The sequence below is a fragment of the Callospermophilus lateralis genome, chromosome 6 (genome assembly GCF_048772815.1).
Source record: "Callospermophilus lateralis isolate mCalLat2 chromosome 6, mCalLat2.hap1, whole genome shotgun sequence".
In the NCBI taxonomy this organism is placed as follows: Eukaryota; Metazoa; Chordata; class Mammalia; order Rodentia; family Sciuridae; genus Callospermophilus; species Callospermophilus lateralis.
This window is the reverse complement of record NC_135310.1, coordinates 138184808-139338240: the sequence shown is the minus strand read 5'-3', so window position 1 is coordinate 139338240 and position 1153433 is coordinate 138184808. Positions and strand designations below refer to the sequence as shown.

Below are 1153433 nucleotides of genomic sequence, written 5' to 3'. Positions count from 1 at the left end.
TGATGGATACCAGCAGGTCCATATTTTGTAGCCACAGTTGTATTGGCCATTCCATCACAACTACACTACAAAATGAAGTGACTTCATTCTGCCCAGGACTCCATGGCCAAATGTTTCAAGGCTTTCATATGACACAGCCACATCTGAGGCAGGAGCAAATGGGAGAGACAAGACACATAGGGAGAGACTGTTGAAACCTAAACCACGAATCTACAACTATGCCTTGTACTTTAATCCTCACAGAAAAGTGGCTCCAGAACTTGGCCTCAGGGCAACAGGAGCAGCTGTGTAGTCCAAGCATAAGGAGGTGGGTAATAGCCTCTCCTCTGACCAGATTATGCTTCATTGCATTAGTTTAGCCGACACATACACAAATACTTCTGAAGAATATGTTCTACTGCAAATAAATAAAATCTCTTACCCAAGAAATAAAACTGATTATCTATAATACATATGCCCTGTGTATTAATAAACTAACATGGTGTTCATGATGCAGAAACTGATTGCCAACAGAAACAAAACAGCTTCTGATATGTCGATTTCAGTTAAAATTCCTTTACTTTCATGGAATGAAATGAGTTTGGCTTTTCGAGTGTGAAAAATTAAATAATTATATGGCTACAGTTACATTTTTACTTTTAAAAAATAATAACAAATTGCAAGGAAAAAAGGAAATTTGAATCTAGCAGAATCTCCAAAGTTTTGAAAGTAGGTGTAAGATGTATATATCTATTTGTTCCATTAAATGAAGGACAAAATCTTTTTAATCAACAAGGTTCTCTATAGTCTTCCAAGCTTTTAAAACAGTGAGCTAGGAAAAGAACCCTTACTATAAAACAAACACCCAAGAACTAAAATAACAAAGCAATATTAAAGCCTAAACAATTATGGATATACCCTGTGAGGCTAGGAAATACATCTTAAAAGAAAGGGTACGTTTATAGAGATACTCTTAGTATGATATGAACACTTCTCTCCTTTTTTTTTTTTTTGCCCCCCTTACTGGCAGATCAACATTCTTCTTGGTCCCCACCTCTCTCCTGGCTGAGACCCAGCCCTTTCTGGCCCCCTGCCAAGAGATTCTCTGGGAAGTATGAGTCCCCAGGACACTTCACACTGTCAACTTACTCAGAGCTGCTGTTGCTGCTGTGGCTCAGAGGGTCAGTGGGACGGCTAGAGTCTAGGACATGAATTCCCAGTGAGTTGATTGCTCTCATTAAAATAGTCACCATTGCCTCTACTGGAAGTTTCTCAAGAACAATCACTCGGCAGCGGCTCAGAAGAGCTGCATTGACCTGGAAGGAAGGGTTTTCAGTGGTGGCCCCAATCAGGGTGATCGTCCCACATTCCACGTGAGGAAGGAAAGTATCCTAATCATGGGAGGAAAACAGAAGACAGTGATTCCAGTCAATAGCCAGTTGAGGAATCCTACGTAAGTTAACTATCCATTTTCTCATTTTTCTAATTTTACTTTTACAGCATGTACACTAAGTATGGATAAAATACTTGTGGAAAGTACAACTCTCAGTTTTTAAGTCCAAAACTTAAAAATCAGTGGGATGCCAGAGTCTAAGGCTGGTCTCTACCTGGTAGAATTCTAATACAGATTTAACATAAAAAAATTCTCTACTTATAGAAGTATGGCTGAATTGACATATGCTTTATTATATCAGCTATTTATTTACAGCAAAGTAAGAAAATACAAAAACATTAATATTTCCAAAATCCTCTTCCACTGTGGGACTCAAAATTATTATTCTTCCTAACAAGCTTGGTGAATATATAACCACCAGACACTGTCTTACACAGAAACACTGAAATGTGTCAATGTCCCATATGAAACTTGAAAAGCTAGTATCTAGACAGAACTCTAAAAGGTCTACTACTCAAAAGACTGGGGCGGGGTGGGGGCAGAAAACATTTTTGGATTTTGTGAAATATTTCTAATTATAAGTAAAAAGCTATAACAACATAAGTCAAGAAAAAGTATGCCTGGAAAATATTTTCATGTCTATTCAGAAAAAAAGTGGCTTTGTTATAAAAATAAATTGTAACCTTTCACTTCTAAAATCCATTGAAATAAATAGTAATCTTACACATGGAAAAATAAGATTATGCACCCCATTTGAATCAAATGTATGATATGTCAAGATCATTGTAATGTTTTGAGCAACTAATAAAAAAATTAAAGAAAAAAAAAAGAAATAGTAATCTTGATCAAGGGGACTCAGTGACAGCCTAAAGGCACAGAAAACATACTCTTTCATTTTGAAAATAAAAATATAAAGACAAAAAAAGAGACAATGATCTTAAAATCAAATTTGTCTACATGATTCCTAATACTTTAGATTAAATTTTCTTAAATTAAAAACTGGATCCAAAATGGCTTCTCTGATATGGACAGCTTAGGGATATGCTAATCATATATCAGATATCATTTTCTTGTTTTCAAAATATAGTAAGAAAAAGCATGGGGATACACGGTGGAAGGAAATGGGTTGACAAGCCTATGCTTCTTCCTAGACAGTTAATAATGGTAACATTCCCTAGCATTTGTATAGTATTTTATACTTTCAAAAGTGATCTGATACTTTTTATTTTACTTGATGTACACAGTGACCAAAAGAGAAAAGAAGTTAATATACCTGCTGAGATTTATTGAACCGATGAATCTCATCAATAAAAAGGATGGTTTTCCTTTTGAAAAAGCTCTTTTCATTTTGAGCTTGTTTAATGACATCTCGCACATCATTTGTCTTGGCATTTGTTGCAGACAATGTCACAAACCTTATGCTATGTTTCTTGCTGTTGTTGGCTATGATATGAGCCAGGGTGGTCTAGAAAAGACAATACACACAGTTTGAAAAGCTAATCAGAGGGGACAGCACTCAGGGGTACTACAAGCAGCATGAGCATTACCAAGCAAGTTGAACTCTTAAGAATGCTCAGAGACACAGACATCATTTGAAAAAACAGAGCCAAGTCTTAAATTAAAAATAAATAAATGAATAAACCAACATTCAAATAAAACAGGAAAGTAGCTAAAACTTAGGCTAATCCTGACCTTTTTTTCTTTGTTCCTTGCCCCTTTTGATCCCTGTTTTGGGGACTCTTAAGATCTTTGGAATCCAAGTAAAGAGCAGCTGTCTAGATTTAGTAGAGTCTGGGTGACACCTGTGACCCCTTACCAAAGGAAAGAGAAAATTCTCCCTCCTCCAGTCAAAAGTATTACAGCTGAAAAACTAGATGTAGAACTGATCCCAGAACTACAACTAGTGGTAGCTCAATGAAGTGGTTGAGAAAAGCAAAGCGAAAGAGTCTTTGAGTTGAGAGACCACTGACAAAACACTTAGTATCTAAGGTGAATGCATACCACTTCTGAATGTCTACTCTGGACATTAACAACAGCATTGATACTGTTAGCACTTACCAGAAAGCAAAGGAAAGCTCCAAGGAAAGTGTTGTTCATTCAGTATCTGGCACTTACTGGGTGCTCAAGAAATATGTATATGCTATTATAAGTATTGTTGTTGTTAGCACTTTAGTACTAAGAATGGGAATAAAGAAAAAGAGAAGATTGTTTAATTAAAGGGACAAATTTGCTCCTGACTGGAAAAGTGGCACTTATTTTCTGAAAGTTGTACTGCACATTAGACACTGTGGGCTTCTTTACCAAATTCCAGCCAACCTGCATCTTGGAATCAAGCTCTTATGTCACATAGGCTTGGAGTTGATCACCAATTACCTTACTGAGCAGCCTGGCCCAGTAAATCTCTTGCACTAAAATCTTCTATGACTCACTCATCTCCTTGAAGACCTTTTTCTTGCTGTCTGGGACCTTCAATAACTGATAATCCCTTCTCATGATCTGATATAAAAACTTAACAATTACTAAAAATGTTACTGCTCTATCCTCTAAGTGGTCTAACAACTAAATCCATGGGGAGATTTATCAACGATTCTACCATCATCATAAAATGTATCTGGAGGCTGGTACTGTAGGTCAGTGATAGACCATATGCATACATGCCAAGGCCCAAAAAACAATGTTATTTGAAATACATTTGCCTGGCCAAAGGGAAAGCATGATACAAATAAGACACAAAAAGAGCAAGTTGCATTCCAGGAACTGGAGTAATGACAGGTGTGGTTGTGTGAGATGAAGCTTGAAAGAAAAATCAGGAATATCCTGTATAAAAAGGAGTCTGAACCTCAAAACTAGGAGACCTCTTCTGATTCCCAAATTCTACCTGTCATTCACTGGTACTCATTATCCTTAAGCACCTCTTAGCTTCTCTTTTACCAGGGTTACCGCATTCATAACTTTTTTCTCAAATGTTCTTCCAATGACATGTTCTCTAGATCCACAATATCCTAAGCGTCCTCCTCTGCACTTTTGCTTATCCCTAATGAAGGTACATGGAATCGAACACCAAAGGCACTGATGCTTTTTCTCTTAAACAGTATAAGCAAAGCAATATAAGCAAGGCATAATAAGCATAGTTATGGAAAATTCTTGGTGAAAATGATATGCAGAGAGAAGAAAGTTTTTCATATTTGCTCTGAAAATCACTGTCAAACCAACAACTAGTGGAAGGGAAAGGAAGCACAACAGAAATTTAAAAATTTAATTACTTTTTCAGAGCCGAACCCATATACATACAAGTGTAATATAGAAATGTCTCTTCACAATTTTTGTTGCATGCTGTTTCCTAAAGAATTGGGTCACTAAAAATCAGAAGGCAGGGGAGCTGATGCAACGTGAAGCGAACTCCAATCCGAGTCCCACTCTTGCTGTGAACCTAGAAATTCGTAGACATCTTCCTTCTGAAAACGTCCAGCAAATGTGTCTTTAAGAATCTGGTGCGTGTTACTTTTTCACGCCCATCATAGACTCCACTTGTGGACCTAGCAGTGCCCTAGCTCAGACCGCGCCTGGGGCCCCTAGGCCACACCATCCCCGAGCCGGGCGAGTTCCTGGAGGACATAAGCCACACAGCCCGCTGACCGTTAGCGCCATCCACGCGCCGGGCGCGCGGCCAGGACCGCACTCACCTTGCCGCAGCCCGGCGGTCCCCACAGGATGAGCGAGGGGATTTCGTTGGTCTCCAGGAGCGAGCGCAGCAGGGTCTCCTGCCCCACCGCCCGGCTCTGCCCGATGTAGTCCTGCAGCGCGTCAGGTCGCATCTTGTCCGCCAGAGGCTTGCCCTCCAGCATCTGCCGGATTTCCTCGGCCGCCAGCGCCCGCGAATGCGGGCGGCCCCCGCCGCTGGCCCCGAAGGCGGCGTCTGCGGCGTCCGCGTCCCAGTGCCCCGGGTCGTCCTCGCCGTCCGCGTCCGCGTCGCCATCGCCGTCGCCCCCCGCCTCTTCCTCCTCCTGCGCCTCCGCCTCGTCCCAGCTGCGCGGAGACGCGCTCCCCGCCGCTGCAGCCGCGGCAGCCGGCCTCTTGCCCGCCCCCTTCCTCGCGGGGCTGCTGGAACGCGCCACCGGGAAGTCGGGGATCAGGCGGGCGCCGCTGGGCGTGGGCGGCGCGTCGTAGCTCTCCCGGCTCTCGGTCTCACCACCGTCGTCGCCCTCCTCGCCCTCGCCCTCGCTGCTCTCGGCCGCCGTCGGGGTGGCCGGCTGCTTCAGCGCCGAGCTCTCCGACAACCGCCGCCGCTTGGCGCCAGGTGGCGAGGGCCCTTTGGCCCGCTCCCCGGCGCGGTGCGGCCCGGCCGCAGGCTCCGCGTGCCCCGCGGGGTGGAGCAGCAGGCAGCGGTCCAGGTGTGAGTTGATGTGCGCGGCGGGCATCATCTGCTGGCACACGGGGCACTGCACCTGGTGCAGCTGCGATAGGAAGGGGTCGTCTTCCGGCCCGCTCACCTCCATGGCGGCCGCCGCCCTCCCCGGCGCCCGGCGCGGCCGCACCTGCCCCTGAGAACGCCGAGGCCTCAGATGCCCGCCGCTAGGCCCCGTGCCGCGCGACCCTCGATCGGGGAGGCGGCAGAACGCGCACGGGCCGAGGGAGGGCGCCGCTCATGCCTCACGTCCGGAGCTCCCGCATCGGCCCGCCCTCGGCCGGCCGCTGGTAACGCCTCTCGCAGCGCGTCCGGATGTGTAGTCCACGACCGTTTGTCCCGCCGGGGGCATCGCCTCGCGTGGCCCTTCGGGAAATGTAGTCCAGGACTGCTTACCCAGATGCAGGCTATACCTCGCGCGGCACGTTGGGAAATGTAGTTCTCTACCGTTAGCCCCAGCCGCTGCTCGCTTACTTCCGGCTTCGCGAACCGCCTTTGTGAGGGGTGTCTCTAGGGCTGGTGTGGTGCGCCTGCGCAAGACTGCGCTGTGGCGGAAGCGGCGTTCCTTTGGCCCTTTGAGGCGCGGGAAGCCCGGGGGCATTCTGAAGTGGACTAGTGTCTGGGGTCATGGGGGTGGCGCATTGCAGGCTTTTTATGCTTCGGAAGCGGAGCCTGTCCGTGGGAGGTCACGGAAGTTGTTTGTAAAGAAGCGGAAATAGGGTGGGACGGGGGGACCCAAATATTACCGATAGAAAACTGGAGAAACTGAACAGCAGGAAAAAACTTATATGCACAGGTGATTTTAAAAAGTTCACCCCAGTAGGAGTCAAAGAAATGCAAATAAAGGTGCTTCCCTACCCTATTAGATTTGTTAGTTTTTTAGCAACAAATTTGCAATTTAATTGAAAGTTGGAAACTAACTCGAGCATTCTAACTCCCACTACAACAAAGTAATGACTGGTGTGACTGCTTGGATCTGGAATGTGCAGTATCTGAAATGTGTGGTCCCCAAAGCAGCAAGATACAGAGGTGGGCTTTTAGGCAAAGATTAGGGCTGTTCTTCCCTGGCTGGTTCCGTGACCCCCCGCCGGGCTGCCCTGAGCTGGGCAGCTTTCCACTGCCAAGCCCTTGCATCATGATGTTCCTCACCACTGGCCCAAAGCAATGGAGTCAGCTGACCAGGCACTGTAAGTCCCAAATAAACCTTCTAAATTGTTCTTGTCAGGTATTTTGGTCACAGCGACTGCAAAGGTAACAGAACAGTCAGCTTTTTAAAATTACAGTGTATGCACACATAAAAAAATAAAAAGCTGATTAAAATGTAAGTTGCAGTATTCTACATCTTTCAAAGTACTACAATTTCCTGTGATTTGGGACTCTTTTTCTGTAAACCTACCCTTCTGAAAAAAATACCTTTCTTGGGTGGGGTGTCAGGCTATGTTGCTTAGATTTGCCTTAAACTTGCAGTCCTCTTTCTTCAGTCTCCTTGACTAAAGAAAAAAATGTATCTTAATATGCATTTAAAAAATATATCTTAAACATGTATCTTGAACATGCATTTTGGTGGGGGAGATACTAGGGGTTGAAACCAGAGGTACTTTATTATTATTGAGTCACATCCCTGGGTTTGTTTGTTTGTTTATATTTCTAGTCAGGTTCTTGCTAAGTTACTGAGAGTCTTGCTGAATTGCTGATGCTGACCTTGAACTTCCTATCCTCCTGCCTCCATCTCTTGAGTTGCTGAGATTTCAGACGTGCCACCATGCAGGGCTTAAACATGCATTTTTGGTAATCAGAAAAAAGTAAATGAGGGGCTGTGGCTCAGTGGTAGAGCACTCACCTAGCATGTGTGAGGCACTGGGTTCAATCCTCAGCACCATGTAAATAAATAAACAAAATAAAAGTGCTGTGTCCATCTACAACTAGAAAAAAAAAAAGTAAATGAAGTGAGGGAAAATGAAAACTTTTCTGAAATTTGACAAAAGTCATCTACCATATAAGAACCTCTCCTTGAAAGTTATCATAGGGAGGTTTTCTACTGTTTTCTCTCTGAAAATGATAAATTTACTCTATGATATAAACTGACAATAGCTAACAGAAAGAGAAGCATACAGATTCTATTACATGCCTAAAATATGGGACTCCGAGATGGTCCAGTCTTACATAGAGCTTAAAGGGATAGATAGGGGCTTGGGCTTTGCAGGTACAGTTTCTGGAAGGTTGGGAAGATGTGCCTAGTAAGCCAGGGTTGTCATGTTTAAGCAGATGAAAACTTACAGGTAACAGGTGCCTGTGCTCATCTCTGTCTGGACCAGGTGTGTCTCGAGGGGGCAAAATTGTGACGTATGCAGTCGAGGGGAGAAATAAAGAATGTCCATATGTTTCTGCCCTTTTCAATGCTTTATTCACTCAACTTACTCAATGCAATTTCACTCTATGGGTTCTTAATCAAGAAAACGACAATCCTTAATGCTAGGCACTGCAATAGACATAATTCACAGCAAATAATTCTAAATTAATTCTAAGCACTGCAAAACATAATCATGACAGGCTAGTGACAGACATTCGCTCTGCATGCGAAGTACAAAAGTCTCAAGCCTTAGGCTTTACGTCCTGTAGATGCACACTCACTCAGAAAGAAGTGATCATGTCTGGAACCAAAAAGGCTTTTTCTGGCATGGAGTGGACCATCAGTTGAGGAGGGGGTCATAGGGAGGAGTTGAGGCTCTCACCAAAGTCCAGACAAGGCAGTAGAGTTTGAGAGCAGAGGCTCAAGAATGATGACAAGTGATGGGATATCAGGTCCTCATCAGGCTCTCCAGCTCGAGTGCATCCTTGTTTCAGCTGGCTGAATTCCTGTTCATCAGCTCTATTATTTATACTAAATTTGGGGAGTTTGACCCCCTTTGAATCCTTATCAGCTACCACTGGAATTCTCCAGGACATCATTTACCCTGGGGTCAGAAACATCTGGTCTGGTGGTCTCCACCCTGATCTTCTTGCCTTTCCCTCTTATCAGGTGAGGACAGTCTGCCAGGGGCTTCACTCTGTTTATCAGGGTGAGGGGAAGTAAGTTATTTGAGGCCATACTGGAGGGCTCTGTGGGTGTGCCTGCTGAGACTGCAGGTTTCAAACTGTAGTTTTTAAAATGGAGTTGCTTAGCCTCAGGCCTAAAGCCATTCTAGATCTTTCCTAGGCACAAAAGGGTAGGGTTATCAAGTCAAAATGCATGTGCCTGCATCTTTTATTAATATAGATAGATGTAGACTTCTTTTTACAAAAGGACAGATTGTCACAGCCATCTTGTGTCTGCAGAGTTTTCTCTGAATATTCAACTCAAAATATACCAAAGAAATGTATTTGGGACATGATATTTATCTCTCCCTCATTGTCATTGAATGAGTACTGTATGATATGAAAAGGCTCAGGATACCTTTTTTTCCTCCCAGTTGATATTAACTGAAGTATGTGTTCCAACCTCCTGTACAAAATCTGAGTGAAATCCGATTTTTTGTTGGTTAAGAGATTTTCTGACTAAAAATGTTAGGCTCAAAAATAAAATTAATAGAAAAGATAAAGAAATGTGGGTTAAGAAAAGAATCATTATTTCTATGACCATAATATAATTTGAAACTGCAAAAAATAGAGGATAATGAACTTTTATTTGTCCTCCAAAGTGACTATCACAGGAACAGCAAAGAAAATAGTTTCTAGGGCTGTCTTCAAACAAGTTTTTTTTTTTTTAAGTGCTATTAAATGTGCACTGATTTTAAACATTTTAAGAAGTATATGGACAAGTAGTCACCTTTAATTTATTCAACATATTTTTAAATAATGACAAAAAAAATTAGACAACTGTGAAGTTTCTTAAACATCTTTTCTTTTACTTGATATAAGGCCTGACACTTTTTGTTCAAAAATAACACATACTTATGGAAAATCTGCTCATGGATAATCCTAGTTAGTATTTTAGCACCTTTCCCTAGTCTCTAAACGTATGTAAAGTTTATGCTGTGAACTTACATATAGGTATAATTCTATATCTTATTGTTCCATAGTATGTCTTCAAAAGTATTTAATTGTCATTGAAAAATATTCATTATACAATTTGGAGTAAAAATTAAAATATTAAAAAATTTGTGTATTACAATTCTATTTCTTTTCCTCCTTCCCTCCCTCTCTTTCTTTTCTTTTCTTCCTGTGGTGCTGGGTTGATATTAACTATGAAGTACATATCTCAACATACTCATCATACACTCTGCCTGCAGCCTCATTCTATTCTTTTTAGACATGTGCTTTGCTCATATATAAAAATAAAAAGACAATTCTCCATATATGTGTGTATAATTTGCTCCCAAAACCTCATACATGAGTAGAATCAATCTATTTGGATATACTCTGAGATAAAACTGGTACTAGACTTGACTTCAAGGATCTGGATTTAAGGTGGCCACAATCTAACCTTGGGAAAGATACTTAACTTCTCAGGCTCAGTTTCCAAATCTGAAAGAGGAGTAATAATGCCTGTCTCACAGTATGTTGTGAGAATTAGATGGACTGAAAATGTGTAAATATTTTGTTTAGTGCCTGCTAGGTAATAGGTCCTTCATTTATTTTTTTCCCTTCCTGAACCCCATTCTTTAGTCTGAAGTTCAAGGTTTTCTCCACTAGATGGTGATGGTAGAAAAATAAATAAGTAAACCATACCAGTGAGGACCTTTAATCACGCCTCCTCTTATTTATTGCTTTGCCTAACCAAATTTAAACTTTCTTTTTGAATCATCATAAATACAAGTAAATGTAAACTAGATTATAAGGTCACAGGAAATGAAATCAATGAAAAGCAAAAATCCTAGGTTTAAATTTTTCTCTTTTAATAGCTTAGTGCTTAATTGTTTTCAGCTGAATTTGAAGGTTTACTTTGAGCCTTGTAACAATATTCCATGTTTTTCTTCCCCAGAGTCAGAAGGGGATGATGGAGTCTATGTTGTCTCAAATATCCCTCTGTTTAGTGTCCACAGTTGGAGTCCTAGGCTGGCTGTAGTGCCTAAGCACAAGTATATTAAAAGCCTCTTATTCTTATCAAACCTCTGAGCATTGTCTTCCACCCTGAATTAATACCCAAGGTATGTTGAGCATTTGAGTCCAGTTAATCCCACATGACAAACAACCCTGCCATCTTTAGTCACCATCTAAAAGTTAGCCCTGTGGTCACTTGTTCTTGCTCTATTATTCCTTTCCCCTAAACTAAGGAAGCTCCTTCCTTTTCCTGACTTTTCCCTGTTATCAATACTGTGTCATATTTCTTATTAATTCTAATATCCTCTGTACATTGTTTTGTAAATTAGAGCTTTTATTTATTCTAGTTTCTCACTGGTCTTCTTTAGTATAAAATAAATGCATTCATTTTTTTTGTACCAGGGATTGAACCCATGGATGTTTAACCATGGAGCCACATCCCCAGACTTTTTTTTTTTTTTTTAATATATACTTTATTTTGAGACAGGGTCTCGCTAAGTTGCTTAGGGCCTCACTAAGTTGCTGAGGCTGGACTTGAACTTGTGATCCTCCTGCCTCAGCCTCCTGAGCCACTTGAATTACAGGCATGCAACCCGCCCCCCCCCCCCATGTTCTGCTTTTGTCTGGATCTGAAGTATCAACTGTCTTGTGGAGGACATTGCTGTTAACCTGTAGGATCTGTACTAACTCGTAGTTTAGTGTCAGGACTGAATTGCAGGGACAGTTAGTGTTAGAACAATACTTTTGCCTCTTCCATTCTAATATTGTGCATTGTCAAATTATTGGAAAAAGGTCTCATCTTACAAAGTAGAATGTGAAGTGACATTTTTAAAATTCTACTTCAATTAGACTTTAAAAAAAAAAACTAATAAAACAGAAAGATACCTTCTTAACATGATTTTCCCCCTCAACCAGCATCCATTATTATGTTTCATGGCAAAACAAATCAAAACAAAAATATTAAGGGGGTTTTCATATTCTTTCACCTCCCCACCTTTGCATATCATGCTCCCTCACCCCAGAATATCTTTCCAGCCCTCCACCATGTCTGGGATACCATTTACTTTTCAGTGTAGAGATGTCCTTCTTATTCTCCTCCCTGATCCTCCAGCTGGTTTGGTGCCTGGGCCATGTGCTTATTTGATAACCTATCTATTACAGTTACCTGCCATATCCCAATTCCCAGTTTCCATGTCTATTTCCACTCCTCCTGCCAACCTCCATTAGAGGACAAAGTTTTTCACCTGATCTGTCAGTGGCAGGTGCTGTGCCTGACATGTCATGGGCACATGCTTAAATGGAGTCAGCGAGTGAAAACAACTAGGCAGGCCTGAAGTACAGGCTTAACTCACTCCTCCTAAGCCTCATGTTGGGACATTCTTTTTCTTCTGGGAAAACCAGCTGAATGGGGCTTTTTGTCCTGGGAAAGTTAGATGAAGACTTTCTACTGATTTGGAGCTATTTGCAGAACCATTCCAAAAAGAGGAGAAAAGAAACCTAAACCGCCCCCAAAATGAGAATAAAGTAGTCACCCAAGAAAAATGGAGAGTTGCCTCTAGGAAGAGGACTGGGTTGCTTTTAGGAAAGATGGATTTGGGGTTGTGGAAAGAGGAGAAGGTGGAGGGGATGCTGTGGCATCTGTTTCCTTCTCTTTCATTAAAATGGACTTGAAGCCTAATGATGAAAGGGCTTAAGACCAGAAGACAGACAGCACATTCATGGGAATCTGGGTGATCTGGCTGTAACTGGTGCTGCTTCTGGATCTGGAGATCCAGCAGAATGGACAGCTGAGGGATACCCACAGGAAGCGCCCCCGTGACACAGATCTTATTACTGCACATGGGCATCCACAGTGGTGCCTGTGGCCGGCCTTCTTCATGGAGAATATTCAACATGGAGATCTTCAACAATAGCTTTCACAGAATACAGGCAACAGAAACTTGCAGACAGAAACCTGGGCTACAGCCAACAGAATAGAGTGTAGCATATTCAAATAATTCTTTGAGGAATTCCCAGACATATATAGGGGATACATTGTAGCTGTCCAGTGACTACTTGGTAGAATGGGGAGAGTATAAACAATGTTATAAAGGCATTTGAAACTGTGTGCATGCCTGAAATCCCAGTAGAGGAGGATTGCAAGTTCAAAGCCAGCCTCAGCATCTTAACGAAGCCCTAAGCAACTTAGCAAAAGCCTGTCTCAAAATTTAAATAAATAAATAAATAATACAAAGGCTGGAGATGTGGCTCTGTGGTTAAGCACCTCTGGGTTTAAAACCTGATACAAAAAAAAAAAAAAAAGCATTTAAAGTTCATATAGAAATATCAAAATCTGAATATCCAAAAGAGAAAAAGTAAACTTCAGCCTCTACTGTATCCCACATGCAGAAAATGAATTAAAATGAACCACAGGCCTCAGTGAACAGCTAATACTATGAAACTTCCACAAGCCAACATAGAAGAATATCTTTAAGGGCTTGGGATAGATGGTTTCTTAAGACACAAATAGCAGAAATCATGAGAGAGAGAGAGGTCAATTTGATTTCATCAAAGCTTAGATACATCTGCTCTTCAAAAGATATCTTTAGGAAAATGAAAAGACCGCACACAGACTGAGAGAAAATATTTGTACGAATCTTGTATCTAAAATATGTAAAGAATCTTTAAGACTCAATAATAGAACAAAACACCTCGGTTTGTAAATGGGCAAAAGAATATCTCACAAAAGAAGATATCTGGAGAGCCCAAAAAACCACACATGAGACATGCACAGAGAAATGCAAATTAAAACCACAATGAGATGTTATTAGACTCCAACTAGAAAAGACTGAAAGGAAAAAGACAATATTAAATTTAAATTAATTAATAAAATCAAACATTCAACCATTTATCTTCAACATGATACTAGAAGCCATATAACATAAGAACAATAAATAAAATGCATGAGGGTTGGGAAGGAAGTAAAAACTATATTTGTAGGTTATATAATTGTGTATAAGGAAAATTAAGACTATGTACAGATAAACTTTTTGAACTGATAACAGGTTAACAAGTTATCTGCTAAAAATATTCAGCATAATACATAGGAGCAGACAGAAAAGGAATTTTAAAATGAAATATTAAATGGCATCAAAAATAAGAAGTACTAAGAATAAATATGATAAAAGATGTGAGAGATCTGTTCAGAGAAAGATAATTGCATAGTTTTAAAGTAAAGAAGACCTAAATAAGTGGAATGATATGCCATGTTTGCAGATCTAACCACTCAGTAATATATCAAAGAAAACTCTTTCCACACTTAGTTACAGATTCAGTGCAATCCCAATCTATATTCCAGTGTGTGTGTGTGTGTGTGTGTGTGTGTGTGTGTAACTTGACAAACTGATTCTGGACATATTCTCAATGTGTCAAGAATAGCCATGTGGGGCTGGAGTTGTGGCTAAGTGGTAGAATGCTCGCCTAGCATGTGTGAGGCCCTGGGTTCGATCCTCAGCACCACATAAAAATAAATAAACAAAATAAAGGTATTGTGTACAACTAAGAAATAAATATATATAAAAAAGAATAGCCAATGTACTTTTGAACAGGGGAGACATCTTAATACAAAGACAATAGAAATTCTTTAGGATACATAAAGAACTAAAAAAAATTAACACCAAAAAAAATCAAATAACCCAGTCAATAAATGGGGTATTTATTGATAAATGTATATCATCTTAGAAGATGATATATAATCAATAAATAAAATATGAAAAAAATGTTCAACATATCTATCAATTAGAGAAATGCAAATCAAAACTACTCTAAGATTTCATCTCACTCCAGTCAGAATGGCAGCTATTAAGAATACAAAGAACAATAAATGTTGGTGAGGATGTGGGGGAAAAGGCACACTCATACATTGCTGGTGGAACTGCAAATTTATGCAACCAATCTGGAAAGCAGTATAGAAATTCCTTGGAAGACTTGGAATGGAACCACCGTTTGACTTAGCTATCCCATTCCTCAGTTTATACACAAAGGACTTAAAAACAGCACACGACGGTGATACAGCCATATCAATGTTTTTAGCAGCACAATTCACAACAGCTAAATTGTGGAACCAACATACATGCCCTTCAATAGATGAATGTATAAAGAAATTGTGATACACACACACACACACACACACACACAATGGAATATTACTCAGCATTAAAAGAGAATAAAATCATGGCATTTGCAGGTATATGAATGGAGTTGGAGAGCATCATGCTTAGTGAAGTAAACCCATCCCAGAAAACCAAAGGTTAAATGTTTTCTGTGATTTGTGAATGCTGACTCATAATGGGGGTTGGAGGGTTTTGGGAGGAATGGAGGAAATTTAGATAGGACAAAGAGGAGGGTGGGGAAAGGAGAGAGAAGGCATGGAGATAGGAAAGATGGTGGAATGAGATGGACATCATTACCCTAAGTGCATGTATGAAGACACAAATGGTGTGACTCTACTTTGTGAACAACAGAGACATGAAACATTGTGCTCTGTATGTGTACTATGAATTGAAATGCATTCTGCTATCATGTATAACAATTAGAATAAGTAAATAAATTTAAAAAATAAATAAAGACACCACAAATACTAACACCAGGACTAGCACATGGACATTGGAACAGAAAATATAATAAACATGGATATCTGAAAGAGGTAGTGTTGAAAATTAGTGAGGAAAAGATAGACTTTTCAGTAAGTGTTGCTGGGAGAGTATGTAAAAAACTAAAATTAGTAAAACTATTTTATACCATAATAAATAAAATTACCTTCTAAATATGAAAGCCAAACTCTATAGTATTTAGAAAATAAATAAAATTTCATTATGATCTCAGGGTGGAGAAGAGGAGAAAGGCTTCTTCAAAAAGACACCCCCTAAAAAGCACCAATCAAAAAGGAAAAAATTACTATATCTTATTATATAAAAATGAACAGCTTCTGCTTTTCTATCAGGAAATATCATAAAAAGAGTGAAAATATAAGACACAGCGAAAGAAGCCATCCACAGTACACATTACTGTCAAGTATAACATTTAGAGTGTATTAAAACTCCTAAATAGTGATAAGGAAAATGATAGAATATTTACAAAAGAAGAAGAAGGAGGAGGGGGGGAGGAAGAGGAGGAAGAAGGAAGAGGAGGAGGAGGAGGAGGAGGAGGAGGAGGAGGAGGAAGAAGAAGAAGAAGGAGAAGAAGAAGAACTTAAATATGTACTTTATAAAAATCAAAGACCAACAGACCAATATGATGTGTGCTATGTGCATATGTGTGTGTGCCTGCACGTAGTATCTAAGAAAATGTTTAACCATTTAGCAGAGTACTGTAGTACTCTAGATTCTGAAAGATTAAAGTGTTGTTAAAGATACAGAACAACAAGGCCTTTCCTATAGTGCTGATGGAAGTGTACATTGTTATGTACATTTAAATGTACATCTTGCATGCACAATAATATTTGTAGCAGCCCCACACTGAAGACAACCAAAATGGCCATCAGTAGTAGAATATATATATATATATATATATATATATATATATATATATATATATATATATATATTAGAAATATTTGTAAAGTGGAATGTTAGTAAAAACACAGATAGTTAGACACAGCAATATGGTGAATCAAAGAGAATTAAGACAGAAAAAGATATAAAATAATACCAACAGTATGAATACATTCATACACAAATTCCAAACTGGCAAAATGAAGCTATAGATTTAGAGTACACATGTAACAGTTAAAACTGCAAAGAAAATCAAGGAAATTATTATAAAAATTCAGATTTGTTGTTAACTCAAGGAGAATGACCAATGGATGGGATTTAGGGTGCTCTCGGTGTTCATCTGATGTTGACTTTATGGGTGTTTTTAATTACTTCTCCAACTATGTTTTTAGTTCATGCATTTTCCATATGTATATATCTCAATGATAAAGACAATATTTTTTAAACATTTATTTTTTAGTTGGACACAATATTTTTATTTTACATTTATGTGGTTCTGGGGATCGAACCCAGTGCCTCATGCATGCTAGGCGAGCACTCTACCACTGAGCCACAAATCCAGCCCCAGAAACAATATTTTAACAGTAAGTCATCTTGCACTGTGGATGAAAAATATTGAGATACTCAGGAATATTTTTCTTCTTTAGAATCTAGATGAAAGTTTGCAGTTTATAGTCTTTCGTATTTGGTGCTATTTGTTAACATTAATAACAATAATAGTATCAATAATAACCATAAAGATGGCCATATATCCAATCACTCTGATGCATCAATAATTTTTATCTCATTTCTTAGTCCTAATCTATTCCATAAGGTAAATGTTATCATCCTTATTTAACAAATGAGAAAAACTGAGGCTTAGAATACTGAGCAACTGTTTTGAATATACACAGCGAGTGAATCTCAAATTCAAACCTAAGCTATCTGTCTCTAATTCTCATGAGTTTTCCACTAGGCTATTCTCTCTCTCTTTTTAAAATCTGTTCTAATTAGTTATACATGACAGTAGAATGCACTTTAACACATAATACATAAATGGAATATAATTTCTCATTCTTCTGGTTGTACATGATGTAGAATCCCACTAGTCATGTAGTCATATATGTACACAGAATAATAATGTCTGATTCATTTTACTATTCTTCCTGCTCCCCTAACCCCCGTCCCTTTACTCCCCTCTACCTAACCTAAAACTCTATTCTTCCCTAGGTACCCCCTCCCCTTATTGTGAATTAGCATCTGCATATCAGAGAAAACATTTGGTCTTTGGTTTGGGGGGATTGGCTTATTTCACTTAGCATGATATTCTCTAGCTACATCCATTTACCAGCAAATGCCATATTATAGGCTAGTCTCTTATTATTCATCTATAAATTTGTTTTAATGGCATTTTTCAGGTCAAAAAATAAATATATATTTATTTTAGAGAATTGATAGCTCTCGAAAAGCACAAAACATATTTGGTGTAACAATCTACTGTGACATTTTTCTAAGTATGTGTTATCCATCCAATATAGTGGCTGGATTTTTTTAAAATTCAAACTGAGTGTAAATACTATTTTATAATATGCACTTTTACCCCTAACAATAACATTGGGTTTTTTCTCATGTTGTTAAGTATTCTTCTACATATAACTAATGGACACATAGCATTCTTTAGTATGAGAATGCCATGTCTGTTTAATCAACTGTCATATTTTGGTTCTATTTCAGTATTTTAAATATAACAAATAGTTTTATGATGATGTCTTCAAAATTAAAATGTTTTGGTACAACTTGATTTCTTTCAGGTAAAACTCTTAGAAATGCAATTGGGGGGTCAAAGGTCATGATTAAATTGCCTTCTATAAAGATTAGCACAGTGTGCCTTCTTAACAGGTGTGTGAGTATACCGTCCTTCCTATTCTCTGCCCCCAAGTTTCATTCACACTGAAAATATTCTCTGTATAAGAAGTTACTAGCTGCAACAGTCCTTTTGCATCTTAAATTCTTTGATATTTTTTATGGAATAAAAGGTAACAACTAACTATGAACCATTATGTAATAGCCTGATTTATTTTCTGTCTAATAAATACAATTTTACCTTTCAGAGTGAATCACACATACTAGAAAGTATAGGAGGTTTTCACCCAGGTCCTCATCAACCATTATTGTGCTCTCTATTGCAGTGTTTTTCCCTGTGGAAAATTTCTCCCCTGAACCTTACCCTCTTTGGGAGAAGCAGGCCAGCATTTGGTCAGAAGAGCATGACTTGAGCTTTGCACTTCTGTAATTTCATTCCTTGTTACTATCATAAGCTTCTTCTAGCTCCTGAAATCCACTTCCAATTTAGAAGGTAGAAAAGCATTCTCAAGAATGTAAATATAAACATACTCTTCTTCCAGTTCCTAAAACTAGAAAATGATGATTCATGCTGTGGAATGGGAATTTTAAAAATTGGGTATGAACCCTCTAGGACTTCTCCAATTGTTTAGAATGGATGGCCACAAGTGTAGCATGAATATTACCTTGTAGCAAGCATTTTATTTTGTTCTCTCATTTTAAGGCTTAAAGGAAGGGGATTGGGGCGTGGCTTAGTGATAGAACACTTGCCTAGCAAGTGTGAGGCACTGGGCTCAAACCTCAGCACCACATAACAAATAAAATAAAGGCATTTTGTTCATCTATAACTACAAAAAAAAAAAAGAATAAAATGGAGGGAAGTACATATGGACAATGAAAGAAAGGGCAGAAAGAATCATATATATATATGTATATCTTATATATGATATTTGATATATATATATCTTATATGTAATATATGATACACACACACACACACACACACACACAATTTAAATATCCTAGCTTTGTTCACTGAAGGTGCTAGAAACAATGGCACTCCAATAGTAAAGGGAATACCGTTCTTCTATAAAAGAAATTAAGGTTCCTTGAAGAAGTGGAAGATTCCAGAAATAAGGTAAAAAAGTAAAGAAAGTAGGGAAATATTAAAATAATAATAAGAGCAACATGCCAAAAGTACATATAAGCCAGCTCAAAGGTACTCCCATTGGCCAAATCTGGAACAATTGGAGCATCAAACGAATATAGGGAGTGTGCATTCATTTTTTAAAATTCAGGGCTTCATATTGATACTACAAAGTGAGGGGCTCAGGACGAGAAAGGAAAACTCTTCTTTTGAGAAGAATACAAATTAATGTGTCAAAGAAACTTTAGAATTAGAAAATCACCATTTCACAATCCTTGTGGTAATAATTCAGGCAGGAGTCAGGTACAGTGGTGCACACCTATTATCCCAGTGACTCTGAAGATAGAGGCAAGAGGATCAAAGGTCCAAAACCAGCCCGAGCAACTTAGTGAGGTCCTAGGTAATTTAGCAATACCCTGTCTCAAAATAAAAGGTCTGGGATGCGCTCAGTGGTTAAGTGCCCCTGGATACAATCCCCAGTACAAAAAAAAAAAAAATTCAGGCGGAATACCTGCAAATCCCAAAAGTTATATGTCAATTGTAAAGACCAAATAGTAATTTCACATTAGACAAATCTGGAATACACCACCATCATCAGATTACCAAATTTAGCATCACTAATAATGACACAAACTGACAACCTGTGTCACCTCTTGTGATGTTCTGAGAAAGACACAACATCACTTATGTGGTTCTCTGGCTACAGGTATAACCTGCTTCCAGACATGAAGACACAATCAGGCAGGTCCAAATAAGAAATGTTTTATGAGGCAGTTTGTCTGGAATCTGCAAAAATACCAATGTGAGGAAGAATAAAAGAAAGAAGACTGGGGTGACTGTTCCCTAAATATATAGAAAGAGATTAAAAACAAAAGGCAGGATGATTAAATGTACTATCAGATTTTTTATTGGATCTCAATATGTGAGAAAGTGTCTTCGTTCTCATGAGACATACGCTTATGCATTTAGAGGAAAAGTTTAATGAAATCTGCAACTTTCAGAGAAAAAGAGATGGCAAATGAGGAAAACACTAACATTTGGTGAATCTAGATAAAGAGTATATGGATATTCATTGTACTATTCTTGCAGATTTTATGCTTGAGGTTTTCTTTTTTAATTTTTAAACTTTATTTATTTACTGTGGTACTGGGAATCAAACCTAAAGCTAGGTAAGCACTCTACACTGGGCTACCCCCTCAGCCCTGAAGTATTTTGGTTTTTTTTAAATTTTGTTTAGTTTTTTGTTTTGATATTTCATTTTTTGTTTGGCCAATGCTTAGGCTAGAACTCAGGGTTTTATGTATGCCAGGCAAGCTCTCTACATTCTCCATAGCCCTAAAGTTTTGCTTTTTTAAAAAAGGTGGAGGAAGAGAAAATTTTCAACCAAATAATATAAAAGTAATCATGTAAGCACATTGGAAATTTATTTACGCATTTATCTGTGAGTAGTATTTTCATAATGTGCTTTGTTCCTATTGAAATATCATATGCTCTTTTCTAAATATTATATTAACTCAGTGGCCAGTATTTATATTCTAAATTAAAGTAAACAATGAGTGCAATCACTTATGGAAATAATGAACTAAATCATTATTTTATATTTTTGAAGGATTACTTTTAAAATGATAATATCCGTACTTTTGTTATTTATATGTTGTTAAAGAAAACCCTTCTTTTTTATTTTCTTTTTTTAAACAGGAAAAAGAACAGACCCCAAATTTACTACCTACCTAAAGCATGGGAAATCACTTATTGGCTTAGTAGTTTCAATGTTGGGGAGGGAGCCCAGGGCTTTGAGCTTGCTGGGCAAGCACTCTACTACTGAGCTACATCCTCAACCCTCATGAGAGTTTTGGACTCCTCATTTTTTATAATCCAACATTTAGCTACTTACTCACTGTCACTTGGAAATGTTGAAGGTCTAATATCAAATGTGACTGTCTGGATATTCTATGACATCATGTCCTCCTTGCTCAGAGTATCTCATCTGCAAGCAGATAATAAGATTATAGCAGTTAAAAATAAAAATAAGTTGCCATTAATTTTTCTATTAATTATAAAATTTTGCACTACATGGTACTTATATCAGAAGAAAGATGTGAGAATCTTAACTCTGCCACTCACTATTTCTTATTCCTACTCTTCAGCCTCAGGTGACCTGGTAAGTATGGGGTATAATTTATGTCTCCCTGGATCTCAGCCTCAGTCACCTGGAAAAGTTGGCTGCAAACTGCTCAGTAGCACTATTTTTTTTTCTTTTAACAAGTTTACTAACTTTTATTAGTCGTATTATTGAGGGTTTTTTTTTTTCTTCTTAGTGCCGTTATTGAAGAGTAGCTTATAAGCCATAAAATCCAGCCATCTTAAGTGTACATTTTAGCAATTTAGCAAGCTTTAAGGCACTTCATGAGTTGTATAATTGTTACCATAGTACATCACCCAATAAGATTCTGTTTACAGTTAATCCCTGTTCCTACTCCCAGCCCCAGACAGCTGCCAATCCACTTTGTCTGTCTTTAGACTTGCCTTTTCTGGACATTCTCAAACAAATGGAATCATACAGCATGTGGTCTTTGTACCTTGCCTTTTCTACTTAAAACCATGTTTCTGTTCATGCTGTAACAAGCATCAGTATCTCATTCATTCTTCTTGCTGAGTAGTATTCTATTTGTACTGATATAGCATGTTGTTTGCCCATTTACCAAACTGCTAGAATTTTGAATGGTTTCTAGTTTGATGCTGTTGTGAATAATGCTTCTATGAATATTCAAGTACAAGGTTTTGTGTGTTCACATTTTTTTCACATTTCTCAGGTAGATGCCCAGGGAAAGGATTGTTGGATCATATAGGGAATAGCTTTGTAAGAAAATGCCAAACCAGTTTTCAAAACAGCTGTACAAATTTACATTCCTGTCAACCTGTCTGATTTCTTCACATCCCTCTCAACATATGCTTTTTCTCTTTGCTTTTTTATTCTAAGTCTTCTAGGGTGTGTGAAATGCTATTTCATTGTCATTTTAACTTGTATCTCATTGATGACTGCTTTTGAGCATTTATTTCATGGGCTTATTATTCATGTGTCTATCTTCTTTGGTGAGATGTCTGTTCAAATCTTTTGTCCACTTTTAAAATTGGGATGTTCGTCATCCTGTTACTGAGTTGGAAGAATTCATGGTATATTCTGGATACAGGATCTTCACCAAAAATGCAGTTTCCAAGTATTTTCTCCAAATCTGTAGCTGGTCTTTACATTTTCCCAATAATGTCCTTAGAAGAGCAAACATTTTGAATATTGCTAAAGTGCTGTTTATCAATTTTTGTTTTTCTGGGTCATACTCAGTGGTACTTTATGGAAAGAAGAAAAGTCAATTGGAATGTGGATGACGGGGATGCATTAGCCTTTCGTTTGCATTTGGATATTTGTGACAATTGCTCTACTTTTATGAGTAAATGCTCAGAGGTCTTTGTTGTTCTGGAAACTTTCAGCAAGCAGTGCATAAACAGAAACTATTAGCATTATCCAGCTAGTTTGAATGCCAAGCAGTAGATGAGCTGTCAGCCACTCCTATTTGTGTGGCTCCTTTGACAGTGTGATGTCTTAATCAGCTAATGGAAATGTCCTTTGAAAAGAATCAAGGGATTCTTTCCATGGCTCTCTAAATGCTATTTGTTAGTATTTACAAAACATGTATAACTTCAAAATATCATGGAAATAGTGGAAAAGTCTCACTGGGCCCACTTATAGCCTTACTATAATTTTTTTTCTAGGCATAAGAACTTTTTGATGCATTCAGAGTCTTTTATGGACCTAGGTGTTTGGAGTCCTGAGATTAGGCAGATAGACCATAATAAGCATGCATGCAATGCCTGGGTGGTTTCATGGTAAAATATTGTATCAGGCAGTTTATCCTCCAGGCCATCAGAATCTGGGAATAGTGTGATATAGCAGTACCAGACTATTGCCACTGAATTCAAGTAACATGAATTTTTTCAATTGTGGCTTTTTTTGTTAGGACAAATAGACACATTCAAAAATCATCCTCTCTAGCAATTAATCAACAAATGTTTATTGAGTATATATTGTGTGTGGAAATATCAATATATGGATGACATTCCAAATTTATCTCTAATTGACATTCTCCCCTGAGCTCCAGATTTCTATTTCCACACCTCTTCATCTTGAAGTTTTAGTGGGCTTGTCAAAACAGAGTTTCTGACCTTCCTCCAAAATTTGTTCTTCCCACGGCCTTCTCCATCTCAGTTAATGTCAACTTTATCCTTCAAGTGCTCCAGGAGAAATTCGTAAACATCCTTGTCCACTGTCCTCCTTTCACATCCCACATCCAATCCATCACAAATCCTAGTGATTCTAAATGTGATGTGGAGGACTGTGTGGGATTCTGAAACATAAAAGGGACATTAGGAGGAAAAAAGAAAGAGAAAATGAAGTATTGAGTTTACTTAATAATAATGTATCAACATTGGTTCATTAAGGGGACAATTATACTATGCCAACATAAGATGCTGAAAATACAGAAAACACGCACAAGGCACAGGAAAACTCTCTGGGCCACTATGAACTCTCCAAATTACCTTTTCTGTACCTCTATAACTACTTTAAAATAAAAAGATTGTTTTTAAAAGCAAGCAAAGGAACAGATTCTACTGTACTCTGGCTAATTGGAGCCTGTGGCTAGTTTGCTAGAGCCAAGGAGGATGGGAAGTCTGATTTTTGTTGTTTTGATGGTCTGGGCAGAGGCTGTGACCACATATATCTTTCTTCTGGTAGGGAAATTTGTCACATTACATAATTTAATAACACATATAAACATTGGTAACCTCAAATCTATTCCATCTTTTCACAATAATTTTGTGGAAATAACTTATTCTTTACAAATATATGCTTCTACTTAGTAACAGAAACTATTAGCATTATCCAGCTGGTTTGAATGCCAAGCAGTAGATGGGAGCATGTTTTGTTTTGTTTTGTTTTTAATTCCTACAAAATATTAAGAGTTTTTTTTTAAATGATTCTGCTATAATTCTTTAAAACTTCTTAAAATAAAAGAACATCTATTTTTATTTTACATTGATTTATTTTATTTTACAGTTGATCTGAATTAGAAAGGAAAACTTTTTTTTTTTTTTAAAAAAAAAAAAAAGCAAGAGTGCCAGAGGCTGGTGGTCAGCAAAGGCTACAAATAAAAGGTGATGATTGCCTTGTGCCCCAAAGAACTGGATGATTATCTGTAACACTAATTCCAGTTACTAGGGAATCAAAGTTTTATGACACTTAAATAAATCTAGAAGTACATTACAACCTGGCAGGTAGTTCTCATGCTAACCCCCTCTTCTTAGTGGGCAGCAGAAAATGGGAGAGTTATAGTGTCACTTGTCAGGAGAGTTTATGAAAAAGCTTATCCCTGTTCTTCATACCTAGATGCCTGTGTCTTTGCCTTCCCCTAGAGTATGAACAGTTATGGATATCACAAACACCTTTAAGGACTGAGAACATTAAATGAAACTTGCCATATGTTTTTAGAAGAGCCTATGTTGAAGTTGGGCATGTTCACAGTTACCATAATGAATATGCATGTGGCTGCGTGTTCCCACACCTAGAGTCCTGCCAGCTGGGAACAAGCACTTAATCATGAGTCTGAAAGGGGCATATGATCGCCAAGGACAAATCCAGCTTTGTAATTCTGAGAGTATTGCCACACCGAGGAGAGGGAAAGGTGAAGGTGTTATTTCATCCACTGTTCCCAGTTCCATCCTCTCCTTACCTGACCTCTGAAATGGAGCCATTGGCTTTGAAAAGCCTGGTGTCTAAAATTAATATTCTTCCCCATCTGACTAAGAAGCCAACAGCTGAGCAACATGAGATCAAGGACCATATTAGTTTAAACAGGGGCTCAAAGTGGCATTTGAGAGAGAGGATACTTCCTCTCGTAGTGGACACTTGTCTTTTCAGAAGACTTCCACTGACTGAGAGTAAAGGCTTTTACCAGAGGATTCTGTGGTCAATCTGAAGTCTAAAAAGCTTCTCTTTATCTGGTGGAACTTACGTTCTGGTCTTGGAGTGGTTCAAACTCTATGATGTCTTCCTATAAATGGTAATTGTTTTTGTTTATTGTTATCTCTTGAATCTCTTCTATGTTGCTTTAAATAACAAGAGGTACTAAACTGCACATAAAGCTAAATGTGTAATATTTCTTTGCAAAATGACAATATCTGGAACCTAAGTTTTTCCTTTAATGTGTTAATTTTTATATGGCTTCCTACTCCAGCTTTAGTACCTTCTGCAATTAAAATTATCTTTTAGTTATAGTTTTGTCTTAGAACAATCATGCATCAAGTTTTGTAGAGTACTGAATTGAAAATACTTTGGAACTCCAGTTTATTATTTTATTGTATGAGTTGCAAAAATGAAAGACAAAGTTTCACTTGGGAGATTACGGATGCTTTTAAATTTTGAAAAAGCTGGAAGGAGCAATTTTCACATTTCCAGTAGGGGGCCTCCAGAGTTAGCCATGGGAAAACACTTCAAATTCAAATCTCTTTATTTCTCTCTCTATATATAATCAGGGGGTGTGTAGACATATACATACAATTATGTGTCTAGAGTGACAGCAATATTGTAATGTGTGCATTACTTAATTTGTATGGAAAATATTTTTTTTTTTTTAAATCACAAGAACTCTGAACTACTCAGAGAATAACCATTAATGAAGATGCAAAGAAAGGTTTCTGGGTACCTTCTCTACGGGAGTGCTGTATGGAAATTAACTTCTTTTTAAAAATAAACACCAAACATTTAAAGGTGCAGACAGAGGAAAAAGGGGTGTAATGGGTGTAACTCAGAGGTAGAGCTTTTGTTTAGCATGTGTGGGGCCCTGGGTTGGATCCCGGGGAATTTTTAAAAAAAAAAAAAAAAAAGGAAGAGCTGAGAAGAGCTCTGAAAAAGGATTTATCTGGTGGAAATCTCTCCTGAGAAGGAGAAAAAATTCCAGAGGAAGCAGGAGAAACCCCTTATTTAGTAAGTCCTTCTTTAGGAACATGAGGAGCAAAAGCTCTCTCCCAATTAAGTCCAAGATCCTTTATATTTAAACTGGCCATTCAATATTATAGGGAAGTTATACATTTACTCTGTTTCCTCTGAAAAGAATACTTTTGGTAACATAAATTTGATAATTTTAGTTTATGAAATAAACTGATAAGAGCAGAAAAAAGAACATACAAAATTTATTACATGCCTAGAGCATGCAAAATTGGGACTCAAAGGATGTGACTCAATACTTGGAGTTTAAAGGGATAGGGACTTGGGCTTCTGGGGTGAAGGGAAGTGGGTCAGTCTGCTGAAGATTGGAGGGAGAACTGCACAGCAAGCCAGGGTTGTCTTGTGATGCAGGTGAAGTCTCTCAGGTAATATTCACCTGTGGTCATCTCCACATGCGCCAGGTGTCAGAGTCTCCATCTCTTATTCCTGTGGATAGATCTTTGCTGGGCAGAAAGGGGAAGGTATCAGAATTTATTGTCTGGATTTGCTCTTTACTGATACAGATAGCAGTACATTCCTTTTTATAAAAGGAGAGCTTTTCGCGGCATTTTTCCATGTTTACAGATATGTGAACTTTTTCCTGAATAACAAATTCAAAATATGCCAAGGAAACATCTGGGTGAGGTATTTTACTGTCCTTAATATGCACCTTATTTCACACAGTGAGAGCGATAACATAAACATCCAATCGAACTTGAGATGGCTTCTTACTCTTTGTAGGAAAAGTAAAAACAAAACAAAACAAAAAAATATTTTCCTTTAAAAGTTCCGGTGGTGGTGGAAATTCAATATGAACATTAACATTCTTCCTCCTAATTTTGGATCTTCTCTCTTTAAATAGAAGAGACTTCCAAATTCTCATTGATTAGTTGTTGAGAAAGTCAATATGTGATTAAGTGATGAGAATTTTCTTGGTTTCCTTTTTTTTTTTTTTTTTTTTAACAGTCAAGAGAAAGGAGCACTAAAAAGTCACGATTGTGTCTTGATTTACAAATCGGAGACTGAGGGAGGCGAGAGCCACATGCCAGGCAGTAGCTTAATTGGACTCACCACCAAGATGCTAAAAGTGAAGAGACTGGAAGAAATCAACACATGTTACAGCAGCAACGGGCTGGAGAAAATGGCCTTTTTAAAGTGCATGGAAGAGGTTGAGAAAGTGAAATGCTTTCTGGAAGAAAAAAACAGTGAAGAACATCCAAGATCTGGGAAGAATGAGGTAATTATGTGCTGATGTAGTCTTCTAAATATTACCAGTTCTATTTTTTTTTCTTTTAATGTATCAGGTGGAGCCATTTATTTGACCCTTTTCAAATTCTATTTTGTCACTTATAGAGAGAATTAAGGAAAGGTTTCAATGGCAATTTCCTGTTTTGTTTCACTGAGAATGCTGTTAAACAATGAAGTTGAGTTTGGTTAGCAATCAGGAAGATATATTTTTACCTTGTGGTAAGCGGCTTAGCAGCTTTGGGGGCTGGACTGTAACTTGGTGGTAAAGAGAGCACTTAGCATGCCCAGGTGCCTGGGTTCCATCCCCAGCAACCCCCTGCCAAGTATATACATTAATGGAGCCTGTGGAAACACACTTTAAGGAAGAATCCTTTAAAATGATGGATTTGGGCTTGAGATTCAGAGAAGTGCTCTGAGGACCACAATTGTTCTACAGATGAAGGTTTTAATTTCCTGAAGACCTTGAGCTCCCCATGGGGTAGAGCTATTGATAGTGAAGACCAGAGAAGGGACAAGCAGGACTTGCTGATGGCATGATTGTGGAACCCTGTGTCCTCTGCTGTGCAGAACAAGGGTGCAGAGTGTTCTTTGGTTAGTTACTAAGTTCAAACAAGGAGCTGTCCCATCTGAAAAATGAGATGATAGCTTTTGTGAAAATTAAGTGGAATAACTCCTCAGCAAAATACCTGACACTATCACAAGCACTTCTTTGTTTTCCTTTTTGTTTTGTTTTGTTTTGGTGGTGCTGGGAAGCAAACCCAGGGCCTTGAGCATTCTAAGCACACACTCTACCCCTGAGCTACACGGTAAACATTTAATAAATGTTAGCCAGCAACAGCAGTAGCAGCAGCAGAAGCAATTTCCTCCCTTCCCTTATCTTAGTCACTTCCATTCATCATCCCTTGAAGTGCAGCTCTAGTCCAGCGTGGGCTTCATTGCATTTTGCCTGTGCTTCTCTTAGCACCTGCAAGGCTTTCGAATGTATTTATCATCTTTCCCAGACAGGGATCCTGAAGGTTGGGACCACATTTTGTATCCCAGCCGCTTATTTACCCAGTTGTGGAGACATAATAAGCACCAAAAATGTTAGAGGAACAAACAGGTCTATTCAAGTGAATTCTGCATTCTGGATGAGGGCCTGGAATCATTGTTGCTAATAATCAGAGCAAGTGATTCTTGTTAGACAGGTTTGGAAAACATCCTTCTTTGCTCAGCTATTATTCCAAAAAACACTATTCAGGTGGGAAGGGCATTTTGAACAACAAAACAGTGGATGAAATAGAGATATTGTATATAACAGCCCTAGGAGTTATTTTACTGTGAGTTAAGAACAGTAAAATGTGCAGGAAGGAAGAAATGAGTTATAGTAAAACAGATTTCTTTGAGAACTCTATTTTCCCCGTGAGATAATCTTTTTTTTTTTTTTTTAATTTTGAAATGGGGTCTCACTATGTTACACAGGCTGGCCCCAATCTCTGGGGTTCAAATGATCCTCCTACCTTAGCCTCCGAGTGTCTGGAACTTCAGGTGTGTGTCACTGTGCCAGGCTAGTTAATATCTTGCTCAATATAGAGCAAGAAGAAATTTCCACAAGCAAAATTTAAGTGATAAATGAAAGTCTTTCTGATCAGGGCTGTTAATTGTACAAATAAATAAGCATGAATTTTTTTTTTGTTCATTAATTTCTACAAGACATGAAAGATAAAGTGTATTCGTATAACTTTGCATAACTCTGAAACTATCAAGTAGATGCAATAGTTTATATGAGTCTGATTATTTTTCATGTTCAGCTTTTCTCCAAGTTCTGTTATCTAAATTTTACAAATAAGCAACTGTCTTTAAAAAGTAAGAGACACTGGTAAGTTGGACCATAAACATTTTTAGGAAGATTTACTTTTATGATTAACAATGGTTCTAGAATGTTAGAAATCAATGATGGGGCAGTTGTCTATTTTTTGAGAGATATTTTTGAGAGAAAGATTGAAAACATTGAATCTGCAGAAACCCTAAAAGAAGTCTTCTCTCCCTTTTGTGGCTCAGGCCTGTTGGCTTCTGTCCTGCAGTTGATACTGTGTGGAAGGTGGGAAGAAGCGACAAGGAATTCTCTATGTCCCATTCAGTTTCTTATTTGTAAATGGAGACAAGCCCAGAGATGTCAGCAGTAAATTTCCCAGTCTCTCTCTCTTGCCATGTGGAAAATGGATGGGTATATGTGTCGGAGACTCAGAGCTCTTCTCCTTCCTGCGGTAGCCAAGGCCCTGTCCGGGTGGTGCAGGGTGGCAGGCCTGGCAGTGGGTGGGAGGAGAAGGCCATTCCAGCATCTCAGATGTCTTCAGGTATGTAGACAGAGCTGGATTAACACGTCTCCATCTTCTGCTCTGCTGCAGTAAATCTTTACCATACCACTTTTTTCTCTCCAGGGACTATTAAAAAAAAAAAAAAAATGCTTGTCAACTTTCTTCCTCTTTCTCTTTTATCCCTTCTTTCTCTGAAAGGATTAACACTACTAATCATAGTAGAAACATTCAGTGGTTTTGCTGAAAAGAATTTGCTCTGAATTTCAGACACTCTGGGGACATGAAAGCTTTTGTTCTGGAAGCTTAGAGTACATTTACTTTCTAGAATAGACTCTATCTGCAGAACCAACAGTGGAAAAAATATGTATAAATTTAGCAACCTATGTTAAAATAGTTGGATAAAACTTGGATTCATTTCTTTTTCTGCTCTTAACCAGATTTTTCTATTTCATTTATTTTTCCTCTACTGACTTTATTTTTAACTCTCTTCTTTCTCTTCTTCTACTTTTTTGGTTGAATTTATTAAATACTAATATATTCTACTTCTTTCTACTTAAAAAATTCTTTTTGCAATTTTAATTTTGTTCTTTTAATTTTTCTGTGTTCTTTTCATTCTGTTTTCTAATGACTGTTCTTATTCTGTTACTTTTCAAAGGATGTTCAAAGTCACCTAATTTATACATCTAGTGTGGAATTTTAAAAGCATTTACTACTCAGAGAGGGGCATCTAGCTCTCTGCCCTAAAGACTTTGTTTCTGTTTTTCCTCCTTCCTTTCTGACTTCCATGATGACTCAAAATTAAAAATTTTGGAGGATGGTAAAGGCCTCTCCCCAAGAAAGGATGCAGGGATAGAGAGAGAGTGATGGTCATCCTCCTGGATTACCTTCCCCAAGAATGAAGCCACAGCAGAGCTTCCCTCCCTCACATACTGGTGATTTCCTCCTCTCCCTCTACCCCACGGTATGAGCTCTGCCGTCCCCCAAACCTACGTGCACTCAATATTAAATATCACCACCAGCACCCACAGTCATCACTACTGCATCACCTCCAGGCTGACTCATAGTCCTGCCTTCCCTCCTTGGAGGGCCTCCACAATTCTCCTTCAAAAGAAGGTCTTGCACGTGAGGAAGTTGAATAAGTGGCTGGATTTTTCAAAAAATTTTCAGCCTAACTAACGAAGACTTTTAGCACAAATCAATTCCTAACTAAGGAAAACTTTTAGCAATAATAATAAACCAGATTGAAGCATTCATTGTGTATGTCAACATACAAGTAAAAAAATCAAGTAAAACTAAAAAAACAATATACCTGACATATGTGAAAGATGAGAACAGCCACTGTGTATATATCATTACCCTAAAAATGATATATGGTTCTCATAACTATAATTAGTATTGCTTTTATTCAATCAGATCCAGGGATTTTTAAAAAATTATTCACTTATTTACTTTTGTGCTGGGCATCGAACTCAGGGCTTTAAGCATGCTAAGTATACACTTTAAGCATGCTAAGTACCACTGAGCTATACCCTAGCCCCAAGATTTAATTTTGTCAGTTCTCTAGTGCCTATATAAATAGCTCTCAGATTCAATGTAATATCGCTCCCTCCTCACACACACACACAGCACATACACATCCTTATTGGCATCCCAACTTGCTCACTAAAAAACAAAAGTGTCAAATAATGTTCTTAGACAATCATTCATCTCTGCCTACTTTTTACTACCTTCCCAGGTATACTACATGCATCCTGCTTTCTTTTGTTTTTGTTTGTTTGTTTGTTTTCCCAGTGCTGGGGATGGAACCCAGGGCCTTGTGCTTGCTAAACAAACATTTTCCCACTGAACTTCAACCTCAGTCCATCTACCTGCTTATTATACCCAAGATGGTCTATGTGGTCTGTGCCCACCTCCTTGTCCTTTGGTTTTCTCGACCTTCCTGGATATCCCTAGTTTCCTGTCCTCCACCCAAAATGCATGGTCCCAAGTACAAAAACTGTGGGATGTCAGAGTGAGGATGGCCCTTCTACAAAAATACATCACCATGGACCATGGCTCCACAACTGTGCTTATAGGACTCCTATTGTTTTATTTGTTCTTTTTAGATATGCATGACAGTAGAGTGTATTTTGACATATTGTACACACAAGTGGTATGGCCTATCTAATTAAGATCCTATTATCGTGGTTGTACATGATGTGTTTCACTGGTCGTGTATTCACAAGTGAACATATGAAAGTTATGTCAGATTCATTTCACTGTCTTTTCAATTCCCATTCCCTTCCTTTCATTCCCCTTTGTCTAATCTACTCTCCTAAGTCAACTTTTAAAAACTTACCTTAAGATTGATTGATTTGTGCTAAAAGTCTTCCTTAGTGAGGAATAATTCTTCTTTTAAAACCAGGTTTAAATTCTTCCATACCCCAGCTGGGGGTGGGGACAGGGTGAGGGTAGAAAATAAGGACAACCCTAACACAAGCAGACCATGGAATCCCTGGAATGTTTAAAAGGCCTGGTACCAATGCTCCAAAGACCAAACAGAATAAAATATTTATCAACAGGATGTGCAAAAGGATAGAGTGGGTTGAAGCAAAGCATGAATCTCCCTATTTTGATTGCAGATGGTGGGTTTAATACCAGGTGGCATTTCCTGACCAACTGCTATGAAATTGAACCACCAACAGCATTCAGAGTGGCTGTAACTTAGACCTTGAAATAGCACAACTGAGGGTGGAGGCTTTGTGATTTTCGTAAGTTGTGTCTCTCCACCCCTATTCTTTGCTCCTCACCCCACAAGGGCAAGAGAAAGCCGCCTGGCTGGCGGTGGCCCAGCCTACGCAGCCGACAGGAGTTACAGTGCAGCTACTAGTCCTTGAACTGGGGACAAACGCATGCGCGTCGGCATTCCTTATAGCCAGCAGGTCTCCCTCTGCCCCTGCACCTGTTTTGGATCTGTCACTCAAAGTCATCATATTTTCCTTTTAAAGAGGCAGAATATTTGTAGATGGTGTAATTGGAGACGCTCATGGCAGACTCTGCAGGAATCCTCAGCAATTCGGGATACCCACTCCTCAGAGCAGAGCAGGGAGCGACAGTGCTTGGAAAGTGGTTGAGCTAGATCAGGGGAGGGAAGGCGCCTGTGAGCCAAGGAACTTCACAGCTGCTCCCAGAGAATGGACTCAACACTTAGAAGAAAAAGCGTCTGGATCGTAGGTAGCGTGTGCCTTCTGTCGTCTTCAGTCCTCTGGCGCCTATTCCGGGCGGCGATGACACTGGGAGGCCACAGACAGGCTCCTGCTCTTGGGGACACACAGGTAGTAAATTCCCTTTTAACAACGACAGATTCATTTTGTCTTCTGTGCAAATGTTTCCAGCCCCGAGTGTTGCTTAACAGAGGCAATGAAATGCATGCCCGGTTGAATCCTTGCCCAGGGCTACCGTCTTAGAAAGGGAAGGTTAATAATAGTGGCAAGTGGCACCTTCCAACATTTCCAACAATTGCACCACTTTGGGGGAACCTCGAGTCAGCTATGCCTGGTATTTATTAGTCGGTGATCACTTTGGGGTGTGAAAGCCTAAAATGATGTCATTTTTCTCCTTCTTATGCGCCTTCATTGTAAAAAATTTTTTTAAAAAAGCAAGACTGCTTTTTCTCTTTTTAAGAAATTTATTGCAAATACAGCTCTGAAAGAGTATAAGCCCTTCTGAGCTCCTCATTCTATGCATTCTCCTTTGAACCCATACTGCTTTTCTTGTGATACTCTAGCTATTCCAAGAATGGAATTCAGTCAGGAAAACAGTAGAATTCTGCAAGAAGGAGGAGGAGGAGGATTTACTATTTTAAGCATCTTGGCACTTTCCAAGAGGTGGTATTCCTGTCTGGGGTATAGATCTTACCACGTTCTCAATTCTTTTATCAATTAGCATGCGATGACTTATTTTTTTAGATGATACTAGGCACTTTAGAAAATTTGACAGCAAAGAGATTTCCTACTTGAAGGTATATTCAGGGTAGTTTCTCCATCTTTTTTTTTTTTTTTTTATTACCATTTAATCTTATCCTCAAACTTTGTTTTCCCTCTGATTAAACCCTCCCATGAAATTTATCTATTTACTTTAAAAAGGCATTTTATTTTTTGTGGTGCTGGGAATTGAACCTGGAACCTTTTACTTGCTGGCAAGTAAGTGCTCTGCTGATGAGCTATACCTGCATCCCTCCCCATGAAATTTTCATAGCATAGATAAACCGCTCAGCTGTATTGCATGTGTATGTATGCTTCATCCCCTCTCCACAAAGAACCAATTTTAAGCCCCTGTGGGCTATCGCCCCATTGACAATGCATGACTTACAGTTTTAAAAAAAATTTCAGGTGTGAGGATAAGTGTATATTCCTGTGTATACAGGCCTCATTTACATCCCATGAGAAATCACCAACTTTGCCTCTTGATGACAGAGGAGGACAGAGCTCTAGGAATCGGCTTCCCTGAGGCCCTGAGCCAAGTTCACTGCCAGAAGAATTGCCAAATCTTGGAATGGTTTTTCTATCATCTGATCTATGTCAGTTGAGGACCAGATAAATGCATTGGGAGAAAGCAGTAGAATTTTTTTTTTTTTTAAAGTAGGATATCATAAACATCATACCTCTCTTTAGGTGCAACCTAACATCATAATTAAGTCTACATTTTCAACTGCAGTCCCTATTGTCCATGTGTCAATCATTTTCAGTTGTTTCACATATCTCCTACGGAGGTATCAGGGGTCTATGTTTCTTCTATGGAGAATGCTATGGGGCTTCCAATTTCCATGTGAAAAAGAATGTGCTATTCACTCCACCTATAAGAATGTGGGCCTCTGGCTTTTCCCAATGAAGAGGTCAACAAGTATTTAGGAGCATTGTGGGTATATAATTCTAAAAGATTTTTTTTGGTAACTCTTCAACTGTAAAGAAAATCTCTCTTAAATGAGATTTTACAACACATCCTCTTATTTTTTTTTTTCATTGCTAGTGATTATTTAGAAATGTGGGCAACTATTATTTTGGAAATTTCTACAAGCACAGAAGTTTTAGTCTTTTATAAAGGTATCAAATAATTCTGTTTATGATATTAATAGGCTTTGTTCCCACTGAAGACATATAGTAATGAAAAGGGTTTCCAATGCCCTGTATGTAGATCCCTACACTTGTAGAGCTCCTGGTGTCCTTGACTAAAAACAGGTGAGCCATATTTATATTTATGTTGTTTTAGCTTTGTGTTGTTTTAGCCTCTCAGAATAATTAAAATTATGATAGTTTTATGCTATTTCTGTTACTTGTTGCAATAGAAGAAAAATATTTTCATTTTTTCTAAAAATTAAAACAGGATAATCAAAATTATAAATGTTACAAATCAAATCTGTATTTCTAGGTAAGAGAAGAGGTAACCAGACTTGATAATAAAATTCCTAAATATAGTCGGTCAAACTTTACTTCTATCCACTTTCCTAAACCACAATGGTTGTAAAATTTACATTTATTTATTAGTGTTTTCCAGACTTCAACTTTTCACAGACTACCTTAATGATTTTTGTTGTACAGTTGGTTCTCCATATCCATGGGTTCTTCATTTGCAGATTCAACCAAACACGAATGAAAAATGTTAGAAAAGCCAGTCATGATGGCCCACACCTGTAATACCAGAAGCTTGGCAGTCTGAGGCAGGAGGATCAAGAGTTCAAAGCCAGCCTCAGCAATGGCGAGGCGCCAAGCAACTCAGTGAGACCCTGTCTCTTAAATAAAATACGAAACAGGGCTGAGGATGTGGCTTAGGGATCGAATGCCCCTGAGTTCAATCCTGGTACAAAAAAAAAAAAAAAAAAAAAAAGAAAGAAAGAAAGAAAGAAAAAAGAAAAAGAAAAGAAAGAAAAAAATCATGTCTGTAATGAACATCTACAGATTTTTTTCCTTGTCATTATTTCCTACCAAGACAGAATATTTACTTAGCATTTATATTATGTTAGTGTTTTAAAGTATACAGGATGATTTAAAACATACAGGAGGAAATGTGTATGTTATACATAACTACCACACCATTTTATATAAAGGACTTTGGATGAAGTCCTGGAGCTAATCTCTTAAGGATATTTTCCTGCTATCCTTACTCCTATTAATATTTTTCAAATATCAAGTCATTTAAAACATTTTTTAAAAATATTCTTAGTTGTAGACGGACACAATACCTTTATTTTATTTCTTTATTTTTATGTGGTGGGGAGGATAGAACCCAGTGCCTCCCACATGCTAGGCAAGCACTCTGCCACTGAGCCCCAGCCGCAGCCCTAGCCCTCATTTATAAAATTTTTAACAAAAGCAAAAATAGAGTGAAATCATAGCTTTATTGTGCTAGCTAGAGATTTTTCTAATGCACAATAGTATATACATATAATATAAAATTTTAAATGGTCTGTTAGTCTCTGACCTCAATCACCTAAAATCCCCTGCCATAAGGTGGTCCCATATCAGTCAAATCAGGAGGACACCCAGATTAAGGAACTATTTTCAGAACTTTGCTCTGTGGCATTTGACCATTCCACCTCTATTTCTCGTTTTCTGTCTACCATGTGATGACAGTAACAAAGATCAGGGAAATGGTGGTAAGTATGCAGCAGTGGAATCTTCTGTTTAGAGAGAAGACAGAGAAAATTGATAATAGAAAGCATTTAGTACAGAATATTGATGTAAAGAAAAGTTCATTTAGATTTCTTGTGTGCCTAGTCCTGTGTCTCCATCATGTCACCAGAAAGCAGAATCTGAGGCCAGAGCATTTGCGTAGGTCCTTCTTTTGGGAATTGGCTCCCAGGAGCAGGCATGGGACTGGGGTATAAAAATCGGGGAAGAAGGTGAAACCCCAACCAGGTCATGCCTAGGCTGATCACCATGGGCAGATGACCTCAAGGTTGTACCCCTCCCCAGGACTGAAGGGAGTGCTGATCTCCCAGGACCCATCCCCACAACAAGGATAACTACCTGCTGGCATTGTCAGTTGTCTATGCATAAATGTTGGTTCCCATGATAATCTCTGCGAGATTATCATGACAGAGAACCCAGGGGAGAAGATGAGATGCATTGGCTCTGGGGTGAAGTGTCTTTATACTCCTATGTAGATCTGGCAATCGCCCAAGCAAAGCTGGGCATGGAGGGATGGAGGGTGAGTGTGTGTGTGTGTGTGTGTGTGTGTGTGTGTGTGCATATTCTGATGCATTCAAAGTCTGTCAGCCTTTGAGGTAGGTGTTCTCTACAGACAACTGGAGGATTAATTATCTTACCCAATGCCAAGGAACAGTAAGAGGTGGACCTGAACTTTGAACTCAATGGTTGCTCTCTAAACCATCACTGATTGCCCCCACCACACCCAACTTTGCACTTCACAATTATATATTCTGTTAAAGATAGACCACTGGGGTTTGATTCAGCTTGCAGGCCCAACTCTTCCTCCTCAGGGGAATTCTTTAAATTCTTAGCATAGCAGTGTGCACCCCTCCCTTTCTGCAGCCCCATTTGCTCACACAGTTGCTCTTGGGGCCAAATAAAGTATTGCAGTATGTATGAAAGTGCTTTGTAAAACATAAAGGCTGTACTTGTTATAATCGTCATTACTTAGTTATCTTACTTGCTTAAGTATCCACAGGTTCTTGTCTGCTTACCTACAGTGACAGCCTTGGAACCTGTGGTGCCACCTTGCATTTTGTATTCATCTTAGTGATTCTTTCATCCTCATTTTCAATTTTAATAGGGAAAAAATATCTCATTTGCTGGTCCATTGATGGTGTTAGAATGATATTTGCTCATTTGGATGTCCACATAAATGTCCACTTATACAACAAATCTATTGTATAAGTAATGGCTCATGGTTTTACCCATTTGGGAATTTGGATGCGTGCAGGTTACTGGCATTTCCATAGCTAAGGGAACACTACAGACCCGTGCTGTGGGTATAGAGACTGTGACTCAAAGATTAGGAACTGTGGGGCTGGGAACATGGCTTGGTGGTAGAACATGTTCTTAGCATGTGCAAGGTCTCAGGTTCGGTGCTCAGCAACACACACACACACACACGCACACACACACACACACAGATGAGGGACCTAGGATTAGATCTTGAGTGAACTTTGGGATCAGCTTATCCAAATTCTTCTTTGAAGGGGAAATTTAAAGTCCTAGAGAGGATAAATGGACTTGTCTGAGATTCATTACAAGCCACTATCCTCTCTGAAAGTTAGAATTTTCTTTCAACCAAGCCTTCTATGCTGCTTTTTATGTGTTTGGTCAAAGCGAGTCTTCTTTGTAGAACATGTAGAAAGTTCATTGTGTGGTTGCTGTCAAGGTTCTCAGCAGAGTAATTGATGGGCTAGGCTTGGGATCCATCTACTCAGAGCCCTCCCTGCAGGCCAGCTCTTGGGATGCTTAGCTATCTGGCCTCACACCTTGGCTCTACCTCTCTCTAGCTTTGCAACTGTATCCCTGCTGCTTAGTTTCCATGGGTCCCCAGGCTCCTCTTCTAAGGAGCGCTGGTTACAGGCAATTCCCCAGTGCTTCAAGTTGAGAGTTGGATTCTGAGCCGCAGGGAGCCCCGTTAGAAGAGTCCGGTTGTGACAGGTGCAAATTTAATAAGTTTTCAGTGGCCCAGGTGTCAGGAAATTCTAAAAATGGTAATTACCAAACCAGAAGCCAGGAGTGTGTGAGCCCAGACACCCACTTGTCCAGTCATCCTTTCACATCTAGTATTTGTGTTCCACACGTGCATTGTGAACAAGGATACAAAGTAGGCCTGTTCTTACACGTCTTATAGGTTTAAGGCTCATGCTAACTAATGAAATTGGGATACAGAATAAGCCTAAAAATGAATTTTAAAAATAAAACTTTAACTCACAAATATATTTAATCAGCTCATATAAGAGTCTAAGTATTCATTTAAATCTTTATCCCTCGATTCTCTATCAATGTGTTCAACAAATAATTACCAAGCCTTACTATTTGTGAGACAGTGTGTAGATTATGTTCAGATGCTGATAATAGCTGCCAAATAATGACTTTAATTTAAAGGGCAAATATATGAAACTCACAGACACAAGCAATTTCACTTAATTATCACTGATGGTTTTAAAAAGAGGTAGAGTCTGATGAAATGAGATCATCTCTCTCTTTCTTTTCTTTCTTTCTTTTTTTTTTTTTAAAAAAAACTAGGGATTGAACCCAGGGATGATTAACCACTGACCACATCCCTAGCCCTTTTAATTTTTATTTTTTTATCTTGAGATATATTCTCACTAAGTTGCTTAGGGCCTTACTAAGTTTCTGAGGCTGGCTTGGAACTTGCAATCCTCCTACCTCAGCCTCCGGAGCTTCTGGAATTACAAGTGTGTATCACAGTGCCCAGCAAGAGCATTTCTTTAAAAGGTCAACATAGAATCTGGATCCCATTTGTGAAGTACTCTTTTCCTTTAAGTAGAGATTTTTATGTTAGGGGGCACCGTTAGACAATTTGGCAAGCCCAAAGTATTCAGAAACTTAAAAAACTGATAATGACAAGTGTTAGGTTTCATTTCTTTCCAATCTTCTAGAATAAGCATGCTGAGATGATATAATATCCATCCCCTGGTGTGGGGGATAGAACTCAGCCATGCTAAACTGTGCCCTATACCACCAGCCCCAGCTTTTACATTTTTAAAACTGTGTTTAGGTCTTTAGGATAAGCTTTTAACCTAGTTATATTTATTTACTTATGTTATTTGAAAAATATTTAGATGGCCCTCACTATGTGACACACTTTGTTCAAAGTACTTTAAAAATGGGAATGTAGCTCCATGGGAGGCCTGGGTTCAAATCCCAGCACAGCAAAAAACAAGCAAACACCCCCCCCCCCGCCCCCCAAACAAAACAGAACAAAACCCTTGTCACATCCTCAGGAAGTAGGTGCTCCCATATTTGACTCCATGGATAACAATGATGACCACTAGCACTTATGTTGCATTTATTGTGTTCCTGGCACTTTGTTAAGTACTTTTCATGCAATGTGTGTTAATCCCTGCAATGGCCTATGAAGTTGGTAGAATTATTACCTCTGTTCCACAGATAAGTCAGCTGAGGCTTAACGAGTTAGGAATTTGCCCAATGTTATGCAATGATATTGACGACATTATTTGTTTCTGAACTTTTCTGGATTAGCTTGCTCAACAAATGAAACAGGTACTTAGGTTCATTTGTGGAAATTTTTAACAAGAGTTTTTTTTTTTTTTAAATATAATTTCTTAGTGCACTTTTAGGTTCACAGCAAAATTGAGAATAAGGTACTGAGATATTCCAATGTACCCTCTGTCCCCACATATGCATAGCCTCCACTAACATACACTATCTTGGAAGTGGGATATTTATTACAATCAACAGTCCTACATTAAATTAGGGTTCACTATTGATGTTATGTTATGTACATTCTACGGGTTTGAATAAACATCTAATGACTGTGTCCACCATTTTTATAGTAATTTAAATTTGTATTTAATAAATTAAAAAGTGTATTTGAAAACAAGCTGTTATTTCTAGTGAATTTTCCAAGGACAGTAGTGTCTTCACATCATCTGAAGTGTTTCAAATTCGTTGACTGTTTCAGTTGTCTGTTCGATTTCTTTATGCAAATACAGCCAGATATTAAAGTTCAGTCTCTGCCCAGCTGACTGAAGTTTTTCTCTGAAACTGCGGGTTAACAGCGCCCTCCAGTGGGTAGAAGTTGTAACTTCTAGTGCGGTCTCCGTGACGTTGCAGGTTGATGCTAATCTTTTTTTTTTTTCTTCCTGTCCTGGGAGATCAAACTTACAGCATCAGAAACTAGCTAAGCAAGTGCCTACCACTGAGCTACCCGGTTCCCAGCCCCAGATTTTACAATTCAGGGCAACTAAACTTTTGCCCAGCTCTGGGCATCTTTTCTGTGGGGCCTGATCTCTTTCCTTCTCCGACTCTCATAGATTTATTTTCTTGAGGAACATTTCTTTTGTCTTACAATGGGTGGATTCTGCCAGTTTCCCAGGCAGCTAGGCTGGACTTCTTACATATCTTGATGCTGCACCAACCTCCTGTCGGACACCAATTCTGCATGTGAATTCTTGAAATGTGTCTTGGATCTCTTTTTGTTTTTGCCACTAGAATGATGGCAAAATGTATTATTTTCCTCCACCATCATCTAAGGGCATGCACAGATAAGTGGTCATCAGAGACTGTGAAGAGCCAGAAAGGAACTCTATCCAGCCCAGTTTGGATAAGATTATAGATGTGAACATGCCTTAGAAACTCTAAAGCATTGGGTAAATGCTGTATGGAGGAATCAGCAAGGCAGAGATTCATTATTTTGTTGGACTCACATTATTCCATATGTTTCGAGAGCCAGGTAACACACAGGTAATACACCACTAGTTCAAACCTGATACAGATAGTTTTAAAAATTTAAAACTTTACCATCATTACAAAACGAAAGTGGCAGGACAGATTCCTTTGGTGTCCTGTCTAGAATATTTGTCCTTTGATATTTCAAATAGTGAATGGCCAGTCCTGACTTGCTTACTTGGGGGACAGCACAGTAAAAGCTATCTTCTCCACCTTCTGTTTTCTTTGTTCCCTGAGACCTATCACTAGTCCCAAGCTCAGGAGGCCACATATAGTAGTTACAGAGCTGTACATTCTAATATAGGGGTAAAAGGAGAAATAGAAAGTCACCAGGCATAATGTCTAGTGCTTAAATTAGAATAGTCATTCAGTATCTGGCTCCTGTGCCATATTGAGTAGTGTGGGTTCAATAAAAGAATGAGACTTCTGTCTCATATTCTATGCAGCCTCTGTTTCTAGGTTCTTATGCACATCAAATAACAAGATCCCACCATGCAAAATTCATTTAATGCTTTTGATTCCTAAGGTATGTTCACATTTATGATTTTGATACTAATTGGCCATCTTATTCATGTTCATAGCCATACGGGAGCCCATAAAATAAAGGCATATAATTGAAGCCCATTAGGGTCTATATCCAATTATTTTACTTTAATATTATGTTTTTATGACCACTGTTATCCTATGTAGGATTATTAATATTATTTCCACAATACATAATATTAGACATTTTCAGTGCAGGTTAAATTACTGAAGACTTTAGGAGTTTTCCATCAAAAAAAAAAAAAATAACTTCAACCAAAACAAAACCCTTTTAAATCAGGTACATGGGAAGCAGTTAATAAATGTTAACTCATATCTGTAACATTATTAGTGTTATTTATTCTAAGAGCTTTCAAAAGTTATTTGGCCAAAAAATTCTTTTGTTATCTGGCTCATGATTCATAAGTTACAGAGCTATGAGATGGATTTGGGGGAATGCAGGTTTAGTGTGGACTGATTATTGACTTTGATGTCACATAGACTATAATCCAAATCCCGTAGGACCACTTACCAGCTGTGTGACCTTAGTCACTTAAGTTCTCTGAGTTTCAGTTCTTGGTTCATCAAGTTGGCTAATAATGCCAACCTTGCAGGATTATTGGTGGGGGAGGGATAAATTAGGGAATTAGCAAGTAGCTCTATGCCTGGCACAGACATGTGGCCTCCCAATTTCATTTCCTCTCTCTTTATTTTTCCACACATCTTTATTGTCCCCTCCTCTATTCTATGGCTTTCAAAATCATTCAAGTTCAGATTTAGATCCCACCATGCTCAATTCTAATCTGAGCTCCCTAGTTTCTTTGGTTTATGTCCTTCTTGAAATACCCTGCACCATGTGTGACCCTTTATGGTAATCATTATTTCACAGGTAAACTCCTCCATTCTTAAATAGCTGGAGTTCCCTCCGCAGAGGATCATTCCTGTATTTCTTTGAATCCTTCCCATGAGATATGCCCATTCTCATTTGTGTACTAGTTATGAATACATTTAGGTATAATTTCATATTTGAAACCTTAGAAGTGAGAGCCATGATCAATATACTTATTTCAAATATTCAGACAAAGTGATGCACAGGGCCAGGTTCCATAGAGCAGAATGTTTGGAATAACACTGGGTTTGCATATTTTCCCAAAGACCTTCCAAGAGGATATATTTGAGTGGAATTTTAATCATTTCTAGACTGGCAAAACAAATTATGAGAGGTCAGTGTGACCTGATGTGGCCCAGCTTACTTCACCTACCCTCAGATCACAGTGTCAGCAATAAATACCTATAGTCCTGTGTGCTTTCTGTTTCCTACTGAAGAATAAGACAATCTGATTTCCTTAAGTCAAAATGGATCAGTTAACTTTTATTCAGAAATGGCTCTTATATGGGGAAATTTTTTTATGATAGCCCAAAGTCCTAGCCTAGATTCTGAAGTCCCTTTCGAGATCATCCTACAAGGAATGGCTTTATTAAAATACAATTTGTTTGTTTTACACATCCTAATCTTAGACAGTTGCTATTGTATGTGTGATGCAAAGAAGGTTATTCAGCATGAACTAGAATCTTATTATTCAAGCAGTATCCTGTGGCTTTCAGGGTAGCATTGGCACAGCCTGGGGACTCATTACAAATGTAGAATCTCAGACCCCATCCCACACCTGCTGAATAGGAAGCTGCATCTTAATAAGGTCCCTTATGATGATTTTGGTGTACAAGTTCAACCAGCCTTAGAACATTTGTCACCTATTGCAGTGGAAAATGAAAATGAAGGGTTAAAGTTCACTAAAAAAAAAAAACTGGAAAAAGAAAAATAAAGTTTAATATTCAGTATTGTAGTTGTGAATATAAGCTTACCTAAGTAACATACATATGTGTAGTCATATATATGCACATACATGTGTATCAAGAGCATACGTGTGTGTAGTGTCTCACTCTGTGTGCCTGTGTGTGTGTGTGTGTGTGTGTGTGTGTTCTCCCAGGGGTCTCTCCAGCTTTTCCTTGGGAACCAGGCAATATCCTTTCTTGAACATTTTAAGAGCATATTTTCCCTGATAAAATAAATATGTCTATTAATAGTTCTTTCCATTAGATTTCCCAGGCAGACCAAACACAGCACTTGTCCCTTGGCCAGTCACATATGCTGGGGTGAGGGGACATGAGCAGTGGCAGCACACTCTGCCTTCCCTGGAAGGGTCACCCTCGTCTGTCCCCTGGGCGGTGGTTCTGGACACCGAGTTCCTCACCCGTCTGAGAGGAGGTGGCCCTGTGAGGGGACACCAAGAGAATGTGCATCATGGAAATTCGTTGGCCTGCCCTTGCCAGCAGGGCAGCGGGTGGTTTAATTGAAAGCCTTGTATGTACCGAATGGAGGAACAGTCTGTGAGATTCTTGTCACCGAGTCCCTCCTGCCAGGTGCTGCTGGCGCGGGTTTGTAAACAAGAGTGCATGTGGCCAGGAGCCTCTGAATTCCACTGCATTCCATTGTCACCACAGTATTAGAGTGGCTTTCTGTTCACAGTTTCCAGGTTCAAGTAGAAAGGTCACCACCGTCTGGAGCTTGGGGTTGATTCATCTGGGTTTTGCCACTCACATTAGACGAGTGACCTTGACTTTGACCAAGTGATGGGATGCTGTGGTATTTGTTGTTTATGAGGGATGATAACCCCTGGAAATAAGCAAATATATAGATTCCCAGTCCCCACTCTGGATCCTGAAGTGGAAACTGCTCAGGTGGGTCTTGGGGATCTATGTCTTTAAAGACCCCCCCAGGGGTGCGCATGAGAAGCGAGGTTAGCACAGACCCAGGGAAAGCATCTGGATTAGCACACTTCCTCATCTTCCCTTTATATTTGCTCCTGTCAGGAGATGCCAACAGGCCAGAGTCAAAAGAATTTATTAAGTACTTCCTGAGTGTCCAAATATGCGCAATGACCCACAGAGAAGGCCAAACAAGATGGTATTGTGTCACCACTGGAGGTTGGTTAGACTATAAAAAATACATTGAAATATTTGACCTCTTTCCAGGCTGACTGCTCATCTCTGAACCTCTTAGAGTTGAGTAAGTCTTGTGACAACTTAAGGTTTCTTTGACTTTAGAATGAGACTGAGGACAGCCCACACTTCTTAGATGGTTCTTTGTTCTGAGTAAATGCTACATGATTTGGAGGTCTGTTGGTGTCTGGGGTTTGTGGACTCATGGAAAATTATGGGATTTATAGTCCTGTGTACCTATTTCCATTTTCACCAAAACACTGCCCCCGTGTTTTTGTTTTGTGCTGTGGATTGAATCTAGGACTTAGTATGTGGTAAGCATGTGCTCCACCTCTGAGCTACACTCCCAGCTACACTAAATCTGTGTTTGCATGAGCTTCATCAAGACTGGACTAAAAAAAAAATGTGTCACGGGATTAAAGATAGCTCTCTCTTATATCCTGTTGAGTAAGAAACCTTTCTCTGCTAGAAGGCTAGCTTCTTTCACAAATTGTGATCAGAGACCTAATGTGTAGCTGAGGTGGCAGAAGGGGATTTGTGCAGGATAAAATCAACATATTAAAAATAATTCAAGAAGAAAAAAAGCATCTACTTTGCTTGAGGTGAAAACAGGTAAAAGGCCTTTCTCTGAATAATTATAATAAAGCAAACCTTCCTGGAATCCACTTGAGAAGTTGAATGGACTCCAACTCCACATTCGTAGCCGTAGACATGTCTGCAAATAGGTGGAGGGAGCAAATGGGGACAGAGATCAAGGAAGGCTGCAGGTGAAGGAACTCAGCCAAGACTTGGGGAAGAACAGCCAAGACTGGATGGAGGGAAGCCCAAACTTTATGCAACCCGGGGTCACTCTCAGGAGAACCAAGGCACCCGTCCAGCCCCTTTGGCCTTTCCTGCAAAACCTTCTAGATTTTCAGTGTTATAGCCTTAGTGGAGGACTTGGCAACCTTCCAGAATGATGATCCCACACTGTCTGGAGACCCCATCACCTTCGCCATCCTCAGAGCTCACTCAGCGTGGTCTGGCAGAGGATGGCATTCCTAGGGTCACTGCAGAGCTGGGTGACAGGCTCTGTCAAGACCGGGGCCACTCGGGCCGAGTCCGTGTCTTAATGGGTGGGCCCAGGTGGAAGCATCTGTAAGCAGAAATACAAGGACTTGTTCTACTCTGCTCAGGGCAGAGTCAAAAGGATTTATTAAGTACTTCCTGAGTGTCCAGATAGCCACTGTGTTCTACAGGGAAGGCCAAAGAAATGGGATTTCTTGTGCCCATAATGATTAGCTGTTGAAGCCATATACTTTTCTCTGGCTTGCTGGGTAGGTGTGTGAAACATGGCCTTAGTGCCACTGCCCTCAACTGGCTCTTGTGGAGGGTCAACAGGTCACAAAGTCAGCACTTAATAAATGGCAGCTAAAAGCATTATTAATAGCATTTTTACTGAAATGTCAGATTATGTGAAACAGGAGGAAAAGAAGACTGGGCCAACTCTAGCATGGGTCTTGGGGACTAATCTGTTAGGTGTATTCTGCAGGTTCAGAGGAGGCTGTTCTTCACTGACCCTAGGTCTGTTTAGGGTTTTTTCTACTCTCACTTAAACTTCTGCAGAAGTGGTGTCCCCACGCACATCAGCATGCCTGCCTATTGTCCTCACCACAGTGTAGAGGGACGGTGTTGTGGCCATCTATTTTAATGGTTACACTCTTCTTTCTGCCACTTTATCTTCTTTAACAAACTCCTTAAAACTCCAACTTCAGAGACAAATCTCCAGGCCCTTTTGAAATAAAAGAAAAACTGGGTATATGCTATAGTTTAGATCTGGAATGATCCCCCAAAGGTGCATGTATTAAAGATTTGGTCATCAGTTTGGTGGAGGTTGGTAGAACCTTTGAGAGGTGGGGCCTAGAAGGAGGTCTTCAGGTCATTGAGAGTGTGCCCTTGAAGGGGATTGTAGGACCTAGCTTCTCCTCTTCCTATTTTTCACTTCTTTCATCATGGGACAAGCAGTTTTGCTCTGCCACACAACCCCACCATGATGTACTACCTTGCCCACAAGCAATGGGACCAATCAATAATGGTCTCGAATCTCCAAGACGATAAGCCAAAATAAACCCTCCCTCTTTATAGGATGACTATCTCAGGTGTTTATTATAGCAACGGAGAGCTGACCTACACAGCATGTAAAACCGGAATCATAGAGAATGACATGCATCCGTTTCCCCAGTGTTGTTGATCACCCAGTGTTGGGTGGATGAGTGGAGGGAGGTTGGAGATGGTGGTGAAAAAAAGAATTAGCACCACGTTCGAATCTTATAGAGAAGTCAGGTGATTGAAAAGGCTGCTACGGGTTAAGGTAAGAGCAGGTGCTGGAGGACTCCAGAGCTGGAGGTTTTTACCTGACCTCCAGGCATTAAGAAAAGTCTTTTGAAGTAAGAGAAATTTCATTTGCATCAGAAGAATCGCCATGTCTAAACCCAGGATGGCCGAGAGGAAACGCTCTGTGAGAGTCCAGAAGGGAGTGAAAGAAACTGGCCAGGCAGAGAGAGAAGAGCGTCAGGGGCTTTGGGTTAGTGGTCAGGGCCCTTTTCAGACCTGTCTAACTGGAATATAGAGAGAGTGGAACCTCTGAGCTAGCTCAGGCCCAGGACACCAAAGTGCAACCATCCTCTGGACAGGTCCCATTTCCTGCCAATATTCTTCCCATTTTTGGTCACCTTTAAAAGTTAATTCTGGCAATTCTAGGGCTCATTCCTGGGACTTCTTAGAAATAAATTTATGCCTGGTACCACTTCTCTTCCTTCTGAAATTCCTGTTGCTATATTTTTAGTATGTTTTGAGGGAGTGAAAAGCATTACTTAACTCTAGTTTTCCATATAACCTCTTCTGATGACTACCTTCTTTTAAAGACTTTTTTTTTAAAAAAGGCTATCCAGCCTGAATTAACTTTTCTGTGAGAAAAGGTCTTTCGTGGTTTATAAATTTTAATGCAGGATACTAACTGCCAGGATATTCTTGGACCACAACCAGGGGTTTAAGCAGCCTTCTGTAACAGCTGAAACACGGCCAGCCTGACCCGCACCTGGACACAGGGTCCTTTCATCCTTCATGTTCAAAGTCATGACACTTTCTGGTTTCAACCTCAGGACATCAAGAATTTTCTTTTAAAATCCGTTTCCTGGAAATGAGTCTTTACTATGCTGATGGATAATTTTTCACTTCGTGTTTTCTTAAGGTGCATAAGTTCTATTTTTTTTTCCTCTTGCACATAAGGGAAAATAAAACAGGGTATGCAGGTCCATGGTAAGGGTCTCCTCTGTATGAAATAATACAGGCCATTACTGTCTTAAATTTTAAAATACTTCATTAGCAACAAGGGATTCCTACACTGCCCTATTCATTCCCTGTTTCTCCTCAGACACTGGATTGATTATTTGGATTAAAAGTGCTGAGTAAGAGAATGTTGCTTGAAAATTAGGCTCTTAAGTGAACGCCCGAGCCTTTAACCACATAGAGCCCTCCTCTGCTCTCACGGCTCTTTGACTCTCTTATTCAATAGTGCAATGAAGGAAAACTGGGTTTTTGAGACTTAACACCTGAACTGTGCTTTTTGAATCCTCTTTTCCCACTATGCTGGGTGATTCTCCTGGAACACAAGAGTTACTCTAAGCCAGCAAAGTGAATTTCTGCAAAATTAAAGAAGATGCTCCCTCTGGGGCAGTAGATTGACAGGGACATCCTTCTACGTGCGCTGTGGACTCGTGTCTTGGCCAATTGACAATGATTATGGGAGAAGAAAACTGTTATTCCCTCACTGGGATTATCCAAGGGAACACAAGCTGACTTTCAGCAAACGTGCTTCCCCAAATGGCAGCTGCATTCAGTGAGTGACCTACATGTCACAGGTGGACGTCTTGCTGGAACACATCCCCAGCACTTCAGTCTTAGCTAGCTGTCCATTCCTTCTTGCTGAACTGTGGACATTTTATTGGGAAGATCTCAGGTAATGCAGTTGTGAAGGGGGTGTAGTGGGTTTTTCAGTAAGGCAGTGCAATGCCTTAGGAAGAAAAGCCAGCATTTGAAAATTAACAACTGTCTTTCTGTATGGAGGCATGAAGTTATTTGGGGCCCAGTGATCCTGCTGAAAGGAACTGTTTGAGTGGCCCTTCTTGATTGTATAAGTGAAAAAAAAATCACAGATGATATTGCCTCTGAGATACATAGTGTTGTTTGTGTTTATCAGAAAGTTTTCTCTCTATAGTGTTGGTATGTTAATGCTGAAAATATCCCTGATGAGGGGCACCCTAGAGAGAAATGATACAAGATCTTCACTCCTCCCCAAGAGGCTTAAAGTTATTAAAACACATCTGATGAGCTTGGAAAGCTTCCCATGAGGCTGTCCTTGGAGGAGGCCCTTGACCCCTGCTGTAGGCAGGGTCAAAGTCAGAGTTACCAAAGAAAATATAGGCCCCCTAATAAAATGTGAATGTCAGATGAATAATGGATCATTTTTAGTATAAGTATATCCAGTGAATATTTGGGACCTACTTATAGTACTAAAAAGATATTCGTTGCTTATATGAACTTCAAACAGAACTGGGCATCCTGTATTTTATATGCATAGTGATGGGGCCTGGCCTGTAGGTAAGGCTGGTGCATGAAGTGTGCTTTTTGACTGGCTTTGCACAGAGTAAGCCAAAGAAATGGAGTCTCAGGAGTCTTGAGCATGAGCTCACTTGATGGATTGTAACACAGGAGGGAGAGGGAGCATCTTTTGAAGCATCGTATTGTACATGCAAATAGCAACCAGCAGAGACTTCATTCTGCTACTGGGTACTGTGATGGTGAAAAATGGTAGGCAGCAAAAAAGGTGGAAGTGCCAAACAGCAGGACCTGCGGGGCACTCCTGATGCTCTCCAGTTTCTTTCCCTTGGAGTTAGCTTCTTAGGAATGGTCATGAGTGGTTCAGACCAAGCAAGACTAAGGTGCCAGAAAGTCTGCCAATTGGGAAGCAGGGGTCTGACAAGTGGTTAGAAGATCAAGAAAAAGCAGATGTGGAATTACTTGGCTTCCACACTGGGGAGGAGTCTGCCAGGTGCAGGGTGAATTGGGGCTACTAAGATGATCAGAACAGAAGAGAAATGCACTCTGTGGACCTCCAGGGGGTTCCTCCAGAGTGCATGTGAATAGGGAGCCAGTGGAGTGAGGGAGATGAGGAGTCACACACAGGAGGGCACGCAGGGGCCAACCTGCAATGTCACCAGACAAGATGGTACATAAGAGGATGGTGGAAATTCTGGTAGGCTTGAGACAACAGAGAACCTGATTAAAAGAGCTTGATTCTCCCCAAGGCTGAGCATGATCCAACTTTTTAAAAAATATTTCTTTCTTCAGACAACAAATACATGATGTATTAGATAAACACATAGAAGTGGCTGCTCTAGAGGGGCAAACACTTCTCATTCTGCCAAAGAAGGGAAGGGTTTCACTACGCTGCACGTCTTAACGTATGAAAATATCTTAAAACAAACATGAAGAAACCAAATGTACTGCAAAGGGAAGAGCTGCCCAGTGTCAGATGCCAAACTGTAGTACCTGTGTCCCAGACTACTTAGGTATAGAAAGGGAGGAAATTGAGCACACACCAAGTAGAGGTGAGCATTAAATTAGGACTGTGCCAGCCCCAGAGTAAACCCTTTATGAATGATAGCTATTAAAATGGTAGTAACACTGACATAGGAACCTACCATGGTTCTTTTTGAAGCCCCATTCCTGACATATGGAATCAAAATCTGTGATCCTCATATCTAAGTGCAACTCCACAAAGTCAGTGCGACTTTTATTTTCTCTGAAACAATGGTTGTCCTTGGGGGGGCTTCCTACTCACCAACCCCAGGGGTAGTGGATGCACTTGAGACTCTAGGGGAAAAGGTGAGGCTTTCTGGTGCCCCCTGCCCCCAAGTTCACGGGCAGCCCCTTTTTCCTGGCAGTCCTCCCACCCTCCTCAACTTCCATTTAATGCTAAAAGCTCTGTAGGGCTTTCCAGAGTCTTGCTCTCTCCTTGTGGCCAGAATCTTAGAGTAGTGGAAAATATTTTTATGTTTGAGGCTGAACAGTGGCTTAATTTTGTTTTAAAAGGTAACAGCCTTCAACTTTGACTTAGTTAATGGAGCCAGTTCTTGGGGAATCATGAAGATTGACAAAGAGACCAAAAAGAGCAAATTCCCTCATTTGAGTTCCACCGTTCTTCCTGCACCTCTCCTCTCTGAAACCACACGGTGGGCTTTACGAGGACCACCTTTTAGATCACAGAACCTGACACGTTTGCAATTTGAAAGTATTAGGTATCACGAAATTGGTCTTTCCTGCTGTGAGGTAGGAAAGATATTTACATAGAAATTTGTGTTAGCCTGGGTTATCATTTGGTTAATTATACAGTAGGCAAGCCGGGAGGTTAAGGGGCTGCTTCGGTTTGGAGTTCCTTTGAACTGTTTCTAATTTTCACCATGCTCTCTCATCTTTGGTAATGACCTAGCAACTCTGGGCATGGCTTTTGTCTCCTCCGAGTTGGAGGGAGTAATTTTCTCAGTGGCTGAAAGGACAGTGCATCAAGGACCAAATTGACTTAAGCAAACGCCTGACACAGATCTGGTTTCATGCCAATACTCGCCTATCATCTAAAAACTCAGAAAACCATTTCCTGGTGAAATGGCTGTGGCTTTGTATACCCAGAGTGCCTCCCTTCCTCTCACTTACCAAATCTTCTCTGCTTTTTATTACATCTGTCTGTAACCTGGAGCATTTTACTCTTTTACAATTCTGCCATTATAGAGAGTCTTGGTACTATTTTTGAACTTTCACAAGAAGTATATATTTTCTAGACATATTGGACGTGAGGATTATTTCATAGCTTTTTGAAGAAGTGTTTTAATGTCCCTCAATCCCATGAGGTGTTTGGTAATATGCACAATTGATAATGAGAAAATGAGCCAAGACAAGGGGACGGCTCCATGCCACTGGCCATGGCTTGTTCTTTGGGAAGTCCCTCAAAATTAATGTTTGCAAGATAGAAGACCAGGAGTGCTCATTAGGTCTATAAAAAATATACCTTCCAAACTCTGAGATCATTCCACACTGGAACAGTCTCATGAAGTAGATAGCTCGTGGTTAGATGAGATATCAGGAAGATAGAATGCGATGCATTCACGTGGCCCCTGTAAACTGCAAGATTCTTTGCTTTAAAAAAAAAAATGTTGAATTCTAATGTATTTTGAGTTTTGACATCTATACCTCCAGGACACATGAAGTTATTTTTTAAAAAATGCTCTGCTTAGTAAGATTCAATTTAAAGATAAGTTCCATATCTTTTAGACCTGTGGGAGGAGTACAGGGGTGGGGATCACATCAAGGCCAGAAAGCATGGTAGAGGAACAAAATTGCTCTCACTGCCAGGAAGCCAGGAAGTGAAAGAGAGTGAGGAATGGACCAAGGTCCCACCATCCTGGTAGGGGGTATGCCCCCAATGACCTAAAGACTTCCCAGCAGGCCCCTTCTCCTAAAAGTTCTGTCCCCCAATAGAGAGTTACACTGGGGACCGAGTCTTTAACACATGGACCTTCAGGGACACTTAAGATCCAAACTATAGGTAGCACTTGAAAAAGGAGGAGGAGGAGGAGGAGGAGGAGGAGGAGGAGGAGGAGGAGGAGAAGGAGAAGGAGGAGGAGGAGGAGAAAAGAAAAGAAGGAAAAAATTAGAAAGAAAAGCATTTCATTTATTTATTTACTTGTTGGTTTGTTTATTTATTTATTTATTCTTTGCCATTGTTTCGCCCATAGCTTTCATTAACCCTTCATGCTTGCTTTCTTCAGCACAGAGTATAAAAGATTGCTGAATGCCTTTCTGCATGAGTCAGGACTTGGTTTCTCATTAGCTGGATCAAAGTTGCACCTTTTCATAACTTCTTTAGATTGGAACCCTCTGGAATTTCTCTTGCTCCTTAACCATGCCTCCACCCAGTGCAAATCCTGCTGGAAATGTAGAGCAGGAGCATCAGGGGACTTGGGTTTTGGGTGTCATGGCTAAGCAGTTACTGGAATGTCCTTCATGTGGCTGCTCCATCTGTAGCAGGTGCTGGGTGTGGAGAGGAGATGTCATTCTTGGCTACAAGAGGACCAAAGGAGGACAAGGTCATCTTTAAAATGATCAATCAATAGAGCCACTGTGAAGAGTGTTCAAAACTGGCAAAATAACTTGGTATAGAAGACAACTAAGCTGTCTGAGAGCCCAGAAATAGTGAGGCTTCTGTGCAGAGTTAATGACCTAATGAAGGCCTTGGTCTTGCCAGAGATGACTGGAGTCAGAGCTACCCACAACCTGACGACTTCCACCTGAGATCTGATTGTGGGTGTCAAAAGCCAAAACCATAAGTTTATGAGGTGCTCCGTCTGGGCCATGGGTGAAGAGGAAATATGGAAAATTGATGCTAAGTGAAAGAACAAATGTAGACCCTGGGATGCCAGTGAGGGTGGAAGAACCTCACGGGAATTCAGGGCAAGGGAGATCACCCAGTCATTTTGTGAGATCTTTGCTTATGCTGTATTTCCAAATATCTGAATGCTGAATTACTTGAACAAATCTGTTTCAAATTAGAGCTTTTAATTAAACTCTTCCTGATGTTCCACAGGGACAGGAAACAGAAAGGTTGTACTTCAAATCTTACTTAATTATATTAATAATTATCAGCATCCCCATAGTTTTTTTTCTCTTTTAATTAAAGGAGTATGGATATGAGAAGCTTCTTTATCATTAAGAAGATTCAGATTATTGAGGTGATACAATAGGGTTTCAAATTGTCATGCTGTAATTTGGGGCAACAATTCATAATTAAAATATTGTATGTGTGTATACAATATTTTACATAATAATCTTTATTAATAATCATTATGCAAATATGATTTCAAGAGTCATAAATTTCTACACAGCTTTTGGTGAGAACAGAGGTTCCCTAATCCTCCTTTCCCCATTTCCCTTTCACCAGAATTAAACACTGTCATTTGTTTTATCAGACTCTTTTGATTAATTTAGCCATACCTTCATAGGGTTAAATAACATGCATATATTCTTTTTGCTTTTCACTTTTAGGTTTTCAAAACTCACTTCTGTAAAGAGGAGATGAGTTAGATCTCTTTCATCTTCCACCCCTAATGCACATGCTAAAAATCTCACACAAATGGACCACTTTGGGGTCCTGTTTCCTGGACCCATTCTCCCAAAATAATTATATTATAATGTTCGGTAAAAATTCAGTTGTTTCAATGATTGTGATCTTGAAAATGTGAGTCATGACTGCAAATAATATAGCGCATTATTGGAAAATTTTATTTCTTGCTTTGATCCTCTTTTTCCCAGGAGTTAGTATTGTCTGGATTTTAAAAATTCATTTTTTAAAAAAACATATCACAAGTTCAAAGCCAAACTATATTGTAGTTGTCTAAATCTTCACTATATACCTTCAGATGTATTATTCTACCAATTTTTCTTCTTGAAGAAATATATCCAAGATACTTCTTACCATTCTTGACTTTATTCCACTCTATAGTTGTTACCCTCTAGGCCCTAGCAACTCCTCTTATGCCTGGAGAGACCCTGTCTCCTATGTCGGATAGCCTTTGTTGGACAGCCTTTGTTCTTCTTTCTTGTTTTACTCCTTGTTTAAATGGAATATATCTTCCAGTAGTTTCCTGAAAAATGATGGAGGACAATAATATTTTTGAGATCTTACATTTCTGAAAATGTTTTTATTTTACATAGACACTTAGCTAATAGTTTATTTGGCTCTATCTATCTAGGTTGGAAATCATTTCTTTTCAGAATATAAAAAGACTTTCTCCATTATCTCCTAGCTCTCACATTGCTGTTGAAACATCCAAATTAATTCGGATTCTGATCCTTTGCCCATGTTCTATATTTGTTCTCTCTAGCAGTTTGTGAAACCCTTTATCTGGCCCTGATTTTCTGAAAGTTCAAAATGACAGGCTGTGCATGAATGTGTCACCTGTTGTGCTGGAGGCTGCAGCTGTTGACTATCATGCATGAGACCCTGGGTTCGATTTCTAACACTATGAAAAAAAGTAAAATAAAAATTAGTGTTGGCCTGGGGATATAGCTCAGTTGGTAGAGTGCTTGCCTTGCATGCACTAGGCCCTGGGTTCTATCTCCAGCACCACACACACACACACACACACACACACACACACACACACAAATTAGTCTTAACAAGATTGCTGATTGGTTATTAACCTGCATAAGAGAGAAAATACTCAAGGATATGACTAGAATTTATAGGTTGAAAGACAAAGTAGTCCTTCCTATCCTATGCTGTTGTGGATGTAAATCTGACATAATATGTACTTGGGCTGCTCAGTAGCTAGCTGTTAATTTGCACTACTGAATCAACAGGCTTATTTTGAAATAATTTTTTATATCATATATATTACAGATTTCTCTTCTGCCTGAAATTGAAATTGTTGAGGGTTTACTCTCACGAAAACAACAGACAGACTGTGAAATATAATGTGTTGTTTATAATTAACAAATCACTAAACACAGGCAAGAAATTAAAGGGCTAAAAAATGCCATGCATTTTCGCAGCCAATTAATACTAAATTATTCAGTACAGTCAATTCTGTAGCTGGGTGGGAAGTGACTGTACATTTAATTGCTTTCAAACTCACAATGTTACCTGGGAAATGGTGGCTCTCTTTCAATTCTTTCACGAACTGTTATAAATCATGGGGGCAAATTGTGCCTCTGACTTCCAGTTCACAGAAGTGTTGGTTCATTTTTTTGTAGTACTACCCACCCGTCTCCTCTTTCCTCCCTCTCTCTGTTTGCCTTTCCTTCTCTCTCGCCCTTCTTTCTCCTCCCTCCTTGATAGACATTCAGTGGGCCCCTCTTATCTGTGAAGCAGACTGGAGGGTTTTTTCCCATGTGTGGGTGGATGTAACTCAGGAGTGTAATACAAGAGCTGGCTGCACATCCTGCCCTTTGATGAGTCTTTTTCCTGTAGGATGCTGGCTTTCCCTAGGTCCTGGGACTTTTGTTCAAAATGAGCCTCCCCTTTTCTCTCACTCCTTGCTTATACAGTCTGTCTGTAAGAGCAGTCAGAAGGATGCTAGAAAGAGAACCACATCCAGAGTCCAGAGAACTGGCCTCAGAAAATCAATTAAAGTGTTAAATGAAATCAGTGAGTTTTCACCTTATCAAAAGTAAAAATCACCACATCTTTGTTTTAATGTAAAAAGAATAACAAATTTATAGACTTCTTTATAATAGCAGCTGTACTTTTGTTATTTCCTGTTGAAAAGCATACATGATGAACAGCTATATTTATTCAGTTATTCTTTCAAGTAAATTTGAGTCTCACCAAACACTCCAGTATAAGGAAACATTGGAACAACCATCATGTATTTGGTCATGCTAATACTTGGTGTATCAATTAGGAATTGTATGCAGCTCCTAGAAATGGAGCATTAACTATTAAATACATGAAGATTTAGGTCCTCTCAATAAAAAAGTTGGGGAGTATTGGTTTATAACTGAGGTCTCTGAAATTTTCTGCATTTTTTTTCTCATGGTTTCTAGGTAGCTGTTGGGGCTCTTGCCAATCATATCTGCTTTTCCTGCAGCTTGAACAAGGAAGGGTAATAGAAAAGCAGAAAGTTCTCCTTGATAGTTTTATTATTCTTTAATACTTGTCTTATCTGCCAAAGGGGCTAAAGGGCAAAGGTTTTCAGCAGAGCACATTATCCAGGTATCTGTTTGAATGGAAGATGGGGGAAGAATATTGGATAGGCTCGTAGCAACCTGTGACTTGTTTAGTTGATAGATGATGCTAGTGTGTCTGTGATCAGATTGGAGATTGCAGGGCTAGGAGTTCAGGACTTCTTACATCTCCAGAGCTCTGAGTCTGTCTGATACTTGGTGTGCTGGGTTTCAGGCATTTCTCAAGGAAGACCCCAAGTGACAGTGAAAAGAGTACTGAATGTGGAGTCCAAAAGTGTGGATCCAGATCCTAATCGGGAATGCAAGCAAATTGATTTCTCAGAAACTGTTTTCCCCTACCAAATAAAGAAAAGAAAAGGGAAAAAAAAAAGAAAAGAAAAGAAATGCCAGTTAAGTATCCCTTATCTGAAATGCCTGGAATATTCACAAATATCCAATGAGATATCTTGGGGATGAGAGTCAAATTTAAACAAGAAATTGATTTATATTCCATATGCACCTCATACACATAGCCCAATGATCATTTTCTACATTTTTAGTGCACCTGGTTAAAAAAAAAAAAATGGACTAGGTCTTGTCACATTAGGTCAGGTATGGAGTTTTCCACTTGTGATGTGTTAATGGTACTCAAAATGTTTCAGATCTTGGAGCACTTCATATTTTCATATTAGGGATGCTCAAGTTGTAATGATGTCTATCCACAGGTTTCTTGGATAATAGCATCTTCATGCAGAGTCTCAAACATGACTTTGGAACTTGAGAAACCCAAGGTCATGATCTAACTCAACTTTGGAGGTAGTTGGGAAAATGTGACCAGTTGGACCCTTACCTCTGAATCCCACTTAGTGGGTGCTGAGCCAGACAGGTCAGAGGTCACCTCCCAGCAACAAACCATGGAGTAAATTCTCAGGCCCCCCGCAGCAGGTGTCAATTGGATTTTCAGAGGTGGGAGGGCTGAAGTACACTGCACATCTGTGCTCTGGAGGTCTGCTTGGGGATCTGCCTCATATTTCAGGATTTTCATTTTTTTATACTGGCTCATTTACAGATGTTTGATCAGGTGTGAACTTCTACCAAGAAGACCATAAAAAAGAAATTTAACAAGTGAGTCTGAAAAGGGTCAGACTTTACACGAATTACGTACTGGACTTTAAAAACGAACAAAGTTGCTCTTTCTTTTTAATTTCCTTGCAACACTCCTGGAAGGCAGGTTCAGGAGTTCACGGTGCCTGCATGGCTGATGACCGGGCAGTCCCACAGCCTCCCCTCACTCATGTTGTTCCCTGCTCCTGAAGTGTCTGTGCCTTCCTTCACTTGGTAAAAACTTGCCGATTTTTCTAGACCCAGTGCAAGCTCCTCTACTTCTGAGGCTCAGTACCCAAAAACCCAGGCAGAAGAAATCCTAGCTCTTCTGATGCAGGGCTTGTCTCAGATCTTTAGTAACATCAAACATTCATTGAGAGCTTACCTCTTGGTTGCTTCCCATGGGCTCATTCAGTTAATAGTTGTGAAAAGTCTCTCAGGTGGGAACTGCCACTACCTTCATTTTATAGATGAATGCTGAGGCACAGAAAGCTTAAACAGCTTACCTGAGACCATTACGTGGTTAAGAAATGGCCAAGTCAGGATCTGAACCCAGGTTCCTAACCAATTAGAAGATACATGGGCTGCCATTTTAATAATGTATGGATCAGTTTTCCCTCCTAGGTTACAAGGTATTGTCATCAGGGCTGCATCTTACTCCTCTGAGCATACCCAGCATTTTATTTTATGTTGTTTATTTATTTAATTTTATTTATTTTTGGTGCTTGGGATTGAACCGAGGACCTCGTGCAGGATAAGCATCTGGTCTATTTCTGAATTACACCTCCAGCCCCTTAGCATTTTATTTTGAATAAATGAACACACACATACACACACACACACACACACACACACACACACACACACAGAGTCATGTTTATGCAACACAAACTACAGAAAATTCTAAATAAAATACATTATGGCCCCAAACCGAATTTCTGCCTCCACATTCAACACTGTTAATAGCTTCTTCTCATTTCTTCTGGAAGTTCTGATGCACATACCAGCACAGATACACATGCCCTAAAAGATTTATTCAAACAAGGTCATACTTTTAACATGTTCTGCTCTTAGCCTAAGTACATACAGACAGGTCTAAAGAAGATTATTTTCAACTTATAAAAAATGAAAACCCAATGAGGGAATGATTCATAATGTTTCAGTCAATTATGATACGTTGAAAATTCCATTGATTTGTGTCCATCAAAATAATTGTTCTAACCACTATTGAAATCAGTATGGGGGTTCCTCAAAAGACTAGGCATAGAACCACCGTATAACCCAGCTGTACAACTCCTGGGTATTTATCCTAAATAATTAAAATAATCATACTATAGTGATACATGCATATCCATGTGTATAGCAGCACAATTCACAATAGCCAAACTATGGAGTTAGCCTAGGTGTCTGTTAATGGATTGGCATATATATAAAATGGGATTTTATTCAGCTATAAAGAAAAATGAAATTATGTCATTTGCAGGAAAATGAATGGAACTAGCGACCATATGTTAAGTCAAATAAGTCAAACTCAGAAGGTCAAGGGTCATATGTTTTCTCTGATATGTGAAAGCTAGAGAGGAAAAAAGAAATGAAAGGTGTAGGGGAGGATCTCACAAAAATCAAAGGGAGACTAGCAGAGGACAGGGACCAGGAAGTGAAAGTTGGGAAGTGAGGGAAAAGGTGCTGAGGAGTGATATTGACCAAATTACATTGTTATATTGTGTATGCATGAATATGTAGCAAGAAATCCTATCGTTATGTAGAAATATAATGCACCAATAAAAAATGTGGACAGAGAAAAAAGTTATTGTTCCAAGCATGTAGTACTCACCTAAAATCCTTTGAGAAATAGGGGAAGAATGAGGAAAGAGACACAGTTGTCCCTCTGTAGCTATGAATTCTGCACCCATGAATTCAACCTAAGGATAAAAAAAAAATTGCACTAAAATGTGTAAGATTTTTCTATAAAACACTAACTTTAAAAAACTATAAATAAATAGGGAAAAGACCAGTGGCATAGGAGAAAGGGATCAGGGGAGGGAGAATGGAAGGGAAAGAGGAAGTACTGGGCACTGGAGTGAAGCAAATTATATTCCATTGCTTGTATGATCATGTCAAAATGGACCTTATTGTTATGTATAACTATAATGCACCAATAAAATCAAAATTTTAAAAAATGTGGCAAAATACACATAACATAAAATTCACCATTATAACCATCTTTAAGTACACAGCTTAATAGTACTAAGTATATTCACGTGGTTGTGCAACCAACACCAGCATCCATGTCCAGAATTCTTTTCACTTTTCCAAAGTGAAACTCTATACCCATTAAACAGCTCTCTGTTCACCCTCTCTCCAGTCCCTGGAAAACACCATTCTATTTTCTGACTATGAATTTAACTACTCTAACTTCCTCCTAGAAGTGCAGTTATGCAGTATTTATCATTTTGTGACTGGGCATAATGTTCTCCAAGTTTGTCCATGTTGTAGCACGTGTGAGAATTTCCTTCCTTTGTGAGGCTGAATAGATATTCCTTGTATCTGTACATCACATTTGTCTGTTCATTCACTATCAATGGAGGCTTAGGTTGTTTCTACTGTTTAGTTATCGTGGATAATGCTGCTGCGGACAGGAATATAAAAATAACTCTTCAGGTTCCTGCTTTCAATTTTTGTGGGTATTTACCCAGAAGTTCCGTTCCTGGATCATGTGGTAATTTTATGTTTAATCTTTTGAGGAGCCTCCATACTGATTACCACAGCAATGGTACTGTTTTGCATTTCCACTAACAGCATGCACGAGGTTCCAACTTTACCACATTTTTACCTATACTTTTTTTTTTTAAATCCCTGACAGTAGTCATCCTGATGGGTGCAAGGTGGTATCTCATTGTGGTTTGGGATTTTTTTTTTTTTCACCCAAGAAAAATTATGTTCCATACTGGGTTTGGGTGGGAGTAGCTATGACTTCTTTGTGATTTGAAGAGGAATTTCTTTTATAAAGTCAGATTCTCTAGTGAAACACAACTCAAAACACATTTGCCAGCTTATGCTTATGCTTAAATGTGCGATTTGACTTTTGAAAGATACTGATTCCTTGGGGGAGGTGTTGGAGTATGCAATTGACCAAATTACATTTTTATGTATATATCAATATACTACAAAGGTAAACAAAAAAAAAAAAAAGAGAGAGAGAGAGAAAGAAAGAAAGAAAGGATAAAAGGGTCCTGGCTGTAGCACCCAGTTCTATTGGTCCTTAGTGACCTCCCCAGGGAATTCCAGGCAATTAAATCCTGTGCTGACTCTTGGGGTGAAGAATGTGCTCTCTCTAGTATAATACCAGTGGCAGCTTTATGCTAGCTGTTATGCAAAAGGGAGAATCTTCTTCCAAATGTCAGGGTCAAGCATGGACACTCCTCCTGTTTCAGCAGTGGTGACAAAGACTCAACACCCAGTCACACAGAGAACCTTCTCTTTTGGCAGGAGAGGAGGTAGTCACTGCACTGTGCTGTTTGTGCAGATCTTGAAATCAAAATCACTTGGTCAAGAAAAGATGAAATTGGGTTAGTGTTTTTGGTGCCTTTCTTTTTCCAATCAGCAGAAATGGGGCTGTTAGTGTTCTATTTATTGTGACAAAAAACAACAACCAAACAAACAAAAAACACCTGAGATAATCAACATGTAAGAAGGAAAGGTTTATTTAGGCTCATGATTTCAGAGGTCTCAGTCCATGATCACTGGGTCCCATTGCTCTGGGCCTGTGGCAGCACAGTTCATTATGGTGGAGCACATGGCAGAGTAGGCCTGTTCACCTGATAGTGGCTAGGAAGCAAAGGGAAAGGAAGAGGATGGGCCAGGGTCCCAATATCCCCTTCAAGGACACAGCCCCATGATCTAAAGACCTCTCAGTAGTCCCCACCTTTTGCAGTTTCTACCACTTTCCAATAGTATCACAGGCTGGTGACCAAACCTTTAACACATACACATGGGGCTTTGGGAGACTCTTATCCAAACCATAGAACCCAGCATCCAGTTCTAGACCAATAATCAGGTTTGATGGAGACAATGCCACCCAGGAGTGGATTTGAATAGTCTGTCTTCTTTCGGACTTTCTAGGGTTTGAGGCAACTTGCTCTGTTGAGTGGTAGCAAAGAATACTCACAAGTGTCTAGCCCTTTCCCCACGAAGTCTCAGTGTGTTGAAGTCTAGTGCATTTCTGTGTCTGAAGTCCAGTTCTGTGAAGAGAGATACTTCTCAGCTCGGCCTTCTTAACTTCAGTGGATATCAATGGGCACCCCTCAAAACCATTAGATATTGCATTTAGTTGATCCTGCTTAGCTATTTAAAAAACTCTGGGTTATGACTATCATGATCACTAAAATCAGCTTCTCAAAATACAAATGTCACAGACTAATGCATTCTCTGGACTCGTGATTGTTGCTCTGCTTAGCACAAGTCAGAGATCAATTGAAATGTTCCACCCCTGGCCATGTCCTTTGAATGAATGCTGGTTTTCCACTTAGGTTTAAATGAGCTGAAGTGTACATACAGATCTGAATAAGCTACCCTTTTGCAGTCCGTCTTCTGGAATTTGCTAACTAGGATCTGCATGTCAGAGAGAACACATGGATGCCCACAAGCACAGCTGATGGATGCTGTTGATAGACAAAAGGGAACCAGCTGAGATTTACGGCTTTTCTCCACAGAGGTCATCCATTGGCTCAGGTGGCCTCTGCTGAATATGAGCCCCGGAGCATGATGAAGCTGTCGTTGGTGGAAAGAGAAAGATCAGTGCTTGTGGGTTTTAGGTTACGGTGACTATTAGTTGGGAACACGGTGATGGTTTCTTTAAATAAACCATCTATTAACAGAAGTCTCTCTTTGGCTTTCAAAACAAAAGATAAGAAAACCTTCCTTTGAATGGCCAACTCTAATATAAATTCTGATATATATTTACCTGTGCAATGTACAGTTTGTATTTTTATGATTTATATCTTTGCAAAAGTACCTATGCCCAAGGACGCCATCATTGGAGGAAAGAGCTTTGGTTATTCTGAAAAACATTTACCATTTGTATGTTGCTTATTGGGATGGAATTTTCAGAGCCTACATTAAAATTATGTACCTCAAAATTTGCTGTTCTTTTTTTTTTTTTTTTTTAATCCAAAGATCCAAAGATATCCAACTTTGGCTTTTTTTTTTTTCAAAGTTGTTTTTGATTAGTGGATAATGTTAGGTATTAAATGCATGTCTCAGATGCTCTTCCAAAGCATCTTTGCACCTTGTAGCTTAAAGATGGTTCATGTGCAATCTTGTCCATTTCATGGGGCTGGCAGTCTACAGCAAAGTTAATGCAGGAATCACAGAAAATTGTCCTCCTGGGTCAAAGTAAAGCAAAGTTTGAAAATCAAAAGTCTTGCTCCCATTTCATCTTCATGGGTCCATAAACAAGATAATTTAATGAGAAAATTTGATCATAGCTGTAGCTATGAATATGGAAGACACGGAACCACCTGATCATGAAAACCCTAACAAAAATTTATGACATGTGTTCTTTGAGAAAATGACATGCTATCCTTGTCTCATTCTCTTTGCTTCTTGGTTACTGCATTAGCTGATGAGAGAAATGCCATAGTTTAAATTAACTTTGGATTTTAAGTTTCTTACTGTGTGCTGTGCGGAATCCAGAGGCATGCTCATGAAATAATAAGAGCTGGCTGAAGTGTGGCTGACTAAGGAACCGTACTCAACATGCGTTACTAGACTGAGAAGAACCTGGAGCTGTGGTTCTTGACTTGTGTGACTTCTGCGGTGTCACTCATGAAAGACAGTGTTTTCATCAGAGCTCCTTTCCCAGGCTGGAAACAGTCACACATAATGCAACACCCTGGCCACACGTCCACCTCTGTCCATTTCCACCAATGAAGACACTCTAAGCAATTTTAAGACAATCTGCTCATGACCAGCCCTTGACCCTTGGCTTCATCCTGTGCAACCTTTTAAACATCAACTTTAAAGAATACTAAAAGCTAATGTTTCTAATATCCCAATGGGGCACATAGCTCGAGAGCTCCTGACACCAAAGCTGGAAGCCATCTGCAGGAGGGGGGTCTCATTCAAAACAGGAAGTGGCATTTAGTGTCAGAAATTTTATAGATGAGGGAAGCCTGAAGTTAGTATGTAAATGCTGATTTTTAACAATCTATTTTTGATACATCCACCTGAAGAGGTTTTATCTGTCTGTCTCACTGCAACTGGACTTTCCTCTTACAAAGAAATCTCAACATGACCAATTAGTACTTAGTTAGATTTTTTAATATTACAAAGAAATTACTTATTATTTTAATGGAATAGGTATTCAAAGGTGGAAGGTTTTATTCAGCTTTGTAATGTTATTTCTTGAAGGCAGGAACAATTTCTCTATTGTAAAATCCTAGCACTTCCCAACACACACTGTTAAAGTTCAGTGAATTTGACCCTTGGTAACCAAACCTAAAGAGGAGTCTGGCTAGAGCTACAGATTTTACTTTCTACTTAGAAAAGTTTTTCAGATTAGAGAGATAGTAATTAGCAAGCTTACCCTAGAGTGATGTTTCAAATCCTTGACTGAACATCAAAATCATATTGGTTGCCAGAGAAAAATATACGAACACTTCTTAAAATGGAGTTTCAGGGTAATGTTTCCCTGAATTCCCATTTGTTGGATTCCTGGCATCATTAGTATGTCTGGTATCATTAGGGGTTCCTGGGGCTTACAAGCCCTTGAACTCTTAGGTGGGTCAGCCTCCTTCATGACCTGTTACCAGTGGGGTACAAGGCACAGATATGTCTCTGACTTGTTTTGAATGGGACTTTATACCCTACTGGCAGATACACAAAGAAGACACACTCTCATAGCACTATCAATAGAAACTGATTCAAGAGGAAAGCAAGCATGTTAGCCTTCCATTACTATAACAAAGTAGCTGATAAAAATAAACTTAAACGAGGAAAGGTTTATTTTGGCTCACAGTTTTGAAGGTTTCAATCTATGGTTCGGCAGAGCCATTGTTTTGGGCCTTTGGCAAATCATGGCAGGGAGAGGGTGGTGGAGCAAAGTCATTCACCTCCTGGAAGCCTGAAAATAGAGAAAGGGGCTGTTATCCCAATATATCCTTCAAGCACTTGCCCCCAGTGACCTAAGGCCTCCCCTAGGCCTTACCTCTGAAAGATTCCACCACCTCCCAATAGAGCCACAGGTTGGGGACCAAGCCTTTAACACACGGATTGTGGGGCATTTCAGATCCAAACTATAGCATCAAATCAATTTGGGGTGTAAGATATTGATGTAAGATGATGTTTCCCTTTTGATGTGTAGAGTTTGAAATCTATACCAATGTTAAGATCTAGTATTATAAGAATAAAGACAGAATTTTGGAATGATTGATGTGAAATTGAGTTGAGAGGACTGATGAATTTTCCAAGAGGTAAATCTATTCAATGTTCATAGATGTCAAATAGACTAGTAGATAAGAGAACTGGTAGCATGTTATGAGAAATGTCAAGTAACTCTCGGTTTCTGATTGAGCAACTACCAGAAAAAGCAAAAAATCTACGGCAGCCTGATTCATTTATATTCTCAAATCAAAGAAGTCAAAAGTATATTCTAAGAAAATGGGGACAATCTGAAATGTAACAATTTCATGGCTTGAGAAGGGGAGTTAAACTTTTTTAGTTTTTTTTTTTTTTAACTAATTTATGAAGAAATCAGAGAGTGTTTTCAAGGATAGGAGTTGCACAGGAAAATATACCAAAATGTGTAAGCCAGAAGATGAACACAGGTCTTCTTATAATGTAAATATTTCTGCATCAAAGTGACTGTTTTCCTTCATGAGAACCAGAACTTTTAGTTATGAGGTGGAGTCCAACCTAACAAGCCAAAAGATTGAGTAGGCTGGGACATATCGTCCTGGGTAACCAAAACAACCACCCTTGTGAGCAATTGAGAGCTGCCAGAATTCCTAAACCTATTAGTTGATTTACTTCTGGGCTGCCTGAGACTAATGAGATGAATAGCTTAAGTCAAAGTAAATATGATTTTTTTGATACAGGATAATTCCCTCTGTTTTGTTAGCAGAGGAAATAGAAATGTGAGCCATGATTGTTTTTTCCTCCCGTAGCCAAAATGACAAAGAAGGCTACACTGTATGACAAATTTTTGACCTTGAACTTTGATGAACAAAGATCAGCTCTTTGTGTACTCTGAAAAACAAAATCATTCATGAAACCTTTGGAAGAGAGTGTAGCAACATATAATGCTCAAAGGCAAATTTTTTAAAAATGGGGTTTCATCAAAGGATATTCATCATAAGTATACCATTTTATATTTCTAGGTACATGTATGTTTGTAAATTCACTTTTAACTTTCTCAGCGTTTAATTTGGAATTGGTGTTTATTTTGGAGCTGGTGTTCTTTGGTTATTTTTTGAATTTAGTAATTTCTTTAACATTATTCCAATAAAATATGTTTTAAAGAAAATATGTTTCAATGTAAGATTGATATTAATACTATCAAAATGCCTATTTTTAAATTTTAATAAGATATTAGATCATCCAGGAGTCAAAGGTTATGTATACTCTGTAAACATGAATTTGGTTAAATCAGTATTGATGGAACCAATATTTCAATAAAAATATGATGCATATGACTGGTATGTAATTTCATTAAAATATGTATCCATTTTATATAATAAGCTACCTTTAGTTATTTAATCACTTGAAAAAATAGACTTTAGGATTTTGAATTAAGGATGATGATGATAATGATGATGATGTTGATTATTTTGCAACTGGAGTTCCCATTTTATAAAATGTGGATTTTCATAGGAGTAAAATCCTTATTTGGTTAATTTTCTTTAAAATTCAAAAGAAAAACTGCAATTTGATGTTTATTGTCACAACTGTTAGTAGAGAAAATTTTTGAGGTGATACAAGCTAAAAGTAGAATTTATAAAATGTGCTTAACACTTTTATAGCATCTACCTGGAAACTGAACTTACTTATTTTCAAATAACACTACTTTCTATTAGATAGGAGAAGTCCATGCCAATGTGACTAATTTTGTGGAGATGAAATAAAAAATGAACAACTGCAAGTAATTGCATATGAAGAACTTTCTATGTTCAGATTTGACTGATGTTGCTATAGTAAGTTATATTTGTGTAAATGTGTTCCACCAATAATGAGATCAGGTTGAAAAATATATTGCTATATTACTGAATTAAATCAAAATGAAATATTTTATAATGATTGTTAAATGCCAAATTGAACTGATCTCATTATATGTGAAACTCAAGTATATTTAGACTACTACCTAAATTTTAATACGTGAAAATAATGAGATATGACTAGAATAGCTGGAAAAAGTTACTTGTACTTTTTAGCAGTTTCTTATTTCATAATATAGATTTATTTTCTGCTATTTGATGAAATATCTGAGGATGCGTGAAGTTTGTAGTACCTCCCAGTTAACAGAGGAAGAGCAAACATGTGATCCCACGTTGTTTTAAACAGGTATTTTGCTCTTGATATTTCCTTCAGATTGTTACCTCTGTGCATAAGGCTGTGTTCAGAAAGAAGAAAAAGTTCATTAAGAGCTTTGAGAAAGGTGCAGCTGCATGTAGTAAACACAGATGGAGCACAGTTTTATATAGGGCTTCTAACTGGAAACAGACTTCTGCTCTTGAAATACCCGTAATTGAACTTTCCATCTGAGATTGTGCATTTCTTCTGCAGAGGCCAGCTGACAACTCATTGCAGGCATTTATTTAGTTATTGCTGCCTGGATACAGTTCAGCAGGCAGTCTCCAAAAAAGAAGAGCGAGTCTGCACTGCTCTTGTCTTTCTATGAACCCATGCCTTGTATTAGATGGATCTTCTTTACTTCCATGCAGAATTCCAAGTGGAGTTTTCCTAAAGTCAAGGAAATAAGGCAGCCCTCCTGGTTCCCATGCACTGTTAAGGCTGAGGCTAAACTAGATACTTAGCACGGGTGCTATTACAGTTTGGATCCTAAATGTCCCCCAAAGGCCCATGAGGTTAAGACTTGGTCTTTAGTCCATGGCACTATTGGGAGATTATGGTACCTTTAAGAAGTGGGGCCTAGTGGGTGGTCCTTAGGTCATTGGGAACATGCCCCTGCAGGGGATTGTGGGATCCAGGACCCTTCCTATTTCTCTCACATCCTGGCCATGAGGTGGATGATTTTGCCATATACTCCCTCTATGTGGTGCTACCACAGGCCCAAGGCAACAGGACCAACTGATAATGGACACAGAACTCCAACACTGTGAGCCAAAATAAACCTTATGCCAGATGGGATGGCACATGCCTATTAATCCCAGCAACTTGGTGGGCTGAGACAGGAGAATCAGGGGTTCAAAACCAGTCTCAGCAATTTAGTAAGGCCCTAAGCAACTTAGCAAGACCCTGTCTCAAAATAAAAAAAAATAAAAAGGACTGGCAATGTCGCTCGGTGATTAAGCACCCCTGGGTAAATCCTGGAGACCACACATTTTTCTTATAAAGTTGATTATAGCAGTCAGTTTCCCCCTTTCCTAATGAATGAATGAATGAACCAATCAATCAATCAATCAATCAGTTGGTGTTTGTCTGTCATATGCCATACACTGAGTCAGATGCTAGAGATATTGAGATGCCTAGCCAGGGTGAGACATGCAGGCAAGTAATTTCAACACAGCCTGATACATATATGAAAGATGCATGGTCAACAAAGATGGAGAAAATGGTTGATTTCTCTTTCAGTATTAGGATACAGGAGGGGAGTGTTTCGAGAAAGAATCCACAAAGGGAAACTTTCTTGAGTTAGGTCTTGAATAATGAGTAGGCACTCTGTATGTTCTCTCAAAGCACGTTACCTGTGCTACTCACATTCACAGGACTTGTATAAAACATTCTCAGACTCCATCCTGGACCAACTGGGGAAGATAAGGGAAGAAGCTTTATAATTGCAGGGCCATTGTCCCAAGGTCTAGGGTTGGCAAAGATGTTGCTGTCAGTCACTCTCCTACTTCTTCACTCATCATCTGAGACTCTCTTCTTGACTTTCAAAGCACATTTCCTGCTTCCCTAACTTGCAGGGATGGTATAAATCCAATACAAAGCTTTTATTTATATATTGAAAAGTACATGACCCTTAGCCATGTGCTGTCATGTCTGTTCTTTGGTCAGCACTTTGTTTAACTGCTGGGAGTTGACAGTTTCTCACCTGTCAGAGCACTAAGAGAACCACAGAGGTCCTGGACTCCATCCCCTGCAGATACCAGGGATCACTGTATCCTAGAGCTCCATCTTGGCATGGTTGTTTTTCTCTGAGCCTAGAATTTGGTCAATCGGTAGACCCAGAGATTAGAGGAATGTTCTACACACCAGATATCCAGACATGAGCTGTCTTCTCTGAGCTCCTGCTGGGAGTCCTGGGCAGATGTCAGGGTCTGGACATTCTGAGAAGCTCACTGATGTTCTACACAGTGCTGGGTTTCTGTGGATGATTCCCTTCAAGGCCAGTGGACATCAAGACCATCCAAGAATTGTCTGTGATCCTTTCTCATTTCTCACTTTTTTTCTGAGTTTATCTCAAGTATAATTTTTGCTATTTTTAAAAATTGTTTTTTTAGTTTCTGATGGACCTTTAATCCATTCATTTATTTATGTGCAGTGCTGAGAATCGAACCCAGTGCCTCACACATTCTAGGCAAAATGCTTTACCACTGAGCCACAAACCCAGCCCTAGTTTTCACTTTTTAGGACCTTTGTGGATGGAGGTAAGATTTAAGTAAACATACAAGGCCAAGACAAATGTTTTGTGAGATATTTTTTTCACTCCAATTTATTACTAGATCCATGCTTCTCAAATTTTAATGTGCATGGAAACCACCGGGGGATTGCTTAAGGTACAGGCAGATGGTGGGGAGGGGCTGAAATTCTTCTTTTTCTTGTTTCTTGTGGTGCTTGGAATTGAGCCTAGGGACTCACCCTACTAAGCATGTGCTCCACCACTGAGATACACCCTCAGCCCAAGATTCTGCATTTCTCATAAGCTCCCAGGTGAAACTGTTGCAGCTGATCCATGGACATGCATTAAGCAGAATGGACAGGACCACACTGTTTGAGGGTAGTCAGAAATGGTTAGCTTTTACCTAGAGTCTGTATTGCATATTCCAATTGCAGAGACTTTGTAGAAGTTTTGTAGGTTCTCATTGCTTTTCAGAGGTAGCTTTTTGATTTCTACTCTGCTCTGCCGTATATTTATAGCATTTTCTGTGCACAGGAAACCATTAGGAGTTTAAATATTTTGCTCAGTGAGTCTCAGTTCAGATCTCCGAACATCCCCACAACCCACAGGACCACTCTCCTCCTCACAAGAGGGCTCTCTGAACTCCCCCCTGTCTTCTGCCAGCATGCACCACTGCAAGGAGCCAGGCTGTTGGGAGAGGTCAAACTGAACTCTTGCTCAGAGCAGGAGACAGGACACAGAGTGAGAGAGTGATAAAAATAAGCCTAAAATAAAAATTAAAAAGCATACCAAGAGCTCCATGCAAAATGAATACTCTTAAAACTGTGGTGGGAAGAAATCAAAGGATTTATTGGGTGATGAAAAAACACTGTAAACTTCATATGAAAGCATTCCAAGGTATGGTCTTGTGTTAGGACAAAAGAGGAATTTTACTAAGTAAGATTCAATCAAATGAACATAAAGTAACTATAATTCTGTTTGAATTTGGTTGTTAACACACACACACACACACACACATACACACGCACACTCACAATTTCTTAGTAGCCTCACTGCAATTTCTGACATGCTCAGGTGCTTCTAGGGTAACAGAATCCCAAGGAAGCAAAAATATGACATAATGTATGATTTTCAGATAGACTTTTGTGTAAAGTGCTATAAGTAATTCCGTGCTGTCTAACGTGACATTTCTCCACACTTCCCCTAACAACTGGCTTCTATTTATTACATTGTAACCAAGAAGCAAGGCAGGGGGATTTCAGGCAAAGGACCAGAGACACAATTGGGAGGGCTGGCTTTCTTCTTTGCAGGTTTTCTTGGATGCCCCAGAGATCCCTTTTGGAGGGGAGGTTTGGGGTTCCCAATCAGTCAGCCCCTTACACTGATTTCCATGTACATATCTCTGAGTCCGGGGTGAGGAAAGGCCAGTGGTTTGCTGGACAACTCATCCTGGATGGGATCAAAGACCTGGCCTGGTGCGCGGGAAGAACAGGAATTCCAGTGTTGGCACTGTCATTCCGAACGGGGCCTGGCTTGAAAGAGGGACTTGGAACAAAGATCAGCGTGACCAGAGCTGGCAGAGATAGGGGTTCCCAATGTTTGTAGAACATTAAATACTTTAAACACTTGGTTGTGAGTGGAGTTTAAAACAAAAACAACAACAACAAAAATAACTGCCCAGGACCCACTGAAGACCAATTTTATCAGAATCTTTAGGAGTGGGACACTCAGGCATCAATAAGCAAAGGAATTTTGGTCAAAACAAGGCAGACCAGTATCTTACTGGGAATGGCAGGCAGAAGGAAAAGTCGTATTGGTAGTTTGAGAAAAAAGAGCAAGTAAGGTGAGAGGATTCAGCTCTTCCTGTTTGGGGAGGAGGACAGGTTAGGTGGCCATGAGAAGGAAGTAAAAAATATGACTGTTATAAGATGCCATAGGCCAGTTTAGTCATTCAGGATAAGATGCAGGAAAATGGGAACAAATTTTCACTCCTCACACTTCAGATAGAGCCCTAATATCCAGAATATACAAAGAACTCAAAAAATTAAACAATAAGATAACAAATAACCCAATCAACAAATGGGCCAAAGACCTGAACAGACACTTCTCAGAGGAGGACATACAATCAATCAATAAGTACATGAAAAAATGCTCACCATCTCTAGCAGTCAGAGAAATGCAAATCAAAACCACCCTAAGATACCATCTCACTCCAGTAAGATTGGCAACCATTATGAAGTCAAACAACAACAAGTGCTGGCGAGGATGTGGGGAAAAGGGTACACTTGTACATTTCTGGTGGGACTGCAAATTAGTGCGGCCAATTTGGAAAGCAGTATGGAGATTACTGGGAAAGCTGGGAATGGAACCACCATTTGACCCAGCTATGCCCCTTCTCGGACTATTCCCTAAAGACCTTAAAAGAGCGTACTATAGGGATACTGCTACATCAATGTTCATAGCAGCACAATTCACAATAGCTAGACTGTGGAACCAACCTAGATGCCCCTCAATAGATGAATGGATAAAAAAAATGTGGCATTTATATACAATGGAGTACTACTCAGCACTAAAAAATGACAAAATCATGGCATTTGCAGGTAAATGGATGGCTCTAGAGCAGATTATGCTAAGTGAAGCTAGCCAATCCCTAAAAAACACATGCCAAATGTCATTTTTGATATAAGGAGAGCAACTAAGAACAGAGCAGGGAGGAAGAGCATGAGAAGAATATCACCATTAAACAGGGACGAGAGGCGGGAGGGAAAGGGAGAGAGAAGGGAAATTGCATGGTAAAGGAAGGAGACCCTCATTGTTATACAAAATTACATATAAGAGGAAGTGAGGGGAAAAGGGAAAAAAAAAGAAGAGAGAAATGAATTACAGTAGATGGGGTAGAGAGAGAAGATGGGAGGGGAGGGGAGGAAAGGGGAGGGGGGATAGTAGAGGATAGGAAAGGCAGCAGAATACAAAATACACTAGTATGGCAGTATGTAAAGAAGTGGATGTGTAACTGATGTGAATCTGCAATTTGTATACGGGGTAAAAATGGGAGTTCATAATCCGTGTGAATCAAATGTATGAAATATGATATGTCAAGAGCTTTGTAAATGTTTTGAACAACTAATAACAAAAAAAAATTTAAAAAGATGCAGGAAAAATAAAATATGTATTATCAAAGTACCCAATTATAGCGAGGTAACCAGCACCCCGAGAGAGTAGGTTCCTGCTCAGAAGGTGTGAGCCACCCAGGAAAAAAAAAATCTGAAATAATCAATAAGAAATAAAGACAGAGTCAGAAATTAAATATAATAAGGGGAGTGCCTGACGGATCTCCCAGTCCTGATAGGAGCTAGAACTGAACAACTGAAAAAGGGCCCAATTTGATTCTTTAGTTAATGGGGAGTCCATCAAAGGCAGGGATAAGGCAAAGGCAGGGTTAAGGTTTCAGCGGGAGGAGTCTTGGTTTGGTGCTTGCTTCTCCAGGTAGCAGGAGTCTTGCTGTAAACAGGCTGATTGGCATTTTGGCAAGCCACACCCATCTTGGAGAGTCTGTGTGGCTCTAGTGGGTCACCCCATGTATGGAACTATGCTAGAACTTGAGCAGGAGCTAGAACAGGATGCCACGTGGATCAGGCATTCTCAAGTCAGTGGATTCTGACTGGGATTTCTGGAAACCAGGCTTCTCTGCCTGATGGCCTCAACATTGCTCAGTTTACACACGGGCCAGTTCACATATGGGTCATGGTTGGCTTCTGGCACCCAATGTAACTAAATATTAGGTGAAGACGTTTAATGTGTTCATTTTAACTGGTTTGTTTTAAAATTGACAGAGACAGGCTGGATAGAAGCATGGAAGAGAGCAAATATTTATGATCATTTGTAGCTGTGATTCCTAGCCTCGACCTTGATGGCCGCAGGGCAGATGTGAGGGGGGACCAGCCAGGTTGTTCTCCATTTCTACCTTTTGTGGCCAGCCTCAATCACTGATCTTTTCAAAGCCCTTAGAACATGTCATTTATGTGGTCTTTGCACTGGCCTGGCATGCATCAAGGCCTGGGTTCAGTCCCCAGAAGAAGAAAAAAAGGCCTGTTGTTAATAAGGAATAAACTAAGAAGTAAAATTGACCAATGTTGTGTGCTCTGCTGGGTTTTTTTTTTTTTTTTTCTTGCTGGTGGAGGCTATGAGATGCTGCAGTGCACTTTTAAAAAATATGTGCTGCTCGATCCTTATTATAATGAAGTGAGTTATCCATATGTCTTCACTTGACAGCTGTTCCTATTAGACTTCCTGAATTGGCACCTCTAACTTCAGGCCCTTGAAGAGTCCTATTGACTTGGTTCTTGAATGAAGCACTGTTCACAGAATTGCAGATGCTTCCAAGGCGTTCATTTTCCTGGCAGGGTTATTTTCTCAGGTGACCGATTCCACTTGATGTCATGGACAGCCCGGAGAGGAGCCACTCACTGAGTTCTGAGGTCAAGGGCAACACTTTCCTTCCTGGATTTGGTCAGTCAGAAGCTGTCCTAGCTCATGCCATGCCGGTCCCCACAGACCTCAAAAAAGGTTGTGCTTTGTGAGAATGCCTTTTATCCATTTATGACTTTGGGGCATTTTCTCACTGACTGCACAGAGCATTTGAGAGTGTGATGAGGACGAACAGAAATAGATTTATTTTATTTTATTTTATTTTTTTACAAATGATCTCTAAAGCTATCTTTCACATTCAGGAAAGGAAATGTAGTTGACCTTTCTTCTGAAAACTATTTTATTTGTTTCTTTTAGGATTTATTTAATTTCCTGTCCTCCATTAGAAGGCTAATCAAAATTTAACAAAGTCATCATAAATTCCTTACGATTTTGTTTTGGTGTATCTAGGTATGAGGTTAAAATAACTACAAAGTGTCATCCTGGCACATTCGTATGCAGTTGATGTGTGAAGCCTCTACTCAGGGTGCACAGTCTGGTTATGACCGTATGTGATGTTATAAAACACAGTTTTCCATAGAAACTATAATCTTCAAATGCAGGACTGTGGATCTCACTTAATGTTGCTTAAGTGGAGCAAAAGAATATGGGGATTATCAGTAGGAATGGATTTGAGATGGTCCCCTGGGCAGCCTGACGACAAAGTGTTCTCATAATGAGAGCACCACGCCTGTAAGCACTTCTTCCCTTCATTTCACAATCCTTCACCAAGCGTTTTTGGAACCCTCACCTCCTTGTTTGACACTGGAAAAACAAACTTGAGGAGAAGACTCCATATTCCAGTCATGGGACAGGGCCATCACCTGATGGCACAATCTCAGAAAATAATCACAGTGTTGCTAAGGTCCAGTGAAGGAAGCTACTCTCTCAGCTTTGATGTTCTCTTAGATTAAATCCATCGTGGAATTGTTTTTTGTTTTGTTTTTTAACTGATTTTTATTGAATGGCAATGAAATAAGAAGTAAAATTGCCCAGTTAAATTAATTTCCATTTTGGTTATTCCATGACTTCGAGGAAAAGATGTTTTAATGTAGTACCGGGGCAGGTGTGTAGTACAGAGTGAGAGGGAACTCATGCCCAGGCAGCCAGGTGCACAGCCATGGAGAGATGCTGCCCACCTGTTCAGGGCTGGACCCTAAGATGACAAGTGAAACTTCAAATGGAGTCAAGAATATAAAGTGCATGCATACTTACAATTGGTTAAATAGTCAAAATAGGCATTTGAGTAATGAATCCTGTATGTTATAGGAGAAAAAATAATTTGCAAGAATTGAGCTGACTGTTGCAATGTTGTACTTGTTCTTGAATCTAATTAACATGGTTCTCCAAAACACATATTTCAGCAAGTTAGAAGGTAATAAATATAGTTATCTAGTGGCATTTTGATTTCATACTGCTTTCAGTAAAAAATTATTTAAAAATTTTTTTAGTTGTAAATGGACACGATACCTTTATTTTGTTTATTTATTTTTATGTGGTGCTGAGGATTGAACCCAGGGCCTCACAGGAGCAAGGCAAGCACTCTACTGCTAAGCCACAACCCTCAGTCCCTCAATAAAATATTTTTAAGCACATTCTAATATGCTTACATATTTATTCTCATATACATGTTGATAACCAATACATGTATATTTGATTTTATAATTAACATTTAGTATATTATAAAAACTTATAAAATTATATGCATGTCCAATTTTATTTGTGTACATCTTCAAGCATATATTAAATATAAATTTTAAAAGAATGTGTTAGTACAGGTTGCTATAACAAATTACCATAATCTGTGTGGCTTAAAATAATAAGCATTTATTTCACATAGTTCTGGAGGCTGAGAGTTTGAGATCAGGATACCAGCAGATCCAATGGTGGGTGATGGCCTATTTCTTGGGTTGAAGATGGCCATCTTCTCAGGTTCTCACAGTTGGAAAGTACAGAGTGAGCAAGTTCTCATGTTTCTTCCTATAAAGGCACTAATCCCATCGAAGAGGGCTCCACCTTAATGATCCAGTCACCTTCCAAAAACTCCACTCACATGGACATCAGCATTCTGTTGAATTCTACAGCCAAATTCTTTTTGGCTACCGCAATGGGGATTAGGTTTTCAATATACAAATTTCAGAGGAACACAAACACACAGTCCATAAGATATGAAATAAATAGAAATGAGTTCTAACATTTCTTTCATGTTCCCCAAAGGATGGCTGTGGATAATCCCTGAGTATAAGCATGTGCTTAGGGGACACATCTAGGGAACTGGACAAGTGGAGAGAGCCAAGCTACATTTGGAGTATTGAGGCATCTGGGTGGGCCATGTCCCCTTTCTTCCCTGTGCCATCCTAAATCCACTAGGAAATTATTATAAAAGCAATTGGCTAATAGTGACAACGTCATCCATATGAGAACATACAAATGAATTAAGTGAACGAATAAAGAAATTGGAATGAAGTGAGGTCCTTTGGCTTATTTCAGCCATCTGTGCAAATTCAGCAGAGGAACACAATCCCTGGTATGTTTTCATCCCATTAATGGGATGATTTAAATGGTTTCAGGAACTTCATGCTAAACAGCACCGATCAATCCTCTTTAGTCAATAGAAAACAAGCTTCATTTTTGGTCAAACAAACAAGATATATCTATAGACCCGTGCTTTTTTTATAGCAGCTTCTACACAGAACTAAAGAGATGCAAAGGAAAAAGTTGAAGTTCAATAAGGTTTTGGTCTGGGGACAGAAAAGGAGAAATACAACTTGTGTTCATTGAAAATTCTTCAGTTCGAAGTTCCTCTAGATGTCAGTATTACATAGGGAGATGAAAATATAATAGCCTGGGGCATTGAATGAGGACCTTCTTCCATTATTTAAAAGGTAAAACATATGTGATATATAATTTCCAAAGGAACAAACAGCCTTTTTTGGAAACTGACTTCTTATGTTCCTCAGGACCAAGGGCTTTTCCTGTTTATTAGATAGGACTCCACACCTAAAGAATATTGGCAAAGTATGTGGACACTTACCATCTGACACACAGATGGCCTTGGGGCAAATACTGACTGATCAGTGCTTCACAAAGTAGCACAGTCAAATTCTCAATTTTGCATGTTATGATGAACTGAAATTGACTGATAACCTGTTTTTATTTTTAAGTCCACGTTTGCTTTTTACCATTGAGTTTATGCCACACATGATAAGCCCAGAAGCACAATGTCTATTGAGACACCAGGAATTTTCATTTAGAAAGTGAATCATTGAAACCAAGTGTAGTGGCTCATTCCTGTAATCCCAGCTACTCAGGAGACTAAGAAAGATTGTGAGTTTGAGGCAAGCCTGGGCAATATAGCAAGACCTTGTCTCAAAAAACCAACCAACCAAACAAACAAAACAATAACAACAACAACAACAACAACAAAAAACAGAGAAACCTTGGAAGACAAATTTGTAAAATCTTATAAACACAATTTGGTAATATTCCTTATTTGACTAAGTTGAATATGCATTTTCAAAATTAAATCAAATAGTGTCTCTTTTTTTTAAAAAATTCCCTCCCCTTATTATGTTAATTTGAATCTTTTGGCCAAAAATTATCTGCCTCTTTGCTCTCATAATTTGTTTTCATTTTATGCTCTTCTTTCTTAATCTCATCTTCTGTGCCAACTATATAGTAGATCTTAATAAATATTAATAATATGGTTGGCTATGGTCTTTTTGTTTTTTCCTAGTGGAATAGTAGAGTGTATGCAGTTGCTAAGAGCTCAGAGTGAGCTAGACAACTGAGTTAGAATCCTGGCTTCATCTATAAAATAAAGCTGATAGTTTATAGCAAAAGGTTGTTATAAGGAGCAATCAAGTTGATAATGTAATGGTTCAATAATAACTGGCCCATTTCCCATGCTCCATAAATTTTGGTCATTATCACCATCATTGTCATGGCCAGCATCATCATCATCAACATCATCATCATCACCATCATCATTGTCATCGTCGTCATCATTACTGTCACCAACACCATCGTCATCATTGTCATCATCAGTGTGTGCTGGTCCCTGGGCTAAGCACCAGGAGTCAAACATGAACCAGTCAAACCTTTAGAAACTCCATAGTCTAGACAGGGGAAAAAAGGGTCAATGAAATGTTGCAAGAAATAACAAGGGTGGGTCAAGTTCCGTGCAAGCTTAGAGGAGGAGCAGCTGGCTTTGCCTGAGGAAGCTGAAGACCATGTTCCCCGCCATCTCTGCACTTGGACTTAAAAGAAAATTACTGCTCTAATCTACAACCCTGGCTTTCTACAGATTTGCTAAACATGATTCTGTGTTGTGAAGTCCCTGGCTTAAAAATGGAAATACTCTGAACCTGTGAAACTGCTCCTTGAATTATTTAAAAGTACACATTGCAATTTGTCTTGGTGACTATGCACTGACTTACATGGATATTTCAGGTTAGCAAACCACCCCAAGGCAAATTGTTAAATGTTTCTGTTTCAAAGAAAGAGGAGGGACACACACACACACACACACACACCCAGAGAAAGAGAGAGAGAGAGAGAGAGAGAGATTGATTCTTTGGACCTCCATACAATTTCATAAATTTCTAATACATAAATTTGGAATTGTGATAATTTGGGTGGGTTGGACTAATGTTTGCATTTTATATGGTATTTTAAAAGGATTTGAGAAGAATGTTTATCCACTTAGGAGGAGGGATATTTGCTCTAAGCAACCTAAAAACTCATAAAAAGCTTATTTTCCTTCATTTTCTGTTTGCAAAGCCATTCACATATGTACTCTCATTTTTATTTGATGTTTATATGAATCAAATCAAGACAACTTAAACAGAGGTCAAAGGTGGCACATACATTATCAACATTCTTTAATCTATTCATGAAAATGGACAACCTGTGAATCATGATAGAATTCTACAGTATTTCTTTGAAAATAATGAGTTAATTTGTTTTCAGGTATGAAATTCCATCATAAGATTAGCCTATACAGGATTTCATTAATTCAGACTCTTCTGTCCAGTGCATGTCTATTAATTTTGTTTTTTTTCTTTTGGAATTATATAATATCATGATTCTTAACCTGGAGCATTTTTACACCTAGGGGACATTTAGCAATATCTGAGTACATTTTGTTTTATTAATATTATTGTGATTGATAAAAGTTTCAGATAGACAAGAAGAGTAGATTTTGAGATCTGTTATACACAGAGTGAATATAGTGAATAATAATGTGTTGTATATTTTTAAATAATTAAGAGAGTAAGTTTTAAATGCCTGGAGATGCAATTGGTCATGACAGTTGGGAAGCAGGATGCTACTGGCATCTTCTGGGTAGATTATCAGAAAAGTCGCTGAACATCTTACAATTCTCATGCTGTTTCTTACCACAGAGACTTATGCAGCCCCAAGTGCCGGTAGTGCTGAGTTTGAGAAATCTGGATATAATCGGTAATCTCGATTACTTTCGTATCCACAGGCTAAGGAGAAGGTGTGGTCAAACTCTGGCCTGAAGGAAAAGACACTTGTCAAAGGCGAAAGAACATCAGCCCTCACAGGTAACATCCTTAGAAGACTAGCAATTGTAGACAGAGAATCTGCTTTGAAAATCCTGCTATTTTTCTTATACAGAGGAAGTTACATGTTTAGAGAGAAATACTGTTTTGTGAATGCTTTTATTTGATTGACTTTTGGTTCCATCAGTTGCAAAAAAGAAAATCTCTTAAAATCCGATTGTCAATCAGTTGGTCCTCTTTCCTTTTTCCTGGCTTCTCAAAACGTATGTCTGTTATTTAAAAAGAAACCAGAGCATAGATGGCATTATATGAAGCTGAAATTATACTGATCACATGCATTCTCCATTAAAATATTTTGTGTCCTATGGTGGCTTCTAGAGAGATCTACCCAGGAGAACCAACTGTCCTCTGAGAAAGAAAAGATTGATAAACTCAACAAGAAAAATTCCGAGAAGACCAATGCCTCTGTAGCTCAGAGAAGTTTTGCCGTGTGTCATTCAGAAAGGCAAGATAAGGCAGAGGATTCTGTCCCGAGAAATTCCGTAGAACCGAGGGGGAGCGTAGATGGAAAAGGTAATCCTTGCACAGAAAGCTTGAAGAGAAAAGAAAATAATAGTGTTGGAGATGAGAAGCAAGCCACTGTGGATAAGAATGATTGTCCAGCACTCAAGGGGGAGTCAAATGGGCTCAATTCTAAGGAAGATACTAGAAGACAAGAAGATGAGGAAGAAGGCCGGTCTCCAACAGTAAGAGCACCAGTGCTGGACAAACGTTCCAATAAAAAGCAGCATGTTGATAAAACTAACGGTGATCAGTCCCATGAAAGGTAGGGTGCAGCACTACACCCCCACAACTGATGTTTCTTAGTCCTCTATCTGCCATTACAGTTTAAGGTCATAGTGAAAGAAAAATGAAGAGAGTTTTTGAATTAATGATTTAGAACCCAGTTTCCCAGATCATGTAGATTTTTTTCATAGTCATATTTCTTGCCCTTAATTTTCTTCTTGTCTCTGATATTTTCAGGCATTTTATTGTTTTGTTTGGGTGCTGGGGATTGAACCCAGGGACTTGTTCATGCTAAATATGCATTCTACCACTAAGCTACATTCCCATCCATATATTATTGCTTTCTAAGTCTTCTATCATCATACAGATGAAGACAAAGTTTATAAATATTTCCAGTAATCAACATTTTGAAAAGATAAAATAATTTTTTTCTTGTTTAGCAACAGAGAAGATATTCTCCTTAAGGGCAATAATTAAAATAATGGTTAGATTTAATTATAAGTTAGGAACCTAAATCTGAAAAAGTTTACCTAGTCCATTATACACAAAAAATTGGCTATTTGCATCCAAGTATTGTAAGAAGTAGATTATTGAATCATTCCCTTCCTTAACTGCAATATTTCATATATAAATTCTGGAAAATTTGAAACCAATTGAAATTAATTGCTCTAGGTTATGGTGACCCATGGTATCTATTTGGAACAAAGGGTATCCAAATACTTGTGTGGTCCTTTTTAGGGACTGAAGACATAATTCTTGTTTAACTTTAAAATAATATACTTGAAACCTAAACCTAATCTTGGATAAATCTAATTTTCCATAAATTAAACATAAACTCTGATGATTATTGAAGTCCATCACTGCAAAGATGTGCTTAGTAGTTATACGAACTGCCCCTAAACCAGAAATCCACCCATGTTCCCTTATGACTGATAATATTTAGAGATATTATTGCTTCTTATATTATGAAATTGGTCATTTTATTTTTCTCTATGAGGAAAGGAAGTGGGGAAAAAATGAAGAACAAATTAGGTTTTCATATAATGACCACTTTTATAAAGAGACAGTGAAGTGCCTGGGGGTCACCACAAGGTCTTGGGGATATTTCATCCTGGTAATTTACATAGATTTGATGGGGGGGAGCCCAAGGCTTCATTTGGTCCCTAAGCATTGAAATGGTCACCTCTGTCTCGGAGCTCACATCCTCTTCGCCAGAACACCATTGTAGGAAAGCTTTAGTTCTGAGAATTTTGACCATCTGAACATTTTCTCCTTGAAACTTTGAGAGCTGCAACTGGATTTTATTTTCCAGGTGCATCAACAGTGCCAAGATGGTATCTGCACCAGGAGTCCTGGGAAATCCAGCAGCAGGATGCACTCTACAGCATGCTGAACAAACGGAGTCCATCGGCAGCAGTAAGCGCAGAGTGACCGAGGAGTGCTTCGTCAAGGAGGACAACAAAAAGAGCAGAATAGATCTAGTGGGTGCAGGTGAAGAGCACACATTTAAAGGGACCCAGGAAGCCAGTCAAGCCCAGAGGAGCTTACAGGGTCAACCCACTGAGTCTGTGGGAATGAAACCCTCCAGAGAGCAAGATCTGGTGGCCCCACTGGGTAGGAAATGGCTTTTGTACTGGCCTTTTAAAACTTCCTAACCTTTTCCAGCAAGAATTCCAAATGAAGTTTCATTATCCTAACAGCCTGAAGGAGACTTAAGCCCTGTTGATGCTGTTTGTGTGTTTAACTGGAGCACTTTTTTTTTTTTTAAGAAAAACTCTGAAGCAATGAATTGCCACCAAGTGAATGCTCTCTTGACAACATCTTTCAGCATATTTATAGTGTAAGAAGTAAATGTCCACTCAAATCAGATTCTCAGATGTTAACTGAATACAAAGATGTCATATTTGTTAAGTTAATTTTAAATTAAAAGCATCAGCTGGGAGCAGTGTGTGCTTGCCGGTAATCCCAGCTACTTGGGAGGCTGAGTCAGGAAGATCAAGAATTTAAGGCCAGCCTTTGCAACACAGTGAGACTTGGTCTCAAAACAAAACAAAACTCTCCCAAAGTATTAACACTCAGTAGAGAACCTGAAACAAGATAAGTGCTCAAGAAACACGTTGAATAAATATCAAGTATTGAAAGCAAAGCTGTTATCTACTCCCCTCATTGAATGCATGCGATAATAGCTGCTTAATAAATGAATACATGGAGAATGAACAGGTTCATGGCCAGCAAATTTTAACAGCAGCAGTCATGGAGAAGTAAAAAGAATACTGGGAGAAATATTATAGAGTAATTACGCATGTTAGGACTAATGTTGATATGGTCTAGAGTTTAAATACACAAGATGGAAGGTGGAAAGTGGAAGAAATTCGATAGCTGTAGAATACACACTTACCTCGTTTTATTGGGTGTTTTATTTCCAGCCAGCCAGGAAAAATTCATCTCTGTGACTTAAATGTGTCTTAAATAGAGCCTAAAACGTTTTGGAAAGTAATATATAACATCCAACATTTCAGTGACATGAAGAAATGTTTCATTTTTCCTTTTTTTCTCTCTCTGCTTTAATTAAAATAACAGAATATATCAAGGGGCACTTTTTAAAAAAATGGATTAAATAATTCCTCATGTTTGAATTAAAATGGTCTCACTCAAGCTTGGAAGTATTTTTTTTTCTTTTGAATTGTTTGTTTTTATGTTTTTTGTGATGCTGGGAATGGAACCCAGGGCCTTGTGCACATTAGGCAAGTGCTCTGCCACTAAACTGCACCAAGTTCATTACCTGTTTGGACTGTACTAGGCTCGGACATTTGCTAGTATCTTTTGACATTTCTGAAAAGTGGTTCAGAAGATGGTATGAATGATAGTTGGATGGTCCTGACATCCTTTCTCAAAGAGGTCAGATATTACCTTTATTAATCTCAGGTTATAATATGAAATGGAACTTTATATTCCTGGATCGTTAGGAATAAAACAGACATCCCATGGTATTTAATTATTAAATGAGCACATTTTTATTATGAGGTCCAATGCTAGATGCTAAAAAGAGGTCAGACTGCTTGACAGAGAGCCCTTTTCTCCTCTCACCTTCTAGATGACATCCCTGCTCCTGCCGCCCCATTCGATCATCGAATTGTGACAGCCAAGCAAGCAGCGGTCAACAGTTTATATACCGTGAGCAAAACAGAGATTTTGGGAGGGTAAGTCATGCTCAATTGGAACAGCAGAGACAGACCTGAGGGCTTCAGAAACGTTTTCCTGAGAACTAGAACATTTATAGGCAGACAAGAGATTTCAGCCATTTCTGAAAATTGTCACGGGTGCCAGAAAGGTTGATGTGGTCACTAAGCTCCACATTTATTATCTGCTTTTACTTCCCATGTTGTAATGTCTGAAAGTAAGAAAAACCCAACGTGAGTCACCAGAAGATTCTGAAGCTTTTCAAAGCCATGGCTTAAACCCCAGGAGACAGAACGTAGAAATGAGTCACCGCCGTGTCTTTCTTGTGGCATGTGCAGAGTTTTTGTATCATTCTTCATTTCTACTGTTACTGTATTGGCTACTATTATCCATTCTGATTGATTGTTTTCCTCACTGAATTGCTTGTTTGAGGGACACCGAAATGCATGCTCTCTCCCTAAAGAAGAAAGATTAAAACGGGAGCACATTGAGGCTGGGAGATGTTTTTTCCTCTTCTACTTCATTCACAATTGCCTCTATGATATCTTGTAACTCAAAGCTTCAATTATAAGATTTGCTATCATCAGCATGTCTTTGTATTTAAAAAAAAAAGAAAAGGAAGAGGAAAGCAGAAAATTTACATACATACATACAAAATTTACTTACCAACACATGGGAAATAGATTTCTGCAATTAATTACTGGGGTGTAATTAATTGATTTCAAGAGGTCCTTTCTTCCTGGTCCCATCCATATTCCTTTTTCCCTTGCCACATGGAACCACCTGAATGTCTTCCTTGGTGATCATGAGAGAACTCCCCATGGGACATGGGGACGGGCGGGGGAAAATGAGGATTCCACAGCATGAGCTGGTGCCATAGAAGTCTGAAGTATTTGAGTCTTCAGGGATTTCAGTGGCAAGCCAGCAACTATTTCTCTAAAGGAGAATAGTTATTTGCAGAAGAGATTTTGAAACAATTCCCAGGGTTTGTGCTGTTTTTCTGGCTAAGGTTTGTCAATAGAGCCTCTTCAACTTCCTTTCTGCCCCCTATGGGCACCATTGGATCTGCTTGGTTGCACTGAAGTCTAGACCAGCCGCTGGTCATCTCTTGTTCTGGGTTCCACTCAACACTGACAGCCACAATCTGCCCAGCAAACTAGTTAGAAGGGCACCGTTGAGTGCATGTTGCTGCCTTTAAGATGTGAAGGGATCATTGAGTGCTGGCTTCCTTTTCAGTGGTAGGAGGGTCAAGATTCAGCATCTGACCTTTTCCTTTTGGTAGAGATGCTATAAGATGCCAAGGATTATTGGATCTTCAAAAAATTTTTTCCTGTTTTAGTCTGCTGCCCTGTGGCCTCTAGGATATTTATATCTCTGCTATAGTTTGGATTTGTAATATTTCCCAAAGGCCCTTGTGTTAAAGGCTTGGTTTAACAAGCCTGTTGAGAGCTGGTGAAACTTGTAGGAGGTGGAGCCTGGTGGGAGAAAGTTAGGTTCCTGGGGGTGTGCCCTCGAAGGAGATATTGGGATCTCAGTCCCTTCCTCTCTCTCCCTTTTTGCTTCTCTGCCACCATGAAGGGAGCAACTCCTCTGCCACATACTCCTCCTATGACATACTATGCTGCCACAGGCCCAAAGCCACAGGCCAAACATCCATGCACTGAAACCAGCTTCCTTTAATTTTTTTTTAAAATTTTTTTTAAAGCTATACATGGTCACAATATCTTTCTTTTTTTATTTTTGTGTGGTGCTGAGGATCGAACCCAGTGCCTCACATGTGCGAGGCAAGCACCCTACCACTGAGCCACAACCTTAGCCCCCTTTAAGTTTTTTTATCTTCGGTATTTTGTCACAGCATTGAAAATATGACGAATGCTGATGGTCATGTTTAGTTAACGTGAGGTTATTAGTCTGGTGACCCAGCTTGAATACTGGGAGGTGGACTCATCATTCGAGGCCCTTGCAGAATAAATCTTGTGAGAGAGCCACAGAGTGGAGATAACCCTGGTGACAAACTGTGGTGGCTCACCATTGCTGGGCCAGGCAGTTCTAGGCCATTGCTAATGACGGGGAAAGTGCTTTCTTAAACAATGACCACAGAGGAGGTGCCTGGGGCTGTATTCATATTCTCCAGTACAGGTTTCATGTAGAATGGTGGTTGGAATTGCCCTTACCCCCTGGCTATGTTTATAGTAATCCAACATCATTCTCCAAGCTCCACCTGCTTCTGCCCTGGGTAGGAAGCTGAGTTGACTGGAATGTGGTGGCTGTCACTGCCCGGCCTCTGTCAGGTGTTGCTATCATCATCATCTCTGCAGGCTCCAGGAAAGTGTCCTTGTTCAAGTTTACTGTGCAGTTAGGGAGGCTTCCCTTTCATTCTTTGCCATGACAGCCACCATTGCACACAGCAGGGACACATGTTCTATTTTACCTCACTAGATAAGCAATCAAAATAAGCAAATCGAGTTTAGAAATTGCTCACGAGTGTGCATTTTGGAATGCGATCACAAAGGTATGGAGATATATTAGTTTGTTTCCTGTTACTTCAATTAAATACCTGAGACTGGGTCCTTTATTAAGGAAAAAGGTTTACTTAGTTCACAGTTCCAAAGATTCAAGAGCATGATGCCTGTCATGACTTGCCTCTGATGAGAGTTTCCCTGGTTGGTTACATCATGGTAGACAATATCAAAGTAGGAGAAAGTAGAAGAGTTAGGGATCACACCATGAAACAGGAAGAGAAACTAGGTTTGCTTTTTTATAACAACTGTTTCATAAGAACTAACCAGAATTCCATAAGCTCTACATCTATTCCTTCTGTGACTTCTTATTAGGTCCCACCACTTAAAACATCTCCATATTATCCCCCAACATTGCCATACTGAGGACCAAGCTCCCAACACATGAATCTTCGAGGCACACCCTCTACCTATATCATACCAGAAGCACATATGGATTGACTCCCAAGCTAAACTGAGACAATACTCATTGGCAACAAGGCAGTATGTACTTCAGATCATATGTACCTATATATGATATCATTTTTATGTCTCTTTTAAGTTCATATGCAGTTTCTAAATGGATTCTGATATACCTGCCCCACAGACAGAATCATTCCTATGCTTACCCAGCCTAGTTTGTTACATTCTTATGTATTCAGAAAGATTCTGTCTCGTCAACTAGTGGTTCTGAATTTTAGTGTGCACCTGAATTATCCAGAGAAAGGGTGAAATGCAGATTCTGGGGCCTTACCCTGAATTCCTGCCTCCATAGTTCTGGGGTAGGGTCCGGAATACTACACTCTTAACACGCTCCCTCCTGGGAGATCTGACACAAGTGACCTAAATCACACCTTGATTAGCGCGGTACAGAAGTCCAGGGGATGCAGTGGGTGCACACACAGGTTTGCTCTTCAAGTTCAAAGGAGAAAAGCCCCAGAGGAACTGCACTGTTGGTGTGGCCGTGACTGCCGGGTTCCCTGGCAGGTGGCAGTGTCTCATTCTGTGCTGTGCTCTCCTTTGGCAGGGGGCGTTTCGGCCAGGTTCACAAGTGTGAAGAGAAGGCCACAGGCCTGAAGCTGGCTGCCAAAATCATCAAGACCAGAGGCCCAAAGGACAAGGTGAAGGGCGTGGGGTGGGGATGCGGGGAGGTGGGTGCAGGAGCCACCCTCCCATCCTTACTCCACCACACTAAAGCCCTGTCTCCTCTCTCTCAGGAGGAAGTGAAGAACGAGATCAGCGTCATGAATCAGCTGGACCACGTGAACCTCATCCAGCTCTATGACGCCTTTGAGTCTAAGAATGACATCGTCCTGGTCATGGAGTAGTAGGTGTCCCCTCCTGCCCACCCTCCTTTACCCGCCTCCTCTACCCCACTCACGACTAGGAGTCTGCAGCTCCATTGAGCCTCAGCAGGGTCAGAATCAAACCTGTTGCACCTTTGGATCTGATTTGTCTGAATCACATGGTGGTGTCAGTCTCAGAAGGCAGACCACTTAGCGAATATGCATCTCCCAATGAGACGTGTGGATAAGATGGAGCAGGGCAAAAATGGATACAGCTTTGTATCTAAGCTATATTACCACGAATCAAGCTTCCATTTTGTCCTGGGTAATCTGGAGGAAAGCGATTTTTGAATTACATCTCATTTCCAATGTATTGTCATCCCCCCTTATCCTCCAAGAATAAGTACCAAGTCCCTGGAGTGGATGCTTGAAACCAAGGACAGTGCTGAGCTCTCTAGCTACTATATTTTTCTTATACATACATACATACCTATGATAAAGTTTAATTTGTCAATTAGTAACTAATAATAAAATGGGACAAACATAATATGGTATAATAAAATTATGGGAATGTCATCTCTCTCTCAAAATATCTTACTGTACTACACTGTCCACAGTTTCCTGTTGGTAACTAAAACCCCAGAAAGCAAAACTGTGGTCAAGCAGAGATTACTGTATTCATTAATACAAAGCTTATGTCAAATGCTCGATGAATAGAGTGAGAAGCTTCCATTTAATCACCTTTGTAAAAACTTAATGACTGGTTGGTTAGAAAATGAGTAGTTTGGGGCTGGGGATGTAGTTCATTAGTAGAGCACTTGACTAGTATGTGTGAGGCCCTGGGTTTGGTCCATAGCACCACAAAAGAAAAATTGAGATAAAGAACAAAAAGAAGTTAGAACTATTCACCTGCCTGTCAGGCAGGCTGGCTTGCAGGCGAGTAGTTCTAACTAACACTGAATCAATATTTACTCCCACCTGCCCCGGACATTTTGGGTTTTGCTTCTTGTTGTGCAATGAAGTATCTTATATAGTAAAGTATCAGTCCCATAGAAGCACTTTGTCCCTGCAGCTGGTCTAAGGACTATGTCCTTAGAGTCCTCATTGGCTCCAGCATTGGAAGAGTCTTTGAGGTTTTCCCTTTGTGAAATTGAAGGTATCCACAACAAGAGCAACCACCCAACTGAGATATCAAAGAAGGCAGAGAAATAACTGTGCACACAGCTTTTTTTTTTTTTTTTAAGAGTTAGAGGAACTTACACACCAAATTGCCACAAGAAAAGCATGTGGTGGTCCAGGGCTCAGAACTAAACGCCACCTCTCTTCCCTCTGTAGTGTGGAGGGCGGGGAGCTGTTCGACCGCATCATTGATGAAAACTACAACTTGACTGAGTATGATACCATCCTGTTCATCAGGCAGATATGCGAGGGGATCAGGCACATGCACCAGATGTACATCCTCCACTTGGACCTGAAGGTAGGGCATGTTTTCTGTTCTGCCAAATTTAAAGCCTTCCCAACCCCACCCCCACCCCATCTTGATTTGTGGGCCTTGCCAGATATACTCCAGCTCAGGAAATTTGTGGTGTCATTGGTTACATTTTCAGGAATTTTTTTTTTTTTTTTTTTTTTTTTTGGTATGGAGTCTTTCTGTATTGCTCAGGCTGGTCTCAAACTCCTGGGCTCAAGTGATCTTCCTGCCTTAACCTCCCAAGTAGCTGGGACTACAGCTGTGTGTTATCACACCCGGTGAAAATCTGGATCCTTATCTCATTCTCAGCTTCTGCCCCCATCTTTAGGTACTATGCCCCCTTTTAGAGGCTACTGTTCATTTGTAACTTGCTTGTGTTAAAGAAATCATCAGTGGGGTTAGTTTCCTGAAAAATGTAGAATCAAAGCTGCCACTATCACCACCACAGTGTTCTCATCATATCCTCCTCATTATCAGGATATGTAGGCGAATCCACAATTCACAATTCCCTAGTAGTAACTACACTTTCCAGGCTTCTAAGAATCCCCCGCGCTCTCCTGAACTGTTTCAGGAAGCTCTGGACTTTGGGATCTACTTTCCTATGGGCTTGCCTGAGCACTAGTAGAAACTATGGAGAAGGGAATGTAGGGCAGCCAGAGGGCAGGGCTCCAAAGTCAGGGCGGGGCACCATGCTGGAAATGGTGGAAATGCATAAAAGATGCCAAACCACTTCCCTTCTCCTATTATTTATTACCCCTTCCTTTTTTATCTCTCTCAGTGTGAAGCCCCTAGAATTGAACTGTACACAATTCCAAACTAACTAAAGAGGGAGACCGAATAACACTGACCAAGCCAAATGTTGCAGCTATGAGTCAAAGTCCATCTTGTGTGGCTAGATCATTTGTTCATTTCCCTGTTTGCACAGCATGACAGTGAGATAAAGTATGAATTCTATATGATATACCATCTATTGTAAGTCACCGGGGATTGTGCAGCTAAATAAATCTAGCCTCCTTAAATAGCTTTCCATGGGCCTCTCTTCTACAGCTTGGCTTCCCTCGCTGTTGATTTATGTGCCTTGCCTTTCCCATTCACTGTTGCGCAGGAGGAGGGCCAGGGGAAGTGGTATATAAAAACGACAAAGTCAGAGGTCAAAAATCATTAGCAAAGCCCTTGGCCATGAACTGAGTATCATGATAATGCATATTTTCATGGTGCATTTTCGTTGAGAGTGGATATTCTGCAGATATCCCTAAAGGGATTTGATTGGCAACCGGAGCCAGGAGCTGGCCTATCATAAGTCAAATGACTCCATCTGTGGCTTCATAACATTGATTGAGAACTTGCAATCGGCCGTTTTAGTTATGCCTTGTGTATAGAGATGATAATAAAGGTGACAGCTGGATGGCTCATTAAGGACTAGCTTTTGCGAAAGCTCCTTGGAAGGAAAAGGGCCCAAAGTATTGAATGTCTGTCACTGTATAGGGGAGAGGAGAAGTAACTTAAAAATGGTCTCCTTTATATCTTTCTGCTCTAAAAATCATATCCAATGAATATTCTTTAATTTCACAATCAGAAAATTAACTTTTTGAAGTGCCTTCTTGACATTGTGCAAATCAATTTTTCCCCCCAAGGCTATGATCCCTGAGGTGAGCTATGATCCCTCCTAAGGGATGGGGGAATGGAATCCTGGCATCCAAAGACTTGGCTCCTGTCCTCAGTTTTCAGAGAAGAGTTGAGACTAGAGTTTGAGGGTGTTCAGCTCTCCTTTAAAAATATTATTTCTCTTTTAGAGATAATCTTGACTTTAAATCAAGTCCTATATTGCTCCCAGACCTCATTTTTCATATCCCAATAAATATAGGTACCTTTGTAGGACATTCTAGGGACACTGGGCAGTAGTGCTACTTACCAGTTTTTCTCCCACTTTGACCCAGACTGTCAATTTAGCAGAGTGAAGTCTTACCTGCATCTAACTCAAAGGAAATATTAGTCAAGGGCTTCAGGCGTTGAGACCAAACTCAGCAAAACCTTAGGATTTCTGAGAATGAAGAATGAGTAGGAGGAAACAGCTTTGCTTTAACATGAGACTTTCCCATAGACAAAGCGCAAAAGAAAAATCTAAAAGTCAGGAGAGTTCACGTTATATTGCATATTCTGGGTGGTTAAGCCAATCAGGCCATTTCTCTTGGAACTCATAAATCTTTGGATGAAATATGCCTCCAAGCAGGGGAAATTCATGCTTAATAATTTTAGGGGGCGCCAATGTCACATCTAGCTGGCCTCCACCAGTCCATTTGGGAAGTCCTGAAACAGCCTCCTCTTTCCCTCAAAGAGGCCTCTGCCTGAACTCATGCATTATGGTCAACTGCGAAGCTGTGGAGAGGGAAGGCAGGGTAATGCAAGGTTGGCAGTGTCCCCGCAACCTCATCCACCACATAATTAAAGGAGAAAATACCCACACAGACAAGCCAGCCCCCAAGTGAAAGGCCTGATATGTTTTTCCTGAGCATCGTTGTATTTTTAGTTGTGGTTCAAGGACAATTTGAGTAAAGGATTGTTGTTTTCATTGCTAATGTGTCTCTTTCTCCTGGCAGCCTGAGAATATCCTGTGTGTGAATCGGGATGCTAAACAAATAAAAATTATTGATTTTGGATTGGCCAGAAGGTATGTCTATTCGGACATAGGTGTAGGAATGGATTAGAGGACGTGATCCATGATCGATCTTTGCAAAGTAAATCTGATATACTCCTTGGTTTCACGTCCACATTTAGAATTGACTTTATGAAATTTACATTCTCCTTACCTTGTCAAATTTGAGATTTGTCTTTAGAAGTCTCTATAATGCATGTAATAAAAATATGATAAATTTAAACCTTGTATTAGGTATGAAGTTTATTAAGTTAGAAGCCACAAGTTTAACATTTTTAAGAGTTTGTCTTGGTCTTTTATATTTGTTCCATCAGTGACAAGCAGATTTACTTTTAAAATGTTAATAATTTAAACAAAATTGCCAAAGGTTCTGGCACATATATGCTTCTTAAGGGAATAAAGAGTTTACATGGACACATTAACAATTCAGCACATTAACGATGCATATAAAATGGGTGTTGTAAATTATTGCAGTCTTTTCCTTATTCGTCAATGTAGGCTTATTCAAGCCTGCACATGTCAAGGGCTGTATCATTTTACATTATATTCTATAATTTAGATGTTCTAATTATTCTGAGTGACTTTTGCCAAAACTGTTTCAGATTATTACGGTCTTGTAGTATAAATTTTGACTCTTGAAACCCCTGGGACTTCTTCACAAGTTTTGGACGCTGGTACAAAGACAGGATTTCTTTTAAAGTCTATTTATTTTGAATTTGCTGTATCGCTGAAGTTATCCCGTCTCGTAGACTGCATCTCTTTTCTGTGATCCCGATTTTGGAGCTTTGAGTGACAATCTCCATCCTTCCGTCCTGTCTCCTCAATTTCAGATACAAACCCAGAGAGAAGCTGAAGGTGAACTTTGGAACCCCCGAATTTCTTGCCCCTGAAGTTGTGAACTATGATTTTGTGTCCTTTCCGACTGACATGTGGAGTGTGGGGGTCATCGCCTACATGCTGTAAGTCCCTGTGCAGGTCTCTCTCACACGCTTGGCCTGAATCTGTGCATATTCTAAGAGGTTTTGCTATTTTGAATAACATCCCCGATTTAGGTCATTTAAAAATAACAACGTACCGTACTCTGTGGCTTCTTAGGTTCTGTTGAATCCTGTGGGTGAAAAGAGTGAATTCTCCCCCACCTCATCTGAAAAAGTGAATGTGTGTGTCTTCACAAATCACTTTGAGTGCTGATACCACCTGAAGCTTTAAAAGGAATTAAAAAGAAAGAGAAAGACTCGGTGGTGACACTCCTGGTGTTGCCTTCTGAGTATACAACAGTACTTTTCTAGCTACAAAATGCTTTAACAAGGAATTACTATCTTTTGAAAATTCATATTTGAGTGTAGCAGCAGCTTTCACAGTTGCCTTTGTTGAATTAGGAGTTCAGTGGGGGAGGTAAATATTTCCTTGTTTGCAATGATATATTATTAAATTATTCTCCATTGTTAGGTTATTTTCCCCTTCTGACTTTTAAATGCCAGAACCCAAAAAAGCAAACTGTCTGTAAAGGTTTTGAGGCTGTTTAAAAAATACTCACTCTGGATCCTGCACCTTGTAGACTTAGCGGTTTGTCCCCTTTCCTGGGTGATAATGACGCAGAGACACTGAACAACATCCTGGCATGCAGGTGGGACTTAGAGGATGAAGAATTTCAGGACATCTCAGAGGAGGCCAGGGAATTCATCTCCAAGCTCCTGATCAAGGAGAAGAGGTAACCTAAGTTCATCCTGTGCTCTGGGAAAAGAAGGGAAACAATATGTACCACTGGGGTTATTAGAATTCATTCCCCTAAAGCCCGGGTGCTGGGCTAATCCCAGTGACGGGGAGGCTGAGGCAGGAGGATTGCAAGTTGGAGGCCAGTCAAGTCAGCCTCAGCAACTTGGTAAAATCTTGTCTCAAAACATTTGAGACAAGGGCTGGGGATGTAGTTTAGTGGTGAAGCACTTCTGAGTTCAAACCCCAAGAAAGAAAATCATCCCTCTAGTGATATCTAGCAAGTCTATTGAAATCTGGGGCTACTGTGTTCATGAGGCATTTAGGATTGTCATTTTGTGTCTTTCTGCCTTTTGCAACAAAGCTCTAGCAATCATGGTCTCCCTTTAGGCCCCAAGTTATTCATCTTTAATCCCTTTCACCCATTTAAGCCAAATGCATGGCTCTGGGCAGCTGAATAACCACCATTTCATTTGAGAATCTATTGGGGGCCAGATGGTGCCACGTGCTTTTTAGATATTATCTCTTTTACTCAACATCTTGCCTCCTACTCCAAGAGGTAGAAACTCTGATTATTACTATTTTATCCATGAGACTCTAAGCAGTTGGCCCACAGTCACATGGCTTTTAAGGGGCAGAACTGATACTGAAACACAAGTTGACCTTCCTCCAAGGCCACACACTAAGCTGCTGTGTATTACATGGCCTTCTAGTTTCCCTCATGCTAAAACCACATTCATTCAAAGTTCAGTGGATAAAGAACAATATTGAAATACAGGGACTTGCATCTTAGAATAATAGAGGGAGAGGGACATTGTGATTAACCTGTCAAACATACTATTTCAGATGGCTTTATGCCTAAACCATGTAACGGTAGGTGGTCTTTAGGATTGTCAGAGCCAGTAATACTTGGTTTATTGTTTTATTGTCTTTTTGACTTTTAGGTCCATTAATAAGCCACAAATCAATAGATAGAGGGATGCTGTGTGGAGTAGGGTAACAGCATGGGTAGTGGGTCTGATGTGGAGCCTAATGGGAAATCCTTTCATTCAAGTATTTCACAGATCATCTGCCATAATCCAGAAAACAAATTGGGGCATCGAGCATAGATGTACAAAGCCTAGTCCTGCTTTAGTAAGTGCATGATCTAATAGAAGAGATAGTTATTTTTAAAAATCAATAATACAAATGTGGTCAACACAAAGATAAGACCAGAATGGAGTCCCTAAAGGGTGAAGACTTAGCCAGGCTAAGAGCATCAGTCTAAGAGAAGGGCCAATTTGTACTGTGATTTTCTTTGTCCTTAATGAAAGGGCACAATAATAGCTAAGGTTATTATTATTATTTGCACATTACTGTACTATAGGCAGTGGACAGATAGAAAGTGCCAACCCTATGAAACTTTGGGGGATAAGAAATCCACAATTACTGTGAACCTATTGTTCATATATATTATATAAATATATTCTATCTATCTATCTATCTATCCTTTTATGTATTACCTTATTTAACCTCTGGAAAATCCAGTGGTATATGGACATACCATCGTTACTTTACAGATGAGGAAACTGAGGCTGAGAGTCATGAAGCCATGTGGCTAAGGCAGAGCAGATCCTGAGCAGGACAGGGATTCCAATGCCTGTGCCTTGCTCACCCCTACAGTCTAAGGGCTTTATTTTTTTTTCTTTTTTCTTTTTTAAAGAGAGAGAGAGAGAGAGAGAGAGAGAGAGAGAGAGAGAAGAGAATTTTTTTAAATATTTATTTTTTGTTTTCGGCGGACACAACATCTTTGTTTTTTGTATGTGGTGCTGAGGATCAAACCCAGGCCACATGCATGCCAGGCGAGCGTGCTACCACTTGAGCCACATCCCCAGCCCAAGGGCTTTCTTTAATACCTATGATGCATCCCATAACATTTGGTTGACTGATTTAGTCTTGAAGTCAATAGTTGGATAAAACTAAGGTTAAAGTCACATATTATCATGATAGCATAAATTTCTGGGGTACAAAGATAAAGCTGAAATGCTATTAAAAGTTTTTATTATGAGTATAATATTATTGTTAGCTCTTCAATATTAAGATTTTAAAAGTCTGACAGTGCAGGAATAATCATTTTTCAGCACTGTCCACTATTGGAATACTTTGACATCTAATAATGGAAATTTATGGTATTAAACACAATCACATTTCCATCTGTGGTTGGAGGAGGTGAGGAGTTTTTTCTTATTAATAACCTCTGTCTGGCTAGGGTCCTATAATGGTGATGCTGTCAATAATGTCACTAAAGACATATTTTCTCTTCAAATTGATACTTAAATATTTGGCATCTGATGAAGCAATTATATTGACTCAATCCTACAAACTGAAGCTTTATGATTGTTTGAAACTACTGACTTGATATTTTTCAGAAATTGCACTCAGTTGTAGATTTTATTTTGAAAAGTTATTTTAATGTGATCCATATTAGCACACCAAACAAGTTACAAATCTCAGAATTAGAATGATATCATATTTATTATACTTCCTCATATTATTTTCTAAAATTGTATAAACCTCTTTTTGTAGCTGCAAAAGGAGATAGTTTCTTCATAAAGTAATCCTACTTTCTTCTAATAATTACATTAACCATATTTTCTTATCTTAAAACTCTTAAAACTTCTTAGTTTGAACATTAGTAATACATATACAAAAGACTTAATACATGAATTGCTTTTGTAATAATCAATATTCATTGTAGTTTGTTGTTCCCATAATAATAAATACGGGTTTATTTTTCAACTGTTAGGAACTCAATTTATGAGGCTCAGATATCACATGAACTATTTCTTATATTTGGAAGTATTCAATTATTAACAAGAATTTTGATCATTTGTCTTGCTTGCTTTTCCAATGCTGTTACTCTGATTGGATGTGATGGTGACCTCTGCCCTCATCCTCAGCACACAATTCTAGAAAAAAATACACTTTACTGTGAATTTGACATTTGGCCATCTGGTCTACCAGCACCAAAGATGAGGGACAGATGCAGGCCTTGTTTGGTGTGTTGCTACTAATGAGTTTCTTTCCATTTAGTTGGAGAATAAGTGCCAGTGAAGCTCTCAAACACCCCTGGTTGTCAGACCACAAGCTCCACTCCAGACTCAAGGCACAGGTAACCAGGTTTCTTCCTTTCTTCTTTTTATTTTCCTCCTCCTATTTTTCTTGTGTTTTGAGGACATAATGTTACTGTCATCTTAACCTTAAATAATGTTCCTTCTAATGCCTTTTCTCATAGTCTTCAAATCTTGTGTGCTAGTGTTAATTTGCTTAAGGTGCTTTTATTGAGTATTTTGCATTTAAAAAATAATGTTAGTTATGGTGTTTATATATGGTTAATAGAGTATTATTTTAGCATAATTATTTATTATTAAATCATTTTATCCTTTACTAAATAAATCACATCATAATTCTATGTACACACACACACACACACCCCATTTGGTGTGTGTGTGTGTGTTTAAAATATTATATACATACATAAAGTTTTGGAGAAGATATGCTGGTAAACGTTCAGGATAAATCCCTCCTTAAAACAATTCAGTATTATAAATTCTTTGCTTACCTGGTTTAATCTACTCTGGGCACCAAATCTTAACTCTGATATTCAGCTTGGTCTAGATGTCCACATAAGTATATGTGAAGGAGATTTGTACCACAGATTAAAGATGGAAATATTTGTTACAAATAATTGACCCTGTGCTCTGGACTTACTTCTCATAGTGAAATCTTTCTCTTTCCTACTGCCTTACCATTTGTATTCTGATTCCTTCATCATATATGCACCTTGGTACAAGATGCTCTACTTGGATCTTCTCAGCCCTTGCCTCTCCCTACCTCATCTCATCTTCAACCATCCTCCAGAAAAGAAGGTCCATTGAGTGGCATCAACTAGACCTCAGGCATCTTCTTTGTTTTCTCCCTCTCCCTCAATTTCCCCATCTCATATTTAACTACCTCCATGTTATGGACATAATATTCCCCAATTACCTCTGGAATCTGCAATTCTCTCCATCTCTGCGGTTGTCCTGGCCTGGGACATTTGTCTCCTGAATTGCTATAGTAGCTTCCTGGCTGGCTTCTCTGCCTCCCTCATGCTGTTTCCATCCAAATAATTGTGGATTCTAGAAATAACACAGAAACAGATGAATAATATTTAAGTAACTTTACTTGGGACTTAGGATGCTCAACCAGAAAAGTTGCACAGAGGGGCAATAAGCATTCTATGGCTTCAGGTTCCCAGGTGACGGGCTTGACATGTGCATCAGTTAGCGTGGCTTCTGCCATGGCCCCAGCCTGGTGTATGTGTGTGACACATTTTTATTTCCTCCTCCTTTTCTCCTCATCTTCCCCACTCCCTGGGGTTTTGGAATGGAACTTTTCCCTTGACCAACAAACCTTGGAATGACTGTGCTTCAGGTACTCACTTTTTCCACATCCAGTTTTTATTGAAATTAACTCTACTTCTAAATTCAGCATCAGCACTGAGTTTTATTTGTGTCTGAATATACCTTTCCTTGATAATTGGTACTGATGCCAAGTAAAAATAGACTTATTACCTAGCCAGTACCTCACCCAGACTACATAAACTGCTTATTAGGGTGACCAACTTATTTTGAGCCCATTTTCCACCAGTGTATTTTTATCCAAGCTTATTGGTGTCCAAATACACTTTGACGTGGCAGGACAATATAGAAACCACAGTGGAGAATTAATGATATTATACAGTCTAAAAAGTGTTTAAAAATATTTCTTAAACCATATTACAACAACAACAAAAATCACCTTTTTGTTATTCCATCCAACTGCTAGCACCTGAGGTGAATAAATATTTCAAGAATAGTGACAATATTAGAAAATATATAAATCTCATCATTAAAATTATAATTATGTAGCACTGTGACAGAGACTGCTCTAACTGCTTACAAAAACCCTCATGCCAACCCTATGAAACAGGCACCATTTTCATCCCCATTATGTAGATGTGAACACTGAGGAGGGGAGGGTGAGTTCTAGAGTCTGGAGCTGAACTTTCTTGCTCTACCATCCTACTGGGGAAAGGGAGAGTGCACTACATTCCCAGAACCATTCTTGTGTTGTACTTATTTGGTGTTATGAAAAGCCAATATACAAACATTATGTTTTATGTTTTCCAATGAAATACAAGCTAAGTATCCCTTATCTGAAATACTCAGGACCAGAAATGTTTCAAATTTGGGGTTTTAAAAAACATTTTTTGGATATGAATTTGCATATGAATAATGAGATATGTTGGGGATGGGACTTAATCTAAACACAAAACTTGCTTATATTTCATATCCATTTTTATACAAATAGCCTGAAGATACTTTTAGTGCATCTTTTTGACTGTGACCCATCACACGAAATCAGGTGTAGGATTTTCCACATGTCATGTTGATCCTGGAAAATCTTCAAACTTTGAAGCACTTCTGATTTTAGATTTTTGGATTAGAAATGCTCAATCTGTACGAGACTAAATTTTTTCAGAAGACTTATTTTTGCAATAATGTTGCTCTGATATGTTCTCTGAATTAAGAATTTACCTTTATACTAAACATTTCTGACCCAAACTACTTATCAGTTAATGTATTTTATGCATTCTTATCTATTTTTTAATTGTTTTATGCTTAATAGCATAGGCCTTAATCACCAATCATCAGGCCTAATGATGAGTAGGCCTATCATCATTCCTTTAAGAAGCGTGTTCTTTTCTTAGAAATTAAGGTCCTGAAGTTCTCTGCCTTCTAACTTATGCTCAAGATGACATGCAGTGGTTGCATCTTTTCTTATGTCCCCAACTATATGAACATATCCCGTCTCCCATCAGAAACAGCTCTCACCTGGGGTGGAACAAAGCACTCTAAACCATGAATCAATTAGGACTCTGTGAGTTCTTCCTACAGAACTCCTAAGTGCTTTGGGGCCAGAGGAAGGAAATGTGAACAAAAATGGCAGTTTCTTTTCTCCCAGAAGTAAGACACTTTCTAACCTTCTTCCTATTCTCTGTGCTACTACCTTAGTTCATGCCCTTTTCTTAATGAACTAATAAAGCATCTATGAGCTGAGAGCCAGCCTCCGTTCACTCTTTTCCCTAGTCCACCAAGCCATCATTTCCTTAATTACAACCTTGATCATATTACTCCTGGCATTAGTCTGTTTTCTGTCACTGTAACAAATACTTGAAATAATCAACTTGAAAAGAGAAAAAGGTTATTTTGGCTCCGTTTTGGAGGTTTCAGTCCATCACCAATTGGTTCCATCACTTTTGTACCTGTGGTGGGAGCACATCATTATGGGAGCTCATGGTAGAACAAAGCCACACCTCATGGCTGGGAAACAAAAAAGAAAAAGGTAGAGTCCCATAATCTCCTTTGAGAACCTGCTTCAGTGACCTAAAGACCTCCCACTAGGCCCCACCTCTTAAAGATCCCACCACTTCCCAATGATGCCACCCTGTAGACCAAGTCTTCAACACACTGACCCTTGGGGTGCAGTTAAGATCTAACCTACAGCAATTCCTGATTTAAAAAAAAGAATCCTCACACACACCCCCCCCATTATCCACACCAAACCAAACACACCAACAATTGCAGCTGCTCCAATACATCCTAAACTCTTATTTCTTATTTCTGGACTTGTTTCTACTATTCCTTGTAGATCAGTCCAAGTTCTACTGATTAAAGCTGACATCAAATGCCATCTTCTTTTTTTTAAATTTTTTTTATTAGTTGCTCAAAACATTACAATGATCTTGACATATCATACATTTGATTCAAGTGGGGTATGAATTCTTTTTTTTCTACGTGTACAGATTGCAGCATCACATTGGTTTTACAGCCACGTTTATACATATAGCCATATTAATGTCTATCGTATTCTGCTACCCTTCCTATTCCCCCCTCCCCTCCCTTCCCCTCCCATCACCTCTCTCTACCCACTCTATGACACTTTTCTTTCTCTCTCTCTCTCTCTCTTTTTTCTTCCTCACACCATCTTATATGTAATTTTGCATAACAATGAGGGTCTCCTTCCATTTTCCGTGTGATTCCCCTTCTCGCTCCCATTCCCATGCATCTCTCATCCCTATTTAATGGTAATCTTCTTCTCATGCTCTTCCTCCCTGCTCTGTTTTGAGTCGCCCCCCTTATATCAAAGAAGACATTCGGCTCTTGCTCCTTAGGGATTGGCTAGCTTCACTCAGCATAATCTAAATGCCATCTTCTTTATGATGGCTTTTCTACATACCCAGACTGGAGGTTCTCTTGTCTTCTTGAATCTCCCTGTGGCACTTACATCACCTGGTCCATGACTAGGTTAGAACACTTTTGGGAGAAACCTCTAGTGTGTGATTCATCTTCGAAGTCAGTGAAGTTCCAGTATCACAAGTCCTGGCTCTTGCACTTTGTCAAGGTGGGTTTTGACAAAACACACAAGTGTAAAAATAAAGCATGAGTAGGTACAAATTGTACTGACCCTGACTCTAAATAAGCAGGAAGGGAAGTAATAGTGGAGGGTTACAGGAGTGGACATGTGCTCAAGCTGGACTGTGTGTCTGCCAGGAGGTTGTCAGTAACTTAGGCTTCAAGAATATCTTCTTAAAGGCTGTTTCCTACTCAGCAGGAGATTACTGATTCTCTATATGTCCTCATATCATAAGTCAGGAACTGATGAAAACAGTTCTAACACTTCCCCCAAATGTCTCCTGGTTTTCCTAGAAAAAGAATCACAGCTCTGATGCTCAGAACCTCGTGACAAAATAGTCCATGGAAGGCGTCCACCTGCAAGGTTGGTCTCAGGTACCCCCCTTTTTTTTTACTATAAGAGCAAAGAAAGTTACTCATTTGGGGCTAATCAGGATTGCGATCCAGAAAAGCCCAGATTCAAGAAATCTTGAGAATGTGCTGTTTGCCTCTTCCTACAGAGGCATTTGTTCAAGGTATAAGCAAAAAGAATAAAAAGAAAGAAATCAAATGTTCCTTGCACAGACATTATGAGAAGCAGAGCCGTATGTCAGTTAGGGTGGGGGTGGGGTGATAGAGGCCCCCAGATTGAGATTGTTGTGTCTGCACCCTGATTTTGTCATTTCCTGGTGGAGCAAGCCCAGTTCCCTGATGGGTGGGTTGGGGACAGTACCACTAACTGGCTGAGCTCATTAGGGGGCTATGATGAGATAATTCAATAAAAACCTGAGAACGGGGTCTGGTGCCTTCCCTCTAATAAGCTCAGGAGATTCCAGTATCTGAACAGAAACTGTCTTTTCTTTCTTACCATCGTGTAAGCTTAGAGGAAGTGGTACCTTCTTTGATATAGATGGAGAAACTTGGTTTTAGGGACTCAGAAAATAAATAACTCACCCAAGACCTGGTACCTAGGAAATGCTAAAGCATGATTTTTTTCTGGTGTCTTTAAAGATAAAGCCCATGTTATTCCCCACTACTTTGTTTGTGAACTTGGCCCCACTCTCTGGCCCCAAGAAAGGCCACTTCCATACAAAAACGTATATTCCCTTCTGACTTAGAGTTTTGTCAGAATTACTAAGGGGTAGTTTTATACATGAATACCTTCTTTTATATTCATAATCTAGAGCCAGGTATGCCTTAGAGGAGAAGATTGAAGAAGTAACACTGCACTGATGAAGAAGAACTTTTAGAAATCCCAAGATTACAAAGGGGGACATTGACCCTCTAGCAGGTCATCTCCCTCATCTCAGGCAGGAAGTCCACAGTATCTTGTGCAGTCGCTAAATTTTAACAACTGCACAAGACTTATGATATACAAGTCTGTGTTCTTGCTGTGCACTGGTCTTAAATACCATCCCCCATTTTTTTTCCAGTGTGGGAATTGAACCCAGAGCCTGTATATAGTAGTTAATCTTAGACTCCACTGGTCTAGATCCCTTATTCTAATCTGTATTTTTCTGGGCCTAGGGTTTTCATCTACTTTTGACTGAATATACTCTTGTAAACTGCCTCAAATCTTTTGTAAAATAAGAAGGGGTAGGAATAACTCAATGCATTGTACTCAAGGTCACAAACCAGTGTTGAGAAAATACTTGGTCTTCCATGTAAGGATCACTTACTTATGAGCCTGTCACTTATTTGGAAATCTATGAACAGTCAGCAGAAGGTTCATGCTCTCAATTTACAAGGACCCTTCTTATTTGTCAAAAATAGCACAGGCATTAAAGTTTTGGGACACATAGGAGGTCCCAGGCCTGGGTTTCAGCACTCTGAAAGCTGCATTTGCTATGAGTTCTGAGAGCCCAGGGCTCAAAGCAGCCAGGCCTGTGTCTGTTTCCTTTCTCCTCCCTCACCCTCTCCCCCAGAAGCAGTTTTGTCCCCAGTCACCACAAACCCCAAGGGTTTGCCACAAACCACCTTCCCACCAGAAATACTGGAGTCACTTTCGAGGCCTGGTGGGAACAAATTCACTGGGTGACAGGGGGGTGCATTCCAAGACTGTCCTGTCGCCAGGGCCTGGCAGGGAAAGAATGAGGAGGAGTGGTGGTAAGAGGATGTAGACCCCCTCCATGATAAAGCTAGCACTTCAATGCAATGGCAAACAGTGTCAACCTGAATAGTGACAGGACACAGAGGGAAGCTGATCCCCTGCACAGTTAGATACAGCCTGTGCTGGTACTGGATGAGAAGACCTCTCTGGGCTCAGTCATGTCACGTTTGCCTCCTGATGACTACATGGGCTGGCTGCCTTCCGCCCCACTGGACCACAGAAATTCACCTAGGTTTCACCTCAGGCCAAGGAAGAATCGCTTCAGACCCGCAGAACCTAGATGCTTCCTAGTTTACTTTCTTACTTTTTGTTTTTTTGTTTTTTTTCTTTTGTGGTGCTGGGAGTTGAACTCAGGGCCTCGAGCATGCTAAGCAAGTGCCCTACCACTGGGCTACACCCCAGCCCCTACTTATTTAAAAATTAAACCTTAAGATATGAACTCTGGGAGCAAATGAATCTGAAAAGTTTTTTGTTTTGTTTTTGTTTTGTTTTGTTTTTAAATCACTCTTCACAATATTCCTTGCCAGGAGGGTGAGATGAGGTTTTTGGCAAGATGTATTATGAGTGAAACCAAGTTTGAGATAATATTGATTTTAAAAATCTGGTGGTTAAAGATTATGTCTGTGGAAAAAGAACAAGTTCCAGGCCTTATGAATAAGGCATAATCCACAATGTAAATTGAGGCATATAAATCTCCTTCAATTTGTTAGAGGTTTCTTGATGCGTCAAAGAAACAGTCCCAAAGTCAACCTGGCGGCACTTGGTCGTTTCCTCCCTTGCATCTTTTGCCAGCCTCTGAAATATAAATTTCGGACCCCCCTTTAGATCCATAGGAATAATTTAGGGCAGCAGTGTGCAAGCCCTAGGTCAGAGATGTTTGTAAAGTGAGTGGAAATACGATCCGCCCTCCATGTCCACAGGTTCATGCCTTCAGATTCGACCAACTGTGGGTTGAAAATATTTGGATAAAACAATTGCATCTGTGTCTATATGGCCTTTTTTTCTTGTTATTTTCCTCTAAACAACATAGGATAACAACGATTTACATAGCATTTATATTATAATAGGTATCATAAATAATCTGGAGATGATTTAAATTATGCAGAAGGTTGTGGATAGGTTCCTTGAAAATATTGTGCCACTTTACATAAGGGACTTGATCATCTGCAGATTCTGGTCTCTATGGGGGGTCCTGGAACCATCCCCCATGGATACTGAGAGACAATTGTATTCCCTACGTAGTAACCCGCATTCTCACTTTGATGCTGGAATCAAGCTGACCATGGCCTGGCGGCAACAGTTCAGGAGCTGCTGAGCTCTAGATGAAACAAAGCGGCTTTGTCCCTCGATATTGCAAATAGTGCTAAAATGTCTTGCATAAGCTAAAAATAAAAAAAACAACACGGGTAAGCAGTGCAATCCATCAAGAGGTTTCTTTTCTCCCCCACGCCCCGCTGCCCCCCCCCTTTTTTTGCTCGCTCTCTCTCTCTCTCTTTCACATACACACATTCATTATAAAAAAAAAAAAAAAGTCATGTGTGGTTTTCCTAAGGGGCACAACCAACTAATTACAATTTTTAAAGTCCTGCTGAATTAACAAGATTCATATTTTGTTTGCTTTGCAGGAAAACTGCTGCGGTTGCTGCTGCTTTGAGAAGACTTGGAAAAAAACCAGCAGTTCTGATGCCTTGACCCCTATGATGACTGGCGGCTATAGCAGGGGGAGCCCTTGAACTTAAACTTGAACTTGGAGTACCTCTGTGAACATAGAGGTGGCACCAGGCACCCATCCTCAGGGGACTCAGAGAGATCCCCACATCCCATGTAGTGCACGTTGAGAAGATGTTTCTCGGCCTTCTTGAGTTTTTATTTTTATTTTTGGATGTCAGTTACTGGGACAGGAGGTGCATTATGTTCGTTATTTCTCAGATTACTAGAGCAATTGTCTTGAGATTTATTTGAGATTTAAAAACCTGCAGGATGCATTTAGAGGGAGCAAACAGCTTCTAGTAACTAAACAATGCCACTTGAGCAGTGATCATATTTTCAGAAAAAATACTGTTTGGCAGACCCTTGAATACTTCCATTTCTTGTTTTGATTTGTTCCAAAATCAGGTGAAGTCAATGATTAAATAATCTACGTGCTGGCTTTCTTAGAGTTCCGAGGCAAGAGGCAGCAGACATCATATCTTCTATTTACTCTGACGTCTCCCCCCAAGTGCGTGAGTGTCTTCCAAATGGCTGATTCTGTTTTCAAATTGGTGCAGTGTGTTTTTGCAGCACTCTCTCAGCTCTCCTCTGACGCTCAGCTCATCTGCCTGAAGTGCATTAGTCTGGGGAGGTGATGTGAAAGTTATCTGCTCATGGTTAGTCCTAAAACTACAGCCTTTAGGAAGAAGTTCGACAGTCATGGGGGCTGTCCACGAGAATAGCTGGACTTGTGCTTTCTGCAGAAGGACAGTGCTGGCTTCCTACACTGAAGTGACCAGGAAGTAGCTGTCCACTTTCAGTGTCATCAAACAAGTAGCACCTCCACAGAATCTCATGGGATTTGGGGATTGTAAAGAAAGCAGATACCAAAGATGAGGGGCTCTCTCTCTCTCTCACTTTTTGGGCATGGCCACGATTTCCAGCTGTAATCTTCTTATTCCCAAGTTTGTGAACCATTTCCTGACACTTGTTTAATAAGGGACATAAGTGCTACTGCAGATGGGACTTAGGGCCCAGAAAGACACTGAGATGTGAACAGCAAAACGTACATATTATTTTCTTACAAAGGAGAGACAATGCCAAGCCCTCTGGAGTCCCCTTGCACAGCAACACTCTACTCACCACTCAGCTTGGACCCTTCCCATATCCAAATAACTGTTGGGTTGAGATACCCGTATTTTTAGCCATAAATCTTTGTAGGCTTCTGTTGTCACAATCAGAATAACTTGGTGGTCCTATCAGTGAGGGCAGATTTAATTCCCACTGTTCTCCATTCTCTCTCACCTCCACTTAAAGCATCCTTGAACACGCCCTTAAATAATTAATGTACAACATTCTTATTGTCGTGTTTAAAGTAAAGGGGAGGAAGAAGTAGAGGGAAATGTGCAATTCATTGAAGGTCATGTGCTAGGTATAAAACCTACTTCTTTCTAGCCTTCGCTCTAATTATTAAAAAACATTTCTTTTTTCTTTTAGCCTATATATTAATTTAAGGTTGGTTTCTCTTATATTCCTGTTATGTGATTTTGCTTAAAATGTTTTCTTTAAAAAAAATAAACACAAAGACACACACACACACACACACACACACACACACACACAGTCCTGTGACTGCAGTGTTACATTACTGTGCTATGTTTAGCTGATGCTATTCATTGAGTCTGGAAAAATACAAGCCAGAGCATGCATTAATACTCCTAGACCACAGAGACCTGGCACTCACTCAAATGCTAAATAGGACACAAGGGTCTGGTTTGAAACCCCGCGTGGAAGGGCGTTTGTGGTCCTGTGGTCCTGCGGTCCTGTGGCGTGAATTCTCTACCAGATTGAGCAGGAGGTCTGTTGCAGGATGTGCATTTTACATCCAGCTTCCATTCTGACTCACGTTGGCAGATACACTTTCCCCAGGCCCTGCCACACATGGCAGGGACAGCTCAGGTCAAACACAGGCACGATTTCTTTGCCAAATTAAACCATTCAATGACCCTGTGGATGTGATTTAAAAAAAAAAAAAAAAAAAAAAAAAACTTTTAAAATATTTTTTAATTTTTGAGGTTTAGAAAGGAAACTCTACTTTGAGAATGAATGCTGTTTGAATTTGTAGTTCAATTTCTACGCTTGGATGGGAAGCCATCCTCATGCCAGCAGGGCGCCTTTTATAGGAGAGCTGAGGATAGTCTGCGTTGCAGAGTCGGTGATTGCAGTCTAGGGTTACCATGATGGGGAGATTATCAGTCTAGGGTTCGTCCTGTCCCTTCACTCCACACCCACGAATGGCTGCTCCAGCGAGAGCCTGTCACGTGGTAGATTACTGCTCTGGTGGGGCAAAGGGGGCTTTGCAAAGCTGGGGAATCAAACCAGACACAAGCGTGGACCAGAGAGTCCAAGTCTGGCTAGACTGGGGCTATTGTGATCAATTTTTCCAAGAAGTCATCAGGATTTGAGAGGCCGTATTTCTCCTCCACCCTCTTAATGGACAATGTGACTTTGCTCTCTCTCATTCCTTTAGCAAATGGAGGAAATTAAGCTCTGCTGTGGCACTTCCCACTGTCTGGAGAGAAATAAACCTACAAATTATTAAGAAGAAAGAGTCCCCACGTTTTGTAATTTGGAAGACATCAAACGCTCACCCAGAGTCTGTTGATATTTAAAAATAGGAGAAAAGATGTCATGCTCCCATTTGTTACATAAAAGAACTTTAGCAGGAACTGTCATCTGAGTTAACTTGGGACAATGATTTCCAGGTTGAAATTGGGTAACGCATATCTCTGTTGAGTCCTGTAGATTTGTTTTTAGTTGCTTTTTTTTCGACTTAAGACTAATTTGCTTTCTTTCCTTAAAAAAAATGTAAATAGGCATGACACTATTGACATATGGCATATTTGGATGTATGTGTTAAAAGATGTGTGAGTGGTTACATTTTCACCCATTTTATGGAAATTAGTATACTTTTTTTCTCGTTTTAGAATCAAAATATGGATTTTATGTTAGGAACATGAATATCCTGTTTTTCATTTTATTCCTTTTTCCCCCCTTCCTGTCCCTGATACTGCTTCTGCCCTTACCCAGCCATTAGGCAAAGAGTGCCAGTCTGCCTACCTGCACTTCTTTAGTTTGGGCTGTAGACCAGCTCCTTTAGAAAATTCATTTGTAAAATTGTAAGCGACAGGAAGAGGCAGGCAGGGACCTTGGTGGGCTGTAATGGTTAGACTTAGTTCATCTCTGTGGTTCCTGGCAATTCTGCCATCCACAGGGCTGAAACATGGCTGAGGCTTGCTTCTCAATGTTTCCAATTCTCCCTACTTTGTGTTTGCTTCATCTTCAAATTTTTTCTCTCTTTTACTTAAGTTAAAGTCAAAATCCATCTTTTCTATCGCGATACACCTCTAAGGCTTTTGGTTCATTTATTTATTGTTTTTAATTAATTAATTTTGGGAGGGAGGCTTTGGAGATCAAACCCAGGGCCTCATACATGCTCTGCTACTGAACTACAACCCCAGGCACCACCACTGCCAAGAACTTTTTGAGACGAAAATTTTATTTCCAAGAGGCAACTGATTCAGATGACTTCCTCGCATAACTTGAAATCTGCAGCTTCTGACAGTAGATGTGTTGTGTATGTCTCCCTGCTCCATTTAAGTGAGGCCTGTTTTGTATAATTGGGGCAGTTTCACCTTCCATGAAGACTTATGACCCAATCACAACGCCCATTCAACAGAGCAGAAAACATCTGGGCCCCAGTGTGCAGATGTTGGATGCGTGTGTATTTTGACCAACTGCTGGAGGTCAGTAATTCCTTCTGGTGAGGTTTATCCCTGTAGATAAGAACTGAAAATGGATTCATAATGTGCTGATTGCATACATCATGTGTATGTTTTATTTCTGAACATAGGAGCATTCAACTGTATTTCTTTGCCTTATAAAGATGTACTATAACGTGTCTGTATTATACTCAAGAACAAACATGGACCTTATTTATCCTTTGTTAATGAGCTGAGTTATTCAATAAAGTAGACTTGTCAAATACAACCCAAATTCTCTCCTTTATGACAGGATCTGACAATGTGACAATTCCCACCACATTAAGAACCCACAGTACCTTAAAAGGAGGCCATAATTATAGGGGCTCAGAGGTGTCCACAGGATACCAGCCATCCCTTTGGGGAAATGCAACTGCCCATTTGAAAACATGGTGATCATGATGTATCAACATGGATTCTGAGTTTTTTTCCTATTAATATAAAAATTTTTACAGAGATACATGTAAAACATCCAGTGCCAGAACAGTCTGTAGTGAATGATGAAGGCAATTTGCAGCAATTCCATCCCTGTAATGTCGCTTAGAGACTAGTCCTCAGGCCTTGGCTGCTTTGAAAAACCTACCACAGCGGGACTTCAGTGGGAAGCGGCTGCTCCATCCCAGACAACAGCATTCCTTTCTGGGTTCAGCGTCCGGTCTGGAGATGGGACTGTGTAGTTCCCAGGTTCACATGAACCTCAGTGACATTTGGATCCAGGTCAACAGTGCCCCAGCAGTGATCAGCTCTCCCAGAGGCAAGAGTCCCTCAACCACCCTGGCTTGAGACAGGCCTCCTGGACTCTGTACCACCTCAGTTTCAAGTGGGGACCGAGGGGATCTCCTTTTATTCTCCTGCAAACAATCCAGTCTCTCCCTTGAACCTCGAGGCAAGGCATTCTGATTTTGTCTCCAAATGGAGGAAACCTCATTGACTCTCCATATGGATGAAAAAGAGATCTCGGCAGCTGGCTCCAACCTTTCTCAGGAACAGATTCTCAACCTTCAGACCAGTGACTCAGAGTTGAGAATCATCATGTTCTTCCCTGGCCCTTCACCTTGCTTCCCTTGGGATAAAGAGGGCTATGACCATTTCCCTTACCATACCTCAAAGGGAGGGCACGGAGACCCTTGCGCCACTTCCCCTCCCCACTGGTGAGTCGGGAAGGGGACACCAACCCCACTTCATGATCCTGACCCATTAGGAGGATGAGTGCTTCCTGGGGCTCCTCCCTCCAGTAACTTTTTCTACCCCTCCTCATATAGAGGTTCCCCAAGAGTTCATAATCTTTTCTCCAGATATCACCAGATATAAATAGAGTCTCATGAAAGATACCATGCTGTATTGAGCTGTCTCATGGCCTCAAGTTCAGGGTTGAAGGCCTCTGAGCCCATCAAAGCTCACCTCTAAAATATTCTTACACAAGAATAGGAACCATTCTGTCTAGGAGAGAGGCCTTCTTTGGCAGGACACCACCCAAGGGCACCACCTGACCAACCTCCTCCTTATGCCCCACTCCTCCATAAGGATGTAGCCACAGAGCATCCCTCCAGAGGCTAGCCCTCAAAGCAGCAGTAAGAAATCCTTCCCAGGATTCCCATCACACTGACACGACATACACCATCATGAAGAAGAATAAAAAAGAATGGCCCTAGTATTAGCCTCATACCTTGTGCTTGAACAAACCCAAGCTAACGGGACCATATCAGCTATTAGGATCTTCTTGGGAGCTATTCAAACTTGCCAGTAGTTAGAGACAAGGGGAGACAATAGCTCTCCCCCTAAACCCCATCACTTGTCTGCTAGGTGGTATTTGGCACAATGAGAACAAGGTTCAGGCTGTATTCTACCTGAACATACAAAAAAAAATGGGTAGCAGATACAGCCATAGGTAGACAAACCACTTGTTAGTTTGGTGAAGTCCCAGCTCTCTGGCCTTTTGGGCCCTCTGAAAGTATCTTGCTTGAAAGGTTTGCTCAAGACTGATGTGACGTTGTCGGTGTTAAGTAAACCATGTGATTCTGATGATAAGATCTAACTATCTTTTTTTGGATCAGGTGACAACACCCTCAAAGGACTCAATGGAATTCTAAGGACTAAGATCCACTCTCCAAGGACAGGCTTCTGTGCTTGCTAGATTCTTGCATCATTATAAAAGAATGATATTACATGAGACCAGCATGGTGGCATGTGCCCATAATCCCAACTAATCAGGAGGCTGAAGCTGGAGGGTCTATTGAGCCCCAAATTTGGAGACTACCCTGGGCAACATAACAAGAAAGAAAAGGATTATATATATTCTTAGTCTTTTATTAGACTCTAATTTTTCATTTAAGGATGCACATATCTGTACAACAATTCCAGTTGATCCACACGCTTAAAACACTACTTATTTCACTAATTATTTAAAAATCATGTTTAGTATCTGTTATGCTAGCTTAAAACTTCTGGTGTTGAACAGACTTAGAGAAAGAGGAGAAGATCATAAAACCCAGCCTTCCAATATTAATTTTAAAACACTACCTCCCAACCCCTGGAGTGAATATTCCTGATTAGGTCAACATTCTTCCAATATTAACTAACTTCTGCAGCACAGTGTTTTATAGTAAGTCACAGACAAGATCATACTGCTGGACTACACATCCTTTCTAGGAAAAAAACTTCAATTTCAGATTCTGCCCTGGACCCCTCATTGAGCTGGTTGAGGAACATGCAAGTCCCCAGGAATGAACCAGATTCTCCTCCCCTCTCTTTGTTCCCTTGGAGTTGTGGGCTGCTCCAAAATACACATCTCACAAAGCCCACAGGCCCGGCTGCACCCCGGAGCCCCTGCCCATGATCTCCATGCCGCTCTGCCTCAGAGCCAGCTGGCGCTCATGAGTCATCAAGGCATTATTACGGAGGAGCATTTTCTTTCCTTGGGGCAGTGTGATGGAACATGCCCCTAAAGTGGACATGAGGCAGCAGAGAAGACTCTTGTTTTTCCAGAGGATTCTAGGGCTACACTCACCAGAGGAATGGCCCTTCCGAGTTTATGTTCCTCTTAAAAGGAAATCCTGCAGTTTTCTGTGGGGAGTTGAACTAGTGATAGACATAACCCTCCTTAAATCACCATCTGCTGCCCTCTTCTGCTTCCCTCTCCCTCAGTTCTATTGTTGGGGAGCATTAACCGGTACTCACTTCAGAGTTGTCCCCAGGTTTTATCATTGGTCTCCTTAGATCCTCTCTTTTTATCCCCACATGGATGATCATTTTATTTTTAAAATACAAAAAAAAAGTGATCTAATCGGATCACTTTTAAGATTAGAAAGTAGTCTGAATTTTTTTCTTAAATTCTGAGTGTCTTCTTTAAAACCTGGATATATTCATGGGGTTGCTTTTCAACATCATTTGATAGATTTCTCACACACACACTCTTGCCTCTAAACCTACAGAAACTATTTCCTAGGTCTCTGGTGATATGGCATCCCCATCCAAGACTGGCCTCCAGATGTGGATCATTTTGGACATTATAGTTTGCCAAAATTTGGATCAGAAGGCCTTTAGAACATTAATAAAGGATTCAGACCATCGGCGGTTCATTTCTCTTTATAAAGCAGTGTAAGAAAAAGCCTCTGATGAGAGCTTTAGTGCCTTTCTAGGTGGACTTCTCCGCTGGACTGATCACAGGACACCTGGCTTCTCAAAGTCAATAATCAAAAAGTGAGTAAGAAGAAAATCTCAACAGTAATATTCCCTAATTTCCAAAATGCCCTATTTGATGTGGAAAGGAACTACAAAGGGCAAGATGGATTAGAAAGTGAGAATCATTTGGGCCTATACATTCCCACTGATGCATGTCCCTCCTCTTGCAAGACACACCCATCTGCTCCAAAGTCCCCTGTGATGTGATAACATCAGCCCAGAATCAAGAATTTTTATCTTCTGTGTCAAGTCTAATTGTGGATGAGTCTTCTTGAGTGAAGTTCCTTAAGTTTAGTCCCTGGAATCTAGTTCTTGATCCAGACACATGTAAACTAAAGGGAAAATCATCCCTCCTCCATCGCATACACAGACAATGGTGAACAGGCATAAGAGAGCCACTAAAAATAATCATATTCAAAAAGAAGGAAAAGGGAAATACTCAAGATTCACTAGTCCACAGCAAATCTTAAGTTCAGCAGGGTAAGCACTGGGATCTCTGTGTCTAGAACTCCTTCCCAGGAGTCATCTCCATGACCTTTGGATCCACCCTCTGGCTCCTGTTTAATCCCCTTAGTCATTCTAATTCTTCTCCATGAAAGCTGACCTGTGTGTGCACTAGTGTGGGTTTCTCAGCCTACTTTGAGAATACAAAGGTCTCTTTCCTCTTTCTGCTCTTTCTGGCTGTTTCAGTCCAAGCTGGTGGTGTGTCTGACAATATGAGTCTTTTAAAAACTTCATAGATCTCCTGTGAGTTTTACTGGGATTCACTCCATTAGACAAAGACCAAACCCACAAATTGCTTCCATATAAGTTCTTCTCCCTTGGACAGAGTTAGTTGAAAGACAGCACCTTAGACATCTTAGAAGCTTGGTTGTTGGACAAAATGATCCACTGTCTTGGATATTTCTGAGGTCTTAGCAAAGAATTTTAAAACCTTGATGACTTCATGCTTAGACCCTATTTTCTTCTTCAGAGTGTCTGGGATTTGCTCTTTACTTAGAAGACATTTGTACATTGTAGCATCATCTGTTGACTGGAGAGGTTATAATTTTAACATTATTTTTTTAAAGTTATTCCTTTTGTTTTTCTCTCTTTTCACATTTTATTTTAATCTGCCAGAAGAAACCAGGAAGTATTTTTTGTACTTTCTGGAAATCTCCTTAACTAGATCACATAGTTTATTAGGTAAGCCTTCTACTTTAGCCCAGTATTGCAAGAGACAGTGTTGCTGAGCCTTTTAACTGCTATAAAATAGAGACCTTTTTTTCTCCATTTTCAAATAAATTTTTCTTCATTTTCCTTCAAATCCTCATTCACAGCCTCCTCGAAGATTGTTAGGATTTCATAGAACACTCTTTGGGGTGCTTCAAGCTTTCACAAACACTCTTCTCAAAGTCTTCCTAGTCTTTCCATAGCCTGATTTCAAAGCTTCTTCCACTTTTCAGGGTTCTGCTATGATAGCACTCTACTGAATATAGTACTCCATTCAGTACTGTACTGAGTACTACCAACTTCTGAAATCACCATTATAGTAGGCTTGTTTGCCGAAGTCTGGCTGGGCACAAATCACGAGCCACTCACAGCTCTGTAGATTCAAACAGCAATTCTTTATTCCCGATCTCACACCGGCCCTCTACAAACACGTTCCGGGGAAATCCACGTTCTCTGCCCAAATCCACACCTCCATTGAGCTTCTGTCTCCCAAAAATACTGTCTGAATCCCGTGAGAACTAAAGGGGAACTCAGGCAGCAAGATACGCCCTATTCCCAGCAGGAATAACCTTCCTAAACCGGGAACGCCCTAAACCCGGATCCGCCCTGGTCCTTGAGCAAGGTCACCTTACATGCAATGTCACTGCAAAATGTCCTATTTCCACGAGTCCTTCCACTAAGCAACATGGGGTACGCTGGCAAGGAAATTGTCATACCTACTTGGCTAATGGCTCCCAGCACTTGTTTATAATTCTAAAGATTTATACATCTTCTTCTCTTTGAAATATTTTCCATTAGACAAAGACCAAACCCACAAATCGCTTCCATATAAGTTCTTCTCCCGTGGACTGAGCAAGTTGAAAGACAGCACCTAGGTGTTATCTACCCGATCCCACTATCCTTTTAAACTCATGGCAAAGCTCTGATGTCCTTGTCACATCCTCTATGTTTCTTTTATAGTTGTTGTGACATTGATTTCTAATCTTTTGCTTTTTTCCTAGCTGTCTACCATATAGTGAGTTCCTTGTGTATAGAAATTAGGGTTTTATTTTTGGCATATTTATACTTCCTCCCTCCCCGCAGGTCTCAATAGACTGTCTTTGATTACATATATCCTTATTTTGCTGGATTTGGAATAAAAATATTTCAACACTATTACAAGGCTTACTGAATAAACGTCCAAAAATATTTAATCGTTTTTCTTTTGACTTCAATCCTTTTCTGTTTCATTTCCCTATCTCATCAAGCGATTGATGGCAAAAGTACAAAATACTATTGATTTCATTTTCCTTGAGTACATCACTCCATATGTATTCATAATTTTAAATATTGTCTTTAGGTGTATGCTTAACATATGTCAACTCAAGAGAAAACAGTCCAACAAGGATATTCATAATTCTTGCTAATTAATGTCTGAACTTTTCCCCTCCTCAATTATTTCACACACCTGTTCACTGTAAATTTTCTCACCCATTTTTATATCATATTAATACTGCTTAGAACTTGGATGCACACCTGAACTTTTTCTGAATTTTAATTATTTTCAAATTAATTTTAATATTCTGGTTAATTTCAAACTTACCCATATGTTTAATAAAATTAAACTTTATGTTTCAAAAATGATGAAGTTTCCTTAAGGTTTCAAAAGATAATGTATGGTCTGCTTTTGTGAATGCTTTTTTTTTTTTTTTTTTAAAGTTGTTAAATAATTCTTTCACTGAAAATCTTTCTTATTTGTCCCAAATCTTATCATCCCATGATTAGTTTAGCAGCTTGTCTCACAAGCAACAGCTTAGGGACTACCAAGGTGAAGCAGTGTTTTTCTGCTGTGCCAACTCTACTTTCTGCCAAGTTCCCTTCAGTCAAGTTCCACAATTAGGACATTCTGTTTTCCTGCAACACTTTTCATTTTCCTCCTGCCTCACTCAGTCCTTTTGCTTATGGTGTGTATGCTAGTCAGTTTTGCAAAGCTGTAACCAAAATATCTGACAAAAACAACTTAGAAGAGAAAAAGTTTATTTGGGGCTCCTGGTTTCAGAGGTCCAGTTCATGGTTGGCGGACTCCATCACTCTGTACCTGAGGTGAGGCAGAACATGGTGGTGCAAGGGTGTGGTAGAGGAAAGCTACTCATCTCATGACGGCCAGGAAGGAGAGAGACCAAGAGAGGAGTCAGGGACAAGACAAATAACTTCTTCCAGCTGCACCCCACCTTCCTATAGTTACCACCCAGTACAGCAGTCCTTTCAAATCATTGATCCAGCAAGTGGATTAATCCACTGATGATGTTATAACTCTCATAATCTAATCTTACCTCTGAACACTCCTGCATTTACACGTGAACCTTTTGGGAGAATATTTAAGATCCAAATATAACATTGTGCTATATTACAAACTTGACTAGCATAGAAGTGTTTCTGGAACCATCAACCGCAACTTGGTTAATGTTACTTCACAACACTAGCTAAAATAATCATTCTCTATAGCTAAGTACTGATGCCACTGACGTTTTCTTTTCTCCCAGCATGTTTGAAATTCCTCTTCAGGAACTGCCCTCTGTTCTGCTTTGCAAATGTCTCCAAGAAAATAATTTGATTTTTTTTTTAACTTCTAAGTAATGTTAAGCCCATCAACGGGGTCATTTAGCCTCACAAGTCAGCTTATTCAATAATGTGGCTCCAAATGACTCCTGCTTTCGAAAAATCACATAAAACCTCCAACTTTGAAGAGCTGCCATCATTCAAGATGTGTTTAAATCTATAATGGATACCCTAAAAATTGTTCCAGAAAAATTCCAAAATAGTTTTGAGATATGGCATTTCCACGATGGTAACCACACCCATTTCTAATATAGTTGTTCACATGTATAAATTTCCCTACAAGCACTGATTTTGCTGCATTCCATAAGTTTTGGCATGTTGTAGTTTAATTTTCACTCATCTCAAGGTATTTTCTAATTTCCTGTGATTTTTTTTTTTACTTATTGGTTGTTTAGGAGTATGCACTTCAATTTCCACATATTTGTAAGTTTTCCAAATTTCCTTCTGGTATTGATTTCTAATTTAAAGTCTTTGTGATCAGAGAACACACTGTGTGTTATTTCAATGCCTTTACATTTATTGAATTTGTTTTATGGACTTACAGATTCTATCCTGTTCCTTGTGTTCTTCAGAATCATGTGTATTCTATTGCTGCTAGGTAGGGGTGTTCCATAGACATTTGTTAGGTGTAATTGCTCACATTGTTGTTTAATTCTTAAGTTTTCATGTTAATCCTCGACCTATTCTGTTCATTATTGAAAATGGTGTAGTGAACTCTCCAACTATGACTGTAAATTATCTATTTCTCCTTTCAATTCTGAAAATTTTCCCTCTGATTCCCTGTATTTTGGAGTCTTATTGATATATACATACATATTTATAATTGTTTTCTTCATGATGGATTGACATTTTTATTATTAAACATATTATTGTTAAAAATGTCCTTCTTTGTTACTACTAAAAATTTTTGTCTTAGGGTCGATTTTGTATAGCACTCTAATTTTTTTGTGGGTTACTATTTACATGGTGTGTCTTGTCCCAGGCAAATCAATTTTTGATCTAAAGTTTGTCATTTGTAAATGACATATAGTTTTTTTTAACAGATTTATTATGCTAACATTCACCTTTTAATTGGAATATTCAATACATTTGCACTTAATGTAATTTTTTTATAAAATACAATTGATATCTCATTTGGGTATTCATTTCCATAGGTCATGTCATTTTTTATTCTTCTATTATTTATTTTTGAATTAAGAGGGTATTTCCCAGTAGATCATTTTAATTTCTACTTTTGTTTATTTTACTACATTTTGAATTATTTTCTTAGAGATTACAATTAGCACTTTGACTTAAAACAATCTATTTCAGGTTAACACCAATTTAATTTCAATAATATGTAAAATTTTGCTACAAATATCTTGACCTCAACTCTCTCCTTTATTGCCCTTATTGTCCTACATATTACATCCTTATATGCTATAGGCTATCAACATAGTTTTGTAATTATTTCTTTTCACATTTGACTTTTAAATCATATAGGAGATATTGTATTTACCTCTGTACCTATACCAGTGTTCTTTATTTCTTCATATGAATTAAGTTATAATCTAGGATCTTTTCATTTCAGCCTGGAGGATTCTCCTTATTATTTCTTCTAAGGAAGTTTGGCTAGCAATGTATTCTCTCAATTTTATTCTATCTTGAAATGTTTTAGTTTTCCCTTACTTTTTGAAATATAGATGATCAAACATAGAATTCTTGGTTAATAGTCTTTTTCCTTTATTCCATAGAGTATGCTATTCCATTGCTGTCTGGAATCTAGGGTTTCTAAAAACAAATCAACAGATAACCTTAATGAGATCACTGCTTTGTGATGAATTGCTTTGTCTGACATGTTACATTCCAGATTCTTGGATTTTTTTATTTTGGCAATTTGTTTATGCCGTTGCAAAGACTGGATCTCTTTGAGTTTCTTCTACTTAGAATCTCTTTGTTCATTGTAATATTTTTCATTATATTTGGGAAGCTTTTTAGGTATTTGTTCAAATATTATTTCTGTCCCCTTCTCTTCCTCTTCTCCCTCTGGGGATCCTTTAAGTATATGTTAGTATGCTGGATCAAATTTTGCTCTGCTCATTTCCTTATTCATTTTTCCTTCTATTCTTCAGACTGAACGATTTCCCTAGACCCATTTTAAGTTTGCCGATACTTTATTCTGCCAAACTAAATTTACTTTTGAAACTTCTAGTGAAGTCTTCACTTCAGTGAATCTCCAGAATTGTCAATTTAAAAATGATTTTGTCCCTCTATTAATATTTTCTTTTTGATGAAACATCACTCTCATACTTTAATTCTTAAGGCATGTTTTTTTTTAGTTCTTTGAAAACATAATAGTTATTTAAAAGTCTTTCTAGTAAGTCTCAGAATATGACTTCCTATTAGATAATGTCTATCACTTATTTTTATTCCTTTGAGTCATAACTTGCCTTTTTCTTTCAGTGTATCATAGTATTTTGTTGAAAACTGGACATTTTAAATAATATAATGTGGCTAATCCAGAAATCTGTTTCCTCTTCCCCAGAATTTGTTGTTCCTGTTGATGATAAGGTCTGACTAGTTCTGTAAAGTCTTTATTCCCCATCAATTGTGACCACCAAGTCTTTGCTCAGTTACCTTAATTAGTGGTCAATCAATGATTGAACTAAGATTAAAAAAACAAAAACAAAAAAAAGTGATTGGACTGAAATTTTTATAGAGATGAGTCTTTAACTCTTGCTAAAGGGCTTTCTGTCTGTGTTGGGGCACATCTTCAATGTAACAGCTGTTTAGAACTTTGCCTTAGCCTTCATTTTATGTTTTCTTTTTTTTTAATCAAATGGGTTATAATTTCTCATTTTTCCAAGTGTACAGGTTGCAGAATCACATTGGTTATACAGCCACATCTATACATACAGCAATACTAGTGTACCGTGGCTATAGGGGCTTAAAGCCAACCAGAGGTGAGAGGTTAGGTCCTTCTTAGGCATGAATATAGTGTGCACATGCTCATGACGTTTTAGATCCCCTGGAATATGTCATAGCTTTTCAAAGCCCCCCCATAACTATATTGTTCTCCAAGTTTTTCCTTTTTTTTTTTTGAACAGCTTCTTATTTGCTCCGATTGGTAACACCACCTCAGGCATTTGAGATGTTAGGTAATTACTATTGATTGGTTTTGACATATGCCTGGCTGATAGAGCTTTCCCCACTGAGTGTGATGTCAGTCAGGACAAATTACAGTAAATCTGGAAAATGGGGATTTCCAAGGAAGTTTCCAGACAGGTCTTATAATGTCAGTGGTCTCCAGTGGAACTTCAGATACATTATGCTCCCTTTGGGGGCTGCTGGCCTGATAGTCTTCAATACCATCATATTGCCAAGGAGAGGAGAATGTGAAAAGGGCAAGTTAAAATGTCGTCAATCTGACTGCTCCTATCATATTCAACTGTTATTATTGAATAGATTGTTGTAGTCCTTTAATTAATTTCCAGAGTTCTGTAAAAGTTGATTTTGACTTTTTTTTTTTTTTTGGCCAATAATTTGGGGGATTGAACTCAGGATCTCACACAGACTAAACACACACTCTACCACTGAGCTGGATCCCCATCCCCTATCAATCTTATTAATCTTCTCAAAAAGCTTGCTTATAACTCATTAGATGAACCTATTAATTTTCTGGTTTTTTTTTTTTTTTATTTCATTAACTTCTGTCCTTACTTTTATCATTTTTTTAGGTTTGGTTTGCAACCCCACCCCCACCTCCCCACCCAGTTTTTATGATTTCTTAGGAGGAAGCTTAGGCCACTAATTTGAAATACTTATTCTTTTCTCATATAGCTCGTTGGTGCTAATAATTTTCCCAAGTACTGCTTTAGCAATAACTCAAAGGTAATCTGTGATATAGAATGGAATCAGCTTGGCTGGCATTATCAAATAAAATACCCAGTAGTCTCCCAAACCACTAGATATGGGACCAATTATGGGATACCATTGCAAGTAAAACTTCATTAGCTTCTTCATATCTATGCTCCTTTAGATATAAGCTATAGTGGATGATTGTTATTGAGTTATTTTATTTTCATTTACCATATTAAAATATAGTTCCAATGTGCTTTCCAGAGAGGCAGACTGGCCTAAAGAAAAATACATCAGGGAAATATTTAAGCACATTTAGGTGCATGAAAAGTCTTGTGGATGTTCAGGGTTATCCTCATTAATTGAGCAGGTACTTTGTGCTTGGTACTCTGTTAACAGGTTTACCCTTATTATCTAATTTAATACTCACAATAATTTTTGCAAAGTATATGTTCAGATATAATGTCTTTCTATCCAATGAGAAAACCAAGCCTTACACTTATAGGTAACTTGTTGAAGTTCATTCAGTTAAGAAGTGGCTAAGTTTAGGTTTACCCTAAAGACTTTCTAAATCAAAAGCTACAATGAACCACTTGGACACACTGTATCTGATCTGATCTGGTAAGGATTACATCAGAACATTAGAGTAGAGGAGACACAATGTGAAAGAGACTATTTGAGAAAGCATTAACATCTCTCCACTGTGAGAAATGCTTCTCCTTAGAAGTTACTGAGAAGATGTTGCTCTGGTACATGTCAGGACAAGGGTAGTAGCCGTGGTTGTGCAGGTAGCCAGCACCTCCATAGTTCTTATAGCAGCCTAAGGAAACTGCATTTATGCCCGAGTTCACTGGCACTATTTTCTATTCTCCATGGGCTCTCCCACTTCTACCCACCTGCACACACAGTGTTTCACCGTGAGAGAAACCACAAGCAAAGTCTAAGAAAAGTGATCATGAATACTTATGTAAACCATCAGAGTCCAGGAAAGTTGCTTAAGGATGGAAAATTGTTTAAACACATGTTCACACACACATACACACACACACTCACTCACAACTAGGGTTCCCTGTGCACTGCCCTGAACCTGTGGCAAAAGGCCACAATTCCAAACAGAAAACAAGAAAGCGCATATGGCATAATAAATATCCCAGCCCTTTTCCTCGGTGAGGCCAATGTCAACCAGATAATTATTCACTGTAAAGGTGTCTGAGCTAGTTGTAGTAGATGCTTCCATTGATTGTCCATGTTTTAAAATCAATCTGTTCATTCAGAATGAGAGCGTTCCATTACCTCTTACTTTTACTTCTAGAATAAAGCTTTGTTCCGATATGTCAGTCATTTCTGGAACTGTTTAAATTAGTGCAGGCTTTTTATTGAGTGTCAAATAGACTCTGGGGATGGGCTGGCCCCACAATCAACCAAGTCTTCAGCCAGGTCCTGGAAACTTGGAGACAGGGAAACACCACTGTTATTAAAAGGTTTTTGTTATTAAGAGCTTATCTGAGATCCCTCCTCTTGCTCTCTGATTTCCCCTCCGTGAGCTGCCTGGGGGTTTGATTCTCCCCTGTTGGGAGGAGTTGGCAAGAGTTTTGTTCCAGGATGTGAGCTTTTCAGAGAATTAGAGACCTTTACTCAAAGCTCCAGGTGGAATGACCTTTCCAGAACAGGTGTGGCACATTCAGCTGATATTTTCAAAAATGGCAGAAAAACGTGCTGATCTTTCCCTGTCTCAAAAAAAAAAAAAAAAAGAAAAAAAATTTCAAAAAGCACAAACTAACCCTCAGGCCATTCAGCAAGTGTCTGGTCACCCTGGGAGCTCTTGTTACATGTGCGTATCATGAACACCTAGCCCAGGAATCAGGCTGGAGTGTCGGATTGTCCCAGATACACCTCATCTTCTTCCACTTAAGAGTTGGGGCCTTCGTTGCAGGTGCAAGTCAAAGGGCAGGAAGTGTGCCCCGGGCTCGCCTTGGAGGAATTGAATACCATTCAACTATTAAAACTTCTCCTGTTTGGGGCTGGGGTTGTAGCTCAGTAGTAGAGCACTGAGTTGGATCCTCAGCACCGCATACAAATAAAGAAAGAAAGATACTGTGTCCATCCACAACTAAGTGGTCTAAGTCTCAGGATGAGAGTCACATGATAACAATCTTGTACCTCTACTTCTTCCAGAGCTGGGGAGATCCACACAATTGTCACAGAAACAGAGGGACAGGGGCATCCTCGGGACATCTCCAAGTTCACCTCTTTGCCTCTGAGCAGTGAGGGGGCTCCCAATGCAGCCCACAGGCTGGACTGTCTCTGGAGAAACCCCCATTGTTTCTCCAAGGATGATGGGTTTGCATGTTTGCTGCGTGGCTTCCTTTGGGCCCTGATGCTGCCACAATACACCACCCCCAACCCACCCGATTTCAGTGCAGCCGCCTTGTTCCGAGCCCACACAAATGTGTGCCCCAGCTGTCTCCCTTCAGCCCCAGACTTTTTTTTCAAAAAAGCCCCAGAAAGTCACTTTGTCCAGGTGCACGTAGCCCTGGAGAGGGCCCTCTACCCAGGGGAATGCGGAGTCAGAGGGAAACGCTCAGCTTACCGACTGGTGGAAAGAAGATTGCTCTAGACTGATCCCAAGTGTCCTCCAAAGACCCATATGTTAAAGACTTGGTTCCCGCGTGGCATTATGGGGGGTGGGGGGGACTAAGAGGTGGGTCTAGTGGGAGGCTTCAGGTCACTAGGTCACTGGGGCATGCCCCTCCCTGAAGGGGGTGAAGGGATTCCGGCCCCACCCCACACTCTGGACCATAGTTCATAGTTATCTGAACGCACAGTTGAGCCATTAATCTGAACGATTGGTCTTTTGTTTATTCTTAATGCAATTGGAGGATGAATGTTGCCCGCCTTGAGCTTCTCCCACTGCGTGTGTCCCCCCCCACTGGACCTGAGACCTCCTCCAGGAATCTCTCTTACTCACTACCTGCCTCTTTTACTCAGCCCTTACTGTCTCTGCAAGGCTCCCACCATCCTTGTTAGTAGCCAGGGCTCTCTGAGAACAGAGAGGGCTGTCTAAGTCCTCTGTGCCACCAGCCTCTGTTCTCCGAATTCTGTCCCAAAGTGAGACTTCACTACTGCCGCTGTGTGATGATTCTGCTGGACACAGAAAACTCTCACGGTGCTGTTGCTGTTCTGGCCAGTGAAAACAAGGAGCCGCCTCCTCAATAAGCAAAGAGGCTCTAGTCCCAGCAGCTCTGGAGGCCGAGGCAGAAGGATCAAGAGTTCAAAGCCAGCCTCGGCAACAGTGAGGTGCTAAGTAACTTGGTGAGACCCTGTCTCAAAATAAAATAGGGTTAGGGAGGTGGCTCAGTGGTCGAGTGCCCCCGAGTTCAATCCCCAGTACCCTACAAAAAGCACAGAGGTGATAGGGCCACACCTGCACTGATCCCTAAACTCAAATGACCCAGACGTGGGTGACACTGGCTACGGGTGCAAGTCAACTCATGCTGCCTGCCCCAAATATAATTCCATATTGATAGTTTAAGATGGATACTGCATGGGGGATAAATGGGTTTTTTTTCTAGCCATATTAAGGCATTTACCATGTAATAAAATTCAGTCATTTAAAGCACACACATGATACACTTCTTAAACTGACTGTTTAGTCATACAAGACTGTAGAATGTATTTTGACATATCATATATACGTGGAGTATAACTTGGAGGTAGGTAGTGAGTAAGAGAGATTCCTGGAGGAGGTCTCAGATCCAACATTCATCCTCCAACATTCATCCTCCAATTGCATTTATTCTACCGTCTTTCCCATTCCCATCTCCCTCCCTTTTCCCCACTCTGTCCTATCCAATCCAGTGAATCTCCCCTTCTCTCCCACCCTCTGCCTATTATGAGTCTTTATTGTCATATCAGAGGAAACATTCGGCCTTTGGTTTTTTGGGATTGGCTTATTTCACTTAGCACGATAGTCTCCAGTTCCACCATTTACAGGCAAGTGCCAAAGTTTCATTTTTCTTTATGGCTAAGTAATATTCCATTCACACATCATACACTTAACATACACCATAGAGTTCATTGTGATAAATGTTGGCTATTGTATGTGGCTGCCACTATTACAATCAAGTTATGAAATATTTTCATCACCCTGAAAATTTCCTTAAGTCCCTTTGCATTGGATCCTCTCTCCTGATCCCTAGTCCCTGGCAACTTTTGATTACCTTTATGCCATTATAGTTTTGTCTTCCCAAGACTTTCATATGATGCAAACCAAATAATATGTGATGTTTCTGGGTTTGACCTTGTGTGAGTCAGATTTTCATTGCTGTGACAAAAATACCTGACAAGAATAACTTAGAGGAGGAAAAGTTTATTTGGGCTCATGGTTTCACAGGTCCAGTCCCTGGTAGACTGAGACCATTGCTCTGGGCCCAAGGTGAGGCAGAACATCATGGAGGAAGGGCAAGCAGGAGGAGCGGGCACGGTTCTGGTTCCCTGCATAGTGTCCAGGAAGCAGAGGGAGGGGGAGGGGCTGCAGGGATGCCCCCAGGGACCCACCTCCTCCAGCCATGCCCCACCTGCCTGGAGTTATCACCCCATCAGTCTATTCAAAGTAGGATGGGTCTGAAAATCTAATCACCCCACCTCTGACTATTCCCGCATTAACACAGGAGCTTTGGGGGGACACCTCATATGCAAGCCATGAAAACTTCCTTCACTTAGAAGAATGTTCTCAGCTTTATCCTTGTTGCTTAATGTTCATATTTTATGCCTTTCTTTGCTCAGTGTTTTTCATTGTTTTATCCAGGACTGCTTATTTATTTAGCAGTGAATAGGCAATTGAGCTGCTTCTAGTTCCTGGTTATCTGAAAACTGCATCCATGGATATTAGCATCTGAGTCTTTGTGTGGACATAGGGTTCATCTGCTGTGTCATAGGTAAGTGCATTTACCTGCTGCCACATGGTTCTCCAAAGTATTGGTACCAATTTTCTCTCCACCTTCTCTAACACGGGATATGGTCAATATTTGTAACCAAGCCATTCTAGTGGGAGTGTAGTGCCATCTCCATGTGGTCGACATTTGCATTTCTCATGAATGAGAAGCTGAGCACCTTATCATGTACTTACTGTACAGTTAAAATTGCTGCTAAGTAAATATTCTAAAATATTCTTAAGGGCTGCACCAACCCCTTAATTTACATCTAAATTTACATTTAGTATAGGGGCTAAATGACAGACTTACATTCCTTCTGGCAGGACTGGGGCTGAAGCTTCCTCTGAGCAGTGGACAAATGTGCCATGTTCTCAATTACTTGGAATGACTATTCTTAAGAGGCCTTGTGGATAGATACTATTAGTAACCTTAAATCGGGACAGGCTGGTGGCACATTCTGACAGTACTATTTTGTTACAGTTTGACACTAATAGTCAACTCTTTGACATTGCCAAATATTTTATTCTTTTAAGCTGTTGGACCTCTTAGCCATTTTTACCAGATTTAATAAATGGCTTTGTCACATGCTTAGTTAGTAAGCGCTGACAGTTGTTTTGCTATGAATTATTCCCCTCTACTGATGTGGCCCCTTTGGGGTTTGAAGGAAGGAGGCCTCCCATTTATTCTCCTTGTTCTGGGAACACATGGGAAAGACCCCATGTCACTCAATTCCACCTCCTCTATTTGTTGATGCCCCAAATGCTTCCTGTCCTGGTAGAGCTGGTCTTTGAACTAGAGGTGTAGAGCCCTGTGGGAGTAAAGGCCCAAGGCATACCAGGAAGCAGAGATGCTAAAATAGCATCCCTGTGACACAGGATCCTGCAGAGTTGGGAGAGACTGGGGTGAGGTGAGGTGTGAATTCCACCTGCAGGAATGACAGTGAGACTTGGAGCAGTGGCTGGGAAGCGCAGTGGGAGCCAGAGATGGCGAACATCCCCCAGCCCTAGAAGAAATTACCAGGAGTGTGGTCCCTTGGAGGAAGTGTTGCTGCCTCCTCGCTCCTGTCTCCTCCACACCTCATTTCCATGACCTTAGCTCTTGCCCTCTGTTTTTTAAAAAAGAAATACTCTAAAGTAAAAAAAAAAAAAAAAAAAGACTTGTAGACTTATTTTTAGGAGAGGTGTGGGAGCAGGACCCTGGGAATTGGCTGATCTTAGGGAAAGAGGAGGTTTTTAAAATGCAAAAAGAAATTCGACATTCTTGGATTTTAAGAAGATGGAAAAATCATATCATGGAAATGATCATGAAGAGTGGTTGCAATCCCAGTTGTGTGTGTGTGCATGCTCATGGTGTGTGCACATTCATGTGTGCACACATACATGCATGCAGGGCCATGGCTGTGTGTATGTATGTGCCGGCAGGCATTGCGATATATGTGTGCTTGTGCATGTGGGAGGGAGGCATGTATATGTGTGCACCCCTGTGTATGTGTGGCATGTGTGCATGGAGGTGTATGTATATTCAAGTAAATGTGTGTGGCATGTGCACGCATGTGTGTAGAGTGCATGTTATGTGTATATGACTGATGTGTGCAGTGGTTTGTGTGTGATGCATGCATGAGCAATGCAAATTTGTGTGAGTGGTGTGTGTTTGTGTAATATGGATGGTGTGCATCTGTGATGTGTGTGTGGGTGATATGTGTATATGCATTTGTGTGTATGAGTGATGTGTGTGTGAGTGGTGTGAGGTGTGTAAGTGGTATGTGTGTGATGTGCATATGTGCATGCGTGATATAAACGGTGTTTGTACATGTGGTATGTGGTGTCTGGGTGTGTGTGTAATGTGTGTGTTTGTGGGTGTGACGCATTTGGAGGAGTGCTGGGTGGAGGATCATTGTGATCACTTCAGAAAAGGCATCACTTGGTTCTCTTTGGTCATGTATTTGTTGGAGTGAATTAATTGCATTCACACATTGAAAGCTAATTTAAATGAGAACAGAGGATAGTTCCAAGGCACTGCTTCTTAGGGAGGAGGCAGATGGGTAACAGGAAGATGCACCAGACTCCCTCTCTGTTCTGGTTTTCACACCTGTATTGATGTATTTTGTGCTTTGCTTTGCAACTGCTTACAAGGTCACGACCCCCGCAGAATCAGCCACTCACTGCCCAAGTTCGAAGATCTTTGCTCCATCATCTCCTTTCAAATGTCTGCAAGAACTGCTCCGTGTTTGAGGTGATGGAATTGCTAACCTCCCTGCTCTGATCACTGCACTTCAGATGTAGGTATTGAAATATCACACTGTATCCATAAATGTGCATATTTTTGTGTCAATTTAAAATTAAAATAGAGGCTGAGACAGGATGGACGAGTTCAAACTTAGCAAGACCCTGTCTCAAAAAGAACCCCAAATATATATATATATATATATATATATATATATATATATATATATATATATATATATATATACATATATATTGGGGATGTGCCTCAGTGTTTAAGAGGTCCTGGGTTCAATCCCTCGTACCAAAAATAAAATTTTTTTTTTAATTAAAATACAAAAATAATTTTTAAAAGATGTCTTGGTGCTTTCATTCCTTTCCTTCACTATAAGATTAGCTCTGGAGTGTTGTGGCCCTTGGCCTGCGAGGTGGCTGTTCTACATGAGTACATCTGGAGTTGGGAGCTTTAACAAACTACTCAGATCCCAGCAGCTTGGGGTTCAATTTGGGTGCAGGACTTTGAAGTTCTGCCCAGTGGTTTCTATAGGTAGCCATGGTTGAGGACCACTCACTAGGAGAAGAGACAAAGGGGACAGAAGTCTCGGGTCCACATAACCTAGGGAAATGCTAACAGGTAGAGAGATGGCAACGTGGTTCCTGCTGAGTACCCTTGCTCAACAGTTCTCCAGGCGTCCAGGAGGCTCCACAGCCCTTAGATCATGTTCCCATGATCTCCCAGCTTTGGAAATGGGCACATAGTGGCACCGGTCTTTGTTAAGACTTTTCAGTAGGAAACTGAAAGTAAGTCGAGTACCTGAGTTTGAGACAGAGGTGATTCCTTCAGATTCCTTTTATCTTGTTCTAAATATTCAAACAGAATAAATTAAGCTTTCATGGGAAAGTGTGCATTGCCACCACTGTGATAGTCTGCGGTTTTCATTCTTGGGCACCTACAATAAAAGCAATTTGTTAAACAGCTTAGCAATATCCCACAACCCTGGGACCAACTATTAAAAGTGTTTTGAATGCAAACAAAAATTCAGTGATGAACCTGACCCGTTTGGCCAGTTGGTGGTGCTATAGTCACCAACCCACACACACACACACACACACACACACACACACAGTGCCTGAGAATGTCCTATCATTGGCTATAACCGGGCTATATTTAGACCATTTCCCATGGCAGCTCATTCCCAGACCTGGTCAGAACCCAGTGGCTTCCCACTTGGTCATTTTTGTCTATCAGGGTCTTGTTCCCTTATAATCCAGGGTCCCTCCTTTTTCCCAGGCTCCATGGAAACCACTGTGTGGTTGTCCATCGACATGGAGTCCCACCCAATCTGGGCGGCCACCAGACCCTGGGCAGCTGGTGACTCCAGCATCAGAGCTGTGTGGTCCAGCCTGATTGCTTCTCGTCCTGTGGATGCCACCCAGGCACTGGGTCACAAGGGCTCTGAGGTTCCCCAAAGTCTGAGTGTCCTCCCTCTACCAACTCCCAACCTACTGTTAGGTGGTGAGGACTGGGGAGGTGGGCGAGGGGGTGGAGGCAGAAACAGAGACTCCCTGGGGAGGCTGGGTCTCATCATGAGCTGGCACTGAGTAGATGGTGACTAAGCACACCCACTATGTTGCTTTCTTTTCTGGGACACCACAAAGACAAATCACCTTTCTGTAAAGGTCCCAGGCAGAGACAAATGTGACAATTGTCACATTTGTCAAAAGAAGGCAGCTCTACTGCTGCATGCCCATCAGGATGGTTAGTATTGAAAGAGAGGAAACAGTAGATACAGGCCAGGACGGGGAGAAATTGGAGCCATTGCGCATTGCTGGAGGGAATGCAATGTGGGGTGGCCATTCTGGCAAATAGTATGGCAGTTCCTTAAAAAAAAAATTAAACATCAAGCTACCGAATGATCTGGCAATTCCACTTGCAAGTATAGACCCAGAGGAATTGAAAGCAGGGACTTGACCAGATATCTGTACACTCATGTTAAGATATCTGTACACCTCACAATAGCCAAAAGGTGGTGTCAACCCAAGTGTCTCTTGACAAATGGAGAAATAAAACGTGTCCCAACCATGCAATGTAATAGCATTCAGCCTTAAAAAGGAAGGGAATCCTGACATGGGCTGCAATGTGGGTGGACCCTAAGGATAATATGCAAAGTGAAATAAACCAGCCACAGAGGACACATACTGGAGGATTCCACTTACATGGTGTACCTAGAGTAGTTGAATTCATAGAGACAGAAAGTAGAATGGGGGGAGGGGGCGTTGCCAGGGGCTGGAAGCGGATAGTGGGGAGTTATTGTTTAATGGATGAAGAGTTCCAGTTTGGGGAGATGGAAAGAATCTGGAGATGGATGAGGTAACGGTTGAGCAGCAATGTGAATGTATTTCAAGCCACTGAACCCCCTGCACTTCAAAGATAGTTAAGATGGAAAATTTTTAGGTTAGGCATATTCACCACAATTTAAAAAATGAAAAGAAGTCAGCTTTGAAATCACAAAGACTAGCCCCCAAGGTAGAAGATCTCCGCTTCATCTGGGGGACCTCTGCTCTCTGACCAGGGCTCACCAGGGTCCACCAAGGGAGGAGCATCCAGTCTATAGAGTGCTGTGTGGACCTTCGCACACACATTCATTCTGGATTGTGTTTTTTGGTCTTTCCTTTTCCAAACTGTGCTCTTCATAACTTCATTAGAAAAATCCATTTGTCTTCAGACCAATACTTCTGTTCATCTGGCAGTTTTGCTCCATAAAATAAAACGTACAAGGTGGTGTTCAGGTTTCCTTGACATTTATGTCAACTTATTTTTGGGTCAATTTGCTTTAGTGTGTTCATAGAATATCCTACTTCAGAGCATCAAATCTAAATAGTATATTTAGAAAGTATATTTTTATAATAGTATATATAGGAGCATATACTAATATATTTAGAAAGTACATTTTTCTACTTCATAGAAGGTGATTTTCACAAATTGTTCCCTTGAAAGAAACTTAAAGGGCTTTACAAAAACCCTTCTTATTCATCCTTCCCACACAGACATGTGGGAGAATGGGAAATAGTAGGATTCTTCCAATTTATGAAGAAATAGGGAGCATTGAGTCTTCAAGATTAAATTGCCCGGAGCGGAAAATACCAAAAAAGAATATTCCTCTTGGTCTGAAGTTCTCTACCCCAGTTCCCAAGTATGCTACAACTTTTCCCTGAGCCTAGACTGGAGGCATTTAGAGTGAGTGGTTGAAAATTTAGTGGGATACCCTGAGAAAGGCAGACTTCATCAAGTTTGGATTATATATTCAACTCCCAGTGCCTGTTTGACATGGTTGGGAGATGAGCACTGAAGCCCGGTTGCTGGCTCTCAGAGACTCTAGATTCTCAATTTATACTGAAAGTTCATGGTCTGAATAATTAAACACAGAATATGGCATTTTTACTTAATGCAAAAAAAAAATTAGCATACACTCTTCTTTGGGGGAGGGGGGGTTCATGAGTATTTTTGATCAACAGTAACATCCAGTAACAGAGATAGAAGTGGTTTAATATGTTGTTTATAAAAAAAAAAAAAGAATTATACAGTGCCTTAAAAGGTCTGGGCTGCTCTCTGAACGATTGAGAAACTCGGCTTGCTATCTAGGGACCAAAAAAAAAAAAATGTATTCTAAAAAAAATGGAATTTTTATTTGGATTTTTCTACCATGCTTTTTCCTGGCTTTCATGCTTCCTGGGGAATTTTTTTCGTTGCTCAATTGTGGTTTCTATGGGATTTAGTGGGAAAACTGCATGGTATAGAAACCCATAGTGCCAACAATGGGGCACATGCCTGTACTCTCTGGGGTCTAACTCACATTGGCCACCAGAGGGCAGTATTGTCATTCGCTAGCCACACAGGTCCCAGCCCTGGGGGCTCCCAAGCTTTTGCAGACTCCAGTGCTTCAGTACACTGCAGTTATTATTTTTTGATTTATAAAGCGCCATTCCTCAGCAGATCCTTCCTCCCCTCCTCCCGCCCAGCTGCTTCAGAGAAAATTCGCAGAAGCAATCACTAGCAAAGAGATCAAGCTCCGTAAAACGTAAGGTGGGCTGCTGGAATCATCATACAGGTGGACAGACGGAAAGAAGCCCATTAGCAGAAGGACCTGGAAGTAGGGGCAGTGGCCAGGGTGGGGAGGGGTCCACAGCAGGCTGACACATGTCCTCAGCAAGCAGGGAAAACAGCTTTCCAATGGGGTGCATGCATGAATGTGTTCCCATAAAAGAGAGGGGGGAGAGCGACTTTGGATGTTAGCAATCCAAACATTCCCTCCCGGCCAAGACCTTCTGGGCCAGAACCAGTGCTTGTTCTCAGTCCAGCTGTGTGGCTGGCTTGGTCTTTGGGGAGCAAAATGTGCTCCCCATTGTTTAGGGAACCAATGCAAATGAACCCGCAGAGCCAGGCCTGGGGAGGCTGAGGAGGGCTGGGAACCTCGGAGTCCTGCAGGACGCTCAGCAGGGTGGAGGTTACAAATGGAACCTTTTTAAGGACAGCTGAAAGAGATTATAAATTTGGTGTGCTGGGACACTGGAAAGGGGCAAGCCATTAATGGGGGCAAATCAGAGAGGAATAGGTTGATGGGATAATAACCAAAATAAACAAGCTCAATCAAAATGACACAGCTTTTGGAGTCAAAGGGAAAACAGGGTATAGCAACAAGTTGGCAGGTTCCCGCACACAGCCAGGATAAACAGTGACACCCTGGAGCCACTTGCCCATCTGTTCATGTACTGATTTTGCCCTAGTCCTCCTACTTCCACAACCATGCCGCCACAGTGCCTATTTTATTTTTAAGCCATTTCACAACTTTCTAGCAAAGTAGGTATGAGCTTCTTGGCTATTTTCCAGATGAAGAAGTCAAAGGTCAGAGGTTGAAGGTTAGAAGCCAAATGAGATAAATACCAGAGCTGGAATGTAGATCCCTGGCTCTAAGAAACCAGGTTCCTTTACTGTGCTTTGCTGGCTTCCTGAGAAAAAGTGGATGGATATATATCCCCAGCCATGTGACCCACAAAAGATGTTCACCTTTTATTCCATGAGGACTGCTGCCTCCTGATCGGGGGCATCTGTACTTCTCCCTGTAGTTCCAGGGTGGCAGGAAGAAGTGGCCTGGGGCTGACATTGACTCAAGAGCCTTGCTGTCTTGCTGTTCCTCTTGTGCCTGTAGGAGCAGAGGGAGTCAGAGGGGCAGGTGGGCAAGGAAGAGACCTTGCTTGAGCACACATCCAGAAACCCTTCGGAACAAGCCTTAGAGAATGGTCACAAGCCCACTGTCATCAAGGACCACAGCCATGTGCACACGGTGTTAGAGAAAAGGAAAACTAATAGCTAAGATGAGTGATTCCTTCTGCGAAAAAGACTGTGAACCAAATACCCCTAAAGCATTTTCTTATTTTCTTCTTCTTCTTCTTCTTCTTCTTCTTCTTCTTATTATTATTATTATTATTAATTATTTATTTAAACAAGAGCTGCATTTTGCTTTAGAGGTTAGAAAACTCTCCCTGCTACAAAATTGCAAGCCCTGGGAAAAGTCCCAGGCATAGTCCAGGTCCCAATAAAACGTGGTGATAAGAACAGTGTAGAGGAGGCGGATAAGGGGGGAAAACTTGAGGCCCAAGAGGAGGGGAAGGGGGAGAGAGGGGAGGAGGTAGTCAGGGCATCCATGGATGCTCTGCGGGGATCTGCCTGTGAGGGGTATGAAGGACCCAGCAGTGGCTCACAGGAAATTTAAAAATGCAAAAGACAACGAAGTTGGCAGGGTGGGGATGTGGGGGGGGGGATATTTGTCTTCAGCTGATACTTGGGGAAAAATAGGGATCCCAAGGAATGGCAGGAGGGGGAGAAGCAGAGAAAATAAAGAACAAAGGGAAGACGCCACGGGTAGGGAGGGAATGGCTGAGCCGGTGTTTCCGTGGTGGGCCCAGGTTTCGGTTGTGTAATGCCCGCCCTAATGTCATCCTTCAACAATGAGGCCCTGGCAAGGGCCTGCCAGCCTATTTTTATCTCACACATTTGTGGACTCTATTCAAGAGCTCCATGGTGCCAAGTTAAAATGGAGACAGGTTTGAGTCACAGCCACCTGGCTGGGGCCTCTGTGGGTGGGACAGGCAGGGCTAGGGCGGGGTGGCATGGGGGGGGGGGTCTGCTCCATTGCTGTGGACTCACGTGGTTTCCCAGGGGCTGACTCTTGGTGTGGCTGTGAGACTAAAACCTGAATGGGTGGCTACTGACATTCTCCTCTAGTGCCCACGGCCCCTCCTCACCCAACCTTGTGTCTTAGAGGCATTAGAAAGCGGGGGTTTAAACAATCCAACTCCTGATTTTCCTGGAATCCACTGTAAAGAGGGGATGGTTAATCTCAAAGTTAACATCTTCCATGAAAAGTGACTCTCCCTGATAAGTTGTTTTGAAGTGCTCGGAAAATTATTTAAAATCTTTATCACTCCCTGAGCTGTGTTCTGGATGTCTGGCATATCATAAATGATCTGCTTTAAGCTTCAGATAATCCAAGGAGGTAAGTAGTATTATCCCTGTTCTGCAGATGCAGAAACCCAGGCCCTCCGTAATTTTGTGACTGCGGAAGGTCACAGCTGGTGTTGGTAGCCTTGGAATTTGAAGTCAGGTCTCTGACTCAGAGTCCTGGGTACTTCGTCCTTACTTTCATTTATTTATTTATTTTTCTTATTGGAGTAATTGAATTACTTTTGTAAAATAAGTAATCACTCCAAATGCTATCATTCAGGGACAATCAGGAATATTTTTAATAAATATCCTTCAAGATACCTCTTTCCCATGTCAAGATAAGCTTGTCAATAGCCACATTGTCCCTACTTGAAAATTGGTGACAACGAATTGAGTCGATCAATATGAAGAGGAACTTTCTGGTCCTCAGATTTGCCTGGAGCTTCTGCAAAGAGTGTGCCTTCTGGGTTGCAGTGCTCTCTTCCCCTGTTATGCCTGGTATCTGCTCCTCTGTGGCAGTCATTTAGGGCTTTGGTCTTGATTTATGTGCCTTGGGAACTCCGATCACAGGGCATGTTACACTTTCTGCCTCCAGGGGGCAGCAGCCCACGGCTGTGGCCAACGCGGGCAATCACAACCATCTCTTCCTCATTCTTCTTCCGTCTTCTGGGCAAGAGATGTTTGCACATTTTCTTCTGCTTAGTCAGACTACAATAAGAGCCACCAGTCAGCTTGTGCTCAGGACTGTCAGGCTCCCTGAGGATTTTTTAAACTCCAGCTAGTGCCATGAGATGATCTTATCAGCCCATTTTCTAGCCAAGAACATGGAGTTGGCAAGTTGCCTACACAGCTGCAGTTCTCAGGATTTGAACCCTGGTCTCTTGGGCTTCACAGCCTGTATCTGGATCACACCACTTCAGTTTCCATGGTCACATGTGAGATGCTTTGGGTGCAAGGAGTCTATAGAGATACCAATTTGGGGCCAGGTAGAATTAAGATCAAGCAAGGCTTCATCGCTCATGATAAACAACAAACAAACACATCCACACCCTGAACTGTCCGGTCCCCCTCTTTTTTAAAGTGTATGTCAATAAACAAGTCCATACTGATGAGTTGAAAACTGAGTGGCTAACCACATTTGGCATGCAGCACAATCCATGAAAGCTGTTTTGTTTTTATTATTGAGCAAAAAGTGTTCTAATTACATTATGCTTTTCTGAGTCAGAGAGAGGTAAACTGTTATTTGGCTATGAAATGATGTTTTTGAAGCCCCAGTGGAAGAAACTGTAAACTAATTTTAATGCATGTTGACTAATTGCTTAAACATCCTAAAGAGAACTGCCTGAGCCCCAAAAATGAATGAAGAATTTTGATGCCAGGATGTGTAAATAGTGATGTCCAAGGAGGTCAATAGATTTTAAAAAGGAGACATTTGCTTTCAGGAGCTTGTATCAGTCAGGAAAAAAAAAAAAGCTATCATCTGCTGAAACAAACAACTCCAAGCTTTAGGTGTTGCAATAAGCGTGATCTTCTTGCTCACAAAAGCTGGGTGGGCTGTTTCTGAACTGTCTCCCAAAGACATCAAGGCAAGGAATGGAGGGCCAGAGGGCAGGTGGAAGCTTTTGCAATCATATACTAATGCCAAAATTAGAGGTTTTGACTCACCCCAAGAAGGATAAGAGCAAGCCAAGGACTGCTGTCCACATCAGACCTAATCATCACAATTTTAAATGATGTCTTCATTCTCTTGAATTTATCTACATACTTTTGGATGATATGTGAGGTACTACTGGGTTTCATCCTCTCAGCACCACATAAAAGTAAATGAATAAAATAAAGGTAGTGTGTATATATATATATGTATACATATACATATATATATATAGATAGATAGATAGATAGATAGAAAGAGAGAGAGAGAGAGAACCATCTTGTCATATATATATATATATATATATATATATATATATATATATATATATATCTCAGATATTTTTCATGACCAAACTAAACCTTACTAATTATACTGGAGTCTTTTTTGGGGGTCACTTCTTGGCCCCATTTCTTCTTGTGTATCCTGTGTGCTATCTCCTTGGAGGTCACAACCCCCCAATTAACTTGGTGCATATCCTCCTACTGCGTGTTCTTGTATTTTTATCTCCCTTACATTTTCCACAACTGAAGCCGAGTCATGGTTTATATTTATTACATTTACATAGCTGGCATCCTGTGGAATACATGGTTTAGGACTGTTTTGCATATTCAACATTTTGCTGGCAAGAGCTGCTCAAGTAGAAAGACATAAAATTCATTCATTCATTTTGATGAATATTTTGAATTCCAACCTATAAATACGCTGCATGTTAGGTGTCAACTCCATTAATGTCAGGATTTAAAATATTTTTTCCCCTTATGCAACTAATAGGGTTTTTCAGAGAAACAGAAATACTGATAGAGAGAGGCAGGTATATCTATATGTATCTATCCATCTCTATCTAATATGGAGAGAGAGATTGAGCTTGAAGAACTGGCTCACATGTGGAAGTTGATGAGGTCGGCAAATCCAAGATCTGCAGCTTGGACCAGCAGGATGGAGGCCCAGGGAAGAGTTGTAGTTTATGCCTGAGGGTCATCTGCTGGCTGAATGCCTTCTTGGGGCACCTCAGTCTTGTCTCTTAAATCCTTCAACAGATTAGATGAGGCCCACACCCATCATGGGGGGTAAACTGCTTTGTCAAAGTCTACTGATTTCAGAAAATATCTTCCAAGAAATATCTAAATAATGTTTGACCTAGTATTTAGGTAATATGGCCTAGCAAGTGAACACATAAAATTAACCATCACACAGAAAAACCTATAAATTGTGTTCTTATACTAGTTTCTTTCCTCTAGGGGAAGGACTGAGCGTCATGAATATTAACATTTCACAAAAGAAAATGTAATGGGTCAGCAGTTCATATGTATAAAGTGGACTTGATTCTTAAACTAAAAATCCGGGATGTTTTAATACACAATTAATATGCTAGTACGCACTTCTTGGGAAAAATTCAAAACGATTGAAGGACAAAGAAAGGGAGTTGGTGTGATGGTATTTTTACACATGCCTATTTTGAGGGGCATTTTCCTGATTATGAGGGACTGGGGCATTTCTTCAGTTCCTATAGATTAATTGAGTTGCTTCTGAGCCATCTTCTTTAAAGATCAAGCTGGAAGGGTGGGTATGTAGTTCAGTGGTAGAGCATTTGCTCAACATAAGCAAAGGCCCTGTGTTCACTTCTTGGCAAGAAGAAGAAGAGGAGGAGGAGGAGGAAGAAGAAAAAGAAACCTGGGGTAAGGGTCCTTTTCCAGACCTGAAACAATGTAAGTCTCATCCTTTTATGCTACAATTTAGGTCTAAATGTTCCCCTGAGGCCTGTGTGTTCAAGGCTTAGTCCCAGCCCACGGTGCTATTGGGAGATGGTGGGACCTTTAAGAGGTGGGATCTAGTGGAAGGTCTTAAGTCACTGGGGTGTATCCTTGGAGGGGAACGTGGGACCTGATAAGCCATGAGGTAAGCACTTTGTTCTGCCAAGTGCTCCCACCATGATATGCTGCCTCACCACAGGCCCCAAAGAATTGGCCAAATGACCATAGATTGAAACCTCTAAAACTATGATCCCAAATAAACCTTTCCACCTTGTATGTTAATTATCTCAGGTATTTTGTTACAGTGATGAAAAACAGACTAAACTTTTAAGCAGATACAATAAATCATGGGTGCCCAGGTCAGCTCATCCTTGCAGCCTCAACTTCTCAAGGATCATTGGCATTTTGTAAGATCAAGCCCAACTAGGCTTGATCTGACAAATAAGTCCTCTAGCTTCAAAAGTCCATTTTCAAGAACTCTTGACACCCACAAACATTTCAGAAACCTCTCAGCAGCTATGTGACTCACTTGCAGGGTCTAAACTACCGCTTTTTCTATGGCCCCTTTCCGGGGCATCCATTTCTTCCTCCTGATATTTCTCTGCATTGCTCAATTCCAGGTTTCTCAGCCTTGGCACACCAGACATTTTGTTCCAGATCATTCTTTGCTGTGGTGCTGCGTTGCACACTGTAGGATGTTTAACAGCATCTCTGGCCTCTGCCCACCAGATATCAGTAGTATCCGCTCCCCTTTGGGTGACAACCAGTCTGTTTTTCAGACATTGTGATTGTCACAGGGGTCAGGGATACTTTAGAATTGCCTCTAATTGAGAACCACAGATTTAACTAGAAGACCCACAGATAGTGCTGGTGGCAGATACTCAGAGAAAATTCTTGCCTTTGCAGAAAATATGGAAACAGAACAGACAGAAGTATTTGAAGTTACTGTCTACTCACCTGGTAAAGTTCCTTCCAGTGTTGCCTACTTTCTGGTTGCTCTAAATTTTTAAGTTCTGACAAGAGTTCATTTCTCTGCCTTCAGTACACGTTGAAAAGAAATCATTTCATGAGTAAAACTGTGATGGTCAAGACAAATTGAGAGGAAAATATAGAATCTGCCTTTTATTTCAATGGCAGGAAATGATAATAACCTAAAAGGGAGTCTTGCTTAAATTTTCTGTTTCCTTAATTGAATTTTCTCTTTTGCTCTCACAGTGGGGACTATGATGCCAGATGTTATTATTGCATTTTGCCTTTTGATGTTAAAGGAAGCTTTAAGGCAAGCAAGATACACAAGAGGAAGAGTCATCCTTTCTTGAGAGGTCAGGTATAAGTCAGTCGCCCAAAGTCTGAGACAAAGTTAGACTGAAAGAAGCAAAGATGTTTTCCCAAGTACCAAGATGCACTCCATGAGGTGCATTCACAGGCTATTTATAAATATACTCACAGGGAATTTTTCCCAGCACTGGGACTCATCATAGCTGAGCACAGTTCTAACAAGTTTAGTTATAGACTGTCCTTGTAATAGATTAAGAGAATGGAAATCAGGCAATTATATTGCAAGTAGAGAAAAAATGGTGGCTCAAACCATGATTGAAGAAGACAAGGAAAAGCCACAGGAACAAGAAAAAGCAAGAGCCCAAGACCTCAAAACCCTTAGTATCTTGGGGTTGCTTAATATATGGGATAAACAGCCATTAACAGTGAAAAATGTTACAACACAATATAGTACTGGATATTTATAATGATGATTCTAAGTTATCAAAGCAAAGTTAATTTATATTGAGAATAGTCAGTTCTTATATCAAGGCGAGATTAATTTAGGTTAAATTACCCTAAATTAATGGATGGTGCTGATGGTTGCCCAACAGTGTGAATGTATATCATGCCACTTAAAAATAGTTAGAACAGTCAATTTTTTTGTTTTGTATATTCTAGTACATTTTTTTTTACACAATACCTTTTTTTTAAAATATGATGCTGAGCACTCAGCACCACTGAGCCACAATCCCATCCTCTCTAGTATAATTTTTAAAAATAAGTTCTTTGGAAGATTGGGAGGTTTGTAACATATTTCAGGGGAAAACGTAACCAAAAAGGTTAAGATTCAAAATAAATGTGCTAGGCGGGGGGTGTAGCTCGGTGGTAGAGCATGTGCTTAGCATGCATGAGGCCCTGGGTTCAATCTCTAGCCCCAATGAAGGAGGAATGGATGAATGTGCTGCTTAAATGTTTAAGTAAAAGTTATCCAATGATTCACCCACAAATAGTCTCTCCTTTGAAAAGCACGTTGATAAATAAGATGCCATTGGAATTAGTTCAGAAATGGCAAAGAATCATATTCTAATTGAAAGAACGGGATGTCATGATGTTGGGGGAATGGGTTGTATTTTTAACTCTGATAATGAAATATGACTCTAAATCTGGTGGTTTGATAATGGAACTTTCCCGCACTCGTTCTGTGGCGCGAGCCCAGCCTGGCTCCTCCGATGAGTGTTGGCTCAGGGTTTCCACAAGAACAGCCAGGGGTGATGGATGGATACGTTTACTGTCTGGATTGATAACAAGGACCAGATTCCTGGTAGCAAGCTCTGAACACAAGGAACCCTCTCGGGCTTCTGGAGTCCCTGCTTATATTCACAGACATGACCATTTAGAGTTAATCGGAGTAGTAATGACCTGGCTTTAAGAGCTCACTCACACAAACCACACTACTGTCATGTTCCTGAGACCACACCAGGCACAGTCCATGGCTCTTGGTCATGTCAAATGAGAAACTTGGTCATCACCTGCTCCCTGCTGCCTGACCCTTAGCAATACATCTTCACATTTCTGCTTTCTCACATTGTAATGGGAAGAAAGCTGTAAGAAGAGGCACTCACTATTGTTCAAGAGACACACTGTGTTTGGAAACTGATTTGTACAGATCATGACTGCCTTTCAAAGAAATAATTTGTGAGGAGTTTGCACTAGACTTCTTAATTTTTTTTTTTTTGTATATGAGATCCCTGATGTTATACAAATAAATCTTAAATATATTTATATATTCCATCTAATAAGGGGCAGTAGGTGCATTCAAATCCCTTCATTTCTATCACAAACAAATCTCAAAGCCCATTTTGCTGTGAGGAAAAGGGGGAACAATAATAAGAAGAAAATGTACTCTACTCAGGGGTAAATAGAATTTGGACCAGAAATTAAAAAAAAAAATAAGCCATAATATGTCCATTTGGGAATTTTGGGCAGTCAACTGGGATGGAATTCTCCGAGGAAAGCAGGAATTTTTCTAAATCATTTCCTTAGGAGAGAACTAACCACACCAATTTTACTCTCAAGCTTTCTAAGTTATTTCTCAAAGTCCTTGGAGGCTTTTCAAACCAGTTCCAAAACGTTTTTATGCAGTTGAAATGGCTCTGAAATCTCCCGTCCAAAGGCAGAGACACATGCTGAATGGATAGGGTGTGATGCGCCTTCTGAGAGTTTGTTTGGATTTCAGGAAGTGAACAAGATAAGCGGAATGGCCTTTTCCTGCTCTGACTCTTAAAAAAAAAAGGAAAAAATTCTCCCTTAAAGATGCTTGAAAGAAACCACTGACATTTCCTAACTTCAAAAGATCAGAAAAATCTAAAGGGAGGGGGAAAGGAAAATCACAACTGGAAGCCCAGGAAGCCCAAAAGACAAACCAAAACGGGAATGCAAATCAGGACGTAACTGTAATAAGCACACATCTTGGGATTGAATCCATATTTACTGTTTGTTTTTTTATATGGACTTCCCTGAAAAAAAAAGAAAAAAGAAAGAAACAGAAGCACACCTGTGCTGTCTGAAGCATTTCCCTTTCCTTTGGACATTTGCTTCTTCTTCTCTCTCTTTTTTTTTTTTTTTTTTTTTTTGCAATTCACAATCAAGAACAGAAATCAACAGTGAGGGATGAGGCCATTTCAAAGACTGTTGATGAAATTGATGTGTTTTTGCCACTTTGATTTATTTTTTATTTTGTTTTTATTAGTGCACTATAGTTACACATAATAGTGAGGTTCATTATGATATATCCATAATGCATATCATATAATTTGCTCCATTTCATTCACCAGTTCTTCTCCTTTTTCTTCTCTTCCTTCACCCTGATCCCCTTCTTCTACTCTGTGGTCTTCCTTTTGTTCATTTACTTTTTAAGAAAAAAATGGTGCATTATAATTATACATAAAAGTGGGATTCATTGTGATCATTCATGAATGCACATAGCATAATTTAGTTGATTTCATTCCAATGTTCTTCTCCCTTCCCACCCATCCTCCTTTATCCCCCACTTTATCTCTACTGTTCTCCCTTCTATTTTCATGAGATTCCTCTGACCATTTTTTTTTATTCCTTATTTCTCTCTAGCCTCCACATATGAGAAAAAAACACTTGACCCTTGACTTTCTGCATCTGGCTTCTTTCACTCAGCATGATGTTCTCCAGTTCCATCCATTTGCCAACAAATGACATAATTTCATTCTTCTTTATGGCTGACTAGAACTCCATTATGTATCTCTACTACATTTTCTTTATCCATAAGAAGGCAGCCTGATGCCACATTTATTGCATGATAATGTCAAACATGAGTGGAATTTCCAAGGGGAAATATCATCATAGTTGCTTCCCAAGTGACTCCGAAGAATAGTGTTCTCTTTGCAAAGAACATGAATGCATCATATTTACCTTGTCAGGATTATTATTATTATTATTATTATTATTATTTTTACAACCCCTTTTGAATTCCCCAACCCAACTCCAAGCCCATTTGTCAAGACAGAGCTACACTCTGCCCTTTAAGATGAATAAGGTGACCCAATCTCACTATGCCATTCCCTGGAATGGAAATCTACAGTCGGGGAACTTGGGCTGAAGTCCCTCTGCTAGGGAAATCTGCCAGTCGCTCTGAATCTCATTTATTTATGCATCAAAGGAGATTGAGTGCCTAGCCTCTTGGCTCCCGACCATAGGCACCTGTAGGCTTGGGTCACGTGGAGCTATGGGGTTTGGGGCTGCACTGTCCACTACCATTCCCCAGGCTTTTGCTGCCTCTGAGGGAAGACCCACATGGAATTTGACCTTGAGAATCCCAGGGATGGCCGTTTCTAGGAAAAACAACCCCAAACTCAGCTTTTCTTTTTAATTGTATCCCACACAAGCCAGCAAAATCCATAACGTACAATATTCCATTTCTCAAAAGGAAGTTTCAACTATTACAATGAATGAACCGTTTGACTTCATTCACAAAGCACTCATGTCCCCTGGCTCCCACCCCACGCACCGCCCTCGGTCCTGGGAAATCTTACTCTCCAGGGATGGTCCGTGCAGGGAGATGTCCAGGGCTGAGCACTCCCACGATCAGCTCTGTTCTGCTCCAGTCCAGTCCCCTGCTGTTTGACTAAGAAAGTGTCGCAAATTTTCTGGGCACTTGTTTCCTCAGCAGTAAAATCAAGAGACTAACCCAGTCTCGACTATGGGAAAATGCCCAAGCACTAAGATTTGGCCTCAACCAAAAATATTCCAAATACTAATTTGGCCCTCACTGGATCTGAGAGCCTTTCTGTCCCTTTTCTGCAAAGAAAGTGCTTTGAGGAAAGGCTGCCAGTGGCTTAAGAACTTCAGCGAAGCACATGAATTTTGTTGTCCCTGGGTGGAGGCTGACAGAAGTTAGGAAGAGCTGCATTTCTTTGATAAGATCCTTAAAAATGAAAGTGGCCTCTGCTCTAGAAGCTGAGCAGCGTTTCCAGGACATCAACCATGAAAAGGACGCTTTCCCTCTTAGACATGAAAGGATCAACCCAGGACAGGAGTAGAGTCTCTCTCTCCCATAATCCCTATGGATCTAGCACCTTCATCATTCTGGAACATTCCTTCCTCTCCCCAGGATAGGGGATGGGTGTGCTCTTATCTCTTAAGGGCCAAAGGGCTTGTGATGGCGTCTAGCCACTGTGCCTGTGACCAGGCCACCCTCTGGAGGGTCTGTAACCTCTAGTGCCTTCAGATAACTTTCGGGTTTCTCTCTCCTTTCTCTGGTCCCTGACCAGCCCCACTCTGGTCCCCTTAGTTTCTCCTGCATCTGTCCACTGTGATGGCTGTCAGACAGGGAGCATTTCCTCCCTTGCTCATAGATCTAACACCCTCCATAGACAACAGTGACCAGGCCCCTCCATGATGTCCAAGAAGCCTAGAGACCATGTTTCAACAGAGGGAGATTAGAAATGATGCTTTCTGACATCTCTCCTTGCACCAGGCTCCAAAGGAATTTTATCCTTTCTTCCCGTCACAAACTCTGATACTCAAGATGCAAGACCTCAGTGACCCGCGTCACAATCAGAAGAGCCCTGAGGCTGCCTCCCAGAGGGCTTCACCGCTCCCAGCCCCTCCTCATCACAGGAGGAGATGAGCACCTGCCAGGGCCTGCAGCTACTTGATCCCAACCTCACAGCACCCTTTGGGTGGAGAGAGGGCGAGAAAGAGGAACCAGCTGGTGAAGGCGCCAGACTTTGCCTCTTTCCCGGTCACTAAGTAATGCTCTCATCCCTGAAAGCACTTTACTGCTGAGACTCAGAAAGAAGGTATTTTGAAGTCATGCCAGTAAAAGCTCTGGAAACAGGGATGGGAGCTTGTGCTGGAAGCCGAAGACAGAGCTCCATGCTGATTCTCCATTCCTCTTATTTATTTGCCTGATCTGAACTAATTTCTCAGCTGTAATGTACACCACCCACAGCCTAGGAACTTCCCAGAAACGTCCAGCAGGGGAGGGGCGGGAATTCGAAAGAATGTACCCTACTGTCAGGCAGCGTCTATGCAGCACGCAGCTGCCAGACTATTTCAAGACGGTCAAGGCCAACACTTAGCTTGTCAAAAAATGGCCAAATGACAACACCCCAATTTTATCAGAATCTGCTACTTTATCCGAGTGAGTAAAAATTGTGAGGATGGAGTGAGTGGTCACTCAGTGATCCAGTCTTTAAATTCTGATAATTTGTTCATCTTTAAATGGTTTTGAATTCATTTTAATTTTTTTTTTAAAAAAATACCGTGGTTACAGGTATTAGCTCAGTGGCATATGCTTTCGCCTTACAAATGTCCTGGGTTCAATCCCTAGGGAATAAAAAATTGCATTAGGAAATTTAAATGCATGTTACCAAGCAAAAGAATCCAGTCTGAAGAGGCTACATACTGTGTATGGTTCTAATTACATGTCGTTCTAGAAAAAGCAAAACTAAGTAGACAATAAAAAAGATGAGTAAAAAGTAAAAAGGGGTGACAGAGGAGCAAATAAGTGGAAGAATGAATAAACAAGATTTTTAGGGTAGTGACCTTACTCAGTATGATACTATAATGATACATATATATATCATCTCATTTGTTAAACCCATGGAATGTCCAACACCAAGACTGAATCCTAATGTAAACTATGGATTCTGGGTGATATAATATGTCTATGTAGGTTCATCAGTTGTACCAAATGTACCATACAATGAGGATGCTGATGAGGTAGGCTATGCATGTGGCAAGAGCCGGTATTCAGGAACTCTCTGTACCTTCTGCTCAACATCACTGCAAACATAAAGCAGTTCTAAAAATATATATATTTTTGGACACCAGGCATTGAACCCAGGGGTGCTTAACCATTAAGCTACATCCTTAGTCCCTTTTTATTTAGAGACAGAGTCTCTCTAAGTTGCTGAGTCTGGCTTTGAACTTGCAATCCTCCTGCCTCAGACTCCACAGCCCCTGGGATTACAGGCATGTTGCACACTGGTTTAAAATCTAATTTAAAATGTTGCATGGAAACATTATTTGGGGAGTTAGTTTTTGTAGATACAGAGCTACAATTTTGCAAGATGTAAAGAGTTCTGGAGATGGACAGTGGTGAACACTATGAGCAACATTGTGAGCATGTTCAATGCCACTGAACTGTATACTTAGAAATGGGTATGATGGTAAATTTTATGTTGCATATGTTTTCCTGTAATTAAATAATATTCTTCACCTTGAAGACTGAGTTCTGTAGTAATCCCTTAAACTGTGCCCAAGGCCAGTGCCTTGCCTGCCTCCCCGATCCTGGTCCTGCTTTCCTGACTCTGAGAAGCCAAGGTTGTTTGGTGTTGTGGTGGAGAGCTAGGGCCACATCATGAGAATCACTTGTTTTATGCAGTCAACAAAGCTCCTTTGTTTTTCTTAAGACACAATGCCTTATGCTCCAAACTCTTGTTTTAGAATATTACTTCCACCTGAAAATACATAAAGAGATCTAAATAAATAAAACTATTAAATAAATAAAATTATTCTCATATGTCCAGCTTCCTTTTTATTCTAAGTGCATCAGAGATAGAGAATAAAATTGGGGTAGAAGAAGAAAGACAAATAAGATCATCCCCTGTATCCTGGGTGTTGGTTTCAGCATCCCCCATTGATACCAAAATCTGCAAATGCGAATTTAAAGTCCCTGTATAAAATTGGTATAGTATTTTTGTAAAACCTATACATATCCTTCTACATATTTTAAATCATCTTTAGATGACTTTCTAAAATTATGTAATTTTTTTTTGTATTATACTGTACCAGACTCAATACAAATGCTACATAAATAGTTGTCATACATTTTATTTAGGAAACAATGATACAAAAAAAGCCACATATGTTTGGTACACATTCAAAATGATCTTAATTTGTGATTAAGATGTTTTTTAAAAATTAACTTATCTGTAAATCCAAGGAATTCAGAGGGCCGACTATATAGAAAGATGGACTACTAATATTTCTCATGTGGAATAATCAATGAACCCAGACCTGGTAGCTCAGAGCAACACATGCCTATGACTCCCAGTCTCTGTAGCTCAGAAGTCCGCACCATGTTCTAGTTGGGCGGAGAGCCCAGGGTAGGGGCTGGTTATGGTGCTGGCTGGATTATGTTTTCATCAGCTGGTGCTGGGGTCTGCTTCTAAGTTTGGAAAACGCCTGTCCAGTTCCTGTGGTTGAAGGATTGAAGATCCTTTCTCCCTCCTGGTTATCAGCTGTGTTCTTCTCCTGTGGCCGCCCATCTTACGTGAGCAAGGGACCTCTCAGATTTCCCCCAAATGGAAATTCATAGATTTACAGATGTCCTCTGTAAATCTACAAATCTTTAAATCTATATCCAGACTTAAAGAGGTGTGTGATTAGGTCAGGCAATCTCCCTGTTTAAAGGTCAACTGATCTGCAACCTAAATAACATCTGTAAACCCCTCATAGCAGTACCTAGAATGAACTGAATGGCCGGGAGCTATGTGTTTAGCCGGGCACTGAAATCTCGAGGCAGTCTCAGGATTCAGCCTCTTATGGTAGCCTTTGAATATATCATATTGGTGCCTTTTGGGTCTTCAAGTCCCCTGCTTGCTCTACAGACACGGATTTTGCTGACCACAGAGAGCCCTGGGGATACAATAACTATGCCTTGAAGAGAGAGAGGAGAGCAGTGGGTTCCTTTTCTGTTCCTCCTGGTCAGTGTGAACCTGGGCCAAGACCACCAGCATAGGTGATAATTGTGACAATTTTCTTTGAGATCAGATTACTGGCTGACCCTATCCCCTCCTGTCACACTAGGCTCCCAAACCTTCCTCAGATGGAAATGATTTTGAGAACTTGAGTAACTACGCTCTAGAGGCAAGCTCTTACTAGCTAGTTACAAATGCCATTTGGCATCAATTCCCTCCTATTCTCAAAGCACCTAGTGTATCTAAGTGACACTGATAATTAAATGGCCTCCATCTGATACAGGCCCCAGGGGTATATCTTTCTAATGGACATATATAAAGAAAAAACAAAATGTGTAGATTACCAAATTTGCAATTTGGGTCGGGAGCATTAACTAAAGTTTGCTTTTGTTCTCTCCAAGGAAAAAAGCTATGTTAATAGTGCAGCTGACAGAATCTTCTACCTATTACAGTAATAAAATGCTCTAAAGAATTGAAAACCATTTCTAAAGCAATTCACTTACTAAATATAAACTTTTTACTTATTAAATAAGGTTCACATTGCTCAGGTGCCAACAAGAGGGTTTATTCCACTTAATTCCTGAACAGTTTATTTTGGATAAAATTTATTTTAGTTTTTTTGTTGCTCTGACCAAAATACCTGATAAGAACAACTTAGAGGAGGAAAAGTTGATTTGGGGCTCATAGGTATAGTCCCTAAAGGCATACCCCCAGGGCTTTTTTCCTCTAGTCACACGCCACCTGCCTAGGGTTTTCACTCAGTAATTCGTTTTAATTATTAATCCATTAAATGATGAGATCACAGTTGTCATAATCCAATCTTATCGCTTCTGAATCTTGCTGCACTGCCTACCACATGAGCTCTCTGGGGGACATTTTTAGATCCAAATCATAACAACCATCCAGAAAAAAAAATGATAAGGAAAGATTTCCTTTCCCAAACCAGGCCCTGGGGGGCAGGGGTTCTTTCTCTTCTCTTCTGGTTACTAGCAATTGCCTATATTGAGCCCATTGCTATAAGGGCCAGAACACCGGCAGAGCAAATCTCATTCTTTGATGTGGACTACTTGGGCTTTGCTGGTCTCATGTCATTTAATCAACAAGGGTACATGCATGTCGCTCACCCAACTCTGACTCATCTTCTGCTCAACTTTTCCATTGGCCCAAACCACTGGAGTCCCAGACCTTGCTTCATGGGTGTCTACATGAAACTAAGGGAAAACTTGAGTAAACCACTTGCCCTTAGTTTCTGAATAAACTCTCTAGACTACCTGCTCTTAGTCACTCACTTTTAGTTGACTACAGACAAAACCTCTGAGGTGTAAGTTGTGAAGGTAGCAGTTGATGAAGCTGGATCCAATCACCTTTCCCCATGCCTCAGCCCCCAAATATCCCCAAATCTTATTCTTAGGGAATAGGATTTCAGACTTGTTCTCTCTCCACATACCTGGTGATGTCATGTATGAGCACTTTCTCTTTTGCAAAATCATCATTTTAGTGATTGGCATACTTACATGGTGGGCAAAATGGCCTGGTTTGGCAACATGCATTTCTGGCCCCTATAACCCTGAAAAAGTAGGATCTTCTTGGATGAGGCTTTGATTCAAATTCTATCTCATGTCAAAGTATTTGTTAGAATTCTTTGAACTACGATCCATAGTTTTTCTTTCTTTTCTGAACATATTGATCATTCTCCACTTGTATATTGTGCAGGAGTCTTCTAAATGTGCCTTTAGTCATTTAATGAAGCGATATTCGTTATGTGTACCACATACAGCATGGTACATTTGTCTAGACATGTCTCAAGCCAGCCACTTGCTTGGAAATAGTAATTCAATTTCCCCACCATCACCAGAATGTGCTCTCACCAGCTTTTAATGTTTTGGTCACTTCCTAGGTGCCAGTCACTGGGCTTAATGTCTTATCTGCTTTCTCAATACAGTAATCATCCATTTCAAAGAGAAAAACATGGAGGTTTATCAAAAGTTACGTATTTACCAGGTGTCAGAATTGGGATTGGAACCCAGGCAGATCTGCCTCTAGAGTTTATGAGATTAATCACTTAGTTTCTTATTGAATATATTGTTATGGTTTAGATAGGATGTGTCCCTCAAAATCTCATGTGTGAGACAATGCAATAAACTTTCAAAGTTAAATGACTGGGTTATGAGAGCCTTAACATAATCAGTCCATTAATCCACTGACAGGATGAACTGGGTGGTAATTAAAAGTAGTCATGATGTAACTGGAAGAGGAGGGTCACTGGGGACATTCCTTTGGGGTATATACTTTGTCCCTGGTGAGTGGAGCACTCTCTCTGATTCCTGCCATGTCCTGAGATGCTTTCCTGTGCTGTGCATGTCTGCTCTGATATTCTGCCTCACCTCTGACCCAAAGCAATGGAGCCAGCCACCTATGGATTGAGACTTCTGATCATGAGTACCAAATATACTTTTTATCCTCTAAAATTGTTCTTGTCTGGTCTTTGTGTCACAGTAGTAAAAAAGCTGACTGACACATATATAGAGAGAACATAATTTTGCATACATGAGTAGAGCTGAGGAACTCCCTAAGTATGTTTTTAGTACATAAAGTTACCTTGAGGAGGTCTAAGAGATACATTTCTACTCCTTGCTTCCAGTTTTTCCTATCTGGTGAATTTTTGCTGGATGAGTACACAATAGTGTTAAAGAACTGCAAAGAGAAAAAAACCATGACAAAGTCTCCAAACAGGCTCACTTCCTCCAGATGTTGATTCCATTCAGAAACACCTGGGGGTGATGGTACCTACCCACAGCTTAACTTCAGTCTCCCTGGATGTCCACACTTCCAGGGATTAAAAGCACAGCACGAGGCTCTTCAAAGTCAAACTGACCTCAAAATTAATTATGTCCATTGCAAGAATTACTTGTTCAACTAAGATTATCTTTTTCATGATTTCCTGCTCAAAGTTAAATGTGAAGACCTTATGTATTCATTATCCATCAAATATACCTTGAATGGCTCCTTGTATCAGACACTGAAGGACGTACAAGTAAACAACCTTAATAAAAGCCCTGAGGGTTACAGTGGGGGTAGTGGTGGTACAAGGGAGGGACGGTGCCAAGGGTCAGGGAAGGATGTACTAAGGAGGTGATATTGGAACTGAAATTCAACAAATGTAGAGATACATTAGTGCAGGGGGAGACAGTACAGTTGGTCCTCCATATTTTACAGGTTCTGAATCCAAGATGGGCCTGAAAATAATAGGAAAAAAATTGCATTTGTACTGAACATGTACAGATTTTCTTCCTGTTATTATTCTCTAATCAATTTATGATACAATAATAATTTACATAGCATTGACCTTATGTTAGGTATCATTAGTCATCTAGAGGTAATTGAAAGTACATAGGAGGTTGTGCACTGGTTCTATGAAAACACTATTCAGTTTTAAGTAAGAGACTTGCACATCCACAGATTTTGTGTCCTGGAATGACATGGAAAGTTGGCAGCATATACAGTGTCCTGGGGACTGCTACAGGTGGTCCATTGGTGAGCACTACACTATTTGCAGCCTACAATTTGAAGGAAGAAAGAGCATACGGGATTAGAGAGTAGCGGCTAAGAAGCAGGATGGGAAGTTAGAGTTCATGGATATGTAAGATATGAACTTGAGGAAGCATAATATTTGCATATTTAAACCTTTGTGTCTATCCAGAATGTTTTCAAAATTAACAAAAATATGTTTCTCAACTCCGGTTCTTGTCCTTGATGTCATCACCAAACTCTCACATGCTGTAGTATCATACTACAACTTTTTCCTGGCTATATACACGTAAGTGTTATTTTTCCTGCACACACAGGAAGTTCCGTTCCAAAACAGAAAAATTTAACTTTGAAAACAAAGTGTTTCCTCCACCAAATTCAGAGCCCAGGAAGGTTTGTTGTTGCTGGTCCCAGGCATATCCTGGTTCTGCCACTAACCTGAGGATGGCTCTGACAAGTCACTTGAGCCTTCTGGGCCCCAGTTACTCCATTCAGAAAATAATGATTTGGAGTCAGACAGTCATCCAGATCTTTTACTGATTGGCAGTTTCACCTCATTTTTTTTATTAGTTACACATGGCAGTACAATGATCTTGAAAATTCATACATTTGAATCAAATGGGGTATAATTTCTCATTTTTCTGATTGTACAGTTTGCAGAATCACATTGCTCATACAGTCACCTATATACATACAGCAATAATAATGTCTATTTTTCACCTCATTTTTTGACCTATGCACTAAATGCCCTTGAGAATCAACTGCCATTTGGACCTGTGGACAGGATTTTCTATGTTATAACCCTCTGCCAAACTCAGTTGGAGCCTGTTAGGATAAAGCCAATTCCCATGTCCCAGGCACTGAGGCTACTGAATGAGAAACGACACCATTGTGGTTAAATCTGTGGCATTCAGTGGCAGATCTGATTCATGAAGACTGTTCACTTTCACTGCGTGCATGGAGCACAAAAGTCATTCTAGGGTCCTTGCTTTGCATCTGGCCTTTATCTTAAGTGACAACCATCATCTTAAGAAAAAGTTTTGCTTTCCCTCCCAAAGGCGTTTCTGAGAAAGGCTCACCACTCCCTCATACCAACCCAACTCTTCACCACCTGCATTAGGAGCCTCTGGCTCTAATCCCTGAGCCTGCCCCATAAAAGTCCTGGAACCCAAGCCCGTATTGCCTCTCTCCATCTATGGAGAGATGGCCTTTATTTTTTCAGCTCTGACAAATAAACTCTTGTGTGTATCTCTGCCTGGTCTCAGTCTTCCGTTTCTCGCTCACCCGTCTCCCAGCTCCTGGGTTTCCTTTCAGTCATGTGCTTCTGTCTTCTCTTTAGCAGACATGCTTCTTGTTTGTGCCTGTCAAAATATCATGTTAATCGACACACAGTACCTGCAAGCCCTGTGGAATGATCTGGCTTGGCAGAGGAGACTTTAAACAACAGGAAAGGAAATATCTTAGGAATTATAAAATACAGCAAGGCTGATTGTTATGGTTTAAATATGAAGTGTCCCCCGAAGGTACATGTGTGAGACAATTCAAGAAAGTTTAGAAGTGAAATGATAGGGTTACGAGACTCTTAACTTAATCAGTGCATTTTTTCCCGTGAGGATTAACTGGGTGGTGAGTATAGGCAGGTAGGGCGTGGCTGGAGGGGGTGGGTCCCTGGGTTGTGCCTTTAGGGTATATATTTTGTCCTTGTTGAACTGAGCTCTCTCGCTCTCTCTCTCCTTCCTTCTTGGGGCCACGTTTCCAGCTGATTTCCTCTGTCACACTCTTCTGCCATGATGTTCTGCCACCTCTCAGGCCCTGGGAATTCAGTCAGCTGTCTATGGACTGAGAGCTCTGAAATGGTGAACCCCAAAATAAACTTTTCCTCCATAAAATTGCTCTTATCAGGTCTTTTGGTCACAGCAATAAAAAAGCTGACTGAAACGCTGATGGACTTTCACTTTTGAATCTTTGTTTTAATAAGCTCCAAAAATAGGCATTATTAACAATCTGTGAAATATTATTTCTTATAGACACCCTGAAACCTCAAGGCTCTGATGCCCAAGTTCTTCCACACTACTCACCAAAGGGAGAACAATAGTTTTCCACAACACTCTGGCTTATGGAAGGATGGAGGTTAATGGGAGGTCATGGGATGAGGGGGGAGTTAGAATCTTCATCTAATAAGAGAGATTCTTTTAAAATGTTAAAGCCAAGGTATTGGATTTGACTTTCACTTTTCTCAAGTAGAATAATTGTCTTATGAGAGTGAGTTTGATTAATTATATTTCTGTACATAAAGTAAAATAGCTTCAAAAGTCTCTCTTCAAATGAAGAATTTCAGTATATTTTCAAAATATTTCTGGATTAACATGTCCAAATGTGTCAGGAACATATTGATTCTAACTAGAATATTATCATAGAGATTTTTGAAGCACTGATTTTTTTATTTGACTTGCTTTTCTTTCTTTCTTCTTAAGCCAATGTATTATTGCATTGTTAGAGAGGACCCTCAAGTGTTTTATAAAAGGCTAATTTCCCCAAATCTTTAAGTAGTATGGTCTGACAGTACGCAGCACCACTGTCTCTTTGGCCTCTAGAAGCCATTTTATCTTTTATTTCTAACCTTTCTCCGCTGGAAATGAGATCATAAATAAACTAAGTCAGGGACTGTGTCTGGCTTACCGCATGTGGTAGGCAGAGTAATGGCCTGTAGATGTCCACGTCCTAGTTCTCATGTTAGGAAACTCTGTGAATATGTCCCTGACATGGCAAAAGGGATGTTGCAGGTGTACTTAAGGTTCTTGAGATGGGAGATTATTTTGTATTCTTATAATCCAGGGTCCTTATCTTGACAAAAGCTCATTCCTTATCCCCAATGCCAATATAATAATGAGGACACGGTTTTGAGAAAAAGGAAAAAGAAGGTTTATTGCTTTGCTAGCAAAGGAGAAACAGAGTAATCCTGTCCCAAAGGCTCTGATTCGGCCCATCAGCAGGAACAGGGAACTTTTAAAGAGGTGATTCAAAGGCTACATTCCACGTGTTCTCTGTTGGAGCTGTAATTTACTCGTTCATTTGGGAGATAGTCATTTCTGAGATCTTCTGGTGCCATCCTCAAAGTCTGGATTACTTGGTTCCTATGGGGTGTGTGTGTATATATTCAGGGACAGATAACTCTGCCTGGGATGGGGAAGAAAGGTAATCCCATCTCCCCTGAGATTAGGGAGGGCTAGAGATTAGGGAAGAACAGGGAGGGAGGAAGAGAAACAAACATGTCCATTTAAAAAACAAGTTGCTGTGGCAGAGCAGCATTGGTATGTTCAACTCTTGAAGTGGACCACTGTTGCAAAAGGGTCCTTTTAAGAGAGAAGCAGGAGAGTCAGGGTCAGAGAAGGGGAAGTGATGACAGAAGCAGAGGCCAGATAATAGAATGTGAGGATTCCATCTGCCATTTGGGGCCTGAGGTATGGAGGGAGTGAACCATGGGTGAATATTACAGGTGGGCTTTAACTACTTTCTAGTATTTAAATGCATTTCCCCCCAAGAGCCCTCAGAGGAGCACACTTCTGCTGACACCTTGATTTTAGCCCAGGGACACTCATTTTAGACTTGTGACCTCCAGAGGTACGACACAACGGACCTGCATTGTTTTAAGCCACCAAGCTTGTGAGAATTTACTATGGCAACAATAGGAAACTAACAGGCTCAGTGCTGGGTATAGAATATGCATGTCCCTTGGTATCTGTGAGGGGTTTGTTCCAGGACCCACGGCGATACCAATACCTATGAATGCTCAAGTTCCTTTTATAAAAATGGTGTAGTATTTTCATAGAACCTACACACATCCTCCTGTATGCTGCAAACCTTCTCTAGATGAAGTATAACACCTGAAATTATGAAAATAGTAGTTTTGCTGTATTGTTTAGGGGGAAATGACAAGAAAAATTCTCTGTACATGTTAAGTACAGATGCATTTTTTTTCCCAAATATTTTTTACACTGAGAGGGGTTGAATCCTTGGATGCAAAACCCACAGATATGGAAGCCAAACTTACATGCTCAATGTTTATCAAAAGAATGTGATACCTAGCACTTACTTTGAACATAGCAAGAACCTCACATAAATTTTGTCATTTAATCCTGACAAATCCCTATGTGATCGTTGTTATTATCAGCCTCATTGGAAGATGAGAGGGCCAAGATGCCCAAATTCATAATAAGTAAGTGGGGAAGTGAAGATTCGAACCAGGCAGGGCTACAGAATAGGTATGAGTGCAGGCACTGGCATCAAAAGGTCGACGGGTCTATTCAACATGGTGTGCCTCATTCTTCTCATCTGTAAAATGGGTAACAGTACCTGTCAGAAGTTTTTAAAAGGGTTAAATGAGCTGGTACAAATTAAAGTCATAGAACAGAAATAAGACACAATGAGGGATTCGTAAATGTTAAATGTGATTATTACAAATAAAACCTTTGCAAGGAAAGTCTTACAGACAAAACATGAGAAAACCTGTGGGTCACTTTGTATATTCTAACATCCAATAGAAACACAAGTGTCACTATCACCATTAACCATTATTGTCATCTCACACAGTAAGTGGCACAGGAACTTGATTTTATGATCAAAAAAGTGCAATTTACAAAATTCAGAATTGAAACTAAAAATGTACTTATGTCTCTCAGAGGAGAGGAAAGTGCCGATTGATAAGCTTCATGTGGGAGACTGGTTTTTCTGGAGTAGATTCCTGTTTGTCACCAAGACTTTAGAAACAGTACCAGTTGGGATAGAGCCCTGTTTCCCCAGTTTTCTATTGCCACATGTCTGGCCCAGGACAAGCAGGCTGAACTGGGACAGGGATGTCCTGGAACCACTTACAGAACATCAGGAGGTCTGACACTCCCCCAGGAGGATGTGATGTCAATGAAAACGTCGACAAGGATCAAGCCCTCGGGCACCAGAGGCTGCTGCATGAATGCTGAGATTCAGAACAACCCATTGCCTCATAAAGCAGCATGGGTGAAGTTGGCGGAGTTGCTCCAGAAACCCTGTTGTGGTAATTCACAAAGCTCTAAGTGAAAAGGCTGTCAAGAGAATGAGCAGGCAAGCCACAGACTGGAGGAATATATCTGCAGAAGACACATCGGATAAAGGGCTGGTATCCAAAATATAAGAAGAACCCTTAAAACACAACAATAAGAAAATGACCTGATTAAAAGCTGAACCAGATGAGTTAACTGACCTTCAACTAAAGAACACAGGCAGATGCAGCTAAGCATAGGGAAAGATGCCCCACTTTGTAATCAATCGTCAAGGAAATGCAATTTAAAATAAGATACCACTTCACACCTATGAGAATAGCCAAAATCCAGGACACTGACAAAATTAATTGTTGGTGAGGATATGGAGCAACAGGAAGTCTCATTCACTTCTAGTGGGAATGCAAAATAATACAGCAACTTTGGGAGATTTAATGGACTCTGGATGTTAATGATGTGTAAATGTAGATTAATTGATTACAACAAACATACCACTCTGATCAGGGGTGTTGGTAATGGGGGAATCAATGCATATGTGGGGGCAAAGGGTTATGGAAATTATCTGTACCTTCCTCTTGATTTTGCTGTGGACCTAAAACTGCTCTGAAAACAAAGTCTTTTTAAAAATACTATTCCTTTGTAATTTAATAGTCAATATCTGTTTGATGGAGCCAGTAGGAAGGAAAGAACAAGTACGGATAATCTTGGAGAAAATGAAAGTCTAAGAAACTTTGATCCAGACCAACAGAAATGAATGTCATACTTGAATAAAATAATAAAATGATCTAGAATTAAATTAACTTTGAAAGCTCAGTTGTTTTTTTTTTTTTTTTTTTTTTTAGAGAGAGAGAGAGAGAGAGAGAGAGAGAGAGAGAGAGAGAATTTTTAATATTTATTTTTTAGTTTTCGGTGGACACAACATCTTTGTTTGTATGTGGTGCTGAGGATGGAACCGGGGCCGCACGCATGCCAGGCTTGAGCCACATCCCCAGCCCTGAAAGCTCAGTCTTAAAACTAAAATATTCATTTTAGTTTTTAATGTTTTTTAGTTTATTTTCTTTTGAGACAGGATCTTGATAAGCTGCCAGGACTGGATTTGAACTTGAGATCCTCCCGTCTCAGCCTCCTGAGTACTTGGAATCATAGGCCATCATGTTCAACTAATTTTAAAAAAATCCCAATAAATGTATTTGTTTTATAGAAAATAGTGTATGACAAGCAAGAAGCTATTAGGAACTATAGAACTTGGAGAACATTTAAATCACACTGTCATTACTCTGATTTTGTGTGTGTGTGTGTGTGTGTGTGGTGCTGGGGATCCAAACCAGGGTTTTGTGCATGCTAGGCAAGCACTCTACCACTAAGCCACATCCCCAGCCTTATTCTAATAAATTTGTCATTTTCACCCTCAGATATGATTTAATCATATTAAGAATTCCACATATCAGATCTCTTGAGAGCAATGACAGGACAACAGGTAGCAAAATTTGGTTAACTAAAAGATTCGCATGCATTTTTCACAATTCAAGAACCATCACAGCAGCTCAAAAGTTTGGACTTATGGAATTATTCTACCTGCTTTTCTCCAAAACTTAATAAAGAGTTTCATAGCTATTTCCAATAGAGAGTCCTTAAGAATTCATGTGGAGTTGAAAAAGACTGATCTCATAGAAGAACAGAGTAGAACTGCAGTTAGCAGTAGCTCTGGTGGCTAAGGGGTAGTGGGGTAAGAGGAGATATTCCTCAAGACTTATTATCATAGTTTGATAAGAAGGCAGGACTCCAAAATAGACGAGTATATAGAGATCAAAATAGATAAATGATAGCCTGGGTCCAGGGGTGGTGGGGAGAGGACAGGTGGAAAGGAGGAGGGGCAGATTGGGAATGACTGCCAATGGTTATGGACGTTCTTTCTTGGGCAATAAATTCATTTTAAAATTGACAGTGATAAGCTGAGTATAGTGGCGCACACCTGTAGTCCCAGTGGCTGGGGAGGCTGAGGCAGAAGGATCCCAAATTCAAAGCCAGCCTCAGCAACTTAGCAAGGACCTCAGCATCTTAGGGAGACCCTGTCTCAAGATAAAAATAAAACAACAGTCTGGGAATGTAGCTCAGTGGTCAAGTATCCGTGGATTCAAACCCTGGTATCAAAAATAAATAAATAAATAATGACTAAATAAAAATTAAAAATAAAATAATATTGGCTGCAGTGATGGTTGCCTGGCTGTGAACATACTAAAAACCATTGTATTGTATTGTACACTTTATTTATTCATGTGTGGTTCTGGGAATTAAACCCAGGGCCTTATGTGCACTAGGCAAGTCCTCTACCACAGTGCCCCCTGTGGTACACTTGATATAAGTGAATTTTATGACAAATGAATTATAGTTCAATAAAGCTTTTTCTTTTTAAATAAAAGAACTCACAGCCTGTTTCACCTCTCAGATAAGATATGCATTCCTTTACACACTTTCTACAGGGATAATAACAATATTTTTTCCCTTGCAAATTAAATGTCAGCATCTTAGTTTTATCTACATCTATCACCTCTCCAAAATTTACCCCTCTGCCCCATCTGTGGCTGGAAGGTATCTGCTGTGTGGGAAACCTCTCATCTACAGTCTCCTTCTCAGTTTCTGTACAATTTGTGTATTCTGTCTTTAAAAATACAACCACTGAAAAATCTATATCTGACCTCATTGTTTCCCCAGCCATTGTCTCATATCTCCAGTTCCTTTTTTATTTTAAACAAAACTTTTCTAATCTATTCCTGCACCACCTCAAGAAAATTATCCTAATTAGCCTTATCCTTTAGCATAACAGATAGACTTTCATTTATAATCATTGTATTCTTATCTGCAGTTTTACTTCCATGATTTTAGTTTTCCACCATCAAAATTATATGGAATCTTATTAAGGAAGTTGGGGCCTAATCCCACATGATGGAGATTTGGATCTACTTTTTCTTCTATTAGATGCAGCGTCTCTGGTTTTATTCCTAGGTCTTTTATCCATTTTGAGTTTTGTGCATGGTGAGAGATAGGGGTTTAATTTCACTGTGTTGCATATGAATTTCCAGTTTTCCCAGCACCATTTGTTGAAGAGGCTATCTTTTCTCCAATGTATGTTCTTGGAAACTTTGTCTAATATAAGATAGTTGTAGTTTTGTGGGTTAGTCTCTGTATCCTCTATTCTGTACCATTGGTCTACCAGTCTGTTTTGGTGCCAATACCATGCTGTTTTGTTACTATTGCTCTGTGGTATAGTTTAAGGTCTGGTATAGCAATGTCATCTACTTCACTCTTCCTGCTAAGGATTGCTTTAGCTATTCTGGGTCTCTTATTTTTCCAGATGAATTTCATGATTGCTTTTTCTATTTCTATGAGAAATGTCATTGGGATCTTCATCAGAATTGCATTAAATATATATAGTGCTTTTGGTAGTATGGTCATTTTGATAATATTAATTCTACCTATCCAAGAGCAAGGTAGATCTTTCCATCTCCTAAGATCTTCTTTGATTTATTTCTTTAGGGTTCTGTAATTTTCATTATATACACAGCCACATCAATTTTTTTAAAGAGAGAGAGAATTTTTTAATATTTATTTTTCAGTTTTTGGTGGACACAACATCTTTATTTTATGTGGTGCTGAGGATCTAACCCAGCGCCCCGCGCATGCCAGGCAAGCGCATTACCGCTTGAGCCACATCCCCAGCCCCACATCAATGTTTATAGCAGCACAATTCACAATAGCTAAACTGTGGAACCAATATAGATGCCTTTCAGTAGATGAATGGATTAAAAAATGTGGCATAATTACACAATGGAATATTACTTACAATAAAAGAGAATAAAATCATGGTATTTTCAGGTAAATGGATGGAATTGGAAAAGATAATGCTAAGTGAAGTTAGCCAAAAAACCAAATGCCAAATGTTTTCTCTGATATAAGGAGGCTGATTCATAGTCGGGTAGGGAGGGGGAGTGTGAGAGGGATAAATGAACTCTAGATAGGGCAGAGGGGTGGGAAGGGAAGGGAGGGGGTACGGGGTTAGAAATGAGGTGGAATGTGATGGACATCATTATTCAAAGTACATGTATAAAGACACAAATTGGTGTGAATATATTTTGTATACAACCAGAGATATGAAAAATTGTGCTCTATATGTGTAATAAGAATTATAATGCATTTCACTGTCATTATAAATTAAAAAATTAATTTTTTAAAAAAAGATTAAATGGAAAATCCAGAAATAAACAATTCATAAGTTTTACATTGAATACCATTCTGCATAATGTGAAATCTTGTTCCATCACTCTCCATCCTTGCTTAGAACATGAATCATCCTTTTGCTTAGTATATCTATACTATATACTTTGCCCCCTGCCAGTCACTCAGTAGTTATCTCAGTTATCAAATAAATTGTCTTGCTGTTTACTTTCAAATAACCTTTAATTTACTTATTGATGGCCTTAAAGTGCAAGAGTAACGATTATGGTAATTTGGATATGCCAAAGAGACGCTGTAATACAGTGCTTCCTTTGAATGAAAAGGTAAAATTTTATCATAAGTATGTGTATATAAGAAAAAGAAAACGGGGCTGGGGATGTGGCTCAAGCGGTAGCGCGCTCGCCTGTCATGCGCGCGGCCCGGGTTCGATACTCAGCACCACATACAAACAAAGATGTTGTATCTGCCGATAACTAAAAAATAAATATTAAAATTCTCTCTCTCTCTCTCTCTTAAAAAAAAAAGAGAAAAAGAAAATAGTGTACACATAGGGTTTGGTGTTATTTGAGTTTTCAGGCATCCAAGAGGGGGTCTTGGAACATCTCTCTCATGAATAAGAGGGGAATACTGTATTTACTTTTCTCTCTAGTCTTATGTGAGTTTGAAGTGCCTCTTGCTGGCCCAGCTGTGCATTAGAGTTGCTCAGGATAAGAGTGATACTGCTTCTTGTTACTCTAGAGTTTCTAGTATTGTGCTAGGTACACAGCAAATAGGTCAAACTTTAGATTGACAATTCCTGTGGGCAGACACATGGTATGTAAACTCATCACAGTGCACCTTGCATCTAGTGCCTAGCACAGTGACAGGCTTGTGGGACACACCTGCTGAATCAATGAATGAGCAAAAATAATGGTCACTGTGCAAGCACATACAAAGAGGTGACTAGGGCACATAGCTGTGTGATGAACTTTGAGTTCTAAATATGTACATGATGCCAAAACAATCATTCTATTTCATCAAAACTCAGCTAAGTAAATAAAGTAGCATTGGATTATAATCCAAAGGATAAAATAAATATCCATGAACCCATACTGATATAAGCAAATGATTGAATAAATAAATAAATGGGACAAAGAGACAAATCTTTTCTGCAGAAAATTTCAAATAATTTGTGTAGATATTCTGCCTTCAAGGAGGAGAAGCATAACTACCCACCCCCTACATGTGGGCTGTAGATAGATAGTACACTGATTTTCCTCCAAAGATACAGTATGAAAAGGGGAAAATAGAATAACTTTTCTTCTGAGTGAATGTATTTGTAGCATAAATTCTTAAAACAGAACTATGGGGCAAAGGGTATATGCATTTATAATTTTAATAGTGCTGATTTTCCCCAAGAAATTGAAACCAACGTATATTTCCATCAGCTTTTTATACATTACTTTCTGCTATACCTTTTCCATTACCACCAAAATATATTATCCTTTAAAAAAAATAAACAGTATGGGAGTCAGAAAATGGAAACTCAGTATAGTTTAATTTGCATTTTAATTATAATGAGGGAGGTTGGTCTCATCTATTAAATGTCTGTTTTGTTACAGTTTGGATTGGAAATATGGTCCAGAGCTCCATGTCTTAAAGGCTTGGTCCTCTGCAGTGCTGCCTTTGGGAAGTGGTGGAACCAATAGGGGGTGGGGCATAGAGGGAGGAAGTTAGGTCATTAGAATCATGCACTTGGTATTGGGGCCCGGACCCTTTCCTCTTCTTCTCTACTTTCTGGATGCCATGAGCCTGCCATCTTGTTCCATCACACGCTCCCTGCCATGATGCTGTGCTCTGCCACGGGCCCAAAGGCAATGAGGCCAAGTAATCATAGACCAAAACCATGGAAACTGTGAGCCAAAATGAAGTTTTCCTTTTTTCAAATTGGTTTATCTCAGAGGTTTGTTACGGTGATGAAAAGCTGACTAAAGTAATCATAATTTTCCCAATTTGCAATTGGGCAATTGGTATTTTTCTTAATAACCTGTATGACCTATTTAGTAATTAGGTATAATATCCCTTTGACTATGTATGAATTACAAGTACTTTTCCCATTTGTTGTCTTATGAACTCTACTTAACATGGAATTTGAACTTATTCTCTACTGACCCTATCTTGGATCCACGTATGTACTTTGATTTTTAGAGGAAAAGTAGTTGGTAATTTATACTATTTCATTCCCCAGAATGACTTGGGGGACAACAGTATATTGAGACATATAAATGTGGGGTGCTCTGGAAGTGTAGCTTAGTGGTAGAGCACGTTCCTAACATGTACAAGGCCCTACGTTCAATCTTCAGAACTGCAATATGTGTGTTGTGTGTGTGTGTGTGTGTGTGTGTGTGCGCGCGTGCATGTGCATGCATCCCTTGTTTTGATTCTTTTGGTAATGAATATGTAGGATTTTTTCCCCCTCACTTTTGTTGAAGTGGTATGGAACACCTGAAATCTTATCCATCAGTTATACAAACAGAACTACAATGATAAGTTTTACTGTTTACATAAACCTACTTTATTATTCTGGCAAGATCCAAAGTTTGTGTTTCCTAGAGAACCTTAGCGCAAACAAAAAGTCACAGATATCTCATGAATATAATTTTCATACATTTTTTTGGTCTAAAAGGTTAAAAAACAAATGAGCTTGTGTTAGGATTTAATAACCAAATAAATAAATAAATAAAACATATACAGATGGTTCCAGACTTAAGACAATTTGATTTAGAAATTTTCAACTTTATAATGGCACTAAAGCCAGACATCCACAGTACAAACCGTGCAATGAAGTTTGAATTGGGATCTTTCCCCAGGCTATTGAGAAGCCGTTCAATCTTTTCGTGCAGTACTGGGCAGAAGCTGCAAGCCACGTTTTCAGTCAGCCCTGCAACCAAGAGGTGAAACCAGACGTGAGAGGGTGTGCTGTGCCGCTGAGCTAGGATGCTCAGTAGTTTAGACGCATAAATGCATTTTTGTTATATGATATTTTCAACTTATGATGGGTTTATCGGATGTAACCCCATGATAAGTTGAGGAGCTTCTTGTATGGCCATTTCTGGGATCAAAGAAATGCTTGGATGCTGGCTGACATTTCTTGGTCCATCTCCATCAGCTCTGCTCTCTGATATTTCTTAGTAGGCAGTGTCCGGCTGCGCCTCCACACCAGAGCTTTGCAAACATGTCATTTAACAGCAACACCCCCTGAAGCTTGACACCAAAAAGGGAAAGCCATGGAGAGGCTACTTGGTCACAGCAGGGCATCTCACCTGTCCTTCCACTGTCTACCTGGATCTAGGAGCCACAGGGAAACCCACACGACATTAACCTTGGATCCTTAATAGGTCAGCACTCTGTCCCCTTGGAGAAGAGGATGCAGGGTTAACATTTTGAAAGTGGTTTTCTGTTGCTAAAAAATGTGTGGTTTATCACAACCTGAAAAAAAAAATGTTCAACGATTGGGATTATCCCCTTCCTCCTTTCCTGTGTGCCTTCAATTAGCTGAATGAAAGCAAACCTATGGCTTTAGAACCCAAAATAGCTGGAGAAAAGTGACGCAGATTTCAGCGAGATGAAAGAGTGGAACCCAGAAGCCTAATTAAAAGCAACTGAGAAACTAGTATTCGATCCAGAGTTTACTCACCTGAAAAAATAAACCAAGAGCTCCGGAGAGGCTTTGCTGGAGGGTTGTGGGAGAGGGGCTGAGACGTTTGTGCAGGTCACAGGAAGGCCCGGCTTGGAGGACACAGAGCCTCACTATTCCTTCCCTCTTGGAGTCAGGGGAAGGTCAGCCAGAGAGCTGAGGCCAGCCCCACACAGGGACTGCATGACAGTAGCCAGTCAGTTAATAAAAGAAGGCTCTCTCCCTAAGGTGGCAAAGGACGTCTATCTATCCCCAAATGCTCTGCTTTTTAAAATGTATTGATTAGTTAAATGTCACCCCTTCCCCACTTTCTAGGCTTCTGTTTCACCTCACATCCTGGCTCCTTGTTCCCCACCTCACCTCTCTTAATTTCAGAGCACTTTCCTGCATTCAGCCTATGGATTGTTTTTGATGGCAGGAGCTACCAAGGGCTTACTGAAAGAATTAGCCTCCTTTACCAAAAGGAAAATTCTCTTGGTTTTGAGATAAATCAAGGCCCAAGGTCAGTTAAGAGAGGAAAGAAATAAATGAGTCCCTCTCATACACTGCATATTTTTAACCTACAAATCAGCTCTCCAAATGGAATTCTGGCAAATAAAAACAGGGTTTTTTGTGTGTGTGTGTGTGTGTGTATGTGTGTGATCTTTCTTAAATGCAATTGCCATCTTGTCCAAGATTTCAAGTGGAGGCAAAGAGAAACGACTTAACCTAATTTTCTTGGCCCTTGACGACTGGGGGAGACGGCTTTCATTCTTTTCCTTTCCAAGTTTCAATATTCATTACCTTGGGTCGGGTGGGAGGTGGGGGAATGTGGAAAGATATATATGGTGTCTCCAAACAAATGCAGTGGTTTTGTTACTGCAAATAACCGAAATGACAGCGCCGTTTTTTGGAACAGCCTGTTCAGGAAGTGGAGGGTCAATGTTTCCAACTCCGAGACGATAGCAGTTAGTTCTTCTTGACTTTGGGTTTGTCAAATAGAAATGACAGCTGACCGAGACTACCAACACTGGCACACGAGCTACGGTTCTGCAATGCAGAATGGACTCTGGAAACAAGAATCCTGCCAGAGTTACAGCTGTCATCTCTTAGATACTTTGGGAACACATTATGCCTCATGCTTTGCTGGGTACTGCAAAGAGCATTTGTAGGAAGGACTGAAGCTATGGCCCTTATCTGTAAGGAGTAAAATACTTCAAAGGAAAGTGTTTAAGAAAACACAGGAACATTCATCATTTTTTAAAAAAAATTTTTTTGTAGTTGTAGGTGGACAGCATACCTTTATTTTATTTGTTTCGACTTTTTTGTGGTATTGAGGATCACACCCAGTGCCTCAACTCATTCTAGGCAAGTGCTCTGCCACTGAGCTACAGCCCCAGCCCCCTGGGGTTTTGTTCTTTTGCCTCTCCTTCTGTAAATAAAAATTTCAGGAGGCCACTGATTCAGATAGGCTTTCCTACTGGACGCAGCAGAACAAACCAATATGGAGTCATTTGTGCTAAGTGAAGCTAATTCACTCAGGAGTCTACTTATGCAGCCAATGGCTAAGTTTTGGTTTCGGTCAGTGATAGCAGCTGAGTTGGTTGCAATTGCAGGCAACCAACTGATTCAAATGAAGATTTTAGTACTGAAGCCAACTGAGCTGTCTTGTTGTTCCACCTCCATTTTCTGTAAATGCTGCCTGGCCACAAAAGGGGCTGTAGCTCCTTGAGCCTGTTCGGATTCTGAGAGCTCCCTCAATCAGGCTTTGCTTGTTTTTGTTTTTAGTGCTCAAATAAACTGAGTTAGATTTAAACTTGTCTGTGAGTCTTCCTTTTAGCCCTCTATCCCCCCTCCTTTCATCTTTCCTTTACTTGGTCCGCAGGTGTCAATCTTGGGAGGTAGAGGAACCTTTAATAGGTGAAGCCTAATGGGAGATCAATGGAGCACCCTGATTATCATGAGATGATCAGCTTCCTCGGCCATGTGCTTCTGCCATGATGTGCTGTCTCACCACAGGCCCAAAGCAATGGGGTCAACCAGTTGTGGTCTGGAATCTCCAAAATTTAAGCCAAAATAAACCTTTCTTCTTTATAAGGTAATAATCTCAGGTATTTCATTATAGTGATAGAAAGTAACTAATATACACCATTTCCATCATGAAACTTCTCTGCCTGAAGCTTAGGTCAGCATCTGAAGATCATCTCCTCCTGAGTCTGCTTGCTCTGTCAAGTGATTTTTTTTTTTTTTTGCCCTTGTTTATATGTTGGATACCTCATAGGCAGAGATTTAATCAATAATAGTTCTTAGCATAGTCTGTATAAGGCTCTTCCCTTGCCTTATTTTTTTCTGTTTTATCTCTGATTTTCTAGCTATCCTACCTCCCACCTGCCTCTAGGACCAATAAAAGGCATTTTTATGTAGGTCTTTAAGTAATCAAATAATCATATATTCAAATAATCATATATTACATATATACAAAATATATCGGATTGTTTTGTACATATACACACTTTAACACACACAAATTGCATTGCATTGTATAAATTGCCCTCTTTTTTTTTTTTTTTTTACTTTTCCCATAGGAACCATGCTTTTAGGTCTAATCCAAATTGCTGTGCATATATCTCATTTTTTTTCTGGCAGCTACCTAGATTGTAACAGTGCTACGTTGGCCTTTGCCACTTCTTAGCTGTGCACACCATTGGCAGTGGGAAGAGATGACCTTCCAGAGAAAGAAGGTGGAGAGAGCTAGGTGCAGTGGCTTGGGAGGCTGAGGCAGAAGGATTGCAAGTTCAAGCCCAGCCTCAGAAACTCCGTGAGGCCGTAGGCAACTTAGTGAGACCCTGTCTCAAAATAAAAATATAAAAAGGGCTGGAGATGTGTCTCAATGGTTAATCACTCCTGGTACAATCCCTGGTACCAAAAAATAAGAAGATGGAGAGGTCAGAATTATATTTCCAAGTAGACATACCTACATAAATGGCAGCTAACCCAAGGGCAATCCTTTTCCCTAAATAAATTAATAACCCCCAGTGAGAGGTAAACTAATTCACATAAGTCAATCTGTTTTGTGCTGCTCTCTGAGCTTATTATATGGTTATTGGAGTGATTGGTGGTAAAAACCCAAGAGTTCCTGGAGATCAGAACTGTGCTCACTCATTCATGCTGCATCTCCAGTGCCTGATCTAATGCCTGGGAAATAGAAAAAAAAAAAAAACTTCACAAAAATTTATTGGACAAGTATAAGGACTGGTAGATAAATTAATGATGATTAATGATAAATATAATGATGATTATATAGTAAGCCAAACTTAGGGCTATATTCTGACTATACCATAGACGAATTTGGTCAACCTCTCTGAGTCTTTCATCTCTTCTGGAAAGTGGGAGAGCTGGGATGTTGGCATGATCATATGATATGATAAGGGCAGAGTGGCTTGAAAGGCATTCTGCACTTACTAGGGTCTCAATAGAAGGAGCAATTTCTAATCCAGTGCCAGAGATGAAGTGTTACCTGAGGGTGAAGGCAGTGTTCATAAGCACCAAGGGTTACAGCCATCCAGGGGATTTCAGGAATTCCAAAGTTTTCTTTCTGTTTATACAAGTTTAAATATTACAAATGAAAGCTAGAAGCAGTGCATCTATACGCCCTTAACAATTGGCCACAAGGAGAATTCGACTCCAAATACTACCACCTGCAAAATTAGGACCAGGGGTTCCTGGGCCCTGTCTCAACAGCACCAGTCACTTCAAACCAGACTCAGAAATGCAAAAGCGACATTGAAACAAACAACTGCAAACACCCGTTTTAGGAAAGGAACCAGAGGGAGGAGTGTTTTCATCTATACCAGGTTCTAAACTGTTCAAAACCCAACTTTCCTGTTATTGCTTGTTGGAAGGCTTATTGCATTACAGATGTTACACAAAAACTTGGAAGAAGCAAGAAAAGGAGATTGAATAAGTGGAAAACAAGACACGAACTTCAGGAGTTTTAACTAGAACTGGGATCAGCAAACTATGGCCCACAACCTGTTTTTGTAAATAAAGTTTTATTGGAACCCAGCCACTCCCATTTGTTTGTGGATTGCCTGTGGCTATGTTCAAATGGCAGAGTTAAATAGTGTGATAGACCATCTAGCCTCACAGAGCCCAAAATATTTACTCGCTGGCCCTGTAGAGGAAAAAAATCTGTTGACCCCTGGCCTAGCAGGAGGGAGTATAGAATATTCATGTTTACTGTGATCTAAAAGTGAGTCATGGACCTCAACAAATCACATGAAACAGAGAGGAAATAAAGAGCTGGTGTAGGGGGGCAAAATTTAACCTCCACTTTTGTGGTCTTTAAAAGTCTGTGTGAGGGGTGTATGTATGTGTGTTTTTAATTTTTCAATAACCCTGACATGGGCTCATACAACTGGTCTTTCATTAAAGTCTGCAGAGGCACCTAACATTTCCAAAGGCTGACTTTCCACTACCTGGTAAAAACTAACAAACAAAAAGAAACTGGTTTTTAAAGAATTTGAGAGGCCTCTGTGCACCTCTAAATCACTAACTACTGGCCTCTATTCACAGCTACATGGCAGGACCCGTAATTTAGCTGCAAAACTGCGACATGAAATCCGACCCTGGCACACAGAACTCTCCCTTCAAACTCTCCGGGCCTCTCGGGTTCATTTATGGAAATGGTTAAGGAACATAGTCCAGAAGCCTGGGGATCCGGGAGGTGCCTCCCATACTAATCCCGCCCTCATTCTGAGCTTGTTTAGAGGTTATCACATCAATCCTTCCCTCTAAAATTCCTTCTCTTACCCTGGTACCCTACAGAAAAAAGATTGGGAAAGTTTGTTGAGGTAGCCAAGGGGAAAAAAAAATACAGAGTAAAAGAGCAAAGAATTTGAAGACAGAAGACAGGGGTTGGGTTAGTTTCCTCCGTTTTAAGATTGAAAACTTAGGTAACAAAATGTTTCCCAGTTTTATTTACCTGAGCTTTAAAAAGGGGTGATGCTTTTCATATTTGTATATGCACATATTTTTATATGGAGTCATGGAATCATTTTGAGGATTTTCAGTTCTTTATACCAATTAAAGTAAGTGTTGCAGTTTTTTTTATTGGCCTCCAATGTGAGGATCTTTGTTCACAGATTCTGGTACCCCTCCTGGTGTGATACCCTCAATATTTGATGTCTTCTTTTAGTTACTTAGAGCCCCCTTTCTCTAGTAACTTATGATGCACATACTGTTACCCCATAAGTTTCCCTCCCCATTGATCCTCATCAGGGCCACTAGACTTGCATAAAGCTCCTACTTTCTTTAAAAAAGATTGATTCCTCAACTAATTGGATAAAGAGTTTAAAAAACCAAGTACTATGGTAACTGTGGCAATGCTTATTTCTTTAGAATGAATTTAGGTGGTGGAAATATTGGTCAAAGAATTTATCTTTCACATATTGTCTTGTAAGAGTTCTTTATATATGAAGGATACTGGCCCTATATCTATTCCTAGAATATACACTGTTAAATTTTTTTCTAATTTGTGAAGTAATATTTCCTTCTGTTCATGATATTTATGGAATTTATCATATATTTTTAGAAAGGGTCTTTTTAATTGGTCCATTTTAATTATACATAATAGCGGGACTCATTATGTCGTATTTGTATATGCACATAATTTGATCTTATTTCCCAATACCTTTTCTCTGCTCTTCTCCCTCCCCCCCGTCCCTACTCTATTTTTTAAAATATTTATTTTTTAGTTGTAGCTGGACATAATACCTTTATTTTATTTATTTTTATGTGGTGCCAAGGATCAAACCCAGGGCCTCGCATGTGCTAGGTGAGCGCTCTACCACTGAGCCACAACCCCAGCCCCCTACTCTATTAATATCTCTTCTATAATTGTTATCTTAATTAATACATCATAATTATATGTATTTGTGGAATTCATGTGGCAATTGCATACATAGATATAGCATAATTTGGTAGATTTCATTCTAAATAGGATCTCTTAAATACCAAAATTGTATAAGTATTTACCTAATATCTTCTACTACTTTTAAGTTTTCATTTTAAACATTTTAACTCTTTAATCCATCTGGAATTTATTTTGATATTTGGATTGAGGTAAAAAGCTTACTTAATTTTTTCTAGGTAGGTAAGTAATTTTCTTGGTACATTTAATAATCTTTCCTTTTCCTGCTCATATAAATGCCACATTTATCATCTGTTAAATAATTATATATACTTGTGCCCATCTCTGGATTCTGTATGCTCTTCCTATATGTTGTCTGCTTCTTTTTGCATCAATAGATGCCTGTTTTAACTATGCAGCATAATACATATTAATATATAATAACAAATAGAAACTCTTTATTTTGAGATCCTACTTTCTAATATTTCTAATCTTTCTCTATTACCCTTCTCTAGTTATTCTTCTATTTGGAACTGATGATCACTTATGCTGAAATTCACTGGGTTTTTTAATTGAGATCGCATCAACATATTACATTCATTTGAGGATTATTACATGAATCACTATATTTCCCGCTCAAGAGTCCTTTTTATTTATTCACCATTTTTGGGGGTCTACTCTATAAACCCTGCCCCCTCCCCACCAAAATATATGTATTCTACATCTCCTTTTAAGTCTATTAATTTTATTCATTTATTTATTTATTAATCTATTTGAGATGGGGTCTTGCTAAATTGCCTGGGCTGGTCTCAAACTCCTGAGCTCAAGTGATCCTCCTGCCACAGCTTCCCAAGTGCTAGGACCACAGGCCCACACCACCATGCCTCGCTCCTTTTTGATAGGACTTTTTGACTGCTCTTCTGGATGTCTTCCATGGTTTTGGTCTGCCCTAACTCTATATAGCTCTTTCTTCTTGATTCAATCATGTTGCAATTTTTCATTTTGTTGCAGAGTTATCTAATACAGGATTCTATTTTGGAAGATTGTTTTCAAAATGTGAAAGTTCTCCTCCACATATGTGATTACAGATGTCTTCGTCAGTTCTGGCTGCTATAACAAATTACCCATAGACTCGGTGGCCTATAAACAACAAAAACTTATTTCACATAGTGCTGGAGACCAAGTTCAAGGTGCCAGAAGATCCAGTGTCTGTCAAGAGCCCACTTTCTGGATTTCAGATAGCCTTTTTCTCACTGTGCTCTCCCACGGCAGAAAGATGAGATGATTCTGGGGTCCCTTTGATAAGGGCACTAATCCAACTCAAGAGGACTCCACCCTCATGAACCTATAACTTCCCCACATTCAGCCCACAGCAAGAACATGGTTGACTTGATAGAAACAAGAACAAGAGAAGGTGGGACCTCCCCCCCATTGGGACACAATCCATGGTTTCAAGAAACCTGAGGATCCAGGCAGTTCTGGTAGCCTCATCCTGTGCCTTGATTGCTGACTATGAAGGTGGAGGAGGTTTGTGCTATAAAAGTCACACAAAGCTTGCTGTAGCCAGGAAGGCCCAAGGTATGCTGCAGTAACAAGTGCAGTTTCTCACTCATGCTGCATGTCTGACCCAGGACAGAGAGACACTGTGCTTATCTAAGTTCCTCCAGGTCGGCTCCCAGGCAGACAGTCATCCAGAGCACCATGGAGAGATGTGAAGAGGGACGTGCTTGATGCTTACAGCTTCTTACCAGAAATAACACATACAACATCCACTCACATCCATCAGCCAAAGAAAAGGCCTATGGCCATAGATGACTCAGAGATGGTGAGACACAGACCTACCACAAGCTGCGAATGAGTGAAACAGCACCAATGAGTATCAGTTCTGAAAATCAGCTTTACCCACTCCACCATCTTCCCTGGGCAGTGGCCACCAGCTCCGATGTCTGTGGTTCATGATTTATTCCCCACATCAGTGAGTAATGTAGGATGATAGGGTCCTGGAAGGGAAAAGGAAAAATATTTTGCGTGAAGTTGCCTTTTTAGGCCCTTCTAACCATACATTAGAAGTGACAATTGGCTGTGCTGAGAAGTGGCCCTAGGAGAAAGGAAACCATGATGGTGGGGAAGCCTGAGAACTGCAAGTTCATCAAAGAAGACTTTCAAAGTCTTAACCGCTGACATCACAATAGGTATGATTCGCTGTGATGAGAACCTATGGAACTTTTCTAAGATGGGGAAACGTAGTGGTTATTTTTATGCGTTGACTTGACTTGGCCCAGTTGTTTGGTGAAACGCTTGTCTAGATATTGCTGTAAGGATATCCCTTAGATGTGATTAACATTGACATCAGTGGACTCTGGGTACAGCGAATCTTCTCCCGTGATGTGGTGGGCCTCCTCTAGCCAGATAAGACTCGAAGTGCAAAGGCTGAGGTTTCTACAAGAGGAATTCAGTCTCAAGTTTGCAACATCAGCTTCCCTAACTAAATCTGTGGCCTGCCACCTCTCCTGCAGATTGAAGACTTGCAAGATCCCACAATCAATTCTCTCTCTTTCTCTCTCTCTCTCTCTCTCTCTCTCTCACACACACACACACACACACACACACAAACACACACGTGGTTGGTTTCTTGGAGGCGTTTCCCATGTCTACCACTCAGTAGTAGTTTAGTCTGAGCCTCTTCGGTACGAACTTTTGAAACTGCATCTCTATACACATATAAAATTCACACCCAATTTTGCTTATAATTTCGGTGATTCACAGTCTCCCTGAAGCATATTTTCACTCACTCCAAGTGTCCCTGAATGATGAACCTTCCAATCCCACAGCTCTGAGAAAGCCATTTTTGTACTGATGAAGAATCTTGCTGTTGGTAATTTACCCCCAGCCTGTCATGATCTCACCGTACCACATGCTGCACACAGAAAAGAAGGGGTGACCATGAATCTGACGATGTTGAACTTGGTGGTGTTGGATGTGGCACAGCAGCAGCAATAGAGCAGCCTCAGGGGACGAGGTGCCTGCTTTGGGGACATGGACAACCACCATGTCTGCTCATGGACACTTCACCCACATGACTCTCGGCGCTGCTTGCCTGTGTAGCTACATACCTGTGAAAAAGTAGTAATGATTTGTTGTGTATCCGACAGGCATGAACAATCACCAAGACAAAAGAATGGATTGAAATAATTCTATGCAATAAAAGAGGAAAATAAATATCTGTAACAGACCAAGCTATGGGTGGGGGCTTCAGGGTATGGTCAGCTATAGTGGACACCCAAAGTAGCCTTCTCCTCACCACCTGGCTAAAAAATAATCCCTGCCAAAAAGGGGTCCTGGGTACTTAGGAAGGTCGGGTTACCCGCTGCCACTCTTGTCTGTCAGGGTCGGGGCTTGGGTGCACCAGGCTGTGTGTGGCTAGCTGGTGTTCACCAACCTTAGGTCGCCTCCTCTAGAATAAGTAGTGTTTGTGTTTCTAAAAGAGTCAGCTCAAAGCATCCCAAAAGAATCTCTCAGGAAATCCAAAATGACAGGCCAACATTTTCTTTTTTCCATTATTCCGACAAAGACCAGAGGCTGATGTGACTTTCTCTGAATCAGAGTGCTGGGAACGCACTGAGGTCTCTTTGCTGTTAGTGTGGAATTAAATGAGTTTCCGAACCTGACATATAACTGGCCCTTTTGGGGACTTTTTGATCCCCTCTAATTCTCTAATGTGTGTCTCTGAATATTTTGGATTTTGCTTTATTTTCTTAAGTCAGTAAAGGACCTCCTTATGTTTCCATTCACTTTATTTTAACAGTATTTTTTTCTTTTAATGAATTTTTTTTTCTTCTGGAGCTATTTCTACATGAAGGAAGTGCGGTGTAGCATTTGGAGGAAGTCTTATGTCTGTGACCCATTTTCTTTCGGAGAAGAGTTTCAAATAACAGACTTCTGCTGGCCCATCAATAGGCAAGTAGTTCCTGCTGTGAGAAATTGGAGTGAGGGGTTGTGGTCTCAGGGGTCTCTAATCCCTCTCTCCCCCTAAAATTCTTAGCCAGAAGCATCTGGGTCCCTTATTAGAACCTGCATAGAAACTTGCATTTCTCCAATGTGACACTTCTCACAATTGCAGTAAAATAACTTACTGCTTAGTTAGTGGTTTAACACTATCCCCATAGCTAGAGCATCATCTCATGAAAGTCGGACCTGGTCAGAATGAGTGTTTCAGACTATGTTATGCTGCTATAACAGAATATCCAAGACTGGGTAATTTATCATAAACAGAGATTTATTTTCAAGTGACCTTATCACCTGTCAAATGTCCCACCTCTTTGTTCTGTCATAATTACATTTCAAAATGAGTTTTGGAGGTCCCAAACCTTCAAACCATAGCTGCCAGCTTCACAGGTTGATGATCTTTGCAGGGCATGGGCTCCCAGCTCAGAAGGGACCCCTGTTGGGTATCATGCTGTGCTGACACTGACTTGAAATTCTTAATAACCTTTTGCCAAAGGAACCTGCCAGTGATGCGGCCAACCTTGAACCTGAGTGTGAAATAAGCTGTTTGATATGTCCCAAACTCAGCACCCTGTAGATGGCAAACTTGCAGTCATTGTGGAATGTGGTTCTGGACCAACCTCATGACTCTGTGTGCTGTTGGCACAGCAGACACATGCTGCAGAGTGTGTTACTGAATGAAAGTGGATTCTGTAAAAGATGATGATCACTGCTTCAGACTGCATTCTCAGGAAACTGAGTCTGAGATGGGAGGAGTCCTCCGGGGTTGGCACCCACCAGAGAAGGAAGCAAGATTGTGCAGGAGAGGCTGGACTATGCAGCTGGCACAACCGAAGAACCTCAGTCACCCATAGTGTGCTCTGAGACTGGCACAGCCCTCGGGTTGCCACTTGGCCATGGCAGACCATGGGCTTGGTTACTAGAAGCGAGCTACCTCGAGAAGGTGTGATCCCTGGTGAGGTGACTCTCTTCAGCCTGGTGCAGTCATTCTCAACCAGGTTGATTTTGCTTCCAAGGGACACTTGGAAATGTCTATGTGTGGTTTTGTTTGTAATGACTGGGGTAAGGGTATCCAGCAGGTAGAGGCTGGAGATGTTGCTAAACATCTTACAGTACACAGAGCCACCTCCCACAACACACAAGTGTCCCCAAATGTCAATAGTGTGAAGTAGAGAGGCCCTGGCCTCATGCAAATCCTGGAGATGCTGAGGTCTGGGCTGTCTACAGACAGTGTATCCAGAAGTGGGAAATGTACTGCTATGGGATGGATCTTGAAAGTCCCCCAAAAACCCATGTGTTAAAGGCTCCTTCACCAGGGTGTTGCTATTTGGAGGTGGTAGATCTAGCCTGTAAGAGGTGAGGCCTAGTGAAGGAAGTTAGGTCACAGGGAAGGTGCCCTTAGAGGCAATGCTGGAATCTCAGAATCTTCCTATTTCTTTCTTTTGCTTCCTGGTGACGTGTTGAGCAGTTTTTCTGTGCCATGTATTCCTGCCACAATGTGGTGTCTCACCACAGGCCCCAAGCAACAGGGCCAATCATCGTGGACTAAAACTTTCAACTGTGAGCCAAAAAACCCTCTGTTTTTAATGAGATAATTATGTCTAGTGTTTGGTTATAGTAGCAGAAAGCTGACATTTGCATCCTCACAAAGAAGTCTTTAAGTGGGGAGCTTAGAAGAGGAAGATAGTAGGAAAAAAAAAAAAAAAACATCCCCAGCTGCTGCAAAGACTCAGAAGAGGAAAACAAGTACTATCATTCTAGATTTTCCTCATGCTCAGTGGGCACCTCTGCTGGTATTTGTGGCTTACCTGATAGCAGTCTCTCTTAATTTTTTAGTGATCCATTTTGAGCTTCTACCCGCATGCTGACCTGATCCTTTGTGAACAGATCTTAGTATTGTCCCTCCTTTACTCCTTAGCCAAAAGGATACCTAGACCCCATGAGGTTCTAGCAGTGGTTGCTGTATCTCAGGAGGTAGCAGGGGAGAGGGTACTTGCTCATGAGGCTCACCTGTGCCCTCCAGCGTGGTTTACGTCTAAACCCTACGGTGTTTTTCATGTTTTGATGAATGGCATGGGAGGGTCCGTCCAGCCTTAGAACTTGGAGGATCAGATAGAACTCAGATCTGATGGGTAGTTCTGACTTGTGGTCACTTGGTAACACTACTTTGATACTTTGGCTCTACAAGGACTAACTAGTAACAGGAGCTGTTTTCCATGGGGTGTATAATTCTCCTCTTCAGATGGCATGGCCCTGATCCAAAGCCCTTGAGGACTGTGTTGTAACTCTCCGACTGGGGCCTGTCATGCATTCCACACGGCATGTTTTCCCACACAGATGCCTCCTATACTAGAGTCTGCTAGTTTTTACAACCAGTGCTTTACACATAGCCTGCTCTGCAGCCCCCGCTCAAAGCTGACAGCCTTTTGTATCACCCAATGTTGTGGAATGAATAGTGCTCCCCCCAAATTTGTGTTCAAGTCCTACCTCCCAAGTACTCATGAATGTGACTTTACTTGGAAATGGAGGGTTTTTTTTTTTGCAGAGGTAATTAAGAATCTCAAGATGAGACTGTTTGGGACAAAGGTTGGGCTCTACAGTCAATGACAAATGTTGTTAAGAAAAGGAGGAGACACACTGAAAACCAGAGGGAAGGAGGTCATATGAAGATAAAGTGATGGGAGCGATGCCACCACAGGCCAAGGAGGCACAGATGCTGGAAGAAGTGACTTTCCCTAGAGACTTGGGGGAGTGTGACCTCCATGACTGTGAGAGGACAGGTGTCTGTGGTTTCTTAAAACCACGGTTGCTGGTTGAAATTTGCAGCTCTAGGAAATGCCATACAGATGGTCCCCAACCATCAATGGCTTGACAAGTGATCTTTCAACTTTATGATAGTGCCAAGGTGATAAGCATTTCAGAGACACTGAACTTCAAACTTCAAAATTTGTGTCTTCTCCTGCTAATGATGTGATCTGATTCTCTCATGATGCTGGGCAGCAACCTCAAGCCACAGCTCCCAATCAGTCACATGATAACAAGGAGGGGACACATGATACCCTAAATCATACTGTTGCTGAGCTCTGATGATTGGTAGGTTAGGTTATTAAATGCACTTTTTACTTAAAATATTTTCAACACATGATAGGTTGATCAGGACCTAACCCCACCGTAAGGCAAGGAGCATCTGTTTAAGGGTGGCCTTAAACCTTACGTCCCTTAGATGGAATATTCTATCTCTAAAATTTTTTCAGGCATTGTGCCTTTTCTCTGTGGTGGGAGATGTAAGAATCAATAATATGTCTTTAACTTTGGAAGAATGCCCTGGCATGCTCAGATCCCTGGATCCCTAAAACTTGTTTTGATGCGGTGAAGTCTAAATTATGGAGTTTATCTCCCACCTCATAGAGTGTGTGTCTGACCGAATCCTCCTAAGGACTTGTCATATTGTGATTGAATTAGCAAGGAGTCGCCCATGTGGTGGGCTGATGTGGTGTCCCACAGGTATCCAAATGGTCAGCATTCCCAGGACTATGTTATTCCAGAGGATAGATGAGTTGCCCCAGCTCTGGAGCAGAACTGTACATGTATACTGCTGTCTGTTCCAAGTGAATGTGGATTGTTTCTGACTTTCCCTTAAGGTTGGAAAAGAATATCAATGGTTATATTGTTCATCTGCTTTTGCAAGAATAGTGCATCTGGCACATCAGCTGTGATTGGGGTGATGAGTTAGTTGAACTGCAGTAGTCCACTGCCATCTTTTAAGATATTTGTTCTCCTGAAAAGCAGCAATTGGCAGGTTAGGATTGGGCCTTATGTTCCTTTGTTTTTAAGGGTGGCCTTAAACCTTATGTCCCTTAGATTTTTGAGGGTGGTCTATATCTCTGCCTTTTCTTCGGGGTGCACTATGCTCTGACTTACTCTCTTCTGAGGAACAGTTTCTGAGGCTTCGATATGGCTTTCTCCCCTCCAGTATCTCTTCCTCCACAGGCCAATGAATCAATGCAGGGGTTGGGCCAAATATGCCTATTCTATTTTTACATTTCAGGGATGGAGAAAATGGTTATTGGACTTATGTGACCCATACCTGAGCCAGGAATCTGATCATTACCCAAACTCTATATGTCCCATCCTACCCTGGGAATTAATATCAACTTGGAGCTTGTGTCCAACTGTCTTCCAAACATTTGGGCATTCCCAATTCCAGTGTTCAGTTATCCAAGTAAATGACCATAGGTCCTTTTGGACAAGGACAGTGAATCTATCATCTGTGCTTGTCACAGTGTTATTTATCTTTGTTCTGTTGCATAGCCCTTCTTTAATCAATGGGCTATGCAAACTGGGTCACAAGGCCTTGACTTTTCATGAGGACAGCTGTCCTTAAGCCTACTCACCCGTCTTTGGTGTCTATCCTTTTTATGCATCGATTAATCAGTCCTCTTGTTGTCTGCCTCCCATTCCTGCCTCCAGGATATTATGCTCCAGTTCTATGCAGGATGGTCCTTCTGGTTGCCCCACGCTCTCACCACTCCTTAACAAAAATGGGTGCTGAAGCTCTCTCACCTGGCCTCTGTCATTCCACAGGTCTCTTCCCCAGTGTTGTCAGGGAGTCCAGTTCTGTGCTACCTGACCTAGGGTCAGCTCAGGCCTGCAAAAGAGGGCTGCCACCAAGCTTCTCAGGGATGCTGGTGCCTTCCTCAATGCCAAGTCCCTCTGCAGATCATGGCTGCCTGGTGGGTTTCTTTGACCTTGTCTAATAGAGGCACTCTAACAGGCCCATTTACTGAGTCTTTATTATTATTTATTATCACAAAAATAATTGTGCATTATATATTGATATGTATATGATATAATATATAAACATATTATATAATATATAATAGGGTATATATAATAATAATATACAATATATTATTATATAATATAATGTTGTGTTTGTGAAAATTGACATAAGTAGAAGTAGTAGAAGCTGTATAAATTATATAATTATGTAGTATATTTTATAATATATACTCTAAAATTTTATTATCATATATTTTTTAAATTATCTATCACAATGGGATATAAAATATCTTGACTTTTAGTAATACATATTTAATTATTCATAACCAGAGCTTTCTGACTTTTAGGGTCAAGGATGTACAGTTATGCATTGCTTAATGATGGGGCACATTTTGAGAACTGTGTCTTTGGGTGATTTTGTCATGGGATGAACCTGGTAGACTGTACTCACACAGACTAAGACGGCTATAGTGTCACTAGCCATATAATGCTATGGGATCACTGTTATATGTGTGGCCTGTCACGGACCAAGACATCATTACGCTGTACATGACCATACTTGAGTTGAAGGTCAAGTGACCAGGATCTGCTTTTAACCCTACAGGGTCAAAAAGAGCTCCAGAAATTGCTCCCTCAGTTGCCATGAATTTGGGGACTGGAATCTGGCAGGAAAACGTCTTGCTCCCCTCCCTTGTGCAAACCCCATGCCAGGCAGTCAGCGAGAACACATTTTGCACATTTTTCAGACACCTTTGTTGGCTCCAGCTTTGGCAGCACATGCCTGGGCTGTGGCAATAAAAATCTGGCAAGCTACTTACATGTGCTTCCCTCAGACCTGAAGGAAAGCAGGACTTTATGGTCACCAGTTCAATCTGGTGAGACACTGTGCAGCTGTCTCTCACTGCGCTCGGGAGTGAAGCGCATTATCCACGAGGCACTGGTATTGATTCTACAAGGAGGCGCCATGCATTGGGGTGGGAGATGGATTTCTGTTTCGAGTTGTTTTAATTTTTGTCTTTTTCAGGTTTGCCATCTCATTTATATTTTGCTTAGATGAATTGTAAAGTTGGGCTTTGTTCCCTTTGTGCTGAGAGATGGAAAGAGTGAGCAGAAGTGAGCCCAGAATAAAGTCAGATAAAGACCAGATAATATCGCTGCTGATAACCAAGACTTTGCTCTTTCACTTCTGAACTTAGCTCTCTGCGACAGGGAAAGACTGTTTTATTTTTAGCCCACAGATGTGCTTAGGTCTCCAGCCTATCTAATGCAAGTTTTGCAGCTTTGCCAACCAATAAAACTCTTACAGCTTTACCACTGGAGCAGAGGCTAGGACTATACACAGCACCAACAATGGCGCTATGTCCCTCCAGAGCAGGCCTCAGCACTTCACCCTGAGCTTCACGGTTGCATGTGGCAGTGTACCCTGCCTGCAGCTGAGTGACAGCAAATATGATTTTGGAAACTGATATCTTTAAAGGCATGTCAGACCCAGCAGCCTATCCTGGGACAATCATATATATATATAAAAGTTTATATATATATATATGTAAGTATATATAAAAAAAATTTTTAAATTTGATTATTGTTATTTTTTTAGAAAGGTCATGCTTTCTTATTTTTAATATATTTATTTTATTTTATTTTTTTATGTGGTGCTAAGGATCGAACCCAGTGCCTTACAAGTGCGAGGCAGGCACTCTACCACTGAGCTACAACCTAAGTCCCTGATTGCTGTTATTTTAATCATACATATTCATGGGGTATGGTGTGATAAACTGATACATAGATGTAATGATAAAATCATGGCCATTAGCATTTCCATCTCCTGTAGAGGTGGGCTGCCACCAAGGTTCTCAGGGATGCTGGTGCCTTCCTCAATGCTAAGTCTCTCTGCAGATCATGGCTGCCTGGTGGGTTTCTTTGACCTTGTCTAGTAAAGGCACTCTAACAGGCCCATTTACTGAGTCTTTATTATTATATACTAATAATATATAAATATATTATTATACATATTAATAATATATTATATAATAATATATTATATAATAATATATTATTATATATTATATTAATGTATATTATATTGTTTCATTATTAGCGATATTTAAAGCTCCCTTCTTCCCTCCTTTCCATACACAGACAGACCATCTCCTTATCATTACTTCATGTTTTGAATCTTCCAACTCCTCTCTTCTAGTTATTCATAAACTATATAATAGGTCTTTGTGGACTGTAATTGGCCCTGTCATTTATATTTCTTTTACTGTTCATGGGCTCAATTCTCCAAAATTTGCATGGATAATACAGGTCGGAATGCAAACCTGTCTTCTTCCATCTCCCACCAACTTCCATCTCCTATTGAGTACTGAAACCAAAGCACTGAGTTTAGCTTAAAAAAAAAAAAAAAAAAAAAACCAAAAAGGACATTTCTACCAAGTGGTCAATTATTCTACCAATCTTGCTTGGTTTTATTTTGTTTTCATCATTGTTTTATTTTTACATTTTAGTGGCAGAACTTCTTATTCAAGGAAACTTTCCTCTGTTTCTCTGATGGAAGACCAAACCACTGGTCTCTCTACCTGGAGTGGGCCTTTCTACTTGGTTCCACCCCACTGTGGTCCTGCCCCTGTGACCAACGTGAAAGGGGCTGGAGGAGGGTGTGGTGCTCCCTGGGTCTCAGACTTGCTTGTTGCCACTAGATTGGAGACTGGAAGGGAAGGAGACTCCAGGATTCGGTGTGAATAATTGTTGAATTGTGGAGTAATCTTTGTAGCTGTGCCCAGATTCTATACAATGGTGCATTTTAGAGATAGGAAAATAACTAAGGAAGAAATGAATAAATCAGAAGAGATAATATCAGTGCCTTGGGGCTTGATTAAAACAACAATAGGACAAGAAGGAATTCTCCAAAGTCTCAAACTGGGAAACCAGTTAAGGATTTGAGGGCTGTTTTTGCTTGTCTTTTAATTTGGTTTGAAGGCATGGCATGACAAAAGAATCTTTCAATATTACAGTTCACTTTTCCTGTCCTTGGTTTTCTTTCATTGGTTTCTCCTTCAACTTTTTAACATTTAAAGGTTGATTTTGTTTGATGAGAAGTAGTTTTGGAATTTAAGCTCAAACAGAGGGATTCTCTATGTGTTTTGTTCCTGGATCACGTAGAATCTTTGAGTGACTGTCAGTAAGTATTTCAGTTTGGGATTCTTCTTCCACTCTTCTCCTTTCTTCTTAATTTCTTCTTATGTGGGTTTCAAAATCATGCGTCTAGTACCGTCATCTCCCTATTAGTTTTTCTGACACCTATTTTATAAATCTCCAGAAATCACATCACATTTATCTCCTCTTTCCTTGAAGTACCATTTGATGAAATAACTGTGCTGCTCAGAAAGACTGCTCATTCCCTCTCCTGATTGGTGGCTTGTCTTCTTTTTCTCGGGGCTCATGTTTCACTATTAGAGATATTTAAAGCTCCCTCCCTCCCTCCTTTCCATACACAGACAGACCAGAAACTCACCTGTCCACACTCAGCCCCCAGGGTCTGCCCAGGAGTGTGTGTACACATGTGTGATGGGGGGAGATGGGGAGGCTGCATCTAGGGCAGATCTAGGGCAGGGCAGAACACAATGGAAAGATCATCATTTTTGCCCTGTAAAAACTTATAATTTAATACTACTTTTTAAATTATAATTAATACTATTTTTAATTTTAGTCTTTTTTACTTTTTTAATACTAGCTCTGTGTGTGTGTGTGTGTGTGTGTGTGTGTGTGTATTTTTGGTACTGGTAATTGAACCAGGGACACTTAACAACTGAGCCACATCCCCAGTTCCTTTTTTTATGCATTACTTTGAGACAGAGTTTCACAATCCTCCTGCTTCAGTCTCTTGAGCCACTGGGATTACAGACGTGTGCCACCACACCTGGCCAAATCTAGCATTAATACCACTATCCATGTAAAATCCTCGATTGAGATGCAACTCAGAAACTAAAAAAGTCATCTTCTTAAAGTATGTGTGTGTGTGTGTATATGTATGTGTGTGTATGTGTGTATATATATATATATATATATATATATATATATATATATATATATAAAACTTACAATTTTGTGGGGGAAAAAAAGGTGGCCATGTTAAAACAAACAAATACAGAAAACAGGAAATGGGGTAATAGGGAAAATATAGCAACAGCAACAAGAATTTATTTAACAATCATTAATAACAACCAGGCACTATAATAAGCACATTGTGTACTATATCTTGTTAAATATTTTCTACAACTTTATAAGTTAGGCACTGTGATCTGTCTGATTTTACAGGCAACACAACAAAGAATCTGAAATGTTAAGTAGAATGTAGTAAGTGTAACAGAATCTCAGAGCACCCACGTGAACTGAGCTGGGCCTTGAGCTCACAGGGATGGAGGCAGGGCGATTGGGGAGGCAGGCAGCAGGATGGAGTGCGTGTGTATGAAGAGGAACACCAAATGCAAGGAAGGCGCGGGTCAGGAGTTGAGCACAGAAGGCAGGCATAAGAGGTGGGATTCACTGTATTGTTTTCATATATGCACATGGGAAAATTATGTCAGATCCATTCCACTGTCTTTCCTTTTCCCATTCTTCCTCCCCTCTCTCTATTCCCCATTGTCTAATCTCCTGCATCTCTGGTCTTCCCCTCATTCCTCCCCCGCCATTGGGATTAGTTTTCACATATCAGAGAAAACATTCAACTTTGGGCTTTTTATATACATACATATAGGACTTACCTATTTTGTTACTATGTTTATGAAATATGAATATGAAATATGTGGCAAACTTTTAAAAAAGAAAAGGATGTGGGACTCAACGTGGCAGATGACAGACTCAGAGTCAGACAGATGACATTGACCCTGGACTTCGGCTTGGTGATGGCCCAGGAGGCCTCTGGGGCCAAGTTAAGTACCATCTTGGGTGGGCTTGATGCCTTCAGATGAAAATGGGAAATCACCCAGTTAATTACGGTTTTCTGTTTAGTTCTCCTCTTTTGAGATTTCTTTTCTTTCGCAGTAAGTTTAATTTTGTTCACTTTTGTGAGCAATGACTTTGGAATCATGACTCAGAAAACACAAGGAAAAAGATAGCCGGAGACTAATGACTGATCGGCAACCTGGCAAGAGACAGATTTGATATGGAGGGAAAAAGGAAAAAAAATCAGAAGTATCCCCAAAGGCCCTGCTCTGGAGGTCTAGAGGTGTGGTCTTGCTGAAAGAATTTGGAAGAAGAGCCAATTTCAAGGAGGATGACCTCAGTTTGAAATAATTTCCATCTGAATGACATCAGAAAAGGCAAAGGGAACAGTCCAGCTAGCAGTAGGGGTAGACTGAAAGGTCAAGGTCAAGGTCACAGATGTGTTATTTTCCTTATTTCCAAGAAGTTCCATATCATCACTACCACATCTCCCTTAAAAAAAAAAAAATCTTTCTGTTAAATAAGGCTACCATATTTTTCTAGCACCTCTGAGCACGTCCACAGTCCCAACACGTTCCTCGTCTTGCCTCCACAGCCCTGTCTCCATCACGAGCCTGGTAAACTGCCCCTCTTGGGAAAGCAGCGTTGCATCCCCGCCAGAATGTCTCTCCTCAGCAGCCACAGACTCCCTTGGTGCTCTGGGAACGCGGCTCATTACGGATGGTCTGTGTGAACCCTGCTATCTGCACAGAGGGGACTCTGACTTCAGTTAGATCTGGGGATGATGCACTCTCCCAGCAGGGTCGGCTGCCAAAATTCAAGCAGAAATATATGGTGACAATTTCCCTTCACAGATAATATCATGTGTGTGGCTGGCTGCTGACTGGAAATGTGGATCCTGTCAGGACCACTGAACTCACTCGGAAAACACGGCCGCAATGTGTGACTGCACAGGCCCGCGCTGGCCAGAGGCCGGGACCCAAGCCCTGTGGTGGTGGGAGCTGTGAACACACTGACTAAAATGTGGACCCTGTCAGAAACACTTCATCCATTCAGCCTACAGTCCCGTGAGGCCTGGAGGACTCCGGAAAGTCTCAGTCCTGAGACGTTATGAATACACTTCCTTCATTCCAGGGTCACCCCGTGTCCTCCAGCCTTCTAAAGGCTGGGATTCCACTCTGAAAATGGATTAGAGAAAACGGTGTTAAATAGGAATTATGGGAGGCCATTGTTTTGAACCAGGCCCCTGCACTGGGCCGCAACAGACCAAACCAAACCCAAATGGAGTCTCCCATGCTAAATGCCACATGCTCAAACTGAAATTTTAAGGAAGCAAATAAATCTCCAAACAGACCAGTTTTTCCTAAAAAGAGGGCATAGCAGTCCACCTAGGTCAGCATAATAAGGATGCCCCCTCCCTGCTTATCTTTATTTTAAAAAGTGACCTGAAGTAACCCAATGTTAGACAATCAGTTTTTTTCCTACATTCTTTCTCCTCATTCCCATGATGACCCACTGTTCTGCCAAAGCCCGGGTGGTAGTTCTCATCCTATTTTGTAGAATGGAGGCTTCCCTGATTCATGTACCTCAAATAAAGGCCACTTAGATATATAACTAACCTTGTTGAAATTTTGTCTTAACAACAGGTAGGTTTTATGAGGTGGCCTGGGGTTAGAGGTGAGGATATGGGTGGCCTCTATGAAGCTTTGCCATCAGGGCAAGGTGGAAGTCATGTGGCTTCTCAAAGCAACATGGGTAGCTGCCCTGGCTACTGGGTTCTTCCAACCACCATGAGACAACAGAGCTTTGAAACTGGAAGCAGCCCCGGAGCTCATGCCACCCAGCCCTGCATCTTCAGGGTCAAACTCTGAAGCTCAGGGAGGCTTTGCATCTTGTCCTAGCAGGAGCAGAAGGCAGAATTCTGACAAAGTCTCAAATACCTTTTCACATTATTTTAAAAAACTTAGTGTGTTAATTAGTTTTCCAACCCTGGGAGAAAATGCCTGAGATAATCAACTTATAAGGAAGAAATGTTTATTTTGGCTGAAGAGCGGCTCTGTCTATTGTTGTGTCACCCTATTGCTTTCCCGTGGCAAGGCAGCACATTATGGCGAAGTGTGTGGTAGAAGGGGTAGGTTCATATCATGGTGGTCAGGAAGCGAAGAGAAAGGGGTCCCAGTCACACCTTCAAGGTCACATTCCCCAGTGTCCATCTTCCACTAGGTCCCAACTCTTAATGGTTCTGCTACCTCCCAATGGCACCACAGACTGAGAACCAAGCCTTCAATCAACACATGGGACATTCCAGATCCAAACTATAGCAATCAGGAAGTAGATTAACAATTTGGGAGAGGCCAAAATTGCTCAGTAAAATAGAACTTTAGGTTTCTTGGTGGTACAAAGGCCATGCCAGTCTCCCATTCGACCAGTGTGATGCCTCCTCCCTGCCAAGTTATTTAAGAATAGTAGATACTGTTTTTTCTCTTTTTTTCTAAAAGCATGTGAAGCAAGATTTTAGGAAGTGGGCCAAAAGCAGTTGGTATTTTCCCTCTTCAAGGCATAGCTGTGATTCCAGGTTGAAAGAAATATCTTGCTCACATGGACCTCTCTAGTTACTCCTCTTCTTGTCTATAAAACCAGAGTGTTAGACTACGTGGGCTCGAAAGCTCTCCCAAGCTTTCAGATTGCATTATTCCATGTGATTAAAATGGGCCCTTAGTCTCCTTGGGAAGTCATTGTTCACAGTAGAATTTGCCTGTGGTCATGCTCATAAAGGGCAGTGGTGTGGGGGCTCTTGAACTCTACTGGACTGTACATGTACTGAATCTTCTAGAAATCAGCCTGGCAACCTGTGTAAAGAAATAAAAAACGCTAGATGTGGTGATGCACACCTGTAATCCCAGCTCTTCAGGAAACCAAGGTAAGAGGATCAACTTGCCAGTCTGGGCGACTTAGTAAGAACCTATCTTAAAATATCTGAGGATATAGCTTGGTGACAGAGCATTTTCCTGGCATGTCTAAGGCCTTGGGTTTGATACCCAGTATCACATAAAAGAAAAACAGAAAGGAGGGGGGGAAGGAAAGAAAAAAAGGAACAATACAAAAGGCACAGGTGTTTTTACCTTCTAAGATTCTATCCTGGGAAAATAATCCCAGAAGCAAACAGGCTACATCTATATTTATTATAATATTATTTAGAGAAGCATAGAATTAGAAACAATTTAATATTCAAGATGGGGGTAGTGGTTAAATCCATCCATACTGGCAAACATACTAAAAACTGTTTTTAGAGAATATTTGTAAGAAAGACAGTCATCATGTGCTATATATTAAATATAGTATATAAAAGTAAATTTGTAATTGCATTTATTTTTAGAAAAATATCTATAATTTATATTTTAAAATATCTATACATTTATATGCAAGCTTTTTTTTTTTTTTTTTTTGGTGGTGCTGGGGATTGAACCCAGTGCTTTGTGTATGTGAGGGAAGCACTCTACCAACTGAGCTATATTCCCAGCCCTATATGTAAACTTTTAAAAACTAGAAATAAAGAAAATACTAATAGTAGACAGATCAGGAATCACAGTTGACTCTTTAAAAATTCTTTATAATTTAATTTTTTTCTCTAATGAACATACATACTTTTATTTCAAAAATAAATAATAGGACGAAATGAGACAACAGGACTCTGTTTTCAGGAAGATGCAGTAATGTGTCTTTCCCTAGTCTCCCCCCAGCCCAATACAATTAATATTCCTGGACATAATATAGAAAACAAAATGAACACTGAAAGATGATGGAATACTGAAAGAAGGTGGTAGCTCAGTTGGGGATATTAAAATCTAAGGGACAGCAGAGTGGTGAGTTCCCCGGATTCTTTCGTCTCATATATCCCAGTCTTGAAGCTGAAGGAGGGAATAATCCAGCAACATCAAGGCACAGAAAAAAAAAAGAAGTCTCAACAAAAGCCTACTCTCCAGCCAAAGGACCAGGAAAAGAGCAGATTAGCAAGACAGAATTTAGACAATAACTACTCTACTTCTGCCAAAACCTACAAAACAAAACAAACAAACAAACACCACTTTGGGCGCCACCCACACTAACAAAGTCCAAAGGAAAAGCCCAGACTCAGCTCTTCTGAAGATATAATGAGCTCCAACCCCTCACAGGAGTGATGTCAGAGAAGACCAAACAGGGAGCTGGCTCTTGCATCCATGCCAATAGGTAGCGCTCCTGGGTGCCTATGTAAATACACCACAGTGAATCTCACCAACCTGTACATCCTCAAGATTTGGGTTCTAAAAAGATATACTCCATGCTTGTATAATTATATCAAGATGGATTCTACTGTCATGTATAACTAAAAAGAACCAATAAATTTTTTTTAAAAAGGGTAATGCTTTTCCCACCACCCCCTACTTTCTAGTATTAGTGAACATTATATGAGAAACTTGAACTTCTACCCCTACTAATCAGTAATGAGATGGTAGTCCTCTCCTTTTCCTTGTTGAAGCAGTGTCACAGAAAGCCAGCTAACACAATAAGAGCCAGAGTCTCATACTGTAAATGTCCCAAACATCTAGGCTTCCACTGAAAATCACTCATCATACTAAGGAACCAGAAAAAACAAAATTTGAATAAAAAAAAAAAGGCAATCAATACATGCTCACACTGAGATTACAGAGATGTCAGAATTATCTGACAAAGATTTTAAAGAAGCTTTAAATGCTTCAATAGCAATTACAAACACCCTTGAAACAATATTTTAAAAGTCCCAGGAAAGTCATTTAAAAAGTCATAAAGAATCAAAACAGAAATTTTAAAACTGAAATACTACAGTAAGCAAAAATTTTGAATTCAGTAGGTGGGCTCAAGTAGAATGGAGGGAACAAAAAAATGGAGGGAAAAAATCAGTGAAGTTGAAGATGGAATAGTAGAAATTTTCCAATTTAAACAGCAGAATGAAAATAGGCTGAAAACCAACAAACAGAGGCTCGAAGACCTGGGGGACTGTTGATAAAAGATGTGACATCAAAGTCATCAGTGTCAAAAGGAAGGACACAGAATTCAGTGCTGAAACAGGACTTGAGGAACGAAGGGTTAGAATCCCCCAAATTCAGCATAAGACTTAAACCTTCAGACTCAAATTCCAAACTGATTAAAAAAATTAATCAATTCATATCATGTTGGAACTTCTAAAAATGAAGGACAAAGAAAAAAATATAAAAGCAGTAAGATGAAGAACAATCGAAAGAGTAAAATATGGGAAAATATAATACATTCCCAGAGTAACTAACAAAAAGCTATGCAAAGTGATATACTCAAAAACATTATAGATAAATACAAATGGACTTTAAAAAAATGTTCAAGTAACCTCACAGGAAACAGGGAAAAAGAAAACAGACAAATGAAAAAAATGGAGCAAAGGAACAGAAAACAACAAATAATGTGGTAGATTTAAGCCTTAACACATTAAAAAAAAAATTGCACTAGGTTAAATGATCTAAATATGCCAATTAAGATATAAATTGGTGACTGAATTTTAAAAGTGATTATATACCGTATAAAAGAAACTCACTTCCAATATAACAATAGAGGCAGACTAAAAGTAAAATTAATGAAAAATATAGCATGCAAAGATTAACTAAAGAAAATCAATCATAGATATGTTAAAGTCAGAGGAAGTAAATTTTATAGTGAAAAATTACCACAAACAGACATTACATAGAATACAAATATCAATTCATCAAGAAGACATAGCAATCCTATTGTATGCACCAAACAATAGACTATAAAATATGCCAAGGAAAATGGAATAGGAAAGTTACATAGAAAAATCCAGAATTACAGTAGAAGACTTCAAAAATGCTTCTTTCAACAATAAATGGAGCAACTAGACAAAATGTTATCAAGGATACAGAAAACCTCAATAACATTATCAACAGGATCTAACTGACATTAACATAACACTGTCATACAACAGCAGGGTACACATTCTTCTCAAGCATCCACAGAAATATACCCAAATAAGCTGTAACCTGGGGCATAAGATAAACCTCAAAAATTTTTAATTAAATGATACAAAGTTCATTTCTGACTACAAAAAAAAAAAAAAAAAAAAAAAATCAAACTCTAAATCAGTGACAGAAAGGTAAAAGAAAATTCTCCAAGCACTTGGGAAAAAAAAAAAAACCAACACATTTTAAGATAAAAGTAGACCATTAGTGCTTTTCAGTAAGTTCATTCATTTCATCTAAATTTCTGCTCTTAAGGTGAAAGTAGAAATCTCAAGGGAAATTTAAAATATTGAATGAAAATGAAAACACAATATAACAAAATTTATGGGAGAGAGAAAAAAACAGTGAAGACAGGAAACTTCTATAATTAAGTACTTAAATTAGAAAACAGTAAAGTCTCAGTAGTCTAATTTTTCACATGAAGGAGTGAGAAGAAAACAAACACAAAATGTGTAGAGAAAAAAATAAGTCAACAGCATCAATCAATATCTTGAAAACTAGAGAAAATCAATGAAACAGAAAAGTGTTGTTGGGCTGGGGATGTGGCTCAAGCGGTAGCGTGCTCACCTGGCATGCGTGCGGCCCGGGTTCGATCCTCAGCACCACATACAAACAAAGATGTTGTGTCCGCCGAGAACTAAAATAAATAAATATTAAAAAAAAAAAAGAAAAGTGTTGTTGTTGTTTTTTTTGAGAAATCAATAAAATTGACAAATCTCTCTGAAGACTGACAAGGTAGAAAAGACACAGGATTATGAATACCAGAGATAACATTGTCACTAGAGACCCTAGAGATACCAAAAGGACAATTAGTTTATATTAAAATACATAAATTTGCTAATTTATATAAAACAAACTAACATACTGAAAAACACTAACTGCCTACTACATCTCACCAAAAATAAAATAGATCATTTAAATATTCAAATTACTACTACAGAATTAGATTCAAAATTCATAATTAAAAAAAATAAAAGGGGCCTGGGGTTGTGGCTCAGTGGTAGAGCACTTGCCTAGCATGTGTGAGGCACTGGGTTCAATCCTCAGCACCACATAAAAATAAATAAATAAAATAAAGGTATTGTGTCTATCTACAACTAAAAAGTTTTTTTTTTTTTTTAAATTTCAAGGCCCAAATTGTTTTATTGGGAAATTCCACTAAATTCTTAAAAAATTTTTAAGGGATTAGCACTGCAATCTCATCCAGAAAAACAGAGAAAGAGAAAACACTTTCTAACTCATTTTACAAACCTAATATTACTCTGATGCCAAAAACCAGAAAAAGAGCACAAAAGAGAAAAATATAGACTAGTCTAGATACAAAACTTATTAACAAAATATTAGCAAACCAAATTTGGTGATATATAAATATATATACCATGATCAAGTAAGGTTTACTTCAACGATGCAAAGCTAGTTAAAGATTCCAAAAATCAACCAAAGTAATTCATCATTTAGCACATACACACACGCACGCACACACACACACACACACACACACACACTACCTGATTAAAACAGTTGGTAAAAAAAAAAGGCTCTTGAAAAACTCTAAAACTCATTCATGATTTGGAAAAACAAAACTTCTCAGGAATATATCAATAGAGGAGAACTTCAACTTCATACAGAACATCTAGAGAAATCCTATAACAGTGTACTTAATGGTGAAAGACATAATGCTTTCTTCCTAAGATAAAATTGTTTCCATGAAGGTATTTTTTTTTGTAAGAGAGAGAGGGAGAATTTTTTAATATTTATTTATTTATTTATTTATTTTAGGTTTTGGTGGACACAACATCTTTATTTTTTATTTTTATGTGGTGCTGAGGATAGAACCCAGTGCCCCAAGCATGGCAGGCATGCTTGAGCCACATCCCCAGCCCCAAATGAAGGTATGTTTTAACATAAGCTATCCCTTTTCTGAAAATTCTAATACTTATTTATAATAAAGGACAGCAAATGAGATAGCTTTTAATGAACATATTACAAAATTAATCATAGACACATATTTTATGCAAGTTAGTACATTAGTCATATGCCAATTTTTAAAAAATTTCTGCTTTGAGCCTAATCCTGGGTTCAGGTACTATAATGAATAAGAAATGATTCCTACCTTCAATAAATGCCAATGTCCTTGACCTTGGGTCTGAGTTTCCAGAATTCTGTACATTCTGTAGGGTTAAAATATTGCATGGTTCTCTTTTCTGCAAGGCCATTGGCATGTGGACACCTGCAGTATTCTGAAAATTAAGTTTCATGGGTTTTGTTTCACTTTTAATATATTGGTTGGGATTTCAAAATGTTTCAATCAGAGGCTAAAACCTTAGTGATATCAAGGTATCATCAACATTCTGCATCCCAAAAGGCTGTAGAAAAATTGCAATGGTTTCTAAAGAACCACATATTAAATTAATGTGGGTCTCACATTTCTATCAGTGTTGATTTTCTTTCATGTTCTTGGGACTTTCAAGACTCAGGGCAACAAGCCTGCTCATGCCTATCACATTTTCACATCATGTAATAGAAGGGTTTCAAATCCCTCTCCCGTGTCAGACTCCTCCAGGGTTCAGGGAAAGGCTTAAATTATTGCTCATTTAAGTAAGATTTTGTTTGAACAGTTTCTTTTTCAGGAAGGGAATTGAATCTCAGGGACTTGACTAGCATGACTCTTGAAAACCCATAATGGCATCTCTTCCCAACTCTGTCCTCAGTAACATCATGTTGGTAGCTTGAAATTGAAAACCATGGTGGGAGTTTTGCGCCACAGAATTGAGAAAATATGGTCAATCACTTCAAAGCCCTACTCTTGAGAAAGCCAGTCATTAAACATTTACCAGCATAACATTGCCAAGGGTCCTCAGCTAGATTTACGGAAAGGATTTCTGAACTTTGCATGGTAATGACCTCCATCTTCTAGGGTGAACATTCTGAAAGGTAAATCAGATCCTGTTATTAACTTGCTTGGAACACTTTCCAGTGCTCTTAGGATGGTTGTAAAGACATGTTTTTGTGAACCCAAATGGTTTGACCTCCCTATTTGTCTTTCTCATTGGATCCTCTCTAGGATGATGTGTTGGTCAGCTTTCCATCTCTGTGACAAAACACCTGAGAAAATCAAAAGGAGGAAGGGTTTACTTTGGTTCACGGATTCAGAGTTTTCAGTCTATGGTCACTTGGCCCTGTTGGTTTGGATCTGTGGCAGCACAGCACATCACAATGGTGAGAATATGGTAGAGATCCAAACCATAACTGATTGGGTTCTGGTAACTTTTCTAGCAATCCTACCCTTCTTTCCATTTCTTAAATGCATTATGATGCCTGTGATGGGATTTCTGCAAGCTGTTTATCCTTCTGTATGGGTTTGCCAGAAATGGGCCCAGCTTCAGAGCTGGGATCTTTTTCAGTCTCATTTAGCACTAGAAGACCCTACTCATGTGGAAACACTCTTCCTTCCTCAGCTCATTTAAGTTCTCTGACCTTGACTCAAATAATCTCAGCAGAGGTGTCTTCCTTGACTTTGCCCATTTCTCTCACCCAGACAAGGTTAACCCACCTCTGTCACAGGCTTTGACAACAGCTTTATTTCATGATATAGTACCTTTTATAGTTAAAGCTATAATTCATCCTTGTGATTATTTGATTAAGGTCTCCCCCTCACCCTATACAGCTTTGGAGCAGGGACCATGTTTGATTTGCTTAGCATTGCATAAGTTAAACCCTAGCGGAGAACCCAACACCCAACAGGTAGTCAAATATTTGTTCAATAAATCAATGAATAAAAGTGTTCCCTGCCCAGTGATATTTCCACTGCTGAATCACACCCTGGTGGGTTGGAACACAAAGAGCTTAAAGATGTGTTGGGGAGGCAGAGGGGATTAGCATGCAAAGATGGTTCTGATTGGGTAGAAAAGCAAAGACCCAGGGCCCGTTTTTAAAAAGGCATGCAAGAGAGTTGGGAGTGTGCTATCAATTTTCGGCCTTCTTTTCCCGTTTGTGCCTGTATCAAGACCCACACATGGTACAGCCTGTGTAATTCAAGGTGTCAACATACGGCCATTGTTTCTGGAGGATTGAACACATGCTTTCTTTCTGGTGAGACTACACTCCTATTTGAGGCCTATCTTGTAATGTTTGACCCACCACAATATAATTGAGTTGAAAAGCATCTCATTTTAGAGCCACAAACCAACACTGACGCACGGAGCACGGGGCAGGAGCTCCTGCGGGCTGCCACTGAGCCCCCACTGCCATTTGAAGCCTGGAGCAACACACCCCACATCCGCCTTTAAGCCCAGGCAAAGACTCTGGAAAATGTAATCCCATGTACACTTTCAGCTTCGTGACAACAATAATTAATTAGCACTAAGATGGGAGCAGCCAATTCTCTTTGAGGCTTGTTCCTTCATTCATTTTCCATGTCCCCCAATTAGGCAACCCTTGTGGGTGGGGAGAACTTTTGCTTTAAGGAATTAGTTAAAGGTAAAAAGGATCATTTTGCATGCTGCAGGGAAGAGTGGTCCCCTCTCCGCCCCAGCAATCACTCCATACATTCCCGTTGCCATCTGCTGGAATCACAAGAGTATCTGCCAATTGGCAGACACAGGTATGCATTTTTAACTCGCTGGGGAGTGAAGCAAGGAAAACATTTTTGTAAGGCTGTATAAAAATTATTTGCAAGGGAAATAATTTTTTTAAAAAAAGTGTGGCCATTTTCTTGATGTTGAAGAAATGCTCTATCCAACATCTAATTCCAGTGGGCCAATTTTCTCCTGCAAGATTTATGAAGCAAATGCTGCCAAGCAGACAGAAATCTAAATAGTAACATGTTTCACTCTAACAGAGCTTTAATTTAATAAGAATAATACCCAAAATACCCAGACAGTTTTATAGCGCTCCAGTCATAGTATCCCACTTTCCCTTTGGAGCCCTGAGGATGATAAATATGTTCTTGTACATCACAGGGAACAGCTGCCTGGTAACCAGCTGTCAGGATGGCCCTGGCTGGCCTTCAATCTTCCAGAATTCATTGGGAATTTCATTTCTCAACAAGCACGCTTATGCCACATCTCTAGGCGGATACTATGGTTTCTATTCAGAAATCCCCACTTCTTGTTTGGTAAATCTGACGTTTTAGGATAATCCCCTGGCTATACCGACTGACAGGCCACAGCTCTTTCAAAGTCATACAGCAAAGGTGTGAGAAGGCTTTGTTTTCGTTGTTCTTTGGGATAGAGTATCTAAACACAGTGGAAACACTTTGTAAAAGTCTTTTATCCACCCACCCACCCCCACCCCAGGAACTAGCATTTGATCCACAGTACATATGAATTCCAGTGTAAGAAGAATCCCATTATACAGGGATTCTGCTGTATTCACAGTTGTGGCTGAGGGAGTCTGTTTTGAGCTTCATTTTAACTCTGCCTTGATTCATACTTGGTCTATAACTTCTCCAAGACTGGCATGTTCAAGGCAGGCATGCTGTTTCCTCTTCACACAGGCACTAACAGTAACAGCCATAACAGTACCATTCCCTGTTGAGACCAAATACAACCTCAGAATACTTCTCAACCCAGGGCTCTAGAGAGGTAACAGCAATCTTTTAAATGAGCTCAGTATTGAAATCTACCTACCACTTTCCAAGCTATTTATATTATTTAAGCAAAATAAAACATGTTTCTCCCTAAAACAACTAATATTTTGGAAAAAAGCCATTTTTAAAAAAATAATTGTGTAATCCATTTTTTTTAAAAAACCAAACAATTATTAAGTGCTTTTACATCTCCACCATTTCTGTGTGCTCCCTGTACTTAATTTGAGCTGTTAATATGACTTATAACCTCATATGGAAACATGTCTGCCTTTTCTGCTAGGTTGAATCCCTTGAATTCAGGGATGTCAGACCGCATCCCCAGCTCCAAGCATATGGCAAGAACATTGTTTATGCTCCATAGATGCTCACTGACTGAATCGAATGCATGTGAATGATTGATGCAACCATATTCCAGAATCCCTGCCTAGGAAGCTAAAACTTTCAGGAGTCCAGGAAGCTTTTATACCATGGGACAAAACCAGGGATGGCCCACTGCATGAGTAGTGGGCAGGGCTTCCAAGGGCTTTAATTGCAATTAGAACCCAGAGACTGAGCATCAAAGTACAACTTGCAAAGCCAAAGTTTATCCAAACCCAGAGAACATTTGGTCAGCAAAACTGGACAGGAAAACCTCCTGAGAACAAGCTGTCTCATAAGATTTCCGTTACCTGCTGCTTCTAGTCGGACTGAAAATACCTCCAGGGCAGCCTTTCGAATGGTGGTTTTGGCACTTTTCCCCCCAGATGGAGCCCAGAAGTGCAGGAGAGCACAGAAATCAAATGTCCTGGGAGGGGAGTTGATTAAATGTTTTTAAACCTCAAAAAAAAAAAGGGGGGGGGGATGAAAAAAATTCAGTTCAGGTAGAGTTCAAGTTTGGGGGTCAAGCTTCAGGGACCCCTGGGACTCTTTTGTAGTTAGGCCATTAACTTACTCCTTGAAATTGTACCCGGGGAGCTTATCGAGGGCGACAGTGTTAGTTCACGGCACTGCCCTTCTTTGTTTTGTGTGGTCCCTCTGTCACAGAGTGAACTCAGAACTGGGCTGTGCTCTGCCTGCTAAAGGGAAACACAAGAAGCCAAGTCACAGGAGACTTTAGTATCCATCCAAATGTGGATTCCGTCTTTATTTTCCACCCTTCCTTCCACTTCCCTCTTGAAATCAGAACTTCAAATGGGCGACCCCTGCACAGCTCCACATTTCCTGTGGAGATGGGATCATTTCAAACTGCTTTTGCACATGGGTCACATTTAAAAGCCCTTGGTGACACCTCTATCCCCTCCCAAAATACTGACAGATGAAGTTGGCAAAAAAGAAAAAAAAAAAGAAAAGTTCAGTGTGTTTGAAAACTAAGCAATTCCAAGATTTCTACCTAGTTCCGAGTCCTTTCCAGTCGTTATTGAGTTTCCTGTAGGATGGATCGCTATTTTTCTGACTAGGAAAATAATTACTGAGTGCCAGAATAATCCATGAAATGACCGCTGCCCATCCCACGGGCTCTACCTTCAGCTCCAATCCCTTCTCTCTCTGGGACGGTCTGTTTTTTGCTCTCGGGGGAAGGTGATGTAGCAAAGAGGATGATGTTAGCAAAGAAAACTGAATCACAACATTTCAGAGCATGATTGGCAAACATCTTTGGTGAAGGACCACACAGTGAATATTTTCAGCTATGAAGTCTCTGTCATGACCACTAACTGCTACATTGAGAATGCAACTGTAGGTAATATATTAACAAAAGGTGTGGACATGTTACAATAAAGATTTGATTCATAAAAAAATAGGCTGTGAGTAGAGTTTGGCCCACCAGCCCTACTTAGCCTAACCATATTTTAGATTCACTTTGTGTGTGCATGTGTGTGGTTCTGGGGGTCAAATCCAGAGCCTGGCACATGCTAAGCAGGTGCTCTACCCCTGAGCTACACCCCTAGTCCTAGATTCAACTTCTGTTTGTTCATTTGACGGATAGTTTTTAATAAGAAAAGATAACTGTGGTGAAAAGTTACATTTCCCAAGGATGACCATGAGGCACCAGATATACAAATAGGTTTCTTGTTTTAGATCAAAGGTTTGCATTTTAATGTTCATAAGGGATTATTCTTAACAAGCAGGTGTTTCAGCTCAGCCCATCCTGCAGAGGGACCCTCAGCTCATCATCGCCTCACTTGATGGCACAAGCTCCTCTCAAGATGTGTCCTTGAAAATAAAGATCAAAAGTGTAAACAGTTTTCATCTGAAACCTCAGGAAATTTTAATTTGAGTGGCTCACACTTAGGCATGCCTACTATACCTCCCCTCCTGGCCCCAATTAGATATAAAACTTCCTTTTCCCTGATCAAGTTCAGTTGGGACACCGAGCTGAATATTTCATATGCAGAACTACCCAATCTAAACCTGGTCCAAGGGCTCCTACCAGACCCACCAGGGCCCAGAACGGCTGCCCCCAAAGGAAGGGAAACCAGAGGAGGTCAATGAGAGGTCAGCCCTCCCTTCTATCCACATCAGAACACGTGCAAAAACTATCTGATTGCACAGTTGCTTTCATTAGGTTAACATGCACACATTTAGCCAAACAGGTGAAACTGATTTGTGCCAGGCTGCAAGGGCCAGGGGCTGCCCAAGCAGAACTGGGCTTTGTGTGGGAAGACGAGGATTCTTCTGAGTTGAAATTTGTGAGAAATTCAATTTGAGTGCGCACCCTTTTCACCTCTGAGGCAAGCCTGAGGCCACCTGAATCAAAACCAGATGGATTCTCAGGCCTAAAGACAACAAATAGCAGTTCAGGATCCCGTCGGCAGAGGACCACCAGAGGAAGGGCCAGCCAGCAAGGCAGCTGGCTGGTTTCTAGATCTCGGTTGTGATGCATATTAATGCTCACCAGAGCTGGAGTGCGCCTCAGCCCTCCTCACTACCCCCAACACCTAAGAACATCGCATCTTTGTAAACTGGTTATTTGAGATGGTTCAAGCGCAGCCCGGATCTCCCTGCCCGCGGAGCCCCTCGCAGGGGCTGGTTTGTTTTGGCAGAGCCAGCAGGTGCCCTCCCAGTGCTGAGATCTGAGCTCCATCAGAGTCAGCGGTGACCTGAAGTCTTGGGTGGCCGCCTTCACACTCGCACTTCCCCGGCCGCTGATCTCTCTGCCACCCACACACTGGAAGATTCTGAGCTCAGAGATTCCTCAAGGAGGGAGTGCCGACCTCCGCTGCCCCCACCCCCCACAGCCTGGCCCCTGGAAGAGCTGGGGGCAGCTTGGCGATCTCTGCTTTTTCATAAACAGTAAGGGAGGTGAGCATTTAAGCAAGAGCTCTGTGAAACATTAGCTTCCAACCGACCATTGAAACGGGGCCTGGTAAACAAACGACGACTTAGATGTCTAGAAGTTTCTTCTAAAATGGCCTTTGAAGAGAGAAAATGGATCAACTTTTTTTTTTTTTTTCTAAAGGCTGGGTTTATTTGGGGACCCCAATCACAAGAGCATCACCAGAGTGGACCTTTTCATTTCTGTTTTATCATTAAATTCTTGTGAATTGTACAGGAGGCCCAGGAGAGCAGCCCCCAAGTCACCCAGCAGCCATGTCCACTGCCTTGAAAACAAAGCTAGAGAAGACCACAGGGCGGGTGGGGGCTTGCTTTCCCTTTCTATCCTCAAGGCACAAGACTCCCGTTGAGATTATGGAATTAAATTCTCTGAATGGACGTGCATCTATTTCCATACAGTTGCCTTAGCGCTGACCTTGGTCCCAGCTCTGGAAATTATCATGAAGCTCCTGCTGACACAGAGTAAGCAAGTGCTGGTCTGTGGACCAGGTGCAGGTGCAAGACCCCTGGAAGCCTGAACCTCTTGCCGGGCCTGGCCACCTGCTGTTTGCTCCTCCCAGGAAGGAGCGGCACAGTTGGATTGGGACTCTGTGCTCCTTCTGTACTTTGACCACATTGTAAGAAAGAAATACAGGAAATACAGCACCTTGCCCACCTGAGCAGGAAGTGTGTGCCCTCAGGCCTCCAGCATTTGGTAGGGGAGGATGGCATGTGTGCCTTGCCCCCAGGTAAGGCTCCTAGAGGGTTGTGCCCACGGTTTAGGGTTTGATGAGAATTGAAGTTCTCTTTTCTCCAACTGTTATTGATAGAGCATTCACAGGACACTTTAAAATCAGCACAGGAGCTAGCAAACCCCATTACATGTGGAATGACCAAGGAAGTGGGGAAAGAGAATAAGAAGTAGAGGGGGGTGCATGAAGGCTAGTCCTGGTGAGATGATGAGATAGTTCCTTATTAAGAGCTTTCTGGATTGCTGTATGGCTCACAATATTTATTTAGTGTTTACTGTATGCCAGATGCTCTGCTAATATTTTACATACATTATTTTGATTCCTAGAGCAGCTTTTATTATATCCACTCACAGAGGAATCACTGAGACTGAAAGAAAGTGACTTGTCTAAGGTGGGGAAACCCATTTGTGCAGGCAATGGAGTTGCCAGAGACCTCACTTTTCTCCACAACCACTTCACTCAGGTGTTCATCCATAACAGATAGCAACATCTTGGGTGGCCAGATTTGCTGGCCTGTGTTTCTTTATAATGTAGTAAGGTTGGTGTGGGGTGAGGAGAAACCCAAGATACTGATCCAGGAAAAACCTAGGAACAGCCCATATGAAGGACAATAGGGAGTCCCAGAGTAAGAGCATGGAAGCAGTCACAAATATGCATGCATACAAGTGTGCACATGATTGTATGTACACAGACGGGCAAAATACATGTATGCACATGCTGCCTGTGTGTGTACATGCACACCGCACACATGAACATGCAAAGGGATATTCGCACAGAGACAACCCAACAGGATCACTTTACCAGCCTGAGGGATCAGGAAGGAAGCGGAGGAGATAGCTGTTGAAACAATGATCTTTTATCTATTTTCTCCCCCTTCTCTATTTCACATCTTGAGCTTCTACCTGGAGTGAGGGGAAAAGACTGGAGAGTATTGAGAATGGATCGAGGGCTTGAAACACCATGTTCTTGGAAGAGTGGTGATTTAAATAAGAAATAGAGTGAGGAAGGTGACCGTGCTTACAGATGGGCTCGACCCTGTCAAAAAGGAAGCACATGTGTTGGTGGCTTCTGGTGGCTCCCAAGATGTGCCTCCCAAGCCTGTGAGCTTCCCAAGGCCTTCGTGAGCTTGGTAGGGAGAAATCACTGGGAGGAAGACGGTGTTGGCAATGCTGCCAGGCCTGATGTACACCTGGACTTAAGATGAGCCATGTCCAAGGCACACTAGGACAGGGGTCACAGTATGTGCTGAGCACAATCCTAAAGGGCCCCTCAGCTCAAATGTCTAGAATCCCACTGCTAGAGTAGACTCCATTTGAGTTCTTAATTTAAAATCTCTCTGTAGCTTCTCCATATAGTTATTGGGATGCATAAGGAGCTGAAATGTGAGGTGAGAAAGAAATAGAAGGTCACAGATAGCCAGTGGTTACTAGCCCTGATGGCTAGCAAACCAGGAGAGAAATGTTAAAGAATGAGAGTCTCTGCTCAGATCACCAAGTCAGGAGTCTCTTGTTAGGGGGCCCAGCACTGAGCAATTGCGTAAAGTCCCCACCACATGTGGTTCCATTATGCCAATAGGTTAAAACCCTCTGACAACCTGGGGACTGTGGGTATGGCAGGCAGCAAAGGACTAGGTAAACCCGAGCATTAGGATGAAGAAAATAATGAATTTTAGAAATTAGTGGGGAAATCTGGTTCTGATGAATCAGAAGACATGATTTGTTGAGTGTGTGTGTGTGTGTGTGTGTTATGTTGTGTTGAGGGAGATTTAGTTGTCTGTATTTACTAAAATTATATGCACTAATTAAAACGTTTCCCTGTGTAACTACAAGTAGGAGGCATTAGCCATATTGGTAACTAAAGCTACAGAGGACACCAGCAATCCTACAGCAAGCAACAAGGACACAATGGTCACTCCCACAACCTGTTCTTGGTTTTTGAAAGAAAGAAACAGAGGAAAGAAGGTAGGGAGAAATAATTCTCTTTGAGACACTGAAACTAAAGCATATCTAGAAAGTTATAAGCATAGTGACAATGTCAGCCCAGATGTCAGAAGCATCTGTCCTTCCCTAGAGAAACTTTTGAAGTAGGCATGTCTGGAAGCCTTTAAGAAAGCTGCAGAGCCGGGTACAGTGGTGCACAACTATAAACCCAGGAACTTGGGAGGCTGAGGCAGGAGGATCACAAGTTTGAGGTCAGTCTCAGCAACGTAGCTAGGCCATATAAAAATAAATAGATTTTTTAAAAGGGACTGGGAATGTAGTTTAATGATAAAGTGCCCCTGGGTTCAATCCAGAGTATCAAAAAACATTTAAAAAGAAAAGAAGGAATAAAGCTGTAGAAAGTAGACATTAGGTGCTCTTGCTACAAAAAAGGAGAAAAGAGAGAACTAAGAAAGTTGATGGATATGTTAATTTGCTTACCTGTAGTAATTATTTCAGTATGTATTTGTATAACAAAACATTATGTGATATGCCTTAAATACATTCAACAAAAAAATACATTTGAAAAAGTAAACTGCTTCAGGTCATGCCTTAGGCCAGGCGGGCTTAGGATGTGCAGCAGAGAGAAGGGACCCCAACCACCTTCAAGGCTGAGAGTGACCTTGACACCAAGAAGCCAAATTTGTCTTCACATTTCTTGAGACTCTTCTATCAGCTGTTGTTTGGAGAGATAACATCTGTCAGAACAGGTTCTGTGTTCAGTTGTTTAAAAAAAAAAAAGATCAGAACGTTGCAAGATTAAAGTTGCCAAGCTCACTGCACAGTGGCTGAGTCCAAGGAAGAACATGTTTTACATGTAATACATGTTTTCATCGCCCCTTCAGGAAGCATTTACGCTGTACCTTATATTTGCAGCATATTCACATTGCAATTGTTTTCTCCAACGTTTACTATTTTAAATATTTTGGTGGGCAGAATTACAGAAAAAAGATTGAACATTCTCATATAAATTGTCCACATGTGCAATAACAATCCATGAAATATGTTTGCTTTTTTGCAACAGATAAAATTGAGGTCCAGGGAAATTCAAGCTTTCAGTAGCAATTGCATGTATTTTCTGATCTGGACATGGAAACTTGGGAGCCCAAGTTTGTACTTTACCTTTTTACCCACAGAACCATTTTTCTTCATCTTCCCATGCACAGCATATTTCAGGGTATTTTTTTAATCTACTTATTTTACATTTTTATAAATGTAAATAACTTTACATTGTTTGGGGGGTGTACCAGGGATTGAACTCAGGGACACCCAACCACTGAGCCACATCCCAGCCCTATTTTTTACTTAGAGACAGGGTTTTACTGAGTTGTTTAGTGCCTTGCTTTTTGTTGAGGTTGTCTTTGAACTCATGATCTTCCTGTCTCGGCCTCCCAAGCTGCTGGGATTATAGGCCCGGTGCCCACTTTATATTTTTTAATGAGTGGAAGTGCCATTGATAAGAAGAAAAACTTCCATTTTGATATCAGACCATAGTTTGATCATGCAAAATTTATTGAATACGAAATATTTTGTAATTATAATTTTTAAATATAAATTTGGAGTTGTGAGCATTCCTAATGTGACTATTTACAAAAGGACCTCAGTCCTTTTTGTAAATAGGACATGTCCGTGCATGTGTGTATACTCAATTTTCATACAGATTCGTCTTCATAATATCTCTGTCATGAGAAGGGGAGATACCTTTATGTTCTGCAAGATGCAACTGAAGCCAACTTGGTTAATCATTAACCAAGTTTAAAAATGATCTTAGGGAAGCCATATAGCTCCAGGGAAGAAGGAATCATACAGTAACCAATAAAAGACAAAGGTGACCTTGGATCACTTAGTTACCTTTAAGCCTCATGATTTTCAACAACAAAACTGAAATAATGTCAGCAATGCCTAATGTTCTATTATGACTATCCAGAGAGATGATGGTTGGAATATATTTTGTAAACTTGAAATTGCTATCATTTGTGCATATTATTATGCATTATTCCATATTCCTTGGCATATGTATTATAGTAAATGCATATATACCTATGCAAAGCATTCTTCCTGAAATTGAGATTGCAGCTATTCATCTCATAAGGATCAGATGCCTTCTCTAACTTTGGCTTTAAAAAAGAAGCAAGATTTTACTCTAGGTCCCTTAATACAATGTAAATGTATTTATTTTAAAGAAGACATTTATGAAGAGATTCTAATTTAAGTGAAAACTGTCTCTGAAAAAAAAAAAAACCTCAAATACCTTCAACAAAAGGTCACTGTAAGGAAAAAGTACATTTTATGAACCTAAATAGGCTTCACATTAATACTACTCTTTCAAAGGTTTTAAGATGAGATCACATTGCTGAAAAATACATTGCTTTTTCTTTCAAGGAAAAATATACCTTTTCCTTTTTTTTTTTCCCCCTGTAGCTTAGGAATAAATATTGGAGACATTCTCTCTCCTTTAGAAACCAGGAAATTTAAGAAACTCTATAAGAAGTGAAGCTCAGGGATTTCATGGGCCTACAGCCAAGGCCTCCAGGTCCCTGTAAGGTCTGAGTTCCTGATCAGATGATAATGTCCTCAAAGGTGGGCTCATAGGATGCCCAACCATGGCTTCACTTGAAATCACAAAGGCAGTGCTGTTTTTATTTTAAATTATTTCAACTTTGCAGGAAACCACGCTAAGAAAATAATCAGAATGTGGACAAGATTTACATACAAGGAGAGTTATCAGAGCGTTTAAAGTAGCAATAATAGAAGAATCTTTAAATATATTTTTGTATGAAAATGTGTGGTCATCGGTATGGGATTTTCTCAGAAGGTTTATTAACATTGGAAAAGTAGGTCATGCTACAATATTAGATAAGAAGGATGAAATATAAAATCAGGAGCATGATGATTTTGATTTTATAAATGTCTATATGTACAGGAGAAAAAAGACTGAAAGAAGGTATACTCAAATAATATCTTCCAGGAATGGGTGCAAGGAAATTTAATTTCCTCTTACACTCTGCTGTATTTTATACATTTCTTGAAAAAAATCATATATTATAATCAGGAGAAAAGTATTATTTTTATCAAGGAAGTATTTTCCAAGGATGTGAGTTTTGTTGTGACTCAGTAATAAATCTGTATAGCAGAAGAAACTTATTTTTTCAACATTTAGTTATCTTTGAATAACCGTTTCTTTTCTTTTCTTTTTGTAGTACTGGGGCTTGAACCCAGGGCCTTGTGCCCTCTGAGCTACTTCTGCTGGATTGTGCCTTGTGTCTGCAAATAGCTCAGGAGCCATATCAGCAAGACTCAACTTCACAAGGGAGGCAAGTAAATAGACTTTAAACGATAAACTCACTTGTCCACTGGTCCAGCAAAAACTTCTGGATCTGCTGCTCTGCTGGATATTTCAGGAGCTCAACATGGGGAGCATAAAAAAATATATTATGGCCACAGTTTGAACCTTCCTTCTTCTTTTAAAGCTGTCTCCAGCTAAACATTTCTCCAATAGGTCAGCTCTCACTCTGGACAGATTAGCCAAACTCTCTGAAAGATGAATTTGAGTTCCAAAATTCAAAACATATTTAATGAGCACGTTCTCTGTGTTAAACATTAAATTAGGAATCTTGGATATGGAAAAGAAGTGTAATGGATATCCCCACCTTCAAGCAAGATAGCAGTGTTTTCCTATTGCTTGGACGGTACAATTGGCCATCATAAATAATGGTGTGGCTAGGGAAAGGCAATATCATTCTATTCCTCCATTGGATGATTCTAACCTGGCCATTATGAATTTCCACTCTAGCAGTTACTTGATATTCCAGTACTCTTCCTAATTCTTCTGGTCAAACTTTACATATACCATAATAAATAAAAACGGTGACTTTCCCCTTCTCTTTATAAATCACACGAAACCTATGTGGGCTGGAGATCTCTTGCCTACTAGCTGTTGTAAATAAAGCTGCATTCATTTAGTGCATATGATTATTCTAGATACGTTAACATTAAATTAATCAAGGTCACTCAGGAATTAAAGCATTGTATTTATTCCAAACAACATGCGAAACTAGCATGGGGTTTAGAATCAACGTCCTTTATAGTATTAGAAATGTAGGACAGTCAGTTGGGGTTGGGATGTAGCCTAATGGAAGAGAGTTTCCCTGGCATGCACAAGAACTGCAAAAAAACAAAACATGACAGTCAGTAACAAACTACTCTTCTCAACTCGTTACGAGCTTAAGAATATCAAGAATATCAATATCCAGTAACCTAGCAAAACTAACAAGTAAAAGCTATGAATCGAACACTTTTTTCTGGCTGTTTATTTCTGCTTCATTTTATTTGCTTTTAATAAAAATTGGTTTGAGAAACATCTAAGAGGATAGTGGACAATCCATGTGCTGTAATAGGCTGTTGTGTTAGACTGCCTGCAGGCATGCCTACTGAAAGTGATTTAATGTTGAAACAATGTTAAAGATGAACTCCTGGGAGATGATAAGAGGACAGTGGGATGGGAAATGCCAAGGGCTGCCCTCTAGTTCCATGTCAACAAACAGGGGCTAGGGCTGCCTTCATCTCTCTGGGCTCTGTCCTTATTGGTAAAAGGAGGGTGTTGAAGCACATGATCTCTGGAAGTCTTTGTGACTATAAATTCTGTAGGCTTGAGATTCTGTTACGTAGATGTTAAAATTCGTTTTTACTTTGTACAAAATGTTTTATTTGTTCTAATTAATTATACATGACAGTAGACTGCCTTTGTGGGGGGTACCAGGGATTGAACTCAGGGGCACTCGACCACCGAGCCACATCCCCATCCCTATTTTGTATTTTTTAGAGACAGGGTCTCACTGAGTTGCTGAGTGCCTCACTTCTGCTGAGGCTGGCTTTGAACTCACAATCCTCCTGCCTCAGCCTCCTGAGCTACTGGGATTGCAGACGTGTGCCACCGCACCTAGCAGTAGTAGAATGCATTTTGACACATCATACATAAATGGAGTACAACTTCTCATTCTTCTGGTTGTACATGATGTAGAATTACACTAGTTGTGTAATCATTTATGCACATAGGGCAATAACATCCAATTCATTCTACTATCATTCCTACCCCCATACCCTCTCCCCTCACTTCACTCTTGATAAATATTGCATTTATCAAGAAAAATTTTTAGAGGACCTGTGTATATTTTCCACATGTATGCCAATATGTACTATGTGTCTACAATGCATATATGTACCTTACATGTAATAATTCATGCACAATGCATGTGAAATTATAGTGTAATCAATACTACATGAAATATTTTTTTATTTATTCTAATTAGTTGTACATGACAGTAGAATACATTTTTGACATATTGTACACAAATGGAGCACAACTTCTCATTTCTCTGGCTGCACATGGTACAGAATCACCTTCATGTAGTATTAATATAGTATATACTATGTATAATATAGTAAATCAATGTATGTGTAGTGCATATATGTATACACATGTGCAGTATAAAGAGCAATGTGTGAAGTGAATGATCAGTGCATGTCTTATGTTCAATGCATGAGCAATGTATATAAGAGAGCATCTCAACTTTTCATGTGCCCACAAATCCCTGAGATCACAGTGGGGGGGGGGGCTGGAAAAAAAAACTTTTTTAATGAGACCTCAGGGGATGCTAATGCTGCTGTTCTATGGGCCACATTTTGAATAGCAAAGGATCTTTAGATTTATCTTGCAAAGAGAAATATGAACATTGGAGGAAAATCCTGAGCTATCACAAACAAGAAAATTTTGTTGTGGAGCAAGTTAATATGCCTTGGGGAATTCTTTGAGATGTGCACTGAGACATTGTCTTTAAAAGGCCATGCATGGCTGAGTCGCTGTTACAGCCTGTGTGAGTCTAGCACATTACAAGGGCCTTCAGGGATGGGAGTTGCCGTGAGTAGGGATGGCTTGGCAGCCCAAAGGATTGCAGGTGGGGTGTGGAAGCAACATGACTTCAAACACACAGGCCAAGTGAGATATGGAGTGTGAAAATCCTTTGCAAATTACAACATAAATATCAGGTGATATTATCATCATCATTATTTTGTACAATGCACTGGGTCCTGAGGCACAGTCTTAATGGGTGTGGAAAATAAACGAAACACAGTTCCTATTCTAGAAAGCACTGGATGGCACTGAAGATCTTCACTGAAGTTTTTATGAGCAATAGGGTTTGACTAGTGTAGGAAAGGAAGAAGGGTGAACTTGGTTTGTGCCAATTCCAGCTCTTCCAACGTCACATCAACTCATTCCTCCTCTTACTCCAGCCTCTGCCTGCATCCCTCTTCCTACCCATGACCCCCACAACCTTGCCCCAGCAGAGTGAGTCTGCCCAAAGGAGTTGGAATGAGCTTCTCTGAAATTACTTCTCTTTTCTGCTTTCATCTAACCTCACCCAATGACGCCAATGCCATTCTCACCAGGGAGCAAATACATAAAACAATTTTTTCATCTCATTATCAGTCTTCAAAAAAATAAAACAGACTGACACTGGATTTCTCCATTAGATTTTAGATTTTTTTCCCCTTTCACCTGTGGATCTGCCTGGTCATTTTTTATCATTAATTTACATGTGTATGTATATATATCTATGAATGCATAAATGTACATTTTTTTGCAGTTACATTTTTCATGAGGTTGAAATTTTTCGGTTTTTGTTGCAACATGTGGTTCATAATATTGTTTTATTTTGTTGCTTTTATCTGTACTATGGGTTGATATGGGACAGTTAGCACTGATATGACTTTTCATTTGTTGGTATATGCTGATCTATGGGCTTGTTGACTCACTATCAATATAAACAATTTTTGCTCAAGAGTAGGAACTGTTTATTTTTTTATCTGTTTGAGTCTCTGATGGAAACTCTTCAGAGGATGGAATTACTTACTCTTGAATGGTACCTTGAATTTTTATCTGATTGGATATACTTTGTGAACTGTAAGAAGGAAATTGGGCTTCAAATTCAAAGTTTTATCAGTAGACTTGGCTAGACTCAAAATGAGAGAAAATTTCTTATGTCAGGTGAACATAAGAAGTACATACTCTGGTATGCCATTTGTTGTTTAGTATCTATTCAATAGTTATTTATTGACCACCTACTATGAGCAAGGCACTTGATTATAGTGGTGAACTAGACAATGTCTTGGCCCTTGGGTTCACAGTCTGTGTGTGTGTGTGTGTGTGTGTGTGTGTGTGTGTGTGAGTGCTTGTCAGTGGGTGTGCATGTGTGTGTGCTATATAGTCATGCCTGTCCTGATGTGTGTGTCTAAGTGTATATGCGTGTACAATGAGAGTGCTCACAGTGTAGACAGACATGCAGACTTTCTCAAAACACATCAAAGAACAGAGGTCAAGACCAGAGCACTGAGCATATGTCAGACCAGAGCAGTGAGCAGATAGATGTTGGAGGCACACCTGATCCAGCCTCGGAAGTTAAAAGAAGGTTCCTTGGCAGAGTGACACCTAAACTGAGACTTGAAAGATGAATAGAAATGCTGCAAGGCAATGTGTCAGAGAAATTACGGTGTTTAGTCATAGGGAAAGGAGCATCAGAGGCCCAAGCAGACTATTTTAACAGTGAACATAGCTCTGAGTGTAGAGCAGGAGGATCTGTGAGCATCAAGATCATACCTCCCAGACCCAAGGTTGAGCTAGAAGCTCCATACCACACTCCTGCCGTGTTATGCACCTTGAGCTAGAATAACAATTCCTAGAGAAGTCTTCTGGGGTTTGTTCCCTGGTAGAACCTGAAAATCCTCGAACTTTGTCTCCGCCCGACTTCTTGTTTTGTGTAATCATCATGCAAGACACAAAAAGACCTGATTGTGGTAGGTTGTGAGACAGAGAGCTGACTTCTCTCTTTGTGAACAATATTTTCTTTCTGCTTCCAACTCATAAAACATCCCAGCACCAGGAGGCATCTGAACAAATGTTTTAATAGACACCACATTCCACTTCCCTGTGGTGTAGCAAGAACCCTAGGCCTCCCTTCTACAGCCCACAGTTTGGATTGCAAGTGAGTAGACATGTAAGATCTTATGCGGCTGCTTGGGTGGATTTCTAAATAGCAGTTTTTTATGTACATGGATCACAGTGATGGAGAGACCCACTATGTTCATGATGAAGGAAGCCCAGGGCCACATCACAAATGACCCCATTGAGGGGGGAAATGGGGCAGAGGTGATCAACATCCCAGCTTTTGCTAAACTAAACGTGACTAGCCAAGTAAGAGAAGCCATTATTGAGAAAACATGGAAGTTCAGCCAAGAGATTGGGTGATGGAAAATTAAATATATTTGAGACATAAAATTTTACAATATAGGGATTGTAGGGTGATTGGATGTCTTTCATAGTTTAAGAATGCAGTTCAACGGACCATCTCTTAGCATTATCCTGAAAGTTTATACTTTTGATTAAAACCATAAAATCTATCTTAAAAGATCCAGGAAAAAGTGTGCATACCTTAAACCCAAACATTCTACCACCTGGACAACTAGTATTCTTATTTTCTTTCTACCCTTAATTAAATTATAGCAGCCAAAGCCAAGCTGGAATTCTTGTATGTGAACTTTGTGTAGGAAATTCAAAGAAATTTGAGACTTTTAAAGATTATTTAAGAGTTTACACACAGGATCATTTTCAGGGAATAGAGGCCAGACCCAAGTTTAGCCAAGGGCTTGGAAAAATGACCATGAATATGTCTTGGTGCTGCTTACCTGGAGGGGCAGAGGGTTGAGTGGGGACATGAGCACAGCCCACGTGACTAGTCCTATAACCCACTATCTGCTGCTTTGGAAGAGGCAGTGATTGAGGAATGAGGAGGTCAGCTGGAGCCAGGCTAGACATGAGTCCTGGCTGGGGTTCTCTCCAGCTGTTGTTCAGTTCATTTCTACCTTGTCTGCTTCACTTACATCCACTTTCCTGACTCAGCCAGAATCCCAAGTCCTCATGTAATTGCACTGGGCTAACTATTGAGAGGACGCTGAGGTTTAGAATTACTAATGCCAAGATCTGTCACACTACAGAGCATTGTGTACCGTGAACAAAAAGCCCAAAGGATTAAAAAAAAAAAGCAATAAAGTAATAATCGTGGTTATGAGATGTTTAGCAAATCCAAATTTCCATGATTTGCTAAATGATAAAAAGTTTTCTCAAGATACATCTACCCTAATAAAAAGGAATCTACGGCCTTCTCTCAGTTGAGACCAGTTCAAAAGATTTATTGAGATGGTCTTATGTTTGAGATACTGGGAAAAACAATGGAAATAAAAAAGATGAATTGCACAGGGTCACATTAGTGACAAGTCTGTCCTCCTTTACCTCCAACATAACTAGAATGGCAATGTACAGTTTACCAACTCTGGCCCAGGCACTGTGCTAGACGCTGAGGCCATAGAGTTTAGTAAGACGAATAAATCTAGGAACTCATCCCTAGGATCTTACGGTTGCCTACTACTTTACAAAGTACATGAACTCTCAAGACCAAAAAAAGTCATCATGTAGTACAAAAGCAAAACTCTGAAAGATGCTAAAATTTATCTATTGGGGAACCTGATCAAAAGGAACAAATGAAATAGAAAAGACAGACTCTCAAGCAAGGAAAAACAGAGAGGCAAGAATGGGGTGGTGGTGGGGGGTGGAAAGCCCAGTCACTTCTTAACATTGACCTTCAAGTTGCTGCATGCATACTCTGGTTAGGCACGCTCACGTTCTATGACTGTTTCATTCTCACTTGTTCAAAACAGGCCTGTACAACTTAGCAAAAGCAATACTAATGACCAAAAAAAAAAAAAAAAAAAAAAATCAAAAGTGAAAACAGGATATGAAGTAAATTTGGATTTTAGATAAAATTATTTAGTCTTTATCCAAAATTAAAATGGAATGGAATGCTATGAATTTTATCTAGGAAAGTTGATAGAATTAGTTTTCTGTTTATATAAGTAAGATGCATCCAGTTCTGATGGGGAGTACCCACTTTTTCTGTGCAAGCTCTCTGCTTGAACTTCTCCCTATACCACTGCAATAACTTACTTTGCTTTTACAAACTTTCATTGTATCAATTTTTGATTTAAGCCAAAAATGCTTACCTGTTTTTTTTTTTTGAAGAATTTTATTATCTTTATACGAGATGTTACTTATCTTTCTCTCATTGCTTTTTGGTCAGTCCCACCTGGACAGCCACAGTGCCACTCACCCTGGAAGAGTTTGAGCAGGGCCACGAGCTCCAGAATGGTCTTGGTTTTACCTCAGCCTATTCACCTCAGGGGCTTACCTTGATCTGGCCTAAGAAGGTCAAGCTGCCTTTCAAAGATCCACCTGACTGCTTCTTCAGAGACCATCTATAAGGGGTTGGGAATTCGTGCATAGGAAGTAAGGAATCATCCTAGAGAACCTGAGTTAGAATCATTGAGTATAGAGAGAACAATCAACCTTTGGTTTTTTGGAACTGGCTTATTTCACTTAGCATGATAGCCTCCAGTTCCATCCACTTACCAGCAAATGCCATAGTTACATTCTTGTTTATGGACAGGTAATATTCTGTTGTGTATATGTACCACATTTTCTTTGCCCATTCATCTATTAAAGCCACCTAGGTTGGTTCCATAGCTTAGATACTGTGAATTGAGCTGCAATGCAAAATACATTCTACTATCATGTATAACTAAAAAGAACAAATTAAAAAAAAATAAAAAAGAAAAAAAAGATTATGGAGAGCCAGATTTCTTAATTAACCTCTCCATGAGAACAGTTGATGTGTTACATCCTCAACCCTCTACTATCAATAATACAAAGTCTTGAACTGCAACAAGCTAATTTGGGAATAAAAAAAAAACAGAAAAATAGAAGCACAAATATAATACATGTTTTAGTCCCCATATATGGAACACATTTGGTGGTCCTGAGTTTTGAAGTGAAATATAAGAATACAATAACTTGAAGTATTTTTCTATATTTCTACCTATATAGTGAAGGTTATAGCTTTTGACCTTACCCTGAAGCTGTTATGGACAAAATATAATGAAACTTTGGATCTGCACAGGAAGAAACAAGAGGGAAATATCAATTCACATCAAGTATCTTGGTAATCAATATTTGTCTCTTGAAAATGCTCATGTTTATTTAAAAAATCTACTGACTTTTCAGTATGGCAAGAACATAGATATTCAGTGTTGTTTATCACCATAAATATTTCTACGCCAATTTAAACAACCAATATAGTTCATTTATTAAGTACTAACCAAAAGGCATTGTTCTCAGAACTCACAGGTATTAACTCATTTAATCCTCTGCAATCTATGGAATGAGTATTATTACCCATTGTGCCAATTATTAAGCCATTGTAAACATCAACAACTGAAAAGAATCAAAAACTTCGTAACTGTTATGCTAAGTGAAAGAAGCCAGTCACAAAAATATCACATATTGAATATATCACAGTGAATTTCACCTTTGAGTACATTCATAAAGCACCAATTTAAAAAAGAATAAATAAGTACAAAGAAGACCAGTAAAGTAGAGGAAGGGAAAAAAGGGGGAGGGAAGAGGGTAGGGAAAGAGAAAGTACTGGAGACTGGAATGGAGCAAATTATATTCCATGCATGTATGATTATGTCAAAACGAAACCCCACTATTATGTATAACTATAATGTACCTATAAAGAAAACTTTTTTAAAAAATTACATATTGCATGATTCCATTTATATGAAATATGAAATGTCTTGATTTGGCAAATCTATAGAGACAGAAGATAAATAAGTGGTTTCCAGAGGGGTGGGTGGAATGCAGAATGAACACTAGTGTGTACGGGGCTTCTTTTAGAGGCGATTAAAATATTTGTGGTGATGTTTGCACAACTCTGAATATACTAAAAGCCCTCTTGAATTGTACACTTTCAATGGATGAATTTTATGGTATGTGAACTATATGCCAATGAAATGTTTAAAAACATACCAATTATGGTCTTGTGATCCGTTACAGATATAGGAATGGCAGCAACTTGATGTAGTTTAGATCTGGAATGACCCCCAAAGGCCCACGTGGTTTATCCAAGCCTTTAGACTTGGTCCCCAGCTTGGCACTACTGGAAGCAGTGGAACCTTTAAGAGGCGGGGCCTAGTGGGAGGTTTTAGGTTGTCAAGGGCATGTCCTTGAGGGAACTGTGGGATGTTGGTCTCTTCCTCTCTCTCTTTGTTCCTAGTCATGAGGTCAATGAATTTTTTCTGCCACGTGCTGCTGCCATGATGTGCTGTGTCACACAGGTTCAAAGCAATGAGGTCAATTGGTCACGGGCTGAAACTCCAAAACTGTGGGCCAGAACAGACCTTTCCTTTTTTTAAGTTTGTTTATCTCAGTTATCTGTAGTAGTAATGGAAAGCTGACCACATAGCTATGCATTTTTCTATATATTTATACAAATAATATTATCTTTATGCAAGTTTTATGTAAAATCACTTTACAATCTAGACACACATTACAATCTAACAGCACATTCAGTGGGATTGTTGCTGAAGTTAAGGTGTAATTAACACAGCTGGAGAAAGATGGTGTGTCTGCCCCTCTGGCTGGACAGGACTACTACTTTTTTCATTTCAAGGAGGGAGTAGAAACTGCTTTGTTTGTTCCAAGGACAGTCCCAGAGAAAGAATTGTGAAATCTCTCTCTCTCACCTCCTGTCTCTTTCCCCTCTACCCTACCCACCTCCTCCCTCTTCCGCTCCTCTTCGCTCTTCCTCCTCCTCTTCTTCTTTTCTGTCTCCTTCTTCTCCTCCCCCTTCCCCCTCTCCCCTACCCCTCTTCCCTCCCCCTCCCCTCCTTTCAGTTGGTGACAGGCTACCACAATTGATATCCATCAAATCATGTCCTCTCTCCATTCTTGTCTCCATGTTGGTGTGATGGCCTTGGTGGACTGGTGCTGTGATTCTAACCTTCATTTCAAAGGTATCTGAGACTTTAGTTATCATATTCTCTTTCAGGTCATTCCTTTTGTATGGGTACCTGATATAATTATAATGGGGTACCTGAGTGGATCACTTGAGCTCTGCACACATTCCTGTGACATCCAATGTGTAACAGCAGCCCTTCCTCCTCTTGCTGGAAAAGCAGCATGATTAAGTGTCACTGACTTGATACTTACCATGGGTCCTGCAGGATGGCACCCCATCCCTTCAGTTTTCCTCTGAGCTGATGCTTCAGTTAGAAGACTAGTTTAGTACTTTACAGGGCTGGCTGCTTCTGCAGGGGATGGTAGTGATATAACCCATGGATCCTGTCTGTACCTCACTTGTCTGAAGTACACCCTCTAGTTAAATGCTGTATTGCATTGGGCTGCATACATGTGGATCAGGTATGTTGCAAGCGCATGGATAGTGGGGCTGGCTGAGGCCCTAAAAGCAGGAAAGGTAACCCATACCTGGGAAAGGTATCTATGTGAATTAGGGAAAAGTGCAGGCTCTTCCAGGATAGAAGGGATCCAATGTGGATCTTGCCACCCAGAGACTGAGTGATCTTCTTGAGAGACAGTATCACCTTGAGGGCTTAGCATAGTTCTCTGTTGCTGACCAATTGGTCATTCAGGGGTAGCAGTAGTTACAGCAGTCTTGTTAAGGGAAAATTTAAGCCCACTATGGCCACTCCATTCATGCACTTAAAGAAAGACAGTGAGAAAAGCTGGTCAGTCTGATCTGGTTGAGTCTTTTATTTATTTCTGAAGTGTGTAGTTTACTATGGACACCAACATGGGCTACAAAATCTTCATTGTTGTGTCTGATACTCAGCTGTAGAGTTGACTCCAAACCTCCGTGTCTCTCATCTTGTCTTTCTTCTCCTCCCATGCCCTTGACCAGCTGGTGAAGCCATTTGTCACTGGCTTGAAATCTGTATCGTCCTACTTCAGGCCACTTCTTCTTCCATGTAAAATGATGACCAAGTGTACCACTTGGACTTTGCCCACTGGAAGTTTGTCCTTTCTGTACTGGCTTCAGAGCCATCCCTGAAAGTAACTCCAGTGCAGCCCCTGTTTCTTTTTGGCTGGACACACATACCAAGTTGAACCATCACTAACTTAGCTCCTCCCTTAGCTGGTCACAGAGGATTAACGATGGCTGCAGATTTGAGCTAGGAGTATTTAGATGACTGTAGGTCTGCCTTCCTGTTCATAATCTTGATGTGCTGTCTGATTCTGCTCAGATTTGGATCCCAGATGCTCCGCCCCCATATGGTGATGGACAGCTGCAGGACCCACCCAACATTATGACTTAGTAGGTCTGATGAACTAGCTTATGGTGGGCAGTTACCACATCATCAAGTGTCCTGTCTCTGCCAGATCCCAGTAACTTGCCAGGATATGCAATGCTATAATACAAATGCAATTACTCCCACTAGGGTTTCACACAAACTCCCATAGCATCTGGCTCCACTGACATCTCTGACATGCTGTGGGGTCTGCCAGATTGAATGACCCCAGTGGAAGGACTGAATTCTCCTACCCATTTCGGGCCCCCACTTAAAAGCTGTCAGCTTTCCATGGCTTACAATATGTGGGCCACAGTGTATCCTGAGTGTGCAGCATAGCATGCAGAACTCAAAGAGAGCCCCACCTGAAAAGTATCCTTCTTTGTGGTCAGGATGTAAGATGCAGTAGTTTATCTGCTATTTTGGAAGAAGATGTCTGGGCACCCCTCTGACCCTTGGATTCCTAAAAACTCTACTCATCTGTCATTCCCCTGAATTTTTATGTGATTCACCCCCTCCTTTAGAGCATATATACCAAGATCTCTAACATATTGGCAACCTCTTTGCTTTAGTCAAGTTTCTTGCTGCTGCGACTAATAGGTATGGCAAGACAATTTTAGAGGAGGAAAAGTTTATTGGGGGGCTCACAGTTTCAGAGGTCTCAGTCCATAGACAGCAGTCTCCATTCCTTAAGGCTAGAGGTGAGGCAAAATATCATGGCAGAAGAGTGTGGCAGAGCGAAGGCTCAGAACATGATGATCAGGCAGCAGAGAGAAATTAAGCTCAGTTCACCAAATATATACCCCAAGGCCATGCCCCAAATGACCTACTTCCTCCAGTCACACCCTACCCACCTTCAGTTACCGCTCAGGTAATCCCATCAGGGGATGGATCTACTGATTGTGTTAAGGTTTTCTTAACCCAATCATTTCTCATCTGAACCTCCTTGAATAATTTCACACATGAGCTTTTGGGGGACACCTCACATCCAAACCATAACACTCTCGCTATCCTAGACAATCAGTATAATAATTTAATGAATCAATATGACCTGATACAGGATGTCCAGTGGTCAGTATTTCCTTGGTCTGACACACAGGGCAGGAAAGCTAACAAAGTTCTGGGGGAAAATTATAAACACAAATGGTTTGTCTCTGGCAGGTGAATACAAATGGTTTCTAATGTAACAGAAAGCACATCCAAACTTGATACCATATACCCAGGCCTTATGAATCTACTGTGGTAGAAACACCACATGCAACCTCTAGCATACTGCTTGCAAATAAAGCAACTACTTGGTTGAACTTGGGGAGTCTACATGGATCCAGGAAGACAGGAAACTTGTACAAGTTCTCATAGAAAATTGTGGGACCATAAATAGATACATTGTTCTTTCCAGTGTGATGTGGAAGTTGCAAGATTAACAGCTGTTTGGTAAGAAAATCATGTGTAGATACTTGTAAAGGATAATGCCTTGACATACCCCTCCATCCTGGTCGGGGTCCTGCTTTATTTCCGATTGAGGGCATTTCTCCAAGAGGACTTGCTACTCTGACTCTCACCAACCAGTTTTCTCTTTGGCTTTTTAACAGGAACACTTGGCTTGTGTATGTCTGGTCACAAAGTTGCCTTGATAAAAACCATATGAAAATAGCAGAAAGCCAAAGGGCAATATTGTTACATAGAGCATGCTTTGTTGAAAACCACAGCCTTAACATTTTAAAAAATAGCTCTTCCTAAGGCTTATCCGCTCAACCCAGGCTACCCAATGCAACTCTGTCCCTTGTGATAGCTCTGATCCAACAAAGTCAGGATACTGATGTGACATTTGATATCAGTCACAACATTAAAAGAGGGAAAGGAGACCAACTTAGAACAGACGACTTGTGAGGTCAGGTTAGAACCAACCCTGAGGCGGTTCAGAGTCAGGGGCCTCCCCATTTGCAGAAAGGGCCCAGCACCTTTATCTCCTAGCTGCCTTGATTACACAGAGGCCCCGAGAGACCCGAGAGCCACCTCATATTCTCATCCTCCTTTTCTTTATCATGTTTCACGAACTACCTCCCATTATCGAAATGCCTACATCATTCCTCTGCCAAGGGGAAAATTATTAGGTGTCGGCACATTCAATAGATGGTTATTCAGTTGCACTAGAAAATGTTCATTTACTGTAACAGGCTCATTATTTTAGGAATGTAATTGGAACCCAGACTGTTATGACCTCAGGAAATAGAATGTAACAGAACTATGCAAAAATATTAACTTTGCCCCAAAGCAGGGCAGACCTTTCCTTGGGGAAAGTGGAAGAATCCATCACCCCACCTTCCTATTCTCTCATAAACCTACAGATGACTGGATCTTTGGGAACTTTAGAGGATTTCTACTCAAAAATCCATACTTGATCCAAGTGGAAGCTGAAGCCTATTAACTAAAGCAACAAAACATAACAAAACAAAAACAAAGCAACTAGAACTGCTCTAGAGAATGTGTAGATGCTACTAAAGTTAGTAGATAAGAACCAAGCAAAGAAGATTTTGGGTATACAACATGGAAGCTGGGTATATAATCAGATATTATGATGTAAAAAGTTGAAGAAAAAAATTAAGGGAGAAAAAGTAAAAAACCAAAGCCCATATTAATGGCTTATGAAAAACAAGGGGATCAGACAAGATGGCAAAGGTCCTTCGAGCTCTGACATTCTGTTTCACAATGTCTATTATGCTCTTGCAAATTATTAATAAAATGGAGCTTAATATAAATATAACACACTGTACACCATTCAAACAGCCAACACAGAAATCTGGCTTGATATTAATGATTTAGACTGGAAACTGTTCAACAAATGGGTTTAAAATAATTAGAAATGTTATCCCCTTCAAGTGAGCAATGCTTAGGCTAATCTGGGACCTTACTTTTAAGCCTCAGAATAGCCATATTCTAGAGACCTCATTTGAGTTTGGTTTCCCTTTTTGGAGTAAAGTTTTATAGCCTCATATGACTTTATAAGAAGGACATCATTATATGCACTTGCACACACATCTGATCCATGTTTGAAATTTCTAATTGCAGCCTCTGAACAAAGACTATTTTGTAGTATAATAAGACATATTTACTAGTATTAAAATGGCAGATTTATTGTGAATTTTATAACATTAAAATGCAGTTGGATTTTTTTTAGATCCCAAATAATTTATAGTGTTTAAAATTTCTCAGGTTAAAAACACAGAGTCAAGACCAATGTCCAAGAGAAAAAAAATGAGCAAAGACTATGAACAGACAATTCACAGAAAATAACAAATACTTCTATCTTAAACACAAGAAAAAATGTTCACTGAACTTAGTATAGGAGAAATGCAAATGGAAGATATACTGAGATGTCATTTTTCATAAATCAGATTGGCAAAAATCAAACAGTTGTTTATATGTTGTGTTGGTGATACTGTGGGGAAACAGGTATTCACATACATGTTAGACAGGAGTGTCAATTGCTGCAGCCCCAGTGAAGGTCTATTTGACAATAGATATTGAAATGACAAATGCACATCATCCCTTATCCTAGCAATTACCTTATGAACCTTTAGCCTACAGATATACTTGCACACACGCAAAAATGACATATACAGAAAATAATCTACTCTAGTATTGTTGGTAATAACACCCCAAATCTCCCTTAGTGGGGACTGCTTAAATACAGTGTGCAACATGCAGTTATTTATGTTTTAATGAAGAGACTCTTGGTTGGTTGGCTTCCATCACTGAGACAAAATACCTGAGATAATTAATTTAAAAGGAGCATAGACTATTTTGGTTCACAAATTCAGAGGTTTTAGTTCATTCTCAGTTGGCTCCTCTGCTTCTCAGCCTATGGTGAGGTAGAACATTATCTTGGAAGCAAAGAGAGAGAGAGGGAAGGGCCAGTCCCAGGTGTCCAATGACCTAACTTCTTTCCTGAGGCCCCCACTTTCTGAAATTTCTACCACCTCCCAATGGCACCATCAACTGGGGACCAAATCTTCAACACATAAGCCTTTGAGGGACATTTGTGATACAAACCATAACAGGCTCCCTATAGACTGATATGGAAATAGCTTCAGATACATAATTTTGTGAAAAAGAAGGTGAAAATCCTGTGTGCACAGTAAATTCCTTTTATGTAAAACTAAAAGGAGATGTAGGAATATATATTTGTGCTTTCTGATATTTATATTTAAAAACTCTAGAAAGATTCAAAAGAAATAAAAGTTTTATGGGAACATGAAAATGACTGAAAAAGGTAGGAGGAAAACTTTTTACTGGATAGCTTTTTATATGTTTATTCTGTCTTGAAAAGCATGTGAATTTGTTACTAATCAAAATGATGAATTTTAAAAAAATAAAGTTAATAAGGAATCACTCCAGGCTGGGGATGTGGCTCAAGTGGTAGCGCGCTCGCCTGGCATGTGTGCTGCCCGGGTTCGATTCTTGGCACCACATATAAACAAAGATGTTGTGTCCGCTAAAAACTAAAAAATAAATATTAAAAAATTCTCTCTCTCTCTCTCTCTCTCTCTCTCTCTCTCTCTCTCTCTCTCTCTCTCTCTCCCCTCTCTCTTTTAAAAAAAAATAAGGAATCACTCTGCTCCCAAAATAAAAACTCTGCATATGTATTTGATTTGGTTTTAATTTGAATTTATATTGCAACATAATTACTACCACCTACTTCAAAAAATCAGCATGCATCTCATTATGATTGTTTTCTTAAAGTTCTTTTAAAAATGCTTTTAATTCCTTACTTAGACCTAGAGCTAGTACTGATAGCAAAGGTATAAAAATAGTCCCATAAAATATCTTAATTAATGTTAAACCGTATGCTAAATTCTTACTGTAATATTATAACAAATAACTTACTATCCAGCTTCCATTTGCTTTTCTGCAGTCTATCTCAGCCCGGCAATCAAAATCACACTGATTAAAGTATGAATAAGATTGTATCACTCTTCTGCCCAAAATCTTCTATTGATTTTCAATCCTTCTCTTGGTAAAAGTCGTGGCAATGGTCCTATGAAAACAAATCCCCAGCATCCCTTGGGCCACATGTCACTTTTTGCTCCAAATACACCCTTCTCTGCCTGTTGTGTGATCCTGGAGCAGATCCCTGTTGATAATCTCTTGGCACAATGCTCAGTCCTGTCAGCAGAGGGCACTGCAGGCACAGGAGTGAAATACTCTTAACAACCTTTCCAAACCACAGCAGAGAGCCAGTGGTTCAGAATCCAGGTTATTGGATTCTAGAACCCCAACTTTTGATCTCTTTGCTCTGCTGCTTCTGATTGCAGGAGACAGGAAAGTGGTAGGTTAGGCTATTTCCTCCAGTTGACAAAAGCCATTACCAATATTATTTAGGTAAAGATGTTGAATAAACTTTGAACTCATCTATTGATATCCTCATTCAAGTTGGGTTTTGATAGCTACCAAAAGAGAGCTTCAATGTCTTACAGCAATTCTGATGAGAGGTGCCCACTTTTTGTCCCCATCTATGTTTTTCTGTAGCAACCCCATTAGAAAAAGAAATGATGGTGTCTAATCTTTTCATGTAGGATCTTTACTGTCAAATATTAACTTAGTGATCTTTCTAGGATGTCACTGTGACTTGATTTCAAGTTTACTAGTTTATAAATTCAAAACTTCATAGTACTTGTTTAACAACAAGGACACATTTTGAAAAATATGTCATTTTGCAATTTCATCATTGTGTGAGACTCATAGAGTGTACTTATACAAACTAAGATAGACACAACCCCACTCATGGGTCCACCATCATATATGTGGTTCTTTATTGACTGATGTGTTATTATGTGGTGCTTAACCACACTTAAACAAGTAAATAGGACATTTCTCAGTTAATTTCTGGTATTACTACTATGATGGTCTACAAGTTAATGTAACAAAGTGACTCTGAAATTATATCCAGCAAATATTTTCAATAATCTCCTTTTACATCCACCTTAATTTAATATCTTGCTAAAGTTTCCAAAATAAAAATTCTAATAATTAATACTCTCATTAAAGTACTACAACACCTATAATTCTCAGTTGCATCTGTATTTTTAAAATTAGATTATTTTCCTGATAGGTGTATTTGAAATCAAGTCATCACAAACTGCAAGGTACTAATTTTGGTCAAAATCTTTGGTGACCCATTCTGGTCTAAAACACCTACAGCTATCCTGTGCTCTTGCCCTAGTATTTACATGCCTCAGAATAAAGCATCTCCTAAATTGATGAGTCCTCAGAATCTTCTAGAAAGCAGTAAAACAAAGTTGAGGCTAATATCAATCAGTGGCCCTTCATGATCATTGTGTGCTCAGTGCATTCGGTGGTCCACAGGCTCTGTGTTGACATATGCCCACCATGTAAAAAATCCAACCCCTAGGGCCAACCAAAGATATGTCAGTAAAGTTGTGGTAACAATTATGAGACATCCCTGTTTCTTTTTCTTTTCTAGATTTCCCTCCATTTGTGCTTTCAAAGGTGGGGCTCATGCCTCTCTGCACATATCAGGACCAAGAAGTTGCTCTGAGTCCATCTGATCTGGAGAGATTGGATTTGCTGCTTTTGGAAAACAAGTGCATGGTAATAAGTGGCATAGGGTGGAAGAAAAAAAATAGAAATAAAGAAAAAAAGAAAAGGAAAACTAAGTTACAGACTCTCAAGGATGAAAAGTTGAATATGACCATATGGCCAATATTGGTCTCTTCCCTGTTCTGGGAACCCACACCTATTCACCAGAGAATAGGTATTCCCAACTAAAAAGGGCGAGGAGCTGTGAGACCGCAAGGGCAGGAAGTATCTTCTTAGAAAACATTATTTTTTCAAGGGATATGTGTAGGAGACAGGTGGTAGATAGGTGAGGAAGAAAAGAGGAAGTGATGGGTGGTGAGGAGGACGGAGGGTTGCTTCTGTGAGTGGCAGACCATCAGTCCTGGGTGATGTACTCGATATATGATTTTATTTTGCTGTGATTTGTTTTGCTCTTGGAGATTCAAATATATGCTGTAGATACAAAAAATTTTTAAAGATGTTGCTATGTAAACTGAATCCATTCTAAGAGGAATTTTAGTTCTATTATAAATTTGAAATAATCAGTCTTGTCCTTCCTTGGCCTTGGTTGGTTTGCGTTTGCAGAACAGCTGTGTACTAAAAATATGCCCTGAAACATAAGTGCTTTCAGTGGTTGGGTTTATAGAATTTTACAAAGGAAATATGGAGTTTTCGGTTCCTGATGTAAATATAATGGTTATGAATATATATCACATAGCACAACACCAACATTCATAGAGTAAAACCCACAGGAAACATAAGTAGAAATATGCAGAAATTTACTAAGAGTAGGACATTAAGTTCATGTTAAATCTAGCATTCACATGCACACGCACGCGCACACACACACACACACACACACCCTATACAATATAAAAATAGAAGACGTGGGCTGGTGTTGTGGCTCAGTGGTAGAGCACTTGCCCAGCATGTGTGAGGCACTGGGTTCAATTCTCAGCACTGCATATAAATAAATGAATAAAATAAAGGTTCTCAACCTTTAAAAAATTTTTTTAAAAATAGAAGACCTGAACAATAAATAATGAGGTAGATCTAATTACTATGTATCAAACTTTACACCCTGAAATCAGAGAATGAATCTTTTTTTTTCCGAATGTATCTAGTAAAAGTCATGAAAATTGCATATAGTCAGGCATAAAGAAAGTCTTCATGGACTTATTTTAAATTCAAAAGGAAAACAGTGTTTTCTGATCATCATGAAACAATATTAGAAACTAGAAAGCAAATAAACTTATTATTTAGAAATTTTTTTGTATTTTCTTAATTTTTCAGTCATTGAAAAATCAAAATCAAAATTGCAGAATATTTAGAGAATAATGATAATGAAAACAATGCAGGCCCAAACCTAAGGAGTACAACTGAAGCAGTGCTCAGAGAAAAATACTAACTTTAGATTTCTTTTTTCATACTGGGACTGAATCCATGGGGTGCCCTACCACTGGGCTACAGCCTTTTCTATATTTATGTTTTGAAGCAGGGTCTCCCTAAGTTCCCCAGGGTGTTCTCAAACTTGCAATCTTTCTGCCTCAGTCTCCCAAGTTGCTGTGATTACAGGCATACAGCACCATACCTGGCTGGCTTTCATATTTATATCATTAAAAATAGAGTTTGGAAGATGAGTAAGTTTAAAGAACTGAAAAAAAATAACACAATGAACCTAAGGGAAGTATAAAGAAGCCATTTCTATAGGTAAAACAAAAGACTAAGTTAAAAAACAGAAAACTAATAATATCAATGCATAAATCCAAGAATTACCTTTAGCAAAACTCATATAAAAACATTAGAGTAAGTGAGGGAATAAATATCAGCAAAAAATTAGAAATTATAATGCAAAATAGAGTAGAATTTTTAAATTGAGACCAATTTTAAAATTTCATATAAATAACTGTATGTTATTTGTCAAAATTGACCCCCCAAAAGAAAAATCTAGTTAAGACTGATTAACATAGAAGGGTTAAAATTATTAAGAGTCTACTCCTTAGAAAACCCCAATTTGGGACAGTTTTATTGATTTCTACCAGATTATAAGAAACTGAAAAATTATAAGAAATGGGAAACTGTTGCATTTATTTTGTTTTAGAGCATTCATATTCTTTTTTTAAATTTATTTTTTATTCTAATTTGTTATATATCACAGCAGAATGCATTACAATTCATATTACATATATAGAGCACAATTTTTCATATCTCTGGTCATATATAAAATATATTTTATATATTCACACCATTCATGTCTTCATAATGTACTTATGGTAATGATGTCCATCTCATTTCACCCATGCCCCCTCCCTTTCCCTCCTACCCCTTTGCCCTATCTAGAGTTCGACTAATCCTCCCATGCTCTGCCTCCCAACCCCACTGTGAATCAGCCTCCTTATATCAGAGGAAACATTCGGCATTTGGGTTTTTGGGATTGGTCAACTTCACTTAGCATTATCTTCTCCGACTCCATTCATTTATCTGCAAATGCCATGATCTTACCCTCTTTTATTGCTGAGTAATATTCCATTGTGTATATATACCATGGTTTCTTTATCCATTCATCTACTGAAGGGCATCTAGGTTGGTTCCACAGTTTAGCTATTGTGAATTCTGCTTCTATAAACATTAATGTGGCTGTGTTCCTGTAGTATGCTGTTTTTAAGTCCTTTGGGTATAGACTAAGGAGTGGGATAGCTGGGTCAAATGGTGGTTCCATTCCAGCTTTCCAAGGAATCTCCATACTGCTTTCCATATTGGCCTCACCAATTTGGAGCATTCATTTTATTTTTATGCAAGCAGCATAACATTGATAACAAAACTTCCCTAAAATTATCACATTTAAAAAAACCCACATGGTCCAATTTAATTTGTGAATACCTATGGAGAAAACACACACCATGCCATGCCAATAAGGGCAAATGTCCAGCTGGAGCAGAGTGAGCTGGGGACACTGATTAGAGACAGAATGTGGGTAAACGTGCAGTCCTTTGTAATCCACCACCCTCTGAAGTGCTCTAGTAATGCCATATTGCTAAAGAAGAGCCAGCTCTTCCTTGGTGTAACAGGGGTCGAGATAAAATACCAATATGGTGCAATGGAACCTTGTTCTCAGCTCTTCCCTGCAGTGTAGGGCTTATGGACTTGGACAGGAAGCTTCAGACCCTTCTCAGATGAAAAATTTCAAACAAAGGAAGAGTTTTAAAAGCTGCAGGAGAGAAGCACCAAGTCACTGATATAACATTAGAGCTGAAATTAATGAACTAGAAACTTAAAGAACAATACAAAGAACCAGTGAAACAGAGTTGGTTCTTGGAAAAATAAATAACTAAGATTGGTAAGCCACTTGTCAAACTAACAAAAAGAAAGATAAGATCCACATTAATAAAAGTAGAGATGAAAAGGGGCACAACTGAAATCCAGAGGATCATTAGGGGTGATTTTAAAAACTTACATTCCCCAGAGTAGAAAATCTAAAAGAAATGAATAAATTTTTGGACACATATCACCGACCAAACCCGAACCAAGAGGACACATAAAACCTCAATAAACCAATAATGAACAATGAGATTGACTCAGTAATCAGAAGCCTCCCAACCAAGAAAAACACAAGACCAGATGGACTCGCAACTGAATTTTACCTCAACTTTAAAGAATAATTAATAGTAATATTCCTCAAATTATTCCATGAAATTGGAAGAGGGAATGCTTGTAAACTCAGTCTATGAATACTGTATCACCCTGATACCAACTGGACAGGGACATAAAAAGAAAAGAAAACCACAGACCAATATCACTGTTGAACATAGATGCAAAAATTCTTAATAAGATACTAGCAAATAAAATTCAACAACATATTAAAAAGACTGTGTACCATGATCAAGCTGACTTCACCCTGGGGAGGCAAGGATGTTTCGGCATATGAAAATCCACATAAATAGGGCCCAGGACAAAGACCATATGATTGTCTCAATAGATGCGGGAAAAGCCTTTGACATGACTTTGTGATAAAAGTCTTAAGGAAACTTAGGGATGGTGATACTGCCAGCTCCCTCAAATGTTGAAGTATAACACCAGAGAAGCGCGGAGGCAAGCATAGAGTGGAAAGTAAGAAATTTTACTTAAAGGATAGTGAAACAGACTTCTCCTAGGAGGAAGAAGGGGACCCAAGGGTGGAATCCCTGGGATGAGCAAGTCTCGTCCATTTTATACATCAAAAGTTTCCTTTAGTCTCCTGCATTCTTCTCCCTCATCTTGTTCATTTCCCCCGCATCCTGCGTACATGACTGGGAGATCCTGGTGGGGCCCAAAAGGTGAGGAGCAGGTGGGCTGGGCAGGAAGGGAGCGGCAGCCCAGAGGGCATTAATTAGAAGCACCCTCTCTGTTCAGGAGTTGTTTCATTAACACCTTTTTGGGAGGGGTATTATGGGCAGGTAATCTTGGTAATCAAAGGGCCCTGGAGATGTGAACATTTCAGTCTTCCAAGGGCAATCTCCAACTTCCCGGACCCAAATTGGCCTCCATTTTCTTGATCCAACCTGATCACCTATCTCCACTAACTGCCTCTCTTTAATTCTGGCTTCAATGAATGAACTTACCTCAACACAATAAAGACCATATATGGCAAACCCAATGTCAGTATCATACTGAATGAGAAAAAAACTGAAAACATTTCCCCTAAAATCAGCAACAAGAATTCCACTCCTACCACTCCTATTAAATCTAGTACTTGAAATTTTAGTTAGAGCAATTAGGTAAGAGAAAGAAATAAAAGGGATACGAATTGAAAGGTTAAGCCAAGTTATTCCTATCTGAAGATGACACAATCCTACACTTAGAAGACCTTAAATGTTCCACCGGAAGACTTCTAGAGAAACAAATTCATTGAAGTGGCAGAATACAAAATGATCATACAAAAATCAATATCTTTCTTACATACCAACAGGGAAACCACTGAGAAAGAAATCAGGAAAATTATTTCATTCACTATAGCTTCTAATAAAATACTTAGGAATGAATCTAACCAAGGAAGTGCAAGGCCTCTACAATGAAAATTATAGAAAACAGAAGAAAAAGACTGAAAGAGATGCTAGAAGATGAGTCTAATTAGTATTCTTATAATTAATATTGTTAAAATGGCCACATTATCAAAAGTGATCTACATATTCAATGCAATCCCCATCAAAATAGCAATGATATTCTTCACAGAATGAGAAAAACAATCCTAAAATTCTGCCGCAGCCCGGCTGGCTGGGCAAAATAACAGGGGCGGGGTGACGAACAACTTGTGTAGATTGATACAGCAGGAGTAGGAGCCGTTTATTGTAGGACAGGAGCGGTATATATACATTCCACACAGCTTATCTTAATTAACAAACTAGATACAGCAGTCAACCAGTAAGGAATCTCCACACTTAATGGCTTGCTTTTGTTACTTCACAAACCACTCCCTCTGGCAAAATGCCAGGCTCCATCCTGACTTGTTTATAGACCCTAACATTTCCCCCTTTTGTTTAATTTAAATAATGACCATAGTGGCTTTTACACAAACACCACAAAAAAATCTGCTACAAGCAGAAGGGGAGGATACAAAATGCCACAATACCAAGCCAATTGATGGCTCCATGCAAGAAGCCCTTGGAAAAATTATACCAGCAATGACACCGTTAGCAAAGATACCGAGTTACAATTTGTTGTAGATTACAGTTTGTTGTCTCAGTCCAGGTAAAGCAGTGTCTCAATAGATTAACTCACAGTCCAGGTAAATCATAGTCCAGGTAAGTTCTGCAGGCAGCTAGCTTAAATCACAGTCCAGGTAAGTTCTGCAGGCAGCTAGCCTAAGCTGTAGCAGCAGAAACAGCAATCGTCTGTTTCTCAGCCGAAGTTTCGTTTGGTTCTCAACAACACTGGAAATTCTTCCACCTTTGTTTTCACCGGCACTGGGATGAAGGCAGGAACTCCAGCAATGATGCTAAAGAAAATCCTGTAGCATTCCACTAAGAAAACAACCTTCCGAACAATTTAGTATATTATCTCAAGTTTTTTTTACATTTGAAACAAGCCTTAATAGTGCTCATTACTCATTGGCCTCCAGGTGTGGGAGACCCATTGTAGTTACTGGCCTTCGAAATGATCAAACTTCAGGGATGCCATGTGCCTCCTCTGCCCAGCTGCAGCGTCCTTGGGCAGCCCCAGACGGGGAGCGACCTGGACTCAAACTGTCACCGGGCACAGGGAGCAAGAGCCTGTGAGACTGTGCCTCCAGGTCAGGTCTAGATTTGGGCTCTGGCAGTGGCATCCCGTTTTTCGGGCGGGGACCGGGGAAGAGCCAGCTGCCATTGCTTGGAAAGTCCTTGTTGCGCCGTGACCGGCTTGTATATGCGGCAGCCACCATGTGGCTTCATGAACCCTCCGATAATGAAAAGTATTTAGTAGTAGCCTTTTGCAATTCCTTTCTTGATAATCCTTTTTCCTCTGAACTTTTTTCTTCTTTCTGACTAGAGTTCCTGGGCTTCTATCAACACATGTCCTAACTATTCTTGGTTCCACTGGGATGCTTTCTTCCCTTAGTAATTTACTTCTCATCCCTTCCATATTTTCATCATAAAGACAATACAATATACCAAGACAAAACAAGACACAAACATACTGTATCAATCTTCTCCATTTTCTCAAAATGGCCATTTTTCCTTTCGCCCTATCTGCCTAGGGACGAGCAGATTGCTTCCGTCCTATCTATGGACGGGCACCTTTTTTTTCTTTTGTCACTTACCCCTGAGTGTACTGGGGCTCCCCGTAAACTCGATACAGCAGTCAACTAATAAGGAATCTTCACACTTAATGGCTCCCTGGAGTTACTTCACAAACCACTCCCTCTGCAAAATGCCAGGTGCCATCCTGACTTGTTTACGGACTCTAACAAAATTCACATGGATAAACAAAAGACTCAGAATAGGCAAAGCAATCCTGAGTTAAAAGAGCAACACTGGAGGCAACACAATAGCCAGTTTCAAAATATACTTCAAAGGCATAGTACCAAAAACAGCATGGTAGCATCAAAAAAAAAAACACTGATTGAACAGACCAGAAGACACACAGATAAACCCATGAAGCTACAATCATCTGATTCTTGACAAAGATGCTAAAATCATACATTGGAGAAAAGACAGCCTCTTTAACAAATGGTGCTGAGAAAACTGAATGTCCATATGTACAACAATAAAGTAGATTTCCCATTTCTCACCCTGTACAAAAGTCAACTCAAAAGGGATTGATGACCTAAACATAAGAGCAGAAACATTGCCAGTGTTAGGATTAAAAGTAGGAAAACACTTCAACATATAGAGGAAAAGATCTCCTGAACAGGATCCTGTTTTGGTTTGGATATGAGGTGTCCCCCACTCAAAGCTCCTGTGTTAATGCAGGAATAAAGTGAAATGATTGGACTGTGAGAGTTGTAACTTAATTGGTTCATCCTAAGGCTCAGTCTAGGTGTCTTTAACCAGATAAATTGAAAAGAATAAAGGGAGATATACATAACTGGAGTTCTACTCAGTCGTACTGAAGAACAAAATTATATAATTTGGGGAAAAAAGGGAATGGAACTGGATATTGTAATGTCGAGTGAAATAAGTCATATTTAGAAAGTTATCGTATGTTTTTGCTGGGCACAGTGGCGCACACCTGTAATCCCAGCAGCTGGGGAGGCTGAGGCAGGAGGATTTTGAGTTCAAAGCCAGCCTCAGCAATGGCAAGGTGCTAAGCAACTCAGTGAAACTCTGTCTCTAAATAAAATACAAAATAGGGCTGGGGATGTGGCTCAGTGGCTGAGTGCTCCTGAGTAGCATCCCTGATATCTGCCCCCCTCCAAAAGAAAGGTATCATATATTTTCTCTGGTAATAGAAAACAGGGGGAAAGAGGGAGGGGGAGTACTATGACAGCAGAAGGAAGACTATTGAGGTAGAGGAAGCAGATCAAGTGAAAAAGGAGTGGAGGCTGCAGTAGATACTAGGGAGTGAAATTGAGCAAATTGTGTTTTTACATATGTAAAATATGCCACCATTCTGTATAATAAGTGTGCATCAATGAAAAAAAGAATAGTGTACCGCACCAAGTGGGCTTGTGCCACAAATTCAAAGATGACTGAATATTGGGAATTCCATTAATATCATTTACCATGTTGGAATGTTAATACAAAGAGATATAATCTCCATAAATCATGAACAAAATGGTAAAGTCCAACATACAAACTCCATGATTTAAAAAGTAATAATTTAAGAGATGTACTGTTTGATAAGAAGATCCCCTGTAAATTCAGAAACAAAAAAGAATATCCTTTATCATTGCCATTAATTAAAGTTGTTCTGGTGGTTGTAAAATTTCAATTAGACAAGAGAAGAAAATAAAAAAACAAAAAATAGAAATTGAAATTATTATGATTGGCAGAATATATTATTTTACTAGGAAAACTAATGGGCTCAATTTAAAACTATTGCAAAAAATAACAAAGTTCAACCCAATGGCCAAGTAGAAAAATTCTATAATAAGCAAGTTTTAAAAATATGACAAAAGAAAATATTCCATTTGTGAAAGTAATAAAACATACCAAGAATATAATTAGTAAGTAATATGTAAGATCTAAATGCTATTGGTCAGAAATAAAGACTTAAACAAAACAGACCTTTCTTTAAGTCAATCTCTAAATTTACCATGACCCCAATAAAAAAGGATAAATTTTACTAAATAAGTTGTTTTTAAAGTTAATATGAAAACAATCAAAATAATGAATAATTTCTCAGAGTGAACTAGCGCCCTTGACATTGAAATACATTATATAATTATTATAGGGGGCATGAATATGTAGATTAACAGAATACATTACATAAATAAACCAAAATGAATATAAGTATAAAAAATATAGCATCTTGAATAATGGAGAAAAGATAGATTATTCACTAACAAAACAATTAAACAATTATTAAAATAACAAAGTTGGATTGCTCTCTCATGCATCACATCAAAATAATTTTCAGGTACATTAAGGATTTATAGCAAGAAGAAGTAAAAATCAAAACTAGTAGAAGAAGGCACATGGTAATTTTAAAATAATAATTATCTCAGAGGAAGGACATTCTTTTAATATCCCACAAATCCAGAAGCCATATGAAAAAAATAATGAATTTTACTATACTACAAATTTGAAAGTATGCCTAGGGAAAGAAACTTCCAAAAACAATATTAAAATGCTGCCCAAAAATCTAGGGAAAGCATTTACAGTTTACAAAACAGTCATTTCTGTAATTTCCCCAATATAGAAAGAGTTGCCATAAAGCAATAATAAAAAGATCAAGTCACCAGAGGACAGATGGTCAAGGACTGTGAATAAGAATCCATCAAGTTCCTTAATAAGACCTTTAAATCTTAAGCAATTAAACCAAGAATCAATAAGTGGTATGGTATGAAATTAAAAAGCTTCTGTACAGCAAAAGAAACAGGGTGTGAAAAGAAAATCTGCAGAATAGGAGAAAATCTTATTGACCTGTCAGAGGATTAATATCCAGACTATATAAAGAACTGAAAAAATTTCACACCAATAAATAAATAAATAACACAATCAATAAATGGGCAAATGAACTAAACAGACATTGTCCAAAAGAATAAATGCAAATGGCCAACAAATAGGTGGGAGAATGTTCATCATCCTTAGGAATCTGAGAAATTCAAGTCAAAACTACACTGAGGATTCTTTTTCCTCAGTGGCAATGACAATCACCAAAAATACAAATAATAATAAATTCTGGCAAGGATGTGGAAAGAAAGGAACACTCATATATTATTGGTGGTATTTCAAATTAGTTCAACCACTATGAAAATCAGTGTGGAGATTCCTCAAAAGTCTAGGATTGAAACCACCCTATGACCCAGCTATACCACTCCTTGGTAATTATCCAAAAGAACTGAAATCAGTATACTATAGTGATACCTTCATTCTATGTTTATAGCAGCATGATTGACAATAGCCAATTTATGAGACCAGCCCATCAACAGATGAATAGACAATGAAAATGTAGTATATAGACACAATGGAGTTCTACTCAGTTATTAAGAATGAAGTTATGTCATTTACTGGTAAATGGATGGAATTATTCATACTAAGGTGAAATAAACCAGATACAGAGAGTCAAGGGTCAAATGTTTACTCTCATATACAAAAGCTAGAAACAAGCAATCAAAAAAGGGATCTCATGAAAACAGAAGGGAGAACAGTAGAGTAGATAAAGGGATCGAGGGGGAAGGAGGAGAGGAGGATCAGTGAAATAAAAGGAACCAAACTATGCTAAATGCATACAAAAATGTATTGCATTGAATCCCACTTTTATGTATAAGGGTCATCCACCAACTAACAGAATAAATAAATAGAAGGAAGACTAGTAGAGCAGAGAAGGAGGATGGGGAAATGTGGAGGAGAGGAAAAGGAAAAATAATGGGGAATGACATGGAATATATATATATATATATATATAAAACTATGTAACAATGAACTCCACTGTTATGTGTAATTATAATGCACAATAAATAATGTTTAGCTAGGCATGGTGGCACAAGTCTGTAATTCCAACAGCTCAGGAAGCTGAGGCAGGAAGATAGCAAGTTCAAAAGCAAGTTCAAAGCCAGCCTCAGCAATTCAGCAAGGCCCTAAGCAATTTAGCAAGAACCTGTCTCAAAATTAAAAGTAAAATAAAATAAAAAAGTGCTGGGGATGTGGCTCAGTGAGAGAGTACCCTGGGTTCAATCCCTGGTACCAAAAAAAAAATGTTTAAAAATAATCAATAACTAACAAAAAAATTATCAAAAGAGTAACATATGAAAAGAAGCCCAACTTCACTCAAAGCAAGAGAAATTAAATTTTCACATTGGTGAAAATGTGTAGGAACAAGGACTCACATTCCGATATATATTCTGACAACATTGTAGTTTTTAGTACATACAGACAGACCTTCTGGAGTGGATAACTTGACATATTCACTAAAATATTAAATGCCTAGTAATTTGACTCAGTATTTTGACCCAGCAATTCCATACTAAATATTTACTTTCACTATGGAGTAATGCACATAGAGAATTATGCATTACCAAGATATTAGTCATTGATTATTTGCAGTAGCAAAGTAATGCAAATAACTCAATCGAAGAGTTGTTACATTAATTGTGGTTCCTGGTTGTACCATTTTTTTTGAAGTGCATCTCTTTGAACTTATAACAATATTACAAATTTTTAGGTTAAAAAAATAACAGGAGGCAAAGCTATATGTTTAATATGCCAATATTTCAGCCAAAAAAAAAAAAGAAAGAAAGAAAGTTCACCACGTGCACTCGAGATGTCAACAGACTGCAGAAGAGAGCTTTTGCATGTGGAGCTAAACAGATGGAGGACAGCCACGGGAAAGATGGTGCCATTTGCCCCTTTATTGATTTGTGTTATTTATTTATTGGTGTAAAGTTTTTTTCAGTTTTTTCTCAATGCTTTTGTAGTGTCTGAGTATTTAACAAATTGTTACAAGGTATTTATTAAGAAAAAAAAAAAAAAGCCCATGTTAGGGTCTGTAAACAAGTCAGGATGGCGCCTGGCATTTTGCCAGAGGGAGTGGTTTGTGAAGTAACGCCAGCAAGCCATTAAGTGTGGAGATTCCTTATTGGTTGACTGCTGTATCTAGTTTATGTTAATTAAGATAAGCTGTGTGGAATGTATATATACCCCTCCTGTCCTACAATAAACGGCTCCCACTCCTGCTGTATCAATGTACACAAGTTGCTCGTCACTCCCTGGTTATTTTGCTGCAGCAGGACTACGGCAGATGGTGGCCCGTACCGGGAGCCCAGGGACACTCGGGGGTAAGTGATGAAAAAAAAGCTGCCCGTCCATAGATAGGATGGGAGCAAATCTGCTCGTCCCTAGATAGGGCGAGAGGAAAAATGGCCATTTTGAGAAAATGGAGAAGATTGATACAGTGTGTTTGTGTCTTGTTTTTGTCTTGACATGTTGTATTGTCTTTGTGACGAAAATATGGAAGGGGGGTTAGGTAAATTGACAAGGGAAGGAGGCACCCCAGTGGAACCAAGAATAGTTAGGGCATGTGTTGATGGAAGCCCAGGAACTCTAGTCAGAAAGAAAAAGAAAGTTCAGAGGAGGAAGGATTATCAGGAAAAAAGTTGCAGCAAAAGGCTATTACTGAATACTTTTCGTTATCGGAGGGTGCGTGAATCGGCGCAGCGGCTGCCACGTGCATGAGCCGGTCATGGCGCAGCAAGGACTTTCCAAGAGGTAGCAGCTGGCTCTTCCCCGCCCCCTGCCCGGGGAGCGGGAGCCACTGCAAGAGCCCAAATCCAGACCTGACCTGGAGGCACAGTCTAGCAGGCTCTTGCTCCCTGTGCCTGGTGGCAGTTTGAGTCCGGAACACTCCCAGATTCTTCCTGGGGCCATCTGGGGCTGCCTGGGATGCTGCAGGCAGAAGACGGCTCGTGTCCCTGAAGTTTGATCATTTCCAAGGCCAGTAACTACAATGGTTCTCCCACACCTGGAAGCTAATGAGTAATGAGCACTATTAAGGCCTATTTCAAATGTAAAAAACCTTGAGATAATGTACTAAGTTGTTCAGAAGGTTGTTTTCTTAGTGCCTGCTGGAGTACTACAGGATTTTCTTTAGCCAGCATTGCCAGAGTTCCTGCCTTCGTCCCAGTGCCAGTGAGAATAAGGGTGGAAGAATTTCCAGTGTTGCTGAGAACCAGACAAGACTTCGGATCAAGCTAGCTGCCTGCAGAACTTACCTGGACTGTGATTTAAGCTAGCTGCCTGCAGAACTTACCTGGACTGTGATTTACCTGGACTGTAAGTTAATCTATTGAGACACTGCTTTACCTGGACTGAGACAACAAACTGTAATCTACAACAAATTGTAACTCGGTATCTTTGCTAACGGTGTCATTGCTGGTATAATTTTTCCAAGGGCTTCTTGCATGGAGCCATCAATTGGCTTGGTATTGTGGCATTTTGTATCCTCCCCTTCTGCTTGTAGCAGATTTTTTGTGGTGTTTGTGTAAAAACCACTATGGTCATTATTTAAATTAAACAAAAGGGGGAAATGTTAGGGTCTATAAACAAGTCAGGATGGTGCCTGGCATTTTGCCATAGGGAGTGGTTTGTGAAGTAACACCAGCAAGCCATTAAGTGTGGAGATTCCTTATTGGTTGACTGCTGTATCTAGTTTGTTAATTAAGATAAGCTGTGTGTAATGTATATATACCGCTCCTGTCCTACAATAAACGGCTCCCACTCCTGCTGCATCAATGTACACAAGTTGCTCGTCACCCCCCCAGATTATTTTGCTGCAGCCGGACTGAGGCAAGCCCAGGCAGCTGCCTTTTTGTTCTTTGTATTTTAATATGGTAATAAGGTCAAATGCTTTAGAAGGAGGTGTGGAGAGAGATGCCATAGGTAACAAGAAACCCGGTCATTAATTTACCCAAGTCTCATCCTACTTCCTATGTATTTATTCAGTGCTTTACAATTTACCAAATAGTGTGTTTGTGAGATTTAGATAGATAGGTAGATAGATAGATAGATAGATAGACAGATAGATAGATGTATATTATATCTATAATATAGATAGAGATAGAGATAGAGATATTCTATCTGCTCCACAACCCTGAGAGTTTGTTATTCAGGATGCTTTCACAAATAGCAGGGTCTGCACCATCCCAGCAGAGATCGGGTGGTGCCTGCTGCTGGCCAGCCTGGCCTCTCCTTCCACAGGTTTCTATGCCCAGGCAGAAGCCTAGGAAAGAGACACAAGGAAGATGCATGTGATGAGACAAATGGCCATTGCCTGTAATCTGTTAACCCCTTGGAGATGGACACCAGCACATTCTGTGTACCAGCTGCATGGCCTGAAGCCTGGTGACAAGCCTAGCTAAGGTGGTGTGGATTCATTCCCCAGAGCCAGAGACCACCTCAGCCTTGGTACCCTGAGGTGCCGAGGGAGAGCACCTGCAGTGCACGATGGAGGACCCGTTTCATGGAGGGCACCCCTAGGCTTTGGAGCAGAGGGTCTTAGTGAGGCCCCACCTCAAGAACATGTCCTGGGACTCTATTATGGAGTGTTCTCCATGGAGGATGTAGACTGAACAGCAGGGGAATGCCTGTCGTAGAGGTTATAGAAGACCCAGGACCTGCAGGGGAATGCTCTCTGTGGTGGACAGAGACACCACACACTGAGGACAAGCAAGTGAGTACTCCCCATGGGAGACATGGCCACTGCACACCCAGGATAAAGATGAGCATCAATCTCTTTCTGTTCTCTCCCAACCCTGGTGTTGCTCCTTTTTCAAAAACAACTAGACACCAGTCTCCTAGGATACAGAATAGGCTGAGAAGGGGGAAAAGATAAATCTGGGCAGACGATTAATAAAGGACATGCTACACATCCTCCATCTGCACCTGAGGCTCCTCTGAGCCCCCGAAGAGGGTGTCTATCCTTCAGAGATTGCTTCCAGGTCAGAATTTCCAGACTTCACTGCTACTCCGTGTCCATGAGGACTAGTGGAGTTTGCTCTCTTACCAGGTGTGAACCACTCCGTGGGTAACTGAAGTGTGTTATGGAGAACCCAATGCATCATTAGGTCAGCAGAGTTGCCCAAAGCATCTCCAAATGTAAATAAAAATTCAAAAAGAAAAATACAAAAAACAGAAAGCTAGAAAGGCGTTTTCTATGGGGATTTTGTTTTAACAGCACTGAAAAATCACTCTTGGTAGATGAGTTCACAAAAACCAAAATGAACTCTTTGGAGAAAGTCTGTCATCCATAAAATAAGATTGCTGTATTCCCTGTAGGCATCACAGGCACAGGGATGAAATAAAATGATGTTTGTAAAGGTGTTTGTTCAACTGCAAAGAACTAGGCAAATATAAGTTCATGTTATCTGCTTATAGATTCCAAAATAAACAAATTAATTCCAAATGAAATTAGTAAATAAATTCCAAATGAAATTCTTTTATTCACATTTTTCTCAAAAAAGAATTTAATAAGAACCTATCATGGTCCAAGGGTCCCAATTATATCAACATGAAAAGTCTCAGCCCTTAGAATTTATACTCTACTAGAGGGGTCAGCAAACCGTGATCCATGGGCCAAATCTCTTTTTTAAATCCAATTTTAATCCAGAAAAGAATAATATTTGCGGACATGTTAAAAATTATACAAAATGCAAATTTTAGTGTCCTTAAGTAAAGTTTTATTGGAATATGGCCATGCCCATTTGTTTACATATTGATTCTTGTGGTCTGAAGCTGTAACCACAGAGTTGAGCAGTTAAGACAGACTGTGTGGCTCACAGAGTCTAAAACAGTGATTATCTGGCCCTTTACAGAAAAATATTGCTGACCCTTGGTCTAGTGGAAGAAGCCAGATCTATAAACAAACATATTCAGATGGTATGAGTCAAGTTTTTCAGACAAGTTAGGGTAAAAAGTAGGAAAAGATTGGAGCTGGCTACAAGAGGGTGGTGGGTAGAGCAAGGGAGCCGGGAAGTGCAGCTCCCCCTTTAAGAGCAGATCGGAGCTGGGTGTGTGGCACACACCTATATAGTTCCAGCTACTTGGGAAACTGAGGCAGAAGGATCACAAGTTCGAGGACAGCTTGGACATCATAATAGGACCTCAGCTTGAAAAAAGGAAAGGGCAAGTTGGCACTGTCCTCAGGATGCACACATCAGCAAGACTTCTTCTAGAAAGTTCTTTTTTCTAATGCTCATGGTGGGTTTATACAGATCCCACCACATAGTCCTTCTTTTCCCTGGATGTCCAGTAGCCAGCACTTGCTAGATTGCTGTATGAACAGATGGCTGGACGTTTTTGAGACACCATATCTGGCCATGATGTGACTGAGTCATTCAGACATTGTAACCACACCAACCCAGGCACTTGTTGCCCCTGCCATCAGCTACACTTTAACCACAGATAGAGACGGGGAGCCTGTGATTGGAAGTTACTTAACGATGAAGACTAACCAAAAGAATTGGGGTGAAAATCGTGGCCCATAACTGGAGGGGTAACTCCACGACCATTTAAAAAAGTCATCTCTTACTCACTGAAGGACTGAGACCAACCTGTGATTAAAGATGGTCAAGAACAATGGGACCCAGCAAACAGCATGTTGCAGAGAGCAAGCTGCAAAGGGGGCACATCCGAAAAACAGCACATCCAACACCCAGCATGGGCAGCCTGGATACCGGAAATTCATTTCCTCTCCCCCATTCCAATCATGAAATGAACTGTTGCTACCTGACAGGGGCAAGAGGGCCATGCCACTGATGGTTTGAAATGGGCTAATCATTCTGACAGATTATTTTATGAGAGGGTTTGGGGCGGGCTGACAGCACTTCTTTTCCTCCGACTTGCTTCCACATGTTAGCCAGCCTCTCTGGCTTGCCACAGTCAATGGAGACCGGACAATCTCTCAGAGGAATGTGGAAAGGATTCCCAAAGAAGATCAGAAGGAAAGGGGAGATGTGACAGACAGAAAGTATTCACAGTGAATCCCAGGAATCTGCGAATGGCAGCTTCCCACATCTGTCACAGGTTCAATCAGAAGAGACACTAGGTGTTTGGAAGCCTCTATCTTCTATCCAAGCTCCAAAGGGCAATCCCACACAGCCATTTTTTACCTGGCAGAGAGATGACATCTCGTTTTTGCAGCTGGCCAGCAATAACGGAGCCTGCTCAGTTATGTCTCCTACCCAGGAGGTTCTTGTTCATCTTTCCAATGACCCTTATTGCAAACAACCAAAAGAATCACTGCGCAGGACTATTTCGTTTCTGTTTTCCAAAAGCTATGTTTCATTCCCTCCTGATAACTGTGTGCTATTTTATTCAGGCCCCATGGTACTTTCCTAAGGATTATAAAGGAAACTTACTCAGACTTGGTCCTTGCCTAAAAAAGGAGAGCAAATTATTAGAAACGATAACTGTACCATAGTGTTTTATCGGTGCAAAGTCTTACATCTTATACAGCTTCCCAAGAAGGCTTTGGGAGGATCATTTTATTCCCACTTCACAGACAAGACAACCAAGTAACTTGTCTCAAATCCTTCAGCTTATAAGCACAGGAGCTAGGGCAGAGCCTGGATATGCAGAAGCAAAGTCCTCAGTGTGCCATTATCCAAGACTGTCCAAAGACACACTAGGTACAGAATCACTGACTGAACCCAATGCATTCTGATAGAGTTAATATTAGAAGTCATGGTTTTTCCACATTTGTTGTGTTGTTGTTTTGTAGTGCTGGGGACCAAACCCAGGGCCTCACATATGCTAGGACAGCACTCTGCCACTGAGCTATATCCCCAGATCCATGGTTTGGCTTTCTGCACTGTCAATCACCAACCATCAACCATGGCCCAAAAATACTAAATGCAAAATTCCAGAAATAAGCAACTTACAATTTTTAAATAACTTCTATTATTATGTGTTGTAATTATCCTCTTTTGTTATTAGCTAATGCTGTTAATCTTTTACTGTGCCTAATTTATAAGTTAAACTTTATCATAGGTGTACATGTAGAGGAAAGACATAGTATCCATCAATAGGCTGCTGTATAAGGCAGTTTCAGGCATCCATTGGGGGTCTTAAAGTGCATCCCCCATAGATAAGGGAAGATTACTATATTTGCATAAGCCTAGTCCCAAAGAGCAAGATTTTCCTTTAAGTAGTAAAGACTTGATAAAATGTGAGTAAATTAAATGTAATGCTACTCATTTTAAAGCTCTCAATTTATACATTTCATATCTGTTGCTTTTTTATTATATATTTTTCACTTTGATATCTGAACATTGTTCAGTGTCACTGGATGAAGAAAGTTGCCCCTCTATTTCCTCAATAGGGTCCTCTAATATCTGAAAATCAGAGAATCACAGTGGTCTGAGTGGGTAACTAGTATGAATTTTAATATTGTGTTGGCTAGCAAGAGATCTGAAGCAAAATTGCGGGATATTCACAATTTTCTTTGGCAATATCTGCAGTGAATGATTCATCGATATTTTTTCGTTTAAGAAATTCTACTGGGAACTCTAGATTCTGAAGTAAGTGACTGTCTTAAAGTTTCCTTGCTTTTTAGATGCCACATACCTTCTGAGAGTCAAAGATCAACCTCGAGTTGAAGATTATTTAAAAGCCTCAGTGAGCAATGACACCATTTATTAGGTGTGTTCTGGGTCAAGACACCACAAAACATTTTAAATACCTGAATATGTTAAATTTGGGCTAAAGCCTCGTGAGGCAAGATGACTGCCTCCATCTTTGCAGGTGGGAAACTGGAGTTTTGGAGTATAACCTTAAAGAGACTTGATGGAGTATACCCAACCAGCGAGTGGCTAAGCTGAGATTCAAGCTGTCCTTCCTGGCACTGATGCTTCTAGAAGAAATGTTGACTCTCTGTTGCACCTACTCCCAGGGTGTGGCTGTTCCCAGGCAAGGCTCCCAGTCTTCCCTTTTCCTTCTTACCTCCTATGTTTTTGTCTTTTCCAAATCTACCCAAAGAAATCCCCTCTTAGGAAGGTTCTGATAGACTTATGGAAGGAACAAAATGTCTTGAAGAAGTTAATATGTCATGTCTCTCATATTCCAGGGGAGGACAAAGCTCTCCTCTGGCAGACATCAAGGCACAGGAGGATATGACTGTGGAAGTTCAGTCCTCAGTGAACCAAGGGGAAAGTGTTTTGAAAGGCAGGAAGGTCCAAAAGTCATAGCACTGTACAGCGCCCACACAGATGCACTCTCCATTTGCAGAGCCCTCTCCATCCCTGACTCTCTCCCCTGAACACCCAAAGTGAGGAGTAAAAATGACTCCTTGCCTACTAGAAGCAGCTCTGAGTTACATCTTAACAAATGTAGAGTTCATCACGTACCAGACTCAGCTATAAGCACTTTACATATTCATTCATTTGCTTTTCATATGAATCCTAAATGGTAGGCATTATTATTCCCATTTAAAGAAGAAGAAGAAACTGAAGCACAAATAGGAGCAGGTAACTTTCCCAATGTGGAAGGAGGTGGTGGAACAGAAATTTGAGCCCAGATAGTCCATGATTTTATTCCATTTTAACATTCCAAGATGAGGTGAACAAGCTTTGCTAACCTGATGATAGTATTTCCAGATAAATGAAAAACATGAGGACACCCTATCGGGAGAGGAGAAGAGTTAATGCTGATATCAACCCATTGAACCCAAGTGAGAGTTGTCATGGAGATTGTGAACACATTTTAAAATTTCTCATAAGTAATGTTAGAATTATAGGAGGAATTTAGGGAGCTGGAGATCCCTCAAGGATCATGTAATCTATTCCCTCTCTGCATTGTGCAAAACCCTCAGATTCAGAAAACAGTGTAAGCCCATAAGATACATTGTGATGAATATAACCATAATATAATGATTTTAAAAATTGTAAAGAATGGCACACGGTCCCTATACTTAAGGTGTACAACAGAGATGCAGAGACAAAGCAACCTACCCAAAACCCAAAAGGTAAAAGTGGGAATGACCTGCACAAGCCACACTGTCCTTGTGGAATTCTGTGGAATCGGGAAGAGCTTTGTCAGGGAAAAACTGTTCAGGGAAGAGGAATCCTAAGCCCAGAAGGCTGAGGATGCTGTGTGGTATCTGGCTTCACCTCTCCATCCATCATGACAGGAAGGCCAATCTTACCTCTCATCGCCAATTTTTCATGTGTATTTACTTAAATCATGAAGAGTTTTTGAGAAGCGAGTGAAGAAATGAGTGCTTGCAAAGGTAGGTCTAAAGCAGGGCACAGGAGGTTATGAGCCTCATTTACAATTTCCCGCGACAGTTTTAATCCTGTTAGCATTCCTTACCTTACTCTTCAGAGAATTTTTGTTCACGAAATACAGCAAATCGTTCATCCCTGAAACACGAGACATTTTAGTGACTCTGAGAGTATTATGGAAATTATAAATGATAAGGAAACTCTGGGCCAAATTTAAGTTTTATGTGACTCTCCAAGAATTATATAGGATGGGAACCTGACCCTTTGAGAGTTACAAATGCTGCTAAGACAGGGAAGACTTGATGCACAAAAGCCAAAGCGCATTAAATCATATTGGTAGTGCAATTATCTCCCGAGCAAAGATTCGTAGAGTTGAAGGTCAAGTTGGGGGTTGAGAGGATGGTTAGGGAAACAGGGTCCCTCTTGTTAAAATAAAGCAATTAGTTTAATATATACTGTAGGGAAAGGAGAGAAGGGAAGGCAAATTCCCCTTGTCAAATGTCGAACATTTAGAATACCGCTTAGAGCAAAAGTAATAAGGCTCTCTTCATGAAAAAATTGGCCATATACCATGTCTAAATGCAAACATGTGTGTTCTTTATGTCCTTAATTCATTTCAACTTCTGTTAACTGGGAATATTTTTATGTGTGTTCTTTCGGTCTTTCCCTAGAACACTTGAACAAAAATGTGTCAGAGGGCAGGAATGGTGCCCGTGATCCCAAGTCCATTTAGATACATAAAACATTTAATGGCTCTTTCTAGTATGGTTAAGTCCCACCAAATGGCTACACAAACTTGAATCTATAATTCGTGGCCTGAAACATTCGAAAGGCCATAATATTTTGCTGCTGTTAATTTATATCTCTTAGAGAGACATTAAATTTAAAAACAGGTCATTTAGAAGCTCCAGTTCCTTTTTGTGAAATAAAGAACCAAACATATCTTTGTTTCTAGGAGCTTTCATTCTTTGCCATTGATGGGAGCAGCATTTCTTTGGGAATTTTAAAGGTTTTGCTCCTCGAAGAGATTTTTTAAATCACCTTGAAAATAGGTGATTCTGACTCAATGGGATCCAAAGTCTTTGGATTTTTATAGAAAGGGTAAAAAAAAAGTTTCCTCTTCCTGCTTCAGTGATACATGCAGCAATATAAGTAATTTTTCAAAATATTATGTTCTGCCGAAGTCCGGCTGGGCAAAATAATTGAGAGGTGACAAGCAACTTGAAGGTTGAAGCTGGAACTACTTTATTGCGAGTGAACTCAGCCGGAACTGAGTGAGAACTCAAAGTAGCAGGCACCCAAGGTAGCAGGAGCCGCTTCTCTGTGGGACAGCAGAGGTATATATACCCAGCTAATTACACACAGCTTAACTTAATTAACATCATCTAGATACAGCAGTCAGTCATTAAGGAATCCTCATCATCTTAATGGCTCGCTGGTGTTTCTTCACAAACCACTCCTCCTGGCAAAGTGCCAGGCGCCATCTTGACTTGATTTGCATCCTCAACAATGTTCAATAAAATAAACCTTACCTCAAGAATGTCTATTGTATGACTTCATTTATCTGACATTCTAGAATAGTGAACTTCATCCAAATTGGGCAAATATCAGAACAACAGGTCAGCTGGAAGAGAGATTGACTCCAAGGTGCCAAGAGGAAGTATTCTGGGATGATCCCTGAATTACACACCTGTCAACATTTAGCAAATATATGTTCAGGATGTGTGTTTAATTTTATGTTAATTTTATCTCAAAAGAAAAAATCCTGTGAATAAAAATAGAACTCCTGTTAATGATGTTACTAAAGAGAAGAGAGTACTGATGTCTATAATTTACTCTGAAATGCTACCCAAATGCTACCAAAAGATAACCAAGATGGTTTGATGGGTGGAGAGAAATTAGCTAATCAAGTGTAGTAAATTGTTAATGATAGATCCAGTTATCAAACACAAAAATATTCTCAGAAAATCTGCCCAACTTTGCCATGATAACATGAAATTTCTCATAATGAGAAACAAGAGGGGGGCCAAAGCTAAAGGTGGTGCTCTTAGCAATTAGGCCAGGGGCATGGGCTTTAGTTGGGAATGTCTCAGACAAACTTGAACACAGTGTGACCTCAGGTGTAAGTAATGGTGCATCTTCATTTCAACATTCCTCAAAACCACTTTCATGGAACTAAGATATGTATTTCCTCTGGATTATTTTAGTGTTCAAAGTCTTCACAAAGTTACTCCAAAGCCATGCATTCCCTCTCCCTCTGATAAAAGCTGGAGAATTTGTGTATCAAAGAGTAGATATGAGTGCCAGCTCTGGGCAATGAGATGAGAGAAAATGCCCTAGAGCTGAGTGTCCCAGAAAGCTTATTAAAGAGTAAAATCAGTAGGCCTGCCCCATACACCTTTTGCTCCTCCTTTTTCTTCTATCTATCCTCTTCCTGCCTGGAATAGGTATACATGGTGCAGCAGCCATCTTGCAACCATGAGGCTACAAGAAGCAATATTAGCCCTGATTTAGATGCAAATAAATCCCTTAATGCTTAAACACACCATGTTTTCTGTTACATTCAGTCATATATATGCTTAATTGATATGCAAGATATCTTAGATCAACTCTCAAAAAAACCTTTTTTTTTATTTTAAAGCACATTAACTGGAGCAATTCATTATGTTGGAAATTTGACTGGGAAAAAAATGGAATACCACACAACTAACTAGAGAGTCATGGATGTCAGGTGTGGGGAGTGGTTAAAAGCAAATATGTATATTTCTGCCATCCCCTTGTCTTTCCTCCTGAGCAATTTTGTGCCGACTCTGGTTAAAAACACGAAGGCAGACTTGTAACAAAGAGAAGCTGAACCAAAGAGCACAGCAGACTGGTGTGGGTTATAGAAAAAAGAGGGGAAATTATTAGCAAACAGCTTATCCCAGGGCTGCATTAATATGGTGTATGAGTACATCTGAGGACCGCAGGCAACTCTTAATTCAGCCTCTAACTTCCTCCCTCCATTCCCAGTTGAGGACTCCGCTCCGTAGGTAAAGACATATGGGTCTCTGAATGCCTGGGATCTGAAGATGATGACAGGAAATGCTGCTCCCAGGAACACCTCCGTGACAGTGATGGCAAATCCAGTCACTCAGATGAAGCAGACCAGGCACCTGCAGCCACGTGGTTCTGCAGGCACGGCCATTACCTTCCAGCATCATGTTCTTAGACCAGGTTTAAATGTAATATTTTGAGCAATATGAATTCTCACTACATGACAACAGAAGAGATACAGATCTGTACCTTTCCTATGTTCCCAGAAACTACTGGCTTCCTGCCCACAGCATATGTAAAACTCAAATCTGCCAGACTTTTTGAAAAAGGATGATTTCACTTAGCATCGGTATGCAGGACACTGTAGATAAAGGTCTTTCAACATCTCGTGATTAAGCTTCATGTCATTTTGATACTGTTTAAGGCTCTGTCATCTAGTGAGGTGGCAACCCTCAGCCATTAACACAGGCAGACAACTGTAAGGCGTTGGGCAGCATTCTGGTGTCCACCTGGTGAATTTCACTGGACACTTGCTTATTACAGAACCTAAAAAATATTGTAAACATCTTTCAAAGCCAAACCTTGCCCCACTTCAATGACTAATGCAATGTGAGTGGCCTGTGAGTTTATAAATCTGGAAGTCATATTTGATCACATGCAGGAAGGAAACTTACTTTCATGGCCAAACCTGTTTTCTGCTTAGGACAGGATTTTTTTTTTTTTCTTAATTGCTAGTGAAAATCGCTATGGCACAGATGGAAAACTATCAAACACTGACTATTTCGCTTTGTGGTCATTATTTTGCCCTCTTTTGTTTTGGGAAATAGCAGCTTTTTTAAAAATAGAAAATTGTATTTTTTAGCTTTAAAGTTCTTGCCTTGCCTTTTGCACACAAGCTCTTTTATTTCAAGGAATGTGACTATTTGAAACAGGCACAGGGAGCATGCTAGTACACTGAGCCTGGAATCTTGATGTTTCAGGCAACGACAGAAGCATTAAAACAATGAAATCTCCTAATAACAAATTTCTCAGGGCATATCCTATTGTTAAGCCACACATGAGTGCATTTATGTCTCCATTGAATCATTCCAGCTATTACTGGAGCCAACTTAGTGGGTACAAAGCTGAGATTCTTGGATATCTATAGAACCAGCACAAGTGTGAGAAGCTAAGCTCAGTGTGATGGAAACTTCTGGGCATGTGGGTCTTAGAGCTGCCCCTCTTAACACTAGTGCTCAGCATCCTCTAGACATGGCTTGAGTTACCTATGTCACACCATAAACTCTGTCACTTTGCTACCCATTTTTAGAAAGGTTTGAATACCAAGAAACATTGTCTGACACATTTTTATTTACAAAAACAATCAAAATGTGCCTTATCAGAATGCTTTAAAAATATGAAAGAAGGTTCTATGAATTAAAAAAGCAAAATAAAGACACATAAAAGATTCAAGAAAGGGTTCTTCCCATTGTTCTCTTTCATTTATGTCTCAATCACATGTCAACTTCTCCTAAAACTTCTCTAATCACATGTCAACTTCTCCTAATACTTCTCCAAAGTATTCCTTCAAGTCAAGGTAAACTGATGTTTGCTTTCACCCCTGCCCTGTCCTTCTCTTCTTTCCCCACCCAGTCATTCCCTTCCCTTTCCCTGTGACTGTGGAAATCAATCAACACTTTGCTTCCTGGGTTCTCCTCCTTCACTACATTCCCATTATTTTATCTTCACCCAATAAGGGCTCAGACATGAAGTAGTTTAAGGAAAAAAAAATCCCCTTTTGTTGAGCATGAGTTAGGGATAAAGTACAAATCCCCTCATGCTGATGTTGATGAGGTTAAAGATTCCATAGATAAGGTAAGGGGAATACAGCCATGCATTGCTTAATGACAGAAACACATTCAGATAAATGTATTGTTAGGCAATCTCATTACTGTGGAATTCTCATCTTTACACCAAACTAGATGATACCTAACCTGCTGCACACACAGGCTCTATGGTATATACCGTCTGTTATCTACTGAAATATTATATGGCACATGATGGCATGTATTCAAAAGGTTTCTTTAACCAAATTCCAATCGTTTTTCTAGGTAAACAGAATCAATAGTAAATCCCAAGTTAGATAGACTGGGGTCCAGTGCCTTCATCCAGCTTCATCTTCTGACATGGTCCTACGGAAGAGGTGGCTGTAGGGAGGCAGATGGGGACATGTTCCTCACTCCATCTATGTCTAACACAAAGCTGGACAATCATCCTCAGTACCAAAAACAAGGCAGTAGCACCACTGACCAGACCAGGGCAGGACAGAGTTAGCATAAGGTCCATTCACAGCTGTCTCAACTCTGCCATTTTGTGAAACTTTCCATCTGCTAAACTAAAATAGCTTAGTTCTAGTTTCATGTATAACTCCGAGACGCCAGGAGTTTTCTTGGAGATAATCCACAGCCTGGAGAAAATCCACAATGTCTACTCTGTATGTGTGTGTGTGTGTGTGTGTGTGTGTGTGTGTGAGTGTGAGTGCATGCTACTGGAATATATAGCATGTACTCTATAGGATTAACTTGGTAAATAATTTGAGTAGTCATTTGCTTTTTTTTTTTTCAATCCTTCATCTTACCCAGTGTCTAAAATAATGTATATGCACAACAAAGAAAAAACAGTTGAATAGAAATACACTGGAGTATCATATTTTTATTTTCATAAGAGATAGGCAAATGGCTGCTCTGCACATTGGAAATGCCAGTGTGCGGTGGTGGGCGTTCTGTACCAGGTCCCCTCCTATTATGTGCTGGCCCCGGGTCAACTGCCCTCAGCTGACTCCCCAGCATTTTGTCTCATTATTTGCTGTTGAGCAGCCAGCTGCTCTCTGCGCTCCTAATCTTTCTGTCATTAGCGATTGGCCTTCATTCCGGCAGCTTTTTGGCTTGAAACTGAACACTTTTGACAAGTTCTACAAAGACAAGAATTTAGCCAAGGGGCTCTTTTGTCAATTAAAACATTTTATCCCACAATTGTCACCAGGGACTTTCCAGGGCTCATGAGGTTCCCACTGCTGTCTGGATTTCAAGAATGAAGAGGAAAATGCTAGACCTTCTGAAGGCATCCCTTCAATCACAGGGAAAGCAAAGTCTGCCCCTCCCACAGACATCCCTGCCCAGGAAGAGACATCCGCACAAGAAGGGCACTTGCCATTTGCTTCATGAGCTATTGTCTAGTGACTTGGAACTATCTAGACAGCTAAAGCAAATAAATCAGACCTAAGACACCACTTTGGGGTCTGTAATGTCCAAATTGGCTGTCTAACCAAGCTGCTAATTCACAGTGATCCTAATTCACAGGAAAACTGTTGAAACTTGTGCTTCAGCTGTTGATAGTTGGCATCGGGTTTCATACTATTGCATTCCATGTGAACACACAGGTTTCTTAAGCATAATATGCTTCTTATTATATGGTGATGTGTATGTGGCTTAAATTCAATGGAAGCCTGAGATGATGGCTCTTTTTTTTTTTTTTGAAGCCCAATTCACAATTAATTGTTTAGCATGAAACATCAGGATTTGTTCTAATGGGCATTAAAAAAATTACTTATTCTACTCAGGTCATATTTCCCTTTTTGAGATGATTTAGGAATTTTAATAAACTGTACTCTGAAAACTCTCAGGACGTTCTTCATGCTCTTCTGGGAAGAAGACATATAGATGAACCCAGGGCTGAAACTGAATTATGTTCTGAAAATCCAAAGGCCAAGATGTCAGGTCAGCCCTCGGAGCCAGAGAGGCTGATTTACAATATCACCAAAATCCCCACGGATGTGTAATCACTTCTTGTCTCCACTGCCTTTGTAAATTTTGTGTAACTCAAGAATGTTAACACAGATACAGAATCCCCAGCACCAGCAGACACTCCGAGATCAAGGAGCTTTGCCCAAAACCCAAACTTCCACTAATCAGAGTCTCAGAATGGAGATTAATTTCCGTCTCTAGCAAGTGGGGGAAACAATAGGCTTACTCATCAGTTTAATTTGCTAAATTTCTTCACAAAATTTCAGGTGTATAATGTGAATGACTTCCATGAAAATCAACAGAAATCTCCAAGAACCTGCTGAAATGTCATGAGCTAAATTGCCTTGGATTTCAAGGTACGTCAGAGCTGGGTATTGTTCAAAGGTCTCTCAAGCCTGGCATTCCCAAAATTGGTAAGAATTCTTTCTTTTAGACAGCTCCGAGTTAAGGTCTAACTAAACAGAGATAGCCAGAAATCCAGAATAACAGAAAAAGTAAGACAGAGGCTATATCACTAGGAAATTACCATTCTCAGAATGCATTTCTGCCTTGGTCTCATCCTTAAAATGATGAAAAGGGGACATTAAGAAACTGGTGTGTTAGATTCCCATTGCTGAGAAAATCAATGTAAAGGAGGGGGGATTCATTTTGGCTCACAGTCTCCGATGGTTTCATACATGGTGAACTGGCCCTGTTGTTTCTAGGCCTGTGGTGAGGGAGAATATCACACAGGAGGGCAGGTAGTGGTATATGGTCAACAAAGTTCCACTAGGAAGTACAAAGAGGGGATCAAAAGGAACCAGAGACAAAATATATCACTCAAGGACATGCTCCCAAGTGATCTACTTCCCCCAACTGGTCCAGACCTCTTAAAGTTTCTACCACTTCTCAAATTAATAGCCCACTAAGCTATGTACCCATTAATGGATTAATGCATTTATAAGGTTGGAGTCTTCATCCTCCAGTCACTTCCCAAGGGCCCCACCTTTAACCACTGATGCATTAGGGACCAAGCCTTCAACACATAAGCTTTTGGGGGGACATTTCAGATTCCCAACCTTAACATCTGGGTATTTTCAATACGAATTTCTGCAGAATCAAATTTTATCAAATTTTACAGATCTATTTGCCAAAATGACTTTTTAACATAATCTTTTAGGTTTGCACTACCAAGGATATCTTAGCACAACTATTTCCCTGTTTCTTATCTAAATTCTGACAAACTGCAAAGGGTGAGCAAGAGGGACTTTGAAATACTCGGGACTGAACAATCAAATCTTCATAGGCATGATGGTGGCCACAAAAATGCTATTAGCAATTTCCTACTCAGTTATGATTTCACTTGTTATTTATTCTTTCCAATCTAAAAATATAGTGAACAAAACTGGGGACAGAGACGGTCATACCATAAGGACAAGAGTGCAAGTTGAACTACAATTGTGAAAGGGGCTTCAAAGGAAATGTACAGAAGGACCAAGGTCTTCCAACATGGAGCCCAACTCAGTGCAGAAATCAGGAAAGGACTCCACCCCACTGAGGTCTGCAGGATGAGGAGAGGCAGGAATTAACTAGGCAAAGTCAGGAGGAAATAGCTGTCCAGGCAAAGAGGCTGATATATGATAGGGTCCAAGTGAGAAGCTGAGCCAGGTGGACCTGCCATGCTACTGGGAACTTCCTGAGTGGCTGGGTAGAAGCATAGTGTGAGGTGACTCTAGAGATGGCAGGACCAAGCCATGCCAGGGTCTGAGCCATATGAATATGTCTCCTAAGGGCAGAAGAAAGTCACTGATGGTGTGTGGTATGTGTGTCCACATTTTATTAAGATATAATTAACAAACAGAATTTTTTTGGGGGGGGGGTACTGGGGATGTAACCCAGGGGCACTCAGCCACTGAACCACATCCCTTGCCCTATTTTGTATTTTATTTAGAGATAGGGTCTCATTGAGTTGCTTAATATCTCACTTTTGCTGAGGATGGGGGCTTTGAATTTGCAATCCTCCTGCCTCAAGCCTCAGGAGCCGCTAGGATTACAGATGTGCACCACCGTGCCCAGCAACAAACAGATATTTTTTAAGTACAGGGGGGTACAATGTATTATTTGAGTATATGTAGGCATTGAAAAATGATTAAGACAAAAATCTGTTGATGTGTTTTAAGTGTAGTTTTTTGTTTTGTTTTTTTGTTTGTTTGTTTTGTTTTGTTTTTGTTTTTTTAACCAGGATCACTCTGGTTGCAATGTGGGAACTCATTTGGAACAAACAACAGAGGGTTTGGATGAAGAGAGTAAAGTCTGCAGCAGTGAACCAAAAGAAAGACCTGGCCAGCGAGGAGCTGGGGATGGTGATGCAGTGGATTTGGGGTGAGGAGGGGTGATGAAGTATGCTCACTTGCTCCCTGTATAGCTGGGGGTGGTCATGCCCTTCTTCAAGATTAATGAGATCAACAAGCCTCCAGCTTCCAGGGAGAATTGAGTGGGGTTTGGACAGATGGAAATTGAGCTGCTCTGTAATATCTCCAAGGAAATGTCACATGGGTTGTGGGATCAGAGGGGAGGTCTAGACCAGAGGTAGGCACACCTGAGCCACATAACCTGTTAGAGGTTAAGCACAAGCAAAACCCGGAATCCTAACCTCTCCACTTGCAGTGACAATGCTGAGAGCAAAATTCAAGGTAACCAAAACATCTGGACACCTCTTCAGTGTTATCCATCACTCTTTAACACCGTTCCTCCCTCCAGGCTCGGCTCTTCCTTTGAACTCCCACTGGCCCTGACAATCTTCTGAGAAATCTATTTGACTCCGGATTTCACACATACAAATCATTTTCTTCCTTACTGGTTGGGAACCAGAAATTAAGATTCTTCAGTTCCCCAAGTCACACTGTGTTGATCATCTTCCGCAGAATGTGGCTAAATTCCCACAAGACCTGGATCAACTCTCTATTCAGAGAACTTCTGTTCCTGCTGAATCCTCAGCACCGAGTGCTCAAGAGAAAAAATGACGAAGAAGAACACAGTATTTATTGAATAGCAAAAAAACTAGTTTCTTTTTCCAATAAAATGACAGTTCTGCATGCTCTTGTCTACAGCTTCCAACTCTGCTTAACCATCTTCCCCTCACCAATGATCAATAGCTTAAGTCAGTGATCCATATTATTTACACTTAAATTGCAAAACAAAATTACTCAGAGGATTCTCTATTCTCACAGGCTTGACTCTGAAAAGAGTTTGGCCATCTGAAATCTAACTTTTCCAAGTACAAATTGTTTTTTAAGTTTTTGGAAAATCTTTTCACAAAAAGATTTTCAGGCAAACAAACTAAACTATATTTTAACTACTGATAGTTACCTTTTGATCAATCGATACTTTTATACATTCCACTGATTTACTCATAAATGATGGATTGTTGTAGAAAGACCTCATCTAGTTGTAGAGTTAATTATTTCTCTTTCATTTATGAACATAAGGAAGTTACTCAATCTTTTTTAATTCAATTTTTTTTTTTTTTGAGACAGAGATTCACAGTGTTGCCTAGGCTGGCCCTAAACTTCTGGGCTCAGGGGATTGTCTCACCTCAGCCTCCCAAGAAGCTGGGACTACAGGCACATGTCACTACACCCATTTTATGTAAGCTCTTTGAACCTCAATGTCTGCATCTGTAAAGCGGGAATATTAGTACTTGGCTTCATAGGATAATTTTTAAAATTGCATATTTATATAAACTGTTAGATTTATACATTCGATTTATTATTATTATTATTATTATTATTATTATTATATAAACGTAAGCCATTATTATTGCCACAACTTTAAAAAACAACAACCATTCCCTGTAGTTTTCTTAATTTCCATTTCTTTTTGAAATGATCTGAAATATTTTCAGTCACATCACTTTCCTGAATTTGTTGCAGCACTGTGAGATTGGAAGATGGTAGTCTGTGGAGTTAAGGAGATGGGCAGTTAGAGCCTCTTGAAAACTGTGTGCCTTGAACAAGGCATTTAACCTCCACACTTTCCTTAGAGAAACCTAATCTCAGCAGACCTTACCATATAGTAGAGTGCATCCTGTAGACTAGGCTCTCCATTAGTTATCCAGTAATCCTTCCCCCCTCTCCGTCTCCTCTTCCTCTCCTTCTCCACTCCCCCCATCTCTTCTCACTGGGTGAGGCACCCCGCCCCCAAGATGTTTCACAATTCTGGGGGCCACGCAGGAGGGCAGCAGCCCCTAGGGGGGGACTGCTGATGTTGTGAGCTTTCTGACTGCTAACCACAATTTCTACACAGAGGGCTGCTGAGCACCCTCTGGGAGTTCACTAACCCTCTGAGGCTCCCAAGGCAATTCCAGATCACAAAAACATGAAATACTAGACTTATGTTTCAGAAAGTAATTTCTAAATGTCTTTAACTCCCCAGAAATACCGCACCCTGGCTGCATGCCCTCCTCCCCTGCAGTGCCAGCGGACCCACAGCAGCTGGGGGCTGCCCTCCCAAGCCACCCAGCGTCAGGCCTACAGCAGGGTGAAGGGACTGAGCCAAAGACCCTGGCGCCTGGCTCCCTGCGTGGAACCTGCTCTGGGCTCCGTCTCTTTCTTCCTTCCTCTTCTCTGGGAAGCGCTAGCCCTTCTCCTGAAAACCTTTCCCAAGAAACTCAGCAATGAACTGCCCTCTCCATAGCATTGCTGCTGGCTTAAATCCTGGCTCTTTTTGACTCTGATTGAATATAAAACAGTTTGACCCAATTGGCAGGATAATTCTTTGGAAGGACACTTCTTCTGCTTTGGAGAAAACTCACCAGCTAGGAGTGACAAAATACTTTTCCCTTTGCTAAAATATCATTTGTTTGGAGCAATTGGCAATATTCAAAATTTTCAATGACTTTTCATCAAGAGTCCGCATGTGAACCATATTTGGGAATGGTGTTCCCAATACTCCCAGGAAGGATTGCTAAGGGGGTCAGTGCTATGGTGTGACTGTGTCCCTCAAGGTTTTTGCATTGGAAACTCAGTTGAAATTCATCTGTGTGTGGAGGTAGGACCTTTGAGAGATGACTGGGTCATGATTAATCTCTCTATGGATTAATGCTTTGGAGGGATTACCAAAGGGTGAGCATTGTTGTAAAAGTGAGTTCTCTCTAATACATTTGCTTTGTCCTACCCTGTGATATCCATCATGTCATGACACAGCAGGAAGGCCTTTATGAGATGATGAGCAATTCCCAGCAGCATGATCTTGGACCTTCCAATCTCCAGAATCATGAGTCAATGAACTTCTATCGTTTTCAAATTACCTGTTCTCAGGTATCTTATTATAGCAAGAGAAAACACTCACACAGCCAACTTTGAGGAGACCAAAGGAAGTTGCTAGCATTCCAGGGACACTGAGTTGCCCCTTTACATTATTTTAGCAGGGAATGTGAAGAATTAGCACAGCCTCTTCTGATGGGTCTAACTCATCTGAGCTCCATTATTCTGTCTAGGTCCCCAGATGGACTGTTTGATGACTTCCCTTGTAGACAAGACACACACAACGATGTTCCTCCAAGAGGACTATGCATTTCAGTGTGTTATTATGATCTGTCACTCTCAACAGGTTGCTTTGCAATAGCTCTGGAGATGATGATGGCAATGGTTGCACAACACTTAGTGTCTTAGCACATTTATGCTTAGTGTCTCCGAAATTGAAATGGTTAACTTAAAAATGGTTAAAATGGTACATTTATATGTATTAACATGTCAGGTCATAGTATTGGGTGCACAATACTAAGCATTTTAGTATCAGAAAATTTTTAATTAAAGTTTCAGATCCCCATGAAAAATTCCTGCCACATTTCAGGGCCCAGTTGTTCTGATGGATGTCAACTGTTTTTTTCTCTGCCATGGTTACATCTACCAAAATCATCCTATAAATTTAACTCTATCTTCTTTCTTACATGTAGAAGCAGGCACAGGGCTTTTCTACAGTGGACACCATAAGACGGAAAGACTCATCTATGGAGACAGGAGAAAAACAGGATAAGTACACACACAAGGTAGAGAGCTAGCATTTTTTTCAGAGAAATGTAATTAACTAAGCTCAAGAACAAGCATTTCACTCTTGGAGATGGCAGATATGCTGCTCTCTGGTGCTTTTGAGTTTGTACGTCATTCAAACTTCTCAGGAGGCTGCTTAAACTTATTATTTGCTGCTCAGAGATCCTCCAGAAACCATTAGCTTATATTAGTGCAAGGCCACTAAATTCTTTCCTAATGACAGAGCCATTGAAAGTGGCTAGTTTAAGAGACGTACAGCTAACTTTACACCGGGGACATTTTATGGAGAAACTAGACCTGGGCCCTGCCTTCGTTAAGTGCCCCTCTCAATCACCCAAAAGGGATGGCCCTGGGGACCTTTGGGAAAGAAAGTTACAGGAGTGAAAGGGAGCGACCTCCATTTTCCCTCTGCTTCAGAAATCCTAATGACTCACCCAGGACTAGCTGTCTCGCTTTCGAAAAGTGGCAGCTAAAGACTGTCAATCACCACAGACCAAAACAGTGGTATATTACATCTAAAAAACACCTTTCATCTGCCAAACACTTGGCAATCATAGAAAAATTATTTCAGCCACTTTCCCTCATTTGGCTTGAGAACTCCTTGAAGAAATGAGAGCTTGCTTTTGAACAGAACAGTTCCATAAACAGGTACCGTTTTTACCTATGGAATGAGTTGTACTTTCGTTTACACATTCCCATCTGTGCTGCACACATCACCAAAGCAGAACAAATTGTACCTATTTAAGAAGTGAATAAACTGAGGGCATGGGAATAAGGATTCTAACCAAAGTCTTCATCTCTGAACCAATGCTTGCTCAGACATGCATTTAAATGTGCCTTTGGGACTAGACTAACCTGTGATTTCTCAGGGACATTTCAGGTTGTACTGGGAAACATTTGATTGATCAAAAAAAAACAAAAAAAAAAACAGTCAAGATTTAGGCACTACATACAGAGATAGGAAGTAGTAGAAGGAAGAGAACTTTTCTTTTGGATCCAGAGACAAATGCTTAATGCTTCTTAATCCTCCGTGAGTGGAGAAGTCATTTTGACAAGTATTAATATTTAGGGAGCACTTGGTATGTGCCAAGCACTGTTTGGAGTACTTCACCTGCATTATCTCATTTTATTCTGATGATCATCCCATGAGTTGGATATTATCAGATGTTCTATTGGAAATAGAAAACATGAAGTGCAGAAAGGCTATGCACTTTGCAAACTTGCACTTAGCAAAGTCAGATTTCAAACACAAATGATGTGGTTCAGAGCATGGACAGATGCTCATTGACTTACAAAGCTAAACCTATGGTAAGTTTATATCCTAAGTCAAAAATGCATTGAGCACACCTAACACACCAAACATCACAGCTTAACCCATACTACCTTAAATGCGCTCTTAGGTTAGCCTACAGTTGGGCAAAAATCATCTAACACAAAGCCTGCTTTTAATAAAGTGTGAGTATCTCATGTAATTTGTTGAATAGTGTACTGAAAATTAAAAACAGAATACTTGCCTGAGTTTGCCTCTGTACCACTGTAGAGTAGAAAAATGATAAATTGTGGACCACCTGTATTCTTAACCACTGTTGGACTGTGTCCTTATTAAGATTTCTGTTTCATAAGCAATCAAAACCTCCCACAAAGGTAATTATAAAAGCACCTTCATCCGCTCCCCCATATCTTCATTCTTTGTGTAGTGAAGAAATGAAATAAGGATACACACTTGAGGGTGTCCACGCCTTGGAGGATGTGGACAAAATGCCATGTACATTTGAGTATGTGTTTGCACCGTCTTGGTGTGGAGGTAAAGCTTGAAGTCCTGGCATCCACATCATTTTTCAGATTACTGTTTTGTAGGACATGATGTAATCTGTAATCTCAACTCTGAACTAATTACTGCAGAGCTGGTGGGGCAGGTGCTTCTGATGTGCTTGTTACTCTTCAAGTTGGTGTCCAGGGTCTCCTTTCTCTGCTTGAGTAACACCAACTCATGAGTCAAGTCTCAACCCAAATATTCCTTCCTCTGGTTAAGATTCTAGACTTCTGAGGCCAGGTCAGCCCCACCAGTCACAGGAGAAGAAGAGCAGATTGTTTATAACCAAGATAGTGGAGGAAATGCCAGAGAAGGTTAGAGATCTGCAGGGTAGCTGGTCCACTGTGGGAAATCCCTCAGAGGAGGAGAGTGGAATCCATGTGCCTTCATATCCCGGTGCCTGGCACAGTCTCTAGCACCAGAAATTTCAGGGATGGATGAATACACAGTAAAATGTGGACAGGGTTTCTAGTTGCCATCACAGTCATTTGCATCTACCATGACACAAAGCTTGGAGGCATCAAGATCCTGAGTTTCTTTAACCCCCACGTCAACTTTTGGCCAGAAGAGTGAAGGGTGAAGATTGTGTAACACAGGAGTCAACTGGGGTTGCCCGGTCCTCGAGGATTCACATGAAATTGGCAAAGCCTCCTTCCCACATCCTGTGGGAAACCCGGATCCCTACCCAAGATTTCTGAAAACTCCCTGGGGCTGACATTCCCATGGCCACCTCTGGTTCTAATTTCCTGTCCTGCTGACTTCTCCTCTCAGTGCCTCCGACCACTGTTTCCTTCTCTCTGTCCTAGGTCACCCTAACCTGACCGAAATCTTTCCTTGACTTCACCCAACTGCACTCACACAAGTCAGTGGGTCTATAAGAGACCGTGACTCAAGGTAAAGGAAGATAGGAATGGTACACACCACGCCCTCTTCAGTACCTGCTCCTGTGAATGTTGCATTGCCTGGATTGCTCCCCTACCATCCCTGGTCTCTTCCCAAGGTGGAAAAATACTCTCCTTTGTGGTGGTATTATTGCTAGCCATCAACAGCATCCTGTTCTTTTCTCCTGCCAGGCAGTTTCTCCATCTCTTGATCATACCCCAGCCTTGGTGGGCCATGCCCTCATCTCTGTGAACAAGCGTGCCCATCTAGACATATTCCTAAGAGGAATTCTGGCGTCAGTCCCTAAGATAACAGTCCACCCAGCCTTCACCAACAGCCCTGGTAGAGGGAGGGAAGAGGATGTGAGAGTAAGGTGTGGAATGGATATAGCATGAAACGTGTCTGGGAGTCAGGCTGCAGGCCCTCTAATAACTCAAATGGTAGATGGCCAGGCCGGACTGAGACAAAACCCCACTTAAACTGGTTCATAAAATAGGAATCAAGTGCTGAGTACGTGACAAACATAGGAAAGTCCCAAACCTGCTGCCATTGAAGGGAACACAAAGGCGAGCAGAGACCCCAGGGTAGCAGCCTCATTCTCTCTATCACCTTTGTTTTCTATCAGGTCCCACCAGCAAACTAATAGTCCGTAGATTACCAGGTTCTCACTGTTGATTGCCTGAGCTATATTCCCAAGAGCTCCCCCTTTTTTTCCTTGCTGAACCCCTATTACATTTAGACACCCACTCCACCCACAGAGATGTCACATCTTGCCCCAGGACTATAGTCTGAATTTTTGTGTCCCCCTAAAATTCACATGTTGAAACCACTCCCCAAGGAAATGGTCTTAAGAGGTGAGACCTTCGGGAGGTGATGAGTTTCATGAGGGTGGTGCCTCATGAAAGAGATCAGTGCCCTTATCAAAGAGGACACAGAAGGATCCCTCCTGCCTTCAGCCAAGTGAGGACATGATTTTAAAAAATGACCTTCTGCAAAGGAAGCAGAGCCCCTCCATACACTGAATCCACTGCAACCTTAACCTGGACTTCTAGTTTCCAGAACTGTGAGGAAAAAAAAATTCTGCTGTGATATTTTATTACGGAAGCTGTCTAAGACCTCCCAGGGAAAGTCCTGACTCACTTTCACCTAACATGAATGCTCCATTTTCCCCCTGAGTGAGACTGGTAAATGGCACGAGCCCACAGAAGGGACATCTTTATTAAGATGCTGCTCCCTTATAAGAGCAGATCTGTGTCTGCCAGGTGCTGAACCATGCAACCATCCTGCAGCTAGCTGGCAAATGGCAGGATGAACAGGAGGAGCCTAGTCCCCAGTGACATTGTTGAGCTGCTGTTTCACAAGATCAGGAATTATTGGGTTGTTCAAGCCAGTTTCAGTCAGAGCTTTATGTTATTTATGACTAAAAGTGACTTAACTAATATGCTCATAAGACAAAGACTATTTCTATTAAATAGGTATTAAATTATATCAGTGCTTTACCATGAGCAGTGGGGACATTTTTGGATTGTCACACTAATTGGTGGTGGGGAGATGTCTTGATATGTATAGGGCTAAAAAAAAAAAAATCTCACATTCTTTAAGATTCTAGAATGTTCTATAGTATAGTCATGTAGGTCAGAAGCCTGCTTATAATATCATATAGCCCAGAGTTTAACTCCAACAGTAGTTAGTCCCTTATCCAAGGTTTCACTTTCCACAGTTTCAGTTACCCACGGTCAATTGCAGTTGGAAAATATTAAACAGAAAATTCTAGAAATAAGCAACTCATAAGTTTTAAGTTTCAAATGATCATTAGAATACACAGTTATAATTTTTGTATATTACTATTAGTTAATGTTAATTTCTTACTGTGTCTAAGTTATAAGTTAAACTTGATCATAGGAATGTATAGGAAAAAAACAGTATTTCAGTGTTCAGTACTATCTGCTGTTTCAAGCATCTACTGTTTTGGAAAGTCATCTTGTAGATTTGCACAGCTACTTATTGTATGTGAGCCCAAGTGTGGCCCACGTGTGATTGTTCTCATTGATATTCACCTTCCTGATGATTCCCCATATAAATACAACCATCTGACTTCCCAATGTCTCCTGATACCAAACCACGTGAGTATTTAGTAACTGATCATCATATTGATTTTTAAAATATGTTTGCAGGGCTCTATCATCCATTAATTTCTTCCTTGCAGTGTTAAAGAATATTTTCAAAAGGAGATGGTAGTGGATTATTTTACCTATTGCCTTTCAATTCTGTTAGACCCAAGATTCCTAAATTTAGGGAGTGGACTCCCTAAAATTGTGGGAGAGAGGAATCTTGGGTCTGACAAAGTTGAAAGGCAATAGATAAAATAGTCCATGAGGTTTTCTGCAAATCCTAAAATTTCACTGAAACAAATTACTATTGGCGAAGAATTTGGGGGCAGAACCCATAAACAGAAAAATTCCCAGGCTTTTATATACCCATAGAAAGCATAAGTTGGCCTCTTCCAGTTTGAACTTTTATTCCAGTGCTGCCTAAGAAGGCATTTGGTAAGTACTGTTCAATGCAAGACATTAACCATTTTGATGTGGAGCTGAAACTACCATGTGGTCCTCTCGCTTTGCCAAAGATAATTTTTAGGAAACCTGAATGTGAAATCCACCTGCAGATCCTCTCCATCCCACCCACAAGCCCAATGTCAATTACTTCATCAACTCTGCCTCTCTTCTATTTAGTTGACTTTGCTTAGAGATTGGCACATAGTAGGTCCAGAGCCAATGATATGACAGAGCCAACTCCCACAGGCTTTGGAGAGATAATTCTGTGCTTCTCTTTACAGGTCCATATTGAGTGGACTTATGTTGGTAGCTTGAAATCAGTCTGGGAGAGAATATTTACACCACAGAAATGGGCATGTGCTATAGACCGGGGCTTTTCCCTCCTGGAGAGCTGGTTGTTAAACATGCATGCCACTGGACAGATAGAAGAAGACATACTCTTCTCTTAGATGTGCCTGGACTTTGCAGGAGGCATCTAGGGTGGCAGGCTCTTGTCCTGAAAACCTCACACAAATTGTGGCATTGTTTTGAAGATTAGAATTTGCTTCTCTGTCATCAGAATACTGTAGAGATTTCCGGAACCTTGATCTTTGCCAGGAGTAGGTAAAAGATCTCTAGGGGGTGGGTGGAAAGGTGGGCTCACAAATCGGCAGGGAGGAGGGAAGTGAACATGTTGCCAAATGTGTGTGTGTGAGTGTGTGAAAGCTGGCTAGAAATCAAAGTTAACAAACTTTGGCTCCAACCACCAGGCCCGACATAAATGGTGTGATTGCTGAAAGTTCATTAGCGCTCTCTTATTGAAGGGGGCTTGGCAGAGGACTTGTTTTCCACTGGCATGAGGGAGTCAAGAAAGAAACTGCCAACACGTGTTTTAGCTAACCAGATTATAATCGGCATGCTACACCTGAACCTGAAGCCGACACAGCCAGTTCAATTAACACTTGGAAGTCTCTGGTACTTAGTGGAAAGCAGATGAAAAGATTCAGGTTGGGGAAAACATGGGAAGGGGCTGGGTGCTGAGCTCAGGAACAGAGAGTCTGAGAGCAGCCCTGTGAGATGAAGAAAACCCATGTCCTGCAACAGATGAGTGTGCCTTGGGGCATCAACTACACTGACAACAGACACTCTTTACCCCTCTACCCGTAGATCCTCCCAGTCCCCAGAGATGGCACAAGAGTTTTCCAGGCATCTGGGATATGACGTGCCCTGAGTCCCAGGAACTCTCCCCGTTCTTGCTGTTTCCTCGCCTCCCGTCAGGCACACATTTCTGCAGTAGGGATATTCCTGCCAAGCACACCCTGTCCTCCTGCTCTCTTGCCACTCCACAGTGAAACCGGCTCCCAGAGGGGATCTACCGCCAGCCATTTCTTCCTTGTGCATCTCCAGCCCATTTGTATCTGATCAGAGAAGATGCCCATCTAACACGCTGTGCTGCGCAGAGTGTTACTCACGTGCTGGGAGGGCAAGGATCACCACGCATCAGCCCGATTGAGTTTTATTTCCTCTGCCTGGCTGCGGAATTGACATGCTGGGAGGAATTTTCTGGTTGCTTTGTGGATACAATGGATTGGCTCCAGACAAAATCAAGAACTCCTCTGAGTCTGATTTCTGTAAATGATGAGTCTGTGGGTTTTTTTTTTTCTTTAGTAGTCAGGATTGGTAGCAAGGAGGAGGGAGGCTGCCAGGGAGTGTGTTTCACTCAGAAGATAGAGGACGTATAAAAGAAAGAGTAAGACCAACAAATAGGATGCAGACTATTTCTGCTCAGAGAAAAAGTTTCTTAGGAATAGCACCTCAGAGCCGTCCCTTCAGACCTCTTTCTTGTGGGGACATTATACAATGACTCAGGGAGGCAGTGGGTACATCTGCTGACTGAGTCCCTTGCGATGGCAGTCAGGCCAAGATAGTGACGATGTTGACGGCTAGAGGTTCTGAGTAGGAGCTCTGCCACTTCCCTACACACCGCCACGCTGGTGCCTTTTAGAAACTTTGGTTTTGTCCATAAAGCCCTCAAGATTTGCTTGACGTTGTTTAATCAGGATTTTTTTTTTTCATTTGTTGGCATATATAATGCTCCGTACCTTACACATATAACATGGTGGTAGGAAAGGCATTAACACAAACTGGGTAATTTGTGAGGCAAAAATAAAATCTCAAAAATTCCAAAAATAAAAATCACAAGGGTCAAGTTTGTTTTCTTTGATAATTATATATTTTGGTATATGTTAGTATATATGTGCACACATCAGACATTTTTAAAATTCTTATGACTTTTATAAAATAAAAACATCAGAGGTTTCATTTATATCATTAACCAATGAGAGAACAGATAGATATTTATGCAACTGGTTCAAAACAGAATTTAATAGAGGAAAATAGAGAGGGATTAGGATATATAATGTCTTTTAATTAAGACACACTCCCAACAGCCTCCCTGATTCTTGTATTCAACCCTAACCACTCAGAAAATAGACAACTATCCAGTTAGGTATATTGAAATGAATTTACAAATAGATGCAAAATCTGTCACTATCCACAGGGACAATATTCAATTGCATCACCACTGGACACAATTCTGCATTTCTTTGATCAAGAATTTTTTGCATTGATTGGGTATGACGGTACACATCTGTAGGTCCAGTGATTCAGGAGGGGAAGGAAGGAGGATCTCAAGTTCAAAGCCAACCTTAGCAACTTAGCAAGCCCCTCAAAACTGTCTCAAAAATTTAAAAAAAAAATAAAGGACTGGAGATGTAGCTCAGTAGTAAAGTTCCCCTGGGTTCAATGCCCACTAACAAAAAGAATTATTTGCATTACTATACAACTTCTTCAATTGACAGAGATCTACAATAGTTCAAAGACAAGGAACTGCACAGATAATCTGGAAGGGTGTTCTACAAAGGATACCTAGTAGTCTTTGTGTCCATTGCAAACTTAACAAAAATTTTCTGGTGGTGGTGGCGGTGGTGGTGTGTGGGTATGCGTGTGTGTGTGTGTGTGTGTGTGTGTGTGTGTGTGTGTAATTTTAATTGGGCTTGTGAATTCCTCAACAAAAATTGCTTATTTGGATACAAAAAAACCCCTAGCAGTAATTCTTTAACTAATTTTGGTTTTATACATGTAAATATAATGAAATCTTATTCACATAAACCAGAGATAGTTGAAGCAATGTCACTCAATTCTTTGACATTCTTCTGGGTTATATGCCAAAAATCAAATCATGGTCCATAATCAAAATTACTTTTAATGACCCATCACCTGCCAATCTAATTAGATCTTCCTTTACTCTTTATTTAAAACAAGAAATTGGAAGCAATCTGACTTGTTACCATCATTTCAGTCATTTATTTTTTCAACAACGACATATAGACTTGTTCAGTTTGTGCCTATAGACATTTATACCCTAGAGCAACACTTCATACTATGAGGAAGAGGCCCATCTTCCTTCTGTAGAATGACAGAAGGGCCCCAGTGTAGTGAGTGGGGGAGGATGGAATTGACATTACTCAGAGATTTCTTGATATCTCCCTGTGCCTGACACATAAGAGGATTTTTAAAAAAAAATAACAACAAAAGAGAATAAATAGCTGCCAAGAGTAGATTTACTATGAAACAAACCAAGCTCAACCTTCAGGGCCTTTGTTGCATGCACCTCTTCCAAGGACCTGGCAAAATACCACAAGAAAGTGTCCACAGGATCTTGTCTCTTGAATGAGCCCTGGACACCTTTCTCAGCAATATATTAAGATATTTGGGGGTGGTAACTGCAGGCCATTTGGAATACAGTTAGAGGACAGTTGAGTTGAGGATATAATTAGTCTGGATTGAATGAAATGAGTTCTATGATTTCCAGTGTTGTTCTGTGCTAAGTCCTTGCTACTTGTCTATATATAGGTATGGCATCTAGAGATGTCCCTATTGCACAGTGTGTCTATTCATCCAGCATAAAGACTTGCAGATGCAGAATCAGAGATGAGACTAAGTCCTGCAGCACCCAGCTGTGCTTAGTGGAGGAGAAGTCAGTTCTAGCAGGAACAGATCCAAATGTTGGCCTGAGAAAATTTCCTCTGATCATCAGCTATATAAAATTGTGCACACAGGTTCATCAGCATGTTGTCACAACTGAAGTTTACTGGCTTTCTTTTTTCTTTTCATATTTGATAAAATGCAAACACATTTTTGCAATTTAAAAAGAAGAAACCTTTTAATACAACAAATGAAGACTTGATTTGAATGTAAAGGAAGGGTGTCTTCCGTCAAACTTAAATTCAACAGAATACAAACCAACATGGAAAAGGTATGTGATAGAATGAGTAGGAATTATTCTGATCAAGAGAACTGAAGTTTCACCAAAGAACATTCAGATCATTCAAAAAATAATCCATTGAACAGACAAATATGAGTCAAAATCATGTATGGGCCACTGGACTATTGGAAAATCTAATCACTGAGGATGCAACAATCTCATGAATATATTGGGGGTAAAAGTAAAGGTTTTATTGATTTGAGAAAAATGAGTTATACCAATGAAAATAATACAAAAATGTCAAGTAAATTAAAAGGTCATTGTTTTGACTAATCTCTTTCATTGGCCCCAATAGTTCAAGCTTAAAAAAAAAAAAAATGGTCATGGAGTCATTCATACTAAAGTTCCACTTCACCAAACTGAAACTAAATTGCTTATCTTACCTGAAAAATCAGGATTAGAAAGAAAACAAATTTCCCAAACAGACCAGTTTCAATCAGCATAATAATGAAGTTTCTCTGCTTTGATCCTTACATAAAAGAAGTAACCTGAAATAACCTAATGTTAATTAATAAATTATTTTCCTACTGATCTGTCTGCCTATCCCTCTGCACAAGAGAAGTAACTTTGAAATGACCAATCTGCTTTTTATTTTTGGTTTTGCTTTCTACAGCTTTTCTCTGTTTGTAAAACTAAACTCCTTCACTTAGACCACGGGGATGTGTATGTTATGGAATGGAGTGTTGCCTGATTCTAAAATTGAAAATAAAGCCCATTAAGATCTTGAAACTACTGATTTCCATATTGGCTGCACCAATTTGCAGTCCCACCAGCAGTGTATGAGTGTACCTTTTCCCCCACATCCTTGCCAACAATTATTGTTGTTTGTCTTCATAATAGCTGCCATTCTGACTGGAGTGAGATGAAATTTTAGAGTAGTTTTGATTTGCATTTCTCTAATTGCTAGCAATGATGAACATTTTTTCATATATTTGTTGATTGATTGTATATCATCTTCTGAGAAGTGTCTGTTCAGGTCCTTGGCCCATTTATTGATTGGGTTATTCAGGTTTTGTTTGTTTGTTTGTTTGTTTGTTTGTTTTGGTGCTTAGCTTTATATACCCTAGAGATTAGTGCTCTATCTGATGTGTGAAGGATAAAGATTTGCTCCCAAGATGGAAGTCTCTATTCACCTCACAGATTGTTTCTTTTGCTGAGAAGAAACTTTTTAGTTTAAGTCCATCCCATTTATTGATTCTTGATTTTAATTCTTGTGCCAAAGGAGTCTATTAAGGAAGTTGGGGCCTAATCCCACATGATGGAGATTACAGCCTACTTTTTCTTCTATTAGACACAGGGTCTCTGGTTTTATTCCTAGGTCCTTGATCCACTTTGAGTTGAGTTGTGTGCATGGTGAGAAATAGGGGTTTAATTTCATTTTGTTGCATATGGATTTCCAGTTTTCCCAGGACCATTTGTTGAAGATGCTATCTTTTCTCCAATGCATGTTTTTGGTGCCTTTGTCTAACATAAGATTTCTCGGAAAATTGGAAATGGAACCACCATTTGACCCAGCTATCCCTCTCCTCCGTCTATACCCAAAGGACTTAAAAACAGCATACTCCAGGGACACAGCCACATCAATGTTTATAGCAGCACAATTCACAATAGCTAAACTGTGGAACCAACCTAGATGCCCTTCAATAGATGAATGGATAAAAAATGTGGCATATATACACGATGGAATATTACTCAGCAATAAAAGAGAATAAAATCATGGCATTTGCAGGTAAATGGGTGGCGTTAGAGAAGATAATGCTAAGTAAAGTTAGCCAATCCCAGAAAAACAAATGCCAAATGTTTTCTCTGATATAAGGTAGCTGATTCATAGTGGGGTAGGGAGTGGAAGCCTGGGAGGAAGAGATGAAGTCTAGATAGAGCAGAGGACTGGGAGGGTTGAGGAGGGGGCATGGGGTTAGAAATGATGGTGGAATGTGATGGACATTATTATCCAAAGTACATGTATGAAGACATTAATTGGTGTGAATATACTTTGTATACAACCCGAGATATGAAAAATTATGCCCTATATGTGTAATAAGAATTATAATGTATTCTGCTTGTCATATATAAATTTAAAAAGTTAATAAAAAAGATCTCAAAGCTAAATTGTTTAAACTTTTGTCCTTTTGAAACAGAATTAATTTGCCCCCAACCCGCATCTGAAATTGAGAATGGCTTCCTTATGCTGACAGGGGAGGCCAGGGAGGCTGTGAGCCCCAACGCTGACAGTCTAGCCGCCTCTCCCCAGTTTGATCAAACTGCACAGAGTTTGCTCTTATCTTTTGCCTATTTCTTTTGTGGGAAGGTGGCCAACTCCAGCCAGCAGGGATTCATGCAGACTCCCTGGGGTAGGCTGTCAGTAACACTTTGACAAAATTCACAATTTTTTCTCTAAGAAGCCACTTATTGGCAAAACTAAGTGAATGCATGTGTCACCAATTCAGAGTACATATACAATAGGGACGTAGAGAAGTTTCCTTTGCTAAAAGCATTGACTTTATTTAACCCTGCAGATGCCTAATGGGCAACTAAAAGCAGGTTTTAAACTTTAATCGTGGCCAAGTAATCTACCTTGTTCCCCCTTCAAGACTGAGGCAAGATTTGCAGCATCCTGCTACTGACCCCTGCAATGGCACCTGGAAGTACTTGTTCTACACCTTCCAGGAAGAGCAGGAGCAATCATCTGTTGGAACAGAATTGCCTCCTTCCAGGGTCACAGGTCTGACTGATGAACATCTTGCATCCTGGGAAGCCTCCTCAAGGATTGTCCAGAGCCACTTCCCAGAACCAGAACTGACATAATGATCCACCACAGTTTGACCAACAGTGCTTAATTACACAGACTCTCACACCTGTCCCCATTCCATTTATACCCACAGCTCATGCTAGCACCCCAAGACTGGACTGAGACGCTGGGTCTTGTCTTGCCTTCCCAATGTGGTCATATTGATTTAAGTTCTTTTCCAGCTTTTCACCAATACCTTTTCTATTTGGTTTTGGGGACTAGTAGTCTGACCTGGTTTTTCGGACCCCCGCTCCTAGGACTCCAGGAACATTTATGCCTAGTCAGTATACAAGAAAAACTGAAAAGTCATAAAACCTTAAAATAGATATATCATAAAAATTTTTCCCAAGTTTTGACAACAATCCTAATCTTTCCATGATACAACCAATATAGAGTCAAAGCCTGAAAGTGAAATTTTACTTTCTAAATCTTCAACCACATTAAAAGAAAGCCTGAATTATCTTTCTATCTTCTATTTTCTTTGTAGAAAATGGAGCTACTACAAAACCACGGTGTGTTGAGGAGGTGATCAAAGAGGTCACGGACAAAATAGGTAGAGAAAAGCATTTTAGCAGTGTATCAGGAAGTTAATAATTTTTTTTTTCAGATTTAATGATGTTTAGGTTTGTTTCAGATCTTTTACATGTGTAAACTATATGGAAAGTTCTTAATCATATCATTTCCTGTGATGTTATAAAACATATATTTGGGGGCTGGGGCTGTGTAGCTCAGTAGTAGAACGCCTGCCTCACGCGTGTGAGGCACTGGGTTCAATCCTCAGCACCACATAGAAATAAATAGATATTGTGTCCAACTACAACTAAAAATTTTTTTAAAAAATATATATATATTTGGTCTTCATCCCCATTTCCTGACATATACCTCTTAAAATACTTGGAGTGGTAAGAGTGTCTTTTGTCAGCAAATGAGGTGACCTATTAGGGAAATGCTGAGGGCTGGTTGCCAGAAGAACCAACCACGTGGCTAGAGGATGGGAACTCCCAGTCCCCCAACTCTATCCCTTACCCCAGACCCTCCTCCTCAACTTCCAGGGAAGAGAAAAGGGCTAAAAGTTGAGTTGCTAAATCAATGGCCAATGCCGTCATTGATCACGCCTATGTAATGAAACTTCCACAAAACTCCAAAAGGACTGAGTTGTGGAAGCCTCCAGGGGACTGAACAGCAGATGATCCTGAGGGTGACACACCCAGAGAGTGCCTGGAAGCTCTGTGCCTTCTCCCAGACCTGGCCCTATGCATCTCTCCCACCCGACTATTCCTCCGTATCCTTTGTAATCATTCTTTATGACAAATGGGCAAACATAAATAGAATATTTCCTGGAGTTTTGTAAGCCCCCTTAGCAAAGTAATCAGATCCAAGAGAGGACTCCTGGGGACCTCAGATACAGCTGGCCAGTCAGAAGCTTGCGATTGGCATCTGAAGTCGGGGGGGGGGGGTACCTTCTGAAATTGAGACCTCAACCTGTGGGATCCGATGCTATCTCCAGGTGGATAAAATCAGAATTGAATTGAATTAGAGGACATCCAGCTGGTATCTGCTGTAGAATCAGCTGAAGAATTGCTTGATGTGGGGGAAAAAAACCCAAAACACATCTGGAATCACAGAATCATTCTGTTTGGGGAGTAGAGTAGTAGTTTGTTTTCTCCTTTTAAAACCCAGAAACACTTAACCATTCATGGCACTTCACTAAAACTCAGGAGGCAGGTTGGTGACAAACATCTTTGAAGAAGATGGGGACATTTATTCTCAAATCTCCATTTTCAGGGACTCAGAGTGCTGAAAGCTTTTTATAAGAGGAGAGGAGGCACATTGGGACAAATGGCAGGATGTATGCCTAGGTAGATGTATACAGTTGTGCTACTCAGAGGCTCACAGTCTGTTCCCTTGGGGTCTTTCCTGTGGCCTCTGTTCTCATTATGAGGCAATTCAGAAACTTAAAGGATTTGGGGCTCTGTTTCACTGACAGGTCCACATTTTATTTTGCATTTGGCCTCTTTTTTTCCCCCAACGTTAAGCCTTATTACCATATTCTCTGTCTCTCAGTAATTCTCTTATATTTTTCTACTCTTTGTCTTTTTATATTTCCTTGTTTTCTTCTAACCTAAGCTCCAGCCTACCAAATTTCTCCTCATTGGTGAACAATCTGCTATTAAATCCATCTGCTGAGTTCTCAATTTTGATTATTTTCAGTTTGGGAATTTGCCTCCCATGTCTACCAAAATTCTGAACACTTCTTTATCTCCTTAAACATAATTGGAGACAATGTTATATGAAAGTGTGTATTCCAATTTTTCATTGATTTTTTTTTCTATTTCTGTCTCTATTAACTTGTTTTCTATCTCTATAAAATTTTGCAATTCCACTTTCCAGAGTCTTAGTAATCTGTTGCTACTCTTAATTCCAGCTGATATTTATACCTGTTGTCTCATTTGTGAACAATTCTGATTTTTAATTGTATGCCGGATACTGTACCCCAAAATTGTTTGTAGTGAGAATTTGAGGCTCAGATGCTAATAAGATGGTGAAGAATTAGTGAGCCAGCCAGGTTCTGAAAGAGGGCATTGAGCTCAGTCGTTGAGGTCCCTTTTCCCTGAAGGCATTTGCCTATTTTCCAGGAAAAAAGCTGACAAGCTGAGTACAGCCACCGACTGCCTCCTGGGGCTGGGGACAGACTTGGCATCCAGAACTGTGAAGGTGTCTGTGTGTGTATGTGCATATGTGCATATGCCTCTGTGTGCAAGCATCTAGCACACAGCCTTCCAGTGCCTCAAGTCACAGCAAATGAAAGATAAGGATACATCAGCTTGGGTTCTATCTGTGAGGTTCACCCCACTTCCAGGTACAGCTAAATCATCGCTACCATACCAGTGTAGGCACAGCTTCCAGGAATGCTCACAAAACCCATTCTGGGGGTGCACCAAGCATGATGGTCCCAAAGTTCAGGGTCATGGGCCATCTCACTGTCTAGACATGCACCGTGGTACCAGGTCCTGGATATGTGAAGTAATGTGGAGAGAGGAAAAGAAACAAGGGTCAAAAATGATGGAGTCATAAAGAAGAATGACTTTATGACTTTAGTAAGTGGATGGATCTGGAGTTCATCATGCTAAGTGAAATAGGCCAATCCCCAAAACCAAAATTCAAATGTTTTCTCTGATATGTGGAAGCTAACCCACAATATGTGTGTGGGAGGCAGGGTGTAAAAAAAAAAGAATAGAATTTCAGTGGATTAGACAAAAGGGGATGGGAAAAGGAAAGGCAGTGGAATGAATCTGACATAACTTTCCTAAGTACATATATGAATATACCACAGTGAATCTCACCATTGTGAACATCCACAAGAAATTAATTTTAAAACAATAACTATGGGTAAATGGCAGAAGAGAACAGGAAAGGGAGGTGGAGAGAGGAGAGGAAGGGGAGGTACTGGGGACTGAATTAGAACAAGATATATTCCATGCTTTTATAATTATGTCAAAATGGATTCTACTGTCTTGTATAACTAAAAAAAGAACCAATAAATAAAAATTAAAAAGCTTATAATCTGTGAATTACATAAATTTTTTTCTTCTCCTTTTCCAATATTTAAGATTTACATTTTCTTGCAGTACTTCTGGAACTCTCAGAATACTATTAAATGATAATGTTGGTAGCAAGTATATTTAATCTGACCTAGATTTTAATGGGAATGTCTCTAATGTTTTATTATTTGTCTTCTAAGTATAATTATGCCTTTTGTCCTAGATTTTAATGGGAATGTCTCTACTGTTTTATTATTTGTCATTTAAATATAATTATGCCTTTTTTATTTAATATGCATGTCAATGATTATGTTAAAGTATCTTTATACTTCAAATTTAGTGGAATTATGTTTGTAATTAATCAGGAATGGAATACAAATTATAAACATTCTTAAAAAAAAGAGAGAAAATAATGGAGTCAGAATTCACTCTATGGAAAGATTTTTTTCAAATCTTAGGAAAGAAAGTTGATAGTAATTACACAAAGTTTGACAGCAACATTAATATTTACAGGACACTATCAATAATGTCACAAAACTGAAGGACATTTTCCCAATCAATAAAAAACAGATTCTTATCAATTTGCTAGAGGAAAGACTGAATTACCTTACTATTTTTGTTACAGAAATGATTACAAAAACTGTGATCACAAGGAAAGGCAATCCAAAAATATGAGGCCAAAAAATAAGGGGAAAATGTCCAAAGGTGCATTGAATCGTTACGTAATAAAAACATTGTTTCCCTTGAATGTATGCTGTCTGTAGTATCTTACAGCCTTTGAAAATTTGTGATTCTTTGTGATTCTTTTCCAAATGATAACAATTTCATACCTGATTTAGCATGAGTTCTTTTTTGAAAGAGCGCTCCCAAACTGTGTCTCCCCTCAGCTGGGAGCTGAATGTGTCGTATGTAGAGACGTTTTTCCTTAGATATTTGAGAAGGGATTCCCTGGCTCTCATCAGGCCACTGAAACACTGGATTTCATGTTAGTCCTCTGTAAGTTAGCCTAAAACTTCTAAGGTCTGTTGCGGCTTTAGGGGCAGTGGCCCTGTGGTGCTGCAAATTGGACAGGCAAGATTTAGGGTGACTTGACTCACTGCGTAACCTCATAAAATTACAGATGAGAAAAAGATGCCCCAGAATGGGGGGTGGGGGGGTGAGGGTACATGGTAACTGCAGAACTGAAAAAAAAAAAAAAAAAAGGCATCTGACACTGAAACAGGAGGGGTGGAAACAAAACAGCAGGGGACCAATCTGGCCACATCCTTGTCAAATCAGGAGGACACCTGGCTGGGCAGACCCTCAGGAAAGGTGGCTAACGATGGCTTTACAGCTCTCAACCCACCATGTCTCAAGAGTCTAAAACAGTTAACACTGAAAAAAAATTGAAGAGAGAACTTCTTTGGACAAAGTTTTTATAGTGTCATAATGTTTTCTTCCCCACCTGAGAGGTTTGGCATTAGTACATTTGCACAAAGTAGGTCTTTTTGTTATTAAAGTCAAACTGGGGGACTAGAGTGACCAAAGGAAGTTTCTGGGTTTTGATTTTTTTTTTTTTTTTTTTTGCTGTTGTTGTTTGTTTGTTTTGTTTTTTTAAATATAGTGTGATCGTAGAAGTCACAGGATTTATACATGGTAAGGATTTTATCCAGGGTTAAAAAGCCAGTAGAGCTGGTTTGCAGCAGCAGTCATGAAAAAGCATAAAAGTGCTGTATGTTTGCCAGTAAGTTCCACTCTTAATGCTTTAAGGACTCTGGAGACAGGAATGTTATGTAAGCCATACAGGGCTTTACAAATTTTGATCTGTATTACATTGGAGATACCATTCACCAGATCAGTGGGTCCCCTATTAAATAGATTTCACAGATAAGTAAAATTTAGAAACATTTTGAAAGGTAGGTATTTGGTTTCCAAATCTTAATTTTGCCAAGTGAAAACATATTTTTATATCCCACCATCTAAAATCACTAACATTCACAAGAGGAAGGAAAATTTTATACCAAAAAAGTATGAAAAGATATAACAATATATTACCAGAACAAAACACAGTACTTGAAAGGTAATAACTTCAACTTTATGAATGTTTGCCTCATAATCACGTTTCCTCATAGACAGGTAAAAAGTGTTATAGACCTGCCTCTGGGAACCATAACTGAACACTGATTGAGGGATTGTTTTGATTTTTCAGCAACCAGGAAAAAAAAAAATCATGATGGTCCTTATCAATATTTCAAAACTATTTAAATTGATTAAAAACTACAAACTGAAATATAAGCCAGTCAAATCTTTTATTTTCTCATATAATTTATCAAAACATAAAATCTGAATGTCACAAGGCTGGGGATGTAGCTCAGTGGTAGAGTATTTGCCTGGATCCTGGATTTAACTCTCAGTACTGAAAACAGAATTTTAAATATCACTCTCCTAAGTACCTGCTTCCAAGAATTGCCCATGAATCCCAAAGATTTACTAGATCCAAGGTGGAGGCTAGGCCTGAGGCCTCTTGCAATGACAGCTCAAGAGAAGACTCAAGGCTTCACTGCAACTGCTTCTCCTGACCCCTCCTCTCCTTCTCTTTAAAAGCCGATAGGCAAATATTGCTTGCCATCAAATAAATAAATAAAAAGTGTATTTGAGCTCTCAAGTTGCAGCTCTTAAAGGTCTACTTTTCATTTCATAGAGAGGCACTTTTCAGACCCACTTCCAGCCTAGGATCAGTTCTAAAACCCACCAGCTCAAGGTGTAGACCTTGCACCCCTCCTTTCCTTCATGCCACCTCAAAGGAACAGTGCAACTTCTCCCTTTAAATTAACCAAACATGAAGATGCTTGTCACCTTCTATTCCTGGACAGTCAGATCTTGTTGAAAGAGCCCTGGGTAGCCCCACTACACAGAGGGTGGTCTCAGCGATGACCAGGCAACTACCCACAGAGAACTTCATAACAGAAAGGCTGCCTCAGCAGCCCAGCTTTTCCTTCTCGCCAGTTCCATTCCCTCTGTTCCATCAAAGGTGTTGCTGTAGAAGATACCTCAGTCCTAGTAAACTGCTCTCATGCTAAGCTCAGGGACTGCCTCCCAGTGTGAAAGAGCAACACTGGCCCTGTCCTGCCAGCTGGATCCCTCAAGATCATAGCAGAGAGCAGGAATAACTAAAGAACTTTCAACTTGAATGGAGATGGGGATATAGCTCAGTTGGTAGAGTGCTTGTCTCGCATGCACAAGGCCCTGGGTTCGATCCCCAGTACCACCAAAAAAAAAAAAAAAACCAAACAAACAAACATGGGAATATGCTGCCAATGGTCCATGGCCTCAATAGCTTATGCCAGTTTAGTGCCCCGGATGTTCACACGTTATAAATTGGCCTGAGTGCAGACCCTGGAGAGCACACAAAAGAGCTAGTGCATCTGTGTTCCCATAAAACAGTATTTGCAGACACTGCAATTTGAATTCCATATCATTTTCTGTGTTGTGAAATCTCCTTTTCAAAAGTGTAAAAAACCATTCTTCATTCCAAAGCCATAAAAAAACAGGCAGGCAAGCAGATTGACCTGCAGGGTACAGTTTGATCACTTCTTCTGTAGAGTTTAGACTCAACTGGAATTCTGGATGTCCCCTAACTTGGGCCAGCCACTTGGTCTGTGTGCCTCAGTGTCCTCAAATATAAAATGGGGCCATGCTAGTCATCTGCCCTATAGGGACACTGTTAACATTAACAGCAAACACTTTTAGCACAACCTTAGGCAGATGGCTTTGCTATTTTCATGTCTGGGCATAATTTACCTCTTATTGTCAGATGTCCATTTCAGGAGACATCTTATTTTCATTTACCCCAATACCCTCCAACATGGGGTGGTATGTTAGCCTCCTATAACTATAACAAAATGCCTAATATAATCAACTGAAAAAGAGAAAAGATGTATTTGGACTCACAATTTTGGGGGTTATAATGCATGATCAGTTGAATCCATTGTTTTGGGCTTGTAAAGAGGGAGCACATCAGGGCGGGAGTGGGTGGCTCCACTCCCTCATTACCTACCTAACTGGCCTCATTACCTACCAAGAGCAAGGGAGAATGGAGGGGCCTGGTCCCACAATCCTGTTCAAGGGCACATCCCCAGTGACCCAAAGACCCTCCCACAGGGCTCCACCCCTCAACATTTCCCCCAGTTTCCAATAGCACCACCCTGGGGACCGAACCTTCAACATATGGGCTGTTGGGGTCATGCAGCTTCCAAACTAGCAGAGGGAAAGTCAGTATCATTGCTCTTTCTCTTAGAGACGAGAACCCCCAGGGGGATCTAATGAGGAGTTAGATGGCAGCAATGAGCTCTGTTTCTTAGTGGTTCTCTCCTTCTTCTGCTCTGGCTTTCCGGTGTGTCCTCAGTGACACTCTGTTGTTCCAGTTTAACACTTGACAGCATCAGGCAGCCCTCTATCTACAGTACATCCTGGAACAAGGCAAAAGCAATATTTGAAATCACAGTCGGGTGTGGTGCCTATCAGAGAGAGAACAAGGCCTGTCACTGTGACAGGAACAGGAGTGTGGAGTTTCCCACGCTGACAAGTCCACTCGCCATCCCTAAATGGCACAGCTGTGAGGGAAGACCAGGCAGCATGAGTGGAGACAGACTGAGGGAGCCTCAGTCAGACACGATGGTTCAGACAAGGAGCCAGCGCTGCCTCCCAGGGAGATGGAAGACACAGTAACTGCTCCTGACTGGGAACCTGGGACCCTGGCATTGTGTTCTGAGGGATGCCTTTCTATGGTAGAGTCTTTCCAGAGCCTGGGGAACATGCTCCGCACACTCTGGAACATTCCTCACCCTCACATGTCAAAATGCAAGCTTTTGCCTTGCTCCAAAGTCTCAGGCTAATCAACTGCCTGCAGCTCAGTTCTTTGGGTGGTAATAAAACACCCACACTCAATGCCACTAAATAGGGAAACACTGACTTTAAGTATGAAACAACCCTCTCTGGCTGTCTGTGATATAGGATGTTGAATGATGTTAAAAGGGGAAATGTGAAGTGTTTGCCTTTAGAAATGAAGTGTTTTTTGATAAAAGAGGCAAGAGAGAAACAAAGCGGTCATTCTGACTCCCTAAATAAAGTTAAAATATGATACAAAATGCAAAGCTCAAGTGTACACATTTCATCTACATATTATCTCACCCATGGATCTTAGGCACTCCAAGAGGTAATTAATAAGTCTTCCCATCCACAGAAAAATCAACAGAGGCTCCATAGGGTTAACTAATTTCTCCCAAGGTCCCATAACCAGGAAGTGGAGGAGCAAAGCTAATAGCCCATTTGGCAAATGAATCTGAACTGTGAGACCCAGATCCAAAACAATTGGGGGGGAAATGAGAAAGGAGGGTTCCCTAAAGAGGACAACCTCAAAGAAAGGGAAGCCAAAAAGCTCTGCCATTTTAATTGACAGTTCTTTGTAGCTTTTTGTAAAATTCTTTTCCAACAATGCCTCCCTGGTCTTTCAGTTATCACTTAAGATCCTTGGTGACATTTTTTCCCCCATGGATTGAAATCTCTAACCATTTCATTTGAGTCCCAAAGATTGATCATTCCAGAACAATCCTCAGAGACAAATGCTCTATCTAACACATTGTTTTTCTTCTCTTCCTCTTTGACTCAGCCCTGTCTCAGTTTTCCCTCAAAGTCTGCTTTGACTCCTTCCTGCTTGGGCCAAGTTCAAGCTGAGTCCTCCCGGGCACCATCTAGATCCAACAAAGAAGAGAGGTCACAGCAGGTGGTATCCACTGAATATCTTCTTGGTTTGATATCTTTTACAGTTGTCCAAAGCCTCTTTCTTTACCTTGGAGGATGTTTGAAAATGTCGTCAATGAAGAAACCAAACTAGGACCGACTGACAAACATTTCTTGAAGTGCCGTACACAGGCCACAAGCCACAGAAACATGGCGGCCCATGTTGAGTGAGCATTCCAGCTTCTCTCTCTTGCTTCCCATAGCAGAAGCTGATAATGAGAGAATCTTGTCTGACATAGCACTCAAACTCATTTTCCAAATTCTTCATCATCTTCCTAAACTTTCTGTTCTGTCTTTCAAACTCTAATATCTAATGCTCAATTTTATCACTAACTCAGAAAACATTGTACATTAAAGCTGAACATCCCCTCAGCCCATTGTTCTTCCCTTAGGGATCAGGTAACATTTGTCTGTTTTGATGTGTCTCCAGATCTGAAATTATGAGAAAGTTCAACTGAACCAATGCTCCTGACCTCTGTGTGCCTGGGGGCTGTGCCAAATGGATGAGTGGAAATCACGCCACCGCCTATGCAGACGTTTTTTTCCATATTATAGAGAGTGTGCAAAGAGCTTCCTCATGAAAGAGAGGACCAGGGAGCAGGACGCAATCCTGGGTCTCCTCCCCCTCCCACTGACAGCCAGGCATTCGCCAATGACTCCCCTCCAACCAATGCCTCCTACATTTTGTCTCAAATTTTTTCCAAAAGGTTGTGCATAAAAATCTTTGCTTCAGCGTTTTTCTTGCAGCTCAGAGAAAGAGGAAGATGAAGGACATTTCTCCTCTGGCCCTGCCCAGGGACCTCAGCCGGGCATCCCGCTGGCTGAAGGATGACAGATGGCGCCCCTTCCCTGTGCGCAGGGGAGGCTGTCTTGACCTGATTCTGTCCAGTTAGCAAAACAGGGGGAGCTGCCAAGACAAACAGCCGAGGTATGAGCGTGAACAGCAAGCGATCACCACGGTGTGAAGTGGACCCACAAAACGAGACATCAAGGATGATGTTTGGAATAGCTTGGATGTCAAACATTCTTTCCCAGTGGAAGGACAGAGGGAGGGCAGCACACTGAAGTGTGGGAGACTTGGGCAGGGGCTGAGGAGGGGAGATGACCCCAGACTTCACCCTGCAGGGGTCAGGGCCAGAACTCCCTTCTTGCCCATCTTGTGCCAATGTTCCCCACCACTCCCATCGAATGGTAACATGACTATTAATAGGTCATATCAAAGGAACCCTTGTAGTTTATAATCGCTTTCATCTGGCCTAGGAAACTCCACCATAAAATGTCTGTCTGGTGACCTCTGGGGCTGGCAAGGCAGGTTTATATTAGCCCTTCTACTCTGAAGACATCGTAGCAACTGACAGGCAAAGCAGAGGATGGTTTATGGTCCTTAATGCCTGTGCTGACATGGAGGATCGGAACAAGATTTATTTTATGCTTGGGCCATCGCCGAACACTGAAAAGCGGTCATTACAAGCCAGATGACAACTGGAATGCAGTAATCACTTGAAGGAATATTTATTTGGTTTTTAAAGTTTTTGGATGAATCTGGTTTGCAGACAGTGAGGGACTGCTAGGAAGTCAGACTATGCCATTATTACATCCAAACCATTATGCATTGGCTGGCCAATTATGTAATCCTATATGGAAAACATAACCAGAAAAGTAGGATAAGCCCCAAGACTTGAGGGCTCATTATTATAGGTCTCACCACCATAACTTCATTTGTGGTTACTACACACCCTAAATATTATTAATGGGCCAGGACAGCCCAATACTTGTAAAGTCTGGTCAGTATCATTAAATCCACAGCCCATTGTGACAGTGGATTTGATGGAGTGGCAATATGTATTAGATTACTTTTCTTCAGACTCATTCCACTGAGTTTCAGGTGATAAAGTAGCAAACATCAAGCCAGACATTTTTATTGAGCCCACTGTCAACCTAAAGATTTCAATTCAGTTTCTGTAAACACATCATTTTTTTTTACACTAATACCCTCCCCAGTGTTAACACTTCTGCTCAGTGTGCCTTAAGACTAACTACATTTACATGTGACATTTTTAATGCTTCTTACCTCTTCCAGATAAGTAAAGGAGACCAGACCCAGTGACTGATGTGCCGCTATTTCTATAAAATATGGCACAATGCATCTTGTATAATCTTCAATTCATTCCAGCCCACTCAACTGTCTTGTTTTCCTTTCTTTTCCAGAACTCTAAGCAAGCAAGTTTCTGTGATAATTTTTCTCCCCAGGAAAACCCATCATTTTCCAAGTGCACCAGAAACAAGAAGGCTGGTCTGATTTATGGCCCATTCACCCACATGGTGGCTGCCATGCACCACCCCCCACGGCTCTGGGCCTAACTTGTCGGCCGAGTACACACAAGGCTCCCGACAACGTCAAAGCCTAATGTCTCTTCAGGCATGTCCAGAGTGGGGGAATTCATTGAGCTGTTTGCTTATGTGGGCACATTTCTGAGTGCATTTCACACCCCAACAAAATAAGTCATGTTTTAAACATACATAAGCCATAACCATTAGACATGTGCTTCCTGTCTCCCTCCGTTATTAAGTCAAAGATAAATATAAAGCAAAGAAATGAAAAGTCCTCCGAAGGGTGCTCAAATCCTGGAGTTTCCAGGTGCTGCATTTGAGAAAAAGGAGTGTGTAGGATGGAAGGAGGAGACATAGACTAGAATTCCATCTCCTGCCCCTCAATTTCCCATTGTCAGTTCCTCTCTCCATCTTGAAGAAGCCTCAACTTCCACTTTTTTTTTTTTGTCTGATTCAGATTTTGTCACATTTGTGCTTTGAAAACTTCAAGAAAGGAGGTTTCAGAGAAGTAAAACCAAAACGAAAGAAAGAAATTTCATTGCTGTTTGTCTTGCAGGGCGAGCCTCTGCAAGGCATTCATTCAACTCCTTATCTAAGCATCCTTTCTGACCATGTCAGTAATCAAAACATTTCTAAGGCTGTATTTAAAGCTAATGGATTAGGCCAACACAAACCCATTTTGTTCTCCGGCCAAAGCAGTGGGCATCCAGGGCTGGGATGCAGAGGGCCTGGCCAGTGATTGTAGGATCCTCAGGCTCTGGGTGGTCTCAGCACAGCACACTGAGTCTCCACCAAATGCTTTCTGTTCTAGTCCCTACCGACTCATTCTGTAGCCTTCGCCATATTGCCCCGTCCTTGAAAGACCTCCCTGTGGGGGCCTCATCACTGGGTTCTTTATCCTCTTATCTCCAGTTGGGTTTGGCCATGCAGAGTGAGATCAGGCTGTTGTCCCCTGTCCCAGCCCCACTCCCTTCCTGTGGAATTATTTCTGATGGGCTTCTGTGCTCTGGATATGGTCTCTCCCCCAAGAGTTCATGCATCAGAAACTTGGTCCCCCAAGGTGGTGGCGTTGGTTGATGGTGTAGAACCTTTGAGGGAACCTCAATGAAGGTCTTAAGGTCATTGGAGGAGCTGCCCTCAGAAGGGATTAAGCAAGTTGTTCTAAGAGTAATCCCAACCCCTAAATTGTTCTCTGGCTTCCTGTTTGGTAAAAGAATCTCTCCCTGTCACACATACTCCCACCATGGTGCCACTCACCATTAGGCACTCACCAGAGTCCAAACCAGAGGGGCCTCCTGATCTTGGATATTCAGCTTCCTTTTCTGAAAAAAATAACCTGCCTCAGGTATTTCATTATAGTAACAGAAAATGGACTAATACATGGGCTATTTCCCTTGAACTAAGGTGACAGTTTTTCTCAATGTAACCTCTCTCTTCTTAGATTCCTATAACCAATAGCCACACTTATCTCATCAGCCATGGGAGTATAATAGCCCCAGCTGTTTCTAAGTATCATTTGTCATTTTCCTGTGCCCTGCTTTTGACTTTATCAATAACCCACTTATTAAATCCCCCTTGATTTATTGTAACTTGTAAATACCATCTATTTCTTGTGGTGACTCTGACTTGATATGGGATTTGAAGGGCAGGGCAGGTCAAGAACAGAATGGAGGCATACACCATATATTGAATTTTTCTGAGGCTCAGGAGGATACAAAAATAAAGAAGAGGCTGAGTATATGACATACACATGTAATCCCAGCTTCTTGGGTGGCTGACACAGGAAGATTGCAGGTTTGAGGCCAGCATGGGCAATTTAAGGATACCCTGAATCAAAATTTAAAAAAAAAATAAGGTTGGGGATGTAGCTCACTGGTAGAACACTCGCCTAGCATGTGTGAAGTACTGGGTTCCATCCCCAGTACTCAAAAATAAATAAAAAAAACAAATAAATATAAAGAAAGGATCTTTTTCCCTACAGTGCAATCCATTGGAATTCCACATATCTAAGAGGTTTTTATGAAATGCTCTTGTCAAAGTCCTTGGCAGTCCATCTTGTTCTCGGTGAACACTGAACAATTCTGAACCAAATGGAAGACAGAAAGACGGGAGACTGGTGCATAGTTTGTCCCAGATCAATGACGCTGACTCTTCACAACTCAAGTGAATAGCTGCATGATTTTTTAAAAGGAAACACCCCTCTATCAACAGCACCCAGACCAAGAAACAGACATTACCAGCACCATCCAAGTTCTTCACAGAACCAGCCACCCGACTCCCAACAATAATCTTTACATTTACTTTTAAAACCATAGTTCTGTTTTCCTGCTTTTGAGCTATATATAAGTAGCACTGCACTTTTTTTGCACGTCCACTGGCTTTACATCAGTGACATCTGTGGCATTCACTGGTGGTACATAGGTTCCTTATCACTGTTGTGTAGTTTTCCGTCTTACGAACTCTGGTATTTATCCATTCTTTCTGTTCATTCTTTTTCTTTTCTTTTTTGTATCAGGGATTAAACCCAGGGACTCTTAACTACTAAGGTAAATCCCTTACTCTTTTTATTTTTAAATAAAAATAGGACATTGCTAAGTTACTGAGGTTGGTCTCAAACTTGCAATCCTCCTACAGAATATTTGGGTTGTTTCTATGTTGGGGGTTATGAAAAATTATACACGTCATTTGTTGAACATAATGTATGCATTTCTGTTGCATATACATGCATTGTTGACATGTAGGTAATGCTACTATTCAGTTTTAGGAGACACTGTCAAACAATTTTCTATAGTCAATGTATTAATTTTCACTCTAGTTAGCCCAATCATTTTAGTAATTTCCTAAGTATATGCATATGTTGACTCTCTCCTCTTGGGATTCTGGACCAACCAAAGACCTTGGTTTAAGGCTCTAATGAAAAGATTATTTCAGGCCCTCAGACAGACTAGTGAAAACTCTTTCACAGAATCAATATCAATGTGTCTGTCAATCATCACTGTCTTTTTTTAAAATGCTTTTATTTTTAAACAATTCTTATTACGCATATAGAGCACAATTTTTCATATTTTTGTATATAAAGTATGTTCACAGCAATTCATGTCTTCATACATGTACTTTGGATAATGATGTCCATCACATTCCACCATCATTGCTAAACCCCTGCCCCCTTCCTTTCCCCTCCCACCCCTCTGCCCTATCTAGTTTATCCATTCCTTTCATGCTCCCTCTCCCCACCTGACTATGAGTCAGTCACCTTATATCAGAGAAAACATTTGCCATTTGTTTTGTTGGTTTTTTTTGTTTTTTTTTTTTTGGAGGGGCGGGGCATTGGCTAACTTCACTTAGCATTAATCATCACTGTCTTGATCCCGCAACTTCCACCAACTTCTCTCCACTTCTGCTTCTTTAAACCCAATGTTCCCCACCCATCAGTTCTGTTCTGGGTGAGTCGAAAAGTAGAAAACTGGAGTCTAGGGAGAGAAATAGAAGTAAGGCGTACAGCAAAGCTGTGGTGTTGAACTTAGAGTAAATTTGAGAACAATCAAAGAATCAAGAGAAGAATTTGCTCATATCTTGAGTCTTGCTCCTCACAGGGTCCAGCTGCAGGGAGAGGGGCAGGGGTGGAGGTGTTGCCATTTCTTGCACACCCAGAAAAAACATGACTCTTCATTGCATTATCTGCCACAAAGGAAAATAAAGGCACATCTGTTCTTATTAGAAGGGATGGAGCAGAAAAGCCTGAAAACTATCAATTAAGAGACGATAAATGAAAAATTTTTGATTGTATAGTTCCCATGACTAACCCTTGAAGATGAATGAAATGCTACCGGAATCTCTCTAACTAGTGCTTACCCTCTGTTGTTTCATTTTATAGTATAGATAATTTAATAAGGGTTATTCACATGTATTCACAGTTCCAATGCTCTGTACTAATTTCCCAGGGCTGCAGTATCAGATTACCTCAAACTGGGTGGCCTCAAACAATAATAATTTCTTCTCTCAGAGTTCTGGAGGCCAGAAGTCTGAATTCCAGGTGGTGGCTGGCTTGGTTCCTTCCGGATGCTCTGAGAGGTGGTCTGTTGCTTGCCTGTCCCCCTAGCTTCTGGAGACCTTCCAGCAATCCTTGCTATCCCTTGGCTTTTCGATCTACCACACCAGTCTCACCTTCATCTCCACATGGCTTCCCCCTGTGTGTGTCTGTAGCCAAATACCCCTCTTCTTATTAGGACACCAGTCATATTGGATTTGGGGCCCACCTACTCCTCTATGATTTCATCTTAACTTGATTGTATCTGCAAAGGCCCTATTTCCAGACAAGGTCCCATTCACAGATTCCAGGTGGATGTAAATTTTGGAAAGACAGTTTTCAACCCAGTGGACCCCCTGCATGGTTTTTCTTCGTAACTTTAAGAGTAATATGAACTTTCCTTCCATGCAGATGCTCAGGAGCATAGTTCTTGCTATTGTGAATGGAACACAGATAAACGTTGAGCTGGAACTAAATATAAGCTGGGAGAAGAGAAGAGGCCCTTGACCCTCCTTTGGTACATGTGGGCTTCTTGTCATAAATTAGGACACAGGGGAACTGGGGGAGGAAGCTCAGAGGACAGCTTCTGGAAACATTGACCACGGTCCTTTAGCACAATGAACTAACTCATAAACCTACCGGGGGGAGGGTCCAAAAAGGGAAAATGCAATCTATTCATATCCAGGAAGAAATAAGGTTACCCTGCATTTTAGAAGCTCATTATCACTTGCCCATAGCCTAGTCCCAGACAGCCCAGAGTAACCAAGTCCCAGGAGAACAGAGCATTCATGAAGACACAGAATCATGTCACTAGAAACTCTGTTCGATTTTTGGCCTGTGATGAAGATTGTATATTTGTCATGTGTTTTCTCTGGAAGTTTCTCTTTTGTTAGGGTCTCACACAACACAACTGTAGAGCAACTGGAAACTTGGTCCTAGAGACGTGGAGAAAAGTTCATGTTGTGGACACTACCATCTCTCAGCCTCAGATCTCCACGTCACTCTGAGCCATTATACAAGAACTGCAAGGCCAGGTGGCATCCATGCAACTCTTTGGGTTCATGGTACCAAAAATTGGACTTTAGATACAGATTAACTGTTGGGTTCAATGAGGAGAAAATTGGAGTATCTCAATTTATCATGCACATTTTTATTCCACTAAAAGGCAACTTTGTTATTTAATTCAAAGAAGATACATTATATTATTTGTGATCAGAAGTATCCAAATTCACTCCATCCCTTTGGATTTTTGATTTATTTTAATATTTGGTTCATGACTAAATTTTAAAGACAATCAATGTTGCAACATAACAGTTACAGCAAATGATAAAATTCCACACTCCCAGCTCAATTCAGAGCAAGTTATGTTTTCAGAAAATGGTACTTTTAAAGGCAAAGATGAAAATTAGCATAGGCCTAATGCCTAAGCAGCACACAGCTGCCTCCTTAGAAACTCTAAAAGAGGATCTTGGAGGTCTCTTTTTTTTTTTTTCAGTCAATGGACCTTTATTTTATTTATTTGTGGTGCTGAGAATCAAACCCAGTGCCTCACACATGCTAGGCAAGCGCTCTACCCCTAAGCTACAACCCCAGCCCTCCGAGATCCTTTTGAGGGCTGTTTCGATAAGAACTCCACATAGAACAGAACATAATTACATTTTGTTTCAAAAACAGCTCTTGCCAAGTGAGGTGCTGCCCTCAACCATGCTCAACCCCACAAGCTTGCTGACTCTTCCCTTCTGACTCACACACTCGTCTCTTGCCCCTGGGTTTTCTCAGCTGGCGATGGGACATGCTGAGTGCAGGCTGAAGTTCAGGACAGGATCACAGAAACATCGGGGAAGTCAACGTGAGAAAGAAGGCAGGAAATTCAAATTGTGCTGAAAACACAGCCCATCTGTCATTAATTTCGTGGTGAAGCTTCAGCTCACCCACAGGGCAGCTCCTCGTAGAGTAGGAAAGGGACATCATGTTGAACGATCCTCAGAAACCCCACAATGTAGCTCCTCGACAAAGTGATCTTTCACTGCCTGTATTTGCTCTCTTATATCTTCCTTGGGTTCACAGAACTTCTTAACCATGTACATCCTGAACTCCTTCTCTGTCATTTCTTCTGCTGTGGATGCCAATCATGGCATTTGCAGGTAAATGGATGGCGTTGGAGAAGATAATGCTAAGTGAAGTTAGCCAGTCCCCAAAAAACAAATGCCAAATGTTTTCTCTAAGGTGATTGACTCATAGTGGGGTAGGGAGAGGGAGCCTGAAAGGAATAGACAAACTCTAGATAGGGCAGAGGGGTGGGAGGGGAAGGGAGGGGGCAGGGCATTAGCAATGATGGTGGGATGTGATGGACATCATTATCCAAAGTACGTGTATGAAGACATGAATTGGTGTAACACACTCTCTATACAGAGATAAGAAAAATTGTGCTCTATATGTGTAATAAGAATTGTAATGCATTCCACTGTCATGTATTCAAAAAATAAAATCAATTAAAAAAAAATAAAAGAAACCTCACAATAGACAGATCTCCAGGGGACTCCATCCTTGTTGGAAGCCTTGGTGGTTCCTTCAGGCGAACACAAATGAAGATGTGGATGTGGGTATAAAGGTCTTTACCCTCTCAGGCCTGAATCACACTCTGCTCGAAGGATGTTTATAGCATGAGACACACGTGGGCTCACATAGGCTGGGGGCATCTAGAACCACCCACCTGGGTCCACTCTGGAATTCACGATCATGAGCAGATGTAACTGACCACAGTGTTTAATTGTTTGTTTGTTGTTGTTGTTGTTTTTTTGGGGGGGGGGGCGTGTTTGTTTTTGTTTTGCTAAATTCACAAAATTGAAATTGTAGAAATGAAATGTCATTTTGATGCAAATCCACTCTATTTCAAACAGACATAGGGATGAATAAGGATGTGTACACATTTCCATATTTGCATAGTTACTACATAATTAATTAATAGTTTCTTAGTTAATGCAGTTACATGTATAGGATCTATGCATTTCATGGAAAAAGAGTGAATAGATGCTTTTAAGGATTATGGGTTTTAAAAGCTTCTGAGTGGCAAAAATACATCTAGAATTAAAACTAATGAGCTTAAATAAATCATTGATTTTGTGACAGCTCTAAATCTATAGGCTTTCAGGGATAAATATTTTAAGGTACAGTTTGTTTGATTTTTTTCCCCCCAGTTCTAGATATTGAACTCAAGGCCTCTCACATGCTAGGCAAGTGCTCTACTATTGCGCTACATCCCTGGTTCTTTTTATTTTATTTTCAGACAAGGTCTCTCTAAGTTGCCCAGGCTGGCCTCACACTTGCAATTCTCCTGCCTCCACCTCCCAGGTATTTGGGATTACAGGTGTGAGCCACCATGCCCAGCTTAAGATATATTTTATGGCTGGGGAATATAGGACAATGGTAGAGCACTTGCCTAACATGCACAAAGCCCTGGGTTTAATTTCCAGCATGATTAACACACACACAAACACACACACACAGAGAGAGCTAGGTTTTTTGAAAAATTATATTATCTCAAGTTGAGAACATGAAAGAACCAAGCAAATAAGTGGTATCAGCTTGAAATAATGGAACTAATCAAGTACTGAAGATAAATATTTTGTTGTTGTTGTTACCAGATAATGGGCTATAAAATAAACTCAAATATAATTTTTAACAGATTATTTTCATACATCAAATAAATAATAAATTAAAACGAATGGAGGAAGTCCAGCAAACTTTTTTAGCAAATACAAACAAAAATTAAAAGAGTAGAAGGCTGGGTGATAATTACAAGGTCATTTATTTTAAAGTGTTGATATCTTAAAGTAAAACTTTATTAAATTAGGAATGATTTTAAACAAATTCCTCATGGAAACAGATGGAAACTTTGGCAAGCTTCAAGATCTTTTTAGAATTCTCTGCTTCCCCCAAACTATGGGAGAACATTTTCTTAATTGTTTCAGCAATTCTTTTTACCCTCCCTTCACCCTTTTTTCTCATGGAGAAGACAACAATGTAATTCTCATTACAATTGATGGGATTTACATCACGAAATCCATTTGACTGTATCAGAAAAACTCCTTCTTATTCAAGAAGAAGTTTTATTCCAGGGAGAGAAAAAAAAAGTCACCAACTACCAAAATTTTGCCCCCCCTGCCTCCTCTCAGAGGCCTCTGGTCCTAAGGGAGTGACTGAAGTTGAGTAGGTCCCCCAGGTCTGCCAGCCTCTCATCCAAAGTTAGGTCCACCCAGCCAGAGCCAGAGAGGAGCCAGGTCTGACACCTGGGCTGGGGCCCATCCTTGAGGGTCCACGCATGAAGAGCTGTGTTGACTTTATCCAAAGACAAGAAATGAAATGTGTTTCCCCAGCAATCGAACATGTGGAAGGAAATCAGATTTGTCACAGCCACAGACTGATGCAGACATTCTGAGCTTGTCAAAGAGATGCAACCAGACGAACAAGCATTTCACATTATACAACAGGCTTAGTTTGTTTGTTGGCTGGTTGGTTGGCTTTTATACATATCTCTGGTCATGATCCATCCTGAAGTCAGTCATGCTCTAGGTCACCATAACCATACCACGGTGCGTGAACACACGTGTGTGAGCACACGCATATGCTGGTAAGCAGGAGCAGCACTGTGTATGAAGCAAGGTGCTCACCAAATACCAAGGACTAAATTCTGGCTACAAGCAAATACAAAGAAAGCAAGGCTACTGCCTGCCTCCCCCGCCTTACACAGCACTTCTATCTCCTCCCTGGGACATTCCTGGGATGTTCATCATCTCAGTGGGTCGTGTGCATGTGTGTCTGTGTGTGTGTGTGTGTGCGCGCGCGTACGTGTTATGTGACAGAAGCTCATTACCCGTGAGGACTGGGTCACCACCACCAATCTTGTTTTCCCCTCTGAAGCAGCCAGAATCTGAATTCAGGTCTCCAGAGGGGTGCATGTGCCAAGCCATTCATGTCCTCTGTAATAATAAGTGACACATCCACTGTAGACAGAGGTTCTGGGAACAGAGAAGCAAGCTCAGAGAACAGAGCCAGCCTTAACATTCCCTGAAACCCCGGCCAGTGTGGCCCCCAAATTCCAAAATGGCTCCCTTGAGGGACATTTGTTTATCCATTCATTTGTATCCCTTGGTTTCCTACTTTTACCCCAAACCAGGGAAAGGGACAAAAGATACTAAAAGCAATGGTACATTCTTGCCATATTTCTCATTCATTCGGAACTAGGAGGCATCAGCAATCTTGTGGGAAAGTCACTGCTTAGGAGGTTTCTAACCCCATGTCCTAATGACAGTGGTCTGCAGTTTTCTGTTTTGCCTAAATTTTTAGATAAGGTCATAATACCTGGTTGCTTGGCTGATCAAGTTTCAAGTTCTTCTCAGGTGCATATCAATCATTCCCAGAGACAAAACATTTCACTTAACATAAGAGGTTGTTTTTTTTAATATATTTTTGGTCTGAATATACAAGACTTCTATGTCTTTGAGGGAAAACACATATCTCAAGCAAGATAAAAATAAGAATAAAAACTGTCTTTTGTCTCTCTCTCTCTCTCCCTTCTCTCCTCCTTCTCTTTTCTCCCTACATCTCTCATCCTCTTCATGTCTCTCTCTCCTATCTCCCCTCTTATCTTTGTCTCTCTCCCCTCTCTCCCTCCCTTCTTTCTTCTCTTCCAACATGCTGACTGTGTGTGCGCTCTTTCTCCCCCCCCCTTTTCTTCTCATGGCCTCCTCTTCTCTCCCTATCTCATTCCCTCTTTTATTCCTTTTCTCTCTCTCTTCTCTTTTGCTCTGCTTACTCTGTGCATCTCTCTTATCTCTGTCTCCTCTCCCTCTTCCTTTCCCCCTCATCAAATCTAAAACCTGCCCCCCTCACCAGCTGCAGCCAGACCCCAGCACTGCATTGCTTAACCAAATGCACTCAAAATAAAATGTATAAGGAAACCACAGAAACGAAGACAATTAGGGTAAATAAGATCCAGTGATCAAATATAGCTAATTTGTATCCATAATATTTGGGAGTTACACAGTCTGCTTCAATTTGAAAGACAGCTTCCAGACCACACTGTTTTTTTTTTTTTTTTTTTTTTTTTTTTTCATGGAGACTGCCTTTTGCTTTAATTATTGAACCTTAAGAATTTTTGCTATAATTTGGGGTTAGCTTGTAATTCTTGAAGAAGAAGAAGAAAAAAAAAATCTAGTCCATAAATCCTCCTGTATTCCATCACTTCCAATAATAGGCTTCTGTGGCCAAATTCACCATCAATTAGCTGTGTTTTTCAGAGGGAGTGGGTGAAGCCGGGAGAGAATTGCAAAAACTAAACTCCCAGCGAGCATGGCCTCAAATGGCGGGGCGGGGGGGCGGGGATGGAAACTCCTTGGCAAAGAGCCTTGGCTGAATAAAATATATAAGAAAGGCCTCGAAAATAGAATATGTGGTGAGGAAAAAGGGAACTCTAAATAGCAAGACTTCACCCTCCCATTTTAAGAGATTTCAAGCACTCTTGTGGCAAATGGTAATTAGGAGTTTTATAAAATGTATTCTGAGGCTCCATTTTGTTATGGCTAATTGATGTTGATGGTAAGGAGGTGGGGTGTGCCCTTGGTACCACCCAGGTATGCAAGGGTACACAGGGCATTCCCACAAGTTGGTCTGAAAGGACAGTGACTATGATGAAGGAAGAGGGTACAGCCTGGGCCATCCCACTTGATGCTAGGTCATTTCACAGAGTCACAGGTTCTCAAGAAGCACCATCTAGGAGCTAGTGGCATGCAGTATCAGCAAAGTGCTGTGGTTTGGATATGAGGTGTCCCCTCCAAAGCTCCTGTTAATGCAGGAATATTCAGATATAGAATGATTTAATTATGAGAGCTATAACCTGATCCATTTATTCTAGTTTGAATGGACTAACTGAAGGTAACTGGAAGGGGCTGGTCACCAGGGGTGGGTGTGCACTGGAAAGGTGCAATTCCCTGAGGCTCCTTCTTCTTTCCTTCTCCACGCTTCCGGGATGCTAGAAACAGCAGCACTCCTCTGCCATGCCCTTTTGCCGGGATGCACTGGACCCAGAGCAATGGTGTTAGTTCTCTATGAACTGAGACGACTGAAACCTTGAGCTTCAAATAAACATACCTTCCTCCAAGTTGTTTTTATCAGGTATTTTGGCCACAGCAATCCAAATACTGGCTAAAACACCACTCTCTATACTGTAATCCTTCAATATCTGGGGCCTACTTCACAGAGGGGGACCGCACCCACTTCCCAGAGTCAGCTACTTCCTAAAGATAGCAAGCAACTCACTTGCAAATGCATATTTCACATGCAAATCAGTCAATCCAGAGCTGTAAACTGAACCACCTCCTTTATTGGGCTCTCATACTCTGGGCCACCACCATCCACTTAGTCTACTCACTTGAGGATCAGATACCACACAACTAGGAACAGGCTGAAATTGTTCAAAATCATTCACCCCAAAACTGTTTACCCTGCCTTGCCTGTTCCTTCCCAAAGAAACCACCGTAAAGTCTCTTGTATATATTCCCTGGTTCCCTCTGCCTCCTGACCAACTAGGTGCTTCTCTTCATGCCTCCCCCATGACATGACTTGGCCCCTCCTCTTGAGAACTGTGAGCAGTATTCTGTGTTTTCAATGGCAGTAACTTCCTGATCTGTTGTCCTCACCATCCCTGAATAATAATAAAGAAGCCTATATTTGAAAACACAGGTATTTCCAACCAGAGACATCAAAAGCCCAATTTATTTTGTAGGAAGAATAGGTTCATTTTCCAGCCAACCAACCCAGGGCGGGAAAAAAAAAGTAAAGCAAAACAATAACATTCCAAATTTCAAAGAATGAAATATTTTCCCTGTATCACTCTGGCAAAATATACAGATGGCAAGAGCATGTTGTAGGAAAATGGGCAGTCCCCTAGGCTGTTGTGGGAATTTTAGTAAGGATGTTTGGCCAAAGTATTTAAAGCCTTATAAATGTGAACACCCTTGAACCCAGAAAATCTTTCTCAAAGATTAGTAAAGTGATTTTCCTGAAAGAGTTGTTTTTAATTGAAAAAAGTGGGAGGAAATATCAATAATGAAACATCCAATAGTGAGTAACTGGTTAAGTAAATAATGGTACAGACAGAAAGTGGGGGTGCCATCCTTCCACTAACAAGTATTAACCTAGAAAAATGTTCACATTTTTAAGTTTAAAAATGTGTTACAGAGCAGCCTGTATAAACTGATGGAATCAAAGAAAATAATGACGTCTAAATACAGAGTATCCCAAATTAAAGAGACTGAAGAATTTATCACCAGGTAACTGACAAGTGGAAAAACATATCCACCAATATCTGCTCCAAATATGTTAAAACCACAAATCCCCCACTTCCAGCACCAACACATGTGGAGTGGGACATCAGCACACAGGGGTCTCCAAAGGGCTGTTAGGGACAGACATACAAAGGTCTGGAAAGCGTTGTGCTGAGGCATAAATAGTAGTTATCTTTGTATGATGAAACCACAGGTATTTTGAGATTTTGTCCATTTTGTGTATTTGTATATCTAAAGTTTCTATAATGAACACATCTCTCTTACATTAAGAAAAATACATTTATAAAATATTTTCATAAAGCATGGAAAGAAGAGTCAACTAGAAAGAGGTATTGAAATCCCTCACCTCTTAATCAGACAAGATAAATTAATCATTCCATCTTTAGGGCTATGGGGACACCTTCATGACAGCTGGTTATAATTCAGACCATGGGGCTGACGACCTGCTCCACTGAGGGCTATACAGTCATCCCCACTTACCCACAAGGGACACATTCCAGACACACAGTAGATGCCTAACACAGACAGTACCAAATCTATATGCTATGCTTTCTTCTTATGCATGCATGTCTATGATAAATTTCCAAGTTTTCAATTAAAGGAAGCAGCTCATAGCTTCTCTTTGCAATATCTGAATTGCCAGTATTACCACTCTTGTGCTTTGGGGACATTGTTAGGTAAAATAAGCTTTACCTGAACACCAGAACTGACACCACAACAGTCAATCTGATAATCAAAATGACTACCAAGCGACTAAGAGATGGGTAGCATATACAGCATGGATACATTAGAAAAGGGATGATTCACATCCTGAACTGAATGAAATGTGGTGAGATTTTATCATACTCCTGAAAATTGCATGCAATTGAAAACTTATGAACTGTTTATTTCTGGAATTTTCCATTTAATATTTTCAGACTTCTATTGACCCATAGTACCTGGAACCAAGGAAAGCAAAACCGCAGATAAAAGAGAATGACTGTTTGCTAGGCTAAAGAACAGGGCCCAGAGTTTGTCAAATGTACCTACTCTTTGCATGTATGAACATTCCAGAGTGGGGCAGCATGTCATTTTTGAACTTGTCTAGTCTTTGACAATAGCAGATATCTACAGTTGGAGGCTGAAAGGAAAACAAGCTGAAACAAAAACAAGCAAGTCAATATCGTGGCTAAATACTAAAAAAAAAAAAATTATCTTTTATTAAACTGTCACAATTATTTTCAGCTCAGTACCATTTTGGAGGATCTTATTTGTGCCAGACAGAGAAGTGAATGGGACACAGACTCCATCTGTCCAGTGTAGACAATTCAGCATCTTCTCACCTGGTGGGGCAAAAATCACAGAGGCCTTTGAAAGTATACAGACATGGAGTTAGATTCCACTGACTGTCTAAAAAAATTTAATCAGCCCCAGCCTTAGTTTCTATATCTACTAAATGGGGATAATAATGAATATTTCAGAGATGCTGGGAGAATCACACCTATGAGATGGCTAAGCAGGCCTGCATCACCCCATTTCTGAGAACTGTGAACAAATGACTAGCATCGGCTGGAGCAGTCCAACCCTGCTCCCCAGAGTTCTCACCACATAACTTGGAGTCATTACTTCAACCAACAACAGTTCCAAGAAGGCCTAGAGGACATTAAACATTAAGTATTTGTATAGATTTCAATCAATCTTCATTTCACTGTGTGGGTTTCTAGAAATATTTAAGCTAGGTAAAAGGAAAGACTGTGACATGATTGTCATATGTGTTAACAAATTGGTTGGATCTTCACAGCTTAAAAAAGATAGCTGTGGATAATAGGCAGAACAAGTCTGTATTAATCTTTTTCTTCTTGCAGCATGAGATTAGTAATTTTCACATTTATAATTATCTATGACATGTTTCTTGTGCATATTTAAGAAAACTTTTATTGCCTTGCAAACCTGATTCTTCTTGTAGATTTATTTAGTTACCTTGTAGAAGTGAGAAACTACAGATACTTGACTTAACAGAGTCCGAGATCCCCTGCAAACTTGGGTTTGGCTATGAGGCTTCTCCATTGTGTCTGCTGATGCTTAGTCCAGATGCAAGGCCGATTGTGTTAGTCCAGGTCTGTGCTAGTCAGCTTTCTATTACTGTAACCAATACCTGAGCTAATCACTTAACAAAGAGAAAGGGTTTATTTTGGCTCACAGTTTTGGAGTTTCAGTTCAAGGTCAATTGGCCCATTGATTTGGGGCTTGTGGCAAAGAAGTACATACATCATGGCAGGAGAGCATGGCAAAACTGTTCACCTCATGGCTGGGATGAGAAAGAAATGACAGGAAGGGCTGAAGTTCAAGTATTTCCCTTCAAGGACACACCCTCAATGACTGGAGGACCTCTCAGTCCACCTCTTCAAAGTTCCACCACTTCCCAATAGCACCATGGGCTGAGGACCAAGCCTTTAACACATGAGCCTTTGCAGGGACATTTATCCAAACTATAGCTAGGTCCTAGAGAAGAAGGTGTCAAGGCAAGGTGAAACACGCAAGGATTAAATGGGGGGAATCTGTAAGTCTAAGGAGAGCCAGGTAAGTCTGGGGAAGCCATCAGAACACGATACAAGTCTGGCCCTAAGTGAAGGAGAGGGAATCAAAGTTGGACCAGACCACAGTCTAAATGCATCTAGAAGGTTATCAGGCAGTCCTCAAAGCAATGTTTCCCATCAGAGAAATCTTCCTGGAAAAGGCCTGCCTCAGTATCCCTGCTTCTCAGTGTCCGGGAATGACCTACAGAAGAAGCATGACTCCAAAGATAGGTAGAAGCACAGGAATGGATTTCAGAGCTAGCAGCCTGGCCCTGTGGCCCATTCTGCCTCTGTAGTTGGAGACACATTCTCCTAGGCACCATATCTGCACTGAGGGAAGCTTAATCATTCTCTAAGCATTTACACATTGTAAATTCACCTTTCCACATTGCTAGAGTATCCATAGCTACCATGAGATGTGAATATTTATTTCCTGTGGCACTTCATACTTTTTAAAAAATATATTTATCTTTTAGTTGTAGTTGGACACAATATCTTTATTTTATCTCTTTATTTTTATGTGGTGCTGAGGATCAAACCCAAGGCCTCGCACATGCTAGGCAAGTGCTCTACCACTGAGCCACAACCCCAGCTTTGCTTCATATTTTTTAATACATGCTTTTGCTTTCTCCTTGACTAAATTCAGCAAATACAAGTAGAGAGGAGGCACTGCGCTGGGCAGGGGGCAAAGGGAACAAAATGCATTGACTGTCCTGGAGCAGGGCTGAGGGAGCCCTGAGAGGCACACAAGCCACCTAAGGGAGGGAGGAAGACTGAGAGAAGTAGTCATAAAAGAGGCAGATGGAGAAGAAAAGGGGGAAGTTATCAGAGTATAGGGGAAAAAATTAGACCTGAGCTTGTTCATATAATTCAAAGGAGAAGAGGGTATTGGGGAAAAGGCCAATTGGCAGACAGATAAAGAGAATCCCAGAACCCTGAGTTGTAGGCAGGGGGAACACTGTATTTCCACAACATTGATGAGACTGGGAGACTAGCTTTGCTTCAGTGCAAGTAGAGACAGAACGAGGACCCAGTTCTGGGGCTCATTTTGTGCATTTGCCAACAATGCATTCCTTTGCCCACTCCTTCCCCTTCCTTCCTTCATTACTGTGATCTTCATGGCAACTTTTTTTTCTTCTGTGGTCCCCTCACATCTCTCTCCTCATCTTTCTCACCATGGAAGAGGTATTATTAGTCTCCATCCAGCTAAATAATTTTTTTTATTCCAATAGGGGAGATAAGACAGAATCACACAAAGTGAGCCTCTTCACGTTCAGCACAATCCTCTCTGAGCCTCCACCTTCCTGGTGCTGATGGGGGAAATAGTCCAGCTGCTACACACTTGGAGCTGAGAAAGCTTCTCCAAAAAAACTTATTTGGCCCGGCGACAACAAGAAAAGAAAAGGAACACGTTCCCCTGAATTTCTCAGTAACCCCCCCACCAACAAAGTTTAGAGCCACACCAGAGCCCAGTGGAACCTGCTGTATGGGTCTGTGTTACAACAGAAGGATGAGGGTCTCCCTGTTCATAGGGTCATCATGGTAAAATAATCCTGTCAACGGGAGACTAAGCAGGCTTCTCAGTGCCAGACAGTCTGCGTTTGGGGTGTGTTAGTCAGCTCTCTGTTACTGTGACAAACATCTGAGATAATCAACTTAAAAGGAGGATAAGATTTACTTGGACTCTCAGTTTTGGAAGTTTCAGTCTGTGGTCAATCAGTCCATTGTTTGGGGCCTGTGGCAAGGCAGCACATCATGGTAGGACTGCAGAGCAGAGGAAGCTGCTGGCCTCTTGCTGGCCCAGAAACAAAAACAGAGAGGAAATGTCTGTGATCCAAATATTCCCTCCAAGGGCACGTCCCCCGATAATGTAACCTCCTCCCACTAGGCCCCACTTCTTAAAGTTTCTACCACGTCCCAATAGCACCATGGACTGGGGACCAAGCATTTTATACATGGTCCTCTGGGGGACATGTAAAATCCAAAATAAAACAGGGCATCATCTATTTATAGGATTAAATGCCTGTTAAACAACATCAGTCACCCTGAACCTGAAGATTTTAGACACTTAGGGTAAACTTCCATCTCCTCTGTAGTAGGAGGAATCCCCAGTCCAAAGGGAGCTAAAGATTTGGGTAGCTCCTTCTGCGGGAAAAATAGGGGCTCCCTAGTACCAGAGATTATACCAACCAGGCAATGCAGAGTCAGCCACATGAGCACCTTGAGGCAAGTCTTTTTGTTGTACCATAGATGTTGTTTTAGTCAGTTTTTTTGCTGTTGTCACCAAAAGACCTGACCAGAACAACTGGAGAAAAGGAAAAGTTTATTTGGGGACTCATGGTTTCAGAGGTCTCAGTCATAGATAGCCAGCTCCATTCCTCGGGGCTTGAGGTGAGGCAAAAACGCCATGGCCAAAGAGTGTGGTGGAGGGAAGAAACTCACATGACGATCAAGAATCAGAGAGAGACTTCACTTGCAAGATACAAAATATAGACCTCAAAGGCAGGCCCCCAATGTCCACTTCCTTCAGCCACCTCTACCCACCTTCAGTTACCACTCAGTTAATCTCCTCAGGGGGTAAATTCACTGATCGGGTTAGGCTCTCATAACCCAATCATTTCTCCTCTAAACTTTTTGCATGGTCTCACGTATGAGCTTTTAGGGAACACCTGACATCTAAACTATAACAGATGTGTAGCCCAAATAACTGCATTATACAGAATGATAGGTGGTGTTAAAAATAGCCTCAGATGTAAACGCAATGGCTCCTCAAAAACTGAAAAGAGAGCTTCAGCAGGTGAGAGTATTAGGCAAGTCTTCATAAAAGGGAGATATGGTCAGGCTCTAAAAGGTAAGGTAAGATTTGATAGTGTAGCATGGTAGGCCAGGGCATTACAAAACAAGGTGTAAATGTGAAACAAGATGGTAGAGAACAGGAAGGAGTTGGGAGCAAGCATCAGATCCAAACACAGGTAGCTATCAACACCTGAAGTGCCCTGGACTTAGATCAAAGTTAATCAAAATACCTGGAATCATTTCCTATTAAGATTTCAGGACAGAATTCAGAAATATCATTTTGATCAGTTAAATTACAGTACCAGTGATTCACACCGAGTGAACATGAGTTGGTGTCTGCACTACTGTTTTCATACAGTTTGATCCTTTGTTCAATTGGAATCCAACAGGGAAAAAAAATTACTGTAGTCCTCAAATTTTGCTACTTAGTATGAAAATCCCCACAACAAAATTCTTTCTTCATCTTCTTCTTCCCAAATATGCAGTTCTTTTCAGCTCATTTCAGGTGCTGAATTCCAAACGTTTCTTGACATTTGGGGACAAGCTACCTGGTTTGTACATGTTGCAGGATAAAGAACCTCTGGAACAAAACGCCAATTCCTAGATCCTGACAAAGAATGTCTACCAAAAGTGCTCTCTGCACAGGAAGAGGGCACTGGAGGCTCAGAGCAGGGAGACCGGGCCTCCTGCTTCCTCTCCCTGCTCCATGGCTCCAGTGCTGCCTTTTCATTTGAGCTGTGACGCAAATATTTCCAAATGACCCCAAGATGTTTTTCTCTGCCTTACATTGTTTGTCTTGAGGTAGACTGGGTGTTAAAGATAAGCCAGGTTTGGAACCGGGGTTGGAACCAAGTGTGACTAATCACCGGCCACTGGTGCAAGGAATGCTCCTCCCGTGTGCCAGAGCACATCCCTCCCCCTTGCTCTCTGCTCAGTCACGTCCTGCTCTCCCCTACCCACCCACCTCCAAGGAAATGCTCCCAGTGGACAATATAGTCAGAGCTGTGCCACCTCTCTTCAGGCCCAAGGCGTGACACTGCGTGGTCAGGGTGATCAGAGTGTGTACCTGTGCTGACAGCTGCTCCCTTGGGTTGACTCAGCCACCCATTTCTAGCATCTGCTCCTCTGCTCATCTGGCTCTCACAGGGACTTTCTGGAAGATATTGAATTTCAACTGGTCTGTTTTCTTATCAATAAGAAAAGGAAATTGGCAAATAGGAGGCATATCATCCGTTCACAGCTGACATTACTAATTAATTGTGTCCCTGAGATCCAACATGAACTCAGAATCCTCAACCCTGGCTCCAGGTGGCAACTGCCAGTCAACTGCTGTTGACTTTTTTTTTAATAAAAATGACTTGCAACCCTGGAGCTAAACTTCCTTCCAGATCTGATGGTTTATTACTGCATAAATAGAATGCAATGACAATGTAGCATTAAGAACAGTGTGGTAGCCAGGTGCTGTGGCACACACCTGTAATCCCAGTGGCTCCAGAGGCTGAGGCAGGAGGATCAGAAGTTCAAACCCAGCCTCAGCAATTTAGTGATGCCCTGAACAACTTAGTGAGAGCCTATTTCAAAAAAAGAAATAAAAATAGGCTGAGGATGTGGCTCAGTGATTGAGTATTCCTGGGTTCAATCCCTGGTAAAGAAGAAGAAGGAGAAGGAGAAGGAGAAGGAGAAGAAGAAGAAAAAGAAGAAGAAGAGGAGGAGGAGGAGGAGGAGGAGGAGGAGGAGGAGGAGGAAAAACCAGTGTGATAGACCAACTGATCTTGATATATATCTGTCTTTCTATAGTTAACATTGAATGAAGGCTGATCTAATTTTTTAAACTCAGCACATACCTTTATTTGAAGTAAAATATCTTTAAACTCAGTGACGAAAATTGAGACTCTTTGGGTAAGACCATAGCATTTCTTTGGTCATATACTTTGCACCTTTCCCAAATGAGATATGCCGGACAAGAGGACAACAGAACCGCCGTATGGGTACCTTCCAGTGGAGGCACACAGGTCCCTCGTCTAAAAAATCCTTTCATTGCTTAAATGGCTGGAATCCAGTTATCTTATCCAATCCTTTTCCTTCTTCCCTGTTGTCAATTCCACAAAATATCAGGCAATCAGAGAAGGACAAACAATGACAAATCTTTCTTCGGTAAAATGAGTCAAGCAGATCTAGTAGTCATACACTCAAAATGAAAAGAAGAAGGAAGGCTAGGTGTCAAAAAACCCGAGACTTGATGGTAGGAGCCTCAGGCTGAGGGTCTCAGCACCTTGGGAAGGTGTTGTGCTTCTCGTATTTCTGGCATGTCTTGGGCTTTGCCAGTTTACATATGTCTCACCCCATAGACTGGTAAACTCTTCAAGGAGAGACGCCTTGCTTTATCCATCTCTAAATCCCTAGGGCCTGGGAGATCAATTGGCTAATTGTTGATAAACAGTTTCTCGGTGACTCTTCTCATTGCTCAAGTCTCCAAGAAGCAATCTGCACACTGTATAAAAGCATACCCATCACTGGCAAGCGGTAAAAAGACCCCGGGAATCCTTTTTTGGGACACTGTTCCTGGAAAAGTGAGCCAGAATATTGCTTCCAGGCTTGACTACGGTTTCTATCAGGCTGATCCAATTTGCAGCCTCTCCAGCGGGCACTCAGTGTCCAGGGGCAGTGGGGGTGGGGGGAGATTCTTTGAAGAATCAATATCAGATGCTGGGACCATCCCAATCTTTGGCCCTTGGGCAAAACACAATCGACTTGAAATGGCAAAACCCCCGAGAAAGTTCATTAGAACATCTGGCACCTTATCAGGGATTTATCAAGCTTTCCCAAGTTGATCCAAGCTGTGCTTTAATGAAAATCGCCTGTCCATGAACAATTTATGCCAGGAAATTTTTCCTTTTCTTCTCCCCCGTCTCCTTCTGTCTCTCCTCCTTCTTCCCTCCCTCCCTCCCTGGCTGGAATCACTACAAACATTAAGTCTGAATAGTGAATGTGCCTCACACTTCTAGGCCTGCTGTATACACTGTTATAATCAAACATTTGTGCTTAGTTTAACCATCTATGCCAAAATAAAACAAGTGTCATAGATATCCATCATCACAGCTTGAAACTGGGAATTATAAGAGGTTGAATTACCCTTGACTTTTGCAACTGGGTCCTTCGCCAAGACAACACAACCTTTCAGTCTTCATTTGTAGGAGAAAGAGAGATCTTCATGTTTTACTAATTTTTTAGACTGGTAATTTTATATATGCACATATTTCAATTAACTAATTATTATTCCTCTGTACTTGTGCCTATGAGGTGACTTAACTAGAGAAGTTGCAACAGAGTACTACCCATCAATTTAAAGTCTACAACCTTTGTTCATAGTCTCGGGGGAAAATAATCTCTTTGAACAATTAAAATGCCTTTATCATAATATTACCATGCACTTCTGCATTTCTCTTCTCTGCCCCAACTCAGTTGGTGTGTTTTACTTTGTGAGTCCTTCATTTCCATGAATAAATTAGCTTACGACAGTGGTCAATGAGGCAAAGAAAAGGGGGTACACTTGGAGGGAGGCTACCTAAAGGACAACAGGACCTCAGGGCCAGAAATTCTCAAGGGTCTAAAATTGGAAACTCACAGGCTCCAGTGGTCTAAAAAATATGAAAGATGCCAGAAACTAGAAAGAGAATTAAAACCAAAACCCGAGGAGCCAATGGCAGAGGTTAAATGGATGGGAAGGAGGAATAGGCACAGCAGGGGGTATTTGGGGAGTAATAAAACCACTCTGTGCTACTATGATGGAGAATACATGCCCTTATACACTGTCCAAATCCACACTGTCAACCCCTAATGTAAACTTTGAACCCTGGGTGGTAACTATGTGTCAATACAGATTCATCAGTAGTAACAAATGAACTGCTCTGGTCTGGATGCCAACCGCCATGCATAAGTCAAGGAAACTCTCTGTACTTTCTGCTCAATTTTGCCATGAACCTAAAACTGCTCTTCACATAGTTTATATTTCTTAAAAATCTAAAATTACTCCTCCGGACATAAAATAACCCAAAAACAGGGGAAAAAAAAGAAATAAGCACAAATTTAAATAGAAGATTAGAGAGCATCTGTACAATACAAAAATCCTATTCAGCAAAACCAAACTGTATGTCATTCACTACTTCATGCATTTATTCAATAAATATCAAGTATAAGAAAAAGGCAACTGGTTAAGTAAATATAAGAAAAATGTTAAGATGAGGAGTGAAGATAAATAGTCAACTAACTTGTAGAAAGACCTTCAGGGCAATAAATATTCACTCAAGAAAAATAGGGAAGTTCAACATGACCCATCTTCAAGCCTGTAATGGACTCAACTGTGTCCAAGCTCTGATGAGCAACAGGTGGACAAATCCTAGACACAAGGCAAGATAAAAAGAGGATCAAAAGCTAGGAACAGGAAATGGTGCATCCACAGGTGTGGCAGAAGAAGAGAAGTTTTCATGCTCAAGGACAAAGGAATGTCCAGGTCCTCCCCACTGCTGTTCCCCTCTCCCAAACAAGAGAGGAGGAGGCTCATGGAGGGAACCTCTGCTCCTTTCCTCGATTAGGGACTCTTGCTTTTTCTTACTGTATTGCACTTATATTCCTATTTCCCACCCACACATGTATCTAATGCTTATCAAACTGTATCATTCACTATATTTATTTTCTTTCTTTTTTTAATTTTTCATTTCGTTTATATTTTTCATTTATTTTGAGACAGGGTCTGGCTTTAAACTTGCAAACCTCCTATCTCAGCCTCCCAAGTAGCTGGAATGACAGGCCTGTACCACCCGCCCAGTTTCCTTTCTTTATTTTAAAATTTATCTTTGTATTTCATAAATAATGTACGAATATGTTCACACTGTAAAAATTGCAAATGCCACAGAGTGAGTCTCATTCAACCTTTCCTCAACTCCCCCAATCCTCATGTCCTCTGAGAACCATGATCTGCAGACATTTCCCAAAGACCATCTTGAGAGGCCTCCATGGCTATAAGGTCCACCTCTTTGAATATTAGTACAGCCACTCCCTCTCCCGAGAACCAGATTTGGTTAATTTAAAACCCAATGTAGTTGTAGAGTAAAAGAAACATATTGACGGAGCACAACATGTATACCTCCATGATTCCATGATTCCAACAAACCAACAGTGTAATAATTAAAGACATTGATGCAGTTGTAAATATGAGTTATGACTGGATATGGGGATGATAATAAGGAATCACTGCTAATACTGTCGACATGTTATGTTGGATCCACATCTTTATGAGTCCTTATTTAGAGATATAATCTGAATCCTTTATAAATAAAATTATATGAGGCCTGGGATTCGCTTCAAAATGGTAACTGGTCAGGAGAGAGTAGGGGTGGAGGGTAAGCATGGAAACAAGATTGGCCATGCATGGATAATTGTCAAAGTTGGCTGATGGGTACTTAGAAGTTTTCTTTTGCATGTGCTTAGAATTTTCCATAAAAAAAGTTTTTTAAAAAAAAAAAAAACAGTAAGTTTGGCTGAGTTTCACTGGCACAGTCTTAAGAAAATGAATTCATTCTTGCTGTCCTTAGGACCTATCAACTGGGGACGACTGATGGAGAGGGAGGGCTGGTGGCAGGTGTGGGCACAAATGAAGCTGAGAAGGGACTCAGGGAGTTGAGTGGCCCTGACCCTTTTAATGAAACTTGACTACTCTCTGCAGAACGCCAAGTTCAGCCTTGGACTCAGATGGAAAACATGAGCGGCATCCTTTGCAATGACCCCAGCTTTGAGGTTCCTGTCATTTTATTGCAGGACCAGGTTCCCACACCCTGACTTAATTTGAAACATTCATGCACATCTCTTCCCCACGATGAAGAAGTAGAGAAATGTGGGCCTGAGAAGCAGTGTAGCTCTGTGACTGCACGGTGGCGTCCCTGCCCTGGAATGCAGGCACCCTGACACATGGGATACTGGGAGCAGATGTGGCCGCGCCGGGCTTAGGACTTTGCCCAGGAGTGAGGAGATGACTGGAATATTTACTTTGAAAAGTAGCCTCTGTAGATGGGAAATGATTAATTCACCATGAGGAATTTTATATTCTACAGGGTGATGCCCTCAGGAAAGAAGGGCCTCTGAGAAAAACAGATTAAGAAGGTCTCCCTTGGTGTCCAGGAACATTAAAGTCCCTTCCCTCCCATAGCCATGAGATTGTGTCTCCATAGAGAAGAAAGACACCAAGAAAGCAGGGAGCTGGGGGTGGGGGGCGCAGAGAAAAAACATTTACCTGCTTTGAGAAAGTTGAGAATCATCAAATGACATTCTCAGGAAATAAAAAAAGATCACCCAGAGGATGAAAGCAAATATTTCTAAATTTTATAATAAAAGTTTAATGTCCAGAATATCCAAAGAAGTGCTATAACTCAACAACAAAAAGACAATCTGATTTTAAAATGAGCAAAGAACTTGAATAGATATTTCTCCAAATGTCCACTAAGCACATGAAATGATGCCCATCAGCAATGGTCACTAGGGAAATTCAAATCAAAACTGCAAGAAGCTTGACACTCATTAAAATGGCTATAATGACAATTTAAAAGAAAAAAAACATGGAAAATATGCATTGGTGAGGATGTGGAGAGATTAGAACTCTCATACCTTGCTGATGAGAATGTAAATGGTACATCCACCATGGAAAACAGGATGGCAGTGCCTCAAAAGACTAAATTACCAGCCAGGCACAGTGGTGCACACCTGTAATCCCAGCAGCACAGGAGGCTGAGGCAGGAAGATTGCAAGTTCAAAGTCAGCCTCAGCAACTCATTGAGGCCCTAAGCAACTTAGTGAGACCCTGTCTCAAAAAAATAAAATATTAAAAAGGGCTGGAGATGTGGGTCTGTGGTTAAGCACTCCTGAACTCAATGCTCAGTACAAAAAAAAAAAAAAAAAAGCTAAACTAAATTATCATATAACCTAGCAATTCCACTCTTAGGTATTTGCTCAAAAGAATTGAAAGCAAGGGTTGCAACAGATATTTATACACCAATGTTCATAGAAGCATTAATCGCAAATGCCTAAAATTAGAAACAACCAAATTCTCCATCAACAAAAAAATGAATGGGTAAACAAAATATGATACATGTGTATAACTGAATACTACTCAGTCATTAAGAGGAATTCAATCTTGACCCATGCTACAACATGGCTCAACCTTGAAAACATTACGCTAAATAAAATTAGTCACACATACGCTCACACACACATATGTACACACAGAGATATTGTATATTCTACTTACATGAAACATCTAGAATTAACAAAATTCATAGATAAGGGAAGTAGATTAGCGCTTACCAGCAAGCTAGGAAAGAGGAAATATGAAATACTGCTTAGTAACCATTAAGCAGAGTTTCTATTTAGGCTGATGAAAAAGTATTAGAAATAGATGATTGTACACTATTGTGAATGAATTTAATGCAGTCAAATTATATACTTAAAAATGGATAAATGGCATATTTAGTTACACATATTTTTACCACAATTTAAATTAATGATACATTATGTTAATATGCATAGAATTATACACTTGAAATAGATTAATTGAATGGAATGTGAATTATATCTCATTAAAGTCGAAAAAAGTTTTTAATGTATAACCCAAACACACCCATCCAGGCTGATGTCCACCACGGATGTGACTACTTAGGTGGGCGAAAACACCAGTGTCCAGGGTTAGTGATGTGGCCTTGGCCCCAACAGTGCTATTTCTAGTCACCACCAAAGCTACACGGCCACTTCCCCACCTGCTGAGTCAGCCAAAGTTGACTTGTGCTCCATCCTGCGGATGGCGACACAGTAGATTTTTCATTCAGCTTGTGTCTTTATGTCTCCCGATATCTGGGGAAGGGGGGAGAAGGGCTCTTTCTGTCTACTCATTCCCTCTCCTAAGAGTGTTACACGTGTAAGACCCAGTTTGTGGCCAACCCTTCTCCTTGGTGAATATGGACAAATGAGTCAATTCAATTGTCCTCGAACAAAATGAGCAACCAGGGGGACAGCAGACACTTCTGCCAATGGATAATTTGGTTTTCCTTGAGTAGGGGAAGCTGAGTGGGGAGAAGCCAGAAGCCCCCAAGAAGGAGTCTGCCTTCTAATCTTGAGCTAAGTGGAGCCTCCCCTTCCCTTCACTCCTCTTCCTGCTCAAAATCCAGCCATGTTTGTTGAATGAATGAGTGAATGAGTGAGTGAGTGAAAGGACCATAGTACTGGTTTACCTAGAGGACAATGCTCACACTGAAGAATGACAGGGAGCAAGTACACTTCCAAAGAAAATGACCTATGTGGGTCCTGGAGCTGGAGCTGTATAGTTGGAAGACCTTGAGTGAGCACTACTCAGTACTCCTGTCGGCTTGGCATTTCCCCAAGTGTGTCCATACACTTTCAAGACAATACATGGGGCGGGCTTCCCATGACTTTCAGCTCTTTTAATATGATTGAGAAAAAAGAGAAGCTAATAGTATCTCACTTTATTTATTTTTTTTCTCACCATGATTAACCACAGATCAGTCTTCGTTCCGTGCCTGCCTTCATCTTGCCTTGGAGACTGGCCTCTAATGGGACGGTCTCCCAAAAAAGGGCCCTCTCCTTCAGTCTGCCTGTGTGTGTGTTAAGTGGGGAGAAGTGGGAAGGGAGAGAACTGGATTCCATCGCCTCTATTATCACACCAGCCTCTGCAAATTGCCTCATTTGTGATTTCAGTCAAAAACCACAAAAAGAAACCATATTTTCTAAGTTTCCATTTTTCCGAATATTACATTTGTACGTGGAAAGCAACACCGGTGATTGTGTTCCTGCTTTTTCCCTGAAAATGCCCAGAGGTCCTTTCAATGGGATATGAAATATATATATCAAAGAGCCCCCCCTAAAAAAAAATCAGAGAAGAGGAATAATAATGGATTGTCAACACTAATCTAATCCCCACTACATCTTCATATTCAAACCTGAAATTTTCCACCAAGATTTCCAAATGCCTCTCAGAGTCTTTGGCTCACTTCAGTTTGTGCCCCTGTGTGCTAATATGGAAACTACGATCAACTGAACATTTATTGTTTGCTTTTAGTAAATGAGTATGTGTTGGAGATTTTTTTTTAATTTTTTACTACATAATAAAACCAGCATAAAATGAACTAGCTTCAGTGCTTCCTCACTCTTTCAAACCAGCATGCCTTCCCTGCTCGTCTTTATTTGGCTTTGTGCCTGGACCTTAACTCAGTTATCAGCCGGTGATGGGAGGCAGCCTCAAGCACAGAGCTTGGGCCAGGCTGGTGTCCCGCTGTCTGCCCTTTTGGGGGTCTGTGTGGTATGAACAGATTCTGGGATCAGTTTGCGCCCCCAAGGGGGCTTGGCCACTGTGGATATTGCTTTTATAGACTCTGGTTGTTTCTGACTCTATGTTTTTTATTACATTCCTTTGCAATTCTAGCAGCTGTTTTTGTCAAGAGTCTTAATAAAGTTTGAACTGCTAAAACGAACTTTATGGAAATTGGTCACAGAAGAAGTCTACGCGGCACCTTTTAGAAAACCAGAGGCTAAATTGCCCCTCGGCTACCTTTCACAGTAACAGTGGTGACAAAGTAAACCTAATGGTGTGGGTGAAGGAGGATGGTCTGGCAACTGTTTTCTCAAGAGATTTCCAAACTAGATTTCTAAGAGCCTACCATCCACAAACAATTGGTTTCTTTAAGTCTGTTTACCACAATTTATTTATAAGAAATGTTTGATGGTGTGGTCCAAATTAGTAAGAAGTTTAAAGAATGTTTAAAAGAAGAGTCGACTCAAGTTTGTCATTTTGTTTTGCTTTGCTTTTAATTCCTGTTGCTTTTCGATGTTATAAATCTAAGATGACTTTGAAGAATTAAATTTAGAGATTTGGTCTATGAAAGAAAAATAAAGTGAGATACTATTAGTTTCTCTTTTTTCTCAATCATACTAAAATGCTGTTCCATGTTGTTAAACCTGTGAATTTATCCATGACGTCAAGCTGATTCGAGAGTGTCGATATGAGCCCATAAAGAATTCCTGTCTTGTGCTAGGCCTGCCTTGTGGATAATGCTTTACCCTCTGCTTCACATACCAGTGTTATGGAAGAATAATTTATCAACAGACCAAAACTAACTGCTCATCTCTTTGGGGTGTGACTTCATAGATTTTCATGAATAAAACAGACTCAAAAGCAATAAAACAAAGTGTTTCAATCACTTTCACCAGGAGGCTGAGTACCCCACACCTCAAGTTCCTCCATGATAATGGGTCCTTTATAGAAAATCTCCTTGAAAATTCATTTTGCCACCAACATTGAGAAGTTTAAAAACAGAATAAATTATTAGCAGCATTGCAGCTAGTTGAAAGAAAATATTTATATAGAGATGACTCAGTGACTTTGGGCTGGAGGTGCAGCTCAGTGATAGAGTGCTTCCCTAGCATGTTCCAGGCCCTGGGTTCAGTCTCCCAGATCACGAGAAAAAAAAAAAATACAGAAAGAAAGAAGGAAGAGAGTGATGACTCAGTGACTTTAGACAAGTCACTCAGGACTCATGAAGTGTAAAATGAAGAGACAAGGCTAGAAGGTTTTTCAATACCCTTGTGCCTGTAATAGCAGGCATTCCTTGGTTCTGTGCTCCAAGGAAAATTCTAGAATAAGATGAGAGATGGGACCAACCAATGGTCAGCCTAGATAGAAGGCACTGCCCACAAACTGCTTTCACTCTAAAGTAAACAGCCACTTTCGCCCTTTTGGGTGGGCTGCCCATAGAAGCAACTGACACTCTGGTGCTGCTGGATCAAGCTGTGAACCAAACTGAAATTCGCAAAGCCTGCGGTTCCAGGGTCAGCACCCAAATCCAGCTTCCCCTCTCAACTCTTGAGAACTGTGTCTGATTTTAATGAACTTTTGAGTGTCAGAATCTATTCCAACATAAAGGAGAAGGAAAATATAATCAAGGTAAAGGGCCTGGAGATTTATAGTTCCTGATTAGATCCCATTGAGAATCAATGGACACTTCTTTATATCAGTTTTGCTAATTTTAAAAAAATGGCTCCAGGGGCTGGGGTTGTAGTTCAGTGGCAGAGCGCTTGCCTAGCATGTGTGAGGCACTGGGTTTCATCCTCAGCACTGCATAAAAAATAAATAAATAAATAAAATAAAGGCATGTGTCTATCTATAACTTAAAAAAAAAAAAAATTTAAATGGCTCGATTTCAACCACTTATGTTCTGATAACCTAAAGCCTGTGGTCCCAACAGCAAGGAAATCTGCCTTTAATTAAAATGACCTCCTTAGACCCATCGAGAATCCCTTCCTCTCCACGCACAAAATATCACATTCCCTCTAATGGACAGTGGAGGGCGCTGTTGTATTTGGTGTGTTTCCACATACCAGCGTCAGGAAACTTTTCTAAGGGAAAAGGGCTCTTTCCCATAGTAATAGGAACATGATGTACGATAATGAAAACAATAACTACATCAACATATTTTCTTCAGAAGGCTCTTTCCCCACTTGTTCAGGGTGTGAATGCAGGACTCTTAGTTAGAAGATAGCAAGGCAAATGAGTGGATTTCAGGGAAGTGTGGAAAGTATTGAAAAATAACTTCAAGGTGAACATGGGCTTCCCAGACCTTGTAACTTGAGGACTGTGACTACTGTATATTAGGAGTTTCATTACATGTCATTGTTCAGCAGTTTAGAGATAATATAACAGCAATAAAATACAGCAAACAGCAAGATTAGCATCTGGCCACCATCAGCTGGTGTCATGAACTAGACTCCCTGACTGCGTTTCACAGGGCTTGAGCCTGGCAAGAATGACAGAAAGACACACTTCTAAACCAAGTTGTGACAGCTCAAGATTATTGTCAACCACTACACTGAAGATCTGTGCTAGGCACTTCTCCATTCCCTCCCTGCAGCCTAAATGCCAAAGACCCATTTAATCCCTGACGGTTTTTTTTGTTCCCACAGTAAACTTCTGCTTCTGCGTGACAATACCTTTTTTGTCATTTCTCACTAACCAGATATTGCTCCATACCACACAGGTAACTTAATAAATCAATTTAAGAGGCATAAGCAAGCTTTTTGCATGCTCAGAAGACTCTAGAACTACAAGCAAGGAAACCTGGCTTTAGATCAAGCACAATTTTCTGAACCCCGAGGAGGATTGCCAGATAAAATATGGAACAAGCAGTTAAATTTGAGTTTCAGATAAACAACAAATAACTTTTTAGAATAAGTATGTCCCATGTAATATTTGGGCCATACTTACACTTAAAACCTAAAATTCAAAATTTACCTATGCTTCCTCTAATTTGATTTGCTAAATCTGGCGATCCTAACCCGTAGATACCAGACACCCACATTAAGAAGGACTATACTTACACTACAATCTCTACAGAACTTCAATTTAAAATCCTACTTGACTATATTGTATGAAAATAGAAACAACAACCTATGAATTTACATATATTTAAAAAATGCCTGCTTTACAGGTTTTGGGGAAAGATAAGAGACAGGTTTGCTTTCCTCTCCTAACCTAAAGAGTACGCTGTTGCCAAAATCCAGATGGAGATAATTTGGCTGATTTAATATTCTGTTTAATGGAAAACTCAGCTTGGGGAATCATGTTTGTATGAAAGCAGGCTGACAGCTAACAGGAGGATTCAGCCCAAGTCCAACAAAGGAGTCAAAGAATTAGCTGCCCTTCTAACCAACCCAGGTAGACCCTAGGGGTAAAGCAAGTGGCCCACCTCAATGTAATCCATGACATGGAGTCTGTCACCTGTGAACTCTGCCTCCATCTTGGTCATCTGAGAAGAATATCCAGCTCTAACTGCTTCCTGATTTTAAACTAGGTTGTCCCCAGAACTCAAAAAAGGCATTTAGAGATGTTCCCTAAGGCTTTTAGAAAATACCAAAATGCATTCTCTCCGGGTCATGTAATGAGTAATGCAATGTCATTGGTTATCTTGCTCTGTCAGAAACCCAACTTACCCGGTGAGGAAGTGGGAAAAAGGGATCACATACACTATTGGTGAGGGCGCACAGTAGGATAGCTATTATGGAGAACAGTTTAGAGATTTCTCAAAAACCTAAAGCTAGAACTCCCAAATGGTTCAGCAATGTCCTTTCTGGGTGTGCATCCAAGGGATCTGAAATCAGTATACTGAAAGGATATCTTACCCTCAATTTCACAGCCGCTCTAGTCACAGTAGCCAAGAGAAGGAATCAAACTAATAGTCCATTGATGAGTGAAAAGATAAAGAAACTGTGGCATATGTCCATGCTGAAATACTATTCAGTCTCTGAAAAAGAAAAAAAAATGAAATTCTGTCATTTTCAACAACATGAGTGAACCCCAGGGACAGTAAGATAAGTGAAATAAGCCAGACACAGAAGGAGAACTACTACATGGTCTTGCTTATAAACGGAATCCCCAAAAAGTCAAACTCATAGATGTGGAGAGCAAAATGGTGTTGACCAGGAGTGGGAGAGGGTGAGGAGGATTGGAGAGTTATTAGTCAAAGGGTACAAAATTTTAGTTAGGAAGGAGGAATAAGTTTTTTTGAGATCTATTGCATTGCATGATGGTTATAGTTGATAATAATGCATTATATATTTCAAAATTGCTAAGGATATATGTCAAATGGGTGAAGGATATTTAATTGGCTTGATTTAATCATTAATGTTGCATTTGTGTGTGTGTATGTGTGTGTGTGTGTGTATATATATATCATCATCTTTACCTCCAAATTCCCAGGGTTTGATTCCCAAGCACTGCTAAAAATTAAAATTAAAATAAGGGATTAAAAAATTTTTCCAGTTCTGGTACTCGAATTTAGGGTCTCAAACATGCTAGGGAAGAATTCTACCACTAAACTATATCCCCAGCTAAAAAGCTGTTTTCCAAAACTGAATAAAAGGGACAAACATTTCAAACCAAAAGAAAAATGAAATTTATTCTAGATGCAAGGAAAAAAATATTAATAAAAAAGATGAAATTGTAGACTTTCCTCTTTGGGGAGAGAGGAGTCTAGAGATTGAACACAGGGCCTTGCACATGCTAGGCAAGTGTTCTACCACTAAGCTATATCCCCGCTCCTTCCTTAGAAAGACAGAAAGGAATAAAGAAAGAAAGAAACCCAACTTAGTACCAGAGTATCCCAAGGCCTAAGCAGTGGAAAGACTGTTGTTATACCCCCACACAAATGAAGTAAAAATCAAAGGAATTAAAACCCATCATATGGTGACTGTTGAATGCTCCAAAATATATGGGTCAATTAATGTTAAACAGGCAAAATTAAGCATATTTGAGCTTACAGCAAGTAAATAAATTGGGATATTTTTAAAGTAAATACCACCATGACAGAATCTCAGAGAAGTCTCAGAAGGGCAAAGTAAGAGGTGGGCTGAGGTTAGGCAGGTCTTTCAAGGCAAGAAATTGGTAGGAATTGGTCATTTAGCATCTGTAGATTTAGCAAAATGACTGATTGAAGAGAGTCTTGATAAGTATACTGTTGTTCTAATAAGCTAGTTGTTTGCCCAGGTGAGTAGACTATCTGCTCTAATAAGTTGATTGTAGGAATTTCCTTAGGCAAAGAGTAAAACTTTGACTTATAGCCTTATCTTCCTTGGGCAAAGTTTTTTCTGGAACAACCAACCAAATCATGTTGACTCAGGTCTATCTTTACATACCCACCTTTGGTTTCACTGGAGCCTGAACATTACTACTTATTGAGCACCTACTGTGTACCAAGCCCCTTTTTAATTTTTCCTATATGAAGGCTACCTCTGTATCCTGTTGATTGACAAGGAAATAAGTCTAAAAGATACTATAGCAGAGCACAGTGGCATAACCGGGCACGGTGGTGTGTGCATGTAATCACAGCGGCTCAGGAGGCTGAGACAGGAGATTTGTGAGTTCAAATCCAGCCTCAGCAAAAGCAAGACCCTAAGCAACTCAGTGAGACTCTGTCCCTAAATAAAATACAAAATAAGGGTGGGGATATGGCTCAGTGGGTGAGTGCCCCTGATTTCAATCCTCAGTACCCGGCCACCCTGCCGCCAAATACTATAGTCTGCAAAATCCTGTTGGGAGAAGCATCTGGGGTGGGGGGAAAGATAGCACAGAAACACTTCTTTTCTGAAAAATAAAATCTGAGGCAAGTTTCAAGGTTTTCACAAAAGTCTGCAGCCCTCTTGAATGACACTGTGATAATGTTGAAGAAAGTGATGTTAGTCCCTACACATCAATGTAGAATCTTCCTCTCCTTTTGGATGTCTCTTCTGATGAAAAAGATCACAGTTCTTGCATAAGAGTTGCTCACAATCTGATCTATTCACTTAACCTGATTCAGTGTCTGCTCTACCTACCTGGATGTTGGATGTGGAGGACACCCTGAAACCTCGCACTCCAGCCCCAACTTTGTGGTCAGCACTCTGCCCTTTGGACTTCACCTGAGGCCTGAGAAGCTATCACGTTACTTTCCTAAGGCATTAAGTGGGCTGAACACTACAGCCACTTTTCTTTCCCAGCATAATCCATTAAAAACATGGCCTAAGTCATGATAACACCAAGTCCCCAAGTCTCAAAGTAGGACATGAAATTATATCTCAGTGACTTCCTTTGACCCAGAAGAAAAATGCAAAGCTGGCCTTATTTGGTTTATCTTCATGTTAATCGTGAAGGAAGAGTGTGTTTAAAATGCTAGGCAGATGGATACCATTTTCCTCTCAATGTTAGGTGCCTCTTGAACTAAGGAATTTGTTTAAATCATCGACTCCAGTGACCTTATTCTCTGTGTTTATTATGCTTTGGATGAAATAATATTGTAGGCGTTCCTATTTTTTAAATTCCATGCTACTATAAAATATACAGTGAATCTATCACTATTTCACCAATCTGTTCCTGACTTTGAAATCATAAATGAGCTAGCTTCAAATCTTCCCTCACTGAGAAGAGTAAGATAAACTCTCTTTCATTTACTTTGGAACATGCTATCTTCTTTGTTTTAAATATACAGCTCAGATTTATGTTTTCTTTTTAATAGAATTTTCTATTTTTCTTAAGCCCAGCCCAGACAATTCTTCATGAAAAATAAAACTACTTATGGATCAATGCTGGTATTACAGATTAAAAGGGGGTATAATTCTTTATGCATGAAAGCGATTTTCTGTAGCTTTTTATTCAACAAAATAGCAGAAATTGAATGCATACTGAAGTTTTAATAATATATTTCTGCATGATATTTGTATGATAAAGATAACTTAGTTTCTAACTGAGCCCAACTGAGATAGGTATCATTGTGTTGGTCCAATATTGCCTAAAATAAAATGGCCTAGGATTTGCCTTTGGTTTTAGTCAGCTTTTTCACTGCTGTGACCAAAAGACCTGACAGGAATAATTTTAGGAGGAAAAGTTGATTTGGGGGCTCACAATTTCAGGGTTTTAGTTCATAAATGGCCAACTTCGTTGCTCTCAGCCTGAGGTGAGGCAGAACCTCAGGGGCAAAAGAGTGTGGTGGAGAGAAGAAGTTCAGGACATAACAATCAGGAAACACAGAGACTCTGATCATTAGGTACAAAATTTAGACCCCAAAGGCATGCCCACAGTAACCTACCTCCTCCAGCCACACCCTGCCTGCGTAGGGTTACCTCCCAGTTAATCCATTCAAGGGGATTAGTGCACTGATCCACCTCTAAACTTTCTTGCATTGTCCAATAGATGAAATCTGGGGGACACCTCATTTCTAAACCATTCTTTCTTTTTAAAAAAGGTTATATTGATTTTGTTCATTGTACTAGGAGTATATTTACACAGATAATATTACAATGTAACATAGGTGTGATATGAAAATATAAATTATGAGCAACACTGAAGCTAAAGTAGCTACATTTTATCCATTAAGACTGGCAAATAATAAGAATAATTGATATATCTTTTATTTCTACCCTGTCAAACCTAGAGTGTTTCTCAATATTTATTCATTATCACTCTTCAGGAGCCCTGCTTAGACATTTTTTTCCTTATTAATTCACCTTGAATTTCTAAAACTATGGACACAGTGTATATCTATCTGTGACATATATTTTTAAACAAAGATTTTTTTCACCACCCCCTCCAAAACCAATTTTTACTCTTTTGGATATCTTATTACCCAGGTTGATTTTGAGGATTTTAAAATGTAGAGAAAAATAGCAGCCCCCAAACTCCCACTTGGAAATCTAATTCTACTTTTCTTGCATCAGAGCCAAAAGAATGGCTCTAAATTAGAATAAACCTCAAATCATTTTCTGGGGTTGGGTGGGGATGGAGAAATTTCAATTCTAAGCTGATTAGTTTTCCCCTGAAAATATTAGTTGTAACCTAATAGCAATGAGCCTGTGACTGACGGGAAGAAAATGTTGACCTTGTAGTTCCTATAGCTCCCCGTCTGCACCCCTCACCCATTCATTCATTAACACTGATTAGCTGACCTGTTTTCCCCATAAGCTCTGTTGGAGTTAAAGATGCAAAGTAGTTAAAGATGCAAAGGTGAATAATACTCAACTTGAATGTATATCCTACTAATAAGACCACACATTTAGAATTGGTATTAAAAAAAGGTAAATAAGTCTACTAATTATTTTAATAATTCTATTCCAAAAATTCTAGAATACAAAGGAAGACAGTGTATGCTCCTTGACCTACAAGGGATTACATCCTGAAAAGCATATCTTCAAGTGAAAATATAAGTTGAAAACACAAGATTATATTGTTACACTGTATGCATGTATAAATCGGTAAAAACAAATCATCATTATGTACGTCTATAAAGCACTAATTAAAAAATGTGGAGGAAAAAAAAGGAAAATACATTTAACACTCCTAACTTACCAAAAATCCTAAGTTGGCAACACTGTAAACCATAGAGCATTAGTTCTTTCCCCTTACGACTGTGTGACTGGGAGCTGTGACTTACTGCCACTACAGAGAATCAGACAACATATCTTTAGTGCAAGAAACTGATCCAAGTTCAAAATTCAAAGTACAGTTTCTACTGAATACTATCACTATTGCATCATTGGAAAGTGGGGGGAAAAAGTTGGATCATCATATGTTGGAGATCATCTGTGTTACTATTTATAGAATGAAGAAGCAGCATAATATCAAGTGACAGTGATTGTGAATCATGCCCCCGTTACACTGTTGGTGTATACAGGCAGTTCGCATCCTGCATCTAAGCAAACCAACAGGCTAACTTCAGCCATCCGCAAGTGGGTTAACAAATGTGCCTTAAAACCAATTTGCCACAGTTCAAATTACAAGTTGAAAGTGCCCATAAAGGAATGGTGAGATGACGTCTCAGGGTGGTCAGCTTCTACTTTGAACTTAATGAAGAATTTCAACCATTTTAAGTTAAAAATGTGGATTCCCAAATGGGGAAAGATGTGCTTGTAGTTTTTCAAACCAGTTGCCTCCTCTGTTTGTTTTCCTCTGCAGCCCCAGGCACCACTTGTAAAAGTTCACTTTAGCATCCATGATGTTGGGGAGGACTTGAGCTTTGGCAAGTCTATGGTTCACTGAAAAGCAACTTCATGCTAGCACACCATTTATTTCTGAAATGCTGGCAAAGTTGAAAGAGGCTTTAACTCCTCAAGGGGCAACATTTTTCTTCAGGAAAATTGTCAACACAGGTAAAACAGCTGTGTGCAAATTAAGAGAAATTAGCTATTGAGTTAAATTCTTGTAGTTCAGGGATGGTTTTTCATGGACATAAACAGACTATATTCTAAAGTAATAAAAAGTAGCATTTCCCAAATGAGATCCAGGGATCCCGATGATAGCGTATGTGTGATCTATTGTCCATCTGAGGACAAAGGAGGGGAAATCACATCATCTCTAACTATTTGGCTGCACCTACTCTTGTGAACAAAGGTATAAGGCTCTAGCAATTAAGTGGTGGGAGGAAGGTCAACACAGATGGAGATATGAGGACAAATTATATGCATATGACCGTTGCAAAGGGGGCTGATAGCTAATGTTATCCCAGAGGCTGGTCCTGCCAAACGTGTAAGACAGTCTCCATCATCTTGATGATTTAATAGCTGCAAAGTATATAGATGTTGTGAGAGACAGTTTTGAGGGTGTAAGTGTATGCATTGTAAGAGGTATGGGAAAAAGCAATGGCAGAACTCCCTTTCAGCTAACAAAGAAATAAAATGGAGCCTTTTGCAAAAATTTTATTAGTAAGTCCAGATTTGAAACTTGGCTACTGTCTACGAAAAAATTGATAGCAAGGATTTGCTTTGTGCCCCAAAAATGAGTTATAGGGGAAGGGCATAGAAAGAAGACAAGACAGGAGAAACAATTAAAGGGCTGGAGTTACTGTGAGTGTAAAATTATAAATGGCTATGGAGCAAGAGAGAAATTTAAATGTAGTCAAAAGAAACAGAGTATCTTGGTTCTAAATTGTTTGTTTCCATCAAACATTTCCCAACCTTAAGTTAACTGTTTAGAATGCATGTTCACCTCTCTGTTGATATTCCATAATGCTCTTTTCAATATAAATTCTCTAGGTCTTACAGTAAGGGATATTTTGCTATTCATTACAACAGACTGCATGTGGTAAATGTTAGTTGTGTTGAAAAGCTAACCCATGCCAGTTCATGGGAGCTGATTGTTAAATATGCTTATTTATTTATTTGAGTGTTGGGGCACTTTACCTCTGATTTACATCCCCAACCCCCTTTTTTATTTTGAAGCAGAGTCTTGCTAAGTCACCCACGCTGGCCTCACACTTGTAGTCCTCCTGCCTCAACCTCCTAAATCATTGGGATTATAAGTGAGCATCATTTTGACTGGCTCTGATTGTTAAATATTAAGAAATTTGTAAACAGATCTTTAAAAACAGTTGTTGAAAAAATAAATCATGTAAACTTAAATTAAAATTAAATTCTATAAACCTAAATTAAAATTAAAATTTAATTAATTAATTAAAAATAATAATAAATTAAATAAATAAATAAAGATTAAATTAAAATAAATTATATTTAAAAGGTAGTGAGTTTTTACTTTAGTTATTGTATTTTTCATTTCTGTCTTTCTTCTTTTTGGTGTTTTTTTTTTCAAGCATGTTCACAATTGCCTTTTGGAAAATTTTACTTATAGTTTCTCTAATATCTTTGTCACATAATTCCAGAATCTGTGTCCTTTTGCTAGCATCTATTGATTGCCTTTTGCCATCTGAGTTGAGCCACATCCCCAGTCCTTTTTTAATTTTTTTTAATTTTGAGACAGGCTCTTGACAAATAGTTGAGGGCCTCACTAAGTTGCTGAGGCTGGTTTTAAACTTGCAATTCTCCTGCCTCAGCCTCCCAACTCACTGGGATTACAGGCATACACCTCTATACCCAACTGGTCTAGTTATTCTTGTGTCCAGCAATTTTGGGTTGGGTCATAGACATTTTGACTATTATGAGATCCTTGGTCTAATTTAAATCCTATGGAAAATGTTGACATTTTTGTTTTGGGAGCCAATCAAAACCTAGGTAGTTTCAGGCTTACATTTCAATCTTTGGTCAGTGATTTTGAGGTCAATTCAATTTCCAAGGCTTTTACAGTGTTATTTGGATGTGCCCTGCGTAGGTACAATGCAGCAGCTACTCCGAGACCTGAACGATAGTCTGTTATTTTTAATTCTCAAAGTCCTTTTTGTGCTGATTAGAATCAGATTCATTCCGTGCAGCTCAGGGGTAAGCCCAGAATTTATTCAAAAAAAAAACAACTTGACAGGCAGGGTTACTTTCTCCAACTCTTCTGTCTTTGTGCTCTTGTGAGTGCTTTTCTGTTTCCTGGGGCTTCCCTTTTTGATCCTCCATCTGGGAAGCTGGAACTTTAGTCATTCACTCTGATGATCCCTTCCACAGCTGCACCCACTAGCTGGATCGGACCGAGGAGTGAGAGAACTGGAAGGAAAGAACACTGGAAACTCATTGCCAGTTCAGCAGCACTTTGTGTTCTGGTCTTCTCCTCCACCTTCCATGACTTATTCTTGAGACTTTTTGAATAGCTGCCCACGTCTTTTCTCCTGCTTTTGGTGGGATAGACAGGGAGAAGTGAGTTTCCTGCATCTCATCAGGCTCTCCTTGCACCCTTGGCCCTCTGAGAGAAGCCTCCATCTATTCTCTATTCCTCTCCAGGAGGTATACCCATTTCTTTCATGAATCCTTTTAATTTACCATTTCCAGACTCCTCTTCATCTCATTTACTTCCCTCTGGAACTTCCCAAATAGGTTAGTATTTTTCTTAAAGTGTGGTGCCCACAATATGGGACTATTATCTTTTTCAACCAGGTTAGTGGGAATCTATTGACATGATGGAAAGTGTATTAGCTTTGTGAGTAGTTGAATTTCATTATTGGCTCAGGCTAAATTTTTGGAAATCCCAGGTCTTCTGCATATGAATAATGCCAGGTCTTTGTCACACGACTGCAATTGATAATTCTCACACAAATGCAGAAATTTGGAACTCTTAATGTTATAATTATTAGCTCTAGTTCATCAGTCTTACCTATTGAAAAAATCATTTGGAGTTCTGATACTATTATCTACTTAATTTGTTATCCATCTTAGCCTTATGTAGAGAGAATAATAGTAAGTTTTATTATGTTCTAGGGAGACTGATGGAGTGGAAAGACTTTCTGCATTCTGAATTTAGTCAATAATACCTTCCCCATAACACATCCCAGCAGCTATGCCTGAACATCTGTAATTCCCAGATTCATACCGAGTTCAAGTTTTTTCCTCTGACCCATGTTAAGCAAGATCTCTGTGTAGACACCTGTGTCAATGTGTTAGATTTGTTAGAGTAGGACAGATGGCTGCCTGACAGCAGTTGGCCACCTACTCTAGAGTAGTTTGAATCTGAAAAAGTGGCTACAGGACAGCTTGCCCACACAAGACATGAGAAAGAAAGTTGGACTAGTCCTGAGAGGAAAGAGGGAAAAGATGGGGTGGGAAGAAGAAGAGTGAATAGAAAAGGAGAGAAAAGGAGGAAAAACACATCCAGAAGGGAAGCAGTTGTAATCAGCAGAACCCAGTTCTTTTCCCATTAACCTGGGCTCTTGGTGAGGCCCACATATATTACCATCACCTGAAGAGCTGGAATAACACCCACACGTACAGTGATCAAAACTGTATTGAGATTTTTTGGAAAGAACTCCAGAAATACCATTGTCAGAGATAGTGACCTTTCCAAAAAAGCAAAATGGTGTCCTTTCCAGAAAAGCACTAAGAATCTAGAGGAGAAAATGACAGATTAACAAACTAAAGTCCCATAAAAGAGAAAAAATGAATCCTGGAGAGGATTGAGGAGAATATTTTTTTAAGGAAAACTTCAAACATATACTAAAACATAATAATATAAAAAAACTTCATGTGCCTCGTGGACAGCTTCAAAAATAATGAGTTTGTGATCAAACCAGTTCCACGTAGACCTTCTCCAGGATACCTCTGCTGCCTCACACTACCAGACTGTTTCAAGGCAAATCTCAGAACTAGAACCATTTGTTTCATAACATTTGAACATATAGAGAGATAATTTTGTTCAGAACAGCTGCATAATAAACTCCAAATAAAAGTAAAACTTGAAAAAAAAAAAAAAGAAAAGTAAAAACACGGTAGAAAAATTTGAAAAGTCAGTTGTGAGGTAGGAGGCAGGGGGAATTCATTCCTAGAGATTATTCTCAGATTCTGGTAACATTTTACTTTTTAAATAATGTGGTGGGGGGTGGGGTTTCATTACCACTCCCTTTTTACTAAAGAAACACTACAGTATAAATCAGAGTCTTTATAGGGAAATGAGACTGATATTGGGGGAAATCTCCACAGCCTATACAGTTAAACATGAAAGAAATGTATTTGAGCTGCGTTGGGCCATGGTGACAACACTTTTTAAAATATATGGGCCATGACCATATTTTTAGAGTTTGTGTTTATTTTGCTTCGTTCCACGAGATGTAAACTGGGATATTCAGTTATAAAACAGCATTTTATTGCTTCTGGGTAATTCCCCAAGAGAGGAAAATAAAGTCTCTTTGCCTCCAAAAAAGTGATAAATGTTTAATGAAACCTCTAGACCTTCCCCCTTAAAGGTTAGGCATAACTTTAGAATATTTTTATAAGCATTTGATATCTTCCACCTGAATTTAGCTGATGAAGCAGAGTCCAGGTATGAATATAAAAAAAAAAAAAAAGGAGAAGAAATACTTGTGCCTTCCAAGACAGAATTTACTCTTCAGTAGAAGGAATTTCCCGTCAACGGAGCATTCTGTCATTTGGAAGTTTCCCGGGTTGCCCAAAAAAACACCCACTCGGAAACTATGGATAAGGGTTTGGAATGTCAGATTTAGCTCAAATTGCTAGCTGCTTGAAAGAAAAAGTATGAGCATTTTCTCTTTCACATCCACAAAGACACATGCACACGCACTTGTCCACAAAGAATTTCTCACCATTGGGTAGTTTTCAGCTCAACTAATTCACAAGAAGTAGGAAACAAACCAGAAATAAATATAGTACAAAAAGGTTTCTTAGACTATATTAGGATCTCCAAGCAAAAGAGGAAATGCCTTGACAGGTCCCAGTTAGGATTACACCCAGTTTACACCTTTCTCAATGAATTCTAGATCCAGTGGACCCAGATCAGACAGTTGTGCACCCAATGTCACTCATGTAGCGTCATGTCTCTTTCAGACGTGTGACCAATAAAAATTGTATTTGCAAATACCTGTGCTCCGAATGTGCACTCTGTATTCAAAGTGTGGTCTTTTCCCTCCTCCTTCTCCCCTTTTATTTCCTGTTATGGTGTTATTTGCTTGCCTCATTTTTATACCTCTGGTTTTCATTAAATAAAACTCGGGAGTAGAAGACTGTAAATCTCTTTATGTTCTCTGCGGCTCAGGGCAGCCGGTCCTCAACCCTACCTAAGCACCTCACTGCCAAAGCCACTATTCCAGCCCCAGGGGAGGGAGGCCAGTGGGGCAGGGCAGGCGGGAAGGAGGCTTTCTTGCCTAGGGCCTGTTAACCTGAGTATACTTTCTCTTTCTCGGGTTTGTTTTCTCAGCTGGTGGTACATGCTCTGCTCCAGGACCACTAGGGCTAGTGGAAAACAGCTTCCTCTAAGATCTAACAGTCCGTTTTAAAGAAGTGGTTTGGAGCTCAGAAGAAGGGAGCTCAGTTCGAGCTCTGTGCCCAGCTTTCCTCTGTTTTTCTTATTACATGGAAATGTGAACTGTGTAAACAGTTCATATTTCACATTCCACCTGTAGCAAAATCCGCCTAAGCAGACAAGGAAGGCTCTTTAGACCTTTCCCCACCTCAATTATTTGTGTCTTCCCACTTCTCTCCTTCTTCCTCCATCACAATGTTTTTCTAACACACACACACACACACACACACACACACACACTACTGTCCATATCTCCAGGGAAAAATGTCTTTCATTAAAATATGACATTCTTATAATGTCCTATGACTCAGTGACTTTTCTACTGGCCCTCTGGGCTCAACAAAGCCCCTGGAATACTTGTGACCCATCAATACTCCAAGGAGGGTTCTATTCATTTTTCTCTTCTCTAACCAAACATTAGTGAAAGTCGGCCATCCAGAACCCGGCCACCAGATTTCACCTGGGAGCCGAAGATGAAGGACTCAGAGATGTTTCTTTCTCAGGCAACCCGAGCAGTAACCTATCCCCTTTCTGTGATTTCCGACAAATGATTGACTGGACTTTCCTTTTATCTCAGCTGGAAAATGGCCCTGGAGCTTGGGTGGCAAAGAGCCCCCTGCCTGTCACAGAGCAGACTCTCAGCTAGGTCCCCTTCATTGAACAGAAGAAGATCAGCATGAAGGGAAATCATGAGTGATTAGAGATGACGCACACCAGCTTTGCAAAAGCTCCTAATTAGAAAAGAGACAGAGGAATCAGTTCCAAATGCCGGCGAGGTCTTCAGCTGTCATTTATACTACTCAGAGACAGGGGCTTGGTGGCCTTCAGGTGTCTCTAGGAAGGAGGTGAAACCTGCCCCTTAAGCCCAGGCCTCAGGCTGAGCCCAGAGGAAATGTGCTGGGAAGGCAGTAATGCTGAATTCCTGTTCCAGGTGGCCTCTTCCCATGTTGGGAATGGGAGGGGGCTGTGGATGCCTCTGTGTGCCTCACAGTCTCCAGGTTCAGTGAAATGGCTCAAGGACGGAAAGAAAGGAGAGAAGAGTGAAGCGAGAAGGGGCAAGCCAGCATGAAGGAGGGGTGCGGAGATCTCCCTTGGCCCTCACATGTCGCCATAACTCCAGCTTCTAATTTCCAGTTGTCAGGATTCATCTCCCAGAAAAGGAAAAAAGCCGCAAAGAACATGTAATCTTTTGAGAGAGACCCCACAGTATCTCCAGATGTTTTGGGTTATCCTATGGGGAAGGGGGAAAAGCCTAGGTTGAGAGAAGTAAATATGTTCATTCCCTGGAAGGAGGAAGGTCACCGAGTGGGAACGGTTTATAGGCCTTTGGAAGTATCGCATTTCAGCAGAAGGAGCCAGGAATAAGATATCATTTGTTAACTTTGCTAATCCATTAAGTAGACGTTGGACAACTGAGCTATTATTTGGAGCGCTCTGCTAGGTATCCTCTGACAAGGAAACAACGTCCTGCTGAGTTTAGGTGTGGTGTGTGCTAAGACGGCGTAAAACTTTCAGCAGCTTTAGATGAAGTTGATCTTTATTTTAGGGAATAGCACATACTGAGTCAGTAGGAGAGAAAAACCGTGGCCTTCCATCCCCTCCTCAGGGAATACATGACTAGGAAATACCTGGATGGTTCAAAGGGGGGTATTTGATCAAACCGACCCCCAGAATATAGGGTTTTCGTTTTGTGCTTGAGGTGGGGTCGGGGGGTGGTGGCAGGGGATGCCTTCATAATGAGATATCTCAGAATCATAGCGGCTCTTTGAACTAAAAGGAGTGTCTGTCCCATTTTTCTCATTCAATTAATTTTAAAAAAACCAAGGCCTAGACAGGGCTGATGAACACATGAGCACTCAAGTTAATGTGACCAAAGAGCCAGGACTAGAAATATGGCTGGTGTTCAGCAACACCAGGCACCCACCAGACAGAACACCTGTGAACACAGAGGCCTGGGGTGTTCTTGCCACCCCAGGGCTTTTCCCATGCTCGCATCTCATCTGGGCTTCAGTCCGGCAGAGAGTGGGGGCCAGAGCCCTGTGCCAGATCCATAGGGAACAAGAAGGATGCTTGGGCTGAGGCTCCTGGAAATCCGAGTCCTCTGTAGCATCGTTCTGCATGACTTACAGGTTATTCACGCAGGCCAGCCCAAACTGGCTGGCTGCACCATTCTTCCTCATTCCCATGACACAAGACGAGGCATGACAGGCAAAGACAGAGGGCAGATTGAAAGCACAGGTTCAATGGCTCCCTTTCTTTGGTTCCTGTTCCCCTGACAGTGACCCACTGACTAGGAAGTATGAGAATGACAGGAGAGACAAGATGACAGACGGAGTGAATCACAGGCTAAACCACAATCAAGAAGCCAGGACTGGGGCCCGAGGAGCGTGGTGTGGTGCCAACATTGAGCATTGCCCGAAGCCTGGGGGTGTCACCGACTCTCCTTCTCCCAGGGCTTCTGATGGACAGGTGTTATTTTGCCTGGCCAACCTTCCTTCCTTCTTCTTCTACAAACATCACCTCACTTTTTCCTGAGTGGGGGCCCATGCAGGCCTTCTGATGGACACCCAAGAGGGATACAGGACCCAGGCGGAAACCATTAAAGCTTTCCATCTGCCTGGCTTTAGTGGTGGGCTCAGGAGTGAGTTCATGAGCCAAGTAAAGCCAAAGAGACTCTACGTGGAAAGTCTGTTGGAGAGAAATGGAGAGAGGCTTTCTCTTTCTGCTAGATTTGCCAACCAGAAAAGGCAATAGAGCCCAGTGCTCTCTTCCTGAGAGTGGTCAACAGTTAAGAAAACAGATCTGAGACCTAACAACAGAGAAGCCAAATCTAAATGACATCACAAAACCTGCCATGGTTTGAATGTGTCCCTCAAAATGTCTTGTGTTGGAAACTTAACCCCCAACTTAATCCCAAATTCGTATTGGGAATTGGGGCCTTTGTGAGGTGATTGGACTTTGAAAAATCATAAAGGTGTGACTCCCATGATGATATTAGTAACTTTTTAAGAACAGATCCCTAAGCTAGCAAGCTTGCTCTGCATCACCAGGTGATACCCTCCGCCACATCAAGAAGGCATTCGCCAGATGACAGTGCAATACCCTTGAACTTAATTTAAATAATTCAAATAAACTTCTATTCTTTATTCATTTCCTGATCTCAGATGTTTTGTTATAGCAATAGAAAGCAGACTAAAAAAAAAACCCTGAATTCAATTGTATCCACATCCATATCTAAGGTTATTCGGTATATTCCTGTTTTGCTTAAGTCACTAGTTATATTTCTGTCACTTGATCAAACTAAGACAGGGTTTATAATACCAGAGCTTTGGGAAAGGATGGAAGAATTCTGAAGAAATTGCAAGTTCTTTACTCTTTTGAGAGTAAGGAGTATTAAGCCTAACTCCAGCAAGCATCAACACGGACAGGTTTCTTCCAAAGTCCACCTGCAGCCTCTCGCTCAGGAAGTCCACCCTGAGAGTAGAACGCACACAACATCAGTTGCCTTCAATTAGTTCATTGTTCTGAATCAAGAGTGAGGCCCACGATGATTGCAGGTGTACTCAAAGTTCAACAGAAGGAGAGAGAAAGAGGGACCATCTAACAGCCTGGGAGAAAAGACGGCACTCACAGGATGTTTGCTGGATGAGGGAAAAGGAATATGAGAAGAAGGAGTTGGGGACAAAAGAGAGACGAAGAGTTCAAGTTCAGAACTATTCATTTTGAACTGTCTGCAGGACACCCGAATGGTGACATCCCATTGGCATGTGATTCCTTAGGAAAGGATGGGAATGTAAGTCAGAGACAGAAAATGTGAATTCAAAGATATCTGGGCAATGGGGATGGGAGGGCAGAGGGTTCACTAAAACCCTAGGCTCAGGTGGATGAAGTTAGCCAGGGATGAGGAAGAGCGAGAAGAATGACACAGACAGTCCTTGCAGAACAGGGTCATTGAAAGGGCAGGACCAGGGAAGGGGAACCAGGAAGCAAAAGAAGAAAAATAAGAAAGAAAGAGGAGAGAAACCAGTAGAAAATGTCACTGAAGTTGTGCAAGAGAGCATTTCCAAAAGTGAAAGTCATAGAGCTGGGCACAGAGGGTACCCCCATGATCCCAGTGACTGGGGAGGCTGAGGCCGGAGGATCACAAGTTCGAGACCACACTCAGCAACTTAGAGAGATCCTGTCTCAAAATAAAAAAGAAAAAAAAAAAAAAGGACTGAATGTAGCTCCGTGGTAAACCACCCCTGGATTCAACCTCAAGGAAAAAAAAAGAAACAAAAAGAAAAGGCAAGAAAGTCACTAGCAAAACCAAATGCCACAGAGAGGTCAAAAAGCAGAAAAGCTATGAACTATCCCCTGGATTTGGTGACATTCTTGAGCTTCTGTCTTCAGTATGACAGTGGCATAAATCACACTGGACACACTGAGCTGTCCCCTTCCAGGAATGGCCTTCTGCCTTTCCAAGGGTACTGAGTACGTCCCTCTCCTCTCCCTTGCCCTTGCCTATGCCCATGTGTGCCCCTATCTCTCCTCTTGGCACACACCTCAGCGGCAGCTCTCGGCACAGTGCAGGAAAATGATTGATTCTTAAATTTTTTTCTACTAGACTATTGTCTCCTCCAGCCCAGGGACTCTGTATTGTTCATCTTTTTCATTTAAGCAACTGAATTTAAGTATACCTTATATCTAGAAAAAGCCTACATCATAAGGATATAGCTCAATTTATTTTTACATATGTGTCTGCCTGTGTAACCCACACCTAGATCCAGGTAAACACATTTCTAGGATCTCAGACTCCTACCCTTGATCCTTCCCAGTCAACATTATTAGAAATGTCCAATTTTGAGCTCTCTCAAGACATCCAAGTGTGGTGTCTGGTTAGCATGAACCTATGAAATTCTCCAGGTACGGAGGGAGATGCAAGTTGGAGGTAACACATTTGGAATAAATGATATTTAGGCAGCAGGTGGGCAGGGAGCAGGCTAGTTTTGAAGTCAATATAAGTGAGATCATGGCATCTGTATTCCTTTGAGATGACTACTTTCATTCAACATTTTGTCATCCGTGATGTTGTGTGTAACAGAATGTATTCCTTTACATTGCTGTGTATTGAATAAATACTTTGCTGTTTATATATCCTTTCTTCTATAGCTGGACATTTGAGTTGTTTCCATATTGTTACTGTGGAGAACTATGCTGTAATGGATAGTCTGGTTCATATTTTTTAAAGGACACAGGACTTATTTATCAGTAACGCAAGTCCTGGATCTGTCTTTGATCTTTCATTCTCAGCAGCTCCCCCTTCAACCTATCCACAGGGCTAATAGAGTAGCCCTAATGAGTGCAAATTGCCCTTAAATAAATAAGCAATTGTTCAACAAATATCTTATAGGAAGTTACGTTAATGCCATTTAAAAATAAGGTCTTGGGGTTGTGGCTCAGTGGTACAGTGCTCACATAGCATGTGTGAGGCACAGGGTTTGATCCTCAGAACCACATAATAAAATAAAATAAAGATATTTTATCCACCAAAACTAAAAAAAAAAAGAATATTTTTTAAAAAATAATAAGGTCTTTGTGGTATCATCAACAAACATTTTTGGATCCATTCCTGAATAAAGTATCAAAATCTAAAGGAAGGTCAAAAGTTCAGTTAGCAGAAGGCATAAGCCCCTCTCTTTAAAGAAATCCTAGGGAAAAGTCAAATTGGTTGAGATTCTCTCTGTGTGTGTATGTGTGTGTATAGATATATATAGATGTATACATACGTATACATCTAATTTCAATAAATATCTTAAATAGCCTTTGTAATGAACAAGAATATGAAGAATTTGGTTACAAAAGGGAGTCAGGAAGCTCTGCGGTTTTCTCAGTGGGAGGAATGAGACGCACATTCCACTGTACGTTGGAAAGAGATCTGAATTGATGTGACTATTTTACACACACCAAAAAAAAAAAAAAAAAAGAAAAGAAAAGAAATATGTTCAGGCAGGGGCCTTAACAGGCGCTTGACAAATGCCCCAGGAATGATGTGACAAGAAGGTAACCTCACCAATCAGGATACCACAGTTCTGTTTTTCTTATAATTACCTGCTTCAGTTTTCACTGGTTAGAAGAGGTAAATAGTATTGGGAAGCCAAGGGAGCAGGAGGAATCGACTTTGGTTACATGGAGAACTAAGCCTGGCCGATGCCAGGGTTTGAAGTTGCTGCCACATCCTTCTCTTCCTCCTCTCCCTTCATGGATAGAAGCTGACCACAAGCTTGGCCTGACTTTGTGAGAAAAGAGGCGAAATCTTACCTGGATGAAAGGAACTGTGTGACAATGTGACTTCTGGGTTTGGACAGGAGCCTTTTCTTCATTCCATCTCATTCCTTCTTCCAGCCCCTGCCCAACCCCTCGCCCTAAGGCACGGCCCAAATCCAAACCTGAAGCCAGTAGGATTTGTTGGTGTTTTTCTAAGCCTCCCTCAGTTCCCTTGGAAAACTTTCCAAGATGGGAGAAGGGACCCCCTGCATATCTAGCTTAAAATGTCAATCCAAAATGGTTAGAGAATGAATTTGGGCAAGGGGTGCTAGTGAGGGTAAATGCAAGTTCATTCATCCTGTGGCCAGCAGATTCGGAAAACAAATAGAGGGCAATCTGAAAAAGAAAGAACCCAGAGAGGAAAGGCCCTCTTCAGGTAGATCATCCCCAAATGTCTCCTCTCAGTGTCTCCTCTCAGTCAGTCATCAGCTTACGCACACGACACACTCATCAGCTCTGCAATCTCACGTAAATAATATGGGGGTTTCAGTGGAAAACAGCTTGGATAAAAAAAGAAACAACTTTGGGGAAAATAATGACATTATTTTCACCTGTTGTATACGAATCTCAGTGACACTAGGCAGATGAGGAATGAGTGAGTGGACAGCTCGCTGGTATTGGGGGGGCATCTTTGTCTAAGGTCTGCATCTGGACGGTTCAGAAATCCCAGTACTTATTTCCAAGGATGCCCAGGGCCATTGAGTTCACAGCTCTAGGGACACCATTTACACTGGGTGCCCCCGGAGAACAGAACAGGAATGAACGTTGTCACTGTGATTGTATTTTCTTATTGGGCTTTGGCCAAGTGTCCCGAAACACCCAGGACACTATTGGATTTTTAAATTGCTTATTTCCTTGACTTGGTAAATTTATTCAAAAGTGTCAGGATTACTACTCCTGTGTTTTGGGGTTTGAATATATTTTGGAAGCTAGGAGAACCAACTCTGTGCTGGAGGGAAGCTCACCCACCAAAGGATCAACTAATAATCCCCACTAATACAGCCTCCCTTCTCTATGCACCTGGAATTCCAAATGGTTGAGTTGATATAATATGGTTTAATTCTTCACTGGAAATTCTTAGAAAATGTAGATGCAACTAAATACAGAATCCCCCAAGAGGCAAGCACACAACAGGACAAGAAATAGATAACGAGTAAATAATTTTTCACTCTACAGTGCCCCTCTTTTCCTTTTCTTACCCAGTCACATACCCTCAATGTCTATTTTATGAAGAATGAGCCTTAACTTAAGGAAGGTACAGTTTCTAGCAGCACTGAAAACACTGGTCTCTGACCACCTCCTCTTCTTTCTCACTCTACCCCCCGATTCCAAGCACAGTGCTGATCCTCTCTTGTTGATGCATCCAGTCACCAACCCAGGCTTCCCATGGGCCACAGTCACGTGATGCCCTTTAAACTTACTTAGTCTGACTTTAGAACATGCTTAAAAAAGTCATCATTGTTTCAACTAAGAACCCAGTTTAAATTCAATGGTGAATCAGTGTCATGAATTCTTTGCACAAATCCTCAACAACCTTGCTCCTTTCTGGTTTGTTTAACAAAAGAGCAATCTCAATTATGTAAACAGTCACACTGCACTTCTCCCATTTAAAAAAAAATTTTTTTTTTCAACTGACTCAGCAACACCCCCTGCAAAGACCCCACTTCCTTGATCCTCTTCATAGCAGAATTCCCTGGAAGTCGTCTGTTATCAGCTCTCCACTTTTCTTTCCTCCTCTTTTCTTTTGAGCCCACTCCAGCCAGATTTGTCCCCAATTACTATGCTAGAACTGCTTTGCTCAAGGTCACCATTGGCCTTCAAGTTGTTAAATGCAGTGGCCAGTTCTTGGTTCTCATCTGAGACTCATCGGCAGCTTCAGACATGGCTGATCACTCACTTCTCCTTGACTCAGTCTTTTCCCTTGGATTTCAGTATGCTGCATCCTCTTTCCCTTCTGCTTCACTGGCTCTTCCCTTCCAGCCTCTTATTACTTTCTTCTCCCTGACCTCATAGGCTGTGTAGCTCTCCAAAGCTGCCAGAATGGTCAGAATGCAGTGGCCTCTGCAGAGGGGGAAGGTGGGACTGGCATCATGCCCGGGGTGGGTAGGAGTGAGAGTAGGGACGAGGGAGAGAGGTCAGATGTGTTTGCAGAGGAGAATTTAGACTTTAGAATCTTTAAGGTGGAGACATTTTGAATTTTAGCAGAATCTAATACACAGAATGGAATTAGTAAAAGGTTCACATCAATAAAAATTTCCTAAAAGAAATAGGTCATCTATTCTTTATACCATAGGCTATAGGGATGGTGGTCCTGTTTTTTCAGAACCACTACAAGGAAGGAGACAGGGTTTCTGTACCTCTACCATTCCACATTGTCTGCTTAAATCAGTTTTTTTTAAAGTTTACCTATTAAGACCTTGAAGACTGACATTTGAAGAAAGAGTTCAAAAGCTACAAAGAAATTTGAAAACTACTATCCTGAAGTCTAACAGACTTGACATATGGTTCTTATCAATGCATGGTTACCTGGAGAGTAAAGTGCAGACTTTCCTTTCCATCTCCACTTTCAGAGAGTCCGATTCCGTAATTCTGGTGAGACTTAATCTACATTTCACAGGTAGACAAATACAACTTTAGGAAAAGTAGGCTAAGTGGGTCCAAAGAAAGTTGACTTAATGAATATGTTCACTCAAGATTATTTAGCACCTATGGCATGCAGAAATAATTTTAGGTATTTGGAGAACATGCGGGAACAAAAAAAGATAAAGACCCTGCTCTGGGCTGGGACTGTGGCTCAGCGGTAGAGCGCTTGCCTTGCACGAGTAGGACCCGGGTTCAATTCTCAGCACCACATAAAAATAAAGGCATTGTGTTGTGTCCATCTACACCTAAAAATAAATAAATAAATGTTATAAAATAAAAGACCCTGCTCTATGGAGCTCATATTCCAATGAAGGGAGGCAGATGATAAAGATAATAAATAAATGGATTATATGGTCTATTAGAAAGTGATTATTTTGGTTGAGATATAAGGTGTCCCCAAAAGCTCATATGTAAGACAATGCAAGAACATTCAGACATAAAATGATTAAATCATGAGAGGATTAACCTAATCCGTGTGGTTCATCCTATCCAGGGATAAGGATGAACCAGGTGGTAACTGTAGGCAGGTAGGATGTGGCTGGAGAAGGTAGAAGTCCCAGCTGGGTAGTGAGCAATGTGAGAGAAGGAAACATCTAAAGACTGATCACTATCAATGAGATGGGGAAGGCTGCGGTTGGCGAGGAAGACCAAGACACGCTGATGAAGTGGAATTGCTTATTAGACATATACAGGGTCTGTGGAGTGGTTGTTGGAGTGTGGAACGTGCTCCATCAATTCCCCTCTACTCTTCTATTGATCTTGTTCATGTCTTTACAGTTGCTGATTTACAAAAGAGGTCCTCACCTCATTCCACCTCCTCCCTTCTCCTCTGAAATGCTCCTTTTTCTGTACCTTCTACCTCCTTCTCTCCACTGTTCTTACCCTTCAAACACGAAAAAGAAGTTTAAAAACATACACAATAGACATCCTCCTGATTCTGAGCTCCCTCAAGCTATTGCTATCTCATCTCTCTCCTTCTCTTCACCTTCAAACTTTATGAGAATAGTCTCACCTCATGTTTACCCCTCAACCAATGTCAACTACTGTTTCCCCCTTGTCTTTCAAAAAAAAAAAAATGCTTTCTCAAAAGTGAAAGAGTCTACTGAATCCCCAACACACCGCCCAGTGCCTCTCATTATTATGGCCAGATAAATATCTGTTGAAAAAGCCATGGCCAATGATTGCCTTCTGTCACCAAGCTTTGTCCCCCAACCACCCTACTGTACAAATTCCCACACATTCGCTTGACAGGTCTTTTTAAATTGATCATAATCAAGCAAGACCCTGAGCAGAAGATCCAGCCAAGCCATGCCCAGACTCCCAAGCACAGAAACTGTGAGATAATCAATGCATGTTACTTTAAGCTACTACATTTGCATGCAGTAATAGAAAAATGATAAATCAGTCCTTACCACTCCTAGGCTTAAACTCTCCAATGGCCTCCACCACATTTAGAATAAAATCTGCCATTTTTACCACGGCCCGTAAACTCTACATAATCTGATTGCTACACCTCTCCAGACTCCTTGGCTTTGGTTTGCCCCCGTCTCGTTCCACTGCAGACACACTATACTGGTCTTCATGCTGTTCCTCAAATACCTACATCAACTCCTGCGTTGGGGCCTTTGCACATGGTTTCCTCTGCCTGGAACTCTCCACCTCCGGATCCCCTCATGACCTTTCCTTCCCTTCACTCAAACGTCAGCTCTTCATGAACTGCTCCCCTGTCCGGGGCTCCCACCCCAGCTTTCATCAATACCTGAGAGGATTGTTATGTATTTTTAAAATTCATTGTCAACCTCCTATTCATTGTAAGCTCCTTGGGGACAGTGCCTGGGACAATATCTGGCCCTAAGTGATGGTGGTGTTTATTAAATTAGTGGGAAAATTATTCTATGGACCTACCCAAATCATAAAATCTTGTTGATTGCATTCTTGAAACTTTTCCCACTTACTATTCTCTGGATCCTCTTCCTACTTCTCTGAACTATTGATAGCTATTGACCACTTCTCTCCAAAGCATCCACTGAAGTTCTATGTAATCACTGCCCTTTGACTATGGATAGACAAATGACCCCAAGCTGGACCTAGGATTCTCTCCCAGGGATTTGAAATATTCCAGTAATAGATCTTAACCACTTCCTTATTTTGAGCTGCCAGGTAATTCATTTTTGTATAATTCTCAGTATAAACACTTCACCGTTTCGATGCCTACTTGACCTCAGCTAAACATGTCATTGACAAGACAGGATGAAGTCCTGCACTGTGATTTGTATAAATTCACACCTGCAAATTTTGTATTAAATGAAGTTGTACAAAAGGGTCTATCACCACATGTGTGGTATTCTGAGAGGACAAGCAAGGTTCAGGCACATATGTGGACCAGTTGATCCCACTTGAGACAGAAGGTTATGTGGCTGCGGTGGCTGTGGTGAAAATGTAGCATGTCAGATGTGATAATGCTGCATCCTAGCAAGATTTCAGGTGTGTTTTGCTTTAGTTTGATGATGAAGATCATGAACAATGGCTAAGACATTAAATATCTTCTCTGTTAATCAGAATTTTATTATTTCTATGCAATTAAACAAAAGGCAATAAAGACATGAATTGGCGTGAATACACTTTCTATACAAAGATATGAAAAATTGTGCTCTATATGTGTAATAAAAATTGTAATTCATTACGCTGTTGTGTATTTAAAAAAATCAATTAAATAAGTAAAACAAAAACCAAAGGCAAAATTGGATGCTGAGGTAGATGACGTTGCAATTGTCACCTCTAACCCCAGATTTCTGATGTGCATCATCCAAATAACTACTGGTTCTGAATATCATGGTTCTGAATATTTTGTGGACTTATAAATTTTTTTTAAAAATGCTAATAAAATGAGTGAGGAGGGAATTATGGTATTCTGGTTTAGCCTGATGTAACCTCTTGAATGGAACCAAGCCATGGCTACCATCCACTATGTGAAAGGAAAAGCCCAATCTCCAATCTGTAGAGAAAGAATTGGGCTCAACAGAGAAGGAGGGGACAGAGGCTGCTGGTTCTGGTGCCAGTCTTTTGTGGAGTCCTGGCTGTGCTCTTGCTCTCAATGTCTATATGATACCCTGGTCCGTACAGAAAAGACCTCTCTTTTCAATTAATGCAGCTAGAGTTTGTTTCTCTTACTATAGGTGTGATGAACATGTGCCTCCTTGTTTAAGATGTCCCCTTTTAACTCCCTAAAGCATCTTAGCTTCATAGGATAAATTATATGATTATCCTACTTTCACCAAAGCATTCCAACCAATAAACAAACCACTCTTTCCTCTAGATTGAACAGAAATTTCTCCTTGGAGTCTTTGAGGAGAATGTATCATGTGACATAACCATATCCTAACCACAGACAGCCACAAGCTCATGGATTTTGTTATAAAAACCCTCCTATACACTGATGGTATCACATCAAAGACCATGCAGTAAAATAAATCTGGGAATGCATTTTTGGATGCCTATTACAAGAGGTCAATACTAGGCATTCAGTAAGTTTGCTTCTCTGATGATGGCTTCATCAAGAGTCGGGGCTGTGGATGTTACGAGCAGTGACTGGATTCACGGTGAATTTTAAAAGCACAACCCACTGGTGTTTCTGGTGCATTGGATGCACAATGTGGGTGGATGGGAGAGGACGTAAAAAAAAAATGACTTTAAATTTTGGGCTTCCTTTTACTGAGTTAAGGGAGGAACAGACTGGGAAATGAAATCAAGAATTCAGTTGCGGTCACATTAGTTGGAGGTCTCTCTCTGATTTCCAAATGGAGCTAGCTGTCCCCTAGGCATTTGGAGCACATTGAAAGGATGTAGATAGATAGATAGATAGACAGACAGACAGACAGACAGACAGATGATAGACAAAGACAGAGAAATAGAGATGGCAGATAATAGAAAAAATTGGCCTGTAGATGGCATCTAAAACCACAAAACTAAATGAGATCACCTAGGTAGAGTGTCAATCTAGAAATATAAAGGACTCGGGATCACAACCCAAGAATGACCAACCAAAAAAGCTCCAAATGAGTGGTCAGTGAAAAAAAAAGAAAAAGAACAGTAAGAAAACTTTTGTAGCAAGTGATTTTTTTCAAAGTCTCAAAATGAAGAATGGTTAATAGCACCCAGTTGTGTAATAATTTAACTGTAGTTATTCAGACTTGGATATTTGGCAGAAATTGCCTTGAAATGAGTGCAGTGAGCCTGTCACTTCAATGAGAACAACTGTGAGTCCTTGTAGCAGTAATGAAATTTGAGTTTTCTAGCAAAAGTTAGAATTTTGGAAAATTCATATCTACCAACTATGAGACGAAAAAGTAAAGAATTTTTTAAAAGAATTTGGGGTGCTGGGGTTGTAGCCCAGTCGTAGAGCACTTGCCTAGCACATGTGAGGAACTGGTTTCAATCCCCATAAATAAATAAATAAAATAAAGGTGGTATGTCCACCTACAACTGAAAAAACAATTATTTTGAAAAAAAGAGTTTGGTACTGATATTGATTAATGTGATTTTGTTTGATATTGTAAATTCTGTAAACATTTAGAAAATGTGAAAAACTCCATGAACCATTTTCAAAGTGATCAATAAATGAGATTACAAAGTCATACATAGCTAACATAAAGACATATATATAGGCTAATAGAAAAAAAATAAAGAGCACCTAAATATACACTCACATACAAGGTCAAAGGATTTTTGACAAGGGGTCCAAGACCATTCAATGGGAAAGAATAGTCTTTTCAACAAATATTGCTGGGAAAACTGGTCACTTTCAGGCAGGAATGAATTTGGACCCTTATGTTAAGTCATATATAAAAATTAATGCAAAATTCACCACACATCAAAACATAAAACTAAAACTTTACAACCAAGAAAAAAGAAACCAAAGACTTGAACACCTGTATTTATAACAGCATTATTTCAATAACCAAAAGGGGGAAATAACTTAGGGTCCACCAAAAAACAAAGTGATAAAGAAAATGTGGTATACACATACAATGGAATATTATTCAGCCTTCAAAAGGAAGTAAATTCAGACATGCTACAACATGGGCAAACCTTTAGGACATTATGGTGAAATATGCCAATCACAAAAAGACAATACCATATGATTCCACTTATTTGAGTTACCTGGAGTAGTCAAATTCACAGAGACAAAAAAGTAGAACGGTGTTAGCCAGGGGCAAAGGGAAATGGGAAATCATTGTTAATGGACACAGAGTTTCTATTCTGCATGATGAAGGGTTCTAGAGATGATGGTGAGGATGGTTGCACAACAGAGTGAGAGTACTTGATGCCACTGAATTGAACACTTAAACATGGTCTAAATGGCATGTTTATGTTATGTGTGATTGGGGCATGAGTCTCTCAGTGGTAGAGCACCTGCCTAGCATGTGTGAGGCCCTGGGTTTGATCTCCAGCACCATAAAAAAAAAATAAAATAAAATGACAGAAACTTAAGTGAACGATAGTTACATATTTTTCACTAAAATTAAAAATAAATTAATACATAAATACATAAAAATTATTCATGGGTAAAAGATCCAAAGTACAAAATATGCCAATAGATTTTTAATACAACAAAGTACCCAAAATTTGTTGATATTATTTCAGATCCTACATTAGTTAGCCTTCAAAAATGATCCTTTTTTCTTTCAGTACTGGGAATAAACCCAGGGGTACTCTATCACGAGTTGCACCCCCAGCCCTTTTGTATCTTTTTATTTTGAGACAGGCTCTCACTAAGTTGCCCAGGCTGACCTTGAACTTATCCTCTAGCCTCAGCCTCCTGAGTTACTGGGATTACAGGTGTGCTTCCCTGTGCCTGGAGTACTTAAAATTATCCCAAAGGGCACTTCAATACTCCTTCTTTTGCAACTACTTATCTAGGTGAGGCCAGATCATCCTCTTATACTTCAACAAAAACATTTTGCAAATATTGAATGAAAAACTGTTATGAGAGTTCAGCTGTCTTCCATTAAGCCAGACATTATTAAAAAAATTTTTTTAATGTAAAACAATGCCATTCTACTTACAAGTCTTGCTTTGGAACATACAATCATTTTTAAATTAAAATATGTCATTTCTGTCAACATGTAATGGGCTTGTTTTGTTATGACTTGATGAATTTTATTTTTATATGAATTAAATATTTTAAAAAGTGCTCAGCTTTAATTTGCTAATTGGTAAATGTCTACAGGTATACTCCACCTACAGATAAGCTCTTTGGAGTCCTGAGGAATGACAAGGGGGTACTGAAAACAGAAAGTTTGAGGACTACTGATTCAGAGTAATGTGTTATAGAGGATGAAGCATTCGATGTCCCCCTTTGGACTACTCTGCCCTTGAAGGATTATAGTTTTAATTAATAGAACAAATTTAGACAATCCCAATCTGGGGATCTCAGATCTGAAATCCGTTCAACCACAGGCTGCAATCAAGGTGCTGGGGGCTGCCCTCCTGTCAAGGGATAATCTCTTGCTCTTCCAGCTTCTAGTGGCTTCCAGCACTGATTGGCTTGGGACCCATCCCTCCCATCTCTGTCTGCATCTTCACACGAACTTTTCCTCTTTGTGTGAAAACTCCCTCCACCTGTCTTTTGTAAGGTCACATGAAATTGGATACCATTTTTTACATTGGAGTTTGATTATGTTTATATGAATTATATTTTGAATGGTTTCCTGAACTTCAAATACTATCAATAACAAATGTTTCGTTTGTGCACAATGTGCTTTGTGATTATTTTTCTAATCTTTCCGTAATCCACAATGAAGGAATACTGGAGAACAATAGATCTGGATTTCTCTTACCAAGGTTTGAAGTTCAACTCCACCATTTCATTTTTGTTCTTGGGGATGATGGTGATTTCTTTATTTTTTTTATTGGTGCATTATAATTATGCGTTAACAGTGGGATTCATTATGCCGTATTCATATATACACATAACATACTTTGATCAATCTTATTCCCCAACAACTCCACCATTTCTAATTTATCTATCCAAAGGAAAGTCAGCTCTTCCTTTGTGCTTCATCTTCTTCTCCATAAAATGGGGATAATAGTACTAGTGCCTACTAGTTAGAACTATCATGAGGAGTATATAAGTCCATCCTTGCAAAGTACTTGCATTAGCCCCTGCACAGGGCATCATATAAATATCAGTTGTTAGTACTAGTACATGGACAAGGTTACCAAAGAGAAATTGGGAATGGCTGGGTGATTTGATCAACGGAAATGGGACTGATACCATTGATACAGTTGACATGGATGAAGCTCTTTAGCTGTTAAATAAGTCAAGACTCGCTAGGACCTGAGTACCTGCTACAGTGTGAGTGTGGTTTGTCCCCTCTAAAACACCTGCTGAAATTTGACTCACCTTTTGGTCATGTCAGAAAGTGAGGCCTTTAACTGATAATTAGGTTATAAGAAGAATTAGTTCCTTTCAAATGGGAGTGAGTTAATTCCTCAAGAGTGATTACTTACTTCAAGATCAGGTTATTTTAAAGTGAGAACACCCTGTGTGTTTTGTCTTTCCACATGTACCTGCTTGCCCTTCCACTTTGCTGTCACATTATGATAGAGCATGAGACCCTCACCATATGTGGCCACATGATATTGGGTTTTCAGCTTCCAGAATCATGAGCTACATAAAATTCTTTATAAATTATCTGGTCACAGGTATTTCATTAGAGCAACAGAAAACAGACAAAGACAGTATTCCACAAGGCATCACTTTGCATTTTTCTGCAGTAGAAACCATATCTATATTTCAGAGGCTTCCCTGGCCATGATCCACCCATGCCCTCACCAGGGAAACCCCATACATCCCAATACAACTTCTCTGAACAGTCTTCAAATTCAGCCACGTCACTGTGAGTGTTCCTCCTCCTCCACCTCCTCACCTCCTTCTTCTCTTCTCCTCCTCCTTTCTCCTCCTTCTCTTTGTTGCACAACCTTTTTCTGAAAATGAATAGTATATATTTACGGAGGAAAAATTACAGCATGTTTTCTGTGAATAGCTACATCATTTTTATTCCACTTCCTGTTTCCACCATTTGGAGTATTTATAAAGTTTTCCATTTGATCCTTTTTTGGACACATTGCTTGTTTGGAAAAATTGGAGAACAGTAACTGAATAAAAAAAAAAAATGGATCATTGGGGACCTGGAGCTGTAAACACCCTCAGCATCGCCCTCCTGTGGAAGGGTGGAATGAACCATATTTTGGGTGGGATTTGAAGGAGCCAAACTGAAGGCGCGTAAGGAGTGGCTGAGGTGCAGAACCAGCGTTCAGACCTGCCCAGAGCTGGCAGCACATGCCACATGGATTTCTGCTCGGCCTGGAACTCATTTGCAGTCATTAGAGTGTGTGTGCGCCCGCGCCCGCGCACGCACCAAGAGCAAAAGCGGTTGCCCAGAAAACAGAGGGTGGAAAAAAGGGGTTATCACAGACGGCATTAAATAGCTCTGTGGTTTCTATCCCAAAGGAATTCAGAAAAGGAAGGATCTTTAAGAAACTATCTCCTGATAGTCTCCAAAGAGCACCTTTTAGCAGAAATCAAATCCTAAATAACATGGGTAGTGAAGTGACAGAAAGCTATAGGAGGAAGAGAGTTGGCACCTATTAGAGGGCTAATAGGAGGGTGCTTGACTGGGGGACTTTGCTGATGGCCCGTTTCTCAAGGCAAAGTGACATTCTGTGCCTGGGACAAATGATTCAGTGCATTTCCCAGAATGATTTTTCAAGCTGGGTTCTTTCTGGATGGGAGACCCAACCCGTCCATTTATAACATGTTAATTTCAGGGCAGAGAGAAAGCCACGATCCAAAGCTAGCCCAGAACCAAAATAGAACACACTAATACAGGATGGTGGTGAGCTTTCATGCTCAAAAGTCCCTTCTGGCTACGAAGCTTGGAATTCCTCAAAGGAAAATGCCCCATTTTATTGAAATCTGAATGTGACATCATGGGACCCAGCTTGGTTCCTTTCTCTTTTGTTTAAGCTTAATCTGTCTGACCTTTAAGAAGAAGAAGAAGAAAATAAGTACCTCTAGCCTTGGCTCCTAACAGATCCCCACAGAAGAACAAGTCCTGGGAGTGGCCAAGTTAGGTGACACAATGCCAAGACACTTGCTCATGGAAATGTTTTTCCCCCCTTTAAAAAAAAAAAAAAGTCCTTTTTGGTCATGGGTCACACTGCAGTAACTAAAGTAGGTCGGACCTTCCGGGACAGCTCAGAGAAGGGATCAGTACCTGCCCTGTGGGGTTGGAGAAGGGATACTGAGTGCTGTGGTTTATCCCTCAAGGCTGCATATGCTTCTAGAATGTTGGGTCCCAGTGTGTCAATGATGATAGGCGGTAGATCTTTAAGAGGTGAGGCCTACTGGTAGGTGACAGGGTGGGGTGGGGGCAGGGAGCTGCCCTGGGAAAGAATTAATGCTTTCAAGAGAATAGATCAGGTCTCATGGGACTGGATTAGTTCCCTCAAGAGTGGGTTGTTATAAATCAAGTTTAATTTTCCTCTCTTGAATCTGCTGTCTTGCACACATGCTCCTTCTGCTTGCACCTGCTTATCCACCATGTTGTAACGCAGCTGGGACCTCCTCACCAGATGCTTTTTGGACTTTCCAGCCACCAGAATCATGAGCCAAAAAAACTTTTTTCCCCTTATAAAATGACCAATCTCAGATACTTTGTGATAGCAACACCAAATGGACTAAGACCAGGGCATTCTCAACACCAGCTCTCAAAGAAGATCATCAAATGCTACCCCCCAAAAAAAGCATCCTTGGGGTGTGTGACTAGCAATGATGGCATTAGGACTTCCAAGGCCACTGATAAATGCATTTACAAGGGCTCAGGTACTCTACTAGAAAACACATGGAGAGCACACAAATGCCCTTCCTTCTTAAGATTTTATTTAAATGAGTAATATAAAAATCACAGCAAAGCAGTTAGCCTTATTAAATAACTGAACCATTTATCATAGTAAAGGAAAGGGAATTGGGGGTTAACATACTTCTAAGCATTTCATTCAAGGGAGAAAGATGAGGGAAAACACATAATATATCTTAGGAACAGTAATGTCCTGTTATTGTTAAAAACTGCTGGGACCTCATTAGAGCCTATGAAAACATCATCTGTAAGTACTGAAAGGCAATAAATCTTCAATGGCCAAAAAAGAAAATGGGAAAAGGGAGGGAAAGGCAGGAGGGAAGAAAAAGAGGGAGAGGAGAAAGAGGAAAATGAAACACAGGCAAGAATTACCATGTACCTGTTGGTTTTCTCACCAAGCTATGAGCCAGCAATTTCCACTTCTGCCTGCCAAGTGGCTTCTCAAAATGACTCTGTGAATTCAGTGGCTTGATGCAAGTTGATCAGGTAGAAGTTACTATGCTAAGTATTTTAAAATAATTATTGACAGTAAAATATTTGAGATAGGTGTTGGATTTTTTTTCTCTTCATTATTCATACCTCTCAGCGATCTTGGCTTCTTCCTTGAACCTGGGCATTCCGTCTTCCTGTGACTAAAATCATGGCGATTCTGAAAAATTGAACCAATATTAAACAGTACAAGTTCGAGTTGCTTATTATGGACTAACCAAATGTTCTCCCTGTAGCCGTCATTATTGGCACACAGCCAAGAAGCATCTTCCAGGCCAAATACCTTTGCAAGATTATGGGGACTACACAGTTCATTTGTTCTCTTATGTAACTGAAAAATGGCCATAGACAATAAGCAAAAACACTCTTTTGCAAACAAAAGAATGACAGCATCAGCAGTGAGCTAAGTGAAAAGCATAGACTGGCAGAACTTGCTCGGTAATGACATGAACAGAGAGTTATTGATAGAGAAAAGAATCTCTAGAAAAATAGCATCCTATATTCTGTACTCAATAAATATTACCCCTTTTTTATCTAGAAGAGATTAGTTGACTCCTCAACTGGTCAATCAGTTTAATGCCCCAAATTCTTTAACATTGGAGCAGATTTCCTTTGTAGAGCTGAAAACAGGTTCACCATTATTTCCACTTTTTATTGTCTGCTGATTATTTTTTAAGCACTTTAACACTTCTCTAAATATTTACACAGTTTTCACAAGCTTAACTAGTGAATAAAAAGCTGTTATAGTTTGCATCTCAATGTACCTCCATGGCTACGTTGAAGGCTTGGTCCCCAACCTATGGTGCTACTGAGAGGTGGTAGAACCTTTAGGAGGTGGAAGAAGTAGGTCATTGGGGCCATGCCCTTGAAGGAGATACTGGAAACCCAGCCCCTTTCTGCCTCACCCCACAATCTTCCTTCCTTTTAAATTGATTTTCTCGGGTATTTTGTCACAACAACAGAAAGCTGACAGGCCCCGAAGCTAAATTATTAATTAATTATTAAATAAAAAGCTAGAAAGACTGGGCACTCTACCTCAGTGGTAGAGCACTTGTCTACTATGTGCAAGGCCCTGGGTTCAATCCTAGCACTGAAAAAAATAAAGACACAAATAGAAAAAAAGAGTAATAAATTTGACTTCTCAAAACACTTAAACATTGACTAATATTTAAAAATTTATCATACTCTACCAAATACTTAATGTGCTTAGGTCTTATTAATGTTTTATACAATTGTACTAGATCCATTATTATAGAAATTCCTTCACATAATTGTATTTGATATATTACCACAAAAATTCTCCCAATCATTGGCTTTGGAAAAATGTGATGTTTTTTGACCTTTTTTGATCTTATTCATCCTCTTATCAATATCAAAACAATGATCACTTAGCAGTTTTATCTTTACTGAATATCCAGTAAAGTTCTGCTATGTCTTGAATATGGATAGTATACCCCAAAGGTCCATATGTTAAAGACTTGGTCCCGTGGGTGGAGCTATTGAGAAGCCCTATGGACCTTTAGCATGTGGGGTCTAATGAGAGGTCATTAACTACTTGGGGGGTTGCCCTTGGAGTGAATTAGGGATCCCTTGTCTCTTCCTCTTTGTTTCCTGGCTCATGAGGTGAGCGTTTGCTCTGTTGCATGCTCCTGCCTCAATGTGTTCCCTTGCCAGAGGCCCAAAGCAAAAGAGCTACTTCATCATGGACTAAAACCTCCAAAACCACAAGCCAAAATAAATAATTCCTCTTTATAAGTTAAGTGCCTCAATTATTTTGTTATAGTGATGGAAAGCTGACCAATACACTCCTTTTCTAACTCTTGTTCTATATACGACCTTGGGTTGTTTGGGATCCTTGACACATTATAACGGTTTCTTTCTTACCAACTATTAGGATCCATAATATTTACATAAAGATGCCTGCAAAAACCCAATGGCCGTACTTCATCTACTTTCTGTATAGAAAGCTGAGATGACCCAGCTTCAATTGGATCATTCATACCTTTAAGGCCCTAGATCTGCTTATTTTCTCCATCTTCCTCTTTTCAGGTAGGCTTAATTTAACAAGTGCAACACAGAAATAAATGAGCAGAACCCTTCGAAAGAAATTGAGAGGGCTGGGGATGTGGCTCAAGCGGTAGCGTGCTCGCCTGGCATGCTTGCAGCCCGGGTTCGATCCTCAGCACCACATACAAACAAAGATGTGTCCACCAAAAACTAAAAATAAATAAATAAATATTTTTAAAAAAAAAGAAAAGAAAGAAATTGAGAAACCCAGGAAGATGAACTACATCGGAGACACTTCTTTTAAACTTGATTTTGAGCTGCTTGGATTAAAGATAAGTACCACCTGATTATTCTGATGAAGATTTGTTATCACTTGTCTCATTGTTTCAGCACAGTGGTTCTCTAGTATGGCCCCCAGATTGGCAGCATCACCTGGGAACTTGGAAGAAATGAAAATTATCTGGCCCTGTGCCAGACCAACTGAAAAAGAAACTCTAAGAGCAGAGTCCAGCAACCCTTGCTCTTACAAGTCCATGGGCATACCACATGACTCTGGCATGTACTGAAATTGAATGGCCATCCCCATCAAGAACTTTAATCATAACTTCCTTGGTTGTAAAGAGGTTCCCCAAATTTTAAGATGACTCATCTTTGAAGACAATACCAGCGGGAATCAATGTTGCCTGGAACAATTTTGTCATGCTCTATTCCAAGAAAACTGTTGTGTACACAGATTAGAGATAAAGACTAGATGTGTTTCTTCAATCAAGTCACAGGACTGGAATGTAACAGAGAAAAACAACACTCTAACCAATGAAATTGCAACTTTATCAAGAAGAATGAGTCACAAAAGAGGGAATCATGTAGGAAGAAAGGGAAGGCAGAAAAAAGAGATTCTACGCCAAAGACTAAACTCTGGACCTCATGTGTGAGACCCGAGGTTCAATCCCCAGCATGAGGGAAGAAAACAGGATTTCTCTGAAAAGGAATTCCTCTGCTACCAAGGTAGAGTCTGTCTTGCACAGGACCATCCAACTGCCCCCTTCCTGTCCTCTATCCAGGATGGTTAAGCTGCTGAAGGAGATCATAAAATGGCACACAGGAGTTCCACTGTGAAGTCTAGATTTTCAGCTTTGTTTATTTAGGTCAAGAGTGAATTCTGCCATCCCTCTGCTTGTTCTGAGTCTGGCGCTCCTCCATCCTTCCAAAAACTCTTTCATGTTAACTTGATTTGTCTAAAACATGTCACCCCATCATATTGCCCTTCGATCTCTAAAAGTGACCCTACACCCACTTCAAAGAGAAAAGAAGTCATCAGATCAGAAATCCATCAAATGTCTACAAGCTCATTCATCCTTTCTTCTTCCTCTGTGTTAAAATGAAACAGATGATGACCCCCTCATAGTCTGAGGTTAACACCTTCACTTGTGCAGAACAGCCACCACTTGTATACCCAAAGGCATTTCCCTCTCATGAGTATCCCCTTCCTCACTTCTCTTCATTATCTCTTTCTATATATAGACTCATTATCAACCATTGAACTCAAATCCTTCTTGCCGCATGTTTCCACCAACTACTTCTGTCCTTCCAACTACTTGTTACAAACTACTAGGTAGTTTGTATATTAAAAACAGATTCATGGGCTGGGGATATAGCTCAGTTGGTAGAGTGCTTGCCTTACATCCACAAGGCCCTGGGTTCGATCCCCAGCACCACAAAAAAAAAAAAAAAAAAAAAAAAGCAGATTCATAAGTCTCAGGAAATATCTTTATTCTCTCTACCACTTCACTTCAACCTGTTATATGGAGTTTTTTCTTGTCCTTACCTGGAAGAAGGACTGAGAAAACATATAGCTCTTCTGCTCACATTTGGTTGTAAGAATATACAAGAACAATATTTTAGCCATTGGTCTGTTTGTTCCTCTGTCATAATCAAAATTATGAATTTTTAAAGCTTCTCTCCTCTCTCAGCCCTGGAGTGGTCAGGGGTTTTTCTTCTCTGTTTCCAAGCATCATGCTTCTGTTGCTCTTCCTTCCTCACAAATCTTCCTCTGACTCCTTCCAGCATGAGATAGAAGGGAAGGAGGAGACAGATGGCCAGGGAAGCTCTTATTTGGCAGGAAGTGCCTTCACCTTCTAAAATTGTCATCTCAGGAATGGAGCTACTGCTCAGCAGTAGAACGCATGCCCATATGCATGAGGCCTTGGTTCAATACCTAGTACCACACAGGCAATAGTCCCAACTCATCCACAGGGAATATATGTATTCCAAGCCTCCCAATGAATGCCTGGAACCACAGATAGTGCTGAAATGTGTGTGTGTGTGTGTGTGTGTGTGTGTGTGTGTGTATGATGATTTTTTCTATATACATACCTATGATAAAGTTTAATTCATAAAGTAAGCACAGTAAGAAATTAACAACACCATAGAACAATTATAGCAATATACTACAATAAACATTATGTGAATGTGGTCCATTAGTTCAGACAAATATTAATATTTTGGACCACCATTGATCATGGGTAACTGAAGCCATGGAGCATGAAATCATGAATAAGGGGAAACTATTGTCGTACTCTTTGGTCTTTAGGACATTAAAAACTGACTATTTTTCTTGGCGTTTTTTAGTGGGTTCTTCAAAGATGTTCCCGTGACTGTAGATCTCTCATAAACAGCCCCCTGCTTCCTCTGTTGAGCCACTTTCAACTCCCCATTGACACTATTTCAGATGATCCACTCAGCACAGATTCTCTCTGTTGGGGTCTCTGGCCCTCCAGGCATCCTTCTTGTGTAAAGTTCACTTACATATGACTCCCGACATTTATCTCCATCAGCATGGTAGACTCGAACCCCTAAGTGACCCAGCTGCCACTTCAGAAAAGGAAAATAAATGAAGTCTGGATAAATATAAAACAAAAGAAAATAACATTTTAATGAATCAACATGCTGCCAATAAAGTGAGGAATCTATCTTTCTTTGAAACTTGGAACCATCCATGAGTTTCCAGTTTCAAAGTAAGACACTGAGCCTGGGAACCATGGAAAGTAAGCAAGATCCAAACCAGCCTTCACCCGAAACTATGTGCTGAACTCTGATGACCTTTAGTTTCCATCCGAGAGCTACACAGTGGCATGAGAAACAGGAAATTAAGCCTTGAGCCCACCCAAGGTGAAGGGCCTCCCACACAAAGTGAGGCCTATAATGTCACAGCCATAGTATAAGGGTAAATGGGAAACAAACCCGGCAAAGAAACAGAAAGTAAGAAACATGTCGATCTTGAGAAGTCTTAACTACCATCCCCATTCATATGGATTTTCAATCAATACACAATGCATTGATATTTGGGAGGAAAAAAAAAAAAAGACAATTTTAACTCAACCTAGTCCCATGTTGGCCATGCCCCCAGGCAACCGGTAAAAGAAATCTCAGGTATTCTCAAAAGGAACCCAACCTCAATACAAGTCTCAAAGCTTCCCAAAAGACAAAGTTGCAAGAAATATAAACACAGAAGGAAACAAGCTACTGATAAATTGAATTACGTTTGGCCCAAAGTCACCTCTCCATATATTTTAAATTTGGCCTAAAAGTTTCTCTGTGCATAGTGAAATGTAACCTGTAAACAGACTGTAATCTAACCTGGAAATATACTCTTATAACAAGTTGCTGAGTCTCAGCCAATCAGAGCCGTTGAACTGCCAGTCAATCAGGGGCTGAAAGCTGCCAAAACATGACTGTATATAAAAATGCCAACTACAGCAAATCAGGTTGTTTCTGTATGGCTCCACCTTTTTTCTGGCTATAAATAGAGCCTGTACTTTCGGCAAGGTGAAGTCTTCTGAACCATTCTGAACCATTTTCTGTCAGAACTACTACTACTGTTGGATTCACCAATTTTTTATTTGATTACATTCCATTCAATTTAATTGGTCTAAAATTTCATTTTACCAATGCAATAAGCAAGAAGCAGCAGAAAAAACACGTAAGTATAAATTGAAGATTGGGTCCTCTGGAAGCAGCCACAGGACTAGAACTTGGAAAACTAGATGTTTACTAGGATCAGCAACTCTAAAAGAAAGAGGAAGAAATCAAAAGGAGAAATTGAACCAAAATGAAGCTCTGACAAAACTTTATGCAACCCAGCAGTAGAGAACACTTATAGGGATGTGTCCATCAGAGGTGTCCTACACCAGGCCTAAATGGTATCCCCACTCTGTCCCCAGAGGCAGGCTGAGTTGAAGAGGGCATGCTATGGATGAGGCAGTTCTCTGATGATGGCAGCTGCCTACTGACCCTCATTCCTCCCCACAGAGAGGCAGGAACAATTGAGCATCGAGCCTGTCTTTGAAGAGGAATGTAGATGACACATCTCATCAGATACTTAGAAGAGAGTGAGATGGATATCAGGTAATGATTTAAGAAACAGAAATTATCAGAATATAAAATAAGGATTTTAGTGCTTTAATAAGTTATTTTGTCATTTTAGCAATTTGAAGATGAACAAGAAAATTTGAAAAGAGAACCAGTTTCTGAAATAGAATCTCTAGAAATGAAAATTACATTTGAGTTAAAGCTTCTTCTCTAAACATATTAAACAGAAGATCAAGGGGCTGGGGTTGTGGCTCAGTGGTAGAACGTTTGCCTAGCAAGTGTAAGGCACTGGGTTCTATCCTGAGCACCACATAAAAATAAATGAAAAGGTATTGTGTCCATCTACACATATGTATTGTGTCCATATACACATTAAAATAAATAAACAAAGTTTTTTTAAAAAGAAGATTAAGCACAAACCAAAGAATTACTAAACTGAAAAATAGACATTTTGAATCATTCAAAATGCAACCTAGAAGAACAAAGAGTTGGAAGAGAGAATGAAAAGATGCAATATATGCAAAGTTCAGTGGAATATATGAGAGAGATTGTAGATAGTCACTAAGAAATTTAAATCTTTGAAAGACTCAAACCTGCAAGTTAAAGAAGCCAGAAAAATTTCTTGTTGGATAAATAAAAATAAATCCAAAGTCAGATACAGCATAATAAAACTGAATAACGTCAAAGAAAAAGAGAAGATTTAAAATGCAAAAGAGAAATAAAAGACAAAAACCTTTAAATGGAAGAAATTATATTAAATGTTAACTTCTGATTAGCAATAAGCAAATCTGAGAGATTAGGATCGGGGTTCAATTTTCAGCTGAAAACAAACAAAATATTTGATAACCCTAAAATTAAAAACTTATTTTTTATCAAAATATATCTTGAAGAGAGTTAGAAAACAAGAGAAAGAGTGGAAAAAGATATTTGCAACATATGTAACTCACAATGTTTAGCTTCCATTATGGGTAGAGTGCTCCTACCGATAGTTAATAAGAACAAGATAATCCAATAGAAAAATGGGCAACCAACTTGAACAGGCATTTCACACTTAAAAAATTCATATGGGCAAAATAAACATTTTAGATATCCAAATTTATGTGTACTCCAGGAATTAAAAGTTAAAATCACAATGACATTGGCTAGAGTAATCTTGGAAAAATGCAAATATCATAATGCCACTCCCTTGCTTTTTAAGTCTTTAGTCATTTTCCATGGATCTTAGGATAATAATAAAAACCCTGAAAGTAATCTAAACAAACATGGTTGATATCTGCCTCTCGTTTTAACTCAATCTCATGCTGTTCTGACCTCATGCTTCTTGCTCCTTCTGCCCTAACCACACTGGCTATCTTTCAGTTTCTCCAACATGCCAAGCTGTTTCTATTTACTATTTACTATGTGGGCTTTTTCACAAATTTTTCTTTGCCTAAATTTACTTGATCTGAACAACTCTGACTTATTCTTCAATCTCAGCAAAGATTTTCCTTTTTTTTTTTTTGGAAAGGCTATCTCAAACCTCCCAATCTGAAAAGATCCTTTATTCTTATCTTCTATAACATCCTAATCTTGGTTTACATTTCCAACAGAAGTGTATGAGAGTCCCAGTTGCTTCACATCCCTGACAAAATTTAAGATTATTAAACTTCAAAAAAATGTTGACAACCTTGCATAAGTGTGTGTATACGTATGTGTGTGTGTTGTGTTTGAAAAAGTGGATACAGTGAAATCATTTATTTAGAAGTCTTTTGCAATAATCCAAGTATTTAATAGTAATAAGTCTAGAGGGAAGTGGACAGGTTGCGAAATATTTAAGAAGTAAAAAATCAATAATTTGTTTATGGTAATGAGGAAGAAGGAAGCTGTAAACAATTACAACTTGTGTCCAGGGTTTGGGATGCAAAACCAATCTACAAGAAGACAGGATTGTGTGTATGACAGAGAAAGAGTTCAATTTGGTGCAGGTTGATTTTGAGATTTTGAGATGTTTAATTTGCCTCTAAGTGTAAGGATGCATTTGTTGTACAAGTTTGGATCCAGTGGTGTTCTGGAACCAGCTCATATTGGTTCCTAACTGTCAGTGGTCTCTTCCCATCTCCACATTTCATCAGGTCATTAGCTTAGTATCAGCCTTGGTGAGAATATTTACACCATAGAAATTGGCAAATGTGACAATCCAGGGTATGATTTTTCCCCCTTTGGAGAATGGTTTACTAAACATTGACCAGCATGCCACTCTTCAGATCAGAGAGACGTATGATATAGAGATAGGGAATTTGGGAGTCGTGGGGTGAAGGGATGCTGGAGGTTCTCAGCTGTGCTTCATTAAGCAGCAACTCATTTTTCACACAGAGCTGAAAGTCTTAGCAGGGAATTTGCTCATGCCATCACCATAAAACTGCCTCTTATTGACATGTGAATGGCCGCCAGACTCTTCAGACAGGTTGGGATAATTTTATAAGAAAAGGGGTAAAAAAGAAATGTTTGTCAAAGAAACTCAATTCTCCTGTTTGGGGCCTCGGTGGTATGGCAAAGAATGTGAAAAGAGTGTTACAGGTTTATATGCATGTTCCACTTTCTGCCTTTGGGACCATTTATACTTGCTTCCTTGGGAGCTTGTGGCCTGATGCCAACCCTGCATACCCACCAGCACCAGGTGGCAAGCCTCGTGCACACCTAGCCCCACCTGACCTTACATCCAGGCATAAGCAAGCAGCAGACACGAGCAAAGATCCCTGCCAGCAGTCTCATTTCCACCCACAGAACCATGCACTTCCAGGCAGCACATGGAAGCAGATCTTAGGAAAACACAGTGGCTAAGGTGTCTGACAACTGGAGCAAGACGTGTGGCTAGTGCTGGTGGGGAAGGGCTCCCAGGGGCTGCAGAGCAGCAGTTATGCATGGTTCTGAGAGCAGCAGCACTGACCCTAGGAGGTGTTGGTACCCTTCCAGAGACAACAGCTGCAATGATGGATAGGAGCACCTTCCTCTGGTTTAGGACTTTACACTTTTCCAGGCATTTTCACATATAGTTTCTCATTTGTTTTTTACAACACATCTATGGAGTCAAGAGCACAAGTGTCACTATTTCCCCCCGATTTTAAAAATGAAGTAACGAAGGTTCAGAAAATACAGTTGTGACTGTACCATTCCAGCCCCTTTAAATTAACAAGGACCACCCAGCAACACTGCTAGGATAAAATTCACACAAGTATTTTCCATCTTTCTTCTCTCCAACATCTTACTGGTGGCATCTCTGGTTTCCTAAACTCCCTGCCCTCTCTGCTCTTTTGCCAGTTTGAATTCCAGGAAATGGTCTATATATTTGCACATATAATGGAATATGTAATTCTATATATAACTTTGTTTATTAGTAGCAATATATATTTTGCCTGCTGAAACATCTGAACAGGTAAGCTGTTTTCTAAAAATTCCCAAGTCAAATTCCAAATGGTATCTATCAAATGTGAGTTCACATATATACCCATAAAAATGTTTTCAAATATTATTGTCTTCTACTAATAAAATAATAGATGGATTCATGTTATAAAGTTTGGAAAAATTACTTTCTCCTGCTTATAAAAAATAACATGTTCAGAAATACATTATCCTTCATAATTAATATCCAAACAAAAATATTTGATGTAATAGAAACATGAGTAGGATAAATGCACATGCTGCCAATGTAGTGATTATTTTGAAAGAATATTCGCTTGAGTATAAACAATGGTATTTTCAAATATAATAGATATTTATGCATATGTATACTTATATGTACTTATTTTCAATTGATCTCAACCTACAGACTCCCCTCGATTCCTACTTTAGGTCGAGTCCACAGAGGTAGCTGTGGAATTGTAGAATACACAGTGACTCTGGTAGTCAGTGTCTAAGATGGCATCTATTACTAGTCCTCTACCATATTGCTCTGCCATATGGGATATTCCAGAAACAGTGATACATGATTCCTAAAGCTAAGTAATAAAAGACACATGGCGTCCTCTTGGCTTTCTTTTGGATCACTCACTCAGGGAAACCAGATACCTTTTTTTTTTTAGAATATTTGAGCAACCCTCAAGACAAAGCTACCTGGAGGGGAGCTGAGGCCTCTTGCCAAGAGCCATGTGAATGCACCATGTTAGATATGGCTACCCCAACTCCATTCAAGCCTTCAGATGTCCACAGCCCCAGCTGACCTCTTAGCCACAACCTCATGAGAGACTCTGAGCCAGAACCACCCAGCTGATTCCTGAGTGACAGAAACTATGGAGTAATAAATGTTTATTATAGGTTTAAGTCACCTAGCTTTGAAGTAACATATTAGCACCAGCAGACAACTGACATACCAGCTTTCAACCAGACAACCAAACTTAAATCCAAGATCTATCACTTACTGGATAAGTAGCACACTTCAACTCTTGTTTATGAACTCCTTACAATACAAATATTATCCACTGCAAAACATTGCTTCAAAGAGTAAATAGGATCCAACAACGTAAATATTTTACATTGTTTAGTCAAGAGTCAGCATTCCTTGGATTACTAATTCATTCTAGTTTGCCTAAAACTTTTTGATTTTAGTGGTGAAGGTCAAGCATCCAGGGAACCCCCTCAATCCCATGCAGACTGAAACAGTTGATCACCCTCATATTTGTTGAAAATTGGATGAAGATGAAAAGTTGTTAGTCACAATAGGAAACTAAGAAAGTCTGGAAGCACCAGGTGGACTTACCCTACACCCTACTTACCTGAGCATTAAGAAAGACGTGGGCTATAGGATTGCATTGCCCTTTCTGCAAGAGCCAGATTCCCAAGTGGTGGTTTTGCTTCTTAGATGTCCTGCAGTGCCCCCAGGAACCCCTGGTGTGCTAGGGAGCTATACTCTTCTACCACACTAGCCTCACAATGGAGGTATCCCTGTGACCATTCTTCCTGAAGAATGGAACAGAGACTTATCAAGAAACAAGACCCATCTAGAACATCTCTTCAGATGATACTCAAGGATTGGGAAGAGCTAGATCAGAAATACAACTCTGCCGATGCTAAGTAGTGATTCTAACCCTATTTCAGAGACCCTCACTAGGTGGATCCTCAACCAGTCCTCACTGGGCCTCTGTGAAACCCCAAGTGTATCCTGGGTTCCTAAGAATCCACCACCTCATAGGACTAACCCTGCCTTGGGTCCGTCTGCCGCAGGGGGTCTCACCCCTACCTGCTTGTCCTTTTTCCATCTCCACCCCTTCACCACACAAACAACTAACCCCTTCTCATCCTTCAGCTCTACATTATGGCTTTACTCCCTCTTAGTACAACCGCTCCCAGGGAACTTCTTACAGCACTCAGTGCTTGTCTTAGTAGTACCACAAACTATCAGTTTCCTCTTTGATTGTCTGTCCCACCACCAGCAGCCAGCCATCTGCTTCAGCTCAGGACTGTTCTTGCTCACCTGTTCTCCACAGTGCCTGTCACATAACAGATGTTCAATAAATAACTGTGGGAGAAATGAATACATGCACAAATAAATGCCTTTCCTTCTACTTCACTCCAATTTTCCAAAGACTGCCAATCTGGGAAGCAGAGAAAAATGTTCTTTTTGTCTCTCTGGGGAGGCACAGGTTGCTCAGAAATGAATCAATGAAGGGAAAAAGGAAGCAAGTACTCTAGAGCTCATCCCTGTGCAGGACACCCAGAAAGACATGATGACTGACAGTCTGCACTGTAGCCCTGGGCATGTCTGTTCTAGAGTGAGTCAGGTATTGTAAGAACTCCTAAATGACATCCTGCTCTCTGTCTACACTGGTTGAAGAAGTCGAGGATAAAAGCAACGGGTCTTGAATGAGCTTTCTTTATTTTGAAAACAATATGTCACATACCTGGACTGGACTCTTTGACAGATTCCAGTCTTGTGGATTCTCCATAACAGAGAACTTCTGCCCTCCAGCTACTGCGTTCCCCCACCCATAGACTCCATTAGGGTAGTAGGGTATTCTGGGTAACACACCAAAGACTAATTAGCAGGCAGATGCTGAAGCAGCTGGCCTTCTGGACAGTGATGGGAAGCATGAGTGAGTATGCGTGCTGCAACAGGGGCTTGTGGCTCATGGCCAGGGGCTTCTACTTCATGCATCATGTGTCTAAGGGGAGACACGGGGAATGTCTTCCAGAAATCCTACTCACCTCAACATCTGCTTCCATGCTCTTTCCAGAAGCTCAAGTAAATTGACTTGCTACTTTCAAAATCAGGTCAAAGTAAGTAGAGGGGAAGGATGTTTTAACAAATAGGCTTCATTCCATCTGGTAAACAAGAGGAAAAGGAAAAGAGTAATGAAGACTTAAAAACAGGAGCAAAGCTTCAGTCCATTCAGGGTGAGTAAAAACAGACGAAACCAAGGCTCTGAGACAGCTTGTCTGCCAGAATGCTAAACAGCAGGGAGGGAAGCGACTACATGGTTGCAAACTTGTTTTACTAGGAATTTACTATTATGTGGCTACTATTTGGAAGCCAAACACAAGGCTGTATGTGCCTCTCCAAGACAGAGTTATTACAAAAGCATATCAGTGTCAGACCGGATGCATCCCTGGTTTAATGGAAAGGACCTAATGTAAATTAATGCCATTATGCTTTTACATGTGGTCTTTAAGGAGATCCTTGTGACGAGGTTTAAGAAGGTATTATCATCTCTGCTCTGTACATGAGATTAAGCGACTTAAGAGCACACAACTAGTAAATTTCAGAGCCATGATGCACACCTATGGCTTACTGTTATTCTGTAGAACGCCATAGTGCCTGCTGTCCAACCACTGTGTTGTCATCCCATGCTACATTCCACAAAGGGCTGGGTGACTTTGTTTTGTAGTTCAACAGTGATTTCCCTGCAGCTATGGCCAATCACAGCAGGCTCTCAATCAGAGCATTCTCAGCAGACATAAACCTCCAGGCTAAGCACTGTGTTTCCATTTGCCAACCTGCTTCCTTCTGTATTGGGATTTAGTGTATTTTCCACAAGGTGGAGCACCAAGGTGACTATATAAAACTCACACTCACTTATGCTTCTTCTTTTTTTTTTTTTTTTGTTTCAAATTTGAAAATCCAAATTCCCCATCTGCTCACAGAGCCTTGTCTGGAGAATTAACCAGACAGTGATCTCCTTACATTATAGAGTGGGTGCAGAGTTAAGGAAGCGAATTGAATTTACAGTGGTAAGTAAAACTTTTCTTGCCAGGAAACTCATCCAACCGAGGTTGGAAAACCAATCCTCAAATCTTGGGTATTAATTGGACCCTTGGCCAAAGCAATCATTCTATCAGCCAATTAAGGTCCTTGGAGCAGGAGCACACTGTCATCCAGAGCCAGCGCCAAACCCGCGACTTTGCCCCTTTGTCTCCAGTGACTTGAATTTCCTCTCTTCAGTCTGCTGGCAAAATTAGGGATTTTTTAAAGCTCTCCTGGACTCAGCTGCCCAGGCACATTTTTAAAAGAAGCCACAGCTAGTTTATTAAAACTTGTGAAAAGTTTGTGAATTTTCAACAAAGGTCCTCAAGGAGTTTGTGTTCTTCTAGAATGAGACAAAGAAAAGAGGGGAGCCAAGTAGGGGTGGGAATTTTGGAGGTTAGATGATGGGCTGGAATTGTATAGAAGACATGCCAACTTCTTGCCATCTTTCTTTCCAATATGAAACGGAATGCATACAAAGGATGCACACTCTTTCTGCTGTTATTGCTTTCAGCATCATAATGGCAAGCATGTTCCAAGAACAATCATGTCTCCAATATGTGTGGACCATCACTCACTGGAAAGACACAAAATGAACACTCTAGCATCCTCCGACTGTAGATTGGAATCAAGACTCTACTACTTCCTGGTTATAAAACCCTGGGCAAGGAAGTCAAATTCTCAAAGTTTCCATGCTATCAACTTTAGATTACCAAAAGGTTTAAAGGAAAGCTACTTCACAAACTTAACCCACAGTACATATTCAATACATGTCTTTAGGTATTGTTATTGTTCTCTGACAGCCATTTTTCCAAATCCTCCCTAACTCCACGGGAGACCTCTCTCATTTATAGATATAAAATTGGACATTTCTGTGAGCTCCAATTGTGGATGTTTTTTTCTAACTTAGACCAGTAGCAATCTTATATTAGCACACACAGAAACCAAGGTCAACTCTGCAGAGAGTCTCTGACGAACTGTATAGTATGGATGATCAGCCCCATGTATACAAAACAGAAATGGTTTTTTTGATATATGACCAGAGAAATGTAAAACGGAGGCAACTGTAATACAGTTTTGGCCAAAGGAAACACATTCACTTGAAATAGGCCAATCATTGAAGGAAAAGCGAAAGCTTTTTATGGATTTAATTATCTGAAAAATTGCATCATACTCCCAGAGCATCTGTAAACAGTAAAGTGATTTCCCAAGAGCACACATTCCATATGGCAGCCCACAGATGCAATATTAACCAGTAGATAATTGACTGAACTGAGATGAAGCTAGGAGAATGACAAACGACAGTTATCAGCACACAGGGCTCACTAGAGCAAGAGGCCATCAACTGGCCAAGTGGTGATACACTGGCTACCGCATCGGTATGGCATGGCTGCCCGGAATAAAGCCAAGTGCAGTGTTTGAAAGCATAGAAAGATCTCATTTCAAGTTTTCAGACAGTATATCTGACTGTTATCCAAGATTCGGGATGGTTATTTGTCCAAGAATAATTGAGTAGCTACTACGATGAGAATTCATGGAGTAACTTTAGAATTCTTCATTTCCAAGCCAAACATGAAGTCTTATGGAGTTTAAAAAAAGAGAGAGAAACAAAGAAAAAAACACCTCTGTCCATTTCATCTATGTTCCTTGACTTCCTACCTCCTTCATTAAATATCCTTAACATGTTCACATTTTTGGTCATTGTTCTCTTCCTTGCAGCATCCCTGACCATTAAACAAATAGTGATGTTGCAAGTGTCAACTCAAAACAGTTTCCACAGTAGAAGAGCAATGATTGGGACTCGGGTAAAACTGACCAGTGGAGAAACACATCAGTGCTGATAAGCTTCAAGCGCTTAGTGACAAAGCAATTCATTTACCATGAGGTCCGAGTCATGTGCCAAAAACTTTGAGGACCTTAGCAGGAAAAATGGAAAATTCTCTTCAAGGCAAAGAGACCCATTAAAACAGACTGCAAACTGTAAAAATCAACTGAAAGGGATTCACAGATGTACCAAGCATGTCCCTGGGCCACAGGTGCTCCAACTGCCCCTGCCGTGTACTGCCTTACACTGTAAGGAGCCTGGTTCTGCTGCCAGACCAGGATCTTTCCAACACCTGCTTTGCCCCAGGGGACACTTCCAGGTGAGCCCTGCAGTCCCACCATGTCTACTCCACCCCAGCATGAAGAATAGCTGTGATATTTGTGGCCTCACACCCAGGTGCCTAGGCAGGATTTTCCTCCAGAGGATATTAATTCAGAGGGCCTAAAACTTGCAATCATAAATTTTAAAGACTGCAATTTTAAAAGCTGCTGCATTTACAAGTTGAAAACTCATTAATTCCTCCAATAGTATAGGAATAATAGCATTAATAAAAAAAACTAATAAAATCATAAAAGCAGCTGTTACTCAACTGTACCCATTTCTATCAACATCAGTGAGTGAGGCATTCGAAATACAATGTTAATCAGGAGTCCTATTTGGTGCTACCTGTGCTGGTTTTCAAATGATCAGCCCAAAGCTATTATATTGTTCCTGCTCTGAGCACCAGCCTGGGTCCTGGGCACCAGGACTGGGAAGGAGGGCACAGGGGAATGATGCTCATCTCCATAGCTATCATTTCCAACACTGGATGCTAAGAGCTTTATTATATCTGTTCATTCATTTAATCCTGTCAATGACTACAAAATAGGCCCTTATGTGTACATAATACAAATGAGAATTCTGAGCCTCCAAGAACCGTAGAGTGACTTGTCCCAGTTCTACAATAAATACATTGGTGGATTTAGGTCCAGAATCAGAAGACCCATCTTAAACACTATTCCAATGCCTCTCAAACTTTAATGTACATTCAAATTATCTGGGGACTCTCATCAAAATGAAGAATATGGTTGGTAGTTCTGGGGTGAGGCCTGAGATTCAAAGCTTCCAGGGGATACAAGTCCTGAACCACATTTTAAAAAAAAAACAAAACATTATGTAATATAATCATCCTTTAGTATTCTTGGGAGACTTGTTCCAGTGTCTACAAAGTTACCAAAATCAGGGGATGCTCAAGTCCTTTATATTGAATGTCCAATATATATTTGAAAATTATATATATATATCTTTAAGCATGCTTTATATCATCTCTAGATTACTTAAAATACCTAATCCAATATAAATACCATGTAATTAGTTGTTATGCTGTATTGTTGAGGAGAAAATAATTTTTAAAATACGTATGTGTTTAGGACAGACACAATCACAATGAGCCTAACTGTATCTTTGATCTGCAGTTGATTGAACTGGTGGTGTAGAACCCACAGATACAGAAGGCAGACTGTACTTCTTCATGTATGTGCATGGATCCCCAAAGTGACAGAGGGAGGGATGTACATAAAGGAGGAACCAGAAAGGAGCCAGCTTTACTCCCATGAAATAGTATCCTCTCCCCTAAGGTAAATATGACAATTTTAAAAATCCACCAAGTTAATAACTTTTGTCCATGAAAGTTTTTAACTAGAAAATCAATTCAGGCTCTGAGTGTCTATGTTGTATCATTGTTGGAATACTTGGACATTGATGAATTGAAACAATTTTGCATTTAAAGAAACTAGCCTCCATAGTAAGAACTGGCCAACCTCCCTTCCCGAAGATGAGATTTAAGGTTACAGTAATAGTCATGACTGAGTGAGCCTGAAATCTTGTGTGTGTTCAGCCACACACACCATGGAAGAGGGAAAGCTGCCTCCCATTAAGTACATCCCAAGGTCATTCTGATAGGGAACAGACAGACATGAGTGGTGGGAACATGAAGTTAAGGGAATAATTTTATAAACAGGGCACACTGTGCTGACCCCACATGCTTTCACTTTCAAAAAGCAATTTACCTACAGCCCTGCCTGGCTTAAGTTGACAGGATATGTTACATTCCTCAACAAACTACCTGTTATCTGCAAGAGAAAAGCAGGCCTGAAATACCTATAAAATGAACACAAGTTACCCTGGGGAACAAGGAAGGACTTTTGTGACCCTTGCACAGACAGATCCCAGAACTCAAGGAGATAAGGATAATTTCCCCAAACCGTAAAATCCAATTAGAATCGGTCAGCATGGGCTAAAGTGATCTGGAGTTGTCATCAGCAGTGGGTACTTGAAAGTCTAATGTCATCCTGCTGTCAGTCAAAAGTCAAGAGATGGACCTAGGCAGGACTTTCTGAAAACTTCTCTGGGATCCTCAATAAAACCAGAGGACAGAAGAGGCATACCATTCCTTGCTTCTCTGAGGACCTAGTCGCTCCCTTTCCCCACCCTTCTAATAAACTCATACTTTTTATCAACATGTCTGAAATCTTTATGACTTAATTGCAAGAATCAGGGTTTGAAGAGGGAACTTTGCACTGTCTCAACAGTTTTCTAGAAGGCCCAGCTCTGTAACCATTCCAACTAATCCAAGACAGCCTGAAATAGGCCTTTTAGCTCTTGGCTCTCACTTGGAAGACGGGCCTACTTCCCAATGGCATTTCTTTCCCCATGGAGTTTTTTGTGGACACTTCATAGAAGATGAGTTTATTTTCACTGAGAGCATCATGGGGGTGATGGACATGGAGGGACACTGCAGAAACGTCCTCTAACACAACTAACAGGACAGCAACATGCCTGGGCCTGGCCAGAAGCAATCTGGGCTCCTTTGCTACATTTGGCTCCCTCCCTCCCTTGTAGACATCCTTTCTCTTCAACACACCCAGGGCACAGAATTGGGAAGTGCCGGGCACAGACCCGATGCCCTCCCTCATCCTTGGCATGAGGTCATCCTTCCTGGAGAAACCCCTGCAGTGCAGTGACCACTGCTAGAGTGTGGGCAAGAGACATGATGCCTTCATCCTGGCTTTCCTCAGTCTGTGGCTGGAAATTTTAAGGATTGATTTTTCCATGAAATCGTCATCCATTGATCCATTCATTCGGCAAATGCTTACTAAGTACCTCCCTTGTAGGAGGCATTGTGCTAGCCCCCAGCAAGAGAGATGAGTGTAACATGTTTCCTGCACTTAAAGAACTTAGAGTCTAAAGGTGGGGACAAACATGTAATAGATGAAGTTATCATATGTGCTTTAATAAAGATGTGCTCAGAAGTGGAAGGGAGGGCTGGGGCTGTAGTTCAGAGCACTTGTCTAGCACGTGTGAGGCACTGAGTTCGATCCTTAGCATCACAGAAAGATAAACAAATAAAATAAAGGCATGCTGTCTATCTACGACTACAAAAAAATTTTTATTAAAAAAAGGAGTGGGAGAAAACAAGAAAGAAGAGCATCTCCCACGTGCCAGGTACTTTACACACCTTCTCTCAGTGCTTCCCAATCTTCTTCACATTGCTGTTCATCTGGAAAAGGAAAATAGTCCCATTTCATACTGAGGTAGTGCAGGAGGTCACTCTTAGCTGGAGGCCACCTGCCCAGGCTCCAGTAGAAAGGATCTTTAACTCAGCAAGGTGAGATTTCCAGATTTTGTCTCCTTGGCTGAATTAATAGATGGAGAGGAGAAAGATAAGGAATTCAGGTCTAATTCAGGCCTACAGGAAAAGTGAGATGGGAAGATAGAAGAGAGTGTAGGAAAGGGAGGCAAGAGAGAGAGCAGGGGACTACCAAGAAAGAGAGTGGGAAGTAGCCGGAGAGACTCTAAAGCATATATGGTGTTTAGTCAGCTTTTGGGCCACTGTGACCAAAAGACCTAACAAGAACAATTTTAGAGGAGGAAAAGTTCATTTGTATCTCACAGTTTTAGAGATCTCCTTGTACGGACATCCAACTCCATTGCTCTGTACCCAAGTGAGGGAGAACATCATGGCAGAAGAGTGTGGGCAAGGAAAGTAGCTCAGGTTGTGGCCACCAGAGAGACAGCTCCACTCCCCAAGAACAAAATATATATAACCCAAAGGCATGCCCCTAATGACCTACCTCCTCCAGCCACACCCTACCTGCCTACAGTCAACATCCAATTAATTCTTATCAGGGGATTAATGCACTGATTAGGCTAAAGTTCTCACAACCCAATCATTTCACCTCTAAACTTTCTTGCACTCTCTCACACATGAATGTTTGGGGACACCTCATATCTAAATCATAACAATGGGTAAGGGAGATTTTTGCAGGATTCTTGCTGGATGTTGAACAAAAAGAGACCTTAAGCCAAAGCCTAATATGACTCTCCTATGCTTTTACAAGTCTATGGGTGTTTCTCTATACTATGATCCCATGCCAGGAATGGCCTCAGAACCATTCTGTTCACTTGGGTTGTACATTTGATTCGCAATCATGCTTTAGAAAGTCTACTTTGTCCAAATACTGTATTGAGCACCAGTAAAATGGTGGAGAAAAAGCCTTTGCATGTGCTTTATGAGGTATTCACTAGACAGACAGGACAACAGGTGATGTTGTGGCCAGGGTGAGCATTCAGATGAAAGGAGTGCATCCTCTACTCTGACTCATAATCTACATATAATCTGTTGGAAGACTACTGGTTGTTTTGTTTTGGCTTGGTTTTCTGCCATAAGAAATAATGCTGCTATGAACCCTCATGCACAAGTTTTATTTTGATGCATGTTCTCATTCTAGTTGAGTATATAACAAAGGGTGAAGTTGTTGGATCTTATGGTACCTCTACAATTAAGTGTTGCACATATTTTATATTTACTTATTAATCTTACTTATACTCTGTCCTCCTCCCTCACCTTTGCTAGAATACAAGCCTCACCAGGGCAATGATTCTTGTCTATTTTGCTTGCTACCATATCTCCAGTACTTAGAAAATAGGTGTTTAGAAAATGTTTCTGGAATAAGTGACTGAAGAAATGTGCAGAGATTGAGGGTGAAACACCACTTTGCATTCAGGAAGCTGCAAGTTATCTGAATGGCTAAATTATACACTGTGGTATAAAAGGCTTAAAGGTGGATGTTGACAGGCAAGAAATCAGGGAGTTGCCATGGAGGTGGGCCATAGGCTACGGACGAAGGGAAAGATTGCATTCAGGGGAGCAACTAATCCATAGGGAAAATATAAATTGCAAATTATGCATGCTAGCTCAAATTAGCCTAAGCAAAAAGCAATTCTACTGGCTTAAAGTCCAAGATAAGGGATTACATCACCCACTAAATGATCCAGAGGTTAAGATGATTCATTCTTCTCTCTCTCTCTCTCTCTCTTTCTTTCTTCCACTCTGCCTGTGTCCCTTCTTCTCCACATTCCACCTGTCTTTTGGCTCACTTTCCTGAATTAACTTTATTCTTACTTGAGCTCTCTCCTTGCAGTTGTAAAATGGCCAATGGAACTTCTAGGATATTAATGCTTTCAGCCAGTGTTCTCAGAAAAGTCACAGCCCTGCTTTGTCTCCCACACCCAGGAGTATCTCTCTAAAGGTCTTTGATGAACCTCAACTAGATCTGAGTCCTGTCCTTACTGAGCCACAAGTATGCTATATATCCCACTGAGGCTGATGCAATTGAGGGCTTCCCTGGAATTACATGGAATATGATGTTGGGGGAAGTGTGCATGTAGGATATTTGTGCAACTACATGTGCATGCATAGCCCATGTGCACATGTGTACATGCAAAAATGTGTGTGTGTGTGTGTGTATGTGTGTGTGTGTGTAAGACTGGTTATGTGTGTGGATTATGTTCAGGGAGTGTATGTGTACATGGGAATAAACGTGTACATGCATGGGTGCCTATGCATGTGCACATGTGTTATTATGTGTGTGAGGGTTGTGCATGTGTACACAGGTGTGTTGTGTGCATAAGCTTATTGTGTAGGGGGTGTGAAGAACATGGAGGTGTGTGTAAAGACTGTGTATAATGTGTGTGCATATGTTGATGGGGATGTGTGGATGTGCAAGTGTAATTGTATATGCTCATGCATACAGGTGTGTTCATGCATGGAGTGTGTGTACAGGAAGTATGTGTAGGGATATGCCTGTATGGTCATGTGTATATACATGTGGGGGCACAAGGATGTGTGTGCAGGCTGAGTGTGTGTGTCCATGTGTGGACTTGGTGCAGGTATGTGTGAATATGTGACTGTGACTCTGTGTGTGTGTGTGCGTGCGCATGTATGTTGTATGTGACAGTGAATAGGGAGGAGAAGATAGCTTTCAAAGAGAAAAGAGGCAGAGTGAGCTGGGTTTGTAAAGTCTTGGGTCCTGGTCAGTGATCTGAGCAGAGCTATGTGCAAGGAGACTGTCTGGTAAGCAGAAGAGACAGTGGAGAATGCAGGGGCAGGAGAAGTGAGAGTAACTGAGAGATGAAATAACTAAGCCTGACTCAACTCTACGTGAGGACAGTGGTGACAGGAGAGGTGGGACAGGAGAGGTGGACAGACTGTATGGAGAACCTATCAACAGGTAAGATGCAGAAATGACCCATAAACTCCCAAGAGCTGATTGGGAACTTGAGGGGCCTTCGTAGCCCTGACTGAAATAAGCAGGAATGAAATAAAAGCAGGTTTGGTTGGATGGCTTTGGCTTTGCTCTCCTTTAACACATATTCTGATTTTACTTTTAAGTCAAAAGAATATGCCTAAAAATCATGATTAATAAGGGCACCATTGTCAGAGCTGTTATAAAGGACTCTAATTCATACTGTTCCCTCCTCTTTGAGACTTCAGAAGTAACATGGCATTGAAGAATTTTATCATGAGATAGCATATGCATGCAGTGTGTTTTATTTTTAACATGTGCACATATTTTAATATATGGGTATATATTCATGTATGAAATAAAATGGAGTACTGAAATAAAATATTGCCTCAAAGTTGAGAATAGTTAGAATTGATCATTTTTTCAACTAATAGGTGAAAAAATAGAATACATGAAATGAATATGTATCATCAAAGAAATAAGAATGGGTCGGCAAAAAGTAGGGATATAGTGAGAGGGTCATATTGAAAATATTAAGTGATAGATAACAGATGATAGACATAGATGGATAGCTCGAGAGAAAGAGAGGAAGAATTCACTCCCTATAGCTACCAGAACAAATTGGGTTGATTCAAACAATAAAAATCTGTACTTTCAGAGTTCAGAGTCGGAAATCACGGTGTCTACAGGGACTCACTGCCTCCAGAAGCCCTAGGAGAAAATCCACTCCTTGTCACTTCGGTGTTTGGTGGCTCCAAGTGTTCTTTGGCTTGCAGCCACATGCTCTAATCTCTGCTTCCATTGTCCTGTACCCTCCTACTTTTCTGTCCCTCCTGTGTGTCTCTTACAAGGACACTTGTCATTGGACTTAGGGTCCACCCATCTAATCCAGTATGATCTCATCTCCACACCCTTAGGTTGATGACATCTGCAAAGATCCTTTTTCCAAATAAGGCACATTTATAGATTCCAGGGATCAGAACATAAATGTTTTGAGAAATTGGGGCGGGAGGTGGACCATTCAGCCCAGAACAGGTAGATAACCAATAGATAGCCCTTCTATTCATGTGTTGTATTTTATTAAATTGAACCCAGTGTCCAACTTTATTTTTCCCTCCTCTTAGTTTTGTTAGTATTGCAACTTAAGCACCTGTGACTCACTAGCATTCATTTTACCATATCATTTTGGGTCACAAGCTCACAAAAGACTGCATTTCTGAAAAGATGATTGTCAAACCAGATGCCAGAACTTTGCAGGAGACACACTATAATTCAAACAGGAGCCCCTCAGGCTATATTTTAAGAAAGACAGTCCTAGAATAAAATATTGTGTGTGGTTCCCTTTGGCCTTCCACAAGCTTAGGTGCACGAAGGCCCCATCACCTGTGAGCAGGCAACATTCTAGAACCTGTTTGAGTGGACACACAATGAGTATTTGCCTGAAATCTGTTTTTCTACCAAGAAATAGTTACCATCCCCGGAGCCCCCAAGAGTATATAGTTCCAGGGACACAGCCGGTCATATAAGGTATTTCTATGGAAAAGAGTTTTTTTTTTTAAAGAGTATCCTGTTTCTTTAATCTTCCATTCCTCATTGCTAAAAGACTCCAGGAAAAGAAAAGAAAAAAGAGAAAAGAAATTAATTGTTTGGACTGATGAGAAAGACTGAAAGTTTTACATTTTTGTTTGCTTGTTTGTTTGCTCGCTTCATTGCGTGCTTGTTTATTTGTTTCTGTTTAATTTCCAAAACCCAAAGAACCAGAAGAAAACTTTTGAGTCTCTTTGCATCCCAGATTGGTCAGGGCAGATGTTTGTTTCAGTGAAAGCAGATTAAGTAATGCCCTAGTTGGTGTAAGGCACCTTGCCTAGAAGAGGGAAGAATATAGAAAGCACTGGAAAACTGACAGAGAAACAGACAGAGGAGGGGGAAAGAAAAAAAAAAATAAGTACGTAGCAGGAAAAAATGTTTAAATATACAGTAGTCAGACATAATATGTTTTTCATTTTGATGGATCAAACATTTCTCTTCATTTGTAACTTTTCAATTTTTCTTCCTTTCAGTGCAAATTCTGTGACTCAGGCAATAAAATAGGTAATCGTTATTAATTGTTATCTTCCTACCATTAGCCAGCCATATTTCCATCCGTGGGCCAACATACAGCAGAGAGAAATTGTCATTTTTATTTATTTTTTTAAATTTATTTATTCATTTATTTATTTATTATTTGTATGAGGTGCTGAGGATGGAACCCAGGGCCTTGCTCATGCGAGGCGAGTGCTCTACCACTGAACCACAACCTCAGCCCCATCATTTTTATTTTTAAGAGGAATTCATTCAGCCACTGTATGACATCTGTTTAGCCACGATAACCGGAATACACTTGGCACAGCTACCAAGGCAAACCTTCAGTGGCCACTCTGGTTCATGAGACTGGCTTCCGTCTGTTTGCTTGAAAAAGTTTCTATTTCATTTTATTTTTCACTTTATGCAAATACTTTTTGAGTTTTATAAATGTATTGTTGGGTTTTTTTATATATGTTTGTGTCCTCGGGTAGTTCCGTATTTTCTCATACACTGACATACCCAACTACATGAAGACTTGAGGAAAAACTCCAAGTGAAAACTACCTTTACTGCTGGATTTTTTTCTGAATATTTTTATTCTATGAATCTATGAATAAAAATATTCTATTAATATTTTTTCTGAATATTTTTATTCTATGATTTATTCTATGAATCTGTATAAATATCTCAACATTTATTTTCATTTTTTCCCTTCGTGTTCCTATTGGAAGCTTCTATACTCGACAAAAAAGTTCTTTTTGCACTACAACATTCCTTTGAATAAAAATTCCATTGATAGGCCAGAATTGTGTAGGAAATAAAGTGAGCTAGGACTAGTATTATTCACTTATACTTACAGCTTAATACCATATTATTAAATTTTCAGTTCCTATTTTTAAAGTGACATTTATATTCTGTTTAACTGCCTAGATTAAAAAAAATCATTTCTTAAAATTTTGATGGTCAAATACGGGACAAACTATAATGCTTAGAATTAATTGCATCTATTACTCAACAAAATATAAAGCATAATGTTAATGGTAACATTTGCAGAGAACAGCTGGAAAATATTGCCCTCTTGATAGGAGTTACCTTAATTATGAAATAATTCCCAAGCCAAGATATCTGTATTTAAATTTTGCTTGTCTGTCCCCTGGGCAATATTTTATGATACTATGTCAAACTAATAAAGGTTACCTCAGTTGTTTATTTACAGTTATTACTGTCAGTTGCCAAACCAATAAAATATATAAACTCTATTATTTATCACAATATTTCTGTGTGGTTTTATAGACATATATGGTAATTTTTCTGTGCATTTTATAGGTTTTGTAACCAATACTAAGTCTCTAAACATCTAAGACAGCTTCTGCCCTGAGGGCTCCATTTCCCAGCTGTTACATTAAACATTAGTCACTACTTATTTTGTAAGATTTTTAATAAGTTTTATGGCTGTAGCTTTAATTAGTATTCTACATAGCCATCCTATTCAGTACCTACTAGGTGCCAGGTGCTATGTTCAGTCTAAAGGACAAAAAAGTTCTTCCCTGTTAAGGAAGACTCATGCTTCCTGATCTTGTAAAAATTGTTCAGAGGATCAGATACTGAAATTCCAAGAGGGGATAATGAGGTGAGTTAAATCAAGTTGGGTTTAAAGTTACCTTCTTATACAGTGAGCTGCAATCTAACTTGATGTATAAGCAGATTGTAACCTACTTTGTAACAAGTCACTGAGTCTTAGCCAATCACATGTGGCCAATTGTAACCAAATGGGTCTCTGTGTGTACCCCACCTCCAATTTCTTTATGTCACTTCCTTTTTCTGGCTACAAATATATCCTATCTATAGGATAGGAGGGAGCTTTCAGAACCATTTTTGGTCCAGATTATGCCAGATTCAAGAATCGATAATAGACCAATCAAGATCTGCAAAACAAGATTTGATGTAATTTTGTCTTGCAATGGGACATAACTGCCAGCTTTTATTCTAAAACTCACTTTAAACAAGACCTCTTTATCACAAATGCCAACAGCCCAAATTCAAAGAGAATAATAATATTTGTAGAACATTATGGACACAAATACAATCTAGGTAATAGAATCAGGTTGTTTTTTTTTTTTCTATAGTGAACTAACTGAATAGGAAACCAGACCATTAGCAGCTGAACTAGTCTGACATACATACAGAAGTACATGATAACATCCTCAGAACTTCCTCAGTACTGGTTAGATGCTAATGAGGTACAATTATATGAAATACAGTCGATTCTCATTCAAGGTACTCTGATTTAGTGAGTACCAAGCCTTCCTTCATGGGGAAATACAGCATCCCTCCATACACACAGGGGACTTGTTTCAGGACCCCCTGCAGATGCCAAAATCTGCAAATGCTTAAGTCCCTTACATAAAATTGTGTAGTATTTGCCTAGAACCTACACACATCCTCCTGTTGGCTTAAATCACCTCTAATATTATGATATCTAATACAATAGAAATGGTATGTAAATCATTGTTATACCACACTGTTTAGAGGATGATGACAAGGCGGAAAGTCTCTACACTTTCAGTACAGATACAATATTTTTCCCAAAGTATTTTCCATAGTTCATTGAACACATTGTTGTAGAAAATGCAGATACACGGGTAGGTTCCTACAAACCACTGGCCATAGCACTTTTATAAGCTGATTAACAGATAGTCTTGTTTTACATGTATTTCCATTTAAAGATACCTTCTTTAATATTTTCATTGATTCCATAACATTGAACTCACAACCAACAGCATTATAACTCATGCCTGAACAAATCTTCTCTAACACAGAGTTCCTCCATAAGGCATACCAGGGCTTTTTGCTCTTACAGATAATAGATAGCACTTCGACATTATGTTTGGGGGCCATTTCAAACAGCAAAATCAACAAAAAGTACAAAAATGGGGTGGGGGGAAGTCATGCATTAAATAGACCACAAAAAGGATATTTGTGTCAGCTGAGACAAGAAGAAAGAGTGATGTCCAACCTCAGCAGGGACCATGCACATCAGTTGACTCAAATGTTTTTCCGCTATGCCACATGTCCATGAATGACCACAAAAGTGCTGTAAGTACAGATTTGGGGTTACAAAAAATTTTATAGAATGGGCAAATTTGCAAATATGGAATAACAAATAATGAAGATCAACTGTATATGAAACATGAATATTTTTTCAAATATTTATCATGAAAAATTTCAAATCTACACAGAGAGAATATTAAGAATATGTATATTGTCTTTCAATCTGGATTTTTTTTTTCCAGAGCTGGGGATAAAACCCAGGGTCTCACACAGGCTAGGCAATTGCTTTAACCCTGAGCTACATACACCCTCAGCCCTGGATCTGTTTTGATCACATTGTCTCTATGACTTATATATTTCATTTGTACTTGCTCTTTTCAGATAATACAAAGATTAGCACATAGTCACCTAGCCAATGTATCCATGAGCTAGTATTGTCCAGTGGGTTCTTTGAGAATCAGAAATGAGAAAAAACATGCTGAACAATTATAACAAACAGGAAATAGAATGAAGGAACACTAGTTAGATATGAATGAATGTGAAAGATAAGCTCATTATTTAGAAAAAAAGAAAACAGGGATTAGTAAACAAAAAATGTGGGTTGAGGATATAGCTCAGTGGTAGAGCATTTGTGTAATGCCCTGGATTTGAGCCCTAACATAAATAAATAACTTATTTATTTATTTATTCAAGGACATGTAAATTATATTTCATGTCAATTAGAGAACTGTATGAGCCCAAATTTAATATCGTTCAACAACTGAACATATTTGAAAAGTATTTTGGAAAACTCTAGACAAAATAACTAACATACTATAGAAAAAACTGACCAGAAAAATTTGGCCCAAAGAAGTATCCTGGCTGGAAATCAGATGTGAACTCAAGTATAAGCCAGACAGGTGTGAAATTAGTGCTTTCAGAAGTTTCATAATTTAAACAAAAACTTCTTTATCCAAGAGTTCACAATGCCAGTTGTCAACACAAAAAGAAAATTATAATAATGATAAAAAAAAAACTTGGTCAGAAAGAAATCCTTCCTTTGGACAAAGAAATTGAGAATTCTTTTTCTCTCTGTTTTACATTTATTTATTTTTTAAACTGTTTTTCCCAGTAAATATCACAGCATAGTAAATATTCCTACCATAAGATCTCAAAAATAATTTCTGAGCAGTTTTGCTTTCAATCTCACATTCCTGAAATAAACACAGAAATTTAAACATCTGCCACATGCATGTGGATTTCAGACTCTGAACACATACCTTAGCAGACATTCAGAGACTAAGTAAAGCATTCGTAACCAAAGACCATTTGGATTACCTTATACTCTTCTGTTCATACCATTCTCCATAGCGGAAAATGTATCATGTATCATATCATTTGCCCTAAACCAATTTTCCAAGTTTCATGGTCATCGTCTCCCTTATTCCTGGAACAGAACAGTCTTGCAAAGTTTGCCAACAGTAATTCAGACTTGGACTGCTAGTCACTTCCTAGACAAGGCTGCCTTGATGACCAATACCTGGTTTCCCAATACTCAGATCTGTGTAATGTGATGATGCTGCCTGGCGGTGTTAATGGATGTTTGAGTAGCATGCAAGAGGAAAGTGTTTGCATACAACCTCAATTATCTATTCTTGACTAGTGATGAAAGACAGAAATGATTGGGATAATGAGTTTTGATGGGTGGGCAAAAGTCAAGAAGCCAGGAACTAAGAAGGAGACTATCCACATGTTAAAGTGTATCTCAAATTTAAGGCACCAGGGTTAAGGAGCAATGGAACATGTTAGGTTTGCTTACCAGGACCAAATTCTAGTGGCCAGCTTTGTCCTTCACCAGCTCAGTGCTGGCTCACTTCCTGGATCATTCAATCTATCTTCATTTTTCTGGTAGTTGATATTTGCCTGCAACAAAGCATTTCTAAGATGATATGATCAAAAATGTCTTTTATTTATATTATGATATTCAACCCAGCCCTTGTGCCTTAATTCACGTAAGTAAAGACATATTAATTTACTCATTTTAACATGAAGCAATGTTCTGTGCACTAATCAAAGATAGTAGCTGTTATATTCTTTTTGCCTACTTAATTTTGATGTCTTGTACTCTTTCAGAGGATTAGTAGTTTGGTTTCTGAAAAAAAATAATGAAAGAGGAGCAAGCCATGAGACTAGGACTTCAGAAAAGACTTGGCTGTCAAATTTAGAATATCATCTAAAGATTAAATGTTCCTTCTGAACAGATCAATAATAACTTGGTAGTGACTGCTTTATTCAACCAGTTGGGTTACTTTACTTAGTGACATTTTCATACTGGTTTTGAAAACTATGGAGAGTCTTAAAAGTAAATTCCTCATTCAAAAAATTTTTTCTTAAATAACTTTTGCTTCAATTCAGGGAGACTTCCCCTACCCATATTAGATAGACATCTACTTATGCATAATTATTGGATATTGTTGACACTGAAAATTTTAGTGAAATTTAGGATGATGAAATTCTGACCCAAAATCATTTCATATCTGTTTTCCTCCACCACTCATCTCCTTTCCATTCCATATTCCTTATTTCCTAAATCAGAGACAATGTGTCCATCACCTTACATCTGGGAGATCCAGTTGTCACTTTTCTTACTCTGTGTGTGTGTGTGTATGTGTGTGTGTGTGTGTGTGTGTGTGTGTGTGTTAGAACTCCTTTACTCCATCAGCTCTGTCCCTAATTTAACTGATTCCTTAACACAGTTCAAATATTTCTATATGTAGACGTATACATGGGGTACATCCATATATATCCCCATGTAGTTTTACCAAATAGACAAAATCTGGGCTTTACCTACTTGATTTTCTTGTAGTTAAGGTTCACCAGCCACAAGCTACATTTGCTCAGTCTTTCCAATGACTAAAGTTATTGGGAAAGCCATTCACACTGGCTCTGTGTTTGGAGTGGGGAACAAGATACTATAATTCCAGTTCAACAGAGCATGGCCAGAACAGATGTACATTACCCAGAGTGCAGGGAGGGCACTTGGCCAGAGGAAGCAAATGCACAAAGACAGGGAGCTTTTTCTAACTTGCCTGGGCACTTTTCTAGGCCTCACCCTCCCACCTTGTACCATAGTTAGCTTTTCCTTGGTGGAGCTGGGCTGCCTTACTACAGCACAGCTAACTAAGAAGTAGAAAAGTCAGATTTGCTCATCACTGTGTCATTTATTCAAATAGCATTATAGAGGGCCTACTATTTGGCAGACAGAATAGGCTGTAGAGATACCTCAGAAAGCAAAATAGACATGGCCCTGGCTTTGTGACCCCCACTGTTCAACAAAAGAGACAGCCACTAAAAAAATATATATATATATGTATATATATATATATACATATATATGTATATATATATACACACACACACACACACACACACACACACATACATACACACACACACACTTTTTTGGTATGTGTGTATGTATGTGTGTATATATATATATATGTATATATATACACACACCCATCAGTTAACAGACAAGCTAGCATTGTAATAAGCACAGAGCACTAACAGAACAACACATTGTGTTTCCCGTAGCTCTTCTCTGACACTAAACCCTACAACCTTCCCGGCACCCAAGATGCAAAGTATTTACTATTAAGTTACTGTAGTACTAGAGAAGTAATAAGAAATTCAACAAAAATGAGGTCAGCTTATAATTGTATTAAAGTATTTCCAGTTCTAGGTGTTAAATTCTGATCTGGTTCAGAATTCAGTCCTTTCACTGACTTGATTAGTAATAATGGTTTGCATATCTACAGTACATTTAGGTTTCAAAAGCATGACCATTTACTGAGGCAGTTGCTTTACATCCTTTGGAGGGGGGCAGGGGTGTTTGTTTGCTTGCTTTTTAGAACAGACCAGGATGTTAAGTAACTAGTTAACTGATTATCCATTTGATCTTCACAGCTATCCTGTGAGATAGACAGGCCTGGATTGTTCTCTAGGTAAGGAAATGGAAATTTCAAGGTAAGGTGAGTCAATATAGCTAAAAAGCGGAGCAAGATGTCTTCCCTCCCTACCAAGGTTCTGTTTATATTGTTTATTAGAGGGACAAAATGTTTTCATAACTTGGCCAGTTTTCTGCCTTTTTTTAATCGACACATACAAATTGTACATATTCGTGGGGTTCCATGTGATGTTTCAATATATATAGACATTGTGAAATGTTCAAATCAAGGTAAACATAATCATCTTTGAAAATATTTATCACATGTGTGGTAAGAACATTCAAAATCCTTTCTTCTAGCCTTTTTTGAAATATCCAGTACATCTTTGATATCTACAGTCACCCTACTGTGCAGTGGAACCCAAGACCCATTTCTCTTCTCCAACTGTGACTTAGCACCCATCCATCAACCTTTACCCACCCTTCCTTCACTCACTATCCCCAGATCCTGATAACCACTGTTCTACTCTCAACTTCTGTGAGATCCACTTTTTGGATTCCCCTACTTGTCTTTCTGTGCCTGGTTTATTTCACTTAACATGATGATCTCCAGTTCCAACTGTGTTATAACAAATGGATTTATAACTGAAATGCATTCCATTGTACGTAGGTACCACATTTTCTGCCCTTATTTAATAAGGTTGGTCAAGAAAAGACTGAAAAACAAGTTAAACTATAGGCATTTAAACATATATTTCACTTTTTACATCACCTGAAAGGAAGGGAAGTAAACTCCCATCCCCTCCGGAGACACCTATAGTTGTTGTATCTTCAATATCCTAAGTGAGTTCACACCCATCCACTTTCCCCCACCACTCATAATGATTTAGTCAGAAGTTCATGGCATGAAGCTGCTCTTTGGTTTGTGATGGATGATACTGTGAGGCATGTACCTGAGTCACTGTGACATCTTGCTGTCTGGATGTTTTTCATAAGTTCCATAAGTTCCAAACACATGAACTGAGCCAGAAAATTAGATTAAGATCTAACACAGTTATTGTGAAATTAAGGGCTCTGATAAAGCTATGGTCCTTAATGTAAGTAGAATAAAGAAGAATAAAATGGGCCTGGCCAAGGAGCCTTGAGCTCCTTGTGGGTTTATTTACATAGATATCACACTATAATTTATAAGACACTGTTTGACACTGAGAAAACATGCTAAGGAAAGCTATAAATCACACACACACACACACACACACACACACACACAAACTGTGTAAGCTGATTTCCTAATGCTTCTTTAACATCTAGGTTCTATCCCAAGTGGTTTCCGTTGCAGATACGTTTGTGACAGGTCACTGAAATGAATTCACCACCTGTCCTACCTTAGAGGGTAACTGGGGAAATTAAATAAAATTACATATTTACATTACCATTTATTTGATTTCATTTACCATCAACATCATTATCAACATCCACTTACAACAGGTCATATAACTTCTGCAGTGACACTTTTCATATTGACCAGTCTAAAATGCTTTGTTTGAACTTTTGCACATCTTATGGTGAAAACCCTTTATAGTTTGGCAAAGATCTATGGATTATTAAATTGCTGGTTGGTTTTAGAATGTTTGCAGTGATCCACTAAAATCCAGGAATGCCTTTTATGCCTTTATCATAACTTTGCACATTTTCTAGCACTTTCATACATCCAATAACCTCATTAAGGTTTATCTTCTCCAAATCTCCTGGCACTGAAAGAAGGAATGGGTAATCTCAAGTAAGGGTCTCATTTTCCTTCTGCTGTGAAAAAGAAGAAGGAGGAGGAAGAGGAGGAGGAGGAGTTGGAGGAGGAGGAGGAAAACTTAAGGAAAGAATTGTTTCAGGGGTGTTGAGAATTCTCTAGATCATATGAATTTAAAGGACACATTCTTCATGGGGTCATCATGTAAAATCCACAAGGACAATTGTAATTCCAGGTTATCAAGACCAGCTCTGGAAATCACGGATTCAAGGTCAAGTTTGGGAAATGCTCCCTAAACTGACTTCTCTGACACAATTAAAGGCTCTGAGATGCCTCACACTAACACCTGTAAACAGTCCTTACAAATGGAATTGCTACTTTTTGTCTTTTTGATATAACCACTCTATTTGGGGTGAAGTAATACCTTAGTGGTTCTGATTTGGAATGCTGAGCTTTCCCCCCCACACACACACACTTTTTGGCCCTTTGGATGTTTTCTTTTGAGAAATATTTTTTCAGGTCTTTTGCCCACTATTTAATCACCACCTGTCCTACCTTAGAGGATGACTGGGGAAATCTTTGTTAACAAATGCTGACATAAACATGGAGGGATAGTAACCCTTAAACATGGTTGCTAGGAATGTAAATGAACACATCCGTTGTAAAGAAGAAAAAAAAAATAGTATGGAGGCTCACCAAAAAATAAAAATAGACTTTCCATGTGATCCAACAACCCCACTACTGGGTATATACCCAAAGCAAATGAAATCAGCATGTCAAAAAGACATCTGTACTCCTCTGTCCAATACAGCACTGTTTCCCATAGCCAAGCTGTGGAGTCAACCCAAATGTCCATTAATGGATGAGTAGATAAGGGGATGTGGTGTACACACACAGTGAAATCCTGTTCAGTCATTTAAAAAAAAAAAAAGAATAGACTCCTGTCATCTGCAGGGAACTGGATGAACCTGGAGGACACTATGTTAAGGTGAAATATGCCAGGCACAGAAAGACTAATACTCTCACTCACTCGTAGAACTTAAAAAAGGTCGTCTCATTAAAGTGTAGAGTAGAATAGTGGTTCCCAGGGGCTGGGGAAGGTTGGGCTGGAGGGGGGTTGGGGAGAAAGTAGTCAAAGGGCACAAAATTGAGTTAGGTGGGAGAAATGAGCCGTGCTGAGCTATTTATTGCACCATAGAGTGGACGTGATTAACAATGTTATACTGAAAATTTCAAAATAGCTAGAAGAGAGGATTTTGAAGTTTCTCACCACAAAGAAGTGAGAGATGTTTGAGGGGATAATATGCTAAATACCCTGATTTGGGTCATTATGTAATATACACGTAACAAAACATCACACTGTGCCCCTTAAACATGATTGTGTCCATTAATAAGAAAAAAAAAAAAAAAAAAAGAACCAGGCATCTTCAGTCACAGCTACTCAAGAGCCTAAAACAGGAGAATTGCTTAAATCCAGGATTTGAAGGCCATCCTGGGCAACCTAGCAAAACCCCATCTCAGAAAAAAAAAAAAGAAAGAGCCCCAGCTTTGGCACGACAGATCCTGATGTGGGGGAAAAAATGGAATTGAAAGAAAGTGGTAGAGAACCTTCTCTCTCTTTCTGCCTTCCTCCTTCTCCTCCTTCCCTCCTTCTCTCCCTCTTTCTTTCTGTTTTTCAGGGCATCTTGAGACTAGTTGGGGGAAACTCTTCCCTGGACTCAACTTTTCAGACAGACAAAGGGAATATCTTGGTGTGGTAAAGCATCTCAGGGGGTGCCCATGCTGATATCTGCTTTCTCCATGTGACAGTCTTACCTTGGGGCAGGCATCTGAAGATGGACTGAGTCAGGGCACTGACAGGGCTTAAAACACAGAGTAGGACGCACAGAGAAAGTGCTCAATAAATTCGTGCTGTTGTCATTGGGCTACAGTTTTCATTATCATTAAGAACTCAGATTAACCGTGGGGCTGGTCCTGAGTGGCCCTCCTGAAACACTAACAGGGGGATAGGTACAGAACTAGCTCTTCTTGGTGGCAAATATTTTTTGAATCAACAACCGAGCTGGCTGCCCCTGGGGCATGCTATTTTTAACATTTTAAAAAATGGCTTCTCTTACTGTTACGTGGGTGGGTGGGCAGCTGCTTGCAATTACAGCCCTATATGTGGTCCGCAGGTATGCCAGGGCTGGGGCAGCTGGCTTTCCGTGAAATGTTTTCAAGCAACTTGCCGCCACACTGCGCTCGGCAGCCAAACCACACCAAATGGAAATGTACTAAAAGAGATGGGCAGAGCGAAGCGCTCCCTGGAAAACAGAAGAGTGACTCATGCTCGTAAAATACCATTACCATGGAAATTCCTCACACACATTGGCCCGTGGGGGCAGGGCCGAGGAGGGCATTTCCATGAACACTTTATTGGCCAGAGTGGAGAATGTTGTTTTTTTCACAATGGCTTCTCACTTCTTTATTGGTGGGGCCAGAAGACAAGTTGGTACTGAAAAAAAAAAAAAAAAAAAAAAAGCCTTCTTAGCTCTATAGGGAGAACGGATTCCTCCCTCCATGGCTCCAAACCCTGAAACATTAGCCCGCACAGGACAGCAGCATTGAGGGTGTGTGGATTGGGCAGGGAACCGGGAATGGTAATTCGTTTGATAATCATCAGGCATTGAACCAAGCAAATAGTTACTAAAAAAAAAAAAATGCAGGCAACTACGCCCTCTTTTTCTCTTCGCAGTAGAGCCCTACGGTATGGAAAAGATGGTTTGGCAGATGACTTATGTGAAGAGGCCCCTCTAATTACACCCAAGTCCATCCTTAGAGCTCCTTCACCTCGAGTTTTCTCAGCTTCCAATCCCATGGCTGGGTTTTTCCAAAGTGCCTGATTGTCCCCCATCCCACCGAAGAAGAGGGGTGTTCACAAGTGTATACAGTGTGTGTGTATACATATGTCTTTTGGGTGTGTGCTGGGTATATATGGTGTGGTGTATGCACTGTGTGTGTTGTGGTATGTGTGTGTTGGGTATGTGTGGTGTGCACATGTGTGTTGTGGTATGTGTGTGTTGGGTGTGTGTTGGGCATGTGTGGTGTGGTGTGTGCATGTATGTGTTGAATATGTACGGTGTGTGTGTGTGTGTGTGTGTGTGCACGTGCGTGCGCACACTCTGTGGTGTTTGTTGAGTCTGTGTTGAGTATGTGTGGCATGTTCATTTTGTTTGTTGTGGCATTTGTGTGTGTGTGTGGTATATGATGTTTGTATTGGGTATGTGCAGTGAGTGTGGGTGTTGGGTATATGTTGAGTGTGTCTGGTTTTATATATATATAGTGTGCGTGTGCGCGCGCGCTGTGGTGTTTGTTGAGTCTGTGTTGAGTATATGTGGCATGTGCATTTTATGTGTTGTGAAATTTGTGTGTGTGTGTGTGGTGTATGATGTTTGTGTTGGGTATGTGCAGTGGGTGTGGGTGTTAGATATATGTTGGGTGTGTCTGGTGTGTGTGTGTGTGTGTGTCTGCGTCTGGTGTGTTGAGTTTGTGTGTGTTGTGCTATGTGTGCTGAGTATGTAGTGGGAGCTTTGTGTGTATGTGTGGTATATGTATAACAAAGGACAAATGCTGCTAGCACAAATAAAGAGGATTTCAACCCCAAACAAACAAAAAGACAGTAAATCATTTTCATGTCACCATCTATTGTCACCGCCTGGGTCAAAGCTTCACACTTACTCCACAACTCAGGGAAAGCTCTCCACCCAGCCCCACTCGGAGGGTGAGACAGCCTACAAATCAATCGGAGTTGCTAACTGGTTCTCCTGTATTTTCTATTATGCCAGCTGTGTCGATGCCTGCACATATTAAAACAGTACATCTTTTTTTTTTACTGCTTCTTTCTAAATGGTTCACAGTCATCCCCTCAGAACAAAGGAGGAAGAAGTCCAGAAGAATGGGAAAGTAGGCAAGCCACGGCAATCCGATGGAAAGGGGAACAGAGAAACGTGAAGACAGAGCCAGGAGACGCGAAGACAGTGCTTGGCAGCGGGCATGGCCCGCACGTGCCACGGAGGAGCAACGCCCTCCAGCCACCCGGAAACTCAGAACAATTGCCTGAGTGTATCTGAGGATAAGTGAATTAATAGCTTCAGAACTGTCGTCAGCCCCTCACTAACACGTTCTCACCTGTGACATGTTGGCTGGCTTGGGTTTGCAGGTTCAAAGCCGGCTTTGTATACCCATTCCCTTGTGAAATGTGTTGGATTTTCCCCACATGCGCACTTTTACATAATTGTTGCATGTTCTTGTGCTTAATGAGAATAACATGATATTCATGTAAGGAAGCCCCAGGTGTTCTGGAACAGTGGTCTCTCAGATAAGAGTTTTGAGTGGGGAAGGGACACCACTGTGAGATGGATTCCATCAGACACTGCACGCAAATTCACAACCTTCCCTCAATCCTAATTTTCCTTGAGATGAGACAAATCAAATTATTATCATCACCAAACACTCGACTGGCATAAATGACCATAGTAAGCAACTTGAAGACATTGAAATTATGTGAGTCTCCTTATAAAGTGCTGTGCTAAATAAACTTCCAACCTCCATGTCCATCTGTCTAGGGATTTTGAACGTGTTCAATAGATTCATTCACAGAATGTGTTACAGCTAGAAGTGACATTACTGATCATCTGGTGCAAACCCCTCAAGCCCAAATGTATGAAATGATTTTTTCAGGAGGGTCTTAGTTATTGTAGAGAACTGCTTGAGAACTGAAATCATGCTCTCTGCACCCAGCTTCCACGGCACCCATCAAAGATATGAATGCACAAGGAACAAAGAGTGAGCTGGCCCAGGACTGCCTCATCCCTGGGGAGGTGGTTAACACAGACTTCATTTAATGAGGTACTTTTAAATGGAGCAGTTTGCAAACACCCAGCTTCAACACCTCCTTGTGCCAGTTCCAGGAAAGAGACCGCTTGACCTGTCATAAGTAAAGATGCACATGGTCATTAAGCAGGGTTTGCCCAAACAGAGCTCATTCACATACATTGCCTCTAAAATAAACCCTTTGCAGAATAAAGTACCCTTTCCACTCTCATTTGAGGCCATCTGCATCTAATTGACCTAGATGAGAAAAGTACCATTCAGGAACATTCTGGAACTTGAAATTAGGCATTTTGAAACTCCTATGAAATATGTGTATATGAGTTTCCTCACCCATAAAAAGGAATATGAGAGCAAAGTTTCCTTCTTTGGGGGAAAGAAGAAATAGACCAATATATCACAAGCTCTGAGCATAAGAGACTTTGGCAAATACAGTCTGCTCTGTCTGCTTTATTACTTTTGAGATTATGTAGGAACAAGGTGGGTGGGAAAGGGTAACTTCTTCCTGTGCTCTCCCAAAAAACTACTGGGAAGGATGGTGTAGAATTGAATGTCAGAATACCACATGCAATGAACCATCCCAGAGATGACATCCAGACATTTTAACGTGGACCTCATGCCAAAAAGCAAAAAACTAAAAGACAGAGTTTGCAAATCGTGCAGATGCATATGACCAGCATATCCATAGACATCTTCATTTTCACATTCCTCAAAAGTTTTTATGATGTGCTTGGGGGCACATGCTCTGTCTTCTGCATGGAAGTTTCTTCCTATCCTCTTGACTTATCTAACTCCTACACACACTGAAGGTCTTACTCAAATACGATTTCTTCCAAGATGCTTTTCCTGCTGCAGATTTACCCTAGGTTCCCTCTACCATTCATTATATCTCACCACACATGTGTGAGGTCATTTGCCCCACTAGAATCACATAGGATAGGAAGTATATTTGTCCTGGTCATAGCTGACCCCCCAGTCCCTGGCAGACCACTTGGCACATGGGACATGCTTGGAAAATATATGTTATATGAATAGAAGGATGCATACCCTTTCTAGTGACAGGGGCTACATCCAAACTTCAGGTTGAATATTCTTTACTCAAAATGTGGAAACAGAAGCATTTCAGATTTGGGAGATTTGGGTGGTGGGGTGGGTGATGTAATATTTGCAGAGATTACCCAGGGGATTAGGGATTCGGAATCCATAATCCAAAATTTCAAAATCCAAAACTTTTGGAGCTTCATGTTGGCACTCAAGACGTTTCAAATTTCAGACCATTGGTATTTCAGATTTTTTAAATTAGGGACACTCAATTTGTTCCTCTTTCCAAATTACAGAAGGAAAGCATCTTTAAAAAAAAAAAAAAAAAAAAAAAACCTTCTTTTCTTGTCCACTTTCCTCCACTGAAGTCATTTCCAAAAGAAACACAGGAGTGTGAAAGATAAGGCAAGCAGGCTGAGATTGGCACTGACCCAAAAGTCCATAAAACAGCTGAAACACAGGGTTTAGAAACATGCTGTGTTACCATGAATCCAAGTCTTAAAAGAAAATGAATCCCCCAAATTCTAGCTCCACAAAATGCTGTGTCAGAAAGTCTGTCTGATTTGTTTTTATATTCCTAGTAGGTTTTCAATAAAATTTTGTTGAATATTGCCTTTTTCTCATAAACCAAGGAAACACCTTTATATAACACCAACCTGGAAATCTGAGAAATCATAAATTAACTTGCTTTCCCCAATAAATTGTTCTTTCTTATCTTAGTCCATTTTGTGCAGCTACAACACAACACCTGAAATTGGGTAATGTCTGAAGAACAGAAATTTATGTCTTACAGACTGAAGGCTGTTAAGTCCAAGATCAAGGCAAGGGCATCTGGTAAGAGATCACCTGCTGTGCCCTCACATGGCATGGCCAAAAAGGGACAAATTCCCTCCATCAGGCCTTCTTATGAGGGTACCAAATCCAATTCACAAGGGAGGAATCCTCCTGGCCTAATTATCTGTTGGGCACTACTTACTTATTCTATCGCATTGACAATGCCTGAATTTTGGAGGGGCCGCACATTCAGACCATAACACCCCTAATTTTATGTCACTGCTAAACATTTAGCATTTGGTAGTACGAAGAGGCCAAAATCATTCCAGAAACATAACCCATAATTAATAAATCAATCTGAATTACTTGAGTGCCTGCCCCCTGTAACCAAGCACCACCTTTGGATACTGATGCCCACTTCTGCCTTGGGCCTTATTAGGCCATCAGGACCAAAAAGTACTGTCTTAATTGCAATGAGCTAATACTGACAGAAGAGACAACTTAGCCAATGTATTGTGAAAGCCATCGTACAATATATGTCAATTAGTGGTTGTGACTATCTTCCAATAAAATTTTTTATTTACAAAAATAGTTGGACAAGTACAGTTGGCCCATGGGCCGTCACTTGTCTGCCTCTGATTTAAATGATGCATAGAGCAAGATGGCACAGCAAAGTGTTATAGGAAAACATCCTGGTGGAGGGAATAAAAAAAAATAGAAAACATTTTTTTCCCATAAAAGAGGTTAGTCCACAACTATCTTAGCGTTGAGAACCACCACTGGCCCAGATGAAATATAGACTCACATCCTATCAACACTCTTCAGTATCTAAGAGTGCTCAAGAGCCACAATCACCACTGCAGTTTGAAAAACCAGATCTCAGCTAAGAGGTTCTTGAAGTGAACCATTGGTGTGACCACAAAAACAGCTTTGCAATATGAAGAGAGTGCTCACCGGGTGTCTGATTTCTTTGGGGCCTCTTTGCTTTTGGTTTTGTGCTGTTAGCCAAAGTTTCCTTAGGTTTCAACATTTTCAAACAGCATTTCAGTCAACACAGAAGTGAGCAAACAGTCTGAAGAGTGTTTTTAGAGAGAAAAGTATTACTCGGGGGTTTCCAAGGCCAGCATTGTGTCTGTGTGTATACATGTGTGCACACACACGCACGTGCAACTAGTGGATGAGCTTTTGTGGGGACACGGACACACATGTGGAGTCTGCTGGTTTAAGGCCTCTGCTTTCCCCAGAGTTTTCAGTGTTTCACCATTAAATCTGATGTTTGCTACTGTGTATTTTTGTAAATAATCTTTGCCAAAGTTTTGAGGTTTTGTTTATTTGTTTGTTTGTTTTGCAGTATTGGGGATTAAAGCCAGAGCCTCAGACATGCTAGGCCAGTGCTCTACCACTGAGCTACGTCCCCAGCTCTTTTTAAAATTTTATTTGACACAGGATCTCATTAGGGCCAACCTTAAATTTAGAATCCTCCTGCCTCAAACTCCAGAGTAGTGAGGGTTAGAGATATGTGCCACTAGCCTGATGTTTTGGAATTTTGTAGGGACTCTGAAGGGAGGATTGTAGTCTGGGGATCAAACTCAGGACCTTACGCATGCTAGACAAAACACTCCACCACTGCGCTACACCCCAAGCCCAGGAAAGTCTTCCTCTAATCCTAGTTTGCTGAAGGTTTTTATCGTGAACTGTGTTAAATTTTGTCCAATTTTTTCCCCTGTATCCATCAATATGACCATCTAATTTTCCCTTTTTTCGTAGTACTCTAATGAACTACATTGATTGAGCCTCAAAAGTTAAACCATCCTGAATTCTTGGGATAATTCTTTTCATATTGCTGAACTTAGTTTGCTAATAATTTTGTTAGGGAGTTCAGCGTCTTGTCATTTTCCTGTCTTAACGTCCTTGTCAGCTTTTAAAATTCAGGGTAGATGTCTCCTAAAGAAAGTTTTTCCTTTTTTCTATATTCTGGAAAAATTTGTATTGCGTTGTTATTGTTGATTCCTTAAATGTTTAGAATTGACCAAAGAAACCATTGGGGCCTGACTTCATCATAATAAACGATTCTAGAAATCCTTACTATTTCACTCAAAGACAAAATCTGCACCGCTGAGAACCTCCCACGTGGCTCTCTTCCCATCAGAGAACCCCTGAGTGTGGGAAGGGGGCGGGGACCCCATCCTACCACAGCTTCACTGTAAATTCCCCAGCACATGAGTCGCCATAGGCCAGTGGAAGGGTTTACCAAAACACACTGTTTGGCCAGCTTCCCTCTCAGCCTCCCTTACGCTCTAGGGAGCCAAATCCCATAAGGCTAAAAGTTTCAAGGGCCCCTAAATCTGTCAAAACAACCACATTCTGTTGGGATAACAACCGATCACAAGATCTCAGGGATTTCCTCAGATTTTTCCCTTGCCCACAGTTCATATCCATTCAGGTCCGGGCCAGCTTACTCCTGAAGCCCCCTGGGAGGCACACTGATGGAGCAGCCTCCCCCTGGAGGTCAGTTGTCCCATGGCAGAGGGAGAGGGAGCAAAGAGACCAGGTGCTGGCTCACAGAGCTTCTGCCCAGAAGTGGCAGGTGCCACTTCCACAGGACACATCCAAGCAGAAATTCAACAGTGGGCGGATGTGTCTGTGAACCACACTCCCATCTGATTTAATGCAATAGTCCTCACTGTCTTTCCCACTTCCACACAGTCCCCCTGAGCCTCTCACTGGTCCTAGACAACCTGCTTCACCTCACCAGGCCTCAGTTTTCTCAGCTTCTAAGGGAATTAAAATACGTTCCCCATAGGGGCTTGTGGCAATTTGCACTTAAGGAGCTAGCACGTAAGTAAGTACATAACAATGTTAGTTGTTATTATTATGTATCACTGTGTGCAAGTGTTCCATTGGGGATCGGGAAGGTAGAAAAGAAAAGAGAGAAAGAACAGATTGTTAATCACTATTCTAAAGGTTTGGGGGTTTTAGGTGAAATGAAAGCACCTCCCATGAACACTAACCTAGCACAAACAGAAGCACAAGCACACACAGACACACACGGCCATGAACACACATATACAGAGAGTTTGGGACCTATGGAAGGATTTTTCAGAAAGCATATATGTTCTTGTATCTGTCTTATTTCCAATAGGAAGTATTGTCTGGGCCTAAGATTCAGGCCTCAGACACCCCTGACTGTCAGGCTGCTCATCAGAGGAGTCATAAACTGGTGATACCATCTGACAATGCAGTTGGGCAGCTGTTTAATGGGACTGCAGAGGGGGAAAAAGTTATCTCCCCTTGAAGGGGGCTGTGGACAGGAATTCCTCTCTCCCAGGGGATATTCTATGAGGTAGGGAGGCTGGCTGGTGGCTACCACCAGAGTCTCTCCTCCTCAGCTCTATTGATATTTGGATCACCCTTTGTTATGTGGACTGTCCTGTGTACTGTGGGATGCTGAGCAGCCCAAGGCCACTACCTGCCACTTCCCACGACATGCCAGTAGTATCCCCTCCTCAGTAATAACAACCCAAACAGCTCCAAATGTTGCCCCTGGTGGAGGAAGGAAGGATTAAGCAGGCCCAGTTGAGAATCTACTTAAACTTCAAGCCAATTCCAGCAGACTTTTCTCATTAGCAACTAGATGTGAATGACAGGCACATGTGAATGACATTTTCTAATTGTCTTTTTGAAAAATTTTTAACTTAAAAATTTAAAATGACAAATGAAAAGTATTAAAACTGGGCATGGGGTACTGTGTGATGTTTTGATACATGTATACATTCTGTAATCTTTAAATCAGGTTAAGCATATCTATCTCCTCAAATATTGATCACTTCTTTTTTATGGTGTCTTGGAAGATTGTAAAGTGGGATACTAGAAATTCAGATTCTACTAGCAAGTCTCATTTTAATCTCAAGTATGCTTGTTTTTCAAACATTTAAAATAAATTAAAAGCAGTGGTTGTGGTGGTTCATGCCTGTAATCCCAGCAGCTTTGGAGGCTGAGACCTGAGGGTCTCAGGTTCAAGGCCAGCCTCAGCAACTTAGTGAGGCCCTAAGCAATTTAGTGAGTCCGTGTCTCAGAATAAAAAATAAAAAGAACTGAGAATGCAACTCAATGTTAAATTGCCCCCAGGTTCAAACCCCAGTACTCCAAAAAATAAAATAAAATAAACATAACCCTTACTTTTATGTATATGGTTCTAAAAGAAAGAAAAGGTTTGGAAGACCGTATTTGAAATGCTGATCTGGTATAAGTATCAAATATGGTTGGAGACACTAAGTTTTGAAAGATTATTCTAAAGTTTATTTGTACATTTGAAACATTAAAAATAATAATAATAATAAAGTTTATTTGTAATGAAGGCCCAGATTTCAGGGAAATAATTAGTTCATACATAAGAAAGAATAGTATTAAGAAATGACTGGAGTCACTATGTTCTGTATTTAAAAAAAAAAAAAATAACCATCTCTGCTCTCTTAGTAGAGAATTAGGTCATTTGCAGAACAAGGATCAGAAAATAATCAACCCCAGGTACAGCCCCAGCCTATATCTTTGCATTTGACCCTCCAGGACATGTGGTCATGGGTATGTGGGTACCACCTGGGGAGGAATGAGACCTTGGACCTATTCCCTCCTCTGAGGACAATACCCAGAGAAGGGCTCAGCCAACAGCTGTCGGCAGTGAAGGCAGGAGAACCTGCACAGCATCTATTCTGTGGATATACGCATTGATCACTAAGTGTAAATCTTACATCACTAGTTTATCAACTTAAGAAGGGCATGGGGCTTGCCTTTCTTATTTACCATTGTGTCCTTCACACCTAGAACAAGGCCTGGCCCATGGTATTTATTGATCAATAAATATTTGCTGAGCAATAATCCTGAGACAAGCAGTTATCATTTCACAAGTGCTAATGCATGCATTATAGTCAGTCAGTTTCTGTGTCACTCTGAGGTGCTCAGGTGGGTTTTCTAGAGGAGTGATAGATTCATGGTTTCTTACAAGCATTAGGAAATTGTACAAATGTAGGTAGAAAGTGCATTTTAAATGGTCCAGAGCTAACCACTTTCAGAGGCATCTTCTGGTTCTTACAAATAGCCTAGCACTAGTGTGGAGAAGATGCCTCTGAAACTACCTCAGGAGTTGCTATTCACTTTCTCTTCTGGTTCTTACAAGGAAAACACACTTTCCCTCAGCATCTTTCCCCGAGGGGCAAGGGGCCTCTGGGCACCACTCACAGCCTCGCAGCTCAGTCAGTGGGGTGAGGAAAGCACACAGAGGTGGCTGGGCTTCTCTATGGATAAGTGGTTAGGAGCACCCTGGAAAGCTTTTTAGAAAGCTGTAAAATAAAATGGTGTTTGAACAAACAGAGCATCCTCGCAAGTGCCAAGATGGCTGAGGGATCCAGAACACATGTTATAGGCCAGCATTGGCCCCATACAGTTTTCAAACCCTGAGTTGTGTTATGCTACTTAAGGAGAGAAGTGAATTGCCGAGATAGGATTGTGAGTGCTTGTGCATGGGCATATGCACACATATGTGTTTCTGTGTTTGTATGTATACAGGAACACAAGGGCAGTCCATGTGTGTGCTATATGTATGTGTACAGGAATGCAAAGGAAATTCATGTATGGAATGCACACGTGTCCATGCATCTCTGTATATGTACGGATAATGGCACACAGTGTATCACACTCTACATTTATTTCTGAGAATGTAAGTCAATATTTTTTTCATTTTTTAAAATTGTTTTTCTTAAGTTGAATACACCTTCTTATAATTATTCTCTACAATTACAAAACAAGATCAGGTGTCACTAATTTTTCTTTAATTCAAAAGATGATTTTTTTCAAATGAGTCACTTTTTTAATTTTCAAAGAGAAGTTATTATTCAGATATTCTTTGGTTGACAGGACACAAGTATACTTGGCTTAAACATATAATGTTGGTGGTTGCCAACTTGATTTGATTTTAAATTTTAACTTTATTTTGTGTTTGAATAGTTAGTGCTTGAATATGATATACAACTCAAGAGTATATGTAGAAAAAACTGAATTTCCACCCTTTCCTCCTAACCCTAACCCCTAGTGCTTGGTTTGGATGTGCTTGTCCCTTAACGGTGCTTGTGCTGGAAGCTTAGTCCCCAGTGTAGTGGTATTGAGATGACAGAATCTTTAACAGGTGTCCTAGTGGGAGGTGACTAGGGTGAGGGACTCCACCCTCGTGCATGGCTAAATGCTGTCTCATGGGAATGGATCAGGTCTCTTGGAACAGGATTAGCACCTTAGAGAGCAGGTTGTTATAAAACAAGGTCACACTTGCCCCTTCTGCATGTGGCCAATTCCCTATATTTTTGTCACTTTGAACAGAGTCGGGGGGACCCTCACCAGGATACCAGTGCCAACATGTTTGAACTTTTCCAGCTACCAGCTACCAGACTCAAATATTTTGTGATAGCAACATAAAATGAAGTAAAACGGGCTGGGGATGTGGCTCAAGCGGTAACGCGCTCGCCTGGCATGCGTGGGGCGCTGGGTTCGATCCTCAGCACCACATAAAAATAAAGATGTTGTAGCCACCGAAAACTAAAAAATAAATATTAAAAAAATGAAGTAAAACACCTAGCCACCTGTTGCTCCTATAGAAGCCTTTGGGTACTCTCTGCTACCAGCATCTTTCCCCTTATTTTATTCAAATGGGAGTGCACTATTACACTGCTCTGCGCCTTGCACTTTCTTTTCCCAATCTAGCTTGGAGGACACTGCATATCAATACAGCTACCTCATTTTTTTGTGTATAACTACAAAGTATTAGCATATAAGATATTTCCAATCATTGACTTGTCCAACTAATAACTTCATAGTTAACTTTCTAGGTGTTTGCACATGTAAAAATATATCACATTACAAAATCCTTGAGATGAAATTTCTGGATCAAAGTGTTTATAGTTTTGATAGATAAGAACAAATTACTCTCTATAAAGATTATAACTGGGGGTGGAAGGAGAATGGGAGGAATGGAGGAGCATTAGATAGGGCAAAGGGGATGGAGGAGAAGAGAGGGGTCATAGGAAAGATGGTGGATTGAGATGGACATCATTACCCTAAGAACACGTATGAAAACACGAATGGTGTGACTCTACTTTGTGAACAACGAAAGACATGAAAAATTGTGCTCTATATGTGTACTATGAATTAAAATGCATTCTATCATGCATAATAAATTAGAATAAATAAATAATTTTATAAAAACATTGTAACTGATTTATATTTTTTCCAACAATGTATAAAATGTTCTTTTAAAAACACATTTTCTCCAAGAAAGTATGCTGATTTTTAAAATCTTTGCCTCTGATAGGTGGGGAAAGCATGCATGTGGTGGTGGGAGGGAGAGTAAGAGATGAAAACAAGACTGGCCATGAGTTGAAAACGTTGGAGTTGGATGATGGGTACAGGCAGGGGCCTGATCCATATATTCTTTATTGATTTCATACCCTTTTATCATATACCGAATCTCCAGAGGTATTAAGTCCTATCCATGGGATCAGTGCCTCACACAGTTTATCTGGGATAGATAAAAGTCATGACTTCCTGTTATCATCTAATTTCATGGGTTAGTACCACCAGAACAATGCCAAACAGTAATCGCAAGTGGCCATCCCTGTTTCTAATGTTGTGGTTATACTTTATATTTGCTGGTTTGAGTTTGAAATAGAAATCTTTTCTTTTAAGAATGTGTCCAACTGCTGTTAATCTCTGAAATAATCCTCAAACTTCAATGACTTAAATAAGGGTTGTTATTGTTTTTGTTGCCATTGTTGTTTTAATCCCTCAAATAACTGCCTACTATGGACTATGTAGGGCTTGTAAGAACTTTCCTCCATACAGTCCCTCAGGAACCCATGCTCTGTCTATGAATGCTACAATTCCCAGAGCCTCAGAAGCCTCTCTCCCCAGGGAAAAGGAGAGAGAACGTGCAGGGGTTGTATGGGAGACATTCTGTGGCCCAAGCCTATAAATAGCCTTCTTTCCACATTTCATTTAGAACTATACCTGCAAGAGAAGGAAAGCAGCGTCCAGGAAGGAAAAGAAAGAGTGCTCAGTGAATGCATCGCTGTTCCATTATTCCTACTATTTTCTTCCTACCTATGTACGTGATCACCTGTAGGTGCATTCTTACATGTATAATACGTAGTTGACTGCATCAGTTAGGACTGGTTAGGTTTATGCTGTAGTAACAAACAGCTTGAATATCTCAGCTTGTTCCTCTCTAATGATCCTATATACCCAATACAGAAGAGCAGCTCTGCTTCTCCTGGTCATTCAGGGACTGATGGAGGGACCATCTGATACTTCCATGATAGTCATGGCAGGTGCCATATTTGGATGTGTTTTTTCCCTCAAGGTAAATGTGCAGGAAGCGTGGTCCTCGGTGAGGCAATGTTAAGATATGATGGAGCCTTTGGGAGGTAAGACCTAGTAGAATGTGATTAGATCTTGGAGGCGCCTCCCTCAGAAGGAATTATTATGGTTTCTTGGAGTAGATTAGTTACTGAGAGAAGAGGTGGTTATAAAGTGACTCTGGTTTTCGTGGCTCACTCACTCGTTTCCTGTCTTGCCATGTGATCTCTCCCTTTTGCACACTTCCAGTTCCCTGTCTGCTGCTCTGCTATATTATGACACCGCTGGTAGCCCTCCCCAGATGCCAGAACTATGTTATATAGATCTTCTACCTACCAGAATCATGAGCCAAATAAAGTTTTTATTTAATACATTACCTGGTCTCAGGTATTTTGTCACAGCAAGGCAAAACAGTCCAATACAGCAGATGAGCAAAAGACTAGAAAATCAGACACCACATTGTATGGACCAAAGCAAGTCACACAGCAGTGACTAGCCACCAGCAGACAAAGAAATGCAATTCTTCTGTGTGTTTGGAGACAGCCATAAACCAGATATCATTTAATTGTGGATGTACTTACCCCACTCAGTGTGTATGAAACCAAAAATCTGTGTTCTAAACACTACCTCACATCTAATACATTTGTATCAGTATAATTGGAAAACACTAGCATACATCTCATCCCCAAGAATAGGATAAGGACTTAAGATATTGCTATGATTTTTTATACCTGGTCTGCTCAGGGTTCTGTATCACTGCCATCAGCCACTAAACAACAGACTTTCCAGAAAGAGAATATCTGCATTTGTCTATTGATAAGGCTAGAAATCAGTACTTAAATACAATTAAACCATTTCACAGGTCTCAATGCCAGGAATCAAAATTTACCGAGACTGAAGTTTTTATTTCAACTGGACTTCATCAAATACCATAGAGAGGCCAAAACTAAACTCTCCATTAAGAAAGATGAAGATTTGTAGAAATTAAATACAAAAAACTATTTTCAATGATTATATGTTCAGCAGCCTTCTCTCTCAAATTTTAGAATGAAATTACCTTTGTTTTTTTTTCTTTATGAACTATCAGGTACAAAGTATTACAAGAAAATATAAATATTATAGGGAAATAAATCGATGAAGAAATATGAATTAAGTCCCTACTGTGTGCAACAGTTCTCAGAAGGTGGATAGTTGTTTTTTTTTTTTTTTTATCCCAGTTATATTTATATTTCTAACCAGAACTTAATGGTTGTTGGGTAGGTCAGAATAGATCAACATGAAACCTGAATTAAAATTGCAATTTAAGATAAAAAGTAAACATGGAATGCAGCTTACAGAATACTTATCACCTCTCAATCAACATCCCTCTCCCAAATTTTATTTCTTCAATAGGAACATTTGGAAATAGTTCCTCTCCCTTCACCAGGTGCTGGAGCAAATGATCTGGGATAAGCTGTTCTTTGTAAGCCTCTCTGTGGGGAGAAAAAAGGGTGGGGAGGTGAGGGTTTCCCCTGAACCTCTGGACACCTTTGCTCCATTCTGCCTTTTCCTGACCGCCAATAGATTTACCTGTGCCCGCACTCTGTATTGGCCATCTCCTTTTTTGCTTCTTCATCTCACATTTACTGAGAAGTACTGCACACCAGATCCTGTTCCAGGTCACGAGGATACAAAGCAGAATCACACTTTTACCTTACTTTTGAGAACATCACCCTGCAGAATGAAAAATGGCTATGGAAATGAAGACAGAAGACAGAAACCTGTTAGGTTTCCACATGAAAGCAGAACAGGCTCAAGCCTCCACCTGCAGTTTGGCAGGAATTCCAGATCACAAACTTCCACTTTCTTGTCCTCCTGAATCATCAGGGTCTTGGAGCTGTCTTTCCAGGGAGGAGAAAGCCCTGTGGTCCCCCAGGTGGCTGTGGCTGATGGGATTGCTCAGCTGGTTCTCACTGGACCCAGCACTGCCAGTCACCTTGTCAGAGATGCTCATCTGTGCTGCAACATGCAAGGGAAACATCAAAAGAGAGATGCTCTGAGGTTTTCCACCCCCTTTTGTAAGGCTGTGGCTCTAAAGGCTTCAGTCCCTCCAGACTCCCTTCCTGCCATTTCTTTCAAGGTTTCACTACCACCAGGAGCATCACTTCAGAACCCTAGAATCCACAATGAGCCATCCTCTGCCCACACCTGAAGATTCTCTCAATGGCATGACTGCTTTCCTTCTCAATCTCTGATATACAAAGACTTTATTTTTTTTTTAATTTTCCATGCACTGTTGCCACAACAAACCCAGGTCTGTGAACTACCTGGCAAGCAAAAGGTCTTCTTCCCAGATGTTCCAGCAGCTCATTTTGTGGTCTTGAATCAGGGCCACCACTTGCTGTTGTGAAAGCCCTGCGTTGCACAACTTCAGGACTGGGATTGCTGGACCAGAGGACGGAGGCACACTTAATTTCACAAAGAAACTGACGGGTTTCCAGGATGACTGTACCAATTTGACGTCCCATGAGCAATGCCCTGTCTTCCCACATCCTTGTCAAGGTTTGAGTCATGCATCCTTCTAATTGCTGCCATGCAGATGGGTAAGAAGTGGTTTTTACCACCATGAATTCTATAGCTGAACTATTGGTGACATTGAACTTTTGTCGTTTATAGTCTGTCTTGGTCATGAACTGGTCTGGCCTGAATATTTGGGTCCCCACAAAACTCCTATATTGAAATAGTAATCTTCCGATGTGCTGGTCTTAAGAGGGTAATTTGGAGGTGTTTAGTCACAAGGGTGGAGACCTCATGATAGAATTAGTGCCCTTATAAGAATAGACTGGAGAGTGCTTTCTCTGTCTCTCTGTCTACCCTTAGCTGCTAATTATTTTTTTAAAGAAAAGGAAATCATAAAACACTTAGAGAGTACATGATCATTGATATAGAAAATCCTGATAAATCTACAAGAACTAGTTAGTAAGTTGGCAGATCTGAGGATAGTCCACCAATATCCTTTCTCTTTCTATGTGCTAGGTACAAAATTAAAGACTTAACTTAAAATGTGTTATAATATTACATTAAAATACAATAGAATAATGAGGAAAATATTTTTCAAACATGTCAAGTCTTGTCCACCCAAACCACAAAATTTTGATTAAAAACTTTAAAGTAAATTTTAAATTTCTTAAGTCATATGATCTGCCCAGATTGAGTGGGGAGGATATAGACAACCTAAACAGACCAATATCAATTGAGGAAATAGAAGAAGCCATCAAAAGACTACCAACTAAGAAAAGCCCAGGACCGGATGGGTATACAGCAGAGTTTTACAAAAACCTTTAAGGAAGAACTAATACCAATACTTTTCAAGCTATTTCAGGAAATAGAAAAAGAGGGAGAACTTCCAAATTCATTCTACGAGGCCAACATCATCCTGATTCCTAAACCAGACAAAGACACTTCAAAGAAAGAAAACAACACACCAATATCTCTAATGAACCTAGATGCAAAAATCCTCAATAAAATTCTGGCGAATTGGATACAAAAACATATCAAAAAAATTGTGCACCATGATCAAGTAGGATTCATCCCTGGGATGCAAGGCTGGTTCAATATATGGAAATCAATAAATGTTATTCACCACATCAATAGACTTAAAGATAAGAACCATATGATCATCTCGATAGATGCAGAAAAAGCATTCAACAAAGTACAGCATCCCTTTATGTTCAAAACTCTAGAAAAACTAGGGATAACAGGAACATACCTCAATATTGTAAAAGCTATCTATGCTAAGCCTCAGGCTAGCATCATTCTGAATGGAGAAAAATTGAAGGCATTCCCTCTAAAATCTGGAACAAGACAGGAATGCCCTCTCTCACCACTTCTGTTCAACATAGTTCTCGAAACACTGGCCAGAGCAATTAGACAGACGAAAGAAATTAAAGGCATAAAAATAGGAAAAGAAAAACTTAAATTATCACTATTTTCAGATGACATGATTCTATACCTAGCAGACCCAAAAGGGTCTACAAAGAAACTATTAGAGCTAATAAATGAATTCAACAAAGTGGCAGGATATAAAATCAACACGCATAAATCAAAGGCATTCCTGTATATCAGCAACAAATCCTATGAAATGGAAATGAGGACAACCACTCCATTCACAATATCCTCAAAAAAAAATAAAATACTTAGGAATCAACCTAACAAAAGAGGTGAAAGACTTATACAATGAAAACTACAGAACCCTAAAGAGAGAAATAGAAAAAGATCTTAGAAGATAGAAAAATATACCCTGTTCATGGATAGGCAGAAACAACATCATCAAAATGGCGATATTACCAAAAGTTCTCTATAGGTTTAATGCAATGCCAATCAAAATCAAACGGCATTTCTTGTAGAAATAGATAAAGCAATCATGAAATTCATATGGAAAAATAAAAGGCCCAGAATAGCAAAAACAATGCTAAGCAGGAAGTGTGAATCAGGCGGTATAGCGATACCAGATCTCAAACTATACTACAGAGCAATAGTAACAAAAACAGCATGGTGCTGGTACCAAAACAGGCAGGTGGACCAATGGTACAGAATAGAGGACACAGAAGCCAATCCACAAAACTACAACTATCTTATATTTGATAAAGGGGCTAAAAGCATGCAATGGAGGAAGGATAGCATCTTCAACAAATGGTGTTGGGAAAACTGGAAATCCATATGCAACAAAATGAAACTGAATCCCTTTCTCTTGCCATGCACAAAAGTTAACTCAAAGTGGATCAAGGAACTTGATATCAAATCAGAGACATGGCGTCTGATAGAAGAAAAAGTTGGCTATGATCTATATACTGTGGGGTCGGGCTCCAAATTCCTTAATAGGACACCCATAGCACAAGAGTTAATAACTAGAATTAACAAATGGGACTTATTCAAACTAAAAAGTTTTTTCTCAGCAAAAGAAACAATAAGAGAGGTAAATAGGGAGCCTACATCCTGGGAACAAATCTTTACTCCTCACACTTCAGATAGAGCCCTAATATCCAGAATATACAAAGAACTAAAAAAATTAGACAATAAGATAACAAATAACCCAATCAACAAATGGGCCAAGGACCTGAACAGACATTTCTCAGAGGAGGACATACAATCAATCAACAAGTACATGAAAAAATGCTCACCATCTCTAGCAGTCAGAGAAATGCAAATCAAAACCACCCTAAGATACCATCTCACTCCAGTAAGATTGGCAGCCATTAGGAAGTCAAACAACAACAAGTGCTGGCAATGATGTGGGGAAAAGGGTACTCTTGTACATTGCTGGTGGGACTGCAAATTGGTGCGGCCAATTTGGAAAGCAGTATGGAGATTTCTTGGAAAGCTGGGAATGGAACCACCATTTGAGCCAGCTATTCCCCTTCTCGGTCTATTCCCTAAAGACCTAAAAAGAGCATACTACAGGGACACTGCTACATCGATGTTCATAGCAGCACAATTCACAATAGCAAGACTGTGGAACCAACCTAGATGCCCTTCAATAGACGAATGGACAAAAAAAAAAACATGGCATTTATACACAATGGAGTATTACTCTACATTTAAAAATGACAAAATCATGGAATTTGGAGGGAAATGGATGGCATTAGAGCAGATTATGCTAAGTGAAGCTAGCCAATCCCTAAAAAACAAATGCCAAATGTCTTCTTTGATATAAGGAGAGTAACTAAGAACAGAGTAGAGAGGAAGAGCATGAGAAGAAAATTAACATTAAACAGGGATGAGAGGTGGGAGGGAAAGGGAGGGAGAAGGGAAATTGCATGGAAATGGAAGGAGACCCTCATTGTTACACAAAATTACATACAAGAGGAAGTGAGGGGAAAGGGAAAAAAAAACAAGGGGGAGAAATGAATTACAGTAGATGGGATAGAGAGAGAAGAGGGGAGGGGAGGGGAGGGAAGGGGGATAGTAGAGGATAGGAAAGGCAGCAGAATACAACAGACACTAGTATGGTAATAGGTAAATCAGTGGATGTGTAACCGATGTGATTCTGCAATCTGTATACGGGGTAAAAATGGGAGTTCATAACCCACTTGAATCAAAGTGTGAAATATTATATGCCAAGAACTATGTAATGTTTTGAACAACCAACAATAAAAATTAAAATAAAAAAAATTTTTAAAAAGTGAACCATCAAGATGTAAGAAAAAAAATGTGAGCAGCATTATCTATTTTACATAAATAAGTAAAAAAGGAATAAATATGTTATATACACATAAAAAAAAGAAAATTTAAACCATCTTCATTTGGAATATTCAATATGGCAATAATTTTTTTTCTAATTGACCTATTGATTCTATGCAATCTTCACTAATTTTAGTCAAGATATATAAATATCTGAAGAATATTTCTACATAAATTCATAAGATGTTCCTAAAATTTTTATGAAAATGAAAAAAAAACTAGAACAAAATGTTTTTTCTGTTTGTCTCTTTGTTTTGGATTTTTTTTTCTTTTTTGTAATAGGAATTGAACCAGAGGGCACTTAAATACTGAGCCAAATCCCCAGCCCTTTACACTCACACACACACACACATTTTTAATTGTATTTATTATTTTTTAAAATATTTATTTTTCAGTTGTAGTTGAACACAATACCTTTATTTATTTATTTATTTATTTATTTATTTATTTATTTTTATGTGGTGCTGAGGATCAACCCAGGGCCTTGCATGTGCTAGGAGAGCACTCCACCATTAAGCCACAAACCAGCCCACCTTTTTATATATTTTATTTAGAGACAGTGTCTCACTAATTTTCTTAGGGCCTTGCTAAGTTGCTGAGGCTGGCTTTGAACTTGGGATCCTCCTGCCTCAGTTTCCCAGACTGCTGGAATTATAGGCATGCACCACTACGCCCTGCAGAAAATAGTATTTTTAAAGTAAATATTAACTATATATATAAAAAAAAAACTCTTTTCGGCACTATCAAGATCATGACGCACAGGAAATAAATCTTGGTATTTTCTTTCAGCCTTATACTGCAAATCAGAAAAAAAAAATGTGTTCATCTCCTAAAACTCACCACCACCACCAAAATAAATAAATAAATAAAATCTGAATTTAGAAATGGCAAGGACTTGAGTAGACATTTTTCCAAAGATGTACAAATAACCAATAATTGCACAAAGAGATTTTTCAACCTCATTAGTCTTTAGGGAAATTCCAATCACAATCTTGATGTGATGCCAGTTCACAGCCACTAGGATATAGCTGTTATCAAAAGTGGGATGGTATCTGGAGATATGTTTAGCATGGCCCTGGGTTTGATCCTCAGGACAAGGAAGGGGGAAAGAAAAGAAGGAAGAGGAAAATAGCAAGGATGTGGAGAAATTGGAACACTTGAATACTGCTGGCAGGAATGTAAAATGCTGCAGCTCTTGTGGGATACAATGTGGTGACTTCTCAAATAGTTGCACACAGAATTACCACAGGATCCAGCAATTCCACTTATGGGTATATGCCCCAAATAATTAGAAGCAGAAACTCAAACAGACAGGTATGCTCCCACATTCACGAGAACATTAGTCACAACAACCAAAAGTCAGAAGCAATGGAGTGTTCATCAATAGATGAATGGATGAAAAAAAAAATGTGCAATGTGAAGTATTATTCATATGCTATAGCACAAGCATTTCCTTACAATGAACCATGATAAATAACATGCAGTAATGAATTCATTTGTTAGCCAAAAATACAGACAAAATTTTACAATAAGACTTGAATTTAGGGTATAGCACATGCTTAGCATGGACAAGGCCCTGGGTTCAATCCCTAGCAAAACAAATATAGATTAAGAAAGAAGAAAGAAAGGAGCTAGATAAACAAATCAATAAGGCTGTTAAGCAAGGCTATTTCCTGTCATAAATTTGCCATATTCACAGGTTCTGGGGATTAGCACATAGACATCTTTAGCGGTTATTGTTGCGTCCACCACAATGCTGAAGATGATAGTGTGGGACAATGGAAAGAACACAGGTTCTTCATGATGGTCCTGCAATATAGAACCTGGAATCTCTTACCTCTGGATTTCTTATTATATGAAATAATGAATTCCCAAATTGTTTAAGCCAAAAAATGCAAATATTTTAGTTTATAGTTTTCCAATGGATATTAGCAATGAATTCATGCTACAGAAGTCCCCTCTCATCCACAGTTTTGTTTTCTGTGGTTTCAGTTACTTGCTATTAATTGTGGTCTGAAAATATTAAATGGGAAATTCCAGAAATAAATAATTCATAAGTTTTAAATTGCCCACTGCTCTGAGTAGCATGATGAAATCTCTTGCCATCTTGCTCTATTTTGCCAGGGATTCAAATAATCCCTTTGTCCAGCGTATCCACACTGTATACACTACCCACTCATTAGTTACTTAGTAGTTATCTTGGTTGTCACATCAACTGTGAGAATGTCACAATGCTTGTGTTCAAATAACCCTTATTTTACTTAATAAAGGTTCAAAGCACACGAGTGGCAATGCCAGCAGTTCAGATATTCCAAAGAGAAAACACAAAGTGATTCCTGTAAGTATCACCTCAAACCAGCACAAGAAAGGTAAGTTTAGTTCAATAGGATATTCTGAAAGACACCACATTTGCATAGCTTTATTACAGTATATTGTTACAATTATTCTATGTATTCTAATTATGTTATGTGTTTTATTTGTTTTATTGTTAATCTTTTACTGTGCTTAATTTATAAATTGAACTTCATCATAGGTATGCAGATATAGGAAGAAAACATAATACATGCAGGATTGGGCTCTATCAATTTCCTGGCATGCAATGGTGATTTTGGAAGGCATCCCCATGGGGGATGACTGTATATAATTTGATCCCTTTGAAACTTCTTATTCTAAATTCACACATATGAACTCCAAAGCACCCAACTAAAAATTCTGATGAGTTTCAGCCCAGAGCCTGATAAACAAGGGGTTAACAAAACACTTGTCTATGGACAATCCACTAAATTTTAATCACACTTTGAAGCACTTAAAATTAATTTTTAATATTAAAGCACATTTTTGAAAAGGAAGAAAGATTTCCTGAGTGTTTGTGTGTGTGTGTGTGTCTGTGTGTGTGTGTTTATTTATTTATTTTCCAGTGCTGGGGATCTTCCTGAATACATTTTTTAAAAATATTTTTAGTTGTAGGTGGACACAAACCTTTATTTATTTTTATGCAGTGCTGGAGATGCAAGTGCTCTATCACTGAGCTACAACCCCAGCCCCTTCCTGAATATATTTTAACGGCTGAGGCAAAAATCCAGCTGGCCATGCATTAACTAATCCACATTCAATTAATATGAAAAAAGTCTCTAAATTTGCTGTAGAACTAGATGTCTAGAAGTCCTTCTTATTTTAAGTTTATTGTTTTTAGATATACAACAGTAGAGTGTATATTTGAAGTATTATATATACATGGAATGCAACCCATTCCAATTTGGATCCCATTCTTGTGGTTGTACGTTGTACATGATGTGGAGTTACACTGGTCATGTATTCATATATGAGCATAGAAAAGTTATGTCCAATTCATTCTATTGTCTTTGCTATTCCCACTCCCCTTTCCTTCCTTTCATTCCCCTTTGTCTAATCCATTGAATTCCTATACTTCCCCTTTGCATACTATAGGGATGCAGCCACATCTATGTAGAGCAGCTCAACTCACAGTAGCTAAGCTATGGAACCAGGCTAGGTGCCTTTCAACGATGAATGCATAAAGAAAATGTGGTACATGTACACAATGGAATATTACTCTGCCATAAGAAAGAATGAAATTATGGCATTTGCCAGTAAATGGATGGAACTGGAGAATATTGTGCTAAGTGAAATAAGCTGGTCCCCAAAAAACCAAAGGCTGAATGTTCTGTCTGGTATAAGTCCTTCTTAATAAAGCGTGCTTGGACTGGGGGTATAGCTCAGTTGGTAGAGTAATTGCCTCACATGCACAAGGCCCTAGATTTAAATTCCTAGCACCATCAAAAAAAATTAATAAAGCATGCTGCTTCTCTATGCAGAAAGGAGTCCTGGGGAGTGTAACTGAGATAAAGAAAATTCACCATCTGTCCTGCTCAAAAGGGGATTAAAAATACCCACAAGAAACAAAATAGGAGTTAGAAAAAATGCCAGTGCACCTTTTTCTTGACTCTACTTTGCTCTTTGCACATATTATTTAATGCAAGTTTTACCACAATGGGCTCTCAGCAAACACAGCAGATACAGAATGAATAAATGATCAAATGAAGGAAGGAATTAAAAGCAAATGATTGAGTAGGACTCATCATTTGAGATCATTTCTACAAAGGGTAGTAAAAAAAAATATGAGGTATTGAGACTAGGGGTGTAGCTAAGTGGTAGAGTATATGCTTAGCATGCATGAAGCCCTGGGTTCAATCCCTAGCACCAACAAAAAATAAATAAGTAGACAAGCTGAGGTATTACTCATGAACTTAACAGCTTTTAATAATTTACCACCCCACTTCCCTACTCATCAGCAGCCACACATTGTCACTGTCCTTAACTAGACCTAATAGTTGTATGGAGTCTAATTGTAAAGTCATCTCTATGTGAACACCCTCATTTAGAAATCACATGGACTCCTTTGATTTATTTATTTATTTTTTACATATCAACACACAATATAAAATTCTTACGTGTTCAGACCTAAAGGATTGTTTTAAAATATGGTGGAACAGCCAGACCAGTGACGTGAACCAGCTATTTGGGTAGCTGAGGTGGTAGCTCTTGAGCCCAGGAGTTTGAGGACAGCCTGGCCAGTATAGCAAGATTCTTTCTCAAAAAGTGAGATATGGTGGGAACAGTCATGGGGAAAAATAAAAAAGCTTCAGTTAGTTCAATGCAATTGTTCAAGTCCAAGTACCCAGTACTTATTTAAACCATCATCCTAATCCTGCCTGAGAAACACATTTTGAGTCAGGCACAGTGGCGAATGCTTGTAATCCTAGTAGTGTGGGAGGCTGAGTTAGGAGGATGGCAAATTCAAAGCCAGCCTCGGAAATTTAGTGAGACCCTATGCAACTTAGCAAGACCCTGTTTCCAAATAAAACATAAAAAAGGCTGGGGGTGTGGCTCAGTGGTTAAGTGCCCCTGGGTTCAATCCCTGGGGTTGGCCGGGAGGGCAGGGGAGGAAGGAAGGAAAGAAGGAGGGAGGGAGGGAGGGAAGGAGGGAGGGAGGAAGGAAGGAATTTTGATACTGTTACTGACTTTCTTAACCAGGCGGGACCTCTGTTTTCCCAGCAAAAGAGGGCTGGATCAGGTAATTGTTACAGCCTCTCCCAGTTCAAAAATTCTACACCATAATCTAGTGAGTAGTAGTTTGAACTAATGGGTAAAGTAGTACAAATGCCAAGCACTCAGACTAGATTTTAACCGCTAAGTAAGAAAGCCTGGGCTATTCTCCAAAAACCTTAAAACTTAGAGTCCAGGGAGATGCAATTGCTGAAAATAAGTTGTGTTGCTTTATGGATAGGAACCAAAATGTGTTTTTAACCAAAATATTCAATTTCTGTTCACCTATAGGCACACTTTAAGTTATGAGCACCCAACTTTTGATATTAAAAAAGTGTCTTTAGAGTCTCAAACGAAAATTAACAGGTCTTTTAAAAATATTTTTTAGTTGTACATGAACACAATATTTATTTTATTTTATTTATCTTATTATTTTATTTATTTATTCATTTTATTTATTCATCTATTTATTTATTTTTATGTGGTGCTGAGGATCGAAACTAGTGCCCCACATGAGCTAGGCAAATGCTCCACCACTAAGCTACAAAATTAATAGGTTTTAATGTTATGTTGCTTTTAGGTTTGCATTATCCTGTGGTTGGGGGTGGGGATTGTTTTGTTTCTTAATTTGAAATTGTAAGGATAACGCTTTCCCTGTCTTTGACACATATACTACACTTCAAGTGACATGCCTTAGGAAATTTACAGTTAGGATTATAATTTGTGCAGGTTTAGATACTTTAGATGATTTATATATTTTAGTTAATATACACCCTTACAAGGAGGTTTCCTTAAATCAACCCTCTTTCCACCACCACTGCCTTTTGTTTGTTTTTTTATTCTTTATTATTATTTTTTTTAATTTTTGCAGCACTGGGGATGGAACCCAGGGCCTTAAGAGAGTTAAGCAAGCAGTCTACCACTGAGTTACACTCAAGCCCATCCTTTTTTGAAAGGATTTGTCTCATTTCAGCCACACAAATGTTACTTTTAAGTATTTTTTCCATGCATCTCCCATTGTTTCAAGCAACTATATTCACATACTAATTTAAAAGTAAAGACATATGCAAACATGTTGGAGAGAATAGCAAAAACATTTAGTTAAGCTAACTACCCCGAATCAAATATGTGGTTCAAACATATTTTCTGGGAAATAAATATTTGCAGTAAAACAGTATGTGTAGGGGCTAGGGTTGTGGCTCAGTGGTAAAACACGTGCCAGGCACATGTGAGGCACTGGGTTCAATCCTCAGCACCACATAAAAATAATAAATAAGTAAATAGAGGTATTGTGTCCATCTACAACTAAAACAAATACTTTTTAAAAAGGAGTATATGCAGATATGAATATCCAGAGCCTTTATGATTAAATTAATTAATAACATTAAACTAGAGCTCTATATCAATGAAGAATGGATGTAAAGTAGAATAAATTGGTAACTACAGACCCTCACTGTAATCAGTTATTTTAAAAATAACATTCCACCAAATACTTAATGAATGCTGTTTGCATATGAAAAAAATTGGTTGATATAGGTTCCACTCTCTTTTCCTTAATCTGTCTCAGCTACATGTATGTTTTTTTAAATGAAGAGCCTTGGCATGGTGGGATGCACCTTTACTCTCAGCTACTCCAGAGGCTGAGGCAGGAGGATTGCTTGAGCTCAGGAGTCCAGGGCCAGTCTGGGCAACATAGTGGAACTCATTTATTTTCAAAAGCAAAGCAAATAAAATATTAAACAGTGGGAATGAGGAGTATTTGCAAAAGTAATTATTAGCACCACAAAGGTTCGGAATTCCCACAACTTTAGACATAAATACAATGGAAATGATTTGTAGCTGTATATGATGCCAATTCATAGCCACAGATAAAGAAAGGCAGAATTCTTTGAAAGCTGTTGGCAAAGAACAAGAAAGAGATTAAATTTTGAAATGATAGAGTTTTACACCATCCTGCCAAATGATTTAGTTTTATCAGTTTCTGGAAACGAAAGGTTGACACAAACAGCCCATCTCAACTCGGCCAGCAGGTGGCAGTATTGCCTGCGTGCCAAGACAGCCTAAACCTGGCTGGAATTTCTCATTGTTTCAAAAGAGTAATTCCCAAGAAATACAAATGAGTTTGTCTTATCTATGTTTTGAAACTTTCAAAGATATTATTCTATCCTATCAGAGACTACTGTGAACTCCCTTTGTAAAGCCCGATGATCCATCTGTTTCTTTTGGCTCCTGGTGTGGCACTGATCTGCTGGGTTATGTTGTTTCCAAGTGCTAGTTAACCGCTGGATATACACTTTTATCAGGTCCATAGCCAGCAAAGCACCCATGTTTACCTTGCCCAGGACAGAGCTTTGGAACATCATGGGAATTTTCCTATAAGCAGTATATAGAGCAGCACAAGCATGAGAAACACAATTCTATTTGGAGTTACAAACACTGAAATAGTCCAGGCTGCTCTGGGATTTATATACAGTACATAACACAATAGTAGCTCAGATCAGGTCTTCCCACAAGCGTCTCCTTAATTGTATTCTTTATTGTGTTTTTATTTGATGTAGCCTTATCTGTGGGTTGGGGGGGGGCGGTTGGTTGGTTGGTTTTTCGTTTCAAAACAATCTCTGACATCAGGACATTGAATCTTGCCAACAAGATAAAGCAAAATCAGTCATATTCTCATAGACAGGTTTATAAACATAAGCACTGCTATGTCATCTAAATAAAATTTTCTCATTCTTTTTCACTCCAAAAGTTTGCTCTAACAGTAGTGAATGTTTCTTAAGCATTAAAAAGTAAATATTTTAGGGGTTGGAAACCGAGAGGTAAAGAATGGTTACTTACTGACCTAAAAATCTAAAAAAAATCATTCTTAACCAAAAATAATATCACACCCAGTGGCAGCCCAAAGTTTTTTCCACAGGCAGAAGCTTGTCCACTAAATTGTAAGAGAATAAACTACCATGAGACATATAGATGGTGCTCAACTGAAACAATATTTCAATTTTAGTTTGGTGCAAAAGCATACTTTGCTCTTCATTTTCAGTCCAGTATTCAAAAAACTTCATGAGATATTCCACACTTTATTATCAACTAGGCCTTATGTTAAAAAAATTTTTTTTTGTCCATTCATAGGCTAAGTATTCTGAGCACATTGAGGGTAGTTTAGGCTGAGCTATGATGTTTGGTAGGTGTAGTAAATGCATTTTCAATCAAAAAAATATTTTCAATTTAACCACAGTTTTGTCAGGACCCAACCCCACCATAAGTTAAGGAGTATTTGTACGTAGATTTTTTTTCCAGAAAAGTCAATAGAAACTACCAGAAAGCTTGACTCTAGTCCTGTAAGTTACATTTTTTTTCTACTTAAGAAGTTTCTTCTTTATGGCTACAGAGCAGAATTTAGCACAAATCTCACACACAAACACACACACACACACACACACACACACACACACACACAAACTGGGGATCAAACGCAGGGCCTCATGCATGTGCCCAGCTCTAATCTTAAATGTTTACAATATATTATTAAGAAACATGAAATAAGCCAGGCCTAGAAAGACAAGTTCTACATGATCTCTTTTATATGTGGAGTCTAAAAGAGTCAATCTCATAGAAGAAAGAATAGAATGGTGGTCACCACAAGATGGGGAGGGAAGGAGGATGGAAGGGTAGAAGAGATTGGTCCATGGGCACTAAGTTGTAGTTAGATGGGAGAAATTAATTGTTCCATGCTATTGTACTATAGGATGACCATAGATAATGTACTATAATTAAAAAAAAAAAACTAAAAGGAGTTTGGATGTTGCACCCTAAAGAAATGGTAATCGCCTGAGCAAATAGTCACTTTTACTCTTATTTGAACATTACTCCATATATATGCATATGGAAATATCACATGGTACCCCATACATATGTTCAATTTTTATGTATCAGTTAAAAAATTTAAAAATTAAAAAGAAATAAAATCTCTAGACTCCAAATCAGAAAATTTCAGACCTATACACTCATGATGCTGCACAATGGGCTGAATGTGGTAGGGGAAGAACAGGAGATTTACAGAAAAGACAACCAGAAACACCCACAAATAAATAACTTCAATCCTAGTCACAGCAGATGCTTTTCAGGATGCCTAGGAACATCTTTTAAAACTGTGTTAATGACCCAACACTTTTCATTTCAATTTAAACTCTATAACTTTTTGGAATCAATAGCACTTTGGGTTTTCCAGAAGACACCCCCACCCTTCTTACAGACTTTTATACTGTGAATACCCCAGACTCTCCTGAGGTCGGGACAGAGGAGTGCTAGGGGTGGTCTGTGGTGTTTCCCCCTCCTTCCTGGAGATTGGAGGGAGTAAGGAACACATTAGTAGAACTGAGTTAGAATGCAGGTGAGTTGAGGGTCTACAATTTCTTCTTCTTTCCTTTCACCGCCAGCATAGGGTACTTTACAATGTAGATTAGCTAGTAGGAAAAGAATGACAAAATAACAATATCATTCAGTCTAAACCTCTTATTTCACACATGAGTGAATGATGGACCAGACAATTGGTGTTACTTGCGAAAGTCACACAGCAAGGACTGGTAATCGGGGCTGTGTACATAATCAGTCTGCTGAAGAGCACACTTTCTAGTTCTAAGAGGAGGGCTAAAAGCAAGCAATTTTTCTTTCAGTGAATGATTCTTTACTTTGGCTCACCAATAAAGTGGAGGGATACAAGTTAATGCAAGTGCCTTCTTGTTAGAGTCTGTAAACAAGTCTGGATGGCGCCTGGCAAAATGCCAGAGGGAGTGGTTTGTAAAGTAACAAAAGCGAGCCATTAAGTATGGAGATTCCTGATTGGTTGACTGCTGTATCTAGTTTATGCTAATTAAGATAAGCTGTGCAAAATGTATAAATACCTCTGTTATCCTACAATAAACGGCTCCTATTCCTGCTGCATCAATCTACGCAAGTTATTCGTCACCCCCCGGTTATTCTGCTGCAGCCGGACTGCGGCACCTTCTAGCATTGTCCAGAGATCCAGTAAAATTTGGAACTAAGGAATACAACTCTCTTAATTCCAGACACAATATAGTGCAAAATGCTGAGAACCCTGAGTCCTGCCAGGTGGGGACCAGCCACACTGTGTCCAAGCGTCTCTGATAATGGTGCAGACCAGCAGCACATCTCCTTCCTTTGGGCTGTCAGATGGAGCCAGCCACTGGTCTCTCCCTTTTTGTAGAATCAAAAGGAAGCATGGGGCTGGGTGCATGGCTCAGTGGTAGAGTTTCTGCTCCTGCGTTTGTTCCATCCCTAGCACCACAGGAAAAATAAAAAATAAAAAAGAAAGAAATATAAAATAAAATAAAATGGAAGCATCAAGAGAGATGAGGCATTTCTAGGCCTGGTTCTCTCTAAATACCCAAAACAGACCAACCCCTTAAACAGACAAAGCCCCAACACATTCACACTTTACATATAAATATCAAACTGCTGCACACCACCACCTTCCAGCAGTCAGTGTTGTTTTAAGATTTAGGGCTTCTGCTTTACGGGACATTCTGTGACCCATAAAATAAAATTTTTATTACAAAATGGTATTTTCTCAGGGGACTCCAGGCTGCTCAAATGGATTACCCTTGGGTCCCTTATCAGGATGGTCTAAATGTCTGGATTTCAGGTAAGTAGAATAGTTTTATTCTACTAAGTCATCTCACTTCATAACCTGCAACCTCATTGCCTTCCAACCGCTCCGCACGTTGATTGTCTATTCCAGAAAGAAATAGGATGATTTTTAAAATGTTTATATTGCTTAAATTCTTCTACCATATGAAAGCAAAAGCCAAACTTGCACCACAAACTGTGTGCAAGTTGACTTCTAGAAAGCAAAGAACACTTCCCTCCCACTGCCGTTGGTCCTCTTGGAAGGGAACATTCATGGCTGCTTCCACATATAGCGGCCCTAGAATTCACTTCCATTATTTTTTGTATGCCCGGATCAGCACTGCCCAGCTTCTGAAAAATGTGCCTCTAAGCCATGTGGCCTAGCCCTTAGCTGGGCCCATCACAGTCCATCCCAGAATTTCTTAGGCTGCACCAGCCAGGACAAGCTGTTTCTTTTTTCCCACGTGGTCTTTAGAAAGGAGGCTTGGATCTCCTAGGTTGCCTGGCTGTGTGATGAAACCTGTCTAAAGCAGGACAGAGGAACCCATGCTGAGACCTCTGGACCAGCCAGGCTCACCCCTCGCCTGAGTCTCCCTGTTAGCGTTGGCCACCCTGCCCCATAGCACCATAAAAGCAAGACAAAATTCTAAAGCAAATTTCCCCCCAACCCTACATTTCTCTGTGATTTTTATCTGGGGTCTGCATCAAATACTGTCCGTCTCTAGATCTACACATTCAATCAACCACAGATTGACAATATTCCAAAAATAAAATGTACTGAATATGTACAGACTTTTTTCTCGTCATTATTCCTAAACTACACGGTATAAGAACAGTTTCTATAGCATTTACACTTTTTTAGGTATTACAGTTTATATGAAGACAATTCAGTATATATGAGAGGATGTTCATAGGTTCTCTGCAAATGGCATACCTTTTCATATAAGGAATATCAGCATCCATGGATTTTGGCATCTAGAGAGGAGTCTTGGAATCAATCCTCTGTGAACCCTAAGGGATGAATGGAGGATGTGAGGGTTTAGAGATAGAGCAGATAGAACTTGACAATGAAGAGAGGTGTCCTCCAGAATGTGAAGAAATAGCTCTTCTAATATGCATTTAATATAATAATTCCATTTGCAGAGTGGGTTTCTCCTTCCTAAATTTTCAGGCACATGAAAAGGCAGAAAGGGCCCCAGGGTTATGCTTAATGACTGGGAGAGAGGGAAAAAATCCTGGAGGTTATATAAAATGCCAACTACCTACTTGTGTGCTGTTTAATCCAAAGAAGAGGTTGACCAGTGGTGGTGGGGGTTTAATGTAGGAAGAGTATCCACCAGCAAATAAAGAGGATGGACATCTACATTTATATTAATTTACCTTGAGTGTCATTATGATTTGTACCTGAGGAGTCCCCCAAAAAGTTCATGTGTTGAAGGCTCGGTCCTCAATGCACCAGTGTTCAGAGATGGGACCTTGGGAAGGTAATTGGATCACAAAAGCTCCAGTCTCATAAATGGATTAATCCATGTATGGATTTGTAACTTAATGGGCTATTGGAAGGTGGTGGAAACTTTAGGAGAGGGAACTCAGTTGGAAGAGGTGGGTCATTGGAGGAATGCCCCTGAGGAGTCTGTTTTGTCCCGGTCCCTTTCCTCTTTCTGTCTTTCTGCTTCCTGGTTGCCATGAGGTACATGACTTTGCTCCACGTCTGGCTCCCCACCATGATGTTTTGCCTAGAAACAATGGAGCCAACTGGTCATAGATTGAAACCTCTGAAACTATGTGCCCAAATAAATCTGTCCTCCTTTAAGTTGATTTTCTCAGGTAATTTGTTATAGCGATGGAATGCTAACAGTGTTTAAGGGTTGGGCAGTACAGTGGGCCAATTTTCCATCTTTGGAGAACCTTCATTGACCTGATTTGTGGAAGTCTTCTTTGTCTTCATTTTTGTTTTGTTTTATACTGTTCTGTGTGTGTGTGTGTGTGTGTGTGTGTGTGTGTGTGTGTGTGTGTACAAGATGGTACGATCTTTTTGCCATTGTAAAATACCTACAAATGTTTTTGTCTCCAGGCAGTTGGTTGGGGATTGGGCCACCCAGCTATGTGATCTGTGAGGCCAGTTTACTTTGAATCTGATCTTGTTTTTGTTTTAAAGCCCGGTCAACATGCTTACCTCTGCCAGGTGCTACAGTTCAGTTTAAAGGGCTATTTCCCATTCTATTTTCTGTTTTTGAATTGGGTCTCCAATTTCAGGTTCATCTCCACTGACAAAATGAGATGAAAGGTCTGCATTCACAGCAGTATCATTTTTGACATGAAATGCTGTGCAAAGATATTCCAGTTTACACCAAAAGTCTCCTGTAGTTTGATCCTGTTTGCATGATTGAATCATGACCCAACATTTTTTTATTATAAACCTTTTGAATATGACTTTTAGGAGGGTTTGGCCTACACTATTGACCTTTTCTTGACCCTCAGGTTTATTGGGAAAAAAAATGGATCCTCTGGGAATCTTTCTGGGATTCATCCAATTAGCTTTTACATAATATCCAGGATTTAGCACCTGAGATTCCAACCAACATGTGTACATGAGTTGATAAAGTTCAGGTCACACTGGGTCATATGCCCCCCAAAGAATTCTAAATTTTTCTATGAATATTTGCTGGTCTTCTTTGGGTTTAGGGGAATCTTTATAGCTCTTAATTCAGCTCAGGCCCAAGGTTTTTGTTTTTGTAGTGCTGGGGATCCAACCCAGAGCCTTGTGCCTGCTAGACAAGAACTCTTCCAATAACCTACACCCCCTACCCAGGTCCAAGGCTTAGGGCATGGATGGTTAGAGGCAGCTAGCATTTTGAGGTTTTAAGGGAAGGTAGATTGACTATTTGGAAGAGGCAGGGAGTGGATCAGGGAAAGATAAGAGAGGAGGTGTGGAAGGAAAGAGATGAGAAGGATAAGAGGGAAGAGGAAAAGTTGAATATAGACATCAGGAGAACAAGGAGCATTTGTTCATTAGCCTTCGTCAGAGCATCTTTCAGTGAAGGAGTTCTGGATTTAGAATTTTGTGCAGAGACCTCTGCAAAATGCCCCCAAAAATGCTGCCCACGTAGCCTGAAAAATGTCGTCCCCTCTTCTCAAATGAACAATTATTTTCAAATCAAATGTTCTTCAGCGTGGCTACTGAAAGCTCAAATTATCCTCAGTAAAACTATGCCACTTAAAAAGACAGGCAGGGCTGGCATGGTAGCTCAGTGGCAGAACACCTGCTTAGTATGTGTGAGGCCCTGGGGTTCAGTCCCCAGCACCAAAAAAATAAATAAACAAAAATAAGCACAGGAATCGGGATTATAATCCGAATACATGGTAAGAATGGGAGTATTTTAAGGTAAAGGAGAAGATCTAGATTAAAATGACCCCATGAGAGCTGGCAGTGGTTGGTAGGGGTGAAATCTTAAGCACTGTGCCTTGTTTTAATTAGCTTTTCCATAACTGTGAGCAAAAGACCTATCAAGAACAACACAGAGGAGGAAAAGTTTATTTGGGTGCACAGTTTCAGGAGATCAGTCCACCATCAGTCAACTCCATGATTCTGGGCCCGAGGTGGGGCAGAACATGGTGGTAGAAGGGCATAGCAGAGAAAGTCAGCTCGGAACACAACTACCAGGAAGTTCTCCAGGGACAAAAGATAAACCCCAAGGCACACCCCCAGTGACCTACTTCCTCCAGCCACATCCTACCCGCCTACAGTTACTGTCCAGTTGATCCATATCAGTGGATTAATCCACTGATCAGATTACGCCTCTCATAATCTAATTATCTCACCTCTGAAAATTCTTGCATTGTCTTACACATGAGCTTTGGGGGGAACACCTCCTACCTAAACCACAGCAGACCCCTCCCCTTCTGATGATCGGCCACCTCCAAAAGCAGCCCTGATGATATAAAACACTGGCAGAAAGAAAATCAGAGAGAGCACCTGATCAAAGCCAATCCCTCAATACACAAAATCAGATGAACACAGCACCTCAGCTGGTTTTATCAGTGACCCACAGCAAAGTCTGTCCAAGTGGATGCTTATCCAGTGAGAACCACGAACACTGAGAAGCCAGCTGAACAATAGGCCTATAGGACCCATACCCATGCCTTCTGCCCTTTGATTCTCCTTCTTGCAACTAACAGCACTTATAGACAGTGCAATACAAAAAAAAAAAGACTTGCAAAAAGATAGATAATAGTCTGATTCTACCCAGGATGCCAAACTTTACCTGAGTACCAAACTAAATATAACAAATCTAGGAATTCAACACAGAGAGTGGAGTTTGGACTGGTGCTGACTTAGTGCATTCACACTGTGAACAGCAAAGAGAGGGGTGGGGTATCACACCCAGCCCAAGGCAATCGTGAGTGCATAATTTATTTCCGAGAGGCTTTTACTTTAACTGTGGAAATAAAGACCAATCTTATCATAATAGGAAAACCTATTTATTCAGAATGTACCATAGCAAGGAGAATCACACATCTCGTGTGATTTGGCAAAGACTCAAAGTCAAGCAAAGAGGTGGAAAGATTTGGGGGAGGGGGAGGGAAGGTGTCAGATGTGCTCTGATTAGAGGCTGTTGGTGTGGGCAAGATAGAGGTGGTGAAATGTGATTGGTTAGGGGTGCATTTGTGACTTTCTTCTTTTGTCCTTCATTAGAAGCATGAATAAAAATTAAGGAGGCAGTCAGCCATTAATCAAATCCTGGCCATTTGGGGCCAATTGTTACAGAGATTATTATTTGGCGTCCTGGTCTGGTTGCTGTAGTTGTGGGTCAGAGTTCTATTTTTGGTTTTGTCTGTTTGTTTGTCTGTGGTGCTAGGGATAGAACTCAGGCTCTTATGCATGGCAGGCATTCTACCACCAAGCTACATCCCCCATCCATCAGAATTCTATTTTTATATGTACAGTCATTCCTCATTATCCACAGGGGATTGGTCCCGGGAGCCTCCAGAGATACCAAAATCCATGGATGCTCACATCCTTTATATAAAATCATGCAGCGTTTGCATAAAAATCTCCGCATATCCTCATGTGTATTTTAAATCACTTCTAGATTTTTATACCAAATACAATGTAAAATAGCTATTATGCTATATTGTTCAGTGACTGATGACAAGGAAAGGGAGTTTGTACACGATCAGTATAGACAGAATTCTATTCTAAGGACTTTTCATCCACGGCGGCCCATTGAGTTCGGGGTTGGCCCACTGGAATGTTCAGTCTCTGCACATCACCTTCAACCCAGCAGTCGTGTCCAAGGGTATATATGACAACATTATTTTGATCCGGGAAACAACTGGACAGACTGAAAACAACCCAAATGTCCATCATCAGGGCACAGGGTAAAGGAGTGAGGTGCACCCCTCCAGTGGAACTCTACACAAGCATCCTCTCTTCTGTATTTCTACCGCTCACATAGTTACCTGTTTACAAGTCCAACAACTATACCACACTCTTTTATTTAATTTGTTCTTTTTAGTTATACATGACTATAGAGTAAATTTTGACATATTTATACAAACATGGAGTAGTATACATCTTTTTCTAATAAGGATACCAGTGTTTGGTTATACATGATGTGGACATTGACTATAGTGTATTTATATATGTACATATGATAGTTAAGTCAGATTCATTCTACTGTCTTTTCTATTCCTATTCATTCCCCCTTGTCTAATCTTCTGAACTTCTATTCTTCCCCTCCCCACCTTGATGTGTGTGAGCATCCACATATCAGAGCATCCACATTTGACCTTTGGTTTTGTGGGGAGGGGACTGGTTTATTTTGCTTAGCAGTCTCCAGATTCATCCATTTTCCAGCAAATGTCATAAAGTCATTCTTTTTTCATGGCTGAGCAATATTCCACTGTGCAAATATACTACATTTTCTTTATCCATTCATCTGTTAAAGAACACCTAGGTTGGTTCCATAGCTTAGCTCTTGTGAATTGAGCTCCTATAAACATTGATGTGACTGCATCATTGTAGTATCTACCACAATCTTAAGAACTCAGAGCCAAATTTAACTTTAGTCACCTTTGTGTTCCCTCAATAAATATTTGACAGTTGGGAGTGAAAGACAGAATATCTATTCCTCTCCAACAAGACAGTCATTAAAAACAGTGCAGGGTTTAAATTTCACTGAGAGAAAAATATCATTCGGTAAAATGAAGTATTTTTTTAAGGAAAATTCTATTCTATCATTTTTGAATGCTAGACCACAGTCACAAAAGTAATATGATTGATTGATTTATATTAAATAAGGTTTTTGAGACATTATCTAAAAGAATAAGTCAGCAGAATTTTCTGTAAAAGATCAGACAGAAAATAGTTTAGAATTTGAGGGTCATATTCTGTCATTTATTCTTTGCTATTGTTTTTTTTAATAAACATTTCTTTCTTTTTTTTCTTTCTTTTTGTTTTGTTTTGTTTGTTTCTGGCTAGGGATTAAACCCTGGACCTTACACACTTAACTAACTTTTAAAATTGCAAAGCCTTCCTTAGTTCAAAGGCTGTTTGGAAACAATGCACATGCTGGATATGGAACCCTGCTAAGAGCCAAAGATCATTGACTTTTTTCTACCAAGACTTTTTTGGAGAAGTACCTAAGAATGAATATCTATATATTATACATATAAAATAGGCTTTGGCAGGGGCAAAAAAAAAAAAAACTATTCAAAATCAGGATCATCCAGAAGACTTGTTAAAATTCAGAATGCTGAGGGACCCAAGTGACGCTATTGTCTCTTGTCCAGGAACTCATTTTGAGAACAGCTGCTACAGGGGATAGAAGCCTCTGTGATCCTTATTTGGGGCACAGTCTTTCCTTGGCTGTATTATTAAGACTTTTCATCCTGGGGAGCAAAGGCCCTAGGCTTACTTCCCTCCACAACACCAGTGGATTAGAGGCTGCAGAGGTGTTACGCTGAAACTTCACATCCCACCCAACCCAGGACAAAAGGAAGGCATGTTGACCAACCAGTAGCACCCTCTGGGGAACAGCCCTGGAACAAGAATGCAGCGCTCCTGCAGGAATATGGTCCCTTCTCAACTGAGACTTGGGTCCCCCACCCTGAAGTCAGCACCAGTGCTGAGTCTGCTGACCAGAATGGATCAGAATGTAGTGGAGTGACAGCCTGCAGAACCGGTTCAGCTAATCTTCACCTGCAACAGGCTCCAAGTTGGCCTGATGTGCACCTCCTCTTTTGGAGGATTCAGGTGCACACTTGGTTTACTGATCTTTCTGTCTTTCAGTTTTTTGTCATTATTCTCACCACACCATATGTATGCATTTCCCTTGGGGTCAAAGGCCAGCTTATTTGTTTTTGTTGAGATGGTTAAGCTCTTAAAACCTGGCATGTAACTTCCACTATAAAAATCCACGTGGTTGCTATTGTTATTCACAGCACAGGACTAGGTGGAATTTTTAATAATTCATAGATTCAGAAGTTTGGGTCCACAGTCTGTTGACCCTGTTGCTTTGGGGCCTGTGGCAAAGCAGCACATCATGGTGGGAGCCTGTTGTGTGAAGCACTGAGAGAGAAGGGGCTGGGGTCCCCCTACATCCTTAAAAGTCATGTCCTCGGTGACCTAACTTCCTCCCACTAGGCTCCACTTCAAGATTCCACCACCTCCCAATAATTCCACAGGCTGGAGACTAGGCCTTGAACACATGGGCCTGTTGGGGGGCACTTATCCAAACCATAGCAAATAGTATGACTCACGGTTATGATCCCCTCCTACAAAAAATTGTGTACTTCACCCATTGTCCTTGGAGGCAATAGTAATTTGGATAACACAGAATCTAAGTGGCTGACTTTGGAAGAGGATCCACCTCTGGAGGGTCTGGTCCTATCAATCACTCAAGGTTCTGTCACAGCCAATGTGTGCTGGCTGGCGAGTAAAGACAGGTAAGCAACTCGGGATGGAGGAAAGGGTACCCCTTTAGGGTTTGCCCAGGAGCACAGGCACAGGAAGCCTGTGCAGTGTTGTGTTTATGTTCTGACTTCCCTGGATTGTGGGTAGAGTTCCCAGTTTAAATAGCCTGGAGGGGAAGAGGGTGGAGTGGGAGGGAAGAAGCAAATACTTTTTTTAAAAGGCATGTAGAACAACAAATAGTGACCATTTCAGTTATTTTCAGACAGAGGTGCATAGAGGGAGTTGGCAGCAAGACTATATATCTCTGCTCAGCAAGAAAGTTCAAAAAAACAAAAATAAAAGGGGGATCCATCATCAGCTATAAGAGGAGAAAACAGGATAGGAAATGGGTGGGATGTAGAACCACAGTAGATGCTGGTTGTCAGCCATTCGTACGACACGGGACTTGCATATATAAAAGTCTCCCAATACCTACAACCAATCTGAATGAAAGAAATGGAGCTTGCCAACAGAACGTGTCCAGGAGCACTCTTCAGAACTGCGAAAGCAAGCAGACGGAATTCCTACTATCAAAGAGCTGAGGCAAATTTCATTTCCTTAGGGATTCCAACAGACCGATAGTGTATATATAGGGCAGCACATTCAATCAAAAATAGGCTCTTTGAAGTACCAGCTCAATAGTAGTATAGTATTCTAGGCTATGTTCCCTCCCTGTGTACCTGAGTGGTGATCCAACACATAAGTTGGGTCCGTCTGGGCTACGTATCGCTACTCAGGACGGAGAGATTGGACCTAAATAATGAACTGTTAACTCAAATAAATAACATACTTGAATAATATACAAATAACATACTGGCATAAGTACCATAAGTTTTTAATTACTATCAGTTTTTCCTTGTAAAGTACTAGAACGCTCCACCAAGAGTAACCAGACAATGAGTCTTCTTAAATATGTTTTTATTTTTAATTGACACATAGTAATTTTACATATTTATGTGGTATGGTTTCACATTTCAATACATATATACAATGTGTAATGATCAGATCAGGATAATTGGCAAATTATGGGTCTTTTGCTAGATTCTCTTCTTTTGACGTTATAATGGTTCTTACCACTCATAAATTTTCTCATTCATTTGTCAAATTTGAGGTTCTTTTGCCTTCTTTATTCTCTCTTCTCCTTTTGGGACTCCAGTTACATAATTTCTTAGTTTTGAGCCAGACACCTATGAAATTGTTTGTTATTATTTTCATTTTTTAAAAATTTTTTTATTCAGATACTAAAAACTTCCAAATTTGTCTTCAAGTCAGAATTTCTATTTGGTTCTATTTATGATTCCTATGTCTCTCTGAGATTGCCAATCTTTTCATTCACTATGACCACCTTTTCTCCTACATAATTGAGCATGGTTAACACATGTTTTCAAATCTTTATTGATTCCCATCATTTGGTTATCTTGGTAGTCAGTATTATGTGATTGTCTTTGCATGAAAATGGGTCCCATTTTACTTTTTTTTCCCCACCTGTCTGCTAATTTTGAATCATAAACATTGTGTCTTAGTCATTTCAGGATGCTATAACAAATTACAATAGACTGGGGAGTTTAAACAAATACATCTTACAGTTCTGAAAGACGATAAATCTAAGCGAAAAGTGGCAGAAGTTTGAGTGTCTGGTGAGGGCCTAGTTTGTGGTTTGCAGATAATTGTCTTCTGCTGTAACCTCACATGGAGGAAGTCAGAGGGAAGCAAACCTTCGTGTCTCTTATTAGGGCACCAATTGCCTTCAAGAGGGCACCACCCTCATGACTTAATTATGTCTCAGAGTCCCCATCTCCTAATACAGCACATGGGCGGGGGCACAAATATTCATTTCATAGCAAATTGTAAACGTTATGTTTCAGAGATCGGACTCAAGTATATTCCTCCTGGTGTTTGTTGTTTTAGTAGGCAGCCAGTTTCACTGGATACAAGCTGTAAACAGCCTTTTGGGAAACCGCTAAAGTGACCAATCATCCCAATTGGCCTGTTACTGATGAGGGTCCCCTGTTGATAGGACTTTTGATCCCCAAACCAGAAAACTTTTTGGAGAAACTGTGTTATCCTAGTAGCAGATCAACTCAGTTCAGTTCTTTTAACCTTAGCTGCATTGCTTGGAGCCTGCTCATTCTGAACACATATACATGACTCAGAGATCTGCACAGAGTTTAAAGAGAGGTTAGAATATTTTGAGACAAAATCCTAGCCACTCCCAGCGTTCACCAAGAGCACAAGTATGACATCCTCCTCTGAGGTGGTTCATTTGACAAAATCATTCAGGGCATACTGAATGCTCACAGAAGATCTTACAGAAAGGGTATGGACCAGGCCGCACACATTGCAAGACTCCCTGAATAAATTTCTGATCTTATTTGGTGAGCCAAGACCACTTCATCCCAACATGGTCAAGAAACAACTATTAACTCACTCATTACCCACACTAAAACAAGCCCAGTGTTCCTTTTGGATTCTGGAAGCAACATACTCTGCATTTACAAATTATACCTGAGCTCTTTTGTGTGGTTACTCACAAGCCAGCCCGCCTAGAACGGGGCTTTCCATATCAGCAGGTCCTGTAATCTGTCCAAATTGGAATACAGCAGCTGCTGTCATCAGTGCCCACTATTATCCCAAGATTCCTTCACGGCTGGGGCTTTAGCACCTCCTCTCATGCCTCTTGGAGCTCTGGCCTCTAGTTGCATATGGACTTCCAGTGGAAAAAATTGACCTCCTTAGATCCATCCCATATGCCATTAAAATGGGATTATTGGCCACATGCTGGGCTCTCATGGATATCAAGGTTCTCACAGGCCCCGAGCCCATGAACTTCTAAACCTATCTGCCCAATTATGCCTTGAGTCATGGAAATAGCACCCCCAGAATCAGCATGGACACCAGGGTCTTCTTCCTAAAATGGAAATTGTCCCTACAGGATAGACTTAAACCAGAACCCTGGGGCGTATCTCACCTGCAGGAAGGGGAGGCCTCCCCTGTCCTAAGTCTGCCAAAGGCCATGCGCTTCAGAAGGTCATTCTAGATCCTTTGGCTATTTGGGATCAAATGAGTGATGGTGAAGGGAGTTTGTAGACTTTTTGAATGAAATCATCACCATCACAAAGTCTGGCTCCTCTTGCAGAGTTACCGCTCTTCACCTTTTAAGTGGGATGTTTGTGATAGTGAACATGACTCATGGTGACAATTGGCTGAAGTTCAGGCAGTCAATCAACTTAGTTCTAGACCCCCTGGCCAAAAGTTGGCCCCATCTGTTCATTTTTACAGACCCTTGGGCCATTGCCAATGGTCTGCTCTCTATCCCGGCCCACGGCAGCAACAATAATTCCTTTGCCAAGTTTGCCCCTTCTTGGGGTAGAACAGACTCTGGGAATATAATGCACAGACTCCCAAAATATAAACCAAGGTCACGCACATCTCTGAATATGCTGAAGTCATTCTGCACAGCCTCATGGAGACTCTCATTCCCTTAGAGTTCCAGACACTACTGATGGTGAACAGGGCACTCATGTCACTTCTAAAAAAAAGAACTACAGAGGCAGACTCTGGAGCAGGGCATTCATCAGAACCGTCACCTCCCTAGCTGGTCTCAGGTTACAGGCCTGGTAGAGTAGGGCTCTGGCTCATGCACACAAGTTCAAATTCAATGAAATGAAACCTGGCACATCTGGGTCACCAGAGGTTGGAAATGAATTTCAATGAAGAGTGTGACTGGTCTTTTTTTCTTTTCTTTTTTTAATATTTGGTTCCTGAATCTTTAGAGGCCATCTCTGCCTACTTCCCTTCCACCCCATGTCGGGGAAAGCTGATGAGGAAGCCCAGTGCTCCCAAGTTGGCTACCAATGGAAGGGTCAGACCACCCAACCCACACTACCCCCTCAAGACCCCAGAGCTCGTCACCTTTCGCACTCTATCTAGCCATTTTTGGTCCTGCTTGGGGACTAACTCAGTTTTATGTCTTTATGGTACACATGTGGTGTGTGATGAGTCAACATCCAAACCAAATCTTGAATAGGGTCCTTGTGCCTCTGTGGAGTGACTACAACAGGGTGGTAATTTGTCCACTAAAAAGAAGCACCTGTCCAGTCTCCCTGAGAGCTAGAATGGACCATTTGGCGTAGAAATCTAAGCAGAAGTCTCTGGAACAGAAGTTCAAAAAAAGCTGCTGCTTCCCTGATCTTATTAAAGGGTAGGGGGAAGAATCATTTAGCATGTACCTACTGCTTTTTGCACTTTACTTTCATCTATTCTTCCTACCTAGAAAGTTGGTGCAATGACTGGAGGATAAGCAGCCTTCATAAGTCCCTGAGGAAAGAGGCCACATGCTAAGGATGGTAGAGTGTTAAGATAAATCTAATGGGGACCTTTAATCTTATCTTTGAGCAAGTTGTCTGCCTTCAGGACTGCCTGGATTGCCCACCTCAAGATTTATGTTATTGACACAAATAAATCACTTTTTGGTCAAGACTCCACAGCTGGGTTTCTGTTACCTGCAGCTGAACATAATCTTAAAGGATAAAAGGCCCAGAACTCTGCTCCTCTACTTCTTCTTGAGTCTATTTTCTTATTTATAATTGCCCAGAAAAGAATTGTTTCTTTTAGTTTTCAAATCAATATGCATTTAGTTCTCATTTGATAGTTTTAAAATATCTGCATTTGGATTCTTTTCATTTATTGTAGGCATTTTCACACTTTTTTAAAAAAATGATGTCAGATTCTGGATCAAATGTTTTTGTTTTTGTTTTCATCTTTGCAAAGAACCACCTCTTAGATTTGAGTATCAATTTTATTTTCTGTTTTCTAATTTGTTAATATCTGCTTTTACTTTTAGTAATTTCCTTTTTTATACAAATTTTGTTTTGAGCATTTTTTTTAGTTGTCAATGGATCTTTATTTATTCACATGCAGTGCTGAGAATTGAACCCTATGCTTCACACATGCCAGGCAAGTGCTCTACCACTGAGCCACGACCCCAGCCCTCTTTTTACACAAATTTATCTTTCTTTTAGAATCCTCACATTGATGACTTTAATTTTATTTTCAATTTTCTTGTTTAATGATAAAATGATTCAAGGCTACATCATTTTCCTTAGCAGATTTTTAGCTCTATCTCATAAACTTTGATACCGAAAGCTTATGTTTCTTTTTATATTCTTCTTTCTTTCTTTTTTTTTATTTGTTCTAATTAGTTATACATGATAGCAGAATGCATTTTGATTCATTATACACCGTGGAGTACAACTTTTCATTTCTCTGGCTGTACACCATGTAGAGTCGCACCACATGTGCAGTCATACATGTAACTAAGGTAATGATGTTCATTACCTCATTATGTTCATGTTCTCATTCCACCATTCATTCCTGCCCCCATACCCACCTCCCCACTCTCCCTGCCCTTTGCCCAAAGTTCCTCCATTCTCCCCACACACTCCTCCCCATTATGGATCAGTATCCACTTATCAGAGAAAACATTTAGCCTTTGGTTTTTCAGGTAAAGAACTCAAAAAACTTAACACCAAAATAAATAAATAAATAAATAAATAACCCAATCAATAAATGGGATAAAGAACTGAACAGACACTTCTAAGAAGATATACAATCGATCAACAAATATATGAAAAAAAAGTTTCAACTTCTCTAGTAATTAGAGACTATGCTAAGATTTTATCTCACTCCAGTCAGAATGGCAGTTATCAAGAAAACAAGCAATAATAAGTGTTGACGAGGATGTTGGGGGAAAGGCACACTCATACATTGCTGGTGGGACTGCAAATTGGTGCAACCACTAAGGAAAGCAGTATGGAGATCTCTTAGAAAACTTGAAATGGAACCACAATTTGACCCAGCTATTCCACTCCTCAGTCTTTTTATATTCTTTTTAAACAAATAATTCATGATTATGGTTTTAAATTTATTGCTAAACCCAAAAGTTACTTAACAAAGCATCTTGCTCATTTGCTCTTTCTCTGTTTCTTTTTGCTTTGTTCTTAATTTGCAACATTATTTAACTGATGTTAGAAAATGTGGCCTGTGAAATTTCTAACATAAAATTATATTGTTTTCTGTTACATAATCAGTTTTTATAAATGTTACATGGGAACATTTTGAAAGATTGACTATAGATTGCACACACATATAAACACCAACTGTAAGTCTGGAGCCGTGGCACATGCCTGTAATCCCAGCGTCTCAGGAGGCTGAAGCAGGAAAACTGAAATTCAAGGCCAGCCTCAGCAACTTAGCAAGGCCCTCAGCAACTTAAAGAGAACCTATGTCAAAATAAAATATTTTAAATTTAAAGAAATTAAAAGAGACAAATAAATAGAAAGATAGCCCTTGTTTAGGGATAGAAAGACTTAATATAAAGACATTATTACTTAAAGGAATCAATGGTGGTCCATACCTGTAATCCCAGCTCCTCAGGTGGCTCAGGCAGGAAGATTGCAAGGTCAAAGGTCAGCCTGAGCAACATAGTGAGACCCCATCTCAAAATAAAAAAATGGAAAAGGCTGGGGATATAACTTGGTGGTAGAGTATCCCTGGTTCAATCCCTAGCACCCCTCGCAAAAGAAGAAAAAACTTAGAATGGTGGAATGCAGAGTTATTATCTAATGGGTACAGACTTTCTGTCTGGGACAATGAAAACAAGTTCTGGATAGTTCTGGTGATAGTTGCTTAACATTGTAAATACTGCCGAATTAAACACTTAAAATAATTTTGCATTAGTATATTTTACCACAACAATAATAATTAAGAAGGATGGCTACATTCACCATAAGATGGAAAATTCAAATCCATCTATGAAAAGGCAAAGTGGGATTCACAGGTGAGGGCGGGCACTGGAGTTCAGGTGAGGAGCTCTTCTTCTCTGGCACCTTGACTACGGGGAAAGAGGAAATGGTCTCTGAGTAAGATAAAGTCAGGTGATTGCCTCCCAGAAAAGAGAAGAACCTCTTCCATATCTCAAGGGATGCAAATGGATTTCTCCTACATAATCAAACTATGTTAGAAAAGGAGATGAACCCTTTAATGGCAAAATGTGTTTTGTTTACAATAACTTTGGGAACAAAATAAGCAGCAGCCCTGAGTAAAACGTTCTCATAATAATTCTTCACAGACATCCAAAGAACAAGGGTTACAAAATATAGAGTTAACTTCATGCTGTAGAATATTATCTTCTCTATATCCTTATTTTAGCCTACTTAATCTATCAAAATATATGAAATATTGTTAAAGTCCTGCTACTACAGTATCTCTCTCCATATCTCCTGGTATTAATGTGTTTATTTATATTTAGTACAGTGATATTAAGTTCATAAAGATTCATGAACGCTGTCCCATATGTGTGCATAACTCTTATCAGTTAGTTTAAATTTATCTCAATTCCCTGTATAATAGTATTTGCCTTGAATTCTACTTTTACTTATAAGTGAAATCCCTGCTTTCTTCCTTTCTTTCTTTTTATCAATGTGACTTACATTTCCCATTATTTTCATTTTAAAATTTTCGCATCACTGAAACCAGTGAAGGCCTGGACATACCCAGACATAAATTCCTTAAATAACAAAGTGCTCAATTTGTCTTTCAGGAGGGGCCTCCTGAAGCCATTCAAGAAAGGTTTAAAACTGGCTTTTTGAGAATAGACATGCACAGTCAATGATCTTTAGATGTCATAAACTCAATACTCCCCATGTAGAACATGATGTTCGCCTGAAAAGAAACATGTGACCTTCAAAGAGAGTGACGACTGACTACTCTTGCTCAAAGAATCCTGCCCTTCCCCACCCAACATCCCATAAATAAGGAACTCCTCTCCTCTCCCTTCCTATAAATTACCTTGTTTCCAACCAGAGAGTTAGATTGGAGAATTTTGCTCCTGTTCTCCTTGCTGGTCAACCTCATAAATAAAAAGCTCTTTCTTTTTGCAGAAACCAGGGCTACAGTATTGGCTTCTATGAATATTGAGAGTGAGCCTTTGCTTGATGTAATCATGTTCCTTATGAAGACCATATACTTGGATTTGTTTTTCCATACTAGGGATTGAACCCAGGAGTGCTCTACCACTGAGCTACATCCCCGCCCACAACTCCCCTTTTTTATTTTGAGACATGGTGTTGCTAAATTGCCAATGCTTGCCTCCAATTTATGATCCTTCTACCTCAGTCCCCTAAGTTGTTGGGATTACAAGTATGGACCACCACACCCAGCCAAAGTGTACTTTTTAACAGCTTGGATTTTGATTTCTATTCCTAGATTCTGCCTTTTTAATCGAATGAATTTAACGAATTTATATTTGTGGCAATAACAGATATATTTAGTTTCATTCTGACATCATTTTTAAAAACTATTCTGTTTGTTGTAAGCAATATTTTGAGTTTTTCTTTTGCTTAATTATTGTTATTTTGCGGCTGGGGATGGAACCCAGGGGCTGACAAATGAGAAGCACTTGCTCTGCCACATAGCTACACCCTCAGTCCCAATAGTTTGAGTTTTTAAAAAGCATTTTTATTGTGAAATGTACAGAAAAGTAAATATATAGACACATTGATGTATGGATTTATATATATATATATATATATATATATATATATATATATATACACATATACACTACCCACACAAACACACACCATTTAACAAAGAAAATATTTCTACCACAATGGAAGCCTCCAGTGTGTCACTTTTTGCTTACTTCCAGTACTAGCTATGACCCAAGGCCTCCAAAGTGCTAGGTAAGAGCTCTTTCTCTAAGCTTCACTCCCAGTCCAAGGTGTCGCTTCAAATCCTGGTCCTCTCTCTCCCCATCCAGCAGTAACTCAATCATAATTTTGTAATAAGCTATTTCTTGCTTGCAGTTATTACTTGTGTATGCATCTCTAAATGATAAAATGTAGTTTTTTCTGAGCCATCCATGGGCTGTGTGTGGACCCTCGTGCATCACAGTCTAATTGAATAGGGAAATCTGGTGTCCGGGAACTTCCATTGGACATTTTCTCTGGCTGGCTGCCCAGAGACATTGTGAGCCCTATTCAGGATCTGCCAGGTCCCACGAAGCACCAGAGATGGGGTGACCTGCTGCAGCCGCACAGCCCCTCTGAGATGGGTGAGACCTACAAAGATGCCAATCAACCTGCTGACAGCAAAACATCAGCAAGCAGGACTCCACCCTTGAAACGTTACCCCTGCCTATTTTCATAAATAAACCAAGGAGCCATTTTCTAATTGTCTTTTGTTCTTCACTAATTATTCTAGACTTCAATTTCTCAGGAAGCTTATCCTTTTGAGCAGGTAAAAATTCTGGGGCTAGGTGCTGGCTACACCTAGTCTTTTGTGTCTTGCTTCTTCCATCTAATATGGTGTGTGTGCGATTAATTGGTGTTGTGTATAACTGCAGTTAATCCACTTTTAATGCTGCACACCATTCCATTTTATGAATATACCAACAATTAACCTATTAATATAACAATGCCAGCTTCTTTTGAGAATAATGTGCATGGATATAACTTTTTTCTTATTTTCATTTTTTAATCTTTCTGTACCTTAGGTTTTGGAAGTGGTTATTATGGATACCATGTCATTAGATTCTTTTTTTTTTTAATTTTTAGTATTTATTTTTTAGTTTTTGGCGGACACAACATCTTTGTATGTGGTGCTGAGGATCGAACCTGGGCCGCACGCACACCAGGCCAGCGCACTGCCGCTTGAGCCACATCCCTAGCCCTTCATTAGATTCTTTTTTGTTTGTTGTGCTTATAATCTAACCTGATAATCTTTGTCTTTTATCTGGGCTATTTAATGCATTTACATGAATGTGATTGTTTAATATTTGGGTTTAATTTACTATATTTTGGGCTATTTGTTTTATATATTCAATGTTTCTTTTATCTTTTGCTATTTTGGAATTTTTTTTTAGTTATAGATAGACACAATATCTTCATTTATTTTTATGTGGTGCTGAGGACCAAACCCAGTGCCTCACATGTGCAAGGCAAGCGTACTACCTCTGTGCTACAGATCCAGCCCTCTTTTGGAATTTTTGTATCGATCCATTTCCCCCCTCTACTGGTTTCCAAATTAACAAAGCTGATCCTATTCTTTTAATAGTTGTCCTACAAATAAATATACAAATAGTTAATGCAGTCTAAAGTGATCCTCCTCCAGAATAATACATGGACCTTAAATAAATTTTATTCCATTTATCTTCTCCTTGATCTATGGAAGAAGGAAATTACATTATTGTTGTATTAAGTCTGTCTTTTTTTTTCAATCCCACTAAAATAATTATTATTATTTTCTTATTTTTCATTTTATTTCATCTAGATATTTACTCCTTTCATTGTTCTTTATTCTTCTTACACATCAGATCTTTCACTGGGATGATTTTCTTTTGCCTGAGGCATATCTATTAAAATTTCCTTTAGTGAGGGCCAGCTAACAGTAAATTCTTTCAGTTTTCAAAAAGATTTTTTTTTCTGGTTACAGAATTTAAGATTGGCAATTACTCTCATTTCAGCACATTATCTTTTTGCTTAACATGTCGCTGTTGAGAAGTCTGCTTTTCACATTAACTGGAGGTATTTTGTAATAGCTTGTTCAATATTCTTTGTCTTTGGCTGCCATTATTTTTACTGTTTATTATTTCATTGTGATATTTATTTGAGACAGGATGATAAACTTTTACTTAACAGGTTTCTTCTATTTATAAACTGGTGGTCTTTCATTAATTCTAGAAAATTCGCAGATATCATCTCAAATGTTTCCTCTGTCATTCTCTTTCTCTGCTTTTTGGGAACTGCAAGTAGTCTTTTTAGAGCTCACTTTACTCTCCATATCCTTTTACCCTTCTTTCATATTTTGCAACTCTGTGTCTCTGTACTACTTCCTGGATGTTTATTCTGATCCTTCATTCCGTTGACTAATTTTCTCTGCAGTAGACTCGAACCTTCTGCTTAACACATCCAATATATTTTTAAAGTTGTTTTATATTTTTCATTTCTTGTTTTATTTGGGACTTTTTTAGATTTATTAGGTTTCTTTTGATACAGACCTATTCTCTGCATGTGTATTCTTCTTACAAAATGGTGAACATGATTATTCTACAATCTATATCTGATAATTTCACCACCTAAATTATTTACAAGTTTGTTTCTACAAACTGATATTTCTACTATATAGATGCAGATTAGTGTTTACTGTACCTATACATTTTTTTACTTTTTTTTCTTTCTTTTGAGATAGGATTTTTACTGTAGGCGAGGTTGGCCTTAAACACCTAAGCTCCAGCCATCTACTGACTCAGGCTCCCAAGTAGCTAGGACCACAAGCATTCACTCCCATGCCTGGCTGATTGTGTGTGTGTGTGCATGTGTGTGCACTAGCAATGTCAATGAAAAATTATTTATGAAGATTTTTTTGAGTCCTAAGATAAATCATTACCCAGTACCAAGTGCCTAATTGCTTTACAAGTTCAAGACTTTTTGGAAACAATGTTATTGAGAGGTATATTACCTAAAATGGAAAGTACATACTTTCATTTTATACACACACATACACATATATAAATATATACACATACACAAATACATAAGTGTATATGTATACATACACATACACACAATCAGTGACTTTTGGCAAATGTTTACAATTGTGTGACCACCACCAAAGTCAAGATACAGAGCATTGTTCTCTCAGAAATTTACCTTGTGTCCATTGGCACTCCATCTCCTGCACCAGCAGTCACAGTAAACACTAGTCTTCGTTCTGACATTACTGATTAGTTTAGACTGCTCCAAAATTTCATATAAATGGCATCAAACAATATGTACCCTTTTGTGTCTGCCTACTCCTATTTAGCATAATATTTCTGAGATTTGTCCATGCTGTTGAGTGTATGAGTAATTTGTTTTCATTTTTAAAGATAATTTCTAAAAAGTGATTTATGATATAAATGCACCACACTTTTATAAACCCATTTATCATTTCCTTGATATCTGAATTGTTTCTAATTCAAATATAATGACTGCTATTTATGAATAATTTTATTCACATAAATGGACAATTTTGTATAAATGGACAAATATGTTTCATAAACATGGTTTTGTTCTTTCTTCCTTCCTTCTTTTTTTTTTTCTTTCATCATGGTACTAGGATTGAACCCAGATCTTTAAGTGCTCTACTGTTGAGCTACACCCCCCAGATGTGCTTTTGTTTCTTTCAGGGATAAAACTGTTGAATGAGGTGGTGGGTAAAGGATTATCTTTTCGAGAACATATCAAAATGCCTTCCAAAGTAATTATACCAAGATCACTTTTTTTAAAAAGTCAGAGGGAGATAGGATCTCTGTATGTTGCCGAGGCTGACAAGAACTCCTAGGCTCATGTGATCCTCCTACTTCAGAATCCCAAGTAGCAGGGACCATTGACAATAGATATGCCCCACTGTACCTGGCTCTAGAATCACATTTAAAAAATGTTTTTTATTAGTGAATAGTTATAATAGTGTGGCTCATTTTGACATATTTAATACATGAATAAAATATAATTTGCTCCATTTTAATTCCTAGATCATTCCCCTCTTCTCACCCTGTCCCCCTTCCTCTACTCTACTGGTCTTTCTTCTATTTATTTATTGTTTCTTCAATTGATGATTTATAGGTGGAATTCACGGTGGTATGTTCAATCATGAACACAGCACAATCTGATTAATTTCATTCCACCATTACTTCTTTTGCCCATTCCCTCGTCCTTCCCCATCAAGCCCCTTCCTCTGCTCCCCTGATTTCCCTTCTATTTTCATGGAATCCCCCTGGCATTTTTTTGTTGTCTGTTTTTATTTTTTAAATCCTTGTTTTACTCAGCTTTTTCACTGCTGTGACTAAATGACCTGACAAGAACAATTTCAGGGGAGGGAAAGTTTACTTAGGGGCTTAGCATTTCATAGGTCACAGTCCACAGAAGACCAGCTCCATTCCTTGGGGCTCAAGCTGAGGTAGGACATCATGGCTGAAGAGTGCAGTGGAGAGAAGCAGCTCACATAATGATCAGAAAGTGCAGAGAGAGAAAGAGTCAGACAGACTCCACGTGCCAGATACCCCAAAGGCACCCCCGCCCAATGACCCACCTCCTCCAGCTGCATCCTACCTGCCTTCAGTTACTACTCAGTGAAGCCCATCAGGTGATTAATTCATAACCCAATTATTTCTCCTCTTAACCTTCTTGTGTCACACAGGAGCTTTTTGCCAGTATTTTATTCAGAATGTTTGCATCTATGTTCATCAGGGATATTGGTCTGAAGTTTTCTTTCCTTGATGTGTCTTTTTATGGTTTGGGTATTAGGGTGATACTAGCTTCATAAAATGAGTTCAGAAGGAGGTCTTTTTATTTTATGGGATAATTTGAGGAGTATTGATGTAAGTTATTCTTTGAAGGTCTGGTAGAAATTGGCTGAGCATCCATCTGGCCCTGGGTTTTTCTTTGTTGGTAGGATTTTGATGGTGTCTTCAATTTTGTTGCTTGAAATTGATCTATTTAAACTTTCTATGTCCTCTTGATTCAATTTCAGTAGGTCACATGTCTCTGGAAATTTGTTAATGTCTTCATGATTTTTTGTTTTATTGAAGTATAGATTTTCAAAGTAGTTTCTGATTATCATCTGTAGTTCAGTGGTGTCCATCATGATATTTCCTTTTTTCATCACAAATTTTAGTAATTTGAGTTTTCTCTTTTTCATCATTAGCTTGGCTAAGGATTTATCAATTTTATTTAGTTTTTTCAATGAACCAACTTTTTGTTTCATTGATTTAATTTTTTTTATTTCAATTTCATTAATTTCAGCTCTGATTTTAATTATTTCCTATCTTCTACTGCTTTTGGTGTTGATTTGTTCTCTTCTTTCTAGGGCTTTGAGATATAAGTTATGTTATTTATTTGGTGATTTTCTGTTCTTTTAATAAATGAGCTCAATGAAATGAACTTTCCTGTTAGAACCATTTTTATAGTGCCCCAGAGATTTTGATATGTTGTGTTGCAATTCTCATTAAGTCTTTTTTATTAAGTATTTTTTATTTCATTCCTGATTTCTTTACCTATCCATTGGTCATTCAGTAGTGTATTATTTAGTCTTCAAGTGTTAGAGTAGCTTCTATTTTTTATTTTGTCATTAATTTCTAATTTCATTCTATTATAATCTGATACAATGCAAGGTATTATCTATATTTTTTGCATTTGGTAAGAATTTCTTTGTGGACTAAGATAATGGTCTGTTTTAGAGAAGAATCCATGCACTACTGAGAAGAAAGTGTCTCGGTCATTCATGGATAAAATATTCTATATATGTCTATTAAGTCTAAATTATCAATTAAATGTTTTAGTTCTATAGTTTTTTATTTAGTTTTATTTGGAGGATCTGTCCAGTGATGAAAGAGGCATGTTAAAGTCACTGAGTATGGGGCTGGGGATGTGGCTCAAGCTGTAGCGCGCTCGCCTGGCATGCGTGCGGCCCGGGTTCGATCCTCAGCACCACATACAAACAAAGATGTTGTGTCCGCTGATAACTAAAAAATAAATATTAAAATTCTCTCTCTCTCTCCTTTAAAAAAAAATAAAGTCACTGAGTATTATTGTGTTGTTGTCTAATTATTGAAATTGAGAAGGGTTTGTTTAATGTATGTAGATGCTCTATTGTTTGGACATAAATATTTAAGATTGCTATGTCTTGTTGATGTATATTTCCCTTAAGCAGTATAAAATGACCTTCTTAGTTCCTTCTCATGAATTTTTACTTAAAGTCCACTTTATCAGATATGAGGAGAGAAACCCCTGCTTGTTTATGAGATCCATGTGAATGACAATTTTTCTCCCTATCCTTTTACCTTTAGTCTGTTGATGTCTTTGCCTATGAGTCTCTTGGAGAAAGCATATTGTTGGGTCTTGTTTTTTAATCCAATCTGTCAGTCTATGTCTTTTGATTGATGAGTTTAGGCCATTTACATTCAATGTTATTGTTGAGAGATGATTTTTATTCCCTGTCGTTTTTTATTTCTAATTTTTAAGTTAGTTTTAGTTTCTCCTTTAATCGACTATTCTTCTAGTGTACTTCTTCCCTCTGCTGGTTTTCAGTTTTATTTTTCAGTTTTTCATCATGAAATATTTTGTTTGCTTTTTGTAGTTCAGGCTTTGTAGTTGTGAATTCTTTTAACTTTTGTTTATTATGGAAGGTTTTTTATTTCATCATCAATTCTGAAGCTTAATCTTTCAGGGTATTGTATTCTTGGTTGACATCCATTTCCTTTCAGAGCTTGCGATATGGTATTTCAAGACCTCCTAGCTTTAATGTTGTGGTTGGGAAATCAGTTGAGATCTGAATTGGTTTCCCTCTAAATATAACCACTCTTTTTTCTCTCACAGCCTTTAAAATTCTATAGTTATTCTGTATGCTAGGCATTTTCATAATAATGTGCTTTGCTGTGGGTCTGTTGTAATTTTGTGTTTTGGGGATACTGTAGGCTTCCTGTATTTGATTTTCCATTTCATTCTTCAGGTTTGGGAAATTTTCTGATATTATTTCATTGAAAATATTATGCATTCCTTTGGTTTGTATCTCCAGGCCTTCATCTATCCCAAAAAATCTTAAATTTGATTTTTTCATGTTATCCCATATTTGTTGAACATTCTGTTCATGGTCTCTTAATATCTTTTCCCCATGGTCAACTTTACATTCAAGATTACATGTCTTCACTTCCTGAAACTCTGTCTTCCAAGTGGCCTAGTCTGTTGGTGATACTGACCAATGAAGTTTTAAATTGGTTTATTGATTTCTTCGTTTTGAGAATTTTTTTTGCTAAATCTCTCTTTATTGCAGTAATCTCTTATTTCCTGTATTTTCTCTCTTACATTGTCTTTACCTTTCAGATTAATTTAATTATGAAGATCCTAAACTTCTCTGTCATTGAAGTCTTTTGGTTTGTGTGGGGTAGATTGTTCCTTTGCTCTTTTATGTTGTTTCTGTGTCTGCCCATCTAACAGTAGGTTTTGAGGCAGTAGAGTTTCTACCCTGTGGACTTCCATGTCCCTGAATGTTTCCAGTATCTCACAGGTTAGAGGGAGACAGAAGATAACAACAACCAATGCAAACAATTTATAGCATTAAACTAAATAGCTCTTGCTATGAAATCTACAATGTTGATTTTCAAAATAATCAGAAATGATATGGTCAGTAATTGCCCATGGTAAAAACAGTAAGTTTAAAAAAGGGTTTACAAATTCAAGTGGTGAACAGGGATAGAACAGAAATGATGTAGGATGTGACGAGTATGAGGGAGGAGGAAAGAAAACAGAAGTAAAAATATTAAAGGAAGACTGAAAGAGAACAATAGAGATTGGCTGTTAGTGGAGGAAAAGAGAGAAAACGAGTTGAGTAAAAACAGTAAGTGAAAGAAAAAAATGTATGAAATAAAATTTAAAAATATAAAAGATTATAAGATAAAATTAACATACACTAATCAGTCATCTTAGTCCTCAAAATATTGATGCAGGAAAAATAACTGCCTTCAAATAATGCTAGAAATGAGAAAAAATAAACTATGTTAATACATAGAAGTATTTAGTTAAAGATAGAGTACATTAAGAGATAGAGGGTAGAAAAGAGTTATTAGATTCAAGAAGTGAATAGGGCAAATGTAGATGTGATGTAGGATGTGTTTATGAGGGGGAGAAGAAGAATAGAAGTAAAAGAATTAAAGGAAGAGAGAAAACAACAGAGTTTGGCTGTTAGCAAGAAAAAAGAGAGAACAGAAACAGAGTTGTGAAAGAGAAAATAGAAAGTCAATCCAAAATATACTAATCAAAAACACTAACCCTCAAAAAAACAGAGCATGGAAAATAGCTGCCTTCAAGAAATGCTAAAAATGAAAAAGCAGAAACAAATAGTATGGCTACAATTGTATAAATGTCCATCATGTATCAATCAGTGCACATTCAAAAACAAAATAAGAATAGTCAATGAGAGTATATGCATGCATGGAAGTTTCTCTGGGCTTTACTTACTGGGTATACTTGCTGCTGGGTTCTGTGAGATGAGTTTCTGCAAGTGAAGCTCCCAGGATATTGGCCCAGGTGTTTTATTGTGTGGGGAGTTTTCGGGCAAATCAACGCACTTCTAAATAAACGCATTTCTAGGACAGTACCCCACTTCTCTCCCAGGACACCACTGGTGGGAAAAGGCAGTCAGTCTTTGCTGGTTCTGTTGTTCTGGGATATTGTTTTTTTTTTTTTTTTTTCTTGGCCTCTCAAAGACTGTTTCTGAGCACTGAGCTCAGTCACTCCACCCTGTACACTGCTGGTTCAGAAGGGGGCGGGCTTTTCCTGGCCTCTCTGATCTGTCTTACCCCCAGGCAAAATGGTCTCTGTGCCAGAAATCTCTCCATGCAAGAAATTCTTCTGATTTGCTAGGCTCAGTTTAGATCTTGAGGTTGGCATCTACCAGATTCATGTATTGGTTTCCTCCCTGAACTCACAAATCTAAGTTCCCAGTCTGAGTTTGCACCCCTGTCTCATGGAGGTAACTAAAATGTCTCTAGCTCAAACTCCCTGTCCATGGCAGACAGACTGTGACTTTCGTGCACCAGTTTAACAAGATGGAATAGCTTCTGGTCGGCCCAGAGCAGGCTGCTCCCCTGATTCTGGGATTCTCCACGCCAGGACTTTCATAGGATTCTTCAGTCTTTTTGGACCTTGTGTATTAATTTTGCCTGCTCTTGCCAGGAGATCAGCTCCAATTCTGTTCCTTAGCTTTTTCTGATGTACCCCAAATTTCCTAATCTCCAAGGCTCTCTGTCCATTGAGTATTAGAGGAGCGTTGTTTTTCCACTCACCTCACAGAGAAGCAGTTTTCTACTAGAGTCTATTAGAGTCTGAGAAAAGCCACTTCCCACTAAGCCACTGGCTTCGAGATTATATTTTGATTTTTGTCCTTAATTCTATTTATTGTGATGAATTACATCTATTTAATTGTATATATTGTACCTTTGCATCCTTGGGATGAAACCCCCTTGATTATGGTGTACAATCTTGTGTTTTTGAATGTGGTTTGCTAATATTCTATTATTTTTGTGTCTCTGCACATCAAGGATATTGGTCTGTAGTTTTCTTTCCTTGAAATATCTTTGTTTGGTTTTGTATTATGGTGATACTGGCTTTAGAGAACAAATTTAGGAGTGTTCCTCCTTCTGTATTTCATAAAATAATTTGGGAAAGATTGGCATTAGTTCTTATTTAAAGATCTGGAAGAACTCAGCTCAGAATCCATCTGATCCTGGGCTTTTCTTTGTTGGAAGATTTTTAATTGTTGCTTCAATCTCATTATTTGAAGTTGGTCTGTTTAGTTTTTCTATATTCTTTGTTCAATTTAGGTAGGTCACATTTGTCTTGAAATGTGTCTAGATTTGTCTAGATTTTTAAGTTGATTGGAGTATAAATTTTCAAAGTAGTTGCTAATGATCCTCTGGGTTTCAGAAATGTTTGTGGTGATATCTCCTTTCTCATCTCTAATTTCATTGACTTAGATTTTTCTCTCTTGTGGTTAGTTTACCTCAGAATTTAGAAATTTTGTTAATCTTCTCAAAGAACCAATTCTTTATTACATTGATCCTTTGTGTTTTTTTTAAATTATTATTCTCAGTTTCATTAATTTTGGATCTGAAGGAAAAAATAGGAGATCTTGAGACAGGAGCAGGTAATGTAAGAGGGAAAAGAGAATAAAATGAACAAGTGTAAACTTGAAATAGGAAAGCAAAAATAGAAAGTATGCTTCCAGTTGGTGCTTTTAAACAGTAGAAGAAATAATATCAATTGGGTCGAAGACAGCAATATCATGTAATAAGGGAATATCTATTAATTCAATACAAAAGTAATATCTCTAAGATCAAAATTGACATGAGAGCTATATATAATATTCCATGCCAAGTTATTTGAGGTGGAGTGCTTTCTTATTGAATTTTCTTGATTGGAATTCTACTGGAATCTAGGACCTTTACAAGATGCCCACTACTCCTTAGCTTTACTTTTAATTGTCACTGGGTGGAGGTAGTGATCATACCAGCTCACCTCTGATATAATTTCAGGAGCTCCCCTTTTATATATGGTGTGTCCAGGTACCTACTGGCTTTCTGGGGATCCAGAGAAGATGGTCCCTAGTTGTCTTTGACTTAGCAGCCAGGTTACTCCCCACTCAGAGGTGCAGTCTTGTGTACCCTCCTAAAGTAAAGCTCCATGTATCTAGTGCTGCCAAATCCAGTGTGGGCTGGAGTACATAGGTCATAGGTCAGTGGGCTTGTAGCGGGGCATGCTTGGTGATGGCTGGTGTCTATGTGGTGCTCCTCTATAAACCCACTTGTGGAATGTACTCCATTGTGTTTATGTGAGGTTCTCCATTGGCTGCTTTGGGGTCATCCTCAGGAAATGCTTTCTGTGGGTCCATGTGCCTGAATAAGAATTGTGTTAACTGGCATCTCTGGGACTTGCAGCTATGGACCCTCTGAGGGGCATGGGGCATAGGAGCAGCTTCCATGGTTACTGTGGATCTCTCACTAACTGGTGCTTTTGGTCAATCAATCCAAAGGTCCAAATCCACATGTTTGGGGTGCCGCACCTTCTGTGCTGGATGTGGGGACACAGAAGGCCATCACTGGCTGCTGGTGGTACACTAAGTACCTGCTCCCCACTGCTGGGGCTCATTTGTAGTGGTCTTATCTAAGTGCTTGGTGGCTGTAACTGTGGGGCTTGTGAATGCAGGCTCTCTGTGGGTGGTCCATGGCACAGATCACCAGGGCTTTATCCATCACTGTGATTGGGGTAGGTTGTCAACTGACCCACATTTGAGCTACTATGGTGAGTTCTGGGTTGGGGTTAGCACTCCCCAGGAGTGGCCTGCTCTCAGGTCAGTTCTACCCCACCCCCTTGTACTCAGTGATCAGGAGAGGGTTTTGGTCTCCCTCAACTAGCAGTGGTCCCTCTACAAGTTCCTTCCAGATTACTGAGACAACCCATTTCAGAGATGTTCCTGATGGTTTTACTTACTACTCGTCATAGGTGAAAAGGTTTTATATTCATTTCATTTCTTCTAGAGAGGATGCCTATTTGTGGACTCTACAAAGTGACTATCCTGCTCAACACAGTTTATTTTCCCCAACAATTTGGGCTAAATTATGTAATATCCTTTATTGTTTTTGCTGCTCCTGCCCCCTTTTAACTTGGTCAGCCTTTATTTCTGACTGTTGTTAAGGAAGTAAGCTCATGTACCTTTTCTCTCCCTCTTTCTCTCTTTGTTAACCTTCCCCTTAATACAACGTTGGTAAGGGTTGGGGGAGTCAAGGAATTTTTACCTTATTTTCTGCTCTGGTAACCAAAATCCAAGTCATTCCAAGTCTCCTACTGTCTAACATTGAGTTTTGGAGTGTCCACTCTCTCACCCACGTCTCTGGTTAGCTGTTCTTCCACGGCTTCCTTTCTGGGCTATGGAGGAGTCAAGGGTTGCTGCCTAGATCTTTGCAGCCGCTTTGAGAAGCACTCAAGACACTTTTAAATGAACTCAAGTCTTAGAAAAATGGCGTTCATGTAGGAGATAGGAGTTTATGCTGTAGAGCCATGGGAGGAGCTACCCAAGGCTGTGTTTCCTTTCCCTCCGCTCCACCTCTGTTCAGCTCAGACTCTTCCCACAGATGCACTGGGAGAGCTCATTTCTGATTGACTTTATCCCTAACGACAAGCTGTCTATACCCCATCTCCATGTGGAGAAGGTCCCTCCTTCTTGGTAAATCCTGGGGTTTTCTTCTTGTCACCTCCCGAGGCCATCAAAACAAAAGATCAAGTTTATCACAGAAGGAAATGTCCTTGGAAGCTAACAGGGTTCTGTGTTCTGCTTACCTCCCTGGGATGCCATTTTCCCTTAGGTTTGGACAGACAGTGCCTCACATCTTGGCTTTTGGGTGGCTTTAAGAAAAATATTTTTTATGTTTGATCCAACATTTTAGATGTTTTCAGAAGGAAGACTGGTTCTGATCATTTGATCTGTATCAACAATTTGTTCTTTTTTTTTAACTCCTCTGTTATATCAGCAGACAAATCTGCTTTATATTCTACTAATGTTTCTAACTGTTTGAATTTTTACAGTGAGTATGCATTCCACTTATAATCTGCAAAAATAATAAAGACATTTTCAAATATTTTAAAAAAACCTTAGTAGTGGTTATCTTTAAAATTTTTTAAAATTAACCTGTGCCTTAATTTCCTACAGGCTCATCATGAGAAACCATGAGAAGTATTTTCTCTAGTTCCTTTAAAAATACAGGCTTTGTGTCTTGAAATTAGAGGTGGGTGAGAGTAGGGGTCAGATACCCAGCATGCACAAGACTAAATGAGCTTTTATGGATTGATTTGTTTCCCCAAATAAGTTAGGTTAAAGTTCCAAAGCCGCACATCTCAGCATGTGGCCTTATTTGCTAAGAGTCCTTGCAGATATAATTAAGTTAATGCCATACTGGGGTAGGGTGGGCACTTAATTCAATATGACTGGTATCATTATTAGAAAAGAAAATAGAGACAAAGACACAGAGGAAGCGCATCATGTGAAAATGGAAGTTGGAGAGATGCATTTCCCATTCAATGGTTTAGATGTGAGACAATTTAAGAACGGTCCAAGCTGAAATGATTAGACTATGGGAGCTATGACCTAATCTGTGGATTGATTTACTTGAATGGATTAACTGAGTGATTGTGTTATTGTGAGCAGGTAGGGTATGGCTGGAGGAAGGAGAACACTGGGGCATAACTTTAGGGTTTATATTTTTGCACCTAGTGAGTAGAGCTCTCTTTCTGCTTCCTGGCTGTCAAGGACTTAAGTAGCTTTCCTCCACACACCCTTCTGCCATAATGCTGTGCCTCACCTCAGGCCCAGAGCTATGGAGTCAGCCAACTATGGTCTGAAACTCTGAAACTGTGAGCCAAAATAAACTTTTCCTCCTCTAAGTTGTTCTCATTAGGTCTTTTGGTCACAGTGATGAAAAGCTGATTAAAAAACAACGGGGAATGGAAAAACTCTTCAAAAAATAATGATCAGAAAATAAGATATCCATAAGTAAAAGAATAAAATCAGACCCTTACACTGTACACAAATATCAACTCTAAGTAAATAAATAAAGAATTAAATATAAGGCCTGAAGCTATAAAATTTCTCAAAGAAAATACCATGGAAAAGTTTTATGACATTGGTTTTTGACAATTGTGTCCAAAAGCAAAAATAGGCAAGTGGGATTGTATTAAATCAAAAAGCTTCTATATCACTTAGGAAATAATCAACAGAACAAAAAGGTAACCTACAAATTTCAGTAAAATATCTGGATCCACATATTTTGAGGAAGGGTTAATATCCACAACTTATAAGGAACTCCTATTACTCAGCAGGACAATAAGATAACCCAATTTAAAAAATAGGCAAAGATAGACATTTGTCCAAAGAAAATACAAATAGCCAACATGTAAATGTAAAGATACTCAATATCAATAATAATTAGGGAAATTCAAATCAAAACCACAACAAGCTATCACCTCACATTCATTAGAATGGACATTATAAAAGCAAAAAATTCCAGAAATGTACAGTGTTGGCCAGGATGTTAAGAAACTGGAATACTTGTACACTATTTGTGAGACTATAAAAGGATGCAGTTGCTCTGGAAAGCTCTATGGAATTTCCCCCCCAAAATTAAAAACAGAGTTACCATATGATCCAGTAATCCCAATTTCCAAAAGAATTGAAAACAAGACCTTGAAGAAATATTTGCAGTCTCATGTTCATTGCAGCAGTATTCACAATAGTCAAAACATGGAAACAACTTTAATGTCCATTGATGGATAAATGGGTGATGAAAATGTGACATAAGACACAGAGACGATAGAATATGACTCAGCCCTGAGTAGCCCTGTCTTAAGCTACAATATGGATGAAGCTTGAGGTCATCATGGCAAATTAAATAAAGCCAGTTACAAAAGGAAAAACACTGTATGATTTTTTCACATAATATATCTAGAGTGAAACTCAGGAAGTAGAAAGTAGAAGGGTGGTTTTTGGGGAATGGAAGGAGTAGAAAACAGGGAGTTGCTGTTCAGTGGGTATGGAGTCCCAATCACACATATGAAAAGTTCTACATATCTATTTTACAACAATGTAAACATAGTTGACAGTACTGTGCTGTACACATACAAGTTTGCCAAGAGGGCAAATCTCATGTCATGTGTCCTTACCACAATAAAATAATTTAACTATTATTGTGTTTTGTCAGTCTTCCAAAAGTTTAACAATTATTGACAATGCGATGAGGAAACAGACATTTGCATACATTGACAGGAAAGCAAAGTACTTTTTATGGATATTTGGCAATATTTTATGCACATTTCCTCTATACAGCCTTTGTCCCAGCAATCCTACTTCCAGAATCTATACTATTGATGCGCCAGCAAGGATGTTAAACAACATATGAACAAAGCAATTTGGCTCAAGAATATTCCTAACACCAAAAGCAAAACAAAGAAGTACTGTGTGGCATTCAAAAGGAACAAGGAACTTCTTAATAGTTGCAAACTGAATGTTTGTTATAGATGAATGTTTCCTCCAAATTCGTATGTTAACATTCTCACAACGTGATGGTATTTGAATGTGGAGCCTTTGAGAGTTAATAAGACTTAGATAAGGTCATAAGGATGAGGAGATGGGATTGCTATTCTTACAAGAAGAGGAAGAATGACCAGAGTTCATCCTCTCTTCTCTCTCCCTCTCCTTCTCCACCTCCACTATGTGAAGATAGGGCCAGAAGATACCTAATAAAAATTTCTGGGGGCTGGGGATGTGGCTCAAGCGGTAGCGCGCTCGCCTGGCATGTGTGCGGCCCGGGTTCGATTCTCAGCACCACGTACAAACAAAGATGTTGTGTCCGCCGATAACTAAAAAATAAATATTAAAAAAATTCTCTCTCTCTCTCTCTCTCTCTCTCTCTCTCTCTCTCTCTCTCTCTTCTCTCACTCTCTCTTAAAAAAAAAAAAAATTCTGAAAGCCAGGAAGCAGACCCTTGCCAAAAACTTGATCTTGGACTTCCAGCACATAGCACTGTGAGAAACAAACGTTTATTGTAACACATCAAGTGTATAGTATTTTGTTATAGCAGCTCAACCTGTCAACTATATACTACTATGGAATGGTTAATTTGGGTATCAATTGAACTGACTGGAGGGACACTTAAAGAACTGGTAAAGCATTCTCTCTCTCTCTCTGCTTCTGATCATCATGTGAGCTGCTTCCCTCTGCCACAGTTTTCTACCATGTTTTTCCGCCTCACCTTGAGACCCAAGAAATGGAGACAGCTGTCTATGCACCGAGGCCTCTGAAACCTGTGAGCCCTCAAATAAACTCTTTCTCCTCTACAATTGTTCTGGTAGGGTCTTTTAGCTGCAATGGTGAAAAAGCTGACTAAAACATGCCCTCAATGATGTGAGCAGGTACCATCCAATTATCTGACATCCAAAGAGAACAGGAAAGCAAAAGAAGGGAGAGATAATTCTCCTCCTCCTCCTCCCCTCCCCCTCCCCCCTCCTCCTACCCCTACCCCTCTTGCACAGGTGCACGAAAACAGAAATCTCCTACAGAGCAGTAAAATTTCCCTGTTGCTACTCTTGACAGTGGACTCCATGCTCCATGTTCTGTAGCCTTTGGACCTTGGGGTTTACACTAGAGGTCCTTCTAGGGTTTTCAACTTTTACCCTCAGACTGAGGCTAAATCATTGGCTTCCCTGGTTCTGAGGTTTCCAACTTCTTAGATTGAACCACAATTCTGATTTCCCTGACTCTCCAACTTGCAGTCCACATATTGTGGAACTTCTCAGGCTCTGTCATTATGTGAACTAATCCCCTAATGAATTCCCTCATATACACACATTCTATTGGTTTTGTTCCTTTAAAGAACCATAACTCCTCTAGTAGGAATTGTACATAATCATTTAAATTAGATATTTATGTACATATATATGTATGTGTGTGTATATATATATAATTTTGAAACAAGAAAAATAATGCAGATGGAGAACTAGGAACAGAAGTTTTTTAAAAGTGTTTGCTATATCTGTATATTAGTTTTCTGCTCTAACAAATTCCTACAAGTGTAGTAGTTAAACAATACAAATGTGTTATCTTATAGTTCTTGAGGTCAGAAGTCCAATGAAATTTATTGGCCTAAAATCAAGGTGAAGTAGGGATATGGAATAGATCTTGCCCTTCTTAACTTCTGTAGACTGCCCACATTTCCTGGCTCATGGCCCTTTCCTCATCTTTAAAGCCAGGAATACTGGCCAAGTCTTCTCTGCCGTGTCTCTGGTTCTTTCTCTTCTGATACCCAGTTCTACTTATTAGGAACCTTCCTGTAATCTTGGGACCACCTGAATAATCCAGGAGAATCCTCCTATTTTATGGTAAACTAATTGGTAATCCTAGTCCTTTCTACAACCTGAGCTCCCCTTTGCCACATAACCTTATATATTCAATGAGTTCCAGGAATCAGAACATAGATTGAGGAGCTATTGTTTTGCTCACTACAAACTACTTGCTCTATTCAACTTTGGAACTATGGATTTTTAAAAATCATTATGCAAAAAGAGATAAATTTTTTAAAACCTCTACACACTGAAAATAAAATATAACAAATGAAATTCAGTGTGGTTCTGTTTAGAAATATAAATGCTAATTACTCAAAGGACTTTAGAACATGGTAATATCATTTCCTCTCAAAGGGACTTATCCAAAAAAGAAAAAGAACTAGAACACAATTTTAAATGCTTTCAGTAATTAAATTGTTAGTGACAGTTAGTACAGTTATTCTGAAACTATTTTGTGTGTTGTGTGGGTTAAAGGAAATGAGTAATTATGTGATATTCTAATTATGTTTCCCAGTATACTCAAGAACCACGATTTTCATGTGGGAAAAAGAGGTACAAATGTAAACTCAGAAAGGCTGAGTAAAACCCTGGAGACCTAAATTGGCATTAGAAGACTAATCATCAACTCAAAAGTCCTAGAAACAATGGCAATACTAATAAGTTCTCCTAGAATCGTGACTGTGGTCTCAGTGTGTCTTTTCCCAATAGAGGGAACAGTGATTCCTTGGGAAAAAATGGCTGATTTCAGGTTTGAGCAGGAAATTTTAAAGATGTGTCTGGACATGGAAATTCACCAAATGCTGTTTGAATTATATTGGAAGTACTCAGGAGCCAACATAAAGGAGTTAAAGATGGGATGATTTGATTACTAGTAAAAGAATAATTGCAAGCTTAGGATGTAGCTCAGTGGTAGAGCACTTGTCTAGCATGCACAAGGCCCTGCATCTAAGTCCCAACACTGCAAACAATAATAAAAGTAACAAAAATAAGAACTGCAATGAATGAAACAACAAGCACTGTGTTTGAATATCATAAAGATACTCAAAATACTCATAATTAAAAGGAAAGATAAAATTTAAGTGTAACAATTTTGCAACACCTAATGAAATCATACATGTAGTATCAGGAATCAATCACTGCCAGGTGTGGAGGCACATGCCTGTAATCCCAGCAGCTCAGGAGGCTAAGACAGGAGGATCACGAGTTCAAAGCCAGCCTCAGCAATGTTGAGGTGCTAAGCAACTCAGTGAGACCCTGTCTCTAAATAACATACAAAATAGGGCTGGAGATGTGGTTTAGTAGGCAAGTGCCTGTGAGTTCAATCCCTGGTACCCCCCAAAAAGAATCAATCACTCAATCACTGATAACATCTCTTTCCCTCTCTCTCTCTCTCTCTCTCTCTCTCTCTCTCTCTATATATATATATATATATATATATATATAGCCTGAATATAATTCAGTCCATGCATTGTTTATAGCAACTTACATTGCTATAAACAGAATAGAAAGATTAGCTAGCATTGCTCCCCAGGAAGAAAATTCATTCCAGTGTTTTGGTTATTTAGATGTCTTACTCTCAATAAGAGCCACCTTGCTTCAACTAGAAGTTTCTTTCTCCTTCATATAGTCCTGAGCTGGGATGGAAGCTCCATGACCATCAGAAAACCAGATTTCTTCCTTGTTTCTCTGCCATTCTCAGCACATGATTTTCACCATAATATCCACTTCTAGGAAACAATGAAGAATGGCATGCCTCTTTCTTTCAATGATAGTAACTAGCAAAGTGATTCCCTGCATTAGGTAAAAAGTTCTAAGAATCCATTCCCACTTTAAACAAAGCCTAGAGGCTTGATATGCTGGCTTCCTCTTGCAAAGTGGGAGGTTTCTCACATTTCCACCTTATGGCTAATATTTTCTGGTAGCAATAAAATCAAATTTCACACTTTTATTTTTCCAGTAGTCTTTGCCAGTATGCAAGCAGAAACACACCCTGGTATTCAAATAAAGTGACTTCTAGTGTAGAAAATGGCAAGCCTTATTCCATAAAACCTCAAAATTGATGTAAAACTGGTAGAAGAATTCTTAAAGAATGCCTGCATCATGAAAAAAAGATGGAAAAAATTAATGTTAAAATTTAAATTTCAAGAACCAAAGATATCTGACATTTTTACCTAGAGGTCCATAAGGATGCTTTGTGGTACCATCTTGAGACTGAAATAAAACCAAGTTGTTTATATGTATATTCATGCATGTTTTTTTCCTGGATTCTCATCATCTTTAAATTTCTTATTCCTGGAAAAGATGTACTCAACCCTGATTCTTTTTGAAATAAAACCTTTCCAAAGGTCTCTGGTTCAATGGCACTTAATAAATCTTTAAAAATAGTAAAATTGAAGGCAACATTTTTTAAATGCCCTAGAACAATATCCTGCTCACAAGCTTTAGGATTAGTACTTGAGAGAATTTTTTGTAGAACATAAACAGAGCTGTCTAGAGATTTCCAAGCGTTCACTCCCTAGTAAGTAAAGCCAAACTTTCTGAACAGGCTGATGATTAGGTTATTATGGATAATCTGATCCTTGATCCAGGAGTGATTCTCTACCATCAACATCTTGATGATGGGTAGGCTATAGGAATCATAAAGAAAGAAAAAACACATTCCAATCCCTTCTGGTGAGGCATACCTCATTATTCTGAGCAAAGATGAGATATCCAGCTGTTAAAAATTTTTATCTGAATTTCAGATGGGTAATAAAATGTATGCTTAGAAGAAAAGAAATGGAGTATTATACCCTTATATTTGTGGAGAACATTTTATTTTACACTTTTTTTTTTTTTTTTTTTTTTTTTTTTTTGAGATGAGGTCTCCTTATGTTGCCCAGGCAGATCACAAAATCATGGGTTCACATGATTTTCCTACATTAGCCTCCTGAGTAGCTGAGACTGCAAGCAGGTGCCACCATGCCTGGCTTTGTTTGATTTTTTTTTTAAGAAAGAGATTAAGTAAAATCACTTTTCCTTAAAATCTTAAGTCTGTAGGTCTCTGAGGAGTGAGTCATACTTACTACTGTGGAGACCCATTTGGACACTCAAAGTTGGCAAAAGATTATTTTAAAGTGAAAACATTTGGAACTATGGAGATGCAGAATGAATCTTATCTGAATTTTCTGACTACAGCAGACCTTCCGGAAAATACTGCTACCAATAACCCCACTCTGAGGGAGTTTCCTGCTAATTCAGCTGCCATGGAGACAGGCTGTTTGTACCATTAGCCTGGGAGAGCCCAGGAGCACTTTCCATACTTCTCTGTAGAAATCCTGACCTTTGACCTCTTTATTAAGTTAGTAGATAAACATTTATCTCTGGCTATTCAGTGAGTTGCTTATTACTGAGCTACCTCCCATCTGCCCATGTAAATAAACTTGTCCTTTGTCCCATTAATCTGTATATTATCACAAAATTCATTGACCCCCAACCTTTCAAACCTAAAATGGTAGAAGAAAGGATTTCCTCCCAAAACTATCTAAGCCTCTAAGATTACTCTGCTTACAAAAATATAAATTGGGAGGGATAAGCAACAACAACAAATGTCTACTTGATGGTATAGGATCCTCTCATTCAGGCTAAAACAGACCAAGTTACATATCTAGCTAATAATTTCAACCCAACATCAAAAATATTTTTTTACTTTTCCCCCTGTGCTCTTATTCTCAAACCAGATTTGGTTCGGGACTAATTAGGATTGCAATCAGGGAAAACAGATTCAGACCTTCTAATGGTGGATATATTTATAGTTTTAAACCACAAGGGGGTTGGAAATCATGTCACTTGTTAGGAATTGTGATTGGTGCTGACAAACAATTCCCATAGTTTGTACAAGGAGGATTATAAAGCACAGTTTATGTTCAGATGCATCTGTTGAATTCACCTATTATTTAATGAACACCTACTTTGTTCGGGTCTTGAGATAGAAAACTAGAAATTTAAAGAGTAAAAGACAATTTCTGTCTTTAAGGATTATAGTTTTGGGTGTGGGTACTGGCACGTAAAATGAAAAATTAGAATTCAGAAATGTAACTATTATGGTGGATATGAGCCCATTAAATGACAGCACTCAGTGGTAAGCTATCTGGAATGGAAGATCAAAAGGGAAGGAGGAAAGTATTCTTGACAGAGAAAGCAGCACAAAGATGTCAAGGAAAAAAAGTCTAAATGGCATAGCAATGGTTCAGAGAACTTCAAAATAGTCCAGGAGGTCACAGCTAATCAGATCTCAGACACAGCCACAGCTGAACCTTTGAAAAGGGAGGCAGATAGGCCCACGCCCAGATCCGGTTGCCCTTTGAAACGTTGTTAACTGCTACTGACCTTTTGTACAGTGGACCCCTTCCTCCCAACTACTCAGAGACAGAGACTGCGCCCAATCCCATTCTTATAAGCACCTTAGCTTTTGTCAGCACCAATCACAATTCCTAACAAGTGACATGATTTCCAACCCCCTTGTGGTTTAAAGCTATAAATATAGCCACCATTAGAAGGTCTGTATCTGTGTTTTGCCTGATTGTGATCCTAATTCGTTCCAAATCAAAGTTTTTGTTTTCAAATAGGTTGATTTTATTCTCAATCAACAAACAAAAATAAATAAATGGGAAAAAACACTTTTAGAAAATAGCAAGTATCTCAGTATAGCTAGAATTTTAGGGAATAGAAAGAGGAGGAAAGAAGTTGACACTCAATTATGTCAATTAAAGCAAAACTCCAGACAACTTTTCATGCCATGCTAAGGAGTTGGATTTTCATCTTGAAGACAAAAAGAAAGCTAATGAACCAGAAAGAGAAGGAGCAACATCATCAGGTGTACCATTTGGGAAGATGGTTTACAGAGTTATGAAGAATGGATTAGAGGGAGGTGAAACCAAAAAAGGGTTTACCACAAAGGAAGCTCTACATCACATATGTTAGGAGAAACTTCATGAGGGCTTATATCATTATAAGATATACTTTAATACAAGAAATAGCCACATGAGGACATTGACCTACAACCCATGTATTGCTAGCAGTCATTACCACCATCTACAACTTTCCTAAATGGATGGAAGGACAGTTTTCAATCAAGGTCACAGACTTTACTGCCTGGATATAGAATTTGACCAGTATTCTGACATCTCCATGGAATTGCCTCCTCTTTGGTGACTTGACAGGCAGGTGAGGAAGACAGGCTCTTTAATAGCCACAAGCACAAGGAGAGCTCCCAGAGGAAAAGTGGGAGGAGGGAGAGAGGGGACAAGAAGCATCCTTAACTAGTCAGCATCCTAGGTTTGGGGAAGAACCAATCACCTGTGCGGAAGAACTGTCCAAGTAGAGTTGACTTTCTTCCCTGGTTGGTGGCTCCCTTCCTGAAGGATGGCCTCTGTACCATTCTGGGCAGTGGCTGCGATTGTGGCTCTTTCCCTCACTCAGCCTCTCAGAAGGTATCTTCTGTTTAACATTCCACTCAATCCTAAGTCATTCTCCCCCTGCCTTCTGCCCTGTCCACACATGTGAACGCCACTACCATACCAGAAACTCAGAGTAGGGATGTTAAACAGTGAAAACAAAATCATCCAAAATCCAAATAGTTGTTAAAGATGGTAGAGCAGAGGCTGGTTGGGAAGCCCAAAGGTAGGGCACTTGCCTAGCATATGTGAGGCCCTGGGTTCTAGTCCCAGCAAAACACACACACACACACACAGAGATGGTAGAACAGAAAGACGGATGGAGACGATGGTGATAGGAATAGGGGCCAATGTAACTGGGTTTCACAGTGGGAGAGAGAAATTAGTTTTAATTCTGAATTCAACAAGAACCAGTGGGGATTTAAAATCAAGAAGCAATCAGCGCTTGGGAGGCTAAGGCAGGATAATTATAAGTTTAAGGTCAACCTGGGCCATACAGACAACATAGTGAGATCCTGTCTCAAAAAAATAAAACCATGGAGTGAGGTGGGAATAGATGGATGGAAAATTACTAAGAGGAAGCATTAAAGTTAAGGGAGTCTAAGGCTGAACTAACTCAATAGATTTATTGCTGAAGGTAGGCCAAGATGAAAAGAAACTAAGGGTAATTGGGTACCAAGGGTAGGGGATCTTTGCTAAACTGACTTTATTTTGAAAGCTATGTTATAATTTGTAAGCCTAATTTTTTACATTCACATCTACACTATTCTTGAACTTATTTTTGTATGGGACATGAAGAAAAGTCTGAGTCTTGGACACATTTATTTTACTTATGGATATTCAATGACATACAACCACTTAAAAGGCCATTTGTTTTAGCCACCTTTTATATTTCTGTGACCAAAATATCCCAACAAGAACAACTTAGAGGGAAGCGTTTATTGGGGGCTGCCAGTTTTAGAAGGTCCAGTCTGCAAATGACCAGCTCCATTGCTGTGGGTCTAAGGTGAGGAGGCTACATATCATGGAGGAAGAGCCCCAACAGGCGAAAGCTGTACATCTCATGGAGGGATCAGGAAGCAGAGAGAGAGAGGAGAGAGGAAGCGTTGGCAGGGAATACGCACCCTTCCCGGACATGCCTCCAATGATCGGCCTCCTCCACCACACCCCACCTGCCTATAGTTATCACCCGATCCATTCAAACTGGCATGGGGTGATTAGGTGTCAGCTCTTACAATTTTAAGATTTTAAAACTGAACATTTCTGCACTAGCACAAGCCTTGGGGACACTTCATATCCAAACCACAACACCATGTTTGCACCATGGTATTGTTACTATCTAGGGGTCTTGGGTTCATTGTCTCCATTCAGCAATGAATTGAAGAACAGGACATAGAGATAGCAAGCAGGCAGCAGGTTTATTGCAAAAGTGACAGTCACAGACCTCTCAGAAGAGAAGGGGCCTGGAGCCAAGGGTTTGGTGGGGAGGTTTTGGCTTGCTCTCTTAATGGTCACTGGAATTACCTTCTTTTCTTAACTCCTCCCCTCTTCACACTCTCCTCACTATTGTTCATTGGTGTCTCCTCTGTTCACGTGTCTATTTTAGTTTTCTATTGGATAACCCATTTAGGAGCACAAGTACAGAAGTATCTGACTGAGGCCCCCACTTGTGTGCACGAGAACACTTTGATCAACCAGGAAGCTGACCTCATTGGAAGACCCTCTCCATACTCCTTCCATCTGGATCTGCCTCTGACTTCCTCACTCACCAGCTTCCCTGGCTGCCTAAGCCCTTCTAAATCTCCTTCAGTATTACCTTTTCAATAAATTTCTGGAGTACCAGAAGTGTGTTTCTGGATTTTCTTTTCTGTTCTATTGATAAATTTGTCTATCCTTGCACCAATAACACACTGTCTTACTTTGTGGGTAGGACTGCAAATTGTTGCAACCACTATGGAAAACAGTATTGCAATTCCTCGGAAAACTTGGAATGGAACCATCATTTGACCCACTCCTTGGTTTATAACCAAAGGACTTAAAAATCAGCATACTACAGTGACACAGCCACATCAATGTTTATAGCAGCTCAATTCACAAGAGTTAAACTATGGAACCAACCTAGATGCTCTTCAACAGATGAATGGATAAAGAAAATGAGGTACATATAGACAATGGAATATTACTCAACCTTAAACAATAATGAAATTATGGCAATTGCTGGTAAATGGATGGAGCTGGAGAATATCATTCTAAGCAAAATGAGCCAAACCTCCTAAACCAAAGACTGAATGTTTTCTCTGATCCATAAATGAGGGGATCAGTGGGGAAGAATGAAGGAACTTTGGATTGTGCAGAAGGGAATGAGGGGAGGGGAGGGTGTGTGGGGATGGGAAGGACAGTGAAGGGGACAGACATAATTATCCTGTATACATGTATAATTACACTACTGTGTGACTCTGCACCATGTTCATCCAGAGAAAGGAGAAATTGTGCTCCATTTGTGTACAATGTGTCAAAATGCATTCTACTTTTATATGTGCCTAATTAGAACAAAAAAAAATAAATTTTTAAAAAGGGCTGGAGATGTGGCTTAGTGGTTAAATGCCCCTGGGTTCAATCCCTGGTACAGAAGAAAAAAAAAAAAGATATAAAAATTTTTATTTCTCCTTTGGTTCATTTTGGTAAGCTGTTTTCCTAGGAACTTCTGAATTTTTCCAAAACTTTTAATAACATTTATTTATGTATTATATTTCTTATTATCTTTTCATTAATTGTAGAGCTTAAGGGATGAGGCAGTTTACCACCTCCCATACTGGCAATTTGTTATCTTTATCTTCCATTAATGTTGAAATACTAAATAATTTAAAGTTTTATTATTTCTTTCTAACAAAACTTTTAGCCTTATTTATTTTCCTGATTAGACATAAGTTTTATAAATTTGCACTGTTCTATGTATTATTTCTATCCTTCTAATTCTGCAAATTTTTAACTTTTTTTTTTTTTAGTGCTTCTGTTCAAAGCCAGAACCCCATGCATAGTAAGCAAATACTCTACCATTCAGCTACATCACCAGCCTCAAATTTCACACACATTTGTTTTTTTTTTTTTTTTTGAGTTATTGATGGACACAATATCTTTGTTTTATTTATTTATTTTTTATGTGGAAAAATCCAAATTGAACCCTGTGCCTCATGCATATAAGGCAAGTGCTCAACCACTGAGCTACAAACCCAGCCCTGCACCCATTTCAATCCCTATAAAATATTAAATTATTGTTGTATGTGGTCAATATTTATTTACATTTTCCCTCATGTCATCCCTTTTTGTTTCCCTTTATTATTGGCCTGTTCCCCTGCATCTGTGTGGGACCATTTTCCTTCTGTCTTTTTAGCATTTCTTCAGTTCACATCTGCCAGTGATGCATATTTACAGCTTTGTTTGTCTAAAAATGGTTTCAACTTGCATTTATGTTCGAAGAATATTTTTTTCCTAATGTAAAGTTCTAGATTGGCAGTTTATTTTTTCAGCTCTTTAAAAATATGATTCCATTTTCTTTCATTTCCATCATCTCAGTTGATGGCTCAAAGATGATACAGTCTTTTGTTCTTTTTACAACAAATAATTCCTTTTTTTATTGAGCTGCTTTAAAAGTTTTCATTTATTTTGAGTGATAACAGTTTGATGATAGTGTTCTTATGTAGTTTTTTTTCCAAAATATATCCTGCTTTGGGTTTGTAGACTTGAATCTGAGGCTTACTGATTTTCATTAGTTTCAGATAATTTTCAGTCCTAATTTATTAAAATACTGATTCTCACTTACACTTTTTTTGAAGACTTCAATTTTCAAGAGTACATAAGAGGCCAGATGCAGTGGCATGCCTATAATCCTATGTACTCAGGAGACTAAGGCAGAAGGATGACAAATTAGAGTCTAGCCTGGGTAACATAACAAGATCCTGTCTTGATAATAATATAAAAACAACCTAACATACTCTTTTTTTTTTGTATCATTCACCCTTTTAACTCATTATTCTTCAATCAGCATATTTTGTACTGACTTTTCTTCAAGTTCACTAAAATGTTGGCCTTGCATGACTAATATCCTATCAAGCTTGATTATTGAGTTCTTAATTTCAGGAACTGTATTTTTTTACTTCTAATATTTCTATTCACTACTTTTCCATGAATTAAAAATCTCCAGTAAGATTCCTTATTTTTCACTATTATGTTGACATATTTATCATAGCTATTTTAATTTCCTTTTTAAATAATTTCAATATCAGACCATCCTTGGGACTGTTTCTATTGTCTATTTTTTCTATTGTTATTTTTCAATTATAAGGCATGTCATGCCTAGTAATTTTTTATTTTTATTTCAATTATAAGGCATGTCATGCCTAGTAATTTATTGTGCATGCATATTTTGGGGGGTGGGGGTGTATGATTTTATCTTCCTTTAGAGCTGATTTACTCCTTTCTTAGCTTGCAGATAAATAATAAAACTGTCAATAAACACTTTATTCTAGTTAGGGACTGAGGTGACCATAAGCTCAGCATATTTCTAGACCAACCCTTACATTTTAGACTTGTCATTTAGGAATTCTATCTGAGGACTTAAGGGAGCCTTATCTCTGATACTTCTTGGCATTGAGTGATCATCAAAACATTTGCTCTACTCTCCAGAGGTTTTTATTTGGTCTTTATCTGCCATCCCAGCATCACCTGAGAATTCAGCAAATGTCTAAAGAAAAATCCAAGAGTACTGGAGTCAATTTCCCATCTCTCTTTTCTTAACAACTAGTCTCTAATTATATAATTTTATCTATCTAGCATAAAACTATGGAAAACCCTGCAAGTTTTTCTACCTTGTTGTAGTAATTCCCCTCCCCAGCTCCTTTACCTGAATTCTTGGTCTCTTTCTCTATACCCAGAATTTTAAAATACCCTGAGAAAAAAATTGGCTGCATAATATTAGCTTAATTCTCTGTATGGCTCTCCTTTCTCTAGGGTTTATCCCTTTAGTTCCTATTTGACTCAGCAGCTCTTTGATGCCTTCAAACATATTTTTAAATTCTTTCTCTCTCTCTCTCTCTCTCTCTCTCTCTCTCTCTCTCTCTCTCTGTCTTTCTTTCTTTCTTTCTTTTGTCCTGGGAATTGAATCCAGGGCTTTATACAAGCTCAGCAAGAGCTCTTCCACTGACTTAATCCCCATTTCCTACAAGAATAGTGTGTGTGTGTGTGTGTGTGTGTGTGTGTGTGTGTTGTGTGTTGTGAGGGGGGGATATTTGCTATTCTTGAATAACGTATTGTTCAGCTCAGGCTACTCCATCATAACTGGAAGTTGATTATCTTTTTTAAACAAAAATTTTATTGTGTTCTGCTTTGTTTGAGTTCCTTATGGCCTACAGAATAAAATGTCAACTCCTTACCAAGTTAGACAAGTTCCTTTTTACCACTGGATGCTGGCATATCTCTCTAGCCTCTTATCATGCTGTTTCTTTTTATTGACCCTTAACTTAGTCATATTGAACTTCTCATCAGTCCTCAAATGCACATTCTATGTACTTCCTTGTTTTTAAGCATTTACACATGCTGTTACTCCTACTATAAATTCTCTTTCCCTTTTTCCTCTTCCCAAGTTACTACCACTATTCACTAAGGCTAGTCTTAACCTCTTAACCACTACTTCCTCTATGAAGATTTTTCCAGAGCTCCAAGGAAAAGTTAGATGTTTCTGCATTTATATATGCAGATAGATGCTGTTACTTTAATACTTTCTTAAATATGTTAATGACAAATACCACAAAGGTTTTGACCATGGGAGAGTGACAGCAATTTCATCAGAATCACAAAGGTTCTCAGCAGAGTAAAGCTCACAGGCACCTCCAACCTTTCCAATGTTCACAGTCACAAAGAAGAGTCTGATGACTTAAGATGACTTGAGTGTCTCAAGTTGCTGAATGAAGATTCATCTTGTGCATCTGACTGGCAAACACAAGAAGTGGGACCCAAAATACTGGGAGATAGGACTAGAGAATTAAAAAAGCAAGAAAAAAAGTAGAGACACCTGCACTTGGCAATGAGATAAAAGGTAAAACCATTCACAACTATAAGTCAAACACCAGTCACAAGGACCAGTAGTAAGTCAGAAGGAGTGCAGAACTGTCTGATCTTGCAGGGCCTAAGCATGAAATCGTAACCAGAGCTTCTAGTCCTATGCATTTTATGTCCACGCCTGGATGGGTACCAGAGTAGGTTCTGGTCCATGTAAACTTCTCTAGCTCCTCTTCTTCCTCCTATTTAGCTATGGGTACTCGCCTACATTCTTTATTTTCATCCTCTTCTCTTTCTACTTCCTCTCTTTAGAGTTTCCCAGGACTGAGTTCAGTTATCATCCCTCTGCAGATTTCTCTGATTTGCTGCTTCTAGAGTCTTTGGGTCAATGTGATCAACACATCTATATCTCTAGCCTTATCCTTGCACTAAAATCACATATTCCCAGCCTCCTACTAAAGATAGGAACATCTCACAACACCTCGCAACATCCTCAAAGAAAGACTAGAAAACTGAATTCAACAACACACTGAAATTGAAAAGATGTGACCATGCCCAAGAGTGATTTATCCCTGGAATGAGAGGTTGATTCCACATACAAATCCATCAGTGAACAAAAGACAAGCCTCATGATTATCTCAATAAATGCATAAAGACATTTGATAAATTTAATATTTAACCATGATAAACATTAGAAATAAAAGGAAATTTTAAATTAGAAATAAAAATTAGAAATAAAAGGAAATTTCCTCGATATAAAGAAGATCATTTGTGAAAAGTCCCCAGTCATCATCATAAATAATAAGAGAAAATCTGAGAATTTTTTTCCTCTAAGATCTAGTGCAAAGCAAAAGATGCTTACTCTTGCTACTTCTATTGAGCATGGCATTGGAAATACTAGCATGAGCTATCAAATGGAAAAGAGAGAGAGAGAGAGAAGTAAAAGGTGTCCAAAAGGAAGGAAGAGGCAAAATTATTCTTGTTTACAGATGATGTTGTTCTATCTGTAAGAGATTATAAAGATCACATGCACAAAAATACCTATTAGAATTCATAAGCAAATTTAGTAAAGTTGCAGGGTACAGAGTCAACATATAAACATTGTTTGGATTTCTTCACAACAGTAACAAACTATCCAAAAGAAAGTTAAGAAAACAATTTCTTTTATGATAGCATCAAAAATAATAAAATACTTAGAAATAAATAAAAAAGAAGAATCGATACACAAAAAATGATAAGGCATTGATAAAAGAAGATACAAATGAGTTGAAAAATATTCCATATTCATGGATTGAAAGAATTAATATTGTTAAAATGTTCATAATGCCCAAAGCAATCTAGAGATTCAACCCAATCTCCATCAAAATTCCAGTGGTATTTTTCACAGAAATAGAAAAAAAGCAATTCTAAAATTTGTATGGAACCACAAAAAAACTCCAAATAGTAAAAGTAATCTTGAAAAGAGGAATGAAGGCCTCACACTTTCTGACTTTGAATTATATTATAAAGATATTGCAATCAAAACAGTATGGCAGTAGTGTGAACGTAGATACAGACACAAATGGAATAGAAAATAGAGTCCAGAAATAAATCTATGCACATGAAGTCAACTGGTCTTTGATAAGGGCCACCAAGAAAACCCTGGAAAAGGGCAGTCTCTTAATAAATGGTGGTGCAAAAACTAGGTATTCACATGCAAAAGAATGAAATTAGACTCTTTCCTTCATTACCTTATATAAAAAATTAACTCAAAATGGATTAAAGACTTTTTAGATGCAAGGTGTGAAACTGTGAAAATCCTAGGAGATAACTTAGGGTAAAGTCTCCTTGGCAATTACTTTTTGGATATGACATCAAAAGCTCAGGCAACAGAAGCACAAAAAAATAAGTGGGACTACATCAATAAAAACTTCTGCACAGGACAGTAAATAATCAATGTGTCTGATAGGAAGTTAATATTTAGTAGGGGGGAAAAACAGGCAGATAACCTGACTAAAAAACAGGTTAAGAACTTCAAGAGGGCTGGGGATATAGCTCAGTTGGTAGAGTGCTTGCCTAGCATGCACAAGACTCTGGGTTCAATCCCCAGCCCCACAAAAAAAAAAAAAAAAAAAAAAAAAGAACTTCAAGAGATATATTTTTTAAAAAATACAAATACATACAAATAGGCAACACATCTGTAAAAAGATGATCAATATCACTAATCATAAAAAAATGCAAATCAAAACCACAGTGAGACAGCTCATACCTGTTAGAATGGCTATTATTATAAAGATACAAAATAGCAAGTGTTGATGAAGGTGAGGATTAAAGGGAAACACTGTTGTTGGGAATGTAACCTGGAACAGCCCTGTTGTAAAAAATGCTAGAGCTTCCTTTCCAAATGGGAATGTACCCAAAGGAAAGGAAATCAATACCTTAAAAAGATAGCTGTCATCCCATGTTCATGGAAGCATTATTCATAGTAACCAAGACATGGAAACAACTTCTGTCCTTCAGGGGATGAATACATAAAATAAATGTGGTGTTCTTATACAATGGAATATTATTCAGCCTTTAAAAAGAAGTAAATCCTTTCATTTGTGACAACATAAGTGAACCCAGAGAATATTGTGCTAAGCGAAAATATCTGGGCACGAAAAGAAAACTAGTGTCCAATCTCACTTATAAGTGGATAGTCCCCAGTAGGGCCTGGGGTGCAGCTCAGTGATGTTTGCCTAGCATGTGTATATTACCTATATAGTGTTTCCTATATAGTATTTAATAAAATTAAATTAAAGAATTTAAAAAGTTGAATATAAATAAATAGAGGATAGAATGGTCCATACCAAGGTCAGAAAGCTGAGGGAAATGGGAATATGTTGGTCAAAGGGTACAAAGTTGCACTTACATAGAATGAATAGGTCTAATGTACTACATTGTGACAATAGTTAATAGTACTAAATTGTATACTGAAATTTTGCTAAGAGAATAGTAGATGTTGGGTGCTTACTCAACCAAAACGTTGGGGATAAGGATGCACTCATTTTCCAGATTGTAATTTTAATTTTCCTACATAAATATGTACCAACTGCTATGCTCAAGTCAGGTTCAATGGCATGCACCTGTAGTCCCAGCTACTGAGGAGTTGAGGTGGGAGGATCATGTAAGCACCCAAGTCAAGACTAGCCTGGGCAACAACAGAGATAGGTGAGGCTCTATCTCTCCCCCCACCAAAAAAAAAGTTTTCATATCTCAAATATATACAACTTTTAAATTAGCCCCTCAAAATCAGACTCATTTTCTTCTCAGACTTCTGCCTTCCCTATCCCTTTTACTACTTAACCAGACTGGCCTTCTGTTTTCTCATAGGTAAAACAGATACGATATTTCCTATATAGTGTTAATGCAAAGATGAGAAATAAGGTATATGAAATGTCTAATACAATACCTGACGCATACTTGGGTCTCAAACAAGTTCCTGTTGATTGATAAGACTAACACATTTATTTCATGGTGTTCTGGTCGATGAAGTTCATGGTAATGCCTTGCTTCTCTTTGACCCTCATTTCCTACATTACATTGTTCCAGAATTTGTTATGCCATTCAATTATCAATACAAATTGTAAAATATGACTCAGCTTCAGACCCTTCTGTTTCTGTTTTACCTTTTCATTGCTGTGACAAGATACCTGAGACAATCAACTTAACAGAGGAAATATTTATTTTGGCTCATGGTTTCAAAGGTTTCAGTCCCTAACCACTTGGCCTGGTTGCTTCTAGACCTTCAGGAATGGCAGAAGTGTGTGGTGGAAGAAAGCTGCTCACCTCATGGTGGCCAGGAAACAAAGAGGGAAAAGAGGTCCAGATAAGACACAGACTTCAAGTGCATACCTCCAAAGACCTAGTTCTTCCAGTTAAGCCCCACCTCCTACCTTTCACCACCTCTCAATAGTCCATGAAATTATGAATCCATTAATGGGCTAATCCACAGATGAGGTCAGAGCCCTCATGGGCCAGTCTCTTTCCAAAGGCCCTACCTCTGAACACCACTACCCACAGGACCAAGGCTTCAACACATGAAGATTGGGAGGACATTTCAAATTTAAACTATTATCAATCTTCCATATTTTACTATGAAAACTTTTAAACCTAGAGCAAATTTGGAAGAATTTCATAGGAAATATCTGTGTGCTCACCATCTACTTTCTAGGATGACCATGCCAACTCTGCTGGCTTTACCTCTCATCTCTTGATCCACATTAGTTTTTGGTACATTTCAAAGTAGATTTTAGCATCAACACACTTCCCTCTAAATACTTCATAACACATATCTTTAACTAGAGGTCCATATTTGTTATAGTTTTTCTTTTGTGATAAAACTTACATATAATATAATGCACAAATATTATTCACTGATTTTTTTCAAATGAGTAAGCCCTTTGAATCCAAACTCCTATCAAGATATACGAGACTAGAGGTGTGGCTCAGTGGTAGAGCACGTTTTGCCATGAGCTCAACCCAGTTTGTATACACACACACAAACACACACACAAACACACACACACACACACACACACACACCACAGAATCACTACCCTGAAACAGTTTCTCACATCACTTTCCAGTCAGTCTCTAGCTTTCCTCCCTAAAGCAACCATTGTTCTGAATTTCTGAATTTTTTCCACCAAGATTAATTTGTCAGGCCCTTATTCATTCACACCAACCTAGAATGTTATTTAGCCTCTCAGTCTTCTCATGGGTTTCCCTATCTTGACTAGGATTATTCTTATATATCATATTTCACCTTTCATCCAGATTCTAAATAATATCCGGGAGTATCACTTTGCCATTCCACCATGACACCCCTCTTAAGCTTTTCCCGTTTTTTTGCAGGGGTGGAGGGAGGTGCTGGAGATCGAACCCAGGCCCTTGCACATTTGCAAGTGCTCTAACAGTGAACCACATCCCTAGCCTTAAGACCTTGCCCAACGTGGCCCCAGCTACTTTTAGCTTCACCTCCACCACTCCTGAAGTACAAAACCTTGAACTTCTCTTAAGGCATTATGTACTGCTTTTTTGTCCTAAGTATCTTTTTATCCCCCACAATACATAAGAATCTTTCCTTGCACACATTTGGCAGCTAATCAATATTCATAGAATGAAGTGATGATAAATGTTTAAAAAGGAAGGAATGAGTCTTTAACTCTCTGGCACTGCCCTGGCATAGACATGATTTATCACATTTACCATTTCTGTCTAATAAGAACACAATGAGGTAACTGAGCAGCTGTTCTTCAAGAGACCCTATAAGATTTAGAATCAGAAAAAAAAAATGAGTCAATGAGTAAGAACAGGAAACTTTAAAAAAATTTTTTATTAGGATTCTAATGTGTAATTTTATGCCACTAATAAGGAGATTGAATTTTTGATTTTTAAAAAAATCCATTCTTGTATTGTTGAAATAAAGAGTAAATTATCTACTTGTTAATGTACACTTAGAGCAGATCTCAACCTTGGCTGCATATTAAATGTATCCAGGGAACTTTAACAACCTCCTGGTACCCCAATGCCAATGATTCTGGTTCCATTTGTCTAGGGTTTAGTGCAGGCACCGGTATGTTTTTAAAGTTCCCAGATGATTCTAATTAATGTGTTGTCATCATAGCCAGATGAATGATTCTTTACACAGACCCAGCCTCATAGTCTGTGATAAATATACAAGCAGAGACTGTCAGAAAGATTCCTAGCCAACAGTGAAAATTAGTTTGTTTTCTGGCAGAGTATGGCATGTGTGTATCAGGAGAGCCAACAGCCACAGGTTCTCCAAAAGCTGATCCATTCAGTTCCAAAGTGGACATGATAGAAAGTCGGGCCTTCATTTTCTTCTAGTAGGTGTTGGATTTCTGGTCTAAAACATAGGTCTTTCCCTTCTCTCTCCCTTTCTCTCCCCCCTCTCGTCTTTGTTTAATGTTAGTCTTTTCCTCATGCTCATCCTTCCTGTTCTCTTCTTAGTTGCTCTCTTTATATCAAAGAAGACATTTGGCATTTGTTTTTTAAGGATAGAAGGGAAAGCATATGGAAAAAGTAGGAGACCTTCAATGTTACACAATATTATAAGAGGTTGTGAGGGGAAAGGAGGAGGGAAAAAAGGGAGAGAATTAAACAACAGCAGAGGAGGTAGAGAGGGAAGATGGGAGGGGAGGGGAGGGAAGGGGGGATAATAGGGGATAGGAATGGTAGCAGAACACAACAGTCATTAATATGCCATTATGTAAAAATGTGAGTGTGTAACCAATGTGATTCTGCAATTTGTATTTGGGGAAAAAATGGGAATTCATAAATCGAGTCAAATGTATAAAAGATGATATATCATGAGCTCTGTAATGTTTTGAACAATCAATAAAAAAAGAATAAATTTTAAAAAGTCAAAGAATAAACCCAATAAATATTTCACCTTAAAAAAATAAAATAAAACATAGGTCTTTGAGTGAAGTTTTGTTTAGGGTGAGAGATAGGGGGTTAATTTCATCCTACTACATATGGATTTCCAGTTTTCCCAGAACTGTTTGTTGAAGAGGCTATCTTTTCTCCAGTGTATGTTTTGGAGCTTTTGTTTAGTATAAGATAACTGTATTTATGTGGGTATGTCTCTGTGTCTTCTATTCTATTCCACTGGTCTTCATGTCGGTTTTTTGTGCCAATATCATGCTGCTTTTGTAACTATAGCTCTGTAGTATAATTTAAGGTCTGGTATTGTGATGCCTCCTGCTTCACTTTTTTTTGCTAAGGATTTCTTTGGCTATTCTAGACCTTTTATTTTTCCAAATGAATTTCATGACTGCTTTATCTGTTTCTATGAAGAAGGTCATTGGAATCTTAATAGGAATTGCACTAAATCTGTATAGCACTTTTGGTAGTATGGCTATTTTGACATTCTGCCTATCCAAGGATATGGGAGATCTTTCCATTTCCTAAGGTCTTCTACAATGTCTTTATTTAGTGTTCTGTAGTTTTCATTGTAGAAGTCTTTCACCTTTTTTTGTTAGATTGATTCCCTAGTATTTTATTTTTGAGGCTATTGTGAATGGGATAGTTTTCTTAATTTCTCTTTCAAATGATTCATCATTGATATATAGAAACACAATTGATTTATGGGTGTTAATTTTATATCCTGCTACTTTGCTGAATTTATTTATGAATTCTAGGAGTTTTCTGGTGGAGTTTTTGGGTCTTCTAAATATAGGGTCATGTCATCAGTAAATAGAGATAGTTTGAGTTCTTCTTTTCCTATTCCTATTTATTTAATTTCTTTCTTCTGTCTAATTATTCTGGCTAGGGTGTCAAGGTCTATGTTGAATAGAAGTGTTGAAAGAGGGTATGCCTGTCTTGTTTCAGTTTTTAGAGGGAATGGTTTCAGTTTTTCTCCATGTAGAATGATGTTGGCCTTGGGTTTAGTACATACAGCTATTACAATGTCGAGGTATGATCCTACTACCCCTAGTTTTTCTGGTGTTTTGAACATTAATGGATATTTTATTTTGTTGAATTTTTTTTTACATCTATTGAGATAATCATGTGATTCTTGCCTGTAAGTCTGTTGAGGTGGTGAGTTACATTTACTGATTTCTGTATGTTGAGCGAACTTTGCATCCCTGGAATTAACCCCACTTAATCATGGTGTATTATCTTTTTAATGTGTTTTTGTATGCAATTTGCCAGTATTTTATTAAGAATTTTTACATCTATGTCTATCAGGGATATTAGTCTGAAGTTTTCTTTCCTTCAGATGTGTCTTTGTCTGGTTTTGGTATCAGGGTGATACTAGCTTCATAGAATGAGTTTGAAAGGATCACCTCCTTTTTTATTTCATGGAATAATTACAGAAGGATTAGTGTTAGCTTAACTTTAAAGGTCAGCTGAGATTCCATCCGGTCCTAGGCTTTACTTTGTTGGAAAGCTTTCAATGGGCTCTTTAATATCATTACTTGAAATTGATCTGTTAAATTTTCTATGTCCTCCTGGCTTAATTTGGATAGGTCATGTATCTCTAGAAATTTGACAATGTCTTCAGGATTTTCTGTTTTATTGGAATATAAATTTTCAAAATAGTTTCTTATTATCTTCTTTCAGTAGCATCTGTCTGGTATTTCCTCTTCATCATGAATTTTAATAATTTGAGTTTTCCCCCTCAATCTCTTTATTAGTTTGGCTAAGGGTTTGCGAATTTTTTTTTTTTTTAAAGAACCAACTTTTTGTTTTGTCAATTTTTAAATTTTTTTCATTTTTATTGATTTAAGCTCTAATTTTTAATTATTTCCTCTCTTCTACTGATTTTGGTATTTATTTATTCTTTTTCTAGGGCCTGGAGATGTAATGTTAGAGTATTATTTGGTGACTTTCTATTCCTTTTTTTTATATAGTTGTAGATGGACAACATGCCTTTATTTTATTTATTTATTTATTTTTTATGTGGTGCTAAGGATCAAACCCAGTGCCTCACACATGCTAGGCAAGTGCTCTGCCACTAAGCTACAGACCCAGCCCAGCTTTCTATTATTTTAATGAATGAACTCAGTGCTATGACCTTCATAGTGTCCCAGAAATTTTGATATGTCATGTCACTATTCTCATTTATCTCTCAAGTATTTTTTATTTCACCCCTGATAGCTTCTGCTATCCACTCATCATTCAATAGCATATTATTTAGTCTCCAGATGTTAGAGTAGCTTAAAATTTTAATTTTATCATTAATTTATAATTTCATTCCATTATAATCTGATAGAATGCAAGGTTTTTTTTTTTTGTATTTGTTGAGAGTTGCTTTGTGACTAAGATATGGTAATTTTAGAAAAGGATTCATGTACTGTTGAGAAGAAAGTATATTTGGTCATTGATGAATGAAATATTCTATATATGTCTGTTAAGTCTAAATTATCACTTGTATTTTTTAGTTCTATAGCTTCTTTATTCAGTTTTTATTTGGAGGATCTATCTGGTGATAAAAGAGGTATGTTTAAGTCACTCAGTATTATTGAGTGGTTGTCTATTCAATTGAAATTGAGAAGGGTTGTTTGACGTATGTAGATGCTGCATTGTTGGGGGCATAAATATTTATGATTCTTATTTCAATTTGTCGTATAATTCCCTGAAGCAGTACGAAATGACCTTCTTAACTCCTTCTAATTTGCTTTGGCTTGAAGACCACTTTATCTGACATGAGGAGAGTGCTTGTATATGAGATCCACATGAATAATAAATTTTTCCCATCCTTTTACTTTTCAGTCTGTGGTTGTATTTGCCTATAGTGTGAATCTTTCAGAGACAGCATATTTTGTGGTCTTTTTAAATTCAATCTGCCAGTCTATGACTTTTGATTGATGAGTTCAGGCTATTTACATTCAATGTTTTATTGTAAAATGATTTTTATTTCCTCCCTTTTTAAATTATTTCTAATTTTTAATTTGTATTAGTTTCTTCTTTTATTGAATATTCTTCTACTGTAGTTCCTTCCTTTCCTAGTTTTCAGTGTTATTTTTCATTTCTTCTTCATAAAATATTTTGTTACGTATGTTTTTAGTGCAGACTTTGTAGTTGTGAATATTTTTAAACTTTTGTTTGTCATGAAAAGTTTTATTTCATCTTAAAATCTAAAGGTTAATTTTTCTGGGTATAGTATTCTTGTTCAGCGTGCATTTCCTTTCAGAGCTTGGTATATATTATTTCAAGACCTCCTAGCTTTAATGTTTTGGTTGAAAAATCAATGTGAATGTGTAACTGATGTGATCCTGCAATCTGTATTTGGGGTAAAAATGGAAATGCATAACTCATTTGAATCAAATGTATGGAAAATGAAAAAATAAATAAATAAATAAATAAATAAAAGAAGGAGTGCTGCAAGACTTAAAATGGCACTCTTGCCTCTCCCAGGTGCACTGTGCCAGAAGTTCTGAATCTTTTACTCTCCTTTTAAATAACATTCCTGCTTCTTCCTTGCTTACCTCCAAGTTTGTGGTGCTCATTCTTAGACTCTGTGGACCATGAGTCCGATCCTGACTCCTGCTGGTAACAGGGCCATCATGGAGGTGGTTTGTCTCTATAAATTTCACATTGCACACACCCCTCACCCCAGCTCATAGTACTCCAGTCTCTCTGGCTTCTTTCTGTTCTCTGTGGAAGCCAAGCACATGCTCCACACAAAACTTCTGCCTTTGCTTTCCCTCTACTTTGAGCATTTCCCCCATGCAACTTCACCTATCTGATTACTCCTTCCCTTACTACAGACTTATGTTGAAATGTCACCTTCACAGTGAGACTTCACTGCCCATTCAATTTAAAACTACAACCTTCTACCCAATATCCTGACACCCTCTATCCCCTTCTCTGTTCTGTTTTCTTTTCAATTGAACTTATAGCTATCTAACATATTAATTCTATTATTCATTTTGTTAATTCTCTAACTCCACTATAGTAATGTCCTCTTGACTGGCTTTTGTGGCTTCAATCTCAAATTTCTTTCATAACTGAGTGTGATTTTTAAAAGACAAATCAGACAGTAGTTGATATACATCCTAAAACTCCTCAGTGATCCTTGATTGCCTAAAGCAGTAGTCTTGTGTGGGACAAGAACAAGCTGACATTGATGCTGTTTCCTAAGAGGACATTTAGAAAAAAAAAATGGGCTGTGTAGCAGATAAGATTGGTTAGGTTTTCTGCTTATATCCCTTGGGACTTAACACTTCAGAAGGCTTCAGTCTATCCAACTCCATTTATTTTTTTAATAATATCCTGGCTGGGCGTGGTGGCACATGCCTGTAATCTCAGAGGCTCTGGAGGCTAAGACAGGAAAATCACAAGTTCAAAGCCAACCTTGTTAACTTAGCAAGGTCCCTAAGCAAGACCCTGTCTCAATAAAAATATAATATTAAAAATATATATAAATAAAATATCCCTCTCTCCATAGTGATATAACTATGCGATTCTGTTCTATACAATTTCCAAATTTTCTATACAATTTAGCTCAGTATCCCATAGCAGTAGCTGAACTGACAACAGACTATTGGTTTCCCTCCATTCTTTGTATCACTTTCTCATTCCAATAGTGTTGTTTCCTGTGTCTCCCAAGTAAACTACTTGAACTCAATCCTGTCTCAATATGTCCTTATGAGAGAATCCTAACCAAAATAGGGTACATGGGGAAAGTCACACAACTGGAGACCAGGGGTAAAGTATGTGACATGTCCTGAAGCACATGGAACAGTTCAACCCAAGGATGAATTGCCCCACCCAAACTGACAGTAATACTTTCTGGCTTCTTGTTATTGTAAATAAGATCCATCACTACCTATTTTCAGTTTTCCTCTGTGGTTTTGGTTCCAACTTGCCTAATTAGATTCAATCCTTGATTTTAGCTTTGGATAACATTTTATATTGTTTTGTTTTGCTTTGTTTCAGATCCAAATTCTATCATTCCAGATTAAATACAGAATAGTAAAAGGGGTAAAGTATCATCTACATCTACCTACTATAATTACTAGATCTATTCCTGAGAATGGTTCAGAATAACTCTGGTGTTAAAAAGACAAAATAACAACAAATACAGTTTTTAAATCTTAAATGGTTTTATTTGCAATTCTAGAATAGGCCAGCAGTCTGGACCAAAAATGGTTCAGAAAAACTTTGCCCTACCACTTATGCAAGTTACGTTTATAGCCAGAGAAAAGAAAGTGACTACAGAAAACTGGAATTGATATATAGAAACACGCTAAATGGTTACAACTCACACCTGTCTTATTTGAATATGGTTTCAACAGTTGGCCACCTGTGATTGGCTAAGAGTCATTTACTTACCACAAGAGTCAATTCTGGTCTATTAACATATCAAATTAGGTTGTAGATAAGTATAGATGAATATATCTTTAAACCAAACTCATAATGTGTTTGGAGGCATCTTTAGGTCAAACTTGACACTAGTGATTCACATGGGGTTCTTTGAAAGAATTTAAAGATCTAGAGATCCTTAAAGAAGCCATGAGTCAGGCAGTGTTTCTCAATTACATTTTCATGGCCGCTACTACCGTTTTGGATCTTAAGTGTCTCCCAAAGGCTCATGCATTAAAAGTGTATTTTACTATCTTGGTGCTATTATAGGTAGGTGGAAATGTAAAGAGGCGAGGTCTAATGAGAGGTCTTCTGATCATTGGGGTTGTGCCCTTGAAGCAGATAATGGAACACCAGACCTTTTCTCTTTCCTTTCTATCTCTTTTGTGGTGCTGGGGATACAACCCAGGGTCCCAGGCGTTCTCTACCACAGAGATACCAACCCCTCTTCTTCTCTCTCTCTTTTATTTCTTTTTTCCCCTGGCCATGAGGTGAGTGACTGCTTTTCCAGACACTCCCTGCCATAATTTTCTGCCTCATCATAGGACCAAAAGCAACAGAATTGATCAACAATGGACTGAAAACTCTAAAACTGTGAGCCCAAATAAATCTTTTCTCTTTATAAGTTGATATCTCAGGTCTATGCTATAGAAATGGAAAGCTGAATAACACAGTTGTTATACAATGGGATTGTCCCTGATCTAGTTTTGTGCCTTATAGGTTCTCATGGGGGTAGTGAAAAAGTTTCACTGTTGGGTTCATCAGAACTCTGGAGCTAGAGCTAACTGCTAATTCACTAAAGTACATTATAGTATTCTTCACTAATTCATTCCTTTATTTCATTACTGGAAAGTTAGGTGACAGAATGGTACTCATGGCTTTACTTCCCCTTATCAAACTTCATAATCTTTTAGCATCATCTAAGTCAGAATGCCTTGAGATTTTTCAATCTTAAAGCTTGTGATAAGCCTAGAGTTAGAGGTAGAAAGCATCTTGAGTTTTACCTACCTCTGTTCCCTGTTTTTCTTTAGTCCCTCTAGGAGAGAGTAGACTCCTCATCAGGCTCCTGTAATGGTCTATACAATACCACTTCCTTTAGTAGCTCACTTTAGCAACTAACTCAGTATAGAGGAGGGAAAAAATGGCTTAGGCTATGAATTACATTGACATAACTGGAGAGAAAAAAAATGTTTAATTAAGGACTCCTACAATAATAGGAAACTCAAAGAAGGGCTGGGTGATTGGAGTTTATCTAGCATCCTAGACTTCAGAAAGGAATAGGGGGTGGGACTTCTGTGGGTGCAGCCAGATTATGGGAGAGTGATGAATAAAGAAAATGTGTCATGAATAAATGTTGTCTTGCTAGGCAGATGAAAGTCTCTTACGGAGGTGGGGATATAGCTCAGTGGTAGAGCACTGCTTAGTATGCAGGAGTCCCTATGTTCAATTCTCAGCACTGAAATAACAAAAATTTAAAACAAAAGGAGCAACAACAAAAACAGTCTCTTGGGTGATAAAAGTTATCGGGGAGCAGCTCTCTTCCTGCTATATATCTTTACTAATTAAAACTCTTGTAGATGGAAATTTCTTTTTGCAACTTTTCAGAGCTACTTCTATGTCTGAAGTTTCTCTAATAAGTTTGACATAATTAATATGATAAAGAGATACATTTTAGAGTGTCATATTCTGGTCTCCTGTAGTCATGTTTTGGGATGGTGTGTCCTGAACTCCAAAGCTAGCATTAACAACCAGTTATAATAGTACCTGTTATGCCTTAGGCACACATAAATGTTTGTCAAGCGAACATTGAATAAATAAAATGTCCAATCGAAACTTAAATTCTCCTTTGTCTTCCCTGAACTTCAGCAAGAATGAAACTGCTCATTATTTTTCATAAAGACCTTGACTGGACTCAAAGAGAACATTAAATAAGTCTAAACTCTTTACACAAGGACTTTAAAATTTTTTAATAGGAGCACTTGATTCTTTTTTTTTTTTTTTTAATTTTTTACAGTAATTCTCGTGACCACTCTCTGTATTTTGCCCAAGGAGGAAAACTGAATACAACAAGTAGAAAAGGATTCCAGGAGTATAAAGTGAGGAAGAAAGGACATTCCTGACCTTGAATGTCATAATCTAAGTGGATTAATTTTTAAGCTACCCTCATAAAATAGAACTAATAGCTAGAAGAACAGCATTATCTGTTTCTCATCAAGATTCAATTCTGCAAGCATTTACTGAATATCTTTGCAATGTGTTCTGGGTGTGTTTGAAGACGTATAATGCACACTCCTTCTGAGGAACTGGATATTTAGGAAGTTCTCTATACTCTCCACAGTGTGAATCAAGATCTCTGTTTTGACTTAGCATAATCCAAGAAAACTGTTGCGGGAAGCACTAATTTCTAATGTTTACTTGTCTTAGAGCTTTGAGTTAAGGGCAGAAAAAAAAAAAAACTGCTAGGAAGTGTGAAATTTTTTAACTGACCAAGAATTTCCATTCACTTTTAATTCTCTCTCCATTTTGCTATTTCATGTTTTTTTTTCCTTTTTTTCCCCTAAAAGCTATCAAGGGTTTATACTGGATTCCAAAGTTCATATAAACTTTGCAAATATAAATGGAATTCCCAGCCTAGTGGAGAGGAATGCATGCTATTGTGAGCAAACGCTTTATACTTTTTTCCTTTCACATATTCTCATTGCCCTTTACACTCCATGAATTCTCCCTTTATGTGATTTTTTTTTTCAGAAATGTAAAAATGACAGGCGGCAGTTTTTTAAAAGTTGCAAAAACTATTATTAGATGGCACATTTAGCCAGAAACACTCACAAATTTTTTTGTAGATGGAAATTTCTTTTTGCAACTTTTCAGAGCTACTGAAAATACTCACAAATTTTTTTAAAAAATATATTTTAAAGCATAAATTTGTTCATATTTTAGATGAGGTTTATTTTTAGCTAATATTATTAACTTAGCAGCATTGTTTATTTGAAATAAGGTTGCCTAAATGCCTGAGTCTTCCCCTGAAGATAAGTTTTATGGATTTTCTTAGAATTGACTTGGAAGATAGACAATAAGTTTTAAGGGTAAATTTCAGTAACACTCTTGGTTTAGGATTTCAAGGAATAGTAGTGATGCTTTGTTTACTTTATGCCTTGGTTTATTTAAATTCATGCTAATTAAAACTGAAATAGGGGGCTGGGGATGTATCTTAGTGATTGAGCACTTGCCTTATCATGTGCAAGTCCCTGGCTTTAATCCCCAGCACTACATACACAAACACCTGAAAGAACCTTGGCTTAAACACCACACTTTTCATGGTCATAGATTTTAGTATTAGAAGGGAACAAAAATGGTTATTTTTCTCCAGCACCCAAAAACCTTAGCTCCTGAGAGTCAGGGCTGTTTCAGTCTCTACTGTTTCTGGCATGTATGCTCAGTAAATAGGGAAGGATAGAGGTACAGGGGAAATATTATCCTCCCTCCTTTAACTTGGAGACTATTGAGAACAGGGATGCTTCCTGAGACTTTGTAACCAACAAAGGTTACAATCTCAGATTTTCTGCATCCATGTGTATGTCATGGTAAGAAATATCCATTTGGTCTCTGCCCTTGGTTCCTGACAACAGGTTCTTAAAAACCTTGTAACTGTCTGAGTGATAAGGGTGATAGGAGCATTGTTTTGTTATATTTGGTCTTAGTTCCCAGTTCCTGACACAAGAACTTCTAAGATCCTTGAAATCTCCCAAGTGCTCTGTGTAAGCTAATCAGATGACTAGGAGCTGGGACCCTTAGATAGCTTTAGGATGAGACGGAGAAACTAAAGCATGATCAGAAGGGAGGGAGATGACTAAAGCATGATCAGAAGGCTGGGACTTCCAACCTCCAAAAAGGGAAGAACTGCTGCCAAGTGAATTAATTACCAGTGGCCAAAATAATTTAATCAGTCATGCCCACATAATGTAACTTACTTAAAACTATCAAGTGGGCTGGGGGTGTAGCTCAGTAGTGGAAAACTAGCCTAGTGTGACATCTCTGCATCCTCTTTCCACCACCATTTACCTCCTTTTGCAATCTTGAGATTCTTTTTCCTCAGGGTATTGAGTCTTGCTAAAGTCCTCTCTGACAGCACAGATGCTATTGAAAGAGAGAAAGGATAGTCCAAGAGCCTGCTTTGGGGAATGCAGTTGGCTTACAGCATAAGTTAGTAATTAGGTGACTGTTTTCTAACATCAAGTATTTGCTGAACCTTTTTTTCTCAGATGTGGTTTGTTCATCATTAGCTTTGCACTCAGCAAGTGTTTACTAAATACGTTTCACTGATTGATGGTTTCCTTCTACCCTAGTTTCCATTCACAGGAACAGATGACTCCCTGAACCTTCATAGGATGGTCTTTTCTAAGTTCTACTCAGATTCACACAGAGGTAAGAGTCAGGTCCTAGTAGTAAAGTGAGACTATAATTTAATTCTCCTATGCACTGAGTAGAGAAATTGGCCATTTGGGCCCTGTGTTATCTTGCATCCTGTGACCAAAATATCTGACAAGAACATCTTAGAAGAGGAAAAATTTATTTTGGTTTACGGTCTCAGATGTTTAATCCATGACTAGCTGAGTCCATTGCTCTGGGCCCAAGGTGAGGCAGAATGTCATGTCCAAAGGGCATGGTAGAGGGAATTTTCTCAGGACATGGCAGGTGGGAAGAAGAGAGAAAGGAGAAAAGGGCACAGGGAAGATGAATCCGTCCAGGGAATGCCCCCAGTGACCCACCTCTTCAAACCATGATGCACCGCCTACAGTTTCCACCTAGTTAATCCACTCAAACTAGGATGGACGATTAGATCACAGCTCTCATAATCTAATCATTTCACCTCTGAATATTCTTCCATTGACACAGGAGCTTTTCAGGATACCTCATATTCAAATTACAATGCTCTACATTAACACAAGGAATTTCTGGAATCCAAGCCTACACATTTGAAGGGACTCCTCTCCTTCATTGCCCTAATGCCTCCCCAAGAATAACTGGTTCCTTATTTGCTAGTGGAGAATTTGTCCCTTGGTTCTGCCTGCATATAGTCAGATTGGCTTAAGAGTAATAAAACAACAGAGTTTTCTACCCTATGGGCTTCTGTTCATGGGTGGCATGCTCCATTTACACTTGTGACAGCCAGCAATCTCTCTCTAAAAAACAAAACTGTCTTAATATGGTAGGTATTTGCCTAGCATTAGCATTCAAAGCTTAATAGAGTTTAGCTTAATTTGCTTGGGCTGCCATAACAAAATACTACCTGTTGGGTAGCTTAAACTACAGAATTAATTTTCTCACACTTCTGGAGGCAAGAAGTCCAAGATCAAGGTACCAGAGAATTTAGTTTCTGGTGAGGTTTTCTTCCTGGCTTCTAGACAGCTGCCTTCTAACTGTGCACCCACAGGACCTTTCCTCAATGTGCAGAGAGATGGAGAGAGCTCTGTGTCTCTCTCATTTTCATTCTCTTTCTCTTCCTCTCTCTCCTTAAAAGGACACCCAGTCCTAGTGGATATGGCTCCACCTGTAAGACCACATTTCACCTTAGAGATTTGGGGGTTAGGGCTTTGATGTGTGGATTTTGGAGTAACACCTTCAATCCATAGCAGGGTAATAAACAACCATCCAAACATGGTGAATGTCCTTCATCATGACCCCTTGACATTTACCTTTACTCTTCCTATTTTAAGTCTGTCTGTCTATCTATCTATCCATAATCTATCAATCATCTACCAGCTATCTTAGGAGTATGAGCTTCTTCCAAACTATTTCAAGGAAGATAGCTCTAATAATTGTTTTTGTCAATATATATTTTTCAAAGATGCCTGTGACAACATTCTCACCTCATATGCTCTTTCAGAAACATAACTCCCCACAAAAAGGTGAGGTCTATGTCCCTTCCTTGAGCCTGCATTGGCCTGTATGAGTGCTTTGATCAACAGAGGACAGCTGATGTGACACTGTATATGCCTTACAAAGTTGGGCCATTAAAGAAAATACAACTTCCTCCTGGCTCCCTCCCAGGGCACTGGGCCTTGGGAATCACCCACTGTGCTGTGGGGATCCTGGCTCTGAGCTGTAGTTGAGTTTCCATTCCACTGAGTACCAACTTGCTAACCATATGAGTGTGCCACCCTGGAGGTGGCACTTCTTTCCCTCAGTAGAGACACAGCAGCTGGTACAGTAAGGCAGGGATAAGCTTTATATGCCCAGATTACATGGCTTAATATAAACTATGGACTTTGTGTGATAATGATCTGTCAATGTGAGGGAGATCTAGGAGGAAGTCAGGGCAAGCTAGTGAGTGAGGAGGTTGGGACAGGGCCAGAACAAAGGAGCATGGAGAGGTTCTTCTGATGAGGTCAACTTCAAGCTTGATGAAAGTGCTCATGGACACCAGCAGGGGATCCAATCAGACAGACACTTCCATACTCCTGTCCCTAAGCTAGGGATCCAACAGAAAAATTAAAACAGATGCATGGACAGAGTGGGCACCATGTGAGGAATGTGTGGACAGGGGATGAGCTAGAAGAGGAGGAAATTCCAGAGACCATAAAATGAACAGGCCAAAATTCTTCATCAGATGACCAACTCTGGGGCTTCTTCTCTTTAGAAAAGGCTATCTCTGTATCTCTGTCACCTTTTCAATAAACCTTCTTCTTGTGCTTGCTATCTCTGTGTGTGGTTCTTCAACTTTTGTGAATGGAGACAACAATCCCAGCACTCCTAGACAGTAACAAATGTAGGTTCACTGATTGGAAAAAACGGTGGGGGATGTTGATAATGGGGAGGGCTATGCATGTGTGGGAGCAGAGGGTATGTGGGAACTCTATTTTCTGCTGTTTTACTGTGAATGAAAAACTGATCTAATAAATAAAGCCATATGTATGCACACACACACACACACACACACACACATGCACACACACACACACACACACACACACGACATGAAAGCAAGGTCACCAATGCAGCAGATTCAGAGATGGAGTTTGGGAAATTATTGACTAGTGAGGGCTCTGACCTCATTAGTGGAGGTCGAAGGGGATATGGGTGTAGCTCTGTGGCAGAAGGTGAGCTTACATGCACCAGGCCCTGTGTTTAATACCCAGCACCAAAATAAGTAAATAAATCCATAACAGCACTAGAATGTATTTTGGTAAAACCCAGTGGTACAAAGAAAAAAATCAAGATATAGGAACCAACAGTGTGATATCTTGGTTTCTTTCTTTCTTTCCTTCTTTCTTAGCAATAATCAATAGGAAATATTAAAAAAATAATTTCCCACTTACAATAACAGCACAAATTATAAAACCTTGGCATAAATGTAACAAGAAAAATATAAGAGCTATATGATAAAAACTTTAAAGACCTACATAAATGGGTGGTGTGTTAGTCATCTTCTTGTTGCTGTCACTAAGATATCTGATCAGAACAATTTAGAGGGAAAAAAAAGGTTTATTTTGGCTCATAATTTCAGAGAAGTAAGTCCTTGCTGCTAACTCCATTGTACTGAGCCTGAGGTGAGGCAGAACATGATGGTGGAAGGTGAGGTGGGGGGAAATAGCTGGGAAGCAGAGAAAGAGGATAAGAAGAAGGAGGAAAAGGAGAAGAAGAGAGGAAAGAAGAAGAGAGGACCAAGAGAGGGAGGAACGGGTCTGGGAGAATGTAAACCCTCCCAGGACAAGATCCCAGTGACCTACTTCCTCCAACTAGGCCCTACCTCCTAGAAGGCCATCCAGCTACCAATGGATTAATCCATCAGAGAGATTAATCCACTGATGTCAATAGATTGATCCATCATTAATCCGCTGGTGAGGTCAGAATTCTAATTATTGAATCATTTCCTAAAAGCCCTACTTCTGGATCTTGCTACCCTGAGGATTATGCTTTCAACACATGAGTTTTGGGGGACATTCTGTATCCAAATCACAATAGGTAGGAAACAGTTCTATAAATATTGATTTAAAACATAAATTCTGTAAACTTATTGTTATTCTCCCTTAAAGAAAGAAAGAAAGAAAGAAAGAAAGAAAGAAAGAAAGAAGAAGAATCATCATCATCATCATCATCATCATCATCTGGGGGTCATAGCTCAGTGGTAGAGCACTTCCCTAGTGAGACCCTGGGTTCAATCCTCAGCACCACATAAAAATAAGTAAATAAAATAAAACGTATTGTGTCCATCTACAACCAAATATATATATTTATTTATTAGAAAAAGAACTTGTCCAATTGGAATGAGTTTGACAAGATGCCTCTGATTTGATTTTGTGTTTGTGTGTGTGTGTGTGATCTTGGGGATCAGACCCAAGGCCTCATGCATGCTATGCAAGTGGATTCAATCCCCAGCACTGCAAAACAGAATAATAATAATAATGATAATAATAATAATAATAATAATGAATAGGTAATTAAGTTAATGAAAAAACTGAGGCTCTAGTAAGAGTCATATAGAATTGCAATTCAAGATACAATAAAGTCTCAAATTAGTGTGGAAAGGATGAACTAATGAATAGATGGCTTTGAAATCTGTCCATTTGAGAAATGTTTAAATGATATTTTATATAAAAATACAAATACAGGAAAAAACAGATGGGCAGATGTATAGTCTTGCTATGAGGAAGATCTTTTTAGATAAGTTACTAGAAACAAAGCAAAACTAAAAACAACTTAATGGGAGGAAATATTTATAATGTAGAAATCTCTTACACTGTTAAAACCTATTACACATAAAAAGCTTTAACTAATCTACAAGCAGATAAACCACCCATCAGAAGACTGGACAAAATGGACAAAGCAATTCAGAGAAAAGGAAATAAAGATGAAGGGAGAACCATGTAAAGAGATGCTCAACCTCACCAGTAGTCAAAAACACGCAAATTAAAACAAGATACCATGCTTAACCTTTTGAGTTTGAAGAATTCCAAATTGGATATTCAGCATTGGGAATGTTCTGGGCCATCAGACACATTTACATGCTATGAGTGCAAATGTAAGCCACAATTATCTTGTTGAAAGCAGTCCTCAGCATTTAGCCTGAGTAGATGCCTGGCATATGGTAAGCACACTGTAATTATTTGTTGACTTTATGAAGGGTTACTTTTGCAAATGGAAAGAGCACAGACTTTGTGGTCAGATAGAGATGGGTTTTTTTTTTTTTTTTTCCTGCCTCTGCCCTTTATTTACTAAGTAACCTTTAAACAATTGATTTAACTTCCCTATGTTCCAACTTCCTTATCTAGAAAATGGAGGTATTTCCTACCTTGTGAAACTATGAGAAATACTGAAACAATATATGCAGTGTTTCATCTAATGAGCTGCCAAGTTATAAGTGCTCCACGTAGAAGTCTTCATTCTCTTGCACATGGTTTCCCTGGCAAGGGGAATTCATTTCTTCAGAAAATTTTACCAAGGTTCTTTTTACTTCTCTTTCTTCCTCTTCTGAACACCTCCATATTTAAATTCAGCCTTCTCAGGTATGCTTTTAGGCTGTTTTGCGTTGCCAATATAGTTCATTAGAATCCTCTAGTTGAGCAGGCCTCTAATCCCAGTCATTCAAGAGGCTGGGACTGGAGGATCACAAGTTCAAAACCAGCCTGGGCAACTTAGACCCTATTTCAAAAGAAAATAAAAAGGGCTGGGGGTTTTAGCTCAGTGATAGAACACTTGCTTAGTATGTTCAAGGCCCTGGGTTCAATCCCACCACAACCAACAGCCCCCTACCCCCTCCAAAAATAAGGAAAGAAAGAATCTTCCAATTGAAAGTGACATAACTATTACATCAGTCCTTAAATAGACTTGCTTTTTCTGGGTTGAATTAAGTCTCCCAAAACAAAATGTCTAATCATAATCTCTGGTACCTGTAAATGTGACCTTAGTTTGAAATTTGGTCCTTAGAATTGCAATCAAGACAAGATAAGCTCATACCAGAATAGGGTAAGCCCCACATCCAAGATCACTGATGTTCTTATAAAAAGAGGGAATTTGGACACACACACACACACACACACACACACACAGAACCATGTGAAACAGAGGCAAAGATTGGGGTAATATGTCTGCAAGCCAAGGAATACCAAGAAATGCTGGCAACTACTGGAAAATAGGAAGAAATAAGTGTTATGCCAGATTCGTGGGACCCCAATAGACCTCCAGGAGCCGAATCCGATGCAATCACACAAAAGTCTTTATTGCAAGCTCGAGCCTGGACTCACAACCGTTCCCAACGCAGTGGTCCCACGGAGTGAGTCCTGGTCCTTTGTCCTGTGAGATTTTATAGGTTTGGGGGGGATACTCTGTGCGTCACAACATCACACAGCAAATCATTCTATACCGCGGGAAAGTCAAATAACAACTCTTAACATTGATTAGCACATTCACTGGTGGGAACAAGTTGGGTAGGGGTGATTGGTTAGTACAAGAGGGGGATTCATCAGGAGGTGTATCGATACCAGATTTCAAACTGTACTACAAAGCAATAGTAACAAAAACAGCATGGTACTGGTACCAAAACAGGCGGGTGGACCAATGGTATAGAATAGAGGACACAGAAACCAATCCACAAAATTACAACTATCTTATATTCGATAAAGGGGCTAAAGGCATGCAATGGAGGAAGGATAGCATCTTCAACAAATGGTGCTGGGAAAACTGGAAATCCATATGCAACAAAATGAAACTGAATCCCCTCCTCTCGCCATGCACAAAAGTTAACTCAAAATGGATCAAGGACCTTGATATCAAATCAGAGACTATGCGTCTGATAGATGAAAAGGTTGGCTCCGATCTACATATTGTGGGGTCGGGCTCCAAATTCCTTAATAGGACACCCATAGCACAAGAGTTAATAACAAGAATCAACAAATGGGACTTACTTAAACTAAAAAGTTTTTTCTCAGCAAGAGAAACAATAAGAGAGGTAAATAGGGAGCCTACATCATGGGAACAAATTTTTACTCCTCACACTTCAGATAGAGCCCTAATATCCAGAGTATACAAAGAACTCAAAAAATTAAACAATAAGAAAACAAATAACCCAATCAACAAATGGGCCAAAGACCTGAACAGACACTTCTCAGAGGAGGACATACAATCAATCAACAAGTACATGAAAAAATGCTCACCATCTCTAGCAGTCAGAGAAATGCAAATCAAAACCACCCTAAGATACCATCTCACTCCAGTAAGATTGGCAGCCATTATGAAGTCAAACAATAACAAGTGCTGGCGAGGATGTGGGGAAAAGGGTACTCTTGTACATTGCTGGTGGGACTGCAAAATGGTGAGGCCAATATGGAAAGCAGTATGGAGATTCCTGGGAAAGCTGGGAATGGAACCACCATTTGACCCAGCTATTGCCCTTCTCGGACTATTCCCTGAAGACCTCAAAAGAGCGTACTACAGGGATACTGCCACATCGATGTTCATAGCAGCACAATTCACTATAGCTAGACTGTGGAACCAACCCCGATGCCCCTCAATAGATGAATGGATAAAAAAAATGTGGCATTTATACACAATGGAGTACTATGCAGCACTAAGAAATGACAAAATCATGGAATTTGCAGGGTTATGGATGGCATTAGAGCAGATTATGCTAAGTGAAGCTAGCCAATCCCTAAAAAACAAATGCCAAATGTCTTCTTTGATATAATGAGAGCAACTAAGAACAGAGCAGGGAGGAAGAGCAGGAGGAAAAGATTAACATTAAGTAGAGTTATGAAGTGGGAGGGAAAGGGAGAGAAAAGGGAAATTGCATGGAAATGGAAGGAGACCCTCATTGTTATACAAAATTACATATAAGAGTTTGTGAGGGGAATGGGAAAAAAATAAGGAGAGAAATGAATTACAGTAGATGGGGTAGAGAGAGAAGATGGGAGGGAGGGGAGGGGGGATAGTAGAGGATAGGAAAGGTAGCAGAATACAACAGTTACTATTATGGTATTATGTAAAAATGTGGATGTGTAACCGATGTGATTCTGCAATCTTTGTAATGTTTTGAATAACCAATAAAAAAAGGGGGGGGATTCATTTGAACTGTTTGGTTTAGGCCACGAGGGGTGTACGTGCTAAACTACATGGTTTCCCAACATGTTATCAACCACCATAAACTACTGGGAGGGTCATCTGGCATCCCAGGTATTTCCCTGTCTCATGCTGATTGGTGGCTGCTAGGGGGCTGCTATGGATCCCCACCTAGCCTGACTGAGTCAGGGACACCTGGCAGATCTCTCCTGTTATTTGTAGACAAACAACTCAGCAGGGTGGGTATGTGCCTAGGAGTGCTCTGTGGGTTTTTCCCAGAACAAGGATTACTCCCCCTTCCTTGGACAGGTTTTGCTCTGAGGTAGAGGCTGGTTTCTCAATAAGGAAAGATACTCCCTCAGAAAGTATGTCCCTGTTGACATCCTGATTTCAGATTTCTAGTCTTCAGAACTGTGAGAGAAAAAATTTCTGTTTTAACTCACCATGTTTGGGATAATTTATTATAATTGTGTGAGGAAACAAATGTCCTGCCCTACACAGGGTCATTTGACTCTCATTCTGGATTTGATAATAATTTGTAAAATAAAGATAGCACCATGTTTTTGGATAATTATGAATGAATCACTGAAAACATAAACTTGGTTTTTCTATATGAAATCATGCTCAGAGAAGGGAAGAATGTTTGTCTTAGTTCGCTTTGTGCTGATAAAACAGAATACTATAGACTGGGGAACTTATAAATTATAGAAATTTATTTCTCATACTTGTGGAGGTTAAAATTCCACTGAAGAAGGCACAGATGGATTTGTTCTTTAGCTCTGCCTTAGTCTGTGTTGCTATCACAAAATACCTGAAGCTTAGTACTTTATAAAGAAAAGATTAAAAGTACTTTATACTTTATAAAGAGAATAATTAAATTCAGTTCTGGGGGTACAAGAGCATGATGTTGACATCTGTCCAGCTCTGGTGAGGACTTCCTGGTGGATGACAGCACTTGGTATGTAAGCATGCACAAGAACACTCATGGTGAGACAAGAAGCAAGAGGCCAGGGAGGGGACAAACTGACTTTTGTAAAAACCTGCTCTTTCAGGGGGTGATGAGAACTACATTAATTCATTTCAAGATTGGTGCTCCCATTATATAAATACCTCCCACTAAAAGCCACCTCTTAAAAGTGTTCCCCCTCAATACTGCCATAAGGAAAATGAGTTTCCAAAATATGAGCCTCTGGGGACAAACCACACCCAAACCCTGCAAGTTCTGAGATGGCTTCTAGGTGCTGCTCTCTCCGAAGAGGGCAAACATGTGCCTTCACATGGCAGAAGAGAGGACCGCTCCCATGAGCCCTTTTCAACACTTCTCACTCAGCTTCACCTCCCAATATAGGTGAATTGGAGGTTAAGCTTCCAACACATCAAGTGTGGAAGGAACAAGGTGGAACAATGCTTAAAGATTAAATGGGTTCAAAAAAAGGAAACAAAACCAAAGCTTGTTCTCTCAGGCCATCTGGTCTCAGGGAGGATACTTGAAGGGGTGAAGTAAGCTCCAGAGGCCCCTAATTTCCCTGGCTGATACCAGACGGTTATGTTATCTGTGGCCATTAAAGTTCTTTTACTACCCACTTCCAGGATTCTTTCTTCTCTGCCAGTTGGTGGCCTGGAGAGATGTCTCAATAAGACTGCATTGAATTGCTAGGAACAGAATAACTAGTTAAAGTGGTTTAAAAAACAAACAAGGGGTTGGGATGTAGTTCAGTGGTAGAGTGTTTCCCCAGCATACAAAAGACCTGGGTTTAATCCCAAGTACATAGAAGTCAGGAAGTAAGGAGCTTCAGAGGTGTTTACTTTAGCAGTTCAATTATGTAAGGGCTGTTCTGTTGTGGTGGTGGTGGTGCTGGGGATATAGAACCCAGAGTCTCACAGATGCTGGGTAAGTGCTCTACCACTGAGCTACATCTGTAGTTCTATATCAGGGTTCTGAATTGCTTCTTTACAATTTTTTGCTTTTCTTTCATGGTCATAGGATGTCTACTGCAATTCCAGAGATCTTATCCTCATAAAACTACACTAATAACCAGGAAGATAAGTTTGTCCTTATCTATCTCTTCGGAAGAGGGAAGCCCTTTCCAGAAGCATCCAGAAGATGCTCTTTTGTGATTGGCCCTGATTTCTTAGGTCTTGAGCTATTAGAGATAATGAATGATGCATGCCCATGGCTTGTCATGGTTACATGGTTTCAATGTGATTATGTATGTTTGATATCTGGCTTTACTAAATAGCCAGTGGCTAATACACCAATATGGCATTGGTTGCTGAGTCAAAAAATCACATGTGGAATCTGGATATTGATCCAGGTGATAAATATGTGGCAACTAGTTTTTTAAACTGTATATAGTAATTATACTGCTTTTGTAAGTTGATATATTCTGCTTTTACAATTAGTCCTCAAAAATGGTTCTTCCAGTAAGCAGTATTTCTTAGAATTATTTTTTTCAAAGAGAGAGAGAGAGAATTTTTTAATATTTATTTTTTAGTTTTTGGTGGACACAACATCTTTATTTGTATGTGGTGCTGAGGATCGAACCCAGTGCCATGCGCATGCCAGGCGAGCGTGCTACCGCTTGAGCCACATCCCCAGCCCTTCCTAGAATTTATTGTTCCAGAATAGTCCCCATCTCTTGAATATGACCTTGTGACTTGCTCTTGACCAACAAAATATGAGTTTTCCATTACTATAACAAAATACCTGAGTCAGGCTAATCTATAAAGAAAAGAAGTTTATTTCTGTTCATGGTTCTGGTCTAAGCTCAAGGAGTCACATGTGGTGATGGCTTTCTTGCTGGCAGAGTTCCTAGATGATATGGGGTGTCACATGATGAAAGAGAAAGAGCACATATGTATATCAGGTTTCTCCCCTTCGTTTTGAAAAAAAATGGTTTTGGTACTGAGAATTAAACCCAGGGCCTTGCACATGCTAGGTAAGCACTGTACCACTGAGCTACACATCCCCAGCCCTCTCTCCCTCCTCTTATAAAGCCAGCATCATTCAGTATTGGAGGCTCTACTTGATGACCTTTTTTGACCCTAATCACTTGGTTAAGGCCCCACCTCTAAACACTATTGTTGGATTAATTTTCCACCCTCTTAATACTTCCCAGGGAGAGTAAGGTCAACACACAAACCTTGGAGACACACTCAAACCTTGTCCAACCCAAAGCAGTGACTGAGATCACACTGTGTGACTGCTGAGCCTAGATCATAAAAATCCTTGCAGCCTCCAACTGGGACTACCGGAACATTTACTCTTTGGAAGCCAGCTAAGCTGGCTACTCTGAGTCTCCCACACTGTGGGAAAGCCCAGGCTAGCCACATAGAGAGGCTTCACACAGAGAAAAGGATGCCTACACAGGCCCCAGTACCTAGTCATCCCAACTCAGGTGTGAAGAAGCCATCTTGGATTTCCAGTCCCAGGTGCCATCTGTCTGCAACCAGAAGTATAATCCAAGTAGCAGCTTCCCACCTGAGGTCAGTCAACACACAGAACGATGAGTGATAAAAGTTTTAGCTTATTCCACCAAAGTTGGGCGCTTCCGAGGGTTGAGTGTAATGGGCTAACCCTAGGATCAATAATTCTCACATCCAAGTGTTTATGGCTCTTAAGATCCTGTCCCCTTGAGTAAGGGTGGGATCTGTGATTTTTGCTTCTAATTAACAGACTATGGCAAAGGCGATGAGATTTCACTCCATTTTCTTGATTAGGTTATGTCATATAAGTCTCCATCTTAGCAAACTGGATTGGGAGAGTGCCCTCCCTGACTCAATGAAGTGAGTAGCCATGTTGAGGAAACCCTCAGAGTACAGAACTGCAAGTGGACTCTGGGACTCAAAGCTGGCTTCTTCTGACAGCTTCCAAAAGACAAGGGCCCTCAGTCTTACGTCCACGATGTAATGAAATCTGTAACCAACCCAATGACCAGGAAGCAGGTTCTTCCCTGGTAAGTCTCCAAATGAAAACACAGCCCAGCTGACACCTCTATCACAGATATGTGAGACCCTGAGTGGAGGGGCCAGCGAAGCCATGCTCAGACTCCTGACCTATAGAAATTGTGAGACAATAAATGTGTACTGTTAAAAACTGCTACCTTTGTGCTGATTTTTGTATGCAGCATATAAAAGAACACAAGCTGTGAGTATGTTTTGCGTGTGGATTGAAGTGGTCCAGAGAGGGTCTGAGAGAGTTTCCAGAGAGGGGTGCTATCAACTCCTTCCTTCTCTATTTATGCTGTTCCTCATATCAAGAGATAGGATCTAATTCCTTCCCTTTGACTTTGGACTAGTCTTACTATCTCGCTTTGAACAATAGAATGTGATGGAAATGTTTTCCTGAGTCATCAAGATTAAGTCATAAGGAGTGATGCTGTTTCTTCCTAGGTTTTATAGAATCCTTATTCTTGATAGTCCTGACTCCCTGTGTAAGTTTCTAGCATGTCAAAGGGACCAGGCAGGCCATCTCTGATGGAGAGAGGCCTGGCCATCTTAGATCCCAGATGAACCAGCCTTCCGTATCAAGACTAGACGTGAAGGAACACGTTATGCATGCTTAGACTATACTAGCCATCTTCTGAATACTGTTCTGTGGCCCCAGCTGATATCACAGGAGCAGAAGAACTGTCCAGAGGAGCCCTGCCTGGATTAGTGACTCACAGACTTGTGAGTAGTTTGTTCCACAGCAATCAGGAAGGATCTGGTTGGATCTCACCCAGAAAAAGCAGAGTGACATCACACTGAGCTTAGGATATCCCCCCTTTGCAGTTGGGTGGGAAGGACTCATGAGCAGAATTATCTCACCCATCACGTCTTAGTGGCTAGGGCTGCCTATCACGTTTACATGTTCACATGTTTATGCCCAAAACCTTCACTGATGAGGGGAACGGAATTATCCTGATGGCTTTAGACTAACCTTCAATTACCCACTTGTGCTCCTTTCCTTAAATACTTGCCAAATACTCCTTGTCTTGGGAGTTAATTCAAAGCTTCTTTTTATTGCCATGGTCATTGTGAGACATACAAAGTCCAGTGGTTTGTTTTCAGAATACAGTATTTAGCCTTAATTATAAAATTACTGAGGATGTGATGGTTACTACAAGTTAACACCTCAGTGAGAGATTCACAGCCCCTTGACAAACAGGAGGTGATGGGGAAGGGGCCCAGTCAGATCAACAAAGACAAACCTCATATGTGCCAAAGTGTAGTTAATCTCAGAAAAGCTTTCCCACCACAAGAGACCAGAGGAAAATGGGAACAGTTAAAAGTATATTTCTTTAATTTACCTAAGAGGAGGCAGTAAAACCTAGGTGACATTTGGAAGATTTGTACACCCCATGGTACTCAGCCAATGAGGAACCAGGAGAGGGACCTTGCACTCTAGGAGATAAAATGTGGATTATGCAGGCACCCCTGACACCCAATCTTGCAAGACCGTTATTTGAAAGTCTCAATTTCTTTGTACCTCTCAGCCCATTCATGTTTGGACAGGTGAGCCTGTTTCTCACAATCACCTTGCCAGGACCACAACTGATATTAATTTGGCTATGATTATTTCCACTGCTTGCAGGTTGCTGAAGATTCTATCCCCACCCATGTTTATTGCTCTTTGGTAAGGTTCCCCAGAGGATCCCCTTGCTTTTTTAGTTTTGACTTATAGTTTGATTTGAGAATTTGGGACAAGTTTCCCCAGAGCTGCATTTGAGGATTATCTAGAGGTTCCTTGCATCATTATGTCACACTTGCATCTACTCACTAAGGATTAGGGTACAGTCCAGGACAGAGCCCAGACACTCTTTAGCACTCTTGTGTTCTCAGGTGAATTCCCTAAGAACTGTCTTCCAGAGGGTGATGGAAGCTCTCTAGATGGGAAGGAGGGGAGCACTTAAAAATTTCATTAGGATTTGGGGTTGTAGCTCAATGGTACAGTGCATGCAGGTCCTGGGTTCCATCCCCAGCACCACAAAAATGAAACAAAATGAGAAAAAAATGCTAGAAAAATTCACTAGGATAAAAGCTCTCTTTCTTTACTTTTTCTTTCAGGAGGTCTAGCAAATCTGTGATGCATGGGATTCAAGGTGCTTACTTTTATAATCCTAGCTACAGAATAGTTCCCTAGTCAAGACCTTTCCTGAGCATCAAAATACTAGAAGGAAGTTTAGAAGTCATTACTAGCTGTAGTGGACTCAGCCTGGAGCATTTGAGGTTTATGACAGCATCTTGAACATGTTAGTACAAAATGGTAAGAGTTTGCTGGCAGTAAAGTACTTAAAGTTAAAAATGAGACCAATATCTTAACCTTGAGGCAATTTTGACATATTAGAAGGATCAGACTAGTAGCCAGGTACTGGAAAGTTTCCACATGCAGGCAAGAGTATTTTATTACCTCATCTAATTTAAAAAACAATGTATTACTTCATCTCTAGTGTTTTATGTTATTGGAGATCCACTTTTATTGAGCATGGCTTTAAGAAATGTCACAAAGGGAGGAGTGGGCACATATATGTTCTTAAATCCTGAGAGGAGAATGCTGAAAATTGAGACCAGAAAAGACTTAAAAGCTTCATATGTTTTTCCCTTCTGGGTTTGATGCCACTAATGGAAAAACAATGCTGTGCTTCCTGAGAGGAGATTTGCATTAGACAGTGGCAGCAATGATTCCAAGGCTGCTCCCAGGGAATTTGTGCATTGAGAAGTTAAGATGATAAGAATGAAAAAGTTTTCCAATGAAACTTGCCCAGTGAATAGTTTTGCTACCTTGAAAACCATTGGTTCAACTTTTGAAAACTTTTAAAAAAATGAAGAAAGATAGAGACAAAGTGACTTTAGGTACACATATATGCCCTGCTGTGCATAGACACCCATATATATATATATATATATATACATATATATATATATACACACACACACACACACACACACACACACACAGTCTAGAACTTGAAACTTGTAATGTTCATTTACCTGAAGACAGAGATCTATCTTATGAAAAATTAAATGAATGAGGACATAAGAGAAATAAGTGTCTCCAATAATTTTAAATACTTTTATTTTCCTTTTCTAAATACACTGTGGTAAGAGCACTGTGGTGAGTGCCTTAAGTTCCTGCTACTCAGGAAGCTGAGGCAAAAGGATCACTTTAGCCTAGGGGTTTGAGACCAACCCTCATTTCCCAAATAAAAAGTAAAATTAATAAAAAAAAGAACACATCATCCAAAAAATGTGTTGTAATGGTGTGATTGCAGTAGTAGAATGGTATGTTCCAAAGCTGTGTTGACAGATTTCAGAAGACCCTAGGAATTTTAGACCCTAGGAATATCTTGTTGCCTTCCAATTCTGTGTGTAAAACCCTGTTGCTTCTGCTATGTATTCTTAGAAAGAAGATCCATGCAAAGTAATTTTTTTTTCCAGTGAAAAACCAGTTTTCCACACTGTTTCATGTCCAACAAAATTAGATTTTGTAAGAGTTCATTTAAAAATCCAGTGCTTCAATCCCACTTATTTCCTAAACTGGAAAACTGGTGTAAATCCTGAAGTGGAAGGAAAGTAAAAAGGAAATGGTCTATACTTTCCCCCTGTATAATTTCTCTTGCTCCAACCCTTCTTTCTCAATCACACTCACATGCTTTGACCATTTCATTAATCTTTCAGCCTTAATTATGGGCACTGAATCTGTAGTCCAGTCTTACCTATATCACCATGTCAGTCAGGATTTAGTGCTGGACACAGAGACTGCTATAGGTATTTCAAGCAGAATGGAATTTAATTCAGGGAATTTTATATTTATAAAATCCTTGCAAAGGAACGCTTTATCAGTTTTTAAAAAATTACTATGTGATTCTACTCTGGGGCAAAATGAATCTTTTTTCCCCCCAGGCTTTTAAAATAGGGTTTATTTTTTTAAACATTAATATGTACATTACAGGAAACAAATAAACAAACAAACACAAGCAAAGAACAAAGTCATCCAATCCCAAGCAGGATGTGTCACCTCCAGATTGAGTGTGTACATATACAACATCCCATTTTGTGTGATTAAAGTCATAGTGGGTATCATGCTTCAAAATGAAACTTTCATTCATACAAAAATCTGTACATGAATGTTTATGGCAGCTTTATTTATGGCAGTTCCAAACTGGAAACAGCCCAGAAATTCTTCAACGTGTGAGTGGTTAAAAAAAAAATTTGATATCCATACCATGGAATATACTCAAAAGTAAAATTGAACCAAATGTCAATACATAGAAGTTGGGTGAATCTCCAGGGAGCTTGAATGGAAAAATCTTAGAAATAGAGAGCAGATTGGTAGTTTCAGAGACTAGAGATGGGCAAGAGGGAGTGGAGTGGTTATAAAAGAGAAACATGAGGCATCCTTGTGGTATTGGAACTGTTCAGTATCTTGATGGTGGTGTGGATGCATGACTGTACACAAGGATTTCAAGGTTGCTTTTGCTGAAAATACTCTTTACTTGGACCTGCACATATAAAAGAAAATGGCATCTCTGCCTCCATTTTACATCTGTCTCTTTTGCTACGAGTCAGTCATCTTGGATTCCAGGAACACTATTATCTGATGGATAAAGTCTTGTGGTGTGCCCAAATTACCCACCATGTAATAGGAACAAGTCTCCCTATGACCAATCATAAGAAAATGATCAACTAGGCTTGATATGTGCATGACTGTGCATGCTTTTCCTGCCCCTTTTCTGGATAACCTAGGAGATCATGCCAGTACCACTGAAGACAGCACTGGAAATGTTGGTCTCGTTCAACTTCCTTGTTAGCTCTACTGATTAATATTCCTTTCCTGCCCTTTACCATTTGGTTTCACCATTTGGTTTTTGGGTTGAATGACTAGACCCAACTTGCTTGGACCCCTGAGAGTTGGGCCTCTGTTCTAGGACTCCTATAGAGTTGAAATCCAAGTTCGAAATACAAAGGAGACTGATTCCAGGATAGGCCTTCCACCGCTCCATAGGTATCAATATCTGCAGATTCTTAAGTCTTTTGTACAACATGGGGAAGCATTTGCATATACCTATATAATTCTCCTATAGACTTTAAGTTTTCTTTCTTTTTTTTTTTTTTTTTTTTTTTGTAGTGCTGGGGAGCAAACTTGGGCCTCAAGCATACTAGGCAAGTACTCTGCCACTGAGATAAAACCCCACCCCTAAATCATCTTTAGATGACTTATAATACCTAATATAATAAAAATGCTATGTTATGCTGTTGTTATGGTATATCTTTTAGGGAATGATGAGAAGAAAAAAATGACTATAGATGTTCAGTATAGACACAAACACTGTAGAACTAACTACATAGTATATAATAGAGGGTGGTTGAATCTATAGGTGCAGAACACATGGATACAGGAGACCAAATATATTGAAATTTTCAGCCAGATTATTCTTTGTTGAGAAAGGCTATTCTGTTCATTGTTAGATGTTGAGAAACATACCTGGCCTCTACTTAATAAATACCAACAGCACAAGTTCAGTTAGGACAACCAAACTATGTCTCCAGACATTGTCCAATGTCCCCTGGGGGGCAAAATCACTTATGGTTGAGAATTAATGTTAGAGTAAAACACAATTAGGACCATTGCCCCTAGAGCTTTTCACTATTCTATATCCTGTAACTGTCCTTTTAGCTAATGTCATCAACCTTCTCATGCTACCTAACCCCTGTGCTGACTGTTGTGTTCCCCTAATGCCACAGGGAAAATTACAACATCCACTCCCATCACACATTTCCTTTCCTACCTCTAAACCAAAGGAACCAGAAAAACCTCTTTTCCTGTCTCTCTCTGTTATGGACTGAATTTTGTTCCTCCCTCAATTCATATGTTAAAGTCTTAAACCTCAGTAGCTCAAAATGTGGATGTATTTGTAAATAGGGTCTTAAAAGAAGTAATTAAGTTAAAAAGAGGTTGTTAGGGTCCTAATCAGACATAACTGGTGTCCTCATAAGAATAGCAAGTTTGGACACAAACACATATGTGGGAAGAACATCACCTGGACATGAAGACAGACTCCACAAGCAAAGGAGAGAGGCCTCAGAAGAAATCAACCCTTGATCTTGTACTTCCAACCGCCAGAACTGTGAGGAAATAAATTTCTGTTGTTTAAGTCACCTACTCTGTGGTTCTGTGTTTTGAAAGCCCTGGCAGGTTAATAAACTGCCTTACCACCTGTCTTAGAAATTTTCGAGAAAAATATACTTCAGTTTTCATCTCTGATCCTCAATATTTTTTAACTATGTTCTCTTAATATCTTATAAATATTTTATTTTCAGGCCTTAACAATATTGGTTTTATTTTGGTGACTTCTGTTAGGAGTTCAGGGATGCCAAGATGGCTGAGGCAGGGTACAAGAAAAATGCCACTGGAGGACAAGACAGGAGATGAGTCATCATATCCATGTTTATGATATCCCATTACCATGACAACTCCTACCACTGAAGACTAATTGCCCATGATAACTCCTGCCCCAAGTACGGTGTTCTAAAATAACCAGTGGGAGCAAATGGGGTAAGGTCTTCCATCAGGTTCCTATAGGGAAGAGAACACCTCACACCTCAGCATATAAGTCACTAATTTCCAGATATCAGGGCTGTAAGTTTCTCTTTCTTGCTCACCTACTTTGCTCTACCTTATTGAGTGCTACTCTCACCTTCACCTTCAATGAATCTGTACTTTTTCTGGTACTTCTGTGTGTCTTACTCAACTCTTTGTGTTGGACCTAAACCCCAAGTGGACATCCCAAAGATAACATCTCTACTGTCACATTTTTTACTAGGATAGGTGATTTTTTGGTGTTTGCTGGTGTGATAGTTTGCAAAGCTATGGGAGAAATGGGAATATCTCCTTTGAGTATAGATTTTGCTCAGCAATTTTTTGGAAAGGGTCAATTCACATGAAAACAAATATAAGTTTTTAAGATAATCTAGTATATTTCAAAGACATATACTAAATTCCTCTAAATGAATGTGTTTTCTCTACTTAAGGGTCTCATTCTTGCTACAGAATACCCAAAGCAGAATCAAGGTATGAAACCAGACAATTCTGTCTATAAAACTAAGGAATGTTCCTGAGGGGTTGGGGGAGGGGTTAATTTAATTTTGAGTTTTCCTGATTTGGGGAATCCAGTTCGGCACCACATCCTGCATGTTATGTTAGGCACTGTCTCAGGAAATCAGTTTTTGATATAAAGCAATTATCTGAGGTTATTTGGGGGAGAGAAGTATGTACAGATAAAAAGCAAAGTGGGGGAGGGAAGTTTGTCTCTTCCCTTCACACTTGCTATCCTCCCTTTGAGTCACACACACTCCTTGTCTTGCCCAATGTGTATCTGCCAAATGCAAGCTAAATCCCACAGACGCCAAGCTGGGACTCTGCCTTATGTCTGAATTACTCTTCGACATTTACCACTTGCAGGTTTATTGACCCATGCAGTCTTTTTGTCATTTGTCTTTATGCTGCACGTGGGTGGGGCCAGAGACTTTCTGGTCTTGTACAGCAAGTCCTGCAAACTTGAATACTATACTTATTTTTAAATCCTTTTATTTTTTTGTTTCATTTTTTGTTGTACATGGACACAATATACTTATTTATTTAATTTATGTGGTGTTGAGATCAAACCCAGTGCCTCACATGTACAAGAAAGCGCTCTACCACTGAGTTATAGCCCCAGCCCTGAATACTGTACTTTTAATCGAGCTACTTGGAACCTTGTACACACTTCCAAGCCTCATAAAAGCTCAAAGTCAGAAAGCCAGGCTAGGGGTGAGGTTAGTCTTTCCCTATATCTGTGACCCCATTTAGGGCCCTCTAACGCTAGTGTCCTTCAAGTAACATAAAACCAGACTAAACAGGCCAATGCAACAGTTTTCCAGGAATAATTTACCAAAGTCTACAACCCCGAACCTGGGACGCCTGGATGTGAAATTGAGGGCTTTTTTCCTAACGGAAAGGTCGCTTGTAGTTCCTCCCAGCATCCTCGGGTGACAACAGGATTCCTGGGAGAGTCGGGAGGGGAAGAGAGCACGCAAGGACAGAGCCCAGGCCGCCGGTGGCCAGCCCCTCCTCCCGCTGCCTTGCTCTTACCCGCGGAGGCGGCGACAAGCCCCGCCCCTCCCGCGCGGCCGCCGGCGAGAGGCGTGGCTTGCCGCGGGCGCCGCGGCAGCGTAGCGGGCTGACGCGGATGACGCGGCGCCCGCCAGGCCGCAGCCCCGCCGCCCAGCAGCGGGGCCCGCCTCGGCCCGCCCCTGTCCCTCCCCGCCCAGCCTCCCGCGCGCCCCTGTCAGACTGTGGCGGCCGGCAGCGCGGTGCGTCTCCCTCTGCCTGCAGCCCGACGAGGCAGCTTGCGCACGGCACACCCCCAACATCCTACCGGCGCTGCCGCCCGAGCTCCGCTCTGCTCCGCCCTGCCCAGCCCTGGGCCGCACGCCCGCCTGTCCGCGGCGACATGGCACACGCGCCGGCACGCTGCCCTAGCCCCCGGGGTTCCGGGGACGGCGAGATGGGCAAGTTCAGGAAGGTGGCGCTCATCACTGGCATCACCGGCCAGGTGAGTGCGGAGGCGGGGGCGAGCGGGCCTGCGGCTGCCAGGCACGTGTGCGTGCGCTCCCTCTGCTCGGGGCTGCCTGCGTCTCCAGGAACAGCCCTCTGGGCGTCCCGGAAGGTGTCTGCTGCCGGGAGGTGGGACAGCAATGCGCCGCGGGGAGTGTGTTGCATGTGGAGCGTACGAAATGTCTCCTAGACTTCTGGTCTTCCTCTGGGGGTTATGAGCTTGTGTTCCGCACGGCGTGTGATCTTCATACCTGGGCAGGATTACCTTCGCCCACCTGGTGACCGCAGCGCTTGTATCTCCAAGCCTGAGGGTGCAGTTGGGATTTCGTTCTTGGCAGATGTTAGTGCCCAAGGAGGGGAAAGAACCTATCCTACTTAACTCTAATGCCTGGGAAGCAGAGAAGGGGGTGCCTTGCTCTCTTGGTACCCCCTGACCAGATTTCCAGATAGAAAAGAAAGTAGTGCTGTAGAGTCACATACTAGGAAATATCTGGGTAAGGGTAGAACTCACAAAAACTTTTAAAATCACACGAACTTCTGAGATTCATGATCACATTTTGCAGGTTTCTCATGGACAAGTCCCAAACTAATGCTAGCGTTTATTTCCAAAGAAATGAATTCCTTCAGTGGGGTAATCAGGTGGAGCTGTCCTGAATGTTGGGACCTTATGTTGCAGGCTGAGAGTACCTAGTTTGTGACAGTCATTTCCTAGGGGTATTACAACAGGTGGGGCAGACCACTGTGTCTTATCAAGCTTCATGGGTGATGAAATAGTCATATTCATAAATGGGATATTGTGTGTCCCTGGATAGCTTCTGGTAGGGGGGTGACTAATGTAATGCTTAAATAAGGAAGATGTAAAAGATGATAATAATAGCTTATACATATTGTGCTCTTTATATTCCAGTTACATGACTAATAATAACTCACTGGTTCTCACAATGAACTCCCTATTATTCCCACCTTGTAGATGTGGAAATTGAGGTTTAGGAGTTTGATTTGCCTGAGGTCAGCCAGTTGGAAAGTGTCTATTTGGAGTGAAGCTACTTTCAAAGCTCCCTAACATTAGGGAAGGAGAAATTGAAACTGGTCAGATACACAGCCTCAGAATATTGGACAATTTCAACTTCTGTATCCTGGTTAATTTCTAGTTATTTGTGCATCTTGTTTTGTGTAAAGTAATTAAAACAGGTGCTTCAAAACTGGTAAAAGAGGTGCTTAGGAGAAGGATCTAAAGTTGAGGAAGAAATCCCATAAAATCAGGCAGTAAGACAGATCAGGGCCTACTTACTGTCTCATTCTCTATATTTTGGTTATGAAACCAAGGACTTTGTATGCACGTTCTAACCCCTGATCTATCCCTGCAGCCCTGTCCTCTCTCTTGTAATACTGGAGACCTTTCTACAGATGATTCCATTTTTCCAAAAACTCAGACTAGCTCCAAAGCTCAACTGTTAGCTAAATTTACACGATCTCTTGAAAGTATCAATCTTTTTAGAATTGTTGAGAAATTGGTAAAGATATTAATATGCTATTTGTATTGCTTATACCAATTTAAGTGACTAGTAGTCAATCAGTGCAGGTTAGAAATGGAACCTTATTTAAACATTTGAGAGTGGTCACTTGACTGGTACTGAGTCGCTAGGAAGACTTGAAAGTGGCCCGTCACTCTACTTTGTCCTGCAGGCTGCCACCAGAGGTATGTGTGTGTGGAGGAGTGTCTCCTGAAGCACCATGCTCAACATACCCTAACTAGAATTTTTTGACTCATTTCCAGCTTTAGACACTTGCCAGGCTCTTTGGCTCATACCTGTAATCCCAGCCACTCAGGTGGTTGAGGCAGGAGGATAAGTTTGAGGATAGCCTCAATAAAAGACTTTAAGCAACTTACTGATACACTGTCTGAAAATAAAAAAATAAGAAGCTGGGGATGTGACTTAGTGGTAAAGCTCTCCTGAGTTCAATCCCCAGTAATAAACAAAACAAAACAAGAAAAAACCCTGCTTCTCTGTCAGTCTCCTGTTCTCTGCCCCGGTGTCCTTTCCTCAGTTCCCTCCAGTGTCTGCCCTCAGCATTGTCTTCTTGCTTGCTTAGTGTTGCATTGACTTCCTGTTGTTGCACTTAGCGCAGTGCTGAGTCCTGGAGCTGCCACATAAATACTTGCTGATGGAATTTACTATTCTTCTATGCTTTTTACTTATTTTCTAGGAAAATGACTCCCAACCTGAGCATCAAGCATCCCTGGAGGACTGTGATATGAATGCAAGGGGTTCATACCTTATTGAACATTTTCTTAATAGTATTGGCTGAGAACTTCTTGTGCTACTCACTCTGTTAGACATTTTATATATCTCTAAGAGACAGGTATAATTTGTCTCCCTGTTTTACACCTGGCTAAGTAAGATTGCTCGAGGTCACACACCTAATGAGTGTCAGAGCTGAGGTCTAAACTTAAGAGTCAGACTCCAGGGCAGTTTCTCTGAATCATTTTGTTATACTTTCTCAGACACATTAATTGAGAGAGAGAGAGAGGAAGAGAGAGAGAGAGAGAGAGAGAGAGAGAGAGAGAGAGAGAGAGAGAGAGAGAGAGAGAAGGTGTTGATTGATTGATTGAAAGATTTTCTGAAAAGGCTCAGATTTAAGTGCTTGTATTCTGACACTCGGTCACTGAAATGTACCACTGAGCTTAAATGGGTTGTCCCAGGGTATTTGTCTTATCTGCTATATACCTCTAGCATGTATGCTCAGGTTTTTTATTCTGGTTTTCCACTCTGATCTATTCTTGTCACAGTAGTGGATCCTTTTCCAAAAAGTGTACCTTATTAAATCATCTTTAAATAAGCCCAGGCTCTTGTTTTCCATTGCTGCCTCCAGGCTCTCTGCCAGCCATCCCCAAAGCTCACCTTCATTGTCTAATGATGTTTGCTGTTCTTACTGTGCATAGAAATGTTCTTGCTGTTCTTTGAGTACTATTGCCTTGTACCTCTTTGGAGTCATTATTTGTGGCTGAATGGACAGATCTTATTCCTTTTAGCTTGACTAAAAGCCTCAGTGTTCTCAGATTAATCCTGCCAAATGCAGCCACTCCAGGAACTTTCTTTGTATTTACATATATGCAATCCCTATTGATTGTATAATTTACATATCTTCATTCTTTGAGTTTGTAAACTGTGTTAAGATAGAAATTTCACTTTTAGCTTGTTGCCTCCCACATGGCTTTACCTAGTGGATTTTTAAGAAAATTGACTTTTTCCATAGATAGGATATATCTTTAATGTGCATCTGCAGTGTGAAAGGCTTGTTTTGATGCTGCTTAGAATAAAAAGATGTGTAAGATAAATTCTCTTCCCACCAGCATCTCATAGTCTTTGAAGAGCTTAAGACAATGTACACAAAAACAGTGAACACAAAGAAATTAATATTGCACAAAAATGTTAGGACCCAGATGAGTATTTCATCCAACTTTAGGAGTTTTTGAATACTAGAAACTAAAGAGACTGTTCTGGGTAAATTGCACATGCAATGTATAGAGAAGGGAGTTTTGGAGACAGTTTTCCATTGCTGCTTCCATCCTTGTTAGTAATAACAAGAGGAACAGTAATATAGAAGAATTGTTTATATCACTTTCTGAAATATTTTTTCTTCTTTTTGGTGCTGGGTATCAAACCCATGACCTTGTGCATAAGCACATGCTATACCACTAAGCTATACCCGCAGCCTCCGCTTCCACAAAAGATTTTGAGGTGGTTTCAATAAAACACATATCATGGGACTCATCCTTAAAAATGAATTGAGGGGCTGAGGTTGAAGCTCAGTTGTAGAGCACACACCTAGTGTGCATGAGATTCTAGGTTCAATCTCAGCACCTCAAAGACAAAACCTTCCAAAATGAGAACTAGGAGCCTGTGATAAAGAAAATAGAAAGATGGAAGAAGTATTATATCAAAATCGAGGGCCAAGGATAGCTGTAGAAAGTTGAACATAAAATTCAGCTTTGAGCTTTCTGGTCATCCAGTCAAAGTGGATAGGTAGCCTATTAGTACTATTAGTACATATCTCACAGGGATTTAACTTTTACTCAGAAGGCTCAGAACAACATGCCACATAAATTGGAATGAAAGACTGGATGCATTAGTAAAATAGATATTACAGTGTTCTGTCAAGTTTAATAACAAATGAACATCTGAATAAATATTTTAGAATCTATTTCAATATTCAAGGGAAAACTAACTTTATGTTAATTTTAACATTTAACACTTTATATTAACAAAATATAGTTTGAAAGGATTGAGGTACTTAACATTATTTAATTAGAAATCTTTAGTATTTAATCTACATAGGAAGATTAATAAAACTATTGGGACTAAAGAAAGAGGTTAACTATAGACAACCTTCTTTAGAACACTTAAGATTTACTATTCACCACAGGGTTGGGCCCCAGATCCTGGGGAGATTGAGGGAGGATTGCCAAGTTCAAGGCCAGCTTCAGCAACTTAGTGAGACTGTGTCTCAAAATAATAATATGGGCTGGGGATAGAGCTCAGTGGTGTAGTGTCTTTGGACTCAGTCCTAGTATTTAGCCCCCCCCCCCCAAAACTGGAAAACAAAAACAAAAACAAAAATAACTGTTTTTTTTTTTTTTTCTGTATATTCAAGGTCATGTATAATTATACCTGGTAGTTTGCCTCCATGCCTCAAAAATTATTTGAGTGCTAGCTTGTCAACTCATAACCTGGGAAGACCCAGTGCTATATATCTCCATGTTTGGCCTCAGGATTCTAAGGCTGAAATTAAGAATGTGTTTTATTAGTTCCTAACATGTATTTTGATGGTCTAAAAAGACTCTTATTTGTCCTTGTGATGCTGAGGGGCTTTCTTTGAGTTAAAGAATCTTCAATTTGCCTGTCCTTTGCTTTTTATCATTTTTTGGGGGTTCTAGGATTGAACCCAGGGCCTTGTGTATGCTAGGCAAATGCTGTACCACTAAGCCATATCCCCAGCTCTTGCTTAATTTTTGAAACAGATTTTCCTTGAAAGTTTATTAGACAAAAATGATCACTTCATGTTTAGCCAAACTGTATTATTTGGCTGTAATTCCATGGAAAGAACCAGGCATAAGAGATGAGGCAAAATGTTTACAGTTAGCTAGATTTCTGGGTGTCCCTGGATTGTATTCAATCCTAGTTACTTAGCAAAAAAAAAAAAAAAAAAAAAAAGAAAGAAAGAAAAAGTTTAAAAAAAATTTTTTTATGGGTAACTTAAAGGTGGGTAAAGAAAAAAATGTTACTGATGTTTATGTAATGATAACTGGGTGCCACATACTTTGCATATATTGTCTCAGGTCACTTCAGGTGGTGCTTGTTTTTACTGTCCATGTTACATTGTCTTGAGGAAACCAGGGCTTGGTGAGCTTTTATCTTGCCTGAGGACCTACATATGTTAGCTTTTCCTCAGGATCTCAAGTGTCAAGTCAGACTAGCTCTGTTGGCCGGTTTGTGGACAAACTGTAGAAATTTGCTTTCTCCAGAAATATGTTGTTTTTAAATGCAACTATATATTTGAGAAGTGCTCTACCATCTCATTGAGTGATGTTAACATGATTGGCTGGTATGTCCTAGAAGTCTGGAATAAGGGTGAACCAGGGAGGTTGAGGGCTAGTTTATGGAGGTCAGGTGAAGCTTCAGGAATTTTTTTCAGTACTTTGAGTGTTCTTACAGGTAAAGAGATGAAAATGGTGATAGTAAAGTGCTTTTCCCTGTCCATAAACCTCTGCTTCTTCTGGCAAGTGGCTCAAGAGCCAGTAGCCAAATTCAGGTGATCCTCAGTGGAAGTTGGGTGCTTTGGGCTGTACTTTATGGGTGGACCATCTTGATGAGTGTTGTACATAGAGAGCCTGCCTGTGAGTCCTGAGAGCATGTGGAAGGTACAAGTATGCAGTGTGGTGAGAGAAGTATGCTTGGTCATGAGGCTATTGCAGAATGTTCTCAGTGTGAGTATTATAATCCCCACATATGGTGCTGCCTGTGCCCTGAGGTAAGCTACTCCCTCTCTGTGGGTGCTTTCTCTTTCTGTGGAGTGGGACTTGTGATTTCAAGCTCCTGGTTGGATTTTCCTTGTGAAATGCAAGATTCCCCCTTTTTAAAATTTTGTACCTTATCTTGAACGGAGAATCTTATCTAAGCCTGAAACATGCTCGCTTACATGTGAGCGCTCTCGCGTGTGCGCGCTCTCTCTCTTTCTCTCTCATATGCTGGGAATTGGACCCAATGCCACGTCCCTAGCTTTTTTTTTTTTTTCTTTTTTTAAATTTTGAGACAGGGTCTTACTAATTCATATCAACAGGAATTAGTTTGAGGCTGAGGCTGGCTTCAATTTTGTGGTCCTCCTGCCTTAGTCTGGGATTATAGGCATGTGCCAACCATTGTGGCTGCAACCTGAAACACTTTTGTCCTGAAAAAAGCTAAGAGCTTTTTTATCTAACAACCCCACCCCCACCCCCGTGCTTAATTTGTCTGAAGAGATGCTCCCTTGACTTGAGGATAGCCTCCTCTTTTATCTCTTCTATTAAGCATTGCACTTGAGCTATGGTTCTTTATTTATTTCCTCTCTTAAATTTCTGAGCATCAATTTAGGGCTTTTTATTCTCCCCACCTCCCTCCTCTCTGCTTAATTTATCTTTTCCTCTAGAGGATGTCATATTTGGGGCAGATTATCCTGTGCTTAATAATAGAAGTATTAATAATTACAATTAATTCATTCAACAAATGTCTGAATGCAAATTATGTTTCAAGCACTGGGGTACAACAGTGAACAAAGTATAAAATTACATCAATTACATTGATGTACTAGTGGTGGTGGTGATGAGGATAGATATGATTATGATAATTAACATGTATTGAGCATTTACTTTGTGCCAGGCATTGTTTAGAGACTTTCCATTTGGTTCAAAGTCTATTACTTGTTGAAGTAACAGAACTCTCGTGTCAGGTGGTTTTCTTACCATCTTCAAGGAATAGAGAGGTTAAGGCTATGGCCTAGAGGGCACTTGAGGTGTCTGAGTTGTCATTTGCAGAGTCAGATTTCAAATATAAATCTCAGTGATTTTATTTCCTATTAGGTCTGGAATTCATACCAACAAATAAATTCTAAGGAGAAGTAACTGAATGTTACCTCAAATTTAAGAAACAAAGCATTTCAAGAGTCTTTTTGCAGTTGTACAAAGGTGGATTATGGTAATGAAATAAGACTGTATTAATTCTAAGTTATATGCCCTCCCCATTTTGTTTTATTGGAATAAGTCTGGTTACTTATTACAAAGCTATTTGGGTTATATCTATAGTTAATTTTTTGGAGGGTACATGTTGAAGACTATTAATTTTGCTGACTCCCTGAAGATCAGAACTCTGTCATGGAGTGGAGTGGAGGAAAATGAGTTGGGTTTCTAGACCAACTTGGGTTTGAATAACTGCTTAACAACCTTCAGGCTTATGGCTTTTGGTAAGTTACTTATCTTTTTTTGCCAGCTTGGAAGAGTAATTCATGCCAAACAGGAAGTAAGTTTGCTACATAGTAGGAACCTTTGCCCTGTTATTAGAATGGTCCTTCCTTTACAGTAAGTGTTCATAAGATAATATAAAAATTATTGAATTTTAGAAAAGGAAGTTGAATGTGGGAGGTATTACTATGAAGTGTTGCTTTGCATTGAGCATTCATTAGCTAGGAGGGGGAAGTTCCACAGTATTTGGAATCACCCATAAGGCTATGAAGTACTGGGAGGCCAGAAGATTTGCTGTCCAGTGTGTCTTACAGAATGAATTTGCAAAGTAGATCAGGTCTTATCTTTTCATATAAGAGGATTGTGGGCAGTGACTTCCACTCTAAATCTTCCTTTCTCGGATTTGCTGTGCTGTGATCAAAGGTTTGGCATAATTGGAGATGAGAGAGATGTCTTGAGTACAGTCCTGCTTTGATCAAGGACTGTTATGTGGTGGGAAGGCTTTCAGGTCTTTACATCAAATGTAATTAATCGAGAGTTCTCTGTCCTGAGAAAAATTTCTGTCCTGGGACTCAGAGGCTGGGTTTTACTCCCAATTAATTGTATAGTGTTGCTGGGCACTGTGATGCATGCCTGAAATTTCAATGACTTAGTTGGCTGAGGCAGGAGGAGCACAAATTCAAGGCCAACCTCAGCAACTTAGTGAGGCCCTAAACAACTTAGCAGGACCCTGTCTCAAAATAAAAAAAATTAAAAGGGCCGGAGAAATGGCTCAGTTGTAGAGAATCCGTGGGCTCAATCCCCAGTAACTCCCACTTCCTGCCCCAAAAAAAAAAAAAAAAAAAAGAGAATAGCTTTAACCTTTTTATGAATAGGTTTTGTAACTCTTTTAACAGGAAAGGTTTCCTGAGATTTCTAAGGTCTGTTCCTAGTCTAAAGGCTTGCATGCCGAACCACCACTATGTGTTAAATAAAAATTTAGATACATATCTTTACATTTAAGCAGTTCAGTCATTTAATATCAGTTTAAAAGATAGTGGCCAATGAGAGAATTAAAAAAAATTAAACTAGCCGGGCGTGGTGGTGCATGCCTATAATCCTCATGGCTTGGGAGGTTAAGGCAGGAGGATCTCAAGTTCAAAGCCAGCCTCATCAGAAGTGAGGCACTAAGCAGCTCAGTGAGACCCTGTCTCTAAATTAAATACAAAATAGGGCTGGGATTTGGCTCAGTGGTCGAGTGCCCTGAGTTCAATCCCTGGTACCACCCCTACCCCGCACCCCCACCAAAAAGTTAAACCAGTGAACTGTTTAGAATTTAGACTTATAAGTGTGTCAACTAGGAATTTAGACTTTTAAGTGTGTCAACTAAGAATTCACATAAGAATTTGTTAATAAGGTTAGAGTGAAAAATCTGAACTGTTTACCTTCATAGGACATACCAGATGAATGAGGTGGGATTTTTTTGCTTTTTTTTTTTTGGACACTGGATTTTAAAAATTTCTGTTGTTATTATTTTTGGTAGAAATATTGAAGATATATAAACATTTATATTTTGAACTTAGGATTTATATAGTAGAGTTTTATTCATTCAGCAAATATTTGTGTTGTATGCTGGTTAGGTATTAGAGATGTAGCAGTGAGTGAACAAGACAGACATGATTTCTGTCTTCAAAGACATGATTATCTGGTGGGGGATAAGCAATTAGGTAGGTAATTATATTGCTATGATGATAATTCATGAATTAAAGCATTATAAATGTTCTAAAATATTATTAGTTCAACAAATTAATTGAGCATCTCTTACTGTATAATTTTCTGGTTAAAATGTCATGTAGTTAAAAGAGTTGGTTGTGAAGTTTTTTTAATTAATTAATTATAATTAGGTCTATATGACAGCAGAATGCATTTTGATTCATTGTACACAATTGCAGCACAACTTTTCATTTCTCTGGTTGTACACTATGTAGCATCACACCATATGTGCAGTCATACATGTACCTAGGGTAATGATGTCCATCTCATTCTACCAGACTTTAAAGTATACTGCAAAGATAAAGTAACAAAAATGGCATGGTACTGATACCAAAATAAACATGTAGATCAGTGGAACAGAATAGAAGACGTAGAGATAAAAACCACATAAATATCTCATACTAGACAAAGACACCAAAACCATACAGTGGACAAAGATAGCCTCTTCAACAAATGGTGCTGGGAGAACTGGAAATCCATATGTAGCAAAATGAAATAAACCCTTATCTCTCACCATGCACAAAACTCAACTCAAAGTGAATCAAGAACCTAGGATCAGAGATCCTGTGCCTAATAGAGGAAAGTGTAGGCCTAAATCTTCATCACATCATGAAGTTGGTTTTTAAAATTCTTTTTTCAAGGAGATGGCATATCACTGTGTTTAGCCTTTTATGCTGGTCTTGAGCTCAAGTGATCCTCCCAGTCTCAGTCTCCAAAACAGAGTAGCTGGGATTACAGGCTTGTGCCATCGCACCGGCTGTGAACTTTTTTTTTTGAGGGGAAGTTGAGCTGCTTAGGAACTACCTGTATGCTGCTTTATTCTTCTATTAGACATTGAAATCTTTTGCTTAATCTTGTATTAAATGAAGATTGGTTAAAGATGTTTTTAATCTTATTTTCCTGTCTTACAGGCTATATTTTCTGTCATGAGCATTTATTGCAGTTGGAGGTCTTTCCAATTATTTAATCAGATACATTTATGAACACACAGGTGAGACATAGACCAAGCATTTGAAGAAGTAAAGAAGCATTTGATGATTTGTTGAAGCATCTTCTTATGATGACATAATTTAGAGGGCAGGTCTACTGATAGATTTTTTTTTTCCCAGTGAATCATGAAAACCAGATTGAGGCTTGGCCATGATGATATACAGTGTGGTATCAGAGATATTTGTTTATCACAAATATAAATCAAAAATTTATATTTGTGATAAACAGAACTTAGCTTTGGCTTAGGTTGAAACTGAGCTCAAATCCTACTTTCAAAAATGAGTTTGTTAGTCAGGCTCAGTGATGCACACCTGTAATCCCAGCGACTCGGGGGGCTGAGGCAAGAGGATCATGAGATCACATCCAACCTCAGCAACTTAGTGAGACCTTAAGCAATTAAGCAAGACCCTGTCTCTAATAAAATATAAGAAATGGCTGAGGATGTGGGTTGGTTGTTAAGTACCCCTGGGTTCGATCCCTGTTACCAAAAATTAAAAATAAATAAATAAATAAAATGAATGTATTAAAGACAGTCTGCTACTTACCGAGTGTTCTTAGACAAGCTACTTAGTCTCCTTGAGCCTTTACATCCTCTGCTTTAAAATGGGGTTAGCTATACTCACAAATTGATGGTGGTTATGATGATATCTCTCATAGTGCCCAGTAAAATACTGCTTATGAAATGATAGATGTCATTATTTATTATGTAAAATAAGTTCTCAGGATGGGGAGGAATGACAGAAGGATGGAGATGTGTTTGGGAATGGGTTTTAGGGTACAGTATGTAGAATGAACTTGAGTAGTAAAAGAATGGAGGAGGTAAGACCAGCTCTCATAATTACAAGGATATGAGGTGGAAGTGGTTGTGAAGGAAAGAGAATTGTTAAATATAGGAAATGTGAGACAGGGAAGAGTTGGAGATCCCAAGTTAGAGGCTGGCTAGATGGTATTACCATGGCTTGAAATGCAGCCACTGGGAAGATAAACCAATTTTCTGGGAATGATAGTGAATTAATTTGTTCCTCTTGAGTTTGAGGTGAAAGCATGACATCCAATTTCAACTAATCTATAAACTGTTTAAAATATGTGCTTGGAATGTAGGTGAGAGAACACAGAACCTGGACAGTGTCAAAAGTCAGAGATGACTGCTGAGAGTGGGAATGTCCTAAACGTATCCCTGCTGTTCTGCTGTAATCAGTCTTCTTCCCCTTCCCCCCAAACTTTCTGTGACTCCACTTATCTGATATCAAAAGTAACAATTTCCCTTTAGCTTTGTGATTAAAGTTAACCAGGTTACTTTCAGGAATTTCCAGCCTGCCTGCCTGCCTGCCTGCCTCCCTCCCTCCCTTCCTTCTTTTTTGGTACTTGAGATTGAACCCAGGGGGCACTTAACCACTGAGCCACATCCCCAGCCCTTTTTTTATGTTTTATTTAGACAGGGTCTCACTGAGTTGCATAGAGCCTTGCTAAGTTGCTGCAGTTAGCTTTGAACTCATGATTCTCATGCTTTAGCCTCCAGAGCTGCTAGGATAATAGACATGCTCCACCCTCATTGATTTTTATTGTAATGCTGCATCCATGTCCAAGATCCCTCCAACTTTTAGCTTGTCATTCTTTTCTTTTCTTGAGGAATTTTGGGAATTTCCCATTCCCTGATGAAAAGGAAGCAAGGTGCTCAGTTGCACTAACCATTCCTTTATATCCTTAATACATACATGAGAGTGAGGGAAGCGTACTTGGAAGACAGTTCTGTAGGACAGGGAGCCCATTATCAGTAACGTTCATGGCATTGGGGTACCAGTGTGCCAAACCTAGTCCTGGCCTTAAGTACTAACCCACCTTTTTTTTTTTTTAAATCCGCTCACTGAAATGACTCTGCTTTCTAGGGTTTTGTTTTGGTGCTCAATTATATCAACTGAGTTATGTAGAATTAAGGTTAGATGATTTTATGGAGAGTTACTTTCTTCACTGAAAGGTGTTTACCTCCATTTTTATTTTCAGGCTGTTCATATTTTGCCTTTTAAAAAATTTAAAATGTAAATTTTAGGGGAATCCTTTCTTAGATCTTCATATTTTTTTTTTAAACTTCATCAAAATGAAAAATAAAGGCATTTATACTGAGTATTTTTTTTTATACTCACAATTACATTTGGGAAATGTAGTACCAAAACTTTGTAATATTGTATATGTATTATGATTAAGCATTGGGTTTGATTATCATGTGAAATGAATTACCTGGTTGTGTTTAACAGAAACATGTTACCAAATGAGGAGTGAAGAAGCCACTTGTTTGCCCTATTAGTAGCCTTTTGAAATTAAAACATAGTTTTCTATGTTTCTTAGAAGGGCACTCTGTTTATATAATCATTTACAACAGAAATTAGGTTTTTTATATTCCTTTTTTAAACTGTATTTGTATGGGTTCTTTAAAAATGATGAGTTGGAATTGTACAGAAATATGTAGGCACTGGTAGTACTTTTTAGTGGTCAATTTTTAAAAATTAGTTTATTTTTATTTTATTCTTTTTAGATATACATGATAGTAGAGTGTATTCTGCCATATTATACATACATGGATAATATGTCAGAATACATGGATATAATTTATTCTAATTTGGATCCCATTCTTGTGGTTGTACATGATGTGGAGTTTCACTGGTTATATATTCATAGATAAACAAAGGAAAGTTATGTCTGATTCTTTATATTGTCTTTTTTTTATTGGTTGTTCACAAGATTACAAAGCTCATGACATATCATCTTTCATACATTTGATTCAAGTGGGTTATGAACTCCCATTTTTACCCCAAATACAAGTTGCAGAATCACATCGGTTACACATCCAAATTTTTACATAATACTGTATTAATGACTGTTGTATTCTGCTACCTTTCCTAACCCCTGCTATCCCCCCTCCCCTTCCCTCTCATCTTCCCTCTCTACCCCATCTGCTGTTGCTTAATTCTCTCCCTTGTTTTTTTTTTTTCCCCTTTCCCCTCACAAACTCTTATATGTAATTTTGTGTAACAATGAGGGTCTCCTTCCATTTCCATACAGTTTCCCTTCTCTCTCCCTTTCTCTCCCCCCACTCGTCTCTGTTTAATGTTAATCTTTTCCTCATGCTCTTCTTCCCTGTTCTGTTCTTAGTTGCTCTCTATATCAGAGAAGACATTTGGCATTTGTTTTTTAAGGATTGGCTAGCTTCACTTAGCATAATCTGTTCTAACGCCATCCATTTCCCTGCAAAATCCATGATTTTGTTGTTTTTTAGTGCTGCGTAATACTCCATTGTGTATAAATGCCACATTTTTTTTTTTGTCCATTCATCTATTGAAGGGCATCTAGGTTGATTCCAGTGTCTAGCTATTGTAAATTGTGCTGCTATGATCATTGATGTGGCAGTATCCCTATAGTATGCTCTTTTAAGGTCCTCTGGGAATAGACCGAGAAGGGCAATAGCTGGGTCAAATGGTGGTTCCATTCCCAGCTTTCCCAGGAATCTCCATACTGCTTTTCATATTGGCCGCACCAATTTGCAGTCCCACCAGCAATGTACAAGTGTACCCTTTTCCCCACATCCTCGCCAGCACTTATTGTTGTTTGACTTCATAATGGCTGCCAATGTTACTGGAGTGAGATGGTATCTTAGGGTGGTTTTGATTTGCATTTCTCTGACTGCTAGAGATGGTGAGCATTTTTTCATGTACTTATTGATTGATTGTATGTCCTCCTCTGAGAAGTGTCTGTTCAGGTCCTTGGCCCATTTGTTGATAGGGTTATTTGTTATCTTATTGTTTAATTTTTTGAGTTCTTCGTATATTCTGGATATTAGGGTTCTATCTGAAGTGTGAGGAGTAAAAATTTGTTCCCATGATGTAGGCTCCCTATTTACCTCTCTTATTGTTTCTCTTGCTGAGAAAAAACTTTTTAGTTTAAGTAAGTCCCATTTGTTTATTCTTGTATTTAACTCTTGGACTATGGGCGTCCTATTAAGGAATTTGGAGCCCGACCCCACAATATGTAGATCGGAGCCAACTTTTTCTTCTATCAGGCGCAGAGTCTCTGATTTGATATCAAGCTCTTTGATCCATTTTGAATTAACTTTTGTGCGTGGCGAGAGAAAGGGGTTCAGCTTTATTTTGTTGAATATGGATTTCCAGTTTTCCCCACACCATTTGTTGAAGATGCTATCCTTTCTCCATCTTCCCTTTATTCCCCTTTGTCTAATCCAGTGAACTTCTATCCTCCTACCCTGCGTTATTGTTTTGTTAGCATCTGCATATCAGAGAGAATATTTGGCCTTTGGTTCTTTGGGATTGACTTATGTCACTTAGCATGATATTCTCCAGGTCCATTCATTTACTGGCAAATGCTAGAATTTCATTCTTCTTTGTGGCTGAATAGTATTCTTCTTTGTGGCTGAATAGTATTCTATTCTTTATTCCTTTATCTGTTGAAGGGCACTGTGGCAGGTTCCATAGCTTAGCTGTTGTGAATTGAGCTGCTCTAAACATTGACGTGGCTGTGTCACTGTGGTGTGTTGATTTTAAGTCCTTTGGTTATATACTGAGGAGTGGGATAACTGGGTCAAATGGTGGTTCCATTCCAAGTTTTCTGAGGAATCTTCATACTTCAGCAGTCATTGTTGATAAAAATAAGCATACTTATTGTAGCATTGAGTGGAATCTCAAAACATAATTGGGGTTGTGAGACATTCATAGGTTAAAATGCAAATCTGAAATATGTTTGTGTTTGAGTATACCTAGTCAAGGAGAAAGACAGGGGGAACCCTGTTGGCCAATGATTGTGGTCATCCTGCAGTTCCCACTATTTGCAGTCTAACAAGTTAACCCCCATCAGTTTCATGAATGATGGCAGAAGACACAAGCTTGTGGGTCACAGACACAAAATTTTATCAGTCATAACACAGTAAGTAGTGTTAACTTAATGTTTGCAGCAGTTCTGTTTGCATAGCATTCTCTTGATTGCCCCTTGTTCCACCATCCAAGGCCCAGGGGTAACACAGTGGTGGCCTGAGGTGGATATTGCCTGTTCTGTGGGCGAACACGACAGTTGAGGAAATGTGAGGTTAGGAAACACCTGCGTGTGTGTGTGTGTGTGTGTGTGTGTGTGTGTGTGTGTGTGTGTGTGTATGAGAGAGAGAGAGAGAGAGAGAGAGAGAGAGAGAGAGATAGATAGATATATGGGGCCTTACTACATTGCTCAGGCTGGTTTTGAATTTCTGGGCCCAAGTGATACTTCCACCTGACGTAGCTGTAGAGACATGCACCACAAAGCCTGGCTGGGAAAGGCCGCTCTTTTAGATCTTTTAGAGTCTGCTAGCCTTTGCCTTGAGAAAGACATAATATCTTTATTATTCTGGATAGGATACAAATGTTCTCTCTTCTCCAGAAAGAGACATGTTTCTATCTTAAAGCTTGACAACATTATGGATGTTCTTGAAAAAATAGTCCTGAAAAACCTGTCAGTATATTTGTTTACAAGTTATATAGAATCTGGAGAGAGCTGTTGCCTCCCCACACTGTTTGCCCTGTTACTGAAATTCACTAGTTTGACAACCCAGAATATTTTCTCTCATATTTCTCTGTGTATCTCTGTGGGGTGTTTGAGCTTCACTTTGTATCTTCGTTTTCTTTTTGTTTGAAGAACAGAATGGTAAGATCTGTACTCAGATGCTTAGTGTAGTCCCCCTTCTGTGGTGCCAGGCATTGATGCCAGGGCTTTGTGCATGTTAGGTAAGTGCTTTCATGTGGAATGGATAAAAGGGAATTGCTGTAGTTAGCTGTATGTATGAGAATGGGTAGTTTGGTAGGCCTGCCCTTGATGGAATATTCATTAATTGTAATCTGATATATTAGTCTCAGCTGGTGTGAAGAACCCCATTACATAAGAGTGCTCTTCCATGCTTCCAGGAGTGTGACCCTTGTTGGATGATTCCATCCCAGTAGGAACTTTCCCTTCCTCATGTGGCCCATGTATAAACACAAGCTGTTATTTGTTTTTAATTTATTCACTGAGTGACCATAAGTTTCTCTCATTATTTTAAAAGCTTTCTCTTGTTTTCTTTTAGAATCATACCTAAACCATCCTAGCTTCATTTTGAGATAACTGATATCATTTTTGAGAATGTTTTGAGAATATCATTTTGAGACTGCACGCTAACAGGCCCTGAACTCAAAGTTAAAAAAAAAGAAACTTGGGCTTTTTCAGATTTTCTTAAATTTTCAGGTCTTGTTTTGATTATCATGAGTTTTGATATTATCATTGGACTATAACCTGAAAACATGCGAATCTTTTATAAAGAGAGTCTGCTTTTTGAACTAATGGAATGCATTGGCCCATTTTACTTTGTGCGCACGTGTGTGTGTGTGTTTGTGTGTGTGTGTGTGTGTGTGAGAGAGAGAGAGAGAGAGAGAGAGAGAGAGACAGACACTGGCGATTGAACCCAGGACTTCACACATTTAGGCAAGTACTGTACCATTGAGCTATATCCCCAGCGAATGAATTCTTTAGATAATTGGGGCCTCACATAATAGATAGGAAGGAATAAGAAAGATTGTGAGAGGAGAATCAAAAGAGGAGAATCAAAATGACTGAATTCTGGAATTATGGAAACAAAGGGAAAAGGAGGGTTTTTTTTCTTTGTTTTTGTATTTGTTTCCATGGCTGTTGTTGGTTATATTGAGTTTGTCAGTGTCCACAAGGACTATATTTTATTCCATGTTCCTAGTACAGTGCTCGGAATATGGCAGGCTCTCAATACATATTTGTTGAATGACATCTAGTGTTAATATCTCCGCTATAAAAATTACAGAGGAAATATACTGCACATAAAAAGAACTTGGAATGTAAGTGTGCAACATATCATACTTTTGAACAGGATTGACAAACTATAATCCATGTGTCAAATCTAGCTGCCTCCTGTTTTTGTAAATTAAGTTGTATTGGAGCATGTCTACACCTGTTTGTTTAATTATTATTTTATTTCTGACTGCTTTCATATAGTGTTGAATAGCCGCAACAGGGATGTTGTATGTCTTGCAAAGCCTGAAGTATTTATCACCTGACCTGCTACTGAAATAGTTCGCCAAACCTTGCTGTAGAGCTGTCTTCCCAGAATGGGTACTTGGGTTGCAACAGAAGTAGATGCTATCTCCAAATGGGAGAATCTGGGGCTGGAAGGAATACAGGTGATTTGGAGATGTTTTCATTTCAGGTTAAAAAAGAAGGAAGTTAGAGAGGAGTTGTGAGAAAGAACAGAGTACTGAGTAATATCATGGAATCTGAGGGATGTTTTGGTGGCAAAATACACATAACAAAATTAACTGTTAGTGACATTTAGTGTGTTCATGATGTTGTGCAACCATTATCTCTGTCTAGTTCCAGAGTATTTTTTATCATCCTAAAATGCAACCCAGTACTTATTAAGCAATTACTCTCCAACCCCTGGCAGCCAACAATCTGTATTCAGTCTACATGAATTTCCCTATTCTGGATATTTCATATAAATGGATCATACAATATATGACCTTTTGTGCCTGACTCCTTTTTTTTTTAATGTTTATTTATTTATTTAGTTATCGGCGGACAAAACATCTTTGTATGTGGTGCTGAGGATCGAACCCGGGCCGCACGCATGTCAGGCGAGCATGCTACCGCTTGAGCCACATCCCCAGCCCGCCTGACTCCTTTTAACTGGCATAATTTTCAGTTTTCTCTTGCAGTGACAGAACACCTTAGGCTAGGTAATTTATAGATAAAAAAGCTCTATTTATTTTTTTTGAGTTAATGAATATGCTTATTACTTTGATTTTTTTTTATTGGTTGTTCAAACATTACAAAGCTCTTGACATATCATATTTCATACATTAGATTCAAGTGGATTATGAACTCCCATTTTTACCCCAAATACAGATTGCAGAATCACATCGGTTACACATCCACATTTTTACATAATGCCCTATTAGTAACTGTTGTATTCTGCTACCTTTCCTATCCTCTACTATCCTCCCTCCCCTCCCCTCCCCTCCCATCTTCTCTTTTACCCCATCTACTGTAATTTATTTCCCTCCTTGTTTATTTTCCCCTTCTCCTCACAACCTCTTATATGTAATTTTGTGTAACATTGAGGGTCTCCCTCCATTTCCATGCAATTTCCCTTCTCTCTCCCTTTCCCTCCCACCTCATGTCTCTGTTTAATGTTAATCTTTTCTTCCTGCTCTTCCTCCCTGCTCTGTTCTTAGTTGCTCTCATTATATCAAAGAAGACATTTGGTATTTGTTTTTTAAGGATTGGCTAGCTTCACTAAGCATTATCTGCTCTAGTGCCATCCATTTCCCTGCAAATTCCATGATTTTGTCATTTTTTTAGTGCTGCATAATACTCCATGGTGTATAAATGCCACATTTTTTTAATCCATTCATCTATTGAAGGGCATCTGGGTTGGTTCCACAGTCTAGCAATTGTGAATTGTGCAGCTATGAACATCGATGTGGCAGTATCTCTGTAGTACGCTCTTTTAAGGTCTTCAGGGAACAGTCCGAGAAGGGCAATAGCTGGGTCAAATGGTGGTTCCATTCCCAGCTTTCCCAGGAATCTCCATACTGCTTTCCAAATTGGCCACACCAGTTTGCAGTCCCACCAGCGATGTACAAGTGTACCCTTTTCCCCACATCCTCGCCAGCACTTGTTGTTGTTTGACTTCATAATGGCTGCCAATCTTACTGGAGTGAGATGGTATCTTAGGGTGGTTTTGATTTGCATTTCTCTGACTGCTAGAGATGGTGAGCATTTTTTCATGTACTTGTTGATTGATTGTATGTCCTCCTCTGAGAAATGTCTGTTCAGGTCCTTGGCCCATTTGTTGATTGGGTTATTTGTTATCTTATTGTCTAATTTTTTTAGTTCTTTGTATATTCTGGATATTAGGGTTCTATCTGAAGTGTGAGGAGTAAAAATTTGTTCCCATGATGTAGGCTCCCTATTTACCTCTCTTATTGTTTCTCTTGCTGAGAAAAAACTTTTTAGTTTAAGTAAGTCCCATTTGTTGATTCTTGTTATTATCTCTTGTGCTATGGGTGTCCTCTTGAGGAATTTGGAGCCCGACCCCACAATATGTAGATCAGAGCCAACTTTTTCTTCTATCAGATGCAGAGTCTCTGATTTGATATCTAGCTCCTTGATCCACTTTGAGTTAACTTTTGTGTGTGTCGAGAGGAGGGGATTCAGTTTCATTTTGTTGCATATGGATTTCCAGTTTTCCCAACACCATTTGTTGAAGATGCTATCCTTCCTGCATTGCATGCTTTTAGCTCCTTTATCAAATATAAGATAGGCAGAACTAACATCATCAAAATGGCGATATTACCAAAAGCTCTCTATAGGTTTAATGCAATCCCAATCAAAATCCCAGCGGCATTTCTTGTAGAAATAGATAAAGCAATCATGAAATTCATATGGAAAAATAAAAGACCCAGAATAGCAAAAGCAATTCTAAGCAGGAAATGTGAACCAGTCGGTATAGGGATACCAGATTTCAAACTATATTACAGAGCAATAGTAACAAAAACAGCATGGTACTGGTACCAAAACAGGCGGGTGGACCAATGGTACAGAATAGAGGACACAGAGACCAATCCACAAAGCTACAAAAAAGCTTTATTTTGGCTTCTAGTTTTATAGTCTGGAAAGTCTTGGATCAGTTGACTGAAATCTGTTCAGGGCCCTGTGCTACTGATTCAACTCATGGTGGAAAGTGGAAGGGAAGTAGGTGCAGTCATATGAGAGATCATGTGGCCAGTGAGGAAGGAAGCAACAGATCGATGAAGAAACTCAGCTCCTTTTATATTCTGTAATTCTTTTTCTTTGGTACCATGCATTGAATCAGGGGTGTTTAACCACTGACCAACATCCCAGGGTCTCACTAAGTTGCTTAGGGTCTCTTTAAGGTGCTGAGGCTGGCTTTGAACTTGATATCCTCCTGTCTCAGCCTCCTGAGTTGCTGGTATTACAGGCATGTGCTACCATGTCTGGCTATATTCTGTATTAGTTTTTGCAGTGCTGGGGAATGAATCCTAGCCTTGAACATTGCTAGGGCAAATACTTTATCACTGAGCTACGCCCAACCCTGAACTCCTGTTATAATAGCATGTTTTTATGTTAATTAATTTAGTCCCATAAAAGGGAGACCTCACTTCCCACAAGATGGCATTGATCTGTTCATGAGGGCTCTGTCACCATCATCAACACTATTCACTAGGCCCTACCTCCTAATCCCGCCACATTGTGGAATCAAGCCTCAGCATGAGTTCTGGTGGGAACATGCCATATTCAAATCATAGAAATAATGTTTTCAAAGTTCATCTATATTGTAGCATGCAATAAAACTTCCTTCTTTTCTATGATTGAATAATATTCCATTATATGGATATGTTACATTTTGTTCATTCACTTATCTGTTGATGAAAATTTGGATTGTTTCTATCTTTGAACTTATGTGAAAAATGCTACAGTGAACCCTCATATACAAAGATCTGTTTGAATACCCGTTTTTATTTTTATTTTTGGTATATATACCCCATAGTAGAATTAGGACAGAATTTTGAGTAAGAGGACTTAGTATTGTGAATATTTCAAGGGAGTTCAGGAAAAATTTAGGACTGGAAAAAGGCTTTTTGATTTTGGCCACCAAGAAGTTATTTGGTGGTCTTCAATAGAACAAAGAAAGGAACAGCAATTGGATTACATAGATTTGAAATGAAAGTAAAATCCTTAAGTAGAACAAATTATTATTTGCTATCACAGTCATTTCATTAAAAAAATCATTTTACACACTGAAATCTAAGAAGGACATGATCTCAGAATAAAGAACAGTGACTAAGTTATCTTAACTATGTGAACTACTTTAGTCTCTCGTTTTTTTTTCTTCTCATTTTTCTAAAGAATGTTTTAAAAGTATGTCATGTATTGGCATTAGTCCATAGATTATATTTGAGAACCACCATTGAGTACTATTTAAAAAAATTCACTTGGCTGATTCTCAGAACTCAAAATGAATTTCTTGGGAATAGGCATCTTGTCTTAAATTTGTGGTGATATTTTTTTGGACTCCAAGATAGGACACATGCCCTCATATATATACATGATCCAGAGTGGGGACTGCTTGTTCAATAGCAGGGCTGTCTGAAAGAGTGCTGTCCTTCCTGGTACCCATCTGATATTGAGCACCATAAAAGGTACCTGGGAAATATTAGTTAGTTGGTTGGTTGAGATTTTATTTTTGACTTTCTTTACTATGTTGGACAGACTCCTTAGGCAGTTTTCATGCCTCACATATCATTGCATCCAAGCTGGTAGAGTCAAAAATGCCCTTTGAGTCCTTCCAGCTCTGTTTCTGCAGCTGTCCCCAGTCTCTAGTGTGCTTGGAAGGAATATTCAAATCATTGTTGTGTTGTTTCAGTTTTCACTTGAAACTGAAACCAAATTTTTGGGTTCTTTTGGGTGGTGTGAGATCTCATAGTTTTGACTGGTTATTCTTTCTTATTTGCTTTTATGATGTTGACTTGGACATCCAGTTAGTTTTCTGAGTTGATCAACCCTGGGTGTGGGTAGTGGAGCAGGGATTTGGAGGGGGACAGTGTTAAATGTATTGGGTGAATTTCTCAAGATGGATGGAAAGGATTTGGGGTTTTGGGGGTTGTTTTGAGGTAAAGTGATATTGCATGTTTTTTTTTGCAATGTTTGTCTGCTATATGTCTTTTGTGTGTGTGTGTATGTGTGGTACTAAGTATTGAAACCCAGGGCCTTGATATGAAAGTAAAATCCTTAAGTAGAACAAATTATTATCTGCTATCACAGTCATTTCATTAAAAAAAATCATTTTACACACTAAAATCTAAGGACATGATCTAAGAATAAAGAACAGTGACCAAGTTATCTTTTTATCTTTTAAGCACTTTTCCACTGACCTATACCTCAGATGCTCTCCCACCCCCCAATCTTTAACTTTTATTTTGAGACTGGGTCTTGCTAAGTTGTGGAAGCTGGCCTCAAACTTGCAATCCTCTTATCTTAGCCTCCCAACTTGGGATTACAGATATGTGTCACCATATCTGGCTTACCTTTCTATCTTTAAATATAAATTTTGAAATAGGAATGGAATAAGTATTGAATGTATTGAAATCCTTCTATTTTTATCTTTCTACTGTTTCATAGATTATAATGATTTTGAAATTTTACCTCTTATCCATTTTGCTATTCTGACTAGTTTAGGAAGTTTTGAATTATTTCAAAATATGCAGTATTTTCTTTGTATTGTGTTTTCTTTTAATCTTTACAGTGTTGAACATGTAGGCATAATCAAAAGTTTATACTATTGCCAGACTGTTATGGAAAGTTTGCGAAAAACAAGGGAATATCTTTAAAAAGTTCTTTTATCTAGTCCAGGCAAATGATTGGGAGCCCACCTAGAAATAGAAGGTTCACTGTATAGTGCACAACTTAGGGTTGGGTCCAAGAAACCTGAAATTACTGTTGAGCTGCCTGAAGAGCACAGATCATTTAACTTTTATGGACTCTGATTTTTTTTTTCTCTTTAAGTATACATTTCAGCAAATGGATATAAACACATATAGAAGATAAAGGCATCTAATTTTTTCTTTAGTTTTTTCAAGTTATAATTTATGGCATGTACAATAGAACCTAGAATTTAGTAGGACATTGTTGAATGTGGATAACATTTAATGTTTAGGTTTGAGTGAGATTTCAGGAGTTAATCCACTTGTGGAACTCTGAAGAGGAAGCCAACTGTTGGTTCTGCAGAAGGGTCTTCAAAGTGTCTGATGACTGTCATGGAAGACGTAGCACATTGTTTCTGGAATATCTTGGGCCAAGGCTGTTCTAGGAAGGAATGCACCTTGAGGTTTGTGAGGTAGAAGGACCTGCAGAACAACTGGATTGCATGTTAGTCCTCCTCAGGCCGAACAACCAGGCCATGCTTTGAAAGGTTATCTATTTAACTTGACGGTTTTTGTTTTCTGTTTAATTGTAGTAGGATTGTTTTATTAGGCAGATCTTTTTTTGTGTGAGGAATGATGAGTATAAAGGACCTATTTCTGGTATCTGAATCCTTACCTTAGAATTGAGAGAAATTTATTCCCAAAAGAAATAGGGGCAGAGGAGAGCCAGATGAACACGAGTTTGATTCCTGACCTCAGTACTTACTGGGTGCTGTGAGCAAACTTTTAAATCTCCCTGTACCCCCTCTTGTCTGTACCAAGAAACGATAAAACCTTATCTTACTGGGAAGTAAGAAAGGGCCTTGCACGATGGCATTTAGGAAAAGGGAATACCATTATCTTACCACTTTGGTTTTTCCCGTGAACTAGACTGGATGTTGGCTATGCCCTACCTTCAGACACCTGATTGGCTGTTGACTCTTCTCCTGCAGTGGACCCCTGCAGGGGTTGGTGGTAGGAGGTAGTGAGGAGGTAGTCTCTGGACTTCCTCTCCCCATTGGAAATCTGCCTCATGGACTCTTGCTGTGTCTCTCCTCCTTCCCCTTACCTCCCATTTGAAGCCTCTGGTTCTGTTGCTGCCCACAGCCAGGCCTTCCCTTTCCATTCTTGCTTTGTTTACTGGTACCTTGTTTCACCTTGTTCCTCTGATATATGACCTGGAACCCATGTGATGAAGTAATTAACAGAGGGTGTTGGGGGCTAATTCTAATTCTAGAGGGCTAAAAGGGAGCTTCACAGCCCTGTTGGAACCGAAAAAGCATTCCATGCAGCAAAACCATTGTAAGTGTTACTCTAAATATGTGCTTCAGAAACTAAGTTGTGTTCAACTGAATGTTCTTCCTGTGAAGAAATGGGCACAAGTTTAAAAAACTCATTTTCAAGTGTATTTTTGGAAGGATTTGTTAAAGCACCCTCCTTTGATCAGTTAGTACCACCAGTTCAAAATCCTACTCAGCTTAGGTTGAAGCATGAGCACCATGGTGATTGGGAAGGGCTGCTTTCTTGATTTACTCTCCAGTAATGTGGTTTCTTTCTCTTAAAAGCTGTTTTACCTGTTTAAAAAATGAGTTCATCACAAGGCAGGACATTTAAAAGGTGGAGGTGTAGAAGGGTTAGAGTGACAGTGAAGGAAAAGGGAGGGGTTAAAAAGGGAGAGGAGGGAAGAAAGATAGGTCAAAGGCTCCAGAAGTGCTGAGAAGCACAGAAAGGTCATGTTGAGTCTTTAGTTTTCGTTTGCCTCTGTGAATGAGTCCTTTTAGATCAGTGATGGGATGTCGTAAACGTTTAATCCTGAGTGACAGTTGCATTGACACATCCATGCTGCTTATTTCCAAGTAAAGCCAAGCACGCCCAGGCAGGTATCTGCCATTCTTGTTTCTTTAGGAAAAATTGCTAAAGGTGAATTGTACCTTTGTTTTGAAGAATGGTACATTTTGTCCTGGTTCAGCACCAAAAGGGAGGTCTAAGCAACTGCTTGCTTTCCCTTTACCATATACTTCACACTGTGGGTCATGCACAGGTCTGGACTGTGAGCTGAAAGGGGTTTGCACAGCTATGTCTTAGTTTCACTGAGTACAGGCATGTGTCTGTTTCCCATGTTGCCTGGGAATACTGCACAAACTGTGAAGGTAGAAGCAGGTAGGAGAGCCTGTATTTGGATGGCAGTCCCAAATTCTGGGCATGTGTGTGTTCCAGGAGGGATTTGGCCTTGCTTGCTTGCTTGCTTCTTTCCTTCCTTCCTTCCTTCTTTCCTCTCTTCCTCCTTTTTTTCCTTTCCTTTCTTTCTTTTTTTTTTTTTTTTTTTTAATACCGGAGAAGATTAAACCCAGTGTCACTCTATTATTAAGCTACAACATCCCCAGTCTTTTAAATTTTATTTTTCTATTTTTTTTTTTTTTTTGGTATTTTGAGACAAGATCTTGCTAAGTTTCTCAGGGCCTCACTAAGTTTATGAAGGCCTTGCTAAGTTGCTGAAGCTGTCTTTGAATTTACCATCCTTCTGCGTCAGCCTCTTGAGTTTCTGGGACTACAAGCAAGGGCCATCATGCCGGGTGTGACCCTGTTTTCTTCTCACTTGTGTGGTCTCTTAGATTCAGATGCCTATGTGGCCCAAGGGGTACAGCCTTTCATTCTGGAGCCTCAAGGAAACCCTGTGCTGCCCAGCCCTGTCCTTCAGCTTCAGTCTTAAGTGCTGGGTTTCATGTGCTCTGTCCAGTTCCATCTTGGGTATGTCCTATTGAGCTGGCATTTCTCCCATTCACTACCTAATAATTGCTGAAATTCTTACCAGTACCAACTGGTTTTCTAGATTTGGAGCTCATCCCAAAGGGGTGTGTGTGTGTGTGAGTGTGTGTGTGTGTGTGAGAGGTGGGGGGGGGAGATATTTTACCTTCAATTTCAATTCTTTTCAAAGAAAAGTCACCTTTTGCAGCTAAAGAAGGAACAACCACTGTCCTAGAATTGGATATGTATCTTGTATAGTGGGTCTGGGATCTTTCTTTGGAAGTTGGGAGGTACTGAAGTATAACAGGGATTATAGTGTACTGAATGCATTTGGGGTTTCAGAGGTGAGGAATATTCCCCACCTGGAGACTTTTTGTCAGGTAACCTGCTTGACCTCTTATTAATATTCTCAAAGACATTTGCTCCTATATTTTAGTGCAATGTTAGTTATTTTAATCTTATATTATTTTAAGATGATGTAATTCAGGGCAATAAACACAAATAGAATCACAGTTCATTAGTCTTTGACATATGCAAACACTTCTAAACATTTTTCTGTGATGTTGCTTGATTATTGCATTTCCATTTATTCATATTCCATTTCTGCTTAGCCTGATAGGGAGGTTATGATGCCTTTGTTGTTGGGAATATCACTGTGGTATATTTCTCATTTAAGTTTTATAAATGATATACACTGTGGAAGCACTGTATTATCTAGATTGATTATGTTTTTTATTGATTAAATTTAATTATACGACAAAATTTAGTTGTGATTTTATTTTTATGAATACTTACCATAAGCTAAATATGACTCTTAAATTCAATCATGATTTCACAAATCTACAGATCTGACAAATTCTTTCAAAATTTGTGAACTGTATTCTGTGATTCTACTATAGAGGATACTCCCAACTTTATGAATTTTATATTATTTCTACCCAAGAAATAATTTTATATTATTTCTAGAAATAATTTTATTTATATTTAGAATAATAATTTATCTTATTTTACCCAAGAATCAGGATTTTGCATCCAAGGTCAGTTCTGAACAAAATCAAATACAGTTTGCCTTCTCTATTAATCTTACATCTAGATTTAGCCAACTGTGGAACAAAAATATTAATAAATTAAAAAATTTCACTGAGGATGTAGCTCAGTGGTAGAGGGCTTGCCTAGCGTATGTGAGGCTCTGGGGTCAATCCCCAGCAACGTTCCCCCCCACGCCCCACAAAAAGAAAAAGAAATAGAAAAATATTGTATCTGTTCTGAACACATGCAGACTTTTTTCCTTACTCCAATATAGTAAAACAGCTATTGACATAACATTTACCTTGTGTTAGGTATCATAAGTAATCTAGAGATGATTTAAAGTATACAAGTGGACATGTGTAAGTTCTATGTGAATAATATACCATTTTATATAAAGGACTTGAGCATCCACAGATTTAGGTATCTGTGGAGGGTCCGGGAACCAGTCACCTATAGGTAATGAGATACACAGTACTCAGGTCAGGGTGAAATGATGGCCCATAGATGGCTTGGAGAGGGAGCCTTCTCACCTGGATATAGTATGCATTTATTTGGATTTCTGTGCCGATTTTCTGCTCCTGAAAGTCTTATATTGTGTAGTCATGGTGACTTGTTGAAAGACTCTAGTAAAAAAAGCATAGGATCAGATCTTCACTGCTAACCTGACTTGGTGTTGGTCTTTATCTAAGAAACATCATATCTCTTACACAATTGTTTTGTTTTCTCCCCCTCCTATTTGTCTTATTCCTCTCCACTATTTTTTACTTTTCTCCCCCCACTCTCTTTCCCCTTCTTCAGGTGAGGACTTCAGGGGTTGGAGTGGAAGCAGTTTATCATCCTGGGATGGAGTTCATATGCCTTTGGTGGCAGGAGAGCTGTAATGGCAGCTCTTGTACTCTTGTACCCTGATGATTGCTTGTGGGTGGTCATCATGTCTCAGGAGATTTCTTGGAATAAACAATGGAATCTTATTTCAATAGTTATGGAAAGAGCCATATTAATATATGTTGGTTATGGACCAAGTGAAAGCTAATACTTTTCTGACTCATTTGTCTTTCGCCCTTGAAAAATTTATTTTTTCTACTCTGTTTTAGATTTTGCATTCATTCCCTTCTGATTCCTAGCTTCCTAGCAAATAACAGGTTCTTTTCTACTTTTTTGCTACTGTGATATTGATAGTCAGTATTGGTCTATAGCAAACACTCTAATTCAAATGCATGCTGCAAAATTTAAGGGTTAGCAAACAATTCATCATTTGTACACAGTGGCATAGGACCCACCAGAATAAACCTCAGAGAGAGCTGTGGTGTAGGAGCAGGAGAAAGTACAAGTTGGGGAGCAGTTTGCTCTATGCGACTGTAAAGTGTCCTCGTTAGCAAAGTTTCTTGAGTTCAAATTTCCTTTCTGCCTTCTGAGTTCTGTGGCCTTGAGGGAATTATTTAATCTTTCTGCCTCAGTTTTCCCTTTTGTAAAGTGAGGATAATAGTATTATTTTATAGGTGGGGGTTAAAGGGCATAGTGCCTTATACATAATAAGTACTCAGTAATGTTTTACTATTAACCATTCTGAATGTTAGTCTGCTTTGATACAGAATTCTTTTTCCTGAATACGTGCTACAATTTGAGTGCAGTAATCAACTACTACTTCTTTGCATGCTCAATTAAACATGCTTTTATGAAGGTGCTCTATTTTGGCAAATATATAAGATTTTTTTCTTTTTCAGCATCCAGTCTGGGACACAATACTAATTGTACACAGAATATTCCTGACCATTGATCCCTATAATTATAAATTACACTTTAAACTATCAATACAGTATTTTTAGAATAACTTTTTTCTCCTATAGAACATTCATTGAGACCTTTTATTTGGAAATCAATTAGGCTGTCAATTGTGAATAGTTCCCAACTTTTTGACATATGACCAACATTCCCAATATCATAACCCAAATGAAATGCGAGGTCATCTGAGACTGATGCCCAGTGGTCTTTGTTGCCCCATGGTCAGCGTTCCTCTTTAGAGACCACTACAGTGCAGTACATCCAGTGTCTGTGTCAGTAGGGATGGACAGTTCTAGAATTCCACAAAGGATTGTTTCCCAGTCTTTGTTTTACAGTCTAGTGTCTGTAGTCACTGTCTACTTGCTTAGCAACTCTCTAGGTCACTGTTTTTTTTCGAATATTTTGTTCCACAGTTCCCATCATACTTGGGTCTTTGTCCTGTTTGCATTTTGGCACTTATGGTCATTGCTAGGTTCTTTTTCTTGATCTTCCACTCTCTTTCTTCTATCTCACTGTCATTTTGAAGGTTGGTACATTTTAATATTCCATTGCTGGCTCTTTTTTTCTACTTTACCCAATTTCTGTATCCATAGCTATAGCTTATCTGCTCCCATATTACTGTCTCCAGCCCAGATTTGTTCCAGATCCTCAATTTCAGATGTCTCAATGTGTCCACATAGATATTTCGTAGATGTGTCCTGTTTTACATATCCAAAGATGAATTCATTTTCCTCCTCCCTCCTGTCATTTCCCTACCATAATGTAGAGTAGTACCACCATCCATTCATCCAGGAGCTAGAGTCAGAAATCTCAGAGTCATGAAATTCTTTTCTTCTTTAACCTTTAAAGTCTTGTTGATTTTACCCTACTGACATAGCTTTGGACTTTGCTGCAGCTCTGATCCTCTCACCACCCAAATTAATCACCTTGTCCTACCCTGGCTATTGCAATCACTACCTACTTGATCTTTCTGCCCACTCTTTTCTTTTCTGTTTTGGTATTGGGGATCGAACCCAGGGCCTTGTGCCTACAAGGCAAGCACTCTACCAATTTAACTGTATCCTCAGCCCAACACTGTCTTCTATTCATTTGCTGCAAGTGAGTTGTAGTTGAAATGACCTTCTGATCATGCCCCTCTTTTGCTTAGGTGGCTATCTCTTGCCCCAGGGTAGGTATAAACTCCCAGTGTCCAGACCTTGTGGCTAAGACTTTCCTGTCTTTGCATCGTGTCCCTCAACTTCTGTGTGTGCCCTTTATAATTCAGTCATTTTGTACTACTCATAGTTTTCTTGAACTCAACATGACAGTATTAGTCAGGATTCTTAGTGAAATACAACAAGTAGACTGTATAGATAGATACATAAAAATACTTATTTTAAGAAATTTACTCATGCATTTGTAGGGGCAGGCCAGTAGACAGGAAACCCAGGGAAGAGTTGATGTGGCATCTCTAGTCTGAAGGCCAGGTTCTCTGAGTGGCCAGGTTCTCTGAGTGGATGAAGCCCACCTGTATTTTTTTTTTTTTTTTTTAAATTTAAGAAAGCCTATTTCTTTATGGTCCTTCAGCCTTAAAGGGGTAACTCTTGAGTTTCCTGATGGCGCTTTGGCAGTGGCCACAGATGGTGGTTTCTTTTCATTCTTTTATACTGCATGGTACATTTTGAAAGCAGTTTTCTTATCTGTTGGTTTGGGATTATGACAGTGTGAATATGAGTTTTTACTTTTTTTAACTCATAAATTTACTATGATCACTTTGTTAAAGTAACATTTTAGATGACTTTTTTTTTTTTTTTTTCTTTTTGCAGACTAGGGATGGAACCTAGGGCCTCATGTAGGGTGATAAACAAGTGCTGGACCACTGAGCTACATCCCAGCCTTTCTTCCTTCCTTCCTTCCTTCCTTCCTCCTTCCTTCCTTCCTTCCCTCCCTCCCTCTCTCCCTCCCTCCCTTCTTCCCTCCCTTCTTCCCTCCCTCCCTTCTTCCCTCCCTTCTTCCCTCCCTCCCTCCCTCCCTTCCTCCCTTCCTTCCTTCCTTCCTTCCTTCCTTCCTTCCTTTTTATTTTAAGTTGACTAGGCTGATCTTAAAATTGGGATCCTCCTGCTTCAGCCTCCTGAGTAGCTGGGATGCAGGTGTGTGTTCCATGCCTGGATATATGACACTATTTTTAATAGTACAGTATTGTATAAATACAGCTTGATGAAAAAACAAGGTAAAGTGCATTTGAAGTCAAATGGATGGATAATTTGTGACATTGCAAATGAGAAATTGGAATTTTAGGTGAAGTTAGGAATAAAGATGGGAGGTGAATTTAGTGCCATAATTCCATACATACATCCTTTTTCAGGTTGGCACAATTATATTTTTAAGCTGGAATGCCACAACAGAGGATGATATAATTACTGGCATAATTTATGATATTTCAAGAAAACAAAAATAACCATGCTGCTCAGGAGCATTATTCATAATACATAATTCATATTCATAATCAGAGTTAATTTTTCACTGAAGTTCTCTGTTTAAGTTGGTGCCCAAAGGTATGGTCTGTTTTATGGGTGTGGTCCCACTCTGTTACTGGTCTATGACAAGGTAAGTACAGAAAATGAGAGTCAAGTTTAGAAGCTTTTATAACAAATTGACCCTCCTGTGACACTCAACATCTGATCACATTTCTAGTAATTCACTTTTAATTATATTTAGTAAAAGAACCAGTTCATGATGGATTAGAAATTTGAATTGAGGACGATGACAACTAGTTCTTCCCTGCAGATGGTTTGAAAAGCAGTGGTTTAGAGTATTCTGTGTAAGGTGATTACTTAATGACATTCATATGGTGAATTCCACATTGTCTTCTCATTTACATACTGCACTATTGGCTGATGACAGTGTCAGGTGTTCTTCAGTTTAAGAATCCTGTTGGAATGCAGGTTTGCAGTTCTTGGATAATCTGGCTTTTACTTAGATTGTGCTTTATTTTCAGAGTAGGTAATATATTTACCTAATTAAAAATACGAAGATGCAGAGGCAGGGTCTGTAGCTCAGTGGCAGAGCGCTTACCTAGTACATGTGAGGCACTGCATACGATCCTCAGTACCACATAAAAATAAATAAAATAAAAGCATGCTGTCCATCTACAACTACAAAAAAAAAAGTTGAAAAAAAAAAAGATGCAAAAGAGTGAGTTTTCCTTCTATCCTTGCCAGCTTCTGTCCCACTTTCCTGCTTTTTCTTCTCAGAGGAGTTAACCATTTCTCCTGTTACTGTATTTCAGTATATGAGAGTGGATATATCCCCTATACTTCAGATCATCTTCTGTGATAACTTTTTGGGCTTAGGATAATATGGGCAGCAGGATAGGCCTGGAGTCAAGAGTTTTTTATTTTGCTAATTGGGAATGGAACATTTTCTTTTATTCAGACAACAGTGGTCCTCCTAGTCCTCTCTTCTTTTTTCCATTTCTTTTTGATGTATTGGAGATTGAACCCAGGGCCTTAGGCATATTTAGCAGCACTTTCTTTTAAGTAAACTTTGAGAAGAAAAAAATAGTCTTTTATGTTTCCTGGCTTATCATGGGGTGGGAGTGGTTGACTGCAAATTGATGAGGTTGACATTGCAAAGTAAAGGCACTCCTCTCTTCATGAATCAGATTGAAGGGCAGGTCTCAGGTTCTCAGTAATTCTCCACTGGATTTTAAGGGTCCCAAATAGTAAAATGGATTTTAAGGGTCCCAAATTTTGCCTCATAAAATACAGTTGCTCTAATTTTATTTATTTTTTATTTTTCTCTTTTCTTTTTGTGGCGCTGAGGATTGATCCCAGGGCTTCATGCATGCTAGGCAAGTGCAATATCATTAAGTTACATCCATAGTTACAAGCTTTGGTAATTTTAGCCTAGAAGATTTTTCATTTGGGCACTATGTAATCTTGGTTGTGAAATAATCTCAGCAAACACCCATAGAGTATTTAATTCTTTTTGTCTGTCTCCTGAGGTACATCCCAAAATGTAGCCAAGAACACACAGCCAGACATGGCCAGAATAATGACTTGAATAATGGCTTTATAAGGACGTTAGGCATTATCTTTGAACAATTATATCTTAAATGCTAGACAACATTTTTATATATTCCCTTCTAATGATTGAGTTAGAGGTTAACAGGAAAAATAAAGCTAGAATGTGTAGAAAGGTGGAAGTGGAATGGAGAACAATGTGGTGTGATACAAAGAGCACAACTTTTTGGTCATATTTTAAGACCTTGTGATTTTGAATAAACTTTATCCTCTGTGAACCTCAGCTTTTAATCTATAGAATGAGAATAATTAACACTTAATTGCACAGTTCTTGGCATGTAGCATAGCTTTTAATAACCCTGTAAAATATTGACAAATTAAAATCCTGTACTCTGAAATGGATTTTAAAAAAAGAGCTTATTTTCCATTTCTAGATGTGAAAGTATGGAATCATGGTGTGCTTTCAAAAGTGAATCATTGATTTCTGGCAAAGCCAGGCTCTTAATTCAAGAAACAGTGTAAGATCAAATATTTTATAATTCTTGAATGATCTGATATAACTGGTTTGTTCTAATCTTTCACTTCCTGTAGGCAAACGTATTTCCATGTTCTGTTTTTCATCAATAAAACTAAGGGAATTTCTGAGGATTTGAGGCACAGAAAGATGGGATTTGTTTTTGTTGTTTACAGCTTTATTTTCCTTTAACTTGTGCCTCTCCAGAGGATGGGTCTTATGGTTGTGGTTTTCAGATTAAATCATTATACTTCTCAACTTTCTTTCCCCCCTTTTCCCTGAGGTTTTAGTATGAAGGTAGGACATGTAGCCCAGTGATAGAGTGTTTGGCTGGCATGCCTGAGGTCCTAGGACTGATTCCCGGAACTGGGAAAAAATGTCAGGAGTGGTGGGTGAGAAAATTATATAACAGAATTGGGGTGGTGTGGTAGGGAATTCAGGGAAAAAGGTGGTGAGGAGTCTTTGATGCCACTAAGGGGCTTAGAGGCAACCCCACTGGCACAGATGAATTTAGACTTTATAGACTACTCAGTTCCTTTGGAACCTGAGAAATTTTTTAGTCATTTGTCCTTCAGACATAGCCAGAATAATGACTTTAAGCAGATACTAGGTGTCTCAGGAAGGGCTTCAGAGAAACTGGCATGTAGTGATCTCTGTCCCTCTAAGGACCATTTTTGAGCCGATTACATACTGTTTACAGCCCAGAAGTATCCTCCTTGTGGGACACAGGGACAGCTGTAATCCACATTTCCAGACCTCAGACCCAGTGCACAACTGCAGATTAGCATCCTGGTAGGGGAGGCCCCTATGCATGGTAAAGTGGAGCAGTGCTGCATGGGCCCTAGTGACACAGATAGGGAGGCACCCCCAGAGCAGGTGACAGCTGAGTTCCCTTTTTTTTTTTGGAAAAGAGCATGAATTAGCTGTCAAGGAAGGGATGGGGTAAGAGTGGTACAAGGAAAGCAGGTCAGAAACAACCAAGATTCCTTTATTTGACTTACAGCAGTTTGGTGTATTTGGAGCTCCAGGGAAATGAGTGTGCAAGGGCTTCCCATGGAGGGGCATGAGAGTCTTGATGACTACGGCTGCAGATGTGCTGGATCCTTGGAAAATGAATTTGTGTATATGAAAATTGATAATTAAGCACATCTAAGCCAACCAGGTTTTCTAAAAATTCTTCTTGGGTCACAGACTGTTGTAATTAAAGCCTGATTCTTTCTCCACAAAAAAGCATGAATGCAAAACACACATGTACAAATGTGCTCACTTGCATGGGAGCCATTTTTGCCTAAGCACATATACATGCACAGGCTCACATATCTCCATACCACATTAGAGGTTCACAGGTTTTTTGTTTTGTTTTTAATATTTTTAGTTGTAAATGGACATAGTAACCTTTATTTTGTTTATTTAGTTTTTTTATGTGGTGCTGGGGATCAAACCCAGGGCCTCATGTGTGTTAGGCAAACACTCTAACACTGAGCCACAACCCCATTCTGAAGTTCACAGATTTAACAAAGCAGTGCTCCTCTGGTTAAGGTGTAATCTTTCACACTAACTTGAGCCAATGGGCATTATGTTTTGTTAAAATATTCAAAATAATTTATAATCTAGGAATTATGAAATGAGGTTGGTTGTTATTTTTCTTATGGATTTAAAAACATTCTCATATTTCCTCTTTTCTTCTTCGAGTTTCTTGGAATGGAACCCAGCATCTCATACATGCTAGGTAATCCCCTTGCCATTGAGACACACCCCCAGCCCAACATGCACTTTATTTCAGAATCTTAAACACCATATCATTAGAAATTCAAATTATTTCATGAAATGAGTCTTTAAGTAGCATATATTATACCTATTAAAAACATTTTAATAATCCCCAGTCTTTTATATTTTTATTTATATTCTATTTTATTCCAAAAATAATTCAAGGTAATCTTATTAGCTTAAACTTTTTATTGAGGAATGTTTTCAAATGTATTGGAGTAGACATCACAGTATAATGAGCCTTCATGTGCCCTTCCCTTAATTATAATTAACTCATAACCAAATTTATGTCATATATAACTATGTTTTTGTAACCCCTTCCCCAATTTTTTAAATAGTGAATTCTGGACATCATATTATTTCAGGTATATTTATTATAGTGTGTATATATATATGTGTATGTGTATATATATGTGTGTATATATATACATACGCATAATTGGTTCTCTTAAAAATAACCACTACTATTATTATACTTAATAAGCTAATAATTCAGTAATATAATCAGGTATCTATAAGTGTTAAGATTTTTGCAATTGTCTCATAATTATTTTTAATAATTTTTTTGAAAATAAATCTTACACTTGGATGATGTCTCCTAAGTTCTTAATCCCCTTTTGCCAGCTTCCCTCAGTTCCCTTGCCATTTCTGCCTTTCTCTCTTCTGCCTCCTGTCCCTCTAACCCTTCTCTTTCACTCCTTATGTCTTTCCCACCTGTGTGTGTCCCACCCCTACTCTCCTCCAGTTGTTGAAGACATTGGGCCATTTACTATCTCATATTTCTTCCAAAGTCGGAATTTGATTGCATTACCGCGGTGTTCTTTCATTCCTTTATTTTCTGTAAATGGGTATTCAGATTTGTAGACTTGATCAGGTTCAGTCTTGATCCTCAGAATGCTTCATAGTTGGTTCTGTGTACTTCCCTTGAAAGGCATGCATTGTCTTGTTTTTATGTAATATCAGCAACCATTGAAAATCATTCTCAAGATCTATTATTTCTTTAGAAGTGAAAGTAGGTGATACTCTAATTTTGTAATTACTTCTTCAAGAATAGCCAAAATATTTTTAGAAAGATAAGCTTTTAAATACTGTATTTGATTATCCTGTGGGAAAAGAAAGGTACATAAATGATCAGTTCTTCATATTTACTAACTTATTTAATGACTTGATTTCATCTGTCCTCTAATGTTCACCTTTTCTTTAAAAAGTATCAGTTGAATTTATGGAATTGAGTATTTTTGTTGTGCATTGATATCCATTGTTCCTTGATGCTCCACTTGTCATAATCTATGGCAGGGATCCTTTCCACTTGGCCTCTATGTCCTTTTGTGCAGCCTTGCTAGTCTTTACTTCATTGCTTTCTGGTAGGACAAGATGATCCCTGCAGTTTTCCTTCTTCAAATCTATAATCAGCTCTTTTTCTAGACTCCTAAGGCAGACTTTTTTAAATTTTGAAAATCTTTAAATAAAATATTAGCACTGCCCTTTATTATGCCTCTGCTAAAGTACTAATTTTGGTTATTGCCTCCTAGAATGTTGCTACCTTTTTATTTGACCCAAACCTCTACGAATGTGATAGTTCAGGCCTTCTCTCCCTATAAGTTTGAGTTCTAGTCTCCCTCATCCTGATTCTCAGTAATGACTCCACTGTGGTTTCATTTAATCCTACTGTGTTCTTGAATGCTCTGTAGCCAGTAGACTCCTGGCAAGGCTAGTTCTTAAATGGCACTCTTTCTAGATGCTGCCACACAGCAGCATGGCCCAGCAGTCAGTTTTAGGCCCATTGTAGTTTTTTTTTTTCCCCTTCAGAAAGTACCCCTTTTTCTCTCCCACCCTGTAGCATAGCAGTCTTATGTACCTTTATGGCAAAAATCAATGTGTATTTTATTTGCTGTACTTTTTCAAGAGGAGTTCACATCAAATATCTTGTTTAATATGCACTACTGCTTTGTCAGAAACATTGGGTCTGTATTGTTATTTTCATTTCACTAATGAAGAAAATTGAAACCCAAAGAGCTTAACAGAACTAAGGTCCCACGATTAGTAAATGACAGATTAATGAGAAGCTGTAATTATAATTTAGAGCCACAGAGTATTTTCACTGGGCTTCACTGACTACCATAAATCTAGGGGGTCCCACTTGCATCATATTTTGAGGCACTCTGGAGTCAAGACAATCTCAAAGCATTTTCCTGAGTGATATTTGCCTGATGGTGAGCTCTTGCTGTGGATTATTGTTTTATGATTTCTAATACTGTGAACAGAGATTGTCAGTGAGAGTGCATGTTCCTTTTATTGAATTCTATAATATTGGGAAATAAAAATAAAGAAAAAATCGAGAAATAAAAAAAGAAGGGTAGTTGTTTTCCTTTATTTTAAGGAACAAATTACAACTTTAAACGTATTTGCGCTTAATAACATAATCAAAAATGTGTGAACAAAAATACATGAAAGTAATAGATAAGAAAACAATTCCACAGGATATTTTAACAAGTGTCTTTGTTCTGGTTGACAGAACAACTAGAACAAAAAAGCATATGAAGCAGTCTAAACTACTTTATCTTAATTGAGACTTATAGAATGCTAAACCAAAAGAACATTCCTTCAAGTGCAAATAGAGGATCCACCAAGATACTCATAGTTAACACTGAATATTTGTGCTCTAAGATAAGTGAGATCTGACTAAATAAAAAAGAAGACAATGGTGAGAGGAGGGAATTACCTGAAAAGAGGCTTGTAAGAAATTTTTGGAATTGGTAAAATTTTATCTCAGAGGTTTTGGCTCATGAAATATATACATTTGTCAAAGCTCATTGCATTATACATTTAAAATTAGTGACTTTTACTGTGTTTAAAGTACATTGTAATGAAAATATTTATCTATGGGGTTAGTTTTGATTTTCCTATTCCTGAGGTTCTTAAGTTACCTGGCTTCCAGGCCCTGGGTTTTATCCCCAGCACCTGCCCCCACCCCCAAAAGTTAATATAATTTTGGTAGAACCAAGAAGGGTGATAACTGAAAGAAAAAGATTATCCAAGCCTTTCTGATTATTTTCTCCAGCAATTATATTTTTCATCTTTTTGTGTGAATGTGCTGGGGATTGAACCCAGGGCCTTGTTACACAGGGCTACTGTGCCATGTTCCTATCCCCAGCAATTATATTATTCATAGTAATTTTGTTTTTTATTTCCTTGCCATATTGGGTCCATACAATTTTCAGAGAATATGTGTTATTGAAGCATACAATTTCAGTGTTATCAGTATCCCGTAACTCATTATCCAAACATTATAATCTCCAGTGTTTTCAATTATAATTTTTTATTTGTTCTTATTTAGTTATACATGAAAGTAGAGAATATTTTGACATATTATAAATATAAGGATCATAACTTTTCATTCTTCTGGTCATACATGATGTGGAATTACATTGCTTGTGTATTCCTATATGCACATAGGAAAGTAATGTGCAATTCATTCTGCTTTCTTTCCCATTCCCCTTTCCCTCCCTCCCATTCATTCCCCTTTGGTTAATCCAAAGTACTTCTAATCTTCCCTGACTGCCCTGCCCCATGATGATTTAGCATCTGCATATCAGAGAAAATATTTGGCCTTTGGATCTTTGGAATTGGCTTATTTCACTTAGCACAATAGTCTCCAGTTCCATCCCTTTACCAGCAAATGCTGTAATTTCATTTTTTTCTTTAAGGCTGAGTAGTATTCCATTGTGTAAATGTACTACATTTTCTTTATCCATTTACCTATTGAAGGTCAATTAGGCTGATCCCATAGTTTAACTATTGTGAATCGAGGTGCTATAAACATTGATGTGGCTGTGTACTGTAGTATGCTGATGTTAAGTACTTTGGGTCTTTCTGGTGGAACTTTTTGGGTCTTCTAGGTATAGAATCATATCATCAGCAAATAGTGCTAATTTAAGTTCTTCTTTTCTTACACATATCCCTTTAATTTCTTTTGTCTAATTGCTCTGGCCAGTGTCCTAGGAGTGAGGATAACTGGGTCAAATGGTGGTTCTATTCCAAGTTTTCTGAGGAATCTCCGTACTGCTTTCCAGAGTGGTTATACCAATTTGAAGTCTCACCAGCAAAGTATAATGTTTCAAATTTTTGTCCCTTTGATTTTTTTTACTTATTGGGCAATTTTTTTTTTTTTTTTTTTTTTTGAGATGGTCATCTTGCCAATGCTTGCTACTAAAGCAATGTGTTGTCTGAGTTTGGAAGGATGTTAAATTGTCAGCATGTTTTTAAGCTTGCCTGCTTAAGTCCTGGAGGAAGACCTTTTTGAACTCCAACTTTCCCAAGCAGAAAATAACTAACACAAAAGCCACTTAAGGAATTAGTTGAGGTATTGCTATTTTATAATTGAATCCTTATGTTTTTAAAAGTCACTGCCTGAGTTAGTAGAACTTTTGTATATCACATCACAAAATATCACATTTAGTTGGCTTTTTAGTCAATTGAATTACAAAGAAATGTTACACAGGTTCTTAATGAAAAAATAAGTAGGCACTATAATATTAAACCTCCCCACACAACCCTACTATATTTACTTAATTGAATGAACTGTAATTCAAAATAAACGGGTTAAATTATTACCAATTGTTGAAAGTTTAGTTAAATTTTAGATGATTACACTAGGAAAAGCAATAGGAAAGTTATAGTTTTGAAATGCTTCTGTATTATATCTTATAGAAGTACTTATTGCAGTTCCTACTTTGCCTCACCTAAAATAGAAGTGGTAAACTTGCTAGTCTTGTTTTCCAATGGAATAAATATTTCCTGGGAATTTAGAATTCTGTAGTAATTTTCTGAATTTAATTTTTTTGGTGTCTGCTTTCTGACTCTATAGCCTAGATTATTTTAGGAATAGTAACATTAAAAATTTTTTTCTTTCATATCTCTTGGGAGTTTAAAAAAAAATTTGTTTTTCAGAGGAGGGAGTTTTATTTGAGCATTTTTAGACACAAGCCCTGTTTACAAAATATGTTGGACAGATACCACTATTGAATTGGTCTTCTCTAAAGTTTAAAATGCATATTAGGGAACTGTAAGAGAAAGAGTGATTGAAAGTGTTATATGTGGTCTTGGGTAACAGAGTGCCATCTGCTGTGCAGGATGGCTGCCCCTAGCCGGGGAAGATTGAGCAAGTTGGCCAATTCAGGGAGAAGTCAGAGCTGAGGAGACATAAGCCTCATATAATGCAGATCTTTGATTTCCTTAACCAGCAGCATCTACCCCAATATAGACTAATTCACTGTGAAACTACCAATGCTCCTATTTTGTCACTTAAGGATATTTAAAATAAAAACAAACTTAAAACCTCCGTGACATATATAGCTTTAAATATGGCCATCATTTAAACTAAAGAACATTTGTTTTAACAATAGAAAGTTAGGAAGCAAGTCAAGAGTAGATGATCTTACAGGAAGTCTGAGTATTGAGTTATGAGTTTATGTAACATTATCTTGATTTCAGTTTTTGTTTTTCAATGCCTGGTGAATCCTTAGTTATGGACCTGCTTTGATAACAGTTAGGGAGGTGAAAGTCTTAAAAGGTGACCTTGGAGCTATGAAGAGGTTTCTGAACTGAGCTTAAGATATAGTTTAGTTTAGTAAGATCCCTACTTTCATCCCTGTGACCAGCTCAGGTCAGGTTTGGTGCCAGCAGTCAGTCACATGGTTATTACCTGTGTTATTGAGAACATTAGAGCACGTAAACCCAATATACCCTCACTTTTCTGTAACTAAGAATGGTGACAGTGAGCTTTTTTTTTTTCCTTTTGGTTGTAGATGGACACAATACCTTTATTTTGTTTATTTACTTTTATATGGTGCTGAGGATCCAACCCAGTGCCTCACATGCTCTACCGCTGAGCTACAACCCTAGCCCCAACAGTGAGTTTTCAGAGAGGTGTTTTATAGTTTTCACTGAACAGGCTTTAGATTCAGTGCTAGTGTTTTTTTTTTTTTTTTTTTTTTTAACAACAATATGCAGATTTTACTTGAAGAGTAAAAAAATGTTCTTTCTAGAATTGCAACTTCTCAAATTATCACATTTCAGGCATGCTTTGTTCTGAAGGACTTTTATTTCCCTTTGGGTATTTCAACTGCTCTGAGCTCTTCCATGGTCTGACTGCCATAAATCTATGGAAGAATATTTTGATTAATCATAAAAACAGTTCCTTCTCAGCATCTAAGATCAATGGGCTGCCATCAGTACCACCTCTTTGTGGCCCAGTAAGGTTGTGGAGGAATTGTGTGGACATCTTGCATATAACACTGTACAGTTCTCTTGTGACTGCTAGAACTGGGCTATTGAATGCAGATAAGCTAAATACACTTGCACTGAGAGAGACAGAACATGTTTCCCAGAATGTTCTGTCTGGATGAAGACTTTTCTGAACTGGGAAAGGAAATATCTGTCTTCCCTTTCCACCTTTCCTCCCTCTCTCAGATCTTCCATGTGCCTGGAAAAGCTACTAATTGGCAAGCACAACATATGCTTAACTTCCTGGTTCTGGAGAGCCTATGTTAAAGAACTAGGCTAGGAATTTATCTGTGTAACCCCCTTCATCCTTAAGATGAAGTGTTCAGCTGCAGTCTTACCAGGAGTACCTTTAAATGGGCAGCACTGTGATCTTCAGGGGGCAAGGAGGAAGCTAATGTGAGGCCTACTTTTATTTTTATATAATGATGATATGTTAATTGATCCTCGGGGTAGTATTCAAACAAGTACAAATACTCTTTCAGCAAATATTTATTGAGCATCTAGTAGATGCTAGAAACAAAATGGTTCAGGAAGGGATGAATACAAGTCATGGGACAATTCAAATCTGATACAAGTTTTGTAAGTTTAATTACAACTCTAAACCTTATCATTCATCATAAACTGAGTATTTTGTTCTCATTGTGGCATTGACAACCAGTTAGTTGCATACCATTCTTCTCTTCCTTACAAATAGAGTCCCTGTATTATTTGGAGCTGGCTCATAGCTTAGTTAAAAGGTGACATTTTCCAACCTCTTTAGTAGTTACTATGACTGAGTTCTACACAGTAAATATAAGAGGAAGTGTTTCGTGAGACTTTTGGAAAATCTGCTTAAAGGAAGTTGGGGGACTTGGCACCTTTTCCTTTACCTTCCTCTTTATTGCTACCTGAGATGAAGGAGCCTTGAGGATAGAAGTAACTTGGGTTGCTGATTATTGTTGGCCCAGTAGTCAACAGTTCTCAACAGCCCACTAGTAGGCTGCTTAGTATACCTGTGTTTTCATGGCCATCTCTAACCCTGCAGCATGATTGTAGATGCCATCACTAAGCAGACTTTTGCAAGTGTGATTTTTAAATGTGCCTATCCTTGTATGTCCCTGGTGGTCTAGTGGAGTCATTCCAGATTTCAGGTAAGGACATCCTCAGATTAAGGAGCACCACCTATATTTTCCTAAATGAATATACTGCGAAAGACTTTAAAACAGTGGTTCTCAAAATGTACTTCCCAGATCAGCAGCAATGACATCAGCATGGAACTTTTTTGGTAATCTTCCCCAGACCTACTAAATCAGAACTCTGAGAGGATGGGGGTTGGATAGAGCCCAACAATCTGTGTTTAAATGAGCAACTTGGTTGCAGGCCAAAGTTTAAGACCCATTGCTGGGGGACTAAGGCTGAAACTCATTGTAGAGTGTGAGGCCCTTGGTTCCACCCCCAGTATGTACACACACACATACACACACACAGAACCACTGTGATATGACCTTCTACATCTTGCCAAACAAAATGGTGTATGCATATGAGGTTGGCCAGGTGACAGTGGACATGTTGGGATTGAAGTTATTGAAAATGACCACTCTAACTCTATTCACATTGTCCTGAACAGACAAATGAGTACATCAGAATATGCATAAATTCACATAGGAGAAAAGTAGACCTTTCAGGGAGTAGGAACAGCTCCTCAGTGCCTCCTAGTGCCTCCCAGAGTTACTACTGAAATTTGTCAGTCAACTGTAGCCATTCAGGGTAAGAACACAGAGCCATGCAATATCAAAGGAAGCAATGCTTTGCTTGAATTGGAAAATTGATTTCAGATTTGGATATCTGTGCTTTTTATGTTCTCTGTACTGTTGCCACTATTATAATGAAAAAATGAACATATTTTTGCTTAAAGCCTGTTCAAATTGACTCATGATGAAAAAGAACATGTGAATCTTTTAAAAAAATTGATATCATTATCAAAAACCTCTCTCACACATAAAAGCCCATGAAACAAACTCACAAATAAGCAAACAGACCAACATCTGAAGACTTACACTGAACAATGAAAAGAAGTCTGCTGTAGCACTACGGGGGGACAGATGGTAGTTGTTGAGAACAGTAGTTGTAGAGGCACTAGCAGAAGAAATAGCTTGGTTAGGTTTCTGTGTGCTAAGACCATGTCATCCAGGACCTATGAGAACTCGATAAGTTAACTTGGGTGTTACATTAATTGGAATTGGAGACAAATGGAAGTATTAACTTAGAAGAGAATTGTAATCTTCTTTATGATCTAACAAACACATGTGGTGCTGTGTAGGTGATAGACTATTGAGGACAACAGTGAAAGAAGGGATGCAGACAGGATGCTATTAGAATAATTTTTGGTAACTTGGATTAGGGGACATGGCAAGAAGAGGTCAGATCTGTGATACATTTTAGAGACAGAATATATGGAGTTAGCTAAAGGATTTGCCTTGATGAGATGAACTTTTCATTGAGGGAGTTTCAGATGCAACTAATAGTGATTTAAGAAGAGGAAGAATAATGATAGTGTTTAAAACCAACCACCAGACAACTGTGAGTTGATTGCTTCAGCTCTACCATTTATTCTCTGAGTGGCTGTAGCCAGTTATGCTGTATCATCAGCTTCTTCATTTGTAAATTGGTGATATTAACATCCCATTTGGGAATTGCTGGTAGAATTAAATAATAAAAGTATATTAAATTATTATAGTAAATGCTCAATAAATGTGAGTCATTAAAATTTTCCTTTGTACAACTTTACACAAAAAGTTTTAAGGGGGCTAGGGTTGTAGCTCAGTAGTAGAGTGTTCCAGCCTGGCATGTGCAAGGCCCTGGGTTCAATCCTTAGAACCACATAAAAATAGATAAATAAAATAAAGTATTGTGTCCAACTACAACTAAAAAATAAATATTTTTTAAAAAGTTTTAAGGATCTGGGGTATAGCTCAGTAGTTGAGTGCTTATTAGCATTTGTGAGATCTTAAATTCAATCCTTAGCAACCTCCCACCCCTGCAAAAAAAAAAAAAAAAAAAACAACAATATTTTTTTCTTGAATATTAAATAAAACTTTTTGTCAAAATACCTTTGATTAATTTTTTGTTATGGAAGCAAATAGCATATCTTTAGCTCCTGTAGTAACTTTTATAGGTGACTATAGCTGGCCCTCCCAACAACAAGCAAGGCTAAGAAAAAAATGCTATAGTCCAGTTGTAGAGACAGCTAAGTATTGCCTTTTGGCAATAGGAGAGATTATATGGTGATCCTAGTTTTCTCACCTGATCCAAAACCATCAGTGGTAAAGGTGACCTGTCTACTAGGGTAGTTCTGTCCAGTGAAACTTTAGTGATGATGAGAATGTTCTGTTCTGTGCCTAAAATAGCAGGTGCCAGCTACATATATTATTAAACACTTGAAATGTGACTAATTTGATGGAATAACCAATTTTTAAAAATTTTTTTTATTATTAATTGTTCAAAACATTACAAAGCTCTTGACATATCATATTTCATACATTTGATTCAAATGGGTTATGAACTCCCAATTTTCCCCTGTATATAGATTGCAGAATCACATCAGTTACACATCCATGTTTTTACATCCTGCCATACTAGTGTCTGTTGTATTCTGCTGCCTTTCCTATCCTCTACTAGCCCTCCCTCCCCCTTCTCCCCTCCCATTTTCTCTCTCTACCCCATCTACTGTAATTCATTTCTCTCCCTTGTTTTTTCCCCCTTCTCCTCACTTCCATCCTTCCATTTCCATGCAATTTCCCTTCTCTCTCCCTCTCTCTCCCACCTCTCGTCCCTGTTTTTAATGTTAATCTTCTCATGCTCTTCCTCCCTGCTCTGTTCTTAGTTGCTCTCCTTATATCAAAGATGACATTTGGCATTTGTTTTTTAGGGATTAGCTAGCTTCACTTAGCATAATCTGCTCTAGTGCCATCCATTTCCCTGCAAATGCCATGATTTTGTCATTTTTTTAGTGCTGAGTAATACTCCATTGTGTATAAATGCCACATTTTTTTTTTATCCATTTATCTATTGAAGAGCATCTAGGTTGGTTCCACAGTCTAGCTATTGTGAATTGTGCTGCTATGAACATTGATGTAGCAGTGTCCCTATAGTACGCTCTTTTAAGGTCTTCAGGGAATAGTCCGAGAAGGGGCATAGCTGGGTCAAATGGTGGTTCCATTCCCAGCTTTCCAAGGAATCTCCATACTGCTTTCCAAATTGGCCGCACCAATCTGCAGTCCCACCAGCAATGAACAAGTGTACCCTTTTCCCCACATCCTCGTCAGCACTTGGAAAATTTTTAATTTGAATTAATTTTAATTTGGGAAGCCACAGTGGCTTCTGTATTAGATGACATTCCTCCAGAAACTAAGCTCTTTAAATGGAGACTTTTGTCTCCTGTTACTGAACCGAGATACCTAAAATAGCACTTAGCATATAAGTAATACTTGATGGATGAATGAATGAATAATATAATAATAATAATGTTGAATGAATAAAGGATGTCATTTAAACATAAGGAATAAGGGCTGGGGAGGCAGCTCCATAGTAGAGTACTTGCCTAGCATGTTTGTGGTCCTGGGTTCAATTCCATTATAGCTAAAAGGAAAAATAAATAAATATAGGAATATATGCAGGAAGCAGCAGTTGTAAGTAATTTTTATTTTATTGCTGCATTACAGTAGCAGAGAGATGAGATAGAACCAACCAAGATTTGGGGGGAGGTAAGGGGCCCACAGAGGAGAGCAAGGGTACTTCTTTGTACTGATATTACCTTTACCTGCAGAAAGACCAACATAAAGATGGCCAGGAAACTGACCTCTGTTAGGGAGTATTTAGAGCTCTGGTGATGGGAACTTAATACATGAAGTATCTTAGTGCTTAGAGAAAATTCTCTGAAGAACAAGCCTATGTAAACAAAGACAATCTAGGTTACTAGTTTTGTAGCTGTCTCAAATAAATTTCCTTAAGTCACTGGGACTTGGAACTTAGCTCAGTAGTAGAGAGTATGGAAGGCTAGTAGTTTGATTAGTATGGAAGGCCCCGGGTTTGATTCTTAGCACCACAAATAAGCAAAAACTAGGAATGTAAGTCACTCAATTTAAGGAAGTCTTGAAAGTCAAGTTGCTGAGGATAACCTCAAGGGAAATTATACCTCTCCCCTTCCCTGCCCTTTAAGGAAAGGTTAAATGCAGGTATATGTTGATCCCCAGTAATTTTATCTTAATGATAATTTTTATTGTTACCAAAGCATTTACCTTTTTAAGAAGGTATATGATCATGTAAATTTTTTTTGTTCCTTATGTTATTGTGAAGGTGTTTTCCCCACTAGCCCTTAAGCCTCTATATTAGCACATGATTTTCTCTTGAAATATATCCCGTTATCAGGAAAACATGGCAAGACTGTTGGGACCAACCTAAACCACTTATAGTTATGTGATATACAAGTTAGAAGCTATCTTAAAAACAGTTCATTTTAAAGTTAACCACTTTCTTCAAATCATTACAGAATATATTCTTTTAAAAATCATTTAAAAAAATCTTGACACATAAAACAAAAATTGTGGACTAAATGTCACAAAAGTATTCACACCGGACTTTCACAGTGGGCCTACTGTACTATGTCTAAAGAAACTTGGCATTTTGTCTAAGAATAAGTCAATAACAGGAACTCAATCATAAATGCCCTGGTTTCCTGCTAATGCAGGACTCTGAGCTGCCGACTTGCACTAGGCAAAGTTTAAATAACAGCTGGCAGCAAAGCCTGACAGGGAAGGCAGTATTATTTTTAAATTGTGGAATTGTTTTTCATGAATTTCTTTTCTTACATATTCTTTTCCAATTTTACCATCATTTTTCATTTCAAAATTGAATAAATGTCTTCAATGTGACAGGAAAAACTATGTTGAATCAATAAATGGTAACTTCCCCTACCCCCTCCCCCCCCAGTGGCCTAAAATAACTCCAGTACCTAAGCATCAGCCTTTTATTAATTGGACAAGCCTTCAAAAATGAGGAAAAGTAATTTATGTTGGCAATTTGATTAACAGGCTTCCTATGAACACACATTCCTATAAAGTTAACAAGTATGAACCATTCAAGACACACCAAGAAATGTTCTTAGAAACCTTTCAAATGAAAATAGAACAGAGTACTGATGGTAAAGGGGGTGCACAGCCCCCATCCAGGCGCCAAATTACTTGATTCAAGGTGACTTTCTGCAGACCTTGTCAAATATAAGAGGCCAGAATTGCTTCACCCCCACCATGTTCACCATTTGGAGACCTTATTTGCTTCTGCCTGGGCTCCAGCCTTTCTGTCTACTATGTTCTGGAAACAAGGGCACAGATAATCATTATTAGAGCAGGAGGGATTTTAGAGCAGAAACAGTGTACTCTGTCCAGATAAACCACAATAAACTTGGTGCTATGTCAGATTCAGTAGCTCTTCCCTTCCTGTGTCAGGATATATAGGACACAAGTCTAGACTCTTAAGAATGTAGCTGCCATGACTTTTCCTGGCTCACCTGGTTTCCATCAGTTCAATCCATTCCCCTCCTCCCAGAGTAGGGTAAACAGAGAGAATTGATAGTTGTTCAGATGTTTGAGTTGTAACCAAACATTTAAGCACAGTGATGTCAGAGAAAATTGTTATCTATTGAGAAGAGAGTAAGAGAGAAAGGCTGAGAACTTGGCAATAGTATTGTATGACAGTGCTGAATACACATTTAAGTCACCGAAAGCCAGCCAACAGAGAGCAACTCTCATTTATAATGTAATTATTTATTATAAGGTTGTTATATCTACTTACAGTGATAATTAGGGCAGACTGTGATAGCATAGGAAAGTACCCTGTTATAGATACTGAGTACAAACAAATATTACTACTTCTAAAGATTGTTCCCCTAAAGCTACTTTCCATAAAGTTTAGTTAATAGGGTTTTAAAAAATTTTCTCTTCTATTCTTAAAATACTTAACTATCTTTTGTGTTGTTCTAGTCCCATATTAGTATTGTTACCATATTGAATACAGTGAGTTGAGTGGTTAAAGGATACATGGAAAAAGATTGGTTCTCATGCAGGGGTAATGCAAATAAAGCTGTGGACATCTCCTTAGGAATAGTTATGTGAGGTCAGGATTGCTAAATTGTCACATAAAAAGTTAGGTAGAATACTTGTTTATAGTTAAAATTAAATTAATGTTGAAAACAGGGTAGGCAAGTTCATGTGTGGGGATGGGAAAGATATAGGAAATCTCTATCTCTTGCTGAATTTTGCTGTGAACCTAAAACTGCTTTAAAAATAATCCTATTAATTTTTTTAAAATGAAATTACCACTGAGTTGATTTATATTTTATTCTTTATAACATATAAAAGGTTAAACCATATGAACTTACCATATCCAACAATTTTAGATTCATAAAAATGACAACATCATATAAAACTTAATTTTTAAGATTTCAGGTGGTTGCTATTCTGTTCACTCAGTTAAGAATTTGCCCAGCTTTAATTCAATATGTTGTGGTGGGCCATGGCCCAGTCTGCTGCTGGCCTGAGGTCAAGCTTAAGGCATAGAATGCAGGATTACAGAACTGTGGAGTCTGATGGAATTTTTTTATGATAGTGGACTCAAGCCCTGAAGGGGCATCTCCCCAGGTTGGAATATAAGAGAGCCTGTGGCTCTAGGTTTTTCTGTGTTTGGAGTTCTTGTTGAATGTAGGCTATACTGACTGGCGAACTCAAGGGTGTCTCTGGGAGACACTGAGGAGCTCTCCCTACTCCCTCCTGGATACATGAATCTCTTCCATGAATTCATGCTTCATTTTATTTTTTTTTATATGTAGGTAAGGTAAATCAGAGGATAAAGTATTGGAACAGTTCTTGTTTATAATCCAAAAAGCCTTGCATGATCAGGGATTGATGGGAGTGGGAATGATAAATGTACATTTCAGACTTTCATCACCAGTGAAGAAATAAAGCATTCTTATAGACTTAAAACTTGTCATCAGTGCATTTAGATTTTGAAGAAAGAATCAAAATGTAAAATATCTCTACAATAATACAATGTTAATAGAAATTGGCCATGTACTGAGGCCATTTTAGTGAGTGAATTTTCTTATACATTGTTTATATATAAGGAAAAGTAACTTCTTGGTCCACATTAGTGAAAACTTAAAAAAGATTCTCTTTAGAGAACATTATTTGAGGACAATGCTTTTTCAGACAGATTTTGTTATTCAAAATCACTTTATAACATAATTATAGATTAACTTTTAAATCACATCTTTCTTAAAAAGCTATCAGATTTCCATTTTTCCAGGAGATATTCTCAGTGAGTTGTTCAATTCCACAGGATAAGCTTTTTTCATTATTTTTAAGAATTTTATGCATAGTAGAGAGATTATCATTCATTGCTTTATCATCTTTTCAAAAGATACAAGCACAGTTGTTACACTAGAGCTGACGTCTGACATCTTTAAACTCATGCAACAAGAATATCCCCATAATGATTGGGAAGAAGCCAGTGATATCATCAGCAGGCATATCTTGCCACTCCTTAAGAAGAATTGCTGAACAAGTTGTAAAGAAAACGTAATATGTTGGCGTCATGATGGAAGAGTTGAATATGTCCAGGGCCCGGTTTAGGTAATTGATCTGTGAGCTCACACAAGGGATGAGGCTCAGCAGCAGAATCCAGGCCAGGGGATGCCGCAGCACAGGCTTTCCAGCCAACAGTTTGATGGTGATGCCCGAACCCTTCACATAGGAGACTAAAATCACTCCAGTCATCAAGCAGATTGTTATGTACACAAGAATATTTGTCTGTGGTGAGGACCTACTGCAAAGATTAATATCAAGGACACAATGCCACAAGTGTTGCAAATACCACAAAACCTGGATCACCCAACTTTTCTGACATTTAATTTAAGGTCTCAATCTCCTCTTCCTTTGGAGCATGGATGACCATAACTGTAGATCCTAAAATTTTTAGTAAACATCTGATTTTCCAATGAAGATCAAGTCTTTCATTTAGAAAGTATGAAGAAAGAATGGCACTTATGAGACTGCTGAGAGCTCCCAGTGGAATCACTAGCATGACTGGTACAAAGGCAAACCCAATGAAGTCGCCACCTCACCTGCTCGCATTGGTAGTCCAGCCCACTACAGCCATTCTTTAAGATATGCATGGCTACTTTGACCTGTTCTCATGGAGCCTTTTTAAACCAATGTAGAAATCGTATTTTTCCATGCCGTAGGCTCATTTAGTTTGTCACTTAAGAGCCCCTATGTATCACAGTGATCCCAGAACAGAGAAACTGCTAGTACTGAAGGCAGGGGGATGCAGTCTTCACATAAGTAAGTTTAATATGATGTCTCTTTAAACCAGGGATGATTTATTCAGTCTCACTTCCTTGTATATACTACCCTTTATTCCTATTTAAAGTTTTAAACTTTACTGGCAGAGTAGTTCCAGCCAAGACAAAACTACTCGAAAAAAATTATTGCACATGCGCCACCAACGAGGCCAAAGAGCCAGATTTTCGTGGGCTTGAATGGCAATCTGATTTGAGGTGGACTTCCTCACTGCGGATTACTAGGAGAGCCATAATGAACATGCCTAAAAGAAAGTCAAACCTGAGGAGCTATTCCTGGACCCAAGACCCACAGTTTGGCCCTCAAGTCAGCCCCTTAAGTCAGCCCTTTTGGCATTGCCTCAAAGGAAGGAGCAGCGACCTTGCCCAAGCCAGCTGAAAGCTGTAGCCTCCATGGGAGCACCGAGGTAAACCTACCTAGGATGACCTCCAGCCCCACCATACTGGGACCAGGGCCACCACCAAGGAAAACCTGGATGCCACCGAGTCCTTGCATCATTTTTAGCTTGACGTATTTGAACATCTGCCATTATGTGCAATCCCCCTGAAAGAAAGGTTGTTTTATCTTTTGATGAATTCACTCACCGATTTGAAATGTTTCTTTTTATGTTGGTAGTGTTCTTTATTTTGAAGTCAACTTAGATATTAATTAGCACTCAGTTTTCTTAAGTGTTTACATTGAATATCTAAGAATGTTTGTTGTTGATTGCAACAGGACACAGATTGCATAGTCTATTTATTTAGATGTTAGACTCCTGAATATCTTAGTTATTTTTACTAATATTTTACTTATTTTAAAAAATATTTTTAGTTGTAGGTGAACACAATGCCTTTATTTTTATTTATTTATTTTTATGTGGTACTGAGGATCGAACTTAGTGCCTCACCTGGCTAGGTGAGCACTCTATCACTGAGTCACAACCCAGCCCTTACTTAGCTATTTTTACTTTACTAACTCATAAGAAAAAAAAAAAACACAAAGCCTTCTAGTGATTAATATTAGTTGTAGATGCTCCTTGCCCTTGGTGCATAGTAAAACCCTTCCTTCTACTGCAGGGATTCCTAACTGGCCTTCTTGACCCTACCCTTACCTCTTCAATGGAATGACCAGAGTGACTTTTTAAGTGTTAAACCAGGTCGTTTGATTTTCTTCCTGAGACTGTATAGTGGCATCTCATCTTACCCAGGAAAAGCCAAGTCCTACTTAGAGCCTGTTGCTCCTGCCATGTCATTGTCCTCACTGTCTTCCTCTTTCATTGGCTGGCCTCAGCTCCACTGATCCCCTAACTATTCTTTGAATACATCAAGCTTTCTTTTTGGCTCAGGGCCTTTGCACTGCCCAGATCATTCTATGCAGGTGTCCGCTGCTGAACTTTCTCCCCTCAAGTCTCTGTTAAGATGTCATCTTCTCAGTTTGCTCTTAGGATTTTAGTCTTCTTCCTCCCCATTTTTTTTTTTTTTTTTAACCCTGCCTTAGTTTTCTCCATAGCACTTTTTAGCACTTGGTTTGTGTTTCTTGTTCATCTCTTTCATGTGGAGTGTAAACTTCCTAATTGGAGAGTCTTTGAAGTGTTTACTGCTAGAATATCTAATACCTAAAATAGTATGTGACACACAGTAGATATGCAATAAAATTTGCATAATAAATGAGTGACTGCAATCTAGAGTTATCATACCTGGGCTAAGGTTTCTAGATGACAATGTTCATACGTATCACACAGAATCCCTTAACATTTCTAATATGCTGTGGTCTGGAATAGCATTTACTCTATGGCTTGGTATTTTTATCCTTTATCCTTTGCAAATCCTTAGTTCTCCAACTATATACTTAACTTATTTTTTTGACAAGTATTTCTTGTATCTGCTCTGTACTGGGTGCTATGTCTAGATACTGCTAAAAAGTGGTTAACAAACAAATAAAAATCCTGCTGTTAAAGTGTTTATATTTGAATGAAGAAGATTGAAATAAATGAAAATTATTTCAATAAATGAAAAACACCATGAAAAAGTAATTTTATGAATAGAGTTTGAATTGGTTTGGGGCCAGTGTTGCTGATAAGAAGGCTTTTTGAGGAGGTATCATAGGAGCTGAAAGTGGAGAGAAGGAGCCAGCAGCATAGAGGAGGTGTTTGAGGCAGTGGAAAAGGTGGTGAGTGGCCTGCACTCTAGGACAAGAGGGCTTAAGTGGCTGCATATACACACAGGTGAGGGCGAGTGAATGGGGAGAGTAGAAAGAGAGAGTGGAACCATTTGAAGTGCAGAAAGTAAGCAGAGGAATGATTGTGAAGTTTATAGACTGCAGTATCAAGTTCACTTTTTATTTCAGTTGAAATGAGAAGCCAATGGAGCAACATCTGATTTACATTTTATAAAGATCCTGGCTGCCTGGGAGTTGTTGTGTCAGAGAGTAAATTTATTTTGGGTTCCTGTTAAGGTCTAACAGAGTTTTTAGTATAATACTTAATTTTTATTGCCATTCATAAAACTAGAATCTTTCATTAAATGGTTTTTAGGAAAATCTCAATTATTGAATAAACAACAGCATGTGCTGTGGATGTGAAAGTTAAAAACAGAGAGTGAATTAGTCTGAATATTTTTACCATTATAACCTATAAGAAATGAACATTGTTGGATTATAACATCTTTTTTATGAAGTAGGAAATTGCATTTTCAAATATTATAGGGTAGGGAAATGAGTAGATGGTTAGACATTAGAGATTCAACTTTATGAATAAGGATATTGTATTCTCTCTCTAGGGTAGAAATGGCAAACTCTTGGTGTAAGGATCCTTGTAGGTAAAACAAAGCCATTTCCAAGCCTGAAATACTGACTTTGTAAATTGTCCTTTTCCTGCCCTTCCCATTCTAACCAAGAGTGATCTTAGAGATGGGCCTGAGACACCTGGTATATGAGTTAGTATAATTCCAGTGGCTTAGGATCCATGATCTCTGCCCTTTCTATTCCAGATACCATAAAGTTTAAAATGCTTAGTTTTTCTTGAACTTGAAGAGTCTCATGTGGTGTAGAAGTTATAGCAGTTCTAATATTTTCCAGCTTCACATAACCATAATTTTTTGAGAAATACTTTATAGCAGTAAAATACAAGTTTCCTTACTCAGTTCTTATCTGCATTTCTGCTTTTATTTATTGATTTTGTTTTGTTTTTTATTTCTAATCCAATGAGGTCTAGAATGTGAATGGAGAATCCTAGTATGATTTTATGTTTTAGAAAAAAAAATAATAGAGTGAAAGTGGTGTCATGTGTGTGTGTATATATATATATATATATATATATATATATATATATCCAGATCTCTCTTCATGGACAGGAAATTAACCATTTAGCTTCTGATGCAAGTTCTGCATTCCTGTTACTTCTGTCACTGGCCAGCCCTGGTCTTGGCATTTGCCTCCAGTGACTGCTTAATTTAGTGAATTCCACACACCTTCTTATCATTCACTCATGGTGAGATTTTAGAGTGATGTGTATTATTTCCATGTTACAGATAGGGATGAGAATGATCAGAAAGGTTACTTTGCACAGCATCTACCTGATGGTAAATGACACAGCTGCAATTTAAACCCAGGCCTTCCTATTCTGATGTGTGTCATCTTTTACTGATACTCGGGTTGTTTCTCTATCACAGCTTCTTCAAGAAATGAGACTGATGGTAGGATCTGCCTCATGGCCTGCACAGTGGCCCTCTGAGAGAAGGGTAGCCTCTATGAGGGGAGTCATCCTTTGTCACTTATACTGTGCTAAGGCCCTTGTGACAAATCTCCCACTTTTTTTCTCACAACACTAGCTGTGTCATAGAGCCCTTTGAATTAGGAAGTGTGACAAACTAAAGCCATGCTATCTTGTTGGAGTGTTTCAAGGAAATGGGACCAAATTCACTAGGAAAAATGTCAAGACTATGTCTCACTTTTTGATTTGTTCATGGCAAAGCTCCAAAGCCAGTGCTTCTCTAGCCATGGTGCTACCCTGTGAAGGCAAATAGCATAGAGCCAGGCAGGCCTTTTTATGGGAAATGTCATCATTTTTATAGACCTGGCCCTTGACGTGGTCAGGTTTAGCAGCTTACTTGAGACCACACAGGGAGCGGAGCTGCAGGAACAGCTGGCAACAAAGCTTCCTCCTTCCAGCCAAATGGTCTTTTCCCTAAAACCATCTACCTTCCCTAGGAAACTAGTCTTTTAATAGCATCTACCCTCCACCAAGAACCTGGGCCAGAAGATGAATAGAGACATCCTTTGAATCCTCCTTTCCGCTCAGTGTTTCCACTTGGTGAGCTGTGTGGCCTCATCTCTGGGATGAGTCAGTAACATGGAGTGCTTTCACATGAGGGTGGAGAGGAGCCTCTGGCATCCATGCCTGATACACCTCCCAGTACATGCAGTGATGGGAGCAGTCATTACAATGGATGTTTGAGTTTGCTAATTGCATTTCTTTAATGCAGAGCTTATTGGTTCTTAATGGAAGAGATTAAGAGAGAGGAAGTTTCCTCTTCTAGAGAGGGTGTGGACTGCTGCTGAACTCCAAGGTTCACCTCCCCAACCCATTTACTAGTTGAAAGGCTTAACTTGTTCCTGGCTTTTTTGCAAGTATGCATTTAGAATCAAGTTTTATGTAATCATCATTACCATTATCATTAGAATTGTTATGCTTCTTGTCTAATGCACCCTAGTTCTTAGGTTAGTAAGTTTGAAAATAAAGTTTTCATAAAACTTTGGTCACCCCAGGATTCCTTTATTCCTCTTGGGAATTCTTTTGGGGAGCATAATATTTATTTAGTTATCTATTTATTTAAGATGGGGTCTCTCTGTGTTGCCCAAGCTGGTCTAAAACTCCTGGGTTCAAGCAGTTCGTCTGTCTCAGCCTCCCAAGTAGTTAAGACTACAAAATGTGTGCCCCCAGCTGCACTGGGGATCATAATTTTATATCAGAAGGTCGAAAAGGTTCGTGTTCTGCACCTTTCCTCTTAGTGACAAAGTGTGCCTGTTTTCAAACTGATGTCTCTAACTACATATTACCACCTTGTTGACAGTTAAGGCAACACCCTTTAGAAGTTAAATTTGCTGTGTCCTGAACTGCCCAGAACTGGGCAAGAGGTAGGTAAACCATGGGCAAGCTGAAGGTTTGATCTACTGTTCCTTTTTATTTATTTTGGATTCACTGTTTAGTGTAGGTGTCAAGTATTGTTGAAAAACATAAAAAACAGCTCTGAAGACCAGCTATGGTAGATTTTTAGGTGTGCTTTCCATACTTAGAAACTGTGTAGTTTTTAAAGTGCTCTTGAGTGATTTGTGCCTTGTGACCTACACTGTTAACTATATTTTGGTAAATGTAAATTCCTCCTGTTCTTGACACTGAGTCCAATACAAGGTTGAATCCAATACAAGGTTGGGTGCTTAGCATAAGGTGTTTATCAGTGCAGTGAGGGAAATAAACCACCAGATGGCTCAAGTATATAACATCTGCATTTTTTTAGTCCTTAATTACACTTGAGTTTTGCCATTGCTGTGTACTTCACAGAGACCATTTAGTATATGTCATTGTAAGAATTTATTTTTTTCATACAATTTTTGAGTAAATGCTAAGTAGAAGGTTGATTATTCTTAATCACCACTGAATAACATTTAAGTTTTTGGACACTGCTTTTCTTAGAGTAGTATAAAAAGCTTGGACATTCTTTCTTTCTTTTTTTTTTGACAATTGTCATCTTGGAATGTTGTATATTTTACTTAATATTTATGTATTTATTTTGACATATACTTCCCACAGTTGCAAATAAATTAATAGATGCCTAATTGTCAACCTGGTTTATTCTTATTTTTATATCTCTGTTGTTTAGAAAATAGAGAAGATGCATAATCAGTAGAAATCAACATGTAATTTATATGGACTTACTATTCCCCTGAAATAATTTAAAACCCTTTTTATTTTATTCCATGAAAAGGAAATTGCTTTATAGCTTCATACATACTTACATGAAAAAGACTAAAATGCCAGAGTATTTACTTTGTTTTAGAATACGTTTGCAGTGAAGTTCAGGTGAATCACCCCTGTTCCCATTAGCTGACCAAGATACAGCATTGTAATTTTTGTTCTCATACTTTTTTTGTCTTTCAATCGTAGAGTCCCAGACTTAGATTTTTTTTTTCCTGACACGCTTAACACATAAGGGAAAAATAAATACTTATTTAGAAATTTAATGTCTTTTTGCTGCAGAATTTTCAGATAAAGACATTATCACTTCTGTTAGAAGAAAAAAGGAAAAGAAAGTGAAATTTGAATCAATTTTTTTTGTGTTAATTCTAGTTCAAGATATTGCTGGACCAAAAATAAGATGTTTTTAAAAAGCATGTTTTAAAATTATCTTGATTTTATTTACTCTTGTTATTTCTATGTAAGTATAATTACCACCAGAAGGAAAACCAAAGTCTTTATTGATATTATTAAAAATAATGTTTTTCTTTTTAGCAAAGTAAAGGCTGATAATTCCACAGGAATGATTGTGGCTAATGGAATAGCATTTATTGAACCTTGCTACTGTATACTTGGCAGAAACAGTGCTACTGTGTCTGAAATTCTTGATATATGTTTACTTGACTATGCTAATTTCCCCCATTATGTGTAGTTAGCCAAGTGGTAACCAAGAATTCTAAACAATGGATCTTTGTTAAGGTCTTAATTTTTGTCAAGGAAATTCATGTGATTTTAAAGAACTTTTACTGAGGTGAACTTTGTAGGTAAAGCTGTTTGGATTTCCCTCTTTCCTCTGTAATTAGGATAAGTGTATATGGCACTTTCTAATCCTAGTTACCTTTTACTTGTGTGTGGCTTGGTATAAAAATGGAATCTTTTTTGTTATAATGATAAAGAGATTAGAGATGTGAAACATGTTGGTTTATGAAGGAATTAGCTGGGCATGGTGGTATATACCTGTGATCCCAGTGACTTGGGAAGCTAGACAAGAGGATTGCAAATTTGAGGCCAGCCTTAGCAACTAAGCAAGGTTCTAAACAATTTAATGAGACCCTGACTCAAAAAATAATAAGGACTGAGGATGTGGCGCAGCGGTAAAGCACCATCAAGTTCAATTCCCCAGTACCCACCTCTCCGCAAAAAGATGTAAAATTGGTAGAAAATGCTTAAACATGCAATTTAATGTGATAGTACTTTTAGCTGTAATGTTTGTTTCTTGGTTTTAAACTATATAGGGGTGTGTTGGTTTCTTTAAAATATGTTTAGGCTAGGAGTGTAGCTCAGTGGTAGAGCTCTTGTCTAGCACATCAAGCATGCATTGATTCTCAACACTGCAAAAAAAAAAAAAAAGGATAAATAAAAATAAAATATATTCCATGAGGAATCGACCTTGTTCTTTAAGGATAATGAAATATATTTCCCCATATTTTTCTTATTTCTTCATTGCAAATATTTTAATGCCATTTCTTCTTGTTTTAAAGTTCTTTTCAGTGAGTTTTAGCATGTTGTTTCAGAGATTATTGTGAATTTAGAAGTAAAGTTGGAACTCAAAAAGAACTCCAATGTAGAATATAGAGGCCTTGATCAGCAGACACCTTTCCCTCCTGCATACACTTGAATGCGCAGTCCAAATTGCTGACAAAGCATAGATTAAGTCAGGATTTCCTGGGGCATGGGAACTACCTGACTTGACTTGCATCATGCTGAATCGAGAAAGATAGGTAATATTTATAATGCCTATAGCACTTTCATTAAGCTTCCACAATTCCTGCTGTCCATGTGTCCATTTTGTATTTGCTATCTTTATTGTCTTGATATGAAATTTGTGTATAACCTTGCAATTACACATATTATTTAAAATATCCATATAATGGTTTTGTTAGAACAACAACAACAAAAAAGGGGGGAGAGAGTCCTCTGTCCAGAGCACTCACATTTCATTATATAGGTGTGTGGATGCTGCCACACTGGACCATTTGGTAAGCCACTCATGGGCCTGTATCTGTCTTACGGGCATGTGACACTTCAGTGAACACTAGTGGTGTGCTTTTGGTGTCATTGTTTTTTGAAATGTTCAAATTTGGTTAAATTTGGAACAACGTAGTAGTCCTTTTTGCCACATACTTTGCAACACATAATTTATGCCTGTGTTAAAACTGAGTTAGGTTTTATGCTTAGACAATTATAAACAGGATTTTTACCCACAGGATTCTCCAACAGATCTTAAAAAACTTGTAGGGAATTCAGGACAGTTTTTGGTTGAGTACTGTCCTTGGCATCATGGGACCTGTAGCTTTCCTGATCTCTACCCACACAGTGGAAAAGGAGATAGAGTTGTGGGAGGACTTGGAGCCAGAAATCCAAATATGTGCTGAAGTTATTCCACTAGCAGCCCCAGTGATCCTGATAACCCAGATGCCTCCCCAAACTCCCCAAACCCTCCTTAGGCTCTGAGAATGGGGACTGTGAGAGTCATTGGTTAGGTTCTCACAAATTATTCAGCTGTGCTCATCCAATGTCACCATTAAGAACTTTTCTTGAGACCAGTTGTGTTGGATGTTGGAGAGTAGAAGGCGAGCGGCACTTGTTTCCTTCCCCAAGAGATGAGTCTTGTGTGTGATGAAAAAACAGAGGGGCCACCTCAGGGAGTGCAAGGTGATTTGGCCACATGTGGGATTCAGGGAAAAAAATCATTTTTGAGTCATTGCAAAGGTGACCTGTTTCCCAGCTCTCTTTACATCCTGTCCTGTATCTTGGCCATCCCTTGGAGTTCCGGCTAAGAGCATGCTGCCCTCAGGAAGCACGGGGTGGGAATTGTAGTTCTGCTCTTTGACAAAGCCTTTATGCTTTGAGCAGAAACTTGATTGCTAGAAGTGGGGATCATGAAATTACCCACATGATAGGATAACCAAAAATTAAATGAGAAATTCCGTGTAAAGAGAGAACAGTGTCATATGTAGCTAGTGTGTTGTGGTGTATATGTGTAATAAGAATTGTTATGCATTCCGCTGTCATTTATTTAAAAAAAATTAAAAAAGAGAGAAAACAGACAATGAATAGATGGGGTTAAGGGTATTCTAATACTAAACTATCATTGCTCAATTATAAACATAAAACACAAAATTCCCATAGTTTTATATTTCACACTTACTCTTTTCCCCCAATCTTCGGAAATTTTCTTCAGACATAAAATATTGTGCTTTTAATAAAAGTTGCAGATTGAATCTTTTCCATTGCCTGAGTTGCCTTCCTGAGCTTTATGCCATCACCTCTGTGAGGTGGAAAAGGAGATAGAGTTGTGGGAGGACTTGGAGCCAGAAATCCATTGAAATATGTGCTGAAGTTGTTGACATACATAAAAGGTTCATATTTGATTACACAGTTATCTCACAAACTCACTGAGCTCTATCATTTAAAACAAAGCAATTTCTGAATGCACACTGTCATCAGTCCTAGTGGTTGTGTTGTCTTGGCCACAAAAAGCTTCAGCAGAATCGATCTCTGTGTTGTAGTAGTTGGTACTTGCAGACCTCAGCCATCAGTTATATAGTAGAATATCAAAGCCATTCCCCATAACCAGTGGAATACAGACTGAGAAGTAATTATTTTCAGATGTGAAAGTATGTTTCCAATCCTCCAGAGAGGTATAGTTTCTCATTCTGCAAATGCTATCAAAGTGAATATACTCTGAAAGTATATTCAGACTGTAAAGGGAGGAGATTATGAACTGCAAAGTGAGCAGAGTGCCAAAGAGCAGTGGCTCCCACTCTTGGCTTCTAAGTCTATGTATTCCTGGGCTCTGTCCCAGATCTACTTAGTCAGGATTTCTTAGGTTGGGGCTTGAGGGGGATCTGTGCTTTGATCAGGTTTCCCAGTTGATTCTGATAATCATATGGATTTGGGAATCACCATTATGGATTAGAAAATTAATGCTCAAAAATATAAGGTTTCATTGCCTTTCTGGTTGTCCATTTGATGTCTACCTGGATGCTCTCCCTGAATCTCAACGTAAAATGATAAAAACAGGTAAACTGAAACCCTGTACCCCTGACCACCCTCTTCCCTTACTCCACTCCTAGTTCTGGTCCCAAGAATGTCTTTTGAATGTCCTTTGAATGTCTTTCTGCCTCTTTTTCTCTCTCGGACAAATCACCATGTTCTGTTTCTGTATTTTTCTCATGTACACTGTCTCTTCCTTTCTGTTATTTTCATTAACTCCTCTGGGCTTTTTCAGGATTATTGATATTACTGGATTTAGTCTTCCCCAATCAGTTCATATAATTGTGAGATTTATTTTGATAGAGCTCAGACTGGTATTGTGAGTTAAATTCTCTAACCCAGTAGTCTGACCCTACCACACCATCATCCCAGTTCTGTCTTTTCTATGTATTGCCAGCTTTGGTAGTAATGGATGATAGACTGAACTCTTACCCTGCTTCAGCTTTCTCCAGTGCCCATGTTGTTGCATCTCTGTGTGGGATTCTCCCAGTTAAGCTTTGCCTGTTTCTCTCTTACCATTCCTTCTAATACAGCTCTAATTCATGTTCAGATGTACACTTGGCCACCTCTCAGTCTTCTACCACAGGTTGCAGTTAATTGAGTAGTGATGTATCCTTATGATTAGATCTTTAGATTTAGTTTTCTGCTCTTTAGTAATTGACTATGTTGAGAACTCTTTTAATAATAATCCCTTTGAATAAAACAATATAATTAGATGTTAAACTCCTTGAGAACTAGGACTTATTATCTTCATATTCCAGAAGCACTTGTGATAAGCAATAACTGTTTTATTCTTTTTTTAAAATTTATATATGACAGCAGAATGCATTACAATTCTTACTACACATATAGAGCACAATTTTTCATATCTCTGATTATATACAAAGTATATTCACACCAGTTTGTGTCTTCATACATGCACTTTGGATAATAATGTCCATCACATTCCACCATCATTTATAACCCCATGCCCCATTCCCTTCCTCTCCAACCCCTCTGCCCTATCTAGAGTTCCTCTATTCTTTAGCATTAAAATTTCCCGGAAAATATTCAGTTGCTACAAAGAATAAGAGTTAAAATGTTAACTACTTTTTCCTGCCTCAGCACTTTTTTTTTTTTTTTTTGGTCTCAAGGGGAGGTTGCTAATGTGACTAGCATAGAGTAGTTTTAGATATCTCAGATGAGGCAACCAGTGAGATTAAAAGAGAGTTCTCAATATTATTTTTATAGGAAACTTTAAATTACCTTTGGATTTGGAAGCAGGATGTTAAATAAAAAGGCTAAAATGATTTGTTTGTTCATTGATGAGTTAGCTAGATTGGACTGTGTCTGAGGAGAGAATTCAGAACATTCAGGTAGAATAATCAGTTTTCTACTTTAGTTGTCTCTGGTGCAGGAGCCTTGGTCACTCGTGTTACTCACACATTTTAAGGCCTCCCTCTTTGGAAAGGGACCTTTTGCATCCAAGAATGCTGTCAGCCCAAAGAGAGAAACACCTGGAGTGGGTAGGGAATCAACTCTTATATTATTTATTTTTCTTTTTAAAATTTTTTATTTGTTCTTTTTAGTATACATGCCAGTAGAGTATATTTTGACATATTATACATACATAGAGTAAAAGTTCCCATTCTTGTGTTTGTACATGAGGTGGAGTTAACACTGGTCATGTATTCATATATGAACATAAGAAAGCTTTGTCGGATTCATTGTACGGTCTTAGGAAAGACAGTTCTCAACGTAGTCATCTCTTTCCCATCCGTGCTCCCTTTCCTTCAGTCCCCTTTGTCTAATCCAGTGAACTTCTTCCCCTGTCCCCTTTGTATGTTAGTATCCACATATCAGAGAGAACATTCAGCCTTTGGAGTTTTAGGATTGGCTTATTTCACATAGCATGATAGTTGCCAGTTCCATCCATTTACCTGCAAATGCCATAATTTCATTCTTCTTTAAGGCTGAGTAATATTCCTTTGTGTATATATGCCATATTTTCTTTATATACTCGTCTTTTGAAAGTCACTTAGGTTGGTTCCATGGCTTAACTATTGTGAATTGAGCTGTTATAAGCATTGAGGTGGCTTCATGATGATAGTATGCTGATTTTAAGTCCTTTAGGTGTATGCTGAGGAGTGGGATAGCTGAGTCAAATGGTGGTTTTATTCCAAGTTTTCTGAGGAATCACAATACTGCTTTCCAGAGTGGTTGCACAAATTTGCAGTCCCACCAGCAATATATGAGTATAACTTTTCCCCCACATCCTCACCAACATTTATTGCCATTCTGACTGGAGTGAGATGAAATCTCAGTGTAGTTTTGACTTGAATTTCCCTAATTGCTAGAGATGTTGAACATTTTTTTCATGTATTTGTTGACTGATCATATTGGTTCTAATCATTTCTATCATAAGCCGAAAGCTTTTCAAGGAGACTGCTTTTACTTTTCTGTATTCTTGGGCAAATTTATTCTGGGTTTTGATTTCTGGAGCCTTAGAGGCAAGAATGAAATAGTGATTCTGAAATGAGAGTGCTAGTTTGCATCTAGTTTTCTGCTCTTCAGTAATTGACTATGTTGAGAACTCTTATTAATAATGATCCCTTTGAATAAAACGTCAGCTTGAAAACCATTGTTCATTCCTTTCTAATGTGGGCATTATTTTATATGGGCTACTAAAAATAAAGGCAGATAAGAATCACAACTCAGGGTTTAAGTTTTACTTGTTTGACCTGGTATCCTAGGCAATACTTTATTCATTGGAAACCCAAGCATTGTCTTCTGGAAATGGACATTGTGATTGTACCACCCTCATAGGATAGGATCTCATGGCTTATTAAATGAAACCTTGCATAGCAAGCATGGTATCTCTCATGATACAAGTATTTTCTACACAGAGCACCATGACACACATTTTGTGCTTTTCCTATTTTATATTTTGTTTAACAGGTTGGTACCTCTCCAAGGAGCAGCTTAGCCTACCTGGATAAGATTTAAGCTTGTGACCATGACTAAAGGGGGTCACAGGTAAATAAAATCCACAAAACTATGAATGATTGTCAAACAAAAGAATAGAATTCATGCCCCAACCATGTCACAGGTGTTGCTAGTCACCATGACTTCCTTCTAGACCACTAAGGTGGAGATGAAGCAAAATCTGAAGATATGGAGAGGCCCCTCATTGACTGGAGACAGGGATACTTCACTAGTTGACTGATTGAAGGTTCCTTTTTTCTCCCCTGCTGCAGAAAGGACCAGCTGAAATAAACTTGTTTATTTATTTCTTTTGTGACCTTGGTTCATGAATGATGAGTATTTCTGGTTCCAGTGATGTCATTGTAAAGGCTATAAGCAGAAATGATATAGAAGAAAACAAAGTATGATTGCCTAGAGAATAGCAGTTGCTTAAGATGTTTTAATGATCTGGCAAAGTGTCTAAATCATTTGTTTTTAAACATACAGTATTACTAATATTTAATGATAGACTTCACTCTTAGTTGAAAGTATCAAATTGATCACATGTATAATTATATATATATAAATATATATATGTGTGTGTGTGTGTGTATACACATACATACACTTATTAATGAAAGGTGGCAAACACCCAAATAAAGAGTCTTTTAGCTTCCCATTTGGCTATAAATGTCAATGAGAGAGTTTTAGTATATACCCACTCAGTAATTTCAGTCCCTTGTCTTGCTCAGCAGATCTACAAGTCAAACTATGTAGGTGGTTGTGTGGTTTTTAGTCCTTGTTTGACAGAATGGAGTTTTCCTTTAAATTAATAAACAAAGCTAAACAGTGGTCTTCGGTGTGGATTAGAGCAAATCCTTGAAGTCAGCTGGAAGGGATACCAAATTTAGAGATGAAGTTCTTTCTACCATGTTTAATTTATGATGGGAAGACTAACTAGCACATTGTTTATATAGAAGTAACTATAGGGCTTGTTAAAGATTTCCTCTCCCTCCAGGTTGCTTCAGATATTTTAGAGTTTTAATGGAAATCCCTTAAAAATGCCCTTGGCCTTATTTTGGGAATTGGATTAATTGAATAGATAGTCTTATGTCAGATTCCATTCATTGGCACTTTTGCTATTTATAAGGGATAGGCCTGCTTCTTGATTGAAAAAACACAAACATCTTTAGTGATTTTTGAATCTCTATGCAAGCAGTATTCTAATAACATTGCGTATTAAAGCATTAAACCATTTTGAAAATGAGCAGCTTTCATTTTCCTACTGTCCTTTTGCATTTCCAGTATGCACACTTCTTTTTTATCTGGCAAAGTTCATTGGTTCCTAATGTCATTTTGGCTTCATTAGATCCACCTGGCAGCTTTGGTGACTTAAAACCTGACCAAGGTGGACTCACTGGTAAGAATATAACACTATATTTAATAGAATAAAATTCTAACAAATATTAATTTTTTTAAGATAATAGTAAACATCACTATTTGTAAAGTGGGAATAATAACAATATAGAGTTTTGGGGAAGTGGTGAGCTGGATGAATGGGAGTGGAAGGAATGTCAGCATGTCCTAGATACTTTGGCTACAGTCCAAGACCTGGCATATATATATATATATATGTGGGGACCAATGTGTTTTGAATGGGAACATCATTTTTAATGACAGCTAATGAGGCCCAAGGAAATTTGGGATATGTACTTAATAGGTATAATATCATCTTGGCCCTGGATTGGCAAAGTTGAGGTATTGATTATACCTTAGAAGAAATTCTGAGTATTTCTAAACTATTGATTGGGATGTAGTTGAGGGAACTTGCACACTGGATGGGATAAAACCAGCAGGACAGACTTAGTATACAACTTGCTGATTAGTTGTGGAAAATTAGTTGTGGCTATTGTGATATCATTATTGGCTATAGGCATTGGGTGAAGATGTTTAATTCTTTTACATTGTTGAATTCTTAAGGTTGGTATCTGGATATGGACATTGATTTAGAAAGGATTATTTCATCAAAATATTATACTATTATATAAAGAATGTACAGTGAAATGTTGCAATACTTTTGAGGAACAAATGATGGTATACATGAACTTAAGAAGTTCTGTGCTGAATCATATCCATAGTTTGTCTATTTTATTCATTATGAAGCTCCAGTGCCCAAAACAGGGTCTGGTGTAGATCAATATATAAACCAATGGTAATTATAGAGTATGCAAGTGCTCTAAAGGGAATACTCTAGGTGGCAAACTGGAATAGTGTAATAGTTTGATCTGGTAGTTGCACTACTTCATAGTGGTTGGCACTGACAAACACATAAGTGAGAGACTCTTATTGTCATGTGATAGAGAAATTTTTTGACCATTTTTGCTCATCATTTACATTTTGGGCTTGTGTTTTTCATATTTTTCAGCAGCTTGGGAGGCTGAGGCAGGAGGATTGTGAGTTCAAAGCCAGCCTCAGCAATGGCAACATGTTAAGCAACTCAGGGAGACTCTGTCTCTAAGTAAAATACAAAATGGGGCTAGGGGTGTAGCTCAGTGGTTGATTGCTTCTGAGTTCAATCCCTGGTACCCCCTAAAAAAATCATTTTAAAAGAAAATTATTTTTCCTATAGTTTTTATAAAATAATAGTTCTATGATAGATTGAAAATGCAAAAAAAAATAATTAAAAATAAATAAAAAGGGTCCTTTGTCACAGCTAGTTGAAGAGGCACTGTGCTATTGAGTAACACGCTGGGAATGAAATGGATGGTAGCTAGGTCAGGGACACCTCTGAAGATGAGATTTGACATTAGAGAAAAACTTTTTAAGGCAGAACAAATGAAAGTGCCAAGGCATCAAGGCAGTAGAAAACCTGGTTAGTGTGTTCAAGGAACAGAAAGAAGCCGGGATCATAAGGAGTAATAACAGTGATGGGAAAGGTGGTAGGGAGGCAGGTTGGCAAAAGCCAGATCCTCCAGGCGCTCATTGACTTTGACATGAGTTAGGGTATTGTTCTGAGTGGTCATTGTTGCACACTTTTGCTAATAGGGTGTCAAGAGTGATTGAAAATTAGGAGGCAATTTTATTTGTTTAGGCAAGAGATGGTGGGGCAGAACAGATGGAGAAAATAGACAAATTTGTACATTTTGAAATTGAACTGATATAATTTGCTGATGGGCTGATTTCAGGAGTGAAAAAAAGGATAACTATTAAGTGTTTGTCCTAAGTGTTTTTCCTTGGTCATTTGCATGAATAGAGATACCATTTGTTGGGGGAAAGAGATGGGGGAGAATGAAAAGAATTGAGAAGCTAGTAGTTATATTCCTTGTTCTTATGTGCCTTTTTAAAGGAATCCTTTTAAACATGAAATTTCATAGATCTGTCTTATATCCTATTGGTACAGATGACTTGGAAAGGAAATACCTAATGAAAAAGGCATCTTGGGGTCTCTAATGGGTTCTTATGGGTTAAATTGGAGAAAGAAATCTCATTTATCAGGTATTTTGGAAACTCTTAGAAACATTCTTGGAATTAATGTGAGGATTTGTTTGTATTAGCTGTTATTTATTCCAAAGTGACACCCTGCTCTGTATTTATTTAGGAATCATTTATGTCATAACTCATTCCACAAAAGAATAAACTAAGTAGTGAATTCTAGATAGGTATTGTGGGCTATGTATAGCATTATGACAAATTGTCCTTTTTTTAACCTAATGAGAGGAAAAGGGAAATGTTCAACTTTTGACATTACCTTTTAAGTACTTTGTGTTCCAAATTATTTTTATCTTTGTCGATATCTTTTTTTTTTGTAAATTCAAAAGATGAAAAGATGAAGATTTATCATCAAACATGGAATTACCAAGTGGACTAAGCCCCTGGTCAGGAAAATAACTGAGAAAACAGATTAGTTCTGGTGTCTACCTTTTTTTCTGGAGCATTAGAGTCACTCCAGAAAGAGCAAGGCATTTTTAATTTGGTGTGGTCTTCTTTATTTTTTTCTTTATTTCCCTGAGAGAGGTCCTTTTATATTTTTAACAAGTGTATTATACAGGTGTAAATCTTTATCATTTAAGTACCCAAATGTCAAGCCAATCCCCATCTCCTTTTCCCACAACATAAAATATCATATGATACACTGTATTAATTTTAACAATTAGTTAAAAATACATAGTTAAGATGATTTCAGGTTCAAAGTCATCAGAGTACCAATTTAAAATAATTTTCATAAACGTTTTGATAAAAGCCATAGAAACAGTTGCCACATTGTTCAAATGCTCAAAGGCAAGACTTCTGATGAAATCCAACTAGTCACATAAAATCAATAGAGTATCATAGAAATAAAGCCAATATGACTAAATCCTGAACAGAGCACATGAAGTATCTCATGGTTCAATACAAACCTATTTTAATAAATAAAGAAAATAGGTGACTGAACTTTGAGAGAACATTCAGATCTCTATGAACAGGCCATCAGTTCTCTTGGAGAACTGAATGTTCTCCCAGAGTTCAGTCACCTGAGTAAGTCTAATTCTACAGCCATGAAGTTTGTAGCCATCATGCCAGGTTATACCTCAACACCAGCTGCCACATGACAGATGAGTTCATTCTCATAAAGGTCCTATTTATCACCCTTGGGAGTCATCTTCTCTTGGCTGTGCTTGGCAAACACGCTTTTCAGCTTTGCTTCTGAAAGTAACAACCCTCAGGACACATTCTCCAGAGTGAGCTTTTGGTCCTCAGGTTCTCTCTTTTTCATAAATGCATTTAGTAGCATTCTCCAAAATGTCTGCCAATTCTGTGACCAAGTTTTTCCAGAAACTCTGGATTCCAAATACTTTGGTGTCTTCTACGTATCTCTGGGTTCATCTCCTTATGTTTTCACAGTCAACTGTAGCTCTCTGGTATGTATCTCATTGTTCAATCCTGGACTTTCTCCTCCAGTTTTACAAGTTTTACCTTTAAGGATCATTTGGCAAGATGGGGCCCAAGCTCATCAGGAGGGTCCTCAGAGCTGAAGTCCTCACCAGCAGTTCTTGAATGGTAGTGCTTAAAGGATGCAGCGATCCCTTGCTATATGAGGCCAAGAGTCACTGTACCTGTTGCCAAGTTGTTCAACTCCTTTGATATTTTGAAATATGCCTTGCCTTGAACAGCCCCTGGTATCTCTGCTTGTGCTGGTAACCAGTTTTATCAATCCTCTTAGATTCTCTCCTGCAACCCTCAGCAGTCCTACTTTAGTACCCAACTTGCTCTCACTTAGACAGACCCAGAAGAACTGCCTGGTCAATCCACCTGAAGTTAGCCTGTGCTTCACAGTTGGCTCTTGTCAGAAATTGTGCTGCTATAATGTATCTTTTTTTTTTTTTTTTTTTAAGCTTTAAGTATAATCACATGGGTGAATCACCTTAAATTTCAACATAAATCAAATGCATTTCTGTATATCAATGACAAATCCTCAGAAAGGGAAATGAGGAAAACTACCCCATTTTCAATAGCCTCAAAAAAATTAATACGTGGGAATCAACTTAACCAAAGAGGTGAAAGATCTATATAATGAAAACTACAGAACCATAAAGAGAGAAATCAAAGAAGACCTTAGAAGATGGAAAGAGCTACCTTGCTCTTAGATAGGTAGAATTAATATTATCAAAATGACCATATTACCAAAAGCACTATACAGATTTAATATAATTCCAATCAAAATCCCAATGGCATACCTCATAGAAATAGAAAAGTCAATCATGAAATTCATCTGGAAAAAGAAGAGATCCAGGGCTGGGGATGTGGCTCAAGCGGTAGCGTGCTCGCCTGGCATGCGTGCGGCCGGGGTTCTATCCTCAGCACCACATACAAACAGAGATGTTGTGACCGCGGAGAACTAAAAAATAAATATGAAAAAAAGAATTCTCTCTCTCTCTCTCTCTCTCTCTCAAAAAAAAAAAAAAAGAGAGATCCAGAATAGTTAAAGCAATCCTTAGCAGGAAGAGTGAAGCAGGTGGCATTGCTATACCATACCTTAAACTATACTACAGAACAATAGTAACAAAACAGCAGGGTATTGGCACCAAAACAGACTGGGAGACCAATGGTACAGAACAGCGGACACAAAGAATAACCCTCAAAATTACAATTATCTTATATTAGACAAAGGTGCCAAAACATACATTGGAGAAAAGATAGCCTCTTCAACAAATGGTGCTGGGAAAACTGGAAATCTATATGCAACAAAATGAAATTAAATCCTGTCTCTCACCATGCACACAGCACAACTCAAAATGGTTCAAGGACCTAGGAATAAAACCAGAGACCCTGTGCCTAATAGAAGAAAAAGTAGGCCCTAATCTTCATCATGTGGGATTAGGCCCCAAATTATTATTAATAATTATTAGTCTTCCTTAATAAGACTCCTTTGGCACAAGAATTAAAATCAAGAATCAATAAACGGGATGGACTCAAACTAAAAAGTGTCCTCTCCCCTACTCTGCCCAGCAGATCAGGTTGTCTTTTCATCTGACTCTGGGTTAAGCCATTATGTGGTTTCCATGAGTTTTTCTTCCTAGTCTAGTCTCAGTTGTTTTACCAGACATTCTGTTTAGAACTTGATTCTTTAATCTTTGTCTCACTTTATGAATGTGTCCACTTCACAGATGAATTGTAGAAAAGGGAAATCACTTAGTTGAAATAACATAGCTAACAAGAGCGCAAACCTCTTGTTAACCATTGTTAACCATTTTTGTATTTTTTTTAACCATTGTTGTATTGCATTAGGTGCTTGAAATTCTGTTGACAGTGAAAAACAGAAATTTGGATAACATTTTAGGAGAACTGGCAGTATGTAACTCATCAAGTAATAGACTCAGAATTTATCTGGTTTTGAATAAGAGAGAATTTTTTCTAGCTACTCTTCTGACAGAGGATTAATATCTAGAATATACAAAGAACTCAGAAAACTTACCACTAAAAAAATGAAATAACCCAATTAGCAAAAGGGCAAATTACCTAAACATTTCTCAAAAGAAGAAATACAAATGGCCAACAAATATATGAAAAAAAATGTTCAACATCCTTAGTTATAATGGAAATCAAATCAAAACTATACTGACATTTTATTTTATTCCATTTAGAATGGCAGCCATCAAAAATACAAATAATAATAAATTCTGGAGAGGATATGGAGAAAAAGAGAATACTTTTAAACTTTGGTAGGATTATAAATTAGAACAACCAATATAGAAATCAGTATGGAGTATTTCTTTTGAGGGATGGAACAAACATATGACCCAGCTGTACCATCCTTGGTATTTATTCTAAAGAATTAAAGTCATATCCTTTAGCAATATGTGCATACCCATGTTCATAGTAGCACAGCTCACAATAGCCAAACTGTGGAACCAGCTTAGGTGTCTGTCAAAGAATGAATAAAGAAAACATGGTGTGTATGTGTATCAGGGAAGTACATTTGCCAGATTATATTGTTATATTGTGTATTTGTATGAATATGTAACAACAAATCTCACCATTATGTATAACTATAATGCACCAATAATATGGAACAACAACAACAACAACAAAAGATTAAACATCAAAAAAAGAAAAAAAAAAGAATTTATCCTGTTTTGGTCCAGTTTGTCAATTAGCAGAAATATGATTTACATTCTTGGTGACTGACATGGGGATGCTGGTGACACTTGAGGTTGCTAGTGTGCATCTGCCTATAATGGCCTCTGGCAGACAGACAATTCACACATCTGTGCTCCCAGATTATAGTTCTTCAATCCTTGTAGGGTTGTTTATGCAGATTCATATATAAAATATGTAGAATGTTTTAATGTATAAGTGTTAACCATAAAAATGATCATTAATATTACAGTGAACAGATTATTACTGGACATTTTATTTATGGCAAATTGAGAGGGGCATTGTGTATATGTGTGTGAAAACTGAAAGCACAGAAACAAAAACAGGCCTTTTTCTCAGGAGCTGTGTTCTTTGGGGCTTGGATAATTACAGTGTGAAGGGAAGAAAGTTGAATTTGAGATGATTTGAGTGAAATGATGCATTGGCTATTCTGGTTCTTCATAGAGCTCAAGTGAAGTAACACTTCTCTTTTTTTCTATCTGCATGAATTCTTAGGAATATCTACAGAGAGGTGGGTCTGTTTTCTCTTTTGCTTAACACTTTTTACATGGAAACTTAGCTGCCAAAGGTTTTGGTGGCATGTTTCTTTGGGAAAAAGTCTCCTTTTTGAATTTAATAATACTTTTGGTCTAGTTCTGCCAAGCCCAGAAACCATGTTTTTGTTATTCTTAAACTGCTTAAATTTGCCGAGCCTTTCAAAGGTTAATAATACTTCACTTCCCTTAAATTCACTATCCTTATACTACTAACATGTGCTGTTTTCTCTTTGAGTTCGTATTCTTCTCCTTATGTTAATAATCAAGACATCTCCTTTTTCAAGAAGTGAAATTGTATTTCATGAGTTCCCAAATGTATCCAGCCTTTAGAAACCACTGGGAGAAAGATGATTGCTCTGTGCTGTGTTTGGAACTGCTAGCTCCCTCTGTGACTCCAGTGATGAGCCAGGTTCTCTGGTGTGGTCTTTGTTCCTCAAGTGAGTATTGTGCACTCTGTGAAATTCCCCACTGCCAGTGATGATAGGAGACCTAGCCCCCAAGTCCTTGATACTCCTTCCCTCCCAAGCTTGTTTCTTTTTTCCTTTCCTATATTTTGTATAGGTTTTTGTGCCTTCAGATAAAAGGAACCTTTAAATTCTACTCCCATATGTTATTTTGTTCATTTACTATCTGAACAATACTTAAGAGATGTTTTACCACGGAGCTACACCCCCAGTCTTTGGAAGACTCTTCTTTATCCTGCAAATATATACAACTCTGCAGGCATAGTTTGAAAAAACAATAAAATAGATGAGTTTTAGCATGGAGTTCTAAACTTTTTTAATATAAGGCCTGAAGATTTTTTAATGAAAAAGAATGGTTTTCAGGTAAATTCTTTGTTTCCTCAAAAGTACATTTGCAAGCATTTCAATCCCAACCCAAAGATGATGGCATATTTGTTTATATTTTTTTGAAATTTGAGAACTCAGAGCTTCTAGCATCTAAGCACATAAACTTGCACACAGCAGGAATCTAAAATTCTTCCACTATGTAAGTTGATACTAATCTCATAGTTTTATTTAATATTATAATGTATGGAGATCTGGGGTGGGAATCCTTATTTGTACCTTTGCTTGTATGCCCTGTGATCCCATTCTGTAGCTCATATGCTCCTAGGGAAGTTGATAAAGCCAGCCTAGGGGCTGGGATTGTGACTCAGTGGTAGAGCGCTGCTTGCCTAGCACGGGCAGGACCTGGGTTTGATTCTCAGCGCCACGTAAAAATAAAGGCATTGTGTTGTGTCCATCTATACCTAAAAAAAAAAAAAAAGTCAACCTGGCCCTTGGTATGAGAGAGAATATTACCCAGTTCCTGATGTACTCAAGTGCTTAAGGATGGTAGCTATTCATGAAAATAATCCAATGAAATGTTAGTCAAGACTCTGTGTGGAAAACATCTATTTTATGATCTCTACATACAGGACTTACAACCAGTGACTTGAAAAATTGTGCTCTATATGTGAAATATGAAATGAATTGCATTCTGCCATCATGTATAAACAAATTAAAATAAATAATTTAATAAAGAAAAAAGAAAGAAAGAAAACTGTCATGCAGGAGATAGATCTCAAAAGTAAATGTTTGCTTTAATCTTGGTTGTCAGAGCTACTAGCTGTCACAACCTTATAGGCAATCAAGAATTAATTTTCCTTACATGCACTATGTTGAATAGAACTTCTTCTCTGTATAACTTCTTCTCGCTATCACTTCAATTATTGCTCTTTCAGTTAGAATTAAAGTAATTACACTAAAAAGAGGATACTTTTAAATTGTCTTGCATGTCCTCAGTGTTTACCTATTGAACCCTTCTAAACTCTTGATTTTCTGTCCTTGCTGCCCTCTTCCCCTCCATGCCCTATAAACCTTGGAAGCATCTGGAATTAGTAATGCTGGGTTCAGGTGATCTAAAACTGGTTTATTCTGAAGCACATTATCTTTTTAAAATTGATTTTTTTCTTTAGTTGAAGCATGTAATTATGAACTATGCATTTGTACTTTAATAAACTCTTTAATTTTTTTTTTCATTTCTTAGTGACAGATCCCATCCCCACTCTGGATAAATTTTAGGTATCAGCAAGTATGCAGGAATATTTTTGCTTTTTTTAGTAATAGAAGGCTTTAAGGCCATATTCTTTTTCTGTGTTTATCTGATTTTATTTCCTAAGTATTGACAAGTAGCAGTCTTGTTCTTTTTAAAAATAACCTGTAGTTGCAGATTTCCATTTTGATGAATGTTTTAATATTTGTATTTTATTTAAATCTTGTTATGAATTTTACTTCTTTGGGAATTGAGAATATGACTTTTTGCAGTTTGTAAGTTTCTGGGGTTATTGTAACTGCTCTGTGGAAAATATTTATTTATTACACTTTTGGAGATGCAACTCAGGGCCTTGTGCACACTAGGCAAGCACTTTATCAGCAGAGTTATGACCCAGCTCAGGAAGATCTATTTTTTAATATGTGAGTATAAACCCTGATACAAATCCATGGACTTCATCAATTATATAATTTCAATTCTCTATGCTCTGTAAATTTTTCCTACATATTAGGTCTGATAGTGCTGTGTGCTCTTCTAAATGTAGAAGATTTGGGAGATTTTCATGCATTTCTAATGGCATTTCCTTCTTCTTTTAGTTCTTCTATGTTGTTTTTCCTTTGGTACTGAGGATTGAACCCAGTGGCTCTTTATCACTGAGCTAAATCCCAAGCCCTTTTTATTTTTTATTATGAGACAGGATGTCACAAAATGTTTAGGGCTTCTTTGCTAAATTGTTGTGGCTAGCTTTGAACTTGGGATCCTCCTGGGTCAGCCTTCAAGTTGTAGGGATTTTAGGAGTGTGCCACCATGCCTGGCCTTTTAATTCTTTTTATTCTTTTAGTATAATGATATTTTTATAGAAATTCATGCTTATTACCTTTTAATTATTCTACTTCGTATTTTTGCTTTTAATTCTTTTTTTGTCTTGCATTAATGTTGCCATTCTTTTTGTTTTTATATGCTTGACATACTCCTGATCCCATTATTTTGTGAGATGGTATCTTATTTTTTTTCTCCTCAATATGAAAAACTTTAGTCTTTAACAAATGATTGTCATAAGTAAGTTTAGACATACATCTGCTGCTTTATTTTTGCTTTTAATGTATTTTTTGCCTTGCATGGGGTTTGGAAGGTCTATTTTTTATTGTATGCACTTTTATTTCTTTGATGTTTTCTGTGGTATTTGGAAGGTGCCTATTTTAATTCTATAATATGCAAAAGCATCTCAAATTTGTTTGCTATGCAGATTATTCTCTGTCTTTATTGCACTGATTTTGTCCCTCACTGTTCTCAGTGTGAATTTAAATTATGTTTTTGAAATTTTAATTTCTATTTCATTCATTTCTTTTTTCATTAACCTATTTTGACCTTAAATTCTTCTTTCGTTATGTTTGTACCTTTCTCACAGAAATCTTTGTACTTTCAAAGAAGATGTTAACGAGTTTTCTGATACTTTTTCTTTTAGTTACTTTGGTAGATTGTTTTAGATTACATGTTTTTGAGTCTTTAGGATTATGACTCACTTTTTGTTTGCTTGTTTTATTTTCATTTAATTCAAAAGTATTTATTGTTTCCTGGAGACAGATAAATTAGAGTGTTTTCTTAAATGTGTCTTGGGGCTACATTTATGTTGAAGTTACATAGGAAGATGGTGTGATGGGATGGGAGACCCTGAAATGATGTTAGGTATGTGGGATCAACTGTGAGAAGAAAAAAAAAAAGAAAAGAAAAAAACATTAATCCTTATGATAGATTGTGTTTGGCATGCCATTTTATTTTGCCAAAAGAGCTCCAGATTTGCTATGGTCTGAATGTTTGTGGTCCCCCAAACATTTGAGAACTAATTCACATATTGAGAACTAATCATCAATGTGATGGTGTTATGAGATTGGGCTTTTGAGAGGTAATTTGTTCCTAAGAGTAGAGCCTAATTTCATAATGGAATTAGTAAAAGAGGTCCTAGAAAATTGACTTGCCCCTTCCATGAGCTAAGTATACAGCTGGACATACCCTTCTATGAACCAGAAAGTGGGCCCTCATCAGATAATAAACTGCCAGTTCCTTGATTTTGGGCTTTCTAGTCTCAAGAACTGAGAGAATTTCTGTTTATGAGATATATAATCTGTGGTATTCTGTATTGCAGCTTGAATGGACTAAAACAATGTTAAGAAAATTGCATTTTAAATTTCTTCTCTGTCCTAATTTTTTTTGCTTTTGTTATTATTCTTTTTATCTTTTGAATATGTGTAAGAATTCATTACCCCATTTGATTACATGCCCGAGACCCTTGAAGCTTGTGTGACAGTTTCATCTTTACTCCTCACAATAAAAACAGACTACTGAGTTCAAGTTCATGAATTCCTGAATTCATTTACCAATGTGTATTTGTAGTTTTTAGTATTTGGATTTTGATTGATAAGTATATAATAGTCTGATATACAGTTTTATTGGTGTTTACCAGTCTGATATAAATTCATTTTTAGAGTTTTGGCTTCCAAAAAAGATAATTGGACAGATGGGTGATTCTTTTTTTGGGGAGGGTGGATGGGTGGATGGGTGGTACCAGGGATTGAACTCAGGGGTGGTCATCCACTGAGCCACATCCCCAGCTATTTTTGTATTTTATTTAGAGACAGGGTCTCACTGAGTTGCTTAGTGCCTTGCTTTTGCACTTGTGATCTTCCTGTCTCAGTCTCCTGAGCAGTTGGGATTGGCTTGAGCCACTGTTCCCAGCAGATGGGTGATTTTTTAACATAATTATCCTTTTACAGTTTGGAAATACAGTAACAGACTGGGTGCAATGGCACATGCCTGTAATCCCTGTGGCTTGGGAGCTTAAGGTGGGAGGATTGCAAGTTCAAAGCCAGCCTCAGCAAACTAGGCCCTAAGCTACTTAGAGAGACTCCTTGTCAAATTAAAACATGTAAAGGGCTGGGGATGTGGTTCAGTGATTAAGCACTCCTGGGTTCAACCCCTCGTTCCAAAAATAGAATTAATAATAATCAATAACAGGGATATAAGACTTAAAACAATCTTTTTTTTTTAAAGAGAGAGTGAGAGAGGGAGAGAGAGAGAAAGAATTTTAATATTTTATTTTTTAGTTATCGGCGGACACAACATCTTTGTTTGTATGTGGTGCTGAGGATCGAACCCAGGCCGCACGCATGACAGGCGAGCACACCACCGCTTGAGCCACATCCCTAGCCCTAAAACAATCTTAAAGTAATAACATTTCTTAATATTACTGGGAGAAATTAATAATTTCATTAAAGTTATTAATGGTAATAACATTATTATTATTATTATTTTAAAATATTTTACTAGCTATTGATGGACCTTTATTTATTTATATATGGTGCTGAGGATCTAACCCAGTGCCTCAGATATGCTAGGCAAGCGCTCTACTACTGAGCTACAACCCAGCCCATAACATTATTATTAAAAGTTATTAAAAGTAATAACATTTTATTAACATTACCAGGACTCTTGAAGTAGTAATTGGGAGTCAAGTATTGCCAACTGCATACATGGCTGAAATCTGTCTGAATCTTTTCTCTTAAATCTAGATCTGAGGATGGTATTTGCTGGAGTAGTGGTTTAAGTTAAAAAATCTCAGATCTTGGCAAATCTTTTATGAAAGAAAAGGGGAGGAGTTAACTCTTAATACTGTTTTCCTAGAAGATTTAAAATTATATTGCCTTTATTTTTCTTTAAACTGTTGTGTGTGAATTTGTTGAATGAGCTATTACAAGGATTTTTCAATATTTTTTGTATCAACTAGACTTTTAGTTAACTATTTTTATAGTAATGGTAACTTTTGTTTCACCATTTAGTTCCTTGAAGTACCTTCTAGTTCTGAACTTGTCCCTCGTTTATGGTGGATAAGATTAACACTTTGTTTCAGATTATCCTAAAGATTAAGAAACTGAGTGAATTTCAGTTTCTCCCTCCCTAGAAAGGTGATTGTGAAGTCTAAAAGAAAATCAATAAATCTCTCTGAATGTCAGCATCTTTTTTTTTTTTTTTAATTAGTAATGTTCTTTATTTTATAAGAAAGGAAATAGAGGTCCAAGAAAGTTAAGTAACTTGTTCACAGACACATGGCTGCTTAGTGAGGCTGGGCATGGATGAGGTCCGCTGGGCTCCCTAGCCATGCCTGTCCAGCCTTCCTTGTCCCCACTTCACTTCTCTCCTCCACCCTCTTCTGTACTCCTTGTGTAGTCCACACTAAGAATGCATCACACAGGAAGGAGCATCTTTTATATTTACAGATTTTAGTGCTGGAGGATATTAATATTATTAAGAGAAAAACTTTAGATAAAATAAATTTAATGGAGTGTACATAAGCAAAGGACAATTGATGAATCAGGCAGCACTCAGAACCAGAAGAGGTTCAGAGAGCTCCACTCTGCTTGTGAGCCAGGAGGTTTTGGAGGCCGAACATGGAAGCAAAGTAGAAAACTTACTTGGCTTCAGCTAGACATTTGCCTTATTTGGGTATGATCCTGTGAAAAGTTCTTTAGTTTAGTTGGTGGTTTCTGATTGGTTAAACTTAAGTTTCATTTTACTGTTTATGTTGACTTGTGGATTTTGGTTTGCCTGGGAGCTCTGGTTACAGAGACAACCTCAGGCTAATGGCCTCCTTCTTATTTGTCTTAATGATCTATATTACACATTACAAAGGGTTCCTTGGTTAAATAAAATTTGGCAATTCTGAGTTAAACAGTTAATGAGGTTTTCTTTCTTAATGATAAAGCATTCTAGGATTCTTACTATTTAATGTGAGTTTTGAATCTTTTTTTTTTTTTTTTTTTAGGTACTTGTGATTAAACCCAGGAGCACTTTACCCCCAAACTACATTCCCAGTCTTTTTTCTGTTTTATTTTCAAACAGAGTCTTCCTGAGTTGCGTAGGCTGGCCTTGAACTTATGATCTTCCTGTCTCAGCCTTCCAGGTCGCTGGGATCACAGGCATGCATCGCTATGCATCGCTATGCATCACTATGCCTGGCTATATTTTGAAACTTGCAGAGGTGCATACCTGTAATTCCAGCAACTCAGGAGGCTGAGATGGAAAGATCTAAATTTTGAAGCCAGCTGCAGAAACTCAGGGAGATCCCATCTCAAAATAAAAATTAAACAGGGCTGGGGCTGGGGATGTAGCTCAGTGGCAAAGCATCCCTGGGTTCAATTTACAGAACAAAACAAATAAAAAACTAAACATGTATAAACTTAGTCCCCAAGTTTAATTGACTATAGTTCTCTTGTTTCATAAAATATTTCATGAAACTGATAATATTACCAATTTTTTTCCTACCAACATCATTTTATTTTGTTTGTCTTGGGAAATGCATAGCATTAAAACTTGAATTTTTATTTTAATGTCTGTTAAATTCACAATACAAATTTATGACTTTTAAGATCTTCTTTCCACCAATTCCAAGTTGGGATTTCTCCCTTAGATGTTTAAAGAACACTTATTAGAACATTTATTTATACCCATGGTAGAATATGATGTTTGGCCAATAAATAAAGGTTCATAAGTCTGTCCTACGCACATCATGAGACATGAATATTACCAAATTTTGAAGACCATTTTCATAGTGATTTTTTTTTTGTGTGTGTGTTTTATATGATTTTTTTTTTTATTTTTTTTATTGCAGAATCACATCAGTTACACTTCCATTGATTTATATATTGCCATACTAGGGTTTGTTGTATTCTGCTGCCTTTCCTATCCGTTACTACCCCCCTCCCCTCCCCTCCCCTCCCCTCCCCTCCCCTCCCCTCTCTCTACCCACTCTACTGCAGTTCATATCTCCCCCTTGTATTATTTTTCCCTTTCCCCTCGCTACCTCTTGTATGTAATTTTGTATAACCCTGAGGGTCTCCTTCCGTTTCCATGCAATTTCCCTTCTCCCTCCCTTTCCCTCCCACCTCTCGTCCCTGTTTAATGTTAATCTTCTTCTCATGCTCTTTGTCCCTACTCTGTTCTTAGTTACTCTTCTTATATCAAAGAAGACATTTGGCATTTGTTTTTTAGGGATTGGCTGGCTTCACTCAGCATAATCTGCTCTAATGCCATCCATTTCTCTCCAAATTCTATGATTTTGTCATTTCTTAATGCAGAGTAATACTCCATTGTGTATAAATGCCACATTTTTTTTATCCATTCGTCTATTGAAGGGCATCTAGGTTGGTTCCACAGTCTTGCTATTGTGAATTGTGCTGCTATGAACATCGATGTAGCAGTGTCCCTGTAGCATGCTCTATTTAGGTCTTTAGGGAATAGACCGAGAAGGGGGATAGCTGGGTCAAATGGTGGCTCCATTCCCAACTTTCCAAGAAATCTCCATACTGCTTTCCATATTGGCTGCACCAATTTGCAGTCCCACCAACAATGAACAAGTGTACCCTTTTCCCCACATCCTCGCCAGCACTTGTTGTTGTTTGACTTCATAATGGCTGCCAATCTTACTGGAGTGAGATGGTATCTTAGGGTGGTTTTGATTTGCATTTCTCTGACTGCTAGGGATGGTGAGCATTTTTTCATGTACTTGTTGATTGATTGTATGTCCTCCTCTGAGAAGTGTCTGTTCATGTCTTTGGCCCATTTGTTGATTGGGTTATTTGTTATCTTGTTATCTAATTTTTTGAGTTCTTTGTATACTCTGGATATTAGGGCTCTATCTGAAGTGTGAGGAGTAAAGATTTGTTCCCAGGATGTAGACTCCCTATTTACCTCTCTTGTTGTTTCTTTTGCTGAGAAAAAACTTTTTAGTTTGAGTAAGTCCCATTTGTTGATTCTAGTTATTAACTGTTGTGCTATGGGTGTCCTCTTGAGGAATTTGGAGCCCGACCCCACAGTATGTAGATCGTAGCCGATTTTTTCTTCTATCAGACGCCGTGTCTCTGACTTGATATCAAGCTCCTTGATCCATTTTGAGTTAACTTTAGTGCATGGCGAGAGAAAGGGATTCAGTTTCATTTTGTTGCATATGGATTTCCAGTTTTCCCAGCACCATTTGTTGAAAATGCTATCCTTCCTCCATTGCATGCTTTTAGCCCCTTTATCAAATATAAGATAGTTGTAGTTTTGTGGGTTGGTTTCTGTGTCCTCTATTCTGTACCATTGGTCCACCCGCCTGTTTTGGTACCAGTACCATGCTGTTTTTGTTACTATTGCTCTGTAGTATAGTTTGAAGTCTGGTATCGCTATACCGCCTGATTCACCCTTCCTGCTTAGCATTGTTTTTGCTATTCTGGGTCTTTTATTTTTCCATATGAATTTCATGATTGCTTTCTCTATTTCTATAAGAAATGCCATTGGGATTTTGATTGGTATTGCATTAAACCTATAGAGAACTTTTGGTAATATCGTCATTTTGATGATGTTAGTTCTGCCTATCCATGAACAGGGTATATTTTTCCATCTTCTAAGATCCTCTTCTATTTCTCTCTTTAGGGTTCTGTAGTTTTCATTGTATAAGTCTTTCACCTCTTTTGTTAGGTTGATTCCTAAGTATTTTATTTTTTGGGGGGGATATTGTGAATGGAGTGGTTGTCCTCATTTCCATTTCAGAGGATTTGTCGCTGATATACAGGAATGCCTTTGATTTATACGTGTTGATTTTATATCCTGCCACTTTGCTGAATTCATTTATTAGCTCTAATAGTTTCTTTGTAGACCCTTTTGGGTCTGCTAGGTATAGAATCATGTCATCTGCAAATAGTGATAATTTAAGTTCTTCTTTTCCTATTTTTATGCCTTTAATTTCTTTCGTCTGTCTAATTGCTCTGGCCAGTGATTCGAGAACTATGTTGAACAGAAGTGGTGAGAGAGGGCATCCCTGTCTTGTTCCAGATTTTAGAGGGAATGCCTTCAATTTTTCTCCATTCAGAATGATGCTAGCCTGAGGTTTAGCATAGATTGCTTTTACAATGTTGAGGTAAGTTCCTGTTATCCCTAGTTTTTCTAGCGTTTTGAACATAAAGGGATGCTGTACTTTGTCGAATGCTTTTTCTGTATCTATCGAGATGATCATATGGTTCTTATTTTTAAGTCTATTGATGTGGTGAATAACATTGATTGATTTCCGTATATTGAACCAGCCTTGCATCCCAGGGATGAATCCTACTTGATCATGGTGCACAATTTTTTTGATATGTTTTTGAATCCGATTTGCCAAAATTTTATTGAGAATTTTTGCATCTAGGTTCATTAGAGATATTGGTCTGTAGTTTTCTTTCTTTGAAGTGTCTTTGTCTGGTTTAGGAATCAGGGTGATGTTGGCCTCGTAGAAAGAATTTGGAAGTTCTCCCTCTTTTTCTATTTCCTGAAATAGCTTGAAAAGTATTGGTGTTAGTTCCTCTTTAAAGGTTTTGTAAAACTCTGCTGTATGCCCATCCGGTCCTGGGCTTTTCTTAGTTGGTAGTCTTTTGATGGTTTCTTCTATTTCCTCAATTGATATTGGTCTGTTTAGGTTGTCTATATCCTCCTGACTCAATCTGGGCAGGTCATATGACTTAAGAAATTTATCGATGCCTTCACTATCTTCTATTTTATTGGAGTATAAGGATTCAAAATAGTTTCTGATTATCTCCTGTATTTCTGAAGTGTCTGTTGTGATATTGCCTTTTTCATCCCGTATGCTAGTAATTTGATTTCTCTCTCTTCTTCTCTTCGTTAGCATGGCTAAGGGTCTGTCGATTTTATTTATTTTTTCAAAGAACCAACTTTTAGTTTTGTCAATCTTTTCAATTGTTTCTTTTGTTTCGATTTCATTAATTTCAGCTCTGATTTTAATAATTTCTTGCCTTCTACTTCTTTTGCTGTTGTTTTGCTCTTCTTTTTCTAGGATTTTGAGATGGAGTATGAGATCATTTATTTGTTGGTTTTTTCTTTTTTTAAGGAATGAACTCCAAGCAATGAATTTTCCTCTTAGAACTGCTTTTAATGTGTCCCATAGATTCCGATATGTTGTGTCTGTGCTTTCATTTATCTCTAAGAATTTTTTAATTTCCTCCTTGATGTCTTCTATAACCCATTGATCATTTAGTAACCAATTGTTCATTCTCCAAGTGATGCATGTTTTTTCCTTCCTTCTTTTATCATTGATTTTCAGTTTCATTCCATTATGATCAGATAAGATGCATGGAATTATCTCCACTCCTTTATATTGTCTAAGAGTTGCCCTGTGACATAATATATGATCTATTTTTGAGAAGGATCCATGTGCTGCTGAGAAAAAAGTGTAACTGCTTGATGTTGGGTGGTATATTCTATATATATCAATTAAGTCTAGGTTATTAATTGTGTTATTGAGTTCTATAGTTTCCTTATTCAACTTTTGTTTGGAAGATCTGTCTAGTGGTGAGAGAGGTGTGTTGAAGTCTCCCATGATTATTGTATGTTGGTCTATTAGACTCTTAAACTTAAGAAGAGTTTGTTTGATGAACATAGCTGCACCATTGTTTGGGGCATATATATTTATGATAGTTATGTCTTGTTGGTGTATGGTTCCCTTGAGCAGTATGTAGTGTCCCTCTTTATCCCTTTTGATTAACTTTGGCTTGAAATCTATTTTATTTGATATGAGTATGGACACTCCTGCTTGTTTCCTAAGTCCATATGAGTGATATGATTTTTCCCAACCTTTCACCTTCAGTCTATGTATGTCTTTTCCTATCAAATGCGTCTCCTGTAGGCAGCATATTGTTGGGTCTTGTTTTGTGATCCATTCTACTAGCCTGTGTCTCTTGATTGGTGAGTTTAAGCCATTAACATTTAGGGTTATTATTGAGATATGGGTTGTTCTTCCAGCCATAATTGTTTATTTATGTTACTAAACATGGTTTGTTTTCCTTTTTGATGATTTTCCCCCCCTTTACTGTCCTACCTCCCACTGTTGGTTTTCATTGTTATTTTCCATTTCCTCTTCCTGCAATGTTTTGCCGAGGATGTTTTGAAGACATGGTTTTCTAGCTGCAAATTCTTTTAACTTTTGTTTATCGTGGAAGGTTTTAATTTCATCTTCCATCCTGAAGCTTAATTTTGCTGGGTACATGATTCTTGGTTGGAACCCATTTTCTTTCAGTTTTTGAAATATGTTATTCCAGGATCTTCTAGCTTTCAGAGTCTGTGTTGAAAGATCAGCTGTTATCTTGATTGGTTTACCCCTAAATGTAATCTGCTTCCTTTCTCTTGTAGCTTTTAAAATTCTCTCCTTATTCTGTATGTTGGGCATCTTCATTATAATGTGTCTAGGTGTGGATCTCTTATGATTTTGCACATTCGGCGTCCTGTATGCTTCTAGGATTTGGGGTTCTGTCTCATTCTTCAAGTCTGGGAAGTTTTCTCGTATTATTTCATTGAATAGGTGGTTCATTCCTTTGGTTTGGACCTCTATACCTTCCTGTATCCCAATGACTCTTAAGTTTGGTCTCTTTATATTATCCCATATTTCTTGGATGTTCTGCTCATGGTTTCTTAACAGTTTTGCTGAGCTATCTATGTTCTTTTCAAGTTGAAATACTTTGTCTTCATTGTCTGATGTTCTATCTTCTAAGTGTTCTACTCTGCTGGTAGTATTCTCAATTGAGTTTTTAAGTTGGTTTATTGCTTCCTGCATTTCTAGGATTTCTGTTTGTTTGTTTTTTATTACCTCTATCTCCCTGTATATTTGATCTTTTGCTTCTTGGATTTGTTTATGTAATACATTGTCGAAGTGGTCGCAATGATCTTTCATTGTCTGATTTTGCTGTCTAATGTCTTCCTTGAGACTCCAGATCATTTGCAGCATGTATATCCTGAATTCTTTATCTGACATTCCATCTGCTGCAGCTATAACCTCTTCTAAAGTTGAGTTGACCTGCATTGCTTGTGGTCCTTTCTTTCCTTGTCTTTTTATATTGCTCGTGTTTCTTTCTGCTTAGTGAAACTGTTGTGTTTTTGAAATTTTTCCCCCTATATATTTATATTGCTCTTGTATAATTGAAAAGTCTCCCTTGCAGGGGCAGGCGGCAGCTCTGCTCCTCCTCCAATTGGGGTGATCTGTCTACCACGCTGGCGGGCCGCTGGGACTGTTCTGCTGGTTGGTTGCAGGTCTGCCTACCTTGGAGGCGCGGGCAGCGGCTCTGCTCTGCCCTTCCTCCTATTGGTGTGACGTGTCTACCGCGTCACCACGTCCGTGAACCCCTGGGCCTGTTCCACCAGTTAGTCGCGGATCTGACTACCTTGCAGGTGTGGGCGGCGGCTCTGCTCTGCCCCTCCCCCAAGTGGTGTGACGTGTCTACCACGCCGGCAGGCCGCTGGGGCTGTTCTGCCAGACTGTCACAGGCCTGCCTACCTTGCGGACGCGGGTGGAGGATCTGCTTTCCCCCTACTCCAATTGGGGATTCTTGACAACCACGCCGGCAGGTCGCTGGACCTGTTCCGGGCGCAGGCAGCGGCTCTGATCGGCCCCTGCTCTAGCCTGAGCGACGCGACACCACGCCGGCGGGTAGCTGGGCCTGTTCCGGGCTCTGGCGGCGGCTCTGTTCGGACCCTGCTCTAGCCGGAGCGATGCGACACCACGCCGGCGGGTCGCTGGACCTATTCCGGGCGCAGGCGGCGGCGGCTCTGTTCGGCCCCTGCTCTAGCCGGAGCGACGCGACACCACGCCGGCGGGTCACTGGGCCTGTTCCGGGCTCTGGCGGCGGCTCTGTTCGGCCCCTGCTCTAGCCGGGGCGACGCTACACCACGCCGGCAGGTCGCTGGGTCTGTTCCGGGCTCTGGCGGCGGCTCTGCTCCGCCCCTCTGGCCTTCACTGTATTCAGCAGGACCCGGACCGAGAGACAGTTTCCGCGGGTTCTTTATCCCTGGGCCAGAGCAGTTCCGGGAGCCAGAATTCAGCCTCTCCGGACTTGGTGCATGCTCCGAGAGGAGCAGGCTCCAAGAAGCAGTTTCCGCGGGTTCTATAGCCCTGGGCCAGAGCAGCTCCGGTAGCCGGAGCTCCGCCGCTCCGGGCTCGGTGCGTGTTCTGATAGGAGCAGGCTCCAAGAAGCAGTTTCCGCGTGTTATTTAGCACTAAGTCTGAGCAATTTGTCTGCGAGACGCAGACAATTGTCAGCCTGAAATTACCTGTTCTATAGCTGAAAGAGCTGCAATCAGTCAAAAACAAGGATGGTGACGTCAGCTCTCCAAGATGGTGGCCGCTGGCTTCCTCCGTGGTCTGGCCGGTGTGGAGAACCGAACTGGACCGTTTCCTTCCCCGTCTCCAACCCAGAATTCAGCTTCGAGCTCAGCAAATGCCTAGCTGGCAGGAGCCCGCAGAATCAGCATCGCTGTATCTCTGCGCCACCAGCCCGTCGTTTCCCAGTGCGCGCCGCAGACTCCAGCCGCAGGGCAATCTGCCGAACAATCAGCGCCTGAATGTCAGCATCTTTTTAAAAATATTTTTTTCTAATTATATGACTTAAAAATTACAGCATTTAGATGAGATAGACCTTACTATATATCTTGTTAATAAATTCTATCAGATAGAATTAGAAATTTTAGTTAATATGTTTGTTTTTTATTGACAAGGAATACATAGAAATAAATTAATAGTGAACTTTTTTTCTGTAACTATTCAGGAGTAGATTTCCTTTTAACAATTTGACTTTGCTTACAATACTTGTATTAAGTTTATATTTAGAAGCTGAGTTCTTATTTGGCATCTACTTTACCATTTTGGGAATTTCTTTAAAAGAAGAAGTTGATGTGTTCTGGCTAGTATTTCAAGAATGCAACTGATTCATTCAACCTAAGAAAGTACAGCAAAGAAATCAAAAAGCATAGTAGAAGTCTAATTTTGTGGTTTATGAGATGAAAACCTAGTTAGGACTTTTTCTAAAATATCCTCTGTCAAAATGATATATCAATAATGTGTTAGTTACTTAATATTTGTAATTTCATCTGACATCTGATATTCAAATTATGTACAATTTTATGGCTCCACACTCTGAGGCTAAAATTTTGTTTGTAGTAAGGTGACTTCTTGCTTCACTCTTTGAGTTCTTAGTACCTGTGGATCTCAGGCCTTGAAATGGAACAAGTCAAACTGTCAAGTGTAAAGATAGTTTTGGTCTTGAATACTATTACAGTAAATAGCGAGCTACATACTCCGCTCTCCTTGCATTTTGCTGAAACTTGGAGAGCTAAAGAAAGGAAATGTGAGAAAACTGGCACATGACTATTGCTGATTTTTGCCTTTTGAGGAAGGAAGGAAAATAATAGGCAAATGTAGAGAAAACTAAGAGTAGGCACTCTAGAAAAGTTGGCATCTATACTCAGTGCAGAGACATGAGGTGACACCCATGAAGTAGAATCATGGTATGATATTGCTTCGTGCCTGAGCTTTGGTTAACATTCAACTTAAAGAAGTTTTTGAACTTGGTGGGAATTTATAAGTGTTCTAATAAGCAAGGCTCCTAAGCCATCCAGTCATGTGTTTGCACAATTATGAAGTGCTTGTTGACTGCCCGCAGTGTGAAAAAAGCATTGGAGATGCAAAATAAAGGTAGAAATTTTGTTCCCAAGGAAATAATAGATTGATGAAGAAGACCAGTTCATGTAGCTTACTGCAGTGGAATGTTAATAGAAGTATAAGTATCTGTAACTTGTGACAGAGCAAGGAAATAAGAGCAGCCAGAGGATTCTCAGAGGAGAAATGCTGGGATGGAGTCCTCCAGGCAGGCTAGCTAGGGGCAAGCATCCCAGGTCAAGGCTGCATGTAACCACATGAAAGACCAAATTATGTGTGGGTATTGGGGAAAGGCACATAATGAGAGATTAAGCAGAATAGTAAGGACCTTGTACATCTTCCTGTAGAATTAAGGTTTTCTTTTGGATGGGAGGACCTATAAAGTTGAAGAAAGACTGATTCTGATCAGATTTGAATTTTCAAAGGTAATTCTAGTGGCTTTTAGCAGATCACTTAGGTAGATGGAGTGCTGGACAATGAGTTAGAATGGGGAATGAGACTATGGGTATAAAGTTCAATAAGGACACTAGAATAGTTTTTTATATTAGGGATTAGGAGGAACTAGATGAGGCAGTATGGAGGAAATAAAGGAAATGGGTATGATGTGTATGGAGACTGAATGGATAGAACTTTTGACTGGAGGGCATAACAGTTTTCTGAAATGACCCTCCCATTTTACCCTTCAGCCCCTGAATGGGGTGTTAATACCAACAGTTATGTGGTTAACCAAATAAAATGCTGCAAAAGGACTGAGGATAATAAGGTCTGAAAAAAATGTCCACAGGATTAGGCATCTAGGAAGTCATTGGTGAATTCATTGAAAGAGGACAACTTAGTGGTTGAATCAAAATTTAAAATTGCTTAGGAACAGTGATGTGGCACATGCCATAAGATTACCAGGCAGTTGTGATGATGCAGTTGAAATCAAATCATATTTATTTGTAGAGGTAACAGTCTGCATTGGGATTTTCCTTGGTCTATTTCAGCTGCTTGGGATTAGGAACAGAGAAAGGAAACAAGAGACTGAGGAGGAAAGAGTGAGATTGAGGTTTTGCCCAGTAGGTGTGACAAGCTGGCAAGGAGGCAGGGTTTTGGAGGAATAAAGAGAAGAGTCAACTTTGGCCATGTTTGTACAGATGGAGAAACTGAGGCCTGCTGATAAATGAGTTATCATAGCAGAAAGAGCACTGCTTTTGGAGTGAGGTGACCTATATTTGCTGCTTATTGATTCTATGACCTAGGAAGGTGCTTTTAGAATCTTTGCCTACATAAATCTTATCTTGCCATTCCAGATGAAAAGACTATTTGTAAGAGGTGCTGTCAGTATGAATAAGGTTCTTGGATTTAGAGTCAGATCTGAATCTGAATTTCAGATGTGGCTGAGTTTCTTCATCTGTAAAGTAAGAATATTGTTACAGAGATAATTGTTATTGTAATGTTTCCTTAGTAAAGGGCCTGACACAGGCAGAGGAACTGGTAGCTGTTTGTCATGTTGTTATTACTTTTACTGGTAGTCATTGGGAATAGTTGCACCTTTTTTTTCCTGAAGAATTTGTGACAGTTACTTTATGGAAGTTCTGTTAGATATGAATAGAAATCTACTTGCTTTTATTTATTCTGCCTAGTACTTGTTATGTTTTTTAAATATAAGGTCTGTTTTCACTTCTGAATAGTGTTCTTCCAGTGTCTATGTGAATCACATTTTCTCTTTTATCACTACTACTCCTATTGAATGCTTATGCAAGTTGCTCTATCATCCAGGTTTCTTTTCTTTTGTATTTTCTGTCTTTGTATATATTTTGGAGTCATTTTTGGTGACTTTTTTCCCTAACATTTGCTTTGGTTGTTTTTTTTTTTTTTTTTTTAAAACAAGTCTGCTGTTGAGTTTATCCCTCGTTTTTAATTTTAATGACTATATATTTTCATATGTGGAATTTTCTGCCTTTTTTTCCAGAACTGCTTGTTTTATTTCATATCTTATAACATTGCATCATGAATCTGATTCTTTATCTCTTAGCTAAATTTATTTTAAAGTTCCAAGGAAAATGTTTCCCTGTCTATTATTTGTTGCAGGAGCTGACATTCTTTTATGCATTTGGATAACTAGGCATCCTTGGTGTTTTAAAATATGGATTTGTCTTCTATACAAGTGTGGGGGATGCAGTAAACATATGTGATGTTATTTTCTGTCATTTTGACATTTAGTTGAACATTCTGGGTATGTCTGTGACGTTGTTTTTAGGTGAGATTAATGCTTGAATTATTAGAATAACTATAGCAGATTGCCCTCTCTAATGTGAGTGAGCCCCATCCAATCAGTTGAAGGCCTGAATAGAACAAAGAGGCTGTCTCTGTTAATAGTAAGAGGGACATCCTCCTGGGACATGGGTCTTTTCCTTCCTTTGGATTTAGTCTGAAACATCTGTTCTTGGGTTTTGAACTTGTTGACTTTTAGCCTAGAACCTACAACATTGGCTCTCTAGGCTCTTAAGCCCTCAGACTAGGACTGGAACTACACCATCAACTCCCCTGCATGTAAAACTTCTGACTGCAGATTTTGGAATTTCCATCTTCTCTGGAACCAATCCCCAATTGCTTTTAATAAGTCTCATACATATGCACACAGGCTCCCTTGTTCTGTTTTATTTTTTGTTGTTGTTGAACCCTGACCAGTACATTTACTGTTTGTCTCTCTTGAACTTTGTGGATCAGCTTGAGAATCCCACATGACATAGACATCTTGGAAATCTGACTTTCATTGGTGATTTTTTTTCCACTTGAGAGTCATGACACATGATGTCATGAATGTCATCTGGCTGCTGGCAATTTTTATAGTGCCTGTTCATTGTTAGGAAAGACCTTTATTGTCACCCGGGCTAAACACCATCATTCAGTGTAATATACTAGCCTCTAAGATACATGTCATTAGTCTTGATTGGACATTTCAAGAGCTTATCGATATTTTTCATAAGATAGTTTCATACCAGCATTGCAATGCGAGGCTCAATGAGAAAATTAGAGACCTATTCAAATTAATGGACTGTTGCTCCTCTAAATTTTTATTTTTATATGTGATCATAGAGCATATAGAGTGATAGCATAGAGGGTGGCAGTAGGGACACAGGATGATGGAAATGAAGAGAATTACAGTGGCCCTAGAACTTGAAGAGCAGGAGGGTTGAAGTATATATGTATTACTGTTGCTTTCTCCTTTCAACCCAAGGCCACATCTTAAAGGTCACCAATCTTATGGGTCTCAAATCTGGTCATGTAGCAAGGTACCAGAAGTTATGTGGGGTATATTTGTAGCAATTTTATGAAAACTTGGTAAGCTTGATTCTGTCAGCTAGGACTAGTTTTACTAGCAGTACGAATGACTATTTTAGGTATACAGTTTAAAATTTCAACCCTGAGCACATGAGAGTGGAAGAGTAAAAAACAAAATCTATTCTGTTAGTAATCAATTTCTGCTTTCTCTTAGCAGACAAGTAGTTTCAAGACCAAAGTATTAAAAAATATGCAAAAAAACTTTGAGAACAGATGCCTATTATTTGATCTTACCTACAGAAAACTATAGACTTCATTTGTGTTCATGGGAGGAGAGTTTGAGAATCTCTGAACTTGTCTAGTCAGTTCCTTTTTATCAGCGAAAAAACCAGCCTCTGACACTGTGGCCCATTTTAATTTCCAGGGATACCCAGCTGGGGGCAGAGGGATGACTGGAACCCAGCTGCCTCCACTGTTGGTCAGGTGTTCTTTCTGCTCTGTGGGAAATGGACTGCTTTTATTATTATTTTTAAATAAAATAGGCACTGGAATGTATATCCTAGTGTGGATCTGGGGCCAATTCAGTCTCAAGAGATTTTGCCTGTGAAAGCAAGTGACCTTATCAGGCATAGACAATTTCCTGTGTCATTAAGATGTTCCTTGGCAGAATATTATTTTTCTTGGTGAATATCCTATGGTATAAAACATGCACAGAGAGACAGCTCTGTTTCTCCTGAGTGAATTAGCTGTATTGTAGTTTATCTGTGGCAGATCTTGCTTTTGAGTTTATTGACAGCAACTTTTGTCATTAGTGACTTGCTTGGATGAGGTCTTGGCTTTCTCCTCACTTATTCTGACTTTTTAGCAACCCCAGTCACAGCCAGGAAGTCCTTTGAAGCCAAACTCTCACCCCTTATTTGTGTTTCAGGTACAGTTAGGGAAATGGTAATTCTGCCTGAAAAGAAGGTGTTTTGGTATCTCTGTTGGGTCCTTTATCTTTTCACCCTGCTCTTGTGTATTCTTATTCTGTACCAGTAAAGTTGTTTAAAGGATCATGATGACCAGCTGGAGGCTCCTCAGCCATCTCTGGGTCAGTGTTTCACAGCCTAGATTTCTTATAATACTGAAATGAATTTCCAGATCCTAAAGTAGACCCAAATAGAAACAAAAATTTGAAAGAAATTCTTGAAGTTTCCTGAGGGAAGCTGTTTATCCTCTGCCTAATTCATAAATCTTGTGCTAGCACTCATAGTGTGCAGGGTGGGCCATATAATCAGGGCTCTGTTAACACCTGTGACCACTCAATGTCAGTTGTTACTATTTTCTTTTCTTTTTTTTCCCCTTTTTTAGGTATCATGGATTCAGGGGCACTTATCCACTGAGCCACATCCCCAGCCCTGTTTTGTATTTTATTTAGAGACAGGGTCGCTCTGACTTGCTTAGTGTCTCACTTTTGCCTTAGATAGCTTTGAACTCGTGATCATCCTGTCTTAGCCTCCGGAGCTGCTTTGATTACAAGTATGTGCCACTGCCCCTGGCACTTATTACTATTTAAATAGCTTGTTTCCTTTATGAGTAATACCAGTGTATACATGGAATTAAAGATTAATGATCTTTTAAAATTATCTTTGTGTAATACTTTTGATAATGTTTATTAAAAATGTTTCAGAGAGCTTCAAGGTAATGCTGTTTATTCACATTGCAAGAATAACTAAAAGTACATTATCCAGAGAAGTTAAAATTATGGGAATTTTTGTAATCTTTGTTGGTTTAGTAAGTAGAATTTGGCCAATCATACATCAAAATCTTCATAGACTTAAACCAGTAGTGACAAATGAGTGACTTTCTGTGATGTGACAAGGTGTCTTTAAATAATTAATTTAAAAAAGAATTAATACAGTAGGAGTTGATGTCAGACCTTTGTTAAAGCCTAGTTCTTTTCTAGCTGAGAAAATCTCCACCTACAAAATGGAGTTACAGTAGTGCTCACTTATCAGGTGAGAAGATTAAATGAAAGAAGTCATGTTAAGTGTTTTAGGATAATGTCTGTACACTCTCCATATGTGTCAGTTGCTGTCACCAAAAGAATGAAACTGGCATGAAATTTAATAAGTACAAGCTTTAAAGAATTGAGCAAAAATACAATCTACTTTTTTAGATAGATTTTATTTGGTATTGCTTACTCAGGGCACATAATTACTGATTCTCCTCTTACCTCCACACTCATATTTTTTTATTGTTTCACTGACTATATCTGGGTATACTTGTTTGAGAGAATTTAGAGGGAGTAGTCAGAAGGGATTTCCTGTGCCCCCATCCGGCCTTTTCCCCATTTCATCCTCCAATACTGAAGGGAGGTTAGAGCAGCTGTCTTAGTAGCAATCAGATGACCAGCAGATATCCAAAGCAGCTTATAATCAAAGTGAACAGTTTTGATCTGTGACTCTTACCTAGGTTAGAGGTTTCTATGTTGAGGTCCTCTGAAACATTATCACATCCATCCAACTGATGGACAACACCACTTTACTTTGACAGCTATATGGCATCTGTTTGAGATTGATGGGAAATTTTGCTTTACAATTCTTTTTTGTTTGTCAGAAAAAAAAATCCTAATTATCTCAGGGCATATTTACGCTTTACTTTGGTTGTGTATTCTAACCATACTCTAGAAGGTATTTTCTTACTATAAATTAAGGAATCCCTCCCAGGGGAATTATTTGAATGTCAACTGAGGTAGACTTTCAGTTTCTGTTTCCATTATGTATACATATGAATTTTTTTTAAACATTACTAGTACTATAAAAGGAAAATAAAAGTTGGAACCAGCAAGGTGATGAAAAGGCCACTGTGGGAGTTGAACATGAAAGAATGGTGCTTTCATGAGGAGGGAGGTATTGATGTGGTTTTGGGGGCTGAGGTTTGTTTTTGTTTCAGCTACCATCTTAGAGACAATAGTGAATCAGAACTGTATCAGGAACGTTTTAATGCCCATTTCCAAACAGAGATGTCTCTCTTCGATACACAGGGAGAGGCTAAAACATAGGCTGCCTATATTTATTCTGTTTCTCATTTTACCCTTGAGGAATGAAAGAATCCTGTCTATCAGTGCCAGCATTAGTTTAGGCTGAAACACATAATTGTATTGGGTAATAAAGGAATTTAAAAATTTCTGTTTTTTCCTATGGTTCTCTTTCACAAATCAGACTAATGGTGAAATACTTCTGCAAATGTTCCCATTCATCTCTGACTGATGCAAGAAGCCTAGTGTCTTGTGGTTTCCTAATTACCGAATCCCTAGTTTCTTTCGCAAATCTCTTCTTTGTCTTTAAATTTCCTTTTGGCATCAAGATTGTTTACTCATGTGACAAGGTTAATGCTGGCATCTCTGGTCTGGTCAAAGCAACATCTGGATGCTGAGATTAGCCATAGGATGGGTGATTTTTTTTGTATTCAGGTTAGCAGTCTAGCTGTTCTTGGTGATGGGGCTGAGAGAGAGATTCTTACCACTTGCTTGTTTTTAGGCTCACTTAAAATGCATCTGAGACTGGAAAGCTCACATCCACCACAGAAATATAATGCCCACACTTAGAAAGAAGACAGATAATTTCAATGCCCTTGAGTGACTGCCTTAGGGGAGATCTTTCTAGAACCTTGTTGCTCAAAGTTTGGTTCACAGATGGACAGTGTCCCCTGAGAGCCTGTGAGACAGAGAATCTTTGACCCCAGCCAAGTCACTCTGAATTAGAACTTGAATTTTAAAAAGATGTCAGGTAATTTTGATGTTCAGTCAAGTTTGAGAAGCTGTGTTCTAAAACACACTGAGTTTATAGAAACAATCAGATTGTGCTATACTGCAATTGCAAATGGAGTTTTTAGTGTTTATCAATTGTTGTGGTACTTTCCACAAAGCTAAATTCCTCTGGAATACGAGGAATAAAAATTCATTATATGCATAATTAGAAGAAAGTGAGTTAGTTGTTGCATGTTTTTCTTTATAGTAATTTGGTGATCATTTTTTGTTCTCTTCTATGACTTTAGCAGAGAAAACCTGTGGCATTTGGCTTTCTTCTTTAAAATCTTAGGTGCTTTTGCTTTCTTTTCATTTTAACAGGCTATATAAGAAAGTATGGACTATTTGGTGTGTGTAGAGAAAATAGAAGCACATTCAGAGTCAAAATTGAAAAGTTCACATGCACAGAATACATTTTTTTAGTGGTGATGTTTTTGAATCATAGACTTGGTTTCTACTTGACTTTAGAATAAAAAGAAAGTAATTTATGTTATTGGTCATATTATAAAAGTTAAAGGTTTTGGATTATTAAGCAAAATGAAAATCTTGCTTCAGTAATTATCAAATAAATGTTCTAAGACTCTATTTTTAAAAACCAGTGACTTTTTCATTTGTTATGAAAGACAGTATTTGGTTGTATGCCTAATTCTAATCTGTTTGCTCATTCATCTCACCATTTATTACTTGAGTATATGGTGTGAGCTGATGCTGTGGCTGTGCAAGATGAGTGTTCATTAGACTGATTTTTTTTTGTTAGTGTTTTTTTTCCAAGTTTTTAGTATGAGTGATGTATAGATAATTTTATCACCACAGGAAAATATATTTTTGAACGATTGCCAATGTCTCTGTCCCTAGTTTTTCTCCTTCACATTTTTGCCTCATAATTATAACACACAACTTACACATGGGGGAACTGACTTTTATGGTACTAAATATTTCATTTTTTATATTCTGAATGAGAAAGTGGTATCAACAAAAAAGATTCAGAACAAGAAAACATTTGTCATCTTTTTAGATTTTTCTTGACAGCAGAGCTTTTACATATTCTACATTTCTTGAATCATTAAAAAAAAAAGGGAGTAATCCTAATACATCTATCAAATGCCAAAAATAACAATGGACAATTTAAATCTTTGTTATTTGTTTATTTCTTTATACCTCTGTTGTTACCTTTATACCTCAGTATGTTTGTTTAAAATACATTTTCAATTATGGCCATTTTATTTGGTTTCATAATTTTAAACTCATATTTGTGAAATCTCCATACCTGGTTAAAAAGTAACTTTTAGCAAAGATATTGATTCTTACTCTTCATGATAAGAACGAGCAAACAATTTGGTGACACTGTTGTTTAAGAGGGAAATAGCATTGTGGTATCCTGGCACTTAATTTTTCCTAAAGATATGATATTCTAGTGTGTTCCATTAATATGGAACTCTTATGAACAAGGGACCTGAATTTGAAACATTTAAAATGGTTATGTTCTTATTATCAACTACTTGGGACACACTGATCTCTTGTCAGAAGCAATCAGATTGCAGTTGTTTAGTTGTCATATATTGGTGATAAGGAAGTAAAGTGCTTCCTTTTAAATAGGGGACCATTTATGAGAGTGATTCACAATAAATTTTGGGCATTTGGTCACAAAGTTCAACAACAAAAGACATTGACTCAGGGTGGGGTTGTGGCTCAGTGGCAGGGTGCTTGCCTAGCACACGTGAGGCACTGGGTTTGATCCTCAGCACCACATTAAAAAATAAATAAATAAAATAAAGATATTGTGTCCATCTAGAATTAAAAAAAAATAAAAAGGACATCTACTCAAATGGTGATTACCTTTCATGTCAGACTGAAAATCTACTAAGTGTCCAATTTTCTGGTTTCTTTCTTCATTGTCAAGTTAGGGGAAAAGATCATTGTCCATTTTGCAATTGGACTCCTTTTGTGTTTCGTGTTAAAGATGAGTTGCTGTGAAAGAGTAAAGATAGTGAAGATAAACTCGGTTGTAGATAATCTTTAGCTGTAAAGAGTAAAACAGACACATCCTTGTGATTTGGTAGTGTCCACGTTGTATTGCATTGGGCATATAAAGTGTCACTTAAACTGGCTTGTTTACTTTTTTTAAGTTGTCAGTGTTTGTCAAGCATTTGTGTCAGCTCTGGTTTGGGAAATTTTATTTTACAAATAAGTATGATTACATATATTATCAGTTGAAAAAGACTGTTACGAAATAGTTGATTAGTCAGGCTTTTTATGGTTAAGTATTAGGTTAAACCTTAAGAAATATGTAAAAAACTGTAGTTTAGCCATTGAATATTAGCAATTTCCTATGGTTCAACTTTGGAATAAACCAGTTTGGTCTAAGCTAAACTTGTTTTTTTCTTTTGTATATTTTCAGTAAGAGGCTTTTTATCAAACTTACCTTTAACCAGATAAAATTCACAATGGGTTTGGGTCTAGCCAGAATTCCAGGTACTTAATGGTAAGTTGTTTGAAAAAATCCAGCTTTAACCCTGATCATTTAAATAACTGCATCTTGTTCATGTGTTTATTGATATGTTGTAATTATGAACCTTAGAATTAGTCAAGAGAACAGGTTTTGGGTGGCACCAGACAATGAATGTCTGGAAGCAAGTGGCATAATTTAGGTGGAAAATCTTTTACTGAATATGAGTTGGAAAAGAGTTGGTGCATACTTGTGGTCATTGCCTTTCTTTCCTATTTTATATGTCAACATTTGAATTATAGATCCTAACCACTTCCCAGTATCTTAATTTAATTTTGAATACGAGTATTTTTTTCAACATTTTTATGTATTGGTTAATGTAAATGATTTAAGTAGTCTAGATGGAAAAGAAAATTTATTTAATGTATTATTTTGTTATTGAATAGAATTTGAAGTAGAAGCAAGAGATTTCTTAAATAGGATTGTTGTGTGTTCACAGACCATTTTTATTTTAAATCCAGAAAAATGTGGACTGGGCCAACAGCTCAAGAAGGAAGACTAAATATACTTCACGTTTTTTTTCACTTTTGTATCTAAAATCTACCATAAAATGTCAAAACCTTTTTACTTAAGTCTTCAATAAATGTGATTGTGATGGAGTTGTATGCATCATTTGGAAAAATAGGGAAAGTTTACATATAAAAATATAAAAAAACAGCTTTAATACATTCTTTATTATTTTCTTGTTTTTATTTTTTATTTTTGGTGGTACTGCGAATTGAACCAGGGCTACTCTACCACTGTGCTAGGTCTTCAGTTTTGTGTGTGTGTGTGTGTGTGTGTGTGTCTGTCTGTCTGTCTGTCTATCTATCTATCTATTTTGGAGAAAGGTCTTTGTAAGTTGCCTGTCTGTTCTTGAACTTGTGATCTTCCTTCCTCAGCTTTCCAAATAGCTGTAATTATAGGCATTTGCCCCATCACACCTAGCTGCTTCTTACTTTTTATATAAAAGTATTATCTGGACAAGGTAAAGATCAAACTCTGTGAAAAGTGCTCCATGTTCCCTTCAGAGCATAGTTTTTCAGCTTTTTCAGAAATATTTTTATGCTCCCACTAATATATAACCTTTAAAATTTATTTAATGTTACATTCTATGTGCAATTCTAACCTTTGCTGAAATAAACATTCTTATTCATGTACATGTATGCAACTTGTCATGTTTTTTAGCATATTTGGAGTAAAAAATTCGTAGGGGAAATGCTGCACCAGAGAGCATGTAAACTTCCAAATTGTTTTCTAAACATATGTGCAATAACATCCTATAAGAGTGCCTGTCATAATAGGGTTTATATAAAACTTTTATAAAAGTTTTCTGTTAATTACGTGTTCATCGGCTACCTTTTTCCTACTGGATTATTGGCTAATTTGCTTATTTTTCTTCTTAGACACATTCTTTTTTAAAAATATTTTTTAGATGTTGATAGACTTTTATTTTGTTCATTTATTTATATATGGTGCTGAGACTTGAACCCAGTGCCTCACACATGCTAGGCAAGTGCTCTACCACTGAGCCACAACTCCAGCCTGACACATTATTTATGTACATGGATGTTTGTTCTTTATGTGGTATTAAAGATACTTTCCCCCTCCTTTTTGTCACATTATTATTATTATTATTATTAATCTTGACCCTGTAGATGTTTTTAATTTTCCTTTAGTCAAATTGTAAGTCTTCCTTTATGATCTCTGAATTTTATGTCCTGCTTAAATTCTCTGCTCTAAGATTATAAATGCATTTATCCATGCTTTTCTAAGTATTTCTATTATTTCATTTTTAACCTTTGTTGTATCAGAAATTTATTTTGAGATAAAGAGTGAAGTAGGACTGTAGGTATATTTTTTTCTAAAATGCTATTTCTCAGCAACATTTGTTGAATAATCCATTTCTTTTCTATTAGTTGAAAGAGGCTACCTTTATCTTATACTACATTCCTGTGTATATTAGGGAATCTATCCAGATTTTGAATGCATTATTTTTGTCTCTCTGTTATAATTACTGTAAACTCATAATATTGAATTTTCATAACTAACATGATTCCATCTCTCCTGTTCATTTATTTCTGGTCTTGCCTACTTGTACGGCTCTAGCATAGAATTTTGTCACATTCTATCCAAAACCCTGTAACCTGTCATTGAATCAAATTTAAGGTTTATTAGTGAATGTCTTCATGATGTTGAATCTTTTAATCCAAGAGCAAGGATTGTATTTCAATATTTTAAATTTTTTTCTGTTTACATTTTTGAAGAGCTTAAGGTTTTCTTTGTATGATTTCTACTAATATGTTGTTAACTATTTTTAGGTATTCAGATTTTACTGAAGATATAATTGAGATATTTCTTTATTTTAATTTTCTTAAATGTTAGTATTTTTAAGTGGAAACTCTTGCTTTTGAACAACAATTTTTAATTGCTTAATTTAATAAATTCTTGGATTTTGTAGTCATACAATTATATTATTTGAAAAATAATGATTTCTGTTGTCACCTTCTTTCTTAACTTAATTGCATTGGCTAATAACAGTAACCAATTCTGAGTCTTTTGATTATCTTCCAAATTGGACAGTAAATTGCCTTAACTGAATTAAATTTTATTTTAAATAGACTTTTTAGAAAGCTAATCCTGAATTTAGTTTTCCTGCAAGTAAGGGGACTGTTAAACACTATTCTTCAAGAAATAAAGCCCAATGATAAGAAAATTTTTTAAAAAAGGAATTTAAGTATTTGTTTACTACATTGATATTTTCATATTAGAGCATTATCTGTTTATCATGTTGATTTGTCACCTTGTATCTGGTCTTCAATTATGGTTGGCTTTCTAATTTAAAATTAGTGTTATATAAATGTTTGCCTTAGGAAAAAATTGCATACTCCATTTCTAAACTGTTTTTTTCCTAATTGATATTTGTTTACACAGGTCATCTTGTTCTGTTATTTCATATGTGGAAAACCTATAAAATCTTAAATGTAGTACATAATATATATGTAACTATGTAATATATAATTATATAATAATGATAAAAATGTAATATAATGACATTAACACTAACTAACAGTTTATATAAACTTGGGTTATGATTTCCAGCCTATTTTAACGTACCTGTATCAGTTTCTTTGAAATATTTGCAGAATGGAAAACTTGGAAATAAATTTTCAGAGATCGAGAACAGTTTTCTGTGTATTTCTTTAGTAGCAGTGCTTTGGAAACATTACTGATAATACTGAAGATCATTATGAATAAGAAGTTAGGCTAATAGTGTCCATATATTATCTTAGTTAATTGATTATAAGATTCATCTTTCCATTTTAATCTCAAAAAAAATGTGCAGTTACTTGCACCGAATTATGTAACTAGCAAGTGGCTATCTTACAAACTTATTGTAAAGTTTGTTTACTTAGAATTCACTTTTATGTGTTTATGTTTATATGACAGCATTATTTTTGAAAGCTCCACTTGCCTTGGGAATCTTCAATGAAAATAAATATTTTAAAGACAGCTGTATCTAGAAAAATACATAAAAATACACTTACTACATCCTGATATATTCTAATAGTTCAGGCATCTCCGCCAGAAATTTGCCAATGCAAATGCAGTTCAATCATATTCATATTCAGAGTTTCCAAATTGTCAAACTAATTATAATCTATGTATTTTAAATGTGGTCTGTATAAATTTTGTGGAATAGAAAAAGATTATGTTAAATATCACATAAAGATAGAAGTATCGATAACACTTAGAAATATTAGTCAACCAAAGCATTTTAAAATTTACTGAGTTATTCAACTCAGTTTTTAGCCAGTATCTACAAATTTTGCAAAAACATCCAGTCTTTTGAATATTCTTTAGTTTCAGTTTTGTGGATTCTTTATAGATGGAAATAATTGCTTCTGATAGATGGAAATAATTCAAGAAAGCATTTTAGAATTTCCATCCCTAATTTTATAGATGAAAACTGATACCAAAAAGAGTAAGTGATTTTCCCAGAGGATAGTGTAATAAATGGTAAGGCCAATTTGATGCTAGAATACGTATCCTGAGAACTCTGTGGAGACAGTTTTGAGGTGGTGCGGGATGTAGGCTTTAAAACCAGGCATATCCCACTCTGTGAAATATTTCATTCATTTTAAATTTGATCAGAGATTGTTCATTTTCTTGTCATTTTTAGTTCCTAATACTGTTGATCTCTCTATACCTGTTCTTAAATGAATACCGTTTGACAAATACTTGATTTTTTTTCATAATATATACTAGGTAGATTGAGTGTTTTTTTAAAGAGAGAAATAATAAAATATGGATTAGAATACTGTGACATGATAGTGTTTGCTTGAGCATGTTGTATGAATATAATAAAAATACAACTTCAATATTCAACCTGCATAGCAAAGCAAAACAGAGGATCTTCTAAATAGTTTCTGTTCATTTTCAGAGTATAAGGTAATTTAGAGACAGTTAAAAAAAAAAAAAAAGAGGAAGAAAAAGAAAACTCCCAAACCTCCCAACCTTGTGACTTGGTTAGTGCACACAGTTCTGGTGGAGATCTGCTGTGTGTGCTCAGTCTCCCCACAGCTTGTAAAGGCAGTTAAATATAGTCACAGTTGGGTTCTGTGGACCAGCAAATAGGAAAAGCAGGGAAAGCTGGAGGCGTGTTGGAGAAATACACTTCAAAGTAATTTATTTTGACGCTTTTTAAAGGCTTCTTTGTAAATGCACTTTTAAATAGTAGTTCTGTTTCCTTGAATCCACGCAAGAGCATAAAATAGACTGGATTCAAGAGAACTGGCGTGGGAATATTTTCAGCTCCCTCACTGCTTGTGTTGGGACAGCTGCTCTGCTCTACATTGCTGGGTTTCTTTTAATGGTCCTAAATTCAGGTGGCTAAAAATGCCATGCTGTGGTAGAATTTTACATAATCCTCATGTGCACATTTATTGTGTGTGCCTGTTCATTGGAGTGTTGTGGTTAAATTGTCCACCTATTAGGTTTCCAAACAAAAGGAAACCCATATAAATAACCCAATATTTGCCAGCAGTTTGGCTAAAAAAATAAAAAGATAACATCTTGTTCCTCTTACCTTCATTTTAAAATTTAACAATTTTAATTATTTTGTAGTGCTGGGGATTGAAGCCAGGTCTTCATGCATGCTAAGCACATGATCTGTTGCTGAGCTACAATTTCAGTACCTTTTCCTCTGTTTGATAAAATCAACTAAACTGATTATCTTTTCAAACCAAACAACTGGCTTGTCAATGATTTTTTTTCTCAGTAAATAAGAAAATAATAATTTACCTTTTCTTTCATAGTTAATTATTCTAAGATAAAGCCATTAACCACCTTAAACTGTCTGAGGTGACTTTGGGCAAGCAAAAGGATAGCTGCATTTTTTTCCCTTTTCTTCTGTATTTCATATTACCAAGATTTTGGTTTCCTCATTGATGGTGTAATTAGATCTTATTGATCTCGAGGGCCCTCTCCAAGTCTAACTCATAGTGATGGATGATAGTGCCCAGGAGCCCAGCCTATTCATGGACCTCAGGGGTGGCATCTTGAATGTGGAGCTGCTTGTGTTTTAGTATAGGCCAAGAGAGCATTCTCTTCTCTACTGTATGCTTGCATGTCTATCAATGCTACTCATATGGATTAACTCAGATTTGGTGTTTTAGCTCCCTAAACTCCACCTCTTTCATACAGCTGATGCAACCCACCAGGGTGTGATAACAGGTTTTGGATAACCCCTGCTGTCAACACTAGTAGCTTAGCTGGGAACAGAAATCCAGATAGGGAGGATTCTTTTAAGTCTTATATTTATACTTTGCTGCCCTACTTAGGACTTCGAAGTACATGTTGAATTACTGAATAGATCCATTAACTGGAGGTTTTCACACTACAAATCTGAATTTACCACATTCGGCTTAGTCACACTAGCATTTAATTTATTTTGGATCAGCCCCTCTAGCAAGGAACTTAAGGTTTTACTACTCTAAAAATGCTTTTGAAAAGTTATTTACCCTCTTGCTCACTCAACATCTGACAAAAATGTGAAAGTGCTTCCAGGAATAGTAAAAATGTGTTTCCAAACATTGGACTGAAACAGAGTTCAGTTCTATGGTAGGGGTGCCCCACTTTGAGAATGTCTAGAATACAACAACCTTTATAGAGGATTTTACACAGGATTCTTTTAAGTAAGGAATACTCCTAACATATTTCAACTGTGAGTCAATATGTAAATATTTTGTTAAGACAACTTGTCAGCAACACATCTATTTTATTATGCATAAAATGTAACTACTTTTGATTTCTAAGTTGCTGAATTATCTAATATGCTCATGGGAATTGTCCTAAGTTTAAAGCATTTATTAGACTTGGATACATTTTAATATTCTTTTGGAGAATCTTAGAGAAAAGTCCTATGTTTTGTAGCATGATCTGCTTTGTAAGGATCTCATGGAGAAACAGAACCCTAACAAAAGTATGATTGTTGCTGTTGTCACTTGATGAATAGTAATGGTGTATGGGTTGGGAGGGGAGGGATAAATTGATAAATGTAGGGGATCCAGAATAATGATCTGGGAATGATGCAGTAGTTTTCAATGTCTTAACACCAGGCTAGAGATAATTAATGCCAAGGTTTCAAAATTATAGCAGTCTGATGTCTAGGTCTTTCTTTCCCATTTGGAATATTATCAAAATATACTTTTGGACCAAGTCACTGGAAACTTAAGTTCAGAGTCTCAAGCATCTCTTCTGGGCTAGCAACCAATGTCATGTACCACTAAAATTAGGGACTCTGAACATGTGTATGTGAGTGAGGGGAAGCTGGTATTGGTTTTCTACTCTTGGCAGAGTCTGCCGTGTCAGAGGTTTAAATGATTACCATTTTAATTATCTTTATGATTCATTTCAGACCATCACTTTAGCCAACTGGTAACTTTTTTGTTAGATTTCATCAAAACCAGTTTTCTGAATAGAGCTATTTTTATCTTCATTCCAAAATACTGCCTTTGGCTCTAAAATATCATTAAGAAAGTAGTCATCTTAAGGTTAAGAAGAAACTGGATAAGTGTAGGTCAAGTGGGGCTCCCATTTTCTTTTGCCTTTAGTCCCAGTGTCAGTTAATGGTATGCTGGGTCAGCAACTTGCACTTAGAGTCTTCATACTCAGACACTATAACCTTTACCAAGAAGCTGTCTTTTCTCTTCTCTATTAACTAAGTTCCTTTACATCTTCAAGAGGTTGGCTTAGAATTCATCCTTCAGAATGCTTTCTTGGCAGATTTTACCTGAGAGTTAACTCTATTTCTGAGTTCCACATTGGGATAAAAGAACTACTTTATACACAGCACAACAGTGGAAGGCATTTTGAGGAATGCAGACAGTTTATCAGACTCTTGCAGGAGCCTGTGGTTTAGTTGAAGAACCAAGAAATCCAGCATCCATATTATAAAGGCACTTGAGGTGGAGGATTTGTCAAAACTGTGTTTGATTGTGTGGGAATGTAGAACAAGGAAAGAAGTGAATTATAGTAGATATGTAAAGGAGCCATGAAGTTTGATCTTCTCAGATATTATTATAAAAATGCAGAGCTTTAGAGCTTCAGCTGCCATTAGAGATTATGTAATTTAAATTCCAGTCTTACATAACCAGAGGTTGTTGACTGGATTTGTTCATATGAATATTCTGTTATTTTCAGAAACTCAAACTGCTCAATAGTAGGTATGTTTTCTTCTTCTTGTCTCATAACTGATGATGTTGTCCATCTTTTATATATTGTCATCACCCTCCTTGAGGAGCTTTACCTTTATGTTTCTTGAGGCTGTATCCTACATCTTACATCAATGTTGGAAAATAGTTGACTAGTATCTTGCAAAGTGATTTTTACCAATTTATAGTCCTACCAGCAATATACAATCAAATATCTTGCTTGCACATTTTTTATTTTGGTAGATGTTTAAACTTTGGCTAATCTAGTGGGTGTAAAATGTTTTCTCATGGTGATTGTAATTTGCATTTCTGTGATTGCTAACAAAAATGAGTATATTAATTCATTTTCTCTTGCTATAACAAAATACAAGAAGCTTGATATTTATAAGCAAAGAAAGTTTATTTAACTCATAGTTTTGGAGGCTGAAAGTTCGGGACATATAGCCTTATTTGTTTGGCCTCATATGAAGACTCCCTTGACTTTGTCGCAACATGAAGGAAAAATAGAAAGAGAACTGGATGCATGTGGAAGACACCAAGCATGTAGGGTAGTCTTGCTGCATAACAACCTGTGCTTGAAGGTTGTATTAAGTCACTCTGTGCAACCAGTGTTAATCCCTTCCAAAGGCAGCACTCCCAATAACTTAACCCCTTTCCACCAGTCCCCCTCACTCTTAAAGGTCAGCCACTTCTCAACATAGTCACACTAAGGACCAAGTTTCTGGTTTGTGAATCCTTGGGAGTCATACTAATATCCAAACCAAAGCACTGAACATCTTTGTTTTCTTTTTCTCTTTAAATGTGGATTGAACTCAGAACATCACACATGCTAGGGAAGCACTCTACCACTGAGTTGCACCCCTGGTTCAGAATATCTTTCTTATGATTACTGGCAGTTTGTGTTTCATCTTCTAAAACATACCTGCTATGAACGTATAAGTATTTCTTTTGGGCTGTTTTTAAAATGTTTTTATTCATTATAGTCATACATAATATTGTGGTTCATTTTGATGTACTCGTACATGCATGGAATATAATTTGCTCCATTTCAGTCCCCAGTACTTCCTCTTTCCTCCTCTTCCTCCCTCCCCCTTTCTTCTCCCTCTACTTCATTGGTCTTTCTTCTATTTATTTATAGTTTTTTTTAAAATGGGTGCTTTATAGATAGACATAAATATGAAATTCACTGTGGTATATTCATATATGTACATAGTAAAAGAGGGCAGCAGGGGAAATCACATGAAAATAGAACAGAGATCAGTGGAGTAGAGTGAGGAAATAGAGGGACAGGGAAGAGGGATGGGAAAACGGAGAAATGGTGGAATGAAATGGATTTGTTTTTTAAAATGATATTTGGGACTTCCATGACTGTTATGAGTACTAAATGTATCTGTTGTGTATGTACTTGGACTATACTCAGTAAATCCTTGAGAAATTGAGCTGAAATGCAGACCTGTTCATACGAAATATCATTATGCAGACCTGTTCATACTAATTATCATTATACAGCTGACTGAAAGTTGATAATTCTTGCCCTCACCCTTTGAGTCCTGGTGCTTGCCCTCATCTTTCTCTCTGTTTGCTGTGTTCTCTCTCCCAGCACCCTTACTCCATAACATCAAGACACTTGAGCTAAGTGGGCTGGCCAGGTTGCCTTTCCATAGGCCATTCCCTTTTCTTGGAAAGACCTTCTGCCTCCCACTTTTGCTTTAGTACTCCATTCAAATGCCAACTTCTTTATGGATCCTTTTCTGTTCTTTCATGTGTTCACTGTGGCCCCACTTGACTGAACTTTGTGTCTACTCTAATGCCACACCATCTGTGTTCTGGGGACCCAGCAGGCACAGTTGTTTAATGCTTGAATTCAAATAGTCTGGTGTGTTGTGTATGTTCTCTGTGTGTTTTTCTTTATACTCTGGTATTTTAAAAAATTTTCTGAGGAGAGACTGTCTTGCCTAAAACAAGCCACTTAGAAGGGCTCAGCTGGAGTATATCTTTGGTTTGAAATTAACCAGTTCAAAGCCATGCTCTTTTGTTTGCTTTTTTCACTCCATGAGGCCATATTCCTCTGCCTTGATCTGTAGATACTACTCTGTATCAATAGATAACTACCCTAAGGGCTCTGAGCTCACCACAGTTATTCATACTCACTGGTCCTAAGCTGTTCATCATGCCTACTTATCCTTTCTGGAAACCCCAGTTAAGGCTCTGTTCTGGACTGTCCACTCTCTGCTCTCCCTTTTACCTCTGGTCACCCTGCAGCCTCCTCTTCTGTAGGACCTGGGAAGATAATAAACCTTGTTTTTCTGGGCCTCTCCTGCATCTCCTCTTGTGGCCACACTTGACTGACCATCACCTACAAAAACACAAAGCATCTGGTTTCACAGCCTCACTTTGCTTCTTTGTAGCTGACTTTACCTCCTGAAGACTCCTGTTCCTCATCCTTAGAACTAGAATAATTATGAGGTGCTACCTATGAGGTCAACTGAAGATTAATGCTTATAGGACATTTTAGCCAATGCTGCCTGGGATAAATATTACCTGTTCATTTGATGTTACTGCTGCTGTTAGTATGTCTGTTGGTGGACATGCCTCTCATCCTGCACAGCACCTAGAACACCAGCTGCCTGGATGTGACATGTAAGTGAACAAGTGAATGAAAAATATATAATGGCAGGGAATAATTGGATCCTGGAAGTCTGAGATCAAGTTTGGGCAGATTTGGTCTGAGGCAGTGAGGGAGAGTCTGTTCCAGTCCTTTCTCATAGCTTCTGGAGGTTTGCTGGCAATCTGTGGGATTCCTTGGCTTGTGAAACATGCTCCCAATTTCTGCCTTCATCTTCACTTGCATTCTCAGTGTCCAAATTTTCCCTTTTTATAAGTATACCAGTCATATTGGATTAGAGGCCTACCTTACTCCAGCATGATCTCATCTTAACTAATTTTATCTGCAACAACCCTATTTCCAAATAAGGTCATGTCCTGAATTAGGTACTAGGGGGTTAAGATGTCAGCATATGAACTTAGAAAAATTCAAATTAAAGAGGTTCATTCTCTCTCTTCTCTCTTTTTTCTCTCTCTCTCTCTCTATCTCCTCTTCTCTCTCTCTCTCTCTCTAAAATAGCCCCTTCTAATATGAGCGTGGACCTACTCTCCTTTGTCTTAAGGCCTAGGGTTGAAAACATAAAATTGAAACTGGCTTGTAGTAAACGTGCAGTAAAATTTAGATAATAAGTTCTTTGTTCAAGTGCCATACTTTACCTCCACCTTATAAGCAAATACAAATGCCTATTGTTGGGCATTAACCTATTAGACAGTTGCTGCCAAATGGATATTAGTAGCCTGAAACGAGTGGGACTCAAACTTATGCTGTAGGAGGGGAATTGGTGAGGGAGAAGAAGACAAGACTCTAGGGGTGGGAAAAAGAAAGAGAGAAAGAAGTGAAAGAGAGACAGAATGTGAATGAGGGAGCACACACAACCACAGCAAAACCCAGACTTCCTGGCATGTCATTAGTGTTTGCAGAAGGTGCAGAGCCAGCAGCCTTGGAGACTATGGTACCACAGTGTGTGGCTGCTGGCCCTTTGTGGTCAGAAGCCCAGTATTTAGAAAGTGGCTTCCAGCCTAACTGGTCATTCTTCCTTTCCATCCTGTGGCTTCCCAAGTCAGGGGACTTATTGTCAATGCAAATAAACAGTTTTTGCATGGGGTTCTTTCCCCCTCCCTCTGTACTGCTCCCTGCTCAGAATCCACATTCTGCTATAGGGCAGTGTTAGCAGTTGTATGAAGGCTGAGATTGAGCTTGTGGGTACCCTTTGTAGGCTACCAGCCATTCTAGTGGGTAGTTCCTATGGTACACAGATGTTTCAATATTTTGAAGTTCACCCTTAGTTTAACACCTTTTTTTTTTTTTTTTTTTTAAATTCAGTTATTATTCTGGTTTTGCTTGTGGGTATGACAAACAGGTGCCAGTTAGTTCAGGTAATGGAATCTTGGAGTTGGAGGAAGTTTATCAGTTGTCAGGACCACCTCTCTACTTAGGGTGGGTTTTCTTTTCCTATGACACTAGTGACTTGTCTTCCACTCTCCACAGAATATCCAGATACACAAGGGCTGCTCTGCCAAGCCTGTGGACAGCTCCTTGTTGACCCTTCATGCTCCCCATGACTCTTCACTTTTGGCTTTTGTCGCACCTTCCTCTTTCTTTTTTTCTGTTACATTTCAGCCCTTCACTTATTTAGAGATATTGCTATTTTGTTTCCCCTTTGAATATTATTCTCTAGGAGCAACACTTCTTTCCTGTCATTTCTCACTTGTCACCCTGAAGCCTCTTCAGTTTGTCAGTGTCCTTCAGGACTTGTAGAACTTCCTAGAGGCGGTAGTTACACTGGGCTTGGGAGCAGCACTGTTGGCTGAGGTGGCTAGCTCAGATGCTCATGTTGCATATCCCACAGCAGTACCTTCTGCCCCTTTGAAGGCATCCCAAATCCAGGGTCACAGGGCTTTGTCTTGGATGGTGAACTTATTGCAACATTTCTCAAAAACCTTCTTTAATGGGTCTGCATTGTTGTTTGAATAGAGTTCAGACTTATTAACCTGAGTTACATGCTTTCTGGAATGTACATTGGGTTAGGATTTCCCACACTTTGTTAGAGGAATGCTAGGGACTAGGTCTGCCAGATGCTAACAGGTGCTAGCTTGGGATTCTGTCATTAAATAAATTTAGAAGGGACTAGGGATATAGCTTCATAGTATGGAGCTTGCTTAGCACTTAGTGAGGCCGTTGGTTCAATCCCCAGCAACTGCCCCCTTAAAAAAAAATGGAAATCACTCCACTATATTTTCCACTTGCTGATTTGCTAGGCACCTTTGTATAAAATTGTATTTTAAAAATTTTATTTGAAACAAGATCTCACTGTTTTGTCCGATAGGTCTCAAATTTACAATCTTCCTGCCTCAGCCTCCCAAGTAGCTGGAATTATAGGTATACATCCTTGTACCCAGCTTAAATATAGGATTTGAAAAGTTCATAGTAACGGTATTAGTTTCTTGTGACTGCTGTAACAAATCATTGGAAATGCAATGGATTTATCATCTTATAGCCTGGAAGTCTAAAGTCGAGGTGTAGGTCAGCAGGCTCAAACTTCCTCAGAGACTCTAGGGCTATCTCTGTTCCCTCCTTTTTTCAGCTCCTTTTCCAAATAATCCTTTGATTTGTGGCCTCATTGCAATCTCTGCTTCCCTCTGTCTGGAATCCCACCACCTCTGTCTTATAAGAATGTTTGAGATGGCATTATCCAGGTATTCTGGATAATCTTTCCTGAATTTAACTCAGGAAATCTTTTCTTAATTTAATCACATCTGCCAAGACTATTTTTCCATATGTGCTAACAGTCACAGTTTCCAGTGATTGGGACTTGGCCATATCTCAGGGGACCATTTAGTTTGCTGTAGTCACTAAAAAGGTGATCACCGTTATCTGTTTATGACTGACTAACTCTCTGCTCACAGTTCACATACGTGCTCCTGCCTGCCCTCAGCTGCTTATCCTGGTCCTCTGTGATATTTATCTCTGACTATTCAGTTCATGTCTTTTCTCCTTTTCTACCATGTTTTCCTAAGGGGCCTGGCCTTCTTTTAATTACCAAGTCATTTAATTCATGTTTTTAAATACACTGTGCACCTCTTGTCCCATCTGTCATTAAACTTTTTGTCCTTGTTGAAGTTTTGACAGTTTGAAATAATGAGGAGGAGTCTCTTGGGTCACACTGGACATAAATCTTGGTTTCACAGTTAAGGATTGGATGACTTTGGACAAGTCACATAATTCTTTTTGCCTCAGTTTCATTGTCTGTGACATGGGGATAATTATAGTAAATATTTGGAGAGCATTTAAAGTTGTAAGAATTGTATAGCTGGTTCACATAAACATTTGAGGTCAGAGCTTACCTCTACGTTGTCTAAACATGGTAACCATGAGCCACATGTGATTTTCAAATGATTAAAATGTGGCTGCCACAGGTGAGGTACTGAATTTTTAAAACAGAAGCAATGAAAAAAATATATTTCTATTAAAATCATAGCTTTCTTGTTTTGGAAGACTATATTAGCCTTTAGTATATTTCATACATAAACACTGTACTGATCTTTTTTATGTTAAATGAGTTATTCTTGTTGGTATTAACTAATCTGAGTACATATTTTTTCCATATTCTAACATTGTAGTGTGTTTATTTGGACATTTTATGCATATAACATAAGTTACAATGAGCGTGAACATTATCATTGGCAATTAAATTGAAATGTTTATTTATTTTAGTTAAAATAATTATGAACAAATTTTTAAATTCAAAACTCAATTGTACTACAATAGCTGAAGAATTGAGTATAAATGCAGAAACTGGCACTGTGATGAGAGCAGTGAGAACAGAAAGAGACTATGGATTTCATAGCATTTACAATTTGCTATTCTGGAGCAAAAGATAAAACCTATGTGAAAAAATAATTGAAAGAAAATAAGGTGGGAAATATTAAGAATTTCAATAAATTCATAGTGAATTTGATTAGAAGTTTCCTCTCAAAGGTCAAAAAGGAAGTTTGCTTGAAATTAGCATTTAATGCTCAACAAATTTTAAACAGAAATTTTTAACAAAACTTGTTATTTTGGCTACCTAGAAAATGGCTTGAATTCAGGTACTAAATAAGGAACCATTTTTAGGTGGGGAGATGCCCTTCCCCCCAAAAAAATATATATTACTAAAATTTTAGTGGAATATTATAAGACAAAAGTACAATAAAGAAAATATTCTTAACTATCTTTAATTAAATCTTTCATTGGCTGTAGACTGTGAGACCTTTCTAACCATATAAACCATCAGTTTATTTGAAATGAAAAAAATTTCAAGTACTTTTTTTTAAAAGATTTAGATAAATTGTATGATACATGATTCACTGTCTAGTTAATACTTTAGATACCCTTTATTTCAAAGACTTAAAAACTATCAAAAAGTTGGCTACGTTGTATGTACCTATAATTCCAGAAGCTCAGGAGGCCGAGGCAGGTGGATCACTAAGGAGTTCAAAGTCAGTGTTAGCAACTTAGGGAGGCCCTAAGCATGTAGCAAGACTCTGTCTCAAAATAAAATATAAAAAGAACTGGGGATGTGGCTCAGAAGTTAAAGAGTCCTTGGGTTCAATCCTTGGTACAAATAAAACAAAACAAACCCCCCAAAACAAACAAAGAATCAGCTTATAAAGAAATGTTATAAATTTGTGGCTCAGAATGTTAGAATCATGAAATTCACTCTGAAAAATAGGAGACTCAGAATAGCTAAAGCAGTCCTTAGCAGGATGAGTGAAGCACGTGGCATCTCTATACTAGACCTTAAACTATACTACAGAGCAATAGTAATAAAAAACAGCATGGTATTGGCATCAAAATAGACTAGTAGACCAATGGTACAGAATAGAGGACACAGAGACTAACTCACAAAATTACAATTATCTTATATTAGACAAAGGTGCCAAAAACATGCATCTTCAAAAAAACAAATAGCATCTGCAATAAATGGTGCTGGGAAAACTGGAAATTCATATGCAAGAAAATGAAATTAAACCCCTATTTCTCACCATACACAAGACTTAACTCAAAGTGAATCAAGGACCTAGGAATTAAACCAGAAACTCTCTGTCTAACAGAAGAGAAAGTAGGCCCTAATCTTCATCATGTGGGATTTAGGCCCCAACTTCCTTAATAAGATACCTATAGTGCAAGAATTAAAACCAAGAATCAATAAATGGGATGCACTCAAACTAAAAAGTTTCTTCTTGGCAAAAGAAACAATCTGTGAGGTGAACAGAGCCTACATCCTGGGAGCAAATTTTTACCCCTCACACATCAGATAGAGCAGTAATCTCTAGGGTATATAAAGAACTCAAAAAGCTAAGCACCAAAAACACAAATAACCCAATCAATAAATGGGACAAGGACCTGAACAGACACTTCTCAGAAGACGATATTCAATCAATCAACAAATATATGAAAAAATGTTCATCATCTCTAGCAATTAGAGAAATGCAAATCAAAACTACTCTAAGATATCATCTCACTCCAGTCAGAATGGCACCTATTATGAAGACAAACAACCATAAGTGTTGGCAAGGATGTAGGGAAAAAGGTACACTCATACACTGCTGGAAGGATTGCAAATTGGTGCACCCAATATGGAAAGCAGTATGTAGATTCTTGGAAATCTGGGAATGGAACCACCATTTGACCAAGTTATCCCTCTCCTTGGAGTATACCCAAAGGATTTAAAAACAGCATACTACAGGGACACAGCCACATCAATATTTATAGCAGCACAATTCACAATAGTTAAACTGTGGAACCAACCTAGATGCCCTTCAGTAGATGAATGGATTAAAAAATGTGGCATATATACACAATGGAATTTTACTCAGTAATAAAAGAGAATAAAATCATGGCATTTGAAGGTAAATGGATGGCATTGAAGAAGATAATGCTAAGTGATGTTAGCAAATCCCAAAAAGGCAAATGCTGAATGTTTTCTCTGATCTAAGGAGGCTGATTCATAGTGGGGTAGAGATGGGGAGCATAGGAGGAGTAGATGAATTCTAGATAGGGCAGAGGGGTGGGAGGGAAATGGAGGGGGCAGGGGATTAGAAAGAATGGTGGAATGTGATAGACATCATTATCCAAAATACATGTATGAAGATAAGAATTGGTGGCAACATACTTTATATATAAACATAGATATGAAAAATTGTGCTGTATACGTGTAATAAGAAATGTAATATATCCCGCTGTCATTTATATTTAAAAATAATAAATAAATAAGTAAAGGTATTGTTTTTAATCACAAATAAATAAGTAAATAAATAAAATTATTTTGCAGAAAAAAAATGTTATAAATTTGTTGCTCAGAATGTTAGCGTCATAGCCTAGATATTTTTGGATGTTTTACATGTCAAAGATTTTCAGATGATGAAAAAATTAATTTTATTCATGTCAGTTTTCCAGATCAAATATTTGAATTTATTGGAATTTTAAAATATTTCCCTATTTGCTTTCCATCATATTCTGAAGCAATCTCTGTAAAACGTGTCATAGATACAGTAGGGAAAATTGTTCATTCTCTGTGTGCAAATCTACTACTGGTTTATGGACTTGTTGAAAGAAATAGAAGACAGCGAAGAGAATGATCTTGTGCTTTTTGCCGATACTTACTGATAGAGCCATGCATGAGTATTACAACTTGTAATATTTACTCCAATATAAGATCTTCTTTTGTTTCTTGAAACAAAAGGAACAGTTGCCAAATATTTAGTGCTTAACAAGAAAACATTGCAATGTGGTTTACATTCTCTCACTCATGTAACACTAATTTGTATGAACTAAATTCAAAACTTGAAGGAAAGAAAAACTAATATGTGACATTGCTAGGTAAGTATGAAAATTTATGTTAAAGTTGTAAGTTTTAATAGTTGAAGTCAATAATATGATTTAGACATATCTAGCAAAGTTATGTATAAATACTATTAAATATATTGGCTACAAAACTTGAAAAAATTTAAAGAATGCTTTGTTGATACTGATAAATTTGAATTTGCTTTCCAGTTTATACAAATGCACCTTTGAATTTGATGTTAATACTAATTTGACACAAGATATTAAGTTTACTTAATTTTAACAGATGTAGTTTTGAAAGAATATACTTTTGCCTCAAAGTCAAATTGGTTATTAGGAAAAAGTGAACTGGTTTTCTCAACTTATGAGAAGATTGAAGCAAAATGAATCTTTTAAAAAACCAATACAGTTTTTGGAAAACTTTTAAGTATTTTTAGTGCAATTTGGATATGGGCATGTTAATCTACTCTTTTAAATCATAAACTTTATGAAATCTAAATATACATCAGATATTTATGATGGAAATTTAAATTTGAATTGAGATCTGCAAAAGTATAAAACACTGGGTTTTGAAGACTTTAAGACAAAAGAATGCAAAATATCTCAATTGTTTATTAACATTAACATGATAATATTCTAGATATGTTGAGTTAAATAATATATTGTTAAACTTTTACCTTTTTAAAATGTGACAAGTGAAAATGCTGAATTACATCTATGTTGCACATTATATTTCTGCTGGTCAGGGTTGTCTTAAACCATTATAAATACACAGTGAATTAATATTAGTATTAATGTTATTGCTAAAATGATGATGGTGGTAGTGATGTATTGTTCCCTGTTCTTCTCTCACTAGGTTATAAACTCCTGAGGATAGGAAATGCATTTTATCTTTTTTGAAAATTTAGTATATCTTATCATATAGTGCTTTAGATATTAATAGTTGTTTGTCAGTTGATTGATTGCCCCAAATCTGCTTTTAACAATTCAAAGTATACACTCACTTTTTTTTTTAAACCTGAAGTGTAGAAGTCCCTTTGAGTGAATCTGCACACACACACACACACACACACACACACACACACACATTTATTAAGTGTACTTGGTGGAGGGATTTATTTAAGCAGTGGTTTTTATTAGTGTATTGTCAGGGTAATACCTGATAGTACTTAAATTTAAGAGTTATTTTTATGTTAAACTTTACATGAGTTTTTATAGAAATTAATTAATTAGTTTATTTTTTATTTATATATGACAGAAGAATGCATTACAATTTTTATTACACATGTAGAGCACAATTTTTCATATCTCTGGTTGTATACATAGTATATTCACACCAATTTTTGTCTTCATACCTGTACTTTGGATAATAATGATTATCACATTCCACCATCATTAATAAACTCCTCCCCACTTGCTTCCCCTCTAACCCCTCTGCCCTATTTAGAGTTTGCCTATCCCTCCCATGCTCCAGCTCCCTATCCTACTATGAATCAGCCTCCTTATATCAAAGAAAACATTCAGCATTTGTTTTTTTTGGGATTGGCTAACTTCACTTAGCCAATCAAGTTAATCTTCTCTAACACCATCCATTTACCTGCAAATGCCATGATTTTATTCTCTTTTATTGCTGAGTAATATTCCATTGTGTATATATGCCACATTGTTTTATCCATTCATCTACTGAAGGGCACCTAGGTTGGTTCCACAGTTTAGCTATTGTGAATTGTGCTGCTATAAACATAGATGAAGATGTGTCCCTGTAGTTTGCTACATAGTTCTTGAAACACTGGTCAGAGCACTTAGATGAAAAAAATTAAAGAGACACATAGGAAAAGAAGAACTCAAATTGGCACTATTTGCTGATGATATGATTTTATACCTGGAAGACCCTAAAAGTTCCACCAGAAAACTTCTAGAACTAGTAAGTGAATTCAGCAAAGTAGCAGGATATAAAACCAACACCCATAAATCAAAGACATTTCTGTATATCAGTGACAAATCCTCAGAAAGGGAAACGAGGAAAACTACCCCATTCTCAATAGCCTCAAAAAGAAAAAAATTAAAATACTTGGGAATCAACTTAACTAAAGAAATGAAAGATCATTATAATGAAAATTACAGAAACCTAAAGAAAGAAATCAAAGAAGACCTTAGAAGATAGAAAGATCTACCTTGCTCTTGGATAGGCAGAATTAATATTATCAAAATAACCATACTACCAAAAGCACTATATAGATTTAATCCAATTCCGATCACAATTCCAGTGACATTCCTCATAGAAAGAAAAAGCAATCATGAAATTCATCTGGAAAAATAAGAGACCCAGAATAGCTAAAGCAATCCTTAGCAGGAAGAGTGAAGCAGGTGGCATCGCTATACCAGATCTTAAACTATACTACAGAGCAATGGTAACAAAAACAGCAGGGTATTGGCACCAAAACAGACTGGTAGACCAATAGTACAGAATAGAGGACACAGAGACTAACCCACAAAATTACAATTATATTAGATAAAGGTGCCAAGAACATGCATTGGAGAAAAGATAGCCTCTTCAATAAATTTATTTTTTTAAGAAGTGTTATTTTATCTGAAATATTTTGAGTTACATTGAATCAGAAGTATTGTGGAAATAACATTGTAGCTAGGATTAGATAAAGTGATTATATTTTGTCAAGTCCTCTAGCTCTATGACTTTGAACAAGGGATTTAAACTTTTTGAACTTTAATTTTCTAATCTGGAAATACAAGGATTGTGTCTGCTGTGTCACTATGATATTGTGAAATGTAAGTGAGGTAATTCTCTTAGTATAATTAGCAACTAGAAGGAATCAGTAATATAGATGATGTTGATTTGGTAGAAGTAATAATACTTTGAAGAACCTATATGCTGCAATATAATGTTGATGTCATACCTACACAAAGGTGATGGCTTAAATATGTGACCCAAATCTTTAAAATGTGGTTAAATATCCCTAATATGTTTATCATGAGGAAGAACAGTGGGAAAGCTGAAGCAGTGGTTAGATATTTCAGTATCCTAGGATTAGACCTAAAGGTGTATGTGGTCTGGATAGTCTGGTCAGAGGCTCTTGCTTTTTGCCTTCTACATTAAACTTAATTAACACTCATCTCTGCTTCAGCCTGAGGCTTTGGCCAGGTGGGGAACTTGGTGCTGTGCAGACCAAGATAGGGGTGGTGTCTAATCCCTAGGGTAGGGCATTTTTAGTAGTACTATTTTTTACCTAGAAACCTCTACCCCTCCTTCAGTGGTGTTCTTTTTTAGTGGAAACTTGAAATATTGTCAGTCTTATTGAGTACAGATTTTAAAAAATTATGGTTGAATAAGAGCTAAACCCCCACTGCTGTTGGTGAAAGAAAACAAAACAACAAACAAAACAAAGCTTAAAGCTTTGGCACTGTGGAGATTTGAACTATAATCTTGGTTTCTTCACCAGGAGTTTGTTTCTGTATTGGAGGTGAACTATCTAGAAACACCTGGATTGTACAGCCTTCATGTAGTAACCCTGGGATACAGAGAGCAAGTATGATACTTTAAAAATTGTGATTCTCTCTGAGCCTTGCCCCCCAATGGTTTGGAATGCTTTCTCTGTGTGGTAGCACCCTAATGTACAATGTAGCATACAATATGGAGAACGCACTCACCCAAAAACTTCTTGAGTTTTACTAGCTGAACCTACTACCTCCAAATGCCACATTCCAGGAGAATAAAAATTGTTCTCACTAAGAGCTGTTTATGTCCATGACTTAACAGTTGTTCTTATAACATTCCACCTATCCCTGATCTCTGAATATTGGTTAGCATTATTAGCTTTATCATCTGCAACTTTCTGGGTGTACGCTTACAGAGTTCTATGTTTACTCTTATGCACATACACTTGAATTTCATCTGTCTTTCAGTGGATTTTAAAGTACTTTGGTCCTGTGTATTGAGCAGGGCCTTATACATATTAGGCAAGTGCTCCACCACTGAACTACCTATCCTAAGCCTTATAAAGCACAGTTTTTAATTTGCATTTTTCTTTAGTGGGATGCAGTGTTTTCTGCATGGCAGGCACTCTATAGTTGCAGAGCAGATCAGAAATAGATCAGGGATCCAATAAAAAGACATTTCTGTCATGACATGTACATATTTTAAGATCAAACTTAACTGAATTATGTTAATTAATTGTATCCCTGAAAGAAATTGGTTTAAATGAGAAAGAATATTTGTAAATAAAAATCTTATATAATCAACAGCAATATTTTAGCAGCAACCTGTTGAATGTGCAGTGACAGAAGAAAGGTATTGTCATCAATATTTGTTTATTTGTATATGATCTTTTTAAAGTCATAAACAGCATTTACTTTGTTCTTTCTGCCTTAACCAGGACACAAATTATAAAAAGAAATGTATAAGGAAACATCAATAAATCAGGTAAATATAAAAATTTTATAAGTCTTTTCTTTTCAGTACAAAGGTTTTTTTTTTCTTCCAAATTCACTGGACAAAGTGCAGCACTGTTTTAGTTAGCGTACCTTCAAAAAATAATTTCTTCTATAAATCGCTTAAATGATTAGAACTACATTATAATGCACTTTGCAAAGAACAGCCTTTAATTGTATCGAATGTCACTGTGAAAGATAGGAAGGGGAGAATAAGGGGAAAAGAAACTTGGTTTTCAAAATAAGTACAATTTAAATTTTTATATACTTAATAATTATTTACTTTAAAGAGATTATTATGTAAGTATGAAGTTGTTGATTAATTTATTATTAACTTCCCTGCAAATTTATAAAATCCTTATCAATGTATTTGGATCCCTGATTTATAAAAACTTTGAGCTAGTATATTGTTCTAAACTTGAAAGGAGTTATTCACACCAGCACAGAATTGGCTAGTTAGTCAGATCTTTGAAAGGATTTTGATAGGATATGCTTCTTGTATTTCCTCTGTTTTTTCCCATCGTTGATTTCATGCTCAAGTGTGGTGATTTATTTATCCAGGGCACTGTGCCATTCAGTATAGAAGAGGTCAGTGTGGTAGTATTTCATAGCTTTTCTTTCATCCACAAAGCCTTGCCACCTTCTGTCTATGACTCATGCATCTAATGGCATTCTCTGATAACAGAATGTTTGATTAGCAGTTACCTGCTTATTATTCTCATCCTGTCCACGTGTGGGTGTGCTGATGCATGTGAAATCTAGAGATCCCGGCCAGTGTTGAAGCATAATCCTATCTAGGCCAGGAAATGCCTGGCTGCCCAGATACTTCTCAGAGCAATAGGGCAGGGACTGAATCTCTTATTTCCTTCCTGTTATCCATTCCATAACACCTATGGCCTAAGTGAGTGTTTGATATTCACCAGTCCAGCTTGTTTTCTATTGTTAATAGAATCTGTAGAAACCAAATTTTATTTTAAAATATCTGCAGACCCATCAGTATAGAGTGCTTGAATCTATTAATGAAGCAAATTACCATATAAATAATTAGAAATATACCTAGATTAATTCTTGCTCTAGGTCTGTTAGACTTTGGGTAGGTTACTTTAGTTTCAATTTGCCTCCATTTCCTCCTCTGTAAAATGGAGGTAATAGTAGTACAACTCCATAGGGTTCTCATGAGGATGGATGAATGTTGACCATTAGGGCATATGTGGCATATATGTAGAGAATTGTTCAAGTGCTCGCTATTTGGAGCAATAGTAGGTCACAGGATGTTTTTTTTTTTTTTTCAAAAAAAATTCAAAACTCAACATGAATGTCAAGAATGTGGGAGGGAGAGAAAAACAAAAGGGTTCCAACTATAGGAGCTTACATTAAAGAAAACCAGTGGGTACTGTATTTCTTGGGCATACCTTTTTATTTCTATGGAGATGAGCTTGTGGGCTTGCCCTTTGTGTTTCTTAAGATCTTGTACCACCCTGCATGCATGCGGACTGTTAACAAGTGCCTTTGGATTTACCTTTGAGATTTTTCAGCCAGTTTTGGAACTGTGTGTATTGGGGTTTCTCTTTGTTGCCTTTCTCCTAATCATTTAAAGTTATCTTTCTATACCTCATCAATAACAGCTTGCCCTCTATCTGCTTGTTTTAAAAACTTTAACTCCATTTTCCTTATAGCATTTGCCCAAAATAAATGGTTATTTTAGTTTGTTTACACTAATACTATTTCAAATGCTGGGTTGTGCAAGTATACCTAGAGTTCAATTGGTATTTGTTTTCTTCCCACTTCATTAAATTAAGAGTTTACAATAAACATTTGCAATTTGCAAGGAATGTGTATTTCAAACTATGTTGTTATGGAAATTCTACTACTGAAAATCTAGTAACACATTTCAAGTATCAGTTTTTGAGAAGCTTTTTTGGGAAATGAAATGAGGTAATTTTATACGTTTTCTAGATATTTAGAAACAAATAAACCAATTGGCAAAATATAGCCTATTAGAAAATGGGTAGAGGATATAAAATGGGTAGAGGATCTAAACATGAACAATTACCAGAAGGAATAATCTATAAGATCACAAACACAAAAAACTTCAGTCTTCATACTGGATGAAAAATGAGGCGGAAATTTGTAATTATGTAATTTTTAAAATAAATTAAATTGGGAAAATCAAATTGGGAAATTTTTTTTATAGCATATCTTTTTTTCTTTTATGTTTTTGATAAGTAAAAATGTATCCTAACTGACAATGGACACAAAAACTAACATCTATAACCTTTTGAAACAGAATGTTTTGAGGGAGAGAACTCTGGTAGGCCAATGTGCAGGATGACTGGAGGTCTGGCTTCTTTCTAAGATCTTAGTATTAACTTTGCACTCACTGGTCACTTGGAGGTGTGGTGTTTGGCCATAGAGCTACTCTCTTTTCCATGTGGTGCATGTGTAGCCACTGAGCACCTGCTTAGATGGCTTTTTTTCTGGCAATGAGGGAAGAGGCAGTCACAGGCAAAGAATGTCCTAACTGTTGGGCTTAGTTAGTTCTTCATTCTTCAGAGGTATGCCCATCATATCAAGAGGCAAATCAAAGGGAGGAAAGGTTGGTTCTTTGTTGACAGTGGTTTTATGAGGGAAATAATTTTTATCTTTGAAGACAATATGGAATAGGAGTCTTTAAATATTGATGGTGCCCTCATTTTCTTTCTGTCAGTCAAATCGGTTAAATCACTATTGATTGTTATTGACTTTGTTCTTAATTCTTCATTCTGGTAATGTCATAGAGTATTTTACTATATAGTATTTTACTATATTTTACTGAATAGTAAAATATTCTGGTAATGTCATAGAGTATTTTACAGGTATAGTAACCTGTCCACACTCATTGTAGGTGTTAAGCATTTTTGGTACACAATTCTGAGGTCTGGGATCCAGAGCCATTTTGTGTGTGTATGCATTCCTCAGTGTATGACTATACACTAAACATTTAACTGTTTTGAGTCTTAATTTCCTGATCTGTAAAATGAAAGGGTTGGATTAATTAATCCCCATGGTCTTTTGAATTCAGTGAGTTTGACAGAGATTTTATCCAGTGATTTGACAAACATGAACCAGGTGTAAGTACTTTTCCAATATATTCTGCCTCTAGATGCTTCACACTCTAGTGGTTAAATCACTGGAAGTTTTTGTTCTGATTCAAAACAGCATCCTCTGTTAATTATGGAGGTGTTTGTAGTTGTTTTAATAGAGGGATGAATTTTCTTGATATTATAGTGGAGATTTGCTGTGAAGTTGGTCTTTTTAGAATAACTAGAATACCCAGAGTAAAAGCATGAAAGGCTGAGTAAATGAGTGTGTTCTCGTGATGCAGACAGGGTGTTCTGTTTCCTAATGCTTGATGACCTAAACAAAGAGATTCATTTTATTACTGGTGCAGTTTCTCCAGCTTAGTACTACTTATCTTATCCTGTTCAAAGAAGCTGCTAAACGATGCATAAACAGAAACATACAATGTGATTTAGCCTGCAGTTCAGAGGGGCTGTGCTCTCAGGTTGCACATGAGAACATTCCTTTCCATTTGTCCACCTTGGCTATAGGCTCATTCACTTTGGAAGAGAGAAAAGAAACATTTATGGGTGGGTGTGAAGATCAGTTGAGTGCTTTTTCTAGCCATCTCTGACCACTAGGAGAAGGGGGAAACTTTCTCTGTTTCCTTTATTTTTTTTAAATAGATGTGGAGTTTTAAGTCATTTTTTATATAATAGTCAAAATATGACTATTAATTTTTAGGATTATGCTTAATTTTTATGTGACTCCTAATGGTAGGTGTCAAGCACACTGAAACCTGATCCTTTGGCTCTTGGCAGGGGCCCCATCCCTCCCTCTGACATATGTCCACTACCAAGTCAGTTCTACTCCCACATGATACTGCACTGCCCCACAGGCGCATATATGCCCATAACTGAGACCTGGGAAATCTCAGGCACTGTATCCTTTCTCTCTCTTCTGAGTTCTGAGTGTTCTAAAATTACTTGACTTTTCTGGGTTTGGGTCACTTGATTAAAACTGGAAACCTTGTTTAATTCATAAAACACCCTGTAATGGGAAATGACTAAATCAAACTGGTTTGAAAAACGATTCCTTTATGGTCTCTTATTATTTTGTTGGGTCTTGACATTGTTTTGGTAGTTTCCAGGTGGAGCAGAATAAGTAAGGAGATTATTTTCTAGTTTAAAATAATGAAGGACTTGGATTCTAGTTCTGGTTTTGTCTGTAACTAGTGGTATACTGTTTGGTAAGTTTGCTAACCTCCTTCGCCTCAGTTGCCTGTTTCCAAATGGCTGCTTAACTTCCTAGCCGAGTTCTTCTGAGAATAAGACCAATAAAATTCTGTGTCTTGAAAACATTAAAGCAATGGTGATTGCCTAAAATAGTATAGAATTTTATATGAAATAGATGCCCTTAATAACCATATGCAAAATTAAATTTGAAAGGGTCATGGTTGGGACATTATCTTTTAAATTAGAAAGTTTTTGCAACAGGGTTTGAAGCCAATTTGGGATTTATACCAGAGTAATTGTGTTTATAATTAACAAGTTAGAGATTTAGCTGGCTCGTGCCTTTGTCTCAGAGGAGTCAAGTGTCAGAACTTAATGTGAGTTGCAGGTTCTCCATTGGTATGACATTTCAGCCATTAGTCTGATTGGAGCATTCTCTATCAGCCTGTGCTTCAAGAGAAGGTAGAAACAACCATCCTGATAGCTCAGAGGACGCCTGCCTGCTCAGATACCCTGTCTCCCTTGGAGGCCCCCAGGGGAGGCCAGCTGGGCTCCCTGGGCAGGAGACCAGGAGCCCACGCTCGGCTTGTTTCCCACTCATTGTGTAGCCTGGGCCCTATCACTGGAAAGGCCTGGCAAGGAAATGAGGAGGAAGCTAGTGCCACTGCTGGTTCAGAATGTTCCAGTGTGGTTGGAAAGTTTGAGAAGCAGCCTGGGTGAGAAGAACAAGACCTTATTGACAGGGTTCAGTGCTGGTCAGGTCTGTTTCACATCAGCTTTCTAAATAATCACAGCTTCCCCTCACCCCCATCCCCTGTACCTCTGCCTTTTTTTTTTTTTTTTTTTTTAAACATCCTATGCAACTAAGGTAGGACACACAGCATTTTCACTTGTTATTTCAAGAGAATTTTGAGACATGGAAAGTGCATTTTCATTTGTTATTTCAAGAGAATTTTGATACATGGAAAGTGTTGTCTTCAAAACAACACAACAACAACAAAGCTTTATACTCCTAGGCCTTTTTATCCTATTGCCATATTTTTAATTCTTCTTGCAAATATTTTTCTACTACTGTATTTTGTCATTGATTGATTTAACATTTGTGATGGTAGTGTAGGCCAACCTGGCTTGTCCTGGCCTGAATTGGACAGGTTATGGACTGATTTAGTTAACGTATTGAGCATGTAAAAACCATGCACATGGTAATATTGGGATGAAAAGCACAAACCCTTTCTTTTCTTCTCCATGTGAGTCCGTAAACCAGAATATTTATGTCAAGAAGTCTGAAAAATATCTGCTGGAGGTTTTAATGAACCACAAAATGTGTCCCTTGTATGCCTTGCCTTGCCGTTCTGCCTGAATTTATGTAGGACTTCTACATTAATGTTGTATACACTTCCTTGGCAGCCCTGTCATTTCCAGGACCCATAGGGTAGTTCCAGTTCCAGCTTTAGGTCAAGTCATGATAATCATAAGGTTTGCATTATTTTTCTTTTTCCTGGATATCTGGTAGGAACTTTTGAATCTGAAAGGGATATTTTAAGCTTTTTAAAACTGAAGATACCCAAGAAACTTCAAACATCCCCAACTGCTTTAGAGGTCACAAATTCCCAGTAGTTATGGTGTCCCATTTTTGTTAAGTCTGGGTGGGAAGATGGGACTCCATACTGGGGCTAAAGAAAGAAGAGCAATTACAGGATTGATTACAAAATGTGACTTTTTAAAATTGATTTTACTTTTTAAATACATGGCAGCAGAATGCATTACAATTCTTATTACACATATAGAGCACAATTTTTCATATCTCTGTTTATAAAGTATGTTCATACCAATTCATGTCTTCATACATGTACTTTGGATAATGATGTCCATCACATTCCACCATCATTGCTAACCCCCTGCCCCCTCCCTTCCTCTCCCACCTCTCTGACATATCTAGAGTTTGTCTATATCTTCCATGCTCTCCCTCCCTACCCCACTATAAGTCAGACTCCTTATATCAGAGAAAACATTCGGCATTTGTTTTTTTGGGGATTGGCTAACTTTACTTAGCATTATCTTCTCCAGCTCTATCCATTTACCTGCAAATGTCATGATTATATTCTCTTTTATTGCTGAGTAATATTCCATTGTGTATATATGCCACATTTTTTTTAATCCATTCAACTACTGAAGGGCATCTAGGTTGGTTTCACAGTTTAGCTATTATGGATTGTGCTGCTATAAACATTGATGTGGCTGTGTCCCTATAGTATGTTGTTTTTAAGTCCTTTGGGTATAGACCAAGGAGAGGGATAGGCTGGGTCAAATGGTGGTTCCATTCCCAGTTTTCCAAGGAATCTCCATACTGCTTTCTATATTGACTGTACCAATTTGCAGTCCCACCAGAAAGTATGAGGGTGCCTTTTCCCCCACATCCCCACCAACAATTATTGTTGTTCGTCTTCATAATAGCTGCCATTCTGACTGGAGTGTTAGAAGATCCCTATTTAAAATGTGACTTTTAAAGTGTCTCTTGAATGGTGATTTCCCAACTTTTGACCTCTTACTAGTTTAATTAGTTATCTTTTATACTTTCTTTCCCTGAAAGTGGTACACAAAATATTTTAAACAGAGACCCTGCTTAGAAATTTTTGAAAGAATTATTAGAATCCAATTGAGAATCTCAGTATTTAGTCAAACACTTTCATGAGATAGGGATTGAGGTAGGGATTAACTACATGACTGAAAATTAATACAAATGAAGCACTTATTTGTGAAAAGCTAATATCCTCCCCTTTTTGAAAGTTCATGTGTGTGTGGGAGCATACATGTGCTGTGGTAATACAGATCTGGTCACATCTACACCCTCCCTCCTGCCCCACAACACACACACACACACACACACACACACACACACACACACCCCTAAAATCCCTTAAACTCCTCAATGACTTCCCAGAGCCCTTGGGATTAGCAGCCAACTTCCCTCCAGGGCCTGGAAGGCTTCCCTAAAGGTGCTAACTTCCCTCCACTGCCCTGCTGGCTTTTCCACTCTATTGAGTAGTCTCTTTTTCAGTAATGCCTACACTGCATGTTCTCTGCCTCCTCTTCCCTGCCCTTTCCTCTTCAAGCCTCCTTTGTCTCCATCTGATCCCTTCTCCAGTGATTCCTTTTTGGTACCTCCCTTCGATTTGTCATATTCCTGCTTTATGTTCCCATAGCACCAAGGCAAATCACAGTTATCTGGAAGGTGTTTATCACAAGGCATTTTACATTGCACACATTTGCATATTTCATATGGCTTGTGAGTAGCAAAATGTAAACCCAAATCCATGTGATTCTAAAGGTCTGCATTTTCTCTCTTCATGTTAACTACTTCTCTGGGTTTCAGTTTCTTCCTTTGTCTTTTATGGAGTGCAAATGGATTACTGTCTGGGAAAATTCCCTAGGAATAGTGGAATGCTGTATGGTGTTTATTGTCTTTATTGGTATTGTTTTATTTTGGTTGCCATGATTCTCTATTTTAGTTCAAGAAGCCTCTTAAATGCTTTTCTCAAAATTCTTAGTGTAGGCCATTTTTTTTTTTTTTTAATTCTTAGTGTAGGCCATTTTTTCTTTTCTTTTCTTTTTTTTTTTAATTCTAGCTACCATAGGTCTGACACTTCTCATTTTTTCTTCTCTTTCCAGGATGGTTCGTATTTGGCTGAGTTCTTGCTGGAGAAAGGCTATGAGGTGAGTGACTCAGGGGGCTAGCGGATGGTGGGTTTGCTCAGACACAGGGGCCTCACGTTTCCTCTGCTGCATCCTCCTGATTTTCCACGGAAACTGATAACAAATCAGAATCTGGGGAAGACTGTGCTGCTGGTCTGTGATCTTGCCAGCTCATTGTGCTCTTTATCTGCTGGTGAGCACTGGTGGCTCAGCCGCTCCACACGTCTCTGATAAAGCTTCAGCCTTCTTAAGCCCAAGCTGTAACATTATGAGCACTAATTTATGATGTAATGTGTTGTATAAAAAGTCCCACTCACAGTGAAGTCACCTAAATCGGAAATTACACAGAGCAATAAAAGCCAAACTGATCTTTGGCAAGCTTGAATGAGAAATTTACACCTGAAGGTTTTTGCTTTCTTAGTAGGCAGCCATATATTTTATGAAAGCGGAAACTTTCAGGTTTGCTGCTGCCATTGCTGCTTCATCATTGTTTTTTTCTTCTTTGCCTTCAACATTTTATTCTTTCCTTAAAAGAAACCTAGGTTTTTGTATGAAATTTGATGTGACTCAGTGTGTATATTTTATTTTTCAAAGGCTTTTTTTCAGATATATATGTATGTGTAAGTTCATGCTATGCAGAGAATAAACACCCACACACTATTGCTCATATGCTCTAACCTGCTTTGGGAACGTTTGTATTGATGGCTTTGCATTGTATTTTTATTCCAGTTGTAAGGACATTGTGTAAAAATGTGTAGTTGGAGACAATGGAAAAAAACAACAGCATGGAATCGAGCATCTAAATGCCAATAGGGTTTGAAGAAAAGAAAATTAATTTTCTTACTATAACTCAGAAACTTTTTTGAGAGCCGTGACTTCTAGACCTTAAGAATTCATAGCAGGTGTGTTGACCACCTTCTGTATTCTTGCCTAATAGTTCTACGTCTTGCAACATCAAAATAAGGCAAGTGTAATTATGAAAATACATGTGTACATATATACCCATATGAATAGATTGCTATAATAATCGAAAGTATAAATATATCTTCTACTGAGCAGAGTTTTAGAATAGATCATTCATAGTTCAAAAGAGTTGTTTCTAGGAAAGGGCTATATTATCTATTCAGATTAATCTATGCTTTAATAAACATTAAAAGGAGAGATAGCCATAGTACTGTGTTTCAGATATAGAAGACCTACTGGGAGGTGTTTGGTGGCCAGTATTGTGGTTGAGGCACAAGTGAAATAGGGGAAGGAGCTAACAGAGAAGTAGTTATTGCATTATTGCAGAAGGAGGTGGTATGCCAGGAGAGATTCTGTAACTTCATGGGTATTAAGGTCTTTGTTAAAGTTGTCATGAGGACTGGGACTAGAGATGAAGTAGTTGGCTATAGGCAGTGTCCATATCCAGTCCTGAGGACAAGGGAGTATGGCTGTGTGCTGTGATAATGGTTGATTAGTGGCAGGGCCCATTCTCAGGCTAAAGGACCCGTGCATAGTGGTGCAGTTAGTGCTACTGCCGAAGACTATGAAGGAGAGTGGCATGCAAAGGCAAAGCTCCATTCAGGTACTTGTTAAGGAACCAGCCGATTTCAGAAGTTAACTAGGATGAGAGGTTTGGAAACACTCAGAGAACCTGGGGCTGCCTGGTGAGTGCAAATATATTTTTTTTCATTGGCAATGAAATTATAAGTGCAGATTAGATTCTTATAAGATGATAGAAAGCCCACTTGGCAATTTATGGTTATCTGGGAGGAATTTATCACAGAAATAATAATTGACCAGAAAGGAGACACTTAGGGGTGAGATCCATAATTGATAGAAGAAAATATGATTGACAATATAGGGGGAAGGTATTGAGCCACAAAGTAGAAACAAGTTCTCCACATAGTATAGGGGGTATGTGAACGCTGTAAGGATGGTTGGAGTAAAGGGTGTTTATCTGCATTGTATTCTGTTTCAATAGGCTGCTGTTGAGAACTTTCAGAGATTGATATACTTAGAGAATAAGCTATTGAGAAGAATCAGATGGTGTCGTAGGCTTTATCTTTTTGTGTGTAGATCAAAGTGAATGTTAGAGTGATTTTTCACATTGGAAAATTTTGAGAATTATCAGCTGTAGTTCTTGACCATGAGCAGAAATAGAATTAGTAGATTGTGTGCAGTATGATGAGAGGGGGACACATTTGTTCACATCTGAACCCTTGAGGGTCAACTCTGGCATTTTTAGATGAGTACAGACTTTTATTTTTTATTTATTTTTTAAATTTTTAAAAATATTTATTTTTAGTTGTATACAACACCTTTAGTTTGTTTATTTATTTATTTATTTTTATTGGTTGTTCAAAACATTACAAAGCTCATGATATATCATCTTTCATACATTTGACTCACGTGGATTATGAACTCCCATTTTTACCCCAAATACAAATTGCAGAATCACATTGGTTACACACTCACGAGTACAGACTTTTAACTCCATGGGTTCCCAAACTTTCTCAGTGGGTTCTCAGCCAGAGATCCCATTAAGATACCAAAGCCTGGTTCAAAAGTTTGGATATTGTCCTTTCTATCTTGTCCCCAGTTGTGGCAACCGTGAACTACTCGTGGAGGACCTACTGTGAGTAAAGGTTTAAATGAGATATGGTGACTGTTTAATCATAGATGCCTTAACATATTCCAGATTTGTGGGGATTTTCTTCTCTGAGCTATTTCAAATCTGTTCTTTGTATCAGGAATATCACTAAACTTAGAAATAACTGGAAACAGCCTAGTTTGGGGTAGCAAAGTACAAGCCAGAAACAAATAAACACTGTGAAGAGGCTTCATGCTGAGATTGAGTTGTTCTTAGAAAACACGAGGCGTACTGACTGGCTAGCAGTAGAAGGTCATCCTGGTATTATGAAGGTGGCTGGTAGAGGAGCAATCAGGTCTGTGGGGTAGTAATGACGGGGTGGCATAGACAGGGTATGCAGAACTAGCACAGCACTAACTATGCTCCTTTACTTTTTCCCTATTTTCTTTCATTCATTCTTTCCTTTTTTTTTTAAATACAAAAAGCTTAACTAATCTTAAAGCAAAACCAGACATCTGTGGATGACTTGAAAAGGAATGGATTAGATTAACAGATTGATTAGTAGTGGTTAATTCCTTGTATGATCATACAAGCTTAATGTGGTCACTGAAATCTATAAATCTGATCATGTTCTGAGAGAACTGTTAAAAGTGAAAAAGTAAAGTATAGTCATCCCTTGGTATCTGTAGGAGATTTGTTCCAGACACCCTCCCCATACCAAAATCTGAAGATGCTCAAGTTCCTTCTAGAAAATGGCATAGATATGCAGAGAACCTGTATATCTCCTAATATTTTAAATATTAGTATTTTAAAATATTAATATTAGTATTAGTATTTTTAAATATTAATATTTAAAATCATCTGTAGATTACCTAACACAATATAAATGCTGTGTAAAAAATTGTTATATACTGTATTGTTCAGGGAATACTGATAAGGAAAGATGTCTGGACATGTTCAATATAGACACAATTAAAAAAAATAATTTTCTGTCTGTAGTTGATTGAATTCATGAATGCAGAGCCTATGGATATGGAAGGCTGGGTGTACTGCTTTAATTACAGTACATTTCTTACTGAGAAAAGACAGTGAGAATTACAGTTTTTATTGTTGTTTGTTTCTTGAATTTTACTAAGAATTAAACAGTAAGGAGACTTAAAGAGAATGATCTAACACTTGTTAATTCTTTGCTAATATGTGGAGATGTTCTCCCATGATGAGAAAAATAAAGAATTGTCAAGATTTTGTGGAAAATTATCCTGTGAATTCATTACGGACTTTATTCTGTGCCTTGCTGAAGTGCAGGGGGTCATTCTTCTTTTACCCTGTGGACCAGCATAGAGCAAGGAAGCTGAACAAGCAGCCCAACCCACCATGGCTTGGAACTGTATGTCCTGTGTCTTAATCCCTCTTCTGCCACTGTTGGCTCTGTGGCCTTGAGCAAGTCAATCAGCCCCTCTAAGACTTTGTTTCCTTGTCTGTAAATGGGAGTGATGAGTATACCTATCTCCTGATATGGCTGTGAAGATTAGGTATAAGAGCATTTGAACAACACTTAGCCCTTGGAACTCTGTGAGATGCAAGGGGCTCATTGTGACAGGAATGAAAGATAGTGTCTGCTGCTGACAAGCCAGTGGACACAGATGGTATAGTGGGCTCCTTTAGTCTACTTCACAAATTAGCATTAATGAAAGGCAGGCGTGTTCTCTTGCCTTGGATGCCAGAGTTGTATGCATTCCTCCCCATCATCATCGAGGAGGCGGGGAAATTGACAGAAGTGAAATGTTTTATGGAAGTACATTCTAGTTTCAAATACCTTCTCAGCATCATTGTTAGCAGATAAGCTGACAACAAACTGCCAACAACATATGCTTTTGCCTGGTTTGCACAGAGAAGAATCAGAGAAATAAAAGACTAAGTTGAACTTTATAAAAGCTAACATTTACCCAGGAATATAAGAAAAATCTATACTAAATAACTTGGCAACCACAACAACAACAACACAGCACCTCAGAATTTAAAATAAAAAAATAGGTACATTATGGGTTTCATTCCCAGGAAAGTAACTATAACCACCTCCTCTGAGGTAGAGTATAAAAATAGAAAAGAAATGGGATACAAGAATTATCCAATTGTTTTCTTTGGGGAGATTATATGTTCGAGTGTGGATCTCCTACACTTCCTTTCTTGATCAGTGAGAATTCTTGAAATATTTTTTCCCTGGCTTATTGATTATCCCAGAAGCCTTTATACATTATTTGAAAGAAGTCAAGCTTTTTATGGACTTTATTTAAAACTACCTTGGGCATCTTCAAGATTGGCCCAGTTAACCCTTTAACTGTCACTACTTACTAGCTGTGTGATCTCAGGCAGTGTCCTCATCTGAGAAATGGAAATACTATTAGCTTGGTTGTTTCAATATTGAGTGATTGTTTTTTTCCATCTATAAAAGACAGTGTCTGACCCATGGTCACTGTCATGTGAATGTTAACTGTTTATATTACCTAAATATAAATATGTATTTACATACTTTTCAAAGGCTGAGTGACATTAATCATCCCTGCAAGGTATTCCATGCCTCCAAGAGAAATATGGACACTAAAGAATTGGCATTTAGTGATAACGATTTCTCATGTTCCTGATCATAATGAATAAATAATGAAGCATTTGTCTGTCATAGTGCCTAATCTGACTCTAGATTTTGAAGTCAAAATAACTTTGTTCTGATATGAAGAAAACTTAAAATTTCCCCTTTCATCACCTAGTTAACTATGACATATTTGTGTGCCACAATACCTATATCCATTTATTTTAAGACTTTAGTTTTTCAGAATTTAGTTTTGAACTACTATAATTTAATAATAATTCTGGTTAAGTTCATATAAAGTCACTTAATTCATTTATCTTTTCAGTTTGATTTCGTAACCCTCATCTCTTTCCAAACCCTTAAAAAAACAAACAAACAAAAAGCCCTACATCCTTTCTATAAAGAGAAGCTGTTAATCTCAAATTCTTAACTAGATTACGCAGTTTGCACACATTTTGGCTTGTCTTAGTGTTTGTATTTCACCTGTCTTAGAAGCAGACAGACTCAGCTTTCATTAGTTCTTAGAATAATACCTGCTGTCATGGATTAAGCATTTGGCAAGTTTCTTTCTCTGTATATACATACCGACAGTTGGGAGTGAGGGGAAATTAAAACACTTTTTTTTTTTTCATTAGAGGAAAAAAAAGAAATAGTGCTTAATGCTTTTCATTGTAAGTGTGACATTAAGGTCCTGTGTTACTGATTTGCTATGACTTTGTATACTTGTTTGCTTTTCACATTGAATCCATAAAGATTGTTTAATATTTTTTCAAAGTCTTTTATGCTTACACATGATGAATATGTGACTTCCTCAGAATTCATCAATCAAGATACCCTATATTATTATTATCATCATTATCAAAGTTAAATTATGTATTTTTAGAATGTGTACATTCCTCTCCATCAAATAAAACAAAACACTGACATCTGTATTGGTATATTTCAGAAATAACTTTGGTGTTAAACATCAGATTTCTTATGTATAAGTATGTGAATTTGCTTTTTGTTAAACAAATTTATTAATTTTGTAGAGAAGCTCAATTTAACAATTAAGTAACAATCTGAACAATTGGAGCCCATGAAAGTAGAATAAATTCTAAACTTAATATTTATATATTCTTATACTTCTAAATTAAGACATGGCTATGCATAACCAAATCTCACCATTTCTAAGATTTTAATGTTTGTCTCCTAAAAAGTCAACCAAGAATGCAGTATACCCTTACTAAAATATTTACATATTTACCAACTTTTCTTGAGTTTTATTCTTTTGGAAAATAGTGTTGATGAGTGCTTTCCTCTTGGGTAATACAGCTAACTAACAGAATTATTAATTGTGGGTGTGTTGCATCCTTTGCAGAAGTCATTTCTCATGTATGCCATGTAAAATGACGATGACATTTCTTTCTATTTGAAAGAAAGTCTTATGTGCTTATAATTTCCTCCTTGCATTTGGAATACTTGAGTCATGCCAAGGATTAATTTTGGTTTGAAATAGACAGAAAACGATTGAGTTAAAAATATAGAAGTGTATTCAGCTGCAATGAACATACCCAACCTTAGAAGGAACATTTCTAAAATAAGTCAAGGATTAAAACTGCCACCAGTGGAACTGGAACTTGGGCAGCTGGTGACATAAACTAGTGTTAGCATTGGCAGCACAAAGGGAGCAGTCCTGACACAAGAAGGAAGTGGGACCAGGTCTGGAACAATTTCTGTTATGTATTAGACACAAATAGTCTTTTCTTCAGTATCAGACAGGTATGCATTCCTGTTTCAGCAACTTTATCCCCTCATGCTGATTATGGATAAATCAAGATAATTTTTTAAAATTTCTTGCTTCATTTGGGTTTTCTTCATATCTTACTTAAATCCTGTAGTGTGTGAATCTTATTCCTAACCTGTTCAATTTAGCTTTCTGACTTTTCCACAGAAAAAAAAAATTTTATTTATATACACACATGTTTGCGCACACACACTTAAAATAGATGCAGCATGCAATAGCTCTGAGGACATTGGAAAGATGTGGAGTCCCCATGCCCTGTTAAATAGGCCACAAAGCTGTTTTACAGATGTAGCCTAATGTGGTCTGTCTTCAGTTTCAAATCGAAGAGACATTTTTTTTTTCCAGCAGTAGGGCAGCAAATGTATGTGTTTAGAAAAGGAGACATTTGAGTATCTATAACTAAGCATGAAGTCACATAATTATCTAATTACTTTTGTTGAGATTGGCAGTAAAAACACTGGAGAAAGGTGGAGGTAGGGTGCTAGTAGCTGTTGGGCAGTAGTTGGAGAGAAAATAAGCACCATAACTATTTTTAATAGTTTAAAAATAATGTTTATAAGAAATAGTTATATTTTTCATAAGCCAAATATTAGCAAAAGAACTTCTGAGTTGTTTATTAATTCTCATTACACGCTTGTAATTTACTTTTTTTTTTTTCATACTTAAAAATTCAGGTCCATGGAATTGTACGGCGATCCAGTTCATTCAATACAGGTCGAATTGAACATCTATATAAGAACCCCCAGGCTCATATTGAAGGAAGTAAGTCATTTTCTTTTCTAAAACCTTTGTCTATAAACTTCCTATCTTCAGAGAAGATGTTGTCAAATGTCATTTTTCTCAGAGTCCATCTGGTCATAATTATTTGCCCATGTATTACTGTATTGAATATGACCAGCACGTGCTGAAAACCTTCCTGGTTGCTTGCTGTCATAGGCCATTGTATCATCTGGGTTTGACTGTTAGAGGGAAATTGGTTAGGTGGCTCAGAGAGACCTATCCAATTGATTACCCCTCTCCAGGTGTCCCTGTCCCCGCAAATAAAGAGTAGTTCTACATAGAAAGAACACTCTTTTGCTTTTTATATGTGCAGTTTACTCAAGTTAAACAATGTGTAGACATTTTAATTAATTTTTAAAATAATTTGTGAAGATTGATTCAAAACCTTGTGGCAATTAAAACTATATTTAAATTGCTTTACTGATTATTGTTAAGATTTATAGCTTTTTTTTGTTGTCATTGTTAGTAAATTTGTCTGTGTTGTAGCTGCATGGTTTACACAGCACAATTACAGTGTTTTCTTACTTGTTCTTTATAGCAACTCCACAAGTTGTTAGAGAGACTATTTTGTACATGAGGAAATGGAGACAGAGGTGATTTTATCAAGGTCAAATACCACCAAGAAGGCAGAGTGGGACTAGAACACAGAGCTCTAACTCCAAATTCAGCCTGCATTATTCAGCCAGTTTTTCTAGCTAGCAAAGGTGATACAGTCAATTAATAAATGATCAGTGATTTTGTATTCACCTCCAAGTCCTGAATATTTGGAAGATTGGGTTACTTTTTCAGGTAGTAATCATCAAGAAGGTGATCCAGTTTGTCCACAGAAAAGACTTTTCACCTTATTGCTGAGTACGTTCTTCTTGAAAATTATTACAGGTGTATTGAATATCCCTTCTCCCAAATGCTTGGGACCAGAAGATTTGGGTTTTCAATTTTTGGAATACTTGCATATACATAATGATAGAGCTTGAGGATAAGACCCAAGTCTTAAAACAGAATTTATTTGTTTCACATATTTATTCTGAACACAGACCAAAGGTAATTTTATACAGTATTTTAAATAATTTTGTATATTAAACCAAGTTTCATGATGTGGAATTTTATACTTGTGGCATCCTGTCAGCACTTAAAATCATTTCAGATTTGGAGCATTTCAAATTTTGAGTTTTCTGATTAGGAATGCAGTAGGTTTGATCCTCAGCACCAAAATTAACAAACAAACAAACAAATAAAATAAAGGTATTACGGGGGGAAAAAAAGAAGCAGCAATAGACAAATGTTAAACATGGACCACCACAGGAACACAGGTAGAGAGATAATGATAAGATCAATATTTTGTAAAAATAATGAAATGATCAAATTATCCATCTATTCATTTTAAATTCTTACACTAATGAAGTCAGTATAAGGATCAACTTAGATGTAGGAGTTGGAATAGGCTAGTTGTCCTAATCACAGTTATGTTACAGTGTCAGACTTTTCATAGATAGCTTAAGGTCTGATGTTTATAATGTATTTATAAATCAGTAGATGAAAGTATATGAATAAACATAACAATTATGAGCTATTGTTACTATCATCAGTATGTTATAGATGTGCTTAGAATGTATATACATTCTTACAAAATTTTATTTGCCTGAAAAATCACTCTTACATAACACATCTTCCAACTGCTTGGAGTTCTAAGATATATTGTTTAACATCTGTTATTGTATGGTAATGTTTTAAAAAGTTCATCTGATTTTATCCCTATAAATCCTTCATAGATATAGGAAATATATGTAAATATCTTTCTACTGTGTAGGTTCATCCTTTGTTTATTTTTATGATGCTGGGGACAAAACCCAGTACTGTGAATGCTAGGCAAGTACTCTATCACTGAGCAGCATTCTTACCCCATAAGTTCTTTAAAGATGATAGCTATATTCTGCTGCTCCAGGACAACATTTCCATTCTGACCCTGGTTTACAGACATTGTAAGTGTATGCATTTCAAGTCTGATATTTTCAGAAGTTGAGCTTTTATTGTTTTCTTTTATCTAATGGTCGGTTTTTGAATTCTAAAGACATGAAGTTGCACTATGGAGATCTTACTGATAGTACCTGCCTTGTGAAGATTATCAATGAAGTAAAGCCTACAGAGATTTACAACCTGGGAGCCCAGAGCCATGTCAAAGTAAGCCATTTTCATTATCATTTTCTCTCTAGCTGTGTTCCTGTGGTGGTCTATGTTTTACATTTGTCTGTTGCTTCTACTTTATTTTTCTTTTTTCCTAATTCATTCATTTATCCATCCCTCCCTTCCTCCCTTCTTTCCTTCCTCCCTTCCTTCTCTCCTTCCTCCCTTCCTTCTTTCCTTCCTTCCTTCCTTCCTTCCTCCCTCCCTTCCTCCCTCCCTCCCTCTCTTCCTCCCTTCCTTCCTCCCTTTCTTCCTTCCTTCCTCTCTCTTTCTTTTTCTTTCTTTCGCTAAGGATCAAACCCAGTGCATCATATGTCCTAGGTGAGCACTCTACCTACCACTGAGCTACAACTGCAGCTCCTGTCTGTTGCTTCTTAACTTAATAATCCACCTGTCCTAGTCTTCAAATTTAACTATCCATGTTAATTTGGTTATTGACCCTAAGGGAAATAGAGGTTTTCAAAGGTATGTTTTCCATTACTGAACAGCATAATCTAATCTTACTGCTAACATTCAAATAGCAATATTCATTTATTTTGTTTTTCCCAGTACTCATGATCCTGGCAAGTTTTGTTAACTGCCATTTCAGATCACATTATGAATAAAATTTTGTTAAAATTTTGGAAGATTTAACTCAGTAAAACTTTAACTTTAATTTTTATTAGTGACTACTAAAACTGGTTAAGAATATTTTTTTTTAGAATTTTTTTTTTTTTTAGAGAGAGTGAGAGAGGAGAGAGAGAGAGAAGAGAGAATTTTTTTAATATTTATTTCTTAGTTATCAGCGGACATAATATCTTTTGTTTGTATGTGGTGCCGAGGATCGAACCCGGGCCGCACGCATGCCAGGCGAGTGCGCTACCGCTTGAGCCACATCCCCACCAAGAATATTTTTTGAATCTCAATTATATGTTAAAATTAGCTGAGTTAACTTTTTTATGGTAGGTGGTAAAAATCACTGGAAGAAAGCCTTTTAGCCTCTTCTTCCTCAGTGTGACACAGCTAATGTCTACTCAAATTCTTTGTTGTTCTACCTTCTTCTTTTTTGTTCTTTCTGGAGCCAATCACTGTAAACCAGAGAAGCGCCCCACAGACTTCTCACCATCTGCTTCATTTAGGGTGTTGTATTTGTGTCCTCCTATTCCTTTGGTGAGTGAAATTTGAACCCAGGATGATGTGAGTTCTATTTAATGAAACTTATTTAATTAGAATAGTTAGTGAAGCTTAAAAATAAAAGCAAATGACTTTTAATTTTAAACCTCACTCCCTGCCAAAAAAAAAGAAGGTCTAGAAAAATCTACCAGCATTTTTTGCTATTTAATGAACAAATTCAGCAATTTTATTTTGAGAAGTATTTAACATCTTTTGAAGTTTCTCCATGTCCCCAGCTTTTCAAAGAAAGAAGGCTATATGCCTATTTCCTATTGCTCTTCTAGTTTGAGATGAAGTTATGAACTGAATCTCATAAAACATTGCAATTGATAAGAGATTAAAAATTTGGTTGTCAATCCTCATAATAATTTTTCTGTAAGAAAAATTGAAAAATGACCACATATCCATCATAAAGATACCTTTTAACTTCTGATCCATGCTGTCTAGGAAAAACAGTTTTCCCTTTTCTTTTTTATCCCTAGTGCTAGCCCACACTCTACCTGCATGCTCCACCTCCAGCTGCTTTTCCCTTTCTTAATATGTAATGATTCTGTTTGATATCCAGGTTTAAAATTTGGTCTGGAAAGGAATGGTATTTTCGGTATATTATTCTTGAGAGATTAATCTACCTCTTTGCTAAAAAGAATCAGTAACTCTTAATCATTCCAGGAATGATGATCTTATTTTCCTTAATTGAGGTAGTCAGTCTATCTTCCACATTATAATTCATCTGACTGTTTTTGACCTTCCTGACCAGCTATGAGAGTATCTTCCAGACAAAACAGAATGTTTTGGAATGAGCACTCTGTTATTCAATTTTCCTAAGATTAAGTAGTTTGCTTTGTGATTGTAGATAGGTTATCACCTCTGGAAGACATGAACTGGCATGGCAGAAGGACATAGGACATTTTATAAAGGTTTATTTATAGAAGTCTTTCCCTCTGTCATTTTAGTGTATTAAATGAGCTGATCCTTTCCTTTCTCCAAAATGTATTTGTAGTTCAAAAAAATGTTTTATTTCCTTAGTTGTAGAGTGCATAATACTTTTTAGTTATCATTCCAGAATAGTTATACTTAAGTAATATAGAGAAAAGGAGATTGAGTCGATTCCTTCTAAGTTGCCATGTATGTGAAATTTTCTGTTTTACCTTACTTTGACTACCTTCCTGATAGATGAATGATCCTCAGTTAAGAGTTTTGGTTTGTGAGGTTATTTAATCCTTCAACAAAGATTTGTTAATGTATACCTAAAATAAGGTAACTTACATGCTATACTAAGGACAAGAGATGTATAAATTCTACTTCTACTGTAGAGGTTTCAACTTTAGTAGAGGTGATTTGCAGCAAGGACCACAGGCTGGCACAGAGTCTTCCAGTCTTTAGAGGAAGGTGAGAAATAACTTTCATCTGAGGGGATATGGGTAGTGTCAAGGAGGAGCTGGTGCTGGCACTAATCTTAAAGTATAGGAGGGTATTTACATATACAGTGGGAAATGGGCAGTTGAAATGGAGGTTATAACATAAAGCCAAGAGTTAGAAGTCAAAAAAAACCTCAAACCACGTTTGGAGCATGATGAACATTCAAATGATCAGTTGAGCAGAAAGAATATGGAGGAGAACTGTGGGGCCAGGCTAAGGAGGATCAGGGGAGAAATATATTCAGATATGAATCTTAGGGATCAGAATCTAGAAGTAAGATGCAGAAGACACAGGAAACTTGTTGGATGTGCATGGCAGCATCAGAAATGGGGGGCAGGAGGAAGGAACAGGATGTCCAGCAACACAGATTCTTCTTCTTACTCCATATAGTCACCAGGGAAGAGATCCCCCAGTGCTCAGGGGATCAGACAGTTGATGGGACCACTGTCAGGTGTTTTACTGGTAATACGTGAAGACCATGCAAAGGAAGCAGGTCATGAGATAGTTTTAAAAAGTTTTGAGGTTTGGGAGAGTTTGGGGGTGCAAGTATACATTCAGCATTCAGAGTCCTTGAGATGCCAGATAGCAGCTGGAGAAAGAGGGCAAAGAGTAAAGATTGAACCTCTAGGACTTTACTGTAGTTAGAGGAGAAAGGAGAATAGGGCTGATGGCAGGAACAGGAGATGAGAGGCAGTGGGTGGAATTTTCCTGGAAGTTGGGAAGTCAGATCATTTCAAGCAGGAAAGGATAAATCTAGGGGAGAGAGGGCCAAGAAAAGGTCACTGGTCTTGTCAGTAAGGCTGGAGATGACTTTGGACTTTTATATTTGTGTGAGAGTGTGTGTGTGTGTGTGTGTGTGTGTGTGTGTGTGTGTGTGTTTCTGGGGATGGAACTCAAGGCATCACACATGTAAGACATGCATTCTACCACTAAGCTACATATCTGATGCCTGACTTATAACTTTAAAAAAAAGCATTTTGGTGATAGGATGGAATAAGTTAGTGAGAACAGAGGAGGTTTAGAAGTTGACGGTTTATGAGGAAATGCAAACTGAGTGGATTCTTTTCTCAGATTTCTTGGTAGAAAGACAAGAGAATATACTAGATGACAGATATATCAGCATCCCCGCAGGTTTCCAAGTCCCTTCCCAGAATCTTAAGTTTGTAGTGAGGTTTGAGAACTTGCATTTCTAGAAGATGTCCAGGTGATGCCTAACCCTCATCTGAGGACAATACATTGAGAGCTATTACTCTGGTGTTTCAGGATTCTTGGTTTATCCATGAAGAGAATGTGTCTCAAATGCATTCTTCTTTGACTTTCTTCTTTAATGTATGAGTTTTTGAGTTTGATAAAACATAGTTCTGTTACTCATCAGTTAATGCTATGGACTTTTAAAGCCCCAAACTCTATCTGCAATTAGACATGGTGAGAATGGAAAGAGACTGAAGAGAATCTGATATACCTTTATGCTAAGGATCTTTACATTCATAAATCTTCCTTTTTCTAAACAGTACAGACAGTCCATGAGAATAAATACTTCTCAGTTACTTCTAACATTTTAAAGAAATAGTATGAGTACAAACTATCGTAGGCATGTCCTACAAAATCTCATGCTTCATACCTCTGTTTCTGCTGTGATCTAAGATAGGTTTATTCTTAGTCACAGGGAGAGTGGGCATAGAGAATTGGGATCCTGATGAAGGCCCTTGGGTGCTGACTTTACTCACCTGCCAGGCAGCTGGGGCATGCTGCTCTGTCACTGGACCACTTTAGGCTCTGTTTGTTTTCATAGTAGCTTGTTTTGGGATTCTATTGGAAAATACATATTTTATTTTTTTTGATTAATTTAAGTATTATTCACCTTTACAGAATTTATTGTACTTCCAGATGATATACTTTTTTTTTTAAATGAATAAGTTCTTTCTGACCATGGAATGCTTGGAATAGATTAAATAAAATAAATGTCTTATTGTTTGGTGCTCTTTTAAAAGAGGTTTCTAATATTAGCACATTTTGTATTTAATTCTGAATCTATGACTTTTAGACTGTTTGTTTTGGCTTCTCTTTGTGTGGAATAAAGTCTTCTATCACTCTCACTTCCAGTTAATTTGATGTGGGCTATGGTATACTAAAAGTAAGGAAAATAAAATAATAGGAAGTTGGTCTGGTTTCCTGTAGGAAACCAATGAAGATGAAATTGGTTCTTGGAATAAGCCCACAGCAGTCTGGGAAATACTGACTGAAGACATTTTTCTGAATCATAAACAGAAAAATTATGACTCATGAAGTAGGTCATTGAAAGGCTGATTTGATCTTATGTGGGAGAAAGTGAGGGATGACTGAAATGTACTAGTTATTAAAAGTAGTTAAACCTAGCATGATGACATCACCCAAGTAGGAACAAATTATCCAATATGTGGACCTGCCCATTTTGATGGAAAAAAAAGTTTTAGGAACCTGCTTTTTTGAGATTAATGGGGTATTTTTCCTGTGTAAATAATAATGTTTCTAGGCTGTGTTCAGCATTCCTTGCTGTCATGCCTTTGGATTTGTCCACTGTTTCTTGCAGCTTCTTTGATAACCTCACGTCACTTTTGAAGTCATAGTATTGGACGAGCGCCGGTGAACCTAGTCCAGTATTATTTCCTTTCGTCTCACAATGTCATGTTAGAATTGCCTTTTTCTTTTTTCAAAAAATTAAAACATGGAATGTTAGAGCTAGAAGTAACTTTAGAAATAATTTAATATGATTTCCATTTTAACAAATGAAATTGCTTTCTCAGTCATATGTTTAGTTACTGCCAGTTCAGGATTGGAACTCAGGTCTTTAAATTCTAGAATTTATTTTATAAAATCAATGAAGAAAATGATTCTGTATTAATTATAATTTTGATAGAAATTAGTCCTCCTCTTAATTCCTCACAGTATGTTTCTTCTTAAGTTCATTTTTCTTCTTTGTGTCTTTAATAGAAATACACTTACTCTTCTCTTTTTTTTTTTTGTTTAGAGATTTTCAAATCCTTTTTCAGTGCCAAAGACCATTATTATGTCTTTCCTTAACTTTCTTTTATTCAACTTTCTTTTATTCATGTTTTCCACTCTTCTTCTAACTCTTTAATTTTCTTTATTACTTTCCCTTTCAGTTCTCTGTGTTGTTTCATTTTATTTCATGACAGCTGGGGGAGGGCTGAATGCCTGGGATAAGAGCTGGAGCAGGACCTAGTGAGGGGAGACTGAGGTTTCCTCATATAGTCTTAAGGGATCTTGGGAACCCAAAGAGAAGGAGACCAGGCTGTCCTCCTTGGGGGATCCTCACGCTCAAGAAGCTGGCCACAAAAGTTGATTATGGACCAAGTAGCTGATGTAGTTGTGGCTCGACACCAATGTAGAATCAAGGAGAGATAAGACAGAAAATCCAGTCCAGGGAATGAAGTTGGGAATTAAAAACAGGCATGGGAATTAACCTGGTGGGTCCTGAGAAAGGGCCTGAACAATTTAATTACCTGAGTTAAAGAATTGTCATCTTCAGTGACTTTTCCTGGAGGCTCTGAGCTGAAATTTATAGTTTGATAGTCAGCCTCGGTATTCATTCCCAGGAAGCCTGAACCTCTTGGGACCTCTAATTGAGGGAAGGGGGCAAGTGACTAAATGCAGTGGGAGAATTTCATTAGGGTGGGGAAGGGCAGGTGCCTATGGCTGAACATCTGGTTAGGGGCCTGACTGACTCAATTATAGAAAAAAACAAAATTGCAACAACGTGACCCTTTACTGAGTAATTATAGCAAGAGTAGGGGGTGGCCTATTAAAAACCCAGTGCAAACAAGAGAAAGGGACTGTTCTTCTGTGTTCTTATTAATTTATTTTGGACCCTGGGGAACCTGGCAGGAGGTGTGAGTGAAGAGGAAAATGAGGAGTAGTCAGGAACATACCTCTTGCTTTTAGGAGGAACATCCTTATAGGTAGGTCAGGACCTGGCCTCATGGTCTACATTATTATGTGATAGAGTTTCTTATGTTGTCACGTGTGAACACAGCCATACAGCCATCTGCCTCTCTACTGTGGTGGCTGTATCTTTTACCTGGCTCTGAGCCTACAGAATGCACTGGGGTCACATTGCAACTAGTATTGGGATAAGTATTGACAACTATGCCACAAGACGCTGTTTATATAGACAGGGGCTCTTGAACCAGGGGTGCACATCAGCATTCCTGGGACACATTCTAAAACTTTATGTCCAGAACATACACCCCTCCAACCGCCCCACTGGGATTCTGCAACTTGGGATTTTTCCTGTTTTCAAATCCTGGTTGTATCACATGCAGACTATAGGATTTTGATAGGCTACTCAGCCTTTCTAAATCTACATTTTTTCACCCTTAGGACATGATTCTGCCCGTGGGCCTGTGCACTGGAACTTGATTGTAATACTCTTTTCTCAGGTATCCGCCCATCTTGTTCATTGACTGTGCTCAACCTTTACTCAGAGGTCAGCGGCTGGCGAGACCCTCCTGACTATGTGCAGTAGGAACACTTCTAGGAAGGGTGGCAACCCAGTCCTGAGGGTGTAGGCAGTGGTGAATGTGGTAGGCCAGGGAGGAAGGAAATGCAAACTGGCCACTCTGCCTCCCCACCTCCATACCATAGTCTTAAGGGGTCTTGGGAACCCCAATCATCAGTGTGCCCTCTCTTCAGTGTAGGCTAACATGAAGCTGATTATCTAGGGAAGTGGATGGGCTTCTGCCAGAGACGGGGCATAGGCAAGAGTGTTTTCTTCAATGAAATGCCTGTAGTTTCTGCCACTGCAATGTTAACTTGCATGACACATTCTAAAGGGGGAAATGATGTTCTGGGCCCTTTGTATTTTATTACATGGGCCATAGAATTCTGAGGTGGCAGAGCTCTTGGCAGTTATCCAGTTCAAATTTCGCAAGTGCCTGCCTGGGTCTGCCAATTGATGAGCAGCCAGCTCTGTCTAGCCTGGAACCCAGGACTGATGTCACTCATTTTCTTGTTCTGCTCCTAAACTGAGAAGACTGAGGATGGGGGTGGGGAGGAAGGTGTTATTGAACTGAGAGAAGTTTTACCTCTCTTGTCATTCCCATCATTTAGTACAGTGAAATGAAGTTCCGGTGCAATAGGTTTGAATTAAAAATAATTTTTTTCCTTGCTGGAGGGAATTGGTTATAATTAATACCATATGAGTAGTGTTTGCATAGCTAGGAAAATCCCCAAATACAACAATGCAAGGTACAAATGAACAAGTACATTAGTGATGCTAAAATAAAATTATAAATAGGAAAAAGAGAAATTTACAGCACTGACTCATCAGGAATGATTACAATCTTTTTGGTTAGGATAATTCAATTCATTGTAATTTTTTATGTACTGAGTGTTTATACCATTGCTGGTATATATGTAAGTGTCCCTAAAAGTCAGGTATGTAATAGTGTTTACTACTCATGGAATCAGAAAAGTTGTTAGCTTAATAATTAGAATGAACAGCTTATTCCTGTAATTATGTTTTAAAGAAATTGCCAAGGCAGTAACATAACTATAATATTAATTAATGTATTTTCTAAGATTTAAAAATAAATATTTCTGTTTTAATACCACAGATACATTTTTGTCCACTTATTAGTTTATAAAAATTATAAGTCTATATTGGTCTCTGAAAATAACTTATTAATAGAGGAATTGATATAGCCTTATATTTCCTATGAGGTTTAAAACTGTTATGTTGTCAACATAATTCTTGGATGTGCTCAGAGCAACATAAAGCCTCTAGTTTATTAGCAAATTGTGAATGTTGAAATAATAAAGATGCCTGTGAGCAGAAGAGTTTACTTTAGTAAAGATCAGTGAGTACAACTTAGAGAACTGAGGATTTATATGGTGGATTTGCATTTGTACCTAATATCCATGCATACTATAGTGTGTGTTTCTGGAAAATTTAGCTCCCTTACAAGGGCAGTAAATAGGTAGGTGACTGGAGCAAATCATGTGTTTTAATTTCATAGATAGATAGCATGGGTGGAACAAATCTCTACATTCAAATAAAGATGTATTTCTGTTTTTGTTCTACAGGCCCCTGTTTCTTTCTGATTAGTTCTATTGCCCTCTCATCTATGCAGGCACAGTCCCCATGATATTTAATACAGATGGTAGTCACTTTAGTTTGTTATGTCTAACTGTGATATTAAATAAGCTATTATTTGCATTACAATAAGGTATACATTGCATTATAAACTTCCCCATTTTATAATTTAATATTTATGTTTACAATGCATAAACACTACTAATATAAATGACTAGTTATTTCTCATGTCTACAAGGAAGAAGTTGGACATTTTTTATGTTATATTCATGAGAATGGGGGGATTGTACACTGTTGGTGGGTCCCCACGTGTCATTTGGCTCAAATTCTTATTGAAAGCCTGTTGTAGATTTGAGCAATTGAATTCAAATCTAAAACGACTTAAAAAGTCTTTTATAGTCCATTAAGAATTTATATGGGAGAGAACACTCTATGAAAGTTCTTCTCTCCCTGTTCAAACAGATTGTTGTATTTTATTAGATCTAGGTGGTATTGTAATTTTGATAACAGCTAATAATGTTTGGAATTTTGCTTATAATTAGTGGACCACACAGTGGTATGTTTGTTGGATCTTGCACCCTTCACCTAGAACTAGCTTGTTTGCTAAATAAAAGTAGCAGTATTTTAGTATTTTAAGTTCTTTCATATATATTAAACTGAAATTAAGGCATATAGCCAATGTGCATGCATATTTTAATATCAATTTCTGTATGTATTTACAAACACAAATGGAACAAATAGTAAGTCAGTAAATGTATTATGAATGAAACTTTTTGTTTTGGACTTTTAATGATGAATAGAGATAGTTTTTAGGATTCCTAATTGGATAAATCAATTTCCTAATTTGTATAAAGTTATAGACAAATAATACCTTATTTAATATCATAGTTAGTCATTTCTTCCCCCCCACCAAAGTTGTGTGTTAGTTTAAGAAACAAACTACTCTTTTCAAAATACCTAATAAAGCTTGGTTTCTAATATAATTTCTACTTTGTAGAAGAAGTGAAGTTTATACAACGTATTTTGTTAAAGTTGGATGCTTAAAGTTGAAATAGTGAGATAAAATGAGACCTTTTCTAATTCTAAGAAATTGAATGCATCAGAGTCTTTTCTATTAATTTCCACTAAAGCTTATTAATTGGATTTGCCAGTGCTGGCAAGAAAAAATAATTTATGAGAAAATTGTTTTAATGTACTAGATTTCCATTTTTTGAAAAACAGCTAACATCAAAGATCAATAGGTATTATTGTTCCTGTTATTTTTTATAATACTTGCATACTATGTGACAGTATAGTTTGGAGATTTTATTTTTGATAATCTGAAGTGAATTTCAATTTATTTACAAGAAATTGCATGAAATATTGGACCAGCATCAGCGTGTTAAACTGTTAAGTTCATTATTAGAATTGTTTGTGAATTTCTTAGAAAATGTTGCATTTTGAAAGATCAGCTCAACTTCTATGTAGTTATAGCGAGTTTTAAAATAAAATGTTTTCAGAGAGGACAAACATCGTGTTTATGGTAATAGTGGCAGTTGTTATAAAGGACAGATAGGCAGAGAGGAGGCACAGTGTGAGCTCATTTTGTTTGGTGTTTCAGGGTCAACTTTTTCCTGTCTCCTTTTCACTCCCATCTCCATACAGTCTTAGAAATTGGAAATATTGACAAAATAAACCTCTAAAGGACATTATTCAAGGCTATTAACACATATCATTAGTCCTGATTTTAAATAATCATTCTTTGCCTCTACTGTGTGAATTAATTGTTAAATGGTACAGGGGACAGCTTTTGTTTGTTTGTTTTAGTGTTCCATAAGGCTCACACTGGAGGGGTTTTGTTTGTTTGTTTGTTTGACACTGACATTTTATCAGGACAATTCAAAACCAGGCTGAAAGTCTCTCTGGTGTGTTCTGATGGATTTGTCCATTTTCCTCAGGAAGAAGTGCTTTTCGTGTTTCATAGAGATTACTTAGTTCTTACATCACAATATTTGAGTTATTGTTTGTTGAAATTAAATAATGTGAGTAAAGTATATTTTTATCTGTTTACTGTATATTAAATAATATGGAAGTTTTGGCTTTAAGATCATTTCATCCTATTGTTTGGAAAGATATTTAGATTGCTATTTTGCAAAAAATATTTTATTGAAGTTATTTATTTAAGTGAATCAAAATCTCAACTTTTTAACCATTTTCTTTTCAATCACAGCTCCACCAAAGTTGCCACATTAACTAAAATTTATCAGTAACAATATTGGAAAAAAGCATTGGTTATATTAAGTAATATTGTTAAATAATGGATCTCCAATAATCCTTTACTTCTATGAAGTTGCTTCACAGAGACAGTAATAGAAGTTTCTGACAAGCTTCTGCACTTGAGCAGGCCAAGCAAATTATTTCTGAGCTCCTTTTTCGTCTCTTTAGAGACAAAAGTTTTTAGTGCATAGTGTTGTGCTCTTTTATACATATAGATGGCAGCAAAGTGTTACAGACCATGGAGGCCAACTTTATAGTAGGAATGAAGGATGAGTGACAGTACAAACTGACTTCCATCAGCATAGCTGCCTGTGTCCTGCAGTTAAATGTAAAATAAGAAAGAAAGCTACTATTGATAACACAAGAATATAAGAGAATGAAGAAGGCTATGGGAAGCTATAATACACTGAATTTCTGGACAAATCCCAGGTGGGAAAGCTTAATCTTTTAAGGTATGTCATCCACTACTGTCAGATGATTGGAATCAGCTAAGAAAATGTGCATGTCAAATTTAAAAGACAGTGAAGGACTGAGGAGGGTTAAGGCAAGAGGGAAGTAAAAGAGAAACCATCACAAGCTGCATCGGCAAGTAAGGCCTGCTGCCTGCGGGTACTGTAGAGTTTGGCCTGCATGTCTCCTTTTTAGTTAAGCAAGCTACAAAGAGGAAATGTCAGTCCACGAATCAGGCAAACATTCCATGGGAACATTTGCTCAAATGTCAGCATTTTAGAAAATAGAACTGCAGTCTATTATGGCCCAGTCCCCAGACTGGATTTGCTATTAAATGCACAAGTACAAATGTGTTTCTTTACAACGCATTTGCAATTAACAAGTCATTTTATGTTTTAATTAGCATTCCTGTATAATGATATAAGCACTATAAAAGATGTTGGTCATCATTGTAATTAATATTTAATATGTGTCTGCTTCTGAGGACCTTTGGTGGCTTCTCAGAAATTTCCAGGTGATTTTCAAGTTTTAGAACTGCATTTGGTAAAATCACAGACAGGGGGATCAGACAAAATAGAAGCCTGTGTATTAGAAACTGAAATCTGGAAGTGAGTTATAAAAAAGCAATTTGTAAAACGTCCTGAACAATTGAATCACCTCACTCTCTTTACTGCTTGCAAACATAATAAGGGTTTCTTGGTACGTCTAAAGTAATGGTAATGTTGTTCAGGAAAACATTTCCCCTACCCTTCAGTTTTTTTCTGATCTCCTCTGAGGTGATTTAGTACCACAGACTAATCTCTGTGTCACAAAATTGATTCTAAAGGTGTGTATAACAACTTGCTTAAATGCAATATCTGGCAAGTTTCTCTTGTGACAGCAACTTATTTCTCACATAATTATTTTCTTAGTAAATTTGATATCTTAACAACCCCTTCCCTCATTTCTGAGTTCAAAAAATAACACTTAATATAATTTATTTCTCATACTTAATAAAGGCTTACTTCAGAGTATATTGCCGTTCACCCTCTAGTTGCTTCAACCAAATGAGGTTAGAAGGGAATGTGGTTTGCAAGGGTGAAGGTGGTTTCCAGCATCATTTACTGTGTACTGTAATGGGCCTCAATGGTGTTTTAATGAAGCATAAAACATATTCTGGCTTCTGCTTGTTACCTATTAATGATTAACTGGTTATGCTCTGTCATATATCAGTAGGAAAAGATACATACATATGCATTTTTTTCTGTTTTTAACTATGTTGTGTTAACTTTCATTTGTATGCATAGAGAGTTCTATATTACTTCAATGATTCTAGTAGTGTGGGCTTAATAAACATAAAACCTAAGAAAGATATGACCTCCAAAGATTTAATTATTTTATAATTTTGAGGGTCTTCAATTAAATTAATTTGATAGAATTTTATAAGATAAACTTCCACCATCATATTATTTCCTAAAACCAAAGTCTACACTGTTTCAATTAGTTAAAATTATATATAAATTTCTTTATAAGTCATCAATGAAATATCTAATATATTTGTTAAGTGGTTGTAGATTAACATGCTATTTGAAAACAATTTTTAACTGAATGTAATGTTTTGCAGGTGACTGCTTACATTTTATTTTATGCTTTTGCCCTCTTTAGCAGATGATAGGTGTAGTCTCTGTCTTTTCTTAGAAGTACAGTATCATATAGATTATTTATTTGACCTTTCCATTGCCACAGTTTTCCGAAAAAGGGACGGGATCGAAACACCACTTCCTCCAACTGCTTGGTTTCAAAAGAATCATGTCTCACGTACTTACATCTAAGTGATTTGTGTTCCTTACTAACAGAAGAATATTATTCTGAAGCTTTTTTAGAAAACACCAGTATGTTAATTTTCTGAATATTAGCACTGGCATATTAATTAACCTGGATAATATTATGTAAATGTTTTGTATGAATGATTAATTGTTGAATAATTGTTATATTTTTTCAGTTTGCTTATGACCTTTTAAATGGACTTTTTCAAAAAAGATATACTTTATAAATAATGTTGTATGTACTTTTTAAAGTATACAAACAGATTTTGGGAGCGTTATAAAAGACTTTAGAATCTTATTGGCATTTTAAAATTAGTTTTACTTTATGATGGCTTTGAATTTATGTGAAATTTTTCATTATAATATAATAATAGCTTAAGTAATATTTGTCTTATTTAATTTTCTTTATTATGCTTAAAGAAATAATATGCTTTATTATGCTTTAATTTATAATTAAATTTTTTATCTTATTAATCGACTGGCATTCCAGTTCTATGATAGAGAACACTACTATTGTGAATTATGCTATAAAATATTTGTGTGTCTAATTTTTAGCTTTCTTATTATGCCCCAATTTTATTCTCTTTTATTTGATATAGAATATTTAAAAATGTCTAGACATTTAAAAATTATTTAAATTGATAGATGAGAGATACCATAATCAACAAAGAATATTTTCTCTGTGGCTGTTATTTTTCAAGAAATATTATAATGATAGTGGAAAAAGTAATTAACATTAGTGCTCTAAAATTCAGTTTTGGTCTGAAACTTAATTGCCTTAAAAAAACAACAACAACAACAGGATGCATCTTTATTTTAGGAATGAATGCCTAGATTCATAAATTTATTGCCTGTGTTTGTACTCTTTAATTTCACATAAATTTCATGTGCGCTTTTATGTTATATCTTTGGCATGTGTTCTCTGTCTCTCCCTCTTGTTCTCTCGGTTCTTATTGAGGATTTTACTTGTTAAATTGAAGCATCTTGTATGATGATGAGTCTTGGTCATACAGCTTATTGGCATAGGATCCAGAAACTAATCCATAAAAAAGTTACAAAAGTCTCCAAAGTGTGATATATCAGCTTGTCCTTTTTTTATTTTCTCTTTGTATAGGTGTGACTAAATTTTCTTTTTCTTTAGAATGTATTTTACCAGGCTAATTCTGAATGAATTTATAGATGCGTCATTTGGGAAAAAAAGTATTTTAACTGACAACATAAACATTCTGATTAAACATTTACCTGGTTAGAGATTTTAAATCACAAACCAGTAAAATTTTTTCTTTATATTATAGTATAAATTACATTCTAATGAAAATTTGTAGTAAAAACCTTTTAGTAAAATTTTGACACTTAAACACTGTCACTTTTAAACAAGAAATCTCAATAATGTCAGCTCTTACGCTTATAAGATAGTTAAAAAAATTGCAGGTTAATTTTTTTCTCTGTTATAGAAAAAATTGAAATTGAAAAATGGTTTTACCTCATCTTACTCATAAACTTGTGTTCTTACAGAAAAAGTACAATAAAATTTTTTACTGAAATCAATTCGCTAAATAAGAATTATATTTCTATGTGTAAAACAAATATAATGTAGTGTAATTGAATGCCTTCTTTTACTTTTCAAGGGCATTTGATTTTCCATACTCTGGTTATCTAACTTCCAGATGTTAGTGCATAGTGCATGACATTATATGTCGAGCTCCTGTGGGGTGTTTGATTTTTTTAAAATATTAGCTCTGTGATCTCATGCCCTAGGTAGTATCTCGATTTCTCGTTGATCCAGATTTTGTTATTGTCATGTACTTTTTATTCTTGGTCCTCCATCTGCATTAGTCAAACTGAAGACATATGTTTGCTGCCACATATCAAATCCCTCATTGGATAATCTATAGTTTATTTAAATTGTATTGTGACTTTAGACCTTTACAAATAGTGCTTCATAAAATAAAATAATTCATTGCATATACAGATTTCTTAATGAAACATCAGTATAATGATAAAATATTGATTGCTACAACATCTAGGAGATTAGAAGGACACAAACCTGGGTAATTTCTAAAAATTCACAAGTTATCTATCTCCTAGGAATTTGTAATAAATCCAAATGATTACTGCAAAGTTAACATATGAAATAAGAGTTTCACTATATTGACAATTTATATACATTTGTTTAGCCCAGTTTCAATTATGTAATTGTGTGATTCAAATCTCATTGACTTACATCATGTGTGATTGATACATGGAAATATAATACCTTCTAAATACTAAATACTTGTCTGTATGTGATGAGAAAGAAATAAAGGTATTAGACTTTTTCAAAGTCTTTATCTCATTAGAGAACTTCTGAACAAAACACATAGCCTTTCTGGGCCTCAGTTTCCTCATCTGTAAAATGGAGCGCGAGGCTTTAGAATGTGGAGAGGGGTTAGGTTACATGTACTTCAAGATCTCTTTTTACCCTGAAATTCTATGATTTTGTTTGAAGTGGTATTATGCTTATCAATATAAATTATGCATCCTGTCTAATGTCAACATTAAGTGTTAATAAAACCCAAAGATGAAAGGTTCAAGTAATTGAGAATCAGTAGTTAAGTATATAATGGTTTTCTCAAGAAATAATTTAAAATTCTTTTATAAAATAGGGTTATACATTTTAAAAACTTAATACAGAAGAGTGGAAACTCCAGGATGGAAAAAGCATTATGCTTCATGTTGTCAAAAAGTACAGATTAAAACTGAGTACTGCAAAGGCTTTGCTAACATAGTTACCATGGAAATATCTTGCATAGAGAAAATTAGTTTGTGAATGTTATCTATAAAATAGAAATTTGAATGAATAGGTTGGTTTGCTAAATAATATTTGCTGATTTTTTAATAGGTACACAAATATATGTGCAAATTAATTCTGAGTCATATAAATAAATTTAGGTGCCAGTGTAAATTTGTTTCTATATTTATCTTTAGTAGGTAAATTTCTTAGAAATTATAGACAATTGCAATAAATCCTTTTGTGCCCCAGATTTGCTCATTAGAGGGAAACAAACAAATAAATAAACCTGTTTTTGTGCTCTGAATATACTGACAATGCGGGTTGTGATTTTAGAAACTTAAGCTTCTAAACATTGTTAAGTAACTTCATTCAAGTACAACTTTCCAAAAGTTTCCATTTAATGAATTGTTCTTGTTCCCTGCACCCTGAGGAAAAAAGCAGTTAGTTTGGAGACTTAGTTATTAAAAGTATATATTTAATGTGTAGGGCAGTAAGTCATTATTGGTTCTACTGAATGTATTCTAAATGAAAGTTTATAACACATAATATAGTGGTTGAATGTAGGTAATTTTGGAGAACAAAAAGTGAAATTTTTAGAAATTTATTTTTAAAGATTGTGTTTTAATCTAGCATGTTACAAATACATCATCTGGGAAAAAAAAAAAGATGTTAAAAGTTTTGATTTCCAATGCGGTTTCTTTTCTTTCTTTCTTTCCTTTTTTTTTTTTTTTTAATGGTAATGAGAATGGAACCTGGGGCCTTGTGTACAGGAGGAAAGCACTCTTTCACTGAGCTACATCCCCAACCCCTTAATTTTTTATTTGAAAAAGGAATTTCTGTTTACTCCTAGGACTTATAAAAATTCAAAGAATAATAGTTATATAGGAATTTTTCCTATTTACTATTATTGTATTTAAACCTTATATTCCCAAGTAAAAGATTTCAACATTAAAACTATCATAGATTCAATTATTTTTAAGTCATTCAGATCCTATTTCCAATTTTGTGCCATTTCATGCAGTAAAGGCGACAAATATTCATAAGTTACGTTTTTAAGCTTATTATCAGTCTTATTTTAACTCTAGTTAAGGCATTTCTAAGCTGTTTACTCTGAGCTTTTTATAGGTCTCTTTATATGTCTTGTGGAAATTTTAAAAATTTTGTGCAATGATTTCTATAAAGTTAACTCAAATAATTATGTAAAAGTTATATTTTCTCCACCTTTTCTTCTCCAAAATTACCATGAGATGTTAAGAATGTTTTAAATTCAAGTTATGAATTATATACAAATTCTTATATTGGTGTTTATCCTTTGCTAATCACAATAAAATCCAAAACAACCTATAGTAGATCACTTTCTTTGTGCTTAGAGTTTCATTATTTGAAGAGCAGTTATAAAATAACATATATAATTTTCTTTATGTCCTACTTTTTTTCCCCCTAATATAAGAAGTACTTAATCAGCTTTTTACTGTGTTTGTTTTCGTTATCACATTAAAGGTTTTTTTTTTTTTTTTTTAAAGCTGTGGTACCAAATTCAAAAGTACTTGAAAATTAATTATGCATTGTAATTAATGCTACAATTTGTTTATGTGATGCATTTCTTTTATCATCATTATCCTAATCATGTAGAGTGGTAACTACTTTGTTACAAGTGGAAGATTCTAGCCTAATCCCTTCATTTTGTGGGTTAGATAACTGAATCTCAAAGAAATTAAATTCCTCACCTCGGGTTGCTCTAGGTCAGTCAGCTAGGCTGTGTGGGGCAGAGTGGGGTTAGCATGAAGGCTTACTTTTTAACTCTTCACTCAGAGAAAAATCTTCTCTACACATTGCCTCTCACTTGCTTTGTCAAAGTATGACATGGATGGATTGCTTGGAATTCTTTCAAAGCCTTTCCTGTGTTAATAATGATGGCAGAGATTTCAAGCATTTGTCAGGGGCCACTAATACATGTTGTGACAGCAGTTTAAGGGTAAAAAAGGTGAATTTATTACTAATAAAACATTAAAACCCTTATATTTAAAGCCAAACATAATTTACATCTAGTTTTACCCTTCACCGCTTTACCTGTCTATTTTTGATTTAAGCTCCTGCCTCCTCTCTCTTCCCAGAAGCATTCCTCCTGCTCCTAGCTGCCTCCCAAGGGCCACCTCCTTTCGTAGATAGGTGGCAACTGGAGTTGTTAAAGGGCTTTGACTAGAACCATCTGTTTTGCTTTCCTTCAAGAACAATAGACCAGGCACTGCTCCATGGGGGCTGGTGTACATAGTTATTCACTATAATAAAATATAAAAAAACAGAGTTTTCAGATTCCAAAAATCCATGATCTGTAACAATCTTTTTTGGACTTCTGGGTATTCTTGCAATTCTTTTATTCATTTGTTACCTGTAACTCACAAACCAGTATGGTTTATTTTCCCTTACCTTTCAAATAGTATTATTTTGTTTACGTTAGTACAGCATGGTATTATTAAGGTGATACCTATTAAATTCACATTGTCTTTTAATATTTTTATACATTATATATGTCTGTAATGACTTTTTTTTAAAAAAGACAACTTATTCTTTGACTCTTAAACATATAGACATTTCTTGATATAAAATTTACAGTCAATAACTTAAGTATAGTCTCTAGATGCACACACACACACACACACACACACACACACACACACACAACTAAGATATAAAGTTGATATTGGCTTTTGATGACTTGTCCATTGTGACTTGTTTGGGATTTTAGTGAGACAGCGTACTTTACAACTGCTAGCCCTCTGTTTGAACTGGGAACCTCCCGATTGGCACAGGTCAAATAGGTTTTCACTGTTCTCAGGGAAGTGAAAATTGTTTTTATCCCCCTTGCTTTTGATTAGCTTTAGAATTTTCAAGTAATATGTGAATTTTGTAGCTAGCGAGAACATTGAAATATTTTTTAGAACTCACTATGCATTGTTCTTAATGATTTTGAGTTGCATTTGACCTCCTAAGAGCTGTTACTCAACTTGTCATTTTCCTTAAAATGGCAAACCATTGCTGTAGCCATTTCCACTATATCAGTTAACTCTTAAGTTTTTATTTCTGACATAGACACAGTGTATGGTTCCCTCACTGAGTTATGCTTAAAAAGTGATCAAGTTTGTAAATGTGTTTTCTTAAACAAAACCAAAGTCTAGTAATAAAACAGAAAATAATTAAATATTTGCATTTATTTGGAAATCATAAAATATGCTTTATTTTTTGGTATTGGTCTTAACCCTACTTTAAGACAACTAGATGTATAAAAACCTTAGGAAAAAATTAGGATTTAATTTAGAAAATAAATCAGAAAGATCATTTTTAACTATAAAATGAATGTTTATTTACTTCAGAATTATTTTTAATAAACCATCTGTGTCACTTTGGTAAAATTAAGATTTATTCTTTGGCTGAAACTACTTTATAAGTCATTGGATATTCTGTTGTACCTTTCTGTGAAATGCATTTTTCTATTCTCTGTCCATACAGTTCTTCAATTTTTTAAAATTGCTGATTTGTAGGAATTCCTACTAATCTTTTATCAGTTATATGTGCTGTAAATACATTCTTTCAGTTTGCTACTTCTATGCTGGTTTTGTTTGTGGTATCTTTCACAGAACATAAATCTTAAATTTTGTTGAAGTCATCTCCCCCGCCCCTTTATGGAACTGTATGTGACACGTCCAAGAAATCCTCTTGGATAGCTTGTTTTTCATAATTGCTGGGAATCTTCAAGCATCTAAAAAGTTGTCATCCAGTACATTTAGTATATTAGTGAAAGGATTCATATGCTAGATTGAGTTAGTTCTAATGACCTCCAAGGTTCCTTCCAAGATAAAGTGCTTTGTAGTTTAAAATACACTCTGCATTTGCAAGAAACCCACTGTTTCATTGTTTCTACGACTTTCAGATACATCATTATTTTATGTATTGTTAGGAAAGATTTGATTCAGACTACTCTTGTGTATGTCTAAAAACAAAATATAAGCAAAATGAATTGGTTTCTTTGAAAGAAAATATGGAATTGTGGACATTTCATCAGTGATAAGTATTTGCTTATTAATACCAAATTTGTACCCTATTGTGTATTTTTTGTTCCTGTTTATATTGCTTTAAACTTAAGATGTGCATACATAGAATGTACACCATTTAACCTAAAAACAGTCTGAACAGCAGTGATTCAGGTCTGCACTTGGTCAAGCGATGACAATTACAACATGGCTGTCACCTGCTCGAACACGATTATAAAAGTACATCCTTATTTCAGAGCTATTGGAGTTGAGACAAGGCTTTCTGTAGAACTCATGCCACTTTGTGCTGTCTTGCTAAGCTAGGTGTGTGTGTTTGATGCTCTGGGGAGTGTGTCGTCTGGTCCAGGGTTTCCAATTTACCAGAAAAAAAACAGCAATTTGTCTGATTCTTAATAAGAAAATTCCACATAGAATCCTGTTTTCCTTTTCTTGTTGGCATAGTTGTACCTCCTGTATACCTTGGTTAGGCTAACAAACACAGCATCTAGCAGCTTGAAGAGATTTTTTAGGTAGTCTGTTTTCATCTTTTACATGGTATAGGAATCTTTCCTGTAGCTTTCCTGACTACAGGTGAGAGTACACTTGTGTCTGACAAGTCACCTAATCAGAGTAATGAAGTTGACTATCTTTGCTAGCAGTCTGCCCTGTGTTTGGGATGCTTTCTTGTCTGAAAGGTCTGTTTATATTGAAACCAATTCTGCTTCTTTGTAATCTCTATGCCATTGATTTTGGCTTTCCCTGACCCACAAACTATATTGAACATGTCTACCCCCTTTTATAATAATGACAATTTAAAAGTTTGAATGTATTCTTGGATCTGCTTCTTTTTCTCTAAGCAGTTTATGAATGCCGTGTGGAGAATGTAGTTCTTAGTATAGCATGTGGCATTCTAGGGCCTACCTGCTCTCTTCCCCTTTCATACAGTCTTGAGTCATGTTGGCTTTACTGGCCATCATGCTATGCTCTTGGGTGATCATTAAGATGCCTAAGTTTCTCTCAGATATTTGGCCCGTTGGCTGTATTTCCTTTTGACCTAATTTTATAGTTTAATATTCAGACTTCCCTACTTTACATGTACTTTTGTTAAGTTGCCATCTTAGAGATGTAGGTTACATATTTTTAGTCTGTGGAGGGTGAACAAATAAAAAGCCTTAGTCTGTTAATTCTGTGTCAGACATGCTATAGCCATTTCTAGCATTATCATTTCCAACTATGTGCAGCATGCTTTCTGCAAGTGTGTTCCTCTTGCTGGCACATGTGTTGTATGGGATCGACTAGTGAAGAGAACCCTGTGGCAGCCATAGGTGCATGTTGACACTTCCCTATAGGTGCATGTTGACATTGGCCTTTAGCTCCCTCTGGAAGTAGTCTTTTAGCCTGTTAGAAACCTGTTTCCTCATAAGGGTCTGCATTTCATTATCCTGTCTACAAGAAAACCATGAGGAGCTTTATCATGACTTCAAGAATGTGGGGAAATTATCACAGAGTTGTTCTTGAGAAATCTATTTCCCATGCTTAACATCCCCCCCACATTGTATCAGCTCTTTCTAAACATTTTAAGTGAAATATTGTTTCTCAATTAAAAAGTAACATAATAACATTAGAACAAATTTGGGAAAATGGAGAAAAATTACGTTAAACACTAGAGCCTGTGTTTTGTTGTTTTTTTTGCTGGTTTTCTTCCTAGTCTGTTTTCAAATATTTTTGAGGTATGTGAAATTATAATATACATTCAGTTATGTACATTTTTATAATTAAATTTTTATTAAAAATTCTTTCTTTGCTGTAAGTCATGTTTCAGAGATTGCATAATCATATATTAGTCTTTTACTTTAAAGAATCATGCAGAAAAATATATTTTAACTTTTTACATTTATATCAAACATTATAATTGCAATGGTTTCTTATGCATTTTTCTTATTTGTTTAGATCCTCTCCTCAATTCTTTATAAGATAATAGTCATTATCTACTACCACTGATTTTAGGGAATTAGAATGAATCTGTGCAAACCATATGAAATGCCCTGTATGTTTCTTTTAAAGACAAATCCATGTTTTTGTTTTCTTCCCTTTTTCCTTTCTTATTAAAAAAGAGAATATATAATGAAAAAAGAAATTTTTGACATGTTTTTTTTCCAAGTATTTTCTCTTTCTTCTTCTTAATATGAGAAAGGATGTTTTGTGGTCTTGTAGACCTCTTTTTCTTTTATAATGGAGATTTTTAAAAACCCAACAAGAATGGCAGAGGCTAAATATTTTTGGACTTAATTCTCTGTCCATTTAGTTACATCTGGAAAGACTGGCAACACTGGAAATATTTAACTTGGTGGTGAAACTATAGGTTTCCTACTTTGCCTTACTTTTATAGTTTTGGCATATTTCAATGAGCAAGTTCAAAATATAGCCCTGGAAAATTGGACAATGGATAATTTTATATTTGTAAATTTTTAATCTGATAACTATTGGCTTTATAAATATGTCTCTCCATATTTCCTGATAATTTTCAGTTATCTTTCTTTATCCATGAAACATTCTGTTTTGTTTAGAATATTATTTATATTGCTATTAGTTAAAGGTCCCCCCCCCCCCGCCACCTTTCTTTTTTTATGGATACCTGAAGTACTCAACTTATACCTACAGAGTCTGTGGATGAGCTTTTGGTTTTTACTATGGGGGAAAATGCACTGGATCCTCAGACTTTCAGCTTCTGTCTGCGAGTACATTTATAATACTTCTTTAGGAAGACCATGGATAGACATGATCTGTTTCACTCTAGGAGACTTTAAACATTTCTCTATGTTTGCTTGTACTGTAGAATCTCAGTGTCTTAAAAAATTATATAGCCTGACTCTGCATCTGATATTTGAATATCATTTGCATTTCAAAATATATCTGTTGCCTACAACATGACAAACACCAAAGCTACACCAGACTTTATATAGGTTCCAGGAATAGAAAAACAATTACGACAGTCTCTCTCTTCTATTAGCATATAAAGGTAAATACTGTAATAAAAATACTACACGATTTGGGATAAGGGATTGATTAATTCTAAGGATGGGAAGGGACTGGAGAAAAGGATAATATCAGGGAAATCGGAAAAGTGCTCTGTTTAAGCTAGAATGATTAAAGTTGTGTTTTGCCAGGTGGTCAGAAAAGGAGAATGTTTCAGACAGAACAGCACAGCTGAAGCATGATTGTATGATGGTGCATATATACTTAAAAAGGATTAACAAGTGCATCCTGAGAGAATACTTTAACTAATCCACTTCTTTTCCTCCAACAACTCTAGCTGAAAATCTCCCTGTAGTTTATTTTGTATCCATTGTTCCTATTTTTTGGGAAACGGGGAAGAGAATCCACACATGAAGTAAATTTAATTATTTTGTTATATTTCTATTCTCCAAATATTTGGAAAGGGTTATTATTCCCAAGTAGACACCCTCTCCCTGAAACCTGGCCCCGACATTTTTGGTCAAAGTCATACACCAGTTTCCTGTTCTTGCTCTTCCCATTGTGTGGATTCAAGTTCTATAAGTCTCCTGATTCTTGTCTGCTCAATATGTCCCATTTATCTTTATCCTTCTTAAGACGTAATGCTCAGAATTAAACATCTTATATTAGGTGTTGCTTAACTGGTGTGGAAAGAAATAAGTCTATCATTTTATTTGTTCTAAGCTAGCTAAGTTAAACTAATTTAACTAAGTTAAGTTAAAGTTAAATTATTGTTTTTCTGACCTAGATTTTTAAAAACCTGTTTTGATGACCATATCAAATTGTCCCACTGTCCAGTAGCATTAAATATACTTAAACTGTATTTGTAGCTTATTATTATTTGACATTTATTGAAATTCTGCTAGTTTTAAAAAAACTGGATAGAATTTGAGTACTAATAATGGAAAATGCAAGAGCTAAATTCATTTTTCCTGAAGAGTTTTAATGTGTTTTGATCGGCTGAACTTGTTAAATATATGAGCCAGTGTTTTATATAGCTAGTAGTATTTTGGATCTCTTTTTGATACATGTTGGTTTCACATCTATCCAAACATCTGGTGAGAATATTTTAGACCACATTGGGTTTTCTATCAGCATACTTTAAAAGTAAGCAATTCCAACTAAACATTATGAAGTCTTCTATACTATAAACCAAGAAGCAATTTAGTTGGCAACTCAAAAGTGGAATGTAGAATGAAAATGAAATGAGATAAATTCCCCCCAGAGGCAGTCTACATTGTACACCCTAAGGGATGAATGCTGATATTGTACATAAAGTGTGCTTTTATAAAAGCTTGGAATTTCCAAATATTTATCATGGCAGTGTTTTATACTTAAATTACATAATGAATATAGTGTCATTTTTCCTTTTAGTTCTGCTAGGCTGATAGTTTGAACTAATAAGTGATGAGACCTTGAAACTTCAGCTAGATCCTTCTTTGATATTCTGAAACATATTCTACTTTTGATTTAGGGGATTGTTAAAATTATATTTTTGACTTTATAAACAGTAAGAGTTCAGATATTCTAAAATATTTGTTTTAATTTGAACCTATATTAGTATAAATCAACGTATCATTCCAAAACCTTTGGTTTTATATATTGCCATACTTAAAACTGAGAAACAAGGATTTTTTTTTGTTGTTTGTTTTTGTTGTTCTAGCTTAAGATTGGAATTCTAGAAAGCAATGTAAAGTAGGTAATTTTATACGCTTGTGAGTTTTTAAAATCTATTCCTGTTTATTCAGATTGAATGTTACTTTGAAAATTTAAGAGATTTGTTGATATTTAGAAGGTACATCATTAGGAGTATTTTCTGTTTTAATTACTGGCCTCATATAACAGTTCTAAGTGGTAAATAACTTTGTTTATGACTATCAAATGAATATGTTAATCTCAGTTTTGCAGATATTTATTTTTTTCCAAGTATAGGAGTTTCTTATACTTGTTCCTTACTTATTGCCAAAAGATTTGGGATTGGTTATTTCTTTAGTTAACCACAATACTTACTGTGCTTAGAGATTTGAATTCAAGTGTTTTGTCCCACATCCAGGAATATTGCAGGCTAGATTATTTGAATCAAATTATCTCTTGTAAATAATTAAAAAATGCAGGCTATAAAAATCTTCAAAATCCTCTTCAAAATAATTAAAGAATTAATAAGGTAATGAGCCATTATCAGGCAAATACGGAGAAGAAGGAAGGCCAGGCACATATTCAGGCTGTTTTCATCCTGAGGGCATTTTTCCATTTGGCATCTGGAACTTCATTTCTGAGAATCCTATGTGATGAAAAGGACAAAAAAAAAAAAAAAAAAAAAAATACCAAAGGGCTTCATCTTCAGGTTGCATTAGATATAAATTCTCTTTCCAACTCCAGAGTTTTCAGGAAAATTTCTTTGGTGTTAAGCAGAGCAGAGATGGAGAGGAATTCCTGAGAAGGTGTAACCACATGTAAGCCCTCAAACATATTTTAATTCCAATAAATATTGCACGAGTGGTTCACAAACCTTTAAAACGGGATTTGTTTTAGGAATTCAGGAACTTGTAGAACCCTTAAGTTCCTGCAAGAGCTACCAAAATTATTCTCTGGAGGGAATTATCACAAATAAGACCCAACTGTAATTTTTCAAGGGCAATGAGCAGCACATAGTAGAAAATAACCAGGTACTCAGGGAAAAAGTATATTCTAATGAGAGCTCTCTTTTCACATCTTTTCTGTTTCACTTCTGCTTTGGCATTATGCTCCTCCCACCCCCTTTCCCTCTCGTTTTCTTGCTACGTAATCTCCCTTTTTCAGTTTTGTAGCTTTTTTATGTCGCTGGAAATTCTCCTCTGCTTTGAGAATCTAAAGCATTCATTTTTCATTCCCTATGCTGTTGTTCTGATTCCTGATGCTATTGCTTCCTCATCTCACAAATTGAGCTATTGTTATAGTGTCCTAGTTGACTTTTATTTTTTTCCCCAAATTTAGTGTAAATTAGGTTTAGGCTAATTATGTTGCTACTCACAATCCTTCAGTAGTTTCTCTATGAAAATACCTAAGTATGACATTTGATTTCCTTGAGATCTGGCCCCAGCCAAGTGGCCTAAAGTTAGAGACTGGGAAAATGTTTGAGAACCATATATTCATGTGATTCATTATCATGCCTCATCAATTTATTATAAACTTACCTAAAAAGTTAATAGAGGAATAAGAGTGTTTTTATTTGGTGCCAGTATTATCTTTGACATTTTATATGGTGGTTTATACACAATATCTATTCAGTGAATGTTCATCAAGTGACTTAATGATTAAGAGAAATCAGATAATAACTTTCCAATCAATTGCCTCCCTTGGCACACATTCCCTCTATGAAGCTTAAAGGAAGAAGGTCCTAGTCTGACATGCTTGTTTTCACAGTTTAGACTCTCCTTTGGCCTTTCCATTTCTCATGTGCTACTAGCACCTTTTACCAGCTATCACATTCTTAGTTTCAGCTCACTTGGGAATGGGATAAAGAAAAAGAACATGCCAACATAAGCTATACTTAGGAGTGGCACAAGGCCTGAATTTTCTTTTGCTCCTAGGTGAAAATTTCCATCTCTAGAATCAGGTTATCATCAGAAATGACCAGTCTTCTTTATGTGCTGTTTCCAGAATCAATAGCAATGTATTTAATTTTAAGGAAATAAAAGAAAATTTTAGTCTTGCAAAAATTGGAAAGCAGGTATTATTTGTTTATTATAACCCAAAGCTCTTAACTTAAGAAATTTGAACGCTGGAAGAATGTGTGAGTCTGGAAGGATTTTCAGGCAGGAAATGACTGATAGGAAGGACTGGTGCTCTATGGTTTGCTATTTGGTTTTCTATCTCTTTTAATACCAATCCTATAATGCAGGCAAAGCAGATTATTATTATTATTATTATTATTGCCATTTTATAGGTAAGGTAGGGATTAGTCTTTGCTTTTACAAATGAATCATATAGGTCATTTCTAGAAGCATTAATTGAATACCTTCCCTATACCCCTACTCTGATCTTTACTGCATTTTTGTTGTTGTTTCTAAGACATTCTCATTTTTAAGTTCATACTCCAAGTACAGCATTTTATTATGTCCATCTACTTCTCATTTTAATTTTCTTTCTAACCCATCTGTCTTCTGTCTGTTCTAATCTAAGTAAGATTATAATACTTTGCAAACAAGTAAAATAGATGAGCTAGTAATTAACTCTCAAGTTCAGAGCTTTTTTAAAAATATTTTTTTAAAAAATTGTTGATGGACTTTTATTTTCACTTATTTGTATGTGGTGCTGAGAATCGAACCCAGTGCCTCACACATGCTAGGCAAGCGCGCTACCACTGAGCTACAACCCCAACCCTGTCCAGAGCTTTTTTATGCTCTGGTAGGGTTAGGAAAAATGAAGACCTCACTTGTATATTAGTGAGCTTTTCATTTCTGTGACAAAATAACTGAGAAATTAACTTAGAGGCAGTTAATTTCTTATTTGGTTTCAGAAGTTTCAGGTGAGGGGCAGCTGGCTCCATTGCTTTTAGACCTGTGGCAATATGGAAACATCATCATCAGAAAGCTGTGGCAGAGGAAAGCTATTCCCTTCATGTTGGCCCAGAGGAGAGGGAAGAAGGGAGGGAGAGAAGGAGGGAGGGGAGAGAGAGAGAGAGAGAGAGAGAGAGAGAGGTGTGTGTGTGTGTGTGTGTGTGTGTGTGTGTGTGTGTGTGTATGTGTGTGTGTGTGTGTGTGTGTGTGTAGAGACAAGGAGGGAGTGGTGTGGGTGTGGGGAAGTTGCTTGGGATAAGAAACACCCTTCCCTTGGGAATCTACTTCCTTTAACTAAGCCCCATCTGCTATATTTTTCAATGCCTCCCCATAATGCCACCAAATATGAACCCATTTATCCATGGGTGAAATGAAAGCCCTCTTGAATGAATCACTTCCCTAAAAGACCCACCTCTGAACATTGCTGTATTGGGGAACAAGCCTTCAACACTTGAGCCTTTGGGGGATGTTATAGTCCAACCCATAATATTACTTGTATAAATAAAATATGTTAGTAGAGTCTATACAATAATTCCATTAAGAATCTGAGGTCATAAAACTCTGACCTCGATTATAAATATTTCACTCATTCTCAAATTTTGGCAAAAATAAAAACTTCTTTGATGTTGATAATATATAATAATGAATAGGCACAGAGGGTTATATTGGGATAATTAAAAGTTCAAGATTTATTTTGTGCTTTCGTAAAAGAAACAGTAGGACTCAGGGTATCCTAATATTGGTTATGGCTAAGTGCTAACCCATATGTAGTTCAATTAGCATACCATTATTAAGTACCTACTGTTTTTAGGCAGTGAGGATAAACACAGCTGTTTGTCCCTGAAGATGAACCCAAATGCAAATTCAGCCTCATCTTCAGTTAGAGATGTTCTTAATGAGAATATTTCCACTAAGATTGAATTTACAGAAAATTCAGGATACCCAAAGATTATTTATTTTCTTAAAGTTGGACCAGCTTCCTATCCTAGAAATTATTATCACCACTGGTCATTTGTTACATTTCAAGGCTCACTTCTTAAGCTGAAAGCAATAAATCAACAATTAGGATGCCAGGAAGAAAGAAGTGTTTACATTTTTCATGAGGAAAAAAATTTTAATTTATTAAAACAGATTAATAAGGGCTAGCTATTGTATTTTTTTTTTAAAGAGAGAGAGAGAGGGAGAGAGAGAATTTTTTAACATTTATTTTTTTTTTTTAGTACTTGGCAGACACAACATCTTTGTTTGTACGTGGTAGCACACATGCCAGGCGAGCGCACTACCACTTGAGCCACATCCCCAGCCCCTAGCTATTGTCTTACTAAATGTCCTTTTACTCAAAGATTGAATCACAACACCTCTCCTTGTCATTCTAATCTATCTTGTCAGAACTTCTCAGGATCCCCCAAATAAGTTCATTCTGGCTAGCAGTGTCAGAGTTGTGTGAAGAACAACACCAAACATATGCCTATAGTGGGAATGGAAAAGCCCTTATGAGGCTCGGGCACTCAGATCCTCATAAATTACATCTGTGGTAATAATTCTTTAGTATTTTAGCTCAACATTTCAACAAGTTTTTTATGTTAATATTTTATTTGGAGCAATATTGTGATTTTCCAAGTGATTTCTCTTATGGAAACTCTTGAGTCTATGAAGGACAGACAAATATTTCAGAGTTTTTTTTTTTTTTTTTTTTTTTTAACTCCAGACAGCAGCAAACACATGGCAACAATAATGTAGTAAAAAGGAAAACCATTATAGTCAGCCTGAACATTCTTTGTCAAAGCAGTTCTTTCATAATCATGGCCATAAAGAGCCTGGAAATGTACACTGCCACCTCTTCATTGTATTATTCTCTGCCAGCACACAACCCAAAAGGGAAATAAAACACATTTAACTGATGTGCACAGACAGAATAAAGTCTATCAACAACTTTTTGTAAAATGTCTATTCTATGAATTGAAAAGAATGTAAATGCTGGGAAGCAGCCTCTCCACTACTAAGGAGGTTTTGGAGTCTGTGAGGCAGCCACAGAAACAGCAGCTCTGGGAAGAACAACGGAGTGCTGCTTGCTCTTGGTTGTTTATTCTCTCCTGACTAATATTAGGGGCACTGCCTTGCAGTTTGCCTTGAAAGGCTTGGATCATAGTAAAGTTTCTGTATCATATTAGAATGATGGGAATCCAAGATACTGGGCCATGATTTTTTGTTGTTGTTGTGAGACTATATGCTTCTTGTTGTATCTTAGAGCTAAAGAAGTGTTGCTGTTAGTGGAGAGATGGAGAACGGAAAGGGGACTCAGGTAGAAGTTTTGTAGATTCTGACAGATTGTGGGTAGACCAGGGTATAGACAGAAAGTGATATTGCCTTAAGATGCACAATTGCTGGATGAATGGGACTGCAGAAATTGCTTTGGACTCTCTGTTAATACAGCATTCTTCCAGGTTTCATCTGTGGAAGAAGAGGATCATGTCTTTGGGACAATGTCATTTTCATGTGATTGGATGAAACAAAGCCTGTGAAGTAAGAATAGCACCAGCATGACCACTGATCCCTCACTGTGGGCCGGCCACTCCATGCTAAGAGTAGCATGCACATGTTGTTTAATAATTTCCTTTAATTTGTATTATAGACCTCATTTTGAGAGGTTTTGTAAGGGTCTTCAGACCACAGAATTAATAAGTGAAGGTGAGAGATCTTAGATTTGAGTACAGCTTTGTCTGACTTTACAAACGTTGAAATTTCATGGTAAATTTTTCTGTTCTGACGAGACGAACATATGCAAAAGTAAGATAAGTTAGGAGAAAGAACATGTGACTGCTAAAAAGTTGTTAGATAAGGTGCATAGGCAGATAATTGAAGAGCAATTTTCATAATTCAAGATGAAATGTTAGAATTACTTGACTTAGAAAACAAGTTTGATGATGCTAAGCTAAAAATCTGTAGGTGGTTCAGGAGGCAAAAAAGAAAAAAACAAAAACGAATAATGAAAATAGTAAGATCCATGTTACAGATACTTGGAAAGAGAGACAAAAAGCAAAATGGGAGCGGTCTGGGGGATTGTAAGGATTTCTGAGCTATACTTTCATAAATTTATGGGCCCTATGACATTGGTTAAACACAGTTGTATAAAAGGCACCCTTTTAAAAATGTGCCTATGTTCAAGGTATTTTCCTAGGGTTCATTTATTTTGCCTAGTAAAAATCTGGTATAACCTTGAAAAATGGTGAGGTTGCTAAATTTTGTACTGACTGCTGAATTTGATTATGGTTTTATGTGACTAATTGCAAGGCTAGTTCTTTTGTTTTAATAGTGTTAGAAAGTCTCTGATGCAGGGGATGGCCCTCTTTGGTTTGCTCAAATTATATGTAAACCAGCCTTCTGACTTTTGGAAAGTTTAATTCAAGAATTTTATTTGGATTATTTTATTTTAGCTATTTGCTGTGAAATGAAGGGTAATTGACTAATCTGGGAGCTATTTTAGAGATTGGAAAATTGAATCTCCATCTGCCACTTGAACAAATAAGCAGCTCCTCACATGTGAGCCCAAATCATTGATGTAAAAGACATTGTTTATGAGCCTGCCTTGTGCTCACTAGTTTATCATAGCTTACATGATCGAACCCTTCAACCAAAGCACGAAAACCCAGAAACATAGTGTCTCTATATGATATAATAGGTATTTGGAAGTATGTAAATCAATATGAACAGTATCTGGAAGGGTGGAAGGAAAGGTTAAGCCACACATGATCAAGTGTAACTTTTATAATCAGACTTGAGATTTTAGCCAGGAAAGTTACCTACATTTGCCTAAAATATAAAGTTTACCACATTTGTGTTTTTGCATATAGAGAGCTTTTGATAAAATATTTGTTAATTTGGTTTCTATACCCAGAACTGCCCTTGAAATACACAATTATGCCCGACTCATGACTCTTTATATCTGGAATATTGTTTATTTTAACTTTGGTCTTTCTTTCCTTTCAAGCTACGATAATTTCTGGTAATGTGGGACATTGGAATGTGTACTCCCCCAATTACCTAGAATGTTTTGGTAAAAATAGACCTCCACTTCAATGTATCTGTCAGGAATCAATAGCAAATGATAAATATACTGTAATTTTAAAATTACTTGATGATGGACTTGCCCAATAAACTGTAGTTACTTTAAGAATACTCAAGTGACATGAAGACCTGTGAGAAATCAGAGACTTTATTATAAAATCAAGACAAAATTAGCTTTCTGAGGTATAGACATGGCCTTCAACTCCTACCCGTCTGGAAGGTGTTTAGGCCAATATTTCAAAGCAGTTAGAATTAGCTAGTGTCAGAAAAGTTGTGTGGTTAATACTCTGACGGGGCATTTCAGTTGTCATGAGTTTGATTTGATTTTTTTCTTCCTAAATAATTGTTTTTAGGTCTTAAGCTTACTGCCCATTTTATTTAATTCATTAGAATAACTCAATATGTAGCTATGGTTTTTGTGTTTTCTTTAGGCTACTATGATACTTGAAAAATTACGGGTTACTTCATAATTAGAGATCCCACTTTTGCACAGTAGGATCTTCCTTAGCTGTAAGATTCTCTATTAATTTGGATGATCTGGACTTGTTTTAGGCTCAAGTTGTGTGGATGAACCTGTAAGGTAGGTATGATGAAAGAGGATATTAGCATTAAGTGTCTGACATTGGTAGTCTTTGTGTGTTAAAGGTATCTAATTTATATGGATTTAAAGTTACAATCCCTGATTTCTAACTCCACTGTCTGATTTTATCCTTAAAGCCCAGATTTGCCAAGTGATTTTAAGAAATTATTTAGGTTATTTACAGTAAATTCTTTGAAAATTTTGCACACATCTCTCTTCTTTGTTTATGAATGATGATGTTTAGTTGGGATTTTTTTTTTAAAGTTACATTTTTAAGGAGATATCTTGGTATAAAGAATAATTAATTAGCTATGAGTTCTTGCCAATAACAAATTTTGTAATTGTTAGAAAGTCTTTTAACCATATTGGGGCTCAATTTTATCATCTGTCTAATGAAGATATTGAGTGAGATCAACGTTTTCAAACATTTTTTTCCCTGTAATCCACAGTAAGAAATATATTTCATAAACCATTCCAGCACACACATGTGTGCATTAAAAACAAAAGTTTGGCAAAATAACACACCCTTAAAATGTGCAGTATTTTCTTTTTTTTTTTTTAAGTGTCATTTACCAGATTACTTTCACAACCCATAGCTGTCACTTTCAGTTTAAAAACCACTGAATTAGATGCTTTCAGACAGCCTTTTCAATTTTAAGATTTAAAATGGAGAACTAGGATTCAACTTTATTGTTTTTACTCCAAAAGTGCAAGTTGAGATTTTAAGAAATGACAAACTATTAACCTTATCGTAATGTGCAGGTGTGGTGATGGGAGCTTGCGCCCTGAGATTCTGTAGGGAGAACTGACAGAGGGGCTGCTGTGGTGTCTGTCCTGCCAGAGCAGGGCAATGACCTGGCCAGCAGTGACACTCACCTTTCAGTTTCTTCTGCTGAGTGTACTTTCTTGTGGTAGCCTCTTGTTCCTTGGAGCCAAAGTCATCAGAACTCAGAAAGCAAGATTAGAGCAGCAGTTTGGTAAGGAAAGAGTAGGAGTATGTAGCATTAGCATGTGTGACTTTCTGTAATTGTGAAGAGTATTCGAGGTTCATCAAAGGAAGTGGCCAGAAGTGAAACCTATGGTTAATGCTAATCAAGTGAAGCATTCATGTAAAGTACACAGATTTTCTGTGTGTGTGTGTGTGTGTGTGTGTGTGTTTGTGTTTGTGTTTGTGTGTGTAAGGTAGGGAACACATGTTTTATTAAGTGTTTTTTGTTTTCTTTATTTTGTATGTTATTTCTGGGCATAATTTTCTTCATAGGTAGGATGTTATGTCCCTTTGTGGCTAAATCTCCTGAAAGTGTGACAGTGGTGAGGTTGAGCTGGACATTGGGTTAGTTACACCATGTCCTACTTGCTATCACTGCTTCTGGAACTCAGATCATTTTGAAGTGAGTGATATGTAAGAGCCCACTTTTGTGAATGAACATGCAGAAATCATTTTGCTCCAGGGAGGGAGTGGGGAGGCCTCAGGAACAATCGTATCATCAGTTCTGGACTTTGACTTCATTGAAAGCAATAGAAATGATGGGAATTTCTCATAGTGAATGCCGGTAAGAAGAGAGAAGAGGGCCCTGTTCAGATGCAGACTGTTAGTCCTGCAAAAGTGAGTGGGTACATTATGGCCTGGACTGTGGACTGGGGGAGTGTAATTGATCTTTTTGCTAAAATTGAAACACTAGCAGTTTTGGCCCTCTGGGCTGCCAGAGGAGAAAGCTGCAGAGTTGACTCCAAACCATTACTTGAGGGGAGGTCTCCAGGACAGACAAACAGGAGGTGGTCTGAGAGATCCAGAGCAGAGGTGCTATTGCCTGCAGTGGCTCTCTTGTGGTCCCTCCTTTGTTGTCTGACCATTTGGAAAAAGGGATAGGCCATCTTGCTGAGCTGCCCAGAGAGGATATCTTGTAACTCACAGGACTGGGACCTTAGCAGTATGAAGACTTGTTTTCCTATGACCAGAGCTAACATTTGTAGAGTTCTTATGGCACATTTCTCTGTTGTGAAATTTTATTTTTTTTCCGTAGAAATCCTAATTTTACCATTATCTTTTTCTTAAGTTTAAAAAATAGAACAAGGGTATCTTACTGAGAATCTGACGTCCTACATTGACACTTGATAAGCAAAGACCCCCTCCTCCCAAGTACTGGGGATTGAAAGAGGGGCACTCTACCACTGAGCTACATTCCCAGGCCTTTTGATTTTTATTTTGAGAAATCTTAAGTTCCCTAGGTTGACCTTGAAATTGAGATCCTCCTGCCTCAGCCTCCTGAGTACCTGGGATTACAAGTGTGTATCACTATGTCTGGCTATAAATAAAGTTTTAATAAAGATAATGAAATAGTTTTTGTGAGACTTCTGTATGACTGTGTTAACTAGGAGGATATTATTTCAATCTTTATGGAACATTGAGGTTGCTATTATTTGGTTGAGGCATATGAATTACTATTTTATAGCCCTCCAAAAGTTGAATATTAGCAGTTTAAATTATTCAACCTAGAAAACCTAAGATCAAATATCCGATGAGTGAGAGAGAAGTGACCTTCTAATCCAGCTATTATTGTCCTAAAGCCCATCTTTGCCTTTTCCCATTATTTAATGTTTCCTGTGTGAAATTTAGTCTATATATAAAGCTTATGATGTCGATAGTATATAATAGGTAAAAGATAGTGCCCCAACATGAGTGCACATTCTAAATTGGCACCAAATGGAACAGCAAAGATCAAAATGGACATTTGATCATTCATATAAATAAATAGGTATGTATACATTTATGTAGGGGGAGGGTTAGAAAGAATTTTCAAGGGAAGGGTCATTTTGGTGTTTTCAGTATAATTATTTCTTTAGTGTATTTTTTGAAAGTTTTAAAAAATAACTTTAAAAATGGAACTTTGTTTTCTCCTTGTACAACAAACATAAAGGAGAGCCTTTCATAATGACAGGGTAAAAGTTTGACTGCTGTTGCTCCACAGGTGATAGCATATCCTGGTTGGCATAAACCATGTCAGGATTGTAAAGACTGAATGCCACAGTGTAAAACACCTTTTTACCTTGCTCAACATTTAACTGGCAAATGTTAAGGAATTTGGCTGAGAAATATATGTCAACTTTACAGAAAAACATCAAGACATCTCTCTTGTCCCAAGCTCAGACACCCACATTTAGTTCTTATTCATGATTACATTCTATATTCAGTGAGACTAAAGTGTAATTGTGGAAATTATATTCACTTGTGAAAGATTCTAGGATAGACTTGACTTTAGATAGACCACTACCAGAACTCACCACTATAAGATGAATTATCTTGTCCTGATGAATACAAATATCCCTGAAGTTCTACATAAACCATTCAAATGCATCAGTTCTTTTGGCAAGTGATGCAGTGATATTAATAATTGATCTACTAATGTCAGTCATCTCACTCTTCACTTTCAGGAGACATCAAAAAGGGCAGAAGAGGGTTGCTTGTCTATTTCATAAGGTCTGCTTTCTTAAGAAGAATTCATACTGTGTTTCCTTCTCTCTGTAGGTGCAATCATAAGCTTCTATGAAGAAATTTTCATTAAATATAAGTTTCTCTCTAAGGGGACTCTCCTCATCTTCCTGTTCATCATCTTCATCAAGATTATCGATGATCTCCAAGCCAGCTTCAGTAATTTCTATCAATTAATTTTTTTAAAAAAATCCTAACTGACTTTTCTTGAGGATTGTGAAAGAGACATTTCCAATTGAGTATTTATTGAAGTACTTTCATAAGGTAGAACATTCAAAGGAATGATCCCATACTCAGTGGATACTTTGGCTCCTATGCTAACTTTAATTTTGTCAATCTTGGAATGGAGACATCTTAAAACACCACTATGTGCTTGCTCTTTGTTGCCTTGAGAACCTATGCCATTGACCCCCATATTCTCTCTCTTGCAGTGATGTTATCTTCTCACTCATTTCTTGTAATTCTTGTTTTGATGTTTCAAACTGGTTTCCTTGTTGTTATGATGATGTTGTTCTTGCTCCCTAAGAGGGTTTAATAATACTCTTTACCTTAATTTTCCCCAAAAAACACCAGGTAGAGATTCATTTCCATTAGTCTTAGTGGCACATAACAAAAGATACTTAAATAATACCAAACTGCAGAGCAAATTGAGTCCCAACAGTAGTCAGTGGGTCCAGGTTGAAGATCAGTCCTGTTTTAGACACCCTTCTTCTTCTTCTTTTTTTTTTTTTAAATATTTTTTAAAGTTGTAGATAGACACAATATCTTTATTTAGTATTTCTTTTTCTTTTTTTAAAATATGGCGCGGGGGGTAGGGTGTCTAACCCAGTGCCTCATACATGCTAGGCAAGTACCACTGAGCCACAACCCCAGCCCCTCTTTTAGACATTCTTATTATGCACAATAATACCACTGAGCCACAACCCCAGCCCCTCTTTTAGACATTCTTATTATTGTGCATTTGCTAAACAAGATAAGCTGCTTATTTATATGTTTAGCAAAATGTTATCAAAATTAAAAACAAAATCAGGAGTTTCATAAAAGGAATCAAAATGAATTTCACTGTAGTTTAAAAAGTTTCCTTTTTAGTAGTCATAATTAATTGGAGAAATGGAAAATTAAGTATACTTCTTGTATTGTTATCCTGATATCCAGAATAAGATAATCAAATCTATAAAATTCATTGGACAGTGACTTTGGCACTTGTTTATTCTGTGCACCATGTTCACAGAGCTACTGCTGCCTTCTGGGCAGCTGACACACCTGGATGGCACCCTGAGCACCAGTGCTGCTGCTGCCTCAGCAGCCCATTCCACACATCAAGAAATTGAAGATATTGTTTTGCAAATTTTACTTACTGAAATATTTTAGGATCAGAATCTGAAGTACCATTTTATAAACGTAAGTTAAAAAGCAACCTTTTAAGCAAACTACAACTTTTTGAACACTAAATACTTTACTTTCCCATGCATCTGCTGAGTGATTTAGCTGGAGGTTGATGCTCCTGGATTTGTCAGTGATGAAGAATAACTAGACATGTTTAGAAAAGGTGCCTCCTTAATCCAGCACTGTCCCCGAGGTACTCTGGTGTCTTCTGCACAAGAGTGACACTGCACAAGTTACCATGAGTTGTGGCAGGTATTAATTTCCCCTGTGCACTGACTGTCTAATCTAAACATTCCAGTGTTGAAAGCAAAACCATTAGTTGGTATTTCTAGGGAAGGGTCACTGAGTCTCAGATGCATAAAATAATACATACAAAAATAAAACAGTATATTAATGCAGAATATCTGAGTCTGAGATGGAAAAAGGTCACATACTCATCTGATTTAAGCAGATAGAAATTCACAGATGTGTTTGTGATTTTACCAGCTATAGCAATTTCAAATATTGAAATGGCATTTGGATCAGGAAGATGGAGTTCAGATTATAGCACAGTGAATAACAAAGTGAAAATGTTATTCTAGCAGCTTACAGATACTTCATTGTGTTTGCCTCTGCTAAGTCCTGATGAAATGATTTGAAAGAGCCATGCCTGTTGTTTTTGGCGTTTATTGATTTTGTTCCATGCAGTGTGAAGGATCTACTCCTTGTCCTAAAATGATGAAATTGAAAGAAGATTGATTTTGGATGACTTCCAGTATCTTTCCTTAAACTTCAGTTTGTGGAGATTGGTCACTGGAAAACAAAACCATAACTCTCAAAATCCACTCCCTGCTGGTCTGAAACCAGAGCTTGCAGGTCATGCTCCTAATATCTTGGAGAGAATTGGAACTTTCAGCATATTTTGGAGCAGTATTATTTCCACATTTGATCAGTTCTCTTTAAAAAAAAATGGCAAAAATGGTTATTCAGCCTACTTTAGACATCCTGAAGAAGCTTTGTAGATACCTTCCATTTCTTCAAATGAGTCCTATAAAGAAACAATTAGAACTTTGAAGAACTATAATATTGAGAGTTGGAGTAAAGAAAGATTCATATTTTAAAGATTTTGAACATTTTAGAGGATCTAAATTGTAAGAAAAAAATTTTTGCTTTTTAAATAGTTCATAAATTATTGATAATCAAAAATGATATTGACAGTGGCTATTCCTATAGCATTATGCTTCCTGTTGTGTGAAGGAGAAGTTAAATGTCTAAAAAGTAAAGTGTATTCATGGCTGAACAAGCACGGCAAACACATGGAGAACCAGGCACATGTATCTTCCTACCTGGTATGGACCTTCCAACTCATGTGGATTTCTTCTTTAACAAAGAGTTGCTCTGCAGAATGACAGCAGACTTTACCATCATTTCCCCCCACCCCTCTCTCTCTTTTGTGGCCCTGATGGTAGTGTCAGCATTTTAGAGATGAAGACAGTGAGGCTGGGTGTATCCTGTGCCTCACGATCAAAATAAGAAACAGGAATAAACAGGTTGTGACTGATCACCTTCAGTTGATATTCATTCTTCACCATCACTTACCATTTTGCTCCCTTAGAAATTTCAAATATGCTTATGCAGGTGGCCGAAAGAAGTTTGGGGTTTATTATTTTTTAAGTGTAAAGTATCTCATGTGTTCTTGTTTTTCATAACTTTTTCAAAATCATTTTAATAGTTGAAGAAAATGTAATGTTTCTTCTTAGCTAGAGATGCAGTCTTTGACATATTATCAGTATACTGTATTTACTTTGTTTTTCTTTCACTCATTCAACATTTATTGAGTTCATGTTATGTGTGAAGTAGCTATGTGGTTAATACAAATATATACAAGAAATTAATTATCCATTAGGGGAGATGGATTCAGAAAAAGGAATTATGGAGTACCTCACTCAGGCCTGACCCTCATTGCCATTATGCTGATGGAATAAAGGATTTCTTAAGATAAGAACCCTAAAAAATCTGTATAGAAAGACTCATATTCACTAGTTGCTATGTCCTAAAAATACCCAATTTGGCTATTATAGGCCCTTGAATGAGGAATTTAGGATTTGAGGTATATAGATTTGGTTTTGACCCAGTGAACATCTAGACTGGGATTGGTAGAACATGCTTGCCAGGAAAAAGATTCTTCAGAACATCTATGTTTATGTGAACAATGGGCAGAGGAAGGCACTGGAAAGATAGGGATCTTTGTCTCTGCTTGGGAGGAATCTGTTGTGTTTTGGGACAAGGAAATCATTTCTGGAGCAAGGATATAGCTTCTATGAATAAGCATGAGTGAGGAAATCCTAACAAGGACGTATGAGATATTTTACATTTAAAAAATAATACATAAAGAGTAACTGCAGGACTGGCATTGTGGCTGAGTGGTAGAGTGCTCGCCTAGCACTTGTGAGGTGCTGGGCTTAATTCTCAGCACCACAAATAAATAAATAGATGGATAGATAGATAGATAGATAGATAGATAAATAAATAAAGGTATTGTGTTCAGCTACAACTAAAAAAAAAAAAAAAGTAACTGCAGTGTCTGCTCATGGGAGATGATATTTGAAGGCCAGTCAGGAATTTACCAGGCACTGTTCCATCAGGTATCAGTTCTGTGGTGCACACTCTGATAGGAAACTCTTGGATATGTCTGTGTTCAGAAATCAGAGGATGAGATAGGTGTGTACGTATAGTCCCAACTACTCGGGAGGCTGAGGGGGAAGGATCCCTTGAATCTAGGAGTTTGAGACCAGCTTGGACAACATGTTCAACATGTGGACAAAGAAAAAAAGAAGTTGGAAGAACAATTCTGGAAGGAACATAGTAGAAATAGTGGGAATGGGAACAACTGGTACAGGTAAATGTGGAGTCTTAGATGCCAAAGTCAAGGAAGTCCTAGTAGTGCTGAGGAGGTCAAAAGCATTGACCCTGAATAATCCTCTGGATTAGAGAGCCACAAGGAAATTCAGAAACTTTTTTGGAGATCATGTGATTTTTGTCCTCCGGTGGTCTTAGTGTTGAAAATGTGTGTGAACTTATATAAAGGAATATTTCTAGGTAGTATATTCCATTACCTTTCCAGCTCTGCTCCTGCGACATTTTCCATTGAACTGCAAGATCTTAGAGGACCTATATTACTATATCATGAACTTGTTTTTCAAAATATTTTGATAATTGCTTTTCAGTATAATTTACTTCCATTATAATGTTATATAACTTAATTTCATTTAAAAACACTGTTCTGAGAAAGCATTCATAGGCTAGGTGGCCAGTGGTCCATGGTACAAAAGGGGTGCCAGATTCTGTCCTGGAGACTGCATTTCTGAGTCCCTAGCATAGTGGCGGCATGTAGGTACTGGGTAGATACAGATGACTGACTAAGGAATGAGGTATGGAAAACCTCATAGAGCCTCCCCATCCACCCACTAGGAAAGGCATGATACAATAAACCAAGTTTCTACTCTCTGAGTTATGATCATATTTTAGCAATCACCAGACAGTTTGAGCTAGAGTTTGTATCATCCCCGTAGCTAGGCTTCTTTTAGCAAGAGTCAGTGTAGGGAAGGCTTTTAAAGCATGGCTCTTAAGTCTGGATTTAAGGCCAAACTCTCTTATTTCCTAGATGAGTGTGCTTGGACAAGGTATTTATCATTTTATATTTAAGTTTTCTTTTCTGTAGATATGATAGTAATACAAAAGGATAGAAACATTATAGATTCTTTGTGATCATGGCCTATGCTTGTGAAATAATAAATAAAATTAAATAAGATGCTTGGATATATATATTCATATTGTTCTGTACTTTCCCCTTCCCTAGAAAGTATATCTTTGTTTTATCACATTTGACATACATTTCATATATAAAATACTGGCTCTTCTTAATTACTGATAATGGAGTTAAAACCATATTTTTTCATGAATTAACTTGCTAAATAGTTTATTTTGAGGAAGTGTGAATTTAACTTGGAGAAAGTTGCCTACCACCATTGGAACACAGGTGTACTTTGATAATAATCTTCAGGAATTATATAATTGAGAAGAAACTTGCATATAATTTTATTCATCTAGTTTAAGATATATTTTAGCATATCACTGCCTATATAGAAAGTTTTCCTTTCATCTCGGCCCAGTGGCTCACACCTGTAATCCCAGCAGCTTGAGAGGCTGAGGCAGGAGGATCACAAGTTCAAGGTCAACCTCAGCAAATTTCTGAGATCCTGTCTAAAAATAAAATATAAAAAGGGCTGGGGATGTGGCTCAATGGTTAAGTAACCCTGGTTTCAATTCCTGGTATCCCCCTGTCAAAAAAAAAAGTATATTTTTGAGTACCTGTAACACTTTGTTGGAACCATGGCAGTGATAGCAATTATATGCTTTAATGTTACTATTTCTTGCAAATTATATATTATTTTAAAAAATTGATTGTGATGCTGATGTGGAGGATGAATAAGTTACATATCTAATGTACAACATGAGATTGCTACTCAATATATTTAGAGTTGTATTTGAGATTTTTGCTAGAAGAGTAAACTTAGGTGCTTCTGCCATACAAAGTCAAGGGGTAACAGTGAAATGATGGATATGTTAACTGGTTTGCCTATAGTAACAATTTCACTATGTGTGTATTTATCAAAAAACACTGCAAAAATGTTTTTTTACAAATAAATTACGTAGATAAATTTTATCCCCAGAGATTCCTGTGGTACCTGATATTGGTGGGTATTTAGTGATTTTTGAGTGAATTTGTCTTTAATGTGGTAGAATGGTTCCAGTTCCAGGCTTTCTAGTTTGCATGCATTCTTTGATATTGTCAGATATTTCTTAATTTTGGAGCAGTTTTATATGTGTTCACTTTGGTTGTGTCTGAGCTACTGACTTGTAATCCTAATTCTGGAGTAAAATTGAATAATTTTCCTCTGTTGAAAACATTTGAAAAGCATATTTGAAATCTTGCCAAACTTTTCATATGTAAACACCCTTTTCATCATCTTCTCAGAAGTCATCACACCAGAGCCACTTCTCCCAGTACTTTCCATTCTTCTGTGCTTCTGCTCAGTCAGAACTCAAGTACTCCTAGTCCCAAGTGGCCTAAGATCTTTTTAGCTTTCTCTCTCACTTCCTTCCCCTGAAACAATGCACCTTAGGCTGTGGGCACTGGAAGCTGTCTAGTTTTTAACACACAGACAGCTCCCCTTTCCTAGACCTGGACATATATGTAACTATGAATGTCTCACATTATACTTTCCTCTCTTTGGTTTGATTGAAATCCACTTATTATTTGATTGATGAATTGAATAGTTTCCCTGCCTCTTCTGAAACTCAGAGAGGTAAAATATCACTTCTGTCTTCTCTTCAAGAACCTCACTTTTCATTAATTCGTAAATGTATTTTGATTTGTTTTCCTCCATATCTATTTATTATGAGATTTATATCAGTCTGTAATAAAGATAAGTTTTAATAGTGTTTTCACCTACATTTTATTTATTTTTAAAAATAAAACAAATTAAAAAAACTTTATTTTTTGAGCAGTTTTTGGTCCCCAGTAAAATTGAGAAGAACGTACAGAGAATTCCTACAGACCTTCTATCCCAGGCTCCCCCACTACCAACACTCATATTTTATATGTTAAAGTTTCTTACTTGGTCTGCTATTTCTGGGCTCTAAATAGAATTTCAGAGAAGAGACCTCTAGGGCAATAAATAGCTTATTAGTGGTTCAGACTATGGACTCTAGAGCTAGATGTTCTGGGCTCTGATCTTCATTTGCTACTTGCTAGCTTCTGTAACCTTGGACAGGCCATTTAACTTTCTGTGCTCCAGTTTTCTTATATATAACACAGAGATAATAATAATAACTACCTGATTGAGTTATTGGAAAGTTTATAGAAATATAAATGGAATGCTTTCCCCTCCTTAAAAGAAATCATTTTTTTAATAGTATGTAATAGTATGGCCTTGCTAAAGAAGCAGCTGGCATGAAGTCAGCCTAGCTACTCTGAAACTGGCAGAGCTACCTCTTACTCCCCATACCAGCCTGGCTGCCCCCACCTCATTATCAGGGCTTGTGTCAGAAAGTTAAACCAAGTGACTTGACCGAGGAATTAACAAGGGGGTAATTAATAAAGTGGGAAGAAATTATAGGGAGTTGTGGAGAGGGAAGAAAAGGAGGAGGTGTCCTGCGTCCTAGGTAGAGGGAGAAACAGTCTTTCTCTTCACACAGACAGAAATGTCAATCAAGGGGCTAGGGATGTGGTTTAAGCGGTAGCGCGCTCGCCTGGCATGTGTGCAGCCCGGGTTCGATCCTCAGCACCACATACAAACAAAGATGTTGTGTCCGCCGAAAACTAAAAAATAAATATTAAAAAAATTCTCTCTCTCTTTCTCTCAAAAAAAAAAATGTCAATCAGTCCTAGGGAAGAAAATAATGGGAAATATTCAGCAAGAATGTTTTTGCTTTTAGTGTGTAAATGTGGTTGGTTAAAATGTATATTTTCTTTCTCTCCCCCTGTTCTTTCTTCTTTTTTTTTCCCCTCCTTAAAGTGTCTTTTAAAACCTTTTCTTGTCTTTGTTATTTCTCATCCTTATTTCCAATATACTTTGATAAATTTTGACATACTGAAAATTATAGGAATTACATACATACAATTATGATTACTGATATATTTAATTTTTACAAATCTAGAATATTGAAGGAGTAGTTCCTCAAACCTGAATTGCCTTTTAGTATCAATTTAGTGTATGAAAGCACAATTTACGACAGGTTTGCTTTCCAGGAAATGGAAAACGTGAGATCTGCTCTTTGTATTTTGAAAACATTCCATTAGGTTCTACTTGTTGATGTTTTACATTTGTGCAATATCTTTTCCACATGGTGTGTAATTAATTATTCATTCTTGAATCTTTATTTTTCAGAGCACCTATTTATATAACTCAATTTGTCCATCACTTGGGTATGTAGCTTTAATAGTAACATTTGTTAATTCTTGACTATTTTTGACCAGTAATATTGGGCATTAACACGTTTTATTTATTACTTTTCTTTTGAAATACTTGGAGTATTTCTAACCTTCAAACAGCTTTTCCCAATCTGTTCTCTTAGCACATTTGACATGCAACAATAGTGACTTTTGTCTTGTTAGGGAGTTGGGCCAAATTGTTTGATAAATGACAGGTGGGATATTATTTAGGGCTGTTGAGACATTGGGTTCCACAAGTGCTTTGTTCCCTCTAGATTATGCATGTTCACACAGCCATTGTGGCATCCAACTTCTTTATTGAGTTTTGAACATGCCTGCAAGAGTTGGCCTTATAAAGATTTTAACTATAGTGTTAGCAGTTTCTTAAACATTTTATATACTCATTTATTAAAGTTTGGTTTTAGTAATGGTGTTATACTTCACATTTATTATGGTTTGGTTTTGTTTGTTTTCACATTGTCTTCCATTATGAAAAGTACAACCACTTTGTTTGTGGTAATGAATATTTGTGCTTTTTGTTTCCTTGGGGTTTTAGATCTTAAGAATGGAATATATGTTTTGGCCTATATTTACCTGCAAATTTAAAAAAATACAACCAACCACCACCTTGTCACGTAAGTGAACTTCTTAAGAAATTGAAGACCTTCCTTTTGCTTACTGAATATATTCAATATCAGAAATATCAAAGTATCTTTTAAAGCAGGAAGTGATGCAAAACTTTCGGGCCGATCCCAACTGTGAAGTATATTAAAGCATTCTGCAGGGATAGTTATTATTTTTCTTCTTTTTGATAAAAAGATATTTATTTGGGCTGGGGATGTGGTTCAAGCGGTTGTATCCACCGAAAACTGAAAAATAATAATATTAAAAAATTCTCTCTCTCTCTCTCTGAAAAAAAAAAAGGATATTTATTTGATATTCTTTAAATTCTAGGTATGTTATGCCCAACGGCATAGCTGTGATGCTCACAAACAGAATTCCTGTCCTGGGCTTGGGTGCTGCTACTTTGTATCCATGGCTTGTTAGGGCAAATGCTGTGTTTATAGATCTGACCATACAAATTCTAAACAAACAAAAAACTGGTATTAATAATAGCTGTAATTTATTAAAAGTTAAATGCTTTGTTCATGATATTTCTTAACCCTCACAAATGAGAAGGAACTATGAATATCTTTGTTTTATAGGTAAGTGAATTAAGGCTCAAAGAGATTGATTAATTTGCCTCAAATTACAGAACTGCTCCTGGGAATTTTGAAACTCCAGACTATTTGTTGCCAGTTGATCCTTTCTATTATGACTCATCTTTCAATATAGGTTCCCCGCCCCCTGCGCCCCCCTGTGGTGCTGGGGTTTGAATCTAGGGCTTTGTGCTTATAAGGCAAGCACTCTATCAACTGAGCTGTGTCCCCAGCCCTCAATATAAGTTTTAGACTAATGTGTTTACCATGTTTTTAAGATGAAATCAAAGCACTATAATTGAAAACTTGGTGATTTGAATTATTAACAGTTATTTTTAATTAAAAGCAAAAAGTGCTGTGTTTGTTGCTTAGTGATAAAGTGTTTGCCGAGCATGTGTGAAACACTGGGTTTGATCCTCAACACTACATGAAAATAAATAAAAATAAAGGTATTGTGTCTATCTACAACTAACTAAATAAATAAATAGAGCAAAAAGCAAGTTTTAAAAAAATCAATGAAGAGTGTCTAGCCTTGAAAATTATACCAGTCATATTTTGAATTCAGTTTAGGCATATATTTACTAAAGAAAAAGGATTTTTTCTTATTTTAGTGAAAAGTGATATTTATTTATTGCAGTTCTTTGCAATCTTCACAAATATCCATGTTAGTCCAAATGATCCTAAGTATATAGCATCCTTCTTCCCAGTTTTCATCATAAGCAGCAAATATTCTAGGTCAGCAATTTAAAATCAGCACCCAGGATATTTATACTTTTGTTTCTGAATTATATGTACTTGTATAGTTATGTGAAATTTTCTAATATTTAGTTGGCCTTCCATATTTGCAGATTCTGCACCCGAGGTTGGAAAATATTTGGAAAAATATCTGTCCTATCTGTACAGATGTATAAGCACTACTTACTAACACATTAGCATTGTATTAGGTATTGTAAGTCATCTAAAGATGATTTAAAGTGGACAGGAGAATGATTTTAAATAAGGGACTTGAGCATCCAGGAGTTTTTGTATGGAGCAGGAGTCCTGAAACCAATCTCCTGTGGATACCGAGGAATGACTATACATTTATTCAAGGAAGAAAGTGACCTGGAAGAGGGCTGCTGCACATGATATGCAGGTCACTGGGAGTGCCCCTTCCAGGGCATGAGGGGGATGTGTCTCTTGAGTCCCTGGGAAGCTTCCCCTCTTGAGACCACAGATGGGAAATTGTTTCTGGGCTAGTGCAGGGAATATTGCTGGTGGTGTTTCTTTGGTTTCTTATGCTGATCTACGCATAATTGTGGTCTAGAAAATATTGAGTGAATGATTAACATATAGTTCTCAGTTTTATTTAGCTGCCAAACTTTTAGCACTAGGAAATAACCCAAGCCAACTACCTTGCAGTGGCTTAGGATTTCAGGTTTTAAAGTCAAAACTCATAGCTATAAAAACAGTTGAAAGCTTTCAATGTATTGTATGAATAAAGAATGACTTATGAGATAGAATTTAAATCAGTACACACATTTTTTTCCTCTGTCCTCTTGTCTCATATTATTAAATTTGGGTCTTGGATAAACATTTATAACAATCATCTCTACAGAAGTAGGTAGTTTTAAATAATGTGAATTGGTAACCATTTAAGATCTTTAGTATGATCAATATATATATAATATCACTTTCACTCTTCAGTCAAAGTGAAAGCACACCATACTTGAGGGTAGATTTGGGGCAAACAATCAATCTATAGAAAAATGTTTTCCTTTATTTTCAAAATATCATTAAGACTTCTTATTTATAATAACTTCTTATTATTCTCAGAGGCTGTGAGGTTTAGGAATGCAGAGTGTGAGTAAATGAGGGTGGGTGGGGAAGGCTGTGAACAAGCAATTGGTCAGTTCTCTAGAGGTCTCCAGGGCCTGTCTGCACATTTCTTTCTCTACCCCAGGTGTTAGTCATATTGACTTTCTTGCTGACTCTGGGACAGGTCAGCCATGCTTCTGCCTTAGGGCCTTCTGCACTTGGAGGCCTTCAGTGGCTTGCTTCTTTCTTTGAGTTTTTTCAGAGGTCACCTTCTTAGTAAGCGGCTCTGTTACTCTCTGTGACTTGCATTCTGCCTGTACCCAGCTCCTTACTCCATAGCACCTTCTTCTACCATACTCCATACATTGTACTTATTCATGTTGTTTAGTGGCCTTCTTTCCCTGCCTGAATCATGAGATCCACAAAGGCAGAAATTTTGTTTTTGCTGTACCTCCTGGAATGGATATCATGCAATGGGGTCTAGAATGGTGATGGCTCATAAGTACTCAACTATATTGTTTGAATGAGTGGATGAATAGTTTTCATATAATTACAGAACTTAGAAACTAGCTTCATTTTGTTTTGCTGTTTTAAGCTGTGTTTATCCAAGACCTGAAAATAAAATTTGCTTCCTATTGTGTATTTAAGGAAAAAAAGCCCACTATTATGGAGGCCCCTCCCTGGCTCTCATGGCTGTCATAGATAGTTTAAGTAGTGAGGCTATTGCTGTGCACAACCAAGGAACAGAGAAAGGCAGAGAAGTCTGGGAGGAGGATACCAGGTGCCATCATCACTTGGGGAAGCTGGTATGTAAACTAAGTTGATTTTTCACCTGTATAATGTGGGTGTTTATATCGCTAGCATTGTTTGTGTGGTTTATAGACTGAAGAGAATAGTTCAAGAGAAAACATAAATAGTGTGTGAAAGAATGGGGCATGCTTATATTTACCTGTACATTCTCTTGTTATTTAAAAAGTATGTTTGTATTATTTTTGGTTATTTCAGCTATAAAACTTATTTTGTAAAATTCAGAAAGTTCAAAAACTAGGCTTTAATGCCAGTACTGAAAATGGCACTTCCTATCTTCATTTTTAAAGAAGTTCCTGTTTATTACTTGTAGATTCTTTTTAGGCCAATGCCCTCTCTGAACATCTGAAATCTTTCCCCCTCAGCACTTGAACAACACTTTTATAATCTTTCTAAGCAAATTAATAAAACAGCAACAAACAAAAACAAAAAACTCAAAAAAATTATTTAGGAGTAAATCTAAATGAGAGCAACAAATCTCTACAATGAAAATTAAAAAACACTGATGAGGGGCTGGGGATGTGGCTCAAGCAGTAGCGCGCTTGCCTGGCATGTGCGGTTGCTAGGTTCGATCCTCAGCACCACATAAAAATAAAATAAAGATGTTGTGTCCATCGAAAACTAAAAAATAACTATTAAAAAATTCTCTCTCTCTGTCTCTAAAAAAAAAACACTGATAATATATTCAGGACACATAGAACTGGAAAAATATCCTGTGTTCATGGATAGGAAAAAATATCAATGTTGTTAAAATAACCATACTCTCCCAAATGTTCTATAGGTTCAATGAAGTTATACAAACAGACAAAACAATCCTAAATTCATATGGAACCACAAAAAACCCAGAGTAGCCAAAGGGATCCTGAATGGGATAGAGGGTTATGTTGGAAGTATCCTAATACTTGACTTTGAAACATACTGCAAAGCTAAAACAGCTTGGTACTGGCATACAAACAGATACATAGACAAATGGAACAGAACCCAGAAATTAATCTGCATTCATATAGCCAACTGAGATTTTATTGAGGTGCTAAGAACATGCAATGATGCTGGAAAAAATGAATATACATAAATGAAAGATTGAAACTTCTCCCCCTTCCTCTCCCTGAACACAAAAATCAATTCAAAATAGATCAGATATCTAAATGTTAAACCCCAGGTGGGAAGCTGGGAGGGGAATGGACGGTAGTTAAGTAAGGAGCTCTAAAACATGTAGTGGAGGATATATTCTGGTTCTTCTTTAGTGCACAGTAGAGTAACTTTTGTTTAAAACAATCTAGGATACATTTGAAGACATATATACTACATGAAAACTTAGGCAATGGTGTAGGCAATGATTTTTCAGTTAGGACCACAAAAGTACAGGCAACAAAAGTGAAAATACAATAATTTGATTGTATCAAGCTGAGAATCTCCTGTGCAGCAAAGAATATAATGAACAAAACTGAGAAGCAACCCACAAACTGGGAGAAAATATTTGCAAACCATTCATTCAGTAAAGGGTTAATATTCAGAATACACAAGGAACTAAAAACAATCATGAAAACAAAAACCTGAATAATCCAATTTAAAAAATGGACTAAAGAAATAATCAGAAGTGTCTCAAAAGATGACACACAGCAGCCAACAAGTGCATGAAAAAACGCTTAATTTCTGTGATATGTTTAAAATTCAAGAGCATAAAATTTCCAACACACAAAAGTAATTAATGGTTGAAGAGATAGAAATGCTTATTATCCTAATTTGATTATGACACATTGTATATATGTATTGAATTACTCCATAAGGATGTACAAATTTTATGTCTCAATAATAAATAATTTTCTATTAGCATCAATTATGAAAGGGGTAATTATAAACACTATAAATAAAACTATGAAATAGCTTATAATTATTGTAATGATCAAATTCTTCCTTTTTAAATTTAAAGAAAATTCTAGTTCTGATAAATGATGTATTTTCAGATATGTATAACTCTATATTGCGTTCATAAAGAAACTCTGTACATGATGGCATGTTTAATGGACATACTCCAGCAGCTGCAGCTGAAGCCTATTACCTTTGAAACAACTTGAACACCTGTGAATTATTCTATTCTAGTGGACAGTCTATATTGAGGATTAGAAGATCTAGCTCTGCCTCCCAGGTGCAACTTTGATTTATATGGCAGTTATGAACACTAAATTATTTTCTTTTGATCTCTGCTTGAACTTCCAAGTATAGGCTTTGATGGTTTCTTCTCCATTCCCTGCTTCTGTCCTCCACACCCTTCACAGTGATCCTCAGTGTGGTGGATAGCAATGTTCTTGAACATCTTTGTTATCACCTTCAGAAGACTTTATTTGAAAGTTCTTCCCATGTTCACAGTAGATTTTTCTTCCTTTAACTTTTACCTCCAGCATAAGGAAAAAGAGTTAGATCTCTCTTCTATTTTACTTTTTCCCAGATATATCAGGAGAGTTACAACATGATAAGAATTATTATGACCTGTTATTCCAAGTTAAATCTTCTTGGGCTTTTCTCCAATCTTCCACAGATGTGATTTTCAGCTCTCCATACTATCCTGGTCCCTATTAATGAAAACTATTCCAGATGGATAAAGCTTTGCTTTTGGTGTGATATGCTGATAGTCCACAAGTCAGGCACAACCAGCAGCCTTTAGAGGGTAGAGTGGCTGTCCTCCTTCACTTTGGAGACAGTTTCCATCTATGTATAGCCATGATGCTATCAGCTTCATTGAGTAGTTAGTGTCATACTGTTGACATTTTGAGCCTCACTTAATCAAAGTCTGTTTTATTTTCCTTTCCCTGCTTGTATACCAGTGCACCTACACCATCATAATCCATGACACTTTTTGTGTTTGTTTTGGGGGTTTGGTGTTTTATTCAGTTTATATAGTCATAGCTAATTAACAATGGGACATATAGTGAGGAATGTGTTGTGCAGCAGTTTCCTTGTGTGAATATTAGTGCTCACAAAAATGAAGATGGCTTCCATATCCTTAGATGTTACGATCTCACAGGTCCATTGTTGCCTTCAACACTGTATTTGATTTCATTATATGTACTAGATGTGGACCTTGGTACCAATAGTTAATATCTGCTTCAGGGGCATTATTTCTCCTTCCAAATTACTAATCACTTATTGTAGCCTTTTATCATTGAAATACATGAGATATTATTAAAATATTGTGTAGGATGAGGCTCAAGATAGTGCTCCAAGGTGTAGCTCAATGTGCTGCCAGACCTGTGTTGCCTGATATGGCAGCTGTGAACATGTGACTATCCACACTTATATTTTAATTAGTTGAATTCAAAGGGAATTAAAATCTAGTTTCTTAGCTGCACTAGTCACATTTTAAATACCCACTAGCTACATGTGGTTTTTGGACAGCAGCAAATTCTAATTTATAGTGTTATATTGATTTTATCTAATATTGATTTCTTAGCACTCTGAAACATAAAAGAAATAACTTTCTGTATTTCTCCATTTTTATTCCTTTAATTTAACTATAGATTATTAAAGAGACACATTTTATTTGAGGGTACCAGGCAGATTTTAATAAAAAAGATATAATTTGATTTATTTTTTGAAGAATGACTGTGATTTTTAAATTGGTGGAATTGTCAATTTCTTGGGAAAATGTGATAATACAGAAAGACATACTACTAAAACTATTATGCAGATTTAATGCAATTTCAATTAAAATCCCAACATCATTCCTTATAGAACTAGAAAAAGCAATCATAAAATTCATCTGGAAAAATAAGAGACCCAGAATAGCCAAAGCAATCCTTAGCAAGAAGAGTAAAGCAGGAGGCATCATAATACCAGACCTTAAATTATACTACAAAGCTATAGTAACAACAACAACAACAATAAACATGGTATTGGCACCAAAACAGACATGTAGACCAATGGTACAAATTAGAAGATACAAAGACAAACCCATATAGAGTTATCTATTAGACAAAAGTGCCAAAAACATACATTAGAGAAAAGATTTCCTCTTTAACCAATGGTGCTAGGAAAACTGGAAATCCATATGTAGCAAAATGAAATTAAACTTCTCTCTCTTACCCTGCACAAAAATCAACTCAAAGTGGATCAAAGACTTTGGCACTAGAACAGAGACGCTACGCCTAATAGAAAAAAAAGTAGGCCCCAAAATTCATCATATTGGCTTAGGACTCTTAAAGCACAAGAAGTAAAATTAAGAATCAATGAATGGAATGGAAACTAAAAAGTCTCTTCTCAGCAAAGTAAACAATCAATAATGTGAAGAGAGAGCCTACAGAATGGGAAAAAATCATTACTACAAGCACCTCAGATAGAGCACTAATCTTCAGGATATATAAAGAACTCAAAAAACTTAACACCACAAAACCAAATAATACAATCAATAAATGGGCTAAGAAACTGAAACAGAGACTTCACAGAAAAAGAAATAGTCAACATCATGGAAAAATGTTTAACATCTCTAGTAATTAGAGAAATGCAAATAAAAACTACTCTATGATTTCATCTCACTACAGTCAGAATGGCAACTCTCAAGAATATAAGCAATAATAAGTGTTGGGGAAAAAGGTACAGTCATATATTGCTGGTGGGACTTCAAATTGGTACAACCACTATGGAAAGCAGTATGGTGATTCCTTAGAAAACTTGGAATGAAACCACCATTTGACCCAGTATCCCACTCCTTGGTTTATACCCAAAGGACTTAAAATCAGCATACCACAGTGACGCAGCCACATCAATATTTTATAGCAGTTCAATTCATAGTAGCTCAACTATGGAACCAACCTGGATGCTCTTCAACAGATGAATGGATAAAAAAAAAAAGTGGTACATATACACAAGGGATTCTTACTCAGCCTTAAAGAAAAATGAAATTATCGCATTTATAGGTAAATGGGTGGAACTAGAGAATACCATGCTAAGTGAAATAAGCCAGTACCCCAAACCCCAAAAGCTGAATATTTGGTAAGCACATACTGATCCATAGTGGGGGTGGTGGTGGTGGTAGGGAAGAATGAAGGAACTTTGGATTGTATAAAGGGGAGTGAGGGGAAGAACCATAGAATGACACACATGATTACCCTATGTGTAAGTATGATTACACTACTGGTGTGATTTACACCATGTTCAGCCAGAAGAATAATATGTTGTATTCCATTTGTGTGCAATGTGTCAGAATTCACTCTACTGTCATGTATAACAATTTGTAACAAATTAAAAGAAAATAGGAGGGAGACTGGTAGAATAGAAGAAGGGGATTAGGAGAGGGAGGGGAAGGATAGGGGAGCTACTGAGGAATGAAACTGATCAAATTATACCATTTTATTTTGTGCATGTATGAATATATTATAACCAATCCTACTGTTACGTATAATTTTAATGTGCCAATAAAAAGGAAAAAATATGAATAAATAGTGATGTACATTAGTGCATAATAAATAAATTAAATAATTGCAAAAAAAGAGAGAGATATGAATAGTTCAGTATTCCCAGGGATTAAGATGTGTGAGGTTTAATAGTTAGATTTATATCTGGAAAAGAAAATTGGAGATGTGATTACGTTTTATTTTAAAAAATGATTGTAACTGCTTATAAATATGAATTGGAGGAAGAGAAAGTTTATCCATTCATTCAGCACTTACTTGTTGGGCTTCTGCTCTGTCCTGGCACTGAACTGTGTATAGAATATACCCTCATGGCATCTTTCCTTGGAAGGGCTGAGCAATCAGCTGGGGAGACACAGAAGGACCTCACTGCAATTTGTGTGCTATGGTTGAGATAGGGATAGTGATGATGTCTGTAGGAAACAAGGTCACTGATCTGGGAAGGTATCCAGTGAGTCATTTTAGTTGTTTATCTCTGAAGTAGAAGTTTGATAAAGATCATTTAACGTCTGGAGTTATTTCCCTTTATTTGTGGTTTTGTAAGCACCTGAACTGTTTCTAATGGGCAGTCAGGGTTGAAATGCACTAGTCCTCTGTGTAGAATTTCATAATAAATAATAGGTGACTTATTTTGTCACCTCTGACATGAATGCTCCCCTTTTTTTTTCACCAATCTGAGCCTGATATAATAAAGAGTTAAGACCTTTGTTATAGGAACATTTCAAGTAAATGAAATGACAGAATCCAAGAAAAGCATAATGTACAATAGATAGTAGAAAGAACTTTGAAATCAAGTTTGAGCAATTTTTTTTACCTTTGTGGACTACAATTTCTTCATCTGATTTATGGAAAACATGTGTATCTATTTTGTAGGACTTTGTGAGAACTAAATGAGTTAATACAGTAGTCTCCCTTTATCCAAGGAGTAGCATACATTCATTGCAAGACTCCCAGCAAATTTCTGAAATGGCAGGTAGTATCAACTCCATATATGCGATGTTTATTCTTATGCATACATACCTATGATAAAGTATAATTTATAAAGTAGGTACAGGTTGTGATTAACAATAATAACTAATAAGAAAGTAGAATAAATAGAACAATATACTAGAATAAAAGATATGTGAATATTTCTATAAATATCTTACTGTATTCACCCTTCTTCTTGTGACAATGTGAAATGATACAGTGGCTTCATGATGAGAAATGAGATGAATGACATAGGCCTTGTGATGTATCAATAAGCTACTACGTAAATGCTCCCAAAACACAAGTACTATTACACCCTGTGGATAGATCTGATAACTGAGATGCCTGGCTACTAAGTGACTGAAGAGTTCGTAGCCGATATAGTGCAGATACACTAGACAAAGGGATGATTCACATCCCCAGGATGGACAGAGAGGAATGGCATGAGATATTATCATGTTACTCAGAGCAGTGTGCAATTTCAAACTTTTGAATTGTTTCTTGTTGAAATTTTGGATTTAATATTTTTGGACCTTAGTTGACCATTGGTAAGTGAAACTGCAGACAAGGGGGAATTACTGTTTACATACCTTATTTAATTGATTTTAAGATGTACATATTACTTGCTTTATAATCAGAAGGTGACATACAAGTAATAGAGTATTCTCTTTCACTTGGCAAGGCTTTTTCTTTCTGTGTGATACATGAAATAAGGGTTTGTCTTATAATTGGTACTGTCATTAAATTTATTTATTGCATGAATTCCAAATGCTTAATTTTGATTTGTTTTAGTAAAGTAAAATGCCTTAGTTGCCTCTTTAAATATAATAGTTATGATAATGATTAAATTTAAAACAACTATTGGGTGTTTTCTGTGTGTTAGGCAGTGTGCAGATAAAAGCATTTAATTTTCATAATGGAATAATAATGGGTATTTTTTAGATGGTTCTGAGGAATCTAGAAAAATCTCAAATTAAGATTCAAATACATTTGATTTCAAAATCCAGGTTGTTAATCACTATTTTATACTGAATATTCTGATATTTAACCCACAGATACACATAAAATGCTCAGAGTGGGCTTATTCTTTTAAAATAAAATAGCAAGAAACATATAAACAGACGGAAATACCAATTAATGTTGCCACTCCATCAATATCTCTGTCAACATGTTACCATGTGACACTGCCTCTAAGTTAAGGGAAGAATGGTTGAGAAAGAGAGAAAATAATTTGACATCTCAAGGTGAGATCTGGACAGTACAAATGCCAGAGACATCACACCCAGTCGTGACAGCACACGGGAAGGCTGTGACTGTTATACTACAAACAGTGGGCCACGTGACAGGTGATCAACTTTATCATTGGACATGCAGAGGTGGGGTTTTCTTTGTTATTTATCTTGCTTGGGATTTGCTGGCCTCTATGAATATGATAAATTAGTAATTTTAATTTACTGAGAAAATTAATTTCCTCTTCCCATTCTTTTTTTTCTTTTCTCTTAGAACACAGTTAAAGGAATGCTTTAATATTATTCAACAAGTAGCTAAGATTTCACCATTTTGATCAGTATTTTTTCTCTCCATTCCTCAGAACCTTTCATTTCTATTACTCTTTGATTTTCTTGATATTTTCTCTGTCATCAGCAATCTGCTACTAAGCCCACTTGTTGCTGCACAAAACCCATTTTATTTCCATAAGATGTTTTTCAAGTTCTAGAATTTTTATCTGGTTATTTCTTATGATGTGTTATTTCTATTATAATATTTCCTTTCGCTCATCATGAGCATATTTCCCTGATCCAAGTTTCAGTCACTGCTTGAAAATCCTTATGTGGGTAGTGGCTTTATCCTCCAACTTTCTTTTCTTGTGTAGATGCCACCTCACTTCCAGCAGCCTCTGCCTCCCATCTCCCATCTCTTGAGACCCAACACCATATCTTCAATGAGATTTTGTGTTCAGATGGAGCGATATTTGAAATTAATGTAGAAATTACCAAACCATTTGACAGTGAAGACCCTGCTGGAAGATTTGGAAATGGATGGTGAAGGAGACAATGATGCAGTTCTTCTACCAAATGGTAACAGAGCAATATTAAAGAGACCATTCAGCAGGGCACCCACCACAGGGATGAATCTCCTCCTCCTCCTAAGGATAATGAGAACAAAGAAAAATGAACAGACAGTGTCCCTGTTTGGGACCAAGCATTCCTGAAAGTTGACCAAGAAATGCTTTTTGTACTTATTCTGACTGTAAGCTACTTAGATATCAAAGGTTTCCTTGATGTTATAGGCAAGCCTGTTGACAGTATGATCAAGGAGAAAACTCCTAAGGAGGTTCATAAGACCTTCAATATAAAAAAGGACTTTGCTACAGAGGAGGAAGCTCAGGTGAACAAAGGAATCCAGAGTGTGAGAGATATGAAATGGTGTGCTGATGCTTCAACAATGTAAGGACTGCTATAAATACTAGTTGATGGTCCTGTTTATCCTTGTTGATATTATTAGACAAGCAGTAGACAAATGCAGCAGCAAATCAATTCTTTTAACATAATGCTATCATCACTGTGTGTGTAGTATAATCTATCTATGCAGATTCCAAACCTAGGTTGACTTTCTACTAGTATGATTAAAGTTTCTTTTTTTTTTCTTTTTTCTTTTTTTTTGTTCTGAATAAAAACCAGACTGTGTGTTCTCTACAAAGTAGCATTTTGGGCTTTCCCTCTGCTTGTAGAGATTTCTGCCTATTTTATTGTTTAGTTAATTTTACTGACCCTTTAAATGTTGGCATTGTAAACAGAACAATATGCAAAAAGTTTTCTGAAATAAAACTTTAAAAAAGGAAAAGAAAATCTTTGATAATTTCAACATCTGGATCATGTCAGAGTTAGTCTTGTTGATTGTCGTATTTTTTGAGACTGAAACTTGTCTTCTAGATTTTATTAAATTCTTCCCAAAAGTGTTGATGGATTTGCTTTTGTTTTTGCAAAAGTTAGTTTGGATGACTTAAACTACAAACTCATCCTCCTGGACACTTACATCATCATTCAGTTCTTTCACCTTAGCCTGGTTTATAGGTCAGCCAGAGATTTGATTGGAGCTCATATACAGAACTTAGGCTGCATCTTCCCTCTTTCCTTTCACTGGGAAGTTTGTAATTGTCATCACGCTCTACCATCTGTACACGCCTTATACTTTGTCCATTAGTTCTTTAAGCCAATAAGACAGTAGGTTTTCTACTTGAGACTGTGGTACATGTGGGAGGCTGCAAATTCATAAAAATAGGAAACTCACCTACAGTTTAATAATTTCCCAATGTTTACTTGATTTATTTACTTGATAATGCTAACCCAGTTACCAGTGCATATTCATTAATAGAAATATTTTATCTTGAGTTATTCTGTGATTATTTATAGTTCTAATATTAAGTTTTTGTTTGATAACCTGAACCTGAAAATATTTTTCTCAATGTGTTTAATTTCACATTTCTTAAAACTATATGCTGTGAAATTTTAATCTATTGAATAAATTCATTAGGAATGTGTACTGAATTTTACTGTATAATAGTTGCAGATTTTATGCCCTTTTTTTCCTGCAAAAAAGTGGGATGCAATCATTATGTGAAGCTTTTTTTTTCTTTTTTTAAGTTGTGTGGGTATGACTTAAAAATCATTTGTTACTAAACTGGTTTTGATGCAAGATGAGATTGCACAGAATATTGTAAATATACATTACTGCAGTGGCACAATTATGTGATGAAATATAGCATTTTATTCTTCTATTATTTCCTGAAATTTGAAATATTTTGATTACAAATATTTGGTAGGCTAACTACAAAAACGTAATAAGTGAGGATGTGAAGATCATTTGAATTTTTAATATTTTCATACTTATGAATGTGTTTAAAAACCTCAGAGAAGCCTAGCAGTTTCTTGTGAAATGCCTCCAGCTGGCCTGCATTGTGTGTGTGTGCATTTTTGCTTTCCTCAAGTCTAATTATACTTATTTCCATGTATTGTTTCTTAATTCTTTGTACTTCTGCTTTGTCATGACCAGACATAGAAACTATATTTTTGAATAGAATCTTTGTAAAATGATCATTTTTAAGTATAATAGAATGGTTACATATTTTTATAACATTTAAAAAATTAAATTTCTTAATATTTTAGATTATCATGTAATATGAATGTATAGCAATGTTTTGGAAAAAGGTAAATATCTTTTCTCTTATAAAGATAATTCAGTTTTGGAAATAAACTGTTCTTCAACAGTCTCTTCTCAGTTAAAGTGAGGGATTTTAAAAAAATCAAGAAATGTTATAAAAGAATGCATCGGCTACCCAGAGCAGAAAACTCAACAGAAAGTCCCCTAAACAATAAAAATACATAGGCTTGTTTAGCAGAAAGCCTGGACACAGGAACAGGTTAACAGTGTTAGTGTAGACAGAGCTCCTTCTATCATTTCAGCTTGAAAAACTGTATTGGCTTTTTTCCAGGGCTATTCCCCTCATTGTCACAGAATGGTTGCAACAACTTCAGACATCCAGGTTTTCTTTCATGAACATCACATTATTCAAGGTGATAGCCTTTTCCTGAAGTGTTCTCTTCTTTTTCACCAGAAAAGTAGAAGTATCATATTTAGCTTACAGCAGTAATTATTTACCTTTTCGTCTGTGTAGACCATGTGGTTCCTGACCACCTGGGAGACTGAATACCAGAACAAAATTAGGATTCTTACTGCTATTGAGAAAGGAATGAAGACAACTGTGGTTCTTACACTCAGATGTTAGACTATGAAGATTTTTCAGTTTCTTGGAGGAACCATATTTTCTGTTGCTTCTAAGACCTTGTCTTTGCAGGACCCCTCTTCACACAGTTGTTATCTCCTTACCCTTTAATTTTTAGTTTAGATACAACTGCTTCTGTAAAGCCTTTCTAAATATAAGAAGAAAATGGTAGTAAAAATGTACTGCCAGGGCTGGGTTGTGGCTTAGCAGTAGAGTGCTCACCTCACATGTGCAAGACCCTGGTTTCAATCCTCAGCACCACATAAAAATAAATAAGTGAAATAAAGATATTGTGTCCAACTACAACTAAAAATAAATAAATATTAAAAAAACGTACTGCCATAGGTAGAAGATACTTTGTAATTAATGGTAAAGGTTTGCAGGGAGGGAACAATTCTAAATATTTCTTAACAGGCTAGCCTCAAACTATAATGCAGTAGAAGTTGGCTGAACTAGAAGGCGAAGTTGACAAACTACAACCAGTCAGAGATTTTAGCCCATTTTTCTTACTAACTGCTAGTCACAGAAGAAAAAAATAGAAGATATGGAAGAATTGAGTAACCTGACCAACTCAGGTGAGCAGATCCATCATTGGGCTCGGAATCACCTTATAGCCTTAGGCTTATATTTACTCTTCCAGGGAACATGAAAATAAGGAACACACCTCAACTTATTTTTAAAGAAGTATAACTTTGATAGTAGAAATTGACAAGAATACTAAGAGAAAGGATATTATAGGGTTAAACTTTTGTAAACAAACAAACTTGTAACCCCAAGTCAAATGAGGTTATTCCAAGAATACAAGGGAGCCTTCAAATTTGTTAGTATATTTCACAATATTATTTAAATCATGGAGAAAATGATGATTCTCTTACCTGAAGTAGAAAATTATTTAGTAATAAGGAAACTTCCAAAATTAACTATTACATGCATGTAGTTTCTTACTGCTGCTGTCACAAATTATCACAAACTTTGTGACTTAAAAACGAAATATATTGTCCTATGGTTCTGGACACCAAAGTCAAAAAAAAAAAAAAAAAAAGGGTCTCCATGGGCTAAAACTGAGGTCTGTTCATGATTATGTTCCTTCTGGAGGTTCCATGGCAGAATTCATTTCCTTGCCTTTTACAAGGATGTAGGAGGCTGCTTGCATACCACCTTTCCAATCTCTGCTTCTGTCATCATAGCATCTTTCTAACTCTGATTATCTTTCATCGTTTTCTGTTAAAGGACCCTACTAGTTACCATGGGGCCACCCAGATAATCCAGGACAATGTTAGTAGCTCAAAATTCTTAACTTAATCTCCCACCCCAAAGTACCTTTTGTTATTTTTAAAGTATAACAAATGCACAATTCTGGAGGATTAGGACGTGGACATATTTGGAGAGCCATTAATCTGTATCACAGTGCAGCTAAAAGGGTTTACAAAGAACCTTATGCATACTGGTGAAAATTCTCGGGAATGAGGCAAGGTTGCTCACTAGCACCTTATTGGTATTGTCAGAAGGACATAACCAGTGCAGTTAGACAAATTGTTAAACAAATGAACAAATAAATTGTAATATTGGAAAGGCAGGAATATCTTCTTATTTGCAGATAAACATGTTTTCAAACAAAGAAAATTCCAAAAGAAATCAAAGATAAGTTACTATAATTAATAAGTAACTTTAGGAATTAGTCTAGGCTCCCATTTAAAAAAATACCATAAACTGAGAGACATAAACGAGAAATTTAATGTCATACAATTGTGGGGGTTAGAAATTGCAAGATCATGGTAGGTTGAATTCCTAGTGAGGGTTCTCATCCTGGCTTGCCTTCTCACTGTCACTTCACGTGGCAGGATGCGGGGAGAGAGAGAGCAAACTCTCTGATGTACCTTCTTCTTAGGGCACAATTCCCATCGTGAGTCAACCCTCCCACCCATGCTTATGTAACCTTACTTTTTCTCCTATCAGCCCCATCTCTAGTAACTGTCATATTGATATGTGGGTGGTGAAATGGGCATTGTTATCCACTCTTCAGTGGAAGTGTTGCTGGATACAGAATCACTCCAGTGAATAAAATCAGTTGTATTTCTATTTAGCAGCAACAAGCAGAAAACAAAATTTAAAAAAGATATTGTTTACAACAGCAGTAAAATGTCAAATAAATGTACTTAAAAACAAGATCACACCAGGAAAAAATATGATTGAGAGGATCTAAAAAAGGCCTAAACAAAAGGAGTAATGAAATGGAAGTGGTAGAAAGATTCACTAACATTAGAATGTAGACTCTTCCCTATTCATTATAGCTTTGTAAGCATTCTCCAGCGGATTTATGTGTGGGTATGTAAACTGATTACAAAATTTATATGAATATGCAAAGGAATAATAATTGCCAATAAACTCTTGAAGGAAAATGTGGCATGGTGGGAGGAATTGATTATTAACATTTATTTTAAATCATGCTAATTAAAACAGTGAGCCTTTGGCCTGAGAGTGACAAACAGACCAGTGGAACAAAGTGTGAAGGACTTTGTGTAGTACCTTGGGGAACTCATCTTTTCCAATTGGTGCTGACAATTGCCTGGCTCTAGGGAAATCTGTTGTACATCATACATAGCAGTTCTCCATGGGTTATAGATGTAAATGTGAAAGGGAAAATAGTCAATCTTCTAGAACATGGTTTAGCAGAGTGTTTTCATATCTCCAAAGTAGGGAAAGGTTTCTAATCTGGGACATCCATAGCTTAACCAGATCTGATGTTTGAATGAGTTCTCTGCTGTTGGCCAGATGAGAATGTTTAAATTGAAGGATGATCGCTTTCTTCTTGGATACTGTTTTTAAGGGTGTTTGTGCCATACACTAGTACTGTTGGTCAGTGTGAGCTCAGGGTATAAGCAGTGAGGAATCATTGATATTTCTTCTCTAAAAAGTATCCGAAATGAAAGTTATCCTACCTTGATACCCCGATTTTCTAACACTAAATGTAGTTTGTCCATGAAATTTTCTCGATAGGATGACAGAGCATGTGAAAAAATTTAATATGTATAATCCCAAGCAAATTTATTCTTTAAAAAATTTGTGAATGATTTGAATATATTTCAGTTTTAAAAAATCATGTCCCATGACTGGCTATTTTAGAGGAACTCCATGATAAATTTGCTTTACACAAATTTACTATAAGATCATGTCCTTCTGTGACCACAGTAATCACACCTCTTCTCACTCCTTCAGTTCATTATTTGGCAATGTTATATTGGTGAATCCAGTTTTCAAGAATAGTGCCAAAGTATTTTATGTACTCAAAACTCTTAATATAACTTGGACTGTGCAAGACCATCTAAAGAGAATTGCCAGAAATTTGTGTTTTAATGGGTTATATCAAATGTCAATTGCAATAAGACTATAATCTAGGGTGTGAATTGGGTATTGGTTTAGTGTATATTCAGGCTGCTTCTAATTTTTTAGTATCTGGAATTTTTCCAAACAAAACAGTGAAATTTGTGTTCAATATAGTCAGAATTTTTAGTGATTCCTTTGTGTGTGAGAGCTTGCTTGCATGCAGCACACATTCGTGAGTATATGTAAGTAGAAAAATATTTTTACTTGAATATTAAAACTAATTCCTCAAACCACCATTTAATGCAAGGATTATGATGGATTTGAGGGATATTTTTAGTCTTGTGATCACTACCCATATTTCTTTATCACTCTTCTCCCAACAAGTATGAAAAATGTGTTGGAAAATAAGCAGGCTACTGTTGTTTTATTCAAATAACATATAAATCCTCTTTGATTAAGTTGTCTTTTTAAAAATCATGAGCCCATAAAAACTAGACAAAGTAATAAATGTATGTGATTCAAATGCTTAAGCTGCCAAATTTGCTTAAGTATAATTTTTATTTTGATCTTCATATGAACTAACAGATCATCATGGAAATAGCCATTAATCAAAACCTAAAATATAATACATTTACAAATTATTGTCTTAATTATCATTGGCAAAGATCTCATCTATAATTTTTTTTTTAAATTTGCACATCAATTTTTAGAGGCCAAGTTAATTTTCAAGTTTCATATTTGACAGCTTAAGCATTTGCATAGAAATATATAAATAATAGAATTAATGAATTTCAAAAATGATTATTGATTGGCAATATCATCAAGAAAAAAAGAACAAATGAATACCCAAAAATATCAGAAATGAGAAATGAAATAAATTTCAGAGAGAGAATTTATGTTTTAGAATGGGATCTTATTTAATTGTAAGAATTTTAATTGTTAGACTATAGAAGAATTACTGAAATGAATTTTACAGGAAAATATAAATTGATTCAAGAAGATCTAAATACACTAGTGACTACAGAAGTAATAATTGTGTATGTGTGGAGGGACCTCCTGGAAGACTCCTTCTCTAGATGATTTTATAAGCTTTTAATGAATGGATGGTTTCTAATGCAGTTGTGCTGTTAGCAAAGTCTTGGTAGGAAAAAAGCATAAACAAGAAAAAAATTCCCAAAGTCAAATATTTTTAAAATTCTGTCAGAAATCATATTTAAACATAGAACACTTGACATGTTCCCATTAAAAATGTCCTTCCCAGGGGTGAGGATATAGCTCAGTGGCAGAATGCTTACCCAGCATGCTTTTATACTCAGGGTTCAATACCCAGTACTGGAAAAATCCCTAAAATTTTCTAATAGCCATGTTAAAAACATTTATTAGAAAGCAAGTAAGATTAAGCTTAATGGTGTATTTGTTTATTCCCCAAAATCCAAAATATTATTTTACATATGCAGTAGCCACATTACAAATATTCTTTGGTACCAATGACGGGCCATTGCTATTTTAGACTGCCCAAGTGCTAGTTTTTGGATATGATGCTTCGCCATCCATTCTTTCTACAGCTCTCTGGGGCTCCCAGTGCCCTGGCATGTATTTTTTCCTAGCTCCATCCAGCTTACCAAGGTACCAAGAGTACTGACATAAACTGAGAAAAGGAACTAAGGTTTGATGAGGTATACTTGGCTGCTTTTTATGTACAATTGCTTGGATCAAATGAAGATGTATATGGTATAGAACAGGTATTTTGGACAGTAGTTAGTGCAGCCTTTCATTGAACATTGAGAATGTCCAAATCGTGAAGCCAGGTAAGCGAGTTCCAAGGAGGGTGGCAGTTCCTGGGGCAGCTTCCTTGGACTAACATGTTGAGTGCCAGCAGTAAACTTGGGCTTGTTGCTGTTAATTCTTCAGGTCACTTGACTCATGGCATTTATCAAATCCCCACAAAATGCTAAAAAACTCAACTATAGCTGTAATTCTGTGTTTACTAGTACTTTAGTGAACCAAGGAAAGGTGCACAAAGTGTCACATTGGTGTTTGATTTAACAAGAGAAAGGCTAAGTTTTGGGAGGTCTTTGTGAGTAAAACCATACTTTGTACAGTGTCATAATATAAGGCAAAGAAAGCAAGTGAAAGGAAGTAATGACTTTTGTCACTAGGCTTTTTAGTTACCACTGGCTGTCTTACAAATACTAAATTCCTAATGTTTATTATGTGTTTTGAAAATCATGAGGGATTTGAATCTCATAGCTTAGTCCTTCTCAAATTATGATCTGAAGATGACCTACATCAGAATCATCTGGGGTCCATATTCAAAGTTAGGTTCCTGTGGTCTTGGCAAAACTTTTGAACTTAGAATTTTCTGTCAATTGATGAGGCCTATAAATCTGTTTTGGAATAATTTTTTAATGTAATTATGCTATAAGGTGTAGAGTACAAATTATAAAGCAACTCTGGCTAGAGTTGGAGAATAGATAGTGTAGGGGGATCAAGAATGCAGTGCAGGTAGAATAGTAGGAAGAAGTGGATTGAAAAGTGGGTAAGGGTCGAACAGATAGAACCCAATGATGGGTTGGTCAGCTTTGGGGCATAAAAAGGAAGAAAGAAATCTGAGATATTTTCTTACCCATTATGGATAATTTGTAACATTTTTTTTTCTTTTCTATAAGTATGAAATATTTTGAAATATTTACCTTTCAAGGCAATGATTTTTTTAAGTTAGTTTTAATAGAAAGGAACTCACAAACATAAGTTCATGTAGCATTCAAAAAGTTGACTTCCTTTACTACCTTTTCTAAAATTATAAGACCTTCTATTGTGACTTTCCACTGTTAGGTTATCTCCTTTAGGGGGAAAAAAAGTCTCTCAGGATGACTGACCCAAATTCCATTAATATGCTTTCCTTGAGAGAGGTGGGCCTTCGACAGTACATGTGTATGTGCATGTGGGAAAATGACTATATTTATGGAAGATATAATTGCCTGTGCTTTTGGACCTCTATATTTACAAGGTATTCTTTTCTTCATTTCTGCCACACTGCTAGTTGTAGCATGCTTTCTACCACTCTTACCTGAAACTTCTCTAATAATTTCCAAAAAATTTGTCTATTTTGACAAAGTCACATTAAGGTGTTTAAAACAAATTGATGTTTTAAAAATATATCACAGTATGTTTAACAGATTCGCTTCAGAACTGCTGTACTTCTGACCCTAGTCCCTGCCTCTCCCAGCTCCCCGTTTGTCCTTCAGGCCCAAGGGTGGGAGAGTAAGGACCAGGGACTGGATCAAGTGTCAGTCGTATGTGTTAGTGGATAATATTTTAACGTTGAAACACTTCAATGGTTTGTTTTCTTTAAGCACAGTCAAAATGGCCTTGGTTTCAATATGGCTCTGTAAAAATGTCTCAGGAAAAATAGTTTAATTAAATGGTCTGAGATGAGATAAATGTAATTGATACGGTTATTGTTACTTGTAGTTCATTAATTAACACACCTTTCTCTGGCAACTGAAATAGTCACATTCACTTGCATTTCATTTTCTTCATTGTGTTTTTGTTTTTGTTTTGCCTACATCCTGTAGCAGTCTTTTAAACATTCATTTCTCTAATATTTTTTCACCTTTTGCATCAGGTTTTGCAGTTGTTAGAACTGTTTTTGTATACAGGCACATAAACATATATACATTTTTTATAAATGAATGCATGCATTTCTTCATGGTATAATACCCTTCTGAGCATTTGTATTGAAAATCACAGAGCAAGAATCCTGCAAATAAATTTGCCTCCAAGGGGAAGACAAAGTAATAAGACTTGTCATTCATTTCAAAGTTCATGACTATAGCCCCTCTAACAAAAGACAGATTAAGAAGAAAAACATTTTTTATAAAAGTTTTATGTGATATGGGTGTCTTAGGAAATGAAGACTTAAAGAAAGAAGGAAGACTTTGTATTTGTATGCTCTGTTTTATGAAAAAGGAAAGGATTATGGAGCAGTATGATAATGGAGAAATGTGATTGGAGGACAACAGCTATGATCATTTGATTGTAGTATGGTAGTAAGCTACGATGCAGAGCTCAGCAAGCCCTGAACAGATTCTTCTTTGTGTTGTTGTGTCATCAGACATAAGGTCATTACTGTCCTCTGGATATGGGAACGGCACTTTTGGAAAGAGTTTTATGACCTGTTTCAGGGAATAAGGGGAGAGGGACCTTCTTGTTTCTGCTGTTTTCTCAAATGCCAAGGTGGCATTTTGGTGTAGCATATACTTAACCCCATCAATTCCTACTGTCCTTAGTTCAACTCATACAGAGTCCTCTACAGCTCTTACAAGCTGATATATTTTGTTTTAAAAGTTAATGCATATCTCTGCTAGAAAAGAACATATAAATAGTGCATACAAAGATAATATTGATGTTTGCTAAAAAGAGCAATCATTTCTGATAGCAAGTAAGCCAGGTAGATCATACAACTCTTTCCTCATATGTGTACTGAACAGCAAACCATCTCTAATTTTACACATTCATTGATTTTGTCTTTAAATTGCATGCTTATAAAATTATATTTCCTTAAACAGGATTTCAGCCAGTGGATAGTGATTAATGCTAATAAATGTTCATGTTGCCCCAATCTTGATATTGAGGCATGTCTTCAGTCCTTCAGACAGTGAATGTAGTGGCATACCTGTCCTCATCTACATCCCACCTTTGCAGAGGGGCAGTGTGGTTGAGTTTGCTCTGACAGGTACTAAGGAGCTGTGTCAGTCTCTTTCATACTGCTATAACAGAAAACCACAGACTGGGTAAATTATAGACAGTAGATGTGTATCCAGCTCATATTTCTGGAGGCTTGGAAGTCCAAGATCTAGAGGCTGCATCTGGAGGGCCTTCTTGCTGCATTGTTTCAAGGCAATGGGTATCATTTGGTTGAGAGAGTGCTTGATTTTGTAACAAAGCCACTTCCTCCATGACTAACCCACTCCTGTGACAAGGACATGAATCTATTAATCTGTTCCATTAAGCCATTCTGAGGGTGAAGCACTCAGGACCTGATCACCCCTTAAGTGTTTCACCTCACAATACCATCACAATGGCAGATTTCAACAAGAGTTTTAGAGGGGATATTCAAACCATACCTAGCAGGAGCCCCTGGGCTCAGAGAAAGTATATTAATAGGATCCAAGCTCTTTTGTCACAAATTTGAATGAGGACCACATTTTTGAAGGAAAGCATCTGTGAGGGCTAGTGCAGAATCAAATTGCCTGGACCCTATGGCTTTATATTAGCAACAGTCTATCTAGAGGTTCCTTCTAGTTGAAACCCAAAATTATGTCTGTGTTTTTAAACTTAAAGTTTCATTCTGTTAGTAAACATGGGAGAAAAATTTATGCCCACGCGTGACTCAGCAGTCACTGGTTGGATGAGCATTTTTCAGGAAGTGTTTTCTTTAATGCTCTATTTCTAGTAGGAGTTTGAATTGGGAAAAAAAATACTTTAGAGAAAAATTTCTTGAAGAGGTGGTTTCTTGAAGATTAAAAAAAATATTTGTTTTTCTGTATGAACAGGATATAGCTTTGGCATATCAAAGAATTGGTATTACTGCTAGTTGAAAGAACACTGAAACATGCAGGCCCAGCAGAGATTGGGGACCTGGAGTGAATGCCAACAAGGAATATGTGAAAACTCAGGCTCCTCCAGACAGGCCTGCATTCATTCCTGAGAGCTGGCCTCTTGGCAGCCTTTCCAGCTTTTGCCAGTACAGCTTGCTTATCAAAGCACTTTATCGGTGGGGAAGGGATGTGGGTTAACCACTTCACTTAGCTTTAGCTTCCCAGCTCACAATCTGTCAGCAAACAGCTGCTTTTCAACATGTACGCCCTGTCCCGTGCAGCTGATGCTGTGCTGGGGACAAAGCCAGCTTTGTGTCAGGAAGGGGGCAGGAGGGTGCCGATCTTCAATGGAAAGTGGCCCAGCCCAACTTCAAGCTTTAATTTATATTGGTGAGCTAGTTCCCTCCCTCCTTTTATTTCAGGGTTCAAGGTTAACTTTAAAAGTGTGGCTTACCAAGGTAGGTACACTACAGATATTTTGTGGAAAGGAGTTACTCAAATATTTATTTTTGTAAGCCAGTATTGTACTGCCTATGATAGCTTCTTTTCTTCCTCTTCTTCCTTTTTATTTCATTCCTCTGCTTTCTTGTCTTCATTTGTTGTTATCTTTCTGTCTTCCTTTCAGGAAACTTCAGAAATGATGTGCAAGTTACCCACAACTTCTAGATATCATTGGTTAAGGAAAGCCCAAATTTAGTGTTTGTAAACACTAGAGAGCAGCAGAACCAAATGCCAATCAGTCAGTCTCACTGATTCACAAAATCCAGGCACTTTATGTTACATTCCTACTTTATTTGTAGAATTTTTCAAAAACAAAACCCTAAAAAAAAAAATAACTACACACACACATATAGTAATATATATATATATATATATATATATATAACTATAGTTAAACATATACTATGTATACTATAATAGTATATAACTATATATATATATGAACATATATATGTAAAAAACTATAGTATATATAACCATAGTTATATATACGATATACACAGGTTATCAGTGTCTTGCAGGTGTCAGTGTCTCATTCTGGGTTCAAGGTAGGATAGCTCATTTCTACTATACTGTCAAAGAACTCAGACTTACTTGAAGCTAGAGCTTCTTTTCTGACTTTCCTTACTGGTTGGAAGCACTTATCAGAATGCAGCCTGTCTGTTCCTGTAGTGTGGGGTGATCAGAATCCTCATGCCTAGCTGACTTGTTAGGGACATGCAGATTGAGCCAAGTTATTTCAGAGGGAATGTTTTATTTGAAAACTTGTTACTATAGTATAGCATAACTTTCTGTGGAAGGGAGGAATCTGGTGTCCCTCTCTTCTGGACTATTTGTAATTTTCTGTTAGGATTTTCATGTTTCTTACCATCTTTGTTTTTTACAAAAAGCAGTACTTAGAAGGCTTATGCCACAGGAACCAAATGAGGGTGAAGTGAAGTCACAGCTGTCCACCTGAAAGTGTGGAGCTATTGACTGATATTGGCTTTGAAAGTGGAGACACCTTTGTTAGACACACATTATTGATAATGATGGTACTGTTGGTGAGGGTTCTGTCCTTTTATCTTGTGAGTTCATGTTGTTCTTATCTCAGTATGTTGTATGTGTTTGTGTGTGTATGTGTGATGTTGGGGATGGAACTCAGGGCATCCCATACACTAGCAAGCATTCTACCACTAAACTACAGCCCCAGACCTTTTAAAAGAGTTGTTATTTTAAGAGAGTCTTGCTAAATTACCCTGGCTAGCCTTGACCTTGGAATCCTCCTGCCTCAACCTCCAGAGTAGCTTTAATTACAGGCATGCACCATCATGCCCAGCCAGTTCAATATCATGTCTCCAGAAAGTAATTCTAAGTAGAACAGAAGTATAAACTGAGGTGTGTAGTGAATACTTATTTAAAACTTACTTATGAAAGTATATTTTATGGTCAAGATGACATGGTGGGAAGGGCCACATTGATTTGGGGAGTACTGCTTACCTTGCAGGTTTCACAGTATTGTATTAGCATACTAAAGACTCTGAAGTCTTTTAGTAAACTTTGTTCATGGCTTAGTTTTCCCAGAGAATACTGTTCACAGGGATAACTGCTTACCTTCAGTGTACCCTGTATTTACTTCCTGACATTTATAGGAAGAGGAGTGTCGCTTAATCAGGGTCTTTGGTACTGTAGTTCAGTGCTCTTGGCCTTTTGCCTGGAGTGCTGATAATGTAGAAGATACAAATACCCCAGGGCAGCTCCCAATGGACAGGAGTAGTTGGTGTCCTACAGGGTCCCTAAACCGTAAAGGGTCCCCTATGGAGCAGAGCTTAGGTTTCTAGGTACCAATAAGCAGTGAGATCTAAAAAGCAATGATTTTGTTTCCAGTGAGCAATTAAAGAATCAATAAACCAGTTTATTCCTGGGATGTGCGTTTATGAACAACTTCGTAATCTGTTATGCTGATGTATTTAGATCTTTATCCAACCAAGGCCTAATTTATCAACACCTTGTTATCTTAACTACTTTACACAGAAGGGTCATAAATCCTCCTTAAAAGGGCTTTATTTCCCCAGTTAATTAAGTCTCCCTGATTTCCTTCATTGACTTTAAAAAGGGAGTTCAGGGTTGAGTTGATTTTCATTAGGCACACAATTTCTTACATTAAATTAAAGTCAGTAAAAAGAGAACACTGTCATTTACTCTTTCTGGCACAATGACCTGAAGCCTGAGACAGGCCTGTAGGCCAGCCTGACCCACAACAGATTATTGGAGAGAAGAGTTTAAAATATGGATAGAAGAGTTTTAAATATGCTTGTGCTCTGTCTTCCATAGTGTTTTCTATTTATTGATATCAATGAAAAAAATAGTGAGCTTTTATTTATTGTTAGGTGCTATGGTAGGTGTGTTGGGGAATACAGAAGTGAATACAATAGTTGAGTGGATTCATAAGACAAAGAAATGAATGAATGTGAAGTAGAATGCAAGAGCCTTTCCAGGTACCAATGTGGGTAGTAAGATGAGTGGGTGATTCCTGGGGAAATAAAGGAACATTTATTTCTGAGGAAGTCACTTGTTCCTTGGGTTAATCTTGAAAAAGGAATAAACTTTGAACTTTGGTAGATGGGAGAAGGGCATCTGGGAAGCTAAAGCTTTCAATAGCACCCGGGAGAGAAGGCTTGATGTGTGACGGGAGGGCAATCAATATGTTGCCTTTGACCAGTAGTGCTTCTCCATGAGGCCGGCTACGCACATCTTGTAACCCATCTGAGGCTTACAGAGACAATGGTCAAGGGGAGCGTTCTGCATATGGACTGTGAGTGATGTGATGCTGTATGTGTAAAGGATTTTATTTAGCTCAAAATCAGAGTTCTAAAAAACTGCTTAATTCTCTCATGGAATAGGAATTCTGGAGATGTTTTTCTACTTAGCCATCTTTGGCCTGAACTCTTTCCTTTCTGCTCTCAACGTGGTCATTTTGCTTTGGGCATCATGTGCAACTTCAATCAGAAAAGATGATAGGCTGGATACTTATACCTGTTTCTACATTTGGTCTCTTTCCATACCATATATTATGTGGGCTCTGGAAAATTCCACTATCTAAATGTGAGGATGTAAAGATGAAGACAGATAATGGGGTTAGTTGTATAGCTTCATGGAGGTCCTGGTTTCAATCCCCAACACCCTTTGCCAAAGACAAATTATGTTTAAGTATTTTGTGATAATAGCTTTGATTTTGTGGTCCTCCTAGAAGTATCTTGGGTGCCCTCAGGATTTCCTAGCCACACTTGGAAAACTGTTGCTCTGAGCCCATGGGGCCAATGCAACCCTGAAATAAGAATGATAATTGCAATTTTTACAGCAGCTTTATTGACATATAATTTACCTGTTACACAATTCACCTATTTAAAGTGTTATGTTCAGTGATCTTTAGTATATTAACAGAATTGTATAAACATCATTGCAGTGGATTATCATACATTATTATTAGCCCCAAAAGAAAACCCATTTCCATCAGCACACTTCTTCTCCATTTCCCTTCTGCCCACCAGCTCTTGGCAACCATTGATACATTGTTTCTCTCTAGATTTGCTTATGTCCAGACATTTTATATAAATGGAATCATATAATATGTAATGTTTTGTGATTGGACAGCTGTCACATTTTTAAAGGTTTGTAATAAAACCAATAAAAAATTATATTCAATCAGAGATGATATTTGGCCTGAAAAACTTAAAATATTTACTGTCTGACCTTTAACAGGAAAAGTTTGCTGACCTCTGTTATAAAAAATCAGTGAATATTTTTGGTTGGAAATATATTTTTGAACATGTATCCCCTATATTTACCCACAAATATCATATATTTATAAATTGTATACCTTTATTTCTCTCAGTATTTTTGTATGCTATTAATTATTCACCTTAAAAATTAAAGTGGATAGAAGAAAACTCAATACAAAAGTTTCAATATTTTTCCATATCTCTCTGAACCACCATATGTGCTTCTTAAGGACTGTACAGTCCGCTTCAGATCAGTGATTCTAAAATACTTATTTAGAATAGGCTGTACTAGAAAAATCTTGGTGTTTGTCAACAATAGTTTTTAGGCTTTCACTTCAGGTCTACCAAAACAGACTTGCTAGAAATTGAAGTCCAAAATTTGTGTTAAACACTAAGTAAGTACATCCAGAGATTCCGGTGTGCAACATGGTTTGGGAACCACCTTTGGTACTTTTAGCATCTGATATAAGTACCTGCACAGTAAGGGGCAAGTAGTACAATTAAAAAAAAGCCTTGGCAGTGTACTTGGGATAGTTTAACCCCTTAAAAACTTACTTTCACTTGAGAGCATTGTTTCAGATGTAAATTTATTCTTATGAGCCAAACATTGCCACTTTTTCCTTAGTAAGTACAAAGGTTTAAGAACAGAGAAGACCATTTGGTTTGGTGATAAAATGAAGGATTTGTTTCACACCTCACCAGTTTAATTATGCATCTTTCCCAGAAAGCCAGAAAGAGTTTTCTTGGGCCCTGGAATAAAAATAATTGAGGCACCCCCTCAGTCAAATAGAACTTTATTTTTTGAGGGAAATATTGCTATAGATTATCAATTTGATAGCAGTATAACCTGATTCTTTGGGAACTTCTTGATGAGTTCTTTACTCGTAACACAATGATTGGATTTATAGTACCTTTCAGCAATTATTATTCATTGATTAATGAATCATTGAATTGTTGATTCAGTGATTATGTAATCATCATTCCATTGGTCATATGGTGTGGCTCAAACTACAAATGAAGGAAACATTAATTAAAATAATCCAGGAATGGGAATTACTTAAATTATAATGACGTCAATTTTTTTTCTTTTCCTGTATGATAATTTATTTAACTGTTTGCATGATTAAATATAATTTTACCTTTAAATAATTGCCTGTAACCTGGTTTTAGCATGTTATTTTGGTTTTATTTTATTCAAGTATTTTCATGACTTTTAGTTTAGAATTCTCAAAAATGAAATTAAAGTTCAAATTGATGTTAAAAATTTTCTTTGGTACTTCTTATAGGAATCAGTGAGTTCTATTGCAGATCAGTAAGAGGAACTGTATTGTGTCTGTCAACAAGGGTTATATTCCAAGTGCTCTCTCAGTTCAACTAACTGTGCATTAGCAGTTTTACAATAACAAATAGAGTACTACTACTAATTTTGTTGTTGGTTAAATCAGACTCCTTGTGAGCAAGTTACCTTTTTCTTGTTCGCTGGTACATATGTACATATTTTTGTAAGCTTTCTAAGGGCAGGGATCTTTATTCTCTGACATACACTCAGCAATTAAAATAATACTACTCCACAGTAGGCACTCAATAATGTTTAATGAATGAAGGGATTCCAAACCTTATTTTGAAGAGATTTAAGGACACTTAATGATTATAAGGGTATATTATATCAAGAGGAAATGAGTTTAATATCAGTAAGGAAGGAAATGAGACAGTGGGAAAGTACAAGCAACAGAGTAAGGTGGTTACAAGAATGAGATTCATACCCAGGTGATACCCATGAAATCCTAGAAACTCCCTGAGAAGGGTTGCAGGGAGATATCCAGCTGTACAGGATTGTGTATCAGGAGGATAAAAGGCAAATTAGATTTACTGTTTCTTAAGGCATCCTTGACTGGTCCACTCTCAGATGCTTGACATTGTTCACAAAGAGACTGATGAAGCACTATATGTCTCCAGTACAAAACTATCACCAGCAAAACAGGGCACTGCATCTGTCTTCCAGATGATGAATGAATGGCAACTGAGTCAGAGATGAATGACAATTGAATGCTATCTTTGCTGGGATTTTATTCCACTTTTGATCATTGTGAAGCTGTGACATCTGCACTTGTTTTTTTTTTTTTGTTTTTTGTTGTTTTTTTTTAAAGTAGATCTTTGTGTTGTACATTTTCAATAATAAGTTCTGATTGTATTTTTTTTCTTTTTTTTTTTTTTTGGTGCTGGGAATTCATGTACTCTACTTATGAGCTCCAACTCCAACCCCACAATTATATATTTTTCAATGTAGTTTAAAAGAAGAAATTAGGCAGTGAAAAAATGACTAATATTTTTTCCATAAAACATTTCACTAAAATGCTAATTATATTTTAAAAATCTTAAAACTATAGAGACCAATAAAGTGTGATCATGATCTGATTCTTTATAATGTTAGGATTTTTTTTTTAAACTTTAAACTTTTTAAAAGAGGTTTTTAGCATTTAGAAATCAGAAGAGAACACATAATGCCTTTAGATCTTAGGCCATCCTTCCAGTCTTTCCCACTCACTCTACTCCTTGGCCACCTGGCTTCCTGGACAGTGTAACATACCAGGAATGCTCTCACCCTGATTTTTTAATCTTTTTAAAATTCTTTCCCCAGATATCCTCATTGCTTTCTTTGTCTCCTTCTTCAAGGGATTCACGTGTCATAGTCTCAGTGAGACTGTCTCTGAATATCCTATATAAAATTGTACCAACTCCTAAACAACCAGTCCAGTGCACATGATCTCTCTTTCACTGGACATTTCCTCCAGGCACTTACTACTGGCCTGTGCATTTTGCTTATTTATCTTGTTGAGTGGCTCACTCTCTAGTTTAATCAATTTAGCTCTTTAGGATGTACATTTTTATCTGTCTGGTGCACCACTATATATTCAGTCCCTGGGATTCCTAAAACACACAGTAGGTAAGGAAATTTGTTGAGTGAGTGAATTTTCTGCTTTTGTGAAATTAGAGCCCTGAGTCTAGTGGCCTTCCTATGGAGAGGCCATCTACTGAAAGGAGGAGCTCTCTAGTTCTTTGCTTCTCTGAGCAGTTGTTAGAAATACAAAATCTTGAGTTCTGCCCCAGAAATACTATATCAGGAGATACATTTTAATAGAAAGATTCCTTTATGCACTTTACAGTTGAGGAAACACTGTTGATTTTACCAGCCTGCACCTGGTTTGCTTCCTTTATTTACATTACATGCTTGCCCCTGTAGGCATTTGAATTTGTGACCCTTGTATAGAGAGTAATATGATCATTTTTACTTGTGAGAGAGTTGACACAGTAATAATTGATTTTGTTTATAATAAAGCAATTGGAAAAAAATCTTTGTTATTGTATTGGTATTAAGTCATGTTCTATATTTATCATTTTAGTGAAACATGGACTGTGTATCACTAAGTCTCCCAGCAGTATGTTCACATTTTAGTGAACCACTTTATAACAATTTTACTACGTTTGTCTAATGCACACTGCCTTGTTTGGAGCCAGTATGAATTTTGGCACGTATACTATTTTTAAAAAATATCTATTACCTTCACCATCAGAAAGTAATAGTTCCAGAGGAACTTTAGTGAGTCTTATAAATTCTTCTTTGCACACATGTCATTGATCCCCAGAGAAAAGTTACAGCCTAAGACTTATTGTGGTCAGGTCGGTTGCACAGACTGCTGCTGCAAATCCTTGGGAAACTTTTGATAAGAAAGCATTCCGTATGCATTTTATATATGAAGCAAAATCCATTTAAGATAGAAATGGGAGCAACATTTGAAGCTGTGTGCCCCCTCTTCACCTCTCCCTATAAATTCTCAGATGCTGAAATAAGAACAGCAAAATATCCTTCAGGTGCTTTCTAAGCACCAAATTCAAGTTGTTTGTGTTTTCTTTAATCAAATTCGAGTTTGTCTCAGTCATCTTTTTCTAGACTTCACAGATTTAACACAAGTATTACTCTGTACCACCCTCAACATACTTTTAAGAAAAGGTGAACATATAATTATTCTTGTTTGCTTTCTATTTTGACATGATCTTTTAAAGAAGTCCAGACCAAAGTCCAGACTCTGGTGGAGGAAACAGACAAGAACCCATGCTGACAGGTCTCTGGCCAGTGTACAGAGGGCACTGTGGGATGACATGGGTGTGTCTGCATCTCTGTATGGGCACCTCTTGTCCCATACAGCCTGACACATGTTTGCATTTTCACCAGAGCCATTGTTCACATCATTTCACAAAGAGAAAAAAATTGCAGTGGTTTGATAGAATGCATATCATCTGTTTTATAGTAGAGATTTGACTTGTATAGGAGTAAATCCTTAGAAGGACCCCCACATTAAAGTAGTATTCCATGCAATCTCCCACATCCCAATATCTTATTCAAAATATCACAAAATTCATATTCATATTTAAATTAAAGTAGGTTCTTTGAAATATTTTGTTATCAAAATTCTACATAGATGGAATAAAAATGAACATTTTCTCTCTTGGAGTAACACAAAGAACTTAGCATCTTTGGTGATTCTGTAATGGGATAAGTCCCAGATCCATACAGAATTTTTTCATAATAAAAGAGATGCTTGACACCAGTTTTGTTGAGTTAACAAAGTCTTGCAGGCTTATAAAGTTCATCATGGCACTGCAAAGAGAAAGGTTGTACTGTAGGCATAATTTATAAACTGTCCCCCTTCATCATGGAGGCAAATCCTGGGAATTATTGATAGGTGCTCAGTTTGTAGTGAAATTTTACTGGGTGGATAATTTACCTGCTTTTGTTGAGGTGCTAAGTATGTAGGTGGTGAGAGGGAAAGAGGGGAGTCATGATAGATTGGATGGTCATCTGCTGAGTAATTAAATAAAGGTTAGGGTTTATTGTAGTTGAAAAATACCTGATGAGGAGGTGTGATTGTGCATATGTGAGATAAGGAGACACACAGAGACAGAGAGAGGTAGAGGAAATCAAAGAGTGATGGCCAAAATTAAATTAATATTTATTAGATTACTGAATTTATTTTCTGTCTTGGAGGAGATCAAACGTTAACAGAATGCATAAACATAGACAATAAAATATCTTTTAAATTAGGGTAAAGGTTTTAAGAAATCTCTGCCTTCTCATTCCTTCTGGTTAAAAAAAAAAATCACAGAGCCAGCAAAGCCATTTATCTTGTATAATTATCCTCATAAACCCCTAAAGTATGCCTCTCTCTCAAAACATTATTGGCGTTGATCCTAGCATACAATCATCACACCAGTAATTACAGCTCTTAACTGGAATACAGTCCTCAGTATTTACTAGCCTCTGTTATGAACATATAAATCATTTACTAAAACGGCAAGTGGACACATTGCTTGTCATTTTGTTTATGTTAGGCATTCTCTGCAGGTATTCTACATGAAAGTTAAAACAGTCTGGGTTCTTTTTGTAGACTGTGCTTATCATTAATAGAAAGCAGCATGTGTGCATCCTGCAAACCCATTTCCTTATTTAAAGTGGGCATCCTTCCTCTACTGAGATGTGCTTCCTCTTTTATTACAGGACTGGAGACCAAGCCTTTGTAAATCCTTAAAGGCACATCCCTTCCAAATGACCTTTTGTCCTGAGCAGCTAAGATGTATTGTTCAGTCCACTCAGAATTACATGGGGTGTCCTAGGAATTTTTGTTTTGGTTAATTAAATTTGGAAATGTGTCATTTTTTCCTATTATAAAGCATAAATGAAAGTCCAGTCAAATTGAATTTGGAGTTCTGGTAGATGAGATAATTGCAGAGGATAAATGTTTTAGGATTTAAAAATATATTCACCTTTTCTCCACTCAGAGAAACTTGAAACACATTTAACTTCACTTAAGTGATCTTGTCTGTGCTGCTTTTGCTCTTGTAAAGGTGTTTTTACATCTATGTCATGATCTAAGCAGCCTTATCCTTACAAATTATGCTAACAGTTTGCTTAGAAGTGAGATCTAACTATGAATCAAATATGATTGAAATACTTACAAATTAGACTTTTTCAACTAAGTCCTTTATATAGCTGCTTTTAAGGTTATTCTTTTGCCAAAATTATTTGTTTTTCTTCAGAGATTTAAAGCTTTTAAAAATGTTCATGCAAAACAATATTTTTGAGTCTAAAGGTATAGTAGCAAAGGAACCTGCAGTGATAATAAGTTCATATACTATATTATGATAGAAAGCCAGTTTGAATAAGATGACAAGACCTGTTTTCATCTACTTTATGTTTAGATTATGCAGATAACTTTCTGAAATTTTCACTTTTGCTTATGAATCCATCTTTAATAAAAAGAACTGTTTTTCATAAGCTGCACGAAACATACATTTATAGCTCCTTTTAAAATCTGTATTATGATATGCCAGTCTCACTATTTTCCAGTACCTGTCATGTGCTTTGCTCTGTGTTTCTATTTCCTTAGTTTTGTTTCAGGAAGATCCTCCTTGCCTCTTAGTTGCCATGTTCAGAGATCAGTAAGTCCCGGTATACCAAATATGCCTGTTATGTTGTTCATGGCTCTTCCTATTTCAGACCCTACTACTTTCCTCCTGGAATTGAGTGGTCTGGTAAGAATTTTTCCCTCCCTTTTCTGTATATCTTATTATATATTCAAATCAAAATAATCTTTTCTCTCTCTCTCTCTCTCTCTCTCTCTCTCCCTCTCTCTCTCTCTCATATATATATATATATAAAAACTTTGGTACCATCTTGAACATACTAAATATCCAAGGAAAAGAAAAACAAAACAACAATTAGGGCCTGAGTTTCAGAGCTTTCTACCTGTTCTGAGACTTCTGCATATTTGACTTCCTATTTCTCTTCCAGTACCTTCTCTTCCTCTCCTTATACAGCTGAACTACCTAGATAAGCTGCTTGCTGGGGATTTGCCTGCTCTTATCTCTGTCCCTGTCCATGTGCCCAGGTGTCCCTGTAGGAATGACATTCTTCTATTCTTTGATCAGAATGCTTCAACCTTCAAAGAACTGTCTTAGGCCACCTTCTTCATGAGGCCATTTTAGACTAAATTCTCCTGGTATGATTTCTACTATATTCTCTGGTTCCAGTTCTTAATTAAGCATTATATTTTTGTCACATTTTCATTGACATTATCTTATTTCTTATGTGATCTATATCCTTCCTTGGAAAAGTGTACTGAGCTTATTTCCTATTTCTGGATAACATCTCAGAATTAGTACAAAGCTCTTCATGTAGGCCATATTCAGTGGACTGATGAAGATGTGACATTTGTGTTTAAAAATAACTAATTTAGACTTGTTGGATATACACTGACATCCATTTACCTTGGCCAGGCAGCTTACTGACTCATCCACAGACACGGTTACCTGAAACTCATTTTGCTATGTTTTCACAGGCATTATCCATACCAGTTACTGGAAGAAAGTCCTAGGAAGTATTGAGAGTAGCTGTGAGTAGTTTAGGAAATGTTAATGCTGAAATTAAATATTTTGCTGTTAACATGTACAAATCATACAAACTACAAAACTGAGATTCACAACAGGCTTCCGTAAGTGGATAATGATGTAGAAATAAAAATGATACACACCTCAGATGCTGGTAGTTTTGAATGCCATCTTCTCAAATGGTCTATACATTTAATCTTTTTTTTAATGTCTTGTTTATAAATTGCAAAGGTCTTTTTGCATGACTTTGTGTTTGAAAAAAGATCTTAGTATCCTTATTTTCCACTTCATTAAGTCCATGATTCATACTGAAGATATTTGTACAAGGGCTGGGAAAGCAGGACAAATGGAACTAGTAACTTGGTAGTGGAGGTGTGTGCTTGGGAACCAAAGCTGAATGGATCCTTTTGAGCTCAAAGTGAGAGAGGCTTTCCACACCATGAGATAAAGAGAGAGCCACATGGCCAGAGCCCAGGGGGTCTCTGACCCAGGACCAGGTGGTGGCCCTTTGACCTTCCTTTGCCTTTGCACACTGTTTTTAGTGGGCAGTTATTGAACTGTAGTGATTGTTCTGAGAGTTAAACCTTCTACATTAAAAAAAGAGGAAAGCTTGTAAAACTTGAGCATTTGAGTAAAATGTGCTAAGTGGTATTAAGAGTAATTTAAAGAGTTATCTTGTCATGTCAAAAAATTTTAATGACCACATAGCAGTGTTAAACCTTTCTTTTTCTTTATTTCTTTTTTCTTCTTTTAAGGACTGTACCATCTTAAGAGTATGGGAATCTTGATAATTTAATGTGGACTGGTAAAAATTATAAAATTTACAGAGTTCATTATTTTCTCTAGCAAAGACCATTTCCTATATAGATTTTTTAGGATTAACAAAGAACTGTCTATTTTAAATTTAATTTTTTAAAATTTTGTGTTTTCCAAAACCTGCCTTCAGCTTGAAACATATTCATATTGCTAGAAAACGTCTTGACTTAGTAACAGACCACATGGTGTACACTTTCATTCCTGTCTGAAAATATAAAGGCTAAGATACAATCAGTATAAGAGTACTTTCTTTTTAATATTCATGCACCATGTGGTTTCAGTTGCTTGGCTAATAATGACATCCATGAAGATAAGTGAATGCTGGATTTGAAACTTTTTTAACTACAGTTTTTTTTTAAAAAATTCATTGTATGTGTGTGACACTAAGACTTCTAAATTTTTTTTTTCCAATAATCTCTAAGCTTTCTCCACATGACCATTTTATCCTGGATATTTAATGGTTACTCATCATCATTATCAGATATGAAAATTAAACTCATAGTTTAGGTAGTTTTAGTTCTTCAGACCTTAACTTATGATATTAATAACATGTGAATAAAAATGGAAACAAATTAGATTTCTTTTCAAAGTAAAAATGAAAGTCAATTTGTGTATCTTATACTTTCTTTGGATTATTTTGTTCTGTTTCTTCATACATTGAATGCTAAGCTCATTTATTTTAGTGTCATTTTCTAAATAATTACATTGACAATTTTAATATGCCCACAGAATATTTGAATTTTTCACTATCACTGTTGATTTGTTTCTTCCTCTCCTCCTCCTCCTCCTTTTCTTTCCTCTTCTCCTTCTCCTTTTTTTTGGGGGGGGGGAGGGCTGTGGGTGTGGGTACTGGGAATTGAACTCAGGGTTGCTGTACCACTGAGATGTATCCCCCACCCTTTTAATTTTTTATCTTGAGATAGGGTCTCATTAAGTTGCTTAGGGCCTCACCAATTTGTTGAGGCTGGCCTGGACCTTGTGATCCTCTTCTCAGTCTCCAGAGATGCTGGAATTATAGGCATGTAACACTGCACCCAACTGTTTCTTCTTGTTGTATGATTGCAATGTCTTTTCCATGGGTGGTTTTACCAGTATGTAATATAACTTTTATTTTTGCCAGGCCTTGAATTTAAAGCAAAAAAGGATTGGTATTGTTAAATGAACTTTTTAAAAAACATTTTACCTACAATATTTTCAGCCATTCAGTGTTCTTTTGCTTTCAGTATATATTTATAAGCAATAACTAGGTATTTTTTTAAATTTCAGTTTTATTTCCTTTCATTTGTTTGCTTATTTGTTTGTTTGTTTGCTTGCTTGCTTAATTTATGTCAGGGATTAAACTCAGGGATGCTTAACCACTGAACGATATCCTACCCCCACTCCTTTTGGTATTTCTTATTTCGAAACAGGGTCTCACTAAATTGCTTACGGTCTCACTAAGTTCCTGAGGCTGGCTTTGAATTTACAATCCTTCTGCCTCAGCCTCCCAAGCCTTTGGGATTATAGGCAAGTGCCACCACTCCTACCTTCCTTTCATTTTTGTTTTTGTGTGTGTGGGATACCAGGGATTGAACTTTGTTTCTCGACCACAGAACCACATCCCCAGTCCTATTTTGTATTTTATTTAGAGACAGGGTCTCACTGAGTTTCTTAGCACCTCAGCATTGCTGAACCTGGCTTTAAAATCATAATCCTCCTGTCTCAGCCTCCCTACCTGATAGGATTATAGGTGTGATTTTTTTTTTATATATAGGTACTCATTTCTATTTTAATTTGTGTTTTTTACTTTTTCTTTGTAAGCCTTTCTTTCCTGCCTTTTGCTGGTTTGAATTTTCTTTATTTCTTTTTTCTCAGCTACTGGTGCAGAATTTGCCCTCTCTATTCCTTTCTGTTATTTTGCTTAATTTTAGCATGCTTACATTATGAAGTCTAAATCTAATTAATAGTATTGTGCTCAGAACACTTGAACTTTGATCTGCTGCCACCTATGTTTCTATTTATTGCTTTCTAATATGTTAACTCTGCCATTTGCTTATTTTCCAAATTAATCAGTTGTTTTTGTTTTATTTTAAAGATAACTAATAATTGTTTAGATTTGATTGTACGATTACCAATTTCTTTATTTGCCATTACTACTTCCATCTAGTTTCTGCTTTTGGGGTTCAGCTTCCTTCTAGTTAAAGTATGTTCTTTAGTGATATATTTTTTGAAAGTATGTGAGTTATAGACACTCTACCTTTGTTAAGAAAATATCTTTATTTTGTCTCTATACTTGAAATGGTAGTTTGGTTAGTTGCAAAATTCTAAATTGGAAGAAATTTTCTCTTAGCAATATGAAAATATCCTGATATCTCTTGCACTTCTTTTTTTAAATTGGCATAATTTGTATTCCTTTGTGAGTACTTTGCTTTTAAGACTTATGTCTCTTTGATTTTTATGTTCATCAGTTTCATTATAGTGTAACTGGATGACTCCATTTTATCTATTTTTAGCTTTTTTAGTTTTGTGCTTTATTTTGGGTGCTGCTCTCATTTTTCTCATTCACATTATTCATCATTCAGTATAGCTGTCTGTTGAGCTATGCCTTTTCTATTGTTCAACCTCTCCGTTGACGACTTTTGCCAACATTTTAGTAACCATATGAAATTTCTGTTCAGTGCTCCCTTCAGATCTATCTTTTCTAACTTGTGGCTTTACATCCTTCTTTTATCTCTGAATATTTTAAGTATGCTTATTTTAGATTGTCCTTTTTGTTTTCTTGTTAGTTCTGAGAATGCACATATTGCTGTGGGTTGCATTACTGCCCTCTGTTGAATGCCTATCTAACCTGGGTTTCAGTAGGGCCCCTTTAAGAGAGACTACACCTTTGCATCTGCCAGAGTGGCACAGGTTTCAACAGTTATATGTTTTCTATGTTTTGAATTTTGAAAATTGTAGCAACGTTTAGCCAACAAATAACTATTATGAGGAAGAAGACAGATATCCTACCTCTTGTAGTTTGTGATTGTCCTTATTAATGACACATCTAAAAGGTTCAAGTGTAAAAATGAAAGGAGAAACCTTTTTATCCAGTCTAAATAAAATTAAAATTGAGTTTAATCTGACAGTATAAGTACATATTGAAGTAGATACCACTAATGTCAGTATAATTTGCATGTACATGCAGTTTTCAGTATTGTGTAAAATGAAATTAAAGTCAGCTATTCGAAAGCGTCCATAAAACTTCTGGGAATACAGTGTGATGACCATGTATTGAGATTCAAGGACCAGCATCAATATTACCTGATATTGTTGGCCAAGGAGACTTAGGAACTATGTACTTAAGGAAATCAATTACAGAAATTAATTATAAATAATATTTAAAGCCTCTAATTATGTGAATTTAGATTAAGTTCTTAAAGGATAAGTACCTGAATACTTTTATTATTCCTCTTTCAAAAATCTTAAGAGTTTGGAGTTTCTCTGTGGTCTAAAGCTTTAATATTATTTGGCTGGAATTGCCATTTTTTAAAATTTTTACATATAAAGTAAAATTTTACCTCTTTTTTGTTTTCCTGTTCTTCCCAATACAGCCAATTGAATGAAATTTTAAAAATACATATTTTAGTCTGGACACTTTCTGTATAGCACCTATGGTGTCCCTAAAACGTGCATTTGTGTAGCTAAGATGTTTGATTTTGTGCTTTGTTCAAGGAGGCAGTGATATTTATTTTGCATTGTGTATTATTGCTAGCAGATTTAACAAGTGATCTCATTTGTGATTTTTTTCTTCTAAAATTTAAATTTGAAAAGTTATTGAAGCCTAATTGTGTAGCACATTATGCCATTTTTTACCTTATGAGTTTTACGAATAGAAAAGAATAACAGAACAATGCCACAAAATTATCACTTGGTTTTGGGGCATGAGTTGATGCCAGTAAGCAATTAAGACATGCAGTTTCTAAGTATGTGTCCCATATTCAACCATTTTAATTTAGTGCCTTGAAGATTTGGGCTTGTTAGCTTTTGGTGTCCCCAGCCATGAGATTCTCTTTAAATTTTGCTCTACTTGGGTTCCTGTTCTCAGTACTTGTGATGTTGCTTTTGCCTGGGTTTGGTGTAGCTTACTCATGCTGTCTCTGCCATCTTCCCTTGCTAAGGGAGTCTGTCAGGCTATAAAACTCAGGTTTCAATGAAAAGCATTCCCTCATCCCCAAGTCAAGCCTTTCTCATCCTTTGGCTTAATAGGATTACACAAAGGCCATTTGATGTTGGGCCTGCTGTGTTAGCAATTTAATGATGTTGAGAAAGAGACAGTGGCCAGGTCTTAATGAGACTGCCATTTCACAACCTCTAAATCAAGACCATCCAGCTGAGGAAGTCTGGCTTCTTGCCATCCTACCAGCTGGGTGGTATATGCATTGTTGGTATCACCTTACAGGAGTGACTGGAGCTTGGGTGCAGATCATGTGGTGTGGTTGGTGGGAAGACATTTCTATGGATGAAGATGGGAACTTAGAACATCATCATTAGTGCATATAGCAGTTATGTTATACCTGTCCAAGTAGCTTCAGTACCTTATATCTAGGATTAGAGTTTTAGGAAATGGGATTAAGATAAGACATGGAGACTAAGAAAGCCATTACTATATTAGTGATATTGTTAATTTTAGACTCTTTTTCATCTTGTATCTTGAATTCTGTATTTATTGTTAACAATGATTAAATCCTCACTTTTTTGCAAGGGGGACTAACCCTTTAAATATTCATTTGAAGCCTCTCAATTATTAGGGAAAAGCCACCTAGATTTCTTAATTCGTTAATTTACTATATAGTGGTCATGAGACCACTACAACTAGTGTGTCAACTGTTGGTGACTACTGTTTTTTATTTCAGAATTAAGTGGCTATCATTCTTCTCCGTTGCATTCCTAAATTTTAGGCTCAGTTGATAAAGAGGATCAACATTTGGCTCCTTGGAGTGGCTGGTTATAAATAGACCGGAAAATAGCAACAAGCTGGGCTGCTGCTTCACTAATGGCCCTTTTTCAAATACTTAAAAGCAAATGATTCATCAAATAGAATCACTACAAGCAGAAACCTGCCAATTTGTAGAATTTGACTCCTCCTAATCAGAGTAAGGCAACAGGATGTTGAGTTCCTGTTCTGCACCTGATTAAAGCCAAATGCAGGAGGAGCAGCCTGGAGAAGGAGGAAGCTCAAGACCATCTCAGCTGGGGGTAGAACTGCTAAAGAAATTTAAAGGAAAATGATTTTTTGAAAAAGCCTTCCACATTTGTTTTATTTTCCAGATATGCTTAGTAGATAAGCACATACTCAGTCTCAGGTTTTTTAAGTTTTTTTAAAGCAACACTCCAGTAGTATTTAAGGAAAACAATAAATCTGTTGAAGAATGATTTAGGCAAAATTTCTACCCTATGCTTTATTTTCAGATAATCTATATTATCACAATTTTGCCAAATTTTCTCTAGGCATTTATCATAACTTTTAAAACAATCACTCTATTCATTTATATTAAAAAAGTAATGATTTTCCCATTGAACTTGTATTTTATTAAGCACTTTTAATTTCCAATTTTGATATTTAAAAAATATATACACCTGAATTCATTGCAACATTTTTTCATGCTGGATTAAACCATTGAAAAATGTATTATTGATATTTATTTTAATAATTTTACAAAGTTAAGCTAAAATATTCCTTCTCTAAAACTTTAAAATAAAGTTTTAGAACAATGGAAGCATTGTGCCTCTCCTAACTTATAGATCAAAAAAAGTGTTAAAATATTTAAGACTTTTTAAATATTATTTTAGTTTCTAAATCTTGCTTTTTAGTATTTTGTATATTATATTTGACAATTGATACACATATTCATATATGTTTACCTATATAGTATTTACTCCTAAATTATAACATTGGGCATACATATTGCCCATTGCACATTGATATAGAAATATTTTCTATAAATCCTCACAGTTTTCACATATACTTATATTATATCCAAGAATAACTTTCTCCAGGAATCATTTTCTTGGGATAGATATTGTAAATGTATACAGAATTAGTCATATAAACAAACTTCTAAGACTCATAACAGTTTTTGGACTTCTGCCAGTTTAAGATTTTAGGTTTAACATGGAATTTTAATATCAAAAGCCAGATAAGACCTTATTTAAAGAAAAGTAAACTACATACCAATATCATTTTTGAATAGAGGAAAAATTCCTAAACAAAAATTCTCAATCCAGAAACATATCAAAAGGAGTATATACCATGATGAAGTGGGATTTATCTCAGGAATGCAAGGTTGATTTCATGTACAAAATGTGACTAACACTATTCAGACAGCCTGACAGTATAATAAAAGACAAAAACTGCATAATCTTAGTAGACACTGAAAAAATTTTTTGACATTTCAAAAAACACTAATATCCTGTCATGATAATACTAATTACACTAGGAATTGAAGAGAAAATCTGAAAAAGTTTACCTCCAAAAACCTCACAGCTGACATTATCCTTAATAGTGAAATAGACTGGATGTTTTCCCTTTGAGATGAGGCTCACGAGAAGATTTTGTGCTCTCTTCACTTCTCTTCAACATGGTATGGAGGTTCTTGTCCAGACAGTGAGACAAGAAAAAAGTAGTAAGAGGCAATTGCATTAGAAGTAGAACTATCTCTATTTGGACATGAAAAGGTCTTAAATTACATGTAGACAATCTTGAGGAATATACTAAGTTATCACAGCTAAGTTACTAAAGATTCAGGATGCAAGATTAGTATAAAAAATCATTTTTATTTTTATATGTTGTCAATAGCCAATAAGGACATGAAACCATCATTGACCATCAAGGAAATGCATATCTAAACCACAATGAGATGCTACTTCACACCTACTCAGATGGTTGTAATTAAAAAGACAGTATGACAACAGGATGAGGATATGGAGAAATTGGACCCCTTATACACTGCTGGGCAATGTAAAGTGGTGTAGCCAATCTAGAAGCAGCCTAGCAGTTCCTCAAAAGGTTAAATACAGAGTTACCATGGTACCCAGCAATTCCATCTCTAGATATATACCTCATATTATATATAGAGAAATTAAATTAAAATGTATGTCCACACAAAAACTTATGTATACATTCACAATAATTAGAGGCAGAAACAATGTAATTTCCATCTACTGATAAATGAATTGAAAAAAAATCATGTATTATTCCATACAAAAAATCCTATTGATAGGGCCCAAAAATGAGGAAGGAGGGGCAAGGGATGTAGTACTTATTTGTGCTATAACTGGAATGAATCTTGAAACCACTGTGTTGAGTTTAAAAGCCAGTTATTATGACTCCATTTATATGAAATGTTCAGAATAGGCAATCCAAATTATATTTTATTTGTACCTTTTAATTTTTTAAAAATAACTTTCCTACTTGTTTTAAAGCCACTGTATTGCTTTTTTTAATGGGATGCCTCATTCTAGTCCTATTGTCTTTTACAAAGTTGTGCTCAACAGATATTTGCAGAATGAATGAATGAATCATTACAATCAGTAGCCAAAGATGTAATATGCTTCTTTTGCATCTTTTTAGTTCATTCATTTTAGTATTTTCATGTTTCTTTCCTGACATTTTAGAAAAGGAATTACAAATTGCTTTCTTGACTGTCCTAGAATATACTTAGTATTAGATTAACAATTCTGGATTATAGATAACTTAAAAACAGCATGACTAAGGCTGAAAGATATTATTTTAAAATGGTAACAAATGCATACATGGTCATTGCTAACTGTGGAAACATAAGATTTCCACGTTCCTTCATTACAAACACTTTATCAGCAAGACGTATTAATATTTATTTATTTAACACCCTAAGTGGGAGTCTAGATCAATCATACCATATTAGATATAGATGATTTTGAGGAATGCACTAAAAATTATCACAACTAATAACTTAGTTCACCAAAGAGTCAGTATGCAAGATTAGTGAAAGTCAAATTTATTAATATCTGCATATAAATTATACAGTTGATTATAGATAGACATATTTGATTTATATGATCTTCTGGCCAGCACTGAATTCAAATCAAGTAAAACTTGATTGTGAACTAGCTATGTGGAAAAAACGTTTTAGATTTTACAAATTTTGCATTGCAGATGAAGAATTTTGGTCTGTATTTCCATGTATAACTGGTATCCACTTAACATCATATAAAATACTTACAGAATTTGACTTGAAATAATGTTTGAACTTGATATTGAACAAATTCTTGTTGATTTTAAACAAGTTTAAACAAAATCATAGCTTTTTTTTAATCCATCTACAATCAACTGCTTATGTACTTTGGAACACTATTTTTAGGCAGTTGCTACAGGACTGCATTTTACGACTTTGTTTATTTTTTTTATTTTAAGGAAAATTTCCAATTGCTCCTGTCTTGTAATTAGAGATAAAATAGATTTTTTTATATTTGATCTTGTTTACTGTTACTATATGAAATTCAAGTGTTAATTTAATTCCAACAATATTTTGGAAATTGCTTAGGATTTTTTTTTTTTAATATACCTGGAATTGGACCTCCAGGGATGCTCTTTTTTCTTTTTTTCTTTTTCTTTTTTGGAGACAGGGACTTGCTAAGTTGCTGATACTGGTCTTTGACTTATGATCCTCCTGCCTCAACCTTCCAAGTTACTGGGATTACAGTTGTGCACCACTGCACACAGCACTTAAGATTTTTGCATATACAACCATATTATTTTATTTTAGTTTTTTAAAACTTTTTATTTGTTTTAATTAGTTATACATGACAGTACAATGCATTTGTGCACTTTGATATATCATACATAGATGAGATGTAATTTCACATTTTTCTGAACATACATGTTACAAAATCATATGGTTCATGCAGTCACATATATACATACAGTAATAATATCTGTTTCATTCTGCTATCTTTCCTATTCCCCACATCCCTTCCCCTTTCCTACTATCACTTCCCTCTACCTCTATCTCTAAGGTAATGCTATTCTTCCCTAGTGCCCCCACCTTGTTGTGGATCAGTGTCCACATATTAGAGAAAACATTCAGTCTTTGGTTTCGTGGGATTGGCTTATTTCGCTTAGCATGATATTCTCCAACTCCAACCATTTACTAGCAAATTACATAATTTTACTCTTTAAAAACTGAGTAATATTCCATTGAGTATATATACCGATATTTTTTTCTTTATTCACTCATCTACTGAGGGACACCTAGGTTGGTTGTTCCATAGTTTAGCATTTGTGAATTGAGCTGCTATAAACATTGATGTTACTGTGTCACTATAGTATGCTGATTTTTAGTCCTTTGGGTGTAAACCAAGTAATGGGATAGCTGGGTCAAATGGTGGTTCTATTCCCAATTTTCTGAGGAATCTCTATACTGCTTTCCATACATTTAATATTTATGGTTATATGACAACATTTATTTATACAACAACATTTATTTATGGTTATACAACAATATTTATTGTTTCCTGTATTCTTGATCATTGCCATTCTGACAGGAGTGAGATGAAATCTTAAGAGTAGTTTTGATTTGCATTTCTCTAATTGCTCGAAATATTGGATACTTTTTCATATATTTGTTGATCAATTGTATTTCTTCTTTGGTATGCTTACTCCTCACTTTATTGTTTTCTTTCCTGAGAAAAAGCTTTTTAATTTGAATCCATCCCATTTATTAATTCTTGGTTTTCATTCTTGCACTTTAGGATTCTTGTTAAGGAAATCAGATCCTAGGCCAATGTGGTGAAGATTTGGACCTTTTTTTTCTTCTTTAGGCACAGGGTTTCTGTTCTAGTGCCTAAGTCTTTGATTCACTTTGAGTTGATTTTTGTGCAGGGTGAGAGATAGAGATTTAATTTCATTTTGCTACATATGGATTTCCAGTTTTGCCAGCGTCATTTGTTGAATAGGCTATCTTTTCTCCAGTGAATGTGTTTGGCACCTTTGTCTATTATGACATAACCATATTTATGTGGTTTTGTCTCTGTGTCCTCTATTCTGTGCCATTGGTCTACAGGTCTATTTTGGTGCCAATACAAGCCATTTTTTATTACAATAGCTCTGTAGTATAGTTTAAGTTCTGATATTATAATGCCTCCTGCTTCACTTTTCTTACTAAGGATTGCTTTAGTTATTCCGGGTCTCTTATTTTTCCAAATAAATTTCATAATTGCTTTTTCTATTTCTATGAAGAAGAATGTCATTGGAATTTTAATAGAGATTGCATTAAATGTGTGTAACACTTTTGGTAGTATTGCCATTTTGACAATATTAATTCTGCCTATCCAGGAGCATGGGATTCCATTTTCTGAGGTTTCTTGAATTTTATTCTTTAGTGTTCTGTAGTTTTCATTGTAGAGGTGTTTTACCTCTTTTGTCAGATTGATTCTCAGGTATTTTATATTTTTGATGCTAATGTAAGTGGGATAGTTTTTCTTCTTTCTCTTTCAGAGGATTTGTCACTGATATACAGAATGCCTTTGATTTATGGGTGTTGCTTTTATATTCTGCTACTTTGCTGAATTCATTTATTAGTTTTCTGGTGGAATTTTTTGGATCTTCTAGATATAGAATCATGTCATCAGCAAATAGTGATAGTTTGAGTTGTTCTTTACCTATTTGTATCCTTTAATTTCTTTCTTCTGTCTAATTGCTCTAGCTAAAGTTTCAAGGATGATGTTGAATGGAAGTGGTGAAAGAGGACATAAGGATTTTTCTCCATTTAAAATGATGTTCTCCATTTCGAATGATGTTGGTTTAGCATATATAGCTTTTACAATGTTGAGGTACGTTCCTGCTATACCTACTTTTTCTAGTGTTTTAAACATGAAGGTATGCTGTATTTTGTCAAATGCTTTTTTTTGCATCTATTGAGATAATTATATGATTCTTGTTTTTAAGTCTATTAATATGATGTATTACATTTATTGATTTCCGTATGTTGAACCAACTCTGCATCCCTGGAATGAATCCCACTTGATATGTGGTGTACTATCTTTTAAAATATGTTTTTGTATGCAATTTGCCAGAATTTTATTGATAATTTTTGCATCTATGTTCATTACAGGGATATTGGTCTGAAGTTTTCTTTCCTTGAAGTGTCTTTGTCTGGTTTTGTTATCAGGGTGATATTAGCCTGTAGAATGAGTTTGGAAGGGTTCCCTCCTCTTCTATTTCATGGACTACTTTGGGGAGTATTGTAGTTAATTCTTCTTTGAAAGTCTTATAGAACTCTGCTGAGAATCCATCTGGTCCTGGGCTATTCTTGGTTGGTAGGCTTTTGGTGGTATTTTCTATTTCATTACTTGAAATTGATCTATTTAAATCATGTCTGACCTCCTAATTCAGTTTGGATAGGTCATATGTCTCTCGAAATTTGTTGATGTCTTCGATATTTTCTATTTTATTAGAGTATAAATTTTCAAAGTAGTTTCTCATTATCTTCTGTATTTCCTATATGTCTGTTGTGATATTTTCTTCTTCATCTTGTTGTTTAGTAATTTGAGTTTTCTCTCTTCATTAGCATGGCCAGGGATTTATCTGCTTTATTTATTTTTTTCAAAGAACCAACTTTTTGCTTTGTCAATTTTTCAGTTGTTTCTTTTGTTTCAATTTCATTAATTTCAGCTCTGATTTTATTTATTTCCTGTCTTCTTCTACTTTTGGTGTTGATTTGTTCTTATTTTTTTTCTAGGGCTTTGAGATGTAGTGTTAGGTCATTTATTTGTTGATTTTTTTATATTTTTAATGAATGCACTCACTGCAATAAACTTTCTTCTTAAGTACTGCCTCCATAGTATCCCAGAGATTTTGATATGTTATATCAGTGTTCTCATTTACCTTTAAGAATTTTTTATTTTATCCTTGATTTCTTCTACTACCCATTCACCATTCAATTGTGTATTATTTAGTCTCCACTTGTTACAGTAGCTTCTATTTTTTATTATAGTGTTGATTTCTAATTTTATTTCATTTGTGGTCTGATAGAATGCAGGGTATTATCTCTGTTTTTTTGTATTTACTAAGAGTTGCTTTGTGGCATAAGATATGGTCTATTTTAGAGAAGGAGCTATGTGCTGCTGAGAAGAAAGTGTATTTGCTTGATGTACATAGATGCTCCATTGTTTGGGACATAAATATTTATAATTGTTATGTCCTGCTTTTATATACTTCCCTAAAGAAGTATGAAATGTCCTTCTTTGTGTCTTTTGAGTAACTTTGGTTTGAAGTCTACGTTACCTGAAATGAGAATGGAAACCCTTGCTTATTTACACAGTGCATATGAGTGATAAGTTTTTTCCTATCCTTTCACCTTCAGCTTGTGGATGTCTTTGGCCATGAGGCGAGTCTCTTAAAGACAGTATATTGTTAGGTCTTGCTTTTTAACCCAATCTACCAGTCTATGTCTTTTGATTGATGAGTTTGGGCTGTTAACATTCAAGGTTATTATTGAGATATGATTTGTATTTCCTGTCATTTGGATTTATTTCTGATTTTTATTTGTCTTAGTTTCTCAATTGGTTGAATGTCACTTTGGTGAAGTTCCTCCCTTTGCTGGTTTTCACTTTTTTCTTTTTTACTTCATCCTCATGGAATATTTTGTTGAGAATGCTCAGTAGTGGCCTTTGTAGGTGTGAATTTTTTAAATTTTTGTTTATCATAGAATGTTTTAATTTCATCTTCAAATCTGAAACTTAATTTTGCTGGATATAAAATATTTGGTTGGCATTCATTTTCTTTCAAAGCTTGAAATATATTATTCTAGGACCTCCTAGCTTTGAGGGTCTAGGCTGAAAAATCAGTTAAGATCTGAATTGCTTTCTCCCATATGTAGTTTGATTTTTTTTCTATCACAGTGTTTAAGATTTTACCTTTATTCTCAGTGTTAGTCATTCTCATTATAATGTGTCTTGGTGTGGGTCTGCTCTAATTTTGTACTTTTGAGATCCTGGAAGCCTCTTGTATTTGATTTTCCATCCCATTCTTTAGGTTTGGGAAATTTTCTTCCATTATGGCACTTAAAAGATTTTGCATTTCTTTAGTTTGTATCTCTGCTCTTTCATCTATTCTAATCATTCTTAAATTTGGTCTTTTCATGTTATCCCACAATTCTTGGATGTTCTGTTCATGGTTTCTTATCATCTTCTCCGCATGTTCAACTCTACTTTCAAGGTTATATATTTTATATGAATTGTCTGAGGTTCTGTCTTCCAAGTGATCTAGTCTGTTGGTAATGCTTTCTGTTGAATTTATAATTTGGTTTACTGATTCCTTCATTTTGAGGATTTCTGCTTGTTTTTTTCTTAATAACTTTATTTTATTTTATATGGTGCTGAGAATCGAACCCAGTGCCTCACGCATGCCAGGCAAGCGCTCTGCCTCTAAGCCCCAGCCCCAGCCCTTCTGCTGGTTTTTTTTTTTTTTTTTTTCACAACCTCTAACTCTTTATTGAAGTGTTCTTTCACTACCTGTAGTTCTTTTTTTAAATTTAACTCCTTATACTGTCCTTTACTTCACAAATCAATTTAATTATATACAGTCTGAACTCCTTCTTGGACATTTCTTCTACTGTGTTATCAGTGTCTTCTGTTATTGAAGCGCTTTGGTTTGTTTTGGGGTACTTTATTCTCTTGTTTTTTTCGTGTTAGTAGTGTTTGTTTTTCCTTCTAAAAGTGAGGATCTAAGTCAAAATAAATTCTACCCTATAGACCCATAGTGTTCTTGAAGGTTTCCAGCGCTTTGCCTTTATTGGTAAGAGCAATATGAACAGTACCAAATGAACATAGTATATAGCCTTAAACCTAATAGGTCCTACTTGGGCATCTACTTCTTTCTCAGATTGAACCAAAATGATGAGTTCAATAACTATCTATAGTATAAACAGAAAATTTGTTAAAACAATTTACAATTTCAAATGGTGGATGAGAGAACAGAGGTAATGTAGTATGCAATATTCGTGAGGGAGGAAGATAGAAGCTAGAAGTAAAAATTCACAGGAAATGTCAAGCGTACCTGACAGAGATTGGCTGTTGGTTGGAGAAAAGTTGGAAAGAAAATCCAAGAAAATAGACAAAAAGAGGAAGAAAACGAACAAAGAGAAAAATTAAAGACATAAGAATACAACAAAAATACTAAACACCAATCATATATCATTGTCCTTCACACACTAATGCATAAAAAACATTCTGTTCAAAATATGGTAGAGTAAAATAAATAAATTTTAATGAATCAAAAAATTAAATAAATTACTCCTGCTGGAAAGTGAACTATGTCAGTGTTCAACAGCTTCTCAGCGTTGTCTCTGACATCTCTTGTGATCACCAAACCCAGATCAGCCCTCACAGACCCAGTGTCTCCCACCCATCTGGGCTTCAGATACCTCAGGATCGGCCACAATGCAGTCCCAAGATCTCAGTTCTGAGCCTATTTGCAAAGGGACCACCAGGGATACACTTATGCAAAGGAGAACCCTGAGATGCAGCAGAAAGACAAAGGCCACCAGCACTCTCAGCAGGAAGACCCCAGGCTCCTCCAAACCTGCAAGCATCCCCACACTGGATCTGCAGGTCCCATCTGGAGTCCCCAGACAAACGCTCTTATGGTGGTAAACTTGTTGACACCCAGGCCCCCAGCCCTGGTTGGTTTCCCAAAATGGGTGCAGCCATTTGCAACCAAACCTGGAGTCTCCCCCGAAGCAGTCCTCTAGGCTGTGGTAGCAGTGTAGTGGCCGTGATTGTTGGCAATAGGTAGCAGGTCAGCAGTAGTGGTGGCTACAGTGTCAGCTATAATTGCAGCTGTAGTAGCATAGTCTCCAGGTGATCTAGGGGGTCAGCAGCAGTGTCAGCTTTATTTGCATACAGGGCAGCAGTTTCTTCTGTGAGAGTAGCACCCAGAAAGAAGACCTGTGGACAATCTCAGGCTGGCAACAGTGGAATCATTGGCAGCAGCAAGGTTGGCAACTGTGCAGGAGGCAGTTGCTGGACAGAAGACTTCCCAGTGGCAGCGACCACAGAGGTAGCAACGGAATTGCCTTGGAGGTAGCAGAAGCCATGCCCAGAGAAGATACCACTGGGCAAGGCAGTGGCTTCTGCGGCAACTCAGATAGAAGACCTCCAGGTGACCTCAGGTTGGCAGCTGTGGAATCAGAGGCAGCAATGGCAGTAGCAGTGCATGTGGTGGTCTCATTTTAAATAAATAGTTTTTTACTTCTTATTTTCAAATATGTGAGACATTTACTTATTAATTATATTATTGGTTAGCACCTTCATTACACTATTGAATCAAAATTTTTAAAGAAGTTAAGTATCTTTGCTTCATTTTTGAACAAAGGGTGAAATTGTTCAATATTTCATCATTTTGATGTTATCAGGCTTTTCATTGTTCCTCACAACCAAGCTGAGACATTTCCTATTTCTAGTTTGTTTAAAAAATTTTATATAAATCATGAATCAATATTGTATTTCCTCTAATTTCTTCTCTATACCTATTATCATTTTTTCCTTTATTCTTGTATATGAATTAAATTGATTGATGTTAAACCAGTTTTAGATCCCTGGAATAAATCCTAACTGGTACTTGAATAGTATCCTTATTACCTATTATGAATTCGGTAAGGTAAGGTTTAAGATTTCTTGAGAATATATTCATGAATGATTTTAGTCACTTGTTTTCTTATAATCTCTCTGTCTCATTTTGGTTATGCTAATTTCATACTATGACCTGGGATGTTCTCTCTTCTTTTTTTCTGAAAAATATGTATAAGATTGATATTATCCCTTGCATATAGGGTTTATAGAATTTGCCAGTAAAATAATTACAACATTTTTCTTGGTACTTTTTGGCTTTCAGGTCTTGTTTCATCTTATCTAAAGTGTTAGATTTACTGTAATATAATATTTATTATCTTTAATATTTGTAATGTCTGCAAATAATTTACCATCTTTCATTTCTAATCTCAATAATTGTATCTCTTCTCTTTTTTCCTTGGTTACTCTTGGTAAATGTTGTTAATTTTATCAATCTTTTCAATTAATTAATTTGGCTTCATTGACTTTTTTCTCTGTTGTTCATTTTTATAGCTTCTTAAGGGTGAAAACTTAGATTATATGTTTTAGGTTTTTCTTTTTTTCTATATAGCATTGAAAATGCTTTACAACCTCTCAATGCTACTTTAGCTGACTCAAAATTTTGATGAATTTTGTTTAGTTTTATGAGTTTAAAATATATTCTAATTTCTCTTTGTGATTTCTTTTTTTTTTTTTTGGATAAATGTTTATTTAGAAATGTCTTCTCTAACTTCCAAATATTTGTACATCTTTTAGAATCTTTTAGAAATAATTCTTTATTGATTCGTATTTTGATTGTGGCTAGAGAATATTTTGTGTTTTTTAAGTTAATGGAAACTCAGCTTTGGCCCCTTCCTACCTGTCATATTTCATGAATATTTTGAAAAGAATGTACAGTTAGTCTTCTGTTCTTCAACATAATGCTCATTACATTGTGTTCTTCATTTCTCAGTGATTTCCCTGTGTTTCAGCAATTACTGAGAAAACCATGTTGAAATATCCAGTAATAGTTCTGAGCATGATTATTTCTTACTTGTGACAGTTCTTGCATCATGTTTTCCAGCTCTTTGAGTAGGTGCATGCATATTTAGATAGGTACACCTTCATCATTACTTGACAGCACGTTTGTTGTGACATGTCACTCTTTATTCTTGGTGATATTCCTTGGTTAGTCTTTGTTGTTAATTTCTTTTCTGGCTTATTGTCTGTTTTTCATTACTTGCTATTAATATAGATATCCACTGTTCTTTTTTTTAATCTTTCATACTGGTTTTAGATTTATAGAAAAATTGAATAGGCAATGAAGAGTTCTCATGTTTACCTCCTCTCTGCAGCAGTTGCCTCTACTATTTATTTTATATTAGTGTTGAATACTTGTTAAAATTAAGGAACTGATATTGTTACCATATTATTAACCAATAAGGAACCAATATTGGTATATTAAATGCTTAATGTAAGGCCTGTACTCATCAAGTATTATACAGAATAGTTTGACTAAACTAAAATTGTCTTGTGCTTCATTTATTTACCTTTCCCTCATTCTTTGGCAAACACGCTTTTTACTGTCTCTGTAGTTTTGTCTTTTCCAGAATTTTGTAAAGAAGCAATCATGTAGTCTATTGCCTTTCAGCCCGGCTTATTTCACCAAACAATATGCACTTAAGATTTTCTCCATATCTTTTCATGGCTTGACAACTCTTATTTTTATTGCTGAATATTAATCTATTGTGTGTGTATTACCAGTGTTTATTCATTCACCTAGAGAAGGACATCTTTGTTGCTTCAGGTTTTGTTAACTATGAAGAAAGTTGTTGTCAGTATACATGCACATATTTTTGAGTGGATCTGTTTTTATCTCCGTTGGTAAGGACCTAGGAGCATAACTGCTGGATTGTTTCAGAAGAATGTTTAGCTCTGGGAGACTCTGCCAGTCATTCCCTATTGTGATATTAGTAGTAGGGTCTTGGTATTAGGATAATGCTGGCTTCTTAGAACGATTTAGGAAGTGCTTCCTCTACTTTGCCTTTCTGGAAGCAATTTTAGGGTTTAGACATCATTTCCTCCTTGAATGTGTGGTCAAACTTGCCTGTGAAGCCACTTAGGTCCTGTGTTCTCTGGTTTGAATGTTAGTGGTTTTTGATTCAATTTCTTTAATAGATATAGTTCTATTCAGATATCTGTTCCTCCTTGTGTGAGTTTTGGTAGCTTGTGTTTTTTAAAGTCATATGAATCGATCCACTTATCTAAGTTATCAAGTTTATAAGCACAGACTTGATCATAATAGTCCCTTATTACTTTTTAAAAGTCCATGGAATCCAGTAGTGTTGACCCTTCTTTCATTTATTATAGTAGTAATTTATGTTCTCTCTTTGTTAGTCTGATTAGAGGTTTATCAGCTTTTTTTTTAATACATAGTTTTAGTTGTAGATGGACACATTACCTTTATTTTATTTATTTATGTGGTGCTTATGATCAAACCAAGTGCCTCACATGTGCTAGGCAAGTGCTTTACCACTGAGTCCCAGCCCCGTCCCAGAGGTTTATCAGTTTTATTGATCTTTTCAAAGAATCAACTCCTGTTTTCACTGATTTTTCTCTTTTCAATATTGTTGATTTTTGTTATTTTTTAAAAAGTATTTCTTTTCCTTGGTGTAGGTTTATATGGCCATTCTCTCTTTATTTTGTAAGGTTGAAGATTAGTTTGTTAATTTTAGATCTTTTCTCTTTCTTAATATTACATTGAATGCTATAAAACTTCCTCTAATGCTTTATCTGCATCCCACAAATTTTGATCAATAGTATTTTCATTTTCAGTGGTTCAGAATATTTAAAATTTTTCTTTTATACTTCTTCTTTGACTCATTTATTATTGAAAAATATACTGTTTAATTTCCTAATAGTTTCTAAATGTAATCACATTGTGATCTGAGAGCACACTTCAATTTCTGTTCTTTTAAATTTGTTAAGGTGTGTTTTATGGCCCCAAATGTGGTTTGTCTTGGTAGATGTTTTACGTGAGATTGAAGATAATGTGTATTCTGCTTCTTGGATGACATATTTTGTAACTGTCACATCTCATTAGTTGATCAATGACAATGTTCACTTCAACTATATCCTTACTTAGGTTCTGCCTGTCAGATTTGTAAATTACTGATATGAGGGCTGTGAAGAATCTTTATGTCTAATGGTAGTTTTTTCTGTTTCTCCTTGAAGTGTCAGTTCATTCCTGATAAGTTTTGTTGCTCTCCTGTTGGGTGCTGTTTTAGTCAGCCTTTTCACTGCTGTGACTAGAGGAGGAGAAGTTTATCTGGGGCTCATGGTTTCAGAGATCTCACTCCATAGACAGCAGACTCCATTCCTTTGGGCTCAAGGTGAGGAAGAACATCATGGCAGAAGAGTGTGGCAGAGACAAATGGCAAACATGATGAGGAGAAACAGAGAGACTAAGCCCAGTTCACCAAATATACACCCCAAAGGCATTCCGCCCCCACTTCCTCCACCCACACCCTATCAGCCCACAGTCACCACTCAGTTAATCCCTGTCAGGGGATTAATTCACTGATTGGTTAAGGCTCTTATAACCCTATCATTTCACCTTGGAATGTTTTTGTGTTGTCTCCCAAGTGACTTTTGGGGGGACACCTAATATCTAAACCATAACAGGTGAATAGTTGTTAAAGATTATTACCTTATTAATCTCTAACATATCATATAATAAGAGTGATAAAGGGGTCTTCTTGGAGAGCTGACCTCTTTTTCATTACCATTAGACCTCTTTATCCCTGATAATTTTCTTAATCTTTTGGAGGTTAATATACTTTATAAAACTTTCTTTTTGTTAGAGTTACCGTGATACATTTTCTCCATCTTTTTTCTTTGGGCTTCCTTTCTTTATATTTAAAGTGAGTTTCTTATATTCCAATATATAGTTAAGTAATTTTCTCCTTATCTATTCTGTCACTCTTTTAATTGGGATGGTTAGGCAAATCACATTTAAAATGATATTGATCATTTCAGTTGGATTAATATCTACTATGTCAAACAGTTATTTAAGCTGTTTCTATTTCAACTAAATTTTGTTTCTTGTTTTTCATCTTACCCTATTTCATGTTCTCATGTTTTTATTAAGTATTTTATATGATTTCATTTTCTTTCCTCTTACTGTACCAAATATGCTTTTCAATTTTTTTTGGTATTGTGCTGAAGTTCCCAATATACATTTACAACTAATGTAAACCCATTTTTAAATAACATACTACTTCACAGGTGGTTCAAGTATCTTATAACCTCGTATTTCTAGTTCTCAGCCATTTCCTATCATTCATTTCATTTATTCATGTGCTTTAATCACCGGATGTATTGTTGCTAGTTTTACATTAAATGGTTGTCTATTAGGTCAATTAATAATAAGAAAAAATTTTATTTTACCTTCATTTATTTCTTTTACGGCAGTTTTCTTTTTGCTGAGCTGGATCCACATTTCTGATGTAAATAATTTTCCTTGTCTCTGAAAACACTGGAACATTTTTTTGCCAAGCAGGTCTGCTGGCAACAAATTTACTCCTTTTTGTTCATTTTATAAAGACTTTATTTTTCTTTTTTGAAGGATGATTTTGCTGCTTATAACATTATAGGTTGTTGGGGGTTTTTTCCAACAATTTAAATGGTTCACTTAATTCTCTTCTTACTTTTGGGGTTTATGACAAGAAACTTCTTTCAAGATTTTCTCTTTGCTCTGGTTTGCTGCAGCTGGAATGTGGTAGGCATGGGCTATAGATTTTATTGATATTCATTCTCCCTAGGGTTTTTTGTTCTTCCTTAATTTTTGATATGGTATTTGTCATTCCATTTGGGAAAGTCTCAGCCATTATTTATTGTTTGTTTTTCTTTCTTATTTCTTCTTTTGGTATTTCTGCTTCATGGATGTTACACCTTCTAAATTATTTCACAGTTCTTAGATATTCTGTTCTGTTTTCTTTTTCTTTTTCTTTTTTTCTTTGCATTTCAGTTTGCAGTATTTCTATTGACGTATCTAGGAGCTCACTGATTCCTTGCTGTGTCAAGGGCATTTCTCATCTTTGTTCTTTTTTTTCCCAATTTATTTATTTATTTACTTATTTTTTAATTGGTTGTTCAAAACATTATAAAGCTCTTGACATATCATATTTCATACATTAGAGTCAAGTGGGTTATGAACTCCCATTTTTACCCCAAATACAGATTGCAGAATCACATCAGTTACACATCCACATTTTTACATAATGCCCTATTGGTAACTGTTGTATTCTGCTACCTTTCCTATCCTCTACTATCCCCCCTCCCCTCCCCTCCCATCTTCTCTCTCTCCCCATCTACTGTAATTCATTTCTCTCCTTTTTTATTTTCCCATTCTCCTCACAACCTCTTATATGTAATTTTGTATAACAGTGAGGGTCTCCCTCCATTTCCATGCAATTTCCCTTTTCTCTCCCTTTCCCTCCCACCTCATGTCTCTATTTAATGTTAATCTTTTCTTCCTGCTCTTCCTCCCTGCTCTGTTCTTAGTTGCTCTCATTATATCAAAGAAGACATTTGGTATTTGTTTTTTAGGGATTCGCTAGCTTCACTAAGCATAATCTGCTCTAGTGCCATCCATTTCCCTGCAAATTCCATGATTTTGTCATTTTTTAGTGCTGCGTAATACTCCATGGTGTATAAATGCCACATTTTTTTTATCCATTCATCTATTAAAGGGCATCTGGGTTGGTTCCACAGTCTAGCTATTGTGAATTATGCTGCTATGAACATCGATGTGGCAGTATCCCTGTAGTATGCTCTTCTAAGGTCTTCAGGGAATAGTCCGAGAAGGGCAATAGCTGGGTCAAATGGTGGTTCCATTCCCAGCTTTCCCAGGAATCTCCATACTGCTTTCCAAATTTCCAATTTGTAGTCGCACCAGCAATGTACAAGAGTACCCTTTTCCCCACATCCTCGCCAGCACTTGTTGTTGTTTGACTTCATAATGGCTGCCAATCTTACTGGAGTGAGATGGTATCTTAGGGTGGTTTTGATTTGCATTTGTCTGACTGCTAGAGATGGTGAGCATTTTTTCATGTACTTATTGATTGATTGTATGTCCTCCTCTGAGAAGTGTCTGTTCAGGGTTTTTGGCCCATTTGTTGATTGGGTTATTTGTTATCTTAATGTCTAATTTTTTTTTGTATACTCTGGATATTAGGGCTCTATCTGAAGTGTGAGGAGTAAAAATTTGTTCCCAGGATGTAGGCTCCCTATTTACCTCTCTTATTGTTTCTCTTGCTGAGAAAAAACTTTTCAGTTTAAGTAAGTCCCATTTGTTGATTCTTGTTATTAACTCTTGTGCTACGGGTGTCCTATTAAGGAATTTGGAGCCCAACCCCACAATATATAGATCGTAGCCAACTTTTTCTTCTATCAAACTTAGAGTCTGTGTTTTGATTTCTTCTTCTAGCTCTACTTCCCTTGCCCATCTTTCTCATATATTATCCATTTTCCCCTTAGGGCCTTAATGTATTAATAATAGTTATAATAACTTCCTTCTCTAATAATGTTAAAATTTGTGTCATATGGGAATCTGCTTCTAGTCCTTGTTTTACATCTTCAGATTGTGTTATTGGTTTTAGTTTTCTTTGCTTTTTTGTTTTCATAACATTTTCCTTTTCTTCTTGAAAGCTTGACATGATATATCAGGTAATAGGAACTGAGATGTAGGCTTTTTAGTATGAGGTATGACATTTATCTGACCACGAACTGGGCTGTGTACTTGCTGTAGCTATAGGTCTCAGCGGCTTGCATTCCCTCTAGTTTGCCCCTGTTTTTTTTTTCTTTTTTCCCCTCCTGAGTCTGGGATCATCTGAGAACTCCTTCCTAAATAGTTTCTGTGGCTTGTTGCTTTCTCACTTCTAATCAATCCCCTGTTACGCTAACGCTGCTGTGCTGGTAAGGCATTCTGGAAGGGAAACATTTTATAATCTTGTGATTATATTTTATTTTTAAAGATGGGGCTGAGTTCCTGGCTTATGACCTTAAAAAGTGTTTCTTAGCATTTTTTCCCTTCTCTTACAGAGGATGCTGGAAAGATAGATGGGCCTAGGGTTGAGTGTTTACTCTTTCTCTAGGTCAGATAAGGCTGAATTAAAGTACTTTGTCCCAGAGCACAGCCCAGCCTATGCTCTTGAATATCTGAATTTAAAAAATTCAACTTATGATTTTTTTTTCACTTTATGATGGTATGAAAACCATATGCACCCAGCATAAATCATACTTTGTTCTTCGAATTTTGAATTTGGATCTTTTCCTGGGCTAGCAATATATAGTCCAAATTCTCTAGTGATATGGTAGGCAATGGCAGCCAGCCATGGCTCCTAGTCAGCCTGTGATAATGGGCAGGGTACAACCTCCACTCTCCTGTGTGCTGTGCTGCTAAGCCAAGATGTATAGCAGACTGGATATGTTAGATTTATTTTCAATTTACATTGGGTTTATTGGGACATAACCCCATCATAAATCTAGGAGCATCTGTATTTCAAAATGGTTGCTGTTTTCCTTTTCCTCACTGATAGTAGGAAGGTTTTCTCTGATCTTTCCCATGAGAATCTAGTGAAGTTCCTGTAGATAAAATCCTGGAAACTGTTGGGACCCTTCTAAGACCGGACACCCAGAACTTTTTAACTCCCAAGGTAGTCCCCACTTACCCTTTAACAATTCGCTGAAGATACCCTTTAAATTTTCCTATGAGTTTATGACTCTCCTATGCCAGCTTCAGGTAAGCCAGTCTCCACTGTGATTGTCTGAATTCACCTGTCCCCTCAGATTTTAGGATGGTTGTATGTCCTGTGACTTCAATTTTCTCATGGATCTAAGAAAAGTAATTGGTTTTCCATTTGTTCCTGATTTTTTTCTCGCTTTGAGGATATGAAGAATGACTTCCCAGCTCTTTACATGTTGGAGCCGAAGTCCTTGGGATTGGTGTTTACTTGCTAAAACTCCTTCTGTCTTTTTACCGATAGTTTTTTCTGTCTTTATACTGAAGATGTGTTTCACATAAAAATATATAACTGAGTCATGTGATTTTATCTTGTCAGACAATCTTTCTTTTAATGGGAGTGTTTAGATCTTTTCATTTGATATAATTGCCCATTACAGGAAGCCTTTAGTCTTTTGTATTTATTATTTTTTTCTTGGATTCTTTTAATCTTTTCTTGCCTTATTTGGGGTAAATTAGATATTTTACAGCATTCTTTTTGATCTCCTTTCATTTTTCTATATCTACTTTTTTTAAAGATTGGTATGATTTTTTAATACTTTTATTTATATGTGATGCTGAGGATCGAACCCAGCACCTTGCACTTGCTAGGTGAGTGCTCTACTGCTGAGCCGCTGCCTCAGCCCCTATATGTGCTTTTTAATTTTTAAAATGATTTTTCTAGATTTTGTAATATGCACATTCATCTTATCACTCTCTATTTGTAGGCAATTTATACCACATCCCATGTAAAGCAAGAAGCTGAAAGTGGGACATTTATATTTCTTCATTTGATTTTTGTTCTGTTATTTTCATAGATTTTATTTTTACTTGACCCTGCAATACATTTATATTACTTTTGCTTTTAACATTTGTTTAAAGAACATTTTATATATGGAAAAAAGTCTTATTTACCCCATCTTTATCACTTCTGTTGTTCATTTCTTTGAATAGAATACAAATTTTCATTTCATGTATATTTTACTTTTCATGTAATCTGTCTGCTCTTAATGAATTTTGTCAGCTTTTATTCATCTGCACCAAAGTCTTTATTTCATCTGCTTTTTTGAAGGTTGTTTTCAGTGGACATAGAATGCTAGTGATTTTAGCATTTTAAAAAAACGTTTCTTCTATTATATTCTGTTTTATATCATTTTCTCAGAAGTAATCTCATTTTCATCTTAGTTTTCCTCTGTTTTTAATGTTTTCTGTATGTATCACTAGCTTACAGTGATTTGATTATGATATGATTTGCGTTTTTCTTTCTGTTTATCCTGCTCAGAGTTCATCAGGTTTCTTGGCTCTAAAGATTATAGTCTTCACCAAATTGTGACAATTTTCAGCCATTATATCTTGAAATACTTTTCTTGTATTTTAGTAACATTTAGGTCATTTACTATTTTCCCATTGGTTATTGAAGCTCTATTCAAAATAAATATAAGCAATTGTCCTAGAAAATACATTAACATTTTTTATGCTTTGTAGAATTCTGCTGGTAGAGATGAAGACTGTAGTTTTAATTTTCTATTTTAATTAACATGAGCTGCTTTTATCACATTCTGATAGTCATTTTTCCTTTCCAGCTTTACTTTTATCCTGTTACCAATTTGTATCTCCTTTATTTCTGACTTTGAGGGTTCAGATTAAATATCTGCATTGGGGGCTGGGTTTGTGGCTCAGCCGTAGAGCTCTCGCCTAGCATGTGAGTAGCCCTGGGTTCAATCCTCAGCACCATGTAAAAATAAATAAAATAAAGGTATTGTGTTCAACTACAACTAAAAAGCAAATATTAAAAACCAAAAGAATAAGTTAGAAAATTTAAAAAATCTGCATTGGATTTATTCTTTTCTTAGACCCACCTTATTCCACCTCAGCTCTCTATGCTGCTTTGAATGTATCAGTGGCTTTTACAAGAACTTAATTGTTCTGGGTTTCTGGGTTTCACTTGAAGTTCTCTTCAAATCCTTCCCTCCATAGGGTTCTTGCTTGGCTATTACCTGATGCTGCTATTAGAACAGGAGAGGTTTCTCACAGTTTCTATTCAGCCTTTAGAGAGCTCATCACTGAGTCGACTCCATGAGTTCTTTGTTCAAGAGTACAAAAATTAGAATTTTTTTAGAATATTATAGCCATAAAATCATCTTAGTCCTCTATAGTCGTGAACTATTTGTTCTTTTCTTGAAATGTGAAATATATCAATAAATAACTTCTTTAATACTGTTACTTAATTCAAGAGATAAAACTTTCCATACTCAGGTTTAGAGATACCTCTTTCTAGTTGAGTGTCCATGTGATGTCACTTACTTGTAAATGAGCTAGTAATTACTCTGATTTAAAATGCCCTGTGCGTGATTTTATTCTATTATAGACCCTAATTAATATATATGTTTACCTTTGCCTCATCTCTTATTGTGATGAAAATTTAATTAATGTGTTTATCAAAATCATTCAGAACATTTTGAAAAATTCACTGAAGTGATGTAGTCTGCTTTTCTGTATCTTGGGAGTCTGGTGATTATCTTCTTGTCTTAAATTGTGATGTTCTGTGTGTATGTATATCTGTGAGTCGTGAAAAGCTGCCGGTTTTGTAGTAGAGGTGATTTTTAAGTCATCATGGACAATAGAATGGAGTAACATTTTTAATTTTAAAAAAAGAATACGATGAGATTTGGAAATTCATTCAACTGGGAGTGGGAAGTGCTGTTCATTATCAATTTTATGTATTTATTTAGCCCTCAATTTCAGATGATTAATGAGCTCTCTTAGTTATCTACATAGTGAGTTACTGGGATACTGTTTAAAATGGATTAGGCAGACAGGTTTGAAAGTTCTCTTTTCTCAGATCTAACATTTGTGACACTGATTCCTCCTGCCTTTTAAACAGTGTATCTTTTTGTTACTGTGAAGATCTCTCAGGACTTCAAATTGAGAGTCTTGGAATTTAGTCTGCCTTTGCCAACAATGAATTCTAATTCTGAAGTGTAATTTTGAAAGCCATTGGTTCACAAATATGGCCCCACATCTAGAGATAATGCCGCCATCCCCAGAGTCTGATTTCAGAGGTTTTATTGAAAATTTTATTTTGCAGTTGGACACAATACCTTTATTTTATTTATTTTTATATGGTGCTGAGGATTGAACCCAGGGCCTAGCACATGTTAGGTGAGTGATCTTTGCTAAGCCACAACCCCAGCCCTCAGAGGTTTAATGTGGGTCTTGGGAAGCTATAGACATATAAGTCACCTAAATAGCACTCTCTCACTATTGAGAGTTGTCCTATCACATTTTCGCCATGATTTCCTTGAGTGTCAATGAGGAAATGACAGAGTGTAGCATCCTCAGGATATGTGAATGCACAAATGGGGGGACAAAAGGTCTGAAATGTATTCCCAGTGTGACTGGCCAATCAATCAGAAATAAACACAAACTTAACCATTTTCTTTCTTTAAATTAGAATAATAATACAAGTACACTGGATTGTAATAAATATTAAATGAAATACTGGATATAAAATAATGATAATAATAAGAGTTTGCACTCACATCTGGCATCCTATTTTTATTTTAGCAAATTTGATTATAAATCCAGCAACTTGCTTTATACAGAATTAGTAGAGTAGATAAGAAGGAAAGTAGAAGCCAAAACTCAGGACCAGAAAGTGAATATTTCTGAAGTGCAATTGACTTTAAAACTCAAGAGAAAAAAAAAATCAGATCCTTATATGAGAAAACCAAGTGGATTTCAGAACACAAGTATTAGAAAATAGCAAGTTATTAAATATTCTTTTTGTGGTGCTGGGAATAGAACGCATGGCATTGGGCATGCTAGGCAAGCACTCTACCAACTGAGCTACATCCCCAGTCCAAGCTACTAAATATTCTTAAATGTGAAAGGAAAAACACACACACACACACACACACACAGAATAGTAAGAGGAAATTAGTGAACTTAAAGACTTCAGTTTTTATAGAATTTTTTATTATAAATAACTGGAAAGATAGTGTTCTTAGAATTGAATAAGAATGTCATTTTTTAGACATTTATGGTATGTTATAATAGTATTATTTGCTTTTGATGGTTGGTTTACTCAGCAGCACACTTTGTATTTCTCACCACAGCAACCCCTCCCCCTCTAAGAGAGAGAGAGAGAGAGAGAGAGAGAGAGAGAGAGAGAGAGAGAGAGAGAGAGAAGCAGCGAGGGCTCTAGATTGAGCTCTTAAGGTAGCGGTTTTATGGCATATTGGCATGTGTAAGGGAGTCTGAGACACTTCCCTGCATTTCACACCTTACAACTATTGAAGGCTGAGTAACTATTGTAGTTACTCCATCCCATCAAACCCTGCTCACCTTAGTCTGTGTGTTCTAGAGGAGTTTATTATTTTCTGTTGTGTTTATAAGAGTACAAAAAGTATGAGTATGCAATCTTTATCTTTGTTTCTTTTCTCTACCCCTAGGGAAAACTGTAAGACAAGAAGTCATATAACATTAGAATTTTCTTCCTACATAGACCTCTATGCATATTGCTTAAAACACTACTTTTTGGTGGTAGAATAGAAAAGGTGGTAGAAATCATTGATGGGAAGGAAGACTTGGTAGAATGATGTAGATAGTGATTTTTCAGTTAACACAACATGTACATAAATAAAGCAGAATGCATATAACATATAAAATACTCATTTTTTAGGTTTACCTATCAATAAATCCATTTTGTGGCAGTTGCCAAGAAATGTGTTATTAAGAGCAGAGTATAGAACACAACTTCTTTTCACCCTGGAAACCAGTGAATTTGATGGTTTCTACATTTCTGTCAGTTCAGCTAGATGAATGTAGGTGAGAGACATTCAGGCGTGAGGCTTCTGCAGTTCAAATGATAGTTGACTTAGAAATGAGGACTTAGAGGTCATTAGTGTATTAAGTGCTAACTGAATGTGAAGAAATTGGTACACAGAGTGAGTTCTATGGGGGAAAACTGGCCTTTGGGAACACTCAGAGTTAAGATTGTACTGGTTGAAAAGAGTTTGCTTGAGAGTGATAGAGGGCTTAGTGGGTAGAGTGCTTGCCTAGCATACACGAGAGGCCTGGGTTCCATCCCTAAAAGCCCCTGACCTCCAAAAAACAAAAAACAAGGGATCAGAGAAGTGGGAAGATAATTAGCATTAGTGGTGTGTAGAAGCCAAAGGAAAGAGTGAATCTCAAGAGCCATGAGTCAAATGCGATCAAAAGAAGTACTGCGTGGTGTAGAGGACCCAGTTAAGTTTGGAAGCCATACATTCAGTGTGCGTCAAAAACCGTTTTCTCTGTGAGGTTGAACACACTGGATTTAAGTATGAAAAAGATAGATGCCTGGGCTTAAATTTGGTTAATGGGAGATCAAAAAGATGAAGTTGTATTTCTGATAGAGCCAGTGAAGTAGTAGACCATGGGATTTAGGCTTTTGTTTTAACTAGATTTTTGATGGAAAATAATCCAACAAAAACCCAAACTGTTAAACCGGATTTCATATGTCAAAATGCCAGTTGATTTAGGGTGAAACTCCAGTCTCTGTTCTTTTCAGGACACACAAATTCGTTTCTACTTTTTCCCTTCAAGAGTTGAAATCACAAAGGGGCAATTGTATTCTGAGGGATAGATGGCCATGATAGATTGGCTCTGACTAAAATTTTTTTACCTTTAGCTTGGACCATATAGTTGAATTCCCTGAATCCTAGTGATACTCAACATCTTGTATGAGGCCTTGTATTTTGAGATGATTTAAAATCTTATTAATTTAGGCCCCATTGAGTCAAGATTTGAGCTATTCCAGACACAGCCTTATTAAAACTCACCATAACTGTCTCAGAAAAAAAGTTCCACTAAGCAAACTAATAGTACAAACACAATTTTAGCAAGAATGTTGAAACTACTTAAAACAGGATTTTGTTTATTAGTACCCATAAGTACTTCTTAAGTACTTGAAAAGCTCTCACTTATAATCTATGCACCATGGTAGGTCACCCTTATCTAATTATTAAATCTATGGAACTTTATCAAGCTTTATTCTAGCTGCTATATTTTATAGATAGGTTTTCAGCAGCTAATATCAAACATTAGCTCAAATTATTTTCTAAAGAGCAGTATTGGGGCTGGGATTGTGGCTCAGTGGTAGAGTGCTTTCTAGAATGTCTGAGGCACTGGGATTGATCCTGAGCACCACATAAAAATAAATAAATTTAAAAAATGTCTATCAACAACTAAAAAAAATTTTTAAAAGAGCAGTATTGAATCTAAACATCAGAAACTCACTTAAAATATGCTTAAAATAAGGCCCTGTCTTGACTCCCAGTTATTTTACTTTTAATGGCTTCTATAGCTTGTGGCTTTAAATGTACCCTATAACCAGAAAAAGTGCTCTGAAAACTTTGCTGTTTTAAACTGTGTGACATATTACAGAGTAGGATGTTATGTGTACATCTCATCAGGTCATCTTTTTTTTTCCCCCCTTTAGTCCTTATTTCTATCACTTTTGTTCTCCTCACATAATTTCAGAAATGTCAGGGGATCTAGTGTTCAGGATTTCTTTCCTGTTTCATGACAGTGCCAAGTCTAGAATTTTGGTATTACCCACAAGACCCAGTGATAGTTCAGAACAATCCAGTCAGTAGGAAAACTGAACCAACCCTAACAGATGGAATCTTTTGTGTCATGTCCCTCTATCAGCTAGCTCATAGGTTGTCAAAGCTCCTTGGTATATCATATCTGATATAGTCTGGAAGGACTTAAGAGAAGAATTTGTGAAAAACTTTAATTTTTAAAAAATTAGTTATCATAATGAATTGTAGAATTTTTTAAATGACTGAATTCTATTCTCAATTTTTGATTTGTTGTGAAGTATTAATGGGTGATTATTTTATGATAGGGTATAATAAATAATGGTGTTCTTTCATCTATGCTTGGGACTGAACTCAGGGTTGCACATGCTAATTAGAACATTTTCCACCTGTGTGCTATCTCCCCAATACCAACAGCAACCTGTTAATGGCTTCTATAGCTTTTGACTTTAACTGTGCCCTATAACCAGAAAAAGTGCTCTGAAAACTTTGCTGTTTTAAACTGTGTGATATATTACAGAGTAGGATGTTATATGAACATCTCATCAGGTTATCTTTTTTTTTTTTCTGGCTGTGTAAGATGTAGCATTGGAAAAAGAAGTCACAGTAAAAGATTTTGATGCAGTAACAATTAAAAATAATGGGTCCTGGCTTAAGCTCAAGTTAGTGGTTTCCCAGATCTTTGAAAGGTATTGATTGATTCCTGAGATCATTTTATCCTTCCCCACTCAAGGCAGATTTCAAAAAAAGAATTTGTTAAATTTTATTGTATTCCAATTTGAGTATTTTGAGATTATCCAGCAAATATTTTATGATTAAGGTGAATGATCGGTCACTCTTAGCAAGTCTTCCTCTCCTGAGTGCCTTTAAAACTAATTGCTACTGCTCCTTGGAAATTTATGCATTCATTTTTGTTAGGTTCTTTTGAGACAGTTATAAATGACATATGCTTTTTAAATTTATGATTTAGTACACAGAGTGCTCTCATTGGTCATTGAGTCTGGCAGCATTTTGACTCATTGGAATTTTAAGTAAATTATATTGTTTATGATTTCCCAATTTACAAAATTGAAATAACATGTACTCTGTCATTATGTTATAGGGATATAAAGGATACTAATAAGATAACATCTAACACCTCATCATCATCATTCATCAGCAATATTGTCATCATGGCTTTCTCTATACCTAGATTAGTTATGACTAAGCAGAAAATTATCCCATATTTGGACTCTGATTTTTACTCTGACATTCCTTTACAGGTATGTTAGCTTAGGAAACATGTAGTTCATTATCACATGTTCTGTTGTAGAATATGGTCTGGTGGTAGCCAAGGTGCTTCATGTTCAGACATGAACTCTTCATGTTAAATGTATTCTTATTTTTTTTCCACCTGACTTGTGGTATTTGGAAAATAATTTGGGAAAAAAAAATCAAGTGTTCAACCAAGAAGTTTTTTGCACCAAAGTAAAAGTGGTAGATTTTCTGGTAAGTATTTTAATTTGTATTGAGTTTAGGATCCATTTTCAGTATAATGTTTTGAAGTTTCTAGCCACTCAGCAAGTAGATGGTGAATTTAATTTTGTTCAATAAGTAGATGGTGAATTTAATTTTCTCTAAGTATGATATTTGTGACTTCTCTTATAGCATTAAAAATTATGGATTTGGGGCTCAGAAGTCTGTGTTGTTTGCCTTAGATATAATTCAATATAGCATTAAAAATTATGGATTTGAGGCTCAGAAGTCTGTGTTGTTTGCCTTAGATATAATTCAAAATTATTATAAAATATAGCTAAATGACCTAGAGCTTTCTTCACCATTTAAGTTCCTGAAATTAGTAAAGGGTAGGTATCATAATAAGATGTCCAATATGTGATATTGGAAGAATTTTTCAATTTCATATTAAAGACTTTTTATTGTGTTCAACTTTAGTTAGTATAAGATCCCAAACAGTAAAAGAAAGAAAAGATGATGGGAAACATTGAAGTCAGAGCATCTTTTGGCAATGTTTCCACTTTCACTTTAGTTTCTAACTCCATTCCTCATTCATCCTGCCTTATATCTGCAATGCTTGTCACCAACTTGTATATAGTTTTTGTTGATTGTTCATTTTTTTCTACTAGAATAGAAGAGCCATGAGGGCAAGAATACTGTGTTTGCCCACCCTGCTTCTCTTTAACATGGGTAGGCACTCAACAATATTTGTTAAAGAATTAACATACCCTTGATTCTGGAAGGTGATAGAGCAAAGAACATGCAACCCTGTGACTTGATATAAGCTCAATTTTCCCTTCAGGACCATCTTTAAACAAACTCTTTAAAACAAATTTTAAATATATCTGTGGTTATTCAGCAACTATGTGCTTCCTCTTGGAATCCATTTCAGAATGTAACTCACTGAAGACATTGATAAAGTAAAACAAAGAAAACATTAAACTCTTGGAAGAAAACACAGGAAGGATCTTCATGATCATGGATTTGTCAAGGGGTTCTTAATTATGATACTAAAAGCCCAAATAAAAAAAAAGAAAAAATTGAACCTCATGAAGTTAAGACATTTGTGCTTCAAGAAATATCATGAAGAAAGTGAAAGGCAACACATAGATGATTTCCAAATAGTTTCCTCCATTCTATCTGAAAAAGGGTGTATAACTAGAATACAGGAAAACTTGTACAACCCAATAATAATATGATAAACAACCCAATTAAAAGTAGAAAAGATTGAAGAAGATATTTCTCAGATGAAAAAGATGCACAATGGCCAGTAAGCACATGAAAATATGCTCAATGGTATAGTTTGATCTTAAATGTCCCCTAGGGCTTTTGTGTTAGAAGTTTGGTTCCCAGGGAGGCAGAAAAGCTTGTAAGAGACAAGACACAGCAGGTGGTCTTTAGGTCATTAGAAGTATGCCTTTTGAGTTGAATTGTGGAACCCTGGTCCCTTATTCTTTTTTGCTTCCTGGCCGTGAAATGAACACTTTTCCTCTGCCGGGTATCCCACCAGTGCCATCAAGCAACCCACCAGAGGCCCAGAAGCAACAGGGCCAACTGATTGTGGACTGAATTTCTCAAACAGCGAGCCAAAAAAAACCTTTTCTCTATAATTAATTGTCTGAGATATTTTACTAAAGTGACAGAAAGCTTGAATAATATACTCAGCATCATTAGTCATCAGGGAAGTGCAAATAAAGCACAGTAGAATAGTACTTCATCTCCAAAGATGGTTAGAATGTAGAAGTCAGACAATGACTATGTTTGTGAAGAAATGGAAGAATTAGAATCTTTATATGCATTTGGTGGGAATGTAAAATTTTTGAAAATTTTGGAAAAACAGTCTGTATATCCCCAAATGATCAAACATAGAGCTACCTTAAGGTCTTGCAATTCTACTCTTAGGTATCTATCCAAGAGAAATGGAAGTAGAAGTCCACATAGGAACTTGTGCAACAATGTTTACAGCAGTATTATTCATAGTATCTGAAAATGAAATGGTACAAATATCCATCAGCTGTTGAATGGATGAAATATTTTATACATTGTTATGTAGTAGGATGCTGTTTTGCCATACAAAAGGGTGGCACACATTCTTTACACATTACAGTATGGATGAAACTTAAAAATATACAAAGTGAAAGAAGACAGTAAATAAAGTTCATGTTTATACATTATATCCACAATAGGTAAAAGATAAATAAAGTGTATTAGTGATTGGTAAGGTGGGCAGAGGGATGGAACCATGGAGTTTAGAGGAGTGACAGCTAATGAATGGATACAGAGCTTCCTTTGAGATAATTAAAGTGTTCTAGAATTGACTATGGTGATAGCCTTCAAAATCTGTCAGTACACTAGTAAGTAGATCTTAAGGAGAGATCAAATAACTTATTACAGAAATTTTCTAACAGATTTGGGTACTTACAGATATTTTTCTGCTCATAATGTATATATATTATATAATTTATTATACATATATATTCATGAGTTGCATTCTAACTTTGTTTTGCTGATTGTTTCTCATAAGAATATGAAACAGTTTATATATTATGTATACAATATTTTCCGTATGTAATATATAATACATAGTATGATCTATATAATATAAAATATATATTATATATTATGGAATATATATAATTACACAATATCTAATATTGTATAATGTATATATGAGCTTTGTATGACTCACTCAGCTCCCAGTTTCTGTGTCCTTTTCTGCATGTATATACATAATATATACATATAAACTGTTAAGATACTATTAATGCATATCTTAAAATTTTAAATTTTATGCATGTATGCAAAAAACACAATAGGTTTTCCTTCCTAACATTGTGTTGTCCTTCAACTAAAATTGTATGCCTTTGTGTTGTGGTCTTGAGGTAAGTTAAGGATTAATGGTGTGTGCTTTCCTGTTCCTCCTTGAGCAGGCATTTATTGACTGCTGGCTCCATGCTCTAGCATCTTTATTTCCCTAAAAGACTTCAGATTTTACACTTTGTTTGCAAGCAGAGATGAATGCAGGCCGATGCAGACTTAGCATGACTTTCCTTACCTTTTTCCTTACCTGGAATTAGGTTGTGGTTTTGCAGGGCTTTGTATGGTCCATCTACTTCCCTGCTACTGTTCTCCTTTCCTGCATGCCTCCGTTTTCTGCAGAGCCTTCATAGGTGTGTATCTTAGAGACGTCTAGGTATGCCCTTGGAAAAAAATCCTTGGAAAAAGAATTTTTTTGGAAAAATCTGTCCTGATGTCTATGGCCCCAGCTCACCTGTCATGCTCCTTATCTTTCACTCCTCTGTGCAGATTCTCTGCTCATGACTTTCTTTGTGTCCTATTTTTCCCTAACTGCCTGCTGTCCCAGGACTTGCTATTGCTGGGGTTTCATGTTCTCCTTTGTTGTCCTGTCGATGCAGGGAGAGCATCCACCCCATCTAGAAAGTCAGGAAGCCAGAGCTGAGTCTTAGGGACTCTACAGTCACCATACCTGTACCTCCTCCAGCTCCCCTACCCCTCACATCTCTATCTTCCTTTGTTTATTTTTGACTTCTTAGTCTTTCAGATTCAAAGGTTTATCTAGAAATCCTCTAAATAAAATTGAATTGTCTAATTCTGCTTGAATTTACAATTATTTACACTTTATACATTTGAAAGCTGTGTTTCTTTATGTTCATATTTTAGCTTTTTTACAGTTTTTTCCCCTCTCTAGTGCTGGGGATTGAACCAAGGTCCTTGTGCATGCTAGGCAAGTGCTCTACCACTGAGCTACACCCCAGCCCAAAGTCTGCATTTTTATTATTATTTGTTTATCTTTGTTCATTTTTTTCTGCTTTATGTTATTTCATGCAGCTGTCTTGAAAATAACATATAATTAATTTTTGTTAATACTCAAAGAACTTTTTTATAATCATAAAAGAAATCAAGACTGTTATCTATGAAAATATTGATCTCCTTGCTCTAATTCTTGCCTTTTCTTAAAAAAAAAATGTTCTAGGGCTGGCACAAGGTTCTAGGTTTGATCCTCAGTACCACAAAAATAAATAATAATTTGTGTTCTGGGTTGTTGTTTTTTTTTTAATTTGTGTTCTCTTTTATTTCTTTTGGATTATTTCTGATGTTTCTTCTTAATATTGGTTTCTTTAGAGAACTCATTCTGGAGTTCTGTTTTAACTTTATTTTGTTGACTATTTCTCATAAGAATATTTGGATATTTCTATCTCAGACCTTTAAGTTTCTTCATCATATTGAGTCCTTGCCAAGGAGGGAAGGAAATCCTGTACTTGCCTTTGCTTGTCTGCCAACTCTGTTCAGACTTAGGTTTTATAGAAATAATTTACATGTTAATTACTAAATCAGTCTCATTTTTTCGTTTAATATCTTTTTGAATAATTGCCATTAATTCTACAGCTACTTTATTGAACATGGTCTATCTAATTATAGTTTTTATTATCTTCATTGTTTATAACATTGCACAACTTACTTGGATCTTTTTTTTTTTTTTTTTTGCGGGGGCTGTAGCACTTCCCACAAAATATTTTGTTCCCGGTGATAATGTCTAATCTCCTTGTTTTAAAAAAATGTTTTTCACACTTAGTGTTATAGTTTATGTCATAATCCTTGCCTTCATATTTATGTCATTATAGCTCTTCTAGCATTTAGCATTGCGTATTCCCTCCCTGTTACCTGCCTTTCTGCCTTCTCTTATCCTCCTTCCCTTTCATCCTTAACTTATTACTAGGGAGCTCATTGTGATTTTTCTCTAGTTTTACACCTTTGTATTTTATCAGGAAGTTAGGTACATGTGGGCTAACAGTGTTCTCCTCTGGTACTTTATTCTCAGGGGTGTTTTCCAGTTGATTATTCCTTTTCTTTTCTCTGTTAGATAGCACAGATGTGGTACCTCTTGGGAATAGCATTTGTTTCTTATCTGTTCACTCACTGTTTTTCCTCCATGTTCTAGAAGATTACCTTCCTTCAGTCAGTCTTCTAGATCAAAAATCTTAATTTTCCTCCATGTCTGTTTGTTTACTGGGCTTTAGTTTCCTGGAGCTTTTCTTGGGCCTTAGTTGTTCTTTGTATTTCATTTCACAGCAGCCTTTTTCTGGTCTTGTGGCCTGAGATCTTGAGATCACCCTGAGCATGCTGCAGAGGGACCTTTCCTGTACTTACTCAGCCTGGCTTCTCTCCCATTTTTTGGTACTGAATTTCCTCCAGGTTTAGAAACTCTTCACTGTATGCACATCTTTATGAAGGGAGGTGTCAGCTGGTTGGTGTTGGTAGTAAGGAAGCACCCCTGCCCTCAGCAGACGTGAAAATCTCTTTTTGCTCTCTCCCTTTGGAGGCTCTGCACACCAGTTGGCCTGTGGTGTTGAACTCTCCAGGGGACCACAGGCCAAAAGGTGGCTTTCCCTTCAATGCATCTTCTAGTCACTATCCCTATAAGGTCATTATCCCTATAAGTTCACTATCCCTATAAGACTATCACAAGATATTGAGTGTAATATTTTTCTCTTCCTGAATACTGGTGATTTGTATCCTAAGCAGAAATCCTAGACCCATTGAGTCCTTTACATTAAAAAAACAAAACAAAACAAAAAAACTACCTCAAACTGGGACCTTATCCCTTCCTCAGGGTCTAAGACACATCATCAGAACTTTCTTTGCTTCTCCTAGCACTTTCTCTTTCCTCCTAGTACCTTTCTCTCTCCATCCATCAGAACATATTGATCAGGAAGAGGCATGAGTCACTGGCCCACTGGGCAGTGCTATGGCTGTTCCCTTCTCACCAAACTGAGACGGGGTGCACAGCAGAAAACTTGCCTGGAAAAATTGGTGGTGTTTCAAGGGGGCCGGGGGCGGGGGGAGGACGGTTCCTGGCATCTTATTTCTAAATGAAAATCTGTTTAAGTAGCATGTCAGAAGCTGTTGATTGTTTAGTTTCTGTTCTCCTCTTCTACATAATGGAATTATTAATTTTTATTTGAGTATATTCTTGCAAAATTACATTTTCATGCTCCTCCTATAGCTAGGTGTAGACAAGTGACCATATTCTGAAATATGGTCTGCTTTTGAGCAGAAATGATATGTGCCAGCTGCTTGAAAAAAACATCTGTAAATGGGGTGAAAAAGAATCCTATTGATGGGAAGATTAATGTGATGGTAAGAATTCCAGCAGCCATTTTACATCAAGGGTTGGAAGCCATACAATGTAGATAGTAAAACAATATACAGAATAAAGAAAAAGTTCCCTAATAATTTTGGGGACGTCATACTAGCCCTTTCTGTCTATCAGTTGACTCAAATGAGTGCAAGATAAACTTTTATCTTGTTTAAGTTTCTCCTATCTGGCTTTTCTATCACTTGTACATGAGCCCAGTCCTAACAAATTGAAGAGAAGACAAGACAAGACAAGACCTGGACAGAAATGTCATGGCAGGGAGAAAGGATTGCAATGGAATATCTACCTTCTTGCTGTTACAATACTTGGAAAGAATGGCTTTTTTTTTTTTTTTTTTTGGTATAGGTGATTGAACTCTGGGTCACTCAACCTCTGAGCCACATCCCTATATATTTTTTTGTACTTTATTTAGAGACAGAGTCTCACTGAGTTGCTTAGCACCTCGATGTTGCTGAGTCGGGCTTTGAACTTACAATCTTCCTGCCTTCGCCTCCAGAGCCACTGGGATTACAGGAGTGTACCCCTGTGCCTGGCAAGAATGGCCTCTAGATGAGGAAATTCCAATGATGGAGAAGAGCAGCTGCTACTGGAAATAGTAGTTGGGGTTGTGGAGCCTAGTAGAATAGGCTGTTCTAAAGCCAGATTTCTCCCTTTGCAGTGGTAGCTCTTTTTCTGCCTCACTCTTTTTGCAGAGCTAACTCTAACAAACCATGCCTGAGTTAGTATGTGTTCACTTGCTGTTCAGTGACCTAGCTGGTTCTTATTAGGTATAGAAGCAGGGATCACCAAAAAAAAGGAAATGGCATGCCATGCAGATAAACAGGGAAGAGGTTTTCCTCGAACTAGGCAGTGTTTCCGTTTCTAGTCACAAGATTGGGAGAAGAATCTGTGTAGAGCCTGGCCCTTGCCAAACCAATGCTCAGAACCACCAAGCTGGCCTGTATTGGAGGAGGAGTTAGAGAATTGGAGTGATAATATCTGAGAATAAACAAAGTTTTGAGACTTGTGCACATGTGGTTGAAGGTCCTCTTAGCAGGAGAAACATTTGACATCATATAGTTGGATGCAGTGGTGGAAAAGTAATTTAATATCTCATTTCTCCAAGTGCATAATTATCATTGATCCATTTACACAGGATGGGGTTGAGTTTTTTTGTTGTATCTTCTCAGACAAGATGGGAAGAGAATATTGATTCAGCCACTCTGATTTGGGGAGCTCTAATGGAGTCCCTAATTGTGGTGGTAGGGTCTGTGATTGGTAGTGCTTGGTCACAGGCTACCTGAGTGCAGTCAGACCTATAGCCATCAGGGAAGGAGGCTGAGAAATACATAAAGGTGGGGTGAACAGGGTCTCCCCATTCCCCCTACACCATGTGGTCCTATGTCCTCCATCATGGCCATCTCTGGTGCAGCCACATTAATCAGTGAGCTGTCCTTTCCAGGCACCACAATAGTGGCCGCTGGTTTCTGCTGGTTATAGCCAAGTGGCTGCTTTTATGGACTTGTCAATGGTTCTTATGAGGTACCTATCACTTCTTATAAGACATGTGCCTTGGTCTGTGTTGTATTGGTGCCAACTCAGCACTGATTATTTTTGCTTAATCAGTATGATAACATATGTTTTATATTGTTCTAAAATTCTTTAGTTTACTTGTGTTGCATGTGCCCTTCTCTGATTTTTAGGGTTACTGTTGATTTCTTTGTCAATTTTATATGTCTTTAGTGATTTCAACATGATCCTGTAAAGTAGGAGAGACCAGTGAACATGATCACTTTGCTTCTTGAAAGCGGAAGCCCATGGTGCCTCTGAGTGCTATTTCCTCTGTGTGTCCTTTGCCCCCATGTATCTGCTGTAGCTCAGCTAAATATCTCCCCCTTCTTGAAGTCCCAGGCTCCCTAGGATGTATTTACTTATTTAGCTCCCTTTTCTGTATGTATAACACTTGTCTGTAGTTCTTATTGTGCATTAAATAGACTTTAATATTTTTACTTCTTTGAATATATGTGTCCCAGATGTATCATGGGTTCCTTAATGACAAAGTTTGTTCTTTGTTCATTCTTCTTTCCCAAACTCTGCACAGTGTCTGACCTTGTTAAATGTTCCCTAAATGTCTTTTGAGGAATTATTTATGGCTTGCCTTCTTGATGCTTTGTAAAAATTATAAGCTTACAAATTATGGAATATAGTATATGATTACCCTCATGGGAGAACTGAAACACCAAGAATTATTTTCAGAAATGACATTAACATCACCTATGAGTGTAGTCTTCTACTTTCACAAACTGACTTTGTATTGTAATTGTATCCATATTTGTTGTGGTTGAGGAGAGATAGTTGGAAAGGTACATGTATGTGTGTGTCTCTCTGTTTGGGGACATGATAATCCAAATGTCTTTTAGTGTGAAAAGAACAAGAAAATAGACAATGTGGGTTTATAAGTCTTGGGAGCCAAAGAATCTGAGTATAAGTTGAAGGAACAAGAAAATTATTCAGATTCTTAAGTATACTACGTTCCTATAAAATAAGCTCTTAAATTCCTTTTATGTAAGTTTCCCATAATCACTGCAGCAAAGCAGTTACTGTGGTAGAACATGTCAGAGGTTACTATCTTCAGTTCTTTGAAGCCCTAAAAAAATATTTTAAGTCAGGGTTACTGTGACAGGTATGAGGACAGTGGTGGGAGGTGGTGGGTGATCAAAGAACTTCCTGGAGTTATGACTTTTCTCATCACTGTCACATTAGCACTGGGAGAATATATGAAATTGATAGCTAGAGCTAGCTAATTAGGAAAGAATATGCTCAAATTCCAGAAACTACGAGGTTAAATCTCTTGACTAGAAAAGGAGCTATTAAAAATTGAGGTCTGGAGAGAAAATTTTTAAAAATAGTCTAACATTAGCTCTAACTTAAACATTTATACAATATAGTTTTATGATAACTTCTGAAAATGAAGAACAAAAAAGAAATAATAATAAAATATGGTCAGTTCCAAAGGGATAGATACAAAAGCCTCCATCATACACTTTTGTGTCTTGCTTGATGAAAATCCTGTATCTTTTGTGGTAAGATCTTGTTTTTTACTTCAGCAACTACCCACAATAGAAGTATGTTAAGCATCTACACCATGCCAGGCCCTCTGCCAAGGCCAGCCACACTGAGGTAGAAAGGCTATAAACCCTGCCTTCATGACCACAGCAGAATGGGTAATATCAAAAGTGACAGAAGGAATTACCTAATGTAGTTCCAGGAATTTAATCATTACCAAGAGAGGGACAAGTGGGTCAAGAATTCACCCCATGAATCAGACAGCAAGAAAACAAACAAAAACTATAAGCATTCTTTGAAGGGAGAAGATCCATGACTTGGTTGGAGAAGGAAGAGTGATTTGGCAGTTTGAATGAACAGTAGAAGTAGGGGTCTAGGGAGAGGCAAGGCAAGGGATGTGATGGTGACAGAGGAGGTAGGCTATGTTCAGGTTACAAAGGGCTGTGAGCATCCCGTGGAAGAGTGTGACCTTTACTCTGTAGGAAAAGCAGCAGGATGATCTGCTCACATCTGTGGTGCCAGACCATTTTTCTTCTATCAGTTTTTTCTTTTTATTTGTGAAATATTTCAAATAAGAACACATGGAATCTGTGGGTAGATGGGAGATCTATGTGTTGGACAGAACTGGAAAATACAGTGCCTTCAAGAAGGCTGTTAGTCTCCTGTGGATTGATGTATTCGGCATATGATTCTTAGGACTTTCTTTGTGCCAAATGCTGTTCTGAGTGATCTCTGGTGAGGAGTCTGTCTGTTCATGAGGGAACATGGATGGTAATACCAAGTTTAGATGCCAGCGGGCATGCAGGTTTTATGTTCTTTACGAGGCAATCAATTATATGGACCATGAGGTCAAGAGTGCTGGGTGGATGTAGAAGGAGCATGGTTGACAGAATCTCATTCAAAAGGCAACAGTTGAACACAAAGTCAACAAAAACAGAAGGTTTTGACAGGGTACATTTCTAGGGGGGAAATATTTCAGGCAGCATGAACTGAGTGGCAAAGCCCTTAGGCCACAAAGTGCCTGGCATACTGTGGGGCAACATGGAAGCCAGTGTGGATGGATGATGAAGGGACTGGGCCTGGGAGGATGGCAGTGGGATCGAGGAGACCTGAGGCCAAAGAAGGGAAGTGAGGTGGTGATGATTCTTTTTTCTTCAGGTGAAGTGGACCAGCAATCTGTTAGAGAGCAAAGGCAGGAATGGTTGTCAGGTCAGTTGGATGAGATTTTAGACAAGTTGAGGTTGATGGGCTTGCAGGGCAGCTTGATAAGGGCTAGACTATGTTCCCGGGGAGTGTGGTAGTCTTAGGGAATACTCAGAACTTAGGTGTGGGTTCAGTCATCTGAGTGGGTTTAAGAAGAAGAGTTTGCAAGTGCACACTCAACTGCACCAGTTTCCTAGGGCTGCCATGACAGAGTGTCATGCACTGGGTGGCTCAAACAAAAGAAATTTAGGATCTGAAATCAAGGCATCAGCAGGGCCACACTCCCTAGGAATGTATAGAGGAGTCTCGCCCGAGCTTCTGAGGCCCAGCCAGCAGTCTTCAGTGCCCCTTGCCCTACAGCTGTGTAACTCCAATCTCTGAAACTCTTTTATCACCATGTGAGGTTCTTCCACTGTCTGTCTCTCTCTCTTCTGGTAAGGGCACTGCTATGACTTAGACTTAATTCCATCTGCAAATATCCTAATTATAAATATGATCATGCTCTGTGGTACTAGGGATTTGGACTTTGGTATATCTTTCTGGGGAAATTGTTCAGCCCCCAAAACAAGGCAATGAAAAAGAACTGGAAGATAATGAAGTGTTAATGAAGAGAGTGGTGTGTGTGTGTGTGTGTGTGTGTGTGTGTGTGTGTGTGTGTGTTTCTTAGTTTTGAGATGGGGGTTCTCACTATTTTGGCCAGGTTGGTCTTGAACTTGTGGGCTCAAATGACACCCACACCTTTAACCTCCTGAGTAGCTGGAATTACAGACTTGTACCACTGTGCCCTTCTGAGAGTGGAGAAAGAACAATCAGAGAGATCAGGAAAGAGTTTGGCCAGAATAAAGTCATAGAAGTCATGGGAAGAGTGAGGTTGATACCCAGGGAAATCCAGGGTTTACAGTTAGGACATCATTGGCAACCTTCCAAAGAATTGATTGCAGGAGACCAGCAATTTGGTGGTAAAGAAGGGAAATTGAAATCTAGATTGTTCTTCTCTCAGGTATTTGATAATGCTAGAGTGTGATGAATGGAGGGAAATGGTTGGAGGGAAATGTGCCTTTAAGCACATTTAATTTATGAGACCAGAGGAAGAGGGTTAAGGTAGGAGGACAAGAAGAGGCTAGAAAGAGATATAGGGAAAAATCAGACCTGCTAAGGAATAATGACATCTCTCAGTTAAAGCAGCAGAAAATGCTGGAAGACTGGTAGTTGTATATGTAGAGGGAATGGATCTTGTGTCCTCTGTTTTGTGGGTGAGATAGAGGGATAATCTGCTAGAGAATAAGAGGAAAGGATAGGAGCAGTGAGCAGAGAAGGGGACCCAAGAGAGAGCTAGTTAACAAAGGGAACAAGGACTAGGAATGTGACTTAGTCACTTTCTTAGCTTACCCAAAGCTCTATGTTCCATCCCAACTACTGCAAAATAATAATGATGATGATGATGATGATAATAATAATAATAATAATAATTACTTTTTTTAAAGTGAATAAATATCACATTGACTACTTTACTACTGTTGCTATACTTAAGTTTACAATGCCCACTTAGGCTCATTCCTAGTCAGCCTAGGAGTTAGAGTAGAGGAAAAAACAATATCAACTGGTGAGGGGCTGAGATTTATCAGGGTTATGATCCAGTGGTAGTTAATAACTAGAGCAGCAGAGAACTAGCCAAATTACCAGAGGGGGATAGAGACAACATCTGAGCAAAAGTTCAATCAGTGGGGGATTTTCTTCACTCCAGAATGTGGCTTACAGAGGTCACATTGGAAAGTCAACTAGGGCCAGGAGTTAGCAGCATAGTTCGTTAAGTACTGAAGTGGGGAAAATATTTATAGTTGCTTATAGGGTAAACAAGACAAATGTTCCCTTTTTATAGATGAGGCAACCGAGGCAGAGGAAGGCTCAGGAACATATCCAAAATGACAGTATTGCTCAGAAGGAGTTCTGGATCTGGCTCCATATTGTATCTGATACTCCTTAGACCATGGAGGGCTGAGTGGGTTTGGACAGAGAGGGCAACAGGCCAGAATGTATGCCCTAGGAAGTGACGAGGGACATCCTAACAGCACTGAAGAAGATGCAATTAGAGAAGGATTAGATGGGAGTAAGCCAGGCTTTGTTTCAGTTTGTGTGAGGAGAAGCAGCCCCAACCTGGTAGTGTCCTGCCTCGTCACACTTTTGAAATAGTTTCTGTATATCCCACTTTAAGAAAGTGGAGGGGATATTTCTCATGAGTCACGAACATGTATTGGAAGTTTGCTTTTCTTTGAACTGAGTTTGACAAGAGACCAGGAACAAGTACCACCTCTCTCCACATTTCCAGATAGCGAGTAAGACTGGCTTATGTGTGCACTGACACCACCTCAGTTGGTACTAGAGGAGCCCTTGACCTCTTCTCAGGGAGCCTGCTCCCAACACTTAACAGGTGCTTGTGGACAGGTGGGGTGGAGTTAGATAAGGGAAGACTCTAACATAAGAGTGAGCAATTTAAAACTTGCCTTGAAATCTATATAAAAGTACCAGCAGCTTCTGGACCGAAAAAAAAAAAAAGTCTCTTAGCAACCATTTTTGGGTACAGTGCTATGGGAGGAAACTGGGATGGGGGACCTAAGAAATTTAGGAGGTGTTTATATAAATTAGCCCTAATGTGATGAGTTCTATGATGGCCGTATTTAACAGGAAGATTTGATCTTCCTAGCTAATGCTCACCTTGTAGTCTTTTGAGATAAAGTGTGCATAAAAAAGGGCTTTCTTTTTATTTTTATTTATATCATATAAAAGAATCTTGAAGACATTTAAAAGTAGTTAAACCCTAATCTAATAGACCACCATACAATAATTATGGGAGACTTTAACAGACCTCTCTCACCACTGGACAGATCTTCCAAACAAAAGATGAATAAAGAAACTATAGAACTCAATAATACAATTACTAACCTAGAGTTAATTGACATATATAGAATATACCACCCAACATCAAGCAGTTACACTTTTTTCTCAGCAGCACATGGATCCTTCTCAAAAATAGATCATATATTATGTCACACGGCAACTCTTAGACATTATAAAGGAGTAGAGACAATACTATGCATCTTATCTGATCATAATGGAATGAAACTGGAAATCAACAATAAAAGAAGGAAGGAAAAATCATGCATCACTTGGAGAATGAACAATAGGTTACTGAATGATCGATGGGTTATGGAAGACGTCAAGGAGGAAATTAAAAAATTCTTAGAGATAAATGAAAACACAGACACAACATATCGGAATCTATGGGACACAATGAAATCAGTTCTAAGAGGAAAATTCATTGCCTGGAGTTCATTCCTTAAAAAAAGGAAAAACCAACAAATAAATGATCTCACACTTCATCTCAAAATCCTAGAAAAAGAAGAGCAAATCAACAGCAAAAGAAGTAGAAGGCAAGAAATAATTAAAATCAGAGCTGAAATTAATGAAATCAAAACAAAAGAAACAATTGAAAAAATTGACAAAACTAAAAGTTGGTTCTTTGAAAAAATAAATAAGATCGACAGACCCTTAGCCATGCTACTGAAGAGAAGAAGAGAGAGAACTCAAATTACTAGCATACGGGATGAAAAAGGCAATATCACAACAGACACTTCAGAAATACAGAAGATAATTAGAAATTATTTTGAATCCTTATACTCCAATAAAATAGAAGATAAATTTCTTAAGTCATATGATCTACCCAGATTGAGTCAGGAGGATATAGACAACTTAAACAGACCAATATCAATCGAGGAAATAGAAGAAGCCATCAAAAGACTACCAACTAAGAAAAGCCCAGGACCGGATGGTTATACAGCAGAGTTTTACAAAACCTTGAAAGAAGAACTAATACCAATACTTTTCAAGCTATTCCTGGAAATAGAGAAAGAGGGAGAACTTCCAAATTCATTCTAAGAGGGCAACATCAACCTGATTCCTAAACCAGACAAAGACACTTCAAAGAAAGAAAACTACAGACCAATATCTCTAATGTTCCTAGATGCAAAAATCCTCAATAAAATTCTGGCGAATCGGATACAAAAACATATCAAAAAAATTGTGCACCATGATCAAGTAGGATTCATCCCTGGGATGCAAGGCTGGTTCAATATATGGAAATCAATAAATGTTATTCACCACATCAACAGACTTAAAGATAAGAACCATATGATCATATTGATAGATGCAGAAAAAGCATTCGACAAAGTACAGCATCCCTTCATGTTCAAAACTCTAGAAAAATTAGGGATAACAGGAACATACCTCAATATTGTAAAAGCTATCTATGCTAAGCCTCAGGCTAGCATCATTTTGAACGGAGAAAAATTGAAGGCATTCCCTCTAAAATCTGGAACAAGACAGGGATGACCTCTCTCACCACTTCTGTTCAACATAGTTCTCGAAACACTGACCAGATCAATTAGACAGACGAAAGAAATTAAAGGCATAAAAATAAGAACAGAAGAACTTAAATTATCACTATTTGCAGATGACATGATTCTATATCTAGCAGACCCAAAAGGGTCTACAAAGAAACTACTAGAGCTAATAAATGAATTCAACAAAGTGGCAGGATATAAAATCAACACGCATAAATCAAAGGCATTCCTGTATATCAGCGACAAATCTTCTGAAATGGAAATGAGGACAACCACTCCATTCACAATATCCTCAAAAAAAAAAAAATACTTGGGAATCAACCAAACAAAAGAGGTGAAAGACTTATACAATGAAAACTACAGAACCCTAAAGAGAAAAATAGAAGAAGATCTTAGAAGATGGAAAAATATACCCTGTTCATGGATAGGCAGAAACAACATCATCAAAATGGCGATATTACCAAAAGTTCTCTATAGGTTTAATGCAATGCCAATCAAAATCCCACCAGCATTTCTTGTAGACATAGATAAAGCAATCATGAAATTCATATGGAAAAATAAAAGACCCAGAATAGCAAAAACAACTCTAAGCAGGAAGTGTGAATCAGGCGGTATAGCAATACCAGACTTCAAACTATACTACAGAGCAATAGTAACAAAAACAGCATGGTACTGGTACCAAAACAGGCGGGTGGACCAATGGTATAGAATAGAGGACACAGAAACCAATCCACAAAATTACAACTATCTTATATTTGATAAAGGGGCTAAAAGCATGCAATGGAGGAAGGATAGCATCTTCAACAAATGGTGCTGGGAAAACTGGAAATCCATATGCAACAAAATGAAACTGAATCCCTTTCTCTCGCCATGCACAAAAGTTAACTCAAAATGGATCAATGAGCTTGATATCAAATCAGAGACACGGCGTCTGATAGAAGAAAAAGTCGGCTACGATCTACATACTATGGGGTCGGGCTCCAAATTCCTCAATAGGACACCCATAGCACAAGAGTTAATAGCTAGAATCAACAAATGGGACTTACTCAAACTAAAAAGTTTTTTCTTAGCAAAAGAAACAATAAGAAAGGTAAATAGGGAGCCTACATCCTGGGAACAAATCTTTACTCCTCACACTTCAGATAGAGCCCTAATATCCAGAGTATTCAAAGAACTCAAAAAATTAAACAATAAGGTAACAAATAACCCAATCAACAAATGGGCCAAGGACCTGAACAGACACTTCTCAGAGGAGGACATGCAATCAATCAACAAGTACATGAAAAAATGCTCATCATCTCTAGCAGTCAGAGAAATGCAAATCAAAACCACCCTAAGATACCATCTCACTCCAGTAAGATTGGCAGCCATTATGAAGTCAAACAACAACAAGTGCTGGCAATGATGTGGGGAAAAGGGTACGCTTGTACATTGCTGGTGGGACTGCAAATTGGTGCAGCCAATCTGGAAAGCAGTATGGAGATTCCTTGGAAAGCTGGGAATGGAACCACCATTTGAGCCAGCTATTCCCCTTCTCGGTCTATTCCCTAAAGACCTAAAAAGAGCATACTACAGGGACACTGCTACATCGATGTTCTTAGCAGTACAATTCACAATAGCAAGACTGTGGAACCAACCTAGATGCCCTTCAATAGACGAATGGATAAAAAAAAATGTGGCATTTATACACAATGGAGTATTACTCTGCATTAAAAAATGACAAAATCATAGAATTTGCAGGGAAATGGATGGCATTAGAGCAGAGTATGCTAAGTGAAGCTAGCCAGTCCCTAAAAAACAAATGCCAAATGTCTTCTTTGATATAAGGAGAGTAACTAAGAAAAGAGTAGGGAGGAAGAGCATGAGAAGAAGATTAACATTAAACAGGGATGAGAGGTGGGAGGGATAGGGATAGAGAAGGAAAATTGCATGGAAATGGAAGGAGACCCTCATGGTTATACAAAATTACATACAAGAGGAAGTGAGGGGAAAGGGAAAAAAAACAAGGGGGAGAAATGAATTACAGTAGAGTGGGTAGAGAGAGAAGAGGGGAGGGGAGGGGAGGGGGGATAGTAGAGGATAGGAAAGGCAGCAGAATACAACAGACACTAGTATGGCAATATGTAAATCAGTGGATGTGTAACCGATGTGATTCTGCCATCTGTATACTGGGTAAAAATGGGAGTTCATAACCCACTTGAATCAAAGTGTGAAATATGATATATCAAGAACTATGTAATGTTTTGAACAACCAACAATAAAAAAAGTAGTTAAACCCTGACATAGGACAGGAAAAAACGCTGTTTGCCCCCATTTTACAGCAGGAAAAGCAGACATCTAGGTATGGATTTGAGAGAAACTGCTCTGTTGTATGTGGCCCCAGCTCCAGTGTTGAACCACTATGTTCAGCTCCCTTTTTCCTAATTTGTTTCTTATTTTAAATTTTGCATTCATTTATCTGTTTAATACCTTAAAGTGTTATAGTGTATCACATTAGTAATCATAGTACAAATCAGTGGCGAATTACTATTGTCAGAGGCAGGACAGTGAGCATAGTCATATGACTACACAGGTTCACTTCCTCTGCAGATGTGTCTAGGCTGAACACCCTTTTCCCCACTGATAAAGAACCATAAATGCAGTGATTTTAAGTTTTGCCTCTCTACTGTACTTGTAAAGCTCAAGTTCCATATTTTTGAACTAAAGAATCTCTTCTCTGTTGACCCTACTGTATGTACCTTTGTTTTTGATCATGCACACCATCCAGATTCAACTTTAAAGCTTTCCTTAACTTTTAGAACTCAGGCATTCTTTGTAAAGGGCAAAATTTCAAAATTTTGAGCTATAAGATATATTTTTAAAAGTTAATTTATATGCATTAGAATAACATCAAAGGAAAAAGTTTTTAAATAAAGATAAAAATCTGAAGATAACTATTAAGAAAGACAGAATGGAAACACATACATAATGTATGTGACATTTTAATTCATATCTGGTATGTAGTTTTGTTAAAAACAGAAAGGAGCCAGGCATGGTAGCACATGCCAATAGTCCCAGCTACTCTGGAAACTGAGGCAAAAGAATCACAAGTTCAAGGACAGCTTCTGCAACTTACTGAAACCCTGTCTCGAAATAAAATTTTGAAAAAGGGGTTAGAGATGTAAATCAGTGGTAGACTACCCCTGAGTTCAGTTCCCAGTACCACAAAAACAAAACAAATAAGGAAGGTAACAACTATAACTCTACATAGTAGTTTTTTAAAGTTTCTAATTTTGTCATCCTCTGTAGCATAAATATTGAGAAAACAGTTAGCTTCCAATACACTAAAATGTTTGAGATGGTATTTTGCACTTATTTTCCTAAATAGGGATGCTTGTTTTGTTTTCCTGGGTTATCTTAAGCACCTCTACTTCTGTTTTAATCATCAGAACTTGGGATACCTGTGGATATTTTTCTTCATAGCATCCTGTGATGCTTCCACAGATTTTTTTCTTAGTTCCTTTTAGTTCTTTGAAAGTTAGTCATTCCTTTTTTAACTTTCTTTTGTGGTACTTTTTCTGTCACAAACAACTTTTTTCCTTTTTTCATTCAGTAAACTTGTACTGTGTATTTAATCTGCTGCCCTGGTTGAGGAGGCTGTGGGGGTTCTTTGAGGTCTGAGTGTGGCCTGTTGTGACTGTGAGGACAGGTGGCAGCAGCAGGGCACACTCACCATTGAAGGGCATGAGTACTCAGAGAGTCACTACTTCTGTTTATCCTTTATTGTGGTTCAGCACACACCATGGAGCATATGTGGTTTGGAAGAAGACACTAGTAAATCCTTCTGTATGCCCCCAAGAGTTAGTTACTGATGTTTATAGTCATATTTTTTGGTATCATAAGCCTCATTGGAGTTTGTTATTTCTTCCCTGTTTAAATGGTAGGAGAACATTTCAGAAATGTAAAAAATAAAGATGCCTATAATGTGATCTTCAGATACCTAGAAAATCAACTCACTTCCTCACCAAGGACCTTCCTCTGAAACATGTGTCTCAGATTGTGAGGGAATTGAACTAGCAGCCGTGAATATCATGTCTTCAGGGATATGAACCCTGAGATGGCCAGCTACCTCTACCCATGCCACCTAGCACAGTCACCTTTGCTCTTCACCTTACAAACCAGCACCCTCCACAGCTATCACTCTACCTTCTCTCTCCTGTTTGTTGTGGCAGGCCCAGGGGAGAAGAGAGATGCCCAGAGTGTTCTAAGCACTCCAAGGATGTACTTTTTCAAAGGCTAGACAAAGTCTCTTGAACCCTAATGTTTTCAGATGGAATTTTCTTTCTCTTTAATTTAAATGTACAGTGTCATTCTTAATGAAAGTGTTAATGTGTAAGCTTTATTCTTTAGGACTCTCTGGATTCTTTTCTCACCCCCAAAGCAAACCCTTGATCTCTCTCTTTTTCCCCTCTGGCCTTGATCACATGTCAACCTGGCCATACTGATGTAGAAATTTGCACATGTCACTTCCTCTTCCATCTCAGCTTCTTTACCCACTCTCTGGCCCTTTCTTCACACAGGAGTGTGCCAGTTTTTTAGCTCTGAGGTTCTAATTATTCAATTCTATTTATTTCCTTTCTTGCCGTTTTCAGTTATGTTAGTTTTCTGTAAAACATATTGCCTAACCACTAGTTTATAATTGGTAGGATTTTCCCAAGTTCCCATATCCCCTTGATCATCTACTATACCATTCTTTCAGGTGAAATAAGCTTTCCTAAACTTTCTCCACTTCTATTTTCAGGAATATTATTGTAAGAAAATTTAGACCTTATGTATTTCTGTGAATAATAATTCTTCTCTTCCTCCCTCTCCTCCTTCTCCTCTTCTGCTTTCTCTCCATTTTCTTCATCATCTTCTTTACCTTCTCTATTGGGGATTGAACCCAAGGGCAAGTTATCACTAAGCATCATCCTTAACCTTTTTTATTTTGAGATAGGGTCTCACTTAGTTGCTGAGGCTGTCTTTGAATTTACGTTTCTTCTGTCTCTGCCTCCTGAGTTGCTGGGACTACAGGTGTGTACCACTGTACCTAAATCCCTTTTGACCTTAGAAGTCTTTCATAGCCTAGGAGAGCCACCCTATCTGTCCTCATTGTCCACTACTCTCAGCATCACGGTGTACAAGAGCAGCTTGCACAGGTCTGCTTGGGAATTTTCCTAAGTTATTTTTTGTGCCTGTATGTCACCTGTATTATTTTTCATTTTCAAGACATTTATCTATATCCCATTCCTCCTTCAAGGATAAGTCACATTTAAACTATCTTAAACTGTATTTCTCATTTAAAATACTGATTTACGGACTGGGGTTGTGACTCAGTGGTAGAGTGCTTGCCTCGCACATGTGAGGCACTGGCTTCAATCCTCAGTACCACATAAAAAAATAAATAAACACAATAAAGATATTGTGTCCAAGTATAACTAAAAAAAATACTGATTTACTGTATGTTGTTTTTAAACATTATCAACCTTTAATCAGTAAAGTCACTAAGCTAGGATTGTGTATTGTAGCACTCAGTAATTCTTAGTCAGACATGTCATTATTGCATATGGCACATGTGTTCTCAAACTTCCCATGAAGGGGTGTTTTCCCACAAAAGAGTGTGCATTTGGGGGTTGTTGAACAAGGGACGCAAATTGCAGCATGCTCTGGGTCCTGGGTTTAGAGTCCCCTGAGGGGGAGAAAGGAGATGAGGGTAAGACTGAGCTGGAAAAGGAAGGGGAGGCAGTAAGGATGTATTATTGCACTATCTTCTTTTAAATTATAGTTGTGTATTTATGTATCTTCGTTCTGAATTAAACAGACCTATATGAAAGCTAAGCCACTATTTACAGTATTGCATCTATGAGAAATTACACTATGAATTATGAAAAAATTTTTAAAAAATATATCATTACAAGCATCTTGATTCTGAATTCTAGCCTCTCATTTTAGAAAAAAGTTAGGCGTCATTTTGGAAATAAATTGTACAGAAAAGTTGGACCACCAGTTATAGGTTATGGTTATAGGAATTATTAATGTAAAGGATGCATATGGGGGGATACTGGTAGTGGTTTGGTTGTTTCCCTTATTTTATTAATTTTCCCCTAGTGTTAATTCCAGCTCCACTACTTAATAACTGTGACCATGGATAAGCTCCTTAATTGCTCTGAGCTTCTATTTTCCAGATGTAAAATACATACAATAGTAGTCCCTGACTCACAGGCTTGTCATGGTATTTGAATGGCAGAGTGCTTATAAAGCACTTGGCCCAGTGCCTGGCACATGGTGCATTTCAAACACTTACGATGACTATGACCTCTACAACTACACTTTTTTTGTGCCTACTGCATTTTTATTACTGTGTTTAATTCTTTCATGCAATTTGTTTTAAAGTGTAACCCAGTGTTCCACACTTTATTCCTTGCTTCATTTAATTCCATACTACTTATGGCCATTGGATTTACTCTGTGTTCTTTTTTTTTTTTTTTTTTTTAATTGTCCATTTTCTTCTTCCTATTAGAATGGAAGCTTCATAGAGCAGGGATTTCTCCTTGGTGCCTTCACTGCTGTATCCTGGTGCCTAGGACAATGTCAGGGCCTTGGATTGCTCTGTACATGTTTATTCAGTAAACAAAAAAGAATACATATTAGGTGCGATGGTGCACACCTGTGGTTCCAGCAGCTTGGAAGGCTGAAGCAGGCAGGAGTATCCCAAGTTCAAAACCAGCCTCAGCAATTTAGCGAGGCCCTAGGTAACTTAGTGAGAGCCTGTCTCAAAATTAAAAATAAAAAAGGATGGAGATGTGGCTCAGTGGTTAAGCACATTTGGGTTCATTCTCTTGTACCAAAAAAAGAGTTAAGACTGTAAAGGGGTGATTTCACAAATATTTTCACTCAGTTTATCTGGAGCAGTAAGTAAAATAAAATGAGAGAACATTCTATACCAATCAAAGAGAAACTGCAGCTTTTAATGGGCTTTAAGTTTTCAGTATATATTGTGTGTGTGTACATATAATAACAAAAATATATATGCATATATATAAAGATTATATATCTTTTTTTGTTTTATATATAAAATATACATATGTATATGTATGTGTGTGTGTGTGTGTGTGTGTGTGTGTATATATATATATAAAGAGTGAGAAAAGGTTTGAAAAATTCTTTTCCTACACTTAGCCTTTGTCTTTGAGTTTCCGTCAACACAAATAAAGAAAAATGAATGGGCTCTCTCTTAACATCTTCATACTAATATTCTCTGGACACTTCTCACGTGCTTTCTCTATCTCTCAACTTCTGATCAGTGGTGCAACTTTTAGCATAGCTTGGCCTGGTGTGGTAAGCCAACACAGAGAGGCTACATCTCTCACCATGGAAAGTGCAGCATAGCCACAAACAGTAAAACCTTTTCTGCATTATCTTTTGGTTTGTTGTGCTTTTGCAGTACAAAATAAAGAGAATAATGCTTAAAACATCTCCTTTGAAAATGGAGAATATCAAGCTAAGTGAAATTAGCCAATCCTCCCAAACCAAAGGTTGAAAGAGATAAGCAAAACTAATGGCAGGGTTAATGTTTTCTCTAATGTGCAGATGCTAATTCATAATAAAGCAGGGGCACTAGAGAAGAATAGAGTTATCTTATATGAGGTAGAGGGGAGGGAAGGAGAGAGGACATGGGGATAAGAAGGATAGTAGAAAAAAGAAATATTATTATTTTATGTATATGTATGTATGTGTGTGTGTGTGTGTGTGTATATATATATATATATATATATATATATATATATATATATATATATAACTGTATGACCAATGTGATTCCACAACATGTGCAGTCAAAACAATGAGAAATTATGCCCCATCTATGTATGAAATGTTAAAGTGCATAATGCTTTCTACTGTTATGTATAACTAATTAAATAAAAAATCTCCTTTGAAAAATACATTGTCTATTACTTCTGTATTGCTTATTCACCGTCTCCTTACTTTGCCCTTCATTCAGCCCCCTTACTCTCAAACTGGCATAGCTTTAAATTAAAAAACCTTTCAGTACTGAGTTGGAGATTATGCTGAAAGATCCCAAACTATTAAATTAATAGCAATGAATGGAGAGATAAGCAAAACTAATGGCAGAGTTTAAGTTTTGTGGCAGAGGTTTAGAGTCATCATGATTCTGAAGTCTCAGGAGATCATTCCGGCTTCCCACATTTTATTTTTACACTTATACTGTTCATTTATGTAACAACTACCTTCATGTAGAAGTTTGCAGATAAGCTATTAATGCAAGTTTGTGACTATGAAGCACTCCACTCGTAGGCGCTTAAGGTATCTTTCTTAGTTATTTAACTCTTAATATATGCTCTCATCAAACAAGTGAAAGTCTAAATTTCACAGGGAAAGTAAGTTTAGAAGCCTCATGAGTTGTCTGTGTTGCTACACAGTGTCAATGGTGGAATTACGCTTTATGCATATTATACCAGTCCAAACTGCAGTGGTGCCGCCCTGGGTAGTTAATCTGGAAAGAACTATGAGTATTTGTTTTTAGGTAGAAAAAGCAGTTAAAAACCTCTCATTTAACATAAGTAGATTCCCAGGGAAGGTCATTTTCTCAATCACAGACAACCTCATTTATAGATTACCTGTGATTCAAGACCTTGTCATATTGTAATAAATCTTAAAGGAAAGCCGTGTTCTTTTAAATACAAGTAATGTTGAAACTTGAAATGATAGGCCCTCACTAGGACCATTTTTCAAACTGTCATGAACATGCCACTGTATGAAGCTGAACTTTGTGCATCATGAAGTCATGGAGGATCAAAGTTGTTCCACTTATAATGTGGAAAGGTGCCATTTCCCCAAATCCACCCATGCCCAGGTGCAAATTCTGACTTGCCCATCTTCCTCCAAGGTAGATTTCAAGACAAGTGAACTTCTGCCTGCTTTCAGTTCTGGAAGACCCCAGTTCTCATAGTCACCTCTTTCTTCCCTGCCCCATACCCTCTTCACTGAACTTGTGTGTTTCTCAGCTGCATTCCTAGAGCTGTATTAGATAGCTGGAGTTGAAGGGGACACCTGTTGTTACAAAATGCACTCATTCTTTTGGCATCTGTTCCTGCTGTGAGTCTTCTAATTGTCTTTTACAAAGACTAGTGCTTTTCTTCACCCTTGTAGTTGGGGTTTTGCTGACAGGACATCCTATTACCAGAATTATATTTAATTCTTTTTCAAATCTGTTCTTCTTTCATTTTGGCCTATTTTAAAAAATGATTTATTGGTTTTAGCTTATGTTCTTTTTCTCCTGGGTCCCTTTGAGATCCAGTGTTCAAAAGGTATATTTTAAAGTAATTATCTAAATGCTATCTTATTTTCATTTCTTCTGGGTAGAATCTTCCTCAATTGTAGATCTTATTGACTCTTGTTCTTAACATAAATATTTGCTTTTATAAAATTTGATTTGTGGATTGAGGGGATAGTTCAGATGTAGAGCACTTGCCTAGCATGTATAAGGCCCTGGGTCCAATTCCCAGACCAAGAAGAAAAAAAATTATTTACAAATCTGTATTAAGCAGGAAACCTAACTTGCCCCCTCCCTTTCCTGTATTGTTTTTTTTTTAATTATTATTGGTTGTTCAAAACATTACAAAGCTCTTGACATATCATATTCCATACATTTGATTCAAGTGGGTTATGAACTCCCATTTTTACCCCGTATACAGATTGCAGAATCACATCGATTACACATACACGTTTTTACATATTGCTATACTAGTGTCTGTTGTATTCTGCTACCTTTCCTATCCTCTACTGTCCCCCTTCCCCTCCCCTCCCATCTTCTCTCTCTTCCCCATCTACTGTAACTCATTTCTCTCCCTTGTTATTTTTTTCCCTTTCCCCTCACAACTTCTTATATGTAATTTTGTATAACAATGAGGGTCTCCTTCCATTTCCATGCAATTTCCCTTCTCTCTCCCTTTCCCTCCCACTTCTTGTCCCTGTTTAATGTTAATCTTTTTCTCATGCTCTTCCCCCCTGCTCTGTTCTTAGTTGCTCTCCTTATATCAAAGAAGACATTTGGCATTTGTTTTTTAGGGATTGGCTAGCTTCACTTAGCATAATCTGCTCTAATGCCATCCATTTCCCTACAAATTCCATGATTTTGTCATTTTTTAATGTAGAGTAATACTCCATTGTGTATAAATGCCACATTTTTTTATCCATTCATCTATTGAAGGGCATCTAGGTTGGTTCCACAGTCTAGCTATTGTGAATTGTGCTGCTATGAACATTGATGTAGCAGTATCCCTATAGTATGCTCTTTTAAGGTCTTCAGAGAATAGTCCGAGAAGTGCAATAGCTGGGTCAAATGGTGGTTCCATTCCCAGCTTTCCCAGGAATCTCCATACTGCTTTCCATATTGGCCGCACCAATTTGCAGCCCCACCAGCAATGTACAAGTGTACCCTTTTCCCCATATCCTCGCCAGGACTTGTTGTTGTTTGATTTCATAATGGCTGCCAATCTTACTGGAGTGAGATGGTATCTTAGGGTGGTTTTGATTTGCATTTGTCTGACTGCTAGAGATGGTGAGCATTTTTTCATGTACTTGTTGATTGATTGTATGTCCTCCTCTGAGAAGTGTCTGTTCAGGTCCTTGGCCCATTTGTTGATTGGGTTATTTGTTATCTTAATGTCTAATTTTTTGAGTTCTTTGTATACTCTGGATATTAGGGCTCTATCTGAAGTGTGAGGAGTAAAAATTTGTTCCCAGGATGTAGGCTCCCTATTTACCTCTCTTATTGTTTCTCTTGCTGAGAAAAAACTTTTTAGTTTGAGTAAGTCCCATTTGTTGATTCTTGTTTTTAACTCTTGTGCTATGGGTGTCCTATTAAAGAATTTGGAGCCCAACCCCACAATATGTAGATCGGAGCCAACTTTTTCTTCTATCAGGCTCAGAGTTGATATCAAGCTCCTTGATCCATTTTGAGTTAACTTTTGTGCGTGGCGAAAGAAAGGGATTCAGTTTCATTTGTTGCATATGGATTTCCAGTTTTCCCAGCACCATTTGTTGAAGATGTTATCCTTCCTCCATTGCATGCTTTTAGCCCCTTTATCAAATATAAGATAGTTGTAATTTTGTGGATTGGTCTCTGTGTCCTCTATTCTGTATAGTTCCCGAAATACTGGCCAGAGCAATTAGACAGACAAAAGAAATTAAAGGCATAAAGATAGGAAAAGAAGAACTTAAATTATCACTATTTGCAGATGACATGATCTTATACCTAGCAGACCCAAAAGGGTCTACAAAGAAACTACTAGAGCTAATAAATGAGTTCAGCAAAGTGGCAGGATATAAAATCAACACGCATAAATCAAAGGCATTCCTGTATATCAGCGACAAATCTTCTGAAATGGAAATGAGGAAAACCACCCCATGCACAATATCCTCAAAAAAAAAAAAAAAAAAAAAAAACCTTGGGAATCAACCTAACAAAAGAGGTGAAAGATTTATACAGTGAAAACTACAGAACCCCAAAGAGAGAAATAGAAGAAGATCTTAGAAGATGGAAAAATATACCCTGTTCATGGATAGGCAGAACTAACATCATCAAAATGGCGATATTACCAAAAGTTCTCTATAGGTTTAATGCAATGCCAATCAAAATCCCACCGGTATTTCTTGTAGAAATAGATAAAGCAATCATGAAATTCATATGGAAAAATAAAAGACCCAGAATAGCAAAAGCAATTCTAAGCATGAAGTGTGAACCAGGAGGTATAGCGATACCAGATTTCAAACTGTACCTTTCCTGTATTGTTAATGGTTCTGTGGTTATCACCACTGAGTCTCTAGGCTAGTCTGGTTCAGAACCAGTTCTATCCTGGGGGCTTAGAGTTTCTATACAGCGCTGAGACTGGAAATCTTAACAGGTCTGTTCAATTGCCAAACCACCAGGTATCTTAGAGCAGATCCTCACTTGAATGCTTGATTGAGGACACTTGCCTCTGTTTTTAAACACTTAGATTTATATTCATACTTGAAGAGCTAGGCACAGTGGTATTCACCTGTTGTCTCAACTACTTGGAAAGCTAGGTGGGAAGGTTGCTTGAGCCCAGGATTCTGGGGCCAGGCTAGGCAACATAGTGAGACTCCATCTCAAAAATAAGTAAGTAAATAAATAAATACCCTTTTTAAAAGTCATGGTTTCAAGCTGTCAGAAGCAGCTTCGTCTTTTCCTCTTCCTTTCATGCTTTGGGATGGTCTGCCTTAGCCCTTAGTTTGAAGCAGCAAGCCTGGCTCAAAACATCCATCCCACAAAGCACTTTGAGCCCTATTATCCTTTACCCACCTCTGCCAACTCCAGCCTGTAATGCCAACGGGTTTGCAGCTTCAGCTCCACTTTCTAAGTTTTCTGATTCAGTATCTTCTGTTGTTTTGCCGAGGCCTACACAACCATATCTTTTTAGTTTTCTCTTTTGAATTACATAGTTGTTGTGCTTAGAGTGGCAGTGATGCGAGTTGTGGACTTAAAATATGACAACATAGTTACCATGTTGACTTCAGTTATATAAAATGAGATGTTTGAACTCCTCTGAAAGCTCTGGAGAGCCATGGCACTTTAAAAAGAGTTGGAACCAACTTGACTGTACATTTTAGAAATTTAATTTAGGTAGCACAGAGGATAGAATGTAGAAAAAGCCAGGTTGATGCCAGGAGAACTGCTCCCTGTAGGGCAAAGGGTCATGAGTGACCCATGGTGTTAAGAGCGGGGTGTATAAAGGACATTAGAGTCCCTAGGAGAAACACAATGCTGTGTTCTGAGCAGGGTGTTTGTTGATGCCTGGAGGTCTCCTCACTTGCAGTGCTGGCGATTATGCTTCTCATTATATTACTCTCTGGCTGTTTTGAATATTGAATTTTAGTTTTTCTTACCTCTCCTGATCCTCAAATTAGTGTTTACTATGTTCTTGCATGTAGAAAAATTAGGCCTGGAAAGAACTTACATATTTAGGAGGAGGAACTTGATACTTAGTGAGGGTCATTCCTTTGTCTGTTGGCTAATGGGGAAAATAAAGGTAAGAGCCTTAGAATTTTAGTTAAAATTGGCATAAATAACTTCCTGTGTCAGTTTTTTCTTGTTTCTCATTCATCAGTTACATATAATTGAAACATCTTTTTCCTATGTGATGGAATTACTGTTATAGAGAATTATTATTTTTTTGCCTTAAGGTCCTAATTTTTGGTGGGTTTTTGTTTGGTTTGGTTTTTTTCTTTCTTTTTAATTGATTTTTTTAAAAAACTAAATGACAGCAGAATGCATTACAATTCTTATTACACATATACAGCACATTTTTTATATCTCTGGTTGTATATAAAGTATGTTGACACCAATTCATGTCTTCATACATGTACTTTGGATAATGATGTCTATAACATTCCACCATCCTTGCTACTTCAACTTGGATAGTGATTATTTTCTCCTTTTACTTTGCAATTAATTTCTTTTCCTCATTTCCTCTGTTTGCCTACAGTGCAGTAGGTACATGTGTCTTTCACTTTCAACCTCTGGTCCTCAGGTGCTTGCCTCATATCAATTTACAGATTTTAAAGAAGTAGATACTGGCCTACATTGCAGCAGATATATAACCTGTTCCATGTGACCTGTGTTTTCCTATAATATTTAAATATTTGAATTATACAGCAATTTCAGTGTAAAAACGAACTTGAAAACACAATTTATTTTTTTCCATTTTGCAATTGTGTGATCAATACCTTTTCATATACTTTTTGTTGTTATAAATCTTTAAAATCAATATTGAATGTTAGTAAATATTGATACTAAAAGCATTAATAGTCATTTACTATACCAATATTGTTTTTCTCTTTGAGGATAATGTATCTTGTAAATTATGTACTTGCATTGGGTTTGCTACATCACTGCTGTGGAAATGATTCCTCATGAGAAATCAAATATGGAATTTAGAAAAAGAAATCTAGAGAGAAAGGAGCAATTTTGAAATCACTGTTTTTCCTGAGGATATCAAAATATTCTTCTCCAATTTATTCATTTCCTCAAGAAATATTGCTGAATGCCAACCATGTGCTAGGCACTGGGTGAGACACATACATGAAGATGAACAAGTTAGGAGATAACACCCTGTTAGTAACTTAGCCTCTAAAATTTATGGTTTCTTTTATACATTATTTGTTTCTACATAGACTGATTTCTACAGTGGAGCAGATTAAGTAAATTGTTCTTCAAGTATCACTCAGTTGATGATGGATCTCTTGCTAACTTAGTATTTAATCAGTCTTAAAGGAAGGGTTTGCCTTTGTTCGAATCTTCTGGACTCTAAAGAACTGGTCTGTGAAAGAAAAAAAAAAAAGAACTGGTCTGTGTTCTTTCTCTTCATATTCTCTGGTTTGTGAAATCTAACCCTCTCTCCATATGATAGCTGTTTTGTTTCCTTGAAATTTTTCCTTACGTCCTAGATATAAACATGTTTTATTCTTCAAGTTCCAGTTGACTTTCTTAAAGTGCAGTCTCCAGGATCCTATGGTTTCCCAGGGGTAAGAGCCTCTGGCTTCTGCAATGGGACACTGCTTTGTGCTCTTTTTGCTCTGTTCTTCTTGGCAAGACTCTACATTTTCTTGGCTTTCATCATCAAACCAAAGTCTTTAGGAAAACCTGAGGATATTTAGAATTTTGAGGATATGAGTCCAGTGAATTTTTTCCTTGCTCTCTTGTTTTATATTTTTTGAGTTTTTTTCTTTTTAATTTTAATTTTTTATATATGACAACAGGATGCATTATAATTCATATTACACATATAGGGCACAATTTTTCATATCTCTGGTTGTATACAAAGTAGGGAGTCACATCCTTTGTGTCTTCATACATATACTTAAGGTAATTATGACCATCACATTCCACTGTCTTTCCTACCCCTGTGCCCCCTCCCTTCCCTTTGCTCCTTTGCCCTAGCTAGAGTTCATTTAAACCACCCCAACCCACAGCATTTTATGGATCAGGATCCTTAAATCTGGGAAATCTTTCGGCATTTGGTTTTTTGGGATTGGCTAATTTTACTCAGCATTATATTTTCCAGCTCCATCCATTTACCTGCAAATGCCATGATTTTATTCTCTTTTAATGCTGGATAATATTCCATTGTGTATATATTACCACATTTTCTTTATCCATTCATCTACTGAAGGGCATCTTGGTTCCACAGTTTAGCTATTGTGTGTGAATTGTGCTGCTATAAACATTGATGTGGCGTGTCTCTATAGTATGTTGTTTTTAAGTCCTTTTGGGTATAGACCAAGGAGTGGGATAGCTGGGTCAAATGGTGGTTCTATTCCCAGTTTTCCAAGGATTCTCCATACTGCTTTCCATTTTGGCTGTACCAATTTGCAGTCCTACCAGCAATGTATGAGTGTGCCTTTTCCCCCACATCTTTGCCAACACTTATTGTTGTTGTATTCATAATAGCTGCTATTCTGACTGGAGTGAGATGGAATCTTAGAGTACTTTTGATTTGTATTTCTTTAATTCCTAGAGCTGTTGAACATTTTTAAAATATATTTCTTGATTGGTTGTATATTCTGAGAAGTGTCTGTTTAGTTCCTTGGCCCATTGGGTTATTTGTTTTATTGTTATTAAGGTTTTTGAGTTCTTTATATATTCTAGAGATTAGTGCTCTATCTGACGTGCTTATGGTAAGAATTTGTTCCCAATTAGTAGGCTCTCTATTTGCCACACTGATTGTTTCTTTTGCTCAGAAGAAGCTTTTTAGTTTGAATCCATCCCATTTATTGATTCTTTGATGTTAATTCCAGCGCTATAGGAGTCTTATAAAGGAAGTTGGGGCCTATTGCTGGGAGCCATCAGCCAAGTAGGTATGACAATTTCCTTGCCAGCATACCCCCATGTTTCTTTAGTGGAAGGACTCATGGAAATAGGACATTTTGCAGCAACATTGCATGTAAGGTGACCTTGCTCAAGGACCAGGGCAGATCCGTGTTTAGGGTGTTCCCGGTTTAGCATAATCCGAGTTTAGGGGAAGAGTTTAGGGCGTTTCCCCTTTAGAATAGGGCGTATCCTGCTGCCTGAGTTCCTCTTGAGTTCTTAGGGTCAGACAGTATATTTGGGAGACAGAAGCCCAGTGGGTGTGAATTTGGGCAGAGAACGTGGATTTTCCCAGAGCGTGTTTGTAGACGGCCAGTGTGAGATCGGAAATAAAGAATTGCTGTTTGAATCTACAAAGCTGTGAGTGGCTCGTGATTTGTGCCCAGCCAGACTGCGGCAGCCTATTTTTTCTTCTAATAGATGCAGTGTCTATTATGGAGATTTGGGTCTACTTTTTCTTCTACTAGATGCAGGTCTCTGGTTTAATTCCTAGGTCCTTAATCCATTTTGAGTTGAGTTTTGTGCATGGTAAAAGACAGAGTATTAATTTCATTTTATTGCATGTGGATTTCCAGTTTTTTCCTGCACCATTTCTTAAAGAGGCTATCTTTATATTTTTGGCACCTTTGTCAAACAGAAGATAACTGCAGTTATGTAGATTAGTCTCTGTACCATTGTTCTGTACCATTGTTCTACAAGTCTATTTTTGTGTCAGTACCAGGCTGGTTTTGCTACTGTTGCTCTGTAGTATAGTTTAAAGTCTGGTATAGTGATGCCACCTGCTTCACTCTTCTTGCTAAGGATTGCTTTACCTATTCTAGTCTCTTATTTTTCCAGATGAATTTCATGACTGCTTTTTCTATTTCTATGAGGAATGTCATTGGGATTGGAATTGCATTAAATCTCTATAGTGCTTTTGGTAGTATGGTCATTTTGACAATATTAATTCTACCTATCCAAGAATAAGCTAGATCTTTTCATCTTCTGAGGTGTGCTTTAATTTCTTTCATTAGTTTACTAGTTCTAGAAGTTTTCTGGTGGAATTTTTTTGGGTCTTGTAGGAATAGAATCATATCATCGGCAAATAGTGTTAATTTGAGTTTTTCTTTACCTATCTGTATCCATTTAATTTCTTTCATCTGTCTAATTGCATTGGCAAGTGTTTCAACAACAATGTTAAATAGAATTAGTTAGAGAGTGCATCCCTGTCTTGTTCCAGTTTTTAGAAGGAATGCTCTGAATTTTTCTCCATTTAGAATGATGTTGGCCTGGGGCTTAGCATAAATAGCTTTTATGATGTTGAGATATGTTCATGCTCTCTTTTATTTTTCTAGTGTTTTGAACATGAAGGGATGCTTTATTTTGTTGAATGCTTTTTCTACATCTATTGAGATAATCATATGGTTCTTATCTTTAAGTTTATTGATGTGATGAATTGCATTTATTGATTTCTGTATGTTGAACCAAACTTGCATCCCGGAGTGAACCCCACTTGATCATGGTGTGCTGTCTTTTTTGCTTTTATTTGATTTGCCAGAATTTTATTGAGAATTTTTGCATCTAAGTTCATTAGAGATATTGGTCTGAAGTTTTCTTTTTTTGATGTGTCTTTGCCTGGTTTTGGAATCAGGGTGATATCGGCCTCATAGAATGAGTTTGGAAATGCTCCCCCTTTTTCTATTTCCTGAAATAAATAGAAGAGTATTGGTATTAGTTCTTCTTTAAAAATCTTGTTGAACTCGACTATGTATTCATCCAGTCCTGGGCTTTTCTTGGTTGGTAGGCTTCTGGTGGCATCTTCTATTGTCGCTTGAAATTGATCTGTTTAGTCTAGGGTTGTGCCTCAGTGGCAGAGTGCTTGCCTCTTACATGTGAGGTGCTGGGTTCAATCCTCAGACCATATAAAAGTAAATTAACAAAATAAAGATATTGTGTTCATATATAACTAAAATTTTTTTTAAAAAAGAAAATTGATCTGTTTAAATTGTATATATCATCCTGATTTAATCTGGGCAAATCATATGACTCTAGAAATTTGTCGATGCCTTCAACACTTTCTATTTTATTGGAGTACAAGTTTTCAAAATAATTTCTAATTATCTTCTGTATATCTGTAGTGTCTGTTGTGATATTTCCTTTTTCATTACGTATGTTAGTAATTTGAGTTTTCTGTTTCGTTCTCTTTGTTAGCATGGCTAAGGGTCTGTCAATTTTATTTATTTTTCAAAGAGCCAACTTTTTGTTTTGTCAATTTTTTCACTTGTTTCTCTTGTTTCAATTTCATTGATTTTAGCTTTGATTTTAATTATATCCTGTCTTCTGCTTTTGGTGTAGATTTATTCTTTTTCTAGGGCTTTTTGATGTGATGTTAAGTCATTTATTTGTTGACTTTTTTTTCTTTTAAGGAATGAACTCCATTCAATGAACTTTCCTCTTAGAACTGCTTTCATAGTGTCCCAGAGATTTCAATATGTTGTGTCTGTGTTCTCATTCACCTCTTAAAATTTTTTAATCTCCTCCTTGATGTCTTCTGTAACCCATTGTTCATTCAGTAGTATATTATTTAATCTCCAGGTGTTGGAGTAGCTTTTATTTCTTTTTTTATCATTGATTTCTATTTTCATTCCATTATGATCTGATAGAATGTAGGGTAGTATCTCTACATTTTAATATTTGCTAAGATTTGCTTTGTGGCTTAAGATATGATCTATTTTAGAAAAGAATCCATGTGTCTCTGAGAAGAAAGTGTATTCTCTCGTTGAAGGATGAAATATTCTGTATATGTCAGTTAATTCTAAGTTATTGATTGTATTATTGAGTTTTATAGTTTTGTTGTTCAGCTTTTGTTTGGAAGAGCTATTTAGTCATGAAAGAGGTATGATAATGTTACCCAAAATTATTGTGTTGTGGTCTATTTGACTTTTGAACTTGAGAAAAGTTTGTTTGATGAACGTAAATGCTTAATTGTTTGGGGCATATATATTTACAATTGTTATGTCTTGTTGGTGTATGGTTCCCTTGAGCAGTATGTAGTGTCCTTCTTTATCCCTTTTGATTAACTGTGGCCTGAAGTCTATTTATTTGATATGAGATGGAAACCTCTGCTTACTTCCACAATCCATGTGAGTGGTATGATTTTTCCCAACCTTTACCTTCAATCTGTAGATGTCTTTTCCTATGAGATGAGCCTCTTGGAGGCAGCATATTTTTATATTGTTGGGTCTTTCTTTTGAGACATGATTTGTATTCCTAGCCATTTTTGTTATTTAACTTGATTTGGTTTCTCCTCTTATTCTCCTTTAGTGTAATACCTCCATCTGCTGATTTTCATCATTGTTTTTCTTTTCCTCTTTATGGAATATTTTGCCAAGGTTGTTCTGTAGGCAGGCTTTCTGGTTGTAAATTCTTTTATCTTTTGTTTCTCATGGAAGGTTTTTATTTTATCTTCAAATCTAAAGCTTAATTTTGCTGGATGTAAGGTTCTTAGTTAGCATCCATTTTCTTTTAGAGCTTGGTATATATTATTCCATGATCTCCTGGCTTTGAGGGTCTGGGTTGAAAAATCTGAGTTACTGATTGGTCTGCCCCTATATGTGATCTGATTCCTCTCTCTTGCTGCTTTTAAGATTCTATCCTTATTCTGTATGCTAGGCATTTTTATTATAATGTAACTTGGTGTAGATCTGTTGTAACTTTGTACATTTGGTGTCCTGTAAGCCTCTTGTATTTGGTTTTCCAATTCATTCTTTGTGTTTGGGAAATTTTCTGATATTATCTCATTGAAGAGATTGTGCATTCCTTTGGTTTGAAACTCTGTGCCTCCCTCTATCTCAATAAGTCTTAGATTTTTCTTTTGATGTTGTCCCATAATTCTTGGATGTTCAGTTCATGGTTTCTTACTATCCTCATTGTGTGGTCAACTTTATTTTGCATTTTATATAGTTTGTCTTCATTATCTGACATTCTTTTTTTCTAGTCTGTTGGTTATGCTTTCTATTGAGTTTTTTATTTGGTTTATTGTTTCCTTCATTTCAAGAATTTTTGATCTTTTTTTTCATAGTCTCAATCTCTTTCTTGAAATAATCTTTTGCTACCTGTATTTGCTCTTATCTCTTTGTTGCAGTGATCAAATTTTCCCTGTATTTGCTCATTTTAGGTCATTCTTTATTTTGCAGATTATTTTAATTATGAACATTCTGAACTCCTTCTCTGACATTTCAGCAACTTTGCTGTCCACATTGTAGTATCCTGGTTTGTTTTGGGTACTTTCCTCCCTTGTTTTTTCATGTTGTCTATGTGTCTTCCTTTCTTGCAGTGTGGGTCAGTGTGGTTATAGTTTCTTCCCTATATTCTTATAGTACCTGTGCAGATTGTCTGTTCCTCACCTTGATGTTGGATTTCCAGACCCTGTTGGTGTGTCCGACAATGTATGCTACTGCAACTAAAGGTGGTGGTGGCAATAGCTGAGATAACTTGAGATAATAGTGGAGGTGTCCAAGATAAATGCAGTGTCTTACAGAGATGAGGCTGAAAGGGTGGGCCTCACACTCTCTTTATGATGCCTGCTCTGAGATGCAGCTACTTCTAGGCCTGGTCTGTTGTCAACTAGGTAGGGGCTACTGTGTGGGGGAAGGCTATGGCAATGTTGGCAGTGTCCCAAGATGGAAGTGGGTTAGTCTTGGGCTCCCAGGTTGGGGGGTGGGGCGTGGCGAACTGGAACCTACCCTGGGCCTGTGGAAGTCAGTGTTGGCAGATCTGGGCTGGGCGTGAGCTCCCACTGTAGTCTGCTGGTAGGAAGAGGTGGTCCTGTACTGGAGCTCTATGCTGGAGCTCTGGCAGGTGTCTGCCGGTGGGGGTGCTCTCTTGTTTTAATTCCAACCCATTCTCTTCAAATTCTCTAATTTTTCAAACATGTTGTATCACACTATGAGACCTTACAGTATATAATTTCTGATTTGACTTCACACATTTCTGGAAAAACAGTGGAATCTTTGGAAATTTTCATTGTTTACTCCCTTTTCCATATTGTTTCCAAAACATGGAATAAAGACCATCTTTAAACTAGTCACTGACAGGATCTGTTTTTCCCTTCCCTTCCCTCCCCTCCCTTTCCCTCCCTTCCCTTCCCTTCCCTCTTTTTTAATTTTCTGATACTGGGGATGGAACTTGGGGGCACTCTGATTTATTTCTTAACTGTACATTGTTATGGTATTTGTCAAGGCCTGTGATAATGTTGGTGATTATATCCAGTTTCCCCCCTCACTCTCTCCTGCCCTTATGCTGTTAGAATCCCTAAAGATATTTGCAAAAATAGCATGCACTCTTAGATTCCCACTGAGTCATTTGACTTTCTGCTATGGTGTTATCTCTATTCATTGATTCTTTTCATAGCCATAGACTTTCCTAGATTTTTCACTGTGGACAAGACAGCCAGCAATGGCCTAGGGATTTGAATTTACTCACAGTGTGACTGTGAACTACCTTTTGATGGACCAAAGTCACATTAATAACCTGCTGATATTTTTGTCATAGTACATTGAGTTCTCCTGTATCACTCATGACTTCTTGAATGCCAGTCAGACTGGTGATTGGTCTGATTTCCAGTTCGTCTTAGATCTAGAATAGTTCTAAATTTACTGCTTTTCCTGCCTGTTTCCAAAGGGAGTTTGAAAGTTGGAACCTGCTTTTGTCTTCTGCTGCAAGTAGAGACAGAATTCTAGCTTTCTTTTTTGGGGGCTTCTGCATCTCTCCTGTACCCACATTTCCCACATTTCTCTCAGTATTTGGTTGCTCTTTTATTGACCTTGAATTCCTGCCCTTGAATCCTACCTTGTTCTTTCTTGAATACAATTTTAATTTTATTCCATTTTGATGAAGGTCTTTTCTGTTATTTCCCCTCATTTGCTTGCCAGTTTGTCCCACTGTTCTTGTTTCTTTTGAACTCATAGTTTTTCTTTTCAGGACTTTTGTGATGGTGTGGATATGAGACACCCACCCCTCTTCCTTACCAATGCTTCTGTGTTAATGCAGGAAGAATCATTCAGAGGTGAAATGATCAGATTATGAGAGCTGTAATCTAATCAGTGGATTAATCCATTTGGATTAATAATTTGAATGGATCACTGGGTGGTGCCTGTAGGCAAGACAAGGTGGAACTGCAGGAAGTGGATCACTATGGGTATGCCTTGGGATTATATATGCTGTCCATGGATCCTCTTTCTCTTTGTTTCCTGAATGCCATGACCTGAACAACTTCCCTCAGCCATGCCCATTGCCAGGATGTTCTGCCTCATCTTGGGCCCAGAGCAATGGAACTAGCTGACCACGGACTGAATCTCTGAATCTGCGAACCCAAAATAAATGTTTCCTCCTCTAAGTTGTTCTTGTCAGGTATTTTGGTCACAGTGATGAAAGCAGACTAATACATTTTCAATAAAATATTTTCTAAAAAACTTCTTGGTCTCTCATGTGGAAGTTATTTATTATAAAAGGACTTTTGTACATTTCTCCCTCTTTGTATTTCTTCTGATTATCTATATACTATTTTAGAAAGAGCAAGGTCAAGAGAAGTGGAAGCAAGAAAGGAGAGAGAATGCCTGTTACCTACATAATTTGCTGTTACTTGGTCTCTCTCATACTGTGACCTATAATTATTGACACAAGCCAGTTTCTTCAAAGGTCAAAAGCACCCTAAAGCAAGTTACTTTTTCTGCCTAGGGGTGTTAGCTGTACTTCTGTCTTAAGAATCCTTCCATGTGAATTGTTGAGACCTCCACTCTTACAACATGAGGCCATGTTGTGGTTTCTTAGACTCATTCAACCTTTTAGCAATTCCTCATTTTTGTTCTTTTTTGTCTACTGAATAAAGAATGACAAATACTGAGGTACTAAGTTTATTGTTCTGTTCCCATTTTAATATTACAGTACTGGTAATTACAAATGTACTTTTAGGAGTCATAAAAGGAAAGTAGAACTTCATAGTAACAGTGAGGAATATAAGGTAATTGTTGTGTTTCAGTTCCCTTATGCCCAACTGAAGTGACTTTTCATTAGTTTGTATGGAGAGCACTCCAAATTACCATAATCTGAATGGTAATATTCTGTAGTCATCTGTAAGATTGTCTTCAATGAATATTTTTAACCCTTTGGTTTGATATTTCAAGGCCTTTGGCTTAATATCCCCGACACAGTGACTCTCCAGTCCCACTTGTGCAATCACCCTGTGCCAGCAGAGAACTTGGGAACATTAGCTTATATTGGTATGTATGATCAGGATCCTTTAGAAGAATAAAGTTGTTAAATCACATAAGGTATTTCAAAGCCAGTTTGATTGTTCACTTTCTGATTTAGAATACTGTCTTAGGGTACTTGTGTGCTTTTTTTTTTTTTTTTTTGATGTGGGGTCTTATGACATTGCCCAGCCCGGTCTAGAGCTTGATCACCTCCTCCCTCAGTCTCTGGAGTAGTTGGTTTATAGGCACACAGCACCATGCCTGGCTACTTTTGTACTTATTATACTTTGTCATTGAGGTCCAGAATCTCCTAATTCCAACTATAGAGCAATAGAAATGTAAAAATAATGTGTTCATGCTATATACATCCATAAAAAAAATGACTGATGAAAGCTTTCGAATATGGTTGGATGCACGTTTTAAGAGACTTAGGAGGTTTTCTTTTTTAATCACATTCCAAAATTACTGAAACATTGTTACTACTGCTCATTGTAGAGCAGATAGGCTTAACCTTTTCTTTCTTTCCTTTCCTTGCCCTGGGTTCCTTCAACAACCTGGCAAGACCCATGTCTATTCTTAGAATTATGTTTTTAAAGTGTAAAGCAAAGTACTTAGCATTACAGAGGAAACTAACTCTCTTAGTGTGTTAATATTGCACATTTAAAAGACTGGTTTGTGATGTAGTAATGTGCTGCAGTAAGTTATAGAGTCTATATGGTCCTCATCACCACTGGCACTTCAAAGCAGTGAGGGACACAAATGAAACTTGGAGCCATGTCCTTATATAGAATTCATGATAGATTTCCCTGTATTTATCACCAACTGATGAACCTATGTGAAATGAACAGAGAATAGATGTCTGACCATTGGAGTCACAAGGTATCATTAAGGTTTTTGATAAAACTGAGAATTTAGTTTAATATTTGTTTTAAATTAATGAAAATAATTTTTTAATTTTAAATATCTGTTTTAAGCTTAATATTTGTTTTGTGATAACACTTTAGGAAAGATTTAAAGGAATGGGACCAGAGATTCTTGGAAAATGTAAAAGTAGCAAGAAATTGTGACCAAAGAGTTATCACTGAATTGGAGAAAAAAAAACTTAGTCCCAGCATCTTAGAAATAAAGAGTCATAAACTCAATGAATGCTCTTGAGCCACTAATCTTCTTTGTGGTGTCAATAAATAAGAGAAGCCAACAGTTTAAGTAAGGTATTACAGTGAGGTTGGCCTTCTGGAGCAGGAGTTAAGCCCTTATTTAAAAAAAAAAAACAAACAAAAAAACTATGGAATGTTTTAGAGTTGAGTTCCCTATGTCCTTTATACTCTGGTTAGTAAAACTTTCAATTCACTTTTATGGCTAAAAATGGAAACTCATGTAAATACTCAACATTGAACAAATATTTTTTTGTCTTCCTGTATCCTGAGCAATAGGCACAAAAGATGTAAAACTTTGGCCTCACAGTGTGGGGAGCAGGCCAACAGACAACTGCAGTGTGACTTTGAGTTCTTGAAGCATAGTGCCTTCTGGAATTGTTACCTTTTCTTATATAATGGAAGTTCTGCTTCCCTATGAGAACCCTTATTCTACTTTGGGTATTTCAAAAGACTTAATGGAAAGTACATCTAAATTTACCGTTGAGCATACAAAGACAAACAAAGATATCACATGTGTTTAGTCTGGCTGGAATTCATCACTCTGGTAGAGTAACAACCTTATGATTGGTTGATGTTCCAAACTGTAATTATAAATGTTTTTGAATGAAAATATAATTGCAATAGGTAATAAAAAAAATCCTATAAAGTTGGGTTTATGGAGTGAGGAATAATACTTTCTGAAATAAATAGACTTGGGCTGGGCTGGGGACCCTGGAGTGGAGGCTTGAAATCTCTACTGAGAGATGAGACTCAGAGTAATGACATTACCCTTTGCTTCAGAGACAGTGTTGGGTATAGAGGTCCCTGAACAAACTATGGATTTGCAGAGATTGACTATTTCAGAATAGCCTCTGCTTTCATGTATGTAAATACAGGACTTTTTATTTCTGAACAGTGGCCAGTGCATTTTTTCCCATTTTGCTCATGTTGATCCCCCACCCTCTATTAAAATAGCTCACATCCCTACATCTCTACTTCCTCATGTGGCCATCTCCTCCATGAGCCCATCTTTGATCTGTCCTTGTCATCTGACTCTCCTTTAAGTCTGTCTGGGTGCACACACTCTGCAGCCCTCTCACCCTGCCTCTGTCAGTTGCTGTAACATCTTTTAGTAGCTTCTTGATAGCTCTTTCTCATCTGCACTCAGAAAGCAGAGGCAGGGCAGCAGGGAGGATGGGATTCTGTTTCTTTTCACATTTGTGTTTTCTATACTCAGGCCCTGTTGCCCATTTGTGGTAAGGCAGCACCTTTTTAGATGCCCTCCTTTCCTGCCAAGCAAGACTCATACCTACCTGACTCTGCCCAGCATTGGAAAAACAGATTTGCATCTGGCCCCAGCTGCTAAGTAAATTGTCAGCTCTGCTGGACTCCTGCTAACAGGGAAAGACTAATTGAGGATGGAAAGCAATGTTTTATTGTTGCTCTCCTTGATTAATAACTTTCACCCACAGAGGAGCAGTAAACAGTGCTGCTGCTTGTGTGGTCTTAGGCATTTCCAGCTCCTGGGTATCTTGAGCCTCCTCATGTGTCTTCAGATCAAATGTTAGAGGAAGTCTTTTTCTGGTCTCTGGTTATCTTTTACCACATTTAGTTCTTTTGCAGACACGTCTTTTTCTGATATGACATTTGTAGTCAGAAAACATGGCTTATTCATTGAGATTTTAAATTGTAATTTGCTCCAATGTAAAATTTGTTGTCTTATTGTGTAATGAGGTACTTCAGTGCTTCATTCAAGTAAAATTCCCTAGTACCTTCTCTCTGCAACAGACACTCTTCTTTGTTGTAGGAAAAACAAGAAAAAGAAAAGATATAAGCAAAGCTCCTATCTGCAATGAGCTTACAGGCTGGCCTGACACAGGAGGATAGGGGTACTGGAAGGTGGGGAGTGCTGTGAGGTGGCAATGGCCTGGGGAGAATGGGATGAAAGCAGTTGTTCTAGGTGGCCAGGTTCAGAAAGGACTCTGGAGAAAGAAAGAGAAGTGTAGGCAAAATATCCCAAACAGAGGGAGGAGCAAAAGGCCCAAGCCCTCAGGCAGTGCTGGTGTGAATGGAGGTAGGTTGGAAATCAGGCTTGGAGGCCAAATCCCCAGGGGTCTGTACCAAGGAACCTTAAGGGTTTGGAGAAGCAAACAAAGTATGCTATAAGTAATTTTCCCCTTCTTTAAATTCCTCCCTTCATTCTGTGTGTTGTTTCAGCTGAAAGCCTGCAAACAATTCATCACTTTGTGAGGCAGTTCTCTCTTACTGTGCTTGAATGTCTTTTGTTACTTAATTATTATTCAAATATTTCCCCAATTCATTTATACTTTAGAAGATAATTATTTTATTAGCATTTGTGGAATGAATGTATACCATATTTAATTTATTATATGTAGACAGAACTTTTTTTCAAATGTCTTTTCATTTAAAAATTTTAGACGCTTTTTGACTTGGTGCAATCCTAGGAAATATCCCTGACAGATAATAGTGAAGGCCCCTGGCCCAGTAAGTTTACAGTCAAGAGTGTAAGGGTGGTGGAAGTTGGTGTGTGTATGTTTCTTTTCATTTGCCTTAGCTTTTGCTTTTAGTAGATTTCAGAATTTTAAAAATATATATTCTTATGGGTGTTTAGAGGTAAGAGTATTCTGTGTGAAGAGAAAGTATAAGGGAACTTTAGGAAGATCTGGTAAACCACTTTCACTGGGCACCTCTTGGCTGGAGCTATTTCCCTCACACTAGATTCCAAAGTGGAGTTCCACATGAAAATTTGGCACAGTTGTACTTCTTGAGGTCCCTATTCCTGCCACAATAAAAGAGTTCAATGAAGAAATTATGCAGGATAATGGCCTGGACAGATAGAAGTGACAAGCATTGAGTTGTTCTAGAGGGAGTAACGGACATGAAGGAGGGGAAAAGAGGTAATGAAGAGCTCATGCGTACAGTGCAGGGATAGCCAGGATAAGGGCTCAAGGCAGGAACAAGCTGGCACAACTGTGAGGACACTGGGTAGCCAGGGAAGCTGGATCACTAGTGAGAAAAGAGACTAGTACTTGAGGGACCAGGTAGAAGGGTGTAATTGAAGTGGTGGAGGCTGTTGTGTTAGTTGCTGTTAAATATGATGGTGATCTACATGAGGGAGCTTGTCTGGAAGTGATGAGAAAAGCTAATTTTTTCTGTGAATAGACAAGGCAAATAATCAGGGAGTTGGCTGGGAGTAGAGCCTTTGGAGCCAACTGCACAACAATAGTGAGATGGCAATTTGGTTTTATGACACATATAGAGAAGGAGGGTAGAAAGAGAAAAGGCTCTATACTGAATCCTGTTGCTGGAGCAGAGATGTTGGGTACCATGGGGACAGCACCAGAGCCTGAAGAGTTGCTGCCAAGGAAGGGGGAAGACACCTGGAAGAATGTGAAGACCCAGTAGCCAAGGGAAGAAGATATTTCTAGAAAGGGAATTAGGCATTATTTTGTAGGCTGGGGTAAAAACCCAAAACCAAAATGGTTTTGGTGTTTTTTGTTTTTTTTTTTTGTTTTGTTTTTTAAAATAAGTCTTGATTTCTTCATCAGGGAACAATAAAAAATAAATTTATTAGCAATTTATTAAATACATTTATTTAAATAATATATTTTATTAATTAATTTATGTATACTCAATGTTTTAAAATATTTTTTAACTAAATTTTCATGTCTCTAAAAATGCAACTCTTTTTTTGTAACTAGAAACATACTCCATAATTACCCTGTGGCTGAGATGGTCTCCAATTTAGGATTTTTCAACTTTTCAGTGGTGCAAAAGCATTATTCATTCAGTAGAAATGATACTTTGAATTTTGAATTTGGATCTCTTCTCTGGCTAGTGATATGTGGTCCCATCCTCTCTCCATGCTGGGCAGTGGCATCGGCTACAGCTCCCAGTCAGCCCTACATGGTCACCAGGGAAAACAACCCACACTCCACAGTGTCCTGTGTTGCTCAGCCAGAGTGTTCAGTGTATTAAATGTGTTTTTGACTTAAGATGGTGTGCTGGGATTAATCCCATCATAAGTCGGGAGCATCTACACTGAGAGGACACAGAAGCTAATAATAAAATTTTTAAATAATCCATTTGGCTCTCAGATATTACTGACTTAGTTTAGGCATTGGAGAGCACTTTATGTTAAGGACCAGATAATAAATATTTTCAGTTTTGTGAGAAATACAAATTTTAGGTAACAGCTATTTAATTCTGTGGTCATACCACCAAAACAGCCATGGAAAATGTGTAAAGGACTGAATGTGGCTGTATCTCATGAAACTTTTAATTCCCCAATAGGCAGCTGGCCATATTCAGCCAGTGGGCTGTAACTCCATGAGCTCTCAAAGTTTTAAGAATCATAACCTTTAGGAGTTGATAAAACTATAAAGTACCATTTTGATTTTTTTTTTTTAAAAAAGGAAATTACTCAATTTGATACTTTATGTTTTAAGAAAACTTTGTAAACTATTAGATTTTTGTCAGTCTTACCCTCCAAAATTTTGATTATGTAATGTATGCTGTATTCTTGATGTAGTCAAAATTTGTAGACAGACTGCTACCTCCACCACACCACCTTCGGCCTCATCTGCTAGCTTCAGCCTAACTGCTTTAAATCCTTTGCTATGAGTATGTCCTCTGAATAATGAATTTCTTAAGTTCCTAAGATTAATGGGACATGTTTTTTTTACCATGAATAGCATGCAGATATGAAATATATACAACGTAGATCACATTCACCATGAGTAAAATATGCTACTCTACCTCTTACTATAACTTCTTTGTCCCACTTTAAGTGCTTATCTGTTCTTAGGATTAAATAATCTATTCACAGAAACTATTATGTGTTATGTCTGCCCCATATGGAAGACCTAAGTAAAACTGGCTTGTTTTCTTGTAGCTATTGATATCTCCAGTCTTGAGGTCTTCTCAGTTCTCTGTTCGTTCAACATAGGGCCATTGCTTTTCCTGAGAACAAAACAGCCCATCATCTAGACCATTCAACCATGAAATAATAGCCTTTCCACCAAATGGTGCTGGGACAACTGGGTATCCATCTAGAAACAGTGAAGTTGGACCCCCAAACCATATACAAAACTTCACTCAAATAGATTGTAGAAATAAATATGAGAGACAGAAATATAAAACATTGAGAATAAAACACAGAAGTAAAATATTCATGATCTTGAGTTAAGCAAAGTGTTTGTAAATATGACACCAAAAATATAAATGATGAAATACAAAGTATATTTTTTGCTTCACAGGCCACCATTAAGAAAATGGATAGACAACCTTCACAGTGGGAGGAAAAGATTGCAAATTATATATCTGATAAGGGACCTGTATCTACTCAATAATGAACAGACAAATGGCCCAATTTAAAAATGGGCAAAGGATTCAAATACACATTTTTAAATAACACGTATAGTTGGCCAATAAACATATGAAAAGATGCTCAATATCATTAGTCATCAGGAAAATGCATATCAAAACCACAATTAGATACCACTTTAAACCACTAACATGACTATAATCAAAAAGACAAACCACAACAAGTTTTGGTTAGGATGTGGAGAAATTAGAACCCTTAGTCACTGCTGGTGAGAATGAAATGGTGTGGGCACTTTGGAAAACAGCCTGGCAACTCCATTTATTCATGTGTGTGTGTGTGTGTGTGTGTGTGTGTGTGTATAATGAATCTCCAAGAGAAACGAAAGCATTACATTAAAGAAGCCAGTCACAAAAGCCCACCTATTGTATGGTTCCATTTTTAGGAAATGTCCCCAGTAGCTACAGACATTTTATAAAGACAGAAAATAGACTAGTGGCTATCTGGGTTGAAGTGGGAATTAAGGGCTGGGTAGTGATTGCTATTGGGTACAGAGTTTCTTTTCTGGGGTGATGAAAATGTTCTGGAATTAGATGGTAATGATGACTGCATAATGTTGCGATTATACTAAAACCATTGAACCATAAACTTTAAAATGGTGAATTTTATGGTATGTAAATTATGTCTCAATAAACTATTATTAAAAAAAAAATAAAATGGCCTTCAATTTGCCTTTGTGGCTTTGAAAGATTAGGGTGAGACATATCTTTTCTTTCTTTTTTTTTTCTTTTTTTTTTAAAGAGAGAGAGAGAGAATTTTATTATTTTTTTATTTATTTATTTTTTAGTTTTTAGTTTTTTGGCGGACACAACATCTTTGTTTGTATGTGGTGCTGAGGATCGAACCCCAGGCCGCACACATGCCAGGCGAGCGTGCTACCACATGAGCCACATCCCAGCCCTCTTTTCTTTCTTGCTTCAATCTGAGCTTTGCTCACAAGCCTAGATGACATGAATTTAGTAGCCTTGGTTGAGTCCCTAGTGAGCAATTTCCCAGTTGCCCAAGTAATACTGTGTTCAGGCCACAGCTTCTGCTCAGGGGCCACTCAGGACCAAGAAACAAAAAGTGCTGTTGACCTCAGTGAGAAGTTTCGTAGTGTGAAGATTGAGGGCATTCACAAAGCAGTGAATAGTGACAAAGACTTATTATTTTAGAACATTTAATATTAGGTTAACTTGTTTATTAAGTGTAGAGATGATTTTAAAAAGTATATCAGTCAAATGTATTTTAAAAAAACATAAAGAACTGCAAAATTCTCAAGGTTCTCTAAGATTCTCTAAGAAGTCAATTCATATGTACATTAGTATATTGCTGTATGCACTGTGCCTTATAATAAAAACATATACAATCAATCAACAAATATATGAAAAATGTTCATCATCACTAGATATTAGAGAATTGCAAATCAAAACCACTCTAAGATTTCATCTCACTCCAGTCAGAATGGCAGCTATTATGAAGACAAACAAAAATAAGTGTTGTCGAGGATGTGGGGGATTGCAAATTGGTGCAGCCAATATGGGAAGCAGTATGGAGATTCCTTGGAAAACTGGGACTGGAACCACCATTTGACCCAGCTATCTCACTCCTTGGCCTACATCCAAAGGACTTAAAAACAGCATACTACAGGGACACAGCCACATCAATGTTTATAACAGCACAATTCACACACAATAGCTAACCTGTGGAATCAACCTAGATGCCCTTCAGTAGATTAATGGATTAAAAAATAAAATAAAAAATAAATGTGACATATATACATAATGGAATATTACTAATCAATAAAAGAGAATAAAATCATGGCATTTGCAGGTAAATGGATGCAGTTGGAGAAGATAATGCTAAGTGAAGTTAGCCAATCCCCCCAAAACAAATGCCAAATGTTTTCTCTGATATAAGGTGACTCATAGTCGGGTAGGGAGAGGGAACATGGGAGGAATAGACGAACTCTAGATAGGGCAGAGGGGTGGGAGGGAAAGGGAGGGTGCAGAGGGTTAGCAATGATGATGGAATGTGATGGACATCATTATTCAAAGTACATGTATGAAGACATGAGTTGGTGTGAACATACTTTATATACAAACAGAGATATGAAAAATTATGTTCTATATGTGTAATAAGAATTGTGGTGTATTCTGCTTCATGTATTTAAAAAATAAAAGCAATTTAAAAAAAAGAAGTGAAACGTTAAAAAATTACATATGCTTGCAAAATACTACAAAGTCTTAGTTTAGAGAAAACAAAACAGTCCATTTAAAAATCAACTGTATTCTAAAGCACATGTTCTCAATCTTCTTAGTGCAAAATAATCAGTTGGAACTCATTAGAAATGTGAAAAATGTGAGCCACACTCAAGAAATTAGTCCAAACTGAATTTTAAAGGAACATCTTCTAGGAGCAGAGCTTTGCTTTGTGATAAGTAGTGCCCCAGGGCTTCAACCTAGAATGGATGTTAATATAAGGGTGGTTAAACTGTTCTTCACATTACCATAGGTAATGAGTGGGTATTAAAATATTTTTCCAGCCATTTGATATTAGAAGTAGACGATATCCACACTCTTATTGCTATGCTGTTTGAAAACGATGGTGCTTCCTTCACCCTCATGATGCTTCACAGTGTATGAAACTGTAGTCTTCCTCACCCCTCTGATTTGGCCACATCTCTGCCCTTTCTTTCCAGATTTCTTTTGACTTAGCTGAGTATACTGCAGATGTTGACGGGATTGGCACTTTGCGGCTTTTGGATGCAATTAAGACCTGTGGCCTTATCAACTCTGTGAAGTTCTATCAGGCCTCAACAAGTGAGCTTTATGGGAAAGTGCAAGAAATACCCCAGAAGGAAACTACCCCATTCTATCCTCGGTCGCCCTATGGTGAGAACCCGTGTGTGCACTACTGTCTGCCTGCAAGGCGAGCTCAGTGGGTGTGGGGGGCGTGTTTTGCTCTGCTTTCATTCTGTTCATGTCTCATGGCTGAAGTCATTTGGGTGTGAGATTAACATTAAGATAGACTACAGTGACTAGACTTGTTGAGAAGCATACCTTTATACATTGCTAACTACAAGTATTTGCTGCAATTGCCTTCGGGGTAAAATTACCACCTCACTTCACCAATCTGTGTTCATTCAACCCTTCTACACAGATCACTTTAAAAGAAAAATTAGACCCAACATTATTCTTTTTCTAAACTCTCTGAGATGTGCTGAAGTGATAAGATTTCATGTTTTTTATGTCTCTCATAAAAGTTTTCCCCTGAACCCAAACCCTTAGGGAAAAAATATTACTATCACATTTAATATATTTGTAAAGAGACTATTCATGAAAGACTTTGGTGATAAAATTTCAAAACATCTAAATGTTAAGATCCCCAATTTTTTTCCTTTCTAATTCTTTAAACCTAAAACCAAACAAACAAAAACTACCTAGAAAGGAGAATTTGATATATCGCAGTTGCACACAGTACAGTTGAAACAATTAGATGGTGAAAGAACAAACTGTGGCTATTACAAAAGTAGGAAATTATTAAATATTTCCTGGTGAACCTGATTAACTGGCATAGGAATTTTTTTCTTCTTTTGGCTTTTGAGTCACAATTTTTGCTACTTTGAAACAAACTGTAATTTTTGTTCTTTAAGATAAGTGAAAATCCTTGTCTTTTATAATAAACTTAATTTGTTTTTAAAAAATTAATTCAACAGGGGCAGCAAAATTGTATGCTTATTGGATTGTGGTGAACTTCCGGGAGGCATATAATCTCTTTGCAGTGAATGGCATTCTCTTCAATCACGAGAGTCCCAGAAGAGGTCAGTAAATAATAATTGAAAAGGGAATTTTAGACTTTAGCAGCAATTACCTTTTCATATGTTCTGTACCCTGTGAAAAATTTTACGCTTAACCATTAGAAATGTCAGAAGTAATAAATGAAGAAGTATAAGTCTGACCTTGTTTGCTCATCAGGTTTATGGGTCTTCTTTTTTTAATTCAACATTAAAAACTGGGCAGGGTTCCAGTTTTACCATTTTCATTAATAGGTCTTATCAAGCTTGTTTTCCAACTAAAATTTCCATGTGAATGCAAAGGAAAAAGGTGTAAACTAATGGTTCTTTCTGGAAGTCACTCCTGTTCACATAGACTCAAACAATTGGATACTTAGTGGTTTGGTTTGGTTTGTTTTTACATTCCATGAAATAGACACCCAGAAATGGCTATGCTGTCAGAGTAAATTTTTAAAGAAATTTGAAATCAGTTCTTGTAGTTAGAAGCATCTCAGTTTCTTCTTTCAGAAAACCTTGTTTGTTTGCATCAGCTTGTTTCCTTTTGTCATAGTTTTTGTGGAAGCTCTCTGTTCCCAGCATTAGGTTTTAAATAAGCTGTGCACTCCCATCTTACTTCTTGATATAGTGAAATACAAGAAATCCTAATCAAGCAAAGATACTCTTTACAGAGTAAAAATATCTATCTAATCTAATTCTAAGAAGTTTTATTCAATTTCATTATCATTTATTCTGATAGTCTGAGAATAAAAGCCCAGTGTTATGATTTGTTTCATATCCAGCAACTAGTAATGCTTATAATTTTTTTAGTGAAACTTTATGGCATTGTGTAGCCACCTAATTAAACCATCAAGTCATGAAGAAAGATTAAAGTGACAGGTTTATAAAGTATCTTTAGCGTCAGTACACTTTTATTTTACAGTTGCTTAAGTTAAAAATCCCCATGATGGACTGTTAAAGCATAATATGCTAGCCTGTCATTTGTCTTGCCTAAGCAACGAGAAGTATTTCTTTAATTAATTTGTGGTTCTGGATATTGTAAGGGGAAAAGGAAAAGGGAGATCTTAGCTGTTCTTACCTGCAGCATCTGGTATGTGAGGTACTCAAGGAATCTGTTTAGTGAATGATAATCTCTGCCTCTTTTCTCACAATCATGTTTATACACATTGTTTGGGTTTCTGTATTCTCCTTTTTAACTTTTCCTTCTAGGTGGATGGGGGACTAATTGTAAATCAGGATAGGGGAGGAAAAAGCATTCTTAGGTTTTAGAGTAAAAAGATGAATTTGAAGATAACCTCCCACCCCTGTCCTTTGTTTGCTTCTCATAAGGAAAGCCTAATACTTGTACATTTGGGCTGGGAGTGTAACTTGATGGTAAAGTTCTTGCTTAGCATGTGAGGGTATCAGGAGAGCAGAAGAATAACCATCCCCAGTACCTCTGTGAGCAGTCCTTCAGAGATGTTCCATGTTTCTTCGGTCCTTTCCAAGAGGAGTTATCCCGTAGGTATTGTTCTGCAACTTGGGCTTCTCTTAAATGTTTGTTAAAAACTTGAATTTGTAGCACACACCATTTGTTTTATTACATATCTAGAAATCCGTGTTTTCCATATTTTTACTCCATTTATATAAGTAAATAATGCAGAAATATAAAGCTATATGTGAAACTGATGTTAATGCTTAATTTGATAAAATATCTAATTCCTAATATTTACACCATTTCTTTTTTTTATACTTAAATGAATTTTATTATATTCAGATAGTACTACAAACACCACTACATTCAAATTTAGGACATTTTCATGCTTTCTAAAAGAAACCTGGTACCCACTCACAGTTATTTCAGTGTTCCATAAACTCCCAGTGCTAGGCAATAGCTAATCTACTTTCTTATAACATTTCTTGGAACTTAAAAATTAATTTTCATATTAAAAGTTAATTGGAAGCTAGGTGGAGTGGTAATTGCCTATAATCCTAATGACTCTGAAGGCTAAGGCAAGAGGATTGCAAGTTCAAGGCCAGCTTCAGCAGCTTAGGGAGACCCTAAGTAACTTAGTGAGATCCTAAGCAACATAGTGGGACCCTGACTTAATACAGAAAATAAAAAGAGCTGGGGAGGTGACTCAGTGGTTAAGAACTTCTGCATTCAATCCCTTTTACCAAAAAGGAAGAAAAGAAAAGTTAACCTGTTGGCCAACACATGACCCTAGTCCCAGGGACTTAAAGAGGCTGAGGCAGGAAGACCATAAGTTCAAGGCCAGCCTCAGCAGCTTAGGGAGAACCTCAACAACTCATTGGCTCTTTATCAAAATTTAATAAAAGGGAGGCAGGGCTCAGAATGAAGTTCGGTGGTACAGCACTCCTGAATTCATTCCCAATACCACAAAAATAAATAAGTAAATAAAAATAAAATAACAATTAGCCTGACAATAAGATTGTTCTTAAAGATTCATTGTTGTTTTCTGAGGAGATTTCTTTGCCAGACTGAGAACCTCTTAGTGGGAGGATTGTGTTGTATTCTTAAATCTCCAACTTCTAAAGTAGTGTCTGTCTGCTAGTAAACATTCAGTGAAACTTTTTAAATGAATGAGTATCTTATGCTTCATTAAAACTTCACTGACTTGAAAGCTAGGTGGTTCGAATGAGAGAACAATAGAAATATATAGGATAGTTTTAAAGAAATATTATTGTACAGATTTGAGATATATACTAGTTAAAGCTAAAAACTATTTTGAAATAATGATTAAGTTTGAACACTTTATAAACAGATACAATTTGTTTTTAATCATCTTAGTTTGTATACCTACAACTTGCTTTGAGATTTGTGAGTGAGTTTGTTTTCTTGAGCTTTTATACACAAGTCCTCTCAGGCCCTGTTATCACAGAGAATAAGCACTGCTTTTGCAGGATGGAATGGTGGTAAACCTTAGTCTGTTCAAAGGTACAATCACAAATGCCCAATTAGTAGAGCTCAAGTTAATGTCGTTTTGGGGGGCACATACACATTTTCTCTAATGAAATTAATTGAGAAGGTCATTGAGAATTTCTGACTTTAAAAAGCATGAAAGTGTTTTTTAATATATATATATTTTAATTTTAGGTGGACACAATGTCTTTATTTTTCATTTATGTGGTGCTGAGGATCTAACCCAGTGCCTCATACATGGTACAGGAGCACTCTACCACTGAGACACAATTCCAAACCCGGAAGTATTTTTAATATAAAATATTCTAGATCAGAGATTGGCAAATTATGGCTTATAGGCCAAATTCAATCCACTGAGTTATTTTTTGGTAGATAAAGTTTTATTGGAACACAGGCTCATTCGTTTATATGTCATCAATGCCTGTAGTCTGCAAAGCTTGAAATATTTACTGTCTGGGTGTTTAAGAAAACATTTGCTGGTCCCAGCTATAGATAGATCCTCAACATCCAAGAAACTTTCAGTTAAGTTTATTGTGGGTTTCTCCCAAAGAAGCAAGGTATTCTTTTATACAGATTTCCAACAAATGTTAAAGTCAAAGAGTTAATAAGGACAGCCTTCAGCTGAATTTCAGAAGTATTTTGGTCAGGTGGGGTTCTGATGTCCTTCACTGCTATACTTGAGTGGCCACGTGCTCTAAAGGAAAGCTAATTGTCAGGGAGTTATGGAGCCAAAGGAACTAGTCCTGACTAGAGTTCTGTAGCTTAGCTCTTCACAGCAACCCCAGGTCCTTAGCTTTGACATTTTCTTGTTTTCTCTTAGTCTCTTGTCCATTCCAATCTTTTGGGGGTTCTATTTTTTTTTCTTCTTTTTATTTAAGACTTTATTTAGAATTAATGTCTTTTATCCATTCCCATCCTTCTGTATTTTCTTTCTTTTTAAAAAACTTTATTTATGTAAACATTCTTTTAAAGTGTATTTACAGTGTTATGAGAACTTTATAATGCATCTGTAAATGATTTCGATCACCTTGCACTTGTGTGGAATGAACAGTTGGAATCATTGATCTAGGTAAGAAAGCCAGTGATCCAGTGACCCGACCTCTGTATCCCTAAGTCAGCTGCCTATTCACTCTTTCAGAGAGCAACACTATCAATGTTCCATGCTTTAGGCTTACTCTACATAAGATGTAGACGCATTAGTAATAGAGTCTACAGGGAACTAAATAATACTTAAAATTATTTTAAAACTATATTCTGTAAGGCTTGCAAATGTATGCTTTGTGAGTAAATATTACTATGTATTACATACTGACCTTTATAGATATTAACAAGGTTCTCTTATTCATAAGCATTAAGTTTTTTTAAAATAAAAAATATACTATTTATTAATTCAAAGGATTTTTCGTGAAAAAATTATGCAAAACTGATTCTATATCTGAAAGACTTCTTTCTCTCATACTGTCTCTTCAAACTTGGAATTCTGTATCACCTAGGTATGGAGATACACGCATCTATCTATTTACATTTATATAAGCCAAGTGTTCTATTGGCCACAGATGTGGATGTTCCATCCTGGTGGAAATACAGATTTATATACCCTCTACATAGGAAAAAAGATCATGTTTCTTATTGTGAACTAATTTATGTAAGGAAATTGACATTCCAAAACTGTTTTGTCTTTGTGGTTAAATTTCTCCAAAATGCTAAATAGTTGAGACTGTGATATCATGTCAATTATGTAAGTTAAGCCATGGGAAAAATATGAAAAGATTTTTAATTATTCTGAAATAGCTCACAGTATATTTGAATTTCTTTTGAAATATATTATTTATGATAATAAAATAGACTCTTGAAAATATTCTGCAGGGGCTGGGGATGTGGCTTAAGCGGTAGCGCGCTCGCCTGGCATGCGTGCGGCCCGGGTTTGATCCTCAGCACCACATACAGACAAAGATGTTGTGTCTGCCAAATAGTAAAAAAATAAATATTAAAATTCTCTCTCTCTCCCTCTTTCTCACTCTCTCTCACTCTTAAAAAAAAAAGAAAATATTCTGCAAATTAAAACATTAAAAACAAATAAAAATATTTTACTGAACCTAATAATAATACTTATGGTTTTGATTGTTTATTACATTAGAAAGTAAAGCCAGGCGCAGTAGTGCATGTCTATAATCCCAGCATCTTGGAGGCTGAGGTAGGAGGATTGCCAATTCAAAGCCAGCCTTGGTATCTTAGTAAGTTTCCAGAACTTAGTGAGACCCTGTCTCAAAATTTAAAAAAAGATAAAAAGGGTTGGGGATATGGCTCAGTTGTTGAGTGTCCTGGATACCGGATAAAGAAAAACCTACCATTTGTCACTTAGATAAATGTCACCAACTTGCTCATTGTGTCTCCATTCTTAGCATATTTTAGCTTAATGAATGTGATTTGGGTGAACTTTATGAAGTTCTCATATTAATAAAGTTTTTCCAAATAAATAAAACAATTTACATGATAATTAAAGGGGAAGTGAAAAAAAGGATATAGCCTATCTTTTAAATGATTAAGTTAAACTTAATTTCCTAACTTTGATGACTGTAGCCATCATGATTAAAGGGTAAATAGGCGTAATATCGAGCATTCTTATTCTTTGAATGTGATTTTTAAGTTTTAAATGTGATTATGGAATTAGTGGCTTGGGTATCTGTGACTGAGATTTCTGCAAGATTTCCCAAGGTCCATGTTCTGGTGAAGAAAGTGCAGGCCTAGAGTGTGCCCAATGAAATTCAGTGTTGCCCCGTGTGGGCAGGCTGTGTTCCCACTCTGAAAATGCTAACTATAAAGAAGGGAGTCGATTTTAAGATTTCCAGTTGTGTAATGAGAATGTTTTTCTTCTGTTGACTTATCTCATTTTCTAAAAAAAAGAAAAAAAAGAAAGCAAGAAAGTCTGGGTAATATACTGACATATATTTCCAGAGTTGACAAAGGAGGTAAAGTTTGGCTAAGTGAACCTACCTCGTAGGTCATTAATTTACGATCAGTGAGCCACATAGTGATTGGTTTCATATCTGAATACCTCTAGCCTGAGTAAGAAGTCACACTCTAAACTGACAGTATATTTATTACATTCTCCCACTCTTTCTTTTTCTCTATCTTTAAGTGTTTAGAATGGGGTATTTGGGATTGGGGATGTAGCTCAGTGGTAGAGGACTTACATGCCTTACATATATGAGGCTCTGGGTTCAATACCCATCACCAACAATCTCAAAATAATAAAATAAAAGAAGAATGGGTAATTTACTGAGCTCTAGGTAAAGTATTCTCTGTTTTCAGTATTTTTTTTCCTTTTCTTTCTCCTGCTATGTGGTCTGACCCCTAACCAACTTTCTCTTCCACTTGTCACATGTAACTGCACTACCTTTTCTGTGATTATGGGGCCTTTAAAGACATCATCACCACTGTCTTCTTCCAGGAGCTCTTCAGCTGCTGAATAGCCTGTGTCTCCAGATTTCCATGAGAGTATAATAAATACTACTTAAAGTCTGGTGCCTGTACTCATTTTGATTTGTATGACATTTTTATATTTTTTCCAAGTTGAGGAGTCAGGGTAGTTTGGTTGTTGTCGTCATCATCATTATCATCATCCTCCTTGGAGTGTCAAAACAGTGAAAAATATATATCTATTAGCTGTTTTTAGGTTCATTTGACATAATGGTTTGAGACTTTTAAGGTACTTTTAGAGATATTTTGATTACCTTGTTGAACTTACAAATTTCATTATGTGTATATAAGACTTCATATGTACTTACATTTTCTAAATATTATACTAAACAGGTATAATAAGCCATTAGATATTATTCTTCCTTTGAAAAGATTTCTAAAGAACAACCAACTCTGCTAAAATTTCCTCAGAATTTTTGAGAGAAAAAGAAATTTAAAGATCATTCGCCCCCCACTTTTTTTTTTCTGTCGGTGAAGAAACTAATGCAGCATGAGCTTGAGTTGTCCAAGGTTAAGAACCCACAGATGTTAGCTGAGACTAAAAATAATATTGAAAATTTGGAGTGATATATACATTGTTCTATGTGAGGAAATCACATATGTTTGAATTTTAGACTTGTAACTGGAATAGCTTAACTGCTGTGAGGTAGGGTGGGTACTTGGACCTTCCAATGAAATGAGTGAAGAAGCTGGTAATTTAACATTTCAGTTGCTCTTGTTTTTTGCAAAAGATATTGATTTGGTTAAAGGAAATATTCTTCTCAGATATTTCAGAGAAATAATAATAAAACGTTAATTTTTAATATTAAAATATAAATGGGATATAAAGTATAAATTTATCATGAATATCAACAACAAGCTGACAATGAGAAGAAATAGAAATAATGGAAATAATGTATTTTTAATAAAATACATTAAAAGTCCTTAGGCAATAAGAAGTTATAAAGTACTTTAAATAGACTCATAATTAGCAGTTTGAGACTACCACAAATGGATGGTGTGCTGCCTCTGTTTAGATATTGAGCCATTTTTAGATGATATAGCACATTCCTCTAAATATGGGCTTCATAAGAAATCATATATATCAGTCTAAATACAGTATTCACCTCACTGAGAGAATCTGACATTTTAAGGTTCATGAACTTGTGGTTTTGAGTTGTAGTCTTGAACTATTTTTTTAGTTGTAGAATGTTTTCTGAAATGTCTAACCATATTTAGTATCATAAATTGATCTTCAGAATTTTTAAAACTAATTTATGTATGAAATTAACTACTTAAGTCAGTAAAATTTTAAGTAATTTTCTCCTTTGTTTTTTTCTAAAGATTATTCTTTATCTACTGCTTTAAGGGCAAGATTTATACTCTTATCTAGTGGTACTCTACTGGGAGTGTGGGAAGGAGACTGGGAAGAAAGTGACTGCTCCCTCTGGGGACATGTGGCAGTTTGTGAAGATGTTCTTGTTGTTATGATTTAAGTGGGTTATACTCCTGGTATCCAGTATATAGAGACAAAGATCACTACTGAACACTCCACACAGCACAGGGTAATCCTTCATAACAGACTGATCCCTCCAGAAAGTCTATAGTGATGAGCCTGAGCAACCCTGCTCTAACGGTTTCACTTCCAAATGTTGTTGTCACAGAATCTAGACAAATGTCATCTGTAAGAAGAGGATCTCGTTTTTCTTTATACATCACTTTTACTTTGCAGTCTTTCATAAAGCTTTACCCAATATTTGCCTCAGTGCAGCAGAAAAGCATTCTAATTTTGGCAGCTTTAAGTGAAGCTGTTTGAGCCGTAGGTCTCAAGAGCAGCTGATCCACTGACCAAGTCAAGATGGGGCTGTGACCCTCCTTTTCCTCCCAAATCAATGAACATGTGTGCCTTTGTTATTATAACAAGAACAGATCTCTCCTTCGAGAGTACGTGTTCTGTGTTTGGTATAAAACAATTATTAAAAGCAGAATCAAGGTTATCTTTCAGTGCATGGAATTAGAGCAGTATTAGTGTAAAAGGTTTGTTATAAATAAGAATTTTCCTTTAAAATTCTCAGAATTCATAGATAGTTTAGTGTTTTAGGGGATGATAGAATGTATGATAGAAATCAAATAACTGGAACTTGTTTTTATTTAATCACAAGGGGCAGAAAGTGCTCCTTTCTTTCCATATAAATAATATATGTGTAAATAAAATAATCTTTTAAAAAAGTATTTATTAGTCTAACTAGAAACTTCAAATCATGTTGCTCTAGAAATATCAAGACGTATCAAAGATAGGAAAACCAAGCCGGATATGGTGGCACATGCCTGTAATCCTAGCTACTCTGGAGACTGAGGTGGGAGGATCACGAGTTCAAAGCCAGCCTCAGCAAAAGCAAGGCACTAAGCAACTCAGTGAGACCCTGTCTCTAAATAAAATACAAATAGAGCTGGGGATATGGTTCAGTGGTTAATTGCTCCTGAGTTCAATCCTCGATATCAAAAAAACAAAAAGAAAACCAATATCAAACAGCTCAATATTTTATTTGCATTTCTATGTATCAAAGGTGCTTTGTGGCTTTTATTTTTTTAGATGAGCGTAAGAGCCTTAGCTTACTGGAAAAAAAAAAATAGCTGTCCATTGTGAAATCAGGGGATGAAGTAATCCTCCTGTTCAACAGAGCATTATAGGTTTAGCACAATACCATTTTGTCTGTTCATAAATGGCTAGATTGTTGGCCACTATCCATGGACCCACCAGGTTCTGGGTGGCCTTTCTGGTTGGGGCACCAAGTGACATCATCTGGTTTACCATTGCATTTGTAGACTATGATACTCCACAGATGACATGTACACTTGGCGATCACAATGCTGTCTGGCCCATGTTATTCTCTGTGGAGAGTTGAGGTATAATTGTTTAAACATGAAAGACTTTTGAAGCAATCCTGGTCTAATGGAGGTGGTTATTACCACTAAACAAAATGAAGTCCCTCCCACCGACTGATGTGAGACTTCAGGGATTGTCAAACTGAATTTAAGGCTTGTTTTTTTTTTTTTTAATGTTTCATAATCTATGCAAGATTTATGTTTGAAACCAAACCAGTGACTGTCTGATCTCCATGACACAACACCCTGCACTATAGTCAGGCAGTGTGCACTGAGAGGTTGACCACTCATCAGCTCTGTGCATTTGGGTAAATTACATCCTCAGACCCTAGTTTCCTTCTCTAACTTGGAGAATACTCTCATACCCACCTCATAGGGGCATTGTGGAGATCACTTGTCTTATGGGTTAATTGTATAGGCAAAAGGGAAACATATATGTGCAAGATTATACTGTGCCTGCCAGATGTAAACATTTATCTGTTTCCTTTTTTCTCCTTTTTTCCTTCTTCTGCCTGTGTTTTCAGCACTATGTCCTAGAGTATTTGTTTCTTTCTACCGCCTGTTCCAAGGTGAAAGACCCTATTGGAGCACACTCTGTTAGTGGGATTCTGGTGGCTACTGGTGAAAGAGTAGGACATGAGAAATGTGGATGTAGCAGGGTCTGCCAACTGGAGATGGTTTGGGACTGAGAAACCAGGAGTATGTCAGTGATGTTTACAGATGAATTAGGGCAGTCACTGAAACATTTATGAATTGCAAAAAGATGAAATATAAGTAGTATTGGAAGATGACTGGAATCACAGGAAAAGCCATTTACAGATGAGATTCTGGCAGGTAAACCAGTTAACATTTTAATTAGGGAAGTCAAAGGAAAAAAAAAAAAAGACGTGAATGAAAGGATTATGGATAGATACAAAAGGCCCTTGAAAGACCCTTGAGAAATTTAATGAAACCCTCAAGTATTTTTGAAAATGATTCTTGTATTTTTATTACTGGTCCTATGAAAATCTTATGTGAAGTACATATGGTTTTGTAAAAAAAAAAAAAAAAATCACAAACCAGAAAAAATTTCACTCTATTTTGACTACACTGATAAGAAACAAGAAGATGCAATTACTATTTACTTAATTATCTTATTTATTTATTTATTTTTATTTTTTGGCAGTGCTGGGAATTGAACAGGGCTTCAAGCATGCTTTAGGCAAGTGCTTTACCATTAGACTATATCCTTGGCCTCATGATTATAATTTAAAATTTAAAAATTATAAGATATATTGCTTTTTACTTTAAAAAAATAACATCTTGTTAAACAAGGTATATTTCTGCCGCCATTTTTTTAAAAGTTTGAGTCTTAGCACTTTTTTATTTCTCTCTCCACTATTTATTATAGAACTTTACCTCCCTCCCTCTACCATTTTGGGGTGCAGGGAATGAAATCCATTTTCTCATTCAGGCTAAAAGCATGTGCTCTACCACTAAGCTACACCCCCAGCCTCTTTCTTTTTAATTCGTTCAGATAAAGATATAGAGTATTCAACAAAATGGATTCAGTTCAAGATCTTCCATTTACTAGGCAAGTGACTTTAGGCAAGTTTCTCAATCTCTCTGAGCCTCAGTTTTCTCATCCGTAAAAGGGCATAATAACAGTCTTTACTTAGAGTTGTTATGAGCATTAAAGGAAATATGTAAGTAAAGTTATCAGCACATTGTAATTATTATCAGCACTACTACTAGTGCCCCACCTAGAGAAATAGATTTAATTTGTGCTGCCTCATAATTTAAAATGTAATAATAATAAATTGAAATAATAAAGAGGAAAATGAATAGTAGATAAACAACTTTTTTTTTCCTGCCTGAGCTAAAGTGTTAAGTTCTCAAAGCTTGTTAATTTGATAATTAAAGGAGACCAGACCTGATAAAGTGATTGACAGGATATTGAACATGAAGCATTAGAAGAAGAATGGTCTGTGCTTCTGTTGTTCATGGGGTGCTTAATTCCAGGTATGGGTATATAGACATTTTTGGTGTGGACAGATTCCAATGATGGATAGAGGGAAAAACTCCCAGAGTGAGAAAAATCTTGTTAAACAAGGTTTATTTCTGCCGCCACTTTTTTTAAAAGTTTCTGCCAGTATGATTAATATTTCTTCTTTTTTTTCCCCTTGAAACAAACTTTATTACATGGATACAGATTTATTTTGTACACATAGATAGGTCATTTAAAATAGTGCTATAAATTTGTTATAAACAGGATTTTAAAAACTTGTTATGATGGAATATTTCAAATATAGATAAGAGTAGAGAGAGTAGTTTAATGAACCCCTGTACTCATCATCTAGTTTCAACAGTTATCAACTCTTTTTTTTAAATTTTGTTTTTTAGTTATACATGAAGTTTTTAACTTTTGATTGATCTTGTTTTATTGGTTCCCCATCCACTCCTTACCTCCTCCTACAACTGCTATAAAGGCATGAATTGGCATGAACATACTTTATATACAAAGATATGAAAAATTGTGCTCTATATGTATAATAAGATTTGTAATGCATTCTACTGTGGTGTATTTAAAAAAATACAATCAATAAAAAAAAGAAAAAAGAGAATGTGCAGACCTTGTATATAGTACTTGGAAATGTTACTGTTTTAAGAAAATGCTTCCCTGAAATTGAGGCACATAGACTCTTCCATTTCTGGGGATGGTTTTAACACATACCTGTTCAGCAAATTCCCAATTCAGTCCTTCTAAAATAACACAGGCCAATTTGTTCTTCACTGCTGTCAGGTTGTGATTCAGTAACTAACCCCAAACCACAGCTAGCTCCGAAGCAGAAGGTTGCCAGAGATACAAAGGCAATTCTTTAAATAAGTATAAAGAACCTTATTAAAAAGAAAACAACAGTAATTAAAATCAGGACTTAGGGATGATCCTCAATTACCACAATGCATTATGATGCTGCCAAAATTTTTCTTCAAAAGGAAGCAGAGTTTTTTTTTTTTTGCTTTTAGACAAGTAAAATTGAAATTATAGACAACCAAATCAAATCAGTATTAAAACCGATGATGTACCAAAAGTATACTTAGCTAACCTTTGTAAAGATGATCTTTCAATATGTAAATTGGTTATGCTTCAATTTAGGTAAACCACCATACTAAGACACAAATTTAAAAACAATAAATCAAGGAATGGTCATTCAATTTATTTTTTTAAAATGCACTATGAATATTTATTCCATCTGTAGCATTTGAAAAGATTATTTCTATTTGTTTCAAGTAATATTTCTTAATAGGAGCTAAAAGCAAGATGTACATGAGGATTGTTAGCCTACGAGAACATGCAGTTAGGGAAGTGAATATACAACCGGATCACAGAGAAGCCCTCCCTGGCAGTGAGAATGGTAGGTTTGCAGCATGGTTTCATCATTGGCATGGGGAAGCCCCCAGTGTTAATACAGGCCAGGCACAGTTACACAGGATTCAGCACAGACCCCACCCAGGTGCCTCATAGGACACTAACAGTTCATTTATACCAAAGGAACAAACTTGAAAGAAGCACTGATAAATTTTATTTGAAGAAGATAAAATGTGTGTTGTTAAAAAATTAGGACTAGCCTTCCCCATGCAGGCAACTATAAGGCTGTGTACCTACAGAGTATGCAATACTAGACATCAAGGAAAATTTAAGGCAGGGAACTGAGCACTTGTCTGGCATGTCCAAGCCCTGGGTTCAGTCCCCAGAAATACACGTACACAAAGGACGGAACTGCAAATATGAAAAAAAGAAGATACTCTATTTTTGGTCCACCATTTAAATGAACTAATATATACCATATATTAGCTAATATACCATATATTTCCCACATGTTACCATATGTGGAAAATGACATATATCTTTCTCTAAGAAATGAGTAGGAGGGGGTGGGAATATAATTCCTTGGTAGAATGCTTGCCTAGCTTGTGTGGCACCCTGTGTTGAAGCTCCAACACAGTAAAAATAAATTGAGTGAATAAAAGCAGTAGAACTTGCTGTTTATTGCTGTTTTAATTAGGGCCAATGATTTTGAAATGTAATTACATTTCTGGTCTGGTTTTGGGATGCAAATTGCATGAGTTCAGTGCTCCCTGTGAAGTGTGCATGGGGAGCTGCATTGCCCAGAGGAGGGCTATTGGCATATTCCTGGAGTGGTTCTGACCCTTCTCATGGAAGGCTTACCTGGTTGGTATCTGCAGTGACTGGGCCCTCTTCCTGCATCCGATGGTTGAATGTGCTCTATAGCCACTTTTCCCAAAGCTGCAGACATCTGCTTGATATTTTTGGCATAATTCTTTTTCCTTGGCAGGATTCAGCCTGCTTCTAAGATGGGAATTCTTAAGTATAAATCCTTCTTGAGGACTTGGGTATGTTCTTGAGTTAATAACTTACAGTTTTTGAAAGTTCCAACTTGTAGGACTGGTAACAATACTAATAATGGTGAAGATATCAGAGCAACCAACATTGATTAAACGCTGACCAGGTGCCAGGCATTCTGTTTTCACTCATTCCTTTTAGTCCTGATGATAAAACTGCGTAGCGGGTGTGGTTATAGCCATTCTACAGGTGAGGAGACAGGAGTTTGGAGAGGTTAGACTGCTTTGTCAAAATAAGTCAGGTATAGGATTTGTACCCAGGTTGGCTTGATATTGAACATGTGTGGCTGTCCATTAAATTATGCCATTCCTATTGTGGCCTGTCTCATCTGTCACACTGCATTTCCCAAAATGAACTTTTTTTTCAGTCCCATTTAGGTTTGCTGAACCCTAAAAAATGCTAGCACATTTTAAACTAATTAACATTAATGGAAAAATGAAGTTATGAAGCACAAGTATAAAAGCAAATTTCCCACCTATATTTTTGTCACAACATTGACATAGTAATTGAACTGGGTCTGTTAACTTTGACAAGCTCTGTTTTATGGTATTACTGTGTTACCATATCAACAGTGAAAGATACTTTCATTTTTCAAAATTCTTTATATTGTTTGTATGTTTATATGATTATTAAATTTGTTGTCCATTTATTTTGTTGATAGTATCTGTTCTTAGCTAATTTGAAGAATATTGGGTTTTACAACTCACAGGTATAAGCTTCATGCAAATCAAAGGACCTCAAGAGCTGTATATGCACACTCTAAAATTTAAGGCAAGTCTCCTGGGGTTGGGGTGTGGTGTGAAATAGTGTATCTCCTTGTGTATTATAGTTTAACCAGGTGATTTTTTTGCTCTTTACCTAATTTCCAGAAAGTGAACCTTATGCTTTACTTCCTGCTATAGAGCAAGCACAGCTTCTTTCTGTGCCCATTTGAGCCTTACAAGGGTGCTCCTTCTGTGTGCTCATCTGTCTGAATAGGCCTCTGCATGAGAACCCCAAAGGGATGGAGAGCCTCGAGGAGGTATAGATGTTATTTAAGGAGAGAGACTAAGTAATGAGGAAGGAAGTCATGGTCTCCCTTTCTTGTGTGTATGTATGTGTGTGTCTCCCACATCAACCATTACGGTAGTGTTTACTAACTTGGATGCAATACTTAGCAGTGAGCCTTTATCTCTAATTATCTTGCCCTTGGAGTCTGACCCTTCTCAAAAACCTGTTTGAAGTCCAAATAAAGTATCAGCAACAGTTATTACAGAGGAGGCAAGGTTACTTGCTTTCCTTGGGTGAATAAATATCATTTGCACTCATTTGTTTTCAGGGTATTGCATATGTTTACTATACTGTGACAGGAGAGAATAACAGAAGCCCTACAAGACAGCCAAGAAACATTATTGTGAAAGGAGACACAGTTGCCTCATTTTTTTAATAGACATTGCCTGTCCTAATTTTCTATCAGATGAAGAATTCGAGTCAAAGGCCTTTTGAAGATTTTCTTACATTGCAGTCTACATGCTGGGATGGCTATCAGCCAATAATGATACTTTAACTTTGAACATGAAACTTATGTGAAGTGGCCCTTCTTTTCTTCTTAAATATCACTAACACTTCTGAGTTGGGAGGAAGCTAAAGAGAAATTTTAATCCAAGAGGTTTAAGTATGTGCATTGTCAAATGCAAGTATGAATACTGTCATTCTTTCAGATAGCTCTGTCTATCCATTCTGAAACAAAGCCAAACATAATATAGAATGATGTGGAATAAGTCATTCTTTTAATGCTGATAAGTCATTCCTACAAAAAGGAGATGATTTCAAAAGATTATATATGTATCCACATTATCCCAATGTGCTTTTCATTCTTATGTATTTTGAATGTATATTTAATGACAGAATTTTGCTTCTCCATTAGATCTTTCCTCTATCCACCTCTTACTATTCAGGTGAATGTAGTGTATTCACAATCATGAAGGCTAAGAGGGAACAGTCTGATGTGTCAGAAGGAAAGCAAATCACCTAGGATAGCTAGATAATTTCTTTATCATTAACTGGCATATATAATATTAATCTCAATGCTTTCTGATGTGCATGTCTTTGGAAAAAAAATACCAGTTTAAGAGTTTAAATCCTTCCCAAGAATCTGGAATTATGGCAAAAGAAATAAAAGAATGTGGCTCATTATGTACTAACTTTATAAATGAAAGATTCTTACTGTTTAAACTGGTAAATAGCTGGGCTTTCCTTCCTCCTTCTTGAGAAAATGTTTAAACTGTAATAGGTACCATGTTAGACCCTATTGGAAGAGACAAAATGTAATGCTTGTCTTTAAAAAACTCACACTTGGGAGTAGGTAAACTAGAACTCACAGTGAAGCAAGGTAAGAGCAGGTAGAGTCTTCAAGCGGGTACTGAAGACATAGGATAGGTCTCAGGGAAACCTTACATGGAGTAGGTATTTGGCAGGTCAGACATCTGAGGAGCAAAATGTGGCACAGATGTTCCCCACCAAGAGAAGGGGATGCTGAAGTGTCTATATACAGTAGGTTATGGCTAGAGAAAAGTGTTACAGGGTATGGAGACAAGGGATACAGCAGACAATAGGTTACAAAGGAATCTTCTGCTCTATTGGCAGCTTATAGGCACTCAAGAAAGTGTTGTGGTTGGATTTGTATTTAGCAACCATAAGATTTTGGACAGATGTTGGGGGAAAGAGACTCAGGATCAGAGGAACATCTGGTAGCAATGGCAGAAACCCAGAAAAGAAAATGATAAGGATTAGACCAGATGGAACAATTCACTGAACTGGGACTTGTGTATCTGTCAGGACTTGGTTTAGAAATGGCAAAAACTCACAGTAGGCTTAAGCAAAATAATTGAATAAAGATAGAGCATAGTATAGAGTTTTCTAAGAATGGGAGTGTCAGGTCTGCCTGATTGTAAGTACAGCTGGAACCAGAAACTCAGAAATCTTCAGGATTCTTTTCTCTGTTGTGTGCATTTTCCTTTCTATCTTGGCTTCATCTTTTCAAACAAGTTTATTTTCTATGAAGTCAGAATTCAGGTCACTGCTTCTTCAGTCTCACCACTGCAGAGGAAAAAAGGGTTTATCTCGCAGTCCCATTTGGGAAAGACCAAAGGAAGTGCTGTGCTGACCTGTCTTAGTTAGTTGCCCATTCCCTCAATCACTCTAACCAGGAGAGTGTAGTTCTTTGGGCCAGCTTGGTTTAGGCTCTTAACTCTTGAATAGATGGGTGCAGTCAGATTAGCAGAGTCAGGCTATTCTCATTGGGACCATACAAAGATAGAAAGAACACAAAAATACTGTTTGGTGCAATCTGTAATTTAGGCAGCCATTTCAGTTGTAGTCTACTGGAGGCTGGAGTTGGGAGTGTTTCAGAAGTAGAGTCAGAGGAACAGTTGACTGGGGAGTGACTAATGAGAGAGGAGTCAAAGGCCTCTGGGTAGGGGGAAGCCATTCACCAAGCTGTGATATCCAGAAAGAAGGGTGAAAGAAGTGAGTGAGAGTTAGAGATTACATCCACTGAGGTGAACAGGAAGGAGGAAAACTGGTAAATTGCAGGCCTGATCATGTAGTGACCAAGCAGCCAGAGCTCAGCTCCAGTTGGAGAGGGTAAATAGGATGTGGCGGTCACCCACAGAACTCAGAGGCAAGAGAAGAAACATACTGGGGAGATGGGGAAGATGGGGATGTGAAGTTTTGCCACAGTGAGAAGTTTGGAGAGCGAATGAATTAAGAGCATTTGTCATAAAATGATCCAAGCAGTGGCTCATAATATGATCATGAAGGGAATAAAAGCTAGAGACCCTGAGTAGGCAAAGTGGGGGCCACCTTGTACTTGAAAAACAGGTGACGCAGGGCAACAGTCATGGTGGAGAGGGACAGAGTAAACTGTGTAGTAGGACAGGGGATTTGTTTTCAATTTGAGGGGGGACTAGAAGCCCCGTGACAGAACATCTGAAGCTACCTGTGTTTGTTCTCTCTCCTACTCCACTGTGCTCAGGGAATGAGCTCTCTTCTCAGAGAGTCCACCACATTCACTAGCTGCTTGTCTTTTGCTGCTGTCTTAAAGATCTGTGTCAGTGGTTTTGACATCTCTCCAGAATGAGTTTCTTCCTCTTCATCACTGGATCTTTCCCTTGCAAAGATGCTTTCTCTCTCATTGTGAAATAAAACTTCCCAGTCTCATCGTGCTCTTCTGCACCTTGCAGCAAAAGTCCTTACAAGTGTCTGTGAGTTTGTCTCTGAGGTCTCTTCATTCTCTCTTGAACCCTACCTCCATGGCCCTCTTGCCCACATTCTGCCTAAACTCTCGACAGGCCCTAGTCACCTTCATGCTGCTCTACCTCATGGTCACTTCTTTATCTGTCTTCAGCTGTGACTGGAAGTCTAGGTGATTCCTCCCTTTTCAGACTTGCAGTCTTCCTACACGCTTTTCCTGTAGTCTCACTGCCTTCTCCTGTTTGGTCTCTTTGCTGCTTCCTCCCTGTCTGACCTCTTAAATGGTGCAGTGTCAGTAGATTTGGTTCATGCCCCATTTCTGTTTTCCTGCTTACTTCCCTCTTTTGGTGGTCTCAGCTAGTCTGTGGACTGGAAATATCATCCATTCACATATGGATGATTCCCAAATGTGTGTTCCCACCTTGCCCTCTTTGGAAGGTCAGGCTCAGAGAGACCCTCTGACTTCAGATGAAGTCTCACTTTCGTCACTAATGTTCATTAGTTCCCCGAAGCTGTAGTTAGTGAATCAAATGAATAGGCATATGCACAGTGTGTCTGTGAGTGAGGTTAGCTCTTCTGTGTAAATATGTTTTGATTGTGTGGCATTTTGACTTCAGGGTTGTTTTGTTTCACTAAGGCAGTGGTATCAACTCAGTTTTGTCTCCCCAGGAAGATGTTGGCAGTGTCTATAGATGGTCTTGGTTGTCATAATTGTGAGAGGGTGCTACTGGCTTCTGGTGGGGGAAAAGCTACGGATACACAGGACAACCCCCCACAAAGGGAATTATCCAGCCCCAAATATCAATAGTGCCAAAGTTGAGAAACTCGGGAACAAGTTCCTCAATTTATGAAATGATTCATGGATTTGAATTGTCTGTCAGAGAAAAATACACTGAACATTTGATGTAAACAGCAAAGGTGTTTGTATGTCTCTCTTTAAGCACATATTTAAAAATAGTTGCCAAAAGGTGGTAGCTATGCCTGACAAATGCACATTGTGAATTGTCCTCTTTCAAGCCTGGGATTCCTTTAAACATGCCTGCTGGATTTGAGTACCTGCAGTTAAATAGTGTTGCTCTTGGCAGGGCTTGGTGAGCAAATGAGGTACGATCTCTCTGATCTCAGCAGTCTGCTCAGTCAGCCATGACCTTCTCAGTGTCTCTCCTTTCTACACCCTGTCTGCATTGAGCCACGGCCCAGGCAGATCTCAGTGGGGTGGCCAGAGATTACCACAGGGGAAAAATGCGGGACCCCATGGCGGAGGTTCATCTGGGGTTCAGGATAAATTGGAATGATTTCTGTTTTGCAATGAATATCATCCAAACTGTCTTTGTACTTTATCTAACTCCAAAAATATCTTTAAATCAAAAGCTTTTAGATGAAGCACTAGACAATGGAATAAAATTTTTATTAGAGAAATTGTGGTTATCTCAAATACTATTTGGATGTTGAGGGATAAGTATTACACACATGTGTGCGTTTGCACATTCACAATCATGTGTATGTGTGCAATATGAACAATAAAAGTCACTACACATTGAGAGTTATATTGCTTCTTAAGGCTTAAATAGGATAATTTTAGGACCATGGGAAAAACACAAAGTGATTTTGTTTAAAGCAACAAGCAGGATAACTTTGGCTGTTTTCCTCCTCTATTTCTACTACATTTGCACAAGATGCCAGTGCTGTATTTTGTCTTAAAAACAAATCTTTATGGGAATAATAAGTTGTGAAAAATATTGTGATTTAATAGCTGATCTAGTTCTTTTAATTTCAGTAAATGTGATACTACTCATTGTCTTAAAACCATTTTCATTGTCTCTGGTTTAATGCTGGTAATTTAAGGTATATGTCTAATGAAGTTTGTTCTTTTCCTTCCATTCTTAGAAGTTATGTAACAGGTATCTTGTATTGTTGGGACTGATGACATTATAGTAGAAAGTTTAAATTAACAGGAACTGTGTATATACATGCACATGCACATGCACTCACGTACACATCTATGTCAGGAATAGAAGAAGAACAAAGCCAGGAAATTAGGAATTTGACTGTGGCTCTGTATCTGAGCCATCTCCTGGTGTGCTGGTGCTGGCGCTGGCAGGGCCTCACAGCCATCTCGGTCATCTGTCTTTGCAGGAAGTGAGGCCCAGTGCAAAGGGTAGAGAACTGCAAAGTCAAGATGATCTTCTGGCTCAGAACTTCACAAGAAAAAAAAGTGTAGTTTGCCTGGAATGTGGAAAAAAATCATTACAAATAGTTGCATTTGAGTCAGAGAAGTGGTGTGATTAAAAAAAAGTGAGATAGATTTTAGGTTTGAAATACATTTTCACATACATATTTACACATACTCAGCATAAAATAAAACAGAACAGGGGCTGGGGTTGTGGCTCAGTGGTAGAGCGCTTGCCTTATACACATTAAGCACTGGCTTCCATCTTCAGTACCACATATAAATAAATAGAGGTATTGTGTACATCTACAACTAAAAAAAATTAATAAAGTAAAATAAAACAGAATGATCAATTTTTTTTTTCTGAAGTGAAGATAAAAAGAAGTATGTGCCAAGTGGTACAGTATTGACATTATATTAGATGCACAGGGCAAATTCAGTTTTTTAAATTTTCTATACCTGTCTTCATCTTCCTGATGATTCGCCTTCTGTTAGCAGGTGGCAAGCTCTGGAGACACCAACATGGTGTCTGATCCCATTTATGTAGCAAGATGCAGCAGCATGCATAGGTCTGTAGGAAATGCCTGACCTCTTTAATCAGAACATAGCAAAAGTTGTAAGAGCAGAAACTCATAACCTGGGTATACTGGAAGGAGATGAGATCCCAGGTGTTAGCATCTCCTGGTTCCATTGAGAAATAAGCACCAACCATTACAGGAGGAAAGGATCATCCTCATAAAAGCCCTCTGATCTCCAGCAAATTAAGATTACTAAACATGAACTCTCACTCAAGGAACAAGGAAACAAACCACCACCATCTGTCAAAATTGGTAGAAATAGAACATAAAGAGTTATCCCCCAAAATAACTTCCAAGTATGAGAATTATCAAATTCACAATGTAAAATTACTAAAACACATTAAATAAAATTATAAATCACAACAATAGGGGAGAGGCAAGAAAATATAAAAATGCCCATGCATATTTGAAAAAGAACCAAAAGAACACAATACAGGTGTGTGTGTGTGTGTGTGTGTGTGTGTGTATGTGTGTGTGTATACACATACATAGAAATAATAATAATAATAGTGATAATAATAAATTAAATGGTTGACTTAAGTATTAGACTCCTGAAGAAAACCTAAATGGATCCAAGAAAATTACCCAGAATGTTGCATAGAAAGGAAAAGAGATGAAAATTATAGCAAAGAAAATTAAGAGATTAGAAGTTAAAATGAGAAAGTATAACTTGCTTTCCCAGAAGAAAAACAGGGATGAAAGAAAATAGAGTGAAGAAGAGGAAATATTTAAAGAGATAATTGTTGTGAAATTTCCCAACCTGGATAAAAGACTCACACATACAGAAAATGTGTCTGGACACATTTGATTGAAACTCCAGCACACCAAAGACAAATGAATATTTTACATTAACAAGAGGAAAAAGATAGATACCTGCAAAATAATTACAGACTAGTAGCAAAAACTGGAAATGAGAATACAGTGGAAGAATACCACCAATGGAAATTGAAAATGGTTTTCAGCTGTCTGGAACTGCACACTGTTTTTGTGCAAAAAAGCCAGACCATTTCTTTACATTAAAGGAATTTTTAAGGAATATATTCTGGGGGTGTAGATCAGTGGTAGAGGGGGTGCCTAGCATATGCAAGGCACTGTGTTCAAACTCTGGCACTGAGAAAAGAAAAAGAAGAATGAATTCTCAGAAGGGAAATTATGCCTGAAGGCAGACGCAAGATAAAATGCTGAGAAAGGAAATTGATAAATACATGAACACACACAGCATTTACAGTGTGAAGCTATGGATGAAATCATAGATTGTCTGAAGATAGACAGCCAGAGAGTTATTCAAATTATCTGAAGGAAACTTGCAGATCTAAAATAGAGGGGGAACTTACTTTATTACCTTTAAGTTAATCTTTTTACAAGTGGAGATTCTATTTGATTATTGTACTCCTGAAAGTTATCTAACTACTCTTAAGATGATATTTTAAGTTGGTTACAGTGGCACATGCCTATTATCCCAGCTACCTGGGAAGTTAAGGCAGGGGGATTGCAAGTTCGAGGCACGCCTGTCTCTAAAAATGGGGGAGTCTGGGGATGTAACTCAGAGATAGAACATTAATGGGTTCAGTCCCCAGTATTGGGGGGAAAATGACATTTTAAGTAATGAAACTATTTCCCATTTATAGTTTATCAAAATTTATTTTATATTTATATTTTATCATAAATATTTATATTTATATTTTGTAAATATTCTAATCCTTGGTCCATGTTTTGGTTGGATGATAGACCCCAAAAGATATGTTCATTTTCTAGTTCCTGGAACCTGTGATAGTGACTTCATGTGATGAAAAATCTCTGGAGATATAACTAAGGTTCTTCAGATAAAGAGATGATTGTGGATTATAAGGTGAACCCTAAATCCAATATCAAGTGTCCTGATGGGAAATAGAAGTGGTAAGGAGCAGGTGTAGAAAGGAGCAGGCCATGTGAAGATGGAGGTAGAGATTGGAATGTGCCCTTAGCACTGAGGAATGTAAGGAGCTGTCAAGTACTAAAAGAGACATAGAGTTTCTCCTAAAGATATCCCTGTAGAAGCATGGCCCTGTAGGACTTCACATATTCATTTCAGAACCATGAGACAACAGGTTTTTGTTGTTTTAAGCCACCTAGTTTGTGGTTGTTTGTATGGCAGCCATAGGAAATTAATACAGTTCTTAAAGGTTAAATTATACTTTTTCTCAAAAAGAACAAATTAAATTGTAAAATGTAGTTCAGTGTCCGCTTACTGTAATGCCAAAGCTAGTTTTTTCTTGGAATTCTGTGTCCTTTGTTTTTCTTCAAGATGGTTTACAGGTGCTCAGGACACAGTTGTGGCTTATCTGACCTTGTATTGAGAAAGGGACAGATGGTATGCACAGGTCCATGTGGGACACTCTGCATGCCTCCTGGTCTCAGTGCAGAGCTATGCCCTTGCCTTGTAGCCATGCAGGTGGGATTGGTCCCAGGTCTGGCTCTTTTGGAGTTTGTTGTTTGTAAAATTCCCAGACTTTTCTTTTCCAAGGTTCCTGGGGTAGTTCAGATTCAGTCCTAGGTGGTCTTCTCCAAACCTCAATTTCCAGGGACCCTCACCTCTCCACCTCTGGCCCAACTCAGGGTCTCTTTAGAGTCCCTCTGCACTGCTTAGCATGTGTGGATGCAGCTATTCTAAGTCTGTCTGGTGGACTCAGACATGAAGTGGGTCCTCTTGAAGATTCCTTCAGTCTATTTGATTATTTTATCCCATATGCCTTGACCCAAAAAAGGTGGGTGATAAGACCAAGGTTCAATTCTTCCAACTTTACTCACACTCTGCTCCACTGGCCTTGATGGGATAGATGGGGAATCTCTCCTTTCAAGGACCACTGCCACATGCTACTAGCCTGTCCATCTTAAACTGGAGGAGGAACTTTGAACAGTGACCATGCTTGGCTTTTTTATGCTGAAATTATTTATAATATTATTTTTCTAATGAAGCCATTCTTTCAAACTAGTTATAGAATCCTATTTTGAATGATGGGGATACATACTGTCTTTTTAAATTTCGAATGTAGCTCTTCTAATCTTTCCCCAACTTTGGATTTACTATGGAGGAGGTCAGATAAAGAGAAATGAAAGGGGGGAGAATAAAAGACTTGCTATTTTAAAAGACTTATCACAATAAATATATCCAGGACAGCAAACATTTATAATAGTGGAAGCACTTTACATTAATGCCATGTTCTGCAGCCTTTGAAATGTGTAGTACTTATTTGGTTCCTAGTGTAGATTTTGATCCCATCTTATAAATCAGACGATAAGAACATAATATACCTGCTTAAGATCATAATAGTGATAGAAGTACAGAATTATGGTTGCAAGTAACTGACACAGTGAGTGTGTTAGCCTTAGTTTTAGCATCCCACCTCAAAGAACTTGGCCTTTGTCTCGGCTTGGACAGGTTGAAGCCTGTTTCTAGTCCTGAGGTAGCCTTCCATTCTTCCTCCTAACCAGATTCCTTGGTGCATGCCCATGTTCTACATGCTGGAGTCCCTTCCCCTGCAGATTTTCCTTTAGTTCTTAGAGGATCAGCTTTGAATTTAAAGAAATGGTAATAATATTTTATCCAACATATACTGCTGTTTGTAAAGTGGCCTTTTTTTTTTTTCTGCATGTTGTATTGACTGAACAGAAGTTCTGTTCTTTTCATTCTATCAGTACTAGTGAAACTTGTGATCCCAATCTTAGAGCTAATGTTTAGACTAAAATCCCTCTTTCATTTATCTAATATTCTGAATAAGTGTTTATATAGGTTATTGAGCTTATGTTGAAAGGGTAACCTGAAATGATTCAAGAAATGTTTACTAGCACTGCCTGTATGTAAGTCTACATGCTTACTTTTGGCAATGACTGTTTATTTAGACCTCAATCTGAGACTCTCAAAATCAAAGAATTATGATATACAGTCACAAAAGAAGTAAGAAATTTGAACTTTTCATCAATACTTAATTGTACATATCATTACCAATTTAATGTGATCATTATAATAATGAGTACTTATAAATTCTGTTAGCTTGATTTTTTTCATTTATATATCAGACATACTTCTTATTATCCTTATTTTATGAACAATGACATGCTGACATTCCTTTCATTTTATAGCAATTTATATCTGTGATACTATTTCATCTGCATTAATGTACCCTAGGTTTTACATGGCAAATATTATTATTATATTAATATTATAAAGCATACCATAGTCTCAGAGCTGTTCAATGGTTTGTGTGAGCTGACACAAACTATTAACTGAAAGAGCTGGCCTTTGTTCAGCTCCGTTGGGTTGGTTTTCTTGATATTCTTCCTAGGTAGGGATTTTAACTTAAGGCTATTAGAAATAAGGTATGTATTTAAAATAAGTACAATGGCTTCATTTTTCACATATGTGATAATTTACAACTACTGGAGCCATCTCACAGAAAGTGGGTACATCCTGCTTTTCTCTGTGGGTCATTGAAAGCAGCACAGGGCTGGAGACAGACTCAGAACATGTGCTGATACTTGTCCTGCCTTTCCGCCTTCATTTGATATTTGGGATGGTTGGGAAAAGTGAACTCTGAGGTCTCAGCACTCATGTTCTGTGACTTAATATAGTTCTTTTCTAAAAACATCGGTCCTGTGTGATAAGTAATAAAAAACGAGAAGAGGAGATTTTTTTTAAAAAAAAATTATTGCTTCATTACAATGATACATATTAGTCGGGTTTGTTGTTAGATATTCATACATGCATACAACATAATTTGGTCAATTTCATTCACCAAGTCTTTCCCCTTTCCCTTCCCTCCTCTGTCTCCCAGGTTCCCATCTTCTACCCTAAGGAGAGTAGATTTTTAAGCCTCATCTAAGAATTAATTGGTGAAACATATGATTGCAAAAATATTATTTAAAATTAATCTAAAACTGAAGTTAAGAAAACTACTTTATTTGCTATAATATTAAAACAAATAAAGTATTAAGGATCAAATTAAACAAAAGAAGTACAGCCAGGTATGGTGGTGAATGCCTGTAATCCCAGCGGCTAGGGAGGCTGAGACATTAGGATCACAAGTTCAAAGCCAGCCCCAGCAAAGGTGAGGCACAAAGAAACTCAGGAGGACCCTGTCTCTAAATAAAATACAATATAGGGCTGGAGATATGGCTCAGTGGTTGAGTGCCCTTGAGTTTTCAATCCCTAATATCTCCCCTCAAAAATAAAGTACAAAATTTTTTCTTTGGACACTATTAAACATTGTTGAGAGACATTTACAAAGTCCTGCGTTCATGGACTGGATGGCATAAGATTTTTAGAATGGAAACACTCTCGAAAATATTGATTTACTAAAATCCCTATCAAAATCTCCGTTGGCATTTTGGCAGAAATCAAAAGGCTGATCCTAAGATTTATTTGGAAATTCATTGAGTGAAAATAGCCAAGATAATCTTTAAAAAGTTGAAATTTGGGAGCCTGGGGATATAGCTCAGTTGGTAGAGTGCATGCCTTGCCCGCACAAGGCCATGGGTTCAATCCCCAGCACCAAAATAAATAAATAAGTAAGTAAGTAAGTAAGTAAGTAAGTTGGAAAATTCATACTTTCTGATTTTAAAATTTACCAGAAAACTACAATAGTAACGACTCTGAATAAGGATGAACATAGAGATTAATGAACTAGAGTTGAAATAATCATTCACATTTATGACTGATTCTTCACAAAAGTGCCAAGAAAATTCTGTGATGAAAAGGTAACCTTTTCAACACATAGTCCCAGGTCAGCTGGATTTCTACATGCAAATGTATAAGCTGGACCCTTTCATCACAGTGTACAAAAATTAACTAAAAATGGATCAAAGACCCAGATGTAAGAACAAAAAGCTGTACAATTTTTAAAAGAAAATACAGGAGTAAATCCGCATGACCTTAGATTAGACAAAACTGTGAGTATGACACCAAGAACACATGTAACAAAACCAAAATAGGCCAACTGGGCTTTATCAAAATTAAAACTCTTTTTGTGTTTTGAAGGGCATTGTTAAGAAAGTGAAAAGACAACTGCAGAATGAGAGAAAATATTGGGGAATTATGTTTGATAAGAGACTTGGATCTGGCGTATGTAAAAACTCTTAAAAGACTTAAGACAACCCTGTTTAGAAAAAAAAGTAGGCAAATGATCTGAGTAGACATTTCCCCAAAGAAAATGTACAAATGTCCAGTAAGCATATGAAAAGATAGTTGCTTGATGTCATTAGTGATCAGAGAAATGTGAATCAAAACCACATGAAATACCACTAAGTACCCACTAGGGTGGTTGTGATAGAAAAGACCTTAACATGCTGGAGAGGAATTAGAGAAATCACTACCCTATTGCTCTGCTGGTGGGAATATGAAGTGCTCCATCTACTTTGGAATATAGTTTACAGTTGCTTAGTAGGTTAAATAGAGACTCGCTATGTGACCTAGTAATTCCACCCCTATATACCTCAAAGAAATTAAAATGTGTCCATACAAGTACTTGTATTCAAATGTTCATAGAAGCATTTTTCATCAGTGGAAAGATGAAAACAACCAGGTCTTCGGCTGATATGTGGGTAAGTAAAATGCATTTTTCCATATAAGAGGATATTATTTTGCTATAAAAAAAGGAATTTAACATGGAGCATGGCATCTGGTAGAAACCTGAAGAATGAGATTCATGGACAACAGAAGGTGAAAGCAAAGTCTAGGAATTTATTGAAGCAAAGCAAAATAACCCCCTTGGGGGGGGGGGTACCAAGAGGGTTCCTAGTGGGCCAGTCCTGTTTAGGAGTTTATGAATGTCTGCTAGGGATAACATTTTATACTCATTGGTTATGATAAGAGGAAGTCATGCTCTAGCCTAATTCTGGGTAAGATACCCAGTGTCCACAAGATATCCATGTGGTCCCATGTCCAATCAAGATGTTGATCACAGGTTTTTCCCTTGTTTGGGAAGGCTGTGGGCTCCATAGCATGCATGCCTTTTTTAGGTAAGATATTCACAAACTCCTTAGCAACAGTTTGTGGTTTGTGTTCTGCTGATCATGGAAGGCCTCTCCAGGTGCCCATTTCCCTGACCCTGCCTGGCCTTTTCTCTACCTCCTGATCTCAGAATGATGTACTAATTGAAGTTATAACATGGATGAACCCTGAAAAACTCCACACAAAGTGAAAGATTCTAGTCCCAGAAGACCAGGTGTTATATAATTCCATTTTTATGAAGTATCCCAATAGACAAATCTATAAATAGGTCAGCCTGAGTTTATTGGTCCATCTTCTCCTCTGTGCTGCCTGATAGCAGGGTCTGCCTTTTCTCTTTCAAATGCTCAGCTTGTGCCATGTAGTACTCAGGTAATGCTGGCTGAAAGAATAAATTAATAAAACAAGATCAAATGTTTCTATTAGACTCCTAAGCATTGCTTTCCTGCTAACTAGAAAAATCTGAACTGTTTATGCTGGTCTAATAATGTGGGATCACTGGTTTACCTGGCATACTTTAGATTGATAGTTCAGTCCTGACATTAAAGTAAAAACAGACATCAAAATATGTAAATTCAATTATAAAGTTAATTTTTAAAAGTTAATGGAAAGTTTACTAATTAGTAATATACTTAAAGGAATTGTAGCCAATAAATATATCCTTTTTTAACCCACTTTGGGTATTGAGGATTGAACCCAGGGGCACTAATCTACATCCCCAATCTACATCACTAATCTACATCACCTCCACCCACTTCCTTTTTGGAAAAAAGTTTCACTAAGTTGCTTAGTGCCTTGCAAGTTGCTAAGGCTGGCTTTGAACTTGTGATCCCAAAATATATCTTCATTTCGAAAGACTTTTTCCTGAAGGGCCTCTGTATGTTTTACAAACTTTTCTATGGAAAGTTTAAACTCCAATTTTTTAATGTGCCTTGTGAGTTGAATATTTGAATTCCCACAGCAGTACAATTGGTTTCTTTAATGATATTTGTATAAATATATATATCAAGTTGGTGGAATGAGTTTAGTATGTGTTTGAACCTGTGATAGTCCACATTCTTGCCAAAATTTAGAAAACCTACTTAGAAATATTCCCCTTATTCCTATGCCAGTTTTAATAGAAGCCAAAACCTTTCATCATATTTGCTTCCCTTCTTCATTCGTAGAAGAACAAAGGTAAAGCTATTGATATGTGATAAGATATGATATCAATGTGTCTGAACCATATGAAGTCATAGTAGCTCACATGTGTATTACTATCTTGAGAATCTGGCATGAAATGGTGTTCTCTGGTAATGTTACCTAAATACAGAGGTGCAGATAAAATTGCCTTACTGGAGCCTTTTAATTTTATCCTTCTTCGTAATTTCTTAAAAGGAGATAAAAGCCAGGCATGGAGGTGTGTCTGTAGTTCCTGCTACTCAGGAGTTTGAGGCAGGAGACCAGCCTGGGGAATAAAATAAGACCCTATCTCTTAAGAGAAAAAAGTGAGAAAAAGAATAAAACAAACTAAAAGTAAATAGAGATTTTCATTAAAAAAACAGAGAACATTAAAATAATTTGTTTTTTTCTTCAGTTTATACTACCTTCATCCAATCATTTAAAAACATTTCTACAAAACTCAGGAGGCCATTTCTGTAGATAACATTTACATGAAGTTGGAAAATGGCATTGCACTAAGTATGGTGTAGAGAAACTTTTGACTTGGAATCATGTCATTCTTGATATTTGTGTGGCTGTGCAGGTTTCTGAATAAGAGCCATCACCACTTATTTTGTTAAGAGAAAGGCAGCCCAAATAAATTTTCTTTTTGGTTTCCTTTCACTAGTTATACTCTGTGAACTAAGTTACTTTTCCCCCTCTTCCCATGGGCCCCAAAATAGCCTTATTAATAGGAATATATGATATTTGTGTTCTTAAAAAAAAAATCAGGGTGGTCTTAGTTGTCTGTCTTCCATTCTGGCATTTCCCTTTATATAACCCTTTAGAATTTTTTGTTTAAAAACTGGCATTCCAATAGCTTTTCTTTGGCCTAATGCCTGGCTTGCATATTGAAGCAGCAAATTAGGAATGTTAAGACGTCCCCTAAAGAAAAAATGTTTGTTATGAAAGTAGAGCTGATGTGACACTTAGAATTAGACCTTCTTAACTTGTCTAAATGACAGTTAGTGATCTTTTTTCTTTTTCTTTTCTTTTATTATTTTAAGTGGGGTGGGGGTTGGGGGTGGGGGATTGAAAGAAATGCCCAGAGGCTGATGCTGTGTTTGGTTCACTAAACTGTTACATGTCAAATGTACTTCACTGATAATACATCTTTTGTCTCTTTTTAGGAGCTAATTTTGTTACTCGAAAAATTAGCCGGTCAGTAGCTAAGATTTACCTTGGACAACTGGAATGTTTCAGTTTGGGAAATCTGGATGCCAAACGAGATTGGGGCCACGCCAAGGACTATGTAGAGGTAGGAACTGACTCATTACATTCTTACAAAGACCCATATGGGTTGATGTTTTAAAGGCATGTGGTGAAAAAGCATGAGCTCTAGGTGGTGGCATACAGACTTTTGCTAATGCAGTTATGTTTAAACTCATATTTTCAATTGAAGGCTTGTTAGTTCAGGAGTACTTACACTGAATGCTATTTGAATGAGGAAATCTTTCAAATTTCTTATTTTAATTAGTTAAAACAAAGGAGCTGGTATACTTTGGATGATGGATGGTTAGACAGATGGGAAAAAAATGTTACAGTGTTGGTTTTTCTTCTTTCTAAAGCTTTGATCCCTACCCACATTGTTTCACCTTCTGTCTTTCCTATCCAATACACACAAAATCTACCCTGAAAGAATTTTTTGGATATAAAGTATTTGTTCTCATATTTTTAAGAAATAATAACCAATCTCAATTTTTATAATCTAAGATCTTTAGATCTACATTATTCTTTGAAATCCCTGTGAGAGTAATTGTCTTATGGAACTTTGTTTTCTGCTGCCGAGGAGTCTGGCTGTATCTCTGCACACCTCTTGTTACCACCAGTGATCCTTGTCCATCAAATAGAGATGCTCAATGATACTACTGCTGAATAATAGATATACTTACAGGGAAATTCTTCAGGTCCACTCTTGGGATTCCTACACAAGTTACATTTGGGTTTTGGTTACCAGGGTTATATGCATGAGTAGTATGATTTTTCTGTTCTATAAACAAATGGTTGCCTTTTCCTTTGCCCTACTTAATATTCTTTGAAATCTCCAGACATGTGGCCAGACATGAATGAGCAGGATAGCAACATTGTCCTTTTCCTAGAGTCATCTGTCATCATCATTCAGGTGCTCACAGATCTCCTATGCTCCTGTACCTCTCTGTCTTATAGGATTTCTGAGAAACTAGGTATGGCATCCTTGTGCATTGATGTGATTCAAAAAGAAACTTGAACATTCATAAAAGAAAGAAAATAAGTAACTCATTTGCTAACAGATTCGCTTCACCTGTCTTTTTATTTTTTTAAAACAACTAAAAATAAGTATGTTCTTGAATATCCAATACTAATTTTTATTATGGATGGAAAAATTAGCTCTGATTTAAATTTCAGATAGTGCAACATTTTGATCCTTTAAATATGAACTTCTATTATTACAAAGAATCATTTTACAGCAGTACTTCTTAGATATATTTTAAGAGAACTGTATAAAAAAAATGTATAGGTCCACACTGTTAAAAATTATGAAGGTGGGAGAATGGAGATAAGGGTAAAAGAAGATGACATTATTCTTGTCTAACTTGAATGGCCTTTCCTACTAAAAAACACAAGGGAAATTTTGTAAAAATAAATATTTTCTTGGTGATATATTGATGTGTAGCATCCTAGCAATCTGCATATACTTAGAAATACAGGGAAAGTATATGAAAACACTTTTCCTGATTTAGGGATCAAATATATTAAATTCTATTCTATTTTATTTGCACTTGGGCAAAAAAAAAAAAAAGAAGTTTGTATTGGAGCTGAGAAATCCATTGGATTTTAATGGTGAGGGAAATGTCATGCCGGCCTGGTGGTAGTATTTATTACTGGTTATTGTTTTTCTTTATGGTTTCTATTTTTCCCATATCTTTGAAATGAACACATATAAAACTTTGTGATTGGGAAGGGAAATGACATTTTTAAATGAGACCAAAAAATGTCTAAAAAGGACTATAGAATAGGTACATAAGTAATAAGAAAATATCTTGTGAACTAGTGACTCTGGTAGAGTCTCACTCCCCAAGGACAAGTCTAGCACTACTAGTGGGTTTGCCTCAAATCTTTTTTTTTTTAATTGGTTGTTCAAAACATTACAAAGCTCTTGACATATCATCTTTCATACATTTGATTCAAGTGGGTTATGAACTCCCATTTTTATCCCAAATACAGATTGCAGAATCACATCGGTTACTCATCCACATTTTTACATAATGCCATATTAATGACTGTTGTATTCTGCTACCTTTCCTATCCCCTACTATCCCCCTCCCCTCCCCTCCCATCTTTTCTCTCTACCCCATCTATTGTAATTCAGTTCTCTCCCCTTTTTTCCCCCTTCCCCTCACAACCGCTTATGTGTAATTTTGTGTAACAATGAGGTTCTCCTTCCGTTTCCATGCAGTTTCCCTTCTCTCTCCCTTTCCCTCCCACCACTTGTCTCTGTTTAATGTTAATCTTTTCCTCATGCTCTTCCCCCCACTCTGTTCTTAGTTGCTCTCCTTATATCAAAGAAGACATTTGGCATTTGTTTTTTAGGGATTGGCTAGTTTTACTTAGCATAATCTGCTCTAATGCCATCCATTTCCCTGCAAATTCCATGATTTTGTCATTTTTTAGTACTGCGTAATACTCCATTGTGTATAAATGCCACATTTTTTTTTTATCCATTCATCTATTGAAGGGCATCTAGGTTGGTTCCACAGTGTAGCTATTGTGAATTGTGCTGCTGTGAACATTGATGTGGCAGTATCCCTGCATTTCACTCTTTTAAGGTCTTCAGGGAATAGTCCGAGAAGGGCGATAGCTGGGTCAAATGGTGGTTCCATTCCCAGCGTTCCCAGGAATGGTTTGTACTTCCAGTCATGCTTATTTATTTATTTATTTATTTTAATTTGGCTAGTTTTTCCTCTTTGGTTATTTTTCTCCCCCTTTACTGAGATACCTCCCACTGTTAGTTTGGGGTGCTGTTTTTCAATTCCTCTTCTTGTAGTGTTTTGCTCAAAATGCCTTGCAGTGCTGGTTTTCCTGCTGTGAATTCTTTTAGCTTTTGTTTATCATGAAATATTTTAATATCATTGTCAAATCTGAAGCTTAGTTTTGCTGGATACGGTATTCTTGCTTGGAATCCATTATTTTTCAGCATTTGAAATACGTTGTTCCAGGATCTTCTCACTTTCAAAGTCTGTGATGAAAAATCAGCCGTTAGCCTAATTGATTTACCCCTGAATGTAATCTGCCTCCTTTCTCTCGTAGCTTTTAATATTCTCTCCTTGTTCTGTATGTTGGCTATCTTCATAATTATGTGTCTTGGAGTTGGTCTATCATGGTTCTATATGTTTGGGGTCCTATAGGCTTCCAGGATTTGGCAGTTCATTCCAGCTTTCATATCTGGGAAGATTTCTAAGATTATTTCATCCCATAGATTGTCCATTCCTTTGGTTTGGACCTCTATGCCTTCCTCTACCCCATGACTCTCAAGGTTGGTTCTTTTGTGACATCCCATGTCTCTTGGTCACATTGCTCGTGGTTTCTTACCGTCCTTTCTGCATCGACTACATTCTTTTCGAGTTGATAAGCTTTGTCTTCATTATCTGATGTTCTGACTTATTTGATCTAGTCTATTTGTAATACTCTCGTTTGAGTTTTTAATTTGGTTTATGGTTTCCTGCATTTTTAGGATTACTGTTTGATTTTTTAAAAATTCTCTATCTCCTGGTAGAGCTCATTCTTTGCTATTTGAATTTGCGTATGCAATTCGTTTTCAAAGTATTCTTTCATTGTTTCGACTTGCTGTCTAATGACTTCTCTAAGATTCCATTCCATTTGAGTCAGGTATGCCTTGAGTTCTTTCTCTGTCCATTTTTCTGATGCCTCTAGGTTCTCCTGTAGATTTAGGTTGTCCTGCATTGTTTGTAATCCTTTTTTCCCTTGTTTTTTCATGTTGTTCACGTTACTTTCCTGCTCTGTTTGACTGCTGTGTAACTGCTTTCTCCTATAAATTTGTTTTGGCTTTGTATATCTCTGTTGTCTCTCCTTTGTGATGGGAGATTATGCCTAGAAATGTTGGGCTTTATTGTACTTTAAAGCTGATTTATTCAATTCATAAAAGGCTTCCAGATTCTGTATGCATATTTGTTGTTTGGTCTTAGGACTTTATGTTTAGGTTAGGTGCTATGATGTTATGAGGTTTAGTATGTCTTGTCTACTTTGGAAGATTGCTCTACTGAAGGGGGATATTAACAGGCAATTGGATCAGTTTGTTTGGTAATAGGTAGGTATTTAGGAGCCCCATAGACAGCCTTGAAACATTCACCTATTTGCATTTAGACAATTACACGTAATGGAATACGTAATGCTTGGGATGAACGTTGGGGGGAAGGGGAAGGAAGGTGCTCTTAAAAAGAAAGAGGGAGAGAGAGATAGAATAGAGGAGAATGGAAAGAACAATAAAACTTGAAAAGGGAACGAAAGAAAGGAGGAAAAGGGGAGAAAAAAACTAATAAAATAGAAATTTAAAAAAAAATAAAAATATGAAGTCTTAGAGATCCATTTTCTTCTCTTCAGTAGGCGGAGCTGTGCCCTCCAAGCCGAGCTTCTGCCCTCTATGTGCTGACAGCAATCCCTGTAAGGCGGCTCCTGGGAGTCTCTCAATCCTGTTAGTCCAGAGCCGTTTCACTTCTCTAGCGCCCCCCCCTTCCTCCTGCCAGCCAGCCAGGCCCCGCTTACCGGAGGCGTTCCCCAAGGATCTGGTTACACTTGCAGCCCCACTGCATGCCCTATTTCCCGGAGGACTGAGCACTCTCTCTGTCATTTATCTAAGCCCCAGTGCTGTGGAGCGGTGATCTGGGAACCAACAGTTTAATTTTTCCGGACCCCTTTTGTGGGCACTCCCTCGGAAACTGGCGGCTAAGACTTTGGGTGTCACCACTGGTGGTAAGTGGAGTTGGGAATTGAGAATCCCCTCTGCTTCCCTCCACCCCTGCAGTCACGCCCACGCCGCTGGCGGTCGGGGGAGTTGGGGGTCGGGAGTCTTCTCTGCTTCCCTCCGCCCCTACAGTCATGCCCACGCCACTGGTGGCAGTGGGAGTTGGGGGTTGGGAATCCCTCAGCCCCTAGAGTCACGCCCACGGAGAGATTTTTGAGGTTTCCCGGCTGTATGTATCTGGTGGGGGTAGGAGTCACACACCTGCTAAAGCAGATTCCGCTGGGAAGGAATTCCATTGGCCGAACTCTGGTGACGTCACCTCTCTGCTATGGTGCGCCCCTGGCTCCTTGCCGGAGTGTCCGAAGGGATGGGTGGGACTGGCCTGTCTCTGGTCTGACCTGGTCTCGGTTGGTTTCGGTTCCGGGTTCGCTATTTCATGAAGGCTTGATTAGAGATCTCTTCATAGGGTCCCTGCTCCGCGCCTGCTGAGCTGCCTCGGAGGCTGGTTGCTGCACAGCAGCAGTGGGTGGCAGGTCTAGCGGCGGGTGGCGGGTCTAGCTGCAGGTGGCAGGTCTGGACCTCCGTGCCACCTGGCAGAGATTCACTTGTCTGGGGAAAACTGTCACCTCCAATAATCCTACTAATTCCTGGCAGGTCTCACTTCAGCAAAATTTTGCCAGAAGTTTCTCAGCAGGTAGAATCTGAGCATATTAATGCGACTCTCTGACCCTGTTATTGAGGAGGCACTGAAAGTGCTGCCTCCCCGCCCGCCGCCATGTTGGATCCCCCTGGCTCAAATCTTAAACAAAACCAATATTTGAATTCATATAAAATAAAATTATTTATAAACATTTTTGTCGCAAATATTTGAAAAACAGTGGCCTAAATTCAGTCATTTTTATGACTGCTAGACAAGATAGTGTTGGTACGGAAAACCCAGAGGCCAAAATGTCCAGACAAGATTAAGATACTCAGGCCTTTTATTAAAAATGTGAAATTGTTACATTCCATGGGCATACACACACACACACACACACACACACACACACACACACGCATGAGTGCCCGCTGGTGCACTCATATACATACACACATACAGACGCACTGTTCGGACAGTCTCCTTGACATCTAAGACTGGATTTGCTTCACAAGACAAGTGGATTTTGTGCATTAAGGATTCTCCTGGGGTTCTAATAGTAACACATGTTAATTATGTAAGAAGCATTTTATAGTTCTCATTTATGTGTACTGAAAAAAGTCTCAATTTGTAAAACGATACCATAAATAACTAAGCACTCATAGTTTGCAACTCTCTACTTAAAGGAATATTACTGTTTCTTGCAATTTTAAATGTATTAAAATGACATTATTCCAGAGACTTATGATTAAAATTAATTTGTTGCCAAAATTAAAGTCAACAATCAGTAAGATTAAAAAAGGAGAAGCACTGTTTGTTTAAAACATATGTGCATCCTGACAGGGTAATCAGCTTTAGGATGAAGAATTATTTGCAAGTATAGATCAAAGAAGTCATAATAGCATCTCATTTACACATGTTTTAATTATATAATCCCTCTCATTTAAACAAAAATCTTTAGATTAAGTGATGTATCCATTTTTACTTGTAGATGAATTTCCCTCTTGAGGAGTAGAGAACACTTGCCCCTCATGATTTAAGAAGGGTGTACAGGATCCCAGCTGTGCCATTGAATTGCCCCTCAGCTTTAGAGAAGTTGTTATATCTCCCTTTGCCCATCAGTGAAAAGGACATAATAACAACCCTGTGAAAAATTAGCATTAACATGCTGGGCATATGTGATTAAACTCTACCTCTGTCTTGTCAACATTTTTGCAACAATTTGTACAAAGTCATTTCCTGTGGCTGATTCTGGTTCATTAGCATCCAAGTGTAGTCCTGCTTACTAGATCAAAGTGCTTTAAAAATTACTTAAATGGATAAAACTTATTTCAACTTGAAAAAAAAGAACATTAAAAACTGTATAATGTCATATTTCAACTTGAAATAAAGAAAGAACATTAAAAACTGTATAATGTTATTTTGTATTTCAAAATAGACGAGTCATAGGGACTTAAATCTTTCCAATGTTTAAATATAAGCATTTTTAAATATGCAAAATAATCAAATAAATTTTATTATGAACACCCAGTTATCTACCACCCAGATTCTATATTTAACATCTAATTCTGCTACATTTTGAAAATAAAAATACTATTTAGATAATCACTGTCATGCTAATAATAGCTGACAGCTGTAAATACCTAATAGATACAAATACAAGTTGTCAAAAATTTATATTTCTTGTAATATATACTTAGACAGCAATTTGAACTTTTAAATTATTTTTTTCTTTGCAACTATTTACCTGAACCCTTCACTCCCTGTTTTATGCTGCCTACCTTCCTGTACCTTCTTGAGAACACACTGCAGGCATGCATACCATATTCCAGCTGACTGCCAGTCAACACTGCAGTGGTGGCAGTGAAAAAAGCAAAGGAAAAAACCTCTAACTTTTCAGAATATGTATTCATTCCACATATATTGAGGACCTCCTGTGGTCATAGTTCTAGTTGCTGCAGACAACAGTCTTCCAAGCTTTGTCTAAAGCCAGATAAGACTGAAAATCTTATATTTTACAAAGTTAATCAGATTTATTTATAGTAGGACTGATTGCCCAAAACTGATATGTTAATGTGGACTACAGACAATTCAGATTGGTAGGGGATTTCCCAAACTTATTTGACCTGGGAATCCTTGGAATGAAAAAAAAAAAAGTATGAATACATAGCAGTACTATATAGAGTTAGCAAATGGTGCCATGTGCTGGAATAGAATTTATTCTATTCCAGAGTTTGATTAACAAAATTTCACTGTGATCCCCTGTTGATTAAAGTATCTAGAACATAACTCTGGCCAATAAAATATTGAGACATAAGCTAATTGGTAGGAGCTACACTGGGATTAAGTTGAAGCTTTTTCCACTCTCAAGAGGCTCCCATTCCTTTGGGAGACACAGATAGTTAAGAAACCAGGTCCAAGACTTTCAAGGACTTGGCAAAAGCTATTTATTGATTGGTGAGAGGTTTCCCTCCTAGGAGCTAACCCCATAGATGGCCCTGGAGAGTTCTGTCATCTGGAGGAAATCCAGGATACATTCAGATTATTAGGGATTGGCTTAAAGTTCTTCTTCATGTAGTATCTTATGATTCTAACAACTCATTTAATTTTGGTAAGGGGAGTGTGGGTGTTAGAAGTAGGGTCTGTGTAACATACCATTTCCAGAGAGATGGAAAATTCTGCTTTTCTCCCTTTTCTCTTCCTGATTTTAGTGGTCAAGGGGAAGAGAGACATATGGAAGTTAAGATCTGATAGGGGTATATGTGAGCTCTTGCTGTACCTGTGATTCCAGCTGTATCAGGCAAAGATGCAGAGGGTATGTTTGGGGAGGTATATACTGAGGTCTCCCTCCCCTTCTGTCCGTTGAGCCTTCAATGAGTGGACTTTCATTGCAGCTTCTAATTCTCAGCTGCTGCAGAGACCCTTCTGCAGGGAACATAAACTATGACCAGAGCTGGGGAGAATTGACCCACTATTTCTTCATCCTTTCTTCAGTCCACATTTTACATCCCATGTTACACAAATCTGAAAAGAAAACATACCATTTAAACTTTCTGAGGTCTTTTTTAAAGGAAGTTCCTGTCTGGAGCATCACCAGCAACCAGTGTGTTTGTGTTTGTGTGTGTGTTTGTGTGTTTGTGTGTGTATGTGTCTGCTTTCAGGAGAGTAGCACGTAAAAGTAGCTTTTTTGTGTTTCAGTTATATGAAGTGTTAATATTGTCAGAATTCATATTTTAGTAAAGCCTCACTTAATAAAGAGGCGAGGCTCTACTTGTAAAGTGACCACGAGTGACACACACCGAGTTACTGTGGAGACCTGTCACTGAACAGAATCATGAAGATTTTTATGGTGCAGTGGAAGATGGTATATGAATATCTGCAGAGCGCTCCCAGGGGACTTTCCTGGAAAATCTATTCTAATGCAATCTTTGTCAATTGATAGGGAATAAGGTGAATGATAGGATTTCTACTACCTGTAAAAGTCTGAGCCCATATTCTTACTTAGGAATCTGAGATGTTTTTGCTTGAATAGAAAATATGCCAGTGACCTGCTCATTGAATACATTGTGATGCTCACTATGTGTTTAATTTTGAGTTTTTATGTTGACTAGTGAGGTATTGACTGCTATTTTCCATTGGAGGGGGAATCTTCTAACCTTCTAGAGGTCTATTTTATATAGTATTTGAAATATACTCAGGAGTCTAAGGCAGGAGGATCACAAGCGTAAAGCCAGCCTCAGCAACTGAGTGAGACCCTATCTCAAAAACAAAAAATTAAAAAAAGGGCTGGGAGTGTGTCTCAGTGGGTAAGCACCCCTGGATTCAGTACCTGGTACCAAAAGAAGAGAAAAGAACTAAATAAACAATATTCCCTTTATCAGTATTTAGAGGAACATGATGTTTTCTTTCTTTCTTTCTTTTTTTTTTTTTTTCCTGAACAAAGCAAACATTTATAGAAAGGTAGCTCAAGGAATTGCCTTTAAATAAATAAACAAATAAATAAATTTATAAAGAAAAAAGAAAGAATGGTTTTATGGGAGACGGGAGGCACATGTAACAGTTTCCTATATTTTTGAAATCAAAAGTGTCTGCTCTCAGTAACTATTCCTGTTTCTAAAGAATATACTATTCACATCCAAGTAAAGAAGAAAACAGTTTTTTTCTCCTTTTTCTTTTTCTGTCATCTGTGGTTTTGGTTTAAGCATTGTACAGAAAAACTTATTTTCCTTTTCCCTTTTCTTTTTCTCTTGGTAATACTAGGGATGAAATCCAGGCCCTCACACATGCTAAGAAAGATTCAACAGTTGAGCTACAACCCAGCCCTATGTAGCAAACCTTTAAAATTTCAGTGTAGTATTTAAAATAAGCCAAGACAAATTCAGAAGGTCATAGTTGTCTATTTCATCTGGCCAGGTCTTAATTTGTTGAGAATGACAGCTCATGAGTGGCCATGTCCTCCAATCAGAAACTATAGGCCCCATTTAATTGTCTTAATGAAAGATAACCATCCTGTCTGTGTTTCTCAGTTGAGTTATCCATCGGATTTTCCTGCACAGATAATTTAAAAACATAAAAATGGGTGCATTTTTGCAGGACATTTTCAGCTTGATTTTAAACATATAAAATTTAGCATGTGATATTAAATTAGAAAAGCAGTTCATGTGTGTGTGTGTGTGTGTGTGTGTGTGTGTGTGTGTGTGTACCTAGAGAGAGAGAGAGGAGCCGGGAGGATGGAAGTGCATATAGATGGACCTCCAAGTTCTGTAGGCATGGAGCCTGCTGGCATGAGTTAGGAAACTTTGCTTAAATGTCATTTACATTCTAATGGGTAGCAATTAACCACTTAGAGGAAGCTTATACTCCACCCTTTGATCCGTCACTCCCATTGATGCCCAGTGTCATCATACCATTGTGGATCATAAAGTGACACTTATTCCTAGGAAAGTCTTGGTTCAGGCTCTCAGAATGAAAGCCCTAAGAAAACAGTGTTAAAGATGCTTTTCACCCGCTTAGACAATGATACATTCACATTCCCTGTGTAGGGAAAATTCCTTAAGCTTCTTCCCTCAACCCTGGTTGGCCTGCCCTTCCCCCTCCTCCCCAGCACTGTGTGTGTGTGTCCCTTGCCCTAAGTCTCTTGCCCCCAGCTTCTCTTCCAGGTCAGGTCTACTTCCACCCACAAACAAAATTATTTAATTTTAATAACAAGACTAATCATGTGATATAGATGGAATCACCTCAAATAACATCACATAAATTTAATGATAATTTTGTGATAAATACAGATTAAGGATAAATTTCTTAGAAGGTATAGATCTTCAGTGTTTCACTTTAATACTAATGCCCTTTGGAGAGAGCAAAATGGTTTATAGTTAAGGCAATATTTCTCTTATATTCATGTGCTCTGTGCATAAGAATACTACAAATTAATTTCTCTTTCTTCCTCTGGTACACACATGTGCACATGCTCATATTCTCTCTCTCTCTCTCTCTCTCTCTCTCTCTCTCTCTCTCTCACACACACACACACACACACACACACACACACACACACACCAAGCCAAAAGTAAAAATCTGTTTTAAAATTCATTCTAAAATATCATTTGTCTTTGTCTTATTTATTGAGCACCTTTATGGCAGGAAATCATTTATCAAAGTCACATGTTTTATTCTCAGGGAACTTGGTGGGAAGGCCCTGGGGCTCTGCCTTGTTACTTTGGGGACCACTGGAGTACCCTCAAGGAGTCCCAGGTTTCCAGGTTCAGCTTCAGGAGATCATTTAATACAAATGAGTTCATTATGCCTTTGCACCCACAGCCACAAAATGAGACCTTTATCAAGTTGAATGTTTCCCAAAGCAAAGAAATACATTTTATTTTCTGCTTCTATTTAGTCCATGCTAAAAAACTTGTCTTCTGCTTATTCTTTGTAAGGGAATCACAGCAATGATTCACAGAGATTCTCCTAAACCTTTTTTCTTAGGTTAAAAAAAGTTTGATCCCTTCTGCTAGTGTTGGATCATTTGAATTTTTAAGATAGATTATGGTTTTTTTGTTTGTTTTGTTTTGTTTTTTTTACCTGTTGACTTTAGTGAAGCTGTGATAACATAGCTTTGCAGTGCAAGTTGATCCTAAAAATCACTGGAATTGGTGGGGTCATCTGTCCTGGTGATCTATGACTGATTGTCCACAGCAGTAGTGGTGAGGCCAGGTGGCATGGGGCAGAAATTGCAGGAATTCAAATATATATTGTATTGTGAGGGAGATATACCAGTATCATAGACCAAATGCATTCATGTCATTCCATAATATCAGAATTAATTGAATAACAATAAATTCATAAAGCTACACCACTTTGAGAAATTGCCATTTACAAAATACTCAGTGGTCACCTAATAGTCATAATCTGGGCAAACACAGATTGCTTTATACCAATCTTAGTTACTAATATTTATAACACTCAAGTCATGCATCACACTTTATACAATGATATAAACAGGTCACAGAAAGACTTAGAAAGGGTAAAGGGGTTCAGGAGCCTGGACTGAGAGCAAAGGCCCAGAGCAGATATGAATGCAAGAGTCAGTGCAGGTGGTCATATGAGATTAGTAACCAGCAAATGAACTTGTTTAGGGCACTGAGATGTCAAAACACAGAACCAGGGTCTGAACAGGTGGCAGCTTCAGAGTGTCAGCTTTAGGTATCCGCTTGGAGTGGGCCAAGCATCCTTGTTATGGGCTGGAGAAATGACACTGAGCTAAAGCCCAGAAACAGAGAATCAGAGGATTGTCATTGTGGTGTTTTCCTGGGCAAGGTTCATGACAAATGATCAGGTGATGCAGTCATTGTGCCACTGTGTCCGGTCTTAGGAAGTACCTCCTTTTATTGGGCTTCAGAAAAGGGACACTTCATTTGGTGGTCTGGTATGTTTGATGAGCCCATGGACCTGATTTATCTGATATGGGGTTTTGATATGCCTATGTATCCATGTGCTTCTGATTTAATTCATTAAGTTCACAAGTGATCATTTTTATTAGCATGATTATTTGTCAGTTTTTTTTCCCCTATGGTTGTGCCAGGTAGATGTGATTTTTTACTTATACAAATAAGGTGTAGAGTAATTCCGCCTCAGCACTTAAACTAAAACTGAAGAAACTCTTGGCCAACAACTGCTTTGTAAAATGAGTAACTCAGGGTTAGGTACAGCTTGCTTTCCACATACATCATGGAGTAACTCAGCAGTGCACAGCCTGCTTTCCACAATTGTATAGAAATAGGTGTTTGACATCTTCACTTGCAGTGAAATCACTGTAAAATAGGCCACTGAAGTTGTTAAATGTCCTACTCTGCCTTGCTAAGAGAATATTCAAAAGCCATTGTCCTCTTGGAGTTTAATTTCCAGAGTTCCCAGCTTTTTGGAGCTACTTCAAAAACTATAGGCATATCATACACATAAGTTAAACATGCTCCATATGCATGAATTTGGGGTAGAGTTAAATGAAGTTCTCCTGAAAGAAAAGAACTGGACTTCCACTAAGCCCATTTAATTCACAAGGACCATTCTACAGAAGCAGAATTATCTAAAGGCAAAATTGAGAAGTCCTTTGAGAAATTGTCTTTCGTTGTTGGTTTAAGATTCAAATATGGAAATTTTTAGAAAAGTTCTCAAAAAAAAATGAAATCACTCCTTAGGATAGCTCCCCTAGGTACCTCTCAGGGTTATGTAAGAATACTTAGGACCAGTTGTGCTTGCTATGTTTCTCATGTCATAGAGAGAATGACTGAGCACAAATCACTTCCATTCATTTCTTCCTTCAGAATCTGAGAGGAGCAGGACTTCTGAGGATAGTGACTTTAGGACTGTTATCTCTCTTCAGTCCATCTAGTAAGCTCCTGGATGGCAGGACCTGATTCCTAGTCCCATTTTTCTTTAATTGCACCTCGAAGTGTGTCTGGTGCATATCAGCTGCCCAGTAAATACTCAATCATTTCTTCATAAAATCCTACCCTACTATTTATTTATAAAATTTGTTAAAATGAAACCTAACTATATGAAATATGTTTTATTTCTTGTATTAGTAAAATATGTTTTATTAGTATAAGACATTTCCCACTGAGCATTATCTTTCCACATTCAGGTTGAGTTGTGATATGTTTACTTGATTGCAGCAAAATGTTTCTGAGCATGTTTCTGTCTGATTGCTTGTAAGCCATAAGGGATACTGAGAAGTGCCTGTATGTTCTAATATAGTGGTCATTTCCTAATTATTTTTAGATTCTACTAGAATCTAGATTTCTACTATTAGATTTTATTCTTATTTTTAAAGATGGATATCTGAGCAGATAGAAGAACAGAATGAATGATAAACTGGCCCTGACTTACAAAACAAAATTTAAAAATTACAAAAACTTCATTTATTTACATGCTCCTGGGCATGCCTGATAACATGCTATCATCTCATTCAGAAACCTTTTTATTTGCATGCTCATCAGTGTATTTTGCTTTTAGTTTTCCAGGGTCTTCTTATTAATGGATTCTTCTAAATGGACCCAAATTTCCATTACAGATACTATTGTTACAGAAAATCTTAAGATTCTTCTGTTATTTCTTCCTATCTTACAATTCTAACACATACACAAAAAAGTAGAAGCAGGTCACCTTCTAATAATGAAACTTTGCTTTTACGTATATGTGAAATTTTAAAGAGTTAAGTGTGTGTGTGTGTGTGTGTGTGTGTGTGTGTGTATTGCTAGGGATTGAACTCAGTGTCTTGCCATTACTGAGCCTGTGTTCTACCTCTGAGCTATACCCCTAGCCCCCAAAAGATTCTTATATAGAAGTGTTTCTAGCGCCCAAAAGATTCTTATATAGAAGTGTTTAACAGTAGCTGTAGAAAACCTACACACACTGTGTAGGAAGAAGAAAAGCATTCTACAGTATCATGTCAGGTTCTTCGTCTGTGGGATTTCATTCCCTTCTGGCTGTACTTCACCTACATGTTCAGAGGACAGTTCCCAGGTCCCTCCTGCAGCCTCTGACTCAGTGTAGTGATGCTGTGTGGGTTGCCCGGGCTGGAGGGGACAGGTTGCATTCCAGGGAGGTGACTGTGGCCTTCTGCCTCTTGGGCCATCCTGTCACCACGTCTGTACTCATCCAGGGTACAGCAGCCCACCTACCTTCTTTTCACCAGGAAAAGGCAAAAATCAGGATTACAAGGGCTACACACTTTCATTTTATTTTTTATAATATCTTTTTTAGGTCAAGACTTATTTGGTGCTTTTCACTGATCTTAAATTTCAAGTTTGAAAATAAAATAGAATTTTTACCAGATTTCTCCTTAAACCTGGGACAGTTGTCCTCTTCTATTCTCCCAACAGATCTCTAAGCATGGTTAAGATAGCAGGAATTATATTTGTAGTTGTCATAAGGATTGGCTGACTTTGAAAGGAGAAGCCCTGTTCTGAAGTCCTCATTCATACTGAGCGGTTTGTTCAGTGTGATGTCTTCTTCTGACACATTGCTGTTTCTAGGGTGATTTTTAGTACACTTAGACATCCTTGTGAGATTTCAAACCCATTTTTCACTGACTTCAAACACTGGACATCTAGCAAATATATGCCTGTCACTAGCAGTTGCAGACAAGATAACATTTCTATCACTGGTCTTCTAAGTTCTCTACTCATCCTGTGAGGCTGCTCCAGTGTGAGAAATTGAGAAGCACACTGTAAAACATTTGAAGAGCCAAAAGTTACCAGGCCAGGTTCTGCATTCTAAACAGGAGACTTCCTCTGCAGTAAGTATTAATTTAATAGTTGTACAATCATACAATTTAAGGAAGGTATCACCTCTGTACAGGAAATACAAGTTTAACAGAAATTGTTTCATTTGATCTTTATCTTCACAAAACCTGCAGTAAGAAGTTTGAAGAAGTGGCAGAGGTGGTTTAAATTCCATTGTTGCTTGTCAGTGGTAGCTGAAAGCTTCCTTGTGGTTAACTATCTTCCAGGGCCTTTGGGAAACCAAAGCATCATTGACTGGCTGGGCCAAATGAGTCATCTATTAAAATTATCCCTAATGAATTACGGGTTTGCTTGTTTAATTGCACGTGGTATAGGGCTCTGGGATGTTAGAAGTCTAGTGGGCCTCCAAGAAATTACATTGGCTTAGTTAAATATTTCAGTAGGATCTTTCCTAACTCACTGTACCCTGACACTTCCTGTTTCTCACTGCCTCTCTCTCTTCCTCTCCTTCTGTTCTCTTTTCCCTTCCCTGTTTCTCCTTCCTCCCCCACCTCCCTCTACCAGGTGGGAGGTGGATGTCTAGTATCCAGAACTTCTCCTGCAGGCCTCAGTAATAGGCCTAATAGTGGCTCGCACAGTGAGAGCCCCCTGAAAGCATGGCAGGCTATTTGTGGAGTGCACTCTTTTGCTTTGTACCTTTGTGCTTTACCAAGACAAATCATTCTGAGGACAGGGCTGTACTGTGAATAGGTGGTGACTGGTCTTCCTTTTCCTGCAGTTATGTTTTCCATTTGGAATGGAATAGCAAATATATCATGAGAATAATGGTACAAACTACACAAATCCATGATTATAGAAGAGTTTGTTTTAAAAATATTTCTTGATAGTTTTTTTTTTTAAGGTACCAAGTTCAGGGTTTTTTTATTTATTTATTTTTATGTGGTGCTGAGGATCGAATCCAGTGCCCCACATGTGCTAGGCAAACACTCCACCACTAAGCTACATCCTCTTGACAGTTTTCGCATAGGCAGGAGTCCCAGTGCCTAGATCTTTAGCCCAGCTTATCTTCTACCTGAGATGCAGCACCCAGAATGACCCTGTATGTGCGAACAGGGCTAATTGTCATTTATTGTTTAAAAACAAACAAACACCCTTTTCTTAATCTGAAATACCATTAAATACCATGAGACTTTATTTTCAAGTTTAAAACCTCATTGAATACTACAAGTATGTAAACCACTTCACATTTACAATGCCCTGCTATCTTTCATCCTCTCTATGGGCAAAATTGAAGACATAGAGTGATGAAATCACTGAGTTTGGCTCGATTAGGCCTCCCCTCCTGTAGTTTATTCAGCAGGCACTCACTAGGTCCTGCCCTGCCCTGCCCTGCACTTTGTTGAGCTTCTGAGGCCTTCCACATTGCTGCCAGAACCACCTTTCTGAGATTCACATACTATCATGTCTTGTCTCCTTAAGAACCATCAGTGTCTCCACCATAGAATAGAAGATGGCATTGACAGTACTGGGAAGGGCCCGTTGTCCTCATCTGGAGCATGCTGTTCCAACCACCCTCTATTTCCTGCCTTCCTGGATGGGGCTCTTTATCCATGTCTGGCCCCCACTGGTCCGTGGGCAGGACCTGTCCTCTTCCCTAACCCTACTATAGTACTCCTGGCCACTTCTCATATTGTCCTTCAGTTCTCTTTATTCCCATTCCTGAGAGCCCCCCCAGATGACTCCTTTTGGTACCCCCCCACAGCACCCTGAACACAGGGACTCAGTGCACATTTATTAATGACTACTCCAGAGAGGCAGACCGCAAGCTAGATCAGCCTCATCAATTCCTATAAAACTGAAGCAACTTTGTGTAAGTGTGTCTTGTTTACATAAATCTCCCTGTTAGCTTTCTATTTTACCATATCTGCATTTTAATGTTTGACCTGTTAGTACTTTTTTGTACTCATCATCTAACAGATTAGTACCCATCATCTAACAGATGAAGCTCTTCATTATTCAGAGATATTCTTGGTTTAACAAAGAGAGTTCAGAATCTGAAGTCCCCTTGTGGCCTTTGTGATGTGGACACTGGTCATCTCAGTTGTTTCATACATCAGTAAAGGGGTGCAGTAAGTCTAGGACTATGCAACTACCAGCCATTGAATGCTTCACAGATGTGAGGACCAGTCTTTGGGATTATTTTGAGCCTCTCATGATCCCAAGGAGACTTCAGCCCACCTGTCCTATGTACCTTCCACCCAGGCTCAGGCAGGAAACGGCAGGCCACAGAAATCTGGCCACCAGAATGAGCATTTCATTAGCCAGAAACATGTCTTCCTTGATTTGAGTATTTGAAGCTCCACACCTGGCTGGCCAGGTGTGGAGCTTCAAATACTCAAATCAAGGAAGACAAGATAAGGGTGTTATATAGAGAGTATTGGTCATACAAAGCCAGGTGTTCTGGGAGACACATGCCTGAATCAAGTCCCAGTACCTGGTCAGTTCTGAAGTTTTAGGGCATAAGTGTGCACTGAGGGAGCTCAAAGCATGTGGTCCTCCTACTCTAGAAGCAGGCTCAGATTGCTGTCAGGTTGTTGTACTGCTTTTGGACTTCATGCGATTGTGAACAACCACACTTAACCAGATGTATAAGAAGCCGGAGTGTAAACTGTGATTATATCAGAGTCTGTATTAAAGGTTCACCAAAAAAAGTTTTCACAATAACTTGCAGATGCTCAGTGTGTTTGACTTTCCAAAATTTTATAACAGTGCTCATGCAGAATTAGTAGCTTTTCTCCCTGTGAAGAAAACCCCCAGATCTAAGTGATAAATCTACTGTATTACTTTTTCTTTTCTTTTTCTTTTTCCTTTTCTGCATCCATTTACTGATGTAGATGAGAACATAATGCAAAACTAAGTGTGTCTTGTTTACATAAATCTCCCTGTTAGCTTTCTATTTTACCATATCTGCATTTTTGCATTTGACCTATTAGTACTTTTTTGGCTTTATGAAGGAAAAAAAAAAAGTGCTTCCCTCAGCAGAACCATCTGGCTTCGTTTCCTGTTCCTCAGCAACTCTATGTATATTCTAGCAAGGCCACCCCTGTGGTTTTCTGAGTGGTGTTGTTATACTGGTGGTCTTAGAATTCAACTGGAGTGATGGAAAACTTTCTTTCAAGTCTAAAGTTTCCAAGGTGAAAAAAAAAATGCATAGTATTGTCATTTTTTGACATAGTATTATTTTTTCCCCTATAGCTGGAATGCAGTATTTTAAATTTAAAAGAATTGTGCCATTTTATTCTTTAAGGAAGAAAACTTGCTTCTAAAATTTCTTATACATAGTGGCTACCTAATTTGCTTGAGGTAACTAGAAATATAATCAGGACATAATTGCCATGTCTGAGTTTCTTTAAGCGTCAATTGACAAAAATTAAGGATCAAATTTGCAACAGATAATGATTACACATCAATTATACAACTGAACATTTCTGCTCAGTTCATATTTTGTGTGACAGAGGTGATGTAGATCTAATTTTGAAAGGTACTTTGTAGTAGTTATTTGGGTCTTTACTGTGGCAGAAAAAAATCAAGTGGTCATTAGACATAATCCTACAGGAGTGTGTGCACAATATTGTAATTTTGTATTTTTATAACATTCCACCCATTTTGAAAAAATCTCTTGCCCTGTATGTACTTATTTTTCACTTTATGAAATGCTACATTTATTTTTAGAAATAAACATCAAAAAGGGTTTTTTTTGTATATAATATGTTTGTTTCTTCTCTCTTTCTCTGGTTTGTTTATTTTTGGTATTGAATTAATCAACCAGTGGGTAATACATTTCATAATAAGAGTGTCTTATACCTATTTAAAGCTTTCAGGCTTTGTTGTATAAGATAATAAAGGCCAAGTGCTTAACCTAGTCCCCAAACACATAGGAAGACTTCTACAAAGTTGGAGCCTTCTCCACAAGGCTTTGATTAGATTACATCCTTTTTAATGATAGGAAGGATAAACAGAAAAATGCCAGGAATATGAAATCTCTTATTCTTCCCAGGACTAAGTTAGAAAAAGCTTTAAAAATATAGCCTTAGACTTATTATTTTTTAAATAAAGGGTTAGAGACTTTGAAAGAAATTTTGTACCAGAGGATTTGATTATTTGAGGTGTTGTTTTCCCTCATAGACAACCAGTTCGTGATCCTACAAAGACCCATTTCAGTCTGAATGCTCCTGGAAGGTGTGCAAAGTTGAAGGGAATATTCAGTTTTAATTTTAAGAGGAAGGAAAAAAGTTAAAAACTGAGGCTAATAAAAGTTAATGAGGAACACTTAAATCCTTTAATGGTTCAATTTATGTTGCGAGTCAGGATGGTTCATGCCATTATTATACGCGTGTGGCAACATCCTCTCTCTGGCTATAATTCTTTTCCCTTGAAAATGAGCCAGTGTGACATGGAAAGGCATATCATACTCTCATGATTTCTGTTCATTCTTTTGACAAATTCCATATTTTTTTAAAATGGGAAAAAGAACAAGCAAAGCAAATTAAAATATAAAGGTGAGTTTTTTTCTGCCATATCTGACAAATTACTAAATAAAACACAGTTATCGGCCAAGTGACCATTTCTAACTGTCTCTTTGTGCTTTAAAATTTATTTGGGGATGGGAAACATTCCCCAAACCCAGAGGGTACACTTAATATGCCAGTTTTCATTTGAGAAGAATTACTTTTCAGTTGTAGGTGTTTGGGGAGGTAGCCTGACTCAACATTCAGTATTAATGGTCCAAAGATAGAACAGCTGAAGTTCTTGCCTGGACTTCTCTGGGAGACATTAGCATGCGCCTGGACACAGTTTCCCTACCTCTGGTTTTGCTAATCAGTATGTAGGGAAGGCTTATTACTTTTAGAAATGTTACTTGCATGCCCTTTCTATTACCTACATCAAGTGTACATGTGCATTGTTGTTAGAAATGTCACAGATCTCAGCCTACCCCTGACTGCAGAGTCCAGGCTGTGGAAACACCTCTTGTATCAAATCACTCAAGACGGGAAATTCAGTTGCAGGATGCATGAAAACACCAGACTGTCTGTGTTCAATAGCCAAAAATGTTGTAGGCCAATTACAGGGAATGGCAAGTGCAGTGAACTTTGAAAACATTTTTGTAGTAAGTGTAATAATCCACTGAGTTACATTCCCATCCCAAACTTTTTCTTAAAAGCAGAATGGCAGTTTTTCTATAGCCCTTTTTAAGGGTTAATAATACTTACCTAGAGAAAAGCTATCATGTTCATTGAGGGCATTAATTTCACTTTTTCTTATTTACACACACACCCCCCCCACACACACAATTTTAAATGTGTACATTATGCTTCTACAACTTACCTCCAACTGGAAAACTGATCCTGCATGTCGTACTTCCTCTTTTCTTGGACGGAATACTGGTGGGGGGGATTGACCCACAGCACCTTGTTCTATGGTGAGTAGTGTCCCTCTTGCTAGATTTTGAGTCTTGAGTTTTGTGCTACTGCTTCTTGTACCTCTAGAAAATCACTTTGCCATATGGATTTTTCTCATCTTCAGAGCCAGAGACTAGAGTTCTGTGTAGTTTTGGGTTCATAATCTGTAGTTTTAGGTTCATAATCTGAGAATATGATTCCAGCTTAATAAACAATTCTTCATACAAGCATTATTTAATATTTAGTGTAAAAATGATGTTTTTAAAATATCTGGTAACAGAATAAGGTGTTCTCTAGTTCCGAATTTGAGTTCATGCTTTAATATTATGAAATTACTAAGTAAAATAACTAATTCATATAGCCTAATATCTTTTTTCCAAGTTTACATCAGTTATTCTGCACTAGTTTAAGATAACTTCTATTTAATTTTATATGCCAGGATAAAAGATGTTGTAGAAAGTACTGTTAAAAATGTAATTCAGGCTACTCATGTGATCTATATGATTGATTATAATTTATAAATTTTCTGGCAGGAGTATAGCTCAGTTGTGGAGTGCATGCTTGTCATGCCTGAGGCCCTATGCAATCCCAGCATCAAAAAGTAAAATAAGCAAGAAATAATAAAAATTTTAAAATACAATTTCTAGTTAACCATACTGAAAAATGTAAAGGAAGCAAGTGACATTAATTTTAATACTGTATTTTAGTTAATAAACGCCAAATATTATTTAAATATGTAAAAGAAATTTAAAAGTGATTGAGACATCTTATACTGTTTAAAATTCAGTAAACACTTAACACTTGAAATCTCGACTGGAATCAGACATACTTCATGTCACATGGCAGCCATCACCTGCCTTTGTTAACTGAGGGATTCTGCATACTTGTTGACTTGAAATTCGCTTTGTTATGCATGAAATTGCACATTCAGAACCCAGCATTCTCCATCTACAGTTATCAAATTCTGAAGATAGGAAGCCATGAAAAAAGAAAGCTGGGATGCTTGTAGGTTACTCTCTTTTTGATAAGCACTTTGTCATTTCCTTCATGGTAAGCATGTGACTGGAGGCCTCAGTGACCCTTACTTTGTCTTCATTGATTAGCTGATGGGCCCTGGCCACATAGCGCCCCTCACACTGAAGGAGCACATGCAAGACTTTCCCCAGTCTTCTCCCAGATGGAGAGTTTTTCAGGGAAGTTTTGGAGTGGATTTAGCTAGCAGCACTCACAGACTAATTTCTCAGCTTTCTGAATACAGATTGCCCTTTGGGTAAAGCAGCTAATCAGTACTCACCCTGAATGACTGCCAGGGCACCAGTCAAAAACAGAGACTCTTACACCTCACAGCAAGAGCCTTGTGCAATCCAAAGAATCCCCAAAAGTTTTTAAGTAAAGGACCTAAGCAGGCTTCTAGTTGTTGACACAAAACTAACCATAAGAACAGAGTCTGTACATTTGGGTCTTTGTCAAGTCTCTTAAATCCATTCTTTCAGATAGATAATTCAAAAGTAGGCAGAACTTCAATTGTCAAGTGAAGTTCTAGAAACGCTCACTTAAGTGCTTTAGCTTCAGGCCCAGAGTTCCATTTCTGTTCCCAAGCTTTTCAGCTGCTGCTTTGTCTGTAGTTTAGCCCACTCCATTTAAAGACTACCAAGCTGTACTAGTCACAAAAAGTCTTTGTTTGAAGGGACTTTCCTTAAGGCAGGCGTCTGGTATGCTCTTTTTGTTCCTAATGGCAGCCACACAAATGAATTAAGCATGTGTAAATTTACTGGTGTGATGAATGTCCTGTTTGGGGGCAGAGCCCTATCATCCTTTCCATTTACATAGCATCTTTTCTCTGAGGATCTTGAGGCACTTTCCTGAGCCAGTTGGTACAGTTGTCCTCATTGCAGAGATATGAATGTTCTAACTCCTCTGGGGTTAATTACTCTTGCCTTTAGGGCCAGTGATGAGTCAACAGAAAACCTGGGATTTTAATACACAGCTCTTAGTTTATTAATTTCTACTCTAATCTTCAGTTATTTAAAAATATGAGTAAGTAGAATATAGCTGATCTTTCTAATACATGCCAACTACTCATAAGCAAGAGTCATGGGAACATCTGTACTTCTACATCTTTTGGAATCTTTAAGACAAGAAGCAGCAATTCATGCCTTGAATTGCCTACTGTCTGCCTCAGGATCAGAGTGATGATCAGAAGAGGTAACTATGGCTGAAAGGGGCAATAGACTTTTCATGCCTCTTTGTACCTTTGCTGATAAGAATGATGAGACTTAAGTGACACTATCTTTATTGGAGTTTATATCAGAACTCAGATTGTGTACATCTCAAAGAAAGTTTTTGATTCAATAAGTATTTTTTCATAGAGAAATTTAGAACAGAACTGGTAGTTCATACTTGTAAACTTCCTGGCAAAGAGAAACCTGAGTTTAAATTTTCAAGTGAAAAAAATATGAGAAAAGTAACTTATAAAAAGCGACACAGGGGGCACTGGTGTCATATAGCTCAGTGGTAGAGTGCTTGCCTAGTAAGTGCAAGTCACTGGGTTCGATTCTCAGCACTGCATATAAATAAGATAAAATAAAAGTCCATTGAAAACTGATAATAAAATTTTTTTAAAAATGGCAGGGATTGAGGGTATAGCTCAGTGGTCGAGTGCTTGCCTAAAACATAGCTTGCTTATTGATCATTATTATCTGTAATACATAAGTATATAAGTAGACCTTAATACTTGTAAGCACATATTTTCTTAAAACTTTATTCATTTGTATTTTTGTAAAATGCGTGTCCGTTCCACAGAGGCCCAGAAGAAGTCTTTCGTTGTCATTCTGTGGCATACTTACTTTATTAAATTCAATAAGTCAGCGACATTTGCTTTATGAACTCATTGGCCTATTGATGTGTAAAAAGAAATACACTGTAGAGAAATTAAAACTTTTCCTCTGAAGCTTCCACGCTTCAGTGTGCTGAAATAAGCCAACAATAGATTAACAGGAAAAAAGGTACACGATATGTACACTTATGGAAGTGCACAGATGCATAGGAGCCACACAAATGATGAAACTCAGTCAAAGGCAAATGGTTGGGGTATAAGTACCCTCTTTAGAAGGGAGAGGGAAGGGGGCTGCAGGCACTTTTAGAAGAAGAGTAAGTGATTTTGATGGGAGACGAATGGACGTGAAAAACAGTGGCCTAGGATGAGTTCCTCTGAGCTCTGGGTGGGTGTTTGATTTTCAGTCTCATCCTCTATTATTAAAATGGTATTCTTGTTTAATGACATTTCAGTAACAAGCTTGAAGGCACTTATGTTCCTTTTTGGCAGATCTGAAAGAAAAAAACCCTTCCCTTTTTACTTCCCTCAAGGTATTTTCAGTTGGAAATCTAAAGCAGCATATTTCGGTGTATCCTTTCTGAACCCCAACAATCGTGTCCCAAAGGAAAGTGTTCCCATGTGTTAGAAGGTTTCTTTATGGGGACCCTCCAGGAGGGTTCACATCACGCTTTTGTTTAATACTGTACAGGCCCAAACTTGGTATTGGTTTTGGATTTCTTAAATAAAGCTTTCTTTAAAATAGTTTTAGAAAGTTACCTCTATGTAGGCCACAGCGTATTTGTATCAGATTTGTTTGTTTAAATTTTGTCTGAATTCAGGTTTAAAAACTGGTGTCATTGGAGTTGTGGCACTTGCTTTTCTAGAACCTGTCCACTGTTTTTCATCTTTCCCTCTCTGTTCCCAGGGAGCTTGAAGTGATTTGAATCTGTGTGTATGTGGGTTCACATTAACATAGACATGCGTGTGTATGCTCATGCTATTCTTTCACAAAAGTCAACAACCAATGGAAAGAGAAAATATGCATTAAAAACAGGATATAATATTAGAGAATATGCTTGCAGGTACAAATATAAGGACCTATTACCATCAACTCCCATCTTCTTTTTCACAGATTAACAGAAAATATTGGAATTCTGGCAGTACCAGTCCTGATAGAGGAGTGAGTGCTATGGATTCCCACCTCTTCCTTCTCTGAAGCCTGGGACTGGGCTTGGGTAGGCCCCACAGTGGGTCCTGTCTCTGTTTCAGGAGCAACAGAATGGCTGGGGAGTAGGACCTTGTAGCCTGGGCTATAGGTATCCTGGATCCTGATTAGAGAGCAGGTCCTACAGGACCTTTGGCTCTTTTTCTTTCCTTGTTCTGTGATACACATAGTTTCAGAGCCAGAGGAACCCTGATGTGCAGACCTAGGGTTTCCAGGCTTCACAGTCTTGTGAATGCCCAGCACTTCTCACCTGTGGCTTCTCAGTTCCTAACCAGTTCACAATCTCCAAGAATCTAGAGTACCATAGAGTTTTGATTCCAAAAGCAGTAAATATATACATTCAGGTAACTTTGATCTTAGGTTGAAAAAACTGGCAATAAAAATTAAAATATGCCATCTTCAATGATAAAACATTTGTATTTTATTATACAATTATTTTCTTCAACTCTGGTTATTTCATTTATAGCAATTAGTGTTTTGGTGTGGGTTACATTACTGCCTAAAAATCCTGGTGACTCTGTGGATTTTACAGCTTACCCCATGCTTGGAGCTTGCTTACTGAATCCTGGCATGCCAGCTCTCAAAGTTGGCACTTGACTATTTGCAGAAATGGGAAATTGACCACCCACCATACACATGTGTGTGTGTGTCTGTACACACACACACACACACACACACACACACACACATACATCTTGAAGCCAGTTTAAAATATGATAGCACTTCTCTCATGTCCTCATGCTCAAGCTTTGAGTCTAGTCACAAAACTAACAATGACATTAATACTTGTCACAAGTATCACTCATTCAGTAGTTTCAGCTACAAATTCTTGTCTTTCATAACAGATATTCTATGTGAATCTGTGAGGAAAGATGGTGAATACTTTTCACTTCCATAGGAGCACAACAGGTGGCAGGGACTCACAGCCACCTAGGCGTTCCTTCCCAAAGACAGGTCCCCAGATACCCTGTTAGAACCTCACACACCAGCATCTACAACTGTACAATTCCACTAGATGTGGGCACACGGGTGCCTTTGAGGTCCTACCCCTGGGTCCTCAGCACTAGCATTAATTGTGTTAAGAGCTTTGTAGGCCTTTCCTCAAGTGTTCCTGGAAGTCCTGCAGAATAAGGGCTTGATTCCCATTTTGTCCCTGAAGAACTGGAGACTCCTCACACACATGAATAAGTAACTATGAGATGTTCAAATCTATGTGTTCCCAAGGCCAAAGCCTACGCTCTACCCATGTCTTGGGCTATGTTGCCTCTATCCTTTTTTCTGTTCCTGTCCCTTTTCTTCTACTTCCTCTCTTCTCTTTTTTTTTTAGCCCATTTTCCCTACCGCTTTTAAGAAACTTAACTTTGCCTTGAACAATTGTTGACACTTGTCTTTTGTCAGCCATGTTTTTAGTGACAGCAGGGATGCTCATCCTGTGTAGTCCATCCCCCATGAAGGTAGATGGGGCATTGTCAGCAAAGATGCTAGGATGGGGGCCCCTGCTTTATGCCAAGGATCAAGGCTGCAGAAAGGCATTCAAGGGCATCATCCTATGGGCCCCAGCTTGGCCAGTGTCAGAGTATTGTGAAGTGCTGGGTTGAGAGTGGCAGTGACCATTCTAATGGACTCAAGAACATGCAGTGAGCTCAGCTCATTGTCAGTATTCCAGACAGGAGTGCCTGCCCAGGACAGAAACTCATTAGTTAAGTTGAGTAACTTTGTTTTTGTTTAATCAAATAACTTTGCCTGCTTTTACTTATTCTCTCTACCTGAGAAAAGGAAATCTGCCTTTATTTAAAGAATCAAAAGCTGTTCTTGGTGCTGAGGAGGGGCGTCCTTTGGAAGCCCCCACCTTTGCTCTCTAAGCAGCCCCAGGAAGGAGGAGCCTGTGCAGCCTCCACCCCAATGCAAATGAGAGTCCTGATTGTCACTCAGATCCCTGAGATTCCTCCTTTTCCCAGAGATTAGCCTAGGCTGCCCGTTCTATAGCCATCAGCCAGCATTTCAGGAACCATTTTCTCTTCCATGGTTGCAATTTTGTTTCATAGAATTTCATGTTATTTAAAACTCGGGGTTTTAAAAACAGCATTCTCAGAGGCCATTCTCTTCTGACCCACTTGCCCTGCGGCCTTCGGAAGTCTGGAGGTCTTGTCCTGACATCACGTGCCCGACATTCAACAGCGCTTTTCTGTTCTGAACCTGCCCTCCTCCCCAAAGCTGAAATAAATCAAAGTTGGTTGAGACTCAGTCGCAATAAATCAAGACCTGTCCAGAACTGGAGCCTGCCCAGTCAAAATGTCATAGCTTGGCTTTCACTGAGGATTAATTAAAGGCCTGATATAAAGCCCAGATGTGCTGCAAGAGAGTAGCAAGCTGCCTGGTGGCTGCATCTCCCTGAGTTTCTGCCCACCCAAGAATACGGAGGAGGACGGCAAAGGCATCCAGGGTTAGGAGGGCAGTGAGAGAGGGAGGTGCCCATCAGCGCATCTGGGTGGACTTTATCTGGTGTGGAGAAAACAGGACAAGCTTTCCAAGAAGGGGAAAAGAAATCTGTCAGCCTATGAGCACTTAGTGTTTAAATGGAAGCAGAATATAATAGATCAGAAATCATGTTCTAGTTGAAGAGACAGAAGAAAATGGACCAAGAAAAGGACCTTTTGTTGTTTAAAAATATGTAATGTGGGCTGGGGATGTGGCTCAAGTGGTAGCGCGCTCACCTGGCATGCGTGCAGCCCGGGTTCGATCCTCAGCACCACATACAAAGATGTTGTGTCCGCCAATAACTAAAAAAAATATATATTTAAAAAAAATTCTCTCTCTCTCTCTCTCTCAAAAAAAAAAAAATGTAATGAAACTTATGCCTGGTTTGCACTAAGCTTGTGATTTTTTTAGACCAACAAAGCTATGTAGATAAAACACATTTGAAGTGTTTTTATTCACAGAAAATTGACTTAGACAAGAATAGTTTTCTGATTTTAAAGATGTACTCCCAATTCTTCTTTCAGTTCTACATGATTTCCACATCACTATCAAGTAAAAAGGTACTTGATTAAATTACTATTGAACAAATCTCCATGAAGATGAATATGGAAAATGAACTGATCTCCATATGTAGGAACTCTGGCATTTGATATAGAAACCAATATATAATTTATAATTCAAAACCATATATAGTGGCCATGCAGTTGTGTGACTTAAAAGTTACCTCTTTCTGTAGAAATTTGAATCTCAAGTTGGGACCCCAAAAAAAGAACACCATCAAAAATACGTGTATTGACAATGTTTTATGATGGTCAGGTGCTTACTTTCCTTACTGAATGTCTATAAGTCAGCTATTAGAAACTTTATAAATAAAGCAAATCTGATTGCTCTGTAGTCCTTACTTGATAAGTGGTATTAATAATGGGAATATCTTGATAGGAAAAATAATGCTGTTTGTGACAAGAGACACTGCTGGTTTTATAAAGTATACCTTTATTTTAACATTAAACTTTTATCAGGGGAAAACTCAGCTTTTCCCAGAATGGCACATATCTTTACAGTGTCATATTGATGTTTAAATTGTAAATATGAATATTTTGATTTTTGTAAATTTAAATAGCTGACAGGTTAAGCAGATTTAAGAGGTATATTGTGATTTAATTGAGCAATGTGAATGTTTTTCTGTTATATGAGTGAGCTGTAAGGACTTTTAAAAAATATCTGTTTGACTTTTTAATAGACACATTATAAGTGATCCATATAGCTTATTAGCACTTTTATCTTGTGACTAAAATAGCCATTTAAATAGACTTTAACATTCATGTGCAATTTTTCAAAACAGTGATTTTCCAGATAATCAACTATGTACTTCTATTGTTATAACTGAGGACTGGTAGGTCATTTTGGTTATTAAGGATATATCAACATTTTTTCCCCTAAAGTCTGGCCTCAAGAACCCTTTACTTATTTTAGGCAATAATCTAAAAAATAATAATTTATTACAAATTTGAATTTTCATAAGTCCAGATAATTGATTTTTTTTCAGAAAGATTGCCGTTTTATGCTGTATTGCTCAGTCCATAAATAACTCTTACATTTGCCATTGCCTCTTATTCTGTATTCTCAATTTAATATCACCACGTGGGGGTGAGGAGCCTAGGACAGTGTGTCTCCAGAGTGAGGATTAGGTTTTAAGAGTGAGAAAATCTAGAGAAATAAGCCTTTCTTATTGCCCATTTTAAATAGTCCTGGATGTTTGACTCTCAATATGCAAACTTTAATTGCATGCTTCTAGAACATTGAGCCAGTTGGCATTTGGCAAATGGAATAGGATGTGGTATTCTCTCCAGATTTTCTAATCCATTAGATTGTTCTTTTATTTGATATTTCAATTTTGAAGTATTTTTACCTCTAAATACAATTTTACCCTTTTTCTATTGTACAGAAACGTTCCAAGCACCCACAATAACCCTTCTTCCTGTCTCTCTTCTGTAATCATATGGCCTCCATAGCAATAATTGATCCATTAGTTGTTTATGTATGCACCCAACCAAATATATTACTGATTTCTCAAAGGCAAGAATAGTATGTTTCATTTGGTTTCTTCAGTGTCTAACTCAGTAATGAGCATGTAGGAATGTGCTGGAATGGTCAAAGGCTGGCCTGCATTCTTTTAGACTAGTGAGGGGCAATTTGGCATGTCATTGCCACAATATATCAGAGGTTACTACAGATTTCTTTATTAGCCCTTCAAAACCAGCCTATAGTGGAGGAAAACAGAACTCTCCTATGTAAATTATTTTTGGAAGATATGTTAAATCGTTCTATTTGAATGCCTTTTAATCTGTGGAAACTAATCTTCAGCTGATCTAAAGGAGTTAACTGCAATGTCCTAAAATAAAATAGGTGGCCCACCTCCTGGAATATCTTTTTCATTATATGCTTTTCCTTCTACGTGTTCTTTTTCATTATATGCTTTTCCTTCTACGTGTTTTAACCACATTGAGATGAAAACCTGACTTAACACACCTCCATGTGGATTTATTTGATAAGTGTGAACACATGCCCGTTTCAGCTAATACTACCTATGCCCACAAGAACATCTCATTACCAAAACCAAGTAGCAACACGATATTAAAATTTTTAAAGGACTGACTTTAAAAGTCTGCAGGATTCAAAAATCAGAAGTTCCACAGTTGAGGAGAGAAACATATCTTCATTAACAGTCCCAGTGGTGACTCCAGCCATGCTTGTCCCCAGGTGCTGTGGCCCAAGAACCAGGCAGCTGTACTGGCTCATTAGGAATCTAGATCAGTTCTGCTGCTGGCATTTGGCCTGTCTTTCATTTTGATGGATACTGAAGATACACATTTAATAGTACGTGTACAGGAAATGGTCAAGGAAAGGCAAAAAAGGGTTACAGCCTAACTTTACTTTCTCCCTAGCGTTGTTGTGAGTTACCATAACATGTTGGCCTAACCAAGACATCTGAAACAATCTGTAGGTGATACATCTAGAGCACTTGATTTGAAGTTAAGGCAGCCTTTATTTTTAGAGTATGACACTTTAGACTCAAAGATACACTTAGAAATTTTTTAATCTGATTACATATGGCAATGAAGACCAAAAGAAGTCAACAATTTATCCAGTGTCCTATGGCCAGAACAAAAAACAGGCCCATCAGCCTCCTTGGCCTCTGGTTTTTCCCTTCCCCTCTTCCAAACTGTTTCTTATTATCACATTATTTGAAGGATTAGTTGAAGTTGGCCGTAAAACTTCATGCTTAGTTTCTGAAAATATATCAAGCCATATGCTCATGATATGAATACCTTTTTACTGTTATATTATACTTTATTATGTCATTTTGAAATGTTCATGATTTATGATATATGACCTTGTATTTACCATCAGAGGTTCTTTTTTTTAAAAAAATTGGGGGGGGTTAGGGGGACATAATATCTTTATTTTATATTTTTGTAGTTTTGAGGACCAAACCCAGTGCCTCATGCATGCTAGGCGAGCGCTCTACCACTGAGCCACAACCCCAGGCCCCAACAAAGGTTCTTTATGGTACAGTTTTAATAATAATAAATGCTATTTCTTAATGTTGAGGGGGTGGTTATAAAAGAATGGATTTGATTACCATTTTGTTTTATGATAAAATATCAAACTATTTAGGTTTTCCTTCATGCAGTTGATGGTGTTTACTGGAGACTTTGCATGATAGAAGTATTAGATTATTAAATGTTCATAGTGTCTGCTGAAGAATCACCTGTCTTCTGTGGCCATCCATTCCATTTTGGAATCCAGAGGGGCCACCCCACAACTCCGCTCTTTCCTGTTTTTATACAGCTGGGGGCCGTGGTAATTGATGAAGCCTTAAAGCAACTTCTTTGGCATATACAGTTCTCCCTGATCTTGAAAACTCTCTTTTCTAGGGAAAGGACAGTTTTTAGAAAATAGAGTGCCATAAACCTGAAATGTCAGCTACAGATGTGTGGGTAGATAGGTGAACCTTCCTTCTTCTGTGACTGATGACAGGCTGGATGTCACAGGTTTCTGCATGGCCTTGGAGAAGTGACTGTTCTTTTTGTCCTGCTTCCTCACTGCCAGACCCCAGCTGATGCTGTCTTTAATAAAGATGAGGTCATGTTTACAAAGCAGTCTGAGCTAAGGTTCTACTGAAGCCTTAGGAGATTGTTTTTTGGCTTTGAAATTTAATATTTTTTATAGTAAACTTATTAAAACTTCTGCCTTCTTCCATCATTTCCTGAAATGGCCTGAGGGTTTTCTCTCTTAGTTCAGTGCAGCTTTAGCAACAGGCTTCTTGGGGAAGGTCTTTTGTCTTAGTGAAGGCTTCTCCTTAAAAATCTCACAGATCACCTTTGTCCTACTTAGCAATGTGTGCATTGGAACCACTGTTCACTTTACTTCCTTTCCATGTAGCCAGGATATGTGGGTACTCTTCCCTTACATTTTCTCCAAGTAATAAAGTTAGATAATCACACATCACCTTTTGGATCAAAGCATTCAGGGAAAAAAATAGCACTGGTAACATTTAAATATAACACTAAAAATAGTGTGGAGAATAAAGATGCCACATCTGATTATTTACCATGTGCCTGGCATGTTCGTGATGAAGTGGATAAGAAAGAAAGAAAAGGGAGAGAGGAAAGGAAGGAGAAAGGAAGCTTTCTTTCTAATTGTATCTACCCCTTGTCCCTTCTAGTATCTTAGCAGAAAGGAGCATTTTTCAGGGATGGGAAAGTTCATAAAGCACTGGTAGGTACATTATCTCAGTTCTTTTTCTTTGACTCCCCCATGAAATTTGTTCCAGTTGTAATTAATTCATTATTTGTGTAATCTGCCATGATGTTTCTCACAACTGAATAGTGAGCTTCATTAGGGCAGGAGCTGAGTCTGTCCTGTGCATCCAAAATTACCAGCCACCACTTGCTTACTTCCTGGCCCCCTCTTCATTTAATGGTTGATGGGGTCTGATTCTCACCTCTCCCCAACCTGCTCTTACTGTAACCACCCCCAGGAAGTTATTATTGTCCCCCAGACTAAGTTGGTACCTTGTTTGAGAGCTCTTGTTGCATCTTTTCATTTATTTTATAATTGATAGAACATTTACTGAGTTGTTCAAAGTCTGTGTTTTGTGCTAGTCTGTAAGGTTCAGGAGGATGGGGCCAGATAGCCCATAGGGACAAACACTATCCAGATAAGGACACTGCTCTTTTGCCCATTTTATAGAAAAGTAAGTTGACTCTTGAAAGGGAGCAGCCTGACAAAAATGCATGGCTGTGGCCTTCCTTTTCCACTGTACCACCTGACTGCTCTGAAGAAGGCAGTTCCCAGGCCTGAGGGACACATCTTTAGCCTAGTCCAAGGGGATCTGAAAGTAAGGTTTAGCAGCATTGCCAATATCCTCACATGTCCTCCAGAAATAAGATAAAAACGTCCCCTAAGAACTCCCGGTTTACCTGATAAAGCTGATGTGCTGCACTCACCTAGAACTTTGCCAACCCCTGAGTTTTGAGAATTCTCCAATGGAATGCTCCTTTGGGGAACTCTGGTGTCATGGTTTGGCTGTGAGGTGTCCCCCAAAAAAGCTCACACGTGAGACAATGCAAAAAGCTCCAGAGAAGAAGTGATTGGGTTAAGAGAGCCTTAACCCAATCAGTGAATTAATCATCTGATGAGATTAATTGAGTGCTAACTGAAGGCAGGTGGTGTGGCTGGAAGAGGCAGGGAATTAGAGGCATGGCTTTGGGATATATATATTCTGGCAAGTGGAGCTCCCTCTCTCTGCTTTCTGATTGTCATGTGAGTTGCTTCCCTCTGCCACCCTCTTCTGCCATGATGTTCAACTTCACCTTAAGCCCTGAGGAATGGAACCTACTGTCTGTGCATAGAGACTTCTGAAACTGTGAGGCCTCAAATAAACTTTTCCTTCTCTACAATTGTGCTGGTCAGGTCTTTAAGTCACCGCAGAGAAAAAGCTAACTAAAAAATCTGGGATGAAGCTGTTGTTTACAGAGGTACTAATCAGGCACATGTGTCCAACCATCTTGAAAACTCTTTCTTCAGCAGAGTACCTGATGGGAGCAGGTCTGAAAATAGTCACAGGGCAGAGTGGTGCTTCCTTGGGAGTAAGAAATTTCATGTTGATATAACAAGTTACACAAGTGACTTCTGTTGCTTGAACCTTCAGGCAGTAGTCATTCATTCATTTATTCATTCACCGAACTCTTACTAAGTATCTACCCTGTGAAAAATAATCTCTCCCTTCAGTGGCTTAGCATCTAAGGGGATAGAAATCTATAGCATCAGAGTAGTATGAGACAAGTGACAAACTCAGTAGTTATAGAAACATCAAAGAAGACATCCCAGAGGCCCTGAACTGAGGTCTTAAAAAGGGATTCAGTTTTGTTTTGTTTTGAGCAGGGAAGTGGGGGGGGGGGGTGTCAAAGGATGCCTTAACTAGCAATTAGAAGATAAAGCTTATAATCTTTCTCTGTTTAATGATGCAATTTTGGAATGTCTTAGTCTGTCTGGTGTTACTATAACAGAATAATACAAACTGAGTGATTTATAAAGAAATTTATTTGGCTCATGATTTTGGAAATGAGAAGTCCAAAGGCATGGTGACAGTGCTTGGTGAGAACTTTTATGCATCACCTCATGTTGGAAAAGCAGAAGCGCAAGAGAGTGCACACAGAGGTGGCTTTTATAACAAAGCCACTCATGGGAACTAACCCACTCTCCAGAACAGCTTTAAAGTTCATGTGACCTAAACAACTCCCATTATGTCCTATCTCTTAACACTGCTCCATTGGGAATCAAAGTTAAAGCACATAAACTTTGGGGGACACCCTTAAACTATAGCAGGAGGAAAAATAACTTTCACACCTGCAGGTGTGAATTTCTTCTTTTTTTTTTTGGATGGGCAGGGGTAACCAGGGATTGAACTCAGGTGCAGTAAACCACTGAGCTACATCCTCAGCCCTAATTTGTATTTTATTGAGAGACAGGGTCTCACTGAGTTGCTTAGCACCTCGCCGTTGCTAAGGCTGGCTTTGAACTTGTGATTCTCCTGCCTCAGCCTCCTGAGTTTCTGGAATTACAGGCATGCACCCCGCATCCAGCAAATTTCTTCATTTTAAAGTAAATCATGAACTAAGTAGTCTCTAAAGCATCTTTCACTTATAAAACCCCAAATGATTAAATTTACAAGGTTTCTTTCTTTAGTATGTTTTGTTATAGACTGAAGCAAGGACAAAGACCTTAAGGATCTCTGGTAGGATGTGGTCTCCTGCCCAGTGGTGAGCCCTGAGCATAACAAGGGCAGCAGCATGCATGGCAGGTATCCAGGGGGCAGTGGTGGCTGCTGAGTTAAGCTGGCTTGTGGCATGTATCAGAAGTTATTTGATAAAAGGCTGTCGAGGCTTCCTCCAGTACTGGACAGTATGAGAACATTGACCCTGAGCACATGGAACCAGTGCCGAGTGAGTCCCTGTCCAGCTCTGTCAGTTGTACACTTTGGCTCCTCATGAACCAACACTTTATTATAAAGGAGCTTGAGATGGTCTTCCAACAGCACCATCTATTCACATTTCATTAAAACTTCAAAATACCTTCTCTTTAGTATATATGAAATCTTTGTATATATATTCTTTTAGTATCTGAGGGAATTCGTTCCAGGATTCCCAACTTGGACACCAAAATCCGCTGGTGATCAAGTTCCTTGTATGGAATGTTATGGTATTTGCCTAGAACCTATGCACATCTTCCAGTATGCTTTACATCATCTCAAGATTACTTGTACTACCTAATACAGTGTAAATGCTCTGCAAACAAGATTGTATTATTTAGAAAATAAAGATTATGAAAAAGGTCTGCATCTTTTCTTTTAAAAAAATATTCAGTATAAACACAACTGTGTGTGTGTGTGTGTGTGTGTGTGTGTGTGTGTGTTTATGTGCATGTTTGTGTGTGATGCTAGAGATTGAACCTAGGGCCTCAGCATGCACTCTGACACTGAAATACATTACATCCCTTTTAGAATATTTTCAATCTGAATTATCTGAATCCATGGATACTTGACACAGATACAGAACCTGCAGTTAGAAAATTCATTTGAACTTAAAAATGTGCCCTGGCAGTTCTAGGGGGCAGGATATAAAATGAAACCAGTTGATTTATAAAATGTATTCTTCAAAACAAGATGTCTTAGGCCTTGGAAGTTCATTTTATGAAAGGACTCACCACAGGGTACTTTGAAATCATGAGCTCTTTTAGTACAGTAAAACTACAGAGCAATGCCCTTTTGATTTATAAACATTTTTAAAGCATACATCTCTTGCCTCTCTCTGTCTTATATGGTGATATCAGACTTTTCCTGAAATTCAAAGTATCCCATTGTGGTGTAAAAACATCTAGTTGCTTAAGAAAAGAAGGCTTCATGCTATAGGAATTGCTTTTAACTTGTCTTGCAATACAGTAGTTGACCTAAGATGTCCCACTTTGACTATCAGGAGCTTAAATGCCCTGAAAGGCTCCAGGTTACCTGTGGTCTAGCCATCTGTGCCTGTACTCATTTACCCTATTCACCATGAGGTTGCCATATGCATGTGGAGTAGTCATAGAAAGGTTTCAGAGCAAGACAACACAGTTGTCTTCACCACAACGGAGGATGGTGGTTTATAGCTGTTACAGAACCTCAGCTGCCTCCTGAACCTTTCTTTGTCTTTCCTGAGTTGTGCCTTTTACTAGCTAACTACATTTTTAAAAAGTTTTTGTAACATTTTCTCTCTTGGTTCTATAGGAAAAAATTCAGCTGAATTTTCCCTTTAAAACAATCATAAGGCTGAAAAGGTAGCCTCATTCTATCAACCTTACGACATTTCCCTTCCACTGAAGTTCTGAAGATGTTATATTAATTCTTTTATTTTTTTTTTGCATTTTTAAAAAAAAATATATGGTCTTTATTACATAAGTAGTTCATTTTCATAATAGAAGAATTAATACAGGTAAAGCGGAAAATTAAAACAAAGTTTATAATCCTATTAATCAGAGATAATCACTGATAACCAAAATGTGTATATTTCCCAATTACTTGATGTATAGGTATAAAGATATTGTATACAAGTGCATATGAAAATGCATTAGTAAATAAGCAGTTTTATGTCTTTAATTTTAAAGATGTGAAACTAGGTCCACAAAGTATAGGTGATGATGAGAAGGAGGCGGCACATCTGAGAGCCAATGCAAGCACTTTTCAAATAGATAAACAGCAAGGACAGAGGCCCTGAAGTAGATAAGAACTGGACTCATTTGAAGAACAGAAAGCAAGCTATAGTTTCAGAGACAAGGTAAAGGAAGACGATGCTACAGAATGAGGTTGAGAGGTGAGTAGGAGTCAGGGCAGGTTGGCCCTTGCAGGTGTTCCAATTTTATCTCAAACATAGTAGAAAACTGTAGTGGGATCACAGGTGTCCACAACAATATCCATTTTCCTCATATTTCTTGAGGAAATGCCAGCCTTCCAGAGTCAAGACCATATTTCCTCACCTCCCTTGCAAAGATGTGGCTGTGGGTAATGTCTGGTCAGAAAAATAGTAACACAAGAGTTGAATGACAACTTTTAGGAAATTTCCTTGAAGTAATGTTTATTGCCCATTCTTTCTTTGCTATGTGGAATGTGGATTATGATGGCCAGAGCTCTAGCAGCTATGCTGGCTCATGAGAAACTAAGTGCCCTACTTGGAGACTGGTGGAGTAATGAGGTAGAAAGGAGTCTGTGTCCCTAAGAGTGAGGTAGAAGTGAGCTGTCCACTCAGCTCTATGATGCCTACCTTTAGGGATCATCTATGTGAAGAAATTAACTGAAATTTTTAGATTTCTTGCTCTTACAGATGAACCCATACATAGCAGACAGGAACCATTTGAAAGATATTAAGCCCAGGATATGATCATTTGATTTATTATATTTTGGGAAGATTACTCTTGCTTCCTTGGAGACTATGGCATACTGGATAGTCATGGAAGAGGGAAGGCCAGCTTGGGAAGCTGCCCCATGTTGTTACAGCTGGGCTGAGTAGGAGATGATAACCTCAAAGATGAAGGGAAGTTGGAGTGAGAAAGATATATTTGGAGGTAAATCTAGGCAGATTCGATGAGGAGTGATGGGTGAGGGTAATTGTCTGCCAGTTTTGTGCTTAAACAAGGAGTTGGTTTGGTTTCACCAAACCAGTTCTGAGGCAGTGAAGATTGAATAGTTTTCCATTTTGGAAGCAGGCATTGGAAGAACCTCCTATATTTCTGTAATGTCCTCCCTATTGTACATGTACACATTGGCCACTCACTTTAAATCTTTATTACATTCTTTGTTCCTCAGATTGTCCCATAAATATGGCATTACAGCCATGCATCACTTACTAATGGGGATATCTTTTAAGAAATGTCATTAGGTGATTTTGTCATTGTGAGAACATCATAAAGTATGCTTCCACAAACCTAGATGGTATTTAAAATTTTTTGAATTATTTTAATTGACATAAAACCATTAAAGCTATACATATTAATGAAGTGTGATATAATTTTCAGTATATTTATATTGTGTAATGTTTAAATCAGATTAAACATATTCATCTCCTCAAACATTTACCATTTCTAGATGGTATAGTCTATGACACACCTAGGCTATAACACACCTGAGTCCATTGCTGACCAAAACACCATTATGTGGCACATTGTTGTATGTGCCATTTGTCAAACTCTCAAAGCTAGCAAAAGCAAATCCTGGATTCAAACTAAATCTAGCAACTGCAACCCCACACTAAACTCCATTTGCAGGATTTCATCCTTGACCTCTAGACTGAATTGTGTTCTTGGCTGATTAGTGTCCCCTACAAATTCCCATGTTGAAATCCTAAACCCACGTATCTCAGAATGTGACCGTATTTAGAGATTAAAGTCTTTAAAGAGGTGATTAACTTGTTAAAATGAAGTCAAGTGGGCTCTAATGTGATATGCCTGGTGTCCTTTTAAGAAGAAATTAGGGCACATTATAGGGAGAATATGATGAGAAGACACAGCAAGAGGAAGGGAAGGTCATCTACAATCCAGAGAGGCCTCAGGAGAAACTAACCCTACTGGCACCTTGAGTTTGGACTTGCAGGCCCCAGAACTCTGAGGAAGTAAATTACTGCGATTTAAGTTGCCCCATCTGCAGCGCATTGTTACCGCAGCCAAAGGAGATTGACAGAGCTTCCTGTCCTGTACTCCCCTTCCCATAACCCATCTCCTGACTCCAGCTAGCATGGATGCTGAGTGCTTGCGTCCATCCTGCTAGTCCAGACCTTGCTTTTCTCTCCACCTTCCACCTGCTTCTCCTCCTGAATCTACCACCTTTTTTCATGTGACCACCATATAGAGAGAGTTATTCTTACCCAAAACTGGGAAGTCATCCTGGGGACTTCCCTTTTGCTCTCCCTAACCCCTGGTTAATTCCACTTCCAGAGGCAGAATCAAATCTCTATTCATCCCTGTGACCGTCACCTGTGATTCAGAACCTTGTTATCTTTATCAGGAAAAAGGTTCCTAACCTGACTCTCTGCAGTTTAGGTATTTGATAGCACTGATGTCTGTAGATCACATTTTGATGGCACAAAATCCATACCACCAGCTAAAATATAATCTTGACTATTTATTCCTTCATTCAGATTCCCTTGCAGTACATTCTAACTTTAATATGATGTGTATCATACAAACACACACCTTCAAGACCCAATTCTGCTTCTCTGCCCTCCATTATCTCCTGCTGTCTCCAGTCCTTCTTGCCTCTCTTTACAGCACCAGCCTACCTAGCATGCTGGAACTTCCCAGGGTTTGTCAGTGCCTGTGCTCTCCTACATGCTGTCCTCTCATTTTGCAAGCTCCCCTTCCTTCCTCCCAGCCCTGGCTACTCTTACTCTCTTTAGATATTAAACTTATTAATATGAGGACCTGGACCTATCCTACGTATATTCTTTCCACTGAGTTTTCAGTATTTGTCCCCAAAATTTTGTTGGGTAAATATATGAATGTGTCCCAAAGGCCTTAGCTTAGTACTTCTCTAAAGGAGGCAATTTTTATCTCCAGGGATGTTTGGCAATGTCTAGAAACATTTTGGCTTGTCTCAGTTCACTCTGTATGTGGAGGATGAGGTCAGGGAGGCTGCTAAAACATCCTCCAGTGTACAATATACAAGACAACAAATGCCCAGAATGACCATAGTGCCAGGTTTGAGAAGCCCTGCCTTAGCTTCCATCCCTTAAGGGAATTGTCCTCCAAGACAAGCTCTCTGCTTCCGGAGCTCTGTTGTGCCTCTGTTGCAGTTCTTGGACATTCCTCTCTGATGCTCACTTTACTTTTCCATGTCCCTTATTAGATTACACTCCATGATGTCAGCTGTGTATCTTTAGTGGCTCAGTAAATAATAATTATGTGTCACCTAACAAACATCATAGAGTGCACAGACACAAATTGATAAGACCACTGTCTCACATTGTTATATGCGATAGTCACATATCATTGCTATACTATAGTCATATGCCACATAACAATGAGTGCAGCTGAGAAACTTAATTTTTAATTTAATCTATTTTAACAATTGTGAACTTAAATAGTCATATATGGTCAGTGGTTACCATAATGGACAGTGCTGACAGATATGAGGTCTGTTTCTAGGTAATCTACTATACATGGTGCTTTTGGAAATGTTTATTAAACTTTTATTATGGCTCATTTTGGGCAGAGAAAAAATGATACTTGAAACAGTTTTTTAAAAATGAAAAACGACGCATTGGAGAGACACTTGCTGATTTTCAGAATCATTCATGAACATGGGGCAGATGGAAGGCAGGCCTTGATGGGCAGTTACTGAAAATGTTAACAAGCAAGCCAGGCAACTTTCTGACATTCCCCAAACTCAGTCCATGCCGTAAAATTATTCCAAATATCTAACCTTGCCAGACAAAATCCTGTAAGGACTCCTGGAATACCTGTGACCTTTGGGTTTAAAATTTTGTCATGTTCCATAATTTTCTTTATTTTTTTAATATTGATTTTGTTTTTTAAATACATGACAGTGGAATGCATTACAATTTTTATTACACATATAAAGCACAATTTTTCTTATCTCTGTATATAGAGTGTGTTACACCAATTCATGTCTTCATACATGTACTTTGGATAATGATGTCCATCACATTCCACCATCATTGCTAACCCCTGGCCCCCTCCCTTCTCCTCCCACCCCTTTGCCCTATCTAGAGTTTGTCTATTTCTCCCATGCTCCTGCTCCCTACTCCACTATGAATCAGTCTCCTTATATCAAAGAAAACATTTGGCATTTGGTTTTTAGGGATTGGCTAACTACACTTAGCACAATCTTCTCTAAAGCCATCCATTTACCTGCAAATGCTATAATTTTATTCTCTTTTATTTCTGAGTAATATTTCATTGTGTATATATGCCACATTTTTTAAATCCATTCATCTACTGAGGGACATCTGGGTTGGTTCCACAGTTTAGCTATTGTGAATTGTGCTACTATAAACATTGATGTGGCTGTGTCCCTGTTTTATGCTGTTTTTAAGTCCTTTGGGTATAGACTAAGAAGTGGAATAGCTGGGTCAAATGGTGATTCCATTCCCAGATTTCCAAGGAATCTCCATACTGCTTTCCATATTGGCTGCACCAGTTTGCAATCCCACCAGCAGTGTATGAGTGTACCCTTTTCCCCACATCCTCGCCAACACTTATTGTTGTTTGTCTTCATTCCTCTCTTCCTCCTTTCCTTCCTTCCTTCTTTCATTTGTCCGTTCCTTTCTTTCTTTTCTTCTTTTTCTTTCTTTCTTTTTGTACCAGGGATTAAACCCAGGGGCACTTAACCACTGGATGAGCCACATCCCTAGTCCTTTTTTTTAAAACAGATATTTTTATTTTATCTTCTTCAGAATTAATTAATTAATTTTGTTTAGTTAATTAATTTATTATGAAGATCAAAATTATTAATAATAAATTATGGAATGTAATAGAGAGAAAAGAGCATCTTTTCTGCAATTTACGTTGAAGGGACAGATTTTTTAAAGTAAGGTTTTTGAGAAGGAAGGTGGGGAGGAAGGAAGGGAGAGTGCCAGGGCACACACCTGTAATCCTAGCAACTCAGGAAGCTGAGGCAGGAGGATCTTGAGTTCAAAGCCAGCCTCAGCACTTTAGTGAGGCCCTAAGCAACTTAGTGAGAACCTGTCTCAAAACAAGAATATCTTTTTTAAAAAAGGTCTAGGGATGTGGTTCAGTGGTTAAGTGCTCCTGGGTTCAATCCCTGGTCCAAAAAGAAAGAAAGAAGAAGAAGGAAAGGAGGGAAGGAAGGAATGATGAATGAAAGAAGGAAGGAAGGAAGGAAAGAAAGGAGGAAGGAGGGAGGCAAGAAAAGAGGGAGAGAGGAAAACCCTATCCCAACAGCTGTCTACTGAATGCCTAATGCTGTGGCCTAGTATCAGTGGACTCTGGAGGCTTATTTAGTAGAGCTATTGTACATAACCCCAAACTCTATGGAACTAGGATTTTGAATAAGCCATGATTTTTAAAATAAAAAAAATGTATTCATATATTATTTTCTCTAATGCTTTTGGCAGGATAATTTGTGACATTCATATACGTTTATTCCTTTCCTGGATATTCAGTTATGGAACTAAAACAATAGGTATAACATCTTGCTTTCCATGTCATAAGAAGGACTAGGTAAAAATGAGATAAATGTGTGTCAACACTTTGAAAGTGCTAAGAAAGCATTAAACAGTAGATCTTTCTTCCTTCCTCCCTCCCTCCCTCCCTCCCTCCCTCCCTCCCTCCCTTCCTTCCTTTCTTTCTTTCTGTTATTTTTTTAGTTGCCAATGGACCTTTATTTTATTTATGTATTTTTATGTGGTGTTGAGAATCGAATTCAGCACCTTCTACATGCTAGGCAAGCACTCTGCCACTGAGCCACAACCCTAGCCCGAGATATTTAATATCATTATTCACTCTGTTCTATTATTGTTTTAATTTATTAAATGTTTTAATACTAAAATTGGTCACTTGAGGAAGGAAAAATTTTCTCCAGATTATGTCAGGACAATATGTCAATACTGTAATACAAAATACCAAATATGAAATATAAATACCTGCAATATAAAATATTAAATATACCTATAATGTAAAAGCCCTTTTGTTTGTTAATGCACTATTATTCTTCCAGTAGAATTCCCCATGGCTGGCTGGAGTTGTGGCTCAGTGGCAGAGCACTCGTCTAGCATGTGTGAGGCCCTGGGTTCAATCCTTAGCACCACATAAAAATAAATAAATAAAATAAAGCTATTGTACCCAACTACAACTAAAAACTAAATGTTAAAAAAAAAAAGAATTCCCCATAGCTTTTTCAGTGTGGCATTAAGATCAGATTAGAGGTGTGAGTAAAATATTATTGCAGTCAATTAAAGTATTAGGCTCCTAAATTGATCAATAATTTTTCCAACAACATGATAGGTCATGATTTTATTTCATTGAAGAAAAATCTACTAGCTAAGATGAAAAGTCATGTTTATTTTTGTGTCAGGTATTCTATGATTAGTGAATTAAATATTTTCATCAGTTTGGGTGACCTCTTGTCTCTCAGCTGCATATTGACTTTGCCAGTTGTGCCTTCCATCCTGAAGGCAGTAAGAGAAACCATATTTCCCTGAACCACTTCCTGCCCTCTGTCTTATCTAACTCAGGAACCCCTCCTTCCAGAGGGTTCTCTTGGGCCAGGAATAAACCCAAAGGTCTCCGTTTTGTGAAAAGGTTAAGGCAGGTCAAGTATTTTTCAATGTATTTTTTAAAGGCTTGGTTGGGCTAATTTAATTTCTTATGTTCATTAATTCCTCTCCTTCCACCTCCACCCCCTCTGAATAAGCGGCCCTTCACACGAATCCAATTTAGCTTCAATACACCTTATTCACACTGCCTTTTATTGCGAGCCTCATTCCAGCCAGCTGTAAGGTTGCCCGGCTGCCTCAGGTTTCCCAATTTAGCTCTGGAAATGACTTCAGCATGGCAAAAACTTTTCACTGGCCAATTTGGAAAACAGGATTCAATATGTGAAGAAAGCCCAAAATGGCAGCTAAGCATGAGAAAGGATGGAGCATTGGGGTTGGGAGAGATGGGCACAGGGAAGTGCTCCTTTCTTCTCCCCCACTGGCCCTCTCTGCATTCTCTTCAAATCACATAGGGTGGAGGACAGGTGAAGGGGGAGGGGGACTGAAGCCAAAAATCAGTGTGTAGCGTTGCATTCTTGTCACCCGCCATGGTACCTCTTTTTTTGGCCGGGATTTCATCGCATGACTGATGAAACAGTCAAGACTTACTGTTCTTTAACTATATACTTCAGTGTTTCCTAAGAGAAAAAAAATTACCATAATTAAATATGAGCATACTTTAATAATAGTACTAGTTATATCTTTACTGGGTTGCTTCTTACAGGATTATAAGGTTTATATTGGATTTGTAATGTGAAAACAAGGGGATAGCATAGAATTCTCCCAGGAAGCTGGAAGGGAAGGAGCTGTAGTGGCCAGGATGAGGCTTAGTGCAGAGGCAAAGTCTCAAGCTCTTATCTAGGACTGGGAAACTGCAGCTGTGAGTGAGAATGCGTAGCTAATCAAAATAGGCCGTACGTTGACATAATAACCCTCTCTTTGACAACACCATCAAGCCTAAAGCCACCCTGCTACATTTGTGTCTGTTATATCCAAAAGTTATATTTTTAAAATATTTTTTAGTTGTAGATGGACACAATATATTTATTTTTACTTATTTTTTTATGTGGTGCTGAGGATCAAACCCAGGACCTCACTTTTGCGAGGCAAGCGCTCTACCACTGAGCTACAACCCTAAATCCCAAAGTTATTTTTAAGGGATTCAAAAGGTTAATTAAAAGTAGATTTGTTATGGGATTTGGCAAAAAATATGGAAATACAGATTCTGGATTATTAAGATTGATTGTTCTTTGGATATATACTTCAGTGCTTCTCAAGAGAAAAAAATTATAATTAAATGTGAGCATACTTCAATAATAGTACTACTTATATCTTTTCTGTGTTGCTTCTTATAGGATTAGGATTATATTGGATTTGTAATGTAAAAACAAGCAAGTTTATTATTCATAGTTTTTTCTTCAAAGAACAGTAAATTTTGAGTAATTTCAAAAGCCTTCAGAATTTAGTTGTGGACCAAACAATGTACGTGTCCAGCAGTATTATTAAGGCTTAAATACTGAATATTGATATATGATTGAGTTTTCAGAGTTCTTTGGTTGTTCTGGCCATTTCAGCATAGAAGAGGTGGTGGCATTGTCAAGTAACCGTAAGACACTGGTCCAGGCTCCAGATCCCTATCTACCAGCCTAGCCCAGTGATTCTCAAACTTGTAGGATGCATAGGAATGCCCTGAAAGCCTTGTTAAAAACCCAGATTCGGATCCATACCTGCAAGATTTCTTAGTGGGACCCAAGAATTTACATTTTTAATAAGTTCCTTGGTAATCCCAATGCTGTGACCCTTGCTCCCATTTTTGAGAATGACTGTCTTAGCTGTTCACTCTCATTCTGACCTGACAGTAAGGAAGCAGAAACCAAGTTTCAAGAATTCACCTCTCTGGCTCAATTAGAGGATTAAATATTTATAGAAAGTTGAGAGTTTCTTTAAAATAACTTGGAAGTTTTCTAATCATTCAAAACTACTCCTAATACTTCTCTACATTGGCCTAGTCTTTTGTAGAAGTTCAGGGATTAGGCTGCAAATTTGAATAAGGCCCTTGCTCTAACAGCCATTCACAGCATCAGTTTATTTCATGTCCCAGCACATGTGGCTCCCCTGCCTTCACTGTTGGAGGTTTGCATGATAGTATGGACTTGTTGTAGCACAGTAGGCCAGGTTAGACATGGAGTTATTTCTTAACTCTCTTTGACAACGGTTCTCTAATGAGGATTTGATTTAGAACAATGGCATTGAGGATGAAAAGAAAAGGACACATGAAAACAACTTGTAGAATTGGAAACCACGTGCTCTGACAAATGCTTGTGCATGGGAGGCAAAGAAAAGGGAGGAATCAAAGATGACTTCACATATATGACCAGGAAAGTCAATATCAATGCCATTTTTAAAAAGTTAGGAGTTGGCTTTGGAAAAGAATGTAAGGTATGTTTTTTTAAATATTAACTCATACATTTGTGGTTGATTGATTTTCAACCAGGATACCAAGACAAGTCAATGGGGAAAGAACCTCACAGCATATGGAGAAAATAACTCAGAGCGAACTCACAATTAATGATATCCCATGTACCATCCTTTCTAAAATGTAAAACTATAACACTCTTAGAAGGAAACAAGGGAGAGAGTCTTCCTGATCTTTAAATAGATAAGACCTTCTCATACTGGCAAATACAAGAAAAGAAAAAAAGTAGACATTGTGGATGTCATCATTGTTAAAAACTGTTGTGCTTAGCTCCTAGGAAACTCTCAAGAAAGTGAAAAAACAGGGCATGGGCTGCTGCTCAGCGGCAGAGTACTTGCTTAGCATGTGTGAGGCACTGGGTTTGATCCTTAGCCTTGAATACAAAAATAAATGAAATAAAGGCATGCTGTCCATCTGCAACTACAAAAATTTTTTTTTAATTAAAAAAAAAAGTGAAAAAACACACTGAAGAAAAGGATAAAATATTTGCAAATCATATCTAATAAGGAACTTCTCCACAATATATAAAGAACTCTTATGAATCAATAATAAAAAGGCAAATAATCTAATGAAAAACACTCAAGGGATTTGAATGGGCATTCCTCCAAAGAAGATATTCAGATAACTAATAAACAGGAGAAGAGATTGTGACATCATTAGCCATTAAGGAGTTGTGAATCAAAATCACAGTGAAGTACCACTTCACACCCACCAGAATGACACTAAACATACATGGATTTTGTAAAATGGCTCACTCACTCTGCAAAACAGTTTGGCAATTTCTCCAAATGTTCAATATAGGTAATACATCTGAGAGAAATAAAAACACATATCCACACAAAAACTTACACAGGAATGTTTATAGTAGCATTATTCACTATAATCAAAGTATGAAGCTTTTTATGGAATTATATCTATCAACTGATGAGCGGATAAACATATGTGGTGTAGCCACACAAAGGCATATTACTTAACCATAAAAAGCAAAGTTCTGACAGTGCTGCAACATAACTGAAAAATATCCTAAGTAAACATCCTAAGAAGAGTGACCCCAAAGTCAATATATTATAGGATTCCATTTATGTGAAATGTCCAATGTGGAGAAATCCAAGTATACAATAAGTAGATTTCTGTCAGAGGTGAGGGACTGACTGTGAATGAATGGAGAATGACTGCTAATGAGTGTAAAGTTCTTTTTGGATTGATGAAACCTTATATTGTGATGATGATCTTACAACTGTGACTGTTTTAAAATCTGTTGAATTGTATACTTTAAATGGATGAATATTAAGGTATATGAATTATATATATATTAAGAGATGAATCTTGAGAAGTGAGGAGCCCACATGACGTTAAAGTCAGGTGGGTGTTTGGACTTTGGGAGGCATGTGAAGATGGCTACCTGGAGGCGTGTGTAAAGCCAGGGAAATGAATCAAGTGTCCAGGATAAGAGAAGGTAATGGGAGAATAGGAAAGTTGTTTGAATGCATAACCTGGGAGCCCAGCTCTTTTTTTTTTTTTTTTTTAAGAGAGAGTGAGAGATTGGGAGAGAGAGAGAATTTTTTTTTTAAATATTTATTTTTTAGTATTTGGCGGACACAACATCTTTGTCTGTATGTGGTGAGGATCGAACCCGAGCCGCACGCATGCCAGGAGAGCGCGCTACCACTTGAGCCACATCCCCAGTCCCCAGCTCTTTTTTTAAAGGTCAGAAAGAAGTCAGGTGGAGAAGGGTTTAAGATGTAAGGAGGGAACCTTGACCTCAGGGAATGGTGAAAGCAAAGGCAGGCAGATTGACAGGAGAGGTAGCCACCCAGGGAAACACCATGGATGACTGGACAGGCCGTGGAGTGTGATGTTGGGAGGTGGTAATGTTCCAGTTAAGTGCAGGAGAGGTGAAAGCCAGAATCAAAGTTTTAATGAGTGTGTGGGGAGTGAGTGAAGGCTTCAGGAAAGTAGCATACAAGTAGTTCTCAAGGAATGTGGGTGGAAAAAGAAAGAAGAAAATGCTGAAGGTTGAAAGAAAGTTTTTTGGTGTTGTTGATAATGTTAATGACCTTGTATAGAAAGGGCAGATCTTAAGATTTAAAGTCAGAGGAAAATTTTTTAAAAAAAGGTGTTCTCATCTAATAGAGGACAGTTGAGAACAAAAGCAGAACAAAAGAAAACTCAAAACAAAATAAAACTCCAGATGCGGGTATTAGGAACATTTACTATCCTACACCAACTCCAGAGTCCCTTCATCCCATTTTGGAGAGAGGCAAAAAGGAGAGTATAAATCTGGTTTTGTTGTTGTTGTTTTGTTTTTTTGTTTTTCACCTAGTGAAAAACGTACTTGTGTACTTATATTTTGCAAAATGTCCCAAAATTGTGCTCTAGGTAATGCCTGGGATTCTTACTGGTGAGATACCCCATACAACAATGAGCTCAGGGTCTAACACTGTCTCTTACAAGGTTTGGCACAAATTTGTAAACCCCTCCAAGAAGGTGTTCTCATCTCTAAAATATCTACTTACTAGGTTTCTGTTAAGGTTCTTAAAAAAGTTTATTGAACAATATAACTGCCAAATAGTTGCTGGTAAAGAGCAAGACCCTAAAATAGGCTTTCCTGGATCCCACCCAGGGCATGTTGCTTCCCTCTTGAAGCCTCTGTTTTCTCATCTGTGAAATGGGTATGATAAAGATACTTATCCGAGATGAATAAATGGTAAAATGCATTAAGTACATAGCCTGGCACATTGTAAGTTTGCTTAATAATTTAAAGTAGCGACAGCTACTACTTTTGTTAGTACTCAAAGTAAAAATGGTAAGAACAAACAGAAAAAAAAAAGCTGGAGAAATTTTTGCCAGTTGATAATGAGCATTAACCAATGAGCTCCACTGACTGATTCAAAGGAAAGCCTGATGATGCTGTGATAAAGCTTTACCATTTACTGAGTTAAATCTCATCTCTTATTACAATAGCCAGAGAGTATTGACTCTGACATGGAAGACTTAGTCTTTTTCTCCACTTAGTTGCTGGTGCTGATTAATATAATAAAGTAAATACAGTTTTGTTCTTGTTTTTTTAAAAAAGTATAAATAATTAAAGTGAAATTTAGTAAAATGGTCATGGATCATGGCAAAACTCATGAACTGAGTGAAATGTTGGTAGCAGCAATCCTAATAGTACATTTTCTTGCTTTAGGATGCTGTTAATGAAGTAACTGTCTAATTTATAGGCATCTAAAAATGAAATGTCTTAATATAAAACCTCCTTTTGTTCACAAAAATAAGGCCTCTAGTTTATGTTTGCCTTTCCATCTCTGATACGTGATGAAGTTATTTGATTTATCACAGAATAAAATCTGTGCCATTTCTGGTCATTATCATTTTTCCATTGATATTTTAGTGATTATTACAGTAAAATTCCAACAGAATTACATAGCTGAGAAAGAATGATTTGATAGGTCCTAAAAGTATATACCCTAATGGATTTCTGATGGAGATTGAACTTGATGGCAGTATGCGAAGTTCTTGAAGTTGGAAATTAATGTTATATTTTTAGGGGACATTCTTGGCATTGCTTTTACCTTTTGGGAGGAAGGGAGGAGGAATATCATAACTTTCTTCTTTTCTCAGACAAATGACCAAGTAGGAAATTTTTTATAAATTACAGAAACATTCACTTTGAATAGCATGCTGTGATTCTCGGCTCTGTCACTTGGTTTCAGCCTGCCCTTGGCATTTCTGCAGACAGCAGTAATCAGAGCAGTATGGGAACCACTCACAGTCTGTGTCAGTGCAGCCCAGGGTTGAGAGGCCCCTTTGTTTTGGGATGTGAAACAAGAGGAAATGGTAGAAATGGCCTCTCTGTGAGAGGCTGGGTGCAGCCTGGTGCTCCAGGCAGGCTGTGACCATACAGGGACAAGGTGTGCTAGCTTGGCTTTCCAGACCCATGGAGGAGAAATGTTGTATGACAGACATCAGGTAGATAGTAATATACGAAGACAGCAAGGACAAAATTGTAAGGGGGGGGGGGTCCACAGACATGCCATATGGACTCTGTTTGCCCTTGGAAACTTATGTGGCCTCAGAGGCCAAAGGGCAATCGTGACATTGCCTCTCACTTTCCGTTGTGATCTTTACAAACCAAAGCATTGCATTTTAATGCTGAAAATACCACTTTACCTCATTGCCTTTGTAGTCTCCAACCAATGTCAGTTGGATATATTTCCCCATTTCTCCTACTCTTCCTTGGTATGAGAAGGTGATATAAAGTCTAGATTAAGCACTTCGCTTCTTTACTTGGATTTGCAGACACATTAATTTGATATATAGTGAAGATAAACAGCAGAACCAGAGAGTGAGTGGGAGAATACACTTATTCTAAGATAGCTTCTCTTTTTCAACTTCAAAATGAGAAATAATTATATTTATCTCTGTAGCACAGAGATAACTAGGCTGTAAATTAATTTCCATGTAGACTTTTCTAATAAATTATAGAGTTTTACTCTTTTTTTCAGAATCAGAAGTCCAATGTGGCATCTCAGGGTCAAGAGCTCTGAGCCTTCTGACCCTGTTTCTTTACAACAAGGGCTTTATCCCTTCGAATTCATAAATTATTTGAAACATCCTTTTAACTTCTCAGAGGAAAGGTGCTGGATTGTTTAAATCGTTCCTGTTTTATCAGAGTTCTACATTCATTTCTCATTTGTTATCATTGTAGTTTTCTCCTATAGTTAAATCAGGATTTCAAAATTTAACATCGGTAGGGATAGATAAATGATAGAACTCTGTGACTTAAACAGATAAATCTTGAGCCCCTGCCAGTAGATAAATAACTTACTTCTATTTGATAATTTAGAAGTGATCAGCTCCAAGGTCCAGCAGCTCAGGGCGCTGTTGCCTAATGCACTTTTTAATGAGTAAATCACTGGTCACTGGTGCACTCATAACTTAACTCTTTTTTTTTAATATACTACCCATGGGTTATGCCCCTAAAATGAAAGTGAAGTACCCTCAGGGCCAGAAGGGTACTGGGAACATTTACAAATGAGCATGACACTAATGTGAACCAATGGATTATTTGCATTCCAGTGCTTCAGTTATCACTTAATGGCCGCAGGCTCTGGTGGCAGGCCTGTGGACTGTGTTATGTTAGTCTCAAAAATAAATGTTAATATCTGTGATGTTTTCACATTCCCCACCATATTTGGTAAATCATACTAGTTTATCCCCTTAAGGGCTGCCAGGAGTTTTGTTGGCAAAAATGCCACTTGGGTGAAGACATAACTGACCCCCAGTCCTATTTGTAGACTTTCCCTGGTTGACGCTGCATCACCTCCTCCCCAGAACTCTGGGTTATGTGCTCTTATTAAATGTGATCACTTAAGTCATATATACATTGCCCTGCCGTATCATAGTTCCCTTTGTTGACCATGCTTTGATCTGAGGGTAATTATCCCAAAAGAAGTTCTCACCTGTGTTAGTTCAATGAATGGTTGTATCTCTCTGCTTCTCACATAGATATTTTATTAGGTGCCTGATACCAAGTACAGGGAAAAGCAGGAAAATGATTGAGTATCCAAGTTCCTACAAGTAATATAAAGTGTTCTTCTTCCATGTAATACAAGTAATAGTATGCATGATCATGGTCTTTTTCTTTAAATTGAGGCATTCTCTCTAATTGTAATTTTGTTAAATCAAAATCTTTGCTACCTGAAAATTGTATGCTAAATATTACTTTAGTGACCATGTTCCGTTCATTAATTCTAAATGAAATGGCCCTAAAACTAGGTAGTAAATGTTGAAATAATTGGAAAATATTGTTTTCATTAAATAAACATAATAATGTATTTGGGTCTTACAAATTTTATTTGGTTAATAATGAAATATAAAACATGTGAATCAATATTTCTTTAAAAAATATTTGATATTTAAATCAACATTAAAATTTAAATGTTGACATTTTAATGATGAAACATTTTTATCACTTGGCTCAGTTTTTAAAATAATTTGTACACATTTAAGTAGGAGGAACAGTCTTTTTGGATACCAGAGGAACTGGCATGTAATTCCAGATTTGCTCCATGATATGTGTATGTCTCTGTGTAAGTAAGAGTCATCTAAATTTTTTCAGTAGGACAGGGTCTTAGAGCAATCAGTTATATACCTGGGAGTTTTTCTAGCTATTCAAGTTCTTTCTATTGTTTGAATGTCTTTAATAAATTTAATTTTTTCTTCTTTATTATCAATTTATACAACCTGTTGAACAATATATTAAAATTAGATCATTAGACAGTTGTGATTTCCATTTTTAAGCAATTAAGGTCTTAAACATGTATTTATCTTAATTTCACAAGTTGCACATGTGCACAAAGAGTAACCTTTCCTCTAGATAATGGCTTATATAGTTACTGCCAGCATAGCTATTTAATAAGTCTTTGAGAAACCAGCCTAACTTATATATATATTTTTCTAATCCTCACAACAATCCCTTATGATCTATCTTAGTAGTTCTGTTTTACAAATGGAAAAATACTGAAACTAAGCCCCAAAGATATAAAGATGGGGATGGGGGGAGTGGATTCTGACCTGAATAACTCATGATTTTTCTATTATTTCATGTTTTACCTTATCCTTATGAATCCATTCATGAATATCATCAGAAAATGACTTCAGGAGAATGATAAAGAATTTTAAGATCCTATGTATAGCTATGTTAGTGCTTATTAAATAATCAGCAGCGAGAACTGTTGGGATTTTCCCGATTACTGACTTTCTGCTAGGTATTACTAACAGTCTTAAATTTCTTAAGAATTAATCTTTTAGTTCTTTTCCCCTCCTAAGTCCTTAGGTAGAGTCCTTCATTCTGTTATTGCTCTCTCCTGTTTTTAATTGATCCTGTGTCATGATCATTTTGTTTGAAAAATACATATCTTTGACTTATCATCCTACCTGAGAGTATCTCTCATTACACTTAGGCATGTTCCTCATACACACAATAAAACTGTGAACGATTTAAGTTATAACCAATATTTTTATTTCTCAGCAATTTTATATGTATATCTTCATCTTAAAAAGCCAATTAAATGGCTCCTTTATCCTATACCAAGAATACTATGCATGATTTTTTTCTTTGTTCGGTTCTAACAGACCAAAAGCTGTAAAGAATTCTCAGACCCCTGCTGCCTGCTCAAAATGCTTAACTTAGACAGCATAAACTGTATGTTCCAGTTTGAAAATGCCACACCATGTTTTAAAGCCAATGCTTTCCTTGGTTGACTTAGAAAAGGAGTTCTAAAAATAAAATACTCACCATAAATAAACCTACTTATATACGTATTCAAAAATAATCATTTTGATTATCTTTTGTGGACAAAGGTTCCTTGGCATGGGACCTTGTCTGGGAAGAAACTCTACTAACTTTTACTGTGGCTTGCAGGACTTTAGCTTGCATGGCTGCTGTGGTTCTGGGAGGTTTTTTTCTCCCTCCTTCTACTGGTAATTCTTACCAGATCTTTTGCTGACTGTTGGTCGACCTGCCAGATCTTGAGTGATGTCTTTTGCTTCATCCCGCTGTGCATCTTGCAGGAAAGCAGATGCTCTTGATCATTTGAGTAATCTGAATCCTGTTATTTCCAGTAAACTCAGTAGGATTTCTGGGATGAGAGTTGGAGCAGTCCTGCTGAAAAACTGGGATGAGAGATGAGAGGTTTGCTAAAAAGCAGAATAGGCATCTTGGTAGTTTAATTTGTCTTGTTTACTTAGTTCTTATTTTAATCACATTTTTGTAGTTTTACTAGAGCACATTATGTCTTCAGATTCAGTTCTTTTGACTACATCACTATTGTCCCTGCTAGGCTACGTGGCAGAGATGTAGGATGATGTCCCTTATCTAGGCAGCTGTTCAAAGTTGCTTTACTTAGATCTATATTCAGCCTTCTTTTTTCCTAGAAAGTAATTCATTTTATGTGTCAATAAAATAAATAAATATAAGGAAGATAATTAGAGTAGAGGAAGGGGATCAGGAGGAGGGATTAGGGGAGGAGAGGAGCTAATACTGGAGATGAAATAGAGAAAACTATATTACATTCATTTATGAATATGTTAGAATGAACCTCACTATTATGTATAATAACTGTAGTGAACTTAAAATTAAAAAGTAAGTCATTTTAATTTTCAATCTCTCTCTTTTAATCTCATTTGTTTTGGTCCCCTATGTTCACTTTCAAGACAAGGTCTTGGCTACAAATAGGTTAAAATACAGCATGGAATATTACAATTTCTTTATTTCATCTGCTTACTCATTTCTTACATGTTCTGGGTGAACCTCCCAAGTTGGTTGTAATACAGATTCTATTTCTGCTGGAAAAGGCAGCTTTTCTATTTGGCCTTTTTAATTTCTTTATGTTTCCACTTTCCTCCTGCCTGATTTTAAAATTAATAGTTAATTTGATCAGAACAGAAAAATGTGCATTTATAAAATTTCTCCTTTTCTTTGTTTGAAATATACTTCAGTGATGTTTTTACTCTTGGTGGAATCTAATATTCAAGTTATCAGAATGTTCTTTTTTTTCTTTTTCCTTGTTTTCTACTTCCATATATCATAAAAAATCCATGTCCTTCTTTCTAGTTTAACTATTCTAGTAAGTACCTGTCTCTATCTAATAATGATCCATATTTATTCTTTTACTTCAATATTCATCTGGGTAAAGATGGGTAGGCAGGATCTGAGATTTCCAACTAGATACCAGACATTGCTTCTGAAGATTTTTGAAGTATCTTAATGATGTTTCATTGCAATTGGAAGAATTCTGAGAGCAACTATATTGACTTCTGTTTTGTGTTGAAAGATACCATATAAGTGCACACTTTATGGTTACCCTAGCAGCTGTTTGGATGCTAACCAAAACAGCTAGGATCCAGACCAGTACACTTTAGTTGGTAAAGCAAGAAGACTAAGCAATATTGGGTAAAATAAAAATAGTTAAACCCCCAACTTTGCCCCGTTAAATTTTTTTTTTAAAGAGAGGGAGAGAGAGAGAATTTTAATATTTATTTTTTAGTATTTGGCGGACACAACATCTTTGTTTATATGTGGTGCTGAGGATCGAACCCGGGCCGCACGCATGCCAGGCAAGCATGCTACCACTTGAGCCACATCCCCAGCCCCCCCGTTATGTTTTTAAAATTTCTGTAACAGTCAACTTCCCCTATCCCTCCTTTTCGTTCCCATGCTTTGCCTTCTACTTCTGTAATATAAACTATTTTGGAATATGCACCATCACTTGTCATTCACCTTTTTCCATGTGTCAACTCAATTTTATGTTGAAAAATAAAATCAATCCAGTAGTCTCCCTTGTGTTTACCAAGTTATTTCCACATCTCATATAGTATCAGAATTCAGAAGCGTTGTCATCCTAAAAAGTGCCTGCAGTACCATTCCGCCATTCAGAACGCTCTCTGAGGGCTCTTGCATGGTATCTAGATCAGATCTCATTCCTTGAGGATCATTTGTAGACATGTTTTAGAAATACAACAGATTTCTGAATTGAAAACTGAAGCCACCTGTTGTGTGGTTGATCTGGTAAGAGTCAGGGAATCAGTACATTAGCATGTTTATCAAAAGGTAGTAGAAATTTTGGTAGTTAAACATAGAGAAGTAAAATAGTGAAAGAATTTCTCTATAATAGCTCAATATTTAAAAAAGAAAAAACTATAGTAACATGTTGGGAAATAAGAATAAATTTGTCTTCAAAATATTTAGTTTTTATATCGCATAAAAATGCCTGTGTTTGCTATATTGACTGTGGAATCTCTTGAAGTTTACTAATTGAATCGGTTTCCTTAGCAGGCCAGTGTCCAGCATATCCACAGTTTACATTTCAAAGGTTTCTGAGAATTCTGAGAAATTCCACCAGCCTTCTTGGTTTAGTGTTTTGTCTTACAATCAAGAAGTTCTGTCCCTTATATCTAAATATATTTTTAATATTTTGTACCCAAATCCTGCTTAAATAGAAAATAAACAATAATTTGTTTTCTGTGTCCAAGTGAAACTTTAAAAAGGATCTTTGAATTCTTTTTTTTTCTTTTCTTCATTAAAGACTTTTTATAAAAATCATTCATTTAGCAAATATTTCTTAAATACAGAATTACTGAGACTTGATTGTTTTCCCCTGGTGAATGAACGACAAAACAACTAACATGTCACAGATTCTCTGACCCCACAGAGCCCATGGTCTAACTGTGTAGCATGCTCACTGAAATCAGCCATGATAAATGTTGGTGAGCCTGGTGATAGCTCATGGACAAGGTGTATTTAGAAAAAGTCAGGGCTATCCAGGTGTGGTGTCTCACACCTATAATCCTAGCAGCTCAGCAGGCTGAGTCAGGAGGATCCAGAGTTCAAAGCCAACCTCAGCAACTTGGGGAGGCCCTAAGTAACTTAGGGAGACCCTGTCTATAAAATTAGACTGGTGATGTGGCACGATGGTTAAGTGCCCCTGAGTTCAATCCCCAGTCCCCCCCCCAAAAAAAAAGAAAGAAAGAATGAAAGAAAGTTTAAGTCGGAGTTGTTTCAACCCTACTTTCTATCATTTTCTCTCTGGAGTATATATCTATCAGGGGAAAACTTCACCTTTTTAGAGTCTTTCAAAATTGATTCTTAAGTACTACTTTTTATATATCTAACCATTTATCTGGTTCTTCACTGAATTCTGTAGTAAATACATGCTATTTGTTTATACTTTTTATTTCAAGGGATTGAATAATATCTGTTAAGAGCATTTGCAGTTTGCATCTCATATTTCTCTTTTCATACAAGCGGAGGCCCCTGTGGCCAGCAAGAATATTAGAACCTAGCTCCACAGGAATAAACACCACATGCCTGTATTCTGTGCTCCCCAGGGCACCTCTGTAGAGCCAAGAATTCCCCTGGGGCTGCCAGTTCTCTTTCTGAGGGTTAACACATCACATAATCCCTGAGAACACCCAGGATTGTAAAAATGGAAGGATGTCCCTGAGGAATAAATTAACATAGGTTGTTTGCCTAGCTAGTTTAGGACTTTTCAGAGATGACATTTCTGCAAATAGTTATGTGTCACAGCTACCAGGAACAAGAATGTAGCCTGCCACATGAATAGGAGAACCAAAGGACAGATAGGTGTGGCTGACCTCTAAATAATAAATGTTTGCTCCAAATAGCAAAAGCATTTTGCTTGAAGATTTTACAGTTTATTTAATTTTACCCCCAAATGAAGCATCCCTCAAGAAATGTGAAATTTTCCTAAACCCCACACCTAAGATATACATGATAAAGATCTCTCATGCCAGGTGGCCCACCAAACAGTGTACCTGCCAACATTTTTAATCTTTAAATCAATCTCAGCATATTACAAATGACATATACTGGATGTGTCCTCATTTTGGTGCTTTTCCCCCCTCCAAAGTTCACTTTATATATAAAGAGCATTCTGGGCCTAAGGAGGAAAACAGGAGACTTGAAAGAAGTAGATGCACCTTCATTCCTTCAGCTTCTTTGACCTTTTTATATTTTCCATCAGTTGTTATGATTAATATCTGAGAATCTACAGTAACTGAGACCACATTTCTGTGGCTCTGACTGTGAGACTTAGGAGAAGTTCTGTGAATTCAGTCCTTCTCCACAGGCAGAGTTGATGGTCAACCCCAGCAGGGTGACTCCTAGGAAGGACACTGAAGGGAAAGGAAAGCCACCCTATGTTTATTGGCATGTCAGAAGCCCGGGGTAGAGTCAAGTTTCTTCTGTGACTCTGAATAGGACCACAGTTCTGAAACAGCAGAAGCAGAACGTTTTCACTGGGCATTTTAGCCATGACTGCTCCATGGCCCACCTTTTCTTCACAATCATTTTCTCATGGTTTTCCCATTGTGGGAACAGGTCGGGGATAATCAGAGAATCTCTTTACATGAGATATAAGACAATCAATTAATCTTCTTTTTATCTAGAAATCAAAAAAAAAAGAAGGAAAACATTTGATTTTGTAGTATATTCCACATAGAAGTTTGTGGAACAAACAAAAGTGTCCATAGTAATACCTAACATATATATTATGTGACAGCATTTCCAGAAAGCTTCCCTGGGCATAACCTATTTCTTTGAGTCCTCACAATAGCATTAGTTAGTATTATGAGCTACATTGTAAATGAGGGAGAGAAATCTCACAGCAACTCAGGAGTTGTTGGCACCAGGCATGAACCTGGGTTTTCTACTTCAGGCTCCTCTGCTTTCTGCCATGGAACACCATGGCCTTCCAGCAACCTGGGCACAGGTTTATTCCTTTAACAAACCACCACATTTATTTTCAAAGACTGGTTATCACTTCAAGTCAATTACATCCTTAGGTTAAAAGAATGTATAGCTCGATGAATGGCCTCTATTATGTTTCACTTGAAACACCTCTCCTTTCTCATCACCTTCAGCCCTTGAACATAACAGATAGTACAATTGGAAAGTGTCCTTAGCCTTGCTAACATAGCAAACTTTTTTAGTCAAAACGAAGATACAGTTGAAGACTGCATAAAGACATTTATGTTCACATTATTTAAAATACCATTAATAATATACTATTCTTATTTTGAGCAAATTTTACTTTGTCAAGTTTACTTTGGCATACTATTTGAAAAGAATAAATTGTGGAAACTTTTGGAAATATTTTGAGAAAAACAACGTTGACAGCATCTTGAGACATAACAGTGACTTTAAGAATGAAGATGACACTACAACATGACAGTTTCTTAAGGTTTTGTATCTGCGTATGAGATTCTAGTGTTTAAAGGTTTTGAGACATTAATAGAATGCTGAGTTTTATTGTGCTCATGTGCTAATTAAGCAACTAATTTTTTTCATAATGTGTCTTGTGGCATTTATATATTTTTAAAAAATCTTTTTAATTCTAACAAAGATTGCTGCATATCATTCCAGTCTTTCTGTGTGTAGATTTGTGTGTATGTAAATAGCAAAAAGACTTGAATATAAAATAGATTAATCAAGTGTTCAAATATGTTTTGTAAAATTGAGTCATAAATGTCGAACTTGATTTTTCTATTAAGTAAATTTATATATGTTAACTTAAAAGCTTCTTTGAATAGACCTTTGTTAGATATAGTTTTCTTTCTGTTGAGTTTTGTTGTGGTTTTTTGCAGTACTGGAATTGAACCCAAGGCCTTGCTGCATATTAAGCAAGAGCTCCCCCACTGAGCTGCACCCTCAGCCTGAGTATCCTTTTAATTTTGAATTTTATATGCCCCATTATAGGAAACCTCAAATATAATTTAGTCCTATGTTCTCCAAATGAGAAGAAATAAAAAACATTCTAGGGCAACTGGATATTTAAATATTAAGGAATGTGGATAGAGTGATAAAATGATTATAAATGTTTAATTTACTAAATTAGTTACACATATATATTTTAAATAACATTAAAATAGTTCCAAATATTGGTTTTTATTAACTCACATTTTATTAAACAATTTTATTCAGTACCCTCCAACATATCTTGGATATCAGTATCTCCAGTACAAGAGGTATTTTTTTTAATATTTTATATTTTAGTTATAGTTAGACACAATACCCTTATTTTATTTATTTATTTTTATGTGGTGCTGAGGTTCCAACCTAGGGTCCCACACATGCTAGGTGAGCCCTTTACTACTGAGCCACAACCCCAGCCCAAGTAATACTTTTTTGAATTGTTTTCCAGAACCCATATTCCGGCAGGACTTTGAATTCATTGCTGGTGCTGCCATAGGAGTCTGTCCAATTTCATGAGTCTTCAGTGTGTAACTTGACATCTCTGGTTTCATTCATCATATGGTGTGTTTGTGTGTGTTTGTGTGCGTGTGCGTGAGTGCGTGTACAATGTGGTGCTGAGGATGGAACCCAGACCCTCATGCATGCTGAGTAAGTGCTCTACCACTGAGCTACATCCCAGTCCCATCTTACAGATATGTATGGCCATGGTTCCCCTAGCCGTATTGTTTCCAACAAATTTTCTCATGTGACCCATGAAGTGTAGAAACTAGGATGGATTGATGATATTTCAAACTAATATGTCCTCCCTCCACCACTCTAATACTGTGCGTGGTTATTCAAAATAATATAATTGAGAGACTGCCCCATTATACATGGGATTCTGTGGTACTTGAGGGGACCCTTTTTTACTATAAAGAGACTTGAAGGTTTAAACCACAACTTAAAAGAGACATCCAGCTCTCCTTTGTTCTTTCTGTATCCCTGGCCGATTTACATGTTTCTTTGTTAAGCTTTTCCATATCATCAAAATAAACTTGGAATTCTATCAAACCAAGGTGAAAAACTAGAATGGGAAATGGGCAAACTATGTTGTTTGTGTTTATTAATATGTCAAAATGAACCCCACTGTGGGAGACCAACCTTGCACGTGACTGAGTCACACTCCCTGGCTGGGTGCTGAGGTGCTCAGTTACAGAAATGTGGCAGAGCTTTCCCCCCCTTCTTGGGTTTGAGAGAGCATGAGTGTGTCTTGCTACAGCCCCATGGGTGTAGCTATCCTTACCTGTTCCTTTGTAATATAACCCCTTTCCCTGTTTAGGATAGAATCTTCCATGGAAGAGCCTTGTGTGTATCCCTTCTCTTACTGTGCCCTTGGGTGTGGCCTACCCAGGTGTCAGTCAACCTGCTGACAGTGGACATCATGAAGATAGACTCAGCCCCCTGAAACCTGACCCCTTGCCTCAGTTGAATAGCTTCTCCTCAATAAAAGGGGTCAGTACATGCTCTTGCTTTCTCTCTTCCTGTGGACCCTTAAGGTCAGAGGAGTCGTCACAGTGACCCCAAAGAAAAAGGTATTTGTGTCTCTTGTGTGGTTATTTTGCACAGCCCAGTCAGCCCAGTTTTCCTGGAGTGACCCCTGAGCCTTTTAGTCACGTACAGAAACCCAGCACCTCACTACTATGTATAGCTATAATGCACAATAAATAAAAGTTCCAAAAATGAACTCAGAAAAAAATCCCTAAAACTAGAGTAGTGTAGCTAAAATAACTAATACATAAAAGTTTTATGAAAGTATGAACTCAGAACAACAATGACAACAGAAAGCTAAAAACTAAAATTAGAATCAAGAACAGGGTGGCTTCTAGAAGCACTGGTTGGGTCTGGTGGTAGACATCTGAGCTCACTGTCTCAGGGTGGCCAGCATCCCTTCCTCCTGTCTGTCCTTCTGCCTCCTTGAACAGTTAATACAGCATGTCTCTAATAACATCTGTGACTGTTGGGGGATTCAAAAGTACAGTCCATTGATTGTCTCATATGAATAAAGCAAGTATATGGTCTAAGAGGCTTTAATGAGTTCCAGGGGTTGCTGGAACTTTGGGAAAGGTTGACACTTGTCTTTTCTCAGTAAATCATGGCCCCATCCAAACAAGGTAGGGTGTTGTGTTTTCTTGCTGTCACCAACTTCTATCGATTAAGCTTGTCTTTCACTAGGCAGGCCTTACTGAGGTACTTGAAACCACAGATAAAGAGGCATGACCTTTACCACTAAAGTAATTATATTGCTCTATTGTTTGTATCTCCTGTTTTTCCATATAAAAGACATCTCCAATCTTCTGTGTCTCAGTCCTTCTCTCTTGGCACTATCTTCTTTAGTGCTGCCTGAATACTATAGGCAATGAAAAAGTTTCTAATTGTGTCAGATGGGATTTTGTTTCTCAGTATCTAAGCTTGTTGTGTGCACTGTTTCCAGGGAAAAAGTGGCCCATTTAGGCTTCCCTGTGGGAAGTTGTTGCTCAGAATTCCATTTCTTTATTGAGCACTTTAGTTGTGGCATTGCACTCTTCTTCCAAAGGTGGGGCAACAAGCTTGGCAATGGAATGAAGGATGTGGATGAGGATCCAGCCCACGTGAGAATTTTCTTAGGGAAAGTCCACTGCAGAAGTCCCAGTGACATGCACAGTTGGTGTTGCAATGCATAATCATAACCCATAGGCCTTCCACAGATAACGCTTTTCATCTTCAAAGCATCTTCCTTACATTTAGTAGTTGATTCTCTGACACTTCTATGTGGTAGATTTTTATTATTTTCACATTGCCCATAACACTGAGACAAGTTGGAAGAGGGGACTCCACAATGTCTTGGTGTCACTGTCTTTCCTCTCCCTGAACTCACATGGGCTCACAAAAGGAGGGATATCAGCAGTTCCCAAAAACCTGTGTGATGCAAGAATCTCATGCCACTTGTTGATCTAGAAAATACACTGCCTCCTGGTCCTACAGTTCAGCGGCTTACAGCAGCCAAGCACAGACCGAAAACACGTAAACAGCTGTTGGGGGCTGGGGGCAGGCGAGTGTAACAGAATAGGCTGCCAAATTCCTGACTGCCATATGTGCTGTGTAATGCTTGTCATCTCAAGTGAGTCATTAAAAGGTTTCCCCTTAATGGGGCTTTGAAGTGCTGGGACAGCTTGAGCGCATCTATAAATTGCCACAAACAGCCCTCTGACTGAGTTAGCTAATTGCTTGCTCTTTGACTTATTAGGATCAACTGAGTTAAATAATTTGTCACATGTGTGGCTCGTAATAAATAATGTGACTAGCCAGTTTGCAAGCTGTTTCAGTGATATATTGTACCCTTTTTGGATGTTGTCACATGTAGCTAGCAAATGTGGGCTATTTTATCCACAGGACTATCATATCCCCGCAAAAAGACTAAGTTCTGACAGCAATTGTTAAAAGGAGTCTGGTTACAAACAAATGAGTTCACTTCTTCAACCTTTCCATAAAGCATTAATCATCATTTTTCTTGGATATTAAGCACATATATCACACATCATGTAAGTCATGCATAAAAGAATGTAAATAATAAGTATTGAATTATTATAGTTAATATGGACTGAATTATTACTGTTAAAATATTAGAACAACCAACAATAAAAAAAAATATTATCTAGTCCCTTTGTGAAAATAAGCCATCCCCATCATCCAGCCTGGTGGATGTCCATAGAGCAGCTTAGCTCTGCATTCAAGCCAGCATTCATGCTGTAGGCCATGCAAGGGCATCACTGTCTACTGGTTAAAGACAGAGGCTGATAACTGGGCGAGATTAATTTGAAGAGGGGATTTGGGAAGATAATTGTCCAGTCCTAGGGGAAAGAAGATGCTTTGCTGGTTAGCAGTTAGAAATAAATACTTCACTTTTCTAATAAATAACCTGATGCCCAAAGGTGCTAACAGCATCACAGAGAAAGAGGATAGTGCTGGCACATCTGTGCTGGCTGATGTATTTGTCCCCATTTAGGGGAAAAAAAAAAAAAAAAACAGAAAAGAGAGAAAGAATGGGCACATAGTTTGCCATGTTCTTAATCTGGACTATGTTCTTGTAGAAAGTATTATGTGACTAATAAGAAAAGAATTGAGCTGTTTGTAACTGTTTTTAAAAGTCATTACAAGAATACATCATGATTGGCTTTCCTCATTATTAGCAACAGCAGTACAGAACAGCATTTTTATTGTATTTAGCATGGAACAAATATGTCTAAAATAAGGATCATTGTGCTTTTGGTTCCCCCCCCCCGTAAAATTGATATATGAATCCTTTTACAAATTTTATGAAGAAGTAAATTCTGTAACAAAGAAGGATAGGACTAGTCCAGTTTACTAAAAGTTTCTTTCAGCTTTTCATTTCAGGGAATGTCGTCTATAATTATTTATTTGGCTGTGTTCCCCAAAGTACTCAATTGAAATAATAGCCTCCACTAATACTTTTTAATGGTATTTTTGAAAATTAAAATATTGCATTCTCTGTACATGTCACTTTGAAATTAATGTTCTCTTGCTATTTTCTCTAATGACCTATTCTTTTTCTCCCTTTGAATATATTTACTTAGGGTTTTAATATATCTCTATGCTTGCACATTATCACTGAGACAACAGGCAATAAAAATGCCAGAAAGTCTCAAACAGTGAGGCCCAGAAGTCACAAACAGGTCCCAGCTGGAGGGTCCCTGAGCTTGTCCACTCCCCCACCCCTGCTTTCTTCCCCAGCCCTCTGGTGACCCAGGGTACTTTGTAACTCTCCTTGTGGATGTTTCCTGGTAGGTAAAAATAATTTAGGTGTATGGGGGGAGGGTATGGATGGGTATATTCCATTTGGAAAGGAGAAGCATTTACTCTCTAATTAGGGAAGCCACCCAAACCCCAAATTGTTACATATGCAAAATAGGAAATGTCTTCAGTAGACCCAGATATTTGTCCAGCATATGGGACAGGTGACATTGTTAGTTCCCTGGGCTCTATTCATGCTTGTTTTTGCTTTTGGGGTTTTCTTGGTGGTGGACAAATGTACATTTCTGCCTTCTCTGAGACAGATGTAAAAAAAATAAAGCTCTATTCTCTTACTTTGGATTAATTTCATTAATAGTATGTGTTTTGCATTTGTTTTATTCCTAAATGACTTAAGTGTAATGGGTGTATCTTGGGTGTAACCAAAATAATTATCTATTAAAAGGAGTGTGTGTAAGGAAGAGTATATTTGAAGATAGGTATCTCAAGGTATCTGGCACTGAACCACTTCCTTTCCTTAAAAGACAAATATGCTGACAATACTCATAAAACCAACCTGAGGCTTCCTTAATCACAAGCAAGGAGCCGTGATGATGATGATGATGATTCGGCTTGGAATGTTTTGCAACTGTACATGTATCTGGCTTTGGGGGAGATTGAGATTGTAGATCAAATTGTGCAGGTATGTGTTTTGCTTCTAAGGGTTCAGTATATAATCCTTGCTAAAAGTTCAAGACGGATAAAGCACGCATCCTTAGCTCTTCTCATGGAATTGCTAATGGAAGCTATATACTAGCTTTCTGATTCCCTGTCTATTGACATAGCAGTGACGACTGCAAAAGTGCACTTCTCTATACAAACCTGCCATACTAATCACAGGGATGTCATCTAGCACTGAAGAGCAAAGAGGGATAGAAAGAAACAAGCATGGATTTCACTGCTTATTGCTGAAGAAAACTACAATAAAGTGACTACTGAATTAAAACAAAGATGTACATCTTACAACTAAAGTACCAAACATGGCATCCTGGCAGAATCACAGCCATCTGGCTGCTGGTCATGGTCTTGTTCTCTCTTCTACCCTGAAAAGCAGGCACCAGGTGTGACCTGTGAGAGCAGCCACCACTTCTTGGGGGAGGCGGCACCAGGCACAGCTGGGCATGGTCAGAGTGCCACAGCCCTTGACCACCCTATGGTGGAAGGACCCTCTTCAGGACACACACCTGCTCCTGTACCAGCGGTTCTCCCTTTGCTTATGACAGTAGCACATACAGGGAGCAGTGGGGGCAGAGTACCCCCTGTCCTTCTTGGATCCCCAAAAAATATGAGAGAGGCTATCATCTACTGTGAGTTCCTTTCCTGTAGTGTGGTCCCTAAGATTGTCTTATGCACTGTTTGTTTTTCTGCAGATTTTCAGCCTTTTAAAAATTAATATCAAAGGTTGATTTCTGTATAATCTCTCCTGCTATCTTCCTGCTTTCCTTCCCTGTTGGTCACAAGTTGTTCATTATCCCTAACCATGGCTGTTACTGCCTTACATCTAAGGGCAATGGCACTCACATAGATGGGTAATTCTCAATAGCAAGCACTTGCCAAAGAGCAAGATCTAATAGCCCTTCAGCTTGTGCCAAAAGTAAATCTGAAGTCATTGCTCCTAGAATACCACCATGCCAGACTCTGCTTTCTAAAACCTGATTCTGTCAGATTTCCAAGGAGAAACTTACCTGAACCATGAAAGCATCAGCCCCTGCTCTTAGAAGTTCCCGAGATATAGTTTATGCCTTTGCCTTTTATTTAGGGATGCTATTTTGAAAACAAAAAAATAAAACAGATAACAAAAGATCAATTTAGAATCTAGGAGCATATCTTTGGAAACCTTTCCAATCAGTGTCTGAGGTGAAAATGCACAGACAGAATCGTGCCAGAGGAAAGCATTCCTGAAGAACCAGTATTTTCCTTTTGTCCAAGCTATGTGAATTGCTTAATCTAGCAGGGCTTCCTTCTTGCTTTGGTTGCCTCATCTTCTTACAGACTAAGAGAGAAGCACAGTGCTTGAAAGCCTTAACCATCTTAATCAAAGCCCTGGTATATTTTCTTTTAGGCTTCAAATGTGGTTTCCAGATCCCTGTTTTAATATTTCCTTTGCACTTTAGCATTTCAGTTACAGCTAAATTGCATTATAAGAGATGTTAAATCATTTTAAAGTGAATATAAATATAAGGTATGAGTAGTTAATTTAAAATGAACAGTTTAATCTTAAAATATACAAATACAAGCAACTCCTGATTTTAAATAACATATAAACTTTGCTTTTTAAGATTCTGAGTGACCAAACTGTTTCACCTTGATATTCAGCCTCTGAACTCACAATCATACATAATATATTTTGCATATTCTAGTGCTAGTAAGCATTTATTTGCAACCTTTATAGCACAATATACTGGAAAGAATCCTGAACTCAAATTCAGAGATTTGGGAACAGATCCCTACTCTGCCACTTTAGAGACTTCTGAGACAAAATTCTCATCTGAAAATTCTTAAAGAACCTTAAAGATTATTAAATGAAGTAAGGAATGTAGAAATGCTACATTACTGCTCTTCAACAATAGTGGTTTGAATGTCTATCTTTTTTGGGCTCTTTGGAGAAAATCTTGTGATGGAGTGTATTCAGTTTATCAAACTGGGTGCATTGAACACTGCTGTCTTTCTTGGGTCGTCCATTATAATCACCCCATGTCTACTTCATCACTGTGGGTAAACATTTCCCAGGCTACCTGATTAGCCATTCAGAATAGACTGGTGACTGAACTTAGTCCCTAAACACCTACAGATGGCAGAATAGCTGTTGAGAGGGAAGGGTGATAGGATTTTCCCTTCCTTGGGTGGAAATCCCCCATCCAAAGACACAAGGCACTTCTTAGATAGCAGGTAGTATGTATCTAGCACTCCTAAAAATTCTATCTTCTGTTATCAGTATTCTTGAGTGTGTTTTCTTCATAATTTCACTTTTCAGCCATGTTTTTCCAGGCTTTTGATTTGCTGACTTATTTTTATTAGTCATCCTACCCATGCTTATGAATAACTCAAGATAACTCAAGAAATAGAGGGAAATTTGCCCTCTTCTCCTGATTCTCCAAGACATGTGTCCACTTATTCTGGGAGTCCCTGTGGAGGGACCATCTCATGCAGAGTTTGGAAGACTTCCAAGTTCCAGCTCTTGGCAGGGTGTATATCAGTAACTTGGTGGGTGTTAGGATGTAAAGTGTTTGGGTGGTCTCTGCCCACAACCTAGTAAAATTCAGATGAATGGTTCTAGATTTGTCTATTTTTGCCTGCAGACTATCAAATTTGTCAGATATAATCATATTGGTACCTTTTAAAATCCATGCTGTGAAAGTACCCTATGAAAGTATAATTAAAATGTGTTTTGGTTAACATTTCTAGGGACAAAAGCCCTTTGTATAGAAAACATTTGCAAATTAGTTGCAGGACTTATTTTTATCACTTTTTAAAGAAATCCTTATTTGACCCAATTAGCATGTCCTTTAAGAAAATTGTAGACATTTGCAACTTTAAACATTGTCACAGTTTTCAACCATTTCAAGTTGTATCTATTATTCACTAGGATTAATATCAAAAAGGAACACAAAGAATCTCTGTGAGTTCTTGAAAGTAAATTGGGAAATGTGGCTCAATATATCCTTGAATTTGTCAGAAGCATTCTTTTTTTTCTTAATAAACTGAAAGACAACACTGATTCTTTTAACTTTTGTTGTCATAGATTTAAAAACTAAATAAAACTACCAATATATTATAAACTAAGACATATATTTATATTACTCAATAAGCATGATGTGTATTGAGTGATTTTCCTTCCCAGAGAGAACAAGAGCAAGTCACACTCTGTGCTTTAGCTGCCCATAATACTTTGGGGTGCTCTTGGTGCATTGTGGTGAGTATCCCCCCTCCCCCGGCCCCCAGTCAGCAGCCTCTGCTCACTGAGCAGGCTTCCTATGTGTTCTGCGATGCTACTGCTATATCTGGGTCCTGACCTCTTATACAAACATTTCATTGCATTATCTTTTCAAAAATTACAATAAAAGCTACAGATTATAATTACTACTTTTTTCCAAGGCTCAAGTATTTTCTTTGTCCTGGTTTTAGCAGGCGTAATTATTGAACTTCAGCAAGCAATTCAGAGTGACCTCCTGGACTGACTGCTAGTCAGGAGCAAACTGAGACCTTCACCTTTCTATATAGCAAACCAAACGATTAGCAGCAGAGTTAGCTCATACTACTAACTACCTGCTTTCCGTATGGCACTCAGTAGCTCCAGCCACTTAACATTTTTAAGCCTTTTTCTCCCTCCGTAATGTAAACTCTGTGAAGCTCAGACCTTTTAAAAGCATATACTCTTCACTAAGTAAGCCTGATACAATAAAATCTTTGTTCTCTGCAGCATTGCAGATTCATATATGTATATACACACATGCACTGTCTAATATTTATCTGGTCTGGAATAAGCATTAATCTTTAATTACTATATAAACATTTTAAACAGGTGTGGAATAACTGCACTCTCAAAAATGCAGTGTTTATCTCCTTACTGCCTGATGGCATCGGCCCGTTGCCTGACAGCTTTCACCTCCCTGTGCTGGAGGTGGAAACTGAGAGTAAAGGGCAAAGAAATGCCCCAAATCCCACATGAATCAGAAATTTCCAGTTATAAATTATGCACCACCATAACATCCTTTACCACAGTTTGCTAGCCAGGAATTGAGTTTGGGGTAGTTTATAGCAGAAAAATGTGTTTTTCTGTCATGGTGGGGGTATTGGGGGGGTAAGGGTTGTGTATATATCTATGCATTTTTTTTCCTTCCTGTGGATTGTACACTCTTAGCCGCCTTTCTCGGGGCTGTGCATGAAGCCTGTGGTGTGAGGAGATATAAAGCAGCATTTTTCTAACTGCCTTTGAAAACAATGAGGGCTCTGTTAACAAGAACCCAAACCTCTGCAGACTGCCTTTCTGGGTGGAATGACTGGTGGAGCCCAGGTTCAAAGCCATTGGCCTCCAAGTGCTTTAATTCAGCATTATTTTTGCTTCTCTAAACTCTTCCCCGCCCCCCCCCTTTTTACTTAAACCTTCTGAGGTCTCCTTGTTTGGTAGAAAACTGAGAAGTGACTTTTTATAATTAGATTAAAGTTAATCAAATGAAGACTTGGATATTTTTTAATGTCATTTAATCTCCTTCTCCTCCTCTTCCCCCATGGATTTTATCACCCTGGCTTAATTTGTTGTAAGATTTTGACTTCAGCTTTTCCATTTCATTTTGAAAAAATAGAGGACAACAAGTATTTTCAGGAGCCTTTGTTTTTCCTTGAAATAAACACAAATTCAGTTCTGTACTAAATATTATACCAAGTGGTTGTCTTCTTGTCCTTTCTCGGCTGTTTCAAATTTTCTAAGTTGGAGAAATGGAAAAGTCGGTATCAACTAAAAGCTTCTCCAATCAAGACAAAGTGGAAAGAAAAGGTTCTAAAGAACCCTTAATTAGGAAATATTTCTTACAGAAAGTAGCTTATATCTGTGTCACCAACTGATTAAGATAGGATATTTTGGTCAGTTTAACATGAAAATGTTGCAAAGAGAGATACTGAAGAGGGGAGGGAGCCAGTGAGCATGGATGATGGAGTTTCTGTGCCCTAGCAATAAACGTGCACATTCTTTTTTGTTCAGTCGCAGTTTATATCTTCTCTATTAACGTTCTCAGTGAAGTATGAAAGCAAGGCAGAAGAAACAGTTTGAAAGTGTGCTTTATATTCAACCTTGCTGTAAATTCTGGATGCCGTATGAAGGCTGACTTACTCGGGCCTTTCTGGGTTTGGGTCTAGAGGGAGAAGTCAACAGGACAGCGTCAGGAGTCTGTGGCAGCTTAGCCTCTGACAACCTGCTTTCCACTGGGAAGAGAGGAGATCAGGTTTCCAATTTGTTAGGCTAAAGGCAGTGGGGTGGTGCACTGATGGGTCTGGTTCTGATTTTTAACTGGTGTTAAAAAGGTCAGGGTTCACATTTTTTCCATTTTATCCTGAGTTCATCACCAGCAAATCTGCTTTTGCCACATTTAGTCTAACACTACTAAGTGAACGAAGACCAGGAATGGGGACCCTGGATACGTTTCCCTCTCCGACGTGTTTTAGCATCCACTACCTAGGAAGAAAAAAATCATGTCATTGTAGAGTGACCTTTGCTTCGTAGTTTTAGGTATCTGATAATTAAAATGTCTAGTTAGCAATTCTTATCATAGTAAAAAGAAATAACAATAATTTTAATCTTGGAATTAGGGGTTAAGTGCTGCTTTATTAATTCAATTTTTTTGTTATCTTGTTTAAAATGTAAAGCTCTGTTTGGAAAAGTACTGTTAGAAACTTCATTATGTCAAAATATATAATATAAAAGATTCTATATTTTTTTCTAATACAAAAGTTACTAATAGCTTCCCAAATCTGTGCTTTGAAAAGACTACTATAAGTATTATTCTTATGTAGTAATATTAATACACAATGACAAAAGCTTATAGAAATAACTCTTTATTTATATGTTTTATTTCCATGGGGTTGTTTGTTTTTTGAATAGATGACAAACTAGAAGTACATTTCTTATTTTCATAAAAAGTGACTTCAAATGTTTGTAAATAAAATGTTATGACCTTACTCTTAGAGGAATTTATCAATTTAATGGGACTACTTTTTTTTCCTGCTGGCTAATTAGGAATTTCATTTAAAATTGATTAATGTCTTCTTAAGGGACATACACTAGAAAATATGCTATCAAACTTATTTTTTTATTTTGAGATAAATGTAATAACTTTAAAGTTTGGTGGTCTGTGATTTCCTAACATATACAGCTGTAAAGGAATTGTATATGTAATGTCTGCATTTTATTGGTAAATTATGTATTTTGCAGGAGAAGCAAAAATAAAGTGATTTATAGATTATCAAACTACCACACTGTATAGACACATCTATTAAGATCTTCTTGATATATTATACTTTTACCTTTAATTTAAAGGTGAATTTAATTTATTAGAAGAATTTATTAAAGAAGCTTTTGAGAGGTATCAGAATCTTTAAGTTACAAATAATAAAATATCTATTCTCATGCCATTAAAAATAATACTAGCTAGGTGCTTTATGTAAATCTAGAAATATTGAATAAAATTACTAGGAGGAATTTTTTCTCTCTATTTATATTGGAAAACACACGCAAAAATGTTTTCTGTATTTAGAAGTACTATATGAGGAAGTACTATGTGGACATGTTACATAATACCTTAGTTTTACAGTCAAGTGCTTGTGGGTGCCATTTCCAGCTCCACTCTCCTTACATACAGAAGTGTACTTAAGCAGGAAAAATATACCCTCTAAGGTGAAATCCTAAAAACATTTTCTTTTTCATTTACTAGAATTTTTCCTACAGTGAATTTTCCTCAACATACTAGAAGAAACTAAAAGTTATGTATAATTATAACACCTCCCAAGGACTATTGGATACTGTCAGTTCACTGACATCCCTGGTAGCTTACAGTCATACAGATAATATAGTCCATTGAAACAGCAGATCACACTCAGAATCTTTTGAATAGTGTTTAAAATCCAATTTCCTAAAAAAATTTTCTTCCCATTCTGCAGAGCAAAAAAATGCAAGCATTATTTCTAACATGTTAAAAAGTATAATAATATAGATTGGCTTCTAAATAGTTATTATTCATCATGAATTATCTGATCTTTCATTGTTTAACTTTTCTAATTTTAGCATGTTTTCTTAGTGTTTTTTGTAAGTTATATATGCAGGGTTTATGTTTGTAAGAGAAAATATTACTCAGAAACTTACTCTTCACTGTGAATGCATAGGATTTAGAGCTCTCCTCCAGGAGGTTTCACATCATGGCCATTATTTTGTCCTAAAGAAGAATATAGCTTGTTGGCACAAATACTCAATCCACAATTTTTACCTAGGGAAAGACTATAAGAGTAAAATGTTAGGTGTTTTCAAGTTGATTTGAGTGGGTTGTCAATCCAGGATATCACTGCTTGCATCTGGGAAAGATTTTTTGGCAGAGACTAATTAGTGCAAACTCTAGCAAGCTGTGGAAATAAATCAATCCCAAAATCCTCTTATGGTGGATTTTAATGATAATTTCTAGCATTAGCTAGAATAAAGTTGAGACACATTTGGTACATGCAGCAAATTCTCTTTAATAGTGCCATGTGCTAACCTGTTACTTAGTGCAGCCATGGATTGTGAGGCTCATACAACTATAGTCCAAAGCCAGGCCAGCAGAATCCTTTGTCTTTTCCTATTGCCTCTTGTTCAAGGTGTGTTTGTGTAAAGGGAGAACCATTATTTTAGTTTAAAAGATTAAACAAAATAATTTTTTATTTCTCTTTCAATCTGATGGATCACCCACAGCCTCTAAAATAAACAAATGAGCTTAAGTCATCAAATAAAACATTATTTTTATTGGTCTGGTTTATGAAGGATGAGAAGTCTAGTGTAGAAGTATCTGTTCTTTCATCATCATTATCTCTCTTCCTGTTCAAGTTATTTTCTGTAAATCCCAGTTAAATACTCAAAGGTTTAAAGTGTAACTAAAACATAGATTTAAGGAAAGTGGTTGAAATGAAAGTTCTCTCTGAAGCTCTTTTATTATGTTAAGGTTTGTATGATTTCATTGTTCTCTGTTCCTAAATTTATTCAGTAATACCTACTTTTCACTTTGCATGTTACCAAAAATAATTCTTAGTGTATTAGTGGTGGGTATTTTGTCTTTGTAGACTTTACTGTCTTTTCAGAAGTGAAGTCGAAAGGACAGGGTGCTTGAGACCCTCAGTCACCTGTGCCTAAAGATTGATATGCATCTGTACAGATTATCTCTCTCATGCATAGAAGAGGGCAAAACACCAAGTCTGGAGACTGCTGGAAGGCCAGACCTCTCTTAGCCAATAAGGTGACTTTCCTGTGGCCTGTGGAATACCTCCTGTGTTTTTCATTATTTTAGGGGAGAAAGACCAGTGATGACCTTTAGCCACTGACATTTTTGCTTCATGCCCTGAAATTAGAGGAATTGACCAGCCTGGTGTGTGCTAGCAGGCCAGCCCTGTAGGCTGGAATTCCCACAGGAGCAGCTCTACTGATTTCCCACTGAAGTGCAGGACCCAAGATGCTTGCCCCACTGGCTGTGTGGTCAGATGAAGCCCCCAGCCTTGGCCAGATTGCCATGCCAGAGGGCTTTGCTGATTGTCTAGACCCTTGGGCTGTCAGTCCTATTTGTTCATTGTGCACTCTTTTTTTGTTTTATTGTGTTCACATATGTTTCATCATCTGTTCCCTTTGTGTGCATGTGTGTCCTCCTAGTATGAACACCAGCTCAACATGTGATTGTGAACCCAGAGCTTTAGAGCAGTATCTGGCTTCTTGCTCTTTCACTTCCTGGGGGTACTTTCACCTTGTGTGCATTTTGACCTCCAGGTGATTCATAAAACTTTTCTCTAGTGATCTAGTTCAAAAGCAGGAATCTTATTTGGTTTAACAGTACAGTAACTGGAAGGCAGAGAAAAGACAGATCTTGTTTCTGTAAATTATGTTCTTGAATTGAGAAGCATGGTATTTCATTGCTGGGTCAGTGGGCTCTGAGCCAATATGTGTATTTGCAAGTGTGCTGCTAATTCACCAGCAACTAACAGAGCAGGATGAGAAGAAGCACCTTGCCCATGTGGTGTAATCATAAAGGCAAGAACACTCAGATTCTTATCTCCTTCCTAACAGTGTTTGGTTGCTGTGTAACTCAGAAAGTCAGAGAACTTCTTAACTTATTTAACCTTCTAAAAAAAGTACCATTGAATTTTGTCTTCCTCATCAAGTTCCTAAAATCCAAGCCAGAAGACCAGACCCTCAGCTGACTCTTCTTGTCCCTGGTTTTGGCATCAGACATATACACTTAGTAAAATCCATCAGCTGTTTTATTTTTAAAGCTATGTTTATTGTGGTGTAACTCATATAGTTGAATTCACCCCTTTTAGTATGCAGTTCTATGAGTTTTAAAATTTCATGTAGTTTTATTACCACCACCATAATCAAGATACAGAGAACTTCATCACCCATAAACCCCCTGACCCCAGCCTCTTGATCTTCCGTTTCCCCTTTCCCCTCCCTCTGTAATCACGAATCTGTTTTCTGGGCTTGCAGTTTTTCCTTTTACAGAATATCATACAAATGAAATTATAAAGTATGTACCTTTTGGAGTCTGGCATCCTTCTGGTCTGGTATCAGTTGTTCATTCTTTTTTTATTGCTGAGTAGTTGTCTATCATATGGATTAACATTTTTTAACTGAAAAAACACAAAGCTTCATAATAGCATTTTTATTATAATTAAATGTGTTTCCCCAACATTTTGAGATACATATAATTTATATGTAAGAAGTACTGAGCAGTTTTGAATTCCTGTATTCCTGTTTTTAATGCCATCATTATGTAAAGTTTCCTTTTTGTCTTGTTTTGTTTTTACTTTTATTTTCTTAGTCTTTCTTCCTTACTACAAATTGAAATCTAAAGGGCCAGTGGAGGTCAGGAGAGTCTTCAGATTATAGGAGTCCAGTCCAGTCATATTAAAATAAGATCTTCTAATCTTTTAAGTTTTTATTTAAGTATTCATGCCTTAAAATAAGGACTGAATGGAGTTTAGGACTATAGCTCAGGGTAGAACATGTACTCAGCATTCATGAGGCCTTTAGTTTAATTCCTAACATCACAAAAAGAATAAAATAAGGATGGACAGTGGTTAAGTGTGTTCCTTAAGTAAATTAGGATGTTTGTTCATTGGATACAGACAAGTGTTCTGATTCACAATTCAAATGTGACTGGTACAAGGGCTGTATAATCACATGGTGAGTCCCCAGATTTTGCTGGGTAGGAGGGCAGCCCCAAGCCTTCAGGCCATGGTTTCTTTAGTGACTTCACAGGTTGTCCAGATTTTTTTTTTTTTTTAAGGCTTCTGGCTTTGGACAGCTCATTCACAAAGAAGGGCCCTGGGACCATTTCTCCTTCAATTAAAAACTCAAAAACAAAAAGAGCTAATTTGACATTCAGCACTGTAATGAGGCACAGATTTGTGTAAGGTAATGAGGTTCGTTTCATTGCACTTCAGTGGTCATTAAAGCTAAAATGTCGTGGCTTTATATCAAACTGAATTAATATATTGGACTTTTTCATCCAACATACCACAGTCTAGCTTAATTTTACCTCCTAAGAAGTTATTTTGGTTTTTGTTCTCTATCATAAAAGACATGTTAGTAAATACTTTGTAAATGGGACTTACTTAAACTAAAAAGTTTTTTCTCAGCAAGAGAAACAATAAGAGAGGTAAATAGGGAGCCTACATCCTGGGAACAAATTTTTACTCCTCACACTTCAGATAGAGCCCTAATTTCCAGAATATACAAAGAACTCAAAAAATTAGACAATAAGATAACAAATAACCCAATCAACAAATGGGCCAAGGACCTGAACAGACACTTCTCAGAAGAGGACATACAATCAATCAATAAGTACATGAAAAAATGCTCACCATCTCTAGCAGTCAGAGAAATGCAAATCAAAACCACCCTAAGATACCATCTCACTCCAGTAAGATTGGCAGCCATTAGGAAGTCAAACAACAACAAGTGCTGGCGAGGATGTGGGGAAAAGGGTACACTTGTACATTGCTGGTGGGACTGCAAATTGGTGCGGCCAATATGGAAAGCAGTATGTAGATTCCTGGGAAAGCTGGGAATGGAACCACCATTTGACCCAGCTATCGCCCCCCTCGGACTATTCCCTGAGGACCTTAAAAGAGCATACTATAGGGATACTGCCACATCAACAATCATAGCAGCACAATTCACAATATCTAGACTGTGGAACCAACCTAGATGCCCTTCAATAGATGAATGGATAAAAAAAATGTGGCATCTGTACACAATGGAGTATTATGCAGCACTAAAAAATGACAAAATCATGGAATTTGCAGGGAAATGGATGGCATTAGAGCAGATTATGCTAAGTGAAGCTAGCCAATCCTTAAAAAAACAAATGCCAAATGTCTTCTTTGATTTAAGGAGAGCAACTAAGAACTGAGCAGGGGGAAAGAGCATGAGGAAAAGATTAACATTAAACTGAGATGAGTGATGGGAGGGAAAGGGAGAGAGAAGGGAAATTGCATGGAAACGGAAGGAAACCCTCATCGTTATATGAAATCACATATATGAGGTTGTGAGGGGAAAGGGGGGGGAAGGGAGAGAACTGAACAACAACAGATGAGGTAGAGAGGGAAGATGGGAGGGGAGGGGACGGGGGATAGTAGGGGATAGGAAAGGCAGCAGAATACAACAGTCACTAATATGGCATTATGTAAACATTGTGAATGTGTGACTGATGTGATTCTGCAATTTGTATTTGGGGTAAAAATGGAAGTGCATAACTCACTTGAATCAAATGTATGAAAGATGAAAAAAATAAAATAAAATAAAAATAATAAAAATGGCTAAATGATAAAAAAAAAAAAAAAAGAAAACCATTATCCAAATAGGGACATTTGAAAATACCATTTCTATCAGTGGCATGGAAAGATCACAAGGTTCTTGTTTGGAATCCTGTTTTCTGATGAGGTGTCGCTACCTATGTTCAGTCTCCTAGGTAAGTGCTGTGCCTGGATATCAACAAGATATCCAAGAATTATGTGACAGCATGCTGTTCAGTTAGTCACTGCCTGGGAGCCAAGGCTAGCCTGAAGTGCCACTGTCGTGAATCTGAGTGCAAAGTTCCTCAAGTGCAAATGTGTAGGATGCAGACCTGAGAATCTGACCAGTCAGATTATTTCTTCCCAGTCTGTGCAAGCAGAACACTGAAATGTGGACATGTTCTTCTTGAATGCTTATAAATTATCTAAAACCATTAAAATTCTTTTTTTAAATTTTGAATAGACTTTTTCCCCCTGTATAGACAGAGGGAAAAATGTTATCTTTGTTCTCATAAGATCAACTGATCATCCTTATCATTAATGATCCCAGAAAGGTCTGCAGAAATATCAGTGTCTCCTTCAGTTTGCTCTTGAGAATGGTTGTGGGAGTTACCAACCCATTAACTCTGGGCATCAGGAATAAGCATTTGAATTTTCTCTTCTGTCTCTCCTATGTTTCTTTACCTCCTGTTATCCCTATTTAGTAACATATAGTGTTCTTCTCAGCGAAAATGACAACCAAAGAAAGTAATTGGAAATAAGTAAAATCTAAACCCAGTGTGAAGTAGTAGAAAAAATGAAATGAAAATGTAGTGACAAGCAAAGCATTGTTATTGAAAGGTTTTGGGGGAAAAAAGCCTCTTTCACTTTGCTGGCCCAGTTAGGAAGTTTGGTCCCTGGTACAAAGCCATACAGCTGCACACAATATAAAGTAAGGTTAACAGCATATTTGGTGCGTTTATAACTTCCCTGGGGCATTTTAACATTAAAAATAGTGATTGTTAACCCGGTCCATCTGAACTTAAATATGAGCTTACTTTGCAAGAAATGAGGGGTAACGTCTAAGCACTTTTCTCTAGGTTTTATTATTCTTTTAAGATTTTACATTATGGCTCTTTTTTGTCTGTTTTAATATGTTTTATTCAGATACTTGTAGTTGTAGGCTAATAGGATATAAGACTCCCAACTCTCAGCTCTATAACTCTACTCTTATATAGTGTGACATATATCTTCATAAACATAGTACACACTTTAATCTTGTCAGGGGGACATTGATCTTTATAAATATATGTACTTTACTCCTACCTGGTGGGGCACAGATGGCATAAACCAGCACAAGTCTGTGGCAGCTGTAGCATCACTTTGCCTTAGAATTGGTTCGATGACTTTTTCAAGATGATGATTATAGATGGTGCCTTACCTACTGTACTTTGATGGTAATCACAGAGATACAAGTCCTAACAACAGTGGCAACTTCTAGACTGTCAAAATGGTTGCAGTGATATTTATGGCCTTTATTAATAAAAGCAGAGAGTCTGCACATGGACCACAGCTCAGTCCTGCTATAAAATGTAATGAATAACACAAATACATTTTATTACATTCCCGGTAACTCAAGAAAAAAAAAAAATAGAGACAGCCATCTTCGACTTCTGATAAAAGGCATCCTGACAAGATGTTTAGGAGTTCTTTCCAAATTAGCTCCTACTATGACCTTAAAATTAAACAACTATTAGCCAGAGCTAAACCACAATTTCCAAGGTGTAAAGAGCTACAGATGCTGGAACAGATTCCCACCATCAGCCCAGATCTAGAGTCCACTGTCTCCAAATGTCCCCAGGCCTTACTTATTACTCATGGGCATTCGAAGCTGATGCCTGAGTATTCTTGTGCTTCCCATTATGGTGGCTGGAACTGAACTCAGCATGTGGACTGTTAGGTGATTTCTTGAAAAGTAAAACAGCAAGACCACCCCAAGATGTTGCATGCACCATAGCAATGTTAAGCAAATGATTTCCTGTGTGTCATGTCTAAAACTTTGCTTCTATCATACTTCTTAAATTGGTCATGGTGTCAGTATTTTCTAAGACAGAAACCTCTGGGGTATCTCAGAGGAGAACAAATTAGAATGGTAAGCGCTGGTGTTCCTGTGTGTATAGTCCCTCCAGAAAGTTCAGTGAAGAAGTCTCTTAGCACATGGGGCAACTCTGTGCATTCTGGGACCAAGTTCATCTATTTTGTTGCTTAGATTAAGAGCATAATTAAACTGTTATGAACTAACAAGGCTTCTTCTCAGAAATGGCTTTTGGAATTTTTGCCTTCTCTTTTCATGGCACATAAGAACTGATGTCCTCACCTTCAAGATGGGCATAAGGAATGTCCCTGTGGCTCTGTGGGGAGTGAGTCAGTTAGTCCAAGGGTAAGATATCTAGGAAGAAATGTCAAAACAATGCAGCTAATAAGGAGCTTTTCTGTGCTAAGCTTGTCTAAGTGAGCTCTTGGGCCCACGATGGAGTCCCCTGCATGTTGACCTTTGTTGGAAGTAAGAGGCTGTGCTCTGTTGCATTTTGTCCAAATGAGCTCCAGCTGTCATTCTCTGGGCAACAAGCCAAGAGAGCCTATCTTGAGCAAAGCTGGGGCATCCCCATCATAAAAATGAACAGTCGACTACAGCTGCAGACTATTAAAATGCAAATTGGTCAAATAGGCTAGTACTCCACGACTTGAAGAGGTAATGTCTACATTAGTGGCAGAGTTTGGCACTCTGTGTGGTAGCTAATGATGTTTTCAGGATCAGGAGGAGTTTTCTGATTTATGGAATTAAAGGGGGTGAGCGTAAGTGCTGAGTTGTCAGGACCAGATAGAGGTGTGCAACCTCTCACAGGAAGGTTAGAGTATACTTTTTTCTGTGACATGGCAGCAGCCTAGGTGAATTATCAAGAAGCTTTCATTTTCAGCAGCTTTAGTCCCAAAATCCAGAGGTGAGAATAGTTATTTAAACACACGAAATTATCATTATCAACATCACCATCAACAACTACCATATTTGGTCCTCACTAGCCATAACTCTGAAATACAAAACTGACTCCCAAGATGGTCTGTGAATTTATAGGAAATTTTAGATTTCCTAAAATATTCAGTAGTCATTGTTGCACCATTAATAATTCTAGAGGACTTTGAAACTATTGTGGAGAGATTTTGTTTTGTTTTGTTTTTGTGGTACTGGGGATTGAACCCAGGGGCACTTTGCCACTGAGCTACATCCCAGCCCTTTTTTATATTTTATTTTTGATATGGTCTGAGTTTCTGAGGCTGGCCTCAAACTTGTGATCCTCCTGCCTCAAACTCCCCAGTAGCTGGGATTACAGATGTGGACCTCTGCATTCAGTTTGTGGGAAGAGTTTGGAGTTGAAAGACTAGATATGCAGACAAACATTGCATGTAAATATGTTTATAAATCCAATCTCTTACCTTGAGAATCTCATCATAACGTATGTGCATGAATCAATTTATGCATGCACATGATTGTGTGTAGATGTGTAGTAGTAGTAGCAGCAGCAGCAGCAGTAGTAGTAGTAGTAGTAGTAGTAGTAGTAGTAGTAGATAGAAGAAAAGAGAACGTAGCTGGGCAAAGGGGTGCATCCTATAACTCTAGCTACTTGGAGACTGAGGCAGGAGGATCACAATCTCAAGACCAGTCTCAGCAGCTTAGAGAGGCCCTGCCTCAAAATAAAAAAGGACTGAGGATGTAGCTAAGTGGTAGAGTGCTTACCTAGTACACACAGGCCCTGGTTCAATCACCAGAATCACCAAAAAAAAAAAAAAAAAAGGTACATATTGTGCCTAAAAGTTGTTGATAAGCTAAATGTCAACATGTCAACTCCACTTTCAAATGTTTTCATTGCTACAAGAGTGAATTTGTGTGTTTTTTTCCTGAAAAAAATTATTGTTTCCATGTTAGTTTGCTAGTTAGACTGTATTTTGGTTAACAAAAGTGACACTTTTATTGCTTGGTCCAGTTGAATATGTGACAACTATATAGATTACAAATAAAGGGATGATGTACTGTCTTGACAATTTGGAGGGGTGGTACCAACCCTCTTGGAGCCTGGAATTCTGGATTCTTTCCGTATTTATGAGTAGAACCTCATTCTTTTTCTTGTTAACTGATAAATCCTTCCCGTCTTCTAGCTTCTGGTTCTTTACTCTTTATTCCTTGTAAAGAGACCTTCGTTCTCCTTGATGATAGAAATTAAAAAATTTAAAAACTGAGTATAAATTGAGTATAAACAATTTAAAAAATGAGTATAAGTTGGCGTCAGCATTTGAATGGATGGTGCCTGGAGACACGTTGATCTGATGACCAAGGTTGGAATGGGGGTTTTCCTTTTAATGTCTTCATCTGTGCTGTCCTATGACAGATTACTGAGGCACATTGTGCCACCAGATACCTTTCCGAGCACAAAAGAGAGAGAGTAGTTGGTTGATACATTAGGAAAATATGAGATTTAGCTATGTGTTTGTCAAAGATAAACAAAATGAAGGAAGAAAGGTCTTAAATCCCAAGTGAGTGCTACTGTAAAAGAGGCCTGTTAGCCTTTCTCAAACTTGTGCTCTGGCCCCTCAGTCTTCTCCCCTCTTTAAGGAAAACCACAGATAATCATCCATTTGTAGCATAAACCCACTATCGCTCATCTTCCTTTTCTTTCATCTGCTTATCTCTCAGCTTTAAATGAAGTCACCCTTTATAAGAAAGTGTGATTAAAAAAAAATATTCCAGTGTAACTGATCTGAGATTTTGAAGTGTCCTCTCTCTTCTTAACTTAAATAGAAGAAAGAAAACAAAGGAAAGCACACTTCAGGACATTAGGGAGGAGGTCATTCATGAATGTGGCCTGTCCTACTTGGTTGTGAGGCTGGGCAGTCTTGTGCCAATATGCTGAATCAGGAGGCAATGGGCACTGGCACTGGAGCCTGGAGCATTTTATTGAGCAGAACACCATTGGCTGCCACACAGTAGCAGCACCACACAACCCCATTGGTGGCAACTACAATGTTTCTAGATACTGCCAGATATCTCTTAGGGGTTACAGTCTCTCCCAGTTGAGAAGCACCATCCAAGAAAATAGGATTAGGTTTAGATAGTGTTGGAGGATAACATTAACAGACAAACATCCTTGGACTATTGTGTTTTGGTGTTTATAGCCACAAAATCTGAGCATATAAATCTTGCAATCCCTATTTGATGCATGTTGGTACATGGTGTTTTCTATAAAATAATGCCATCAAGGTAGCCTCAATCCAGTGGCCCCATAACACACACACATACACACACACACACACACACACACACACATCTTTATTTAAGTTATCACATATTGGTGTGTAGGAAGTTGGTGCATATTAAAAATATTAGTTTCAAGACAAGTCATTTTCTAGTTTTACAGAATGAAATAATTTCTGCCACAAAAGTTTGCCTGGGTGTGAACTTTTACAACTTTTTACAACTGAGATATATGAAAAGAGATTTTTATAATGGGAATGCTGACACAACATTAGCTGTGCTGCTTCCAATGGCATCATTATATTATTCCTCTCTTGACCGTGTCCATGTTCTGAGAACAGTGGTGGCATTGTCTGCTTCTGAATAGTGCTAAAGGACTGAGGTGGAGAAGGATTTGGCACTGATATCAGAGTGGGGGAAATAATTTAAAGTGAAAAATACACCTTGCAAGAGTGACTCATTCATTCAACTCAGGGGATTTTCTAAAATGAGTAAGTGGGTTTGACCCACATGATTTATATGTTTCACTACATGTGGGTAGATCAAACTGATGATAATGCCTTGTGGGCACATCTTCCAACTATCTTAACCGAATCTTGAACTTCTAGCATGGTTGCCCAATTATTAGTATTCTCTTTAGTGAACTAATCACTTCACTGTAGTCTTACTTAATATTTGAATTTTTTTGGTAGGCTGTATAGATCTAAACAGCTGATATAGACAGTTTGAAATAATGTTTTCTGTTATCCAAGTGTGTGCACATACACACAGAGCTACACACACACACAAATACAGCTATCTCCTCATGTGATCTTGAGCCAGCCCTTTACAAAGAGGCACAGTGCTTTGTGCCTGGTATTGAGAGTATTGCATGTCTCAGATGCTTTCCAGAGTTTCCTGTGCACACTTGGTAAAGAGGAAAGGGAACAAAATAGAAGGAATTCTAGCAAGGCCAACTTTATTTCCTCTTCCTCTCAACAAGGGCAGAAAGGAGAGTATTCTCCAAGTGATAAAACAGACTACATGACTGACCTTTTCCCATCATCCTTCCGCCTTTCTAGATACACGAAAAATAGTGCAGTATAAAGTCAAGGGAAATCACAAGAAAAATAAAATAAAATGCTCAATTATGAAAGCAAGATGTATAAGGAAGAGGCTGGGGATGTAGCTCAGCTGCTGAGGATTCACCTCGCATGCCCAAGGCCCCATCACTGCCAAAAAGAGAAAGATGGGGGGAGAGAGGAGAGAGAAAAAAATTGTGTCAAAACTCATCTTTTTAATGAAGGGAAAGCTTGTGGAAAATGAAAGAAATCATACAAGGGTTCAAATAAAACAAAGACAACTTTCACTGTTATAGAAAATGCACTTGAAAGATCTTGACCAAAAGAATGCACTGCTAAATTTATTGTTTGATTTTTAAGTTCTCAGTGTGCACATTATATACTCGTATCCAATCTTCATTCCAAAGGCATTTTGTGAGTCTCTGAGGCCTTTGGCTTAGAGGGAAGTGCAGAACACTGCTGGGGGTTCCTCATGTGCTGCTGTGTCTACACATGACTTTTAATTCAGTTGCTTCTGAAGCCATGGTGGTTGGCGTGACCATTATGAAAGGGATATATATCAGAGAGTGGTACCACCAACGTAGCCCTGGTGATGGGACATTCACATGTGCACATGTTCCAGGGTCTGCTGACTAACCACCTCTTTCTTTCTCTCTCTTTATCCCTTGAAAATGTGAATCTCTCAAAATAAAAGGTGTTCCACTAAAAGCATGTTGTGTTCTGTGAATAGTTCTCAATTCCAGTTTTTCTGTTTTGTTTTTGGGTGGTGCTGGGGATTGAACCCATGACCTCACCCATGTTAAGCAAACACTCTACCACTGAGCTACACCCTAGCCCAGCTTTTTGTTGTTGTTGTTGTTGTTTTGGGGGGTGGGGTGGGGTGGGGGTGCTGGTATTTAAAATGAAATCCAGGATAAGGGAATGCTCATGAGCACAGTAGTGATCTCTTTCTCATTTGTTGGCCCATATTTATAGCCCCACAAACACAGTCCCCTTATTACATGCCTATGTTCTGCCATTTAGTGTGGGGTCTGCTATACAGTATGTGTTTGCAAACAATTAGATAGCATAGGCCAGCAGTGAATTCCTGCCCTGAAGGTCCTAACTTTAATAAAGTATGTTATTTCCAGTAAACCCTTTTAATGTGAGTATAATGTATTATTGTTTGGCAACTCCATTTAAATATTTAAATTACCAGCAAACACCTAAAACTTATTTCCTTTTGTGATGAAATATGTGTTTTTTCAGTCTTATGACTTCCCACATTAATAATAATTACAAGGTGAGAAGACAGCCTTAATTACAGTTAATCACTCGGCCTTTCCCCTCATTGTTTGGAACAAGCACACTTTCTAAATGTCTTGACCAGAATGTCTTATTTCCATTCTTTAAAAAAAAAAAAAAAAAAGTTTATCTAATGTGTAAGAAAAAGCATTTGATTGATGGAACATCCCCATCCACAACCCCTCAGTAAATCTCTCAAAGTCCTTAACCTTGTGCAGCCTGCTTGATAGAGCATTTGCTGTTGTTTATAGTCTGTTATCCCTAGGATTGGCTTTCCGTGTAATAAAGTACTAAAAATCTCGTCGAGTAGGATCAACTTGGGTGTTCTGCGGTTTGCATGGTGGTTGTTATGCCTAATTCCCACAGCAGAAAGGGGAGTTAGAGGGAGCATCATAAAGAACAAAAGTCAGTGGGTTGCCAGCTGAGCAAGCCCGCCCTGCAAACAGGTTTGGGTAATAGCAATATTTCTAAAAAGGAGGGCAGTGACACTTAAGCGAGGTTGGTCTTAGGAAGCAGTTGCGGGTCTGGATCCAATAATGTATCATTGACTGCGTCTGGAATAGATCGCCGGATAAATTGAGTGAACTCTTACCCTGCTGGGAGCTTTCTGCTGTGTGCTCTGTGCTTATTAGCCTCCTAGCCCTCATTTGACCCTGTTCCTTTTTAAATTAATGCATCTCCAATTCCCTAATCTAGCCTTTTTTTTTTTAATCTCATATTTCTTTGTTTCCACCCAATTTGAGGAAATAGCTGAGGAGTTTTCAACTGTTTACCCAGAGGCAAAATTAACAGGTGCATTCAGGGTGATTGTAAAGCTCATCAAATACTCTGAAGACCTGGCCCATTTCCAGTTCTGATAAACAAGCCATCCTTGTAAATTAATTGAAAACTGACAGAGAGAAAAGTTTTTCTGAGACCAGGAAGAAGAACCTTGTTGCCACATGTATTTTGTCACTTATGTCCATAGTAATGAGTTGCACATAACTGGTGTTATAGACACTGAGGCTAAACCAGAAAGAGCCAGCTTCCAACACAGTCTGGGAATGTATTTACATCCATAGCAGCTTGGCACAAGGAAGAAACTGTTCAGAAGTTTGGCCGTCTGTTTGCTGCCACTTTATGCCTTTATTTGGAGGTAGTCAGCAGAAGGCCCAGGAGCCTATAGGAAGAGGTTTAGAAAGAAAGGGCACCAGGAGAAAGAGGACATCTCTGACATTCTACCCTGGGACATGTAAAAATCATTTATGGAGAAACAAATGGTATTTTACATGCAGCAAATGTCTTCAGGGACAAAAGCTCTTTAAGATTCAACTTCCTTCTAGTGAAAAATGAACTTCATATTTTGCAAAGAACTCCTGCTTTCTCTGAGCAATTCTAGCTCCACGAAAGGTTTTGAAAAGTTCTTTGTTAGGTAGAAGGGATTGCAAAACTGTGTCATAATAAGTCTGATGGTATTGCTGCTTTATATAATATGCCAAAGAGCTGCCATCTGAACAGTAGATTCTCTGGATATAATAGGGTAATTCTTATGGTATAGTCTTCAGAACAAGGAGATTATAATGAAGATTTAGGAAACTCAAATTCAAGGAAAAGCTATAGCAACAGTAATTCTAGGATTTGTTTTTGCAATGACAAAATTATTTTATTCCATATAACTTGAGAACATTTACTGGATATTCACAAGCTAGTCACAAATAAATAGTCATCATGTGTTTGTGCCAACAGACTACATTTTATATTTTGTGTCAGCAAACTTTCCAGGGTTTGGAGAACAAAAGAAGTATGTTATTTGCTTACTTACCCTGTGTCACCTCCCTTAAGAAGAAAGCATTATAGACATCTAGTCACTAAGGTCCTGCTCCCCAGTGTTATTGGGCACATGTGGCCTCACCATGAAACTGATCTACATTCTTACAGGGGCCATATTCCTTTACCCCTAAGTGTATATTACCAGGGTGGTTTTTTTTCCCCTGAAATGTAGCATTTTTAAAATTTATTTACGAAATATTTATTAAGCATCTAACATAGGACTTCAGTGTGCCTTATACATAATAGATGGTCACTAAGTATTTGCTTAGCAATTAACAACTTCTGACTAAATCACAGGAAGAAAGAAACATGTATAGAACTTATACTTACCAATCTAGGCCAAGAGTTCTCTATCTGGTAGTTTGGCCCCTCAGGGGACACTGAGCAATGTCTGGAGACAGTTTTGGTTATTGCAACTGGATATAGGTTGTTGGGGGGAGAGATAAGGGTTATCTAGTGGGTCAAGGCCACAGATACTGCTAATGCCCTTCAGAGCAGAGACAGGCCCCACAATAAATATTATCAAGGTTACAATGTCAATAATGCCACTGCTAAAAAATTCTGCTTCAGTAGAAGAGAAAACACATACTTGCCTATCCTCTCCTACTAGCTACTTTCTACTTATTTCTAAATGTTTGTCTCCAGTCCAGACCTTTTCTTAGTTCAGTTTCTATACAACCCTGCCTCTTGACATTCCCACCCTAGTATCTCAAAGGCTGTTTCCAGCTAATGCATCCAAACACGAATTCACATCCTTTCCCCAACCATTTGCTTTACCAAAAAAAAAAAAAAAAAGCTCTGCTGCACACATGGTTAGCACTCAAGGGAGAAAGAAAGTGTGTGTGTGTGTGTGTGTGTGTGTGTGTATGCGCGCGTGCACTTTGTTAAATCAAATCTCATAAATGATCCAAGGCAGAAATTACTCAGTACCAAGAGGGGTACTAGGAGTGCAGAATAAGTATAAACTGCTTCCTGATTTAAGGGCAGTGAGATGATGGGGGAACTGTGGAAGTCCAGGGATCCATGGAGATTTTGTAAAGAAGGTGCTACTGGAGCCAGGCATGAGGGATAGGTAGCATTTAGACACCAGCATTCTCCGTGGAGGAAATGGAGGAGCAGGGGCATAGAGGCTGGAAGGCAGAACTGTGAGCAGAGACCACCTGATGGAGCGTCTCATACTCAAGGGAAGCAGTAGATGATGAAATGGAAAGATGCATTGCTGCCTGGTCATGGAGAATTTAAGCACAAAGGTGAGAAGTTACCCAGTAGGCAGTGGGGAGCCATGAAGAATGGACACTGACATGATTTGCAGTGGACTTCAAGAGGATTAAGCTAACCACAGTGCCTGGACCACCCACTGCCTTCCACCTTTCATCCTTCAGGTCTCATTTCAATGTCATTTCCTCAAGAGAAGCTTCCCCAACACAAGGCTTGGCTTAATGCCCTTGCTGTAAACTCCCATGGTGTCTTGTACTTTTCTCTTCCATAAATCTTGCCTCACTCTTTTCCTCCTCCTGAAGCACTGATCTTCCCTTGGACTGTATACTCTCAGGTCAGGGACCATGTCTATCATGTTGTGTTCTGGTTGACCCAAAATAGCATGAACTAGAATTTCAGCCCTACTTGATGGAGATGTGGCCTAGATAGATAGTATACAATTTGCCAGATAATTAATGTAGAAGGATGAATTAAGACTCTAAGATTTTAAGCCCTCCTTACTGGGGACATGTGGTGCATTATAAATCTCCATATCTAGGAAACAAATGGGCTGGCACATGTTCCACAGAAAAGAAGTCAGGTTTCTAATTGGTCATGTGGAGGTCGAGATGCTGGTTGGCATCAGTGTGGAGAGGCAGCAAGTACAAAAAGTGTGGAAGAAAATTCCAGATCAGACATAGATGTGAAAGTCAACTGAAGTGGTGGCATTTAAAACCACAGATGAATAGGTTTCTGCTATATTAATCTTCTGAATTTTGCCAAGAATGAAAATAAAGCTCTCTCATCATCTGTCTCACCTTCTAGACTTCTCCAGTACTTACCTCTTTCCAATAAAAGATACATATTGATGCTTCTTTTTTAAAAAAATATTTTTTAGTTGTAGTTGGACACAGCACATTTATTTATTTATTTATTTGTTTGTTTGTTTGTTTATTTATATGTGCTGAGGATTGAACCCAGGGCCTCACATGTGGTAGGCAAACACTCTACCACAGAGCCACAATCCCAGCCCCTTGATCTTCTTGAATACATCTGAAGGGTCAAGAATGAGTTCCTCTGTTTTTTCCCCCCTATATCTTATTATACCTTTATTAGTAAGGATTTTTTTCATTGCAATGCTTGTTGTCGTCACTTGTTTGACAGAGTTTCTGCCTAGTTGGTTTAGTAAGGTTCTAAAAGATATGAGTTGTAAATGCTCTAAGTTTTAAAAAATACTGTTATCATATTCTTGCTTCTGTCCACATCTCTAACTTGTACACTCCTTGATTCTGCCTTGAGTGTTCCAGAGATCAAGTTGCAAGTATAATGACTCAGTGGAGAAGATAGTGGTCCGAAGTCTTGGATACACAGGAATGTTGAGTGTCTTCTTTCTGTGGTCCTATGCTTTCCAAACCATTTCCCTATAGCTTGCAGATTCAGGATTTTTTCCCTCCCCTCCCCTCCCCTCTCCTCTCTTCCTCTTTCCCTTCCTTTCCATTTCCTCTGTTTTATTTTATTTATTTTTTTATGTGGTGCTGGGATTGAACCCAGGGCCTCACACATGCTAAGTAAGTGCTCTACAATTGAGTTATATCCTAAGTCCTTTTTTATTCTATCTAGAAAGAAATATCCTATTATCAAGGAGACCACAGAATAAGTGGCTTCTCAGGGATTTACCACGTTGTAGGTTAGGCCTGAGGTTCAAACCTACTCCATGCTGTCATCATGCATGAACATTGCTGTGAGGGCCTAATGAGAGCACTCTGAAAAGGAGTTCCCTACAAATGGATTAAAATAATGAAGAGGGCCAGGAGTGACAGCTCTTGCCTGTAATCCCAGCAGTTCAGGAGGCTGAGGCAGGAGGATCATGAGTTCAAAGCCAGCCTCAGCAACTTAGTGAGGCCTTAAGCAAGTTAGTGAGACCTGGTCTCTAAATAAAAATATTAAAAGGGATGGGGATGTAGCTCAGTGGTTAAGCACCTTTGGGTTCAGTCCCTAGTACCCCCCCAAAATTAATTAATAGTAACAATAAGGAAGGGCTGGTGTGTAACTCAGTAGTAGAGTTTGTGGTTAGCATGTTCAAGGTCCCAAATTTAATTCCAGCACTGAAATAAAGAAATAAGATAATAAAGAATCAGAAGGTCTCAAATATGTTAGATACCCTAGTTCCACCAAAGGAGAAGGAAGTGAGGGAGGGAAGGAGGCAGGAAGGAAGGAAACCATTTAATAAGCAATGAAGTGGTTGGCTAGAACACACATGGGTCAGAGCAATATTGTATTATAATCTTATATGTGCACTTTCTACAAGATCTGTGTTTATATTTTTTTTAAAAAAAATTTTATTGGTTGTTCAAAACATTACAAAACTCTTGACATATCATATTTCATACATTAGATTCAAGTGGGTTAAGAACTCCCATTTTTACCCCAAATACAGATTGCAGAATCACATCGGTTACACATCCACATTTTTACATAATGCCCTATTAGTAACTGTTGTATTCTGCTACCTTTCCTATCCTCTACTATCCCCACTCCCCTCCCCTCCCATCTTCTCTCTCTACCCCATCTACTGTAATTCATTTCTCTCCTTGTTTTTTTTCCCATTCCTCTCACAACCTCTTATATGTAATTTTGTATAACAATGAGGGTCTCCTTCCATTTCCATGCAATTTCCCTTTTCTCTCCCTTTCCCTCCCACCTCATGTCTCTGTTTAATGTTAATCTTTTCCTTCTGCTCTTCCTCCCTGCTCTGTTCTTAGTTGCTCTCATTATATCAAAGAAGACATTTGGCATTTGTTTTTTAGGGATTGGCTAGCTTCACTTAGCATAATCTGCTCTAGTGCCATCCATTTCCCTGCAAATTCCATGATTTTCTCGTTTTTTTAGTGCTGAGTAATACTCCATTGTGTATAAATGCCACTAAGAGAGGTAAATAGGGAGCCTACATCATGGGAACAAATTTTTACTCCTCACACTTCAGATAGAGCCCTAATATCCAGAGTATGCAAAGAACTCAAAAAATTAAACAATAAGATAACAAATAACCCAATCAACAAATGGGCCAAGGACCTGAACAGACACTTCTCAGAGGAGGACATGCAATCAATCAACAAGTACATGAAAAAATGCTCACCATCTCTAGCAGTCAGAGAAATGCAAATCAAAACCACCCTAAGATACCATCTCACTCCAGTAAGATTGGCAGCCATTATGAAGTCAAACAACAACAAGTGCTGGCGAGGATGTGGGAAAAAGGGTACTCTTGTGCATTGCTGATGGGACTGCAAATTGGTGCGGCCAATATGGAAAGCAGTATGGAGATTCCTGGGAAAGCTGGGAATGGAACCACCATTTGACCCAGCTATTGCCCTTCTTGGACTATTCCCTGAAGACCTTAAAAGAGCGTACTACAGGGATACTGCCACATCAATGTTCATAGCAGCACAATTCACAATAGCTAGACTGTGGAACCAACCTAGATGCCCTTCAATAGATGAATGGATAAAGATCTGTGTTTATATTTTTGTGTGTACGTATGGTACAAAGAGAAACTAGTGAATCTTTTCTTTCCCTGAAAGCGTAAAAACTCTTAAATATGGGACAGTAAACTACAGCCATGAAATCCATTATACTCTGGCTTTAACTCAGTCTGTGACCTTATATGTCACTTCTTTTAATGTACAGTAGAGAAATCATTAGTCAGATGATAACATTGACAAATTGCTTCAATCTCAGATGTGAAATGCTTTATGACATGAAAACAATTTGTCTTGCCATTATTTCAGATGTTTCTTCTTTTCTTCTGTAACCAGAGTCACATTTTGTAATCAGTGAGAAAAATATTAAGAATACATGATTTAAATGCTTTGGGCTTTAGCAACATTTACGGAGTGATAGTAAAACCTAAAGATTTCTTCTGAGATCAAATTTCCATTTCATTTGCAGAAGGCCACTTCATTTAGCCATTATCCATTCACATAAAGAAATATTACCTCAAGATTATTAATGCAACTCTCTGTTGTTAATTTCTTCTACTTAAAGGAAGTTCTCTGAGAAAGAAGCTAACTTATTTATAAAATTATGTATTTGAACTTGAGCCAAGTTAGTTCATGTATTAATGCCACTGAAAGTTGCTCGATATAGTGCAGGTAGCTTGTACATTCATTTTCTTTTCTATAATTGAAGAAGAAATATTTCAAACAATAAAAAGGATTTCTAATATCAGATTTAATTCAGATCCCTCAAGAAAAAAGGTATATATTATTATATTTCCTGTTACAGAATTTAGAAATGTTTTCTCTGATAATGAAGGCTGTCATTGATTCTAGGAAAACTCAAAACTACATGTAAAAACAAATATGCCAAGCATTAAGTTTGAAAATTCAAGCTAAATGCAAGAATTATGGTTTGCCAAGAATTTTAAGTTTAATCTTGACATAAGTTAACACTATTTAAGGTAGGTTTTCTGTAGTGCTAACTTATCATTGGTTTTCTTTTTAAATGCTATTTTGTCTTTAATTGATGCATAATAATTGTACATATTTATAGAGTACTGTTTGATGCTCTGATATATAAATACACCGCACAATAATCAAATTAGCACAGTTAGCTTATCTGTCCCCTCAAACGTTATCTTTTCTTTGTAGTGAGAACATTCCATATCTTTTAGTTACTTTGAATTGTGTAATCCAATTTGTTAACATAGTTACCTTAGTAAACATCAGACCTTACTTTTCCTAACTGTAATTTTGTACCTGTTGGCCCTTCTTTTCCCATCTCCCACTCATCCTGAGACCAAATGTGAACATCAAACATAGAGTTCACATGCATAAGCCATTCTCTTTTCATCAGTTCTTTTGATTAAAAAAAAAAATCATTCTACTTCAGGGGTTTTGTTTTGTTTTCAGCTTCTTTTTATTTAGGTAATTCATTATAGTAGGAAAAATATCAAGGTTTAGAGACAAACTTACATTCAAACCCCAGCTCTTCAATTTTGAAAGTTGTGGACTTTGGGGGTAATAAGCTTTAGTGAGTAGAGTCAGTGTAAGAATTAAATACAGTGGCATTTGTAAAACTGAATCTGATGCCCAGCACATGGAAGATAGTCCATAAATGACAGTTTTTGGTATCCCGATTGCCTATATAATCACACTAAAAGCAAAACAAGGTGAGAAAAAAGTTGCTTAAGGTGAGTTGAAGTCTGTTACTAGCAAGCCAACCTTGCACATTGCACAGCTATAGTGGACTCAATTCCTCTCCCCTTTTCTCTCTTGAAAGGGCCTGTAGGGTGGGGCATGACATTGTCGAAGGCTGAACTGTGCTCAGCCAGAGTGGGCTTTAAGCAGTACAGTCCTTACATCCAAGAGAGCCCTGGATCTCTGGTCTTGCTACTTTCCCAACTTGATAGCACTTCTTTTTTAGCAGGAGTCCAGACCCCAGCAGGGTGGACACATACCTCCCTTTGGCCCACATGAGTGTGGCCTGCTATTATTTATGAATGGAGCTGGCCTGATAGTGGTTTGCACCTCCTGCCATTCCAAGGGCACCCCTGGGTATGAGCACATTGGCCTGTGGCTCAGTATCTAAACTGCCCAGTATTTACCACTCACACAAAACCCCAACCATGCAGGAGGGCTAGATATTTGTATTATTAAAAATACACAATGTGAGCCTCCACATCATATTGCATCTTTGAAGGCAAAAAATATTAGGAATTTTTTTCCTTAAAAAAATTAGAACATTTTAAAATCTTCAAATAATAAAAAATTTGAGTCACATTAGCCTTATTCATAGGATAGATATTGTCTCCTTTGACATGGTATTTGAGGTGTGCTGAGCTTTTCTGTTGGCAGATCCATAATTATCCAGGCCCTCAGCTGTCTCTTCTCTCTGCTGTCCACAGCGTGGTCCCTATTGTGGCTCTAGGTGAGCTGCCAGGAGCAGTTGGGGACACATTCTTCTCTATCTGGTGAGACTTCCCCTGGCCTTGCCAGAGGTCCCCCAGAGGCCTCCTCTCCCATCTCCCTGGCTAGAGTTAGATTATGTCTGGGCTGTTTACTAGTCAGGAGTTGGACTGCTCTGATGATCCTACGCTAGAGCTATGGGCAGCCCTCATGGGGCACAAGGATGTGGATGAACACCCAAACTATACTGGGTTTGCCTAGGAAGGGCCACTTCATCAAAGCCACCACAGAAGACTTCTCTGAGAAGGGCTTTTCATGCTGAGTCTTGAAGAATAAGTAGAAATAGGAGTGGGTAAAGAATATACTTTCCATTGATGGAACGGCATACATAAGTACATGAATGTGGAGAATGTTAGTGGAACGGGAGGCGAGCCCAAGGAAGAGATCTGTTTATCACCATCAGGTTTGAAAGGCACTTGAGTTATAGGCATATCCAGCCCAGACAGGAGAAAGGAGAAGGTCATTAATTAAGATCTTGGTAAGGAAAACAGAGGAAATGGTGGTTAGAGCAGTTGCTTTGAGGTCGAATAGAAGGACTTCCCAGCCAGAGATGAGGGGAGAAAGAGAGAGGAGTCAGGTGGTGCATCCAAACAAGTCCTTCCTGGGTCCTCTAGCCACTGTAAGCACCATCTCAACTTCCTTTCTCTTTCCTTCCCTCCCTCCCTTTCTCTATGTCATATATAACTGAATACACCCCTGTATCTGTATGATCAGAGAGAAAATTTCATGGCAGTGGTATTGTAGCAAAAATAGGGCCCAATTATGCAAAATATTGTTATTTTTTCTCTCCCCTATTCTAATATTAACATCTTCCCCCTTCCCAGTTTCTAGAAATATTTTAAATGAACAACTGTATTTAAGGGTACAAAAAAATAACTCTTTAAAACAACAGTGATTTGGTCATTGTACTTAGCTATGACACTGATCTTTAATAATGATCTTTAATAACAATCAATGATTTCAAAACCCTTGGCATTTGATTATCAGCTACATGTGAATTTGGTGAGTTTCTTAAAAGTTTCATTTTGCAGTTAATGTTTGGGAAGAAATATGCTATTTTCTAGTATCATGTTTCCTACAAATGACTAAAATATGCTTAGTCAGCCTCCCCCTTGCAGAAAGTTCACCTTTGAACTAAGACCAAACTGAAAACAAGGAACGCCTTGAAATATTTTGGGATGTTCTAAAAATAAGGGATTATAGGAGAAGGAATCCATTTTCTTTTTAGCACTTCCAACACTTTAGCACTCTCTAAAGATAAATGCCCATGACTTATCGGTCTTATTCTTTTACTACTTAGGATCTTTTCCCATCACTAAAACATTAGTTACTAAAGCTTAAAAAAAAAAAAAAAATGCCAGGGAATGTAAAATGTATAGCGTGTGGAATCTCTGATACTTAAATTCTGTATACTGTTTTCTCGCATATCATCCCTAAGGAAACATGAAAGAAATTTGACTCATAAATTTTAGTCCTCCCTGTTTAGTTTTTACTTGCATTATGCATACAGCATAGCTGAGCAGCACTACAGTCTGCCCTCACAACGAATTAAGTGGCTGCCAGATCCAGGGAAGCACCAAACTGCCACTGAGGCATTTTCCCCAACCCTAATGCCATTTACTGAGATTACACTCAGGACCACACATTATGACTATTCTACAGGTTTCTCTTTTAATTTTTTACATCCAGCTGATTCACATGCCGGTTTTGGCTCCCGCAAGGAAGCAGACTTCTGGATCAGCTGGCCACCAGGGCCCAGGGCCTCCACTTGCGTCCTACTTGGAAGTGCAGCTGACCCAGACTTGGGTTTCTTATAGTAGCCAAAAACTACCATCTGGCACTAATTTAGACTCAGCTTATGGGCTCCCCACTAGCAGCAAATACATCTCTTGCTCTTTCCTCTCTCACTCTGATGGGGTTGGGACTGGGGGGGGATATTCAGTAATGCATGCTTCTGTTTTCCTGGCTCTGATTCCCTCTCATGTCCAGTAACATTTTTCTTTCTACTTGCACAAACCTAGTTGACATTTCAGGTTGGCGTGTTTGCCTTTGTAAACTGTTTTATGAGTGCCATGTTTATTTCACACCCATTCAAAGAGTTGCCGAGAACCTACTGTGTGCAAACAGTTGGGGCAAGCAGAGCAGAAGGGTGGGGGTGTCATTACACAAGTGGAGACCTGTTGCACCTTCCAGTGGGAATCTTGCGAAATGTCAGAAGAACAGCTTTCATTTCTTTTTAAATCGGATATTGTCTAACAAGGGACTTTTCTTTCCTAATCTTGTGGATTAAAATACATTTCTAAAATTTAAGCATCCAAAGAATACTTGGTGTATGTATTAGACGCTGTGGAAGTTTTATGCCAGGATAGGAAAAATGAAGTCCCTTCCTCACAACACTTCCATTGAGGTATCTGCTGCCCAGGAAAACTTGGGACATTTAAAAAAACTACACTTCGTAAGCCATACCTAAAGTTGATTTCAAACAGAACAAAGAAAACAGTGCTTGAAATATCCTTTCATGATTATGACTTAAAGATGACATTGGTTCTAAGGCATCATCCCACAAAGGCTTTGTGGGCTGTCCAGAGTAGCAAGGGAAGCTGTGTGCACTCTCTCTGACTCCTGCATGTCACTCTCATCAGTGTGACTCCTGCCTGGAAGCCCACCCTGCTCCTTTAGTAGGTGGTGTCTAGCGACAAGTGTTTTCAGCTTTGCCTGATGGAGCTCATTGTGAAACAACATTTTTCCCCCCAAGTTACAGGGTGAAAATTTCAACATCAGTTGGAATAGTACATCTGACTTGAAATTGACTGGAGTGGTCAGAATGATGGATCTGAGATATACTTGAAGGGATAATTGTACACAACCAGTTTAAAAGCTGGTAAATATTTAAGGGTCAGGGGTTAAATGTCAAAGCCACAGCACTTGGGCTCAGCTCCATAAAGTATCAAGAATGGCTCCTAATTAAATCCAGGGTATATTTCACCAAAGGGAAATAAATTTGACAGCTAACAACCAATACTGGATTACCACCTTACAGAGGTTAGGGATCATGCTAGTAATTGTAGGTGGTTTACAGTTTTTAACGCAGTACTAATCGGGAGGATGATTGCTTACAGTTACAGATTACCACACTATACAAAGTTAAGTCTGATGAGCCAAAAATAAGTATTACCAAAAGGCATATATATATATATACACTCTCTCTCACTCACTCACTCCAGCACCCCCCCACACACACACACTTTTTGTTGAAAAATAAATATCTTGGGACTGTTGCTGAGCAAATGTCTAAAACAAATGTAGTCAAAAACACACTCACCTTTTTTTCCTGAGCTAAAATTTTCTCTGTGATTAATAATTGCCAACCAGTGCTATAGTCAGCTGTAAAATTAGATGAATTAAATTTCCAAACCAGTACATCAAATTTACAGCAGAAAAATCTCAGCTGAAGGTATAATAGTCCCTTTCCTAGTACTTGTCCTTATACTTAGGTAATACGATATTTTATGTAAGTTCAGCGTTCTTGGATGGGCATGTAATTTGGACGCTACTTTGGATGCCCCACCTCAGGGAAAAAGCTGTTTACCTTAAGATGAGATATACCTTATGAGCACTAAGCAAACAGAGTAATTGTAATATTTTAATAGCTATGTTTACACGCAGATCTTGAGATTATTTCTGCATTAGGTGATTTATAGGGCTATATTAAGTAAAACACATTTGGAATGCTCTTCCAAAGGATGAGTCACAAAATGCTACCATCTTCCCTTTCCCCTTTCCAGAGAGAGCTCCAAGGGGCAAAAGGGAAAAGGACTCCCTCTCTACACTTCATCCCAATCTCAGTGCTAATGAAGAAATCCCCTGTAAATTAGTGAGCGTCAGTTCGCTAATCATTATTAATTATTCGATGTTTTGTTTCCATTGCTATGTCTGTTTGAAGAAAATTTATCAAACCCAGAATTTCACAGAAATGAATTTATGTGGAAAAAATAGCCAAAACTATTGTAAGAAAACCTCATCGTCTCTAATACTCTGGTTTCTACAGGCTGAAATAATTACTGCATAATCTTTACTTGAGGTATTGGTTAAATCAATTAAGTTGTTAGGAGTAATTTCAATAATGTTAGTGTTTGAGAGAACTATGTGGCAAACAGGATTCGCCTTAACTAGACTTTTAAATTCAGAGCTCTATCTGAGTCTGGAACCAAATACTCTATTTTGGATCTCCCTGTATTCACTTTGCTGTAAAGGGAAATTTTTTAATATGTCTGGCTCTAAGTAATTAGTTTGCAAATTTGTAATTTGAGGAGTTGGGGGAGGAGGGCAGAACCTCCTCCCTTTCTATTTTATTAGCTTTTCCTGTGTCTGGAGACTTCCTGCAAGGACGGGCAGAATGTTCCTTTTAGTTCAACTCATGGGAGGTTTGCACCCAGGTACCTGCCACTGACCATTGGGCACCTTTTGCCCTTCCAAAAAAGAAGCACTGCCTTTCTTTGTTAAGCTCTCAGAGATCTTGTTGGGCAGCAGAGCCTGGGGCCCGCCTAATCTGGGTCTCTCCAGCCCTCCTGTCTACACCCTGTGGGGCCTGCTTCTCCTTCCTCTCTGAGTAGTAGATGCTGAGCAGCAGATCCTGTCCAGACCTGTGGGAAAGTGCACAGAGCCCCAGCCATGCACCCTGGGCCTTTCCCACTCGCTGGGGAAAGAACTCCCAGCAGGAAGGCTTCATTAGCCTGAAAGAACTTCACTTTAACTCTTTGGCTCCTCTAGCAGTCAGTCCTCAGGGTAAGTATTCACATTTCAAAGGCAGAAGTTCTTTCTTGAGCCTTCATTGCTTGGCTCCCACAGTGAATTTTTTCCTGTACTGCCTTTACCCACACAAGGGTTAATCATACAGCATTTCTGCTCTTAGAAAATGCAGAGTTTTTAGTACAGGGATCTGGCATTAATGGTTAGCACTTTGTATAATGCCATTAAACATCTTGTATGCAAATAGCAAATTAGGAAGTGCAAAGGTCACATTGTGTTCGAATCTGAATCCTTTATAAAATGTAATTTGTTTAGGGTTTTTCATTCTTCAAAGACTTCATTTGTCAAATTTTATGGTAACTTACTAGTTATGAAGAAATGGCTACCATCTTCCCATTAGAAAAGGGCTCTTTCTCTCCTTACCCCCTGCCCTTTTCATAAATGCAGAAAAATCACAATAATGACATGCAATTATAGTAAACATTTAGCAGTCTCCTGCTTTCCCAGGTTTATCTTATCATCTGAACATGTGGTGAGCCCAGATAGGTTAAATGTCTTTTCCCTAAGGTGCAATATTTCTACACTTTTTAATGCAATTTAAATTTTAGTTTTAAAGTCTTACAGTGACATATTTGAACATACTGAAAGTTAAACCTGTTATGAACATAATTGCAAGAGTTAGCGGAAATTGAACAAATGAAATATAAAGACTTCCACTTCCTGTATATGAATTTTTAGCCTTTTCCCAAACTTTCTCTATTGTAAACTTAAAACAAAGTCTTATCAGCGAGGAACATAGAGTAGCAGCTGGATATCATTAAATCCCCCTGTCTAAGCTATTCTTCTTCATTACCTTTTCCCTGACAGCTCTTGCTCTGCACAGAAAATGTAACTTTGTAGAGATTTATGTAATTCAGGTGTCCTCCATTTGAAGGAGGGCTTGGCTTAGAAGAAGGAGGGCCTTGCAGGAGTCCACAGAATTTTACAAGTGGAGCTCCACAAAATCCAGTGAAGAAGCATACGTTAATGTAGCCAGTTTGTTGGTCACTTTTACCCAATTTCCTTTTTTTTAGGCTGTTGTGATCATATTTTTCTGCAAATTTAAAACAGGTAGATGTCATTCTACTACAGATGTGAGCTATTTTCTCATAAAATACACAGCAGTGCTATCCAATATTTTGTGGATTCCATGAAATCTAAAATGGCTTTACCTGATAACATAAGGGAAATAATTGTGACAAACACCTAACTATGAACAAAGATTAGAACTGCAATGCCAATAGCTCTCTGTTTCATGAAATAGCACAGCAATTGTTAAGTTGATGGTGATGTGGTAATATATATATTTACCTCTCTGAGCATCTAATTGGATGCCTTTGGCTTTCTTAAGTCAAAATCAAAATTCAGGCTTAGGCATTTTTTTCAGTAACACTACAAAACCACTGAGAAAGAAATTTGAATCTCATGTTGGGCCTGATGAGACTACTGGGGAAGAAGAAAAACAATTTAAACAATACAAATGTAAAACCCGCTGGCGTGCTTGAACATTCAATTGGTAACCTCTTTTTCCTTGATATAATAGTTATTTCTTACCATGTCACCAAATTGATATCTTTAAAAAATGCAATCAAAGGGCATCCATTAAAATTTTATTTCTGGTTCTTCACAATCAGAACTAAATAATGTCTATTCAAATGATATTTCTGGCCCCCTGCAAACTGCACTTATTTGAATTAGAAATACAAAAGAAGTCTAAGAACTTAAAAAATGTTCAAGTCTTCCAGCCTGAAAAGATATAAATCTAGTAATTTAAATGTATTACTAGGTTTATTATTAGTTCACATGACACATCTTTTATTTCACCTGTTTCACATTATTTTCTTAAAAAAGGAAAATTCCCCTAATGTGACATGACAGCTCCTCCCAAAGAATGCTGCTATCCTCCCAGTTAGAAGTTGACTTCCATTGCTCTAGGAACTGAATGCAGACTGCCACCTTGCTTTCAACCCTGTTCAGCATAAGCTATCTCTTCACTCTCCTGGCCATCTATCTAGTGTGTCCTTCAGCCAGAGTACACATCATTTCCTCAAGGAAAATGTCCCAGACAGCCCCACTACCATTACAGATTCTGCCCCCTCCTGCTCCTATCACTCACCCCACTTCAGCATTTAGCGCTCACCTGACTTTCCCTCCCATTCTTCCCTCTCTTTCTCCCATTCAGTAAGGGCTACATGCCAAGAGAACTTTCTTTTCTAAATTACATTTGATCCTCCGGGTAGTCCTATGAGGTAGGGGTGAGGTGTACTTCATATAGACGAAGAAAACCTAGGCCCAAAAAAGTTTAAAAGAATTTGCTATCATACAGATAGTAGATGGCAAATTTTGTATTTTTTTCTGAATAAAACTCCTGCTATCTTAAACTGATATATATATATAACCAGCTTACTTAACAACATCTGAACTCCAGGCAGCTGTTGTTTGGACACTTGGTCATATACTACTTTGGGATCTTCAAAGTTTTGTATGTGGCTTTTTTCACTAACAAGCTTTTAAAGTACCTAGTGGACACCAGCCATTTTTAAAATTCTGTACCCCAGCCCATTCTCCACTTTGTTGGACCTAGAGGGTACCAAGAGTAGACACTGGATAAATACTTCTTAAAAATGTGAAAACTAAAAATAATACATAATTGCTTACAACAAATACATGATAGGATTAATGGATCAAATTCAAGGACTAAAACCAAACTGAAGTGATCAAATGTATAGAGTTAGAACCACAGAACAAGATACAAAAGTCCAAAAAACATTTTTATTATTTTCTTCTTCTTCTTTTTTGTTTTCCTAGGAAACTGGGAAGTGAAAACTATATCCTCTATAGAGAACTAAATAATGTCTAAGTGGAAAAAAAAACATTATGACAAATCTATAATGTAGTTTGCTTGCAGCTGTAGAAAAGTAGAACATTCTCCATGAAACTAAAAGTCTTCTCAGATGTTAATTGAAAAAACAAGATCACAGTAGTATGTAGAGCATAGTATCAAAAAGAAAGGTGGGAGAATAAGAATGTAACTCTGGTTGCTGGTTATATTAGGAAAGGGAACTCAACAAATAGAGTTTTGCAGGGACTTAATGGAGATAATTCAGTATATGCCTTGTTAATTTTTGAAATTTTAACCATATGAATACAATATCTGATTAAAAAACAATGCGTTATTTGGGAATTATTGCATATGATATAGTTCAATAAGAAATTGCCTTCATTCAACTCTCTGGAAGAAGAAAGTAATCCTGTATTCCAATTGGAAGTGTGTCAAAAGTCAAATGCTGGTGTTTCAGCCAAATCTTACAAAAGCACTGTAAATAAAGGGTTTTGTTGTGTTTTGTTACTTAATGAAAGAGGGAGTTGCTGACTCTCCACATAGATGTCAAGTACTAAGGAAAGATGGATCCCAACTGGAGCCAACAGACAGAAGATGCATCATGGAGCTTCTGACACTCAGTAACCCCCAGTGCCCCCAGGACCTCTGAGCAATTGCTCAGGGAAATGCTGCATTGTAGGTCTGGGTCTGCTCTACCAGATGGAAATTAGTATCTTAAAATAGCCCAACATTTTTCCGGACCACTGAGAACATTTTAAATGGAATTTCTTTTAGATTTAAATGTTGGTTTTTTTTTAACTTCCAATGGTCCCTTAATGAAACTTTGTAGAATATCTTTCATTTTCTTGCTAAGTGATGAAATTAATATCAGCTAGTTTAATTTCAAAGCATGGCAAGCATTTTAACCTGCAAATCTGTAACTTTCCTGGTTTCCATTTTAACTACTAGATTTAAAAATACTAATCCTTAATAATGTCTCCAGAATTTTTAGCCAAGACTGAAGCTCTGTCTTGATGATTTCGTTATGTTTGTATATACACATCTTCATTTCTGAAGGAGTAAGAAATGTGAGACTTGTTCTCAGGATTTGGTGGAATGTATGTATTGTAATTTTTAAGGAGAGCATGTTTCCCATTTAGATACTGACTAGAAATAGAGAGAACCTAACCCAAAGACCTCATGATTTATTTCTCTCATTTAATGAGCAACTTGGTTTTGGTGTTAATTTCTGCCTCCATAAATTACCTTACTTTTGAATAATGAATATTTTTCAACCCACTGCCCTTTAATCTGAAAACTGTTTTTTAAACAAACTTGGTTATAGTTTTCAACTTCGCTGGGAGAACTAGGTCATCTAAAATATGTGTGGGGTGTGAAGTTTTGTTTTCTGCACAAAGATTTGTCCTGAGTCTAAACATTTTTTTCTCTTAAGTAATTTACTGTTTAATTACATTGTGTTATGTTCCCTCAGGAAGGGGAGGAGAAGGGAAAGGAAGAAAAGGCCAGAAAATAAAGGGCTTTTTTTTTTTTTTTCAAATGTGTGCTGCATTCAGGATTTAGATTTCACCTTATAAAGTTTTATTGCAGTGTCCTCCTCCCCTCTTTGTGCCATGAAATAGTGAATCACTCTCCCTGGTCTCTGAGGACAGATGCTGTTCTCATGTTTTACTCTGACACCTACAAGATGAGCTTTCCATACGAAGGAAGGGAGGGCGTCTAATACGTCCAGTGTTATTCTGGGGCCTCCCTTTTTCTGGGAGTCACTGACACATGTAGTTTTGGCAGCGAAGCCCAGCAGGAGGTGACATTTGGCCAATTCCCCTGCTGATTAATGTGCCTGAGGGTCCATGCCACCCTTTGCCCCCTTCCAGTGTGTTAGTTATAAAAAAAAAAAAAAGGCAGCTTTCATACGCTCCACTGCCGGGTGAGCTGGGCACAGGGCCAGCGGCGCCAGCAATTTTCCATCCTTTGTATGAGTGATCAGAGGCCAACCTGAGAAACTGACAGTGCTTGCACTCAGCGCTGCTAATGAGCTTCAGTAGCTGAAGACTTCCTTCCTCATGTGGCCTCAACATTTTTGCTGGGGAAATGTGTGATTTGGAAAGTCGCCACAGAGACACAGCCTGATCAAGTTCATTGTGCACCTCACACCTCCAGACTAGATCTGTAGCAGGCGAAGCTTCACTCAAAAGAGAGAAAATTGGAAGTTCTACTTGTACATTAAAAGCTTTTTGCAAATGAACTTTCTAAAATGGGTTGACCTCACTTGGTTAGGATTTCTTTTTCATAAATTTTTCTTACTTAATATTTATTAAAACTTCATTAAGCTAAAAATTCATATGGTGAATGATGATGACAGTGATGGTCATTATTATTTGTGGTACTGGGGATTAGATTGAACCAGGGCTTCATATGTACTAGACAAGTGCTCTACCACTGAATCACTGGTAGACAATTCTTAAGGCCAGAGTCTTTGGCTCTGTCTTACGTTCGCCCTTCCTTTTCCACTTTTCTATCTTGGACATCCAGTGAGTCCCAAGCAATCACATTATTTCTGTTTAATCTGTGCAAAAGCAGTGGGTGGCCATTTCATGACCAGCTACCAGTGCCTCTGCATGTCTTTCAAGACAAAAAGAAGTCATCACTTTGCCCTAGGGTCAAAATGTTACACACACAAACAAACCTGTAAGGAGTTTTTATATTCCGCACCCTAACCTTCATTTAGTTCTAGCCAAACCATGGAAATAGTTTTCGTTTATTTATTAAATTTCTGAAGACATTTTCAAAACTACCTTATGCTTATTGTAGGGCAGATGAACTGTGACCGTGAAGGAACTCCTTCTTAGAATTATTTGTTACAGAAATTCCCATTGATGGAGTTAGAAATAGAGAGGCTAGGGGTCTCAGAAACTGCCCTGTGACAGGCCTTGTGCCCTGACTCTGAAGAGAACCAGTCATAGGTGGTTAGTGTAGTTGAGACAAGCTGCCATTGGTGGGACATTTGATTTTTTAATACTGTAGTTTATTCTGGCAGATCCCCCTAGAAGAAGCTTTCAGCTTCTAGAACAAATCATCTCTGCAGGTGATTATAGAGTTTTCAAGATTTCATCAAAAACCTAAAAAGGGTAGGATGTCTTTGCTCCTGCGAATCCTCAGAAAGCTGGAATAAAAGACCATTAAGACCATTCTTTACTAGCCCCTGAGTGATATGGTGTTCTGTAGTGTTTGTTTTTATCTTACTAAATCATACTTCCCCTAAAAGCTGCCTCTGGGATTCACCATTCTCATCAATGCATGCTGTTTCCTAATTCCTTTGCTAAAAACTTTATAGCCATGCCTTAAATTAAATTGTCCTTTATTTAGAGTTTTGCAGTTCAGAGACTTTCATATCAAGACTTTAATATCTTGATTCCTCATGTTACCAAAGAGAAGTGGCACATTGGTAAGCAGTAGATCCATAGTTGAAAGCCTTCTTGCTTATATCACCCATCACAAATGGCAGAATGGACACACTCATTTTCTTTGGGTTCCTGAATGAGAAGGCTTTGACCCAATGTTCAGGAGACCAGTTTGACCAAAGGAATGATTTAGAGGGAAAAAATCCATTAATTTCTTCTAACCCTGTAATGGCAGTAATGCCTTTGTAGCCAATGAGGGGACTATTGTGGCCTTAGCAGAATAATTCTGCTGGACTACTCTAATTTGGAAACATTAAATCTGTTTATTTATTGGCAAAATAAGCCAACAGGAACACCATATTTATATTTGTGGAATTGCTTTTGAAGAACAGTAGAAAAAAATTGTAATGCTTTTGGCACATAGTTTTCTAGATGCTCATGAAAGGGGGAAACTTTTCTGATGTTTGGGTAACATTTTACTTATCAGTGTAAGAAGTAGGCTCAAGCGGTAGCACGCTTGCCTGGCATGTGCAGCACTGGGTTTGATCCTCAGCACCACATAAAAATAAAATAAAGATGTTATGTCCACCGAAAACTAAAAATAAATATTAAAAAAATTCTCTCTCTCTCTCTCTCTCTCTCTCTCTCTCTCTCTCTCTCTTTAAAAAAGAAAAAAGAAGAAGTAGGCATGCTCTCCCAGAGGCTCTGTTTCTTATCTCTGAAATGCCTTGGTATAGTGCAAAGGGCTCAATTTAATATTAATTTCATATGATAACATTAATATCTTGCTGGATTGTCAAGTACAGATTTCTGAAAATGTGGTAGTTATAGTTTGTTGTTTACTATGTTCTAGGCAAAAATGGCCATATCAAAGAGTATTTATTGTTGACTTTTTTTAATATAGAGAAAAGTTGTAATTTTATTATAGTATAATTTCTTAGGCTTTTCTTCTATCCCTCCCTTTTCTTTATTCCTAAATATACATTAAATATCTGTGATGTACCAGGCACTGTGATTGATTATATGGGAATAAGCATGAATTTTTACCTAATTTCTAGAAGACAGGGCAGGTCAGAGAATTTTAGTGGACTAAGAAAAATAGAAGTTGTGGTTTAAAACCTGTTTCTCAAACTTGCATGTGCATATGAATAGTGGGGGTTTGGATGAGGCTGAGATTCTGTACTTCTGACAAGGTTCCTATGTGACACAAATATTGGCTGCTGAATCAAGGTCCTCGAAGACATGGGGAGGGACCCTGTCTGCCCAGAGAACACAGAATAACTTTCCCTAGGAGTTGATGTGCACCAAAAAGAGCAGACACCACTTGCAGGTCTACAATCAGCAGGTTAACTAAGGCCTGTATATGAAATTCCCTGGTCAGGTTTTCTTTAGCCCTGCGAAACCAGAAGACTTTTCTCGATAGTATCAGGTGGTTTGGATGCCCAAAACAAAGCATTCATTATCTTTGGGGAATCCACAGCATAGTAGCTAATTCCCTAGTCACTCTAAAACAAAGCACATCATCAGTTAATACCTGACAGCAACAATGGGAAGATAAAAAGTTGAGCAAGACTGTCAAAACTGTGAAGAAAAATTAAATTGAACCCTATGTAAAATAGTATTAATATACAAAATTACACTTAATCAAGCATTTAATTTATATTTAATCAAGTTTTCCTCCGTGCTTCATTTCTAATTTGTATCCACAGAGAGATTTGAGAGGATGCTGCCTATCCTTAAAAAGAATCGAAGACTATAATAGAGCAAAAATCAGAGATCAAGAAGAGTGCATCAATAAAATATAATTGCTAAAATTTTTTTTTCATAGATAGGAGGTTGATTAAAAACAAGCTTAGTTAGAGCCTGAAGCAAAAAGACAACAAAATACAATATAGGGGGAAAAGATAAAAGGCATAGCAAGTAAATTCTGGATGCTTAAATTTCTGACTGAAAGTCAGGAATAAAATCCCCCAGAGCTTTCAGAAGGTATAAGCCTTGGGTTAAGGCTCACAGCCTATAGTGTCTGAAAAAGCTGAAGGTAGGTGAGCAGTCCTTCCATACAGTGAACTCTGTGAAGTTCCAGAAGACGGAGTACAATGGGAAGACCAGAGACATAAACACAGCTCACCCACAACCAAAACAAGAAGCAGACTAGCAGTAAGGCTTCCTGACGGCAACAATGGGAAGAAAAAAAGTTGAGCAATACCATCCAAATTGTGGGGGAAAATTAAATTAAACCATATATAAAATGGTATTAATATATAATAATCTAGCATTTAATTTATTTTAATCGAGTTTTCCTTATCTAGCCACAGTGTCAATTAGTGGGAGTGTCAGAGTTAGTTTTGAGACATCCCTGTTCTTTACCCAAATAACTCACAACGAAAAAGGAAAACCCTAAAGCCAAAATGTATAAAGCAGGAAATAATATAACTGTCACCTGCATTGATTAATATTTGCTTTTTAACTTGTTTTTAAAATCATAGATAAGCAGGATTACAAACCACAATTATAATAATGCTAGCATTTATAATAATTCATATATTTGCTTTTCCTGGAGATATTTATGTATTCATACACACAAGTTATAGCCTAATTTATTTTCATTTCAAACTAAAGAACTCCTATTAGCAAAAAAACTCCTAGTTTTTTGTAGGATAGGTCTACAAAGGAAAGTGGTAATAAACTTTTTTAGTTTTGTTTGTCTTGGAATATCTTTATTGCTCCTTCATTTTTTAAAAAAATATTTTTTAGTTGTAGATGGGCAAAATACCTTATTTATTTATTTATTTGTTTGTTTGTTTGTTTGTTTTTATGTGGTGCTGAGAATTCAACCCCATGCCTCACACATGCGAGGCAAGCACTCTACAACTGAGCTACAGCCCCACCCCTGCTGCCTCATTTTTAAAACACAAGTTTGCTAGTTATGGAATTCTTGGTGGAAAGTGTTTTTCTTTTCAGTACTTTGAATGTATCAGCCAGCCAGTGAGCTTTCTGATCTCCAAGTCATCTGATGTGGAACTGCTTGATAGTCTTATTGAGGATTCTTTGTATGCAATGAATTGCCTCTGTCTTATTGCTTTTAAGATTATATCTTTGTCTTTTGGCTTTCATCAGTTTGATTATATGTCTCAGGGTAGTTCTCTTTGAGTTTAACCTACTTGTTTGTTGAATGTCTTGGATTTGTAGAGTCCTGTCTTTCATAAAATTTGGAATATTTTAGACATTTGTTTTCAGATATTTTCTTGTCCTTTCCTCTGTCTACTATGACTTCTGGGATACCCACAATGCGTATGATTGTCTGCTTCATGGTGCTCCATAGGTTTTTCTTTAGGCTTTTTTTTTTTTTTCTGTTTCTCAGGCTCAATAATTTCAGTTGTTCTATCTTCTCATTTCAATCCACTTTTGAATTTCTCTATTATATTTTTCATTTCAGTTATTATAATTTTAGCTCTAAAATTTCTCTTTAATTCCTTTTTATAATTTCCCTTATTGACATTCTAATTTTGTTCAGATTCAGTTTCCATATGGTTGTCAATTAATTCCTTTAGATTTTTTATTATCTTCAAGACAATTGTTTAATCTAGTAAGTCCAGAGCCCAGGCTTCATCAGAAATAGTTTCTGTTAGTTATTTTTTTTTCCCTTTGAGTGAACCTGCTGCTTTTTAGGTCTCTTTAGGTTTTTGCTGAAACCTGGACATTTGAATCTTTTAATGTAATAACTCTGAAAATCAGATTGCCTCCTTCCTCCATGATTTGGTAGGGGTTTTTATTGTCATCCAGTATGTCTGTGGTGGGAATTATCCTGAGGTGAAAACTTAATGTATTCTGAATTCTTTTCTGAACCTGTTTTTAGCTGGGTATGTGCAGTGGCTTTCTAAATTTCCTCACATACCTGGTTATTTCAAAAACGACAATAAGTATCAGCAAGGTGCTAAGCAACTCAGTGAGACCCTGCCTCTAAATAAGTACAAAATAGGGCTGAGCGATGTGGCTCAGTGGTTGAGTTCTCCCGGATTCACTCCCCAGTACCAAACAAATAAACAAACATAAAAACAAAAAAACAACAACAATAAAAACCAGATACATTTCCTCTGAATATCCCGGAAGTTGCTTCAACCAGTGGAGTTTGAAACAATGGCAAGAAATCCTTTTCTTTAGATAAAATTAACTTATAAAATTGTAAATAAAACCAATTACAATATTGTTAAAGCCAGGAATTCTTAACTCTTTTCCAAAATATATAATATAATGACTTGAAACTAGTGTGTATTCAGCTGATATATGTTAATTATATTAAACATAGTTTTACACACTCCTTATTTTGTACACATTAGGTTTCTGAAATGAAATGAGTTCAGATAGCAATTGAAGCTTATATAAAGCCTTTTATTGTTCTGTTTTGTTTTTATTTTTTTGTTTCTAGGAAAATCACTCTTTTTGTTTGTTTTCTTTTTTAAGTTTATTGAGATATAGTACAGTAAATTTCCCTGTTTTAGTATACAGTTATTTAATTTTTTTTAGAGAGAGAGAATTCTTTTAATACTTATTTTTTAGTTTTTGGTGGACACAACATCTTTATTTTATTTGTATGTGGTGCTGAGGATCGAACCCAGCACCCCACGCATGCCAGGTGAGCACGTTACCGCTTGAGCCACATCCTCAGCCCAGTTATTTAATTTTTTAAAATTTATTTATTTATTTTAATTAGGTATATATGAAAGCAGAATACATTTTGATTCATTTTACACAATTGCAGCCCAACTTTACATTTCTATGATTGTACATGATGTAGCATCACACCATATGTGTAGTCATACGTACCTAAGGTAATGATGTTCATCTCATGCCACCATCTTTCCTGCCCCCATGCACCCTCCCTACCCTTTGGCCAGTCATAGTTCCTTCATTTTTCTCATGCCTCCCACCTCCTCTCACCATTATGGATCAACATCCACTTATCAGAGAGACCATTCAACCTCTGTTTTCTTGGGGGATTGGCTTACTTCACTTACTTAGCATGATATTCTCCAACTCCCTTCATTTTCCTCTGAAAATTCCATAATTTTATTTTCTTTTAATGCTGAGTAATATTCCATTGTGTATATATACCACAGTTTCTTTATCCATTCACCTACTGAAGGGCATCTAGGTTGCTTCTGCAATTCTACAGTATGTTCATTTTAAGTCCTATGGGTATAGACCGAGGAGTGGGATAGCTGGGTCAAATTGTGGTTCCAGTGCAAGTTTTCTAAGGACTCTCCATACTGCTTTCCAGATTGGTTGCACCAATTTGCTGTTCCACCAGCATTGTATGAGTGTGTCTTTTCACCCACATCCTTGCCAACATTTATTGATAGCTGCCATTCTGACTGCAGTCAAATAAAATCTTAGAGTAGCTTTAATTTGCATTTCTCTAATTACTAGAGATGTTGAACCTTTTTTCATATATTTGTTCTTCTGAGAAGTGTCTGTTCAGCTCCTTAGCCCATTTATTGATTGGGTTGTTTTCTTAGTGTTAAGTTTTTTGAGTTCTTTTTATATCCTGAAGATTAATGCTCTATCTGACCTGTGTGTGGCAAAAATTTGCTCCCAAAATGAAGCTCTCTGTTCACTTCATTGATTGTTTTTTCTTTTTTTTAATATATTTTAGTTGTTAATGGTCCTTTATTTTAATCATTTGTTTGTGGTGCTGAAAATCAAACCAAATACCTCCCGCATGCTAGATAAGTGCACTACCACTGCGCCACAACCCCAGTCCCCATGGTTTGTTTCTTTTGCTGAGAAGAAGCTTTTTAGTTTCAGTCCATCCCATTTATTAATCCTTGATTTTATTTCTTGGGCTTTAGGAGTCTTGTTAACGAAGTTGGGACCTAATCTATCATAATGATGTTTGGGGTTTACTTTTACCTCTATTAGGCACAGGGTCTCTGAACTAATTTCTAGGTCCTTGATCCACTTTGAGTTGAGTTTTTGTGCATAGTGAGAGATATGGGTTTATTTTCATTTTGCTGCATATGGATTTCCACTTCTCCCAGCACCATTTGTTGAAGAGGCTATCTTTTTCTCTAGTATATGTTTTTGGCACCTTTGTCTAGTATAACTGTATAATGTGGGTTTGTCTCTGTGTCTTCTAATCTATACCATTGGTCTACGACTCACATGCTGCTATTGCTCTATAGTATAGTTTAAGGTCTGGTATTGTGATGCTTCCTGCTTCACTCTTCTTGCTAAGGATTGCTTTGGCTATTCTGGGTCTCTTATTTTTCCAAATGAATTTCATGATTGCTTTTTCTATTTCTATAAGGAATGATGTTGGGATTTTAATTGGAATCACATTGAATCTGTAGTGCCTTGGATATTCTGAGCATTTTGACAATATTAATTTTGCCTATTAAAGAGCATGGGATATCTTTCCATCTTCTAAGGTCTTCTTCAATTTCTTTCTTTAGTGTTCTATAGTTTTCATTGTAGAGGTCTTTCACCTCTTTTATTGATTCTCGAGTTTTTTTGTTTATTTGTTTGTTTTGGGGGGTTTTTTGAGCCTATTGTGAATGGGGTAGTTTTCCTAATTTTCCTTTCAGAGGATTCATCACTGATGTATAGAAATGCATTTGATTTATGGATATTGATTTTATATCCTGCTACTTTACTGAATTCATTAATTCTAGAATTTTTCTGGTTGAGTTTTTTGGATCCTCTAAAAAATCATGTCATCACAAATAATAATAGTTTAAGTTCTTTTTTTCTGAATTGTATCACTTTAATTTCTTTTGTCTGTCTAATTGATCTGGCTAGAGTTTCAAGAACTGTGTTGACATCAATAGACTTAAAGACAAAAACCATATGATCATCTCAATAGATGCAGAAAAAGCATTCGACAAAGTACAGCATCCCTTTATGTTCAAAACACTAGAAAAACTAGGGATAACAGGAACTTACCTCAACATTGTAAAAGCTATATATGCTAAACCTCAGGCTAGCATCATCCTAAATGGAGAAAAACTGAAGGCATTCTCTGTAAAATCTGGAACAAGACGGGGATGCCCTCTATCACCACTTCTATTCAATTTAGTTCTTGAAATACTAGCCAGAGCAATTAGACAGACAAAAGAAATTAAAGGCATAAAAATAGGAAAAGAAGAACTTAAATTATCGCTATTTGCGGATGACATGATAATATATTTAACAGACCCAAAAGAGTCTACAAAGAAACTGCTAGAGTTAATAAATGAATTCAGCAAAGTGGCAGGATATAAAATCAACACGCATAAATCAAAGGCATTCCTGTATATCAGCAACAAAACTTCTGAAATGGAAATGAGGAAAACCACTCCATTCACAATATCCTCAAAGCAAATAAAATACTTGGGAATCAACCTAACAAAAGAGGTGATAGATTTATACAATGAAAACTACAGAACCCTAAAGAGAGAGAGAGAAGAAGATCTTAGAAGATGGAAAAATGTACCCTGTTCATGGATAGGCAGAACTAACATCATCAAAATGGCGATATTACCCAAAGTTCTCTACAGGTTTAATGCGATGCCAATTAAAATTCCAACGGCATTTCTTAAAGAAATAGATAAAGCAATCATGAAATTCATATGGAAAAACAAAAGACCCAGAATAGCAAAAGCAATTCTAAGCAGGAAGTGTGAATCTGGAGGTATAGCGATACCAGACTTCAAACTGTACTACAAAGCAATAGTAACAAAAACAGTGTGGTACTGGTACCAAAACAGGCAGGTGGACCAATGGTACAGAATAGAGGACACAGAAACCAATCCACAAAATTACAACTTTCTTATATTTGATAAAGGGGCTAAAAGCATGCAATGGAGGAAGGATAGCCTCTTCAACAAATGGTGCTGGGAAAATTGGAAATCCATATGCAACAAAATGAAACTGAATCCCTTTCTCTCGCCATGCACCAAAGTTAACTCAAAATGGATCAAGGAGCTAGATATCAAATCAGAGACTCTGCATCTGATGGAAGAAAAAATTGGCTACGATCTACATACTGTGGGGTCTGGCTCCAAATTCCTTAATAGGACGCCCATAGCCCAAGAGTTAATAACAAGAATAAATAAATGGGACTTACTTAAACTAAAAAGTTTTTTCTCAGCAAGAGAAACAATAAGAAAGGTAAATAGGGAGCCTACATCCTGGGAACAAATTTTTACCCCTCACACTTCAGATAGAGCCCTAATATCCAGAATATACAAAGAACTCAAAAAATAAACAATAAGATAACAAATAACCCAATCAACAAATGGGCCAAGGACCTGAACAGACACTTCTCAGAGGAGGACATACAATCAATCAACAAGTACATGAAAAAATGCTCACCATCTCTAGCAGTCAGAGAAATGCAAATCAAAACCACCCTAAGATACCATCTCACTCCAGTAAGATTGGCAGCCATTATGAAGTCAAACAACAATAAGTGTTGGCAAGGATGTGGGGAAAAGGGTACACTTGTACACTGCTGGTGGGACTGCAAATTGGTGCAGCCAATTTGGAAAGCAGTATGGAGATACCTGGGAAAGCTGGGAATGGATCCACCATTTGACCCAGCTATCGCCCCCCTCAGACTATTCCCTGAGGATCTTAAAAGAGTGTACTATAGGGATACTGCCACATCAATGATCATAGCGGCACAATTCACAATAGCTAGACTGTAGAACCAACCTAGATGCCCTTCAATAGATGAATGGATAAAAAAAAATGTGGCATCTATACACAATGGAGTATTACGCAGCACTAAAAAATGACAAAATCATAGAATTTGCAGGGAAATGAATGGCATTAGAGCAGATCATGCTAAGCGAAGCTAGCCAATTATTAAAAAACAAATGCCAAATGTCTTCTTTGATATAAAGAGAGCAACTAAGAACAGAACAGGGAGGAAGAGCATGAGGAAAAGATTAACATTAAACAAAGACAAGTGGTGGGGAGAGAAAGGGAGAGAGAAGGGAAAGCATATGGAAGTGGTAGGAGACCCTCAATGCTACACAAAATTACATAGAAGAGGTTGTGAGGGGAAAGGGAGGGGAAACAAGGAAGAGAATTGAACAACAGCAGATGAGGTAGAGAGGGAAGATGGGAGGGGAGGGGAGGGGGGATAGTAGGGGATAGGAAAGGTAGCAGAAAACAACAGTCACTAATATGCCATTATGTAAAAATGTGAGTGTGTAACCAATGTGATTCTGCAATTTGCATTTGGGGTGAAAATGGGAGTTCATAACCCAATTGAGTCAAATGTATGAAAGATGATATATCATGAGCTTTGTAATGTTTTGAACAACCAATTTAAAAAAAAAAAAAGAACTGTGTTGAATAGAAGTGGAGAAAGAAGGCATGGGGAAATCATTTTTTATTAGTCCTCAGAATTGGAAATGTAACCAGGTATTTTACACTACAATCAGGTAGAATTAAAGTGAGCTTATGCTAATTTGCTTCATTAATTTGAAGTCCATAACTATACCCATATTCATAACAATATTGGTAGAAAGAATTCTTATCATATTAATAATTTAAACAAAGTGTAAATGATGAATACCTACAACAAACTTAGAAGCACTTAGAATAATTTTAGGTTCGTCCATTTGTATTAAAATAATTTGCTAATATAGATCTCTTTATAAATATAGATCTCATAGACCCTCTACTTAGAAACATTCTTTCCCCCTATTACTATAGATATTCAAGTTAGTATCTCAAATTAAAGTAGCTTTCTTTTTTCAATGCAGTTTAACTAAGCCACTTTTTAATTTATTTGTCTGATATTTTGCAGCCTGATATTTTGTAATGCATTTGGTGTGGTATACATTTATGAAGTTAAGAAAATATGTTTGATAAAATGTTTAGATTTCTGTATCTCCTATGTACATGTTCTCACAAGACTCGGGGTGTTTTAAAGGATCTATACAAGTTAAACTTCATCAGGAATAGTCTCAGCTGATGCTTTGGTACACTGAAGACACAGGCAGCGTGTCCCATGTACAATTCTGAAATAGTGACTGACTCCCACATGTACTACTTGCAGTTTAAGCTTTTAGATTTGGGGCGGGGGGAGTTTTTTAAAAGTTTTAAGACTCCTTGTGTGGTTTTTCTCCCACCTTTTACCCCTTTGCCCTCCAATAAATTCTGACCCAGATTAAAGAGCGACTTCAGAAAAAAAAAAAAAAACAACCAATATTTAGTAAGCACCTACTACTGTGTGTAAGGCACTGTGCTGGAGGCTTGAGGCGATTTAAATATGCTAATGCATGATCCCAACATCTAAAATCTTACTTGGGAGAAGGGGAAAAAACAAGTGTAGAGTACCAGAATCCAGGGTACAGAATGGAGAATGAAATCATTGCTGGGAGTGAGGATGTCAGAGTAATAGCTCAAAAGCATTGAGCACTTGAAATGTACCAGACACTGAACATGCATTATTATATCTAATCCTCACATCCTAACTGTTAAATTTTATCTGCACTTTAAAAGGAGGCTCTGAGTGTGGAGAGTTTAAGTAGTTTATAGATGACTACTTGGGTAGTTTATGCTAGAGCTGGGGTTCAGATTCTGATCCAATACCCACACCCTGTCTGCAGACACTCTGTTCTGCTGAGAGCCTCATAAGAGAGACAAACAGAAGTACTTCCAAGGATTGTGAGAGGTGGGGAATTTGTGGTATTTTTTAAAAACACAGGAGTAAGTAGGAATCGTGGCATAAAGATTGGGCATATTCAAAGAATGTGAAGAGTTGAAGATAAAGAAGCAAAGAGAAGTGAGAATATTGTTGTGGAAAGTATAGACATGTGCACTGTAAGTTCCCTGCTGTGTGTACAGACCTGGAATTGTCATCACATCATATGGAGGGGTGTTGCATTTTCAGGGAGTATGACATGAATCACAGTTGTGCAACAGTGACTGCTCTGGATTGGGAGACAGGAGAAAAAATCATCACATAGCATATTTCACAGGTCCTGGAAACATAAGAACATGGTGGAGGAGCCTTCAGACGTGCAGCAATAGAAGTTGTTGGGTGAGGGAGACAGGACAGTGAGAAATGGTAAAATGATAATGTCATAATCAAACAGGAGTCATGGGTAAGGCCCAGTTCTCAGGAGGAGGCATATGATGGGTTTGGCTTGCATTTGAATTACCCATGAAGCTGGAAACACTCATGTGCAGATTTTCAATTGGGCTGTGAGAAGTGGCCATCCTGGTATTGAAAGGAGCAAGGGTATTGAGTTTTGTTTTGTTTTGTTAAATCATGGGCAGTGTTCAATGAAAATTTTTGATTCTCAACTGAAAATTTACATATTTATTCATATATTTTGACATAATTTCAGGAGTCTAATGGACCTCTAAAGTCTATTCATGGACGTTCTGTACCCAGATTATAAATTCTTAGATTAGAAACAGATAGTTAAAGTCATATTAGTGGGTGAATTTAATGAAAAGCAGTATTATAAAAGGAAAAGGAAGGGAGATAAGATTGCAACTTTCAGAAATGCTGAAACTTCCATGCCAAGGAGAGGAGGAGGGGAAAGAGGAAGAATCTTTAGTTGATAATGTTTTTGGCTGTGGTCACCTGTGCTTTGCATGATACCTCTGGGAAGATGAAGTCACAGTTATTGCCATTATCATTATCATTCCCTTTTTACATTTTTATGTGAAAAAAGACCAGATTTTAAACTGAAGACTTGGTGGTGAGAAATAAGAAAAAAGTATGGAATTTTATTAATTTGGTGTAAAGATATATAGTATGTATTTTTGTCTACTAACTTATGGCCCAAGGAAAAAATAACTAAATAATTAATAGGTACCTACTGTGCCCTATTATAAGGTTCTAGAGGACATATAAATATAAAATAGGTGATTTTATATAGATTTTATGAACAGGTTTTATTTTAAAATACATTTTCACCATGGCGTAACTAGGTGGAAGTCATTTTTCTATCACATTTTGTTTTGAGGGTGAAAATTTTTTTTTCTTTCTCAAACTTTTTTTACAAGAAAAGATTTATACTAAAGCATACATACAGTGCTTTTTAAATTATGTATCATTTTACAAATTAAAATTAATAATATTTAAGTGGTTAAAATATTAAATGTTCTTTTTACTGAAGTACAAATAGATCTTTGTAATCTATCTAAGTTAGCATTTAATGTAAGAAAAAGCAAGTTTATAGAGGTGGGGATGTAGCTCAGTCATAGAGCACTTTCCTAGTGGACATTAGGCTCTGGGTTCTATCCCCAGCATCAAAAAGAAAAAAAGAAAAAGGAAATAGAAAAGAAAAGCAAGTTTCTGTAAATAGAAATAAATTTCAAACATGGTTTTGTTTTGTGTGTGCTCATCAATAAGGCTTAAAAATAGCAAATAATCCTATTTATCTCTTTTCCTCTTTTGTCTATTGACACATTCACTTGTAAATAATTTTGCTGATCTAGAAATATATTGAAATTTTTCTTGAACTGTCTCACAAGTATATGTTTGCTTCCATGGTTCCTTTCTGTTCCTTGAATTTGTCAACTAATTAATGGTTTGTAGTTTTTATATGTATTTTTCTCCCTTTTTTTGTTTTAAGAAACTCACTTCCTTTGAAAATAATTAGAGCACTGTCAACTACCTGGAATATGTGACCTAAACCTTACCCTCAATACTTCTCAGAATGATGAGTTTCTTGATGTGCTTGGGCTGAGCCAAGCCATCACACACTTGACATTCCAGCTGTGGCTTTGAATTTCCAAATGCATTCACATTAATTTTATAATATTGATATTTTTAAATGGGAAAATGTGAGTTGGGTAGAAAGCTTGCTTTTCCCGTGTCCTCTAGCTCAGTGACGTGTGGCACCATTTCATTATGCAGAGCTCAATGAACAAGAAGTCAGTTGTCACAGCCGTCTGTTTCCTGGTAGTTTACACACCAGAAACTGAAATCTGAGAACAGCACTTGAAGGAAAACAAAGAGCTTTACAGTATTTTTTTTTCTTTTCAGGAAAACACACAGAAGCTAATTTTAGCTTCTTGATCAAATTGACCCAGCCTTTAACCCTGGCAAACGTTACCACAACACACTTCCAATAGACAATAGTTTGCATACCAGCATCACACTGGAAACAGATGTGCGTGCAGAATTGGCCTCTTTTTCCCCTCGGAAGACTGAGCCTACCACTGTAGTGAATCCTGAAATGTGTTCCTTTCTAATTGGGGAAAAAACTGTCCTCTTTCAAATTTCAGACTATTAAGCTTTCATGTCTCCTTAAAAAATTTATTATGTCACAGTTATGTTTTTGACCAGAATTTCAAAATATCATTCACTAGAGAAACATCTCTTGGCTTCAGTGTGATTTTTATCCTGGGGGGGAAAAAGTGGGGGAGAAGAAATTGTTAGCAGCTGCGCTATTCATGAGTGATGGTTACACAGTTTATATATTAAAAGGTTTGGAATGCGAACAATTACCTCTTTTACTTTCTCACCAACTCTCCTGTAGTTTATATAAACTGCGTTTTTATTACCAAAGAAATGTCAGTCTCCCCTTCCTCATCCCTGCCCACCCTGGCCTTACCAGGCTCACTCCCTCCCTGAAGCCAGCAGCAGCCAACTCAGCCCCCAGCTACCAACCACTCACCCCCAGCAGAGGTTCTAGGCAGCACAGAAGGCTCATGTTGAATGGAGCCCCTGCTCAGAAGGAGCCAGAATGTTTTCTCAGTCCAGAATTATTTATCACAGGCTGTTCTCAGAACTTCTGGGGAGACCTCATTAGCTTCTGAAAAGCTAGGTGTCTTCCCACTTTAGCCAGGAGAAAAGAAACAAAGGCCTGTTTCCTCACACAGTTAAAAAGCATGTTTCCAGTCTCGTTTGCTGTAATATTGGCTTCTCTTAAGATACATTCTGCTGCCATTTATTTTTTAAAAAATCAATTAAAAAATTTTTTAAAAAGATATTCTTTTACTCTGGAGTAGCCATAATTGGGTGTAATATGCATTCATATAGAGAGAGTCTACATATGTAAAACTCAGTGAGGTAGCTTTTTGTAAGCACTTTTGGTAACTTTTTGAAACAATTCTTTTTTGAAATGTATTGGCTCTGGGACTTCTCTGAATTTATAAAGCCAATTAATAGTAGATGGGTCTGAGCTGGAGTTCCATACCCAAGTATGCAGAACCACCCAGTGACCACACATGGAGTCTCCATGTTTTTAAGATATACAGGCAGAGAAATCTTAATTGATAATTCATACTTATAAATTATGAATTTAGAAAAATGCATTATTTTTTTAATGTTGTGTCTTACCGTTAGCAGAGCATTATGTAACTTACAGTGCTTATCATTATTCAGTGCATAAATGAGTTGTTTCTCCCTTTCTCAAATAAAAAAAAAAAAAAAAAAGAACATTGCTTATCCCTCCCTCTAGGTGAATTATTTACCTTAAATTTTAAATACAATTTTAAGATTCTAATACATCTTAATACATCTAATACATCAATTTTAGGATTATAATACATTTGTATGGAATTACATCTGTAGGAAATTAGATACTAAGTAAAGAGATCTTAGACCATTACAATAATTGCACATTAAATATGTTAAAGAAAAAATATTCTAAATTGTATAGAATACATAACCAATCATTGGTCAGATATTTGCACCAAAAATTTATATCTTACATTTGCAAGTTAATGTCTAATAGCTACATTTGAACTTTGTGAAGGGAATTTAAGCTATTTTCCTGGAATTTTTGTTTGATTGCAAAAGGGCAAAAATTCTCATTGAATTTCAATTGTGGAATCCAGTGCTTCTTTTGTGTGTATGTTTTTGTTATGTGTATATGTTCTTATTACCAAAGAATGCTTTATTAACCTTTTACATTTTCATAATAAAGTTGATATCTCTTCTTTAAAATGACGTGTGAACAGCAGAAAACTACCCTAAGTAGTCTCCCATATTTGTAATTTCTTTTAAATATGTTTTCAAGATTTGAAGTTTCTTTTTATTGATGCCATGTCAAAAATATAGTTTATAAATTATATCAACTATAAACCATGTCAACTAATTGAGAAATGTGCAATATCATCAATAATGGTGACATTATCAAGGAATTTTTATATTGTACTAGACAGAAATTTTTATGTGTTATAAATATTTATTGTTGTGTAGTTTGCTAAAAACAAATACTCCAAATTATATATATTAATTTCTACTTAGCATGAAATCTTCCTAACTTGTCTTACTATTGTATTTCTTTAACATTATCATTATCACAATGGAACAAGACTGAGATTACCCCTACAGTGTCTATCTGTCATAGTCTGTCTATATGAGAAACTTAACCCAAAGTACAAATTTTTTAAGTGAATATAAAGAATTATATTTCAAGAAGAAGATCTCGTCCGTGTAACTTTCCTGATATGATAAATTAAAACTAGATACTGTTCACATATAATGAAAAAATTCATTAAATAAATCCATCTTGTATTTATAAAAATAAACACAGTCAGGCATGGTGGCACATGCCTGTAATCCCAGCTACTTGGGAGACTGAGGCAGGAGGATCACAAGTTCAAGACTAGACTGGGAAAGTGACAGAGACCCTGTTTCAAAAAAAAAAAAATTTAAAAACATTATACACACCTAATTGCAGGACATAACACTAGAACCTTACCTGCATTAGGCTCTTATTTCAGTAGCCCTGTAGGATGAATGGCGTTTTCCCTAGTTTTAGGCAAAAGGGGGTGAACTGATCTACTCTGCCCCATAAGTGATAAATAGTGGATCTGGGATTTAAATCCAGGATTCCCCCTAACTCCAAAATGCAAAATATACCACTTATTTTAATGACTTGGTGTATGTATATATGATGTGTGGATGTACACATGTGTATATATACATCTACCCATATGTGCGTTCTTATACTAGTGCTTTTGATCTAATTAGTCAGCATTTCTTCCCCAACTTTCTCATGGAAGAAAACTTTTACACAGAGAAAATCTAACTCTCAGTAGTTAGAACAATCTGTCCTTGATATCTTAATTTTTTAAATTCTTGTCTTAATGAACACATTTTCATTTACCCATTTAAGTTTCCCAGATACATAAAGGGTATAGGCAATATATCTTCATTTTTGAAATATTAATATTCATTGTCATATTTATACCATAAACATGCATTGTGTGCAGATGGTGTATTTACATTCTTCAATCTTCTCTATTTTCTGTAGTTTTCTGCTGGGCTAGTGATTTTGAGGTGTACTCATAAGGCCAACTCTATATTTCAGAAAACTAAATAGTGGATTCACTTTTTTTTCTTTTTCAACTTTTTACAACATTACAGTTTTTCTTTCTTTTGCGGTTTTCCTTTAGAAGAAAGAAAGAAAGAAAAATAGCATGTCCTTCTGTCAGAATCTTATTTACAACATGCACAGGTTGCTTTTCCTCCTGTTGACTGTGCTTTCACCTCTTTCCCCAGCTGCAGCCCTTTTGGTGTACAGAGAGAGGGTGAACAGATTATAGATCTGGGGCTCTCCACAAAGCCAAGGGGTGCCCCTGTCCCAGCTTTAACAGGTGCTGTTTGCCCTCACAAGGACAGAAGCAATTAAATTGTTTGTTCTGCTACAGAGTAAATGGCCTACTGAGAACTTGTTTGTACTTTTATATGTTTTTATGGTTAATGTTTTCAGTGACCCATGTTATAAAGTAAACCATAACTACTTCTGTAAGCATGTTACAGTAGTAAAGCAAAACTGTATATTTCTAGATATTTATATCACTTCACTCAAACCCTTGGAGTAAAACTTAAAAAGAAAGATTTCTTCCCAAATGTTTCAGTTAGAAACTCAATTTCAGATCCTTGGCAGTCTTATGTATAGGCTTTCTTACATGATTGTTGAATAACATGTTATTATACATGGGGAAGAATAGTTCTTTTGTTGGCTGCATTACATTTTGTGGTGAAATTGGAGAAAACAAATCATTAAGGAAGTCTATTTTGGTTCAAGACATTACACACTTATGACGAGTCTGTTTTTTAACCTTGCCAAGTTAAAAGAAAATGCAGACCCATTTGTATTGGAACAGGAAGGCATGTTCTAGATTGCAATCTATCAGTAGCATCGCGCGTGTGTGTGTGTGTGTGTGTGTGTGTGTGTGTGTGTGTAGAGCAGTACATTAACTATGTATGCATAAATGCCAGTTTATATAGAGTTGTACTACTTTTCTTAGATGCGGTCACTGCTAATTTACTAAGGACTAATTTTCTAGTTTTAGAATAAAGGAAAAATATGTATTCTTAATGAAATATTAAACTCTCACAACTCTACCCAGACCTGATTGTTTCCCTAGTCTTCCAAAATATTATCACTCCCCCTCTACTGAAATTCCTATCAAAACAGCAGACAAAAAATAAAAACTTCTAAAACTTAAAAAAAAAGTCTATTTATTTGTTGCACTCTTGAGCAGAGAAAAAGGGATGAAAAGAAATAGACATTGTTTGATTGAGTAAATTCAACATTGTTTGAAAGATGTGGAAAAAGCCTGTTAACTCTTTGTGTACTTCTGTGATCTTTGATTAATTACAATGAGGATATGTTATTTTATGTTAAAGTTCTACAAGTTAGAAAACATAGCAAAATGAATTTACAGTATATTCTGAATTACCAACAATAGCTTGCCATATTTCCTCTCTTTATAATATCAATATTTTAGAAGATATTACTGTCATTGTGTATAAATAAATCTAATGTTGGTGTTTTGTGGGGTCACCATTGTATAGCCATCAGAGATGCCTGAGCTTTGAAATGAGATAAAATTGAGATCGAGTCATATCACAATTTAATCCTTATTTGATGTAATTTAAGATAGCTAAATAAGCTCTTGAACCACAGTTTCCTCATTTGTAAGTCATTAGAATACCATTTCCATAAGATGGTTCAAAGTAATGGAGATAGTTACAGCTGCTAACACATAGCAGTTCTCCCATAAATGCTACCTGGTACTTTTCTAAGTACCACAGTAGGTTCTCATAAATGCTGGGTGGATGGTTGGTTCAATGAATGATTGCTCCTCCCCTCCCCTTGCCCAGTCACTTCACCTACAGAGCCAGATCAAGGCCAGGAGCACACTTCCCTCCACCCCTTCCTTTGCAGGTGGGACAATGAACATTCTTATTCTATCTATCTATCTATCTATCTATCTATCTATCTATCTATCTATTTATACTGGGGATGGAAGCCAGGTGATGCTTTACCATTGAACTATATCTCCAGCACTTTTTTTATTTTGAGACAGTGTCTCACTAAGTTGTTTAGTGCCAAGCTAAGTTGCTGACGATGGCCTCAAACCTGTGATCCTCCTAACTCTGCCTCCCCAGTCCCTGGGATCATAGAGGGCCTCTCTCTTCTGAACCCATGCAGGAGATTAAACCCAGGATTCTGAGGCATGTACTCTTATGTGAAGCTTTATTCTATATTGCTATTTCTTATAGCAAACATCCAAGACTATAGCAAACATGGCATGTCAGAAGGGGGAAATGTATTTGTTGTCATGGGGGAAAGCTTTTTTTTTTTTTTGAGGGGGTGTCCATATGAAGTTATTTCCTTCCCTTTTGTAATATTTTGCAAGTCTGAGTTTGTTTTCTTGGGAAAGAAATCTGGAAGAGTGAAAATAAGACTTGACATTGGTATAAGGTGTACAATGGGCAATGGGCCATCAAAAACAGCCAAATTTATTACAGTAAACAGTCTGTAAAATGCATGTTTGCATCCCTACTAGTGAGCTTCTTTTTTTAATTTAAAAACAGAAAAGGAAGAAAGGAATTGGAAGATTATTTGTTTGCCGTGTGAATGGGAATGACTCTATTTAAAAAATATTACTTGAACACTTTATTCTTTTTGATAAAAGCTGTTTGAAGGCATATGACTCATCAAAAAAATGCAAGCAAAATTCAGATTATTTTTCTTTTGGTTTTCCAATAAATGGGAGTATTTCATGGTCTTATTTATGAAATGGAATGTTCCCTTTCAAGTCCATATAGAGCTATTGCCCACATTCAGATACCTATTTATATGGAATCAATCAGTTTGGGTCCACAAGCAAATTCATTTAGAATTTCATAGTAAAAATAAGGGCACTGAAATTTTCTGCCAAAACTTTTTCTCCAGATGTAAAAAAGTTATCTGATATTTACTTTGTGGAAAATATCACCTATTGTGTATGTCTGCATACAATAACTTGCTGGGATAAAAATGTTAATTTTAAGTTGACTGACACTGTAAGCTTGCCTCAAAACTAAAGTTAACTGATTTTTTTTTCAGTAGATTATTTTTTTAAATGGCAGATAATCTATACATTGGGGGAAAATATCTTGGGGATGAAATCTAAACAATCAAGTACAAAATACTTAGGAGCCCAGCTTCTTATGTGAAAAATATATACTATGTTCATGGAGGATTTAATCCACAGCAGAATTTACTTAATCTTATAGAGGGATATTGTATAACATGGTCATGTATTTTGTCTTAGAGTTTATGATATTCTACTATATACATATATTTTACCCAAATGTAACCTGTTTTTTTTCCATATTCAATTAAAAATGAACACCTTTCATTTCTTCATACAAGTCAAATATAGAACAGTTCATTGGCGGGGAGGGGTGTCCTGAGGTTGAACTCAGGGCCTCACAAATGCTAAGCAAGTATTCTACCACTGAGCTATATCTCCAGCTCATCATTCTACCTGTTTTTATTAGAAACTGAAATCATAAGAAATTTTATAAAATCATTAAATAAATGCAATTGTTGATTTTATTTAAAGTAGTTTAGAGATTGACTTATAAAGCTGAATTGTTTCATATAAGTGAATTTTAAAAATATACACATAATAGGGCTGGGATTGTGGCTCAGCGATAAGCACTCGCCTAGCTCATTCGAGGCCCTGGGTTCGATCCTGAGCACCACATAAAAATAAATAAATAAAATAAAGATATTATGTCCAACTACAACTAAGAAAAAAATAAATATTTAAAAATATTTACATATATATAAAACAACTAACAATTTGTATAATTTAATGTGTTGATATCATTTTAAATTATCATTAATTAAATATGTAGGTCACATTCATGTGATGTTCCTTTATAAAAACATAATGTGCCTTTACATTAAATCTGTTCATCATCCACCTCTGAGTTCTTTAAAACTACAGAATTGCTCTTTCACATTCTCTTATGTTATATAAGTCCTTTTAATATTCCACACATGTTTGAATTGGGCTTTATCCTCACACGGCACATCCAAAAACCTAGAAAATACAGCCCGGGTGGTACCCCAGTATTCCAAAAACAGCTGCACTCTTTTTTTCTCTGGTACCCTTATCTCGGGTATTAATGTTGAAAACGTTGTATGACTTCTCAAAATGTCTTCCTGGTCCCAAAAAGTACACCTTTCCTAGAAAGAAAGAACAGAAACAAAGAAAAAAAGGGGAGAGAAAAAAATAACACCTCACCATGAACCTTCAATGTGAGATGTTCCTTCCTGTTGTGAAGGAAGTGCCTGTCTCTGCTACTGGACACCTTAAGAAGACAAGAACTTCCCTGTGCTAGCTATAGCCTCTCTTGTAGCCACAGTGGAGGTAAACAGACTCTTAGGCTAGAACCAAAACTGCAATCTCAATTAAAATTATGTCATCAATCTTAAGATTTTCTTATCAGCATGCATAATCCTCTGGAAAGAAAATGGGAAAAGGGCAAGCAGGCTCCAGTTCATCTTAGAGCACTGAGCTTTGTTTTTGAAATTTTAGTGCAGCTTATATAATGCCAGATTTTCAAAATTTATTCACATGAAATAATTTATAATTTAGGTTTTACATTTTTTATATGAAACCAAATATTGCTCTTTGTGTTATATAATGAATGGAATTTATTCTGTGATTTTTTTTTTCCCAACAGTTGCTTTTCCAGTGGTAAAACAATAGAATGAATATTTCTGTAGTCTGTTGACTTGTGCTAAGAAGAGTCTGAAAAAAAAAAAAAAGGTTTTTATTTCACAGCACAAATTAGTAAAAGTTTGAGTACTAAGGAAAAGTCAGTGGATTACTTCTTTTCTTACTAGACGATCTTAAGTGCCTCTTGGGGATATTGTAATCCTTGGAAAGATGCTCTTTTTAAAACCTCTAATACTCTCTGCTTTCTCAGATATACATTATTAGCTATCTAGAACTAATTACTCCCAAGGTACCGCTTTAGGGATTTTATGATTCTCTTTGTCTCCTGGGACATCATGTTAAGTTTTCAAATGAAAAAGAGAAGCCTAAAAAAGTTCAGTCTTTTTCTCAAGTTGGATGAAGATAGGAATGGCTCAGGAACAGTAGTTTCCAAAATAACCATACTGTGGCTGCTGAGTTTTGGGTTTTTCTTCTGAATTTACCTAAAGAACTCTTTGAAATTATTAGATTTTAGAAGAAAATAGTTTTTATTATTTCTCAAAGTTCTTGAAAATATATATTGATTCTTAATATCTCATTTTAGAAGCACATAGTTATGGAGAGTTATCAAAAAGATAAAGCCAGGAAAGCTCTACCAAAAATAAAGTTCTGTTCCCAGCATGCAATCTTTAGTCTGTAGTCTAAGAATTTTACATCAAACTGGGACTTTTTCCTCTTTTAAAAACAGATTAAAAAACAGAGTCACCCTCCCTCCCAGGAAATCTGAGAATTATATTAACTGATCCCAAATCATATGAGAAGTGCAGGCCCTTCAGTCCTTGTCTGTAGATTCTGGTTCAGTCCCTGTAGGTTGGACCTCAGGTCCAAGTGTCCTCTGTTCTCATGCCTCTAATCTACTATATTATTCTTTTATTCTGTTCTCTTTCCTCCCATGTTCCCCTCTTCCCTCCTTTTCCTTTGTCCTTTCTTCTTTTTCTCCCTCCTATCCTCTTCCTGAATCTCCTAGAAGATTCTGCAGCTGCCAACATTGGAAACCTCTAATTTTCTCTATTTTACTAAGTCCACCTTTAGCTACAGAAAGTCTGAGCCCTCAGTAAGTAATCATCTGATTCGGATTTATTGACCCAGCTCTTTCCTCTCATGTGCTCTTCACATCAGTCACCTATGTGCCCTGCCTCTGTACTATGCAGCCTCTCTCTATGAATGTCTCATCATCCTAAGATCCTCAATGAAAATTTTGTCTTTGTGAACCTTGCTCCAACTCACCTTCTATACCATTGAAAACAAATTCTTCATTGTACTTCCGGAGCCTTGTATGCAGATCTGTGTCTTTCATTTATCAGATCCCTCTTAATTTCCACCACAGTAAAAAGGTAACAGTATTTTTATGTATCTAGCCCTGTACCTAAAACATAGTATGTGCACAGTAACCATTAATCAAGTGAATATCAGAGCTTCCAATTCTAAAATTATGGAAGAGCATTTTAAAATTAAGTACTTCCAGTGGAAATATATTAATATCCCAAAAGTTCTATGGACAACCCCTCTTTTAATGGATCACCAAACTTATGCAGAGACTAAGCAGACAGCAGAACAGGAAAAGTACACCATTGCATCATTGTGATTAAAATAAGCATCACTGTGCACATTGACAGTAGAGGATTAGCACCTCTGCATCTTCCGGTGTGGCACAGAGGTGGTACCTATGAATGATCTGAATGTTCATTGTAACAGGCAGCAAGACACTTTCCAGCAATCCCCCCAAAACATTGTGGAGGTCTTCCATTAAAAGAAATAAAAAAATGGACAGTAAAAATGTTCTTGATTGTTTTGCAAATAAAAGTTTATGTATCAAGGGTATATTAAAATGATATGTTAGAAGCAATTTTCATTTCTTTCATCTATTCAAAGTGTATGATAACCATAGAGAGTTTTGAGTGATACAAACATAAATAAAATTTAGCTAGTATGACATATTTGTCATTTTATGTTTGCGGCAGTTCAAACTTGATAGCATCATACTGAATATTAGAAAATACCTCAAAACTGTGTTCTCAGATGATTTCCATCAAAGAGGACCTATTTATCTTTGATGAACGTGAAAGATTTTAAATAATTATTTCATCATTTTATCCTCAGAGAGAAATGAGAGTTTACCTAGCATAGCATTAATTTGTAGGCACTTTAAATAGTCAAGAGGATTTTAAAATCTGTCCTCTCAACACACAACAAACTGCTCGGCAAGATCCAATTTCATGTTGTCAGAATCTTCCAAAACTATTACAGATCACTCTACAGAAAACTAGAGAAGAAAAGAAACTTTGTAGTCAAAGCGAAGACAGAGTAGTCAGGACATGTAAAATGCCACACACCTAACATCATAATTGCTGCAAAGATTCATTTTTAATTTCCATCAGCGTTCTGCTTAAAAGCTAAAAATATTTAGACTTGATTATTAAATAGTATTATAATGAAATCAGTCGCCAAGCTGAAAGAATGTGTCTAAATGCCAATCTGTTCTTGTCATTAGCCTGCAAGGTAAGATTCATCTCACTCCTTTGGCTGAGGAAGCCCCTCAAGACTGCCCCTTGAACAGGCACCTCCCTGCTCCCTACTCAGGCTCTTCCTGCTTCTTTTACCTACCTAGTTCCTCCTTACAGGAACACTGCTCCTCTGTCCCCTTCCTCCCACTTGCCCTGCCCATCTATCTCCTGCTGAGATACATGCCTATTCTATTCCCCATGCCAAACCAGAGGGACCTGCCCTTTGACAGCACACAGGGCACATATGACAAACTGATAAAATCAGCTTCCTTTTCAGAATGCAAGCTCCTTTGGGTGGGCCAGACTATGTCTGGACCAGGGGCTGGCATGCAGCAGCTGCATAGTATGTTTTAGTTGCATAAATGGAGGAGGTACTGATCTCATTTAAAAATCAATGTTACTTATTTAAAAAATCACCTTCTGAGGTTTATCTCTGGAACACATGTTAGATACCAGTGTTCACCCTTGAATGTTTTCAGTTAAGACTATGAATGTGAAGTGTATTTCAAGGTTACTCCTAGTTTTGCCCTTAGAAGTCAATAGGTGATGCTTCACCCATTTTAATACATTGCCTTCCAGTTATCATAAATGCTTCTTGAGTAGTCGTCATATCACTTTCCTCCCAATTCTCTGAAAAGAGAAAAGATCTCTTTTCACAATCTTAATCCTCATCTCTTCTTAAGATTTCAGAATTCTTTCACTAGTCCTCTTCCTCCTCACTAGTTCTTTAATTTACACATTTGGTTGGCTGGTTCCTGTTACTCGGCCTACAAATCTGTCCTATGTCATCTCCTTTGAGTAATTTATAACCCCTATAAAATGCCACGTAGAGGCACTTTTTTTTACATTTTTGAGTAATGGCGAGAAAGAATTGCCCTGGGAATCAAAAATCCAATGAGTCATAGATTATTTTGTTATTTATGACCAGAGAGTGGCCATTGACAATATTTGGCAATTTTACAGCTATGAACCTAGGCTATTGTGCTTTAGAATGTAATTTATTAAGCAAATAAAACTCGTACTGGTAATGGGTCCTGTTAAATCTGGGGAACCACGTGAGCTCCAGGCCAGTACAGCTGTGGAAGTTTCATAGTAGCCACATACATCTCAGATGTCTGGACACTAATATTTTACACTTACTTCATGGTTTTATTTATTCAGTTGCCTTTATATTCTTGATTGGATTCTAACCAACCATTTTGGTTTAAGAAGTCATCAGCTCTGAGAAGTGAGGGAGGAGCCTGGAGAAAATAAAATGAATTTATGTCAAAAAACCATAAATCCCTCTTTCATTAGATATGACATTTAGTAAATCCAGGCTATAAAGAAACACCAGATGTGTTCATGGAAAATACTGATGTAAAAGCATCATGGAGAAAGAAAAAGACAAGGACCTAAAGCTCCATTAAATATACTTGATGGAGAAAGATCAATATATACACAAATAATTCTATATGTATATGCATTGTATGTAGATACACAAACATATATACTAGTGCAAACAAGTATGAGTGAGCAAGCTTAGGATTTTTTTTTTAATTATTCACTTCTATCAGTACCATTTTTAATGTTGGCTTCAGTTTAATAATTGATGGAATTCCAGCCATCCTTACCTTTTAATATGTTTGGAAAAAAGGAAAATCTTGAAATTCTCAACAAAGTAAGTTAATCTTTTTCTAGATGATAACATTAGGCAGCAACTTTTTTTTTATATTTCTTCTAAAGCTAAAAATGTATCTCCTTGGGATAATTGTGTACATGCATATCTAACAGTATCTAGGACTATAAAATTTCAGTTATATATTATTAACAGTATATATTATTTACTGTTATATATTCTTAACAGTATTGAAGCACTCTCAGAAACTCTCATCTAAACTCAAATTCCTAATATTGATCAATAAAAAATTCTAAAAATGTTTTTTCCTTTTGAAAATTCTGTATATTATGCCTAGATATCCCTTCTACAAACCATCAGTCCTCACCATCTATGTTGCCTTGTGCCTCCATGTATAACAGAGCTGAGCAAGTAAGACCTCCGTATAAGTGGGAGAAGTGGTAATAGGAAAAATAAGATTAGAAGGAAATGGAACCAGTTATGTGAACTTCAGGTCTGCCCTTCAATGCAGCCAAGTGTGGTCTAGGCTCTCACTCATATTTCATGCTGTTCTAATTACCAATTGTCTTTTTTGGGCCCCTCATTAAACTGAGAACTTTAACTGATACATAAAATTTGTATGTATTTTTGTGGTACCATGCAATACTTCAAAACATTTCTGTGTACTTTTTCAGCTGTGCGCACACGTTTCCTCACACAGGTTCCAGTATCAGGAACATGCCTGAATGAGTGAACAATTAGTCTGTTGTCCTGCTGATTGTTTGGATCCTGCTTCTCAGGACAATTGATAGTCCTTAATTGGGAAACTGTTGTGATCTTAGTTTTTTTTAATTTATTCCTAATTCTTTATTTGTCCAGAAATAATCCCTTCTGTTAGTTCTGTGCAATATCAGTATTTTTCTCTTGAGTCTGTGGGTTGCTTCTTCATTCTCTTAACGGTCTCTTGATGAGCAGGTTTTAATTGTGAGGTAGTCCAGTGTATCATCTTTTTTATTTATGGTTAGTGGGTTTTGTGTCACCTTTAAGAAATCTTCTCTTGTCTTCGTGGTCATGAAAAGATCCCATGTTTTTCTGGGAAGCATTAGAGTTTTAGCATTCACGTTTATGTCTGTGGTCCATATCAGATTAATTCTGTGTTTGGCAGGGGTGAGGATTCATTCCTTTCCATATGGATATCCAGTTGCTCTAGAACCTTATTGAAAACACTTTCCTTTTCCCAGTTGAATTACTTTAGTACGCTAATCTGTTCTTGGAGTTTTTAAAAATAAATACTGTGACTCAAACAAAACAGTTTTAATAACCGAAAATGCTTTTACAAAGCACTCACACTTCCTCTGTTCCCTGCTCCACATATTGAAACTCGCTGATCTAAAGGAAGACAAGTATTATCAGATCGTCTTTATATATTCAGGTCGGAACATATCAATAATTCACAAGGCTGGAGTGCTTGAACAATGAGATATCTTTGTTCTAAACCTGACAATATGCATACAGCCTGAACAGAGGCTATCAGCTTGAAGGGAGAACCATTAACTGATTCTTGAAGTTGAGTAGTATTTATGGTTCTATTTTTGAAAGATAATCATTGCTTAAATTAAGCCCTACCCTGTGATGATAGGTATCAGTGTGTGAAAATATCAACAGAGCCTCTTTCCTGTTTTGAAATGTAAGAATCCTAAATTCTAACCTAGGCAAAATCAATCCATTCTGTGTCACTGACAAATACTAATGGTTATAGGAGCAGAAGGCTTTAGTGGCAAATAACGAAACAGATGGAGTTGGAAGTAATGTTTCCAAGCCCTAATTTATTCAGTTACAAAAGGGCCTACCAGACTCAGGTCTCAATTAAGAAGTTGTGTGTGTGAGCATGTGTGTGCATGCACACACATGTGTACATGTGTATGCACCCATATACCCCGGGTCTCTTTTACAATGGATATAGCACCGGTGCCCAAATTCAGTCTTTTTCTGACTTAAATTACTTAATGTAAGGTAATCTAAAACTGAGTGCTCATCTTATAAGAACTTTAGGTAGTATTCAATATTTTAAGTAGCCTGTGACAAATAAATACTAGTACCAAATAGTTATGTGGGATAACTCTCTTTCGAATCTCTAAAGTTGATTTTTTTAATTACTAGATACATCCTCCAATCTATGAAGGACTACTTTGGACCTGGCACAAAGTTAGTTACCTAGGTATATTTATATATATAAATGAGTAATGGCTAGAAACAGTGGCCATGGGATTTTACATTTCTCTCTCTCTCTCTCTCTCTCCTTCCCCCACACCACCCCCTCTCCAGATATGTGTGTGCGCGCGCGTGTGTGTGTATTTTAATGTTAACTGAACCTGCACAATAAAATTGCCTCCAATTGGAAACAACATAAACACCCTATTCCACAGTTTTTAAACTACTAAACTGCTTTTGCCTCAGAACCCCCTTTACATTCTTAAATATAAAGGATCACAAAGCATTTTTGTTTATGTGGATTATATCATTATTAGATAATAAAACTATGGCACTTAAAAATACTTAATTCATTTAAATATAATATGGTAACATAAATAACATTTTTATGGAAATAACTATTTTCCAAAACAAAAAAGTCCAAAGAGTAACACTGTTTCATGATTTTGAAACTCTTATTAATGTCTGGATTAATAGAAGATGGTTGGAATCTCTTACCTGCTTCAATAAACATCCAGTCTCTTGCAAGGACACAGTCAGTTCTAGAGAACTCCTGTACACTAGTGATAGAATTGGAAGGATAAAGAAGTGAGAGCCTAATATTATTCTACAAATACTTTTGCCTGTGTAGACCAGATGAAATGTTGTCAGGGACCGCTAAGTGTCCCTTAACCATACTTTAGATCTGCCACCCTGTGCTGTTGGAATCTTAAACTGCATTAGAAGCAGTACAGCAGAATAATATAATTCTAGAAAATAATATAATTCTAGAAAAATTATGGCACACGAAAATAATTTTTTAATAATATACATTCCTACTAAGAAAACAAACGTCTTGCAATATTCAAATGCATATAAAATATAACAGGAAAAATAAAGTTTAAAGCATAAATATCCTTCCCCTTCTTATAATAATAATAAATAATATCAACATTGAACCAACTCACACAGCTAAACTAATAGTTAAGTAACATATAAGTGGAGCTATAAGTTGTAGGCACCTGAAAAGAGAACCTTGAGCTCAAGAAACGAGATGAAATGGAGCAACGTTGATGTCTATTATATCTATTATAGACAGTAAAAAACCTGTCTTGATTTCTTTTTGAAATACAAAGCCACTCATCTTCTCCAGAAGGTTGGCTGTGGGATGCCTGGAGTCAGTGTTTTTTCTCAAATGAAAGTTTCAATTTTCTTAAAGCACTTGGAAAATTATTCCATTGAGATCCCGTGCCTTCAAGTTTGGCCGAGAGGATTTTAGCCTAGAAAAATGTTAAGGGTAATATATTTCAGCTGTTATTAAAAAATGAGCATGATGTTAAAGATTTTTAGAAAAACACAAAATAGAATAAACACCTCTATGCCATGTAAAAAAGTCCATTGATAAGGATTAAAAGTGAGTTGTTAGTTTTTTAAAAATTTTGGCTTGTTGGTTTTTTTTTGTCCCATAAAGATTACGTACTAATGTAATGAAATTTGAAGTGAATGTGTTTACAGGGATAACTAGGAGCTATCAGTGTTTTGTGGCAGCAGGAGAACCTGTCAGCCTGGTGTCATAAGCTGGGAGGATCAGCATTCTCTAAAGTTCCAATTTACCAGCAAAATTTGCATAAAGCCAGCATTTTTGCACACAGTCCCAGAAGTGAGAAACAGAAAAGCAGAGTGGCAGTGGAGGTAGAGGTGGCAGAGGCTAAGCTCCATATGGGGCCAAGCCTCCAAGTGGGCCGAGGTGGTCCTGGGGGCACCTCAGGCACCTGGCCCCATGGACCAGCCATGATTTAAGACTGAAGGGAAGTGCATGGCATTTGAAAGTCTTCTATTAATACCAAGTTAAATGTGTGACAGGTTAAACCCTCCAAGCAGCCAGCAAGCACTGGCAAGCGGCATACTGGGTTTTTATTATTCCTGCTTCTTTAAAGCAAATGAATTTGTGAATCAAATTGACCATAAAGCATTTATAGAATGAAGACAGTAAAGGAAACAACAAAGTAAAGGTTCAAGTTCTGTCTCGAACTTGGTGCGTCACCCTATGCTTATCATCTCTGTTCTTCTGGTGAACAGTCAAGTTTTACTCTTCCTTTGATTGAAACCCCTAGGATTTTGGCAACTCTTTCAAAATATGTATGAACACTCTGAGACACTAAATTACACCTGTGAGCTGAAAGCAGCAAAAATAATTTACTGACCTTACTCACCCCTTCAATTACAGCAAACTCTTTACTGTATATTTCCTGCACCTCGAGTGTGTGCAGAGTTGGCTTTTTACTTCTGAACCTCTCCCCCACTCTCTCCCACCTCATTTCCCCTCAGTGTAACCAAATACTTTCAGCAACTGGAGGCCCAAACAATCTTGTTAACTTAAAAGTGTTCCTGCAGATTTATTGACCCAGTAGAGTTAAACAGGGTAAGTGTTGATCAACACCTCTCAGGTATTTCTTTAATTATTGGCCTGGCATCTCTGGAGCCTAATAAAAATTTGCAATGTGAGTTAGTAATAAAGTCACTATTTTATTTTATTTATTTATTTATGGGGGGGGGTAAGGAAGCATTTTGGCTTTTCTGTGGAGAACTTCTACTTTTTGGCATAAATTGTAGTTGTAGCCTTGATAATACCGTGGTTGAACAATAAGGTCTCTAGGGCTCCTCTCAGAGAGAGATTAAACTGTAATTAAACTATGCTATGAGTAAGGAAGGATGGGAAAAAAAAGGAAAAAAAAACCTGTGGTTTTCGTAAAGCAGAAAAGAAATACATTGACTGGTGTTTACAGCCCAGAGACTTTTTTTTTCTTTTTCTTTTTTTTTTTTTTTCCTTCTCGACTACAAAACAGTCTTATTTTTAGCCAGCCAAGGTTTTGCAAGAATGCCGTATCAATCCCACAGTTCTGTGCTTTGAAATAATTGCACCAAGCTGGTCCCAAATCAGCAGTAACTAACTGAAAGGCAGGAGGGAAACATTTCTCAAACATACAGTGCCGATGAAATTTGCCATAACACTATGAATTATGTCAACTGCCTGCATGAAGTTCCACATAATGGGAAAAAAGAAGTTAACTAGATCTTAATTGAACGTACAGCTACATAATATCCTTTTGTTTAGGCTCAAAAATGGATTTTTTTAAACCTCCTTATCAGCTCAGCTATTAAATATTGTGGCTCTCCAGCTATCAGTCTCCGATCAGCACAGTTAGTGCATTTTACCTTCCAAGGAAGTGCACTTTGAGCCAGCTGGAGCACGAGAAATGTAGGAGCTGGAGAAAGTCGTAATTGAAACAGGCGACTGCTTCAGTACAGACAGGAAATAAAAGGAAGACTGGCCCTCCAACGGATTAAATTAGATGTTTCAAATTCAGACAGTATCAGGAAAAAGAAGACTTATGTGAGAGGGGGGAAAAAGGTAACAGTAAGTTCATTCAGCCGGCACCCCGCCTCCCGCACAACACATGTTTTTGCTGGAATCTCACTGTGCCGCCCTGTAGGGCAGTCTCCCCGCCTCTCCTGCCAAACAACAGCGAGCAGGTCTCCGTGTTAATGTCACACTATCCTCTCCCTCCTGCCTGCCCTCTCCCTTTCAGAGGCCTTTGGTATTCTGTTTCCATAAATTAGGCGTGAAATTATGTTGGGCTGAGGATACATGATTTCAGCTGTTTTATAGTTGGAAAGGAAAATCTTTTAGACCTAAAGCAAAAACATTTTTTTAAATATACTTCCTGCCTATTAGTTTGAGATATGCCTATTATAGAAAATGCTTGCTTTGTAAAAACTTTCCTGTTCCTTTTTGATCTCACAGAATTCTGTCTTGTCCTTTAGTTCAGGTACCATTTCTTGTGTACCAACTGTACACAAGACCCTGGACTACCTGTTGTCTGCACACTTGTGCAATATTAATTAATGGAAGTTCAGGTTCTCAGGTGAAGACTTCTACTTTTGGTCAGATATTTTACAGAGCAGATTTTATTTTGCATTGGAGTAATCTACTGAAACTATTCCAACATTTTCTTTTTTCGCTTTCCTTAGGTGGTAGTATATCACAATTTTTCTGTTTAAACAAATATGGCTTTTATTTAACATAATTTGCTTAAATACCAAATTCCAAAGTTTCTTGCTTGTGATGTCGGAGATGTTGCTTTTTAAGGTTAGGGCCTGTTTCAGCATCCAGTGTTTTTTTATATATGGGGCTGACTGAGTAGCTTTACATGAGGTATTTTCTCTAAGATGTACATAAACACACTGCACAATCAAACAAACCTAAAATGCACCGATTCTCCCTTGTCCCCTCCTGGAACCTGATAAATATCACTATAGCAAGTGGGTAGAATTCCAATTTTAAGGTAAAAAAGGCCTTTCTAACTTACTTTCTGTGGCTCTTAGTGCTTAAACCATAGTCTTGGAAAAACACAGGCTGTTGCATAGTGCTGCCTGCAGAACCAGGTCCCATTTGCTTAGGTGTGCTCCCTCTTTTAGCTTTTTGAATTAAGCCCTGGGAAAATTCCCGTGCAAACATCTGCTTCATTTGCCCTGCCTCCCAATGGGAGCGAAGTAGGGCGGGGAATGCATCATGTGAGTGGGTTTTGCAAGGAACATGTTGTGGGTTGCTTCCACTCCAGCTGGACAGCTTTATACAGCTATAAACCTTTACTGCTGCATTAAGGTTCTATTCAAAGGGTATGAATCTCTGATACTCATGGTCCAACAAAACTGTTACTAATTACTTATCTACTGAATAGCTACCAGGATTGGCAACTTGAACAACAACAACAAAAAGTGCATGTACTTAGCCTTCTCCAGTAAGACAACATTCCTGTTTCTATAAAGAACATCGCTTGCTTTTTGAAAACTGAAAGGAACAAACTGAAAATGTACACTATTATCCTGGAAAACCACCTTGTATAGCTTCCTCATAGAAAGCATGTGTCTCCATTCCTAAAAGGTAATGTCACCGTGAGTCTCAAAGAATGGGGATATTTTTAGAGAGAACTCCGTTTTCTAAGTTCAGGGCAAGCTGTTCTTACCACTTGTTCTCATAGTCAAAGTCTACTGTTTCAGAGATCCCTTGGAAGCAGGCTGTCAGAGTGTCACTTTTCAGGGGCAGGGATAGAGTGGTGGCTCTCTGCTGCTAAGATCTGTCATTTCCACAGTCCTAAACTGAGGAGAACTTACCTTTTCAGATTCTCTCATCACCAGAGCTTTCTCCTTCAGCAGTTCTTCCCAGAAGTTTGTACCAGTACCATGACATCTTAGATGTGACGCTGTCTTTGGAGACCCAAGCCATGTCTGTGCAGATGCAAAATCATATCCATTTATTGTAGCTCTTCGAAATGACTCTGCCTGCTTTACAGGTCCTAAGGAGCTGAGAATTGTGCAGTGCTCTAAAGAATGTTAGTAGGAACCATACTCTGTTGCCCTTAGATGTCATCTCCTTGAGGTCTTAAGTAGCCCTCCTGAGAAAGGTTGCTGTTACTATTCACTTTATAGAAATGAGTAAACTGAGACTTGGAGAGTTTAAGGAATTTACCAATATCAGTATTACCTGTATTTGGAACTGTTGGGATTGACAACCAGAGTTCTCAGAACTGGAAGTCTCTTTATTTCTAGATGTTGCATTAATTAAACTTTACCTTATTTACTTTGAAAATGTGGATTTTGTTTCAGAAAACCTTTTGGTTGTTCAGAAGGAACAGTTTTCAGAAGCCAGCCACGTATAGGTGGCAGAGAGCAGGTGAAGGTCAGCTCTGAGCAGATGACTGTGACCATTCTTCTTGTCCCCTGACCTCCTACTTTTTTCCCCACAGCAAATATTAGAATAACTGAAACCCTCTCTGCACATTGTGATTGTTTATTTTTTAAAACGAAGGAGAAGACACTAAAAAATGAAGAATCTGGCTTAACTCTTGGAGTGTTCATTGGCCTGAATAAATCTACAACTGATAGAAATGTAAGAGGACATATTTGAACTAGTAGGGGAGGGTTCCTTGTGTATTTAAAGAAGGAGTCCCCAGATCAGTGCACCTAGGAATAAGGTACATGGGGTTTGTTTGGTAGGATGTAACCCTGAAATCAGCCATTGTATGTCAGTCATAATGCTGACAGCATTAAGTCAACAGCATATGTGTGTCCAGGAAACACCTCCCTCCAGGTGTAATTGTCCTCCCTACCCAGCCCCCAGCCTCCAACACCCCCTACCCCAGGCAATTGCTTTTGACTGTCCTGTTTTGCCTTCTTTCCATGTTAGGGTCATATGCTTCTGCTATTCTAGAATACGACAGAGCAAGGAAGAAAAGCCAAAACTCCATTTTCTTGCTTTCCATTGCCTATGTTGAAAATAACGAAGAACTTCAGAGTTAAAATGAAAGTATATCTTGATTGTAGTTTTCCTATCTAAAAATTACTTCCATAGGAGGAATCAAACTTGGAAAGAGACACTAGACCTTAGGTAAGTGGTGTAGGGACACTTGGTGAATCCGGTGTGACACATCACCCTTTCTCAAGGACACTGGTGGCTAAAGCTTAGGCCCCTTCAGCAATGCACATCTGCTCCTCCATGATCAGGGCCACTCACTTTTATCACTGGGAATTAAATCTATGAAAAAATAGACATTTTAAAGAGAACCTGATTTTTAATGTTTTACTGTGGAGGGAACAGGAGACTCCTGCCCATGAGAAATGCTGGGTCTGACTGCCTTCCCTCCTCCCCATCCCCCTCACCACAGGTTCCCCACACCTTCTCCTCCAGTTGTAGCTCCAGCTGCCTGGCTCCAGTCCTGTCCCTTGCTCATCTTTGACCTGCAAGCTATCCCAGGAATTAGTAGGAGTAAAGGTTTTGAAAGTCCGTATTTAAAAATTAAGTAGTGGTGACTGAAGCGCCTCTCTGCTGGCTCACAGATTGTTGACTAGAACACCATACGTGTGACAGAAGTAAATTGGGGGGTTCTAAGTTATTTGTGTCCAGCTTCCTGCCTGACTAAATTCATATGGCTACACCCCATAAGGAAGAAGTATGTTTTGAAGCAAGCAAAATGCAGGTTTGTGTTGCCACTGATGTGTCACAGCCTGCAGTTCACACCCCCAGTGTAGGTGTCAACAAAGCTGTCTAGTACTCTCCAAGGGCATCCGGTGCCAAAACCAGAAAATGGGATCTGATTGCAAGGAAGGCGCTAGCAAAACAGAGCTTTATAGTGCTTGGTTCTGTTTGACATTTAGGGAACATTCACTTGGAGGGCTCCCAAACTCGTAATACGCCAAGAGAAGGGCTACTTGCTCTTGAATGGGTCGCTGACTGTGGGAGGGTTCCAAAGCTCTTGTGATCAAAAAGAGACTCCATGCCACCTTCACATGCTTCTCCCTCACATTCCAGTTGTGGGACAGCCTGCGCCTCCCACACAGAGGGTCTGCATAAGACCAGCAGTTCTGCAGGTTCTGCTCTTACTTGAGAAGAGTTAAGCACAGATTTTCTTCCAACATTTAAAAAAAAACAAAACTGGTTTCTTTTAAAATTATCCTTTATGGTCACTTATCTGAAAATCAAACAGTATGGAGATGAATTTTGTAATGATAGCTTCTTCATCCTTAAAGCAGTTCTCTTAAGATAGAGGTGGGGGGAGAGTGATTGCTGTGTAATTAGAAGTAAACTCATAAATCAAAATTTAGGCAAGGTCAATGTCTTTCAGTATGCAATTACAGTTAGTGAAATTTCTAGGACTATGGAATGAGTGCTTATCTGAAGCTGGTGCAAACTGGGATTGGAACCAAAGCTAGGAAAATGGGAAAATGTTATATTCGTTGACTGCTTTATTCAGGAATTGCAGGAGGGTGTTTTCCAAGAGTACTTTTGAACATATAAAACCAGGAAATAACTATGTGACAGTCTTAGCATTAGAACCAAAAACTAAGTCAGAGAAAAGTTGAAACAGAAAGTTAGAGTACTCTGCTTGTCACCACAGCAAAAGTACATTGACACGGGGTCCTATGATGTTAGCAAACTGTCCTGATGTGCACCAGGGCAGGGGGTTTCAGCAGTGCCCATGGCGGGGGGGGGGGGGGGGGCACTTGCACACCTTTCCTTGTATTCTGTGTAAGTGATGTCCCTCAAAGTATAAATCCAAATCCTTAACTCAGGAACCAGACTTCCTGGGTCTAGATACTGGCTCTATTACTTCCCAGTTGTGGGATGCTATGCAAATCTCCTAAGGCCATTGTGTCTCAATTTCTCCATTTGTAAAATGAAGATAATAAATGTCTTTATCTCATAGGACTCCAACAGGGAACTTAAACACATTAATGTGTGTAAAATGCTCGGAACTATGAATGATTTAAGGTGTCAGTATCCATGATGGTGAAGATAGTGATGGTGGCGACACTTGCCACCATGTTTGCATCAGACAAACCGTCACCAATGTCCTCAAGAAGAGCTTTCCATCTCATGGAAAGTTGGTTTAGAGAGAGACGAGTCTATTACAGTATTCACTGCTTAAACTAAAGAGGGAAGTGAGAGGATTCTTTACCTTTTTATCATGTTGAACCTGTGCTTTTATCGTTCTAGCTATAAGATTCACCCTTCAGCAAAGCAGAGCCGTGGCCTAGTGATCATTTGTTATGTGTATAGTAGACCCATTCTTTCTACTTTCTTGAGCCATTTGAGTAAACACTTCTTATCAGAAGCAAGATGACTTTTTTCCTGACTTGTTATTAGTAAAATGATAAGAAATTGCAACAAATATAGTAAATAAATAAAAATCTATACAGCTTGAAGGCACAGGAGCTGAGGAGGTGCTGAGAAAAGGGGAGCCTTGTTCTCTGCTTCCTCAAGGTCTGTGCTGCTAAATCAAAGCAAGCATTTGGATGGAAAACCTAGCAAAATAGTATTTATGTGTGTTATTTTTAATTGAAGTGCAGTAGATAATCAGTAAATTATTATGTCATTAAAGGAACCAATAGGTATAGGAGTTCAGTATTTCCAACTAAAATAAAATTTGAGGGTTGGTGATTTGAGATATTACATTATCCCCAGGAATTTTCCAAAATAGCATTAGATCTGAAATTCCAACCATGGCTTGATTGATAAGGGCATCTGGGAAGGTCCTATGGATGTGTATCTCACTGGTAGAAGACTTGCCTAGCATGCAAGAGGCCCTGGGTTCGAGCCCCATGGAAGAAAAAAATTGGGCCTTTGGGGAGATTTATAAAACTACAAGTTCCTAGGCCCCTTTCCAACTTACCTATTGCAATCTGAAGGAGTGATTCCTGAAATTTTGCATTTTTGAGGTATCACAAAGGGTTTAATTTATATGGTAAGAACATACTGTATAAGCTGGACTAACTTTATTTTTCTTTCTTTTTCTTTGAAGAACAAACTTACTGAAAAATAAAAACCTTCATACATTTTTTCCCCTACATGAATTTTTCCCCTGCATTATCTTCTGCAAAGATGAAATGACAGAGGATCCCAGTTCCAGATCCTATGAAGAAGAACTATGAGACAGGGTAGATTTCAGAGCCAGGGCCTCTTCCTTAGAGCCACTCTGAGGTTTACTGTGATAGAGCCCTACTCAGCCCTGTGGTGATTGGCTCTTAAAGAAGTGCACAAAAGCTCTGCACAGTGGTGCGCACCTGTAATCCCAGCAACTCAGGAGGCTGAGGCAGGAGGATCATGAATTCATTTTCAGTCTCAGCAAAAGCAAGGCACTAAGCAACTCAGTGTGACTCTGTCTCTAAATATTATACAAAATAGGGCTGGGGATGTGGCTCAGTGGTCAAGTGTCCCTGAGTTCAATCCCTGGTACCCTACCCACCCCTGCAAAAAGAAGTACATAAACTGCTCATCCCCGGAGAAGAGTTCTGCTAAAGGCAAAGCTCTAGTTGCCACTTTCTCTACTACAGATTTTCTGACATTTTTGCGGAGTACCCAGAAGAAAGCATCTGGCCAGGCCCTGCTTTGTCCCAGCTCTGATTCCCCTGACAATTGGATCACTATAAAAGTAGATCATGAGAAATTATTAACATCCACTGCCTCTTTAGGGTCATGTTGTAAGTGTTTTCTGCATATCTTTAAATCAAAGACATATTTAAGCTTTGTGGCTAAGTTGCTTGAGTGGTTAGAGCTTTTGCCTTGGAAGTACTAAGGCCCTGGGTTTGATTCCCAGCACCATAAATAAATAAGTCTTTTTTTTATTTCAAATCATAGTCCCTGCTAATCTGCCCATTTTCACTGCATGAATATTGTCTTAAAAATCTCCAAGTTTTCATTCAGTCTTTAGTTATTCTTCACTAAGAAAACATAGTTTATGGGGTGTGCATAGATCCTTTTTCTAATAGCTGATTTAAAAGGTGTGTGTGTGTGTGTGTGTGTATGTATGTGTGTGTGTGTGTGTGTGTGTGTAGATACTGAAATATTCAGAAGGAAAACCAAAACTCCACACAATCATTTAGACTAACAGCCATTAGACTAACATTATGTGCATTTGTGTAATTTTATTGCCTTGTGGACTTTAACTATAACTGAAAAATTTCTTTAAAAACACAAGCTCTCTATCTCAGTCTTTGGTAGCACACAGAAATTTGTGTATGACAATACATTCATTTTAGACCATTTAGGACATTACTGACATCAAAATATATGTGCACCAGAATAGGATATTTCCATCTCCTTTTCAGAGTTCTCAAATGAATTTTGTATCCTCAGGGCAAGAATGACATGTCCCAGATATTATATAACAAAATTCTTTTCAGAAAATACATGTACCATTTAATCCATACAATGATTTGGATGCTATTGCTAATATTCAGGATTGACAGGAAGTTTTGAAAATAATACTTAGTTATTCCTTCAAGCCAGGTCAACAGTTTTCATCCTACTCTTTCATGAAGTCAAACTGAGGATATACTCTCCCAAGGCTGGTGCATTTCCTGTGGCTTCTTGGTATCAGGTTGGACCTCCAATTCTGCCCATAGACATAAAACCATCATATTTCATGGTTTCAACCATTAAATACCTGGCACCCTGTGTAGTACCACAATTTCCTTGCCCTGTGATTTTTGCTGATGTACCTGCATTTTGTTTATGTAAATGTTTTTGCACTAGTTGAACAGCTTATACAGTGTTGCAGTTTTCTGAGTTTTTTCTCAATTAATAGATCTTAGATTGAGAAATTCTTTGAGTAGATATAAATATAATGAAGGAGAATTTGCAGTGTAAGTATTTAGGCAGGCACTCTACCAACTGAGCTATATCCCAGCCCCAAATCTCTGTGCATTTATCTTAGAGGAAGAAAGAAGCCACAGTGTACTAGTGTAGCACTGGTACTAAATAACTGGTAAACTCATTTCAAAAGGTTAGGATACACTTCTCATACAGACCTAAATACTGTTTTGTTTTGTTTTTATTCTGTTTTGTTTTGTTTTCATGGTATGGGGATTGAATCCAGGTGTGTTCTACCACTGAGTTACATTGCCAGTCTTCCTTCTTTCTCCCTTCCCCTCCCCTCCCATCTTCTCTCTCTACCCCATCTACTGTAAATCATTTGTTTTCATGGTATGGGGATTGAATCCAGGTGTGCTCTACCACTGAGTTACATTGCCAGTCTTCCTTCTTTCTCCCTTCCCTTCCCCTCCTCTCTTCTTTTCCCCTCCTATCTTTCCCTTTCCTTTCCCTTCCCTTCCCTTCCCTTCCCAGGTATATTATTCTTTAAGATGAGTACAGACTTCATTTCATGTTGGGCACTGAACTATCAAACTTTCTACTCTAAGTGTATTTAGAGCATAAAGGGTATCTGGGAGAAGTTCTGAGACTTGAGATGTATTGGCAGAGAATTTGTGTGATTTCAGAAATACAAAGCAAAATAAGGAACCCAGAAATCCATGTGACCAAAAAATTGCAGAGCATGAAGGGAAGGGAATAGTAATTATCCTCCAGGGAGTTTTAAACTTTCTTTCCCATTTTAAAGTGAGAAAATTAGCTGCCTTTACAATAAATTATCTCTACCACCTCTGCATATGAGACACCCCTGCCTTCTCCTGGGATGGCTCAGAAGCATCCAGGTGTCTCCAAGTTGATGTCATTAACTTTACACAAGGGCAGATTCATCAAGTCCGGGACATCTTAAGGTCATGAATTTCTAGAAAGAGATTGTTTATGGTTTCCCACTCTGGTTCAGATCTGCTTCAAAGGGACACAGGAATTCATCAGTTTATTTAAATTTCTTATAATAGTCCTGAAGTCATTTGGAACTGTTTGATTCATCTTTTTTTTTTATTTTTTATTTTTTTATTGGTTGTTCAAAACATTACAAAGCTCATGACATATCATCTTCCACACATTTGATTCAAGTGGGTTATGAACTCCCATTTTTACCCCAAATGCAAGTTGCAGAATCACATCGGTTACACATTCACATTTTTACATAATACCATATTAGTGACTGTTGTATTCTGCTACCTTTCCTATCCCCTACTATCCCCCCTCCCCTTCCCTCTCATCTTCCCTCTTGACCCCATCTGCTGTTGTTTAATTCTCTCCCTTGTTTTTTTCCCCTTTCCCCTCACAAACTCTTATATGTAATTTTGTGTAACAATGAGGGTCTCCTTCCATTTCCATACAGTTTCCCTTCTCTCTCCCTCTCTCCCACCCCACTCGTCTCTGTTAAATGTTAATCTTTTCCTCATGCTCTTCTTCCCTGTTCTGAAATTAGTCGCTCTCTTTATATCAAAGAAGACATTTGGCATTTGTTTTTTAAGGATTGGCTAGCTTCACTTAGCATTATCTGCTCTAATGCCATCCATTTCCCTGCAAAATCCATGATTTTGTCATTTTTTAGTGCTGCGTAATACTCCATTGTGTATAGATGCCACCGTTTTTTAATCCATTCATCTATTGAAGGGCATCTAGGTTGATTCCAAAGTCTAGCTATTGTGAATTGTGCTGCTATGATCATTGATGTGGCAGTATCCCTATAGTATGCTCTTTTAAGGTCCTCAGGGAATAGACCGAGAAGGGCGATAGCTGGGTCAAATGGTGGTTCCATTCCCAGCTTTCCTAGGAATCTCCATACTGCTTTCCATATTGGCCGCACCAATTTGCAGTCCCACCAGCAATGTACAAGTGTACCCTTTTCCCCACATCCTGGCCAGCACTTATTGTTACTTGACTTCATAATGGCTACCAATCTTACTGTCGTGAGATGGTATCTTAGGGTGGTTTTGATTTGCATTTCTCTGACTGCTAGAGATGGTGAGCATTTTTTCATATACTTATTGATTGATTGTATGTCCTCCTCTGAGAAGTGTCTGTTCAGGTCCTTGGCCCATTTGTTGATAGGGTTGTTTGTTATCTTATTGTTTAATTTTTTGAGTTCTTTGTATATTCTGGATATTAGGGCTCTATCTGAAGTGTGAGGAGTAAAAATTTGTTCCCAGGATGTAGGTTCCCTGTTTACCTCTCTTATTGTTTCTCTTGCTGAGAAAAAACTTTTTAGTTTAAGTAAGTCCCATTTGTTTATTCTTGTATTTAACTCTTGGGCTATGGGCGTCCTATTAAGGAATTTGGAGCCCGACCCCACAATATGTAGATCGGAGCCAACTTTTTCTTCTATCGGGTGCAGAGTCTCTGGTTTGATATCTAGCTCCTTGATCCATTTTGAATTAACTTTTGTGCATGGCAAGAGAAAGAGGTTCAGCTTCATTTTGTTGCATATGGATTTCCAGTTTTCCCAGCACCATTTGTTGAAGATGCTATCCTTTCTCCATTGCATGCTTTTAGCCCCTTTATCAAATATAAGATAGTTGTAATTTTGTGGATTGGCCTCTGTGTCCTCTATTCTGTACCATTGGTCCGCCTGCCTGTTTTGGTACCAGTACCATGCTGTTTTTGTTACTATTGCTCTGTAATATAGTTTGAAGTCTGGTATCGCTATACCACCTGATTCACACTTCCTGCTTAGAATTGCTTTTGCTATTCTGGGTCTTTTGTTTTCCCATATGAATTTCATGATAGCTTTATCTATTTCTACAAGAAATGTCGTTGGGATTTTGATTGGCATTGTGTTGAACCTGTTCGATTCATCTTAACCCATATCTGTATCCCTAGAACAGCCTTCTCAGTTTCTAAAGCCATCTGAGAATAGAGATGTGTATCACAAATTCATCATTTTATCAAGGGTTCCAAGAATACTATTGAACTGGAAATGTAAAGACACAGGAAAATGCCTCAGAGTGCTCCCAGAGGAGACCTCAAGAAGTCATTTGTTGAGACAGGAAAGGATCACTCTTAGAGTGAAGATGGAGAAAAGGCATCAATAAAGAGATGAAAAATTGGGGGCTGGGGTTGTAGCTCATTGGTAGAGCACTCGCCTAGCATGGATGAGGCACTGGGTTCGATCCTCAGCATCACGTAAACATAAATAAATATTGTGTCCCTCTATAACTAACAATTTTTTAAAAAAAAGAGAGATGAAAATTAAAGATATGAAAACTAGAGGAAATATTGAAGAGTGAAAGCATCTAATAAGAATTTCATGAGAAAAGGTGTAAAATATAAAGAAATTTTGAAATGAATATTTGAAGAACATTCCCCAGAACTAAAGTATATGAATCTTAAGATTGCAAAGGCTGCGTAAATGTCCCAACAAGTGAATGAACAGAAACTCACACCAACAACTCTTATTGTGAAATTCAACACTGGAGTTATAACAAGAGAAGATCCTAAAAACTTTCAGGAATAACATTTCAGATAAATGATCAAGAATAAATATGGCATTATATCAACATTGAAATGAGAAGCCAATAAAGTAAAAGCTTCTCAATTTTGGAAAGGATTTTTAATCTTAAATTCTAAACCCAGCCAAAATGATTACAGATATTCACAAACAGATCATTTTTCAAATAGTTATCTTCTGTGCACTTTTTGAGAAAGCTACTGAAGGATGTATTCCACCAAAACAAGGGAATAAACTAAGAAAGATGAAGGTGTGGTATTCAGGAATAGAGGAGAAGGGAATTCTAAGAATGACAGTAAAGGAAGACCCAAGAAGATAACAGGAGTAGCTCTGGTCTCAGTATGGAAGGTGGAGGGTTTCAACAAGGAAGTCTCCAGGGAAATTTTTATTATAAAAAGGAATCAGTTCTCTAATGGGTTCAAGGACATAAAAATATCCTCAAATTATTCAATTATATTGAAATGTGTTTTATAGAAAGCTGGACAGTGTGAAAAAAAAACTGATATAGAGGTAAAGTAATCAAACAGTCCGATGGAGAGAGGGGAAAAAGGAGGATGGGTTTTTTAAAGGAAGTAACAAAATCATTATTAAATCATTATGAAAATCATTATAAAATCACTATATATTATTTGATTCAAAAATGAATAATATTTACTTAGAAATAAATGGCTACTATGAATATAAAATTAACCAAATATTAAGAAGTAATTCTAGAAGGGAAGTGGATTTTTTTTAAAAAGCATATAAATTCACTGAAAATCCCTTAGAGTTGTAATAAGAAGTCAATAGTTAACTAGTTAATAGATTAACCAGGAGATAATAGATGCATCATCTAGCAAGCTGTTATGTGTTGCAAGAGGACTCTGAAGAGTCTGGCAAGGTGGGAGCAGGAACAAGTGATTTCTGGTTTTTTTATTATATCTTTGAGTACTATTTGACTTGTTGTTAATTTACATATGATAGTTTGATTAGGCTAAATTAATTTTAAAACATATGATTTGATTATATGATATAGCCAGTACTAAAGGTAAAAAATACTTTCAACTTTTAACTTTACTAAGAAAACAGGTAAGATCCACATTTAATTCTAGGAAAAGGGAGTAGGATGTTATTTCATTTATGAAAGGAAAGAAATTTATTAGTTTCTTATTTCCATAAACTAAGTGGCTTAAGACATCGCTGCTTTGAACTCAATTTTTTCCCCAAAAATTCCTTTGTTGAAGCTCTAACTCTCAGCGTATTTGGAGATGAGGACTTAGGGAGATCATTTCCTTTAGATGAGCTCATGAGAGTGAAGCACCTACAGTGGGATTAATGGCTTCACTAACATGGACATCATCACCCTAAGTGAGTGTTTGAAGACACAAATGTTGCAACTCTAACTTGTGTACAACCAGAGATTCGAAAAATTGTGCTCTATATGTATAATGTGAATTGTAATGCATTCTGCTGTCATATATAACAAATCGGAATAAATAATAATAATAATAAAAAGAGACACCAGAGCTCTTCCCTAACCCCTGCTATGTGAGGACACAATGAAAAGTCTGTCTTTGTCTACGAACCAGGAAGAAGGTCCTCACCAGAATGTCACCATTCTGGCATCATGATCTTGGAATTTCAGTCTCAGGAAGAGTGGAAAAAATAAATTTCTGGATAGAAGCCATCAAGTATAAGGTAGTGTGTTATGGCAGCCAAGCAGATGAAGCCAAACACAAGATTGGGGATATAGCATTTGCCTAGCATTCTGCAGAGCCATAATCTGATCCCTAGCACCAAAAAAAAAGAAAAAAAAATAGAAAAGAAAAGAAGGAAGAAAGTGAAAAGAGAGAGAGACAAATTTACCACCTTACACTTCTAGAAGTCAGTTGTCTTGCAGGCCGAAGTCAAGGTCTCCAACAAAGTTCTAAAGTCTCTAGGGGAGAATCTGATTTCCTGTCTTTCAGGCTTCTAGCAGCCACCCATGTTCCTTGCTTTGTGGTCCTGCCCTTCATCTACAAAACACACCCTGCACCCTCCGCTTCCATCACCACTTTGCCTCCTCTGTCTCCTTTAACCCTCCCACCTCTCTTAATCTTGGGCTGCCATCAAACCTGCCATACAACCCATACCTCTCCCCAGTTCAAGATCCTCAATCACATCTGTAGAATCTTTTTTTTTCTATGTGAGGTAACATATTCAGTGGTTGGAGAATTAAGTTACCCACAAGTTTGGGAGGACTTTTTCAGCCTCCCACAAGAGGGAAAAAACATAACAACAGAACTTCCTTGTACTTAATCCCTTAATCAATGAATGGAAATTCCTTTAAAACCATGTGTTCCCTGTTATGTTTGAAAATAGGTGAAAACTCAAACTTAATCTTAAAAACCTGGGTTTTGGAAAATTTGGAATCTTCATAGAAAATATACTTTATGAAATTATCTCCTGTAAAACAGGCAGAAAAGCCAGAAACGGTAGAATTTAGGTGCTGAAGTCAAATAGCTGAGTTTTAGAAGTCCAGTTAGCACTTTCTGCATGAGTTTAAACAAGTCTGTCAGCCTCTCTGAATCTGTTTGCTCATGTAAAAGAAAGAAAGTAATAGTCTCTGCTACGTAGGTTATTGTAAAACCGTGCCTAAAACATCAGCATATTGAAGGTATTCAATAAATGCAAACTCTTACTTCTTCTTCTTCTTCTTCTTCTTCTTCTTCTTATTATTATTATTATTATTATTATTATTTCTAATTATTGATTTATCTTCCTCTTGACAAGGGGGCTTGTCTATACCCCTAAGCCCTGAGAGTTTACTCCTCAGTTGTCATACTGGAGTGAGGCTGTTTATGTGTGGATTTGTCACCAACTGAATAGGATTGGTAACATTGTTGACAGAAAGAAGAAGTTTCTCTGGATGATCTTGAAAATGAGAGAGCCATTTAATAAAAAATAAACTTGAACAGCAGTAAATGTAAAAGTCATGTATTTAAGAACATAAAGATGTTTTAAGAATACAAGATGGGGAGAGAATGATAAAATGTACCAGAGTAGATCACAAATGATTTTAATTACAGGAGCTAATACACTTAAGTGTGATATTAATTAAACAGGAGTGGGATTATATGCTCTTTTAAATGTTAGCATAGTATGTAGCTCTATTACCAACAAGAATATGCAATTAGACAATATATTTTTTTAGTCCAGTTCTGTATAATTTATATAATAAAAAATTTGGTCTTTGCCCTCTTCCTATGAGGAGAGGAAATCCTTGAAATTTCTCAGTTAACAGGAACATTATTCCTGTTGGGCCATTCAGTGGTTTCAGGATCAGTGCTGGTCTTGCTGGAAAGACCAACTCTGCCTAGAGGATTGAGGCTTTGCACCATGTGAGGTCAGCCCAACCTCCTATCCTCCAGGGAACAGTGAGGGCTAGAGGTTGACTTCAGTGTCCTGGCCAATGGTCCAATCAGTCATGCTTATGAAATGAAGTCCCAGTGAAAGCTCTGGACAGGATGCTCAGGGGAAATTCCTTGTTAGTGATTGCACTGATTGAGTAGGAAACTAATGCCTCTTAAGCACATAGAACCTTTGCTTTGGAACCTCAACTTTGTGCCCAGCATCCCTTCATTTGGCTGGTTCTGAGTTATTTCCTAACTGTCATGGTACCTGTAGCACTTTCCTGAGTCCCGGAAGTCATTCTAATAAAATATCAAACCTGGGGGAGTTGTGGAGGTGCCTTGAAGTTGTAGTAAGTTAAAAGTCTAGGCAGCTGGGAATTCCCAAACTTCTAACTGGCTTCACTAGAGAAGGCTGTCTTGTTGGGGACTATGCCCTTGACTCAAAGTCCCAGTGCTTTCACATTATTGTGTTGCAGTATTGCCACTAACACATTTACAGAAATAAAATTACATCCAGAAATCTAAGACAATTAAAATGTAAGCATACAGTTTTTCAAAGAGTTAAAATAATTTGACCTAAGATACAGAGTACTAAGTTCCATCACCACCATTTGAACCAAATTCTAACTTTGAGGAACTTGGTAATCTTAATGAGCAAGGTTGAAGATAGGCCTTAAGTTAGAGGTTTGTAGAGGAAAATTCTGTTAGAAGCTCTGATTGCCTTCTCTGAAGTAATAAAGTCACACTCAGGCCTGTTGTTCCACCTCCATTGCTAGTTAGATATCAGAAACTACCTCTTTCTTTTTTCTTTTTTTTAACATTTATTTTTAGTTATAAGTAGACATAATACCTTTATTTTATTTGTGTGTGGTGCTAGGGATTGAACCCAGTGCCTCACGCATGGTAGGCGAGCACTCTACCTCTGAGCCATAGCCCCAACACCTCTTTCTTTTTTCTACCACCATTTTCAACCAGATCTTCTCAGACATTTCTGCCAGGAAACCCCAGGATAGTCATACCATTTCTCTGAATTGAGGAACTCTTAGGAACCCACACAGAAAAAAAAAAAAAGAAAAAAGAAAACTCCACAAATGAGGCCATTCTTGTGTTACTCCCCTCAACATACACATACACTCATTGCTCTTTAATTTGAAGAAACTGAAGAATTTCCTGAAGTACACAGTGCATGCAGGCATTCCTTATCAGTGTAGTTCCACTCTGGATCCTACACACCTCCCTGGTTTCTCCATCTCCCCAGTCTGAACTCTGGATCGCCCTCCTGACTATGGCCTTGGTTGTCTCTTGGTCCCTGCCTCTGTCTCCCTTACTGTGACTCATGATTTCCTCTCTGAGCCTGCCCCTGCCTTGCTTGCCAAGCCTTTCCTCATTGCCTGTTCTAACCTCTGTGCATTAATATTCCAACTTGACATCTGGGCGACTGAGACAGAGGGTAAGTGACCTGCCAAGGTTGCATGGTAAGCATGAGGCTGGGCTGGACTCCGGGCCCATCCACCTCAAGGCCGCCTTCTTCGCTCTCCCACACTGCCTCCCACCAGCCGCGCTGCATCATCAGGTACAAGTGTACATGTCAGTCCTCTGCATGTGCTCCACTCTGAAAAACCATGTATCAGCCACCAAAACCTTGGGATTTAGAGGGTTACAGAAATATGTGTAATTCCCTCTTTTCTCTAGTCACCCTTTTCAATCAGCTTATGAAATTTATTTAGGTATTATTTCTACTCCAAGGAATAAGTTTTCTTTTTGGTATCCAGGAAAACGTCTTTACACCTTTTCTCCATTAAACATATTCCAAGTACCCAGTGTTTGTTCTCCTTTCATTTGCATGCATTTGTATGGCAATACTTTACATGTTGATTTTGTTCCAAAGAATCCAGCCAGTTCGAATGAAAATTTTAAAAATAGGCAACTTAAATTATTATTTCAAGGCCTGTTTTTTTTCTTATTGTAAGTGGAATTCCCATTAATGGCAGCCAGGACTGAACACCGATAGAGAATGGGGCCCCTCATGTTCTGAGATGGACTTATCACATGGTTAGCAGCTGGGATTTATGTGGAGGCTCATTAAATAAAACAGCAGTGGCGGCTACCTCCTGCCGAAGGACGCTTGGAGGTACTGTACCTGAACATTTCCAACTCTAGCTGGTCTTTTCTACTTTGTTTTATGTCTCTCTCATTTTTCTGACTGTTCTTGACATTTCCTGACCTCACAGTACTTTTATTATTATTTTTATTGCCACTATAACAATGATAACTTAAGGATCTGATTTATATGATGGCAGATTAGCCAAGGGGGAGATTTAAGGTATACTCAAAAAAATGCTGTAAATGTTCAAATCTATTAGCCTTTTGTTTTTTTTTAAGTAGGAAACTTTCATTTTGTTTTGACACACATGAGTTGTATTTGCTGATAGGCCCATCGCAGTGGGTGCATGAATGCATAGAATAGCAGGAGACTTATCTATATCTGGAGCTGAGTTGTCATAACATGATGGTCAGCTCCTTCAGTTTTCTGTTTTTCTTTTGAATAATTGGTAGTCAATCTTTTGTTCCTTTTTTATTTTCTGATGTAATTATCATTTTGAAATGATTATAATATTTTAAAAATGCCACAACTTATTGACAAATTTCCTTAATTGTAATAATTTTACTGTGTAACTGGCTAATTTGGGACATGTCCTATTTTCACGACAAAAGCAGTTTTCTGGGAAGGCAGATGACATTGCTCTGAGTGCCATGATGTACAGACTGCTTGCTTCTGCGGTGCTCGGTCCATTGGAAGAACATGTTCAGTTCCCACCCCCAGGAGTATCTGAACAGTCACATCCTTGCTGACAGCTGAAGGCTGGAATTTGGTTCATTCAGCCCAGTGGATGGCCCATGGGCCCTGGATGATCTCCCTTCTGTCCCGCGAAAGCCTCTACAATTCTGGGCATGGGCAGGTGACTAGGCCTCTTTCCTGAGTCATTACATTCCACTTCCATGGGCAGAACTGCTCCTGCTGGACTTAGACTGTCACTGTTCCCTGTCCACAGCAGACTCTGCCTCCTGTACTCCTCACCCTCAGTCCCAGCTCCAGACCAGCTGAATGGTTTTTTTTTTGTTGTTGTTGAAATATTGTCATTTCCATCCTTTTCAATCATAGTTGAATTTATGAATTTTGGTGAACTGAGTTGAACTGCACTATTGCTTCATTATATTATCATTTTGTAGGATTTTAAAAATTATGTCATTCTGTGCAAGATGGATCATATGTCCTTGAGCATCGCTAGATTTTCAAGATGTTTACAGCCTCCAGATTCTTAGCCAACACTGTAGCATCATGCTGAAATTGTAGCACACTTGTTTTATGTGGGGTTTTTCCTTTACCACTATACTATATAACATCTCACTTGTCTAGCTGAACCACCTCTTAACTCCTTCTTCAATGGTTCCATTTTCAGGAAAGTTTTCTACCCAGGGTATTTCAACCTTTCATGCGAATAAGTGGGTACTAGATGGTGAGCAGAGATCAAAGCCCTTCTGAAACCCACAGAGAGATGCAGCTCCATCCAGTCAGGGGGCAGACTATAGCTCAAACAATGGCCACAGTTTTATCTGTCATCCCACTTGCTCTTCCAAAACCTCATCACTCCTCTATCAAAATGTGGAAGCTCATTCCCTTGAGTAGGCACTGGAGGGACTTTGCAATTGCCTTGATGAAGAGAATATGGCAGAGCAAGTGCTGATGTAAATTCATGAGAGGTGACACAGTCCCTAGCATGAGGAAGCCCAAGTTAGCCTATATAGAGAGCATCATAGAAAGGAACTTGGGCTCACAGCTGACAGTCAATATTGACTTCCACAAATAGGTGCGAGCCATCTTTCCAATGAGTCCAAAAACTAGCCCTAGCATGTTCAAGCCCCAGACAACAACTCTGTCCAAATTACCAACCTGAAGAATTCATAGAACATGAAAAATGATTGTTTTAGAGTAGTAAATTTCAGAGAAATTTTATGTTTGGCCATAGTGATCATAAATTCACTAAAGCACTAGTTTCTATAGACTAGCCCCACCAATTATGGTTCAGATCCCTTAACACATGGTTATCACCTCATAGACCCATGAGTGTCCCCCAGTGAAAATGTTGGGGTCCATACTCTCACACACCCACAATGCTAAACCTGAGCCACGTCAACACCAAACCAGTGTGACTTCATCTTTTCTCTGATAAAGAATCAGAGAGAAATCAAGATTGGAGCATTAGGGACACCAAAGTGAACAGAGTTACCTGCTTGGAGAAGGTAACAACAGGTTTTTATCTTAGCAGCTTTCTACGATCCATTCTTTGAGTTGTTGTTCAGTCAAAAGTGGCATTTCTTGATTTTAATTTGGAGCAGAATGACATTGGTCACTTCTAGGCCTTCTTTCCCCTTTCTTTTCCAGCTTATCTACTGGAAATGAAGGTGTCTGAGCCCCTGGGGGATGGAAAGACTGAAAGGGCCTTGGTCCCTTAATTAACACCTGGAAGACTGACTGTCTTTAGATACCCAGTTGAATGGAGGAAAGTGAGAACCAAAAGAGTTCTATTGTATCAAAACTGCTGTCTAGCATTGAATGAGACCAGCCTGATCTGGGCTGGTGTGTTGTCAGTGTACAATACACACTGGATATATACAAAATACATATGGATATATTTCAAATATCACATCAAATAATTATGTGAATTACAAGTTAGAATGATAATTTTGAGTAGTTTAGGTTAAGTAACATTATTAAAATTCATTTCACTTGTTTATTTTTATATTGTAATGTGGCTACTTTAAAAATTAAAATTACTTACATGGCTAGCAGTGTATTTCTGGTGAATAGGGCCATGTTAAGCCATTGAAATTTCAGCATTGATACATCACTGCAGCACATCTAACATGAGTATATACGGTGTTTCTATTCCAAAGTATACCATTCATGGTCTCAAAGACCATTCCCTGGGAACAATACTATGCCATTTTCTTAAATTGATTTATCCAGATGGAATATTATCCACATTGTTATCTTAAAACTAAACATTTTACAACATAGTTTTTATGTGCTATCATTCATGAAGAAGAAAATTTTGCAAAATACCCTCATGGCATCCCATTGTCACAGACATGATTAAATTACCCTGAGGAAATGAAGCCTTGTTTTATGACCTGTTTTCAGTTGTATGTATCATACTCATCTGATAAAACTATTTTCTCTTTGTAGTTGTTAGGATTTTTCTTAACTCATTATCTATCTATAGCTTTGTGGGGTTTTTTTATACTCCATGCTGCAGATTTATTAAGAATACAAATAAAAAACATGTTTTAATCTTGTTTTCAACTATAAACCATTTGGGTTTGTTAGAGCCAGGCAGAGAACTTCATGAATTATATCCTAACCCTGCTGGGCTAATAGAAAATAATAGATCAACTTCTTGGGACTTGGAGGTATTACTACAGCTTGATCCAGCACATTTTTATGTTGATTCTTGTCTTATTAGAACTAAAAAGTTATCTGTAGTGCTTTGTAGGAGAGAAATTCATGTTATAACAGATTATTATTATTATACCAAGACTTTCCTGGGAAACTCTCTTTTCCTTTGTGCATGCCTTCTGATTGGTGATGTTCAAAACAGATCTGCACACTTTTGAGTTGCATTGGTATGCTGCAATGGTTTTTTTGTTCCCATCTGCAAAGGTATCTTTGTAATAGGTCGGAGCCTGAAATCAGTCCACTTCACATGTGATGCAAAGAAAATTCAGCTGCTGAGTGTTCATTTTCATCTGGTGTCACAGCCAAGAGCAGCCTGAACCCAGTTTGTGAAGCATTGAGAAGTGCTTTTATTCTTCTCCAGTAGTCTCTAGAAGAGGTGATGAAAAGATGTCAGTCATGAGACACATAACCATGAGTTCAAAATTTCCTCTTCACTCATGTGTCTCCCCAAATGCATCTGATTTTTTTTTTTTTGTAATCCCTTTCTGCCCAAACTCTGCTCTGATCCCAGCCAGACCCTCCATTGCTCTATCTGCTCTGGCGGTGGTCCCTACTCTCCATTAGCACCAGACAGTGTTAGGAACAGACAGACACTGAACATGTTAAGCAGAGCGGGTAGAGGGAGGACTGTGAATGTGCACAAATTAACTTTTCTTGTCTCCATCATATATCAGTATGCTTAGAAAAATTTTTAAAGACAATACTAAATAGCCCACCTGTAACATGCAACATGTACCTTTTATTATAGCAGATTTAACTTCCTCAGATTTTGTGGTTGTTGGGGCACTCCCTAAAGTTGAGTTGTTTTCTTGTTTTGTGTTTTTTCAGGCTGTCCCATTTGTTCTAACACTCTACCCTATCCTATCCAGGGAGAAGGGGCAGGGCACCCAAACTCACCTTAACATCTCTTCTGTCACAAAGTACCAAAATGCTGATGGCCTTTTATGTGTAAAAGAGTGAGCTGTGTTGTGGGGGAGCTTGCACCTGTTTACAGATTTCTCTATTCAGTGTATTTTCAGTGATAACTCTTAAAATGAAAAAGTTGTATTTATTCCAGCAGTGTTATCATTACCTATGTAAAACATCATAGCTGCTCTTAAAGAACAAGGAAAATTATTTCATGCAATATGATTTATATTATTTTGATTCACAATCTGTATTTAGATTTTGTTCCCAAAGAGTAAAGGTAACATCCTCCTCTTTGGGATTCTTTTCAACATGTGGATCCTGACTTTAATATTTAGTGATCATCTGAAATTTTCAACCAGGCATTGGGGATACAATGGTCATCAAAGCACCATGCTGCCCTGAGGGGAATTTTGTGGGGACTACCCAGGTATTTTAGTAGACATTTAGGATATCAGCGTCCACTAAAATATCAAGAGTCCATCAGCCCTCAGGGGCAAGACTTTCCAAAGGAAGTGATATCAGGGTGTTTCAAATTGACCCATGGAGTCCTGGTTTGAGGTTTGATGTTTAATAACTTGTTTAGAATCCAAATGTCCCAATTTAACCAGTTTCTTAACTTCTCTGATCTTTTCTTGTCAGAAATAATAATGCCTCCCTTACAGGGAGGGTTGCTTTGAGAATTAGATAAGTTAATGTGAACATGGACATGGATAGTGCCAGGCATACTGTACGCATTTAGTGAAATTATTTTTATAAGTACTTTATTTCATTTTGATCCATATTGCCATTTCACCCTTAATTAGTCCCTTTCTAATAATTTCTAATATTTGTCCCTGACAAAACTGAGAATCGTCAATCACTAAGTAAGAGTTGGTCATTTAGCTGTGAGGCATTTCTGTCTAAAGTCTCCCAGGAAAGACTTCATCCTCCAGTGGGTGATGCAAAATTTGTATTTGATGTGGTCCCTTTGCCTCTGAATTCAGGTTTTAATTGGCCCTATAAATGAAAATGTGGAACGTGAAAGAAGATTAAGGTTTTGGAACTGTTTTTAGCCTCTGTTGGGTTAACAAATAAATTATCCATTTGTCCTTATTTAATATAGATAAGAAAATGATTGTTCACAAACTTTGAATTGCAGATTAGTATGTTTGCTTGTGTGTGACTCTTAGGACATACCCAGGTTTGGGTGTATTGGTTTGAAAGGTTTTTTTTTTCCACCTCTTAATTTTTAAATATGGGTAACTGATCTGTTTGCTAGAAATTTCTTTGGGGCTAAGTTAGAGTGAGGAAGCAAATGAAAGAACTGGATCAAATTCTGTGAGTCTGGACTAAACCAGGCCAACGCCTCCACCCTCCCCCATTATGCAGTTTCAATAGAATTCCATTGAATTAATTTTACTTATAATAAAATCCGTTTTGTTTCAAGCCTGCCTCAAGACTCAGATCCTCTTGATCCAAGCACAACAGCCTGTTGCTGTGCAGTCTGTTGAACTTGGCCGCGAGGCCCAGGGCCTGGGATTCGTGTTTGAAGTTAGCCCATTCCACCCCTGCTCATCAGTATTTCAGGACAGCTGGGATTCTCTGAAAATCAACTGTGTTGGGGGGAAATTGATTTGAGAGGATTGTGCTGTTCTTACAAAATTATTATTCTTACAATCTATAAAGTTGTAAAAAGACCCCATGACCATTAAGAGTATTGGAATCTGGTGACTCATCTTTCAGTTCTAAGTTGAAAGGAAAGGAAGTTATGACCAGCAGGGTTCATTCCAGAGGAGAGTCACAGCAGGATGTTATCCCCACCCCCTGGACAATTCAGTAGGGCTCAAGTCCACACAGAAGAGCCACCAACACATTTACCCTAGGGGACAGGGGAGTGAGGGAGGCAGGGGGCATCAGAGGGAACTAGCCCTAGAGCTTGGCCCCTGCCCAGGGATACTCACACCCTTCAGAGGCTGAGCAGGGTGAAGGCCTCAAGGGAACAGGCAGAAGGTCCGGCAGAATCAGCTCCAGGAGCAAAGGGTAGGAGCCCTCGCTAGGAATAAGTAACACAATACCAGAAACCCACTGGAGGGAGAATGAGAGCAAGAGGCCAGAAGCAGGGCATGGGTCAGTATACCAGGTGAGGACCACCAAAGCAGTGGCAGGAACACAGCCCAGTCTGAGCTTCTGTGCATTGCTGGGGACCTGAGTCAGCAACAGTACACCTGGAGGGAAAACCAGGAAGGCAGGGCACTGGACAAGGCACAAGGTCACTTTCTTCTGATTAGTTATCAGCAAGGAGCCTTTTCTAACTAGAAATTTATTGAGAACCTCTGATTCTAGTATCTTGCAAGTCATGTGATTTCCCACTTTAGGGAGTGCTTATGAAATTGAGGATTTTACAGCACAGGTTGGTGGTTGTCCACTTGCAACAGTAAGAGAGAAAAACTTACTTCCTGTGGATAATTCTTCAAATTCTGTTCAGAATGAGATGTGAAAGGAAAAAGAAAAAAATCTGGCTCTGCTTTGGTTTCTTGATAGGATGGTTTTTAAATTTATATGTGACCACGACAACAACAAACTGCATGCAGCATCAGAGCATGTTGACTGTGTCTGCTCTTTCCCTGGGCTTTATGTTTGTCAGTCTCAAGTCAATCCAGGCTTTCTGGTTAAAGGGAGACTTCATCTTGGCATATAATAATACAAAACAAAATGGCAGGTTCTTCTCTAAGTCTGACATCCCCTTGAACACTTTAACTGCTCTTGGGACAGGAATGCTACATGAAGCTTGGGAGGTAAGAGTGAACTGTCCCACATCAGTCCTAACTGAAAATGATCAGAGGAGGGGTAGAGCAGTCAAGGGCAGCCAGTCACTGGGCACAGCAGGGCATGCTGTAGTCTCACTCTGGTCAATCAGGCAAAAGAGAGGCCACCTACCCAGACTCTCCACTGCCACAGGCTAGGGAGCAATTGATCACCACAGGTTCTTGGTGCTGTGGAGGGGCTGAATATCATGGGCAGCCTTGAGTTAAGGAAGAGCGTCCTGACCCACCTTCTCACAGGCCTTGGGACCAGCTTGGCCCTTGTGAGCTGTAACAGCAGTTATGGCCATTGATTGGATACCTTCTATGTGCTTCCTGCAGTGCTAAGTACTATAATTTAATCCTAATAAGAATCTCTGTGGCATTAATGGCATTGTTCCAATTTTAAAGATGAGGAGACTAGCACACAAAGAAGTAAGCAATTAGCCCAAAGTCACATTTCCTAAGGATTAGAAATCATTATTTAGAAAACAAAACTTTTACTCATATATACCAAAAGCATATATGAGAGCACATCTTTGCTTATATACCAACAATAGGCTGCAAATGGAGGGATGGTATTAAAATATGCCTCTCTTTTTGTATTTGGCATTCCTTGCCTCTTCTGAAGATGTGCCTCTTTATGCCTCCCAAGGTGTAAAAGCTATTTGGTGAGAAGTGTCATCAAAAGATAAACCCCAATTTGGAGTTCAACTGTGCCTACTGTGGCTTTGAACAGCTGGGACTCTAAGGGACTCTAAAGAAATGTGGTTCTGTCCAGCATCTTTGGTACCAACTTGCTTGTATCTGTTGATCACTAAAATATGCCTGAGATTAGTTACAGGGCTGGCTCTCCCACAGGATTCTGCACAATGAAAACACAAATACTTCGTTTAATTAGATCTGTGGCCCTCAATAAATTAAAGAAGAAATTGCATTTGACCACTGATGTTTTTATTTTCCCTGTATCAATTAGAGGGACAGATGAGCACACGTTGTTGAGGTATGCTTGCCCAGCTGCTTATATGCTGTTTTTTCCCCCTCCCGGGGGGTGGGGAGTGCTTTCTGGACATTTCCTGTCAGAGGACATTCCTTTTTACTCAGACATCATCACAGAGAAGATGAGGAATGTCTCCTCAGGGAGCAGATGCATTGTCTCTTATTGCAATACTGCAGATTAGGTCAAAAACCTTCTTCCTAGAGTCATCCTTTCTAGAAACTTCTCGGGTAACTCACTGTTTCATTCACTAAAAAAAAGTTACCTTTATATTTGGCTGTTTTTGGAGATGAGAGCCCAGGTAGAGACCCAGGCTGACTCATCTGATATGTGACCTCAAGCTTCCCTAGAGTCTTCTGTGAGCCAGAGGAAACTTCAGACTCCCACCAGTGTGCGGATCCTTATGAGGATTGAGCTGGTCTAGGGGCTTAAGGGGAGGGATAAGGAGGTGAGAAACAAAGCTCTGAAGTTTCCCAGCAAGTGGCTACTAGGGTCTTGGATAGAAAACCCCTTAGCATGGCCTCAGGAGAAAGCTGCTGGAGAAAGGCTGTCCCCACACCCTGAACCATATGGATGGCGATATCCACTTTTGGTCTCATCTGTAAACAGAGTACAGCTCTTTTCCCTTGAGAGCCCCCATGCACACCCCTCTCCTCAGTCCTCCTCACTCCCACCCCAGCCAGGCCTGGCCCATGGAACAGCCTGGGAGGCCTCGCCAGCTCTGTGAGGTGACAGGGGCAGGCCTTTGAAGGTCCAGGCACGGCAATAGGAAACCTGAACCGGGAGGGCAGCAGGGGTGTTGGGGTTGGAAAAACATTCTCAGGCGCTTTTCTGCCATAAGAGAAAAACACAAGAAAATCCGAGGGGCCGAGTTCTGACTGTGGAGCTGGTACAACTTTGGCCCACACTGGTCAGGCCTCTGCTGTCGAGCGCTTTGAGGTCTGAGCTGCAGACGTCAGCAGGCTTTTTCCTGGCTGGTAGGAAGGGAAAGTTCCCTCCAGTGACAGACAAAAATAATGGATTTGGGGCAAGTCTAGGCCTTCAGAGGTTATAGTGAGAATTAATGGAAGGCCACGTTAACTAATGTTACTCTAATCCTGCAGTTTGGGGCATTGGGCTAAATTTCTATTTTATGGCATGTTTTACAAACTAACCTATTTTAGATCTTTGAATACTCCAGGCTGGAGTAAGTTCCAGGTCAGGAAACCTGCCCCTCCTCTTGAATTCCGCAGTGCCTGGCTGGCCACTCCTCCGCGCCGTGCCTGCTGTTTGACTCTTCAGCTATCTCCACTGAACCTTTAACATCAGCTCATTTATCTTTCAGGTGTTATAATAATTGACTTCAATCAGTATTCCATTATCCTAAACAGGCAATTATCCACATTGTCACTTTTGCATTTGCTCTTTTGACCTAGAGGTCACAGGGGCCCTAGTGTAACAGAATCCAGCAAAATTATTCCCTTACCTGTCATATAAATAGTCATCCCAGCAAAATGAGACTCAAGGGGGCTTTTCGTGAGGTGTTGAGAAGGCCAGTCTAACTCGATCCTTTATTCAGCTCTTTAAGGAATGCAGTACTGTTTTGGCACTCTATCAAAATAAAACAAAGTTCCATTTTTCAGCTTCTTTTTTTTTAATGCGTGCACCCCTGAGCTTACAAATGTTTCTTTGTGGCCGTCTTTATTGAAATTTCCATTCAGCTCTTCCATCTGTTAGCTGTGTTTACCTCTATTTCTAGGGAAAGAATTCAGCATTTCACCCTTATTTGGGGTGTAAGGTCATAAAACTGTCTGGATTATTTCAGCTATATTTATACCAAACTTAATATTACTTCTTTAACAGGTTTAAAGCTTTTAATTCCCTAGTTCATTATTCACGGGGAGCAGTCTGAAGAGAACAGTTTGTGTTTTATAATGAGGAAGGCCTTTTATACCCCCTCACTGTCCCTTCTGCATTCCCCAAAGAAGAAACTATTCCTCAAATGTAAATTTCATCCAGAGAACATCTAATTAAACTTTAGCTCTGTCCCTGCCTATGGCTGCCGAATAGACACGATTACATGACAGGAGCAGAAACTTGCTCAACATCAGTCCCCTTTTTCCTAGAAATACGAATGTCATTATGATCTTGGAAAAGTCTAATAATAAGAGTGATGGTGTAATAGCCACTGTTGAAGTGGAGTCTCCCAGATGGAGCCAGTATGTGTATGTGTTTTTATTTCTCAAAACAAAGTGACTTCAGCCTTCAGCAATAAATTTGGAAATATACCAAGAAGAAAAATAGTTTAAAATAAAAAGACAAGCAAAACATTTTTCTTTGTAGAATTGCCACATTAAAAAAAAAAGTTTCACACATTCCCCATTAACAGCTGAACTTTAAGGAAGCAGTGTGGATCCGTGGAATGCACATCACCTTTGAAGTGGGAAAAAAGTCGGGTCCTCTGACTGATTGGGAGTTGTACCATGTTAGCACAGGATGCTTCTGACTCCTATTTTTTTTTTTCTGTCATCCAGTAAAAGCAACACAGCCTGTTTCAGTGGTGGTGTTGTAGGGATTAGGCTATATGGAAAATGCCTGTAAAGGGCCTGGTTCATGGTAGGTGTTCATCAATGATGAACTTTATTATCAGTGTGCCAAATTTTGCAGGGTAAAAGGTGCCTAGAATTTGCATCTAAAGCCATTTGTTTTCACACTGGTGATTTCCTGACACCTCATCCATCACCTATGACCCATTGCCAGATCACCACCCCAAGATGTTCCTGTTGCTTCCACCACAGCTGAGATTTGAGCCTTATCCTCCAGGACTCTGCAGATCCCATGGGAAAGAGTGCCAGTCTTCACCTGAATAGCTGTTTCCTGGGTTCACAGTCTCTTTCAGGGAAGGCACTCCAAATGCCATATTAACAAGAGCTAAGGTAGTACTTTAGGGATTTGGTTCAGAGCAAGTTTTGATTTCATAAGTCTGAAGCAGCACCTGGGATCCCAGATGTCTGATTCTCAGGAGATGCCAAATGTAAGATTCCTCAGATTCTGTGTGGCACATAGTCTTGTTGACAACAGGATTGCCTTAGATTTATATGATAGTTCTAGATGTATTTTAGCTTAATTTAAGAAAAAGCAACAACTTCTCCCATGCCTTTCCAAATTCAGAGGAAATAGGGGGTATTTATTCTTTGCACTCCCATAAATCATTAAGAAAAGTTGGTATCTTCTTGATACCAGCATGTATTCAGCTTAAGATTTTGAATGGTCATAGTTTTCATTGTACCAATAGATGTAGAGACTACATCTCAGAGTCCAGGAAGTCTCCATCCTTGGCTGCCAGTGTTAGTTCAAGATAGTGGCCAAGTACAGACCTAGCCAGCACAGCAAGAGAGGTGATGAGACACACGCTGTACTACTGTACATACTAAGGTGACTGTGACCATAAAGCCCTATCATCTCCCAGCTCTCCTTTTGTAGTTCTTTTTTACTATAAAAACAGAAATAACATATACATTTTTTTAGAAAATTTAGAGAGGTTGAAGGAAAAAAATCTTATCACTTAGAGATAGCCATCTATTGCTCAGACTTTTGAAAATTGTAGGGTAATTTCTCTGTATTTATTTTTGCTTGGGCTTTTTGTTGTTGTTTGTTTATCTCTGTACTTTAAAGAACAACATTTGAACTGTAAACAACACAAATTTCTAGAAAAAAAAAAGTAGAGTGAGGGAGCTTGGTTCCTTTCATCTCATTTCATAGCTACATGGAGGATTACTGACAAGGAAAACCTCTTTCTGTCCCTGGAGCAGAGCATCAGGCCAGCTGGGAATCACTCTCTGTGCAGGATTCAAAGGGATGTGTTTGAACCCCTGATAAAAGAATGAGGTCAAGGAAACTGCAAAGTTGGTTCAAGGACATCATGTCTAATGTGGGTACCTTTCTTATAGACATCCTTGATTCATATACTTATAAAAATTTTCCAACAACAGTCAGTAAATATGAACTTATTATCATAACCAATATATTAATGTAATTTTTCAACAAAGTGGAAGGAAAAGTCCCCTTTTCCTAATGCATACAAAGACACCCTTTTCAGTTAGCAGACCCCTAGAGGTGATTTTCTATTTTTTTTTCCCCTCTCAGTACTGAGTGTGAAACCCAAGATCGCTCTTCCAATGAGCTACACCTCCATCCCCTTTTAAAAGTATTTTTATTTTGAGACAGAGTCTTGCTAAGTTCCCAAAACTAGCCTCAAACTTGTGATCCTCCTGCCTCAGCCTCCTGAGTAGCTGGGATTGCAGGCATGTGTCCTTGTACCCAGCTTGGTGGTTGTCTTAATTAACACTGGCTCTTCAGCCATCTCCGCAGCCTCTGTTGATAGACATTGAAAGTGTAGTGCAACTGAAGAAGATGGAAGCCCAGCAATGACTCACAAGATCTCACTGAGGTCACTCATAAAACTACCCCACTGAAGCTGGGCATTACTGCTAGCAGAATGCACCAACTTGTCTCTGGAAGACAGGGTACACCTGAAGACCCTCACTCCTAGGACCCTGATTGTCTTCTCATTAGTTTGTTGTTGTTGTTGTTGTTGTTTTATTTTGTTTTTGTTTTTGTTCTTAAGATCAGCAACTTTATTTATTTATTTATAGTTGTGTATGGACAGCGTGCCTTTATTTTATTTGTATGTGGTGTTGAGGATCAAAACGAGTGCCTTGGGCTGGGGTTGTGGCTCAGAGGTAGAGCGCTCACCTACCATGCATAAGGCACCAGGTTCGATCCTCAGCACCACATAAAAATAAAATAAAGATATTGTGTCCACCTATAACTAAAAAATGAATATTAAAAAAAAAAAACAGTGCCTCGCACATGCTAGGCAAGCACTCTGTCACTGAGCTATGGCCCCAGCCCTTAACATTACTTTTTTTAACCATCTTTTCTTGTTTCAACAATCTTATTAGATGATACAGATTTTAATTGAGTAGTTATTTCTAATACACTTGTCCTTTAGAAGAAGTCAAAGACAAGAGGATGTTGAGTGGCCTTAGTCTGGAAACTCCCATTGCCTTCCCTTCACCCCAGACACTTGTAGTCAGTGACATTCCTTGTTAGTTGTTCCTGACTAGCTGCTCAACCTTCAACTCTCTGAACTTCACTTTCCTTTCTTCAATCTAAAAATCCCTTAAAGTCTTCTGATTCTCTAAAATTATATATGTTCCTGGTTCAATCAGTGGCAGGTAAACATAATGGCAGTAATGATATATGAAATTTTGCTTGTGTGTGTGCATGTGGGGTTTTATGTGTGAGTGGTGCTGGGGATGGAATCTAGGGGGCCTTATGCATGCTAGGCAAGTACTCATCCCATGAGGTGCACCCCCTCCACTGAAATTTTGCTTCTTTATAAGCACAAAGGAGATCTTTGGAAAGTGCTCCTTTCTTACTTTGGGTCCAGTAGCTTCTGCCACAGCGTGAGTTTCTGAACTAGAACTTGCTGTACATGTGTTTTCAATGTGGCTCCGGCCTGAAACATCTCTCTTTGCTATTTGGTGAGACAGAAGGGCAGAGTGTGTGTACTTGAGCACACATGTGCCTGTGTCTGCACATTTACACACAGTCATCATTTGGAGATGGTGATGGGCCCTAATCCACTTTAATAACATAGTGAGAGATTGCATCATGTTTTGTTTTATAAAATATGAAAACTATCTGCAGCTGTGAAGGAATAACCCACATAATTCATCTGAGAGCCTGCTTCTCTTACTCATGGCATATTCTCCATATCCCATATCAACTGATGGCTCTGTGTGTCCTCCATGGACACAGAGAGATCGCATGATAGATGCTGTAAAACAAGGATGTTTTTTCCACAAGCGGGGGAGTTTAAACCCTGTGACACATGAGTGATGAGGCCCAAGTGGGCTAAGAAGACAGTATATCTCTCCACACCAGATAAAATACTGTCCTTTATTCTGCAGCTATATTTATATAAACATTTAAGCAAAGAGTTGAAGGAAGTAGAATTCTTATGGTTTTGATTAATTTTTATTAAGACCCTTCCTCAAATATATATAGTACTCTTTGGAAATTTTGCAGGCTGTGATATTCTTTCAAGATTTTCTTCAATTGATTTTTTAACATGTCATCCTAATATTTTGTCATTTTGTTGCTTTCAATTGAAGCTACTATTCCAAAATTTATTTTACTTCTTGTTTTTCAAAATATATACCATATCAAGTGGCTTGAGCTTTTCACCTAATAATAAATATTTGTAGTCTGAGATACTTATAAACTGTTAATGGACTTAAAATTTCATAACAAGTCTACCTTCTTTCATGTTAAGCTCTCTGCCTCCTGAGGAGACTGAAGTCTTGATGAACTCTTTCCTTTTTGTCATAAAGTGTTACTGTCTCCATGGTGGTTTCATCCCACATTCTCTCAAGAGGAATGAAACCATTAGCATTGACATTCAGGCATTATTAATGGAGAATGGGCCAGCCCGTCCAATAGTGGACCACACTGCTCAACACAAGCTCCCAGTTTATAGGTGGCCCACGTAAGAGGCCCTCTCACTGCTCTTTCCACACTGCAAAGTTGGCATTCCACATGCACTCGCTATTTCACTCTGAGAAACAAATCCACCAGTCCACGGGTCAGCCCTCTTTTTCCATTGTGCCCCTCTGCTTATTGTGGTCCTCAGGCACTGGAATGTTTTGTGAGACAGTTGAATACAAATACACTCTTCATGTCTGGCAGTTTGATGTTGTTGAGTGCTAAACATTCTAAGCAATGGACAACGCTTTTGTTAATAATGTTGTTAACAGAGTTGTATTTCAGGCATTATTATTTCAGTAGATGCTAATGCTTTCAAGAGACATTGTAACTATTGAGGAAGACCTGGGCTTACCCAAATAACTTAGTTGTTCTTCTCAAATAGCACACTTCCCTTGAAGTTCAAATTGAAGATGCCCTGTGAGTTCTCTTACTGCCCATGAAGGAGATTCAAGAAATAGAGCACATTCTCTATTTTCCCCATTGAAATTCCCAGCATTTTCCCATCATTCACAGAGGCAGCTTAAACCCTCCCTGCCGGAGACTCCTCTGCCCTTGCCTTTGCTTCTCATCCTGCTGTTTGAGCTTAATGTTTGCAATTCAGGATCAGCAGGTGCTGCCATTCAAAAGAAAGAAGAATGTGCTTTTTCAGTATTAGTCCCAACTATTGACAATCAGAAGCATCCCTGTGTGTTCTAGTTATCTCCTGTTTTGCCCCGAAATATGCATCCCCACTTAAACATGAGGAATATCAAGCAGGCACACTGGGGTAATGTTTCCAATAAACCCCTCCTTCCAGAAACCAACAACCTGCTGCCCACAGATAGGTGGAGAGGAAATAAAGAATATTTGAGCCTGTGTTGATTTTTGGATTTGTCATTGGTATCATAGACCCTACCAACTGTTCTCCTACCAGGCCTTCTCCCACTGTCGCCAGCTTGTGTTCGAAGTTCTTGTAAACTAGATCCCTTCATGTTTACTCTAGATAACCTGGTACATGATTATAGATGCTACACTACCCTAGATTGGCGTCTCTATCTTCTAAATCCCTGTTCAAGCTCTTTTCATTTTAAGAGCTAAATATAATTTGCAGTAAGTTCAACCATCTCTCAAATTGCAGTCCTGATTCTTACCCACTGAGCTTCTCCAAGGGCCCCTGCTGCATTTGTAGATTGTCTTTTCTATTTAAATCATCCTCTGCCTTGTTCTCACTGGGGATGGAAAGGAAGGACACAAAAAAATGTGTAAATTTCTGCAGGCATGCTACAAGAACTTCCTAATTATAAGGATATATTTTTCTCTTTTGTTAGCATATTCTTTCCTTGAACCACCCTCAGGGTTATAAAAAGAAAGAAAGAAAAAAAAAAAAGATTGTAGTCTTTTATTCATTGTCTCCTTTTGCCTCATTTTCCTTGTAGCAGTAACTGAAAATAGCCTGAGATTCTAGAGATTACGAAAGGGCAGTGTGTGTTTCAATACATATTGTTCTCTTTTCATAAATATCATTTTTCTAGCCCCAGTAAGCTCTCAATAAAGCTACAATTTTCTGCTCAGAGTGGTTCTTTCTGTGGCTGTTGGAAGCCAGCAAAAACCTCTTCACTGGCTCTTACTTTTCTTCCCTACACTCTAAAATTTCTCCTGAGACTAATTGCTTCCTTATCATGCATTCACATTTCCTAGTTAACTCTTCTCTTTCTGTTTTTCACAAATCTCTACAATATTCATAGAGCTGGACTCGGACATTATACTATAACAATAGCTACTGGTAACATAGGATTAATTCCTCACTGAACATATCAGATGTTATATAGCTGTCAGTTTTCAGCTAGACCTTTCTTGTCTCTACCACTGTATGATGTTTGGAAATTAGTGAATATCTCTTATTTTGTTTTTGTACAGGTAAAAAAAGGAACAATAAGATTCACATATTTCAGTTTTTTTCATGAGGATCAAATGATATATTGGGAGATGTTTTGCAAAACATAGTGCTATAACTGTAGGGAATTTGCATCTAGTTTACTTTGATGAATCATTTCTGCAGATTATGGTAGCTACTATTTTATGATATACTACTATATGCCATCTACTGTTACAGGCACTTTATATCCATGTTTTTTTTTTCCATTAAAAATAAAAAGGCTGCAAAAGAAGCACTATTATCCTTAGTTTACAGCTGAAGTGACTTGCCCAGCATCCCAGGCATTAAATAACAGCTGGGATTCAGACCAGAGTCTGTCTGAGGCATAGGCTTTCCTCAGAACTTCTCTCTTCGTTCTGAATTAGGAGGTAGAGATGACCAAAGAAGCTCCAGCACAGTCATCCTTGTTGAGATGCAAGGAAGCTGAACATGGTGCCAGACTCAGTGGCACATGCCTATAATCCTGTCAACTTTGAAGCCTGAGGCAGGAGGATAGCAAGTTTGAGGGCTGTCTCATGACTTAGCAAGATCCTATCTCAAAAAATTTTAAAAACAAAAGGACTAGGAATGTGAGAATAGCTCATGGATTTAATCCCTAGTACCAGACAGACAAACAAACAGGATTGGTCTGACTTTCTAGCAACTGACATGCTCCAGGTCAGTCATACTTTTTGACTTAAATGTCTGAGCTCTGAAAGAATATGATGTCTGAGTAACATGGAGGGGCAGTGTTGTTTTTAGCATGTAGAATATTACAAGTAACTTGATTTTTTAAATGACTATTTTACAAATAATTTACTTATTTAATTTTGATCTATTTATATATTTTATGCAACAAAGAATACTTAAGTAGCTTATTATTTTTATTGTTGTTATTACTTTGTACTGGAGATTGAACCCAAGGAGTGCTTTACCACTGAGCTACATCTCCCCGCTCTTTTTTTTTGTGGGGGGGGGAGCGGGGGGACAGGGTCTTGCTAACTTGCTTAGGGACTTGCTAAATTGCTGAGGCTGGCCTCAAACTTGTGATCTTCCTGCCTCAGCCTTTGAATCACTGGGATGACAGGCGTGTGCCACTGTACTCACCCAGCAAGTAACTCAATATTTTGCATAGATCAAACCTGTCTGGGATTGCTTGAAAATGTGGAGGGGGATAGGGGGAGGGGAAACAGTTTACATAAAATCACAGCTAAAACTCCATGCTATACTCTGTAGCAAATACTTATTCAATTATTACCTTAGCAGTTTTATTTTCTTACTGGATCATCATTTTTAATAACCTTTACTAAACAGTTGACTGGTAGCTTTTGGTATCTGTCCTCTATCCTCATGAAGAAAATTTGTAAGGATGCTTTTGATTAATTCTATGACATCTCGCTTTCACTTTCCTGGTATAAATTTCTGCTTTACCACTGAATGGTTGGCTCTCAAAACAGGAAAGCAAGTGTGACTTCATAAAACCAACAGCTAACATTTGCACAGTGGTTTCCCATTGACAAAGCAAGCACTGTGCCCTTACATTGTCTCACTCGATGTGCTGGCAGGTTACAGACTCCAAATCACCAAGGAGGAAGCTGCCACCCCAGAGGCTCTCTGGAGCAGTTGTGTGGAGAGTGTCTCCAGTTTCAGCCTGTACCTGCTCCATGGTCAGGCTCTCCACTGCCGGGGCTCTCTTTGATATTCCCTTTGTGTCCCACACAGCTTTTAGTATAGTGCCTTAAACTAGGCCTTCAGTAAATGTATGCAAGAGGGGTTGCACGAATGAGTGAAAGATCAGTAGAAATTGTGAACTATGTCTGTAACTCAAAATTTTCTAATCTAGGGTCTAAAAATATCATGAATCCACTGCTGTCTTAGGGGAAAGTATCATGTGTAAACTCACATGTGTGTCTCTTTCAAGGAAAAATTTATCTTTCTTACTTTTTATCATTCTCAAAGGAGTTCAAACACAAGTAAAGTTAATAATCACTTCTACAAAAAAAAAATTAAATAGCCACAAAAAGTTTGAAGGGCTTTATTTAGCATTTCTTAACAAAAGAAAATATAGTCGGCAGAGAGTTAGATTTAACCTATGTGTTACCCAAGAGATATGAATATTTTGTGTCTGAGCCAACTGATTTTGGTTTGTTAGAGCTTAGAACTAATAATGTTGAAGCGTGGGCTTCATTTTTCCTGTTGGCTGATTAATAGTATAGTTCTGCGGCCAAGGATTTCACTGAGTTCCGCCAGCCATCTTGAAAATGCCAATGATGGGTTGAAAAGAAAGGCAGGAAATTACAGTATGCCAATCAATTCCATCCTTGCATTTCCTATGTCACTTGTTTTTATAGCTTCAGTGTGAGTATGACTTTCACTTCATGTGAGAAGTAACTCAGCAGAGGCTAAAACATCATTTTCTTTATTTCTCATCTTTGAGAGCGTTTCTTAATAATTGAAATTCGGGCATTTTATTTACTCACAAGTTAAACTGTATACCTTCTTACACTGGATGTTTCTGAAAGAAGGGTCCATTTCTTCTTTATCTCTGTAAATCCAATCCTGGTGTATAGTATGTGTTCAGTTTGTGTATGTCATTGTGACGTAAAAGTGAAATTGTTAGGTTCACAATGCACAGAATCACCAAGTCAAAATAGAGGACTTTTCTAGGAACTAATTAGGTCAGTAGTTCACCTAATATAAAGTGCAATATACTAGCAAATAATTTTATTACTCTCTATAGAATGTAATATGATCAGATATAGTAACCCATAATATCTCATCCTGGGCATATTATTCTTTATCTTTTATCTCTTACAGTCAAGGAATACTAAAATGAATTCAAAATGGAAAATGTCTAGATGTATACAAAAATGAAAAATAGAAGCATCTGTCATTTAGCCTGTGAAATGTAATAGAGGAATAATAATTATGAGGTTCCAATTTTCAAAAGTGATGAATATTCAAATTAAACAAAAGATTTTAAAAATCAAAGCAAACTATAATATGAATTATGAGATAGTAGCTAACAAGAAACATTCATTCATTAAAGAATTCATAGACATTGTACTTTCTTTGTTAAAGCAGAAGAATTCTAAGGTATACATGTAAGTTTGGACTCTTTGACATTTTATCTAACATATTTTGTCAACCACACAGTTACATTAATACCTTTTCTGGAGCTATCCTTCCAATTAAGATTTTTAGAAACAAATGATGAAATTGTTATCCTTGTGCTTTTTGAACATATCTCATTAATTATACTATCATTCTAAATATTTACAATGTATTCTTTTAAACATTTGTAGATATAATAGAAAGCATATCTTCATGACATTATATGCCTTCCTAAATTGACATTAGATATTCCCATGTTTACACACGTACATATGGTAATGACTCATGTTACCTATTAAAGTTTCCTGTTTCCTGATTAAAAAGATATTGAAAGGCCAAAGTACTGAAATGTTTATTTTTGACCCCTGGATCCTCTACTTCATATACTAACACATAAACAGGCTAAATACTTATTTTAACACCATCAAACCCACTTTTTACCTTTATTATGAAACCAAGATTTGGCTGGCTGAGGTCAAGTTGTACATGTAACATGGATGGCATTACAGTCAGTGAACTGTCACAGAGAGAGTCAAAATATAAACACCGAACATTTCTACAGCAGCTCAGAGCTGGGATTAACTTGGATCACCTAGTCTTCTGCTTTTAATGAAATTCTCTCCCTTGTATTTTTGTGTTTGGGAGAGAGTCCAAAGTTATCTCATGCTAATTTAGTTAGGCAGTGCCCTCGGGGATGTCACAGGCTTCCCTGACCTCTCCAGAGAGATGCAGTGAAGGGAGGAGGAGAATCAGACATTCCTGAGAAATTGGAAAGCAGCAACCCCCAGAGACTTTGCAGAGAAACTCCCTCCAGACTCGGCTGCCAGAGATGCAAGTCACCTTTTCGGCACTTGCTTGTCGTCTCTCTCGGTCCCATCTGGCTTGACTCAGGGGTCAGTCTGGGGACTGGGGAGAGGTGGCAGTGCAGAGAGGAATTCTAGGGAGGTCCCGCTGTGGCATGTTCTGTTTTGTCGGGGTTTTTTGTTATCTGGATGTGCACATAAGGTTGAAGTAATCCTTGATTTCTCTGGCTATTTTTTGTGCCTCGAACTCAGATTTTACTTTCAACAAACTGATATTTTTAAATTTCTCATATAATGAGCTCCCTGATTTTTGATGACTGGAATTTACAGGTTGTTGTTGTTTTTCATTACATAGGACTTCTGCGACTAATTATTTTGTAATTATATTAGCTATTTTACGAAGGATGTTTTCTCTTGCACATTTAATGAAATAGGGGAGTAGAGTTGAAAAATGTGTTTCTAGTTTTAAAATCATATCCCCTTTTGTGGTTTACATTTCCTATATGAAGAATTTCACAAAAGTAGGAAAACAAGAACATTATTAAATTTGGGATCTATATTGTAAATACATCTAAGAAGCCACATTTATAATTTGTCAATTTTATTTTCTACTAAGCTAGATAAAGTTCAGCGTGCCCTGCAGTGATGGCATAGGAAGGTTTGGGGGATCCCTGCCTGACTTGACACTTAGATTCCTTGGGAGAAAACTTTGCTCTCATCAGGGTCCTGTGTAAGGAGGGAGAGCTAGGCAGAAGCAGAGGACCAGCTCTGGCCTATTGGGAGGCTGTGTTTAACAGTTTAGCCAACTGTTAAAGTTTGAATTTTTGTTTTTAATGCAACTCTTGGTTTTTAGCATATCAGATATGTGACTCTCCTTAAATAGCCAAAAGATATGGTGAGGCTGGCCTCATCTTCTCGTGTGGGGACCGTCTGCTGGACTGTCCAGACTCCAGCAAAAGAGCATGGGCTACTGGCGGCCTGAGTGAGCCCAGCCAGAGTCCTGGAAGCAGGAGTAGCCAGCCCTGTCTCAGACCCTTGTTCTGGTGCTATTTAAACTCAAAAAGTCCCTTTTCAAAGCAAGGTACTTTGTGTACTAGAAAGTTTGTTATTCCTGATTTCTGTGTAAAAGCAGTCATGTAAAGACCCATTTCTTCATTGGCTTCCATTGTAATTCTCAAAGTTCTCTTCATCATGGTGACCTAGAAAGGTACTTGGCCTGCAGATAGAAGGTATGGGTTCTGACATGTGGCCTGTCTGCAGCCATCTGGAACACCTTCTAGGGAGTCCACATTCCTTATCTCTAAAGCTCAAAGGAAGCTTCCGCAGGATCTTTGCTCCTGTTCAGTTTAGTAATTCAGGGTAGCTTCTCTATCAAAAATAGAAAATAACAATAACATGGTAGAATCAAGCAAGAAGTTGGATGCACTGAGAGGACTGCTTTTAAACAGAATCCCTTTGTAAAGATAAGAATTGTCCTCTGCTTCAAAACCCGCCCCCATTTCACATACAGTTTTCATAAAGTGCAGCTAGTCTGACCACAGTGATAAAGGACATGTGGCTGAGGTAGGGTGTTAGTCAGGAGACCAGGCATGTTTCATAGGACCCAGGGAAAAGGCTTCCACACCGTGGCCCTCAGTGTCAGGGCTTGAACGTGGGACAGGGCAGAGGGTCCCATGTGGGGGTCACAGAAAGTGCCTTCCTCAGAACTTCTGGCTTTCTAGCTGTCTTCTAACCCATCCCAGTGTGCTGAAGGAGTTAAAGGACTCCAAGCTCTAACCCCCCACCAGGGAGTGTCTTTGGGCACCAGAGAGACTCTGGCACAGGATGTGTTTTCATGGAACTGCTTATCAAAACTAAGCTTCTGCCGTTTCATTTCAACGGGGTAGATTGGGTGGAAAACTGGCCCAGAGACCAGGAAATTTGCCTTCTGTTCCTGCTCGGCCGCCCTGTGACCCTGTTGCAGGTCAGTCCTCCAAGCATGTCTCAGTTTCTCCATCTGTAAAATTAGATGATGAAATGAATGAATGATGTTTGTAAGAAACGTTGGGGGAATCTTTATTTATTTGACTGGTGGCAAAGGAACTCTTTCCTGGGCCTCAGTCCTGCTGTCTTCCTAGGTCTTATCTGTTTGAAGGGTTTTCAGACCACAGCCCTGGCTGCCTGTTAATGGGTTGTGTTCCCACCTAACCTTGTTAACACCATCCCAGCTCTAGGAAGAGCAGCGGAGGAGCTAGGAGCACTTTGTGCCAAAATAAACAATAAAGTTTGGAAACACTTAGACCAAGATAATTAGGAAAACGATGTTGAATAAAGGATGGCATTAGAGTTGCTAGTGTGCTGAAGTTAGAATTTGGATCCAAACAGCATAGTCTCCAGTTAACTGATCTGTTTTAAAAGGGTTTCTGTTTTATTTTTGTTTGGTTTGGTTTCTGTCTTTTAAAAGATTTAATTTGTTTAAATCTTCTACTTACTCCTCAGTTCAGGCCACACTTATGGGTTTTTCTTCTTCATTGAGAAATCGTGTTGGAAAAAATAACTTTGTCAACATCTGTTCACTATTTAAGAATACTGTTAACAAAGGAGTACTAACTAACAATAATGAATGCAGCTAACTATTCAGAGACAAGACAGCTCCTCAGGAATATCTATTCTATAACGTGAATCTGTTTTCTTGAAGTGAAAGAAACCCACGCATAGGATATATCTGTAAACTGCCAGCATTTTTATGCTCTTCTGAAACTTGAACACACCGACCTCTTTCAGGCAGGGAATCAGAAATTCTTAAGGATGGAAATGATGAAACCCCAGATTCCGTTCTAAAACATTTTTTAAAGGAATTAGTGCTCTGAAAAATGCTGTGTTTTTATGTTTGGTATGATAACAGCCCGTGGAATTATCACATCATATCTCCATGATCGCTCTGGAGTAGTGATCTCTCAGGCATTAACCCAGGAATTTTCTCCAATAATATTATCATTTATAATAGCAATAACATTTGGTAGATCACAAAGGGCTCTCAATATATTATCTGATGGGATATCTAAAACCCTACAACCTATGTAAGAAAATCAAGAGTGAAATAAGTTAAGGAAGTTGTCTAAAGTCACAGGCCTGTTTAGTGGTAGGACCCAAAGCCTGAGGACTTCAGTCCAAGTTCTTTTCATGACAAAACATAAACACTGTCCTTTATCACTTCCCATTTTTCAATTTAAAAAAAAAGACTTAATTTGGAAAGATGAACAAGCACTTAAGACCTTCCATCTTTTGCCCCTGTGAATCGCTCAGCTCTTACATCCTGCATACAAACTTTTATTTTGAGTGCGTGTTTTTGTATTCTTTGTTCCAACACACCCCCAGCTTTAAATAACTGTCTCTCATCTTGTGTAAAAGTACATGCAGTATCGCAGAAAGGCCTCCTAAGATACCAGCACTGTTGTCACTGGTGGGAGCATGATATTTTAAACAAACACACACACAACTTTTCTTTTTCCTTCACCCTAACCCTCCAGCCCAAGTTGTACTCTGAGGAATTGAACCAGCCAAGAAACAGGCAGGCCTGGGTGCCTCTCCCTTTCTGTGGTCCATTTTCTCCTACAAGCCCTTCAAGTTGGCAGGGGGTTGTTGGGCGGCACAGGGGCCTTTGCACCAACATACTGCCATTCCAGCAGATGGTGCTGTTTCCTCCCTGTGAACCCACCCAGCTGGGGGGCAATGTGCACTCTTAAGAGCAACCCATCCCTTTCTCTGTGATCCTAGCAAAGTTTTAGGCTACTCTAACACTGACTGAGAGATAGAAATACATCGCGCAAATGGAGAAATTGGTTCTCTTTGCTTTGAAGTGCTTCAGGCCACCGTGGGACTAGAATGTACCATTGTTCCCCTGAAAGTAAACCTGCAGTTCATTTTACTGATGGAAATAACAATACTTGAATTTTTTTTCCATTCCTGTTTTTTTCTGGAGTCAGTCACACACAGGACAATCTACGGGAAAGAAAGAAAAAAGAAAGGAGTGATGGTGACTGGTCCTATGGTCAATATATTAATTCTCACACTGAGAATGTCTCTCACGTCTGCATATAAAATCTGTAGGCCTACCCCAAGAGTGAGAGTGGCTCACTGAGAGGGGACATTTGTCACCTGGCAGACATTGCACTCTCAGGGGAGGCATAGGGTTTTATATGTGTGCCCTTGGAGAGTTGATTTACTGAATATCACTCTTAAAAAGTCTTAATTCAGTGATTCTTCGGCCTACTTGCTGAACTTAAAACTGAAGTATGGACAGAGCTGAATTCATTGTTTTTCATTTTGGCTAAGAGAATACATTTCAGGGGACAGAACACAGGGCTGGCCTACTGGGAAAAGTTTCTTTCATTGACTGGCATGTTTCTGAATGACCCCATGGCCCACATTTGCCAACATCTCAGCACATCCTGAAACTCCGGCAGCACAAGTTGCCCTCCCTCACCTAGGTTTTCCAAACTCCATGACTGATCTCAGAAATAATGTAGCAGAAATGAGATCTGAAGAGTAAGCAGAAAGTATGAATACCATGTATGTCTACTGGCTCATTTGTAAAAGCAGTAAAATCAATATTCTGACTGCACACATAGTCGTACTTTAAATTACCAGCTTTTTAAAATATAAATTTATGATTCTTCAGAGCAAATGTTCAGTAGTTCTCTTTGATACTATGGAGCTATAAATAAAATGATCAAAGTTTCCTAGAGTCTCAAAGCAAAAACAGCATTTTTTGGGGAACACAGTTACAATTATATTTTGAAATTTTATCAGCTTGATACTTTATTAATAATCTTTTACTCTATATATACAACACCATCAGATTCTTTGAATGAGCATGTGATGGGAAGTGAATGTTCTGGGACATGGTACACTTCATTTCAGAGACCCTGAAGGTTGACCATTTTCCAAGGAAGATTCAGATCCCAAAGCTAACATCTCCCTTCTCATGAACCCCTCTCACAGTGCTCTTTCTCGGAAGGTTGAAGGCTGAAAGAATGAAGCACAAATCCTCTCCTGGCCAAGAGGTTACATCATAAGGCCTGTGTGATCAATAAGAACATTGTGGTGGTGATTTCATAGCTGATTAACTTACGTGTGTACAAGCCAACACTTGACTTGAAAGGCTGGTCTGGCTGCTCGAGATTCGAGCGTGGCCTTCGCCAGCCTGCCTGGCACTAGCTCTGGGCTGCTCTGCCCTGACCGCAGCCTGGGTACAGCCCTTCAGTTTCGTCGTGAGTAAGCCATCAGCTGGAGTCCGCGCCTCTGTGAAAGGGCATTTTGTCTTTCAGGCAACACCAAATGACAATATAATTAGTGCTAGGGTGGGAAAAATCCAAATTGAAAAATGGATACCTGGTCATGGACTCTTCAGGTTTGAGGAGACAGCAGATGTGATATCTTTGTTTTTCTTAGTAATTGGAATAAATGTGAACAACTACAAGCAGTGGAATGCTTAATGATGAACTGATGCAGAAAGACAAAACTTAACGAAAACTGCCCTGGTGTTTCTCAGTTCACTGTTGAAGCATATTGTGTTTCTTGGCTTTTCTATAATTGGTTTACATTATATTGTTTTTTAATTCATGTCAGGATCTTAGAACTTCCTCTTGGAGTTTTTGTATTCCTGGTTGCAAACTTTCTGTTTCATTTTTAAGAAAATGAATTCATATATTTGGAGTACAGTTTTGTCATCTCCTACGTTGCTTTTAATCTTACCAATTGTGAGGTAAATAAATCATTGTGTACTTGGGGGGGAAAAAACTGGCAGGAAAGCAGAATATGTTAAAGACTCTTGCTTTTCATTGCTAGTGAGATTTCCCAACTGGAGCGTCTCTGTTCTATTTCGCCTCTGGCTAGCATCTGAAGATCAGTAATAAAGCTCTATGCAAATACTTTCATGTATTAAAAGAACAATATTTTGACACTCATTGACACAAGCAAAAAAATACAACACTAAATTAGTGTTCATGAAAACAATGAAGACATTGTTCATTCACATGAAATGAATGTGAAAAATGTTGTGTTATATTAACAGAAAAGGGTGCTTCGCCTTTAGCGTTTGCCTCTGAGATGCTGCTTATGGTGTTGTATGGCGATAGAGAAGTTTCTTTGGGTTAGCAGCCTTGAACAGTCATTGATACTTGTCAAACTACTGAAAATGTTTGTTACTAAAAAAAAAGCTCACTTGCCAGTGTTTGATAATTTCATTTTCTCTATTTCTCTATAAAGATTTTTTTAATATTTTTGAATAGTTCAGAATTTTCAAATACTTCATAAGTTTAATATTTTGCAAATGTTAATTTGTCATTAACTTGCTTTTCTACCTTATCTTGATTTTATCTAGAATTGTATAGACTTAAGTTTTTTTTTTTAAATCTCTCTTGATCATCTGTTTACTTCTTAATCAAATTTGTGGACACACTCTTGATTTTTATTTTAAATCATGGGGAACAAAAGGGATTTTGTTGTTTAGTTTTCAGTAATGAAGACAGGCCCTTACTGAGAGGAAAGGATTTCCCTAAATTATTCTTTGTGTATCGATGTGTATTTTTGCTGCGTATGGCTATGTATACATGCACATACTATGTAATTTCTTTCCTCCCATAGCAATATGTTCATATATAACTGTGACAATCAATATTTTCTTAAATGTAACTGGCTTCCCTTTTCATTCATATTGATTGCAGGCCAGCATCTAGGAAATCTTTAGGACCAGCTCGGGGCCAGACAGGTCTCACACAACTCCAGTGCTTGATGCTGTCTTGCTATTTTAGACTTTGTGTCTCTTCCTACAGATGTCTCTGAGACTCTGATTGGCCCAGAATATGCTAAGTTCCCCTGTACAATAAGGGAGTTGGTAGGGCAGGAGGCACAGGGACAGATTACTGGTTCACCCCTTCGGCTAGAGCAGTGGGTGGGACAGTCTTACTTATCAGATGGAGAGCTTAGAAAGGACCTATACCTGCTGGCTCCCAGGTACTACCTGGAGCCTGTGTCCCACAAGTCTTACCTTAAATAAGATGCTGGACGGTAAAATCTTTTTCCTATGTAAATATTGGAAGTCCCCAGGCCCAGCACAGTGTCTGCCTTGTCTGTCACTGTCTAGTATATATCCATACTCTAGCATAGTGCCTGGTACCTTCCAGGCACTCCATAAATATTTACTAACTGCCTGGTTGGTCCCCAGGTTAGTGTATAGCAGGTTCCTAGCCAGCATTTGTATCAGAGTCTCTGCAGGAAAATGCACATGAGCATAATGCAGTAGAAAGAATAGAAGGTGAGTCGAGACTGTAGTCCCAGCTCTGGCACAAGTAGGTATGTGACTTTAGGCGAGCCACTTAATCTCTCTGGTTTCAGTTGCTTCATCTTTAGAATGAGTTGAACTAAATGAGAACATCTCTGAGGCCCCTTCCAGCTATAAAATTCTATGGCTCTGACTAACAGACTTGGGATTTAATTTACCCCACCCTATATCCTTCCCTCCCCTTGCCATTTATGGGTGCAAGAATTTGGTCATGGAGATGAATTTGATTCTCCCAGGCACTAATAGCTCCCTCAAACTACGTAATCATTGTTGTCATCATCATCCTGGTGATAAATAGTAGTTCTTTAGCACTTCCTATGTCCCCGGCACAGTTCCAGGCACTTTACATATGTTAGCTAATTTAATCCTAAAATCAACCCCATGAGGTAGGAGTCTCATTTTACCAAAGCACCGGAAGATTGAGTAACTCCCCAGAAGTTGCCCATTAAGTAGCAGCCTGGAGTTGAAGCAGTGGTCTGATTCCAAGTCTGCCACTGCCCAAACTCTCAGTGTGGTTCCTAGAGTAGCTGCCCTGGCTTCCCCTTGGAACCTGTTACAAATGTATGCTCTCTGTTTCAATCCCAGGCCTGAATCGGAAACTCTGGGGCTTGAGAGGACCAGCAATCTGTGTTTTAATTTTCCAGATGATCCTAATGCCTGTTAAATTTGAGTACTCCTGCTTCCTTTCTTCAACACTACTTTTTACCAGACCTATAAATGCTCCTTAGGTGTTAACTCCCAGGTACCCCAGCTGGAGGGGGTAGTGTGATATGACTGCCCATCTGTGGATGAATGAGGCAGGTACTCAAATGCCAGTGCCCGTGAACTAGGAGCTACTTGTACTGCTTTTGAAGTTTGCTTTCTCTCCTAGTTACCAGTGAAATAGCTATAGGAGCCAGGGGGTGGAAACAGTTACAAAGGAAGGAGGAGAGGGGCTTATTCCTCCAGTTGTGCACTGGGGAAGGTGAGAAGGCATCTCGTGGCAGTGTCTCGGCAGGTTGAGCAGGTAGGATTAGGTATCGCATCACATACTTGAGTTTCCCCTCCTTCCTTAAAATGAAGCAGCTTCTCTAGCCCTGCACTGTCCACTGGGGCAGCCACCAGCCTCCTGTGCTACACTCAGACTGTCACTCTTCTGAACTGAGATGTACTATTGAGTGCAAAATACACATTGAACTTCGAAGACTAAGTATTTAGTAAAGGTGTGTCAAGTTTCTCAATAGTGTATTATATTGAAAGAATAACATACTCAATATATTGGGTTAAATAAACCATTTAAATCCACTGCACCATTCTTTTTACTTTTTTCATGTGACTAATAGAAAATTTTAAGTTACGTATATGTGGCCCACTTTATATTTCTACTGGACAGTGCTATTGTACACTAACCTTATGAAGTTGTATCCGTTAGTACATGATATATGTAATATGGCACTGGGGATTGAACCCACGTATGTTCTATCCCTGAGCTACACCCCCAGCCATTTTTATTTTTTTTATTTTGAGACAGGGTATCACTAAATTGCTGAGACTGACCTCGAACTTATAATCCTCCTGTCTCAACCTCCCAAGTTGCTGGGACTGACTGGGTGAGCTACCACACCTAGCTTGTATATAGTTTTAATTTACTGGTAACAATGAGTGCCAACACTGGAAAGGAGAGACCCACAGCAAGGCCTAGAGACCCACTATTCAAGAGCCTAGAACCATCCCAGAAGTTGAATTCCCAAGGTCAGAGTCAGAATCAGGTGGTCAGGACAGGCTTGCAGGATAGATCATGGCCAGGTCAGAGCTGGCCTCCTAGGAACAGGTTTAGGCAGCATTGCCAGGAACCAAGAGCACAGAGATGGACAATCAGGTGGTCATGAGTGTAAAGAAACTTCCTCCAGCATACCCAGGGCTTTTATATTGTTCCTGTTGAGCCAGGAACCAATTCTAGTATGGCTTACCTGGGTGTTCGAGTGGGAGCAGGTAATTGGAAACACCTGGCTGAGGTAGGTGTCTGGGTGCGCTCCAGGAAACAACCAACCACTTCTGGGAAGTATGTTGTGACAGTAGTGATGTTTAGGCCAAGTTAAAATATTTGTCAAATTACAGTGACCTGAAAGTGTGCTTCCATATTCTAGGTGCCATACTGTGAATTATTTTCTCCCTCATAGAAACCTATCATTGAGCATTGTTAAATACAGATGGACCTTTCCATAGAATCTACAAGTCAAAGCAATAATGCTTATATTAAAGACAAATGTAGTCATCTTGCTGCTGTATTAAATCATTCCACTGACATATAGTCTTCAGGAGATAGCCCTTTGTGGTAGACTCTTCCTAGAGATGGCTGAAACAATCCCACCCATCCTGCAGGTCTTTTGCAATGTGTCTTTACTGCTCCTCTTGTCATGGGGGAGACTCTATTTCCCCTTTGCTTGAATTCAGACTCAGCCCTGTCACCAGTAGTATGCAGAAGAAGTGACCATGGTTGACTTCTAGGCCAGGTGTTTGTAAGGCCTTGCAGCTTCTGTTTGCCTTCTTGAGAGCTGACACCATGTAAAGAAGCTTGGACTAATTTAAAGAATGGAGAGACACCGCGTGGGGTCTGGGGAAGGACGGCCATGTGGAAGAGAACTGAGGCAGCCAGGCCTGGGAGAGAGGCCCTCATGGTCTCACAGACCCATCCGTACCCACCAGGAGCTAAGATAGGCCATGTGTCCTGAGCCCTCCTGAACTCCTGACTGTATCATCAGAGCTGAATACTTAGGAGAGAACATGTGCCCATGAGCCCAGAATGTTTACTGCCTGACCCTTCAAGAAAAAAGGTTGATGTCCCCTGGATTAAATAAAATTATGTAAAGAGATATAAAGCAATCTGGTATTGCTCAGGAATGATACAGAAGAAAAAAGGAAATGATATTGTATTAGCTGCAAAATTTAAAATAAATGTTTTTGAAACGATCATGTGAAAACAGCCTTGAGGAACTCACATAAAATAATATGAGGAAAAAAACATTAAAATGACTAGATAGATTGGTGTGCCTGAAAAAAATAGAACAAATAGAAGAAATAAATATACTCAGAGTTTAAAAAAAAGTAACTAGATTATATTATACTAACTGTTCTGTTAACTAATAAATAACTAGGATCTGCCTTCTAAAAGAACAGAAATCCCAGAAAAAAAAATTGTTTAGAATAATTAACACACAATTAGGATCTTTTGGGTTTCATATTGTTTTCAGGAAAGAAAAAATGAAACCCAACTTTGGATTTTGGATTGGTATGGCTGGCTAGAATAAGGATAAAGGTCAGGGTCAGTTTTTATGTAGCCTCTTTCTTTCAGTATGTGTGATATCAATGTGGAATGATACACTAACAGCAAAAATACAAGCAGCAAGGGCTATATAGCTTTCTAAATTGTATTGTGTTATTTTAATGCTTTTATTAATTTATCATCTATCAGCTTTGCCTATTCAGTAACTTTTTATCTTTAAAATGTCTGGAAGACCTTTAATGAAAGGAATCCACACATCACAGTGTTTTTGTCCATGAAGAAAGCAAACAGATGGAGGGCTCCGTAAGTCCAGACTCTGATTCTGTGCTGTTTGATTTTATCAATGTCATTTTATTTGTTTTGATAAGATCATTTGATTCTTACTTCCCAAAAATGTCAGAGTAGAAGTATTCTCCCAGGCTGATCCTGAGACCCATCTATGTGGGTCCCACCAAGTCTAAGGCCTGGCCTTCCACAATACCCCCTTGAGGTGCTAACCTAAACTATATATTGCAGGCCAACATCATGAAAATAGTGACTGGATACTGTTTAACAATGCAGTGTGTGTGAGTGGACACACTTGGCATCCTTTATCTGGAACTTTCATTTCCAAGGGTTCAAATTCACTTTTTTGTTTGTTTGTTTGCAGTACCTAGGACGTTGTGCATGCTAGGCAAGCATTCCACCACTGAACTATAACCCTAGACCCCATGATTTTTGTCAGAATTATTTCATAGACTTTCCCCTCTGAAAAAGAAAACATTTACATATACATATATGTGTATATATAGTTGTATTTTAAAATTTGTTTTTATGACAGAAGCATATAAAGCATGAAAGCACAAGGCTAAAAAAGCAGCAATCAAATACACATAGTTAAACATAACCTTGATTAACAAATCTTGTTATTCATGGATGCCAGCTCAGTTAATAAGTGTTTGTGGTTTGGATACTGAACTGCAGGTTAATGGCAAGGTAGAAGCAATTGTAGAATCTAGACTTTTAAGACAAACACACATCACACCCCAAAAGGCATGCATGGAATCAGGTGTAGTCAGTCGGCTGTGGTGATGTACTTTGGGTGTTCTCCTTCAGTGGTCCAGCTGTGAACAGCCACCAGAGTTGGCGACTTATCACCAGGGGCCTCCAGAGCCACTTCCGCATTCATCATTTGAATCCTATGAATAGGAGAATGTGAGAAGGGCGTTTGTATTTTAAAGTTTTCACATTAAAGTTCTATTTTGATCTCTATTAGATTTGTAGAACAAAATGGATTAATTATGTAGTTACAAGAGAGCATGTGTACAAATCTAACTAACATTTATATCTATCTCAACCTGGTCATCCAATGTCAATCACATCAAGTCAGATTTCCCTTAATCCTCATGTGTCTTAAAAGTACAATGTGATTTGAAAACTGCATTGTTCATTTGCCATTGAGAGACATTTTTATGTTGAAGAATCTGAAGCTGTGGTACATTCCTTAACTGATTTGCTTCCCTCCCTGTGGGATGGATAAAAAGGCCTGGGATTTTTTTCATGCACACTGGTAATCAGGTCAGGACTAAAAGTAAATAAGTATCTGAGGAAGTGGATAAGTCAGTCACATCCTTAAAGGGCACCAAAAGAATGTGGGAAGACTCCGTCCTTTTCCTCCTTGATTCCTTGAGAGACAAAGAGAGAAGACTGACATCTAAAACATGTAACCTCAAAACCGCTTCTCCAGTCAGAAGCCAAAGCTGGGTGGCGATTTGGTCAGACTGTGGCCCGGCTATGTCATGGGTCATGTGGTCCAGCATGTGAACAGGAAGGTGAAAATGGGTGAACTTTTGCCTCAGTTGTGCCATCCATCAGAGAATAAATGGAGCAGATCAACGTATGCAGCTGTACACTGAGGCGAGTGGCCGAGTCCTCCTCACAAGGGGCCTTTGTCTCCTGAACATGATCTGGCATTATGATGGGGACACATTCACCCTCAGCTCTGTGGCAAATTACTAACCCATTATCACACCAGAACACAGGATCATTTATCTTCTAATCCAGAGTGTCACCTGTTCTTCATTTACCAGTCAATAACCATTAATTATGCTCAGTGGAAATTTAAACAAAGCCCTTTCCCTCTGTTAAAACCAGTAAACTATTCAGTAATAACAAATAAATCTGGAATTGTATATCCTTTCTCTTCCCATTCCCAGACTGGAGTCTGGTACAATATGAACCCCAGAGGAAATGCCTAGAAATTGATAGGTCAGAGGCCACAGATAGTCTGATGGAAAAGAAAAGGGCGGATTCTTGGCTCTTGCTCTTGTGCAACAGAGGCTCCTACTAATCTTCAGATTCCTGCCAGGGACTGGGTCCACATTTAGAGTAATCCATCACTGATGGTACCCGTGTTTCCTCCTCTCATTTTTACCAAGCCCTTCTTTTGTTTCACATGACTAAAAACAAGATTTTTCTGTGACTACTCTACAACAAAGTGTTCCTAAAGAAATAAAATCAGTTGAGTAGTCCTGAAAGACCTATTTGAAATGTTATTTTTAGAATGGAAATTTGAGTCAAATGCATTTAAATGAATTTACCCTTTTACATCTAATCCCTCAGAAAAATATTCAAACAGAAATTCTACCCAAAAGCATAATTTAATTTTTCCTAAAGTATTTAATTTTTCTTAATGTATTTTGATGAAAGCCAAAACAAGTTTGTATGTGCATGCCTGTGTGTAGGTGTATGCCTGGGCACAGGTACATGCTTGTGCCTGGGTGGGAGAGGTGGGCAGGTTGACCTTGTTTGGAAGGGCGACCAAAGGGCACCTAAGGCCCAGGGAAGCCACTGTGCCATGTGCAGTTTGATCACAGGGAAACCCAATGAGGCAACAGGAAATTATTCCAATGGCTAGACATGGGACCCTGGTCCAGGATCTGGAAGGCCAAATTAGCATTTCCAGATGTGAGGAAAGAGCAAATATCAGGCTGTGGTCACTCCACATGTAGGCACAGACCTACAAGGAGCATCCAGTCCTCTGCCAGTGCCTGTGGACCTTGGTGCCTATTCCAGAGAGCACCTCTCTGTTTCTTCTCCTCTCAGCCCCCAGCACTTAACAGTGTACATGGGCCACCAAGCCATGTAGACTACATCTGTTGCATGAACTGTCCCCTTAGAAAGGAAAGCTTATATTCTGTGCCTTTGCAAACTGATCAAGCCTTATCAAACATTAGCATTTAATTAACATTCAAAAAGTGTTGTATCTAAGTTCATCAACCATGGTCTCTTAATGCAAAGTGAAACTGCAAATATTTCATTAATGTGACCAAATCTGTCTATTCACCAAGATTATTTCTTTTGCTAGTTACTATATAGTAGATCACTCACTCAAAAGGAATTGATATTGTTCTATTAAGCATGCTGCATCTCCATATCATGGAAAATTGCACAAACTCTCATCTTCAAAGAACAGAAGTTTCATTTAAAATGATCTGATAATAGTCCAAAAACATGAAAATACCCATAAGAAATAACTTCAAGTAAAATGGGAAATAAATTCATTTTGTTTTTAGAAGGTTGCTACAAATTTACAAATATGAATTAATAAAGAAGGATTAAACTTTTTTGGTACCATTTTCCAAGAGAAATTAGGTTGGCTTATTTTAGCAACCTATTTTCTCAGCTTTTCCAACACCAGATAGGGAGACACCAATCAAAATGGTATTCACTAAATGTTAGAACAAGAGTTCAATGCACATATCACTGGGGACTATGTTGGAAGAAGCACCTATTCTTTTTTTATATTTTTTTTAAATTTGTTTTAATTAGTTATACATGACAGTAGAATTCATTTATGCACTTTGATATATCATACATAGATGGGATATAATTTCTCATCTTTCTGAGTGTACATGTTGCAGAATCATGTTGGTCATGCAATCACATACATACATACAGTAATAATGTCTGTTTTATTCTACTATCTTTCCTGTCCCCACATCCCCTCCACTCCCCTCCCATCACTTCCCTCTACCTAATCTAAGGTAATGCTATTCTTCCCTAGTGCCCCCTGACTTATTGTGAATTAGCATCTGCATATTAAAGAAAACATTCAGCCTTTGGTTTTGTGGGATTGACTTATTTCACTTAGCATGATGTTCCCCAACTCCAACCATTTACTGGAAAATGCCATAATTTTACTCTTTAAAGTTGAGTAATATTCCATTGAGTATATATACCACATTCTCTTTATTCATTCATCTACTGAGGGATACCTATGTTGGTTCCATAGTCTAGCAATTGTGAATTAAGCTGCTATAAACATTGATGTGGCTGCATCACTATAGTATGTTGATTTTAAGCCCTCTGGGTATATCCCAAGGTGGGATAGCTGGGTCAAATGGTGGCTCCATTCCCAGTTTTCTGAGGAATCTCCGTACTACTTTCCATATTGGCTGCACCAATTTGCAGTCCCATCAGCAATGTATGAGTGTACCTTTTTTTACCACATCCTCGCCAATATTGATTGTTGCCTGTATTCTTGATGATTGCCATTCTGACAGAAGTGATATGAAATCTTAGAGTAGTTTTGATTTGCATTTTTCTAATTGCTAGAGATATTGAACACTTTTTCATATATTTGTTGATCAATTGTACTTCTTATTCTGTGAAGTGTCTGTTCAGTTCCTTAGCCCATTTATTGATTGGGTTATTTGTTTTTGTGGGGTTTTTGTTATTGTTGCTGTTGTTGTTTTGGTGTTAAGTTTTTTAAGTTCTTTATATATCCTAAAGATTAATGCTTTATCAGAGGTGGATGTGGTAAAAATTTTCTCCCAATCTGTAGGCTCTCTTCTCACTTTATTAATTGTTTTTTTTTCCTGAGAAAAAGCTTTTTAATTTGAATCCATCCCATTTATTGATTCTTGATGTGACTTCTTGCACTTTAGGAGTTAAAGTTAGTCCTGTTAAGGAAGTCAGATCCTAGGTCGACGTGGTGAAGATTTGGGCCTATTTTTTCTTCTATGAGGCACAGGGTCTCTGTTCTAGTGCCTAAGTCTTTGATCCACTTTGAGTTGATTTTTGTGCAGGGTAAGAGATAGAGGTTTGATTTCATTTTGCTACATACATAAGATGAGTTTGGAAGGGTTTCCTCCTTTTCTATTTCATGGAATACTTTGAGGAGTATTGGTGTTAATTCTTCTTTGAAAGTCTTGTAGAACTAAGCTGAGAATCCACCTGGTCCTGGGCTTTTCTTGGTTGATAGACTTTTGATGGTATTTTCTATTTTGTTTCCTGAAATTGATCTATTTAAATCATTTCTGACCTCCTCATTCTGTTTAAGCAGATCATATGTCTGTTGAAATCTGTTGATGTCTTCAATATTTTCTATTTTATTAGAGTATAAATTTTCAAAATTGGTTCTAATTATCTTCTGTATTTCAGATGTGTCCATTGTGATATTTCCTTCTTCATCTTGTATTTTAATAATTTGAGTTTTCTTTCTTTTTCTCTTCATTAACATGGCCAGGGGTTTATCTGTTTTATTTATTTTTTCAAAGAACCAACTTTTGTTTTGCCAGTTTTTTCTTGTGTTTCAATTTCATTGATCAGCTCTGATTTTAATTATTTCCTGTCTTCTGCTTTTGGTGTTGATTTGTTCTTCTTTTTCTAGGGCTTTGAGATGTAGTGTTAAGTAAGTCATTTATTTGTTGACTTTTTATTCTTTTAATAAATGCACTCAGTGCAATAAACTTTCCTCTTAGTACTGCCTTCATTGAGTCCCAGAGATTTTGATATTTTGTATCAGTGTTTTTATTTGCCTCTAAGAATTTTTTTATTTCATTCTCTTTTTTTTTTTAGTTGGGCACAATACCTTTATTCTATTCATTTATTTTTATGTGGTGCTGAGGATTGAACCCAGGGCCTCACACATGCTAGACCAGCGCTCTACCGCTGAGCTACAACCCCAGCCCCATTCATCATTCAACTATGTATTATGTGGTCTCCATTTGTCACAGTAGCTTTCTATTTTTTATTTAACATTGATTTCTAATTTCATTCCATTGTGGTGGTCTGTGACAGTTGCCACTAATCAGTATCTCAGAATGCTACTGTATTTTTGCCCAACCAGATTCTTTGTTCCTCTAAGAAATTATACCTCAATAATACTTTCATATTGATCACAGTATGGAAATTGAGCACCTGACTATGAACCTGAACCCCCTTATTCTGGTTTTGTTGCCTGTCAGACAACTTTTTAAAATAGTAGTATTCTTTATTGTTGATTGTTTTTGATGGCTAAATTTTCAAAATTTATTGTTAAGAAATGAGTCTCTATTTTTGATGATTTAATGGATTTGGTTTATAATCTGGGTTTAAATACTTTTTTTTGTCTGCCCTTTCTGACATGCAAGAAAATTAGACAAGGCTTTTGGAACTGTTTCTTCATACACATACTATAAAAAAGGTTATTTTCACAGATATTATTAGATATCATGTTCCTTTAAGTTGAGTTCAAAGAACTGCTACATGAAAATCTTCTACAATGTTTAAGATTAAGGATTCCTTCTGAGTCCATGCCTCTGTTACTAGACCCAGGCATTCATACCAAGATGTTCCCCAAATATTTCTGATGCGCATTAAATTGTAAGAACAATCATTGTAGTGGTTAGACTATTGTAGTAAATTTGCACTCCTTTTCTAACTGCACAAGGCCATATCTGATTATATGCATTTGACAACATTGTATTCCCAAAGTGGCCATTGAGTATGACCTTCAGGTGAACTTGCCTCTCTCTCTCTAGGCTATGTGGCTGATGTTGCAGAACGATGAGCCAGAAGACTTTGTCATAGCGACTGGAGAGGTCCATAGTGTCCGTGAATTTGTCGAGAAATCATTTTTGCACATTGGAAAAACCATTGTGTAAGTACACCTGAGGTTGATTGCTGCTTGTTCAGAGACATTTTCTGGTAGGTGTGCACACAAGTCTGCTCTTCACTGTGGTTTTGTTTTCTTATCTTCCCTTTCACTCTCATAAAATCAGAACAGAAGGTTTCCATGTAGGGCATTGCATGCAACCCCATTTACATTGAATGTCAGCTGCTTGTCAGCATTTAAACATAGTCTCTTCCTAATTTCTTTTATCTCTCTTATTTTTAAATGTTTTTAATTTTTAATTTTAATTTTATTTTTAAAATTTTTTATCACAGTGTAAATACCATCTTTTAATATGATTCTACTGGGTCTAATTGTACTCTTTCTAGACCAATGTGATAATAATTTCCCACATTTTACTACTTCCATCATATATTTTTTAAATTTGAAACCATCAAAAGCTTACAGAAAGGCTTCAAATACATTATAGTCTCCTTTTCTCTAAACCATTGAGGGTAAGTTGTGATCTGGTGCCCAACGATCCTGAACTGGTATGTGCATTTCCTAAAACAAGATATTCTTCTGCATAAACACAATATAACCATCAATCTCAGGAAATTCACAGTGATGAATTACTCCCATCTAATCATCAGATCACATTTGAGTTTTGGCAGTTTGGCTGATGCTCTACTTTATACCAAACCAATTCAGTTTATAATCATGTACTACATCTACATATTGCATTATACAAATGTTTAAGTCATATTTTATTAGTTGAATATTTGAAAGATGTGTGGGAAATCATTACAGATGAAATTTTTATTTTTAATGATTTTTTAATTGTGCTAAAATATAGGTAACATAGAATTCATCATTTTAATCATTTTTGTGCATTACAATCCTTATTACACATATAGAGCACATTTTTTTGTATCTCTGTATATAAAGTATGTTCATGTCAATTTATGCCATTATACATGTACTTTTTTTGCATTACAATTCTTAATATACATATATACCACAATTTTTCATATCTCTGTCATTTTAATCATTTTTGAATATACAGTTTAGTGGTATTAATTACCTTTACATTGTTGTTTAACCATCACCACTATCCATTTTCAGAATTATTTCATCATCCTAAAAAGAGAAATTTGATAACCATTAAATAGTAATTCCTCTTTCCCTAGTTCTGATAACCTCTGTTCTGCTTTCTATCTCTATGAATTTGTCTATTCTAGGTACCTCATATGAGTGGAACCAACAGTAGTTGTCTTTTTATGACTGTCTTATTTCACTTAGCATAATGTCTTCAAAGTTCATACACACTATAACATTAAACATCTTTTTAAAGACTGAATAATATTATTTTGTGTGTATACCACATTTTATTGGTTCATTCATCTGTTAGTGGATACTTTTGGCTTCTGTGAAAAATACTGCTGTGAATATGTGTTCATGAATATCTATTTGAGTCTCTGCTTTTGATTCTTTTGGATCTGGGTTTAGGAGTAGAATTTCTAAGTCATATGGTAATTCTGTGTTTAAGTTTTTGAGTAACCACCAAACTATTTTCTAAGATTCATTTTTGAACCATAAGAAAGGATTTCCACTTCTAGCTATAATGGAATAAAAGAAACTAGATTTATCCTTTTATCTTTAAAAACCTAGGAAAGTAGACAAAATACATGAAATAATTGTTTTAGATACTGGATGGCAAGCAGTATGGGATTGAGATCTCTGTTAGAAAAGAAATGAATTAGAGGAGCTCTGTAATCACCCTGTCCTGCTTTCTCCCTGGGAATACAAGGAGCAAGCAAGGAGAACCCCAAGCTTAGAACAACTGTCCTGCTGAATTGAGGAGGCAGATATCATAATTCATAGTCAGAGGGACCTGGACTTTATAGGACAGAATTCTAGAGAGAGGGGATCTATATGGAACAGAGCTCCAGAAATCTACAGAGGTCCTCTTAAGTCTTCGCTTAATAATAATAAGAGGCATGTGTGTAAGAAATGCCACAAGAACTTAGACACAGAACTACCTGGGAGCGGAAGGTGAATGTTTCTTCCAGTTCATCCAAGACTAGAAGGCTTTGAAGACTCAGCCATACATGATGGGGCAACCTGTGGATCCCTCAGAGAGTACAGTACAGATTCCAGAAGGGCTCTGCCTCAGCAATAAGCTGTTCCGTAGAGCAAAGTCTACTCTAGACTTAGGCTAACCAGGTTTAAATACAGCTCTGAAAAGGATGGAACTGGACACAAATAACCTAGCTTCCTGCCATTACAAAGCCCCACATTCTTTACAGGAAAACAGTAAATCTTGACACTCAACTACACAGAATTCATTATGTTCAGCTTTCAATCAAAACTTAGTAGTCATGTCAAGAAGCAGGAAAACATGACCTATAGCCAGGATAAAAATCAAGCACACAAAGATGTTTAAATAACTATTATAATGATGTTCAGGTTTTCTAAGAAAGACAGGAGCACATTGCAGAGAGAGTGGTAAATAGCAAAACTTTTTTTTTAAAAAAACCAATGGAACTTCTAGAGATAAAAAACTAAATATCTGAAATCTTAAAATTCATTGTTGGCATTAAGAGTAGATTAGAGGGCTGGGATTGTGGCTCAGTGGCAGAGCACTTGCCTTGCAAGAATGAGGCACTGGGTTCGATCCTCAATAACACATAAAAATAAATAAATAAAACAAAGGTATTGTGTCCATCTACAACTAAAAAATTTTTTTTAAAAAAAGAGCATATTAGATACTACAGAAAATGACAGTGTGTATGGAGACATAATAATAGAAATGATCCAAGAGAAAGCACAGAAGGAAAAAGACTAGTGGGAGAAAAAAGAGAGAGGATAGTTTCAGGAACTTGGGGACAATTATTAAGCAACCTGACATGCCATTGAAGTCCAAGGGAGAAAAAGGGGGAGAATCACAGAAAAATAATTAAATAATGACCATTCCCCCAAATGTCATGAAGACAATAAAACCACAGATCCAAGAGGCATAATAAACCCCAAGAAGAATAAGCACAAAGAAAGTCACACTTCATAATCAAAATACCAAAAATGAATGCTAGGGCTGGGGTTGTAGCTCAGTGGTAGAGCGCTTGCTTGGTGTATGTGAGGCACTGGGTTTGATTCTCAACCACAAGCAAATAAAAAATAAAGGGCCAATCGACAACTAAAAAATATAAAATAATTAAATAAATAAATACTAAAGAGAAAATCTTAAGATAGCTAAAGAAGAAAGATAGCTACTTACAGAAGAACAAATAGGAAAAAAAAGACCCCCTTTTCCCCAAAAAAAATACGCAAGGCAGAATACAATAGGTTTAAGCTGCTAACAAAAACCTAGAACTTAGAATTCTATGCCTAGGTAAAATATTTTTTAAACAGTCATTAATTCAAGATTTCCTTTTTCAAATAGAAGTTGAGATGATTCATTGCCAGCAAACATTGAGGCAAAAGAAAAATGATACTAATTTGAAACCTGGATCTATAAAGAAATGAACAGCAAAATAAATAGTAAATATGTGGGAAAAATATTAATGCCCCCTATTCCTAAATATCTTTTAAAATGATGTTTAAATTCAAAATAATTTACCATGGGGTTTCTAATACTGTGTGTGTGTGTGTGTGTGTGTGTGTGTGTGTGTGTGTTGTGTAACAACAGTAGCACAGAGTTGTAGGGGGGAGATGGAAATATTTAAATATTACATTGTTGTAAGGGTTTTACATTAAAGGTGAACTGGTATAAATTGTTTGAAGATAGATTACAGTAAGTTAAAGTCCATACTATAAATTCTGTAGCTTTACTAAAACAAAACAAAGAACAACAATAAGCCAATAATGGAGTTAGTTGCAATTCTAAATACTCAACCAAAAGAGAGCAGGAAAAGAGAAAATGAGAACAAATATCATATTGGACAAATAGAAATGGTACTATATTGATAATTATGTCAATTGTAAGTTATTTAAATACTCCAGTTAAAAGGGAGATATTGTCAGACTTGAAAAGCAATGTCCTATCTACAAGAGACTCTTTAAAAAAAAAAACACAGATTTAAAGTAATAAGATAAAAAATTACAGTATACAAACACTAATCATAAGAAATCTGAAAGAGTTATATTGTATGAGAAAAATTAGACTTCACAATTTACAATGAATAAAAAGAGTGATTTCACAATGTTAAGGGATCAATTCATGATGAAGATACAGCAGTTTAAAATATACACATTTATACCTTCTTCAAAATACTGATAGAACTGAGAGAAACAGACAAACTTTGTGCTTGCAAATTTTTACATTCCTTTCTCTATAACTAACAAACAAGTAGACAAAAACAAAGGACATAGAAGACATGAACAACATAATAAACTGCTTGACCTAATTAGTGTTATAAAATATATCATCCATTAACCAAAACAGCAGTATTTACATTCTTTTTAAGAGTACCTGCAACAGTCATCCAAAGCAGACCATATTCTGTGCCATGAAAGTAGTCTCCATAAATTTTAAAGAATTGAAATTATGCTTTCTGACCAAAATGAAATTAATTTAGAATTAAAAAACAGAAAAATATTTAAAAATCCACAAACTTCTAAGTGATTCACAGGTCAAAGTGGATATCTCAAGAAAAATTAGAAAATATTTTGAACTGAATGAAAGTAAGAGCAGAAAATTAAAATTTATAAGATACAGCTAACACAGTGCTTAAAGAGTAGTTTATGCCTTTCTATATTAATATTGAAAAAAAGGGAAAGCTCCTTGAACAGCTGCCTTGTTTTCTACTTAAAAAGCTAGGGGGAAAAAAAAAGAGTAAATTAAACCAAAGCATTCAGAAGGAAGGATATTTCTATTATAAAGTAAAAATGGAGATTGATGAAATAGAAAAACAAAAACACTACAGAAAAAGTATATGTAACCAAAACTTGGATAGATCTCTGTCCATAATGATGAGGAGAAAAAGAAAAGACAAAAATTATAAATAGTAGAAATAAAAGAAGAGTCATCACTACAGCTCCTACAGACATTAATAGACTAATAAGGGAATGTTATGAAGAATTTTTTTTTGCCAATTTGTCAAATTAAAGGAAATGGTGTTGTTTTATAAAAGACACAAGTTGCCAAAACTGACTCAAGAACAAATAGAAATCTTAATAATTCTATGTCTGTTAAAGAAACTGATTTTCTCTTGTTAAGTTGCATTTGGCGATAATTTCTTAGATCATACAAGTGACAAATTAAAAATAGAGAAAGAGAACATTATCAAAAAAATTTTTGCTTCAAGGAATGCTATCAATAAAGAGGAAAGACAAAATAGGAGATAATATTTGCAGGATGGCTTATATAAAAAAGACAGATAAATGCTGAGAGCCATAGCCAAGTAGGAATGACGCATGGCAATTTCCTTGTCAGCCTACCCAATGTTGCTTAGAGGGAGGACTCTCCATTGTGGAAATGGGCTTGCCTTGGACCCAGGTCATTTGCAGTGACATTGCATGAATGTTTGAGAAAGGTGACCCTGATCAAGGACCAGGGCGGATCCTGGTTTAGGGTGGTTCCAGGTTTAGGGTGTGGATCCTGCTGGGAATAGGGCGTATCCTGCTGCCTCATTCTCCTTGAGTTCCCCTTGAGTTCTCACGGGATTCAGAGAGTATTTGGGATGCAGAGCCCGGTGGAGGTGTGGATTTTCCCCAGAACGTGTGTGTAGAGTGCCCGTGAGAGTTCGGGAATAAAGAGTTGCTGTTTGAATCTACAAAAAAAAAAAAAAAAAAAGAAAAGAAAAGAAAAAGAAACTGATTTTCACTGGTGAATTTTAGCAAGAATTTAAGAAAGAAAGTAATAATCTTGCTTTATTTATTTTGAAGAATGAACACTTTCCAACTCATTTTACAGGGACAGCATTACCCTGGTACTAAGAATAAAAACATTGTAAAGAAAGAAATCTATATAGACTAGTATTCCACATAATCATAGAAACACAAAATTACTAATAAAATATAATCAAGTTGAATCTCAAAATATATAATGTTCATACACTGTGATAAAGTGGAATTTATCCCAAGAAGGCAAGGTTGGTTTAACATATGAAAATGAATGTAATTCACCGTATTAAGTATACAGAGGAGGCAAATATTGTGACATACACTGTAATCTCACCTACTTGGAAGGCTGAGGCAATATGTTTTCAAGTTCAAGGCCAGCCTGGGCAAAAAAGAGAGAAATGTGACTTTTTTAAAAAACACATGCAGAAAAAGCACTTGAAAAACTCAATGACTATTTATTATAAATAATAAAAAAGAATTCAACAAGGTAGAAATTGAAAGGAAATTTCCTTAAGCTGTTAAATGGCATCTAAGAAAAACACAGTTATCATACTTGATGATGACAGACTGAATACTTTTCTCCTAAAGTAAGGGCCAAAGTTGCTTTGGCCCTAGAAATCATTTTTAACTTTGTCTTGGAAATCCTATTCAAAAAGAAATTAAAGGAAGAATATTTACCTTTATTCACAGGTAACATGATTACAAACATAGAAAACCTAAGTAATCTACAAAAACAACAACTAGAGCTAAGCAGGTGTATCTATCAGCAGGTGCAAACTCTATACATAAAAATCAGTTGTAGTTTTGTGTACTACCAATAAACAATTGAAAATTGAAATGAAAAATACCTCACATTGTAGAATCAGAAAAACATGAAATTCTCAGAGATTAATTTAATAAAATATATGAAAGATTCATACACTAAAATCTAGAAGCTATTGACCAAGCCCTAAATAAAGGGGAAATACACCATATTCTTGGACTGGAGGACATATGTTAATAAGATGTTGATTTTCTTCAAACTGATCTATAGATTGAGTATAATTCTAATCAAGATCACACTTTTTTTAATAGAGATTGACAAAGTTTGTGCAGAAATGCAGAGGATTTAGAGTTTCTGGGGGAAAAAAAGGTGGAGAATGTTTACTGCCTCATTTAACATTTTTAAAGTTTAAACATGGTATTGACATAAGGTTAGACATAAAGATCAATAGAAAAGAATAAAACTTTTCAGAAATAAACCCAAACTTATATGGGCAACTGAATTTCCACAAAGATAATTCAGTTGGAAAAGACTAGTCTTTTCAACAAATGATACTGGCACACTAAATAATGATGTGGGTTGGGGAGTGAAATTCAGCAGATACCTCATACCACACACACACACACACAAATGGATTATAGATTTAAATGTAAGGGCTAAAATTAACATACTGCTAGATAAAAATTAGAATAGCTTTGCAACTTTGGGGTAGTCAAAGATTTTCTAGATTGTTTTGTTATTAAATTTTTATATAAATATAGTTTCCTCATCTATGGCTTATCTTTTCAGGTTCTTAACAGTGCTTTACAAATAGCAAATATTTTAAATTTTTAAGTAGTTCATCTCTTTGTAATCATACAGTTTATTACTTTTTAGTTTCTTGTGTTGTGTGTGTTTTCATTATATATGTAGGTCAGTTTGAAAAAAAAAAAAGGCAAGGATTTCTTAGGACACCAAAAGCAAGAAACATTTTTTTTAATGGGGGGGTAGGAATGTAGCACAGTGGTAGAGCCTCTGCCTACCATGTGCAAGGCTCTGGGTTCAATCCCCAAAATCAGAAAAAAATGATAAAATGAATAACACTTCAAAATTCTCTGCTCTTTAAAAGTGATCATTATGAAAACAATGAGAAAGCCAGAGTCTGGGAACAAAATAATTGTAATATGTATATATGGACACAATTCTTATATGTAGAATATAAAACATAATTCAACATTAACACAACTTAATAAAAAATTTGAATACTTCATACAAGAAAATATACAAATAGCCATTGAGCACATGAAAATATGCTCAACATGCTTTGTTACCTGAGAAAGCTATATATTTTTAATATTTATTTTTTAGTTACAAATGGACACAATACCTTTATTCTATTATTTATTTGCTTTTATGTGGTGCTGAGGATCAAACCCAGGGCCTCACATGTGGGAGGCAAGTGCTCTACTGCTGAGCCCCAGCCCCGCCCCAGAAAGCTACATTGAAGCCACAAAGTGAGGCCGTAACACTCTCTTTAGAATGGCTACAATGAAAAATGACCAGTGCTGAGTGTTGATGAAGATGTGAAGCAACTGGAACTCCTATAGTACTTGTGAAAGTAATGGTACAACCACACTAGAAAAATATTTTGGCTTTCTTATAAAATCTAATATACATTTTAAATGTAACCAACAATGATACAAATTTACCAGTGAAAAATCACAATATGTGTCCAAACTTTCACATGAATATGCATAGCAATTTTATTTCCTTTTTAAATAAGTATTTAAAGAATTAAAAATTTTCAATGTAATACCTCATTTTACAAATCCTAGAGATAAGTATGTTAAACAAAATAGAACTAATGCAAGACTTTTTCTTATTTGTTCTAATTAGTTATACATGACAGTAGAATGTATTTTGATACATTGTACACAAATGGAGCACAACTTCGCCTTCCTCTGGCTGTACATGGTACTGAGTCACACTGGTAGTGTAATCATGGGTATATAGGGTAAAAATGTCCATCTTATTCTACCATCCATCCCATCCCCACTACCCCACCTCTCCTCACACTCCCCTCCACACAATTCAAAGTTCTTTCATTCTTCCCTACTACCCACCCATTATGGATCAGCATCCATTTATTAGAGAAAACATTAGGACTTTGGGTTCTTAGGATTGGCTAATTTCACTTAGCATGATATCCTCCATGTCTATCCATTTACCTGCAAATGCCATAATTTCATTCTTATTTAAGGCTAAGTAATATTCCATTGTGTATATGTACCACATTATCTTTATCCATTCATCTGTTGAAGAGCATCTAGGTTGGTTCCACAGTTTAGCTATTGTGAATTGAGCTGCTGTAAACATTGATGTGGCTGTGTTACTGTAGTATGCTGATTTTAAGTCCTTTAGGTGTTAATCAAGGAGTGGGATAGCTGGGTCAAATGGTCATTTCATTCCAAGTTTTTTGAGGATTCTGCATACTGTTTTCCATAGTGGTTGCACCAATTTGCAGTCCCATCAGCAATGTATGAGGGTACCTTTTTCCCCATATCCTTGCCAACACTTATTATTGCTTGTATTCTTGATAATTGCCATTCTGACTGGTGTGAGATGAAATCTTAGAGTAGTTTTGATTTACGTTTCTCTAATTGTTAGAGATGATGAACATTTTTTCATATGTTTATTGATTGATTGTATTTTTTCTTCAGTGACGTGTCTGTTCAGTTTCTTAGCCCATTTATTGATTGGGTTATTTGTTTTCTAGTGTTAAGTTTTTTGAGTTCTTAATATATCTTAGAGATTGGTGCTCTATCTCATGTGCATGTGGTAAAGATTTTCTCTCCTTCTATAGGCTCTCTCTTCACATTATTGATTGTTTATTTTGCTGAGAAGAAACTTTTTAGTTTGAATCCATCCCATTTATTGATTCTTGATTTTACTTCTTGTGCTTTAGGAGTCTTGTTAATGAAGTCAGTTTTATTTCTAATAAAACATTTCTTCCTGATTATATAATCAAATGTACTATATCCACACAATGGAATGTTACTCAGTGATAAAAATGCATAAACTTTTGCAACGTAGATAAATTGCAACATAGATAAATATTAAAATTTTACTTATACTTGGTGAAAAAAATATCACACATAGAAGAATATATATGTATGATTCTGTTTAAATTAAATTCTAAGAAAGATTAATTTGTAGGGATAGAAAGCCAGTTAGTGATTGCCGAAGCAGCTGGGTATAGTGGTAATCCAAGTTGCTTGGGAGGCTATGGAAGCTTTAATTTGCTAAAGCCAGCCAGGGCAACCTGTCTCAAAATTTTAAAAAGGGGAAGGGGTGGGGGGGATGTAGTATTATTATTTAGTTTTCTATCCTATACTTTTCTCTATTTCCCAATTCTATAATGAACTTGGGTGCTTTTGTAATTTAAAAAAATTCACTTTAAACACAATTCTAAACATTTGGTATTGTCTTACAAATGATTTCTCATGTCAGACACTCTTCTGAAAAGTGAATATGAGACCTTGTTCTTCTTCCATCTTGGAGATAATGTCCTGAATGCAGTCATCACAATATCCTTTGGTCCTATAATCCTATGGGCTAAATGTTATTTGTTTATTTGTTTGTTTGTTTGTTTATTTATACTCAAGTAGTCTTTCCCAAACTGGAGATACTGTTTGAAAATGGCATTCCATGCCTAGCCTATTTAGAAAATATTATATACCTTAACTTTCTCTTGGAGAACCAATAACCACCATAGCATGTTAAAAGAGCTATATACAGTAAAGGAACTATTTAACTTAGTTTTAACACAACATTTTCTAAGCTTACTTATTTTTTTAAGTACCAGGGATTGAACTCAGGGGCACTCAATCACTGAGCCACATCCCTAGCCTGATTGTATATTTTATTTAGAGACAGGGTCTCACTGAGTTGCTTAGCATCTCATTTTTGCTGAGGCTGGCTGCTTTGAATTTGAGATCCTCCTGCCTCAGCCTCCTAAGCTACTGGAATTACAGACAGATGCCAGCATGCCAGGCTTCTAAGCTTATTTTAATTTATTTATTTTTAGACTTTTTTATGCTGGGGCCTTGCACATGCTGTACCACTGAGCTACACCAGTCCAAGTTTAATTTTGAGATCTATATTTAAGTCCTGCACCAGCAACAGTATCCTCTGGATCACTAGCTTGGAAATATTTCTCTCTCATTCAGAACTGAGCAGCAGACAGTTAGTATATCTGACTCCTTTCTGTCCCTAAGATAGGCCTTTTCATTGCTGTTTTTTCCCTCAGCAGAAAATTCCTACTAAATAGCTACACCATTTTTGCTAAAGTCCATTTGAAATTTCAAATGAAATTTCAAAAAGAGCAGTGACCTCTTTTGAAAATCTTGTCATCTCCATTTTGTTTCCAATGACAGACTAAAATTACACATGCTTTTCATGATTCATTTAAAAATGCCTTTGAATGGTAGACACAGAACATTTTGATGAAACCATAAGGGGTTTTGGGTTTGTTTGTTTGCTTTTGTATTTTTGTTTGTTTGTTGTGGTGGTACCAACTAGTTAACTCTAACCACTGAGAAACATCCCCTGCCCTTTTTATTTTGAGACAGGGTCTCACTAAGTAGCTGAGGCTGGCTTTGAACTTGCAATCTTCTGCCTCAGCCTCTCTAGTTGCTGGGATTATAGGCAAAATGCCTGGCTGATAAATTTTTTTCACCTTCTTCCCAGAAAGAGAGATGTGATGGTTCAGCATTCTAGATGAATGAAAGACCTTACTTCGTGCTTTTAATAATAGTCTTCTGAGTGGTAGCCTGTCACACTTCTTGTCACCTAAACAAAATGGTACTCTCCTGTGTACCAGTAACTATTTCAGTTCTTTTTACCTCTTATCAGTGGAGTTGAGTTTGTAGAACATTCATCATATTTATTCTATACAGGTTGAATATTCCTAACCTAAAATTCAAAATACTCCAGAATCTGAAACTTTGAGCACTGATAGAACACCACAAGCACAAAATTCCACATCCTTTGATGGGTCACAGCCACACCACATGCAGAGGACATTCATACCTGGACAGCATCAGCTGAGACCCTAGCCAACATCAAACTGCTAGCCACACAGGCAAAGCAACCTGAGTGGTCAACACAATCAGGCCTTCAGATGTCTGCAGTCCCAAGTATCTGACCCCAGGAGAAACCCCAAGTAAAGACATCTCAAGTGAGCCCAGTCAACCTGGGGAACCATAAGAACTGTCACAAATTGTTGTCTTTTTAAAAAAAAGAAAGAAAGAACTCAAGCACACTATAATATTGTGCAAACTTAACTTTCGGGCTGTGTATAAGGTATATATGAAATATAGATGAATTTCTAGTTTAGATTTTGGTTCTATCCCAAAGATATCTTATTTTGCATATGTGAATATTCCAAAATGAAAAGAAAAGAAAAATTCTGGTGCTAAACTCTTCTAGTGATACTTAAAGTGTGATTTATCTAATAATGTCAACTTACTTCACCAGGCCAAATAATAAAATCATGACAGTTTTGTGAATGTGTCTACCATTTATGTTTCACTGTTTGTTTGTTTTTTCAATCTCCTTTCTTTGGGTCTTCTAGAGCCTTCAGGTCAGCATACCAATCTCAGCTGGAAGAGGAAGAGGAAAGCCACAGGCAGTGTCCCATGCCTGGCCCTGGCTGCTCCTCTGCTGCAGCTGTGAGCTTCTGAGAGGACCACTGAGCCTTTCTTGATTTCTTGGGAGCAGAGCCCTCACAGTTAGAAACCAGACAGAAACAAAGGCAGCACATAGGATCTGAAAGATTCTTAAGAGACTAAGATCAATGTTGTGTCCAATTTGGGAAACCTGCTTTATAGGACTTCAAGAGTACAGTAATCCCTCCTTATCTGTGGCTTCACTTGGAGATGTCAATTACTGGCAGTCAGCAGCAATTCAGAATATTACATGGAAATTTCCAGAAATAAACAATTCATAAGTTTTAAATTGTGCACCATTCTGAATAGCATGATGAAATCTCACACCATCTTTCCCACACATGTTGTGAATTGTCTGTCCAGCATATCCACACCATATATGCCACCTGCCCAGGAGACATTTAGTAGATATCTTGATTAGTAGGTCAATTGTCATGGTATCCCAGTGCCTTTGTGTTCAAATAATGCCTATTTTCCATATTTATGGCTTCAAAGTGTCAAGAGTGGTGATGCTGGCAATTATATTACAGTATATTGTTATACTTGTTCTATTTTATTAGTAATTGTTCACTCTTACTGATTAATTCACTGAATAGGTCAGAGCTCTCACCAATCATTGCCCTGAAGCCCCACCTCTGTATGCATAATACTTTGGGAAACATTTCAGAACTACAACTAAATCATAATAATAATAATATATGTAGAAAAAACAGCATACATACACACACAGAGAGAGACACACACACACACACACACACACACTCCATTGGTACTATCCTTGGTCTTGGAACATATCCCCTGCATATAACAGAGGACTACTATACATGAACATGCTTCTTTCTTCCAAGAATCCTACCTAATTATTTTATTTCATGATTTAGTCAGTTTCATCCCAAAGTCATTCATCTTCATCTGCACCCAGTGTGGTGTAATATTATTAAAATCAAAGACCCATCATCACATTCCTGGGCTGGATCCCAACTCTGTGACTTCCTAGGACAGTTATTTATCTTGTATTTGTCTCTGTTCCCCTAACTATAAAGTAGGGATAGTAAGAGTCCCAGCCCCACAGGTATAGAGCAGAGTGAGCAGGTTATTAGGTATATGAACAGCACCTGCCTGAGTCTGAGCTCTGCATAAGCATTTGCTATGAGTGACTAGGTGATGACAGAAAAAGACAGTTGGGCTTTGTGATCATCTCAAGACCAGTCATTGTAGCCACAATGGAATTGGATCCCAGGCCTTTTCCTGTGGTCCTTGAGAGAGAAGTACATGATAGGCAGCTCCACTGGAAGTCCACAGCTTGAATAGGAGAGGATCTGAGTCTTCCCCAACATTAGGGTGCTATTACTAGAGAAAGGGGACACAGGCAGAGAGAAACAGCATGTGCTCAGTATCATGTGTGGTGGGCATCTAGTGTGAGCCAGAAAGCATGCCAGAAGCTGCACACTTAGGCATCTTCATTCCAGGGATTGGGTACTATATCACTGAGGAGGAAACTGAGGCCCAGTATGGTTCAGTACCCTCCCTAGGTCACCCTGCAAGGGAGTGGCAGAGTCAGATCTGAACATTTTTTTAAAAAATTTTAGTTGTAGTTGGACACAATAAAGAAGGAAGAAAAAGAAAGAGTTGCCACTTTCCTTTATGTTGCATTTTGCATCCTCTTGTTGACATTCTTTCCAAAAAAAAAAAAACTTTGTGATGTAATATTTGCATGAAAAACAGATCCAGGCCTGCAAACCTCTGGGAAAGAGAAGCCGCAACCAAATGCCAAAAGAACAAAGATGAGGCTTGGCTTTTAAGCCTTCAAGAGCCCAAATTCTGATTGAATAAAGTTAGATATGATGGAGTTTTCAAAGACAATTTTCACTGCATGCAATTTGGGTCTTAAGCTCTATCACTAGAAGCAAATTCTCCCCAAACCACAGCACCTCTCCCAACAAGTTGTATAAGTACCTGCTGCCCTCTAGGTCAGCAGCTGTTAAGTGATTGAGACAGCACTAGCATCTGTCTCTTTCCCAGGGTAGCATCAATGCTCACAAACAGCTGCCTGCAACAGGCCCTCTATAAATACTTAATTGAACACGAATGGATATTCCCCAAAGCCAACTTGTCCAGAAAGGCCTTCCAAGATTGCTCATTGTCACTCTAATTTCCCCAGGTTCCATGGTTAGTGTGATTGACCCTGGCAAGCTCCAGGGAAGTCGCCATGCTTCCCCGCAGAGGGCTGTTGAAGCTGCCTTGCAGGGAAGGGGCTGTGAGGAACTGATGGCCTGAAGAGGGAGGGAGAGGTTGATTCATGATAGACAGAATCAGCAAGATTTGGTGAAGCCAAAGTTTCTAACTTCATTAGTGGCACTACTAGTTAACACAGATAGCATTCTGCCACTTGTAATTCTTACCCCCTGTACTATCTTTGCTTAAAGGAAGGTCAGAGATATTTTCCCTTGGTTCTAGACTTTCTCTATAGCCTCATCATACATGTTAGTTCCTCTTCGTATTGATCAGTATCTGGAACATTCTTACTTTAGTTGTCTTAAAATCTGTGTTCTCTTCCCATTTCTGCCTCTGTTTTGGGAAATGTTTATATACACTGAAAAGACTTGACACCTGAATTGCCATCTGTACATTTAAAATTGAAAGAGCTATTCCCTCTTGAGTATTTTTATATCATTTGAGTGATTTAGCTTTGCATTTATTAGAAAATAGCACATTAATTTGACTTTGGGTTAGTAGAATATATTTAGGGAAGCAGATCAGTACCACAGGCCATCCTGATAAAAGATGAGACATGCAGACATTCTTAAAGGAATGCCAGCCATATGACAACAGCTATTTCCTTTGAACATTTCTATAGGGTATTTGTTTAGAGGAGGGGCGGGAGGATGTTTTATCAGGGCTCTTTTTAGTGTTATGTTTTGGTTTTCACTTTCTGTCCACTTCATACTAAGTAATACAAAAAAGAAACACCTTTCTCCTACAACTAAGATGATGGTAGGATAAACCAAACAGACAAATACTTGTCTTGACTAATTTTCTGTGATGAATCTTGTTAGATTGCAAGAAGAAAGTTGTAAGAATGGCCTGCAACCACAAGAGAACCAATACCTGCTGCTAGGGAAAAGATGTTTCAGGCAATGGAAGGATTTATCATAGTTTGTGGTGCTTTCTTTACATTTTCAGTAAAAACAAGGGCAAAATTAGTATACTTTTAAAAAAAAACCCATGTCTAAAATCCTCCCAGCTGGGATGGCAAGCCATTTTGTGCTGGCCCACATTTCTCCCCTAATTTCCTGGTAGTTGGAACTTCTGGACCCTGGGCCTGGGGATTTGAAGGAGGACCCTGATGAGGACAGGTAAGAAGAAGGGCCAGTGGATACAGGTTCTAGGGTATGAATCAAATGTCCCTGTGTCCAATATTGTTCCCATGAGGCATTCTTCCAGAGCTTACTGAGCCTGTGACTATGCAATATGGAAAATCAAATCCAGTCTATAGTTGTTGATGAGTAGAATTCTCAGGTGACACACTTCCAAGAGTTTTCTGCAGGGGGGCAGTCAGGAGAAAAAAAGCTACCATGGCTCTGCCTTTCCCTTCATACTATTAAATACACTGCTTTTAAGCCAGCCATCATTGAGTCCCTGGTAGTTTTGATTCCTACCTCAACAGCTTGCTAAATTTTTCTTTGGTAAACATACTATCCAACTGAATTGAGTGAAATCTGTGAGACTGACTTCTAGAAATATAACTCTTCTCATCTGTCATCACTCAGAATTTGCCATTAGAGCTAGAAAAATTGATCACTGCAAGCAAACCTTCATAGAACTAGGTACTCTCAAGTGCATGTATCATAAAAAAAAATTCTGGAAAGTCTCTAAATGGACTTGGACCTTCAAAAATATTCACAGTCTGTTTCATCATAATAGATTATTTCATGCGAACTCTAAATTGTGGAGATGGGGACATAGCTTAATGGTAGGTAAAAAGCTTGTCTAGCATGTATGAGGCCCTGGGTTTGATCCCCAACATTATAAAACATAAAGAATAAGAGATTTCTTTTTATCCTTCCTCTCTTCTTGTTTTGTCCTTTTCTCCCTCCCTTCAACCACTGAGCAATCTAAGCTCTATCATCATTTATTTTTATAAACTTCTTAGGTACTTGGATTTTTAACCCATAAAAACCCAAATGCTACAGCCTAAACTGATGTGTGCTTTTGTCAAAGCAACAGGCGTTGAGTCATTAGCATGATGAAAGCTAATTTGAACCCTGGTATGATGTGATGTGGTGGCATGAGACAACCCTCATTCTATTTCAATGCAGTTGATTAGGTAGGAGGTCAATCATAGTTCTTAACCAAGGATCGTGCAGATCCTGAAACTGGGGTCTTAACCTAAGTAAACATCCAGCACAGTATCTAAACACATAGATGTATAGTACATGTGCCCTCTGCCCACCTCGTTTTCTCTCATTGAAGAGAATCAAAAGATATTTCTCTGCCCTTGAGAACTATAGACTCTATCAGGGCAATAATTAATAAGAACACATCATTCACAAGGATATATACATAAGATGATGGCAGTGTACAAATGTATCACGTCAATACTGAAGTAGTGGCACCATATCAAGGTTGAGAGATATCTAAAGAAAAGATTGAAGCCAGCCCTTGTCCAAGTGGGAAATGCAGAGAGTAGTTAAGAAGAGGGAAAGCGGCCAGGTGGGTGGGGTGGCATGACAAAGGCATGGAGGCAGAAGGCAGTGAATTGTATGTGGGTGCTGGTGCCAGGCAAACCAATAAGCTGGGTGGACCAGCTTGACCACTTCAGGGCATACCAAGAGCTACCTCCTCCTACGATTCCTTCTGTTTCCCCTGACCACTTCCCACGTGTCCTTGTGGCCTTAGCTCAGACATTCTCCTGGGGCTGATACTCTCCTCCAACCAGGTGTCTTCCCCTGGGCTGTGACAACTTCCTGTCTGTCTCCATGTGGTGTGGTAGTCACCAGATTCCAGGTTCCTGAAGGATGGAGACCAGGTCTAGCGCCTGGCTTGGTATAGCTGCTGGCACTCAGGGGTGTTCAGTGCAGATTTGTCGGGGATGGAAGAAAAGGAGATGGATAGATGTGGTTGTATAGGTAGAAGAGGTGAACACAGGCCCAGAACTGTGACTGAGATTTCACATGGAGCCCGAACACCAGCCTTCTCCATGGCCGTGTAAAAGACCTCCAATCCTTTTGCTTTTTCTTGTAAAGCAGGAAAATTTCCACCTGTATCCTTTGGGGGTAGATAGTAATGTCCCTACCGAGTTAAAATAAATAAGGCAGCCAGATAATGTTTAGCAATCCATATAAAGATAGCATGGAAACACCAAGACTCACTTAAATGATGGCTGTGCATTTGAAAATTCTTCCACTGCCATTTTGACAGCTAAGGAGGAGCATTGCTGGTCTGTTTTACTTATTTCTTTATTTGCTTATGCATTTATTTATTTTTGATCTCTTGGGTTCCCTCCCCCGGGTAAGCACCACCACATAAGACTTTCCCATTGGATTCATCATGCCAGTCTGATTTCCTAGAGATAAAGCGTAAGAAAAGACAATTTGAAAGTAGAGCTTCTCTAATGAAAAGCTTCTCAGTGATGCTGATAAAAAGAAGAAAGTGAGGTGACAGATGACAACTATCATGGAAAAATGTTTGGGAAGGGCTCCCCATAAAAATGATAGTACCCTCTTAAGAGGGCGCCCCACCCATCAGCTTTTTCTAGCCATGTGAAATAGTCATGACCTGAGCCAAGGATGGTGGAGCCAAGAAGCCTGGCTCTGCAATCTTGGCTCCAAATCCTCTTCCCCGTATGGCCTTCTGTAAATCGTTCAGCCCTCTGATCTTCTTTTTTTCCCGTTTATAAACTGCAGATTACACTACCTGTCTGACTCTTGGCAGGATTCAGCAGTTAACATTCCTAAGGGCCCTCTGATATAGAAAGCACAGAATAAATGTAGGTGTTAATCCTGAGAAGTGCCTTCTACATGAACAGCTGGAGAATGAATTTAAATTTTACATTTTTTGTTGTAGTTCAGTAACTACAGAGGTAACATCTGGGCTTTTTGCTGCCAGAAACCCTTCATTTAAGAACAGTTAGCATCATTAATATAAATAAAATGGAAGAATTCTGGGCAGGGATGGAGGCAGACGAGTCTTCATTTCAACAGCAATGCTGGAGAGCTGTAGGCAGCTGAGTTCTCAGATCACATAGTGCCCAGTAGACTTGGTGTTATCTTCCATCATCAGGGCAGGGGTTGTGATTAAAACACCAGTTCTCATCTCTCCTGTTCCACCAGCAGGTCCCCCTCCCTAGGCCCTTTGGAAACAGTTTGTCCTCCTGGCCTTTGACTTCTGCCCTCCTGCCTTCTCAGGATTCCAGGCCTGCCATTCCTCCCTCCTTCAGATCCAGCCACTGCCTTCCTCTCCTTTCCCCTGCTTTGACAAAAGGAATCTGAGAGTTGCCCCTCCTCACTGTCCCCTTCTCTTTCCAGCTAACACCAGTCTCCTGCTCTTGACACTCCAACATACCAGTATTTTCTAGCACTTTTGGGGACCCATTCAAATCCCGTTATCTTCCTGTGTCTCATCATTAGCATTTGACATTATTGATCATGCCCTGGGCAGACACCCCTGTGCCTTCAGTTTCTGAGGCCAAGCCCTCCAAGTTGACCTGCCTCTTCCAAATGGCTTCTTCCCGTCTTCTGTGCAGACTCTTCTGACCACCTTGTAGGAGATGTCCTTGGTGCAGGAGCTGGCATGTTAGTGGTTCCAAAGATGCCAGCCCTTGCCCTTACCCAGAGGAAGAATGGCAGGAGGAGACCTGAAAGGAAGTATTGGGTTTATGGAGGAAATGGTAGGACAGAAAGCCTGTCCCCAGAGCAGAGCTCTGACTGAGCCCAGTGGAGTCTGGCTGCAGTCATTCCAGAATCCCAATCTCTGCCACACGCAGGGGGCTCTAGAAAGAGCTTCATCAGCTGCCTATAATCCCAGTGGCTCAGGAGGCTGAGACAGGAGGATCACAAGTTCAAAGCCAGCCTCAGCAATGGCAAGGTGCTAAGCAACTCAGTGAGACCCTGTCTCTAAATAAAATACAAAATAGGGCTAGGGATGTGGCTCAGTGGTTGAGTGTCCCTGAATACAATCCTCTCCAGTACCAAAAAATAAAAATGAAAAGAAAGAAAGGGCTTCATCAGTCCTGACTGATTTCATATAAAGCTTATCTCCCCAGCCAGCTCCGCTTGTTATTTGGGATATTCTGTGGGCCCTTTCCATCTGAAAAGGTATATAGTTCTTCTCCGGTAAGTTGTCTTGATTTGTTTCATGATCATTATTTGTTTCACTCTTATTTTTTCTCTGTTCTTTCTAGATAGAAATCCTATTGTCCTTTACTACACTCTTTTAGCTGATTATTTTGGCTTTTACTTTCATGTTTCCAAATAAATTGTTGTGATTACTGTTTTTTTTTGTTTTTTATTTCTCTTCTAGACGTTATCTGTTAGCTTTCTCTGATCTCTATTTCAAAATGAGTACTTTGTTCTCTTTTTCTATCCACTCCTCTATTCTCTTAATACTCTTTAGTTAAATTTTCATTTTTGATTAGCTCAGTATTCAGCATTACATTTTTATGACTGATTGGTATTCATTCCATTAAACCACGATTATTTTTGCTTTTCTGTACCATTATCATTTGTTGATCGTAGTCTTATTAAATGAATTCTTTCTCCTTTTGCTTAATTTTCTATGTATGTATTACTGAATTTACCCTAAACTCTGCCCCAGTTGTCTAAATTGCTTCTGAAGGCTTTCAGATCCTCTCCATTCCACCCTACCCCCTGAAATTAGTCAAGCAGTCATGCCTTAGTCAAGCAGTCATGCATCTCTCTAGAAGCTTCTGGCCTGATCTAGTCTGGGTAAGTAGGAGGGTCAGCACCCAAGGTCTCCCTTCACACTCATTTGGAGGATTCTCTTAGCCAGTCTCCTTTATTAGATCCCATTTTTGACACCTTTTGTAAAACTTTTTGTTTGATGAAGCAGAATATTTATTTATTTGTTTGTTTAAAGACAGGATCCTCCTATGTTGCCCAGGTTGGCCTTAAGCTCCTGGGCTCAAGGGATTCTCTCTCCTGCCTCAGCTTCCTGAGTAGTTGGACTATAGGTACATGCCACCACTCCTGGATGAGTGAAGCAAAATTTTAGTTCATTTTCTGAGAAGGATGTCTAGAAACAAGTATTTTGTAGCCAAGCATATCTGAAAATATCTTTAGTCTGTCTTTAAAATTCATATTGTAGCCAATATATCTTTCTAGATTGGAAATAATTTTCCTTCAGAGTAGTGAAGGTTTGGGCCGGTGATATAGCTCAGTGGTAGATCACTTGCCCAGCATGCACAAGACTCTGGGTTCAAGTCATTCAATTCATAGACACATACACACACACACACACACACACGCACACGCACACGCACACGCACACAAAACAAAACAACGTACAAGGAATTTTGAAGATTTACAATGTCATATGAGAAACCAAGAGCTTTTCTGACTTCCAGTTGTGTTTGTTCTGTCTGGGAAGTAGCTCTTGCCTTCCTTTGGTCCCAATGGTCTGAAACATGTAAGGTAGATGCAGTAGTTTGGATAAGTGTCTCCAAAACACCCACCTGTGGTACTATTGGTAGGAGGTGTGGGAATTTAATGAGGTGTGGTCTGGTGGGAGAAAGTTATGTCACTGGAGACATGCCTTTGAAGGGAATATTGGGCCCCTTCCTCTCTCTTTGGTTCCCAACCACCATGAGGTCATCAGCCTCTTCTACTGTAAGGTCCAAAGCAATGAGATCAAGTGATCATTGACAGAAGCCTCTGAAACTGTGACCTAAAATAAACAACCTTTCCTCCATATATGTTTATTTTCCCAGGCATTTTTTATGGCAATGGAAAGCAGAGTAACACAATGGATTTAGACCCATCCATTATATAGAGCACCCTTCTAGTTAGGAAATGCATTTGCTTCTACTCTGATAATTTTCCTGATTTATTTTAAGATAATTATTTGTTCTGCTCCATTTTTCTATGTACCCTTTTTTTGGAAATCTGGTATAATGATCTCCTGAGCAGTCTTCTCATTTTCTCAACTGCCTTCTAGTTTGTTTGTTTGTTGTGTTTTGTTTGCATGCCTACATATTTTTTCTCAACTTTCAATGTACATTTCAATGCAGTCTTAAAATCATCTTTTAGCTGGGTACAATAGTACATACCTGTTATCCCAGCTACTCAGGAGGCTGAAGCAGGAGGATCTCTTGAGTCCAGGGGTTTAGGACCAACCTAGGCAATGAGCAAGACTCCATTCCGAAATAATAATAATAATAATAAATCTTCTCTTGAATTTTGAGCCATTTTACTTTTTCCATTTTTAAGATCTCTTGATTTTTCAAAGTGTCCTTTTTATATATATAGTATCCAGTTGTCTTTTCCTTGGTATCATTCCTTAGCTCTGTATTTAAGGATATTAAAGGTATATATGTGAAAGTTTTGTTTTTAAAATTCTTTCATCTTGGCTTGTTCTGTTTCAAGTTGCTTTTTTTTTCTATTTGTTCTGATTTTGACCTTTATGTATGTGATTTTCCTCATATATCTGTCTGATAATTCTTGGGTTTTGCTTCTGTTTAAAAGTGGGGGCCTAAACAGCAAAGTGGGAGTTTTGAGAGCACAGTTGGAGCTTAACCATAGTTGGCTGTATCACTATGGGCTGACCTGACAAGGCCGTTTAGCTGGAAAATCTCTGATGCACAAAGGAAACTCCCCAGTCTCATCACTGGGAGAAAATAGGATTGACTGCCCACACAGTAAGGGCAGGGCAGGGGTCCCCAGGTTCAATGTACATACATTTGGTTTACAGCATCTTGACCCACCCTTCACTAGGCCTATGACCTTCAGTCCAGGGACCTTCTTCTCCAGGCTAGGTGGGGCAGTTGCCGAATACTGAGGAATGGGAAGGGGTGGAGCACCAGCCTGCCTCCCAGGCAGAGGATAATCAACCCACACTTTGGTTCCTGGTGGAGGCTTCTGCAAGTGTAAATTTGGTTCATTCTCAGCTCTGACTAGGGCTTCTGGTAAGTTTTAACACTGTTCTATCTGCCTTCCAAAATTTGCTCCTTCTCACCTCTTTCCTGTTATTTTAGCCTTCATGAATTTACTCCATTTTTTAAAAGTGGACTGGAGAAGAAGCAGAAGTGTGTACAAACCACCCATCTCTTCAGAAACCAATAGGTCTTCCAGGACTGTGACTGCTTTATGTTACCAAACTCTAGCCACTGCAGCCTCCAACCTTCATAAAATAGCCTTTCTTGAAAATAATTCCTGAAGGATTTTACAATATTTCAGTTACTCTGAGCAGTGCATTGCTCCCTCCCATGCAGGTCCAACTTACCTGATTGATTTTGTCTGTTATTCTTGTAAAGACCCACAATTGAGTAGATTTTAATAGGACCTCATCTTGCCTTATTGGGCATGATCCTGTTATTCTATTGCTATTTAATGCTTATTAGGAGCCAATGGTTTCTTTTAAAAGTTGAATTATATAGAATCCCTTCCTGGTAAATCGCTGATCCAAATTAGTGGGTAGTAATTCCAATTAATTTTCTCAATCCTCTACTCCCTGAAAAGCCACCATCATTTCATTGACACTGCAACTCTTCTTTGAGTCATAATATTACTTGTTAGGACTAGTTAGCTGTTACCTTTTGCTTGTTAATACAAGTGTTTTGTGTATTGTTGTAACGATGATTTTTGGCTTTTTGCCCAAACTTTTGCTTACTGCCCTCATGCAGACCTGGTGCAAATTAGAAAGTGGTTTTTGCCAACCCAGTTCTGCTTTGAGCCATTTCCTAGTTCCATTTGATTATTCATTGTAGCTATATTAATTGTAGAAAGCAATGCCCTCTAAGAGCCTTAGAGACTGTTTTGACTTTGCAAGATGGAAGCCCAACAGACAGTGGTCAGATGGCAACAAAAAAGCTTTACTGGGAGCTCTGACCTCTAGGTGCCAAAGTAATATTAAACCCAAATCTGACTTTCAGGTTATATTTAATAAGCTCCTAAAAGGGAGTGTGTCCTTCCTTTAGCCTTTCTCACCTCAACTTGTATAACAAATCCCAAATATGTGCTGTGACTACCAAAGCAATCAAAGAGGATCAGTAGCAGACACTAAAAATCAAGTGGTCCAGCCATGCAGCCTCTTGATATAAATGTTTTCCCTTAGTCCAGAGTGAGGAGGTAATGGGGGGCAATTCAGACCCACAGGCCAAAGCCCTGCTAAGGCCTGCTTGCTACTATCCTAGAAGTAAGAATGGGTTTTGTAGTTTTAAAGGGTGGCACTATGAAAAATGAAGGTGAAAAAGAGAAGGAGGAGAGGGGGAAAGAAGCAAAAGAAGAGTGAAAAGGGAAATACCTAACAGAAAATATATGATCCATACTGCCTGGGTCTTTATGAACAGATTTGCAGACCTAAGGTCCAAAGACCCCTCTTCCTTGGCCTCATTCCTTTCCTGAATCACATGCTCCTTCTCAAATCAGGGAAATTGTCCCAAGTCTTTACTGTGGGTTTATCAATGTAAATATGTATGTGTGTTTGTGCAAGTTCAAAAAATATATAATTATAAATAGATTTGAATCACCAATTTTCCAAATCATAATATCTGAGATTATTTACCAATACAAAGGACATATTGGAATATGTATGTTTACATGGGTCAGCATAGACTAAATCCTTAGCCACACATTGTAAAAAACACAATATTATGAACAGTGTTGGCTTTAGGTGGAGCGACTGTCATGAAAAATGACATGTCATGCTGAACTGTGTCTCTTCGTAAAGTATGAAATGTAGACAAAAGTAAAGTTAATGCCTGCCTATGATATACAAATATTCTTTCATTTACTGAAAACCTAGCCAAAGAAAAGTTTTCAATTAGCCGATTAACTTTAGAATAAGTGATATTTGGGCTGGGGATGTGGCTCAAGCGGAAGCCTGCTCGCCTGGCATGCGTGTGGCCCGGGTTCGATCCTCAGCACCACATACAAACAAAGATGTCGTTTCTGCCAAATACTAAAAAAAAAAATAAATATTTTTTAAAAATTTTCTCTCTCTCTCTCTCTCTCTCTCTCTCTCTCTCTCTCTCTCTCTTTCTCTTTAAAAAAAAAGAATAAGTGATATTTTTTAAAAAAATCATGACTTAAGCAGTTTTCCTCCTTTGGTCTTTATCCATAAGAAATTCTGAGGGCTATCATTACTCGGTTATCACATTATAAAACATTTCTATTCTCCATACTCCAGAACATCCTATTTCTAGGTGAATGTTCCAAAAACAGCTCTGATCCTATCATTCCTTGCTTTGTAACTCTCAGCTCTACATAACTTGTCAGATTGATCCACTCAACATTAAGAAGTTAAAACAAATAAGTGTATTATCAAACACTCCCTTTCGCATTAATCAATATGAAAGTCATTGAAAAGTAACCAGTTGTACAGTTTATATTATTCTACATATTGTGTTATAATTCTCTCACTGTTGTGGGACTTTTTTCACATTTGCCTTGATTTTCTTGACAGAGTTGGCACACTGATAAACTGAAGATTCCTCCAATTGTCAAGTATTTCTCTTTGCTATCAATAGGTGATTTCATAGCATATTCAGATGATTGATCCAAAAGAATGTTTGTGCCTGGCATAATGGTGCACACCTGTAATCCCAGTGACCCAGGAAGTGAAGGCAGGAGGATCACAAGTTCAAGGCCAGCCTGTACCACTTCACAAGACCCTGTCTCAAATTTTTAAAAAAGGATTGGGAGTTTCACCCAGCATCAGAGGTGCTAGAGGGTTCAAGCTCCATCATCATAAAAAATAAAAATAAAGCTTTGTGAGGTCAGAGCTCCCAGTACACAACCTATTTTAAAATTTAACCCTCCTTTAATATCCATTATTAACATGGAACTTTCCAGTTTATAGAATACTTTCATTTTGATGTCTTATTATTATTCATTATAACCTTTTGAGCCTGTATTATAAAACAAATATATATATGTATCCCTCATCAATCTTTAATGCTTATTTTAAATGGTACCTGGGACTTGCATAGTCAATTAGCTAACTTAATGCTCTTTGATTCCTCTGTGACTGGTCCAGGGAACACACAGACTTGTCCTATGTTCATAGAATTTATCTCCAGCTGATAAATCAAATTCATTCTAAGGATGAGCACTGACATCAAAAGTAAACTTTTACATCTTTCCTTGCAGAAAAAAAAATTCATTTTTAAACATAAACAAGTATATTCTGTTGTTGGGATGGCAGATTGTAGAAATCCATAGGTCAACATTAAGCCATTGGCATTGTTTATTTTTTAAAAATGAGAAAATAAAACAGGAAAGTAGATTTCAGTGAGAAGCTGGTCTTGAAGTAAATGAGCATGTCCTGGAAAAATGTGCACTTGAGGAATCGTGATGGATCTATACTGTTGTCAACTGTGGGTATTTAGGGAAGGAAACGGGACTCTTAATAATATGACCCTTAGTAGTCAAGTCAGCGGAGCACATGGTAGGGAGATGCTGATGCACCCTGTCTCAGCAGGAAACAATTAGTTGTGCACTTTTTAGAGTTTTAATCATCTGAGATTTATTAACAAGGCCCACTGCTGACTGAGGAGGGCAGGGGCACTTGTACATAATACAGAAATGAATTGAGTCATCATTTAGGATATGGAACTTATCCTCAAACAGAATGCATTGAATTGACACTAAATATCTCAAAAAGTACAAAAGGAAGGGAAAAATAAAGGGAGGAGGACAAAAGATATGAATTCCAAATAACTGCCTTTATTAAGAGGGGGCTGAAAAAGAGCAAAATGTTTGAAATCCCTAAAAGTTACCACGTTCCTTTTATTAACTAATCTGTTCATTTCTATAGCCTCACTACTGAATTGATGACATTTTTTAAAAAAGTGGGAAAACTTCCATTTCAAAGTAGACCTAGAAAAGCTTTGAAAAGCACTGTTGCTCTGATGACAGGGTTAGATGGGCCTGTCCTCCTACAGATAATGAGCTTCTCCCCTCCTGCAGGGAGAAAGCAGCCATCTCAAGGTCTGCACTGTGGCCAGATGCTCCCAAGCAATTAGGAGCTGATTAAGTGTTTATCTTCTTTACAGGTGGGAAGGAAAGAATGAAAATGAAGTGGGCAGATGTAAAGAGACCGGCAAAGTTCACGTGACTGTGGATCTCAAATACTACAGACCAACTGAAGTGGTAAGGTCTCCCTCATCGCCCAGTGTGTGGTCACATTTGGCCACTAACTGGGAAAATACTCTCATTGAATGCCTATTGCCAACTTTCAAAGCCATTTGTGCACCTCTCTGGCATCCTTCTGCAGGCATTTCCCAGATCAGAACACGGGAATTAAATTTGTGATATCATTATCACCACAAAAATCCATGACTCTATTAAGAAAAACAAGAGTAAAACACACCCAAGGAAATAGTTGATCTCAGAAAAGGAGGCTGATAGCATGGATACATCCCATCACATTAGTCTGTTCTGATGGCTGATCTCCAAGGCTAACTTTTTAAGTCAGGTGCTCTGGACCTTCAGGGTCTGTGGGATCTAGAGGATCACTTGATGCTCCAGCTGAGCCTGTGCACCCTTGCACATGTGCACACATACACTCACATTCATGCATACCCATACAAGACATATTCACAGACATACCTAAGTGATAAACAGACTAAAGACTCACCTCAAGTACCACCCAGTCTATGAAGCCTTTTCTGACCAATACTGTACTACCACTGTAATTTCTCCCCTTTCCTATGTATCCACATTGTCTGATGTGCATGATTCTATTATAGTACCTATTATAATCACTTGTTTTCATGTCATTCTTCCTTTATCAAACTCTGAATTACTTAAAGATAGGGACTTTTTTAAAAAAGAGTATAACAATGTAGGTGTTTAATAAATACTGACTGATGGGTTGATGGATGAATAAATTTATAAGTACAGAAGTTCCTTTATTAAGAAATAACCCATAGATCATTAGTATCAATAGTATATATTATTAGTGCGTAATATCTTCTTTTCCTGAATTTATGAAAACATGTAGCTTAGTGTTGTTACTTTAATGTGGTCCATTCTCACTATGGTGACAAAATACAAGATCTTAAATATAATAGAAATATGCAAAGGTAACTGGAAGCCGCATCTTGAGACTGAAGCATTCTAATGTGATGATCACCAAATGAAGTGCACATTAACTGTGAAGGTAGAATCCTTTTGAACTCCTTTGCCTGTTTTGAACCAATTTTCTTTCTGGTTATACAGCCTTTCAGAGATTAAGAAACTGCCAGAGAAAAGAAAAATCAAATGTGAATATGTAGTCATTAAATACCCTTTAAAATTGTTGTTTCAAACAGAAAAAAAAAAAAAACTGTAGTTCGCGCTCTGGTACACGCAGGAGGGGAGAAAAGGCAAAGGAAGCAGCCAGTGCTTGGGAGAGGCAGGGCTGCGTGGTCCTGCATTGTCCGGGCACAGGGCGTGGCCCAGGCTTTGACACAGCCAACAATTGTTCCTGGTGCTAATGGTGAGTGGGTGTGCCTAGAGAGGATGTGCCCTGTCCCTGGAGGAGGAAGATACCAGCCACACTGCTGCTGACACAGCACCGACTGCCTGTCTAGAGTCCCAAGCCACACTGCCGTTTGTTTCCCCTGTCCCCATGAGGTGCCACAAGGGCATCATTTTTCTGGAACGTTGCGCAGATAACATATATGTGCAAATTCGTTTTTCTGCTCACAAACAAAAATAGTCATCTCAGAGTGGAAAATTAACGAAGCCAAAAGAAACCTGAGTGCTTACAACAGTTCAAATGTGGCTCTTTCTCTCACTTGACCCCAAAATAGTTTCAAAAGCTAGGAAGTCATTAAGAATGGCTTGTCTGTCATTCTCACTTAGGCAAGGTGTGGGATTGATAAGGATACTGAACAAAAGAATTTGCTGAACAGGAAAGGGACCCTAAGACTAACAAGACTTGTTCTTGAATCCCCATGGACCCTCTTTCCTGCAGCAACACTATGCCCCTCCTCCATTTCTTTTGTTCATTCAAGCGCTATCATCATACCTGTTCTGCAACTCTGTTGACACTAGCATTGTTTGAACATAAGAGTGGTGTCTAATTTCATATGCCTGCTTTTTTTTTTTAACAACCCATCTAGCTCTCCTCTGAGATTCCATTTCCCTCCTGATTTTGGATCTTAAACTATGTTTTATCTTTCTAGGCCTCTAGGCTGCATTAATTACTTTCACTCTACTTCAACTTGGTATTCCACTGGGTATACTTTTCTTGTATAGTGATATTACAAATTTTAACCTAATTCCTCAGAATGAGATTCCCCTAAAACTTGGAACAACATGATGTCTTCTATGGAGTTTTCCTCTGGGATGACTGTTCTTCCTGTCAAAAGCATCTAGAACAGTCTATTCTGCACAAGCCAGAGGTTTCTTTTCATTCTTCCTGGGATTGATTCTATGAAAGTTTGTTCTCCTGATCAACTTTGGTCATCTATCCCCCAAGATCTTCAGTATATAGAGGCACTCAAAGCTAAAAGCATAAACTTGGCCCAAGGAGAATGGTTCAGTATGTTGAAAGCCCTGGTTCCATCACCAGGCCAAAAAATAGAGAACAAATTTTAAAAAGCATAAACTAGGTTTTCTTACAGTTAAATGACTCCAGAATGACTGATAGAAAAAAAGTACCAAGAAGAAAATTTGAAAACAATAAAATATGATGAGAACATCAGGTCTCATAACATGAATGAATATCCTAACGCAAAATTAATAGGAATTAGAGCTTTATGTTATTTTTTTGAATAAGCTCAGCCTAGTCTTAAGTAAGTCCCTTTGCTCAGCAAAGTCAGTCACTCAACCAAAAGAGGCCACCAGTGAGACATGTAGAACATGGTTCTGCATGTGTTGATAATTTTTTTCCTCATTGATTTATCCAGTGCTAACCCTTAAATCTTGCTCTTGTTCCAACTTGGAATGTTTTTATTCTGGACCAAGGACTTCAGCATCCAATTAGAACTGAATGGAGCCCCATTTAATGGTACTTAACCTATAAGCCTTTGGGGTTTCCTTTATATGTTTAGGAGTTTTGCTGCTACAGATAGCTTAATCTTAGAAATTAGACTTTAAATTCTCATTGACTCTGAATTCCAGTATTTGCTGAAGGCAATCTTAATACTTGGAATTCTGTACGACCTAAGACTTGTGCCTTGGCCTGGGAGTGCCTTAGCATGCATGAAGCCCTGGATTCCATCCCCAGCATTGCAACACAAAACAAAAAGATTCCTTCCTTGTGTATGGTTACTTATACATACATAGGTTTATCCCACAGATTTATTACAGAATATACTCATTTCTGGAGAAGTAGTAACATTATGTCCTGGGAACCCCTCCCCTCAAAAAATGTAGGACTTTGAGCCAGGCTACCTAAATTCAAAACCTGTTTTTGCCTAGCTGTGTGACCTTAGGCAAGTTACTTAACTTCTCAGTGCGTCTGTTTTCTCATTGTTAAAAGTAAGGTTAATAATAAAACTTTCAAAGAATTGCTAGAGATTTGACAGAGTCCATTATACAGTGTCTGGCACACAGTAAATACCTAATATTGTTTCTGTTGTTGTTATTTATTTATTCACTCAGTGAATATTTAATAAACACTGTGCTAGACCCTGGGAATACAAGTATGAACAAGACACATGTGGCTCCTTCCCTGTAAGGATGAGATCAGTTCCTAGAGTCCAGAACCTTTGGAAACGTAGGACATCATTAATGAATTGTGCAGGTTAACCAGTGATAAGTGGATAACAAAGGCTGATGGAGACTTCTAGCAAACATTAATATGTACTTGTTCTGTCTTGGTTCTCATTCTTTTGGAATCTTTCTGAAGGTTCAGTAGCTATTCAGTGATATGGAAATATAAAAATATGAGAAAATTGGTACTGACCTATTGTTTAGTTTAAAATAACCACAAAGATATCCTCTTTTTCTTTGAGAACCTTAACTTGGAAAACTCTCGAAGGAAGGATTAATGGAATATTCATCTTCATGTGCCAGATTTTTAACCACATCATATGGTTGGTTCACTAAAAAATAAAAAATAATAAGACTTTTTCATTGAAATGAACAAAATCCTTTCTGTCTACAGAGCACTTGTAGGAATTGGGGAGATGGATACATTCACAGACCCAAATTAATTATTTTCCTCAAAATATATTTTGGTTTAAACTCTACTAGGTTTTATTTACTAACTTTTTTTTTATTGCTATACCATTTGTCTTTAACATTTACTTTTCTCCCTGTTGTATTTCCAGTATTCTAAGTTGTGCTTGGTTTTTGTTTTATTTACCTAGAAACCTTATATTTATTCCTAATCTTTACAGATATTAGCAAAAAAAAAAAAAAAAAATCATGGGTTAAAATCTAGAACTAGGAAAGCAATAACTTCAAAGAAGTCTGACCAGCAAGCTCAAGTGGCTCCCTCCCCCAGTGAAAACCTGTGGACTGTTTCTAATCAGACCACCATATGCTTGTCGAGTTGTCCCTCCCGCTGTCCCCCACCACAAACTTTTCCTAATATTTTTCCGTAAACTATGTTAAGTTAAATGGCCTGTAATTGCTTGCTCTATCTCACAGCCCTGTTTGGAATAATGATATGTAACACTTTCCAGACCTCAGGAATCTGATCTGTCATCAGAGGACTTGTATAAATACCAGTTAGAGCTTCCCTCTGTATTTGGGGGTGAAAATCCCTGGACGTGTTCACCAGGGTGGACTTTTGTCCTGAAACTCGTCCCCTTTTCCTCCCGTAGCTGCTCTCACTACTGCACACTTGCCCTCCCAAAGCAGGAAATGAGACCCCCCACTCTATCTGCCGCAGCTCTGATAGAGGCACTCCGTCTCTCTGTCCTGATCCTCTGACCTCAAAGGCTCTCCTTCTCCCCTCCACTCCTGCTCTTCTTTGTTCCTTTCTCTGACTGGTGGAAGCCAGGGTCAGAGGATGCAGAGAGCAGATTAGGGCCAGCGCCACTCTTCCGGCACTCCGGGCTCTGTAAAAGGAGAAGCTAGACTATTCGTTCTGAAAGGTCCCTTCCAGTTTTAATGTCCTGGCACCTTCAGACCACAGTGGTGTGGAATGCTGTCAATAATGCCCAATCATAATGCTTCCTCTTTTGTAATTATTCTCTAGACTTCTTACTACTTGTATTTTATAAATAGTTTATATCTCTAAATCACTGTTTATGTATTTTAAGCCTCCCTCTTTGGCTCCTCATACTAATCTTTATATCCTTCCTTAATCACATTGGCCTTTCCTGCCCTTTTCCTTCCTTGGACTTAACTGCGAGAGCTTTAGGTTTCAGTCTCTCCAATTGCTTCTCAAATGTTCCACTGTGTGTTCCCCGTACTTCACAGGATCCCAAGAGCATCTGACATTCCTCCCAAAGCCTGTGATCCTTCTTCAGCTACTGTCCCCACTCAAAAGCATTTCATACTTAATGAAATAGTCATTGTGTACTGATTATAATGTCCTCAACTTCCTCTTGTTTTCTTTTCCTCTCTTGGAGGTCCCTTTTTTATGGTCAAGTTTGGATTTAAATGTTGTTGTTAAAGACTCAAAATCCATCTACATAACTAGGTACCTTCTCTTATTAAAAGATAGTTTTTGTGTTTATCCTTAAGATAACTAGGTACCTTCTCTTATTAAAAGAAGTTTTTGTGTTTATCCTTAAGACTGTCTGGTATCCTTAACGTAGATGTGTTCTTTACGTGCACCAGTAGAGGTTTCTCATAGAATTTTTACCTTTTTTTTCCCAAAAACTATCCAGGTACTGACTATCCTCATTTTAAGCACAGTATAGACCTCTTGATATCTATAAAATATAATCTTCAAAATCTTTTTATCATCTCAGAAATGTGTTTTAGCATCCACGATGGCTTTTCTTAGGAAGAACAATTAGTAGTTGAGTTCAGCTTCTTTCATAGCTAGCTCCGATGTAGCTCCCTCACGGTATTGAATTACATATGAGTGATCCATTCATTAATGCGATCACTGGTTCCATTTTTCTTTTCATACTCATCAGTACGCTGAAATTTTGAATATCCCCATTTTTAAATTTTAAATTTTTATCTTGCTTTACAAAGCAACAATATTCTTCATGTTCTAGTAAGTCATGTGTACTTTCTAAAATAACTATAACTCAAAAATCTCTATATTCATGGAGATTTCATAAAGAATACTGTCTTTGCCTTCCTTCCTGCACCCTATCCTAACATTTTGATCCCAGTAAAATTAATTATTCTTTTGAAATTTTTTTCCCTAGCACATTCTTCCCTTGGAAGCAGTTACTCTCCAGACACCAAGTATTCTAGTCTACTAAAATGTAGTGCAGGTATTTCTCCTCTGTGCTCTTCTCTCACCCCAGATGCCTCCTCTTGCCTCACTCCCCACACCCTTGGATCATGCCAGACTGATTTCTTCATTTACTGTTACATCCACTAGCAAAGTTGAGAATCCATCTGGCTACTTGTCATAAACTTCCCAGATGACATATCTGCAGCCAATGGTCTTCCTGAAATTGTAGCTCCAACAATAATGCTTAAAGTACTTTGCCACTAGTAAATACCCGGTTCCATTCAGCAGTTGTTCATGGATAGGAACTGTCCTTAATAGCAAAATTCAATTTGGATATTTTGTAATACTGGATAAATCACTCATTTCCTGGATAAGTCAGGTATGCCCTGCTTCATAAACACCTGCTATGAGAATATGTAACTAAAAAACAAGTATGTGTACAAACTAAAAGATCCTTTAGTTTTTAGTATTCATTACAGGAATCCCTTAGTTATGACATTTACCATATACATTTAAAATACCATTCTGAGCCAGACATGGTGGAGAACACTTGTAATCTCAGCTTCCTTTGTTGTTGTTGTTGTTGTTGTTACTGTTGTTATTGTTTTTATTTGTTCTAATTAGATATATGTGACAGTAGAAGGCATTTTTTTTAACTCCAACCCATATTTTTTTATTTTAATGGTAAGTACAATGGGCCTTATTTTTGTTTACATGCACTGGACAAGATGAGTTAGATAATATGGACTGAGGAGAGATAATAAAGTCAAACTTTGTACCTTTAATAGAAGCTAATTTAAAAATGATTTGTGCTTTTAAGTATTTTGAAAGTATCTAATTCATGTCAGCATGTTCTGCTCGTTTTTCTATTCATTTTCTTTTCTTGATTCTTTGCCCCAATGCTTCTTATCCACAATTTCAGCAGTCCACAATGAGGAATCACACCCCACAATACAGCTTTCTATCCTCTTGCTTGTTCTTCCCCTTTCAGCATTGAGTTGAAGGCATTTTTTAAAATACTTTTTAGTTATAGATGGATACAATATCTTTATTTATTTATTTATTATGTGGTGCTGAGGATTGAACCCAGTGCCTCACACTTGCAAGGCAAGCTCTCTGCCACTGAGCTACAGCCCCAGCCCGAGCCCCAGTAGAATGCATTTTGACACATTGTACACAATGGAGCATAACTTCTCATTCCTCTGGCTGCACTTGGTGCTGAGTCACACCAGTACTGTATATAGGGTGTATAAGGTATATACCTGTATATAGGGTAATAATATCTATCTCATTCTACTGTCTTTCCCATCTCCACCACGCACCCTTCCCCTCACTTCCCTCTACACAATTCAAAGTTCCTTCATTCTTCCCTACCTCACCCCTGCTATGGATCAGCATCCACTTACCAGAGAAACATTCGGCCTATGTTTTTTTAGGATTGGCTTATTTAACTTAGAATAATATCCTCCAGCTCTGACCATTTACCTGCAAATGCCATAATTTCATTCTTATTTAAGGCTAAGTAATATTCCATTATGTGTATGTGCCACATTATCTTTATCCATTCATTTGTTGAAGAACATCTAGGTTGGTTCCACCGTTTAGCTATGAATTGAGCTGCTATAAACATTGATGTGGCTGTGTCACTGTAGTATGCTGATTTAAAATCCTTTAGGTATTAACCAAGGAGTGGGATGCTGGGTCAAATGGTGGTTCCATTCCAAGTTTTCTGAGGAATCTCAATACTGCTTTCCATAGTGGTTGCACCAATTTGCAATCCCATCAGCAATGTATAAGGGTAACCTTTTTCCCCACATCCTTGCCAATACTTATTATTGCTTATATTCTTGATAATCACCATTCTGACTGGTGTGAGATGAAATCTTAGTTTTGATTTACATTTCTCTAATTATTAGAGATGATGAACATTATTTCATATGTTTATTGATCAGTTGTATTTCTTCTTCTCTGAAGTGTCTTTTCAGTTCCTTAGCCCATTTATTGATTGGGTTATTTGTTTTTTGGTGTTAAGTTTTTTGAGTTTTTTATACATCTTGGAGATTAGTGCTCTATATGAAGTGAGTGTGGTAAAGATTTTCTCCCATTCTGTAGATTCTCTCTTCACATTATTAATTGTTTCCTTTTCTGAGAAGAAGCTTCTTAGTTTGAAATCATCCCATTTGTTAATTTTTGACTTTACTTCTTGTGTTTTAGGAGTCTTGTTAAAGTCAGGCTCTAAGCCGACATGATGAAGATTTGGGCCTACTTTTTTTTCCTATTAGTTGCATGGTCTCTGTTCTAGTGCCTAAGTCTTTTATCCACTTTGAGTTGACTTTTGTGCAGGGTGAGAGATAGAGGTTTAATTTTATTTTGTTATGTATAGATTTCCAGTTTTCTCAGCACCATTTGTTGAATATGCTGTCTTTTCTCCAGTGCATGTTTTTTATGCCTCTGACTAGTATAAGATAACTGTATTTATGTGGTTGTGTCTCTGTGTCTTCTGTTTTGTACTATTGGTTTACATTTTTACTTTGGTGGCAATACCATGCCATTTGTGTTACTATAGCTCTGTAGTGTATGTAAGGTCTGGTATTGTGGTGCTTCCTCTTCACTCTTCTTACTAAGGACTGCTTTGGCTATTCTGGGTCTCTTATATTTCCAAATGAATTGTTTATTGCTTTAACTAGTTCTGTGAAGAATGTCATTGGGATTTTAATAGGAATTGCATTAAATCTTACAACAGTTTTGGTAGTATGGCCTTTTTGACAGTATTAATTCTGCTATTCCAAGAGCATGGGAGATCTTTCCATCTTCTAAGGTCTTCTTCAATTTCTTTTTTTAGTGCTCTGTAGTTTTCATTGTAGAGGTTTTTCACATCTTTCACATCTTTTTTTAACTTGATTCCCAAGTTTTTTTTTTTGAAGCTATTATGAAAGGGTAGTTTTCCTAATTTCTCTTGCAATGGCTTCATCACTTATGTATAGAAATACATTTGATTTATGGGTATTGATTTTTAGCCTGCAACTTTGATAAATTCATTTATTAGTTCTAGAAGTTTTCCAGTGGAATTTTTTTGGATCTTCTAATTATAGAATCATGTCATCAATAAATAGTGATAGTTTGAGATCTTCTTTTCCTATTTTTATCCCTTTAATTTCTTTCATCTCTCTGATTGTTCTGGTTATGTTGGATAGAAATGGGGGGAAAGGGCATCCCTGTCTTGTTCCAGTTTTCAGAGGGAATGCTTTCAATTTTTCTCCATTTAGAATGTTGGCATTGGGCTTAGCATAGATAGCCTTTACAATATTGAGGTATATTTCTACTATCCCTAGTTTTTCTAGTGTTTTGAACATGAAGGTGATAGTTTGAGATCTTCTTTTGGGATAATCACATGATTCTTGTCTTTAAGTCTATTGATATGATGTATTACATTTATTGATTTCCATATGTTGAACCAACCCCTTTGTAGTGGTGTAGTATCTTTTTTGTATGTTTTTGTATGTGATTTTCCAGAATTTTATTGAGAATTTTTGCATCTATGTTCATTATAGGGATTTTGGTCTGAAGTTTTCTTCTCTGGATGTGTCTTTGTCTGGTTTTGGCATCAGGATGATACTAGCCTCATAGAATGAATTTGGAAGGGTTCCCTGCTTTTCCGTTTCATGGAATGATAATCTCAGCTTCTTGAAGGCTGAGGTAGGAGGATCACAAGTTTAACGTCAGCCTCACCAACTGAGTGAGACTCTATTACAAAAATAAAAAGGGTTGGGGATGTAGCTTAGTGGTAGAACACTTGCTTAGTGTGCTCAAGGCTCTGGGTTCAATCTCCAGCACCACCAAAATAAAAAAATAAAATATCATCCTGACTTACCTTTAATTTCTCAGACACATATTAATATATATAAATCAAAAAACATATGATTGAAGTCTTAAAGATTCAGGCCAAAAAGGATTTTTATTGAATTTCCACCATGGTGTTAGTCCCAGCCCAACACCAAGAAATATAAAGATGGATGAGATGAGCAATTCTCAGCCAAATGGAGGGGCAGCTGTGAAGCTCCAGCAGAGTGGAACAAGACTCTAACTTCACAAGGTGGTGAAGACAAGAAAACCAGAATACTGCTGAGGTGGAGACCACAGAATCAGGAATCAGACTGGACAGCCACATGTGGAATAAAATCCAGAACTGAGGGTGTCACCAGGATCAAAGGCTGATCAGTGAGGGTTGGCAGGGAGGTGATGAAGCCTGAACCCAGATCAGAGATCAGGGAGAGGGATGGGTTTGCAGGGGAGGTGTTGAGGAGCCCTGTTACAATCACAGTGCTTTGGGGACATCAATACAGCAATATCAAGGAGGCCGTGAGAGTTGAAAGCCTAGGTAGAGGAAAGAAGTCAGGACAAGGGTCACATGTGCAAGAGGGTAAGAGATGAAGCTGCAAGATAAATTCCCCCCCAAAGAACATCTCTAGGTGGAGAAGAAAAGCATGCACAGGGAGCTAAACTTGAAGCTAGGCAAATCTGAGTTTCAGGAGCCGTGTCTGAAAAACACATGTTGAAAAAGTGGGTTAAGAATTCACAGAATTTATACACTAAGCTCTTGCATCCCAAAGTCATAGGGTGGACTAAACTGTCTCCCACCCTGGATAATTATTCTCTACCTTCAGGCTCCTTTGGGATTTAAGGGCTAGTACCAAAGGGTTTCTATTAACTGGCAGATGATTACCACATCTCGTCCCGAGGACCAGAGGCAAGCAGAGACCCAATGGCAAATTGATATGTCCTAGAAGTCAGGTTGCAAAGCATTTTAAAATTCTTAAAGATGAAAGAGCTTATGTAAGTATAAGCTACTTTGTGCTGCATATTATCATTTTTATTACTGTCTTCATTATTAATTATCATCATCATCATTTACTCCTGTGAACTCATTAGTTAGCAAGAAACATTTTCTTTGAGCTCTTTCACTCCTGATGTTTTCCTTTATTAAAGTATTTGTTTCATTTTGTACCTAGACAACTTCACGGAGGAAATTATTTGCTCCTTAGAACTTTCAGCCTTGTACTTTTTTTTTTTAATTTGTACATTCTTTATCATCTATCATAGGTGCTAGATAAATTTAGAGAAAAAAGAAATCACTGACAACTAGACTGAGCAGGAAGTGTTTTCCTGGACTCAATAGAAATTGATTAGGATGTTGGAAAATGGCAGGATTTGGACAGAATAAAAGGGTAAGTATTTGGGCAGAGTCACAGGCTGGGTGATGGAAGGTATGAGCACATTCCATCACATTGGTTGACAAAGAGGTCTTGGTTGGGGAAAGATTCTCTTTGCAGGGTGAGGAATAGTCCTCACAATATTGCTTCCTGTTATACTTAGATAATAATTTACAAAACTTCCTATTACTTCTTTGTTATTTGGTAATCACAAAACAGGCTTGTACTTCTTGATCCAGTATTAGAAACAGTGCTTTTGGTGGAAAGTAGAGATGTGTTGAATTGATGATCCCTTCTCATTCTTTCTAAACTATACATTCCTAGGTGTTGCAAGAGGCCCTGAGATCTGTGGCTACTCCTGGAACTTCAGAATCCTGAGCAGGCTTGAGTGCAGCAACCAAGGAGAAGACATTTAGCCATTATATGCTTTATTTTATTATTAATCAATTAATTTCATTATTTATACTGGGGATTGAACCGAGAAGTGCTTTACCACTGACCTACATCCCTTCTCTTTTTGGTTTTTTTTTGGTTTTTTTATTTTGAGACCGCTTCTAAATCACTTGCTTAGGGCGTCACTAAATTGCTGAGTCTGGCCTCAAACTTGCAATCCTCCTACCTCATCCTCCTGAGTTGCTGGGATTACAGGTGTGCACCATTGCGCCCAACTCATCTGCTTTACTATTTATCTGCCAACCACCCTTTTTACTGTTCCCTCAGAAATCTTCCTATGTCTAGACATCTATCTGCTCTCTGAGAATCATTTCTGCTTCATCCATGGCCACCTTTGAAGAGCCTGGCACCAAAACCAGGATGCGTACTGTGGGACTGGGCACCTCGAATTCTCCCCCAGGCAAAGTCAAAGAAACTGTGAAGGCAGCCACTAATGCAGGATATCATCATATAGGCTGTGCCTAGGTTTATCAGAATGAGAAAGAGGTGCAGAAGCCATCCAAGAGAAGATCCAAGAGTGGGTGGTAAAGCAGAAGGACCTGTTTATTGTTAGTAAGTTGCAGTAAGCCTTCTTTTTTTTAATACTCTCTTTTTTGGGGCGGGGGCAGTGCTGGGATTGAACTCAGGGCCTCACACATGCTAGGCAAAAATTTCACCACTGAACCACAGCCCCAGCCCCAAAGGAAACCTTTTTTGAGAGAAAGTTCCTGAAGGAAGTCTGTGGGAAGACCTTCAGTGTCTGAAACTGGACTGTCTGAACACCTTTCTTATTCTTTGGCCACAGGGATTTCAGGCTAAGAAGGACTTATTCCCCAAAGACAATAAAGGCCAGTAAATTAACATTCCTGGAAGCCCAGAGATCATGGAGGAGCTGGTAGATGGGGGATTGGTAAAAAGCCCTTGGTGTCTCCAACTTCAACCACTTCCAGATTGAAAGGGTCTTGAATAATACTGGCCTGAAATATAAACCAGTAACTGCTCAAGTCAAGTGTCACCCGTACCCTCCCAAGAGAAACTGATCTAGTGCTGCCCCTCCAAGGGCATCATTGTCACAGCCTACAGCCTCTGGATAGAGAAGCTAGAGGAGGCTGCACTGCTGGAAGATCCCAAGAATAAGGAGATGGCTGCAAATAACATGTATATGCATTCCACGTGCACACACACAAATACTCACACTCACACCCCAGCCCAGTTCCATACCCAGAGGAATGTGATGGTGATCCCTTAGTCTGTGACACTAGTACGCATTGTAGAGAACCTTCAGGTTTTTTACTTCAAACTGAATGATGAGAAGATGACAGTCACAGTCAGCTTCAACAGACATTGAAGGCCTGTGTCATGGTCAACCAGTCAGTCTCAGCTGGAGGAGTACCCATTCTACTCCAAGTCCTGAAGCCAAACTCCCGATGGGATTACCTGTTGGATTCTCTCATCACTAACGTGGAACTTGCTCCCTCTGAGTCCTGTTTTGGCCAACTTTACATGAAATCATACTCTTCCTGGCTTTGTTGTAGGCCAGAATTTAGGCAAGGTTTAATTTAGATACATACGTTCAAACAGAGGCAAGATTGTCCCAGGAAATTGTGACTCAGATAAGCAAATGGCAGTTTTTTTCCTCTTATTTTATCCAACCAAATGTTTGTTAAACAACAGGAACTCTGCTAACAATGAGGATGCAAGATAAAACGAATAAAAATAATTATGGTTAAAAAAAATTGTCCTACAGAAATCCATCTTTGGGTTTATTACATCCAGCCAGCCGGATGTTACTTCTGTAGCCTAAAATCTGTGTTGGTTTCCTAATGCTTATAACAAATTACCCCAAACAAATTATCACAAACTTTTAACTTCAACAGCTTAAAACCACCCAGATGTATCATCTTGCAGTTCTCAAGATTAGATGTTTGAAGTAGGTTCCACTGGGCTAAACTCAAGGTGTTGACAGAGCTGTGTTCCTACTGGAGCCTCAAGGGACTGAAGGTTTTCTATTTGCAGAAACTTTCAAATTAATCACTTTGAGCCATCGTTATACCACAGTATGTTCTGTTGTTCAGGAAGACTGCTATTAATCACTTGGAGGAGAGAAAAGAAATGAAGACCCTGCTCATTGCTCAATGAAAGCTTCAGAATGTACACACTCAAAAACACCACTCACATTACACAGATTGGCCATGCTGAGTCCAAGGAGATAACAAGCAGAGGGATGAGACCAACTTCCTAATGAAAGGGAGTTTCAGAGCAGTTTGGGAAGGAACTGTGCTAAGGAAAAAGAGTTTGGGGGCAGGCAGGGAGATGGAGGGTATTCCCAGTTGAGCAGGAGGTACTGTGAGAATGAACCAGCAGCACGTGCAGAGATTTAGGGCTGGGACTCTGTAGAGGAACCCTGAGAAGGGTGGCGACGTCTTTCCTGAGTCAGGCTCTTGTGCGGCCTTCTGCCCAGACGCCTGCAAGGCAAGCTCCCCTCTCTGCACTGCGCCTACCTCTGCAGCCACTTGGCTGCTCCTCCCTTTTCATTTTTATCTTTTTTTTCTTCATATAGTTTTACTCTTTTATATTTTCTTCCCTTTATTTTTATCGCCCTTTTCCTCCCTTCTCTTTTCTTGCTGTCATGAATCAAAACCAGTCACGCATCCTCCTTAAAATCCCTGAAGCCACTCCTTTCTGAGACCACTAACCTGTCTTCTGTTTGCTTCTTTGTTGCAATGCTGAGGATCAAAGCCAGGGCCCTGCACATGCTCGAGAAGCGCTCTATCCCTGAGCTATATCCCAGCCTCTAACCTGTGTTTTGATATCTGCCATCTAACCCCTGATGCATCAAATTCAGGAAGGGTGTTCCCTAACAGTCCTTGCAAGAAGACCAAACTAAGGATGCTTTTTGTTTCTTGTTCATGTTCTTCAGCTTTCTAATGAAATGTTTCCTTATCTTACAGGAATTTTGTTGAGAATGAAATGAATTCTAATGTGAAAGTGTTTCTCAGTGGTATTAGAAAGGCACTATGTATTTTAAATTCAGGTGTTTCCATTAGTTTTCAAATACAGGGTAGCAGAGAAAGTGCATGTGAAGTCATCATCTAAAACCAGTTCTTTGAACTTCAGGAAATATGCCAAGTTATCTCTAAGACAAGTTAATCAGATGTATTTGTTTCTGTATCAATTTTAGTTTTGAAGGTTAGAAGATACTATATTCTCTTACCAAAATTTTTCTGTTTAACAGAAAATATAGTGATAATTTGAATATGTCTGACTTTCTTACATTATTAATGTAACATATTTAAATCTCAATACCTTTCTTCCTCTGCTTTCAGACTTCTTAAAATCTTCTTAAAGCTCCTAGCCTTTACTTCTGTTTTTCCCACGTGAATATAGCAATGAGTGTTTTCCTACTGATGTCAGGGAACATGATGAAGAAATGAATGATTAGTTTCAAGGGACTGCACAAACGTCGGCCCCTCTGTGAATCCTACTCCTGCTTCCCTAGTCAGAGTCAGCACTCAGCTCTTTGAAGCACTGGCCCCATTGTGTTGTGATGTCTCATTCCCACCTGGGAGCTTGAGGGTAGGAATGACATGTGATGACTTTAGGTAGAACCTGGCACAGGTAGTGCGGGGTGAATGAATGAGCGTGTGTACACATCACCAAAGAATCGTTCTCGTGGTTTCCACCCAGCTCTGGCAACCAAAACTACTCTATCCAGTGTATTAAGCTGTAATTACATCTTAAGCAGCAGAAATCTTTTAAATAGTAATTTTCCTTTCTGCTTGAGATTCCATGGCAACTTGAATGTTAAAGTTCATTCATAGCTTACTGAGTACATCCGACCCTTAAAAATTCTTGTTCTAGTTCTCTTCCTTTTTCTCCATATCCCTTTTCATTAGTTCTTTCATCTTATACTCCTGTCTTATCTCTTTGTGATTTTGCTGATGTTCCCTTCCTTTTTTCATCTTTTCTTAAACTTTTGGCTTTATAAGTTTGTTTCCCCTCTTCTATGTGTGCAACTTTCTTTTTCATCTATCCCAATCATCTTACACAAGCTTAATGTACCAGAGCTAATTCCTGGTTCCTCTTTATGAGAAGATCTTGTTTGGGTGATATTGAAGCCAGCTGTACCCTTCAGACCCTCCAGAGCAAGGTGCCTCTAGCATCCACATCATGCTCTGTCTGCACTATGAACAGTCTGATGGCATCTTTGAAGTCTTGGGGGCTGTACCAATAATAATGCATATATGAAAGCATCCTATGTTGCTTCTATCTAAACAAAGTTCACCTGCCAAATGGAGGCTTCTCCAGTTCTGAACCTTGAATAAGTCTGCGGGCAGCTACCATCTTTATTCCATTCATAGACTATATTTGTGGAGCTGAGGATCATGCAGTGTTAGAGACCCTTATTCATGCCTTGGGCCTTATCAATTTCACACATGCGTCTGCTATTCTGTCTCTGAAACTTTCTGAATAAAAATATGAGAAGTAGCAATCAGCAAATAGCTATTATGGCTAATATTTTTACTGAAGAGCCAAAGTCTATTGGAGGCCTAATGACATGTTATCCTTCCTTTCCTTGCTTAGAGTCTTCAGTGTTTTTCTTCTTTAAAAAAAAAATGCAAAGAATATCAGTATATGGCTGTATAAGATAAGTGATAATTATTTAGAAGTTGCTTTTTTTTAATTTCTGAAACAAATATTAGGCTGGCAGAGATTTTTTTTTCTAGTAAGACTTGAGATAGACTCCTCTGTCCTCACCCATTTTGGTGAAAAATTCAGTCAAATGCACTGGAATAAGCTTTTAATATACTTTCTAAAACAAGCGCCTAAAGTATAGTTTTCTTTAGTATTAGATTTCCCACAGGAAGAGAAATAGTCTGATTGAGTATAGGTCTCTTGCTTAAAATGTTAACTTATAAAGAGGACGTGAAGAAATAAGATCTCCATCTACAGCTCAGATGAATGGGGGGAAAAGACAGAATCTGGATCAAAACAGTTGCTGATGTTCCTTTGAGTTTCCAGTGCTTTGTGCTGCCCAATTGAGATGAGACAGAAGCCATTTTCTGAGACTGGCCCACCTGTACAATGTAGCATACATGTGTGAGTGTTTGGGGGGTAGGAATTCCACTGGTCCAAACCTGTTTTTCTATTGGTGAGATGAATTATCTTCATGCATCAGCACCTCCCACTTGTCCTAAAGGTGGGATGGCTGTTGATGCCAGTGCATTGTCTCCTCTTTCAGCTGGCAAGGAGGGTAGTAGGAGGCAGCCACAGGGAGGAGACGCTGAACAAACAGCCGGAGCACCGGATACCAGTGTGGGCGGGTGGTGGGTGCTGGGAGCGGCCAGGGCTTGTGCCCAGTCGTCACACGTGGTGCTGAGCAACCACCAAGTGATCCCAGAAACGAGGTGAAAAGATAACACAATGGAGTCCACTAGAGAACTAGGACATGCCGTCCCACAGGGAGAATGGTGGCTAAGGGGATGGCTTTAATTGTGGTTTTACTTAACTTATTTATGAAAAAGCTAGTGTTTACCTCCTGTTGTTCAGCTTTATCTGGCAAAACATAAAAAAGAGTTAGTTGCTTGTCCATTGAGAGTGATCACCATGGATCCACCATGGTTCTTCTGACTTATCAGTCTCAAATCAGTAACTGGGTTCTATGGAGTCCTTGTTTACGGAATTACCACTTTTGGATAAACATAGAATGATGGCTTTGGCTTTCTACCTTTCTACAGCAGAAACAGCCTTACAGTCTACTCACATCACCATTCACTGATGGACATGTCACATCACTCTCTCTTCAGTCTTCCCCAAAATGAATAATATTTATAATATTTTATTACAGACTCTTGCTAAAATCCAAACTTAACCCATTGCTGCTTACTAGAAAAGTTTTTCGTTTTCTGTCTTTGTCATGGTGGCTTTTTTTTTTTTTTAAGAATTCAATTTTTTTTCTTGTTTTCCTCTCTCCATCTTTATAACTTGTTCAGACAGTTGAACTTTATTTCTGAAACCCTCATCTTTTGTGGTTAACATCAGGGACTTCAAAGTAAAGCATGTATTTGTTTAAACCATGAGTCAATAATAAGTCACTATTTCTTCTGCATCTACTCTACAGATGAGTGACATTTTGCACCCCAACTTTAGCTGGAGGGGATATGTTAGGAATGTGGTTTTTGCATCTACTGTTATTTATGTAAGCCATTGCAATAATATTAGTTTATTCATTTGAAGGAAACAAGGGAAAACACTTTGGTCAGAATAATTAGGGGTTAAGATAGAAGGCAGCATTTGAAAGTTCCACATTTAGTTATCTACATCTTCAACTTTATACATCATCTCAGTTTCCCCATCATCTAAATGAAGGATGATTATGCTAAACTTCACAAAAGTTGTGGGAGGGTAAATTAGCATTTGTGAAATGTGTTGAGATCTTATGATTAAAGATAGCACATTATTGCAAACTGATGCGATTATTATCAAAGAAAAGAACTCCTCAAAGGACTCTGGAATAATCTGACTGAATTATCCAGCATCTTCTATATCTGCTAGAAAGCCCCAAACCTATAATCTATTGCAGTTTTCTCTCTTGATCCTGAAGTCTGTTTCCAAGTCTTGGAGAGGATTAGAGAGTAAGTTGCAGTCATAGATGCATGAAGAGAGAAATGTGAAAGGCATTAGTTAAAGCTCAGGTGAGAGCTTGGAGTAGGTTTGCAGGGCACATTCCGCTGGTGACTGCTTCAAAGCTCTAGCAGGTGCCAGTTGACAAACATGTAAGTATGTCTGCCCAGAATGCTTGTGGTAGCATTTACTGTGCCAGAAAAAGAATCCTTCAGCCCAACTCATTCCATATGGCTATCCAGGACTTTCATCCACAGTGCATGGAATCTGGATTGGAAAGATGGCTTTTCTGAAATTTCCTAAGTCACTTAAAGGGTGAGGAAGGGGTGTGCAGGTATCCAGAGGCCTCAGAAGCAAAGACAGACTAATAACACAGAGATAAGTAGGTGGATCAAAAAACATACCTTAATGTGTGTGAAATATGCAGATGAATAAGTACCACTGAACCACAGGCCACATACACAACAGGTTCAATGCAAACACTGATGAAATGGGTTTCTCCATGTATTTCCCACCAATGTGTTTCATTTTGACAGTAAAAGTCAGAGTCATTGTAAATATATTCCCGGTGTTTTCCCAGGTGTTCTTAGCAAATGGACATAGACCCATTTCCTTACAGGCAATACCACTAAAGCAAAATTGTGGGCATATTTTCTTAACAGTGGCCACCCTGGTCGGTGGTTCTTAGGTTGGTGTCTCCAGTTCAGCCAGAAAACTGTTTTTGAGTTTTAGAGGACTCATCTTCACACCTATTAAGCAGTGGCCTCTGGGACTCTTGTGGGGACCCCTTTGCAGCCAGTTTTTGAGCCTTGCAGAGCTATCTGGTTGCAGGGAGCTGTGCCCTTGGCCACAGTCAGGGAGTGATGCAGTCAGTTCAGATGTTCCTGACCTTTGGTTTCATTAACGTCACTGAGAATCAGATAAAAGCTGATTGTGCCCAAGAGGGAAATGCTCAGGATACAACACTGTGCTTAATTTTATGGAGTCCTCATCTCTTTCCAATGACCTATACTGAGAAACACAAACTGCAGAACCACATCTTGCCCCTTTCTTTTCCAGTCCCCCGTTTTTACTTTTTTGATGATTATTTAATATTTGTTTAACATTTGCTTATTTGTTTTCAAAATGTTCCTTTCGGGGTGATCCAGCTTTCTTTTGTGAAATTTCTGATCCTGTGTACTCAGCCCCTCACAAATGACCAGTTAGACCCTTCACAACATTGCATCTGTCATTGGATCATTTACCAACTAAGGCTAAATTGATGTTATAAATGTAGCAATCCAGCTTTTGTACCTGGACAGTCTTGGCTTTCATATTGCCACCCACAGGGAGCTCTGGGCCGTAGGGGCCACATGAAAGGAAAATCTCAGAGGTGACCTGGCCATATCTGTGTAGATATGTGTTTTGGCTCCTTTGTGGTGAAGCCACTTATGGTCCCACATAGTTCTCTGATGGACCACAGCTCCATCAGATCTGACTCCACAGCTAGGTTTACACCACTCCAGGTGCAAAGCAAGCAGGCCCTGAGTATTTGAAAGTTAAACAAATGCCATAGATATGCATGGAGAAGAAAATCAGGAATTAGCTGTTTTAAGCATCTGATTAATAAGTGAGATTGATTTTTTTAACCAAGTGTGTCTTCAGTGGTCACGTCTTTAAGCTTCCTGGAAATATACATATATACACATGTCCCTCCTGGTCTGGTGGAGGGTGGTAATAGAAAGCAGAGCATTTGGACACAAAGCCAGCTTGACAGGCAGAGTGGAGGTAAACAGCCCTCCTTCTGCAGGAGCAGTGTTGACAAGCAGTGATTCTTGGAATGGGTCCAGATGTAGCAAGGACTCTGGCTTCAGGGACTCCAGCAATATAAAAACAATTTTTTAAGATCTGAAGTCATTTACATTAAACATATTTGTTCGGTTTGGGGTTTTATGTTATCCTTTTATATACATATGTAATTTTTATTGACCATTTCCAGAAATAATTCTGTAGTTAAGCCAAAGCTGCTACATGAGGTGCAAACTCACCCTTCTTGGGCACTCTGCTGCAGTTGAGCCAGGCAGGTTTCCAGCCAAAAGTTCCCATTCATTGAGAGAAGAGATATTTTCTTTCTCCCCAAAATTCAAGATCTTATTTTGAAACATTGTTCTGCACCCCAACTATAAATCTTAGTTACTATATTAATTCTTTTTTATTTTTTTTAATAAATGAAGTGGAATGCATTATAATTCTTATTAAATGGAGACAGCACCATTTTTCATATCTCTGGTTGTATATAAAGTATGTTGACACCAATTCGTGTCTTCATACATGTACTTTGGATGATGATGTCTATCACATTCCACCATCCTTGCTAATCCCCTGCCCCCTTCCTTTCCCTCCTACCCCTCTGCCCTATCTAGAATTCATACTATATTAATTCTTGATGAATTCCTCTTCTTTCCTTTCTCTGTTTCAAGCACTCATGTCACTAGCTGTGAATGGACAGCCAGAAAATCAAGTTCTTGCCTTGGAAAGGAGAGAGAAGCCAAGGCCTTGACTAACATCTCTTGCTTGCCTCTCTGTGCTTCTGTGATGACCAGCTAAAGACATCTCCTTAGTCCTTGAGGACAGGCAGCAAAGAACCTGCAGAGGTATTGACTGTGTAGTCATTTTGGAGCTATGGAGATTCTACTGCCACTCTTCTCTGTGACTTCATGGTACAGAGCCCCATTGTCATTCCCTTTGGCTGCCCAGGGAGCATTATCTTTACTATCTCCATTTCAAATGAAGAAACTGGGCTGCTAAGGGGCCAAGTGACTTGCCTAAGGCTATACTGTGGTGCAGCGCAGCTATTTTGCAGGTTGTCCTTCACAGTGAAAACTCCCTCCTTTCCTCCTGGATCATGTGTGCTTTCTTGGCCCTTCTGCCCATTGGTCTTCAGAGACACCTGTTCTTGGTGACTTCTAGTTAGGTGTCTTAGCTGCAGCACTAAGCAGGTGGGCAGCTGGCACTCTGATTCTCTGCACATTTTCCCCTGCCTTTCTCAGTGCAGCTGGTCTTTGTCACAGTGGACATGTCTGTACCTACTTAATGGCCTGAAACTATAAACCAGTACTCAGAGACCTGCTCCTACATTCAGGGGACATAAACCTGTCATGCCTACCTGCATTGTTGAGGCAATGTGAAAGGTTCTCAGGCAATCGGGACATCACCCAGACAGCTGTGCCCTCTCCCCCAGCAATTCAGGCACCAAGTGTGAAGCCTCTGAAGAATTTTCTGGGAGTAGGATGGGTCATGGCCCAACAATGGCTCTTTGTAGTTCCATGTGTGACTGGTATATATTCCCTTACTGTGCAAAGCTGCTGCTCCTGGTTTACATTTAAAAGAAAGACCAATCTGTGAGATGCAGCATATGGAGATGTGACCCCCACTGGCTCTTTTGATTTTTCAGGTAACAGTGCCCAAGGGAGTATGGTCCAGGCCCACAGACCCTCCTGGAAGTTACTGTCATTTCTTTAACGTATCCTTGGAATTCTTAGAATAGACTGTGAGATTTTAATTTAAAAAGGAATATTCTAGGGCTGGAATGTTTAGCTCAGTAATAGAGCATTTGCCTAACTTACTCAAGGTCCTGGGTTCAATCCCCAGCACTCGGGGGAAAACAGTGGGTGGGGGGAGGGAAATATTCCACTAATGAGTTTGTGATACACAGGGTTTGAAGAAAACCCAAGTGTACTTTCCAAAGATCTAAACCACGTTGTTCACCAGTGATCTGATGTCAGGGCTTTCTCTTGACACTGTCTCCCAGACTAAACTGTATTATTAATATCCTCCTTCATTGCACAATGACTTATTTATCCCTGTGCAGTTCAGCCTTGGACCCACCCATGTGGCATGTTTATCTGCATTGCTGTTACTATCTTGACAATGCCCCCAGGAGGGTTTTGACCGCAAGCCCACCCTGCTAGTCCCTCCCTGTGCCCCTCATCTGCCCTTTAGCTTCCCTGAACACGCTTCGCTGCTTGTGGGGAATGCTGCTTTGCGGAGAAGTGACGCTTCAAGTGTCAGAAAAGTTATAGCCTAAACTTGTTTCCCTTCCTACCTTTGAGATATATAAAGATGCCACGTCTTGGTTCTCACACTTTTCCATGGATGTGAACAAATGGCTTGTTCCTTATGATCCTCCAGTCCCTAGGAGGGTATGGATGGGCTCCTTTCGCACTTGATACTTCTGGATATTTCCTCTTTATTCCATTAAAATTAAATGAGAAATGCATTTGTTCATTCTTATTTCACTTATGTATGCCTTGCCTGATTCCAGAAAATGTTTAAGAACATTTAATTTTCCATGTGGCTAATAAGGGTGCAGCTTATTTTACAGTCTTTAGTATAGTAACAGATTTGGTGCTTGAAAAGTTTCTTCTTTTAGAAAGCATGTTTTCAATGGCATTAGGGTCCTAGCACTGCCAACAAAAATTTATTTCCCAATTAGGTATCTAAAATGCTGTTAAAAATATTTTAACTGGACCTGTTAGCATATATAAAATTATTTTCTATACAGGTACCCATTCTGAGTTCCAAATCTGGGTGCTAATAATGTGTTTCTTGGGAAGATTACTCTGAAAGAGAACCAAAGGCCAGCAGAACTTCTGCTCCTACCCTGTGTCTGGTCTGCCTATACCAGGTCTGTCCTCGGGGAGACGAAGGGGAGTGGTCCTTCTCTTTCCTGTGTCTCCCCAGACACTGCTGTGGGTGATGGGGCTCTGCAGCAGGGACTTTGAGAAAGCTGCCCTTTCATTTCTTCTCTCAGCTATGTGGCTGTTCAGTCTCTCATTAAGACCTTCCCTCCCCCTTCTGGGAGACTGAGAAGTTGTTTTAAGTAACATATAGGTAGATGGATGGACAGATAAGTATTTTTTAAAAATCCGAATCTTTTCAGTCCATGTTTTGACCTCAAAACCTTATGACTTGATTTTGCTTTCTTAAAGTCACATAAAAAGTATGGTTAGCAGAGACGTGGTTCTGGTGGGCACGATGGAGATGTAATTTTAATTCCTTCTATTCCCAACCAATAATAATATTGAAATTTTGAGTAAACAACATTTGAGAGGTACTGAAACTTGAGATCCACTTAACTGCTAAAATACTACTCTGTTATCCACAAACCACCAGTTATAAATGTTTCCATGCCCAGTTCAGTTGACAGCAAGAGAATTTGGAAAGTTACAAGCTAGGAACCAGTGAGAGATGCCAAATGCTTCCTCGCCTTCCCTGAAGTATTGGCATGAAGGTTTGCCTTTAAAATAATTTCCTTTGAATTTAGAGATCTGTTAGACAGCATAATGCCCAAACATAGGGGATAATTGAGCACTATGTTTCAAATTGGCATAAAGCGGCAAAGCCATCAAAAACCCCTTTCATTCAGGGTATGGATAACTGAGGAAAATGCCAGAGCTGAAAAACAGAAGTATAAAAAATGTATAAATAGAATGATCAGAACCATATAAGAAAGCCTACACACAGGTAAGGAAAAAGCTAGAACATCATCATCAGGCACATTCTTCAGACATCCCTGTGGCTCTGAGCCTTATTCACACTGGACTTTCAGGGTTGACAGTGTTATGGTGATGGGCCTGCAAGGGGGCTCACACACACACACACACACACACACACACACACACACACACAGAGTTTGTGTCTGCCTAGTGCTCACAGATGAGCACATATGACTTTAAAATGAAAGGGCCTCAGTGTTATTCTCATCAGAATAAAGAAGTGTGAGGAGAAAGATAAGTCCTGTTCACAAGTCTCAGGTTAGAACAACAAGGCAAAAACCCTGGATACCTCCCTTGCCTTCCGCCTCCCTCTACCTCTGGTCAGTCAGCAAGCCCTGCTTCTATCCCCTCAGCACCTGTCAAATGCATCCCCCTCACTTCTGACTTGCATTCCTGCCTCAGCCTCCTATTTGGGCCTCTGCGCCAGTCTCCTCCTTGGATTCATCAGCCCAATGACTCCAGAACACCCCAAGATCTGACCCTGTTCTTCCCAACCTAACACCCCCCAACACACGCGTTCTATGATGCCTCCCCACCGTATTAACTGCCCTTCATGTCACTGTCTGACTCCAGCCTTGGATGACTGGGTGCCTGTCACCTCCAAGACTTCCCCTGGACTGCCATTCCCTCCTGCCTGTCCCTACACTCTCCTCCCTAGGGGCCCAGGTTTACTGGTGCTTCCCCCAGAAACTCCCCCAACCTCCTTCCATGAGGTGGTCCTTCTTCTGTCCCTGTGACACCTGCATTTTCCACCCCATGTCATCTGCAGCCCCTTATCCATGACTGAGATCCAGAGAGGTCAGCGAGAGCCAGAACCTCTTATAACCCATCTGGTTACAAAATGTGGCCTGAACTGAAGCAAGACTATTTATGCTCTGATTTTATCACTGACTGTGAATATAATACATTTTGTCAAAGGAATATTTATGTTACTGGGGTGTTCAGACAGATGGGATTAGGTTGACTACAAAGCAATCATCCAAATATCAAAAGTAAAAGGAGGCACTGGCCAGATGCAACATTAGGATTCCTGTGGTCCAGGACTGTCCCTACAGATCAGAGCAGACATCTACCTGCATGATCTGCACCAGCCACCTGGTCTTTCTATAGGCCACAGCATCTCAGGGACTCTGCACATGTTTTCTAATTGCTAATTCATGTATCTATGTCAACCATGTATTTTAAGTTCTGTAGGTACAGAGTGTGTTTTGTTCCACTTGTGTCCCCAGAGTATCTCCTGGCCTATGGTAACCTACCAGTACCTCCTGGTGAAACTTAACTTCAGTACTAATCACTTTGTCCTTTATTAGGACTGTGTTATTAGTAGTAACTGTTCATAGATCTTGCAGATCCAGTCACAGAGTTGTGGATGTAGGAAGTTTCTGGATGGGCTTTGTTCAGCATTTTAACCATGAGTATTATTAAAGTCCTTAATAATTCTAAAATTGCTCAATGATCCAGATCAAAAGGCACTTTTTAGGTCAACAAGAGAGTAATCAGTCCTCATTCTCAAACAATAGAACAAGGGCTGTCATAACTAGGTAGCCCTGATATTAGTCCACAAAACAGACTCCATGCAGTCAGGCCCTGTGGTTAACTTATTTACTTTTTGTTGGTTTACGTTTCTTCTCACACATGGAAACAACAGTAGCAACAACTATAAAAGTTCCACTAGGTTCCATTTATGAAGCACATATTTCATCCTAGGCACTCAGAACACTCCAAGTGTATGTTCTCATTTCCTCTTTTCAGTGATATCACAAGGCTGATATTTTGTCATCCCCATTCACCTGTCCTTTCTGAAGTGTGCCTCTGATTTCCTGAAGTTTCTTCCTAGTTAGTCATGCTGCCTTCATCCTCTTCCTCCTATAAACCATCTCAAGTAGGACAGTACAGACACTCCTCTCTCACAGCCATGTTCTTACCCAAGTACCTTGTTGTGGGTCCCTATTGTCTATCCCATGGAGCCTATATTTACTCTGCTAGCCTTTAGAGCTTTCCAGAATCTTGTTTCTCTCTTGATATATACATTCTCTGTACCAGGCAGGGGCTATTTCTTGACACCGCTTGGATCTTCTTTGCCCTTACTCAGGCTGATCCCACTTCTAGGAATGTTCATTCTTCTTTGGATAATTCTACTATATTTACAACTAGCATCACTGAGTTCTATCCTCGCAGATTACCTTGTGTTACTGACAATTGTATCATCAGTGTTAATCTTGTCCCCTTAGCAAAATGTTAACTTGTAGGAGTCAAGAGCCATGTCTTGTCTTGTTGTATCTTTCACAGTACTTGTCATTGTGGCGGACAAATGACAGGTTATATATTAGGTGAGTGACAAGCCTTAGAAAGTTAGGGTGAACAAGCCAGGCATGATGAGTATGCCTATAATCTCAGCTACTCGAAATGCTGAGGCAGGAGGATCACAAATTTGAGGCCATTCTTAGCAATTTAGTGAGACCTTGTCTCAAATTAGAATAAAAAGGACTGGGGTGTAGCTTAGTGCACAGGGCCCTAGGTTCAATTCCCTGGACAGAACTCCTCTCTCCGCTTCCCCAGACTGAGGTTAGGTCACCAGTAGGGCAGTATTGGGGGAAAAATAAAATGTTGGGAGAGAGAAAAGGAAAGTCAGCATGCACAGACTTTCAAAAACACATATCTGGCACATAAGGACCATGTTCTTAAATTTATATTTACAACAGGCCTGTGTCAGGGGTAAAGAAAAGGAAAAGAGAAGGTGGCTCTAAATATCAAATTGTGCAAGAGGTACAACCTCCCAGCAGTGCATGTGGGAAAAGCCTTGGCACTGTGGCCATCTGTAAGCTCAGTGTAAACCAAGAATGCATGCTGGCATCTCACTTCAGTCTTAGGCTGCTTTAGTGGTGTCAAGATGCTCAGGAGGGGAGCAGTGCACCTGGTGATTACTGGACAGAACTCTTCCCCAGTGCCTATGGTCATTTCAGGGGTGAAGGACAATGGCTGGCATGTTGCCCCACAGCACTATTGGGGACTGAAGAAGATAAATATATTTCTGTATTTGTCTAAAATAGATTTTGGGGTAGGGATTGAACCCAAAACCTCGTGCATGAAAACATACACTCTACTCCAGCCCACAAAAGAGTTTTGAATGGACTTTCACCCAGCACAGGAAAACTACTCACAAAAACAACTTAAAAAAAATTTTTTTGAATGAAAGTCTACATGAGCTACAGAGCCCTCTTTAGAATGACAAGTCATGTTTGGATGTGTTGTGTTATCACTTTCAGGTGGAACTGGAGATAAGAAAGGGAAACTAAGGTAGCAATTGCTTGCCTTAAGAATATTTACAAATTATCAGTTAAAACATCTGCTTTTCCAGGGTGAAGGGGTGAGGCAGAGAAGAAAGAAAATGAAGGAGATTCTGTACCAGCTCATTTTCCCCCACTATGACTGTGTCCTATTTGGCCACTGATGTCATTGACAGGAGAGTTTCCACCACCGGAGGAAACCACTGCACTCGCACTAGGCTCATTATGCTTAAGAAAGATTTCAGCTCCCTTCACCGGAATGCACAGCTGCAGCTGGAACTTGGGCATGCGTTTTGATTAGCACTTCAGTTCATCTTTGCATATATGGGCTTCAGTCCAACTGCATTAGGAAATCCTCTGTGGATAGCAATCTGGAACACAAAAACCTGCAGTCATAAGTCAACACAATTGGTGTCTCTTCTTAGCATGGACTGAGGCGGAGTTGTCACAAAGATGAAGTTATCTTTCATAGGGAAGCCGCTTCCCCAGATTGAGGTTAGGGTCACTAGTAGGGCAGTGAGGCTGTTTGGTTCTCTATAATCAGTGTTCTGGAACTCTAAGACCCTGAGTACCTATGGCTTAAATGCATCAGCCTGCAAACCTGCAGAAAGCTTACCCAGCATTTGCCAGTGGTGGGCACCACCCTGATTGATAGTACAATCAATGCCACCATGGGGGAACACAAAGAATCAGTGCATGTTGTGGCTTGCCTCAAAGACACCTTTGTCTTCTTCCCTAAGGAGCAAAATTCAATAGCATTTAGTTCGCTCGAGATCTCTCTCTCTCTCTCTCTCTCTCTCTCTCTCTCTCTCTCTCTCTCCCTCCCTCCCTCTTATCTCTCCCACCCTACACACAGTGAAACTATGAAACATTATGAACATCAGTGGTAGTAGAAGGGGTGCAGCACATAAATTCCTGAGTAAGCAGAGGGTTTAAAATCAATTGGATTTTAGGTAAATCCACTTTAATGTTTCAGTCCTGGCTCTGCCACAGTTGAAATATATTTTTCTTTAATCTGGCTCTAACTATAAAACATGGAACTATCTGGGAGTCCTTGTCTCTATCAACTTTAATTCTCCAGTGGGGCTACAGGTGAGCTGCCCCTTTGTGGAAATTCAGAGAGTCTCTTCTTATTAAAACCTGAGATTGGCAGGGTGCAATGGGCACACCTGTAATCCCAGCTACTTGAAGGCTGAGGCAGGAGGAGCACAAGTTCAAGGCCAGCCTGGGAAACTTAGCAAGACCCTGTCTCAAAATTTAAAAATGAAAAGGACCAGAGATACAGCTCAGTGGTTGAGTACTTGCCTAGCATGTGCAAGGCCCTAGATTTAATTGCTAGTACCACCAAAAAGAAGAAAGAAAAAAAAAAAAAAAAACTGAGATTGTGTCAGGCCCTGCTCCGAAAACAGCTCTGTCCATGTGGTGTGGTAGTGCCCTCGGAATCCGTCTGGTCTGCAAGGGGGCATTCCAGCTTCAAGTCCAGTAATACCCTAGAGAGACACGCGTCACTTCAGAGGAATCTCTTGCACCCTCAGCTCAGAAAGCGTGGACATCTGACCTTTCTTAACATCAAGTTTGCCCGTAAAAGGCAACTTCCTCTGTTGTGAATCAGCTTTTAGCTACTTTGGAAGATCTGTTCTTCTTTCAATCAGAACATGTTTTACTCCAAATAAAATTATTTGTATTACCTATCATCAGCAAACAAAAATAATTAGGTCTGATATCAGCTACATGGGGAGCTGAGACAGGAGGAATGAAAATTCAAGGCCCACCTGGGCTACTTAGCAAGACCCTGTCTCTAAATAAAAAATAAAAATGGACTGGGTTGTAGCTCAGTGGTAGAGCACTTGCCTAGAGCACATGAGGCCCTGGGTTACATCATCCCCAGCACCGTTAAAAAAAAAGTTCTAAGGGATTTCCTCTAAGCTTACAGAAACGGAAGACACATTTATAGTGGTATGGAAAAGATGAAATTTATTTATAAATAAATTTATTTAGGGGCTGGGTGGTGGTCATCTCCAGCACTGCAAAGATTTATTTATTACTTATAATTAATATTTACATATAATTTTAAACTAAGACCTTTGCCCTAAGGATCTTAGATTTTATGGCCTAAGTTATAAAAATAAAATAGAATAAATTATTTTATTTTTAACTTAATGCTCATAGACCAAGATATTCACTTCTCAAAAATTTGAATGTATCCTTTAAAATTGTGCAGAACTGTCTTTAAGTTCAACTCCATGGATGAATGGGAGAGATTATCAGAATAGGCTAGTCTTCTGCTCATGAAGTGTATTGGCAAGCAGTGTGTGATCAGGCTGGAAAAGGGAGTGTGATAGACACAGGGTTAAAGGACAGAGCTTCCATCACGTCCATTTCACTTTCTATTTGAAGACAACATTGTGTATAAATAGAGAAGAATTACCAATGAAATAAAGGTAACCTATTTTTTAAATAATATACAGTTTATAGAGGAACCAAGGTCATTGGGCTAATTATAAATCAGATCTTGTCATAAGTACAATCTACCCTTTTGAACAGAATGATGTACTCCATTATAAGAGAAGGGATGGAGGGAGCAGGAGGGAGGGTGAGAAGGAGGGAAAATGGGCTAATAGAGAAATGGACTGTAGATGCAGGAGGGGCTCCAGGCATTATACACTTGATCACCTGAAGCTTCCTCAGCACTGACTTCTCAAGAGTTTGTCCCCCTGGCCCTGTCCCCAGCCTCAGCCAGGGTTTTTTACTTTTGTCATTCTGATTTATGAATAGGATAAGTTACAACTGACCTGTCTCCTTGAGTTCTGATGCATCATCGGTTATTTCTAAAGGGCACTGTAAAGTGTACTTCTAAAGTATACTGTAGTTGGAGTCTCAGATTTCCAGAACAGGGGCTAGGATGGATGTTTTGACCCCAGGCATCTCTGCTGGGTGAACCAGTGCTCAGCCTAATGTCACAGTGCCAGGCAAGAGGAGGGTTGTGTAGTACTTTTGGCCTTGCTGTCTTTGTCCATCTTATTGTGCCTTCATCTCACTACAGCGCTCAAGTCTGCAGAACGCCAAAATTAGGTGCCATTGTCCTGTGTGGTCATCTTCCCCCTCAAAGGCCCTGACACCCACGTAGTCTATAACTTTTTTTTTTAGTTCCCCACAAGAATTTAAAATGAGATGTGGATCCTTCTTGTGCAGGATCTGACTCTGTTCAGAGCAACTGGGAGCCAAGAGACCATAGGTCTGCTTTAACCCCCACAAGGGAGAAAATAATAATTTGGAGTTCCTGAAACTTGCTGCCAACTCCCACTGCCCTCATGCTTAAGTGGTATTGAGGTGTTCCCTTGGAGCTGAACCTAAAATTCAGTTTTCTTCTGATGTTTTAGTGACTATATGAAGACAATTAAAGGATTGAAATTTTTTCAGCAAGCATAATAATAAAATTCAGAACAAAAATAAAACCTTTCAAAAAGTAGTTGAGAATAAAAATGAGATGTTTTCTTGAAAGGTAACTTTAAAAATTATCATATGCTGATAAATTAGAAGGAACACGAAAATTTTTCCTTAAAGAAATGCTGCTCAGGGCTGGGGATGTGGCTCAAGCGGTATCGCGCTTGCCTGGTATGCGTGCGGCCTGGGTTCGATCCTCAGCACCACATACAAACAAAGATGTTGTGTCCGCCGATAACTGAAAAATAAATATTAAAAAAAATAAATAAATAAAGGAACTCACTTTGAGTCTTTAAAAAAAAAAGAAATGCTGCTTTTCCTGTACTTTTACACACTTTGATATTTTTAAGTACAGGAATTTCAGATTAAACAGTAGCTGCCCCTGAAGGTCTTTGAATACAGGGACAACATGGGCAAATGGAGGCAAATCCAGCTCATACATTTGGGGGGCTCCCTATAGAAACTGAATACAGAAATATCTAATTTTCATGGATTTTTTTGCAAAGCCACTATGAGGCCCTCATCTGGGCCTGGGAAGTGTGGTGAGGAACCGAAGCCTCTTGGCCACAGGCTGCTGTCTCAGTGAGGAAGTGGGTGTGGTCCTTAGCTGCACCAGGAAGAGGAGACTCCGATGACCATGTTCTCCCACCCCTAAGGTTCTCTCCTTCCTAATGTCAGAACCTGTGACTATGTCACCTTACATGGCAAAGACACTTCCCACATAGGATCAAGTTAAGGATCCTGAAATGGTAGATAATCATGGATTATCCAGGTGGGGCCTAGTTGTCCAGTAGCCCCTTTATCCACAGTTTTGCCTTCTAAGGTATCAGTTACACATAGTCCAGAAATATTAAGTGAAAATGTTCAGAAATCTACTACACACAAGTTTCATTCAGCATATTGTTATATTATTAGTTACTTTTAAAGTTTCTATGTCCTTAATGTATAAATTAAACTTTGTCATAGATATGTATGAATATCAAAAACAATATACATAGGGTTTGCTACCATTCAGTTTGTGCTATCCACTCGGAGTCTTGGATCTTGGTCTTAGCATGCTGAGCTGTGGCATTTAGGCTTACAGAGCCTAACAGCTGCCACTGTCTTCTGTGACACATGTGTTGTTGGGTGCCTGCTGTGTGGCAGACACACTGCTATGCATCAGGGATGATTGCTATAATCACAGGGAGGACAAGAGAGTGGAGGAGGAGGTGAGAGGGGAAGCAGAGGTGGGAGTGATGTGAGGAAGGAGCTGCGACCAGAAAGCCTCCGAGGCAGAGAAGGCAAGAGAACAGATTCTTCCTAGAGCCTCCAGCAGGAACCAGCCCTGCCCACACCCACAGCTTCTAAGAGGATGAACCGTGTTGTTTAAACCCCTAAATCTGCAGTAATTTGATAGGGCAGGCAGCCCTAGGAAAGGCCAGGTCTTCTGCCCCACTTTCTTTGGGTTTCTTCTTCCCTTTCCTCTCCCAGCCTCACTTTTCCAGCCTGACATGTACCTTCCTCTTCTCTCTTCTATTTCTCCCCTGGCCAGCCCCTCTCTTGAGGGACTTGGGATGCAGAACGCTGCTCTTTAGCTCCTTCTGTTGAACTTAGGCTGGGCAGTGCTGTTACACATGGAGACTAGGTAGGTCTGTCTAGAGAGCTAGAGCCCATAGAATATTGTACTCTGTAACGTTTTCTAAAGGTCCCAGCTACCCATTCAGATTTTCATGAAGGCAGATTGGGAGATTTGATCCCACTGTGGTTCTGCACTGTTGTGAGCAAGTGCTGCCTGTTCAGAATACTTTTGGAATTTCCATTTGGCCAAGTGACAAGAAAGCATTCACAGTTCTAAGGAGGAACTTATCTGCTCCTTCCTGAGGAAATATGCACCCCAACAAAAAAAAAAAAAAAAAGGAAACCAGGCTCAGAGTGCCATAGTGGCAGCACCTCTAGCTAACCCTGCCCTCTGTCTGGGTATCTGGGTCACACACGTGGGGAGCTGCAGCCTGGAAGTGCCAGCCCCACCCTCCTCAGTGCCAGGCTCTGTCACACTGAGTACTCTTCCTCTTCCATCTCTGTCAACCTGACTTAAAGAAGCTGCCCTGAGTCAGCTCATCTCCTGACCATCTCATTTCCTTATTCAAGAGATTGGTGATTGGTGTCTTTTCTAATAAGCAAAGTCCCCAGAGATTACAAAAAAAAAAAAAGAAAGAAAGAAAGAACCCACCACAGAATGCTCTAGTCTTTCTGGAAACAGAAGAAAGACCCTGCTGAATTTGTTGGCAGAAAGAGAGGGTATCCTTCCTGATATGTGCACATGCGTTTGTAGTGCACAGGGCCAGGTACAGTTCGGGGAAACCAAGTTTGCATTTAAAGGACCTCAGTTCCAGCTCTATAGGTGTCACTGGCCCATTCCAGGCCTCATTTCCAGTAATATTTCACATGTATATCCTATATAAATACTGCAGTGTATGTATATGTGTGTGTGTATATATATACACACACACACACACACACACACACAAAGCTAAAGTATACATTAACCAAGATAAACTGTGTTTGCTAGGGCTTTAATCTCCCCAGGAGGCTGTTATTACTGCAGCCAAGCTCCAGAGAGCCCCAGCTGAGGGGAGGAAACCAGATTCTGGTATGAGGGGCTGGGAGGAGACCCTCTTTGTCTCCCCTCTTCTTTTCAGAACACATGCATAAAGAGCATTCACATGTGGCCACATGATCTAATATGTATAATGGCACCAAAGATGCCTTTCTTGTCAGTGTGTTACTTTCTGGAGGTTCCTCACACTTGCAACCTCCAAGTCATACTGGATTCCTAGAGAACAAGGTGCTGGATGTGCACCTACGGTTATTTCCTCAGTTCAGCTTGAACAATCAGAAACGGAAGCAGAGATAATAGATGAAGGAAAATGTTACCCCATGAATTGTCATGGTTTCCATTCTACTTAGCATCTGGTCTGACTTCTGCTGATGCTCCCCCAATTCTAAACATCAACTAGCCTCAGAATCATGCAGATTCCTGGGCCATATTCCCATGGCTTCTGACTCATGAGTATGGAATGGTGTCTCCCAATTTGTTTTTCTAATAACTTCTCAGGTGATGCTGTTGTGGACCACACTATGAGAACCACTGGTTTAAAACATGGAGTGACAGCCATCCAAGACGTTAGCATTGTTTTCTATTGAGGAATTCCTCATAAGAAATAGATTTGGGGTGTTTGTTTGTTTGTTTGTTTGTTTTATTGCTGCTTCAGTCTCTATGATTGATGGGGTCACTAGCCACCCCTGTATGCCAAAGACTGAAGGGGTTCTCAGGACACAGGACTTGCATTGCTAAAGCCAGGAAAGTCCTGGCAAACCAGGGCAGCTTCCTTGATTATTGATCTTGCATCCCAAAATGTTTTCCCTCCCTCATTACAAGTGTCTGGCTCAGCTCAGGAACTCACACAGCAAGTCCATTCCAAATGGCTCCCCCAACCCTACTGAAAGAGTTGTGAGTGGGCTACCCTTGGGTTTCATGGGACACTTAGAATTTGAGAGACACCTGCCATTAAGCACAGGAATAGTCTTTGGAGATGTTAAGTCTCTACCTTGAGGAGTGTGTAGGCATCACAATCCCCTTAATTTTCTGAGCTGTGGCATTTAGGCTCATACAGCCTAACAGCTGCCACTGTCTTGTGTGACACGTGTGTTGTCGAGTGCCTGCTGTGTGGCAGACACACTGCTCTGAATCTTCTATGCACTAGAAACACTATGTGTTTCTGCAGCTCCTCCCAGTAATTGTCAACATTTCCTCCCTTCAAAACCGGGTGCTTAAAGATGCCAAATGTTAAATATGAGTCTTTTTTATTTTTAAGTGCTCATCCTTCCAAACACTCATTTCTTACTATAATAAGAGAAAGCTGTTATAGAGTAGAAGGTAGTGGACTTAGCATCAGAACCTGGACTTTAATCCTGCTGGACTTCAGTTCTGCTGAACTTTGGTCTATGAGGTGTGGCACTTAAGATTATTAACATTTTTTGGTGGTAGGGATTGAACCCAGGGATTGGTACATACTAAGCATGCACTCTACCACTGAGCTGCACCCTAAGTCACCTTTTAACTCCTCTGAGCCTCACTTTCCTCATCTCTGAAATGGGCACTGCCTTCTGCCTTAGCTTGTCCTGGGGAGGAATAAAAATGACACATGTGACACTGCCAAGTGCTGTCCAAAGTGTACATACTTAGTGAATCTTCTGTTATTCCCAAGGAAAGATTTGGCACATCAACTTGAGGAATATTTACTTAAATGGAGGGGGAAACAATGCCACTAGAAGAGCCAAAATTAGCAAAGAACAGAAGAAAATTCTCAGGGGGAGAAATGGTCCTTCAGCTGGTTTTACAAGGATTAGCAACTTGTGTGAACCTTCCCAGAGCAGCAAATCAGGCCTGAGCCATACTCAGGGAGGATTGCTCTCTTCAGAAACATTTTTTTGCAAGACACAGATTACAGGTGTGTGGTGAAAGGCCAGGCCTGAACTGTCACTTCCTCAGTATCAAAGGGTCTCATTACATTTCATTACAGTTATTTTCTTCCTGCTGAAAACCTTAGGAACCCTAGACCACTGGACCAAGATCACCAGCTACAATCACGCCCCTCTACATGTTTCTGTTTCTGCCCCTCCGATTTTCTGTTCTTCCATTTTCTCTGCCTCCATCTCCATCATTAAAGCTCTTACACATGGGTTAAACCAGGCCCTCTCATTTCCCTTCAGTATTTTTTCTCATCAAAGTTCCAATTAAAAAAAAAAAAAGATAAGAAAAAAAAATAATATTGTATGAAAAAAAGAAATATTGGTGTGATTGTTTTCTGGTCAGGTTCAGCCTGCTCACAGGCTTTCTCTCAGTACTGTGTGTCCTCAGAGCTAATTCACTGGATTCCAGACTCTAAATAGGAGCCAGGAGAAGAATACACAGGACTCCAGAGAGGAGGTGCCAGTCTCCAAGTGACAGGGCAAGGTCTCTTGGGGATTCTGCCAAGAGCTGCTTTCAGACTCCATTTGTCATGGCCATGTGTTTCTAGGTCTATGTCAAGAAAAGACAGGCATGTTAGATATTGCCTACTGCATGACAGAACCCTCTGTAATTACCATCCTCTAATACTCTGAAAAATCTGTTCCCTTTATGTCATTGTCATTCCTTACTCTTCTGAAAGAGGACACATAATTGAACCTTCATATTAAAAATATTGCCTTGCTAGACCAGGATTATAGCAATCTTTACATTAAGATACCTATAATTCTATAGAGGGTATTACTGACATGAGGCCTCAAAGAGAGTTACATTTCACTTCACCATTTCAAAGCTATTCATTGCCTCACAGTTTTTACAGAAGCCTTAGAAATCTATTTATTTCTAACATTAACCCCTTGTGTAAATTTATAACCCTTCTCAGAAATGAGGATGGTAAACAGTAGCTTAAGTCTTCAGTATGCACCCTGACAGTACTGATGATTTGGGGGAGATGAGCTGTCTGAGAAGTTTCATAATGACAAGCAATTGTCAATCTCAGAAGATGAGCCTCTCACTTGACCCTCAGGAAGGTTTGATTTTGTAAAAATTTGTTCTTTAAAATAAATACGAATCTGTTCTCTTTTTTTTATACAGAGACAGAATTAACAGAATAACTAAGCGAGTTCTACTTGAAGCAGTATTTTCCTCCACAGTATTGTAAAGAATTATTCTTTATTACAGGATTAATGTTTTAAAAAATTAAACTCTCAAAGTAGAGTTTAGAGTTTTCCTTGAGTCTTTTTTTTTTTTGGTACCTGGTATTGAACCCAGGGGAACTTAACCCCTGAGCCATATCCCTGGCCATTTTTATATTTTATTCTGAGACAGGATCTCACTGAGTTGCTTAAGGTCTCGCTAAATTGCTGAGGCAGACTTTGAACTTCCAATCCTCCTGCCTCAGCCTCCTGAATGCTGGGATTACAGGAGTGCACCACCATGCCCAGCTGCCTTGAATCTTGATGTACTCAAACTAGGTAGGAATCTCAGAAAACAATAGCTATTTTGCATTTAAATATATATATCCCAATGTAAAACTGATTTATTTCTGCAGTAACTCTAAGCTTTAAAAGTCTTTAAACTTTTCCTAAGTTCTTGGAACATTTATGGCATAGTTGTTCATTCACTAGATTGTGGGCACATGAGAAATTTCCTGCTGCCAACATTTACTGGTTGCACTTCCACCTGTCACTATTCTGCTAAAGAAGGTCTAACTCCCAGGGCACTCTTAGGAGCACGCATGTGCAGATGCATTTGCATGTACATACGCATAGGATTAACATGCCATTAGCAACATATTTTTATTTTAATATAAGATAAGACTGATTTTTGAAATAAGCATATATGAAATAAGGAATGTCTAAAACTGACATTTATTAACTGTGTGAACTGAAACATATCCTCTCTCACTCTGAGCCTCAGTTTCTACTTCTATAAAATGTACACCATAGGGCTAAGGGTGTATGTCAGTGCTAGAATGCTTGTCAAGCATTCACAAGACCCTGGGTTCAGTCCCTACTAATACACAGACACACACACACACACACACACACACACACACACACATAGTAGACAGTAATACCTATCTTGGAGGGTCATTGTAACAGTTAAATAATAGCACAATTACAATATCTAGTAAGTAGCATTGTGCCAAAATTTATTGACTTCAACCTGCAAACTTTTCAGTTTTAACAACTCTCAAACTGAGATCCATCCTAAAACTGATGATATTTTAAACACTATGTTGTAGTATACTGGAGCAGGATTTTTCTTACAAGGTAGATAAAATAAGAGTACCTCTGACCATTGGTGGCATGTGGAATCAGTGAAATAGATTTTTATCATTGTGCTCTGTCACATCATGAGAGAAGGTGCTGTACACTTACATGTTTTAATAATGCTGCCATTATTCCAACACATTTTTTGTAGCCCAAGATCTTTTCTTTGGTTCATTCAGAAGTGAAATGATTAAGAACACAGATTTTGAAATCTGATAGACTTGATTTCAACTCTCAGCCCTATTACTTGCTAGCTAAGTATTCTTTGGCAAATGACTTAACTCTGAGTCTCAAGTATTTATAAAGTTGTTCTAAAGACTAGAATGAGATAACGTACATAAAACACAGTATCCTTGAATGGTATTTACATGTTCTGTATGTGATAAGGAAAAAATAAACTAGTAAGCATGCTTGCTTGCTCATAAAAGAAATTTTATTCTTTGCCATTTAATTTGAAAGAAGCAAAAGTGATCCAAAGTCAGCCCTAGCCAAGTTGATAGCCGCATCGAGTGTTCAAAAAGTTATAAGCCAAGATGGGGTGACAGGGACTTAATTTATATCCTGCTTAAAAGTACACAAAAGAAAAAAATATAAAATAAATGAGAAACTGATTTTGAGTACAGTGCATATCAGACAGCAGAGGACAGTAATCTGAGAAATGGGAAATAAACGAGGTGAGCCCTTCATTTGCCACTGCTCACCACTGAGATGGTTAACAAGATGAAACATGGGGGCAAGAGCCAGGGAGTCCAGGAACTTCCTCACATTGAGAGGGCAGAGGTGAGGGCTTAGTGAGGTTAGACAGGCAAGAGAAGGCAGGAGACAGGTCGAGAGCATTAAATGGATTTGCAGAGATCTGCAGACGCTCCCTCATGTATACAGGAGCATGCTGATCAGTACAAGGAAACTAGCTAAGGCTGGGGCAGAACCACCCAAAGGGATTAAAGAGAAGGGTACGAAGTGTTCATACAGGGCTGGGTATGCTACCTGTTCCTACTAGCCAGACTGGAAAAGTTCAAAGTCCATGGGGGATTGGTTAAGGTATGGAGAAGGGTCTTGCCTCCATAATGAACACTTAGGAGCCCTATCTTGGATATTGCTGCACAAATACTGAAGGGAAGACCCAAAAGGACAATAATTCCAAGTAACTGCACTGTATCCTAGAACAAAGTTCAAGAGTATTCAGAGGAATGGAAAAATACCTGTCACCACAGAAGATAAAATCTACAATTTATGACATCCAATCAAAAATTACTAACCTTGCAAAGAAGAAAGAAAGCATGTCTACTAGTGAATGGGAAAAGAACAGATTGAACCCAACCCAGAATTAATACATGTTAGAATTAACAGTAGGAATATTAAACCAATTTTTAGAACTCTATTGCATATGTTAGAAGATGAAAGTGAACTTGATATATAACATAAAAATTATTTTGGATGGAATTAATGGCATATTAGACATTGTGAAAGAAAAGATTAGTGAATTTGAAGATACATCAATGGAAACTATTCCAAGTAAATCACAATTTTTTTAAAAAAAAAAAAAGAATATTAAAAAAATTAACAGAGAATCAGTTTTGGGGGACAATTCCAGGTGCCCTACTGGAAATGGAATTGGAATCTCTGAAAAAGATAGGAGGACAGAAAAGATATATTGAAGAAATAATGATACAGTTTTTATAAATTTTATGAAAACTATTAACACAAAGATCCAAGATGCTCAACAAACCCCAAGCCCAAGAAACATGAAGAAAACAACACTGAGATACCTCATAATCAAATAACATGAGTGATAAAGAGAAAATGCTAAAGGCAACCAGAGAAAAAGGACATAGTACTTAACATTGGAGTAAGGATCGCTCTTTATGGTTTTTTAATTATATACCACAATAAAGCAGTTAAAGCAAAAGAAATTTTAAATATTGTAACTATACCATCTAAAACTTCTTTTTCTTATTTTTGTGCAGTGTTAGGAATAACATCCAGGGTCTCATGCATTCAATGCAAACACTCAACCACTGAGCTACCGTGTACCCCAACCCTAAAACTGGTTTTCAGTGTGATGTGTAGACTCATTCACTGTTGAGGCATTTCCCAAAGAGATTTTCAGAAGTATTTCGAACCACACCTGGTATAAGAAACAGAAGCCAGGCACAGTGTCACATGCCTACAATCCCAGGAACTCTCAAGGATGAGGCAGGAAGATCACAAATTCGAGGCCAGTGTAAGCAACTTAGTGAAGCTGTAAGCAACTTACCGAGACCTTTCTCAAAATAAAATAAATTAAAATTAAAAGGGCTAGGGATATGTATCAATGATAAAGAGTCCCTGCATTCAATTCCCAGTACCAAAAAGGAAACAAACAAATGTTAGACTCTTAGTTCATTTGTATACGTAAAAGTGTAGCCTGTTTTATTTTGTTAAAAAAGAATTTACCACTTTATGGTCAAGCTTTATACGTTACTACAGGTACTTCAACCTGGTTTCTGTGCTGTGAAAAGCCAGTTTGAACATTTGTTTAGGATTAAGCCAACCATGGGCACTTGACCTAAGGAAATCATGGCTCTTCTCTCTTATGGTTTTTCTGTAGAGGTTGTTTAGTGCCCAGTGTGTGATAATACAGTGGGTAGATCTTGTGCTGTAGTAGCTTGCAGACCAAAAAAAAAGCCCTCGAATCACACTTACACACAACAGTAAGTCCATGTGATAAAAACCCTGGAAAGTTGATCATTCTGGGACACAAGAGTTGGAAGGAGATGTTTGTGTCTATGAACAAAAGCTTCATGCTGGAGTTTCAGGGATGCCAGCACAGGGGGGCCAGAGGCATATTCACCCCTAATATCCAAGGTCTTATATTAGAAGGTACAGACATGTCTGATTCAAAGAAGTGGATGTCTTTTTTAACATTATATCTCAATTTCAATTCTACACTGGTTATGATTCAGGGGGAGTGTCCCTCCATTGCTCCATTGCTAGATGGCATTAGTCATGAGACAGGTTGTTCAGAGAATAAAAAGTTACTTTATAATAGCTAGTGAAAGCTTTCAAGTGTTCACTGGGAGGTAGTTTTAAAGGCCTACACTTAAGTAATTTTATGGGCTGTCTTGGCTCATGTTTGCAGTATTGGGCGTGGGGCAAAGTAAAATGAAGAGGAAGAGGAAAGCCGCTGATGAATCCTTCCGTGACTGTGTCCAACCATGTATGAAATATGGGATCCCACACAGGCCGTTCCTCCTGCATCTCTTCAGTGGTTAAAAAATAATTGTCTGAAACATCAACAGCTCAATTGGACAAGTGACCAGATACATACCTGTCCATGTAATGGGCTACTAAAGCCAATGAAGGCACAGAAGTTACAAATGCAACCCTCACAGCCAAACATTATAAAGACAGCTATGTCAACTATACAAATATTCACCCTCTAATGTAAGCTGTAGGTAGTCTCTAAGGAATATGACTGTATTTTAAATTCTTATCCTTTATTTCCCTCCATATCTATGTGTGGATGTAGAGAACTGATTTTTTTTTCTTTAAACTCATATTTCTTGAACAGAGGTAAAATTTGCAAAAGATGCCACATCAGAAACCTGTGCACACCTCAGAAATGCTACCGGCACTTTGTAGAACTTCTACTTTATTTAGTACCTAATAAGACTGTTACAGTGAAGTCTTTAAAGCCAACAAGCTATGTGAAGAGTATGAAGTCCCCAGGCTAGTTCTCCTTTTCTGGCTAGTATTTAAGATTGAGACCTTCTGAGACCTGCAGTGGGTCTGTGGCTCAGTAGCTCTATATGTGCTTTGGAAGACCAATGGCCATTTTCAGCAAAGATTCACAGACACAAAGCAGAAACACACACAAACTTTAGGCTCTGGAGGGAACAGGAATCTCTTGATTGCTGGAGACATATCTGAGTAGGACAAAGCACAAGAGCTTTGGAGACACTTGAGTCCCCTCAGCACTTCCCACCTTGTGGGCAGCAGGCTACTGAGATTTCTTCATCTTTGTGATGAGAATGACTTATACCCACTTTGCAGAGTTCTCAAGACTATTAGAGATCTGACTCATAGTAGGTAGCCAGCACATATTGTGATTATTTTCTGCTGAACCTCAAAACCAACTTTGATGACTCTTTTTCACGTCCCACAAGTCCATCAGAAAACTTTGCCTGCCTTTCTTTGGAAATAAATCCAGAACCTAGCCATGTCTTGAGGGTTCTTCCAGCGCCTTCTAGAGTGTAGTGCCATCCCCTCTCCATAGATTCCCAGTAGCATTTTCTGCTGCCCTCCTGGCCTGCTACAGCCCAATCTCATCACGCAGCCAGAGTATCTTTTAAAACAAAGGGAGACCACATTAGCCTTCCCTCAAAACCCTACCCTGACTTTCCATCTCACTCAGAATGAAATCTGAAGTCCTTCCCTCAGTCAATAGTGTTGACATGGCCTGTCCCCTGCCCCCGCTGGGCTCAGGCTCAGCTCCAACCCTCTCACCCCAGCTGGTCTCTGTCCAACAACACTGACCCTTCCACTCACCTCGGGGACCAAAACCTGTTCCTCCCCCAGAAAGCAGGAAGGCAGGGCCACTCCTTCACCCCTTCAGTCTGTCAGAGCTTCAATGGGACAGCACCCCCATGTGACCCCTTATTCCCACTGTCCTGTATCACCTGTGCCATTCATGGTCTCCTGTGTTTCCAGTGTCTGGGACAGCACCTATGCTCTCTGACTGTCTAGTGGACCAATCATCACTGACCCTACACGCCACTGAGATGACTAGGAGGCAGTGAAAAGAGTCCCAGATTGGAATTCAGAACACCTGGGGCCTGAATTCAAGTTCTGACCTGAATACTTAGCACCTGCCTGACCTTGGGCAAAACCAAGACCTAGAGTGTGGACCTTGTTCTCCTTCCCTGGAGCAAGGAGCCTGGGCCGCTTCCAGCACTGAAATGCAACAAACCAGTGAAGCACAGGAGAGTCTGTGTTGCATGTGCTAGCCAGCTGTGCACCACCCTCCCGAGATTGAGGCTTGGGGAGTGGAAAGGAGTTGAAGCATGAGCTGTTTAGTTTCTGTTAGGGGAGGAATTTTCTGTCAGTGGGGAGGTGAGTGATGTAGGTAAGGTCACTGCTCTGGGGCTTTGCAGATGGTGCAGCCCTTCTTGTCCTAGAAAATATTGTCGTGATGTTGCCTCAAGGTGGGGATTGAGATCCCGTCCCACCTTTGATTCTAAATGGTTTTCGTCTTTCTTTATTTAAAATAATTTGAGATGGAGGAAATGAAGTTTCTTTATATCTCAACAGATGGCGCTGCTGATAGCTATTATCTGGCTATTAAAAAATTTAAGCTCTACTAATTTCAGTAAGTTCCTATCAAAAAATGTTTATTTTGCGTCCTTGGATGATCAACTTATGTGTTTATCCCTTCATCGTACCAGTACCTCAGAGCATATACTTTTAACCCTTTTGCATAGCAGGGCCAACCCTGAAAAATGGAACAGCTCAATGTCAACACAGCCTGCAGGAATATAAGGTGCACTTTTACCCAGTGCTGTCATGGCGACGGTGCCACAGTGCTTTGCTTACAAGAGAGCATCATTTGCATATACACACGGTCTGATTTGTCTTATGATGTAAATACAAACCAACCTGAGAATTCTACTTATCTAGAACCTTTACACAGATAAGTGGTTTCACATACAGAGAGAAACGTTGTGATTCATCTGTGGGCCTGGAGAAAGATGCATGCCTTCCAGAGGCTAAGGAGAATGTTTTGCCGAAAACCAGAGCCAAGGTGTCAGAGATCCCGTTGACGCTCACTCATCAGCCTCTTCCACCCCTGACCATCATTCCAGCTGGTCCTCCAGCGTGATTGTTGTAATTATGCAGCCATGCACTTGCTTCTGGGTGTGGCTTCCCTGATTGCATACTTAAGCACAGATTACAAATATTTGGCAGGATTCCTCCCTCTGTGGGAACCAGACAAGTCATAACACCAACTGAACACTCCACACTGTTGTGCAGGAAGGAGGCCGCGTCATCTCGGGTTTCAGAGTGCAGGGCATGAGAAACTGCTTCAGTTCTCCCTCCGCTTGCAGCCATGTGCCTGCAGCCTGGAAAGGGTTTGTAATGAGGGTTACAGACTTCTCTTCCCCCACCACCTCCGTATAAGACCCAAGGCCAACAAGAACCCGCCAAACAGTCCCCAGTATGGAGTGACCTTGTGTCTCAAAAAATGAGTCCACATCCTCTGCTTCATGGCACAATCACCAGGCAGGAATGGAAGAGACATTTAGATGTGGGTATGCCCCTCTGTGCCAAAAGCAGGCTTCAGTATGTGGTATTCAAGAATGTGCTGATAAGCTTAAGAAGGGTGTTGCAAATTGAGAGCTCTTAAAAGCTGAAAAACATTACTAATTAGTGAAGCCAAGAAAAGTTCAGAGAAACAGCCATACTCTTTCCCTCGTCTTGAGTCTGAAATTTCTACCCCTGCCCCTTTACCTGACCCATTTTCATCTCCTTCAGTCCACACTGCCCATACCTGCCGCTGCCCACCCACCCCATCGTGCTCAGCCCACAGCTGGGGCTGAGCTTAGAACTGCAGGTCAAGGAGGGTAAATGCTGGACTGAGACTCCAAATTTAGGAATTTACTAGATAGTTAGAGGCTTGAGCCTGGAAATGTCAGTGTGGTAATCTGTCGGCACAAAGAAAGATTAAGAATATATTGTCACAAGGCCTTTTAATTACATTTTAAGTTTAAACAGGGATTTTTTTTTTCTTTATTGCTAAAGTCACTGAGCAAACAAAGAACTGCACTATTTGTGTAGTCGAAAACAAAAGAGTAATAACAGCGCTTGGCACTCCTCTATCACTCTTTATCCAAGTGTCTCAAGGGGCTTTACAAACGTTAATTAGGTCTCATTACTCTTTTTTTTTTTTTAAGTAGGTAAGTAATTTTTCTTAAAAGGCAGTTTTGTGTCAGAAAGGCTTGAAGGCGAAAAGCCACACTTAGGCCTGAGATCAGTGAGGCTTCAGTGACAGGTAACATTAGCACAGACAGGCACCAGCTTATAGATCTCGATGACAACTACAGTGTATATTTACTTGGTGACAGGTACTGTGCTTGGTTTTACTCCCAGCTTTGCTGAAATACGATTCCTTTAAAATAAAAATCACCCACGTACAGCATACAAATTGATGAGTTTTAGCAATATATACAGTTGCACGACCATCGCCACCACTAAGATGTAGAACATTTCCTGCACCCCAAAAAGCCCTCTCCTCCCCCTTTGCAGTCAGTCCCTCCCCATCACAGCCCCCTTTCTTTTTGTCACTATAAATTTGCCTTTTCTAGAATACCACATGAATGGACTCATTCATTTCATGCCTTGTGTATTTGGACTTTCACGGAGCATGATATCTTTGAGATTCACGCACATTTTTAGGCATATCAGTGTCCATTCCTTCTTACTGCTGAGCTGTAGCCCACTGTAGGGGTAGAACACCCTTCATCCTCTCCGCACCTGAAAGTCCTTAGGCTTGTTTCCTTTTGGGATGATGTGAACTGTGAACACTCACAGACAAAGTTTGTGCACACTCGTATTTTCATTTCTTTCATGTAAACACTTTTGAATGGGATTGCTGGTTTGTATAGAAAATATATTTTAACTTTGTAAAATTCTGCCAAACTGTTTCCCAAAGCTGGTCTATTGTTTTGTATTCCCACCAGCAACACATGAGACTTCTAGTTTTCCCACATCCTGGTATTTACATATTACTCCATTATCCTCACAAAAAGAGTATGAAGTTAGGTAGTATTGTTGTTATTCTCATTTTACAGATGAGGAAACCAAGGCCTAATGAGAATAAGTGATTTGTATATACTACCTAGCCAATAGATGACAAATTCAGGCCTATTAATGTCAAAAACCCTCTCTTACTATTGTAAAACTTACTGTACTTAAAGTTTAAGAAACTTTTGTTGATAATCTAGAGCATTTTAGAACAGGTACAATGTAATAGTTACATCTCAAAAGCCAAGAACCACCCACTTCGTCTCGTAAGTTATACAAAGATGAACATATACAAAGGAACTTTTTATAATTAACTGAAAAACAAATTTAGAGAAAACATAAATGAGAGAAAATGGTTTTCATGTCTAAAGCTTTTTTCTCAAATCTGAACATCATGTAACTTCTAGGGGACAGTTGACCCCCATCACTGAAAGACATGAGGGTAAATGGTCAAATCCAATGTGCTGAATTGGGAAGAAAATTCAGCACCAGAGCCAGAACTCCTGAGCTTTTGGCACCAGTCTTCCTGCCAGTTTCCTCAGTTAAAATAAGTTTTTCTTTGTGACAGGCTTAAGACAGATATCCTAAGACCTTTAAAACTAGAGCCCCAGTGAGGTAAAATGTGTGCTGTGGGCACAGTCTCAGAGAGGCCAGAGCAGATGCGGCAGCACAGGCACTGTGGGCACTCACTTGCACATAGGTGTAGATTTGCCCTCCTCTTCCTGAGAGCTCTCAAATTGGAGGCCTGTAGGACCTACTCAGCCAACAGAGGTACTTCCTTTAACTGAACTTAAATAGCCACAGATTTCACACATGCATGTATTCTGCATGCCCATGCACACACATATGCACTAGATTTGTTCCTGAAAAAACTAAAGCCCTGGGGTTGTGACTCAGTGATAGAGCGTTTGCCTCGCATATGTGAGACACACGGTTCAATCCTCAGCACCACCTAAAAATAAATAAACCAAATAAAGATATTGTGCCCATGTATAACTGAAAAAAAAAAAAAACTGAAGCCCATCAACACTGGAGACACATTCCCTTGCCGAATTTTCCCCTGGAGTAGCTCATGGGTATATCGTGATCCTGATCCTCACAATTGGACAAGATACCAGAGTTGTCAAAGTTGCACATCTGAATCCCTTTAATGTGAGAGTCTTTGTGAGCCTGACCAGAAATGCCACCAGCTTTGCTGCCATTGGCCACTAGTTAGGTGGGGTGGAAGGCTGGGGCAGAGCAGGCTGGGGTGTGAATTTGTTTGGGCTTCAGCTCTGCCAGCTTTTTCCTCCCTAAAAGTGTGAGAAAGTGTTTTGAGACAGACTTTTTTTTCTCTTTCTTCATATTTTTCTTAGGATACATTGTAGAATAAAATAAATGGATCCCATCAGATTCCTCTGAATTAGATCTGGTTGGGAAGGAAAGATATAGACCTTTAGCAAACATCAAAGTTTTGGAAGAAAAGAACATTCTAGAAAACTATACATACAAAATACAAAAGCTTAGAAGTGAAAGGGCTATAACTTGGAGCCAGGGCTTCTAAGTCCAGTAATTTTTCCATAATTTTTTAAAAGAGAAATTTCCACATATACATAATAAATGTTTTTGTTGATTTTTAAAATTCACAGTATTCTTCTCATTCACCTACAAGCTCTTTATTGTGGTGGTTCAGATCAGAAGGGCTGGTGAGATTGATATCCCATCCAAATCCTGACCTGCCCTGGGTCCCAATGCCACCTGCTGTCTGCTGACAGCCCCTCTGGCACATGTAGACCGCTCTCATGTGTGCCCTGGCCTACCACGTAGACTTCTTTACCTGGAGCCACACTCTGGTTTCCATCTTCATCCTGAACACAAAACTTTCCAATTTCTCACAACTTCCAGTTCTGAACACTGTAGAGCTACTTTCTTCCTGTGCTTTCTGGGACCTGCATGCTAGAACTCAGCAAGCTGAAAAATAAGTGACTTGTCCAACCATGTGACAGGATTTGCAGTGTGATGTCACACATGTCAGTCAAGCGGAAGCTTTTGCCACAGTCGGACAAGTATCAGCGTGTCTGGGTGACCAGATAGCAGGACACTGCCAAGAGGCAGAGGCATAGACACATTCCTCTCCTGCATCGACACATACCCTGTGTACTTTTCTGTGGGTGTGTATTATGTACATGCACATGAGTGTGAGTGTGTATGTGTATAGATGTGCATGCGTATGTATGAGTGTTTGCACATGTGTGTGCATGTAAGCGTGTCTGTTGCTTCTTTGTTGCTCTTCTAAGAAGGCAGCAGTAAATGTGGAGTATCAGAGAGAACAAACCAAGATCTAAATTGTCTCTGGCCCACACATGTGACTTTTGTTTAGGAAACTTCATGCAGAGTAATTTGTCATGGAAAGCAGCCTCTTGTGTCACTCATATCAGTTTCAGAAGCAACAAGCACTCCTGAGCACCCACCAGGCACCAGGCCCTGTTAAAGGAAGACATCCCTGCAGACTCTTCTGTAGTTTGCCTGATATCCAAGCGCAAAGTAGTAATCATGGAAAACATTGTGTGGCTCCAGTAATGTCCCTAGAATGTTCATGATCAATGATGCTTTGCCATTATAAGCCCCTTCATCACAAGATTCTCAAAGGGCCTGATCTATGAGACATTGATTATGCTGGTTCAGCTCCCAAGTGAGGAAGACCAGAGGGTGGTACCATGCCCACTGGAGAAGCAGAGCCACAGGACAGAGTCAGAACTAAAGTCTGACCTGAGCCTTAGGTTGCACAATATTTTAGAAGGCAACAGGTATAAGAGGACAATAACGATCAGGCAAAGGGGTTCTGATACTCAGGGATAGAACTCAGGCATTTAAATCAGGCTCACATTCATTCACTAATCTTCCTGCCTGTTAAGTTCATTAACCCAGAGCCATGTCTTGTTCCTTTGGAAGAGGATAGAAGGAAGCAGGCTGATGAAGGGCACAAGACCTGCTAGCCACGGAGAAATGCCTAATAAGTTGAATTCATCTCTGAGGCCTGGTGACCTGTTGAGTATCTGGATGTTGAATACAGTATATTCTCCTAGGCAGTAGAATCTCCTCTTTGTGACCAACTAAAAATATAATCTGCAAAGAGAGAATAATTTCAGCTTACAACTCCAAGTCTAATGTGTGAAATTATAGACTAGTTGAAATTAATGATCAATTTGGCAGGGATTTATGCAATATAGCTATGGATTGTCCATGCTGTGACATCCAAGAACAATATATTCCATTGTCAATCTTTTATTTTGTTTTCTTTTTTTTTTTTTTCTTCTCTTGTCTCCAGGAGACCAATTAATTGTTCAAAGGTAATATATAGAGGAGATTTCAAGAACATTTACTTTGGCACTGTCTCTACCCCTTTGTGGTCTGGCTAACAATAAAGCTAAAATTTGTTTTGTAATGACGGTTCCAGTTGGACTGGAATCCCTTTGAAGTTCCTGCAGTTTGCTGTTGTGAGAGCTCAAGATATTATTTGACTGCAATAAAACACTCTCTGTGTATTATCAAAATATGGTGCACATTGAACTGTAACAACTTGCAGTGACCAATCTCCCCCTTGGAAGTGCCCTTCCTGAGAAGAGCACAGAGCACATACAGATGAGTTTTTCTCTGTATTCATTTTGTGTTCAGTCATTACTTCATGAGCGACTCATGGATCTGAACCTCTTCACAAAGTCAATACCAGTAAGTATGGGGAGCAGAGAGCAAATCTTAACAGTGATATTAGCCAGGCACACTTGCCTGGCCTGGTAATTAAGATAGAGCACCATGCCAGTTGTTGTAAAGGTTCAGATTCTCAGCTCTTGCATCAGCTGACCTAAATTATTTAATGATGTTGTCACCTCTAAATAAATATAGTCATTGTCCTGGTCTCTATTTATATTCTAAAACTCTTTCCCACCCACCCCCATGGCCTGGAACAATCCATATGCTTCAGTAGGAGAGGGCGTCACAGGGCTATTTGCACAAGTTTGGAGGCAGAGCCAAAGTTTGGCTTCACACATGATACTGCTCCTCTGAGATATAGCTGTCTGTAGTACATCTGTGCAGAAGTATTTGGTAACCACCATCTAAATGCTCTCAACATGGGTTACACAAGTGAAGTGATATCTTCCTTTTTCAGCACAGTGTGTGCATGACAGAGAATACTGTGGTGTGTGTGTGTGTGTGTGTGCGCGCGCGCGTGCGCTCGTGCGTGCACGCATGTGCATTAAGGTCATGTAAATCTGAGAAGTACTTTTTTCTAAGGTTGTTTGAGTAACTAGCACTATTTAATCAGTATTTTTCTTTGCTATCAGATTCATATTCCATGTATAAGAATGTGCTGTGGCAGGTGCTTCTTTAAAAACAAATAATGATACCTTTGCCATGTTTAGCCACATAGCTGACTGTGCCATGTTCCACTGCTGTATAAATGAAAATATTTAGTCATTTTTTATGTTTAAATGATCAAAAGAGATGAATGAAAACATAGTTTGACACAGGGACATCCCTCCTTATAGGAAGGAACAAATGTGTCATATAGAAACGTAGTTACAAAATTTAATTTTTAACTCTGACTTAAGTTAAAATGTTCTACCTGGATCCCTGTCTACTTTTTGTTTCTGTTCCTGTCTTATGTGTTACCTTTTCATACTTAGATTAAGTTACAATTATTGAGAAGAAAATTTAATCAAAAGACAACCAAAGTCACTTACAGTTCAGTCCAGCATGTAAGGAAAAAGAAGTCATTGCTCTATCCTCACAATTAAAAAAAAAAAGCTGAACAAACTGGAGAGCAGCATCTCTTCCTGAATCCACTAGAGAATCAAGATCACAGGGCTACCTGTTGCCTCCAAAATTGAAGAAATACCAAGAATCAGCTCTTAGGAACAGAAACTGCTGCTGGAGCAGCCCTGGATAGGAATCCTGGGAAGGCAGCAGACACAATCTATCAAAACTCACACAAGTTGAAATAGGTACTCTGAATAGGCCTGTGTCTATCAAAGAAATTAAATGAAGAATCAATCATCTTCCAAAGCAGAAAGTACCAGCTAGCTGATTTCACTGGTGAACTTTAACAAATATTTAATAAATATTATAGATTTCTTTACATTCTCTCTCAGGAAATAATAGAAATAAAGGGGAAACTTCTTCACTTATTTTACCCTTAGTACCAAAACCAAATCTATTTTTCTAGATACGTAAACTGTTTCATTATTAGGAAATCTAACATATGAGCATGTAATACATATTTTTTAAAAGCATTTGACAAAAATAAAGCACCTACTCATGATGTTTTAAAGAATTCTCAGCAAATTAAGAACAGAGAAGCTGGGTATGCTAGTATATGCCAGCGACTTGGGAGGCTAAGGCAGGAGGATCACAAGTTCAAGGCCAGCCTCAACAACTTGGTGAGACCCTCAGAAATTTAAGGACACTTTCTCAAAATAAATAAATAAATAATCCAGCTGAGGTTGTAGCTCAGTAGTAGAGTGCTTGCTTAGTATGTGTGAGGCAATGGGTTTGATCCTCAGCACCATATAAAAATAAATAAATAAAGGTATTATGTTCGTTTGCAACTAAAAATTAAATAATAAATAATAAAAGGGCTGTGGATGTAACTGAGTGGTAAAGCATCCCTAGGTTCAATCCCCAGTACCAGAAAAAAAAAACTTAAAGAACAAAGGATATCTTCCTTAACTGATAAAGAACATTGACAAAAAACCTACAGCTAACATCATACTTAATGGTGAAAACCTAGGTACTTTTGCACCTAAGGTCAGGAAAAAGACAAGGATGTCATTCCTCATCATTACTATTCAGTCTTGTACTAGAAGATCTTGCTCATGCAATAACATAAGAAAAGGAATAATGTGTTTATAGATTGGGAAGGAAGAAATAACACTGTCTTTGTTCACAGATGACCCTGATGGTTTGTGTGGAAAATATGAAAGAATCAAATACAAAAACAAAATTCCTGGAATAAATATCCAGTTATATCAAGGTTGTAGGATGTAGGGTTATAGTGTAGAAGTTGAACATTTTTCTACATATACCACCAATGAACAAGTGTAACCTGAAATTAAAAACATATCATTTATATTAACAATCCCCCCCCAAAAAGGGGGAGGGCAATACTTAGGTATAAGTGTAACAAAATATGTACAATATCTATATAAGAAAAACACAAAGCTCTGATGAAAGAAATGTTAAAAAACCTAAATAGATGGAGAGATATCCCATGTTAATGGATAGAAAACCCCTATTGTTAAAGTGTGAGTTCTTAGCTATGAATCTATATTTCCCAACTTGATCTATAGATTTAATGCAATCCCAGGCAAAAGCCCAGTAAGTTAATTTGTGGATATGAACAAACTGATAACAAAGTTGATTTAGAAAGGCAAAAGCCCCAGAATAGCCAATATAATACTAAAGAAGAACAAAGGCTCAGGACACCGACACTGATAAAGCAAAAATGATCATGACATGGTGGTATTAGTAAAAGAATAGACAGGGGCTGAGGTTGTGGCTCAGGGGTAGAGTGCTTACCTAGCACGTCCGAGACCCTGGGTTTGATCCTCAGTACCACATAAAAATAAATAAAGATATTGTATCCATCTACAACTAAAAAGTAAATATTTTTAAAAAAGAATAGACAAATAAATCAATGGAACAGAATAGAGGGCCCAGAAATAGACTCACAAATACAGTTTTTGACTTAGCAAAGGCTATTGAAAAGGGCAATCTTTTGAATGAGTGGTACCGGACCAACTGACCATCCATATGCAAAAAATTAATGTACACACAGTCCTTATACTATTCACAAAAATTAATTTAAAATGCATCACAGACCCTAAATGTAAAACTATGAAACTTCTGGAAAATAATGTAGGAGAAAATCTAGGTGTTAAGTTTTTATAACACCAAAAGCATAATCCACTAAAAAAAAAAAAAAAAAAAAAAAAGTAAGTAAAATTTAAAATTTCTCTTGAAAAGTAGTATTAAGTAAATGACTAGAGAAAATACAGACTGGGAGAAAAGTCTTTGCACAATACCTACCTAGTAAAGGACTGGAATCCAAAATGTGCAAGGAACTTTAAAATTTAACAAAAGAACAAATCAATTTTAAAATGGACTAAAATTCTTAACAGACAGAAGATGGACAGATGGCAACTAATCATATGAAAATGTACTGTGCATGATATGTCACTAGAAAATTACAAGTTAAAACAACAATGAGAAACAATTACAGACCTAGAATGAGGAAAATCCAGAGCATTGATACCACCAAATGCTGACAAGGATGTGGAACAATAGGAATCTCACTGGGTGAGAAATGAAAATGGAACAGCCACTTTCTTGAAAGTGTTTTACCGTGTGATCCAGCATTTGGTCTGCTGGGTGTTTGCCCAATCAAGTTAAAACTTAATGCCCACATTAAATCTGCACAGAGCTGGGGTTGTGGCTCAGTGGTAGAGCGCTTGCCTTGCATGTGTGAGGCACTGGGTTTGATTCTTAGCACCACATAAAAATAAACAAAGGTAATATGCCCATCTACAACTAAAAATATTTTTTAAAAAATCTACACAGAGATATTGATAATTGACAAATACTGGAAGCAAGCAAGATATCCTTCTGTGAATGAGTGAGTGGATAAACTGTGGGACATGCATACAATGAGATATTATTCACCGATTTTTAAAAAGACATGATTTTTGGTAAGTCACAAAAAAACTCATGGAGGAACCTTAATTGCACATCACTAATTGAAATAAGTGAATCTGCGAAGGCTATGTACTGTTTAATGCCATCTATATGGCATTCTGGGAAAGACAGAACTGTGGAGAGGGTAAAACTGTTAGTGGTTGCCCAGAGTACAGGGAGAGGTAGGGAAAGATGAGAAGGCAAAGCACAGGGGGAATTTCAAGCAGTGAAACTGTTCTGTATGACCCTATGATGGTGGATACATAGTGTCATATATCAAAACCCAAAAGTATCCAATCCAAAGAGTGAACCCTAATGTAAGCTATTGGCTTTAGTTAATTAGAATGCAGTGTTGGTTCACTGATTATAACAAACATACCACTCTAAAGCAAGGTGTTGATAATAGGGGAAATTATGTAGGGTGCAAAAAGGAAGAGGTGCACAAGAACTCTGTACTTACTGTGTGAAAGTCTATTAAATAAAAAATAAGACCTTTAATACCCTATCTGAGGAGAATTGAGAATAAGAAAGAGTCTTATACAAAAAAAAAAAAAAAAAAAAAAGTATTAGGAAGGGGAAATGAGGTCTGGTGATGCCCTGATCACTTGGCCCTATCATTTCTGAGAACTTTGCAGTGCAGGTCTGCCATCAGTCTGCTAAAGGGGAGCTGGCTGAACAGCCTGGGAGAGAGAAAATACAGTCGGTATTAGTGATGGCCTGAAACTGGAGAAGCCTCTGAAATCCCGAGCTTCATCTGTTTTCATCAGAGTTCAAGCCACTGCAGGGCCTGCTTGATCGTGTGCCAGCTGCTGTTGGCTGATCGATGGTTCGTTTCATGCTGTGTTTGAAAATATGGAATTAGGAATTGGGTGGTACTTTCTAAATCCCTGCTGAAATGGTGCTGAGGAGTGTAGAACCAGCAGTAAGTTGTCTTTCCTGACACATGCAGAAGGACACAGCTCTGTGTCATCTGTAGTTCTGATCAGGGCTCAAAAAGCACCTTTGGGCAGTTTCCTAAGAAATGGTCAGAAGATTGCAGTGTAACATAGGAACACAAAAACCAAAAAGAAAACAAAAGAATTTAAAGCCACACATCTGTAATCCCAGCTAATGGGGAGATTGAGGAGGAGGATTGTAAATTCAAGGCCAGCCTGGGCAACTCAGTGAGACCTGTCTCAAAATAGAAAGGGCCAGGGATGTAACTCAGTGGTCAAGTGCTTGCCTAGAATGTGTGAGGCCCCAGGTTTAATCCCTAATTCTACCCCTCTCCAAAAAAACAAAAAAAAAAAGGAAGAAAGAAATGAACCCTAGAAATATGCATCATCACCCTCCCTGCATTGCCTGTGAGGTGTTCAGATTCTCCACGGGCCCCATTTCAATAGCAGGGGTTTCACCTTTGGGAAAGTGCACATCTCAATCATCTCTCTACACAGCGATGGGAACCCTCTTCAGTCTTTCATTTCTTGGGATCCTCATAAGTGATCTGAGAATTATCTCCCAGTATTAGATTCCACTTATTAAGGAAATTGGCCATTGTTAAAAATGCCTTTCTTAATACAAATGTTTAAGATGTAAATTGTGGCAAAGACACAATCAGGCATGAAACTGGAAATTTCTGAGACCTTTGTTTCCAATAATTATCACTTTTCTGCAAGAACTACACAATCTTTAGGATGTAAATTATACAGAGAATGTTAGATATGAAACTGGGAATTTCTGAGAGACTGTCTGGCCTGTTTGTGTGCATGTATGCCACACATGGGCCACCAAATCCAATACTCATGAACTGCCTAGAATCACAGCCACCCCGCTTTATCTTCCCTCTTCCCTCCCCTTCTTTTCTGCTCCATTTTATCCCTTGCCCTCCAGTTCTCTCCAATTCTTTTGCCATCTTACCCAGCCTCTCATTTATGCATTATGACATGGACACCAGGTCACCTTTATCATTTGGAAAACAATACAGCAATGACTTCAAGTTAGCTAATCAGATTACTCCATAACCATCATAGTCAAACCAGGATATGTAATCTTGTAGACTACTGGCCACTGTTTAATCCAGAACAAAATTCTCTTTTTGTAGAAATACAATAAGGAAGTGTGTGGTGATGTTGGATCTGCAATTTTGCCCATGTTAAATTTATTTTATACATATTTAGGGATGTACAAAATGTCTCTCAAATCACAGAATGTTGTCATTAATTCAGTGCTTTGGTTTATTTAGTTTACTTTGCGGTTTATATTTATATACTTGTGTGACTATATACCCAGAAAATAATAATGTCCTTTATTAGGAGTAGCCTTTTGTGGTGGTGTGGGGTGCTGGTGGTATTGTTTTGGGCCCGATTCCACAGGCGGCCCATTCACTTCCTGGTCATTGTGGTGCTTCTTAGAAGCACAGCCCACAGGAAAGTTGTCTGCAGTTGCTTGTGTAGTCTGAGCAGGGCACTGAGCTTGAGAAGCCTTTTAAACACATGCACCAACATGCATATGTCTGTAAACCCCAAGTTGACAGTGATAAGCCTGCCACTAGGCTTCGACAGGCTGGCATCTTTGTGGGTCACAGGTTGTTGGGAAAGGTAAGCTCAGTGGGGTTGATTGACATCTTGGAGCAGTTATGCTGTTCTGGGGCCTTTGCAGATTCCTATGATTTACAGGAGAGCTGCCATCAGATCTATGCCTGAGTCTGAAAACTCGAGCCTCCTGAAGGCCCCCATGGTTGCTGAGAGGTGAGCAACATGGAAATGAGCTTCATTGTCTAGAATTTGAAAAGCCCTATAGCTGTGTGGTGACAGCAAAATTCTGAGCAAAAGTCCCCCCAGGCTAGTGAGCAGGGACAGATGAACAACTTGTAATAGGCGTGGCTCGTTGCATCCCGCCTCAGAGCAAGAGTCTTCATGTTTTCAAAATGAAGATGCATTTTTTTAAGATGTACTAGGTACTTACCCCAGGCCCTGGTTTGACCTGCAGATGACTTCAGCTTTTGGAACCATGGAATGCAGAATGAAAACTAAAAATACAGCTGAAGACAAAAGACACAAGGAGATGATTATCTCCCGAGTACTACTGAACTGTACCCTTAGGAAGAATCTGCTCACAGGATAAGTCTATTAACTTTTCCCCATTTTAAATGTCATTTTTAATTATAAAACCACATAGGAAATATTCTAGCTTTTTATTAACATATTTTTCTCTATCTTATCACAGTGTAAAGAAGCCAATTTCATGTAATTATCTAAACTTATCATTAATTAAGAAAGACTACGCTTCTGTTACCAGTCCCCACAGCTCAGAAACACACTTCCACATTTCAGCAGGTATTATATCCATTAAAAAAAAAAAAAGGCTTATCTAATTAACCAAAAGTTTCCAAAAGCTTCTCTTCTCATTTTTAGTTTATGTGAAACCAACAGAAACACTGGATTTTTCAGAAGTTACTTCTGAAAGTGTGGACAAAACCTACAAACAGAGTGTCCCTTCTTGCTTCTGGTGCCATGTCACCTTGTGACCCCCAAAGGCCAACTGGCAGGAGTCCTGTCCACCTGGGGAGGCTGTCCTGTTCCAGTCCAAAGTTGAATGACACTGGAGTGTGACGTGCATTTGCACAGCCCTTACTTGATCCTCTCCAGAGACTTGGTGTGTCTAAAATCATTGTTCAAGATCTCTTCCCTCTTGTGATGCAAGGGTGTATTCCTAGGAAGCCCTCCAAACTCCCTTGCTCATCTTCATTGCCTGGGAGGTTTCTGTGGTCTTTATAATCACAGCCATCAGGGACAGGCATTGACAGCTTTGGAGGCAGGGTCCAGAAACCCCTGCAAGTATGGTGGAATGTGATGACTTTGTTTTCGACATCCCATTGTTAACAATGATATACACAAGGCTTGTTGGTTCTTTTTATTTCTGTGACAGAGGAAGGTGTTATTCACAGAGTGCATTTTTCTCTCTAAACAAATTTTTCAGATACTTTTTGAATCCTTCAGACAGAAGGAACCTTAAATATTATTGTTTGTTAAATGCAAGTGTTTAAGGTGTAGAATCAGAATCATGGAGCCTGAAGAACCTGAGAAACCATTTCCTCTGAAGCTCACACTGAGGCCAGAAGGCCCAGGCCCCAAAAGGTTCATGGGATTGCCAAAAATCCCCCTCTGACTATGTGGCATGCCGTGCTCAGCCTCCCAGGTACTTGCAGCTTTCTCAGCCTTCTCTCTGTTGCCCCTTAAATGAATGGCTCCTCCTGCTAAAGAGAAGGATTAGAATAATTCTTTTAGTTTACACTAGCAAAACACTTGACAGAGTTTTCCTGAACCTCAGTATTCGATTTTAAAGTTGCAGAGAGTTCTTCACTAGTTAAAATAATACTTATTTAAATTAGAAGTATATTCCATTCAAGTCTGCAACCTTTCACTAATTCCAGTCTATTTCAGATACAGCCATAAAATCTCTTTTGGCAATTCCCTGGCTTTGTTTTCCTGAACTGATATCTTGGTGCTTGTTTGATTTGGCAAAAATCAGATGATGTGTTGACTTATCTAATTACACATCTTCACATGTATTCCAAGAAACTATTTCTAAATTCATGGCATTTTTTCTTCTCAGTAGAAGAATGTTCTTTTTCAGTGTTTAGATTCTTCCCCCCCCCCATCTCTTAAAATATTTATATACTAGACTTATTCTTTTTTTTTTTTTTTAAAGTCAGGGTCTCACTAAGGCTGGCCTTGAACTCCTGAGCTCAAGAAATCTTCCTGCCTCATCCTCCCCAAGTAGCTGGGATTATAAGAGCACATCACATCATCATACCTTGTTTAGCTGTTTTTTTTTAGTTTATAATTCATAATTCATAGATTTTTTTGTTCTTATTAATAAGACTTTTTTAAAGTAGTTGCTATAAAATTTTATGAATTTTATACTCACACATTTATTTGCTCACCAATGTCCTATTTTAGCAGAAACAGTATCCTACATATTTGGAAACTAAGCCACAAGGTGACTGAATAATATTTTTATATAAAGCAAATACAAAAAATAAACAAACACTTCCAAGTTTGGTTTTCTCTTTTGAAATAGCAGCCTTACACTGAAGTATATTTACTTATAAAATTTAAATATAATCTTAGATTTTATAAAACACCAAAGTTTCATGTATTTGAAATATTAACAAATAAATAACAAGTCATGGTCACTACCTTCATTCATCCTGGGGCGTGTATATGGACCATACATTACTGCATGCAGTGTGGAAAGAATTATGATAGCTTTATCTATGATGCTTGAGTGGGGTAGGGTGTTCCAGTCTACATTAGAAAGAACTTCAATAGGACAGTAAATATGTTCAATTCCTCTTAAAAAGTCCAGGTCACTGGTAAGTGTCACTTTCTTTCATTTTTTTTATTGGAATGGCCACTGTAAACATTTGAGAAAGAAGAAAAAAACTAATAAAAATATGTCACTTTAAAAAATTCAAAAGTGTTTTAGACCACCTCCTACCCATTCCTACGCTGCCATTATACCAACTAGTCTTCAGAAAGGACTGTCACCATCAATTTTTCATTTTTAAAGGATTTTAATTCTTTCAGCATGTTCATATGGTTTTATAAAGCCCCAGATGCCCAGCAAATCCCCTTGGTGTTGTAAGACAAGATTGCTGTTAAAAAATGTTTAGGCTTAGTCAGCTTCTTCTCACCACTGACTTCACGAGGGGCTCTGGGAAATGGTGTTTATACTAAGCTCAAATTGATAGGGCAAGTTTAATGCAATCAGGTCAAAGGTACAACTGCTTAGCTGGGCTCATCAACCACTCAGGTTTCAGCATGGGTTTATAAAGAGAGGTCTGTAATGATAACATCTGGATGCTTGAGCGTAACTGCATTTTGCCTACCATGATTGAACGGAATTTAATGGTGAGGAGGGGGAAACCTAGGGCAATTTCATTCTTGAATTATGGTTCCAGATAGATAAGGCAAAGTGGCAGACTTTGATCCATCTGGGTCTGTTTGTCTCACAGTTTGCTGAGCAGACTCGCTTCTTTCATCCCTACTCCCACCACCCTCAAAGGCAGCCATCCCTGCTGGGTCAATGGCAAGGGCTAGTGTGGGCACAGCTGTGACCAGGCTCCTGCTAGTCTTACTCAGGGTGTCCTCCTAAGGGGTTGGTCCTGTGGCTGATCTCTGACAGAATTCTTGTTCTCTAAGGACTCTCAGGGTACTTGTGTTCTGCAGGAAGTACAGCACCCTTCCCTGGAAGTGCTTCATAAAGATCTGTGGAACAGCTGGGAGAATTGATCATATCACTGCTAGACAGAAGGTGAATGGAAGGCTGGTTTCCAGCTGAGTTCTTGTTCAAAAAAGAGAGTTTAAAAAATGTCCTCCAGATCGCCACTATTATTCCAGTTAGCTTACTTAGTGCCAGGGTCACAAGTACACTGTGACCTTGAGAACCAAAAATGTAACTGTTGTAAGTCAATGGTAGACATTCTAGGAAATGCCCACTGCATCACTCCTCCAGTGAGGGGCAAAGTCAGATCCTACACCAGGATTCCATGGGTTCTTTGCATTCCATAGAATTCCACATTGCTTAAGTATTTAAAAATCTTCCTGACTTTACCTTTGGATCTTTGAATGTTTGTATGACTTTTTAAGTTGCAAGAACTTCCTTTGTTATATAGGCAGATAGTTAGATAAAGTCTTGGGCAGGAATTCACCTCCCTGTACAATGCTCCTGGGAGAGAGAAGTGTTGGTTCTATCATTCATTACCATATTCTCTCATTCGTTACCATATTTGCTCCTCAGGTATGAGGATGTTCTTGGTGTTGGTGCAGGATGATAGAAGAGGACCCCTGGCCCACCAGATCCACAGTGTAAAATATAAGGTGCAGAAAGCGGGGAGAAGCAGGCATTGTGTGGCAGTGACCTCCACCTAAGAATTGGATCCCATTTCTAGGAGCCCCCAGCGGTTTGATCCTTGGGGCGGATACCTAATCTACCTATCTGCTGCATACTTATCCTGTGACAAAGGAGAGACCAAAGTGATGTATGTGAAAGCTCCTCTGTAGACTCCAAGCCCTACCTGGATGGAAATTTCATAAATGTCTCCTCCATTGACAATTCACTTGACTGAACTCTGCTAATGGGTCAGAGGTTGATAAAATTAGAAATATAGTCCACAAAAGGAAATATTGTGTCTATTATGGAACTCAATTTATTATGCTAAATCCAAACATACTAAACAGATCTATTAATATGCTGTTTAATCCTCACTTAAGCTCAGCAGGGTCTTTTTCAAAGCCAGACTCCTTACCACATTGAAGATATGATCACATGTACTCAATTCTGTTTTCCTAGGGCTGTGACCATTGTATGAAGCAAGGCACATATGCATCCCCCTCCTCCATCCCATCTTTCTCTGTCACAGCAGGAATATGTGGCCACCAAAGAGAGAAGGGAGCTCTTTGATCCTAAAAGAGGCAAATCAAGATACCAACAAAAACAGCAAAACTTGCCCTAAATATATTTTTGTCAGATAATCATTTCTGCCTTAGAAGAAAAATGAGAAAGTAATGCATAAAACAAACCTAGATCTTTATTCTCTGTTGCACAAAAAGGGTCTGTCTCCCCTTCTCTTGTTACATTCACATTTCACTATCACTTTCAGTTCCTAGACTGGCCTGTTACCTGTTCTCCCACATGGAACTGAAATCTTTTAATGTCATAGTGGTTTTATATTTTGTGCCCATAAATGCATAAGCCAACTTTGAATGCAGCGGTCAGTCAAAGATAAACTGCCAGCTGCCAATTCCATGAATCATGCCCTGTCCAGGAGTGTTAGAGACGTGCAAAGCCAACTGTATATGCAGAAGGATATACATATGTTTACACAGCACATGTGTCATGGATAAGTTATCCCGATGAGCACTACCGAAGTAAAATATGTTAATTCTACACTTCGGACGACTTCAACTTTGGTTTCAAAATGTTTTTACTGCCCTATACCCCCAGTATCAGTGAGATTATAAAAATCTCTACCTGTTTGTGTAGACTTTTTACTACTATACAATCACTAGGATTTTCCAAATTAAATATTATGCTTAAATATTAAATATTAGCATTTCCCCCTAATTATGAGGTCAGAACCAAGACTGATCAGGGAACAGTTTACATAAAGTTCAAACACTTCAGAATGTCAGAATCACGCTATAAATAACTTCTTTTCAGTCTTGCTGACACTCGGGGACATAGTGCCTCTGGACACAGTAGATGGAGTGTGGCACCGGTCAGATGGTGCAGAGAGAAGCACCATGGTGCACAGAGGATGGAGGACTATGGAAAAAAAGGACACTCATTCACCTCATTTCCCCTGAGGAGAAACGAGTCCCTCCCAGTGGGGAGAAAACTCTGTCTCCCACATGAGTAAACACCCCCATCCTCCCTGTGGGTGATACAGACAGTGGGTCAGAGGGGAGCAGGCAGATGAGGCCCAAGTCCCAGGGATAAAGGTGAAACCTAGATGACCCGAAATCTTGGGATGAAGAGGGATGCCCAGCCTTAATGTTTTGACCATAGGCTGATACAAGATTCAAGTAGCAAAGAACAATTTTCATCTTAAAGAGAAATTATAAAAGAGGTTCTGGAGTAAGAATGGGTAACTTTCAGCATGAATGTGATCAAAAACAATTATCAAAGTGAAATTTGATCAGGATGCTATTTGTTTTGTAAACAGCTTTTAGCCCAATTAATGTTTAAAAAAAACTAAAATAAGTGGTGCATATAATTTATTCTTTTGAATAGAAGTAAGCATTTATCCAACGCATTTTTACCAAGGCCTTGCTATGTGTCAGCACTGCTGCAGGCCCTGGGGTGCAAAGACGTGTGTCCTTAAGATGCTTACAGTCTCAGGGAAGGGCGCAGACCATGAATACATGAGTAACTATGAAGTAAAACATAGCAGGGTAAACAGTGATGCAGGAAGGCAATGGGACACCACAGCAGAGCTGGGGGAAGTAAGGAAGCAGGCCTCTCTGATCTTCAGTGGAAGGTATTCCAGGCACAGGGGACACAGTGCAAAGGCTCTGCAGCAAGTGGGTGATTTCTTTGCCATTTGAAGGAACAGCAATGGGACCAGTATGCCTTGGACAGAGTGAGCAAGGAAGGGAGGGGAAGGAAAAAGAATAGTCACAGGCCAGTCACATAAGCATTGTGGGCCCGTGTCAGGGTTTGGAGTCCCAGTGTCTGTGATCAGAGGAGCCTCAGAGTGATGCTTTTAGGAATGCAAGTCATAGAAGGAGCACCAGTGTGACTTGCATTCCTAAAAGCATCACTTTGATGCTGTGGGAAGGGCTCTGCAGGGGCAACAGTGGAAGTGGGGAGAAAGGAAAGGAACTTGGTATCCCACTGTTCTGGAATAAGATGCTACCTAAAATCTCTTCTAGGGAATTTTGGGTTTCAGTTGAATGGGTCAAAACAAGAGGCAGGTTTGGTGTGCTTTGGTGGACGAGGTCCCACGATTAGGCTGAGCTGAGCTCAGAAAGGAAAGTGGTGTCTGCTTTTTCTAAGCCAGCAGCTCAGGCCTCCTTCCCAGTGTTCCACCTGCATATGTTCCCATGCCCTCTGCCTTCCCCAGAGTCCCGCAGCATCCTTCCCCAACAAGGTCTTCAAAGAGGTCCCAAGTTGAATTTCTCTCCCTTTCTTTTCTTTCCCAATGCTAAGAAAAGCTACTGTGTGGTCATAAACATCATATGTGAGCATTGAATCTTTGAAAATAAGGATTTCTATTTTAGCTTTGAAATCTCCATAAAGCAGATCAGAGAAAGGAAAGAATCAAACATTTCTAACAAAATCAAGAAAGGGAGAAAGTAGGAAGTTTTCAGTAAAATTAGTCAATGGAAACCTATATCCTCATTCTGAGAGAACTAAGGTGAGCATTCATAGAAATTTTGTTTCTGAGTCCTCAGCCATTCATTCAACACGTTTCCACACATAACCCAATTCAACTGCCTCAGCATGTTAGCAGGAGGGAATGCAAAACACTAGGCAGAACTGAACCCCAAACTTGGGTTTCTATCAGATAATCTGGGAAGTATGGGGGTGATTTCTTTCAGTTCATTTTTTTTTTTTTTTTTTTTTTTGGTGGTGGGGGTTGAACCCAGGGCCCTATGCACATGAGGCAAACACTCTACCAATTGAGCCATATCCCCAGCCCCAACCCCCTCAGTTCATCTTTTTTAAAAAGAACAAGCCACTGCCTTTGGCTCGCAGGCCTATGTTCATTAACATAAACCAGTTGCTATGACATCTATGATGCATTTGGAGCTTCTCCTTGGATGTCACAGTGAGTTACCCTGAGAGTGTCCGACTAGATTCCTAAGAATGTGCTTGCCAGATATGCAGGCAGGACTGGATGGCCCTTCTCCCTCCCATGGAGCTCTGTCCTCAAATCAACTGAGCTTTAATCCTTGGATGCCAAGTTCCTAGTCACCCACAGCCACAGGTGCCAGTATTCAAAGTCAAATCCCTAGTATACACGGTGCTGCTATCATTTTCATGGCCGTTCCCACATCTGCATCTCCTGCTCTTCCCAGAGGCCTTTTGGCTGTGTCATTTATGCAACGCCCAGAGCTCTCACCTGTCTCAGGTGTCCATGTGTTCATCACCATCCAGATCTGAGTTTGAATCTAACACTGCCTGAACGTGGACCACTGTTATCTGTTTCCCCTTCCCAAGATGAAGATCAAGAGTAGATGTGATATTTACCTGGTGGAGTAGATTGTCACACTCCCAGTATGCAGAAGGCCTCGAGAAGTACTGGTTTGCTTCTCCCCTTTTTCTGTCTTCTGATCTCTTCCAGCCACCCTGTTCTTCCTCCTTTCAGCACCTTCAGTGCCAGGGCAAGTCTTCATTCCATCTCACAGTGCCCCTGCTGTTTATCTCATGTAGTTTTCTGTGACCTCTTCCATTTCCCCAGCATAGGTTCCTGGTATTTTGTTGTTGTTTAGGTTTGTTTTTTTGATAACTCACAGATCATAGACTCCTCCTGCCTGAGTTTCCACTTGTCCTCCATTTTCTCCTCTGTCAATCACACATCCTTTAGCCATGACTTCTGACATCCAGGGCCTTCCCTTCCAGCCACATTGGTGGCTTCCCCAGGCAGCAGGGAATGCTAAAGCAAAGGGCCCTCCCCTCCCCGTCATTGCAACTGGACTGTTGCACTCTGTTGTGCTGCTATAGCAGAATACCTGAGTCATCTATAAAGAAAAGAGATTGGTTTCTTACTGTTGGAAAGTTCAAGGTTGAGAGGCTGTATCTGGTGAGGACTTCTTGCTGGTGGGACTCTGAAGAGTGGCACAGGGCATCACATGGTGAGATAGCAAATGTGCCAAAGAGAGCTCACTTTCATAACAAAGCCACTTCCTCCATAGCATACTATCCCTTCTTGGGACTCTTTTTCATCCAATCACCTCCCGAAGATTCCCACCTCTAAATGCTATTAACATATGACTTCCAGATTAAGTTTCAACAGGAATTCTCAGGGACACCATTCAAACCATAGTGTGAATCTAACAGCAGATTCACTAGAGTGGGTGCATGAAACTCCTGCTAACCATTCTGGGTTGTAACATGATCCAGGAGTTGTGTAACAGAACCTGGGCAACACCCTGGGGGCTTCCTCCCTCTGACAGGGTGTCAGCAGCTATCTTGCAGCCACAGGCCCACTTGTTTGGGGCATGGAGGACTGAGAACAGGTGAGCCTGCTTACCCTGCCATAGCAGACTTGTGTGTGCATTGGATCAGGTGCTTCTAATTTACATTCCCAGACCTACTCTGGGCTTGTTGTGTGGCCTCAAGCAAGCTACTTAACCTGTCTACTTCCTTATATGTCAAATGGAGATAATAATACTTAACGACATCACAGGGGTGTAGTGTATATGAATTAATTAATGTTTGTAAAGTGCTTTGAAGATGCGAAGCTGCCTAAGTGTTTAAGTGTTCTGATGATAGTGTTGCTTGTTATTAGAACCTTCCCAGGTTCCTGGACCATCACTCACTGATTACAGCTAGGATCTAATAGTGCCTGCTGTGCAATCCACGCGAGGATCTAAGGCACTACCCATGAGAATTTAACCCAAATGGATTTATAATTTGAAAAAGATGTCAGTGAAGCCTGTGCCCGAACTCTGGGCCAGTTACAGGGCTCCCTTGCAATTTTCCAGAAGCCAGGAGGACTGCATCGAGGTATTGGCTGCAAATGGTGCTCCTTGTAATTGCTTTCATCTTTTATGTGGCGCTACTCAGATATAGATTGAAAACTGCTTGCTGGGACTTGTGGTCTCCTCGGGCCATATCTCAAGGTCAAGATGGGGGAAAATGGAGGCCATATGGTGTGACCAACACTGATTTATTTACAAATCCATGGAACTATGCTGGAAAGAATGAGAGTTCCTAATGTGCTTGTCTTCTGGGTAGTTCTCTGAAAGATTCCAGGTGTTGTGAGTGAATATTCCCTACCACCCCTCTTGTGTGGCCATGTCTATTTTAAAAAGACTTCAGAGAAGAACTTGGATTTTAGATGTGCCAGCAATATTTTCTGTCATGTTGTATTGCCTGCATCTCACTGGCCAAATAGTTGGGTTACTTTTGAGTACTAGATCAGAATAGAATCATCAGAATAGAAAGAACGCATTCACAAACCTGTGAGAGTTTTTGTTCTTTTTCATTTGATCTAGGAGGTGAACAAAATTTAATGCATCCCAACATTTTGCAACTTGGATCAGACTGTGCCCACAATCCTAACAAAAAAAAAAAGCACAACTAAATAGAAAACTAAAATGTTAGGCTGGGATTGTGGTACAGCACCTGCCTGGCATGTGTAGGGCACAGGGTTCAATTCTCAGCGCTGCATATAAATAAATGAATAAAATAAAGATCCAGCAATATAAAAATTAAGTAAATAATTAAATAAGAATTAAAATTTTTTTAAAGAAACAAAAAAATTTAAAAAGAAAACTAAAATGTCTTTTCTGGGAACTTCATGTTGTTTTTTTGCTTTTGGATTTCTGGCACTTTTACCCTAAATACACTATGAGCCCACCTCTTCAAAGCTTCATGCAAAGAATGAACTCTCAGAATTATCAGATTCCTTTAATAGCCAGAATCTTAGACTTTACCTTAAAAGAGTTATTCCAGTCCCATTAAGGCCCCTTAACATTTAATTGGCACGTGGGTTGGTGGCTTTGCCTTGCCCATCCTGTGATTATCACCTAGATGTGATTAGCAGAGCCTGGCTTGCCAGGCACACTCCAGCGAGGAAGTGTGTGCACGTACATAAACCAGCAAGCACGTCATTTTCTTCAAGGTGCTACTTAAGCACCTGTTTTGAGAATACAAGCAGGTCCTCTGGCATGGGGAGAGATGTGACATACAGTTAGCATTTGCAGCCCAGCCAACCCTTATAAAATGGCTGAGTCTGAGCCATTGAGTCTTCCTTTCAGGGCACACCACAGATGACCCCAACTTAAAGAGGAATCCCTTTTTCTTGGTTTAGATTAACTTGTCAGGGAAATAAATTGGTTTAAAATGTACACTATTGCTTAAAGAGAATGGATGTTATATAACAATTATGAGCATCTGTTTTATTAGGAACTTAAGGGTTTTCAAGTGATTCAGTCTTTATTGTTTAAAGTTTATTATGATAAACTTTCAGAGTGAAAAGCTTCCACTACCTTACTCAGACTTACTATAATTAGAACCTTGTATGGAGTTGGGGGAGGACCAAGGAAAGAGGAATCTACTCTTACCCCTTGTCACTACCTCAATGGCACCTGCCCTTCTGTTACCTCTCTGCCAGTCTCTTCCTCTCCATATAGCCCCTTAGCCTGTCTGGGAACAACTCTAAATGTCATTCATGGGAACCACACCTAATCACACCTGAGCAAGTTACCCAGGCTGTGATAGGAAGGATCATCACAATATAATTCTCATGAGATGTGCCCCTTGCAAGATAGCCAGGCCTGAGAGACCAGCAGTAGTTAAAATGGCTGTCCCCACAGGTCTTATTGGGGTGGAATGTTCTAAAAGTAATGATGATGATAGTTGTACAACTTGGTAAAGTTACTAAAGACCATGGCATTGCAAGCTGAAGTGGAGGAATTATACGATGTGTGAAGCATACAACAATAAAGTCATAAAAAACTTCTATCCTAAAGTACCCCCAGCATCAGTTCTCCCATAGTGTTGCCACCCAGCTGGGGGCTGTCCCAGCTTCCTCTTCCCTCCAACCTCTCTCTACTGATGCAGGGAATCCGATGTGCCCTGCAGATGTGTCCACCCTACAGAAGCCCCCAGTAATGAGGAGTTCCTCTCTACTCAGAGGTGGCCCTTTGTTCTCTCAGATGGCTTATTATAGTAATCATTTTGCTTTTTCCTATTAAACTAAAACTTGCCTCCATGTAACTGCTACATTTAACTGCCCCCCAAAAATCCTATCTCCTCATCCTTGTGAGATCCCTTCAGGTATTCAAGGACAGCTCCCAGGTATCCCCCACCTAGGCCTCTCTTCAGCAAGCAAACTGCAATTCCCCTCCCCACTCCCAGGGTGTTTTCAGCCAGTAGCTTGGTGCTGTTGACAACACCACTCTAGCAGGGTAACATTGGCTCCCTGAGCCTGGTGCATCGGTTCCTCATCTCCAAGAGGAAAGCTAAACTAGATCATCTCTCAGGTATTTTTTATTTATTTTTGTGTTTTGTTTTGTTTCGTTTTTGTTTTGTGATGCTGGAGATGGAACCTAGGCCCTTATGCATGCTGAGTGTGCTGTTTACCACTGAGCTACACCTAGTCCCCAGAGTTAGTGGTTTGAGACAAAGCATTGTCAGAGTTATGTTGATTTTGTTATTTTACTCTAAAATCATTTATTAAAATTTTACTCATTTTTTTGGCAGTGCTAGAGAAGGAGCCCAGGGCCTCATGGATACTAGACAAGTGATTTGCTACTGGGCTACATTCTCAATATTTTGTATGTAATAAGAACTTTTATTACATATATAATGTTGTATTTTTACATGTATGTATATATACATACACATAGAGATATATACACATACATGCATGAATATACACATGTATATACATATATGTGTGTGTATGTATGTATATACTCTAATAATCCCAGCTACGTGGGAGGCTAACGCAGGGGGATTTAAGTTCAAGGCCAGCCTCTGCAACTTAGCAAGACCCTATCTCCAAAATCAAAACTAAAAAGTACTGGGGCTAAAGCTCAGTGGAAAGGTATTCCTGGGATCAATCTCTAGTATATTCATATGTATACACACACACCCCCAATTCAGAAAAATCACTTTTATTGTTTAAGATCAGTAGTGTTCATGTGATTAAGTATATCATAGAGGGACTGGGGCTGGGGATATAGCTTAGCTGGTAGAGTGCTTGCCTCACATGCACAAAGCTCTGGATTCAATCCCCAGCACCAAAAAAAAAAAAAAAAAAAAAAATGTATCATAGAGTAGATGGAGCATTAGGTAAAAATGGAGAGCTTGTCTTCCCCCGTCCCGTGATGCCTCAGCTGTGTTCTCACCATTGCGTAGTGTAACCCTGGATCCTGCTGGGGAGTCTGAAAGGCTAATAGTCAGCAGGACTATCTGTTTGTTCTTCAGTGGACTCCAGATAGAAAAGTGAAGTAAAATGAGACTTGATAATGGTGGCTTCATCTTGGAAACAATGAGCAAGTTCAAGGGTCATCATGAAAGAAGCAACTGCCCAACGAAAATCAGTATTTTCACCTAAATGCCCATAAAAAGAGATAGTGTCATATTTACCTTTGCCATGAAGGATAGTAATTTTTATGGTGCTTGTTCATAATGGGCCTTACAAATCAAAGAGAAGACAAATAGTCCTCAAAAATAATGTCTTTCATTTAAAATTCAAAGGCACGTTTTCTGGATAATCATTTAGGAATCTATTTGTTAATGCACACCACTTGCAATTTTAGCCTCTGAGTGGTTTCATGAGAACAGAGGAGGAAATGATGACCCCAGTGCTATGCAAGGCAGGACTGAGAAGAGGCCCCACCTCCAGGTCCTGCCAGGACTCTACAGAGAACTCACCTTTTAAAAAAGGAGGGGAGATTTGGTGATTTTTTTTCTGGAGTTCTTTGTTACAAAGCATTGTTTGTTTGGTTTTTTTTTGTTGTTTGTTTGTTTGTTTTTTGTTTTGTTTGTGTTTTAGTAATAAAGAACAAAATTAATAAAGACAATTTTGCTTAACTCTCCAGGGAGAGAGAGGGAGAGGGATAGGAATGTGGGATCGTGGGGCGCCTGCCCTGGCTGTCATTTTGGATGGAAGCATTTTACCACGCCCACATGGTAGCTACCCCTGAAGGAATACTAAGGACAGGAAATCTGGTCTCGCTTCACAAACCTGGGTAGTGAAGAGCCGTGTGAATACCAGTTAATAAATGCCTAAGTCTATGTTTAACAATGGAGGGTATCAGTGTCCTGCTTGAAAGCATTCCTCAGCTAGTCGATGTTGTAAAATAATACAGAAAGCTGACATTTTTATTGTGACACGAGTTACCATAGAGCAGTTATCTGCTGGCTCATCTGGTTTTTATGATCCTCAAGGTAGCTGTCATATAGAGCCTCCACTAGCCGTCCTCAAGCTCAGCCTCTCTCATTTCAGCACCTGCCTAAGTGCATAAGTGGCGAAGCTAACAGGCTCTATCCACAGTCCTGTCCCACACGCCCACCTGCACTGTCTCCTTCTCCCTTCATAATTCACTCTCAGCTCTGGGGGGAGACATCCGTGAAGCAGACTGTGCAATGCCGTGGTACCCAGCATGACATGCTTCATGCTCCGCAGGAATCTGGCAGCATCAAAGATCTCCGAGGAGGTTTTCCTGGTCAGACACCAGACCTACTCTCCCGGGGCCATCCTGTTGGAAAGCAAGCCCTCTCAGGTGTCCCCCTCACCAAGAGACCCCTCTACAATAAGGTGGAGGAACCTGGGAGATCCTGCACCTGTGCCTACTGACACCCCCACCCCTGCTATGTGTGCATGTGTGCACGCGCACACACACTTACAAAGCCTCCAGCATACGGTTCTGGGCGGCCAGACTTCAGTCTCTGTGATTCCTGTAGGTCATTGTAAAGATTATTTCCTGCAAGGGGTTACTCAAAGGGATGCCAGCCCTTCTCCAACAGAGTGTATGTTGTGGACCTTCAGTCCTTTGCCCAAGTGTTATCTGATTTATACAGTGAAAGAGGCAGGTGTTCAGTCTGGAGCAAACCTACCGTCAGCTCAGCCCTACCTCAGCCCTACCTCAGCACCAGTACTGACTCTCCTTTTGCAAAGTTCTTTGCAGATGCTACCTCATTTGAGCCTGAGTTTGTGATTTGTTGTGGTAAATCTGACTGGGGAACAGAACGAAAGAAAAGAGAAGGATACTAAACATTTTTCCAAAATGAATAAATTGCCTTCTGATTGACAAAGGGAAAAAAAAGATAAATCTGGGTCTAATTTAGCAACGTAAGTTGTAACTGACTGTAGAGGTAGCAGTTCTTCCAGCGTGTAGAGTTGTGCAGCCTTGTTGCCATAGGACCTCCTGGAAGCATGCCTCAGTACATGCTTGCAGTAAGTCAGGGCTCTAGAAACAAAACAGAGTTCCTAGAGACATTAGTGACCACATTTCCAAAGCCAATAACAGGACACCATGAACTAAGTCATGTGTTTTCTATTATAAAAAATTTTAATTAACCTTATCTAAGAAGTTGACCAATTTGTTCTAGAAAACTAATTTTATCAGTTAACATAATTAACTTGAATAAATAAATGAAAAAAGAAGAGAGTCAACCTAATGTGTTTAGCAGCCAGCCCCTCCACTGCTATCTTGGGGAGCCAGGTCGAGTGATTGACCTTCTGCATCTCAGCATCCTCATCTCTACACTAAATAGAGGGTTGCACATGACATGAAGATTTGACCCCCACAGAGGATTTACACACTGCAGCCAGATATCAAACTGCCTTGAGTTGTTGTCTCTGAGGACATATAAGGAGATTATTATGTTCTTCTTCCTAGTTTTGTATTAAAAAGATGTTAAAGGCTTTTTTTCTTTCAATAAAATATAAACATTGCACATACATAGGAAATTTTTTGTTTAAAAAAATAATACAGCATGAAATAGTTTAATGAGTAACCTTAGAAATTTAAGAAATGATCAGAATCCATGTAATTATTCCTATACTTTAATTTTTAATTTTTTTATTTTATGACTTCCCATGATGTAACTAGCTATATAATGATTGTAGTAAAGTACACATAGCATGAAATTAATTATTTTAACCATCTTCAAGTATTCAGTTCAGTAGAATTAATTACATTCACATTGCTGTGCAGCCATTAGCACAATCCACCTCCAGAACTCTTTTTATCTTGCAAAACTAAGCTCTGTACCCATTAAGTAATAAATCCCCATCCTCCCTACCCCAAACCTCAAAGAGGCTCTTGGGATTACCAGAGAGCACCCCACTAACTGTGATGGCCCCTGATAATCACCATCCTATCTTTTGTCTCTGTGAATTTGCTCTAGGAATCTTGTAAGTGGTCTCATATATTGTATCCATTTGTGACTGATTTATGTCATTTAGTATAATGCCCTCAAAGATCATGCATGTTGCAGCATGTCAGAATTCCTTTCATTTTAAAGTTTAATTGTATTCCATTGTAGGTATGTACCACATATGTTCAATCATTGATGGACACTTGAGTTGCTGCCATATTTTGGCTATATTGAATAATATTGTTCTCAATATGAATATGCAAATATCTGTTCAAGACTCTGCTTTCAGTTCCTCTGTCTATAAATCCATAAGCAGAATTGCTAGATTCATTGATAACTCCACTTTAAGTTTTTTGAAGAACTGCCATACTGTTGTCCATAGTGGCTGCACAATTTTGCATTCCTACCAGCAGTACACAAGGATTCCAATTTCTCTACATCTTTGAAAATGCTTGTTATTTTTTTTAATAGTAGCCATCCTATTAATTGTAAGATGGTGTCTTCTTGTGGATTTGGTCTGTATTTCCCTAACAAACAGCAATGTTGTATATTTTGGCCATCTATGCATCTTCTCTGGAGATATGTTTACTGCAGTCCTTTACTCATTTTTGAAAATCAGTTTACTGTGTGTTGTTGTTGAGTTGTAGTTCTTAATATATTGTAGATATTAGCCACTTACCAGATGTATGATTTTTAGGTATTGTCTTCCATTCTCCTGGTTGCCTTTTAATTCTGTTGATTATGTCCTTTTATGCACAGTATAACTTGTTTTTACTACTGCTACCTGTGCTTTTGGTATCGTAAACAAGAAATGATTGCTGAATTCAGTGTCATAAAGATTTTCCCCATGTTTATTTCTAAAAGTTTTATAATTTTAGGTCCTATGTTTAGGCCTTCAATTCATTTTGAGTTTGTATATGGTACAAACTGAGGGTCCAAGTTCATTCTTTTGCATGTGGATATCCAGTTTTCCCAGCACCATTTGTTAGAAACACTGACCTTTCCCCCATTGTTCTTGCACAATTTTGTCAAAAATCAATTGACCCTATTTGTGAGGTCTTGTTTCTATTGATCTATGTAACCATCCTTATGCCAGTGCCTCACTGTTTTCATTACTTTGTCTTTGTAGTAACTTGAAATTGGGAATTTTGAGACCTCCAACTTTGTTCTTCTTTTTCAAGACTGTTTTGGCTATTTGGATTCCCTTGAGATTCCATATAAACTTTAGGATATATTTCTGGTTTTGTTTTTGTATGTTTGTTTGTTTGTTTTAAGCCTATGGGGATTTGGATAGGGCTGCCTTGAATCTATAGATCACTCTGGGCATCTTCACTACCCCAACAATAGTAAGCCTTTCAGTCCATGAACACGGAATGTCTTTCCATTTATTCGTGTCTTTTGCACTTGTTTTTGAGGCCTGGCGCAAGCATCACACCATCTCTGGTCATGGAAAAGTAAAAATTTAGTTTTTTTTTCTGAAGCAGCCTACTGCCCAGTTTAAACAATAAGGCAAATCATAGGAATGAGTCAAGAGCATGGATAGGAAGTGACACCAGTGCCTTGGGGCCATGCCATGGGGGTCCAAGGCAAGAGGTGCGTCTCTACCCTGCATAAGGCTGCCCAGTGTTGGAACCCCTAGGAATCTGAAGGAGGGGCACAAATCAGGTGTAATGGGGATGTGACACAGATGACTGAAGGTGAAGCTTGGAAGGTGACATACACAGCAGACACAGTAACCCAGGGAGAAGAAGATCAGGGCTACACCATGTGTGCTGCAACCAATGTTCATCTGACAGCAGAGGAAGACATGCAGCAGAATGTCAGAGCTGGCCAGGAGTCCTGTTTAGTAAGGACAGTCTTCCTAGAAGCTTTCTACTGATCTCAGATCTCCTTATTCCACCAAGACAAAGCTCAGACTGACCTTCCTGATCTCTGCCTCATGCCTGAGAACATCAAACAAGGAACTAAACTAAATCAAACAACAACTATAGACCCACCTCTGCCTCTATTTTCTCCCAGTCCATAGATGGAAGAAGGCAAGTCTGACATTGACTAAATTCATAGCTTTAGACAACACACCAAGTGTATCCCAGGCTGTTGAGAGCCACAGCCGAAGGGGCCCCAGCAAACTTCCAGCTGCCAGCAAACTTCCAGCTGCCAGCTGATGATTGGCTCACAGCAGCCCCAACAAACTTCTAGCTGCCAGCTGATTGGCTGGGTCGTGTGGGCGGAGCCAAAAAAAGTCCCCCCAATGAGCAGCTCCGTAGTCTGAAAGGGCAGGGAAACAACCCAATGAGCATCACCGCAGAGGAGCCAATCAGCTGGCAGCTAGAAGTTTGCTGGGGCCACTGTGAGCCAATCATCAGCTGGAAGCTGGAGTCCTTGGGGTCATGTCATGGTTCCGCCCACGTGACCCAGCCAATCAGCCTCAAGATCAGGAGGAGTGGGGGGGGGGCGGTTGAGAGGCTTGTGGGAAGCCCGTGGTGGCAGTTGGGCTCTGAGGGAATTCCTGAAGAGCTCCTGTGGCAAGTGTGTTCTAAAAATAAAGTTCGTTTCTGCTTGAAAAAAAAAAAAAAAGTCCCCCAATGAGCAGCTCTGGTCTGAAAGGGTGGGGAAACAGCCCAATGAGCATCACTGCAGGGGAGCCAATCAGCTGGCAGTTACAAGTTTGCTGGGGCTGCTGTGAGCCAATCATCAGCTGGCAGCTGGAAGTTTGCTGGGGCCCCTTCAGCTGTGGCTCTCAACATCAGGCCTTACACAGATCCCCAGAACTGCTGCTCTATTTCAAGGAGTGTTCATACCACATGGTCAAAGGCATGGTGATAGAGAACCAAAAACTGAGGCTCATGGAGAGAGAGTCTGAGAAGGAGTACAGGAGAGCAACCGCCTCCTTCTCTGTCCCTCGCCTGAAGGGCCTTGAACTGCCAACCCCAGGAGCACATGCACAGGACACCTGTGGGAAAAGCTGCACTGGGCCCTTATGAACCATGCCAGACTGACATTTTAGGTGTTCACTGTGTGCTCCTACCCTGTGGGACAGGTGTAGGCTGAAGACATAGTGACAAGGAGCAGTGAGAGTGTGTGCTGGTACTAGCTGGGAACTAGCCCATTAGATCTGATCAGATCATTGCCCTGCACTGTACTCTTAGTGGCCATGAGATCCCATATGGCTGCCATTGTTCAAATGTGCTGCTCAGAGCAGAAGGTACACCTGCCAAATGTCAAAGCCAGTTTTTATCCCATGAAAGGACCAAGAAAACTACTCACATGTCTTCATGATAGAGCTGTCCCTGCTTCCCCTAGGGGTTATAGTAGGGTCTTATATTTTTCTGTTTCATTCATCTGTTCATTTGCTTTTCAATCTAATAACTGTGCCACTATTCTTTAAAGCATTTAATGAATAGTCAGAGTTAGAAGGGGTTTTCCCCTGTGCTTGTTAAACAGAATGATAACAACCAGAGTGATGTTAATTCTTATCAGAATGATAAGAATTGATGGGAGAATACTTGGAGTGTTACAAGTTATGCCCAGTTAGTAATGGACTGTGACATGTCCATGCATTGTCTTTAGATGGCTGCCATATGACAGGCCACCTGATGGGATGTTCTAGAAATACATAAGGGAACCTCTTAGTTTTAAAATTTAAAAATCAGAATATACTTACTGGTTGTTTCTCTTGTTGGCATGGAGTTGAATCAGAGCAGAGCTGGTGGAGCCACAAGTAGAAGTGAATGCTCTAAGTCTCTGCCAGGCTCCTGGCTACCTGGACGATTAAGACTCCCCATGCTCCCAATGTGTGTCATTGGCTTGCTGACCCCAGTCTCCAGAGATGGATGAGGAAAGGAAAAGGGTCTTGTCTGAGAACTGTGTTGCTGGGAGAGAGCACAGCAATTAGTCCAACTTTGACACTTTTCTGCTAAAGAAACAGAGACCCACAGAAGTTGTTATTTATCCCAGGTCAGAGAGCTAGGCAGTCACTTAGGAAGTTACTTGCAGAGGTGAGGAAGAGATTCACTATCCAAGAGACTTGCTGGAAAGTTCCATTCTGATTTTTCTGGACTCTCTGATGGATGGGTTTGGAAAACTGTCACCAGGCAATGGTCACTCAGACAAAGGAACAAGAAATGTTAGCACTGTTTTCTTAAATAAGTGCTGGGAGTGATATCAAAGGGATATCTCTGAAGCACAGTTAAAATGTCTTTAGTGGGTAAGGGTGCAATAAACTTCTCTTCAGAAATAAAGTCGATGGGTTGGAAAGAACCTGGGTTAATTGACTTGTGTTTAAGAATGAGTAAGAATGTAGCAAAAGGGAAAATGCCCTTTGGCCTGCACATAAAGAAGATGTGGTAATTAGGGCAAGACATTTGGCTCTATTGCATTTGTATATTGTGTAACATGATTTCATGTTACCAGGTACAATAAGAGAAGATCTCAATTTGCAGGATCCTAGTTTAATGAGTATATTATTAGGAAAAAGAAAATGTTTTATTAAATATACTCTGGAAGAGGCTAGATACACAGTAGTAATGTTTTTAATGTTCTTGGCATAAGTATAATGTGTTAAATTTAGAGATTAAGAAATTATCAGATATTCTCACTTCCTGGATTTGAACAACAGGCAAGTCACTAACCTCTCAGGATTGAGTTTCCCCATGTGTTAAGAAGAGTTATTGATGTGTACTTAAAACATTGGTTGATGTAAGTCATAGCAAGGCCATATAAAACTCTTAAAAAATAATAAGCTATTTCTTCCTAGTACCCAAGTTTATTTCCTGAGTGTATATCACAACATTACTCGAAAGTAGGACCCTAAAAGCTAGGACCCTATTAGAGAGTTAATATCTCTCTGTCTCTCTCTCTCTGTCTCTCTCTCTCTCTGTCTCTCTCTCTCTCTCTCTCTCTCTGTCTCTCACACACACACACACACACACACACACACGCAGACATCATGAACCCTAGGCTTCTAAGGCCATCAATGTGCAGCAGAATCCAAAGCCTCACTTGTGAATAATACTTTGAGGAAAGTATCATAATTTAACACTTTAAAGAAAATAAGAATTATAATTACATTTGTGTATTTTTAAAGTTCACCTTAAAAATAAGTTTATACTTTTCTTTACTTCTGATTCTGTGTGGAACATTGCCTTTGCAACCATTATATCAGGAATTTAGAGCAACAAATTCAAATATGAGCTCCAAGGATGTTGTTTATGTCTTAGATTCTTTATTGTCAAAATCAAACAGAGACATAGCAGGCTGTGATCACCACAACATTTTTACACTTAAACCAATAAAAATATCATTTTACAAAAACTATTTCATCAAAAATTGTTGATAGTTACAATGTTTCATTATTTGGGAGTGATAATTAGCTAAATGAACTATGAACTAAAGTATTACAAAACTGAACAGATCTGATAGCTATCTATGCGAAACCACTTTGCGTTTTTATTACAATGGGAGGAGCCATGCTTTTTCTTGTGTGCAGAAAAATTGAACTGCAAATTCTTAACATGTGTTCAAAACCATTCCTTACTATGATAGCAAAGAATGAGGGTTTGGCAGAACTAATGCTTGCTCTGTGTTTTCTTCACATAAATTACGGTAACATTGTGTTGCTAGTGGTGAAATTAATTCATACCTTATGGAGCGGCCCTAAACAGTGATGTAAAAATAATCTTTAGAGCCTTCTGTGCTACTGAACACAGCTCCCCCAGCTGCTGCAAAATAGTTGGCAATTCAAGTAGCACAACACTAGAAAGGAAGTTTCCTTCCAAACAAGGTAGAAGCCGAAATGTTTAGATGTGTCAGAGACATGGAATTCCATCCAGCAAAACTGCTCAGGGGAAGTTTTGCCACATGGAAACACCACAATGCTTATATTGTCACTTCTACAGAACAACAGTGGGGATATCCTGAGAAAATAGGATATGATGAGCCATTGCCCAAATTGCGGAACCCCAGGCCTGTCTCACCTAACCTGGAGAAGGAGCTTTAAGCAAACAGTGTGGCCACTCTTTTGGGAGATACCCTTGGAGCACTCACTGTGGCCAGAATAGGTCCTGGGCTCTAATGGGTGGATAATGCCTAAGATGGAGGTCCCCCCCACATGGAAGACCCTGCAAGTAGGGAGAATACTTGATCCTTAGGGATATGGGATCTGTGCTCTTTGGCGAGATGAGCTGAGAACCACCCAGAGTTCCTGAAGACCAGATCACTTAGGAGCAGTACACTCTGGGAGGAGCCAGCATTAGGCTGGCCCTAGTCGGGGAGCGCAGTGTTGGTAGGTCCAGATGGAGAGAAGGTGTTCCAACAAGAGGGAATAGTTTGTCCCTCTCCTTTTTCACTCCTACTATATCAGTCACTGTCGCTGTCAGTGTCTCATCACACTGAATTGCAGTTATTGGCTTCTGTGTTCTTGTCCCCTACTCTGTAAGCAGCTGAAGGTGTGATGTCTGTGGTTTATTTAAGTAAACAAAGCATCAGACACATGGATGCTTTTAGACCCTTCAGACTGAACCCTGTGTCCTTCCAGGACCTCTAAGAATTACCTGGTGCCAGTGGTGTCCTAACCCTCACTCTCCATCTCCCACATCTTCCATTTTCCATGTCAGAGAGCAGTAAAGGGATTAGGTCTAAGCTAATAAACCCCATTAAAACCACTTGATGGGCTGGGGTTGTGGCTCAGTGGTATAGAGTGCTCTCCTAACCTATGTTCAGTTCTTAGCACTAGGTTCAATTCTCAGCACTGCATATAAATAAATTAATTAAATAAATGTCTATCAACAACTAAAAAATGTATATATATATATATATATATATATATATGTGTGTGTGTGTGTGTATAAGTACATATATATATATATATATATATAAATTTTATATAAAATTGGACCTCTCCCTCTGCCACCCACACAGCTTCCTAACCAGCTTATGTCACCTTTATGCAAAGCAGTCAGCAGAGCTTTCTTCCTTGGCTCCAGCTCAGCAGGGCCAGAGAAGGGCAGGTGGCCCAAATTCCCATGCCCAAGGGAGCTGTCAAGGTGGTCTGCTAGAGAAAAACTGATTGGGGTTGATAAGCTCCTCTGATCTGGCTTTGGAAAGTGTCTTCCCCACCACAGTTGACTGACTGTTCACACCCAGACCTGGAAAGTGGCATGTATTTCATCGATGCTACTTCAGCAAGTGTCTCAATATGCAGCAGAGTGCAGAGGATAGTATGGGACCACTAGGCACAGGGGATGTCCTCAGCATGTGCTGAGTTCCTGGTTAATCTGACTTGTCCAGAATGCAGGATGTCTTTTGAAAGGAAGGGGAAATGAACCTGGAAAAGGAGGTTGGAATCAAATTGTCAAAAATATTGAAAGCTAAGGTAAAAGTTGGGATTTTATTTGGCAAGTAATTATCTCGACTGGGGATGTCACAGAACAGCTACAGGAGGCATGGATGGGGTCCCGCTGAGAGTTGGGGACCCCAGAACAGGGGAAGGACTGGTCTGTGAGGGAGAAAATGGTGTCATTGTGCAAGATATCTGGTCACTGTGCTTGGGTCAACATGGTGATGCTGGAAAAAATTCAGGAGTGAAAGACGTGGGCAGAATACTAGAGAAGGGGCTGAAGGTGATCAATGTTTTAAGCCTGGGTAAGGGAGAGGGCAGGAATGGTAACAATGCAGTAGGAATTATTTGCTTGGGAGAAAATATATTGACATCAATTTTTTGTGGTTGTTGTCGGTTTGTGTTTGGGGTTTTTTTGTTGTTGTGTTTTCTTGGTACTAAGGGTTGAACCCAGTGATGATTTAACACTGAGCTACATTTCCAGCCCTTTTGATTATTTTAGGATAAGGGTTAGCTTGCTAAATTACTGAGGCAATCCTCAAACTTGTGATCCTCCTTTCTGAGCCTCCTGAGTCACTGGGATTACAGGTGTGCGCCACTGTGCCCCGCTTGACATGTCAAAAACTTGACATCAGTTTTAAACATCCCTTTTTCCATTCAGCAAATACAGTCGAGTGCTTCCTAGAGGTCAGACCCTGATGATAGAGGACTTAAGACAAATACAGCCCTGGCCTCGCAGGGCTTACATTCTAGGGTGGACAAAGTCAGGACATCCTGTTAACTGACAAAACAGACTATGGAAAAGCCTTCCAGGAAATGAAGAGGCCACTGTGAGAATGTGAAGCAGGGTTGTGTGTAGAGAGACTTCTTACCAAAAGAGCTGTCTGAGACACAGGGGCTTTGAACTGCAGCTGTAGAGCAAGGAAGAAAAAGTGCAGAACTGGCATGGGGGAGAGAACACTGAAGATGGAGATCACGGTCATAGTGTCCTTGTGCAGTGTGACAGCTGAAATCAAGGGCAGAAAAGAGCCACCCCTGAGAACCTGCAGGAAGCCAGGAGCAGAAACTATGGCTTGGGGAGAAGGGAAGGGGAAGAGAGATGAGTGAGGATAGTGTGGGAACACTAGGCACAGGAAGCTTTAGAAAGAAATCTGGGGAGGGCAGAGAGCTCAGGGACCTAGAGGAGAGGGGTAGAATGGCCCTGCCACATGGGACTTAAGACACCATGCACAAGGCAGTATGGGAAATAAAAGACACCCACTTGAAGAGTGGTTGAAACTCTCTCTCTCCCTCCCTCCCTCCCTCCCTCCCTCCCTCCCTCCCTCCCTCCCTCCCTCCCTCTCTCTCTCTCTCTCTCTCTCTCTCTCTCTCTCTCTCTCTCTCTCTCTCTCTCTCTCCCATCAAGACAGCTTCCATAGGTGATTTTCAGAGCTGCTACTCGAGGGAGGCCAAGCCAGGACTAGAGGTGGTCATTAAAAATGAAGACCACACAGTCTCTGCCTGTGGGAGCTTTTGTTGGCTTTGGAACAAGGAGTACAGGGGTTAATAACAAAGGTGGAGGAGTAAAGTAGAATGAAAGTCATCGGCCCATCCTCACTCACAGACTATGACAAGTCATTCCCTAAGCCTCAGCTTCCTCGCCTGCAACAATGGAGGTGACAGCCTTTGCTGCAGACAGCTGGAAGAAGACAGCTGATGTGAGAGACACAGAGCACAAGGTGCAGGCGCAGAAATGGCAGTGGTAATGGCTATGCTGGTTGCCATGCCACGTGTAATTTCCAGACCCCCAGCAAACTGTCACAGAGAGGCAGCACAAGGCAGCAGAGTGCTTTGGTTTATTCAAGCCCTGGCTCTGTGGTCACCAGCAAACCTTCCAGGTCGTCCGAGTCCCTCCCCACCATACCTGTGGTACTCCAGGTGTCCTAAATAAGGCACACGGGGATTGAGCAGTAGCCTATAGGAGGGGCCAACTCCAGGTACCATCCAAGAGATGCTCAGAGACATCAACAGACTCTCAACATGAATTTCACCTTCTAAAATTTCAACCAAGAGAAATGAGCCACAAGCAAGTGGCTTGCTGAAGCATGATGCTCGGAACTGTGCACCTGCCCAGATGGCAATGGGCCTTTTCCGTGCCAGTTGTGAAACTCCATTCTTGCCCAGTTTTGAAGGGTCAAGGGTCAGGAAGACACTTACTGAGCTGTACTGCACCCTGACCTTTTCTCCTTGATAGAAGATAAATCTTTTCTCCTGAAAGTCAGACTCCATCTGTGACCCAGTTAGGATCTGCCCTAGGCACTTTCTGCATGCCATCAATTGGCAGAGGATATTTACCTCTATTTTTCTTTCTAGCATGGTGATAGTGACATAGGTTGTCCCTGAGGAACATAAAACAATCAGCCCTGACTCATGTCCCCCAGTAACTCTGGTGCACACAAAAAGATGAAGACTGAGTGAGCCCTGTGGATCCTCTTAAGCCTTCCAGGCTTTGGAACTCCTGACAGAGACAGGATGATCCAGGACATCTAAAATGAGTCCAGACTGATTACCAGCATTCCCCAAGGGGGTCCCCCAGCAGAGGGTTTGACAAGTGCCCAGAGAAAGAAATTATACAGGGCTCTTCCTTAACAAAATCATGGATCATTATCACACCCTGAAGTTCTCTCCACCTGTAACAACTTCCCTCACCTCATCCTCAGAAGTCACTCTGAAATTCAGGGTCTCTGACCACCCAGTCACTTAAGGTCCAGCCCAAAAGGCTTCCTCCACCTGGAATGCCTATCCACAGGTTTCCCATAGCTGCCCATCAGTGCTCTGTCTGAACTTCACCTTGGCAGCATTCCTGACTCCATCCCCAATGGTTTTTCCTTGCTTATTTGTATATCCAGCACTGCCATAATGGAGCATGAGCCATCTGTTGGTCATGTTGGCTGCTGGGTCAGCATCCCTGCAGCAATGCTATGGGGATGCCACCGTGTAGTCAAGGTCATCTGAGACCACACCCTGAGTCAACCCACCCTGCAGTTCATAAGAAATGTTATTAACTCCTAAACTGTCACCCAGAGCTGTGGCCTTATCTGACCTATGCGTGTGTGGCCCTACTGACATGTGCCTCATGCCGGGGGTGGCCAACAGAGAAGGAGGTAGGAATGAGTGTGAGGTAGGAGGAGATGGTTGAGGCTGAAGATAGAGAAATGTGAAGGGAAGGAGAATGAGCAAGTGTGAGGCTGTGTGACAGGCACTGGGCACATCACATCTGTACCACTCTACAGATGGTGGCACAAGTGAGGAGCTGAGACTCACCCAGTAAATGCTGATGGGTCTGGAATTTTAACCTAAGTCTCTGACTCTAAATCCCATGTGCTTTTACATGGGCTTAAATAAATGAGGACAGAGAATGTTTTAGGCTGTCAGGAATTATCTGCATGAGGGAAGGGGGCTTCAGGTTGAAGGTTCACATAGGGGACTACTGGCACTAAGTTTGCAGAACTAGTGTGGAGAACCCAAGTATCCATACAAGAGACATAACTTGATTTCCTAGACCTTGACAGAGCCATAAAGTTCTATGCTGACGGTAGCTGCTATTTTTTGAGTATTTGCTCAACATCAGCCACTTGTCCCTCCTCTTCATCGTTGATAGGTGTAATGTAACAGGTTGTAACTGAGGCCAAGTGAGGTTTGTGTTCATGGCAAAATGGGATTCAGCCTAGATATGATTACAAAGTTCATATTAAGCTAGTGCTGACTGCTGTACACCTGGGGCTACACCCAGCAGGAGAGGAGAGCCCACTCCACTCCCATGCCATACCCAGTTCATGGCAATTCCTGGGAGGCTCTCAAACCCATCTGGGCCCTAGAACTCCCGTTCCTATACCCAGGCAGCCTCACCCTTGCTCTTGGCCTTCCTGCCTCCTGCTCAGTCCTCATGGCCCAATTCAGAGGACATCTATTCTGGGAAGCATTTCCTGAACCCCCTTGCCTCACTGGGCAGCAAACCACCCCCTGTCGCTCTGTGAAGGCAGCTTAGTCCTGGCACTTTTCCCAGGGGGAAGTGTTAGACAAGTCATCCCATTATTTATTTCTGCAGTTGCTTCAGAGGCTGATTAACACAGCAGCTTATTCTCCAGCCTCCTGTGTCCATTTTCAAGTCTCAGTGCTATCCCTGTGCCTTCTACTCACTCCAAGTCTGTCCCCTGCTCTCTGTCACTTACCCCACGCATGGCACATGTCTGCTGTCACCATCTGTTTGTTAAGTCTCCATCACTGACCTTGAACTCCTGCAAGCCAGGTATTTATGACTGTTGAGTGTATGAGTGAGTGAATGTTGCCAGGCTCCATGAGAAAATAGATTGGAAGGTCCAATCTATTGGAAGGTGATAACTTTTACTATCATTCTACTGTTACTGTGGCTGTGATGATTTGAGGATCCCTTTCTTCCTGAACTTTGACTACTCAAACTCAAGAAGTAAGTAGGTTTTGACAGAGTCTTTCACTACTTCAGGGTCTTCAGACTCATCCTACTCCTTTGTATCCAGGTGCACAGGCTCTGCTAATGGGTCCTTTACGCTGCAGACCCTGACAACAGAAGAGTTCCTCCCCTGAAGGAGAAGCAGGTTTCCGTTTGCAGCAGTCATGGTGGTGGCCGACTCTACATTTCAGTTCTGTGCAGTGAAGTCTTTTCATAGAAAAGGGTGTTCTGATGGGATCAGATTCCAAGCAAAAGCCCTTTGGAAGTTTCCCAAGCTCCAGACCTCCCATGCCAGGCAGTTCTTAGTATTCCTTGTGGTCCTGGAAAGCAGCAGTTCCTTGAAGAATCTGCCACAAAACCCAATTCTGCCAGCTAACTCCACTGGGAAAGTCATGGCCTTGTACTGTCAGGGGCACATAGAAAAAATCCTTCCACAGGTAGATGGTGTGGTGTCTCTCTACTCATAAATACAAAATCCAGGATCATGATCATTCCTAATGGCACTTGAGGAATTGATAGTTGTTTTTTTGGGTTCTTTTTTTTTTCCTGGGCATTTTATTGTTGTTGTTTTGTTTTGTTTTTTGTTTGGGTACTGGGAATTAAACCCAGGGGTGCTTTACAACTGAGCTACATCCCCAGCCCTTTTAAGTTTTTTATTTTGAGGCAGGGTCTTGCTAAATTACCTAGGGCTTCACTAAATTGCTGAGGCTGGCTTTGGACTTGTAATCCTCCTGCCTCAGCCTCCTAAACTGCTGGGATTACAAGTATGTGCCACCATGCCCAGCTTGATAATTGTTTTTGACAAAGTTACATTAACTATTTTAAACAAATCAAAGTTGCTTTCTCTTCCACCAAGAATGCCTCTGTAAAAGCATTCATCTCTAACTGAAAAAAAAAAAAAAAACAAAAAAACAATGAGGTTATTTTTGTGCTTAAAACCCAACACTAGCCAGGCACGGTAGTGCAAATCTGTAATCCCAACAGTTTGGGAGGCTGAGGCAGAAGGATCACGAGTTCAAAACCAGCTTTAGCAACAGTGAGGCACAAAGCAAGTCATTGAGAACCTGTCTCTAAATAAAATACAAAATTGGACTGGGGATGTGGCTTAATAATTGAGTGCTCCTAGGGCTGGGGATGTGGCTCAAGTAGTAGCGCGCTTGCCTGGCATGCGTGTGGCCCAGGTTCGATCCTCAGCACCACATACAAACAAAGATGTTGTGTCCACTGAAAAGTAAATATTAAAAAATTAAAAAAATAAGTTTAAAAAAATAATAATAATTGAGTGCTCCTGAACTCAATCCCTGGTATCAAAAAAAAAAAAAGAAAAGAAAAGAAAAGAAAAAGAAAAAAAAAAACAGCACTGTAGGAAGCTTTTTCACAGTACACTGCTTTGAGGAAGTCCTATGCTTATTTTAGGCTAGAATCTCTTGATGGGACCCTTTTTGTTTTTTGATTCTTGGCTCCTACCCTTATCTACCCTAATCAAATCTATACAAGTAATCTAACCATCAGCCTTCTTGTTTCTGGACCTCTGTGGAGGAAAACTGAATTTTCTTTTTCAGTCTCTGTCTTTAACAAGTTCTTTTCTGGGAAACACACTTCATCCTTCCCCAGAGCTTCTGTTTGGGGTGAATGCATGGCTTTGCATGTTGCTCTTCTCAACTATTAGCCCACTTTAAAGAGAGAAGACCTCTGAGGGAAGCAGTCTAGATTAATGGGCTAGCAACCTAGTCTTTGGAATAAGACAAGCCTGGGTTTGAGACCACACTCCACCACAGAGTGGCAGTGGACAAGTCACCTAATTTATCAGAGCCTCAGTTTCCTTATCTGCCATGTAGAACTATTGGCAGTTGAACATTGTGGGGTGTGCAATTATTTTGTATATAACACAAAAGAGAAGTTCAATAAAAAGGTGTTCCTATTGTTGGCTCTAAAGGATCCCCAGTTCCACCACTGAACCAGTAGAGAACCCGTTCTGAACATCTGGGGGTGGGCTTACTGGCCCACTGTAGAAGAAACCTCACGCACAAGCCCCTGAACAAAGACAGGGGTGCAGCCACAGTCTCCAGCAGGACAGGCCACTTACTTTTATTATATGAGTATATCAGTGACATGCATCACTCAAGAGCATCCATTTTACAACCACAGTTTAGCAGAAGCACTCCAAGTGTCATAGGGAATAGTTCCCAAATTGTCCAGGCATGCTTTCATGGGAAGAGTGTGGAGCACCAGTCCCCTCCAGGCCTTGTTCGACACACTATACCAAACTCAGGCCTGCGTCCTGGTGCTATCTATGTGGAATAGGCCTGGGTTTGGTATTAGTGTGTTGAACAAGGCCCTGAGGAAACTAGTGCTCCAAACTTCCCACAGGATATATAAGATGCCTGAGAAGGCCTCACTGGGCTGAGGTGCAGGGGGTCAGGCCAGGAGAAGCCTGTCACCACTTTCTACCACCAGACTGTATAGTAAATCACCTGGCTCCCCTGGCTACCCAGCTTGACATACTCAGTGCTAAGAATAAGCCAGACTGTGCACATCTAGAGGAGAACTTGAGTCCTGCTGTTACGCCACCACAGCCACTATGGAAAGAGGACTAGTGATAGGCCAGAAGATGGTCCTGGGCATGGGAGTAAGTTAGGGAAGGTGCAGTTCCAGTTCCTTGGGAAGATTAGGCAGTTAAGAAATCAGACCTGCATGGATTTATGGAATCATAGTAAAAACTCCCTGAGTGGCCATGGGTGTCCCCTCTCCTAGGCTGATGGTATCAGGCCAGGCTCTTAGCTACTCAGTCATGGCAGACACATACCTATGGGGGGGCCACACCTGCACCAATCTTCTGGGAATCTTCAGGGTGGCCAGGGAAGTGCTGGAGATTATGTCTGCTCACTCAACCCTTTGGTGCTGTGCCCCTAAGTGGTTGGGTTAACTGTAAAATGAAGAGAAAGTAACTTTGGGCCCAAGTTTCATTTCTGGCAACCTAAAAACCCAGATTAGTCTGTTTTCAGCTATGGCTTAAGCTTTGCAACATCTTTATTCCCAAGACTCAAGAATCCCAAGCCCTTCAAAACTGACCTCACTCTGCAAAGATAGGTCTACTTTCTGTGCCAGCAGGCTTTTATAGAATTGACGTGGCCAGAATTCTAGAGCCATCTTAGTCTGCAGGCCACTCAGTCCCTCTTTCCTGTGTTTATTTGCAGAGCACATTGTGTACATCAAAGAAGAGGTTCCTGCTTGGTGGTTTACCAACTTACTGAGCAAGAGAAGCAATAGGGAGACACAGACATTCCTGGGGAAGGTTCCTTGTGGCATGAAGAACTCATCCCTTTATTTCCTCTAACATTTCACAGTGTTCCTGCCCTGTAACCTCTTAGCCCCCTTTTCTTATTAGGAACAATGCTATAGTGGTGCACTAATCTGGAAATACTGTGTAGAAAACGTGAGGCAAGGGGTTGGTCCTAAAGACAGGCTTAGGGCTAGGGGTGTAGCTCAGTGGTAGACTGCTTGCCTAGCATGCATGAGGCCCTGGGTTCAATTCCCCATGCTGCAAATAAGTAAATAAAGACAGGCTTAGTTCAAAGTAGGTCATTAGCTCATACAGAAGATGCTATGGCCTGGCTCCTATGATATCTCAGAGGGTTATGTAACAAGGCATGACTTTTTATGATCCCATAATCAATAATCTCTCACATCTGGACGGACCATCACTTTCAGAGTGTGTTCACATTCACTGAGGTGTTGTTTTAGGCAAGCTGGCTGAGTGTGATTGATCCAGACTTGTTTTATCTGTGGACAATAAAGCCATGCTCCATCATGGGCCGCTGTGTGGCTTGGACACTGGGCCTTGTCAGTGAGGCTGGCGCTGAAGGCAAACAAAGCACCTGCCAAGGGTTACTGTACAGAATGTCACACATGGAGTCCCCACCAAAGCTTTCATCAAAGTCAACCAGATTATTTTCCACTGCATTTTCCTGAAAGGATGTTATGATTTTCTAGATGTTTGGTGGCTGGTGATAAATCAGGCTTTTATGATGTCATGTGAAAGGCCACCTCTCGGACTTCCTCCTGCTGCAAGCAGGAGGATAAAAGTGGGACGTGTTGGTAGGGTGCAGGGGACACAGCTTCACTTAACCCTTTCCTCACTTGTCCTGGGGCCTGGGTGAAGCTATATGTCAGCTCGGTTCATGGAAGAAGGTGAGCCAGGCCCCTCCACCTTCCGTTCACATGAACATAGCCAGGACACGTGGAAACTGAGCTACTTTCTCAGAGTTAAGCAGACTTCCTCAGCTGAGAGGCTTTGGCATCAAATCAAGGTCCCAAATGTGAAAGTGTGTTCCATGGAACAATATAAGAGGTCTTCAGTTATTTCACAGAAGTAACCTTTTTAAAGAATCCCTGTAGTTGTGTTTAGGGTTTTCTTTTTATTTTGTTATATTTTTTTTTGCAGTACTAGGGATTGAACTTGGGGTGTTCTGTCACTGAGCTACATCCCCAGCCCTTTTTATTTATTTATTTATTTATTTTTATTTTGAGACAGGGTCTTATTAGGTTGCTGAAGCTGGCCTTGGACTTGAAGTCCTCCTTCCTCAGCCTTCCCAGGATCAGATTATAGACGTGCACCATCATACCTGGCTAAGAATCCCGTTTTATAATCTTGGAAGTAAGAGTTTTCCTTGAAAAAGAGATAATGTGATGATAATAATAATGCTGGTGTGATTCTGCTAAAATGTCACACTCATACCTTGTACATTCCTACTTTGCTTATAGCATTATACACTCTTACAGTGCCTTTGAGAGAAAAGAGAGAGAAAGAATCCTCTTTCCCTTACTCCCACATGTAGTCTATACATATATCTTTTGCTGTACCTCTAGAAAAGGTCCAGAGTTCACCCACATCTTTCCTAATCGCATTCCTCCCAGCAGTCCTCTGATCCAGCCACCACGATCTAGGGTCTCTTATCTAGCCTCCTTTCCTGCCCTGCCCCCTCTACTCCAGGTGCAGCATCTGTAGCCATCTTTGAAAACTTCCATCAGAGCATTTGCCGCCTATGTTCATACTCTCCAGTGACCCAGAGGAGGCCCAGACTCCATGCTTTCGGTGCCAGGATGTAAAGGATCAGTTTTAAAGAAAAGCAGATTCTTCCTCTGTAGATGAGTGGAACTTCACACACACACACACACACACACACACACACACACACATACAGAGCATGGTTTAAAAAAAAAAAAAGAAAAAGAATTGAACTCAAGTTTCAGTGCCGTATCTCATCCTCTTGAGAGCTGGTAAGGAAGGAGGAGGAGGTTTCTCAGCCAGGCAGGGGAACTCAGAGTTCCAACTTCATTCCAGCTGGGAGGAAGTGAAGGTGTGTCAGCATCCAGTAGCCCTCAGAAGCTGACTGTGTCCTTATCTGGCCAGAAAAAAAAAAAGACAGCCCTTCCATCACACACCACTGTGGGTGCCAGAGCAGCACATCCAGACCCTTAGTCCCTGGTCCTCCAGAGCAGCTGTGTATCATTCTGATTGTCCATTGCAGTAATGCAGATTTAATTCCTACAGGAGTGACCAGGTATTTATAGGCTATGTGGCCCAAACACATCAAAGACTAACAGAATTTTTTAGGATGGAGAAGGGTCATGTATTAGAGTGGGCCATGAGGACAAAATAATTTATACATACCCAGTGTGGTGGCACATGTCTTCAGGAGGCTGAAGCAGAAGGATTGAAAGTTTAGCCAGCCTCAGCAACTTAGTGAGGCCCTGGGTAATTTACCGAGACCCTGTCTCAAAATAAAATATTAAAAGGGCTAGGGATGTGGCTCAGTAGTTAGGCATCCCTCGGTTCAATCCCCAATACAAAAAAAAAATAGTATATACTTACAGCTAGAAGTAAATCCCATACTTTTCGAAAATCAAATTGGGCAAGATGTGGTGGGGCTAAAATAGGAGGATCACAAGTTCAAGGCTATCCTGGACAACTTAGCAAGACCCTGTCTCAATTTTTAAAATTAAAGGGGCTGGGGAGGTAGCTCAGTGGTAGAGCTGTTGGCTAGCATGAACAAGGTCTTGGGTTCAATCCCCAGTACCACACATACACATGCACACATACACACAAAATCACATTTCTCATAAACTCAAACAACTGTCTATATTCAACTGAGTCAACCAGCTTTTTAACAGTGGTCCACAGGCTACAAATACTCTAAGTGACAATAGGGTGTGACTCAAAGGATAAAGTCTTGTGACAACAAGGTCTCTGCAAAGAAAGGCATGGGCCCTATAACAGGGACTAACCAGGCCCCCGTGATCTGTCTTTTTGTCTCTATCCAACCTCATATGGGCTCCTCTCCCTCACTCAGAGGTGCAGACATGGCCACTGGGACTCTGCTCCCTCAAGGACTTCCCACCTGAGATGTCTCCTAAGAGAACTCCTTATCCAGATCTCCATGTGATGGTCTTCTTCTCATCATTCAGATCTCTGAGCAGAGATGCTACCTGTGTAGGATGTCTTCCCCACCTGATCAGTGTTGCCCTTCAGCTCTCCACAAGTTCCCTCCTCTCACTCATGTCTCTGTTCCCTCCTTTGCCATCTCTCCCCAGTGGAACATAAGCACCGTGACAGCCAAGGCCTTGCCTTGTCCACAGGTGCTTCCCCAGTACCTGAAGCAGTCAGTGTCTGATGACAATCAAGAGTTGTGAAATGTGTACAATAATTGCAGAAAAGCAGAATACAAAATTCTCTATACTCTGGTTATGACTATTCAGAAAATGATCTAAAAAGAAAACTGAGACTGGGGATGTAGCTTAGAGCTGTTGCCTAGCATGTGCAAGGCCCTTGGTTCAATCAATCCCCAGCACACACACACACACACACACACACACACACACACACACACAGTTGGAGTGTAGGATAGAAGTAGCATATGACTGTCAAAGAAAAACCAAAGGATGACCCACCTAAAAAATTCATGTCTTCATCCATGATGTCACTGCATGAAAACAAGTTTTTCCTATATTTCAGTTATTAAAGGAGTAAGCTAGCCTTAACAGAAAATCTGTGTAGGATAAATTAGAAATGTAGCTCAGTCGGGGAGAGCACTTGCTCAAGGCACTGGGTTCCATCCCCAGCACCTCAAAAAAGAGGGGGAGGGAGGAACATCAAGAAATGGTGCTAACTATTTTTCATGTGTAATCTTAAATTCTCACCAAAATGCTACAGGGTAATCAGTGTTTCCCCCAACTTATAGATTTAAAACCCAAAGTGCAGAGACGTTAGGAAACAGCTAAGTAGATGAGCCATGATGTGAATCCAGGTCTCTCTGGTGATGTCTCTGTGTTGTTGGTGATGACTAAGGTATTTTTATTGAGATGCAATTTGCATACAGTGAAATGTCTGAATGTTAATGATGCCAGTTGATTAATTCTGACAAATGCATGTACTTTGTAACTGACACTCCTGTCCATATAAAGAACATTCCATTACCCCCAAAGTCTCCTCCCACACCTTCCTAGCCTACACTCTCCCCTGTGCCACTGATATGATTCCTCTCTCCATAGATGAATTTGACTATTCCAGATCATATAATGAATCACGTGACTCATGCTCTTCTGTATTGGCTTCTTCAGCCAGCATTGGGGTGTTCAGACAGTCCCATATACTGGCACAGTATTATCTAGAGAACTCTTTGCCACTCAAATTAATGTAACATAAAGTTTATAGTTTACACTGTCTTCTACAGAAGGTTTTGTCCTTTGAGTATTGTTAACTGCTGGTCTAAGAATCAGAAACCCCGCCTTCATAGTCCAAAACCCCACCACTAGACAACTTCATGACATTAATTAATTGGTTTGGATTAAATATCTCCACAGATGCAGTTTCTTTTTATGAAGAAATAAAACAAAGAGTGCTAGGTAACCATGTTGTATAGGTCCCAGGCAGGCAGTTCAAGCTCACTGATAGCCAGGATAATAGGAAGCAAGCTGAAGATAAATGACATCATGGGAAACATATGCATCCATCTTACCGCTCATCTTTTCTCTGTGTCTCTCTAGAAGCTTGCTAACAGATGTCAAAGTAGTGGTCTTAACTTTTCCTCAAAAAGTCCCCAGAAATAAACAGCCAAAAAGCAAGAATTTCATTGATGTCAGTTGCCTTATTAGTCCTAGAAGTGAAGAAGTTACTGAGGGAATGTGACTATTCAAAGGACCCTGTTGTGTCATTTCTGTTTGAAGAAAAGGAGGGAGGGACAGGTGGGTGGATGGATAAATTATTGAAGCAAGAATTCTCCAGTTGGAAGACCTTAGTATACTTATATAAACTGAGAAAATCCCCAAAGGAGAAAATGTCCTATCTATATTGTAGAGAAATTCATGTTGTTTACAATGTGCTTTAGTACTAATGTACAAAACAGAGGAGGAGGTATTTTCTAAGAAGTTGGGTAGATTTTCTAACAAATGAGAAGGAAACAAGCTTAAGGAACATTCCCTTTGTCTTGTGCAATTCGGGATGCCCTGTGGCCTAAGCCTCCCTTCCTGGATGAGAAGGTGCAGGCTAAAGATAAGCTGGATGAATCTGGCTTTTAGTTCCAAGACACTTTGTCAGAACTTTCATCTCTAGGAAAGAGGTACCTGAAACAGATACAAGATCTCCTGAGTTGCATCTTGAATGTGATTGTCTTCAGGTTTAATTAACTGAAGTCTCTAAAGTGCTTTGAGGGCAGAAAGTACTAAGTGGCAAAAGAAAAGCAGCCTTCGTCTTATGTCCAGAATGCCACTTGCCAATTATGTCACAACAGTCCCTAATCGGTCCACTTAAAAGTGCTTTATCTCCTTTCCTCTGGGTTTGTGCCACCTCCTACCAGCATGGTAAATCTTTACACCCTAGATCCAGTTATTAACAGTAACCAGTAATTTCTTAGGAAGATGGTGCTGACTTTGAAGCCTGGAATGCTGAGGTCACTAACAATCTTATCTCCCTTTCATTTAATGGTCCCTGCATTACAACTGTGAGTCAGCCACCACCCCCATCAGCTGGTCTGAACGAAGTTCAATGAAGGAATCCAGAGAGGGCTCTAGTTACAGAAATTCAACTAACTTTCCCCAGGCTGATGCTACTGTAAGTACCAGGATCAAGAAGTCAAGCTAACAAAAAAGTTAATTCTGCTGTTGAACTTATAGATGTAGAACAGAGACACATAGTATCACATAAACATGTATGATGCAAGACGACTTCCCAAAATCTCATGTGCTTATTGTCTAAAGTAACCTATTAGACACCTACCTGTGAGTAGGCAGCTTCCCAAAAGCTTAAAGGGACAGCTTCTGAGAAATGCTTTCTTCTGCTCAGCTGCAAGCAGGAATCCCCACTACCATCATCCTACAGGGATGGACAGGGTAGATGGAGCTTTTCTAGGGTGTCCCCACCTCTCTGCCCCAAAGGCTAGGCAGCCAGCCGGTGTCTGTGAGGAAATCTCTAGGCTGCTGTCTGAAGAAGAGAGGCTATAAGTCACTTGGCATGAATGGGGAGGGGAATATATTCCACTGCACAGAGGAGAGTGAACTGCTGCTCACGTCTCAAGCCTGTCAGCCTGAAAGGGTTTTCTCTAGATATTTTTTAAAACTATTTTAAAAGGAAACTTATAGGCCTAAGTTCTGTGTTTCCCCTAAATATAGTGACCCCTCATTATCCCTGGTGGAATGGTTCTATGACCACCTCCACCAATACCAAAATCCACAGCTGCTCAAGCTCCCTATATAAAATGGCCTATAATTTACACACATCCTTCTGTATATATTCAGTCATCTCTAGGTGACTTATAATACCTAATATTATCTAAATGCTCTATCAAAAGTTGTTATACTGTATAGCTTAGGAAAGAAAAAAGGGCTGTCTACATTTTGCCCATCTACATTTCTTTTTATGCTAACCATATTTTTTAAATATAAATGAAAAGATGCATCCATATATAAGCTGCACTACTAGTGCTATTAATTCAGCTCTCCTTTTATGAAATGAATACCTTTTTTTTAACCACACCTGTGCTGTATTGACAGGTAGACACCTAATGAAGACAATATCCTCGTTCGCCTTCCAGGAAAGGTCTGCCGCCTCACTAGCTAGATCTTTTCATGAGTTGTCTGGGACATACATGTAGATGGATGTGTTTTTCTCTTTCTTTAGTGACTCTGAATAGCTTCTTATCCCAAATGACAAATTCAACCAGTTGAGAATAAGTAACCCCTTCCTTCAAAAAAGGGGCTTGGGATCTTAAAGATATCTCCAGGCACCATCCTCCAGCATGTCTGACTCATTTTTAAGGGGGCTTAGGTAAACCCACCAATGGAGGTGACAGTGAGAGTACCCAGCCACAATGGTGGTTTTAGTCCAAGACACTTGTGCAGGAGCTGCCCCCAGCCATGACCATACAGCAGCCTCTTTGCAGTGGCTGAGGACAGGCCTCTGTGCAGGGCCTGCCTGCCGGGCTCTAGCTCCACTCTCAGTGCACGGTGGGCTCACTGGAACAAGTGCTGACTGACTCGATTTCCCTGAGGCTGACTGAGCATTGTTGGAGTTCTGACGGCCCTCTGTCAGCCCCTGCTGATGGACAGTCCCCCTGAGCCCCGCTTCCTGAGCAGACGAGATGGCCTGCTGTTTTCTTCTTGTCTCTTATCACCCCTTGTCATTAAAGGAGAGGCCTGGCTTCAACTTCAATTTGTGCTGATATACAGCAGTCAAGAGGAGAGGGGAAATGTTCATTACCGGTCTTAACACCGCCTTTGCCATTCTTACAGCTGTGAGATTCACTCTCCTTGGGAAGGATTAAAGGGGAAGGATTAAACCGAGGGATATAAGAGCTGAATCTGCACCCAGTAAGAAAGTACAGTGCAGACGTCATTTTTCACTTTTTCCCCGTCTTGCTCTCTGCTGCCTGTCTTGAATCTTGACTAGGATATGCTGTGCCCTGTGACTTCAAAACTTTTTCCTGGGGTTTTGTTGTTTTGGATTGTTTTTAATGGTTCTGGCTTTTCCAAAAGAAGCATTACCTCCAAGAGCAAAACTTTCTTACTCACTGTACATTAGCATAGAGTTAGATCTAGAGCCTAATTCATTGGCATTCTTTTTTGTTGATTTTTTTTTCTTAGTTGTCAATGGACCTTTGTTTTACTCATTTATATGTGGTGCTGAGAATCAAACCCAGTGCCTCACCAGCACTCTGCCACTGAGCCCCAACCCCAGCCCCTCATTGGCATTCTTGTATTCCCTTAGAACCTGAGCTATTCCTCGTTTTGCTTTTCTAAGAAAAATAGGAGGAAAAAGTGAATATATTTTTGTGCCACTAACAGCTCCATGTCTTAAATTCCTAAAGATGTTTAACCTTGGTTTCCATCAGCCTTGGTTTTCCTTAGTAACATCCTCTGTCTATACACCTTCTTCTTATTTATAGCACTCGAGTCAATTTCTTTCAATATGTACATTAGAAATTTAACAACATCCTGCCAAGAGAACTCACACTCTTAAAATTTCTCTCCACCTCAACAGATGTTCTCTGCAAACCTTACCAGCAGACCTATTGAGGAAATGTGGTATCCAACACGTAATTTTGACTAATAATAAATTTTCCCAAAACAAAGTCAGTGAAAAAGGGAAAAAAAGAAGAAATGAGACTGCTGGCTTAGAAACATTATCCTGCCAGGAGTGGTGGCACACACCTGAAATCCCAGTTACTCAGGAGGCTGAAGCAGGAGGATCGCCAAATTTGAGGCTTAACCTCAGCAACTTAGTGAGACTGTTTTTCAAATTTTAATAAATAATAAATAAATAAGAAGGTCCAGGGATATAATTCAGTGATGAAGTGCCCCTGAGTTCAATCCCCAGTACCTCAAAAAGACAAGAAAAGAATAAAGAAAATATATCCTCTGTGCTTCATAGGATACATGTGCTATCTACATAATAGCATTGCCTACAGTGATTTTAGGTAGGGTGGTGGGAAACTGATTTAACGTGTAAAGAATGATGAAAATAAGATTAGGGGAAGGAAAAAAAGTAACCAGTGTAATTTAAAGGTGTGTTGTTATCTTGAGATGAGAAGGGATGACCCTAGACATTTGAGGAAAGGGACCTATAGTTAGGGGAGAAGATAATGGCAGTGTGGGCACTCCTTTTCTGGATTTTCCGTTAACTACTGTGGCCTCAGGAACTGGCTTAATGACTTTTCCAGGATTTGGTCTGGCACTTTATCAGTTCACTATGACAAGAACATGAGCCAGGAAAGCCTGAAAAAATTGCTGCAGAAAACATGCCCTTCTGCCAGGCTGCTGTGTGCAGCTCTGACCATGGGTGCCGAGCCTTTCAGGGTCACGCTGTAGCTAGAGGACAATTCCTAAAGGTCAAATGAATAAAAAACAGTCAGGGAGTCTGAGGGAAAGGAAGGGGTGTCTGGACAGAGGCATTTTTTTTTTCCCTTTGCTCGTGTTGGCTGCTGTAAAATGCTCAGTTAAACCTAATTGAATTTGACAATAATAAATTACATATTGAAACTGTAGAGTTCACCTAAGGAATAGCAATGAAAACAGTGAAGACACCAGAAGCCAGAGTTCAGGAAATGTCATATTCACATAGAAATGCTTTAAATTTTTCTCAGAGCTTTGTTCATTCTCTCTCTCTGTCTTCCAGAAAAGCTCCAGACCACCCAGTGCACAGAGTCCCTTCTGGAAACTATACATAAAATCATCACTTTAGTTCAGCTTTTGCCCCTGTTATACTACACCTTTAAGCCTGTAATTAAAGAAGCAAATGAACTTTCCAAAAAAAAAAAAAATAGCAAAATAGATAAACTCATCCCTCTCACTTGTCCTCAGGAGTTGGTCATGCCCTAGTGGAGGGGGTCTGTAAAAGTTCCAAAGTTTTAAGAACAGTTAAATATAAAAGGAGCATCTAGCACTTGAATGCCTTGTAAAAATACAGTTTCTGCCACATGGCTTCTCCACAGGCCAGGGGAAGCCAAGTTTAAAGAAATGTCTCCGTGTCTATCTCTCATCCAGAGCTTTGTGCACTCTACCACCTAGACCCTGTCACTATGCCTGTGCCCCAAACCTTGCAAAATGAACCATGACTGGATCTTTACTATAGAAGATACCATAGGAAAAAGAAATTTCTTCAGGAACAGTTAAGTACAAAACAAGATAGGAAGTCCTTAATCTTTCTTTATAAATTGGTTGGGGATCCAGGGGTGCAGCTCATTTGTCTAGCATGTGCAAGGCTCTGGGTTCCATCCTAGCTCTGGGATTAAAAAAGCTGATTGGGCATAAGCATACTGACTGGGCACAAGCAGATGTCAGCTTAGTGGTGCTGGCATGGAAGGCCACTGTTTTGTTCTGATGGGACCTCAATCTCTTCTTTCTCAAGGGTTCTTGGTCTAATTAGATTTCAGGGAGACAGAGCCTTGGCAGAAGGTTGAAGGGAGCAGCTAGCCTGCAGTGTAAGAGCTGTGCTCAAACTAAATTGGGAAGTTTAACTGGGCCCGTCTCTGGTTTCAATGAAATACTTTCACAGTGTATGGTAGCAATGTCTGTTTCTAAGCTTTTGAAAACCATTTTTCTTTTTCCTTAATTGTAGTTCCCTGGTTGTTTTTATATTATGAGCTACTTGTAGAAAAATACAGGAAACATAATTACAATACAAAGCTCCCTTTCCCAAGCCTACTAAGATCATTTGAAGCCAAACTGGGTTTTAGGGTTTTGCTAACTATAAGTTCACAGCCATGAATTGCATCCTATGCAGTGCTGGTTGATTTACAGCCAGTGTTATGTGATTAAACAATAAGCATGTTTCTCTGAGCTGTGTAGCTGCTATAGGATGGAGGGAGGGGAGGGACTGGCCCTGTTGGTTGCTTCAGGACTGCACACTGCACAGCTTCCTCTGGGGAAAAAGAATGAATATCTTTGTGTGGCTCTTATAGTAAAAGAGAAGCATTGTGTAAGTATATATACACATTTATTTAGGGGAAGGAAAGAGAAATAAATTACTTGGTTTATTTTCCACTTACATTGGTAGCTCATGTAGCACTGTGTTAAATTGCTAATTACTAATTTTTGTATCCTACCTTTCCTGAGGAATCTGTATATAGGCCAGCAAGGGGGAAAAAAAAAAAACTTGTTAACACTCTCGGGAGGAAATGGGTACTTCAGTGTATTGTGAAATGCAAAGCCTTTGGGAGTTTGATTTATTCAAGCCTAAAACACAGTGATGGATGATTGGGAGTGAGATGGCTAAATGTCCTCTGCTAGAGCATGGTTTCAGACATGCTTCCATTGGAGAAGGCTGAACAGAGAAGGTGAGCACCCAGTGGGCAGTGCCAACAGGCCCCACCCCAGCATAAATCTAGAACAAAGTCCCCATGCCTGCCAAGTTCAGGGGAATCTGAAGAAAGTAAGCAGGAAAGGCTTCCAGCTGCAGCTTGGTTATCTGTTACTTTCACTTGATGTAACTGGTTTTAGACAGTTTCGTTCTGTGTGCATCTTCAGTATTGCTCACCTGAAAAATTGCCTCTTTTCATACCACCTGCATGCTCTGCTGCCTATTTGAAGAATCATATATTCTGTATTATTTGATGAAAACATAAGAGTATGAAAGAGCTCAGTGTTCATCTCTTCTAAAAATGATGTAGCTCAGAGTCTTTGTTGTCTGATTTTTCCTTTCTTCCTTCATTCACCCTTCTTTTCCTTTCCTTCTTTCTTTCTTCTTGCACCTCATCTTGAAATTCTCTTCATAATCTTCAACTAAATCAGTCTTCAGAGATTTGTAATAAACAAATTGGTAAGAGAGGGCTGAGATGCAGGATTAATTTCTTCTCTACCCCTTTCCTTTTACCAGTCTTCTTTCCAAGGAAGACTCTTAAATGAGTGGAAATGAACTTCCCTTGTTCCCCTAGAACTCTCGATGAAATCCTGGCGTGTTTGTGTTTCCCTCCCTGTGAGGTAGAAGCTGAGCAGGCAGATCAGAAGCCACTGGCCTCCTATTAAAATATATTTTGATAAGGTCCTCTTGGCTGGGATGAGAAACTCCAGTATCAAGCACATGGCAGCCCCCGCCTCTTGTGTAGAGCTGAAGGTTCTTTGAAAAGTTAGCTAGATCTTCCACCCAGTTGCTTGGGAGCATTGGGAGAAAAAGGAAGCTGATGGAAAGGACCGCAGCTAAGGAAGCTTCAGGGCCTTGGAAAGCAATGTTTTCAGACTGCTGGTTGCAACTAGTTAGTGGGTATGAAATGCAGTGGATCGAGATCAGCATTTTCTAGGGAGTAGAATAAAACAGAATAGTAGAATAGTAGACCTAGTGCCCCTGGATGGTAAGGGTAAATATTGCTTCATAAAACTTCAGTTTCGGTTTATAAACATGTGGGTGTGCTGCAGGCAACATGAGCTGTCTTTACTGTGGCCAGAAAATCCCGAGCTGCCGCCTGAGAAGAATTGCTCCAGGCTGCCGGCTGGGAATCCACACTCAACGGGTCCATTAAAGAGGAGCGCGCTGCTTTCTGCTTCCCAGAACCCCGACCTTGCACCTCTACGCGAGGAGTCCCGCCCCCGCGTGGCTGGCGGCTTTGCGTGGAATGAGAGCACCCGAGGTCGGGCGCAGGGTGCCCGCGCCACCACCCGAGCCCAGCGTCGCCGAGGGGGCGGGGAGGGGGCTCGGGATGATTTACTCCTCCTCTTGTCTGAAAAGTACAGTAATTCGAAACAGTTCTCACAGTAGCGTCCCTGACAACTTAATGTTTAAAAAAAAAAAAAAAAAAAAAAAGAGCCATTAAGAGTCGATGGGGCGCGGTGGGGCGAAGGGGGTGGGCCGGAGGAGGTGGCTGGAGCAAGCTGGGACTGATCGCTGTCACGGACCTAGCTGGCTTGAGCAGCACCTTCTTGGGATTTACCGCTCCCGAGAGCCTCGAGGGAAGGTGCCTGGAGGGGACCCGAAGGGACAGGGGGAGCCCTGTGCGCCGGGAGGGAGCGCGCGGCCGACGGCAGTGCGACGTTGGGTGTCCGCGCGACCCACGCACACCCGCTTTACCCATCTCTTCCCCTAGGACTTTCTGCAAGGAGACTGCACCAAAGCGAAACAGAAGCTGAACTGGAAGCCTCGGGTCGCTTTTGATGTAAGTGTCGCCTTCACGGTGCGGAATCCTCAGAGTCGCCGGCTGCGGGGCCGGGGGCAGGTCGCCGGGGCTTGGGGCAGCAGCTCTGGGCGAGGCCTCGCCCGGCGTCTTCGGTGCCCAGGGCGGGGAGGCGGGGAGGGCCGGGTTGGGGAGGAGGGAGGGCTGGGCCTGGCGGAGGCGGCCCGGGGCGGCGGGCGGGGTGCGGGAGGCCTCTCTGGGGCCGCCACCCGGGGTGAGGGTGTCACCGGAGAGAGTGGCAGAAGCTCCTCCCTCACCGCCCACCCTGTGTCTCCGGTCGCAGGAGCTGGTGAGGGAGATGGTGCACGCCGACGTGGAGCTCATGAGGACCAACCCCAACGCCTGAGCGCGGCCTCAGAGCCCCGGCGCCCTCCGACCTGTCGTCCCCTTGGCGCCGGCTGGTGCGGGGTTACAGGCGGAGACACGCGCTGGGATGTACCCGGGAGGGGCAGGCAAGTCCAGTCGGTACCCTGTGACCCTCGCCGCCACTGCCTTGTCCCCGCTGGCGGGAGCGAGGGCCGCCAGGTTTGTAGCAACCGGGACGTGACACTCCGGGATTTGGCCGCTTTGCTTTTGTCGAAGCCTCCTCTGAATGGTTTTGTGAAATCAAGATGTTTTAATTACATATTCACATATTTACTTGAAATTATGTCACTTAGACAACTTAAATTCTGGGGCCTTCAAATTGTTTTTTCTTATTAAATATGATCTTTTTATGAACTAGCATTAACAGAGTCACTATGTTTTTCCAAAGTTATAAAAAACAGTTATAAGGGCCCCAAACAAAAATGCCAAAACCCATGCCTTGGAATGAAATGTTTCCCCCAGGTTTTGCTCCCTTCAAGCCAGGGCTCCGAAGACCCTGTAGGCTTCCAGAGAGTGCCCTCCATAGTCCATGCCTGAGACATTCCTTTCCCTTCTTGGTACAGTGTTACTCTGGAAACTGATTTCCAGTAAAGTGAGGCATTCACACCCTCTCTGGTCTCTGCTGACTATAATTAGAAACCACTGGGCTTCCACCATCTCAAAAGAAAGCTTGAGAAATGGGGTTACAAGAAGAAACTTGAAGGTAAGTAAATATTGTTGCAGCATTCCATGCCCCTGGGTTACCCAGAGGTCTTCGCTCCTTCCTTTCTTTGGGGTCTAGAATCTTTCACACAATGCTTATTTACAACCTCTTCTCATCAGTACTAGATCACTTTTTAAACTGAATTTTGGTTTATTCATTCAACCCACTTATATTGTGCCTAATATGTGTCAGACATTGTGCTACACACTTGAACTACGTCAGTGTTAATTAGAATTTATAATAAAGACATTTAAGGCCCAGCCTCAGATCACTGGATCCAGTTTCACTGAGTGCATCATTTAGGTGTCCTGGGTGTGACCACAGGCAAATGCTCCTGAACTGTGTATGTACAGTGTACAGCTACAAGTAGGTTGACAGAAATATGTACAGAATACCACCAGGCAGCAAGCAAAGAGTTGTGTACAGGTGTATACCCCTGCATGAAATACAGTATTTTGCCCTAGAACAAATTAGGTCAGGACTCTTCCCCCCTACACACTTCTCTTCCAAGCAAAATAAAATAAAACTTTACAGCAAATGGAATTCTAGCCTTTGCACATGCGTGTGAGTACGGGTGAACTATTTCTGAATGTCTTCTCAGGCAGGTTTATGATCTGGGGGAGGATCAGGGCTCCAACGGCTGGTGTAGGAGAGAGGGCTCTTTGTGTGGCTGCCCCAGTCCCTGTGAAAGCATGCTGGCCTGGGCGGCCTCAGCTTCCATGGAGCAGAACTAGGGCAGCCTGAGCTGGCCCACCCGGTTCTCAGAAGCTGCCCCAGGAGGAGACTTCTCCCAACTCCCAAGCTGGATGCTGCTAATTGGAAGCAGATGGTCCCTCAGAGACCGAGCCTCCAGGACTAGGTGGGCTGGTAAGCACACACAAACATATACACACTCACAAATGGATACTTACACACACTGTTGCACAAAAGCATACACTGTCACACACAAAACACATCCATTCACAAATATACTCACCAACGTAACATCTTACACACTGTCATACAAACATTTGCAAACACAACTCAAAAACCTACTGTCACAAACACAATTATATACATACAAATCTCAGAAATAATCACTCTCCTCTTTGCCTTGACCCTGACAGGCACCTCTTCTCTGACCACCTTAGCCCTTCATCTCACACCCAGAAGAGAATATTTCAGGTGACTTCAGGCTGACGGTAACCCCATTTAATACAATGTTTTGTGGCTTTTTAGCCCAAAGCCATTATAAGCTGGTCAGGGAGGAGTAGGAGAGATTCTAGGCAGGAGTTTAATACAACTCCAGTGCAGCCATTGTTAAATTATACTTCTCAACATAGACTGGAGCATCAGTTTTTGAAGGAACAAGCTATTGTTAATTGCAACCTTCCCTCATTCTTCCTGACCCCTCAATTGATGGCAGGGTGGAGGGGGGTTCATTTGTTCTCCTGATGGGATGTATGTTTAAAAGGAGAAAAAAAGAACAGATTTGCTTCTGTATTTTTCTTTTCTGTGGCCATCCTTCAAGACAATCCATATTAAAGGGATTCTTCAATCTTAAATCTCAATTTCATTTCAATGTATTTTCTTTTGTCATGTAAGCATTCTCTTTTTCCTGCTTTGTAAATTTGGGCTGTTAATTTTAAATATTATAAAACATCTCCCACCGTGATTTTTTGGGGGGTGGGTAAAAAATAAGTGTTAAACTTTCAGTATGCCCAACTATTATGGCAAAGCAGTCAAACCCATATTTGTTCATTAGAGGAAAGACAAGTATAGATACTTGGGCTGCCCAGTGGCCTCACTTTCCAACTGACCTGCCTGCCAGCCCCAGTTGTGGGCTTTATCTGCCGGCTCTTGAAGGAATTATGAGCCAGCAAGTGAGCTAGGCCCCACCATAATAAACCTGTCACACCTCTGCAGCTGTGTAGGGGCCCAGGGCTGGCTGTGGGGCTGCATCACCTTAAAGAAAGTGCTAAAGTGCTTCCACAGATAATGCTCTGCACAAGATGGCTCCTTAGGAAGCCAGATTGCCTGTCTGAATTGTGTGCCAGGTAAGGGGCAGATCCAGTGCTGTGAACCGATAGAAATCGTTTCAGGCTTCTTTTATTCCCTTTTAATGGCCTTGCCAACACCAACCACCAAACCCCATATCCCTGGCAGCCAAGAAGTTGGTGGGCTGCTGGTGAATACTACTTTTTCTATGCTATTAAAACTAGGAGCAAGAGGCAACATTTAAAAAGTTTTTATTTTAAAATAATAACCTCGGGGTTGGTGGTGTAGCTCAGGGGTAGAGCATTTGCCTAACCTAGAATGCATGAGGCCCCAGATACATCCCCAGCAACTAAACAAACAAGTGCATCACTTATAAACAACTTTCTAAGCCCTCCAGCCAAAACACCTCAAAGCAAAAGGTATTTGTATTTGGCATTCTATTTTAAAGAGTATCCCAAAGAATCCAATTCATACATGGAATATTTGCCAATCAATCCTGGCACTGTAGCCTTAATTACTCAGAGGATGTCATGAGTAGGGGAGCTCCCATGCTCCCATGCGGGTGTCACACAAAGATTGTGTGTGTGTGTGTGTGTGTGTGTGTGTGTGTTACAAACAAATCAGAAAGTCCCAGCATGCCATCTGCACCTCCCCAAACACTGGGATATTTCACAATTGGGGGTACTGAGAATTTTCACAAACAGCAGCAGACAACTGGGACACAAGGCAGTTCTGAGAGGTGGCTCACACCCTACAGTCCTGGCTTCCCATGGTTCTCAGTATCCTTTGAAAACACAGAGCATGAGTCTTTTTTGGAAATAGGGTGAGACACTGCTGCCCTGTGCCCAGCAGTCCCTTGTTCCCTCACCCCTAGTTCCACCGTGTCCCTGTCCCCGCACATAACCTGGGGTTGGTGGAACACATTTTCAGGTAGCGTGCCATTGGGGATAAGGCCTGCGGAGGACCACCGTTTTGGTGACCCTGGCCTTCGAGGCTGCCCAGCAATCTGCAGAGTTCCATGTAGTGGGCTTCTCCTGCGACTCTCACCGGAAGTGACCAGAACCGCCAGAGATCTTCCCAAGGTCCTAGTTAAGAAAGAATATGATGGCAGGGCCCCCCCCCACCACATCCTCAAACGAGTCCTGGGCAAGAATGACTGTTGGGGGCCCAAGATCCCGGCCTGACCTCCGGCCCCACCGCCCACTCCCAGGTTCCCGCCCTTCCTCCAGGGTCAGGGTCACACACAGCAGACGCCCAAGTTTATGCTGCCCCTTTGATCTCTGAATTTTGGGGCCAAGGTGCCCGCGTGGGTGGCTGCGAAGATCCCCGACGGCCGATGCGGAGGCCTGGGCCAGCTCACTAGCACCTCGACCTTCTGTGAGGCTCTAAATCTCTGGGTTTCCAAGCTTCGGCCTCGAAGGAGAGGCTAAATGGGCCCGCTGACCGCCAAGGACCCGGAGGCGCCGCGCGTGCGCATGCGCAGGCCAGGAGTCCCTTAACTCAGGCCCCAGCGGGCTCGGACCCTGCACGTGTACAGTGGCCTGCAGCCTCGCGCTTCCCAACTCGGGGGTCCGCAGAGCAGAGGTGAGGTGAGAAAGCATTGTCATTCATAAAAAGAAAACCCTCACATCTGTGGCCCTGGGCTCACTGGTGCGCGGCAGCCTTCAGGCCAACAGCACGAGGGCAAGGGAGCTGGTGAACAAGGGAAGGCAACAAATTGGGGCTCCTCGGACTCCCGATGCTTCGGGGCGGCACTGGGTCCCTGCTGGCTTGAGAAGAAGCTGCATAGCCCGAAGGCCGGGCTGGAGTGACGGGCCGCGGGCGAGAGAATGTATATTTGGAAGGGGTCAGGACTTCGGCTGGAGTCTGGCTTTTTATGGCGAGGAAACTGCCTGGGAAGGGCCCTCTGGCGAAGCCTTCCTGTTGTGCCTCTTTGCCCAGCAGCGCCCGGCGCGGGAAGCGCGCGGCTGCACCGGGGAGAGGATGGCCTTTTCTCCTCGGCTCTGAGGACACGACTCCGGGTAGGGGCTGCCGGGTAGGCCTTCCCTGGAGCCAGCGGACAAATGCTGGAGGAACATGTCACATTGTTTTTTTGGCACCAAACACACTGCACCTCCCGGATAGTCTATTGACGTAAAGCGGGGCGGGGGGCGGGGGGCTAAGGTGCGCGCAGAGTCCCGCAGAGACCCGGGACGGTGATCAGGGACACCAACCCCTGGGCGCTCTCTGGGAATAGCTAACACCCAGACCGCCCTTGACTGGGGAAGCCACAGGGGCCTCCTCTCCAGAGCTCTCCCCAACAACTTAGCCCGGCGTCTCTGGGAGTTGCGCCCCTCGCCCCCGGCTAGCCCACACTCTCTTGCCCACACTAGCGTGCCCGGCCACAATAACAAAGCTGATCTTTGGAATTGAAAAGCAGCCTCGGGCTCAGTAGCCAGGGCTGTCCTGGGTACCTAGACTGGAAAGGCTTCAGGCCCGACCCCACCGGCGGGCGAGCCCTGGCTGCAGACCCCCGCGCAGGCTGCGGACCCGGTTGGGCCACCCCCCTGTCCCCTTCCCTCCTGCACGTTGGTCTCCTGGGACTATACTAAAGGCTCCTTTCTGCACCAGCGGAAATGCCGATTTCGCTCGACTCAGAGAACAGTTTTCGTTTTTTTCCCTACCAGCAGATTTTTTAAGAATCCAATCTCGACTGAAACATGTGTTCCTCAGCCCTGTCCGGTTTGCACGTCTGTAGCCATTAACGAGCCTCCGGGACCAATGACCTGCTTTTATACTGAAGGAAATGCCGAGGCCTTTAAGAGTTAATGGCGCTAAATGTGTTGGTTTTCCTGCTTTTTCCCTGGAGAAGTTATGGGAGGGGGGATTCATATTCATTCTCTCTCTCTCTCTCTCTCTCTCTCTCTCTCTCTCTCTCCCCTCTCTCCCCCCACCTCCCTTCCTCCCTCCCTTTCTGTCCCACCACCCCATTAGACACTGTCTTTCCCTCCATTTCGTCCCCAAAGCCTTTCAGCAGACCCTCTCATTCCCCCCAAATTCTAGTTCCCCAGCCCCTGGGTTGAGCCTTCCTCACCTCTCTACCCTGCCAGGGGGTCCTACCACCCAGGTCAGGAAAGAAACCTCAGCTGCCCAGCCCTGACCACCTTACTGCTGCTCCCACTGGACACAAAAATTGCTCACCCATGCCCACCCAAGAAGCACCAAGCTATTTTGATTTAAGGGCAAACAGGCAGCCCACCCAGTCCCCTTCCTGAGAGCAACCTGTAGGGGCAGCTGAGAGAAGAGGGTAGGAAGTCTAGTGGAACAAGGCCTTCCAAAATCATCAGGTTTGAAGGGGCCTGTGGGTAGACTGAAAGAAACATGCTCTTTGGGAGAGACACATCCTTAGGGCAAGGGGTCTTGGGAAGTGACACGGAGGCTTTCCAATTTTCCTCTTGACCCCAGGCTGGGAGATTCTGAGCTGGAAGCAATGCCTGGCCCTCTCTCAGGTCCAGCTGACCCCGCCTATCCTCAAATCCTGGCCTCTCCTTGGAGAGGGAGCTCTGCTCTTCTCCAAGACAGACTGGGGCCTACATGCAAGGAAATTCCAGATCCTACTGCATCTCCTATAATACGCTCAATATGCTACAAATTTAAAATCAGTGAGGGAAAAAATCAAGTAAACAATAAAAAAAAAAACTAATATAAAACAGAGTTTCTTAGGAGCCAAGGTAAGATGGGAAAGGAGGCAAAAAAAGGTCTGTCGAGCCTTATGCTCTCTGTACCTTATTTTGGTTTCCAATAAGGCAGACATGGTACATTTTGCTCAATTTTCCACTCCTAATCACGTTGAGAACGTTGGTGGAGAAGTGGCTTTCACTCTCCTGAATGGGTTTTGGAGCTGGAATTCATTTAATTAAGTATTGTTCCTTTCCCAACCAAACTTGGACCTGGAACCTGACAGTTCTGCTCCTGTGTGGCCCCAGGTCTATTCAAGGCCTCCGTGAAAGCTCCTTCAGGCTGCATCCGGCCCATCCCCCAGAAGGCTCGGCACAGGGTGGGTCTTGAGGCCACCAGAGGCAGTGCAAACTGGGAGCGGGGGACATCCGGGAGAAACTCCAGGGGCCTCAGGGCAAGGATGGGGAAAAGAGAAAGACGAAGAAACAGAGATACATACAACTTAATGGTTATGTTTGATACACACTCAGAAAGTGGGAGCTGGAATAAAGAAGGAAGGAAAATTAGCTATAGAGGTAGGGCCCAAATAGGAAAGTGGGAGTGAAAATGCCATTAATCAAGTCTCTTTACCAGGAAACTTTTGGCTGGGTTATAAATTCAAATAAGAGATTTCAGAGAAGTAGGGTGTCTAAGGCTGGCATCTGGGTCCCCTGGCCAATCTCTGTGGATTTACCTTCCTGCCAAGTGGTCACTGTCTGAATAAACCAAACATCCCTTGTTGGGAGTTCTCCTGTGCTCCCGGACCCCTCTTGGTCCCTTTACTCCTCACACCCTAATCTTTCTGCTGGGCGGGGAGTCCCTGCCCACATCAAATCATATTCTGTCCTGCCGGCCAGTTTTATTACTAGACCACCATCAATCTTACCCCTAACATGACATTTGTTTATGAATAGATGGGAAGGGCTAATGGTTTCATGAACCATCCATGAAATGAGTAGAGAAGAGTCAAAAAAGAAGGCTCCGAAACACCAGGCAGGACCCAGTGGTCCGCTCAAAAGCAAAAGGGGCCCCTCTCCTAGAGAGCTAAGATGTGAGATGCGGGTAGAAAAAAAGTGTCATAACAACCCTGCTTGCCTTTAGTAACACTAACAGCCTGGGAGAATACCGATTTGGTTGCCTAAGGCTTGGATAGAGTATGGATGCCTCTTGTCCCTCCTGGGCTGTCAGACCAGGCTGCCTGAACATGCATAGTTCAGGGTCTCTCCACTTTTATACCATTAAGAACAAAACTAATGGCTTTCCACCCTAAAACCCAAGACTCCCCAAGACTCCCTGGCCCCCAAGTGAACAGGGTGAAAGAGAAAAAGTGTCATGACTTTCTTCACCTATCAAAGTTAGGGAGAGCCCAAAAGGGCTATAAGGCACTCTTGTTTCCTGACCCTAGTTTCTGACCCGACAGGAAACAGCCAGAAGCTTACAGGCAACCAGTACAATTGAGCCTTATTCTTCTGCAAACATCGATTATTAATGACACAAACTGTGTGGAATGATAGATTGTAAAATGCATGCTTGTTTGCATGCAGCCTGGTGAAAAAGGCCTGCTAACTACATAACCCTACAAAACAGCACGTGTTCCTACCACACATGCATTATGCCAAATGCAAGATTTTATGTGCATATAGCATGCTAGCATTCGTGCACAAATAGTATATATTGCTAAGAAAATAAACATACCCCACTTGTGTATAAAGGACAAAATACTTATTATCCAAAGCTTTCTATAGAGGCAGTTTACAAAATTAGCTGATTCTTCCAACCGGACCCTGCCTGCCATCAGCAGACTAATTTCAAAATGAACTGACTAGCAGTTAAAATATCAAGAAATTTTTCTCAGAACATTTTACAGAAAAAAAAATATCCTTATAATTTAAAAAAAAAAAAAAGAGTAAAACTCAAACATGTGAACCACCAGAGTAAGAAGTTCCAGGTTAAATAATGTCACAAATTGTTTTTTCTTGAATTTGGATATGAAAATTCAAAAGTAAACGTATTGATAGTAGAAAAATTATACATTTGTGATTTTAAAAAAGAATAAGGAGCAGACCTTCTCTTCTCCCACTCACAATTAGTTTCTAAACTATTATGTAGGCAAATCGTGCAGAAATAAATACAAACACCTTCATAGACACATATGTCTTCCATGCCTAATTTTTCAAATTTCAAATCGAAGAGGATGAAAATAGTTGAGAAACTCTCCTCTGGCACGCAGGGAAACATTCCCAGGAGCTGTGGTGAGGGGCCCCGTTGGTCACAGAAGTCACAACTCCACACGCACAGCCGGTTTCTCACCAGCTGCAGGGTCCAAATAGGAAGGACTACAAGGAGCCCACTCCACACTCTGGCGTGCTCGGGAAGGGCCCTGCTGGGAACCTGCCGGCTCTTCGCTTTGCCAAGCTCTCCCCAGCTGCCGGATTCTGGGCAGGCCGAGTGCACTCCCGGGAGGCGTGCGGGGCGCAGACCTAGCTGTCCCGAAGGCCACCCCTCGGAGCAGCGCGGCCTAGCAAGAAGCCCACCTAGCTCTACAGGGCCAGGCTGGGGTGAGGCCCACGGCCGGCTGAGGCCGCGACATCCTTAGGGCTTCAAAGCCGAGGCCCATGGAGATGGCGAGGGCTGCGGACACGTGGACCCCAAACACGCGGAGCTGGCCTCACTTACACAGGCCTCTCGCGTTCATTAGGCCCAGCGACTTCCTGCATGGCCACTGCCAAGTGATTTGTGGCGTCTGTAAACCGACCTCACACACTGCACAAGGACGCAGCCCTGCGTTGGAGGCTGCCTGGGGCCACAGCGCTAGCCCGGACAGGTCCGGCACGGCCTGGCCAAGGTTGGCCGATTGGGAACCCTGTAGGACTTGGGAGGTGGTCGTGCAGACCAGTGGTCCCGGGCCCTGTGCTTGCCGAGGCAGTGGGGCGCGCTGTCACCCGTGAGCAATGAAGTGCCTCTGACCTTTCCAACCCGGCTGGGCTCCTAAACTTTACACGTGCGTCTCCAAAACGAAGGTGAGGAGCAAGAAGGAAATGGGAGCACTTGTGGGGCCGGGCAGCGCCGGTCGGAGTCGCGGGGAGAGGAGGGGAGCGAACTCCTCGGCGGCTGCCCCAGGCGCGATCGCCAGGGCCCCAAGGTGCTTCTTCCGTGCGGGCGACCCTGGTCCTCTGCACTCACACACGCCTGCTCCTGGCCACCTTCCGCTCCGCGCGGTCTTCCCGGCATCCCGACGCAACCTGCGATTAACCCATCCGACCTAACAGAGGTCTCCTTTGACTCTATTTTCTCCGCCAAACAACTTATTTCGGGAGGAGGCCGCGGAGGCGAGGTCGGGAATCCGTGGAGGGAGGCGGCGGGGCGGGGGCGGGCGTGGGAGGAGGAAAGAGCTCCAAACGCAAACAGAAGCCGGGCCCCGGGCCGCAGTGGGTAATTACAGCTAATTAGCTGAAGAGCGTTCCCATCCGGGAGCGGCGTCCCAGAAGCCGGCGTCGGGGTCCGACGCTACTCGCAAGATTTCGGGGCCCCAGCTGGAAAGCCAGCGGTGGGCCACGGGGCTCCACTAGCCACCCCCACTCCCCTCTGCAGAGAGTTGCACCAGATTTACCGAGAACTGTACGCTCTCCAGCTACTCAGCCTCGAAGCCTGTCAACCCGACAGGGCCGTGGGGTCACCTGCTGCCGCTCCCCATCCGGGCCTAGACAACCCAGCTCCGGCCACCAGATCCCAGCTCCACCTTGGGTTTCCCCAAAGTGGAGCAAAGCACCAACTCCACTAGATTGGTCGGTGGATTCTTTCCTTTCAACCCCTCCCCATCTTATCCCCCAGGAAAGGGTCATCCTAAGAAACTCCAAGCAGCCCTAGGACCTAGGACCTAGGGCTGCGACAGCCAAAGGAAGATTTAAAGACGCCAGCCAGAGCCGGCCTGACCCGAACGGAGAGACACCGCGCCAGCACCGCTGCGATCGTCCCCGGCTATTCGGTTACGGCTCTGGGGGAGGGGAGCGAGCGAATCAGAGGCCACGTAGAGAAGTTTTTGACTGAAATTAGAGTGTATTTATTTGCAGCAATCCTTTAACAATGATCAAATTTTGACAACAAGCAACTGCAATTACTGCTTAAGTGTTGTCTCTAGATAGGAGCGGCAGATAGGAAACTGCATTATCTCGAAAACAAACTGAAAGGCCCTGAATGTCTGTAATCAAATCGCCATCTCCCCAAAGTCTGATTGACAGGGCAGATCACCCTAAGATAATGAATTTATTACATTTCCTGGGTTATTTACAAAAGGGGGAGAGGGGGCAATCCGAATTGCCCCCTAGGTTTAACTGTAAATTAACAAGAAAAAATTGGTTTGAAAAGAAACCACCCCAGACTAAATGTTCTGCCCTTGTCGCCTTCCTTCTTGTTATTACTTCAAATCTTTTTTTTCGAAAATAATTGTTCTACAAACATATCTTCTAAAATAGTTACCCAAAGATTAAATATCCCTTTCCAACCCGCAGTATATTTGTATCTTTAAAAAAAAATCAACCCTTCTACATAACACACGAAGGATTGTAAATGTGGATGAGTTATATACATATACTTAAAAACTGGTTTATTTTTCCTCTTACAAAAGACTGAAATTAATAGGAAAAAAATCTATTCAGCATCTGGCTCACAGGGATGTATAATATGCAATGCAATTTTATATGGGAAACATGAGCCAAATATCCATCTGTGTATATCTTCAGGCACATTTGCATCTCTCTACACACAGGTATCACTGTAGTAAGACTGCTGCTGATTCATGGGCTTAAGATTTCCAAATCATGTTCTGTCATTACTGAGAAAAAAGTATTTGTTTATATGCCAACTCAAATCTGTTTAGGAAATTATCTTTTTTACTAGCCACAAAGCAAGTTGACTGTACAGTACATTTTGCAGAAGATGCTGCAGGAAAAAAAACAAAAAAAGATCTAAACAAAAAGAATTTCAGTGAAATTTTACAAGGACTAGTCAGAGAGTTTCTCTTTTTCAGAGATTTAGGCGGAGAGCAGATAACTCCTAGCGTGTTTTATCTCTGAAATCTTTCTTTATATTAAAGCTGTATTAAAGTATCCAGACATAGGTCTCATTCAAACTGAATGGCAATTTATTAATAAACAAACAATGAATATGTTCAACAAAAAAGAAAGAAAAGATGATAGAATAAGATTAATACAGTTTCCCTTTTTATAATGAGAAAAAAAGCACAATTTAAAGTTTCAGACAATTTAACGTCAGGTTTTCGAAACACTTTCTGGCGTTTGGTCCACGACATCCAACTACAAATTAAAAATAAATTACTATGTTGCAATTTACATTTTAAAACAAGTCCATGAATAAAAAGAAAGCGATTTTCATATACGGGGACTTTCTCCCTCCTTTCAACATAGGATAAAATAATATCTTACAGGTGAGAGGCAAGGAAGAAGGCAGGGGAAGGGAGAGGAGAGGAGCAGGAAAGCGAGTCTCTGAAAAGCAAGAAGAAACTTACGTGTTATCTGGAGTAACACTGTCCTTTAATAAACCATGATTTTGCTGTCTCTGTACAAAATAGTTTACGTTTTTGTTTATTTAGATAAGGCAAAGTGGACGTGGCTCTGGATTAATCTTTTAAGAAAATAGTTTTCTTTGAGCTGGTGCTGGTGAGTTGAATTTGGGAAGGGAATGTGTTTGCTGGTGTGCTGAATATCTCTCGTATTTTAAATTGCATATTTTTTAGTTTCGATTTTGCATTGATGGATTCTTTCGGCTGTTCCTGCTTTGGGATTCTATTCAGTTCGGCTTTGACGGTGCCAGGACAAGGAAGGGGGTCAAAACTTGCTACAGTCATAGACAAAAGCCCCGGACGTGCGATACAGAGACTGGCTGGCAGGGAAGGCCATCTGACAGCTACTATTCCCGTTCACCGGAGAGTTGTTCAAGCCGATCCGCTGCGACTCAAACATCTCCCGCACCGAGTGGAAGTTCTGCTGCTGCCCGGGGTAGCCCGCGGCCGCCGCCGCCGCCGCCGCGCTCGCCAAATGGCCCAGGTCACCGCCCGCCTGGTTCAGGTACCATGAGGTGAGCCGGCCTTGGTGGGCTGCAGGGTGGTGGCCGGTCTCCTGGCCGCCCCCGCCGTGACTCAGGGACGATGAGCTGCTGCTGGTGACTGGAGGCAAAGAGTAGTCAGGCAGGGAGTCTTCCACTGCTGAGCCGCCCGCGCCCCCGGGTGCGCCCTGCAAGTGGCCGCCGCGTTCGCCGGCGGCATACAGGCTCATGGCCTGCAGGTTGCAGTGGTAGGTCCCGGCGCCCCCTGCGCCCCCAGCGCCGCCCCCGCCGCCGCCGCCGCCGCCGCCGCCGGAGCTGCCGGCGCTGGAGCTCTGGCTGCAGGGGGAGCTGTAGAGGGAGCTCTGGCCGGGCGAGTAGGCTCCAAGCGTCAGCGGGGGTGCGATGCCCGCGCGCGAGGACGCGGCCGCCGAGGCCAGGAGGCCAGAGCTGAGCTCCGCGGCTGTGCCCTGAGGCGACCCCCGGAGTGAAGTCATGATGTTGTCCACGCTGAAGCCCTGGCTGTGGTGTGGCGGCGGCGCAGGTTGCGCGGACTGCGGAGGCGGTGCGGAATCCGCACCGTCCAGGCTCAGCGGTCGCGCCGAAGGCAGGCTGCCCGGAGGGCTGCTCCCGCTCGACAGACTGCTGCTGCTGCTGTCGGGGCTCTCAATTTTGGGCACCGTGGCGGCGCTGCCGCTACCCAGGGCGGCGGCCGGGGACAGGGGCTGGGGCGGCGAGGGGCACGTACCGTTCTCAGTCTTGATGTCCTGGATGCGCACAGGCGGCGGCTGCGGTCCGGGCGCGGCGCCGTCTGCCTGCTCCGGCGGCGCGGGCGGAGGCTGGCGGCCTGGCGGCGGTGGCGGAGGCTCTTTGAGGTGCAGCCGGTCCTTCTCCTCCTTGTCCTTCACCGCGTCCTTCTTCTTGAAGCGCCGTCGCCGCCGCAGGAAGCTGCCGTTCTCGAACATGTTGTAGGAGTCCGGGTCCAGCGTCCAGTAGCTGCCCTTGCCCGGCTTCTTGTCGTCGCGGGGCACCTTCACGAAGCACTCGTTGAGCGAGAGGTTGTGGCGGATGCTGTTCTGCCAGCCCTGCTTATTGTCCCGGTAGAAGGGGAAACGGTCCATGATGAACTGGTAGATGCCGTTGAGGGTGATCTTCTTGTCCGGGGCATTTTGGATGGCCATGGTGATGAGCGCGATGTAGCTGTAGGGCGGCTTCACCATATCCTTGGGCTGTGGCTGGGGCGTGTAGGGCCCGTAGGCGCGCGCCATGCCGCCCGGGTATTGCTCGGCGTGTGCCGGGTGCGAGTACACGCTCATGGGGGCCGGCATGGCTGTGTAGCCGCCCCCGGCCGCTGCCGCCGCCGCGCGGTAGTAGCTCTGCTCGCCGCCGAGGTAGGGCACCACTCCCAGGGAGTTGGGGCTGGACACGGAGTAGCGCGCCTGCATGGCCCCGGCTCGCCGCCGCCGCCGCCGCCGCCCCGCGCCGCCCGCCGCCCCCCACCCTCGCTCCGGCCGGGCCGCGCCGCGCCGGCCGCTGAGTCCGAGTCCGAGTCCCGGCCCCGCCGAGCTGGTGCTGGCCCGGCGCGCTGCGTCTGGCTCGGCCGCCGCCGCCTCCCAGCGCCTTCGGTTGCGCGGCCTCTCCCTGCGCTCGCTTGGGCTCTTTGGGCGCCTCCGGCCACCTCGGGACCCGCGGCAGCCGCGAGGGAGGGTCGCTGAGAGGGGAGAGGGCCAGACGAGGATGCGGCTAACCGCCTTGGAGGAACTCGCAGAACAACTTCCAGGCACAAACGGAAAAAAAGAGCCAAAAATAAAAAACAAGAAGGCGCCCTTCTCGCCACACTGCCTGCGCCTTCCAGGAGACTGCCCCGAACTGCCGGCGAAGGCGGCCAAATAACCAGGGGCGGGGGGGCAGCGCGCCGGCCGCCTTCCCGGGCCCCGCGTCACCTTTTTTCAGTCTCTCGCGCGCCGGCCGCTTAAGGAAGCATTGGGAAAACTTCTGAACTTTTGAGCATCCGTCACCCAGGCGAGGACTTTTTTACGCAGTTACATTTTTTTCCGGGCAGCGGAGCCCCGCCCCGCTACGGCGGCGGCAGCCAATGGGAGGCGAGAACCGCCTCTGAATGAGCCGAAGGCCGAGCCCGACCGGCCCGCGCCCCGCGGCCGGAGGACCGCGGGGCTGACCACACGCGCGCCGGCCACCCGGGCCTCGCGCCCGTGCCCCTGCCCGCGCGGGTCAAGAGACGGTGGTCAGTTCACCCCTCGAGACCCAACAGCTCACCTCTGGCGCCCGGCGCTACCTCTCATTCTGGGCCATCTGCACGAATTCCCATTGTTCCCGCAGACTTCCTATGCCCTTCCTAGGGCCTCAAGCAGACCCTCTTCGGTCCACCGCTCCCAAATGCCCACTGACTCCTCGGGCCCCGCCTCGCTCTGGCTCTCTCCCATTCCTTCGCCAATACACCTGGCTCCAGCGCCGGGGTTTCCCGGGCCTCTCTGCCTATCTGCTCACCTTTTCTCCCCCCACACCCCCTTTCCTCTCCCTCCAATCGCCACTCACACTCGGTACCCTGATGTCTCTAATCCCCCCTCCCCCAAACACACACACCTGGAGGTCTCTTCCTGTCCTGAACTCAGTCCCAAAAGGGCACTATTTTGAGGGTTCAGTCACATTCCTGCAGTTTTCAGTGGGGAAAGTGTTGTCGCCACACCTAGACTCCTTACATTACCTTTTTCTAGTCGAAATAAGGAAAGGGGATACATGTCCCTGCTAGGAGTTTGGGACCTTAGTTCGTCCCCGTAGACTGTGCCCTCTTCACTACTGGTCGCCTTACTCCTAGGCGCCCCAGGGCCCTTGACTGCCCGAGGGTACCGGCGGCGCGTGCCGTAGGAGCCGGCAACTTCCCCACGTTCTTCTCCACCCGTCCTCCGGGAAGGGTCCCACCAGCTCGCGGCTCACCTAATGTCTCTTCCCACCTCTCACGTTTCTGGTCAATCTGTGCGCTCAGTGACATCAGCAGGTGTGGTGACAAAAAGCAAAGAAGCACGTCTAAGGGCTTAATGATTCCCCCAGGCCAATCTCTATCTCCACACGTCTCCCAGAGATAAAGGATGTGTTTGGGAGATGTTCAGAATCCCACCTGTAGGGCGGCTCAAAGATTCTGGGGGTAGGAGCGCAGAACGCCCCTTCCGCTGCCTCCCCCGCGTCCTGTGCTTACGCCTGGGTGCTTGCAGCCTCTGGGTGACTGGAATGGGATAGGAAGAAAAGAAATGAGAGGGAACGAAACGAAGGAGCAGGAAAGGGACCGGCCTTTCTCCGCCTTCGGTGCGATTCTACTTTTCAGCAACTTTTTAATAAATACCCTTCCGAGGCTGGACAAGAGGTCCTTTACTAGAAGCCAGGAGAAATAGCTAGTTTAAGAGACTGTGAAGAAGTATGCGTGGTGCGTTTTACACCTCCGCTTCTCCAATTTCTGACGTTCTTTAACTCAAGGACTTGTTGGGAGCCCCCATTGGCTTTCCAGCTTGAATTCTGCCTTCCTCGCTTTTTTTCCCCGAAAATTCTAATTGCAGCTTCGGCTGTTAAATGTTAAGGATGCTAACTTATGTAGCTGGAACAGCTCTGAGTCACTTGAAAACACACACGCACGCGCACACACACACCTAAAATGGATATTTACTTCAAGGGAAGAGAAAGATTTGCTGTTTCGAGAATTCCCTTTTTTTTTTTTTTTTTTGGCGTGTGAAGGGGTAGGGTTGCCCGGAAGTTAGGAATCCAGAGGCAGTTGCCTCCTGGCCTGCACTGCGTTTGGGTCACTTGAGCTCCCTGTCTGGGGTTATTTGCAGTCCTGGGTTGGAAGAAACACTAAATTTTCTAACAGAATCATCTAGCTGGTGATTCTAAAGACATTTGGGTATGGTAGGCGTGTGGTTAAGCCCCATGATTTGGTGTCCAACCCTATCCCTGAACCTGAAGGTCGTTTCAGCTCCTTTGGAGGAGACGTTAAGTGTGTTGGGGGGGTCTGGCTTCAACCTGGAGGACAATAAGAAAGTGAACTCCCTAAACACCTTAGCTTTTGGTGAATTGTGTCTTCGCGTTTGCACTGCTCCTAGTACTTGGAGAGAAGCGCAGAGTTTAGCAACTCATCTAGATGTTTTCCGAACGTGGGAAACACCAGCAGGCCGGGTTTTGCAACAGACAGTGTACTCCGCTGCCTCCCCCATCCCTCCAATCCAGTCTCCAACTTCCCTCCAGCCCAGGGAAGTGTAAACAGCTTGTTATGTAAATTGCAAATCGAACTGCTCCGAAGTTCTCAGTTCCCCGCTTTGGGTATAGAAATTGCCGTTGTGAAATTAGTATCTGGCATTCGGGGTCGGGGTGGAGGGGAAAATGGAGGGGCGCAGTTTTATAAAGATCAACTTTCCACTGGTTTAGCTCTGGATATTCGCCAGGAAAAGATATTTGCATTTGTGTTTTATAAGCTTATTCGGAAGCAAACCTCCAGTAAACGGTTTGATTGTATTTCAAGCACTTTACTTATTTTATTATTGTTAAGACGCAGACATGAAGTCTTTTGGGAAACAGGTTAAAGTTTTTATTTTCAGGCTAAGGTTGTGATACTCTTTTTTCTGTTGCTACAAGGGTAGTTCAGTCCTCTGTCTCCCCTAGAACCCTGACCTAATTGGCAGAAATGCCCCCGCAGAACCCTTTCGGCTTCTTTTTGACACCTCGAGTACTTGCAGCCTGAAGGCCCCGCAGGCGACAGCAGTAATGGATGTGTAGTGGAAGCGTCGCTCCGCGCACCCCACCTCATTCCCCTCCCTGACCCTCCAGGCCCGGTGGCAATTTTCCGGGCCCACCTGAGGGTTCTTGCTCTGAGTCGGGGGCGTGACGTCACAGCAACCTTTAAAACTAGACCCCTCTGGGCCCCTCCTACGCAAAAGCACCGGGAAGGGGGAGGTGGCACGCATTCCAGGAAATGCCGGGTTTGGTAGGGGACGTGGTATGGAGGGTTGGGGGCGAAGGGACCGTGTTCTAACGCGAGTCACCAGGAGCCAGAAATCCCTCTCCTTTTTCGAGTAAAAGAGCGAGAATCGGGGTTGGGCAGGGACCCCCGGAACGCAGAAAATCACTACCAAGGGGTGCAAGCTGGGCCCAAGCTGCTTCCATTGCCCACCCTGGGAGACCCCTTGCTCCTCAGCCTTCCTGCGTCCTCAGTCAGCCCTGGGCGGCTGTGTCGACCGCCGGGGGATGTTCAAGCCCCCACCCCATTTTTTTTAAGTTTTGCCCACGTTTTTGGATGAGTTTAGCCCTAGAAGTGGAAACGTCGAGGGGCTAGGACGTCCGCGTGCTGGCCCTGGGGCCCCGATGGGACAAGAGCTTCCAGACATGAGAAAGTCAGGCTGAGATGAGGGAAGGGACGGCTCAACATGCAGCAGGGATTCCCGGGGGCTTTGCACACCCGGGAGAAAGGCTGCACGTTCGCAGCATCTCCCACTTCGCTGTGGGAGACGTGGAGGATTAAGGCAATTATCCCGACAATGCGACTTGAAAACTTCCCACTAGGCTGCCATCAGAAACAACTGGAGCCAAGGCCTTTTGGGGGTGTCTTTGAACTATTTAGATAATTGTCTTAGTTCTCCATTTGGCCTCGTTTGCGAAGCCCAGGGGTAGGGGAGGATACCCAGGTGTCAATACCCGTTATTCGTTATCAAACCATCAGGCAGGTTGCGTTTGCCATCAGTGTGACTTTTCGGCCGAGGGAGGAGGAGGGGACCAAACGTCTGGGTGGCCGTGCGACTGGGACGGATCGACTTCCTCCTTCTCTCTCAGTTGGAGAGTTCGCGGAATAGAGGTTTGGTTAATTCGGTCCCTCTATTTCAGCTTCTCCTTAGTTGGAAAAAAAAAAATTGCCTACAATATAAACGAAAAGAGTTTGTTTTTCGATTGTTTCCAAGGTAAAGTGATCTGTGTTACCTATCTACATGATTGAATTAATCGGATAGTGGCCGTCTTAGACACGGCCCAGTAGGGCAGGTTCCTATGATAGGATAATTTAATGTCATCTTCCCAAACTGTCCCCACCCCCTTACTGAGAGAGAGAGAAGGAAGGGGGGAGGGAGGGAGAAAGAGAGAGAGAGAGAGAGAGAGAGATTATTACTCCTAGGAATGAGTTCCTTCTGTCACCCCTTGGTAGGAAAACCTCAGTCTCGGAGGAGAGCGTTTTCGGGGCTCTGAGTCTAGCTGAGCAGTAAACAGGGGTCACAAGGCTTCTGGCAAGTGAATCTTTAACTTTGATGCCTGGCCACAAAAGGCTCAGGGCATTCTTTGTCTAGGCAGAGGTAGCTGGAGAGTCAAAGTGGCACCTTTCGTAATCTGAAATTAGAATAAAATTTGTAAAGGAGACGAGGATCAGAAACGAGTTGTTTGTAAGTGGGTCTGCCCGCGCGTCGGCTTCTCCCCATTCAGCTCCCCAACAGAACTTAAGCGGCTGCCGCACTTGGGGGCCTGAAAGGGCAAGAGAGGCCCCACCACCTTCCAAACTCTGTGTGAAGTGCTGGCGGGTCCCGGGCTTCAGAGCCTGCGGGGTGCGGGCGGGAGCCCGCCGTCGGAGAATGGCGTGGCGAAGGCGCCTTCCCGGGCTGGAGCGGAAAGCGCGCGCTCCTGCACAGTTGCGCCTTGGCAAAGGGTGTTGGAGAAAGGCTTTGATCAGCCGAACAGACCCACAAAAGACTCCGGAACCTCATGGAGGCTGAAGTCAGCTGCACCTTTGTAGAAGGAGAGCTCTTGCCCGGCCACCAGCCCCGCGCTGCGGCGGACCCTGGCACCAGAGCTGCCCCGAACCTTCCTTCCCAGAGCCCGAGCTTCGGGACCCTCGGCCCCTCCGCGTGCTCTGCCCGCCCGAACTCTGGGACATTCCTCCCGAAGTCCCTAGTCCTATAACGGCGCGTTCCACTGCGTGGCTGGGCCTGTGTACTCAAAGAGCAGACCGCCTCGGCCCCCGCACCTGTGGAGAGCGGTAGGGAGCCCTGGGCCGGAGCCGTGCGTTTGCACCTCTCAGTGCTGGGACAATGCCAGCACCTGAGTTCGTGCAAAAGGCCTCCCGCGAGCGCCTGGGGGGCGTCGCTACTGGGGGCTGTCTGGATCTGGAAATAGTGGTGCGGAGCCCCATCCTCCCTTTGTGGGCTTTCTATCTCTTCCCAGCAAGGGAAGGCAAAAAAGAAAGGAAAATGTGCAAGACCCTAGGCCGTGGGGCCGTCCGGGGCTGGGGATCCCCGGCTAGGGGACGTAGATCCCTGGGCTAGTCCCGAGCCTCGGAAGCCAAGCACAGCCTGCCGCTCAGGGGCTGGCAGTGGGCACTGCGCGTGCTCCGAGCGCCCCCTGCAGTCCGTGGTCTCATCTCCACGGAGCCTCTGCAGCTGCCAGGACTTCATCCGCCAATTCAGGCCTATCATTCAGGGAAGACCCTCAGGGATTCCTCAGGGAAGAGGGTCTTGGGGAAAAAACCTGCCGCTGGGGCCAGGCTCCTTGTTTTCACACACTGCAACTCTCACAGCCTCTGGGACCCAGTGAGGAGGCTACTTCCATCGTAGAGACTATCTCAGACTCCCAGGCACAGACCAGAGGGATGTGTTTTGTCTCTGGAGAGGGACTTGGGATTGGGACGCTCAGCCACCAACTACACATTCCTTCTAGGCGGCCCCCTTTAATTGATGTACACGTTACAGAAAAAGCAAAGCCGCTTCATCAAGTGAATTACATTCTGGGAGATGCCAAGGAATGCATTTACTGGGAGCCAGGTCTGCCAATAAAAGTTGCAAATGAAGACTGCTGGTTTCCAGGAAAACGTACTTCTGTGTTTTAACCATTCAGCCTTAATTACCAAAAGCCAAACCTCCAAAGAACCGGTTTAGAGAACAGGACCAGTGAGTGGCACTGACGGTGGCTGCTAGTGAGATCTCACACCCCTACATGCATTTACACACCCCCAAGTCACTGTGAGAACAGATTATACACACCTACGGCTTTACCCACGGAGAGACGCGCCAGTATGTACATACACGGCAGTCGCAGACACAGGGCTAAACGCTGGCACCCAAGGAGGTATGCATTCGGATTAGTGCTATTTAGTTTGGAACCGAAGCTATAAGAAAAGACAAACTACAGCAAATAGAGAGGCAAAGGTCCACAGCATATTAAATAGAAGTAAATGTATGTAAAGAACGGAGGAATTTGCTCTGTAGTATTTAGCTGTGGTAGTCCCAGTATATGTTATTCTTTACAGCGCCTCACACATGCCAAGCGCATGCCACTACTGAGCTGTACCCCAACCCCTCAGAATTAATTTGTTTTCAAGTTTTTCAATTAGAAAAACTCTCCATTCACCAACAGCAGCAGCTTTTTTTCTTCCTCAAAGCTTGATTTGGGGCAGAGTATGAGTACTAATGAAAGGCGAATTTGTTTGATGTGCTCTTTCTCTGTTCTTAAGCACAGATGCTAGTAACCATGATAATGATAGGTAAGGTGCTTGGAGCATTGTCATGTTTCATAACAAGGGTGCTATAAATAATCATTCTGATTAATCCTCTCAAGGACCCTGACATGGATGCTATCTCCATCTTATTCCTGAAAAAAAAAAAAAAAAAAGAAAAGAAAAGAAAAAGAAAGCTTGGAATAAATACCCTGCCCAAGGCTATACTCCCCTCACTATTTTCCTTTACTGTGTCTTATTGGATCTAAGATGCCATTTACAATAAGGTATCACAAAGAGAGGGAAAAGGAAAACAAACATCAATGGCACCTCTAAAGCAAGAAAGTGCATTTCAGATCAATGATATGTTTACAGATCCATTTAATCAACACATACACAGGGACCTCTCTGTGTTTGGCATGATTCTAATAGCTGGGTATATAACAGCTGGGATCCCTTTGATGGACATCTATGTGAAGGTCAATGCTAATAACTATGGGAAGAATGTTTATGGACTCCGATGATTGAATCTATTATACATGTGTAAATATATTGGACTTGCATTGGGATGGTTTATCTGCACACTTATATTTGATTCCAGAAACATACATGAGTGCAAAATGACATTTACATGCACAGAAAATGCTATATATTTGGGCATGAGCCTTCTATGAATATTAATAAAGATCCCACTGTTTACTGCATTTCCTCTCTTCCTGGATGCTACCTGGTGGCTCCTCTCCTGTTTTTTCCCTCCATTTAGTTTGTCCAAGGAAGTTTCTTCAGGAAGGATAGAAAATGGAGAAGAGAGGACATTTCCTACTCTTTCCTCCCTGGTGGCCCTGCCTTTACACTCCACTCCAGCTCCTGCTTTCAGAGGAACCAGCCAGATCCTTGCAGGCTAGGAAAGATCAGGACCCAGTCAGCAGGCAGGAGCATCTCTTTCAGTTGCCATCACAAAATTTGGGTAAAAGAGTCTGGAGGAGGAACAGGGCTGCAGATGGTGGGTTTCAAGTTGTGGTGAACCCCAGGAACCCTTAATGAGACTGTCTGGAAGTCATCAAAGTCAAGCAGTTAGAGTCACAGAGAGTCACAGAGTCACACTGAGGCTCTCAGGCAGTGTTGGCCCAAGGTAGGGTAGGGCTTCGATGCAGGACTGGCAAAGTCTAGTTCAGCCTTTCCCCACCGTATCATTCTGGCTCCTTGACCTTAAATCCCACAGCACATATGTCTGAGGCCCACGGAAGCCTTTGGTCAGGTTGACCTGTGGAGAGGATATGGGAGGTATTTGGAGGGAAGTAGGAGCAGAGAAGAGGAGAGAGGTTTGTAGGAGCCAATATGAGCCAAAGGCAGCAGAGCCCTTTTTTTCTTTCCTGGGAATTCCTCCCCTACCCAATCAGGAGTTGGCCTGGGTCTGGAAGATTAACCCCAGGGCCAACATTTGGGGGGTGAGGGTGCCCTGCAGCACAGAGCCATAGGAGACCTCAGCCGGGCCTGTGTGGAAGCCTGCAAGGCGTGAGCCAGCAGCTAGGGGCTCTGCCCTGACAGGACTGCATCCCCTGTGCTAGGGGCAGGCACAGGCATTGAGCACAGGCCAGACTCCTCAGGGAGCTCCTCGGCCCCTGCCAGCCACGGTCACAGTCTGGGACTGGCCTGCTTCTCTTCAAGACCAGCCAGGTTGAGTGTCTGGCCTGCCTTTGTCTGCCTCAGCACACGGAAGAAGGTCCATTTCCAGGCCTAGTGCTGTGTGCACTAGGCGTGCACACGTAATCCTGAGCAGGGCCTGTGTTTAGTCTACCTCACTGACGTCCTTCCTGAACAGATGGGAAGAGGAAACGATTTTCTCAGCCATTTTTGCCTTCACTGTACCCCAGCCCATCCATCATTTTCTCACCTATCACCCTCAGGACGGCAGAGCATTCATTCCCCGGATGGCTGCAGAGTCCAGGAGAGTCCCGGCTGGGTCAGGCAGAGTCGGTCACACCCGCCCTGCGTGCGCTTTTCCTTCTTCCTTTGACACAAAGGTTTACATTATTGGATAGTCCTATGATGAAACAGGCACTAGATTAGATAAGGTTAAATTACACTTTTATAAGGTGCCAGGATGGCCCACAAGACACGCTCCTTTGATTCGGGACAGTGTGCACTTATAATCATAGTTTGTTTCTCTATAGTGATCACTTCCCAACTAGACACCAAATAGACATACTATGACTTATTTGGGAGAGGACCACATAGGACTCACAGCTAGGGAAATTAGTTACTGTCCAAGAAAGAGCTAGTTGCTGACAGCTGCTGACTTCCGGGAGTTAGGCCCAGCCAGCAAGGCTCGACTGTTTTTCTTTTGTGTGTGGTAATTCCATAGAGTACCGGTGCCATCTTAAGAAACACACCATAGTAGTTTTCATTGTGTGCCTTTATGAATATTTGCTATCAAAGATTATTTGTTAGGCCTATTTGTTTGAGTAGGGAACGTGTCCAAAGGCAGGCAGACGTGTCGCTGGGAAAATGTTGGGGCAGGAGTAGGCAAGGGAAAACACACAGGGCTCCACCCTCTGAACATCAGGGCAAACACATTCGCATATTTTGTTTGATATCACTCACATTGTCTACTGTCTGTTGGAAGCAGGTTAGTTTTCTAGTAAACATCACTGTCATTGGTGCCAACTGTTTTTTCTGGCTCAGAAGCAGTCCGGCTCCTTGCCTCCTCTTCATTCATTTCAGTTTTCAGTTCGTCTTTGGATATTTTAAAAGACAGGTCTGGGCCGAGGGCACAGCTCAGAGTTAGAGCACTTGCTGGTACGCAGGAGTCTGTGGGTTTCATCCCCAGCACTGCAAAAACAAATAAATAGAAATTAGAAAAAAGAGAGACATAATGCATTGCACTAACATTTCCTTTTATTTTTAAGTGAAGTTTGGAAAAAAAAAATCCGTATCTCGTATTTCTTGAGTTTGGCAAATTTCAAATTTCCCTTAAAGATGCATTAAATGGGGTAAAATAAACACATTTTCTTACTCCCCCCCCCTTCTTACTGGTTTGTACATCAGCTTTCCTGATGATATCTATATAGCACTGCTGATTTCCAAGAGATTCAATTATCAGATGGTGTTGACAGTCTGTTGTAAATCTCATAAAAGGAGGATTGTACTTTATTTTCTGACTGTGCCAGACATTTTCTAAGTAGGTATTTAGAACTCTGAAAGCGTCCTGAAGCAGATCGAAGTAATATTAAATACAGGTCAAGTGCTGGACTCAAAAGTTCTTGGCAATGACCCTTTAAAAACAAATTTCTCTGATAGGCCCAGATCTGCTTTTCTAATATTAGCATAACTTTCAGTTTTATCCATCAGCAAACAAATATCGTAAGTGTCTACATTTAGTGGAAAATGAAAATGATGGATGTATTATTTGTTCTTTCTCTTAGGAAAAGTTTATGAAGTTTGAATCATTCAATCTAACATGGCTTGATGGATTCAGTTTACCCTCCTGCACTTTGCCCTATTTATAACCATTTAATATAATTTAAAAATTCAAAGTTAGGTGGGATGGGTGGAGGGAAGGAAGATGAACTCTGAGGAGAGATAAAACGAGGTCCAGACAATGTATGAATGTGTCAGACTATCACAGAGATATCTATTAATATAATGATTTTTATAATTTATGTATCAGTTACAAAATCAACTGGATTTTTAAAAATGAAGTCCAAAATTTTGAAGAAAACCTGTGATGGTCTTTTATTGATACCACTTTCTCTTAAAAAGCGTAACAGCTGTGGTTATTAATTCTCTCCTGTTTTAAAGGGTTTACTAGTGATCATATGGGGAAAACGTCTGACAGGGGTGTTGCAGGTGGGGGTCCTCACTAGTCCTTCTAGAATCCTTCCCCTTTGGTGGGAGTCCCCAGTGCTGTTCACAGGGAGATACAAGGTGGTCCCTCTGTTTGCTGGAGTTTTTTCTTCCTGGTGGTAGAGTGGGTTTATTATCATGATTCAAGCTTGTCTCCTCTTCTTTCTTTTTCCTTTGTTCTTTTCATTTTCTTTTCTCTTTCTTCTTTCCTTCCTTTCTTTTTTTGTGTGCATTTGTAGTGCTATTAAACCCAGTGCCTATTCTCTATCAATGAACCACACTTTCAGACTCCTTCCTTCCTTCCTTTCTTTCTTTCTTCCTTTCTTTCTTTCTTTCTTCTACATGAACTCTCTGACACTTCTCTGCAAACGGGTTTTTATATCATCATTCTCCTTCGTTAGACACACTTATCCCTGGGGAGGAGAAGGGCTGGAGCTTGGGGGTGGCCACCCCTTCCCACCTTTCCCAGGGTTGGTTGACCGGCTGGCCATGCTTGGGGGATCCCAGCAAGATCTGTGCCCTGCTGTGGCCAAGTGCGATCTGAGTGTTGCCCCAAGTGGAGTGCAAGGAAGTTTCTCCTAAGGCAACAGATACATCCTTGAATCAGAGGGACAGCAGGTCTGTCTCCCTACCTGTCACAGAACACACTGGGAAAATGTGCCTGGCAGACAGCAGGATTTGTGTAAATGCGTGGGAAACTTCTGGGGCCTTCTTATTGCTTCCCCCACTGAAGGAGGCTAAAGCATTTGGGGAAGGCCGTCTGGGAAAGAGCAACCTCGCCCTCCGCTGGGCCATGGGCTAGTGGGGAAAGTGTAAGGGGCACGGGGCCACTTCCAGCACCATGACTTTGTGGCCCCATTTACAGGGCCCAGAACTGGGGATCCTATCCTGGCCCCTCTCTTCAAGAGTGTGGGTGTTCTTCATGAATAGTTTCCATCTCCACGTGTAACTCTATGTCTGCCTGGTCCAACTTCTGCCCACATGCAGTATGCACCATGAAAGGCCATTTTTCTTTTTGAAGCAGATCCAATAATACACATGATGAAGTGCAGGCAAGATGCCTGTGGAAAAAAAATAACTTCTCCCAATTATTTCAATGGAACAAAATGGTTGGGCTCTCCAAGCAAAAATCTGACAGAGGAATGAAATCTTCCTCACTTAAGGTCGAGGCATTAGCAGCAGAGGGGGGCCACTGGGGGGTCCAGCTGGCTCACTGGTGGCCATGGCGTTAGGCCACATGCTGCATGCAGGGCCTTGCCACTCCAGGCAGCACAGGGCCCAGCCTGAGGTGCCTAGCTATGCCTCGGTTTACCTTTTTGGAGAGGTTAATATCTGTCTCTTACTTCACTTAAACACGAAAAGAGTTACTTTTATGAGATGATCTCAATGGAGAACCTTTGGAATGCCTTTGAAAAGAGAAACGGTGTAAATACAGGAAATTAAAAAACGAGGATTATAAAAATAGTAAATGAGGGAGTAGCAGTTCTCTGAAGTTCTAGTTAACATCCCTGGAATTTAATGGCCACATACTACCTTGACAAGCCCAGACTGACAGAAGGTGTGTGTTCAAGGATTTTGCTTAGAACTGAAGCTGCAAGAAAAGGGCCAACAGGGTGGCAGAGAAAGGGTCAGTTGCCAGCAACCCCCCAAACACCTGCCCCTACCTCCTTAGTTATAATATTTTGTATTTAAATCATCCCGTCAAGCTTTAGAAGAAACAGTGTTACAGTAAGGAAAATAGTCCTTTACATCTTGCAATAGATTCCTAGTTGTAAGAATGCAGTAACTACAAACATACACTATATTCAAATCTACCCTGATATGGATTAGGGTTGAAGCCAAGTGGGATTTCTCTCTCTCTCTCTTTCTTCCTTCCTTCCTTCCTTCCTTCCTTCCTTCCTTCCTTCCTTTCTTCCTTTCTTTCTTTCTTTCGATCATGCTAGGCAAGTGCTCTACCACTGAGTGACACCCTCAAGCCCCAAAGTGAGATTTTAATTAATTAATTTATTTTCAAAGTGAGATTTTTAAATGGCAACATATTTGAAGTCAACCAGAAGGTCATTAGTAAAAGTACCAATTTCCTAGGATCACAAAAAAGAATGAGGAGCACTTTGCCAAAGGTGGAACAGTGATGTATTCATCTGGGTGAAGACTTTAAAAAAACAAACAAAGAAACAAACAAACAAAAAAAAAAACACAACGATCTTTAGGTTGGTGCTTTCTTTCAT

General features: G+C 38.8%; 4 protein-coding genes, 2 non-coding genes and 4 pseudogenes across 12 annotated transcripts in view; 4 read left to right on the top strand and 6 right to left on the bottom strand.

Moving 5' to 3' along the window:
- Positions 1-6098, bottom strand: part of Wrnip1 (WRN helicase interacting protein 1) — a 19958-nt gene extending 13860 nt beyond the window's left edge. For all 4 annotated transcript variants that reach the window (XR_013091662.1, XM_076859120.1, XM_076859121.1 and 1 more), the window contains exons 1-3: positions 5056-6098; positions 2646-2837; positions 1129-1370 (exon numbers count right to left, since the gene is read on the bottom strand). Coding sequence is in view for 3 of the 4 variants with exons in the window: in XM_076859120.1 (XP_076715235.1) it covers positions 1129-1370; positions 2646-2837; positions 5056-5868 (1247 nt within the window). In the remaining variant the exon portion in view is untranslated. The remainder of the gene's footprint in view (positions 1-1128; positions 1371-2645; positions 2838-5055) is intronic.
- A 19090-nt stretch (positions 6099-25188) lies between these two features.
- Mylk4 (myosin light chain kinase family member 4) lies at positions 25189-108358 on the top strand. Of its 4 annotated transcripts, none has more exons than XM_076859116.1 (15): positions 25189-25408; positions 27298-27568; positions 79429-79507; positions 79844-80291; positions 81564-81865; positions 83346-83451; positions 86957-87050; positions 87147-87256; positions 88551-88692; positions 91284-91354; positions 92170-92298; positions 92898-93050; positions 96125-96203; positions 100825-100894; positions 104245-108358. In XM_076859116.1, exons 1-14 carry the CDS (start codon positions 25389-25391, stop codon positions 100867-100869), a joined length of 2049 nt encoding a protein of 682 aa, XP_076715231.1. In that variant the 5' UTR covers positions 25189-25388; the 3' UTR covers positions 100870-100894; positions 104245-108358. The 4 variants fall into 4 exon arrangements, with proteins under 4 accessions (XP_076715231.1, XP_076715232.1, XP_076715234.1 ...); XM_076859117.1 differs by having other exon boundaries at positions 100825-100905; XM_076859118.1 differs by lacking the exons at positions 25189-25408; positions 27298-27568 and adding an exon at positions 33032-33190.
- On the bottom strand, positions 102949-103020 carry Trnaa-agc (transfer RNA alanine (anticodon AGC)). The gene has a single exon. It is a non-coding gene; the product is annotated as a tRNA-Ala (tRNA).
- Positions 108359-272316: 163958 nt separating the features above from the next.
- On the top strand, positions 272317-272389 carry Trnaa-cgc (transfer RNA alanine (anticodon CGC)). Its single transcript has one exon. It is a non-coding gene; the product is annotated as a tRNA-Ala (tRNA).
- A 212042-nt stretch (positions 272390-484431) lies between these two features.
- Positions 484432-1126783, top strand: Gmds (GDP-mannose 4,6-dehydratase). The gene is made up of 11 exons (XM_076857845.1): positions 484432-484775; positions 610764-610808; positions 618410-618497; positions 620584-620693; positions 779787-779979; positions 780804-780908; positions 810845-810972; positions 999863-999981; positions 1026479-1026575; positions 1126007-1126075; positions 1126377-1126783. Exons 1-11 carry the CDS (start codon positions 484674-484676, stop codon positions 1126437-1126439), a joined length of 1119 nt encoding a protein of 372 aa, XP_076713960.1. The 5' UTR covers positions 484432-484673; the 3' UTR covers positions 1126440-1126783.
- On the bottom strand, positions 534127-534882 carry LOC143401699 (magnesium transporter NIPA2 pseudogene; annotated as a pseudogene).
- Positions 552486-604488, bottom strand: LOC143401698 (grpE protein homolog 2, mitochondrial-like; annotated as a pseudogene).
- On the bottom strand, positions 655746-657019 carry LOC143401697 (chondroitin sulfate N-acetylgalactosaminyltransferase 2 pseudogene; annotated as a pseudogene).
- Positions 1038717-1039719, top strand: LOC143400883 (aldo-keto reductase family 1 member B10-like; annotated as a pseudogene).
- A 10226-nt stretch (positions 1126784-1137009) lies between the features above and the next one.
- Foxc1 (forkhead box C1) lies at positions 1137010-1140359 on the bottom strand. Its single transcript, XM_076857844.1, has one exon. The coding sequence runs from the start codon at positions 1140335-1140337 to the stop codon at positions 1138679-1138681; it is 1659 nt and encodes a 552-aa protein (XP_076713959.1). The 5' UTR covers positions 1140338-1140359; the 3' UTR covers positions 1137010-1138678.
- Positions 1140360-1153433: the final 13074 nt, after the last annotated feature.

Excerpts from the sequence above, each read along its gene's own strand:
- Mylk4 (XM_076859116.1), top strand. The coding sequence starts at position 25,389 with ATGATGTCTTCCTATAAATG. Across the intron at positions 83,452-86,956 it reads AAAACAGAGATTTTGGGAGG|GGGGCGTTTCGGCCAGGTTC; the intron begins GTAAGTCATGCT and ends CTCCTTTGGCAG. Across the intron at positions 87,051-87,146 it reads CCAGAGGCCCAAAGGACAAG|GAGGAAGTGAAGAACGAGAT; the intron begins GTGAAGGGCGTG and ends CCTCTCTCTCAG.
- Gmds (XM_076857845.1), top strand. The coding sequence starts at position 484,674 with ATGGCACACGCGCCGGCACGCTGCCCTAGCCCCCGGGGTTCCGGGGAC. Across the intron at positions 779,980-780,803 it reads CTATCCTCGGTCGCCCTATG|GGGCAGCAAAATTGTATGCT; the intron begins GTGAGAACCCGT and ends TTAATTCAACAG. Across the intron at positions 999,982-1,026,478 it reads CACATTGGAAAAACCATTGT|GTGGGAAGGAAAGAATGAAA; the intron begins GTAAGTACACCT and ends TCTTCTTTACAG.
- Foxc1 (XM_076857844.1), bottom strand. The coding sequence starts at position 1,140,337 with ATGCAGGCGCGCTACTCCGTGTCCAGCCCCAACTCCCTGGGAGTGGTG.